This window comes from Penicillium canescens (assembly GCF_028828765.1).
Source record: "Penicillium canescens strain IBT 15451 chromosome Unknown utg000001l_segment0_segment0, whole genome shotgun sequence".
NCBI lineage: Eukaryota > Fungi > Ascomycota > Eurotiomycetes > Eurotiales > Aspergillaceae > Penicillium > Penicillium canescens.
In genome coordinates this window covers 2,147,833-3,100,000 of record NW_026703963.1, presented here as the reverse complement: position 1 = coordinate 3,100,000, position 952,168 = coordinate 2,147,833, and the positions used below count along the sequence as shown (strand labels likewise).

General features: G+C 48.6%; 344 protein-coding genes across 344 annotated transcripts in view; 165 read left to right on the top strand and 179 right to left on the bottom strand.

The window, feature by feature from the left end:
* The window catches only part of N7446_001148 (DUF3435 domain-containing protein), a gene marked incomplete at its 5' end in the record, with an annotated part of 2,201 nt that extends 1,833 nt beyond the window's left edge, over positions 1–368 (top strand). Inside the window, 2 exons of the mRNA XM_058509915.1 lie at positions 1–43; positions 112–368. The exon at positions 1–43 is cut by the window's left edge and continues 334 nt beyond it. Of these exons, the coding sequence (XP_058378894.1) occupies positions 1–43; positions 112–335 (267 nt within the window). The 3' untranslated portion in view covers positions 336–368. The remainder of the gene's footprint in view (positions 44–111) is intronic.
* An 87-nt stretch (positions 369–455) lies between these two features.
* Positions 456–6,013, top strand: N7446_001147 (uncharacterized protein; the record flags this gene model as incomplete). Its single annotated transcript, XM_058509914.1, has 6 exons — positions 456–1,007; positions 1,064–1,241; positions 1,307–1,369; positions 1,751–2,514; positions 2,927–4,092; positions 4,792–6,013. Coding segments are annotated over 6 exons (3,945 nt in total), but the record flags the coding sequence as incomplete, so codon positions are not given.
* Positions 6,014–7,940: 1,927 nt separating this feature from the next.
* Positions 7,941–9,834, bottom strand: N7446_001146 (uncharacterized protein; the record flags this gene model as incomplete). The annotated part of the gene is made up of 4 exons (XM_058509913.1): positions 7,941–9,026; positions 9,097–9,225; positions 9,287–9,476; positions 9,557–9,834. 4 exons carry the CDS (start codon positions 9,832–9,834, stop codon positions 7,941–7,943), a joined length of 1,683 nt encoding a protein of 560 aa, XP_058378892.1.
* Positions 9,835–12,514: 2,680 nt separating this feature from the next.
* On the bottom strand, positions 12,515–13,223 carry N7446_001145 (uncharacterized protein; the record flags this gene model as incomplete). Its single annotated transcript, XM_058509912.1, has 3 exons — positions 12,515–12,822; positions 12,876–12,949; positions 13,003–13,223. The coding sequence occupies 3 exons, from the start codon at positions 13,221–13,223 to the stop codon at positions 12,515–12,517; spliced, it is 603 nt and encodes a 200-aa protein (XP_058378891.1).
* Positions 13,224–17,910: 4,687 nt separating this feature from the next.
* Positions 17,911–20,380, top strand: N7446_001144 (uncharacterized protein; the record flags this gene model as incomplete). Its single annotated transcript, XM_058509911.1, has 4 exons — positions 17,911–18,302; positions 18,358–18,469; positions 18,567–19,243; positions 19,312–20,380. The coding sequence occupies 4 exons, from the start codon at positions 17,911–17,913 to the stop codon at positions 20,378–20,380; spliced, it is 2,250 nt and encodes a 749-aa protein (XP_058378890.1).
* A 4,164-nt stretch (positions 20,381–24,544) lies between these two features.
* N7446_001143 (argonaute family protein) lies at positions 24,545–27,858 on the bottom strand (the record flags this gene model as incomplete). Its single annotated transcript, XM_058509910.1, has 4 exons — positions 24,545–26,017; positions 26,071–26,321; positions 26,383–27,512; positions 27,575–27,858. The coding sequence occupies 4 exons, from the start codon at positions 27,856–27,858 to the stop codon at positions 24,545–24,547; spliced, it is 3,138 nt and encodes a 1,045-aa protein (XP_058378889.1).
* Positions 27,859–29,890: 2,032 nt separating this feature from the next.
* Positions 29,891–30,357, top strand: N7446_001142 (uncharacterized protein; the record flags this gene model as incomplete). The annotated part of the gene is made up of 3 exons (XM_058509909.1): positions 29,891–30,158; positions 30,207–30,274; positions 30,334–30,357. 3 exons carry the CDS (start codon positions 29,891–29,893, stop codon positions 30,355–30,357), a joined length of 360 nt encoding a protein of 119 aa, XP_058378888.1.
* A 2,312-nt stretch (positions 30,358–32,669) lies between these two features.
* Positions 32,670–34,520, top strand: N7446_001141 (ribonuclease H family protein; the record flags this gene model as incomplete). Its single annotated transcript, XM_058509908.1, has 3 exons — positions 32,670–33,998; positions 34,053–34,373; positions 34,434–34,520. 3 exons carry the CDS (start codon positions 32,670–32,672, stop codon positions 34,518–34,520), a joined length of 1,737 nt encoding a protein of 578 aa, XP_058378887.1.
* A 4,334-nt stretch (positions 34,521–38,854) lies between these two features.
* Positions 38,855–39,324, top strand: N7446_001140 (uncharacterized protein; the record flags this gene model as incomplete). Its single annotated transcript, XM_058509907.1, has 3 exons — positions 38,855–39,122; positions 39,171–39,238; positions 39,298–39,324. The coding sequence occupies 3 exons, from the start codon at positions 38,855–38,857 to the stop codon at positions 39,322–39,324; spliced, it is 363 nt and encodes a 120-aa protein (XP_058378886.1).
* An 842-nt stretch (positions 39,325–40,166) lies between these two features.
* On the bottom strand, positions 40,167–40,524 carry N7446_001139 (uncharacterized protein; the record flags this gene model as incomplete). The annotated part of the gene is made up of 2 exons (XM_058509906.1): positions 40,167–40,231; positions 40,266–40,524. 2 exons carry the CDS (start codon positions 40,522–40,524, stop codon positions 40,167–40,169), a joined length of 324 nt encoding a protein of 107 aa, XP_058378885.1.
* Positions 40,525–40,690: 166 nt separating this feature from the next.
* On the top strand, positions 40,691–41,233 carry N7446_001138 (uncharacterized protein; the record flags this gene model as incomplete). Its single annotated transcript, XM_058509905.1, has 2 exons — positions 40,691–40,895; positions 40,971–41,233. The coding sequence occupies 2 exons, from the start codon at positions 40,691–40,693 to the stop codon at positions 41,231–41,233; spliced, it is 468 nt and encodes a 155-aa protein (XP_058378884.1).
* A 4,890-nt stretch (positions 41,234–46,123) lies between these two features.
* N7446_001137 (uncharacterized protein) lies at positions 46,124–46,895 on the top strand (the record flags this gene model as incomplete). Its single annotated transcript, XM_058509904.1, has 3 exons — positions 46,124–46,261; positions 46,299–46,581; positions 46,642–46,895. Coding segments are annotated over 3 exons (675 nt in total), but the record flags the coding sequence as incomplete, so codon positions are not given.
* A 244-nt stretch (positions 46,896–47,139) lies between these two features.
* Positions 47,140–47,911, bottom strand: N7446_001136 (uncharacterized protein; the record flags this gene model as incomplete). Its single annotated transcript, XM_058509903.1, has 4 exons — positions 47,140–47,339; positions 47,365–47,450; positions 47,558–47,705; positions 47,884–47,911. 4 exons carry the CDS (start codon positions 47,909–47,911, stop codon positions 47,140–47,142), a joined length of 462 nt encoding a protein of 153 aa, XP_058378882.1.
* Positions 47,912–49,608: 1,697 nt separating this feature from the next.
* Positions 49,609–51,552, bottom strand: N7446_001135 (flavin-containing monooxygenase; the record flags this gene model as incomplete). The annotated part of the gene is made up of 1 exon (XM_058509902.1): positions 49,609–51,552. One exon carries the CDS (start codon positions 51,550–51,552, stop codon positions 49,609–49,611), a length of 1,944 nt encoding a protein of 647 aa, XP_058378881.1.
* Positions 51,553–52,486: 934 nt separating this feature from the next.
* On the top strand, positions 52,487–52,883 carry N7446_001134 (EthD domain-containing protein; the record flags this gene model as incomplete). The annotated part of the gene is made up of 2 exons (XM_058509901.1): positions 52,487–52,627; positions 52,659–52,883. The coding sequence occupies 2 exons, from the start codon at positions 52,487–52,489 to the stop codon at positions 52,881–52,883; spliced, it is 366 nt and encodes a 121-aa protein (XP_058378880.1).
* A 1,885-nt stretch (positions 52,884–54,768) lies between these two features.
* On the bottom strand, positions 54,769–55,820 carry N7446_001133 (uncharacterized protein; the record flags this gene model as incomplete). Its single annotated transcript, XM_058509900.1, has 2 exons — positions 54,769–54,963; positions 55,224–55,820. The coding sequence occupies 2 exons, from the start codon at positions 55,818–55,820 to the stop codon at positions 54,769–54,771; spliced, it is 792 nt and encodes a 263-aa protein (XP_058378879.1).
* A 656-nt stretch (positions 55,821–56,476) lies between these two features.
* On the top strand, positions 56,477–58,225 carry N7446_001132 (FAD-binding oxidoreductase; the record flags this gene model as incomplete). The annotated part of the gene is made up of 4 exons (XM_058509899.1): positions 56,477–56,876; positions 56,965–57,242; positions 57,300–57,807; positions 57,843–58,225. 4 exons carry the CDS (start codon positions 56,477–56,479, stop codon positions 58,223–58,225), a joined length of 1,569 nt encoding a protein of 522 aa, XP_058378878.1.
* A 5,715-nt stretch (positions 58,226–63,940) lies between these two features.
* N7446_001131 (uncharacterized protein) lies at positions 63,941–64,654 on the bottom strand (the record flags this gene model as incomplete). Its single annotated transcript, XM_058509898.1, has 1 exon — positions 63,941–64,654. One exon carries the CDS (start codon positions 64,652–64,654, stop codon positions 63,941–63,943), a length of 714 nt encoding a protein of 237 aa, XP_058378877.1.
* A 453-nt stretch (positions 64,655–65,107) lies between these two features.
* On the bottom strand, positions 65,108–66,555 carry N7446_001130 (Alcohol acetyltransferase; the record flags this gene model as incomplete). Its single annotated transcript, XM_058509897.1, has 2 exons — positions 65,108–66,459; positions 66,507–66,555. 2 exons carry the CDS (start codon positions 66,553–66,555, stop codon positions 65,108–65,110), a joined length of 1,401 nt encoding a protein of 466 aa, XP_058378876.1.
* Positions 66,556–68,596: 2,041 nt separating this feature from the next.
* On the top strand, positions 68,597–68,878 carry N7446_001129 (uncharacterized protein; the record flags this gene model as incomplete). Its single annotated transcript, XM_058509896.1, has 1 exon — positions 68,597–68,878. One exon carries the CDS (start codon positions 68,597–68,599, stop codon positions 68,876–68,878), a length of 282 nt encoding a protein of 93 aa, XP_058378875.1.
* Positions 68,879–69,982: 1,104 nt separating this feature from the next.
* Positions 69,983–71,064, top strand: N7446_001128 (uncharacterized protein; the record flags this gene model as incomplete). The annotated part of the gene is made up of 2 exons (XM_058509895.1): positions 69,983–70,527; positions 70,599–71,064. 2 exons carry the CDS (start codon positions 69,983–69,985, stop codon positions 71,062–71,064), a joined length of 1,011 nt encoding a protein of 336 aa, XP_058378874.1.
* Positions 71,065–72,407: 1,343 nt separating this feature from the next.
* Positions 72,408–78,629, bottom strand: N7446_001127 (NACHT domain protein; the record flags this gene model as incomplete). Its single annotated transcript, XM_058509894.1, has 2 exons — positions 72,408–78,089; positions 78,144–78,629. 2 exons carry the CDS (start codon positions 78,627–78,629, stop codon positions 72,408–72,410), a joined length of 6,168 nt encoding a protein of 2,055 aa, XP_058378873.1.
* A 3,614-nt stretch (positions 78,630–82,243) lies between these two features.
* N7446_001126 (sulfatase domain protein) lies at positions 82,244–84,957 on the bottom strand (the record flags this gene model as incomplete). Its single annotated transcript, XM_058509893.1, has 2 exons — positions 82,244–84,560; positions 84,638–84,957. The coding sequence occupies 2 exons, from the start codon at positions 84,955–84,957 to the stop codon at positions 82,244–82,246; spliced, it is 2,637 nt and encodes an 878-aa protein (XP_058378872.1).
* Positions 84,958–85,233: 276 nt separating this feature from the next.
* N7446_001125 (uncharacterized protein) lies at positions 85,234–86,430 on the top strand (the record flags this gene model as incomplete). The annotated part of the gene is made up of 1 exon (XM_058509892.1): positions 85,234–86,430. One exon carries the CDS (start codon positions 85,234–85,236, stop codon positions 86,428–86,430), a length of 1,197 nt encoding a protein of 398 aa, XP_058378871.1.
* A 1,038-nt stretch (positions 86,431–87,468) lies between these two features.
* N7446_001124 (uncharacterized protein) lies at positions 87,469–88,352 on the top strand (the record flags this gene model as incomplete). The annotated part of the gene is made up of 2 exons (XM_058509891.1): positions 87,469–87,908; positions 87,956–88,352. 2 exons carry the CDS (start codon positions 87,469–87,471, stop codon positions 88,350–88,352), a joined length of 837 nt encoding a protein of 278 aa, XP_058378870.1.
* A 602-nt stretch (positions 88,353–88,954) lies between these two features.
* N7446_001123 (uncharacterized protein) lies at positions 88,955–89,537 on the top strand (the record flags this gene model as incomplete). The annotated part of the gene is made up of 3 exons (XM_058509890.1): positions 88,955–89,020; positions 89,123–89,248; positions 89,328–89,537. The coding sequence occupies 3 exons, from the start codon at positions 88,955–88,957 to the stop codon at positions 89,535–89,537; spliced, it is 402 nt and encodes a 133-aa protein (XP_058378869.1).
* Positions 89,538–90,181: 644 nt separating this feature from the next.
* ugd1 (UDP-glucose dehydrogenase) lies at positions 90,182–92,270 on the bottom strand (the record flags this gene model as incomplete). The annotated part of the gene is made up of 3 exons (XM_058509889.1): positions 90,182–91,420; positions 91,471–91,976; positions 92,048–92,270. 3 exons carry the CDS (start codon positions 92,268–92,270, stop codon positions 90,182–90,184), a joined length of 1,968 nt encoding a protein of 655 aa, XP_058378868.1.
* Positions 92,271–96,955: 4,685 nt separating this feature from the next.
* On the top strand, positions 96,956–97,927 carry N7446_001121 (uncharacterized protein; the record flags this gene model as incomplete). Its single annotated transcript, XM_058509888.1, has 2 exons — positions 96,956–97,266; positions 97,339–97,927. The coding sequence occupies 2 exons, from the start codon at positions 96,956–96,958 to the stop codon at positions 97,925–97,927; spliced, it is 900 nt and encodes a 299-aa protein (XP_058378867.1).
* Positions 97,928–99,938: 2,011 nt separating this feature from the next.
* N7446_001120 (uncharacterized protein) lies at positions 99,939–100,317 on the bottom strand (the record flags this gene model as incomplete). The annotated part of the gene is given in 2 exon segments (XM_058509887.1): positions 99,939–100,016; positions 100,036–100,317. The coding sequence occupies 2 exon segments, from the start codon at positions 100,315–100,317 to the stop codon at positions 99,939–99,941; spliced, it is 360 nt and encodes a 119-aa protein (XP_058378866.1).
* Positions 100,318–104,375: 4,058 nt separating this feature from the next.
* Positions 104,376–104,982, top strand: N7446_001119 (uncharacterized protein; the record flags this gene model as incomplete). The annotated part of the gene is given in 2 exon segments (XM_058509886.1): positions 104,376–104,445; positions 104,465–104,982. 2 exon segments carry the CDS (start codon positions 104,376–104,378, stop codon positions 104,980–104,982), a joined length of 588 nt encoding a protein of 195 aa, XP_058378865.1.
* Positions 104,983–105,371: 389 nt separating this feature from the next.
* N7446_001118 (MDR family MFS transporter) lies at positions 105,372–107,190 on the bottom strand (the record flags this gene model as incomplete). Its single annotated transcript, XM_058509885.1, has 4 exons — positions 105,372–106,019; positions 106,068–106,494; positions 106,549–106,928; positions 107,008–107,190. The coding sequence occupies 4 exons, from the start codon at positions 107,188–107,190 to the stop codon at positions 105,372–105,374; spliced, it is 1,638 nt and encodes a 545-aa protein (XP_058378864.1).
* Positions 107,191–110,864: 3,674 nt separating this feature from the next.
* Positions 110,865–112,029, bottom strand: N7446_001117 (M4 family metallopeptidase; the record flags this gene model as incomplete). Its single annotated transcript, XM_058509884.1, has 3 exons — positions 110,865–111,152; positions 111,262–111,786; positions 111,907–112,029. The coding sequence occupies 3 exons, from the start codon at positions 112,027–112,029 to the stop codon at positions 110,865–110,867; spliced, it is 936 nt and encodes a 311-aa protein (XP_058378863.1).
* Positions 112,030–114,257: 2,228 nt separating this feature from the next.
* N7446_001116 (uncharacterized protein) lies at positions 114,258–115,070 on the top strand (the record flags this gene model as incomplete). The annotated part of the gene is made up of 1 exon (XM_058509883.1): positions 114,258–115,070. The coding sequence occupies one exon, from the start codon at positions 114,258–114,260 to the stop codon at positions 115,068–115,070; it is 813 nt and encodes a 270-aa protein (XP_058378862.1).
* Positions 115,071–117,835: 2,765 nt separating this feature from the next.
* N7446_001115 (FAD-dependent oxidoreductase) lies at positions 117,836–119,472 on the bottom strand (the record flags this gene model as incomplete). The annotated part of the gene is made up of 3 exons (XM_058509882.1): positions 117,836–117,932; positions 117,990–118,242; positions 118,320–119,472. The coding sequence occupies 3 exons, from the start codon at positions 119,470–119,472 to the stop codon at positions 117,836–117,838; spliced, it is 1,503 nt and encodes a 500-aa protein (XP_058378861.1).
* A 2,167-nt stretch (positions 119,473–121,639) lies between these two features.
* Positions 121,640–127,704, top strand: N7446_001114 (uncharacterized protein; the record flags this gene model as incomplete). Its single annotated transcript, XM_058509881.1, has 5 exons — positions 121,640–122,050; positions 122,098–122,146; positions 122,266–123,187; positions 123,236–123,519; positions 125,819–127,704. The coding sequence occupies 5 exons, from the start codon at positions 121,640–121,642 to the stop codon at positions 127,702–127,704; spliced, it is 3,552 nt and encodes a 1,183-aa protein (XP_058378860.1).
* A 1,382-nt stretch (positions 127,705–129,086) lies between these two features.
* N7446_001113 (DUF2252 domain-containing protein) lies at positions 129,087–130,433 on the bottom strand (the record flags this gene model as incomplete). The annotated part of the gene is made up of 1 exon (XM_058509880.1): positions 129,087–130,433. The coding sequence occupies one exon, from the start codon at positions 130,431–130,433 to the stop codon at positions 129,087–129,089; it is 1,347 nt and encodes a 448-aa protein (XP_058378859.1).
* Positions 130,434–131,281: 848 nt separating this feature from the next.
* On the top strand, positions 131,282–131,566 carry N7446_001112 (uncharacterized protein; the record flags this gene model as incomplete). Its single annotated transcript, XM_058509879.1, has 1 exon — positions 131,282–131,566. The coding sequence occupies one exon, from the start codon at positions 131,282–131,284 to the stop codon at positions 131,564–131,566; it is 285 nt and encodes a 94-aa protein (XP_058378858.1).
* A 979-nt stretch (positions 131,567–132,545) lies between these two features.
* Positions 132,546–132,752, top strand: N7446_001111 (uncharacterized protein; the record flags this gene model as incomplete). Its single annotated transcript, XM_058509878.1, has 1 exon — positions 132,546–132,752. One exon carries the CDS (start codon positions 132,546–132,548, stop codon positions 132,750–132,752), a length of 207 nt encoding a protein of 68 aa, XP_058378857.1.
* Positions 132,753–133,008: 256 nt separating this feature from the next.
* On the bottom strand, positions 133,009–133,956 carry N7446_001110 (PLP-dependent cysteine synthase family protein; the record flags this gene model as incomplete). The annotated part of the gene is made up of 1 exon (XM_058509877.1): positions 133,009–133,956. One exon carries the CDS (start codon positions 133,954–133,956, stop codon positions 133,009–133,011), a length of 948 nt encoding a protein of 315 aa, XP_058378856.1.
* A 1,417-nt stretch (positions 133,957–135,373) lies between these two features.
* Positions 135,374–136,305, top strand: N7446_001109 (uncharacterized protein; the record flags this gene model as incomplete). The annotated part of the gene is made up of 4 exons (XM_058509876.1): positions 135,374–135,421; positions 135,485–135,780; positions 135,865–136,165; positions 136,216–136,305. The coding sequence occupies 4 exons, from the start codon at positions 135,374–135,376 to the stop codon at positions 136,303–136,305; spliced, it is 735 nt and encodes a 244-aa protein (XP_058378855.1).
* A 2,647-nt stretch (positions 136,306–138,952) lies between these two features.
* Positions 138,953–139,801, bottom strand: N7446_001108 (uncharacterized protein; the record flags this gene model as incomplete). The annotated part of the gene is made up of 1 exon (XM_058509875.1): positions 138,953–139,801. The coding sequence occupies one exon, from the start codon at positions 139,799–139,801 to the stop codon at positions 138,953–138,955; it is 849 nt and encodes a 282-aa protein (XP_058378854.1).
* A 4,616-nt stretch (positions 139,802–144,417) lies between these two features.
* Positions 144,418–145,448, bottom strand: N7446_001107 (NAD-dependent epimerase/dehydratase; the record flags this gene model as incomplete). Its single annotated transcript, XM_058509874.1, has 2 exons — positions 144,418–144,980; positions 145,037–145,448. 2 exons carry the CDS (start codon positions 145,446–145,448, stop codon positions 144,418–144,420), a joined length of 975 nt encoding a protein of 324 aa, XP_058378853.1.
* Positions 145,449–146,435: 987 nt separating this feature from the next.
* N7446_001106 (MDR family NADP-dependent oxidoreductase) lies at positions 146,436–147,467 on the bottom strand (the record flags this gene model as incomplete). Its single annotated transcript, XM_058509873.1, has 1 exon — positions 146,436–147,467. One exon carries the CDS (start codon positions 147,465–147,467, stop codon positions 146,436–146,438), a length of 1,032 nt encoding a protein of 343 aa, XP_058378852.1.
* A 1,226-nt stretch (positions 147,468–148,693) lies between these two features.
* On the top strand, positions 148,694–149,866 carry N7446_001105 (alpha/beta hydrolase; the record flags this gene model as incomplete). The annotated part of the gene is made up of 1 exon (XM_058509872.1): positions 148,694–149,866. One exon carries the CDS (start codon positions 148,694–148,696, stop codon positions 149,864–149,866), a length of 1,173 nt encoding a protein of 390 aa, XP_058378851.1.
* A 455-nt stretch (positions 149,867–150,321) lies between these two features.
* N7446_001104 (MFS transporter) lies at positions 150,322–151,956 on the bottom strand (the record flags this gene model as incomplete). Its single annotated transcript, XM_058509871.1, has 2 exons — positions 150,322–151,219; positions 151,289–151,956. The coding sequence occupies 2 exons, from the start codon at positions 151,954–151,956 to the stop codon at positions 150,322–150,324; spliced, it is 1,566 nt and encodes a 521-aa protein (XP_058378850.1).
* Positions 151,957–155,123: 3,167 nt separating this feature from the next.
* Positions 155,124–155,507, bottom strand: N7446_001103 (uncharacterized protein; the record flags this gene model as incomplete). The annotated part of the gene is made up of 1 exon (XM_058509870.1): positions 155,124–155,507. One exon carries the CDS (start codon positions 155,505–155,507, stop codon positions 155,124–155,126), a length of 384 nt encoding a protein of 127 aa, XP_058378849.1.
* Positions 155,508–157,710: 2,203 nt separating this feature from the next.
* Positions 157,711–158,058, top strand: N7446_001102 (uncharacterized protein; the record flags this gene model as incomplete). Its single annotated transcript, XM_058509869.1, has 1 exon — positions 157,711–158,058. One exon carries the CDS (start codon positions 157,711–157,713, stop codon positions 158,056–158,058), a length of 348 nt encoding a protein of 115 aa, XP_058378848.1.
* Positions 158,059–158,100: 42 nt separating this feature from the next.
* Positions 158,101–158,712, top strand: N7446_001101 (alpha/beta fold hydrolase; the record flags this gene model as incomplete). The annotated part of the gene is made up of 1 exon (XM_058509868.1): positions 158,101–158,712. One exon carries the CDS (start codon positions 158,101–158,103, stop codon positions 158,710–158,712), a length of 612 nt encoding a protein of 203 aa, XP_058378847.1.
* Positions 158,713–159,593: 881 nt separating this feature from the next.
* Positions 159,594–160,069, top strand: N7446_001100 (WD40 repeat domain-containing protein; the record flags this gene model as incomplete). The annotated part of the gene is made up of 2 exons (XM_058509867.1): positions 159,594–159,768; positions 159,816–160,069. Coding segments are annotated over 2 exons (429 nt in total), but the record flags the coding sequence as incomplete, so codon positions are not given.
* Positions 160,070–163,292: 3,223 nt separating this feature from the next.
* N7446_001099 (serine hydrolase domain-containing protein) lies at positions 163,293–164,659 on the bottom strand (the record flags this gene model as incomplete). The annotated part of the gene is made up of 3 exons (XM_058509866.1): positions 163,293–163,940; positions 164,050–164,504; positions 164,569–164,659. The coding sequence occupies 3 exons, from the start codon at positions 164,657–164,659 to the stop codon at positions 163,293–163,295; spliced, it is 1,194 nt and encodes a 397-aa protein (XP_058378845.1).
* A 1,027-nt stretch (positions 164,660–165,686) lies between these two features.
* N7446_001098 (alpha/beta hydrolase) lies at positions 165,687–166,721 on the top strand (the record flags this gene model as incomplete). The annotated part of the gene is made up of 1 exon (XM_058509865.1): positions 165,687–166,721. The coding sequence occupies one exon, from the start codon at positions 165,687–165,689 to the stop codon at positions 166,719–166,721; it is 1,035 nt and encodes a 344-aa protein (XP_058378844.1).
* Positions 166,722–167,907: 1,186 nt separating this feature from the next.
* On the top strand, positions 167,908–169,030 carry N7446_001097 (aromatic alcohol reductase; the record flags this gene model as incomplete). The annotated part of the gene is made up of 3 exons (XM_058509864.1): positions 167,908–167,946; positions 168,122–168,510; positions 168,571–169,030. The coding sequence occupies 3 exons, from the start codon at positions 167,908–167,910 to the stop codon at positions 169,028–169,030; spliced, it is 888 nt and encodes a 295-aa protein (XP_058378843.1).
* Positions 169,031–172,278: 3,248 nt separating this feature from the next.
* Positions 172,279–172,969, bottom strand: N7446_001096 (uncharacterized protein; the record flags this gene model as incomplete). The annotated part of the gene is made up of 3 exons (XM_058509863.1): positions 172,279–172,406; positions 172,478–172,583; positions 172,769–172,969. The coding sequence occupies 3 exons, from the start codon at positions 172,967–172,969 to the stop codon at positions 172,279–172,281; spliced, it is 435 nt and encodes a 144-aa protein (XP_058378842.1).
* Positions 172,970–175,066: 2,097 nt separating this feature from the next.
* N7446_001095 (uncharacterized protein) lies at positions 175,067–177,133 on the top strand (the record flags this gene model as incomplete). Its single annotated transcript, XM_058509862.1, has 1 exon — positions 175,067–177,133. The coding sequence occupies one exon, from the start codon at positions 175,067–175,069 to the stop codon at positions 177,131–177,133; it is 2,067 nt and encodes a 688-aa protein (XP_058378841.1).
* Positions 177,134–178,297: 1,164 nt separating this feature from the next.
* N7446_001094 (uncharacterized protein) lies at positions 178,298–179,385 on the bottom strand (the record flags this gene model as incomplete). The annotated part of the gene is made up of 2 exons (XM_058509861.1): positions 178,298–178,909; positions 178,969–179,385. The coding sequence occupies 2 exons, from the start codon at positions 179,383–179,385 to the stop codon at positions 178,361–178,363; spliced, it is 966 nt and encodes a 321-aa protein (XP_058378840.1). The 3' UTR covers positions 178,298–178,360.
* A 563-nt stretch (positions 179,386–179,948) lies between these two features.
* On the top strand, positions 179,949–181,071 carry N7446_001093 (aromatic alcohol reductase). Its single transcript, XM_058509860.1, has 2 exons — positions 179,949–180,124; positions 180,176–181,071. Exons 1-2 carry the CDS (start codon positions 180,095–180,097, stop codon positions 181,046–181,048), a joined length of 903 nt encoding a protein of 300 aa, XP_058378839.1. The 5' UTR covers positions 179,949–180,094; the 3' UTR covers positions 181,049–181,071.
* Positions 181,072–187,436: 6,365 nt separating this feature from the next.
* Positions 187,437–188,487, top strand: N7446_001092 (uncharacterized protein; the record flags this gene model as incomplete). The annotated part of the gene is made up of 2 exons (XM_058509859.1): positions 187,437–188,381; positions 188,416–188,487. The coding sequence occupies 2 exons, from the start codon at positions 187,437–187,439 to the stop codon at positions 188,485–188,487; spliced, it is 1,017 nt and encodes a 338-aa protein (XP_058378838.1).
* Positions 188,488–198,072: 9,585 nt separating this feature from the next.
* Positions 198,073–199,764, top strand: N7446_001091 (uncharacterized protein; the record flags this gene model as incomplete). Its single annotated transcript, XM_058509858.1, has 1 exon — positions 198,073–199,764. One exon carries the CDS (start codon positions 198,073–198,075, stop codon positions 199,762–199,764), a length of 1,692 nt encoding a protein of 563 aa, XP_058378837.1.
* A 1,079-nt stretch (positions 199,765–200,843) lies between these two features.
* N7446_001090 (Transposon I factor) lies at positions 200,844–202,052 on the top strand (the record flags this gene model as incomplete). Its single annotated transcript, XM_058509857.1, has 2 exons — positions 200,844–201,080; positions 201,105–202,052. The coding sequence occupies 2 exons, from the start codon at positions 200,844–200,846 to the stop codon at positions 202,050–202,052; spliced, it is 1,185 nt and encodes a 394-aa protein (XP_058378836.1).
* Positions 202,053–202,618: 566 nt separating this feature from the next.
* N7446_001089 (uncharacterized protein) lies at positions 202,619–204,006 on the bottom strand (the record flags this gene model as incomplete). Its single annotated transcript, XM_058509856.1, has 2 exons — positions 202,619–203,875; positions 203,923–204,006. 2 exons carry the CDS (start codon positions 204,004–204,006, stop codon positions 202,619–202,621), a joined length of 1,341 nt encoding a protein of 446 aa, XP_058378835.1.
* Positions 204,007–205,508: 1,502 nt separating this feature from the next.
* On the bottom strand, positions 205,509–205,712 carry N7446_001088 (uncharacterized protein; the record flags this gene model as incomplete). The annotated part of the gene is made up of 1 exon (XM_058509855.1): positions 205,509–205,712. The coding sequence occupies one exon, from the start codon at positions 205,710–205,712 to the stop codon at positions 205,509–205,511; it is 204 nt and encodes a 67-aa protein (XP_058378834.1).
* A 93-nt stretch (positions 205,713–205,805) lies between these two features.
* N7446_001087 (uncharacterized protein) lies at positions 205,806–206,897 on the bottom strand (the record flags this gene model as incomplete). Its single annotated transcript, XM_058509854.1, has 2 exons — positions 205,806–206,197; positions 206,255–206,897. The coding sequence occupies 2 exons, from the start codon at positions 206,895–206,897 to the stop codon at positions 205,806–205,808; spliced, it is 1,035 nt and encodes a 344-aa protein (XP_058378833.1).
* A 403-nt stretch (positions 206,898–207,300) lies between these two features.
* On the bottom strand, positions 207,301–208,339 carry N7446_001086 (ergosterol biosynthesis ERG4/ERG24 family-domain-containing protein; the record flags this gene model as incomplete). Its single annotated transcript, XM_058509853.1, has 4 exons — positions 208,071–208,339; positions 207,862–207,976; positions 207,694–207,810; positions 207,301–207,631 (listed from the first exon to the last, which is right to left on the bottom strand). The coding sequence occupies exons 1-4, from the start codon at positions 208,270–208,272 to the stop codon at positions 207,301–207,303; spliced, it is 765 nt and encodes a 254-aa protein (XP_058378832.1). The 5' UTR covers positions 208,273–208,339.
* Positions 208,340–208,428: 89 nt separating this feature from the next.
* On the bottom strand, positions 208,429–208,704 carry N7446_001085 (uncharacterized protein; the record flags this gene model as incomplete). Its single annotated transcript, XM_058509852.1, is given in 2 exon segments — positions 208,429–208,574; positions 208,593–208,704. The coding sequence occupies 2 exon segments, from the start codon at positions 208,702–208,704 to the stop codon at positions 208,429–208,431; spliced, it is 258 nt and encodes an 85-aa protein (XP_058378831.1).
* A 545-nt stretch (positions 208,705–209,249) lies between these two features.
* On the top strand, positions 209,250–209,632 carry N7446_001084 (uncharacterized protein; the record flags this gene model as incomplete). Its single annotated transcript, XM_058509851.1, has 2 exons — positions 209,250–209,289; positions 209,382–209,632. 2 exons carry the CDS (start codon positions 209,250–209,252, stop codon positions 209,630–209,632), a joined length of 291 nt encoding a protein of 96 aa, XP_058378830.1.
* Positions 209,633–211,216: 1,584 nt separating this feature from the next.
* Positions 211,217–212,983, top strand: N7446_001083 (sugar porter family MFS transporter; the record flags this gene model as incomplete). Its single annotated transcript, XM_058509850.1, has 5 exons — positions 211,217–211,607; positions 211,660–211,794; positions 211,854–211,903; positions 211,964–212,516; positions 212,568–212,983. 5 exons carry the CDS (start codon positions 211,217–211,219, stop codon positions 212,981–212,983), a joined length of 1,545 nt encoding a protein of 514 aa, XP_058378829.1.
* Positions 212,984–218,240: 5,257 nt separating this feature from the next.
* Positions 218,241–218,943, top strand: N7446_001082 (GFA family protein; the record flags this gene model as incomplete). The annotated part of the gene is made up of 4 exons (XM_058509849.1): positions 218,241–218,388; positions 218,490–218,569; positions 218,619–218,732; positions 218,845–218,943. The coding sequence occupies 4 exons, from the start codon at positions 218,241–218,243 to the stop codon at positions 218,941–218,943; spliced, it is 441 nt and encodes a 146-aa protein (XP_058378828.1).
* A 1,557-nt stretch (positions 218,944–220,500) lies between these two features.
* Positions 220,501–222,370, bottom strand: N7446_001081 (sugar porter family MFS transporter; the record flags this gene model as incomplete). The annotated part of the gene is made up of 6 exons (XM_058509848.1): positions 220,501–220,959; positions 221,008–221,298; positions 221,352–222,065; positions 222,117–222,192; positions 222,245–222,296; positions 222,346–222,370. The coding sequence occupies 6 exons, from the start codon at positions 222,368–222,370 to the stop codon at positions 220,582–220,584; spliced, it is 1,536 nt and encodes a 511-aa protein (XP_058378827.1). The 3' UTR covers positions 220,501–220,581.
* A 2,519-nt stretch (positions 222,371–224,889) lies between these two features.
* On the bottom strand, positions 224,890–225,117 carry N7446_001080 (uncharacterized protein; the record flags this gene model as incomplete). Its single annotated transcript, XM_058509847.1, has 1 exon — positions 224,890–225,117. The coding sequence occupies one exon, from the start codon at positions 225,115–225,117 to the stop codon at positions 224,890–224,892; it is 228 nt and encodes a 75-aa protein (XP_058378826.1).
* A 2,937-nt stretch (positions 225,118–228,054) lies between these two features.
* On the top strand, positions 228,055–235,363 carry N7446_001079 (uncharacterized protein; the record flags this gene model as incomplete). The annotated part of the gene is made up of 6 exons (XM_058509846.1): positions 228,055–228,402; positions 228,449–228,624; positions 228,692–233,606; positions 233,683–234,294; positions 234,354–235,261; positions 235,315–235,363. 6 exons carry the CDS (start codon positions 228,055–228,057, stop codon positions 235,361–235,363), a joined length of 7,008 nt encoding a protein of 2,335 aa, XP_058378825.1.
* A 2,669-nt stretch (positions 235,364–238,032) lies between these two features.
* On the bottom strand, positions 238,033–238,893 carry N7446_001078 (uncharacterized protein; the record flags this gene model as incomplete). The annotated part of the gene is made up of 4 exons (XM_058509845.1): positions 238,033–238,199; positions 238,265–238,417; positions 238,479–238,547; positions 238,608–238,893. 4 exons carry the CDS (start codon positions 238,891–238,893, stop codon positions 238,033–238,035), a joined length of 675 nt encoding a protein of 224 aa, XP_058378824.1.
* Positions 238,894–242,269: 3,376 nt separating this feature from the next.
* Positions 242,270–242,903, bottom strand: N7446_001077 (nucleotide triphosphate diphosphatase NUDT15; the record flags this gene model as incomplete). Its single annotated transcript, XM_058509844.1, has 3 exons — positions 242,270–242,419; positions 242,498–242,712; positions 242,816–242,903. The coding sequence occupies 3 exons, from the start codon at positions 242,901–242,903 to the stop codon at positions 242,270–242,272; spliced, it is 453 nt and encodes a 150-aa protein (XP_058378823.1).
* Positions 242,904–244,273: 1,370 nt separating this feature from the next.
* Positions 244,274–244,835, bottom strand: N7446_001076 (uncharacterized protein; the record flags this gene model as incomplete). The annotated part of the gene is made up of 2 exons (XM_058509843.1): positions 244,274–244,345; positions 244,386–244,835. The coding sequence occupies 2 exons, from the start codon at positions 244,833–244,835 to the stop codon at positions 244,274–244,276; spliced, it is 522 nt and encodes a 173-aa protein (XP_058378822.1).
* A 1,639-nt stretch (positions 244,836–246,474) lies between these two features.
* N7446_001075 (beta-glucosidase) lies at positions 246,475–249,086 on the top strand (the record flags this gene model as incomplete). Its single annotated transcript, XM_058509842.1, has 8 exons — positions 246,475–246,598; positions 246,656–246,849; positions 246,898–246,950; positions 247,002–247,224; positions 247,274–247,523; positions 247,572–247,734; positions 247,794–247,887; positions 247,941–249,086. 8 exons carry the CDS (start codon positions 246,475–246,477, stop codon positions 249,084–249,086), a joined length of 2,247 nt encoding a protein of 748 aa, XP_058378821.1.
* A 131-nt stretch (positions 249,087–249,217) lies between these two features.
* N7446_001074 (uncharacterized protein) lies at positions 249,218–250,675 on the bottom strand (the record flags this gene model as incomplete). The annotated part of the gene is made up of 4 exons (XM_058509841.1): positions 249,218–250,006; positions 250,065–250,325; positions 250,375–250,472; positions 250,522–250,675. The coding sequence occupies 4 exons, from the start codon at positions 250,673–250,675 to the stop codon at positions 249,218–249,220; spliced, it is 1,302 nt and encodes a 433-aa protein (XP_058378820.1).
* Positions 250,676–254,141: 3,466 nt separating this feature from the next.
* N7446_001073 (zinc-binding alcohol dehydrogenase family protein) lies at positions 254,142–255,292 on the bottom strand (the record flags this gene model as incomplete). The annotated part of the gene is made up of 2 exons (XM_058509840.1): positions 254,142–255,109; positions 255,190–255,292. 2 exons carry the CDS (start codon positions 255,290–255,292, stop codon positions 254,142–254,144), a joined length of 1,071 nt encoding a protein of 356 aa, XP_058378819.1.
* A 979-nt stretch (positions 255,293–256,271) lies between these two features.
* Positions 256,272–258,610, top strand: N7446_001072 (MFS transporter; the record flags this gene model as incomplete). Its single annotated transcript, XM_058509839.1, has 4 exons — positions 256,272–257,791; positions 258,114–258,150; positions 258,278–258,347; positions 258,441–258,610. The coding sequence occupies 4 exons, from the start codon at positions 256,272–256,274 to the stop codon at positions 258,608–258,610; spliced, it is 1,797 nt and encodes a 598-aa protein (XP_058378818.1).
* Positions 258,611–263,268: 4,658 nt separating this feature from the next.
* Positions 263,269–265,867, top strand: N7446_001071 (uncharacterized protein; the record flags this gene model as incomplete). Its single annotated transcript, XM_058509838.1, has 3 exons — positions 263,269–263,359; positions 263,422–263,572; positions 263,620–265,867. 3 exons carry the CDS (start codon positions 263,269–263,271, stop codon positions 265,865–265,867), a joined length of 2,490 nt encoding a protein of 829 aa, XP_058378817.1.
* A 5,707-nt stretch (positions 265,868–271,574) lies between these two features.
* On the bottom strand, positions 271,575–273,822 carry N7446_001070 (uncharacterized protein; the record flags this gene model as incomplete). The annotated part of the gene is made up of 4 exons (XM_058509837.1): positions 271,575–272,252; positions 272,310–272,976; positions 273,028–273,401; positions 273,460–273,822. The coding sequence occupies 4 exons, from the start codon at positions 273,820–273,822 to the stop codon at positions 271,575–271,577; spliced, it is 2,082 nt and encodes a 693-aa protein (XP_058378816.1).
* Positions 273,823–274,257: 435 nt separating this feature from the next.
* Positions 274,258–275,790, bottom strand: N7446_001069 (uncharacterized protein; the record flags this gene model as incomplete). The annotated part of the gene is made up of 5 exons (XM_058509836.1): positions 274,258–274,599; positions 274,649–275,008; positions 275,053–275,454; positions 275,502–275,516; positions 275,575–275,790. The coding sequence occupies 5 exons, from the start codon at positions 275,788–275,790 to the stop codon at positions 274,258–274,260; spliced, it is 1,335 nt and encodes a 444-aa protein (XP_058378815.1).
* A 522-nt stretch (positions 275,791–276,312) lies between these two features.
* N7446_001068 (glycoside hydrolase family 43 protein) lies at positions 276,313–278,018 on the top strand (the record flags this gene model as incomplete). Its single annotated transcript, XM_058509835.1, has 4 exons — positions 276,313–276,714; positions 276,762–277,218; positions 277,264–277,437; positions 277,486–278,018. 4 exons carry the CDS (start codon positions 276,313–276,315, stop codon positions 278,016–278,018), a joined length of 1,566 nt encoding a protein of 521 aa, XP_058378814.1.
* Positions 278,019–279,962: 1,944 nt separating this feature from the next.
* Positions 279,963–280,410, top strand: N7446_001067 (uncharacterized protein; the record flags this gene model as incomplete). The annotated part of the gene is made up of 2 exons (XM_058509834.1): positions 279,963–280,145; positions 280,198–280,410. 2 exons carry the CDS (start codon positions 279,963–279,965, stop codon positions 280,408–280,410), a joined length of 396 nt encoding a protein of 131 aa, XP_058378813.1.
* Positions 280,411–281,643: 1,233 nt separating this feature from the next.
* Positions 281,644–281,984, bottom strand: N7446_001066 (uncharacterized protein; the record flags this gene model as incomplete). Its single annotated transcript, XM_058509833.1, has 2 exons — positions 281,644–281,794; positions 281,857–281,984. The coding sequence occupies 2 exons, from the start codon at positions 281,982–281,984 to the stop codon at positions 281,644–281,646; spliced, it is 279 nt and encodes a 92-aa protein (XP_058378812.1).
* A 380-nt stretch (positions 281,985–282,364) lies between these two features.
* Positions 282,365–284,059, bottom strand: N7446_001065 (ankyrin repeat domain-containing protein; the record flags this gene model as incomplete). Its single annotated transcript, XM_058509832.1, has 1 exon — positions 282,365–284,059. One exon carries the CDS (start codon positions 284,057–284,059, stop codon positions 282,365–282,367), a length of 1,695 nt encoding a protein of 564 aa, XP_058378811.1.
* A 3,564-nt stretch (positions 284,060–287,623) lies between these two features.
* On the bottom strand, positions 287,624–288,639 carry N7446_001064 (uncharacterized protein; the record flags this gene model as incomplete). The annotated part of the gene is made up of 5 exons (XM_058509831.1): positions 287,624–287,677; positions 287,734–287,869; positions 287,917–288,210; positions 288,293–288,372; positions 288,430–288,639. The coding sequence occupies 5 exons, from the start codon at positions 288,637–288,639 to the stop codon at positions 287,663–287,665; spliced, it is 735 nt and encodes a 244-aa protein (XP_058378810.1). The 3' UTR covers positions 287,624–287,662.
* Positions 288,640–291,085: 2,446 nt separating this feature from the next.
* On the top strand, positions 291,086–291,428 carry N7446_001063 (uncharacterized protein; the record flags this gene model as incomplete). The annotated part of the gene is made up of 2 exons (XM_058509830.1): positions 291,086–291,188; positions 291,247–291,428. The coding sequence occupies 2 exons, from the start codon at positions 291,086–291,088 to the stop codon at positions 291,426–291,428; spliced, it is 285 nt and encodes a 94-aa protein (XP_058378809.1).
* A 1,943-nt stretch (positions 291,429–293,371) lies between these two features.
* On the top strand, positions 293,372–294,150 carry N7446_001062 (uncharacterized protein; the record flags this gene model as incomplete). The annotated part of the gene is made up of 2 exons (XM_058509829.1): positions 293,372–293,741; positions 293,798–294,150. 2 exons carry the CDS (start codon positions 293,372–293,374, stop codon positions 294,148–294,150), a joined length of 723 nt encoding a protein of 240 aa, XP_058378808.1.
* Positions 294,151–294,500: 350 nt separating this feature from the next.
* On the bottom strand, positions 294,501–296,283 carry N7446_001061 (cytochrome P450; the record flags this gene model as incomplete). The annotated part of the gene is made up of 4 exons (XM_058509828.1): positions 294,501–294,629; positions 294,711–295,712; positions 295,798–295,994; positions 296,079–296,283. The coding sequence occupies 4 exons, from the start codon at positions 296,281–296,283 to the stop codon at positions 294,501–294,503; spliced, it is 1,533 nt and encodes a 510-aa protein (XP_058378807.1).
* A 699-nt stretch (positions 296,284–296,982) lies between these two features.
* N7446_001060 (class I SAM-dependent methyltransferase) lies at positions 296,983–298,588 on the top strand (the record flags this gene model as incomplete). Its single annotated transcript, XM_058509827.1, has 12 exons — positions 296,983–297,000; positions 297,050–297,108; positions 297,168–297,224; positions 297,276–297,305; positions 297,365–297,406; positions 297,477–297,552; positions 297,602–297,642; positions 297,692–297,717; positions 297,766–297,952; positions 298,023–298,087; positions 298,140–298,452; positions 298,507–298,588. 12 exons carry the CDS (start codon positions 296,983–296,985, stop codon positions 298,586–298,588), a joined length of 996 nt encoding a protein of 331 aa, XP_058378806.1.
* Positions 298,589–302,434: 3,846 nt separating this feature from the next.
* Positions 302,435–303,382, top strand: N7446_001059 (uncharacterized protein; the record flags this gene model as incomplete). Its single annotated transcript, XM_058509826.1, has 1 exon — positions 302,435–303,382. The coding sequence occupies one exon, from the start codon at positions 302,435–302,437 to the stop codon at positions 303,380–303,382; it is 948 nt and encodes a 315-aa protein (XP_058378805.1).
* A 136-nt stretch (positions 303,383–303,518) lies between these two features.
* N7446_001058 (uncharacterized protein) lies at positions 303,519–304,844 on the top strand (the record flags this gene model as incomplete). Its single annotated transcript, XM_058509825.1, has 1 exon — positions 303,519–304,844. One exon carries the CDS (start codon positions 303,519–303,521, stop codon positions 304,842–304,844), a length of 1,326 nt encoding a protein of 441 aa, XP_058378804.1.
* Positions 304,845–304,851: 7 nt separating this feature from the next.
* On the bottom strand, positions 304,852–306,845 carry N7446_001057 (P-loop containing nucleoside triphosphate hydrolase protein; the record flags this gene model as incomplete). Its single annotated transcript, XM_058509824.1, has 3 exons — positions 304,852–306,323; positions 306,378–306,483; positions 306,576–306,845. 3 exons carry the CDS (start codon positions 306,843–306,845, stop codon positions 304,852–304,854), a joined length of 1,848 nt encoding a protein of 615 aa, XP_058378803.1.
* Positions 306,846–307,369: 524 nt separating this feature from the next.
* N7446_001056 (uncharacterized protein) lies at positions 307,370–307,941 on the top strand (the record flags this gene model as incomplete). The annotated part of the gene is made up of 3 exons (XM_058509823.1): positions 307,370–307,485; positions 307,536–307,837; positions 307,922–307,941. 3 exons carry the CDS (start codon positions 307,370–307,372, stop codon positions 307,939–307,941), a joined length of 438 nt encoding a protein of 145 aa, XP_058378802.1.
* Positions 307,942–309,201: 1,260 nt separating this feature from the next.
* Positions 309,202–310,403, bottom strand: N7446_001055 (SDR family NAD(P)-dependent oxidoreductase; the record flags this gene model as incomplete). The annotated part of the gene is made up of 3 exons (XM_058509822.1): positions 309,202–309,395; positions 309,458–310,090; positions 310,142–310,403. The coding sequence occupies 3 exons, from the start codon at positions 310,401–310,403 to the stop codon at positions 309,202–309,204; spliced, it is 1,089 nt and encodes a 362-aa protein (XP_058378801.1).
* A 657-nt stretch (positions 310,404–311,060) lies between these two features.
* Positions 311,061–312,352, top strand: N7446_001054 (zinc-binding alcohol dehydrogenase family protein). Its single transcript, XM_058509821.1, has 2 exons — positions 311,061–311,532; positions 311,589–312,352. Exons 1-2 carry the CDS (start codon positions 311,190–311,192, stop codon positions 312,284–312,286), a joined length of 1,041 nt encoding a protein of 346 aa, XP_058378800.1. The 5' UTR covers positions 311,061–311,189; the 3' UTR covers positions 312,287–312,352.
* Positions 312,353–313,274: 922 nt separating this feature from the next.
* On the top strand, positions 313,275–314,171 carry N7446_001053 (uncharacterized protein; the record flags this gene model as incomplete). The annotated part of the gene is made up of 2 exons (XM_058509820.1): positions 313,275–313,667; positions 313,818–314,171. 2 exons carry the CDS (start codon positions 313,275–313,277, stop codon positions 314,169–314,171), a joined length of 747 nt encoding a protein of 248 aa, XP_058378799.1.
* A 656-nt stretch (positions 314,172–314,827) lies between these two features.
* N7446_001052 (DUF3425 domain-containing protein) lies at positions 314,828–315,719 on the top strand (the record flags this gene model as incomplete). Its single annotated transcript, XM_058509819.1, has 2 exons — positions 314,828–314,954; positions 315,013–315,719. 2 exons carry the CDS (start codon positions 314,828–314,830, stop codon positions 315,717–315,719), a joined length of 834 nt encoding a protein of 277 aa, XP_058378798.1.
* Positions 315,720–315,906: 187 nt separating this feature from the next.
* On the bottom strand, positions 315,907–317,569 carry N7446_001051 (uncharacterized protein; the record flags this gene model as incomplete). The annotated part of the gene is given in 6 exon segments (XM_058509818.1): positions 315,907–316,312; positions 316,362–316,500; positions 316,552–316,599; positions 316,654–317,236; positions 317,248–317,497; positions 317,538–317,569. The coding sequence occupies 6 exon segments, from the start codon at positions 317,567–317,569 to the stop codon at positions 315,907–315,909; spliced, it is 1,458 nt and encodes a 485-aa protein (XP_058378797.1).
* A 534-nt stretch (positions 317,570–318,103) lies between these two features.
* Positions 318,104–319,456, bottom strand: N7446_001050 (histidinol dehydrogenase family protein; the record flags this gene model as incomplete). Its single annotated transcript, XM_058509817.1, has 2 exons — positions 318,104–319,046; positions 319,098–319,456. The coding sequence occupies 2 exons, from the start codon at positions 319,454–319,456 to the stop codon at positions 318,104–318,106; spliced, it is 1,302 nt and encodes a 433-aa protein (XP_058378796.1).
* A 3,757-nt stretch (positions 319,457–323,213) lies between these two features.
* N7446_001049 (uncharacterized protein) lies at positions 323,214–323,639 on the top strand (the record flags this gene model as incomplete). The annotated part of the gene is made up of 2 exons (XM_058509816.1): positions 323,214–323,560; positions 323,621–323,639. The coding sequence occupies 2 exons, from the start codon at positions 323,214–323,216 to the stop codon at positions 323,637–323,639; spliced, it is 366 nt and encodes a 121-aa protein (XP_058378795.1).
* A 991-nt stretch (positions 323,640–324,630) lies between these two features.
* N7446_001048 (uncharacterized protein) lies at positions 324,631–326,406 on the bottom strand (the record flags this gene model as incomplete). Its single annotated transcript, XM_058509815.1, has 4 exons — positions 324,631–324,906; positions 324,967–325,805; positions 325,863–326,168; positions 326,220–326,406. 4 exons carry the CDS (start codon positions 326,404–326,406, stop codon positions 324,631–324,633), a joined length of 1,608 nt encoding a protein of 535 aa, XP_058378794.1.
* Positions 326,407–327,766: 1,360 nt separating this feature from the next.
* N7446_001047 (Cytochrome P450) lies at positions 327,767–329,320 on the top strand (the record flags this gene model as incomplete). Its single annotated transcript, XM_058509814.1, has 1 exon — positions 327,767–329,320. The coding sequence occupies one exon, from the start codon at positions 327,767–327,769 to the stop codon at positions 329,318–329,320; it is 1,554 nt and encodes a 517-aa protein (XP_058378793.1).
* Positions 329,321–330,411: 1,091 nt separating this feature from the next.
* On the top strand, positions 330,412–331,419 carry N7446_001046 (uncharacterized protein; the record flags this gene model as incomplete). The annotated part of the gene is made up of 2 exons (XM_058509813.1): positions 330,412–330,447; positions 330,493–331,419. 2 exons carry the CDS (start codon positions 330,412–330,414, stop codon positions 331,417–331,419), a joined length of 963 nt encoding a protein of 320 aa, XP_058378792.1.
* A 928-nt stretch (positions 331,420–332,347) lies between these two features.
* On the bottom strand, positions 332,348–332,854 carry N7446_001045 (YciI family protein; the record flags this gene model as incomplete). Its single annotated transcript, XM_058509812.1, has 4 exons — positions 332,348–332,380; positions 332,436–332,639; positions 332,671–332,716; positions 332,769–332,854. 4 exons carry the CDS (start codon positions 332,852–332,854, stop codon positions 332,348–332,350), a joined length of 369 nt encoding a protein of 122 aa, XP_058378791.1.
* A 564-nt stretch (positions 332,855–333,418) lies between these two features.
* Positions 333,419–334,327, bottom strand: N7446_001044 (flavin reductase family protein; the record flags this gene model as incomplete). Its single annotated transcript, XM_058509811.1, has 1 exon — positions 333,419–334,327. One exon carries the CDS (start codon positions 334,325–334,327, stop codon positions 333,419–333,421), a length of 909 nt encoding a protein of 302 aa, XP_058378790.1.
* A 3,912-nt stretch (positions 334,328–338,239) lies between these two features.
* Positions 338,240–341,226, bottom strand: N7446_001043 (uncharacterized protein). Its single transcript, XM_058509810.1, has 5 exons — positions 340,940–341,226; positions 340,455–340,888; positions 339,656–340,404; positions 339,345–339,604; positions 338,240–339,291 (listed from the first exon to the last, which is right to left on the bottom strand). Exons 1-5 carry the CDS (start codon positions 341,134–341,136, stop codon positions 338,286–338,288), a joined length of 2,646 nt encoding a protein of 881 aa, XP_058378789.1. The 5' UTR covers positions 341,137–341,226; the 3' UTR covers positions 338,240–338,285.
* Positions 341,227–341,697: 471 nt separating this feature from the next.
* On the top strand, positions 341,698–342,655 carry N7446_001042 (DODA-type extradiol aromatic ring-opening family dioxygenase; the record flags this gene model as incomplete). Its single annotated transcript, XM_058509809.1, has 3 exons — positions 341,698–341,701; positions 341,745–341,875; positions 341,930–342,655. The coding sequence occupies 3 exons, from the start codon at positions 341,698–341,700 to the stop codon at positions 342,653–342,655; spliced, it is 861 nt and encodes a 286-aa protein (XP_058378788.1).
* Positions 342,656–343,405: 750 nt separating this feature from the next.
* N7446_001041 (cation-transporting P-type ATPase PCA1) lies at positions 343,406–347,042 on the bottom strand (the record flags this gene model as incomplete). Its single annotated transcript, XM_058509808.1, has 2 exons — positions 343,406–346,353; positions 346,415–347,042. 2 exons carry the CDS (start codon positions 347,040–347,042, stop codon positions 343,406–343,408), a joined length of 3,576 nt encoding a protein of 1,191 aa, XP_058378787.1.
* Positions 347,043–348,621: 1,579 nt separating this feature from the next.
* N7446_001040 (RFX family transcription factor) lies at positions 348,622–351,366 on the bottom strand (the record flags this gene model as incomplete). Its single annotated transcript, XM_058509807.1, has 4 exons — positions 348,622–350,167; positions 350,218–350,532; positions 350,587–351,283; positions 351,342–351,366. The coding sequence occupies 4 exons, from the start codon at positions 351,364–351,366 to the stop codon at positions 348,622–348,624; spliced, it is 2,583 nt and encodes an 860-aa protein (XP_058378786.1).
* A 1,139-nt stretch (positions 351,367–352,505) lies between these two features.
* On the top strand, positions 352,506–355,446 carry pldA (uncharacterized protein; the record flags this gene model as incomplete). Its single annotated transcript, XM_058509806.1, has 8 exons — positions 352,506–352,566; positions 352,615–353,015; positions 353,068–353,220; positions 353,274–353,895; positions 353,954–354,214; positions 354,264–354,724; positions 354,825–355,373; positions 355,432–355,446. The coding sequence occupies 8 exons, from the start codon at positions 352,506–352,508 to the stop codon at positions 355,444–355,446; spliced, it is 2,523 nt and encodes an 840-aa protein (XP_058378785.1).
* A 3,248-nt stretch (positions 355,447–358,694) lies between these two features.
* Positions 358,695–360,378, bottom strand: N7446_001038 (ribose phosphate diphosphokinase subunit PRS1; the record flags this gene model as incomplete). Its single annotated transcript, XM_058509805.1, has 5 exons — positions 358,695–358,725; positions 358,775–359,826; positions 359,881–360,001; positions 360,058–360,067; positions 360,120–360,378. The coding sequence occupies 5 exons, from the start codon at positions 360,376–360,378 to the stop codon at positions 358,695–358,697; spliced, it is 1,473 nt and encodes a 490-aa protein (XP_058378784.1).
* A 145-nt stretch (positions 360,379–360,523) lies between these two features.
* On the top strand, positions 360,524–361,330 carry N7446_001037 (bifunctional precorrin-2 dehydrogenase/sirohydrochlorin ferrochelatase MET8; the record flags this gene model as incomplete). The annotated part of the gene is made up of 3 exons (XM_058509804.1): positions 360,524–360,616; positions 360,674–361,155; positions 361,204–361,330. 3 exons carry the CDS (start codon positions 360,524–360,526, stop codon positions 361,328–361,330), a joined length of 702 nt encoding a protein of 233 aa, XP_058378783.1.
* Positions 361,331–361,479: 149 nt separating this feature from the next.
* Positions 361,480–361,931, bottom strand: N7446_001036 (uncharacterized protein; the record flags this gene model as incomplete). The annotated part of the gene is made up of 2 exons (XM_058509803.1): positions 361,480–361,816; positions 361,867–361,931. 2 exons carry the CDS (start codon positions 361,929–361,931, stop codon positions 361,480–361,482), a joined length of 402 nt encoding a protein of 133 aa, XP_058378782.1.
* Positions 361,932–361,978: 47 nt separating this feature from the next.
* N7446_001035 (Arf family guanine nucleotide exchange factor SEC7) lies at positions 361,979–367,350 on the bottom strand (the record flags this gene model as incomplete). Its single annotated transcript, XM_058509802.1, has 2 exons — positions 361,979–365,543; positions 365,594–367,350. The coding sequence occupies 2 exons, from the start codon at positions 367,348–367,350 to the stop codon at positions 361,979–361,981; spliced, it is 5,322 nt and encodes a 1,773-aa protein (XP_058378781.1).
* A 395-nt stretch (positions 367,351–367,745) lies between these two features.
* On the top strand, positions 367,746–369,367 carry N7446_001034 (putative pyruvate dehydrogenase complex, dihydrolipoamide acetyltransferase component; the record flags this gene model as incomplete). The annotated part of the gene is made up of 4 exons (XM_058509801.1): positions 367,746–367,855; positions 367,914–367,963; positions 368,019–368,242; positions 368,300–369,367. 4 exons carry the CDS (start codon positions 367,746–367,748, stop codon positions 369,365–369,367), a joined length of 1,452 nt encoding a protein of 483 aa, XP_058378780.1.
* A 539-nt stretch (positions 369,368–369,906) lies between these two features.
* N7446_001033 (uncharacterized protein) lies at positions 369,907–370,578 on the top strand (the record flags this gene model as incomplete). Its single annotated transcript, XM_058509800.1, has 4 exons — positions 369,907–369,957; positions 370,010–370,011; positions 370,068–370,481; positions 370,545–370,578. The coding sequence occupies 4 exons, from the start codon at positions 369,907–369,909 to the stop codon at positions 370,576–370,578; spliced, it is 501 nt and encodes a 166-aa protein (XP_058378779.1).
* A 509-nt stretch (positions 370,579–371,087) lies between these two features.
* Positions 371,088–371,963, top strand: N7446_001032 (golgi SNAP receptor complex member 2 family protein; the record flags this gene model as incomplete). The annotated part of the gene is made up of 4 exons (XM_058509799.1): positions 371,088–371,090; positions 371,138–371,237; positions 371,290–371,471; positions 371,520–371,963. 4 exons carry the CDS (start codon positions 371,088–371,090, stop codon positions 371,961–371,963), a joined length of 729 nt encoding a protein of 242 aa, XP_058378778.1.
* Positions 371,964–372,813: 850 nt separating this feature from the next.
* N7446_001031 (malate dehydrogenase) lies at positions 372,814–373,980 on the top strand (the record flags this gene model as incomplete). Its single annotated transcript, XM_058509798.1, has 5 exons — positions 372,814–372,879; positions 372,927–373,044; positions 373,094–373,338; positions 373,388–373,768; positions 373,813–373,980. The coding sequence occupies 5 exons, from the start codon at positions 372,814–372,816 to the stop codon at positions 373,978–373,980; spliced, it is 978 nt and encodes a 325-aa protein (XP_058378777.1).
* Positions 373,981–374,243: 263 nt separating this feature from the next.
* N7446_001030 (ATP-binding protein) lies at positions 374,244–377,104 on the bottom strand (the record flags this gene model as incomplete). The annotated part of the gene is made up of 3 exons (XM_058509797.1): positions 374,244–374,402; positions 374,460–376,381; positions 376,435–377,104. 3 exons carry the CDS (start codon positions 377,102–377,104, stop codon positions 374,244–374,246), a joined length of 2,751 nt encoding a protein of 916 aa, XP_058378776.1.
* Positions 377,105–378,282: 1,178 nt separating this feature from the next.
* Positions 378,283–379,932, top strand: N7446_001029 (uncharacterized protein; the record flags this gene model as incomplete). The annotated part of the gene is made up of 3 exons (XM_058509796.1): positions 378,283–379,215; positions 379,264–379,635; positions 379,753–379,932. 3 exons carry the CDS (start codon positions 378,283–378,285, stop codon positions 379,930–379,932), a joined length of 1,485 nt encoding a protein of 494 aa, XP_058378775.1.
* Positions 379,933–380,347: 415 nt separating this feature from the next.
* N7446_001028 (uncharacterized protein) lies at positions 380,348–382,873 on the bottom strand (the record flags this gene model as incomplete). The annotated part of the gene is made up of 1 exon (XM_058509795.1): positions 380,348–382,873. The coding sequence occupies one exon, from the start codon at positions 382,871–382,873 to the stop codon at positions 380,348–380,350; it is 2,526 nt and encodes an 841-aa protein (XP_058378774.1).
* Positions 382,874–383,685: 812 nt separating this feature from the next.
* N7446_001027 (uncharacterized protein) lies at positions 383,686–383,961 on the top strand (the record flags this gene model as incomplete). The annotated part of the gene is made up of 1 exon (XM_058509794.1): positions 383,686–383,961. The coding sequence occupies one exon, from the start codon at positions 383,686–383,688 to the stop codon at positions 383,959–383,961; it is 276 nt and encodes a 91-aa protein (XP_058378773.1).
* A 193-nt stretch (positions 383,962–384,154) lies between these two features.
* On the bottom strand, positions 384,155–387,258 carry N7446_001026 (putative vacuolar morphogenesis protein AvaB; the record flags this gene model as incomplete). Its single annotated transcript, XM_058509793.1, has 5 exons — positions 384,155–384,212; positions 384,264–384,698; positions 384,752–384,860; positions 384,906–385,718; positions 385,770–387,258. The coding sequence occupies 5 exons, from the start codon at positions 387,256–387,258 to the stop codon at positions 384,155–384,157; spliced, it is 2,904 nt and encodes a 967-aa protein (XP_058378772.1).
* A 361-nt stretch (positions 387,259–387,619) lies between these two features.
* Positions 387,620–389,413, bottom strand: N7446_001025 (bifunctional nucleoside/nucleotide kinase/histidine phosphatase family protein; the record flags this gene model as incomplete). The annotated part of the gene is made up of 4 exons (XM_058509792.1): positions 387,620–388,276; positions 388,324–388,910; positions 388,958–389,030; positions 389,357–389,413. 4 exons carry the CDS (start codon positions 389,411–389,413, stop codon positions 387,620–387,622), a joined length of 1,374 nt encoding a protein of 457 aa, XP_058378771.1.
* Positions 389,414–389,782: 369 nt separating this feature from the next.
* On the bottom strand, positions 389,783–390,786 carry N7446_001024 (uncharacterized protein; the record flags this gene model as incomplete). Its single annotated transcript, XM_058509791.1, has 4 exons — positions 389,783–389,975; positions 390,023–390,370; positions 390,425–390,701; positions 390,753–390,786. 4 exons carry the CDS (start codon positions 390,784–390,786, stop codon positions 389,783–389,785), a joined length of 852 nt encoding a protein of 283 aa, XP_058378770.1.
* A 1,837-nt stretch (positions 390,787–392,623) lies between these two features.
* Positions 392,624–396,758, bottom strand: N7446_001023 (uncharacterized protein; the record flags this gene model as incomplete). The annotated part of the gene is made up of 2 exons (XM_058509790.1): positions 392,624–394,645; positions 394,692–396,758. 2 exons carry the CDS (start codon positions 396,756–396,758, stop codon positions 392,624–392,626), a joined length of 4,089 nt encoding a protein of 1,362 aa, XP_058378769.1.
* A 1,849-nt stretch (positions 396,759–398,607) lies between these two features.
* N7446_001022 (terpene synthase family protein) lies at positions 398,608–399,969 on the bottom strand (the record flags this gene model as incomplete). The annotated part of the gene is made up of 5 exons (XM_058509789.1): positions 398,608–399,031; positions 399,091–399,338; positions 399,411–399,439; positions 399,506–399,597; positions 399,683–399,969. 5 exons carry the CDS (start codon positions 399,967–399,969, stop codon positions 398,608–398,610), a joined length of 1,080 nt encoding a protein of 359 aa, XP_058378768.1.
* A 184-nt stretch (positions 399,970–400,153) lies between these two features.
* N7446_001021 (cytochrome P450) lies at positions 400,154–400,933 on the top strand (the record flags this gene model as incomplete). Its single annotated transcript, XM_058509788.1, has 1 exon — positions 400,154–400,933. One exon carries the CDS (start codon positions 400,154–400,156, stop codon positions 400,931–400,933), a length of 780 nt encoding a protein of 259 aa, XP_058378767.1.
* Positions 400,934–406,069: 5,136 nt separating this feature from the next.
* Positions 406,070–408,154, bottom strand: N7446_001020 (DUF4246 domain-containing protein; the record flags this gene model as incomplete). The annotated part of the gene is made up of 1 exon (XM_058509787.1): positions 406,070–408,154. The coding sequence occupies one exon, from the start codon at positions 408,152–408,154 to the stop codon at positions 406,070–406,072; it is 2,085 nt and encodes a 694-aa protein (XP_058378766.1).
* Positions 408,155–409,103: 949 nt separating this feature from the next.
* N7446_001019 (uncharacterized protein) lies at positions 409,104–409,960 on the bottom strand (the record flags this gene model as incomplete). The annotated part of the gene is made up of 2 exons (XM_058509786.1): positions 409,104–409,466; positions 409,640–409,960. The coding sequence occupies 2 exons, from the start codon at positions 409,958–409,960 to the stop codon at positions 409,104–409,106; spliced, it is 684 nt and encodes a 227-aa protein (XP_058378765.1).
* A 742-nt stretch (positions 409,961–410,702) lies between these two features.
* N7446_001018 (glycoside hydrolase family 71 protein) lies at positions 410,703–413,845 on the top strand (the record flags this gene model as incomplete). Its single annotated transcript, XM_058509785.1, has 2 exons — positions 410,703–410,786; positions 410,852–413,845. 2 exons carry the CDS (start codon positions 410,703–410,705, stop codon positions 413,843–413,845), a joined length of 3,078 nt encoding a protein of 1,025 aa, XP_058378764.1.
* A 775-nt stretch (positions 413,846–414,620) lies between these two features.
* On the bottom strand, positions 414,621–418,685 carry N7446_001017 (uncharacterized protein; the record flags this gene model as incomplete). The annotated part of the gene is made up of 1 exon (XM_058509784.1): positions 414,621–418,685. The coding sequence occupies one exon, from the start codon at positions 418,683–418,685 to the stop codon at positions 414,621–414,623; it is 4,065 nt and encodes a 1,354-aa protein (XP_058378763.1).
* A 602-nt stretch (positions 418,686–419,287) lies between these two features.
* N7446_001016 (uncharacterized protein) lies at positions 419,288–420,850 on the top strand (the record flags this gene model as incomplete). The annotated part of the gene is made up of 4 exons (XM_058509783.1): positions 419,288–420,172; positions 420,241–420,321; positions 420,379–420,754; positions 420,810–420,850. 4 exons carry the CDS (start codon positions 419,288–419,290, stop codon positions 420,848–420,850), a joined length of 1,383 nt encoding a protein of 460 aa, XP_058378762.1.
* Positions 420,851–421,761: 911 nt separating this feature from the next.
* Positions 421,762–423,187, top strand: N7446_001015 (uncharacterized protein; the record flags this gene model as incomplete). The annotated part of the gene is made up of 6 exons (XM_058509782.1): positions 421,762–421,945; positions 422,007–422,026; positions 422,081–422,117; positions 422,171–422,579; positions 422,690–422,770; positions 422,842–423,187. The coding sequence occupies 6 exons, from the start codon at positions 421,762–421,764 to the stop codon at positions 423,185–423,187; spliced, it is 1,077 nt and encodes a 358-aa protein (XP_058378761.1).
* A 4,070-nt stretch (positions 423,188–427,257) lies between these two features.
* Positions 427,258–428,079, bottom strand: N7446_001014 (uncharacterized protein; the record flags this gene model as incomplete). The annotated part of the gene is made up of 1 exon (XM_058509781.1): positions 427,258–428,079. The coding sequence occupies one exon, from the start codon at positions 428,077–428,079 to the stop codon at positions 427,258–427,260; it is 822 nt and encodes a 273-aa protein (XP_058378760.1).
* A 4,746-nt stretch (positions 428,080–432,825) lies between these two features.
* On the bottom strand, positions 432,826–433,683 carry N7446_001013 (NAD(P)-dependent oxidoreductase; the record flags this gene model as incomplete). Its single annotated transcript, XM_058509780.1, has 1 exon — positions 432,826–433,683. The coding sequence occupies one exon, from the start codon at positions 433,681–433,683 to the stop codon at positions 432,826–432,828; it is 858 nt and encodes a 285-aa protein (XP_058378759.1).
* Positions 433,684–434,994: 1,311 nt separating this feature from the next.
* On the top strand, positions 434,995–436,181 carry N7446_001012 (HNH endonuclease signature motif containing protein; the record flags this gene model as incomplete). The annotated part of the gene is made up of 2 exons (XM_058509779.1): positions 434,995–435,015; positions 435,066–436,181. The coding sequence occupies 2 exons, from the start codon at positions 434,995–434,997 to the stop codon at positions 436,179–436,181; spliced, it is 1,137 nt and encodes a 378-aa protein (XP_058378758.1).
* Positions 436,182–436,552: 371 nt separating this feature from the next.
* N7446_001011 (uncharacterized protein) lies at positions 436,553–437,792 on the bottom strand (the record flags this gene model as incomplete). Its single annotated transcript, XM_058509778.1, has 4 exons — positions 436,553–437,130; positions 437,197–437,424; positions 437,499–437,604; positions 437,685–437,792. 4 exons carry the CDS (start codon positions 437,790–437,792, stop codon positions 436,553–436,555), a joined length of 1,020 nt encoding a protein of 339 aa, XP_058378757.1.
* A 4,048-nt stretch (positions 437,793–441,840) lies between these two features.
* Positions 441,841–442,190, bottom strand: N7446_001010 (spherulin 4 family protein; the record flags this gene model as incomplete). Its single annotated transcript, XM_058509777.1, is given in 2 exon segments — positions 441,841–442,125; positions 442,143–442,190. The coding sequence occupies 2 exon segments, from the start codon at positions 442,188–442,190 to the stop codon at positions 441,841–441,843; spliced, it is 333 nt and encodes a 110-aa protein (XP_058378756.1).
* Positions 442,191–442,359: 169 nt separating this feature from the next.
* On the bottom strand, positions 442,360–444,457 carry N7446_001009 (uncharacterized protein; the record flags this gene model as incomplete). The annotated part of the gene is given in 10 exon segments (XM_058509776.1): positions 442,360–442,435; positions 442,635–442,726; positions 442,757–442,766; positions 442,833–443,057; positions 443,168–443,292; positions 443,355–443,426; positions 443,618–443,806; positions 443,936–444,151; positions 444,231–444,375; positions 444,390–444,457. 10 exon segments carry the CDS (start codon positions 444,455–444,457, stop codon positions 442,360–442,362), a joined length of 1,218 nt encoding a protein of 405 aa, XP_058378755.1.
* Positions 444,458–445,730: 1,273 nt separating this feature from the next.
* N7446_001008 (uncharacterized protein) lies at positions 445,731–446,633 on the top strand (the record flags this gene model as incomplete). The annotated part of the gene is made up of 2 exons (XM_058509775.1): positions 445,731–445,916; positions 445,983–446,633. 2 exons carry the CDS (start codon positions 445,731–445,733, stop codon positions 446,631–446,633), a joined length of 837 nt encoding a protein of 278 aa, XP_058378754.1.
* A 198-nt stretch (positions 446,634–446,831) lies between these two features.
* Positions 446,832–450,874, bottom strand: N7446_001007 (uncharacterized protein; the record flags this gene model as incomplete). The annotated part of the gene is made up of 12 exons (XM_058509774.1): positions 446,832–446,947; positions 447,017–447,157; positions 447,226–447,502; positions 447,564–447,769; positions 447,825–448,181; positions 448,292–449,195; positions 449,260–449,551; positions 449,614–449,828; positions 449,904–450,176; positions 450,216–450,388; positions 450,443–450,590; positions 450,794–450,874. The coding sequence occupies 12 exons, from the start codon at positions 450,872–450,874 to the stop codon at positions 446,832–446,834; spliced, it is 3,183 nt and encodes a 1,060-aa protein (XP_058378753.1).
* Positions 450,875–451,744: 870 nt separating this feature from the next.
* On the top strand, positions 451,745–453,727 carry N7446_001006 (cytochrome P450; the record flags this gene model as incomplete). Its single annotated transcript, XM_058509773.1, has 5 exons — positions 451,745–451,931; positions 452,002–452,219; positions 452,288–452,474; positions 452,528–453,567; positions 453,644–453,727. The coding sequence occupies 5 exons, from the start codon at positions 451,745–451,747 to the stop codon at positions 453,725–453,727; spliced, it is 1,716 nt and encodes a 571-aa protein (XP_058378752.1).
* A 47-nt stretch (positions 453,728–453,774) lies between these two features.
* Positions 453,775–455,020, bottom strand: N7446_001005 (Zn(II)2Cys6 transcription factor domain-containing protein; the record flags this gene model as incomplete). Its single annotated transcript, XM_058509772.1, has 2 exons — positions 454,940–455,020; positions 453,775–454,896 (listed from the first exon to the last, which is right to left on the bottom strand). The coding sequence occupies exons 1-2, from the start codon at positions 455,006–455,008 to the stop codon at positions 453,775–453,777; spliced, it is 1,191 nt and encodes a 396-aa protein (XP_058378751.1). The 5' UTR covers positions 455,009–455,020.
* A 1,755-nt stretch (positions 455,021–456,775) lies between these two features.
* N7446_001004 (uncharacterized protein) lies at positions 456,776–457,880 on the top strand (the record flags this gene model as incomplete). Its single annotated transcript, XM_058509771.1, has 3 exons — positions 456,776–457,088; positions 457,219–457,273; positions 457,325–457,880. 3 exons carry the CDS (start codon positions 456,776–456,778, stop codon positions 457,878–457,880), a joined length of 924 nt encoding a protein of 307 aa, XP_058378750.1.
* Positions 457,881–458,922: 1,042 nt separating this feature from the next.
* N7446_001003 (alpha/beta fold hydrolase) lies at positions 458,923–459,765 on the top strand (the record flags this gene model as incomplete). The annotated part of the gene is made up of 1 exon (XM_058509770.1): positions 458,923–459,765. The coding sequence occupies one exon, from the start codon at positions 458,923–458,925 to the stop codon at positions 459,763–459,765; it is 843 nt and encodes a 280-aa protein (XP_058378749.1).
* Positions 459,766–460,879: 1,114 nt separating this feature from the next.
* Positions 460,880–465,392, bottom strand: N7446_001002 (uncharacterized protein; the record flags this gene model as incomplete). Its single annotated transcript, XM_058509769.1, has 4 exons — positions 460,880–462,868; positions 462,917–464,114; positions 464,231–464,847; positions 464,907–465,392. 4 exons carry the CDS (start codon positions 465,390–465,392, stop codon positions 460,880–460,882), a joined length of 4,290 nt encoding a protein of 1,429 aa, XP_058378748.1.
* Positions 465,393–468,160: 2,768 nt separating this feature from the next.
* Positions 468,161–468,829, top strand: N7446_001001 (DUF1349 domain-containing protein; the record flags this gene model as incomplete). Its single annotated transcript, XM_058509768.1, has 1 exon — positions 468,161–468,829. The coding sequence occupies one exon, from the start codon at positions 468,161–468,163 to the stop codon at positions 468,827–468,829; it is 669 nt and encodes a 222-aa protein (XP_058378747.1).
* Positions 468,830–470,327: 1,498 nt separating this feature from the next.
* N7446_001000 (cytochrome P450) lies at positions 470,328–472,085 on the top strand (the record flags this gene model as incomplete). Its single annotated transcript, XM_058509767.1, has 6 exons — positions 470,328–470,714; positions 470,772–470,856; positions 470,916–471,004; positions 471,063–471,353; positions 471,407–471,455; positions 471,514–472,085. 6 exons carry the CDS (start codon positions 470,328–470,330, stop codon positions 472,083–472,085), a joined length of 1,473 nt encoding a protein of 490 aa, XP_058378746.1.
* Positions 472,086–472,472: 387 nt separating this feature from the next.
* On the top strand, positions 472,473–473,294 carry N7446_000999 (uncharacterized protein; the record flags this gene model as incomplete). The annotated part of the gene is made up of 1 exon (XM_058509766.1): positions 472,473–473,294. One exon carries the CDS (start codon positions 472,473–472,475, stop codon positions 473,292–473,294), a length of 822 nt encoding a protein of 273 aa, XP_058378745.1.
* A 1,093-nt stretch (positions 473,295–474,387) lies between these two features.
* N7446_000998 (amidohydrolase family protein) lies at positions 474,388–475,476 on the top strand (the record flags this gene model as incomplete). Its single annotated transcript, XM_058509765.1, has 2 exons — positions 474,388–474,689; positions 474,762–475,476. The coding sequence occupies 2 exons, from the start codon at positions 474,388–474,390 to the stop codon at positions 475,474–475,476; spliced, it is 1,017 nt and encodes a 338-aa protein (XP_058378744.1).
* A 279-nt stretch (positions 475,477–475,755) lies between these two features.
* On the bottom strand, positions 475,756–476,873 carry N7446_000997 (uncharacterized protein; the record flags this gene model as incomplete). The annotated part of the gene is made up of 2 exons (XM_058509764.1): positions 475,756–476,227; positions 476,281–476,873. The coding sequence occupies 2 exons, from the start codon at positions 476,871–476,873 to the stop codon at positions 475,756–475,758; spliced, it is 1,065 nt and encodes a 354-aa protein (XP_058378743.1).
* A 370-nt stretch (positions 476,874–477,243) lies between these two features.
* N7446_000996 (E3 ubiquitin-protein ligase MARCH) lies at positions 477,244–478,043 on the bottom strand (the record flags this gene model as incomplete). Its single annotated transcript, XM_058509763.1, has 2 exons — positions 477,244–477,363; positions 477,417–478,043. The coding sequence occupies 2 exons, from the start codon at positions 478,041–478,043 to the stop codon at positions 477,244–477,246; spliced, it is 747 nt and encodes a 248-aa protein (XP_058378742.1).
* Positions 478,044–478,267: 224 nt separating this feature from the next.
* pre8 (proteasome core particle subunit alpha 2) lies at positions 478,268–479,298 on the top strand (the record flags this gene model as incomplete). The annotated part of the gene is made up of 5 exons (XM_058509762.1): positions 478,268–478,311; positions 478,367–478,386; positions 478,438–478,488; positions 478,537–479,130; positions 479,180–479,298. The coding sequence occupies 5 exons, from the start codon at positions 478,268–478,270 to the stop codon at positions 479,296–479,298; spliced, it is 828 nt and encodes a 275-aa protein (XP_058378741.1).
* Positions 479,299–479,680: 382 nt separating this feature from the next.
* N7446_000994 (uncharacterized protein) lies at positions 479,681–480,655 on the top strand (the record flags this gene model as incomplete). The annotated part of the gene is made up of 1 exon (XM_058509761.1): positions 479,681–480,655. The coding sequence occupies one exon, from the start codon at positions 479,681–479,683 to the stop codon at positions 480,653–480,655; it is 975 nt and encodes a 324-aa protein (XP_058378740.1).
* A 76-nt stretch (positions 480,656–480,731) lies between these two features.
* N7446_000993 (uncharacterized protein) lies at positions 480,732–482,200 on the bottom strand (the record flags this gene model as incomplete). The annotated part of the gene is made up of 5 exons (XM_058509760.1): positions 482,117–482,200; positions 481,856–482,057; positions 481,754–481,806; positions 481,152–481,702; positions 480,732–481,106 (listed from the first exon to the last, which is right to left on the bottom strand). Exons 1-5 carry the CDS (start codon positions 482,166–482,168, stop codon positions 480,732–480,734), a joined length of 1,233 nt encoding a protein of 410 aa, XP_058378739.1. The 5' UTR covers positions 482,169–482,200.
* Positions 482,201–482,360: 160 nt separating this feature from the next.
* Positions 482,361–483,635, top strand: N7446_000992 (MOSC domain protein; the record flags this gene model as incomplete). The annotated part of the gene is made up of 1 exon (XM_058509759.1): positions 482,361–483,635. The coding sequence occupies one exon, from the start codon at positions 482,361–482,363 to the stop codon at positions 483,633–483,635; it is 1,275 nt and encodes a 424-aa protein (XP_058378738.1).
* Positions 483,636–484,020: 385 nt separating this feature from the next.
* On the top strand, positions 484,021–488,041 carry N7446_000991 (ankyrin repeat domain-containing protein; the record flags this gene model as incomplete). Its single annotated transcript, XM_058509758.1, has 6 exons — positions 484,021–484,063; positions 484,139–484,649; positions 484,755–484,848; positions 485,117–486,496; positions 486,564–487,464; positions 487,554–488,041. The coding sequence occupies 6 exons, from the start codon at positions 484,021–484,023 to the stop codon at positions 488,039–488,041; spliced, it is 3,417 nt and encodes a 1,138-aa protein (XP_058378737.1).
* A 462-nt stretch (positions 488,042–488,503) lies between these two features.
* On the bottom strand, positions 488,504–490,464 carry N7446_000990 (nucleobase:cation symporter-2 family protein; the record flags this gene model as incomplete). Its single annotated transcript, XM_058509757.1, has 4 exons — positions 490,325–490,464; positions 490,107–490,273; positions 489,871–490,054; positions 488,504–489,821 (listed from the first exon to the last, which is right to left on the bottom strand). The coding sequence occupies exons 1-4, from the start codon at positions 490,414–490,416 to the stop codon at positions 488,504–488,506; spliced, it is 1,761 nt and encodes a 586-aa protein (XP_058378736.1). The 5' UTR covers positions 490,417–490,464.
* Positions 490,465–492,083: 1,619 nt separating this feature from the next.
* Positions 492,084–493,953, top strand: N7446_000989 (stearoyl-CoA 9-desaturase sdeA). The gene is made up of 2 exons (XM_058509756.1): positions 492,084–492,513; positions 492,570–493,953. The coding sequence occupies exons 1-2, from the start codon at positions 492,276–492,278 to the stop codon at positions 493,697–493,699; spliced, it is 1,368 nt and encodes a 455-aa protein (XP_058378735.1). The 5' UTR covers positions 492,084–492,275; the 3' UTR covers positions 493,700–493,953.
* A 1,443-nt stretch (positions 493,954–495,396) lies between these two features.
* On the bottom strand, positions 495,397–498,805 carry N7446_000988 (Six-hairpin glycosidase; the record flags this gene model as incomplete). The annotated part of the gene is made up of 4 exons (XM_058509755.1): positions 495,397–496,626; positions 496,682–496,969; positions 497,019–498,737; positions 498,794–498,805. The coding sequence occupies 4 exons, from the start codon at positions 498,803–498,805 to the stop codon at positions 495,397–495,399; spliced, it is 3,249 nt and encodes a 1,082-aa protein (XP_058378734.1).
* Positions 498,806–500,121: 1,316 nt separating this feature from the next.
* N7446_000987 (NADP-dependent oxidoreductase domain-containing protein) lies at positions 500,122–501,202 on the top strand (the record flags this gene model as incomplete). Its single annotated transcript, XM_058509754.1, has 3 exons — positions 500,122–500,260; positions 500,332–501,122; positions 501,173–501,202. The coding sequence occupies 3 exons, from the start codon at positions 500,122–500,124 to the stop codon at positions 501,200–501,202; spliced, it is 960 nt and encodes a 319-aa protein (XP_058378733.1).
* Positions 501,203–502,093: 891 nt separating this feature from the next.
* Positions 502,094–503,607, top strand: N7446_000986 (fungal specific transcription factor domain-containing protein; the record flags this gene model as incomplete). The annotated part of the gene is made up of 5 exons (XM_058509753.1): positions 502,094–502,199; positions 502,275–502,555; positions 502,607–502,816; positions 502,877–502,951; positions 503,029–503,607. The coding sequence occupies 5 exons, from the start codon at positions 502,094–502,096 to the stop codon at positions 503,605–503,607; spliced, it is 1,251 nt and encodes a 416-aa protein (XP_058378732.1).
* Positions 503,608–504,049: 442 nt separating this feature from the next.
* Positions 504,050–504,964, bottom strand: N7446_000985 (uncharacterized protein; the record flags this gene model as incomplete). Its single annotated transcript, XM_058509752.1, has 1 exon — positions 504,050–504,964. One exon carries the CDS (start codon positions 504,962–504,964, stop codon positions 504,050–504,052), a length of 915 nt encoding a protein of 304 aa, XP_058378731.1.
* A 700-nt stretch (positions 504,965–505,664) lies between these two features.
* On the top strand, positions 505,665–506,344 carry N7446_000984 (acyl-CoA thioesterase; the record flags this gene model as incomplete). Its single annotated transcript, XM_058509751.1, has 2 exons — positions 505,665–506,018; positions 506,078–506,344. 2 exons carry the CDS (start codon positions 505,665–505,667, stop codon positions 506,342–506,344), a joined length of 621 nt encoding a protein of 206 aa, XP_058378730.1.
* Positions 506,345–510,565: 4,221 nt separating this feature from the next.
* Positions 510,566–516,034, top strand: N7446_000983 (uncharacterized protein; the record flags this gene model as incomplete). The annotated part of the gene is made up of 8 exons (XM_058509750.1): positions 510,566–510,737; positions 510,802–511,667; positions 511,735–513,407; positions 513,460–513,762; positions 513,871–514,482; positions 514,542–515,439; positions 515,505–515,813; positions 515,864–516,034. 8 exons carry the CDS (start codon positions 510,566–510,568, stop codon positions 516,032–516,034), a joined length of 5,004 nt encoding a protein of 1,667 aa, XP_058378729.1.
* Positions 516,035–516,841: 807 nt separating this feature from the next.
* N7446_000982 (putative lipase/esterase family protein) lies at positions 516,842–518,183 on the bottom strand (the record flags this gene model as incomplete). Its single annotated transcript, XM_058509749.1, has 3 exons — positions 516,842–517,102; positions 517,146–517,551; positions 517,605–518,183. The coding sequence occupies 3 exons, from the start codon at positions 518,181–518,183 to the stop codon at positions 517,005–517,007; spliced, it is 1,083 nt and encodes a 360-aa protein (XP_058378728.1). The 3' UTR covers positions 516,842–517,004.
* Positions 518,184–522,790: 4,607 nt separating this feature from the next.
* On the top strand, positions 522,791–524,553 carry N7446_000981 (uncharacterized protein; the record flags this gene model as incomplete). The annotated part of the gene is made up of 2 exons (XM_058509748.1): positions 522,791–523,922; positions 524,408–524,553. 2 exons carry the CDS (start codon positions 522,791–522,793, stop codon positions 524,551–524,553), a joined length of 1,278 nt encoding a protein of 425 aa, XP_058378727.1.
* Positions 524,554–525,098: 545 nt separating this feature from the next.
* Positions 525,099–527,318, top strand: N7446_000980 (M3 family metallopeptidase; the record flags this gene model as incomplete). Its single annotated transcript, XM_058509747.1, has 2 exons — positions 525,099–527,065; positions 527,126–527,318. 2 exons carry the CDS (start codon positions 525,099–525,101, stop codon positions 527,316–527,318), a joined length of 2,160 nt encoding a protein of 719 aa, XP_058378726.1.
* Positions 527,319–528,706: 1,388 nt separating this feature from the next.
* On the bottom strand, positions 528,707–530,979 carry N7446_000979 (alkaline phosphatase D family protein; the record flags this gene model as incomplete). Its single annotated transcript, XM_058509746.1, has 8 exons — positions 528,707–529,326; positions 529,387–529,643; positions 529,693–529,831; positions 529,888–530,042; positions 530,096–530,128; positions 530,178–530,247; positions 530,303–530,462; positions 530,518–530,979. The coding sequence occupies 8 exons, from the start codon at positions 530,977–530,979 to the stop codon at positions 528,707–528,709; spliced, it is 1,896 nt and encodes a 631-aa protein (XP_058378725.1).
* Positions 530,980–532,029: 1,050 nt separating this feature from the next.
* N7446_000978 (uncharacterized protein) lies at positions 532,030–532,818 on the bottom strand (the record flags this gene model as incomplete). Its single annotated transcript, XM_058509745.1, has 1 exon — positions 532,030–532,818. One exon carries the CDS (start codon positions 532,816–532,818, stop codon positions 532,030–532,032), a length of 789 nt encoding a protein of 262 aa, XP_058378724.1.
* Positions 532,819–535,025: 2,207 nt separating this feature from the next.
* Positions 535,026–535,577, top strand: N7446_000977 (uncharacterized protein; the record flags this gene model as incomplete). Its single annotated transcript, XM_058509744.1, has 1 exon — positions 535,026–535,577. One exon carries the CDS (start codon positions 535,026–535,028, stop codon positions 535,575–535,577), a length of 552 nt encoding a protein of 183 aa, XP_058378723.1.
* Positions 535,578–535,775: 198 nt separating this feature from the next.
* Positions 535,776–536,459, bottom strand: N7446_000976 (uncharacterized protein; the record flags this gene model as incomplete). The annotated part of the gene is made up of 4 exons (XM_058509743.1): positions 535,776–535,804; positions 535,862–535,954; positions 536,010–536,150; positions 536,288–536,459. The coding sequence occupies 4 exons, from the start codon at positions 536,457–536,459 to the stop codon at positions 535,776–535,778; spliced, it is 435 nt and encodes a 144-aa protein (XP_058378722.1).
* Positions 536,460–536,843: 384 nt separating this feature from the next.
* On the bottom strand, positions 536,844–539,174 carry N7446_000975 (putative C2H2 finger domain protein; the record flags this gene model as incomplete). Its single annotated transcript, XM_058509742.1, has 1 exon — positions 536,844–539,174. One exon carries the CDS (start codon positions 539,172–539,174, stop codon positions 536,844–536,846), a length of 2,331 nt encoding a protein of 776 aa, XP_058378721.1.
* A 2,551-nt stretch (positions 539,175–541,725) lies between these two features.
* On the bottom strand, positions 541,726–544,884 carry N7446_000974 (mRNA transport regulator MTR10; the record flags this gene model as incomplete). Its single annotated transcript, XM_058509741.1, has 6 exons — positions 541,726–541,814; positions 541,864–544,101; positions 544,155–544,245; positions 544,295–544,567; positions 544,616–544,708; positions 544,759–544,884. 6 exons carry the CDS (start codon positions 544,882–544,884, stop codon positions 541,726–541,728), a joined length of 2,910 nt encoding a protein of 969 aa, XP_058378720.1.
* Positions 544,885–545,073: 189 nt separating this feature from the next.
* N7446_000973 (small nuclear ribonucleoprotein E) lies at positions 545,074–545,434 on the top strand (the record flags this gene model as incomplete). Its single annotated transcript, XM_058509740.1, has 3 exons — positions 545,074–545,196; positions 545,245–545,335; positions 545,385–545,434. 3 exons carry the CDS (start codon positions 545,074–545,076, stop codon positions 545,432–545,434), a joined length of 264 nt encoding a protein of 87 aa, XP_058378719.1.
* A 33-nt stretch (positions 545,435–545,467) lies between these two features.
* N7446_000972 (5-formyltetrahydrofolate cyclo-ligase) lies at positions 545,468–546,195 on the bottom strand (the record flags this gene model as incomplete). The annotated part of the gene is made up of 2 exons (XM_058509739.1): positions 545,468–546,060; positions 546,108–546,195. The coding sequence occupies 2 exons, from the start codon at positions 546,193–546,195 to the stop codon at positions 545,468–545,470; spliced, it is 681 nt and encodes a 226-aa protein (XP_058378718.1).
* Positions 546,196–546,315: 120 nt separating this feature from the next.
* On the top strand, positions 546,316–547,136 carry N7446_000971 (uncharacterized protein; the record flags this gene model as incomplete). Its single annotated transcript, XM_058509738.1, has 4 exons — positions 546,316–546,420; positions 546,466–546,580; positions 546,627–546,805; positions 546,852–547,136. The coding sequence occupies 4 exons, from the start codon at positions 546,316–546,318 to the stop codon at positions 547,134–547,136; spliced, it is 684 nt and encodes a 227-aa protein (XP_058378717.1).
* A 118-nt stretch (positions 547,137–547,254) lies between these two features.
* Positions 547,255–547,842, bottom strand: N7446_000970 (uncharacterized protein; the record flags this gene model as incomplete). Its single annotated transcript, XM_058509737.1, has 2 exons — positions 547,255–547,654; positions 547,700–547,842. 2 exons carry the CDS (start codon positions 547,840–547,842, stop codon positions 547,255–547,257), a joined length of 543 nt encoding a protein of 180 aa, XP_058378716.1.
* A 253-nt stretch (positions 547,843–548,095) lies between these two features.
* N7446_000969 (putative non-repetitive nucleoporin) lies at positions 548,096–552,318 on the top strand (the record flags this gene model as incomplete). Its single annotated transcript, XM_058509736.1, has 5 exons — positions 548,096–548,369; positions 548,417–550,834; positions 550,880–550,968; positions 551,029–551,658; positions 551,704–552,318. 5 exons carry the CDS (start codon positions 548,096–548,098, stop codon positions 552,316–552,318), a joined length of 4,026 nt encoding a protein of 1,341 aa, XP_058378715.1.
* Positions 552,319–552,571: 253 nt separating this feature from the next.
* Positions 552,572–553,737, bottom strand: N7446_000968 (TauD/TfdA dioxygenase family protein; the record flags this gene model as incomplete). The annotated part of the gene is made up of 4 exons (XM_058509735.1): positions 552,572–552,687; positions 552,744–553,077; positions 553,142–553,603; positions 553,654–553,737. The coding sequence occupies 4 exons, from the start codon at positions 553,735–553,737 to the stop codon at positions 552,572–552,574; spliced, it is 996 nt and encodes a 331-aa protein (XP_058378714.1).
* Positions 553,738–554,566: 829 nt separating this feature from the next.
* Positions 554,567–555,536, top strand: N7446_000967 (EXPERA domain-containing protein; the record flags this gene model as incomplete). The annotated part of the gene is made up of 4 exons (XM_058509734.1): positions 554,567–554,663; positions 554,813–555,007; positions 555,258–555,410; positions 555,466–555,536. The coding sequence occupies 4 exons, from the start codon at positions 554,567–554,569 to the stop codon at positions 555,534–555,536; spliced, it is 516 nt and encodes a 171-aa protein (XP_058378713.1).
* Positions 555,537–555,725: 189 nt separating this feature from the next.
* On the bottom strand, positions 555,726–557,125 carry ddiA (putative DNA damage-inducible v-SNARE binding protein Ddi1; the record flags this gene model as incomplete). The annotated part of the gene is made up of 2 exons (XM_058509733.1): positions 555,726–556,450; positions 556,519–557,125. 2 exons carry the CDS (start codon positions 557,123–557,125, stop codon positions 555,726–555,728), a joined length of 1,332 nt encoding a protein of 443 aa, XP_058378712.1.
* A 953-nt stretch (positions 557,126–558,078) lies between these two features.
* On the bottom strand, positions 558,079–560,322 carry N7446_000965 (putative salicylate hydroxylase; the record flags this gene model as incomplete). The annotated part of the gene is made up of 4 exons (XM_058509732.1): positions 558,079–559,022; positions 559,074–559,902; positions 559,956–560,030; positions 560,083–560,322. 4 exons carry the CDS (start codon positions 560,320–560,322, stop codon positions 558,079–558,081), a joined length of 2,088 nt encoding a protein of 695 aa, XP_058378711.1.
* Positions 560,323–560,549: 227 nt separating this feature from the next.
* Positions 560,550–562,429, top strand: N7446_000964 (CocE/NonD family hydrolase; the record flags this gene model as incomplete). The annotated part of the gene is given in 4 exon segments (XM_058509731.1): positions 560,550–560,743; positions 560,794–561,907; positions 561,919–562,286; positions 562,342–562,429. The coding sequence occupies 4 exon segments, from the start codon at positions 560,550–560,552 to the stop codon at positions 562,427–562,429; spliced, it is 1,764 nt and encodes a 587-aa protein (XP_058378710.1).
* A 379-nt stretch (positions 562,430–562,808) lies between these two features.
* N7446_000963 (cupin domain-containing protein) lies at positions 562,809–563,390 on the top strand (the record flags this gene model as incomplete). Its single annotated transcript, XM_058509730.1, has 1 exon — positions 562,809–563,390. The coding sequence occupies one exon, from the start codon at positions 562,809–562,811 to the stop codon at positions 563,388–563,390; it is 582 nt and encodes a 193-aa protein (XP_058378709.1).
* A 587-nt stretch (positions 563,391–563,977) lies between these two features.
* On the bottom strand, positions 563,978–564,375 carry N7446_000962 (uncharacterized protein; the record flags this gene model as incomplete). The annotated part of the gene is made up of 2 exons (XM_058509729.1): positions 563,978–564,058; positions 564,109–564,375. 2 exons carry the CDS (start codon positions 564,373–564,375, stop codon positions 563,978–563,980), a joined length of 348 nt encoding a protein of 115 aa, XP_058378708.1.
* A 260-nt stretch (positions 564,376–564,635) lies between these two features.
* Positions 564,636–566,277, top strand: N7446_000961 (uncharacterized protein; the record flags this gene model as incomplete). The annotated part of the gene is made up of 5 exons (XM_058509728.1): positions 564,636–565,025; positions 565,081–565,568; positions 565,633–565,722; positions 565,784–565,899; positions 565,958–566,277. The coding sequence occupies 5 exons, from the start codon at positions 564,636–564,638 to the stop codon at positions 566,275–566,277; spliced, it is 1,404 nt and encodes a 467-aa protein (XP_058378707.1).
* Positions 566,278–567,029: 752 nt separating this feature from the next.
* On the bottom strand, positions 567,030–568,744 carry N7446_000960 (uncharacterized protein; the record flags this gene model as incomplete). Its single annotated transcript, XM_058509727.1, has 4 exons — positions 567,030–567,153; positions 567,202–567,858; positions 567,904–568,691; positions 568,739–568,744. 4 exons carry the CDS (start codon positions 568,742–568,744, stop codon positions 567,030–567,032), a joined length of 1,575 nt encoding a protein of 524 aa, XP_058378706.1.
* A 1,068-nt stretch (positions 568,745–569,812) lies between these two features.
* N7446_000959 (E1 ubiquitin-activating protein AOS1) lies at positions 569,813–571,140 on the top strand (the record flags this gene model as incomplete). Its single annotated transcript, XM_058509726.1, has 4 exons — positions 569,813–569,849; positions 569,898–569,955; positions 570,003–570,189; positions 570,247–571,140. 4 exons carry the CDS (start codon positions 569,813–569,815, stop codon positions 571,138–571,140), a joined length of 1,176 nt encoding a protein of 391 aa, XP_058378705.1.
* Positions 571,141–571,452: 312 nt separating this feature from the next.
* N7446_000958 (Ytp1 family protein) lies at positions 571,453–573,283 on the bottom strand (the record flags this gene model as incomplete). The annotated part of the gene is made up of 5 exons (XM_058509725.1): positions 573,004–573,283; positions 572,878–572,955; positions 571,946–572,776; positions 571,768–571,897; positions 571,453–571,703 (listed from the first exon to the last, which is right to left on the bottom strand). Exons 1-5 carry the CDS (start codon positions 573,115–573,117, stop codon positions 571,453–571,455), a joined length of 1,404 nt encoding a protein of 467 aa, XP_058378704.1. The 5' UTR covers positions 573,118–573,283.
* Positions 573,284–573,425: 142 nt separating this feature from the next.
* Positions 573,426–573,878, top strand: N7446_000957 (SWI5/SAE3 family protein; the record flags this gene model as incomplete). Its single annotated transcript, XM_058509724.1, has 3 exons — positions 573,426–573,458; positions 573,508–573,593; positions 573,719–573,878. 3 exons carry the CDS (start codon positions 573,426–573,428, stop codon positions 573,876–573,878), a joined length of 279 nt encoding a protein of 92 aa, XP_058378703.1.
* A 415-nt stretch (positions 573,879–574,293) lies between these two features.
* Positions 574,294–578,381, bottom strand: mdr1 (ABC multidrug transporter Mdr1; the record flags this gene model as incomplete). The annotated part of the gene is made up of 3 exons (XM_058509723.1): positions 574,294–574,651; positions 574,702–578,015; positions 578,061–578,381. 3 exons carry the CDS (start codon positions 578,379–578,381, stop codon positions 574,294–574,296), a joined length of 3,993 nt encoding a protein of 1,330 aa, XP_058378702.1.
* A 980-nt stretch (positions 578,382–579,361) lies between these two features.
* On the top strand, positions 579,362–580,287 carry N7446_000955 (60S ribosomal protein eL39). Its single transcript, XM_058509722.1, has 3 exons — positions 579,362–579,564; positions 579,676–579,776; positions 579,962–580,287. Exons 1-3 carry the CDS (start codon positions 579,559–579,561, stop codon positions 580,008–580,010), a joined length of 156 nt encoding a protein of 51 aa, XP_058378701.1. The 5' UTR covers positions 579,362–579,558; the 3' UTR covers positions 580,011–580,287.
* Positions 580,288–580,922: 635 nt separating this feature from the next.
* skpA (SCF ubiquitin ligase subunit skpA) lies at positions 580,923–581,653 on the bottom strand (the record flags this gene model as incomplete). The annotated part of the gene is made up of 5 exons (XM_058509721.1): positions 580,923–580,929; positions 580,984–581,153; positions 581,219–581,386; positions 581,447–581,532; positions 581,599–581,653. 5 exons carry the CDS (start codon positions 581,651–581,653, stop codon positions 580,923–580,925), a joined length of 486 nt encoding a protein of 161 aa, XP_058378700.1.
* An 809-nt stretch (positions 581,654–582,462) lies between these two features.
* smp3 (glycosylphosphatidylinositol-alpha 1,2 mannosyltransferase smp3) lies at positions 582,463–584,342 on the top strand (the record flags this gene model as incomplete). Its single annotated transcript, XM_058509720.1, has 4 exons — positions 582,463–582,571; positions 582,742–583,124; positions 583,175–583,302; positions 583,364–584,342. The coding sequence occupies 4 exons, from the start codon at positions 582,463–582,465 to the stop codon at positions 584,340–584,342; spliced, it is 1,599 nt and encodes a 532-aa protein (XP_058378699.1).
* A 782-nt stretch (positions 584,343–585,124) lies between these two features.
* Positions 585,125–587,153, bottom strand: N7446_000952 (putative UV excision repair protein (RadW)). The gene is made up of 7 exons (XM_058509719.1): positions 586,856–587,153; positions 586,760–586,807; positions 586,631–586,706; positions 586,494–586,573; positions 586,117–586,437; positions 585,605–586,066; positions 585,125–585,557 (listed from the first exon to the last, which is right to left on the bottom strand). The coding sequence occupies exons 1-7, from the start codon at positions 586,871–586,873 to the stop codon at positions 585,441–585,443; spliced, it is 1,122 nt and encodes a 373-aa protein (XP_058378698.1). The 5' UTR covers positions 586,874–587,153; the 3' UTR covers positions 585,125–585,440.
* Positions 587,154–588,256: 1,103 nt separating this feature from the next.
* Positions 588,257–589,417, top strand: N7446_000951 (uncharacterized protein; the record flags this gene model as incomplete). The annotated part of the gene is made up of 1 exon (XM_058509718.1): positions 588,257–589,417. The coding sequence occupies one exon, from the start codon at positions 588,257–588,259 to the stop codon at positions 589,415–589,417; it is 1,161 nt and encodes a 386-aa protein (XP_058378697.1).
* A 1,427-nt stretch (positions 589,418–590,844) lies between these two features.
* N7446_000950 (uncharacterized protein) lies at positions 590,845–593,510 on the top strand (the record flags this gene model as incomplete). The annotated part of the gene is made up of 5 exons (XM_058509717.1): positions 590,845–590,852; positions 590,931–591,016; positions 591,062–592,464; positions 592,512–592,616; positions 592,662–593,510. 5 exons carry the CDS (start codon positions 590,845–590,847, stop codon positions 593,508–593,510), a joined length of 2,451 nt encoding a protein of 816 aa, XP_058378696.1.
* A 2,319-nt stretch (positions 593,511–595,829) lies between these two features.
* Positions 595,830–596,958, top strand: N7446_000949 (translation initiation factor 6; the record flags this gene model as incomplete). Its single annotated transcript, XM_058509716.1, has 5 exons — positions 595,830–595,864; positions 595,918–595,989; positions 596,192–596,278; positions 596,349–596,537; positions 596,592–596,958. The coding sequence occupies 5 exons, from the start codon at positions 595,830–595,832 to the stop codon at positions 596,956–596,958; spliced, it is 750 nt and encodes a 249-aa protein (XP_058378695.1).
* Positions 596,959–597,766: 808 nt separating this feature from the next.
* On the bottom strand, positions 597,767–600,602 carry set2 (SET and WW domain protein; the record flags this gene model as incomplete). Its single annotated transcript, XM_058509715.1, has 4 exons — positions 597,767–598,348; positions 598,406–598,486; positions 598,534–600,152; positions 600,230–600,602. 4 exons carry the CDS (start codon positions 600,600–600,602, stop codon positions 597,767–597,769), a joined length of 2,655 nt encoding a protein of 884 aa, XP_058378694.1.
* A 1,612-nt stretch (positions 600,603–602,214) lies between these two features.
* N7446_000947 (putative AT DNA binding protein) lies at positions 602,215–603,406 on the top strand (the record flags this gene model as incomplete). Its single annotated transcript, XM_058509714.1, has 3 exons — positions 602,215–602,256; positions 602,310–602,424; positions 602,490–603,406. 3 exons carry the CDS (start codon positions 602,215–602,217, stop codon positions 603,404–603,406), a joined length of 1,074 nt encoding a protein of 357 aa, XP_058378693.1.
* Positions 603,407–604,885: 1,479 nt separating this feature from the next.
* On the bottom strand, positions 604,886–607,647 carry N7446_000946 (serine/threonine-protein kinase; the record flags this gene model as incomplete). The annotated part of the gene is made up of 6 exons (XM_058509713.1): positions 604,886–606,106; positions 606,154–606,291; positions 606,342–607,136; positions 607,211–607,360; positions 607,412–607,481; positions 607,550–607,647. The coding sequence occupies 6 exons, from the start codon at positions 607,645–607,647 to the stop codon at positions 604,886–604,888; spliced, it is 2,472 nt and encodes an 823-aa protein (XP_058378692.1).
* Positions 607,648–607,897: 250 nt separating this feature from the next.
* N7446_000945 (TRAPP subunit BET5) lies at positions 607,898–608,856 on the top strand. The gene is made up of 5 exons (XM_058509712.1): positions 607,898–607,968; positions 608,019–608,217; positions 608,303–608,448; positions 608,503–608,595; positions 608,655–608,856. The coding sequence occupies exons 1-5, from the start codon at positions 607,932–607,934 to the stop codon at positions 608,741–608,743; spliced, it is 564 nt and encodes a 187-aa protein (XP_058378691.1). The 5' UTR covers positions 607,898–607,931; the 3' UTR covers positions 608,744–608,856.
* Positions 608,857–611,935: 3,079 nt separating this feature from the next.
* On the top strand, positions 611,936–613,594 carry N7446_000944 (serine/threonine protein kinase SAT4; the record flags this gene model as incomplete). Its single annotated transcript, XM_058509711.1, has 1 exon — positions 611,936–613,594. The coding sequence occupies one exon, from the start codon at positions 611,936–611,938 to the stop codon at positions 613,592–613,594; it is 1,659 nt and encodes a 552-aa protein (XP_058378690.1).
* Positions 613,595–615,608: 2,014 nt separating this feature from the next.
* Positions 615,609–616,280, bottom strand: N7446_000943 (pyridoxine/pyridoxamine 5'-phosphate oxidase; the record flags this gene model as incomplete). The annotated part of the gene is made up of 1 exon (XM_058509710.1): positions 615,609–616,280. One exon carries the CDS (start codon positions 616,278–616,280, stop codon positions 615,609–615,611), a length of 672 nt encoding a protein of 223 aa, XP_058378689.1.
* Positions 616,281–616,876: 596 nt separating this feature from the next.
* Positions 616,877–618,365, top strand: N7446_000942 (amphiphysin-like protein RVS161; the record flags this gene model as incomplete). Its single annotated transcript, XM_058509709.1, has 6 exons — positions 616,877–617,023; positions 617,079–617,139; positions 617,246–617,291; positions 617,345–617,418; positions 617,469–617,616; positions 617,664–618,365. 6 exons carry the CDS (start codon positions 616,877–616,879, stop codon positions 618,115–618,117), a joined length of 930 nt encoding a protein of 309 aa, XP_058378688.1. The 3' UTR covers positions 618,118–618,365.
* Positions 618,366–618,373: 8 nt separating this feature from the next.
* Positions 618,374–619,018, bottom strand: N7446_000941 (aminoacyl-tRNA hydrolase; the record flags this gene model as incomplete). Its single annotated transcript, XM_058509708.1, has 1 exon — positions 618,374–619,018. One exon carries the CDS (start codon positions 619,016–619,018, stop codon positions 618,374–618,376), a length of 645 nt encoding a protein of 214 aa, XP_058378687.1.
* A 1,096-nt stretch (positions 619,019–620,114) lies between these two features.
* N7446_000940 (MID1 family protein) lies at positions 620,115–622,034 on the top strand (the record flags this gene model as incomplete). Its single annotated transcript, XM_058509707.1, has 2 exons — positions 620,115–621,315; positions 621,367–622,034. The coding sequence occupies 2 exons, from the start codon at positions 620,115–620,117 to the stop codon at positions 622,032–622,034; spliced, it is 1,869 nt and encodes a 622-aa protein (XP_058378686.1).
* Positions 622,035–622,889: 855 nt separating this feature from the next.
* N7446_000939 (cytochrome P450) lies at positions 622,890–624,474 on the bottom strand (the record flags this gene model as incomplete). The annotated part of the gene is made up of 2 exons (XM_058509706.1): positions 622,890–623,308; positions 623,370–624,474. The coding sequence occupies 2 exons, from the start codon at positions 624,472–624,474 to the stop codon at positions 622,890–622,892; spliced, it is 1,524 nt and encodes a 507-aa protein (XP_058378685.1).
* Positions 624,475–626,756: 2,282 nt separating this feature from the next.
* Positions 626,757–627,755, top strand: N7446_000938 (4-hydroxybenzoate octaprenyltransferase; the record flags this gene model as incomplete). The annotated part of the gene is made up of 1 exon (XM_058509705.1): positions 626,757–627,755. One exon carries the CDS (start codon positions 626,757–626,759, stop codon positions 627,753–627,755), a length of 999 nt encoding a protein of 332 aa, XP_058378684.1.
* Positions 627,756–628,238: 483 nt separating this feature from the next.
* On the bottom strand, positions 628,239–629,986 carry N7446_000937 (cytochrome P450; the record flags this gene model as incomplete). The annotated part of the gene is made up of 4 exons (XM_058509704.1): positions 628,239–628,434; positions 628,490–629,145; positions 629,206–629,844; positions 629,909–629,986. The coding sequence occupies 4 exons, from the start codon at positions 629,984–629,986 to the stop codon at positions 628,239–628,241; spliced, it is 1,569 nt and encodes a 522-aa protein (XP_058378683.1).
* A 506-nt stretch (positions 629,987–630,492) lies between these two features.
* N7446_000936 (class I adenylate-forming enzyme family protein) lies at positions 630,493–632,431 on the top strand (the record flags this gene model as incomplete). Its single annotated transcript, XM_058509703.1, has 5 exons — positions 630,493–630,808; positions 630,868–631,607; positions 631,668–631,762; positions 631,814–631,917; positions 632,022–632,431. 5 exons carry the CDS (start codon positions 630,493–630,495, stop codon positions 632,429–632,431), a joined length of 1,665 nt encoding a protein of 554 aa, XP_058378682.1.
* An 842-nt stretch (positions 632,432–633,273) lies between these two features.
* N7446_000935 (uncharacterized protein) lies at positions 633,274–633,933 on the bottom strand (the record flags this gene model as incomplete). The annotated part of the gene is made up of 1 exon (XM_058509702.1): positions 633,274–633,933. The coding sequence occupies one exon, from the start codon at positions 633,931–633,933 to the stop codon at positions 633,274–633,276; it is 660 nt and encodes a 219-aa protein (XP_058378681.1).
* Positions 633,934–634,299: 366 nt separating this feature from the next.
* Positions 634,300–635,942, bottom strand: N7446_000934 (splicing factor ESS-2 family protein; the record flags this gene model as incomplete). The annotated part of the gene is made up of 1 exon (XM_058509701.1): positions 634,300–635,942. The coding sequence occupies one exon, from the start codon at positions 635,940–635,942 to the stop codon at positions 634,473–634,475; it is 1,470 nt and encodes a 489-aa protein (XP_058378680.1). The 3' UTR covers positions 634,300–634,472.
* Positions 635,943–636,412: 470 nt separating this feature from the next.
* Positions 636,413–638,649, bottom strand: N7446_000933 (uncharacterized protein; the record flags this gene model as incomplete). Its single annotated transcript, XM_058509700.1, has 2 exons — positions 636,413–638,145; positions 638,193–638,649. 2 exons carry the CDS (start codon positions 638,647–638,649, stop codon positions 636,413–636,415), a joined length of 2,190 nt encoding a protein of 729 aa, XP_058378679.1.
* A 2,779-nt stretch (positions 638,650–641,428) lies between these two features.
* On the bottom strand, positions 641,429–642,271 carry N7446_000932 (uncharacterized protein; the record flags this gene model as incomplete). The annotated part of the gene is made up of 1 exon (XM_058509699.1): positions 641,429–642,271. One exon carries the CDS (start codon positions 642,269–642,271, stop codon positions 641,429–641,431), a length of 843 nt encoding a protein of 280 aa, XP_058378678.1.
* Positions 642,272–643,297: 1,026 nt separating this feature from the next.
* N7446_000931 (uncharacterized protein) lies at positions 643,298–644,056 on the bottom strand (the record flags this gene model as incomplete). Its single annotated transcript, XM_058509698.1, has 2 exons — positions 643,298–643,718; positions 643,800–644,056. 2 exons carry the CDS (start codon positions 644,054–644,056, stop codon positions 643,298–643,300), a joined length of 678 nt encoding a protein of 225 aa, XP_058378677.1.
* Positions 644,057–646,464: 2,408 nt separating this feature from the next.
* N7446_000930 (putative RNA polymerase II transcription elongation factor (Ctr9)) lies at positions 646,465–650,080 on the bottom strand (the record flags this gene model as incomplete). Its single annotated transcript, XM_058509697.1, has 2 exons — positions 646,465–649,167; positions 649,226–650,080. 2 exons carry the CDS (start codon positions 650,078–650,080, stop codon positions 646,465–646,467), a joined length of 3,558 nt encoding a protein of 1,185 aa, XP_058378676.1.
* Positions 650,081–650,455: 375 nt separating this feature from the next.
* On the bottom strand, positions 650,456–651,750 carry N7446_000929 (lysophospholipid acyltransferase family protein; the record flags this gene model as incomplete). Its single annotated transcript, XM_058509696.1, has 2 exons — positions 650,456–650,840; positions 650,897–651,750. 2 exons carry the CDS (start codon positions 651,748–651,750, stop codon positions 650,456–650,458), a joined length of 1,239 nt encoding a protein of 412 aa, XP_058378675.1.
* Positions 651,751–652,236: 486 nt separating this feature from the next.
* Positions 652,237–653,618, top strand: N7446_000928 (NADH kinase POS5; the record flags this gene model as incomplete). Its single annotated transcript, XM_058509695.1, has 3 exons — positions 652,237–652,345; positions 652,407–652,521; positions 652,568–653,618. The coding sequence occupies 3 exons, from the start codon at positions 652,237–652,239 to the stop codon at positions 653,616–653,618; spliced, it is 1,275 nt and encodes a 424-aa protein (XP_058378674.1).
* Positions 653,619–654,049: 431 nt separating this feature from the next.
* On the top strand, positions 654,050–656,706 carry N7446_000927 (serine/threonine protein kinase CLA4; the record flags this gene model as incomplete). Its single annotated transcript, XM_058509694.1, has 3 exons — positions 654,050–654,066; positions 654,116–656,138; positions 656,533–656,706. 3 exons carry the CDS (start codon positions 654,050–654,052, stop codon positions 656,704–656,706), a joined length of 2,214 nt encoding a protein of 737 aa, XP_058378673.1.
* Positions 656,707–657,701: 995 nt separating this feature from the next.
* Positions 657,702–659,843, bottom strand: N7446_000926 (uncharacterized protein; the record flags this gene model as incomplete). Its single annotated transcript, XM_058509693.1, has 2 exons — positions 657,702–659,636; positions 659,706–659,843. The coding sequence occupies 2 exons, from the start codon at positions 659,841–659,843 to the stop codon at positions 657,702–657,704; spliced, it is 2,073 nt and encodes a 690-aa protein (XP_058378672.1).
* Positions 659,844–660,057: 214 nt separating this feature from the next.
* N7446_000925 (glycine--tRNA ligase) lies at positions 660,058–662,089 on the bottom strand (the record flags this gene model as incomplete). The annotated part of the gene is made up of 2 exons (XM_058509692.1): positions 660,058–660,441; positions 660,503–662,089. The coding sequence occupies 2 exons, from the start codon at positions 662,087–662,089 to the stop codon at positions 660,058–660,060; spliced, it is 1,971 nt and encodes a 656-aa protein (XP_058378671.1).
* A 370-nt stretch (positions 662,090–662,459) lies between these two features.
* N7446_000924 (rRNA-binding ribosome biosynthesis protein RPF1) lies at positions 662,460–663,746 on the top strand (the record flags this gene model as incomplete). The annotated part of the gene is made up of 1 exon (XM_058509691.1): positions 662,460–663,746. One exon carries the CDS (start codon positions 662,460–662,462, stop codon positions 663,744–663,746), a length of 1,287 nt encoding a protein of 428 aa, XP_058378670.1.
* Positions 663,747–663,919: 173 nt separating this feature from the next.
* N7446_000923 (aromatic alcohol reductase) lies at positions 663,920–664,982 on the bottom strand (the record flags this gene model as incomplete). Its single annotated transcript, XM_058509690.1, has 3 exons — positions 663,920–664,497; positions 664,556–664,892; positions 664,944–664,982. 3 exons carry the CDS (start codon positions 664,980–664,982, stop codon positions 663,920–663,922), a joined length of 954 nt encoding a protein of 317 aa, XP_058378669.1.
* A 1,423-nt stretch (positions 664,983–666,405) lies between these two features.
* On the top strand, positions 666,406–667,347 carry tpcM (methyltransferase tpcM; the record flags this gene model as incomplete). Its single annotated transcript, XM_058509689.1, has 1 exon — positions 666,406–667,347. One exon carries the CDS (start codon positions 666,406–666,408, stop codon positions 667,345–667,347), a length of 942 nt encoding a protein of 313 aa, XP_058378668.1.
* A 106-nt stretch (positions 667,348–667,453) lies between these two features.
* Positions 667,454–670,372, bottom strand: N7446_000921 (magnesium transporter CorA family protein). The gene is made up of 2 exons (XM_058509688.1): positions 668,368–670,372; positions 667,454–668,317 (listed from the first exon to the last, which is right to left on the bottom strand). The coding sequence occupies exons 1-2, from the start codon at positions 669,735–669,737 to the stop codon at positions 667,738–667,740; spliced, it is 1,950 nt and encodes a 649-aa protein (XP_058378667.1). The 5' UTR covers positions 669,738–670,372; the 3' UTR covers positions 667,454–667,737.
* A 561-nt stretch (positions 670,373–670,933) lies between these two features.
* Positions 670,934–672,674, top strand: N7446_000920 (homoserine kinase). Its single transcript, XM_058509687.1, has 3 exons — positions 670,934–671,399; positions 671,479–671,777; positions 671,829–672,674. The coding sequence occupies exons 1-3, from the start codon at positions 670,982–670,984 to the stop codon at positions 672,171–672,173; spliced, it is 1,062 nt and encodes a 353-aa protein (XP_058378666.1). The 5' UTR covers positions 670,934–670,981; the 3' UTR covers positions 672,174–672,674.
* An 84-nt stretch (positions 672,675–672,758) lies between these two features.
* Positions 672,759–673,193, top strand: N7446_000919 (signal peptidase complex subunit 1; the record flags this gene model as incomplete). Its single annotated transcript, XM_058509686.1, has 3 exons — positions 672,759–672,806; positions 672,867–672,926; positions 672,996–673,193. The coding sequence occupies 3 exons, from the start codon at positions 672,759–672,761 to the stop codon at positions 673,191–673,193; spliced, it is 306 nt and encodes a 101-aa protein (XP_058378665.1).
* Positions 673,194–673,497: 304 nt separating this feature from the next.
* On the bottom strand, positions 673,498–674,007 carry N7446_000918 (SCF ubiquitin ligase complex subunit HRT1; the record flags this gene model as incomplete). Its single annotated transcript, XM_058509685.1, has 4 exons — positions 673,498–673,596; positions 673,647–673,717; positions 673,771–673,849; positions 673,906–674,007. The coding sequence occupies 4 exons, from the start codon at positions 674,005–674,007 to the stop codon at positions 673,498–673,500; spliced, it is 351 nt and encodes a 116-aa protein (XP_058378664.1).
* A 604-nt stretch (positions 674,008–674,611) lies between these two features.
* N7446_000917 (uncharacterized protein) lies at positions 674,612–675,991 on the top strand (the record flags this gene model as incomplete). The annotated part of the gene is made up of 1 exon (XM_058509684.1): positions 674,612–675,991. One exon carries the CDS (start codon positions 674,612–674,614, stop codon positions 675,989–675,991), a length of 1,380 nt encoding a protein of 459 aa, XP_058378663.1.
* Positions 675,992–677,487: 1,496 nt separating this feature from the next.
* On the top strand, positions 677,488–679,145 carry N7446_000916 (SMI1/KNR4 family protein; the record flags this gene model as incomplete). The annotated part of the gene is made up of 3 exons (XM_058509683.1): positions 677,488–677,498; positions 677,580–677,989; positions 678,034–679,145. 3 exons carry the CDS (start codon positions 677,488–677,490, stop codon positions 679,143–679,145), a joined length of 1,533 nt encoding a protein of 510 aa, XP_058378662.1.
* A 413-nt stretch (positions 679,146–679,558) lies between these two features.
* N7446_000915 (uncharacterized protein) lies at positions 679,559–680,254 on the bottom strand (the record flags this gene model as incomplete). Its single annotated transcript, XM_058509682.1, has 1 exon — positions 679,559–680,254. The coding sequence occupies one exon, from the start codon at positions 680,252–680,254 to the stop codon at positions 679,559–679,561; it is 696 nt and encodes a 231-aa protein (XP_058378661.1).
* A 606-nt stretch (positions 680,255–680,860) lies between these two features.
* On the top strand, positions 680,861–682,770 carry gmtA (GDP-mannose transporter). Its single transcript, XM_058509681.1, has 4 exons — positions 680,861–681,227; positions 681,284–681,371; positions 681,439–681,810; positions 681,867–682,770. Exons 1-4 carry the CDS (start codon positions 680,985–680,987, stop codon positions 682,298–682,300), a joined length of 1,137 nt encoding a protein of 378 aa, XP_058378660.1. The 5' UTR covers positions 680,861–680,984; the 3' UTR covers positions 682,301–682,770.
* Positions 682,771–682,983: 213 nt separating this feature from the next.
* On the top strand, positions 682,984–684,298 carry N7446_000913 (25S rRNA (uracil2634-N3)-methyltransferase; the record flags this gene model as incomplete). The annotated part of the gene is made up of 2 exons (XM_058509680.1): positions 682,984–683,197; positions 683,445–684,298. 2 exons carry the CDS (start codon positions 682,984–682,986, stop codon positions 684,296–684,298), a joined length of 1,068 nt encoding a protein of 355 aa, XP_058378659.1.
* A 254-nt stretch (positions 684,299–684,552) lies between these two features.
* On the bottom strand, positions 684,553–685,944 carry N7446_000912 (FYV10 family protein; the record flags this gene model as incomplete). The annotated part of the gene is made up of 4 exons (XM_058509679.1): positions 684,553–684,984; positions 685,035–685,229; positions 685,287–685,826; positions 685,891–685,944. 4 exons carry the CDS (start codon positions 685,942–685,944, stop codon positions 684,553–684,555), a joined length of 1,221 nt encoding a protein of 406 aa, XP_058378658.1.
* Positions 685,945–686,310: 366 nt separating this feature from the next.
* cbf5 (pseudouridine synthase CBF5) lies at positions 686,311–687,851 on the bottom strand (the record flags this gene model as incomplete). Its single annotated transcript, XM_058509678.1, has 4 exons — positions 686,311–687,254; positions 687,311–687,462; positions 687,524–687,680; positions 687,743–687,851. 4 exons carry the CDS (start codon positions 687,849–687,851, stop codon positions 686,311–686,313), a joined length of 1,362 nt encoding a protein of 453 aa, XP_058378657.1.
* Positions 687,852–688,179: 328 nt separating this feature from the next.
* N7446_000910 (uncharacterized protein) lies at positions 688,180–689,448 on the bottom strand (the record flags this gene model as incomplete). The annotated part of the gene is made up of 5 exons (XM_058509677.1): positions 688,180–688,607; positions 688,658–688,700; positions 689,034–689,131; positions 689,184–689,362; positions 689,414–689,448. 5 exons carry the CDS (start codon positions 689,446–689,448, stop codon positions 688,180–688,182), a joined length of 783 nt encoding a protein of 260 aa, XP_058378656.1.
* A 291-nt stretch (positions 689,449–689,739) lies between these two features.
* On the bottom strand, positions 689,740–690,864 carry N7446_000909 (uncharacterized protein; the record flags this gene model as incomplete). The annotated part of the gene is given in 3 exon segments (XM_058509676.1): positions 689,740–689,872; positions 689,887–690,115; positions 690,192–690,864. The coding sequence occupies 3 exon segments, from the start codon at positions 690,862–690,864 to the stop codon at positions 689,740–689,742; spliced, it is 1,035 nt and encodes a 344-aa protein (XP_058378655.1).
* A 185-nt stretch (positions 690,865–691,049) lies between these two features.
* Positions 691,050–692,069, top strand: N7446_000908 (prephenate dehydratase PHA2; the record flags this gene model as incomplete). The annotated part of the gene is made up of 2 exons (XM_058509675.1): positions 691,050–691,103; positions 691,170–692,069. 2 exons carry the CDS (start codon positions 691,050–691,052, stop codon positions 692,067–692,069), a joined length of 954 nt encoding a protein of 317 aa, XP_058378654.1.
* A 309-nt stretch (positions 692,070–692,378) lies between these two features.
* Positions 692,379–694,256, bottom strand: N7446_000907 (translation termination factor eRF1; the record flags this gene model as incomplete). The annotated part of the gene is made up of 6 exons (XM_058509674.1): positions 692,379–692,518; positions 692,576–692,725; positions 692,801–693,557; positions 693,610–693,981; positions 694,035–694,084; positions 694,136–694,256. The coding sequence occupies 6 exons, from the start codon at positions 694,254–694,256 to the stop codon at positions 692,379–692,381; spliced, it is 1,590 nt and encodes a 529-aa protein (XP_058378653.1).
* A 723-nt stretch (positions 694,257–694,979) lies between these two features.
* On the top strand, positions 694,980–697,264 carry N7446_000906 (putative transporter). Its single transcript, XM_058509673.1, has 6 exons — positions 694,980–695,244; positions 695,296–696,269; positions 696,320–696,448; positions 696,499–696,596; positions 696,646–696,812; positions 696,862–697,264. Exons 1-6 carry the CDS (start codon positions 695,105–695,107, stop codon positions 697,226–697,228), a joined length of 1,875 nt encoding a protein of 624 aa, XP_058378652.1. The 5' UTR covers positions 694,980–695,104; the 3' UTR covers positions 697,229–697,264.
* A 60-nt stretch (positions 697,265–697,324) lies between these two features.
* N7446_000905 (25S rRNA (adenine2142-N1)-methyltransferase) lies at positions 697,325–698,176 on the bottom strand (the record flags this gene model as incomplete). The annotated part of the gene is made up of 1 exon (XM_058509672.1): positions 697,325–698,176. One exon carries the CDS (start codon positions 698,174–698,176, stop codon positions 697,325–697,327), a length of 852 nt encoding a protein of 283 aa, XP_058378651.1.
* Positions 698,177–698,505: 329 nt separating this feature from the next.
* On the top strand, positions 698,506–699,415 carry N7446_000904 (60S ribosomal protein uL23; the record flags this gene model as incomplete). The annotated part of the gene is made up of 4 exons (XM_058509671.1): positions 698,506–698,539; positions 698,857–698,906; positions 698,983–699,269; positions 699,328–699,415. 4 exons carry the CDS (start codon positions 698,506–698,508, stop codon positions 699,413–699,415), a joined length of 459 nt encoding a protein of 152 aa, XP_058378650.1.
* Positions 699,416–700,167: 752 nt separating this feature from the next.
* Positions 700,168–700,582, bottom strand: N7446_000903 (Tim10/DDP family zinc finger protein; the record flags this gene model as incomplete). The annotated part of the gene is made up of 2 exons (XM_058509670.1): positions 700,168–700,334; positions 700,483–700,582. The coding sequence occupies 2 exons, from the start codon at positions 700,580–700,582 to the stop codon at positions 700,168–700,170; spliced, it is 267 nt and encodes an 88-aa protein (XP_058378649.1).
* A 272-nt stretch (positions 700,583–700,854) lies between these two features.
* On the top strand, positions 700,855–701,455 carry N7446_000902 (BUD31 family protein; the record flags this gene model as incomplete). The annotated part of the gene is made up of 3 exons (XM_058509669.1): positions 700,855–701,026; positions 701,118–701,248; positions 701,312–701,455. The coding sequence occupies 3 exons, from the start codon at positions 700,855–700,857 to the stop codon at positions 701,453–701,455; spliced, it is 447 nt and encodes a 148-aa protein (XP_058378648.1).
* A 622-nt stretch (positions 701,456–702,077) lies between these two features.
* N7446_000901 (forkhead box transcription factor) lies at positions 702,078–704,171 on the bottom strand (the record flags this gene model as incomplete). The annotated part of the gene is made up of 1 exon (XM_058509668.1): positions 702,078–704,171. One exon carries the CDS (start codon positions 704,169–704,171, stop codon positions 702,078–702,080), a length of 2,094 nt encoding a protein of 697 aa, XP_058378647.1.
* Positions 704,172–705,641: 1,470 nt separating this feature from the next.
* Positions 705,642–707,380, bottom strand: N7446_000900 (aspartate kinase; the record flags this gene model as incomplete). Its single annotated transcript, XM_058509667.1, has 4 exons — positions 705,642–705,739; positions 705,820–707,069; positions 707,130–707,210; positions 707,271–707,380. The coding sequence occupies 4 exons, from the start codon at positions 707,378–707,380 to the stop codon at positions 705,642–705,644; spliced, it is 1,539 nt and encodes a 512-aa protein (XP_058378646.1).
* Positions 707,381–708,024: 644 nt separating this feature from the next.
* On the top strand, positions 708,025–709,686 carry N7446_000899 (C78 family peptidase; the record flags this gene model as incomplete). The annotated part of the gene is made up of 6 exons (XM_058509666.1): positions 708,025–708,513; positions 708,566–709,033; positions 709,081–709,112; positions 709,162–709,319; positions 709,386–709,590; positions 709,638–709,686. 6 exons carry the CDS (start codon positions 708,025–708,027, stop codon positions 709,684–709,686), a joined length of 1,401 nt encoding a protein of 466 aa, XP_058378645.1.
* A 369-nt stretch (positions 709,687–710,055) lies between these two features.
* Positions 710,056–710,767, top strand: N7446_000898 (nucleoside triphosphates FAP7; the record flags this gene model as incomplete). The annotated part of the gene is made up of 3 exons (XM_058509665.1): positions 710,056–710,238; positions 710,363–710,511; positions 710,566–710,767. The coding sequence occupies 3 exons, from the start codon at positions 710,056–710,058 to the stop codon at positions 710,765–710,767; spliced, it is 534 nt and encodes a 177-aa protein (XP_058378644.1).
* A 79-nt stretch (positions 710,768–710,846) lies between these two features.
* Positions 710,847–711,670, bottom strand: N7446_000897 (non-canonical purine NTP pyrophosphatase; the record flags this gene model as incomplete). Its single annotated transcript, XM_058509664.1, has 6 exons — positions 710,847–710,915; positions 710,970–711,034; positions 711,090–711,126; positions 711,181–711,322; positions 711,371–711,444; positions 711,500–711,670. The coding sequence occupies 6 exons, from the start codon at positions 711,668–711,670 to the stop codon at positions 710,847–710,849; spliced, it is 558 nt and encodes a 185-aa protein (XP_058378643.1).
* Positions 711,671–712,018: 348 nt separating this feature from the next.
* N7446_000896 (type V myosin) lies at positions 712,019–717,019 on the bottom strand (the record flags this gene model as incomplete). The annotated part of the gene is made up of 6 exons (XM_058509663.1): positions 712,019–712,337; positions 712,390–712,463; positions 712,514–716,372; positions 716,425–716,614; positions 716,670–716,802; positions 716,885–717,019. 6 exons carry the CDS (start codon positions 717,017–717,019, stop codon positions 712,019–712,021), a joined length of 4,710 nt encoding a protein of 1,569 aa, XP_058378642.1.
* A 615-nt stretch (positions 717,020–717,634) lies between these two features.
* On the bottom strand, positions 717,635–719,102 carry nap1 (histone chaperone NAP1; the record flags this gene model as incomplete). Its single annotated transcript, XM_058509662.1, has 5 exons — positions 717,635–717,688; positions 717,742–718,082; positions 718,131–718,832; positions 718,908–718,987; positions 719,056–719,102. The coding sequence occupies 5 exons, from the start codon at positions 719,100–719,102 to the stop codon at positions 717,635–717,637; spliced, it is 1,224 nt and encodes a 407-aa protein (XP_058378641.1).
* A 1,623-nt stretch (positions 719,103–720,725) lies between these two features.
* N7446_000894 (uncharacterized protein) lies at positions 720,726–725,991 on the top strand. The gene is made up of 21 exons (XM_058509661.1): positions 720,726–720,874; positions 720,929–720,968; positions 721,018–721,554; positions 721,605–721,946; positions 721,991–722,125; positions 722,176–722,242; positions 722,293–722,424; positions 722,473–722,822; positions 722,883–723,028; positions 723,077–723,184; positions 723,233–723,533; positions 723,585–723,738; positions 723,789–724,121; positions 724,170–724,252; positions 724,302–724,433; positions 724,499–724,731; positions 724,782–724,905; positions 724,955–725,000; positions 725,052–725,202; positions 725,253–725,401; positions 725,452–725,991. Exons 1-21 carry the CDS (start codon positions 720,834–720,836, stop codon positions 725,736–725,738), a joined length of 3,891 nt encoding a protein of 1,296 aa, XP_058378640.1. The 5' UTR covers positions 720,726–720,833; the 3' UTR covers positions 725,739–725,991.
* Positions 725,992–726,001: 10 nt separating this feature from the next.
* On the bottom strand, positions 726,002–726,405 carry N7446_000893 (uncharacterized protein). Its single transcript, XM_058509660.1, has 3 exons — positions 726,354–726,405; positions 726,193–726,290; positions 726,002–726,132 (listed from the first exon to the last, which is right to left on the bottom strand). Exons 2-3 carry the CDS (start codon positions 726,286–726,288, stop codon positions 726,067–726,069), a joined length of 162 nt encoding a protein of 53 aa, XP_058378639.1. The 5' UTR covers positions 726,289–726,290; positions 726,354–726,405; the 3' UTR covers positions 726,002–726,066.
* Positions 726,406–726,897: 492 nt separating this feature from the next.
* On the top strand, positions 726,898–728,803 carry N7446_000892 (CDC2/CDK family serine/threonine-protein kinase; the record flags this gene model as incomplete). The annotated part of the gene is made up of 8 exons (XM_058509659.1): positions 726,898–727,007; positions 727,057–727,138; positions 727,189–727,285; positions 727,338–727,492; positions 727,540–727,567; positions 727,619–727,832; positions 727,887–728,081; positions 728,134–728,803. The coding sequence occupies 8 exons, from the start codon at positions 726,898–726,900 to the stop codon at positions 728,801–728,803; spliced, it is 1,551 nt and encodes a 516-aa protein (XP_058378638.1).
* Positions 728,804–729,105: 302 nt separating this feature from the next.
* Positions 729,106–730,821, bottom strand: N7446_000891 (D-3-phosphoglycerate dehydrogenase; the record flags this gene model as incomplete). Its single annotated transcript, XM_058509658.1, has 7 exons — positions 729,106–729,134; positions 729,185–729,266; positions 729,317–729,375; positions 729,425–729,467; positions 729,524–730,113; positions 730,169–730,476; positions 730,532–730,821. The coding sequence occupies 7 exons, from the start codon at positions 730,819–730,821 to the stop codon at positions 729,106–729,108; spliced, it is 1,401 nt and encodes a 466-aa protein (XP_058378637.1).
* A 405-nt stretch (positions 730,822–731,226) lies between these two features.
* N7446_000890 (serine--tRNA ligase SES1) lies at positions 731,227–732,968 on the bottom strand (the record flags this gene model as incomplete). The annotated part of the gene is made up of 7 exons (XM_058509657.1): positions 731,227–731,388; positions 731,438–731,806; positions 731,866–731,956; positions 732,008–732,429; positions 732,500–732,661; positions 732,718–732,788; positions 732,836–732,968. 7 exons carry the CDS (start codon positions 732,966–732,968, stop codon positions 731,227–731,229), a joined length of 1,410 nt encoding a protein of 469 aa, XP_058378636.1.
* A 138-nt stretch (positions 732,969–733,106) lies between these two features.
* On the bottom strand, positions 733,107–734,353 carry rhbA (Rheb family small GTPase rhbA). Its single transcript, XM_058509656.1, has 4 exons — positions 734,187–734,353; positions 733,975–734,114; positions 733,793–733,921; positions 733,107–733,737 (listed from the first exon to the last, which is right to left on the bottom strand). The coding sequence occupies exons 1-4, from the start codon at positions 734,239–734,241 to the stop codon at positions 733,498–733,500; spliced, it is 564 nt and encodes a 187-aa protein (XP_058378635.1). The 5' UTR covers positions 734,242–734,353; the 3' UTR covers positions 733,107–733,497.
* A 195-nt stretch (positions 734,354–734,548) lies between these two features.
* Positions 734,549–737,576, bottom strand: N7446_000888 (WAPL family protein). The gene is made up of 2 exons (XM_058509655.1): positions 735,094–737,576; positions 734,549–735,038 (listed from the first exon to the last, which is right to left on the bottom strand). Exons 1-2 carry the CDS (start codon positions 737,272–737,274, stop codon positions 734,760–734,762), a joined length of 2,460 nt encoding a protein of 819 aa, XP_058378634.1. The 5' UTR covers positions 737,275–737,576; the 3' UTR covers positions 734,549–734,759.
* Positions 737,577–737,812: 236 nt separating this feature from the next.
* N7446_000887 (uracil phosphoribosyltransferase) lies at positions 737,813–738,721 on the top strand (the record flags this gene model as incomplete). Its single annotated transcript, XM_058509654.1, has 4 exons — positions 737,813–737,970; positions 738,030–738,388; positions 738,444–738,615; positions 738,670–738,721. 4 exons carry the CDS (start codon positions 737,813–737,815, stop codon positions 738,719–738,721), a joined length of 741 nt encoding a protein of 246 aa, XP_058378633.1.
* Positions 738,722–739,025: 304 nt separating this feature from the next.
* Positions 739,026–739,568, bottom strand: N7446_000886 (transcription elongation factor 1 family protein; the record flags this gene model as incomplete). The annotated part of the gene is made up of 4 exons (XM_058509653.1): positions 739,026–739,204; positions 739,264–739,402; positions 739,458–739,502; positions 739,566–739,568. The coding sequence occupies 4 exons, from the start codon at positions 739,566–739,568 to the stop codon at positions 739,026–739,028; spliced, it is 366 nt and encodes a 121-aa protein (XP_058378632.1).
* A 518-nt stretch (positions 739,569–740,086) lies between these two features.
* Positions 740,087–741,441, top strand: rps1 (40S ribosomal protein eS1). The gene is made up of 5 exons (XM_058509652.1): positions 740,087–740,189; positions 740,297–740,381; positions 740,439–740,464; positions 740,536–741,037; positions 741,098–741,441. Exons 1-5 carry the CDS (start codon positions 740,176–740,178, stop codon positions 741,239–741,241), a joined length of 771 nt encoding a protein of 256 aa, XP_058378631.1. The 5' UTR covers positions 740,087–740,175; the 3' UTR covers positions 741,242–741,441.
* A 35,624-nt stretch (positions 741,442–777,065) lies between these two features.
* N7446_000884 (uncharacterized protein) lies at positions 777,066–777,571 on the top strand (the record flags this gene model as incomplete). Its single annotated transcript, XM_058509651.1, has 2 exons — positions 777,066–777,265; positions 777,319–777,571. 2 exons carry the CDS (start codon positions 777,066–777,068, stop codon positions 777,569–777,571), a joined length of 453 nt encoding a protein of 150 aa, XP_058378630.1.
* Positions 777,572–777,914: 343 nt separating this feature from the next.
* N7446_000883 (putative nuclear pore complex subunit Nup133) lies at positions 777,915–782,093 on the bottom strand (the record flags this gene model as incomplete). Its single annotated transcript, XM_058509650.1, has 4 exons — positions 777,915–778,192; positions 778,249–781,584; positions 781,673–781,742; positions 781,803–782,093. The coding sequence occupies 4 exons, from the start codon at positions 782,091–782,093 to the stop codon at positions 777,915–777,917; spliced, it is 3,975 nt and encodes a 1,324-aa protein (XP_058378629.1).
* Positions 782,094–782,857: 764 nt separating this feature from the next.
* On the top strand, positions 782,858–784,112 carry N7446_000882 (ACP S-malonyltransferase; the record flags this gene model as incomplete). The annotated part of the gene is made up of 2 exons (XM_058509649.1): positions 782,858–783,005; positions 783,064–784,112. 2 exons carry the CDS (start codon positions 782,858–782,860, stop codon positions 784,110–784,112), a joined length of 1,197 nt encoding a protein of 398 aa, XP_058378628.1.
* Positions 784,113–784,378: 266 nt separating this feature from the next.
* Positions 784,379–785,033, bottom strand: N7446_000881 (uncharacterized protein; the record flags this gene model as incomplete). The annotated part of the gene is made up of 3 exons (XM_058509648.1): positions 784,379–784,567; positions 784,634–784,930; positions 784,989–785,033. 3 exons carry the CDS (start codon positions 785,031–785,033, stop codon positions 784,379–784,381), a joined length of 531 nt encoding a protein of 176 aa, XP_058378627.1.
* Positions 785,034–785,516: 483 nt separating this feature from the next.
* On the top strand, positions 785,517–786,371 carry N7446_000880 (NuoB/complex I 20 kDa subunit family protein; the record flags this gene model as incomplete). Its single annotated transcript, XM_058509647.1, has 4 exons — positions 785,517–785,559; positions 785,612–785,807; positions 785,866–786,221; positions 786,277–786,371. 4 exons carry the CDS (start codon positions 785,517–785,519, stop codon positions 786,369–786,371), a joined length of 690 nt encoding a protein of 229 aa, XP_058378626.1.
* Positions 786,372–786,732: 361 nt separating this feature from the next.
* Positions 786,733–787,877, bottom strand: N7446_000879 (oxidoreductase, short-chain dehydrogenase/reductase family; the record flags this gene model as incomplete). Its single annotated transcript, XM_058509646.1, has 4 exons — positions 786,733–786,974; positions 787,031–787,275; positions 787,322–787,760; positions 787,817–787,877. 4 exons carry the CDS (start codon positions 787,875–787,877, stop codon positions 786,787–786,789), a joined length of 933 nt encoding a protein of 310 aa, XP_058378625.1. The 3' UTR covers positions 786,733–786,786.
* An 841-nt stretch (positions 787,878–788,718) lies between these two features.
* N7446_000878 (rRNA-processing protein MPP10) lies at positions 788,719–790,818 on the top strand (the record flags this gene model as incomplete). The annotated part of the gene is made up of 1 exon (XM_058509645.1): positions 788,719–790,818. The coding sequence occupies one exon, from the start codon at positions 788,719–788,721 to the stop codon at positions 790,816–790,818; it is 2,100 nt and encodes a 699-aa protein (XP_058378624.1).
* Positions 790,819–790,905: 87 nt separating this feature from the next.
* Positions 790,906–791,669, bottom strand: N7446_000877 (uncharacterized protein; the record flags this gene model as incomplete). The annotated part of the gene is made up of 2 exons (XM_058509644.1): positions 790,906–791,377; positions 791,425–791,669. The coding sequence occupies 2 exons, from the start codon at positions 791,667–791,669 to the stop codon at positions 790,906–790,908; spliced, it is 717 nt and encodes a 238-aa protein (XP_058378623.1).
* Positions 791,670–792,283: 614 nt separating this feature from the next.
* On the bottom strand, positions 792,284–793,157 carry N7446_000876 (DUF1761 domain-containing protein). The gene is made up of 3 exons (XM_058509643.1): positions 792,981–793,157; positions 792,625–792,929; positions 792,284–792,566 (listed from the first exon to the last, which is right to left on the bottom strand). The coding sequence occupies exons 1-3, from the start codon at positions 792,994–792,996 to the stop codon at positions 792,432–792,434; spliced, it is 456 nt and encodes a 151-aa protein (XP_058378622.1). The 5' UTR covers positions 792,997–793,157; the 3' UTR covers positions 792,284–792,431.
* A 444-nt stretch (positions 793,158–793,601) lies between these two features.
* On the bottom strand, positions 793,602–794,750 carry N7446_000875 (uncharacterized protein). Its single transcript, XM_058509642.1, has 4 exons — positions 794,681–794,750; positions 794,548–794,624; positions 793,992–794,500; positions 793,602–793,940 (listed from the first exon to the last, which is right to left on the bottom strand). Exons 2-4 carry the CDS (start codon positions 794,605–794,607, stop codon positions 793,916–793,918), a joined length of 594 nt encoding a protein of 197 aa, XP_058378621.1. The 5' UTR covers positions 794,608–794,624; positions 794,681–794,750; the 3' UTR covers positions 793,602–793,915.
* Positions 794,751–795,579: 829 nt separating this feature from the next.
* On the bottom strand, positions 795,580–795,806 carry N7446_000874 (uncharacterized protein; the record flags this gene model as incomplete). The annotated part of the gene is made up of 2 exons (XM_058509641.1): positions 795,580–795,605; positions 795,632–795,806. The coding sequence occupies 2 exons, from the start codon at positions 795,804–795,806 to the stop codon at positions 795,580–795,582; spliced, it is 201 nt and encodes a 66-aa protein (XP_058378620.1).
* A 952-nt stretch (positions 795,807–796,758) lies between these two features.
* Positions 796,759–797,526, bottom strand: N7446_000873 (thioredoxin peroxidase DOT5; the record flags this gene model as incomplete). The annotated part of the gene is made up of 2 exons (XM_058509640.1): positions 796,759–797,099; positions 797,256–797,526. The coding sequence occupies 2 exons, from the start codon at positions 797,524–797,526 to the stop codon at positions 796,759–796,761; spliced, it is 612 nt and encodes a 203-aa protein (XP_058378619.1).
* A 234-nt stretch (positions 797,527–797,760) lies between these two features.
* On the top strand, positions 797,761–798,751 carry N7446_000872 (putative mitochondrial protein sorting (Msf1)). Its single transcript, XM_058509639.1, has 2 exons — positions 797,761–798,088; positions 798,148–798,751. The coding sequence occupies exons 1-2, from the start codon at positions 797,936–797,938 to the stop codon at positions 798,565–798,567; spliced, it is 573 nt and encodes a 190-aa protein (XP_058378618.1). The 5' UTR covers positions 797,761–797,935; the 3' UTR covers positions 798,568–798,751.
* Positions 798,752–798,973: 222 nt separating this feature from the next.
* N7446_000871 (uncharacterized protein) lies at positions 798,974–799,985 on the bottom strand (the record flags this gene model as incomplete). The annotated part of the gene is made up of 2 exons (XM_058509638.1): positions 798,974–799,733; positions 799,783–799,985. 2 exons carry the CDS (start codon positions 799,983–799,985, stop codon positions 798,974–798,976), a joined length of 963 nt encoding a protein of 320 aa, XP_058378617.1.
* A 330-nt stretch (positions 799,986–800,315) lies between these two features.
* N7446_000870 (ethanolamine-phosphate cytidylyltransferase) lies at positions 800,316–801,830 on the top strand (the record flags this gene model as incomplete). The annotated part of the gene is made up of 4 exons (XM_058509637.1): positions 800,316–800,442; positions 800,503–800,620; positions 800,680–801,454; positions 801,504–801,830. 4 exons carry the CDS (start codon positions 800,316–800,318, stop codon positions 801,828–801,830), a joined length of 1,347 nt encoding a protein of 448 aa, XP_058378616.1.
* A 308-nt stretch (positions 801,831–802,138) lies between these two features.
* On the bottom strand, positions 802,139–802,727 carry N7446_000869 (monothiol glutaredoxin GRX5; the record flags this gene model as incomplete). The annotated part of the gene is made up of 3 exons (XM_058509636.1): positions 802,139–802,293; positions 802,361–802,655; positions 802,704–802,727. 3 exons carry the CDS (start codon positions 802,725–802,727, stop codon positions 802,139–802,141), a joined length of 474 nt encoding a protein of 157 aa, XP_058378615.1.
* A 344-nt stretch (positions 802,728–803,071) lies between these two features.
* On the bottom strand, positions 803,072–804,372 carry N7446_000868 (putative para-hydroxybenzoate-polyprenyltransferase Coq2; the record flags this gene model as incomplete). The annotated part of the gene is made up of 1 exon (XM_058509635.1): positions 803,072–804,372. The coding sequence occupies exon 1, from the start codon at positions 804,314–804,316 to the stop codon at positions 803,072–803,074; it is 1,245 nt and encodes a 414-aa protein (XP_058378614.1). The 5' UTR covers positions 804,317–804,372.
* Positions 804,373–805,026: 654 nt separating this feature from the next.
* N7446_000867 (putative JmjC domain protein) lies at positions 805,027–807,435 on the top strand (the record flags this gene model as incomplete). The annotated part of the gene is made up of 2 exons (XM_058509634.1): positions 805,027–805,294; positions 805,364–807,435. 2 exons carry the CDS (start codon positions 805,027–805,029, stop codon positions 807,433–807,435), a joined length of 2,340 nt encoding a protein of 779 aa, XP_058378613.1.
* Positions 807,436–807,615: 180 nt separating this feature from the next.
* Positions 807,616–808,465, bottom strand: N7446_000866 (uncharacterized protein; the record flags this gene model as incomplete). The annotated part of the gene is made up of 3 exons (XM_058509633.1): positions 807,616–807,798; positions 807,851–808,169; positions 808,217–808,465. 3 exons carry the CDS (start codon positions 808,463–808,465, stop codon positions 807,704–807,706), a joined length of 663 nt encoding a protein of 220 aa, XP_058378612.1. The 3' UTR covers positions 807,616–807,703.
* A 38-nt stretch (positions 808,466–808,503) lies between these two features.
* On the top strand, positions 808,504–809,154 carry N7446_000865 (cytochrome c oxidase assembly factor 1 family protein; the record flags this gene model as incomplete). Its single annotated transcript, XM_058509632.1, has 2 exons — positions 808,504–808,968; positions 809,065–809,154. 2 exons carry the CDS (start codon positions 808,504–808,506, stop codon positions 809,152–809,154), a joined length of 555 nt encoding a protein of 184 aa, XP_058378611.1.
* A 250-nt stretch (positions 809,155–809,404) lies between these two features.
* N7446_000864 (mitochondrial 54S ribosomal protein uL3m) lies at positions 809,405–810,416 on the bottom strand (the record flags this gene model as incomplete). The annotated part of the gene is made up of 2 exons (XM_058509631.1): positions 809,585–810,416; positions 809,405–809,517 (listed from the first exon to the last, which is right to left on the bottom strand). Exons 1-2 carry the CDS (start codon positions 810,363–810,365, stop codon positions 809,405–809,407), a joined length of 894 nt encoding a protein of 297 aa, XP_058378610.1. The 5' UTR covers positions 810,366–810,416.
* Positions 810,417–810,734: 318 nt separating this feature from the next.
* Positions 810,735–811,540, top strand: N7446_000863 (uncharacterized protein; the record flags this gene model as incomplete). Its single annotated transcript, XM_058509630.1, has 2 exons — positions 810,735–811,314; positions 811,389–811,540. 2 exons carry the CDS (start codon positions 810,735–810,737, stop codon positions 811,538–811,540), a joined length of 732 nt encoding a protein of 243 aa, XP_058378609.1.
* Positions 811,541–811,934: 394 nt separating this feature from the next.
* phoC (uncharacterized protein) lies at positions 811,935–815,955 on the bottom strand (the record flags this gene model as incomplete). The annotated part of the gene is given in 8 exon segments (XM_058509629.1): positions 811,935–812,147; positions 812,222–812,391; positions 812,466–813,488; positions 813,506–814,910; positions 815,069–815,191; positions 815,250–815,390; positions 815,403–815,673; positions 815,927–815,955. The coding sequence occupies 8 exon segments, from the start codon at positions 815,953–815,955 to the stop codon at positions 811,935–811,937; spliced, it is 3,375 nt and encodes a 1,124-aa protein (XP_058378608.1).
* A 607-nt stretch (positions 815,956–816,562) lies between these two features.
* Positions 816,563–817,786, bottom strand: N7446_000861 (uncharacterized protein; the record flags this gene model as incomplete). The annotated part of the gene is made up of 1 exon (XM_058509628.1): positions 816,563–817,786. One exon carries the CDS (start codon positions 817,784–817,786, stop codon positions 816,563–816,565), a length of 1,224 nt encoding a protein of 407 aa, XP_058378607.1.
* Positions 817,787–818,864: 1,078 nt separating this feature from the next.
* Positions 818,865–820,169, bottom strand: N7446_000860 (uncharacterized protein; the record flags this gene model as incomplete). The annotated part of the gene is made up of 1 exon (XM_058509627.1): positions 818,865–820,169. The coding sequence occupies one exon, from the start codon at positions 820,167–820,169 to the stop codon at positions 818,865–818,867; it is 1,305 nt and encodes a 434-aa protein (XP_058378606.1).
* Positions 820,170–820,263: 94 nt separating this feature from the next.
* Positions 820,264–820,968, bottom strand: N7446_000859 (uncharacterized protein; the record flags this gene model as incomplete). Its single annotated transcript, XM_058509626.1, has 1 exon — positions 820,264–820,968. The coding sequence occupies one exon, from the start codon at positions 820,966–820,968 to the stop codon at positions 820,264–820,266; it is 705 nt and encodes a 234-aa protein (XP_058378605.1).
* A 1,351-nt stretch (positions 820,969–822,319) lies between these two features.
* Positions 822,320–822,652, top strand: N7446_000858 (uncharacterized protein; the record flags this gene model as incomplete). The annotated part of the gene is made up of 1 exon (XM_058509625.1): positions 822,320–822,652. One exon carries the CDS (start codon positions 822,320–822,322, stop codon positions 822,650–822,652), a length of 333 nt encoding a protein of 110 aa, XP_058378604.1.
* A 978-nt stretch (positions 822,653–823,630) lies between these two features.
* N7446_000857 (uncharacterized protein) lies at positions 823,631–827,583 on the bottom strand. The gene is made up of 2 exons (XM_058509624.1): positions 827,303–827,583; positions 823,631–827,221 (listed from the first exon to the last, which is right to left on the bottom strand). The coding sequence occupies exons 1-2, from the start codon at positions 827,318–827,320 to the stop codon at positions 824,099–824,101; spliced, it is 3,141 nt and encodes a 1,046-aa protein (XP_058378603.1). The 5' UTR covers positions 827,321–827,583; the 3' UTR covers positions 823,631–824,098.
* A 3,093-nt stretch (positions 827,584–830,676) lies between these two features.
* N7446_000856 (putative AAA family ATPase GCN20) lies at positions 830,677–833,406 on the top strand (the record flags this gene model as incomplete). Its single annotated transcript, XM_058509623.1, has 8 exons — positions 830,677–830,832; positions 830,886–831,611; positions 831,663–831,743; positions 831,797–832,100; positions 832,150–832,323; positions 832,371–832,457; positions 832,507–832,975; positions 833,032–833,406. The coding sequence occupies 8 exons, from the start codon at positions 830,677–830,679 to the stop codon at positions 833,381–833,383; spliced, it is 2,349 nt and encodes a 782-aa protein (XP_058378602.1). The 3' UTR covers positions 833,384–833,406.
* Positions 833,407–833,868: 462 nt separating this feature from the next.
* Positions 833,869–835,666, top strand: N7446_000855 (putative MFS myo-inositol transporter; the record flags this gene model as incomplete). Its single annotated transcript, XM_058509622.1, has 3 exons — positions 833,869–834,059; positions 834,142–834,438; positions 834,526–835,666. 3 exons carry the CDS (start codon positions 833,869–833,871, stop codon positions 835,664–835,666), a joined length of 1,629 nt encoding a protein of 542 aa, XP_058378601.1.
* A 352-nt stretch (positions 835,667–836,018) lies between these two features.
* Positions 836,019–837,589, top strand: N7446_000854 (uncharacterized protein; the record flags this gene model as incomplete). The annotated part of the gene is made up of 5 exons (XM_058509621.1): positions 836,019–836,144; positions 836,199–836,615; positions 836,675–836,975; positions 837,036–837,136; positions 837,194–837,589. 5 exons carry the CDS (start codon positions 836,019–836,021, stop codon positions 837,587–837,589), a joined length of 1,341 nt encoding a protein of 446 aa, XP_058378600.1.
* A 277-nt stretch (positions 837,590–837,866) lies between these two features.
* On the bottom strand, positions 837,867–839,133 carry sec13 (GTPase-activating protein SEC13; the record flags this gene model as incomplete). The annotated part of the gene is made up of 6 exons (XM_058509620.1): positions 837,867–838,191; positions 838,245–838,654; positions 838,726–838,756; positions 838,819–838,934; positions 839,018–839,062; positions 839,131–839,133. The coding sequence occupies 6 exons, from the start codon at positions 839,131–839,133 to the stop codon at positions 837,867–837,869; spliced, it is 930 nt and encodes a 309-aa protein (XP_058378599.1).
* Positions 839,134–839,429: 296 nt separating this feature from the next.
* pex20 lies at positions 839,430–840,680 on the top strand (the record flags this gene model as incomplete). The annotated part of the gene is made up of 3 exons (XM_058509619.1): positions 839,430–839,543; positions 839,600–840,406; positions 840,507–840,680. The coding sequence occupies 3 exons, from the start codon at positions 839,430–839,432 to the stop codon at positions 840,678–840,680; spliced, it is 1,095 nt and encodes a 364-aa protein (XP_058378598.1).
* Positions 840,681–841,155: 475 nt separating this feature from the next.
* N7446_000851 (uncharacterized protein) lies at positions 841,156–841,695 on the top strand (the record flags this gene model as incomplete). The annotated part of the gene is made up of 1 exon (XM_058509618.1): positions 841,156–841,695. The coding sequence occupies one exon, from the start codon at positions 841,156–841,158 to the stop codon at positions 841,693–841,695; it is 540 nt and encodes a 179-aa protein (XP_058378597.1).
* A 753-nt stretch (positions 841,696–842,448) lies between these two features.
* N7446_000850 (uncharacterized protein) lies at positions 842,449–843,630 on the top strand (the record flags this gene model as incomplete). The annotated part of the gene is made up of 3 exons (XM_058509617.1): positions 842,449–842,539; positions 842,591–842,692; positions 842,744–843,630. 3 exons carry the CDS (start codon positions 842,449–842,451, stop codon positions 843,628–843,630), a joined length of 1,080 nt encoding a protein of 359 aa, XP_058378596.1.
* A 298-nt stretch (positions 843,631–843,928) lies between these two features.
* N7446_000849 (glutamine-dependent NAD(+) synthetase) lies at positions 843,929–846,547 on the top strand (the record flags this gene model as incomplete). The annotated part of the gene is made up of 8 exons (XM_058509616.1): positions 843,929–844,082; positions 844,144–844,552; positions 844,608–844,763; positions 844,863–845,554; positions 845,614–845,784; positions 845,877–846,049; positions 846,098–846,259; positions 846,323–846,547. 8 exons carry the CDS (start codon positions 843,929–843,931, stop codon positions 846,545–846,547), a joined length of 2,142 nt encoding a protein of 713 aa, XP_058378595.1.
* A 1,780-nt stretch (positions 846,548–848,327) lies between these two features.
* N7446_000848 (T6SS phospholipase effector Tle1-like catalytic domain-containing protein) lies at positions 848,328–849,824 on the bottom strand (the record flags this gene model as incomplete). The annotated part of the gene is made up of 3 exons (XM_058509615.1): positions 848,328–848,608; positions 848,677–849,597; positions 849,647–849,824. The coding sequence occupies 3 exons, from the start codon at positions 849,822–849,824 to the stop codon at positions 848,328–848,330; spliced, it is 1,380 nt and encodes a 459-aa protein (XP_058378594.1).
* Positions 849,825–850,637: 813 nt separating this feature from the next.
* Positions 850,638–855,407, top strand: N7446_000847 (peroxidase/cytochrome P450 family protein; the record flags this gene model as incomplete). The annotated part of the gene is made up of 13 exons (XM_058509614.1): positions 850,638–850,740; positions 850,858–851,339; positions 851,399–851,563; positions 851,618–851,726; positions 851,778–851,867; positions 851,922–852,264; positions 852,311–853,005; positions 853,062–853,150; positions 853,210–853,271; positions 853,324–853,797; positions 853,858–854,596; positions 854,670–854,946; positions 855,007–855,407. The coding sequence occupies 13 exons, from the start codon at positions 850,638–850,640 to the stop codon at positions 855,405–855,407; spliced, it is 4,029 nt and encodes a 1,342-aa protein (XP_058378593.1).
* A 529-nt stretch (positions 855,408–855,936) lies between these two features.
* N7446_000846 (uncharacterized protein) lies at positions 855,937–856,838 on the top strand (the record flags this gene model as incomplete). Its single annotated transcript, XM_058509613.1, has 2 exons — positions 855,937–856,271; positions 856,325–856,838. The coding sequence occupies 2 exons, from the start codon at positions 855,937–855,939 to the stop codon at positions 856,836–856,838; spliced, it is 849 nt and encodes a 282-aa protein (XP_058378592.1).
* A 53-nt stretch (positions 856,839–856,891) lies between these two features.
* N7446_000845 (cytochrome P450) lies at positions 856,892–858,442 on the bottom strand (the record flags this gene model as incomplete). Its single annotated transcript, XM_058509612.1, has 1 exon — positions 856,892–858,442. One exon carries the CDS (start codon positions 858,440–858,442, stop codon positions 856,892–856,894), a length of 1,551 nt encoding a protein of 516 aa, XP_058378591.1.
* A 1,241-nt stretch (positions 858,443–859,683) lies between these two features.
* On the top strand, positions 859,684–860,417 carry N7446_000844 (LITAF-like zinc ribbon domain-containing protein; the record flags this gene model as incomplete). The annotated part of the gene is made up of 3 exons (XM_058509611.1): positions 859,684–859,847; positions 859,894–860,112; positions 860,168–860,417. 3 exons carry the CDS (start codon positions 859,684–859,686, stop codon positions 860,415–860,417), a joined length of 633 nt encoding a protein of 210 aa, XP_058378590.1.
* Positions 860,418–861,836: 1,419 nt separating this feature from the next.
* Positions 861,837–864,269, top strand: N7446_000843 (phosphoketolase family protein; the record flags this gene model as incomplete). The annotated part of the gene is made up of 1 exon (XM_058509610.1): positions 861,837–864,269. One exon carries the CDS (start codon positions 861,837–861,839, stop codon positions 864,267–864,269), a length of 2,433 nt encoding a protein of 810 aa, XP_058378589.1.
* Positions 864,270–865,027: 758 nt separating this feature from the next.
* N7446_000842 (putative RSC complex subunit Sfh1) lies at positions 865,028–867,657 on the bottom strand. The gene is made up of 5 exons (XM_058509609.1): positions 867,066–867,657; positions 866,628–866,967; positions 865,718–866,601; positions 865,578–865,662; positions 865,028–865,522 (listed from the first exon to the last, which is right to left on the bottom strand). Exons 1-5 carry the CDS (start codon positions 867,410–867,412, stop codon positions 865,418–865,420), a joined length of 1,761 nt encoding a protein of 586 aa, XP_058378588.1. The 5' UTR covers positions 867,413–867,657; the 3' UTR covers positions 865,028–865,417.
* Positions 867,658–868,131: 474 nt separating this feature from the next.
* Positions 868,132–870,312, bottom strand: N7446_000841 (putative general stress response protein Whi2; the record flags this gene model as incomplete). The annotated part of the gene is made up of 7 exons (XM_058509608.1): positions 868,132–868,152; positions 868,210–868,474; positions 868,527–868,876; positions 868,933–869,074; positions 869,132–869,168; positions 869,227–869,670; positions 870,231–870,312. 7 exons carry the CDS (start codon positions 870,310–870,312, stop codon positions 868,132–868,134), a joined length of 1,341 nt encoding a protein of 446 aa, XP_058378587.1.
* A 54-nt stretch (positions 870,313–870,366) lies between these two features.
* Positions 870,367–872,623, bottom strand: N7446_000840 (dipeptidyl-peptidase III; the record flags this gene model as incomplete). Its single annotated transcript, XM_058509607.1, has 3 exons — positions 870,367–871,482; positions 871,532–872,411; positions 872,496–872,623. 3 exons carry the CDS (start codon positions 872,621–872,623, stop codon positions 870,367–870,369), a joined length of 2,124 nt encoding a protein of 707 aa, XP_058378586.1.
* A 302-nt stretch (positions 872,624–872,925) lies between these two features.
* On the bottom strand, positions 872,926–875,660 carry N7446_000839 (putative protein kinase Scy1; the record flags this gene model as incomplete). The annotated part of the gene is made up of 2 exons (XM_058509606.1): positions 872,926–874,178; positions 874,229–875,660. 2 exons carry the CDS (start codon positions 875,658–875,660, stop codon positions 872,926–872,928), a joined length of 2,685 nt encoding a protein of 894 aa, XP_058378585.1.
* Positions 875,661–875,892: 232 nt separating this feature from the next.
* Positions 875,893–877,686, top strand: N7446_000838 (branched-chain amino acid aminotransferase, cytosolic; the record flags this gene model as incomplete). Its single annotated transcript, XM_058509605.1, has 6 exons — positions 875,893–875,895; positions 876,112–876,181; positions 876,277–876,513; positions 876,570–876,867; positions 876,917–877,615; positions 877,674–877,686. The coding sequence occupies 6 exons, from the start codon at positions 875,893–875,895 to the stop codon at positions 877,684–877,686; spliced, it is 1,320 nt and encodes a 439-aa protein (XP_058378584.1).
* Positions 877,687–878,139: 453 nt separating this feature from the next.
* N7446_000837 (uncharacterized protein) lies at positions 878,140–880,041 on the bottom strand (the record flags this gene model as incomplete). The annotated part of the gene is made up of 5 exons (XM_058509604.1): positions 878,140–878,534; positions 878,572–878,682; positions 878,744–878,909; positions 878,958–879,643; positions 879,678–880,041. The coding sequence occupies 5 exons, from the start codon at positions 880,039–880,041 to the stop codon at positions 878,140–878,142; spliced, it is 1,722 nt and encodes a 573-aa protein (XP_058378583.1).
* Positions 880,042–884,726: 4,685 nt separating this feature from the next.
* On the top strand, positions 884,727–885,736 carry N7446_000836 (bZIP transcription factor; the record flags this gene model as incomplete). Its single annotated transcript, XM_058509603.1, has 3 exons — positions 884,727–884,886; positions 884,944–885,509; positions 885,593–885,736. 3 exons carry the CDS (start codon positions 884,727–884,729, stop codon positions 885,734–885,736), a joined length of 870 nt encoding a protein of 289 aa, XP_058378582.1.
* A 4,658-nt stretch (positions 885,737–890,394) lies between these two features.
* N7446_000835 (casein kinase II subunit beta) lies at positions 890,395–891,510 on the bottom strand (the record flags this gene model as incomplete). The annotated part of the gene is made up of 1 exon (XM_058509602.1): positions 890,395–891,510. One exon carries the CDS (start codon positions 891,508–891,510, stop codon positions 890,395–890,397), a length of 1,116 nt encoding a protein of 371 aa, XP_058378581.1.
* A 929-nt stretch (positions 891,511–892,439) lies between these two features.
* N7446_000834 (transcription factor domain-containing protein) lies at positions 892,440–895,052 on the bottom strand (the record flags this gene model as incomplete). The annotated part of the gene is made up of 6 exons (XM_058509601.1): positions 892,440–893,408; positions 893,464–893,715; positions 893,770–894,508; positions 894,560–894,605; positions 894,664–894,740; positions 894,898–895,052. The coding sequence occupies 6 exons, from the start codon at positions 895,050–895,052 to the stop codon at positions 892,440–892,442; spliced, it is 2,238 nt and encodes a 745-aa protein (XP_058378580.1).
* A 269-nt stretch (positions 895,053–895,321) lies between these two features.
* On the bottom strand, positions 895,322–897,288 carry N7446_000833 (flavin-containing monooxygenase; the record flags this gene model as incomplete). The annotated part of the gene is made up of 3 exons (XM_058509600.1): positions 895,322–895,571; positions 895,620–897,014; positions 897,068–897,288. 3 exons carry the CDS (start codon positions 897,286–897,288, stop codon positions 895,322–895,324), a joined length of 1,866 nt encoding a protein of 621 aa, XP_058378579.1.
* Positions 897,289–897,732: 444 nt separating this feature from the next.
* Positions 897,733–898,755, top strand: N7446_000832 (putative JmjC domain protein; the record flags this gene model as incomplete). The annotated part of the gene is made up of 2 exons (XM_058509599.1): positions 897,733–898,683; positions 898,735–898,755. 2 exons carry the CDS (start codon positions 897,733–897,735, stop codon positions 898,753–898,755), a joined length of 972 nt encoding a protein of 323 aa, XP_058378578.1.
* A 1,014-nt stretch (positions 898,756–899,769) lies between these two features.
* Positions 899,770–900,468, top strand: N7446_000831 (uncharacterized protein; the record flags this gene model as incomplete). Its single annotated transcript, XM_058509598.1, has 2 exons — positions 899,770–900,385; positions 900,464–900,468. The coding sequence occupies 2 exons, from the start codon at positions 899,770–899,772 to the stop codon at positions 900,466–900,468; spliced, it is 621 nt and encodes a 206-aa protein (XP_058378577.1).
* Positions 900,469–901,065: 597 nt separating this feature from the next.
* N7446_000830 (putative general amino acid permease (Agp2)) lies at positions 901,066–903,584 on the bottom strand (the record flags this gene model as incomplete). Its single annotated transcript, XM_058509597.1, has 6 exons — positions 901,066–901,105; positions 901,159–901,535; positions 901,588–902,323; positions 902,389–902,611; positions 902,799–902,827; positions 903,253–903,584. 6 exons carry the CDS (start codon positions 903,582–903,584, stop codon positions 901,066–901,068), a joined length of 1,737 nt encoding a protein of 578 aa, XP_058378576.1.
* A 599-nt stretch (positions 903,585–904,183) lies between these two features.
* N7446_000829 (uncharacterized protein) lies at positions 904,184–904,414 on the bottom strand (the record flags this gene model as incomplete). Its single annotated transcript, XM_058509596.1, has 1 exon — positions 904,184–904,414. One exon carries the CDS (start codon positions 904,412–904,414, stop codon positions 904,184–904,186), a length of 231 nt encoding a protein of 76 aa, XP_058378575.1.
* Positions 904,415–905,084: 670 nt separating this feature from the next.
* N7446_000828 (putative progesterone binding protein) lies at positions 905,085–905,641 on the top strand (the record flags this gene model as incomplete). The annotated part of the gene is made up of 3 exons (XM_058509595.1): positions 905,085–905,190; positions 905,293–905,388; positions 905,463–905,641. 3 exons carry the CDS (start codon positions 905,085–905,087, stop codon positions 905,639–905,641), a joined length of 381 nt encoding a protein of 126 aa, XP_058378574.1.
* A 233-nt stretch (positions 905,642–905,874) lies between these two features.
* N7446_000827 (mRNA-binding ribosome biosynthesis protein NOP4) lies at positions 905,875–908,030 on the bottom strand (the record flags this gene model as incomplete). Its single annotated transcript, XM_058509594.1, has 2 exons — positions 905,875–906,906; positions 906,987–908,030. The coding sequence occupies 2 exons, from the start codon at positions 908,028–908,030 to the stop codon at positions 905,875–905,877; spliced, it is 2,076 nt and encodes a 691-aa protein (XP_058378573.1).
* Positions 908,031–908,200: 170 nt separating this feature from the next.
* N7446_000826 (DNA repair protein RAD10) lies at positions 908,201–909,172 on the top strand (the record flags this gene model as incomplete). Its single annotated transcript, XM_058509593.1, has 1 exon — positions 908,201–909,172. One exon carries the CDS (start codon positions 908,201–908,203, stop codon positions 909,170–909,172), a length of 972 nt encoding a protein of 323 aa, XP_058378572.1.
* Positions 909,173–911,544: 2,372 nt separating this feature from the next.
* Positions 911,545–911,995, top strand: N7446_000825 (aegerolysin family protein; the record flags this gene model as incomplete). Its single annotated transcript, XM_058509592.1, has 2 exons — positions 911,545–911,636; positions 911,683–911,995. The coding sequence occupies 2 exons, from the start codon at positions 911,545–911,547 to the stop codon at positions 911,993–911,995; spliced, it is 405 nt and encodes a 134-aa protein (XP_058378571.1).
* A 957-nt stretch (positions 911,996–912,952) lies between these two features.
* N7446_000824 (uncharacterized protein) lies at positions 912,953–913,516 on the bottom strand (the record flags this gene model as incomplete). The annotated part of the gene is made up of 1 exon (XM_058509591.1): positions 912,953–913,516. One exon carries the CDS (start codon positions 913,514–913,516, stop codon positions 912,953–912,955), a length of 564 nt encoding a protein of 187 aa, XP_058378570.1.
* A 600-nt stretch (positions 913,517–914,116) lies between these two features.
* On the bottom strand, positions 914,117–914,899 carry N7446_000823 (sugar O-acetyltransferase; the record flags this gene model as incomplete). The annotated part of the gene is made up of 3 exons (XM_058509590.1): positions 914,117–914,441; positions 914,495–914,731; positions 914,796–914,899. 3 exons carry the CDS (start codon positions 914,897–914,899, stop codon positions 914,117–914,119), a joined length of 666 nt encoding a protein of 221 aa, XP_058378569.1.
* Positions 914,900–915,235: 336 nt separating this feature from the next.
* On the top strand, positions 915,236–916,436 carry N7446_000822 (uncharacterized protein; the record flags this gene model as incomplete). The annotated part of the gene is made up of 2 exons (XM_058509589.1): positions 915,236–915,612; positions 915,767–916,436. 2 exons carry the CDS (start codon positions 915,236–915,238, stop codon positions 916,434–916,436), a joined length of 1,047 nt encoding a protein of 348 aa, XP_058378568.1.
* Positions 916,437–916,887: 451 nt separating this feature from the next.
* Positions 916,888–918,248, top strand: N7446_000821 (uncharacterized protein; the record flags this gene model as incomplete). Its single annotated transcript, XM_058509588.1, has 2 exons — positions 916,888–917,880; positions 917,958–918,248. The coding sequence occupies 2 exons, from the start codon at positions 916,888–916,890 to the stop codon at positions 918,246–918,248; spliced, it is 1,284 nt and encodes a 427-aa protein (XP_058378567.1).
* A 503-nt stretch (positions 918,249–918,751) lies between these two features.
* N7446_000820 (uncharacterized protein) lies at positions 918,752–920,342 on the bottom strand (the record flags this gene model as incomplete). Its single annotated transcript, XM_058509587.1, has 4 exons — positions 918,752–919,375; positions 919,424–919,711; positions 919,773–920,083; positions 920,243–920,342. The coding sequence occupies 4 exons, from the start codon at positions 920,340–920,342 to the stop codon at positions 918,752–918,754; spliced, it is 1,323 nt and encodes a 440-aa protein (XP_058378566.1).
* Positions 920,343–920,845: 503 nt separating this feature from the next.
* N7446_000819 (uncharacterized protein) lies at positions 920,846–922,019 on the bottom strand (the record flags this gene model as incomplete). The annotated part of the gene is made up of 2 exons (XM_058509586.1): positions 920,846–921,941; positions 921,991–922,019. The coding sequence occupies 2 exons, from the start codon at positions 922,017–922,019 to the stop codon at positions 920,846–920,848; spliced, it is 1,125 nt and encodes a 374-aa protein (XP_058378565.1).
* Positions 922,020–922,434: 415 nt separating this feature from the next.
* N7446_000818 (uncharacterized protein) lies at positions 922,435–923,322 on the bottom strand (the record flags this gene model as incomplete). Its single annotated transcript, XM_058509585.1, has 3 exons — positions 922,435–922,779; positions 922,841–923,082; positions 923,133–923,322. The coding sequence occupies 3 exons, from the start codon at positions 923,320–923,322 to the stop codon at positions 922,435–922,437; spliced, it is 777 nt and encodes a 258-aa protein (XP_058378564.1).
* A 959-nt stretch (positions 923,323–924,281) lies between these two features.
* On the top strand, positions 924,282–924,526 carry N7446_000817 (4F5 domain protein; the record flags this gene model as incomplete). Its single annotated transcript, XM_058509584.1, has 2 exons — positions 924,282–924,344; positions 924,395–924,526. The coding sequence occupies 2 exons, from the start codon at positions 924,282–924,284 to the stop codon at positions 924,524–924,526; spliced, it is 195 nt and encodes a 64-aa protein (XP_058378563.1).
* A 642-nt stretch (positions 924,527–925,168) lies between these two features.
* N7446_000816 (uncharacterized protein) lies at positions 925,169–926,233 on the bottom strand (the record flags this gene model as incomplete). Its single annotated transcript, XM_058509583.1, has 1 exon — positions 925,169–926,233. One exon carries the CDS (start codon positions 926,231–926,233, stop codon positions 925,169–925,171), a length of 1,065 nt encoding a protein of 354 aa, XP_058378562.1.
* A 345-nt stretch (positions 926,234–926,578) lies between these two features.
* Positions 926,579–927,365, top strand: N7446_000815 (guided entry of tail-anchored proteins factor 1; the record flags this gene model as incomplete). Its single annotated transcript, XM_058509582.1, has 3 exons — positions 926,579–926,665; positions 926,762–926,948; positions 927,037–927,365. The coding sequence occupies 3 exons, from the start codon at positions 926,579–926,581 to the stop codon at positions 927,363–927,365; spliced, it is 603 nt and encodes a 200-aa protein (XP_058378561.1).
* A 1,081-nt stretch (positions 927,366–928,446) lies between these two features.
* N7446_000814 (RNA-binding protein) lies at positions 928,447–929,910 on the bottom strand (the record flags this gene model as incomplete). Its single annotated transcript, XM_058509581.1, has 3 exons — positions 928,447–929,131; positions 929,184–929,817; positions 929,877–929,910. 3 exons carry the CDS (start codon positions 929,908–929,910, stop codon positions 928,447–928,449), a joined length of 1,353 nt encoding a protein of 450 aa, XP_058378560.1.
* Positions 929,906–930,703, top strand: N7446_000813 (uncharacterized protein; the record flags this gene model as incomplete). The annotated part of the gene is made up of 4 exons (XM_058509580.1): positions 929,906–930,181; positions 930,229–930,408; positions 930,463–930,541; positions 930,597–930,703. Coding segments are annotated over 4 exons (642 nt in total), but the record flags the coding sequence as incomplete, so codon positions are not given.
* Positions 930,704–931,054: 351 nt separating this feature from the next.
* Positions 931,055–931,524, bottom strand: N7446_000812 (uncharacterized protein; the record flags this gene model as incomplete). Its single annotated transcript, XM_058509579.1, has 2 exons — positions 931,055–931,330; positions 931,390–931,524. The coding sequence occupies 2 exons, from the start codon at positions 931,522–931,524 to the stop codon at positions 931,055–931,057; spliced, it is 411 nt and encodes a 136-aa protein (XP_058378558.1).
* Positions 931,525–934,267: 2,743 nt separating this feature from the next.
* On the top strand, positions 934,268–935,413 carry N7446_000811 (DUF3431 domain-containing protein; the record flags this gene model as incomplete). The annotated part of the gene is made up of 1 exon (XM_058509578.1): positions 934,268–935,413. One exon carries the CDS (start codon positions 934,268–934,270, stop codon positions 935,411–935,413), a length of 1,146 nt encoding a protein of 381 aa, XP_058378557.1.
* A 149-nt stretch (positions 935,414–935,562) lies between these two features.
* N7446_000810 (putative sterol carrier protein) lies at positions 935,563–937,011 on the bottom strand (the record flags this gene model as incomplete). The annotated part of the gene is made up of 2 exons (XM_058509577.1): positions 935,563–936,454; positions 936,518–937,011. 2 exons carry the CDS (start codon positions 937,009–937,011, stop codon positions 935,563–935,565), a joined length of 1,386 nt encoding a protein of 461 aa, XP_058378556.1.
* A 1,750-nt stretch (positions 937,012–938,761) lies between these two features.
* Positions 938,762–940,124, top strand: N7446_000809 (putative mitochondrial carrier protein; the record flags this gene model as incomplete). Its single annotated transcript, XM_058509576.1, has 6 exons — positions 938,762–938,944; positions 939,038–939,072; positions 939,127–939,200; positions 939,254–939,472; positions 939,526–939,863; positions 939,918–940,124. The coding sequence occupies 6 exons, from the start codon at positions 938,762–938,764 to the stop codon at positions 940,122–940,124; spliced, it is 1,056 nt and encodes a 351-aa protein (XP_058378555.1).
* A 406-nt stretch (positions 940,125–940,530) lies between these two features.
* N7446_000808 (putative pH signal transduction protein PalA) lies at positions 940,531–943,420 on the top strand (the record flags this gene model as incomplete). The annotated part of the gene is made up of 6 exons (XM_058509575.1): positions 940,531–940,779; positions 940,852–940,906; positions 940,970–941,864; positions 941,926–942,500; positions 942,548–942,950; positions 943,015–943,420. The coding sequence occupies 6 exons, from the start codon at positions 940,531–940,533 to the stop codon at positions 943,418–943,420; spliced, it is 2,583 nt and encodes an 860-aa protein (XP_058378554.1).
* Positions 943,421–943,981: 561 nt separating this feature from the next.
* On the bottom strand, positions 943,982–945,316 carry N7446_000807 (uncharacterized protein; the record flags this gene model as incomplete). The annotated part of the gene is made up of 2 exons (XM_058509574.1): positions 943,982–944,410; positions 944,486–945,316. 2 exons carry the CDS (start codon positions 945,314–945,316, stop codon positions 943,982–943,984), a joined length of 1,260 nt encoding a protein of 419 aa, XP_058378553.1.
* Positions 945,317–946,591: 1,275 nt separating this feature from the next.
* On the bottom strand, positions 946,592–947,242 carry N7446_000806 (glutathione S-transferase family protein; the record flags this gene model as incomplete). Its single annotated transcript, XM_058509573.1, has 1 exon — positions 946,592–947,242. One exon carries the CDS (start codon positions 947,240–947,242, stop codon positions 946,592–946,594), a length of 651 nt encoding a protein of 216 aa, XP_058378552.1.
* Positions 947,243–948,097: 855 nt separating this feature from the next.
* Positions 948,098–951,428, bottom strand: N7446_000805 (uncharacterized protein; the record flags this gene model as incomplete). The annotated part of the gene is made up of 4 exons (XM_058509572.1): positions 948,098–948,499; positions 948,577–950,762; positions 950,812–951,073; positions 951,138–951,428. 4 exons carry the CDS (start codon positions 951,426–951,428, stop codon positions 948,098–948,100), a joined length of 3,141 nt encoding a protein of 1,046 aa, XP_058378551.1.
* Between the last annotated feature and the right edge of the window lie 740 nt (positions 951,429–952,168).

Below are 952,168 nucleotides of genomic sequence, written 5' to 3'. Positions count from 1 at the left end.
CATCAGTTCCGGTATGGAAGTGGTAAAGTTATCAACGAAAGCGGTGAGTTCTTCTTTGGATACTGTGAATTTGATTTGCCCTGTTATGTTGGTGGCTGATGTAGTCCGCAGGGTGGGTGAGCAAGGAGCAACATATGTTGATCATGAAGCATGCTAGCCCCCGCACCTTTCTCAACCACTATCATCCCTTGCAACTCGACACCGACATGATCCGAGTTATCTGTGGCCTCGACCCGGATGTGGAACTGATGCGAGCCGTCACCCGGCAAAGCCGCTGGCGAGACACGCGACGCCCACGCTACTTGACTCCTCAACAGAAAAAACACATATCTTAGCGCGAATCTTATTTTTGAAATTGCTCCACAACCAGGCCTCCTACGGCCCCCAAAATAACTGCAGGTTATTCGTAACTTCCTGCTGCATCATTTGATACCAATTTCATATTGGTAGACACAATGGTTGCGCCAGGAAGCCAGTGGCCCGCCCTTTCAGGGGGGCTGCGCGAAAACTCTGCGGGCAGCCAAAACATTAACGAACGCGTCCTCGCAATCAATTATGACACCCAGCAGCTCTTAGAACACGTCGGCAAGGGCGGTAAAGTCCCTTCAGCGGTATTGGAGCATTTAAAGGCCGTCCGCGAACTCACCGTTGACCTGATGAAGAATCCCATGGGTGCCGACTGGCGACGGGAGTTCGCGGACATGAAGCAGGAGATCATGGAGATCCGCAAGGATATGCATGGTGTCCGAATCGCGACTGCGGCGAGCAAGACTAGCACTGAATCAGGACCCCGAAGAGTACTCTCATATGTCGAAGCTGTTAGACGTGGCACAACCGCACCTGCCCACTTCCTCTCCGCTCACGGATCAGACAGCACTCAGGCGGCCAGCCCCTCCGAGCTCTGGAAGGACCGTGAGATCATTGTCAAATTGGGTGATGCCGATGGCATTGCTCACTTCCGATCGATGAAGAGCTCGGAGATCAAGGACAGAGCTGAGAAGGCGAGGGTGCGCGCAGCGGGACTGCGACCGCAGGACTGAACCCTGTTTTGGCCGTCATCCAGTTCGTGGCAGCGCGTCAGTTGAAATCCGGAGATATCAGTCTAACGCTGAGATCGGCCAAGGATGCTGAGGCTGCTCGAATTCACCGGGGCAAGTGGGTGCAGTATCTGTGGAAAGGTGCTGAAGTCCGGCTGCCGTCCTGGGGTGTCGTTATCCACGACGTGAATGTGAGGTCTTTGGGTATTAACCGGCCGGCGGAATTGAAAGAGAGACAGGAAGCAGTTAGCAAGCAGCTATTGACGCAGAACCTTCACTCGTGGGGGAGAATGCCGAGATAACTCACCTTGCCTGGCTCGTGCTGCCTGAGGGTAAGAAGTCGGGGTCTATGATCGTTGAATTCAGCTCGCCGTACGTCGCAAATAAGGCCATTGATTGCAATACCATTTGGGACTCCGCCGTCCTTACCACGGTTCTATACGACCGGGCTGCTAGGATCCGTCAATGTCACCGATGCCAGAAATATGGACACATAGGAAGGACCTGCTCCGAGCAACCACAATGCGTCTACTGCGCCGGGAATCACCTCTCTCCCGAATGCCCGGGCAAGAAGGACGCCATTGTTGAATGAAAGTGCGCCAATTGCGGAGGCGCACACGCTGCCTGGTCTAAGAGGTGTAAGGACTTTGAAGCGGAGTTAGATAGGGTAAAGGAATTGGAAATGAGGCGTGAGCGCTATCATCGGATTCCAGCCTACCTGTCTATCTCGGACCCTGCCCCGAGGATGGCAGGGTCTAGCTCAGGCTCTGGCGTTAGTCGAGAGCCAGTGAGCTCGGATCCAACACCGAGGGAAGCATCCTCCATGGGTAGCGGCCGTGGACCTGCGAAAACTGTAACATCTCGAAGCAATCCTACTTCGAGTCAACGAACTAGCTCTGCCAAGAGCAAGCCGGCTGCTAAGAAGACAGCTAGCTTACCAGTGAGCAAACCGGCCAGCGTGGCTACCGGGGGCAATGCCACAAGCATCCTAACCAGAAGCACCGCTGGCCAACCATCCGAGGCCTCTATCACGAGGACCCCGGATAACCAGCAATCCAAGGATGCCGAGTGCTTCCCAATGGATATTGATGTCGATATCGAATTTGACCCAGCGAAGCAGACTGGTCTCTATCAGTCGAAACATGCTCCTAGCTCCCGTGCACCTCGATCGGAGCCGGTGCGAACGAGAAGCAGGGCCGCGGCTTCATCCCAGGCATCATCCCAGGCGTCATCCCAGGCACCATCGATATCAGCAATCATAGGTAAAAGGCGGAAGACGGCGGCACCGGAGGGGGACTCGGAAGTATCGTGGAACCCGCCACCATCATCATCTTCAGCCCTTGCAGAGAAAGACAGCAACGGCTCAGTGGCGAGGAAGGCCAACAAACCGACTGCCCCCGGCAAGGAGAACCGAATGAAGAGAAAGCACCTAGAAATTGACTCTACCAACCCGGCCACGAGAGGCAATAGACAGGCAGTGAGACCTACTAGATCAGCCACATCAAGCAACCGGCAAATCTTCAATGTCAGCCGCGACACCCATAACAGACAAGGCTTCGAGGTCGACGTCAGCTTCTCGGACCTAAGCAGCCTAAGCAACATCACCGGCAGCAATGCCGATGCCGAACCTACCAACACCGAATCCAATGAATAAGACAACTCTCGAGATCATCCAGTACAACGTCCACCGCTCGAAGGATGTCGTCATGGCAGACTTCCTTCGGAACCCCAGGGTTCTCGAAGCTGATATCATCGCGATTCAGGAGCCGTGGGAGAATCCGTACACCGACACAACACACCACCCAGCGAAAGCGACACACGAGCTTGTCTACCCGTCCTCTAATGAATGTTCCGGTGAAAGAACCCGCGTCTGTATGTTAATCTCCAAGCGAATGGGCCAATGGACGCACCATGCGCATGGGAGAGACGTGCATGAGGTGAGAATCCGGACAGGTGAGAAAGGTGAGAAGGACCTGCGAGTGGTCAATATATATAATCCAGTGGGGTCTATTGAGACGGTCACGACGCTCGAAGATGTTTTCGGCCGAAATATGAGGTCCAGTATTATTGTGGGGGATTTCAATCTCCACCACCCAGCCTGGGGAGGTGACAACGCCGTCCAGGATGCCGATGCGGATGCTCTCATTGAGCTGACTGATTCAGCTGATCTGGACCTCTGGTTGGCACCAGGCACTATCACGAGAGACGAGGCAGGGCATCAGACCACGATCGACCTAGTCTTCGGCTCCCATGATCTATCGGACCGCTTCATCGCCAGCGAGGTTGCCCACGAATGCCATGCTCACTCAGATCACCTACCGATACGTACAATAATCAGCACTGAAACCACTACCCCACTAGACCAGCCAAAGCGCCGGAACTGGAAAGCCATGGAAACCGACAAATTCGACAAGTTTGTGGCTAGCAACCTCCGAATGCCGCTGATGCAGCACCTTAATACGCCACGACAAATCGACGACGCGGTTGATCACCTCATAGAGATAATAAACCGAGCTGTCGATGAATCCACACCATGGGCTAGACCCAGCCAGTACGCCAACCCCTCTTTTACTGGTGAATGCCGAGAAGCAGTCAGGGAGACCCGACGGCTGTTTCGACGATATATCGCCACACATAGTGAGGAGGACTGGGAGGTTTATAAACTAGCAAGAAATCAGAAAGGACGGATCGTCAAAAGAGCACTGAGAAGCGGCTTCCGGGAATTCGTCAAGGAGGCCATTGGCCAGGGACCCCAGGGTCTCTGGCGGATGTCCAAATGGGCCAGGAATCGAGGGCAAGGACAGAGCAGCAGCAGTATCATGCCGCCGTTAAATACGGGAAATGGCATTGCAGAATCGATCGATGAGAAGGTCCAAGCATTGCGGGAGGTCTTCTTTCCAGCACCGCCAATAGCTGATCTCTCAGACATCGACGAGAGCCCAGCGAATCGAAAGCAGATCACTTTCCCAGCTATCACTGAGCAAGAACTGGCCAACGCAATAAGACGCACACCTCCGAATAAGGCCCCTGGGCCGGATGGCATCCCAAACAAGGTGTGGAGGCTACTAGCGGACGAGGCCTCAGCATCCCACCGGGCCTTTATATCTACCCTCCTCTCTACCTTCAACGCTTGCTTACGCCTTGGCCACAACCCCCGGCATTTCCAGACCTCGATCACTGTGACGCTGAGAAAGGCTGGGCCACGAGATTACCGCCTACCGAAGGCGTACAGGCCAGTGGCCCTGCTTAACACGCTAGGCAAGGTTCTCGAAGCAATCGTTGCTACTAGAATCGCCTGGGCTGTTGAAGAGCATCGGCTACTGCCTGATACTCACCTTGGTGGTAGGAAAGGCATCTCCGTGGACCATGCTATTCAGCTGATCTTGGACCGAGTTCATACCGCGTGGGGATTTAACAAGAAAGCAAGCATGCTCTTGCTTGACGTCGCCGGTGCTTACGACAACGTCTCACACCAGCGCTTGCTACACAACATGCGTCAAATAGGGCTTAGAGAGCTAGTACCATGGGTGCAAGCCTTTCTGACCGGCCGGAGTACGCGAATTCGACTCCCGGGGCACCTTAGTGACGCATTCCCGACCAATACCGGCATCCCGCAGGGATCCCCGATCTCACCTATCCTCTTCTTACTATTCAATACGCCCCTAGTCAAGAGCTGTTCTCTGATCACCAGATACGGCCGAACCGAGGCGTTTGGCTGGGTGGATGATGTCTGCATTCTAGCTATCTCAAATAGCTATGAAGAAAACGTATGGCTCATTGAAAAAGCTCTCGAGAGAGCTGACCAGTGGGCCAAGCGTCATGCAGCAAGGTTTGCACCTGACAAGTTCGAACTAATCCACTACAGCAACCCACGCGCCGCCATCGAACCCTCTCCGAGTCCTCCCTCCGAATACGACGTCTGGGCCGTCCCCGATGACCCCTGTGGTCATGATCAAATGCCAGTAACAGTGCCAGGTGGAACGTCAATACAACCATCAGAACATGCCAAATACCTTGGTGTTTGGCTAGACAAACAGCTCAACTTCTCAATACATCGCAAGAAGCTACTAGCTAAGGCCGCCAGCAGCTTGGAAGCCCTCCGGGGTATCTCAGGGTCTACGTGGGGTGCATCGTTGATGTCCATGCGTAAACTCTACCAGGCTGTCATTGTACCCCAAGCCCTCTGGGGCATCTCTGCCTGGTATTGCCCTGCTGCGCGCAAGATACCAGCCTGGGAGATGGCTCGGCTGGTCAATGAGCTTGTGAAGCTCCAAAAGCGCGCGGCGGTGCTAATCAGTGGTGCTTTTAAAAGCATCTCTACTGCTGCCCTCGATATAGAACTCTTCTTGTTACCAATGAAATTACGCCTACAGCAGACCATTGAGGAAGGCACAATCCGCATCCTCACTGGACCTCAATGGGCATGCCCCCGATCGGCCAAGGTGGCTAGGAAACCGAAGGAACGGAGGATGGGAGGATGGACACCCCTGGAAACATTGGTCTGGAAGAAGGGACCGATCAAATTGGACTGTGCGGAGAAATGGGAGGAAAAGTTTGCATTCGTACTACCACCCTGGGAGAGACGCATCTCGTGTTTCATTGAACCCTCGGAGGCTGCATTGGCAACCCATGACTCTATCATCCAACGCAAGAGGACACTGGAAGGAAGTGAGACCTTCGCAATGACATACACCGACGGCAGTGGCTTCGAAGGCCACATTGGTGCAGCTGCCGTCAACATCCATGACGGTGATACCGTCATCTCCGACCGCAGACATCTCGGCACGGAGAGCCAGTCCACGGTGTACGCTGCCGAGCTCAGCGGCATCGAGATGGCATTGGCTAGGGCCATCAGCGACAACAAGGCCAATACAAAGGATACTAGATCAAAACGAACAACGGCTCGAGAGGTGATTATTCTCTCCGACAGCCAGGCTGCTATTCAAGCAGTCCAGAACCCACAGCGACCGTCGGGTCAGTACGTGCTTAAGCTACTATACTCCCACGTACGGACCCTTCGATCGCAATCGACATTTGTTACCCTCCGTTGGATCCCCGCTCACGTCGGGGTGCCTGGCAATGAAGCTGCCGACGGCAATGCGAAATGCGCGGCCCTCGAAAGTGCGGGAGGTGCGACTGGCGGAGCGGATCAACCGATCATCCGGCTCGCCGCCGCGGCAAAACGGATGGTCCGAGAGCGGATCCAGGACCGTTGGAAGAAACAGTGGGAGAGCGAGAGGACGGCTCAGCCTACGAAACGTTTAGTGGAATGGCCGAACAAGAAGGTATTACGTCTATACGAGTGCTTGTCTAAACCACGGTCTTCGATCATGATACAGATGCGGTCAATGCGTATTGCGCTGCGACACTTCTTGTATAAGATCAACGAAGTGGAGTCTGACAAATGCCCCTGTGGAGAGGGCTCTCAAACGCCGAGACATGTCTTGCTACAATGCCAGACGTACGGCGAGCTGAGAAAGCGTCTTTTTGACCAGTTGCATCGAGCAGTTGGGCCATTTGATATGTCTAATTATGACAGCATTGTTTCTAACCCGCTGGCAACCCGCTACGTTGCCAAATTCATGCACCAAACCGGTCTTCTTGCCCAGTTTCAACACGCTGGGCAAGAAGAGACTGATGATGAAGCTGAAGACCTGAATCTAGAGGTCATGGAGCAGAGTCCCGAAGACGCTGGGCACTACCCAATGCTTGCCAACACCGTCGAGGGTGGAGAGAACCTCGATGAGCTATTCGAATATACGCTGCCTGACTGGGCGCTGAACAACGACAATCAGCAATCGAGGCTGAAGTGAGGATGTCGGAGAACGGGGTCTGATCTAGCTGCAGCAGGAATGGGCTGGCATCGGGATCGGGAGGTGTTGACATGGGATGTGAGGAGAGAGGACTTAGAGAGGTGGTGGAGGTGCATCCACGCGCTCATTTTATATTCATTGCTTATTAGCGTTGAGTTTCTCATTTGTACTGCGATTTGTATGGGTTTTATGGGTTTGGCTTACATGTACGGGCTGGTGCTTCCACTCTTCGAGAACCAGCCTCATTTTTGTACTGGAGCATGATCAGGCGTACGGACATGAGTTCTTGCTTCAACCGGATAGAAGCGCCTGCATAGCCATTACGATACTAGTTAGGCTCCAACAGGTTAATAGAACTTTGATTGATTGATTGATTGATTGGTTCGGTTGAACAACGAGCAGGTTTTCTAATACCTGGCATGGCCAGCCACTGTTACGATCCAACCGAAAGAAAAAGATTAATTCGGTGCCTCTGACGAAAGTGTCGAAGCTTGAGAGAAAGAGAAGCAGGAAGTGAGGCAAAGAGGGTGAAGTTCTTAATGGCGTACCAATCGAGCAAAGCACGCAAATCTTGCAAACCATCCTCTGCTCCATCCCGTCCACTACTCCCACTAGTCTCACAACATAAACACCTAGGGGGTAAACTGTTCCAGCCTTTTTGTAACACCACACTTCTAATCTTGTGCGTTCTCCGTTCTGTTCGACTTGGATTCAATGACGTCTAAGTCTCTTTCCAGCCTTTTGTTAATAAAGAGATTTCTTTCCTTTATCATCTTCTTCTTTTCCTTCTTTTACATGCGCCTGAAGGTAATCACAATTTAAACCAGTTCCGAGCCTTTTACATGCCCGGCTCCTGGATTGTAGTGGGAGTATTGTATTTGGACATTAAATCATCGAATGTTCAATGTATTGTCTCGAAATATTTATACTTCCTGGACGAATCAAATCAGCCATAACACATAACACCACATGGCGCTACTCCAGACTGCTATCGATATCAGCTCAGTAAAACAACTATCAATCTTGACCGCCATCTAAACTGCAGGAGTCCTCCGAACTCTAAAATGTACTCAACCCACAAACAAAAAAGTTAGACTCGGGTGGAGCGGTCTGCAGTCTTCTCTTCGACGTGCTGGACAGTGGTGTACGTCTCCTCAGCCATCCTCTCCTTCTCCGAAATGACCTCATCCCGCTCTTTGGCATCCTGATTGCCATGCAGTCCGATTTTATACCAAGGAAGCTGAAACAGACGATCCATGCTCTCTAGTGTCCGTCCAGCTGTCTCCGGCAAGCTGAACCATACCCAGAGACCACCAATGACAGTGACTGCCGCGAAGAACCAGAAAGTGCCTTTTGGCGTGAGGCCGCCATTGGCAGCTGACAGCAGCATGTTTGGGAGTGCCCGTGAACTACCGTACTGATTGGCAAAGTGCAATGTCATAGACAATGAAGTTGACAAGGCACGGATGCGCAGCGGAAATAGCTCGGCCGTGAGCAAGTATTGCATCGAGTTCCAACCGAGCGCCCAGCCAAAACCAGAGATGAAAATCATGGCAATAGCACCGCGACTGGCGCCTTTCTTTGACTCTGGCAGAACAAACTTTTTAACTATGCCCATTTCGGGAACAGCAGTGAGGAAGGCAGCAATATAGATCATCGAGATGGCTTGCAGCGTGATGCCGATGAGTAGTGCGCGCTTACGACCGATGACATCGACAAGGAATAGAGCACAGATGATCGCTGCTGCCAGCTTGACAATACCAAAGACGGCCGTAACTAGCAGCGACTCATTGGAGCCAGTAACGCCAAGCAGTTCAAACAGATCAGGGGCGTAGAGGGTAATGGATCCAGCCCCGGACCATTGAGACAGAATCTGACCCATGCAAGCGATATAGAGTCGATACAAGTTACTTGTGTCCAGGAATATCTCCTTGAGAATACCAAGCCAGCCAGCTCCCATTGTTGCCTCCTTTTCTGTCTGCAGTGCAATTTGAATAGCCGAGATTTCAGAGACCACATATTCGTGATCAAGCGGAAGACCGCGCAGACGGGCAAGAGTCTTGCATGCCACCTCATCCTTACCATCTTTGATAAGATAGCGAGGCGATTCATACTGGAAGAATGACATGATAAAGATGATGCCCGCGAACATGATATGAAGACTAGTAGGTACCTCCTAAAAATTAGGTTAGTCTCGTTACTCAATTGAATATGAATGTTTTAACCAGGCACAACCGAGCCCTTACCCATCGTTTGTGAGTCGAATCGCCCAGATTGACCTGGCAGCCGTAATTGGCAAAATAGGCAAGCACGATTCCCAGGTACACAAAACCGGTGAAGACGCAAGTACAAAGACCTCGAATAGATGCGGGGGCCTAGAGTAGGAAATAGTTAGCATGGCAAGGGTGACACTACGTTGAGAGTCCATCAACTTACAATTTCAGCGAGGTAAACAGGTGCAACAACGACAGTCTGTCCCACACCCAGACCAGCAATAAATCGGCCGGCGTAGACGACACCTAAGTTTCCATTTGCTCCCATAAACATGGCAATACCCACAACCCACAGAACGCAGAGTTGACGGGTCGCCCAGAGACGGCCAATGCGATCACAAACTAAGAATGCGCTATAATAGAAACAGGTGATACATGGTTAGTCTTTTGGACAGAGCAATCGTCATGGTCATGAAATGGCATGGAGTCATACAAGAGCGCACCACCAACAGAGCCAATCTGGACCATAGCAGACACATTGGCTTTGATATTTGCCTGTTCCACCAGGCTGTATGAGCTGTAATAGATGGTCTTCTGGAAATCCTTAGAATTGAAGGCGCCCGAGATCAAGCCCTCATCAACGCCACGAGCTGCACCCATGAGGCCGAAGGATGTCACGGCAAACCACAGTCTCCAATTGAAGACCTCTCGTGGCTCAGGTAGATGCTTCAACCTGAAGATATTGACTGGTTTCTTTGAGCTGCCCGCCATGGTAAAACTTTTGTGTGCAATTTTAGGGAAATCGAGGAAAACAGAAAATGAGGCTCACTGTCAAGGAGCTTTGTGGGGAAGTTCTTATAGTAAGCAAACACTGCTGGTACCTACCTTGTCACAGGAACGGGGATATGATCGGGGATCTGTGGCACCCCAATAGGAAGGCTTTTTTCAACCTCCGAGTGGCAAAGGTACGGTTATGCGGAACGTCGCGGCTTCAAAGCTATTCCTCCGATTAACGCAATCCGGCCTGTTCGAAGGGGTTTTGGCGAGTCAAGGGGGCGCTTTTGACCCGAACACGAACCAGCGCCCACCGTACTGTCATGTGGTCGTGGACCGGCAGTTAGAATCCAACATTAGGGTAACTTTCAGACTACTTTTTACCTAGTGTATGGCAAAATACTTCCGGATGCGGCCAGACCCCTTGGACGCATCGACGAGACGTCTGGTTGGCCAGGGTCACGCGTGTATTCGAATCCCGTACCAAAGAATCAAAGTACTCTTCTTCCACGCTCCGTAGCGCGCAACCACGGTCGAGAAGAGGTACATTTAAGCAAATGCTCAGGGGATGGTTCTCACTCATTCCTTCCTTCTCACAAAGTTCTATGATGCCAAATCTCTTGAGTTTTCGGCACCACCTATTCTCCATGGCGTGCGTCAAGATAATGATAATGGAGACTTGTCTTCAGGGAATCGGCAGTGGAACGTTGCACTGGTACTCCGTATTTCGTTGGCACGATTTAATCTCCTCCTAGGCAATAGGGGCATTTGACCTTGACAATGCATATATTATTTGTAGGATGGCCCTCTCCATTTCATTAGTATTTTATCTCCTCGGGCCTTTCCCCCAATAAGAAGGTTTACAAACATGCATTATGAACGGCGCTAATATATCCCGCGTTTCATGTGGCGCCTAATGAGGAAGCACCATGTTCTCGCCACAAAACCCTGATCGAAACATGTTGCAGTGTGTTTGATTAGGTTAACCCCGGAAATTTCAAACTCAAAGATGATAAGAACATGCAATACTCTGCATTCTGGAGCACTTCGACAAACTTTGAAGATACTTAATTCTGTTGATCTACCGTGTGGGTTGTACGTGGGATGCCGGATTTCTCTCCACATGGCGCCTCCCCGCATGTTTGCCTGAACTTTGTTTGTCAGCTCGGACAAGCTTTTCGAAGCATTTTTGGGGCGGGGCGGGCCCCATGCACGAGCCATGTTGATATTACACCAATAGTTTAACCGAAGCAGCTTCGGTAGCCTATTCATTAGGGGGCGTGTACATTCTAGTTGGAATTGACTTTTGTGGCAGGATTTGACTTCTGTTTTCGTGGTAGACGCTGAACCTCAGCCGCCGATTTACGGTGGCATGGCTGAGACAATGGAGAGTGAAGTGGATAATCTGGCGATTCTCGGCATTTCCTTGATTTCACGTTGATTATTTCCCCTCACACGGACCCCTGTCTCGCATCTAATCCTTTCCCCTTTAAACGGTCGGCTGTTAGACCGTCTAGGTTTCTCCGCCTTCGCCCGCATATTCTACTCTCCTCAACGCACGGTTGGCCACGACGGGCCTCAGTGGCGATCCGGGATACGGTCTGGGGACGAGGCGAAAATACAATCATTGGACTGAGCCGAGCAAGCTGACGTATAATGGACAAAATAAGCTTCACCCAGCCCCATACTCGGTGATTTTCCGTGCTCATACACTATAGAGAAGCCGAGAGATGGAGAATGGAAAGTAAGGAGAGCACCAGTATGGTCCAGGATAAGGCCGTCCAGGCTGGATAACCAAGTACATAAGAGAGGGATGGGAGAAAAACAAGGTAATGCTAGTTACACGACTTTGGTATATCCTTGTCAGCACAGTACCTTTGTCCGTCTCCCTTGACTTATCAAATATACCTCTACACTTGCTTTCAACATAATGTTTGACTATCGCCGGACCAAGAAGCATGGATCTTTGTTTCGCATCGACTCTGAAGTCAGTCCAATTCCGGAAAGGGGCTCGCTGAGACTTCCTTATCAATCAATCAATTAATCAAAGTTCTATTTAACCTGCTGGAGCCTAACTAGTATCGTAATGGCTATGCAGGCGCGTCTTTCCAGTTGAAGCAAAAACTCGTGTCCGTACGCCTGATCATGCTCCAGTACAAAAAGTGAGGCTGGTTCTCAAAGGCTGGAAGCACCAGCCCTTACATGTAATCCAATCCCATAAAACCCGCAGTACAAATGAGAAATTCAATGCTAACAAGCAGTGAATGCAAAATGAATGCGTGGATGCACCTCCACCTCCCCTGTCCTCTTCTCACGAGACATGTACACACCTCCGCATCAAGATCTGTCGAGATCCGCGGTCACGTGACAAAGATAGAACTGAGAAATTAGCTAGTCAGAGAGCTCGCTTCCCGAGTCTCTCTCTCCCCCCGTCCCATGACTTCTTTTTATTCTATGAAGTTTGTCAAGTCCTATTAATCACTCTAGTCCCAGAATAATTCATTAATTGATATGTTTCACAAGGTGTCGATCTACTGTTTGTGTGAAACTGGTTGATTATATAGTATAAGCAAGACCCGCGAATGGGCATCTTCTTTGGACTATGTACTTTTGTATGTATCATATTCAATCGAGAGTCAATTAGAGCTATGCTTTCCATACTTTATAACTCTGCTACTTATTCATAATGATTTGCAACCTTCAAACCCTTGAACTCAAACGAAGTGTTCTCCCTCTTGTCGATCACCTTCTTATAGTGCACATCCCGAACCCGAGCGCGTACATATTCCGTTCCTGTGGCAGCATGTTTGTTCGGGTCTTTGTCGTCTTCGACAAGTAGGCCAAGACGGTCCAGCACGGGCGAGGGTACTGTCTTCATTATCGTATTATCCCCGGGTCGACAGAAATAGAGCAACCCAAGACGAGGAATGTTGATCTGATCCCTAGGAGGTGTGACAACACGATGGATCGTGGATTTCAAAAATCCTTTTGCTCTGAGTTAGCGAAACACTGTTTTGAAAATCGGAAGCCAACAAGACCCCCCACTCGGCCCGTCGGAACCAATTCAGGACCGACCGCCAAGACAATAACACCACTGCCGCCGCCGAACCGTCTAATCAGAATAGCCAGAACGTCCGAGACGAGCTTTGATCGTCATTTCTTTACATTGCTTGTCGGTCCTCGTGAGTAATTTCGTGGGGTTCTTTCACTTTTCGCAACGCTTCATGCATGAAGACTATGTCCGGAAGTTCGTCTTGGAGCTGTCGGATCATGATTCCGGTTGAGATAAATGGTGGTGGCGCAATTTTGGATCGTCGCAGTATGTTCATTTGTCTCTGGTAGTCACTGATGTACTCTTCGGCTGACCCATAGTGATCTCTCTTCATGTCGTACAGCTTGAAAGCATCAATTAGGACGTTGTCTAAGCGGTCTCCACCTTGAGCATAGCTAACTAGCTCGTCGAATAGGTGGTCGGCGTATTTTGGTCAGTTGGCCAAGCTACTCAGTCTGGTTCTGACATCCTTGTCAACCTGGAGATACATCCATGCGGCTACAGATGATGACCAGAAATTCCATCTCCGATAGAGTGGATCTTCCTCCTCTGGTCTCGGCATCTGAGCGTCTATGAGATCTCTGAGCATCATGGGCTGGAGAGAGTTCTCTACCAGCATCACCCAGTCCGACGAGTCTGTTTCCCCTTGATATTCTCGAGAAGAGATACTCCATAGACGTGCACATACATAACATGCGCCAATTTGACCCAAAACCTCAACACCTCTAGCATCGATCTCAAACACGTTCCCAAGGTCGAAGCTGGTGGTTGATAGGATGGTTAGTAGTCCACTGTGTACGCTGCCGAGCCCAGTGACATCGCAATGGCATTGGCTAGAGTCACCAAAAACAATGTGGAAGAACTGACCCCGACGGCAGTGGTAACTGCAAGAAAAAACGGCTCGAGAAAAGGTCATTCTCTGTGACAGCCAAGCTGCTATCCAAGCAGTCCAAAAACCTCGGAAACCATCGGGTCAGTACGTGCTCGTCAACATTTATAGCCATATAGGGACCCTTCGGTCTCGCTATTCAACGAATATCACTCTCCGCTAGATCCATTCTCATGTTGTGCCTGGGAACGAGGCAGATGATGGTAACACAGCCAACGGAGCGGCTGATCCATTGATCCGACTCGCCGCGGCTGCCCAGCGAGCTGTACGAGCGCGGATCAAAGGACCATGGGAAAGACAATAGGAGAGATAGGACCTTCTGGCCTACGGAAGGGCTGATCAAAGCGCCGAATAAAACAACTTCAAGGTTTTACGAATGCCTGTCGAAGCTGTATATAGCGGTCATGCTTCTGTTGCGCTCGATACGCATTGCATTGAAGCATTTCATTTTTAAGATCCGACAAATGCATCTGTGGGTCATCTCAGACTCCGAAGCATGCCCTGCTGTAATGCGAGATATACGAGCAGTCGGGGAGAGAGCTATTTGCCCAGTTATATGAAGCAATTGGTCTAAAGGACGCTGTAGACTACGATACCATTGTGTTCCATCAGCTAGCGACCCGCTACGTTGCCAGATTCATGCACCAGGCTGGCCTCCTTGCTCAGTTTCAACACATTGAGGAATAGGTTGATGAATTAGAAGGCCATCCGGCAATAGAGCAGGGTCCCGAACACGTTGGGTACTCACCACGAAACGACGCAACGCTCGAGGAAAAGAGACCTTCGTCCAGCAAATACGAATACATGATACCTGATTGATTGGTAACCGACAATATAAACACTAATTGAGGGTGAAGCGAGAGAAGAAACGATGCCTGATCTCGCCGCTTGAATACGGAGGACATTTTCGTGCAGGCAGAGGTGGAGGTGATAAAGTGAAGAGAGGACATGAAGAGATGGATGGTGCATTCCACACATCCTTTGAACCGCATTTTATCACATTTATACTGTGGTTTATATGGGTTGTTGATTGGACTTGCTGTTTTCGAGCTGGTTCTCCCACTCCTTGAGAATCAGTTGTGTTTTGTACTATGGGATTCAGGCGTACGGACAAGTTCTTGCTTCAACTGGAACAAAGCGCCTGCATTGCCATTACAATACTAGTTAGGCCCCAAATGCTTAATAGAACTTTGATTGATTGATTGATTAATTGATTGACTTACCTAAAATTTCCAGGCCTCTGGTCAACAAAGTTGATGCACAAGTGGAAAACTTTAAGGTTTCTCAGCTTGTTAACCACGCTTCCTCTAGAAACAGACAGCAGATAGTCATCGGAGGTCATTTGAGACAACGTGTAAGAGGAGAGTTTTGAAGAATGGCGTGGGTTCAAGGTTTGAGCACAGGTCAAAATGAAGGCTTCCATCATCTCCGTAATATTTTTCGCCCTTGCCTGGCTGCTGCTTTCAGACGCGTGACAAGGACGTAGCAGATTACAGAGATGATGAAATTCTCCATTTTGATCTGTCATCAAGGATCCCAAGACTGTACCAGCTCGACAAGTACTTCTGGAGGAGTGATCTCAAGATGTGAGACGATGGTGAGAAGAACTCTTTAACCCTGGGGTGTTAAAGACCCTTTTGTAATCTAGTGCTGGCGGTTTCTGCACCTTTGGAACCATGGCCAGTTGTGACATGCATAATTGAATTTTTGGAGATGGTCAGATAACTGTGTCTGTAATGCTCAGACCGAACGTTCCACCAATAGTAGGGGCGGAGACATGAATTTGGTGAAAGCTCCCATTCCATTCCTTGTCTTTGCAAAGCCTAGTTGGGAGTGTCTCCATTATTTATTCTGTTATATCACAAGCCCCGTAGGACAATCTCCATCGAGGATGATCCTTGCGGTTTATTAGCGGTAAATTTTGATTAAAATGGTTTATATTCTCCTCTAGTCGTCTATTTGCGCAATTTTCTTACGAGGAGGTATCGTCTCCAACTAGGTCTCCAGGATAATGAATATCCCATCATAATGAAGCTGTGAAGTGAAACTAAACAATGGGCAACTTACCTGTTGCGAAGTAATGCCGTATCGAAGCTTCATTCCTCAGTAAACTCTCGTTACTTTCTTAGCACAGGGCTAGAAGCTTCCAGTCGAGGGCTTTCCTCTCGCTCTTTTACGTTGTTGACTATTAATCCGTTTCAACAGGCTACTGATGCAGGCTCGACGGGAATGGCTTACGGCTACATCAAAATGCATATCAAGATGCGGACAAACCGGATGCGGTCGTATAACGGATTAAGTTCGATCATTGCGCAGGTGCATGGTAAAAAGGCGCTTGTAATTGAATGAGCAGTTGCCCTCAAAACTCCTCCTAACGATTAACTGTCTGAATTCGGTCAACTGAGTTCCGGGGCATTCCTTAAGAAAGGTTTGTTATTGTTGGAGACCTAATTCATTCTGATAACACATAGTAACCCTGGTAATTCAGATGTTAGAATATGATACCACTGGTTTCCCAAACGAAATCATGAAAAATGCAACGAATATAGATTGATAACCGCTGAAAGCTCATTGGAGCGCCCGCAATGGAGCTCTGAATCATGCACTAGGTACTCAATCTGATGATAATACGATTACATGACAAAATTACCGGAAATCTGCATTGAAGTTGCGCCCTGGCACTGCGTACACAAGCCACATGATTGTTATTCGCCGGCTGGTTTATCCGCCGAAAGGAACTGATTGAAGGGGGTATCGGTGTGGGGTACATTTTATCGGGACCCCTGAGTTGCCACTCGCGTGGCAGGCCATTTATCAGCTAGATGCCGCGTGGTGTACCTGCAATCATTGAGAAAATGGGATGCCATACAGCTTATCGAATTAAGAACGGCAGAATGTTATATAATCAAAGGGCTGTAGAGCCAGGGGCTGTTAAGACGTTTGAACTGTGACTGTATATCTAATCGCTGCCCCTTTGCCCCTTTGAAGCACGTGTCAATAGGACTGATGGTAATGGTATTATATTGGAGGCTGACCAAAAGATCGATATTAGAGTTTGTGTCCTGGCTGGCACTGCGGACATAAGCCACATGACCCATTTGACGGCTATTTTATCCACCTGGTTGGAACCACTTCGAAGGGCGGAACTTAACCGCCTTGTGGGGAACCCCTTGCTTGGCATAGATCCTTAGTTAAGCATTTGTCGGTATGAATATTTAGGTTTCCGTCTTTTGATTACCGTTTTATTATTTGCACCTGTCATTTTGAAATTTTGCATTGTAATCTCCCGCTATAATCACAAGGGGACTGAGGGCTATTGTAAGCTATGGATGAGTAAAGGCCAAATTGTCTAAATGGTATACAGCTCTCCGTGTTTCCGGCTTTTTGCCCATGAGATACTACATAGGGCCGGACCTCCCATCACGCCCATGACCATTGGATAAATTCGGTCGATACTGTCTATGTCTTTGGGTTCCAGTTGAAGGTGACAGTCTCGTGTTCTTGGCTTGCTTGATCCCCGCTACTTGGGATTCACGGGAATCTAATAAAGACTTTGAAACGTTGACTCTATATGATCGGTGAGCTCATATGGACTATTGTGTTTCAAGGCCGTCATATTTTGTAGAGCTACTACTAGATGAGGCTGTTACAGCACCTCCAAACTCAACTACAAGCTAGTGAAGGGGTATCAATGATGAGAGCGCAACAATACACTTTAGTGAACAGAACATCGACGCAGTGAATTGTGATAAAACCATACCAGGATCGTGCCTGCATGGCATGCCCCTTTGTCCGTCGATTTTGTATTACCGATCAATGGTCCTTTGTTTCCCAGTTTAATGGTCTGAGCGTCGAAACGTAAGGCTCTGATTTCACTAGCTGGAACGGGTGATCTGTCGCTTTGGATTGTTAAAGGGATAGGTGATGCATGCTTGTTGAAACTTGCATTGTCGCATTTTTCGGCAAATTGGTGTAGTGAAAATGGTTGCATGCAGGGAGAGGCTCGAAGCCGAGAATGTTAGCTAAGGATCTGCATATACTCGTGCGCATTCAAATGTAATCCAGAGCAGCCTGTTAGGCATCCTTAAAGTCCTAATCGGTTCACTCAGGCCGTCAGGCGGCAGGCAAAACAATGACTGGGTACCCTAACTCCCACCTGGTGCCGTTCCTTGACAGCACGTCAGCACCGAGCATGCTCATTCTACGCGATAACGATTTTGTTGAAAATTCTCAATTGCTTGATTGTCCCAACAATTTCGTCTTCGATGGCCTCCCAAGCTATCCCGAGGTGCCACCAAGGGGAATCGTTCTCACGTCAAATCACCACAAACCAAATCCTAAAGTTCCAATATCTCGCACAAATACTCCGACAAGCTGGAGTAACAGATCCCGAGTTAGTCAAGCATGCAAAGCCTGTCGTGAGCTAAAAACCAAATGCAGCGGTCACCGACCGGCATGTCATAGGTGTAAAGACCTCGGGCTCGACTGCAACTACAGCGAGCGAAAGCGGGAGTTGATCAACAAGTATGTGCCGGAGAATAATCCACATATGATATTCAATGCTAACGTATACCAAAAGAAGAATGGAGGACTTGGGCGCACACGTTGAGATGTTAGAAAACCTGTTGCGTGATGTCTACCCAAAACTCGACACCAACTCTGCCCAGCATATTGACCAAACTTTGAAGAAAGTGAGATCCACCTATCACATGTTAACTCTGACCAGATTGTCCAGCCGAATGAGCTCATCACTACAAAATATCGGGTTCGCTATCTGACGATATCTAGGTTTTGAGCCACGACCGGGCTCGGCTGACTTTGCCTCCCCTAGCAGAGACCTGCAATGCACCAGATGCTCCCCGGTTTACCATCGGCTACACAAATGAAGATTTCAATCGAAACGGGGAATTACAGGCATTAGGATTTGTGGGTGAGCATTCGGAAATGGCATGGCTGTACAGGATCAAGTCGGCACTCGAACAAGTCTCTGCCACGTCATCCCCCGCACAAGATGGTTTGAGTCAATCGTCCATCGCTTCCATAGATTATTACAGCAATGACTCGAAAATGGATGTGCGAGAGGAAATTAATGTGTTCGAGCGGCCAGAGAAAACCGAGGCGGACCAGCTCATTAACACATACTTTCGAATAATCCATCCATCATTTCCCATCGTTGGCAAAACGACTCTCCTTGGTCAATATCGATCATTGTACACAGATTCAACCGCGCGACCCGGAAAGCAATGGTTAGCTGTCATGAATTTCATGTTCGCCATTGCGGCAATGCACTTGTCGCCAACGCAGGAGATTGCCGAGTGTGATGAGGCCCCACATCGAGTCTTCTTTTCACGGGGGTGGATCCTCAGTATGGACAAGGCGTCATTGCGAGATCATGCATGCTTGCAGCAGGTGCAGGTCGAGGGCCTAGCAGCGTTCTACCTCCTTGCTAGTGGCCAAGTCAATAGGTGCTGATATCCCATTCTCAGATTTGAACTTCTCACCAGTTTCCTTGCTAATGGATTACCTTCACCAGGTCGTGGAAGTGCGGCGGTATCGCAATCTGCTCTGCTCTGGCTATGGGACTCAACCTCCGCAGTGAGAGCCAGAGTGTGGCCCCGTTATCGAAGGAGATTAGATATCGGGTGTGGTGGGCACTGTATGTACTTGATACTTCGCTTGCGGAGATAACTGGCCGTCCTCCAAGGATGAGCGAGGCGTTCTGCACAACACCACTTCCGATGCCCTTCGAGGAAGGGGATCTGCATAACCAACTTGTCCAGAAAGATTTTGACGACAAAGTGGCTCGAAGTCGGTCCAGTTTCAACTTGCTTGACAACATGAGAAGAAATGCTCCGACAAATGACCAGAACGAAGATGGACCACCGGGACGCCTAGCCCCAAGAAAGCGATCGTTAAACAAAGACGAAAACGTCACCCTTGCTGTCTCAGAATCGCCCCAGCCAAGTGACTCATTATGCTTTTCTTATAGTGTGAGTCTGACAATGCTCATACGTGAGGCGATTAATACCCTTTACGCCCCCGGTACAGCCAATAAACAATGGGTGGACGTGGCAATTGCGATTGCTTCATTAAACGTCAAAGCCAACACTTGGCTTGCCTCGCTCCCGGCATCTTACCAGTTCCAACGGATTTCCGTGACTGGGCCTCTGAGGCATCAACTGTCCCGGCTCGCTTTCCAGTTCTATTTCACCAAGCTTCTCATCACACAGCCATGCCTTCGACGACTCATGTATAGCTCCGAAGAGGTGTCCGACGCATCTGAAGATGTTTTCGATCCAATGGCGAGCATATGCATTCAGGCTACAGGGCAACTACTCGACTTACTGCCAGACGAACCAAACCTGACCTGGTTGTATGGGGTCGTTCCATGGTGGTGCGCTCTCCATTATCTCATGCAGGCCATCGCCATTATTTTGACCGAATCATTTCTCCGTGCCAATGCCGGCACGGTTGACACCATTGGGATCTCCCAAAAATTGACAAAGGCTACAGCGTGGGTCAAAGAGTTGTCTAAAGTAGATATTTCTGCGCGGAAAGCCTTTCTGATTTGCTCGGATATCATCTCACGCCAAGTGTCATGACTTGGGTTGGCTCCTTGAAGAGGAAATCAAGATTAAGCCCTAGACAAAGCGCTCGGCATCCTAGGGGCTTCGTTGTTTCAATCCAATGGGGATACCTGCTAAATAATCTAGACTACTGAGATTACAAGCTTTGTTTATACTTTTGCTCAATTGAGGAAACCTGGTTTCTCTTGGAAAGTTCCCTCAATGTTTGATACAAACCCTTCATGGGTGATATGTTTTCACAACTTCTGCCTCGGGACGCAGGGTCAGCGTAAAATTCGATGAAGCTGGGCTTTTTTGGGCACGCCTATAAATTCCATGGGCTTTCCTACCTCATCAGCCTACCTGAGTAGGCCTGAAGCCGTAAATCTGGCCCCAAATATAACTGGCGTATATCAGTATTGCATATTCTCGTGTTACCAAGTTGGCGTACATACTTTGTTGAGATTGATGGTGCATCAGACATTTGATGCCTGATATACCAGGCAACAACAAGGTGATTAACGTAATTCACTACCGAGCCGGCCACACCACCGAGTCGGCCACTTCAGAACACCATAGTTAAAGGCTGTTTTTGATAAACTTATATCTTAACAACCATAACTTCAATTCCGTTAATTAGTTACATATATATATTGATAAGCATATCCTAACATCTCTAGAACTTTCAAGCGAATCAATAAATCAGATAACGATGATACCATAAATTACAATGTAATTTAGCTACTTCAGCTACAGATATATATATCTTGAATAGTCTATCATAAAAATCCCCTAAACTTTGTCGAAGTGTTATACTATGTATCTGGAACATGACCTTTTAATATGAAATATATATAAGTCCCTATTGTTAGGATATAGTACTGTAATTTATCCCCTTAACTATGGTGTTCTGAAGTGGCCGACTCGGTGGTGTGGCCGGCTCGGTAGTGAATTACGTTAAGTTAACTAACTAGTTAACTAGTTAGTTAAGTTAGCATTGATCCTGTTCACTGCACCAGTCTCTCTATAAAAGAGGTCGGATTACCTTCCAAGTAGTGTTTAGGTTCTGGATATATCCTCTCCATCTATATAGGATTTTTCTCCCATTGAGAGAGATCATACTTAAAACACCTCACTGGCCTTGACATACATAATTCCCAGTATATTCATCGTATAATTTTAACATACTTAGCTACATGAGCACCCCACAAGCAAGTTTGATTCCTTGATCAGAAGGGCAGGTGTTTGAACCCTTGATGTTTCTCTAAATATATATATATATATATATTATAAATGAGTAATGTTCCAAAAGCATGCATATTAAGATCTTCTAATGCAGTCATACAATGTACATTCCGGATGGACCTACATAGTATGATGTAACGGTGCCTTTGCTGATCGCTCCGGGAAACATGAACTACAAGGCCGTTCACTATGCCAACCGCACAGCTAAGACACAAAAGTGAAATAATTATGGTTTCACCGCAGATTCATTAATACCAATGTTCGGGTGATATCAGAATACATTCAATATTTCAATACCGTAAGGATGTCTTAAACAGCATAGAGCAGTCCAGACGGGTCGACATGTCATATCACACGCGGCTAGGGGGTCAAGTATGTGACACCTGACAGGTCTAGGCCGCCAAGAGTCGTCTCGTGCTTTTTATCGCATCAAGGAGATGTTCGTACCTTGAACCCTTTGCAGTAAATGTTTCGGAATAAATTCGATATGTCAAATACCGTAAGGATGCTTGAGACCCTTATTTGATTGGGCCAGCATGGAGCCGTCCAGCCGGATCGACATGTCATATCAGACGCGGCTAGGGGGTCAAGTATGTGACACCTGACAGATATAGGCCGCCAAGAGTCGTCACCTGCTTTTTTCTCGCATCAAGAAGACGTTCGTACCTTGAACCCTTTGCAGTAAATGGACTTGATGCGTCGCAGTAAAAGTCGTTTTGGTACTAGTAAGCTTCCTATCGCCCCTTTCTCCACAGGTTGACTGAGACATGATAACTTTACATTTTATCTACACCTGGCCGATATCAAAGCACCCTAGCTCCTTTACGGCAATTTGCTGTCGGTATGGTATTATTTACTAAGCACGAAAATACTGGCGACAGTTTTCCCCTTAATTAAAAACGTAGCCCTGGACGACAAGCTCTGTCACATAGAATAGTAGCCGAAACAACCGCTAATGGGGGATTGTGTATAGGCTTTCCCTAGCGTCCTTTTCGGCACCCTTCAATCCTCAGATGCGGCTTTGCTGTCGGGATTAGCAGGACAAAATTCAAACCCGCATTTTAGTAGTGACTAGATCTAATAGATAGGGCTGGTATACTTAAACTTGGAGGCGCCACGATGTTTTCGGTTTGGCCGGAAGCTAGCCTAACCAATCACTTAACGCGGGGATCAGTTTTCCATCTTCATAACCACTAGACTGAACATCATATCTTCAAAGCTTTCATAACTCGCTTAATCGGATACCGTGTTTGTTGCTCTTGATATGGAAATAATAAGCGTGAGCACTGTACGAATTAATCATTCACTGTCGTAATCCTCAGAGTCCCCAAAGTCCGCCAGGCGATTTACTGACATCTAGCTAGGTTTCTTCTGAGCGTCTTGGATTATCAATGCTGATTGTTTATGCTCCGTGATAATCTTTTCCCAACGGCACATTTAGCGCGAACTTAGGTAGTCAATTATCGAATACTCTCATCTGTAACTTTGTTGGAGTGTCACCCATAACTAAACAGTGTACTGTATCGGTCCTAAATAATGCGGCAGATTGACTCAGACCAGTTGAAAATGAAGAGCTTTTCAAATAGGCAAGTGTATACATGTGTATTGATCAGTCATCACACTCGTCGCTCATTGAGGCCCCCAATGAATATATTGTAGTCGTAAATAGGTGAAGCCACCAAATCTACACAATGCAGTTCACTATGGCTGCTACTAGTTTCGCCGCACAATTAGATAAACCAAGACATAACCTTTGAGCTATGTAATGTTCAATAGGGCATTGAAACTACCACAGCACCAATAGTCGACTGGATTGAGCAGATTTAACTGCATCATTAAGATGACTCAATAAGATTACCCGGTAAACCATATGTTATATATTTTCCACGTAATGTGCTGGGAAGATTATGCTATATATACTAGTGCCACACCCAAATACGATGACTCATTTTAGCAATTTCTCACAGCATTGTTACCGTTTGGCCGTTAGATACTTCTTTGGGGAAACGATATAAGTTATCTCTGGCTGACTTGCTTAGCTGATGTGTCGCATTAGATGGAGTTGGAGGTACGACCAGCGGTTGTGAGAGAGGATCAAGGACCGACGGAAGAAGCAATATGAGAGAGAGGATCTCTCAACCTACGAAGCGATTGATTAAGGCTCCGGATAAGAAGAACTGAAAGCTACACAATGCTTGTCAAAGCCGTATGCGGCGACCATGATACAGCCGCGCTTGATGCGCATTGGGCTGAGGCACTTCCTCTTCAGGAGCAAAGCTGCAAATTGCGACAAATGCCCCTGTGAAGAGGGTTTTAAGATGCCGAAGCAAGTTTTACTTTAATTCCAGACATACAGTGAGCTCCGCCATGAGCTGTGGGCTAAATTGAATGATGCAGCCACTGAATTATCAAAACATGGCAAGCAAAACCCGATTGATTATGACACTATTGTGTCACATCCGCTGGCGACCCGCTACGTCGCTAAATTCAACGCATCAAACCGGCCTTCTTCCTCAGTTCCAACACGTGGAGCAAGAGGATTATGAAACCGAAGGCCTCGGGGCGATGGGGCCAGGTCTCGAAGTCGCCGAGTATTCGCCATGAAACACCACGACTGAGGAAGTCCAATATGACGTCTGACTACAATTGGAGAGTTGATCGACACCATACAGCATCAACTGGGGATGAAGATGGAATTGGAAACGAGGCCGGATCTCACTGCAGAGAGAACTGTCTGTGAATCAGCCTCTGTTTCTGGGACTGCGGGAGCATCAGGGGTACGGATTGCGAGTTCTTGCTTCATTTGAAAAGAAGCGCCTGCATAGTCATTACAATACTAGTTAGGCTCCAACGGGTTAATAGAAATTTGATTGATTGATTGATTGATTACCATGCAGTAATAGATATCCAATCAAACACAGATAGAAGACTAACAAACTCGTTCAATGTATCCACTTAAATGTAGAACATTGTCTCCGCAATTTTAGGATGGATAACCACATCTGCAGTGCGCGACATATTCACCGTGCTGTCAGTCCCATTTGTATTGCCATTGGAGTCAATCGACACGGGATCGAAGAGATCAAACAGGAAGCATCGCGCACGGGTACACACTAGATCAGCATAGTACGCAGGCGGACACACGCTAACAGCCTTCGTAGCACGACCGAACATGTAACAGATCTTATGCGTAAGGCCTTGCAGGGCATCCGCCGCGCCAAGACCGCCCGAGATAGCGGGATGCCGCGGGTAGAAGATCTCATCCCAAATGGTGAAGTAGTGCGCCGGACGAGCGGTACCCTGGAGGGTGGAGTGAGCCTGCAAGAAAAAGTCCCAGTGGCGGGCCTCCGAGACGCCGCGGTCGACGACAGTGCCAGGGATGGGGTTATCACGGTTGGAGTCCTGCTCGGTGGTTGGGTAAAAGCGGGTATTGTGGCGCTTCCCGACGACGATGATGGCGAGGCGGGGGAGGCCCTTCTTGCTTTGGTCGGCTGGGTAGGTCTTCCTGCAGGCTGCCTGAAGGAGGGGCAGTTCCTGGTCGATGACTTTGTTGTACTGGCCCTCTGAGACGCCGTCGCGGTAGACGATGATATTCTCGGGGAGGTTCTTGTTCAGATTGCGCCAGTGCAGGAGGCGGCTGACGAGGAGGATTTCCAGGTCCGCGACCATTTCCTGGCGGGCAACTTGGACGCGGATCTCGGCGGGCCATTGGGCGAGGGTTGAGTCGACTGAAGCGACAATGCCGGCGACAGAGGGGGCGGAGCTGGCGGAGCCGGGGGATGGGTGGGTGACGTCTATTCCGACGAGCATTGTTTTTCCTTCGGAGATGATGCCCAGGTCAGCGGTGCGGAGGGCTTGGTTGGCGCCGCCGAGTTTGAGGTTGATTTTCAGGCCGACGTTGGCATTGTACTGGTCGTTTGGGTTGACGAGTTTCTCGGCTAGGACGTTGACGTTGCGGATGCCGCAGCGCACGTCGCAAACTTGCTTGACGCAGTTGTAGATGGTAGTGTCTTTGGTACAGAAAATTCCCAGGATGAGATCCGGGTTGTGCTGCTTTCGCAATTCGAGGACGGCTGCATTTATGTCGGCGGCGTCGTTCTTGCCGGTGAGAATGACTCGCTTGCCGACCTTGTGGGGATTGACTGACATGCCCATGTCTCTGAGGGTCTTGCGGAAGCCCTGCAGGGACGCGTTGAGTTGATCGGGGTTATGGAAAATCGGCCGCGATCCCTGTTGGTCAATGTAGAGGTAAGTCCAGGACTTCATGACTGAGGGCTTAGAGAACTGGATGTGGCACATGTTCCAGCTGCCAGCGTTGGTCCTGATTTCCTTGGTCCTGTTCCCGTCTTTGTAGTAGACTTTGGGGGCTGGGAGAACGCGTCCAGGAAGCGTGATTAGGTCGGTGGAAGAGTTGATACCGAAAGCGGACTGTGAAATGAATTAGATATACTGACAAGATCTCCAGCGTGAGTTAGTCTTACAAGCGTAGCATTCAATGGCTGCCCTAGTCCCAACACGCCCAAACCATTGCTGACGATCGATTGGGCATTTTGACCGGGCTTTCGGCCCGTCACGGCGAACTTACGCATTGAAGCAATCTGATCGCCGGATAGCTTCGATTTGGCTGGCTGACCAGGCTCGACCACGCAGACCTCACAGGGAAGATAGATAGGTCTGTCATGCGATCCAACGTTAACCACAGGCAGGTTTGGATCTAACGACATGTTGTACTCTAAGGAGAAAGTCAGCATAAAGTGAGAAGGTTAGTGGAAGAGAAGGAATATATGACTGACCCCTCTTGAAGAAGGCCGCCACGGTGGTGTAGCGTCCAGCCTCTGCAGGACCGAGCCTCGGTGCTTTCTTCCCCTTCTTATCCTTGGGCTCAGGTGCACCGGGGACGGAAACACGCTGAGGGCTAGACTCATTAATAAAGAACTCTACATCGTTGGGGCCAGCGCCGTGGCGGGTGACCTTAGGTGGGTTGGCCGACGAGGCACCATCACCGCGGTTGGCCAAGCCATATATAGGCTTGATACGAGGGCGGGGCTGGCCGCGGCTGTTCTTGCGTGCGATGTGCGTAATACGAACACGTAGGTTCTTAAGGAACTTTTCTAAGTAATAGGTATTCCTGTTGCCGTAGCCTTGGATCATATTGGCTAGAGGACCTTCACTGTAGCAAGCGATGTACTTGATCTGCATGTTCAATAGAACACGAGCAGTCGCGGCACGGGCACTGACAAAGTATCCACGTAGGACGGAAAGACCACCGCCGAGGTTGAACGATTCCATGGTATCCTGGCGAATACTGTAGTGTCTGTTGGCACCGACCGAGACGACACCGTCGTCCGTCTTGGGGTGGTGCCCAATGATCACGTTGAGAGCAGCGACAATCTCTTCCTTGTACTCAAGCATGGCACCGGCATTTGTGGAGCGCAGGTAATTCATCAAGTCGGCCGGGTTGATATCACCAGTGTACTGGATGGTGACGCTGTGAACCCGGGGAGTTTCGGGGTAGTCATTCTCGAGGTCTTCTTTATACCGCACATCGAAATTGCCTTCAGTCAACTTGACATAGGAGACGAGAGTAGAGCGGAAGTCCGATGCAATACTCTTCTTCTCATGCGGGAAGTGCTCCTCTAAGAGCAGGCGAACAATTTGTCGGGCTTTTTTCCCCACGGGAGCTGAGCGGCCTGCAGAATCGGCTGCAATCGAGATGTGGTAGCGGAACAGTTGCTTGTTCGGAAGGCTCAGCGGCAGATAGTTGGCGTACAAAGTCACCGGTCTGCCAGCTGTGCCGTAGCCAGGCCGTTCGGGGTATTTGGCCTGTCTGGGCGCCTTCTGGCCGCCCATCGCAAGGTCTTTGGCGAGATCATTTTCCGTCTTGGTCACGTCATGACTGGGTACGGGGATAGTCCCGCCTTGTCTGTAGCCGGGCGATTAGATTTGGTAAGATAAACAATGAGAGCTATGGAGCGAAAAACACACCTGAAGATAGGAGGGCCATAGTTGTTTATATCACCGCGGTCGCATCTACGACCACATCGGAAGTCTCCTCTACCGAGAAAAGCACCACCTCTATCACCGCCTCGGCCGCGGAAATCACCCCGGAAGCCTCCACGGTTGCTATTCCCTCGCCTCTCTGGGCGGAAGCGCATTTCACCACGACCTTGCCCGTAGCCTCGGTCTCCTGCCCCACGGCTACGATCACCACGGCCACGATCCCTACCGCGTCCACGGTCGCCTCGTCCACGACCCCGATTATCACTCATGATAATTGACTCAAGGAAAAATAGATAGATAGAGGGCTGATCTACCTGGGAAGGCGAAGTCAAAAAGCTTGTGTGCGTAACTCCCACGATCCGAAATAAACCTTTCTGTATGAAGTCTTCCTAGCTTTAGTAAAGGACTTTCTAGCAAAGGATTCAGAGGATTTCGTAGATATCGACTTTATGGGATGTAACTATGATTTTCTATCCGTGGAAGGAACTTTCAGGAATGAGTCTTTTCACAAACACTGGCACTCAAGGAGTTGGTGTTGAAAGGCACTGCGGGCCGAAAACTTTCAACTAAAAAGCTCGTCGTTGTTTCTGGGGTTTTGTGGGAAGGGGCTCGGGAAGCCCGCTGATCTGCAACTGGTTCGCCGTTAGTTCTCGCAGGGCAGACAGCCCGCCAATTATATGGAACCCACTACTCACGCCACACGACGGCTGTGGGGACGCTCATATTATCCGCCAATAGGATCGGCCACCGATTTGCTGTTCGCCAATTATGTGGAATCCACTATTAACGCCACAATGATCATGGGGACGCTTATATTATCCGCCAATAGAATTAGTGACAGATTTGCTGTTCGCCAATTATGTGGAATCCACGATTAACGCCACATGATGGCTGTGGGGCCCAATAAAATGGCTTAGAGATTAACTGCACAACTACCCAGAGTTTAGAAAACAGAAGACAGTCATCAGATCTGCAGAGCCAGGTATGTAAGATTAGGGAATATACATAAAAAGTAACGTCCGGGTTACAATGTCCCCGCAAGCTTCATCCCTACAGATTCTGATTGATCGGATAAATCGGCCGTAGATGACGCTGTTCGTAGTAGCTTCAAAGGCCGAACTCTAATACGGTTTCCACCCATTCATTATAAGCACTAGATGCTGGGCATGATGCTTGAAAATTACTTAGCAGTCTAACCAAAGCGCATAGATTATCGAGAGGTTCTGAAATACCGATCAAATTTTAATAAGGAAAGACTTGGTAAACAGGGGCATTAAGCCAGCACGAACCCTCTTCCGCATGACAATGCGTAAACTAGAAAGGGGGGATTCTCCTACCTTCTTGGCAAGCGAGGCTCTTCATAGCCTTACAAGCCAACGTTTATATTCGCCATCTATGTATAGAGGCTATAAATAACTAACACATGGTGTGCGGTAAGTTATAGAGGTTGCACTTGGATTGGATGTTAGTCGAGTTTGGTATATAAGGCTCTCTTTAAGTCTTAGGAAAGGAGGTCGAAAGACAGTGGATTTTCTCAGAAACAACCGTCTGTGCCCTAAATCAAGGGCTTTTACCGTAAGTATACAAGGTACAAGCCCAGCTCCGTTATAGGGAGAGGATATGTATAGACGGACTATCCGGCAATTGCATTCCCTATAGGTACTTCAATTTAGATTTGACAATAGGGGCTACGTTTTCGGCCCCTTGCCTAATTGAACTACGTATTCTAATATCATATAGCGACGTAAGTGGACGGTCGTTTGCTCCGCTAAATAGAAAATAATTCAAGCATTCCTAGGACACGTTAAGCACACTTTATCACGAAGTAGTACGTAAGCATACTTAGTAGGAATTGAATATGAAAACTTCACTTTTAGTCACTCCTAGCTTATTAGCTAACGTCTACCAAATTTGTATAGCAAATGGCCTTATCATTCATCTCGCTAGGTTCGGTTAGCAAGCGTACCGTAACATCTTATCTTAATATGATGTCTATATTATTCTAAAGCTATAGGGGTACTGTTACATCCTTCTCCTTTTCCCTTTTCAGCAAGGGCACTGTGGTATTTCCCAGTGGAAGTATTCTAGATACGACCCTCAAACGAATTTGAAAGAATGACACTTAGCTCCTTTATCTCTTGGAATGAGAGTATACCGTTGAAAAATGTCCCGGCTAGGTTATAAAAGGGAAGACAATCCCTAGGTGAATCAATCATCTCACACATATCTACTTTCTCTCAAAGCACCGCTAAGCCTATCCAATTTTCTACTCGTCATTTCGAAAGACACAAATCTTCTACAATGAAGGCCTCGATCATCTCCGTTATCTCCTTCGCCCTTGCCGTTGCGGCTATGCCACCAACTGAGCATTCGGGAAAGCAGGGCAAGCATTCGATCATCAAATCCGAAAAACAATGCCAAGGGGGAAATGTCTCTTGCTGCTCCCCTAAGTCATCGGATACCGACAACGTTCTACTCTCGTTACTCGATGATGCCAATGTTCTGGCTGTCAAGGATTCTTATTGTTCGCCTATTAGCCTTATCGGCCCTCTGAACCTAGGTCTCCTAGGTAAGTAGAGTCCTAGAAGGTAATAAACACCTCTAACTTCTATGGAAGGCACCGTCGATGAATCTAAGGACAACTTTGATTGCAAGCATACCATTGCTTGCTGCAATGGCGACGACGTAAGTCCCTTGTATAACTATCGAATCACAGAATCGACTAGCTAATCAGTGATTTATAGTGCCGTCCCCTAAGTTCGGAGTAACTGATACAGGTCACACCTTATGGCGAAGCGAAGCTTTCGGTTCCTATAAAGCTTCCTTATAGACCTTCGTCGCCAGCACTAAGGAAAGACTATCATTTTCTGAGCCTAATTCCATTTCCCCCATGTCTAGCCGGTTTTAAATTGGACACATGAGCGGAAGATGAATTTTATCTTTTTACAGGCCGGTGTTATTGCCTAATTTCGAAGACTTTGCTACTCTTTTTTGTTTTTCTATTTGATTGGTATATATATCAATCGTCCACTCGTTTTGCTTATCTATATTTAGATAGAATCAATAATACTATCATGCTATCAATCAATCAATCGAGTTCTATTAACCTGTTAGAGCCGAACTAGTATGGTAATGGTTATGTAGGTGCTTCTTTCCAGATGAAGGAGGAACCCATCTGTACGCCTGATCACGCTCCAGAACGAACAGTGAGACTGGTCTTCAGAGTGTGAGAAGCTCAATACATGCAAACCAAATTGTCAAAAATCCGTAAAATCCCTCAAAGATCGCAGTACAAATAAGACCAATGCAGAATATTGCGTGGAATATACCATCCACCTCTCCATATATACCTCCGCACTCTCTCACCCCCCATAATGCACTCCAACGAGATCACACCTCGCTTCCAAGATCCGCTTCATCCCCAATTAGATGTCCAACGTAGCAGGTTGCCAGCTGGTTTGACACAATAGTGTCGTAACCAGTTAGGTTTTGCAACCCAATCTTCCAAAGGCTATCGAATAGCTCTCGCCGTATATCGTCAAATGTCTGTTATTAAATGTAAGACATGCTTCGGGTTTAGGAGCCCTCTCCGTAAGCGCATCTATCGAAATGCACAGCATTGATCTTGTACAGGAAGTGCTTTATGCAAAAACGCGTCTAGCGCAATTGTATCACGATCGCTGCATACGACGTCGACGGGCATTCGTACAACCTCAAATTATTTTTATCGGGTCATTTCATCAAGCGCTTCGTGGGCTAAGACATCCTCTCTCTCCCACTGCTTCTGCCAGCGCTCTTTGATCCTCGGACAGCTCGCTGGGCGGCTGTGGCAACCCGGATCATCATATTATCCGCTCCGCCGGTCGCACCTTCGGGGGCCGCTCATTTCGCATTGCCATCGGCAGCTTCATTGCCGGCTACCCCGAGGTGAGCGGGGATCCAGCGGAGGGTGACGTTTATGTGGGATTGAAGAGCCCGTTAACTTTGCCATTTCCCATGCTGGTATTGAATTCGCTGCCGGGCAATACTAGGCCGAGGTCCTCCACAAAGCTTGTGGTATGATCACAACCTGATAGATCTTACATATAGCTATCAATAATACTTCCCACGTAGAGCCCGAGATGCCGCGAAGGGCCTTTAGGCTGCTAGCCGCCTTAGCCAGAAGCCTTTTGCGATGCATTAAGAAATTGAGTATTTATCTAGTCAAACACCAAGTTATCTTGCATATTCTAATGGTTATATTGTGACGGGCTCGTCGCCTACCACTGCTACCGGCATCTAATCATGGCCACACGGGTAGTTGGGGATGGCATAGACGTCGCATTCGGAGGGAGGACTCGGAGGGATCACTTATGGAAAGAATCGATGATGGTGACACGGGGTTCACTATAGTGGATTAGTTCAAACTTGTCGGGTGCAAACCTCGCTGCATAGCGTCTGGCCCACTAGTCAGCTCTTCCGACAGCTTACTCAATAAGCCAGACGTTTGCTTCGTAGCTGTTCGAAACCGCTACGATGCAGACATCATCCACCTGCTCAAAAGCTTCAGTCTTGCCATAGCCAGTGAGCAATGAGCAGTTCTTAACAGGTGGCACGTTGAAAAGTAAGAAAAGTATCGGCGAGATCGGTGAACATTGTGGAATGCCAGTGTTAGTCGAAAAGGCGGTGCTCGGTTCAGGATTGCCGGGTAGGCGGATTCGAGTGGTACGGCCGGTGAGGAATGCTTGCAGCCATGCTAACTCTCCTAGACGTATTTGCCGCATTTTGTTAAGTAGACGCTCGTGAGAGACGTTATCGTAAGCGCCGGCGACATCGAGCAAGAGCATGGTTGCTTTTTGGCCTATCACCCAAGTGGTATTTTCCTGCCACCAAGATAAGTATCAGGCAGCAGCCGATGCTCTTCAACGGCCCAGGCGATTCGAGTAACAATGATTGCTTCAAGAATCTTGCCTAGCGCATTAAGCAATGCCACTGGACTATACGCCTTCGAAAGACAGTGATCCCGTGGCCAAGCCTTTCTCGGCGTCACTGTAATAGAGGTCTAGAAGTGTCGGGGGTTATGGCCGATTCGCCAGTGATAATGCCAGGAAGCGAACCAGTCACAATCCAGCCCTCAGAGCAAGCCAAATACCTCGGCATTTGGCTCGACAAACAACTCAGTTTTAACGTACACCGCAAGAAGCTACTAGCTAAGGCCGCTGGCAGCTTAGAAGCCCTCCGGGGTATCTCAGGGTCTACGTGGGGTGTATCGCTGATGTCTATGCGTAAGCTCTACCAGGCTGTCATTGTGCCGCAAGCTCTCTGGGGCATATCTGCATGGTACTGCCCTGCAGCGCGCAGGATGCCTGCCTGGGAAATGGCCCGGCTAGTCAATGAGCTAGTGAAATTGCAGAAACGTGCGGCTGTTTTGATCAGTGGCGCTTTCAAAAGCATCTCCACGGCTGCATTGGACATTGAACTCTTCTTGCTTCCGATGAAATTACGCCTACAACAGACCATTGAAGAATGCGCAATGCGCATCCTCACCGGCCCGCAATGGGCCTGCCCCCGATCGGCAAAAATGGCTAGGAAGCCGACCGAGCGACGCATTGGAGGCTGGACCCCGCTAGAAGCATTGGTCTGGAAGAAGGGACCCCTCAAACTCGAATCGAGTAATACGGACTCTGCGGAGAAATGGGAGGAAAGAGTTGCATTTGTACTGCCACCCTGGGAGAGACGAATCTCGTGCTTCATTGAACCCTCGGAGGCTGCATTAGCAACCCATGACACTATTATCCAACAGAAGAGGACACAGGAAGACACGGCTTCCTTTATATACACCGACGGTAGTGGCTTTGAAAGCCACATTGGTGCAGCTGCCGTCAACATCCATGACGGTGATACCGTCATCTCCGACCGTAGATATCTCGGTACGGAGCGCCAGTCCACGGTGTATGCTGCCGAGCTCAGCGGCATCGAAATGGCATTGGACAGGGCCATTAGCGACAACAAGGGAACACCAACATCCACAAAGGCTCGGGAGGTGATCATTCTCTCCGACAGCCAGGCTGCTATTCAAGCAGTCCAGAACCCACAACGACCGTCGGGCCAAGACGTGCTGTCACTGCTATATGATCACGTACGGGTCCTACGATCACAATCGATATCTATCACCCTCCGTTGGATCCCCGCTCACGTCGGGGTGCCTGGCAATGAAGCTGCCGATGGCAATGCGAAATGCGCGGCACTCGAAAGTGCGGCAGGTGCGACCAGCGGAGGCGGTACCGGAACGGATCAACCGACCATCCGACTAGCCGCCGCGGCGAAACGGATGGTACGGGAACGGATCCAGGACCGCTGGAAGAAACAATGGGAGAGCGAGAGGACTGCTCAGCCCACAAAGCGATTAGTGAAATGGCCGAACAAGAAGGTATTGCGTCTATACGAATGCCTACCGAAACCACGGTCCTCGATCATGGTATAGATGCGATTAATGCGTATTGCGCTGCGACACTTCTTGTATAAGATCAATGAAGTGGAGTCTGACAAATGCCCCTGTGGAGAGGGCTCTCAAACGCCGAGGCACGTCTTGCTTCAATGCCAGACGTACGGCGCATTGAGAAAGCGTCTATTTGACCAGTTGCATCGGGCAATTGGGCCATTTGATATGTTTAATTATGACAACATTGTTTCGAACCCGCTGGCAACCCGCTACGTTGCTAAATTCATGCATCAAACCGGTATTCTTGCCCAGTTTCAACACGCTGAGCAAGAAGAGTCCGATGATGAATCTGGAGACCACGAGGTCATGGAGCAGAGTCCCTAAGACGCTGGGGACTCACCAACGCTTGCTAACACCGTCGAGGGAGGAGAGAACCTCGATGCGCTATTCGAATATACGCTGCCGGACTGGACGCTGAACAACGATAATCAGCAATCGAGGCTGAAGTGAGGATGTCGGAGAACGGGGTTTGATCTTGCAGCAGTACCAATTGGCTGGGATCTTGATGCGGAGGTGTTCACATGGAACGTGAGAAGAGGACAGGGACAGGGGGGGGGGGGGGTGGAGGTGCATCCACGCATTCATTTTTGCATTCATTTTTGCATTCATTTTTGCATTCACTGCTTGTTAGCGTTGAATTTCTCATTTGTACAGGGGTTTTTGATATCGGGATCACGGATTTGGCTTATTTGACTTACATGTAGGGCTGGTACTCATCTCTCGCTTCGAGGACCAGCTCTAGTTCTGTACTGGAGCATGATCAGGCGTACGGACACGAGTTCTTGCTTCACCGGATAGAAGCGCCTGCATAGCCATTACGATACTAGTTAGGCTCCAACAGATTAATAGAACTTTGATTGATTGATTGATTGATTGATTGATTGTTATGGCCGATTCGTAAGCATGCATTAAATACCTTGAGAATCGTTGGTGAAAAGTCTCGCTATCAGGCTGATTCACTCGCCAGCAGTCTCCACACTACATTCGGGATGCCATCAGGCCTGGGGGCCTTATCCGGGGATGTACGGCGTATTGCATCGGCTAGTTCTTGCCCGATGATAGACAGGAAGTTGAGTTGCTGTCGATTCCATGCTGAATTCTCAATGTCTAAGACATCATCTAATGGTGGTTCCGGAACAAGACATTTCGCAGTGCTTCTAACTTCTCATCGGTTGATTTAGCAGTGCAGCCATCCGCTATTCAGCGGTGGCATAATGCTGCTTTCTTCCTCGTTGAAAGTTCCACGCCATAGGCTACATGAAGTCAATGGCCTAATCCCTTATTCACCGACGACTTCAAACAGGCGATTGAAACGATAGTACGCCTGTTTCGGAGATATATAACCGCCCACGATAAGGACGACTGGATCGAGTATAAATCAGCAAGAACGAGAATGGCCGGCTGATCAAGAGAGCATTGCGGATCGGGTTTCGGGAGATTCGATAAGGAAGCCATTGGTTAGGGACCCCAAGGTCTCTAGCGCATGGCCAAATGGGGGAAAAAATCAGGACTATCGTCTTACACTTTATATTACTTAGAGATTCCATAATTCGAATCTTCTATTTACATACCCCAAACATTGCTTACCTTAAAAGGTTCCAAGGATCAACAATACGGATCCCTGGAAGAATGAGGGTATATTCTTTAAAGCTTTTTTTCGTGCTGTTCCAGAAAATATAGAAGTATACGCGCAAGTATCTAAAAAGGAATCTTCTTTAGCTTATCGCTCGCAATACAGTAGTCAATTCATATGAATGACTATTGGTAAAGATACGGGAATACAAGTTCTAAATCAGCACATGCTGGAGATGAAGTATAAAGCAGCCAAATCATGTCCCAGGTAACTATATATTAGGACTCATTTGACGCGGCAGGAAGCTACACACGGGGTTTCTACACTGTTGTTTAGGAATGCACAAGGCATCCATTAAAAATATGATACTGTAGATTTTGAAAACAGTTTACCCCCAGACACTCACGCGTTGCTTCTCGGCTTGTGTGCGAAAGAGTTTGGTCTATATGAGGATTAACGGTAATCTAGTTAATATATAGTCTTAGCAAAATTTCATTACCGCCCAACCGAATAAGGGTTAATCTGGTTTCGGATACAGGCCGAGAAACAAAGCGTGAATGCCTTAGGGGTAAACTGGTTTCGAAACGTACTGTATAGGAACATCCGATAATTAGATAGAAAGTAATAGAGTTATCTAACAAGCCGCCAGATAATTTCGAAATGAAGAGAAACGCCCCCTTCTAGATTTGATTGGCGGAAGTTTAGGTCTCCTCTCGTTCCTCATTGCACGGCAAATGTTATTACCCCTTCCTTCAGTCTGTCTACGGATACTACCCTATTCATGCAACTGAAGGAAGTCTTCACTGGAGCTGTTAAACTATCTATCAAGGGCGACCAACGACACATAGGTATATAAAGCATACGGATTCCCCATCGTACCGAAGAGCAATCCCAACATATTTTTGGCCTGATACACTAAGGAGGCAACTAAATCTACACAATCAAGTCCACTATTGATGCTGTGGTGTTTTCGATTACCTATCCATTGTTACGCAACTGAAGAGTCGCGTTTTGTTGTGCCTTATTGTACGGCGAAATCGACAGTAGTAATAGTGAACTGCATTGTGTGGATTTGGCTTTCTCACTTAACGTTGAACGAGAAACCTGATGTTGCTTTTCGGGCTTGGGGAACGGCGAGGAGAGAGTCTGCTATATATATCTATATACATATACAAAGTCACCACGCGATACACTCAAGTTCAGCCTTTTGCGACATTAAATCGTATCAAAGGAGGCCGACAGGCTGACTAGTTATACATATAGAATGACCTTAAGAGGTCTTAGGCAGACTAACTACCAGAATAGGGTGAATGGGAATTATTGGGTAACTAATCCTAAGAAGGAAAGTTTGCGGAACTTCGTGGGAAGAGGCGACTATTAGATCTCAGGCTCAAGGCGAATCATATAAGACGGGACGGTGATTGGAAAGTAACTCTAGCGGAGCATCAGGAAGGAGCGTGAGACAACTTGAAAAATCCTAGAAATTCAAGGATGAAACATGGTATCATGCGCAGCGTGCACAACCAATGCTTCGTTTTCCATATGATAGATTGTTCGCCGCTCTCAGAGCTTAGCAGTATCATTCATGTCATGATATATTTAGAGGGTGAGTTTTGGGTTAGAGTGCATTTTCTGAGGTGAGGTATGTAGAATCGGGGGATGTGCGTAAAAGAAGAACGTCATGTGTAAGGAGCCTCCGGAAACTTCACCGCCCGCATTCTAATTAGTCGGATAAATCTGCCGCGCGCGTGGCGTCTGCTAAGGCGGGAGGTATGTACGATATAGGGATATACATTAAAAAAAGAACGTCAGGCGTAAGGAGCCCCCGGAAACGTCACCCTTTGTATTCTGATTGGACGAATAAATCTGCCGGTTCACGTGGCGTCTGCCAAGGCCAAATTCCTGTACAAGGAACGGCTTCCGTCCAGTCACAAAAAGCGCTAGAAGCTAGGTATGATATTTGAAAGTTACGTACACAAGTCTAGTCAAAGCGCATAGATTCTAGGGGATCGTAAAAATACCGATAAAATTTTAAAAGGAGTAGACCTGGCAAACAAGGGTACCTATCTAGCACGCACCGTTGCACTTGGATGTTAGTCAAGTTGGTATATTAGACTCTCTTCAAGTCTTAGGAAAGGAGGTCGAAAGACGGTGGATTTTAATACAAGCAACCGTGTGTGCCCTAAATCAAGGGCTTTTACCGTAAGTATACAAGGTACAAGCGCAGCTCAGTTATAGGGAGAGGATATGTATAGACGGACTATCCGGCAATTGCATTCCCTATAGGCACTTCAATTTAGGTTTGACAATAGGGGCTACGTTTTCGGCCCCTTGCCCAATTGAACTGCGTATTCTAAAACCATATAGCGACGCAAGTGGACGGTCGTTTGCTCCGCCAAATAGAAAATAATTAAAGCATTCTTAGGACACGTCAAATACACTTTATCACGAACTACTAAACGTAAGCATACCTAGTAGGAACTGAATATGAAAACTTCACATTTAGTCACTCCTAGCTTATTAGCTAACGTCTACCAAATTTGTATAGCAAATGGCCTTATCATTCATCTCGCCAGGTTTGCTTCGCAAAGCGTACCGTAACATCTTATCTTAATATGATGTCTATATTATTCTAGAGCTATCGGGTGCTGTTACGTCCTTCTTCCTTTCCCATTTTAGCAAGGGCACTGTAGTATCTCATCATACTGAGAATCATTATATTATTGGCATTAAGGATCAGACCTCTTGGACCAGTAGTCTTCGGTATGCCAAATATCCTACTTAGGTTTGCCGACTTGAGGAAGCTAGCTCCTAGCGCATGTAAAGGTAATACTCTATCTAGATGAAAACGCCAACCGTGATGTCATTTTAATGGTTACACCGGAAAGGAATGTAATAAGGGTTTTAAAAATAACCAGAGACATTTGTTCGTTTCTCTTCCCTCCCTTCAGAGCTTAGAGCCCCTAAAGGATGTAAATACCAGTGGAAATATTCTAGGTACGACCCCTTAAAGAATTTCAAAGAATGACACTTAGCTCTTGTTACATCTTGGAATGAGAGTATACCGTTGAAAAATGTCCCGGCTAGGTTATAAAAGGGTAGACAATCCCTAGGTGAATCAATCATCTCACACATATCTACTTTCTCTCAAAGCACCGCTAAGCCTATCCAATTTTCTACTCGTCATTTCGAAAGACGCAAATCTTCTACAATGAAGGCCTCGATCATCTCCGTTATCTCCTTCGCCCTTGCCGTTGCGGCCCTGCCACCAACTGAGCATTCGGGCAAGCAGGGCAAGTATTCGATCATCAAATCCGAAGAACAATGCCAAGGGGGAAACGTCTCTTGCTGCTCCCCTAAGTCAGAGGATACCGACAACGTTCTACTCTCATTGCTCGATGGGCTTAATGTTCTGGGTGTCAAAGATTCTTATTGTTCACCTATTAGCATTATCGGGCCTCTGAACCTCGCCCTCCTAGGTAAGTAAACCCTAGTTGGTAAATAAGCGCCACTAACTTCTATGGAAGGCACCGTCAATGAGGAGAAGGGCAACTTTGATTGCAAGCATACCGTTGCTTGCTGCAATGGCGAGGACGTAAGTCCCTTGTATAACTATCTAATCACAAAATCGAGTAACTAATCAGTGACTTACAGTGCCGTCCCCTGAGTAAGAAGTACTGATGCAAGTCACACCTTATGGCGAAGCGAAGCTTTCGGTGCCTATAAAGCTTCTTTATAGACCTTCGTCGCCGGCACTAAGGAAAGACTATCATTTTCTGAGCCTAATTCCTTTTTCTCATGTCTGGCCGGTTTTGAAATGGATATATGAGCGGAAGACGAATTTTATCCTTGTATAGGCCGGTGTTATTGCCTAATTTTCCAAGACCTTGCTACTTTTCTTTTTTCCGGTTTTTCTATTTGATTGGTATATTTATCAGTCGTCCATTCGTTTTGCTTATCTATATTTAGATAGAATCAAATACAATCATGCTATTCGACTAATCCTTCCATGGATTTCGTGGATTTAGTAGTAAATAGGGATTTCACTGTACTTACCATGCACATCTTTCAAAGCATAAGCCAGAATATCCACTTCTTAAATATAGTCTGGGACTTAGAACTTGCATGTTGAAGCTAACTAAAGAACAGACCGGAAAATTCTACAAAGAAGTGGAAGACCTAGGACTGTTTAAGTTACAGCAAGGAAACAGGCTCTAAATAGGGAGAAAGAGGGAGCGAAAAGAAATAATAAGATCAAACAAGTCGGGAGGCTACTAAATACCACAAATACTTTTGTACGATCTCTCACATTTATTGATTGTGCAATGGGTAGCGGCCATGGTACGGCACAGACTGCTAACATTCGAAGCAAGCAAGCTTCGACCCAAAGAACTAGCTCTGCAAAGAGCACTCCGGTGAAACCAGTGAGCAAGTCAGCGAATAAGCCGGCAAGCATCGCAATCGGGGAAAACGCCACGAGCGTCGCAATCAAAAGCAATGCTAGCGAATCGGAGACCTCAATCTTAACGACACCGAATAACACGTAAGCGGTAGGAATCGCCGACAATCTCATGGATCTCAGCGTAGACTTCGGTGATCCAACCAAGCAGGATGGCACTTACCAGGCGATACATGCACCTCCATCGGAGCCAGTACGAACAAGAAGCCGGGCCGCAGCTTCCTAGGCATCATCCGCATCGTCAGGACGAGTCCTAACCGACAGGTGATCAAGCCGCTTGGGACAGCGGAGAAAAGACAGAAGGTTATAGCAACGGAGGGGGACTCGAAGGTCTCACGGAACCCGCCAGTATCAGCTTCTTCCTCGGCCCTCACCGAGAGGGATAGCAACGGATCGGGCGAGAAAAGCTGCGAAATCAGCATCAGGCAAGGAAACCAGCCTATTTTCGCCATGCCCGGTCGTACCACCCGTAGCCAAGAGGGAAGCACTTCGAGACCGACAACTGTGTCTCGGAACTCAGCTGCCTGATAGGTATCACCGATAGCAGCGACGCTAATACCAACGAACCTACTGCTAGCGCCAATTCAAATGAATAAGACGTCCCTTGAAATCATGCAATACAACAAGCACCGATCGAAGGATGTCGTCACGGCGGACTTCCTACGCAATCCCAGGGTTCTCGAAGCCGATATCATCGCGGTTCAGGAGCCGTGGGATAACCCGTACACTGAAACAACGCATCACCCCGCAAAGCAAACACATGAGCTCGTCTTCCCAAGCATCAATGAAACGGGTGAGAGAGCCAGCGTCATTTCGGGGGATTTCAATCTCCACCAGCCTGCCTGGGGTGGAGATGATACTGTATAAGACTCACATACCGATGCCCTTATTGAACCGACCGACACGGCCGAGTTGGACCTCTGGCTAACGCCCGGCACTATCACCCACGATGAATCAGGCCATCAGACCACTATCGACCTGGTCTTCGGCTCTCATGATCTATCGGACCTCTTCCTAGTCAACGAGATTGCTCACGAATGGAATGCCCACCCAGATCACTTACCAATACATACTGTACTCAGAATTAAAACTTCTAATCCCGCCGACAGCAAGCCGAGACGGTGGAAGTAGGAGGCCATGGAAATCGACAATCTCCGCTTGCCGTTACTGTCTCAGCCGAATACGCCACAGCAAATTGACGACGCGGTCAATCACTTCATGGAGGTAATTAACCCTTATAATCTATGTATTGATAATTATCCAAAATTAACTTTCTAGACCATGAGACCAAATAAGACTAGCCGAATGGGTCTAAGCATACCTTCCCGTTTAGCTTTCGCTGCTAAAAGTCTGTTTTTTAAGCGAGATCAGACGCAACCTCGCATTCTGTGTTAAGTGCACAATATGTTATCAAAGTACTCGTTACATTGTGGTAGTTTGTGATTTTCATTGCACACCCAATTTCGACAAAGCTGGACCTTTCAACGGGAGAGAATACCCTTATCGACCTCGACGACACCTTCAGCTTAGATATCGCGGACCTCCAAATCTACGCAAATTGAGGACAAATTATATAAAATCCTATTACATGTTTATGGAGAGACAGAAGGGAGTAACAGGCTGATAGAGAGAGACCGAAGAAACTATCTAGATAGAGCTCCTGCATAACCAGGCTGAGAGCGAGACCTTAAGCCATCAACACATGTCCTTCATTCCAAAGTACCCGCAACGAATGGTCAACTATATCAAGTTCAGAAATTCAACTGAATACCTGGTTGGTGTGCTCGTCCTCGAGCCAGATTTCCATCCTTCAAGCCTTGCCACCAGTCCTCACTGGGCCTGTTGGTTTTGAACCCTCGACTCGGAGGCCTTCGCGCTGCAGGGGCGTGAGGAGGAGCTTTTAACAGAAGACGGGTGGGAACCAACAACAATGACAGTCGTCCCAGTCCTCTCGAGGTTGTCACGTTCCAAAGCCACTCTGTCACCTTGACTCGCGCCCACATGGGATTTAGTATCCTGCTCACTGCGAGCAGTGTCGTTGTGGAACTGCTAAAGCCGGCTATTTTGGGTTTACTTCTGTTACTTGATCAATGGAAGAACACTTTTGACTTTCATATAGTGTGTGTGTTCGTGAGAGAAAAGAGAGAGAGAGAGAGAGAGATCATTTATTCTGATCCATTGTTAAGCGATATGCAGGCTACCACAATTATATTTGTCTTTGTATGTATATTTAAAGTGGACCACTTCCTGAGAACGAACTTGGTGCCTCGTCAGGGCCTGTCGTGGCCGGACCGCCTCCCTAGGTATCATGCCACCAAAACAAGGCTCCATTTTGCTTCATGGAACTGCTCCATGGAACCGGTTTCGCGGGGTTCAGGTATATAAATGCCATGACGTTCTTGCAGACCCCTCCGCTGTCGGAATTATACACCTGGGCTTTGGGTAGTGTTAGTGATTGTTCTGTTGTTGATTTGACATAAGATAAGCCTTATTGAGGAGCTCAATATTCTTGGTATGTATCTTAGCATCAAGTCAAAATAACAGAATAAATCGCGGACACCGCCCAAAGCCAAGTAAAGCATTCCGATAGCGGACATGTCTGCAAGAACATCATTGCATTTATATACCTGAAACTAGAGAAGAGCTGGTACCTAATGATAAAAGTAATATCAGTGCATCGTAATTGACAACTCCAGGTTTAAGTAATACTGCCGAGATAGCGCAAAGGTGTATTAAAGAGGAGTTCTTTGTCTTAGCGCAGGCAGAATTAGTGTTTCCTAGGAGGCTGGAGGTTTCCAGAACGGCCTCCCATGAAATTCGAATTCTGCCGTCACTAACACAAGCATTATTAATGAACTGACTGACCCAGCTTGACAGTTTCGATGTCTGCGTTAGGCATGGCGGGGATAACAGTTGCCACACTCAGGGCGAGAGCAACAGAGGTCGTGAACTTCATTATGAGAATCCATGAGAACAAACAACGTATGATATAATCTGTAGTGATGTAGGAAAGATTTACCAATTTTTCAGGATAATAAGGATGTGGACAGGAATCAACGGCGACCTTATAACATACCACTTTGACATTAAATTACTGCTACGTGCCTGCCGAGACCAAATATGACTGCTTACTGACATTCCATAAAGTCTAGGCTTTGATGAAAACAGCCCTTGAGCAAGATTCTCAATCATCCCAGTGTAAGAAGGCCCAAATGGTGCTGTGGTATAGCTGCCTTGCCACTGCAATTTTCTCTCAAAATACCATATAGTAATTTCAATTTCATGTGCAAGCATATTTTAAGTTTTCTTATCCTAGATATGCTTGAAGTTCTTTTCCTATTAGCGGAGCAAACAACCGTCCATGTGGCAAGATAATATACAGATCAATTCGGCTAGGGGCCGAAAATGTGATCTCTTCTATCAAATTTAAATTTGAATTACCTATAGGGGATAGAATTGCTGGATGATCCGTCTATATATAATTTTTTTACCCAGCAATGAAGGCGCACCCGTACCTTGTATATTTACGGTAAAAGCCCATGATTTAGGGCACAGGCAGTCGCTTTTAGGAGAATGAACCGTCTGTCTATCTCCTTTCTTAGCTTTACAGAGAGACTACCGTATCAACCTTAACTAAATCTAACCTAAGTTCCATCACTATAAATTACTTGCCGCACTCTATGTAAGTTCTACATGACTTCTTATACACAGGGGGCAGATATAATTGTTGGCTTGTAAGGCCGCGAAGAGCCCTGCCTGCCAAGAAGGTAGGAGAAGCCCCCTTTCTAGTTCATGCGTTATCATGCGGAAGAGTGTTGGTGCTAGGCTAATGTCCCTTTTCGCTAGGTCCTTTTATTGATCGGCATTGGCATTCGTTTAGAATTTATGCGCTTTGGCTAGCCTTGTTGGGTTGTTTTCAAATCTCATGCCTAGCAGCTAGTGCTTATAGTAAATGGGTGGAAGCATTAGAGTTCGGCTTTTCGTAAAAGGCCCGAGCATAGTCATGGCAGATTTATCCGATCAATCAGAAACCGCAGGGATAAAATTTCCGGGAGCGCCGTAATCCAGACGTTACTTTCTTTATGGATACCCCCTGATATTACATATTGGAATGGGGATGGCACGATGGCAGTCTGGCATAGCAGACGGGTCGATATGAGCGGAGAGAGCACACAACCACCACTCCCACGCTCTGACAGACGTAGAGAGCGGTCTCTGTCGATGTAGACCGTACTGCAGCTGATGCTTACAGCTAAATTCGAAATTGGGGTCCACATTCTACAGAGGAACTCTCTCAGACCCCAACGCCAAGGCGATGGTGAAACGACCTGGCTAAATCCGGCTAGACTGCAGATCATTTCTGTGCGTTAGAAGGGAAATGTAAAGTATCTGACAAGACCAATACACCGAAGCATTGAATTAAACGTCCTTTGCGCCCGTCGCGACTTCTACCACCTCAACCCCCACCACGAGCTGAATACTCACCGTACAAAATGGCTCCAAATCTGCCCTCCTCCACCCGAGAATTCATTCGCGATATGTTCTTGAGCAAACCACTGACTATGGCCTAGATGGCTGATGCCGCAGAATGCAGCCCACATTCTATCACCACCATCCGCAGCAATCTGCGGCAGTCCGGTAATACCAGAGCCCCTTCTGTTCGAGCAGGCCGACCGCGCAGTATTACACCACTAATGATGGAGGCTCTTTGCGACCATTTACTGAAAAAGCCCGGACTCTATCTCGACAACATAGCACCTTTTCTGTGGGATGCGTTTGGCACATACGTAACAGCCTCCAGCATCAGAAGAGCGCTGATCTCCAAGAAATAGTCAAAGAAGACTTCGCGACAGAAGCCGAGGGAACGGAATGCCGATCTACGAGATTGTTACCTACACAACCTGTCCGAGTTCCGGTCGTATCATCTAGTGTATATCGATGAGGCCGGGTGCAATAAACGGATTAGCTCCCGGAGAACTTCTTGGCCGTTCGGCATAGCACCGGCTCAAACTCTCCAAGTTCCATCGCGATCAAAGGTACAGCGTGGATTGAAATCAGTTTCACTGCTTTCTCTTAAACAGTCTTTCTCGGACCAGACTCCGAAACCCTTTGCTCCTTGCTTGACTACTTCCGTCATCCTTGCTATCAATGTTTTGGCAGCGACGTTCACCAAAACGACCAGGTTGAGCCCTGCGCTTTGCATGCACTGAGCCAATCTATAAAACAGATTTTGTTCTAGACAAGTACTTCATAAAGCAGTAATTGCTGTGCAATGGCGTTATGCCAAGCGAATGTCTTGCCTAATCATTGATATTCAGCGGCTCTATTTTCTATTATAGCAAGATTTCAGAAGTAAATATTGTCTTGAGGTTATTAAGTCCTAAACTTTACTTACACCTGCCTAAACAACTTCGTAGTAGGTTGAAGCATTGTGCCCTGAGGATTCCCAGGTGAAAGCGAGACTAGCCATACTCGCGAGCGTGTCGAGATTGTCTTTGCCGGGCGTCGTTTTGCGAGCCACCATCACCTGCGTGTCTAGCAGCTCGGCCTCCTCCCATCGGCCCTCGAACGAATATGCATCAGCTAGCATCGCAGGACTCTCGAGGGAGTCTTCGTCCTCCACGTCCAATATTTCGACCCTGTGGTTCCTTGACTTCAATGCAATTTCCCTGGTATCTGCAAAATTACCACTCCCCGACGCGTGCCATGCACCTTTTTGAAGAAGCGCTGCCCATTCCGGCAAAGACTGTTTCGATTCCGGCTGTTGTAATATCGGGGATTTCACATGTGGAAAGCGCAACCGGCATTTTCCCAATTCTTGTATTCATCCATCGGAAATTCATAGCATACATTGCTGGTATATTCCATTCCACCTTCCAGAAAAACACATATCTCAACGCGAACCTAATTTTTGGAATTGCACCACAACCAGGCCACTTACGGCTCCCAAAATAAGCGCACGTTATTCGTAACTTCCTGCTGCATCATTTGATACCAGCTTTATATTGGTTGACTAAATAGTTGCGCCAGGAAGCCAGTGGCCCGCCTTTTCAGAGGGGGGTTTTGTTGTGCGAAAACTCTGCGGGAAGCCAGAACACCAACGACCGCGTTCTTGCAGCAAATCATGACGTCCAGCAGCTCTTAGAACAAGTGAACAAGGTCAGTAAGGTCCAGCACCGATATTGGAGTATTTCAGTTCATCAATGAACTCACGGCCGACCTGATGCGGAACCCCTTTGGTGCCGACTGGCGGAAGAAATTCACTGAGCTCAAGCAAGAAACCATCGAGATCCGTAAGGAGGTGCATGCCATTCGAATCGCAACCACTATACCGGCGAGGAATCAAACAGGACCATCAGAACAAGTATTCTCATACGTCGAGGCCCTCAAGCGTGGTACAACGGCACCCGCCCACTTCCTCTCAGCTCATGGATCAACCAGCACCCAGGCGGCCAGCCCCTCTGAGCTTTCGAAGGACCGTGAGATCATTGTCAAATTGGGGTGATACCGATGGCATTGCTCGTTTCCGTACAATGAAGAGCTCGGAGATCAGGAGATAGCTGAGAAGCCGACGATGCTCGCGGCTGGTGCGACCGCGGGCCCAGACCCTGTTTTGGCCGCCATTCAGTTTGTGGCAGCCCGCCAGCTGAAATCCGGGGATCTCAGCGTCAGGCTGAGATCGACCAGAGATGTCGAGGCTGCCAGGATCCATCGGCATGAATGGATCAGACATTTGTGGAAGGGCGCTGAGGTACGACTGCCGTCCTACGGTGTAGTGATCCACGATGCCACTGTGAGGTCCCTGGGCATTAACCGACCAGCGGAATTGAGAGGGAGGCAAGAAGCAGTCAATTAGCAGTCATTAGCGCAAAACCTTCATTCATCGACAGTTTTCTAATGGACGTCAGTGAAGACATCCGCCGTCCAATTCGACCACCGCCACCGACTGGCATTCACCAGTCGATACACGAACCCACTATCTTCCGAGCATCTCGATCAGGACTGGTAAAGACAAGAAGCAAGACCGCGGCGTCATCTCAAGCATCATCGGCATTAGCCCCAGCTAGGTGGACACTCAGAGCGACGGGGAAAGGGCAGAAATTGACAGCACCGGAGGGGAACTCGGAGAACGAACTCTCATGGAACCCACCATCGTCATCGTCAGCCCTAGTCGGGAGGAACAGCAACGGATCGGGCGAGAAAAGCTGCGAAATCAGCATCAGGCAAGGAAACCAGCCTATTTTCGCCATGCCCGGTCGTACCACCGTAGCCAAGAGGAAGCGCTTCGAGACCGACAACAGTGTCTCGGAACTCAGCTGCCTGATAGGTATCACCGATAGCAGCGAAGCTAATACCAACGAACGTACCGCCAACACCAATTCAAATGTATAAGACAATCCTCGAAATCATCCAATATAACGCACCGATCGAAGGACGACGTCGTAGCGGACTTACTACGCAATCCCAAGGTCCTCGAAGCCGATATCATCGCGATTCCGGAACCATGGGACAATCCGTCCATTGAAACAACACATCACTCCGCAAAGCAAACACATGAGCTCGTCTTTCCGAGCACTAATGAAACGGGCGGCAGAGCCAGGGTCTGCAAGTTATCTCGAAGAAGCTAGCCCAGTGGACCCACCACGCGCATGGGAGATATATATATGAAGTAAGGATCAAGCGAAGGCAAGATGAGAATGGCGAGCAGGAAGAGATTCGGATTGTCAACGTATACAACCCCGTGGGTTGTATCGATACGATCGCGAAGCTCGAGGACATACTCGGACGGAATGCGAAAGCCAGCATCATTGTGGGGGGCTTTAACCTCCACCACCCAGCCTGCGGTGGAGAGGACGCTGTGTAGGATGCCAATGCCGATGCTCTCATCGAGCTAATCGGTTCAGATGACCTGGATCTTTGGTTGGCACCTGGCACTATCACCCGCGATGAATCGGGCCATCAGATCACTATCAACTTGGTCTTTGGCTCGCATGACCTGTCAGAACGCTTTCTAGCGACGGAGGTTACCTACGAATGCCATGCTCACTTAGACCACCTACCAATGTGTACCGTACGCGACATCGACACACCTAGCACTAGCACTGCCGATCAGCCAAAGAGACGGAACTGAAAGGCCATAGAGCATGAGAAGTTCGACAAATTCGTTGCAAGTAACCTTCGACGCAAGACCTGGCAACTCTCTACACCCGAAAAATTGACGACGCGGTGGACCACTTCATGGAGGTGGTTAACCGAGCCGTCGAGGAATCCACGTCATGGGTCAAACCTAGCCAGCGGGCTAACCCTTCTTTCACCGCTGAATGCCGCTAAAGCAATCAAAGTAACTCGACGCTTATTTCGTCGCTATACAACTAGCTACGACGAGGGTGGCTGGGAATAGTATAAGTCTGCCAGGAACCAGAAGGGTCGGATGATCAAGTAAGTACTAGGGACATGGTTTCGTGAATTCGTCAATGAAGCCATCGGCCACAGACCTCAGGTCTTTGGCGTAGGGCCAAATGGGCGAGAAATCCGGGCCAGGATCAAGGAAGCATCATGCCGCTGTTGAATACGGGAAATGGCATTGTAGAAAAGACCGATAAAAAGGTCTAAGCATTGCGCGAGGCCTCCTTTCCAGCACTGCCAATAGCTAGTCTCTCAGGTATCAACGCGATTTCAGCGCAGAATCGACAGCAGATCACCTTCCCGGCTATTACTGAGACAGTATTAGCCGATGCAATACGCCGCGCACCTCCGAATAAGGCCGCCGGGGCTGACGGCATTCCTAATAAGGTGTGGATACCGCTGACAGGCGAATCAGTATCACAGCGAGTCTTCATGTCTACCGTTCTCGATATATTCAACGCTTGCTTACGCATCGGCCACAACCCCCGGCACTTTCAGACCTTAATTACAGTGGTGCTAAGAAAGCCTGGGCCGCGGGACTACCGTCTGACGACGGCGTATAGACTAGTGACTTTGCTCAACATACTTGGTAAGATTCTTGAAGCAATCATTGCTACTCTCGCCTGGGCCGTTGAAGTGCATCGGCTGCTGCCCGATACTCACCTTGGTGGAAGGAAAGGCGTCTCCGTGAACCATGCAATACAACTTTTGGCAGGGGGAAAGAAGCAAGCAATAACGATAGTTCATTGGGTGAGAGACGGACCGGGAAGGAGAGAAGCTCCGACCCTTCGAGGTCTATCTACCTACTCTTAGGACCATCCAGGGTCACATGACCAACCGGGTCGTGTGTGTGATCCCAGGCGCTTGGCAGGGCTCCAAGCCTTGCTGGCTGCCTTACGGCTAAGGCAGCTACTCGGGCTGGCTGAGCAAGCCAGGTTGGCAGCTTCGGCAAGCAAGCATTATGTAATTACACAGCGGTGAAACTGGCTAGCTAGCTCACGTAATGACAACCATGCGATCCATACGGTATCTCATGTGATCTCAACAAAACTTACTTGGTTCAAAATCATCATCCTAGGCTAAATCCTCTCTGCCATTTACTAGACTCGCACATCAATACCTTTCATACCACCTTCGGCGCGCCAGCCTTCAATGACATTAAGCCAATGTTCGATGCCTGATCCCCAAAGACCTGAGCGAGCAATGACCATTTGATGCTCTGGGGGAGCACGATCAAGGTCGCCCTCAAGATTCCAGTACGCCGGTGTACATCCTAGCGCAACTGCCATTGGCGCCGCATGCATCATAACTTGTGTTCCCCAATCCTCTGCCGCCTGAGTCGTCGGTGCGACGGCGAAAGGTTTCCCATTAGCTCGACGCTTTGATTCGGAGAGTATATAGGCCACATGTTTTGCATATCCATCAAGATTAAAGCGATAGTTACCGCTGATGGAGGCCTGCTGGGGACCCGATAGAAATAGGTTCGGGAACTTGGTATCGAGGACACCGTGCAAGGTTGTTGGACCGCAGCGGGGCCATTCTTCACTCATAGAGATACCATTGCTGCCAATCACTGTCAAATTCGCTTTGTCGGCTGGCGTGCCTAAAGGAGGTGCACGAAAGCCAGTAGCAAACACAATGATATCCACTTTATAACTCTCGCCGCCAACGACTAGGGAATCAGCAGTGATGCTGTCAACGCCCTTACCATCGGTATCGACTAGTGTTACATTGTCGTTGTTGAAGGCCGCCAGATAGTCGTCATGGAACAGAGGACGCTTGCACCAGGATGGATACCAAGGCTTCAACTTCTCTGCCGTAGCTGGATCCTTAACCTCCTGGTCCACTCGGGTACGAATGCGGTTTTGTCGAGGGGTATCGATTTCAACCAAATTTGCAGTATGTGCCGGAACTTCTTCCGGTAGCCTTGGTCCGTAAGGATTGCCGGAAAGCCCAATTAAACCGGGCGCACGAGTCCATCCGTCGTCAACTAGATTGACTGCTGGTTGCTCCCTGAGCGTGAAGTGCTCGTGAAAGTTTCTCATCCGTACTCGCTGCCAGCCCTTGAACGCAGCTACCTCCTTATGGAACCATTCCTCGTCGGTTGCTCTCTGGTCACGGTCGTCGACTGCCGCAGGCGTCCGCTGTATAACATACACATGTTTGCACCAGCGTGCAAGCTGTGGAACGATTTGCACAGAGGTTGCTCCAGTACCGATAACGGCAACCTGTTTATCATTCAACTTAACGAGTGAGGGATCTTCGGGAGTACCGCCAGTAATACCGTATGCCCAACGGGATGAATGGAACATATCGCCTTGGTAATCCAAAATCCCAGGAATACCAGGTAACTTCGGCCAGTTGAGTACACCTGCAGTGAGCGACACGAAGCTGGAACGGATGCTAAGAACTCGTGGTGCTTCGTCCTTTCGATGCTGCACTAGATCAACTTGCCACTCCTTCGCATTTTCATCCCACACCAATTTCTGAGCTTGAGTCTGAAATACCCCGTAATGAGCCAGGCCAAATTGCTGGGCAACAAGATTGGCATATTTGCGGATCTCTTCACCTTGGGAATATCGGTGCTTCGGGATGAACCCTGTCTCTTCCAAGAGCGGGAGATAGGTATAGCTCTCGATATCACACATCAAACCAGGATATCGGTTCCAGTACCATGTACCACCAAAGCCACCAGCAGGATCAATAATGCGAATGTCTTCAGGGCGGAAACCTGCTTCAACCATGCGGACGGCGTACTGCAACCCACCCCATCCAGCTCCAATGATGAGCATCTCAATGCGGTCGTTCGGAAATTTGCCCTCAATTGGCTCGATCGATGCCGGATCAACCCATGGATCTTCGGCGAACCGCCCATAATCGTCTGAATTGGCAATTTCGATGTACTGTGCATTTCCGTCATCGCGGAGACGCTTCTGTCTTTCTTGCTCGTAGCGTTCCTTGACTTCTGCCATATTGATTGCATCAGATTTCTCATCCAGTTGATGCTGGACAGCTGGTACTGTGGGGCTCATGATGCCTGACATAGTGGGATGTTGAATGAAGAACTGACAACACATAAAAGAAAGGAGGAGCTCAAGAGACTGATAGTGATATCTTGCTATCGTTTGAATGCGAGGCTTCTCAAGATTTTTTTTGAAAGAAAATCTGACAGCCTAATAGCGGCTGCAAACACTGGGTCAGCTGGCTCAGCTCCAGTCATCCGGGATTCTTATTTATTTATAGTAAAGGATACCAGTTGCGTCTTGGGGCCATCGGGGGCCGGGGTGAACAATGACACAGATGCCAATGCCACCCCCGCCCGGTAATATTTCGCGATTCAAACGAGGATGACGATGTGTATTGAAAATTTTGTTCAGCGCGTATCGCCGTTGACATTCCATGTTGGATATCAGCGGTATTCAGCCCCGAAGTCGTACATCCGCAGGCCAAGTGAACTACATAGTGAAGACTAAGTCTGCATCAGCATGCACAATTAAGAAGTGTACTCCGTACAGCCAATCGATCATCCTTGAGCAGAATAGGAAACCCTGGTCGGAATCAGGATCCGCGGGGCCTGTGAACATGTTATGTGCGACTACAGTATAGATAGAACTCCGTTGACTGTACATATCTCGACCCTCTGACTCTGGCCCAGCGAGGCAAAGCGCGGCTGCGAGCCACGCCCGCAGCCCAGCGAACTGGCCCCGCTTGGCCCCTACATTGGTTTGTGGTCGTTACAGAGGAGCTCTTTGAAGTCTGCTTTGTGTACAACCCCATCTCGTCTGTTTAGTCGCTGCCTGGTTTCATTCTTCACACTATTCATCCTCCACCACAACCTTTTTTCCAATCATCTGTCTCTAACTCCTGATCTGCTCTGCTGCCGTCACCCGAACTGCCTTTATCATCTTTCCTCGGACGCCTAATTACACGTAATTCAACATTTAAACTCCCGTCCGTTGTTCTACCCCATTCATCAACATGTCCCTCAAAGTCTTCATCTACGCCTACCGTAAGCCCGGCCTCTCCCTCGAGGAGTTCAAAAAGCATTACAAGGATCACGTCGACCTAGTCAAGCGCCTTTCCGGCGAGGACTTCCCTATCTCCCACAAGCGCAGCTACGTCGCGCGCAACACTCGAAATCGCCGCCGAGGGTGCCAGCGACCGCAGTTTCCGGACTCCAGCCACAGTGATTGTCGGACAGCAGTCCGACATTGAATTTGATGCGTATGCCGAGCCTAACCTCGGCGACCAGGCTGCTTTCCAGGCCTTCAGTGCGAAGGTCTACGTCCCCGACGCCGCTTTTCAGATTGCGGCCGACGAGGAGAAGTTTCTCGACAAGTCGAGGCTTGGATCGTCATGCTCGGAGAGGTCATAGAAACCACCAAATAAAAGACAATGGAGGATGGTTAGAATACCAGTGAGCTACTTGTTCTAAAGAGTAAGCACCCAAGAACCACTTAGGGATCAACAATAGTAAAAAGTAGCCACAAAGATGGCCAAGGTAGCAGGGGGTGAGAAGGAGCCAGAGTTTTGTCAAAAGTAGCAAACCTCTTTCGGCACCCTGTAGAAATCGTCGACGACTCTGCATCTCGCAGTTGCTTATCATTATACTGCGACTTCGTGCCTTATGGGACGCCAGAGATTCCTGGCCACCCTTTACAGTTCGCCCCGCCCAGAGAGACTCACGATGACCAGTAGCCTTTTCGATGACAATGTCTACCAAGTCCAGGCGGCTGGCTGACCCATGGGAGGGAAATCTACAATATGCCCCCACTACTGGTAACTTCCGTAGGGTACGGTCCGGCCCCATCCCGGATTGTACCATGGACCCGTTGTAGCGGATCAAGTCTAATTCCTCCGCTGGCCACTGGGAAAAAGATGGCGAACACGATAAGCAGCCCTCGAGATATGTCTGGTATGCAATTGCACGGAAGTTTATACTCAATCGCAAGACGGTATTAGAGTGACAAACGAAGATTTGGTTTTTAGCTTCCAGTATGTATAATGAGAGAGGAATGGGGAAGAGGTCTGGCTATAGCTTAGCGAACTCTGCCCCAATTTGGTTTAGCATGGCCGAGTGATCCTTGCTAAAAGTGTCACCATCTCTGGCGATCGCTTGACGCACCCAAGGCCCGCGAGGATTAAATGAAGCCTTAAAAGGCAGGGCCCGCATAACCAGGCCGTAGGTGCATGCAATAGGGTCAACGAGGGTATGCTCACCCGTGCCATGTGACCAATAATCTTATTCCTAGTAGTGTATTTTGTCGGCTGTGAGAGATGCCACACCAAAATTCGTAAGGCTGAGCATCGTAGACCCACTCACACTGACGATCCACCAATAGTCAACCAATCATCGCCCTCACCAGATCACGCTTGTGATCTAATACACCAGGTACAATAATTATGTTTGGCTAATAATGTTTCTATTGAGCGGGGTGGTTATAAGATTGTAGCTTGGATGTTGGATTCAGCTCTTCTGGATATGATCGTTTTGATAGCAGGTTACCCCAATCGATACAGTAATCTGATTGGGGTAGGTTGGGGCATTGATAAGACAACGAGAATTGGAGTTGCAGGGATTATTAGTCTTGAGGATTGATACGCTTGTAGTTAGATAGGTGACGAAAAGACGTACTGTATACGTATGCAACTAAGCTTCACGTAATTAAGATCATTCTCGAACACACGGTGCGATAAGTAGCATAAGGATTAGCTATCATCTTCAATAAATGGAGCACCAAAAGCACTCCGCTACCTATATATGCCGTCCCGGTAGATCTATCTATTAGAATGTCTGGAACTTATCCGGACTCGGGAGAAGAGGTATTTAGCTTGAGCTTAGTTCGATCCATACCTATTAACAAATTGTCCTCGACGAAATAGCGGGTCGGCCTCCAACAAAGTATTAAACTGCTTCTGTTGTGGAAGATGGGGATATAGGGAAGGAAAAGTGTCGAAGTGGAGGAACAATCATCTAGGCTCGGGTCCTTGGGTTATTGATTTCTTTTTGCAGTGGCACAATTGCACTGTGGCTCTTTGATTAATGTGAAAAATAAAGCGGCTGCTGAAGAGCCTACAGGTTCTAGTTGTCCATTAATGTAATCCAGAAGAGTTATTAAACTAAATTCTCACATATTAAATAACACCACTTTGAGGTACAGTAAAGTGTACATGATTAATTATGATACTGCATCTCCAAATGAACTTCCAATCCAACTCACCCCCGCTCACATACCAGAACAGTGACAGTCAATCAGATCTCAGCCCCCAGCACTCTCCCCAATCTCTTCAAAAAGATCCAGGACTTTATATCGAAGCCGATGTTCCGCCTCCACGACAATCCAGCATGACAGTGCAATCGCGTCCGCGGTGAGGTTACCAGCATGGGTTCCATGAAGGTTCAGGTCTTGCTCATCAATCTCTGGCGTTCTACTGAAGGCATCGTCAATTCGGCCCTGGATATTAGACAATGTAAGATGACCGGTCTTGCTAAGGGGTGCAGCCACATTTGAAGTTGCTGATGGACTACTCATTTGCAGCTTGCCAATCAATAGCTTTTTTTGTTCGGAGGACCGTCAGATCTTATCGACTTGGAATATGATGCCCAGCGACCTTTTTCAAAAGTCGCAATGACAGCATTATCGGATTTTCGAACGAGCTATGAACGCATAATCTGTTAGCTATAACAACATCAACGGGATCGTAGGAGGCTTACCTTCAAGTCATGCGTCCATCCCTTGACACCTTTCATTGGTCCAGTTGAAAACATCCTCGTCCCGGACCATCGATACTGCTCGCCATCTACCTCCCAGTCAAACTTGCGAGTAAAAAGTCCTCCCCTACGCATCTCAACTACCACCACCTTTCCAAGGACTTCCTTCTCATCTTCTAGTGGTTCCTTTGGCGGTTTCGGCTTCAACCCAAATACCATCCTGCATTTTGCTTTCCTCGCCGCTTTTCTCTTTGCTTTCGCCCGCGCCTCATTCTCCAAAACCTCGCGTACGCCATCACCCAACCACAGACGGAACGAGCTCCAAATAGCCGTGCGAAAGGCACGCCCGATCACTGTTGCGGTAGGTGTGTATTTTGGGTTATCTCCTCGATAGAAGACTGGTTTCCAGGACCCATGATGTTTATGGGGAACAGGGTTCTCAATGAAGTAATCGGCAGATGATGTATCAGAGGGGGCAAAGAGGTGCTTGCGCCCCTGGAAAAGACGGCGATACAGGTGCAGGGAGCTTATGGGAGCATCGCTCTGCTGCAGATCTGGGGCAGAATCGGCCAGGACATGACCTGGTATTGATGTAGTCATCGCGATCTTTGAATGGTCAGATTTCAATCTGACTGATAGATAAATATCTGACACACGCAAACAAAAAAAAAAGCAGAAGATAGAGATGCTTCTTTTAAGTGCGAGAGACGAATGCTTTATTTCCTCGAACGCTAATGCCCCTGGAAAGAGGGGATTTAGACTCCAAGATCATCAGTAGAAATTAGACCAGCCAACCCCTACTATTCCGCATCCCGCCCCGTCAACAATAAATCATCCTATCAATACCTGAGAAAAGAGGATATTGACTCCATTTTAGGATAACACCGAGGTGCCAAGAAGCTCCCGCGGCTGAATACGAGGACAGAGCCTCTTCCGTGGCCAATCACACAGTTGACTCACTCTCCATTGAAGTTGACATAGCCTTTTTCCTCTTGCCAAGCTTGTAGTTGCACAGCAAAGCTTTAGAGGATGGAAAGTATGAAGCTGGGACCTACAATCCCCTGCTCTTCATTCCCCGATCGGGCCGGTACGAGTACGGGACACAGCCCCATACTTCTAAAATAATTGTAATGATCGTCACATGAGACACCTAGCGAACAATATAGGCACCATGAACTCAGAGTACTTATACTGTGGGAGTTGTTCCATAACTATGGTGAATATCCTAAACCACTCTTTTATCCCAATTTGATCTCATGAAAGGATTATTAAATCTTGCTCTTGTCGGACTAGCCTTCGCCAGTTCCGGCTCGGATTCTAGCTGCCGTTGCAGACCCCACCAGAGTTGCTGGCCTGTTGAGCAGGAATGGTCTGCCCTTAACAGCTCCGTCCAGGGAAACTTACAGGCAACACAACCAGTCGCCGCCACCTGTCACGAAGGCAACAAAAAAGCCTGTGCGGCTATCACCCAACAATGGACCAATTCCACCTGGCGAACAACCCAGCCAGGAGCCGTGCAATGGGAAAACTGGGAGACACGACCCGAACTCAACGAGAGCCGCCGCCTTGAGACTCCCAAGGCGACCTGTGGCCAGGGAAGGATTTCCTTGTACTCTGTCCTGGCGAAGTCTGCTCCCACATCCAAGCAGCAGTTCGGTTCGCAAATAGACACAATCTTCGTCTAGCAGTTCGGAATTCCGGTCATGACTTTGTCGGTCGCTCGACGGCCCCGGATTCCTTACAGATCTTCACATACTGGTTGAAGAGCATTACATTCACCGACGAGTTCAGGCCCGCGGGAACTCCAAAGAGCGAGGCCCTGCTGTCACTATCGGTGCAGGCATCAATCTGATAGAACTTTATGCTGCTGTGGGAAAGAAGGGTCGAACCGTTGTTGCTGGGACTTCGCACACCGTTGGTGCAGCAGGAGGGTATATCCAGGGAGGCGGCCATTCGTTAATGGGCCCCTGGAAGGGCATGGCCGCTGATAACGTGCTAGAGTTTCAAGTTGTGACCGCCAATGTGAGTGATAGAACCTTTCGGGCCTCGAACAATCCATGCTAATCCCATCGGTATTAGGGTACTCTCGTCACCGCAAACAGCCACCAAAACCCCGACCTTTTCTGGGCACTTCGAGGCGGAGGTGGAGGAACCTTTGGTGTTATTGTCAGTGCCACCCTACGCACGTTTGACGAGGCTCCCGTTACTATGGTCAACCTCAACGTCAGCACCGTCGCCCAAAACCCTGGTTTCTGGGGGGCCATGACTGACTTCCACCCCGCCATCCCATCCCTAAATGACGCTGGTGCTAGTGGATATTACTTTATCTCACCCAACGTGCCGTTCAAGAATATGGAGGTCTCAAGGCTTTCCATCCTCCTGTTTTCCCCAAATCAGACCAACGTTGCAAAGACCGATAAGCTTGTTGCGCCACTGCAATGGAAGCTGAACGGAACAGTTGGTCTAATTACTGAATACGCCACTATCCCCTTCCCGACCATCCATTCACTGCTCTCGGGTTTGCTCATTAGAGGAAACATGGACCCAACCGGCCAGAGCGTGATCCTAGGCTCAAGACTATTCTCGCGTAAATTACTTGTCTCCCACGATGGGCCAGCAAAGTTGCTGGGGGTGCTATCGCGAAGAATGCAGAGTCTGTCGACAACGGTATAAATCCTGCCTGGAGAAAGGCCGCTACTCATATGTACTTCGCTCGCTACTGGGCGCCAAATGCCACCCTCGCTCAGCAGCAAGATGTGATCCGCAATATGGCTGAGGTTGGCATGCCTATCCTTAAAGATGTTGAGGGCTGCAAGATGGGAGCATACTTGAATGAGGCAAATGCATACGAACCAGATTTCCAGAACGAATTTTGGGGTAGCAATTATCCTCGTCTCTATGAGATCAAGCAAAAGTGGGATCCTAATGGACTTTTCATTGCTCGGAAGGGTGTGGGAAGTGAAGATTGGGATGATGCCAGGCTCTGCCGCATTAAAAAGAAGTAGGAAGTGGGCGTCGTTTCCAGAGTGACTGTTGGCTAGGCTTGCATGTGGTCGCAATGTTATTACATGTGATGAAATATGCTGGCGTCGACGATCCAGTCTCCTACACAACCGAAATTGAATTTGCGGGCCAGGTAATAGGCAAGCCGAAGCGCTTGGCCCGATGTGCTATTGCCTTGAAACTTGATGATGTGGTTGCTATGAGGAATGGCATAGAAGCTGCTGTAGTACTGTAACTATTCTTTCAAGTTGATTCATCCTCGGGTTCAATTAATATAACAAAGATGGCAAGTTCAAATGCATTATTTCCTAAACATAACCAACACAAGTGTACCCTTCTATCATGCCTTCATATTTTTGCTGAATGCCATAGAATCCCTGGTTTCTATATGTAGCATTTCGGAGTACAATAGCGCCCCACATCGCCTTCCATGTCGGAAACACCAAGATACTTTTTCGAACCCTGATCACATTATATGGGAAAATAACACTTGTTATACCTACCGGTAATAATACCAGCTGACTCGTATAAATCGTAAGACAGATAGATACAAGGGCCGAAAACTAGAAGCCTGAAGCTCCTAGAAGCTTCCACGCAAACGTAACAAACAGCGCAAAAAAGCAACGGTTGCACTTGGCAAGATGCCAATTTCTCTGGTTTGCGTCTCGCAGTTGCTTTACTGGAGGAAGCTTGGTATTTCCCGGGCGTCTATCTGAGGCCTTGGTGGTAAGTAAGACTTGACAGTAACGCTTTTTTGGGAATATTGGTTATCATCACGCTGCATTTTCGGGTCTTTTTTGGGTACCAGGAATTCCTGGCTAACTTCTGGTTAGGACAGCCTCATCGAAACATTCTCGTAATGGCCGAAAGCCTTCTTGGTTACGATACCTATCCGACCCCTTAAGAGGCACTGCAACTGCTGCGCCGTCATCGTTGGCAACTACTGCAACCATGATGATCCTTTGTTTCGGATAGTGTGTTTTGAGATGTAGAATGAAAGAAGGATTTTAGAATGGGAGGATTCCAGAAAGCATTGGAGCAGAAAACCAAATTGACCGGTGGGGGGATGGAGTGCCGACCAAAATCAAATACATAGAGTAGCAGCCACGATTAGGCGCTGAGAACGTGTAGCTGCAATTAGCTCATACAGGGTGGCCGTGGCTTGAGGCATCGAACGTTTGCTTTTTGCATTCATGCTCGCACTCCATCCACCCTCTGCAGTTGCAGCCTACAAATAGAGCCAATCCACGGTATCCACGAAACCACTTTTAGCGGGCCTAGAAAATGATGCCCCGTCCTATCGTTAGATACGGTGAGTATGGCGTTCAAAAAAGTGGAAGGTTCGATCAGTGGGACGATACTCCCCCAAACTCGGGCAATTGTAGTCTCTATCCATAGACTATGCTGCACCAATATCGGAGCCCCACCCCTATGACCTACGACTCTCTGCAACAAGCTAACTCATTAAAGGGTACAGTACTGTACACACTGTAATCTTCTATCACTGCAACTTGGCGACTAAGAGGAAGGTCGGACCAAGGACCAGGATCCGCCGATCTGTATTCACTGCTTAATTGAGGGGAAGATCCCCCTCAATAACAGGACGGTGGCAAATTTTGAGAACAACATATGGTTTTAGCCCTTCGGTTCTACTGGGGCTGTCTCTATGGCGGGAAGTAAAGAAACGAGTTGACTACAAGCATCCACATCGGAAATTCGAATCAGAATATATGTCGTTATATTCTGCAACTTCAAGTAACAATCCCCTTATCATAACCCACCATGCGGGCCTAGAATAACGGTGCTCAGCCCTCAAGATTTGCTGAACTCATGGGATCGCTCTGGTACCAAGAAGTAGTTCCATCATCTCTTAATTTTCCCGGTGTGCGGCGTCGGCTAATGGGTAGCGCGCAAAGAAAGCTGCAAACGGAACTAGCTGCGCCTTTTCAAAAACTTCGCCTCCATAGTCTTTTTCTGGAGCTTCCATATTGGCTCAGTCAAATAAATCAAACCCCCCAAAACAAAAAGACTCCATGATATGCTCCATGGTTTCCTGACTTGCTCCTCTGTAATATTCAGGCAGATCCACACCAAAGTTCTTAACTGTGTGTGTTCTCCAACTTCGTATCAAATCCTGTAGCAAACGATGCGCTCTCTCAATTTTGGGATCTAGATCTTTTGCTACAAGACAGAATGAGTTCCGATGTGCATGACTCACTGTTGGTTTGAATAAGGAAATCTCAGAGATGTGACTAAATGACCCAAGAAGCCCGCACGGTATGAAGGCTATAAGCTTGATGTAAGAGGATGACCAAAGTCCCGCCACGCTTGATCCTCCGTGACGCTATAACAAGTTGTGCGGTACTCAGTCGAGCAGCCTCATTTTTGGTCCATTCCGCGCGTATGTGTGTATGGAGAACCTGTCCATCGCAAAACACAGCATCGAATGTCTGCGTCGTAAAGGGTACATTGTTGGAAAATCTCGATGCCAGATCAGGAAAGCCGATCTCCGCAGCAAGCATGGTGATGTCGATGAAGTGTATTTCAATCCGCTTATCAGTCTGCCAGTCCGGAAGAAGAATGTCATGTCCACCTTCGTCTATCGGCAGGCTGAGACCACATACGTTGTCATAAGGATTGTATTTCAAAATGTTCGCAGAATATCCTCCGGGTGCCATACACATATTGAGAGCCTGGAGATGTATCGTCTTGGAAGGAGGCAGGATTATCTTCATGTCGGCCTGACTCCGATCACCAATCTTCATAATCATCGTGAAAAAATAATTCTTTTGCTTCCCACCAGGATAAGTGGCGCCTGCTTTCTGGTTTCTGAAATATTGTTGCGATCGATGGTCCTGAGAGTAGTTGGATAGTCCACGGAGTGTCGAAGCTTCTCTTCTTCCCTGTCCTTTTCTCCACCAATAATATTGACATATTATTGCTTCATTTCCCGTTTTGTCTACAATTAGGCTGTAGTCGCAGTCTAGAAGAGTGCTATCACCGGTGTCAAAGCACAGCTATTCTCAACGGGCGGTTAAGGGAACCAATCGAAGCGAAAGATAAGGATGCAATCTAGGGTACCGCGGCTGCTCTGACTATCTTGACCTTCTCGTCCCCTGATGCATGCACGCCGGAAGAATCTTGGTCTTTAAAGTCCTCTGACCACTCCGATTTGGACTGGTTACGTATGAGCAAGGGTAAAATGTCACTGGGGCACATAGTGAACCCGCTGCGACCGGACAGTCTTTTCCGCGTCATGGCGGCGACCTTTGCTCATATGCATTCACCCTTGCCAGAGAGGTGCGTAGATGGTATACCAAGGGCCTTGGCTGCCATTTCTCTCCTCGAAGGCTCATCTACGGCGGAAAACAATCCGTATTTCTTTGCCGCCCAAGCAGTATCCCAGACACTGGACCCCCCGAATAGCGAGGTCACAACAGGTCAAACTCAATTCTTCACGGGCAGTATCCATGGCCCTTTCGAAGACCTGCTCCTGGAAAGGCACCCTGTAGCGCTTTTGTTGCTGTATCTATGGTACCGCAAAGTATGTCGCAGTATACGGTGGATTGAACTCTGAGCTAGAGTGGAATGTCCTTCTATTTGCTCGTACCTACGGCTATATCACAAAGGGAATGTTGCGGTACACGCATTCCTTCCAGGAGGGGCTTTCGCCGATAGATGGGATTAGTTAAGCTTTCAAAGCCTCGAGTTCTCTTCCCTTCCGGGATTGTTGGTATGAAGAACTGCAGCAGTGGTTTTTTGAAGGATGGACACAGCCTCAGCTTTATTATCAGGTAACTCCACGGCGCTAAAACAGGGAATCAGATTAGCGGGCAGCCCTCATTGAGCATTCTGTTGGTCCTGTGTGGGATGGGATGCCAGGGATATACATACAGTATACACAAATGGGGAGATATGATATGCGGGGCCGACATGGTGCATCTGGGCTCCTCTGAAAGCGAGGAAGCCTCCTTCTTTTGCTTCCTCGCGCAACGTCTTGTATCTAGAGTCAACGATAGTTGTTCTAATCTTAATTAAAATCGCGAGAACACGCTCCTCATCTCGATGCTCGAGTTATACTCTCAACATGGGATTAGCACCTTCCCAGGAATCAATCAACCCAAGCCAGAACAACTCATACCGTATCAAGTGCAACACGTGGCCGAGAAAAAGCACACTGTGACATGATTACTTCGAGAGCCTGTTGCTGCCTGCTGTTTCTAATGCACAGCATGAGCAACAAAAGGTCGCATTGGGTCGCTCTTGACAGGGGAAAGAAAAGAGAATAAATGATGGATTTATTGGTTGAGAGACGGATGGGGACGGAGAGAAGCTCCGACCGACCCCTCTCGGACTAACTACACTCAGGACCATCCAGGGTCACGTGATCTAACCAGTTCTCAATGAGTGGGATCGGGCTGCTCAGCCAGCCAGCGACTTGCTGGGATATCGGATTATGCTGGCACAACGGTCATGTAATCTACACGCCAAGATGTTGAGACCTGGGATTACGTGACCTAAATAGAATTGAGCATTAGATAGCCAGAGAGCTCGCGTACCGAGTGTCTATGTCCCCATCCATGATCTACCAATACATTGATTGACATTATCGTTCCCTTGTTATTATCAAGACCTTATATATCGTCAATAATACTTCGTGTCTCTGGCAGAGACTTCGTCATCGTTATCACCATCATCAGTCAATGAATTACGAACATATTTTTGTCTTTACATATTTGTGGATTTGGTTGATCCCCTCGGTAAACGGGTGACAGCCATATACTCGGTTATCATTCCGTTACATTAGTAGAAAATAATGGGCACGGTGGAGCACTAAGTGAACATTTCAATCCGGCTTGACAGGATTTACTACACGCCCGCCTTTTGTCGCTGCCTCGATACGCGATGTGCCGGACTCGGGTACATGTACCCGGCAGCTCTGAGTGGCGATGTCCACGGATAAAGCACCATGCGAATCGTTCTGCGTAATTGTCAGTTAGTAGAATATGTTAGCCAATTAGAAGAACTCTTCGTATTTATATAGACTTGAGTAAACTTCTAACTAGCAAGGTACCTTTATCAACCATTCCTGCGCTAGAGTTCACGAGGAGCTTCCAGGCCCGTAACCTTATATGAAAGCTACCTGAAATAAAGCATAGGATAAAACGATAGTAATCAGTGATGCAAATAAAGTATTTTATTGAATGAAGAAACTAAGTGGATGAAAGGCTATCTATGGAGATATGAGATATGGGAGCATATGGATGAGTCTTGACAAGGGAAAGAAACGGTCAATAAATGATGGTTTTATTGACTAAGAGACGGACGGGGAAGGAGAGAAGCTCCAACCCCTCGAGGACTATCTGACTACTCTCAGGACCATCCAGGGTCATGTGACCTGGGCGGTCACATGATCTCGACAATGAGGCACCGAGACCACCATCCAACCCGTTTATTGACACGGAATAAAATAAAGAGAGTAGATGGATTTCAATGAGCCACAGGGCCAAGCTCACAAGTCGAAAAATGGGTAATCTTGTGGACAAATCGATGAAGATAGACCGGAACCCGTTAGTCTTCTGGGAAGAGCTTGGAACAGTAGTCAATGCCGCGTTCTATTTTGAGTAAGAAATCAACGCTCATACAAACAAAGATAAAAGGAATTGTCATTTTCGAACAACAGGTAGCCAGTGAGACATCACTTCATACATCAATATCTACTGTCCGGCCTCATATGCCTTGGCCATGTCGCCCATAGTGTCAAACCGCCAATCATAAATATTATCCGACAAGTTTCCCATGGTGGCGCCAGGTCGCTCAATCCAGGCGGACTTGATTCCGATCTTGCTTGCAGGGTGATGGTCATGGAACTGGCTCTGGGCGGTTTGGAGGACCTGCGAGGGCTCAATGTCGAAATTTAATTTCACCATTCGGAGCATGTATTCAAAATTGTGAAGATCGGGCTTATAATAGCCCACATCTTGAGCAGTGATAATCAAATCGAAGGGAAATCCCTCTAGGCTGCCTGTGTTGGTCTTCGCGAACGATGCACGATCAACATTCGATAGAACCACCAATTTGTAATTCTTCGAGAGACGCTTGAGGGCATCAACAGTGTCTGGAAATGCGGGCCAGCTGCCGACCGACTCCCCAAATCGCTTGCTCTCCTCCTGGGATGGGATCTCTAGTCCTAGGCGCTTAGCGAACTCGGGGTGCACAGTGGTCAACAACTGATGGTACGGCATATCGGGAGTCTTGCTCTGCTGCTCGCGTTCTAGTTCGTGGTAGACGGTGAGCAGATGTTTGCGTGCAAATTGAGCTTTGGTCTTGTCCAGAGTGGGCTGGAATGCAGCGAGAATGCCTCCCTCCCAATCGACGAGAGTACCATAGACATCGAAGGAAAGCACACGGTAGTCAGAAAGTTGAGTCATTGTAAAGATTTGGTTGTGGTTGTAAAAAAATCAGGAGCACGATAAATGGACAGATTGAAGCTCGAAGAAAGTAGGGTGTTGCCTTTTAATCGGACCGTTCCGGGTACTGAGACCCGATGTACTGAAATCATAGCCTAAATAGACTGGGCCGACCGTGAAGGTCGTTGGACTACCAAAACCATGATGACAATTGTCTTATTGTCACTCAGTTTCAAAGAAAGCAGTCTCGACCCTTTCCTGCCTTCTCTCATCATACATTAGTTCCTTCTGTATATTCTCGGCATTGAACAAGTCAAGCTCTTTTTCATGTGAATCGTTAGCTTCTGTCCATTCATTCATAAACATAGCACATCTTTTCAAATGATGTTGGTACGAAACTACTAATGCTAGAATATGAATGATTGAGAGAAATCTATTCGCATAAACCATCAGGGTTCGAGAACAAAATGTTATTCACAATAGCCATTCCTTTAGTCCTACGAAGTAATCCTTCCCAGACACTGCCAATCTTTCTACCTCGCCCATGAGAGCCCTTTTGACCTCCTCGATCATGCCATCTTCTATAGCCCCTTCTTGCCAGGTGAAGCCCAACGCCAATCTCCCATCTCGGCCTGTCACAGCACTGACTTTGATGGCGGCGCCGCAAGCATTAGAGCTCTGGCTGAACAGCATACTCTCAATTTCGAAGTTTGATCCTCCTCGCAGAGTAGAACTTGCCCCAATGTTAGATAATTCAAATGCGCTCATTCTTTTCCGACCCAGTTTTTGTAGCATCCAGTGATGCTGGTTCTGAATGAATGCCAAGTAGCCAACCGGCATGTCACCCCCTTTCTGTGCCATGGCATGTTCGATGGCCAACTTGGTGCGGCGAGCCTCGTTCCAATCAAAAGATGGCTTTCTGCGGTACGTTGTGGATGACGATCCGACATAGCAACCCAATGTGGTCGTAGTAACCGGCTCCGGGAGGAACTTGCGTAATGATACTGCACAGTCACCTTGTAGTGTATAATATGTTGACGGAAGAACAGAAAAAATGCTAGTCGCGACGAGCACTTGAAGCGTCGCCGTGACGGAGGTCTGCTCCTTCTTACTCAGTGTTATGAGGGTGTTCGTGTCAGCCTCAGATAGCCATAAGGAAGAAAAGCGACTCTTTACAGGCGTGAACTGGGGAGCAGCAGTCCAGTTATCGGCAGATGGCTCGCTATACTTCTCTTGAGATTGCAAGAATTCTTGCGACACAGAGAGTGTATATAAGCCCTCAAGTGGAGGAATAAGGGCACCAGGAGGACTATTTACCTTGTCACTTGGCTCAATGCCGACATATTGAGCCATATATCCTTCTAGTTCATCGTGGAGCGAAAGAGCGCTTTTGGTGTCCATGAGTGAATGGTGAAACATGAACACAAGGATAAAGCCTGTGGGCCAATTGCTACTCTCCAGAACGCATAATCTCCAGAACGGAAGGACCTTGTTTGGCTGAATTTCGAAGGGGCAATTGTGTTGCCCCTCAAGGACATTGTCGAGGATCTCTCTCCAATCCGAGCTCGGAGAATTCGCATCGTCTTTCATGAAGGCCACAACCTCACTCAGTTTAATATTAGGAACACGGACAAAATACGGATTTTGTGTATTAGTCGCGAATGGAATGGCCGAAAGTATAGGGTGCTTCGAGATGAGCCTCGAAAGAGCGTGAAAGAGTGCCGGTTTCACGGGTACTCCGCTTGATCGCTTATAGCGGGCTGTCAGACCCACGTTGAGATAGATCCCCAAGTGACTCCGTGTCGTCGAATATTTTTCCGCATGTCCTAATGACTATCAGGGGTTGGAAAACCAAGGAAGTAGACATCCTTACCAAGCAACCGCAGTGGCGTAAACCCTGCTTCGTGTAATACTTCTTCCATGGTGAAAAAGAAAATAGCTATGACTAGGTCCGTTGCGTTACTTCTGAAGCAAGAGCTCTCGCTGGCTTTCATGCTATTACTTCGCAATGCTAGTGGGGCATTAGGACCTTTTCAGTCTCCTGACTCGGGTGCACGTACCCGCATGGGCCTAAAACGATACCTCACATGGCATTTGTCGTCCTACCTTAGACGTGACAAAGGGATGCATTGGCAGAACTCGATTGTCGATCGTCTGGAAGCTTCGTCAACTTTATTATTATATTCAAATTATGAAATGTGGTTTTTTGTGGATTATCCTCAATCATCAATGTAGCCTGTACGACAGTCCGGGGTGCTTGGAAACGAGGCAGCCGATGGCAATGCGAAATGCGTTGCATTGGAAGTGGGAGGTGTGACCGAGCCGGAAAGTCCTACGATCCGAATTGGCGCTGCGACCAAGTGTGCACTCCGACCGAGGATCAAAGAGCGCTGGGAGAAGGAGTGGGCGAGAGAGAGGATCTCTCATCCCACGAAGGGCTTAGTGAAATGGCCGAATAAAGAGAATTTGTGGCTTATCGAAGCCGCATGTGGCAATCATGATACAATTGCGCTCAATGCGTATTGCATTGAAACATTTCTTGTATAAGATCAATGCAGCGGATTCCGACAAATGCGCGTGCGGAGAGGGTTCTCAAACGTCGAAGCATGTCTTGCTACAATGCCAGATATGTGAGCTCCGTAGTGAGCTTCTTGACCGTTGTTGGAAGACAAACCCGCTGGCAAGCCGCTACGTTGCCAAATTCATGCACCAGACCGGTCTTCTTGCTCAGTTTCAACTTGTGGAGCATGGGGAATACGCTGAAATTGAAACCGAAGGCCTCGCGGCAATGGAGCAGAGTCCCGAAGAAGCTGGGTACTCGCCACGGAATTACGCAACGACTGGGGAAAGAGAGAGCCTCAGCCGGCTTCTCAAAGGCACGACACCTGATTGGTCGACAATCGATAGCCATAAGCATCATATTGAGGATGAAGCTTGTCTTGGAAGCGAGGCCTGATCTTGCTTTCATGCTTGCAGACGGGCCGCTCAGGAAAGAAGTGCCGGTCTAGGGGTATCGGCGTATCCCAATGTCTTGACAGGGGGAAAGAAACAAGCAATAAATGATGGATTTATTGACTGAGAGACGGACGGGGAAGGAGAGAAGCTCCGACCCCTCGAGGACTAACTACTCTCAGGACCATCCAGGGTCACGTGACCTCAACAGATACCTTCCACATTAGTGATAAGCCAGTAAGCGCAGCTGCAGGCGTTGTTCGTCACCAGGCCTCACGCCTACCGAAACCAACGAAATTTGATCTATCCGCTATCGAAAAACTGTCCAGTACGGAGACTGATCCGACTGAATGGATGATGTAGGTGGAAGATACCCTGGAACCAATGATACTCGGAGACCTGATCGATCTATCGTTGCCTCGACCAGAGATTGATGACTCATCTTACCGTAGATGGTCATACGGCATCAGCAGAAAGATGGATAGGCCTCCAGGTAGACGAAGATACGAGAACTCGCCTCGCTAGCCTCGCTGAGAGACCAAGGATGGCCGATGTGGTTTTTGATAAGCTCGTCAGCTATACGCGGGGAGGACAAAGATCAGAAAACCTAATGATCGATATTTACAAGCTCGGTGACATAAAGAGAGAGCATTTCAGCTCCGTCGAGGAATACATTACAAGTTATCAGAGACAGATACGCGTTTTACGCCGAGTCAAGCTGGCGCCACTGCCATTTCACGCCATTGCAATGGTCCGCGAAGTCGAGGAAGAGCTTCCGGGCATAGCCTTTATGAAAGAGGCATTTCAAAAGATGGTGGACTCACAGGAAATGACGCAGGAAGAGTTCGACCGCAAAATGCAAGGAAATGCTGATAAAAGCACGCCAGCTTGCTGTCTCAATTTCAACCTAGAAGGTCAGCTCAGCGCGCGAAAAACCAGCCTGCCAAGCCGACCGACGCGGCACCATTGATCCTAAGCCACAAATCACCTATTCGACCGACTGACGCGACTATGCCGGCTGAGGAAGAGGCCGGGGCCGTGGTCGTGGACGCGGCGGGGGAGGTGGAGGCAATGGATCAACGCATGAAGAGCACGCCGATCGTGGATGCTCCTACTACGGGACCGTCTAGCATTGCAGCAGCCCGTATGCACCCCCAAAGGAAAGGACATCCACAGATACGCTGGTTTTTCGTCAAGAAGGCCGTGGCAAGAGGCCATATCGACGTCAAGCGAGCCGACGCTTCACCAAAGCACTTGACCCCATTGCATTCAAGAGATTTCTGGAAATGCTAGGAATGAAGGCCATAAAGTGAAATCCAATGGCACGGGGAGCATGTAACCTACATGTGATCCAGGGATAAGAATTGAGAAAAGCACGAAACGAGGAGATTTACATGCAAATTGCAACTAATGAACTATCGTTATTGCTTGTTTCTTTCCCCTGTCAAGAGTTTTTCAGGATATCAGATCAAGTGGCTCAGGTCCATGGAGGGAAGGTCGAGTAGAAGACTGGCTTGCAGTTAATAAAGGATCTACAATACTTCCGTGCTCCGCGACTGGGCCACCTATACCCAAAACAAGTGACTTTTGAGTGCCATTAGTCCATTGATTTTGAAGCAATAAAAACAACTAACTAGTATAGATGCCATTTAGACATAGTCGAGAAATTAAAGCAATATATTCAGTTAAGGAATTCCGAATCCATTCACAGCTGGGACAAGAGTGCCGTTTCGGCGCAAAATGAACTATCAATGCTCGTTCAAACTATCCACCACAGGCTGGCAGGCCCGCTTCTTGCTTTTGATCAACTCAGTTGCAGATTTCGGACCCACGATCTTATCCCAGCCATGATAACAACCAAGGATGCGCTCGACAACCGCATGCGGATCTTGAGAAGTATCTATAATCGCTTCCAGAGGTCCCGTCAGTACTGTATTTCACTTTTGGGAGCGTACCCTGGCAAAGGGTGATAAATTCCCAAGTAATGATTTCACAGCAATCAGTAGTGTCCGGTTCTGATCCACTCCCCGACGCAAAGTCATTTGTGAAAATCCGGCGTTTGGAACACCTAGCGAATTGATTGACGCTATGTGACCCTGAAAGACATAGCTAACCCAAATGGGCACTAGGGACAACGGCGGACTTGAATTAGTTTGTCGCCAAGCCTGCCTAGGCGGCGTTTTGCTGTTTAGCGAACGCAGCGGAGATTGCATTTCAAGCCTCATTTGAACATTTGTACGCAAATTTTGGCAAGGTCTCCTTAAACCATGTGGAAACTATAAAGAAAATGTATATAACAGCTGGACCCCGTAGCACTTAATCACGGCTATGTTCTTCATTTCTCCCTGATCTATTTGTGTTTCTATTTACCGAATTTTCGATTTCTCGATTGCAGTCATGGACGGATTGAATGCCTCAGTCTCTGCAGGTTGGTATACCTTCACCAACTTGGGCCCCCTCACCACCACGTACACACCGGCTCCAAGCTGCACTGCTTCCAATCGCGTCGGTCTTGGGTATGTGAATCCTACTGGTGGAAATGTATACATAGAGTATGCCATCCAATGCACCTCGGACTTCAACTATTTTACCGGCTGCACTCCTACTTCCACTTCAGCAGTCAGCACCCCGACCTTCACAGCAACATCTTACGAGGATTATGAAGAATATAAGGATAGTCTGATCGAATGGAAAGGTTATGGTGCCTACTACTCTCCTGGTCTATACTGTCCCTCGGGCTGGACGACAATCGGAATGGCAGCGCGTGACTCTGGCAGCTCGATAACTTCATCGGGTATCATGGTTCCCACTGCAACTGCGACTACAACCACGAAGTACAGTACCGATGACATGTACTACTATATGTTCAACTACGAGGACCCCGCCTCGGTGCTCAAGGACATTCTCGAGCCTAAACAGACAATGGCGTTATGTTGTCCGAGGTAAAAGCACCCAATTATATCAGTCTGAACATAAATGGCAAGAGAATAATTAGGCTAACATTCCTCCACAGTGCCATGACCGCCGACAACAATGGTGCTTGTTATTCTGTCGTGAAAGACTACAAGCCGAGCGTCGGTTGCCAGGCCGGCACAGGGTACAACTACGAATACTCTGAGGTGCCATACACGTACAGTGATCCCAGCGCCAGCGCCGTCGAGACTGGTTACCGTGATGTTCCAACGACAACCATCTACAAAACAGACACTTTCTCGACGACCTTTGATCGCATGGAACAGAACTACTACACTGCGTTTTCTTATGCACCCATGATCACCCTCCTGCATCGTGAGTCCGATTTGCAGTCTGCGAGAGCGTCCTCTACTTCGGCTGCCACTGCAGCCACCACCGCAGCGACTACATCTAATGCGGCAGGCAAGGTTGGTCCCAAGGCGTCGGCATGGGATGGTGCCGGCTCTTTGCTTGGTATTTCTGCTGCTGGTATGGTATTGGGGGCTGCTACCATTTTCCCTTGGTAAATATTCCCTGATAAATATTGTGCCTTTTCGTTTGCCTTAGGGTTGGGGAAATCGTATTAATTGGTAATAGTATTCATGTTTTGTTATAGCTATACCTCGGTGTTGAACTAAAAGCAATTGGCATTATCACTTTGTAATGCTCCTTCTCAAGCCATACTACGATGGGGATATCATGTTTTTGTCTGTGGGGGGAATATGGGTGGGATACGGCTGAGCAGAAAGGCCACCCTGCTGCTATAGACGTTTTTGTCACGCTCTTTTAAAAAAACTAGACAAAATATGTGGCACTCCTAGTAGTAGTCTTGGTAAATTAGCGAAACTTGATGGCAGTCACAACTAGCGTAATAAAAACATATAGAAGTCAATTGCTCTGGTCTTAGACATCGTCCACGAAAATGGAAGCTGGCCTGTACCTTCCTTGCGGCGGCTTGATCGAGCGAAATGCTGGCTTGTAAGCCTGGATTTGGAAATATTCTTAAAATCCCAAGATGGGATAGTACTGAATGTATATTTCAAAGATAGGAATCAATTGTATCACGAAACATGGAACACGGATGGTGATTCAGATCACAAAATTTGTCGGATCCTTTGTCTGCTCTAGAAATATCGGCCTGTAAGATCGTATATGATCGTCCAAATTCAAACATAAGATGGACTTTTGCAGTAAATCTCAAGTGACACAAAATGGCGGCACCTGAAATGCGTCGCATCTATGTTTGGATTGATATCATCCATCTCAACACATTCAGCCATACCTCTTACCCTGATTCTAAACCAAATACTTCATAGCTAATATTTAGCATTAGTTACGGGATATATACCTTATCATTGCTATTAGGTCCTGGACATGGTAGGTAACAGCGCGGTTATCGTCGGAGTATGTGAAAGAACGGAGAGGCAAGATGAGATCGAATGGGTCGATCAGCCTGAGCATTGGAGTGAACGATCAGGTCGCTCCGTGAGCCGCTTAGGGCGGCGGGGGACCAACTCAACTTCCCCCGTCACCTAGAATTTTGAGTTCATGCTTCAACTGAAACAAAGTGCCTGCATAGCCATTGCGATACTAGTTAGGCTCCAACCGGTTAATGGAACTTTGATTGAATCCAGCCTTGACGGAAAGGGTTGGATAGTAGTCAAGCTTTGTATCTTGCAGAGAATCCGTCATAGCTGCTCAGTTGAAGAAGCCCGCCGGGAATTAGTACATGGTTTACAAGAAGGAAAGGTTTGAAAGAACCAGATTGCCGTTGGTTTGTAGTAAATAAAGACACGCAAGCTATAAACAACACACGGGATATACAAAGGATACCAAATATAAGAATAAAATTAGTCATGGGGAATCACATTCACAGCTCCTCATCAATCTCCTGAGACTGTCCAATGTTGAGCTCCCAAGAAACAGCCTTGAGGTCAAGGGTGTCTTCGTTGCTGGCAGCCTTGCCGGAGCCAAAGTTCTTCAGGTTCCACTTCTCAACACCTTCGAAGCCATTGAGCTCGGGTCCGAACAACTCGTAGAGATTGGCGTTCAGGCTCTCGTACTCGCTGTAGTCCTTGGGCCAGTCACCCAGGCGCTGTAGGGAGAGCTTGAGAAGCTGGAGATGCTGGCGGACCTGTTCGCCATCGGTCAAAGAGCTGGTCGAGTCGTTGATATTCAGGTCGTAAGTGGAGCCGTCCATGCTGAAGCTGGCATCCATGGAACCTTCAAACTCGGCCAAGGAGGGGTCGACAAAGATGCGGAGAAGGCTCTCGTGTACGACAGCGCTCTTCTTGTAGTACTTGTTGGCCATGTGCTGGCCGCTCTTGTCACCCTGGTAGCGTTGAGCGATAGCAGTGTACAGCTGGGACAGCAAAGTCGACATCTCGAGGGTGCTGGAGTGGCGAGCACCGTTGACACGGCGGCAGTTGTACACAATGTCCTCGGCAAGACGGGCCGCCTTGACGGAGTCACCAATCAGGTAACGAGCGAGGATGTAGCGACGAGCCAGGTCGAGAGTGAGAACCGGGTTCCAGTGAGCTTGCTTGTTGCGGTTGTTCCAGAGATCACCGAGGATCCAGACCAGGTTCTTGTAGTCCTGCTGCTCTCCAAGGAGACCGATCAGGACGTTGAGGTAGTCCAGGTTGATCTGAGCCAGGTTGATCTTCAGCTCTGCGAGGACACGAAGAACCTCCTGGATGATTACCACAGACACTCCACGCAGCTTCTTCAGAATGGCCTGGCTGGGCTGGGGGATAATGGCGTGGCCAGAGATGAACACACCCAGGGTGAACACGAACTTGACAATCTCGGGCTTGCGGAAGACATCGTGCGCCGAGATGTACTGGAATGCAGCGAGAGCAAGATTGGCGGCGCCGTCGTAGTTCTTGGCCTGGAGTAACTCGAGTACCTGGGTGTTGCTGGCAATACCAACCGAGCGAACGAAGTTGTGAGTCTCGTGGGTTGTCAGGTAACTGATCATGGTCTGGAGGAAGACCTTCACCTGGGCGATGTCAGTGACCTTGGTCTTCTTGCCTTCAGTGGCAATGAAGTAGGCGACGAAGTCATCAAAGACACGGTTGGCAGCAGCATCGCGACGGTGAGAGAGCAGGAACTGGTAAAGACGTGTTGCAGACAGGGAAACCTGGTGGAAAGAGCTGGTCTTGCTCTTGGTCAGGCTGCGGAACTCCTCGAAGTAGGCATACTGAGTGGTGAGGGTGGCGAGGATCTCAGTGACACTTGAAGAGCCCTGGCGAACGCTGTGCTCAAGCTGGGCCAAGAATACAAGGCTGTGACGGCCCTTGGATGAGACGTCGAACTGAGTCTCCTTCGACTTGGAAGTGTCCTTCATGATGATCTGGCGATACAGTTCCTGAGACAGCTCAACGACCTTGTGAGCCTGCTTGGTCGCAATGTAGCTCGAGGCGATGGTGGTTGCCGCAGAGACAAGCTGCTGAGAAGAGGTCTCAGTCTGCAGGATCTGCTTGGTCGACTCATGGAGCTCGGTGTTCACAGTCTGAATATCGCTGTGTTTGGAGTGGAAAGCAACAACCTCCTTGAGCTGTGACAGAGACTCCTCGTGGGCCCAGCCGTAGGTCTCACGAACCTTGCGAATACGCTTGGTCAGGACACGGGTAGCACCCTCACGGTGAGCAGCAGAGATCGAGTCTGACTTGGATAGAGCGGCGGTCTGCTCCTCGAAAATACCATCAAGGATCGCAGTAATCTCATCGATGTCAATATCCTGGGACTTGCTGTCGATCAACTGCTGATAGAGAGTGATGGCATCGTTCTCGAAGGTCTTGGACTCGGAACAAACCTGGGCGAGCGTCAAGGTCGCCTGAATGGTGATCGACGCAGTGGCGCCAAACACTGTCTTGCACTTGGTCTGGTAATCAACGGTAACCTTGTGAATATCAGTGTACTCGGTGCGAACAGTACGAAGGCAGTGAGTGTAGCGGGTGAAGACAGTCTGCACAAAGGGTACATCCTGGAACTTGGAGCTCTGCTTAGGCTGGTTCAGGAAGGTGGTGAACAGCACCTTGAAGTAGGGCACAGCCTCAGAGTAGCGGCTCTGGGTCCAAAGCTCCGTGGCGACGATGATGACGGGCTCCAGCGCTTCAGGCTTGCAAATCTGAGAGTCCTTGTTCAAGATCGAGATGATGCGCTGGTAGTACTCGATGAAGACAGGACGAGGGCGAGCAATCTCAGCCAAGTTGAAGAGAGTCTTGAGGACGATGGGGTGTTCAGGGCCATAATGCTTGGTGTAGTCGTCCAAAATCTCCTGGCGAGTGGTGAAGTCCTTATCGGGCTGGGAAGAGGTCTTGAAGAAGTTCAGAAGCTGAGTGGTGACATCGGTTCTCAGCTTGTCCTCGACAGGACGGGCAACCCGAACGGCACGGTACACGCGGATACGGATGCCCTCCTCGCGGGGAACACGGCGACGGAAGTGGTAGCAACGGCTGAGCTGGTTGGCGTAATCCACGGCCTGGTCAACATGCTGCTTGGGAAGGGTCACGTCCTGGATAGAGGCAGAAAACAGGGAAGGCCAGAGACCACGTAAGATCTTCTTGAGGGCCTGAGAAGCATCTTTCCAGCGGTGCTCGGAAGTGTACACTGTCAGAAGAGTGCGGAGCGCGCTGATCGAAGTCTCGTCAATTTTGGAAGAGGAGGAAGCTTCGGTAACGATCTGCTCCAAGATCTCCTCGGAGATGTGGGACGAGGAAGAGCTAGCCTGCTTCAGAACATGCTGCTCGGAAGTTTGAATGCTCTTCTGGATCTCTTGGTAGGACGAAGACTGAGTCTTGTTTGTCCGCTGGTAGTACTCGGAGCAGCGCTTGAAGATGCTTAAAGCGGCAACGGAGAGACCGACAGTCGACATCACCTTGGCAATCTGCTCAAAGTGCGAAGTGGAAGTCTCGGAGAGAGAGGCACTGGAGTGCTTGTGCTCCTCCCACACACTGGACAGAATGGAAGAAGCCTCGGAGGTTCTCTTCTGAGACTGGAGGAAGCGAGAGTAATCAAGGACAGCCTTCAACTTCTCGTCTTCAGAGTGACCACTGCTGACGCGTTGCCAGATCTCAATGTAGAGACGCTCAGCCCAATCCAAGTGCCCCTCTGCAACGTACTTCTCGGCTTGCTTAATTTGAGACTCGAATGACCACTGGGACTTGTCCAGGGCCTCGTCCGACTCGGCACTGAGGTCGAAGACAATGCCACTGAAGCCATCTGGCTGCTTGTGGCCATTGAGACGAATGCTCAAGTCACGAGAGTCATCAGCGTCGTATTCTGTGGTTGTGCGAGTGTGAATCTTGAGATTCCAGCGCTGTTCCTTCTCAGTCTCCTTAGTCACGCTGTAGTGGCGGATCAGAGCCTTGATCATTCCAATCGTCTTCTCGGACTTTTCTCCGTAGTAAATGGAGAAGCACTCAATGATGAGGACGAAAATCTCCTCACGCTGGGTCATGATCTCCGACTTAGTGCTAGTGACCAAATCTTCAGTCAGAGTGAGGAACACAAGCGCCATGTCCCGGGTCACGACATGGTTGATGTCGAGCAAGGTGCGACTGATGGTAGTGATCTCGTAGAAGAGAGGAATAGCCTCAGGGAGCTGGTTGAGCTCACGGTATAGGAAGGCGAGTGAAATCATAGACTGGAGTGTCACCACATGCTTGGGGGTCAAGATCTGGCGGCACAGCTTCGTGACAATACTCTGGTATGATACCAGGGTGGGAGTAGCAAAGTTGTTCCAAATAGTGGTCTGGAGAAGCAAGAGCGTGACAGTGGCAGGGAAGATGTTGCCAAACTCCTTGGAAACATCACCACTGGTAAAGACTGGAGATTCCTTCAGGTGACGAGGCCAGTACCGAACAGCAAAGTCGAGCAGAGGGTTGGTACGCACCCGGGGTGCGACATCACGGCCATCCATAGGACTAAGAGATGGCTCGTGCTGCTCAGGAACAGTGTGCTTGATGTAGACCAAAAGACGGGTTACCAAATCAGTGTGACGGTCCTTGATGGATGTGGTCAGTTTGCCCTTGGTGAACACATCCAAGACGGCCGATCGGATCAGACCATGACGAAGGTAAACCTGACCATCCTGGAGGAAGACAAGTGAGTTGAGCGGCTTGAGAATCTTTCGAAGGTCAACCTTGTAATCAGTGACCACCTGCTTCTCAGGGTTGATCGAGGCCAAAGTGATGAGTTCCCGGGTCAGAAGAGGACGATCAGCGGTGGCAAGGAAGACCAACATGAGCTTCGCATCCTCACTGACGTCAGGAGACTGAATGGCATGGAGAACAAAGTCGGCAATCGTGGGCTTGCCCTTGACGAGAGTGTCGACGAGCTTGCGCAAGTTCTCCGGGCTGTGCTCCTGGCGGGCACGCTTGGTGCAAAGCTTGGCCCACAAGAAGGAACCGCGAGCGGCCTCGCTGATCTGGTCAACAAGAGTCTCCTGCTCAAGCTCATCCATGGCCTTGAAGACCTTGGTATCGGCCTTGCGGTTGCTGTTGGTGAAATGGCTGCGGACGACAGTAGCAATGTCGTCAGCGACACGGTCGCCACCAATGGGGACATGCATCAGATTAGAGGCAGTCTGGGGCTTCTCAGCACCAAGGGTGACCAGTTTGACATTGGTTCCGTTAGCTGTGGCAGCAGTGAGCTTCTGGAGCAAGGCCGCCTCGCCGCACGAGGCTTCGTCAACGCCATCAACGACAATAACGAGTTCCTTTGCGCGGTGGAGGGCAGCGGCAAGGGCCTGCTCGAGAGCGTTCCAGAGGATATTCTCATAGTCACTCTCGTTGATGGTACGCCTGCTAGTGTCATATGCATCACGCAGGATCGACAGCAGCTGGACGTTGCCGATGCGCTTCTCAAACAGCTGGAAGAGAATAGTCTTGGCGATGGAAATGGGAGTTGTCTCGGCCGGGATGCGAGCGTTGATGGGAATGAACAAGCTCTTGTAGGAGACACCAGCAATCTGATCCTGCAGGCGATCCACAATGACGGAGGCGAGGACAGTCTTTCCAGATCCAGGGGCTCCAGTAAAGGCAAGCGTGCGCTTGTCACCCTTGAGGAAGTGTGTCAGGTAGGGGTTCATCCAGAGACAAGTCATCTCCTCGCGCTCATGGGCGAGATGCGAGGTGTTCTCAGCGAGGTGGCTGAGGACGCGGTCCTCTGGGGAGAGCCAGGTGCGAATGGCCTTGACAACCTTCACATCCTCGGGATCCCTGTGCTCCTGCACAAGCTGGTGACGCCACATGGCATCGGAGATGGAGGCACATCGATCGCGGAAGGTCTCAAGCTCTGTGCTGAACTTCTCGTAGATGTTGATTGAGATGGATTGCTCGGCAATCTCATCAATTGACTTGTGGAACGTGGTTGAAACGCTGGCGACCAAGGTAACAAGGTCCGCCAGGGCGTCCACAAGCTGCTCCTTGATCTCGCCAGACACAGTGAAGAGCTCGGTTCGCTCGAGGAGGTTCACAAGGGTGGACGATGTGCTGTAGAAGAATCCAAAGGACGCCATCAGCGCCGGGGCATTCTCCTTACCAAGCTATAACGGCGTCAGCGTAGGAGAATGAGGCATATAGGTGTTGTGTGAACATACCTGAAGGAGCATGGCACAGTAGCCAAAGGCAAGACGAGCAGCGAGCAGACTGCCGCCCTCGAATTGACGGATAGCCGCATCAAATGAGTTGAGTCTCTCTGCGAACAGCTGTGCCCATGCGAGCACCTTGTCGTAACTGCTACCCTCCGCAGGAAGATGGCTCATGCGCTCAGCAGCAATCCAATCACGAATTGAGAGGTAATCCGTGTTGAATAGGAGAGAGGAGACACCAGGGTCCAAGTCACGGCCGCTCTGGTGCTGAAGGCCTTGGATCACACTGGAAAGCTTACTACTGCCAGCAGAGTAGAATGTCCGCGGCATCATAGACTCGCGGCGGGATGCGCCCCGAGACAGGCCGGTGTTCGAAATGCTGTCACTATCGAACATACCAGACATAGCAGAGACTTTTCTGGAGTTACCTGGCAGAGTTGTATAGAAAGAAGAGGAGACATTGCCCGGGACGGGAGAGGTGATACCAGGGGCCATTTTCGTGGCTGTGGGTGTAGTTTCAGTTGAAATAGGAGAGCTATCCTTCGTGATTGTCGGAGGAACAGTTACTGTACCGTACAGACTGTGGGTCTCGTTGAGAAGAGGGGAGGAGGTATGTCGGGGAGGAGCGTTGGTTTCCGAGATAGCTTCTTTGGAGCAGCAGCTCTTAAAGCAACAGAAGAATCGGCACAAACCGGCAATCTGGTTTGAAAGAGGATTCTAGAGAGTATAGTGATACCACATTAAAGTACGAAAAGGTAAAGTGGAAGAAATAGGTCAGCCTGCATGGGGGAGAAGCTCCGGGCTTTTGTAGCAGAGCTCGGGTGGAAACCCCGGCCCATATTTCTCTCTTTTCTCTCAGGTGCGAGGTCGGTGGGATCGATTTGCATGGCATTGACATAGTAGTGACGTCCTTTTTGTCCCTAAGTGGACATGAGCTTCAGCTTTCGGGCTCACGATCTGCCCTCCACCTCTTGCCATTGCTGGATGGGCCGCAGAGTTGGATCTCTCGCTATAGTAGCAAGTGGAGAAGCCAAGGGACATTGGCCCTTCCCAAGGACGCGAATGCGGTCATTCATCCTTCTTTTGGAAACATCCAAACTTCAACCTTGCATGAAATGGACCCGGACCAGGCTGGTGGTGAGGCATAATAGTCCAATGACGGACAAATGCAACGGGATAAAGGCGCCTGTGGATTGCAGCAGCATCCCGTGTCACAGCTCGTTTGATAGGAACGTGGATCACTGCAAGACTACCTGCATGAAGATGGAGAGGGCTGGCATGTGTGCTCCTCAATGGCCGTCGAGACCCATTTTTCGTCAGCAGCGGCACAAGTCAGGAGTATTCATTAATCCACTCCAGCGAAAACGAAATGACCCTTGCTGGTAAACTAGTTGTCGGAGTCTCCGTTAGTTTCGACAAGATACATCTTCAGCTGTGACTTTGGCGCCTGGATCCAGGAGCGCAAGTATGAGATCTCCGTGCGCGCGTTGTGGCTGGCTGACGACATGCGATTTTCCGCCATCTATGGTTGCGGGTCCCGACCCTTCCGTCCGTCGCACGGGTAACCAATGGACATACCATCGCTGGAAAAGCGGACATTTCGAGCGAACTGTCAATCGATTGGCCTTGAGCTAGCCCATCCTGGCGAGTCATCGCCACTCCTCGCGCGGGGGAGTTTGCCTGCTATTGCCGATCGATGGACTGTCAAGAACCATGCATGATTCAGTACTGACGCAAGAGATCCACTTGGATGAGTCCTGCCTCGATCTGTGCAGAATTAGCTTCCAATGTCATGTATGTTGACACGAGGGGTTGACAATCCTTTCCACCGTCGTTCCAGCGTCGTTGGAAACATACCAGGTCAGTGTATAGCCGGCAATCCAAGATCCCGAGGAGCTCCGGAGATATTGAAAAGGGAGGGTGGCTGGGTCTATTCAGTCTAGTTCGACGAGGTGCATTAGGTTGATGGGTCGTGTGGAGGTGAACGAGGAACAGGTGCATCACGGACATTTAGTGGCCGGCTGAAGAACGGATTCGCTCCGACAGAGTGGGGCACTTGTAACATTAGTTTTGTACATGTATATTTAGTAGATGCCGCCTGGCAAGACATCTGTGTGTTTCGCTCCTTGACGTGAATCCTAGAATTCCAAATCTTTCGTTCTGTACTTTTGAAAGCTGCAAGAATCCCTGGCATGTACATGATGTACTTATAGGCTTACTTTGTGGACACGTCACCACTCATCAGATCCAACACTTTCTGTTCGCAAATTTTTTTTCTCTTTTTTTTATACAGAAGAAAGGATATCCACTTGGAGATATCCTATTCCATATGATTTGACCCGTGAACGCAATTGATCAGCATGACTCGATCCAGTTCGTGGGGTTTGGTATTACCGAAGTTGCCGAGAACGAAAGTGGCAGATGTCAAAAGATACACTGCATCTCTCCTCGAACCCTTCTCCAGTACTGATTTCCCTCATATATCAAACATAAGCTAGGCCCGATTACATGTAGTAAGATGATTCTACTGCATATGCCAATACGACAAACCACCATGTGAGGGGTACATGTATTGTAGATGTAAGATGAGACCCACACTATTCGGGAGTCACGGCTGCTGAACTTGGTCAGAACCACTATAATGGTATGAACGGGCTATAACTAGAGTATGCACACTTTGGTGCTGTCAATAGGCCAAAGCGCCCAATCCGATCTATACGGGAAGCATCCCGTCTCCTGTTTCTATTCCCAACTCTCGCATCTAAGTGTGATCTATACGCTTGGACTGTCGGCTATTTCAGCCGAAACTGTGTCTCACGTTCTGATTCTATTTTGGTCCTGTCAAATTGCTATATCATTTAAAATGAGTACGTAAAGTATCAACGCTGTCCATTTGGCTGTACTCCGTACTCCGTACTATAGAGATGAATCTACTGCAGCATGTTGGATCTTCCACGATGACTATATTGTGTGCAGATATCATGAATTAGTGCGGGGAAAAGCCGTTTCGGGTGGTTCGCATTGCCTGCAGTGCCTCTGCAGTAAGATAACGCCCAATTCCCGTACTATACTCTGTAGACTCTGTCCTCTTAGGCGCAATGCATCACATGGTGCTAATTTATCTCCAGTACGTCTTAGAAAATTTCTGTGCCCAGGTGCAAAAGTCTGGTAATGCTACAGTGTTTTGAGATCTCTATTGTGTGCAAGTGCCGGAAATTACCGGAGGGTAACCAGCCCCTATTGCGTTATGTCTGCAACAGCTCTGAATTACTGGCACGGAGTAATTCACTCAACCTCGGAACATTGCTCTTATGTACTCTACTGAAATAGGTTGGCCTTTCCAAGGTGTAGTTCGCAAGGGTCGGCCCGAAACCTACCAACCTTGCAGATATATATATACAATTACCCAACGTACACAATAGCAGTTAATGTCTGCGCCTGTATCCAAACCTAGCATAACCAATGATTTCTTATATTTGGGATCTAAATCACGAATACAATACCTCAAGCTGAGAGACTGAAAGGTTTGACGCTGATATCCTGCACGTGCAGCTAGGCCGAATCCAACCATCACATCATCTACGAGTCATGTACACATAGCTTGTTTGGACCACGCGTTGTTCCATGCATTAGTTCTGACTTGAAAACGTTTCAACTACAGGGTCTCCAGTTTACGCGTCAAGCAGTAGTGAAAGAAAAAACCCATATTTTCATTGAACCAGAATGCATATGCGAATACCAAGTACAAAAAAGGGGATAGACTGGATATATACACAAGAACATGAAGGAAAATCGCTTCTACTCCGAACGACCTGCCGTCTTGATGCGGATCGGGAGATGTTTTGAAACATGAGCGCGCCTCAACTTCGAGGCTATGCCCAGCCAGACCGGCACGGCCAGGCTGTCGCGATGGTACAACAGATATCTACTGCATGTCTCATAATCCCGACCCTGTGATGTCCAGGATCCAGCTCCGTGGCGACCGGATTGGACTCTGGGCTGTGCGGGTGACATAATATCGTCGCTCAGAGTGCCCGTTCCAAAGAGGACACATGGCATGCAAGTATATTAAAATAGATGAGATGATAAATGTGAATATGCCAACCAGCTCATGCGGCCGATTCTGTTTTGTTCTTCTCCGCTTCTGGAGAGAAGCGCCAGCGGTCCCAGTTCTCCGTCACCCACCAATTGGCGACGTAAGCGGCGTTGTAGAGCCAGTTGAGAGCGTCTTCGTCGTAGCGCTTGATGATCGTCGAAGCCAAATCCGGCAGACTGAAGCGCTCGATCGGGCTTAGCTCATTGGGATCCTTGGAGAGATCGGAGAATCGCCATTCGACATCGTTTACCAGGGGAATGACAAGACGGAATTCTGGTCGCGCGGCGGACCGCACCGAGAGCCATGAACCGCCAGTGTTCATGACTGTGAAGTGCCAGGCTTGGCGACCATCTTGCTCAGTGATCTGTGGGCGGATCAGGGATTGTCCTTCGTAGAGGGATCGGAGGTCCCGGGCGGCCTTGGTGCTGTCCTCACTGAGGGAGGCCGACTCAATCAGCAAGTCGATGATACTGGGAACAATCTGGCTGCTGATGACCGGGCTGTCAATCTCAATGGGAGGCAACTTGGGGTGGGCAAGCACAATGGGAACTTGGAAACTGCCAATGTGAGGGTTGTCGTAGGGAGTGACACCACCGTCATTCGGAAGGGAGAGACCGTGGTCTCCAGCCATGACGAACAGGGTCTCATCTGCGATTCCCTTCTCCTCCAGGATGTCGATGATCTCGGATAACCAATCATCCACGTACCCAACCGAGTTCAGGTATCGGTTCAGGTCGTTGTTGGGACCTGCCGATGAGCCCATGATCTCGTCAAAGTCATCGTTGGGAACTCCCCACGGGTGGTGGGTGGTACTGGTGAGGTGGGTGAGGAACAAACGTTCATGGTTGGCCTCGGCGTCGTCAATGGCATCGCGAATGTATTCACGGAGCTCCTGTTCCACAAAGCCGTAATAGTTTACCTCCTTGGATGTCACCGGATAGTGCTTGGCAGTCGGCTTGGTGATGGTCTCCTTGGTTTGCTTGTCATGGAATCCCAACACCGGAGTCAACTTCTCCTGGTTGTCATAGGTTTCGGTGACCGACATCATGAACATGGGGTGCCACGGCCACTTGGTGAAGTCGTCGGACTCACTGCTGATATCGGGCTGCTTGCTAAACATGTTGAAGACGTGGGCCAAGCACGGCTGGTAAACGTGGTGCTCAAACTCGCGGTTGAAGTCCGCGACCAGTGGGGAGAGACCACAGAGACTGCCCGCCAGACTCTTCAGGGTGTAAGTCGACGTGGTGACCGCGTTCTTGGCACTCACACCACCGTAGGCCTTGCGAGGGAAGCGGGTATCCTCATGGTCAAATCCATTGGGGAAGTTGGTCAGATACTCGGCCGTGCGGGTGAGGTTGGACAGGCGGTCCTGGACCGCGGGAGGAATCTTCTTATCCTTCCACGTTTCGGCGATGCGCTTGTACATGAACTCATCCTTCTTCAGCGGGAAGATATCGGCGCGGGCACTCTCCAACTTCAAAAATACCACGTGCTTAATCTTGACATCGCCGCTGGCCAGGGCATTGTGGATCTCCTCCAGCACCGGCTTGTTCAGGTTCGAGATATGCAATGGATCCTCCCGCGGGTTGTAGTGCAGAGCCAAGGGGTCTGTCGGATCCCAGTCCGTGAAACCCTCTGGGGCCGGGTTCGGTATCCATCCCCATCGGGGCGGGGGGTGCAATGCAGAGAGACCTTCCAGATGACCAAAGTAGTCTGGCATGCCGGTGGTGTCGACGGGAGAGTTTCGGTGAGCGCCCTCCACGATGGTGGTCAATGGCAACGTTGTCGAGAGGTACATGTACACTGGGTCGGAGGGTCGCAGGAAGCGGAGGAGGAGGAACAGACTGAACAAAGTGAGGACGAGGGCCCGTTGTGGCACCCCATCGGTCACCCGCTTGTTCTCCGGGAGCGGGTTGGGGAGCTGGGTGTTCAACAAGGTGTCCGATTCCTCCTCGTCGCTGAGGTCCGCATTGTCTTCCAGGGCGATCTGTTCGTAGATTTGGGGGTCCGGAAGGGATTCATGACGAGTCCGAGGCCAGACTCGTTGGACGAATGGCTCCACGTGTGGTCGCACGCGCGCCGCCACCCACCGGATGGGCCACGCCCACACATGCAGGATTCCTCCCGTGATGGCATGGATGGGACGAGCGGCGAACAGCGACACGGTCAACAGGATGCCTTCGACAATGAGGAAACCGGTCAACCCGGTGAGCAGAGTATGGATGGCGGCGGCGTCGCCGTTGAAGGATTTGGCTTGGCGCCAGTGAATTTCGGCGCCGGTGAAGACGTAAAAGGAGGCGTTGGCCGAGGCCATGAACGAGACGATCAAACTGTGCTCCCCTGATTAGCCTCTTAAGGGAACTGAGGTCGTCGACCGGGGGTCCATCAGGGGCACGTGGACACTTACCTAGCTGGGATGACCACCAAAGCCACCAGCGCGGCTCCAGGTCGCCACGCGATCTTCTGCGCGAAGATCCGGAAGAGTAACAGGATCGCGACATCCTGGAAAAAGAAAGTAAATCCCCACAGGAAGAACCGCGGGGCCGGTAGAGAGTACAAGTGAGCGTAAAGATGCAGACATTTGGCGCTGAACAACGAGAGAAAGGCCAAGGTAAAAAAGTAGCGGCGGGCAAAGTCCCACACGGCATCCAGGGTCTCAGCAGGGGAGACGCGAACACGACGAATGCCGTGACTCAAGTACGACTGGACAGCATGAACGACTTTCATGGTTTATGTACTCTCCCCCGGCATGAGGAGTTGGGAAAAAAAAGAGAAGAGAAACGGGGTTGGAGAGAGCCAGGGTCGCGTGGAGACAGGGTCGCAGTGTCTCGTTGGACCCTCCGTCCCTGCCCTCTTTTTTCCCTCTTTTCCTCCAATTGTTCCTCTTCAGCCCCCAAACGCCAAGTCTTGGCCCCGCTCCGCCGGATACGTGATTTCCTAAAAATATTCTGCCTTTTCCCTGCCTTGTTCTCTTCTGGGAAATGGTCCACCTGCCACATTACCATGTTGGGCCTTTTGGGATGGGTGTCGCTCTTGTTTGAGCCACTCGCTTTTGATATACCTCCCATTGAACCGCAACCCCGTCTCCGAGCCGAGAATCAACAGGTCATCCCCGCCCAGGGGCGCTTCGAAGATATCATCACCGGCGATTACGGCCATCCCCCGGTACTCCGTATCCATGACCGACAGGGCGTGGTGAAATGGAGTTGGGAACGGTCGGATGTCGCGCAGGATCTTCCGCCTCGTATTCGGAGCGGGCTATACAGCAATGCGAACGATGCGACCGACATGAAGTGGATGCGAGGTGGTACCAGTGTCGCTGCCATCTACAGTAACCTCATCGTCGTCATCAACCACACCCCCGATCGACCCTCCCTCGATAAGAAGATCACCTTCGCCCTCAGCAGAGACAGTCCGATGCTATGGAATGCCCACACTCTGGAACCGTTGCCAGGGGACCGCCTTGCGGTGGGCACCACCGGCCAGCGACCCTGGGACGGCATCCAAGTCTACAACATCAGCACGGCAAATCCGCTCGTCGATGAACCTCCGATCCTACAAACCATCGAGGGCCTACGCGCCATTCACGCGTTGATTTGGGATGAACAGGGCCAGATGTTGTGGGCGGCGGGGACCGATGCGGCTGCGGATGGCTCCGATCCGGTGCCTGCCCACGGCGTCATTCAGGGCTACCCTTTTGATGCCGCGACTGGTCTCCTGCGTGAAGATCAAGCCTACCGATTCCGATTCCCGCATTACTACGATATCGACACCGAATGGGGCCACGGGTACAGCTGGTGGTCAGGACCGCATGATCTGGTACCCGTCCCTAACGAGCGGGTTTTCCTCGTCTCCAACGACATCGGCCTGCACGCTTTTGACATTCCGACGATGCAGTTCACTGCTGCCTACGAGGAGGTTATCGATAAATATATGCCTGGCTTCGAATGCACCACCAACGATCGCCATGGGATCAACCGCCAAGGCAAATACGAAGAGCTGCCCCAGTCGGACCTGAAAGGGTTCAGCCTGGCCCCCGATGGCAGCTTCTTATACGTGCAGTCTCTCTGGCAACTCTTCCGCGGCAACCACACGAGTCTTGTTGTGGATGGCGTGCGCCATGAGATCAGACAGGGGGACGAGATCTATCGGTCGCGTTTCTTTGCTGACATTGATGGCTGGCCCAAACCGAAGACGTAGACTATTCTGGAGTCGCGAGCCTTTCAACACTGGCTTGTACATTTACGACATACCTAATCCTGACGTATTCATAATCAGCATCCTGAACGCTAAACGGCACAGTGCTTATCCTGGCGAAGCAATGTGTCCCGCTTGGCGTGCGGCATCCTTTAGCCACCTACCTAACCTCGCATCAATTGAGGGGAGTTTTGGAAGGATTTTATAGAGTTGGCGTCCGGTTTTCCATTGTTACAACCACATTTATATATCCAATAAATCGCTGTATAAATTTTCATACTCTGTAACCTACTGTAAATGTGCTCGTCCCAAATCACGGTATGTCTATGGGGGCGCTTCCATAGGGCTAAACTAACCGTATCCCGTTTCGTTATCTCAAGGTGCCAAGCCCACATACGCAAGAGGCTTTGTGTCAGAGATTCATTGGCCGTAGATGTCGCGATTTTGCCCCTGTTTCAGCCCGGTTATCCCGGGCCCCCTGTCTCACTTGTAGTTCTCCTTAAATCACTCTCCGTATAGCCGCCCTATACGGCACGGAAATATCTGTAGATTATCCAGACGAGATTGACGCTTGCACCGTTACAGAAAATCTATCTCAAACCTCAAAGCATCCTATACCTATTACAGTTATTCTGTCATTGAAGTCCTTTCTTGGCACTACAGCTGTGGATAACAGTATAAGACTTGCTTCTGTAGACCAGTATCGTATCTGCAAACAAGCCAAACAGACCACTCTGCTTAGTACCCTCAGTCCCGCATATCCAGCGCTTAATGCTGTGGTTAAGGGGAGAGTATACATAGAAACCCGGCATACTCCGTACAATATGTTCATGTATGTTCAGTCTTAGCGCCACCAATAGCAGTCCACCACGTTTCGACATTCAACAGTCACCATCTTGCTTTGAGCCCAGATAGGTGCAATCTTGTGGTCACGATGTTCTCACCTAATATCCGCAGAGCTTGATAGAGTTACCTAGCATCTTATTTCTCCTGATATCCATCTGCGTCGCTTGAAGGACTCTGCCGTCCCATCCTACACACATGGACCCCTTCAGTATCTCCGTCGGCGCTATTGGGATCACAGAATTTGCTCTATCCAGCATTAGTAAACTTCGGGGAATCCTTGATGGCCTCGACGAAGCGAACGATGTGATGCAAGACGTGACCTTTGAGTTAGAAGCTATACGGCATCCACTCTCCATCCTCGAGGATCTCCAGATTTCTGATGAACCAACATATCTTGCAGCAAAACGGGATCTGGAGAGAACCGGCGTTGCTGAAGCAGTGAACAAATGCGGGCAGGCATGCGACAAGTTTTCAAAGAGGCTCGAGAAATGGACGAAGCATTCTAATACCACGGAGCTTTCCATCCGGGATCGACTGTCGGTCGGCTTATGGAACAGAGAGAAGATCCGGACGTTCAGGATGCAGGTCCATTCTTGTCAGTCGATTGTCCAGTTTGCTATCGACAGCGCCCAGTTGTACGTGATCTAATCAATGCTAGAAAACATGTGCTAATCCATCGAAGAATCATCCTAGTACGGTCCGAAAATGCGTCCAAAACTAAACGGCAAGAGACTGAGAAACAACTACGAGTCCTCGAGACTGCTATCCAGAAGCACATCGAGCTCACAAAAATACAACAAGACGAAGCTTTGCAGCGCAGGAAGGACCTTGGAAGCCTAGAGGACGAAGATGAGGAAGACGACGGCCAGCGAACTCTGGCCATTCGAGAGACCGAAGAGCAATCCCGTTTACTAGAAGCCGACCAATCTGCCTCTGGCATTGTTTCCCAAATACTCTCGACATTGTCTGTCCCACGTGGCAATACATATACCATCGATTTCTCAAATAGTCACAATCATGGGGGTCTACAGATCGGTCACAGCGCAGGTACGATCAATTGGAATGGCAGTCGCACCTAAGGGATAGCCATATAATGGATCTGTTATCCACCAGGGGTCATAAATGTGTATACAGTGCCATGAAGTATTGGACAGGACACGAAAGCCTCGATGTGAGTACATTATTTCACGCGTTGTTTCGCCCTCCTTTGGCCTCTCTTTTTCCACCTCCTTTCTGCCCATTTTCGTGTGCCTCGGGTTAATCATGTAGATTGTATAAACGTGACTGTATGAGAAGGGAGGGAAGTGGGACGTTGTGGGAATGGGTATTAATATTTAGAGGCATAAGCCATAAGTCCTTCGACACCTCAAACTGTATATGACCTAGATGATTAGCCCGAGGGTTGGCAATGCTAAATAGTACCATTGACCGCGATTGCAATTAATATTTTTTATTTTTCGAATGTTGATTTTTGTAAACGGATTAATAATTACTGGTCCCACGCTATAATTGAAGCCTGGAGAAAAGGAATTAAAAACCTAATTTCCAAACATCATAAAAGCGCGTATCGATGGACTTGGAATGAATCTCCACCATGGGGTTGGGCTAAGTTGAAGCACACCGCCTATTACAGTACATCTCGGAACTTGGGACACCAGGTTCGAGATGTACTGAATATATTATGGCGTTGCTTTCCAAACCCGAGCCCATCAGGGCAACATCTCGAGCGGCTGCCGAGTCCGGGGCTGTGATCATGTGACCAGCCAAAGTCAATGACTCATCCATCGCTACTTTCAAAATTTCTTGCTAGACAACAACAGAAATTCACACTACAGTAGCACATCAACAGCTAACGTTGATTGCTGGTGTTTTCGTCCTTAGCTATGGGCATACCAATTTCTTGGCTGTACTGTCATTGCGGGACGGCGGCTTAGCATTTAGCCGAACCTTATGCTCCTCTGACAGCTGGCGCTGGGTATGAAGAGCTACCACACTTGCTCGTTCCGTTTACACTATTGTATTTATACCGATAACGTGTCGTAAGTTAGCTGTAGTTATTGCAGCAATCCTACAACACTACAGCCCCTAGCCCTTTGGCAACGTTACGGGGTCTGGGCTTTCCAACATCCTCAGTGCATTTTCTCTGGGTCTTCTCTATTATCTTGGCGGAATGGAATTCGATAGCAGTGCAAAGATATATTCTGCGCTCCTGCTTCCGTCACCACTATGTTTGTGTCCTTCGCCCTTTTAAATCAACCGAATAAAACGACTTGTGGAATCGCCATCGTCGTTTTCACCCTCTATATTATCTCTACTGGCTACGCCATCATAAGGACGTTCCGAAGCCTCCTCAGATGTCCAACAGTGACAGCGACGATGCAGTATCAACTGCTGGTGAGGAAACGACCAATAGGTTGGGATGGCTGATGTCAGCCTCAGAGTTGGCCTCTCTTTGGAACGCGAATCCACAACAGGAGGGTGATGACAAAAGACTCTCAAGGCCACTTTATCGACATATTTCCTAACTCCTCTTTGGTCTGCTTGCAGTCTCTCTATATGGATATATTCTCGTACGTAGTGCAGGTGCTGTCTATTGTTCTTGTATTTTTGGCTGGAAAGCTCTAATGGCCCATGCCTTTCGGATGGCAGAGATTCAACCATACCGGGATACTTTGGTGAACTGGAATACTGAGAACCCCATTTTTCTAAGGCTCTGAACCCATTTGAGTCCTATATTAACTATGGAGGTCCACTATGGTACATCTGCATATCTCACTCATCTACACGAACAGTCTAGGACATTTAAGCTCTTAGTATAACCATGATGACAGAAAACGGAACCAACCCCGCCAGTGATACTTACACTGCCTACCCGTTGGGTAAAGCTCACAGAGAGACTTTGCAAAAATTAATAGGCATCGCCCGAAGAGCCAATGCTTTCGACTCGAATACCCAATTTGGTCATCTTCTTGGTCTCTATGATGCACCGTCCATCAAACAACCATTTGGGTGTTTGCATGTTTTCAGCAATCCTCTCCCAGTCAACCTGCTTCTTGGGAATATCTTCACTCAATTTGCGCGCTGGAATGTCGCATCCATTCTGCCGCTGACAATCCGGGCAATCAGCAGCGCAATCAGGTTGAGGAATCAACCTGTCCTCGATTGATGGCGGCAAAGCTGTATTCTTGCTCTCCTCTGGTTTGGCGAGCTTAGAGATCCTCGCTTCCTGTGTAATTGTGGGAATGTTCTGACCAGAAACTGCAGATTCGGATTTCTGGTCTGAAGAAGAAACAGGGTCGCTGTTTCGGAACTCATCAAACTCTGTGACAATGAGAATCGCATTTGATGAAGCGCAGGCCTCGTATGCATCAGAGTAGACCTTCACAGCGCCACCATCGTCTCTCAAGGGCGGGGGTCCAAATGATTGGAATTGGCGAATCTCGCTCTCAACCACATAAGGGTTGCAGCAAGGGTCAAAAATTGCAATTTCTCCGGGGTTCTCATCGAGTAATGTCTTGATAATTTCAAGGGCAGGAGCTTCTCGGGTGTCTGAGGTGTTCTTCTTAAAGGCATAGCCGAGCAAGGTGATCTTCTTGCCGACCAGAGTGTTGTTTAGGCACTTGATGACACGACTGGTGAACCGGTTGCGCTGGTACTCATTCATGGTCACCACTTGGCGCCAGTATGCTCCGACCTCCTTCAATCCCAAGGACTCGGCAAGATACACGAGACTGAGGACATCCTTCTTGAAGCAACTACCGCCAAATCCAATGCCTGCCCGAAGGAACTTATCACCGACTCGAGAGTCCATTCCAATCGAAGCAGAGACTTCATTGATCTCTGCACCTGTGGCTTCACAAATGGCCGAGATACTGTTGATACTGCTAAGCCGCTGAGCCAACATAGAGTTAGCCACGAGTTTGGCTAATTCCGACGACCATATGTTTGTGGTGATGATGCGGGATCGGTTCACCCATCTAGCATAAACTTGAGCCAAGGTCTCCGCGGCGACTTGTCCCTTTTCTGTTGTTGCAGAACCGATGATGACTCGGTCGGGGTGCAATAGATCTTGGATGGCAGTTCCTGCTGCGAGGAACTCCGGGTTTGACAGAATCTCAAAGTGCACACCAGGCCGACGAACAGAAATCTATAAACTCTGTCAGTGCCGACATATAGTTATAGAGAAGTGCAACATACCATCTCCTGAATCATTTGGGCTGTCCTGCAAGGGACTGTCGATTTCTCCACAATAATCGCACCGTTTCTGGCATGTTGCACGACGTCTGCAGCCACGGCCTCAAATGCTGTCATATCAGTTGCACTACCTGCACCTGATCCTCGCATCTTGGTGGGAGTGTTGACCGCAATTATGACAATGTCCGATTCGCGTATACACTTGGCAACGTTGGCGGAAAAGAACAAGTTTGGTTTCCTGTCCAATGATGCAACTGTGCTGTTTCGCTCGCCACTCTCTTGTTCTCCTTCAGTAGAAATCTGTGGCTCTGCGGTCGCTTCGTCAGAAGAGGCTGGAGTCGAGTCTCCACGAAGCCCATCTCGTGAAATGCGAACTATCTCGGCAAGACCAGGTTCATAGATGGGAAGATGTTGAGAGTTCCATCTCCGAATCCGACGTTCGTCCTTATCCACAATGGTGACCCGAAGATGTGGGTTCTTGTACGCGATAACAGCTGCAGTTGGTCCACCTTTTCGAGAGTTAGCATATCTATCCTGTCGGGAGGTATGGCAGCATCATTGCGAATAGATTTGGACGTACCGACATATCCTGCGCCAACACAGCAAATACTCCGAACGCGTGAGACACTGGTGATAGATTCTGGATCGCTGTCTTCCGTCACGGTGGTTCTGCTGCCGTTGGATTCTTCGTCAAGCTCATCTGTCCCACCATTCAGACTGTCATCAGGGGTTGTCGGCACAGTCGAGGCATCCACTGAGATGACCGTCTCAGAATAGCCAACTGAGCCCGGAACTAAAGCCATCGCGTGCAGGATTGAGGACTCCTGACGGCTTGGAGGGACGCTGGAGGTGAAAGATCAAGTAGGGGTGAAGCGTCTCAATAAGAGAGACATACGTGTAAGTTCACTCAAGAACCCGGGGAATTAAGCAGGAAATATGGTGGCTTATTGCTAATTTTGGTTCCTTCAATTGCCAAGGTAACATTCATGAGATCCAAATTAATGAATCGGAGGGACGGAGAGGAGCATCCTCCCGTATACCTCACTAGATACCCCAGGGACGGTTCCACGCATCGATCCATTACTCCGTACAGCATTGAGATATATCCGTGTTCTAATTATACGACCATTTGAAATACCGCGGTATTGCATAATTTGGGGTTTTGGGACCGCGATGAAGATCGTGAATGCATGCGATTGGAAGCACCCCCTTACTCGTTGTCTTGGGATCGGCGTGGATTCGTGCATGTTTTCATACCGAGTCGGATAGCAGAAGTATACGTAGTCTCTATGCTGCTGACGTTGCACCTGCACTCAAATTCATGATCCTTACTCTCTGGTTGGAACGGCCATGACATCATATCTTGCTTCCTTCCCATCATCCTCGGGTAAATATCACCATAATGGGTCCGATTAAGCCAGTTCCAATAAACGAAATGACAAGTGGACTAAGTAGACTATAAAGAGATAAGGAAGCGTGAAATTGTATTTCGAGGTATTGAGCTGGGACTAATGAGTTTGGCGGCCCAGCTCGCGGACGAATCCCGGGGCTTCCGTCGAACATGTGCTGAAAGAACTCCGATAATATCCATCGCAGCCACTTTCAAGGGAAATTAAAGGAATCCGAGAAAAGGGGTCTATTGAAATCCAAGCTGCATGTATTCAGTAGGATCGTTACTCCATGCTTAGGTATGATACTCTACTTGTACAACCTCTTGACTGGGATCGCAGGATCGTCGGATCCCCCGGTTTCTCAGCCTTAAAGGTCGGTGGGTCTTTCGTCTTCTCGTTGATCCTCGAGGCTAACCAGACGTGGCTTTGGTCGACTCTCAAATTCAATATACGGTCTTGCACTGTGTCCACAGCCGTTGGCCTTTTTTTACGGCCGCTTCGCCATTGGGTTTTATTCTCATTCCGGGATCTATACGCAAATTGTCGGATAGGGATGCCAACGGTCTAACTGCCATCCAATTCTCGGCCATCAACCCCACACGGGTCAGAGTATAACACGTGCGCTCGGGAATGGTGTTCGTATGTTCTTAGGGTCCACCCCTCAGACACTGGAGAGAAATGATCGTCGCGATCACTCCGCCATACAGAATAATGTCTCTCCTTATTTACAGGGAGTATGCGTTTAGACCCGCCATTGTACGCCCGGTGTTACACGAATATGCCTCCTTTCTTGGGCTCTGTGGCTGAGTTAAAAGGGAAATACTTAGAATTTTGAGCGTGACCCCAGCATACTTTGGGTGAAATAGTATCGTATTAATGTACAATTTCCATCGTTATAACCCTGGTCCTCTGTAAATAACTCCTATGACGTGGTGGCTCTTCATTTCTTGGAATCGAGCTCTACCTTGCTATATGATGCACAACCAGCCAGCACAAGGAGAATACCTGAGCCATTCAAAAGATCGACTGTGAAGTCCTTGGAAACAAAGATTCCCATGGCTAGAGTGAGTGCCTGCTTGAGGTTTCCGCAAACTGAAATTGTGAGAGCACCTGCAAGCTTGTTTGTCTGGAAAGAAGACACGTTCAGCAAAAAGCCAATAGGCCATTTCCGAGAAAGAATGCAATAATGCCTGCAGTAGCAAGTTTCGAGGACTCTGTCGCGAGCTGCGACATAGCATCTGCAGAGGCTGGAATCTCTCCTGCGATGATTGCTAGTATTAAAGGTTATATCGCAGCAAGAGGGGACATTCGAGAACAGTAGCTCCATGGACGGGAGAGCTAGAGATCCGGTGATAAGCCGGTTGGTGGTCACGGTCTATCAAACAAATCAGTCATCGTCTCCTAACCAGCATGTGCAAAAGTGTTGAGATCATGTGACCAACCAGGTCACATGACCCTGGATGATCCTGAGAGTAGTTAGTCTTAGAGGGGTCGGAGCTTCTCTCCTTCCCCGTCCGTCTCTCAACCAATAAATCCATCATTTATTGCTTGTTTCTTTCCCTTGTCAAGACGTTATGACCCCTCTGCTCTGTTTTTGAGGCTATTCACAACACGCCAAGCTTCGCGCACCCAATCCAGGGCCGCCAAGTAAGCCGTGCCGCTGACGGTGGGTCTGATCAATTTACCAGAAGCCGTGAATCTGCCCCACCCCTAAGCCCTGCACCTCTGAACTAACGAACCTTACCCAATACGGAAACAAAGAAACAAAGAGAGAATCATCAGATATTATGTCCGATGCCGCCGCCATGGACCGCGGTAGAAATGAAAGAAATGCCCCGGGTGACGACTCGAGGTATCCTGATTACGTGTTGGAGACAACTCCAACATTGATGATGAGCCGATAGGTGTAGCCGCAGGCGCCGCCCGTCATCAAGGCAGCCGTCTACCGAAAATGACAAAATATGAGCTGCCATCGATTGATAAGCTCACCGGCGAGGAAACAGACTCGTCGGATTAGGTGATGCTGGTAGAGAACTCTCTCCAGCCCATGATGCTCGGAGATCTCATTGACGCTCAGATGCCGAGACCAGAGGAGGAAAATCCACTCTATCGGAGATGGAACTTCTAGTCATCATCTATAGCCGCATAGCTGTATCTCCTGGTTGGCAAGGATGTTAGAACCAGACTGAGTGGCTTGGCCAACCGCCCAAAGTATGCCGACCAGCTCTTCGAGGAGCTAGTCAGCTATGCTAAAGGTGGTGACCGCTCAGATAACGTCCTAATTGATGCTTTCAAATTACACGACATGAAGAGAGATCACTATGGCTCTGCCGAGGAGTATATCAGTGACTACCAGAGACAAATGAACATACATATAACGACGATCCAAATTGCACCACCAGCATTTATCTCGATCGCTATCATGATCCGAGAGCTCCAGGATGAGCGATGAAAACAGCGAATTACGGGCTGCCAATGGAGAACTACTCAGAAGGAGCAACGTACAAGGAAACGAATAGCCCACGAAGGTGGCATGACTGTTTTGGAGGCTTTATCGATGGTTTCAGGACAAGAAATAGCTGATGAAGTAGGATCAGCTAGAGAAGGAGGGTCTTCGCCAACACCTATTCGGCCTCCTCAGAGAGCAAGGCAGCGGTGTAGCCTTTGTAAAATTGTAGGACATAAGAGAAATAGGTGCCCAGAGAGGTGTGAATAGCTTCATTTTCAATTATAAGACGTTGTGGTGCTGAAATATACAATTTAACGCTAGTAATAATTGGTGGGTGGCCAGCTCGCTTACCTGACCAGCTCGCATGCCGAACACATATGTTATTCGCAGTTTTTCCAACTAACTGCCTTGACCGCCACCACGAGACAAACACTCACGGCACAAAATCGTTCTAAATCTGCCTTTCTCCACCCCAGAATTCATCCGCGACAAATTCTGAGCAAGTACATGACTGAGGCCTAGATTGCTGATGACGCAAAATACAGCCCGTATTCCGTCACCACTAGGACTGTAGGCGGGGCAGGGCGGTAATACCCTGATATTGACTGGCTGTAGGCGGGCGCGTAGACATTTTCCTTGGATAGCGCAGTAGATCTAGACCCGACACCAGGCTGAGATGGGCCACCGATAATAGGGCCCGACATCCATTCTTCTGCCCGAGAATTCGACATCCTGTCGTATATTGACAATGACTTCTATATCGTTTGGTGGCGAAAATTCGGGGATCCAAGTAGGGATCAACCACGGGCCGATATACCCTCCAGCGAGTGGGTCCTAACAGCCAAGAAATCATGCCTAGCTCGGACTAATAAATGATGGCTTCCACTCCTAGACCAACCAGAACCCCGCCTAAAGCCTGTGTCAACCGTGCCGTTCCCGCATGATCCAGACTTTGCCAGCCGCGATTCGATCCCGGGGTCCAGAATAGTTCTCGTCGGTCTAGGGGGCGTTGGGTTAGGTCAATCCAGCCCTTGGCTCCCGTTGGCTGACTTTGTAACAAAAATCTCGACTTGCCATCGAATACTGCCGCTAAGTCCGACAGCAAGCGTCCGACACCTGGGTTTTCTGGGTTCATGCGAGTAATGCGGCCCACCAAGCAGAAGCAGTGGAAAAAATAGAGAATCACTTGAGGAGTGGCAGGGTGTTAGTAAATGCACGGACCGAGGTAGTGAGCGTGAAACCAATCACGTTTAATAAACACTGTTCCTCTCTTACTAGCAGAGAGGCTGAAAATGAAGCTATTCTTAGCATACAGAAACTCCAGCCTCTTCCGCTGGATTTGAGATGGGATTATCTTAGACGGAGAGATAGGCTTTGCTAGGATTCTAGTGACACGATTTATAGATGAATATGTTTTCAAAGACAGTAGGAAGAGTTTCTCAACGAGCACATCCGGCCTATTTGAAACTCGGCCCCCTAATGGCCCCATCTCACGCTAGCCATAGAGGTAGAGCCTAGCGGTCAGGCGGTGAAAAGAAATGATCCCACCCTGTTCAGGGGGATGCACCAGAACATATATTTGCATCCAAGTTTTTCTGAAGCCACTCACTCTCTCTCTCGTACGTGCTTGTCACGTCTGGGAGTTGCAATGAGTTCTTCCAGCCCTCCTACGCTGACCACAACCTTTACACCACCACCAGCATGTACTACCGATACGTGGATGATTGAGAATCTGTCAGGTACCGATTACTACACGACAACTGTAACGACGGGCCTCACTGGCTGGTGGCTCAACCTTGGCCCGACGGACTGGAGTACTTGCTTCCCTTCAGGCTATGCGCAGGCGACTGATTTTTACTACTCTCCTGGTATTTGTCCATCAGGCTATTGGACAGCCTTCCAGTCGGCCTATACTTCTAGTGGTGAGGCTGCTGAAACCCGTGCCACCTGCTGTCCAATGTGAGTGCAAGCATCCTTGATAGTTTTTATCATAGATTATGGACTTGTATTAACTTTATATTCTCCGTTTAGTAACTACAGCGTCCAGACTCGAAGCGATCTGCTTTGGTTTACCACGAACCAATGTACCTCTCGACACACCGAGCTGAGCGTTTGGACCTACACTCAAGGAGGAGTAGTTTCTAGCTTGACGACCACGGCAGACGGTATCAACGCCAAAGGGGTCTCTATTCGCTGGCGTGCCTCGGACCTTGTTACCGCCACTGCGACGAGCGTATCGCAAACCACAACTAGCACAGGAATCCGTGGTCCCACAGCAACACCAACATCAACAGCCCAGGAAACAAATTCATCTAACAGCGGGCTTTCGACAGGAGCCAAAGCAGGCATCGGTGTCGGTGTATCTTCAGGCGCCCTTCTCATATTTGCGGTGATAGTTCTGATATGGATGTTACGGCGGAAAGGCAAGAAAGAGGACCCTTCTCCCGACGCAACAGAGCCTACACACTACAACAGATATATGCCGCCCATAGAACTTGAAGATAACGAAGCACCATACGGATACACGGAAGCCAAGTACAGGGACTTAAGTAGGTCAAGGCCACTTCCTGAGCTCGACTCAGCCCCAGAACGCATTGCTACGGAGCTGCCCGCGCGATAATGTACATAGTTGCTAGATTTTAACGGGACTTATAATATGTAGATCCCATGCGAGCTCAAGCCGCTCGCACTTGCGCCTTTGAGTGCAATTAATGAGATTATTCATATTGCTTTTTTATCTTTATGATTTTCACTTTATCAAAACTCTTACACTACGTCTGTGAATTTCTAAATTCTCCGTTAATACTTACGTTTACATCCGATTCTAGCCTACAACCAAATCCTGGAGTGGGCGGGTGCCTATTAAGGCGGCACACCTACATTCAGCTACCGAATTGGTGTGGCAGATCGACTTGCGTCCATGACCAATCGGGGGAAAAGAAAAGAGAGCTAGAGCAAGTGCAACGCAAAGCGCTCGATTTAAAGAACATGAGGAAACAAAAAAACGTCAACGAGAAGTTGACTGGTTACATCTTTTACCGACTTTACTATCGACAATGCCTAAAGCATAGATATCGGCGATGACTTGGACGAAAGTATCGAAAGCTTCGTGAAACATAAGTTATCAGAGCCTTCAAATCCTATCGAAATCCCCAAATACAGCTTGAAGTCAAGAACCACAATCAAACAGAGTCTTCGCCTCCGTCCATGCCGGTGATATATCTCCCTAGGAATCTAGAATGCAACTTGTTCAGTTCCGGGCAACAGCGGGGTAGGTTGCGGATGACTGTTTGAAGCAGGACAATAATAAACTACGCAGCGATCATCAATCGTTCGAGATCTATGTGACTTATCGGGACTGTCAACAAGACGTGTAGACCCACTGCTGGAATAACGTGATCCATGGCGCCGCGCGGGCGGCACGGTGGCGCGAGCGACCCGCTGCGAGGAAAGTCTCCGCAACCTTGCCGACGGTGCTAAGATTCCCGGGCGCCAGGGGCGCCAGGACCGCAACGCTAATATATTCTATATCGTCGGGAACTGGTAGCAAGATGGAAATATCGAAAGATGGATTCTTGTCCTTGATAATGTCGATGATGATGAGCTCCTTCGCAAAACGTTAGCTACTCGGATGGAGGCCTAAGCAAACGCCTAGAAGCAAAGCCCCACGCAGCCACCGCTAAGGTACCTTACTCAAAGCTCGAATGGCTCTATCATTATCACGAGCCGGAATAAAGCAGTAGCATTAGAAATTGCCGGCCATAAGAAAAATCTGATCAATGTGCAACCAATGAATATGGCCGAGGCGTTAGTTCTAATAGAGGCTAGATCCATGTGAGGGAGGACTTGGTTCAGTTAGTGGAGGAACTTGAGTTCATGCCACTCGCGATTGTGTAAGCGGCTAGCTACATTATTCGACGGATCAAGCAGTCTGCCGCTGACTTGCTTTCTCTTATGAGCTTTCTCGACTGACAGGGCATCCCAGAGCATCTACTGTGGGTTCAAGGTGTCCAAAAAGATCACGCAAATATACGTTCTTCGGGGGAAACTGTGGACAGCTCTGGTGAAGAGGATACAGATAGTTCGTCTGAATGCGACCTAGATAACGATTTTGAGAGCGATATTGCGACCCTCAGAGACTATACGTTCATCGCTACTAGTGAAAATAGCATGGTGTTCACGATGTATCGACTAGTGCAACTTAAGGTACGCACATGGTTGAAAACATATGGTCTAGAGGATGAGTGGAAAGAAAGATTTATTAACAATCTACGTGCTGACTTCCCAACCGGTGAATATGAAAATTGGGAGAGATGCCGATCACTCTTCCCGCATGTTAGATTAGCGGTGTCACATCGACCGAAATCACAAGGCTCTCTACGGAGCTAGGCTGCGATACTTACAGGGGGGCATGGTTACGCGCGAGAATGTGGCAATATCTCGGATCCACGGGAAATGGCATATATGTCGAGAAAGGAGAGAATGGAGATTGGCGGCGCGGAAGATGGAGAAGCCCTTGATAGCACCGCGATGTTAGCATACGTATACTCACTCGAAGGCCGATGGAAGGAGGCGGAGAAGCTCGAAGTGCAGGTCATGGAAACGAGAAGGATGAAGCTCGGCGCGGACCATCATGACACGCTGGCGAGCATGGCCAACCTTGCATCGATGTTCTGGAAGAAAGGCCGATGGGAGGAGGCGGAGCAGCTCTAGGTGCAGGTTATAGACACGATTAAGACGAAGCTCGGCGCTGACCATCCTGACACGCTGACAATCATGGCCAACCTTGGATCGACGTTTTTGAATCAGGGACGATGGGAAGAGGCGGAGAAGCTCCAAGTGCAGGTCATAGAAAGGAGAAGGATGAAGCTCGGCGCGGACCATCCTAAGACGCTGGCGACAATGGCCAACCTCGCATCGACGATCTAGAGTCAAGGCCGATAGGAGGAGGCGGAGAAGCTCAAAGTCCAGGTCATGGAGACGAGCAAGACGAAGCTCGGCACGGAACATCCTAGCACACTGGCGAGCATGGCCAACCTTGCTTTTACCTAGGAATCTACAGGTCGTCATGCGAAAGCAATTGATTTGCTTTGAACCTGCGTGGTCAAGCAGCAACGAATTTTGGGCCCCACTCATCCTCACACTGTCTCCAATAACAACACGCTGCTAGACTGGGAAAATGTGGAGCCATGATTCATTCATTCTTACTCTGTTTATCTCATGTTCGCCTAGCCATATTTGTTGTCGAATTTTGGTTATGATTCACAATCTACCTAACAAGTTTCCATTCGACAATCCATTGTTCCTATACGTGTGAAGTACACTTGCTGTATTAACGTTATTTTGGCCCGAAACGAACGAAGTGAGAGGAAGGGAATAGTCAACACGGATGTGCGTGTGCGCAAGACGTTGCAAAAAGAGGTGGCTTGACTACGTATGGGCTGTTTTGCCACGCACGTCGCTCATTCGCTCTTCCTGCCTCCTGGTACCTGCATTATTGTCGCTTTAATTGGATTAGATCGTCCTGGCTTAGGGTTGTAGGGTTTTGTCTGCATATTTCTGCTCGTTAAGTTGCTATGATTGCTTTGTCATCTGCTTATTGTCCTTCGTTTTATTGCAACGTGGTGCTGTCTATTACCGCCACGATTCCCAGTCAGTATGTTATCTCCTGTGTTTGCCCCTCTTGTCACTTTGTGCCCTTGTTTTGAAATGTTGTCTAACCGGCCTTGCTCTGGCTGTGGCCGCCAAGTTCGTCTATCTACCTCCGTTCAACCACCAAGATGCCCTGCTGATCGATTTTCTTTTTTGTCTCCTGTGCTCGAAACACGTCCCTGCTTGCGCTGCTATGTTCCGATTCTTACAAGCTCGTCGGATGTTCGCTACGCGCGTTGTGAAGCTGTATTGTCTTTAAATCCGTCTTATTCTCCTTGTTATGATTGTCGGATTCCGTTTCCCGCTCGGCCTAGTGTTATGCGCTGTCTCGATTGTAGGTGTAGAAGGACGAGCATTATGCAGCGACCTAGCAATTTTCGCCACTCTCATAGAACTTCTTTCGATCTAAGTGTGAACTCGTTTAAGATACTAAATACGCCCTCAAATCACCGGTAGCGAAAGCGTCGGATACCTCTCCCTTAGACTCTACTACCTCCGACTCCTACTCTAGATATAATAGAGTCTAAAGATACGTCTTTCGTTATCAACCGAGCAGTAAGCTTCCTACTCAAGGAACATGACTCTCGCGTATTTGCCTCGAGCCTATCCCACCCACCCAACCCCCCCCACGGCAAGCTTATTCTGAATACTGACATACATCAAGTTCTAGATGGGATTCTTTACTAACGCCATCACAAGGTTTTCTAGACCGTTATGGCTATAATAGTGGCTTTTGGAACCTATGCTGAGGATGTATACCGCACTACTACGCGGTTCTGCTCTAAAGTTCTCCGCCGAGAATAAGGTTAATATCACCCTGTGTTAGCACTACCCTAACGCCCTTAAAGACCTCACTCTCACTAAAGAGTGTCTTATTGCTAAATCTCACCCCGTTGGTGTGACCGTGAAGTTACGGCCTAGGGGCCGAATGTCGCCAACAAACTACCATACGCTACGTGGCTATTTTATAATCATACCATAAGATCCAAAACCTCTCCTTCAAATATTACCTAGTCCTGATCTACAGTTCACTAAGCTTATAAAAGTCTTTTAGCTCGGGAATCGTGAGCCAACCGATGAAGATCTTCGCCCTGTCCTAGTTATACGCAAATGCAAGGTCCTCGCCGCTCTACAATACCTTATATAACACAATCCTATCCACAGAGACGTCACTGTTGCACATTCCACCATTTCTAACTAGCCTAACGAATTCATACCATCTGATTTACAGTAGCAAGTAATAAGCTTAGATGAAACGGACCACAACGAGCGAGTCGGCTATAGCGTCAATTTACAAGAAAGCAATTTTAAGAATAACTAGTAAGCCGCAGAGGACGGCTTAGACTATTTAACCGAAAAATCCCTTCTAGCTACTACTTCTGTTACCGTTAATATTAACGGAGAGCGTCAGAACCCTAACCTACGCCTACTTAACACAATGTACACTTTAACTGACAATTCATCCCTAGTTATGCAGCCGCAATTTACTCCCGCTACTCATATGGGCTAGACTACCACGTCGTATGATACCTTTCAACGTCCTCCTATGATTAAATATGGTGTTCGAGGGCAGGCGTGCTGCTTAACTAATGGTAGGACCCTTATTATTTTACATCTACTTTCCCTACACTCTTTCCCATAGGCACAGGGGGTCATCTAGAGGACCGAGTTGTTCCTATATCGCTCGCTGCTTTCGCGAACTAGGCACTACGCCATCATGGCCGAAGGTCTGTCTATCTACCTAGTCGCGTAGCTTTCTAGCTAATTGATCTAGATTTTGCCTATATAGGACTTTCACGTATATACTATATGATGTTATCTAGCTACGCAATTCGTGTCTTAGTAACTCATTGCTTATTAAACGGTCCCAGTGGTCGTCTATAACCCGGGATCTTAACTCATTAAGTAGTGATCGCCTACGGAAGGCCGCCGAAGAACTCGCTGCAAACCGAAAATCAATAGATTCGCTTATCTAACGACTACTCAAAAATAGTACTTCTATCGGGGTTTATGTACCTAGGTCCTTCTTCTAAAAACTATAGATACGCGCCGAGCTTCAAGGTCTACTAGTACCCGAAGGAATGCCTACTTTCTAGCTGACAATCAACCCGTCTGATCTTCAAAATCTCCTGGTTCTTGTTCTAGCTAGGCTGTAGTGCTCGACTGACGCTTTAGCTAATATATCTTCGTCTATTAGGTATGTGACGGCGACGTCTGACCCTATGGCTATCGCGAGATTCTTCTATTACATATGCAAGGCAGTCCTTAACGATCTTTTAGGTAGCTAACATGATGATATAGGAATCCTTAGAGATATATCTAATCTTTTCGGTGTTATAGAGAACAATAACCGAGGAATGCTGCATCTTCACACTTTGGTTTAGATACGGGGAAATCTTGGTTTTAGCTAGCTACGAGACCGTATCCTTATAGATAGTCATTTCGTAGATCGGATAATCAAATTCTTAGAGTCAGTTGTTACGGACCTACCAGGCACCAATCGATTATGGGGCCGCAACTTACTGATTGGCCACCGAGAGCCAACCGATCTATCTGTCATCGGATCACGTGCAGTACCTTATACTCTGGGCAACCCAGGTATTCAAGGAAAAGAGAAACGTGATCATGCTCAGTGAATGCTCAGTGAGCAAGAGCATGATCTACACTGAGCGGACCCACCCGGCAGACTTTATCCTGTACATATGTGACTGTACATGATGGACAAATGCTACACGCCAAGAAACCACTTTCGGCCTCTCGCTCACCATCTCATTGTATACCGCAATGACCAATGAGACGGCAAACACGTGACCATGCAAGTAGTAGAAAGGTCGACAGTCGACAAGTAGAACAGTTCTACTGTTCTACTTTGTTCTACTTTCTACTATTCTACCATGGAAGGACTCAGGATAGATAAGGACACTCATTCATGAATCTAGTTTAGTTCTTCATGTTCAATCATCCATTGTTACTTGTGTCTACTGTTCAGAACCTTTGATGACTCGTACAACTTGATTATAACTTGACAACACTACGAATAGACCTATACTCCTGTATTGGTTAGTTCGGCGCTCTACCTGGCATCGCTCCTCGATAATCTCAAAAGGACTTAGTCCGTATAAGGCCTGTTAGGCAACGGTACCGTTGAGAGACAGATCGTTGACATTGGAAGCAAGGAAGCATTCAGGCAAGTATAACCCAGGAACCTTCTAACATAGCGACGACCCGTTAGTCGTGTGTAGCATCAGTCATCATGAATAGCATACATAGACTAGATATCATCCTTAGAGAAACTATCTTAAGCACGCCGCCTTTACCGACCGCCTAAGAGTTAGACAGCGAATTCGTCTATAAACTTTCCCTTAACAGCGACGCTATTGCTTAGACTGTTGCAAGACATGAGCTTTATTTCCACGATGGAGCAAATGCAACAGACAGGATACCTGCAGGAGACCCGGAGAGGCAGCAAGGATCATCCCAACTCGGGTCCGAGGACAACAGACAGAATTTCATATTGGCATCGACTACAGGTCTGAGCTGTTCCAGACACGCGTGGGCTCAGATCATGTCATTGAGCACGTTGCTTTTGATCACCCTACCCCTGACAAGACTGGTCTTTCGACATTCGTCACCAACAACACAATCGAGTCGCCTCATTTCAATCCATATCATATAACTCTGCCGGAAAATGTAGTGTTTTCCGTCTCGCGGCTTCTCGAAGGAATTTCTCATGTTCTCGAGGGCAGGCCACAAGACCTCATTTCCAGCATACGTTTCGGAACAAACTTCGTGACAAAAAGTGTGTATGGCATGTTCCATTGCATTGGTGAAAAGACGTATCTCGATGATCTGTGGTATCGGCTGTGGTTCCAGCAATATGGGCAGCCGCTGTTTGAAGCCGCGGTCCGATCAGTCAAAGAGGGGAAGAAGATTTCCGACACACCAATTGATGGACGAAAGTGGGAGGTCGCCCATGGATATCCGAAGACTCCTGAGATGGACTTGCAGGCTGGTGGTGTATAGGCCGATTTCGATGGTGAATGGCTAAGCTGGGAAGAGCTGTGTCAGCCCTTTGAGGGGGATCTTTTTGGTGACAGAAAATGACTTTAATTTCTTGCCTGGGGCTGTATTTTTATGTTGTTATTATGAAGGTCTATTTCCGGAAATAGCCATACACTCTCGAGTCACCTTTTAGGGACTAATTTTCCTATTGCAATCTATCCACCTTGGTAGACTTAAAGCAGCTTGAGATTCGTAGGATTTGGTATGAGACGGTCCGTATTCAATTGCTAAATCTCTCCAACAAAGGTATTTACATATGGTCTTATATGAGAATGGTCGTGAACAACACCAGAATATAAACTACAATGCTCAATGCTCAAACAATCCGCCAACTCCTAGTAATCAAAATTTCAATCTTCGGGGTCCCGTTTCTGTGGTTTCTTCATTGATTTCCATTGAACAAGCCCAGCGCCGACGAAGGATAGTAATGCAGCAATTACAGACACGTAGAATGTCTGGGTGACAGCAATATTGTAAGCATAGAGCACAGATGGAAGAACCTCTTTGGATAGACGTTGCGACAGGTTGGCTGCGCCGCCTTCTATCAACGAACTTGGGTTGACTTTCGGGGCATATGTGGAAATGCTTGCCACAAGACGATTTTCGAACACAGTCTGAGCAACTGAGATGAATATCGCACCACTCAGACTCTGTGCAAAAGTAATGATGGCAATTCCAGTTGGTATATCATCCAAGGACAATACAGTCTGGAGAGCATTGATGCACTGTTGGAAACCGAGTCCTGCGCCGACTCCAATGATCACTTGATAGCCAATCCATTTCGCATGTCCGGTATGAATCTCAAAGGTCGTGCATAGGCCAGAGCCAATTGTGAGAAATACGCTTCCCACAAACATTAGGGGCGTATAGTACCCAATAATGTTTACCAGGAGACCTCCTAAAGCGGAACAAACAATCATCGCCATGACCATCGGAAGATTGTTCATTCCAGACTCGGATGCGGAATCTTCCTTGATTGCTTGGAACCAAATGGGGAGCTAGAGCAATATTAGCGGAGAAAGTAGAAGAAAGTTCTCAGGACTCACATAGTATCCAAACACAAAAAAGGATCCCCCAAGGAAGGTGGCGTGTATCACTGCACCAAGCACATCGCGATTCTTGAGTAGACGCGGCGGTACCGTAGCTTCATCCTGTTTCCAAATCTGGATGTAGCACCACAAGGAACCGAAGACGCCAAATAGGGCAAAGAGCGCAATTATCCGTGCATTATCCCAATCATATTTGGTCCCAGCCCATTGCAAGCCCAGTAGTATTGAGACTATTGCGGGTATGAAGGCAAGGATACCAAGTGGGTCCATTCTTTTCAGTTGCCCAAGTGTGTCGAGCTTGGGCTTTATCTTCATCGAATCTTTGAAGCAAAAGATTATCACAAGCCCAGTGAGGGCACCGAAAGGTATGTTTATCCAGAAGCACCATCTCCAACTGACATGGTCAGTCAATACTCCACCTAGCCTGTCGCAAAGTTAGCTGTCGCTCTGAGAATATCTTCTCAGGATAATCTCTTACAGAGGCCCTGTAATGGTTGCGATTCCACTGGTGCTGCCGATGATGCCATAATAAAGTGCACGACGGTGAAGGGGCACGCTGTTCGCAAGTACCAGCAAAGCACCCGGGGACAGGCCGCCTGACCCAACACCAGCGATTGCCCTCCCTATAATTAAGCCTTTCGAAGTTGGAGTCACTGCGCATATCAAGGATCCAATCTCGAACAAGGCCAGGGCGATCATATATGTCCATTTGGTGGAATAATAGGTGTAGATCTTGCCAAACGGGAGGGTGACAGCACATGTCGTCACGAGGTAAGCGCTAGCATACCAGGATATGTCGCTTATTGAGTTGAATTGCTCGGTAATTTTGGGGACAGCGGTTGAGAGGATTGTATTGTCCTAGATGGGAAAAATCGATGTTAGAGAGGATAAGAGCCATAACTGCTGGACAAACGAAATGTCCCGTGCCAAGTCTTACCAGGGCAATGCAGAAAGACTGGAAACACAGTCCTATTAGGATTGGAGCAAGTTTCGATGTCGGTGGATACTCCTGTTTCTCGTCGTCGATGCTGTGGTCACTCCCTGACTCGTTCAACGGGATGTCATCTCGGTCCGAACAGACTTCATCCCGACAGTCTCTGAAGGTTAAACTGTCTGCCATGAAACGAAATTTTGTTTCCCCCAGTTCTTGTCCAAACTGTGGGAGCTCATGAAAATTTGCTTGTTGTGAAGCATTCGATCCGAAATGCAGTTTGCAGGGTGTCCGTTGCTGCAAAGTAAAATCTGCGGCTCATTAATCGGACGACATATATAGGCTTTCTGTAGGCCAGCTAACTGCATGTCTACTGCTGGCTGTAACCCATCAAATTATGCAAGGGATACAGCTTTATTTGTGCTTGGGATCTTTTTTTCCCGGCATTCTTTCCAGGCTACTCGGTATGCTGTAGATTCTATCACGAAATGCCCCAACACTCAGGGTATGTCTCTTCGTTTAAGCTTGCATGTAGAAGTTGCACAACTCCATAGGTCAGTTTACTTTAAATTGTCAGTCAGCTTAAAGCGCAGACAACTCAACTTTGTTCAATGTCATGCCGATCACATCGAACTTTATCAACATCAAACCCCTGCATTCCAGAGGCACTGCAACCTCGCATGAGACTGGGTATATGCTATACTCCCCATTTATGGTGGATTGAAAGGTTATTAAATTTGTTAGAACCGGTACTATCATTGAAGGCGCTTCGTCATTAAGATTGGATACACCTATGTCATCAAGCTCCAAAGCAATCAGAAGCATACAGGTCACGATCCGCACTAATTGTTCTTAAGCTATACAGTGATTGTTTTATTTACGCCGCAGACATCCGGAATAAGTCATATCAACACGTTGGCTTGGTCGCAATGCGACCTTGGGGACTCATGATCTGAGCCGATGTGCTACCCCAAGATAGTCAACAATATAATTACAATCTAACATTACTCTCAGGATACGCTGAGAGCAAGCTTATCTGTAAATTCTTTCTGCAGTCAGTCCATGTTATTATTATAATGACCTTAATTGATGTTTTACGCATGAGCAAAAGCGCAGTGATGCAGGGACCCGCTCACGCTATGTGTGCCCAGGTTATGTACTACCAAGATTCCAGCCGCCCGGAAGGGGTTCCGGCCAGGTCACACTTCGCTTGTAGGAAAGCTTCATATGAATCAAGTGATGGATGACATTCGAAGGGGTGGAAGCCAGGAAGTTGTTAGTCGGAGAATAGTGTAGATAGAATACAACAATTAATAAGGCCATCTAACAACCCCAATACGGGACGCTTAAGGTTCATATACGTTAGCAGCAGGAAGTTTCTGCACGAATCTAGTAGATGAGCTTTAACCCGCTAGCAAACATGATCATATTGACCACGCTTCGAAGCATATGTGGTCTCACTGAGGGTACTAAAGTTTGGAATGCTAAGGAATTCACCTTGAGTGCTGATGGCAGCATATTGAACTCGGCAAATACATCTGACTACCGTGGGACTCGGCAATAGCAAGTATTTTCCGATACCTAGGCTTTTCCTCAAGGGATGAAGGGGGCGCAAGAACAGATCCTTGGGACCGGCAAATCACTGGGGGATCCTCCTTAATGAACAATTGACGACGTAAGTGAGAAATATCCCGAGGAATGTACATGAGATCATTTCCAGGTGATCTTGGCAGATCTGGAAGGTTTTATCGTGCATGTAGACCCGCGGTTGTAAGGGTCATGGGAACGAAATCAAAACTTGTATAGGGAAAAATCAAGGAAATACAATAGAACACAACGAGCTTAAAATAAAGAGAAAAGGAGCACTAACCAGAAACTGCTCTGGATCTAGTAAAGAGCGATCTGCCTGCATTATTATTAGGGCATCACTAAAAGGACCCCCATTCTAGTCGTTTGGACCCTACTACGCTCACTAAGCCTAATTAGGCTAGCGACAGTAATTGTATTTCCAATGCATTAATCGGTAAAAATGCGCCAATTTCTTGGCAATGCTAATGCCCCGAGAATCGGCGGTCATGGATCCGAGGTACTTCTATATACTATGCAGCCCCCTAGTAAAATTAAGTCACCTTCGATGTAGAAGGAAATGATCTCTTTGAGGCTCGAGAAAGGACAAGAGAATGTTTGGGTGGATCTAGATAAGACTATTTGGTGCTCTTCGAGAAGATATAAACAATAAAAACAGTGAAAGTAAAGCGAGGAGGTGCAACCATATGCTTGCTACTCATATAACTAAAGGGTTATCACATAAGAAGGATAAAAATTATGTCCACTTTGCTCTAATGGCATTCTTATTTACCAAATCGACGTTGTAAACGCCCAAAGAAGCTCTAACCTGTAAGAACCAATCTTGATCCGGGACTGGCTACCATTCTCTGAAGGAAACCAATTAGCAGTCGACATCAAGATCTCCGGATTGAGTGCAGAGAGGTCAAAGTCATGGTCTGCAAACCATCCGGATGTTTGGGTATTCGAGTTGCCAAAAATCTAAGACTCATCCTGACCAGAATCATGCAAACATGCATCTAGCCTGACTGCATGAGGCTGTGATCTTGGAGTCGGGAAACCAGCTACTCCACCGTCCGACTTCGCTTGGCTCGGTTCTTCGACGTTTGCACCGAGCACGGTCGGGTGCTGCGCCGGATGGGCAGAATTGGATGCCACCTGAAAGTGCTATCCATATGTATACATCTATTGAATTGTGGAGAGCCGATTTGTTGGTGGTGGGGGCTCATGAGCGCCCATTGAATAGTTGTGGCTGGATGGAGATACTTGCTGATCGTGGGGATTGTGTGGTGTGTGTATGGCATCACCTTCTGTGCTGTGGGTCGCACCAATTAGAGTGATACTAGAAGCTTTATGGCGTCTTGAATGTCGTAGAAGAGAATCACTGAAACTCAATTAGTAACAGACTAGGTAGAGTTATACGTGGTACTTACTGGTGATCAAAGGTTTGTCTACAGATCGTGCAGACAAATGGTTTCTCCTTGGCGTGATGAGTTCTAACATGCCGCGTCAAATGGTTATCCTTGGCAAAGGACTTTAAACAAAAAGAACAAATCACGTTGGCGTGGTCGACGTTTAGTCATGATGTGGGGAGATGAAGAAGAGAAGTGGCGGGACGAGTCTGGGACTTAACGCCAGCAAGTATGAGAGCCGCCGTACAACCTCACCATGTTTTTGAAGTCTCTTAAACTAAAGTTCTATAACAAGGACTGGAAAATAATGAAGTTAGTAGAATTCTGAGGAAGCATGGTCCTTTTTTTTTTTTTTTTTTTTTTCCCTTTTCCCTTTCTTTTTCTTCCTTTCTCTTTTCTTCGGTCGATGCCCGAGGTCTACTGTTGACGCATCTCGGAATTTCTTCACCTGGGAAATGCTTCATTCTACACATTGAACTCCTAAAGCCAACCAAAATTCCTGCTAAGCGCCAATCCTAGCAGATTCGGGGAGTTTGACCGATCGAAGATCTCAGGTCCCGCGTGTCCCGCATTTTCGTGGGATGAAAAACATGAGCCAACTACCTAGGTAAGAATGATGTTAGTAGGAACAATAGCCTGGTTATTGGAGCAAAGCACGTGCCATTTTTGGCTTAGTGCCTCGTTAGAACTGTCATACTATACTCCGTCCTCAAGATACATTTGACCAATGAAACGTGTGCCCCAAATTGAAATAATTCGATTCAATCTTAATTAAATATGAACAGACTGAAGTTAGTTTCTGCGATAATAAACATGAAATAACAGACTTCCGCGTAAAGAGAATTCCGACTCCTGAGTAGTAATCCAGCTTATTCCGAATAATCGTTACAGCTCATGCCTTTTCTCGGGGAATGGATATCCAACGGCGGTCCAAGCTTCCCTGACTTTATCCACATGCTCGCCAGCACTCTCAATTGTAAGATCGGCGAACTGTTTGAATGTAGCTTTACCATCTGTGGGAAGCTTACCGCTGCTCAGAGCGCGGTACCAAATAGGACCGGCACCTTCCCAAGCATATCCTCCAATATTGGTAGCAGCTAGGAAGAAAACGCGATTTGGGATGCCAGAGTTGATGTGAACACCGCCACTGTCCTCTTTCAAGTCGAGTCTCTTCTAATCCCTCCAATGCGCAGGCTGCGGGTCTTTCCCCACTTGACCATCATCATAAGCGGTCCCAGGATTTGCCATATCCCGGAGAGCCCTGCCTTTGACCACTTGGCACCCAGATCCCTTCCCCAATCAGCCAGTTGGCTTGGTAAACAGTCTGGGGGCTGCCTTCACCCCATTGCTTAATCATGAGACCAAAGGCGTCTGCAAAAGACTCATGGAGAGCACCACTCTGGTACGTGTATGGAAGTGAACTCGTATACTCCACCACGCCATGGCTAAACTCGTGACCGATTACATCGAGCTCATCCGTGAAGCCACGGAAGACAATATCGTCTCCGTCACCAAATACAAGCTCTTCACCGTCCCAGTAGGCGTTATAGAGGTCTTCAGCATGCACAAACCCATCAAGGTTAAACCCCGCATCATTGATAGAGTTTCGCTGGAAGAAATTGAAGTAGAAGTCATAAGACTTTCCAAGGCTAACATAGCACTGGTTTGCGTTTTGGGTTGGATCAGCGTTTTGCGAAAGGAGGTCGCCACCTTCTCGGATCAAAACCTTGTCACGGCGAAAAGGATGATCGTTTTTGATGGTACGCAACGTAGACCGTACGGTGTAATTGACATACACGACCTGCCGCTATTCGATATTTAGTTCGATGTTCAAGTGTGTGGCGGGCTGCCTCGCGCTGCTGTTCTGTCCCAGCATTCCGAGCTATTGATTCAAACCTTGGAAAGTTTGTTGCTGCGGAGGCGCTACGATAGTCTGCCCGTGATTTTCAGGGGCATCCCGAAGATGCTTTGTTTTTTTCAATAGTGGATTGGCACCGATTGATAATGTCCTGTGGCGCCACTCCTTTTTCAATAATGCCCTCGAGGACATATTGCGGCAAAATGGCACATAAAGGAGCCATGCTCAGGACCTGGCAGGTATATCGGTCGATACCCTTGGCTGACTTTGAATAATAAAGAAGCTGACTGGTGAGATTGGAGTAGTTGCTTATGATAATTCTCCAGGATGTGTCCAAAGTCTTCCATTCCCCCAGAAGGCTATCGCTTTATATACATAAATGCGGATGTAGACTTCACACGGTAACATGACCACCTAGCCCATTTTCCTTTGCTTCATTGTTGAGGATCTAGATCTTGCCCTCCGTCATTGTTCAAGTCATTATTTGTACAGATAGTGTAAATGTGACCAGTAGACTGCTAGCTATCTTATGGCTAGATAGTTCTGAATTCCATCCAGATTATCCTGCTTCCCATGACTTCCAATGCAATATCCCTAGCAACTGAGCTACCGCTTCTCTCTCAGTTTTAGAACAAGGATCCCATTTATGTGCCCATGGGCTAGTGCGCTCCACGTCGTCTTTCTGCGTAGAGCAAGCTAGAACACATTCATTACAGGAGCACTTAGGTTTACCGTTCATAGAATATCAAAACGCGGCTCGGACGTATTGACCATGGTTGTAAGGGGGCTCGAAGAAACCTCGTATAGGACATTGCTGAGACTAATTTACCTCGTACTCCCTAGCACAGTTCAGCACAGATAATGAGCGACATGAGAAATCTTAGCTTGTGACAGGATTAGTGAAGCTTTGACTACGATAATGTATGTAACAAACCAACCAAGGCTCGGATGAGCCGGTAAAACTCTAATTTCAGTCGCGTTGTCCAGACGGCAGATCATGCCGCATGCGGCCGCGTTAGTCGTGTGGTCTCCCACAAAAGGCATTACTTTTAGGCTTGCTAGCGAAGACCATAAGGATTCATCTTGTGGTTGTCTAGTAAAATCAAACTTTTAGGTTGACGGTGGCCACTGTAAAAGGTGTTTTTCCTTGTTCCAAAGAATCGGTACTTTTTCTGGTTCAAAAATAAACGGCCAGAAACACTGAGAGACTGTGAGTTCAACCCGCAAATAAAATGACGTCCGATGCGCACGGACTAGGAGCGCGCTTCTCCAAAGATAAATCCAATTTTGTTAGTGTGGTTGTATCGAATTCCTAGCCAGAGCAATTCACGCACAGTTTGTAATAATCCACTATAGACAGACACAATAGTGATATATTTGGGCACCCTAACCAACCCTTAAGCAGCAGGCAATCCAATACCCTTTGGATTACTAATTCTATTGCGGTGCGGAAGCAAAAATACAGGCATGTTAACACAAAGGGACAAATTAATCTGACTTTTGCCACTGAGATAAATTGAGGTAAATTTAGTAATGAGCGCCCAAAGCAGATTTCCGCCGCCAGTTTATGTCGATCATCCGAGCCCGCAACCTTGTACTGACTTCGTCTGATGTTCGGTTATCCGAGGTTTCTCCTCACTGTCAAAGCCTGGCATTTACCCAATCGGTATCAACTGGTCACAAGCTCAGAATTAGGTTATGCTAACAAAGATCAGATACCCGGAACAGCGTATTCGGTTACGGGACGTCAAAGTCTATTCTTACTTCTATAATTGCGCCAAGCGAAAGTGAATTTGTGCTTGAAATTAACCAAAAGTTTGCTATGGGATGACCGTTTATAGATATCGAGTTCTAGACTGAAAGAAAAATCCGATAAAGTGTTCCAAATACTATATTAGCATAGTCTTGAAACGACTGCTGTGGAAGTCCATAAGTTTAAGATTATTTGATAATTCGCAGATTTACGCGTACATAAACCGTGCTCTATCATAATGATAGTGAACTTGTCATATTGAGACTCAGTGCAGCATTATTTCATGGCACGGGTTCTCAATCGGAACATATTAAATGAGGTATATGGCGGGAGATTGGATGATGTCTAAAAATTGAGGTGTCGTGCGTGGGTGACGAAAGTGCCCCCGGAATACGAAATCATATCATCATAAATTTTGGCGACAAGGATTCTAGATGATTTGTTCCGCTGAAAACTGCATTCTACGTAGAACTGGTACTGTTTGCTTCCTCGCTATAAAAGCTTTTAGGTAGACCGGAGTACTAAGACTGGGTCCAATAGCAATCTTCAAGCACAATCTTGGTCTGCTCGTGTAGTTACAATTCTTTTATTACCCGGATCGCTTCGTCCACGCCCTGACCCAAAGCTTTTAGCAACCATACATCTCTTCCCGAGTTGATAATTTAATATGACTTCCACGATCGTCTCTCCAGCAGAGACAGTGACAAATATGACGCCCAACTACGAGGTCAGGCTCTTGCTCGACCCGGATGCGGTGCTCAGCTCTAAACTCGAGGTAGCAGACACTGTCCTATCGACTTTTCATGTGGCCTCAACCACCAAGATGAATGTCCAGTTCCTCGACACGTGCTCCAAGGATATCTATACAGCCGGCTGGAGCGCCCGTATACGCAAGGCCGAAAATGATGACTTGGAGCTGACGTATAAAAAGCGGTATGCCATCTCGGGTGGCAAAATTGACGCCGCTCTTACTACGGCTAATGAAGATGATTTTGACGGCGGTGATAAAAAATATGAAGCGCAAGTTGAATGGGGATATCAGAAGCAGACGCTTTCTATCAGCCGCAAGGAAAATATACAGAATTCTAGGGACAGCGGAACCGATTTGCCAGGAGAACGCAAGTCGCGTAAATTGCTGATCGACGAAGCACCGAATAAGTTTGACAACTGGTATCCCAACAAATGGGGTACCAGCGCATTGGCGATCTCACGCATTTTTGGTCCTGTCCTCGTCACGCGCTTCGTTGGCAAGTGGAACGACCTGCCGCTAAATCTTGAGGTATGGCCCTTGCTCAATTCCGATCGTACGGGCATTGAGTACATCATCGAGGCGTCTTTCAAGACGGACAGCCGCACGACAGCCTCGGTTGAAGGAGGCAACTTGGTCGCCTACTTGCAAAACAAGAATTGGTTTCTCGCACAGGACTCGCTGAAGACGCAGCTTATTATGAAGCGCTACGGACGTGCAAAATTTGGTTGATCTACGGGTGGTTCTTGGTAAGGTTTTGAAGGTTTCTTAAGTAGAAACACATGTATTGTTGGTTGTATATGTATTCTGTTTGCCAGACAATTTGCACCCACTGAATTTTACATTCTAAGAACTTGAATTTCATTACATTAACCACGATTACCGCGTTGATGTAGTTCCCGATATAAGAAATTCAGCCTATAAGACCGTGCCCAGGACCCGCAATTGCTATTTTGACATGACTTAACTTCAGCTTCAGATTTGCAGTCAAGCATTGTAAGAGCTGAATTGTGGAATTCACAAGACCTCAAATCGATTCTAAATAAACGAAAGAGCCGATAGTCAGTGGTTGACCGCTATGAGGGGACCGTCTATAATGTGCTAAGAAATGTCCTGAATACACTTTCTCGACCGGTAACCGACGGGGCTGGTGACTAACCGTCACTCATCACCTGGGCAAGGGCCAGCCCCTGAGGACGCATGAGAGCTTCTGTGTAGATAGCCCAGAATCATGGATAGGTATTGCTGGAGTAGTGGTTGGGCAAGGTCTACTGTTGAGGCAACGAATTTCTCTGTGGAAGTGCCCGAAAGTAAACAAAAATTCCAGCTCAACGCTAATTTTGCTCGCAGATTCGGATATTTTAGCCAATGCACGATCTCAGATCTTGCCTTTCCCGCAATTTTCAAACAACCCCTGAGAAGCTAAGCTCAAAAGACGAAGGATCTGTCACGAGAAGAAGCGAAAGTAACAGGGGCGTCAAAGTAGCGACTATCGCCCAAGCTTCTCGCCTGAAGATTCGCCGAGTGAACTTCATTGAAGATATGGATTCAATGTAGCTTGTGTCCACCTTGCCACTGGATGAATTCTGGATTAATGCCGGATTACAGTAATACTGAAAGCTCGAGAGAATAATTTGCCAGTGACCCAACCGCAATCTTCCAATTGCCATGCCTGTATCGTTTAAGCTTGACATGACCATGGAAATTGCCATGCTAGACCGGCGAAATGAGTAATGTAAGAAACATATCTACAAGCTCATTAACCAGATTGTCCACCCTAACGACTCTCGCACACACATTCTCTCTCTCCTTCCCCGCCACTAATTATCCTAGAGTGCCTCGCGTAATTCGAAATGGCAACAAGCGATTAGATAGGGCGAATATGTGTCAGCTTTTATTCATTTTACTTAAATATCATGCGGAATCTCTTGCCGACCCTTCTACAGCCGGCTTGGGCTGTAGGACTAGCTAGGTAGCCGGGAACAGCAGCGACCAAGGAGTCGCTGTTGCTCACCACGGCCGGGCTACGTATCAGAGTTTACGAGCATTGGAGGGTTCACGCCTGCGTCTCGTTGACGAGTGGGAACACGTTCATGCTATCTTCAATCATTCATAACTGAAAAGAGACATGGTAGAAGTCGTGAAACTGGAAAATATCGGCGGATCTACGTTGGTACTGTATCCCTAATCTGTCGTTCCTCACTTAAAAGCTCGCAAGAGGATGAAGATTGTAGTCGGCGGCACGGCCCATACTTGGCGGCGTAAGGAAGTTGATTGTACGCTCTTCTGAGTTCGCTCGTTGTCCCAAAGTATCGTATGGTTGTATGATAGATTGAATGTTGAGATTGAGTGCGAAACCAAAGTTTTTTTTCTCTTTCCATTTCCCTTTACGCTGTCTAATTCACAGTCAACAAAGGGCCTGAAAGTTACTCTGAAACCGGGTGCGACTATCTGATGGTTGGAAATTCATATGACGGTGTAAAGACGCAACGATCGAGAGACATGATAAATGCTGAGTTTATGAATAGGTTGGGCAAAAATCGCACTTGAACGGTTGATAAGGAGCCCGTTCAAATTGAGGACTGGGTGTTCGTCAGGTCTAAACCATTAGAAGCTGGAGGGCCACTGGGCCTCACGTATCTAGGCTATACCACGTGGCCATCATCGAATGACTCTCTGTCTATAAAACTGCTGAGATCACGTGACCTTATATGGTCCTGAGAGTACTTAGATAGTCCTCGAGGGGTCGGAGCTTCTCTCCTTCCCCGTCCGCCTCTCAACCAATAAATCCATCATTTATAGCTTGTTTCTTTCCCCTGTCAAGAATATTGCTGGACTCGCCGGCCGACCTGGGTCACTCCTTGGGATGACCCGCATGGATCCTAGAGCCGCGTCCACAGCACCCGTAAGATGCAACAAACAGGAAGAAAAGGCTATTCAACGGAAGAGTGATTCTAAGAGAAAGAGAATAATCGTACAGTCATTCTCGAAATCGCCTTGACCAATTTACACTGAGAAACTCTTTCCTGGCCCCACCGTCAAGGCCTTAGCGCAGATCAATTATTGAGCGGGCCGCATTACATTGAGGGACTGGGTAAAACAGCTATGTATGTTACAGTACCTAACGACATTAATTACATGATGCGAATGAGCGTAGAATTCCATAGAACACTGTAAGTTAATGGATCTCTGCAAATCATGTGCTTAAGGTAGAGTTCCTGGCCGGACAATCTGCCAGTTGGCTCCTACTTTCCTTGCCAAGCTGCACCAAGTGTCGATCTTTCGCATACACGCTGGAGCCTTTGCACATGATTCTGAATACAACGGGCTGGGAAAAGCCCTGCTTAACTCTGCACATGGCCTAATTTGTCTCCAATTGACAATATCCTCGTGTTCTGTACTACACACATCATTCTATCGATCACTTGTCAACTTAAAGTCGACCTCCGATATCAAAATCAATTAAGTATATACTCATGTCATGTTATGTTTATATATTAAACTTTCAGATTGTTCTGTTTTTCTCTCAGTTCAACCTTATACCGTACCTCATACAGCCAGCCCATCGGATCCTTCGGTTTCTTGCCTGTCTTCCTACGATGAATTAGCCGCGATCTCAACGCATTTGTCACTATGATCAGATTGACTAACGCTTTCGAATCGCCTCCAAGGGGCATATACGTGGTCGCAAAATCTCTTAACCACCGCCACCACCAGCGAGCTCCCAGCCCTAGCTGACCTGTCCAATAACTCTGCTTGGTCATGCTCTTCGACCTTGGAACCCTAGCTTGGGCATACGCCTCAATCGCTCTAGAGAAATCTAAGCTGCCATTCTCTAACGAGGGCGGGTTATTCAGTAGTTCATTAGCCAAAACGGTGGCGTCTTCGATGGCGAATCCCGCTCCTGTGAATGTGTCAATCACTATCACTCTCCTCTTCAAAGACGAAACTTAGTGAAAGCAAAAATAAGGTAAGACTAACCTTGGCCGCTCGTCGGCAGCATCAATCGTGAAGCGTCTCCGATCACAACGATGTTCTTCCCACCAATCTCACTCTCCTCCCAAGCATGATACCACAGAGGGGCTCTAACAATCCTCTCACTCCTCTTATACAACTCCTCAAAGTTCCCCGCAATAGGATGAAAGGCATTCTCGTGCCTCTTCAGAATCCCCCGCGTCTCTTGCAGGTCATATCCACCTAGTATTAAGTCCGCACCATAGAGCTTATCCACTTTCTGTTTCTGCAGGTGCTCAGCAGCTGTCATCCTCTTAGGAGGAAGGTTGGAAGGGAAAGAAATAGACCAGAACTGCCTGCCGCCAGGCAGAGCCCATGTTGATGCGGTGCCTGAGTCGAGGAGAACCCAATGAGTGTCTCCGTCTTGCACATCTTCCTCACATTCAGTCGAGCGGGCCCTGTCCATGGGTTTGGAAACACCGTAAATCCCATCCGCGTATGCAAACTCGGGCTTCCATCTATCAGCACCGTGCCCACCGTCTGCTGCTGCTGCTGTCGCCATAATATGCCTTCTCACAACCGACCATCCCCCATCCGCACCAACAACAAGATTCGCTTCGACCTGCATCCCTCCCTCAAAGCACACCTTAACACCCCCTCCAGTGGCACCCTTCACATCAGTAACCTTCCTCTCCCAAATCACTTCCCCGCCTAACTCCTGCACCCTATCAAGAACCACGCGCTGCAGCCCCGCCCTCTCCACAACCCGGAGGTTCGTCCCCAAGTCCTCCTGCCAGTTCGGATTGTTCAACTGTTGGCAGTATTTATGCTTCCCGGTGTCCCAGGCGCGCCAGATCTTGATTCGTGCCGTTTCAGAGCTAATAGAGTCCAGCGAGTCCCGCAGCCCCAGGACATACAGAGGGTAGAGGGCGTTGGAGGTCAGGGCAACAGCGGCGCCAGCTGTATACGTCGCAGCGCTAGGAGCGTGGGTGGATTCGTCTTCTCCGTGGCTCTTTGAGTCAGGGAATGCGCTTGGTTTGGGGCGCGCAAGGCGCTCGTATATCACGGGTTTGTAGCGCTCCTTGAGGACGGGGTTAGAGAGTATTGTCAGGGCGAGGACAGGACCCGCGACGCCACCGCCGATGATGGCTATGGTATACGGAGCTGGTCTGTCGGCCATGGGTTGATACTTAGGTATCCAAAAAATCACATCAACTTAGATCGAAGAATTATTTGGCCCCGTATAAATAGTTTCTCCCAAGGTTGAGGTACGTAATTTGCTGCATTTATTAAGGTATGGGACGGCACAGAACGTTGGTTGCCTATGATGGTCACGTGATTACCCCGAAACGCACCCCCATGCCTACCGAACTACATTAGATGCTTCCGCAAGAACAATTAGACCAAGACACAGTACCATACACGGCGTATATTACGGTGTCCCTCAATTCAATGCCAGCCGCTCAATGATTGATCTGCACTAAGGCCCTGGCGGTGGGGCTAGAAAAGAGTGATTAAGTGTATGTTGGTCAAGGCGATTTCGAGAATGACTATAGACACCCATCTGCAAGTCAATACCTACATGTAACCCGGTCGCACTCAGCCTCCTGGCAGCAGCGGCCATGCATGGAGTACGGATCCTGTCAAGATCGGCAAAATGCTTGTTGATCACTTTTGACAGCGTGGAAAGACCGATGCTTTGTTTTGAGGCTATTATCATTGAATAGGAATAGTTCCATCGCATCTGCATTCCCGAAAAGATTGGATCCGCCTTTGCAGGCCTGGAGCATGTACTCTATTTCGCCCCTCGACCCCACGAAACACAGACAAGCGATCGATGGATATCCGGAAGAATAGCACTGCCGTCGATGACACGCCCGATTGTAAATCTAACGCACAAAATAGTCTTTGCCAAGCTCATGCCGTGTCCCTTCGCGACGGAAACACGCGACAGGGGCCAGAGTGCCTCGGAAGACAGTGCTCGGGATGATCTACACGCCATGGCTGTTTAGAAACTTTGCGAAGGCTGTCTGACTTCAGCGGCGGCCGGGAGGCGCCACGCGTAGCTGCTGACCGTCGACGCAAGGGCCGCAATTCTCGATCAGGATTTGGAACCCGGGGCTCGGAGAATCTGGCCATGCAGCCCAGGCGACCAAGTCGCGAGGACGCGACACAACGCGGGTTAAACCGGAACTGCCTAAAGGGGCAGGTTGCATTGTGCATCCCCCAGGATTCGCTATGGAGGAAAAGAGAAACACAACAGGGTAAACTGGGCAGAGGTGGTTATTGGCTGATCCTATCCGTAGTGGAGACCGTGGCTGCGTTTAGTGCGAATTTTCCAGAAGCGAGTTGCGCCTTTTCAGTTGCAGACACCGAAGTCCAAGTCTGATAGGTTATGAACAAAGAAAGAAAAGAAAGGAAAGAACAGGGCGGTTACCCCTGGTACCTAAGCGTCTTCAACTATGGCACGGAGATGTTCTAATATGCGACCAAAGAGAAGTACGTGATTGCCAAGATGTTCCAGCGCCATTTTGGCCCCCGGTTGACCGGATCTGGAGCAAATTGGCTACCATCCTGGTTTCATGGCGCATATGGTCGAACACTAATCCTTCGAGGGATCAATTGAAATTTATTCGGTCTACAAGCTAAAATTGGCATAACATTGGCACAATATTGGCATGGACAAGCCTCAAAGCCAAGCGTGAATCCCAGTTCTACCTGAAGCCCAAACATTAAGACCTCACAACCCCAGATTACAACTCCAGACCCATTCTTTTTCTCTGGGGTCGCGGGGAGTTTCCACCTGTACAACTGAAAGGCGATCGGCGGGGCTGAACTTGAACAGGTCCAGCCGAGTGCGCAGCTAACTCAGTCTGGAGAAGCCGAAGCCGTCGCCCGATGCCTTTGCCCGATGTTCACGATGCTGATTGGTCTCTCTGACTCGCGTGGGCAATCTCGCCCCAGGCCTGTTCCATGCAATCTGGGGCCGTTGTAGCCTGTCCGTGCAAACCTGGAGACTCGGGATGAGAGCCCCCTCTCGGGCCCGTTGGTCACATCAGGAGAGGGTGGAGCCTGTTAACTCATTCTCCGAATCATATCTTGTTTGCTTTGTTCCAGCGGCTCGGAAGCAAGAGAAAGCCATAATAGGACCCCCGGTCTGGAGGTCAAGGCACCCCCGGACGAGTCCTCTTAAACCTGTCGAGTTCCGCGCGTTGATCTTCTTTCTGTCCTCTTGATCTTCGCGATCTTCTCTAACTTGTTTTCACTCTCTTTTTCCGACTGTTTCAGTCTTGTGTCGTTTTGGGGCTCTCTCAGCACAAAAGGCTTCTCATTTAACCGTGCCTAAAATGCAGACCAAGCGGTTCTTGGGCCTTAATGGCACCAAACTCCAGATTGCCATTGGCTTTCTGGCGGGCATGGACTTTCTGCTCTTCGGCTACGACCAAGGTGTAACTGGCGGCTTGCTTACGCTCACATCTTTCAACAAGTATTTCCCTTCCATCAACACATTGGACTCATACACCGAAGGTTGGACTCAGGCAGAGAAGAACAACCAATCAACGCGTCAAGGTATCACAGTTGCAGCATACAACTTGGGATGTTTCGCCGGCTCAATTCCCACGATTTGGATTGGTAACATCCTGGGTCGCCGTAAGGCTATCTTTTGGGATCTTTCATCATGTGTATTGGCGCTATTCTTCAATGTACTTCTTACGGGTTGGCTCAGCTGGTCGTCGGCCGATTGGTCACTGGGTTCGGTAGGTGTCAGCAAGGCAAAAGACTGGCAAACCTTTTCTAACAATAGACGACAGGCAATGGCATCAATACTTCAACAGTCCCTACATGGCAATCCGGTAAGTCGATTCGAATCATGACTGCCACAGTTGATCTATGCACCGCTGCGGTACTCGACCAGTGCGGGCTTGTGGACAGTTCAATTGGGGATAGAAAACGAGAGGCTAATGTTTATCAGAATGCTGCAAATCTCACCGACGCGGCCAGATGGTCATGATCGAGGGTGCCATGATCACTTGCGGTATTACTATCAGTTACTGGATTGATTTCGGTCTGATGTTTGCCGACCCCAACGAAGTTGCCTGGCGATTCCCGTTGGCGTTTCAGATCTTCTTCGCGGCCATTATCTTGGGATTCGTCATGTTCTTGCCTGAATCGCCCCGTTGGCTCATCTTGAAGGGTCGCGAGGAGGAAGCAAAGGAAGTTCTGGCATGCCTGATGGGTGATGAGACTGATGAACTGTTCATCGACACTGAGTTCACCGCTATTAAGGCTACCGTTCTGGAGATGGCAAAGGGATCGTTCCGGGATATGTTCACTATGGGCGAGGACCGTCATTTCCACCGTACCATGTTGGCCTACGTCAACCAAATGTTCCAGCAGATCTCTGGTATCAACTTGATCACCTACTATATCCCAACTCTTCTGGAATCCAATGTCGGACTGGATGCCACAACTTCACGTCTTATCGCTGCCTGCAACGGAACCGAATATTTCATTGCCTCTTGGATCGCCGTGTTCACCGTCGAGAAGTTTGGACGCCGATCACTCATGCTGTTTGGTGCAGTCGGGATGTCCCTTTCCATGGCGGTCCTTGCCATCTCCGACAGTATTTCCTCGACCCACAAGCAAACCCCTACCGGTGTCAAGGCTGGCGTTGCCCAAACGGTCTTCTTGTTTGTGTTCAATACCTTCTTTGCCATTGGCTGGCTCGGTATGACTTGGCTCTATCCTGCCGAGATTGTCCCATTGAAGATTCGTGCCCCAGCCAACGCCTTGTCTACTTCTTCCAACTGGATTTGGAACTTCATGGTTGTCATGATTACCCCTGTGGCTTTCCAGAGCATTGGCTACAAGACCTACGTCATCTTCGCCGTAATGTGAGTTTGATATATTGATCTTACTCGATTGATGCTAACTCGTTTTAGTAACGCTGCCATCGTACCTGTCGTCTATTTCTTCTTCCCGGAGACCACTATGCGTTCGTTGGAAGAGATGGACCGCATCTTCCGCAAGACTACAAACGTTTTCAACGTGGTTTCGGTTGCCCGGACTGAGCCCCATATGTATGGTCCTAATGGTGAACTATTGCGTACTCTGGATGATGTCGAGGATGATGCTGTCCGTCGCGCCAGTATTCTGAACAAGGAGAGCAAGGCTCACGCCCAGACTCATACGCAACATACAGAGAAGTACAGTGACGGAAACACAAGTGAGGAGAGATCTGTTTGATCCTAATCTCGTTCTTCTGTCGACTTGGATTCATCTTGCGGAGGACCGAAGTCAGGTCACGGAGCGAAGCTACCGCGCCTTGGTCTGACTGAACTCTCCAAGCCATGTTTATTCTGATTTTGATTTTCTGCGAACAGTCGTTTATCGATCTTTCTGCATAAGAAAGGTCCAATACCCATGTTAGACTGTTAGTTCTTAAATACTATTGTAACCATTTTCAATGAACCCATTTTTGCGATAAATGCAAAGTTTCAAGTTTATTCTTGGTGTGATAGTTAAATCAAGAATTCCATAACTTTGCGGAGGCCCAGATTCGGTTCTAAATTGAAATGCAACGGCATTCGCTACAAATAAACCAAGCTATTGCAGAATTTAATGTACATTTTGCCGTAAACTAGATCGTATGGAATATGCATGGTTCAAAATCATTCATCTTCATCGCCAAATAGCGAATAAAATATCACATGACCATAGTTCTACGCTAACACACTGCCACTTATACCCCACCCGCATGTTCTTGAGTTCCAAAATTTGTTGTGCTATCATGACATCTACGGTATCTTTTCAAAATCCCAATTTTGGAATGCAAACTGGAAGTAATAATGGCACGATTAATGCTCATTTTCTCCATGCAGGTAGATTTTGACGGCTTTGGAGTTGGTGAAACTTCGCTGACCAAGTTCAGATCCTCTGGACAGGCTACCAATTGCGTATGGGGCGGGGTTTGATTCTTATACGAACCAGCATCAAGATGAATGTCTTCCAGGCACTAGGAGCGAGCTTCTCAATGAGATTGCAGAATGGGCCATGTCACCGGAGAGGAAATGTATCTCTGGTTAAATGGCATGGCCGGGACCGGGAAATTGACGATTTCTCGCACTGTGGTTAGACATTTCGAAGAAGAGAAGATACTAAGAGCAAGCTTCTTCTTTAAGAGAGGACAAGGGGATAGAGGGAATGCGATAAAGCTTTTTCCGACGATTGCAAGACAGTTAGCGAAGGCCGTTCCCCGACTGATTCCCGGTATCAACAAAGCAATCGACAATAACTCTGATATCGGAAATAAAGGACTGAAGGAGCAGTTTGACAAAATACTCCTTCAACCTCTGCTAGACTTGGATTCACTGCTCTGTCGATCCCAAACCTGGTTATAATCATGGACGCGCTAGACGAATGTGATACAGACCTTGACATACGGCTTACACTCCAATTGCTGCCACAGTTACGAAATTCGAAGGCTATACGTTTGCGAGTTTTGCTGACTAGCAGGCCTGAATTACCCATCCGACTCGGATTCAAAAAGCTTGCAACCCAAGATCATGAAGACTTAGTTCTCCACGAAATCCCCAAGGAAGTTATTGAGCATGATTTATCATTATTTTTGAACTATCGACTATCAGAAATAAGGAAAGAGCGAGAGCCTCCCTTGCCTATCAACTGGCCTGGGGCCGAAAATATCCGAAAGCTAGTGGCATTATCTGCTCCGCTATTTATCTTCGCCGCTACAATATGCCGCATATTTGAGGATCCTGATTGGGACCCAGTGGACAGTCTTCCTGAGATCCTCACTCATCAAAACGATGAATTGAAACTGGATGGAACATATCTTCCTATGCTTGATCGGCTCCTTGATAGGCAAACCGAAAAGAAGAGAAAGGAGCTGGTTCAAGAATTTCACCAAGTGGTCGGTGCAATTGTGATACTAGAGAGCCCACTTTCAGTCACCTCTCTTTCAAAACTCATCGGCCTCTCAGAAAGACTGATTCATCTCAGACTCAACCCGCTATACTCAGTTCTAAGTGTACCAAATGATGTGGCCTTACCGGGTCAACTCCTCCACCTATCATTTCGAGACTTTCTTCTTGATCCAGCAACATGTGAGAAGACCCCATTATGGGTGGACGAAATGGAAACGCACTACATGTTGGCCACTCAATGCCTCCACGTGTGTCAGAACCTAAAAAAGAATCTATGCGGTCTACGAAGTGATGGAACAAACCGGGTGGAAATTGATCAGCAGACTATCAATGAATGTCTTCCTCCAGAATTGCAATATGCCTGTCGTTATTGGGCACATCACCTAGTGCGGAGCAAGGACCACCATGCTGTGATGCAAAAAGCAGTGTTATTCCTTCAGGTACATTGCTTACACTGGATGGAAGCAATGAGCATTCTTGGTCGTCTCTCTGATGTTTTAGAGACCATCTGTCTTTTGCAGAAAGCCACACATGTAAGCTCCAATAGGAAATACTATAAGGCGTTTAGGCTAACAGATATAGGGGAACACGGATACTGCCCTGTCCGAGATTCTTTTGATGCGAAGCGCTTTCTCCTGAAGAACCGCCAGATAGCCAATGATGCACCCCTTCAACTTTACTGCTCGGGCCTTATGTTTACACCACGAACAGCGGTATTCCGTAAGCTTTTTGTAGCAGAGCTTCCTAGGTGGGTATGTCAGGTTCCCCAGGTTGACGAAACGTGGGATTCAGAACTGCAGACTCTCGAGGGCCATTCGGGTACGGTTCAGTCGGTGGCATTCTCACCTGACGGCCGGCTGCTGGCGTCCGGCTCCGAGGATGGCACAGTCCGGCTCTGGGATACGGCGACTGGCGCCCTACAACAGTCACTCGAGGGTTTTTCGAGTGGGGTTTGGTCGGTGGCTTTCTCGCCCGACGGCCAGCTACTAGCGTTCAGCTCCGAGGATGAGACAGTCCGACTCTGGGACATAGCCACGGGCGCTCTGCAGCAGATTCTCGAAGGCCATTCAATGGGGGTTTACTCGGTGGCCTTCTCCCCAGACGGCCGGCTGCTAGCGTCCGGCTCGAGTGATCGAACGGTGCAGCTCTGGGACACAACGACGGGCGCCCTACAGCAGACTCTTAAGGGGCATTTAGATTTGGTTAATTTAGTGGCATTCTCGCACGACGGCGGGTTGCTAGCGTCAGGCTCTTGGGACACCACGGCTTGGTCCTGGGGTACGGCAGCAGGCGCGCTCCAGCAAAACCTCAAAGGTCATTCGTATCTCGTTGATTCTGTGGCTTTCCTGTCTGATGGCCAGCTGCTAACGTCCCACCCCCGCGATAAAACAGTCCAGCTCTGGGATACAATGACGGGCGCCCTACAGCATACTCTCGAGAGCCATTCGGGCTCAGTTAACTCGTTGGCATTCTCGCCCAATGGCCGGCTGCTGGCGTCTGGCTCTTTCGATAACACAGTCCGGCTCTGGGACACGGCGACAGGTGCCCTACAGACACTTGAGGGCCAGTCACATTGGGTTTGGTCGGTAGCATTTTCACCAGACGGCCGGCTACTAGCGTCTGGCTCTCGTGATAGAACAGTGCGGCTCTGGGCCCCGGCCACGGGCACTCTGCAGCACACTCTCGAAGGCCATTCAGATTCGGTTGACTCGGTTAAATTCTCACCCGATGGCTATCAGCTAGTATCAAGCTCTAGTGATAAGACAGTGCGGCTCTGGGATACGGTGACAGGTGGGCTACAGCAGACCCTCGAGAGCCATTTAGGTCCCGTTTACTCGGTGGCGTTCTCTCTAGACGGCAGGCTACTAGCGTCTGCTTCCCGTGATAGAACAGTGCGGTTTTGGGACACGGCGACGGGCGCTCTACAGCAGACCCTCGAGAGCCATTCAGCTCCGGTTTACTCGGTAGCATTTTCGATAAACAGCCAACTGCTAGCGTCCGGCTCCCGTGATAGAACAGTGCGGCTTTGGGACACGGCGACGGGCACTTCGCAGCACTGTCTCGAAGGCCATTCAGATTCAGTGGACTTGGTGGCATTCTCGCCAGACGGTCTGGTGCTGGCGTCTAGCTCTAATGATAAAATAGTGCGGCTCTGGGACACTGCCACAGGCACCCTACAGCAAACCTGGGTTTCTGATGGAACGGTCACTAACCTTGAGTGCTTTCAACCCGATTTATGTGTATGCACCGACTTACACGCCCTTGGTATTCAGACCAAGTGTGACAGTTCTTGGACCAAGGTGAATCCAGAGATATCCATCGAGCACGGGCAGTGGGTTAAATTGAATGGCGAGAAGGTACTCTGGCTCCCTCCAGAATATCGGCCCAGTCATTATGCGATTAATGGCAGTATACTTGCCCTAGCACACGTGTCAGGGCGGATTTCCTTCATAGCATTTCGTGTATAGCAAGTATCGAAGTTTTCGATTCCATTCCTTTCTCCTTTTTTCTATCTGTTTAGAAAAGAACTGCTTAGGAGAAGAGTAATTTTTTATCTGGCTTAGTTCTTTATACCTTTGTAAGGTCCACAAAATCCCAAATCATATCCAGTCGTACAGTAACCAGTCCATCCCGTTATACATGTAGTTTGCCACAGTTCCAAATCATTTAGTCAGCGACTAGATTGGAAGAGTTTTCCTAGGCACAGATCGTGAGGTAGAGAGGGATTAAGCATACTGCGGTCCACTGACAATGAGATAAACAAGGATATTCTTGGCAAGGTGGCCGGCAAATTCACCAAGCTCGGAGAGGCACAGGTCGCCATGCTCTTCCTAAGCTTTTCAACCTATGCCCATAGATGAACCGAATGAAGTGAACCCACATGGTCGCACAGCATGCGAGATTTCCGAAGAAGCTTCGGATGCAGCTATACAGAGCAACTTTGGAAATAACAAGCGTAAGATTCCCAAATGACGTGGCTTCTGTGGAGCGTATCTGAAATCTAGTTGCAGTGTTTCATTATGACCGTCGATGGACTGCCGAGCAAAAGGCCTGCCTGCCCTGATGCTTTTAAATCACGGGCACATCTTTCGGAAGAAGAAATTGAGTTCTGGTTCAAGCAAGACTTTGGTCATTCCCGAACTTTTGCGTCGATCCAGGCCAAATTATATGAAGTAGGTGCCGGGAAGCTCCGCAGGAAAAAGAAGAACATCGTCAAAACAAGATCGCAGTCGAGATCAGCCCTGCTCCGGCGATGGACCCGTCCCAACCGTCAATTCTGTGAACAAGAAGTCTTTGATGAAAAAGAGTCCATTCATACAAAGACACTAAACTAGAGAGAGAAAGAAAAGCAAGAAGTGGTATTGATCAAAGCCACGACAACTTCTCCATGTTTTCGATGCAATACGGCATTCATAACCACGTGATTTGGGGCATATTCTTCTTAAGACACCGGCGGATGTGCACGCTTCTTCAACCCCTGATAAGGGATCGCGATCGACAGTAAGCGGTACCTGCACGCATATCACTACTGCAGTACCTACGAATACATTACGCGTAGTGAGTATCAACATAAACGGATGCCCAGCCATCTCCTTGAATGCCAACGTTACAGAAGAATCGCTGTTGATATTCAAGAACGGCACGGAGATAGGAAGACACCCTGGCACTACGCCTGATCAATTAGAACACGTCGTATCTAAGACTTTATGTGGGCTGGAAAACTTTTCAGAAATTGCCTGCTTGTGATATCGAACAACTGAAAAGGATGTCTGATCTATCAGGCACGGAGAGGGAACCTCTATGGATCAATCAGTGAAGTGAGTACGCCCTATCGACGACAAGGAGGGGCTCAATTTCCGCCGTCAACAGGCAGGCCTGGAATACGGCCATTGCGGAAAAGATCCACGAAGATATGATGGTCTCGCCGCGTCTGGGCACTGTACTCATGCGCAAATTCAACAAGGACATCCACAAAGCGGTCCCCATCGGCCATTATAGCTGCATCAATGGCTTCCTCAGGAGAGAAGGGCACTAGTTGCGAGTGTCTGCTGTCATCGTCTCCGGCCCCGTGCATCATGGCGGTGGCCGTACCCAGGTCGGCAACCACTGCCGCCATCTCCTCCATGTCGTTGATATCTGACCAGTCCAGGTCCACTGCATACGGGGAAACCTCCGCGACCAGCTGGCCTACACCATCTATCTCAGTCCAGCCGAGCCATACGTCCGCATGCGCCTGCAGAGCGCGCTGCGAGATGACAGTACGGTGACCCTCGTGGTGGAAGTAAGCGTGGGCTGCGCTATTTTCGACGTGCCGGGAGACAGCTGCAGCCGCGGACTGCTTCATGTAGATCACAACGTCGTTCTCTAGCGCCTCGCTCTTGCCTTCCAGCAGGATGTTGTATGATGGGAGACCTGCAGAGCCGATACCCACACCCCGACGACCCACCACATCCTTGATGCGGTACATGCCGGCGCAGTCCTCTCTTCTCTCGGGAAGTGTCTCGAGATAGTGGTTAAACGCCTCCACGACTTTCTCTCGTGTGGCAGAATCCAGCTTAAATGCGCCACCGCCTGAGGTGAAACGCCGCTCGGAATCATGGATTTCCGTCATCGAGCAGAGCAATCCGACACGTGTTTGCGTACGGGCTAAGCGCAAGGCGTCCAGCAACGGGCCCTTGGCGGTGTCTAGGGTAAAGCGTGGCACCTCGTCTTGCTTTGTGCAAGTGGCTAGGGTATGAATCCGCTCGCGGTATGCTGCGGCATATACCCTCACGAGTCGGGTGATCTGCTTGTCACTGAGAGCTTTCGCATAACCAACTAGGGCGATTGAGCCTACGAATCTCTTGATGTCCCAGGTGAAGGGGCCAACATAGGCCTCGTCAAAATCGTTGACGTTGAAGATCAGACGACCCTGAGAATCCATGTAGGTGCCGAAGTTCTCTGCGTGCAAATCGCCATGGATCCAGATTCGCTTTGTTTTATCGTCTAAGAAGGGACCGACATGCTGCTCCTGCTCGAGGTCATGGTAGAATAGACAAGCGCTACCGCGATAGAAGGCAAACGCCGAGGCAGCCATCTTGCGGAATTTGACCTGGAATGCAGCAGGGTCCCTGGCGAGAAGGTCTCCAAACGTCCTGTTAAAAACATTGAGAATTTCCTCGCCACGCTGCTCGATGCTGGGTTGATGTTTCGTCATTGTGAGGCAGTTACTTTTGATAGTATTCTTGTTATCACCCAAAAAAAAAAAAAGGTTACTGAGCCAGAATTGTAACTTAAGGAGAAGAAGCTTTATACCACCAGAAAAGTGGGACAAACGGCACTCCGTGGCAGTGCAGACTCTCATCATTTCGCTATTTTCTTGGCCAAACACTAAACTGCGCGGGGCTTTAGTGTGTCAGAAATAGCTTACTACTTTAGTGGTCTATTACCTACTACTCGGCCCAACGAGCCCAACACAACACAGCAATAATGTTTACCTGCAGGTCCAAATTCGAGGTAGTCTATGCCTCTTCAGGGAGGTGCTTGCATTAATGGCTACATGATGCATTACATTGATTTTGTCACCGACATTCACTGCAAAAGGTCTCACTGAAGCTGAAGAATTTAGAACCTATCCTCATGCTTAGTGAGTTCATTTTTGGCCCTTAGATCTACTTGTAGATCTCTCGAAAGATACATAAGTCGAACTATCGACGCTGTAGATCATTATTGCTGAAGTTTTGGTATGGAACTGAGTCCATATGTGGTTTCTGCTTGTCATGAATTTGCGAACAATGACTACTTGATTCCCATAAGGTATGTCTTACTGCCACTAATACCTAAGGCCTCACTACGACCACCACCCACCTATATAGAGGCAATATAGAATAGTCTACTATTACTATGTATAAATCGAAATGCAAGGAATAGATGATTTATAGTCGACGGCCGCAAGAAAGAAAGATCTGGCAAAACAAATTGGTATTGTATTGGTTGGCTGACAGAGACCGACAGAGAAAGGGAGAGCGGGGCTCAGAGAAACCACCTAAATGCAGGCCTGCAGTGATGCCTGACAACACTACTGTTTACACTTTGCCTATCGGGGAAATGTCTCTGCTAGGTGATTACTTGGCTGTCGCTAATGAGAAAGAGCTGCAATTTGTCGGTAAGCTGAACTCACGGTTTGCACTGATCCTTTCTATTCCAAGTTCCACCTTCCATGACCACTCAACAACGCCAGACACTAGAGGGGAGCGTGACCTAGGCCAGAAATTACTATTGCAGCAGCTGAACGAAGAGTTGTGGATTACTGCAACGGCTGACCGGCCGGTGACCTATTCTGGAATTTAATTAGGTTAAAATGTGAGGTGCGTACACTGATGAGGGCGGTAAGGATAATGCAGCACGGCCACCTCCACCGAACATGGAATGTTGATCAATGCGGCTTACTTCGCATGAGCCATCTTCAGCCATACAAGGCAGGGCGCGGAACAAATGCAGCTTTCATGGCTAATTGGGTGGCCATGGTTCGCCAGCGCCGACGCATGTCTCAAGCCATATCGTAAAAGTTGAGACCCAAGGAGTGACTAGGCTAAACTATAGGGAAAAGAAAATGCTCTATAGATCATGTGTAGCTCGAATTTGGTGGCTTGGCTGAAATCTAGAGGAGCGGGGATTCAATCATGGACTTATTGCGAATCTATTTTCCTTGGCTACTGTGCCCAAGCTCACTGTCCAAGCGTTTCTGTCGGGGCATCGCATATGATTGATGACGGAGGTTGCCAGACTTATAGCTTCTCTATGCCTAGCTCTCTCTTCTTTTCTATATCGGTCTTAGTCACCTAATACCATACCATATCGTTTTGCCTAGTCTTTTTTACTTGCTATCGATACGTTATAAATCCCTTTCTCTTTACTTTAAAGCGTCTTTTACCTAATCGGTTAATCCGGTAAAGACACGGTTTATATGTGTAGATCGTGTCCTACTACCCTGCTTCGCGAATTAGTCAGGTTCGTTCTAGGTAGGCCTTGACAAGTGCTGCAGCACTAGGGCTTGCCAGCACCAACCCTGAATTTCTGGATTCATTGGAATCCATCAACGAAGAGAACGAGAAGTATACCATGCATAATTCTCTGGCGGGAACTTAGTAACTAAGAGAAGTGTTACGGAACTAGCGGTAACTTCGAAGGATACAATGGCGAAACAAGCCAGACGGATAGGAATAAGTGTTGGAAAAAGGCGCTGTGATGGGAATATCCGTGAGTGTTCTGGGCGACGGGTCAGGGAAAAGGCAACGTGCAGAAAGCCCTGCGAAGTTAAGTCCTCGGCATGTCTGTTAGCTGGCTCCCTGGAACCCCGCAATTGATCAAGTCATACTTCATTGATGGAGGTGGAAATAGCAAGTGGGCGCGGTTTTATGTCGCGGATATCGTCCTCGCGTTGATCGCTGGACTAATGCGGGGATTAGGGATCCCCGGTAGTCACCTCCTGAGTCTAGGTTTGTCTGATGGTGTGGTGAGCGGAGACCGCCGATAAATTCTATTTTGTCTAAACATGCGCGGAAGGCTGATCGCGTCCTTGTGATACAAACTATGCAACCTCGAAGGACTCTAAGATATTACGAATTGTGTCGATAGGAGGGATTGGAAAGCAATAGCAATGATTGAAAGCCGGCCCAATTGATGCTAAACTATCAAGGGCAAATACAAGTCTTCAACTGCAAGTAACCGAAATGATAATATCAAGACTTTGTTCAATCTGGTATTAAATGCACATCCCATTCTCATTAATTTCAGTTATCAGCGAAGAGGTTTCCGTTCATGTATTTAAGTCCGGTGTCAACAGCCACGGTGACTACCGTCTTGTCAGAACCTAGCTCCTTGGCCAGGGCAATGGCAGCGACGACATTGAGACCCGTGGAAGTTCCCACAAGTAGCCCCTCTTCCTGGGCAAGTCGCCGACACATGGTGCGCCCCTCTTCTTCGGAGATACCCCATGCCTCATCATATAAACTGCGATTGAGGTGAGGTGGGATAAAACCCACCCCAACACCCTCCACGCTATGAGAGCCGGCATGACCCTCCGTGAGGGTGGGTGAAGATTCCGGCTCTAGAACTATGGACCGTGTCTCTGGCCACCTCGATTTGAGCACTCGAGACACCCCCGTGACCATGCCAGCCGCACCAAACGTGCCACAGAAGGCATCAATTCCATTCGAGAATTGTGCAATCAGTTCTTTGCCGATTAAATCATATCCGAGAAGACTGTCCGTATTATTGAACTGGTCGATGAGGAGGTGTCCTTCCTGGCTGGCAACACCTTGTGCATGGCGTATCATAGAGGGGATAAGGTCTGCTGTGACGCAGCCGGATGGGCTGTGAATTATATCGACAGTGGCACCTAGGGCACGCATAGTTCGTAGCTTTTCGACTGCAAAGGCATTGGAAGAAGCCACCCTGAATTTGTATCCTTTGATGGCACAGACAAACGCCAAAGAAGAGCCAGTACTGCCACCACTGGCTTCCACAACTGTCATACCTGGCTGTAACTTCCCCTTACTCTCGGCTTGCTCAATCATGGACTTCGCCATACGATCCTTATACGAACCGGTCGGGTTCAAGTATTCAAGCTTCAGAAAGACCTTGGCATGGCCTTCCGGAACCACGCGCCGGAGACGCACGACAGGCGTATTTCCAATAGCATCCAACGCGGAGTTGACAGGCGATGGGGGTAAAGCCATGGTGTAAGCTTTGCTGATTTGGCTTGAAGTTCAAACTCGCGTCTTAGGATTGATGATGGTTTCCGGGCTAGAACGGCTTGGGTGCTGGAGGGAGGTCAGGAAAGCAAACCAAATTTGTGCGATACCAACGCAGTCGGTAAGTGAGTGGACCAGCAGAAAGCACGTAATAAATGTAAGGGAAGTCATCAACATAAGTCATGAAACGGACTTCTTCGGTGATTGAACCTCAAAGGCCGAACTTCAAAGGCCGAAGCCGGAAGGCCATTTTCAAAATGAAGGAGCAAAGATGGAGAAGACATAAGGAGCTGCCGTACAGTATGTCTCACGATTAATTTCACCGCCTACAGTCTTCCTCGTGCCTCCAACTCAGATGCCACTAAGCACCAAGCTAAGAAATACATTAGGCCAACGAAAAGGAGCTAGGTCGTTCTCTTGTTTTACAACCCACGTCATGGACACACCGCCGAAGGAAGGCATGACTCGGTCCGAATGATGGAAAGACGATGCATTATCCATAACAAGCACGGTTTTCGGCCCCGTCCACCTCCCACAATGCTGGAGAAGCTGCTTGATAAACGATACAATCGAGACATGGAGTGGTAACTTACCGCCTAGACGGGGGCTATACTGAGTGACCCACTTTCCTTAATGTTTTGTACAGTAATCTGGTATCCTTGACATTACGGTTTGTCGTAACACGATGGCAATGATTCCTCTTACATTTTAACGTACCAGGAATACCAGGAATGGCCAGTATATTTATGAAAATACACTGGATTTACTGGATAATGAGAGCAACCGAACCAAAACGGGTTTATGCAACGATGCAAAGATGAGATGGAAAGGTTTGTTGATACTGATGAACTAAACCACTGAACTTCATGGGGTTAAATGACTCAGGGGTTACAAGAAAGAGAGGGTAATGTAAGATTGTAGATCTCAGCCAGGCGCCGTGGCATCTGACGAGTCAATACAATACCAGGGGAAGTACTGACTAGTATTAGGCATATCCAATTGAGTGTTTGTTGATTGAAGATTGTATCCGTTGAGAGATCCTCAGGAGCCTGCTATAGCGTGTTACGGCACTATACTTTTATCTATCCGGATTACCATACAAAAATAAGGGAGGATGATGCGAACGCTGAATAAGCCTCTCCGTAGATCCCCTAGCGGTAAGATATCCCTGCCTCAGTTCGTCAATATTCAATCATTTAGTGAAACTGACCCTTAACGATTATTCATCTGGATTGTAACTTTTTCTACGATGATACACCAGTCCCATTCTCTGCGGATGATATCATCCGCCGAGTGATGACCAATCCACCCCTGCATTTCTAAGCCTCGGCAATAGTTTATATAGCTCCCCTCCATTCCCAGTTCATTGCACTCGACTAAAGTCTTCATAGCCATATCAATCATGGTTTCCAAGTCCATCGCAATTATCGCCGGCGTTGGCCCTGGCACAGTACGGTCTACTTATACATACACCCCCGCTATATAATAAATACAGTACTAACAAAACGTACAGGGCGCCTCGATCGCCAGAAAGTTTGCTAAGGCGTACTCTGTTGTTGTTCTGGCCCGAAACCCAGAAAACTTCGGCCTAGTCGTTCAGGAGATCAATGCTAGTGGCGGCCAAGCCTTCGGCATTAGTACTGACGTCTCAGACTTAGAGAGCGTGAATGCCGCCTTTGATAAGATCGCAGCTCAATACCCATCGTCTAAGGTTGCCGCCGCGGTGTTCAATGCTGGTGGCGGCTTAATCCGAAAGCCATTCCTTGAACTTACTAAGCAGGATTACTCAAACGCACTTGCATCTCAAGCGTACGATTCTTTCCACATAGTTTGCTCTCGATAAGAACAAATCAAAATGTGAATTTTGGGGTTTAGCACTAATTCGTATAATAGGCAAGGTGCTTTCAACTTCGCTCAACGCTCTCTCCCCCTCCTCTTAGATTCTCGTGAATCCTCCGAGTATCCTCCAACTCTGATCTTTACCGGAGCTACAGCGAGCCTAAAGGGCTCGGCTAACTTTGCTGCCTTTGCCTCAGGCAAGTTTGCACTACGCGCGTTAGCACAGTCGCTTGCTCGTGAGTTTGGACCGCAGGGTGTGCATGTCTCGCATACTATCATTGACGGTATCATTGACATACCCCGGACCAAGGCATGGGCCAATGAACATGTGGATGGGAAATTGAGCCCCGATGCTGTAGGTATTATTTCTTTTGGTATATTGATTTGGTCACTGACTTACTTTAGATTGCGGACTCTTATTGGTTTCTGCACACTCAGCCACGGACGACATTTGCCTTTGAATTAGATCTACGTCCATATGTTGAGAAGTGGTAGACATTTGATTTAAGTCCCGGGGTGCTTTTGAATCTACTGCACATAACCTGAGAGAAACGAGTTTCTCACTTGTTCCGGACTACCTGACGCGAGTATCTCGATTTGTATCTTTAAAAGTAATGCGCACAGGATACTATGAGAATTGATTCACTCTATTTCCAAACAATTAGTGCTAAGAAAGAGCCAGGCTACTTAAATGGGCAAGCCCTGCACTCACTCGGCTTTCTCGCTGCTCAATATCTGGGGACGGATCTATGATAAATTGATGATCTTTACGTTAGTTTCGTTATTATCTGATCTCATTGCGGCTGGGTATTTACAACCTCCTAATATATTGGACAATTTCCCATTATGCAAACTTCGCGCCAACATAACAGGGAGCATAAAAGTATATACAGCTCTTGACAAAGGGAAAGAAACAAACAATAAATGATGAATTTATTGGTTGAGAGACGGACGGGGTATGAGAGAACCTCCGACCCCTCGAGGACTATCTAACTACTCTCAGGACCATCCAGGGTCATGTGACCAACTAGGTCACATGATCTCAACAGCAGTGCCGCTGATGAAGTATTAGGCAATCTCTATATGGAAACTTCGAAGCTAGTATACCGTTTCATGCATTGCTTTCGCCCTTGTTTGGCGTCTTTTTCCTCTCAATTTTGGGTGCCTCAGGTTGTATGTGTCTGGTGTGTGTTAACCACATGGCTTAATTTATATATGTCGAGACGAGTTGGGGGAAATAAGACCGCTAGACTAAAAATGCTCCATTGGCCGGCCCCATTCTTAGTTGTTATCGTTATTTATTGCCTCAACAATATGTAACAGCACTTTACATAGCGATGACACCGCGAGATCGATCGTACAACATCAAGGCTGAAAACATACTATTTAAATTTGCTACTTAATTTAGTAGATTCTATTACTTAAATAAATCACCCGAAACTTGCTTTATTTAGTAGCTCAGTAAGCGTAAGCATGTTACATTATGTATGATTCAGTACCTGGGTCTTCTTAGAGACAATTTCGGACAGAGCCGCTGCCACAGCGTGGACATCGTTGCGCGCATGAACGCACGCTCAAACTCGTTCAAGGCGAGCTTGGGGACTTCAAGATAGCTTCCCTGAACGTCGTACTCGCCCTCCTCGATCTCGCGAGCCACATGACCAATATAAAGCGCCACCAATTCGGTGACAGAGGAAGGCTCACCATCCTGGGCCAATTCCTCTGAAGGCTCAGGTAACGAAGCAGTGAAGTAGTGTGTCAACTGCGAGGCATGACGATGAAGCGAAGTAGGAACGAGGAAAGAGAATTCGAGGGGCCCATGTGAGTCGATGAGAGGCCGGAGGGATCGAAAAAAAAGAGGCGTATTGATGCCGGTCTGAGAACCGTCATTAGGATCACAGTATCCAATTTGGTCGCGGCGTGGTGTAGAGATGTAGACGGCGCCTCGAATCTCCCGCGGCCTCCAACAAAATTAACGTTGATGTCTTTCTCGACTAACAGACTTTCGGGTATCCCGTCGCACGACGAGTAAGTAGACAGCCAGAGTGGCATATTATTATCTTTGCCTTCGCAGTTCACGTTGGCAGGGGGTGACTTAGGAGCAGATTGACCATTTCCAGGCGTTTGCTTTGAATGGCGAGATAGAGCGGCGTATAGCCTTTCCGGTTCTGGATGTCCAAGTTTAGACCTTTTTGTCCGAGAAGCCGTTTGACAGCATCTACCGACCCATAGCATACTACTTGGCGAAGAGATAGTTCAGATCCTGTGGTGATTGAGCACTAAGAAGTACGTCCGACTTCGGATCGTTTGGAAAAATCATTTCTGTCACGGGCCTATTGAAGCGACGTGCAGAGGCCCATGGCGAGTGGCATGAATCATCCTGTAAATTGGGGTCGCTGCCACTAGAAAGTAGCAGATGCAAGCATTCTATTCAACCTGCGAAGATAGCTAGATGGAGCACCATTCGGCTGTGTTTGCGCTTGACGTCTACTCTGACGTTGGGTTGTTATAGAACGCTCTTGACGGCGGAAAAGGTTCTGTAGTTGATGGCATACAACAGGGCGCTCTCCCGCGCTTGATTTTGAAGGTTGATGTCTAGGTCTCGACGATTAAGCAAGAGGTCACGCACAGCAGCGGAAGAGCATTTTAGCACCCTCACTAAAGGAGGTTTGCCTCGGTAAAATGTATTGATGTTGGCGTTGTGCTGGAGCAAAGCCTCCGTGAGACTAACGTTATCGTATTTCACGGCTAGGTGCAACAGATTGCTGTTCTAAAATTTGCTGTTGTATTTCCGGATGTTGGGCTGCAGTCTCAAATCAAGGCCTTTGCATGCGCGGGGCCTTTCCTATTAAGTATGTTATTAGGCATTTCTTCAAGAGAATTCCGTAGATGGTATTCGTTCCGCAGAGAAACCTGTTAAACAGCGTCAGTTCAACGTTATTCGCACCTGTCTCAGCGCGAGATGTATAATTGGCACGGGCGGCGACGGATCGCAGCCTGAGAGGTGCTGTACATCCTCACTGCTTCGCGAACAGACTCCTTACTCCCTAAGAAGTTTGGCTTCCTACTTACGCTAGCTTGGTGTACGACAAATGACCGGGTTTTGGACGTATTCAGCAGGTAATGAAGGTGAATTTTCTTTTCATTTACTTCTAGTTGAAGTTGACTGTGAGATATAATCACTGAAAAACTCTCCACCGTCAGTATAACCATGGATGACAAAATGTAACGACTCATTGGGCAGAAAGAATCCGTTTTCCTCGGAAGAATCTTCATGCACAAGGTGCATGGCAAAGACTTTGCGTCCACGGGCATTTTCGATTTTCAGCATTTCTAATACTAAATCAAACAGCAGCAAAGCCCCTGCAGTATCTTCCATGGCAGGCCGAGCCATCCTGAGGCCAGGGACGAGATTTTGAGTGATGTAGGTCAAGATATCAGCGTTGGGCCAGCGAAGACAAAGCAACTCCACAATCCATCCTATGTTCATGTTATACGTCTCTTCGTATAAGTATTTTGATGGATCCCATCCTTTCGCAATACCGAGAATCACTTTAGCCCACCGAGTTAACGGCAAAGTAATTTCTCCAGACTCCGCGAGAAGCAAATGCCTGAGTGTTTGGCGGTCACAATAGACCTGCACCAAGGCATACATCGCGCAGGCAATTGCGTCTTCACGGCTATCGAATGTGATAGGCAGAATGGCATCTTCTGCGTAGCTGAGATCGGTTCGCTGGAATATTGGATGGCCCGTACATCGAAGGAACGCATTATATAGCGAATTCGACTGAGCGAAGAGGAAATCGACATATTGCCTAAGATCGTCTAGCTTCCGGTAAACCTCGGACTCGCTGTCATTGCATCCCGAAAGACAACCTTCTCCATCTCCAGGTGTTGAAAGCTTCAGGCGAGATAAATCCACATTATCGCAGCGGGACTGTGAGCATCTCTGAAGAAGCAAAATAGATGACACACGGATGGTATCTGCCATCGTGAGAAAGAGGAGTTCTTGTGGTGCGCAGATCCGGCGCGCAAGAAGATCGAGCTCTCGGTCAGCAACTTGGCTGCGATGTGTTGCATGCAACGGCCCTAGAATGAGAAACCCTTTTGCACGGACGAAAATACTCGCACGCAATACCAATCGGCCGTAAGGTGTTCCAGATAAAGCACGGTAGTGCCGAAGGATGAGAGTCTCTAGCCCTCGTAAATGGCAGCAAAAGGTCCTGACGATCCCAACTACATTTTCGAAGAGTATGAAGAAAATCACCGCAGCAAGGACATCCTCGATCCGGCTGGTGTCTTGCTTAACCAATTGAATCGCACGACTAAAATAGTTCAGCGATTGAACAAAAAGTGGTGGCAAGTTCTTTGACCGTGACTGGTACGGGTTCCCAAGGGAGTAGGCAAATCGAGCGGCAGAGAAGGCAACCGTAGCTTCTCTAAGAGCGGGCAAGTCTAACCCGCTTGACACAACTAGTCGTACGCTTTTAGGTAGAAAGTTAATGATATGGGAAAAGTATTGGTGAAGAAAAACTCCGTCGGAAACAGCGATTGCGGGCTTATGAGGAATATTCAAATTCGTATAAGTGGGGGCTTTAATATTCTCCGCATGGGAGAAGCTCGCCAAAATCTGAAGTTGGCGGCCCCTGGTGGAACTTGGATTTGGGAGTACGTCGTCTTCGTTGATAGTGCCGTAACGTCGATGATTATACAACTTAGCGCGAGGTACCTCACTGTAGTCAACGTTCCGAGTATCAACTTCTGCTGTCCGCACTAAATTGAAAGACGACTCTTGAAATCGAAGTGGAGGACTGCGAAAAGAGCAATGGATTCCTAGGCGCGAACAGAGCCCACAGCTAGGCCTGTTCTCGTCACACTAATGTCGACGAAGTGTCATATCAGTAACTACTCGAACCGTCTGCCGGGGGGGGGGGGGGGGGGGGCTCAACTTTTCGTTTTTTCTGTCTGCACGGAATGCATCCATTTCGGCTGCGGGTTATATTGGTCTTCCTGTACCTCCTCGGTACAGGTTCGTACATGACTGACGGTAGAAAGGAAAATGGTGCCTAGTGATACTGTAAGATGTAGTTTCAGTAATAATCCAGTGGTCACTTCCGGCCCTTGAAGGTGATGTCTGAGGGTGCCCGTCGTGATGAAGGGAGGTAGCGGAAACCGGCGGGCACCCAGCTCAGCAGGTGCCAGAATTCTATATTATGTAATTTCTTAGTAAGGTATAGGAATCACTAACATTAATCAATTTTGCCAAGATGGTTTACCATACATTACTGTAGCAACTGCATTCTATCTACTATTTCTATAAGAACCACGCTGTCTTTAATTGATCTTTGTTTCACTTGATTCTTCACTTCTTTCGTTCATCTTATTTTCATACCCCATTAACCGTACAAGAACGCCTTGTATGGCCAATTCTCCACAATTTGATCACTTTGATGGCGCTTTCTTCTTTAGAAACCTTTTGTTCGATGTCTCGTTGGTTCGATCAGATGTGTTATCTAGGTTTGATTTCCTTGGTGGCAGCGGTGATATTAGAGGATCTAGTATTGGCAGATACTCAGATAACTCATTACCAAGGCCAAGCCCCCAAAATTGATGGATATCGCTTAGTGGAATTGGTTGATGTTTGTTGAAAAATTAGCGATTCGGTGGGCACATGGAAGGCCCATTGGCCTAGTGAATATATTAGTACATTTAGATAAAGGGGCTTCAGCGGTACCTCTTTTAGCTATAGCAGCTTGATTAGAGATTGAAGATAATGAATATCGTGATGTTATTTTTATAATATTTGAATAGAGAAAGCGTGAGCAGAAATGTAGCCTTGTAATCCGATCTTCTGGTAGATCAGATAAAATAGTAGTGTTGATCCTGTAGAGCATTATTAATTCGTTCAAAAACACAGAGCACATCACCCCTATATACTGTTTTATAACAGCATGAGAGCCTTCTACTCGTGATGTTGCCCAATTACCAAGATGGAGGTATTGCCATATCCAAGCCCTAATAAACAACTCTTCATTAGTTAGTCAGGTCTCTTTAACACATCGAAGAGCAGGAGGAGCAGTTTGACTAATCTCAAACTCAACTATTGGTCTATTTTATTCATCTTCTATTCTCCCCAAGATTGTATAAACGTTTCAAATTCATCGTTCGAACAGAAGCTTTGTCTTTACAACCACATTCTTATCAATATGCCAAACACAGTAAATGTGGACTGCTTGGACAGACAGATTTAATTGCATCTACTAAAGCAAGATCTCTGTCAGTGCAAAGAACTGGAGAAAGGGATAAAGGGTCAAGCCATGTGAAAATAGGTCTGTAGAGTCCACTTATAACTTTCTTCCTGCTCATTTTGCATAAAGCAAGAAGCAATACTAAAAGATGAGTTTGATTGTGAGAGACCAATTGTATGTAAAAGAGGCATCTTATATCCCTTTGTCTTATATGTGCTGTCTTATGTATACTGAGTGACCGACTTTCCTTTGTGTTTGGTATAGTAACATGGTTTCCTCGGCATTACGGCTGTCGTAATACTTTGTATCTTGGCCATCTATGGGGTATTTCACCCGCCCCATGATATTCGTTCTTTCTTCAATCAATCAACCTTTCATCCGAGATGGGCTCCGCCTGACCTCGCCTTGTTGCCTATTCGTCCAAAAGGATTACTAGCCCACACTATTTCAGCTTACTACGATAATTAGTCAACTGCGTTAATTTCGATTAATACTGTGTCATTAATGGCTCTGGCTAACCTACTTTGTGAAACATATGCGCTAGAATGAACCTTAATTGCGCTTACGAAGTTTCCGCGCCAGATGGATCAACAGAGTCCGCCAGAAGCGGGTCCAATTAATGTTCGTGCTAGCGCACCTGTTCTGCAAATCAAGTTAGCCTGGCCGATAATTAGTTAATGCCGAGGGTGGGGCAACAGAGTCCGCCGGGTGCGGGTCCAGTTAAGGTTCGTGCTAGCGCACCTGCTCTCCAAATCGAGATAACCGATAATTAGTTAATGTCAAGGGTGGAGCAACAGAGTCCGACAGAAGCGGGTCCAATTAATGTTCGTGCTAGCGCACCTGTTGAGTCCGACGGGGAGCGGGTTCAATTAAGGTTCGTGCTAGCGCACCTGTTCTGCAAATCAAGTTAGCCTGGCCGATAATTAGTTAATGTCGGGGAATGTGGGATTGTAAAATATACGCAGAATGGTTTAATTTTCACTTGTGTCGTTCTTCCTTTGTTTGTGCTAGGGATTCTCGACACTCCGAGAATCGCGACTTCCAACTCCTTTCCCTACTTATGCAAGCAAGGACATCCTAACATGTCCTCGCATCATTCGCTCTTTTCATCTTTTCTTCGAATAATTCAATTCAACTCATCTTTTTGGATTGGTTCCCCTTTGTCTATTAGCCCATATCTCAGACCAAATCTCAATACAATTCGATGAGGTTACTTTTCGCGCAATCCTTCCCATATATAGAACAATTTGGCTGCATGACTTAACCTAGCCCAGTCATTCAGTTTCCCTACTAAAAGTAAAGGGTATGGACCACTATATAAGGCTGGTCAGTAATCCCAGTTCGTCAAAGTTATTAAGCTCATTTCACGTAAATTGATCTTGCAAATGCTCTCGAATTGGTCTAAATTAGCGACCTGAATTGACCGTCAGGATCAGGGTAGCCGGTCTAGGTAAATTCTGGTGGCTAATTCAGCAGTGAATTGACGATGTGAATTCATTCATATTGACCACTCTGACTTCACTTAAATTGGTCCATCTGAAGTTAGACGGGCCTTTGAATTCACCCGAGTTGGTCAAGCTTAAATGCTGAGTTGACCGCTCGAATTGGTCTCCAGGATTGATCATCGATATTTGATAGATCGGAGTGGAAAATCATCCGTAGACTATATTCTCAGTTGTTACCGTCATTTATTGTTTGGACAATAGAATGCCACCATCGCTCTAGGCAGAAAGTAGCTACAAATAGCTGCGCCAACACGCATAGTTAGAGAATGATCATCATCACACTTGTAATTTAGAGTCTCAACTCGCGAGGGCTCGCGGTAAATAATATCACACACTCACACTCCTTTAATGTATTATACGCTATCGTCAACATCTTGTATCAAACACTGCCAATTATTGAATAGCTTGAAGCATTCTATTTGAGTCTCTCTTCCGGAACGTTATGCGGGTGCGTAAAAACCATTCGAAACACCCCAGGTTCTTCGGCGGCATAAATAGACACAGCCGCAACGTCAACTTTCTTTTCCGGAGCCTGGCGAGAGTATCCTTATATTTTGGTGGCCGAGATGTTACCAGCTTGGAAACTCGAGCCAATCGATGGTAGGGACCGCCAAGGCCATAGTTGCCAGCTTGTGCAACCTGGCTATCTTGGCATAGTCGTGGATAGCATACATAGGATCGCCCAAGCCAGATTTACTTGATTGAAATAATTGACCTGGTAATTTGCAAGTAGGAAATATGAGCTGCATTTAACCCCATAAACTAGCTGTAGCCCCACTGACTCTGTGCAAGTACAGAATCACCACATCAGCACCACCAACTAGCAGTCATTGATCTATCTAACTGGACACGCACTATTCCCTTAACTCCAACTGCTGATCCAAAAGGTCCGCAACCTGCACCTCCATTTCCCGAAACTCGATCCCTAGCTCTCGGTGCGCCCTGGTCGTATCAACATCGTAGCTTGACGTATCCAACGGAGGCAGCTTAATAGCAAGACCAGGATACCGACTTTTCACGAAATCATGCACCTCGTGCCACGGGCGCGCTTTAGACGAAACAAGGTACGGCTGTACACCCTTGATAGAGGTACAGCTTCTCGTAAGAGCGCTGACATGCGCCGAGGCGACATCGCTAACGTGTACGCCGAGGAATTGTTTCCCGAAGGGAGTCTCTGACATAAGCGTTTGGAAGAGCAACCCGTTGCTACCGGATAGTTCTTCGGCGGTTTCTTGAATGAGGCTGCGACCGAAGACAAGGACGGGGTGAATGGTCACCACATCGAAAGACGGGTTGTTGGTTGCCACGAAGTCGATCACGGCCTTGTGGGCGGCAATTTTGCTCGCGTGGTATTGGCCTATCGGTGAGAGGGCAGCGGGGCTTTCCGCGTCGAATGTGAAGTCGAAGTCGTTGTCCTCTTGTTAATGTTAGTGGGTTCGCACTCTTAAATTTAAACGCAGCCAGGAGGGGTACCTTTCACAACTGCGCCATCCGCAGGTGGTGTTAACGGTATGATGGACAGGATCGAGGCCGTGATAACCACCTTCCGAATACTCGGAACCTTCACCGCCGACTCCAGTACTGAGACTGTCCCCTTTACGGCGGGGGTAAGCAGATCCGACTCCCCCGAGCCAGCTATGGGTGAGGCCACGTGCATAACGTAGTCTACGCCTTGGAGAGCCTCGTCAAAGCCGCCTGGTGCGGTGATATCGGGGACCACGGCGAAGGATAGTTTCTCGTCGTATTTGGAGAAAATCCGGCGCAGCTTGTCGGCTTGCTCGGGGCGACGGACGACGAGATGGACATTGTGGCCGGCTTCCAGTGTCTGAAGGACGACCTGGGAGCCGATAAAGCCTGTTGCTCCGGTGATTAAGACGAGAGACATTGTGGGGTTGTTTGGTGTAGTGGAAGTCAGTTCAATGTTCTCAATTATATAGTGCACACCAGGCAAGACACGCTGATAAATCAAGATCAAGAGAAATTAGTTAGATGACATCTAATTACCGATTAATAATTCTTAGAAATACCCATCCCTAAAGTCCGGTTTTACCGTGGTTACTTGTTTGTAAGCTTTCGGAGATGAAGACAGTTAACGGTAATGATTAATGATCATGCCGAGCCGAGAGAACATAGCCATGGTATGAAACTACGCGACGAAGATTGTGATGCGCAAATGGGATGGCTCAGCGTCTTACATTCGTCGGAATTTTCAGTACTCTCCGGAGGAAGGATGCGAACTTATCCTGAGGTTATGGCTTAAAGCATCATGAAATTCAGGGGCACAGTGCAATCATTCCAAACTTACTTGTTTCAATAATTGGCATCACAGCGATTAGAAGGAACTTGAAAACTAGCTCGATTTGTAGATCTTGGGATATCTGATGAAATTACCACTGAGGGTGGGCAAGGCCCACATCGCACTGGTGCGCCTCTCCGGCTTCCCACATCTATGGTCTAATCTAGTGTTCATTGGAACGTTTTTTATGTTACAGCTCAGTTACGAAGATACAGACATCAGCCAGCGTAGTAGCATTCAACGAAACAACTAAGCATTGGGAAGGGGGGTGGAAGGGACATGGAGAGAGACCTTGAATTGTTTAACCCGGCCGTATCTCTTGACTCTGTGATGACAGACCACGGCTACGGTATTTTGTTACGTCTTGAAATATATAGTTTATATTGATGTTGGTGAGGTTCTTTCTCTGATGCGATTATTCAGATCATGCCTATAGCTAACTGCCTCTCGTTACATTCCCAGATCGTGATAACCGAGGCCTCCCGAGTGGACTAAATCGCATGTATTTCAATTGATTTTCGTCCTTCCAAATCCGAAATATATAGGCTAAGGATGATATATATATATATCAGTCGCTTAGAACTTCAAGATGGCCTTGCCCTTATTCTTGCCGTAGAAAATACCGACCAGACCCTCTGCCGAGTTGTCAATACCGACAGTCTCATGGATGAGCACCTTGAACGAGCCCTCCTTGATCCACTTCTGCACCCGCTCTTGGTGCTCCTGGGCGTAAAGGGGTCCCATGTCGGGGTCACTGACGATGAAACCGCGCATCGTGATACGCTTGAAGAGCACGTTGTGGATGTTCTTGATGGGGTAGGGAGCGGAGTTGTACTGGGAGATCAGACCGCTGACGACGACACGACCGAAGTCCTTCATCGCGTCCAGAGCAGCCTCGAGGTGCTCACCGCCGACGTTCTCGTAGTAGATATCGATACCCTCGGGGGCAAGACGAGCCAGCGCATCGGCAGGCTTCTCGTTCTTATAGTTGAAGCCGCCGTCGAAACCAAGCTCCTTGATGATGAAGTTGAGCTTCTCTTCGGAGCCGACGGAGCCAATGACACGCAGACCCTCGTGCTTGGCGAGCTGGCCAACGATCTGGCCGACAGCGCCGCTAGCAGCGGAGACAAAGATAGTCTCGCCCTTCTTGGGCTTACCGATCGCGTACAGCGAAGAGTACGCGGCAAGACCGGGCATGCCAAGAGCGCCTAGGAAGACACGAATATCTTCGATGCCTAGAGGGTTCTCCAGCTTGCGAATGCTCTGCAGGTTCTGGCCATCAAGCGAAATGTACTCCTGGATTGGCACGTGGCCAATCACGAGGTCACCCTCCTTGTAGGAAGCATTGTTGGAACGGAGGACCTTGGCAATGCTGGCACTGTCGATGGCCTTGTTGAGCTCGAAAACTGGACCGTAAGACTTGACCTCGGCGGGACGCATGCGGCCGCGCATATATGGGTCGAAGCTGGTGTAGAGGGACTGGATCACGACACCATCGGTGGGGGCGGCAACGTTGGCATCATAGGTGGCTGGTGCGACGGTCAAGTGCTGGCCAGGAACGGGGTATCCCTCAGGGATCTCCTTGAAAACGAGCGCCTTGTTGGCCATGATGTCAATTAAACGGAATGTGGACAGGTGAGAGGAGGAGAAAGCCAACTGAGTTGAAGGATTGATGAGGGGGAATTGGCGGATAATGGAGCAGGAAGGGTTGTACTGTATGGTATTATACTGCTGGTGAAATTATTTCTTTCCCAATGCTGACGGTTCCACTTTCCTGTACATCGCACCCCATGCGAGCTTACCTTGATTCGGATTGATGAAAGCTTCTCGCCATTGTCCAACATATCTACTGTATTTCAAGATTTATCAGCATGCCGAGGCCTGATCATACCCTTCGAATTAGCCATCGCGGAGACTCCTTTTATCACAAAGTTCATTGTGTTGGTGGAGCTCGGAGGAACTCAAAACGCCCCAGTCCGATGGAAACGGCCATTGTTGGCAGGTGTGCCGCACTTGTTGAGGAGGCCACCCTGTTCGCTGTGGTAGCACTACGGAGTTCTAATGCTTGCATAATGATTCAATGAGTGATGTGTAATCTGAATATCCAGGCGTCGGGTCCGCATTACCGAGAAGCTTTCCACTTCAGGTGTGGTCCACCCGCGTGGTGACTGCCATACACGCGGATGGCCGAAAAATGCTAAGTTATTAATTATCCTCTATGTAAGTTAATTAACTAACATTACATTTTATATGCTCTGGATCTCCTGGGTCCCCTTATTATTAATCTTGCGCTGTCGTTACTTACAAAGCGACGCGCCCTGCCCACTTAGGTTAGTTAACTAATAATGAATAATGCTTTGTAATGAGAGGGCGAGCATTGCTTGGGTACGAAATGCTGGAGGATGTCCGGCGTCAGAGACCCCTGGTCTAGAACGAAGCGCCAGTAGGAAGCGCTATGTCGAGGACGAATGGACTCTTCGTGGTGAGACATCTTGATGTGCGAGTAGATGGACTAACATCCTATGGCACAGAAGCGATAACTAAATTTTGTATATTCGTTATATGTTGATCTGAACTGAGGTAAAATCTGATCTTGAGATGGCCCTATCGGCGAAATTGACAGCCATTTTATCTTTGTCTCGATCCATGACAGCTCTGATTCACGAAAATCCGGAATGGATTTAACTTCAACGGCCGATGATCTAAATTGACCAGCTGAAGTGGAGCTTTGCTTTTATGCTCAGGGGGGAGCAGGCATATCGAAGTCTATAAAAGCTGCTTGACATCACCTTGTCCACGGGCCTCATCCCTCGAGCCGGAACATCTGTGACGCCATGTTCAATTTCCAATATCTGAAGGTGGTATTATGCACCCTCTTCATCTCTTCGTCGCTCAGCAAACCCTGGGACAGCCCTGCTGATTGCTCGGATCTTGTCATCCCCTTGCGCGTCTCTTCCTGGAACCGTCAAGTGGAAGACTCGGTCCTCACCAATGGCAGCTCGGTGATCGCCCTGGTGTCCGAGCTGGCGCTGACATCCAACAGCTCGACCTGGGCCTACGAGTCCACTGCGCTGAATATCAGCGCTCGCTACTGCGAGCCAATAGGCCCCTCCCCACGTCGAGACGCAATTCAACTGCTCGTTCACGGCATCACGTACACCAAGGACTACTGGTTTGCCCTGGGAATGTCGGGCGTCCAGTCGCGGATCTACTCCTGGGTGGACTTTGCTACCCGGAGAGGGTACGCCACGCTGTCGATCGATCGTGCTGGTGACGGCGCTTCCTCACGCCCCAATCCATTTCACACCGACCAAATTCCTCTGCACGCGGCGGTGGCCAACCAGATCGCCGCGCAGCTAAAGCGGGGACAGATCATCCACGGACGGTCGTTTGAAAAGGTCATTTATGTCGGCCATTCGCTCGGATCTATGATTGGCGTCGAGCTGGCCGCCACGTACCCCGATGCCGTCGATGCCCTTATACTTACGGGGTACGCCGCCGAGTCGGACTCGCCGCTCCTCTTGGAAACCGGGCTCCTGCCGGCAAAGGAGGCACTTCCGGCCAGATTCGGCAGCCTGGATGACGGATATCTGGTAACGTCGTCCCTGCCTGGCAGACAAAAGGCGTTTTACGGCCGCAATGGCACCTTTGACCCCCGGGTGTCTACACTCGACTTTGATATCCAACAGACGGTTTCTGTAGGGGAACTGGCTACGGCCAGCCTGGCGAAGATTGCGACCAACTATTCCGGCCCCGTGACGGTGATTACGGGCGACCAAGACGCGACCTTTTGCTTTGTCAATGAGACCTCGGATGGCTCAGGGCCGGGCGGCGAATGTGGGCAGGGGAAGACCTCGGGCCCAGCCCGCGTGTCGTCTCTGTTTCCCGCCGCCACCAGCTTTGCGGTCACCGTGCTCGACAATATCGGACACTGCATTAATCTTCATTACGAGGCGATTGTAGCGTACGCGGTGGCACATGACTGGATGGACGAGCATGTGTGTTAATACGGAGAATCGGATCATTAATACTTGTTAGAACTATGGAGCGGTAACTTACCGCTAGCAAGGGATTCGTTGCTTCTAGGTCCACATTTCTTTTAAATTGGTTATCTTGGCAATCTCGGTGTTGTAACCACCGAGGATCGGCCCATTTTGGGGGGTATTTCAACCTGCCCTCGAGTGTGTTCTTTCCTTCTTCAATCAATCCTATCATCCTGGATTGGTTCCGTTTGATCTTATTCGTCTACGATGTATAATAGTCCGTACTGTTTTAGCTTGCTCTGACAATATTGCGCAGAAACTTGTAAATTCTTCCATAAAACAGGAGACAGGTCTACTCTGTCAAAGGCAACCTGACCACACAGATCTGCCATCATGCTAATGCATGTGAACAGCAAGCCCCCAATGCGATCTATGTATTGATTGCGCGCCTGGAAATGAGAGACAGGCTGATCAATCGCCTAGAACTTAGGACTGAACTTGCTCATAGCACGAATTCTGGACCCATAGATAAAGAACAAAATAGGAATGGGAATCATAGCCACAGTAATGAAACCCAGAACACTAGATGCCCACGGTACACCTAGATTCCGGTACATTTGTGTAGCGAAGAGCGGGAACGCGCCACCCAAGGTCGAACGGACGAGAGTATTTGCCGCGATGGCCGAGTTGGCAAACATCATGTACACATCAATGAGGTAGTTGAGACCCTGCATGAAAATAACCAGGATACCCAAACCAATAGGCACACCGGCAATGACCTGTGGCACCCAGGAGATATTTGGGCTAGAAGTCCAGCCAAACCAGAACAGACCGATTGGCAACAACACAGAGGCGATCATCATTGGCACGAGACGCTCTTCAGGAACGACTTCGCCATGCTTTGCAAGTTTGCGCACAAAACGAGTCTTCGTGGTGTATATGATGAGACAGGCACCGAGCAAGACGCCGATAATAATGGCGATGAATGGGAGGGCAGCTACGCCTGTGTGGGTCCAACCGCGAATTTCACCAAAAGATATTGGGTAGGCCTCGAAGAAGAGGTAGAGGATTCCGTAAACTAGGGCGAGGTAGATAGTCATAGCAACCAGGATCGGCTCTTGCACGAGCATCTGAAAGGGTCGGAAGAGGTACTTTGTAACGATGTCTGACATTGTCGGTTTATGTAGATCCAAGAAGGAATGGAGACCTGAATTGTTGGTTTCAATACGAAGATGGGCAGCTCTCTTTTGTAAGAGAACCGGGCCATAAGTCTCAGGAACGACGAAGAGAGCAATTAGACCGAAGAAGGCGGATGCAATTAACGTGATCCATGCGGTCCAGCGCCAGCCAAGGTATGAATCTGTGAGGAACCCACCGCTGAAGAATTATTAGTTTCTGGATAGTGCTTTGAGAATGTCTTTCAAAAATATCTTGAGGAGTACTCACACAATTGGGCCAAGAACAGGTCCCATAAAAGTAGCCGAGCTGAAGAGAGCGACAGCCACCGCGCGGTCCACGGGGTTCCAAATATCAGCCAGGGCACCGCCAACGACGGCTAAAGGAGAGCAACCAAAGACACCTATGAGAAATCGGCAGACTAGGATTGTTTCGAGGTTCTGGGCGACGGCCACGGGGATCTGGAAAATAGCGAAGATGAGGTAGCCTGAGAACAGCGGGATGCGACGACCGTATAGCTCACTCAGTGGTGCCCAACACAGGGGACCTAGAGCGAAACCAAAAACAACCAGACTGGTGCCGAGGACCATTACTTCAGAGGATACATTGAACTCCTTTGCAGTCACAAGTGTCGCAGTCGAAAAGACGCTGGATGCAAAGGTGATCCACACGGTCATAAAGGACATCGTCAATGTGATGGCCCATTTGCGCAGACTACTGTAGTTCTGAGGGTTCTCGGGGTCATCTTTGCCATTCCAGTCGACAAGGTTGGGATCTGCGCTGGAATCATCAGGCTTTTGTGTGGTATCGACCGCTTTCTCGATATCTGTTTCGCTCTTATTTTGAATAGTGTTGTTGGTGACGCCTTCTTCGATGGAACCGTGTTCCATGCTAAGGCGAGGTGTGTTTGTTGTTGATTCAAATGGTTGGGGACTCATGGTTGCTCTGAATACCTACGTAAGTAGATGGATATATTGCGGCGACACTGCCCAAATGTGATATGAGAGAAAACAACGTTAGGAATGAACCTCTCGAGACAGGGGTCATAGGACCCTCGGGGCAATATAACATCGCAGATGTTCTAGAAGGGGATAAGCCTCGGAGTTAGAGTGTTCAAAGCTTTGTATTAAAAAAATGGCCGTGGAGACCCAGTTCATTCGCTATTGTAAGATTGGTCGTTCGCTCCTTCACTATATCCGTGGTGCATTCAACCCCCGAGACCTCCTTTGGTGCCAAATTAAATCGCTACGTCATGCTATATAGGTTAGGCCAATGAAATCCTTTCTTTTCTTTGTATATATACGTATGAATAACTAATCTTGATAGTATCTACGGATTATTCCGTCGGTCCATGCCACCATGTGGACTCCACGTGGCAATGGGGCGCCAAATTGTAAATAAGGATCGGAAAAAAGCCCAGAACTCCATGAAAGTTAGCAAATCGACCAGTCAAAGCACGCAAAAGCACGAAATCTCTTGCATTTCCCAGTCTAACGGTCGCTCTCGGCTTCAACTAAGCACGGAAAAAAAGTGGGGATCCCATGTTGATTTCAAATCTGAAGCCACCCACTGCTTATTCAGATGAAGTCCATTTCTGGTACAGAACTCTATGTACTCTCTTAGGGCATTTTCGGGTTAGCAGCGTCCTAGGAGAATATTCAATAATCTGTCGGGTATTATAAGAGCAAACTATGGGAATAAACCGAGCGGATTATGTGGTGAACACAATAGGAGTGCTTTGACACGAAAGCGTTTGCTCTTCGCTTCGGCGTATGTCTTCTCGTAGTGCTGGACTGCGGCCATGCTAAACGGATCCGTTGTTGCGAGCGTGACTTCAAGAATTCCAATTATACAGCAGTAAGTTCAGCTGTATCGGGAATTTGGTATGGATGCCTTACCCTGGCCGTGTTCCAAACGTCGTCTTCAGGGCATTGAAATGTAGACGCCCAACAAGAAGATAGTCGCCAAAGTCGGCTAAGACCCAGGCACAGCACTCAACTGCATTGCTGTCGAGATCATGTGACCTGGGTGGTCACATGACCCTGGATGGTCCTGAGAGTAGTCAGATAGTCCTCAGGGGTTGGAGCTTCTCTCCTTCCCCGTCCGTCTCTTAGTCAATAAAACCATCATTTATTGACCGTTTCTTTCCCTTGTCAAGAATTGCTGACACCAGACGTTATGGCAAGATGGGAGGGACAGAGTGCAGTCCAAGGGGAAAAATGGCTGTTCAGGTAATGACGGATGGCTTCTTTGAGCTTGTGTAAGCCGCTAAATCCGTCTACGTAGGTCAATGCATGTGCGTCGATTTGCGACCACTGAGGCGCCTTAGTACAAGGCTTCGGTCAGGCACTAGTGTGTAGAGGAAGCAAGTCAAATATTACGCGAGAGTTGATAAATCTTTCCATCTCCGCGTGTATAAGGCTCTAGACAGATATTAAGAATGATGGTGTCGAGGTATCGACAACTATTGTTCCACACATTCTCGGCAAGACCAATATTCACTATTCCACCGGGGTTAGTCTTGACAAGGGAAAGAAACGGGCAATAAATGATGGAATTATTGGTTGAGAGACGGACGGGGTATGAGAGAAGCTCCGACCCCTCGAGGACTATCTAACTACTCTCAGGGCCATCCAGGGTCACATGACCAACCAACCAGATCATGTGATCTCAACAGTAACACAGATGAAATTTGTCGCGATTACCTTACGAATACTGCATGAAACCGGTCTATAGATGATCCGTCGGCATAGCTTATGTAACTAGAATGGACCCATAAATAGTGAGAAATAGGGGTAATGGAAATACAGAGTCATTTACATCTCCAATTGGGTGGATACAGGACAAATCGTGACAAAATTCATGGTTGCCTTTAAGTCAACTGTTGAACAATTGAACCGGAAATGGTAAATGTTGGTTATGTTGATCATTTAAAGTGGTTATAGAAAGCAATAAAAGGGTGGCAGGTGAGAGACAGACGCCGCTATTTGGACAAGAGTGCGGTGGTCAATTACTGCCCATTGGCCGAATAAATGCCATTGCCTGTTCAGCAAGATCAGCCGGCAAGGAGGGCTCCGCCTCAGCCTCTGCATGGCGCGGTCTCCAATTTGGAGGTTGAGGCCGCACCATAGTTAACCGCGGTCCCTTGCGGTCTTCACCACGGTGAACCGCAATTGCGTAATTCCGACAAGAATTGCCTATTTTAGCTAGATATTGTGAGGGAAAGTGTGCGTAGATAGCATGAAACCGTCTTGCCACAATTGGAATTGTGACTTTCTTCCATACCTGACTGACAGGCCTTCTACCCTGCAAGTAGGTTCTATGATAAGTTGGAGAAAAGTATATAAGCGTAGGTTTATTAATATCAGTGGACAGAGACACTCAGTCACCGCCGTTGGATGGTATCGATCGTATTCCTAGGCGCGTTGTGCAGCACGAGCAGATTGACGTTAGTTGTGATGATCTAGACGCGAATGGGAGGACCGAGTTTGCATGATAGATTAGTTAGGGGATTATTTGACGACGCGAACAAACCTGGCTGGATCTGGAAGATAAGAGAAAGCGCTCCTCATCATGGGACATATCGGCACTATACTAGCAGATAGAATCGTCTTCTTTTTCCTCCCCAGTCTTGATATCTTCGTTGAAAGCACAGAATTATTCCGACCTCCCTTTGGTTGTAACAGCAGGTCCATAATAAGTAAATATTATACTGTATTGTTGCAGCAAGCGATTCCAGTATGGAATTCGTGCGTAATGGGGCTAACTGAACAAGGGGAGCCAACCCGAGAAGTATTGAATCGAATTGTATTAAGCTGAAGAAAGACGAAAAGAGTGGAATGTGCAAGGGCTTGTTGAAGTTTCCTCGCTTATGTCAGAGGGACAGCAGGGCGAAAGTTCCCGATTCTCGTAGAGTCGAAAATCCCATACTAAAAGCAAATCACGACACGAAAAAACAAATTTTCATCTCCACTTTCCTCAACATGTATAAGTACGCAGGTAAGACCATTCTTTCACTGGAACAAGATGGAAGCAAAGCTTGTTTGTTTCATCTTGGCACGATCATCACGCCTCAGAAGCATCCCTTGAAATGGCTCGCTCCGGCTCATTTTCCAAGGCATGAAATGAGGTTAACATACCATATCCCCGTCGCGGCGGCGATGCAGGCTGCTAGAGCAGGAATACCAGCCAGTGGGGCAGAGACCGCAACTGGTCCGTATTTGATCGCGCACGCCGCGATCCCAGAGGCTAGAAACACGTTGGCGCCAATTGCGCAGCTCTCACACGTCGATGGGGATGGCGTATCTGAGCACTTCTTGGAAGTGCCCCAGGGGAGAGATGAATGGCTAACTTCATGAACGGTCATGGGCAACGAATTCACGAAGACCTGAGCGTCATGTAACATCGCAAAGGCAGGGGCACTGTCTCGTTTGAGGAGTGGGTGACCGGCCAGGTTAAAGAGTTCGGACTTCGCAAGTCCAGTGAGCATCTAAGAGTAAGAGCTGCAGATTTTCTGCCACGGCCACGGGATAAGCGGAGGAGACCAGATTTCTCCAGCTGCTCAAGATCGTGCTCCAAGAATACGCGACAGAGTCGACTTGCACAGTCATAATCATCGCGACCACGCCTCACCTGAAGCAGAGGATGGAACAATCGCCGGAAGCGAGCGACTGGACCTGTACCAGAACCTGAAAAAATCGGTTCCAGAGATGACCAAGGGTTCACGTATCTTTCTCCATCGAGTTCCATGGCCCTGATTAAGCCCTGGAGCGCTCGGGCCATAAAGACAGCCCCTGCAGTTGCATGCTTCACTGGAAGCTCGTCGGCTGCGCTGGGAGAGCCAGTTTCAGCCATTCCGTCTGCCGAGGACGGAATTGACTGAGGCGAGTGAGAAGTAAAACCTGCGGATGATCGGATGACTCTAGTCCCTTCAGAGTGAAAGGGAAACAGCTCCATTAATCCAGACTAACAACAGCAGTGTTTGATGGTGCTTCAATTATGAACGCAGTGATATCAAACGGAAGACCCTTGTTGATTCGCTTCCTCAGGGCTTTCCGTTTCTAAGGCCCTGGTAGCCGCTGCTTCCTGATATGACGGCGAGCTAAATAGGACCTGTCGTTCGTTTTCTGTGCATCGGAATACAAACCCGCGAAAACGCCCAAGGAGATCTTTGCCACGCCAATCAGTTCTGGGAATAGGATACAATGGGTGTATCAAACTCACCGATGAGTTGACAATAAGTGCTGGAGATAGCGTCTCGAATGTCCAGGCTATAAGTCTCTCACTAGCTTCGTAATCCATTAGAATTGGCGGACCTGCTAGTCCTATGAACAGATTTCCAGCACGTGAGGACTTTCACAGAGACAGTCAGAGCTGCAATCAAAGTCTGTTTTTAGTGGACTTGAAGCATTTACACAATTTCCAGGGCCATTTCTCAGAAATATAAATAGATTACAGTGGCTCACTACCTTGCCGGTTTGTATGAAACACGAGAACGATGAGCGACTGGGCTTTTTTATTGACGCGTGTGCTCTGCGAAACATACTGCAAATGCACGCCGGAGATACAGTTTCCGCTGAAGCCTACAGGATAGTAGGTTGTTAAAACCCCGATATTCTAACATTCCGGCCATAGCCGGTAGGACCAAGCCTTGTCCCGCATTGAGTTTCAAGTACTCTCGCCCCGCCGAAGGTACAGAATTTCTGACAGGATTGGATCTTCTCTCATGTGTCGATCACTGAGCTGAACGTAACTGCTGCCCCTTTTATTGCCAGACCTGACCTCAGCTAGCCTCACTTCATTAAGATGACCATAACCGTGGCGTCGATGACCTTACGGCGCTGAAAGACTTGGACTATTATAGTTAATAGGAGGTTATATTTTAACAAAGAGCTCGGGTACGGACATCACCAATCTAGTCAAAGTCTGGATATGTGCTTCTTTGTTTCACTGGAACCAATATTAACTTTCACTCCGCGCCATTGCTCTTAGGATTACTGGTCGTCGGACGAAAGGAGATCCCAATCTCGGTCTACTGTTATCAATTACTTGATTTCCAATCATCAACTTACTGGTAGTAAGATTGGGATTCGTGTGGATCGGGTCTACTTTCGTAGCTGCGGCCATAAGTTCTCCTTGGCCCCACAAATTACGTCAGCGACATGGGCAAGCAAACACTTTGACTTTCGGACTTTTAGGGGTACAAACCTTATCCATTAATCCGGGTAGGTTGCAAACAATGCATACCTTTCAAACGCCATTCTATTCACATGCAGTTACTAATTCCGCAGGTTAACTCCGGAGGAGGGCTAAACAGAGGAATATTGTGCCACAGTCGTTAGTGGCCATGTTTCTCCTTAGCCCCATAAATTATGTCAACGATATGAGAAGCAAACACTTTGACTTTCGGACTTTTCGGAGGCATGTCTCTTTAGTAAGCGGGGAGAACACATAAAAAGGAAATTGGCTAGTTAGACATATGCAACACTGTTCATAACTATTTGATTTCCAATCATCCTTACTACTATTAGTCAGGTTGGGACACGTGTGGATGGGGTTGATGAGGACAGTTGCCATTTTCGGCCAAGCAGCCAAGCGAAGATACCGTGGGCTGAAGATATAAAGGTCCCAAGGCCGGCACATCCTCGAACCACCACTCATAGCACCAGCAGCGATACTAGAAAGTCTCCAAGATGGAAAACTACAGGAAAAAGGCCTTTACGACTTCACGGTCCCTAACTTACACTTACTACGACTCCGCCTCTGCCAATCCCCTCTCTGCCGACGAACCCACCCTCCTCTTCCTCCACGGCTTCCCTGACAGCGCATACCTCTGGCATCAAGTTGTTTCACATCTACGCTCCCTTCCCCACCGCAAACTCGTCCCGGACCTTCTCGGCTTTGGCGGCACCTCTAAGCCGAGTGACCCCGCCCTGTTCCGATCCTCTGGTATCGTCTCCGATCTTGTCGAGATCCTGGCCGCTGAGGGCGTACAGAAGATTGTGGTTATCGGACATGACTGGGGTTCTATGCTGGCATAGCGCTTCTGGCTGTTTAAGCCAGAACTGTGCGTTGGGGTCGGGATGCTGAACGTTGCATATCAGCCACCGATGCGGCCCTTCGACCTGGCCGCCATGAATGCAGAGTTCGAGAGTAAGACGGGGTATCCGCTGTACGCGTATTGGGAACTGTTTCTTGCAGATGATGGTGCCCTAGTTGTGGATAAGCACTTGGACAGATTCTGGGCGGTGATGCATGGCGATCGGGAACACTGGATGCGGGATATTTTCTGTGTGCGGAATGCTATGCGGAGATTTTTAGAAAGCGATGAGAAGATCGAGCTAAAGGAATACGCAAATCCGGGAAACGGATGGAAAGAGGAGTGGCTCAAAAGCGTGCAAGAGGGGGGTGGGTTGGCAAGCGCGATGGGAGCCTACAAGGCGATGGCGTATAATCTCGACCTTGATGTTGAAAAGACATTACCAGCGGAGCGCGCGCAGATTACCGTGCCTGCTTTTTTCTTAGGGTGCTCAGGTGATGAGGTATGTTTACCAGCACTGATTGAGCAGAGCAAGGATTCCGGCCTGCTACCAGATCTCACAGTTAAGGTTATTGATTCCGGACATTGGTCCCCAATGGAGAAGCCGGATGAAGTGGGCAAGGCTCTGTTTGGATTTTTAGTTGAGAGGTTTTAAAGCAACTAGAGGCTGGCAAGATTAAGACAAGGGAGAGTTAGAACAGTTAGCAATTTATTTCTTATACAGTGACTGGACATAAGTAATTGCTCCCCAGCCCCACACCTTTCTTATTACATAACATTCTGCCGGCCATAAACCTCATGTAATTAAACTGGTAAGGTGTATACCAGCCCTGGCAATACGGCATCATCTCTGAGAGATGCTCCAAATGCTTTACAACTCAATAATCCCATGCCCGCTGAACAGAAGCTAATTACCAACCCCTTCTTTGTTAGATCGCTGATCCATTTAGGAAGGCGGTATTGGCAATATTGGGCGGTGTATGAAGTGGGGCCAAGGGGGAGCAATTACTTATGTCCAGTCACTGTATCTATTGGGTGTGATGAATCAGCCTTGTTCTGTCTTCCGTGCGGGGCCCCGGGGAGAGCATATGTGACATAGCCAGCAACGGGTGGGTCTGCCACACTCGGAGCTTCGGGCCACAGTAAAAAATTAATCCGAAGGTGCCAAGTGTTTTAGAGGTAATGTCACACCCGTTGCTGGCGATACGATCAGGGTTCTCGGCCCCGGGGCCCCCTCTTCCTCATCGAAGCTCTGTACCGCATGTTCCCAGAATGCTGCCCAGCATCAGGCCCTAACATTAAATTGGTGGGGTTACTTCTATTATATCAACTGAAACATGAAACTGGTTCCGGATCACGGGCTTGTGATTGGACCACGTAAATTGAAATAATCCCAGATCTATCTAGGAAGAAAACAGCTACGAAAACCAGCCCACTAAAAGTATGAAAAACAGCTACAATAGCAAGATTGAAAATCGAAAATCAATAGCGATCAAGATATCAACAGATTTAGTAAAAGTGGCTTTCAACGAATAGCTTCACCGAGAACTGTCACTTCACCGCTTTCTGAGTGAAGGGAAAACCCCTCTCATTCCAGATGGCCAGCTGCTAGCATCTTGCTCTCATGACAAGACGATCAGGTTCTGGGATACTAACTGGGGAAATTCAGCTGCAGAATACCAAGACATTCAAATTCGATTCCGCCTATGGCGTCCTGTTCCGACGAGCGATCCCTAGCATCCGGCTCATTTCGCTCAGTCCGACTATGGGTTTTAGACCGTGGCGTCGAGCAGCAGAATGATTCGGGCATTCTAGGTTGGGTATATGCTGTGGCATTCTCACCGAATAGCCAGATACTAGCATCTGGTTCCGATGATGGAACAGTCGCACTCTGGGATACAGTGAGACGGACGCTGCGACAGACTCTGGTCGTCTTTGGAGTGTTCAATGATCTTAAATTTGCTTATGATGGCTCATATATCACAAGTAACCTCGGATATTTTGATTCTTAGTCCGAGTGTAGCCTGGGGACACACATCAGGGCGGATTTCCTTCTTAAAGTTTCGAGTAAGACTTCAATGATTTTTCTTTCTGTTCCGTCCTCTACTTCTCGGTCCTCTCTCAAAGAGGGCGTCGGAACTCGCCCCTCTCATACTGATAAACTGTACTATATAGAGACCCACTAGTCAAGGATCATATACAGCAACAGACTCATCGCGACCAGTTGTGGTAATGGTTGATCACAAGAAAGCCGAAAGAACTGGCACACTTTACCCCTCGAAGTGATTGTATTCATTTGTCAGATTCACTTTTCCACACCGTTGGCTAAAGTATCACGTTCTATGATAGAAAGGAGCCGTGGGCCCTGGCTTGTTATCTCGCAACTATCTAGAAAAGCGAGGCTGATGCCACAACCGAGCCATCAATAGCCAATCAATCTACATGCCAGCAAAGTCACGTACATATACCACTACGGAGTATCGTACAGAGGTTGCGGAAAGGTCATGGTATTCGTCGTGGTTCGGGTGATTCTATAAAAACCGGCCATGCATGGGTTGCACAATAATGAACCAATTTATTAGGCGGTTGACGCGCCCCTTATGTCTCATAAACCAAAAGATCGTCCGATTCTCTTTGCCGTAGGAAAAGCTACGGTTTCCGCGATCTCTAATTTTCTCCCGAAGGCGGGTGTCCTCTGATTATCTCTATCATAGGAGAAACCACAGATTTCTTATAATCCAAGACCTTTCGGGGGAGCCTACACATCGTTAGACAAGGTAGATCCTAGGGTACACCATGTACACCACGGTTTCCGCGCGCTTTAGGCTCTTACGAACCAGACGACCATCTGATTATTTATATCATAGGAAGATCCACGGTTTCCGCGAGCTCTGACTCTCTTGCGAACCGCAAGAACATACGGCCATTCCTGTCGTAAGAAATGTCACGATCCTTCACCAACTCAAAGGGTCTTCCCATGAATCAAGCCACCGTCAGACCAGTGGTATCATAAGAAACACTATATTTTTGTCCACGATGATAATCTCACGAATCAAATGGTCACGGGACAATATCCATCCAAGATTTACCACGATTCCGCGACCTCAACGGTCATGTGGTGCTTTACCGCCAACTACCGTTGTCGTGTAACTGCATAGCTCATGTTCATACAAAGCTCACAAGTCGGACTTCATATACGAGACGCAAGACATACTTTCTTGATCTAAGGATTCAGTGAGGCCTGGAATCAGTGCCAGATGATATCTGGTCTCAGGTTCCATGCTGCCAGGCACACTATTGCTTGCTCCCTGAAGTAGTAACAAAGCTCCCATAGTACCAGCTCTCGTTCCCCGGAGGTATCGAATCCACTTCCAGGAGCTGTAGATCCTCTCGCACTGATGAATTCTATTGAATTGGGGGTTTTCCAATGTCCAATAAGCCACCGATCTGAATTTCGGCCCTCAAGACCCGGATCTTAACAGAATAAGCACTGTAGCCACATGCTTCTTGACCTACTAGGTTAGTAAGCCCGTCCGGTCGCCAGTTGATTGCTAAAGGGCCGAGCTGGCCCATAGTCTCCGGCTCATGGGTCAGCTCGTGCCCATTAGATCTCAGCGTCTGTCTCTTACGCCACCGCCTTTTAACCATGGCTATTTGGCATAATCTCTAGAACAGTAGGTGCTCATCTCCAGCTTACTATCATCGGACACGTAATATCTGATCACAGGCAAATTTGGATGCTGAACTCCTTACATTGGGCCTCAATGGCCTTGAATCGATATATGAGAGGCTTCAATAGCCAGGTAGCTCATTAGGCCTTTACAACTGTACCAGTTCTAATGTCTATAGAGGCTGTCATGCTATGTCCAGGAACATTCAAGTGGAAGGTGGGTTTTAGCCGCTCTTTGGCCCATACTGTATCAAAATAGATTGTTTATGCCATATAACTGCACAAGGAGTACTGGAAGACGAGTTGAAAAATACATTGTAGACATCATATTACAAGCTATCCTGCTTGATCCGTATGATCACTAACAGATGAATCTTCAAGATGTGCGATCCAATGAAGTTCATACATTCCAGGAATTATTTGTTAATTCCGGGAAGCCGTCATGCTGCCGGGATTCGTGATCTACCGGCACCGATCTTACTAAACGCACTAAAGCTCGGAAACCCCCTTCCTCGTTCCCTGGAGCTATACCACCCACTCCTAGGAGCTATAGGTCCTCTAGGAGCTATAGGTCCTCTAGGAACTATTGTGAGGGTCTCACGTATACATAGAGGTGGATAGTGTTTCAAGATGAACAATCGATATTAAGAATAACTATAGTTGACTCTAGATACAAGACGTAGCGCGAGGAAGCAAAAGAAAGGTAGCTTCCTCGCGTTCAGGGGAACCCACGTACACCACGTGAGTCCCGTGCAGATCATATCTCCATCCGTTCCGTATGCTTCATGTATATTCTTGACACCATGGATCCTGGGTCAAATATGATCCTAGGAACGTGAGGGTCTCAAAACATAAAATGTGGGGTCTGGAATCGGTAATCAATATAAGGAATACAAATTGAACTGCGGGCAACAGAAAGAAGTGGTGGTCAACTGGGCAAAGATACGCTGTAAAGACACCCTTTGAAGAGAGAAATGATGTTGATGAACGATAATATGCAACGGTTATGTGGGAGTTGGCTCAACGATGCTTTCCACTACCAACTAATTGGTTGTCTCAGAAATTTGAGTACAGCCTGGTCGAAAATAATAAACAAACGGATTCATTCCTTCGTTTCCTTGTTAAACACAGTGAAAGAAGTAGGCTGTTTATTGAATATTATTGGCCAGACAACAGTCTCCACTGATATCACGCGCATTTCCTAATACCCAGACACTCCCCCCTCCCAAACCAAGTCTAATGCAAGAATTTATTTCATCCTGCTACCCAAGTTAGATATCCTCTTGGCATGCCCACTCTTTTGCCATATTCCCATGGCCTCCAATCCAAGTCCCCTTCTTGTCGTAATACCCCGCTTACAGTATTATTCTGTGAAAATAAAAAAATAAAATAAAAAAGGCTCGAAAGGTCAGAACCTCAGGGTAGCTATGCGGCGCAATTGACCGAATTTCTTAAAGCAGACATTAGATGGTAGGTGCGGTGCTCCAACTTTTTGAAATGCACCTTTGGAGTGTAATTTGAAAGTTAAAGTCTCCATTGTATCTCGACAGGTGTAAGTTTCCATATCAACGTGCGGTTATGCGCCATACTTCTTGCATGAATTGTTGCGCCAAGCTCCGGCTCTTCGGGTCCCCAGCAGGTAAGAGCTGAGTGGCGTACACTGCCGCAACGCCGTGCTTCCGGTTCATAAACCAGACCAAGTTGGGATAACCTCCCCACACAAGCGTACCTTCCTTTAGGAACGTGCCCTCCTCTTCCATGTATAAGCCGCCGACGTTAAAATTGAGACCATTTTTCACTCCAGTGGCCCCGGTCATCGCTCCCAAGATGTCTGCTGAGGACCACAACCCTTTAAGTGAAGGAGAATCCTGAGCTAACTGCGGCGTGAACAGCTCTTTCTCGATCGTCTTGCGCCCTAGTAGGATTGGACTGTCTTTGATCAAATCTCCAATGACCTTTACGTAGTCCGACATCGAGCAATACAGACCAATCCCGGCGCAGTCCTGCGGTGCGTTGTCTGGCCACGGCTTCACAGATTCCTTCAGGTCTCCGTCTACCGTCCTCTCAGTCATCTCCATTAGACGCGCTAGAGTCTCTGGGTGATTTTCCAATCGGAAGGTCGGCGACTTCATTCCCAAAGGTTCGAAAATATGTTGCTGAACGTAGTGGCCGAACGTCGTGTTGTTCACTCGAGCTACCATTTCGCCAGCCCACTGTATAGGCGCCGTTAGCCTCATCGCCCCACTGAAGTCTATGGAATTGGCGGTGCAATAAAACAGTGGAGAAGTTGAGAGGTGGAAAATACTCTCGGTGAATACTGACGTCAACACCCCCACTATACGACCAGCCCTCCCCTGGCTCGAAGACCAGAGGCACTGCATGTGCAGTTGTCACATCCCCAGCGAATCCTTGTAGCGATTCCCCTCTCGAGGCACGCCATGCCGCGAGGGTGGGATTGAATATATCATAGGCGAGACCGCTGGTATGACAAAGGAGTTGCCTGGCGGTGATCTTCTTTGTCGTTGGGTGTACGTTGAAAGGGCTACCAACTGTGCCAGACTTTCTTTCATGGATAATCTCAGGGTTAGCAAGCTCATGAAGAACGTGCCCAACCGGTTCATCAAGGTAAATTTGACCTCTCTCGACGCATTGTAACACTGCGACGGTGCCGATGAGCTTCGTGCAAGAAGCAATCCAGAAAGTAGTATCCAGGTTAATCGGCTTAGATTCCACACCGACTCCACTGTACCCTGAAGCTTTTGAAGAAAGAAAATTTCCTGACACAAGACATTAGCTTAAGCTCAACGGGTTGGAAAGGGAATTGTAAGTGCTATTTCTCACCATCTTTGTCCACCGCGGCAACTACACAGCCGGGAACAATATTCGTGCCCCGCGCTGTACCGTCAGCTAGAACATTTTCAAAGTCCGTCATTTTTATTTGAACCGATCTTAATCTCTTGCATCTGGGCTACCTGAGTTGGGAATGTCGCGTTTAAATACCCGGGGGTTCACAGAACTCCCCATTGTCCCAAGCCTAACTAACCAATAGGCTCCGAGACAAATAGGGGGACCTCGGATGTTCCAGCTTCCGTACAAACGACGTCGTCCTGGCTGACGCGATTAGTTTTAAGTTTATGTCCGTGTGTCCAGTCATTGCATATATTAGAAATCAAGTAATTATGAACAGTATTGCAAATTAGTCAATGCATAGATCGGAAATCAATTAATTATGAACAGTGGATAAGGTTTGTACCCCTAAAAGTCCGAAAGTCAAAGTGTTTGCTTGCCCCTGTCGCTGACGTAATTTGTGGGGCTAAGGATGTCGAATAAAGAGGGGCCCTTACATTACTAGCTTGCCGATTTTTACAGCATCCATTGCTTCCTCACTTGCTACAGTATAGACGGCTTCATTGCCAAGCCACTTGCCAAGTCATTTTCAGGCTTGGTAAGCCCACAAAGGGTCAAATACTCGCCCAACAAGCTAGTTATAGCAATTACACTCATTCTATGCTATTAGGCCGACCATTGGTCTATTGTAGAACTAGCGCGTACCGTATCTCTTGGAATCGACAAAGGAGAATAATGGCCGCAGCTACCGAAAGTAGACCCGATCCACACGAATCCCAATCTTACTACCAGTAAGTTGATGATTGGAAATCAAGTAATTGATAACAGTAGACCGAGATTGGGATCTCCTTTCGTCCGACGACCAGTAATCCTAAGAGCAATGGCGCGGAGTGAAAGTTAATATTGGTTCCAGTGAAACAAAGAAGCACATATCCAGACTTTGACTAGATTTGTGATGTCCGTACCCGAGCTCTTTATTGAAATAAAACCTCCGGGAGAGCTCCTCCGAGGCATACATATTTACTTATTGCACACCCCTCCCACAGGTAGCACTCCAACGTGTACCGGAGCTTGTCTACTTATTCTTTGCAAGACTGTTAACAATGTCTATCATGAACTTTCCCTATATCAGCCACTATTCGACATCCGCAGGAGCAAGTTCGACCCTCCCTCGCCCTTCATACGACCCAGCTCTTGAGACCATAAGGAGACACTTCTCCTCGGACAGCTCTCCATCCGTCGAGTCCATCCGTATCGGCTTTAACGATTTTGACATCGACGCAATCCTTGCCCAGTATGACCACCTCGAGCACAAAGAATACACGATCACCAGCCAGGAACAAAACGTCAGCCATGAGATTCTGCTCTCCGTTTTCAAAAACAAAGGCTCTACAAGCAACACCCGCCCCGCCATCTACCATATCCACGGCGGTGGCCAGATATCCGGGACAAGGCTTTCAGGCATCGGATCGGTCTTCCCCTGGTATCGTGGCATCGATGCAGTCCATATCACGGTCGAGTACCGACTGGCCCCCGAACATCCTGCCCCCGCAGCTTTTAGCGACTGCTACACGGGTCTTGTGTGGGTTGCCGACAACGCAGAGGAGCTAGGGATCGATTCAAAGAAAATCCTAATCCAGGGTTTATCCGGTGGCGGGCCCCTCGCCGCAGCGTGTGCAATTAAGGCCCGAAATAAACGTTATCCCGAGCTCTGCGCACAGTTGCTCTGCGCTCCAATGCTAGATTGTAGTGGGAAGTCGGTATCTGAGCAACAATATGAGGACGGTGCGGTGTGGAGCGGGAAAACGAATAAGATGGCCTGGGACTGTGTCTTGGGGCGTGATGATGGCTCAAATATTGAAAGCAAACCTAGCGCTGGTCCCGTTAATGAGTTGGTTTCTCCGCTGCTTGCCACGGACATGGTTGGTGTCGCACAGGCGTTTATCGATGTGGGTGAAGCGGAGGTATTCCGGGACGGCGCTGTTGAGTATGCCTCAATGCTGTGGAAGAACGGTGTCTCGGCTGAGCTGCATGTGTGGCCTGGCGCCTGGCATGGTTTTTACTTGCTTGCACCCGATGTGCCGGTATCTAGGGCCGCTATAGAGGCGAAGAAGAGTTGGATCAGGCGGGTGCTTGACTGTGCATAAGCTTATCCCACGCATCTGGAGGCTAGTTTAACACTATCGAGCAATAAAGTAATATTTGCACTAATCGCAAACTTTGTTCCAGTTTAGTCAGGCGTTTAAACATAACTTACTGGTTAATGGAATCGACCATTCTAAGCGGGTGCCCACCCCAAAAGCACCCATAGTAAACGGCATGTATAGCTTGAGGAATCCTGCGTCGCATCTAATGTAAGGAAAACAAGATTCTGTCTTCGACAGAGATTTTACAAGGTCGGGGTAGCAAAGCGGTCATTTCCACGTGGTGGATCACAATTGCAGAGAGCTATTGAATTGGCGTTTTCTGAGTGCGTATTTCTGAGACTAGGACTATTAACAACTCCTCCAAAGGCATGTAGCACTAGTTAGCATATATTTACCTGCTATAACCTTTACTTTTGGCATTCCATACAGACCGCACTTACTTCTTCTAATAGTGCCTTCTCCTGAGGGTGCCTGATCGCCACTAGGGGCGCACGCGATAGATTTCGCAACTATTTACGAAGCCATAGACGGTGGGAATAAGTCGCTAGTGTAGGAAGTACTGTACCAAGGGGTAGGTGAGGAATGTTGTGCACCACATTTTTATGGTTCAACCTCTTAGGACTAAAAGACATAATCATCGTGGTACAAGCTGCCGCTAATATCTACATAACCATAGCCCTAGAAATCTGTCAGCGTAAGTGGGTAGGGTGCCACTGACAATGAGAATGGCACAATATCCGTCCGTCGTCTGTTTCGCCCTCCTCCGGAGTTAACTCACGGAAATAATAACTGATCCTGATTGATGGGTGTTTGAAAGATATGCATTGTTTGCAACGTACCTTGGTTAGTGAATAAGGTTTATACCGAAGAAACTGAAAGTCAAAGTGTTTGCTTGCCCTATATCATTGATATAATTTGTGGGGCTAAGGAGACTAGTGACTAGTGACTGTGATTATGGAAGATGCAAACATGATACTGACGATGAGGATGGCACAATATCCGTCCGTTCTGTCCTTCCACGGAATTAACGGAATCAATAACTGTATCATACAGTATAAATACTCGGACAAGTGTTGACAGAGTGTGGATTTCATAGTCATAGCTCTAATACTATAGTCTCAGCAGTCGAACCAAATCCGAAGTTCGTATACTTACATAGCTGCCTGATTGCTGTGCTATTTCCAGGATGTCGTCTGGATGTATCAAGAATGTCGCAGTTGTTGGGGTAAGTCATACTTTTCCCCCTTCGCATCCTGTGGGTGTTAATGCTTTACCATAGGGTAGTGGAAAATTAGGGTGAGATACTCTAACTAGCCTATATCTAAGATATAGAACAATTTAATAGCGAGAGATCTCAAGGAAGCTTGCAGAGCTGTAAGCTGACGTATATACACAGACAGTTTATCGTCGAAGCTCTCCTCCAATCCACGTATAACTATAACGTCACTGTCCTGTCCCAGGAACAATCCGCCTTCTCCGCTCCTAGAGGTGCGCGAACGGTGAAAGTGGACTACAACAACTATTCTGCCCTCGTCTCTGTGCTAAAGGGCCAAGATGCTGTTGTCTCTGTTATTGGTTCGGCAGCGACACGGGATCAAATCAAAATTGCTGATGCGGCGATCGAAGCTGAGGTGAAACGGTTTATTCCAGCGGAATACGGCACTGATAAGAACTATCCTGGAAATTCTCCCGAGCGAGCGCCTTCGTTCAAGGCCAAGCAGGATGTGAAGGACCATTTGGACGGAAAGATTGAGTGGACCGGTATTCTGTCCGGTCCAATTTTTGATCTGTAAGCAGCTCTCTCTGTCATAGTGATGGCATGCTGATAGCAGTGTTTTACTTGATGTAGAGGCTTTAAAGAAGGTTTCCTAGGCTTCGATATCCATACAAGGACAGCACGATTGGACCCTAACAACAGATCTAGCCACTTCTCGGCATCCAGCCGTTTGCTGGTAGGTAGGGCGGTAGCCCAGGTCCTCGCCCCTGGAATCGCACCGAGAACGGCGAACAAGTTCGTTCATGTCCGGTCATTCACCGTGTCTCAGGACGAACTGCTTACGGCAGTGGAGAAGATTACTGGAGAACAATGGAAAGTTGAGGTTATTGATTACAGTTCTTTGGTGAAGGATGCACGCAAAAGATTGGCGCAGGGCGAGTACATGGCCGCTGTTGTATTGATTCAAGAGGCTTTTCTGGACCCGAATGCGGGAAATAATTGGGATGAGAGGGGAGTGGTTTCTAATAAGGAGCTTGATTTACCGGACGAGGAGAGTTTGGAGGAAACCCTTAGGAATATTTTGGGAGCATAGTATCGACTGAAATTGGGGGCGCCTACAGCTTACTCCGTTCGGTTGGTCACGTGCCCCGTCTTTCTTTGTTTTTTGTACATCCTCTGGGATTTTGCATAAACCGCGACCAGTTACTCGCGGTCCCCGCGGCATTATCTCCGACCTCAATGGTCCCCGATTTGGTTATCGGTCCTTCAGGTGGGTATTTAACATGCCCTCTGATTTGCCACTCTTTTACGTCTTCCATCAATTCGATTTCAATTCACTCTAATTTGTTCCCCTTCGACCTGACACTGCACTAAAAGCATACTAGCCATTACTGTATTGAGCTCGCTCGACACGTTGTGTCACTTGTTAAGTCTAGCAAGGTGATTGTTGGGACGAGATTCCAGATCCCAGGCTGTTTCGATTCCCATCTTATAGTTCCAACATTTGGCCACCTTGACCACATGTCACCGTACTTGAGTCTATGAAAATGGAAGACATCCGAGAATCTCTTGAGAAAGGGGAAGGAAAATATTGCTGGACATCATTCTTGGCAGCTTTGCGGTAGCTTAGCATGTCGACTCAAGCCTAACATGGACGCTTTGGACCGGAATCTCAAATCTCGGACAGTATCGACTTATCTGGGAGTAGGGACACACTGAAGAGTACGGATTTACCAGAGAGTAAAGTTGGATTCTCTGGTATTCCGTTCTCCACCTTGGAGTAACATGGCTGACGTTCACTTCTTGTGACTTCATCATAACCTCGCGCACGGTTGCAGCGACCACTTTGCCCGCATTCTAAGGATGGAATCAACTTGTAGAAGCTTCTGTAACATTGGCTGTCATAATCAGAGCTGTATCGGCCGTTGTCGATTATATAAGACTGAAAGCAAAACAATAAGGACTTTGTTGCCTGAGGGTGGAGAAACGAGTAACTAAAAGCCAACTATATTTCTGTGCTATAATGCCATCATGTCATTGGCTAGATGTTTACTCCTTTCTCCACCCTAGGGTAACAGCAGTCGTCGAAAAAGGAACCGGCTGTAGAAAGAAACATCCAGCTTAACCTTTATACATTTTTCCTCTTCTCGTATTTGGTCGGGCCATGCCATGCAGATTGATACTCCCGGTCGAAAGGGCCAGCAAGTATAATGCATAAAACCGGACCGGTGGGTATAGTGCCCTCTGGTCCGTTTTAGTCAGGAAGTTTGCGGCATTTGATTGGAGGGTCCTAGCTTCCTCTAGAAAACATTTGTATTGCCTATCGTCTCCAGTTCGTTGGGAAGCCTACTAGTTCTACATGGATAGTACTGCACGAACCTTTTCTTAGCGGGACTAACATATCTTCACTGCCTATGAAGGTTGTAGCTCACGAGGCATATGGACATGGCCAATTGAGCAGTACTTTCAGTGACTGCACCATTGTTTAGGTGATAATGGGCGAAAGGTGGGATGCCGCCGCCCCCAATTGGGATATTCTGGGATATCTTGGAACCACTTTCCAATTTGACCATCAGTATGACAAACGACGGAACAGTGGAAGGCTAGCTTTTCTGATGGCCTTGGCAATACACGGCTATTTAACTGGCAATGATGACGCATTGAATTGATCAGAGGTACCAGCATATCCAATAGAATATATAAGCTACTGAACACCCTAAGAGGCGATATGCCATATTCAGAACAAGATCCACCGCCAATGTGAGAATCGGTCTAAATAATCATCCGCCTTGGCCTGCCATTGCTGTTCGGCTAGCATTGTACAACATCGGTGTTGCCCCTATCAGTACCCTCATGATAACATGCTTGACCGACTCATGTAAACATTTGACCTTCCATTTATTGCGTTTAGATTGATCCTTGCTTACAATAAAGACAGATAATTGAAGATGCAGTAGTTTATGTTATCCTCGAGGGCTCATATGCAGGAAGCGATGGCGAATTTTACAAACGGATGAATGGATAAATAGATGGAAGATTTCATTGCCAACCCTCGCTGAAGTTGGTCCCGGGCCACGTGATGTGCGAAAACTAACACAGCTACAGCAAAAGCAATACCCATCTTCAACCGGGGCTTCCCAACTCAAACCCTCATTCTCACTCCCTTCCCAGTCCTAATTACAGCCATATTACCAGACGCAAGGCGAAACTTCACCAGGGAACGGCTTCCGCGCCCAAACAGGACGACTAAGGCTAATCAGCGACATCACAACAAAAAGAGGTAAGGAACTTATGCGCGTTCATAGATATGATAGCGAGGATACTTTAGCTCCGCCCTCAGCTTAGCAACATAAACAATAATCTCATCGTGAGACCAAGGGCGCGGAGCACCGAATTTCGTAAGCAACCACATAGCCCAGCCCTCCATACCAGAAAACCAATGCTGATAATTGACGGTACCAGCCTCCTTATACTTCTGATCATGAGCACATGGGCCAATGGGCCACTTGTACTCTTTTTCATGAACCTCGATGAACCTCGCATTACGGAATGCATCTTGGTGCGCATGTATCCAGAGGTCGCTCGATGAGGTTACATGACAAACCATCAGTGTCAAATACGATTAGTAGTTTCATAACTAAGTGTTGGCTGCATCCGTGCGCGCCCGTCCAGGCCTATCTCGTAATTGCTCATCTATCTAATTAAGCCACCACAGAAGTGAGGTTGGCGTTACTAATGGACCGTTCGGGCCAGCAATCTTCAAGAGACCGGATTCCTGGTCTAAGCCGTCAGGGATGTTTCTGGCGTACGCGCCCACTGGATTTGCTAAAAGGCACAATGGTGCCTCTTAAACCCCAGGCTTTCCCAGTCATGTTATTCAAACTGTTGTAGTTGATTATCCTGGTGCTACAGGTTCAAACAGAGAGGCTCGGTCGCTGGAAGAACAATGAACCGTGCTTGATGTAACTCTCCATTCAGACCCATCGTGCCTCTGCTGCTGGACGTTGGGTCACAGGATCAAGACTCAACCGCTGCACGCAACAGGAGGGCCTTGCTAGATGTGATTCCGTTCGCAGGCTTCGAATTGACATCCATGCTGCAGCATGTATCCTAGTCAAAGTCCGACCACTGAACGGACAGGGGCCCTGCTACTGGTCCGGTTGTCGGGCATAAAGGAAAAATTAGGCTCCGACCCCCGGGTTTCGATGATCAGAAATGCCAGCTCAATAGGGTCTCTGCTCCCGCAATGGCTGTTGACGGACTACGGAACGTGTTGTCAGTAGCATAGCACGCAGCGGCCGTGCTTGAGCGATCGATTTTCTCCACCGAGAATGGGTGGTCCTAGTAATCCGATAATTCCGGTTCAGTTGTATCGCCCGTGAAGTCTTCGTCCGAGGAATGATCAAAACCATCGCTTCTTTCACTCTGAGATAAATCAGACATAACGTATGCTGGTTTGAGCGTATGCTCTGTAGATGGTGTAGCTGTGGCTTCCGAAAAGCATGGTTTAATAGGTAAAACTGTAAGCTTCAATTCGTACCCATAGACGGGCTCCGAGAGCCAACCATTGGCGACACCCACTGCAGCCATTCGGGATCCTCTTTTAGCAGGCTCGCCACAGTCGCGTCCGTCCACATCATGATCTCCTACCCGCCCTGGATACTCGGCAGCACCACCACAATTCCATCCATGAAGGCCGGAAATGAAAATCGTAAGGTTGAATGGGGCCTGACTCGGTGCCCCACGATGCTTGCCCCAGCACATCCCCCAATCGAGAGGGGCTAGTAACCAACACGTCATATCCAGTTGCCGGCTGCATTCCATCGCATACATTGTCGCTCGCATCGATGGCACGGGCCAATTCCCAGTTGCGATCTGGGGTCCACCATTCCGCCGAATCGAGGATCTGGTGAGCGAGCGCGTAAAGCGACCCCCAGCTATCTGAGGCCAATCCTGCAGCAGTTGTGTGGGCCCGTCCCAGACCTATCGCGTTGCCTGTCTTGATTCCCGCACGCTGCCTTGCCCTTGTCATATGGCGCCAGAAAGGGCGGAGATGATAGAGAGTTCTCGGTCATGGTGGGCTGTGCATGGACGGGGCTCGTGTGGCCTCTCTCAACCTATCAGTCACCTCTGGACAAAGGCTTCAATGCGAAATGCCCACCGGGTGTTTTAGCTTCCGGTGGTCACCCACCACAGCCATCTCAAGGATTGTCGCTGTGTTTCTCGGAATGGACATTCAGGAACCGTTCAATAGGTTTGAAAATCAGACAGTGACCGAGTTGAGTGTCATCCAAACAGGTCCGATCCGTCCCAGGCGTCTGGCGGCGCGAATGTACCCAGCGCCTGGGCATCCAGCACTGCATGCTGTCCATTGAAAGCCAGGATCAGACCCCCGCTTGGACCGTCATGACGGCACGGAGATATCCGCCACGATGTGGGGCGGGCCGTGTAATTGGCAACAGGCACAGAACAATCGCAACACCTGGCCCATTTAGATCATGATGTTTTGGGATCGCGCAAAATCGGACGCACGAGCATGTCGCTGTGCCCGAACTCCCAGGGCACAGTCTGGATACTGCTGGAGATAAGGATGCCCTGTAATCTCGAAGAACGGACGCACCTTACATGCAGAGTGACTTGAGAAGATTACAGAAGCGATAATGGCACAAGATATTGGGAGTCGTGATTATGCTCGAATGGCCTCCCGATCCCGACCCACAGGTACATGCGAAGTACTCGCTTCTGATTGGCCAACCACCACTTTAATCTTGGCAATCTCGCTAGTCCTAGTTAAGGCCAGGGTTGAGCCAATAGGCCAGGAGGCGCTGAGACTGGCTACGCCATCTATTCTACGCATCGTTCGGCTAGACGACCTCCTTTAGCACTCGAGGCAAAATCTCGTTTAAGATAACGCAAGACTGTCCTGCCCAGAAAGTTAGACGCACCATTCTCAATGCTTTGCAAAAGTCTTTTTGGGGATATAAGCGTCAATACATTATCCTAGATTCCGTTCATTAGGGTGGCCACATCTCAGTAAATTCCCGCTTTGCTTCGGGCGATAAGGGTTGAAAGCCACAGGCGGCAAAGGACCTTATGGGGACGAGTTAGGATCGAGGAATCACCACCTCGGAAGGGTGGATGGAAACATGCAAAACTTGTGGTGTACGAATAAGACCGAAAAGTAGTCCGATTAACTTCTGCATGATATAGTTTTGGAGTGTTCAACTATCTTACCGACGCAAAGTTAACTTTGCCAATGGGAAGATCATCGAAAATGCACACAACTTTGAGAAGTAGACTTTGGGACTAGCTGTATATCCGGAAGTTGTCGAAGTTAAAATACTATGTTAAAGCACAAGAACAATTGTAAGGTAGATAATCCGGTAACGAGAAATGTCAGTTGTAGCACGCCGTGACATGCAAGTAGAAATACCCCCGGGATTGGCAATACAAATCTATCATCTCAATACATAACGATAGGTGTGCGCGTCAACAAGTCAATAGATTAGAAGAAGTAAAGAAGTATTATGTGGACAGATCTCCGGAAGATAATAGCGGTCAAGGTGAAAAGACAGGTTGTCATTTCAGGTTGCATAGAATGCACTGTAGAGGGCATAATTTAGCTAGTATACCTACCTTGTATCTGCAACTTGTCAGCCACAGCAGTGCATCGCGGACAATCTACCAACCGCATCCCTCATGGTATACGCCAGCAACATCGTGGCGCCCAATGGTAAGGCTCCGAGATGCGCAAGGCGTAAGCATATCGCTTGCAGATCGAGATCGAAATTCTGCGGTGTTTTGATGATTCGCTAATTGACTGGAGGTATGTACACCCAGGGTAGTGCAACCAGAATATAAATAAGAGGACCATGGAATAGGAAAGGAAGAATATTCAACAGATTTATCAATGGATCCATACAACACTACATCAATTTTACAATTTCCATGCCCCTTTACACTTACTCTTTTGAGAACTTCTGCCTACAAAGACCTTTCTTAGTCCGCACAGCAGTCATCCCAAGATCTAATACAAGGAGACCCTGCTAGAAAGCTGATAGGAGTTGGTCAGCGTCTCACTCTTGCTGCCTCTGAGCCACATCGCTCAACCGCTCTCGTTGAATTCAAGATGCCTTACATAGCCAGGACCAGTGAGCTCCCCGACCTGGCTCTCAATGGGGGACTCGTTGACCCCCGAGCTGGTCAGCAGCCTTCTTTTGGTAAACGAATGGTCTGTCGGGACGTAACCGACTTCATTGCCAACGCAACCAAGTCCTCGCCTTCAGTATTGAGACACGGAAGGACCGGTGCTAGACACACTAACTGGAGTACGCCGTGCACCAAGGCAGCTAGCGAGTATCATGCCAAGCTAGACAGAATCCTCGCCCATTCGAGGGACATCAAGCTGCCTTTGGCAGGAAAGGATTCTGAAATGCCCGTGTCAGACCTCGTACCAGGGCTCGTCATCAGCGGTGGTCTCAGTCGCTCACCAGCTTTTGATTGCCTGCCTGTCGTTTCCCATTGGGCTGACCGAAAGGACGAGACTTCGGCAGAGGATCCTGATGCCACCGTCCGTCTTTCTTCGACATGGTGTACTACCCATGTTCTTGGAGAAGGGGCCACCATGAGCTACCCTCTTGGAGCCCCCTGCTGGTCTCTCAAGACCCACGGCATAGGTCCGGTCAAGGCTGGGTCAAGTAAATTTTCTCAACAATACCTCCCTGAAACCGACACGCTGGTGACGACGGTCAACTTGGCGCGTCGTCATGACACCACTCAGACCAGCGGAGTCATTGGCGCAGTCACAAGCATCTCCTGGATGCGCAATGCACGCGTTGCAGACGCTGTCGATTGTGCAACTGGGCTGCTAGCAGATGCTGCGACTCTCCTAACAGCGCGTGATAAGGTGATCACGACTGGAGTGACACAGCGCCTACCGTTCGCTGAAGTCCGCAGGGCTGAGCTGCCGGCATGGTGCTCCGCTCGCAAGCCTCTCCCTCCTAAGCTGAGTGGCGTGGCACTCTCATCGGACCGGGCCGTTGCAGATCTCCTCTCAGCAGAGGATTGTGAGGGGCCTCTGCTCAACACCAGCATTTTCTCTATGGCACTAGGCTATAACCGGGGCGTCTACGGTGGTTCGATCTCTGGCTTGTGGGCTATCATGGACTCGGCATTCGTCCTGGATTACTCCGTTGGCGTCAAAAATGCTGCGATGGCGGACAGTCTCTCAGCTGCATTTGCAGAAGTAGCTGCTGTTGCTGAAGAATCCGTTTCCGCCGGTCCACACATCAACGACATACGGATCGTCAAGGGCTGCGATTATGCATGCTTGCGCCAGAAGACCATCATCGAGGATGCCCATCCTGTCCCCTCTCGCCCGTGTATAGTTGTATGGGACGACCTCGCTCGGCTTGCCCGTTACAAGCTAGCCGATGCCGTGTTCTGTCATGTCTATTACGATGCAGGCGGCGGAGAACAGATGGCTGCCATCGCCGGCCTTGGCTGCGTTGTGCATGACTGGATTGATCTTGGAGCTGATATAGCGTGCGCAGAAGTCAGCAACATCATCCCTACTTTGACGGGGGGATCTTTGGAAGAGGAGCCCTTGCTCGAGATTTACTCGCGGTTGCTTGGTTCTATGATATGGTATCGGGACAACGATCCCTATAACCCGGCAGCCCTCTGCATTCTCTTCACACACTGGTGGCAGCTCGCCAACTGCCGACACCGACCCATCACACTCCTCGGTAGAACAGACCTCAGTGCGGGCGCGGGTATTGCCGCCACAATACCGGATGGGCGGCCAGAGTTGGAGCACTTTCGAGCAAGCGGCACCAAGGTCGAGCGCGGGGAGCGTCCCCTCGCCAGTGCCGAGGCACGACTCCAATCTGTCCTTTCCTCTCACCCATTGCCCGAAACACGTGCCGTCATCGAGCTCCTAGTAGAACCTGTCCTTGCCTACGTGAGAGGGGCTGATAGCATACCCGCTGAAAGTGAATACGTGGGAGCTGTTCTAGCTGCCGAAGTGGCTTATCCCCACGAGCAGAAGGTTATAGAATTGTGGGATCTTGCTATCATTATGTGGGAGTGCGGGGCAATATGGGCGGCTGGAGTGGCAGGCCTTTGCTATACTCATACCGGAAATTCCAACTGTGACCGGGCTCGTGATGACTTGGCTGACACCACCTGGAGTTAAACTGCACCGCAGATCACGGTCGTCAAGCGCGGAACTCCTTTATGGCCAACCTCTTGACGCCTGCTTCATTTAGTCCCGTGAGAACAGATGTTTATCAAACTGTGCTATTTCGGTCATTAATATAGTAATAAATCTCAACTATCTCTGGGCGCTGATTTGATACATCCATACTCTCGAGGAGGTCAATGTTGTTTTCTTGTAATATGGTAGAAGAGCACCATTTTCCGTCATTGTGCCTGCTTCCAACATGAATTGGGACTCTAACTTCCAATCGACACTCAGCCTTATCATTGAGCAGCATACCGCTTGGTGCGGAGCATTATGCTTCTATAGTTTGAAGAGACCTGGGGGGCGGGGTCCTTCTCGATGCCATGTTGCCAGGTCATGGTGACCCATTAAGTGTAATAAAACGAACGGTGTGGCCATAGGAAAAAGAAGCGGTAAGGTGTGTATGGCAGTTCTTTGTAAAATAGAGAACATAGATCCTGGGGCGCTAGGACTGTGAATCAGGTTGACGGACAGCTTAGATCGAGCATTCTGTTGGTCTTGTGCGAGGGTACAGAATGGATCGAAATCAGTTTCACCACTTCGCTCTCAGAGACTCTTTCTCGAACCCTATTCCGAAACGCGCTAATCCAGTTCAGGATTAGTCCGGTTCCAAACACCGAATCGTATTGAACTGGTGACGCGCGCTTCGCACGCTAATACGCTGAAACGATCAAAAAGGAAAGGCAGGTACAAGAGGTTAAAGTCATATTGGTTTGCTTGACTGGTACTTGGAAGTGAAGACAAGGGAACATTGACCAATGAGAAGGTAGAAATCATCTGACTAATAACCGCTACATCTTGGAAAATAAGGAAAACCAGATATGTTAGTCAACAATCGTATTTTGACTGTGCAAGTATATCGGCATATGATGTTTTTCGTGGTCTTTGAGAACGCCTCTCTGCAGGTGGTGTGGTAGCCTGCGGCGAGATTTTGGCTTCGTTGGCAGTGTCTGGCCACGTAATTTACGTGGCCGCCTCATCGTGACCACCAGGTGCAATTATTTCAGGAGATTCCTGGAACTGGTGTGGGATAGGAAAGGAATACACGTTTTTGAACCAACTAAGAACCGCCACGCTCAGAATCAATGTGTAAGAGGTTCTTCTTGGTAGTAAGTCTGTCTAAGAACTCTAATTCCAATGAGTAATCTATACTGGGGCACTTTCCATTGTATTCTATACTCATCCACCACCAGACCGCTCCTGCTCCGACGCAAGGAACCCTAACCAACTATCCGTCTGCAATAGCAAACCTAAACCCTGTCCGCCCCTTTGAACATCACGAAAAATGTTGCATATCAAAGGCGTCTCGTAGGTCCCAGATTCTACCTGTGCATGGTACCGACGATAAAACTCCCTGCTCCCCGGCGCATCCCACAAGTATCCACCGTCTGGAAGGGGGATCCCAAGGTCGGAGATGATCAGCATCCCTGTGTTATAGAGAAGGTTCGCTTTGAACAGAGCTAGCGCCAGTCGTTTAGTCTCTTCTACCCATGTCCACGAGAACAGTAACGATTCATTCGGCGTCAGTTGTGCACGAATGCGGCCGTAGCAGAATAAGCCACCGGCGATACAGGTTGTCGTTAGTGCGCGGACCATCGATGAGCAACGGTTCTGCAGATCTGGAGGGGCCTCTCTTATCGGTGCGAATATCACGTTCAGAAGGACGGCTTGGAATGTCGACATCGGCCATGATGTGTCCTTGAAGTCTTTCTGCGACTTCCAGTCTCCCTGCGCATGTGAGAATAGTTACGAAGGCCGATGGACTGAGATAGATTCAGGGAGCTCACCATGCGACTCTCTAACAATGTCACTAATTTCTCATGCATATTCTTCGCTCTTGTCCGCGCAGCCCTCCCGCCGGTAACCCATAGCCCGATCATAGCAAAGCTTAAGATCAGAACATGTGGTTGCGAGTCTTTACTTAGGTGGAAGGAGGGCTTGTGAATGATCGGCCATTGAGAATGAAAATGCGCGAAGTATATCTCAACATGGTAGTCGATATCCAGCTGCCCTTGATCGCCTTCGCGAGTTCTCTCCGTTCGAGCAAGCAGCGTGGTTTCGCGGAGATAGTTCTCATGTTGCAGAAGCAGATTTTGGACTTCCTTGCTAGCCCTAGGGATAAGTGGTCTTTCAGAACTTTCAGACCTTTCATGCTCCTGGTAGTCGACAGATGTACGTGAGGTTTGAACTTCGGGCTCGCTCATAAGCTTCGACGTAGCAGCGTCACCTACAAGCGCCTGCTTCGGCCATCGGTTGAAAGTACACCGTAAGCCCCGCCGGGAACAGACATTACAAGGCTCCTTCCCATCACAACGTGTTTTGCTAGCGTGACAGCAATCGCAGGCCCTCGCAGCCCGAGGCATACTTTCCCGCCCATCCCTGAGGTGTAACTGACGGTGTCGACGAAGCGTATCCGACCGATCGAACGATTTACCGCAGACTTCACACGTTAGTTGTGTGGCGGGATAGTGTTTTCGCGCGTGGCGATTCAAGTGCTCTTTCCGCCGATACTGTGCCGTGCATCCAGGATAGTCGCACGCAATCATAGTGTCCATAGCATCGAAGCCTGACTCGATCTTCCAAACGGTAGAGGTGGACCAGTGGATGAGCCGAGTGGGATGAAAACCATCAGAACGACATCTCCCTGATTGTCCAATGAAATATCCTGTCTCACTGACTAATCAGGACCAGAGTGAGTCCAAGTCAAGACTACCCGAGATGCCGAGTGGGATGTTCGTGATTACCCAGAATTTGGGTGCATGTATGTCAGCGATGATGGAATCACCCAGGCCTATAGCGCTATAGTTAGAATGTGGAAGGTATATAAAGGCGTGTGTCGACCACCTTGTAGAATCACTCTTCACACCATTGAGACTCCAGCACACTTCATCATATACTTCACTCTAATTCACCATGGCCCTCCGGAACATCGTCCTTGCAGGCGTAAGTGTCCTCCCCTTCTACAATTATTCATATATTTATTAACAAAACCAGGTAAGCGGCAACCTCGGCCCCGCCATCCTGTCCGCCGTCTCCTCCTCCCCATCCATCAACGTGACTGTCTTCACCCGGCCCGGCTCCTCGCCCACGGTGCCCTCCGGCGTCAAAACCGTCGAAGTAAATTATGACTCCGTCGAGGACCTAACCAAGAATCTCAACGGCCAAGACGCCATCGTCTCAACAATCCCGCCCACCTCCGCGACCGCCCAAACAAACCTCATCCATGCCGCTGTCGCTGCCGGGGTTAAGCGCTTCCTCCCCTCGGAGTTTGGGTCAGATCTGCATAACCCGCTCAACCGGGCGGCACCAGTGTATGCCGATAAAATCAAAGTGCAGGAGTTGCTAAGCTCCCTGGCTGCGGAGGGGAAGATTACCTACACGGTCGTGTATAACGGGATGTTCCTGGACTGGGGACTCCAGTTTGGGTTTCCCGTTAACCTGCGGAAGAAGACTGCTGTGTTGCATGATGGCGGGGAGAGGTTGTATACCACAACCACCCTGGCGGGTGTGGGGAAGGCCGTTGTGGGTATTCTGAGTCATCCCGAGGAGACGAAGAATCGGGTCGTGAGGGTTGGAGAGGCCGTTACGACAATCAAGGAGCTTCTGGCCCTGTCGCAGGACATTGTGGGGGGTGAGGAGTGGACGATTACAAAGCCTGATACAGCTACGGAGGCTGAGAAGGCGCTTGTGAAGATTAAACAGGGGGTATTTTCGCACGAGACTATCTTGCCGTTTATTTATAGGGCTATTTGGGGGAAGGAGAATGGGGGACATTTTACCACCACGGATAATGAGTTGCTTGGAATTAAGGAACTCGACAAGGAAGGTCTGCAGAAGGTTATTCAGGATGTTGTTGATGGGAAATAAGTCTTTGAATTATGCTAAGACCGAAGGTTAGGTAGAACAATGAAGGACTCATTTCTAGTATCGATCAAGCTGTATCATGTCTACTAAGTGCAGAGATTACTGTTTATGCGCCTCCTTCACAACGCGGAAGATATCATCATGTCCCAGCCCCTGCGCGTTGATCTGTTGGTACAGGCTACCCACAGCCCTCCTTGACAGTACCCATCACGCGATATTGTGGGGTGAGGCTGTGGTCAGGAGGTGACAAGAGCGATGCGTCAACATAGCGATGCAGCACCAAAGAGACACAAGGTATCTCAAAGTGGGCCGTAGATAAACGCGCTGGTGGCAGTATGGCGCAGAGCGTACGATTAAAAGATACACCAAGAAACGGAAGCAATCAAAATGGGACAGCATGCAGATACAATGCAGATATAGATGGCGAACCCTAACGCCCAGATACACCAGACTCAAAAAGGAGTTCTAAGGAACGAATCACGAGGGTGCGTGGCGGAACGAACCGTATATAGTTAAGCCTCTTCTTTTTTCGAGTCTCGCACACGTACATCCACGTTGATTAGAACCCTTACTCTCACTTCGTTCGTTTCAGGGCACGCAGTACTGTTATTTCATTAACAGGGGCCCCGATGTGAACGTCCGAGGTGTGTATCCGGGAATGCTCTCCAAGCCGCAGTATCCGATGGAAACTTAGATCTTGCCAAGCTGCTCCTTTTCTACCGGATATTCCCGCCATTTAGATAATGTTTGCGCTATTTGTATTCAGCTATTATAATGCTCTCGACTTGGCAACCCTCTTCTTTCTTTCCTTTTCGTTCTCTATGCTTAGTGTTCTGAATTCAATGCAAAAGAACTGTTTAGTAACACGCCAGTGCAGCCCGAAGACCCGCCACAGCACTTAACCTGCATATTATGCGGTACGCCGTGGCCTACCATCATCGGACTTCGTTTCGACTGGCCGTATGACGACGAGAATTCGGATGAAGACATGGAGGATGAGACGGGAGAGTGGAGTCAGGAATTGAATTAGCGGTGATCACTTCTCAAATTCTAGCTGACACTATTTTTCGGACGTACTGTAGTCGTAGGTGGACGCACTTAGAGCTATAGCTGACTATAGTAAAGAAAAAGATAATATTCTGGAAAGATAAGACTAAAATTAATTGGAGGATTAACTGGAGAGACGGCGTACTAAAAAGAAGTTAGAGTGGTGATAAACGGCATAGCGTTGCAATAAACTGGAGGGCAACAAGCAGATGATGAAGCAATTAAAGCTGCGTAACGGGCACAAATAACCCTACAACCCTAAGCCAAGACGATCTAGTCCGAAGAAAGCGACAATAATGCAGGTACCGCGGACTACAAGGGCGAATGACAGACGTGCGTGGCAGAAGAGTCCATATATAGTTAAGCCACCTCTTTTTGCAACGTCACGCGCACACGTAACGTACATCCGTGTTGACTATTCCCTTTCTCTCACTTCGTTCGTTTCAGGGCACTGGAAGACACGCGCGTTGCGCGCATCGGCCCTGAAACGGAAAACCGAGAAATAGAAATAGAGACATGAAGAATCGGATTTCGGAGAACAAGGACATAGAAGGGGAAAGTACATACTCGCCAACATTTAGAAAATAAAATTCTATAATAAATCATCAAACAAAAGAAAAGGCGAAAAAGCAAAAACGTTCAACAGCAAAAATTCGCATGTGGTCATCCACCATACTACTAACCTGCCGGCGTGTGGCTTATGTGCGGTTAATAGTTCAATGGGTGCGGCTGGGGTGAGAAATGGGTGAGAACCGCTTTATGCTCGCGCGACCGGGGGTGACAAGGGTGAGTGCGGTATAGACAGGGTGAGAATCAGGGCGAGGATCAACTAGGTCGCGCGACTACCGCACTGCCCTCCTAGCTAAGCTCCAATTAAATATGGTTGGACGAACTGCTGCCTCGTGAAATACCCATTCTCTTGGCATCTGTACACAGCCACCCGAGGATTGCATCGAATTGTGAGCTGTCACCAGTGTCCAAAATGTCGAACTTGAGAGCCCTCCTTGCTAACTAGTGTATAAAATCCTATTTATTATTAACTAAATAAAAGTAATAAATTATAAAGCTCTTCAGTCAAAAGAGTTTAAAGAGTCAGCTTATAATAGATCTAATTATTGATAGACTTTAGAAAGGATAATTTTTATATTTAAGAAACCTTGAAGTATCTAATTGTTACGCACGACTAGCTGGTCGTCGTTAGTTTAGAATGAATCGGGGCAATACTTCTCTGATTGTCCTGCAGACTTCTAATTTTAACGATCTGTCTCTCAACCGTACCATCGCCGAACAGACCTTATACGGGCTAATGTAAAGGGTCGAAGCAAGTCTTGGTTCAAAATAGCTAAGCCGCCATGCTGTCTATCAAAAGCTTAAGGAAAGGACGACCTGTGTGGCCGTGCAGCGGTGTAAACAAGACTAGTCACGTGGTCAGCGCGTGATGAATACGGGCCCGTTACAAATAGCGGTGATTCGATTCTACGATGGGGACCAGCGCCCCAACCCCCCACGCTCACTGGCTCACTCGGTACTACCATTCTGCTTAAAACTATTGTACATAATGAGATCTCCGCGACTACTCCTGAAAAAAACGGCGACAACTATTCTGGAGGGAAATTTTTTCTTTTTAATAATTCATATTGTAGTGGTGGAACCCATGACAGTAGCGTATTAGAGGCCTGAGGTATCACAAATGCCCTAGGAAGCTTGCATGCAATCTTCTCCTTCGAGGGCAGCATCCTACCATCATCAATATGACTACAGTTTTTCCACCAGATTCTTCATTCATGATATAGCTTCAAGATCAGTACTTCAGTCGCTTCCTAAGGCTACTCTCTATGCCTACGGCTAGGGGTCGGCACGAATAACGAATATATTCGTATTCGTTACGAATATTCGCAATTCGCATTCGTATTCGCAGACATTTTGCACGACGAATGCGAATGCGAATAAATTTTCTATTCGCCGCGAATATTCGCAAGTTCGGTCACGTGGCAAAAGAATAACTAGTGAGCAGTCACAGCCCAAGTGACAAGACTTCACTTGATGTTCCGTGCCTTGCGAACAATGATCCACAGAGGCTTTATACTACTATATCCTTCGAAGCAAAGCAGCGGCTGGTTGGGAATACCAGCAAGACGCTCTAGGATTTTTCACTGGGTGTTCTCTGAACTATATATATCTCTCAACAGCATCACTTTCCGCATTGTCTCACCTTTTAGAGAATGTCGACGTACCCCTAACAGATCCCTACCACGGCTAAACAACCTCTCTACTGCGACTTCAGCCGCCGGAATGGCAAGATAATCCCTGGCTGCAGCTGCCATCCGCGGATACTCATCCTTGTGCGTCCTCCACCAGCCAAATAACCAATCTTCATCCTTTGTTACAGATTCATCAACAGTCACCACATCTTCCTCAAAGTAGCGGTCAATATCTGAACGCTGGATCACTTGTGGTTGCAGCTTCTGCAGAACACGAGCCTCCAGACTTTGCCGCTTGTTGTCCTGATTAATCTTTGACGTTGATTGCTCCAGTGATGATTTCGATGGGTATTGCTCATGCAAGGTATCCTTGATGGATCGAATAACCTTTGGCGCCGTCACCTGCCCGAGCTCCTTATCCAATAAGAGGGTTTTGAAGCGTGGGTCAAGGACAAGAGCTATATAATAAGCATCTTGGGCGTCCATTAGTTCATAATATTTCTTGTATTTCTTCATCCCCGCGGAGATGGCGGAGGTAATGTCAGAGCTAAGCCCCGAAAAGTCGCCTTGTGCAGAAGCTGCATCTTCGAGCATGTCATTCAGTTCGTAATAGATGGGAATGGCTAAGCTGATCTGGGATTTCCGCCGGGAAACCAGTTGAGTGAACTCATCGAACTTGGAGAGGATCATTTCGAGCTGTTGCAGCTGCAACCAGTCGTCAGCTGAAAATGGCGGAAACTGGTTCTGATGCTCTATCCACATCCGGATCTGTGCTTTGGCTTGCAGGGCTCCCTGGACCATACGGTATGTGGAGTTCCAGCGGGTTTCCACGTCATACTCGATGAACTTGTCGTTCAAGCCATTTGCTTGGCAAGTCACTTTCCACTGCTGTCGTCGTTGAGGTGTCCTCAATATCCAGAGAGTCATGATCCGAATCCGGGCCAACGCAGACTGCCGTCCGATTTTCTTATTTCCCTGTAAGAGATCACAGGCTTCAATGGCAGACTTATGATCTCCAGATTTCATCCTCGAGAGGATGTCGCGGACAATGAGATTGAGGACATGTGCAAGACACCGGATGTAGCTGTCAATACCTTGAAATCGGAGACGTCCTTTATCGGGCAATTTGGAATCCTCCGAGTTGTACTTTTCCAACAGGTGAAAATACAGCTCAGACACCAGCGTTTCATTATTCGACGCATTATCAGCTGTGATTGTGAGCAGCTTCTCCTCAATCCGAAGCTCGACAAGCATCTTCTGCAGAGTCTCCGCCATATTTTCTCCACTGTGGGATCCAGCAAGTTCGCTGAACTCCAGGACTCGTTCTTGATATTTGAAGTCGGTAGACACCCAGTGACCGATAACTCCCAGAATGGCTTTATGGTTCTTGCTTGTCCAGACATCCAAGGAAAGCGCAATTGTGGAGCATGTCCGTGCTAGTTCATCGATCAACTGGATCCGACAGCGATCAAAATCTGCGTCAATGCGGCGGGCAACTGTTCGAGAAGAGAAAGGAAGAGGAGCGTCCGGCAAGTCCTTGAATATCTGTTGGAACGCAGGGGACTCAATTGCCGTAAATGCCACATCATCTGTCACAACCCATCGAAGTATGTTCTGTTCCAACAGGGCTCTAGTATCATGCTCGGCTCGGGACTGGAATATTGAAGCAATTGAGAGCTGTTTCGTCTCGCTGGAACCCTCGCCCAGGTCCTCTGGACCGGACTTTTCGAAAATGTTGTGTTTGGCTAGGTGCGTCTTCATGTTGGTCGTAGATGTTGCCCTTGCCGAATCTGTGGTTTTCCAGCCACAATGAATGCATTGAATCTCTCGATCCTCAAGCAGCTGTCGGCTTCGCCTGGGCCGCCATTGCTTGCCCGGAAGAGGACTAACTCGAAATTGATTCCAAAGCCATTGATTCAGTGGCTTAATGCGGGCTTTTCTGTGCGATTTGTATGGCCGTATAGCCTCTGTAATGCATCTAGAGCCCCCTGGTGGAACAGATTCCGAAGGAGTAGGTAGATTGAGATGCAGCTGGCTGGCGGAGTCTTCAGGACCAATCGATTCTAAGCGACCAGGTGGCGAATCCAGTCGGGGTTTCTTTCTGATATGATCTTCAATATCGTCTTCGTCACTTCCACCATTTAAGAAGTGGTAGTCTATTCTCTGAGACCGTTGGGGGCGTGGTGGCAATTCGACAGATGAGCTGCCGGAGCCATCATTGTTTGAAGCTTGCAATTCAGCACCAGACATTCTGAGCTCTATTTCTGTCATGGAAACACGTCCTTGAAATAAACTTGTCAGATTCGGACGCGACTTGTCACTTGGATAAACAAACTGCACGTGATATACTTTTTCCTATTGGGTGGGAGTTGGTTTTGGTGACGGGGCAATATTTGTACGAATATTCGTACGAATATTGGCCTTGCGAATACGAATATTCGTAGAGGTCTGTGATCTACGAATGCGAATGCGAATATCTCAAAATGTTACGAATATGTATTCGTGCCGACCCCTACCTACGGCGGGCATGGGAGTGGTTGGTTGTCTTCTCTCCATTGATATCGACCCGTCTGCCATATCAGACTGCCATCGAGCCATCCCCATTTCAATATATATAGCTATGATACTTCTATGCTCAAGACAGAAGTGTGGAGCACACTTGTGACGAAATGACAAGCATTTAGAGGTGAAAGCAAAGCTGAAAACTGAGTGCAGTGTGGTCTCACGCCGTACCTTTGACGCCTTAGCTATTTCCCTGTCCAGGCTAGTAGTATGCTCTAACTATATTTCACGGGCCGTGTGCTCAGATGTGTTGCGGGTCCCTCCACTGAGGGTTTGTGCTCTTTTGGCCTGATCCCTTGCAGATCAGCCCTGATAAGTCCCCACAACGTGAAGAGGCTTTGCTATTGATCAGTCTTAAGGACTAGCGCGAGATAGCCAAGTTTGATTTTTTCGAGTATGTTTGAAATTGTCAGAATCTGCTTTGTTCAAATTTTGGAAGTAAAAATTAATGGGATGCACCCCAAAGCTGTATACATCCTTACAGCCCTAGGTCTAAACTTCTTCAAGGTTAGTCTCCCCTTTTATGCAGTAGGCAGCTAATGCCACAGCAGTAGCTGACAAAAGTCAGTGCCTTAATCACCATGAGCCGGTCATTGTTCACATCTATCGCGCTTACATATACGGCAACGCTGTTACTTGTGGGAACATCTAAAATTGGTCAAGTTCACGCTTCTCCCACGGCGGACCTCGTTCAGCGACAAAACGAGGGTATCACATCCACTTCGAGAAATAACGAAGTTTGTGGCTTTGACGGCAATTCAGACATGTATGGGCTTGGTATTCGAGTTGGTGTATATGTCCAAACGGCTACGACTATAATAGCGACATGTCACAAACGAAAAGCAGCGTCCGACCTCGTTAAAACTGGGGGCCTCTTCCAGTTTGCTGCCCTTGTTGCTCTCATCCAGCAGACCGTCAACAACGAGAAGCTCTACGCAGTCGAAGCGCTGGTCACATATCTCTTCTGCTTCACCTCTATTGGCATTAACTTGGCCGAGCCGATTGATAAAGTTCAAACCCAGAATCGGTTAGAACAGATCACTCTGCCATCACTTGTTTCGATGTTGAGACTTACTACGGCGCTCGGACTAGACTGTTATCAGACGTGGTTTTGGTTTACTGGCCTTGACAAGTTGGAACGCACTCCATGCAAGACCGAGACATTCTTTCTGGCTCGCGTAAATGCGCATGGCCGCTTCAGGACGTTCGCCAAAATATGGTCCGTGTTTATTATGGCGGTTGTGACCTTCACCCTTTACCTTAAGTTGAGAAAATCCATCGAAGAAAAGAAAAAGCCAGCGGGAACCTCGACAACTCGATCGCCTATACCGAAAACAAAACCACCGGATATGTCCGGTCCTGAATTTGTGCGGCTGCATGTTATGGGGGGTCTGAAGGTTGACGATGACTTGAATGGCCCCTGGAGACGGGTTATGGCTTCAAGTATTGTACCTGTTATGGTCGTCTTGGCTGTTGAATTGACGATCCGGTGGAACAATGTCCGCGGCGTCAACAATATCGACAGTGTCGGTCAGTTGATCCCTTTGATAATTGGAATAGGCACATTCATCGGAATGGTCCTTAATTGGTATCCGGATTCGGAAGAGGAACAGAAACAACAACAAAAAGTGACCATTCGCCAATTGGCATCAGGTCCTATATAGTGCGGAACAGAGCGATCGAGATAAGCTCTGAATTAACGTAATTCACTACCGAGCTGCGCACCTACCCTGATCTATTACATTTAAATGCTTTTATCTCACCACAACCCCATTAAATTGAGCAAATTACCTATATAAACCTATGTGGACATGCATTTCTCTTATGTCCCTGAACTCCACATAACCCGCATTTTGGTAAGGCCCTTGTTCGAGGCTGTAAAGGCCCAGAAATCTGCTCACGAACCTGGATTATACGGGCTATTTAAGACTCAATTGGCTCCGGCCGTAGCTCACGAACCTCTTAGACGGAGATATCACCTTCGTGAGCTATTTGTCTAGTAGACCGAGTCCGCTTTGGCTTCTGCTTCTCGTTGGCGGCACGTAAATTGCTTACTTTTTTCTCGAGCAAAGCTGTCGATTGCATCGTAATTTGGCAGGCCTTTAAAACCTGATCTATTGCGGAGTTAAGCGGGCTTGGTGGACTTTTTAAGCGCTGCTTTAGCGAAGCTTTAATTGAGGAAGCTTGTTTTTGTAATTAGACGTTATTCGACGGCGTTTTTGGCTCCCCACTCGCTCCCACGTCTCGAGGGAGGTGTCGGGGTTCGAAGGCGAATATCGAGCTTCAAGATCACTCGATCGGGGTTACAAGGTATTAAACCGGCGGCGGCCAAGCTATTCTTAATATTCTCCGATTTAAATGCCTCGATTCCCGCGAACGGGTAGGCTTCAGGAAGTCTAGCTTATCAATATGGTTGATTCGACACGCATTTTCCATTCGGTAAGTCGACCGTACGAGCGATTTAACACCGCAAAACAGCCAATATCAAGAGGCTGTAAAGGTGAGACGAGTGCGAAGGCATACAAATTGCGATGAGATCGTTTTTTTTTTTTTTTTTATTTGCAGATTTCGTCGAATTTCGGTGTTAAATGACCTCCGTGGCGGTCGAGTATCAAAAGTCTGTACTTCCCCTTCGTACGCGAAGAAGTAGACGGAATAAAGAGCTTTTCGAGTCACCGAAGGCTAATTTCATCGGAAGTCCACCCTTTTCGACTAACCTCGAAGCGCCAATCGTCCGGGAGGCCGTCGAACCAAGACTCGATGAAGACTTTGCCGTTAAAAATCACGCACGGAGGTAGCGCCTGCCCCGAGGCATTTATACACTCAATTGCGGTATTTCACTCGCGATTTCCGGGCTGCAAAAGTAATCGCCGACCGTAAAATTCAGCCCTTGTCACGACTTTTGCGGTAGAAATAGGACCTATTTGCGAATCTAGTCTGTCAAAGTTATAGATATCGTTCGGGTTAATGCCGTATTGAATGATCGGTTTTTGAGCTAGATTGGACCATTCAGAATGATTTTGGGTCTTCGCACTTCGCGCGCTCATAATTATAGCCTCTTAAAATCGTCTTGATAGCTCTGGGTGCCTTTTCACAAACTTTATACACCAATTTTGGCCGACTATAGGAGCTAGGGTTAGATCCGCGGGCGGCGAGTAATGAATTGGCCATTTCTCGTATATTAGGGGGTCGGGGGGCTGCTCCACGAGTATCCATTGAGAGTACCGAATTCCGGAGCGTATCCTCTTCAGTTTGCGTCAATTTATGGCCGTTAGCGCGGGTTTCGACGCGATTTTCAATGCCGCGACACGCGTACGAGGGTTGATTCGGGTACATTAAAACGTCGAGCTGTTTCGCGGATAGAGGCGATTTCTTGCTTTTTAGTAGCCTGAGCAGCTAATAATAGCCCGCCTTCCTGCTCAATTGAATTTCGAGAGGATTGAGTACGAATTGGTGGCATGGTGGGTAGTTGAAGAAAGGTCTAATTAATTGACGTGTTTTACAGTAGCTGCGCAGCTCGGTAGGGTGGGCAGCTCGGTAGTGAATTACGTTAATAATCAGTTGAGTGCCTCTTCTTACCGGCTGACAGACCGGTAGGCGGCCATGTAGGTATAAATGTAGTTTTCGAGGTATGCTCTTGTTGAGATCACATGACCGGGTTGGTCATGTGACCCGGGATGAACTTGTTGTAATTTACAATGGTCTGAGAAGCACTATGCATGAGCAATGGGCAGTAAAACGAGATGATTTAAGTCTACCTCCCGAAGGAGGCTTCTCTATAGCTATTTATAATGGTCAAATGCATACGATATGCCTTTCATGAAACTATTGCGTGATCAGCTCACTAGCTTTTATGAAAAGGCCACGTTGCTTGATGCATTCAACCAAGTGCTCTGAAGCTCTCTATAGCGCTGCTCAGCCAAGCATTAGCAGTGCTTGGCGAGCTTCAGATCACAACACACCCCCTGAATGCAGCAAGCATTTCAGAGGTTCAAAAGCCATAAAATTCAGCTCTAAAATGAATGGATAGGGTGTCAAATAACTTCCCCAAATACTCGATTCTGATCGGTCGAATCAGAATGCCATTTTGCTCATGGAGCAAGATATCTCTTCAGTTGATGAGAGAAATGGATAACTGCTTCCTGAACTCGTCAAATGACGGTTTCGGGAGCGGTTTTGTGAGGCCATCCGCTATATTACGGACACCTGGCACATGCGACAGCCGTATCTTTTGATCTTCGACGGCTTCGCGAATCCAGTGCCAATGGACGTCAATATGCTTGCTCCTCGAATGGTTCTTCGCGGACGTCGTAAGAGCAATAGCTGAGAGGCTATCACAGAGCAAATGCACTGCTTCACCCTTGTTGCCAATGCCTAGATCGTCTAGCAAGCGACGCAGCCATACGGCCTGGCTTCCTGCGTCTGAGAGAGCGTAGTATTCAGCCTCAGCTGAAGACTTCGTGACGCTGGTTTGACGGCGAGTACACCATGAAATAGGAGCGCCGGCGAGGAAGAATACCCAGCCGGTTCTCGATCTCATAGTGTCGGGGTCGGAAGCGAAGCTCGCGTCCACGCACCCCCACAACCCTAGACCTTCTTCAAAACCAGTATTGCCTGCTTCCTTCGCCTTGCCGTAAGTGATCCCATATCCGCTGGTTCTCTTGGCATAACTAATGGCGTGGTCGGCGGCGAGGGTATGCGATTCGTCGGGGCTCTGATTGAATTTCGACAGTATGGAGAATGCGAGGGTAAGGTCGGGCCTGGAGTTGTTGCTCGCATAGCCGATTTTGCCAGTGGTCTTCCTATATTCCTCGCCTCGTAAGGTGTCGGTAGGAAGCTCTGGATCAGCTTTCTTGAGTACTGCGATAGGATTCATCGGAGTAAGAGGGCTTGGTGAAGCTATCTTGGTTGTTGGTTTAGCAAATCCGTCAACATATGCTTGCTGGTCAATGCTCAGCAGCCTCTGCTTCCTGTCTCTTTTGATGCGAAGGCCAAGGTAATATGACACTTCACCGAGGTCGGAAGTTGACCATTTTGCTGAAATAGCTTCTTTAGTGTCGTTAAGAAGCTTCTCCGAAGTTGCTGCTATCAGCAAGTCGTCAACATAGACGAAGATGAGCACTATTCCACCCCCTGGACATGGCGTACGTAAAGGCATGGATCAGCCTTGGTGCTCATGAATTGCCTGGAGTGGAGGTATTCGGAGAGGGTTTTGTACCAGTTTGCTGCCGACTGGCGAAGTCCGTACAAGCTTTTATAAAGCCTGCAAAATGCTCCGCGGTCCTCGAAGCCTTCTGGGTAATGCATATACGTTTCTTCCTCCAAAGCTGCATTGAGATACGCTAAGTTGACGTCCATATGCGTGGTGTGAAGGTCTCGCATTGCGATGACGGCAAGGAGCACTCGAAGGGTGTCATATCGGCCAGTACTGGCGTAGACTTCGTCAAAGTCAATACCAGGAAGTTGCTGGTCTCCGCGAGCGACCCAGCGAGCTTTGAACTTCGCTGGTTTACCCGCTGAATCAGTCTTCAATTTGTATACCCATCGACCACGAAGTGGGCGGGCGCCCTTAGGCGGTGTCGCCGTTTTCCATACACCGAGAGCTTCAAATTGTGAGATCTCTGCTTGCATAGCTCTCTGCCACCATGGCCAGAGAGGTGAAGCTTTCGCTTGAGCAAGAGAGACTGGAGAGTCGAGCCATTTGGTAGGGATTTCCTCCATGTTTTGAGGTAGGGTATGAAGGTCATTACTAGCCAGCTTTTGAGCTAATAATACCGTTGTAGTGTCTTCCCATGCCTGGATTTCCCTTCTGTCACTTTTTGAGATCACTGAGGGTCTGAAAGCTAGTGCTCTAATGATCTTGTCGGTTTTGGACGGCGATAGCTTGTCCTCCTCGGCCATATCGAGAGGAGATTGATTGCTTGTTAGGTATGCGTCTACTTCAGAGGTGAGATTGTCGGCAGATTCATCGGAGCTTTCTTCATTGTCCGATTCAGGGTTGAGGAGCAAGTGATCTGCTTCCTTGAAGCTTTCCTGGCTTTGTTGGCTTTGATGGCCAATAGGCTCATCGATTTGATGATGAGGAAGCTTGTTTCGAGGGTCTGGAAGGTCGGGGTTGTTGTAAAGGGCCCAGTCTTCTCCTTCCTCGAAAATTGCATCTCTCACTAAGTGGAGAGTGCCGCCATTAGGTCTAGTGCCGTCTGATCGCACTGGGTAAGGTCGGTAGACCTTGAAAATGCCGCCATTGTCATCTTCATAACCGACGAGGTAGCCGATTTCGATGCGGCGGGCGAGATGTTTGCCGACGGGGTCTTGAGCCACCTGCTCTCGGCCAAATACTCTGAATACCCGGCATCCGATGATACGAAGGTGAGAGAGATCCGGCTTCCGGCCATGGCGAAGCTCATATGGGGTGGTTGGTGGCATCCCGGCGAGTCGTCTACCATAGTAAATGGTGCGGTTTCGGACGTATACGACGGTCTTCATGATCTCCGCCCAGAGGAATGGCGGGAGGTTCGAGTCAGCTAAAACGGATCGCATTCTCTCAGCTACTATGCGCATCAGTCGTTCCACTTTCCCATTTTGCTCATGAGCATATGGAGCAATGAAATGCCAGTGGATTCCGCGGTTTTCAGCCCAAATTTGGAGGTCTTTCTGAATGAATTCACCCCCATTATCGGTCTGAATGGCTCCAATTTCCTTGGTCGAGTCGATAGAAACAAACTGCTCAATTCGGGCTTGGTGGTCCCTTTCGTACTGGGCAAGAAGCTTCTTGATAGCGTCTTTTGCTTCGTTCTTAGACTTGAGGAAGCAAATATCGGCCCAGCCATCGAAATCATCGATCATTAGGAGCCAGTAGCGAGCTTCAGTATTGAGAGCAGGTTTTAGCTTGCCGCCGCCGCCAATATCTATATAGACGAGTTCTCCGGTCTTTTTCGAGCGGTGAAGCACAGGTGCGCGGCGTGGTTTCAAAGTTGCTTTGCCAATGGCGCAGCATTCGCATGGCCTTTTTGAGGCTGACAACCCATCAATGTCAATGCCATTGACGATTTTGGCTGTATTCTGCACCCCCTGAATGCTGAGATGCATCATACGGCGGTGCCAAGTGTCGACATTGACTCGGGAGCGGTCCAAAACAGGTGGTTTTGACGCTTTTGACGCTTTTGACGCTTGCTCGGTTGCTATAGGCGGAGCTTGCTCAATTTGTTGAGCTTCCTCGATATGCGGAGCTTCCTTGGTGAGGCTCTCGGCATTCAACTCATCCGATTCTGTCGTCGTTTTCAAGGCATATATTGCTTTCTCAGTTTGATGAGTTTTAACGACGTTAAGCAGCCATTGTGAGCCATTCTTCCTTCCCGAAGTAAGGTGCGAGCCGTCCTTCTCAATGAAGTCAACCCTGGTTGGCTTATAAATGGCTGTAATGCCTTTCTTTGAGATACGGTTGCCGCTGAAGAGGTTGCACTGTATGGTCGGGCACCATATTGTATTGCAGAGTTCGATTTCTCTGGTTTTACGGCCCGATTTGACGGTCAAAACGACGTTTCCACGAAGCCCGTTTTGCTCTTGTCGTCCATTTATAGTGACTATGGTGGTCGTAATTGGCTTAGCAGTGCCAGCCACGAAGTAGTGAGGTGAAGAGATAAAGTGGTCATCGCTTCCTGGATCACATATCCATGCTCCTGGGCCATTTTTGGTGTTTACCGAGAGGGCTATAGTAGCTGGTGACGGTGATTCGTCGCTTAGCGAAGCGGTGAGGAGGCGGTGAGTAGAGATCTTCTTTCTTCTCCTTTCTCTTCCTTTTCCCCTCTTTTTGGCCGTTTCTCGGGGTATTTCTTCCAGCAATTGGAGCTTTTATGCTTCCGGCCGCAGTGCTTGCATTTCTCTCCCGTTGCAGCGGTTGAGTATGCTTTTGATGTCTCGTTGGAGACGTTCTCTGTCTGGTTCTCTATCTCGCTGACGAGCAGCTCGAATTGGAGAATTTCCTTATCAGGGTTAGATGAAGCTGTGAGTCGAGACTTGAGGTTGGTCTTCCAGCTTTGCCATTTCTCCGAGTCGAGCTTTCGAATGAACCAAAGGCATTTGATTCGCTCGCTTTCAATGCCTTCATTATGGACCTTGGCCCATGCAGACTGAAAGGCGTTTTTGTATTGGTCGAAGCTGGCGTAATTGCTCAGCTTACATCGCTCAAGCTCCGCAATGCCGTCTTCAGCTACTTTGTATGGATGCGGCTTATAATTCAGCTCCAATGCTCTCCAAATAGCATGCGGCTGGTTGATTTTGCGGTGTTGTAAGAACTGGAGAATGGGCTTCGATATGTGATTGCAAATAACCTTTCTCGCGTGGCTGATGAATTTCTTTTGCATCATTGAATACCGATGGTCGGCTGGGAGGGCAATGACTTCGCCATATACAATGGCTTCAATTGCATTGTCTTCAAAGACTTGTTGCATGCTCATTACCCAAAGGGTGTAGTTCTCCTTTCCCTTCAAAGCTTCGAATTTGTCGTCATCAGTAAGCTTGCGATGAATAGTCGCAGCTATTTTGATGTGCTCGGTGGCTTTGCGAACGGCTCTTGCGTATTGGACCTCTTCATTGGTCATTGCCGGCGTCGGTTGATGGCTTGGTAGACGTCTTAGCGGTGCATTGCCAGTGGAAAAGTGAGATCTCCGCGAAGCTGTTCTTTGAATTGGCTCTCCACTATGGCGACTGGAGGCTCTAGGAGTATGTGTTCCGTTCGGGTGAGCTGTATAGCTTCTTCCCGGCTTGCTCGACGCAGTTCGGTTGCGATACATTACGTCGGCATCTGTATGGGGCCCATCGGTCTCTGACTGGTCCGATGGTCCATGGATTGGCTCACTTGGTTGAGTAAAGAGAGAGGTGCTCTCCTACTTTGAATGTTAAGCCTATATCTATCAGACGTTGTACTGGCGTCTAAGACATGTGGTTGGTTGGTGCCAGTGATCTCTGGCCCATATTGAGGCAGCGAGGTCGAAGCTGGCTGCTCTCTTATTGGTTGGTTGCCAATTGCTCGCGATGAAGGGCCCGGCGCCGAGTCCTGGATCACGGTATGCGTATCGTCTTCAACATCAGAGGGGTAAGCGTCGCTCATTGGTGGAGCTTCACTTTCACTCCAATCGAGGTGATCGGTCTCGAGACGGCGACGTTGAGAACGTGTGGTGCGTCTATCAGACATTGTTGGAGGAGTGGACTCAGGGGTAAAGCAAGTAAAGAATTGATAGCAAGAATGAAGCTATTCCCGGCTTACGGAGACGAAGCCGGGCTCATAACCTGTTGTAATTTACAATGGTCTGAGAAGCACTATGCATGAGCAATGGGCAGTAAAACGAGATGATTTAAGTCTACCTCCCGAAGGAGGCTTCTCTATAGCTATTTATAATGGTCAAATGCATACGATATGCCTTTCATGAAACTATTGCGTGATCAGCTCACTAGCTTTTATGAAAAGGCCACGTTGCTTGATGCATTCAACCAAGTGCTCTGAAGCTCTCTATAGCGCTGCTCAGCCAAGCATTAGCAGTGCTTGGCGAGCTTCAGATCACAACAGAACTATCGTTATTGCTTGTTTCTTTTCCCTGTCAAGAAGGACGCACAAGGATGAACCGGCGGATGATAGCTGCAGCCAGGGATTATCTTGGCATCCCGGCACGTGAAGTCGCAGTAGAGCAATTGTTTAGGCCGTAGTAGGGATCTGTTCGGGGTACCTCTACATTTTCTGAAAGGTGACGCTGTTGAGAGAGATATATAGTTTGGAGAACACCAAGCCAAAAAAGACCTTGAGGCGTCTTGGTATTTCCCAACAAGCTGCAGCTCTGATCCGAACGGGCTAGTAATATAAGTCATCTGCGGATTATTGTTCGCGAGGAACAGAACAGGAAGTGAAGGCTCGTCACTCACTGCTCACTAGTTATAATCCTACCACGTGACCAAAATCACAAATATTCGCATTCGTAGTGCAAAATGTCTGCGAATGCGAAAACGAATATATTCGTTATTCGTGCCGAGCCCTAGGGGGTTTTTACTTTTCCGCTGCTAAGATACAGGATGAGTGTGCATTCTATGTGACTTAACTTCGGACGTAATCCGATCCGCACCAGCATTTGTGAGGTCAGGCCACGCGAGGCGCTCCCCCTAGCGTGGGGACTTGGAATATTATCGGCGAAACTATGTATCGACGTCTGTATTACGTTGCGATCTTGCCGACGTTAATTCTTCCTGAAAGTTTCAATATTCAGCGAGTCTGGTATGCCTGACAGTGGAATATCATCCATGTCGCGCAGGTATACAGTAACTTGCACATCAAACGGGAATATAATGGTCAGAAGCAGAACCTATTTTAGTGCTTTAGCATCCTGCTCTTCCTCATGATCATGTTCTTGCCTTATGGGGCCGAAGAGATGAAAAATCTGACCTGAGGGCGGTCCAGAATTCTGTTTCGGTATCCCTCAGCCGTTGCCGGCTTCGATTTTCCGGTGTTCTGTGTTCCGGTCGGGCAGTCTTCGGAGAAAAAAATAGTCGGGGTCCCAGTCAACCCCGGTCTTGCTGAGCCGTCCGACTTGGCAATTGGGTGTGATTCGCCCGTGCCGGTTCCTTCCGAGTGGGGCGGAGGAAGGTTTCTTGCTTAGTGGACTCAAGAGTTTGGAGGCGTCGCTCATCCATTACTCTATTGAGATAAGGTTCCGGCCATACCGACAAATGGCTGTATTTTTGGACCGACCCTACTGCTGTTTCCTGTTCCAGAGGCCCTGACTCCGAGCCTTCCACTCTCGCTGTAATCGAAAGAAAACCTTCTCGATCGTTTGAGTTGGGATTTATAGTTAGACGCATTGCTACCATCATGCAGATGCCTGGGCAGCCACTCTAGTGCTTGGCAGTGTTGGACTGATACGCAACATTCCTGGTTTTAATACACACACGACCCCACAGTAATACAAGCCTGATTCGCATGAAACAACCTTTTCCAGAAAAAGAAAAAAGCCTTCATGTGTGGGGTACTCTGGGGTCTGGTCTGGGGCAATGGAGATCGGGGAATTGCGGAGGGGTACAATGGTACAAAATATCCCGCAGACAAACTTTTCGGCGAAACAAGCCCTTATATAGAGGGGCCCTCATTGCGGTCGTATCGCCAATCTTCCTTTCTCTCTTCATTTCTGACCCCCACACAACCCTTTTTTTCATGATTGATTCGACCAACACGAAATGAGCGATAAGTACGAGGAAAAGCCTGACGCCATGGGCAAAGAGTTCAGCGATGAACTCACGCCCGAGGAGCGTGAGCACGAGATCGAGTCACGCGACCTGCAGAGCCACCAGTACCTCGACAACGAATCACTGTATGACCGGATGGCGTTCGCGCAGATACCAGTGCACATGAAGAGCCCTCGCATGCTAGTTGTCACGCTGGGTGTGTTCGCAGCGTTTAGCGGCATGCTGAGTGGGTTAGACCAGTCGGTGATCTCAGGTGCGCTGCCTGGTATCCGCAAGCATTTTATCGCATCAGGCGAGTGGGCGAGCATGGATGACCCGAAACTGGCGACCGACATCTCGTTGATTTCTTCACTGATGCCGCTAGGCGCAATGGCCGGCGCGCTCATCATGACGCCGCTCAATTTCTACTTTGGACGCCGCAACTCAATTATCATCTCGTGTTTGTGGTACACACTGGGAGGGGGACTTTGTGCGGGCTCCCGCAGTGTGAGCATGCTTTTTGCGGGCCGATTCATTCTGGGCATCGGTATCGGAATCGAAGGCGGTTGTGTCGGTATCTACATCTCGGAGTGTGTGCCGCCAGAGGTGCGTGGCAACCTGGTGTCGGTGTACCAACTGATGATCGCATTCGGAGAGATCATTGGATACGCCGCCGGCGGCGTATTCTTTGATGTCCCGTCAGGCAGCTGGCGTTGGATGCTGGGCTCGTCCCTCTTGTTCTCGACGATCCTCCTGGTTGGAATGTGCTTCCTGCCAGAATCACCACGGTGGCTGGTATCCAAGGGCAAATACGGGCGCGCGTGGAGGGTGTGGAAGTCGCTGCGCAACATGGCGGACCCGAAAAGCCTGGACGAGTACGTCGCGATGGAGCTGACGGTCAAACATGATGTCGAGCAGTCCGCGAACGAGCAATGGTATCAGAGATACCTGGAAGTGTGCAGGCAGCCGCGCAACCGACGGGCTCTTGTCTATGCCACGGCAATGATCTTTTTCGGGCAGATGACCGGCATCAATGCGGTGATGTACAACATGTCGAACTTGTTGGCCAAGATGAATTTTGATGACCGCGAGTCAGTCCTGATGTCGATGGTGGGCGGTGGCGCTCTGTTCTTGGGAACGATTCCTGCCGTGTTCACGATGGACAAGTTCGGACGACGCGTGTGGGCACAAAACATCCTGATGTTCATCGTGGGCCTAGCGCTGGTGGGTGTTGGCTACCTATACACAAACAATGGTGTCGATTACTTCAATGAGCACAGGGCAACTGCCTTGGGGTTGTTTTTCTCCGGTCTGGTGCTGTACATGGCGTTCTTCGGGGCTTATTCTTGCCTGACCTGGGTAGTCCCAGCGGAGAGTTTCAGTTTCAACACCCGCAGCCAGGGCATGGCGATCTGCTCTGCATTCCTTTACTTGTGGTCATTCATCGTGACATACAACTTCGAGGGGATGCAGAAGGCGATGACCTACACCGGCCTGACGATCGGTTTCTTCGGTGGGTTGGCCGCGCTAGGCTTCTTTTACCAGCTGTTCTTCATGCCCGAGACCAAAGATAAAACATTGGAGGAGATCGACGAGTTGTTTTTGATGCCGACGAGTAAGCTGGTTGCGCTGAACACGAGCAATCTGGTCAAGCGCTTCCGGCCACGACGCAATCCAGAGCAGGTCGACACCCACAACCCCTAATTCTTGGTCTTTCCACCTACCGGACCAATGTTCATGGTACCAACAAAGAGTGATAAAGCTACTCAAGTTGAATGTAATCATAGCATGTGGAGCAATCCACCGCCCATCTGCTTGAAGACTTGTTGAAAGATGGTTTAACTTATTTCTAAAGCTAGCTTACTTCATCGAATATTATGGGAAATGTGTTTGCTTCTATTCAATAAATGCATCGCCTGACAGTGAAATTCTTCCTCGTCCTATCTTGAGTAGTCTTTTAGTAGGGTGCCGATATGGGTCGAGTCGACTCCAAATTATGGTTTTGCGAAACAGTATGGATGGATAGATGATTTCATTTACTCCGACCCCTCGCTTTTAGTTGGATCCCAGGTTATGTGGTGTATATAGGTCTGTAGGAGTGGGGGCTGCCACTCCGCTAGGCAGAAGGGAGATGAGTTGCTGTGACTATAAGTAGCTGGATCTTTTTCCACAGACTGAGTATGATCATCATACTCGTACATTAATCCAAGGTTCCAACTCGAGAGGGGTCAGGGTAAATTGTATTTCTCTCACATACACCGGCGCGCGCGCACACACACATACTGCATGTATGTATAAATACTGCAGTGTTTGGGTAGCTGAGTCTGTTCCGACGATCCTTGTCTACGCTTGACGAAAAGAAATCCCAGACCCTATTATTGGGGATGTATCCTAGCGCCTATCATGGAGTTCGCGCCTACAGTCCGTCGAATATATCGCTTCGGGGAGCGAACGGTGATGGCGTAGTACAACGTGGACCCATGGAGGCTTCGACGGGGTGAGAAAGCCGCTGGTAGGGCAGACGGATATTTGTTAACGCGGCCAACGACTACACCACCGGCGTGTATTGACCGTAGTCTGAAAAGTGCTGTGCACAACGTTTATAATGCACGAACTAGGCGTGAGACCAATACTCTCGGATTCGCCATCATGATAGACCGACTGCGAGTCCTTGATCTCTTCCAAGCGTTGTTGGAAGGAGGCACACTGCCAAGACAGTGGAGACACGCAAAGATCATCCCGCTGAGAAAACCGAACAAGGAAGACTACACCATTGCCAAGGCATGGAGACCGATCTCACTCCTCGCGACACTGGGCAAGATCCTGGAATCGGTGGTGGCAGAAAGGATCTTACACGCCGTGGAGACCCACGGCCTGCTTCCGACCAGCCACTTCGGGGCCGAAAGCAGCGGTCCGCGGAGCAGGCACTCCTGCTCTTGCAAGAGCAGATCTATACGGCGTGGCGCGGTCGACGGGTGTTGTGCTTGGTCAGCTTCGATGTCAAAGGGGCCTACAATGGGGTTCGTAAAGAACGACTACTCTAGAGGATGAAGGCGCGGGGGATACCAGAAACGCTGCTCCGGTGGACCGAAGCGTTCTGCTCGGAACGAACAGCGACCATCCAGATCAATGGGCAGGAGTCTGAGATTCAAATCCTTCCACAGGCTGGGTTGCCTCAGGGCTCACCCCTGTCCCCGATCCTATTTCTCTTCTTCAACGCAGACCTCGTGCAGAGACAGATCGACAGCCAGGGAGGAGCAATTGCTTTCGTGGATGATTTTACCGCATGGGTGACCGGGCCAACCGCTCGAAGCAACCGAGAAGGAATTGAGGCGATAATCACGCACGCACTGAAATGGGAAAGCAGGAGCGGGGCGACTTTTGAGGCGGAGAAAACAGCTATTATACACTTCGCCCCTAAGACCTACAAACTGGAACAGGAGCCCTTTATCATCAAAGGGCAAAGCGTTGAGCCCAAAGAGAAGGTCAAGATCCTGGGGGTTCTGATGGACACGAGACTAAAGTACAAAGAGCATATCGCGAGAGCAGCGTCCAAGGGTCTGGAGGCAGCAATGGAGCTCCGACGACTCCGAGGTCTATCCCCAGCGACAGCACGGCAGTTGTTCTCATCGACGGTGGCCCCAGTAGTTGATTATGCCTCGAACGTCTGGATGCACGCTTTCAAGAATCAGAACATGGGACCGATCAATCGAGTCCAAAGGGTAGGAGCACAAGCAATCGTGGGGACCTTCCTCACAGTTGCGACCGGCGTGGCTGAGGCCGAGGCGGGCCGTGAAGATGTGGACAGACATACACACGCTACCGGAAACCAATCCTCTTCGCAGAAATACAGACCGGATCAGGAAGTTCAGGAGATACCACCGCTCACCACTATACCAAGTAGCGGACGCGATGAAAAACATCGAGATGGAATCGCTGGAAACCATCAATCCGTTTACGCTGGCACCATGGGAAGCACGCATGCAAACTGATGATGAGGCCATTCTCGAGACACCAGGACGTACCCGGCGGGTCAATGCAGGTCGCATTCAGCAGCTCGGCGCGGAATGGGCTGGTCGGATTCGGGGTGACGATCGAAAAGCAAAGCCCTTTGCTTGACATGACAGTCGAACTACTTCATCGAAAGTCTCCGTTACATTGTAATGTAGCCTGACAGAACCTTGATACTAGAAAAGCTCTTCTCTCCGATGGGACGAATCCTGATATCGAAGAATGCAGGTATTGAGCTAGAAGCACGTTAGTTATTGTGCGCCCGTGGCGCAGAAAGTGGGAAAAGGAATGTCGATGGTCTAAGTTATCAGACCATTCTAGACCACGCAAAAAGGTATCCAGAGGATTGGAAAGTGTACAAGAATATGTGATTGAAAAAAGTTGTTTGTATATATCTTTCTAAGGTACACCGATATATCCCAACGGTGCCGTCAGCTTTTCATATCATCGCATTCTATTCCGAGTTCGATATGTATGGTGAAAATACTGCAGCTTAGTGGTATCTCCACAAGACATGTACATGTAGTAAACCACCCAACAAAACCAGTTATCCGTCAAGAACAACTAGCCCCAACCGTCCGGCAACCGTACTCATATCCACGCCCCGGAAAATCTGCGTATCATCGGGACATACCTCCAAGTAAGGGTCCGGATCCCCGGACGCATCGAAGTCCGCCATGTAGAAGTAAACCCCGGCCTCGGAGATAAACTTGGCGCGATCGAGCGCAACTGTGAACAAACGAAATGGCGTGCTGGCCGTCGCTTTTGCTGAGGTGAGATATTTGCCGGGTCGTTGGGGGGTGAAGCGATGTGCGGTAGGGGGTTGTTCGTCACCTGCGGAAAAGGTGTGCAGGGCCCCGATAGGGAAGGGATTTTCTTGGTCCCCTTCTTGGGTTTGGTGGGATAGAACTTCGGCTTGGGCGGGGCGGATGGCCGACCAGGAAGGGGAGTTTGGGATGTAGAATTTGAGATCGAGGGTTTTATTGGCCGGGAGGTAGGAGACAACTGCCGCTGTGAAGAGGCGCGCTGTGCTTTCCAGGAGGGAGGGCCCTGCTGTGTCACGGATAGAGGCGAGAAAAAGCGCATGGACAACGTATTGAATATCAGGGACGCTTCCCTTGGGAGTATTGGTGACCGTTACGATGTCGTCATCGTGGGAAATCTGGAATGCCGGATTAAGAGAGAAGCCGCCGACTGAAGCTTCTTGGCCTAACTGGTCGCGAATCTGCTCTTCTGGCGGCGGATTCGAGTTAGGAGGCTCGCCCTCATCCACATCCAAGGCGTATTGTAGGCTAGGACGACCGGTGTTCAGGAAGATATCAAGCATAAGGATCTGGCCGATGTTAAACTGCTTCGTGATACGCTCGGTGGCCAATTCAAATGCCTCTGGTGCGAGATCGTCGTATTCGGATATACGCTGCGCCTCATCAACATCACTGCGCGTGCTAGAAAACGAGCGGTTGAAGTAGAGCAAGTCTGGGCCTTCGCCCGCCTCAGCAAGCCTATCCTCATCCTGGCCTAGTCGATAGCTGTGCGATCGAATTAGGATACAAAACCCACCGAGCGTGCCATCGCTACGACGGGGAAATTTCCGAATCAGCGGGGGTGGATTCTCGACCCCTGACCGGTGTAGCTGCTTGCGGTGGGCGATTTCCCGGCGGTTATGCTCAATACAGGCGAAGGCGTCGGGCGGGCAGTATGAATAAATCTCGAACAAAGGCTTGAGCTCTTCATCAATGAAGCTCTGCATCAGGTATTCCCGGAGCTGTTCGTGGTCGTCATCCAGGGGAACAAAGCTGTAGACCTGAAAGGGAATTAAGTGTACGTCATCTGGAGGAAGTCTGGCTCGACGAACTGCTCCAGCACCACGCGGTGACCAAGATGGTCAGTGTAGGTGCGCACTTGCTGCCAGTCATCTTCATCCGAGTCAGACATGGTGACTTGGGTGTTTGGGAGTATTTGAAGAGTCAAAAAGAGTTAAAGAAGTGAATGAGGGGAACGATAGACGGGGCGGGTAACCGTGGGTAGACCCAAATACCCATCCATCTATCTAATGCACGTTTGCATGATTCACGCATATTGTCCTAGTGGCTCGAGACTGAATATAGCCAACTCGTATATAGAGGCGGACGATCGAGAATCAAATAGTCGGTGATATCTCACTCTACAGAAGTGTGGAAACACTTCAACTAGTGGCGGAACTGCCGGCTTAAAGTTATCTGCCGGGCTTACTCGACATTACTTGACCACCCGCAACATAAGTCGCACGGAACAAGCGCAATAGGTAAACATTCAAGGTCTACTTCGTGCCGTAAAGGCAAGAGACGAGCCTCACACCAAGTACTTATCTCTGATTCGATGCTAAGAGCCCATAGAGATGTATCGCTCCGCTCGAACAAATACACTAAGTTTGAAGTTAGAGAGTTTATATTGAAGACAATCACTCATCTATAACTTCCTTTCAAAATTGTGAAAGACCCCACTTTCTAAGGTCTGCTTAATCCGATCCACTCCGACCCTCAAAATTGAAGATCCCGTCCGCAAAAACACTCCGCCGGCGTTTACGTGACGCGGTCACTACCTAGCAGGACTCGTAGTTGGACGACTTGCCTAGGGATGTCAAAGTATCGCTTGTTCTGGATTGTTAGATGAGTCCGTTTTAGCAAGCGTTTATGGCTATCACCATTTATTTTATCGACAAAGAGTGGAACTACAGAGAGATGCTGCTTGGCTTCGAGCCTTTGCATGGCCCTCGCACGGGTGTGAACCTATACGACGTGCTTCTTTAGTTGCTCAGCGAACGCTAACTCTTAAAAGGAATTTTTAGGTAACCAATAATGGGACCCTGATTAGGGCGTTGCAAGACACCCTTATTTCTTCTGGTGGCATCAACTCTCGAGATTCCATTATTCGCGTTCCCTGTATGGCGCATGATATTCAGCTTTGTTTAAAGCAGCTTCTCGGGCATGTTAGAGCGGCTCCGAAGAACCAAGAGATCGCAAATTTCTCAGATTCATAGGTTAGTTATTTGAGGGACTCAGCAGACGATGGTGACGTGGGTCACACCCTAACAAAGGAGAAGTCCCATATTACCTAGTTGATAACAAGGAATGGGGCTAATATTACGACATCATTTATATTCGTTCATTTGCGGTCTTTATCAACGCCAGTCCCAGCGGCGTGATGTATTCTTGCGTCTCTAACCAGGTCGTATCCGGCTCTTTCCATGCACGATATACAGACACGGCGAAATCCAACGTTTTTGATGCTCCGAGGTGCGCGACGCCGACGAAATTGTTTGGCGAGGCCTACATAGGGCTTAATTCCAATTCTAACCAACTAATAAGGTACAAGTTATAAGTACCACGAGTGTCAACCCTGGCCACTTGATATATACAACTATACATATATAGACCGGAACAATAGTATAAGGTCTACTACAGGCCGAGCTTTCCTAGCTGATTGTCTCCCCACATGCCGTACCTACTCTTATCATTCGATGAACTCGTCGGATCATCAGGGAGCGGTTTACCCAAATTCTTCTGTGGGAACTTGAACTTGCCCACCGCTGCGTCGCCCGTCGTCATAGGCTGAGACGCAAACTTCTTCGCGTCTGGGCTGTTCTGGCCCTTGCCTTCCATTCTTGTTTTAGCGACTTGGTGCCATCCGCTCTGAACCTTTTCAATTTGGTCTAGGTGCCTGTCGATCCAATAGGCCCATAGGGTACGCAGACCCTAATGTTTGATATCGCGGGGGGCCTTAGGCTTCTCGAGCGCCTTGCCCGACGGTGGGCTGTTGACGTATTGGCGGCTGTATTCATGGTCAAATTCGTCGGAGATTAATTCGATGTCTTGGCTGGGTTTGGTCCATTTGTCGCTGAGGGTTCGGATGTAGTCGAAAACAGTGGCGCTCATCATGATCTTGTCCGCTAGACCCTTCTCTGCGAGATTGATATCGAGATCAGGCTGGTTTCCTTCTGTGATGACCTTCTTAACTCCGTTGGGCAAGTCGTGGTAGAGAACGAGCAGGTCAGTATTGGAGGCACTTCCTAGGACGTCGGCCGTATGCTGGACCCAGTTCTTTTTGGGGCCGTTGTTCCTCGACCAAGTCATCCCACCACTAGACCCTGTACAAATGCCATCAGTTTATGTCAATCTGCTACACATAGGCCTAGGTTTTTTACCTCCAAACACCTCATTGCACCAAGTAGAATCAGCAGGCTTCCAATCCTTTGGGAAAGCAAGCTTGCTCCTCAGATTCCCGTACTTGGCTTCTTTTGTTCCTCCACACACCCACTCAAGGAAATGGCTGACCAGGTGCACCTCGAAGACGTGCTCCGAGCGGAAGTTCGTAGCGGATAGATCCGAGTTTCCATCCACGTAGTAGACATTGTTCGCTCCCTGGACGGAATTCTCCTTGGTTGTCTTTGCCGAGCACCGTCGGTTGTCGTTAATATCAGTTGAGCTAGAGAGCATGAACTCAGGAAGATACCACTTTTGTATACTCGTTAGCATTCCCTTTTCGTTCAAAAACACACAATTACCATGGGAGCCTACCTTCGCCACACTCGACGGCCCATTGTTCTTCGCGTTACACCTGGGATATCTCAGATACGTAAATTTATTCTTCGTGCTCAGGAAACTGAGAGTCATTTTCTTGGCAGTATTCGGATCTGATGCGCGTGCAAAAAGCGACGAGTCCGAATCGGTACACTTCTCGTCATCACCAGGCGGATAGTAAGGGCAGGAATCGTCTTCGTCGCGGCGGAATAGCGGCGGAATCTCTCTTTTCAAGTCTTTATTGTCGCTGCTCTCCTTGCCAAACATTGAGCACATCACACAGAAGTTCTTCCCGCCCCCTTCTCCAGGGCAGTTAAGGAAGCTATGAACTAGGTGTTTGTTCAAAATTCAACCACACTTACTTTACCCCAATATGACCTCAAAATATCCCAGGAATCAGCCTCCACCGCACCATTCGCTGATACATGTCCCAGCTAGGTCCGTACTTTGCAGAGCACCGCTGCTCATCCCGATAACATCGGTGAACTAACAGAGCTACCATCCAGAGAAAGTATATATAGGGAAGGACATGAGCCCAACCACAGCACACGCAAGTGGAGAAGGAGAAGATAATATCCCCGAGATAGTTAGGGTGGCGCACAATTCCCAAATAGCCTGAGTCGGTGTAAGTAGGATTGGCCCATATATCTATTAAGGTGTCGAGAAGTCGTTACGTACCAGAGCATAGTAAAGACGACTGGTGGATTGTCCCATCCGATGTGGAATACTGTGCTTGAATTATGTGACGCTTGCTGCCACCAATCAGGCAGTTCCCCTTCGTCAGCCGGAACTGCTGTTTTTGATCGTTCGCTAGTCGAAAGAGCGCAAAGCTCAGGATGCCAGCCGTGAGAATTATAATGATTGCGCATGGCGAGAGATTCACAGGATGTAAGGAAAGGTACTGGGCCTGCGAGGTATACACTACGGGCAACCAAACAGCAGAACCCCATGCCAAGGCGAAGCCAAAATGGTCATGGGCAATGTCGATAGTTGCTAAGTACCTTTTTAATCAATTAGTCAGATGAAAGAGAATAAGAAAATAAATAGCATAAGGACAGCTTACCATTGCTCATTGAGAAAGAAGTCCACCACGTACAAAACGTGGAAGAAAGTAACAATCAGCATAGAGTTAGAAACCTCACCATAATTCTTGTATTGCTGAGCCACGAACGAGAGATCACTGCCATAAATGAGTAATGTATATTGCACATAGTGAAAAATAGGGAATTACATTATAACCCAAGAGTTCATACCCAGTTGACCAATTTGGAACATTTTGAGATCCCAATGGCGCCCTATGCGAGGGTTCAATTCAATTCCGGCAAGGAAGTCGTGACAGATGGAGCCTAATCCAATTAGCATAAGATTCCGTGCATCAAATTTCCTCCTTAATAAAAAGATGAGAAACCCGCATGTCCAAGAACGATGAGAACAACGAACCGCTAAATCTCTGATTGCTCTTATGGCTCGGCCATATGTAAGCCTTCATATACGCAAGCACTGACACCGCCAGCCCATAAATATTCGCAACTATCAGTAGAGCTGACCAATTCTGGGCTGCGCTCGCAATGGTTTCTGTGCACCCCCCCCCCCCCCCCAAACATATGCAGCTACTAAGATTGCCCATACCGTGACAAATCATGCGAGGAGTCCATTCATGCAATACGATAATGCGTGGCCCCCGGGAGTCAAAGGTCCATACGGTCGGACTATTTAATAATAAATATTATAATCTTCTTGCTCTGAAATCATCTCTTTATAAATAACCGGTGTTCCTACAGTATTACAGTGCCCTCACTCAATATGTACCGCACTGGCCGAGTTTCAGTGGCAGGAGTGCTACGCAAAGGACGCTCCTCATGAAAGGTTGGGTGGCTTCTAAAGTCTGCGAGTGCCCATTTGTCAGACGAGAGGCCGACAAGTTGCGAAACAAGGCCAGGAAGCCTAGACGAGAGTACTTACCTAGAGAATGAACTCCCTGCATTCCCTGTCGCATCATCCATCGAGCACTAAGTGTGTCCAGCGCAGTCTTGAAGTCGTCAAGAATAATAGTGTCACAGAGGCATTTGAACATTAAGCACAGCTAGAAAACGCTCTTTCTTTACTCCGTATGGTTGAAGTGTCGTCTGAGCTTATCTTCCTGAAGGGTTGAGGGTCTGCCACCCGAGACTACATCCGACCGTAGGGAGACCGGCGAAGCCGGGACACGCAACCCCGCGCCCGATAGTCTATGAGCGACGGGCCATTACAGGGGTAACCCGCTGTCCTCTGGGGTTGCGCTGTGCCCGAGTGGGGTTGGCTGCCGATGGAGACGACATCTCGCGGGGGTGCCGGTGTCACCGGCACCATTCCCACCCGAAATAAAACTGCCGCCAGTATAGCGAAACGGGCATGCGACCAATGCAAGTTCCGCAAGATCCAGGCATCATCTATCTCCTCGGCCCCTCTTCCCCACCCCAACTTATCCCTGTCGCATTAGCCCCAGGCAGACACTGGCGCTAATGATTTCCTAATAGTGTAGTCTGTCGCAACCCTGCAAGGTATGTCAATCAATGGGCTTTGATTGTACATCTCTCCAGCCGCAGAAGAAACGCGGTCCAACCGGGCAGTAAGTTCCAAATGACCGTCGATGCGCCGGAGAGAACTGCACTAACCATGCGTGTGGCCGTCTCGCAAATCAGACAGCAGCAAACTCATAACAATTCTCGAGATCCCTCAGAGGCTAAGATCTCCAAACACGAATATTTTCAGTATCATGTCCCGACTTCCTCGGTGGCACCCAGCCGGTCCGTGGCGATGTCGGGGACATCTTGGGCGCCTCATGGCGAGGTCACAATCCCTATGGATGGAGCAGCTGGCTAGCACCATACGGTCAATCATCCACTGTGGTAGATGCTTGGGGCAATGAGCCCGCCGCCTATGGATCCTCACGCCAGTGGATTGGAATGACCGTCAGGACGTCGAGTGCTGGCTTCCGGACCATCTCGGCTCTCAAGTCCTAGTCTTTGAATTCCCCGGCAGTAACATATATCACCAACCATCACTTCCATCCATTATTCAGCCAGTACCCGATGTCTCGGCTATGAACATGTCTCCGCAGGAACAGCAGAGAATGGCATTCTCCCCGGCTGTGGGGTCATCTATTCAGTCCGACCGCCAAGAAGCGGATGAATTTTGGCCTTCTTCTATCAATGAATCTAACATGATACTCTAGATCGATGTATACTTTGATCGATTACACCCGACTCTTCCGGTTTTGAGTCGTTCCCGTGGTGGTGACCACTCTTTGCTGGAGAAGTATAAAGCCCACTTGCACTCGTTACAGATTCTGAGCAGCAAGATAGCAACGTGGGCAACACAATGATGGCTGGAATATCTTGGATACATGTATTAATAGATGCAAGTATCGATCTGTAAACATATTCACAGAAGGCAATTGCCTTGTATACTTTGCACTCTTCAGTTCAAGTACTAAACCGACTTCCCAAATCGAGTTGGGTCACTCGATCATGAGGTCGGGAACTGGTACGTGGATTCCCGGCAGGCCCGGGTGGCGTCCACGGCGGGAGTGCCATGGCGGGACATTCTCACTCCCCGTCCCTGATGGGGACAGAATACCCCGATAATTCACCGAGGAGCATGACGATCAACTCAGTCTCATAGAAAACACGCCATCCAACCGCAGGTACAGCTCCCCTTTGTACATTTTGCTATGGCTGCTATCGGAGTGCCGTATACCGGGACATCCATTGTGAACTTCTATGGGAGTCCTGGATCAGCGGATTGCCAAGACCATGATGTCCCGGTTCTGGCGTTTCTCAAGTTTGGTTGGTACATGTATACCAAGCCAGACCCTCGCCAAGACTAAAGTAGGATGGCCAAGAAATTTCGCGGGGCCTGGACACTCTCCCCGTCTGTGTGTGTGGAGATCTCTCCACGGGGAAGCGTTGCGGCCGGTACAATGCAGACGTCCATTGGCTTCGAACGTATCGCAACTGAATAATGTAAAAAATTTGTTACATTTGTTTTATTTGCGGAATGCACCGCATTATGGGACGTCGAAATAGATGCATTAAGTGGCGCATTAAGGTTCTGAGATACCATTAAGTAGGTTTAGTGTTCAACAACCGCCATCTACTTCCTTGGCCCGAAATTGATTTTGTGCCCAGAGCAGGCTCCACACAATTTCTCTGGTTGTTCTGAAAAGCCTGGATAGCAGGGGCAAGGGCCATTGGAGGGGCCCTTGCACGCTCGCCACTCTCCCGAAGACTACACCATTCTGCCTTTTTGCTTTTTCTCTTTGGAAGGTTTGGAGTGCGTCATTCAACCCCACACGGACCGTCTTGGAAACTAGGCCGACTCTGCGCAATTCCCGAATCAGGGCTTGGATTACGTCTGAGGTAATAACTCCCGCCAAGTCTATATTTTAATTATTGGCAGATTAGCACAGCCGGCCCCTAAGTATTTAGGACTGTTATCCCTCTGCGCCCACTGTCGCATTCGTCAATATCTCACCGCACATGGGGAATATCTCTTCCTTCTTTGTTTGGATAATTTTGAATTCGATAACTCATTAAGCGACGGCTATGTTATTTAAACGTCCCCCAAATGAAAAGGGAGCCGCATGGCCAGCCATCTTGGTAGGTTTGTTTGCGTCCTTTGGCGGCATTCTCTATGGATACGATACCGGGACCATCGCGGGTATCCAGACTATGCCCTACTGGCTCGATGAGTTCAATCATCCTAACGAAGGCCGCATATCCCTAATTGTTTCTATTTTGTCGGTTGGAACGTTTGTTGGCGCACTCGCGGCGGGGATCATGGCAGACATTACCGGCAGAAGATGGGGAATCATCATCTCAGTCATGCTGCCTTTCAATCTCGGTGTAGCTCTTCAAACTGCTGCTACAGCACAACCTCTGTTCATCGCTGGTCGCTTTTTCGCCGGTCTCGGAGTCGGTTTGGTTTCCGCCCAAGGTGTGTTAAATCGGCAAAAACAGCTTAGGTATCCATTGCTGATTGCTTATAGTTCCCATGTACCAATCCGAAACTCTGCCCAAATGGATCAGAGGCGCAGTTGTGGGATGCTACCAGCTCTGCATCACAATTGGCCTTTTCTTGGCCGCTATTGTGAACTGGGCAACCCAGCACCGGAACGACAGCGGTATTTTCCGATGCATGTTCGGGCTGATAGATGATCAAAGGAAACTAACTCGATTGCAGGAAGTTATCGCATCCCGCTTGCCATTCAATTCGCATGGGCAATAATTCTGGTGAGCTTTCCCTCTTGGCAAACTGCAATCCGAATGAATCTATAGCTGACTTGGGAAAAGGCCGGAGGCCTGCTCTTCCTCCCAGAGACCCCTCGTTTTCTGATCAAAAAAGGCGATGAAGCCCAAGCCCTAAAATCGTTGGTTTTCCTTCGTCGCTTGAATCCCGATGATCCAGATATTATCTCCGAGCTTGCAGAGTTGAAGAGCAACTGGGAGTATGAACAGTCCCTTGGCTCTGCTTCGTACATTGAATGCTTCAAGGGTACTACCGGTAAACGCACTATTACTGGAATTATACTCCAATCGCTCCAGCAACTGGTCGGTATCAATTTCATCATCTATTATGGTACGAGTTACTTCGCCGAGAACGTTGAAGGCCTGCCCGACTCTTTCATCTTGCAGGTGATCGTGAACTGTGTCAATGTAGTCATGACGCTTCCAGGCCTTTGGGCAATTGACCATTTCGGACGCCGCCCAGTTCTTCTGATCGGGGCCATTGGGATGGGTATCTCCCAATACATCGTTTCGGCTTGCGGCGCCGCAACTCCGATCTCGAATTTCACTTCACAATGCGCCCAGTTCGCTTTTATTTGCATATACGTCTCGTTTTTCGGTAAAGTGAACACTATAATGATCTAGGGTATCCTTGCTAACATCCGCAAAGCATCCACATTTGGCCCTTGCGCTTGGGTTGTCACGGGGGAAATTTTCTCGCTTCAGACGCGTGCCAAAGGTCTTTCTATGACCACTGCTGCGAACTGGTTCTTCAATTGGCTTCTTTCTTTTATCACTCCATACCTCACAGGAGCACTCAGCCCAACCCAGTCCAATGTATTCTGGATCTGGGGCAGCTTCTGCTGGATCGCATTCGTGTTCGTATACACCATGATTTACGAGACCAAGGGGTTGGCCCTTGAGCAGGTTAATGAGCTCTACGAAAATGAACCGAGGGCTTGGAAGAGCCCTGGTTACCGTTCCGAACTCCGAACACTCTCTGTTTCTGAAGTACACGACAAGAGATTGGCCAATGAAGATACGAAGCATTCAGAGTTGGCTCTGGAGGATGTTGAAAAGGCCTGATCAGCAAAACGGTCCCCACAATGGAACTCTTCGAAGACCGTCGCAATCAAGGGAACTATAGATCTCTTTTTTTTATCAAAATGTATGGTCCCGGATCCGTTTCGCCTATCAACGGTCTCGGAACTTTCACCAGTGTGATCGAAGTGTTTGTCAACGTCGTATTGGGAGGTTACCGATGACACCTTGGCGAGACAGCATCATGTTTATCATGTTCTCTCACCTGTCGTCTGCGGACTATGTTCCGTAATAGAGCGTTGCCTGTTTCCCTTTTAACTCGCTTAGGACCTACAATTCTTTTTTTCATGGCCACTTCTTGCCCTTGTGCAAGTGAAAGAACATCATGGATATTAGACACCATAGTTAACTGGAGTTTGCGAGATTCTTACATTTAAACCTTAATATCCCTAAATAGTTCTTAGGTGTGTGTTAATGCCTCTTGGGACATCTTCTGTGGCCGTCGAGACGGTTAAAGAAGCCTCGTTAATATCGTCCTTAATTGATATCGTAGGAGCATCTCCGTAGAAAAGAAACTGCGCGCAATAAATACAGACAGGCGCTAAGCGACTTAAATGACCGCTGCCGTGTAGGAGAGTACAGTAGCTTGCAAAATCGCCCTGCTTTTTTACACCTAGAATATGAGGACCTGTGGGATTGACGCCGAAAATGACCGGTTTCGACGCCAGAAACAGCTGCCTTCCCACCCGTAACTTTGGATGTCGAGCCGCCGCTTGACCGCCCAACACTGTTAGTCATCCTCTCGTCAACTTCAAAACACTTATCACCCCTGTTTCCACTAGCGCCGAAAACAATGTCAAAGTGGCTTCCCTTCCATTTCGCCTAACCCGATCGAGTGCCTAGACCTGGCTGTGACCCTCAGGATCACCCGCGGGTGACTCAAGGCCTCCACAAACAAGACAAATAACGTATTTGACATGCGAGTGGCCACCCCAAGCGAGTGGCCACCCCACCACTATCTATTCACTTTAAATGCAATTATCTTAACCAAAACGCCATTAAATTCAATCAGCTATACTCGAGGTCTATTAGGACATGTAGTCATTCTATGGCCCTGAATTCCACATACACTACACTTCGTTTTTGCCCCCGTACGCGGCTGAGAAGGTGCCGGAGCTAGACCTGCCTCACGAGGCTTCAATTGCTGGTTCTTCTACCTGAATAAGCGCGAGAGCCTCTGAAACTGATAGGCCTTCCTCTCGAGCTATCTGCCTTGTAGACCGAGCTTTTTTACGCTTCTTCTTCTCGTTCTTAGCGCGTAAATCGCTTACTTCTTTCTTAAGAATAGCTGCCGATTGTATTGTGATTTAGCAGGCTTTTAAAACCTGATTTATCGCGGAATTAAGCGGGCTCGGTGGGCTTTTTGAGCGCTGCTTTAGCAAAGCTTTAATTGAGGAAGCTTGTTTTTGTAATTGGACGTAGTTCGACGGCGTTTTTGGCTCCCACTCGCTTCCCCGGCTCGAGGGGGGTGTCGGGGTTCGAAGGCGAATATCGAGCTTTGAGATCACTCGATCGGGGTTATAAGGTATTAAACCGGCGGTAGCGAAGCTATTCTTAATAGTCTCCGGTTTAAATGCCTCGATTCGCGCGGACGGGTAGGCTTCGAGGAAGTCTAGCTTATCAATATGGTTGATTCTAGCACGTATTTTCGATTCGACTAGCCGACCGTACGCGCGCTTTAACACCGCAAAACAGCCGATATCGAGAGGCTGTAAAAGGTGAGACGAATGCCGAGGTATGCAAATTTCGTCAAATTTCGGAGTTAAATGACTCCCGTGGCCGTCGAGTATTAAAAGTCTATACTTCCCTTTCGTACGCGAAGAAGTAGACGGAATAAAGAGCTTTTCGAGCCACCGAAGTCCAATTTGATCGGAAGTCCACCCGTTAGAGCTAACCTCGAGTCTCTAATCGCCCGGAAGGCTATCGAACCAAGATTCGATAAAGACTTTGCCTTTAAAAATCACGCACGGAGGAAGCGCCCACCCCAACGCGTTTATACACTCGATTGTAGTCACCCACGCGCGGTTTCCGGGCTGTAAAAGTGCTCGCCGACCGTAGTATTCCCTTCTCACAATAACCTTCACGGTCGCGATTAAGCCTATTGCGAAACCGGTCTTATCAAAGTTATAGATATCGTCGGGATCGATACCGTACGAAAGGATCGTTTTTTGAACGAGACAAAACCATTCGGAAATAATTTGAGGATCTTCACATTTTGCGCGCGCGTAATTATAGCCTTTCGAGAATCGGGTCGAGAGGTCGAGATGCCTTTTCACGAAGTTTGTAACCCAATTATTACCGACCGAAAGAAGGGGGTAGATCTACGCGCCGCGAGTAATAGATCAGCCATTTCTCGTACGGTAGAAGGCCGAGGGGCTGCTCCGCGAGATTCCATAGAGAGAATCCATTTTTGAAGCGATTCCTCCTTAATTTCAGTCAATTTATGTGAATTTGCGCGAGATTCGACACGGTTTTGAACCCCTTGTAGGCGGCGACGGAGAGTTGAATGCGGCACATTAAAAGTATAAGCAGCGCGAGCAATATTGCTGAATTCTTGATTCTTAATAGCCTGGATAGCTAATAAGATCATACCCTCTTGCTCAATTGAATTTTGAGAAGATTGAGTGTGAATTGGTGCCATGGTAGGTGGTTAAAAAAGGAAGGTCTAATTAATTGACGCGTTTTTAGGTGGGGTGGCCACTCGCTTGGGGTGGCCACTCGCATGTGAAATACGTTAGCTTAATCTCGTGAAATTACATAATTATTGAAATGGGGATGGCTCGATGGCAGTCTGATATGGCAGACGGGTCGGTATCAATGGAGAGAAGACAACCAACCACTCCCATGCCCACCGTAGGCGTAGAGAGTAGTCTCAGGAAGCGACTGAAGTACTGATCTTGAAGCTATATCATGAATGAAGAATCTGGTGGAAAAACTGTAGTCATATTGATGATGGTAGGATGCTGCCCTCGAAGGAGAAGATTGCATGCAAGCTTCCTAAGGCATTTGTGATACCTCAGGCCGCTAATACGCTACTGTCATGGGTTCCACCACTACATTATGTAGATTTGCCCTGTATTTTTGAGTATTTTATAGATAGTGCATGAGATGTACTTCCCACAGGTGGATGAGGCAGACGAATTTCAGACGTTTGCTCAGCCAGACGGCAAAGACGAACGGAAATCGTAGAGGACAGATATGGTTCCCACCCTGGATGCAAGTGTTGAGGCTGACGTGCACATTGACTCCAAAATCATACCGGAGGTGAATTTAGGAAACAAGGTCAATGCACCGATCAAAAAGGACGGTGCTATTGTCGATTCGAGGTGGAGGCACAGGCCAGTGCTGGGGTCGATAATCCACCTGCCGCATCATACAGCGTTTGCGTCAAGTATTTCTACAGACACTTACAGTTTAATATAGGTCTGGGAGGTCGAGCGGCGTAACAAGCTGAGGAGAATTCCAAGCTTGCCATCATGTGGCTAACATCTCACTTAGTTTCAAGTGGCTAGGCAGCTGTGCATCTAAGCGTTTGGATCCCTCATTCTCGACTTATTCGGTTCTCAAACTAACTACTTACAGCAAAGAGTCTCTTCAATGGCCCTCGGTCGACAGAAGATTCTGTGGGAGCATCATGGCTCCGCCTCGCTTTAAAAGCGAATACCCTTCTACCAGAAGCAGGTGGTGCAGACAAGTTTATCCCTATATACACTACGATGCTTCTGGCAGAGGACGACTGTTTTGGAATTTTCCCCCATCATTTATCCAAGCCTAGCACGTTTGAAGGTGTGACTGCTTTCAGCGCAAACAAGAGTTTCTTCACCTGCAATGATGGAGGTCAATGTTCCAGCGGTGCTTGTACAGACAACTCCTGCGAGTGGCACCCTGCAAAGTCTGACTAAAAGAGCAAGCGAACCGGCGATGACGATGGTGACCCTATGGATGTTAATGCAGGCCAAAGCTGTATCAGCGTCATCCCGGCCATGATGTACAACTGCAAATAACCCCCTGACGAGACGGTGAGTGGAAGAGCACTTCCTGGTATTTGCCATAATGTCGTGAAGTATTTCACTCAAGAAGGTCTTGGCTCCGGTCCATTCAGTGCAACGTACAATATCAATGGCAAAATGATGATTCCAAAAATCGAAGAGCGGTTTGCGGCTCCGGTTCAAACACAAATACACTATCACGGATGAGAATGATAAACAGGTCGAATACACAGGCGCTTGGAGTGATAAGTGTGTCATACTGGAGTGGTTATTAGCGATCATAGTTTTTACTGGTTTTTGTACGGATATGAGGTGGGCTGCCCCTAATTATATACTCCATATTCAATTTCCGAATCGATTCAAACATCTTTTTGCATGCCTACCGGTCTGATCTAATAACATACTGTAGGAAGAGCAGCAAGCGGAATTGATTCAACATTCGATCTAATTTCTATAGAAGGGATCGAAATCGGTTTCACCACTTTGTTCTCTTAAATTCTTTCTCGAAACATTATTTCGACGTACACTAATCTATATTGGATCCCATCAAATCCAATTTTTGATAAACCCCATGAATTTGAACTAATTCTTGGATTTGGTGGGACAAAGCCCCACCCACTAATTGTAGCAAAACGGCTAAGTGAAGAGTTCAATTGGTGAGCTTTACTAAATCAAACATGCATGCTAATTAAGTTTGACTGAGCAACCTCAGCTCGGAATGATCACTCATCATTTAATCGATTATTCTTGGTAGGGGAGAAAGAAACAAGCAATAACGTAAGTTTATTGGTTGAGAGACGGACGGGGAACGAGAGAAGCTCCGATCCCTCGAGGACTATCCAACTACTCTCAGGACCATCTAGGGTCATGTGATCTCAACAATTATTTAACTGCGAGTTAACCCCATGATGAAACCTTCTGAGCCAAGGCTTTGTCGTACATAGTGTACCGGAGACCGGATTTTGCTTATCATTCCTTGAACTATCCCCGAGCCGGTTTATTAATCAAGCCGAACCCCGTTCAGTCTCAACAGGCGGTGCACAAAACTCCCAACAATGCTGGCTCCACATTTGAAAACGGGGTTCTCGATCATGGCTTAAATTCAGTCATGTACTTCACATTTACTCAATTCCCTACGGACCCTTCTCATATCCATCCCTCAAATCCAACTCTATAATACAGGTCTTGCTCCCTTATAACGCCAGTGCGACAAAAAGAGAGAAACTTGCCACCCAGAAAGTGATATTTAGGCAATGTCTACATCTAAAGATTCTGAGAACCAAGGTCCTATGGATCATTTCACAGAAGTCTCCTATGAAGGAACTTGCCACTGCAAGGCTGTGTGTTTCTCTGCAAAACTACCGTCTCCGCTGTCACAATTGACAGTAATCTCTTGCAACTGTATGTACACGCATGCATAATGCCCCCTAGAAGCTTATATTCCCCTGCGCTATGAATTAATTACATCTTGCAATTGACAGCCAGACTAAAAATCATTTTAGGTAGCTATTGTCACATTGCAGGCAGTCTGCTTGCGTTCGTGGATGATATAGAAATTCACCAAGGGACAAAATCGCTTAAGGTATTGATCACCTAAGCAATCGGTAGGATCAATGGCTAATGTGATGTAGGAATATCGGTTCGGCTCGCATACTATAAAGATCTTTTTTTGCGGAATTTGTGGTGCCAATGTTTACAACAAGTCGGTGAATCCAAAGTTCAGATATGGTCAATGTGCTATTAACGTAAGTAAACGTTTAGTCGTTGATTACTACCCTAATCCGTATAGACAATACCTGTTCAACGCATGGGAGAGAGTGTACATAAGCTAACAGATATACCGGGATCACACTTTAGATGCGCCTAGTACACGATATTGATTTGGAGACCATAGAAATCAGCAAAGGTGATGGTAAGAATATTCATCTGCCACCTTTAGAAGAGAATGCAATCTAGATCGCTAGAAACACTCTATGAACCATCTTATAGGCTTCGAGCCTGCTGCAGGCTTTTTGCGGATATTTTGTTTTCGGTAGCACGCCAAGAGAGCACATAACATTCAAATCTTCTCACGCATGAACTGATAAAGAGCACTAGCACTGCCCCAGAGCGAAGTACGAGGTTCTCTTCCATATTTGAGAAAGTGAAAAGGTTAGGGAAGGAGATAAACATTAGCCTGCATATGTATTCATATTTCTAGTAAGTTTTGCAGACACCCTTTCAAAGATCATGCCTTGATTCCACTAACAAGAAGTCGCGTTCTATGTCTTCTGCATTTCCTCTTTGTGCATGTCACTGTTCCTCGTCCCTGGGAAAATACGCATGCGTCGGTTCATTCTCCAAAGCTGTTAAACAAACATTTGCTGTTCAAGTCGTCGAAGACGGGTTTCAGACTGATGTAATTGAGGAGGCAGTCAGGTATTAGCAGTTCGAGGTTTTTGCTGGCTATAGATTGACCTATAGTGCGTAATATTATATGCCGGAATTGTGGGCTCGGAGTCGCCTTCATCTTGTTGCGCCAGCCGCAGTAATTGGCGAGCCCAAGAGTCCCGAGATTTACACCAGAGGGCAGGACGGCGAGAGTGAAGGCCTTCGGAAGCCTCTGCCGTCGTTACCGGGCCCTACGGACCGTTGTACGGGCCCTTCTAGACATTCTGTCTGAGATAAGGCACCAATTTCTAATCCTTTTCCGAAGCTAGTTGCATTTTCCTCGCAGTGACTGGAATACTCTGCTTTTATTGTGTTACTTGGGATATTCCTCGGCCCTTCTTTTCCACAATATCCAGCGGTATTCAGATAACCATCGTTCGAGGTTATTTTCCTCAAATTCTGTCCAAGGAATGTAGCTACCTTTCGGCATCCTGGTACTTAGCGCCTTGCGTGGGGGTGCACGGGGCATAGCACCCCTGGCTTTTAGCCTCCCAAAATTTGCCTAGTGCTTAAGCAAGCTGTTAAGTCTTGAAGCACAGCCGCAATGTAGATCTCGAAGTGATCCATGTGTCTGAACAGAAACTGAAGAGACGCGAAAGGAGCGCCGAACAATGGCGTTGAAATGGCTGCAAGAGGAATGCCGGGAACAAAAAAGGAAAAAGAAAGTGAGGACCACAAAGGATGCCAGTATCGTAGGCGGAGTAGGCGATGTTGAGGATTTCGCGTTGTATATGACTCGGGGTATAGGCCTGGATAAACCTCCGCTGTTCCGAATGGTGGTAAATATCCTCCGCCCGTTCGTGATTCTCAGCCGTTTCGTTTCCACTTCCCGGGGGTCCAGTAGCTCTTCCGGTTCTGTATCCTGGTTGATGAGGCAACGGTCCATAAAAGTCCTCATGTCTTATATTCTGGGATGATATTTTGTCGGAGTGGAAAGGGTGGGGAGAAGTAATGTAAACTTTCGACATTGCTGTGTCCCCAGTTTTGGGCTGGCTGAATTCTTGCTTATATTCTTTGTCCTGAAGGGCCGAGCCATACAGTCCGATTGAATTATTTATATTATGCTAAAATCTTGTATTGCATCTCATTGATTCATAAATACTTGCAAACGCCTCAGGACTTTCTTATGCTTCCCTAGGGAATCAGCTCCCTCTCAATGTCTATTTACACCACCTCCTCATGGCTGGCACCACCACCCTCCTTCTTGGCACTCACATCCTTGTGGCGCTCAATTTCCTCACCAAATACATCCTCGATTTTGTGAGTGTGCCATGGCTTGACATCGGTCTCGAAAACCATGTCAATTTCTTCAAGCGAACGACCCACAGTTTCAGGGTACATGAAGAACACGTGGAACGTCATGACTGTACAGAAAACTCCGAAAATGATGTAAGTCTTCCACTGGATGTTGTGGAAGGCTGGTGCCACGAAGTATGCAAGGGCAAAGTTGAAGATCCAGTTGGTTGCAGCTGAGACACCGACGCCCTTGGCTCGGTACTTCAGTGGGAAGACCTCTGCTGCATAGATCCACGCTGTGGGAGCCTGTAGCTGTCAGTAAGGACTTGCAATCAAGACAAGGAAATGGCATACCCAAGTCAAGCCGTAGATGCCTGTGAAGATATATGAAAATGCGATGACAGCCATGCCAGCACTGCCCTTGATCTCCCAAGTCAAATTGGCATTTCCATTTACATTGGAAACCGGTTTTCCTTTGCTGGCCATAACACCAGCAATGATGAAATGGACTATCATACATGTCACAGATCCAATGAGAAGTAGGTTCCTTCGACCAACACGATCAATGTAGGGGAGCATAACACCAGTGGTCACCAAGAAAATGACGTATTGGATAGCCGATGACCATAAAGTTGTGTTGCCGGTCTGCAGTTGATAGTCAGCGAGGTTGTTCGCGCATCACTGTTGGCGAGACTCACCATGCCAGCCATCTGGAAAATGTAGACCACATAGTACATGGCAACATTGCCACCCAAAAGCTGCTGCCACATCTGAACAGTCATTCCACACATGGTGCGCTTCCAAATTCGCGGTCCGAACAAGGCCAGGAAGGAGACATCTTGAGCTTCATGTGCTACTCGAACGGCTTCTTGGACCTCTTCGAATTCAACCTGTACAACAGGATCATGGCGGTCACCATTGGCATGCAGGAGTGCCAAGGTCTCCAAAGCCTCTTCCCAGCGTTCCCTGGAAGCGAGCCAGCGAGGAGACTCGGGGAAAAAGAACAGCGCAATGAAAAGGATAAGACCCGGAACAGCCTGCACACCCCAGCAGATACGGAACGCAGCAGGTCCGGATACACCCACAACACAGCCATATGCGATCAAGTACATGATCAAAATACCCCATTCGATTGCCCATTGCTGGATACCCACGATGCGGCCACGAATGCGAGCGGGCGCGAGTTCAGACAAGTAGACACAGACCTGGGAGGAGGTAACACCGACAGCGAGTCCACTGACAACGCGGCCAGCGACCAAATGTGTTACGTTCTGTGCGCTGCACTGCACCATCGCTCCAACAATCCAAACCAGAGAAGCAATCATCAACGCATAGCGACGCCCAAGGATATCGGACAGCCACCCGGCTGCGATCGAGCCAGCGAAGGAACCGGCAGACATGGAAGCTGTAATCTAGTGGACAATGTTAGCCTCTGGGCCAGACTGAGTACAGGGATCACGTACTCCTCCTTGGAGGTCGGAGTTTGGCGCGCCAAAATAGTCCATATACGTATCAACGCCAATCCAGGCGCTCATCGAGCTAGAAGTCATGTTAATTTCTTGTCATTGTGACTGAAAATATGAAAACGCACCTCACATCGAAGCCAAAAAGAGCGCCTCCAATGGTACCAAATGCGGCAAGGACTGTGGCACGTTAGGCTTTGCTATTGTCCATCAATTTAACTGTACTTACCGTATATATTCGTTATAGTGTACATGGTTGTTAGCCCATAGAGGTTGTAGTCTTTGAGGCTTGCGGCAAGGCGTTTTTATAAGTGGCGGACGGCCAATGCGAGCTACGCGAAGGGTCCATTGCATGGCACGACTCCGGGACCGGGTGTTTAACCCCGGACGGGAAAAGATCAACGGGGAAGGGAAATGCGGAGAGCAGAAATCCCGGGGAGCCAAAGTCGGGGATGGACGCAGCGTCATTGGCGGGTCGGGGTTGACGGAGAGCCAGTCGGGGCATTTGTCGGGTGAAGTTATATTAACCGAGTGGCCTATTTACCCGGGAATATCTCATGTTTCACTTCTCTAAGCGAATGTCCCCGTGAGATCTGGCTTATTCCGGTATGACTTACTTTTTGCCTGCTTGCGCTTGCCCATCCCTACTGTACATGCGAGGTTGGGCCGTCTTGGATCGGCATACCGACGTCATCCATATAAAGTGGGGATGTTCTCAAGATGTGTCAAAGGGGAGAATATCAGCACTCCATGTTAGGCTTCCATACATTTCTACCAAGCTTCACTAGAGTCTAGCCTCAAATTTATAGATTAAGTTATAGCCAAGCCGCGGTATTAGGTGCTACCTAGCTACGTTGGAATGAAGGCAACATTTCTTGACAATAGGTAAGGTCTAAATCATAGGACAGGAAGCAGTAGATGTCAACGCATTGGTAGACGATGGACGGGGAAAGAGGGAGACTCGGTACGCGAGTTCTCTGGCTATCTAATGCTCAGTTGTATCTGGATCACGTGACCCAGCTCTCGACAACATTGCCTCCACTTCTCCCCCTCGAAGTGCCGTTCTATCATCGGTCTATGATTATACCCTATTGCCATACTCGGAAACGATCCCTTGAAGGTGAAGGTTCCTAGAACTCCATAGATTTTGGTCGCATTTCGATCATCAATTAACCCCTCCAGGGGGTATGATTGGCGGTAAATGCCGACAACAGCTATCTGTCTGTCCCTTAGCGTTTTGTACAGAGTAAGCTGTCTAGATTCACACTGCAGCATCGGCATGTAGCCTACGTCCGATAGAGATACATTCAATTTCCTCCACTAGAACGTGGCTTGAAGAACACAGTCGGCGAGCACAAGAAGCCCGTAGCCGTTCCCCTGGACCGACGAGCCCGTCTGTTGCCGTAAAATCATCTTGAGTTAAGTTTAAGCATAAACACAACTCTGAATGTGTAGGTAAAGTACGTCGGGCAATGTTAACATTAGTAGCACAACACTTATGTCTTTTACCGAAGGCGGCTAAAAGTGCGCGATGTACCCGGGGCTAGAATGCGCCTCTGCCGAGGTTCCGGCCGCCCATGGCGCTGTTCATGAGATGGTGGCGCCTTTGAAGGTTCATAGCATAGCGCCACAGACATGGTATCTACAAGAAACACGCACAGATGTTACCATGCATCTTTGACTCAAACCAACCAAGGAAAACATTCTTGGGGGTGATGATCGGGTAAATGATGTGAGTTTTTGGGACGCCTACCGCCGGAGTATTACCTTTTTGAATGCCTGGGCGAGTCCTGCTATTTGCCTGTCATTTTCTCACGGAACGACTGCTTCTTGACTGTTTCTTGACTGCTTCTTAAATCTCTTTATTCTGTGGACACCGAGCTTCGAAATGAGTTAACTTAGAGGACATAGCACATGAGTTGATTCGCACTCACTATCTCGCTGGCGATTTCAGTCCTCACAAAATCAGTGCAAGAGACAATTTTTCTTGCAACGGTGATACAATCAGTCTACCCGCATACACTACAGATAACGGCTTACCTGCTCCCACGTTAACGGGCGTCAAGTGGATTGCATGTTGGGAAAAACACCCAGGTAAGAGTCTACATCACATACTAGGTATATACACAAGAGACAGAAGCTCGTACTCAAAAAGCCAAGCTCTTATAGCAGGAGTATGACAGCAAATATCAGAGGACTAATGTAGGAACATGGTCACGTAAGAAACCCCCTAACGCCTTAAATGTAGCTAGCAAGCAGGGTACGGCAGCCACAGCCAGTTGTGTGTGGTACTCTTCTTATCCGGGCAATCGGATGGTGGGTCTATGTTGCGACAGTAGCAGGCATACAAAGAGGCCTCCATGCTTGCGACAGTGGTCTTGTCAATATGGACTCGACAAGGATCCGGTGTAGGGGTAGGACAGAAGGTCGCCACCACTGCGCATGTGCATTGGAGTAGCGACCGCCAGACCATGATACCTCCATGGTGACCTGCAGAGTTTTGTCTGACACATGGATTGCCACGCCGTATTGCCCGGGGCATGTCTTGTTGGCTGTAGCAGCACTGAGATCCACCTTGGAGGCGAAGACTCTGTGTGGTGAACGAAATTGCCTAAGTCGAAATGTTGCGGATCATATTATAGGCGCTGACAGGTTGGTTTTCAGAGGCGTCCTCGTCGCAACTCTGCCAGGGCATGGTCCAGCTCACTCTCCACCGACACTCTTTTTTGAAAATGCCGAAGTACTCGTATGCAAGGTAGGGGACCTGGTCGGTCTAGTTTGCCCAATTGGAACCATGGAAATCATGGTACGGAGTCAGGGATTCGTTCTTCTCATCCAAATCCCACATGGTGTAAGTAATTTTGGGGTTCAGGTACCTCGAGCGCTCGAAACTCTGGAAAGCAAAGACAACAGGCAACTTTTTGGTGGGCGCATATGTTTCGTTGTGCGGGAAAGTTAGGTCCGCTACTAGCACGCCGGAAGCGTTGATTATGGTTCCCATGCAGGCAGTGAGCAACCAGCCCGAGGAATGTGCATGGTGAGAGCGAATCGGGCCTTCAATCGTGGTAGCCGGAGTCGAAAAATAGTAGTGAGAGAAAACTCCGTAGATCCCTTTAGACGATGGTTCTACGATACAGGATGGAAAGAACTGGTAGTGAACGGCGAAGGCAAGATGCACCAAAAAAACTAAAATATTAGGGGCTATGCGCTAAAATACACTACAGAGGCAATCAAATGGTGGCAGGGGTTGAAAGAACAGGTGAGACCCTCAATACTTGCCCGCATAAGGTGGCACCTGGGCGGCTCGTGGGCAATCTTACCACATGATGGCCTGAAAAGCGCGGATTCTGGGGGCGGCTTCCAGATCTAGCCAGTGGAAGGCCTGCAGCGCAGACATTCTGTGACACTGCTAAGGCGATCCTTGCGATTGAAAAAAATTGAAAACTAAGGCAGTAATGGAATATTAAGTAATTAATAGCTGAAACTTCGGTGGCGTGAAAGCAGCTATAGATTATGAGGCAATTGCTGGTAGGATTGTACAGATTACGAATGGTGAATACCTGGTACTCATTAAGTTAACCTTGCCAGATAGTCACAATTGTCCACTCTGGGCTACTGTATTGCAGAGTATATCCTGTCAAGTTCTACTCGTCTAGGTATATTTCTCGACTGTTATATGGTTCATATTGTTATCGAGAAATGAGTTGAAATGCTCTAAAGCAAACGATGCGAGAGAAAAAAATTCTAATCAACACGGATGTGTGTGTGCGTAAAAAGAAGAGGCTCAATTATGAATGGGCCATGCTGCCAACAAGATACCCATTCGCCCCCGTCTCTGCCATTCCGTGCGTAGCGTATCAGAGGTTCATGATTCAGTAGATATGCATCACGGCAAGGCATGTGCACGTTGGGATTACGTGACTGCTTCGCTTGCTGTTCCTGAACTCTGCGCCGTTTCCGGAAGGTTGATATTTGCTGTGTTATGAAATTCTTTTCCGCATTGGGCTTAGCGCTGGCATCGGATTTGTAATTCACAAAGCGCGGAAGAATCAATGATGTTAGGTTATTGCTACGCTCATAGGTCATCGCCTCCTGAGTAGTCGTAGTCATAAGGTCACAGTGACCATATACAGGTGCTTATCGCAGGGACTGACCACTAGATTTGAGCCGGATGCCACTTCCCCCAAAATGCTTTTATTGGCCGGGAAATTCAAGCGCCTTATCGTGTGCCTAAGTGGGGCCTGCTAGGGGCCGTAAAATCTGAGGCCACGGAATCTAAAGGGTTGATTGCATGGTTGACAAGCAAGGGAGTCGGGGACTCCACGGAACGGTAGATCTACTCCGGATCTGTGCCGAGCCAGTCGATAAGACGGGCATGATAGCCGACACTTCGATAACACATGACCTCCGCATCAGGTGAATTGACCTAAAGTCTTACCCAGTGACTAACGTTAATCATTGTGGAACAGGTACCCCAAGAATTGACCCTTGGATACTGAACGAGGTTGCGTTCATGTACCAGCCACAAAGCCACGTTAATTCAATAAAGGAGTCCAGGACCCCCATGGGCTTAGTGCCTGAATTTTGCCTGAGAAGCAGAAAGTCAGGTGTTCTAACAGGCCTGGCGGCACACTCACTGCCCATGTTAGAACCTCGTTTCGGATGGGCGATGAATTTGATGGCAATCCTGCCTTTTATTAGTCGTATTACTCGCAGTATATATGGATTCAGGTCACTAATTACAAATAAATGAAAAATGTGGATAGACCATATACCATGATGCGTACGTGCACCGTATCAACCGACTCGAGTTGACGTCAACTCTTGTCCTGATCGAGTGCCCGTTGCACGATGACGAGCGCGACACGATGAAAGTACTCCTTCCAACCAGAGAATCGAGGTCCTGTAGGACAACACCCTGACGTGGCTGAATCTAGGATTTGAACAGGCCTTCTGGGCCAATTCTGGGCGTGGAGGAATGCGACGAAAAGTGAAGATTCTCGGAAGGATGAAAGGTTGATGCCTAATAGACTTGCAGTGCCAAACCAGCTGTTCTCCCCTGGTTCGAGACAGCGCAGGAGCGGCAGCCGGATGGTTGGATGGTTGCATAAAAGAGGGCATACATTTGGTATGCCCTTGGTGAGGCAGGACCCTTGGTTGTGTGTGGGTCAGAGGTATATCGTGTTCGCTTTGGGTGGGAAGGTCGGCGGGTACGCGGATGTCCGCAAAGAAGTAGCATATTGCCAAAGTGTATTACGTAGATCGGGCAGATCGCTTTAACATCGCCATCATAATCAGCCTCTTAATACATGTCACGCTTTCCAGAGGGATGGACTAGTTTGGTTGTTACATAAGAATCCCCCTGGCCAGGTCAGAACACGGTCAGACTTACATATAAGGCGCAGGAATATTCAGCTCCATCGGTGGTGACACGAAGACAGACGGAGAGCAGATGTCAATGGTTTACATCTCGCACAGTCTACGAACATCAAAGTAACGTTGTAAAAGATAAACATGATTTTCGGCGGAATCTTCGAATGCGGCGCTCACGTATGTGGCACGGTAGTGAATTACGCTAGTCAACTACTCATTGCTTTCGCGAGGATTTCAACAACGTTAGTCCGATAAATTGTTCAGAGTAACGCTACCTACCCATTTTTCGGCCTTTACGACGATTTGGTTTTGAGCGGGTCTCGGTGAGGTCAAGGGCCTTTTACACATATCCAACCGTTCGGCCCGATGGCGCCCTTCCCGGTGTTCTAGCCACTTTATGAGCTCTAGACCTTATGAACTGAATAGAAAAAATCACCCACTCCTTCGTTTGGCTCTCGGGTTCTGTAAAGATCGCTTACAACCTTATTTCAATCTTTCTCAGGCCTTTGAGTTGCACAATTGCCTGGCAGCAGGCCCCCTGCTAGACATCTGAGTATATACGGCGATGCAGCTGTCCACTCACCTTCTCCTGTCGCTTCTGAGCGTCTATGCCTCATGTTGGCCCTATGATGAATCACTCGCTGAGTACAATCTCAACGATAACAAATCCGCTGAAGCCGCAACCGATTATTGGGGAGCGTGGCCAGACCATGAGTATCATCCTTCACCAGACAACTGGCGTTTCCCTATCTATACCATTTTTCTGGACCGAATTTCCAATGGTGACCCTACAAATGACGATATCAATGGTACCACTTTCGAGCATGTGGTGGGCTCTAATCAGATGCGTCACGGCGGGGACCTCGAAGGCCTGATAGATACACTAGACTACATCCACGGAATGGGATTCAAAGTTGGTTTTCACGCATTCGACATGGTTCTATGGCTAATCATGATAGGCCATTTACTTCGCCGGCACGTATCTAATCAATCTGCCTTGGGCTTACGATGGTTACTCGCCGGCAGATACCACCCTTCTCGACATGCATTACGGAAACTTAGACGACTGGAGACGAACTATCACGGAAATCCACAAGCGGAATATGTACGTGCTGGTGGACAATACGCTGTCGACGTAAGTAAATGCTGCAAAATTGAGCTTCAGATCTCGCAGGTACCTATGAACTTATCTTAGAATACAGACTCAGCAACCTCATCGGGTTCAAAGGCCACCTTAACGACTCTGCCGACTTCAAAGCAAGCGAATACAATGCCGAATGGGTCTCACAGAGACAATATGCCGATTTCAAATTCGGGAACGAATGGAATGAAACATGCCACTATCCCAAATTCTGGCATGAGACGGGGTATCCGTTGACAACCGGTGGGGTTGAAGATCTGAAAGGCTGCTACAATAGTGACTTTGATCAATACGGAGAGCTCGAGGCATTTGGGAAATTTCCTGACTGGCAGCGTCAGCTCACAAAGTTTGCCTCGGTTCAGGATCGCCTACGTGAATGGCACAAGCCCGTCCGCGACGCCATCACACGGCACTCCTGCCTTCAAATCGCAAGCCTGGATATCGACGGATTCCGACTGGACAAGGCAGTCCAAGCGACGCTCGAACCTCTGAGTGAAATGACCGCCATCTACCGTGAATGCGCGAAGAAATTCGGCAAAAACAATTTCTTTCTTCCTGGAGAGATAACTTCTGGAGACACATTTGGCAGCCTCTACCTTGGCCGCGGTCGGCAACCGAATATGCGCCCATCTTCCACAGGTGCTGGTGTTAGGCTAACGAATACCTCGGATGGAGTTTTCATGAGGGAAAATGGGTTACAAGCACTAGATGCCTCGGCATTTCACTATACAATCTACCGTTCAATGACACGCTTCTTGGGAATGGACGGTAACCTTGTTGCGGGATTTGACCTGCCTACCGATTTCATTGAAGCCTGGAATGCAATGCTTGTCACAAACGATTTTCTTAATGCATTCACAGGAGAGCTGGATCCCCGGCACATGTATGGCGTCTCTAACCAGGATAATTTCCGTTGGCCATCAATCAAGAATGGCACAGAAAAGTATCTTCTAGGCCTGAACATTGTCACATTGGTGCTTCCGGGGATCCCTCTCATCTTATGGGGTGAAGAGCAGGCAATGTATGTGTTGGATGCCACTGCATCGAACTATCTCTACGGCCGGCAGCCTTTGTCATCTCAGACCGCATGGTGGACAAATGGATGCTTCAACCTGAATACGACAAAGTTCTACGACTTTCCTATCGAGAAGGGACGCGATGGCTGCAACGATATCACCATCACATATGATCAACGGAATCCCGCCCATCCACTTCGTAATATCATGAAGCGAATGTTCGAGATCCGGAACCATTACCCGGTTGCAAACGATGGTTTCTACCTTGAGACTATCTCCCAACTCACGGAAGATATCTACTTTCCTGGCTCATCCACCACTCCCACTGTCACTGGTCTATGGTCAGTCTTGCGAAGCTACTTTCCCGGGGTCCAGACAGACACAATCTCGGGAAACCAAACCCTATGGCTCGTGTACCAAAATGGAAACACGACAAAAACCTTTGGCGGCAGCTGCAGTAACAAGACTAGTGCCTTATTGTCTCCATTTGAGTCAGGAACAAAGTTGAAAAATCTTTTCTACCCTTATGATGAGCTCACCCTGGAAGATGGTCCCGATAATAGTACCTATGGATGCGTCCGCCGAATGAAGTTGCTTCCATGGGAATATCGGGCTTATGTGCAAACCGACAGTTTCATGGAGCCCGGACCTAGCGTCACCGAGTTCCTCCCCGGCCATGATGCTCGGTTGTTATCTTCACAGGATGCGGCTGACACCATCCCCATCCAGCTTGGATATTCTAAAGCAATGGATTGTGACAGCATTACTGATGCAATTTCCTTGAATTCCACGACGGAGAAAGGCATTGTCGCCTCTCTTGATACATCCAGCGTTAAGTGCACCAATATAACTACTAGGACCACCGGGAACAATTTTATCGGAGAGATCCCGACCGCTTGGATATGGACTGCAAACCTGAACAACGTCTATCACGGTATCCATAGACTAACCGTCGCGAACGTCTCCACGTCTGGTTTTTATACCAATTCGACCGACAGCTTTCTGCTCCGCGTCGGTGTTCAGGACAATCCTCTAGTGTCCCCCATGTCCAATTACTCTACCAGCCTAGTGCACAAATCCGACGGCAAATTTTACATCCAGCACAAAGCCGCTGGAGCTGACAGCTTCCGGCATTCATCTGATTTCGGGAGGACCTGGTCTAAATGGATGCTGTATTCGGGCGGTAACACGACTGTTCCCATTCACACTTTCGCCGGAACAGACAAGCAGACCTGGAAAGGAACGCACATCCGCGTGCAATACTTTTCGAGGCTCACTGGAAGCAGCGATTACATCCAAGAAGGTGATTACAACTGGAACGAAAATGCAGCTCGAAGGTTCCCTCATTTGTGGTTCAACGGTCCGTTCAATCAGTATGGTTACGACGCGGGTCTGGACAATAAAATGCAATTCGACGTCAAATCTTCACGCTGGAATTACGACTTCGTCCATGATTGGCCGGCTGTGGGACAGATAAATGTCTGGGGTGTGGGCCCTAGGGGTATTCCGGACAACACGGAGGTCTACGGTGACGTGGGAAACTCGTCCACAATTCTAGAGCTACCTCCATCTTACCTCTCGCTTAACGTGATAAACATCACCAACTTGCCTCCATTCCCATGTCTTGGCTACAAAATCTCCCTTAACGATGGCAACCTGAGATATGAGCTCATTCCAATTGGATCTGGGTGGTCCCAGCTCGCGCTCTACATCCTTCTCTGGCTTATTCCAATCCTAATGGGTCTAGCTGGTGTCTTTATCTTTATTCAAACGTTCTACCAAGTCAAGCTGAACAAAGATGGAAGTGTGGTCAAGCCCAATAAACCACCGGTTCTGTTTTGGCATAGAGTCAAGGACAAGATTTACCGGCAGGTTGACGCGGTGAAACTGGTTTCAGAAAAGGTTGCGCCAACAGATATTGCAGAACCTAGCGGCCACAGACGCACAGTTCTGATTGCTACCATGGAGTACGACATCCAGGACTGGGATCTTAAAGTCAAGATTGGTGGCCTAGGAGTCATGGCCCAGCTTATGTCCTCAAACCTAAAACACCAGAATCTCATCTGGGTGGTGCCATGTGTCGGTGATATCGATTACCCGGTTGACACACCCGGTGAACCCTTCATGGTGACGATCCTAGGCAAGCGCTACTTGGTGAAAGTGCAGTACCACATCGTCGAAAACATCACCTATGTCCTACTCGATGCTCCGGTTTTCCGACAACAGACTAAAGCGGAGCCATATCCAGCCCGGATGGATGACCTTGAAAGCGCAATCTACTACTCAGCCTGGAATCAGTGCATCGCGGAGACAATGAAGCGAGCACCCGCTATCGATGTATACCACATCAATGATTTCCATGGGTGCGTAGCACCACTGTACCTGCTACCAACGCGAACTATCCCAGTTTGCCTGTCTTTGCACAATGCCGAATTCCAAGGTCTCTGGCCACTAAGAACTCAGAAAGAGAAGAAGGAAGTATGTGCTATCTTCAATCTTCCACTCGAAATAGCGACCGATTACTGCCAATTTGGGAATGTCTTCAATCTGCTCCACGCCGGCGCTAGCTATTTAGGATCCCATCAGCGCGGCTTCGGTATAGTAGGTGTATCTCAAAAGTACGGAATGCGCTCTTGGGCTCGGTATCCAATCTTCTGGAATCTCAGCAGCATCGGCAGTCTTCCCAATCCAGATCCCTCTGACACTGCCGCCCTAGAGCAAGATCCCATCGTGCACGTTCCGACTCAATCAGATTCGGAGCTTATCCGTGATAAGCTTCAGGCACAGAAATGGGCTGGACTGAGCGAGCAGCCTAACGCCGACTTGCTAGTTTTTGTGGGACGATGGTCAAAGCAGAAGGGAATAGACCTGATTGCGGATGTAATACCTGGAATTTTGTCGGCCAATCCTTTGGTACAAGTGATCTGTGTTGGCCCCATTGTTGATCTTTATGGCAAACTGGCTGCTATCAAGCTGGAGCGCGTCATGGAAATGTACCCAGGCCGTGTTTTCTCGAGGCCAGAGTTCACAATGCTCCCTCCCCATGTTTTCTCCGGTGCCGATTTTGCCTTGATCCCATCTCGGGATGAGCCGTTTGGTTTGGTTGCCGTTGAGTTCGGTCGGAAGGGTGCTCTTGGGATCGGTTCCCGCATTGGAGGCCTTGGGCTTATGCCTGGCTGGTGGTATAATGTGGAGTCAGATTCAACTCGCCATCTCTTGCTACAGCTGAAGTCTGCCATCGAGTCTGCCTTGGGATCATCTCCAGAGATTCGGCAGGAGATGCGTGCAAATTCAGTCAAGCAAAGGTTCCCCGTTCTCAAGTGGGTTGAAAAGCTCGAAACGTTGCAGCGAACAGCAATCCACATCCATCACACCGAAAAGAAAAACAGGGTCTCTGTCTCCGTGCGAGAGTCTCAGACCTATTCCAATGTGGAGGGACTTTATTCCTCGACCGCCCCCCGCGCAGTATCGAACCAGCCTATCGCGGGGGTTTTGGATACGCCACAAGGAGAATCACCCCCTCCTCTATTAGAGCTACAAACAGCCAACCTCGAAGAGGTGAAGAATGCTGGCGGTGATAAGAATAGCATTCTGGGTCGCATAATGTCCTTCGGTCGACGACCCAGGCCTGAACAGAGCAAAAGCCGTCTTGCCAAGAACCCCGTGCGCGAGAGTCAGATGTTTGAACATCCAGTCGATTCTCGTATCGGCGTAGATAGCACAAACATGCCGCCGGAGAACTACGTCTCTCCCGAGGAGGCGATAGCGGCAGTGAGTCAGGCTCTCGGCTCCCAGGGTATCAGCACATTCCCCGGTGACGGCAGGAGTCACTCTGGCGGTGGCTCCAGCTCATTAACCCCAAAGTCATCGTGCTTTGTCTCTGGGGATCCTTCTCCGGCGAGAACACCATTTGAACCTGCTGATGATCCCCACTATGGTAAAGCTGAGCCCAACATCCACGTCAAAAATATATCAGTTCTCTCTTTTACCCTCCGTCTTTGAGGATCACGACCAACTCATCTTCAATTTGCAAAAGGTGGACCCAACCTTTACTGACAGTATGGGCCACTTCACGCAACACTTTCAGAAGTCACTCCCCAATCTCAACAAGAAGAACTCGATAACGGATCACTGTATCGAGACCTACTTGATGAAAAGTGAAAGAAAGTTCTTCAATATGTATAGCGACGCGCAGTTGAGGAAGCAGCCCAAAGAGCGCCGGGGCACCCTGATTGAAGCCGGCTTGAATGATGCTTCTAACGATACGTCGGATAACCAAGCCTCTGCTCTGTCAGACTCAAATAGATCTCATGACATCGATCAATGGCTCTCGCGCCTGGGATACAAGAGACCTATCGCTATTCAGAGATTCATGCGATGGCGTGTCGGGAACTGGCCTGTTTACGCATTGTTCTTGGGTCTTGGACAAATCATTGCAACGAATTCAGCCCAGATCACCCTTCTGGTAGGTCAAATCGGTGAAACTGCGGTCAAGCTCTACGTTATTGCCGCTGTCTACGGTGTCTCTTCCATTGTTTGGTGGTTCCTATTTTACCGCTTCCCGTCCGTCATAGTTCTCACTGTGCCGTGGTTCATATACGCCATGGCATTCGTCATCCTTGGTATTTCACCCTTCGGCCTCTCGACTGTTGGTCGCGCATGGGCACAGAGCATTGCCGCAGGCGTCTACGCTACCGCATCATCTAGCGGCTCCCTTTTTTCGCCCTTAACTTTGGTGACCAAGGGGCTGTCCCCGTGAAGGATTGGATGTTTCGCGCTAGTTTTATACAAGGCATTCAACAACTTTATACTGTTGCCTTGTGGTTTTGGAGTTCTAGAGTCACTTCTGTGGAAGTTGGAGGCATTTCAAAAGCTGCCATAAGTACATGGAAACTCACAGCTGTGATGATGCCTGTTGCTGCAATTTGTTTCATTGTGGGCGTCCTCCTTGTTCTCGGCTTGCCAAAATACTATCGCCAAGCGCCCGGAAAGACCCCCTTCTTCGACATTTCGCTGTTCCGCCGACGCATTGTCCTCTGGTTCTTCTTCATGGTCATCATCCAAAACTGGTTCCTCTCCGCGGTGTTTGGTCGAAATTGGTCATTCCTTTGGTCCTCTCAACACGCCAAGTCATGGCAGGTCCTTATCTTGGTGATCTTCTTCTTTATCTTTGTTTGGACTCTTGCACTATTCATCTTCCGCGTCTTGTCCAAAGAACATAGTTGGATTCTTCCCGTCTTCGGTCTAAGTCTCGGTGCACCACGCTGGGCGCAAACATGGTGGGGAGTATCTAACATCGGCTACTATCTGCCATGGGCTGGGAGTCTGACTTCCGGAGCCCTCGTATCACGATGTCTCTGGCTCTGGCTTGGTGTTCTTGCTGAGATTCAACAAGTGGGTCTTGGGATGATTCTCTTGCAGACGCTAACAAGGGTTCACGTCTGCTTTGTCCTATTAGCTGCGCAGTCTCTTGGGTCCATCGCTACAATTTGTGCCCGTGCATTTGCACCCAACAAAGTTGGTCCAGCAGGTGTCTCTCCGGATGTTGGATCATCCCTGGATAGAGTTGGTAATGCATGGTTCTGGATTGCCCTTTTCTTCCAAATCCTAGCTAGGTTGGTCTTGGTTGCCTCTCTTTGTTCTAAAGTGTTACTAACAATAGTTACAGCTTTGGTTTCCTTCTATTTTACCGACGAGAGCAGCTTAACAGGCCATGAACTTGTGATTTAATGGGAGCTTTAAGGGGGACTGGTCTCGGCACAGAAGTTTCTATAACATCTAATCAATCAATTTGGTGAATATATATTAACCTAATGCAGCCTAAATTACATCGTAACGGCTATACAGGCGCTTCTTTCCAGTCTAGACAAGCACTCGGTAGTCAGTAAAGCTCCAGTCCGGAGCTTGAGGCTGGTCAAGGAGTGGGAGCACCAGCCAATTACATGTAAGCTCAAAATCGCAGTAGTTAATCGATGAATGACGTGTTTTTCATCTTCGAAATGGCAGATACAGTAACTCGGCAAGGTCCACCCCATTGGTCAAGGCGATTTCGAGAATGACTGTATAGTTGACTGTAGGAGCACAGCAGGCTTCGAGGAACAAAGCTTGTTCCAATGTGCTATCAATGTCTCGCGGACATGAGGAACGGAGGCTATGCGTTACGAGTGACAAAGCTTATCTGGGTTCTCTTGGATGTGAGTCCTCTTTACTATACTTCCCCGCGCGATATCTCTAGAGACAAGGAACAGCTGCTTCTCCCGACGTATGCGGGAACCCTCCCATAATTGGATGTCCTTTATACAAAGACGCTGATTAACAGCCCATTTTGCGTTACGGTGATTAAGCGAATGAGACATAGCCCAAACGACAGTTGCAATCCTTCTCCACGTCCTAACGATCTGTCTCCGGTGGCCTCTGTGTCAGCAGATGTTCCGGATCTCCAACTAGACTGACACAATATGCCTAGCTCCGGTGGTCCCCCAATACTGATTAGGAAATCGTGGAACGGACTAGATAAAAGCATTCCCAAGAGCATCGGGCTGAGATGTAGCGCAGCTACCACAAAGCACCTGAGTGTCTCCGGAGACCAAGCCCAGTTTCTCGCTCCAGACTATTACCGCAAGCCCCTAGTCCAAATAATGTCGCCTTCCCAAGGCCCAGCATTGCCGTAGAGTAGTTGGAGATTGCCTATGATAGCTACTATCAGAACGGGAAGGGATGGGACAGTTAAATATTCTCTAATAGAGCATGCACGCCGCGCTGTGTAGCTTTAGTAACTTAGGCTGTGGTTACACTAGTACTTATCAGGCTAGGCCTCATACGTTTGGGTAACTATAGGTAGCGAACTTGTTAAATGTCACAATTAGTCAACATAGGTAGACTTACCATAGCAAAGAGGAGTAATTGCTGTTTCTATCCTCAGATATAGCATTATTGATCGAAGTCTTCAGAAGATTGTAAATGATAGAGATGAGTATTCTTTGTATTATATTTATACAGCAGTCTCTTTGATATCCTTTAGCACGTCTATTGTCAGCAACCTAAGGGGTTGTGGATATAGGTTGAGTTTCTAGGACGTCTAACTGGGTCTCTTGCGTAATAGGTTCTGGCTCGGCGCACGGCAGGCTCCTAGGAACAAAGTTCGTCCTAAAGGGCTATGAATATCTCACGACATATATGAGGAGTGGAGGATGTGCGCCATGAGTGACCCACATAGGGTTTTCTAGAACGCGGAGGCTCCTTTCGTTTATGTCCTCGCGCGACGTCTTCTAGAGTCAAGATTCTCCCGGCTTACGCGTAAGGCTCACATGATTGAACGTCCTGTATACGTAAGGGTGGTAAACGTTCCGAGTCTTTGGGAATATGGTGATATGGCGAATAAGAAAATAGCTCAAACGATAGCTGTAATTATCAAGTTGGCTTCCGGACATTTTCGTAAGCTATTGCAGAGCCTGCTGCCAGTTATCAGGAGCACTATATCTGAGCCTCATAAAGAAAATCCGATTGCTTATAGAAGTCCCGAAGTCCGGGTGCATGCGTTTATTGGCAGAGAAGCGGTTCTCTTTCTCCACATTCTGACGATCATCTCTGCTAGCCTCTGTGCCAGGGCATGTGGGGAATCTCCAAGTAGACTGAACCAATACTCCTGGCTCCGGTAGTCCTTCAAATCCTGGTTAGGAAATGGCGGGACCGAGAAGGCAAAGTATTCCCAGGAGCATCGATCGTAGAACGATAATGCTGATTTGGTGGCCAAATAGCAAGCTCCATTATGGCGCAATTAATTGCAGACATTTTACTAGATTGAGTATCACATTGAAATCCCAGCCCTTTTTTGAGGGGGACGATGGGTAAAAGTGAAGGGGGTACACGAGATGGAGCTAGGGCGCTCAGGGGCGTGCTCAGATCTACTCAGTGAGCAAAAAGCGGCAAGGTCTGAGCATTAAAACGGAAAGTGAACGCCAAGGAGTGGCAGAGGAAATCAAGTACATAGGACGGAATGCACGGATCTTTGTTTCGCATAATCTTTGAAGTCAGTCCCGTTTCGGACAGGACTGGGCAGAAGTCCACTTACTGCCCCACAAGCAGTCGCACTTTCGCTTTGGAGATAATGTACGTACCTGGGCAGAACAGTCGATCAGCTCAGTCGGCTGCTTTGGTGGAGAGAGATGTTCGCAAGGGTCATTCATAGTTTTGTGCCTCGAAGGTAAGACCAGCCGTGCAAAGTGCTTTGCAATATCAAAACTTCTCTTTTCAGAAGACAGCGTACATATGGATCCGACGTGATAGTTACATGTTGAAGCTAAACAAATGAGCGTAGAATGAATATTCAAGTCTCTGTGGCAACCAAAATATGGCTCTCAGTCTGTCTCTAGGTTGATGCATGGATTTACGAAGCACTGCCGAAAGTGTATTCGGGGATCTCGATGGTACCAATGGTCCAGGTCTTACCACCATCGGTGGTCAACATGCTTCCAGAGACACCGGCTCCCTTGCTCATAGTGTTGATGTAATCAGGATCGGCGACGTCCAGGATAATCTTGGCGTTGATCCAAGCTGTAGGAGGAAATGGATTAGTTCGGTGGGTGATAAAAGGGTTCCAGTCGCTATTTGAAACTTACAGTGAGCGGGCATGGTGCCACAGTTATCTGCGGCGCACTCAACGGCGCTGCCCCAGCCCAGGGCTTTTCCATCGCTGGTAGACAGAGTAGAAACGGTCTTGTCGTTGACAAGAACTGTTTGGGTATAGTTGCCTGTGGAGTCGTCGAATTTGTCTGTGAACTAAGTTTAGCATTTCGAACTAATGTTTTATCTCGACTATTGCATTGCACTTACAATGCATCGTCACCTTATCTCCAGCGGTGGCGGTAGAGGAATCGCCCTGAACAGGCATCTGGGTGGTGGCTGAAAAAAATATGAGATAAATTTACTGCTTTTAATTAGAAATTCGGATTCAAGACTAACCACTAGTCGATAAGAGGGTGTAGGCAAAGATACTCCAGTCACTGGATTCCCAGTTATCGGCGATAGATTGAATCAAATCGCCGTTAGAGGTGCCCATTCCGACCCAGAGGGAGGCATCTCCAGAGCTTCCGCTAGGACCCTTAGGTAGGACCAGAGTCGCGGTCGATTCGCGAATAAAGGAGTTGTCCGATACAGGACCAGTGCTGAAGGCAGGGCCCATAGCAGCGTCCACAGATACAATCGCCGTTACGGCGAGGACAGATATAGCCCGGTTAAAGGAAGGCATCGTGGCAAATGTAATTTGAGGTGTTTGAAGATTTAACTTAGTTGCACTCACATCATTGAAACAGAACCGCGAGCATCTTTATAGTCCTCCTAGCAGGCACCTCCTTTTAGCAAAAAAGCTATTTCTTTCCATACATAGTGGAGGGATATAACCCTTAATCAAAATATTGCATAAGCTTATTCAGCATTTGCACCACTGAAAAACGGGCTTCATAGCATTCATAAGCTAAATAGGAAAAATTGCCGTCCGACTAGCGCGATATGGTAGGTGGTGGGCCCGGCTCTATGCCCTATGGGGTAGTCTAAAACAAACAGTTAATTTATCCCCTAAGGCTAGTGTTGCAGACACAGACATTAGCATCAGTGGCTTTTGATCTGTACAGTTTAGCAGGATAAACCAGACGCCATAGAAGCAAATCATTTTGGGAGCAGTTCGACAATATCAGATAAGTCATAGTTAAAGATTGCTGTTTAGCTAATAGAAGCGAATTGAGCGAGAGGTGTGCTTGAAACGTGTCAGGCACGGAGATGAAACAAATTCTTTCTCAACATTGTATGGTTTCTGGTGGAATTTATTATGTCTCATTCTGTGACATCCTAACAGATCGGAACAGGTTCTGCTTTAAGCTCTGTGGCTTATCGCCACCTGTGCCCCTACTCACGTGAACTATTTTCTGGATTTTGCCATTCAACGTTCCTGTGTGTAGTGCTGCTCACACAATATTAATTCACCGGGTTTGTATTGCTCGCGGTCGCTGGTACCTCTCTAGAGCTATCTAGCCGTCGCAATGTTTCGCCTGACGCTTAGCTTATTTACCAGCCCCCCTCGAAATACGCCCTTGCTCGCGATGCAGCATTTTGATGCTTACAAACTGGTCCAACGGCCTTATAAAGTTCCCACGAAGGAACGTAGCTAATTTGTCTTGACACAGTCGATGATACTAAGTCCTTACTTACCTTAATCTTTCACTCATATGCCAGAGACGCGTTTCTAGATACCACTGAAACTGCCTATATGTGATACTTGCTCAATCTTGCTCAATCAGAAAGACAACTTTCAACGACGAACAATTTCCACCTCAATTTGTACATCTACGGTCCGCGGTCTACCTTCATCAACGTGTATTAACATATATATTCAGCCAATGGTCAAATTGTTTTACTTATACTTGGCCCTCCAATCACTTTTTCATTGTTTCAGGGCCGATGCGCGCGTCGCGCGCGTCTTTCAGTATATCCCTCTATACTGAATAACCTAATATGGACTAGCATGGTTTCGGGTACGGGCCGAGAAACAATGCCTGGGACCAGAGGGGAATCTCTTTTCGACTCTGACTGTAGAGAAGAGAAGGGAGAGAGAAACGCAGATTTAATGACAACAACTAAACCGCGAACCGGCTACTAACGATGAATAACCCAAGGGAGGCAGCTCTGCGTCATTACCGTCGCCTAAAGATGAATGCTGGAACAATATCCTTCGCTTTGTGGCTTTTGTAAACAGGGGTCGGGGACATCATTTGTCGATTCGGTTAGCGCGAAATCTGTTGATAGGTCAGGATATATTTCGATGATCTTGCTATTAGCATTGGTTAGTAGTTAATGTAACCAGAAGAGTATATCACTTTGAGATGCTTAATGAAACGGTGCTTGAAGCAAAAGATGTCTTCCATCCCGAATTAGGAGCGGCACAGTATGCATTTCCAACAACCAAGCTTGCATTGCAATCTGAACTTGCAAGGGACGGGTTGACTTCTAGGAAAAGTGTCGAGGTGACCTATCTTGGACGCAAATCTGTGCACAGGTTTCTTCCTTGGCACGACATGCCACTTGCCGCATTTCACGGTTGTGTCTTCAGCGACGATGGCATTCGACGGGGACGCAACAACTGATGTCGACTAGCCTGTGCTCTCGCCAGGGCTTAAGTTCACCCGGGAATCGGCGCCGTAGCCGTGTATGTGCCTCGTTGGACATCGAGGCATAAGACGTGAACCCAGAAATCGGTTTATGTCTGAAGGTTGGAGCGGTCCAATTCAACTCAAGACTTGTATTTCCTCACGTCGCCCTATTGATAGAGGTCTGAGGTGTCAATAGATGTACATGTGTCATCGCTTTTAAAAACATACACGGATGCGCAGCTGGTGGGCAAGCAAAGACCCATGTCTGGGAACTAGTTATGACAAATCACGAGCTGACGGGAGTTTGCCATTCACCAAGGCAGCAGATGATACATTGTACTCCAAACCGATAGAGTCACACGTGTTTCCAGAAATTGTTGTGTTTGTCTAACCGGAAACGCAGATGGGAACAGGCAGAAATTCGGGGGAGTACATAAAGGCGGGGGAAGGGCGGCTGGCGCAGAGAGCCCACATTGAGTCTTAACGGCCTGGAGCTGTCTCTGGAAAATCTCATCTTAGAATAAATAAGAAGAACAGTGCATAGTCTGTAGCCTCTCAACGGTGGCAGAATGAGCACAGTTCAGACCTAGGCATGTCCTCTAGGAAGTCCACTGCCGGCAAGTTGGCAACTACATCTGCGCCCGGGGAAAATGAGCTTATGACCATGGGAAGTTTCTGTGAGAATAATCTTACCATTGCAGTATTCTCCAATTGTAGTATCTTTCAAGTAATTCTCATTCGATCCAGACCAAACTTTTCCACCGAACTTAGTAGCAGCGGAATCGGAAACACTGTACCCCACGCAGTCAGAGACAACATTGTCGGACCATTTCGTAAGTGACACGTCGTAACTTTCATCGCAGATCGTGGCTGTGAGTGATATTATTATTCAGTATGCCTTGGTATATGTTGGTAAGAAACATTTTGGCGTAAGAATCTCACTTGGCCAGCTGAGTGAAAGGGCTTTGCAAACATCAGGCAGATCAGCCAACACATCAATATCCACATTGGAATCCCAAATATAAAAACCAGGAGACTCGCGGCCACCTATGACTGCTTTTGGACCTCATTCTGAGCAAGCCAAGATCATAAGCACCCGTTGTCTTTGGCATAGGTCGTTTTTTCACCAGTAGGGCTCGTCATCTCAGGTATTCCTTTGCTGACCAAGTTGTAAATCCATACATCATAACTTTCCTCGATTTGGAAAGACCGATCTTGAGCAGAAAGTCTGAGATAAGGAATATTGTCCAATTTTATGTCTCGCTACAGTACTGGTGATCCAAAGGAACTAGAATTTTCCATAGCAATGCACGCAAGCCAAACTCCAAGCCTGTAAGGGCCTTCAGGATCTTGCGAGGTGTCATTTTCTTTTGCCACGCCCATGTCCAAGTGACAGTCTAGGGACTTACTCGGTCTCAGGCATCGAAAATAGCGACTTACTACTCCCTTAAAATCAACGTAGAATGGCCAATTACTGCCCAGCTACAGATGAAATTCCGGCCACTGCTGAAATAGTTCTGAAAGAGGTGAAAACAGTCTCCGTCCCTCAGATCTTTTCTGGTCCTCGTCAAAAGAGCGCAGATCACCCCACGAAACCCACTCCCATGCAGTGCAGCTCTCGGGCTCGAGTATCTAAGGCCATAAATGGCAAGTTAGTACTTCCTTAACACGATAGCTTTACACCGCCAATCAACTGCTGACAGTACTAACCCGAGGTTGCGCAGCGCCCCCGGCTGCCTCACTAACATACCCCTCGACAAACACAACGGCATAGTGTTTGCCTTCTGCATGCATGACGCTGTTCACGACGGCCAAGAACCGCAGATCATGGACAATAAGCCCAGTCTCTTCGAGCACTTCTCGTGCTGCGCAGGTCTCGAAAGACTCGCCGAATTCGAGGTGTCCGCCCGGTAGGCCCCAAGTACCTTTACATGCGAAGAAGTTAGAAGAGGCTTGGACCTCAAACTGAATGATTTGGCAGCCAGGGTGACTAAAGAGCAATTCCCCGTTAACACTTAATAGACGAACCTGCTCCAATACTTCCTCGTCGTTTTCCGAGAACGAACTCGCCCCTATTATTCCGCACGAATACGCTGACGCCGACTTTAGGTTCCATTTGTGGAATGAGGTCACAATCGTGGTATCTATGAAGTGGAGAGAATGCGAATATGAGTTAGGTTACGAAATTCGCCCCAAGTCATCAACATTTATACGTAGTCTTTAGATCTGCATAGGTTGTACAAACGTTCAAGGGGCCTCGTAATTCGTAGCGGATCGGCATTGTTATACAACCATGCAAGCAAAGTCTATGTCATAGAACCCAGCCAACGTGTACAATCTTCGAGTGAGCAATCTTACCGTTGGCGGGCCGACAATTAGCGAGATGAACAGCGGATTCGTTTTTCCGAGTCCACCGCAAAACGACAAGGAGTGTAAAGGCCGTTCCCAGCCATAGTTGTCACTCTATGTAACAGGGTCCGCGTAGCAGAATCTTTGTGACAGGCGGCCTTGTAGGCAGTTTTCTAGATATACAGATCGTGTGACCCAGACATGGTGATCAATGATATTTGCCCGCCGACTCTTCACTCTACCGAAGGTAATATCTAGCCGCTAAGGTCTCGGAAGGGGTATATACGGCGAGTAGAATACGGCGAGTAGACCGAAGTGATGCTAATCGCTCGATTTTGATTTCTAAAAGAACACGGTACTGACTATTTGTATGATATATTCGTTTTCCTTGTGGCGAAGGACATTCAAACTCTGCTCACTATGCCTAGCTTGCCACGTGTAACAACTTCGTGCAAGTATAGGGGCATATGCTGGTCGACAAATTTGGAAATCTATGATATCATAGATGAACGATTCTTGTTGAATGCAGCAAGCTAATCAATTCTGAATTAGAAGACGTGGGTTATGTATGTATGTGCCAAGTAAGGCGTGAACCCTTATCAGGCTATCCTTGCTTGGCCTAGTGACATCACGAATTCTGCGTAGCTTCAAATTTTCTACGACGGTGAACATGACATGAGGCATTATCTAGTTGGCGATCATGCTAGCCAGGTGCCCCACAGCCCGTTTTATGTTGAAGCGCCTTACACCCCCGTGCCCCACTAACTTCCCCCCGCCCGCGCCCACAGCGGATACGAGCCGAAGCACTTGCCGCGTACGAGTGCTTTGCCGAGATGTAGTTTCTCTGAAAACCGGTACTTAGAAGAGATACATGCTCAGCTAGACCTAGAAAGCTTATTTCATCAACTCAATTGCGATTTTGTTGGGAGAATTGCCTTCAAAATATGTACGTATGGGCAAGATGATCTGGCTCTAACGGTAAAATGGGATTTCCCTACAAGTATTGGATGGTCAGCTTGAATTAAGGCTAATAAGCTAACATGCCAGTGCTAAAGTTTCCCTTCCGTCCTCTCTTTTGTCTCTCCTTCTCTATTAACGCAGAAAGTGTCAACACCACCCCTATCTCCCCAGATTCACCTAGGTCATCTCGAAATTGCAAACTTCCTCCTTTTCCCGATCCAGGTGTGGCTCCATTGTATGTAGCACATACTTGAAGGTTGTCGGCATCACATAGTTCTAAGTCTAGCACGCCCGTGGTACTTGAGGTGGTTGCACTCTGCGCTGCTCTTTTCCAGACAAAATACCGCTTTGATTTCTGTAGTATCCCATCAACACGGTGAAATCCATCCATACACCAGCAGTAGTAGGCGTGATCTTGAACTGATAGCATCTTTGATGGTTGTTCGTCATTTAGGCGAAATTGGATTTGAGATGTTCGGAATTTGTTGAAGCGACAGCTGCCAAGTGCCTGGTAGCCTTTCTCGGCGCCTGCATGCATTTCGATATCCGTAATGTCGCTGAACAGACCTGAGATATGTATCGAGTAGAGAGTATTCTGATCGTCTTGCTTTGAGAAAACCCTCATGTTGATGCGCATCGGTCCCGTCCGCGCAAATACAAACTCCTTTCGCCGAGGAGCCCGGTTTTCGACGGAGGCATAACCACTTGTACCAGCATTTGTATCGTTGTGTAAGAGCATCTTCAAGGAAGTATAAAAGTTGACTGTAGCTAGGGACCAAGGGTATAATTATTGGGAGTAATAGAGGGACGCTTAGCTTCGCAAATTTCACCCTCAGATCTAGGAAAACAGTCGCTTATGACAAACCTTCTGATCTAAACTTGTGCTTAGGCGCTGCGTTAATACGATAGATCTGCATAGCCACTTAGGGGGCTTAGCTAAACCTTTTTTTTCTGCACAGCCGCTCGATAGCGTCATTTTGTCCGAGAAAGCAAGCTTCTAAATTTAGAACAAGAACAACGCTACCTCGATATAATAGAAATGGCAATAGTGTGTAGGACCCATAGAAAAACATAAACGAGAATCGAGTTTACCATGCACGAGGTAGATAAAGACGGACACAACGAAAGAAGGTAATAGAGGGCGGTGAGCATGAAGCAAGCCAGATCGAGTGTAGGCTAGTGTCTCTTGGCGTTGGGGCTGGAGAATCAATCGAAGTGTGTAGGTGATAGCACCGGTTTTGTGACGTACTGTACTCGGTCTCTCACCTAGAATTCAATTCACTGGCAACCAATGTTTCAGATTCACGTCTACTTCGATAGCTCCAGGTTCTCTTGGTCTGTGCGAATTCCCGGGAGTCAACCATTTTGGGGCGTAGCTCTAACGGAATTCTCAGACAAAACTTGATCCGATGAACCTTCGGAGTGCGATGGAACGATTGCGACATCATTGTATTTGTCGAAACAATATCAAAATGTTTTTCTCGCTAAGGATTCCAACAAATGAATCATTCCCTATATTATACCTTTTGACTTGCGTGTTTCCCAAGCCATGTCGCAAGTGTTGTGGTACTAGACCAGTTGTGATCGGTGCCTAGATACAATGAGCCTCTTTGTTTTTCGGATTTTCAAAAGATCTAATACTACCTACGATGACATAACTTATGTTTCGATTGTTGGGGTTTAAACTTCATTCCGGAGAATGGGCACATAAAGACTTCAGGGGTATGTTCGATTTTCCATGTTGGATTCTCAGATCGACCCCACACAGACTGGCTTCGTAGCTGCGGCAGATACACTCCAATTACCCCATATAGGCTATTCAGGTACATCCACATCTACTTCCATGTGGAGACGCGAAAATGCGGGGGTGCGGGTGGTGCCGACGGCGGATAGGAACACGCCAAGTACAGAGAAGTTGAGCTTGTACAAAAGTTAATTCTATATACTTTCCCTTTTCTGGTGCTCACTGCGACATTGTACTGACACTCTGTGATGCTACGTACAGCACCCTGCGCGCGAGATCGGCATTTGACATACCCAAGATGGCATGTTTTCTATGGAATGCGCACCTGCGCGCTACTTTCACGCGTTTTGGTATATAGATGCACCGGCTTCTCTAGTAGTGATGTCCATGCAAGTCTTTCATTTGTGCTCAAACTTTGCGGACTAGTCATACCCCTCTCTTGAGGAGTCTAGCATGGGATCGGTTGATACTATCCCGGTAGCATACTAGTAGTGAACGTGCATTCATTCTGAGGGGTTTCTTAGTCTATCTCTTCAGTGCTCCGGTGCTCTTCGGGACTATCGCGGGGTCTAGATAAGTTTGAAAGATTTGCTCCTGACAAAACCTAAGTCCTGCGACACATCCAGCTGCAAAGATGGGTTACAACGCCTGTGCCCTGAGCCTTCTGCTTAGCCTTTCACTTGTCTCTGTCACACACGCTGAGAATATCACGAGTGATGCTTATTTCTACGGACAATCTCCCCCAGTCTACCCGTCGCGTGCGTTACTCCCGTGTCCCTCAAACGTGAGCATCTATACTAATTTGACCTTTTCAGCGGAGGGTACTGGCTCTGGATCATGGGCCTTGGCTTATCAAAAGGCCAGGGAGTTTGTGGGCAAGCTCACCCCCGAGGAAAAGGTGAATTTGACAGCGGGAATCTCAGTCAAAAATGGGTGTTCTGGCAATATCGGACCGATTGATCACCTGGGATTCCCTGGATTCTGTGTCTCTGACGCTGGCAATGGATTGGTGAGTACCAAGTTCCAAGGTTGAAGTACTTCAGCTAAGCAACAACAGAGAGGAACCGACTATGTCAGTAGCTGGCCTAGTGGGATTCATGTCGGAGCTAGGTAGGCAGTTGTCCCAACTCGCAGCAGCATCGAACTGACAACAGATTCAAGCTGGAACAAGAAACTGGCCAACCAAAGAGGAGCTCACATGGGGGCTGAGTTCCGCAAAAAGGGTGTGAATCTTTTGCTTGGGCCTGTTGTCGGCCCTCTTGGGCGTGTTGTTGAAAGCGGACGAAACTGGGAAGGCTTTTCGACCGATCCTTATCTGGCTGGTGCACTCGTGTATGAGACAGTCGATGGTGTGCAATCTTCAGGAGTGGGGACTTCAACTAAGGTAATTTTGGTTACCTCGTACCCTCACATCTTGAGCTAACAGTCACCAGCACTACATAGCAAATGAGCAAGAAACAAATCGGAACCCAGAGAGAAATAAACAGGGTGAGAGTATGGCCGCAGTATCTTCCAACATCGATGACAAAACCATGCATGAACTGTATCTATGGCCCTTTCAAGATGCTGTGTTAGCTGGCAGTGCGTCGATAATGTGCTCGTACCAACGCATCAACAACTCCTACGGCTGTCAAAACAGCAAGACTCTCAATGGACTTCTCAAGACTGAACTGGGATTCCAGGGTTAGTGTCTCTGGTTACACTCGTTAACAACACATTAACATGGTCTAGGTTATGTGGTCACTGACTGGGGTGCTCAGCATGCCGGGATCGCAGGAGCCAATGCTGGCTTAGACATGGTGATGCCCTCCTCAGAATTGTGGGGTGATCATTTGACAACTGCAATCTCCAATGGATCAATGGAAGCCTCAAGGTTGGATGACATGGCTACGCGGTATGGAACCTTCTTCTCTGTTCCAACATGAACTGAATTGCTGACATCGAGGCTAATAGTATTATGGCGACGTGGTACCAGCTCAACCAGGATAAAGGCATTCCGAATCCAGGCATCGGAATGCCCGCCGATGTGGGCGCCGCCCATGAGAAGGTGATTGGCAAATCTGCAGTTCGAAGGACACTTTGCTCCACGGAGCTATTGAGGGACATGTTCTGGTCAAAAACACGAACAACGCGCTGCCGTTGAGGAAGCCTGATCTGGTATCGATGTTCGGATATGACGCCAAAGGGCCGGACTTTCTGGAGGTCTCAATCGGCTATACCAAGGGTACGCCTGCAACGCAAAACAGCACCTTGTACGTTGCAGGAGGCTCAGGTGCCAACTCAGCCGCCTACGTGGATAGTCCCATCGATGCAATTCAGCGCCAGGCTTACTCCGATGGTAGCTCCGTCATGTGGAACTTCGATTCTCAGGACCCCGATGTTGATCCCACCTCGGATGTCTGTCTGGTCTTCGCCAACAGCTATGCCAGCGAGGGCTTTGATCGTCCCGGGTTGAGTGATGATTACAGCGATACTTTGATCACCAATGTGGCGAGCAAGTGCTCTAACACAGTAGTCGTCATCCACAACGCGGGAATCCGAGTTGTCGACAACTGGATTGAGAATGGAAACATCACGGCAGTCATGTTCGCCCACTTGCCTGGTCAGGACACCGGCCGCGCAGTTGTTGACCTCCTTTATGGCCATGCCAACCCATCCGGCAGGCTGCCATACACTGTGGCCAAGCAGGCAAGCGATTACGGATTGCTGCTGCACCCCTCTGAGCCTGAAGGGGAGTACTGGCTCTACCCACAGTCCGACTTTAGCGAAGGCCAGTTCATCGATTATCGTGCATTTGACTCCAAGGGAATTGTTCCTCGATTCGAATTCGGATATGGACTGTCGTACACCACCTTCAAATACTCTGGCCTTCAATTACAGAAGAAGAGTACGCCTTGGTCAACGTATCCGGCCGCAGCCAAGATCGTGGAGGGCGGCAATCCGCACCTGTGGGATGAGCTCGTCAAGGTCTCTGCTGTTGTGCAAAACTCCGGCTCAGTCAATGGAGATGAGGTGGCACAGTTGTACGTTGGAATTCCTAACGGTCCTGTGCGCCAGCTGCGTGGGTTCGAAAAGGTGTCTGTTAATAGTGGGAAGAGTGCAAAGATCACATTTTCCTTGACACGAAGAGACCTCAGCACCTGGGATGTCACCGCGCAGCAGTGGGCTCTTCAGAAGGGCCAGTACAAGGTTTGGGTGGGCCGTTCGAGTCGGAATTTACCGCTTGAGAGTACTTTCGTCTTCTAGTGAAGGGAGATATTTAATTCAAGTAATTTTGATCCTAAACAACTTTTTCCCGGTCTATCTTCTGGCCATTCATGCCAAATAGATCCCCAGGTATCAACTTTCTTTTCGCTTTCAATGCAACATCAGGGTTCTTAGAGTAGCTTCAAAGGACGAGCCAGGGCACAGGCACCTCCAAATAGGGCCGTGACTCCGGTGAAGATGATAATGTTACCGTAAGTGCTGCCAAACGCGTACGCGCTGATAGAAGCACCATGTGCGATCAAAGCTTCGCTCAAGAATCCACTGGCAATATTTCCAATCCCACGACCGGTCTCCAAAATTCCAAAGATCATCGACATATCTGCTCGCTCGTTGTTCTTCTGTGTCTCTCTTGTAATCGCGGTCCATGTGGAGGTGAATGAGCCCGCAAAGAGTCCATAGACAATGCAGAATACATACAGAGGCGCGATCGAAACGCTAAAGCCCCAGATGAGGAAGACAGACAGCGCGGTCCCAACGCTAGACAAAAGTATGCAGGTCGTAGCATGGTGTTTGTCCACGAGCATTCCCATCACCACACATCCACCGATCGATGCAAGATTGAACAAGATGACAGTCAATGATGCCAGCGGACCGGTCACGCCTAATGATCGAGCTTGACTTGGGAGGTACACGGCTGGAAGGAAGAAGCCCAATGCTTCCACTGTGTTGCACACTTGGTAGATCATGAAGGATCTGGTCCATATAAAACTGAGATCAAAAGGCCTGATCTTGCTAGCAGTCTGAGATGTCGGAATGCGTGGTTTGACAAAATAGATGACCGGTGCGATGAGAATCATGAGTAGAACCGACCAGACGCGCAGAGTGGTGCGGAAGCCGTACTCTTTCAGCATCCACTGGAGAACAATGGGAAATACAACACCAGACAGACCCGTTCCAGCCTATGGTATGGGTAAGTAGGTGGCCGTCTAATTTGAATCATTGTTGGGATATACTTACCCACATAGTCCCAAAAGCAAGTCCACGCCGCTTGACAAACCATTCACCCATCCACAGAATCACAGGTGAGTAGGCCAATCCGGCTCCTAGACCATAGCCCACACCCTGTGAGAGAATGAGGTGGGTTGTCGTCGTGGAAAAGGAGCTCAATGCAAGAGCTAAACACATAACCAGGAAGCCAACCGGAGTAGCAAGTCGCCTGAAGCGAGGCACTCCTAGTAACAATGCAAAGTCGAGAGGAGCCGAAAGATAGGCAATCCCCTGTCGCAAGTCAGTACATAATTCAAGAAAATAGAGCCATCTCCATTACCAATGCACAAGTACCAATGGCTGCGATGTTGCCCGAGTTCCGGAACTCATCGCTTGAAAGATAATAATCCTGAAAAACACCGTAGGAAAATGCAAAGCCTAGGCATCTGTTAGCAGAGACAAGAGAAATCGCCAATTCAATACCAACCCCAAGTCAACCCCTCGATGATGAAGCCGGCCACTAGGAACATCCATGCATCTTTGCCTCCATCCACTGGCGGGAGTTGTCTTCCTTCATGAAAATGCACCAGTTCGTCTGGTTCAATTCGATCGGTACTGTTATTGCGAGATTCGAGTTCCATCTTTGAAAATAAAAAGGAATATCAGGAAATAACAATGACTCGACCCTTTGACTCTCAAAGACCATTTCGAGGGGCTGGTGGGTCTACGGCGGCGAATCAAAAGGAGGATGTCATCCACAGGGCGCAGAAAAGTTGTCACTCATATAAATTAGCGTTGAATTTCTCATCTGTACTGGGTTTGGGCTTGTTTGACTTACATGTAGGGCTGGTACTCTCTCGCTCGAGGACCAGCTCAACTTTTGTACTGGAGCATGACCAGGCGTGCGGGACACGAGTTCTTGCTTCATTCGGATAGAAGTACCTGCATAGCCATTACGATACTAGTCAGGCTCCACAGGTTAATAGAGCTTTGATTGATTGGTTGATTGATTGATTGATATAATTGGAAATCATCAACCGGGGGAGGGGGAGGGTGTTACTGTCATTCTCGATATTGGCTTGACCAATACAAACTTGATTATTTTCTGAATCAGCCGCCAAGGCGCTAACGCAGATCAATTGTTGAGCGTACCGCATTAACCGATTAGGTCAGGAGGCACAGCATGGCATCTTTATCACGTCCTGTAATATCGCTGCGTTAGTCCAGTGTGGGGATAAATATGGAGCTTTTGCTGCGATATTCACTCACGACGAAAGTACTACCACCGCAGACGCCCATCTCATTGCAAAGCAGTGGGCATCTAAGACAGCACCTATCCAACGACTCGAGCCGCTGGTTCCATGATACTAATAATCTACCTGAAAACTTTGTTTCAGTCCAACATCAATATTGCAACTATTGAAGACGAATCATTCCTCCGCATCGACGGTCGATGGCACAACGTCTCCGCACCTGGCGGAAGACTTGGCAGTATTCCAATACAATTGTACATAACAGCATAAAAATAATTTCTGTACGATACCGGTTCGGTTTCTAATGCTTCTAGGAACGTTGAACCTACAAACAGGCCAAACAGAGTGTCTGCTCTGCTTGCATAGTTCTGTCAACTACTCACCCTTTAGAGTAACAACTTTGGGCGAGCGATTTGTATTAGTAGTGGTAATGTTTCTTCGCTTTTTGTAGCGAGCTTGGCCATTTGGTGTCGCGCCCACTGAAGACCAACGGGTCCGTATGGATGAAAATCACTCGCATTGTTCCCTCACAGAGATCTTTTAGAACACGCTATACCTATTACAGTCACTGTACCCTGAAGAGGACAGCCTTTCAGTCCATCTCGACCGCCTTGTGACACCAGCATTGTTTATTATATATATCCTCGCACCTGCCAGGCAAGCTACTGTACCTCACGGCTACCGACAGTGAAGTATATGCGATGAGTTGACGCTGCGAGAAACACAGCCAAATTTTGCGCCAAGCCTTGCTCTCGTTGGTCTGGTACTTGTCCCCTCACGTGTTGTGTCCTCACGTGTTGTGCGCTTTCACACGTACACATGTTGACAGTTGGTTGTTCAGATGTGATCGCTTGTGCATTAATCCGTTGGTCAAGACCCCTGCGAGCGCCTATCACATTGGAGACGGTGTTAGGAGGCAGATGGAACAAGGATATGGGAAGAATATTATACATTCGGTGGCTTCAGCCATCTAAGGCGTAGTAAGTAATTTGATAAGAACATATTACAGATTGTATCACGGCTTAAGAAAGTCTCCGTAGCGCATGCAGATGAGAGGTGGGGCATCAATCTTTAATCATAACTAGATACAATATCTATCACCCAGTTTTCAAATTCAATTATAATGGACTATCAAATACTATAACGCGACTATAATCGACGTAAATCGGCACCTGAGTGGGAATGCAGCTGCGGATGGTACAGAGGGGAGTCTGAACTGAAATAGCTGTTCCCAGACGCCATCAAGACATGGACGTTAATAAACTTACGCATGTCATCAGTGATACAGGATGGATCGAAATCAGATTCACCATTTACTCACAGAGATTCTTTCTCGAACCCTCTTACGAAACACGCTATACCTATTACGGTTACTCTGCCCTGAACCCCTTTCTTGGCAGTATTCCACTGGAAGACGCGCGCGTTGCGCGCATCGGCCCTGAAACGAAGAACTGGAAAGGGGAGACGGAAAGGTGAAAAGAGACATTAAAATGTGTGGATGATGTTTGAGTTGCGTTTTACTTAAGATTGACCAATGAGAGGAAAGACCAGATGACTAATAAATGAAATCGAAGAAAGCAACTAAGAAATCAGTTAAATTCGCTAACAGTAGTTATTTTTCGACTGCGCGAGTATATCAGCATATGAGGTTTTCCTTGGCCTTTGAGAGCGTCTCTCTGGAGTGGGAGTGCTAGCACGAGGTAAGGCATTGACTTCGTCTGCCGTGTCTGGCCACGTCATTTGCGCGCTTTCGTCGTCCTCATTATCTGGGGCATCTGTTCTAGTTGGCTTAGGATAACGCTGGTCCCTGAGAGAAGGTTCATTTTGGGGGATTGTAATTGATTTGGAAGGGGTGGTGGGGCCAGCCCTCTGGGACTAACGATCGACTCGCTTCCGTTTACTAGTTGTTGAGGAAGGAGTTAGAGGTAGATAAGGAGCTGGTGTAGGGAGAAAATGTATATTATCCACGATGATAGCTAATTGACGGTTCTCTTTTGTGAGGCCGAAGATGCGACCCGTCAAAAAAACATGGGCGTTTATATTCAATGGCGGAAAGTTCGCCTAACGTTGCCCGTTTTTGAAGTAGGCGGTGATGGGAAAAGTGTGCTGGGTACGAGTTGACGTGTTGTAAACGGTAGTCTGAAGACGGTAGTGGAGTAAAGTTGGCCTATCGTTTAGTTGGCCGCCGCGGTTAAGAACGACGCCGAGGAAAGTAACTATTGGCTGAGCAGCTTCGGGACAGTGCATGAAGTATGAGGCAGTATCTTCCTGATTTCCGGGATGACTAGATTGTGTAAGCATGTTCCTAAATTAGACAAGGCAAACCTACCGATCTAAATTGTGAGCGTGAAGTAGAATATGAAATCCTTCCTTATCGGACGTGGTAGTTAGAAAAGCACCCGACGAATAGGCAAAGGCATTTGGTTGGTAAAGGTTAGGTCGGTTGCCCTTATTAAAGAATCTGATAAGGGTGGGGATTTCTTCCTGTTCAACATCGTCTGACTGAATATCCTTGCTTGGGATATTGAGCGAAACACGTAGCTATATGGAAAATCCTTTACTAGGTCGTGTTAGATCCGGTTCAACATTCTCGATGAAATCGCGGATATAAAGGACGGCGGGAAAGGATTTATTTGATGGTATACAGCGATTTTCGAAAACAGTTTACCCCTTATGACACTCGCGCTTCGTTTCTCGGCTCGTACCCGAGACCACGCTAACCCGATATAGGCTACTACAAAACCAACCCCAGCTTAGCTGTATCGGAGTATATAACGTGTTGAGATTCTGCGTCGAATTACACGTTGTTAATTACCGTATACATCCATGGAATGTTCTAGGAAGGTCTCGCTGTCTACTGCGCAACACTCTCAGTCTCACCAACCCGAATCACCATCTTCTTGGCTCTGACCGTCCCGTCCTTCAGCCCGTTCAAAGCCCCCTCCAAACCTCCAAGACCTCCCTTCACAACCTCATGCGGGTGCGCTGTAAGCCATCCTTCACTCAGCCCGCTCGCGAAAGCAGCCGACCAGACCTTGCCAAACAACGGCTCCTTGTGCACATGAGCAACCGTCATCCCAACAAACTCCACGCTCGAATCCGTCGTGCTCTCATCTACGGGCAACACGTGCGTGATCCTCGGCTTCCTGCCGTTGGCGTCCGGCGGACCAGCAATGACCTTGCTCAGCGTGACATACGTCCCATTCTCCGAAACGCAGTCGAACACGTCGTACACGCGACCATTCTCGACACCAGCTTCCTTGATGGCATCCTTCAGCGCGGCGACCAGCTCGTCGGACGTCTTGTATGCCGTGTAGTCCACGATCCGGTCACCCTTGCCTGAATTCAAAAACGGCACGATAAAACCGCTGTTCTTGCTACCGACGGCAATGATGGGGTGAATGTTCGCCGCCTGCGCGAGCTTAATGGCAAACGCGCCAATCGCGGTCGACGCGCCATAAATAATAACAGGCCGCTTCCCGTCGCTGTCCCGCTTGGACTTGGCGTCCCACGGCGAGGGGAACTCGAGTCGATTAAACAGCGCGACGGCGGACGTATACGCAGCTAGCGGAATGGTGGCGGCCTCCTCGTAAGAGACGGCCGACGGCAGGGCAAAGACGGTATTCGCGGGCGCAACGGCGTACTCGGCAAAGGCGCCATGCGGAGTCATCATAACGTGGAATGCAGCGACCCGGTCGCCCTTAGTGAAGCCAAAGACATTGTCGCCAACGGCCTCGACTGTGCCGGCGATATCATCGCCCGTATTAGTGCTGTTGCTCGTCGGCGACCAGCTTGGCATTTTCCAGTCCTTGGGGTTGGTTCCTGGGAGTCGTGTCAGCGAAAATTTGAACGTGACGACGTCATTGAAGCTTGTCGAGCAAAGAGAAGGGCAGACAACGAACCTGCAACGACGACCTTGATCAGAACCTCGTCTGGGCCGGGCTTTGGGACGGCGACGTCCTTGATCTCGACTTTGACCTCCTTGTTGACGACAGCTTCCTTCATCTTGGCGATTGGCTTCGTGGATAGCTCGTAGGTAGGTGGTAGATTGTTGGGTATGTTGCGTTTAGTCGTTGAGTGAGTTCGTTAGAATATTTTCATCGAACATCCAAAGCGCAGTCGGTCCCTTAAATGCTATAGAAAACAGAGTTTGCAACAGGATAGGGGAAGAGACATCCCGAATGGCCTACAATCTGACAAATACACACCCAAAGCCCACCACGAAACTTACATCTACCTTGATCACACAATCATGCCGACACCTAATGACCACGGAAAGCGTTCGTTGAAAGTCACTAGGTATTGGTAATCGAGAGCTTTAGTAAGACACTATTCCTCCCTGTTTATTGCGGAGTGGGCGGGTTTATCATTCAATAAACACCGAAGTAGCTGAAATGGTGGACCCCGACGCTCTTTCCTTACTGTTTATTGCGGAGTTGGCGGGTTTATCGTTCAATAACCTCCGAAGCAGCTGACAAATATCGCACTTCCATATTGATAGACCCACACGGAGATCATTGGCAGTCATCATTCGGGCCAGTTAATCCACCAAGGCATATCGAGTTATAGTTAGTGATCATGATATGTAACAAACGCCTCGGCATGGACTAAGTTACAATATGCTTTCCGACGGCAAAAATATGCTGATTAATGACAATAGCCAATAAGTGATCCAAATGCTATCTTAACCCCCGTTACGAGACGTCGGGTATTCGTGCTGCGTACTCTGATAAGGTTCAGGTGGAGAATGTCTAAGAAGCTTCCCGGCGCACGCTGCCACTTGCAACGCTAAAGATGACGACGGATCCATCGACTAATTAATAATCTGAGCAACAAAGGAACCAGCAGTTCGCGCTTTTTCTGCGGGCTCAAGATCGTGAGTCGGAGCTAGGATAAATACCACCATGGCGCCCGGTTCCTGCTCCTGATGTTATTATGTTTGGACCTGTAGCTTAGTCTCTCAACATTGCACGTCAATCAAGTAATGTATGAACGCAAAGAAGCCCTTGTGACAGACACAGACACAGGCACAGAATTGGACCTAGAGAAGGCCTCGTTCTCGGGCCCCCACCCCAACCCCGATGCAGACCGCTTCGCCCCCATTCCGACCGGGATCCGCCCGACTTCCCACGCCCGCCAGTCCTCTTCGGCCTCCGCCCACTCCCGCATCATCTCCAGCACCCCGTCACACAACGGCTACTCCTGCGACGACTTTCCCGCTTCCTCTGACGAAAATCCGCCTCTCGCCTCTTCCACGAACCCGGTCCCGATCCTCAGTTCGAATTCCTACATAGTCTCCTTCACAAACGGCGACCTAGATCCCTGGTGTCCGCGCTCCCTCCCCACGCCCCGCAGATGGCTCATCGTCGCCCTCGTCTCCGGAGCCAGCTTCTGCGTCACGGCCGCGAGCTCCATTTACACATCCACTTACACCCAGATGGACGCCGAGTTCCGTTCCTCCCGCATACTCTCCACTCTCGGTCTGTCGACCTTCGTCCTCGGCATCAGCCTGGGACCTTTGTTCCTGAGCCCCTTGAGTGAGTTTTATGGGAGGCGGCCCATCTACCTCGCTGCGTGGAGCATGTACATTATTTGGATCATCCCGTCGGCTATGGCCAGGAATATTGAGACGATGATTGTGGCACGGTTCTTGGATGGTTTGTCCGGGAGTGCGTTCCTCGCCGTCTCCGGCGGGACGGTGAGTGATCTGTTTAGTCGAAATGATCTCCAGGGGCCGATGCTGCTGTACTCGATGGCGCCATTTATCGGGCCTGCCATTGGGCCCACGGTGGGCGGCTTCATCAACTACTATACCCAGTGGCGGTGGACGTTCTATGTGCTGCTTATCTGGGCGTTTGTCATGGGTTTGGCCATTGTGTTTCTGGTGCCCGAGACGTACCGTAAGTCTGGCTCTCCCCAAGATCTAGCGGCATATTTCCCTTATGGTATCGTCCCCGACACCGCTTACCTCCCAGACCCCGTCGTCCTCCGCAACAAGGCCCGCAAGATGCGCGCCGACACGGGCGACGACCGCTGGCGCGCCCCCATGGAAAAGTCCACTAAGTCCATCCGTCGCACTGTCGGTCTCTCCCTCCTCCGCCCCTTCCAGGTCCTTTTCTTCGAGCCCATTGTCCTCCTCCTTTGCATTTTCTCCGCCATCCTCCTCGGCGTCCTCTACCTCTTCTTTGGCGCCTTCCCTCTCGTCTTCGGCAACACCCACGGCTTTAACCTCTGGCAGATCGGTCTCGCCTTTAACGGTATCCTCGTCGGCATGCTCTGCGCCGCCGTCAGCGACCCCCTCTGGCACGCCGTCCGTAAGCGCCTCATCCGCAACCTCGAGCGCGACACGGGCGAGCCATGCGGCAGTGAGCCCGAGTTCCGCTTACCGCCCGCCATCATCGGAGGCTTCCTCGTTACCATCGGTCTGTTCGTCTTCGCCTGGACCATAAATGCCGACGTCCACTGGATCGCCCCCGTCATTGGCTCCGGTATTTTTGCTGCTGGGTATGTTTATGTCCCCCTTATACCCGTGGTGCTGGGCCCCTCCCCCTGCCCTGCGTCCCTCGCACAGCAGTTCGCGGTCGTACCCAAAGTTGGAAGGTCTGGGGCAGGGGAGCAGAAGCCTGTTCGTCAACGTTGAACTATGATGGTGCTTCGTCCTACCATGCCGCCGCCGCCTTGATAAATGCCAGAGCGGTATGCGCTAGTCAAGCTTCCTCGTAGTTTCAGTCAACGCTCTCTTAGGGCGCGCAAGAGTTGTCCGAGATGATCATTGCATAGACGACCCTGCTGCAGGAGAGATGCGGCTGACTGTCTGGATTCACAGGACCGTGCTTGTTTTCACTGGCATCTTCACCTTCCTAGTACGTTGTTATATCCTTTTCCTCCTCCTTCTTCCATCCCTCAAAAGCCGGCCCGTTACCCTGCGTGGGAGGATGGCCTTTTGGGGGGCGTACGGTGGAATGGCTCCCTCTAACAACGGATACGCAGGTCGACGCATATCCGCTTTACGCGGCGAGCGCTCTGGCAGCCAACGCCTTTGTGCGGTGCATGTTCGCCGGTAAGTGAACCAAGTGGCACGGATCCGTCCAGCTGGATCCCTCCGTTGTTACGTCTTTCGTGCAAATGGGGCTAATTTCGACCGGTACGGTAGCTGCGTTTCCTTTGTTTGGAAACCGGATGTATGAAGATCTTGGATACTCCTGGGCGTCGTCTCTGCTCGCCTTTCTGACAGTTGCGATGCTGCCTTTCCCATACTTGTTCTTCCGCTACGGCAAGAAAATCAGGGGCCATAGCAGATTCGCCCGGGCTTGGAGTGAGTGATCTCTGCTCTTATTCTCAGCAACGTCCAGCGAGGGCGCCAGCTCGTTAACGAACGGGATCATATTCACCTCAAGGTTTGAATTTTGTTTCCCTGTTTTGTGGAAGCGACCAATTTCTCGCACAAAGCCGAGTGGATGACCTTCTAGCACCGTTGCGATCCGAATACTAAACATCAACGATCGAATGGAAACCAAGAGTGAGAAAAATCTACGAGAACATATACTAAGCAAGTCTTCCCGATCCTGGGAGGCTTGTAGCCGTCTTCGGGCGTAGAAAAGTTTCACCTATCTCTAGGCTCTTGGACAAGCAGCTGCATACTAGATGCCTAACATCCAATTCCATTTTCTTCCCTAAAGACGCTCCTAGTCAACTTTCGCCATACTTAACTAATACATTGTCTCTCACATGAACATCATTGTATTGTACTCTATGCTCTATCCCACGAGGGGGTATACAGTCACACTATCTACTCTTAGTGTTTCGCTCGTGACTATAGGCTTAGATGCGGCCCGAGCTGACAGGCGTTCGTGGAGCAGTCGATCTTCTAGACCTACAGTCCGGGCAACGGATAATATGACGCCGGCCAGCAAAGTACTTCCCACAGTCCAGGCACGACGTATCATAAGTTTGCCTTACTTAACAACCTGCGCAGCAAAGAGCAGTCGAAGTTACCGGAAGCGGAACATGGCAGCGTTGACAGGGACGCGTTTCAGGTGGGGACGGAACAACTGCTAGGCGGCAGGCGGGGCACCGCGGCGGCTGAATAGCTGTAGACAGGCGAACACTGCGACCGCAAGTAACACAAGAGCGATGCGTCAACATCGCGATGCAGCACCAAAGAGATACAAGAAATCTCAAAGTGGGCCGCAGATAAAGGCGCTGGTGGCAGTAAGACCCTGAGCGTACGATTAAAACATACAGCAAGAAACGGAAGCGAAGCAATCAAAGTCGGACAGCATGCAGATACAATGCAGATATAGATGGCGAACCCTAAACCCCAGATACACCAGACTCAAAATGGAAATTCAAGGAACGAATCAGGGGGGCGTGGCGGAACGAACCGTACATAGTTAAGCCTCTTCTTTTTTCCAGTCTCGCACACGTACATCCACGTTGATTAGAACCCTTACTCTCACTTCGTTCGTTTCAGGGCAGTACAGCCGTAAATACCAGCTTAAAATAGCTTCTGTATTAGACTCGTAAGGTCTCCAGGCCTTCTAGAACGTTGATCATGCAAACAGGCCAAACGGACGGGTGCCTGCTTGTTTAAAAACGTGGCAGGAATTCGAACCCCTATTCTGCCAACCACTCGTCTTCTAGAGTGACCGCTGCGAACGAGCGAGCTGGATAGAGACAGTACTAGTGGGTAATTTTTCTTTGTTTCTTGTATTAGGCTTGGTCTGTTATTAGGGGACTAGCATCTGCTGAACTGTCTCAGGTTGTGATTATGCTGACGTGGGATCTGTTAGAGCCTTGAAACGGGGACGATGACTGCTAATTCGTATCATAATGACCGTGGTTTTCAGCCGCATGACTTCGAACCTGGGGATCAAGATTCGCAATACGCCCCCACTCCAGGATACTACTGTTGCACGCCTGCGTCAAGCTGTGGGCTCAGCCCTTCCCCCGATTATTACTCCGAGAACGATCTGGAGGTCTTGTCACAACAGCAACCGCAAACTCCGAGACTGCTTCAGCTATCCGAATGGCATGACGGAATGTTAAGTAATGAGCTTTCGGCAAGCTGCATCTAGTACACGATAGAGTGGAAAGTCACGGTCAACAAGAAAGTCCTTTCACGGGACACAGAAGAGGACGTAGCCCTGACTCCGAGCGCTTACTGGCCGATGACCCTGAAGGGTAAGTTGGAAAATCTATTAGAAGGAAAAATCCTAGGTAAAAGAAGGGTAAAGTCAGACGACACCTCGATCGTTGTGTCGGTAAATGATCGCTCCTAACGAGACCTGATGAAACGATTTGATCGTCTCGACATCGATTGGACTGTCGTGGAAAGCAAGCTGCTTAGGTGGGGCGAACTCTACCGTCGAGGCAAGAAATTGAGGTTAAGTATCACCTTTAAATATGTTGAGGACGACCGTCTCTCCAAACCTGCGTCGGGTAGGGCTTAAAAAGAGGAAGGTCGTCAGTCACCAAACGAATGCTTAACGAGCGAGACGCTCAATTGGACGCGGAAAAAGACGCATCTGGGCAAGAATCAGTTTGGCGGAGTGTTTACAACCTAATGCGTTGCCCGTTCTCCTCGTGCCACCTTAGCCCACATTGCTGGCAAGACCCACACGGCAAAAGGCACTATGGGTTGAGAAGCTATCATTTAAAGCGTCTTATCGCCTTCGTCGAAAATGGCGGCACCTTACAGTCTCATGAAGACGCCCCGGAAAAATTTCGTGAAGAACTATATATGGTAGAGCGGCACAGACTAGAGAGCCAACAAATCTAAGAACAACAAGATGGTCGGCACCCCCGGAAGCTGTCCTCCTATACATATCAACATCAATGGGATGCAACCTTCCCTAGGATCAGAGACATCGAATCCAACCGTAGCCTCAGTAATCCCTATGCCACGAGATTGCCAAGTCATAGACGACCTCAATATTCCTAGACTACGAGATGAAGCTGTTAGAAATTATAGCGTATGGCATGAAGCGAATGTCGGGGACGACAACTTGAAAGCTCAATTCCGGCAGACATCCAATAGGGCGTTAGCCAATGGTTTAGACCTTAAGTTGATCCACGAGGACCAAGATCCGTCATTCTTCATTGACAAAGGAATTATGGTAGGTATCGCACGCCAATTCGTGAGAGATATTGGCCAATGGGTTAAGTGTGTGAGGAACGTCTCGCCGGTCGACCAAGCTACGTAGGCCGCAGCTTGAACGCGTAGGAAGACGTAAGAAGGCGTTAGTATAGACTTTAGATTGATTCTTTAATCATCTTTGTTAGATGCAACTCCTTTAGTAAATGATTCGGCTATAACTATGGATACACGAAAAGTAGAGCTAGCAGAGAATCGAGCAGTTTTGGTACTGCTGGTATATATATGGTGTCACTGCAAGATCAAACGCTATAACGTTTGAAGCCATAGTAACTAGTCCTGAGTCCCAATGACCACGCTAGCATGTCGGAAATGACCCAAAGCACTCTGTTTTCGAGATCCAACAATCTCAATACACCACTCGAGGAAAGTTTGAAACACTTGTTCTGGGTCTTCTTCATACCGCACCCAGATCCGTCTAATGAATGCTTTCAATTCTGAGAAGAACTCCTCGATAAGATTCAAGTTAGGTGAGTAAGGCGGCAGATACACTAGCTTTACTCCTGCTTCAGTGCACATTTCTTCGATACGATCAGAACGATGGAAAGATGCGTTGTCCATAACTAAAACAGACTTTGGCTCGGGCCATCTTCCACAATGCCGAAGAAGCTGATCAATGAAGTCCTCGAAGACTGCAGCATCCGTGGAGCCCTGAAATATACGAGAGAGCACAATTCCATCTTGGCAATATGCGGGCAGTATCTGGTACTGCTAGTCACGATGGAAGTTGGCTAACTACAATGGTGCCGTGCCTAACGGAGACCAGCCTATCCGTCTGAACCCAATTCGTTTACTTATCCACATAAACCAAGTGATACGACTGAAAGTCCGATAGGTTATACATATAAAAGTCCCGTAAATCCGCATTCTGTTCCTTTGCTCTCTGTCGAGCCACCTTCTTTGACCAACCCACCGAAGCAAGAGCCCGTTTGAGGCTTGAATTTATGACCTAGACACGGAACTCGTCCCATAAAAAGATTGCCATCTCGTCCACATATAGGCCGGGCTTTTCGAGGAGGCGATCGCATAGTGCTTCTATCATAGGAGTTGTTACGGTCCGTCGTCGACCTACTCGAGTTAGGGGTGCTCTGACATTTCCGAACTGGCGAAGGTTGTTGCTGATGTTAATGATTGAACGCTTACTATATTCAGCAGCTTTAGCCATTTGCGAGGCAGTCAGTGATTTGCTCAATATCATAGTTTCAATCATTTCGAGCTTTGAGAGTGGGAGTCTTAGTGCCATGTTGCGAAGAGAAGTCTAGACGTTGATGGAGGAGAGCTTTGACAGAGGCAGTGGTCGACCGCCGAGGGGGGACACAGAGCGACTCCATCTACTCACCCTTGCTCACCCCTCTGCTCAGTGAGCAGGTAAAATGAATTTTGGTGAAACGTCTGGGGGATGCTGGCTATTAGGAAATGCACGTGACATAGGCGATCTCGCAGTTCCTAGGAGCTTAGGGGCCTATCTCAAAGCTGCGGACCTCAAAAAAAGTGGTCGCTTGGCTGGAAAACCATACGTTAGTTTCACCATAGCAACAACAAAATGCAATCTCAAATTATCCATCGCGTTCTTGAAAAAGCCGGCAGTAATAGGCTCTCGAAGTGATACTGTCAAAGCATGCTTTTCACCCCGCGGGACCTGGCTGATTATCGCGTGCTGCGCTTGATCTGAGTGTTCTGGCTCGGTTCCTGGGAAGGTGGGTGGCCTACAAATCTGGTCTGTCTTAGCGCCGCGGAGCCGAGTCACCTGATGACGTACCCCTCCTTTAGTTAAGTGCTGGAGAAGAGCTTGTAATGAACTACAAACAGGCACGTTTATACGATCATGGCGTCGACAAGTCACTCTGGTGTCAACTATGGAGCCCAGGTGGGAATCAATTATGGCACATTCACGGCAGACTTTCATCTGCCTCCGGGTAAGTCAGGAACGGATCCAAACAAAGTCAAGACCGACTGACTAATTGCCGCTTCCCTCTAGAGCGGCCAGAAACTCCGCCCAGCCCTATATCAACTGTCCCATTCACGCGCGATCCAGACTTTGTCAGTCGTGACACACTGCTTGATCAGATCCATAAGAAAATTTCGGTCCCGGGTTCGGGGATAGCACTTATTGGCCTCGGCGGTGTTGGGTAAGTACGGAGCGGCTCTTGCGAGGTCTATTGCTCACAACTCGAAGTAAATCGCAACTTGCCATCGAATACTCCCATCAAGTCCGATCCGAATCGCCGACAACATGGGTTTTTTGGGTCTATGCGAGTAATAAAGCCCGTCTCGAGCAAAGTTTTAGGGACATTGCGGACCAGGTTAAAGTCCCGGGTCGTCAGGATCCCAAAGTTAACATTTTCAAATTGGTCGAAAATTGGCTTCGAGATGACAAGATAGGAAAATGGATATGTATCCTTGATAACGTCGATGACGATCAGCTTCTTTGCTCGGTTCCGGTGGCAGGCAAAGGAAATTCGATAAGAGGCCCAACGGACGCCTCGAAAAAACCACTGTTAGAATATGTCCCTAGAAGCCGAAATGGATCTATCATTATCACGAGTCGGACTAGAGAGGCTGCATTGAAGATTGTCGATCACAAGGGCCTTATTGAGGTTAAGCCCATGGAAAGGTCCGAAGCACTAGAGCTTCTCAAAAGAAAGCTTGAACAACCAAAGGAGAGCCAAGAAAGTGAACAGTTGGTGAACGCGTTGGAGTTTATGCCGCTAGCGATCGTACAGGCCGCTAGCTATATTCGAAACCGGGCGCCTCGCTACTCAGTGTCACAATACCTGAGAGATTTCCAAAGGAGCGACCGTGAAGCGACAAAGCTTCTGAAAAAAGAGGCAGGTCACCTCTACCGGGACTGGGAAGCTAAAAATTCAATTTTGGTGACGTGGCAAATGTCATTCGAGTATATACGCCAAACAAAGCCATCTGCTGTGGAGCTGCTTTCTCTTATGAGCTTTTTCGATCGGGAAGGGATACCAGACAAACTTATCCGGCATCAACCTATGGCCTATCACACACCAAGTTCAGTGCTTCTGAACGACTCCAGTGATGGGGAGACATCTGAATCCGATATAGGACCCGATTTTGAAGACGACGTCACAGCACTTAGAGATTATTCATTCGTGTCTGTGAGCGAGAACGGCACTTTCTTCACGATGCATCGGCTGGTGCAGCTGACTACGCGAGCATGGTTGAAATCTCATGGACAAATAAACCAATGGAGGGAGAAATTCATCAGCAAGTTGTGTGAAGAGTTCCCCACGGGTGAATACGAAAACTGGGAGAGGTGCAGGCCGCTCTTTCCTCATGTTAAATCGGCAATGTCACAGCGGCCAGCATCACTGGATTCTCTACGACAATGGGCCACACTACTTTACAGAGGTGCATGGTATGCGTCGCAAAGCGGTAATATTGCAGATGTAAGAGAAATGGCATCAATGTCAAGAAATCAAAGGATGATCTTATTCGGTGAAGAGCATGAAGAAGTTCTTGATAGCACAAGCATGTTAGCAACAGCATACCGGCTTGAAGGTCGGTGGGAACAGGCCGAGCAGCTCGACATGCAGGTAATGGAGACTCGCAAGACGAAGCTTGGCGAGGACCATCCCTCTACGCTGACGAGTATGGCCAACCTGGCATCGACATATTGGAACCAGGGCCGATGGGAAGAGGCCGAGCAGCTCGACATGCAGGTAATGGAGACGAGCAAGATGAAGCTCGGCGAGGACCATCCTGACACTCTGTCAAGCATGGCCAGCCTGGCGTCGACGTACCGGAACCAGGGCCGATGGGAGGAGGCCGAGCAGCTCGAGGTGCAAGTAATAGAGACGAGTAAGACGAAGCTCGGCGAGGACCATCCTGACACGCTGATGAGTATGGCCAACCTAGCGTCGACGTACCGGAACCAGGGCCGGTGGGAGGAAGCCGAGCAGCTCGAGGTACAGGTAATAGAGGCTCGTAAGACGAAGCTCGGCGAGGACCATCCCTCTACGCTAACGAGTATGGCCAACCTGGCATCGACGTACCGGAACCAGGGCCGATGGGAGGAGGCCGAGCAGCTTGAGGTGCGTGTATTGGAGACGAGCAAGATGAAGCTCGGCGAGGACCATCCGTCTACGCTGACGAGTATGGCTAACCTGGCGTCAACGTACCGGAACCAGGGCCGATGGGAAGAGACCGAGCGACTCAACGTTCAGGTTATGGAGACTCGCAAAAGAAAGCTCGGCGAGGACCATCCTGACACTCTGTCAAGCATGGCCAACCTCGCTTTTACCTGGAAGTCGTTAGGGCACGATGCCGAGGCCAACACTTTACTACGAAACTGCCTAGTCAAACAGAAACAAATACTAGGGCCAACCCATCCAGACGCTTTATCTAATTCAGAAACGTTGCTGGAATGGGGAAGGGAGGCTCTGAGTCGGAATGGCTAGATAAGCTAGCTACTTGAATTTCAAAAGTTTATATACTGTACCAATTACGGCCGTATGTGATAATTTCTCAGAAAGATCTTTCCATCATGTATTGACTTAGTGTGCACTATGGGATGACCTCAGCGCTTGAGTGAACATTGCTGCCAAGAGTGGGCACGGTGATGACGGAAAGATGTAATACCAGCGAGCTACGAGGGGCAATGAGGCAGCAGTATTAATGGTACGAGTATTTCATGTAATGTACTAGATTCAGTCCCACGTGATACCATCTTTCGATACAATTCGATCCTTGAAATAAGACTAAGCGAGACACAGAATAGCGTGTTTCTAGATAGGGTTCGAGAAACAATCTACAAGAGTAAAGTGGTGAAACTGATTTCGAACCGTCCTGTATGAACCTTATTCGATAATAATAACTTATCGCAAACGGCAAGGGGGTTTTCCTCATACTCAACGCATAATTTCCCCACCACTTCGCGTGCCTCGACGGCCTCTATGTTATGCTCTCTCATAGCAACTGGAATAGCATTCACAATCCGAATATTCCGTTGTTCAAAGTCATCGAGCTCTTTCTGCCAACTCCACCAATCATTCGTCAATCCACAACAGGCGGATATAAGATTTGAAACAGGTTGGAGGATCTCCAGCTGGGATGGTGTGAGAGTCAACCCTATACAGTACACTGCCATAGGTGAATATTGCCTTCATAATGTTAGTTGTTATTTTATAAATATTAATAGATATACCTACCTCATCGCAACATCAATAATCCGGTAACTCACATAGTCTCGATCGACTGGAAGTGGGTTTCATTTCCTGATCAGGCCTTTCCCATCTAGGCTTACCACTCGCGGAGAATAATAATCACCCGGGATCATATTCCCAAATTCTTCTAAGAAAAGGCACCACAAGCTGTATAATAGGTGATACTTCCTAGCCTTTTTAACATTACTCGCGAATATCTCGCTTACTTCATTGAGGGTCCGGCGTGCCCACATTTAACCAAAAATAAATCAGCATTGTTATTTCATCCTAAATGGGTCCAACGAGCTGCACCTCTCTAGGACTTATTGCCTCTGTTTTCTTTAAGAGTGTCATTAGGATGATCCTACCATAATTGATCCCATAATTTAGGTAACCATCGAGGAAAACAAACAAAGCAGTGACCTTAGTCACCTATGCGAGAGGCTCTAGCTTAGACTTCGCAAATATCTTGGCATTCCAGTTCCCCGTGATTGGATTACTACTGCCAAAGTTTTCTTTCGTTCCATCATTGACCATAGTTTCCCAGCTTTTTGACAAATTATGCTTTCGCCTCATCGCAGATCTCGTGGTCTGTATGTCGTCGGACAGGAAGTATTGTGAAACATCTATACTCCCTTACTTTCATTGTAGGAATAGCCTCGGAGTAGCGCCACATCTCGGTAGTCAAGTATAGAACGGCTCATCTTCCTTTCTTGGAGAGTGTTATTAGGGACAAACAGCACGAATTAAACAGCAGGAAGTCGGCTGTCCTATTAAAAGATATACTTGACAAAACGGAGCAAATGACAAATATCAAAGTAGGTTAGCTCTAGCTGGCCAAAAGCAACTAAGGATCAACTATGGTAGGTGTGAACTTTTTTCATCATTGCAAAGCCACCCCACTACCTAGTCATGTATGAGGTGTCACATATTGTGTCTCCGTGGCCATTCTTAGGGCTAACATGAAGGACTTATTACTCAAGACATAGTTGGGCCACCAAGGGCCAACCAAGCTCCTAGGAGCAACGCACTAGTCATAGTCACGTGTGCTTCACTGTAGCCCGGCGCTCCCATGATCACGAGAAACCATTTCACCCCTTGATCAGACTTAGTGATCAAGGGATTGATCGGGCACACTAGCGGAATAAATCCTGCATATACGTAATATATACACCTCCTCAATCATGGAAGCCGTCTAAGCCTCCTACTGGCCTCGTAATGGTTACCCAACTTGTGATACCTCATCTTTTTATGCATACATGCGGGGGTAAATCACTTTAGGTGCTCTAGGTCTAATTGGTCTCACGTAAGCTGTGTTGTAGCTACAAAAATAGTCTTTATCTGCTCGTTACTCTTTATATGAATAAGATCAGGCTGAAGCTTATAAAAGTTATCGGTCTTCACCAATGCTCAGAGGTTCTTAATTGGGTTTCAGTCAGATGAGTGCGCTGGCTATTCCATAAGTTCAATATCTATATCTCGCGAAGCCTCCCGGACGACGTGGGTAGGATGCGTTGGCGCATTATCATGCAGATTAATACAGCTTTTATTCGACAGCAAGATATAGGCAGGCATTCAAAGGCACAAATCCCGGAAAACGAAGCGATTAATACTTCCATGGTTCTCCCGGGGTCGCGATTCGTCTGCGCTAGCTGCAGAGGCCGCTAATGTCGTGTCGGGGTGACCCGATGAGTGGAACTTGAAGACCTAACGTAAGCCTAGCACTCAGGTAAATAAGGCATTTGACCGCGCAGGCTAGTGCGGATCGGTATTGGGGTGCACCTACAAACGGGCCTATAGAAGGAGCTGACGACGGGACCAACGTCGGATAGTTCAGCTAAGAGGTTCACGGAAGTGACTGCGCGGCAGTTGATAGGCATACTTCTGGTCTACGGCCAACAACGTACTCAAAACGCTGGTTTACCCTAGACCACACAGTCCCACAGATAAAGGTCGATATTCTCTACCGGAGGCACAAGAGAGCCGTGCGGATATCGGACGAGACCATGCTCACTCTCCGATCATTTTCCAAATACTATAACGAACATAATGGATATAGACTCGATCTATTAAGGAAGTAAAATCGTCACATTAAAACAATTTCTACACGAAGCGGGGAGGAGAAATATACAACTAAATCGAGCGTTCGAGATCGGTACTACCTCAACGCCGTCAAATACTAATAATCGGGGAAGAAAGACGTCGGCGAGCTGAATTGTGAGGCATCACATATGTACCCCGCTCCGACACAAGACGGGACGTATGGTACTTCGGAGCCGCGGATATGTGTGTGCTAATTCTAGTGTAATGGACAGCCACACGGTATTTACGTAGGAATAAATAATCACATGCTCTATGTGATCCCCGCCGTTCAGCCAGCCACAAAAGGCTTCACTATCTGGTATGTCCCCGGTCTCCCCTAAAGACTACCATTAGCGGCGCTAATATAAGTTTTTTGGCTTCCTTTTGGATATCCGTCTATAATGCTTACACGTAAATGTAGTTGGTTAACGGGACTTTAAAATCAGTATGCCTATAATGGTACCCTTATGCTTTGATGTGAAGTCAACGAACACTGCCTGAACATACATATGCTTGCAGGACGCAAGTATCCAAATCGGGAACTATTTCATGTGGTCATTCCGTTGATCCTTTGGGGTGTGAGCGCTCTAGCTTATTACATGTACGACAGTGGTAACATATTCTACTGCCTGGCTGCGCGCACACCGCTAGGTTGGTAGAAGCTCTAGCAGTGTGAGAACATGAGTGTGAGAACATGCTACCAAGCTGTGAGTAATAGGAAACATTTTAATAGCCATAGTAGTGGGCAAGATCTCATAGACAACAGTGAGAGGAAAAAGAGGAAGCCGGGATAGACCAGCTTAGTATAGCTCTTTTCAGTTCAGCACACCGCGGGTCCCAGCCATTCTACACCGTAAAAGTGGCGTTGCTGAAGGCGGAATCATTAATCCAAATGTTACCACGATCGTCCATGTTATTAATTAAAGATTAGCATATTAAATCACCCGCTAGGTATATATAGCCATTCGTGCCTCTTTCATCTCCTCTAAGGCACTAAGTGTTAAGCCAAGGTTCTTTCACTCCATCAACCAATCTATCCCTCCATCTATCTACACCACCATTTTGACTTACAATCATGTCTAATGTCAGTTAATTTCAAACTCAGGTTCATCCAGCACTTGAACTGAACCGAATCTGTAACTAACATGAGATTGGTTTCATTAGAGACGTCTTATGATACAACTCAAACCAGAAGCGGCCGACGCCTTGAGAGAAATCCCTGAGTCAGTGCTATTAAGTGCTTTAGAAGAAAGGCGGGAACGCCTCAAAGTATCAATACTGACAATTTCCTAGAACAGTTGAAAACTCAGGTGGAAGAATGCTTCCTGCCCCTATGATCTTTCCTCCAGTAATACACTTCGCGTAAGTTACGACCCGTGGTCTTACCTACAACATCGCTACTAAAATATTGATGGCTTAGCTGACATTATTACCTTATGATATAGAGCATCTGAGGTAGTTGCTGATGAAATAAAAAAGAAGTACGTAGATGACATTCTGAGGATTATGTCTGACGAGTCGGAAGAGGACTGATGAAATGGAGGAAGAAAAGGAATCGTGAAATGTGACGGCAAATATAATGAGACACTGCCACATTGTACCGCCGCCTTTATTGGACGTATTCAATCACGTAGCCAGACAACATCAATAGTGTGAATATGTAAAGCCTCGTACGTAGCAATGGATTAGCACTGAACAGCTAACAATATTATAATTAGTCTACTGTTTGTCACTCGCTATTCTTAAATAGGGAATTTTGGACTCCCCGGATTCTTTACTAGACCTAGTAGTACTACGTGTAACGAGTTGTCTCGTCTCATCATGCGATCAGGCTTTGAAATAGCACCTCTGTTTTTCTAACGTGAAAGGCAATAACGACCGAGACTCTATAAGAGCTTTCAAGTACCACAAACTTCTATTTTCAGACCCGCGTGTCGAAAATGGCCTCTAGCACTCTCTTGTTTTGCACCGATCGGAAATACGCCGCTTTGGCTATCTACTTACTCATCGCGTGTTAAGATAACCGACAGGCTATTGGCCGAGAAGGGTATCGAGATCAACTTGATCGGTGGCCGCGGGAGATTTGAAACACCATCCACATCATTCCATCATGCCGTGACCAGACTGGACACTGTGGCTCTACAACGACTGGTTGGGGCGCCAGGGATTGATGTGAATTATTACGCGGCGGGTCAGTCCCCGATCTCCGCTGCTTCTTCCCACAGATGCATAATAAGGATGATGCTGCTAAACGTGGCGAGTGTGGAGATTAATAGCAGGGGTCTAGCAGATCCGCCCATATGTCGAGCTGCTGCCAACAGCCCCCGTGAGGCGGTCAAACTTCTCGTGGATAAAGGCCCACGTCTGAGCATCAACGAAGGGACAATTGCGGACCACGACACGGCTCTTTGTATCGCCGTCCGTGATGGTGATTTTGAAATGGCCCAAGTTCTGCTTTCTCATGATCGAATTGATGTCAATCTCAAGAATCGGTGGCTCGAGCACCCTTTGAAATTGGCAGCTAAGGGTGGACATCTTTCAACTGTTAATGAGTTGTTATTTGATCACAGACAAAAGGGTGGCAGTCTGAGGAGTTGTCTGGATTCCGCAAGGGACGAATGCATCTGGAGGGCCATTCGGAACAGTATAGAAGCCACTCGTCAAACGTTTTAGATGCCGTCGCCAAGGAGAACGATGGGTGGTCTGTAACAGGCCTAGTTACAGTACTGTAGTATTACGCTCATATTGCCATTTGAAATATATGCAACCTCATTGTCATCGATGGCCATTCTATGAGATCTATTTCATATCTATGGTCTATCATCCTAAATGTAGGCGTAAAAAAATAAATACATCACAAGAAAGCGTATGGCACAGGTATCTAAAGCTTGCTCTTAGGCTCATTCTTGAGCAAGGCGGAATTCCAGGGGTATGGGTCAAAGGTCAGGTCATTGACGGGGTTCTCCTGACTGGCCCGACGGAACAGATCCTCGTACACCTTGCCGTCATACCGACCGAGACTGCTGTCAAGCTGCCAGTCGGGAATGGCCCAGGAGTCAACGAGGCGAACAGCGTGTGGGCGGATCTCATCGAGCAGGTTCATCACAGCGGTGGTGCGAGTCAGAGTGATCTGTCGCACGGTAACGGCGCCGGATGAGAAGAATTCGGCGGCCTCACGCTCCAGGGTGTGCAGCGCGTACAAGCGGAAGAGCTTGTGCATCAGCGCCTTAGTCTCGGGATCCAAGGCCGCTGAGAGCTCAGGAGAGGAGACGGCATCGTAGAAGTTCTTAACCACGAGGTACTGAGAGTGGGCGGTCGACAAGCGCCAGAAGTCAACAAGAAGGCTGTTCCAGGACCGTTGCTCGGCATCGCGGTGCTTCAGGGCCTCAAAGGTCAGATGGGCCGTGCGCCAGGCAAATGCAGCCACAATATCCTTGTCCTCTTCGAGCACATCGAAGGAAGCTCCCTTGTCGCGGCGGTCAAGGTACGTCTGAAGGATTTGGCTGGTGTCGTTACCGGCGGGCTTGCCGGCCAAGACGGCACGGGCAGACTTGAGGAGCTATGGAAAATGTTAGTATCAAGTAGTTACGATGATGTGAAAAACATAACAACTTACATAACGTGCGACCTGTTGGGTCAACATGTAGTTATCACCCTCCCAGGTCAGGGTGGGAAGGTAGTCCGAGTAATACGGGCCAATGCCGCTGTAGCTGCTGTATCCGTGACCACCACATGCGCGACGGCAGACTTCCAAGCCCTCACCAGCAGTGGTACTGGCCAAAGCCTTGAGACCACATGAGGTAGCGTGCAGATCCGCCAGGAGGTTCGCACCAGCTCGGAGCTCCTCGGGTCCAGCACCGCGTGAGTCCTGTCCGGGAGAGTTGGCTGCCTTCATGCGGCTTTGGTTCTCCTCGTATAGACGCATCATGCCGCGACCAGTAAAGTGGAGGGCGTACATGGATGCCAAAAGCGGCAACAGACGGACCTGAACCATCTTGTAGTTCAATACTTGGTTCTCGCCAGCATGGGCGTCCGCGTCGCGATCCTGGAACTGTCTCCTGACCGCACAGTATCTGGTCGCAATGGTGACACCACGGGCCAGGACTCCACCAGCCTGGAGGACAATGTTAGATCGCACCCAGGTCAAAGTACCAAAGACCAAGGAGGGAAGCGCAGGCCGGGAATAGCTGTTGGTGTCCTTGTCAATGGAAGAGAAACGGGCCAGCATGTTGACATGGGGCACCTTGACATTGTTGAACAGCAAAAAGCCGTTATCCATAGTGCTGGATATCATGTTAGCCAGGTACTTATCGCGGTGGCCAGACGGAACTTACTTGTATCCAAACTTGGGGCCAATATCGCCCACATACACATTCTCTAAGGGCTGATGGGTCTCCAGATCACGGACTTGCACCACAAATGGATGCGGGCCGTAGTTCTTGCCGTCAATAAACAGCTGAGCCATGACAACCGCATGGTTGGCGGTGCGACCGAGAGATCCAATCCACCACTTGGAGGCAGTCAATGTGGGCGAGTTAATGGTGAAGGTTTTATCGCTGGAGTTCCAGGTGGCAGTGGTTTCGAGACCGCGGACGTTGGATCCGTGGCCCAACTCGGTTTGTGCGTAGCAGCCGATGATTTCGTACTTCTGAGCGCGCTCGAGGAACAGCTTGTGCTGCTCGGGGGTGCCCTGTTCCCGGAGGGTCACCTAGAAGACGGAAAACCGGTTAGTGTTGTTCAGTAGCTGTCAGGATTTGATCACTTACCAGGAACATACTGGCATGTAAGCCATAGGGTGTGGGTTCTCCGATCAACTCATTGGCCGCATGGAGCTCCTCCATTGACCATTTATGTTGCTCAGACAGCTGCTGAAGGCGCTTGGCCTTGGCCAACGACCTCTGCAGCCGCTCCACTCGGCCGAGCGTGTGGTTCTGCGACTTATCAAAGACCTTCTCGGGTTGTAACAGGGCCAGGAGGGACTCCTGTCGCTGTAATGATTCCTTGGTGTGCAGCAATTCGGACAGCTTCTCCACGTTCACGTTGGATTGAGCACGCTCGTGTTGGAGCAGCTCGGAGCCTTGCGGACCCGACGGCTTAAGGGCCTTGACCCATTCAGGAGTAGATGGCATGATGTGTAGATTGGGGGAATGTGAGAAACAAAGGAGGAGAGTCAGGGATTATGAACCCGGGGCAAGTCACTGACGTTTCCCCAGGCCGAGGGACATCCATCCCAATCAGGGAAGAGCCTCGGCTGAACTGGGCCAATCAGGAAAGTGGATGGACTTCGGCTACATCTCTCTCTTCACTATGGACTAGTCATGGGGATTATGGAGAATGAAGAACCTAGGCATTTCTCTACCCCCTAATTACCGTGGCTTTAACCCCCGCACAACTACCGATTCATTTGTTCTGGGGTAGCCGGGGCAAACATGATTTCAGCTCGGCATCTCGGAACCCGAGATCAGCTAACCGATTGCGATCGGCGATATCACGGGATGAATAAGCTGATCAGCTGACTGCATCACATGGATCCGATCTGATAAAGAATATTCACATGTGACTCTTTACTCGCTGCTGAACTTCACCCGCGGCAGTCCCAGCCATGTAATCAGGATGGCACCTGACAGGGCAATGATGAACGGCTGCAGCACCTTGACTCCTTTGGCTTGTGCCAGTACACCCACCGCAAAAGGGAGAATTGCTGCTCCACTGCCCCCAAACGCGGCCACGAACCCAATCGACGTGACATGCATGTGTCGGGGTAGAAGCTTGGTGAGCATCACAATAGCACCTGGGAAGAGAGGTCCCAGGAAGAAACCTTGCAAGGAGACTGCCACGGCCGAGGCATAGAATTGGGGAACGAGCCACAGAACGAGACCAAAGGCCATCGAACAAACAATGTACCCCTAGCAAAGGTCAGTGCCAGATCTCATGGGAGACGCGGGATGATCTCACCGAGATGGCAATCTTTTCACCCACCCGGGGCGTCACGAACCCCAGGATCACTCGTCCCACTGTGATGCCGAGCCAGAACCCGGTGGCGGTCATGCCGCTAGCAAAAGCACCTCCTTGTCGGACTCGAATCATGAAGGTAACAATCCACCCTCCGAGGGCGACCTCGACACCGACATAGCCCAGCAGGAACAAGGCACAAAGCCATGTGACCCGGGCCGATGGACGTTTAAAGAGTGCATCCCTGAGGCCACCCTTTTTATTTTCCTCAACCGACTGTCTGTTCGCCGCCCGGAATTCGGCAGCGGTGGATTTCCAGAAGCAGGCGCTGGAAACGACGAGTTCGATGGCCGCACACCCAACCTGACTATTAAGCTGTGCTCCTGCTCTGCGGGAAAGAGACTCACCATGACATAATAGAAATAATACCACGGCAGGCCACCTTTCGCAATCATCGAGGTTGCAATCAACGGACTAACGACTGCCCCAGCCCCGTAAATTCCATGCAGAAACCCCAGCACCTCGTTTGCATTGGCCATGTTACCAATCCATGCATTCCAGGCTGCGTCTTCAACGCCGTTCCCCAATCCTGCAAAGATAAAAGAGACAACGAGTACTGGATATGGTGGGTGAACAGAGTTGATCACGTAGGCCAGGAGATGGCACCCTGACCCGAGAAGGGCGACACCGCGCTGTCCAAAGGTGTTGTGAATGCGCTGGTTGAGAAAGGCCGCGACCGTGTAGCCTACCAGAGGCGACAAGAAAACGAGAGACACTATCGTATAGGAGAGGTGGTAATATGATTCCAGCTGTATCCACGTTAGAAACTGACACATTGATCAAAGAGGGACCTTACATATGGGATTATGGCCTGCATTCAGTTAGCAATCACCACAAAAGTCTGCGTATCTTTTCACTAGCCAACTCACACCATAAGCAGCATCATTGGCCCCCATCACGAGAAAACACCAGAACGTCGCAAATGTTCGATACATGTTGAGACGATTCTGGTTCCACCTTTCCAACACCGGGAACCCATCGGGGGGATGGCTTGGCGTTAAATCTGCATCTGAATGCTGGCGAGGCAGGGCCTCGAGCGTGATGAAACTCACATCATGCGATTCTTGGATCACACAAGTAGACATGGTGCCGAGAACTCAAGCTCATTTGAAGTCAAACTAGCTGGATGTCAACCAGAAACGAGAATGACAGACATCAAAGCTGCACGTCACATGGGGCGGAGGTCCGACCCGCATTCGGGTCGGGGTGAGGGGACAATGGCGGAGAAGGTTGAACTTCGGCATTTTCCCTTTTTCTTGTTTCATAGCTCTCCAGGTATTTGAGATCTTGATCTTTCATGGCTTGGACTTCTCGTTGCTTGAAGCTCGCTTGAAACCTTATTACATCGCTTGACCACATACATCGATTGGGTTCGAGCTCGACGTCAATCGTAGAACACTAACTTGTTTTTTTTAACTATATTCAACATAACTTTACTGATTCGAAACTACATGTACATGGAAGGTCAACATCGGTCAATCGTCCCTGCTAACCCCGCAATACGAGCCAACCCACCTTTTGGCTGTTTAGGATGTTGTTTCTCCACCAATCAGGTCAACCTCACTTTTATATAAAGCAGGTCAGCGCCATCAACTATCTTGACTGCAATGAGTTATACAAATCCAATCATCCCTGGGTTTAACCCCGACCCGTCAATAATCCGTGTCGATGAAGACTTTTTCCTGGTCACTTCCACATTTGAATATTTCCCGGGAGCTCCTATTTATCATAGTCGGGATTTGATCGAATGGAAGTTAATTGGCCATGCCTTGACAAGGTGCAGCCAGCTTCAAATTCATACACCAGAGCCTGGAGGTGGCGTATGGGCAACTACGATTCGGTATCATCGCGGTGTCTACTATATCATTGCAGCGAGCTTTCAGCGCTATCGCCCGCAACAAGATGACCGAGTTTGGCCACAAGGGTTTTATGTCAAGACAACCGATATTTGGAATGAAAAGACATGGTCGGATCCTATTTACTTTGACCAAATTGGTTTTGACCAAGATGTGAGTTGCGAACAAGGGCATGACGAACACCGAATGACAATGAGTAGCTATTTTGGGACGATGATGGAATCGTATATCTATCGTCTACTTACCGAAAACTTCAACCAACGCCTGGTGCAAAATTGAAAGATTTCGCAATTCACATATGTACCGTTGATCTGAACACCGGCCATTCCACGTCCGAGCCGAAATTGATCCGCGAATCTTCTTCTGGGGTTGCCGAAGGATCACATATTTTCAAGCGCGGACGCTATTGGTATCTGTTTACGGCCGAGGGAGGCACTGAAAGTGGACATTCGGAATGGGTAAGCCGCAGCGAGATTGGGCCATTGGGACCGTGGGAACTCGGGCCAAACAACCCACTCTGGCGCAATGGTGTCGAGGACGAAGTCCAGAACACAGGACATGCAGATTTGGTCGAGGATACCAAAGGGCAATGGTGGGCAGTTATGCTCGGGGTTCGTCCTCTACGACGAGACGACCAATGGGAGGAATCAGTGCTGGGTAAGTGCTCCATGATACTATCAGCCGTCATACTGATCAAGATAGGCCGAGAGACATTTTTGGTACCTTTGAACTGGGAGCAAGACTGGCCTGTCATCAACGGAGGACAAAAGATTACACTTCAATCTCACGGGCCAGGTCTCTATCCACTCGAAACTTCAGTCTCTTGGAGAGATGAGTTCGCTGCTCCGGAAATGCAGTTGGGATGGTATAGAAAGAGTGAATACTTAAACAAGCCAACACTTGAATCTGGCTGATCGTCAGTAGACACGCCGTTTATCACGGATTACTCGCTCACTGAGCGCCCGAGACATCTCCGGCTCTACGGCGGTCCCTATAACCTGTCGGTGCCAGCCTGCCCAACAATGTTCCTCCGCAAGCAAACCCATCGACACTGCACATGGGAGACACGACTTTCCTTCTACCCCACCGCAGATGCCACGGAAGCAGGAACTGTGCTCTGGATGAACTACTTTACCTACAGCAGTCTCGGCATTCGCAAGACCGAAAAGGGCCGTTGTATCCTGTTCCGTCCGTCAGAAGGGGAAACAGTAGAGTGTGATCTTGGTGCAGCAACAGACATCATTCTTACAATCGAATGTGGCACCGAATATCGATTCGGTTATCGAGAGGACACCGAAACTAGTTTCCATTGGATTGGCTCAGTCGTGAATAGTGCTGCAACGAAAGCACCACCGGTCGGGGCCAACTTTACAGGCATGATGCTGGGTCTCTATGCCTTTGGCGAGCGACAGCGATGCCTGACCCCGGCTGATTTTGCGTATGCTGAGTTTCGGTGATCGGGATATCTTCGGGTGAATACATATTGTAGAAAACCAGACTATTTAAACTTGAAAATCTGGTCGAAATCAGAACTTTGATTAAGTGCTATTAGGAAATGCACGGACCTAGGCCTGGGGTGGAAAAGGGCCTGTTGGTTAGCCAATAATTTCAGTCATACCGTACTTCAACCAAGTTGTGCATCGCTCTCTAAAGGCCCTCATTTAAACGTCTTTTGAATTGAAGGGTTTTGGTCATATATACAGTGACTGCTCATATATTTTAACACCTCCTTTATTAAATTCCTCTAAGCTCTAACAAGCGGCTAGATACCACATAAAAACCATTAGGCTACAAGGGAAAACTCATATAGACAACCGTTGTTGATATATCATGTTGTAATTTATCGCTTTTACTATGTGTTCTGGGCTGTGCAGCTCGCCCGTGTGCGCAGCTCGCTAGTGAAATACATTAACCTAACGTAATACACATGCGAGCCGCCACCACAAGCGAGCCGCCATCTCCACGAAGAGGCCGGGTCCGTCTCAAACCCTTCCACTTCCCAAAAGACATGTGCAAGACACCGATACTAACACTGCCCACATCATCGATCAAGCTCTAAAGTTGTTGCGTGATGAGCTTGAATCGAGACGTTCAGCCTCTACGGTTTTTCCAACGGTGCTAACTGAAGCTCAAATAAGAGCGTCCATTGCCCGATATCAACAAGATGTAGAAAATGCCTCAAAACAAGGTGTGTGCTCATCCTGCGGTAGTTTTGTGCCTGTTTCGGAGATTGTAGAAATGGAGGACGGCGACCCTTTGCTTGAACCACTAGCTACCCACCTTGACTACTGTGGCAAACATGAGGACGAGTGGGATATATGTTTGACCTGCCTCAAGTCTCTGTCTCAAAATGCTCTGCCGGAATTTTCTGCTTTGAATCGTGTGAACACGACAATGTATCAAAATTATCCGTCAGCACTTGAAAGCCTCACTCCAGTCGAGGAGGGTCATATTGCTAGGTGCCATCCCCTCGGGGTTATCTTGAAGCTGCGCCCCGGGGGCTCATCGCTCTCTTCGGAAAACATCGTCTTGGCTTAGGGTTGTAGGGTTTTGTCTGCATATTTCTGCAAGTTAAGCTGCTATGATTGCATCGTCATCTGCTTGTTGTCCCTCGGTTTATTGCAACGCTGTGCTGTTTATCACCACTATCATTTCCTCTTAGCACGTTTCCTCTCCTGCTTGAATGCCCCTCGTTCCGTAATGTTATCTAATCGGACTTGCTCTGATTGTGGCCGCCAAGTTCGTCTATCTGCAACCTTTCAACCACCGAGATGTCCTGCTTATCGGCTTTCCTTTTTGTACCTGCGTTTGGAACACGCCCCTGCTTGCGCTGCCATGTCAATTCCTGCAAGCTCGTCGGGTGTTTGCTGTGCGCGTTGTGAAGCTGTGTTGTTTTTGGATGCAGCTTATTCTCCTTGTTATGACTGTCGTATTCCGTCCCCCACTCGACCTTGCGTCATGCGCTGTCTCAACTGTAGGTCTAGAAGGACGAACGTTGTGCAGCGCCCGATCAGTTTTGGCAACTCTCATGGAACTTCTTTCGATCACTGACCGACTATAGTAATTCTTACCGCCTACTGAATAAGCGTAGTAAGAAAACACGCTAAGATAGATGCATTTCCGACTCCCGGGTTGGTTTCAGCTAGCCCGTTGACCCCGCTTACTCCGTACAGTTATTTCTCTGGGAAAAAGCGGTTGTCAGATTATCGATGAGAGAGTCTTGGCATCAGCAACCCCGCGTTGGCCTCAAACCTTGTTGAATCTGCCTTGGGTTGTTGTCTATTATAAAACAGGAACCTCGGATATCCCGCGTGGAGAGAGAGCCTCACACTTTTGTTGTTACACATTCGGCCGTCTTTATTTTCGCCCTGGGAATATATACAACATACATACCATTCATCATGGCCCATGTTGAGCAACTCGTGGGAACATTGCCCGGGATTGTCAGCGAAATGAGCTCACTCATCAACAGCAGGCAAACCGCGGAGGAGGCGCGAGCGAACTGGGGCTGGAGGCATGGAGGTCCCAGGTTTGCCGATGAAATGACTAAGCTCAAGATGGAGCTAAAAGCGCAAGGCAAGCCGGTGAGTTCAAGAAGTTTCCTGTTTTCGGTGCTTTCGTCTGATGCAGATATAGGTCACCACATGCACCGCGTTTCACGTCTTCGAGGAGTCCAAGGTCAAAAATCCCACAGGCCGCATGATTGTGATTCCCATCGGTGGGACCATTACGTTCAAAAACGGTGGCCAGGTACTCGCCCCGGGCAATTATTATTACATTGAAGACGAAAGTATCCTGCATGGCCAGGATATGGATGTAATTCTGGCCGCGCTGGTGAAGAAAAAATAGCGGCTCTCTGAAAGCGACACTCTGGCTATGCTTGTCAAACAATTAAGTGTCCATATTTAATAGTGTCCATATTTAATCCACTGGCTTCAGCGTGTGACTTCAACGAGGCCTTGTAGTTGATCGATGCCTGAGTGAGCGAGATTCACTCTCCAATTGTGAAAGCTGACGTGTTAGAGATTCTCGATATCACGACGAAGGTCTTCAAGTCCAGTTGACTTTGCACGGCGCTTTCTTCTTGACAGGGGAGAAAGAAACAAGAAATAACGAAAGTTTATTGGTTGAGAGACGGACGGGGAAGGAGAGAAGCTCCGACCCCTCGAGGACTATCTAACTACTCTCAGGACCATCCAGGGTCATGTGACCTGGTTAGTCACATGATCTCAACATTCCCTCCATGAGATACTGTATGGATCGCATGGTTGCTATTACGTGAGCTAGCTAGCTGATTTTAGTTAACGTAGTTCACATGCGAGTGGATCACACAAGCGAATGGATCACCGCAGAACACCATAGTTAAGGCTGTTTTTCGATATCTATATATTTTGACAACCGCAACTTGAATCTGAATTAATTTCTTTTCCTATGGATCGATAAGCGTCTTATATAGCCTGTAGAGTTTTGAAGTGAATTGAAAGGCTCAATAATGGCGATACCATAAATTACGTTGTAATTAAGCTATCTCAGCTGTAAACATATGTATTTTCCATATTTTATTATAAATTTCCTCTAAACTTTGTCAAAGTGCTATATTAAGTATTTTAAATATACTCTCGATTCCAGAATCTGTCTAAGCATCTGTTGTGGGGAAATAGTATTGTAATTTATCGCCTTAACTATAGTGTTCTGCGGTGATCCATTCGCTTGTGTGATCCACTCGCATGTGAACTACGTTAATTTAACTAATGCCCTAGCTTATGTAATAGCGATGTTTGACGGCAATTTGGATGTCTAAGTTTAAAGGATGACAGAGACTGATTGAGGGTACTACAGTAATAAACGGGCAACTAATTAGTGGCAGGGAAGGGCGTGTAGATTCGGTGACATGAACAATCAGCTCCGGGGTTTGAAGTACACAGTTTTCTGTATTTACTCCTTTTACCAACTAAATAGGTATCGAGCTAAGACTCTCTACTACTTATTGCCCGTAAACTAACGGAGAAACAGGAATAGTGAACTAGACTATTAAGTAGTACTTAAGATACTATATGGTACGACAACAGTCTTTACTGGAGCTCAGTTAAGTGAAAACTTGAGCTCGACCGTGCTCGGTAGCGGGAAGCTGTTTCCAGGAGGGATGTACCAGCGCGGCCCGGGGACTGCCTTCACAGCTCGACCTTCATCCTCGGCGCTCGCTGCGGGAACTGTGGCGAGGGGTTTATCCGTGCTACACATGTATCAGTTAAATTGACTGATATGAATGGGCTCAATGGTATGCTCCGGACATACGCAGGGTCTATTGAAGTGATAGTTTGCCCGCTCGACGCGGCGGCAAAGTCATTGTTGATGAACAGGCCAGTTGGCTGTCGATAAGTTTGGTTATTCGGCGTCGGCAAATCAACGAAGAGTTGCGCCATGATTCTGATGGCCTGTATGTGTATGATCGACGATGAGAGTCACAGTCTATGGCCACTGAGATTCTGATATAGGATGATATAGGTCTTGTTTGTCCTAATCTCTGCTCTTATCTGTTGTAGAGAAACGAGAATTTGGTTCTGCGGAGCAGCATGCCCAATGTGATGCCAGATGCAGAGGCCTTGGTAAATGCGAATTGTACATCGCCCAAGGCATACGTATAGCCTGGGGCCTGTAGCACTTGTGATTAACTTTCTACTACAATGACCTGAAGCATGGCAAGGACCCTTGTTGGTGTAGCAAACATAAACTTTAATAGTTCCAAAATATGTCAGAAGTGCTACGATGGCTACCCTTATGAGAGATTCTTCCGGAACTGTAATTATGCTCCTACTGGCTGCCCTATGCCTCTGCCTCTGCCTCTGCCTCTTCCGGGGCTTGGTATGCGCTGGTCCCGTTCCTGCCACCGATTTCTCGTCTCCTCTAGTAAGTCCTGCGGAGTTTTACCCTCCGCATTTGGTTGGCTCATCAAGATAGCAGTATCCTCCCCGGCAGCCTCCTGCAGAGCACGCATCATCTCATCCTGAAGCCTGATCTTGTTCACAGTTGTCACTTGCTCATCTCTCCCATCACGGCGTACATGATCATTCAAAAACCCCCGCGCTGCCGCGTGAAAGGGCATCTCCCGGAGACTATTCCGAGCGCGGAAATCCGCCCCATGCGTAATTAAGAACTTTGCCGCCGAGACCTGCCGCAGATTCTGAGCAAAGACGTGCAATGGCGTTTTGCCGTTGTTCTCGGCATGGTTGATATTGGCACCGTGTGACAGGATTAAATTCAGGAATGTGGTCTCGATGGGTTCACCTTGATGGGAGTGGTACCCTAATAGATGTAGGACGGTACGGCCAGAGCCATCGGGGACCCGGGGGTCAGCCCTGTATTCGAGTAAAGTGCGGATAGCAAGCTGAGCGTGCTGGCTACAACCGCACATAGCGTGGGCCATAGCAGCATAGTGCAGCGGCGTGGATCCATTATTGTCAACAAGGTTGATACCAGTAGAATCATGGTTAAGAAGCAGTCGAAGGGTCTCTGTGATTCTGAGCTGCTTATCCAGGAGTCCACAGTTAAAACCTCCAGGGCCGCTGGCTGCCCAATGCAGTGGGAGTCGCCCATCACTGTCACGGGAGGAAGCTAGGTCAGGGTTGGTATTTTTCTTGTAATGTTGATGATCCAAGAGCAACTTAACAGCATCAGGATTGTAGAAGAAACTTGCTAGATGAAGCGTTGTAACATCATATGCGTGATCCTTTGTCATCCTCAACTGGAACGGTACCTTGGCATGATGCAAGTGTTGATGCCTAAGGTAGATATCGGCACCGGAGTCAATGAGCCGTTGAATTAATGGACCATTAGCCCTCGACACAGCAAGCCCAAGCACAGTATCCTGGACCTGACTTCCCCCAGGAGAGAGATCATTTGGCAAAGGGGGAACGACATCTGTCGCTGAACAGCCCCGGTCAAGAAGGAGATGAATCAACTGATGGCCCCTTGAAATCCGATCCTGAATCCACTCAGTCTCATCTTCTTCATCTGCATCTTTGGCAAGACACATCAGCGACCCTGCAGCCGCGAGGATCGGCGTATCTCCGGAGTCATCTCTCTGATGCAAATCCACCGTCCCGAGAGGTAACTGATTCTCCGGACTGTCATGGCTGTCCAAGATAAAGCGCACGACATCAACATTTGCCGCACCACATGCGTCGAGCAGCAGACAGAACTTTGGGTTAAACCTCTCGACAACGTCCGGGGCCGCAGTGTACACCTCCAAGATGATGCGAAGAGCCTCAGGACTGCCGTATGAGGCTGCATTGAACAAGGTGTCCTCCAAGTATGGTGTCCCAGGGGCGATCACAGCCTCGGGAGAGCATGAAGCGATGAATTGATGGAGTTGAACGAGGTCGTTCTGCTTGATGATGTTCACAAGGCGGTTTCTGCGCCTGGCGATTATTTGATGGGGGGATTCTGGGGGTTCCGAGGAGTCCGAGCGATCCGAGATAGGAGAACCGCTCTCTGCCATGATAATTTATTCTCCTTTTTCTCTTTTGTGTTGTTTCCTTCTTATATCAGTAGTTCGTTTGTAGGGAGAGAAAGTGTGTGTGTGTGTGTGTGTGAGAGAGAGAGAGAGAGAAAGGAGGAGATGGAAGAAAGAGAGGGAAAGAAAGAAGACAAAGAGGGGAAGAAGAGGGTTTAATGGTTAAAAGTGGCTGAACTCGAGGAAGGCCGAAGGAATTGATCCTCTTCTGTCTGGATATGAATTACGCACCCTTTACCGATCCATAAGCCCATATATCCAATGTGTGTAATCCAAAACCCTGTATTTCCCCAGACAGATCGTGCACCCCTTAGTGAATAAATGTTCAATGTAATTTGGAAGATACAAGGATATCCTGGATACTTGCTTAGCCAAGAGCCTGGCGTGCTCTTTTTCACGGTGAAGGAGCTTGATGGCGAGTGTAACGTGGGCACGACCTTTTGCGAGACTCATAGACTTGTTCATCAAAACCCGCCCAGGAAATCTCTACGTGGCCAGCGTGACAGGCGTCTCCAGACAGCGCTTGAAGCACTTCATGACTCAGGTCAATAATCGGAGCGGCATTTTAATTCCATGTTCTGCTAGTTGAAGGCCCCATGCTACAGCGCTCACAACCATCTCCGATAAAGAGAGGTAGGATGGATGGCTTCCCATTAACAGAGACAACTTCCCTCTTGCCACAGTATAGAGACAAGTTTGAATGAAGCAGAGTGTTGTTCATTGCAACCAGATAGTTAGTGACTACGTTGAGCAAGAGTCCATTCATTAGGTTGCATGAAACGTTGCTTTGGTTCACGGTAACGTATGATCAGTCTCATACATGAGGATTCTTGATATCATAGTATTCTGTAGCGAATCCCCGTCCACTGTTGATGACCGACTGCGCCGAAGCGCTGATTATGAAGAACAGATAAGCTGCTGTAGAAGGTCTGAACATCCTGCGATTGTTAAGACGTGCTGGGAGAACCCCGTGCGATGGGATTTGGGAGTGGTTCCGGATATAGGATTTACTGCTCAATGCCTTAGAACTGTCTGTTAAATCTATCTTTGAACCTCATATATTGGAGGCTACAAAGGGAATCGCAGTACGCGATGCCGACGTTATCACTTGTGCATCACCAGTCCGACCTACCGATTGCTAGATCCAGCACGACTGCATCACCTCCTAGCTTCGCCGCAAGAGTTGCTCCAAACGCAAAGGCATGGAGTGGATTAGGTGGTTTTCTCGTTATGTACTTAGTGGCTTTCAGTGCGAGTGTTATTTTCCTGTAGTGGAGTGCCTACAAACAGCTAGAATCGTTACAACCCTGCGTAGCTACGTTCATCTAGATTCTGTCTTCAAGAATTGAAGTTTGATATTAAAGAGTTCATGTACCTAGTGATCATATTTGTCAATCCTAGGATTGTCTCTAGATGTATGAATTTTCAGTTGCTTAGAGAGACATGAAAAGTCTTGTTCCCTATTTTGCCTGGGCTCATAGTAAGCGCCTAGGCCCTTACATGCCCTTAATCTCGTGTCACACAAATCCCATATCCTTCCTTTCAAACATGTCAAAGAAGCTTGTTCGAATCCAATAGCCTAGTTGTGGCTCACTACTACGCCAGACGCGGGATTCAGCACCCCGGTTAAGGTCCCAGTCACCCTTTTCGAGAACCCCACCTGATTTCTTTGCTTGATCTAGGCACAATTCGAATGCGGCCGGAGACGGAAAAATCGAAAACTCACATCCTTGAGGAGCAAGTGTGCGATGAAGTTCATCCGCTCGGATAAGTACTTTCTTAAGCCGGGCTAGCATAGCACCGTTCTCCTGGGCTGCCTCGCGCCTCGATATATAATAGTGGGATCGGTCCTAAGTACAAGCATGATTTTTTTGCAGTGACGGAAATGAGTTTGCAAAAGAGTGATAATCGTGTCATATGCACCCCATGACACGTCGAGTTCTGAAGATGTTTCGCTGTTACTGGCAGTTAGATAAAGATACGCAAGATTGCAGCGTATTATAGCAGGACTTGCACGAAATTGCTTTTCAGCGGATACAATATCCACACCGTTGATGTGCCTAAATAGTATAATGTCAGGTCGAATCAAATGCCTAGATCGATCTTCCGTGGAACTTGAAAGACTCACGTCAGTCGTAATCTATCTAAAGACCAGGAGAACCGGTCATTTCCGGATAGAGTAGGGTGTAAGGAACACGTAATTTGACTCGCAATAAGTGCCGGAGCATCATTTCCACTGTCTCTGGATTGGTCTACTAGAGCAGTCCAGGACGAGCTGTTGTCGGAGTTCTGCCCTAAGCGTTGCACATTTAGCTGGATGACCCCGGAATCGTACGGATACAAGCATTTTTTCATGTCTCTCGGATGTCGGAATTCAGGCATGATGTAGGAAAGAAGAAAAGTTGAGCAAGATCAGGCAGCGGAAACCGTCGCCTCCTGCTAGTTTGTCGCGTCGCCTCGCCCAAACTTTAAAGCGCGGTCGCGGTGGCTTACCCAAGGCAACCGTTTTACCATCAACTTGATAACTTCAGTTTCATATTTTACCACTTACACCGGAGACACACAGGATGAAGTTGACTTTGAACATAAAGGAGTTGACCCGTTGATCCGACGTTCGAATAAGCCAATTTTCTGCGGCTGAACTTAACAGTGCATATAGACAGGTTATGTCTGGCAAGTCTTGGCTTTCCCTTCCCGTTTTAGTGCTCACCCCTTGCCGCTTTTTGCTCACTGAAGTAAAACCGAGCACGCCTCTAAGTCTTACACAAACAACGAAATTGCCATTTATTTAGGTGGGATATACATGGTACAACAGGACTAGTTGGGAACCCAGAAAGATTAAGGTGCAGAATTCTTGACAGGGGGAAGAAACGGTCAATAAATGATGGTTTTATTGACTAAGAGACGGACAGGGAAGGAGAGAAGCTCCGACCCCTCGGGGACTATCTGACATACTCTCAGGGCCATCCACGGTCACGTGGCCAACCTGGTCACGGGATCTCAACAAGAATCACACCTGAGGGAGACTGTTTGAAGATCTATGAACCCGCATGAATATGAAACTCGCCCCTCCCTTCACTTGAACAGGTGCCCATCGTTACTACATAATATCAGACACGCCACGATAACGGAGAGGCAGATCTCTAAGAAAGTACGGTAGGCATTGTTAGTGGCTTTCGCCTAGTCAGATTTGCGCGGATCTACTATGGGGTCCCATGGAGTTCCACGTGCCTTTTCGTACGCATAATGCAATGTTACGTACCTAATGACTGTAATATTGGTGCGGTAGACCTGCCACCTCAGGTAGCGATCGACTCCGAGATCACTGGGTGAGCATATCCCTGGCCTTCTGAGCAGGACTTAAGCTAGCCATAAGCTACTCACTGAGCAACCTAAGCCCTCACCTTGTTGCTCAACTCCAACCAGGCCCCTTAGTTCTCATCAGATCCAAATTCAATATGGTGAGCTTATAAAAAAAACTAATTTTTCTCTCGCCCATTATGCAGCAATTTCGGTTTTTACAATATTTTAAGCTACAGAATTTTACGACGGAGGACTAGAGAGAGCAAAAGACATCTTCAACTACAATTACCACGGGTGGGTCTGAATATCATTAGATCAAGTATTACGCTACTAAGAAGCCGGAGTGAGACGCTTACCTTGCCATTCCAGCACCAGAATGTGCCACTGTCATTCTCGTTTTTCTCCCCAATGACTTTGAGCATGTCCCTCACACTTTCATCTGCCTGAATCATCCCTTCTACCTCCCAATCAAGTTCGATATTGGCCATATCACTGTATTGTTATCAGCACCACTCAAATATATAGGAATCGCGACCTACGTCTCGACTTCACCAGGATGCATAGCAAGAATGCATATCTTGTTCCGCTTTCCCTTGCATCGCGCCAGCTCGGCTGCCATATGTCTGATCATCTGATTGAGGGCTGCTTTGCTCGCCGCGTATGCTGCAAAGCCATCTTCATAGTTTCGAAAGAGCGTAGCAGACCCAGAATCGGACGAAATAAACACAACCTTGGTAGGTGGACTTTCAAGATCTAGATCAATCAATTTTCGAGCACAAATCACGGGCCCTATTGTGTTGGTGTGCAAGTGAAGAGCAAAGTCCGCATATGATCTAGGTCATAGACTTTAGTGTTAATTCTTGTAAAGGGTGATACGAAGACAACAAATACATTTCCGTTGCTCAATTCGGATACTTGAGCACACCAGCATTGAGTATAATGTGTTTTGGACTCATCCCAGTTTTACTAGCTGCTTGAACCTTGCTGACAAAGTGCTACACCAGACGTTAGATAATTATTGTCTAGACAATAGGGGCTATGACTTAACTTGCGTTAATGCTTTCTTCGCTTGTGACATCGCACTGCTCAACCACACAGCGATCTGGACTCGACCGACACAGCTCCAGAAGTTCTTGGGCTGCCGGCGGATTCCGCACTCCTGCTATAACTTTCTGTCCGCCTTCCAGAAGCTGCTTCATGAATTCTAAGCCGATGCCTCTGGAGGCACCTACTACCACCCACGTCTCTGAACGCATCGCCATGATCGAAAAAACGAAGAGGAACCCTTGAGAAGCTGGAACTGAGAGACCGGTGAGGGGAATGACTGATGAAGTCGGAGTGTGGGTTGTGGGGGTCGACAATTCCCCAGAATGACTGGCTGACCCCTCTAATAACCTAAAATTGGTAAGCGAGTGGGTCAGAGAATGCTATCGCGCCCCAACACGTCAACTTCAACTGGATCAGACCCTGCCACGGAAACCTTCGGACACGGGACTCAAGGAGCAACCAGCAAGAGGTCGCGGTAACCGAAATACAGCCAAACGCGCCTCTCATGGGGGAATTAGGGATGTGTTTACTATTTCAAATTCTGCAAACCTTACCAAGTCATACTGGAAAGTTGTTCATCGCCAAGTTTGTCTCCTTTCGACTCTTAAAGATTTCCACCACAATAATTAACCATGGTGATGTATCTATAGTTTGGCGACGATAACTCCCTTCGTAAATATTATATATTAAGAACTCTCCGCCAGACACCTAAATTAATTCTGTCGGTTCTTGGACGACAAGCATTCCTCTAGGAACTTTTCTGATCTTAGGAGGAGCATATGCCGGCCGAGATAATTCGTATTCTGCTGGCCAGCGTCCCCTTCCTGCCCCCCACCGTTAGAGGTTTGCTTGGATGACGGCCTACATTCGGACGCTCAAACCATTCGACACGAGCCTAAGGATTTGGGCCGTACAACTTCACCAGTCCTCACGCTGAGACTTTCCTCTGAAGACCTTTTGGAATTGCAAGACCTACGGAGCACCGAAGATATCGATTCTGCTACAATACCCGATAATGTTTGTCTTAGTGCTGAGCATCGATCCCTAGGTTTTGGATCGTGCGACTTAGACCCTGCCGTTATTGCTGGTCAGCACCCTCAAGCTGTCGATTCTAGAAATCACTTCCGGACTGGAGACCTCCCAGGCAATGAAGCCATCGATCCCGCAATCCTGAGCGATCATGACTGCCCTAATTCTGAGCATATCCAAGCAACGGAGAATATTACTAGTATCGCAACACATCTGGACGAATGTCCCTCGAATTGCTTTCGCTTCCCGAATCAAGACCTATCTTTCCAACGCAGACGACAAAATTCAAAGGAGACGGCGGATCATGATCGCCAGTCCTCCAAAGTAAAGAAATGTTCACGTACAGGGAAGAGACATGCAAAAGCTTGTTCCTGTCGGTCCACTAGAGGGCCTTCTCGTGGAAAGAGCGTTTCATTTCCTGCCGTTCGTGCCCAATTCTCGGCCCTTTCAGTTGAAGACCGGCTACAGTTCCTGAGGACTGGCGGATGGGAGTCAAGGGAAATGCGCATTTTCCCACAAGAGGCTTGTAACTTGAATATCATCGCTAAGTTAACTAGCACTATAGCTAATGACATAATTATCGTACTCTGCGGATTCTCGACCGCGACATCTCGATTGTAGCGCGACTGGTGTTGGGTTTGTCCCCCTAACGCAAGGTATTTTACTCGTAATATGTAGGATAGAAAAAGAGCGTCCATCCTGATAGAATCATTGACTCGGAATGTTTACATTAAGATCAAGGAGATATCGGATTTGAACTGAAATTCATATCACCAGGGGGACGACCAGTGGGTATCGATTCATACACGGTTCTTACTTGACGGGCTGCTTAAATGACGACCGTCAGTTTCTCTTCGGCTTTCTTTCCTTGAATCCCTGGTATCTTTCTTTGGGCAATGCATTCCTTCGCGGCCCCCTACGTTTAAGGGTCGAGGGGGCCGGTTCGGACCCGTTCCTTTACGGCCCCCATGATGGGTAGGGGCAATGCATTCCTTCGTGGCCCCCTATGTGTAAGGGTCGTGGGGCCCGGTCGGACCCGTTTCTTTACCGCCCCCATGATAGATGGGGCGACCAGGGTCTGTTTATCAAATCTCTTTTTTTGTTATAGAACGTACATAATTTCTGCTGGGGTTTAATATCGATCGGCCCATTCCTTAGGACTATGAAGTCCGGGGGCGAAGAATTCTGCCTAGCTTATTGGGTCATTAGTGGAGCTCTAGGGTCTCCGTCACTCCGACGATCATTTTGTATCTCCAATTTGCAGATCAATAAGGATTCTTAGACCCAACATCGATATCAAACATAGTAACATGATGTCAAAGGGGGCTAGGTGGATTGGGGCGCAGGCAAGTTTAGTGTAAACCCCCAAGTTGTATGATGCCATCCGGCATCAATATAGGCCAGAATTCACAGACATTTGCCTTTGTTTCGTATACTTCGGACCGGGGGCCTTAAATGTTGTCATTACGAGTGCCGAGGCTATCAAAAGACGCATCACTGCTTTGCGTCAGGGCATCGGAAAAAGGTATAAAGAGGGTAGTAATCCCTTCGCTGTTCTCTATCATCCAGCAGCCTCCTCATCATCCAAACCACCCGAAAGATCCAATTTTTACCCAAACCAACAATTTCAATATGAAGTTCATTCTCCCAGCCCTTACCATTTTCGCCTCTCTGGCCGTTGCAAAGAATTGTCAAGAGGGCCTTAACTACTGTTCTTTCACCCTCATGGGTAAAGGTACTTAAGAAACTTAATGCCTTAATCATTCTATTTACATCATGTTAACCTATGATAGGCGACTACCACCAGCAGATTCTAAAGGCTATCGATGAATATGGTACCGATCCCAGGACGGTTAACTATGATTACTTCCTCTACCACTGCGACGGCGGCAGCAACGGGTCTATTCACGTGGTAGACACATGTTCTAAGGGATGTCATGACGGTGGTGACAACAAGTCCGACTCGTGCCTTTAAGTGGATGTCAAGAATCATGCCTGATATTTCATGGCTCGGTTTGCTCTAGTCGATTTGATTCCTATATATAGCATGTATAGATGCTTTATAGCTAGCAATAAAAGATTAGAGTTTCAAGTTTTATATGAGGGGAGAATGTGATTGCCATTTTTGAGGTCTTTCGTCTACCACCTTTCTATAGTTCATTTTTACTAGTTCAGCAGGACATTTCTGTTGCTAGTGTATATAATTACCAAATCTCCCTATAAGTTACTATCATACAAGGGTTGTCAAATAAGAATCATCGAATCTTAGGATATCAAGCATTGCTTTCATTCATTTATAGGGACTCAAAATAGCTAGCAGGTATCTCAAACCTATAAACATTTAGGATTTTCTATCTGTAACCAAAGCTGCTATCGATACGGCCACCGCTGAGACGGCTAGTCTCTTATCGCTAACACTTTATAGACACCAGTTTAGCAAATTCTTAGCCCTCTGTGCATCGGACGCGATCTTGTCAACTTTGATATACTCCGTGATGATATAAAAATTGCCGTGCGTACCAAAACAAGCGCGAACTATGGGGTTCGAATGGCTAGTTCGGCTCGTTAACTGATTGGTCAAGGATAAATTACTCGCTCTGCCATTCGCAAGCAATACTGTGGTATTTAGTGCAATCCTCTTTTCGAGGTAGATATGGATAAAATGGTTGTCCCCTCCGAAGGCGTCTTGTTCCTGCTGCTCGAAAAGCTTTTTGATCTGGTCTATGCTGGTGAGATGCAGGGTTCTAAAAGATGAAATCAGTGAAAACAACTATTCTTCCTATATTTTCCATTTGACTTTAGCTTCTGGATTAAGAATATTCTTAGGGCGATGAAATCTTCAAGTGTTTTCTTAACGGAGGAAAGATTACTGCGAGGTAATAAGATCCCATTTATTAACTAAAGCTGCTCAATATAAATTACTGCTAGTAATGGCAAGTACGCAGTTAAAATTGACTCCGTCGCAGAGAAATACGATACAGAGGCAAATGAATGAGATTCCTGGGTATTTTCTATCCATGAATCATATTTCGTACTCTAAAGTGGTTTAACTTGTTTTGTGGTGTCCGCTGGCTGGCTCACCACAATATCGCCTAGTCGAATGTCTGCCTTGCTGCTTGGTACACCTCCACCGATACCGACCATCAGACTGAACCGGATAGAGCGGAAACTCGAGAGTAACTGTATCGCTACCGTCGCAGCTGATACATTGCCAATTGCGCCACTTGGTAAACAGGCAATAACGATGTTATGATCCCCGATATTTCCTAGAATGTACGTATTTTGATCTGTCGGCGGGCGAGGCAGACTCGGGTGTATTGCATCTAGCATTAGCTTTGCGGCTGCCATCTCTAGGGGCAAAGCGCATATCTACCCGACCGTGTAATCGGTATGGCATAGACGGTCCCTGGCTGCCATGGTGGAATATAATGGTGGGGTTTGAGCAGAATAGCCTATCTTGAGTCCATGGTAAATATGAGATAAACAAAGATGTTATGGAGCATAGGTCGTGGGAATGAATGCCAGAGTGCATGAGAGGAGGGGCGTGGTTAAAAGGGGAGGCTGCGGCATAACACTCTCACAACGAATCATTTTCTGCGGTGGTGAGGGGAATTGTTGACAGATTGACCATTCAAGGATCAACAGCAGGTACTGCTAGACCATTTACTGGCTTCCCAATAAGACGTTAGTACAAAGAATTCACGAACTTCGAATCGAATCGAATCAGCCAAAAGTTCGATTCAATTTAATTCGTGGGGAGCGGTAGTTGTGCTTTACTCAAGAGGTTGGTGCTCTGGCCCCAGATGGGGGCGAAAACCTCGCTCAGTTCTTTTCTTCTTCTCTCCGCCCCATTTTAATGAATTCAGAATTTTCATCCTCTCTAAACATCGAACGCTATATCTATTTTGCCGCATCGCGATGTCTTCAGACGAGGCTCAAGGGTATCCTGTTCGCCGAAACAACTCCTGCAGCGCGGGAGAGTCAGTGTGTGGTCGGACGTGGGGAACTTTCTATGCCTGCTGCCCCGGAAGTTCTCAATGCTTAGACTCGCATTCCACCAAGATCAATAATTTTATTTGCTGTCGTGACACTCTGAACTGCACAGGACTTCTTGCGGATACCCCGACTTGCGCGAATACAAGCTGGGATCTTTACAATTCGACGGGTTATTTCTGTTGTGAGCCCAATCATGCCGGGTTTTCTGTCCAAGGCACTGTTTCGGTCGGTTGTGTCGACCCAGGTGCCGCTCGCAATTTATCTTATAGTGCATTAAAACCTAGTTCTACCGGTCAGTGGTCACTTTATTCTCATACTGTTCCAATGGCTAATGTACGCTTTGGTCAGGTACTTCTTCCACCACTCCAACTTCCACGCCTACTAGTATCCCCACATCATCTTTAGGCGCCGGGTCTAGTACCTCAGGCCACTCATCACGAACCAATGCAGGAGCCATAGGCGGTGGTGTGGCCGGTGGCGTTGTCGGGGCAGCCGCAATTATTGCAGCTCTCTACCTTCTGATTCGCTATCGGAAACGACAACAGCCACGGCAGCAATCGCAGTCTCACGCCCTTCCTTCATCATTGCCTGGGTATGCGCTTGAGAAAGCCGCTTCCCAACCGAAAGAATTGGGTAATGGGCACATGCCAGCGGAATTATCAGATCATTCAGTCAACAAACGACATGAGCTGCCAAGCTGAATTTGCATTTCCTCGCCGGGGCCCAAAGGCCTTTTAACGGATCTTGGCTATTACTAGCCTCCTTGTGGCGATCTCAGTTGGCTGAATTGCCTCAACCTAACAGGAACACTCAGAACACGTTGTTTCCCAGCCTCGCTTTAATGTGGGTTGTGTTGGACTGCTTGTCTGTCCGTCGTATCGTGGAAAGGTATAATACAATGACTAAATCGCGAGAAGCTGTATTGCTGTTACACATCCAAAATAAGCACCACACATTAGACATCAGCTTTACAGTACCACTAAGAATGCCTGCGAAGCATGACCATGGCGGGGTGCTCATGAACATTACAGGGGAAATCCTCTCTACCCGGTCAAGGAGAATAGGGCATTCGCTCCGTCACTTGCACCCACATATTTGAAATCGCATAAAGCCCTAGGTAATTCCGCGCATCCCAGGGACGCGTGGGGCTGATAAGTGCTAGGTCGAAGTTACGCAATAGCTGTGTCCGGGTGGCGGTCAGTTAGTGTGTCATCGAGAAGAAAGAGGACTGAAGTAGACATGCGGAGCTGTTTCTACTCACCTCGAATACCGTCTTTCCGATCTCGATTTGTGCCACTGCCTTCCCTAAACACTGGAATCTGCCGTGGCCGAAAATGAGTTCGTTGGTCCGAACCATGACAGCCAGCTTGGCAGGTTCCGACTCGAGCCACCGCTCTGGTCGAAAAGCCTCTGCATCCTTGCCATAGATCTTCTCGCTTTGGTGCATAGCGCATGCGGAGTACCCGATGCAGGCGCCGCCCGGTAAGAATACGCTCTCCCCGTCGACGATAAGAGCGTCGCCATCTGGCGGGATATCACGCGGGAAGATGTTCGTAACAGGCGGGCAGACTCGTAGAGCTTCGCGAATCACTGCCTGGAGGTACGGAAGACTTCTAGCCTGGGCGGCAGTAATAAGGCCTTCGCCCTTTCTCGGAGCAAGGCCGCGGCGCGTGGCATCGTCAATTTCGTGCTGTAGCTTGAGGTAGACGCGGGGGTTCGTTATGAGGTACAGGAGAGTGCCACGGATGGCGCTAGCGGTGGTGTCAGAGCCCGCAATTATTTGCTCTAGGGCTTCAGTGCGCAGCTCGTCACCTGCTAGACCGTGGCGTATGAAGGAGGCTAACATATCGGATTTTTCGTTGGTGGAGCCCGCAGCGCGCTCTTCGACGAGGCGGAAGCATGCGGCCATCATCTTACCGAAGCCGTTGCTATCTTTGGGCGATGGTGCAATAAATCTGCCGATGAAGGGCATTTGGGTGATCCAGCTGAATCCTATCGCAAGGGCGGTATTGCCGATAGCAAGCCCCTCCTCGCTAGATTTGAGGTAGTCGTCCACGTCATGGTCGCTCTGCAACATACCGAACGCCTTGCCAAGGCCCACGCTGCTAATAACGTCGAGCGTAAAATATTGAACCTTTTTCGCTAGGTCCATGGCCATAACACGGCGGTCGGACGAGATATATTTGGACCGGATGAGGTACAGAAAATCTTGAAGTCGTTCATCTATAGACCCTTCGAGCTGGATATTCTCCCTTCCCGAATACTTTAACAATCCTGGTTAGCGGCCCACGCAGGTATGAATGGGTGGGGATAGACTCGGGGAGAGAAGTACGAGGCAGCTATCATACCCCTGGAGCCATCTGCTTCCTCCGCTGCTCGTGTTTCGTGTTATCCGTCTGACTGAAGACATTATCCCTCCGGTACTCGATTCGTGCGGCTTTGTAGTACCAATTGGAGCGTTTGTAGCCAGCCTTGTTGTTTACGTGCATCCAAACTTCGGGAGACGACGTGACCAGCACTTGAGGCGCGACACGGGCGATCGGACCTGGCTCAAGTCGGAGATGTTAGTTATAATATATGCGGCTCCCTGGATGCAAAGCATAAGAGATGTCTAGGAAATCCTTCGCACCATATTTCTTGTTGACTTCTGCGTACCACTCGTGGCAATTGCCTCGAAGCATCGCCATGCTATGAGGCCAGTTGGAAATGCCAGTCCCCGAGGGCCCCCGGAACTGCATCAACTTAGCATATGTCGTAATAATATTGAAGACATAGAGGCTTAAGAGGCAGCAGACGAGCGTCACAGCCTGACCTGATAAGTCGGCTACTGCCATAGCGGAAGAAACAACCGGGCAGAATTGGGGAGAGCGGCCTTTTGGGGAGTCCGCGGGCCCTGCTATATACTATGGCCACTATTGGACATGGGAAACGGCTGACAACTTTTGACTTCACGGAGATGGGGCTGGTTATACTAATGCAGCGGCTGCTATTCGTGGCCTTCTCCCGCGTGCGTGAGATTCCACTTTCTAGTGCCGACTAGCGTGCAGAGAGCGCAACTCCACATCCGGGCCGTCTGAGATGGAGAAAATAATAATATACGCACATATGATGGGCGTTTCTGGGCGGCGGCCTAATCACTCCATGGCCACGGGGATCTTTCAGTGGCTAGGATGGACATATTTGCTCTTGCTAGCCCCTCTTCCCGCGATTCCTGAACACACCACCACATATTCGGCAAGGCTTTAGATGCAATGACTTCTGTAAAACCATGCCAGATCGCGTTGGGTTCTGGGTCTGTTGGAAAGGTCAACACCTGGCCAATCACTAGTAGCCCCCGCGTTCCCCGTCTGGTACTTTTTTCGTTTTTCTTTGTTAGTACCTAGTGCAGTACAGGCGTGAGTTGGTCACACTCCGCCCCAACATCCCACTTTCCCCCGCCTCCATTTTTTGCCCCAGCCGTTTTCTCAAATTGCTCCGACCTCGACAGGTTTCACCCAAGTCTTTGGGAAATCATCACAACCACGACTGAAGATATGGAGAAAATCGCAGTGGTAAGTAGTGTTTCATGTTCTGATGCGGTCAATCTCATGTCTCGACTAGGACCCGGACTTCTACTCTATAGCTACTGGCTTTGGCACAGACCCGCAGGATTTTCAGTCGTGAGTGCAACCAACTACAGCATACCTACTGTCGTATTCTCACTCTAGTACGTGTTCAGAGAGACCACCTCTATTGCGTCCTCGATCGCGAGGGGACGGTTAGAAAACGGCCGAAGGTCAGTCTAATCCAGCCCAAGGTCGTTTCCTGATTCTAACCTAAGAAGTAGATACCAGGCCACAAAAGAAGATGATTACTGGTTAGTTACGAAGCATTACAAAGCATTGCTTTGTGTATACATGGAGTAACCGTGTTCAGGGGACCTTCTGACGAGCAGCAATTCGAGGCGTTTGAGATTGGGTAAATCGCATCTCATCCTCATACCTTTCATGTCTCACTAATAGAAGGTCTGTGGTTATAACGAACTCAGCCATATGGTGTTTCTTGTTCTAGATTTCAACCAGCCGAATCCTCTTTTCCGCGCCCCTATCGGCGATTCACCCAAGGTGAACTTCCCAAGGCGACAGTCACTTGAACGTCCGTTAACATCACTAGCATATTCTGGATATCGGAACTGGTCAAGGGAGTTGGGCAATGTAATCCGATGATCAAAACGTTTCAAGAAAACCATTAACGAGTCCATAGTGATGTTGCCGATCGCTATCCGTCAGGTATTAGATTTCGCGAGATGACTCCTGTTCTGGGCTGACACCGGCTAGCTACCGTCCGCGGCGTGGATATTTTCCCCCCGCCAGTGTCATGGATGCCTCCAAACTGCGTGTTCGAAGTGGATGATGTGCTCCGCGAATGGACATGGAGAGACTCGTTTGACTTTATCCATATGCGCCTAATGTATGGCGCCTTTCCACCTGAGGGATGGGACCAGTTATATAAACAGGCTTTCGAGTGAGTTTCAGTCCTTATTATTCGATCTTTTGTGTCACGAAACGCTCATATGTGTTTACTCTCGCTATAGCGCCCTCGAACCCGGTGGTTGGATCGAGCAGATGGAATTTGACGTGCGAGTCTCTAGCGATGACGGTACCCTGAAAAAAGAACACCAGCTATGGAAGTGGGGGCCTATGTTTATTAGATGCGCCGAGCGAGCTGGACGGTCGCTCAACATCCATGAAACCATGCGCGGCGCAATTGAGAAGGCCGGATTCGTGGATGTGCACGAGGAAAAAGTACAAGATCCCCTTAGGACCTTGGCCTAAGGATAAGTTACTGAAGGAGGTTGGACACCTCCAGGATGCCCACTGGAACGCTGCTCTAGAAGGTTGGGCGATGTGGCTTCTCACCCACTTTGGGGAGCCGGAGCCGTGGACGAAGGAGGAGGTACAGGTGTTCCTAGCTAAAGTGCGCATAGAGTTGAAGGACCCATACATTCATGCGTATAATCCTGCGTTCGTTTTCTTTAAAATCGTGCTGCTGAATTCTTTGATGCTAATAACGTTCAGGCACCGCGTGTGGGCAAGAAAGCCTACCTTGGATGAATTGGAAGCGAAGGAGGCAACTTTCAAGGCTGAGACATCACCGTAAAGCTCCTTTGAATCTTCATTGTAACCCAAATCTTTTGGTGCTGTTCACTACCATCTCCTGATCTTGATCAAGCTTAATTATCTAGCCAGATACCTATATAAACAAAACCTCTTGTTTCTTGAGATCCAGGCCATTTCTGGCATTGATATCGTGGTCAGTACTGCAAATTACGAGTTTCATCACTCAACCCTAGACGTCGGTTCTCTTGCCTGTTACGGCATAGTCAATGCAGTAGATCGGGGCCGATTTGTATGTATAAATAGCTAGACAGTCTCTTCAAGGGAAAAGCAGACTTAGAAACCTCCTATATCAACATTATTAACCATTTCCCGACCAGCTAGCCAATGGACGGCATTGAGCTAGTAGACACGATTGCTCAAATTTACAGCATTCGCAAAGATATATTAGAACTCATTAGTGATTGGCTGTTAGATCCCAGTCGCTGACTGTATTACCGTAGGACGCTGGTGCAAATCGGCTTTCATCTTGGGACCAGGCAACCGATATATGCGAAACTGAACCCCCTCTTCCGTTTACCGGGGCCGGACCTTTAATTCCGCGCTCCTCAGTGATGCATACAGTATAGTGATAGCACTTTAGAAGGCGGTTTTAACGTTCCGACGAGGGTTGAATATCGAAAACGGCCGTTACATTAGGCACAGTTTGTCTATTACGGAGCTGAAGCATAGATCGCTAATGTCATTGTGTGTGCTATCTGATACGTACTGTATATATTCTACGGCATTGGTTATAGAAAAAGAACAACGAATCATACCTTCTATGCCACTGATGAAGATCCAACTTGAGAGGCGCCAAGAGTTTGTCTACGTTATCGTCTAAGACGAAAAAACTTCTTGAATGCTGTTCAATTCCAGTACGTGAAGCGCCTCTCTTTCTTTTGGTCGTGGCCGTAGCCCTGCTTCTAATTGGGGCTAAAATCCTGGTAGATCAACTCTGGGTGTCAATTGTGCTGCGGCATGCCACTGCGGGAAGAGGACTCCGTCTGGGATAATGTGAGGTATGCAGTAGATTTGGAACATTTTTTGGAAAATAGAGTGCTACTTCACGCTATGGTGGTAGCCCTGAAGCTAGTGTATAATATCGCATGCGCTGACACTGACGAGGCAGATAGAGTATGGCTATATCTAGCTTATCTCTGGAGACCGGCAGAAAAGCCTAGGTCTTTAGTCGATGCTTCTCATGGGCATGCCTCCTTAAACCATCTTTATGTTCAACCAATATATTGCACTACTTGTAGTGACGGCCATCTAGATGTGTATCCCTGAAATGACGTAGATGATGTTTATGCCGAGAATAGTGTTTCATCCGACGGTCGTCCGATTCTTCTAGGTTTCCAAAACATTAGAAGCATCCTAGTGGTTTAGCGGCGGCCTAGACATGCGCTTCTGTCTTTCGTAAAGTATCTTCGCGTGGTAAAGATAGTACGGGTGTTTGTGTAGAAGCTAGTGTAGGAGGGCTGTGTGGTACAAGATTATCACGAGGAACGGGTTTCTTCGGTCGTCGTCCTCTTCGAGGCCTACCTCCTCGCACACGGCAGTATATACGAATAGCTTTGACTGCCTTATTTCGCCGCTTCTATTCCCGCTCTAAAGACAACGAAGTCGGCTATGTTATTAGCTTTTCTAAGAGAAATATCTACTCCGGGAGCATGTTTTCCCTAGCTGCTAGGCGCTCCTTGGTTCTATCGTTATAAACCGCGGTTCCGGTAGTAAGCTATCGCTGAATATCCTTAACTACTTAGCTGCTATCAAATTCTTCCCTTACACGCTTACGAAGATCGTAAAGGAGCCGACTACGTGTGTTAGTCACAATCCTCTTAAGTTGATCAAGTGGATCTAGTCCTCTACGGCTCTTTTTGCCGCTTTGTTTCAGTTTTCGAGCGAACCTATCACGTTTATAGATCGCCTCTTATAGCTCCGGCATTGCTTTAACACTTACTTTCTAGGTATCTATAAGCTCGCGAGGCCGACGAGTGTTAACCTATCTCCCTATCCGAGAGACCGCTCTTATTATCGCTAAGTTAGGTTCGAGACCTCTTATCAATGCCTATATATCCGTACCGATAGGACGCGGGAGATAGTGGTTCAAAAATGTTCGAATGCTTACGTGTTTCATGATTAAATTTTGTTATGTATCGCTCACGAGCCCTTTCTTTTCTTAGCCCTTTTTCTCGCCTTCTTATAAGAACCGAGAGCCCGGTAACTTACTACTCTGATTAAGTATTGTCCCACTACCGTACCGGTTGCAATGTGTATAAAGGTTCGGAAAACTACTTACCTAGAGCTATGGTCGAGATTAGCCAATCTCTAATAATCTATACGACGCCGCGGATTGCCACGACCTTATAGAATACATAATGATTTGCCTTCTTAGCTTTTAGTGGTAATAGTAGCTGCTGCCGGCTATCTTCTAGCCAAAGCCTCCTAAGGTCGTCCCGGGATTTTATTATAGGGGCACGGAAAGCGTCGTTATCGAAAAGAATACTAAGCAAAAACTTATGCAGGCTCAATATAAGCGACGGATCATAAATGATCTCGGGAATAATAAAAGTGTTCCTGACCAATGTTAGTGATATACACTTATAAGAAGAAATTTTTCCTATAGAAAGCGTTAATCATCCTATACCCTTATGTCACACCGATATACATTTATGAGACCATGCAGCAGTCTCTAGGTTTAGGTATGTAAGCGAGGTAGATAACCCAGTTATGCGTGTATTACAATAAAGTGTATTGTATGAAGAGACTGAACGCTGGCCCGTTTTACGGTCCAGCGAGAAATGCTTATATACAAGAACTGGCCCAGTCGAGGGCGGTGAGACCCTCGCTGGGGCACCATTTCGATCCTTTCCGATCCCTGAGGCATCAACCAATGCCTTAGGCCTAGTCAACACCCTCAGTCAGGTAGAGGTCCTGACACCTAGGCCTAGGGCTAGAGGAGTTGTTAGAGAGCGAAGGAGGACTGTCGGTCGGGGGCCATGGTGGTCGATATTTATAGAAACTTAGGGAAGTAGAACGGTTAACAGAGGAGCCGAAAATGGCTCCCCTCCGCTAGGAGAGTGACTAAGGGTGAGCGAGGACAGGGCTCCGCCGGCGGCTGCGGCACGAATAGACATCGGTCGATCAATGGGCCCAGGCACCAGGCACGGCCAACCCGAAGCGCTGGTGGCAGTAAACCGGGTTGGCCGTGGGCTTTGGCGCACGTGACGCCAAGACCGACCACGGTGAGCGAGCGGCTTAAAACGGCGTCAAAAGCGGCCGTTTCTGGCCTCCCATTCACCGTGTCATCCTGAATTGTAGTATTAAAAAAAATATTAAAATACCTAATTTTTTAAATTAATAATTATATAGTTTATTGTAAAGGATAGAATACTTTGATAAGGTAGCAGACGGCAAACGGGCTTCCAGAAATGGCCGCAAGTGCGGCCGTTTTAGGCCGTCAAGTTGCCAAATTTCACGCCACGCACTCCCATCTCCGACCACGGTCACGCAATCTCCGCTTGGCGCAGCAACAAGCCCCTTAGTTTTCTAGCGTTCCCTGAGGTTATTGCGCCTGAATCTTTGGTCTCCACACTTGGTACTCACACTGCGTTTTTCATTTAGGTCAACGCTGTGTCTCTTTTTTTGTTGAGATCACGTGACCTGGATTGTCCTGAGAGTAGTTGTTGCCTCAGTGCCTCAGGCCCTCCACTGCATCGGAACAAGCATGTTCCGTAATTACCTAATCGGGTAATTCGCCTGGGGAGGGCCTGAGCGCAATTGCACCGCTTTTGCTGTGGGTCTCAATTTCGTAATGTATTTTGAACAACAACCCCTTCATCCAACAATGTCGCAACCTTCTGACAGCCCCGTTCATACAACACCTAGGCAGTATCGCAGCCGTCTCAGTCCGGCAGAAAAGTTGGACAAGACGTTCGCATTCCTTCGTACTGAACTCAACTGGTCCCTATCCGACTTGATCAGAACCCTGTGCCAGCAAAATGACCTAAAGAACCGCCAGCGACAAACTGGGTATATGAAAGCTGCATATGGCAGGGAGGTAATTGACCTCTGCCTCGCTCATCCTCGTTCATCAGAACTGGAATTGCGCAAGATGCTACTCGACTCAGTGAATTGGGGCATGCCAGAGTATCGACGAGAAATTGTTGAGCTCGGAAAACAGACCGGCTTTGGCGAGTTCGCTGTCTCCATTGCTAGTGCTGATTCGCTACATGGACTCCTCGATACGGCTCATGAGCATGCTCCGAGATTTATTGGATTGTTGGATAGTGTAACATGCGGAACTCGGCGTGCTAGCGAGATAAGTTCGCTTTCGTCTCGGTACATAATAATCCTCGCAATCCTCTGTTATTCACAATCCAATCGACACAGCAACGTGCAGACTCTTCTTGCCATACACCTGCATGCCAATGGAGTTCGGCGACGAGTCATCGAACTGCTCGCGAAGTATGGGCTCTCTGTGAGCTATAGTACGATTCTGAGGGTAATCAAGTCTCTTTCTGGAGAAGCTATCGCTTCTGTGACTGCTGCTGGGAGGTCTCAGAATTCTGTTACTGTTTACGATAACTTTGAGCAAATGGAAGGCGTCCGGGAGCAGCGTGTTGAAGGAAACAGTACATTCCACTCAGTGACCGCCGGGGAGGTCTTTGAAGGAAGGGAAATGCCAGATGGAGGATTGAAGCAGACCATGCTTGATCGAAATGTCCGCCTGGAACCGGAAAGTGTGCTCCTAGCACCGGGCAATTCAGATGACGAAATTCAGCGCCAGGTATGATTGACTCGTATGGTAAGTATTCCCTTTTAACCTAGCGTGGTAGATTGTCCGGTTTTTCATTGCTAAAGCTGTGAAAGGGGTCTTTCCTCAAGCAATTGAAGCAATATTTTCTCCTTCGACGGCGGCATTTCCCAACATGCCAAAACTTGACGTCTTGCCCGTTGGGATCACGAAGCATTCCCCTCTTGGACCCATTTTCCATGACGAGTCGACAAATGAAGGAAACCTATCGATACTTGACAATATTTTCCGGAAGCAGTACGCTATCGACGAGGACTCAGAGCTTTATCGCACTCGGCTCTTCCTCGTATATGGTGATCAAAAAACCGTTGATCGTATTCGATCCTGCAAGCGCCTTCGGCGACGTGCCTCTCGACCTTATGACAATCTCCAGTGGGTCCTACCGGTCGCTGGCCTCTTCCACCTGAAGATGAATTATTTGTACATGATATCAACGTGCCATTACGGAGGCACTGGGGGCGATCCATCCACCTTGCATGATGCCGCTAACTTTTGGAGGCGTAAGAAAATCAGCAAAGCAAAATCGGATTTCTTCGCATTGGAAGAGCTGGTAATCCACAGCTTCGAAGCCCGAGTGGCCGCTGTGTACTGGTTACTTCTCGCGAATACCGGACTAGGGAAATCTTACGAGGATATTGATCGAATTACACGCCTACACAGCCCAGAGAATTTCCTCTCCCTAATCGAGCGCATCCGTGTGGTATATTTCCACCAGGCTACCCGCGGGGGCCAAGAGTTACAGAACCACTGCCTTTTCCTGCAGCATACACTCAACTACCTGTTGCTCAAGTACGCCATCAAATACGCAGACATTGGTCTTCTACGGAGAGCGGTCGATCGAGCCTGTGTTCTGTTCGCCGGGACCAATCAACGCAAGTATGCCAATGAGATGCTGTACTTTCAAAAGCTATTGACCACATCTGCAACTCCAGCGCTGCAACGGGCCATTCTCGCGAATAGCCTCATTAACTTGCGCGGCCATCAGGACTCGTGGTTTGAAACTGATCGGATGATGGAGTTCCATATTGGGGATATGAAGGAGATTTTTAAGGCGAAACGAGGATCCACTATCCATCTCGACTATCTCTTTGAGTATTGCTCCCTTAACTCATCGTTCTTCCGTCTACTCCGCTCCGAGATCGAGCGCATTTTTAACGTACACGTTAACCCGGAGCACACGGTGAAGTCGGCAACGTATGATCTCACTATCATGGCAGAGAGACTGGTCCGCCAAGGTTCGTTGGCATATAAAAACGATCGAACTACCAAGTTTGTTGCTCCGGATCTTGTGCGACTAGGTGTTGCCAAACTGGCTGGTGAGACAATGGAAAGGTTTAATTCAAGAGAACTCCGAGGGTATGGCATGGAGAGCGAGGAGCTCGAGGAATCCCACACAGGTGATCTACCCGTAGATTTCTTCGCGTTGGAGGACACGGGATGAATCTATCCTATCTGCCTTTTTTGCCTTTTTTGACTTGGCGTAATCGGTGGCTGACCTCGATACGGACGGAATGCCCTGTTTGCATCGAGCTGTTGAAGGGCTTGTCTCTCGTCTCTTGTTTTAGCTGCACGAGCAGCTGCAATGGCTCTGATGTCGACCCCCTTGGTAACCCCAGCTGCCCTGATGGTCTTGACGACCTCCCCTCCAAATCTCTCCAACCAAATCCACTTCCCCCAATACGGTCTCGAAGATCATTAATTGTATGGATGTGGTATCCGTCTCTTGCCAGGTTATCCAGCAAGTGCGTGGGCATTAGCGCCTCATGAGCGTCCTCATCTTGGAAGAAGCTTGCATGGAAGAGCTGCGCTGCCCTTGTCTTGCGCCACTGAATCAAGTCCGTGCGAGCCCTTAGTCTTGCCCAGTTAGGGACTTTCGATTTACGGAGCTGTTGCTCTTGCTTTCGAGGCCTAGGGAGGATGTCAACTTGACTGCAACCAGTACAGCAGGCCAGCGGTCCAGGTCGTTGGCAATCCGTCATTGACTCCCCGAAGAAATTTAGAGCGCATTTTCTAATGCAGCCACGCGTGTTTATCAACTCCCGCAGGCCAGGATCGAGTTGTGCTCTGCGCACCCTCTCCAATTTTGCTCTTCGGGATGCATCAGCTTGGTTTTCCATCGGTTCGAAGCACCAGGAGTCCACCAACCAAAGGAAGTCACCCATATATCCACTTCCTCTTGCAGCTCTCCCTGCTCTCTGAAATAGTGTGCACATTGAGGAGGGCTGTTTCCATTGTATGACGCGGCGGATATCAGGGTTGTCGATTCCCATTCCCATTGCGTCTGTGGCTAGTATGATGCGGTGGATGGCGGGACCGCCCTGGCCTCGGTCGGGACGGCAAAAATCCTCAGATATTCTGCGCTTGTCGAAGTCAGCCAACTGAGAGTGATAGGCTTGAATAGCGGCGCTTGCCAAGGCTCTCTGGCTACCCAACCTCACGAGCCATTCGATCATTTGAAACTCTGCGGCCTCGATCTGGGCGATTGAATCCATGTACACGATCGTCTTTGGGATTTGACTCATGCTGACCTGCCCTGGGGCAGTCACTGCTTCGTCTAAGAGAAAACTGAGATCATGGAAACTAGCAATGCTGTGCTCAATCCGACGAATGGATAATGAGATATCTGGTCGGTCGATCGTTGTTTTCATTACCTCGACTTCGTCCTGAAAACCCGCCAATTGTATGACATCTTGAAGCATGGTCGGGTCAAGGGTGGCAGAGGTCCCAAACCATGGCACTCTTTTATCGATACGATGTCTAAGGACGCCAATCCGAGAGTAGTGTTTTCGCCAATCGCCACCCCACTGCTGAACGACGTGCAGTTCATCGATGGCAACTAAGACTAAGCGCTGATGAAACTCCCTATGCCGTAACAGCTCCGCGAATTTATCTGAGAGAGCAATCTCAGGCCCCAAAAGAACTAGAATCCTCCCGTTAGTGGGTCGTTGTGCCACGGCAGCTGGATGCAGCTTACTGTGCGTGAATTCTCCATTCATTATCCGCTGGCGCACATGAGCGTTGTTCGATTTGCTGTTGAGAATACATGGAACACAGCCAGATATTTTCTTGATTGACGCTGCCTAGGACATGTCAGATTGCATGAACCACCTGTGATAGCTCCAACTGGGTATGGAGCATGCTAATCAATTTCAACGCTGGCTGTTCAACCCACCTGGTCCTCCTCTAGCAGGTTTAAAGGCATGATCAGAAGGGCGATTCCGCCCGTTCTAAGTGCAGGAACTGATTGGAATATCATTGACTTCCCCCAGCCAGTCCTAGCTATGAGTATGAGGTCTCTCTGATCGATGGCCAGGGTTTTAATGGCCTCTACCTGGTCGGGACGGGGTTGGAATCCGTGGAGTCGGTGCAGAAGGTCGCGTAATTTCTCAGCAGATGGAGGATCTTCAGGCATAAAAGATACTGCATTTGATTTAACAGGCATTGTTGATAGGATGGGTTAAATTTCAAGGTATAGCAATGCAATTTGGCGGAGAAACAGGACAAATTGTCTCGATGGTCGCGTCGTTTTGTTGTGAATTTAGAACCTAAACTATGCGTTTTACACGTTACGAAATTGAGACCCACAGCAAAAGCGGTGCAATTGCGCTCAGGCCCTCCCCAGGCGAATTACCCGATTAGGTAATTACGGAACATGCTTGTTCCGATGCAGTGGAGGGCCTGAGGCACTGAGGCAAGTAGTAGTTGGATAGTCCCCTCGAAGGGAAGGAGAGGAGGAGATAGTCCTCGAGGGGTCGGAGTCTCTCCTTCCCTGTCCGTCTCTCAACCAATAAACTTACGTTACTGCTTGTTTTTTCCCCCTTGTGAAGACATCTTCAATCCCATCCACACCACCGATAGATGATGAAGTGGAATATCCCACACTGGCTGTCTCTTTGTGTTGCCACACTAGCTGTTCTTAGCATCGCCAAACCCGTACAGCAAAAGCCTCTCGTCGGCGTGAACGTCATGGTCAAAGAAGACAAGGTCTTCGGCCACAACGATGCTATATACGATACCGTGCCAAAAGAAGACCAGCTATTTAGCATCGAGTTCCTTGAAATTGCCCCGACGCCTATTCTCGCGTAAGAACCCCTCCTTAATAGGGCACCCTTAATGTCCTGACATCCTAAAGCGACCGCGTCTTTTTTGTCTACCTACGTGGCGATCTATATGAATCCAAAACGAAGGGACTAGGACTCTCTGATAAGGGCCTTATTGATGCAACCCTCCCTGTGAACAGCTCTGCTGTCTACCGAGATGGTAGCTACCTAGAACCAAAGTCCCTTACAATGCCGTTAAAAACTGTTCTCATTAATGATGCAGCCCATTTCATCATTCGCGATTCCACGGGCGCTCAGGTTGACTACCTACCTAGTAGCGGCCGCGGTGATATATTGCTAGATTTCCAGATTCCTTCAATGTTTTTGAAGAGCGGTATGCGGACTTTTAAAGTCGACGCCAGGCTCGGAGATAAAGACAATTCATGTCTATTTGCCAAGTCGTTGACACAATGGTTAGACGGGGGCTTTGAGAAGTAGGTACTTGGGCTATCTTCTTGATCTCTGGGATCGTGGAGTTACTACAGAGCATGGAATTTTCGAAATTGGATGGCGATCCCTTGATGGATATTATCATCGATAAATATTGGCATCATAAATAACGCTTATATTCGACTTCGTAATCGGTTTTGCAGGCCCTCAAATCGGCAGAAATATTATCAATTGACTGCCCGGCAAGTACCTCGACCCCAAGGAAGTCATATGTTTCACAAAGAGTCTGACACTGAGGAATATCGCCTAGCAAAGAGCGGAAACATTGCCGATAGCCTGATTCCAAGCCCTTGAGAGCAATATCAAATAAAGCAATATTGCCATGAATGAAATTTGTATTTTGCGGCTGGGTAAGGCGTTGAAACCTTACAAAGGATAATAAATATGGTATCGTCGAGATGTCAACATTGTGGAGAGTATCCCCAGTTTTGAGAGTTGCTTTCTGAGAATTTGATTCAATCGCCTGAGTCGATCCCGTTTCATCACCGAGTTTCAAATAAAGATCATCCGGTAACATCCTGCTCCTTTCTCTCGTCCAAACCGCAAGGCTATCACTTCGACCGTCATGTTTAATGACAGCATTCACCTCATTCTCTCTCGCCACTCTCATGATTTCCTTGATCAATGCAACCAATCTCCAAAGGTCAACCTTGAAAGAAGCCGTCGTCGCGCAGCATGATCGACTTTCTGGGAATCGAAGATACGAGAAACCCGAGTTTGACCGGTGGTTAGGAGACTACGATGTAAGTAAATGCTCTTGTTCAAACATGCTACGCCTCCGTCGCGACAACCTTACCACCTGAATGAAAACGAGGCAAATTTCGAAATTTTATATGAAGCCGGCGACTGACAAGTTCTGGATTATTGGATAGTGCATCGTCGCGCGCTATGAAGTCCGATTTTATGGCCTTACAAGAGAAACGTCTCAGGACGGTTTACCACCCGAGAGACATCTCTTGATTAGCATATGTAACTTGAACAGAAAGTATTAAGAGCCTTGGTATGAGAGCGGAATCCACTTGAGACGATCCTCTTGAGAGCAACACGTTCACGTGAGATATCACCGAAGAGCACAAGCCTTACAACGTCATATGGTACCGCTCTTACAAATATATATTTCTTGAAACAAACTCTCTATAGACCGTGATCATAGTTCCACCAACGCCAATGATCATGATAGACGTACTGCCTTGCGTTTTGTATCGAACGTGTCAGACGTTTATACAGTACTTTAACATTTATCAACGGTTAATATGTTGCAGGCATCACGCTTAGGCGGCCTCCGTCTGTATTCTCCATGCTGCCATTGACATAAGCTCCGGCTTTCCCTACAAGATACAGAACGACACCACAAATATCCCGATAGCCACCTTTCCGACCAGCGGGGACTTCCATGTAGCTGTAATTGTCTTTGGTTCCAGCTGTCATGCTTGAAGGATAAACTATAAGTGGTTAGTTACGGTCCAGCGAAAACTAAATGATATGGGGCTTCCTGCAAACTCACCTCCAGGATTTATCACGTTACTTCTAATTCCCCACGGTGCCAATAAGTAGGTCAACATCTTACTCAAATGAATTGCTGCAGCCTTGCTCGCGCCATAGGCTAACCCCGCTGTTATGAAGCGATTAAGGCCAGAGATACTCCCGACTGTTATTATCTGGCTACTTCTCTCATCGTCCGTGAAGCCTGTGATATCGCGCTGCCGAGGTCGTCCCAAAGGAATCTTGCCTCCTTCCCAGCCCCGCCGTCTGTTTCCGGCATCAAGAAGTTTCAAAAAGGCGGCTGAGACACCAACAACTGCACTTGAATTAGCTGCGAAGGTAGGCTGCCATCCTTCCGGATCGATGAGCAAGATCTTCTGCAGGTCCTCGATTGTTTCCGCGTCTCTAGCAGGCTTGTGATCGGGGCCCTGCACGCCGGCATTATTGATTAAGATATCAATATAGCCAATTTCGTCTTCTATTTTTGCAACAGCGGCGGAAACGGAGGAACAGTTAGTGATATCGCATTGTACGGGTACAACAGCGCCACCGACGCTCCTAGCAGCTTCCTGGAGTGTAGATAGGCGGCGGCCGAGGATATAAACACGGGCCGCACCAGCTTGGCTTAGACACGAGGTTATGGCGAGGCCAATCCCTAAGAAATATCAGGGTTAGTGAACACACAGCGTGAGAATAAAGGGCATACCACTGCCGCCGCCTGTAATGACGACGACGAGGCCCTTGGCAGAGAAGAGATCATTGGGATCTAAAGTGGGAAGGATATCCATAACTGCGGGTTTGACAATGAGTACTATTTCAGGAAGCACCTGCTTGTGGTATTTATCAAAGAACAGGGTGGGGGAATGCGGCCGTTTTCCAGATCCAGGGCCATATATTCTGATATCTCGAATACGAGACATCAAAATACCACAGGACTTGGCGCGTGAATACGAGGGTGTCGAGATCATCGCCGCGGAAGTTAAGCTCCTTTTGGAATTACAGCCGGTTGAGGTTACAAAATGAGCGCTTGGAACCGCGACCCGACTTATTTTCCGTAAGGGCGGACCAGACTCGGGCCATGTTGCGATCTAGCGTATGCTTTTCCTCGAATTTTTCAGATGCAGAGCGACATATGGAGGCGCTGTTCCAACGGTGGTCTATGCCCCTCGTAGGATAGTGCGAAATCTTTCATGCAGACGAACCAAACAATGCGGTTGTCCTTGCATTTCCGGAATATGGACTCTTTTTGACCTAAATCGGATTCCGATGGTTGGCTGGACAGCCGAGGTCTGCTTCAACGTTCCGCGCGAATTTGGCTCTCCTGAGCGAAGACGGAAGCCAGTCAGTATTCAAAGGTGGGCAGGAGGGAAGGAGGGGGCACTGAGGTAGAGTGTGTGTAGCAGTTTCGTGTACAGTAGAATTCGAAAACAGTTTACCCCCCAGACACTCACTCTTTGTTTCTCGTCCCGTACCCGGAACGACACTAGACCATATAAGGTTACCTTCAAAATAACCCCTGCCTAACAGTATCGCGGTAAAGAACGTCTTGGACTGTAGTGTCTAATGAGTCAATGTAAATTACCGTATTTTTCCTTTTAATGTTCTAAGAGGGGGGAGGAGAGGACGGGTTTTGGCGATCTCGCTTCTTCCTTTTCTCTCGGAGTAGTCTTCGTCTTCATCCACCTACCTCTTACATGACGAAAGCTGTACTACTGCTGTAGAAAACGTACCTCGGAAGAGGATCACCAGCAATCATGAAGGAGGCATTTGTGGACAAGAACATCTCACTGACGATCCGAGACACCGATATCCCCGTTCCTGAAGCTGGCCACGTCCTTATTCGCGTGGCCGTATCTGGTACTAATCCTAAGGACTGGAAGATGCCTCTCTGGTGGCCAACAGACGGGACCCCCACCAATCAAGGAGATGATATCGCCGGATATATCGAAGCAGTGGGGGAGGGCGTGATGGGATTCCACAAGGGCGACAGGGTCGCCGCGTTCCATCAAGTGATGAAACCTCATGGCAGCTACGCCGAGTATGCAATCGCGCCCGACTACACGACCTTCCATATTCCCGCCAAAACCAGATTTGAAGGTGAGCCTGTTTCCGATCAAATGTTTTCACTAGAGCTAATATAGAGACGCGGCTAGAGGCGGCCACTATTCCGCTGGCTGCTATGACTGCTGCACTCGGTCTTTATCAGCGCTTGAAGCTGCCTCTGCCTTGGAATCCGACCACTGAGCCTCTGCCTCTTATTGTATATGGCGGCGCGACCGCAGTTGGAGCCTTTGCGATTAAATTTGCCCGGCTTTCTAATATCCACCCGCTTATCACGGTAGCTGGCAAAGGCAGCACCTTCGTCGAAACTCTCATCGATCGCGAGAAAGGTGACACGATAATCGACTACCGTGAAGGCGACGAAGTTATTAGGGCAAAGATCAAGGAAGCGGCGGGTGGGCGATCGATACACTACGCATTCGATGCGGTGGGCGAACATGGAAGTCATCAGAATGTCGGCGCGGTTATGACCGCGCCTGGGGAGATCACTACCATGCTGTCGAGCGGTGACTACCAGCCCCCCGACGGAATTATCATGAGCCAAACTATAGCGGGGTCGGTTCATATGCCTGTCGCAGCAGGCAAGACAGTCGAGGATAACGAGTTTAGCGCTGCTTTCTTCCAATTCATTGGCCGTGGCTTGGCGCAGGGCTGGTTCTCGGGACACCCGTATGAAGTGCGCCCGGGTGGGTTGGCTGGACTTGAAGGGGCGTTGCAGGATCTTAAATCGGGCAAGGCATCTGCTATTAAGTACGTGGTGCGTATTGGCGAGACGAAAGGGTTGATATAGATTCCAGTTTTAACCGCGTTCTCCGGGTGTGGCGGTGGTGAGGACGTATGTCAGGGTGTAGATGGGTACTAATGTAGGAGAGTGTATAGGAGTTTCCTGCAATATACGGCGTCATGCGGTCGTTCTGGAATTAAACATATCTTTTGGAAGAAAATTATTATTTGCGTGTTTTTCTTCCTGAGAACTAGCGTGGTATTGGGTACGGGCCGAGAACAAAGAGTGAGTGTCTGGGGGGTTAAACTGTTTTCGAATTCTACTGTACCCTCCAGACACTCACGCTTTGTTTCTCGGTCAAGTACCCCGATACCACGCTAGACCATATAAGGTTACTACAAAAACATCCCCCTGCCTAGCAGTATCGTTGTATGAGCGTATCGGGCTATAATGCGCAATGAGTCATTGTAAATAACCGTATTTTGCCATAGAGAATTTGGCTTGATCCACGCCCACTCCCTTTTTTCTTTACTCGTATCCTTCGTCTTCATTCACAGCAAATAAGATTATCCTATAGTCTCCCTGTAATTGTTTCTCGAACCAGTAGATCAAGATGCTAGTCTGTATATCGATTAGTCATGGTCATTGATCCTTCACTTCCAATAATAGATCTTGTATTTCATGTGACATTGGTAGGACCGGACCTATGATGTATGTACACGGAACCCCTATACGCCTTTACCTCCACGCCTGCTCTCCCTACTGTCTAACTTCCAGATCCCAGACTTAGGACGCGTTAAGACTCTAGCTGCAACCTCCAATATGAGAAGGGCCGTTGCCGCTAAGAATAATTAAAACTCTGGTCGGAAGAGGCTAGCGGGGCTGAGTGTCTATTGCGAGACAGCTAGTACAAATATTTAAATAATACATACACTATCTGACTGCTGCGGAGAAGAGGGGAGGGGAATGTGGATTACGTCTACTTACAGCACCACCAGCCCACTTCACATTCGACTCCTCTATGTAATCTTCCATCGCCAACCAACTCAAAGCCATGGGCAAGTTCTATGAATCCATTCCAGACGATCTGCGCGACTGGGCCCTACACCAAAGGATTTTCTTCGTGGCTTCAGCTCCTCTCCGTGGCCGACATGTTAATATTTCTCCAAAGGGGTTACCAGATTCTTGCCTCGCGATTCTCGGTTCAAACCAGGTAGCGTACATCGATTCAACTGGGTCTGGCTGCGAAACTATCTCCCATGTGCGTGAGAATGGTCGCATTACCATGATGTTCATCTCGTTTGATTCGTCTCCTCGTATCTTGCGGCTGTTCTGTACTGGTTCTGTTATCGAGTGGGATCAGCCCGAGTATCATAAATATTCACAGCGCATGGGAAAACCTCAGGTTGTGGGGGCGCGTGCTATTATTATACTTCACATTTTCAAGGTTAGCACTGGTCTCTGATTTGCATTTCGCCCGAGGATCGATCAGTCTTATAGGAAGTAAGACTGATAAACATCCCGAACATAATCCGGCCTAGAGATATCATCTATAACATCGAATTGACTCTTTGACTCTATCTAACAACATATCTAGGTCCAAACCTCCTGCGGCTATGGTGTCCCGCTGATAGCCTTAACAATCGATCCCGAAACCAATGAATCCAAAGGCTATCTCAAAGACCGCCAAACACTAGGCCAGTTTGCCGCCAAAAAGGTTGCTGCCGGCCAGATGCAAACATACCAGCAAGAATGGAACACCCGCAGCCTAGACGGACTCCCAGGTCTCCGATCTGCGCTTAAAGATAGCGGCCAGTATACTTGGCGGGTGGAGTTAGAGAATTGGTTGAGTCGGCACCGGAACGAGGTTGAGACAATGAAGTCGTTGGTTTTGGTCTTGTTCGTGGGCTTAATGGTACTGAGGTGGGATGAGTATACCTTATGGTTATAGACCGGTGACTCCGTGCCTTTGAAAGCTCCACTAGTGCAATTTTATATAAAATTCTTCCAGGAGATTTCACTATACCACAAGAGTTAAAATTTAGTCATTGTTATGTATATTCTTGTTGAAATAGATATCTGACTAGATCTTGCTCATTCTCCGATAGCTGATAGACGTGACAGAAGGCTGCTCGCAACGGGAAAGAGGGTGTTGCTGAGTTTCGGCTCTCTGAATGAGAGATTCTGCATGGTTCTATAGATCCTTACTGTATTATAACAGTGAGTCATTTTTGACTATCGAATGATACGGTTACAGGTGAACAGGGATTGCAGAGAAAGTGATTAAATTTAGATTAGCGTGTTTTAAGTCAATTGTTAGGAACAACTCTTAATAGAATATGTTGTAAACTTATTTTAAATATGAAAGTAGATTCGGTGCAACACTAGCAAATTTCTAGCAACCCTCAGTAAGTGCTGAGAAGCATTGGTTATCAGGGTTTGGAGGGGTAGTAAGATATGTAGATGATGCAATGGGTATCGTACCGTTCGTGACCATACCAAACACTATCTCTTAACTCCGTCGTAATTTAAAAACCTAATCCACCTACGCATCTTTCATAAAGCCACTTCTGTCGTTTTCATGTTGCTGACAACCTCCCCGCTAACATGACTGACTCGTCTCTTCAAATTGCCGATCCGATCTCCTCCGATGAAGTGGAAGACAACTGGTCGGGGCTGACCGACCGGGCTGAGCGTCGGCGGCGGCAAAATCGCATCAACCAAAGGGCATACCGTGAGCTGCATTGCCCCAGTCAATCTAGTCAATCTTGCAGACGCTAACCTGGATATAGGGAAACGTAAGCGGCTCCAAAACAAAGATGTTCACCCTAAGAGTCTGGTCAAATTGTCCAAGTCGACATCACCCCAGTCGCAGGACTCCGCCACTTCAGAAAGCTCCAAGGTGAAATCCTGCTGCACCCCCGGAGTACTGCAAGATCTACTGGAACAATTCGCCAAATCAGCAATTGAAAGCTACGCGCGCGGTGATCCCGCCGCCGACCACCTGATGACCCTGACCAAAGTCAACGTCTTCCGAGCATTCGCACAGAATCTAGAATTGATCGGTTGGTCACCGTACTGGATGGACTATGACGCTGTATCTCCATTCAATCAAGCCTTGCCACAAAGAGAATCTACGCCAGACGATCATAGCCACATCCCACTAACCCTCCGCCCCACTCGAATCCAAAAATCGGTGCCTCATCACCCCTGGCTGGATTTCTTCCCTCTACCCAAGATGCGTGACAATTTGATCGAAGCGGGCGATGAATGGGATGATGAGCAGCTTTGTCATGACATTATGGGATTTTGGGGCGAGTCGACGATGGATTCTGGACTGTTGGTATGGGGGGAGCCTTGGGATATTCGAAACTGGGAGGTGACGGAGCCATTTTTGAAGAAGTGGCAATGGATTGTTCGCGGGTGTCCTGAACTGATGAACGCGACAAATACTTGGCGTGCGCGTCGAGGCGAGAAGTTAATATTCCGCTATATATGAATGCCAATGCCAAATGTTTACTGATTTACTGAGCTGCCTGGATGTGGCGGCGCTACTGCGGGCTGCTGACGGCGCTAGTTGAGCCTAAATCTTAAATCCGCAAGCTCCGGCCAATAACAGCGAGAGTTTCCGGTATGGTCGTGTATAGTACAGTATTGTAATTTATATGTTCCAGGTACTATACTCCTCAGACCACTGTCTCTGCAGGTCTTTCAGTCAACTCCCCCTTCATCACCCGCTGAGAGAATGGGCTACGGCTTCGGATCCATTGCCCATACTTGATAAACACGAAAGGAATCACAGCAAGCAGAATGGCGATGAAGGCCAAGAGCGAGCTCGCCCAGTTGATCCCCAGTTCGCCGTACATCGGATTCGTGGCCAGCGGTAGACAGACTGCCAAGCAAGAACGCAGTGTACTTGCAGCAGCCTGCGCTGATGCAGAATACTGCTTGTAGGCATCAGTGAGATAGTTGATCATGGCCATAAAGATCAGAATGTACCCTATGCCAAAGAAGAGACCGGACATCATGGGGACAACAGGGTGGATGGATAATTTGGAAGACCATCCTAACCAAAACAGAGCGATTGGTAGTCTAAGGTGTTAGCCTCCTTATGCAATGAAAGAGAAGGTATTCAACTTACAAAGGTGCACCCAATGCGGCAAGCGGCAACCGGCGGTACTCTTCAAGCATGGCCCAGTCCTTGTTCTCTTTCACAGCCTTGGAATGGTATGAGCCATATAGCAAGAAGAGTGAGAATGCGACCAAAGCCCCCACACTGACTGTGACCAGAATGTTAATTTCCACAACAAAACGCGGTTGAATTGACATACTTGGTAAGAATGCGAGCCCTGCTACGCCCGGTGATAGCCCATAGAGATCTGCCAAGGAGTTCAGTGAGTGGTCCAATAACCTCCCAGATATTGGAGTCTTACTTTGGAAAATGATCGGATAAGCTTGGAAGTACAGATAAAACATTGCATATGTGAAGCCCATGAAGAGTGAAGCAAAGAGAAGGATCGGCTCCTTTGCAATCATCACAAATGGTCTCATGAAGATGGATAGAATACCATCTCCTCGATGGCCCGGGCCCTGGGGCTGAATAGTGTTGCAACCATTCTCTTCCTGTTTTCCAGCCTTGGCCAATCGTCGCGCGTGTCGCTTTTTCAAAACGGGCACATAGGTCTCTGGAATGAAAAGGATAAACGGATATCCTACACCAGCGGCAGCCAATCCAACCCAAAACGTCCAGCGCCACGATACCGTGGAAACAAACCCAGATACAAGAGGTGCTAGCTGAGGACCAAAGCCTGTGACTACCATGAAAAGCGCCATAGCGATACCGCGAGTTTGGGGATTATCCAAGATATCAGCATATAACCCCCAAGCACGGCATTTGGAGAAGCAGCATTCAAGCCACATAGAAGACGGAAAACGAGCAAGGCAGGAAAGTTCGGCGATAACGCGCAGGCCATGGTGAAGATGATATATCCGCTGAATGTGCCGATTAGGACGGGCCTACGGCCCACATGCTCGCTCAGAGGCCCGAATATAAGTGGACCGATGGCAAACCCCACAAGGTATAGTGAGTTCAGAAGGACGAGCTTCGTATCGTCGTGGGCGAGGTGGAATGAGTCTGCAATTGCATCGTGGGCGCCCGAGGGAAGTGATGATCCAAAGGCACTATTGAAGATGAATAGGATTCCAGCGAGGACGACGTGTACTTTTCGGATCTGTTTAAACATGTGAATTAGAAGGTAAGTTATGGCCTCGAGCGACCTATGAAGAAATTAGACTCAGACGCTGGAATAATACTCACCGGCGAGAGAGTGAGAGGATCTCGAAAATCATTAGACGATGTCAATCCCATCTTTGGCAGACAATTCTCTACTGTATTTGCCTATTCAAAGAAAGGACCGGACTCAGGCCAGGCTTTAAGCAACATTGACGCCGGACGATAAATTTTTGTCACAGGTTCTCCGGCTGGAGAAGCTGAGTCGCGAATGGATCCGTAGCCCACATTGAAATAGAGCACCAATTGACGTCTCCGGCTGGTGATATTGGAAGTTCCTTCAACCTATGAAGAATTCGGCTTCTTTGTGGAAGAAGCTCCACTGCAGGCCCTGACCCACACCACGCCCTACACGCCCTACATCGCACTTTTATTGGATGCAGCAGCCTGTCACCGGGGAAAAGTCCGGTTAGGATTTGATAATGGTAATTCAGTGGGATCGGCAAGTTGTCCGAGTTGACTACTGTATGGAGTATACAGTAGTTGGCTAACCATTAAAATTAAGTTACTCGAGAAATTAACTTATAGGTGAAGTTGGGAGTCTATCGCAAAACAATTGGCATTGATCTAACAGTCGGCTTCCTTTCATATTCTTATTCAATCCACTCAAACTTATCATTCAGATACCGATGAGCCCTGGCATCCCCTGAGCGGGCATGGCCTTCAAAGTTCTCAGCTCGTGCTGCTCTCCCACAGAGCCGACCAAGTTCTCCACTTTCTTGCGGTGAAGTAACTTCTTGATAAGTGACTGTTTTCAAGAACTTACCAACCCAAAGACCCCCTGTATATCGTGCAGCGCCCCGAGTTGGCAGAACGTGGTTGGTTCCGATGCATTTGTCGCCATAGGATACGCACGTTTTCTCGCCCAAGAAAAGCGCTCCGTAGTTGGACATCTTCTCCAAAGCTTCCCGGGGGTTTTGCGTCAATATCTGAACATGCTCAGAGGCATATTCATCGGCGAGCTCGTAAGCCTCGTCCAAGCTATCTACCACGATCACCTCTCCCAGGCGATCCCATGAAACTCCAGCAACATCGGCAGTCGGCAAGATCTTCAAAAGTCGTTCAACCTCCGCAATGGTCTTCTCCCCTTGAGTCTTGCAAGTGGTGATCAAAATAGCAGGTGTGTCATATCCATGCTCAGCCTGGGACAAGAGATCGGTGGCAACGGTGAAGGGATCGGTATGTTCATCGGCCACGATGAGAATCTCAGTCGGTCCCGCAGGCAGATCAATTCCAATCTCCTCTCCAAACAGTTGTCGCTTGGCTTCAGCGACAAAGGAATTTCCTGGGCCAGCAATGAAATTGACTTTCTTCATTGTTTCCGTACCAATAGCCATAGCTGCAACGGCTTGAACGCCACCCAGAATGTATATATCGTCCGCACCAGCGCAGTGCATCGCAGCAACCGTGTTGGCAGGAATCTTCCCGGCAATTGGAGGAGTGCAGGCCGTGACATGAGTGACACCAGCACACTTTGCCGTAAGGATCGTCATATGGCTCGACGCGAGAAGAGGATACCGACCACCGGGGATATATCTATCCAAGCGTCAGTAAATGAAAGTCACCCAACCAAAAAGAAAAACTCACGCTCCAACCGAGTTGACCGGAATATTTCTCTGTCCCAAATGCACACCGGGGCGAATTTCCATTTCAAATTCCTTGATAGACGCCTTTTGCGCAAGCGCAAAGGCGCGCACATTAGCCTGGACCTGCTTGATATCATCAAGAACCTGCTGAGGAACCGTCGAGATAATATGCTGGATCTCTTCTTGCGAGAGCTTGAAGCTGGTAGGACTCCACTTGTCGAATTTCTCCGAGTATGCCCTCACAGCATCATCGCCCTTTGCGCGAATCTCATCGATGACACCTCTGACGATAGTAGGTGTATCTACTACCGGAGCCGGGCCTGCGCCTGAACGGTTTTGCTGTTTCAGCTTGAAAACCATTTTTGCGTCAAGAATCACACGGTATCAAAATCTGATTACCTTTTCGAATGATAATTCACTATCAAGTTTTGAAGCTCTTCTTATGCAGTTGGCAAGCTTGATACTTCCTTCGGCTTCGGCGCCGAGTCCGATCTTCCCCGCACAGTCGGGTGAAGTGTGGGGAAGCACGTCGGAATGTGGACGCTTACCCGACGTATAACTGTGCGTACAGTTATCTAGAATAACTGTCGCAATTATTTTACGAATACTTCATGAAACCGGGTCTATAGATGATCCAAATGGCTTCAGGTATACAGTATAACGTATTTCACATGCGAGCTGGACACCCAAGCGAGCTGGACACCCCACCTAACCTATCAAGTTTAGATGCATTTATCTCAACCAAAACGCCATTAAATTCAATAAGCTAAAAACGAGTTCTATTAGGACATGTAGTCAATTTATGACCCTGAATTCCACATATACTGCACTTCGGTAAGGCTCTCGTACGTGGCTGTAAAGGTGTCGGAGCGGATTCTGCCTCACGGGGCATTTGTGCTAAAACTGCTTGCACTGGCTGCGCTACTAAGGTAGAGGCCTCTAAAACCGAAAGGCCTTCTTCGGAGGCTATTTGCCTTTTAGACCGAGTCCTTTTTCGCTTCTTCGTCTCGTTTTGAACGCGTAATTCGCTTACTTCTTTCTCGAGTAAAGCTGCCGATTGCATCATAATTTGGCAGGCCTTTAAAACCTGATTTATCGCGGAGTTAAGCGGGCTCGGTGGGCTTTTCGAGCGCTGTTTCAGCAAAGCTTTAATTGAGGAAGCTTGCTTTTGCAATTGGACGTAGTTCGACGGCGTTTTTAGCTCCCACTCGCTTCCTCGGCTCGAGGTGGGTGTCGGGGTTCGAAGGCAAATATCGAGCTTTGAGATCACTCGATCGGGGTTATAAGGCATTAAACCAGCGGCGGCGAAGCTATTCTTAATAGTCTCCGATTTAAATGCCTCGATTCGCGCGGACGGGTAGGCTTCGAGGAAGTCTAATTTATCGATGTGGTTAATTCTACCACGAATTTTCGATTCGATAAGACGATTATAAGCCCGCTTTAACGCCGCAAAACAGCCGATATCGAGAGGCTGTAAAAGGTGAGACGAATGCGGAGGCACACAAATTGCGACAATATCGTTTTTCTCGCAAATTTCGTCGAATTTCGGGGTTAAATGACTTCCGTGGCCGTCGAGTATTAAAAGTCTATACTTCCCCTTCGTACGCGAAGAAGTAGACGGGATAAAGAGCTTTTCGAGCCACCGAACGCTAATTTCATCGGACGTCCACCCGTTCGGACTAACCTCGAATCTCCAATCATTCGGAAGGCCGTCGAACCAAGATTCAATAAAGACTTTGCCCTTAAAAATCACGCACGGAGGAAGCGCCCACCCCGAAGCATTTATACACTCAATTGTAGTCACCCACGCGCGATTTCCGGGCTGTAAAAGCGATCGCCGACCGTAGTATTCCCTCCTCGTAATAACTTTCGCGGTTGCGATCAAGCCCATTGCGAATCCGGTCTCGTCAAAGTTATAGATATCGTCGGGATCGATCCCGTACGAAATAATCGTTTTTTGAACGAGAGAAAACCATTCGGAAATAATTTGAGGATCTTCGCACTTTGCGCGCGCGTAATTATAGCCTTTCGAGAATCGGGAGGAGAGGATTGGATGCCTTTTTACGAAGTTTGTAACCCAATGATTGCCGACCGAAGGAGGAGGGGTAGATCCACGCGCCGCGAGTAGTAAATCCGCCATTTCTCGTACGGTAGAAGGCCGAGGGGCTGCTCCGCGAGAGTCCATAGAGAGAATCCATTTTTGAAGAGATTCTTCTTCAATTTCGGTCAATTTATGTGAATTTGCGCGTATAGTACTACGTTCAGCATGACCGGAGAGGCGGTCGCGTAAAGTAGAACGTGGTACTTCGAAAGTGCGTGCTGCGAGAGAAATAGAGCTTATTTCTTGCTTCTTAATAGCCTGGATAGCTAATAAGATCCTACCCTCTTGCTCCGTACGATTTCGAGAAGATTGAGTACGTATTGGTGGCATGGTAGGTGGTTAAAGAAGGAAGGTCTAATTAATTGACGCGTTTTTGGATGGGGTGGCGGCTCGCTTGGCAAACACGTTAACGTAATTCCCGGGCGAGTGGCCATCCCGGTCGAGCCGCCATCTCCAAAACACGTAGTAAATGCGACAAATTATAGCTTCATGTTTCAACCGCCACAACTTAAGTTAGTTTCCGCTATTAGTAGATAGGTATTGATAAGCATTTTTAGTAACATATAGCAATTTTAACGAAGTCGAAGGTTTACCTTATTGTCGTATTGAAAATTACGTCGCTTGGCTCCAAAAATATATATATGTTAGTCAATAAATCATTAAGTTTCTTAAAACTGCCCAAAGCAGCTGGATATCATATAAAAACCATAGAATTAAAAAGAAAATTTTTAGTATAGACCACTGTTGTTGAGATATCAAGTTGTAACCTATCGCATTTACTATGTGTTTTGGAGATTGCGGCTTGCTTGTGGTGGCGGCTCGCATGTGAATTACGTTAGTTAAATAGCAGGAAATAGGGGTACTGCAATACAGAGTCATTGATATGTCCAATTGGTCGGATACAGGAAAAATCGTGACAATAACCTAGTTTACTTGTGAGTCTACAGTAACGTATTGTGTAAGTGGAACACCTACGCGTTAGTTTCGCGTCATATTCATTACATCAATTTCAACCACCCACTATGCCACCAATTCGCTCTCAAAGCTCTCAAAAACGTATAGAGCACGAGGGTAAGACCTTATTAGCTATTCGCTCTCTTTTAGACTGAAGAAAGGTGCTCAATTAGTTAATTGGCTCGCGATTTCGACGTCCGCCTTAATACTCCGTCACCGTATGGTAGGCGTTAACAGTCGCGAAGAAGCCCGCGCTAACAACTATAAATTGACTTTTTTAGAAGAGGAAACCCTCGAGAATTAGATCATCTTATTAGATAAGCGTAGAGCTGCCACCCTCACCCCGAATACCGTACGAGAAGTGGCCAATTTGCTACTTAAGGACCGTAGGACTGATCCGACCGAGATAGTCAGCGTGAAATAGGTCTATAACTTTGTCTAACAGCATCCTAACCTCTCGACTCGATTCTCTGGGTCTATAGTATACACTATCATCGGCCAAATTACCTGTGTGAACAACCATGCTGATAGAAACCCAATTCGTCGATGTAAATTTTCAATTTGTTATTGATTACTTTACGGTAATTTACCATGACCAATGAAAGTCACCTGTCACAGGCCGTCCAGCTCTGGATATCCTTACTAGAGCTATGTTGCTATTTAATGGCGCCTGACCCGATCAGCTTTCATTGAGATATTTAGATATGTAGGGCCTCCAATGCCAAGCGATCTACATTCAGGCCTCCTGGAGGAGGCGGCGCGGGCTACAGGGCGCAGGGCCTTGCCTGTCCCGTCGGACGTTGAACAATGCAACAACAACGAGAGGGGAGTCGGCGGCGGGTGATGACCATACGGCGTAGCGGATTTCCTGAAGGAGGTAAAACTAACTCGAAGCGGGAACTCAGGTCCTCGCTTTACTAGAGCAAAAATATATAAAGTCCTTAGCACAACCTATCTAGCAGCTTCTATCTTTCCTCCTCAGTCAACTGATCTCTGTACTGTCTACCCAGCCTCCTAATTATATATTCCAACCTACCTATTTCTACACCTCTTTCTATCAATATGAAGAGCGTCTCCCTCGCTACCGTTACTATTGCTGTTACCAGTCTTGCAACTCTAGTCTCGGCGAACACGTGCACCTATAGGTCATGCGATGACTGTGGGTTGTTTATCAACTCGTGGAATATCGATCACAGCGGCGGTGTTGATTTCAGTCCTGCCTTTTGTAAGGGGTTCTGGGATAATTTACGCTGCCCTGCCCCATCCGTTCGGACCTGTGATAACGCTGCCGCCGACGGCCACGGGTTTATCCAGTTCAACGTCGGTATCGCCTGTAACGCGGGAGATATCGAGTCCGCCTGGTGGAGGGCTACAAAGAATGAATTTGGTTCTATTTCATGTGTCTCGGAGTGTAAGCCGCTTAGCACCCTGCCTACTAGATCTATAATCGCTAACAGGATATACTATAGGAGCGCCGAAGGCCAATAAGTCCGAGTACCGTATCGACTCGGGAGGAAGGGCATTATTGCTCTGGCCAAATGTAGTGTGAACAGTAATGGTATCTTTAGGCAGCTGATTCAGAAGGAATAAACGAGCGTTACCTAGCGCAAGGCCTAACAGAGAATAGTGATACTTAAATAGCTGATTCGAATATCTTCTTTTCTTATTGGTAGCGTCTATATCTTACTGGTCGGGCTTCCAATTATTTCGGTTAACGGACTTTTTTAGAGGAGAGGCTCTGCCCACGAGGGCGCTGCAACAGGATGGTGTCCCTCGCAGCGGCGCCGTTAGGTCGCGCGATCGCCGCACTGACCTTTTCGGCTGGACTGAATATGAAATCTTTAGATGATATAGCATCTCCTACAGCAGCTAGTCTCTTGGCATCTGCACACAGCCACTGGATTTGCATCCCGAATCGACATGATCTAACATAGGCACCGTCGCGTATTGATAAGGATGAGAACCTTTAGTGACATAACATATTATACAGTGGAATTCGAAGGGAGATGGCAGGGCCTTTAAGCATTCGTGGGGCACTACGAGTGGGCTTTTTTTCTACTAGTCGATAACGGGCTCCTATGATACCTGTCAAGTTTGGCTCCAGACCGTCTATTATTTTCAAAACTGGGAAGCGTTCTGATTTTGATGTTAAAATCGACCTTCTCTCCAAACCAATTGTATTGCTTTATTCTACACCTTGAACAATGAAGTTCAATCTATGCATTACCTTGCTGTAAACTCTAAAGTGGCTTTTAGAAGCTAGCCTGGGTATGGAAATAGATCAATGATCGGGTCGTTCGTGGTGGGCATGCTAAACACAATTCACTATCGAATGACGTGATGATCGTGAGCCTTGCTGTATTTGATTATTGGGCCCAACTTGTACTCGGAGCATCCCAAGGTTGTGTGTGATTCTCTGGGTAAAATATTTTCCTCCTACTGCCCACTGTGCCAGGCGAATCTGTTGGATACTAAAACCCTAATGACCCATAACAACTCTGTCAATCTTCGCATCATGTTCATGGTCTCTCTGCCACTTCTTCGAATATCCGACGCCGAATCCCTTGCTGAAAACTTCACGGATAGCCTCCAGGGGCATACCCTTGCACTCAGGATAGAAGAACAAGACGAAGAGCCAACCAAAGAAACAGATGCCGGCATAGAAGCCAAAAGCACCACTCGGGGTCCAACTTTTCATCATTGATAGGAACGTGGAAGCAATGATGATGTTTGTACTCCAGCAGGTGACAGTGTTCTAGTCCATTGATTAGCACTGGAGGATACAGAATAGGGAAAAGAAGGCAGGTAAGCATACTAGCATGGTTCCAATCGCTCGGACTTCAAGGGGAATGAGCTCTGTGCCAATCCAGGCGATTGTTGCGACACCGGACGAAAAACAAGCAACATAGCATATAATCGCAACCAGGACCAAAGTACCGGGCCAGCCGATATGAGTCGTCTCCAGGGCCAGAGTCTTCGTATCCACCGGAATATATCGGAATGCGACGACGGCGATTATCATGCAAATAGCCATTCCAAGAACGGTAACCGCCAAGATAATCCTTCGACCGAACTTATCAACGAGCACGAGGTTGACCCATGAGAAGACAAAATTCGTACCTGAAACCGTGATCCCGACCGCTGTTGGGTTATTGAACCCGACAATGGAGAACAGCGTAGCCGCATAATACATCAACGTGTTGAACCCTCCAAGCTGACTGATGGCCATGATCATGCACGCAGTCAGGACGGCACGACCAGTAGCCGGCGTGGTAAAGATTCGTTTGAAGGTCGCCCAAAGGGATTCCTCGGACATGGCTTGCGTGGCTTCTTGGAGAGAGAGCTCGATCGACGCGATCTTGGCTTGACGTTGTTCCACGGTTGACTGAGGGTAGATCCTGAGGAGGACAGCGTCTGCTGCCTCAGCTTTGCCGTGAGAGACCAGTTGACGGGGCGATTCTGGGCAAAAGAAGAGAAGGCCAGCGAGCACAAGGGCTGGGGCAGCACCAATGCCGACAGTGGCTCGCCATCCCTCGCCTTTTATTTGGGCGAAACCGGCGCCGAGAGCACTCGCAACGAGCTGACCGAAGGTAACACTCATGTTGTTGAATGCCACCATGCGGCCGCGGTATTTGGCAGGTGCCAATTCACCAACTATGAAAGTGATGAGTTAGCCAGACCCTATAACGTGGGAGGAGGGAGGCGACCTACTATAAAGAGGAACAATCATAGAAGCACTGCCAACCCCGAGACCGACGACAAATCTTCCAGTGGCAAACTGGCCAACGGAAAAGGCGCATGTCTGGAGGACGGTTCCAATCACGAACACCAAACAGGCACCCCAAATGGGCCAGCGACGGCCGAATCGATCAGCAGAGAGACCAGCTCCTACCGCTCCGACCAAGGCACCGCCACTGGTTAAGGATGTCACCATTTCTTGTTCACTAGAGCTAAGCGGATGACCGAGAGACGAGTTGATTGTGACCAGCACTGCTGAAATATAGCCCGTATCATATCCTAGAGGATGATTATTATAAAATACTATTCACATTTGCATGAGATACATACCGAACAAGAAGCCGCCGATCGAGACGACAGTAGAGATTAGCCAAGCTGCCTTCGAGGCAGCCGTTGCCTCAATGCTGCTGAGGCCGGCCTGGCTTTTGCCAAAGTCCACAGGCTCAACATCCCGTATTTCCTCAACATGATCATTGCTGGGAACCACTGGTTCGTTTGCCTTTTTATCGAAGCTCATTGTTGAAATTGGTTTAGCTGACAAGTCTGAGAAGATGAAGGAGGGAGGGCATCTAGGAGACAAGAAGTTATCCATGTAAAAGAAAACGGAGCAATTTATAGATCTCGGCCAATCAGCCTTGCATCAATCCGTCAATTCATCTTACCATGGGCGGTCAACGGCGGGTCGGCCTTTGATGGCAAAACCCTATTTCCCCGTGGGGTTGGGAGGGGTTATATTCCCCATGGGGTTGAGACATGTCCTAACCCTCGGGGAAATGGGTGATATCAGCAACGGTAGAACAGGACGAAGGAGCGGCTGCAAATGATTGGGTCATTCTCAGCTTAGGCACCTATTGTTGCCATCAGTGTAGACGGGGTATGTTTCCCTATCGAGAGGAGGCTCTTCGGACTTGTGGCAAAATGACACAAAATCGACATTATCCCCGCTTTTGCTGCCTTTCAAGTGGCGACAAATGTAGCGTGTGGACAAATGCCGTGCCGAGAATTTATAGAAGGAACCCTGATGATTGTTACAGGAAGAGAGTGGTACTTCGATATAAAACATCAAACAAAGAGAGCCCAAAACTATTCGGGTTCGTAGAGAAATATAACCCGCGCGACTGATACTTCAGCCAAGGACGGTTATTTTCACCGCACTCTGTGAAGTCATTGCAAGTGGATTTAGTTGGGTCCATGGGGATGAAAGGGATTTTCTGGTTGATAATCTTGACGTGATTGGTTCTCCCCGTGCTCCTCGTCTGGAGCTCTTCGAGACCCTTTTCAAGATCACGGGGTAAGAGAGAGACACTGGTGAGGTGGTGGACTCGACGCGGCTTTCCTTTTCCTTTTTTTGTTCCCTAGAGACTTTCCCCCCGATCGGTAACCTAGAGCATCGAACTCCGCACGCCTGTCACGTTTCTAGAGTATACACAGTACGGAGACATTCTCCCGGCATCGCTATTTGACTTTCTCGGTCTCTATATCATTATACCTTACCATCAGTCAGAGACATTAGCATGCTTGAACCGCTCGTCGTTGTGTCACTTTATTATCGTCGCAAATAGAAGATCTTTCGCTACTCCAGTACTTCGATTAAACACACCTGCAGGCTGACAATGTGAAGCAGGAAAATTGGGCCCCGATATCTTTCCAAATGAAGTTATTTGCCCCGCGACAAAAAGATCCACGAGGTTGGAAGATCTGCAGGTTCAATTCCAGGATTGGTCTGGAATATGGCGATCACTCCCCTTGCTGATCATTGGCCATTCAACCTAAAGTCAACCATTGCTGGCATCTCGAAATCTATATCAGAGGCCTCAAGTTCGCTCTATCTGAAGAATAAATATCTTCGTCTCTCCGATTTCCCCCATTGGCACACAATGTACGCCCTCGCCTTAACACTTGCCTTGGTGGGGTACTTCTTTGTGGCCCCAGTCATCAAGTACTTCTATGACCCAAATGGACTCAGGAAGTATCCCAATTTCTACCTTTTATCCGGCATTTCAGATTTGCCACTTATTTACGAGTCACACAATGGTTTCCGCTCCCGAAATCTCCTCGAAGCCCACAAAAAGCATCCTGTTTTGCGAATCGGTCCGAATTCTCTGTCTTACTCTGATCCCAACGCCATCAAGGATATCTACGGTCACGGTACCAGTTGCATTAAGGATCGTTTCTACTCCGAGACCGCAGGCTCCCACGCCCACCTTGCAGATGTTGTGGACAAAAAGGAACATGCTCGGAAGAGAAAGGTGCTATCAAGCGCCTACGCGGTCAAGAACCTCGAAGAGTGGGAGTTTAAGGTGGCGGAAGTCAGCGCGAAGCTCATTAAGGCCTTCGATAAGCGGTGCACCGAACCACTGCCTCTAAATCAGAATCCAAACAAGGAAGACCTAACAGTTGAATATCGAAACTGGACGGTCCTGTGGACCGCAGCTGCGATTGCCAATATTGGACTTAGCGAAGATCTCGGTTTCCTTGACGAGGGATCTGACAGAGTGAAGTCTGAAAGTAAAGACGGCACAATTAAAGATGTCTCCTTCCGTGAATGTCATACAGCTACACAGACAGCGTCCTTCCGGATAGTCTGGTCATACGACTGGTTTCAGACTCTGCGCCGAATTAGCAAAGTGGTTTCGTCAAGCTATCGGCATCTGTGGCATTTAGACGGGGATTGGGGCGGTATTGTCTATAACCGTGCCACTACACGATTGAAGCGATACGAGAATGGCGAGAAATTGGACGATTTCTTCACAGCTATGATGGAGGATAAGAATGGGTTACCCCACAATCTAGAATGGGGCGAGATCGTCGCAGAGATTAGCATCATGATGAATGCGGGACACGATACCACAGCTATCTCACTTCGAAACGCTCTCTTTTTCCTGCTAAGAAACCCTAAATGTCTGGCAAAGCTTCGTGAGGAGCTTGACGAGGTCTTGGAAGAAGATGAGGTCGTTGCACCGTATGGTAAAGTCAAACACCTGCCATATCTCCGCTCATGCATAGACGAGAGCCTTCGAATGCTCCCGCCTATCGTTTTCGGTCTGCCTCGCCGAACGCCTGTGGAAGGAACTTCTATCCTCAATGAATATGTCGCTGGAGACACATCGGTCAGCATTTCGTCTTACGTGATGCATCACCAGGAGTCGGTTTTCAAAGATAATGCCACCTACAAGCCAGAACGGTGGCTGGGAGAACATGGTAAAGCTTTGCAGCCATACTTCATCCCCTTCAGTACTGGGGCACGAGGCTGCATTGGCCGGAACATTAGCTACCTAGAACAAACAGTCCTCCTGGCTTCTTTGGTACATCGATATGAATTTGCCTTGCCACATCCCGACTGGGATCCTCCGGTCCGCGAAATGTCAAACCTGAACCCGGGTCCGATGCCATTGAAGGTTTGGAGGCGAGTGAATACAGCTGAAAGGTAGGCAGTTGTTAGGGACCCTCGAGCAGTGGCCGCAGTCTGGCAGTAAAAATAACAGGAATGAATTTGATGTCGTCATTCTTCAACGTTTTCTTCTGGAGGCCATAAAGTTTTATTCACTGATTGGCAGCCAATCCTGCACATTGCTGCCGTAGTACCTTAAACAAAGCCAGAAATTATACCATAGCAAAGCGGCAGTGTATAATCGTCGCGGCGTTATATTAACTTGACTTGGGGAAATTTTTAATTCTTTCCACGTTTCTGTATCTTGTAAATAAAACAACTTATAAGGTGGCGATATACAGGTCTCTACGTGCTTCAACCAGTCAGCTTTGGATAAATTTTCCATGAACCAGGTACTTGGGTGGTCACATTCCACAGAGATGGTATGCTGGATTTTTTGTTCTTCGTATTCCAAGCCCCCTCGTGGAGAGCGTATAAATTCCTAGTCTTCAAGTCACCCAAGCTCATTTAGGACAATGCGCTTTCGAAGGTATTTTAGAATGTGCTAGAACGTCCTATCTTAGAAACTGAGACCTAAATCACATACTCTTGTGGATGTGAGGGGACAACGGGATACGAAAAGCGTATTGCCAGGCTGGCATCTTAATGCCTCGAGTCTTCCAAGGATCGACTGATGCTAGCATCTTCGAAGACTTCATTAAAGTCGGCTGTAGGCTTGGCGCCTGGCCGCTTTGATTGTTTATACGCGTATAGACAGTGCATCGCTTACCGGATTTCCTCTGCCACTTCTTGGCCTTCCCGTTCCATTTTAGTGCTCACGCCTTGCCGCTTTTTGCTCATTGAGTAGAACTGAGCACACCTCGACTTCCCGACTCTGATCTTAAATGATCTGGTGGGTTTCAAGAGAAACGGCAGACCAGTGAGCTCTCCGCCGACTTGTTAGGCTGCACCGTCATTCTCCGCTATGGCGCGGAAGATCTAAAACATACTTTTCGCTTATCGCAACCGAGCTCCGGCGCCCTACTAGTCTCTTTTCTCTGATCACCCGGGGCAAAATGGTCCGAAGAACACATAAGAAACCCGGAACGGCTGCATTGATGCAAGCGTCGTCCTATGAAGGTTTGTCACACAATGACCATTTATGTGCAGCTCCTGATCCCGCCCATAGTGTGATGAAAAAAGACCCATATGTTCAATTGTACCACTTCCCAGCGGCACTGTGAATTTTTGGGACCTCTCGCACAAGCTTCCCGCAGCGTTAGTCGTGAGACTGCTACTGTATCGCCCGCCGCTATATCACCAGCTGTGCTCTCCACCCCCGCCCAACAATTCAGCAATCTTCCCGAAAATGCCCCCGTTAACATGCTTCATGTTGAGTTCGTCCATAATCTTTCTTCTGAAGCAATGACAGCATTCAATCGCCCCGGCACTGCCTCGGGTATTCCATACCAGGATATCTTGCGGTATGGCATTGGGGCACCTTACCTCGTTAATGAAATTTTATCTCTCAGTGCATTGCACCTTAGCATTGTTAGGCCAGGACAAAGGGATTTTTACCGACACCATTCTGCCCAGTTGCAAAATTATGCACTGAAATCATTTAATGACTTATCATCTCACATCAACGAGGAAAATTACGTTTCGATATTTCTATTCGCCAGCATTCTAGGCCTCCACATATTTTGCGAAACAATAGTCTTTCGGGACGATGATGAATTTGAGAGCTTCCTTGACAGATTTATTCAATACGCTGAAATACATCGCGGAGTGCATCTTGTCGCTGGTCAGGGTCGATGGGAACTCTTGCAACAAACAGGTCTAAAACCGCTTTTGGAGCTCGGAGAAAGAATTCCTCTCTCGGGTAAAGCCTTGGGTCCGGTCTGTCAGACTTTGATAGGTCGTATTAAAGGCCGTTCTTTCGACTATCCTGATACGAAGGCATATGAACAGGCTGTCCAGGCTTTACAATCCGTGATGACCCTGATGGAAAATGAACCCCCAGGAGGCAACTGCGTAGATGCTCTCGTTGCTTGGCCAGTGCTTGTCCCCCGCGAATACATTGATATGGTCTCGGAAAGAAAGGGGGAAGCTCTGGTTATTTTAGCGTATTTTGGTGCACTTGTTGATACACACAAATAGAAGTGGGTGTTTTGTGACGGTGGCAAATATTTGGTTGAATCGATCGGGCAGTATCTCGGAGCCCCGTGGGAAGAATGGCTCTTTTGGCCACGCCAGACGTTGGCGGTCATGAGGCCCTCAGCGTCCTTGTCGGGGGGTCGAAAAGGTTTTCATCGCAACAAATTTTACTTTTCTACACTTCGCGCGTGGTTCTAGAAGTGGATATTTGTATCATGAGTGGCGGTAAAGATAGGAGATATCACTATATTCCTTTCCCTCGCTTTAACGGTGCGGACTTAAAGAACTGGTCAATAATGAAATTGGGCCTAGGTACCTGTCGTTGCAATTTTACTGCCAAAATATTTCGTGAGCCTTGTTGTTTGTATCCACTCATGTCTAAAGCGAAAACACTAGGGGTAACGAGAGCATAGGGGATGTCAAAATACCACATTTTGGTTTTAATCATCAAGATAACATCGAAACATTATTAGACTCTACAGCCTTCATCACGAGACAGCAAAGATAGCAGAACTGCGAAGAATGTTGAGTTGCACAGTTGTTTACCTTAGCCAATCATGCACGATTTCAGGATATATGCCGTCGGGCTGGGCCCGAATGTTTCTAGGATTATTTTCCAATTATATGCATCATGTACAATATTGGCAATGGGAACAAATATTTTGCTAATGCTCCCAATTTCAACGGCCTGATGAGCGCTCCGCACTCCAAAACAAATTATATGTTAAGGCTACCGGTATGTATACCTAAATCCACGCGATGCTTCGTTACAACTCTGATTTTGCACGTGGTATTTCAATGTCATGATGTATGGTTCGACAACCACAGCTATTTTACTTCTGCGGTAACCGCCGATAGGGACTTTAATCTATAACTCTGTCGGCTTATATCTGAACGAGCCAAGTCGAAGTATCCTGGGGGAAATGGGTGTTCAAGGCAGTGGTTGTCTGACAGCAGGCACATACTATACCAAAATTCATTAGGTGATTTTAGGATCACGGTTTGTTAAGGCCACTTACTGGATAAATTTGGACCTTTTCAAGATCCCACACACCACTTGAAGCGTAGATATCGTTGCTGATAATTTCTCGAACTTCTTCGGCGTTCTCACCCGTGTATACAACTACACTTCCCAAAAACTGCGCTTTTTTCCCTTCCTGCGGATGTTCTGCGAAAACTGCACCTATAGAGCGTCCAATAAAGTCAGCGAGTTCTTGATAATACTATAAATGCGCTACACTGACCTCCATCAACAAGCTTGCCTCCGGCAATTAGCGGCTGGATGCCTTCATAGTGACAACTTTTGACCAACGTTTAGCGTCATGAATGTGGAATAGGACCTTTATTCCTACCCTTTGACCTTCTTTCTCAGCTCTAAAACATTGGGTCGATCAGGCATAATGCAAAGGAATTCTTTCTTCTTCCGTGCCGTCGCCATGCTTCTTAAGAGAACACCCCGCGCTGACTGTGTAGAGCGAAGGAGAGACCCAGTAGCGCGAGGTACAAAGCGGTTTAGAAGCATTGCTATTGTAGATACACTGCGAGATTTGATACTAGTAGACCAATGTTGGGCTGTCCCAGGGCAATATATATGCAGCGGTAATCTCTAATATTCGTTTTGCCGTTCTGCGGTGAACACATTCGGAGCACGCTCCCGATGCTGCGAAGAACTAGCCCCACGTCATCATCCCGTGTACTAATATGATTCTATCCGTGACCGGTAACCCTTGACGCAGGATATGCCGAAAATTATATTAAGTGAAACATATACGACCGCCAAGAGCAAGACTGTCAAACACTAGAACGAATGGCCTATGGCAGGGAGTAAACAAGATGGCTGCATCTGGTCTTGCCTCAAGAGGGTTGAAAGTAGGGAGGTCTTGACACATGATCAATTGAACCTGCGGAGGGAGATTAAGCTATAGAATATCTTTGATTGATTGAGTGGTCTATACGCAACTAAGATTTAGTAGTCCGGGGAAGTTATTATACACGAATGCATTTACTTTGGCTTGGCTGCATCCAATTCTGCCAGTAACTCATTCTTAGGAACCTCGTTATCCCACTTGCTCCGTGGTCGCTCGAAGGTTGACACAACACGGCCATAGGAGACACCGCCAAGTTGTCCAACTGGTCGCAGCTTGTCTAGGTCGATATGGGTGTAATCCGCATCAGCCGTGCCCTCCTTAACCCAGAAACGAGTGGCTTTAATGAGGACAGTAGCAGCAAGGCTCATTCCAGGTTGTTGATGATCGGTAAATTCTTTAATGTCGATCACCTTGCCTTCAATGTTAAAGACCGACTCTTTAACACGTGAAGGCTTCACCGTTGTCGACGGCGCCTCGTGAAGACCCGAGACCTCCCACTCCGATACACCGTATGGTGCATCAATAGAACTGGCATTGACGGCTTCGATCATATTCTCGGAGACAGTATTGATGACACATTCCCCAGTCTCTTTCAAGTTGCGGTATGTATCCTTCACCCGTCCGGGACGCGAGGAGAATCCCACAATAAACATTGGCGGGTCGTGATCAATGACTTGGAAGTAGCTAAAGGGTGAAAGATTCTTCTGTCCTTTAGAATTAACAGTGCTCAGAAAGCCTACCGGTCGGGGGGCGATGCCTGAGACCAATAGGCGATAGTTGTTGATCATTGGCCGATCTGGCGCATAGGGATCAATTTCATGATGCTTTTGAGCGAGACTCGCCCCATTATCGGGCACACCCTCCCCATATTTCCAGTTTGGGTAAGGCGACTTGGTGACTTCAATAGGCTTGGCTTGATCGAAATCCAGGCGTTTGGATTCAGTCTCTGCAAAATTGCCGAAATCTTGAACGATCTTGTAAGATTCCAGAGCTACGGTATTGTCGCTTTGGGTAGCGGTGGCAGCAGGCGCAGAAGAGCTCATTCGGAAAGATTTGAATGATTGGTTTTGAATCCGATATCTCTGACTGAGATTGTGAAATCTGCGACAAAGATTAGCACAAGTGGCGATTTCGAGGAAGGTGTTAGGACGCCTACTACCTATATGGGAGGCGCCTGATCGCCTTCGCGAGAAACATCGTGTAGAAGAGGTCGAGTTGTAGCTGTCTGCTTGGAATTTTCCTATACGCGAAACCTGTTGAAAACCAAGATATAAAATATTGGGCCCGTCGGATGCGCCCCCCGACTATCGGGATTAGACTCCGAGCATCGGGTTCGCCACCCGGCATCGTTAAGTGCTATATCCGAGATGAACACCGTTGGATTATCGTTTAGACAACTCTTTCAAATCCCTATCCATCATAATTACCATGTTTTCCCGACCGGTTAGCCGTGCGGTTGTCCTCACTGTTCATATGTGCGCAATTGTCCCCCAAATATCAACTTCACTGTCATTTCGGCTGCCATCCACTGGAGTTCAGAACTGCAGACTCTGGAGGGCCATTTAAGTTGGGTTGAGTCGGTGGTATTCTCTCCTGACGGCCGGCTCTAGGATACGGCAACGGGTGCCCTACACGAGACCTTAATCGCAGCTACCTAGTATGGTCAAACATAGTATTTAACAATCACCACCAAGTCATTTTACAATCCTATGAGCTATTTTACTTGGGATTCAGTAGAGGATTGTGTAAGAATTGTAAGTTCAAGACTTCGTTGGTCGAGATTCTCGCCAAGTCTTTTTGCTGGCATGTTGCGTCTCCACAAAGGAATATAATTGTACCATACGACGCCGTAGGCCGGGGTCCCACCACAACAATCGATGCCAGAATAGGCCGGTCGCTTCTTCCACCGATGTCTATAAAAGCAAAGATGAGCCAATCCGCCCACCTCTCTCTTTGCTGGGCAAAATGAGACCCTACTGGAACCAGCTCAGCCCTATCAGGGGTAAGTTAGCATATGACTGCCTGCGGCTCCAAATACATCACTTAAATCCCCCAAATCAGTGACGTGTTGCGCATGGTGCCAAGGAGTAATGAATTGTAATCTGGCAAGTGAATTATTAATAGATTGTTGATTGATGAGACGCTAAGTCTGTAGGGGAATTCGGGGGCCAGTGGCAGTGTTGGTTAGTGTTGGAATTGCGGCTCAACTCCGGGGTATAATTGCCTTAATTGCCCTTCCTCGCCCGTAGTTTCAATTGAGCCTTCTGTTTTCTTCCTCCATTTCTGCTCATCGTTGAAATCATGTCGGTATATTTTCCCACGGGATTCGGAGAGGAATACTGGATGACATCTCGATGGCTGCGAGTGGGTTCCGCCATTGCTAGCTTGCCTGCCGTCTTGCTCATGGGAAATTGGAACTTCAGTGGAGTGATGGTAAGACTTTCAACTCTAAAAGGTCTTCATCGACTTACCCTAGATAGGCTTCTCTCCCTTTCGTCTGGTCATCAGTTCATTTTGTTCTGACCCACAGACAAGTCGTTCTTCATCCCATGCTTAATTTCTGTCTCGACCTATCCTCCATTGCAATCCTCGCCTTGGTCCTTTGTTTCCATCCTAATGGATTCGGGGAGCAAATTTTCTTATTTATAACTTTCCCTCTCTTTCTAGTGGCTATGTACGAGAGTGCTCTCACCTCTCTCCCTGACTTCCTTATACCGTAACTTACCAGAACATGTGACAGGTTTTGCTTTGGTGCCTCGTGCCTCCGCGAGGTTATGCGATTTCGAAGAGATTCGCATGGACGTATTAACGACGGGGTTCAGCTTCCCTAGTCAGGTGACGCGAATATCATTCTTACTGGTGGATTACCTATGTCGCATTTATTCGGTGTTTCACATGATGGATTGAAAGCACGAGGTTGGCGGAACAGTCCCTGAACTAGGGCTTAACCATTGAGACGCCAAAAAAAGAATGAGCATCCGGGTGTAAGCAATACCCTCCTACTAATTTACTAGTTTCTGACGAAACAATAAAGGGGGGCTTGGAAAGCATATCTTTCATCTTCAGAGCACACCAAGGGTCGGTGTGGCACCAACTTATTAGATTTTTGTGGGGATTTCTGATTACAATTTACTATGTCAAATCAAATACTTGTTATGCAAGCTATGTACAGTATATGTATCGAGGACCGGGGGCTATCCACTTGACGACCTTAAGAAAATGTGTCAATGTGTGATACATTTCGAACCTGCTTTCGAAACTCTTCTGCCAGAAGAGAGACTCAAAACGAATACGGACAAGACTGGACGGTGGACTATGCGGTGGAGATGCGGGCCACTCTTTGTTGATCTGAGGGCAACGGGAGTAGATTTCGGGCGGAATCAGTTGGGTTTAGTTCAGCAGCGCCATCAGGAAGAAAAACAAGCCGTACTCATAACATCAAAACTTCAACTTTTCTACCTTTTTTAAACGCCATTCAAACAACCAGAACACCAGTAAATTGACAATTTAAATCTTCTGCGGGCATGTAGAGAACCTATGCCCTTTTACTCCGCACTTAGAATATGTAATGCCTCTGTGAGACAAAACTCATCTACGACATCTGAACACAGTGCAGAGGACCGCGTTGATCCGCATGTTATCGGTTTCTAGGACGGTGGCCACTTCCACCCCAGAAGTGGAAGCCCTGAAGACTATGGATCTAGCAAGGTTAGATGAACTAGAGATGATCGACCCACGACCGCTACCGCCATGGCGAGCGGAGACCTTCACAGAGGTTGAGATCGGGTCAGACCGAGAGATGGCAAGAGAATGGGCTGAGGCTGTTCGATCCACGTCTCATCGTGGTCTACCCTGATGCTTCAGGACGTGAAGACCGGTAGAGACTGCTCCAGAATGACTCTGTGGGGCATCAACCGAAGCGTGTGCCTGACATCCTGTACCGTTGCATCTTGCTGCGGTAGGAGATAGTCGCTGTCGACAAAACCGTCACTGATAACATACTCAGGACATTCTCAATGATATGATCGCAAAAGACCACAGCGTCCTGTGCTGCCACGTCGCCGGAATCTCTGCACGAATATTGCCGGTGCAACCACTTGTGGTGGATGTTCAGTGTATTGCGTTTTGAATCGAAAAAGAAATCGACATCGCTCATGTTGCTTTGTACAAGGCGTATCGTCATGTACTCCGTCTGTTTGAACATAGCTATACATGCGCGCACAGCTCTCAGTATCGCCCTTGCGAACGTCGATTCTGGCGGGGCGCATAACTCCGCATCCTTGAACAGCTCGATCTGCCCTTCTTCCGCCGTTCTTATTGATGAGCTTGGGCGTAGCAGATCCCAAAGCGTTTCAGGGAGCATTGTTGTTTCCTTTTTCGGGGTTTTGGAGATCATAGTAATACCCTCTACAATGTTAGTTCACCACAACCCCGACTAGCAATCTTTACCATGAACCATAACGTGGCATTTCTCGCTATAGTAGAACTTCTTATTATTGGCTTCACTCAGCAGATGCTGCCATATAAGTTTCCTCGTGGACTCTTCCAGCAGGTCGGCTGACTCAACATCGGCCGCTAGAGGGAATTTTCGGAGGAGATTGATAGATCGGAAGCATGGCCGTCTGGGGCTTTCGAATGGCAGACTCCCATATGCGCCGCACAATGTCGGCTTCTTCGCATTTGTCAAGCAGACTCTGTCTATCCCGACTGAACTGCCCTTTTGCGAAATTGTAACCGAACTTGAACGTCCGGGACCTGGAAGCAGACGCGGGAAGGAGCGTTCCCTTGAATAAATTGAATAATAATAGTAGATATCGTGGGCGGGTATTCCACTCGCTTACATGTTCCACTCGCTTACATGTTCCATTCGCTTACACAATACGTTACTATATTTCGGTCAATATCTATATCATCTACCACCCCAAAGACGGAGATGACTAATTGGATTCATAAATCGGGGTATCAATGAAATATCGGTAATACAAATCAAGGCCCGAGTCTTTAACCATCTGTACGCACGCAGTGCCCCAAGTCCCCAATCAATTGAGCCAGCATCTGGACCAAGGGTGGTGTCCTCTCGGAAGTTTCGGCTCGAAGTGTTGTTTGTACAACATCCATTGTAGTCCCCGGATCAACCAAATAGGCTGCTCCGCCCGGGCCCTGCAAGGCGGGAGAGCCACAGTCCATGGTTACAAACTTGGAGACATCCGGTAAATCATCGCCATCAAGAAAGACCGTAGGGCCAGTGTGTGGTATCGGAGAGTTGGGGCTTCCAGTGAGTCGAGCCGTGTTCGCCTTGGAGACCACACTATAAGACCAAAATGCAAGACCGGCGTAGTAGACTCCAATAGCCAAGAACCCTGTCAAGGAACCTGGTGGCATACTTCTTGCAGCGCGGATGACTTGACCGGCATGCCATACCGCTCTTCGTGAATCAGAACTAGCAATCCACTCCAAGGCGGAATGGTAAACCCGCCGAGCTTCTTGTTTATCTTCCTTGCCGGCAAAGAGTTGAAGTTCCTCAAGGGACATGTGCAAGAGCATTGAGACGACTTCACATACAAGCATGATCTCAGGTCGACATTGCGTACGCAGTTCAGAACAGACCATTCGGAAATGCTGCAGAGCCTGATCAAGCTCTTGTTGACGAGAGTTTGTCACGAGAGCATGCCAATGTTTGGAGTTGTTGGTAGAAATAAACTTTAGCCTGTGATATTCGTTGATCAACGCGGCTAGGCCGTGAATCAAAACCGATGCTGCGAATTGGGTGTCGACACGATCTTGGAACACTGTGATTTGTGACATGTCGCGGAGAAGGTCGGCCAGAGATGGCAAGCGCTCGGGAGCCATTGTACCAAAGCGGTCTTTCCACTCGGTGGCAGACTTGGCATCCCATAAATGGCGCGACGCTGCCAAAGGAAGCTCCATATCTGCATATGATATAACTGGATTGATGTTTAGAGCCATTGCTGTCTGGGAGTCATGTATGAAGATATAGTAAACAAGCCTAAACCGACGAAGTTAGTGTGCGACGAGGAATGGATGTGGTATTCAAGATACCTTTTGAAGGATTCTTGTTCAATCCATTCGCGCCACTTGGCCTCGAGGGCAGGCCCTTTATCCTCCGCAAGGGGTACTATATTAGCGTAAACCGAGCGACGAAATCGCAAAGCTCGACGAAGCATTGTAATGAGCGGTTGTGAAAAGCTTTCAGCAATTTCAGTCTTTCGATGATTCCCACTCCAGATACCAATGTCGATAGTCAAGGCATAGGTTTGTGAAGTCCGCAGATCGCGGATAAATGTATTATCTCTTTCGTACTGAGAGCATGTCAACATCATTTTTACGTGCATCAATGGAAATAGTCTTACCTTTCTCGGAAGATGCAGTCGCACAATCTCATTTAGCGCATATCCAAGTTTTCTGATAGTAGGAACGGGTGAACAAACGGCAGCAGCAGCAGCCAGACCAGCAAGGACACCAGGATCCTCGCTGTTGGTCTGGAAAGTTGGCATGTGAATGAATGTTTGAACTTTATGTTTTTGTAGCTCAAAATATTGCTGGATCAAGCCATCCAGTAATTCTGTACTTGGAAATGACTTCATGATACGACTCAGGCTGGCCTCTCGGCTAACCTCCAAGACCAAGCTCAAAATTAGGTCGCGGCTACTGGATGTCAACCGCTCACATAGAGTTGGCCATTCAGACGAAACGTTGGTTTCTGGACTGTTGATCACTTGCGGGACAGATAGGTTTTCATGGTCGTTAATGGCATGATCCTCAGGTGCAGGTTTCCACGCGGAGAGTGATGAGCGGTGGTAGGCCTCTGCACCAATTCCGATGCCACTGTCGGTATCATAAATTTCATGATTTTTAGTGTGGAAGTTTGGTAGAAGGCTCCGGGAGTTATAAAAGTCGATCAGGCCGAAGTCGCCATCGGTAAGAGTAAAGTCAAAGTGGAGGTTATCCAAGGCGCCATAATGGACATAGTCAGGTGCCATTTGCGATGGATCTGGGTCATTATATCGAGCAAGAGAAGGGATGAGGGAGTCGGGGATGAAGTTTGGGAAGAATGTGCCGTCGACACTAAAGATGCCACTCTCATGGTCGTTGGGCGACACTATGCAACAGTCAGTCACCGGTAACAAAATGTGTGCGGCTCATTCTTACCTCCAGTTTCAAGGGGAATCTGATCTCCCACTGAGGGTATTTCTGGAGAAAGGATGTTGTTTGACAGAGGAGGCCTCGGCGTCATCAACATATTGGTCGCCGAGAAATCCTCTAGGGGCGTTGGCATTGGCGAGAATGCCACCGCAGGCGAAGTATTCAAGTCCATATGGGCATTATTTTGCGCAGGCGTATCGAAGGCATTGCGCTGGTGTGTAGACTCGGGTGATGAATCTTGCGATACGTCCTGCCAGTCACAGGGCAGGTTGCGCTCGCGACATCTCCGGCAGGGCTTGTCATCGTCGCATTTTAATTTTGAAGAAGCACAAGATTTGCATGCCTGAGACACTCTGCTCTGTTTGGCGACTGACGAGCTTCGTTTCCGCTTACGGTCCCGGTCATTGGAATGGCCTGCCACATGGCGTTTTAACAGATCTCTGGGAACACATCAGCCATGGAACAGAACTCCTACGGGGGGTTATGCTAACGGCCTAGCAAAGCCTTTGTCGCAAATATCGCAGACGTATGGCTTTTCTCGCGTGTGTGAGCGAACATGGCGGATCAAATGATCAGCTCGATTATAGTGACGTTTACAGAAACCACATTGAAAGTAGCCGTTCTCCTTCTTGAGTGGAGAATTAGCACAGTCAAGACGCTCTGACTTTGGGGGTGAGTCAGCGAACATGATCAGACTGCATTTGTAGAGAAAAGAATGGAATGGCGGAGCGAGAGAAGTGAAGAGAAGAGCGAAGGAGTGAAGGAGGGAGAGAGAGGAAATCCGGGGGAAGCGGCAGTTGATCGACGCCACCGAAATTCTCAGACGCCAAAGTATGCCAAATTGGAGATTATTCCAATATTGCTGGTCCAATACGAGAAGCTAGAAATTAGAGAGAAATTAAACCAGTTCATTCAGCGGCCAGTCCCGCGCTCATCCGCCTACTCCACTGTGCATTCCCCAGATTTCATACTCCATGTACACCGTTATTCCCCAGAGTCTGAAGGATATTTGCCCTGGAACTGGCTATTTACCCCTCATTTACCCCAAAGGGGCTTGAGCAGAAAGAAGTGGCTGATTTATTTGGATCTAAAATGGTCGAAATTGGTCTAAGTTGGTCTGATTTGTGGCAAATGTACGTTCGGGATGTGGGGGAACATACCCGACAGAGTATGGAGTTAAAGAGGAAGAGTATTTGTACAGCTTTATCCCCTGTTATTTTCAGTCAAGTTGACTACATAGTTATTCACAATGGGTATGTCTGCATTCTTCATATGTGATGCTTGCTAACAATATAGGCCTCACACCCGTTCATTTCTTCTCCCATGGCTCGACCATGATGTTGGGAGAAGAGTCGGAGAGTGCAGACTACTGGAAGAAGTGTGGAGATGAAGCCCTGGAGCGTAATATCAAGGGCGTCGTCATTATGGTACCTCATATACCACATACACCCGACACAGATAACACAGCTAACACATACCAGGGTGCTCATTGGGACTGCATGGGGGACAAGATTGAGCTGTCGACAAATCCCAACCCAAACAAGAGCCCAGTGGCCTATGTGCATCCCGACAAGTACCAGAACTACAAGCTCAACCCCGATCTCGAAACCACAAAGCGCTGCATCCAAATGCTGGCCCAGGAGGGATTCAACGTGAGCGGCAATGACACGTTTGACTGGATCCACGACGTATATCTCATTCTCATCCGCATGTTCCCGGGAGGATGTCCACCGACGACTCTGGTCTCAGCCAACGCCCGCTACGACCCTCATTTCCACATGAAGATCGGCTCAACCCTGCGTCGGCTACGACGAGAAAACTACCTCATCATCGGGACAGGAGGAGCGGTGCACAATCTATACCGGAATCGATGGGCGCCTATGATGCGCTTCCGGGATAACTTTGCGATGGAGACACCACCGGAGGATTGGGCCATGGAGTTTCGCCAGGCGGTCGAGGATGTCATCACCAAGACGTCCGGTGTGCAGTTACGGCGTGCTATGACAAGGCTCATGAAGCATCCCCGATTCCGAGATGCACACGCCACCGATGACCACTTCATGGCTGCCATGTTTGTAGCTGGCGCCGCAGGAGATGAAGAGGATGAGAATACGCCGGCAATTCTGGGTGCTGAGAGTTGGGAGTTGACCAACATGTGTAACTCGCAATTTACCTTTGGAAGATGGCCCAAAGAGATCGCCGTGTAATGTTTTAATCCCTGGAGTTTGAGCTTGATAACATATATCAAATTGATTGAGATCCATACCACAGTCAATCATATCAGCAATGTAGGGCAAATCCTCAGTCCGTCGGGAGGTTTGCTATAACCAACTTGCAGGAGAAATAATTCTCGGCGGTTGACTCCTCGCTATATTTTGGATACTGATAGTATTCATGAATTTACTGCCAAAAACCCTAGACACATGAATTTTATCGCACCGACAAGAAGCATACTAATCTGTATGGGGTCAATTTCAAAACCAGCCCCTGCTTAGCCTTATCACGGCATTAGATGTAATTAGACTTCAATGCCAATCCAGTCATTGTAATTACCGTATTCCCTTATGGAATGTTCTAGGGAGAGACCTAGAAGGGTTTTGTGGGGGGAGGAGATCTGGCGATTTAGCTTGATCCACGCCCACTTTCTTTCTTCTTTTCCGTAGCCTTCGTCTCGATCTACCTATTACATGACGAAGGCTGCAAGGCTGCGATAAATAGGTAGTTTGGAGCCAGTAGAACAGTAATCGGTGTGATATTCACTAACAACTTGGTGAGATGGGATAACTATTCTGAAACTCATCGGAAGGGGGATGGGAATGTTTGTTGAAAACAAATAAACGGGTGAATTGTTCGGTGGAAGCACGTTGGATGCCCCAGCTCTCCATATGTGAGACTACCAAGCCACTGAACCAGCACGTCCCAGAGTTACAACTGACGTGAAGTGCATGTAGTCCAAACTAGATCTTGGTCCATCGCAGAAGGGCTGCGGCGATAATGACAGGCAACACGCTGATAAGTTCACCCAGCCCGGCGAATTCAGGGGGAATCCTAGCTTTCACGAATGCCCCGGCAGCAAGAAGCACGGCAAATGTGTTGTAAATGAAGCTCCAACCGAAGTTAAATTTGATGCGCCGTACAGACACTTTGCTCGTATCCATTACAGTAATGATCCCGGATAGAGCTGGCCTCATTAACACCACATCGGCAGCAGCTTGCGCAATGTCGCTGCCTGCATTCATGTGAATGCCGACAGTAGCCTGCGCTAGCGCGACGGCATCGTTGGTTCCATCTCCGCAAAATATGACAACGGGCTCCTTAACATTCGATGGATCTCCCAAAAGATTCTTAATATAGGACTGCTTGTCAGATGGAGAGCTGTGGGCTTGGACATTCCTGTCTGGAATCCCTAGGATTGATGCCACTTTTTGAACGGGCTCGACATCATCACCCGATACCACGTGGACTGACACATTCCGTCTTAGTAGAGTGGTGACGACCTGAGAAGCGTCATCCCTAAGAGAGTCCTCGAGGCCAAAAACCGCACACAGTACACCGTCGATGGTAAAACAGAACGCAGTATAGCCCTGGAGAAGCACTGGCTGTACCAGTGGGTGGTTTTGGACATTGAGCCAGCGAGAATTTCCTCCTCGCATCGTCTGCCCAGCCATCTCACCCTCCATGCCTCGGCCGGTCAGACTTTTGGCTCCTGGGAAAGCTGTTGCAATAACTCCTTTGCGCCTTAGGTGGTCAGCAACTGCAACTGAGACCGGATGCTTGTTGTTGCTGATGAGGCCTAGGAGGAAGGGCAATCGTGATTCACCGTCCTCAAGACAGTGTTCGACGACTACACCTAGCTTACCCTGGGTCAGAGTTCCTGTTTTGTCAAAAACCACGTGAGACGTCTTATAGGCTACTTCGATGGCATCAGCGGACTTAAAGACCACCCCTTTCTCTGCCGCAATACCGCTTGCAAATACAACCACCATGGGAACGGCGAGGCCAATAGCACAGGGGCAGGAGACAATAAGCACGGTAATGGCGTAGGTGATCGACTGAACGGCTGCTTCTGATCCGGTCTTACCTTGGGCCGCCACACCAACTGCAATCCAGACGACAAACGTAGCAATGGCCAGGGCCACAATGACAGGGACAAAGTAAGAAGCCACTTTATCTGCCAGTTCTTGCATCTTTGGTTTGGATAGCTTAGCTTCATCCACCATTGCAGCGATGGCGGTGATAGTGTTGTCGCCGGGCAGTCGAGTGACCCGGACAAGTAAAGTTCCTGAGCCATTGATTGTCCCAGCAATAACGCGGGATTGAGGGCCCTTCTCGACAGGACGAGACTCCCCAGTGAGCATTGACTCGTTCACTTCAGATGAGCCAGACATAATGGTACCATCGGTCGGAATCCTCGTATCGGGGGCCACCATAAAAATGTCGCCGTATTGCAAAAGCCTGGCGTCGATTTCCCTACCCTCGACCGAGTTGAAACCGTCCACCAGGACAGCATTTTGGCTCTGAAGTGATCGAATAGAGATCGACTCGACTGCTTTCTGACGGGCAAGTGCGGCAACATAACGCCCAACCATGATTAGGGTGACCAAAAGTGTGCTGGTCTCGAAAAACTGGCCTGTTGACAATGAGTTGCCAGCAACGAGGTAGCCAAACGAGATAAGGGAAAAGATATAAGCTGCACTGGTGCTCAGAACAATAAGGAGATCCATCTCAATGACCTTCGAAAAGATAAGAGCCTTCAGCGCCTTTGGGTAAAATGGGCCTGCGACCATAACTTGAACTAGCGTTGCTAGAGCCAATGACGTAGAGCTGTAGGGTATTTCTCGCTCGGGAATCGGAGCCCACGCCAAGACCAAGACCGGAATGGTAAGAATCACAGAAAAAAGTGTGATATATCCGACTTGACGGACATGCTTTCTCCCAGCCCCGAGTGCTGAATCGCCGCGGGTAGGCGCTAGCCTCGCAACCCCTGCCCAATGTTTCTCTATGAGATCGCGTGCCCCAACAACCTCTGGATCAAATGAAACGCGAATTTCGTCCATGTTGACGGGAGATACGTCTATCACTCCTTCTGGCCATGGCCGATTGACGAACGTTGACGGATCCTCAGACGTAATAATATCCATGCTCGATCCGCTGCTGGTGATCACATCAAAATGAAACTCTGTAGTACGCTCTAGATGTTTCATCACATGTTTGACACTCGACATATTGAGATCCACGTCGAATTCAGCACGGGACAAGATGAGGCTCGTCTTTAAATTCCTGACACCTGACACTGTTGCTAAAGTTCTGTTCAGTTTCGTCTCGCAACCAGTGCAAGTCATGCCAGAAACCGAGAGAACGACATGCTCGATGTCCGTGTTCTGTCTCTCTAGGTCAGGGGCCATAGTAATATAGTCACTGTTTTTGCTCTCAATCCCGGTGCAGGCTCTGTTATCTAGCTTCGAGGATTTGGTGCTGGCACGAAATGGACTTTCAGAGGTGCAAAGAACGGGGATATTATCCCTAGAAGAAGCGCTCTTAGGTTTGCAGCAAGTCTTACCGGAACAGCTCTCCATAAAACCTTTCTCGGAGGGACACGCATTGCGCCGCTTTGGGCTTGCTTCAACATCTCTAAATGTAGATATGCCGTTTGCGCAACAGGAGTCAACCGAGTTACGCGAGCGTACCCTTTTCAGCGATTCTCTGGAGCTTCGTTCCCTCATCGGCGAAGGCATTCCTCGAGGAAGGCAGCATGTCTCTTTGCCTAGAGCAATAAGAGCACGGCAGATACATCCTAGAGTTGCTAGTGTAGTGGCATACTGTTCGCGAACAGCACGTCGATGATGATCGCAGGCTCTGCGTTGGGGCGCTTCATCTTTCTCAGGTCCCGATTTCAATGTCCCAGCTGCATTGAAGCTCAAGTTACTAAAGCCCCATGTAGGATACGCTAGCTCCAGTCAACGTACCTTGTAGGGTGGCTTCAACCCGCGGGGTGTCCGTTCCTGTATCACACTCGCGTAGAGCCAAGCGATCCAGACAAGTCTCGTCGCAGCAGGGGGCAGGTATGCCACTGCAACATTCTGGTGCATCCGATTCGGTAGGAGCAGAGTTGCTTGATGGAAGGGTGCTCGAGCAGCGTTTTGGGAGATGCGCGCGCATATAAGTATTGTTCTCTCCCTCGCTAGCTTCAATGACAAGACCTTCTTCGGAATCTCCCCCGGCCAAGTCACTAGGGGGTGAAACATCCGTGTTGCAACATGTCTCTGAAGGCTGATCATCGCAGCAACTTCCTGGACAGGTCTTTTGTTTGGAGGATCTAGAGGAATCATTGTCACGGCAGGCATTTGCCGGGCATTGGATGGAGGGTGGGGGATAGTTATTGTCGTTTTGGGCTTCCTCAATTTTGGTGTTGGCCGAGACGCTGCCGCAACAATCACCTTGACAACTTGTGTCCGGTGGCGCGCCGCCCTTATCACACCCGTCTTCTACAGTAATATCCAAGCTGCTGGCTTCAACGGCTCCGGGGTTGCCGCGTACTGTACTGACTACATCGTTCACTTGCGAGGTGGTTTGACTTCCCACATCGATTTGCATTGTTGAGTCGGACGGGGGTTCATTTGGTTGAGGGAGCGTAGCAGGCTGACAGCAGGAGCAACTCATAGTGCCCGTTCAAGGCTTTCTAACAAAATTGCGATGGCTTCGCTTGCGGTGTTGTAGTCGGTGTGTTTGGCGCTTGTTACAGACCGTACTTTACTGAGGGGTCATCGAACAACCAAGCCCCAGCACGACGCTGTCACGTGCATTTCTAATACTCTTGCATACCCCCAGCTTTCACTTTCGCTATAATCATTTCTTCCGTCGACCGAGTAGAGGGCTGAGCAGGGCTGAGCAGAAGTTGTTCCGCATTCGAGACACCCTCCGCTGTCCTACATTCTAATACAGTGAGGCTCAGCCACGAACCATACATTGACCCATTTTATGCACTAAGAACCAAGCTTGGTCAGAAGAGAGCAACCAACATAAACTGCCGGACGGAGAGTATACGAGGGCTCCCCCTAAGACACAGTCGGCCCGGGTGAAGGGACAACTTCCCGGGTAACGAAACGATGGTGTACATTTAAGCCCTCAGGGGGTGTGGGTGTACAATGGCAGCTACTACGGCAGGGCTAAGGCCAGTCAAGAGACTGTCTGTATGGACGGGGAGGACGGATGCGCATGCTGGTGTACAAAGAGCCGGGAGTCAACAACCTCACTCGCATTTGGGGCCTAAGACCGATCTCGGTCGGTCGAAGTGGTGTCGTCCTAGTTGATTTGCCCGTGATCTATGCTTATGGAGAAAACGGAGGGAAATAAAAGACAACCAGTGTGAGTGGAGAGGCCAATTTTAAGAGACCAGAAGCCTCCATTATCGGGCGGAAAACTGGTGTAGTGGTCTATGTAAGTAGGCCTGCCGAAGATGCTTAATGTGCCCAGGCAAGAGCATTCTTTTTCCCCTTTGTTATCCAGAGAAAGTGCGTTTCTTCAAAACGGAACCCTGTCAGTGGAAGAGAAATTGGGAAAAATCTACCAAAGGCGTGCATGAGATGGAGAGAAGCAGGCCTCTGGATTGAAGAATCACGAGTCAGATTGGAACCATGCGCGTGGTAAAAAGGAGTTTCGGGCTGGAAAGTTGGTTGTATGTTTATAGGCAAGGACAGAGGCCAACCTGTGAAGTCTGGGATTGTGACATTCGGTATTGCTCATTACTCTACTTCAATGGGCAAGAATATTCTCATTGGCAAGATTTACCAAAAATGGTAATACTGCAGAAAAGTAAGATAGTAAAACCCCTCGCAGGGAAAAGTCCGTACGTTGTAACTGCATATGTACAAGGGGACTCCGAGGAGACCCTAAAGTAACAGACAGGAAAGGGGGAAGCGTAACCAATTCAGTGCTGAATTCCGCCACACGCCAATTAAATGCTGTAGGAATGATGATCAGGGGGCCCGGTATAACGGGATCGCAAGGAAGTCTCATACAAGTTCCATGCTCGTGGCTCATCGCTTCGTGGAAACAAAGGGGATAACAAAAAATAACAAAAGAGAATCGTAAAACTCCGTCAGCCCAAAAAGAAATCATCCAAACAAAGGGGATATCCAACTCCAACTCATGAATCCAAATCAAAATTAAACCATTAGATGACGACCACATCGCCTTCGGCGTCGGCGGGATCGGAGACCATCATGTCTCCGTATTTACCAACTGCCATTAACATGGTATCATCTTCGAGGTCGATGGCACTGTCGTCATTGTTGTGGGCTTGAAAGCCCGGATCGGCGAGGGACAGTCGCTTCTCGTTGGGCGGGTGTTTAAAATCCGAATGGCCATTGGCAGAGACCTGGCCGTTTTGAGGCACAGGGCTGTCATTCGATTTGCTTTGGGAGGGCTGAGTCGCTTCAAAAGGGGATGGTTCGGGAGCAGCTTGCTTCATCTGAAAGTTTCCCAACGACTCCGGACCAAAAGTCGCACTCTGTAGGGACCCGGGAGTGTTACGCATGAATCCGCCCTTCTCAGCCTGCCAGACCATCATTTCGTGGAAGAAAACCTTGGTCATCCACCAGGCACTGAAGCTGGGGGCACCACCCAGGGTGAGTCGGTGCAGAACGCTGTCCCACAGGGCATCAACCTTCTCAATCACACACTGGGTACGGTGATGAGCGAAGGCAGCGGGAAGGTTTAGGATGAATTGGACCCATTTGTCTGGGAAATTGTACTCATCCCCGGGGGCACTTTCCACTGGGAACTTGTGGGCCTCGACAGAATCTGGCGAATCGGGACTGGTGAAAAAAGGTAAGGCCGTGGTAGGGTCTGCGTCATTCAATGGGGTGAGAAGGGCGCGAATATCATGCTTGAGAATCTGTTCCGCGGCCAGCTCCGCACAAGTCGGGATATTGGCCTTGGTCATCATGTCACGAGGGTTGACAAGAGTCTTGTAGTCGAACCACATCTGGTTCCGGTTGTCAGGATGGCAAAGCCAGGCGGCAGCAGCATTGGCAGCCTGGTTCACATCAAGCATGTGCTTGAGGAGGTTGCAGAAGATGTGTGCGGGAATCAGTCGTGCCAGTGAAACGTGAGTAGGTTGAGCCTTGAAAGTCTCAGAAATGTGGCCACAGAGTCTTTGCGAAATAGAGTTGAAGGCATCTAGAACCGGCTTGGGAACAACCTGGGTTGTCAGGGGGGCCACGAAAGCAATCATCTTCTGATACATCATCCAATCACACTCCTTGATCCACGGGGCAACGTTGGGGTGTGTCAACATCTTCTGGACAGGAACAGTCAATGTGCCGTGGAAAGCAGAGAAGTATTTCATGAGATTCCTTTCCTTGCAATAACGGAAGCTGTCGATGACTGAGATGCAGTGGGATCGGTAGAGAGCCGCAAGGGCTGCAGCGACTTTCAAGTCACTGTTCGCAGGTAGGTAAGGGCGGATATCTGGGAGTTGAAGGGCTTCGTTGTCGACCAGAGGATTCTCGTCCAGCGGCAATTGCAGCATTTGATGGATCATCTTTCCAGCTTGTTGGGCCACATTTTCACGGGTGATGGTGTCATCTGATCCATTGGGATTCTGAGATTGACAATTGCAATCGCCAGGCGCAGGGTTGCTCGGGAATCGAGGGGCAAACGAAGTGGTGGGAGAAGGAAACACGGCGGTGTCGGCGGTAGGCTGCTGTACACTGGCACTGGAAATGGTTAGCAGGGCACAATTGTATGCGAGGGCGTGGAACCTCACCTCCTCGAGCGCATCGCACTGGCAGGCCTTGAGGGCGGCAGGGGGCCATTTACACCTTGTGTGACTTGCGGGTTGAGTGGTGCAAGCTTTTGTTGCTTCTCCTCAATGACCGACAAGTCGACATAGTGGTACTTGGATTCTCCTCGGACTCCAAGTCGCCGAGTCTGCACATTGGGGAAGATGATGCGAACGAGCTTGCCAAAGGATGCAGGATTCAGTACTGAAACTCGCTCTGTGCCACAGTTCTCTGCGTAGCAGCAGTAGACGCGATCACGACGCACTGAACCAGTACTCTTGCGACAGTTTTCTCTCAGCCTATGACAGTGGTTAACTCCCATTACCTAGGTTGTTGCGAAGAATGTTTCTTACCAGATCATGGCGAAAACCTGCTTCACCTTTTCCGCCTTGCCTCCACCTCCTTCGTGCTTCATGACCTCTGCTGCCATCTGCTTCAGGGTCCATCCCTCATACTGGCGCAGTAATTTTCGTAGCTCCATATCATTTGCCAATGTCGAGCTAGCCCCCTTCCTCTTTTTCGCGCCTTGTTCAGACATTTCTTGATCCTCGGTGACGTGATCAGGCAAGTGGTTCTCAACGCCACTGTCATACATAGGCTGATATTGCGGAATTGCATGGATTGCATGCGGCATCGGTGGCTGTATTGGTTGGTGTGCGAGGGCGTGGTCGTGCATCGCGTGATTCTGGAATTCGTCTGCTCGAGGCATCGCGTTATGGTCGTGCATCGATTGGTCCAACGACGGGCTATTCGAGTGGTGGGAAAACTGGTGCCCAAATCGCATCAGCATATCCTCCGGGTTACCACCAAACATGTGTTGGCCCGGGACTTGCGAAGGCATAAACTGCGGAAATCCGTCGAGTTGTTGGTCTTGTGTTTGTTGTGTTGTACTCGAATGGATGCTCGCTGTCGAGCCTCGGGATCGAGGACGCCGGCCAGCTCTGGAGGCAGTTTCTGAACGTGCACGCATTGGGTCGGCCGTACCTGGTCGGCTCTGGGGGGCAATCTGTGTTGTCTGGGACACCACACTCCCCTGCGACTGGGCTCGAGCTTTGAAAGAGGTCAGGATGGGAGGAATAACATGGACCATGGTTCAGGGTCAACTTACCCAGTTCTGGCGGCATAATGCCCATTTGCGTCGTGGAGGAAGCGGTAACCACGGCGATGGCCCTGCACTTCACACTTCACGTCTCAAATAACCCAAAACCAAAATAACACACACCTAGAGACAAATAGAGCTCGCAATCCAAAATACAAAACCAAAAAACGAGTCGTAAGCCTACTGGGGCTGTTGAGGGCTGGCCGCGTGTGAGTCGAGGGAGGATAAACAGAAAAGGGCCGTTCCTCTGACAACGTTGTTTGGCCGGTCACGTGGCTGATGTAAGCATTCCTGGGCTTGTTTTTGTTTACATTGGAGCATTGCTCCCTTTAGTTAAGTTGCCGTGTAGTTCAGTTGTAGCTCGTTAGTTCACTCTGTGTTATTCTATTGTGATAACTATATATACTTATATATGTGTCGTTTTGATAGTCCGCCAAGGAAATACTGGTCAACACAAACCATCTAGAGAAGAACAAAGCAACAGTGCTTGGCGAAAATAACAATCTATAGATATTTTGTATGCCCCTATAGTATATCAAAATAGCATGGTTATACTACTATCCTCCGTGGACAATTCCTACGCGTCAGCGGCGCGGAGAGGAAAAACTTGGCATATTACATCATTGATCTTCAATCTGCACAGAATATCTCCAGGGGCTGATCTTTTTGGATATTGGACTGTTCAAATATTCTAGATTTATCAGATTCTATTGCCTTATTTAAACTTGATTATACTCTCGCATGTTTGCTGTAGAGTCACGAATCACAGTTCAGGCGGAGTATATATATCTCCACTGAGATCGACTCCCCACCAGATCTCTTCTATTTTTGTGTCTCCAGTAGTACATGTTCAGGATATATGTACCCATACTCTCTAATTTACTCTAGCTGTAGACAACATTAATATCAGTGAATACCCCTGCAATTGCCAAGAAACTAAGGTGGTCCGATATCGTTCCGGTACCACGGAAATATAGGCTCCACGCGGAAAAAGAGATGAAATCAGGAACAAATATGGGAGGTTGTGGCTGTAGATCCGCATCTCTCAAAAATCACAAATCATAAGACATCTGAACGCCGAGATCCGTAAGGCAGTAGGGCTGCCGTGATGTCACTTTATTATCTCCAAATTCCCCTCCCCTGACGTTTCCCCCTCCACAACTTCTCGCAATTATGCATAAATTCAAGGAAAAGTTTGAGCATTCAATCGACCATCTGGAGGGGTCTTTCAAAGGTCTGTAATAAAAATCTCCACTCTTGACCAAACACTGACTCTTTCCAGATACCCATCTTCACGATGTCAAAGCCGAAGCCACACACTTGAAGCACAGGGTGGGCAAGTTCTTCAACATTATAAACCCCAATCATCGCCATGATGAGGAGCATGAACAGGAAACAGACCGCAAGCGGTCTGCAATCACAGAGTCGCACCGCTTTAGGTCTTTTGCGCCCAGCCGCGAGGGCAATCGCGTCAAGTGGTATGTCGACGCTATGGATTATATGTGGGCAGTCTCCGAGGCTCTTGAGAAAGCGACCGAGACCATTTACATCGCCGATTGGTGGCTGTCCCCAGAATTGTTTATGCGTCGCCCTCCTGTGGAGCACCAGGAATGGCGGTTGGATCAGGTCTTGAAGCGCCGCGCGGAGGCTGGTGTCAAGATCTTTGTCATTGTCTACAAAGAGGTTGGTCTGATTGTCGGTTTATAATGATAGAGCCATATTTATATTCTTGCAGGTCAACCAAGCCCTGACTTGCAATTCGGCGCACACAAAACACGCGCTGCGGAACCTCTGCCCGGAGGGAACTCCTGGTTACGGCAACATTCGAGTGATGCGCCACCCTGATCACAATGTCTTTGAAAACGCAGCTGATATGACCCTTTACTGGGTATGTAGTCACTACTAACGGGGTTCACGTTGAGACAGGCTGACAGTAGACAGGCCCATCACGAGAAATTCATTGTAATCGACTACGCCGTAGCATTCATTGGAGGCATTGATCTCTGTTTCGGACGGTGGGATGTCAACCAGCACCCACTAGCAGACGTCCACCCAGCCGGTCTACGGGACGACATCTTCCCAGGCCAGGAATTCAACAATAACCGAATCATGGATTTCAAGGGCGTGGAAGACTGGCAGAGCAACGAAGTCAGCAAGGCTGACTACGGCCGCATGCCCTGGCACGATGTGGCCATGGGGTTAATGGGTGACTGTGTGTTTGATATCGCAGAGCATTTCGTCCTGCGCTGGAACTTTATCAAGCGGGACAAGTACAAGCGCAATCACGATATCGACTGGCTGCTTATGGAGGGCCGCACTGGTGAAGATGAAGATATCATCGCCGTACAGAGACCCAAGTACCCTTGCGGTGACTACATTCAGCATCCATTGACCCCTCTCTCGTCCAAGCCCCGTGGTGACGTGGGTACTGTGCGCGCTCAGATCGTGCGAAGCAGTGATGACTGGAGCAGTGGGATTCTGAACGAGCATAGTATCCAGAACGCGTATTGCGAGACTATCCGCAACGCTCAGCACTTTGTGTACATTGAGAACCAGTTCTTCAGTAAGCCAGCCTTCCTCGCCTTCCTCGAGAATGCATGCACTTTGGCTAACGTTCACAGTCACCGCTACTGGCGACCAGCAGCGTCCAATTTTCAACATGATTGGCCGCGCTATTGTCGATGCGTGCGTGAAAGCTGGTAAGGAAGGCCGCAAGTTCCGCGTCATTATCGTCATCCCTGCAATTCCCGGCTTCGCTGGTGATTTGCGTGATAATGCCGCGATGGGAACTCGGGCAATCATGGACTATCAGTACAAGTCGATTTGTCGTGGCGAGCACTCGATCTTTGGGCAGATCGAGAAAGAGGGCGTTGATCCCCGAGGTAGGTTCTCTTTCCCTTGTCAATGCAGTGCATCCTAACACGCATTCAGAGCATGTCTTCGTATTCGCCCTGCGCGCATACGACCGGATCAACAAGACGCCCGCTCTGGAAGAACTCGAGAAGCAAGCCGATGTTACATACCAGGATATCCAGCGCGGTATTGCCGAATCCATCATGAGTGAAAGTGTGCACCCGACGATCGGCAAAGAAGGTGACCAGAATGAGAAAGACTACACCGCCGACCCAAGTCAAAAGGAAGCCACCCTGCGGAAGCTGGAGAAGTTCGAAGAGAAGGCTGAACAGCGCAAGGCCAAGGATGGCTTCCACAGCAAGGACACCGTGTCGCACTGCACCATGTTGAACGGCGGTAAGATGTCCGACGAGAACTGGGAGGGTGACCCAGAGGCCGAGAAGGGCAATTTCGTCCAAGAGGAGCTGTACGTGCACGGCAAAGTGTGTATTGTCGACGACCGCACCGTGATCTGTGGCAGCGCCAACATCAACGATCGAGTAAGTTTAGCACGACGTCTCCAAAGTCTCACCCTTACCCCTCCACCCTCCACATTGTGACCCTTCATTTCTGTCCTGTATCATCGGCTGATAACCACAGTCGCAACTGGGATCGCACGACAGCGAACTAGCGATCGTTATGGAAGACCAAGACTTCATCGACAGCACCATGAACGGGAAACCCTACCGAGCGGCCCGATTGGCCGCAACGCTGCGGCGTCAACTCTGGCGTGAACACCTAGGCCTACTACCGGCACAAGAATACGACGCCACAGGACATCCCAACGCGCGATCGCCGACCGAATGCTTGAACGAGATCATCTCAGGCCCGGAGGACGAATTCGTGACGGATCCGCTGGGCGACGAGGTCTGGAACACCTGGACGTCGCAGGCGAGCGGGAACACAGAGACGTATCGGATGCTGTTCCGCGCCGATCCCGACGATAATATCAAGACCTTTGAAGATTATGACAATTTCCGACCGCGGGGCTCGCATAAGGAAGGCCACTTGTTCGACCCTTATATGCCTGCCAAGGATGTGCGAGAGAAACTCGATCTGATCAAGGGTCACCTTATTTGGTTGCCATTGGATTTCCTGCGTGATGCTGAAATGGCAGAACCTGGATTGGCTGTGAATCAGATTACTGAGGTGAGTACAGAGTAACCAGATTCTATGAAGGGAATGTTAATGCTAACGGGTCTGACAGAGTATCTACACCTAGTCTAGAAGTGATATTTTTGAATGTGTGAATATCTCTGATGTGTGAATATCTTTGCATGTGTGAATATCTGAATATGTGAATATCATTGAATATGATTTACAGAACATACAACAAAGTACATTGTGCGTACATTGGTACTTTTGGCCGGTGGAGCATGGAAGTATTGTTCCAAGCCACTGGGAACACGATTTGCCCTCATTTCCCCATTTTCTGTTTAGTCTTCTATTAGTCTCGTTTAGCCATTTTAGTTCTTTTTAGTCCCCTCTTAGTTTCGTTTAGTGCTTTTTCTCGAGGGTACGTATGCCGCAGTTCCGATACATCTCATTTTCACCCTGCAGCCACTCACACACCAACGTGGAAAACAATGGCCCAAGCACGGGATATAGCCCTGGCTTGGCGAGAAGATTATTGCCAATCTTTTTCCTTTCTCCACTACGGTCAAGACGAGAGGTTCGTTTCTATTCCTGGAGGGATGCGCAGCTCGCATACCGGATCTCAGACCGAAACCTTGAATTGCTCAGGGTGAAAATGAACTCGGTGAGACCCTGCATCTAGGGCGCAATTCAAGACCAGATCGACCGGTGAGAGGCTCTAGTTCTTATCGCCAAACTTGAAGTATACCGTACGAGCTATAGTCGGACCCTTGGCATTGCATAGATGTAGAACAGTATTTGGAATAAGCTTTGGAATAACATTCTCAGGGAATATCTAAATCGAAACAATAATGAGAACGGCATAGAATACACGACCAGTGGTCCAGAAAGAACCCACGATCCAGAAAGCCCGACAAAGACCCAGGTCTATAAACTCCAAGATGCAATGAAAAACAGGACTTTTGGAACACATCGAAAAATGCAAACAAAAGCGGATCTCAACCCGACCCCAAGGGGCTGGGCTGGTGGAGAAGACCCTTACTCCGTAGACGTAGAGACCTGTAAATGCCGGCAGATGCAGAAGTCTCTTTTGGGAAGTTAGTCACTGGCAAGGGCCAGGTCTCAGACCCGGGTTGGGACGCGAACTCACCTATGCTTTGGCATTGTGGCATGCATTGCAGCGACAATGGCCACAAATCTTGCAGCGCCAGATAGCCACAAAGGGTCCAGAGTTGCAGTCTGAGCACCGCCAGGTAAGGATGTTGCCGTTGGTAGCCTGGACAATGGCAAAGACATGACCGGAACACTGGTTGGCCATGATGGTGTGAAGAGGTGATATCAAACTGACGCTATAGTTAGTGTGATGAGGCTCGGACCCGGGACTCTGTCACGTACCAAGGAAGACCCGAGGGAGTGGAAGATAGCGTCGATCACCGGGAATGAGAGCTAAGCTCCTAGATTGGAGAGGAAAGATGGAGGGAAGAAGGGAGGTTAAAAGAGATGGAGACGGAGATGGGGTCAAAGTCAATTGCAAAGCAAGGCGTGGTCGAGGATAGAAAGTCAATTGAGAGAGACTGATGGAGCTAAAAATGCCAGGACGAGGCCATTATATACCCTCTCTCTCTCGATCTCAGAACACGGTGAGCAATCCCAGCAGTCGATGTCTAAACTGCCGACAGACCCTGCACGAATCCGTAATGACGCAGGTATCCGGGAAGAAATGAGGTCGTCATGGGAGAAAAGTAGAATTAAAGGAATTAAGAAGCCGATCTACCGAAAAGCTCATCTTGCATGGAACCACCGACGCCAGGCAGATCCTAGTTCGAGGACGAGATTCAGTCTCGATGGGTCATCGGGGCGAGTTGATTGGGAGGAATCGGTTAGTTCAGTTTGGGGGGAAAGCCGGAAGGGAGCCGAAGAGGAAGGGAAGTGGAGGAGATGGGAGGGGATTGGAGCAGGGGAAGACGAATACATCCAACCCTAAGTAAAACTAAGCAAAAAGAACAAATAGCAGTTCCGAATGTGTGGAAGATCGGGGCTTTGCATCCCAGCACTTCGGGTCGTCGATAATCTTGGATTTGGTGGATTTTTCCCTTTTTATACATCTCTTTTTTGCTATAATTTGACTCGATTTGTATTTCTGTGCTATTTTTCACTTAAATTCTAGCTTTATTTAAATTCAATTTCTATTTGAGACTTGTTTAATTCAATAATTCCTTTATTTCGCCTCTCTATCTATCTATTGTTCAGCCCCTGAACCCATAGACCCAGAGTCGATACATCAACTTAGACGCTTGGGCCGAGATCCACACGGGAATGTCACTATTTTCCCTTGTCCACATCGGATTTTCCTTAAAAAGTACTGAAAAAGTACCGGATCTTGAGGATATCCCTACGATCGGAACTCGACCCCCGCTGCATTAGTGCGCCGGCGCTTACACGGCCCAATTGCTTATTGAATAGCCGCAAAATGGACTTGTTGCAATTGTCGCTCTCTCACATTGTCCATCCCTGTCTCTGTTTCGGATGTCTAGAAGCCAAGACTCTCCAACGACTGGATAGGGCAGTTTCAATAAGAAACCCGGGTGGTACGCAACTCCGTTGACGGGAACTGGATCAGCTTTCGGAGAGAGCCACCTCTTCCGACGGGTGATGAATACAGATACTTTCTGGTACGTCCACCTGTCATACCTGTAGATTCAAATTAGGGCCAGGGCCGTTGCCAAAGGGGATTGGGGGCTATACTTAGTCCAGGGAAGTATATCTCCACCGGTCTATAACACACCGACACTTGTACACGACGATCACTGGACCGCGACCGAATGGCAAACCGCCTTCGAGAAGCAATCATGCAATTATTCACGGCCGACTGCATTTGGAAAGATATCGGGTCGGGTTTGCCACTCAGGAAGAGGTGGCTACGGGATTGGATCAGGTAAATTGAACTGAAATGAATTGGATTGAATTGAACTATTTGCTATCAAATTACTCATGTCGAGATCAACTCTTGCACCACTTCCACGGCCAGGGCCACTCGTCTCGAAAGAACTGGGAAAGGGGTGACACCTCCATGTTGGACGTTCCGAGGAGATCACAACATGAAGAAAGAAGAAGACCCGATGTTTGCTCTGCCAACGCTCCGTTAAGAACACCTTGTGGGTAACAAGATGCCCCTGCAGTACCCGAGTGCGGACTGCATCGCTGGGGTGAAGTGGATAGAAAGATCACTGCTACGCAAGGGAAGGGGATAATCGAACTGGTTCATTTCCGAATTAGGTATCATGTCATCAACGGGTTGCAGAGGAACCCTGCGCATCAATATGCAAAAACGCCGTCCTAGATGTAGTTCGTGCCTCGTAACGGCCATCTGCCTCATCAGTCGTTAAGGTGGAAGAGGGCCGAGACGCTGCTCGTTGTTAGTGGATGGTCACGCGACACAGCCGGTGGTAACAAACCTTTCGCCGTAATGGTGCCTCCGGATGCTCTCTGCCAATAGGCTGGACACATCAATAACAATCAGCTTCTTCGATCGCCGCAGCATCAACGGTGAGATCGGGAAGGTGTTGGTCACAACAATGTGGTCGATGGACGGGCAGGCCTCCATCTGGTCCAGTGACTCTTCGGTGAAAAGTCCGTGAGTAGCAATACAGTAGACCTTACTGGCGCCACCACGCTTCACAACAGTCTCGGCAGCTGCAATCCACGACCCGCTCTTGTCGATCATGTCATCGACAATGAAAACGGGTCGGTCGCGAACCTCGCCGACCAGCGTGATGGTCCTCTCGTCGGCGTGGCCACCGCAGACACTAGCTTCGTCATCAGACTCAACTGCGTCAAAGGAGCCACCGAGCGCGTGATCAGGAGGCTGCGACGAGGTGATGGAGATCATCGAGTTGAACATGGCGTCGGGGACGACCTCTGCACTTTCGTGGTTGCTGCCTGCCCCCGGCGTGGTGCCACCGGAATGTGAGTGTTCATTGGAGCGATAGTCATCATCAACCAATTGGCCTTGCACCAGACGCCCGGTGATGACATCCCGGACACGCACATCCGTATACTCATGGGCTGCTTCCAGCTCCGATGGGCGGCGAGCTGCAGGTGGGGTCTCGGGGCGTAAGAGCTGATCCTGGGAAGGGGGAGTAACCGGCTCCGGCTCTTCCGGGATAGGGGGAGTTGCAGGTGTTCTGTGAGAATTGTGCATGTGCAGCTCAAAATGCTGCGGGTCCTTAATCGCGCGATGATCTTCATCCACGGCATCGAAGAAGACCGTACTGTCAGTCATGGTGGCCACGGGGACCTTCGGGCGACGACGATCTGTCGTAACGATTCCGAAATTGAGCTTGAGGGTATCGGCCAACGAGGTGACTCGCTTGGTACCGCCTGCATTCTTGCTCACCACGACGGCGTCTTTCCAGCCAGCGACATTCATCCGGATCCAGCGCGCGATGAACGGTTCGGCAAAGAGGTTGTCGACCGGCTTTCCGAAGAACCCTTGCATCTGGGATGCCTAGGAGCCCATCAATATCCAAAGTATCAAACTGAACATCGCATAGAGACATACGTGCAGGTCCATGGTAATCACATGGTCCACGCCGGCGATCGTGAGGAGGTTGGCGAGCATGCGGGCCGTGATGGCACCACGATGACTCTTCTTCTTGGATTGGCGCGAATAGGGGAAATATCTCGTCTGCGTCAGCATTCACTGTAGTTTTGGAGTCAAACAGGACGGGCAGCATACGGCATGACCGCTGGACAGAGTTAGTTTGAGAGCTCACTATTCTCGGGTCAGCGACGACATACCTGTAATCGACTTCGCTGAGCCACCCTTGCATGCTGAAATCATGATCAGGAGCTCCATTACGCTGTCGTTAATCTTCTCGCTGCCACTTTGAACGATGTAGACATCCTGGTTCCGCACTGAGGTACCGATATTGACACTGGTCTCGCCATTGGCGAACTTCCCCAGGTTAGCTTTGGCAGGCACAGTGCCTAGCCTCTCGCAGATAGTATCTGCGAGGGCGGGGTGAGAATTCCCCGAGAAGATTTGGACACCACGCATTGTTGAGTGAAGAAGAGAAAAAGTTGAAGGAAGAAAAAAAAGGTCAGAAAGAGAAAAGTTCACTAGCGGAGGTGGTCTACACGGCCCGCCGTACATGGGGGGGCATCGATGGCTGATAGTTGCATCATCATCCCACCATCCCACCATGTCAAAATTCCCAGAAGTCCAGGGTGGTGGCTCGCTGATCCTGGCCTGGCAGATCAGAGATAAACATGTGTTAGTAGTGGGCGGCGGAGAGGTATGTGTTCCGTACCTGTTGATCTCCGAGCTATGACTGATCTATATATTCCGCTAGGTTGCTGCAGGGCGCATCCTGCATGCTCTCAATGCCGATGCACGAGTGACAGTGGTCTGTCCAGCTGCCGGACTTAACGAGGAGGTGGCATTCCGAGTGTCCGAGAAGCAAGTCTCGCACGTTGATCGCAATTTCCAACCCAGCGACCTTGATGATGCGGATATGGTGCTCTGTGCCATTGACGACCCGGAAGCCTCAACTCAGGTCTGGAAGCTGTGCAAGGAAAGGCGCATTGCAGCAAACATTGCTGATGTACCATCGGAGTGCGATTTCTACTTTGGCAGTGTTCATCGCGACGGACCATTGCAGGTGATGGTCAGCACCAACGGGAACGGCCCCAAGCTGGCTAGTATCGTGCGAAAGAAGATCGCCGAGACTTTGCCGGGGAATATGGGGGCTGCAATTGAGAATGTGGGAAAGCTCCGGAAGAAACTCCGGGAAATAGCCCCCAATCCGGACCAAGGACCCAAGAGAATGAAATGGTAGGTCACTTCTTCTATCCTTCCGAGCTACAACCTAACAAAGTACAGGATGTCCGGCGTGTGCGAACAATGGAGCTTGGAACAGCTTGTGGAGATGAGCGAGCGTGATATGGATAGTGTGCTCACCTACTACGAGTCGGGCAAGATCCCCACGTTCCAGGAAGTCCAAAAGTGAAAATGAAATCAAATTAACGGAAATTTTGTCTTATCAATACAGCTATGCATCTCTAAAAGTAAAACCAAAATGTGTAAAAGGCCCGAAAAGCCGGGTTATAAGAACGCCAAAGACAAGACCGCGAGGATATCCAAGAATAGTACACAAAATCAGACCTGGCTGTCACGGCGCGACGCCTTCTGAGAGACGGAGCTCCGCGGGCTGATCGGGGCGTCCAGGGGGTTTGGCGGAGCAACGCCCAGTCGGACCTCGCCGATGCGGCGCAGTAGGGACTGAAGAGCGACGCGGATCTCAGGGTTAAGATCACGGCTCAGCAACTCAACTCCGAGCGGGTAGAACGTCCCAATGTGTTTATCAAAGTCCTGTTGCGGGAAGTTGGTGTATCCGTCGATGACATCCACCACCACAGGACGCCAGGCGACAATGTTGCGGTGTTGGGTGTCCTCTTCCAGACGGACGAAGCTGCGAATGATATCCGCACAGAGACTAGAAAGGGGTTAGCGATGAATAATGAGTACGAAAAGAAATTAACGTACGGAATGAGTGCGGCCTCGGTCTCGGCGCGACTACTCTGTCTCTCCTCCCGCTCGTCGTGGTACATCCGGAAGAGAATATGCACATAAGTGGAGGCACTGCCGCTCTCCTGCTTCAACAAGTTGGGGGTTGCTTCATGAAGCCCTGGCGCCAGAGCTGCATCCGCAAGTCCTTGTCCTCGTTGAATTTCTTAGCGAACTGATAGCTCTTCTTCAGCAAGCCCATGAGTCGGAGAAGCTCTCCACTGGGGATCTGTGCATAGACGTTTTCGTTCGAGAACAATTCATGAACCGTTTCAATCATGAGCAACTGCAGAACACAGTTGGTGATGATGCGATTGAAATGCCGGCGTCGTGCAGCAGTGACAGCTGCAGGTTGTTGCTGGTCTGATTGAGGTCGGTAATCCTCTAATTCGGCACGAGCCTCACTTTGTACCGGGGGATCTCCGCTTTCTTGAAGAGAAGTTGTACTTTGCGATCCGTTGGTATGCAGCGCTTCGGGTGAATATTCGCCTGTGGCTGCAGCCGCAGAGGCAGCATCGGGAGTCTGGGACATGTCCCCATTTACGGCATCCGCCGGCTTTGACATAGACACCGCAGCAGTGAAGAGCTCATACGCAGTCGTCTTGCTGAAAAGCTCAACGAAAGCCCCAACAATCTGGGACCAGTGCTCTTGCTGGAACTTGGCAACATTCTGCAGAATTAACTGTTGCAGGCAGTTACTGCCAATGCGTGCAATCGTGTCGTTTTCTTGACAGATACACAGGGTCAACAGTTCCAAGAAGCGGCTCAGCATGTATTCCAACGCATCGAAATAATGAGTGAAGAGAGTGATCATGTTTCGCAACGCCTGGATCATTGTAGTGGATAGCCAAACCGAAAGATCCTCGTGGTTGGGAACCTTGGACATTTCTGACTTTGACTGCAAGACTACAAAGATTGGGTAAAGCAGCTGTCTCCAGAGAACATCCCAGAAGTCTCTGGGGAAGTTACCACCGTGTCGGACCAAGGTATCGAAGAGGTATGTGAGTGCTCGGGAGCGCACCTCGAGGTCATCGCCCGTCATAAGCACATCCTGGAATGCAATGAGAATAGGGTACCAGAACTGCTCCTCTTGTGATTGACGAGTAAGTTGCTTGGCAAGGTTGGTTCCATTGTCCTGGAAAGTGGCCGCGGAGGCGGCATCACGGTGGGACAATGGGCATTCAGGGGTTCGCAACATCTTGGTGACGGTTGACTTCAATGTCTCAATTGCCTGCAAGGATTTCTTCTGGAACTTGGAGTTCTTCGAGAATTCAGTGAGACAGACAATGAGGTCTGCAAAGGCGCCTTGGGTGATCACAACTCCAAACCTGGTGTTGTAGACTTGAGTGACATGATCAAAGGCCATGCTAACAATTCCCTCATAGGGTTCCCGAGCAGCAACAGTAAAGACACCAAACATGGTCTTCCAGCCAGAGCGGATGTTGTCGCCACGTGCCTGGATCATCTGGATCAGACACCGAAGAATCATGTCCTTGACAGCAGCAGTAGTGCTGTTTGCCATCACATGCTCGAAGGGCTTGAGGAAGTCCTTTTGAAACTTGAAACCAGGCAGCTCCTCGATCTCCATGAAACGCATGGAAAGCTGTCGAAGGGAGTCCAATGCAAAGAAGACAACAGTGGTGTTTGAGTGACAGCCGACATGGTTGAAGTGCTGACCCAGCACCTCCCAGATCTTGGACCACTCAATCCTGACACGCGTCATGTTGTAGTAACTGATTTCAACCAATTTCTGCAGACTGTAGGTTCGGGGCGAATCAGTGTGGCCGGAAGATTGGATCTCTTGCCAGCTGACTTCACTCAAGGCCCTAACGAACTCGATGATGGCCTCGTGTGACAGGTTTGCGGTGTTGGTAAAGATACGGTCCACGCCACGGATCATGTCTGCTGAGCGGCTTTCCATGGCGATTTCTGGACGGAAAGCAGCCGGTCCGTTTATAGAGCGCGGGCGAGCACGTCTTGTACTTTGCATGGACCTGCGAGAAGCATCCGCCGATGAAGGCACCCGTGAAACATCAGGCAACGATCCTTCATCGACACCATCACTCAGAAGCTGAAGACGGTCAAGCTGGCTGACACAAGTCAGGACATCGCGCCATGAGCCCTGGAGGTGGTTGCCCTCGGTAAGAGCGACGTCAAGCAAGGCCTTCAGAGCCTCGAAATTCTTCGGCATCATCTCCCTTACGTTTCCAAGGTTGGTGAACTTCGCCAGTGCAGTCACGAATGCCACACGAGGAGTCTCCAGGTCGAAGGCGCAGCTGATCCGAATGGCCAGCTTGAGTCCTTCCATACAGAGTCGGATAGTTTGGATGTTCTGAGTGTCCTGCATTGGTGCAGACAATCCAGACAGGAAAGACATCCAGGTGACGTTGAACATTGACCCAACATGGCGCTCCGAGGTTGCAGGGATGAAACGCGAGAGCGCATCTTTGACAGCTGTCTTGCGCTGAGCTCGAATGAGGGAGCGGTAAAGCTGTTCTGTCTTGTTGGCCATCTCTTCCGAAGCCTGGGAATACTTCTCGCCCTGGATGTCTCGTCCGACGGTAGCAAACACCTGTCCGGCTCTTGTGGCAAGGCCGGTAGGAGCGGCGGGTTGAGCGCTTAAGTTGGCAGCATGTTCTTGCTCCGTGTCAAGAACAATTTCATTGCTTCCAATCTCTTCATAGATAGCCCCAAGATAGTCAGCGGGCAAGTCTTGATTGTCGTTGATACCACGGTTGTTCTTGACAAAGTCTTCCTTTGTCATACGACGGCCCTTCATCTTTGAACTGTGCTGATCAGTGTTGAGCAAAATTACGGAGTATGCCAACACATATGCGGTGTCCGCATTGGCGAACGCATTGGGGTTTTGGGTGGTGTATCGCTCCGCAAACTTCAGCATAAACCGATCAATCTTTTGGGCTTCACCAGGCAGGCGGAAATGCTGCAAGAAGGAGCGCAGAGAGTCAACGAAACGGCGCTTTGTAAACTCCATCAGGTCGACAAATGCATGCATAATAGCAATGTTCTCTGGCTCTCCTTCGCCCAAGTACTCTCCCAGCGTAGCCTTGTCGATACGGTCATTGCGGAGCAAGAAGCTAGCAATATCTTCAGGCGACTCCGAACTAATGAAGCCTTCTTGAAGGAAGGCTTTGATTCCGCGTTTCGGCTTGAAGTTGAATTGTTGAATAGCATTTGTGAGGGCAATCTTGCGCTGCTTGACCTTTTCAATCTGGTTCGGGTCGTCCTCGGGCAGAGGTGTGGATCGTCCAGTCCCGCCTTCATGGGTTTCAGGGCGTGGTGAAATAAGGACGCTTGTGTCTAAGGACTCGCGGGAATTGTCAATCGACTTTGACGGAACAGCCGTTTCGGGTTGTTCGTCCAGTCGCTGGGCAGCCCAGTTGTCTAGCGAGCGCAGCATCTCAACAAGACACTCAATAGCCTGTTGCTTCAAACCGTACTCCGGGGGAATATGTGGCATTGAGGATGGAGGAGTAGGCACAATGTGCGCACTTGTCAAGGAAAGGGGAAGGGTTCCTCGGTGATGCCATTCCGAGCCAATACTTGTCATTTTAACATGCTGTTCTTGGTACTGCTGTTGCTGAGAAGCTGACGTAACGACAGGCACACTTGCGTAACGTGAGAGTTGTTCAATGATACTAAAAATGTTAGTTGAGGTGGAGCAGAGTCGATTTTGAGAATCACATACTTCTGGAAGATATTCTCCAAGGCGGTGCGATCACAATCGTAGTTGAGATAAATTTCAACCAAAGCCCGCGGGTCACCACCGAGCCTCTCTAGTACTTCCATGAAATATTGCTTTTGGAACGCAGGAGCCGCGCGTTTTTCGAGAATGGCCAAGTAGATTTCTTTCAGGAACACTTCCAGCTCCTTCTTCATCATGACTCTCATGTCCTTCAGCATCAGCCAGAAGATCTCACAGCAGACCTTGAAGACATGAGGCACAGCACTGGAGCCATTGCGACTCAGACTGAGGCACAGATGAGGTCGTACTGCCAGGAGGAGTGTCATTCCATCTGTGCTGGAGGAGCTGTTCTTGATCGCAGCAAGAGGAGAGGTGAATGTTGCGGTGTGGTTGTTGATGAGATAGTGGATGAGGTGCAGCGAGAGAAGCTTCGATCTCATGTTCTGAGACTTCACATCTTGTTGCTGCTCATGAGACAAAACCTTGTGGCTCAGCTTGCACAGGGCCCGGAAAACAAGGAAGGCGTCTTTAACGTAGATCTCGTCTACCTCGTCCTCGGCCGAGCTGTCATCATCCTTCTCCTCGGGAATGCCGGACATTGACCGCGTGACTGACCGCTTAGCGCGAGTGACTGTTGTGGGCGCATTATCGTTGACAGTGGTCACTTCCTTGGGTGATTCGAAGCTCTGCAGGGTGAGCTTTTCGGCGGTAGGCTCCTTGGTGACAGGTTGGTCTGCCACAGACACCGAGGCTGCCTCCGAAGTCTGACCCACATCACTGGCCGAGGCATCGAGTGTTGAGGATGGATTCTCTACCTCGCGGGTTCGGAGTTCCTTGAGGTCCAATCGTACTCGCACACGGTCAAAGACCGTGCTGACCATTTGTGTGAGGGATCCCTGGGCGATTTGCTGGTTTTGGCTGGATTTCGAGTAGATGAAAATGTTGTAGATCTGACGGACGGCTTTCAGGAGACCAGCTCCATGGACCACGATCTTGTCATTCAAGACCGCCGCCAGTAGCGATTTGATGATTTGCTGCTGGATCTCAATCGCTGTAGCTTCATTTTCGAAACAATCGCAAATAGCATCGATAGCGCGTTCAATCAACGGAGGATGGCTGGGGGTGGCTTCGTTGTCTGTCTCGGCGGAGGGGAATGCGAAATAGGAGTATGTGATCAGCTTTCCGATACAGTCCAATGCGGTGACCTGCAGGGGAATGCTGAGGGTTTTGCTTGCCAAGTGCAGAGGGCGGAAAATGAGCTCCGGGTCAATTGGTTGCCCATCGGTCTGCTTGATGTTGGTCAAGGCGACCCGTGTGGCTTCCTCCAATTTCTTGTCTCTCCGGGCATCCCGCGAGGCAGCAATATTGTCCAGGGCCGTCACAATAAACACAGTAGAACTGACTGCACCTGACCGTTGTGTCATGAAAGTAGCCGTTGTTGACCGCGAGTCCGATCGCAAGCGACTTTCCGCGACATTGTCGTCTTCCGGGGTTGGTTCCTGAATTTCAGGCGGACTGTCTGTTTTGGGTTCTTGTTCGGTTTGTTCAGAATCATCCTTGGGTGGCACCTCTGGCTTTTCCTCATCGTCCTGCTCTTCTGGTATTTCCTCGTTCTCTTCGATGGGGGTTTCCAACGGATTGGTCTGCTCGGGCGGTGTTGGCTCAGAATCTAGAGCTGTAGGAGATACATCTGTAGTCTCCACGGGTTTCTCGGGCATCTCAGATTGGGTCGGCTCGGGGCCGGATGCGACATCCGCCATGGTCAGGTAGACTCCGGGCGGAGCAATTTAATTAGATCAAAAACATCGAACGAACAAATGTAGTGGAGCTGTACTTTGCACAATCGCAATGACATGTTACGGGGATGCGTGTCTTCTCCGAATCGGGACTGGTGCATGCTGACATATTATGCTAACATAATCCGCTGACTCATGTCTTACCTAACCTCTCTCGGAAAAGGCCGCTCACCGGTGAGAAACCTAAGGTACCTTAGCTCAACAGAAAAGTTCGTGATTTAGAGACATCTCCTTCCACCCCAACCCCATCCAATCTTGGCTCTCCACGTCCACCTTGTGCCGGGTATTTCCAATTCCTTCATCTCAGTGTTGAGGGCCTTTATTTCTTTCATTTTCCAACCGCGATAGTCTCAGGCACCATGGTTGCGTCAGCTGTCAGGATGCGCACCCCGAGTGCCATGTTCATGTCCAGAGGTGCCGCTGCTATGCGCCGGCCCCAGGTTTCCTACAAGTTCCAGGAGGTTATCCAGTATGTTTTGATGTGAATTGCTGGTCTGATCTGATACTAATGGGCTTCTCGCGCGCAGGAACCAATTGCCCACCCTCTCCGCTCTTTCCCGCTACTATGCCTCCAAGTGTATGGACCATCTCCTCTGTCGTGCAATACCAATTCTAACATGACAATCTCACAGCCTTCCCTCCCCACACACTCATCAGCATGCCCGCCCTTTCGCCGACAATGACCGCGGGAAACATCGGCACCTGGCAGAAGAAGGCCGGAGACGCCCTCCAGCCCGGTGATGTTTTGGTGGAGATTGAGACCGATAAGGCTCAGATGGACTTCGAGTTCCAGGACGAGGGTATCCTCGCCAAGGTTCTGAAGGAATCTGGTGAGAAGGATGTCGCTGTTGGCGCGGTAAGAAATTTCCCGAATTTACCCGCGGGCATCAAACTGACTTGCTTCCCCTTTTAGCCCATCGCTGTCCTTGTTGAGGAGGGTGCCGATGTCTCCGCCTTCGAGTCCTTCACACTGGCTGATGCTGGTGGTGACAAGCCTGCCCCCGCTGAGAAGAAGGAGGAGCCAAAGAGCGCTGAGCCCTCGACCCCGGCCCCCGCCCCGGAGCAGCCCGCTGCGCAGGAACCCGAGACTTCGGGTGAGAAGCTCCAGCCCGCTCTTGAGCGTGAGGCCTCTATCAGCCCCGCTGCCAAGGCCCTCGCCCTCGAGAAGGGTGTGCCTATCAAGGGCCTCAAGGGTACTGGCCGTGGTGGTGTGATCACCAAGGAGGACATTGAGAAGTACAAGCCCGCCGCCTCCGCCGCCGCCGGTCCCGCCTACGAGGACATCCCAATCTCCTCCATGCGCAAGACCATTGCCAACCGTCTGAAGCAGTCCATGGCCGAGAACCCCCACTACTTCGTCTCCACCACCCTGTCGGTCACTAAGCTCATGAAGCTCCGCCAGGCTCTGAACGCCTCCTCCGAGGGCAAGTACAAGCTCTCCGTCAACGACTTCCTCGTCAAGGCTTGCGCCGTTGCCCTCCAGAAGGTTCCCCAGGTCAACTCCAGCTGGCAGGAGGTTGACGGCCAGGCCGTCATCCGCCAGCACAAGACCGCTGACATCAGCGTCGCTGTGGCCACTCCCGTTGGTCTGATCACCCCCGTTGTCAAGAACGTCTCCGGCCTCGGTCTCTCCAGCATCTCCAACCAGATCAAGGACCTTGGCAAGCGTGCCCGTGACAACAAGCTCAAGCCCGAGGAGTACCAAGGCGGCACCTTCACCATCAGCAACATGGGCATGAACCCCGCCGTTGAGCGCTTTACTGCTGTCATCAACCCCCCGCAGGCCGGTATCCTGGCTGTTGGCACCACCCGCAAGGTTGCTGTCCCTGTCGAGACCGAGGAGGGCACCGTCACCGAGTGGGATGACCAGATCATCGTCACTGGTAGCTTCGACCACAAGGTGGTTGACGGCGCCGTCGGCGGTGAATGGATCAAGGAGCTGAAGAAGGTCGTCGAGAACCCCCTGGAGCTTTTGCTGTAAAAGCAAAGTCCGATGTTCCGACTCTCATCTTGTAATCTGTATTAAAACACTTTGCCTCCCCCATTAGACCACTACATAGGTCCCTTTTGTTTTTGATCTATTTTAGCAGCTTTCAATCAATTTCTGTCTACTTCTTATATATTATCTTCGTACGGAGTATTGTGGAGTGGTGTTCCGGACAACGTAGGTGGCTGACCACGCAGGGCAACCTAAGTAAAGACGAGTGTGGTCATATAAGTAATGGTGAATTGTCACTATTTGCAACTATATACTATATCAGTATATAATTTTAAAATAGCAACCCACATAGAGCCCTGGAGAGTATACAGTGAAGTCAACACGGGAAGAATCTACGGATGGAGAACCCTGGCAGTGGGCCCAGGTCATGACGTGATGTCACACCCCCCAAGGTATAAAACCTTCACTTTCCCCTCCCTTGTTCTCTTCATCCACGCTCTTGGTAAGTGATTTACTTCTTTGCTAGATGTGTTTCAGGTGTTGACTGAATTACAGAACCATCATCTCATACTGTAATCACTATGTCATACGCCGACGCTGCTGCAAAGGGCCCTAAGCAGGCCCCCGAGGAGGTAAGTGCGCAAATCTCTGAACCTATGTCGCAATACTAACATCAAATCACAGGCGTAAGTAACTATCTATCAAAGGTCCAAAGGTCCCTGCCAGCTAACACAGACCTCAGTCGTGCTCCTTACGTTGGAGGAGTCTACAAGGACGAATCCGAGAGCACAGCTTCGCTGATCGATGTCGACGGACCCCACGTGCAATCTGTAGAGCCGGAGTTCCTCAAGCAGGATGTCCAGACTACCACTCAGGCTGAGCGGATAGAGCGCGAAGCCGAAGAGAAGGAGAAGCAGCGCGCAAGCGAGGATGCCGAGAAGAAGGCCAAGGCCCGCAAGGCTAAGGCCAGCGGCATCCGTGAAAACACCAGCAACCCCGTCTTTCTTGCCAACGCTGCTATCGCGACTCTCGTTGGTGCCGGTCTCGGCTTCGGTGCTTATCGGCAACACACGCAGGGCAGGCTGTCCTGGGAGCTCGTTGGATTGTCTGCTGGTGCTGTTGGCGTCTTTGGCGCGGTGGACTACTTCGTCAGCAAGTAAGTGCATTGACAGCTTCACAGTTGGAGGTGATCTGGTTCGTATTGCTAACATATATATAGGTGGTTCTTGCAGAACAAGTTCCCCCCGAAATAGATGTGCGGCGTTCCATCTCTTTTCTGGTGTTGCCTGATTGCTTTCTGTTTTGATATACCATCCCTGCTCTATTGCGGTTTTGCATTTTGTTTATTTGGCGATAATGGAGTCGGACCGGTTTGACTGTATCAGTATCCTTAACGACAATACCATTTTTGCGACACTCCAGAATTGTAGACTCCGATGATAGACGCATTTAGATTGCATATCATTGTAGAAAACAATTGCCATAGTAAAAACATTAGAAATGCTGCAGATATGCAAGATATAAAACGATGACATGCGTCGTTCCTGGAAGCGGTGAACGACGTCAGAATGGCCCAAACAAGCCCATCTGGCCTCGCGCTGAGTTGGTTTAGGCTCCCTCGGTGTTTCCCACACTAAACTAGCTCGAGGTTTTGCTGTCTTCCTATCCTCTAGGAATAATTGTTTTTCCTCTACCGCTCCTACTCTCGTGTACAAGGAACCCAACAACCTGATCTATACGTGGCATTCGTCGCATTGACACTATGGTACGCTACAGTCCGTGATTGATGATGCACGTTACTGACACGGATAGAACTCGCTGTTTAACTCTGCCCTCAAGCAATCTTCCTCGATCCGCCGGGACCTGGACACTTTCTCACAGTCTCCTGCCACCTCCTCACCCGCATTACAAGGTGCGCTCCGTCACCAACTTTTCGCGAATCAATACACTGATTACAACAATAGGCCAGCTTGCTGCCTCCTTGGCATCTCTGTCCCGCACCGTCGACGACTACTCAGCCCTTTCCAAGAAGGAACTGATTCCTGAAAAACAACAAAAGGCCTTCGACCGAGTCAAGAACTTCCGCGATGAACTCACAGACTACCGAACACAATTTGACCGACTCCGCAAAGAGCGCGAGGATGCAGTAAGCCAGCCCACTTCATATCCCGCCCCGCAAGGCTAATAGCCCTAGCAATCCGTAACCAACCGCAACGAACTGCTCGGCCGTCGACCACACCACGCCGCAACACCTGAGAACCCCTACGCGCAGTCCTCCCTCCCACAAACCACCTCAGCATTTGCACCTGCATCCTCCGGCCTCAGCTTCGGCGCCGGCCCATCAGAATATAACCGCGAAACAAACGCCCTCCGCGAACAGTCCTTCTTCTCCAACACAAACACGCAGTTAGACGACTTCCTCGACCGAGGCCGTGCCGTCCTAGCCGACCTAGGCCAGCAGCGGGAGGTGTTGAAGGGCACCCAGCGCCGGCTATACAGTGTTGCGAACACGCTAGGCGTGAGCGGCGATACAATTCGAATGGTGGAGCGACGTGCGCGGCAGGATAAGTGGATTTTTTGGGGTGGAGTGGTTGTTTTCTTTTTGTTCTGCTGGCTCGTGCTGCACTTTTTGCGGTAATCCGTCAATGGAGCTATGTCACTTATATGGGGGTTCGAGTGCTGCTAGGTCCTTTAGGTTTGGGTCTTGTATCTTGTATTCAGGTTCATCAGCGCCGGCGTTTGGTTATTGCAATTATTGGCATTGATGTCAAATCCGTATTTTTTTGCTCGTATATCTTGTATATGCATCATCTATACGTACCGGACTTTAGGCTCAGTAGAACTTATAGGCTTAGACTTAGGGATAGACTGAGGGACTGTGTTCACCTTATAAGTCAGCTTCATATATGCCAACGGGAATAGGTGCTTGCAAGGATATAGATGGCATTCAATGCACCTGGTGCAACATCTAAGAACATTGGTCCCTGTCCCTATAGACGTACCTCGGTAGGTGTCTCCATGTTTCCGTAGACTATAAAAACCTAAGCCCACGGAAACGGGAAATATATTGTCACTATCGACAGTTACAGGCCAATCCCTCCTTAGGATATCTGTCATATGAGCTTTGAGTGACCATTGCAGGTCCCAATTGAGATATTTAGGCACATGTAGCTACACGTATGCAAGTACCTAAGTACCTAAGTACCTATGTACCTACGAAGTAACTCATACCTATGTACATGCAATTTCGTGCTCGCGAGACAAGCCCATCGGTTTGACACAAGCTTATAGGGTAGATGTCAACTGCAGATAATTGAGCAGCTTAGAGTAAATTAAATGCATACAATAGCCTGCAGTACCTATGGAGACGAGACGTACTTGTCAGCCGAACTCGGGAGCTCGGAAACTGTTGTGGAGCCCCAATCTCTTTCACCGGATTCTCCCCTTCCCCTTCCTCTTCTCTTCCACATCCTCTCATCATCGCAGTCATGTTCGCCGCTCGTCGTACCTTCAACCTTTTCCAGAAGCGTGCCTTCTCGGCCTCCGCTAGCAATGTACGCATCCCAATTAACACTTTTGACTGCTCTAACCTCTCGCGCAGGCCTCCAAGGTTGCCGTTCTCGGTGCCGCCGGTGGTATTGGCCAGCCTCTGTCGCTGCTCTTGAAGCTCAACCCCCGTGTTTCTGAGCTCGCCCTCTACGATATCCGCGGTGGACCCGGTATGATGATATCTAACTCGATCTCATTGCAATGTCTGACTCTTGACAGGTGTTGCCGCTGATCTCAGCCACATCAACACCAACAGCACTGTCGCTGGTTACAACCCCGATGCCAGCGGTCTCCGTGACTGCCTCGAGAACTCCGAGATCATTCTGATCCCCGCTGGTGTTCCCCGTAAGCCCGGCATGACCCGTGATGACCTCTTCAACACCAACGCCTCCATCGTCCGCGACCTCGCCAAGGCCGCTGCTGAGGCCGCCCCCAAGGCTCACGTCCTGGTCATCGCCAACCCCGTAAGTAGTTGAGAGTGCCCTTTCATCTACTCCTTCTAACATCTATCAGGTCAACTCCACCGTCCCCATCGTCTCCGAGGTCTACAAGGCCCGCGGTGTCTACGACCCCAAGCGTCTCTTCGGTGTCACCACCCTTGATGTCGTCCGTGCCTCGCGCTTCATCTCCGAGGTCCAGAAGACCAACCCCTCCGGCGAGGCCGTCCCCGTCGTTGGTGGCCACTCCGGTGTGACCATCGTCCCCCTGCTCTCGCAGTCCAACCACCCCTCCATCGCCGGCCAGGCCCGCGATGCTCTCGTCAACCGCATCCAGTTCGGTGGTGACGAGGTCGTCAAGGCCAAGGACGGTGCCGGTTCCGCCACCCTCTCCATGGCCATGGCTGGTGCCCGCTTCGCCGAGTCCCTCCTCCGCGCCGCCCAGGGCGAGAAGGGTGTTATCGAGCCCACCTTCATCGACTCCCCCTGTACAAGGACCAGGGCATCGACTTCTTCGCCTCCAAGGTCGAGCTCGGCCCCAACGGTGTTGAGCAGATCCACCCCGTCGGCGAGGTCAACGAGTACGAGCAGAAGCTCCTCGATGCCTGCCTGGCTGACCTGAAGAAGAACATCCAGAAGGGTGTCGACTTCGTCAAGGCCAACCCTTAAAATGTTACAATGTACAACAAGCATCTTCCGTGATGGATGGATATGACATGTCTTACTAGATCGATAGCACTAATACACTCGATCTACTTGATCTAAGCAATAAACTCTAGGTGTAATACCATTTTCAACCTCGGATCATCCATTGACTACCTAACACACCATATTCGCAATGCAAAAGAAAGAGATCCCGCAACTAAATACCTGAAAGAACCGAAAAAGCAAAGTATCAAGCAATAGCACCGTACCAGCAAATCATCATACCATCAAGTGTAGCTCCGCATTGCATCCAGGTATCCCGTTCCACCACGCAAATCTTGATCAAACGTCTCGGCCACCTCCAGGACACGCTTGATATGTTCCATCGATAGAGGTGAGCTCTCATTGACAGCCAAGGCCTGCGCAGTGCGGACCGAGTTTTTGATCTATGCCAGTGTTAGCATCAGACGGGACAAAAATCAATAAAGGCAGGCAACACATACCTGACGACCATTCAACGTGTGCCTGGAAAGCATATCATAATCCTCCTCGCTAAACGACGCAATGTGTACACCCTCAATGGCACGCACACGCTCCAGGAACATCTTCCAGATACTCCGTTTCGCCTTGGAAGTGAGATCACCGTAGCGCAGAGCAACATGTATACGCGACTGGAAGGCATCGTCGAAAGTCTCAACCCGGTTGGTCGTCAAGAACAGAATACCCTGGAAGTACTCCAGCAGACGGAGGAAGATGCTGACCAGGGCATTGCGGTGGATATCATGGATAGTGCGCTTCTCAAGGAAGACATCGGCCTCATCAAGGAGAAGCACAGCACCCCAGGAATGAGCAATGTCCAGAATCTTGTTCAACTCAGCTTCCAGAGTCCGCGAGTCTGTGCCCAGCTCGCCAGCGCTGACCATATACAGCGGCCGACGCAGTAGCTCGGCAATGCCCTCTGCTGTAAGTGTCTTACCTGTTCCCGGTGGACCATGCAGCACAGCAACCAGACCCTTGCCCTTACCCTGGATGACATCGTCAATATTCTCCGCAGCATGGAAAGTATGCGACTCGACCAAAGCTTTCACAATAGACTTCTGGTTCGTCGGCAGAACAAGCGAGCCAAAGGCCTCCTTATCCCACTCGATCTCACTGATGCCAGAGATGGTAAACTCCAGCCAGAGCTTCTCGCTGAACGCAAAGCCCAAAACAACAGGGCTTGCAACGAGCAACTCCTCCTCAGTGAACTCGCGCGGTTTGGGATCAGCAGCATCACCCTCAAGCCGATCCATCTTCTCTCTCTGAATCTCATTTCCATTCTCATCAACCTCCACCTCAACTACACGCGGACACCCCTCTTCATCCTCAACGACTTTATACACCATCTTGGGCGTATCAGATGCACCACCATGCTCGGAGTCCGACTCCGACCCTCCACAGCAACACCCTTCACTATCATCATCTTCCCCACCACTAAATCCAGCCTCAGACGGGTCTATTAGATCCGGGTCCTTGGGACGGACCGTGCTGATGGGGTAATTGGGGTTAATACGACGGTGAATAGCAGGATCGATCATGACCCGACCATTGATATTAACCTTGATCACGAACGAGCGCTTCTTCTTGTAAAAGGCCATACCCTTGTGGAAGCGGTAGTTCATTCCGCGCAGTGCGACAAAGCGCTTCCCGCGCTCGATCAGGCGGGCACGCAGGGCCTCGGCGTCGCGATGGTATTGCAACGGGTAGCAGGCCAGACTGGTGATCTTGCGAGCGCCCTTGAAAGACTCGACTTCAGCAGACATGGACCCGAAGCCGTAGTCCTTGCCATCGTATTCCAGGTAGCGGCCTTCGACGCTGTACCATTGGCCCTTCATGAAGGAGGATTCCTTGATAGCGTACTCGATCTTGAAGGCGCGTGGTTCGTCCGGGTTACTGTAGGTCGGGGTGTAGGCGATAGTGTTTGGCTTGAAGAGCGCCCACAGTAGATCGAAGGTGATGGTGTTTGCCTCGAGGAGGGGGTAGAGGGTTTTCTTAATATCGGCGTAGTCGGTATCGAGGTATTTGATGAGGACCTTTAGATGGGCAGCTTTGAGCGCGGCGGCCTTGCGGGCTTTCTTCTTCTTTTCGCTGCGCGACTGCTTCTTCAATTCTTTCATGTATTGGCGTGTTTCTTCCAGGTATAGGAATAGCATGTTGGGATCGACCACGGCGGGCTCTTGGACCAAGCTGACACCCTTGACGCCGTCCATGACTTTGGCCAGGGCATCGCGGAGGTGTTTGCTCTTGATGTCGACCACTGTTTCCAAGTATTTATTCTCCCAGTTGAACTTGCGACGCACGGTGAAGATGTATTGGTCCCATTCGTCGGCATCGGGGTCGTCCACCGTTTCGGTCAGCTTATACTTGTGGATGGTGGTGTCCCATACTAGCGAGATTAGCAAGATATAACAGATTGTATGCAACGAAAACAGTACTCACGTTGATCCACACGTTTGAAAGCAACCTTGGAAGCAGGCTTCTTCTTCTTGGAGCGCTTCTCTCTCTTCTCACTCAGTGGATCACTGGCTGTGAGATCGTCGGAGGTCTGATCGCGGAGCTTCTTAGCGCGCTTCTTTAGCTTCAGCCTGGTGACCAATTTGCGTAGAGCCTTCTCATCCAACGAATCATCAGACTCAGCTGAGCTGTCAGAATCCGACTCAGAGGAGGAATCCGAAGTGGAATCCGAATCCGAGGCTGCAGCTTTACGCGACCGTTGCTTTCTCCTCTTACGGCGCTTCTTATCCTTCAGAACACGCTTGGCTCGTGCCTTTGCCCGTATACGGTGCCGTTTGCGCTTGTCCGTGTTAGACTCACTCGTAGACTCAGAGTCAGCATCGTCGGTATCGGCGTCACTGTCGGAGCTGGAAGAAGAGGAAGACGAGGAGCTGTCGCTCGAATCGGCCTTTTTGGTCCTCTTCTTGCGTTTCTTCTTCTTGTCGTGTTTCTGGCAGACGAGCTTGGGAGCTGTCTCAGCTGCGGGGGCAACGGCTGCATCTTTGGCGGCGTCTTTCACGGCGACTTCTGGGGGTTGGGCTGAGCCGTTGAGGTTTTCGGTAGAGGGATCAACCTCATCCTTGGCCTCAGCTGTGATGGAGGTTGGCTCTGCCATGAAGATTACAGCTGTGGAAGTTGGAGAAGTTGGAGAAAAAATAGAATGTGAGGTATCAGAAAGAACTAAATAGAGAGGCTGAGACTGGCCGAGACTGGACTGGACCAGAGACAGGAAGAAAGTAAATAACTGAGAGAAACAGGAACCAGAAGAGAGATTGAGACAGAGACAGAAACAGAAGCAGAGACACACAGAGAAAGAGAGAAGAGAAATAGAATGACTCTGTGGGTGAGACGACGCATTTTATGTACGCAGGCATCACGCTGCAGCCTCAACACCAATCAGTCGGCCCCACGATGTATGCGCTGTCCCTTTATTATTAGTTACTTTCTAGGCTACCTAGGCTACCTAGGTATGGTTTGGATCATGTCCTGATGCCTGGGAGTCTATCCTTTGTGTCCTTTAACCTTCTCTTTGCATATTTCAGCTTTGCGGCTCTGGAGTCCTTTCAATCTGGGCATCCTGTTAAGCGCCTAAGCTGCGATGTCGGTCCATGCGAGTTGTCTGCCTGGACTGAGCTGTACATAAGTTATTCCCACATTAGACTGCACAGATTCCTGCACGTAAATCACCTGTAAGCACCTAGGCAGCCTGTTATATCCGTGGGCATGGTTGAATAAATAGGCAGGCACGTGCCAGTGACTTGCCCTAATTTCCATCAACTACCTACTTGTGATGGACATGGCAAAATGCACTATTGGCAAATTTTGATGAACAGCGAGGATTGTAGGCTTGGAGAGAAACATATGGCTTGTTGATCTTGCGGTGAACGAAGTGTCCAGGCCGAGCGGGAAGAGTGATAGGGGCAACTACCATACGCATTCGCCATTCCTACTATTGTTATCACAATACAGAGAAGGACAACATGAATACGCGTACCTGAAGTGTTGAGCATGGAATAGAAAGGACGGTGGTCATGTTGCATAGATTTAAGGCAGCTTGGTGAGTCTGGGGACGTCTCCATTGGGAAGGTTGACACCAAGTTAGGGCAATTTCCTTCGAACCCCGAAAGCTCGGCGACGACATCGTCGCTGGCGATGTCCCACGATAGAAAGCGTCAAAAATATTAGTATAAATAGTTTAGCCTACCTAAAGCGATCTTAACCTCGTCGCGATCCCTCGAATTTCCAATTCCATTACGGTCTGTCACAGTCTATCTGGTCAATATGTCCTTCAATATGAATGATACTTTGCCCGTGGGTTCGCCTACTATCCCTGCTGCCTCGCCTACTCTCTCTGAAAGTTCCCATGGAAGCAGCCTTATGTCCATTTCTTCGGGCTCATCTTTTGTCCCTGCTCCTCTTGCTCCAGTCTCCTCTCCTGTTGCTCCAGTCCCTTCTCCAATTACTCCAGTTCCTTCCCCTGTTCCCTCTCAATTCTTCACTGGAAGTGGTCCTATGTCCATTTCCTCTGGTTCATCTTTTGTCCCAGCCCCTGCTGTTCCATCTGATATCTCTGCTCCCAATCTTCCTTTATCTGACGACTACTATTTCATCTGTCATCTTCTGGCGACTCATCCTCGCACTCTTGCTCACGCTGAATCCGCTGCTCGAGTTGCCAGTCAATCTGCTACTGTTCACCCCCCTCGCACTGTCACTCCCCCTTTGCAGAAGAACCCCAATCCTGTCACTCCAGACAACGGACCATTTAACTGGAACAACGTCATGTCTGAAGACTCTCCGGACATGGAGCCCAGCCAGCCCCTTCTCTGGCAGGATACTCCCCCAAGAAACCCCCCAATGTCCGCCACTGATCCAATCTTCCATGGAAGGATTTTTGAGACTGCGGAAGATCGCATCCAAGCATCTGAAGACCTGCTGCTAGCTGAAATGGCCAAGAACCACAATGATCCACCCCATCATTTCACCAACGACGATGAGATGAGCTACTTCAGCATTGCCGATCTCGATGCTCAGTTCCACGGGATGGAAACCGGCGAGAAGCTTGCCCCGAAGCACAAGCCCAACACCCCCATCGAGCGTTCCGCAAAGCGTGTCAAGAACAATAACACCTTGAGCGCCATGACTGAGTCCGCCTCTACTGCTGCCTTTTCTTCCAACACCAAGCAAACCGATGTCATCCCGGCTATGCCCGAGCCTGCTACCACGGAGGTAAGTACCCATCCCATCCACCACAGCATCATATCTGACCACGCACAGTCTACCCCCAAGCCAAGCCGCCGCCGCCGCAAGACTCGTAAGAGCTTCACCCCAGAGGTGACCCGCACCCTACGCAGCAGCACAACCAAGAAGACCGAGGAGTCCGTCGCCAAGCAGACGCCCAAGTCAGAGACTGCCACCACCGCTGACGCCGAGGTTCCTTCCCCCTCCCCCAACAAGAGCCTCCCAGAGTCCTGGGCCACAGCCCTGGACGAGGACAAACTGGTCTCGATGATGAAAGACCAGGGGTACACCTGGGTGGACATCACGGAGATGTGGGCGGCGAACTCGACGCTGGCCTACTCGCAGGCCTCGCTGAAGAAGCGCTGGGGCAATATGAAGAAGAAGCTGGGTCGGTGGACCGGATTTGACGTACGTATTAGCATTCCGTCATTTCACTTTTCGCTTGTTTGTTCGTCAGATTGTGCTTATTTGCACCGCGTTTCATTTTACGTTGTTGAGCTGATTGCTAACGCTTTTGTTGGGTAGGAGGCTCTGGTGGCTGTGGTGGAGATCGTTCGGAGTGATCTGAACGAGATCCTCACTGATGAATCGTGGGAGCAGATTGCCGCGACCATTTCGGTCGAATTGAACTTGGCCGTTACTGGGGAGTTCTGCAAGGGCCGATTTGTGGCCATCGAGGACGAGAAGCTGACCTGTCAGGGTTAGAGGCAGTTTGCGATACGAGAATTGAGGATACGGAAGGTGGATGTTTGGAGTACGATGGCGAAGTCAAGCCAGGTGGCAGTACCTGGTGTTTCGAGCGGTTCTTTGTCTCTGCGTTTGAGCGTTGAGCGTTGAGCGTTGTATAATTTGTGATACCCCGGGGCTACTTGATCAAGCCCCAAGCGGGTGGATGAGATTTGTAAGAAGTAATGGTTGAACGAGTAATCAATCTGTGCAAGTAAGACATACTTCCAGTAAACCTGTTCATTCGCTAGATACGTTCACAGAAAATGCTCAAGGACACCAAATCCTGAAAGAGATATAACGCCCCGAATCCATGTGCCCACCCGCTGGTGTCATACAATCATGAAAGCTGTAATCTGAAAAGCTGAAAAAAACCAACAAAAATAATCAAAAGCTAGAGAGCGCTCAGTTCTCGTCTACCACTGCCTCGCATACTCATTCCCATTCCTGGCATGCCCGCACTCCATTCCGAAGAGTCGGAGTCACCTCGACCACGCGATCCGCTGGTAGTACTTGTCCCGATACTGATACCAGCAGTGGTAAGAGACTCTGCATCATCGATTACAGGTGGACCGCCGACCATGACAGGCCGGATCTTAGCCCCAACAAATCCACGACGATCACGGCCTGTGCGGCCACGGCCAAGCCAGTTATGCTTTAGAGCTTTACTGAGCACCTCGATCTTCTCTTGGGAGGCATCGTCAGTTTGCACGCTAGCGAGCACGCTAACACATTGTAGCATACGACCCACAGTCTCTGTGATGACGTGCGAGCTATCAGCGGAGTTGACGCGGTGAATTATAGTGGGCCGCTTAGTAGGTGCCTGCGGCGATGCAACAGACTGGAAGACGAGAGGATCTGGGTTTGAGGAAGTATTCGATGTAGCGCGGCTGCGGGAGTCGCCGCTTGTAGGCCGTGGGTGGTTGGCTAGGCCGGTCATCCCGTCCGAGGAGTAGCTGTCTGCGACAGTGCTGAGGAGAGTAGAGGATTGCGAGTTGAAGCTGCCGAAGCCGGCGTCAAGGGAGGCTGCGGTACCAGGACGACCTCCTGTGCCGGTACTTTTGGCTGTCACGCTGAGAGTTGGAAAGCCAGAGTTGATTGAGTCTAGACTGAGGCGCGAGAATGTTGCCTTGAGGGTCTCATAGCGGTTCAGGATGATACAGTCACGGAAGGCGATGAGGACTAGGTTCCGCACTTCGAGCGTACCACCGACAGGAAGTGGACCCCAGAATTCAAGGGCTTCTCGGCTGGTCATCAAAGATCCGCAGCCCTTGAATTCGAGATCCAAGGGAAGGAAAACAGCCTGGATGAAGGGCAGGATTGTGCCAAATACCAACATCCAAATCTGTACCAGATGAGGAACCAGCTTTTCATCGGGGACACCCAGAAGCGAACTGAGATTCAGAGTTGCGAACCCAGTTTCGAGCAACTCCTGCAAGTCAGTGATCACAGACGTGGGAGTTCTCTTATGCACACAGCACTGCAAATGAACCAGAACCAGCTTGTTCAAATCCTCAATGGCAATACGTACATCCTCACCATCGAAGATGACCAGCAACTTCGCCTTGAGGAAATCCCACGCATCTTCGGGTGTCATATTATTCAACCCGAACCCTTGCAATGTCTCTCGGAGAATAGATTCGGGGTATGTACCACCACTACCAATTGAAGAGGGACCTGGGAAACCACCAGGTGTCGTGGCCCCGCCGGTGTTATTGGCCAGCCATTCCAGTTGTTCCGACTCAGCGAGTGCTTTTTCTTCTTTCTTCTTCTCGCGCAATGCTCGTCCACCATGCAAGATATCCAGACCACTGACTGATTTGCCGAATGTGGCACCCGGGGCCGGTGATGCAGGGCTTGTGAAGGAATAGAGGGATTGTGGAGCATTTGGATCGGCTGGGCGAGAGTTGCTGGATGCCGAGGACAAGACTTGATTGAAGTGGTCGTCGACCCGGTCCTTGAGTTTAAGTTTCTGTCTCGACAGGAAATGGTGCTTGTGTTTGTCTTTTTCCTTGTCCTTTTCCTTTTCCGGAACTTGAGCTCGATCTGCGGGGACGACAGTGCTCACGGAGGCATTGGAGAGATTGTACATTGAGGAGTTGTTCGAGGGCAAGTCGGCCAAGTTGGTAGTGGACGCGCTGACCATACGCGACAAGCCACTGATCTTGCTCGGAGAAGGAAGCCCACGGTCCTTGCCCAAATCTTTATCCCTGCTGATGCCTATATGTTTCGGTTTTGAGAACAGCTTCTTCTTCTTCTGCTTTTCAGGTTGTAGGTCTGGCGGTTGCGCACCGGCACGCGGGAAGACCACATTCGCAGCTGTCGTGGCCACGTTTGCTGGCGCGGGCGGTTGAGGCGAAGGCACATTTACACGCAACGGGGCAGGCATAAGCGGAGGCGATGCGCTCCCACTCTGCCGTGACCGTGTATCCTCCACAGACATGACATTCTGAGCCCGTTTTGTCTGTTGCATTGCTGCCTGGGCGGCGATGCGGGAGGCTGACACGGTAGGGACCTGGTCAGACGAAGCAGTTGGCAAGGATGGTTCGAAGAAGCCCTGCGAGTGAACGCGAGAGCGATGCCGGGGTAATTCAATCGAGGGACCACGGCCAGACGGCCGGCGGCCGGAGGGGTCTGGCATAGGGCGAGCGTGCGGCGAGGAGGTGGTTGAGCGAGGTTGAGGGGGGAAATAGCTGCCCGGAGGGATCTGAGGATTAACGGGCGTAACCGGCGCCGCTGAAACGGTTGTCACATTGGAGGAGGCGTCGCTACCGGAGGAACCAGGACGGACCAGTTCGTCTTCGTCGGAATCATCTTCTTCGTCATCAGACGGGGGCTGCGGAGGCGGAGGCCGGTAGCGGACGGGGGCCGGCACTCGCTGACGCCCAGGCGAGTCGGGGGATCGCAGCGAGGGATTCATGGTGTGTCCATTGTCGACATGAAATGACATGAAGTGTTTCATGGCAAAAGACACCTCGCCGATCCCTTCCTCTACGGTCGACAGTAACGACCACTACAACAACGCTATCTAGATCTACACTCCGCAGATCGCTCGATGCTTTCTTATATTTGACCACTGCCTTCTAACCTTGATCTTGCTAATTTCCTCCTAATGTTTCTGATCCATAAACAGCAACATATAGCAAGTCCTCTTGGTCCACACTTAGGTTTCATTTGGTATGTTGAGTATATCTCTACTCTACGTCTTGGATATCTTGCCATAGAGCAATCTCTTTGACTGGATAGAATGTATTTTGACATAGCACGATTAGAGAATAAGATATATCATCACTCTATGTTATATACACTTTGCAGTTTGTGTATACTTGCCCACACACACATCGGATTATTGAACATCCGAGGCAAGGTGCAGAAATTACCGCCTTCTACTTTCAGTCTAGTCCCCTCTCGAGTTAGCCTCGGCAGCAGAAAGACCGTTTCCTGCCTATAGAGTTGTTACCGAGTGGTTATATTGGTATCCCAGAATTTTAAGAGGTCTGGAGGAGCTGTAAACCATAGAAAATATACTAAAACCGATACTCACTTGACTTACTCATTCGAATTTTTGTATAGAGTAAGATCCACAGAAAGAGCGTCTTGGATGTCATCCAATGCAACTTACAAAGCTCCGTAAATACGGCTCAGTACTAGTATGGTAATCTGACTTGGCGGTGGGGCTCAAGCAACTCTTCTTCATCCCACCTTCAATTCACGAGTGTACATATCCCGACAATGGCCAACTCAGTTAACCTCACAGCGGTCTACTCCGCCCCTCAATCCACCGAGACCTTCCAGCACGCAATTCCCTCTGATAGTGCCGACACTCTGGCAGCAAAGCAAGCCCACCTCAATGCACTGCAAACCCTCGTCCCCAAACTACAGGACCAGATCAATGTGTTCCTGACTGAGCGCATGGAAGAGGACAAAAAGGTCCAGGGCCAGATCTCCGCACAAGAATCCAAGGAAGAGGAAAACTACGGAGAGGAGGTCGTTGAGGATGATGCATGATGTATCGTGAAATAGGCAGATGCTAGCACTGGGTATCAAAGTCGCTGAAACAGCCTCCGACAACAATCCAACCAAGAACGACCGAACTACCGAACGACCGAACTACCGAACAAACCGAAAAAAAGACAATGAAAATGAAAACGAGACCAACTCGATGCCATGCAAATGCAGACGCAAAAGCAAGAGAATCGGATTACCCAGATCGAACACTAGGTTTCCGATTCGCACACCCCAAATGAACAACCGTGTTACTGGACCGAATCATCAGCATCAACCAAATCAACAGAGGAAAGACAACTTACTCGGGAAACACATTGATCACACTCCCACCCAACCGCTTATGACAAACACCACAAATCCGCTCCTCGGTAACAGTAACATGGCGAGCACGCGAACCGTTCCCACGAACACCTTCACCAATAGCCAACCGCGCTTGGACCTCCATATCGTGCGCTTTACGCAGATTAGCCACGATGCGCGCTTCATTGAAGACAGAGTTCGCAGCGCGCATGCGGCCCTTGAAATAGAATTCCAGTTTCTGCACGGCTTGTTGGTCTGGTATGAGTTTCAGAGCGGACTCGGCTGGAAGTCTGGAGCCGTGTTTGGCTAGGAGGTCGATTGCAGGGTCGTATTGCGGTTTGTAGCCGTGCGGTGGGGAGAGATAGAGGGAGAGGAGGGTTAGGTAGATTGAGTTCTCTTCTTCTTTCTTTTCGGCGAGGTGGATTTGGTTGCAGTATCTTTTGGCGGTTAATGATTATCGTTTTTGTTGGAATGGAATGCTATGACTTACTCTTCTGCTTTCCCGTGGTCTTCCAGTTTGAAGACGTAGATCTCCAGTGCTTGTCTGTGCTGTCCCATTTTGCTAAATAGGATAGCGCGGGCTTCGTAGAAGTTGGGATCTGACAAGGATAAGTATTGGCCTATATGTGCAGTGGAGAACATACCCTCTCGATCAAGCCGATCTAACATCTTCGCTGGCGAGTATTGTTCGCTCTCTTTCAACATGGTCAAGAACTTGTCTTTCCATTCCCCTTTGTCGGATGTAAGTTGATCTAGATATAGGATGAGTAGCCGCTGATGTATGTCGGGCGTCATGTCGTTCCATTCATTAATGGCATGTTCAAGGTAGTGAATGGCAAGCGTGGTGTCTATTTTCTCGAGGAACCCAAGAACATGAGGGCGAGGGAGGGTCTCGGCGTTTTCAGTGTCAGTCAGGAAAATCTCCATTCCTAACTCGTGATTAGCGCGAATAGGCCATTCTCCAAACTCGATGACCAGATCGATCTGGTCGGGGGGTAAGTTTTGGAGATAGGCGACAGTGCGCGTCGGACCACTCAAGGGACCGTTCTCTGTCTGACCAAAGCGCTGCAACAATTCAAGTGCTTGGCGATGCAATTTCTTGCCGTAGAGGAAGTCAATCAAGTCGTTGTAGCGACCTGTTTCCTCGAGTCGTTCCATGACAACATCTGGATCGCAGTAGTTGGCGATGCGGAAAAGAGACCCGGCTAGCGATGGCGTCGCGAACATGTGTGCGCGGAACAAGGTGGTGTCGACCAGTCTGGCCTTGGCTCGGAGCTGCGTAGCGAAATCCTCGGTAGATGGGAAGTCCAGTAGCTTGAGGACCGAGTCACTGGCTTCGTCTTTGGCTTCGGATGGCGCAGCAGCCTTGAGAGAACCGTCGGGGTTGAGGAAGCGCTGGAAGCGTCGGCGGACATCTGCTAGATAGCCCTGTAGTTCGCGGACTGCTATTCGAAGACCTGGTTCGGTTAGTCAGACTCGAATATATCTAAGGGTTGAGGCTTGCTTACCTTTCTCGTCTCCACGGATGCTGCTCGACTCGCTGCCCTCGTCAGGTTTGCGCATAGATGATCTGACGGACGGGGGATGAGTGGACGTTTGCCCTGGAGCTGCATCATCCGACGAGCCTTCAGTTTGTGACCCGTTGGCCTTGCCATTTGGAGCATCAGGCTCTGGGACAGTCGACAGATCACCCGCGATCAAGCGGGGGTACAGGCGAATGACACTTTCCGGGGGCGCGGAAACTTCAGTAAAGAGGTCCAACGACTCGCGGTACTTGTTCAAGGCAAACAAGCTTTGCGCCTTTTCCAATCTCGTCGAGCGTAACCGGCCAGGTTTATCCCGGAGAAGAGCATCCTCCAGCATTCCGAGTAAGCTGATAGCTTCATCCAGATAGCCCTTTTCGACCAAAGTGTCGATTTGGGTATCATAGCTCAGAGCTTCCATGCGCCAGATGGTGCGATCACTCGCCACCAGGAACCCTTTCCCGGCATGAGCGAGACTGATGTTCGGCTGTGGAATGTGCAGAATACTAGCAGACGGCAAGGGAATAGACTGCAAGAGAGACAAGGTCTCCGGGTTGCGAACCTCGAGCACGCCCTTGGCCGAATCATGCAAAGCCAACAGAAAAGGGTACGAATATCCCAGTTCCATCGGCGCATGGCTCCAGGGAATCTGCTTCCGACCAAGCGGTTGGCCATCGACATCGATGAAATGGGTATTGATATCCTTGGCCAACAGAATCTGGCCTTCCCTAAGTCTTGTCGCAAGCGGCCGCGGCACCATCCCACCCATACCGATATAGCTCATACTCGCAGCCCCGACACCCGTGAATCGACCAGACTCCTCAACGCTGCCCGGACCAGCCAAATCCGTCACCTGGCCACTCTCAAGGTTGACCATGACAAAACTCGAGTTCAACCCAACAACCAGCCGCTCAGCCGCAACCCAAGTGAGAGTCTTAACCCCACTAACCAAACTCAACTCAGTAGTATCGCGCTCCAGTTCCATATCCCGCCACACCCACATGAGGATCTTCCTCTTAACAGAAACAGCAAGACGAGAAACAATAGCAGGGACATTGGTATCAGGATCATTAACGACATTAGAGGTAATAGCAAAAGCAGAAGCACCCTTAGTCTGCGCAAGCACCTCAACAACCTCATAAGACTGCGCATCATGCAGCGAGACATAACCACCAGCCAGAGAAACGAGTACGTTGGCCTCCTTAATCAGGGCCAGCTGCTCGATCTTATATCGGGAGAATTTCTCCAGTTCGCGTAGGAGTTCGGTCTTGCCGTCGTCGGTGACGCGGTAGATGCGGAGGTTGCCATTGTTCAGGCCGGCTAGGAGGCGGTCGCCGTAGGCTAGGACGGAGTCGATACGTGACTTGTCGCGCGGCTTCAGCTCGACCAGCGGCCGCGCCGTAAATGCTGACAACATGGGCGTGGTGCTCGCAATTCCTGCTGGGAGGGCGAGCGCTGTTGGAGCTCTCCGCATGACGTCCAGGTGATGAGTCAGGGATTAGTAAGCAAACACAGGTCAATGGCCCGGGCCAGCCGACTTCGGGATGGAGTCGGCTTCACTTGGTAGTTGGATATAGTTACAGCAGACTGTGTTGATTTGACTTGAGCTTATTGGGTTTAGGCTAGGTGATCTATTTCAAGCGTAAAGGTCTATAACAGCACTACTACTGCTATATCCAATGCATGACATCACGCTACTGTTGTACTATAAGTTATAACGCAAATTGGTATAAATCAAATGAAGCCTTGTTTTTGGTATCAGAATATCTTATGCAGTCATAAACCAACCACATCCACGTGCCAGGTGACGCCACTCCGATGCAGACCAATACAACCTAATGCTTGGTCTCTGTGCCCTTCTCTGCAGGGAAGTCCTGATGCTTAGCAGATGTCCCCTTACCACGCCAGGTGGAAACAGCAGGGATATCTGCCTTAAAGCGTTGCTCCTCGGTGCCATACGCACGTGGAGTAAGCTTGATAAGAGTGTGCAATGGCACCTCCATCCACGGGCTCTGTTCTTGGGGAACGTTCATGAAGTAGGCGTAGATACAACGGAGCACAGCTTGGTGGGTGACAATAATGACGTTCTCGCTGCGCTCCAGTTCCATGATAATGGGTTCCAGGCGAATGACAACGTCGCGGTAGGACTCGCCTCCACGGTAGCGGTAGTTGTACTTGTCTTCGTCTCGGGCAGCGAAGTCTTCTGGGTACTTCTCAGCGATCTGCTCGTAAGTCAAACCGTCGCAAACGCCAGAGTCCAATTCGTCCAAAGCTTTCCATTCCAGTTTCTCATAGCCGGTCTCTGCCTTGAGGTGGCGGGCCGTCTGAATGGTACGGCGCAGCGTTGAGGTCCAGATGACGATCTTGGTGTTGTCAGGGACTCCCGACTTGCGCAGTAGCTCGGGTAGAGCGCGGGCATAAGCCTCGCCTCGCTCGGAGATATTAGAATCTCCACCAATCCGACCTGTCAAATTGAACTCAGACTCGCCGTGCTATGTTTTGTCAGCCGCTATTCTTGAATGAATATCAGATCTCTTACCCTTGATAGCCAAATTGAACGAGGCTTGATGTGAAGGTTCTGAATGTAATAGACCAGTCGACTGGATAAGTAATCCTTGATCTGGTTGATGATGACCGTTGATCCAACGTTGATGAGCTTGACATAAGTATAATGCTTCTCGTTATCGTCAATCGTCTCATAAGCCTTTTCATAGTTGCGAATGCGATTGCGGAAATCCAGAGCAGCGACTTCAGGATCTTGACCCTTATAATCCGGAGATGTGGTCTTAACTTCCTTGATGTTGGTCATGATCAAGTCTTCATCATCGCAGATAGACTCCACAAAGAGAGCCTCGATATCAGCCTCGTGACACTTCTCATAGATCCAGTTGCGACGCTCCTTGGTCGAGTTGGTGGCATCCAGAATGGCAACCACACCCTTGCCGGTGTTGAACCACTGGATCATGTCCGACATGGCCGCCTCGGCTGCAGCGCGACGCATGCGCTCACCTTCCTCGTTGTGAGGATCAAAGAAGGTAGCCGCTGGCTGGGGAGTGTTGAATCGGCGATAGCCACCAACGTTGAAAACCCGTGCGGGAATGCCAACCCAGCCGAGATAACGCATCGCTGTTCGGAGTCAATATTGTGTGCGGTATAGATGGATGCACACTTACCCTTGCCGGCTATAAGGCTCTTGCCTCGGGCCGGAAGGCCCACCATGACAACACATATTTTTGAGTCGTCAGACTGTATATGAGGGTCAGCGGCAAACATCGTGATGAGGAGAAAAGTCAGGAATGTGCAAAAGGCGGAGAAAGCAACCGCAACTTGGGAAGGTATTAAGCCCGGTCTTGCAGAGTACAACAAAGAGTACTTTCTCCCATTGCTGCTTTATCGCATTACAACAGTTGATACGAGGCAAAAAATCCCATGGACAGCCATTACAGTCTCAAATACGCAATAACCTTTTCTGCGGTTCGCCAAGTGGCGAACTGAGGCACCAATTGACACTGGACCTCGGTAGAGTACCCGCGACATATCAAGAAGTTGGATAAAGAAGGAATTCGACTCACACTGGCAATGAACACCTTATGCTGCTGCTGGCTTCTAATCACACTCTTGGACGACATGGTTGTAGGATTGTAGAAGACTGGAGGTGATTTCGGGAAGATTAGGAAAAGTTCCCGAGGTCGGAACAAGAGACAAGCCTCAACCGAGCATGCAGGGTCTGTATAGAGAAGAATATCGGAATATCACCTGCAGATAATCGTTAAGAGCAGGGAAGAGGAAAGGAGAGAATGTCGGAGGTGATGCGGTGAGTCTTTTCCCCACTAACGTCATCCCGTGAACAATCCACTTTTCCATCTATGCGAATCTTGTTCTTTTTCTTGTCTCTTGTCTCTTGTATTTGCTCTCTATTTATATCTATGCTCTTTTGTATGCTGTTCTATGCTTTTATAGCTCAATGCGACACATTCATCATCATTATTTGTGACCTTTTATTCAGTTGTTTTAGGTCCGCGGGCAAATTGCACTCGCAGAGGACCGCCCCACGGTCCTGGTCGGCCGTTCAGTTCGTCCATAGCCCTCTGAGCTTCCTCAGGGCTGCCAACGTCGACAAACAGATAGTAATGCTCGCCGGGCTCGAAACGCTTTGCGGGGTGAGGGGTGAAGACCTTGCTGACATTCTCACTGCACAGGATCAGTATAGATCACACGACTGAAGCCACCAAACTTACACAGAGAACCCGTTGAAAAACGCCTTAATGTTACTCTGCACAGCCTCATGGTCTGTCAACCGAGGCAGGCCTCCAACGTAGACTCGACGGCTAGAGTCACTGTTAGCCTTGGCGAAACTGGAGTTATCCTGCTGGCGCCAGCGATCAGTTCTAAAGGGCGAAGGAGGATTGGCGATCCGCTCTGCCGACTTGGCAACACCAGGCTTGATCTTGACAGGACGGCCCAACATATCCCGGCCATCCAATTCGGTCATGGCGCGCTCGGCATGTTCCTTGTTTTGCAAGTCGACGAAGCAGTAGGAGGGGTTTCGGCCGGTGAAAGGGTCAATGGCAATATCGATGCGCTCGCTATGGGAAGGGAATTAAGTTGGGTCCTTGGCCATGGTTCAAGTGCACGCATACATAGGGAACTCGGCCGCAATGAACAGCGCCTCCACATCCTCCGTCTTGGCCGTGTAAGGCATGTTGCCTACATATAGGCGTCGGCCATCTGAGATCGCTTGCGGGACATGGGATCCGGGTCGGCTGAATGCTGCGCGAGAGGTGTTGGTGGTGCTGGGGCTGGCATTGCTGGGACGCGAGGGTGACGCTGATGGGCTTTCGACCTTTGTGCGCCAGTTGGCAGAGTTGAAGGCTCGGCCGTTCGTGCGGACATTCTCATAGGGCGACTTGGTAGGAGCTGTAGATCTTGATTAGTGACTTTTTTGGTGGCCAGGTATAGATGTCGCACTCTGCTCCTGGGTTCTGGGGCTTTCCACATCCATGACTATGTTGATATCTGCAGAATAATACTTCACAGAAACAAAACTGCAAACCTGCGAAACCGAAATTGCACCTCGCGTCTGTCACTATTTTTTTGATTGCCAGTGCAAACAGTGCAAATTCCCACTCGGCAGTATTTAGTTCGCGAGCTCCCGCTTTTTTTCTTTTTCCTTCATCTTCTGCATTCACTTCGATTCGATTTTCACCCTTGTGGCTTGTCTCTAGAATTTGATCAATGTTCAATGGGTTCATAGCCTGAGCATTGGCTGTGGACTGTCGCCAATTCTTGCCCAGGGAAAACAGACAAAGCATGATGAGGCTACGTCTAGCTTGCCATATAAGCAGCAATTTAAATACTATGAGCCTGGCTCGACCCAGCTGTCCCGATACAATCATCGCAATACCAAGCGTTGTTTTGGCTGTTGAGAGATGACTATTAACAACGTGAGTTTGAACTGTTTCTTCCCTCCCTTCTATGATGAAGCAACCTTTTCACACAGACCTGTTCTGAACTATAATGTGGACTAAAAATTGTAGCAACTGCTATCTGATGAAGCTTCTTGACTTTGTTTCTCTTGCCAAGTCTATGCGATCATTGCTAACATGATTAAAGATTTCCACAGGACCACTCCTTAGTATCTGCACAGACCTATCTACAGTAGATAGCAATCCGAGAATTGATTCTTATAAATGAACAGTCAAACCCATTGAAAACCATCATACTGCATATGTACTCCGTAAATGTGTCTACTCTTTACATCCCAGGCCACTGTGCCAAGCATCTATACTTGGTCAACTCTGCTAAATCTGTCAAAAAAACCACCTAAGCCCTATTCTTCTCCGTTATATTCGAACAGCGTTGTCCTGCATGTATCCGACCAGCATAAGCCTGTGGCATCTTTCGACTCGGGCCTTAGGGATCACAAAATGGTGCATTTTCCACTAGGACATGGGAGTTACTATAGACTAATTTCAAGTTTACAAAACTGAACCCAGCCTAATTAAAGCATGGATTGCAGGGTAAATCTACTGGCACCTGCATCCCATTCATCGGTATTTCCGAGGCGAACAGGTCGGCGCGTGGCGTACAGTATAGTAGACGCAGCCTAGTAGCAAACAAACAGCGATCGGCGGTGATTCGGATTCCCACGTTGCATGGCAGTACGATAGCCAAGGAAAATCTCTGAGCCGGTGGACATGCGAAAGGAGGGTTCTGGAACAGCTGGAAGCATGATACTCCATTTATCTAGGAGCCAATCGGCACCGTGCTGTAACAGTGATTCCAGTCGTCTGCTACCTATATGCACCGCTCACAGTGCAAGGGATCCCCCAATGCTTAGCCCAATACTTAGCCCAATACATGAACAGGATTCTGGGCCATGATGACACAAACAATTGTAATCGCGCCTCGAGTTGATCGCGAAATTTGCGGTGTAAACGGGCGGACCTGTGACTTGCCTGTTCCGGTTGGTTGTCCTCTTTTAGTTTACCCCAATAAGCCGTCACTGCCTCTCTATCTTGCAGTCATCAGCCCCTGCAATTTGGCTCGCCCAATCAGACTCGCCGACTGCCCCGTCCATAGATGAAGGTAGGATACACATTACAGTTGCCACGTGAGCACCACGTGACCGGCTCGTGGGGATTGCAGAATGGATCAGACGGTCTGACTGGGGCAAGCTGATTGGCCAGCGGTATTCTTTTGTTGGTTGTACATTGGCTAGCTGGACCTTCCCCTTCTTTTTCTCTTCTCCACCTTTGTGTCTTATGTTGAATGGACTTAGTTCCTCAATAACTTGCCACATAACAGAAAGAATGGGAAACGAAAATGATTGGCACCTGCTAAACTTTGAATCCTATAAAAGAAACGAGCCCTGATTTGTCTCCTAGGGCAAGTAAATTGCCATTGATCGCGGAAGAGCTAGGCCGAGACCCAGGAGGGAGCCAAAGAACATTTCTGCCGTTTAGCTGTATCCACTCTTGTTCGATGAAAATCTCCCGATTCACATTGTTTGAACTAGACGCATGATGTTCAGGCCCGGACTGAACATCAAGGGAGCCTAGATTCGTGAATAGACATGACCCATTATGATAAAATTTAAGGTCAGTGACTGTTCCATTGACACTAAGAACCTGCTGCAGCGCGCCTGTCGCCGTGTCCCAGAGGCGCACGGTTTCATCATGGGAGCCGGACGCTAGTAGCGCGCCGTCGGGCGAGAAGGCCACCGAATCCACCGAATTCGAATGGCCCTCGAGAGTGTGCTGCAGCGCGCCTGTAGCCGTGTCCCAGAGGCGCACGGTTTTGTCGTAGGAGCCGGACGCTAGCAGCGCTCCGTCGGACGAGAAGGCCACCGGTTTCACCGAATTTGAATGGCCTTCAAGAGAGTACCGCAGCCCCCCTGTCGCCGTGTCCCAGAGGCGTAGGGTTTCGTCATTAGAGCCGGACGCTAGCAGCGCGCCGTCGGGCGAGAAGGCTACCGATTTCACCGAATTTGAATGGCCTTTAAGAGAGTGCCGCAACGCTCCTGTCGCCGTGTCCCAGAGGCACACGGTTTTGTCTTGGGAGCCGGACGCTAGCAGCGAGCCGTCGGGCGAGAAGGCCACCGAATCCACCGAACTTGAATGGCCTTCGAGAGTGTGCTGCAGCGCGCCTGTAGCCGTGTCCCAGAGGCGCACGGTTTTGTCGTAGGAGCCGGACGCTAGTAGCGCGCTGTTAGGCGAGAAGGCCACCGACCAAACAAAGCCTAAATGGCCCCCGAGAGTATGCTGCAGCGCCCCTGTTGCCGTGTCCCAGAGGCGCACAGTTTCGTCAAGGGAGCCGGACGCTAGCAGCGCGCCGTTAGGCGAGAAGGCCACCGACCAAACAAAGCTAAAATGGCCCTTACGAGTGTGCTGCAGCGCGCCTATCGCCATGTCCCAGAGGCGCACGGTTTTGTCTTGGGAGCCGGACGCTAGTAGCGCGCCGTCGGGCGAGAAGGCCACCGAATCCACCGAACTTGAATGGCCCTCGACAGTGTGCTGCAGCGCGCCTGTAGCCGTGTCCCAGAGGCACACGGTTTTGTCTTGGGAGCCGGATGCTAGTTGCGCGCAGTCGGGCGAGAAGGCTACCGACTGAACCCAGCCTAAATGGCCCTCGAGAGTGTGCTGCAGCGCGCCTGTAGCCGTGTCCCAGAGGCGCACGGTTGTGTCATGGGAGCCGGACGCTAGCAGCGCGCCGTCGGGCGAGAAGGCCACCGATTTCACCGAATTTGAATGGCCTTTAAGAGAGTGCCGCAACGCTTCTGTCGCCGTGTCCCAGAGGCACACGGTTTTGTCTTGGGAGCCGGACGCTAGCAGCGCGCCGTCGGGCGAGAAGGCCACCGAATCCACCGAACTTGAATGGCCCTCGACAGTGTGCTGCAGCGCGCCTGTAGCCGTGTCCCAGAGGCACACGGTTTTGTCTTGGGAGCCGGATGCTAGTTGCGCGCAGTCGGGCGAGAAGGCTACCGACTGAACCCAGCCTAAATGGCCCTCGAGAGTGTGCTGTAGCGCGCCTGTAGCCGTGTCCCAGAGGCGCACGGTTTTGTCGTAGGAGCCGGACGCTAGCAGCTCGCCGTCGGGCGAGAAGGCCACCGACCGAACCCAGCCTGAATGGCTCTCTAGGGTCTGCAGTTCTGAACTCCAGGTTTCCTCGACCTGTGGCAACTGACATATCCAATCAGGAATTTCTGCTTCAAACTGTCTCCGGACTATCGCTTCTTTGGGTGCAAAGACAAGTCCTGAGCAGTAAAGTTGAAGGGGTGTATCATCGGCCATCTGGCGGTACTTCAGGACAAAGCGCTTTGCGTCATGTAGAAACTCAGACACTACGGAATGGTGATCGCCCTTATTCTGTTAGTGTAAAATTTATATAACTGCCTGCGGGACATACTAGTGTAATACCCTGGAGGAGATTCAGCATCCCTACCACTTCCGATACAAGACCTAGTAGGCTCATCGCTTCAACCCAGTGTAGAAAATGCTCATAGAGAAATAGCAACACAAACTCCACCTCAGCGGACGAGAGAGGGCTTTGTTTGAGGTGGTGTATCCAGTAGCGACATGAGTATTGTAGTTCTGGTGGTAAGTGCTGGAGTAAGGATTGAGGATCGACGTCGGCCCTACGGGTTGCAAGGCCTTCTAGATTGCAAATATCTTTCCGTAGATAGCTTCTCATGTTTTCAACACACAACAAAGCTATTTCCTTGTGCTTATTTGGCTCGTCCACAAGAACTTCGCTCTTATATTGGACCAAAAAATCTCGGAACGAAAGATGTAGAATCCGAATAGGCAGATCTCGATCACTAGGAACGTTTATAACAGACCGCAATGAATCCAACAGATTGCTAATCTGGTTTGCTCCTATCCCAAGAAATAGCGACAGCGCATTTATAGAAAGCGGAACAGCAAGAAGGATGATGACACCGACTATTTTCTGGAACTGGTCTAGGAGGTGTTGCCGATCAAACTCGTCACTCTCTTTATCGTCGAGTAGTCGTGTTAGGATTGGCTGGTACGTCTTATCCATTTTCGTCGCATATCGACGTGAATCCTTAAGGAGCTCTGTTAGACGTTGTGCGGGTTCCAATTTTGAATGCTCGATATATCGGCAAATAGTAGCAGCAGAAATAAACAAAGGAACGGACATTGCGACTATTTCTTGGACGGCGTCAGTGCTAGGCCAGTCTCGAGAGATATGCCTATCGTGTTGGATCTTCGCAAAACGGTCCTGTAGGAATAGAGATATGTCGTGCTCTGTCACTTCTTCGGGTATCTCATGAAGCGCTAGGTCTTGATATTTATTATCTCCAATCTCCGAAAAGCCAAGATTGATTGGGAGTTCAGGCCGGCTAGTTAAGAAGATCCGAAGGCGAACTGCTTTTGCCTCCTGTAGACGAGGCAGTAGTCGGATTATGTTCCGTATATCTGTCTCGTGTTCACACTCATCTAGAGCGTCAATCACTATCACGGCGGTTTGAGGTTGCTGGCCGAGTTGGTTAAGATCTAGCAGCGGTTGAAGAAGTAGTTTCTCAAACTGCACCCTAAGTGATTTTGATGCAATGTCAGGGTCATATTCGAGTGCCTTTTGCACACCAGACCTTAGCTCAGTGAATCTGAGCATTAGTTGCCGTGTTAATGTCGGGAAGAACTTCATTGCGTTCCCTCGGTCCCCTTCACCTCTCTTAAAGAAGAAGTTAGAACCTAGGTAGTTGTTATCCTGGAGCGACCTTGCTATAGTCCGAGATATTGTGGATTTTCCTGTCCCAGCCATCCCCTTTAACCAGAAAATACTTTTTTGGGACGGTGACATAGCCCATTCCATTATCTGTTGGAGAAGCTTAGTCCTAGTGCCTTGGAGACATTGGACTTCGTCGCGATTAGAGAATGAATCAAACCCTGCCTCTGTCACGCCTTCTAAATCCCTGAGGCCCATATTCTGATTAATGCGGTCGGTAATCTGTCCCACCTCGACTATTAGAGAACTATATAGTCTTTGGGTCAATAATACGGAGCTAAAATATCGTGCTCGATAAACGTACGTGTGATCCACATTCAAAGATAAGATGAATGAAGATTTATATCTCTCGAGGTTTTGAATAACGCCTTCCACCTCTGCGCGCTTCAGGGGCCACTTTAGGGCTCGTAATCCCACTTTCCTCATCAGCTTCTTTCCCTTCCCTGGATCAAGTCTCATTTCTAAGGCTTGGAGGTCGGAGAGACAATCGGTAATGCTCCTAACTAGTCGTGAGGAGGTAGGTAGGGCCGTTCCCTCGTTGCTTTGAAGGTATTTATCTAGGTCTTGGATTGTCCCTTGAAGGCCTGCAATCGCCTGTTGAAGGGTAGAAATTTCGTTTCGTGCATTTCTCGCCTCTTGGATGTAGCCCCCACAAAGCTTCATGAGGCTTCCCGTCAGTTGAATGACCGCGATAACGCTTGCCGCCGAGGATAAACCATCCATTTCGGAGGACACGGCGTAAAAGCCTAAATTCCAGGTAGGTAGGTATGATGGCGACTCAATTGTGAAAAAACGGGTTCGGAATTATAGGGTGGGCTTTTCTGGCGAGATAAAGAGGGGTAAGTAAGATAGGCGTCGGGCGCGAGGCTGTGATTCAGAGTCCACTATAGCCGCCAATCTGACTAATCATGCGTTTCCCTAGTCAGAAGCTCAGGATCGAGGATTCATGAAAAGTCCAGTGTAGGAGAAATGAAAGACCTGCATAGGTATACGGAAACCCGGAATTCGTGCTTCAGTGACATCCCAGACTCAACAAAAAATGAAATACTAGTAGTCTGATCCCAGTAGCGCCAACAATACTATACTCTCCACTCGAGCTGAGCGCTTGAAATGATCGTTGAATCAATTCATGCAGCTGTCGATCATCGCGGAGCCGTAGTACACACTGGCAATAGCAGAATACAATTCCTTGCTACAGTATGCCCCTCCAAGCCCTGTCAGAACCTGCCAATCACGACGATCTAGCGCGCCCATTGAAGCCATAGTGATTCTTTGACAGACCCACCAGAATGCCCCTGTACATGTACATACCCTTGAGATCCTGTGTTTCTCGATTTCTTTGTCCTCGGGAGCAAACCCCAGATCAAAACCAAAACCAAACATGGACTCTCTTTTCCTCTCTCGACAATCCAATAGATACGATCGAGAAAAGGGATAGCGACGTCTCGCCAGAGAAGTTTGTTCCCCGACGTCCCATCTGGACAGCTGCCGAACGAGCACGGCGCAGCCTCAATGCCGAACTCTCCAACCCGGTGGCCGGGCTCAGTTATCCGAACTACGAAGACAGGATCGCAACTTTGCAATCACCCATGATACGGGCGATGGGTCCGATATTCGTGGCTTTGAGCTCGACGCCGTGCTGACGCAGTCGCCCAACGTGGCCTGTTCTTGAAGCAGGCGATGATAGGGGATGTAGGATGGGCCCGAGTTGAACTCTATAAAGCTATGTATTCGAACCTATAGCGTAATAGAGTTGAAAGGCCGTTCAGCTGAACACCACGCTAATCAATTCAAAATGTATCGTGGAGGTTAAAGATATGCCAATGGGTGAGGAAATTCTGAAAATGCCATCAAGTCATTTCTGGAGCGAGAAGATAAGAACAAAGATGGCAAGGCTGGCTTCTTCGGTGATTTTACCAAGTCTAGCCAGCGTATCCTCTCTATACATGCTTAATTCATCAATACATAATCTTGCTCTTGTTGACGAGTCGATCATAGATCCTGAAGGCTTTTCGAGGAGGATGAGAGCAAGGTATCCCCTTGCCACGTTGCTGTAAAATGGCTAAGACTATGATGCCTGATAGTCTTATTGTCAAACTGCCTGACAAGTTAGATTTTGTCATAGGGTCGGAATGCATATCGTATGCATGGAGTATCAAGTTCCTATACTTAATCGGCACCGACACGTCCCTTTGATGGTAGGGTCATTCTCGAAACCGGCTTGACCAATACACATACATGATAACTATTTCTCGTTCCGTTGTCAAGGCCTTAGCGTAGACCAATCATTGAGTGTATCCTATTATGTAAAATTACATGATGGTACGCGGCCTCTGTAGAATCCATGGAAACCTGTGGTTGGATCCCTACAAATCAACCGAGGCGAAGGCCGCCTGAAGCCTATAATTACGCAAGTAGTGATTACCCGAGCTCAACAGCCTAGGGAATGTGGCAACACTCCAGCCAGGCACATGGACTAGTTACTGTATTGGTTTAAAAACTACTATAAGGGCCCAATAGAGACAAAGAAGACAATACCATTCAGCGTGTTTCAGTCTAGCAGTGCTCTAATTCACAGTTTGGCATGCTCCCCTCCATACCGAGACATGGTAATCGCCGCCATCATGTTTCCCGTAACGCAATATATCATGCACTCGATCAGCATCCGGTCCTCGTTGGTCAGGCTACCTGATTGCTTCAACCTTTCTATTTCCCAATCGATGCGTCTCTCAATTTCCATCTGATTCGCATACGCCAAAGCCTTCGCAGCCTCATCACTGGGTAATGAGAGCAGGTTGCGGATAATAACAACGCCATTTGTCGTTTCAAACTGCTTTGCCTGGCCCTGCTGCCAGTACCTCTTCTCTTTATCATACGAAGCGATATCGTTCGAGGCAAGCATCTGGTACGCTAATAGCCGGGTCAAGGTGCCCAACTTTGGTCCGTAAAATTCCTGTCGGGACCCGATGGAGAGCTTTGCAGACGTCCAACATACTCTAGCAAGAGACGTCGGGTGATAGAAAGACAATAATAGCCAACTTTGTGGGATCCTTACATCATTCCACCGTCGTTTCTACGGTGTTCCATGAAGTCGGCCAAGGTCGTGAATTCTTTGCTCGGCGTGGGATGGCTGATGTAGCTCGTCAGAAATTCTATCAGCTCACGACCGCCGGTAGCATCGTCCATCCGGTCTCGCTTAAGTACTTCCTCAATAGAGTTCCAAATGGTTTGCTGCAAGGGTGTCTTCGGCGCAAGATCCCTGTGATTTTCCGGGGGCATCAAGGATTTGAAAAACGATTCGTCCTATATCTAAATGGTTAGCGGTGCAACATTTCAAAAGTCTATTCACTTGTCAAATAAGCCCGTGCTGCATACGTGGTCCTTCTCATGGATTTCCCATGATTCTTGTTAGGGACGGTGTCAGTCATGCTGCCTGTTTCACCTAGGGGCCGTTCGGTTCATATACACACCGTCAAATATCAACGACAAAGCCTGCATTTCGTCAAGTAGGCGAAACTTGTCCTCGTCGGCAAAGAGATACATATAACTAACAAAGCGAACGCTACCAATAATTAGTTTCAAACTCTGTGGATCCACCATAATAAGCTTGGGATCCTACGAAGTAATGAAAGACCTGTTGGACACACGAGGTGCGATATACAACTCCCGACCAAGTTTTTTCCTTCTTGATCACTGCATGACCAAAGGTTTGAGACCCGGGTTCCAAAAATTCGGGCCACGTTGGAAACAGCTCCATCGTCTCACGGCCGCGGCTTTCAAACCCAAAGCCGTTGATGTGTATCGAACCATCCAAGATCTTGAAAGCAAGCAACTCGTTTTCGACCTGCTGCACTCCAATGACCCCCTGGCTGAATTTGAGCGATACGCTGCCAGCTTTGCGTTCGCACTGACATTCGGGGAAAGACACATACATAACCAGGTGCCAGCAGCACTGCGAACCCGTGAATTACTTGATTGTTTTGTTCGGGAACTCAACCTGATCAATTTGCTAGTGGACGTCGTTCCTATCTTGCAGCGACTCCCGGAAAGATTCTCCCGATGGCGAAAGAGTGGGTAATTGGTATCATCAGAGACTCGTCCGAACAGTCACCCAACATATGAACCTTGCACTGGAGAGCGGCTCGTGGAATTTGGTCCGTGAACTGGTCGGCAAGAATGAAATGAATGATTTTTCCTGGGAACAGCTGTGTTATATTGTTGACGAATTGGATGTGGGCACCCACATCACGACCGCCATTGCTCTCAGCATTTTTGTGATGGTCTGCCTTCAGCATCCAGACGCAGTCAGCCGGGCTCAGCGGGACTTGGACTCGGTCGTGGGACCAAACCGACTACCTGAATTCGACGATATTGAGAATCTGCCATATATGCATGCCTTTATTAATGAAATGCTCCGCTGGCAGCCCGTTACGCCTTTTGGGGCTCCGCATGGTCTCACTACGGACGATGAATACATGGGTTATCGAATCCCGAAAGACGCAATCATTCTTCCACACCACTGGTCCATTGGCCGCAGCCCCGAAGTTCATGGAGATCCGGAGGTCTTTCGGCCAGAGCGCTGGCTGGAGCACCCTGACACACCCCTGGCAGCATTTTCCATCAGCCGAAGAGCCTGCTCGGGACAAAGGGTTGCACGCAACACGCTGTTTATCGTGATTTCCCGCTGTCTCTGGGCCTATGACGTTGTTTGCCCAAAGCAGGGTGAATGCCACAGCCGCGCGAATTCTGGCTTTCTTGCTTGTGTATCCCCCTTTGGTGTGTCATTTAGGAGTCGAGGTCACCAATATCAGGAGACGATAGAGAGGGAATGGTCGACAACTAACAGGGATGTGGGAGCCCTTCTGGCCCACATCGGAAAGGAATGTTTCGGGCCCTAGGACTTACTGGGAGTCTTATATAGGTAGCTCTACATAACAGATTTCCTCTGCCGGATGGGGCTTTCCTGTCTCAGCTGCCGCCGCTTTAATGAGGGCGCTCAGAGTCAGGCTCACTGAGCTGCTCAGTGAGTGCTTAGTGACTCTGATTAGCTGCTCTCTGATCACTCACTGATTACTCAGACACCGATCAGAGGCATCTATTGAGCACTTAGTCCACGCTCAGTCTACCTAAAGAAGCTCTTTGCCCCACAATGCCGTTTATTTTGCGGACTACTTTTTGATCGCCATCATTTTTCACCGTACGCCTAGTTTTGAGGTGCTGGATCTTCCTCTCGTTCCCCTCTCAATTATAACGCACTAGAGCACGATGACGCAAATTAAAAGGCACTGAATCCATCACGGGCGGCGTAGGAAAAAAGTCTCCGGTTATCTCTCCAATTGATAGATTATAAATTAGAACTATATCCCTGCTCTAAGCCTCTAAAATAGCTTTTCCTATTTCCTACCTCACTTTTCTAGCTCTCCGGCTCCTCATCCACTTTAGGAATCTATCCAGCTATGGGTAGAAAAACCTTCTTTTCTAAAAGAGATGAGATAGCCAAAGAGAAGCGCTGCAAATAAGTGAAAGAGAGCGGCTATGTTTTTGGTGCTTATGTAGATAAGGATGCTATCCGAGACGAAGATAAAAGGCCACCTGAGACTAAGAATATGTACTGCAAGCTGTCAATCTCTGGATAAAGTCAGTTCCCACACAATTGCATAAAAGGAGTACCCGCCGAATGCTCGAGTTACTAACTTACTATTAGGTTCGTGGGATAGTATGGAATCGAGGGCTACGAATTGGGGCTAGGCTGTGCGATTCTAGACTATATACTTATTAAAGAATTTCTTCGCTGGTATAGCCATTTTGCGCGAGGAAGAAAAAGTAAAAGTAGCCGGGTAGTGATGACAACGGTTCTCAATTGTGTAAAAAAATTGTTTGGCGGATTTGAAGAGAGTCTGTAAATCAAGATTGTGTTGGAAGACCGAAAAGAGATATCTAGTGTAAGCCTTTATGTGGATTCTACATTCTATGTTCCGGAATAGAAGTCAAACTAACTCTAACGTAGTGGATAAAGAGAATATTGACAGAAAATGAAGGTACGATTGAGAACGTCGAGGTTCCAAACTACAGCTTTACCAAAAAGATTTTCTCCAAATGATATCCTCTATGTGATAAGTGGATTATCGCAGGTTTATACCCGGATTGCTTAAGACTATTATCACGTTAGCTCTTTAACTATATCTTTTCACCAAAGTAAGGATTAGGGCATATATACTAGCTCACGAGGATAGAAACGAAAAAGGCCTAAGATATAAGGTTAGTACACTGCGACATTAGGATTGTGTGTGTGACTAATTGCTAAATAGTATATCGATCTAGTTTTGTTCCTATCCTCTACGGTACCTTAGAAGTTAGAATAGAAAGTCAACTAAGCATGGCTCAAAGGGAATCGAAACCTAGACTATATAGTGTAAGTTAACTACAAAATAATTCTTATAAAGGCTGACTTGAATTGAGAGCTCACTCGCTAACCAAACATTAAGGTTCAGAATTGGTATCCGTAAGACCAAAAGACCTCAATTCGCGTCGGGTTACATTCTCCTACCTATTACCCTCTAGCACGGTGCGCTATTTGGTATCGAAACGGTGGAAGACTTCGCTAAGTTTGACCTATTAGGTAGAAAGTCTATAAAACTTCGCTAGTATAATATATTATTAATACTTTCTTAATCCATTAATAGTATATTTATCGACTTACTTCTTATATATATTAAGTTATACCTATATAAGAAATATATCTTATGTCATTTGATAAGATATATCTACCGAAGCTCCATGGCTCCGGAAATTACGACATTTGGTCTATAAGGGCTAAGGCAGCACTTATAAAGGAAGACCTTTACGGACCTATTGAAAATGCCTCCGAAGGCATTAAAAACAATAAGGCTATTTCACTTCTTAAGCTTTATTGTGACGACGGCCCGCTATTATATCTAAAGGATATAGGTAGCGCAAAGGACGCGTGGCAACGTCTAGAAAACCTCTATTACCCTAAAGGTTTCACAACCGAATTTCTCCTATTAAAGGAATTCTTTAATTTGAAATTGAATGATTTCGATTCAATGGAAGAATACCTTAATAGGGTAAAAACGCTAGCCGATAACCTAAGAGGTAAAGGCAATGAATTACCTAGGCAGGTAATTATAGCGTGGATCCTTAATAGGCTACCACCCGACTACGAATCATTTATTCAAAACATTACACAAGGTTTACGAATTGATTCGAAGGCTTATACGGTTGATACGCTATTCTCTAGCTTAATCGATGAAGCTAGAGGACGAGAAGGCACTATAGGCGGTCAATATACCGATATAATGCTATTACGGTCTAAAAAGGCTTATAAGAATCGACCTTATAATAGCCGATATTGCGAGAATTGCTGGCTACTATTCCCTAATTTAGCACCTAGAGGGTGGTCCCCTAAGGGCATTAGGGCTAATAGGGCTATTTACCCTCGAATCGATGGTTCGAAACAATCTCACGAAGAAAGGCTTAATAGGGCTAAAATTGATGCCCGTAAGCCAAGAATTTTAACATCGGTATACGAAGGTAGGTCAGATAAGTCCGTATTTATCACTCTTCTGCCTAAAGACGATAAGACCCTATTCGTCTCTTCTATTATACTAATATATGAGGGAGACTTCCTAGGTATATTCGCTGGCACTATCCGTTTATCGGAGGATTTTAGTATCACCCACGGCATCTCTAGTCCCGCCGAGAATTTGTGGCTTAACTATTCTTAGGTCACTAGGGCGCTAAATTAGATATAGGTATTTAAACTAGGTGGTAACGCAAACGTGTGCGTTCGCTAGGAGGCATTCCATGGTGACACTACGACGGAGCCGTGTATCTCGTGGCGAGTCTCCGTTAAAGCCACTAAGCACATCATGCCATTTGGTCCCATCGTTCGCGTAGCTACTCAACAAGAGCAATACCATTTATATCTATCAGCTAGAAATGCCAAAAGAGGCTTTCTCGAACCTGCTACTAACTAGTGGTCTGCTGTTGGGGCTCCCTTTGCTTTTTCAGGGAATCTTAGATGCGTTCCGTTCTAGACAAGGGAATACGAGCAAACAAGTCCAGCCAGTGACAAATTCATGCCTAATTACATCTTATCTTTTGTCCCGTATTTCTAATTTACCTTTACAGGAATGCAGGCTATTGAAATGAGGTTTTTCATTGCACTAGAAGTCGAAAAGAATTGTTGACAACTTGAAAATCGACAGATGTTAAAAGGAATATATACCCCGCGCTTATGCGGTGACCTAATGATCGACTCTATGCAACGGAGTACTAAACGTATGGATCGATGATATCTACACATCCTATTCCTTACCTATAGGTGTCTATGCAGTTATTAGTTGTCCACGATAACTGGACTGATCACATCCAAAAAAGTCAAGCTAGGTGATCTGCTGAACGCGAGGAAGAAATCCCTCACCAGAAATCGAGACTACCAATGAGCGAATAGACATCTCGGCTGGACTGAACTCGGACGCTGAAAGGTTACACAGCATAGATTTGCAGGTAGATGACGCACTGTAGAAAGGGAGCTCAACGACAGAAACTCAACAAGAGAAGCTGAGTTTACAGGAGCTGAGTTTACAAGCCATGAAATGTAAGGGGATAGTGATAACTGGGGAGAGCAGACTGAGAAACAATACCTTGCATATCATGACTGGCCTTCGTACAAAGGATCAGTGCAATCTAGCTAGCCATGCCGATCTTTGTGGGATACGGTCCCTACAAGGTTGGCTGCAGATCGATCTGCCCCGCATTTTATGCCCCCTAGCGTCCTGGGCTGCATTATTGTACCACCTACCCGGACCTGCTCCGTATCCAAGTAAAATTATTTCTATTCTGAAATTATGGATAATGTGCCCTCGTCTCGTGGGGCCGGGTGACATTCTTGAATAAATTTCCACCAAGCTCGCTTGGAGTTTCCTTTACCTGAGATTCGGCAAGTGCCCCTAGGGAGAAATTCATGCTGCTCATGACGCTAATGGCTGTCCATGACCATGGTAGTGAGAGTGACGACGAGACCACTCGCGCTTCGCGTGGACACTCGGCTTCGGCTGTTGTTGATGGATCTGTAGAGATTAGTGAGTGCATTGAGTGCGTTGAGTGCAAGACAGGAGCAAAGAGAACAGTATTGAGAAGACAAGGATTATGGGGAAAGAAGATAGTCTGAGAAACCTACCGAAGATTGACTGGGTGCTGCTGATATCAATGAAGAAACGGCGGTCCCAGAAGAGGATTCAGAGAGTCCATCACAAGTGCCCGATATGAAATGCGGATTCTGTGCCTGGGACACCGGCTCCTCTCGATAGAGTTGACATTCCTGGCCGGAACTGGAATACAGCCAGGCGCGACATGCAGAGATCCCGCCGCATTTCGCACCACAGGCAAGGTTGTCGGGTACCTCGTAGGAGAAAGTCAAGGGGGCATGACTGAACAAGGATACTGTGTTGTGTTGGATTGAATCTGTGCAATTTGAAGATGACCCAGCTGTCAATGTTGCTGTTACTTCGAGGGGAAAGCAGGGCACTTACGGCCCAAAGACAAAACATAATGTTGATAGGTAGGGGTCCTTTGTTCTCCCAAAGGTTCAGCGACAAGATGTATATGGAGCAAAAAACATTCGAGATAAGGCACGGACTTAAGTGGTGCCAAGCTGCCAAGCACGGAGTGTACTCGAAGATTAAAGCAAGACACCCGCTAGGCTATACTAGCGCTGGTGCCTTCGGTTAGCTTGTTAGTCGCCTCAATGCGTCCAAACGCTCCTAACGATGAGAACCTTGCACGTTCAAACCCGAGTGCCCACTGGTAAAACTAGATGTCTTTTAATTTTAAGATTATATCTGTGAGCGCAAATATGAGAAAATACGGAGTACTCCGACTGGGGTTGCAATACCCTGTCATGCTAGCCCGAGAAGGGAAGTTAGTGCATATGAACATATTAGCCTATTTGGAGATAGCCGATCTAGAATTCTCTCAGGGTCTAAAGCAAATAAATTGTTCGATAAGAGATATCAAGGAGACTCGTAACCAGCACCACAAGTCGCGTCTGTCGCATCCGTGGCTCTCCATACATCGTAAGGAAGAAAAATCACAACATGGTGCCCCACACAATCATCAATGGCCTTTCGCGCGCGCTCGTGATCACCATGGAACTCTTCCCGCAAGCGCCGTGCCTCGACTTCAGACATAGGCCACCAGTCCGCCTGTTTCATGACGGAAAGTACCAACTCTCGGGGTAAGCGCTTATCCAGATGCGATGCCTGCTGCGCTGCAGCGGCCCACCAGTCGTGCTGCTGTGGAGGTACATTGCGTGTGGAGCATACTCGATAGTGCGGATCCACTAGACGAAGCTTGACAAGGGTTAGATTGCCGGGCTGACTAGCATCCTTTAGGCGAAATGACTCTTGCTTCGACCGATAAGTATTAGGCCAGCTCAGAAGATGGCCCTCCGTAGTCCCAACGGACCCGAAGGTATGTAGTGCCCGAGGAGGCCTCTCCTCATAAATTTCCCAGTGATCCACATCTAGGACAGTCGATAGTGCATCCGGGACCTCGCATTCGAGCTCACCCGCATGGACTTTATCCTCATGTTCGAACGCCACGCGGGCCTGGGTTACATTCTTGGATTCCACCACGTATAAACTGGTGGCAACAATATGATCATTGCGGAGCCCCTCGGTGTGGAAGTGAGTATCTCCAGGATACACGGGATTCTCCGGTGTGAGTTCGATACGATTAATCTCCACCACGACCTGGAGACCGTCATGCTGAAATTTCTGCTCCAGTCTCACCGGAATATGATCATGGTGTAGTGGATCCGGGTACTTCCCAACACGCTGCGGGTTTATCGCGCGTCCTGTAAATTGACCCTGTTTCCATTGCTCATACGAAAATGAGGCGCCGGGTTCAGGATGGTCGAACCAGGTTCTCCGCTTTCGTTTAGAATTGATGGCACGACGCACATCTCTTGGGCAGTCCCACTGCTCTGGGGTCATGTCTTCCAATAGAATTTCATGCTTGCTATCATACGCCTGCTTCCATCTTGGTTGCTCAGGCCCTGTGATGTACTCGCGAGCGGCGTCACATCGCTCCTGCCACTCTCCATAGGTATCACACGCCGCAGACCAGGTGAGCCATCCGCATACCAGGTCACATAGCTCGTGATCTTCTTTGTTATTGTGGATCTGGCAACCATACGTTAAGATGCGTGGCGGACGGCGTCCACGGGTATTGCCGTAGAAAAGAATCTCGTTCCAAGAAGGAACCGCGGCTGCGATGAGGCGCTCAAGGTGTCCGTACAACCCCGTATGGTGGTCAGGGTGGAGATTATTCACATAGGATGTAATCTGAACATCGGCGTTGTTTTTCGGCGTTTGAGGACTGAAGTGCACTTCGCAGGGAAGCCATTGGAAACGATTCGACCAGCAGCTCTCCTGCCCTCCATATCCAGGCTCGCGGAACACATCCGACTCCGGCCGTCTTCCGGTTTGGGCGAGCGGATGGATCGGCAGGTCTTTGGCAACCTGACCAGCTAATCCCCATAAATTTTCCAAGGGAACATTTCCACCCTGAACTAATACATGGGTGCGGTCGTACACTAGCGGAAATAGAGAAGGGTCGACAAGGGGGGAATCATGGCTTTGCTGTGACCCTAGTCGGGTAACCTCCTTTTGGAATTCCTCCGGTGACACTGTCATTGACAAATTGGCCTGACACACAGCGGAGGAGCTGTCAAAAATCAAGAGATGGCCCATTGTCTGCCATATCTCCGCTTTGTCGCGCAGTTCCGCGAGGCACCAATTCCACGTGGCGGTACTGATAAGAAATCCTTCAATTCCTTCCTTGGCGTCCTGGTACCACTCCGCCAGCTTGGTCTCATCCGGGTCCAGTATAGCGCGATCCCATCCAGGCTGCTCCGTGATGTGTAACATGAGTCGGAGCATGGCCATCTCTCGCTTGGTCAACCGAGGCGAGTGGCGATATTCAACCAATCCGTGGGCAAAGCGGGCCTCGGGGGCCAGTTCAAAAGTCAGGGGGATTGAGCTAAATCCTGGGACCTGAAGCGGACCATGGCCAGTGTTATTGAGAGACGCCATTTTAAAACAATTGGGTCCAAGTGCTGAGTTCTCCTCCACAGGGGGGTCTGAAAAGAGCTTAGGTGGTGAAAGCAGTGTCGGGCTTGAATTGCGAAAGGTAGAGAGAGGGGAAGACGGGTTATATGGAAAATGACACGAGATCACACAACTATCCAGTTTGCTAACGGATGCCATAAGCGAGCCGCCATCTCCCACGCATATAGTAAATGCACAAGTAGCAAATGCGATACATTACAACTTGTTATTTCAACAGAGTCTACCCTGATTTTCCCTTCTAGTTTCACGGTTTCTATATAATATCTGGTCGCTTTAGGAAGTTTTTGAATTTTTAATCCACAAGTGACTGAAATATACAGGGGTTTGGCGACATTATTTCCAATACAATAAATAACAACCCAAGTCTTCCAAGCTTCGATTTTGACAACATGGCTATATATTCCAAGAATACTTATCAATACCCATCTACAAATAGTAGAAGTCAGATTAAATTGTAGTTACAGCATCAAACTATAATTGGCCGCATTTACCACCTAGGTATTATAGTGGTGGAACCCGTAACTGTAGCGTATTATTGGTCTAAGGTGTCGCAAATGCCCTAGGAAGCCTGCATGCAGTCTTCTCCTTCTAGAAAAGAGCATCCATCCATCATCAATATGACTACAGTTTTTCCACCAGATTCTTCATTCATGATATAGCTTCAAGATCAGTACTTCAGTCGCTTCCTGAGACTACTCTCTACGCCTACGGTGGGCATGGGAGTGGTTGGTTGTCTTCTCTCCATTGATATCGACCCGTCTGCTATATCAGACTGCCATCGAGCCATCCCCATTTCAGTATGTGTTTTCAAGATAAAGGCCACAACATGTAGTTAAACTGGGTTCAGGTCTGATCCCTACGGCATACACGTTGAAAGCCTCGAGAACGACGACGTCGACCAATAAAATTACATTCACATATCCAAAAGCCGGTAGTTACCGGGCCTCGCAGGCGGCCAGGCTACCCAGCGAGTCAGACTGGCTGCGAATACTATACTCTGCACGATGCGGAGATGATCCCGGGTTGTCTTATCAACCTGCGAATCCTCACTCATATGTCGAGCAAAATCCTTGAAGCCGGCTAATATAGGTAGCATTTCCTTCTTTGTTTGTTCCGCATTTGCAACCGCAGTTGCGTACCAATCGATATCCGAAAAGGTGGCCAAGCCGCCCTCCAAGACCACTTGCTTCTCTTTGATATTCCTCATGAACTCTGGGCCCCATTCGCCCCGCACGGCTTCTTTCTTAGCCTGGAGCAAATCCTGCTCACGCTCGGCCTGGATATAAAGTAATGTCCTTTTGGCGCCAGCCAAAAGCCCCCTTGAAGAGCTTCGGGGTGGTGGTCGCGTGCGTCGATGAGAATGTCGGTGGCTTTAAGAAGAACGAGACTGTGAGGAACCTTTGAACGAAACATCACTATGTCGTTGTATCTGTTGAAATTCTTCTCCACCATTGTATTGGCAAGCTCTTTAAGGTCGCCAGGGAGAGTGACGGCGCCTATCTTGCCACCATCGCCTAATGCCCCGGCATCAAAGGGGGTTTGAATGCTCCGGATGAACTCCCACACTGTGCAAACAGCTCTGCCTCCAGTTGGCTCGCACTGGGCGCCGATAGTCCGGCTGTTTTTATTGACTTGCACGTCAACCAGATACCCATAATAGAGATATATGGCTTCATAACTGTGCGCGAGTTTGGACCCGCCGGCCTTCTGCGCAAAAATGGTGCGCGAAAAGAAGGTCAAGATTCCGAGAAATATGAATGCGATCTTCATTTTGATGTAATTCAAACAAAAAGGTTATATAGAGAATAGTCGGTGTTTGCGAGTCAGGTAGGAGAGGCAAAATGTTGTGAATTTCACAGCGGTAGAGAAGAATCACTACATTCAGGAATTCATAATAGGGAATTGAAAGAGCTCCTGCGAGCGCGCCCCGCCGGAGCTAGGTTCGATGCCCTTCCCAGGTAGAGAGAATTCGATTTGGTATGACCTCGGGAGTCGGAAATTATTGCTTCTGTTAATGCCTCCATTTAGATTACTAGTGCTTGACTAGCCTAGCACCGAGATTGTTAGATTAGGGTCGAGTTATTAGTGTCTACGTCAAATCCCTAGTCTTTAATAATTTTTTCTCGATGTTAATGCCTTTTTGGATTAGTAGTGTTGGACTAGCCTGGCACCAGATTGTTAGATTGGAGTTGAGGTAGTACTGTCAATTTCATATTTCCGGTCTTTAATTATTTTTTTATCTCTGTTACATCCCCTGTGGATAGGCGCGCCAATCGACTATTTAGCACCTGAATGTCACCTGTCAAGTGGAAATCATGAGCCACCATGCCCTTCGGAACATGGATTTCTATTCTAGTCTTTCATTTTGGATCTTTTTACCAGTTCTTGATCGGTGTTCGCTCTTTTTACCATTTTTCACTCATTCTTTTTTCTTTTCTGTCCCACTCATCTAAGGCGTGCCTAGCTCTGATTTCTTTTTGCGTCCGTTTGTATTTTCTTTATTTGATTTACAATGAAGCTCCTTCGGAGTCTGGTTGTTGCAACATGCTACCTGACTCTCAAGGTCCAGGCAAGGGCAGTGTTTGCTCATTTTATGGTTCGTAATGCTCATGAACACCCGCATTGGTGGCTCTTTACGCGGAACGTGGCTGATTATAGCAGGTCTCCAATACGGCCGGATATAAAGTCTCAGATTGGGAGGACCATATGACTGAGGCCATCCATGCCCATATTGACGCGTTTGCCCTCAACATTGCCAATGACGAGAGCACTACCGAGGCTTCCTTGGGAAATGCTTTCCTGGCGGCCAAGAATACTGGATTCCAACTGTTTTTTTCATTTGACTACACGGGGAATGGCCCCTGGGACAAAGCAAAAGTGATCGAGCTTCTCAATGCCTACGCCGGCACCTCGCTGACCTACTGGCATCACAACGGCCAACCCTTGTGCTCCACCTTTGAAGGGCCTGGCAATGCTGCCGACTGGGCAGACATCAAGAAGGAGACGAATTGCTTTTTTGTACCTGATTGGTCATCCTTGGGAGCTAAGGTTGCCATGGAGCAGGCCGATGGAATTGCAGATGGTCTCTTTAACTGGGCCGCCTGGCCATATGGACCGTCGGACATGGATACCTATACCGATGCCTCCTACCAGCAGTTCCTGGATGGCAAACCGTATATGATGCCTGTCTCGCCTTGGTTCTTCACCAACATGCCCGGCTATGATAAAAATTGGATGTGGCGCGGGGACGACCTTTGGTATGATCGTTGGCAGCAGGTCATGTATCTGGCGCCGGAATTTGTGGAGATCATTTCTTGGAACGATTATGGCGAGTCCCACTATATTGGACCCTCTTACGACAGCCACAACGAACTGGCCGATGCCACCTACGTGGCATTCGGCGACGGATACGGGGATTCGCCTTTCAACTACGCCCAAGCCAATGATCATAGCGGCTGGCGAGCCTTTCTCCCCTTCCTCATCGACAATTACAAACAAAACGTCACCACGATTACAGAGGAAGGTGTGTCGGCATGGTATCGGCTTAATGCGGCCGGAGCGTGTGCTTCCGATGGTGGCACGACGGGAAATACAGTGAGCCAGCTGCAGTTAGAATATCAGGTCAAGGATATCGCTCAAGATAAGATCTTCTACTCTGCGCTCTTGGGTTCTGCAGCCCAGGTTACGGTCACGATAGGTGGTGTGGATCTGGGCGCCGTTTGGACTCATGTTCCCAGCGGCAACGCGGGCATCTACCACGGTAGTGTGCCTTTCACAGGCCATTCCGGGGATGTACATATCACGATCACTCGCGCTGGAGGCACCCTGGTCTCCCTCGGCGGAGAATCAATTTCCAGCGGGTGTTCTAACACCATGGGGATCGAAAATTGGAACGCCTGGGTCGGCAGTGAGATGGCCGGAAACTCGATATCTGTTAAGTCTCCCTCCCTGGCCAATCAGGTCTTCATTCAGGGTTGGGGCAAGGGCAACTTTGCCGGGTTGTGTGACTTCACCTGCAGCCTAGGGTACTGTCCTTTAGGCGCCTGCGTGTGTTCGAAGATGGGACCCCAGGCTAAGCTGCCTGTGGCCACTGGCATTCAAGGATATCCCACTGCGGGCGAGAGCGCCAGCTATAGCGGTCTATGTTCCTTTGCTTGCAATTACGGCAATTGCATTGCGGGTGTATGTGGCACTGTTGAGGTCCCGCTCACCGTGCCCACGATCTCGCCGTTCACCCCGGATACTTGCACGGCTGGCTCCGGGTCTGGTGCCTTCGCCGGCTTGTGCAGCTATGGGTGCAATGTAGGATACTGCCCTATCCATAACTGTACCTGCACAGCCACGGGCCCTTTGAACGTCCCCCCAGCCGCTAACGCCAGTACCACTGGCCTTTCCACCGTCGGCAGTGACAGTGGCCTCTGCAATTTTGCCTGCGAGCGAGGCTACTGCCCGGGTCCAACTTGCGTCGACAATGCAGATCTTCCAGGCGGCTGTGCGAATGACGATGGGTCGGACCCCGCATGCGCTGAGCCCACGGTCTGCAACTTCACCCTGGATTTCAGCACGTTAGATGCGTTGGAGGACGCGGTCGGCAATCTAGATCCAGTATGTGTGGACTTCTACACGTTGGATGGGCTGGCAACGGTACTCGAGCAGACCCTGAACAACTACACGGGAATCACAAACAACTACGACACGAAATTTGACGAATATGTCGACTACATCAAAGAGATCATTCCCGATCAGCTGAATGAGTTCATGCGTGTTGAAGCTCCCTATGGCCCAGGGAACCAGTTCTTCCGGTGCACCTACAACCATATTGGCCGGAACAGTACCACGGGATCGTGCCCCGGAGACATTGGTATTATCTCGGGCACCTATACGGTCTACTACGAACTGGTGGATGAAGAAGGCTTCTACGATAAACTGTCCGCTGACTATGGCATCGACGCGTCATGGGTGCAGCTCGGGACGAGCACCTTTGACGAGACGTGTACGCCCGTTATGGATAAGATTGGCTGCGATCCAGTCCACTCGAAGTATATAGGAATTCCCGTCAAGGCAGCTGACAGCGCCATTACTGTGACCAACCCCAAAGATATCATGACCCAGGCCTTGCCGAACTTGCAGAACCTCACAGCCACCATCTCTGTGGCGAAGATTGAGCTGGCACTAGGGTCATGGCTTGGTGGCACGGACGATCTCGTGCAATCGATTTCCATGGCGGTCTTCATGCTCAGTCAGGCTGTGACCAACATGCAAGAAGTGGTCGAGGTTGCCGACTCATACGAGGCGACGAAGAAGAAGGAGTTGATCAACAATATTTTGATGGGGGTACTCCTGGTTGTGCCGTTTTTGGGCGAGGTGGATCTCGTGGCAGATGCCTTCGTTGGACTATCGCGAATCATTACGTTGATTGGTGATGCGGCGGTGGGTGCTACCACAATTTATGCCATCGTGGAAGACCCCAAGATGGCCCCACTCATGATTCTGGAAACCCTCCTGTTTAGTGGTATGCGTAATCCCGATGAGTTCTCGGCCATGGGCACAGCTCGGAGAGGCATGAGCAAGGAGAATATCAAGAGTCTAGGCTCAGGGATCGCCGCCCTAGACAACCAGTTCCAGGGTATTGTTGCTAAATGTCTGGCCAAGTAATCACTAAATTAGAGCTAGATATTTTTTTTTTTTTTTTTTGCTTTACCTCTTCAAAAAGATAAATAGAGTATCTCGCCGAGGGGCCTGGCGCCGCCTTTCAAAATCAACTACCGCATGCTGCGCCTCAAAACATTGGGGGTGGTAGTAAAGCCACACTTTAAAACTGCTGAAATGTATTGGAGCTCCTGCTATGCTAGATCGGGCCGTCAAATTATTAGGCGGCTAGTGGCCCCGTTTTGCTGGAGAGGGACAAGAGAGACCCCTCCGTTTTCCTCTTGCGTGCAAATAACATGAATCCTAATCTCCGACCAAAACCGATCAGCACCTGGCTCTTGAAGGCTTCTGGACCTTTCGAGTGAAATAGGACCATGCCACTCCAAGGTGGAGAGAGGAGGCAAATCGAGAACGGGAAAATAATGTTGGAACGAAGGGCACCTGAATAGTAGGCCTGGGGAATATGATTGGTTCCTGACTACTCCTTGCTACACCTTGGGGGAAGCCCCAGACTACAGAAGTGCTTATATTCATAGCTATGTTCGACGGGAGATTGCTTTTGATCTTTAAGTCCCAGAATCGTAGTTAAAATTTTGTTACGAGTGTATGAGATGGTTATAATTAAGTCAATGGCGACATCACTGCTCTAGATGCCCGGTGTTCTTCATCCTGGCAGCGAAAGATATAAAGCCTGAACATCTCTCTCGGCTGACCAAAGTTAGATTTGAAAAGTTCTCTCAATTCTCGTATTCTCATAATCTACTACTTAAGCATACAATTTCTAGTCGATTTGCCACCCGTTCTGAACTTTCATGTCGGCGTACCATGTCTTGACATACTCCTTTCCTGCATGAGGCCCATACAGTTCAACCTCCCATTGAGGCGAAGGGGCAGCAAGCCCCGTCTCTGCAAGACATGTTTCCCGCAACTCCTCGATGCTTCCACCGCGATCGTAAATCGGAAGTTCTCCAATCTGAGCACGCTCCAAGCGCATCCTGGTCCGCAGCTGTTCAGTTGACGGATAGTCAACTGTAAAATCGCTGTTAACGATAACGCCATATCCGTTGCGCGCTCCATCCACCGTAACAAGCTTGCGATGGACTTCAAGGGCGACCTTTTCTGCAGGTCGCGTCAAAGGATCGCCCAGCCCGCCTCCGCCCCAGGTCACCCACTCGAGGAGATCACCGATGTCAACGCGGATATGGTCACATTTTGATGGCAGAATTTCAATGGGTGGGTTTTCAGCTGACTTGGAGTACCGGTACAAGGTCTTGCGTGATCGCTGGCCTGGTTTCCCACCTTTCAGACCCCATGGCTTGGTAAACCACCGATCATCGTGGAGACTGAATTCACCACGGCACAGGAACCGATATTGTGTGCGTTGGGCGTTTCCGCCACGGTGGAACCCAGGACCGCCACTGTCAGCGACGCTTTCATTGGCTTCAATACGTAATGGATAATTGAGCTCAATGCTTTCGGTAGGGATGGACTTGATCGCAGGGAAAAGGCAGTGACAATCGGGACCGTCGCCGGCCTGGCGTGCAGGGACACCTCCGAATCCGATTTGATAAAGCTGATACCACTCGCCGTTAGGTTTGAACCCGGAATAAAAGAAGTGAGGCGAGTCACTAAATCCGGCTGCGGCTTGGTAAGCTTCGTTCTTTTGGCCGATTAGGGCTTGGACAATATCGAGTGTACGACCCATGAGATGGGTACGGCAAGAGATTGGCGCGGGCCGGACAGGCTTAAGCACTGTGCCTTCAGGGATATGCACATCGATAAGGTCGTGGAACCCATCGTTGATGACGGTCCCCGGGGCAGCAGCCGCGATAAGATAGTACCCAATGAACATTTTGAACATAGTCTCCGACAGATAAAAGTTGATACTGTGCCGGCTTTGTGGAGAAGTCCCGTTCCAGTCAAACAGCAGCCGGTGACCGTCAATCTTTTTCATAGAGCAGCTGAGAGCCCAAGGTCCGACCCCGTGGCCATCGTCGTCAACAAAGTCCGTGAATTTGCTCTCTTTGTCGTCAAACTGTCGTTCGATAATCTTTGCTAGTCCGCTGCGATTCCGGTGCAATAGCTCATCAGAGGCAGCCAGGTAAACTTCACAGCCAAAACGGGTTGCTAACTCGTAAACTCGTCTAGCGGCCATAGAACATGCCGCTACAATGGCTGTTAGATCGGAGCGGTACCACGCGGGCTGACGGGAGTTTCGGCACAAAAGCTCCACTAGATCGGAGTTCATAACGCCGCGACTGTATAGCTTGACGCAGGGGATTTGGACACCATCGTCGAACACTGAGGTGGCGTTAATAGACATGCTCCCGGGAACCATACCACCGACGTCCGTCAAGTGGCCGAACTGCGAGGCCCAGCCGATGATTCGATGCTCGTAGAAGATGGGCAATAATACAATCACGTCATTTAGATGACTGATTGCCCCCTGCACCTGGTAGGTGTCATTGGTGACGAATATATCGCCTTCCTCGATGGTGCCATGCCAAACTTCGAGGAACTGGGTGATGAAACTGCCAAACTGGCCAACAAGCATCTTTCCTTTACTGTTTGTAATAACATTGAATTCGTCTTGTTGCTCTCGAATGGCTGGCGACATGCTACACCGTAGCATCATCTTATCCATCTCGCCTCGGATGGAGGCAAGAGCTGCAGATATCAAGGTAGGAATTAGAGGAGTGCTTTTGACGAGATCACTGGCCGACTGGGGTGTATGGCTGCTCGAAATCGAGGGCTTTTTGTCTAACGGGTTGATCAGAATATTCCCGATGCTGTCTATCTCTCCGTAGTAACCAGGCAGAATCAACGTGTTGCTATCCATCTCTGTGATGATGCATGGCCCGGTTACCTGGACACCCTTTTGAGTGATCTTTGAGCGATCCCAGAGTGTAGCCTTTTGCTGCTGGCCTTGGACGATGATGGTCTGCTCCCCAATCTTAGCTGCTGGGGAGGGCTCGGTGGACAATGCCTTTTCAATCTGTGGGATATCAATGACAGGAGAGTCATCGATCAGTACAACTCCTAGCCGCATCAATTCTAATTCAAAATCCGGTAGGCAGTAGGTGAAAAGCTGCTGGTGCTGGCGGTCAAATTTCTCCCGTAACGCAGCACGCCACACGTCAGTGCTGATAGCCAGCTCATCTGCCTCCAGGTCGACCGTGATTGTCAACGCCTGGCCCTTGTACCTGAGGTCGGCCTGGTATTGGGCCTTCCATGTCATAGGCCACGATGAAATTGAAGATCTCTGTAGGGTTTCCCGGCACTGCTTCTCTAGCGTAGAATACTGGTCTCGAACTTCGGCTGCGGTCGTTTCGGACACCAACTGAATAAACGTAGCAGATTTCTCGTGGCTCATCTTGGTTGTCACATCGCCCTGAGCGCACAGGATACCCGGCGAAGGAGGAATGATCACTGGCCATGCCCCTAGTAGTTGACCAACGGCGTTCGCATGCAGGGGTCCAGCGCCGCCGAAAGCCACTAGAGCAAATTCTCGAGGATCATACCCCTGCTCCACGGAAACTAGACGCAGTGCCCCGTAAATAGTTTCGTTGGTGAGAGCGATAATGTCTTCTGCAATCTGGGAGACGGGGAGGTTCATTTGTGACGCGATGTTCTCTACGGCCGCAATTGCCGCCTTCACATCCAACACAAAGTCCCCTCCTAACAAGGTTTGAGGTAAATATCCCAGAACCAGCATTGCATCCGTGACCGTCGCCTGACTTCCATTATTTCCATAGCATGCAGGTCCTGGTGATGCGCCTGCACTTTCAGGGCCCACCCGCAACGTCTCCGTGAGCTCCATATATGTCGCAATCGAGCCTCCACCAGCTCCGACGGTGTGGATATCGACGGCCGGAGAGCGAACAGACAGGTTGTCGATGGTTGTTTCCCGTCGCAGCTGAGGCTGGCCCTTATAAATCAGAGCACAGTCTGTCGAGGTACCACCCATGTCCAGAGTGATTAGGTCCTTATACGGGGTATTTCGAGCCACGATGTCTGCCACGCCTGCGACACCTCCAGCTGGTCCCGACATGAGGATATTGACAGGTAATTCCCCTGCCAGCGTCAAGCTGGTTAGGCCACCGTCGCTCTTGAGGACCCGGATAGTATCACTTTCGGTCATGAGCATATCAGCAAGATTCCGCAGATATGTCTGGACCACAGGTTTCACCAGCGCATTGGTACAGGTCGTGACCGTTCGCTCGTACTCGCCAACCTCGCGCAATACATCAGCAGAACATATAACGGCCACATCAGAGCCGAGCTCCTCGCGGACGATCCCTTCCACCACTCGTTCGTGAGAGTCATTACTGTGTGAATTCAAGAGGGAAATGGCGACGGCTTCGGGATTCTGTCCCGCCAACGCTCGCAAGCTCCGTCGCAGATCCTCAATATCCACAGCCGTGACAGTCTCTCCCTGCACCGACATTCGCTCCTTGCATTGCACGACCCGTTCCAGAGGGACAATGGGCTCTGGTGGAGTGAAGTATAGCCAGGCACCTAGACCGCCTGGGATCTGAGACCGACGCAGGGCCAGAATATCTTTGTGGCCGGCTGTGACCACGAGCGCGGTACGCGCTCCTTTGCCCTCTAGGACAGCATTGGTGGCTGTTGTGGTGCCGTGGTGGATGAACTGGAACTTTCCAGACCAGTTGAATTGGGCCTTGAGGATTTCTCGGGCTTTGGCGATGCCGTTATGAATGCCAATGCTTTGGTCTGGGATTGTGGTTGGGACTTTGGCGCGGACGATTTGGCCGTGAGGAGTGAAGACATAGACGTCGGTGAAGGTGCCGCCGACATCAACTCCGAGTTGATATCCTTGATTCATGACGAATTCGCTCTGTTGGTGGGAATAATAAGACAGTGCCCGCACCATACAAAAAAGAAGCAAAGGTTAAGGAGGAATGAGGGGTAACAATAATAATGGATTAACCCTGCACAGATTGGCCAAGTCTAACTTTCCATCATTAAAATTATTCCTTTACATGTACAATTCGGGGCATCGGTCGTCGAGTGCATCTGCACTAGTATGGAGCCTTGTGCCGTTCCTTGGCTGTGGATACAATGAATGGCGCGGAAAGTGCAGACATGCCGCCTGCAACTTGTGGGCCAGTTATTGGCTATGGAGCAAGACGTGGAGTATAGAGTACAGTAACATCAAGATCTATACAAGTGCATACAGTTAGCCTCGGCCCGCGAACCCACTGTAGATTACCACTATCGCACTTGGGGTCAAACTAAGTACTGCCACCATCCCGTCAAAAGGAATTCCCTAAAATAGAGTTTCTTAATTAATAAACAGCTGTCTGGGATCCCAATTGCTGCCATTGGAGCGCACAGCTGCAGCGTGGTCCACTTCTCAAACAGGAGGTTTTCTTTCCGCCTTGGTTCAGTCTGGCGAGAGCTGTCTAATCCTCAGATCATCCTACAATGACAATGAAAGAGCAGACAGGCCCTCCTTCGGATGACCCGGAGTGCGCAAGCATCCCAAACTCGGCCGAAGAACATGAAGTCTTCAAGAAGACGGCGGATGGCGTTAGCTTTCGTGATGTGGGCTGGTTCAAAGCGTGCGTTCTGTTCGTGAAGGTCCTCTTTGCGACCGGTGTGCTGTCGCTCCCTTCGTCGCTGCTCTCCCTCGGTGCTGTGGGTGGTGCGATTAGCATCGTCGCCTGGGGTGCCTTCAATACATATGCCTTCGTGATCCTAGGCAACTTTCGCCTACGCCGCCCTCACTGTCACTCCATCGCCGACATGGCGGAGGTGGTCGGTGGCGTCGTCGGCAAAGAGATTACTGGCCTTCTATTTATCATCGGCTATGTTCTCGTCACAGGCAGCGGAATCATCGGGGTGTCGACGGCGTTGAATGCCCTCTCGCACCATGCGGCGTGTACTGTCTGGTGGTCATTTTTGGCTATGGTAGTAGTGATCGCGACGGCCTCGATCCGCAAACTCACCCATGTTGGCTGGCTCACGTATGCAGGGTTCACTTCGATTTATGCAGCTGTGCTAATTGTGGTTATTGGCGTCACCACACGAGATCGACCCGCTGCCGCACCCCAGACAGGCCCCTACGAGCTTGGTTATGTGGCTATCAACAATCCAGGTTTCGCCGCCGGTATGGTCGCCTCTAGCACCATATTCGTCTCCTCCGCCGGTACCAGTGCCTTTCTCCCCGTCATCTCGGAGATGCGCAATCCGAAAGACTACAAGAAGTCGCTATACGCCTGCATGGTGCTAGTCACGGCGTCGTATCTCGCCTTCAGCTTGGTTGTTTACCGCTGGTGTGGACAATGGGTCGCCAGCCCGTCATTAGGGGTGTGTAATCCTCATCTACCCCGGCGCTAGCCTAATATCCCATGGTGAACTAACGGGTTCCTATATAGAGTGCCGGCCAAACGATCAAGATGGTATCCTACGGCGTTGCGTTGCTAGGACTGATTGTGAGCGCCACGCTCTACCTTCACGTAAGGAACTCTGCATGTCCTATTTATATGGCATTTTCAACTAAAACCGGTATCTAGGTCGGGGCAAAATACGTCTTTGTACGAATCCTAGGCAAAACCCGTCACTTGCAGGCCAACACGGTGACGCATTGGGGGACTTGGCTTGCCTGTACGGTCGTTCTAGGCGCCATCTCATTCATTCTCGCTGAGGCTATTCCGATCTTCAACTACCTAATTGCCCTGGTTGGATCTTTATGCTTTGCTCCGCTCGCTATATCCCTTCCCGGGCTACTTTGGCTACACGACCATGGCCACTACTTAAAGGGATCTCTTGTGCAGAAGGTCAAGTTCGTCCTCCACATCGGAATGGTCCTTCTTGGTATACTTTTCCTTGTCGGTGCAACTTATGGCGTCATCATCCAAATCAAGGCGGCCTACGCCGAGGGAACTATCGGTACGTGTGGGAGCTTCAGCACACAACGTCAACCTATAATTGACATTTGCTATAGGTGCCGCATTCTCCTGTGCCGACAACTCGAATTCGTCTTAGATTAGCTGGGCTGGTGCTTTTTGGGAAGAGTTTCGTCGATGGGCCGAGCTGATATCTCCCGAGATCTCCCAACTACGATGAAGTCATCATTTGTTTGAGAGATAATGAGCACACTAGCGGAAAAGGGAAAACGGTTATTACAGACTATATAGACTTATGGCCCCACATGAACAATCTATGGAGACATGTCAAGTCGTATTTTTTTCCTGGGAGCCCCTTTTTTATAGCTTTAGCTAAATGACAACATGTTTTTCTGAAATTGGAGAAAAGCTCTTCGGTTAGCACAACAGCGAAAACTACCTATTGTGCCGAATTAACCTTTTTGTCACTTCTCTACTTGACCAGTTCATGCAATGGGGCACGAATTTTGTCCGCATTCGTTCGGCCGCATTTTTTCTCCGTCATCAACGATGAACCTTGTCCGGCCCGCTGTGGGGCCCTGGTGCTAAAGTCTTGGGGCCAAACTCTTGAGGGCTAAACTCTGACGGCCGCAACGACCTTTGTCTCACTGTATCTGAAATACCAGCCCTTGGCTTGGCTCCACTCGGGTGGCTTTCGGGCCCGATCAGCCCCACCCAATGAATTTAGTGAATCCTTCAGAACTGTCCAGGCAGTGATTTTCCTTTAAACCCATTTCTAGTGTGGTGGCCGAGCCGTGAAGACCACTGTCAGGACAGACGAGCTCAAGACAATCTATGGCGTACCCCGTACCGAGCGACACTCTCGACTAGTGATGCAAATTTCTTCTGGATACATCCTGATTGCATAGTATCTCTTGGGACTCTTATCTCAGCCTTTCCAGCAACCCTCAATTACTATTCTATGCTGCCCAAGAGTACTACGTTCAGCCCTTGCTTCTACGGTTGACAACGGGACAAGAAACTCGACTAACGACATCAAAAACTACGCGAATGGAGCAGCAACCTGCCGTCCCGCCGCCGATAGGGCAGTCCTCCAACTTTGCACATCCTAAAGATGTCTTACACACAGTGAACCTCGTGGCGCAAGTATTGTGTATCATAGTCGTCACGATGTTTGTGGCTCTACGTCTGTGGATCAGAGCTCGATATCATCAGAGCTTCAATGCAGAAGACTGTGCGTAAAAGCCTGTCATTGAGATCGAGGATGCTTTGATACTGACTATTTACTCCAACAGACTTTACAGTTGCTGGATGGGTATGGCTTCCTTGAGCTCTCTGTTGATCGTGTCTAACGCTGACTCCTTCAAAGGCCCTATTCATGGTGTTTTGCGCTTGCATGCTTCTACGTGCGCATTCGATTACCTGAAACTTGATATGGGTATTGCTAACCAAGATACAGTCAATGTCTACGGTGGTGGATACAATGCATGGGATGTCACTGAGACCGAGTTCATCAAGTTTCAAAAAGTTCAACCCAATCCTCTCTTTTATCCTTTCAGCGCGCTAACGAGCGAATTAACACAGGTCTCCTACGCAACCACGCTGGTTTATGTTCCGATGGTCTTTGTGATCAAGATCGCTCTCCTAGCAGTCATGGGAAGGATTTTTGCTCCCCACCGCCGGAAGGTTATAGTCATATACATCAGCATCGGCATCATGCTGTGCTATTACGTCGCAGCGCTGTTCCTCAAGATATTCTTCTGTGACCCTATCTCGGCATACTGGTTTGGTACTTCCAATGGTGGCAAGTGTCTTAACCAGCGGAATGTCATTATTGCCGACTCAGTCATCAGCATCGCCAGCGACTTGTGGGTTCTAATCTTGCCTGTCCCAATGATCTGGTCACTTCAAATGACACGGGCAAAAAAATTGCGAGTCGTCGGAATACTAGGTGCCGGGGGCTTGCTACGGCGTTCAGTGTCTGGCGACTAGTGATCATGGTGGCGGAAAGCAATACGACAAACACAACGTGGTTCTGGATCCACTGCGTTTTGACTGCGTAAGGAAAAACCCTTCTCTCTTCCATCAACAGATGGTCTTGCGCGGTCGCCGCTGACTGAATGTCGACAGTAACGCCGAAGCAGGGATCGGGCTAATCTGTGCCTGTCTACCTGCAATGAGCCATTTCTTCACCAGGGTGAAAAGCAAGAGAGGAACCGCCACCAATAACAGCTATTTGAATAGCCATGAGCTTGAAAGCCGGAAATATCGCGCCAATCGCTCCGACGCCCTGAAACCCACCGACAACTTCTTCCTGTCCAACCAGAACGATCAAGCGCATCTTATTTCCACTTGTGTTGGTCCCGAACAGCGCGAGAACTCTATTTCCAGCGTACACTCCGAACAAAATACCGCAAACTCTGAGGGGATTGGCAAGAACGTCACCGTGTCGCAAGTCTTTGAGGTTGTGAAATAATAATACCCCGGGCCGCCTCTGTACGGACTGGTTTTGCTGCTGTTACTACTGTTCTGCCTGTATTTCTTATTCGTTACGTCCCTTACGGGAATGTACAGTGGACGATTATTTGAGTGATTCGTAAAGCGCCAGAAAGAACGAGTCCAGCCTCAAGACTATGCTCATTGTTTTCATGGCGTCTTTCCCGAAATTCCCAACTTAAATCCCTTATACTTAAGATGTAACTTCAAATTTTGTTTCTATTCCTCCTTTCTAACTGATCTAGCGATGTGTTTGCGAGAGGTATTTTTAACAAAGAGAACGGGTACTTATATCGATAGTGGTATCGTAATAGAATGCGAATTCGGATTTACCTCCATCCTCATATGATTAATTCCTAAACCACAATTTTGAAACACGCCAACTTCAACTTCACGTCCTCCTCTCCTCATCCTTCTAGCGAGACGAAACCGTATCCACTAGTAATTACAACGAGCTAGCAGGCCTATCGTAGACCTCGTGACTAATTATGCTCGATAAACTCTGCGGTCTGCTCTCTTAAGATCAAATGTCGCGGAAGAAAATACGAGCAAGCTCTAGCTTAATAGGATTCGTCCTATCCGTCCTATAAGAGACGGGTGACCTCTGGCACCATTTAAGGACGGAAATGCGTGACTCCTGTCGAACGAGACTAGAGGGTTGCGAGGAAACTCTATTCCGATATTAAGAGTCAATCAATTTAAACATTTATTAAACATCAAGGTAGCGTTTCTCGGCACACGAGATACGTGACTTCTGTCGAATGAGACTAGAGAGTTGGGGCGGAACTCTATTCCAATATTAAGAGTCGATCAATTTAACATTTATTATACAGACTATACGGCGTATAGTAAAGGTGGCGTTGCTTGGCATACTACAGTAATCTTAAGGCCGAGCCGTGGACCATCCCGGGATCTGCCGACGGGGCTAACCATCCGTGTCTCCGCTTCCGCTTACGTACGCGAGTACCCACGAGTGTTTCGGACTTTTGCTACGGATGTACTCCGTACGTACCGTACCGTCTTGAACTACCCGATAATCTTAAAGTATACCTAATCAATATCTTGTAGCAATCATATTTGTTGTTCTCCATCGCTGATCATGGCGGGTGACGAGAAACTTAGACGAGAGTTCTTCGTCGAGGGGATACAGATCATCCAGAGAGAGTTTGGCTCGAGAGGCCCCCATGAACAACCGATTAAGCCACCAATAGGTACATTTACTGAAAATTCCGGTTGTACTTTCTGGCGAGATATGACCAGCTTCTGAGCGTTTACTTATCTCCGATACAGGTAACAGGCATCGGGTTACAGGTTGAAACAGCCACAAGGTCCGGACTTGTGCCATCTCAAATATGAGGGTCCCTAGCAAATAAAGACAGATCAAGCTCGAAGGCTCGTTGAATGTGTTTGCTTGTAGAGTGACAGTATTAGTAACGCCAGAGTGCTGACCATCGCGATCACAGCAGATGGAATGGACAGCTTTGTTCTTGGGAAGGTGGCAAGCACCATAAAACGAGGAGAACAACCTTTAGTGCCAGCGATAGAGTGAAAAAACCTACGTAGCATTTCAACAGCAGATTAGCTTGCAAGTGATATTTTTCCGGAAACGCTCAGCAAGTTTTGAAGGGACCAGTGTATGGCAGGGAAGTACGTATTGAGGACGATGTCTGGGTATGCGGAGTGTTTCTGTGCTCGGTTGTGTGCAGGTCGGAAAGGGGAGGATGATTGTGCTAGGTCAGTGGCGACAAAGGTAAGTAGCTAGATCTATTACATTCTTACCTTGAACATTCTCGTACATCGTTACCAACATAATGTGGCCTAACTTCGTAGGATGTTCCTCCTTTCCATTCTGTTGCGGGCAATCCCGCTCGAATTATCCGCCGGATTAAAAGACCCCCATGGCTTACCCTAACCTGATCCTCAGTCCGGATCACCGAATGGTATTGCGGATGATGACATCCTTCGTGCGCAAGATCATGAAGCGGTATTAAGGAGTATATTCTCAATTGTAGCGTCCTTGGGACTTGCATTTAAGTCCGATATCTTCATGCCCTCGAATTCTTGCTCTAACTCATTTATCCAGTATCATCAAGTCTTGGGTCGGTTGTAGAGGAGACGAATGTCGGAATGTCCCTTCTCTATGCCACACCTTTGCCCAAGTGACGTCCCGCAGGTTGAGTAGGTATTAGATTGTGCAAACATTAAATTACCTTGCTTACAGTAGTGCAGACTACGCATGAACATGTTTTCAGACGAGACTGAATATTCCAGCTAAAGCTATGGCCCTAGAAATTCCCATGAGCAATGTCCTCTTCGAACCACTCCGGGCTGCCTATGAGCCCATTAACATCCTCGAATTCACTCATTTTTATCGCCATTAGCATTTCTTCGAGCTTAAATTCGCGTGGCGGCTTTCCCAAGTCCTTAAGACCCTTGTGCCGGCACCGGAGACAGCGAATTTCCTCAAGTTCCCTCGGTGAGAGTGTGAAGGGTAAAGGCAACGGAGGTTGCTTTGATACACAAGGCTCGCACGTACAACAATACGTGTAGTATTTCCCATATCGACACCTCGCTCGACATATAGCGCAGAGGACCTCCTCCCGCCCATCCACCTTAAGGAATTGGCCTAGTTGATACATCCTATTGCGGCAGCCGCAATCGAGGCAAAATCGTCGGTGGCTCTCGATATGGCCTTTCCCCCGCCTAGCTCGTAATTGCTTATCGGTAAATACATTCCTAGCTCGAAGTTTCATGCACATATTGCAGGAAAAGAGCTGGTTATATCTATAATCATTAGTAACTAGACGATTGGTTGATCGGCATAGCAGGACTTTGTTTTCCTAGGAAGCACTTACTTTGGCCACAGCTCCATAGCAAGTAGAAACGATAGTTTCTGTTACGCTGTCGTAGGTAGGTCTACAGGACTGTACGAAATGTTAAAAAAGGCATGTAGCTGTGCAAAAATTTCTCTTGGGTAGCTTACTTTATGAACCCGCGTTGAGAAATGGTGACGTTGATGGCTCTTAGAGGAGGGGCTTTGAAGTTGAACTGTCCAGCATATTAACGATTCGAGGGAATGCTACCATCCTGGTAACTATCTATAAAAAGCAATACAGTCCCCGCGTCATATACCCGAAACTCCACTAGTTCGTTTAGATTTCCATCTATGTTTTTATTATGGCAAAAGCTAGATCTCTGTTAAAATGCTTGAGCTTATCCCAGATATATTGGCAATTACGTGGTTTAAAAGCATGTTTTCTACATTTTCGCAAGCACGAAGATGCGGGATTATACACGATTTTGCTGGTCATCATACAACTTAGCTAGTTCGTTCAGTCTTAGTGGGAACATTTCCGATCCGAAAGCACACAGACCAATTACTCTATTGATTGCGGAATGGCGAGGACAATGGCGAAGACAAGAAAGCTCTCGCAGGAAAGCCGTTAAGCTGAACTTTGCGGCTAAGTGCTCGCCGCTACGATTGTGACCTCCGTTTGATCCTCAACCTTCTTTCATAGCCATCATAATGCTAATAATTCACCCCTCTAATGTTATCCTTCGAAGAACATTCCCACAAGGGCTTTACTGTAAAATAGTTATGCTGTAGCCCAAAAAACACTAGTGATCGTGATTTCCGAAGTAGTGGCAAATAGCGTGCTAGTAGATGGAGTGGCAGTGCGAAAAGATGTACAGTAAACTTCCGTTTTCAGCATACCCTCGTTCAACGTCGTCCGAGTGAACGGCTTTGTCCGGTATATTGAGTGAAATACGTAGCCGCTTAACAAGGCTTTTACCGGGGCGCGTTTGATCCGGTTCAACATGCTCGATGAAATCTCGAATTTGAAGAATTGTTGTGGGAGGTCGATTTGATGTTATAATAGAAATTTCGTACTTCACTGATTCACTAAAGCTTGAGGCTCGGTATCCTTACGGTAGAAGTTTGTTGAATAACGTGTTTTGAAGAGATAGAGCTGGAAATAGAGCTGGAACTGCGGGACATAGTTGATACTGTAGCATAGTGCCGTTGACGGATTTAGGCTGCACACCTATTTACTCTTTATGTTCACCATCTCCATCATTTCCATCTCCTTCACTCTCGTCGCTCTCGTCGCTTTCTTCGCTCTCTTGGTCCAAAACCTTGAGCGGCTCGCCTAACATTTTCCCGTAGACCATCACTGCAGCCACTCCGTCCGTGCTCTGATCCCAGTCTCCTTCGACATAGAACCGCAATTGCAGCCCTTCCCTCACAAACCAAACACAATAACGGTCCTCATGATCAAAGTCGGCCGGATGAGAAGGTTCCTTATCCTCTTCGCCAGGCTGAAGCGTTTCAACACGTAAAGAAACCCCCGGGGCCAAGTAAGCCGGAGCAAGCAGAGTATCTGAGTCCCAGACTTTCGCCGCGGCGGGAACCTTCTCACCATCGCCATTTTCATGGGGTGTCGGAAATTCAACGGCGAAGAGCTCTATGTTGGGCGGTTCGAATCTTCTAGCGTGGTACATCGCTGACATCCAATTGCCAACATCATAAAAGACATGGTTCCACATATAATAGATTTGGTCGCGCCATGGTGTATGCAAAGTCTTTGTGTCCGGGTTCCGTGGAAGTTGTTCACGCTCCTCTAAGGTGAGTGGATCGACTTCTTCCTTCCAGACCTTGAAGTCGCCGACGGGTGGGTTATTGCATTCTGAGGTTGATCTCTGGACGACCCATCCGAGAACGAGAAGTTTTGCAATGGTAGCTTGGGAGGAATGGTTTTCCCCAAATCCGATTTTGCGAACTCCTGGGTATGGTAATTGAGTGAAAGCATGCGGGCCGCCGGGGCCGAGGTAGATCATTGAATGCATGCTGAGGGGCATTATTGTAGCCATGCTTGGAAGTTGAAGTTGGTTAATTGAAACAGGGTAGACAAGTGATTAAACCTCTTTTTAAGGAAAGATACAGAGAATCCTAGAGAACTTGACAGATTGGCAAATTTTCTTTTTTAGCCCCAAGGCGATGAAAACTTGACTCAGATTGTGATGATCCGACCGCGCGCTAAAGCGGCTCTTACCCTAAACCAGGGCGACACCCCGAGCTGGGAATCCTAAGGCTATTATCGGCGTAAGGTCTGAGATTATTCTAGTTATGGTTCGAAGCTCAATGAATTGCGATTCCTTAATTGCCCAAGTTTCAAGCTATGTGAAAAATACTCAAATTTCTTAACATTACACGGAGCGAAAAAAAAAAAAAAAAAAAGAAAGGAACATACAACACTAAGAATTCGCTAGTGGTCACCCACATATTTTAAGGTAATACTTCACCTCCGTTTTTCGCCTCGACGCACAGTTCGCCCCACCTAAGCAGCTACTTTTTCCACGACAGCGTAGCCATCTATGCGGGTGGCGTTTACGAGGGAGCTTTTGCTTGGTATGCTAGTTGGTGTTTGTTTGGGTGGGTTTTTTGTATTGTTGTTTATGCCTGAGACGAAGGGAAGACGCTTGAGGAGTTAAATCAGGTTTCCTCTGTGCCGACGAGATTTCATGTTTGGTATGGATTGGGGCAGGGTAGGTATTTCTTTATGCGGTATTTGTTGAGGAGGGGTATTAGGCTGGAGATTCTTTATGAGGAGAAGGACTCTGGGGTTGGATTGGATATTGGATTTAATGCTTGATGGATTGTTATGGTAATGGCTGGTATGATTTGAATATTGACGTAAGTATGTATATAAGCTTGGGTGCCCCGTACAGGCCTTTTCATTGTTTGTCTTTTGCTGGAAGTGTCCAGTTTTTGCGAAGTAGATGAAACTAATATCACTAAGTATGCCTTCAGCCCTCTACCAATCTCCTTGGATACATCTTCTGCACACTTCAGGTTAACGGTGAGCTATAGACTGCTTCATTTGTGTACCTCATGCAAATCCATATCTCGCTGGTACCGGAGAAGCACCATGTGGTGGCCAATGATCATCTCCGCATTTCTGGCTTGTATGAGTTGTACGCCATCAGCAATTTGCTCAAGTTAACTATCTGTTCGCCTCGCTAAGTGGAGGTTCTTTTCTTTTCTTCTCCTTCTTCTTCTTCCGTCTTGTTCGCTCTATTTTCCCAATCCTCGGCGTCTTTTCTCGGCCATTAGTGTCCTGGAACTTTGGCTAATTCAGCGCTTTCACATTCCAGGGATAAAGAGTGAAGGTAGTATATCGGTAGTGTAGCGTCAGTCTGGAATCTTCGTCCTCAGGCTGCAGACCGGGTAATTGGAGCCATATCTGTGGAACGGTGTTAGCAAGAGTTAAATGGTATCACCTCGTTATTTCTTAAGTCCATTTCTCAATGCAGTCCCCTTCTTGCTCGTGCGTCTGGGGAAACCTTACCACTTGGTGCAGGTTGAAACTGGACAGCTCTCGTCCACAATCGGAAAGTATCGTCGTATTCTCAGATGAGTAATGCAAACTGTTTATTTATGCAAACTGTTCCAGAGGAGCTTCAGCTTTTCCTTTGCTTTGATTGCAAAACAATTCCCATCAGTCAATCCCGCCCCAAATTTAATTGGGGATTTGGATGTATCGTTCCCGACTCTTCTGGGTTCAAATTCCCATCGTGGATTGTAGCCCTCGAATAGAACTGTTCTCTTTGATTGCAAAGAGAAAACCTAGTCCCTGCTCTCGCCAACATCTTGTTTGAAATCATCATTCACTTGTCAGAGTCCAAGGTAGCCGATGGAACCATGCTGCCTCGGCCTTTTTCTCATCTCTGATCATTTTCTTCTGGAATTGCGCATTAACAAGGGACAACATGGTGAGATATTCCACCACATTCCTGTATTTTTCATTCCCTTTGGTTCCTAGCATAAAATGAAGGTAAAAAGTCCACCGTAGACGTATGAAAGATCAATCTCAGAGTCTTCTTGTTCCTGGTTACACCATTGTCATGTGAGGTGCCTTTGATGTTGTGTCGTGGAAAGCTGCGAAAAATTTCAAGTCCCTTGGACAGAACCCTCACGCTTGGAAACTTGGAATGCTGGTACCCAGTTCCGAGGATCAAGTGCAAACAGTTCAGACCTGGTGTATTCTTTCGGTGATAACTTCCTCGTCAGAATCATTAGTCAATCTCGTATGGTTAATGTGCCTGTATGTGAGAAATGTCCGAACGTACAGACGACCATTGACTGATTGATATCTGATAATCGAACTGCGACACGATTAAGTGACGTTTGTTGTTGATCAATCTCGTGTCTTGTAAGACTAGAAAGGAAGTTGAAGGTGTGAAAACGTGAAAGCATGAAAGTGTGAAGGGGTAAAGAGGAGAAGAGGAGAGAACGAAAAGACATAAATATAGAGGTCCGAAGTTGGAGAAACTTTCAAGACGTTCCTATGAGAAGCGCAATATATAATCGTGAACTGGTGTCTCTATCATGTGAGTCGGCGAGTCTTCATCAAAAATAGTCCATTCATCGAAGACACTAAGCTAGAGAGAAGAAGAGAAAGAGAACTGGAAAGGCTCTGGGAAGCTAGTCTATCTACCTCCTCTGTCCAATCATGCCGGACCCCTGGTATCGCCGCCTTCTTCAGCTATCTAGCAAACTTCCCTAATGGTCCAAGTCATGCGTCACATATCATACGTTTGTACAACCTGCAAGTCATTCTACATTAGTTAGATAACATCAATTTCTCATTCAATAGTGTGGGTCAGGGGTAGGCTAACCCTAATGGGTATGGCGTCATGCAAAATAAAGTTCGAGAAATAATTGAAGAGAGTAAAGACGTGAAACTGATTTCGAGCGCGTCTGTAGATATAGTGTACGTACACGGATATATATAGTTGTTGTAGCCTGCATATCGTTCGCGAGGGGTCGGGGTAAATGAAATCATCATCATCATCATCGTCTGTAGATATAGGGTGCCAGAAAGAGTGTTGTAGAGCACGTCATCGGTGATAACAGCAAATCTTACTGTACGTGTGAACTAACAACTTGTGTTGCGATACTATACTACTGCGCCATGATCCCTACTCTCTATGCCGAAAATAGTATTGCAAATATTTCCACACAAACTATTATAAAGAGGTTGTCTACTTGTTACCACGGCTTTCTTATTATTTACACATTTACTATTATATAGTAAACTTCTTACGTTAGTTCTTATCTACTAAAGCTATTTCTTTCGTCGGATAATATTTCAACCCGTGCAAATTTTACAATAGGATTATTCAATGTGATCATGCGTACGTTAATAGAACCTTTGGTTGTTATGCATATCGCTAAAACCAGTCCTAGCTTAGAAAGGAGGCGCGGAAAAAAAATACCGTACGCCGAAGGCACCACAAAAGAAAAAGGGACCGTCTCTTTCTGCTACGGCTGATCCGTCCGGACCACGAGTATTCGGAGCTCTAGCCTCACCTAGACATCAATTCTCTCCACGTACATATTCATACATGTTCGGACTTTCTAACCGTAAGGATGGTCCGTCTAGACTATCAGCATTCGGAACTCTAGTACTAGAAGCTCTAGTGAAAAGGTAGTGGACTGATGTTCGGGGTTAGCTTCTAGATATATATAACTTATGTCAAGCACCCTAGGTGCCTTAGGTTTCAGGACTTATTTGTTAGACATATTTGCTGGCCCTAGTTAGCTATAAGCTATAAAGCTTAGCCCCCTAGAATTAATTATCATCCTTCTTCTTTATTCCCTTTCGGTCTACTAGGATATCTTGTCTAAAGTCCTAAAAAGAACAAAGTTAAGCCTCGTTCAGGTTCTAATTAGACTTCCGCATAACCCAATTTGGTCGAGCTCACGACCTAGAATCCAACCACTAGAGCCCTAGACAACCTAGAAAGCACCCAGTTTGACCCAATTTTAGCATAAATCGTAGCATACAAGGAACTGCTGGAAGCACTCGGACGGGTGCTGGTCCCGACTTACGTTAAACTGTATACACGTCATCTGGAATTTATGGCCATCTAATAATAGTGCGTGCGTGGAGGTTACGAGCTTATTCTATGCTGAGCTTTTTCGGACGGAGTTCTAGAGTTCACTAATAGAGTTATAGTGATAGCACTTTAGAAGGCGGTTTTCAGCGTTACGAGGAGGGTTGAATATCGAAATCGGCCGTTATATTAGGCACAGTTTGTCTATTACGGAGCTTAAGCATTTATTGCTAATGTCATTGTGTGTGCTATCTGATATGTACTGTATAGTCGTGCCCGACATCGCCTTCTATGTCAGAAACATAGAGATGCTCTTTCAAACCCTAATCACATGATCCTATAAATCCAGATATGGTTACTCCCGTACTTTAGATCATGTTTCTTTTTTAAACGGTAAAATTCAAGTAGACGAGATCTGTAATGTTATGTATTATTACCGATCCAAGAATAACCATGCCTGCCATATCGTCGTCCCAACTCAAACGTCCCAACCCAGGCAAAGAATCAACACTTAAACCGTTGTAAAATGGCGCGAACCCTAGGTTTCTGGCAGCGTAACATGATTGTATATACGATAATCAGGAAGAAAAGACTGAATACACCACAAATGGCCAAACTGGCAACTTGTAGCGAGCGTTCTATCACTAACATACGCAAGAACATGCGGTTGTTCGGTTCCAATTCTCCGCCACGGTCAAGAAACCTTACAGGATCAAGTCATGATGGCTTCGCGAAATGAATCAAAGCAGAAATATCATCACCGCTATGACCAGCCGCCACTGCCTTCTCCATAAATTGCTTCATAGGACGAATGAAATCAGCTGAGACTTCCTGGGCCGCACTGGTGTCAATAATGTTCTGGATAGCAACCAATTGCATAGCGATATTTGATCCTTCACTGGCATAGTTTCCCTCGTCAATCTGCTTCGCCATCTGTTTAGTGTACTCGGTCATTGCTCCCAGCCAGGGAACCAAGAGGTCCATGAACTTAACGGCGGGTGTGCTGGACCTCACGAGCGCAGTTGCATGCAGGAAGCCCGAGAAGAGACCATACATGCCGCTAAGTAGAGCCAGATCATGCAGGGATGCAGCGCCCGCATCCTCACTGACAAAGACACACTTAGCTAGCACTAACATATCAGGCTCGTTGGCCTTGAATGCTTGTTGTGACCCGCTGTACAGAACCAGAGCATGAGGTGAACCAATCATGGAAGGAGTAGCCATGATTCCGCCGTGGACGTATCGAGCACCGTGACCAATGATCAGGTCTGACATCTTGCGAGCTTGGTCAGGTGTTCCATTTGTTAGGTTGACGATTGTCTTGCCTTGTAGTTGGTCAAGAGCGCCGGCGAGGGTTGTTTGGACAGCGGCGTTGTCGAGGAGGCAGATAATGATCAGGTCACTTGCATTGATACCGTCCACCGCTGTTTGGGCAAGATTTGCGCCCTTGTCGAGCAAAGGGCTTGCTTTTTCTGGGGATCGATTCCATACAGCGACTTTGTATTTATTTTCGAGGAACCGAGCGGCCAGGGCTGTTCCCATGGCCCCAAGACCAAGTATGCTAACAGATGACATTCTAATAAGACTTTCAGAGGGAAGGCTGACTTGGCTGCTGAATGCGCTCAGGGAAACCCGACTTAATTTATATGTGAGGTCCGTTCAATGTATTTCCATGTTGGTACCTGTATGCTTGGCAGCCAAGGCTTGCTTTGAAATCACTGCGGATATATCTCGTATTTTACAAATCAGCAGGAGAATGCCAAGTGCATTGACTCATTTCTTGGTATTCCCAATATAAGGCAATTCAGCTACAGAAATTAGAAGTACAGGCAACGTAATCCACGGCCGAGCGAGTCACACGGTCGAGCCGGTCACCCTAGGCTTCTAGTTATTGATGAAAGACCTAAGGTCGTGAAAAGCCTGAGGAAGAAATAAATTAAACTATAGACTATTGTATCGCCTTACCAGTATCGTGAAAAGGGGCTGGTATTAGTACGGGTAGGTATAAACCGTGTTATTTTCCTGTATCATATGATTAGGGTTTGAAAGAGCATTTCCATCTTTCCGACTTGGAAGGCGAAGTCAGGCGCTGCTGTATATATTCTACGGCATTGGTTACAGAAAAAGAACAACGGATCATACCTTCTATGCCACTGATGAAGTTCCAACTTGAGAGGCGCCAAGAGTTCGAGTCTACGTTATCGTCTAAGACGAAGAAACCTCTTGAATGCTGTTCAATTGGATGCCTACGCAAATATTCACGTCTATCTGCCTTCGTTTAATTTTATAGCGCTCTGAAGTCTACAAGCCCATGCGTGCGATCAGCTGCCCTCGCATTGCGAGGGCCAAGGCTCGCTGTATACCTTCAAACATCCATCAGGCACCTGGCAGGTCGGGGTCTTGACACTACCACCCTTCTCTAGAACCTGGCAGCGGTAGCGACGGCCAGCGGCCTTATTCATAGGGTCGTCCTTGAAGACGGTGTAGAGCATGTCGGTGGAGTAGACTTGGGAGCTGTAAAAGTACAATTATTCTCTCGGCGAAAGAAAGGTGTGCGATCTGAAATACAAGTCCGCAAAAGAGCTGAGTTGCAGAATTGCGGAGGCGGTGGGCTTATCAGAGGCTGGGGGATGGGGCTAGACTGAAAGTAGAAGGCGGTAACTTCTGTACTTTCCTCGGATGTTCAATAATCCGATATTTCTATAGCCTGGCACCCCACCCCCGCCCCCACCTAACTTTCCTTCAACCAATCGCATCATCCATCATCAACCGCCTTCTCAACTGTCACAGCTAATTCGGCCGCTTTGCTTTGACTAGAACTGCCATACCCTCCAGACTGGCCCCAAGCTCGCCCCAAGCTCACCCTAACCCTGGGTCGTTGGCAGAATGCCATCATCCTCAAAAACGGTGAGTCCTTCTATGTCTTCTAGACTTTTCGATACTTATAATCAAACTAGAAGCTCGATCGAAAGCTGAATACCTACACACCACTTGAACCGACAGACAAAACCAAGAACTTCCTCCGTGACTTCTTTACAAGCCTTCCTCCTGACGGAAAACAAAATCTGGCGGGGGACGTTTTAGGGTGTGCAGACGATGAGAAGCTTCGACAACTAGTCCAAAGCATCCGAGATGGTCTATTGATCCCCATGAAAGCAAAGGGCGGCAAAGCACCTACCGAAATCACTCCGTCTTCGCGTTCTGGTGTTGAAGATTCAATCAAGAATCTTAAGAGCCAAAACATCGAGCCAATCAGCAGAAGCTGTCAGTCCCAACTCCGGCACCGCTGCTTAGAAAGAGATGGAAACAAATGTCTTGCAACAGGGCAGTACAGTCACAATCACGCCCATCCACAGAACGCAATCACGACCCATCTTGAAGCGGCCCACATCATTCCATTTGCACTTGGATCCTTTCAGGCCAATGACGGCGAGGCAGTGGATAGAAATGCAAAGATTTGGGTCAACCTAAGGCGCTACTTTCCAGTTCTCCGCAATATGTCCTTTACCTCAGAACGGATCAACTCGGAAAAGAACGTCCTAATGCTAGACTCCCAACTCCACACGGAATTCGGTCAATTCAGACTCATTTTCGAAGCCACCGGAGTTGCTCACCAGTATCGGATCAAGACCTTTCCAGATACTGCCACAGGGCCGATACGAAATTTACCTAAAAATCGGCATGTCAAGTTCAAAGTTCACAAAGGAAGTTGGGAACTTCCAGATCCCAAACTTCTCGGAATCCACGCTTGTATTGGAAACTTCCTAGATATGAGCGGCCAGGCGGAGATAATCGATAAGGTCCTAAAAGATTTTGAAGACTGTGGTGGGCTTGCCCCAAGTGGAAGCACCGATATCGAAGACCTTCTTGTAGTGAGCGGCCTCTCACTACTGCCCTCGAATACCAACGAAACACCCGATTCCCAGAAGTCTCTAGAGAAGCAACGTCCTCTAGAAAAGCAAAATATAGTGAGCGGCCTCTCACTATTACCCTCAAATGTCGACAAAACATCCGACCCAAAAGAAGCAATGTCCTACAGAGAAGCAAGGACGACTACGGGCGAAATCCCTTAACACTGAGAACAAACCATGGGGATACTAATTGCATAATCGGGGAAGCAATTATCGCGGTCGCAGTTACAGGTTAGGTTTTTCAACTGTCCTCCTTTCTGTAACAGTCACATGGCCTTAAGAATATTCATGATTAGCTTTAGCTTTCTGTATCTCTCTTTTGGAATCAAATATCACTATACTCTTATGTTAAATTCGTTCAACTTTTTAGTCACAGACCACTTTCTTTATTATGTGCTCCTAATAGCGTCTCCCGCCGTTTCCACTTAGTTTGAACTATCGATAAACTTAATCTCCGCGTTAACGTTTTAACTTAGGGCCGCTCAATAAGCAGCTTAGGGTTGCTCGGTGGGCAGCTCAGAGCGGCCGGGTGACTAACTCTTGATAGGCAGGGAAGAACAACGACCGAACCCAGGGACAGAGATAATCATCTCATTGATGAGTTCAGATGTGTCCGTTTCCATGCCCAGTAATCTTTCAAAGTAATGAGCCCATCCTTTCGTATACTCGCCTGCGGCGCACTCAATTGCCACATCAGGTCCGCGGCCGTTGCACATTTTCTTCAGGGTTGAGGCAACAGTCTCGCCCTTTAGGAGGTTCGTATACTCAATCATCTCAAGTCTAGGTAGAATCTTCTTGACAAGTTCTAGTCGCCATTTTCCGTCGCCGCCGTCAATAAGGATGACCCTGTGAGCATTATTGAAGAAGCTGAATTCCGCTGCCATTTGTCCAACTGGGCCAGCTCCCCAGATTGCTACAGTGTCACCCTCCTCAACCCCAGTGTCAACAACGGCGTTCCAAGATGTTCCCAGCACATCAGAAAGGTAAAGACCTTTTTCGTCGGGGACGTCGTCAGGCAGCTGAAGAAGGTTTACGTCCCCGTATGGGACGCGAACGTATTCCGCTTGCCCGCCTGCAAAACCACCCGTGAAGTGGGAGTATCCAAACATGCCTAAGACGGGCCTTAGTATAACAGCCACACTAACATCAACATAGGTGTTTAGAGCAGGAAACATACCGGCTGTGCGACGCCCATATAGTTTAGAGGCTTCGTTGTTCGAATTCGTTCGCTCACACATTGAGATCAACTTCTTTTTGCGATAATAACACTCCCCACAGGCAATTTGGAAGGACGCCACAACGCGGTCACCTACTTTAACCCTCTTGACTGCCGGCCCCACGCTTGCGATAAGACCGCAAAACTCGTGGCCGAGAATGTCACCTTTCTGGAGATCTGGGATGGCCTCTACAAATCGGTAACAGACATCGCATTAGCAGATCCACTAACACTTCATTAACTGTTAAAAAGTCGCGACATACCGTGGAATAGGTGCAAGTCACTCCCACAAATGGTGCTGCCCGTCACCTTCAGTATGACATCGCCTTCATCAATGATCTTCGGGCGAGCCGTCTCCACTATAAAAAACTGTATAAACAGGAACGTCGAATTATTTTGAGATGGTCAAAGTGAAGTGAAGGCCCTGATATGCAGAACGACTGATCAACTTTAACCGTATTCTTCCCTTGCCAGGTCAAGGCTTTCATCGTATGGCTTAGGTCGCCGTGTCCCAGAACCTCATAGTTGCTGACGTCTGTGGTGATCGAGGCAGACATAGTTTATTTCCACCGAGAGTTTCTGGTCGTGTTGATTTCCGAAAGTAGTGGTTTATCTGCGTTTTGTTAATTGATTTTCGACACGACGCCTTCATGCAGGAAGCGCATAGAGAAAGGGTATTTATCTCAGCCGGATTAGTGAGGCGTCTTCAGGATTCCTGACATCATTCTTATGTCTCCTGTACACATCACCATGATCATATCTCGGCCAAACCTGTGAGCGAACGGGTGAGTTGAGATTGTGAATCTCATCTTGGCGTCATACACACCGTTGACCATTTAGATGTAAGTGGGATGCTTCGCCTTTATGTGATTCTAGACTACTGCCATATTTTAGACTCATCGGTGGGACTTGGCCTCTGAAGGGCCCATGGGACTAAAACAGCTCCTGTCATTCTAGTGGGATCACTTCTGATTGATTGTCAATACCCTTAGTACTAAAGGGTGTCGATTTTCAAAGGTGAAGGGCGTCGAGGCGTCAAAATATCCATGTTACAGAATGAGGTGGAAGTTTGATTCCCTTCTGTATGACCGAATACAACATTCAACGACAGAAATTGCTCGGAAAAATTCCAAGTATCTTGGCAATTGGGGTTCGAGAAAGAACGAATGGGTGTAGGTGGTGACACCAGTTTCGAGACATACTGTAACAGCAACTACCTAGTCACTTACCTGACCTTCCGCTGTGGCGCACTTTGACCCGAAGAGGTGACCGCTCGGTGGCCATGTGCCGACCTCGGCATGGTCAAGCCGAAGGTGCATGATTGGTTGCCAACTCGTGTGCTATTGGCTCAGATGACAGACCTCACTCCGATGGATATCTCCAGAAAAGTGGCTTGGTAAGGTTCGTTTTGAATGTCGGTGGAACTTGGTCGATTGCTCACCAGTGGCAATTAACGCTGCCTCCCTACGTTGGCACAGACCATATGGGTACTTGACCCGCTCGCCGGTTATTTGTCGCGGAGAACGGTATAACTTGTCGACACTTCAGGACATTATGTCAGTTTCATACATGCTGAAATTTCCTTCTCATTGTGTCCATAGCCGCATACCACTGCAGTTATCCGCCAGACAACGTTCGAGGGTGAGATTGCACGTCGAATTAACTCATCGAGGTGATGGGCCTAGCCCCTGAAATCCGCCGGGAGACTTCAACTGGCTGATGACGATGACATGGCTCCTCCGACCTGGAGTTTTCGGTGGTCCGCACCGATGGTTCCTGTGATTACAGGCATGGTTCTGAACAAATAGTATTGTGGATTGAGGCATAACATAGTGTACCGTGTCTCCAGTCATCTGCATATAAAGGAGGAGATGCTCCAGACACCCATAAATTGTCAGCCAATCCATTTATAGTCGCCTTCGCCGAGCAGCTCACAGAGCCCAACCGGGCCGTAAGTCATCAACGCCCAAGATGCTCTTTCACAATTTCTTCGTTACAACATGGATGTCGCTATCAAAATCAATACTGGTGAAGTGAACAGGGGCGAGACAAATTTGTCCGCCTTCCACAGGTGCCGAGGCAAGATAATATCCTGCCAAGGTCGGAACGACTAGACCGTTACTTCGATGCTATCGATGCAGTATTTCACTGGCGTACAACAGTCTGGAAACTTTACCCTGGAATAGATGCACTCATTCTACAGACTGTTCCTTATCCCGGACCTTCATTATTGTTACGGTGGCCGGGGGCTTGGAGTATCGGACAGTACTCGAATCTGGACTCGAGCAAACTTGACCCGAAGAACAACGTGATTCTAGCTTTGGTCGATTGGGTCGAGAACGGAACTGCACCTGCCAATTTCGTCGGCACAAAGTATCAAGACAATGTGATCGGCGGCCCCATTCAAGCTCAGAGAAGTAAGCTGACTTGTCCCCACTCATGAGGATACGCTGACAATGAACTAGCGCATTGCCCATACCCCAGTGTGAGCAAGTGGTACGGTCAGGGTAATATGACCCTCTCCGCTAGCTGGAAATGCCAGCCTGTTGGAAAATGACTCGTAGGAGGACATGGTATCTGAGTTTGGATGGGCCTTAACTATTCGAGTGCCCACATAGAATCGTCACCCAGCAATCTGGCTGCGTGTAGCAGATCTTGCAGTCTGAGATACGCCATTTTCTTTGCTGGCAAAGTTCTATTTGCTTCTTTTGGTGCGTCTCCCTCGCCTGGCGAAGTTCATCTCGAAGCATTCCTCTTGTAGCAGTTGTAATTTACGGCCAACTGCTCTCAGAGCTCCTCAAAAGCGTTATCCTAGTCCATTATTAGTTAAGGAAGAATGTCCTGTGAGGATTTAGTCCTAAAGAAAATGGCTCCTTCGTTTCTGTTCTTTTGCGTTTGCGCGATATGTCGTATCCGTCTCATCACCGACTAATTCAACGATTATGCCCTCAAATCCCGGTAACTGTAATCATGGCGATGGATCCTGGGGAGGTTGAGGTGCATTCCACGCATTCATTGCATTTCATTTGTATTGGACATTCCCATTGAGGATTTTGATGGGGTTTGATATTTGGATTCCAAGTATCGGGCTGGTTCTTCCACTCTTTTGAGGACGGGCCTACCTGTTTGTATTGGAGCGTGATCAGGCGTATGGATTACGAGTCCTTGCTTCATTCGGAAGAAGCGCCTGCATAGCCGTCACGATACTAGTTAGGCCCCAACAGGTTAATAGAACCTTGATTGATTGATTGATTGATTGGTTGATTGATTGTGAATTGTATTACTTTGATTTCTAGTGGCCCTTGGGGTAAAGTGTCTAATCCAGACCCGACGTCGTAGCGTCCTGAGCCGGCCACCCCAGTCTAGCCGTGGTTGTTACATTGATAGACATAGTCAATAGTAGCTAAACAACCATTCCCCCTGTGGTACGTGCCACATTTGCCGCATCCACTAATTTTGCGGATGTTTTGGTAGTCATTCCACATATCATTGCCACTGATACTGCAGTTTGTACCCTGGATAAAGACACCACAGCCCCGGGTCTAATCTCCCAGCAGTTTCCCGTTTGACTAGCCGCACCACTACTAAGATGAAATTAGTAATGAGATCGAGCTTACGAGCAGTAAGAAGATATTCGTATGCTAATAGAGCACAATACAGAATACAGAAGAGGTGGTGTGATCAACTTACTTGGTATTGTAAAAGGGGTCGTCTTATCGCTGTAGGTAATTGACAGCGTGGTCGCACCACTTCAATAAATCCAGGGTCGAGCACATGGTCGAGCCCTCGCAGCCTTAGTCGCTGGCGTCCGGCTCCACAAAGTTTCCCTAGACATTATAGCCTTGTGTCTAGATCACGAATTTGCTCGTGTCGGTAGTCAAAGTTCCTAGGGGTAATGTCTACGCGTAAGTGTAGTCCGTGATATAAGTATAATGCTCGACATTGACGTCTAAGCCTAAGGTGGAGCGGTGGAGCCTTTAGGAAGCGTGCCACTATACTTATATAGCGTCGTTCCCTCGACTATGTAGTGGGTATAGACGTATTTGTCGACTCTAAAGTTAACACTCTATCCCGGATCGGTATCGAAGTCACATCCTACGAGTCCTAGAGATAGAGGCGGACAAAAGCGTAAGGAACAAGAATGTTAGCCTTAATGATAGTCGAGCCTTCCTAAGGAGTGGAGTGCTAGTTAGTGACGGTCTTTCTGCCAGGCAAAAAGTCAGTGACGACCTAAACCGTGTCGGAAGAGGACCCCATTTTGCTACCTCCTCCTATAGCACGCACGCTAAAAACGTGGCTTGCCCCTAGTGCGAGACCCCTAAGTGTGATCTAGGTTATTGCGTTTAGAATGCTTACAACAATAGTATCGCCTAAATATATATAATATCTAAGAGCATTTATGGCCGGGTACTAAGATAACTAAGCAGAAGTATATTCTGAGGCTGTAACTGTCAGTCCAATAACTGCTCCCGCTATATTTCTAGAATCCTAAGGTGATACATCGTTTTTTAACAAAGAGCTACCATCGATTGCGCCTAGCATCTTCTTTATGTAGGAGTCGTTAGGTAGCTCGTCGTATAGATTCGGCATAACGTCGTTTATGAGTTAAACGAAACTAGCTCCGCGCTCCTTAGATAATTTGATAACCTCGTTAATAGCGCTTTCCGGGACGTCGTATATATAGTGCCACAGTTTCCGCGGGTCTTTTAGGACCCACGTGTTAGGTGTGTAGGAGTTAACGTACGCGTCGTAACTCAGCTCGAAGGTTAGCAGTGTGTCTATCGTATCCTCGAAACAAGACGCCATAGGTAACCCTAGATTTAGGACTGTGTACGCGCCGGGGTACTTCCGCTTTGTATAGCCGTTGATGTACTTGGAGAGGTCGACATACTAATTGTTGCCCCCACATTTAGGCCAACCCTCATCGAAAAAGATGCCGCCAATATCGCTTCCATAAAGGGTGTACCATATATCGATATCTTCTTCGATCTAAGCGGTCCAATCTACTAAATCGCCTAAGCCTAGCCGTGTTTTGAATGTCTAATCGCTCACGCCAAGGTATCCGGTTCGCATATACCCAAGGACTATTTTACTAGAAGCTTTACCTACCTAGATGACTTCAGCCTATGTATGGTCGGAGGCAGAATCTAGACCATTCACCACGTTGGCAACCAGGATAGGCATCTTGTCATAAGCATAACTGTTGATCAGACGATCCTAGTCCGTCACGCCTGAGGTGGGATTAATGTATAACGCCACCGCGATTTATTCTAAACGTGGATACATAATATTAGCTTTGCCTTCTTTGAAGTGGTTGCTACATTAAATGCCAATAACACCTACGGCCGTCTGAAGCATTTGAGCCTGATCTAATGCCTGATGAAGGATAATTAGGGTACGAGTCGAAGGTTAACCTCTCCGGGGTTGCTACAAGCCTATTATCCTGCTCGTTCTTATTAGCTATTTCATAGATGACTAGTGAGGCAATGATCTGATAAAGTAAGGGCTAGGGATAGAATACACGCCCGTATCTATTAATCAATCGTTTGTTAGCGATACTCTGTCGTTAGTTGCGATAGGTCGAACAGTTTTCTTACCCGTCGGGCAGGATGTTTAGGAACACTCTCTTAGCTACGTCCGTTGTTTTGAGTGATACTATCTTAGAGGCGGCAAAAGAAGCTATAGAAACTGTAGAAGCACTATGTTCGTCGGAAACCATGGCCTTATCTACGAGCTTGGCGTCGGGATCTATTAGGAGTGTAATTTGCGCCAATTGGTTTACGGAGCCCTCGAAGGTGTCTTCCGGGTGGCTATTCTCGCTTCTTTTCTAGGGATTGGAGCCGAAGATATCCTAAGTATTCAGCTCGTAGAACATTAGACCGGTTCTTTCATAACTATTAGCATGCTATATAAATGAGATTAGAGCACTTACCTTGTGTTGCTTTCCTTCGTTGATTCGTCGACACTATCCTCACAGAAACGGCTATTGAAGTGGCCTACGTAATAGTCGTAGTTTACAAACTTAACTTGGTCACCCGCTCTCTTAACTGCAGCCGACTGTAGAGCAGCTAAAGTTAGTAACAGGTTCGCCTAACGAAGGTAAGAGAATCAAAACGAACAATTTGCGTATTAATAGCATTAACAAGTTCATTCATAGTTTTCCGATGATCTTTCGTAAGTTTCCCCTGTTCCTAAAGACCGTTATATGGTTTCTAGTAGACAATTAGTACCACGCTAAATGTCATTTCAAGGCTACTTATATAAAGCCAAGTGGTCTAGCTAACTTTATTATATGCGGGTGATAGGTCCTCGGCAAAGAATTTGGCATAACTTTATAATCACTATAAACACTGCCAAAATAAAGAAGCGAAATGGCATATACCCCGTGTAGTAGATTATCCCACTGCCTTTGGTTAGCATCCACACCTAAATAATAAAGTTTTGGTACTAACTCTGATGCTAGTTTTTTTGCCGCCGTGATAACAGAATCGAGGCTCTTGCTGAAGGCATCCCCTGCGATGAGACTTTTTGAGTAAGCTAACTGCCTATCGCAGCCACGATCTAATGTATCCTAGTCAAAGTCTAGCACCTATGAATACTCGGGATGTTCAAGAAGGGCTGCCTTCAATATAGCTGCCTAATTGGAGGCAGGCACGGCCCGCTAGAAAATACACTGGTTTATGATGCTTGTAAGCTAAACATCATTGCCACCTAAGACCTCGCTTCTGTTCAATATATTGCAAAGTTTAGGCTTAAACGTACCGGCTGATATCAATATAACCTGCTGGTTATTATCAATACTAGGGATCTCCTTTTTGATGACATCCTCTGTGACTGCACCAGAACATAACACGAACTGAAATGTACGGGCTGATTGATCGCCTAGTCGTTCATCGGTATAAATAAGATAAGGGTACTAGTTATCATAGCGACTACACCAGAAGTCTGCTAGAGGGGGAAATACCCATCAGTCAACATGCTTCGTTCCCGAGTACGGGATATATTGGCAGACCAATACTACCCCCAGCGCCAATTCCTGCCGAGTAGGAATCGCCGATAGCTGCCATTCTTGTGATAAAAGAAAGATCTTCTGCGTCAAATTCAGCGGTATCTCTTGCCAGCAATTGCTCGGAGTTCAAGCTTGCATTTCCTACAGCATTCTAATAAGCGAGAGGATTTGCAAGGGCGCAACTTCTAAGGGTAGCAATAACCGCCAGGCCATGCCTTAGTTGCCCGTGCATAGCAAACAGACGAGGCGAGGAGCGAGGGGAGGGAAGAGGAAACATAACTCTAAAAAGTTTAACCTATTCAAGAATTAGAAGATACACGGTACTTCTTATAACCATGTTTCTGGTCTAGTATTCGGGTTGTATAGTGCGTCCGTTTGATTTCGCCCCCATCTCCTATCCACGAGGACGATATTAGTCATTTCCTCACCATTGCCCTCGAATAATGTAATGCGCGGAAAATTACAAGAAGGGACTTGGATCCACCCGTTGTAGTAGTGCACGGGGCGGTTTTTTGATAGCAGATAGTGGCACATGTCTGTGGTACAGAGTACTTTCCACTCACAGATTAACGTCTTCCAGACTCGATTGTATCATCTGTTGGACTGAGACGCAATCATAAACGTGAAGTCCCAGTCTGGGCCCTAGCGGGCGCCGTAGTAAAAAAAAAAAAAAAAAAAAACCAAGCAGTTCTCTCGCATCCGAACCACGAGGCGCGCTAATCGGGATGTTTGGTGGATACTATGGATGAGTAAATTGGACAATATTTGCGTTTAAATGTACAAGGTTGGGGATGGTCCTTTAAATTTCGAAGATGATTATTGTCTCTCTACTAGGAGATACTGCGCAAAAACAGTGACGATATTTTCAATGCATCATCAATTGTAAGTCGAAGACAAGAGGAAATGGGTAAAATAATTACGAGCGGGCACTGACACTGGAAGAGGTTTATCCCGCTAGGCAGAAAGAGTCTTCGGCTCTCTCAGCCTTCTTCCACAGAGGGTTATTGGGTTTGGGGATCGCCATTGGCCGACAGGATTTTCGGTATTGCTGCGTCAGCGCGAGAAGTAACCTGCGTCTAGAAAAAACAGTCGCAGCGTGTCGCAGTACCAAAAAGGGGTCGCAAAAACGGGCCAATGGCTGGTTGTCGGTAAGTTAAAGAAGTTGCGCATTGCTGACTGTATTTATCGATTAGTTCTAGTACCTCGTCTAACGTATTTTTCATATATTACCGCGAAGTACCTGCTCCACCTGGGCAATACTAAAAGTATCAGACTTTCACACCGTGGCCCACATGCATATGGAGACGTGCAGCAAAACGAGTCTGTCTGCTCCACCAACCTAAGCGTGGCGATGCTAAACTGACGCTAAACCCGATGAAGTGGGCGCAGCGATCACTGCCAAGTATAAAATGACCAAGTCTTGGACTATATTAAGTGTTTCTCCTTCTCCATCCCACATCTTCCAAATTACGGCGCGAAAGACAAAATGCCTGTCCATATCATTGAGAACGAAAATCCCGAAATACCTGCTTGGGGAAGCATTGCATTGGAAGTCTATTTCCTCTCCGAATGGGATAAGTCTCACCCAGACCCCTCACAGTCCGAGTCCCACGCCGACCGTCGCCAAAGGCTTCTACGCCAATTTCTCGCGTTGGGATACGAAGGCAGACTGGTGAATATATTCTATAACCCTTAAAAAAATTCACAACCTTGAACTAACCAAATATCAACCTATTAGCCTTACAAGCCAGGCAATTCACCACCCTCTCCTACTGAAGCCCAAATAGATGAGATTCTTCGGCCGATACGGCCTGAGGCACTGCGCACTTGCGCTCATAATACTGGTGCTGAAGTTGGCTGCTGGCTTCGTCTCTGCTACACCAATGACGAGGGCCATGAGGCTCTATGGTCTGCCAATGAAATTGCAGAATGGGTGACTTACGGGGGAGCAGTGCTCGACGATGAAAGTTTATTCAGTGGCCTGGATCTGGCAGCCGCCCTGGAACTATTTCCTGAGCGTGTCACAGATGAGCGTGTCAATCTTGGTCTCAGAGAGGAGAGCCTCAGGGAGGCTGTAGATGGTGCTGAAAATTACCCCTCTGAGGAGAACCCTCTTGGGAGGTATGCTTTCTATCAGGCCGATTGCGTTGTTACTCATATCTTTGTGGAGGATGAGGTGGCGGTCAACGGAGGAGGCTTGTTACATGTATTTTTAGATGATTGTCGGAATGTGGTGAGGCAGTGGCGGGTGGAGGATGATGGATCAGAGGATAATTACGATGGCGCTTGGCATGAGCGTCTTTGGAAAGAGGCCATTAGAGATGATTGTGGAGAAATTGGCCCTGCATATCATGAGGGTGGAAGCCGAGGGCCCCCCTACACTCTTTGAAGTCCTGGGGCTGTTAGGTAGTCCTTGTCGAACGCTGTGCATGGTTCACTGCCATCTGTTTAGGACAATCGCTCCAAAATATTCCCAGTGCTATAGGAAGAAACATTGAAATTATTTGAACCGGAATTGCAAGAAAGCTCAGATGAAAAAGTGCACTTGTATTCAAGCCAGTATGCCTAGCCTGTAGACACAAGACGTTTAATTTGAATCCGCTCCATACCCAAGGTTTGTGTCTCCGGGGTTCAATGTGTCCTCCCAATCCACGTCGTCCGGCAGAGGCCACCAGACATTCTCATCCGGGTGCAGCTCAATACCTGCAAAAAGAAAAAAAAAAAAAAAGATACGGTTAGCCGGATCCAAAATCAGAAGGCTTGGGGACTTACTTTCGATCTCCCATTCATTATTCTCTCCCGTCAACTCATTTTGGTCACGTTTGCTGTATGACGCAGGAGCCGTTTGGTCACTAAAGGTACTCCCGATGTAGTTGACCTTGCACATAGTGTATCCTGGTGACTGTCCAAAGCCTTCAAACAAAAACGAGTCAGCTCTCCTCATGTTTCGTGTCGATAAGACTGCAGAGTGTTGGCCTTACCAGATTCTTTCTTCATTCCGTTCGTTCCCTTGCGCGTATCCAAACAAAATCCGTTGCCACTTCCATATCGATAGACGTCTGGTTGATTGAATAGATTCACCGCGCAAAAGACGTGGGTCGGGTCTGTATCTGAGCTGGCGCCTTTTATCTGGGAACTATTTAACGCCATCTTGCCCCATTGATCGGGCGTATCTGAAAGACTCGTCGCGTACGCAAGGGCCATGGTAAAGTTGCGTTTAAAGTTGTATCCAAGTGTTCGGCCGGAGTTCTCCCATTCCTAGAAGGTTGTCAATAAATAAAATAATAAACATTGGCATTGAATAATGCATTGAACTCACAGTTCTATCAATGCCATGGGCGAGAGGGACGGGCTCGGGATATCGCGTCAGACGTCCAAAGACTGGCGGGTTTGTATCACTCTCACTTCCGCCCGGGGTCCATCTCTCGTCATCTTTAGTCTTGGACCACCATTTCCAGTCCTCCTTATCCGAATCGACATCACGGTCGAAGTATGCCACGTTAGTGTACAAAGAACTCAGAAGTTCTGAGGTTGTCAGTCTATTCATTCAGACAGAACACATGCAGATAGAAAGACTTACTGTTGCAGTTTCCTTGCAACGACTGTTGCCACTGAGGCACGCAATTAGCAGTCGGGGGGACTCGATGTGGCTTATATTTGGCACCCCAGTCTCCGCCCTCCTCAGTCCCACCAAAAGGAAACTCATCGCAGCTGATCGTCATTTTCTTCTCAGGAAGACCAGCAGCTTCATTGAGAGCCTTCTTCTGACTGGTGCAGTATGAGTTCCTTTTATTTTCGTCATCGTAGTCTGTCCACCCGTTGCATGTGTACACGTCTCTTGCGTCACGACGGTTAGGATCCCAAGTGAGTGTGACGCCGTCGCTGCTGGCGCCATCTGAAGCAAACCATCCGAAGATACCGTCGCATATACCTCTGACTGATTTAGACGGGCCGTTTTGAGCAACAACCTGAATGGTGGAAAAGGTTCGGCAGTTATTTATGAAAGTCAGTAAACCCTTCACACAGAATGGGAGTATCGGTACATACAGCGCAATTCTGGGAGGGTCGGTTGCTTGTTCCCATTTTTAGGGCAATCAAAGTTCTGGGAGCCGGTAAACTGGGAGCTATCCGCCGTGTCTGGCTGTTCACCGTCGTCATCAACGTCCGCTCTTTTGAATATCACCGAGCCGACATTGGGAATATGTGATGTAGCATTGGACTTATCATGATAAGAGTGATGTGCTTTGTGATGAAGGTGCATATGAGTCCTGCGGCGGTGAACATGGCTAGCAGGTGGAACATATGGCTCCAGGCCATTATCATTCCAAATTGCGTCCTCATCGTCATCATCATGGAACAATCCCTTCTCATCACCGTCTGGCAGTATCTTGATATCTCTCTTTGAATTGAGCGTCGCGTCCGATTCAACGTTGCTGTTCTCGTAGATCGTGTATTTCTGACCTGGGAGGCTGTAGAGGTAGACCGGTGTATAGTGCCAATTCCAAGTATCACCGAGAATGTTGGCGAATCCTCCATAGCCTAGATTATAGTAGAGATAGGCACCGTATTTGTAACTGTACGTGGGGCTAGAGTCGGTCCCAGCCGACCCAGTCACAATGGCGGAGAAATCAAGGGTGCTGTTCATGAAAGCAATGATCTGCGCATTTACCAGGTTTCCCTTGCCCAGAACGGACGGACCCACCTCGATACCAATGCGAGCATTGGGGGAAACATCAATGGCAAGGTTTGCGGATGCTTGTGCGGATGCAAAGAATTGTGGCTCTAGGCCAGTCTTCGGTCGCTCTTGCTGAGATTTGATGTCGTCGATCTTGTCATAGTCTGTATCACCTTTGGTGCCCTCTTCATCCTGTGGGAAGTAGAGCTCTGCACGGCCAAAGTGTACTCGGGCACCAGCCTTGGCCTGACCACTCAGAGTAACACTACCGCGAATCTTGAAATTTTTGATGCGTTAGTATAGCTCTTTTACAGAATGTGCCATGTTTGAGGACACTTACTCGGCCATATATATCCAAGCTAGGTCCAACAGTCGCTATACCCTTGATACTCAATCCAGGGTAAGCAAGAGTGTCAATGAGTTTCTTCCACTCTGATGTATAGGTCATGATCGCGTTTCCTTCAAGACGCAGTCCAAGGTATGCGCTTGGCTCCACCCCCAGATACCCATAAGTGTCAATTACCTTCAATGGCACGATGGTTCCAGAGAGATAGTATGCATAAGTCGCATCCATCTGAACATCAGCATCGAGGTACATTCTCATCTCTGCATAGAAGGTTCGACGAGCGCATCTGTGCGTTATGGTCAGTAATGAAAATCCGAGCACCGTGTCTAGTCACTAAGGATAGCTCACCCTTTAACAGCTCGATACAGAAGGAAACTCTTCTGGAATGCCATGTTGAGAAAACCATCATTTCCAGCTTCAACTTTGTTCATCTTCTTCAGCCAGTCCCCGAATTTACCAAACCAACGCTTGACTAGGCCACTTTCAGATGTTTCCGTCATGTCAGTACTGCCGGACCCAAGCTTAACCGAGGTGTTCTTAGAGGCAGTTCTCTTTTTCACATCCTGAATGAGGGACTTTCAATCATCTTTGGTAATCTTCTCGTGAACGGATCTCTTCGATGGCTTTGAGTCTGTTACTTCATCCCAGTATGGAAGAAGATTAGTGTAATCAATGCGCATGTTAATCGGACCATCGTCTCGCTTGATGAGATGGGAGTTGTAGTCGATCTTGAGCTCATAAACGTCATTTTCGTTGTTCTCCAACGAACGAGACCGGATGTGGTGATGAGGAAGCTCATAGGTGTGGGAAGCGGGTGTCATGGACACAACGCGGGCGAATGGACCTTCTCCGACATGATCTGGCAGCTTGATGATCGTATCTTCAGCACCTTTGCGGAAAATCTTTTCACACTAGGGAGATCCTTTAGGGTAGTTGCAGTACACAAACACAGTCTCCTCCGCGTGATCAAAGGTTGAGTCCAGGATAGTGGTGTTAGTAGTGATCATAGAGCGTCTTCGATTGGGTATTTTACTGCTGCGACGGGCGACAGTATATGAATCCCCAAAGGCACTATCGATGGATTCTGGGGGGCCATCCAACATTAGGAAGCCATATGCATGATCTGTTTCGTACGTTTAGTCAATCTATGCAGATATCAAACGGGGAATTATCTTACCTGCAGGATCCTCTTCGATCGGATCATCGCTCGCTTCCTCATTGTTGTTTTCCTCGTTGTCGGCAAAAGCCCAAGCAACATCATCCCCATCATCCTCGTAGGCGCTCTCCCAAAGCCATGAAGGTGGGACGGGCCAATCTTCATTATACTGAGAGGGTGGATCACAGCAGAGGTAGAAGGCAGGATCAAACTCGGGCAAAATCGGATGCGCGGTGCATTAGTCCCCAACAGTACAATCCCCAAGACAATACTTGTTGACATAAAGGCTAATCTGAGGCTCATATGCCTCCGCAATCTGAGTCTTGGTCTTCGGACATTGACGTGGCAGACAGGCCCTATCATCCAGCTCACTGACAGCGTCCTGGGTCGTCCACTTGCAGTTTTCAAACTTTTTAGACTTCGGACAACAAAGGCCTCGCTTAAATCGGTCATGTAAGTCACTGTTGAACTCACGCGAGCACCAACCACCACTATCTATGTCATATCGAGAGGCCACGCTCTCATAGCCATCAGCACATCCCTCAGATTCAAGTTCACCAATTTCTTGATATGGCATTAGGGGCCCTTGACAACTACTCCAGACACATTGATCGAGAAGCTCGATCGAGTCACAGCATAAAGATCGCTGGCCTTGGAAACACTGGCCTTCTCCCATGGCATCGGTGAAGGTGTCCGTCGCCAACTCAAATTGAGTATCGCCGCATTGACCTGAACAGCCTATTTCACTGCGAATCGGTTCACCCTAGAGATTGTCAATAACTGTCTCGCAGGATTGTGATTTGAACCGGTTGTAGTGTTATTTCAGATAACCGGGTGAAGCAAACTTACATTCCATTGGCAGTTGCTGGGCATTTGCTTATTGGGACAGCAGACATGTCGGTACCATCCTTCGGAGCATTGACCAGTCAAGCCATGTTCACTAGCCTTCTGTAAAGGTGCATGTGCCGTGGACACAGACGATGTACCGGATGACCAATCACGTTCTAGGTAGTAGGTGGGTTTCCAACGGGTACCAGCAGGTTGGTTGATTGCCATTGCTGACGCATGATTGGACTAACTAGTCATTAACGTCACGGTTAAACTTCGGTAGCTCTGTCTCGTAAAGTTTGGACAACCCAAGATGCGATGGATATAGTTTACGAGGCACTAAACCACATTTGGGATTTATTACGAGCGGTTACCGTGACGTAGTCTCGTAATTTTTAGAAGAGCAGAATGGAAAGGAGAGGCCAGACGAATATTTAAAGAAGGTATTTCTGAGACTGCATCGTCAATAGAGTCTCATTTTTATTATTTTATACGATGATGAAAGTGCTGCAAAATTCCGTCCTGGCCGGCATCTCGCTACTGTCAGTCTATCTCTTCCATCGACTTCGCCAACATCGTCGTCGCTATGCCAGCTTGCCTCAGCTCCATTCGTCATTGCTATTGGGCCATCTCAAAGCTTTGAGTGATGTCGTCTCCAACGGTGACAAAAAGAGGCATATCGGTAAGTCCTAAGCCTATGTGGGAGCAACGGAGAACGTCGTGTAGTTAAAAGTCGCTGACACTGGACGCAGATATTGTCTTCTCCGAGATCTGCAAAACGCTGGGCAACGTACCAATGTTCATATTGGATCTCCATCCAGTGGCACCGGTCTTGTGTGTGGTTTGCAGTCATGATATCGCTGAACAGGTCACCAAGGCTTCCAAGGCTTTTCCGTACAGTCTCCCCAAGGCACCAACAACAAGAGCGTTCGAGGACTTGTTCGGTCCCAGATCGATCATCACCGCGGAGGTACATCTAAACCGAACCCAAGATGAGATTGCACTAGGCCCGTGAAACGCTAATTTTGACCAACATAGGGCGAAGAATGGAAGTCACTCCGTAAAAGATTCAATCCTGGGTTTGCCTCGAGACATCTGGTCCGCCTCTTGCCCTGTATCATCGACAAAACACGGCGGTTTGTCGATATCCTCGAGCACTACGCTACCACTGGCGAGGAATTCAAAATGCATGAGCTGTGCACGAACCTTACCTTCGATATTATTGGTAAGAATCTCGTCCTTTATTTCTATTGAAGAAACCTAACAGAACACAACCAGGTGCCGTGACCATGGACATTGATCTCTGTGCGCAACTGGGCAGATGCGACCAGAATGAGATCATCCGTCTCTTCCGTGATTTGGGTTCAACTTATCGTGGCCGCGGCGATAACGGAGGCATCTGGATTAATCCCTGGACGACTCGATATCGACAAAGTTTAGTTCGCAGATTGGACGTGCTGATCAAGAATCACATCCAACAGACGTATGCAGAGAAGACCGAACAGTCTGGTGCAGGATGCAAACCGGATACTGAATCTCGGAGTATCCTCTCGCTGAGTCTGCGCGATATCGACGAACTGACCCCTGACATCCTCGATCAGATCTGTGATCAGCTCAAGACCTTCCTCTTTGCCGGCCATGACACGACCAGTGTCTTACTTCAGTGGGCACTGTACGAGCTCAGCCGCACCCCGCGTGCAATGAACATCGTTCGACGTGAACTGGACGAAATCTTCGGACCGAATTCGAGTCCAGAAAATGTGCATGAAATGCTTTTATTGGAACAAGGCGACAGACTTCTCTCCCGCATGTCGTATATCTCGGCAGTCATTAAGGAGATCCTTCGTTTATACCCGCCGTCGGGTACTGCCCGCTACTGTGAGCCTGGATCAGGCTTTACAATCAAGTTACCTGGTGGGGATGAATTATGCCTTGGCGGCGTGGTGTTATACAACTGCGAGACCATTGTACAGCGAGACGAGAGGGTGTTTGGCGAAACTCGGAATACGTTCATGCCTGAGCGCTGGCTCGGCAACACCGACACCAGAATACAGACGAACGAAGATCCAAGCTTGGAGAGTGGCTCCAAAGGGTCTGACGGACAAATCCCACATAGCGCCTGGCGACCATTTGAACGTGGTCCTCGGAATTGCATTGGGCAGGAGCTGGCTAATATTGAGGCACGGGTCATTCTGGCGTCGGTGGTGAGACAGTATGATTTTGTCAAAGTGGGATTGGGAGAAAACAAGCTTAACGAGAGTGGCGAACCGGTTGTGAACCCCACTGGACAGTATGAAGTGAAATCTACTCTGTATAATGTGAGTCCCACACCCCTTCCAAAACTTGGGTTACAGAATACTGTCTGATGGGATATGCCACTGACCGATTCCGCAGACGCTGGAGGTTACTGCGAAGCCAGTAGATGGAACCAGGATGAAAGTTCAACTCTCTACGAAGGAACTGAAGAGATCGTGGTAGGACTCTACGTCCATTTGGAGAGACCAGGTTAGATGCTGTTTTATTTATTAGCCCTCTCTTTCCTTGTACCCGATCTCGCATATCGGCCATGTAAGCGACGGCCTAAGATGGCTGTCCAACGTGTTATAAACTATGTCAAGCACTCGATAACCCCATGAAGAAAGCCACCAGTTGGCTCGATGATAGTGTAGTGGAACACAATAATGAGCAAGGACAATCAAAGCCAGAGGATCTCGCTTCGATACCAGGTCAAAGAAGGCAGTGGGAGTTAAGAATATCCACATAAAAATAGATGGCAGTCCTTCTCCATGGTTCAAGCTGGCTAAGGGGACTTCCAGGCGCTGGATCGTTTCTTGAATGGTGTCATAATCATGAGCAGCATCTGCACGCTGTGCTTGCATGTTTAGCTCGCATAGAGCCGATAGGGTCGATAGAGTAGAATCGGAGGGTTCAAAGCCCGAGTCCTCTAACACGGCCAGCCCACCAACTTCTCCATTCTTGACACTCTCGTAGATCCCGACGGAAAAGGTCATCATTCTCTTAGTGAACATAAGCACCTGATAAATGTCATCCAGTGAATTTGATCCATAGGTTGGCCCTACTGCGAGCGGAAATCCGAAGGTGAAAATGACTAATATCAGCGATAATGAAAACGCGGCGTCACAAGTCGAGGACGTCGTGTTGGTCAGAGCTGGAGTGAGGAATGTAATGGCTTCGCTTTGATGATACTCGGCGGCTCGAATTAGATCTTCTTGCTCCGTTTCCTCGGCGCTGGTCAGTGTGAGATGAAGTGCCGCCAACGCCAACACGCCATGGAGTAAAAAAGGGTGGGAAAGGGAGAGTCGGGGGATGGTATGTTGCCATATCCACTCTAAATCCTCACTTCGGCTGATAGATCGATACGTCGTGGTCGTCCAGTGAAGAAGGAGCCGTAAATGCTGTGTGTTGAAGTCGCCTCGTTCTTGAGGCCGCTGATGTGAAGTTGCGACGACGTAGTTATGTTGCGCAGTTGACTGAGTCCCACCAATATCTGACAATCCACGATGACTCAGATCTTCTCGTGTCCATTGGCATAGTGTTGAGTATTGGCAAGCAGACCGACGATTGAAACAGCGAGTGCATTTCGGCCGTTTCTCGTCACACTGTGTGGGGAGAGGTGCGACAGTGAGCTATTATGGCGTACAAAGGCGGGATAGAGATCCTCTTACCTACCTTGACACTACGTCGCTTGCATTGCAAACAGCCATGATGGGATTTGGATTGAATTCGGCGGGGAGGCATAATACGATTACGTGTTAAACGATGTCAAAAATGAATCCCCTCCCATGGAGGGCTTTTCGGAGATCTATCCGCGCCAAGAAATGTATGGATTAACAGATCTCCCGATGCCAACTTCCTATGTGCCCAGAGAGCATTTTCTTCCTAATTTGACCTAAGATAGGTGCGCAGATCTTCACCAGCCAGCTAAGATTCCATTCTCTCATCGCATATGAGTGAATTCACGCGAGCGCAACACTGCGCTATGCCTTCATCTCTCGGGCGAAGACTGCGAAATCCAGCATAGACCCTCGGAGTAGGACCCCAAAACATAGCCGGTCGGGTCCTCGTTATTTGAGTCGAAAATAACTCTCGAGCTTGGTCAACAATGTTTAAGTCCGTACCCAACTTGCATAGAGCAGTACTGCGAGATCTACGCGGAGTTTATGGCATTAAACCTTCCTCAGCACCAACCTCGACCCACAAAATGCCTTGGCTTCCTGACTAATTTGAGATTATTCAACTAGCCAAATCTACGGAGTTGACACTATGATGTATTTGTCACAATTTCTTATTTGACGTTATACTAGCCAAATGCATGGAGTTAACGAATATGGCGCCGAAGGATTATGATCTGAATAATGCGCTGCTCAGGGCGCAATTAGACTGCGCCAAAATCCGCGTATGGTTCAAACCCTCAAACCAAAAACCAAACCGCAGCCGAACCACAAACCACTGCGGTTCCCTAATGGGACCGTAAGAAAACCCGTTTTGCATAAAATCAAGGTCTTAGCATATTTAACAATGATGGTTAGTTAATATTGGGTATTGGAGATTCTTTTGTGTCTTATTGCAAGAATATGTCTTTGATATAGAGTTAAACATTTACTTTTCTTTAAACATTACGTTTCCTATATAAGTATGCGACTAAAGGCACTATAAGGTTACAATTAGTACTGATCCATTGCGAATCATCTTATTTATAAGAATAATATTGGTATTATCATATTTTTGATTTATAGATTATGAGTGTAAAGTAAAAAGGGTTCTAGTGTTTGGAGGATTGAGCCAATCAACTAGGGAAGGTGAAGATGCCAGGGGAACAAGTGGTATTGGAGGAATATAGAGACTGATCCTTAGAAACTTTGGGGTTCACCTAGAAGGGGCTACTTAACATAAATGGTAGGGTCGCGGTGAGTCAAGTCGAACATGTCGACATCTGTACATTTTCGATGCTCTGTGGTTACGAGAGATCAATCCATGATTGCGAGAGATCAGTGCATGCTTCCTAGAGACTCCTTGACACCAGGCCACACAAGTGGTGGCAATATCTGAACTGAGAACGGCGGCAGTGTATCAGCAAATACACACAGCCTCATCGATCTACGGGACAGCTGCCATACCGCTGGGACTGAATCACCAACTGTCACAGGATTTGTTTTCATGTGCGCCTCAGAGTTATAAAGTTCTCACGTTTTGCCTGATTAATATCCTATCTCCGGTCATCATCATCTAAATCGCCGAACTAGCGCCCCCGGACCAGATAAATCAATTTCCAACCTCTAAGTTCTACTTGCGCCGCTAATCTGAGAGCTCTCCAAAATATGATGAGTTAGCTTACACCTGTTTATCTCCGGGCACCTTCTTTTTATTGCGACAATAAAAGGATGCTTCCCCTTGGTGAAAACAGTAACCCTCAGAGCACTTTATCCAACGATAGCTGCACTACTCATCAGCAACTGGGGTTTGTCTTTTTATGAAGTTACAGTGGACGCAACGGAATCAGCGGCAATGCCAACATCACTAGTCACAGGAGGCTCGGGCTTTATCGGCCTTTACGTGGTAAGGGGTCTTCTTGAAAAGGGTGATCTCGTCAACACCACTGTCCGCAGTCTGAAAAATCTCTCCAAGTGCAAGCCACTGCTTGAGATGCAACAAAAGTTTCCAGGCAGGCTCACACTATTTGAGGCCGATCTGATGAAGAACGACTCTTTTCTGCAGGCGATGAAGGGCTGCGATGTTGTCTACCACGTTGCCTCGCCGTTCTTAGTCCCGCAACAAATCAAGAACGGCTTAAAAGATTGCGTCGAGCCCGCTCTTCAAGGTACATGAAATGTATTCATGTCTGCCAACAACACCGAGAGTGTTAAACGCATAGTTTTAACGTCGTCCAGTGAGTGGATCCTTCATTCTATCCCTCTACGCGGACGCGTAATTATTGACACCTTACATAGTTGCGGCCATGTATGGTGATAGTTCGGATATCCTCAAAATGAAGGACAGTACTCTGTCCGAGGACTACTAGAACACGACAAGCTCTGCCATCTACAGTCCATATAGCTTCTCTAAGCTAATCGCTGAGCGTGAGGCCTGGAAGATATGTGACGCTCAGGACCGCTGGGACCTTGTGGTCATCAACCCGGGCCTAGTCCTTGGTCCGTTACTCACTCCTGAGTCAGCCTCCGGTAGCCTGTTCCTGCTGGATGCCATGTACAAGGGCGATAATCGCTCGGGCGTTCCGGAGCTACACTACCCTGTGGCAGATGTGCGGGATGTGGCAGAGGCGCACATCAGAGCAGGAAAGAGTCCGTCTGCGAAGGGGAGGTACATCATCGCCGGTGACCGCAGTATTTGCTTGCTAGATATGGCGAACTATGTGAGGGCAATTCATCATAAGCCCGAATCATTGCCCACCCGCAATCTTCCCAAATTTCTCGTCTTCGTTGCGGGCCCCTTCATTGGCTTGCCCATGAAATGGGTGTCTAGAAACATCGGCATTTCCTATAAGGTCAACAACAGCAAGAGTATCGTCGAGTTGGGGCTCTCATACCGTCCAGCAGAGCAAGTGCTTAACGATCACTATTTGTCGTGGCAAAAGGAAAACGCTGACATGTAGCCTTCAGGGGCCTTGATGAGATGAGTGGCCTACCACCCTCGCCATCCTCTGTCTCTTTTGCCTGTCATTCTTCTCAGACATTTCTAGCCTTTTCTTCTTGCGCCTTCCGAATTTCTGTTTTTTTTCCCTCTGGACAAATGGATATCTTACTTTAGATAGTCTCTGAATACACTGCGTTTCTTTTTCCGCTTTTTCTCCTTTCCTTGGCTTCTCATACGGTGGCCGCTGTAACACTATCAACTCTTTACCTGTGTAGTGATAAATCGCGAGTAGATGACGTTTGCATTACCATGCCATCGGAATGAATGTTAGAATTATGAGGAACCCAAGGATATGTGTATAAGTTGTGGCGAAGAGAGAGAGACAAGGCCAGGATAGGCAAGGGAGACCGACGGCCTAGGAACCTTAACAGATTGCAAATACAGACGAACCCAAGTAAGTATTAAAGAAGTCAATACAAAATTCTAAGCGCTCGTATATCTTGACACAATTATTCGCTACTAAACGTAGTGCATCAGTATGTTCAATGGATACCGAATGGCTCGGGGCCCTGCTGAGGAATAAAGTTGATTATCTCTAGCGTGCACGTTACTATGGGTCTAGTACTGTGTAGAATAAAAAGCTTCAAGTGCGTATCCAGTTCGTATAGAGGATCATCGCGAGACCCACACGGAGTTATGGCAAATAACTTTTCTCAGCCCGAACATCATGCCCCCACCCATACCTGCTTCCCTTACTAATTTGATATTATTCAACAACCCGAATCCACGGAGTTAACCAATACGGCGTATTTCCCTCTATTGCTCGTTTGATGATTGTTCAATTACCCGAATCTACGGAGTTAACCATTATGGCGCCGAAGGATTAGGACCTGAATTATGCTTTGCTCACAGGGCAAGGGTTGGAAACGTGTGAGTTGGTCCCTATATATAGACCCTTCGAGAGACGCCAAAATCGGACAGCCAGTCTTCATATCATCTTATCCTCCTCTTCCACACAAGCATTGTCCTAAAAAGGAGAAAGAGGATTTCAAGCCCTTCCAATGTCTTGTCAAACTACACCAACGCTCTTTGCCTCCGTCAAGGAGCTCAAACTTGCCTACCGACGCTTCGGGAAACCGGGCGGTGTCCCTCTTATTTTCCTCACTCATTTCCGTGGTTCCATGGATCTCGTCGATCCCTTGCTCATCAACACCATTGCTGAAAACCGCGAAGTGATCCTGTTTGACAACGCCGGTGTCGGACATAGCGAAGGCGCCGTCCAAGACTCCCTCAAAGAGATGGGATCGACGGTCGTGGATTTCCTCACCAACATTGCCGTCTCGAAAGTTGATATCCTCGGCTTCTCGTTAGGCGGCATGATCGCACAATATGTCGTTGTTGACTATCCTCACCTGGTCAATAAGCTGATTCTCGCGGGAACCCAGTCCAGTTATACTGAAGGTGTGATTTTTGGAGCCCCCGAAATTATGGAAATTGCGGGTGGAGTCACGCCGTCTGAAGAAGACATGATGAAACTCTTCTTCTATTCGTCTTCTACCAGTCAAGATCTCGGCCATGCTTGGTTTGAAAGAACAAAGGAGCGGCAGGTCGAGAGTGAAGAGTGGCGCGGATTTCTTGGTCAAGCTGGTGCCGCAGTACAGCAGGCAGCCATCGGAAAGTTTGCCATGGACACCGGGCTTTTCGACAGGCTAAAGCAAGCCGACATACCCGTGTTGGTTACAAATGGGGACGCTGATATCATGACACCGACTTCCAACAGCTTCATTTTGCAGCAGCAGCTACGTAACGCGCAGCTGCACATATACCCCGACTCCGGCCACGGCCATCTCTACCAGGAACCGGAATCCTACGCGAAGCAAGTCGAGCTGTTCTTGAGCGTGTGAAGTCTTTAGGACGTGTATTGTGTTGCTGTATTAGAACGTGGTTATGTTAGTTCGATCATCTAGCTCTTCGAGAATAAGATTTCCTACATAGGTGCCACTGCCACTTTTCAAATTCACGAACTTCTATCATTTCTCACTTGGTAATGCCTTTACTGAGAGCTGAATATGGTATCTATCGGCTTTTGAATTACTTGTACGAACATGGATATATAGTTGTGACAGCCTGCAAGTCGTTTTGGCGGTTGAAACCCTGAATTGAGGTAGAGATGCTCTTGGCAACCTTCCATTGCCAAGCTGAAGGATTTCTTGGTCATAAGATCGTCTTCGAACAACGAGCACTTCGCAGTCGGCGTTTGGCTGGCTAATTCCGAGGGTCAACTTGTCTACTCTTATTACCGGACCAAATAATTAGCATAAAGCGCTAATTTATTTTGCTATATTTCAACTAAAGTGTGCTGAAATGGGCTTGGTATTCTTAACTCCCATGCTCTTGTAAATATGGAGTGGACTTATTTTAAACTTAAAGGTACAGAATTTCCGGAAATCGGTGTCACCACCTATACTCTTTCATACTTTCCTGAAACCTAATGCCAAGATCAACTAGTCTCGATCAAGAACAGGAGCGGAAAATAGATAGTCATGTATTATTCTCTATACAGTATTTTACTCCGCCAAGGCGATGATATCATGTCTTGATCTGTATGGGTATTGTAGCTGGAATTATCCGTTGAAGTGCAATTAGATCAAACACTTAGAGCTGGAGCGTGTCTGGAGGATCTGGCAGTATTCTCTTTCCTCCCTGCAACTCTCATGCCGAACTAACGACCTACCTAAATACCGCCTTCTACTTCTCGCAATAATTCCCGAAACGGAGTTTTTAGTATGAAGACAAGTAGTAACCCCACGATAACGTGACGTATTCACAACTCCAGGCGTTTGTCCCTTAGCATAGGAATATCTGGGCAGGGAATAAGAGGCAAGGTGGCAACGACTTTGAATCATAGAAATCACTGAAAACAAAAAAACCGTATATAAACCCCAGCTGTCCCAAGCTCTCCTTTTGTACAGATTCAGAAAATAAGAGACCTGAGTGGAAGAACACGAAAAACGTAGTTTATATTATATGCGTAAGGAATCCTGTAACCAAGACCCGCCCATCCTCATACCCGAGGGCAAGTTTGGCATCGTTGACAGCCTTGCATACAAATGAACGATACTCAGCTGGGAGCCATAGTACATTCTCACCTCCTAAACTAACCCAGTTATTCGATAATGATATCTGGCAATCGTCAAGACCTTTTTCGAGAGCTGGCGTGAGTTCATCGGGAGAAAAGGCCACCGAATTAACCATATGTGAATGGCCCTCTAGCGTCTGCCGCTGCGTGCCGGTCGCCGTATCCCAGAGCTTAATGGTGTCGTCTTCCCAGCCTGATGCCAGGGTGAGTCCATCGGGAGAGAAGGAAACTGAACTAGCCCAATTTGAATGGCCCTCTAACGTCTGCCGCTGCGTGCCGGTCGCCGTATCCCAGAGCTTGATGGTGTGGTCTTCCGAGCCCGATGCCAGAGTGAGTCCATCAGGAGAGAAGGCCACCGAACTAACCCAACTTGAATGGCCCTCTAGCGTCTGCCGCTGCGTGCCGGTCGCCGTGTCCCAGAGTTTAATGGTGCTATCACTCGAACCTGATGCTAGGATAAGTCCATCGGGAGAGAAGGCCACCGAATTAACCACATGTGAATGGCCCTCTAGCGTCTGCCGCTGCGTGCCAGTCGCCGGATCCCAGAGCTTGATGGTGTGGTCGCCCGAGCCCGATGCTAGTGTGAGCCCATCGGGAGAGAAGGCCACCGAACTAACCCAATTTGAATGGCCCTCTAACGTCTGCCGCTGCGTGCCGGTCGCTGGATCCCAGAGCTTGATGGTCTTGTCTTCCGAGCCCGACGCTAGAGTGAGTCCATCGGGAGAGAAGGCAACTGAGCTAACCCAAGTTGAATGGCCCTCTACCGTCTGCCGCTGCGTGCTGGTCGCCGGATCCCAGAGCTTGATTGTGTGATCGTCCGAGGCCGATGCTAGGATGAGTCCATCAGGAGAGAAGGCCACTGATCTAACCCATTTTGGATGGCCCTCTAGCGTCTGCCGATTCGTGCCGGTCGCCGTATCCCAGAGCTTGATGGTGCGGTCGTCCGAGGCCGATGCCAGGGTGAGTCCATCGGGAGAGAAGGCCACTGAAATAACCCAACTTGAATGGCCCTCTAGCGTCTGCCGATGCGTGCCGGTCACCGTATCCCAAAGCTTGATAGTGTGGTCGCCCGAGCCCGATGCTAGGATGAGTCCATCGGGAGAGAAGACCACCGAATTAACCACATGTGAATGGCCCTCTAGCGTCTGCCGATGCGTGCCGGTCACCGTATCCCAGAGCTTAATGGTGTCGTCTTCCGAGCCTGATGCTAGGGTAAATCCATCAGGAGAGAAGGCCACCGAATTAACCACATGTGAATAGCCGTCTAGCGTCTGCCGCTGTGTGCCGGTCGCCGTATCCCAGAGCTTAATGGTGTTGTCTTCCGAGCCTGATGCTAGGGTAAGTCCATCGGGAGAGAAGGCCACCGAATTAACCACATGTGAATGGCCGTCTAGCGTCTGCCGCTGCGTGCCGGTCGCCGTATCCCAGAGCTTGATGGTGTGATCATCCGAGCCCGATGCTAGGATAAGTCCATCCGGAGAGAAGGCCACTGATCTAACCCATTTTGAATGGCCTTCTAGCGTCTGCCGATGCGTGCCGGTCGCCGTATCCCAGAGCTTGATGGTGTGGTCGTCTGAGCCCGATGCCAGAGTGTGCCCATCAGGAGAGAAGGCCACTGATCTAACCCGATCTGAATGGCCCTCTAATGTCTGTAGAGTTGGGCTCCAGGAATCCATTACCGCTGGTAGCAGCTGTATTTGTTTTGATAATTCGCTAAGAAATGTCCCCTTGATGACACTTTGTGCTGGTGCAAATGCTAGCCCGGAACAGTAGAGTTGTAGTGGAGCAATGTCAGCTATATAAGAATTTTGAAGAGTAAATCTTCTTGCATCATATAAAAACCCTGAAAGAGCAGGATCGTCTTTCTTCTGTGATATCTATCAGCTGTTATCTAACCGTAAATTCTCGATACTTACCCATACGTTTGACTGTAATATCTTTATCATTCCTGCCGCCTCCGATATTTTCCCCATTAAAGCTAGTACCTCCAACCAATGAAGGAACCGCTTTTGAAGGAAAGAGAGAATTTCAAATTCAGGGATAGCACCCTGACTCTGCTTCAGATGATGTACCCAATAACAGCAGGAGTATTGCAAATCAGCAGGGAGGCGCTGTTGGATGACCTGAGGGTCGATATCCTGGCGCTGTATTCCGTAACTTGCTAGGTCACAGATATTGTGCCTGAGCCGAGTGTCCATGACGCGTAGACAGTTTAATGCTATTTGTCGATGTGTATTCTTTTCATTGATATGAAAGTCACCTTCTGTATGGATTAAGAAGTCTCGAAATGAAAGATGCAGAACGCGAACCGGTGCTTCGAGATCCGCTGGGACACTCAGAACAGAGTGAAATCTCTTTAATCGATTGACAATCTTATTCTCGGGTATCCCAGTCAATTGCGCAAGAGTGACAACTGAGAGAGGGACGGCCAAAAGAACAATCACGCCGATAATATCCTGAAACTCTTGTAAGAGTCGCTCAAAATCCTTCTTGTTTTTCGCGTTAAGGAGTTGGTGCAGTACTGGTAGATATGTCCGATCCATATCTGATGTCGATGTTGTTGCTTCATCTTGAAGAACGGCTGTAAGACGCTCTTCCGGAAACCAGTCTTCATCCCCAACGAAGCGGCAAAGAGTGGCTGCAAAAATGAACAAAGGTAGAGCCATCTGCACCAGTTGCTCAAGTCTTTTATTCCCAGGCCAGTCAGAGGGAAGTGAGTGTTCGCGTTGTATTGCTGAAAGCTTGTATTCTAGGAATACGCGAATATCGTGTTCGATTACTGGAGCAGGAAGTTCATGGAGAACTAGGTCCTGATAGTTGTCTTCCTTCAAGAAACCTAGACGGATTGGAAGTTCAGGTCTGCTTGTCAAAACTACTCGCAAGCGCACAGACTGAATTTCTTGTAATCTGAAGAAGAGATGAAGTATGAGTTTTATATCATCATCCCTATCACATTCATCCAAGGCGTCAATAACGATCACAATCGTGGTGGATTGGTCGGGTTGCAGCTTCAGAAGAGGCTGATAGAGAAGCTGGTGAAATTGATCTCTCAGAAACTTCGATGTAATCCGCGGATCAGTCTTGATGGCACTCAAGACTTCAGGCACCAGTTGCCTGTGTCTAGTTACCAGCTGTCCCACGATACTGGTTATCAAGTATGATGCAGTACCACGGTCGGCTTCGCCCCGCTTGAAAAAAAGCTGGCACCAAGCAGTCCTCGTTCTTTGAACCCTTGTGCAACTGTGCGTGCAATGGTAGACTTCCCCGTTCCCGCCATCCCATTCAACCAAAAAATGAATTTATCATCGGACTTCGCCCAATCCGTAATACGGGACAGAAGCTCGGTTCTGGTCCCTGGAAGGCAAAAATCCTCATGTTCATGAATGTGAGAGTCATATAATGCTCCCTCCACAACATGTAGATGCATAAGGCTAGACTGTTCCAAAAGAAGCTTCAGGGATTCGCTAAGCTCATCGATTTTGAGAAGAATATTTTCTGCCTCCTTTTCATGGTGCAAGTATCCACCAAGCTCGGTCCACCGGCGCACATTGTCTCTTTCTTTTTCGACTGAGGTCTTGAGCTCCGTAAGTGGATGCCCAGTAATGGCAGTGAAACAGTCCGAGAGGTTTTTTCCGACGCCATGCTCTTGGGAATTCCGAATCTGTCCTGAATAGTGCAGAATAGCCTTATAAAGTTTGATTATTGCGGTTTCCACATGACCTCGAATATCTGAATCGCCATCAAGGTAGAATCTTTTTTCGATGAAGGCGCATTGTGTAATGATATCGGCCAGGTACTCCGATGATTCGAACAATGCATTTCGTGCATCATGGTGGTTTTGGGTAATCTACGATACCAGTCAAACAATAAGCAACTAGCTTGTCTTAAATTTTTAGCAATACATACTTTCAAACCAAGCGACACGACCGCCCAAGCACTGGCTGCATGTTGTGTGGGGTCAAGTCCAGCAACCGCACCAATGATTTCCTTATAGGAAAGTAACGCATCGATGATCTTCCGCGAAGTTCTCCGGAGTGTATTATCTGACTTCTGCTGATACGCCTCGTATTGCACTTTTGTCACGTGGATGATCTCGTCGATCAGCTCTCTCGAGCCAGCTTTCTTTCCCTTTGATTCGGGAGAGCTCTGTGTGCGTAACAAAATCTGCTGCTGCTTCTCATCGAGCTGGTCATACGCAGCTTGCCACAGGTCTTTTGGCTGGAAGGTTTCGATTGACTGAAGTAGTTGGATTGCTGGCTGGCTGTAAGTCGGCGGTCTAGCGATGTTCGTGTTATCTTTTTGGTCTTCTGCTTGATTGATCTGGGCTTCCGCTTTCCCAACATCCTTGTGCCTGTGAAATGAAGGAAATAACTTTTTCAGACGTTTGGGCATATTTCGTAAAAAGAAGTTCTTCCGGTGGCTGACTCTCGGTGTTTGGTTAGAAGAAACGAGACGCTATTCTGAGTAAATCAGGCTGGGGAGGGGCAGATGTCCGGTTCCACCATTCCCACAAGTTACGGGCCGCGTGGTCAAATGATAAAAGATCTGACTGCTTGCCCACTAGTCATAGCTAGCCATCTTTGCTAAATGATTGGAAGACGCAGGGGTCTCTGAATATCCACTTTCCTTGTGGACAGCATGGCCATTCTGAACCAGACTGAACTTCTTGACTCCCCTTTTTCACATGGATAGAGACTCTCGGGGAATAAATTCAGCAGCATACTATATATTTATGTTTGCGCTCTTTCGGTCCTTGCATCTTTGGTTGTCCAGTTGAAACCACCTTCGGTCTTGGAACCCAGACTAATTTGGCCGGGCGGGAATTGTCCAAGCTTACGGACTTTCCCGCACCACCTAGTTAGTTACCGTGGGTCGGTCTAGCTTAGTCATCGTTGATCCTTCGAACGCTGATTGATGGATTCGGACACTTGGCCAACCCCAACAGAACAAGCATCCTCTCTTCCAAACAACAAGGAACACACGACCGACTTAAGATATGAAATAGTATAAACTCGAAATCGCATAGACTGTTCTTCAATTACAGTATCGTCTGTCCGTTGTTTTGCAAACAATTCTCTAGATGAAACAAGGGAATCTCGATTTTTATTTTCTTCGTAGTAGTCAGAGCCAGAGCCTAGGGGGATTGTGACAAGATCATGCAATCGTCAGCTATACAAAGATTATCTTGTTTTTATGCTGTCAAAAACGACTCATAAGGCGATGTAGAGTAGTCGTCCAAGTTGATCTACAGGATATTAAACTTTGCTTTGGTACCTATGCTATAACGTTATATCCTCCACGGTCAGACCCGCGTAACGGGAATGTCCCTCTGCGCGCATAGCTCTTGCACCAACCGTGTCAACCCAACATTCAAGGAAGGTGTCGAATCCTTGGCCCGGGTTGTTTTCGTACGACTGGCAATTCCGACGAATAAAGGCTTTGAGCTCAGCAAAGAACTTCTCGATCGGATTCAAGTCTGGAGAATACGGAGGCAAAAACACTAGCTTCACACCCGCCGCTTCTGAACACATCTGCTCGATCCGTTCGGAGTGATGGAAGGATGCGTTATCCATGACTATTACAGACTTCGGCTCTGGCCACTTCCCGCGATGCTAGAGAAGTTGCTCAATAAAGTCCTCAAAGACGGATGTATTAGCTGACTTTGAAACACTCGAGAGAGAATAATACCATCTTGGGCATATGCAGGAAGTATCTGATATCGCTGGTCATGATGGAATTTAGATGCTTAGACCGGTCTTGTACCAAGAGGAGACCAGCCCGTTCGTCTAAACCCTATCCGCCTATCACACCCAGATTCATCCACGAGACCAAGTGGTATGAGGAAAACTCTGAAATTAGATGACTTTAATCATCACGCAAGTCCGCATTCCGCTCTTTGGCTTTTTGTCGAGTAGTCTTTTTCGACCACCCTTTTCGATGCAGGGCGTCGCTGATCGTGGATTTAGGAATGGATACGTCGAATTCATCTAGGAAAAACAGTTCCACCTCAGAAAGATATGGATCCGGTTTCTCAAGAAGATGGTCGCACAATGCCTCTAACATGGCCGGTGTGATACTTCGCGGCCGTCCAGCTTTGATGGGAGGAACTTTGATGGTGCCGAATAACCGCAGATTCGACCGGATCCTGAAAATTGCGCGTTTGCTGCAACCAGTAGCTTGAGCCATCTGGGAGGTGGTTAGCTCACCACTACTAATCATGTCGTGGATAAGCTCAAGGGTAGGTTTAGCAAGATTCGGTGTCATGGTTCAGCGCGCCACGATCATGGTGAGTTGTAGAGAAAGACTTGTGTTGGGAACCCTGGTCGTGGGGTATCGAGGTGTATGTAGTCGCTGTCTTGGTATGACAGGTAATTAACAAAGTTTCGTCTCATACAATAATGCGGTATTCTACGATACAAGGCCTAGAATCCAGGGGTATTTTGAGACTACGCCGGAAATAGGTTGCTCTTCTGGCATCAGGGTTCGAGAAATAACGAAAGAGTGTAGGTGGTGACACCGATTTCCGGAACTACTGTACCTCGGCTTGATCGCCAATTTTAAAATCTTTAGTAACAAAGGGAAACACGGACCACCTCGCATCATTCTTACTTTTTCGTGGCTGCAAGGACGGTTGCCAGGCCGAAGTTTAGCCGGCAGGATGGGTGACTGCGGAACAATGTTGATATACACCATGATCAAACAATCACCCCGTTCAAGTAGTGATGATTTAGCACCGATGCTGATTTGGCGGAATTGGCTTTCAGATCATATTACGACGCCGAAAATAAAGACTGGGCGCAATGTCAGGCCTTTGGCTGCGATGAGAAGCACGAGACTTGTAAATATTGTAAATACCTAACGTGGAAGGTGGGACATGAAAAGTGGAGTAGCGCTCTCATTTTCTGCGTATCAGTTAGCTTTCCGCAGTAAGCATGAGTCAAAGGCAGTGCATGAAGCACGTAATTCAGTTCTCGGTGAAGCCATGGCATGCCCCAGAAATTATTGGACTTCACTGACTTGACCTGTGCTCATTCCAGACGCTTGAATACGAAGAAACGAATTAGTATATAAGTCCTCTTATCCGCTCACATAAAGTCCAACTCCTCATACCCAATTTTCTTCCTAAATCTATTGACCCGATCCGCCTTTGTTAATCCAAAATGAGGTTTTTCCAACCAATTTTTATCTCGTCGCTATTTGTTCAAGTCGCTTTAAGTTTCGATTGGAATTACATCAACTACAACCAGAAACCCCTATCACCCATTGCGAACAAGGTCACCATCAAAGCTCCTCCTGATACCGACATCTGGAGGGCAGAACCTGTCAAAGACAATTTCACTGCGCCATATCTTTATACCACAATCAGAGCCTCAGAGTTTGAGTCTGTCCGTGTGACCATTACTGCTGCCTGGAAGACCCTCTATGACCAGGGTGGCCTTGTAATAACCTTTCCTTTGGAAGAAGGACCATTGAGATGGATCAAAGCTGGCATCGAGTATGCTGATGGCCATCCTAATCTTGGTGTTGTGGCCACGGATCGCCTGTCTGATTGGAGCTTGAGTCCCGTTACCGACACTTCAGCCGGAAATGGCACGGTGACAATAGAAATTGAGCGAGATACTTCATACGCATGGGTTTATGTGATTGAAGGCGCCCAAAGGCGGGTGCTCAGACAAGTGACATGGGCTTTCAGTGGTGGTGCCTTTCAAGAAATCGATGTGGGAATTTATGCGGCGAAGCCCACCAGGGAATCTGAGGAAGGTCGCGAGTTCGATTCGTTGGCGGTATCGTTCTCAGATTTTGTTCTTAAGACGAACTGCGCCCAGTAGTAGGGCTATCCAGACAAATTAGAAATTTCATGATATCAGCGATTTGGTGAAACCATGCTGCTTGTCAGTATCCGTTGGGGGTCAGTTTCCGCTTATTGTGTTTTTGCTCCAGACATGTCTGGTTCTGAAAATGGGTAATTATCTTACCTTTTTTTCCCCTTTTGTACCTGCTTTTGTTCATAACTTTGTCACGTCATACTGTTGTGGGCTGAAGCTGTCCTGAGAAGAGAATGAGACGGCATCGAAGCCATGATAAAGGGGATTAAAGGATTCACCTCTGTTTCGTTTGTTTGCCAGCGCGCGCTTTGGACTGGCTATTTCTCAGGGAGACAATACCAGCCGCTTCTGGCTAAATAGTAAATATAAATCAACTTACCTGAAGGCCGAATGGGACAAATAAAATGGTACATAGTCAAAGCAAGTACTACTACGATTATACTTAGTAATATCCTAAGGATTCCATTGAATGGATTAGTTGCCGAAAAGAGCTAGCGCGTGGCGTGCACTACACCAGTCTCCCCGCAAGCTGTACTAAATATCACACAGAATCACCTGGTCGAGGCTCGTCCCGTCCCGCCTATTGCTCACAATTTATCTCGGAGATATCTCCAATCATGTACTAGTTAATAGTTCGGCATGCAGGGTGGCTGATCCGGCAATGCAAGGGGACGATGGGAGCGGCTACAGAATCAAAACCTGCCCTATGAGAAATTGACCACGAACAAACTGTTGGTTTCTGACTGTTGGAATGTATGGCTTCTTATAGGTCACTTGAGATCGAGATCTTTAAGTTACTATTGTTATTATTACATAATACGAACCGTGAGTCAATCGAACGCTTTATTTCAGCCGCAATCTAGGCGAGCATCAGCCGAGCTATTTATGGGACCACTAATCCTTCTAACGAGTAAGACGAGATGGTCATTGGTAAAAGCTCCAGCGAGAATTTGGTGACATGCTAACCTCACAGGTGCATGAGAGGCGCAAATTACAACCAAAGCGTGTGTTGGTGATCGGGGACTTATTTCAGGTTCTGACATGCATACGATAAGCGAACTTACATGAACGGCTTTTGTATCTCCCATCAGATTTGATTTAAGTAATGCAATATATTAATATAATAAATCCCGATTGGACGGCCTTAGCTGAGCAGCCAACATGGCTTAAATCTGCGGCTTTCTTCCAACAGTTAAAGCTTTTTAGGATAGGTTCGTTGTTGAGAGGCTTAGAATCTTAGCGGGTCCGGCGTTTCCTTGGCTATGCAGCTGGTTTCCTTGGATGATACCGAGGCGTTAAGGCAGGCAATCATGAGAGGCTTAGTAGAAGATGAAGATGGGCTCATTGCAACACCGAAGCCTGAAGTTTCTCGAAGAAGGTATGGGTTATCCAGGCGTCCAGGCGTTCCTTTTGGGGCCTTTTCGTGATATAAAAAGGGCTTGAGCGTTCTTTCGATCCAATCTTGAGATCACGCATTCTGTTTCTATTCTCTCTTCACAATATGTTACAAAGCACCTTAGCACGGCTAGGAGCTGCATCGTGCAGTGACTCCCTAGATTTTATACTCGGTGACTTGGGTACCTTTGCCTCCATGATCATTGTGGTCCTATCCGTGCTGTATAAAGTACTATACGAACCGACACTGTTGATGAGAAAGGAAGGCAGTCCATGCGTACAGTCACTAAGCTCTGTTCGGCTATTCTCCGATCCACTTAACAAGTGTTTCGGACTCATGAGAGACTGTTCTGGGGCTGTATTATCTTTTATATCCCAGCTTAGACCGTCCCAGCCGAAACGTATTGTTCTATCTGGACAAGAAGGTCGACGCATCTTCTTCAAAGAAAAGAATTTACATCTATACGAGACGTTTCAGGGTCTATTTGGTAGTGTGAGTGCTCTCAAAGTAATCTTACATCCCATTTACTGATGGTTTTGACTTTCCTAGATCTCATCAGAATTTGATCCGCACCTGGTCAATGGTGTTGTCCGACGGATGAGTTCTATTCAAAAATCAGATAACTTGCAGTTTTGTGGGTTTAGATTCATTTGAATAACATTAAAAAGAGCCATTGACTTATATTGCATATAGTGATTCCATTATTACTGTCAGATTGCCAACAAAAGATGGATTCGTGGGGGACTCAAGCTATCCTCGATCCGTGCTCTGCATTCCATGAGGTATTTCTACTCTACATGATGGTCGAAGATGAAGTTGACAGTAACGTTCTTGTTACAGGTTGCCTTTCAAATGGTCATGCGCCCTGCTTCCTTCGATATAGCCGATGATCCATCACTTTTATCGCGTCTAAAACCACTTGTTGATATTGTCGACTCGGCCTCCAATACGTTCGAAAGTCAAATTCCATGGCTACCCAGTGCCTCTTCGCTTCGCAAGATTTTATCTTCTGCTCGCCTATACGGAATTATTCAAAAAGAGATCCACAAGAGAAAAAGAAGTGGAATTCAGAGAAGAGATGCCCTCCAGCAGATGCTGGATGATGGGGAGAGTACAGTACATATATTCGGGGTATGTATGGGAGGATCAAAGATTCAAGGATCAGAGTCTAATAGTCTCTATAGTTCATGCTAGGTCTCTCTCTAGCTGGAGCACGTGCCATGGGAACTACAGGTACATTGACCTTCATAGAAATGGCGGAAAGCACAAACTAATAGTTCATCTTGTACAGTAACATGGCTGATCATGTATCTTTCCTCTGATCCGCACTGGTCTGTCGCTGTTCAAAAAGAGATCGAAACTCTGATCTCAACACATGCCGCCTCTATCCCTGGCCAAACTCAGACCGAAACCCTCTCATCAATACCCCTGAGAGCCTGGGAAACCGAAACCCCCATACTGGATCTCTGTATCCGCGAAACCCTACGCATCGCCCAACCCTACACAGCAATACGAAAGAACGTCGGCCCAGAAATAACAATTGGACCCTACACCATCCCTTCAGGGGCTTCAGTTGTCTACCCGTTCTCAGATACATCTATCAACCCCAACGATTACCCCAATCCAATGCGCTGGGACCCCTCTCGGGAATTCCAGGGAGAATTTATTGGCTGGGGCGCCGGGAAACACGCGTGCAAGGGCCAAAGACTCGGAACTCTAAGTCTGAAACTTTTGGTTTCTTCTGTCTTAATGAGGTATGGGATCACCATGGAGATTCAAGGTCCCCCGGTTCCGGATTGGAGCTCTGCGGCCTGTCAACCCATGGAAAAGTGTGGAATCAAGCTTGTTGCCAAATCAGCGTAGAAGAAATCGAGATAATATCTAGGTCCTTGACCACTCATAGACAGTTCCATAGTATCTAAATCGGACGTTCCCCGCGATTCCTATCTCCTTGAAGCTTATTATCTTTGAGCCAATTAGAAAGTGGTTCATTCGGCTCTAATACCGTGGATACATATTGGCGTTTCAGGCTGAGCCTATCATCGCGTTCAATTAAATTAGTGGGGAAATGAACCCCGGAATGTTCATTGGGTGTGGTGACGTTGGTGACGTTACGAAACCATAGATCGCGACTCGTGGCGCATCGCCTCAATATATCGCATGTTCGCGTATTCTTCAGATTTATAACCTCTTCACTCATCCTCAGGCCGAGGATACCCCCAGGCAAGAAGCAAGCATGCACCCCCTACCATGTCGAGCTCGTTCCAGCAACATCCATCCCTTATCGGCGACAACCAAGCCAAAAGCATCGCCGCAATAGTCTTCATCTCGATCGCCCTATACAACGCGCTGGAGCTGATGATCCTCATCCCACTGAGCTTCAAGACATACCGCAGTCTCTACTTCTGGTCGCTCCTCCTATCAGCCGTATTGGGCATCATCCCGACCAGCCTAGGAACCTCATTTCAATTCTTCGAACTCACACCGCTATGGCTAAGCCTTCTCCTTGCGAATATCGGCTTCATAATGCTAGTCCCGACACAATCGGTAGTCCTCTACTCCCGCCTCCATCTAATATCAACCAACTACCGCCTCCTCCGCTTCTTGAAATGGCTCATCATAGTCGACACCGCCATCCTTGTCATTCCAACCGTCACCCTCAACTTCGCCTCCGAATACTTTTCCCATTCATCGACCTGGGTGCGCGCATTTGATATAGTCGAAAAATCACAGCTCACCTGGTTCTCCGCGCAAGAAACCCTCATCTCTGGTATCTACATCTACGAAACAATCGGTGTAATCCGGATGAGTCCGCACGAAGACATGAAACGACATAAGATCCTGTACGAGCTGCTCGCGATTAATATCGCAGCGATTTGCATGGATATCGCGCTACTAGTCCTGGAGTATATGGGCCTTTATTTTACGCAGATCATCTTCAAGGCGTTGGTTTATAGTATCAAACTCAAGATGGAGTTTGCTGTGTTGGGGATGTTGATCTCCATGGTGCATCAGGGTTCTTCGCATGGCGAATTGCCCAGTTCGGATTTGTCACATTTCATGTCGGGATGAATGCGCAGTATATAATAAGAGTAATAGACGTACATCCGCCCGTCGCATAACCCTCAAGAGCCCAGCCGACCTACTGTACCGTTGTGAAAAGCGGCCTGGGAAATAAAATGCGTTTCCCCGTAGTAAGCCGGGAGGAAGAAAGACACAAATATAGCAGATAGAACATCTACGAATAGAACTTTTGTAATATATCAATACATGTCATGTACTTCACCCTATTTGGGTCCAATTTGAATTCGGGATGGATGTGACAGGTCCAGGCATCAGCGCTTAGAACCTCATCCTTTGAGATACACTCTTAGACCTACCTCCTATATAGACACCAGATACAAAATGGGCACAAGAACTATCTACCTAATCTCTGCTCGCAACACCACTTTCCAGCTAGCCAACTTCTCAATCTTGAGAGAAAGGAACCAAGATCCACACCGTCAGCGCTCCTATGGCAGGCTAAGTCCTAGTATTCAAACGAAACTGTAACGTGAGTATGGAGCCACACGGCCAGCTCTTCCCAATCGGCGAGGTTCATTCCCCCCACATAATCGACTGCTCAACCGACATGCCTTCACGCATCGACCCAACCCCGCGAGGGAATATCGAGCTTGCAGCAGCCCAGATTCCTACTCCGGGAATCAGTCAGAATGAACTTCATGGCTCCTGTAAATGATGTGAGTAATATAGCATTGTTCCAAACCTAATGAGCTAAGACTCTAGATCAGTAACAAGTGCTGTCAAGTGTGGACTATAGAGTATATCCGCCACCTAGTTGCGAGGGGTATTGTCGGCAAAGAGAAATCTACCGAGTCATGGAATTGCTCTGCGGCCTGTTGCGCGTTAGTACAAATAAGTGTGAAGTAAGTGATATAAATTTACCCCGGCCGCCCCGAGCCGCAGTAGCGGACCGCCCCCGTCGGGTCGTCGGATAACCTCATCCGAAGCGCATAGTTCGAACGCTTAACGGCTACACGGTATTCTATAGCTTCCGAAGTGCGGGGACCCCGGAGTGATATAAAATAGTTCATCACCAGATACATCCAGATCACCCATCTCCCCTCCATCTCCGTCACCTTCCCATCACCGTCCACACTACACCATGCTCGGCAAAATCGCCCTCGAAGAAGCCTTCGCGCTCCCCCGCTTCGCGGAAAAGACCAAATGGTGGGCAGGGATGTTCGCCACAGACACAGAGAAACACACAGCAGAAATCAACGATGTCGGTCCAATCCGCCTAGACTTCGCCGAGAAATACGGCGTCGGTCTCCAGATCCTCAGTTATACCGCGCCAGGTGTCCAAGATATCTGGGATGCAAAGGATGCCCAGGCTCTCGCTGTTGAGATCAATGATTATATCGCCGAGAAGGTGAAAGCGCATCCTGATCGATTTGCTGCTTTTGCGTGAGTTCTCTCTACACCCTCTACACACTCTACATAATATCAATGACCAACAACAAATTAACAATAAAACAGCACCCTCTCCATGCACGATCCCCAAGAAGCAGCCACCGAACTCCGTCGCTGCGTTACCCAGCACGGCTTCCTAGGCGCACTAGTAAACGACACACAACGCGCCGGCCCAGACGGTGACGACATGATCTTCTATGACAACGCCAAATGGGACGTGTTCTGGTCTACCTGCGAAGAACTAGACGTACCCCTGTACCTCCACCCACGCAATCCAACCGGAACAATCTACGAGAAACTATGGGCCGATCGGAAATGGCTAATCGGGCCACCGCTGTCATTTGCGCAGGGTGTTAGTCTACATGTGCTGGGGATGGTGACAAACGGTGTTTTTGATAGACATCCCAAGTTGCAGGTTATTCTTGGGCATCTTGGGGAACATATTCCGTTTGATATGTGGAGGATTAATCATTGGTTTGAGGATCGGAAGAAGGTGCTTGGGCTTGCGGAGACGTGTAAGAGGACGATTCGGGAGTATTTCGCGGATAATTTGTGGATTACTACTTCCGGGCACTTTTCGACTACTACGTTGAACTTTTGTTTGGCGGAGGTAGGTGCGGATCGGATTTTGTTCTCGATTGATTATCCTTTTGAGACGTTTGAGGATGGTTGTGACTGGTTTGATAATGCGGAGATGTCGAATACCAATCGGTTGAAGATTGGACGGGAGAATGCTAAGAAGTTGTTCAAGTTGGGTGCTTACAAGGATAGTGAAGCTTGAAGAGGATGGAACTAGCTTGAATTGAATTCATTATTCTGCTATGTTGCTGATACGCTGCATCTGGGTATTACATTTGACAGGTAGATATGAAAAGTATTCGTTCTCGGTAGCGCAGGTCTTCTCAGAGCTGAGTTATCGATTAGTGGGTCATGCCGTTGCTCTCCGGCGTCGCTGTCATCCTGTGGATATCTTGAAGAGTATCTTGGAAGGTTTGTAACAACTTTGGCTGTAGTTGTAGTCAGTAGCTTTGGTCAGTGGCCAGACCACCCAGAGAGTGCTTCAAGCTTCGGCAACTTCCAGCTCTGCAACTGGAGTAGACTGACCGTTGGTCGAACGCTGCTCCTCCGTATTATCGAATTGCTGCGGGATATTCACAGCCTGACCGCTCAAGGGTTGTTCAAACTGCCCAGGATGGATAGACCGACGATGTTGAATAGTCGAGCGCTTGTCCCAGCATTGCTGCCAGATATCTGGGGTGTCAGACAACAAATCCATGGCCGGTGCAAAGTAATTAGCCCGAATGGTGCGAGTGGCCCAGGTGTAAAGTGAGTAACTCTCAATGCAGCGAGTCAGCACGTCCCAGATGGCAATGATCCGACGCGACAGGTCAATTCGACCGGGGACAGGAAGGCCTTCTGCGAGGATTTGGCAGTTGCGCTGACGAAGGAAGGTATTGTGGACCCATGCTTCATAGACTTCGAGGAAGAGAGCGAGTAGACGGCGTTCCAGGGGACGAGGCTTCTTCAGGTGACTGCAGTTGTTAGTATCAAAGAGCAAAGCTTGAACTTGAAACGATGAACTTACGCAGAAACCACAGTGGTCATGCGACAGTATCGCTCACAGATAGTCGTCTTCTCCTTGGACACTTGGTCAAGCACAACGGCAACCTGCTCAGCGGCGATAACTTGGTCACGCAACCTGCCGTCCATCCAGACCATGTAGCTGAGAATAATCTCCGCAAGCACCTTCGCCTCCACAGTCTCCTTCGTGTCAAGGAATTTATCACTGTGGTGGAAGACAACCTCGTGCAAATGGAGAGTGTGGTTAATCAGAATGATGAACTGCTGGCGGGTAGTCTCGCGCATCTGTGGGTCAGCGAGGAGGTCCTTGATAGCCTCGAGGAGGATGTGGTTGCGTGTAAATGGTTCGCCGGGGTTATGGGGGGTGATGAAGGGGTCCACATAGCGAGTGCGAATGTCATTCTGGACAGCCTTGCCGAAGGCGTAGGTCCACGCGGCCTCATGTCTGTTGTTAAGATCTGGGACACACAGTTCCCCGTCAAAGTCGGGGAATGGCTCTTTCTTAGGGGTGACGGTGGTATCCGTGTCGGAGTCAGAGTCCATCGCGAGTTGCGATCGAACTTCAGCGAGATGAATTCCAGATGAGTCCATATCCATATTGAGAGTTTAGTTGTCACGATATTAGAGAAAAGGAATATCGCGAGGAAGGAAAATATTAGGAGAAGAAGAGAAAATTACAAGGCAGGAGCTCCATTAACTATCATTTCCCATCACTCAATCCGAAAGCGTTACCAAGTCAGACTCGATGGTCAGTACGCTGTCATACAATTGAGCCACGGACTGTCTTCCTCAAGGGGCTTCCTGATGAATGAAGCAGCGAATTATTCAGGAACAAGACGTTCCCAAGGCCATTCACCTGCTTCTCAGGTAGACACCCAGGAGTATTGAAGACAGTAATGTTCTTCGCACATTGACTAATCGACATCTCATGGGGCAGAGGAGACGGCAACTTAAGTAGTGCGAGTTTTCAGTCTTGCTTGCTATCTTCCTCCACTTCCTCGTCGTCGGGGAGTGGCACATCCATGACTCTCTCGCCCGCCTTTTCTAGGGTGCGTCTACTCCATGACCGGACGCCTTTGTAGACAGCCTGTATCGGTTAGTTAAGCCAGATAGTTCAACTTATGATACCCGTGAACATACCCAGAGGAAACTACCAACGCCAACCAGAATCACTAGCCAATTCAGTTGGGCAGCTCGGTTGCGGCCTCCATTACGGCCGGTAACCACAGAGCGCATGTTCCAAGGGAAAGGTGATAATGCAAAGATGGCCTTGATAAGTGACAACAAGCCCAGCGAGGTCAGTCCTTTGATGAAGTGTTCCAACCAAGAGGAATCATCAACTAGTTCGTAGACATCCACCGGGCCGAGGTAAAAGTCAATGATGGGGTCAGCAATGAATCCAAGGATGAATACGGTAAACAAAAGGATGGCGATCGTGAGGAATAGCTGCATGGATGCGCTACTGATCCATCGTGCCCAGGTCAAACGGCCTAGGCGATACTGGAAGCCACAGGTCGGACATTGCCAGAAGTTTCTCGTCGAGTACTTAGGGTCGGCATGGCGCCATGATTGCAGGCAACCCTCGTGGACATAACGCGAGGAGCCTTTGCAATGGCAGGGACGTAAGAGACGGCCAAGCTCTGGGTCAGAGGACTCGTACACCACTCGAGGCTTCTGCAGGAATTCTGAGGGCTGAAAGGTCGGCAATACAGTTTCTAGACAGATGCGACAGACCCTAGGAGGGTAATGCTGTTCAGAGTCTGCCATTGATCTCACATTGGGGAAGTGTTCAGAGAGAGATCTCAGTGAAGAGAAAGAAAAGAAAAGCAGAAAAGCCCAAGTGTTCCCAACCCCCACGGCTAACCCCAATCGGGTCACCGCCTTCCAGCTCTACGCCAAACGTCACCCATCTCTGCCTACAACACCTGTGGACAGCTCCCTTTCTGTCTTTTTTCCATCTCTTCCTGTTGTGTTGCAGTTTACAGTGAAATATGGCGGACCGATACTCCTTCTCTTTGACGACATTCTCTCCCAGGTAAGGATCACTTGTCCCGTGGAATTGACACCAAGCTAACCCAGCTCCATCACAGCGGCAAGCTGGTGCAGATTGGTAAGACGCGACCATCATCCTGATCCTTTGGATCCATACTAATAAAAATAGAATATGCCTTGAACGCAGTCAACCAGGGAGTTACCGCCCTCGGTATCAAAGGTAAGCTCCCAGCTCTCCCCTACTAGACCAAGCTGACCGCCAGAACAGCTACAAACGGAATTGTCCTCGCCACTGAGAAGAAGTCCTCATCGCCTCTGATCGATCCCCCCTCGCTGTCCAAGATTTCCCTGGTCACTCCCGACATCGGCATGGTCTACGCCGGTATGGGCCCTGATTACCGGGTTCTGGTTGACAAGGCACGCAAGGTCTCCCACACAGGCTACAAGCGTATCTACAACGAATATCCTCCCACTCGGATACTGGTGCAAGATGTCGCTCGTGTGGTGCAGGAAGCTACTCAATCTGGTGGTGTTCGTCCTTACGGTGTCAGTCTGTTGATTGCGGGCTGGGACGAGGGTGTTGAGCCAGAGGGAGAGGCACAGAAGGACGACTCCGAGGAGAAGCCAACCACCAAGACCGGCGGTATTCACAAGGGTGGTCCCAGTCTGTATCAGGTCGATCCCAGCGGCAGCTACTACCCGTGGAAAGCCACAGCCATCGGTAAACACGCAACGAGCGCCAAGACTTTCCTCGAGAAGCGGTACACCGAAGGGCTGGAGCTGGAGGATGCCATTCACATTGCGCTGTTGACGCTCAAGGAGACGATTGAGGGTGAGATGAATGGTGACACGATAGAAATTGGTGAGTTCTGTTCCCAGTTCCCCTGTCAACATTAGCTAATCTCTTTCAGGCATTGTCGGCCCGCCAGCGGACCATCTGCTGGGCTTTGAAGGAGTTGAGGGCGCTCAGGGACCGCGATTCCGCAAGTTGACCAAGGAGCAGATCGAGGACTACCTGACCAACCTATGAGAGCCATAATTCACATGTAGACTCAAATGAAATCTTTATTTGTCCAAGTCCAAACTGCAACGGGTGATTGCCTAAGCAAATTCCCCGAGACATCCCTGTCAATGTGGAAATACCAAGTCATAGCGCCCCCTAGCTGGAAGATCTAACTAAACAATAACCCCGGATTGTGGCACCATAAGGACTCCCATTCATTTCCAAGTTTCCTTCTTGACGCACAATTACGCGTGCGCACAGACAAGTCCAAGCCATATGCAGGAGTTGCATTTCCCATATGACTAGTCCATACTTCTTTTGTCCTCCTTTCTCCCCTCTTCAACTCTCCCTCCTAGACCAACTATGTGGACATACCAAACGGGATGACCCTCCCACCAATCCAACCAAAATGTCCGTCCCACAGGACCTCCTAGACGGAATATCGGGCGCCCTAGCAAGAGAAGGCAACATCCTCCAAATGATCCTAGTAACATTCATCGGCCTATCCTGCTACAACGTCGCCGAATTAGTCGTCTTAGTCCTAGCCACCTTCCGCCGCTGGCGCGGTCTATACTTCTGGTCTCTCCTCGCCTCGGGCTGTATAGGCGTAGTGCCATACTCAATCGGCTTCCTGATAAAATTCTTCACACAGACCGACTCCGTCCTCTCAGTGACGGTCTTGACAATCGGGTGGTGGACAATGGTCACAGGCCAATCGGTGGTTCTGTATTCGCGACTGCATCTCGTTCTCCGGGATGAACGTGTCCTGCGACGAGTACTTCGGCTTATCATTTTGAATTTCTTCCTGTTGCATATTCCTACTACGATTTTGACGTACGGCGCGAATATAGTTCATAGTGGTGATATGTCTTGGGTCAAGGGGTATAACATCATGGAGAAGATTCAGTTGACGGGGTTTACATTGCAAGAGGGTTTGCTGTCGACATTGTATGTCATTGAAACGGTCAAGCTACTGCGACTCGGGGCAGATGTTTCTGCGCGCCCGGATTCGAGGACGATAATGTACCATCTGATCGGGATAAACTGCGCGATTATGATCATGGATCTTGTCCTGCTGAGTTTGGAATACGCCAATTTCTATGCTGTGCAGATTACCCTGAAGGGGTTTGTATACTCGCTCAAGTTGAAACTGGAGTTTGCAGTGCTGGGTCGATTGGTTGATCTCATTCAGGGATCCCGACATCCGATTTCTGTGACTATCGCCGATACACTGCCTCTTTGCACGATACAGCGGCCCATTGGAACGCCGGATCGAAGTGAGGATCCGCAGTGTGAGGAGACTGAACCGAAGGATTTCTTGGCTGAGTCGCATGGAGCGAGGATCGTTCAGAGGAGAGTCTTTGTGGAAGCTCTGAGCGTATGATGAATTATGAGAGTTGGTAGCTAATATGCTGTTTGTTTTGATAATGCATGACTCATGAATTGTTCGTATTCGTCTTTCAGGGGAACTCTTCGTCTGCGAAATCATCTTCCGATAATTCGTCCTGGCTGTCCGCTACTTCTTCCACTTTGCGCTTCTTCGGTGTCGGTGCGGGCTGTGGCGGATGTACGGGGTTAGATGGTTCATCGGGGAGTGTTGATGTGGAGAGTCTTGATTTGGTAAGTGGTGATTTGGGGAATGGTGATCTGTGAAGCGGTGACCTGGGATTTTGCAGCTTTGAAGAGGGCAGTGCTGGCGATAATGGAGAAGGAGTTGGTGCCTTCGGAGACCGAAAGATATGGCCTTGCGCATTGGAAGGTCGAATCACAGGAGTCCGCGCAGGGAGGTTTCGTCGGATGGAAATCCCCGATGGTTTATCATCATGGCAGCCGTCCTGGTTAAGTTAGCAAAGACCTATAACATTTGAGAAACGACATACCCGCTCAATCCGAAACCGAACTACCAACCTTCCACTCTTGGGTATAAAGTTGCCCCCACGCTTGGTAACCTCCGCAAAGCGTTCACCGCGCTTACCACGATAGATCACGACACGCGTTAAGACACTCTTTTCCCACCCACCACCCCAGACGGTAGGCCCTAGAGTAGCACGAACCTGTCCCTTGATCTTCGTGTGAGTCTGATCAAGAGCCAACACGGCAATCCTCTTCAGAGCAAATCGAGTCAAGTAGAGAGAAAGCTCGTTGGTTACATTCCATCTTCGATTGAGGAGCCAGTGTAGCTCATTCTTATCTTTGATTTTGCCGCGTACGAGCTGGTCCTTGAGCTCTGACGCGCCAGTGAAATACGCTTGGAAGAGACTTGACACCGAGTCGATGACTATCAAGGTTGTTCCTACTGGTGGAAAGTTCTTAGGTGGTTTCCCGAGAAGAGCGAGAAGATGCGGCAACGTCGGCGCGCGCAAATAAACGAAGTCTTTGACATTCATTCCCATTTGTTGAAGCCGTGGTGCAGGCAGGGGGGAACTCGTATCTGACAGTATGAGTTTGACTGTCTAGATGGCTCTGGGAACTGGGAACATACCGATCCAGACTACTTTGCCACCATCCTGCAATGCACTGCGTGCAATGCTCAACCTGTTGATGGGTTAGATTCGGACTCTGGCGGGAATGAGAAGAGACTGACCCCAGCGAAGTCTTCCCGGACCCTGGCGGTCCCCATACTTCTGTAATTTGGCCGCGCACAATGCCGGTAGGGCGCCGATGAAACTTGAACTGGCCATCTAAAGCCTCGTCCAGACGCCGCGCGCCCGTTCCGATTCGGTTCGGCAGTCGGGTGTGGGCTGACGAGCTGAAGGTCTGTGTTGCTGGGGCTGAAAGCAGGGGAACTGTCGATATGGGTTAGTATTTGAATCTTTTGTTACTGAAGGACTGGGGAGCTACTGACGCGTGTCCTCGCTGGACGTGTCGAGATCGCGTGTGTCCTTTTTGGCGGTCATAGTGGGCGCATCAAGCTGGGAGCAGAGCTAGGCTCGAAAGTAGTAAAAAAATGAAATAAGTATCGAGTTCTATATATTCAATCCATATTCTATTGTGTTTCGTGATGGAATGAGGTGTTGAAACGGAGATCCGAGATCGGGAGATTTTTTGCCGCTTTTTGATCCCTGCAATCTGACTACATACGACTCTCCATGTCCACAATCGACATTGCCCTCGGGGCCGTGGTCAATTTCCCTGTTTTAGTTGTTCTGCTCGCTTTTATACCACTTTATCTTATTTTAAAGACACCCCCGATCCGTCCGAAAGGATGTCGCCGCTTGGGACTCCTGCCAGGTCGGAGCAATCTAGACGATGAATTCGATCCGAAGTATAGCGAGGGCCTCCCTAATGACCAGAAGGATCAGGGTCGCCCATCATGGCGCGTCAAAGCCCTGTTTACTTATCCCCTTAAATCCTGTGGCGCAGTCGAGCTGCAACTTTCGAATGTCGTACCTACGGGACTCGAATTCGACAGGCAATTCGTCTTTGCGGAGTACAGCAAAGGAGAATGGAACATTCGAACTTTGCGCAATGCAGGATTTAACCGTCTCGCCCTGATTCATCCTGAGATCTGGGTTCCTGACCCGTCCGCCTCGGACTATGACACAAACCTGCCAGAAGTCAAGTCAGACGGCGTGATGCTGATATCGTATCCTCGCTTGACACCAACCGGATGGAAGGGTCTTCCCACGAAAATTGGCATGGCACTCAAGATCTGTGCCAGCCGCCACACATTCCAAGTTCCATTGCATGCACCACAGGACTCCAGCTTCCCACTCGTCCCAGTCAGAATCTGGAAAGACAATCCCCTGGCACACGATTTTGGATGTCTGCTCCCAGCATCATTACACGCATACATGGGCTTCGACCCCAAAACCAGTCCATTAACACTCTTTCGCACAAGCGCACCACACACCCGCCAAATCTTCCGCAACGCACCTCGCAAAGAAGACCTAGGCTTCCAACCCAACACAGCCTTCGCAGACGCCTACCCAATCCATCTCTTGAGCATCTCAAGCCATAGAGACGTAGCAGCACGCTGCGCCTACGCAATCCCACGCCTAAGCATCCGCCGCTTCCGCGCAAACATCATCATCCAAGGACCCGCTGCATTTGCAGAAGACCACTGGAAGCGACTTTCTATTGGTGGAACGGAGATCCATGCTTCGTGTCGGACTGTACGGTGTCGGTTGCCGAACGTTGATCCCGAGTCTGGGGATCGACATAAAGCCGAGCCGGATCGGACGTTGAAGGCATATCGACGTATTGATGATGGGGATCGGACTAACGCTTGTCTTGGAATGCAGCTTGTTCCTGCTCAAGAGGCTTTTATGCTTCATGTTGGGGATGAGGTTCGGGTTCTTGAGACTGGGGGACATCGGTATATTAAGATGTTGGCGCCTGGTGAGAAGGTTGAGGGGGTTTGAATCGGTGGTTGAATTGTGTATCATAATTGTAGGATTAGTTGAGTATGGGGTTTGTACGTGTATTTTCGTAGAATTTGTGAACTCACCTAGCTTAAACTTGCGGTTCGGGCCGAGATCTATGCTTTTAGATATCACGGTTAAAGGTTACTTTGGTCCTCTCGAAAATGGCCAAAAAGGACACAAGAAATGGAGTAAAAGTTGAGCCTCTTGATAGGGCAAGTTTGTCTCAGGGAAAGGCGAATGGACGCGTTTTTGACCAAAATAGGCGAAACAGATGCGCGATACCCCTGCAGTCCCAAACATGCGGGGCTGTGCTGGCCTTTGCCCGATTTACATCCGCCCTGGGACTCTGTTCTAACACACGTTCGTCTCAACCAAAGCAATCATGGCTTTCGATTCCATTCGCGTGCGAGTGAATAATCTCACTCGTAAGAGAGGTATCTGAATTCTTTCGATCATATGCCATATGCCATTTTCGTCCGCAGCTACTAACAGGTCTTCAGCGAAAACAGATCCTAAACAATCATCTAAAAAGTCTTCAGTGAAGACTGATTCATCTTCTGTTGCATCTGTGGCTGTACAGCCTTCTGAGGAACCTACTCCAGCACTTGTGCCTGTGCTCGTCCAATCTTCAGATGAGTCTTCCGCGCAACCCGAATCGTCTGCAATGCCTGTGCCTGCGCAGCCTTGTGAAGAATCTTCTGAACCTTCTGAACCCCCTTCTGTAAAACCTGAGACATCTTTTTCGAAGACTTGTGTTCAAGATGAATCATCTGTTTCGAAGCCTGTCTCTGTGCCTGCTTCCACCCAACCCTTTTCGGATGTCCCGCAACAGTTAAAACGCTCTGAGGATGCCCCCAGAAGCCTGAAAAACGAGCCCGATCTATGGCTTCGAGCGTACACGGTATTACAGGAGCAACAACCCGAGCTAATGAAAGCCTACAATACACATCTGGCATCCTTGCAGCATGATCAAGAACATGGAAGCGGCATTCTGAATGAGCGCTCGGTGAAGTTAGTCGTGAATCAGCTACTGGATGATAGGGAGAAAAAGCAATACCGAGTGCCACTACTAAAGAAAGATGTGAAAATCTGAGATCAAGTCGAGAAAGTGGCAAGGTTCGTCCTCTGGTTTGACCCAATTGTCAAGAACGCGGTCAGTACTCAGCCATACGCAGCACTGGCATGGTCTGGTGCTTCTTTGCTTCTTCCGGTAAGTAAAATGATCTACGCTGCCTGATATGCCATTGAATGAGATAACTCTGACTCTGATAGCTCCTCACGAGTGGTTCCACGGAGAACGAGGCCATGTTGAAAGGGTTTAATTCGCTAAGTAATGTCCAACTGTACTGGCAGATCTGCGAAAAGAATTATCTCAAAAGAAAGGTCTCGAAAAGCAAAATTTTGAAAAGAAAGATCTCAATTACGAACAGCTTCTTGAGTGCTTGGTCAAGCTCTATACGCTTATCTTCGAATATCAGGCGCTTGTCATATGCCATCTCTCCAAGAAGCAGCGCTCCCGCGCTTGGGACGACATGACCAAGTCGATTGATTGGGTTGCGAAAATTACAGAGATTTCCAAGTTGAGCGATGACTACAGCAAGCTCATTGATCGTTATGAAGCAACGGAAATCAGTGACATTCGGGATTCCGAGCTGGAGCAGCTGAATTATTCCCGGCGTATCCTCGAAGACCTCCGGGATCTCGTTGAAGCTACCAGCAAGCAAAGCCAGGCGAACAACCAAGACCAATATGAACGAGCCCTTCTCCAAGATTTTGCGCCTCGCGATGGAGGCTGGGAAGATCATAAAAATATCAATCCAACAAAGGTGAAAGATACATGCGAGTGGTTTTTCAAGGACGAAAGATTCCGCAAATGGCGCAACACAAACACCTCCACTGTCCTCTGGGTATCTGCCAGTCCTGGTTGCGGCAAATCGGTCTTGTCGCGGGCTCTGATTGATGAACAACACCTCTATAGGAGTGTGGCAACCACCGTTTGTTATTTCTTTTTCAAGGACGGAGCTGAAAGTCGCATGCACGCCACTGATGCATTGTCTGCAATTCTTCACCAACTGTTCGAGCATGACACCGAAAATCATTTGATCAAGTTTGCGCTTCCCAGTCATAGGGCACACGGTCATAAATTGTCCACAAACTTCTCTGAGCTATGGCAAATTCTCCTGAAATGCGTTGAGTCGCCAACCACTGGCGATATCGTTGTTCTCCTCGACGCCCTAGATGAATGTAAGAGTGAAAGTTGGAAGTCGTTGCTGGAGAAACTTGTCGAGTTCTATTCCCAGCGCCCATCTGACCAGCCCTCGAAGCTCAAATTCCTCATCACCAGTCGCCCATATGATGACATAGAGCTACATTTCAGAAGGTTTCTTAAGGCTTCCACTTATTTTGCATTTGATGCAGATGAAAATTCCGGTGAAATCGGCAAGGACATCGATAAAGTCATTGATGCAAAAATGGAAAACGATACAATTTTTGAGGAGAAAGACCGTCTGTCAATTGCAAAAAGATTGAAGAGCATGGAACAACGCACATACCTCTGGCTACACCTTACTTTCAACATAATTCAAGAAAGTCCCAGTTCATTTGAACAATGGGCTGATTTGGAAGAACTCCTTTCCAGTCTACCTAAAAAGGTATCAGAGGCATATGAAAAGATCCTCAGCCGAAGCAAGGATGAAAAACACACAGAGGCTCTTCTTCGGATCATGTTGGCTGCGACTCGTCCTCTGACCCTTGGTGAGGCTAACAGAGCGCTCACGCTCGCTCTGAAGCCGAACAAATGCGGTTCCTACACTGAACTAGTGTCACGCTGTTGGCGCGAAGAAACATTCCAACAGAAGGTGAAAAATCTATGTGGTCTTTTTATCAGTGTCTATGACTCAAAGCTGTTCTTCATTCATCAGACAGCGAGAGAATTTTCTCATCCACCGTCCACAACAAGGGGAATGGGGAGGGCGGTTGGAAATGTCAAGCGCACACGCCGAGATGGCTCATGTCTGTCTGCGGTATCTGTCTTGTCTAGACGAGAGCGAGTTGGCGTTCATCGAGGAGACTCGCAAGACTTGCGAAATTCGTGGCAAACCTAAATCTCGCATAAGCCGCGAGATTGGAGAGAAAATTGACAGAAAGCTTCCTCTGGCACTGTATTCTGCGCAGCATTGGATGGAACATGGAAAACATTCCGAGGATGAAAAACACATCCAGGACCGCATCATGGATTTTCTTCTCCCGCAAGGGCTGTCTTACTTCGTCTGGGGGAGACTTTTTGATCCAGAGGATCCTTGGGACCGCACAACATTCACATATTATCAGCAGAAAAGCTCATTGTACTATGCATCCTTCGGTGGTCTACAAAATACAGTCAGCTTGTTGTTGCAGCAGCAACTTCATGTCAATGCAGAGGAAGGCGTACTTGATAAGGCCCTTAACGTTGCATCCAAAAATGGCCATATCGATATCGTGCAGCTGTTGATAGGAAAAGGAGCTGATGTCAATGCACAAAACTTTTTCGGTGTCTCTGCCATTGAAGCTGCTTCGGCTCATGGACACATCGATCTTGTGCAACTGTTGATAGAAAAAGGAGCTGATGTCAATGCACAAACCTCTTTCGGTGGCTCTGCCATTGAAGCTGCTTCGACTGAAGGCCACATCGATATTGTGCGGCTGTTGATAGGAAAAGGAGCTGATGTCAATGCACAAACCTCTTCCGGTGTCTCTGCCATTGAAGCTGCTTCGGCTGATGGCCACATCGATATTGTGCAGCTGTTGATAGGAAAAGGAGCTGATGTCAATGCACAAAACTATTCCGGTCAATCTACCATTCACGTTGCTGCGGCTTATGGCCACATCGATATTATGAAGCTGCTTCTAGAGAATGGGGCTGATATCAATGCTCAGGGGTCATTTGGCTTTACTCCTCTTTATCTGCTTCCAAAAAGAATGCCTTACAGTTCCTATTGGAAAACGGTGCATATGTCAATTCGGCCGGTGAGAGACTTGAGGGCAACAATGCTCTGATAGCGGCTTCTGAACGGGGCTACGAGGACATTGTTCAGCTGCTGTTGGATAATGGTGCTGGTGTCAATTCAAATGATGGTTGCTACAATGCTCTTTTCCGTGCAGCCGATTGGGGTAACATAGAAAGCGTGCAGCTGTTGTTTGATTATGGTGCCAATTTCGGCCTGCCTAACAATCTTCCTGAGCAAGACTTGCCTTTGCATCCTATTGGGGAGTACTATAGTAATTCCCTCGATGCTGCTTCTCGTCATGGCCATGAAGGAATTGTGCAGTTGCTGTTGGAAAAAGGTGCGATCTGGGCAGATGGATCATCCCGGCCTGATTTCAGTGCAGATGATTCCAGTGTACATGATGGCGGAAGCCCATAGATAGTTACAATTCCAGTTTCACCGATGTATACCTTTTGCTTGCATTTAATTTTAAATGACTATAACGTACTCTATCCGATGATTAGTTGCAGTATGTAGTGGCTAAATGGCATGGTTCTAGTTACTTATTATCAACAAAGCCGACAATACCATCCAAGCAGACGTATTAGCCCTATATCTACTCCCTCTGTATCTGTGGTGCCTGTTCTTTCCTCTTGAAAAATGACTTCCACTGAGTCAAGCAAAGACTGCGTTAATTTAACGTTATGTGCCCCACTTTGAGCCTCATAACCATACAATGATCTTTAAGCAGGCTACTCTACACTTGAAAACTTGAAGCAGGATATATTTTGTTGAATTGATAGGCCGCAAATAAGCATGACATTGGGAATAGGTAAGATATTAAACAAGCGCTAAAAGAAAGATACAAAGGCTAATCCAACTTGCAAACCAAACAAACATTCAAGCACTAGCACTGGACGCAACAGGATGCTCCATCTTAGTGGTCGACTCATGGGCAGTAGTATTAACTTGAGTACGTCCATCATCAGACTCAGTCGAGTCCAGCAAAGCAGGGACATCATCCGCCTCCTCGGGGATGAACAGGTTAAGGAAGATGCCCAGCAGGGCCGCAACAGCAAAGCCATTCTCCATGACCAGATCGCAAGCATTCAGCAGACCTTCCAAGGCATGGTTATCACCGCTGTAGGTAAAGAAATAAGCGAACCACTCCGGTACAAGAGTGACACCCATTCCAATGGAGAAACTGGCAGTGAGAATGAACCGGTTGCGACGGGTGAATTCAACCGAAGCGATAATGCGCAGACCACTGACTGCCACGGAACTGAACAGGAAAGCGGTCATTCCACCGAGTACAGGGCTGGGAATGGAAACCAGCGCAGCGGCGAACTTGGAGAAGACACCCATGACAACCAGGAAGAAACAGCAGCAGTATCCGGCTGTGCGGTTGGCACATTTCGTCAAGGCGATGACACCGTTGTTCTGTGCGAAGACGGACATAGGGCTGATAGTCATCAAGCCAGCAATCAGACAGGTAATACCATTACCCAGGACACCGCCCTGGATACGGGAGTCGAAGGTAGCACCTTCAACCTGGAGGCGGGAGACATCGCAAGTAGCAGTGATATCACCGATAGACTCCATCATGATGACAATGTATAGCGCGAGCAGTGGGAGAATCAGAGGCGGGTAAACCGACAATGGGAACGTATGAACCCAGGCGAAAGAAGCCACAGGTGCAGCCGCAATACCAGAAGACTCGAAGTAGTTGCAGGCAGCCGCTACAATAGATCCAACCAGCAGACCAACAATCACAGAGCAACTCTTCAGAATTGGAGGACCCCAGCGCTCACAGATGATGATAGTAACAAAGACGAGGAATCCAAGACCGATGAACTCAGCACTACCCCAGGGTAGAGCGTGCGGCGCATCAGCACTAGGACACATACCCGGGTTGGAAGGATCAGCGCCACAACCCGAGCCACCAGCCCAGTCGGTCATGGCAGACTTGATGAGCGAGGCACCGATGAGGAGGACAGTTGGACCAGTGACGAGAGGGGGAAGACGCGGGCGAGGATTCTGCTGCTCATGAAGGACATGCCGATTTCGAGGAGGGCGCAGAGGCAGGATGTGCCGAGGAGGGCGCCGTAGCCTTTTGGGCAGGCGAGTTTTGTTCCGTCTTCGGCTGTGGGGCAGTAGCCTGATTTGTACATCTGGGTGAAGGCGCCTTGGGCGACGGTGATTGTTGAAAATGATGTTCCTGGTGAAAGGGTTAGGGTTGAGGAATTCGACTTGTGATTTGAGTATACATACCAACGACAGATAGCAGTCCAGTTCCAATATAGTATTTCGTTCCCTTAATGTGTAGCCGGAACATCTGAACAGCACTAAGAACTCCCGACACAATCAATGAAGTCGATACCAGGTATTGGTATAGTTCGTCGCCGAAGTTGACACCCGCTGAACCACCGAGCATGATGGGAGGTGAAATCACTATTTTCCTTTAGTCCCAAGTAGAGCTTCGATATTGGATGTATCCACGCACCACCAGCCAACATTGCAAGCGCATGCTGCAACCCCAGGATCAAAGCGAGGACGACTGGGACGCGGTCCTCAAGACCGAAGAACGGAGCAGATTTGCGGGCTCGTTTCGTAAATGGTAACCGGGGAATAAATAGGTATGCATAGTCGTAGTCTCCTAATAGACCCTCCCTGTGAACTGTCAGTCAACCAATTCCGCGTATTGTTGACAGTGTCGCATACCGAGTTGTGAAAGTCTTTGCGACATAGCGGAGTTTGTCGCTGAATGTGCGCTTAGGCGAATGGTCAGGACCGATCTGATCTGGGCCGTCCATTGTAAATGTTATTGTATATTGTGTATGATTCTAAACACTAGATCAGGAACTAGACTTATATATGAGTCGAACCAAAAAAATAGCTCCATTCCGAACATCGCTAACGCGAACCCACAGTGGAGATGACTAACAATGCGGAGAACGATAAGATGGGCGTGACCTCGTGTTATCGGCGCCAAATTGGTCAGAAAGTTCGAATTAGCAAGAGCATCGCATAACCAGCGCGAGCACTTGGCTCGAAACAGTTAGGGCCCGGCTTATCTGGTCGGAAGAGTGTTAGCCCCCAGCCAGTCACAGATTAGCGCCAAGCATCTATCAAAGTGGAGAATGATAAGAATATTGAAGGTCTGTTTAGTCTGTAGTCCCATTATGTACTGCTATTGCTAGAAAATGATCCATTCTTAACAAATAACCACCGTTCATTGGTGACTGTAAGCGATGGAGCCAGTGGACAGTGGGCCAGACTGGCTTACGCCACATGCTCCCAGCACGGTGGCTTTCGCATGGCCCTCCCGGGTTCGATCGAACTTTCTCTCGGCTATCTGTCTGGGGTTTATCTGCTGGGCATTTGGCACTCGGAGGCGGCCGTCAACAGTGGAAGGCGCCGACTTCATGATTTCACGCTATCAGGCTTCAGATATCGTGGATATTGATTCTTAATTATCGAGTAATAGATCGGATGCTGCGGTTATCTCTGGGATAGGCATGTGTTGTAGATTGGATCTGTTGGCTTTGTTCCGTGACGAGTGTGCGTGGTGATTGTCCATGGGATTGTCCATGGGCAACTGTCAGGCGGAACCATATAGGGGCATACTTCGGGATAGATGCTTCGGCATTCCCGAACCACTGTTCCAGAAAAGCATGTCGATCCCCTGGCCAAACTTCAAGCTGTGCAACTGCTTTGTGTTTTGTCTTGCTTTCCTGGATTCAACAAATGTCCGGCCATGTGATGGGCACCTCGGCCATGATCTCATTTCTCGATGAGCAGCTTGTGACTTCTTTCTGAATTCTTTTCTTTCTCTGTTGATCACTTCTGGCACTTGACATTGACGCATCGTTGAACCATGATCTGCTGGATCTGCTTGACCTCGCGATATAACGGAATGGTTGATGTTAGCAATGATGTGACTTCGGTCACGAAGGTGACACTGTCTGTGCAGATCCGGAGACGGGAATGAAGAACTTGATTGTAACTGGAGGATCAGTTGCCAGGCATCTCTCAAACATTTTGTTGAATTGGGTATGTTGTACTGAATGGCCATGACTTCATTGGTATCACCGAGGTTCAACTACAGGGCTGTAATCGAGGTTTCGCGAAAGGCCGATCAATACGGAAACAGTCCATTGCATTCTGTAAGGCATAGGGCGTACAATCCCTGTATGGCGGGTATTTGCCTCCGGGCAGGGAAATCTGCAGAAAGAGTACAATGATTGGATGGTAGAAGTGGCCTGATCCCTAAGAATTCCGACGAAATGATGACATAAGATAGCTGACCTAAGGTCTTACTTAAGCGAACTCCCTGCTGATCTAAGATTTGCCATCGCTCTCCGCCAATCACAGCTGGAGGAAAGCGTTGGGGCTGGCCGGACCCAACAGTCGCCGGAAACATGAGGCACGCCACTCCAGAAGAGCAAAGTTCTATCGGGGGAAGCTTATAATTTGTTGTCTTCTTCTCTCTTGACTGCCTCGGGATCTTGTGATGGTCAATGTCTTCATCCTTTTGATTCGTCTTTGATTTGTCTCTGTGCCAAGTTTCCCCATATCCGATCACCGTCTCCCCAACGTTGGTCCCAAGTGGGCCCCAAGTATAAAAAACCCTCTCCTCCTGGGTTTCCAATCTTCAACACACTCATACACCATGTCGTCGAAGGTTGATGCCTCACGCCCGCGGGCGGCTGAGACCAAGAAGGTGCACATTGCGGATACTCAGATGACTCGCCAGAACTGGTACAAGCATGTCAACTGGCTCAATGTCGTTCTGATCCTTGGTGTGCCTCTTTCCGGCTGCATCCAGGCCTTCTGGGTGCCTCTGCAGCTGAAGACTGCCATCTGGGCTGTTGTTTACTACTTCTTCACTGGATTGGGAATCACTGCTGGTAAGTTGAATTGACCCGAGGGGGCCGAGAACAGAAGCTGACTGTCTTTTTTCCAGGTTACCATCGTCTCTGGGCTCACTGCTCTTACTCGGCCACTTTGCCTCTCCGTATCTGGCTCGCTGCCGTCGGCGGCGGTGCTGTTGAGGGTTCCATCCGTTGGTGGGCTCGGGATCACCGTGCACACCACCGTTATACCGACACCGAAAAGGATCCCTACTCTGTCCGCAAGGGTCTCCTGTACTCGCACCTGGGATGGATGGTCATGAAGCAGAACCCCAAGCGAATTGGCCGTACCGATATCAGCGACCTCAACGAAGACCCCGTGGTCGTCTGGCAGCACCGCAACTACCTCAAGGTCGTCCTCACCATGGGATTGATCGTGCCCATGCTCGTCTCCGGTCTCGGCTGGGGTGACTGGTGGGGTGGCTTTGTGTACGCCGGTATCCTGCGTATCTTCTTCGTGCAACAGGCCACTTTCTGTGTCAACTCCCTGGCTCACTGGCTCGGTGACCAGCCCTTCGATGACCGTAACTCTCCCCGTGACCACGTCATTACCGCCCTGGTCACTCTCGGCGAGGGGTACCACAACTTCCACCACGAATTCCCTTCGGACTATCGCAACGCCATCGAGTGGCACCAGTATGACCCTACCAAGTGGACCATCTGGACCTGCAAGCAGCTCGGCCTGGCCTATGACCTGAAGCAGTTCCGCTCCAACGAGATCGAGAAGGGTCGTGTGCAGCAGCTCCAAAAGAAGATCGACCAGAAGCGCGCCAAGCTTGACTGGGGTACCCCGCTGGACCAGCTCCCCGTCATGGAGTGGGACGACTACGTCGAGCAGGCCAAGAACGGCAGAGGCCTGATCTCCATTGCCGGTGTCGTCCACGACGTGACCGACTTCATCAAGGACCACCCCGGTGGCAAGGCCATGATCAAGTCTGGTCTGGGCAAGGACGCGACCGCCATGTTCAACGGTGGTGTCTACTACCACTCCAACGGAGCCCACAATCTGCTCTCCACCATGCGTGTCGGTGTCATCCGTGGCGGTGGTGAAGTCGAGATCTGGAAGCGTGCCCAGAAGGAGAACTCCGAGTATGTTCGCGACGACTCAGGTCAGCGTATCATCCGTGCTGGCATGCAGGTCACCAAGATCCCCGAGCCCATCCCCACTGCGGATGCAGCTTGAACTGATGATATATTTTGATCTTGCATTGTGGGTTCGGGGTTGGCGTTTCTTTTCTCTTCATTCCAGTCTTTTCAAAAGCCGCCTGTGACGCACTTCATAGATAATTTCATGAATTAGAAACGAACTTTTTATATGATTCAATCATTCAGTCAGCTGAACGGTAAACTGCAACGTTAGTTTAGTATTGGAAAGGGTGTAAACATGAAGAACATCGCAGACTTGAAAACTTCGAAAAGCGGGGATTTGCCTCTTTCACATGTCAGAGCCCCTTTAATTACAAGTAGAATCTGAGCACCTGTGAAACGACGCCGAAAATGACCGCTTTTGGCGCCAGAAACGGCTCCCTTTCCACCCGTAACTTTGCACAGGGAGCCTCTGGTTGACCGCCCACTACCCCTGTACTGCCCACTATTCTGCACCCATCCAGCACCGTTCGTCGTCATCCTCTGGTCCTAATGTTGCCGCTTGACTTTCCACGATTGTTCGCCCCGTTTCCACTCGCGACCAAAAGGACGTCGAAAATGGCTTCCCTCTGCCTTCGTGGCCAACCTGGCCGAGCGCCTATACTAGCACGTTTTGGCTTCCAGGTTCAACAGGCGGTGGAATCAATAATGACCGCAAAGTGATGTAGAGCTGATGATAACGCTTTGTTAACAGAGACCCCACCAGTTCCTTTCTTTTTCAATCTGTGTATTTTCGTTCGCTTATCCGCTTGATTCTGCCGTGGAGGGGGAGATGATCGAATGTTGGGATGCAAGCTGGAGAGGTGGCCTTAGGCTAGGCCGCTGGGGCCCTGGAGAACCGGTCCAGTTCATCGAGACCTCCTGGGGTACATAATTCAAAGCGAGCGAGAGCCCATTCTTCAAAGTCTATAGGGTCGCACTTTAGGCTTGGGCCAGAAAGCCTGTTGGAAATGAATGAATCTCGCCTGCGCGAACGTAATCTGTTTCCCTCCAGATATATATTTGGAGCACTAGTACAGCGTCCACCCGTCGCCCAGAAAGTCCTATGACATCTATCTATACGGAGGATCAAGTTGATTTCCAAGCAAGTAAATTTTTAAATGCATATTTATTGGTGACCTCACACAGCCAAGATGGATTCAGGAACGTGTATAGTTTGGCCGGAACGGATCACCTGTCGCTGCGGTCTTAAACCGTAGCGTCAGATAGGGCCCGTTCGCGCTCCCTTGTAGGGAGGCAATGTGTCTGTATATTGCAATGGTTTCTGTGTATAAAGGGAAAGTGGGAGGGACAAAACGAGTCTTGAACGCGTGAGAGATGACGAGCTACCAGCAGAGGCGAGCAATTGACTCCCGTGAGGCAGTTGCAGGAGGGACGAAGCCCCTTCGTAGGCCTGTAGGATCTGTGCGGGCATCACTTGAGGCAACCGCATTAAAACTTCTCCCTATCTGGATACATATACTGCTTCAAACATCGCCAACACTAACAACAACAGGATCTCCGATACCACAGGCATGTAGCATGCCTCAAGATAGATTCAATCCTTGACTGATCTTATTTCACATACAGTCCAAACTTTACATCTTGGAGCGCCGTGATTTTATAGGGTTCAACAAATTTTGTATTTTGCTGTGAAAACAGTGCCCCAATGGGAAAATTGAAAACTGAGACTCTATATCTAAAAAGAGTCTATCCTCGGGGGATTCATAAATGAAACTCGGGAAATAAAGGTAATCAGCCTCCATAAGGTTGAGACAGTTTCTGCCGACGCTGACCCATGGAAACCGCATTCGATACGGCAGCTGCGGCATGCGCATTCATCTTTCCCTTAGCAGGTTCAGTGCCTGAGGAAGCCTGGTCGTTTTTCTTGTCTTTTCCGAGAATCGCCCACTCGGCAACAGTTGCGCCAGTACCATTCTTGGCCTGCACATCAACAGGGCCGAGGGCTTGGTTTCCCACGATGAGTAGAGAAGCATATCGTGCTGCGGGCACGGGGGCTGACAAAGTCACGTTGGTGGTATTGCCAGTGGGGATGGCTATGACATCGAGATTTGTGGTCTCAGGGTCGTAAGGACTCGATTGAGTGATGTTGCTCAATGTGTGAACAACTGTATAATCTGAACTTTGAGGGGAGGAAAGCGCCATCGCAGGATTTTGCAGGGTCTTGTTGTGGAAGATCACTGTGGCATTGACCGGGGGTGCTTGCGCCCAGTCGAAAAGGAAGCCGGAGACCATAGTGCCGGCCTCTTCCTCGTCGAAGGAGACCGTCACAGAGGCCACATCAGATGCGAGTGAGGGCTGCCATTTTGTCGAGGCTGCACCATCCACTACGGAGATAGGAAATTGACCAGGCTCAAACGCGTCGGAAGAGTAAACGGGCTGGCATTGTACGAGGTTGCCAGGCACTGTATTCTCGGACCCACTCTGTCGTGTGGGAATGACAACGGCGCCCTTTAGAGGGAGGTGATAAGTGGTGGCGTTGGTCTTTGGGCCAGAGTGGATCGTGATTGTCTTGTTGGCAAAGCGCTGATCGGCGGTATCAAGGGCCGCAATTCCTACGGCATGGCTGATGGTCGTATGCGTGTAGTTTGACCATGCAGATATAGGCCACCCGCGCCAGTAGAAGGTGCGATATTTGAGGTATGGAACCTGTGGAGGCAAGTTAGGATCGACATAAAGGACGTCATCTGGCAGCAGTCGTAGCCCAAGATAACCATATATGGCGACCTGGTTGGCACCACCGTGACCAGTCAGAAAGGGGTATGCCGGGTGCGTGCCACCGTTGAGGGTAGGGTTATCCAACAGCTGCTCCGACATTTGGAAAAATGGTGCGCGGGTATAAGGCTTGTACGAGTACTGAGCATATGTGTAGGCTGAGCACCCGGAAGGCGCCACCTCGTTCGCGACGATAGAAAAGATGGCCCAGGTCATCGCAGGGCCATCGGCAGACTGTTTGGCAGCGTACTAGATAATCGGGTAAGCTTGGACAGTTCGTTTGGTAATTCACTTAAATGCTTACGTAGTCCAGATCATCCAGTGAGTTCTGAGTGGTGTAATTGGCAGTATAGCCCAGGGGATAAGTGACCATAACGACATCAGCTTGCTTGACCACTCCGCTTCCATTCATGGCAGTGAACTCGAGAGTCACGTCATTATCGCGAAGTACCAAAACATTCTCGGCCATTTGATCCCATGTGGCATTCTCCTCAAGCCCAAATTGCTGACGAAAGGCGTTGGCGTGTCGGAGGGTCTTGGCAATGAGCGGCATCGTGAAGCCACCCGCATCAATATTGTTGGCGTACTCGTCCTGGATCTTGTCAGTTACTTATCTTGCGAAGAGCGAGGTACGAACTCACAGGGTTAGTCATGTTGGTCAATGTCCAATAAGACCCATTCCGAACCAGAAGATCCCCATAGAGGGTGGCCACCGAGTCATAGATGGGGAAATGTTTTTCTTTGAACAGCTGTGTATCACCACTTGTAACCCATTGGTTGACCATAGAAATCCCGATATCTCCGTTGACATGATACTGGTAGTCCCAGCAAGGGCCGGTAGCTGTGCAATTACCAAACCGTCCGCTGGTCCAAGGGAAGATGGCAGCTGACGAAGTGAAATGGGTCTGGTTCTGAGATCCTGAGAACGCAGTCTGAATGTTCTCCTGTGCTTGCGCATATTTCGCCACACGGTAATTGGTGAATGCTTCGGACGCTTCAGGGTGAGAGGTAACAAGACCGGGCTGCATCCACACATCCCCAACCCAGAAGAATAGGCCACCGTAAGATTCAGACGATAAACCGCCATCTGAAATACTGTTCACATTAACCGGGGCTCCCGGGACTTGTTTGGCTGCATTCTTGCCGACGGTATTCTGCAGCAAGTAGTATGTGCTGGTCACGGAAATGATTGCAGAATCAATGATATTGTTGTCTGCAGGTAGGGTTCCGTTCGGGAACGCATAGTGGTCAACAGAGCTCTCAGGCATAACACTTGCCCATTCAATGATATGAGATCGAATAGACTCAGTGTAACCATTGCTCATTGCGGTGGAAGCGGCATTTTTCGCTGTTTGTTTCGGGTCCTGGAAGGCATCCGTAGAAGCTCCTCCGACATATTTGGTGACGCGGACTACCTGACCAGGCTTGAACTTCACGTTCATGGCTTGCGCAATAGACGATTCGTGGACATGAACATATGGCTTGTTGGAAACAATCCTGCGAGAAGTGAGGTCCACATTTGACGAGCCAGTCATGTTGGCGTATATATAGGCCGTAACATTAGCGATACCATTCGGTCGTACAGCCGAGAAGATAGCACCGTTGTCCTGCCCAGTCTCCACGAAATCTGTACGCACTGCACATGCTCCATCGATAACATTCACGATGGTCGCCTCCGATTCCTCAGATGGGATAATCTCCATGTCCACCATAGCCTGGTTGATGTACAGCTTGTGGGCGAGAAGACGGTAGGTAATCTGGTACGATCCCTTGTTGCCCCGGGGCATCCATTTATAGGACCAGACCAAGACGCCTGATTTAAAGTCGTATGTAGTCCTAAAATTGGTGATGGTCTTGTTGTCCACCTTTGCGTCCAAATAAGTATTATTTCCAAGATCCAAAATGATTCCAGCCCAATGGGGGACACCGCTGATGACACTGTCGCCGCCGTACTGGGACAACCAAGGAAAGTTGCTACCGTTTGTGGTAGGCTGCGAGTCAAAAAACCCACTGATCGTTGCAAAGGACTGGCGGGTAGAGAACAGTGGCCAACCGTTGGTATCATGGGGACTATCGATTTCAAAGAAAGGACCAGCACTGGCAACATTGATTCCTAAGTACCCGTTCGCCACGGATCCTCGCGATTGAAAGCGACCCTGTTCCAAGTTGGTCGTGCTCAGAAGCCAATTTTCTTCGTCCCAGGTCACGCCTTCGAAGTCGGTCTGGTACACATTGTTACTGAAGTTGGCCGCGGACCTAGGGGCGGTGTATTTCTCGATGTTCCTGATAACCCGATTGTTGGGAGCACCGCTAGCAGATCCAGGCTGAAAAAGCAGCGGCAGAATCGCGCAGATGAAGGACTAACAGAACATGTTAGACTGCAGTTATTTTTGGACATGGACCTACTAAAGCTCACTTTGAACTGCATATTGCAGTCTCACCACTTTGTCAACCAGCTCAGGTTCTCACTCAACTAGATCTAGGTGATCGACTGAGGAATATGCGATCAGCACTGTTCACGGGGTAAGGAGAATCCGTGGCGATCGTGGAGAGATGAAGATGAGTCTCAAGGAAAGATAGAGATTTTAAGTGCACTTTCCTGACTCTTTATATAAAATTTATACCAATTCAAACATATAGAAATTAAAATCGCTCAAACAATGCAGCAATGAACGCGTACGCCACCCGTCAGCCAAGGCACTAAGAAAATGTTGTATGAGGCTGCCTGGTGGCTTGCATGACGTGAACGGATCTGCGTCTACAAAAGAGTCGGGAAATGAGGAGACAGCCACAATTATGATGGTATAGCACTGGCTATTAAGGCCAAAAGCTTACGTTGTCGGCATTCTCCACGGGCTCAACTTGGTCAAGTTGGGACCGGATCCCCGTAGGTCGTCGTCATATAGTCCAAGAGAAGGTTTGGCGCGAGGGTTTTTGCGTAGGGATCTGGAGAACCGAGTTCCCAAGGTTGGGGGTTTGTTTAGTAGATTATCCGATAAAAGCCCGTTTGAAGGTTATTTTAGAGTAGGATCATCATGCAAAGCCAAAATCTAGGGAAATTCAATGCGTGAATTAAGTTTGATATTACAATTTCTGTAACCGAATCACAAAGTGGAGACAACTCCACATATGTTGAGATATCATACTCATGGCGGTGGAAAACTCGGTGTTGTATGTGATAATTGAATCCTCTATTAATTGATCAACCGTCAGGCTAATCTTATCTTAACTAACGTTTTCCTTGTGACCGAAACGTGCACCAAAACAGAGGAGCATATTGCCGACGTCCAATTTGATTAGTATTGGGGGAAGTTGCGTCCTCCCCGAATAAGTAGGAAATACTTCCATGCCCAACCCGGGATACACGGCACACGAAGGCAATTAAACCCGCGAATTGAGTTTACGGGTCGTCCAACGCAACACCCTTTTCAAAATCAGTCCAGCTTCCAGGCAATCAGCAAGTCTTCAACGCATAACTCGACCCCCGCCTGAGCCGTCATTTCTGAATACAACCTCCACCTTAATTCTCCAGAACCCGACGGAGATGGTCGCACGTATGGTTACATTATGCCATCGCAAACTTTAAGTTAGGAGCGACCTGCTCATATTGGTAGCGAGTGGAGCCTTATGTCTTTATAAGTATCTAGCTGGCATCCTTTCAAAAGTGAGAAATCATCAAAGCTTTGTCTATCTCTGCTCATATTCGCAAAAAGTGTGGGGAGTGTGGCATTTTTCTATATCACCATGAATACCCTTAAGTTAGCGAGTGGCACCCAGATGCCATTGATTGGATTTGGGCTCTGGAAGGTCCCGAAAGAAAGTTGCGCGGATGTCGTATATAATGCCATCAAAGCCGGATATCGCCTGTTTGATGGTGCGAGTGGTATGAGATTCCCTTGTGTCCTGCCCTTCCTTATCTCGATCGGTCTCACTGACATCAACCAATCTGTTTAGACTACGGCAATGAACAGGAGGCAGGACATGGAGTGACACGAGCGATCCAGGATGGTTTAGTCAGAAGAGAGGAGCTGTTCATCGTGTCCAAACTGTGGAATACCTTTCACGAAGCGAGCCAAGTGGAGCAGGTAGCGCGCAAGCAACTAGCAGATTGGAACGTGGACTACTTTGATCTGTACTACATGCACTTTCCCATTGCATTGGAGTATGTGGATCCTGTAGTTCGCTATCCTCCTGGGTGGTTCTTCGATGGAACCAGCAACCTACGGCCTAGCACTGCAAGTATCCAGGAAACGTGGCAGGCAATGGAAAAACTGGTTGAGCACGGCCTGGCGAAGGAGCTAGGAATTGCGAACTTTTCCGGATCTTTGGTTATGGATCTTTTGCGATATGCACAAATTCGGCCTGCTGTTTTGCAGATTGAGCACCATCCATATCTCACGCAGACGCAGTTGATCCAATTTGCACAGGCCGAGCAGATCACGGTCACTGCGTTCTCATCATTTGGGCCCCAATCTTATTTGCCATTGAACAACTTCAAGACCAAATCAGTTACTTCTCTTTTGGAACATCCGACCATCTTGACAGTTGCAGAGAAACATGCCCAGGCGCCATCGCAGGTACTGCTCCGATGGGCAACACAGCGGGGAGTTGCCACCATTCCCAAGAGCACGAACCCCGACCGGATGACGCTCAATTTACAATCAAATTTTTTCGACCTGGACAAGGAGGATATCCGGACGATCAGTGCGCTGAATATAGGTTTGAGATTCAATGACCCTATGGATGTACGTATGGGACTCTCCTACTGGACTATCATTCTAATATTGAGATATAGTTTGTTTCTACCTTTCCAATCTTTGCATAAGCGAATGCCCCGTGTCGGTTGATGTCACAGATTATCTTTTTCCTTGACTCTCCTCCGGTTCCTGGTCCGCCTACACACACTGTTGCTTAATCATCTTGGCGATAGGATCTGGTACTTTTATGCCCTATGTTCCACAGATTTGCTAGGGATCCGCTAGATCGCTTCCACAAAGTCGATACCTAGAAGGTAACTCCAAAATTAGTGCGGCGCCCTTTTAGAGTGGGACCATCGTGCAGAACCAAAGATATAGGGAAATCCAACGCGCGAATTAAGTTTACATTGCAGTTTCGGTAACCCAATCACAAAGTGGACACAACCCCACATACTCTATTTATGAACATGAGTCAGCGGCTTGGCCCGTCACCCTCCCATTGGACATCCTTGGGAATAGAGACATGTTCATAGCTTTTGCCACTAGCCCAAGATCACCCGACATATAAATTTTATATGTTCCAAGATTCAGACTCATGATATTTCGGGCTCTCCGTCGCATACGCCTTCCCTAAAACAGCATCATAGAAGTGCTTGACATGACTTTCTCCTCGGAAGGAATACGGAGACGGCGAGTTGCACCCAACCGGGGGAGCTGTCTGACGTGTAGGAAAAGACGGATTCGATGCCCACGTAAGTTAACAAAGTCAAGTATCCCTACCAAATTACTTCGTCTAATACGGCCTTGCACCAGGGAACAAGCCTGCGTGTGAACGGTGCTGGAATGATAACAGGGAATGCATCTATGGTGAGTGTTTGCGCTGGGAGGAGGACAGCAACCTCTTGGGTGTAGCGCATGGCCGGAGCCGCCAGACCTCCCTAGATATTCAGGGAGACACATGGACAATATTAGCGATCAAACGAAAAAATTTCCATTTTCTTAACTTTGGGGTCGGTGACATGGATAGCACGAGAGCTTCCCTCTCTTCAGTGCGGTCCATCCGTTTCTCGCCGATCACAAACTCTAGCCACTGGTCGGAATATTCAAATGACCTCTATGGATACTGTTAGTCTCGTTGGTTCCTCTTTTGCGTTGACGCACTGATTTTCTTGGCTTGGCTAATGCTGGATTGGTGGACAGACTGTGAACGGGTATGCCAAAGCATGACTTTGGTGGATGATTCGTCCAACGCTTTTCGCCGAGTTGTTCTTCCTTTGGCTCTTCAAAACCCGATCGTTTTGAATATGGTGTTCGCGCTCGGTGCGTTGTCTCTGGCTCATACCGGCCGCAATAAGTTCCTTTCCATCGCCCTGCATTACAAAGTCCAAACCATTCGATTGCTCCGCCACAACATCTCTCACCCGACATCCGCATTGAACGATTTCAATCTGATTGTGGTTGTGATGTTATGCGTTTTTGAAGTACGACCTGCCATCCCTATCCCACACTCGTTTTAACATGAAGTCCTCTAGGCGTCGGATAGTGAAGACATCACTTGGTCTATCCATCTTTGTGCAGCAGTTGACATGCTGAAAGCAAATATTCGAACAAAAATGTTCGCTTTTTCACCTGAGGTCTTGAAATTTGTCGCCCAATTTTTCATTGCTAAAGAGGCACTCGGTGGAACTGCGTGTGGGAAGAGAGGCAAGGTGAAGAACTTCACAATACCTCGATCCGCAGAGGTCAGTTCCGCTCCTAGCTACCTTTCATTGTCTACAAGGAAAAGCTGAATGTATAGCTAGGTTGATCCATCCCTGGGATGCTCCCTAGAGTTGGTTGACCTAATCTCTCAGATCACAGATCTGTCTATGACGTTGGTAAGTTTTTGCCAATGCCAGCCCCTAGAACATGTCACCCAGCGCACGAACTAAGGTCTGTCGTGAATCGAATCCAGGAATTTGCACACGCTTGTGAGACACGGGATGAGAAAATGGATTTCTTGTGGCGTCGTTTGGAGAGCCTTATCCAGTATTCCCCGCCAGAGATATTATTAGAGCCATCCGAATGGCTCAACGAGGAGGGACAGCATCAGCAAGGGGATAAAGCCGCCCAGAATTGGCCTGGGACAATACTCCACCAAACATCTCTGCTGATGCATGTGGTTGCTAAGCTTTACTTTCTGGCGTGTCTTCGTCCGATGAACCCAGACCAACCACAGGTGCAGAAGCTGGTTCAAGACGCAATCGCATTACTCAAGCCTCTCTCCCCATGTCTCCTGCATCCTGCCCACCTGTGGCCGCTCTTTGTTTGTGCGGTCTATGCGGTAGTTGACGCAAACCGGGTTTTCTTCCTCGACCAGTTTGATCTTCTGCGCGGCCATTCCAACATTTATTTTGTGACAAAGTCTATAAAGAAGGCTAGAGAGGTGGTAGAGTTAGTCTGGAAGCGACGAGATATTCATCAGGTTCCAAGCTTTCGATGCGAGTGGGTGGAAGAGGTGCAGCCGATGATTCGTGGTTTATGCTTCAGATGATATACGTACAGAGGAAATGACATAGAGAGAAAGATAGGGTGGAATAAGGGAAGGAAGCCAGCCGCACATATATAATGTTAAAATTACACGTCAAACACCGCCTCTTCACTTCGTGAACAGCTGTAAATTCACATACTAACGTTATATCCCATACTGGTAAGTACTTTCTAAATTTGTTTCGGTACTGTTTGCACCTTCCCAAGTACCATCCATGGATGTCTTCCTAGATCACATCACAAACATATTCTTCACGATATTGAATACATCAATAGACATTATCCCGGTCACAATGAGGGCAGACAGACTCGACGCCTATGATTACAGTAATAGATACATAATATTAATATGGGAAGCACCAAGATAGGTGGATGGTGTAGGATTCCTAGAGCAGATATAGAGAAAAGCAACGGAGGCCGAATACAAATGTCAAAATCGTCTTGATTTAGACTTCGTTGGACATAGTGATCCCAGTGAATGCACTTTCTTCCCCTACATACATTCGCCTTTTGCCGCTGCCATCCTGGCTACATCTGTATATGCCACCGCCAAGGTCCGTGACATATATGGCTTGGTCATGGTAATTCATTGTCAATCCAATAGCCTCGTTGAAGTGATATGCGAGGATATGATGGCCCGACGCTCCACTCGCTTGTAGGTCGGAAATATTGAGGTAATTGAGAGTATTTCCCAAAGGCAGCTCGCCCCGGTCCGTCCAGTACAGAGTGCTTGACTGCTCCTCATAATGGAGGTCTACAGGTTCAGGCAGGCCCCCGACCAGACAGGTAATATCGGGTCGATTCTCAGCATTGTAGCCTGTTGGGATACTGATATTGGCTGCAAAGATCCGACCCGCAGAGCCCTTGGACGGACCTTTCTGTGACCAATAGAGCTTTCCGTTCTGGGTGGATATAGCTACACCCACACACCATCTTGACTTGTCTTCTTTGTGCCTTTGCATTTGCCAGTCCCCCGCTTGGATCAATGTTTCAAGTTCAGACCCATCGGTATTGCATCGCATGACTCTAAGTCCTTCTCGATCTGCAAAGTAAAGCTTTCCCGAATCGTGATCAAATTTGAGCTGCTTTGGTGTGTGGACCTTGCCTGGAGCTAGCACTTGCTGAACATCGCTCCCATCAGGGTTACAGGATAGAATGCTACCGTCATTTTGATCTGGGATCCCCATATTGGTCCAGTAAAGACGATCCTCGCGGCGTGAAAAAATAATACCGTCTGGTAACCGTTGCTTTCCCACAATTTCATGAAGGGCCGCGGTGCCTGGTTCCCAGACAATGATCCTGCCCGAATCGAATGGGGCGTCGAGACACTTAATTCCGGCATCAAGCAAGTATAGTTTCATTTTCTTTCCTGCGCATTCGGTGATAGTTGCTCCGAGATTGTGTACACTGAGGTACGTTTGCTGTTCTGGTTTATCTTATAGATGCCTGGCGCAAAGCAAATGATCATCACTGTATATAGAGTATTTCACCATTTCATGGACACGTCAGGAGGACATCATTATCCTACGCATCTAGAAACCTGCAGAACTGAATGTAAGCTACTTTGGTTCCCTGCATAAACAACGATGTATGGATGTGTGGTAAGCCTATAAGATGAGCATATCCTCAAGAGCTGTGTTACACATGGATTCATTTGGCCTACAGTGACGTAGCCTCGTAATATGGTTTGAATTCCAGTAGTCCACCGAAAGGGATACCTGCATATGGTAGAATATTAGAAATATCTAGATGCGCGGTAAGCCTATAAGGATGAGCATAACTTAGAAGCACTGTGTTACACAAGAGCTGATTTGGCCTGCAGTGACGTAGCTTTGTAACATGGTTTGAATTCCAGTAGTCCACCGAAAGGGATACCTGCATACGTTAAAAATACCAGAATGATGATGAGATATCTTACATGACTGGAATTACTAGCAATATTATATAGGTTTTACCCCCTAGCAACTTAAGAAATCTTTTAAATTTGAACCATAGTGACTTCAGGTAGCACTGTTTCGTTGACTGGTCATTATTTGACGCATACTTCCTTAATCCTCCATCATGGTGGTCAAGCCTACTACGCAGCTTGAAGGGTCTTCTTGCCAACATCCCAACGGCGGAGATTTCTATCGGCAGCAACGAGAGAAAGTTATCCAACAAGCGACTTCTATGGGCTTTGAGTACCACACGATGTCTGAATATCCACTCTCTTGGGCCGATGACCAGGACCCGTTCCAACATGTGGGAGTGGGTGCATATATGCACATGGTGGCCCGTTGCGGCCACCGACTCTTCGAGTCTTTCGAGGGACCTCTTAAAGAGAAATATGAGAGCCTGATCCGTGCCCAAGGCGTTGGGATTGTGACGAAGTCTTTCAATGTCAACTTGAAAAGTGCGTTAACCTATCCTGACTCGGTAAGCGACTCAAAACCCTTTCTAAAAGCTCTCATATAAGCTGAAAATCTTGAACACAGATCATTATTGCCTCGCGCATTACTGATGTTCGTAAGGACCGCATCATTGCTAAATTCTCTCTCTGGTCGTTGCAGAGAGCTATCATCACAGCGGAGGCAGACGTTCGATTGGTTTTTGTTGATCATCAGCGAGGACATCCTGTGGACTTGATCAGCCGAGGAGGGGTGTTCGCAGATCTACATGCTGATCTGACAAACAGAGCATCACAGTCCGACCGACTTGCCTTGGAATGGGTGGGAAATCAGAAGCGAGAAGCGAGAATGTAGTGGTATTGTGATAGTGGCTAACGGTTGGTTCCTGGGAGGATGTCCTAAGACCTGGTATAATGTAATAGGCGCCCCATGGAAGGGCTAGGTAGTTGTTCGATACGTCACTTGCTCTGAATTGACTACTGAGGCTCTCTTTCCTGATAGAAAGCTGGATTTACTGAGATATAGAAGGATGAGCTGTGGTTGACAGCCCAAAAGATGATTTCCATACGCGGTAACTTTCCATACGCAGTGGTTCCCCAGACGGAAGAGGGCTCCGTCAGGAATAGATTCTCCTGATCGTCAGCCAATATTAACCGTAACTGACATAAGCTAACAAACAAGGTACTTAGTTACGGGCAGAGCTGGGATTTGACGCCTGGGAAATACGGCAGAATTTTGGGGAAAAGGTTGTTTGGAGAAGGAGGTTGGTGTGTGTATTGTCCTGAAACGAGGAACGAGTGAAGGGTTTACTACCCGGCATGACCTGCGCGAAACTTGGCTGCTCCCAACTGCCAAACTCTGCCCTGAAACGAAGGAACGTAGTGAAAGGGTTTACAACCCTGCGCGAGCTGCCCGCCAACCTTTGCTGGCCTCTCACTGCCAAACTCTTCGTTTTTTTCGTTGCTAATTGGTGCTTTCTCGTGCCAAGGAATGCTCCTATTGACTGCCAATACGCTCTTCTCGTTTGCTGCTGCGACTCTCCAGGCTCTCCTCCGATTGCTGCTCTGTCTCTCCGCGCTCGCTTCTGATTGCTGCTCACCTACTTTCCTTTCCTTCCTCTTTAGGCTTTGTGCTTCCCGAATTCGTATTCGGCCTCTGTTGCTTTTTCTCCGTGTCTAGGGATCCCGGTGTTCCCGCTAGTCTTGGAGTCGGTGGGGTTCCGGCCTTCTCGCCTTTCTATTATGATTCCACCCTTATTTGTCCTGAGCATCCTGCAGATAGTACTATTATGCACTCATGCGCACGGTGACGTGTTCGACTTCTACTATATGAATGATCAACACGGATCTTTCTCGCTGGTCCCAACTTTTTCCTGTCGCTCCTCTCCCAGTGCGCCTTGGAACGGATGCCGTTTGCTGGTTTCAAGTCATCTCTTCTCTAATGACATCTCCTCCTGCGCAACGTTCTTTCTGCTCTGGTTGCGCCAGACCATGGCGCTCTACACAGTTTCGGTCCTGCGACAATTGCCGCAGGAGGGCTTCTCAACGGGCGGTCAGAGCCCGACAGCTTTCAGCTACTGTAGGCACGAGTAATATTTTAACTGGGCCACCTCCGCCTCTAACTTCCCCTACTGTTCCTGCCTTTTCGACGCTACATTTTTCGTGCTCTACATGTGCACGCCCCTGCCGGTCGTTGTATCATAGGACGTGTAATCGCTGCCGCCAGGCAGCTACACGGAGGACGGTAGCATCGTACCAGGTACTGGGAGTGGTCCGTCCTTCTTATCTGCTGCATTGTTGACCCTGTTCAGCACACACTAATGCAGAGACATTGATCGCAGCCTACCACTCCATCAGCAAAGCATGGCATCGAGAGTCTCTAGTAGCCGGGCGGCGGATCCCTCCTTTGCTCCGCGCGACAACCCAAACTCGAAACGTAGATCTACAAAACCTTCAGCCACTTGATATCTCACGCACTCTTGCGTACGAAACATCCGGCCTAAAATTTGTCCCATCGTCTACTTTGCAGGAATGGGAATCTCGACTGAAACGTTTCGCCAACCTTGATCATGAGGAAACCACAGAGCGTGAGGTTGCCACATCCAGCCTTCCACTTGACGATTTCGACGTCCAGGTTGAAGATAACATCTTGCAGCTCGTGCTGGCTAGTTCCGATATGTTCACTGATATAGATGATCGCCAGTTCCGGGTTGGCCAGCATCCCACTGGTGCCTCTCTTACATCCCTAGTCATCGAAGTGATCCCCCTAAATCAGAAACAACGGATGATCGTGGAGAGGGTGCTATCTGAGGCGTTGGTCTGGGCGGACCACCCTTATGACTCAGCGCAGCGCGAGCAGACTCTCCTCTACGTTGGAGGTGAAGGCGGCACGGGGAAGAGCCAGATCGTCAAGGCAATTGAAGCCGGTATGAGCCTGATCGGGCGGAAACACGAGGTGATCCTCATGGCCCCAACGGGTGCCGCGGCCGATAATATCGGCGGCAATACGTACCACACATCTCTCGGGATTTCCATCGACCGCTCACGAGGAACTGCAATGAGTTCCCGAGTGAGGCGACTCTGGTCTCGTAAAACCGTCATGTTCGTGGACGAAGTAAGCATGATGGATTTGACCATGATTAGCGTGGTTGATAATCACTGCAAGATCGCCAAATCTCTCGATAGATCCTCTACTGATCTTTTCGGTGGTCTTCCCATCGTAATCTTTATCGGCGACTTTTTTCAGTTTCCACCTGTTCGCGGCCCGGCACTATGGAAGGAACCACGAAGGGGAGTGGGTGAGGATGAGAACGGTCGGCTTCTCTGGCATCAATTCAAACAGGTGATCATCTTAGACGAGCAAATGAGACAGTCAGAAGATGCTCCGTTTCGTGACCTCCTATCGCGAGCGAGGGCAGGGACTTTAACTGAAGCCGATCGAACGGTCCTCAACAGCAAAACCATCACATCCCTGGCTAGCCCTCAACTGCAAGATGCCACCACCATAGTCAAGTTGAACTCTCTGCGACACCAGGTAAATCGCGTTCGGATAGAGCAATTCGCACACACGCGATGCCAAAATGTCTATATATTTCCTGCGCTTCATACGCGAACCAAGTCTACTGGCCCAATCAATTTGCGGCTCCATGCAGACGACTTGCTCCAGCAGCCGGACCAAGGCACTAAGATCCCCTTCCCGGGACTCTTTCTGTACACCCCAAATATGCCTGCAGTCGTACTGACTAACATCTGTACCCTGCTCGGCCTGGTCAATGGTGCTGCGGGGACTGCTGTAGGCATCGTGATAGATCAGACTGGTCCGTTTGTCATCCATAAATAGTCATGAACGTTGCCTGACACCTCTCTGTTAGCCGAATTCTTCCAAATCAACGACCTCTATATCATGTGCACCAAACCACCCGCCTGCATATTGTTTAAACCGGACAGACCCAAACCCACTGCGTTTCAAGACCTTGAACCTTCAGTCCTGCCAGTCTTTCCTTTAGAGCGATCTATCACCCTGAAAGGCTATTCGGTCCGTAGAACGCAAGTTCCCATGTGCCCCGCTTTCAGCCTTACCGACTATAAAGTGCAAGGCTCGACCCTTGTGGCTGCGATCCTCGACCTTAAAGATGACCCCACGATCCGAGGACAGGATCGTCACCGGAAGTATTGCTCGATGTATGTGCAGCTATCTCGACTGCGTTCCTCTAAAGGTCTTCATCTCCTGCAGAAACTCGACATGCAAGATCTTCGATTCAGACCTGATCCCCGACTACTAACTGAAATGCAAAGACTTCAGGACCTCGAGAAGGAGACGATTGCTGCTTGGCGTGAAGCTTCAAATAAATGAGACCGTGCTCCACCATAACAGAATAGTCCTTGCGATGAATCAACGTAAAGGTACTCGTTTTAGACCTCAAACTTTTGGTAGACGAACACTAGTAGCAATATATACTTAGGGGCCCCATCCCGTGATAAATAATTCAATTTAACTTTACGGATATATTTCTACTCACATGCTCAACCAATCACCCCTTTTGCCACATCGTACTGCGTGGCTTGGCATACATATATTTGACTCATACTTTTATCCGTGCATAATTATTATCCGCGCCCTATCAAAAGCAAGCGTTCATTGTCATACTATCTCTTCAAATCCAGTTCACTTCGTCAACCCTTTTCGTTTCAGGGCCACAGCGTGCGCAGCGCGCGCGTCTTCCAGTAGATCTTGACGCTGATCGGTCTGTTCCCTTGCCAAGAATTGCTTCTATTTGCTGCCGTTTCGCACTCCTTATTCGCGGCTGGTTATTGCAATCTCATGTGTGCAACTGTCACGCTTTCGCTCGTTTCAGGGCCATAGCGTGCGAAGCGCGCGTCACCAGTCTCACTCATCGGTCTAGTACTTGACCTGTCACGTGCTGGTTTCTGATGCTGTTGTGTACTTTGTACATGAGACCACCTTAAGCGAAAGAGTGGGGGCCGAAGGGGCAGGGGCTGAGGTGCACACCTCTATTCAGCTCATTCAAATCGACTACCAGCTTAAACGTAACAAGCAAAAACAGAGCAGGACAGAATGTCCACCAGAGAAACCGCAAAAAAAGCGGTGGAAGAAATTGCTGCGAAGCTTGGACATGTTGATTCGGCGATTTTGGATCGCATTGGGAACCTGCTTCCTGAGGAGCGACGCATAATTGAACAGAGTCTGCGTGCGAAGGACGAGAAGATTGGCCATTCAATCAAGACGTGTGTCACTTGCTCAACGTAGTCTCCGGCGACCCAAGGTGTTGTGTGCTAACTTGAGCTACTTAGACTCGCAAGAAACCTTTACAACAGTAATGCTCGGGTTTGTCTTCGAGCTTCTGCAAAATGCAGACGATAATCGCTTTACGCTCGCACGGGAACACAACGAATTACCCTTTATTTCGTTTAAGGTCTATCCCGATCGTATCATTGTAGAGTGCAATGAGGATGGATTCAGGACTGAAGATCTCTCAGCTATCTGCTCTGTTGGGGAGAGCACCAAAGCCGCATCTCACGGCTACATTGGGGCAAAGGGTATCGGGTTCAGGTCCGTTTTCATCGCGGCTTGGAAGGTTCATATCCAGTCCGGCAATTTTTCCTTTCATTTTAAGCATAGAATAGGTGATCTTGGTCTTGGAATGGTTCTACCAGTGTGGGAGGACCCTGACTACGAATGCCCTGATCGCTTAACCCGAATGACTCTTTATCTTCACACGGAAGGAGAGCCGCACGCGCTCGAGCACCTCCGCCAAACCATTTTCCAGCAACTCGGTGATCTTCAGCAAACTTCTTTACTCTTTTTGCGGAACCTCAAGCAGGTAGGAATCTTCTTTTATGATGGCAATGGTGAGATGAGGCGATCTAAGACTTTTCGTGTTCGTGATGCGCCTGGCCACAGTGTCTTCCTCGAGGCTACTGTCGTGGATGGATATGAGAATTCTACCACGGTTGAGCAACGCTACCATGTCACCAGGCACACTGCCACCGGGCTTCCGACGAGCGACAGTCGCAACGCCCTAGGTACACAGGAAACCGATACGACATTGTCGGAGGCGGAGGTCGTCTTGGCTTTCCCTCTCACAGTGGATTCAAGACCTTTGCTTGAGAAACAGGAAATATTTGCCTTTTTACCAGTCCGCGAGTCGAGGTTCAAAGTAAGACTTCTTCCATTCCGTGCAATAGCAACGTTCCGGTACATACATGTACTAACTGGAAGAATAGTTCCTGATACAATCCGACTTTGATACTAGCGCAAATCGGCAAGATATCTCTACGAATTCGAGAAGAAACCTTTGCCTATTGCCCCATATTGCCTCGGCATTTGTGAAGGCAGTGTTGGAATTCTGCGAGGATCCAGAGTTGTGCTACGCATGGCCAAGCTTCCTTCCTTCGTTAGAAGATGACATGGGTAGCTTCTGGTCTCCTCTGGCTCGATCGATCAGGGATTTGATTGCCATTACCCCGGTTTGGAGGTCGAGGCATGACAACGGCCTTCGTGTGATAAACTCCGTTGTGATCCTTCCAGGTGACTTTATGGATAGCGATGGGAATCCATTGCTGGATGACCCAAGCTTGGATCCGTTTCTATCCACCGCCTACCCGGCCGCCCTAGAAGAAACTCTCCGAGAGTACGGACTCAGGATGGGGTCTTTTGATCTAGTTCTCAGAATGCTGAAAAGTGATCTTGAAAGTTCTACCTCGAGAGTCAAGTCGCATGCTACCAGCGCAGACTTCCACTCCCGCATTTCACAACTTCTGTTGAGGATTGAAAACGAGGACGAGTATGAAATGCGTTACCTCAATGAGCTTGCTATTCTTCCTCTACGAAATGGTGAATGGGTGTCCGCTAACAGCGGCCCGATATATTTGCCAAAGACTGGTGAAATTGACATCCCGGCCGACGTGGATATTCGCATTTTGGATCCAGCAGCGGTTGTCAATGAAGACCGCAGAGCTTTCTTCACACACTTGGGAGCTGTGGAGCCGTCGGTCAGCGCAGTTCGATCTGCAATACTGGCGAATTATAGTCCCTTGTATAGCGAGGTGTGCATGGAAGATTCGAAAGCTCATCTTCATTACCTTTATCTGACTCACGGGCGCCATCAAAATGAAGATGATTTTTGCGATTTTCATGTTTACTGCGAGCATGACCTTACGAGGAATCCACACGAGGAAGAGATCTATCTGCCAAGCAACCATCCATATGGACCAGAGGCCCTCCTGGGGCGAACGGAGTACTCCCAGGGCATGGAAGTATTGCTCATGCATTCAACGTATCTTGAGAACATTCCAACAAGGCCTCATCCAAACCACCCGTCGTGGCGCGTATGGCTAATATCTTCACTTGGAATTCACGAACGACTGAGTCTTGTTTCATCCGATGGTGATTCTCTGTCAGACAGCTGGGCCTATGTCGCGGAGTCTCGCCCTGGAAAGCTTCTTGGACTGTTGGAGTATCTCTGGAAACACCAAAGGTCCGAACTGTGCCAGAATGCTGATCTCATCATGGAAATTCAAAACACGAATGCAACAGGACTTTGCAATATGGATCTGGCTGATGACTGTCGGCTTCGCGAAACATATCTGCCTCTATCCAATCTTCAGGCCCTTTGTCAACGTTTTATGGAGGAAGATGAACCCTTTCCGTTCCTATACCTTGAAGAAGGACTTTCAGATCAGGAACTCTACTCCAAGTGGATTTTTCTTCACAATGATTTCTCAGTCGGGAAGGACGACGACATGGATTTCCTCCTTAATGTGCTGTATTGGATCCAGAGCGCGAATCCTGATGAATCCTCCCTTACCTCGTATGAGCGACTATGGGATTTATATATTGCAATTGATGCAAAGCATCTTGCTGCCGAGAACAGAATGGCCGCCAGGGACAGCATCAAGTAAGTTCAATGCTCGCAAATCCCCAAACTGGCTGCTCACCTTCTCCTCGAGATTCTTTTTTGAAGACGGTGACTACATTTTTGTTCCTGAAGTCCGAGCGGATGATCCATATGATGCAGCATGGGTCGGGCTTGACCACTGCCTGTGGGACGCACCACCAAATATGATTTCGAAGTATTCTCTCAAATACGTCTTCGAGCAAATTGTCGAGGAAGGTCAACTGGAACATCTTTCACGATTCTTCGGGCAAACATTGAGCATTCCCAATGCCTCATGGTCAGATCTGACAGAGGAACTGGTAGAGCGGAGCCAGAACCACTGCGTCGACTTCGACCAAATCTTCGACATGTACAAGTACCTCTCTGAAATGGAAGTTTTCCTCTTCACTGATGATTTGCGGCAAGTATCAACTTCTTTTTTCTTAGTTGAGGTTGCATCAAAGAACTAAACTTCTATTATTAGGCGCGAATTCGAGGATGAAAGTCTGATCTTTGTGACCACAAACGGCGAACCCGGCTGGTACAAAATCTCCGATTGTTTGTGGTCAAGTACTACGGATATACGTGGGAAGGTAACCCTGAATGACCATTACGAGGACCTGAAAGATTTCTTTATTGATACTTTGGGAGTCAACACGCTGACCCTTCAGATGGTATATGATGAGCTGTTGGAAACAAGCTCGGAATCAACAATCGACGAGACAAAAAGTAAGATCTGGTCTCTCAATGCTCTCCTTCAAACAGAGGGAGATTATGCCGATCCGGATCCACTGCTGGAAAGATCGGTATTTCCCGTTGTTTACCCAGATGGAACGAAGGGGCTCACATCTGCTGCTACGGAGTTCGCTATTCCTGACCGGGAACACCTGGCATCACAATTCAGAGGCAGGATCAAGATGCTTGACTTCAGTCTGGAAGAAGTGCGTCGTCTGAAAGTCTTTTTCGAGTGGACAAATCTCACACATCGCTACTTATCTGCATCCATCAAGGAGTTAACTTCCTTCTCTGGCGAGAGAACGCAACTAATTTCAGCGCCACACCGAGACTTGAAAAGAAAGGCGCATGCAATTCTCCGGTGAGTGTTATGAATTTATAAGCTTGAGGTGGATCGCTGATATCCCTTCCACATGCCAGAGTCGCGGCCACGTTCAATAGCCCGAGGTATCACGCGAATCCACCGGGGCTTTACGAGTTACTTCGGACGGCCAGGATTGAAGCCACAGATGGGGTTTCCTCGATTCTGAGAATCTCCCAAGATGGCGTAGTGGCGGACGTTGAAGAATTGATTGGCAAATTGCACATCAATGAAGAGCCATCTGGTCTCACTGTTTATGTGCCGAAAGACAAAAAGGCCCAAGAACTTTGCTTCTGTGACCTTTTGCCTAAAAAACTTATCGACTGGCTCATGCGGGATCCGGCCACACAAATTCCTGACAACATCGAAAGCGATGCAGTAACTGTAATCTCCATGATCTTGAGTATCGATCCTTCCGCTACCGACCTTGTTTTGGAACGCCAGGGTATTATCGAAATTGACGTACCGAACGAAGACCCCGGCACTGATGATGAGAGCATTGATGATTATATACCATCCCAACGGTCACAAAGTCAGGATCGATCCGCCGGTGAGGTTCCACTATACTCACCAGATATTCTCACCCCGTCTACCTATCAAAATCGCCGACTCTCGGGCGATGCCTTAGAGCAAGTGATTTTTCGACAAACCCAGATGGCCTACCATTCACCCAACCCCAATCGCAACCGTCCACCACAGATGTACTCGCCACGTGACCATACATCGGAGGACACTATGCAGTACCGTACGCTCCTCAATAGGGTAATATTGGCTGCGAGGAGAGCCACATTTCCCTCGAGTGGACCGTTCAACATGAGCGAACTGAATGAAGTACTATTGGGAGAAGAAATCCTCCATCAATTCGATGGCTTCGACGGTATTGACATGAGGAACGCGTTTCGCTCAGACAGCCAGCTTGAAAGAGACAAGAAAATTGGCGCCGCAGGAGAGCTATATGTACGTTGCATTTCCATAATTTACTTTTAGGGTAAAATTCTAACATGTGACTAATCTTCTTGTAGGTTTTCGAATTACTTACACAGCTGGTCCCAGCTCTAACGGACTGGAGTTATCTGAATTGGCAGAGTACAATTCGTCGATATGTCACGATCCACCCGGACTACGCCAACATGGAACCTTGGTATGGGAGGGAGACCGCAGACATTACATATGATGATACCGAGGGCGATTTCACGGCCCTGCTCATTGATAACGGGTACCTTGACGCTGAAGAATGGAGGGACAAGCGTCCAAAATATTACATTGAAGTCAAGACGACCACAGGGCCTTTGAGAACCCCTTTCTACATGAGCAAGCATCAATATGAAAGAGTGAGTGTGTTGACAACCATCGGTAGCATACACCCGCTAACCAAACCTAGATGCGGGCCGTGCACAACATGAGCGACCATTCAGAGGTTTACATGATTCTACGCGTGTTTGATATACGTGGGGATAACATTGGAATGAGTGTATATCTTGACCCGGAACAGCTCAGGTTGGACGGAGGACTTGTATTTACTGGGGAGACTTGGTCAATCGTTCCCAGCTAGTCGGGGCACCATAGACAAAAATCAGCGTAATAGTTTTTATCGTTTAGTTGCGGGAATATGAGCCCCAGTAGTTCTATAGCCATTGAAGACTGCACAACATGTGCTGGCTGGGTTTCTCTGTGCTTAAGATCGTTCGCGACATTCTGCAGCCAATCGGAAACAGTCTAGAGTAATGCAAGGGCATCGCATTCCAGCGGCATATGTAGGCTATGATAAAGCTTTATCCATTCCACACTTTTCTTCCCTTGTGGCTGTATCTGTATTGAAAACGTTGCTTTGCGAGTCCAAGCCTTTGTTCCTTTTCTACACATCATTTCAGGGCATTGGCGTGCGGAGCGCGCGTCCCCAGTGATCTGATGGATATGCTGTGGCATCTTCAGCGGAGTCTTCTGCAAACATACCCGGATGAGAAATGTCACGCGTTATTGTCGCAGTAGAAGCAGTACTGTGGAGCACCTAGAAGTGGATATTTGAACGCATGCTTTGCGTTAGTTAGCCTTGTTCTCCTAAATTGCCAGAGAATAGGGGCCTTAACCCAGACCAATTCAGATCTTTTGTGAGATTCCATGGGCTGTACGATATATCGCTCGAAGCGAGGGTGACATTATCCGCGAGGCTTATGTGTCGAGCGCTTCGGGATAATAACCGCTAGGGAGATTAGGGAGACCCGCGTCTCATCTCTCAGGTATCAAAAAGCCCTCAGAGCTTGACAAAGATAGATAGCACAAATCCCAGGATACTGTAGCAGAGCAGAGAAACAGAAAAGAATCTATTGAACCACTGCTACAGGAGACATTGCCGCCTCTTCTTGAGGAAGAGAGCTTACGAAACAAGTTTGATCCAGAATATAGAAATTATATACTACGAACAAGGGGGTTGCGAAGCGTATTCAAAGGGTACATTCTGACATCTAAACGACCCCTTGCATCCTACGTTCAAATATATCGCAGTAATACGTCTCGACCGATATTTATTTCCGATCATGAGGGTCGAAGACATTGTTGAGGAAGTGGACGACGTCGTCGAAGACTCGATCTCTGGTTTTTACGTCGATAAATATCGACGGGACTGTTCATCAGCTTTAGAATGAAATCGGCCACTGACGACTTACCTTCTAACCATCCATGAATCTGGCCGTCGAAGAACATGCTCTCAACTTGGTAGGGATCAGCTACGTCGAATTGAGGGTCTCCCACGACGCCTTCTAATGGCCGTTTTGTAAGATCCACTGCATTCTGTGAAATCCGACGGTTTATCACTGTAGCTTCCTCTTCCAGTCTCTGCACAAATAGCGTCTGTTCATGTAGAAGAATATCGACCTTAGGAACCACGAATAGCATTTTCCGCGGCAGAGACTCGATATTAGCTAGGATGGGGTGCAGCAATGCATTCTCCCGGTTCTTCTGACGCTCCGGGCCTGCGTACGCATCCATTAAAGGTAGCAGAAACCGTAGCGGGTCCTTCACTGGGAATCCAGGCGGTTTCGGCTTCTTCCACGGAGGCAACCGTAGATCAACCTACCTTATTCAGTTAGACCATGATGGTATACAAAAATTGTGGGACCGCTTACTGGGGTATAAAACGTCACTGACGCCTTAACACTGAATTCGGACCCATGCAACCGCTGTGCAACGCCCAGCGCAAGATTGCCACCAGCTGAAAACCCGCTGACCGTGAGGAGCCTTGGATCTGCGCCCCAGAGGCTCCCTGTGTTCTGAATCATCCAATCAGCCACATCTTGTACGTCCTCATGCGCAGTTGGAAACGTATAACGGGGCGCGTAGCGATAGGAGGTCGAGATGACAACCGCTCCAGTTTCGGCGGCTAACTTCCGACAAAACAGTGCGTTTCCTTCCGGGAGGCCGCCGAGAAACCCGCCACCATGGATATTGAGGTGCAGTCGCTTGACCGTTAGTGTCGGCATCTCTGGCGGGGGATAGACGATCGCACGGATGGAATGGCCCGGCGTACGGAGTGGAATCCAAATGACCGTGGCATTATCTCGGACGAGAGTTGAGAGACACTGAATGGTGTTTGTGAGGAGTACAATGGGCTGGAATGCCAATAATCGCCAGCGAAGGGAGAAGGGAAGGGACGGGCAGAAGAGAGCGTCATATAGAGGGCCCAGCCAGCGGTAGAGTGCCGACATGGTTGGTAGTATACACTATGAAGAGTTCAGGTAGCAACCCTAGTGAAAAAGACAATATTTATAAAACGCTCATAAGTTGTGAAGGTAGTCGCTCTGAGAGATAGATAACCAGCCCCTACCGCCTTCGCTCCGGTCTCCGCAAGTTGTGTGGCCCCGTCGGCCTGTCCGCGCATTGGTGTGCCGACCCCAGAGCTGGACGAGAAAGGGAGGGCGGTCGTGGGGTGGTAACTAGGTTGTCTTGTGCAAGGCGCAGTTCGGCTAGATTGATCTAGCATAAATGTGTTTTCCAATCACCATGCAGTATATTGATTGAGGGGGGCCTTCTTACTTAGTCTGCGCTAGGAACACATTCCTTGCCTGGGAAGCTTTTCACTAGTTCCCGGGGCCGGAGTCATCCTAGGATGAGTCTAGCCTAGCCAACGAGTGAAATGGCTTTCGTTGAGCCTCCTAAAAATGACATTACGACGGTGCTTGATATTGACCGTCTACAGCGTGGACGGCTGAAATTGGAATCGCGCATAGCCAATTTTGGTCCACGGCCATTATATCCCCTGCTACCGATTCTCACTACGTCCTTCTGTAGGACGTGGCAGACAAACAGAGGTAGTCGTATTCACCCGGAAGTGCGGCCAGGAGCTTCAAACCACGCGAGTCGGGTTACGGGTCGGGACCTCTTATCCGTTTGCGGGCTATGGACAGGTTTCATACTATATAAAGTGGGGAAGGGACTATATCTACTTTGATTCTTTAAGAATCAGTTCGTGTATCAAACTGAACTACTGATTCGGTCTCGTAACTTATCTGATCGATAGGCGCTCTGCATCTATACAAGTAGATCCGTAACACCAAGGGTAGAGCTAAGCGTCAAAGTGATATTACTGATCACATCCTAATAGTTAATTTCGGTTTAGGTCCTATCACTGGTTTCTTCTCATTTGGCCTTGCTTGCTTTGCCTTTAATAGCAGAGAGCCAATATCTTCGAAGCCTAACAAACTGGCAAACATAAGCGCCGAGCGTCCGTACTTATTTCTCGAATAGACATCAGCTCCAGCGCTTAGCAAAGCCTCCACAGCAGGATAATTGCCGACAAGAACAGCAAGGTGCAGTGGAGTTACTGATTCAAGTTCTTGAAAAACATTGGCACCTGATGTAACAAGGCAACGTGTAATTTCAGCCCATGATTCCTTTTCCCCTCCTTTCCAAGTCGGAACTGGAAAACGGGAAATTTCTCTAATACTCTGTTCGCAGGCCATATCAATAGCTTGTAAGAAGTGGGGCCCTCCAACAGCCAGATGTAGTAGAGGCCAACCCAAGGCAGGGTGATAAGGCTCGGTTTCAGCTGCTCCTGCCTCTAGAAGAATTCTGACACAATCAAGATGGCCATTCGCCACAGCAAGCCAAAGGGCTGTTGCTCCTCTGCGTAACGGCGCTAATCTTGCGCCATAGGCTATCAGTCGGTGTACCACATCTGCGTGTCCGTGGCTGGCGGCGAGGTGAAGAGGAGTTCCAAAATCGTAACTCTGCTTTTGCGTGGCCCCTGATTCCAGAAGAAGCTGAACTATGCTTGTGTGTCCGTTTTCTGAAGCATAATGAAGTGGATATACCCCGTTGTAGTTCCACTCATCGACACTTGCGCCACTGTGCACGAGTATCTTAACTATACTGAAGTTCCCTTGTCCTGAAGCGAGTACTAATGGAGTGGCTGCGTGGTCTTGTGGCACTTCGCTTTTTGCACTGATTTGTGCACCAGCAGAAACTAGGAACTCTACTGTTCTTTCATAATTCTGCTTAACCGCGATATGCAAAAGGGTATTGCCATCTTTATCGTAGTCGCTTAAATGCCCTGTTCCAATAACTACTTCTGGTGCCAATAATCCGCTTTCAATCAGCGCAATTGTGTCCCAGAAGTCTAAATAGCGCACGATTATAAGTTGAACTTCAGGCAGAAGATTGTGAAGTGCATGCTGTTCGGGTCTTAATTTGTGTGACATCTCTTGGAAAAGCCACTGAACCTAGAACTGTTTATCTGCTGGAAGGCTGCGATGAAATTCTGAGGAGGACGAAGTTGAGGGACTAAGTGGGAAATCTTTCAAAACGACGGGTTCCTGTGTTGAGTCGGACCCCTAAAAAACCCTGCTTAGACCCGCCGGCTTCGGAGCGTGCTTCAGTGTCATTGGAGAAAGCATTAAGGAGACAGCCCTAGTGCCAATTCTCGCGCCGAGCCTTGCTCTCGTTGCTCGTCTTCGATGCGATGGTCCCTCAGCTGCCGCGTACCACCACGTGTTTGCTTTTCGCTTTTTTGATCGTTTCAGGGCCACAGCGTGCGAAGCGCGCGTCGCTAGTGATTTTGGGTGAAAAGTCTAGGGATGCTAGGTATTAGGAAAAGCACGTGACCTAGCGATCTCGCAGTTCCTAGGAGCTTGGGGGCCTATCTCAAAGCTACGGACCTCAAAAAGGGGGGTGCTAGGCTGGAAACCCATGCGTTAGTCTTGCCATAGCAACAGCAAAAAGCGATCTTGCATTTTCCATTCGTGCACTTGAAACGGGGGAAAGAGGATGAGATTAGGCATGTCATCACGGACTAGTTACAGTTGATCTGGGTGTCCGGGCTCAGGTTCGATTCAGATCCTGGGAAGGAGCTAATCGCACCTCACGCAAAACCAAGTCACGGCTCGATGTGGGTGGCCTGCCAATCTGGTTTCTGCCTTAGTGCTGGGTAGTCAGCTGATGGTTAGGCTAAGGACGTGTGCCCCTCCTTCAGCTGAGACTCGGGCAGCGTCAGCGTCTTCATAGGTACAGACAACACCTATTTATCATGGCATCTATATCGTTCCCTGGCAACAACCATGGGATCCAGGTCGGAGATAACCATGGCTCAATCAATGCAGAGTTCCATCTGCCTCCGGGTAACTTGCAGGAACGGAACAAGCTCACCGTCGTGACTAATCGCCGCGTCCCTAGTGCGACCAGAAACTCCACCCAGCCCTCTATCGACTGTCCCGTTCGCGCGCGATCCGGACTTTGTCAGTCGGGACACCCTCTTTCATCGGATCCACGAGAAAAGCTCAGTGCCAGGGTCGAGAATAGCGCTGGTTGGCCTCGGCGGTGTTGGGTGAGTGTAGAGTGACTAGTTTATGGTTTATTGCTCATAACTCGAAGGAAATCGCAACTTGCCATCGAATACTCCTACCAGGTTCGGTCTAAATCGCCGGCGACGTGGATCTTCTGGGTGCATGCAAGTAACGAAGCTCGGTTCGAACAAAGTTTCCGAGATATAGCGGACCAGGTTAAAATCACGGGGCGCCAAGATCCGCAAGCCAATATATTCAAACTAGTCGAAAACTGGCTCCGGGATGAGAAGAGAGGAAAGTGGGTTCTTATCCTTGATAATATTGATGTTTATGAGGTCCTTTATAAGTCTCCAGCGACAGGCCGGAGAGACCAGAAGAACAGTCTAATAGACGCCTCCACAAAGCCACTATTGGAATACCTTCCTAGAAGCTTGAATGGATTTGTTATTATTACGACTCGGTCTAGAGAGGTTGCCTTGAAGATGGTCGATCACAAGGACCTCTTTGAAGTCAAACCGATGGAAAGGCCTGAGGCGCTGAAGCTTCTCCAAAGAAAGCTTGAGCAACCAGGGGAAAGCCAAGAGAGTCAACAATTAGTGGAGGAGCTCGAGTTCATGCCGCTAGCGATCGTACAGGCCGCTAGCTATATTCGAAATCGGGCACCTCGTTGTTCCGTATCACAGTACCTACGAGTCTTCCAGAAAAGTGACTGCGAGGCAACTAAGCTTCTTAATACAGACGCGAATGGCATCGGCCGGGACTGGGAGGCAGAGAACTCGATTCTGGTGACGTTGCAAATATCATTCGATTACATTCGCCGAACAAACCCGTCGTCTGCGAGTTTGCTTTCTCTCATGAGCTTTTTCGATCGGCACGAGATTCCCGAAGACCTTCTTCGGGTACAGCCTGAGAGTAATAGCCACTTATCAAGGTCGGAGTCTTCGGATGACTCTAGTGAAGATGGGCAGGTATCTGAATCTGGTCCAGTCGACAATTTTGAGGATGATGTTGCAACCCTCAGGAATTTTTCGTTCATCTCTATTAGCAAGAACGGAATCTTTTTCACAATGCACCGGCTAGTGCAACTAACTATACGTTCATGGCTAAAGACTCATGGTCAAACGGAACAATGGAAGGAGAAATTTATCAGCACCCTCTACCACAAGTTCCCTACCGGTCAATATGAAAACTGGGAAATATGCCGACCGCTATTTCCTCATGTGAAAGCAGCGATGTCGCAGCGACCAGAATCAGATGAATCTTTACGAGAATGGGCTACGCTGCTTTATAATGGTGCATGGTACGCGTCACGTAGCGGTATCCTCGCGGATGTGAGAGCTATGGCGTCAAAATCAAGGAAACAGAGGACAAGACTACTAGGTGTAGAAGATGAAGAGACCCTTGATAGTACTGCGATGCTAGCGACAGCATGGTCCCTTGAGGGACACTGGCAGGAAGCCGAGAGGCTCGAGGTGCAGGTCATGGAGGCTCGCAAGGCTCAGCTCGGCGACGACCATCTCTCTACCCTGACCAGTATGGCCAACCTAGCCTCGACATATAAGAACCAGGGTCGGTGGGAGGAGGCCGAGCAGCTCCAGGCGCAGGTCATGGAGAAGAGTATGACAAAACTTGGCAACAACCATCCTGACACGCTGACGAGTATGGCCAACCTGGCGGCGACATTATGGAACCAGGGCAAGTGGGAGGACGCCGAGAAGCTCGAGGTGCAGGTGATGGTGATGAGCCTCATGAAGCTCGGCGAGGGCCATCCCGACACCCTAATTAGTATGGCCAACCTAGCAGTGACATATAGAAACCAGGGCCGGTGGGAGGAGGCTGAGTCACTTGAGGTGTATGTGATAGAGGCTCGTAAGACGAAGCTTGGCGAGCAGCATCCTGACACGTTGATGAGTATGGCCAACCTAGCGTCGACATATAGGAGCCAGGGCCGCTATGATGAAGCCGAGATGCTCGCGGTGCAGGTCATGGAAGCTCGCAAGGCAAAGCTCGGCGACGACCATCCGTCCACATTGACGAGTATGGCTAACTTAGCTATGACATACAGGAGCCAGGGCCGCTATGATGAAGCTGAGAGCCTCGAAGTACAGGTGATGGAGACGAGCAAGACGAAGCTTGGCGAGCAGCATCCTGACACGCTGATGAGTATGGGCAATCTAGCGTCGACGTTTTGGGACCAGGGCAAGTGGGAGGAGGCCGAGCATCTCGACGTGCAGGTCATGGAGATTCGCATGATAAAGCTCGGTGGTGATCATCCTGACACGCTAGCGAGTATGGCGAACCTAGCGGCGACATTTTGGAACCAGGGCCAGTGGGAGAAAGCCGAGCACCTCTTTATGCAGGTGATGGAGAGGAGCAAGACCAAACTCGGCAATGACCATCCCGACACACTAAGGAGTATGGGCAACCTCGCGTCGACATATAGGAGCCAGGGTCGGTGGGAGGAGGCTGAGCAGATCGAAGTGCAGGTGATGAAAACGAGCAAGTCGAAGCTTGGCGACGAGCATCCCTCCACGCTGATCAGTATGGCCAACCTAGCGTCGACATACAGGAGCCAGGGCCGCTATGATGAAGCCGAGATGCTTGAGGTGCAGGTCATGGAAGCTCGCAAGGCAAAGCTCGGCGACGACCATCCGTCCACATTGACGAGTATCGGCAACCTGGCGTCAACGTTCTGGAACCAAGGCCGGTGGAAGGAGGCCGAGCAGCTCCAGATGCAGGTGATGGCGATGAGCCTCATGAAGCTCGGCGAGGACCATCCCTCCACGCTGACCAGTATGGCTTATCTTGCTTTCACCTGGAAATCCTTAGGTCATGATGCTAAAGCCATCCATTTGCTACGAAATTGCTTAACCAAGCAGAAGCAAAAAATAGGCGTCAACCATCCCACTACGTTATCTAATTCCCAAACACTGTTGGAATGGGAAACGGAGGGTGTAAATATCCATGCCTAGAGAATCTAAATACCTAGCAATTTCCTCTTTATACAGTAAGTTCAAAAAGACTTTCCCATGATAGATTGACTGTATGCTAACTACTCGAAAGTGATTAACATTATCTCCTTAGTGAACGCTTCGTCCTGAGCTGCGATCCTGCATACACAACTCAACGATTCTGCATCTCATTCGGACTAGGTATCGACCATGACTGCCAAAAGTTGGGAGAATGCGCAAATGTCACCGGCTCAAGGGAGTTCTGCCGAGGGCAGTTCCTCGACGACTTTATTGCGCAGGCTTACTGGCTTCAGCGCAAGGTTTACGATGGGGGCTACCTGCATTAACCGCAGGGTAGTTTTCCGCAAGGGCAACTATCGTTTGAATGGAACAGACTCCTGAATCATAGGGATTGCCTTCCCATACAGTTACCTTTATTGGTGGTAGGATTTCATATGTCTGGTTCTAAGTTGACAGCATATACGCTACTATCGTGGACAATGTCACCAAGGACATGTTTTTGAACTGATAGAATTTTGATTTGTGTATTTGACTGACTTTTTTTCAATAGATCTAGGAGTATCAATTAATCAAAAAACCAAAAAGAAAAGGTTGTTTTTCCTTTACTTCCACTGTGGTTCTATGTTCTATGTATAGAAGCTATAAATGCCAAGACCAACACCCCGCAATTGCCCAGTGAGCTTCGGATCACCTGACAACATCTCCAACTGTACGTACACCGCCATCCCCCGCCATCATAGCTTTCATTCGTCACTTCTTCGTCGCTCTCATCGCCATCCTCACCGTGGCGCCCCTCCTCCGTCTCCGCCTTTCATCCGTGCTGGGCCACTTGCGTACCACCGTACCAGTACGACTCTTGACAACCTCCAGCATGGCTCCCTCGTACCTCCGGAAGCCTCCCCAGGCCCCGCCTATCTTCACTGCTACCCCAGAGTCGGTGGTAGCAGATGCCGAGCGTCTGATCAAAACCTCCCGTACCATCCAAGACAAGCTGGTGGCCGAGATCAAGCCCGAAAACGCCACCTTTGCCAACGTCGTCCGTCCCCTCGCTCAAGATGACAACGTCATGGGACTAGAGGCACACATTCTGGGCTTCTACCAGGCTGTCTCCACCGACTCGAAGCTGCGTGATGCCTCATCCAAGGCTGAAGAGCTCATGGACGAGTTCTTCATCGAGGCCGTCATGCGCGAGGATGTCTTCAGTCTGTTTGACGCTGTGCTGCGCCGGAATGAGTCTCTCGACCCCGAGTCCCGCCGTCTGCTGGAAAAGGAACACAAGGATTTCGTCCGCAATGGCCTTGGTCTGCCGGCTGGGCCTCAGCGGGCCCGCTTCAAGGAGATCAAGAAGCGTCTGAGCCAGCTGAGCATTGAATTCCAGAAGAACCTGAACGAGGAGAATGGCGGTATCTGGTTCACCCCCGAGCAGCTGTCCGGCGTGCCCAATGATGTGCTGGACGGTCTTAAGAAGGGCGAGAACGAGAATGCCGGCAAGCTGTGGCTGTCTTTCAAGTACCCCGACCTTTTCCCTACCATGAAATACGCTAGCGACCCCGAGACCCGTAAGCAGGTCATGATCGCCAACGAGAACAAGTGCAACCAGAACGTGCCGCTATTCCGCGAAGCCATTGTGCTCCGTGACGAGGCTGCTCGTCTGCTCGGCTACCCCAACCACGCTGCCTTCCGCATCGAGGATAAGATGGCCAAGACCCCCGAGACTGTCAACAAGTTCCTGGGTGATCTTCGCAACCGCTTGACCGCTGGCGGTAAGCAGGAGATCGAGAAGCTGCGCGAGTTGAAGAAGGCCACTGATCCTAACTCGGATGGCCGTTACTACCTGTGGGACCACCGTTTCTATGACCGTCTGATGCTAGAGAAGGACTACTCTCTGGATCAGCAGCTTATTGCTGAGTGGTTCCCCCTGCAGACCACTATTGAGGGCATGCTGAAGATCTTCGAGGAGCTGTTCGGTCTGGAGTTTGTTGAGATTGTTGGTGAGGACCGTGCATCTCTTGCCCCGACTGGCCAGGGTGATGACATCGTCTGGCACGAGGATGTGCAGGTCTTCAGCGTATGGAACGACGAGGGTGAGGGCAATGGTTTTGTCGGATATCTCTACCTGGACCTGTTCCCCCGCGAGGGCAAGTATGGGCACGCCGCCAACTTCAACCTGCAGCCTGGTTTCATCGACAAGGACGGTAACCGCCGTTTCCCCGCCACCGCACTGGTGTGCAACTTCACCAAGCCCCAGCCCAAGAAGCCCAGTCTGCTGAAGCACGACGAGGTGGTCACCCTCTTCCACGAACTGGGCCACGGTATTCACGACCTGGTCTCCCGAACTATCTACTCCCGCTTCCACGGTACCAGCACAGTGCGCGATTTCGTCGAAGCACCCAGCCAGATGCTTGAGAACTGGTGCTGGACACCCTCGCAACTGCGCTCCCTCAGCCGACACTACTCAACCCTCTCCCCCGAGTACCTTGCCAGCTGGCAAGAGGCCCAGCAGTCCCGCAGCGGCGGCAAGACTGCCACTGGCCCACCACCAGAGCGTATCCCCGACGATGTGATCGAGAACTTGATCCGCACCAAGCACGTCAACGATGCTTTGTTCAACTTGCGCCAGCTCCACTTTGGTATCTTCGACATGACCATCCACGAGCCCAAGAGCCACGCCGACATTGAGGCTCTTCCTCTGTCGGCTACATACAACCGTCTCCGCCAGGAGATTACCCAGATGGACGGACCAGAAGCTCTAGGCGCTGGCAGTGAATGGGGTCACGGCGAGGCCACCTTCGGACATTTGATCGGTGGCTACGATGCCGGATACTATGGATATCTGAGGTGAGGCTCTCTAACCTGCGATCTGTATAGCTACACCGTACTAATGATTTTCTTCTACAGCTCCCAAGTCTACTCCACCGACATGTTCTACACCGTCTTCAAGGACGACCCCATGAATAAGGCCGCTGGCCGTCGCTACCGCTACCAGGTTCTGGAGAAGGGTGGTAGCCAGGACGAGATGAAGACCTTGACTGAGTTCCTGGGTCGTGAGCCTCAGACTGATGCTTTCTACAAGGATCTCGGTCTGGCGTAAGGTCGCAGTTGAAGCTATCAGAGATTAACAAATACATTATATCATTAGCATATTAGAGAGCCACCCGAATTACTCTCAATTTACTTGCGTCAGAAACAGCACTTAACTCCTCCGTATCGTTGGAGAACGTAAGGTGGTCGTACGCGACTACATCGTTTCCCCCGATTTAGGCACGGAAACCAATCCCATAGTGATCGGAGATGACGTTGCTCTATTGGGCTCGGCTTCTGATCCCATCGTGATCCATGTTGACGAGGATTGGTGCTATGATAAGACAGACCAGCTTGGTTCCGATGCCGACATAGAGATCAGGCTACGCCGGAATTCTGGAAGACTTTGATCGATGAATGCTTTACTGTCCTAGCAGACGAGGGTGAAGCTCTTGGTTCGTCCTCTGTCCGTGCGCCAAGCAGATCGCTACAGTAGGCTGCGAGGATATAGAGACATTTAGCCCTTCGAGCAATCATCCGCGAGTCGTGTTCACTTAAATAATAAAGTACTAGAAGTGGTCTTGTGTTCGTTCGACGGGTGTTGTAGAATTGCCCTAGTCTTAAGGCTATAAGGCCTAAGGACATTGCAAATGGCCAAGTAGGTAAGCTAGGTCGACGACTCTTTACGGCTGTTATATTAACAGTTTGAAGGAAGCGACCAAGGCACGGAGGAAGGCAATGTTTCTTAGGTCGAGGAACATAGAGAGGTTCACAGTGTGCCTAAAATATCTTCGATAACTAGCGACGCTATTACATCTAGAATCTGAGGACCTGTGGAATTGACGCCGAAAATGAACTAATTTTGACGCCAGAAACGGCAGCCTTTCCACCCGTAACTTTGTACATCCAGCCTTGACCGCCCACTTACCTGGAACACCACTATTCTGCACCAGCCCAGCACTGTTAGTCATCTTCCGGTCCTGAACCAAAGAGAGGCGGCCCACCATGTTTGTTTTGTTGTTTAGGTACGAAGCATTTCCGACAGAGAACACAGCCACTGACTGTCACATACGTGGCTGGTGGATATAGAATATTTCGGAAAGGTTTAGAGACAATTGCATCTGGTTTCATGCATATTGTCATGCGATTTGCCAATACACCGTACGGCCAATGCATGGCTAGCATTAGGATTGGGAAAATGTGAATACCCGAGACTTCTATCTTTATCTTTTTGCATATTGTTGCTTGCTCTTTAGGTTATCATCTTCGAAATCAAGCTTTGTTTCCAAATATTCTAGAGCGGCTAACGATTGATTTTTTTACCTTGGTGATCCTTGGCTACTAGAAAATAATCATTAGAGGTATATAAAAACTCTAGTTCTCTTAGCGGACATTTTATCAAGTCAGTGCTGTTACAATCATCCCTCTCCACCGTCCCATTCAAACAACATTGCCATACTAGCTGGTATAGTAACGACCAGTCTCAGTATCGTGGACCATGTCAGTCTGCACGACCTCCCCATTCTTGAGGAATCCGTTCGCCACGACTCCATCACCGGCCACATTGTCCGAGTTCCGTTCCAAATGATTGTCGCCGCTCTTAACAGTGAAGTTAGCCAGGGAGATCTCCCCAGCATTACGCTCCTTGGTGGTAGGCATGCCGAAGAAATGAGCTCTGACTTGTTCTGGGGTGATATGGAGTTCAAAGTATCCGCGGTAGTATCCCTCAGACCAATGCAACGACTCAGTGTCAGTGACAATTCGCTTGGAGATATCGTTTGCCGCAGAAACAGTGGTGTTCTCTCCAAATGAGGAGGGAGAGCTGACGGCCGCTCCGCCGAATTCCACACCGATGGCGCCGGCCCCGCTGCTGGAGTCGTATGGGCTGTGGTCGAGCCAGGTCAGATCGCTGACCCAGTTGACGTGGGTATCTCCCGCGATCACAATGTTGTTGTCAATGTTGTTCTCGTAGAGAGTCTGCAAGGTCCTGTTCTTACTCGCCATATAGCCATCCCAAGCATCCAGGTTCAGTGGTTGTTCGGGCCCATTCTGGACTGTCATGTTCAAGTGAGAGAATACTGCAATGATCCCGTTAGAATAAGATAACATTCCAAGCGTTTAAATAAAGAAAAGCATACCGATTTGACTGCCGAGGATGCGCCAGTGAGCACCACGGTTGGCTGACTCAATCAGGTTACGCTGCAACCAGGCCTCCTGACGGCTTCCCATCAAACTACGACCGGCGTCATCTTTGATCTCGTTGATATAATTAGTGTTATCGTAGGTATCCGTAATGGAGCGGTCGTATTGTCTGGTGTCCAGCATGATCAGGTCCACCAATTTTCCAAGCTTGAAGTTTCTCCAGATGCGAAGGTTATCGTCCATCTCGACTTGTCTAAACTCGATTAATACGAGCAACTTAACACTATTCACAGACGACTCACCTGATGGGCATCCATTCGAAGTAAGCACGGACGGCGTTCATCTTACGCTGGTCAACGGAGACACCTCCGTCCTGAATAAATGATTTTTCGTTGTTCCTAAGCTCCGAAGAGCCATCCCGGTAGGTGTTATCGGCCACCTCTGCTGCAATTAGAACCCAAACACATCTTCCTTTCGTGAATGCAGTAGGGCCGTACCGTGGTCATCCCAGACAGGAATCCAAGCAAACTTCTGATGGCTGGCAAGCAGATCCAAGTCGGTTCTGTAGGTGGCAATGCGCTTGCGGTAGTCATAGAGAGTGAAGATGGTTCGGTCCGGTTGAGGGATGCGTCCCATGCTGTTACCCCAGCCACTAAAGCGAAGCTTAGCTGATGTGGTCGACATTCTCGATTTGATTCTACTTACTAGTCACCATTCTTGTATTCGTAGAGGTAATCACTGTATACAATCAGTTTGAGCTCTTATGCAAATATCAAACGCCACTTACCCGAGATGGAGGACATAGTCCACGGAATCCTTGCGTACAGAGTGTCCGTAGGCATTGAAGAAACCAAATGCTGTATATTCTGTCAGTTTATACACACTCACACACAGGTCGACATGGAGACATACGGAAGTTGGCGCAAGAGTAAACGGCCAAGTTGACCTGGTCAACCTCCTCCTTCGAATTAGGAGCCGTCTTGGTTCTTCCAACCGGGCTCTTGTTGTCCGAATTGCAGACTTGGAACTGATAAAAATATGTGGTGAATGGCTTCAGCTTGGATGCTTCGACCTGGTAATTCAATGAGCGAGTTTCCCAGTTTCCGATCCATAAACAGCTTGCTTACCTTAGCAGTATAGTCAATGTCGGAACTCGTATATGCAATACCTTCCGATGCAATGTGCTTGAAGCTCTCATCTTCAGATACCTTGTACTCCAAGCAAACAGGAGCATTCGACATGGCCACCTGCTCCTCTGCGTCTTCATTCCTTGAGTATATCGGGACTGGGTTGTACAACGGAACAAGACCATGCGTAGAGCTATTCGAATGAGCATCATCAAAACTCGGTGAGCAGCGAGTCCACAGAATTACCGAGTCTGCATAGGGATCTCCAGAAGCAACGCCATGGGTGAAGTGCAACTTGGACGGGTCAAAGGACGATCCTGGGACCCCACGCTTTGCAACTCGGTGAATCGAGACACCCAGTCCTGGATGGTTCTCAGACGGACTGCGGTAATTTAGATTGCCTGAATAGCTCGCAGTGGCCGTGGCTGCAGATGACAGCACGAGAGACCAGGAGAGCTTCATTTCTACAGAAACAAGTCAACTGGAGAGTAAGAAATTGAGAAGTCAATGAATGATAAGGTTATTTAGGTGACCATAATCCAACAGGCGCTTGACTGGTTCATATATAACAAAGAAAATCGTGGTGGTTTCCATTTTGAGGGGAGTCACTGCCGATGACTTCGTGGCATCCAACATTTAATCTGGCGTCTGTTATTATCAGCGAATTGGAAGGATCAACAGCGACATGACCTTACAGCTCGACATGATCGGCAGGAACATGCATTACTATGTATAGGAAAAAACCAGTTCTCGGCTCTATGGTTCAGGAACGTGGTGAGCCACGTGGAACTACAAGATTTATCACTGGCGGATTGGATGTAGTGCCAAGTGCCCAGATATTATCACCTTTAGGTGCTCAAGATCTTTCAACATTAAGCCCACATATATCCCTGTAATTTTGATTGAATTAGTAATTAACTGATCTAGTAGGACAGACTATCCAAAAGCCAAGCCTTGATCATGGCAATTTTACACCATTTTATCCGATTGACTGCTTGTGAGAAGCTGTAAGGTACCTAGGTACCTAGTACAGACTCGGAAATGCTTCGTATTGGCCAATCAAGGGATATCGAGAACTCTGTCTTTTATTACCAGTCTTTTACATATATCGGGAGCATTAAAAGGAGGATAAGTGAGGGCGTAACTGGGACGCTAAATCGGAAGCGGCGAAACTAACCCGAAAAGGCAATTCACAGGTCCACCGTTTACATAGGAAACAAAAGAGCAAACTGATACGTCCGTTAGGTACGGCCTGCCATATAGCTCCTATGGAGTGGGATCAACGAAACGCAAATTATCGCATGCGAATGCATCTTTTCTGAACTCAGATGGTCGTCGCTATTGATCAAAAGACCTAGAACTTGACCGTCACGGTTCCTCTTCTTCATGTATTCGAGAGAGGGATAGGCGACACTGCCGGAGAACATTACGGCGACGGAGAGCATGGCTTTGAATGACCTCGAAATCCCATTGACCAAGTATTTCTACACTCACATACAGCAAGACATCTAGCTAGCCGAAATATACCTCTTCATCCATCCATTCTACTCCCAAGTCCTCAGCGTATCCCTCTACAGACCCGCCGAGTTTCCACAGGAAAATTCCCAGACGCCTCCAATTTCCGGTCGTTTCTTGATGCAGTATCAACCCACTCAGCAGAGTTTTGTCCTTGTGCCCATATTTTTCCAACTTTTTGGAGACTCGCCTTTCGGAACGGTCAAACTCGTGTTCTCCAAGCTTAAGCCTCCCAAGCCGAAGAACCTTAATACCATAGTTTCGAATTTTTGCTAAGTCTCGCTCAAGTTGGTTCTGGTCGAAGCGGCGGGAGGTTTCGTATTTGCATATCTGAGTGCGCCACCAGTGGCGGCATTTTATGAGTTTGAGGAGTTGAATCAAGTCGGAGCTAACGTAGCGGGGATATTTGTGGCAGTCAAGCGCGGCGAATATTTCAACAGTCTCATCGTTGTGAATTGCTTCCAACAAGTCATGAGCGGAGCAAAGTTGCCCAGAAAAGTAACCCATAATCTGGGACTCTCGTAGGCGGCGGGCCTCCAGTTTGCACAACGGCTCCTGTAGTTTTAGTTGAGGAAAGATGGCTCTAAATGGGTGGCCATGGGAGTGGTAGGGGTGGCGGACATTCGGTATTCTCGATTGCCGATTCATATGCCATCCTTTTCCAAAATCCTGTTCTGATCTAAAGATGTGCATCTGGCTCTCCACGGGATATTCCTTGAGGAGAAAGCTTCCAAACTGATCCTCGAGCCGGTGGAGGTTGTACGATTTTCCTTCTGATGTGCCCATTACAGTATCGCCAAGTATAAGTTTTGCTGGCCCTTTGGTATATTGGAGCTTGTCGACCGATTTCCTCGCGCCCTCTGCCTTTGCGTTGGTCAATACAAGCGACGTCAAGCCATAGGAATTCCGACCCAAGTGCCTGAATACTGTCGATAACTTCCAGCAAGTTATCGACAGTAAAATGATCAGGGTGAATGCGAGGTATTGTCCATCCAACGTCGTGGATCTCGACGGCGTTGACATCCGGAAATCTATCATCCTTCTGGAGTTCAAAGCGGCCCCAGGTGTACGACAATGCGCTGTATTCTGGCGAGCTATATTCTTGGTTGGAACTATCTACGTACCGATTTCCCGGTCGCCAATATAGCGGTCTCCTTGTTGGGATGTGCAGCAACCGTTGCAGCCAGTTCCCAAGTTCAGCGACGGCGGGATTGGACGAGCGTGGCGTTGATAGAGGCGGTGTTGAGGACCTTTGTGCGAAGGAGATTCCCAGCGATGTGCCAGAGGGTCGTGCATTTGACTCGGCTGCCGAGTCTCTGTCGCCAGAACGCATTTCTCCCTATACGAGAGGGGTCGAGAAGAGTGGAACAACTCAATGTCCCAGCACCACCGAATAAGGCTATAGCTGCGTTCCCTAGAAGACCCTTGGTCGCCAGCGAGCTTCGTGAAGATATTGAGGCTGTCACGGGAAGACACTAAAAGTTGGGACATGTTGTGCATAATCCGTGAGCTGGCAGCCGTCACCGACTTTCCTGTGCATCGCGATATAGTGTATACGAAAGTAGGTCTGTTTTGGATTAGCATAAATTGTAAAATAGGTGAAATGTTTCCTCTTACGGTACTCCTTTATTCCTCTTGCCTTGACTAAGTCAGTGTTTCACTCTTATAAGAAGCACCCGGCACTTAGGATTTTTAGTGTTTTTTCTGTATAACTTGATGTGTTTCTATTTAAGGGCGTCGTTGCCCCTTATGTAACCGGATGACTCGATAAGTATTCTAGGTCTTACCGATGTAGAGGTCATCATTTTCCTTACGATATTTAGTTGACATAATATCCGAAAGGTGGGAAACGCTATATCGCGCAGCGCTAGGAGCTAATATGCCGTAAACAATAGGTTATCAATGTTAACTGACAGCTGCGTCTTACCACCTATATTAAGATCGTACTTATCGGTAAGTGAGGTACGCACTAACTATCGATTAATTAGCGAGAGACCTGATTCTTGTTTAGGAATCATACCATGGACATCCTCCTTCCCAACTCAAAGGGAATTGGCGACCTATTTCTTTACACCAATAAATTGTGAAAAATCGAGCGAAAACAAGAAAGCCCGATAGTAGGTGACCTTGTACGAATCAAGGTATCAGCGAAGAAATCCCTTAACTACTCTCAGCGTGATGTTTTCAAGCCAGTATCTGTAGTCTGGTAGATTGAGTTGCTCCGTAAACCTAGGACTAGGAGTTAGTGCTAGCTAAAAAATAAAAATAGCAATAATATATGTAAAGAACCTTTCAAAATTGAGCTGAACATGCTTAACACACTACTTTGTTGATTTAGTAAGACAACTTCTTACTTCGGCATCTAGTTGATTAATGAAATCATTCCAGTCGACTTTAATCCCCGTCTTTCGGTTTCCCTTTAGCAGCATAGTGGCGAAAAATTTTCTAGACGGGCGATTGAAAATGTAAGTATCGGAGAAGAATAGGGCTTCCTCTTATATCTTCGTACAGTGTTCTAAATTTGCGATACATCGCTTTCTGTTACTGACTAGACCTCATTCGGGAATTGGGCGACGCCATGTTAAACCGGTGAACCCTGGGCGGAAACACCACGGTTTTACAAACAAAAGCCACGGACAATCGTGAACTTTTCGCCGTCACCTCGACTTAACTTACTCCGTATGATATAGATCTAGGCGATAACAGATAAGCCCACCGCCTCTGCAATTCTGCAACTCAGCTCTTTTGCGACTTGTATTTCAGATCTCACACCTTTCTTTCGCCGAGAGAATAAATTTACTTTTACGGCTTATATCTCGTGAGTAACAGTCGCCTCCCTTAGCAAAAGTCATGCCATCCAGGCAGGTCCCGCGGAAGACCAATCCACTAACCAACACCACAGCGCCTGCACCTACATGCCGCAACAAGACAGCAATCGTGAATCGCAGTGACAAACAAGCACTCGACATCGAAAGACATAAAACAATCCCAAAATGGCCGAACCAACAACCCAACGCCACCAAATCCACACCCAACACTGCCGCTTCTGCAACCACCTCCTACTAGCAACAACACGCGACATACCAACCCTCCCGCGACGCAGCGGCGAAGGCAAAGACAACGCCCTGATCCTCCCACTACAGCGCACCAACGAAAGCGAACTAGAAGCCGAGCTGGAAGCCGAAACGCAATCCACTTCCAATTCCAATTCCAATTCGACTCAAGGTCAAGCTCAAACGGGCAAAACTAGACAGTCCTCCAACCATACGACCCTCCTTCTCGCAACTACGATTCCAGATCGGCGTGCGACGCTTATTAGACGTGAAGATGGGATTGAGAAGAGGGTTTTGTTGAGGTGTGGACGGTGTCGGGTTGTCGTGGGGTATTATTTGGATGAGGTGCATTATGCTACTGCTGTCACTGGTGGACAGGAAGAAGGGGAGAGGCCGCGGGCTGTTTATCTTCTTCCTGGGTCTTTGGTAGGGACTGAAGGGATGGGAGGTGAGGGGGTTGGAGAGGGAGAATGGAGGGAATGGATTGTTTAGTTCAGATATTGAAGAAAAGAAGTGGAAGAAGTGCAAGGTTACATATAGGTGGAATGATACCCTCCTCTTGAGACAATAATACAGAAGAGATAATTTGATAAAAAACATACAAGACGAAGTATTCCAACACGCCAAATCAATCCCTCAAGCCATAGCCATAGCCATATCCATAAACGTTAAGTCAATCATATCAGGGTATCAGTTGGCGAGGATAGTGCGAACGAGATCTGTACTGGTTAGTTCACTGCCCATAGACACGAGATACTACATTCTGTCCAACATACCAGTGTAGTTAATCTCGCCAGAGCTAGTATCAACAGCCTTGAGCAGCTCATCGACCTCATCATCGGACATCTTCTCGCCAAGATTCGTGAGGACTGTGTCGCAGTTAGCATCCAATCCACAATGCGCAGAGGGTACAGAGAAACATACTGTAGCGCAACTGTCCAACACCAATAAAGCCAGTCATATCCTTATCGAAAACCTGGAATCCACGACAATATTCCTCCGGTTCACCGGGCTCACGGAAACCACCAGGACGGTTAAGGACCTTCAGGAAGGAATCGAAGTCAACTGTTCAAGAACAATGTTAGTCAGAATCCAACCAAACACTCCAACCCAACCAGCAACCAGAGCGGGACGGGGCCGGGCAAGACAAGGCGCGCATCATCGACCATCGATCAATGGAAGAATGCCAGGAATTCACATACAGTCACCACCAACAGACTTCTCCAAATCGCTAATCTCAGCCAGAGTCGGGTTCTGCCCGCAAGCGCGCAGCAAATCGCCGAGGAGGTCGCCAGCGACACGGCCAGTGCCACGGCGGTCGAAGAGCGAAAACGCTTCCTTGTAGTTGGTAGAGGCCTCGTGTTTGTTAGCCATGATGAAGGAACCACGAAAGAGTGAAAGAGCGAAAGTGTGGTGAATTGCAAGGGCGTCGAAAGGGATCGAGATGGAGGGGAAGGGGTTCCGGGGACCGAGATCGGGAACAGAGATTACATCAGGGAAGGGGACAACATTGACTCACCATATTTGATGCTTTTGCTATTCGACTGTAGGGGCTTTGATCTGGACAAAATATGCGGATTGCGGATTGTGGATTGTGGACAGATGTTGGGGGGAGACATTGGTAGGGGGATCGGCGGTTGTTAGGGCAACGGTGTTAGACTACTCTATGTATACAATAGCGTCATCTTGCGGGAGTGAACTGGTTTATATCGAAGAATATACTATTATCTGGATATCAAAGGTACATCATACATACTGCTACGACTGTAGCTTTGCGATACAGCTGTCCAGCAGCCGCGCCGCTTCCCCTAGTAACTCCCACCGCGGTTTGGCGAATGAGTCTCGGAGGATCATTAGCAGACCAAGACACCCGTTACGACCTGTCAGTCCCTCTAACTCGTTGGGTTCCCTGATCTGGCTCATGCGATGCAGGAATAGCTGCATGTCTTGTTGTCTGTCGGCCTGTGTGGCGAGCACTGGTGCTGGACGCAGGGGTCCGTCCAACGCGTACCCGTACGTCCAGACCACCAATGCAGCGAAATACATCACCCACGGTCGATTGAGGAGGTAATCGTCGCGGGCGGCGTATTCACCCGGCTGGGTGGCCGGGTCAAGGAAACAGGTAGAAAGGAATTTGAGCGCATAAAAGGTGGCATCGCGGGCTGAGGCTTTGGTCGCCCATCGATTAGTTTTCTCCTTTGCGCTGTGGTAATCGCGTGCTGTGATTGAGCGACCCATTAGTCGGCCTGCGCCTGCGAAAATTTGCAGATCGACTATGTCGACGTGGGAGGCCATGTGGGCCAAGCCGTGTAGCACGTCGCGCGACTCGGAGGTCGTCGATGGACCTAGAGCTTCGTCGACGTCGCGTCGCCAGTTATCGAATGCTCGTAGTAGCGATGAGCGCCATTTATCGCGTCCGCCAAGCGTCTGTCCTACGCCTAGCGAGCTGATCTGCAGATCTCGCTGGTTCAGATGCCAGCAGACACTCAGCAGACCTGCCATGAGGATAATCCGTCCGAACGCGTTCGTTCGGACTGGTTGTCCGTTGAGCGTGCGTTTCAGGCCGTCCAAAAACATGATCGGCCGTACACCGTGTGACTGCAGGCTGGACTGGACCCGAGCCACCTCGGCTGCACTGGTTGCCGCCCACAGCGCCTCGTCGCAGGGCAATGGGAGTCGTAATTCGTGAGCAACCATTTTGGCCGAGTGTCCAAACATAGTTGCATGTGTAGAATCAAGCACAAAAGCGGCAAAAGCCACACGGCGGGTCGCCTCAGCCTTGATCCAAGTTGACCATGACTCGTCTTCTTCCTTGGTGTCTGGCGTATCGAAAGAAGAACTGCCGATCAACGAACTACCTCGGCGCATAAGAGTGAGTGTCGTATCGTGGTGGATATGAGCGCGCTCATGCAGCGCACGTGTTGAAAAGAGCTTCTCATAGACCTCCAGTAGTAAAAGCGACTGAAATACCCACAGTCTAGCAGGTGGCCGGAAATCCGCGTCCATGAAGATCTCCCAACGTAAATGCCACGCAATAAAGCTGGCCAGCTCAGCAGCCGTTTCAGTAGCAGCCTCTCCGTGGATTTTATCCAGTGTTGCGGCCCCAATGGCCATAATTGCTAAGAGTAAAAGCGCCGGCGTCCGATCTGCAGCAAAAGTGGGCTGATGCAAGATCGGCAACTGTGCATGAAAATGGTACCAATAAGAACCAATATACGTCTGCATCATGCGCAGACTGAGGACATGTCGGTCATTATTCAAATCCCCCTCCATCAACGCATCCTTCCGCTTAGCACCGGCTGCATACGCCGCCTCGTTGAACCGCGTTGACATTAAGTGCAGTAATTCCTGTCGTTTCTCTTCTGAAATAATCGAAGGCGGTGCCCCCGAGTCTAGAATGCTAGTTACACTCATGGGATGTTGCGGGATCACCGTACAAAAGTTATTGTACGAGGGCTCGTTCATGTAGAACTGATTCTGGACCATCGGCACCATCCCATACCCCAGCGGCGCGAGTGGCTCGCTGAACAACCAAGCCGCAAAGTCATCTGCCATGGCAAATGGCGATCTGTTATAAGTTTCGCCCCCGAAGATGGGGTAGGACATGGAATCGAGGTCGATGAGGTTATCCGGCTGATCCAGCACAGTGGGGAAATCAGAGTACTGCGAGACGGGTATTTCAGTCGTCTCGATTCCAGTGGTAATCGGAAAGGTGGTCGCAGGTGGCTTGGGCGTCTCGGAGCTAATGAAGTAGTCCGGGGCCGTGATCGCAGGCGAGGAATCAGGCGAGGTTTTGGTAGCGTCATTATCGGTGTAGTGATCGCGCTTCTGCAGCTGGGAGCCACTGGTGGTGTGACGTTCGCGATGGCGAATGCAGAGGTCCTGTCGCACGAAGGACCGGTAGCAGTTTGGAAAGTCGCAGCGGTAGATTTGTTTCGGGGTGTGATTGAGCGCATGGCGACTCAGATGTTCGGCGCGCGAATAGCTCTTCCCGCAGCCTTCGAAGGTGCATTCGAACTTGCGATCGGAGAGGACTTTGCGGCTGCGTCGGCGACGCTTGGAAGGATGATCGTCAGTCTCCATTCTCATGCCATGAGGGAGGAAATCCTCGGGATGCCGATCCACGTGGGAGGGAGAAGAGATCAAACTCGGCAGTCAAAAGGCGTCCGGGGGAAGTGCGGAGATGTCGGTGGGGCTGTGGCGGAGGTGAGAAATTGCTAAACGGCAATTTTAGTCGTCTATATACAGCATGTCTGAGATAAATAAGGTCCAATACCTAATGCTTGTACATTTTTATTTCACGGCGCATTCACAATCGTCATCTATAGTGAGGTTTAGCCAGTGATAGTTGGTTTACCCTAACCAGCAGTATACCAGTTGCATGTTATGAAGCTGAACCATAATATGCAATCAAGAGCTGGCTTAGTGGCGCAGTGGTTAACGCATCGCACTTGTAATGCGGAGATCCCGAGTTCAACTCTCGGCTGAGCCTCTTTTTTTGTTCCAAAAATTTTTATATACGTACTACATAACCTCGAAAAGACTATTTGATGGCCTTTTTTTCCCTTTTGTCCTGATCAACTTGGAGATCAGTCTTGGCAATGTTTCCTAAATCAATTGGCCTTTTAAGGTTTCGTAGGAATTTCCAGTTTCTAACCGTCTTCTTCTGGCGCATAATTCTGAACAAATATCTTCATCAATGCCCGCTTGGCGCAGTGGTAGTCGCGCAGCACTTGTACACCAGATTATTCTGCTCTCTCAAGACTATGCTGAGGTCCTTGGTTCAATCCCGAGAGTGGGCTTATCCAATCCCAGTTCATGGGAATGGGTTCTCTTTTTTCCGCCTTAATATATATACATATATAATCCCGCCAATTAGATACACAATCTATAGATCTAGTCTGTTTGGTTAGAACTAAAAAAAATAAGAGATGGTTTGTGTATTCACAAGTGTGTGAAGTATATACATATATAGTCTGTACTTCGTACACAAAACGGATAATGTCTAGCACTTCAACCCTCTCCTTTCCCCTACTCTTGCCAATTGTTGACTAGGGAGCGCTAGAAGCCCCTAAACATATAAGAACTGCTCCTTGAACATCACCTGACTGTTACGTATACTAGAGGACAATGACAGGGCGTGACCGGCACTCAAGACTGCATCATAACTCGGCTAGCCCTATAGCGGAGCAGACCTCACCGGGCGACAAGGTAACGGAAAGTGAGCAACTAGCGCGAATCAAGTTCCTAGAAGCCTTAGAAGCAGATAGCTTCCCAAGCTAGAACATCCACCGGTAGCGCACACTATACTCCATACCGAAGCCATAGTCATGCCCAGATAGGCTACCAATTTGCTAATCAATCCCTAGGAACTACGGTCAAAACAGGACTTAGTCTAAATTAGCCAAGTGGTAAACAATACTCGTCGTGGGTGGAGATTAACTTACCGCTTAAATGCATGAAATCTGATTCCGTTTCAGATAGGTAAGAAACAATTAATGTGCCAATAGCGCTTCTGAACTTCTACTGGGGTCTGCTGGAACTACGTTGCTTCGGGCGTGAGTGGACCGCCAGTGGCACAAAATGCTGTCAGGTACAAATCAGAGCAGCGCAATCAGATCAATTTCCCAACCAATTCAAGGAAATGTATATTGCTTCTTCTAACAAGCTTGTTTGGATATATTTACCTGCTTTCAAATGTCCCTGTCCACCGAAGCTATCGTCGCAATTATTGCTTTGTTTGTCGCCGTCGCTCAACTGTTTTACACCATCTGGAAATATATATCTAAAGGAGAACCCAGCACAGAACCAGGTGAGAAAATTTCTTAGGGTTATGAGAATGTATTTACTAATATTTTTTGATAGCTCGCTCGACCGCGGCCCTGCCTTTGTATACAATCGAAAGCTCCCCGCATACAGAGCTGTTGCATGAGGAAGGATGGCAGCCCCAATGTAGTATGTCCTATTATGCACTGAAGGATTTGTGAGAGACTTGGCTGACTCTAGGTGCCATTAGAGAAGACAACATACCGATGACTGGAAAATTCTACTTGAAGCGGATGCTTTTTGTAAGGCGCTTTGGTTGATATATGGGCTTATGCATTACCTCCTACCTCTCACTGCAATTCAGCGACACATTGTCTACTTTACTAGGAAGACTGATTAGAACTTAGATTTTTCTTTTCCACGTTGAGATTCTCTTCAAAACATAATCTCCGGTCGTAGATATGCCCCTGGGCTTGAATCAGGGATCTGTACATATAGATGGATATACGCTACATAGATATATAGTTCACAGTAATGATAATCAATAGATTCATTGCTCATGATCAAATACCCGCACGCGGAGACTGCGAAATCGCATCTCTACACATGCATGTAGACAAGAGTTCTGACTATCTATGAATGCTGTCTACACTAGGTCGAGAAATTCAACCTAAATGGTAGTAACTGACGATGCCAGAAAGTCCTGGCTAAGCCGACGCACCGGCAGATCATAAATCATTTCGAGACCGGGTTCATGCCCTCGCGTGCCACATGGTGCGTCAATAACAAAGGACCAACACCTTAATGTGCAAATGCTCCCGTGTGTTCTTTTTGAGTGCTATGGAGCACTGGTAAGAAAAGGACAGTGAGTATTTCAGCCGCTGAATCGGAACCGGGTGGCCTCCAGACGGCCGAGTCCATCGCGTGGAGCCACATTGCGGCGGCGGTACGAGTTGGTGAAGTCTGGCAATGGTTAGCTTTGGTTATTGATAGTAGCAGCTTGTCAACATACCTTGAAGGAGAGCACGGATCTTGCGGGTCTCTCCCGACTGTACTTTGTCGGAGACGTTCTTGAGGAGTCGTTCGGCCTCGCCCTGCTTCATAGAACCAGCAGGCAACATCTGCAGCGTACTTTGTAGCCAAGCGCCGCTTTCCTGGGGAAGCAGCTCGAACATCGTCATAATCACACCGGAGGCATCAGGGAAGCAGTCACCCGGGAAGGTGAACATCATGCCAGTCAAAACACGCTGCGCCAAGGGCTGACCCTGCGAGGCAATCAATGCCTTCACAGCCTCGCGAACCTCGGGTGGGGTGGAGTAAGGCTGGCCTTCGGGGGTGGTGAATTCCGAGACCATCGGCTTGTCAAATGCGAAGCTGAAAAGATCCCGGTAATAGTGAAGCGTGGCGATGAGAGGGTCGACCTGTTGAAGCGTGAGGGCGCTGAGAGCAGCAGAGAAGATGGGGACAGCCAGAGACGAGCTGATGCACTTCTTAGGGTAGTATCGGACGGCATCAGATGAAAGACGGAAGAAGTCCTCAATCACATCGGGCAGGTTCTCGGGAGGGAGGTCGTTCAAAATACGCAGGAAAGCAATGGCCTGCTGCTCATAGAACTGGAAGACGGCATCACTGGTAGCCTGGTCGACATACTCGGCGCCATCCGAGTACTCACGCACCACTGCGTCCGTGGCCCACAAGAAGCAACCCTCGCGCGACGCCTGGAAGCCGTTCGCGATACTCTCGGCCAAGGTAGGCAGAAGAGAGATCATGCCGGTGCGGTAAGAAATAATCATGTAGCGCCAGCAGCGGCACACTCGTTCAAGAATAGGTGTGGAAGACGTAAAGTTCATGACAATCGTGGTCATAATAGGGAGAACCTCACCACAGTATTTGACGGCGGGATTTTCTTCCCCTGGTGCAACAATGGGAGTCACCACCTGTACAAAGATGGTGATCAGCTGTAAGTGGTCGGCTACAGCTCGCTGGCCTTCTTCATCCTGCGCATTGTTGGCGAGGTTCATGATTCGGGCCATGATCGGATCGCAGAACATCTTGTATGACTCGTAGATCTTCTCGTGGGGCTGAACGGAAACCACGGCGGCGACACCCTCAGTCACTTCCTCCTGACTGGCAGGCTTCAGTTTGTCGAGAACTGACTCAAAGAAGGAGTGCAGCTGAGCGATATGACCACCAAGCAGCTTCTGGCAGTCTGTACCCAGGAACTTGAAGGCAAGAGCAGAGGCCTGCACGACCTCTTGAGAGCTGTGGTGGAATCCGGAAATCACATAGTTGAGCTGGGCCTCGAGGGTCTCGGGGTGGAGAGCGGTCCACTCCGTGTAACGCGCCAGCGCCATAATCGCCTGGAATCGGACCTTCTCCTGGTCTGGGATCTGGACAATCAGAGGGATCAACTGTCCAAGGACAGTGCTTTCCTCGGGGTCGACCATCCGGCCCATTGCACGGAGACCGAAAAGAGGAGCCTCCAATTCCTGCCAGTGAGGAACATGGTCATTGCTGGCCTGCGAAGCATACTGGCCTACCCACTGCTGGATCAGCTGGTAGATTTTGCCGAGACAGTTGGTCACGCCAATCACGGCACAGCAGTCCTTGAGAACATCACCCATGGCATGACGGAACTGACGGAACTTTTCTTCCTGCTCGCGGTCTCCACCAAACAAGTCGGTTTCGCCTTCCTCCGGGCTGGGATACTCCAGGTGCTTGACCATAATATCCACCAGCTGGGAGAAGATGTCTTGGAAGTTGACACGGGCCTCACCATAGCGCTCCAGGGTGATGTATTGCTTGAGTTCGTACCAGAACATGAAGGTCAGAGAGATCGCATCACGCTCCCAGTCCCGAGCACAGCACTCGAGGAGTGCCTCCACGAGACCCCGGAATTCACCCGGCAGACGCGCAATAAGCACAACCCAAGCTTCTCCAGCCTCTGCAAACATTCTTGTGACACCCTTGAATGCCTCCAAATCCTCGGCCTCGGCGGTTTCGGCAATCTTGGGGCGAAGAGCCATCAGTCGCGGGTAGAGCGCTTGAATGACGGGAAGTGACTCGTCGACATCCTTGGTGTCTCGGTAAAGCGTGCAAACACAGTCGACACCTGCGTCGAAAGACACGTCGTTGTCGAGGGCCTTGATGATCACGTCCATGAGGGGTGATTCAACGACCTTGGCAGCGGGGATTTCACGCAGCCACGAAGTGATGCAGTCGAGAAGACGAGGGTTGGTTGCAGCGGTAGCTGTATAAGTTAGTTAGAATCCTCCACCTGTATGCGAGGATCTGAATACTCACGCGATGATTGAGAGTATTGAATCATCAGCTGCATGACCTGCTCCGCATTGTCTTCCAATAGCTCCTTGGTTCTCACGAGCAATTCGTCCTCCTATTGTACGTGTCAGCTTAATACCTGTAGACAACACTCAGACACATACGCTGAGGTTAATCTTGCGACCCTCGGTGACTTCCTCGGGCAAGATTTTCAGGAACTCCAGCACGCAGTCTCCTGCGCTGCTTCCCAAGGCTGACCCTACGAGCGCCAGAACATCCTTCCACGCAACCATCTGGATCGCCAAACTGGCCAAGCACACGCATAGCTGAGTCTGGATGGGCCGCGGGCCCGATGCAAATGCCACCAACAGATTCAGAACGGAGTCTCGGAGCGCCACAACCGCATCGGGGGGAAGTTGATCGAGATCGAAGATGATCTGCGCAATGTTAACGAGAGCTAGCACCCGCCATCGCGGTAAACATACCTTTCCTTTCAGTGTAGTCGCGGCGAACAGTTTGGCCTCGACCGGCACATCGGGGGACTGTAATAAAGCGTGGGTTGTTGTCCATGCCTCAATCTATCACCAGAGTCAGCGAATAATACCTCTCTATCAGCGGATTGACATACCGATTTCTGGAACTTCTCTAGGAATTCATGGGCCTGAGTCTTCTCAGACCTGGGCACATTCCCTTGCATTGTCGCGACGGCCGCCAGGACCGGGGCGAATGCCTGCCCGGCTTCCTTGCTGGCCATATTGAAATCAATGTAAATCAAGGCTCAGCAATGGGGAGAAGAGTGAGGAGAGGGGGTGATGTGACTTGGAGGAGAAGGTGGGATGGTGTCCGTGACGTGTATTGGTATTACTGTAATTAAATCACGGGACGCAGAGCTTTCTCAACACCGTTTGGTCTCCCGAGCTACCATTCACTCAACACATTCACCATGGCTGGCCGTAAGACGTTGTTGGCTCCCATTCACTTCATTTTCAGTCTGCTGCAGAAGCGCAGTACTGTCTCTATCTGGCTGTATGAGCAGCTGGCATTCCGGATAGAGGGGAAGATTCGGGTATGCACTTTCACGACGCGGTTCATTTCTTGTGCTAACTGCTACTAGGGCTTTGATGAGTTCATGAACCTGGTCATTGACGATGCCGTGGAGGTGCGCCTTGCCACCAAGACAGAGGAGGAGAAGCGCAGGCCCTTAGGTACGGGATGATCGAGTCCAGCAACAGAATACAGCTAACTCCGCAATAGGCCAGATCCTCCTCAAGGGCGACAATGTCTCGCTCATCCAAGCCGTTTGAATTTTCGCACTTTCTTTTCTATTTTGATATGCGCTACACTCTGCGATCCAAATATTCACCGTCACCAACCACGATCGCATCTACCAGCCAGTCATGCTCCACCACGGGAATATCCTCGGAGAGTAATTGATCTCGCAGAGAAAGGGCAACTGCCATGGAGTTCAGTCGGGGATAAAGGGATTGTTTCTGGGACTTCTTACCAAGGAATGGCATTTTTCTGGCCATATTTAAGTATCGCGTTAGAAAATGATCATAATATCCTTTACCATGACCAAGTCGCCGGAACCCGCGGTCAAAGGCCATGCCCGGCATCACAATGAGATCCAATCCTTGTGTCAAAGCATTCTGGCGACCTTCAATTTGTGTAGATTGGAGCGACGGAATCCCCCATCTGTCCGGTTGTAATGACTCAAATTCGGCCATGGATCCGAGCGCGAACATGTCCATGATGGATGTCTTGTCTTGGGTATGAATATACGGGATGTAGACCTTTTTGCCACTCTGGAGAGCATCTCGTACAATTCCTGTAGTAGACAGCTCTCCAGTGGGCATCGACAAGTAGACAGCAATACTGTTCGCGTTCTGGTACTCGGCCAGCGAGAGGAATTTGGTCGTGGCGGCTCGAGCTGCGACAGGTTAGTAGGAGCACATCATAGCTAAATATGAATCTGACATTGTTGATTGATGGAAGCAGCAGACAGACGCGAGAGAGTCGATCGCATACTTTTGCGCAGTTCGCGCTTTGCGGATTGAAGGGCCATGAGGTTGTTGAGGGGGAGTCCATTCCTGATAGTGATAAGGTATGTAGTCTCCACCCATCAAGGGCATCTAGGGCGCCCTCAAATACTTTGCCTTCTGGCAACTTCCCTTTGTCAACCAAGATGTTTTTGATTTGGAGTCTGTTGGCAACAGCTGCCTGTGCAGCTACTGCAAGTGATTTGGTTGGAACATGGACTACCAAATCTCAAGAAGTTATTACTGGTCCAGTATGTGTTGTATACAGTCACAACGAATGGCACTAACACGCGCAGGGATTCTACGATCCGCTCAAGGACAAGTTGCTTGAACCGAATTTGACTGGCATTTCATACTCGTTTGATGACCAAGGTCATTATGAGGAAGCATACTACCGCGCAATCTCAAATCGTCAGTTCTTCGATATAGATCACTCGACAGTACTGACGCAAAACAGCCAGCGATCCGTCATGTCCTACAGGAATCATGCAATGGCAACATGGCTCCTTCGAAATATCTGCTGATGGTTCTTTAACCCTGAACCCAATTGCCGTCGATGGTCGCCAACTGTTGTCCGATCCCTGTCGGCAACCGGTTGGTCTATACACGCGATACAACGCCACCGAGCACTTCAAGGTACATCTCTTCCTTTTCTTGATCAGTTCGTTCTAACACCGAACAGTCATTCTCCACCGGAGTCGACAAGTACCACCATATCCAACGCCTCGACTTGAAACGACCTGATGGTTCGCTTCTTCACCCCATGTTCCTTGCATACCGGCCACCGAAGATGCTTCCCACGACAACATTGAACCCCACGCCAACTGGCTCCAAAGGCAAACGTGACTTGTCGTCCAAATCTGGATTCCACCTGATCAGCCGGGAAGAGCTGATTAACCCAAAGCGTTGGTGGTGGTTGGGTGTCCTGATGACCTCTCTTGGAGGTGCGGCCGTTTTCTACTCGTGATCTGTTATACTGGCGTTTTGATTGGCGTTGGCATGGCTTTTCGTATCTTTTCGTATTGAATTGATTGCCTGTTAGGCTATTGTGACACTAATATACAATGGTAAACGTAGATGTAAGCTCAAGAGAGTGTCTTCTTCACTTCGTCAGCCACCTCTCGGCGGTCGACTGGCTTGCCATCCAAGGGACCTCCCTTGGCAAACAGAGCCTTGAGGATGGCTCCCTGGTTGGGCTTGCTGCCGGCGTTACTCAATGCGTTGATCTCATTGACGACCACCTCGGTGATCTCAGCAATGGGCATGGTCTTGACCTGGCCAGCGTATTCCTCTAATACAACAGCTTGTGCATCCTCCTTCTCCTTCAGATCAGGGCGCTCAGCAGCCTCAAACTCCTTGGCCGCATCCTTGGTCGCATTCAAGCGTTTCCGAATGAGCGACAATAGTTGAATGTCGGTCTGAATAGGAGAAGAGGTTTTGGCGGCATTGTTGGTCTCGGAAATCAAAGCGCGAAGCACATTAAGTCTATTCATAAGCTTCAGGTTCGACCAGTTGTGGAGAAATTCCTACCTGGTGGTGTCTTTCGCTCTCATGGCATTTTTCAGATCAGTCCGCAAAGTAGCCATCAATGGCGGTAGAACTGGAGTGGCAGTCGAATTCCATCGTACCAGACGAGCGGGAACACGCGCAGAAACTCGAAGTGATTGAAACATTGTTGACAAGAGGGAGTGAATGTAGTTAGTCGACGGTCAATTGACAAAAGGCGGAAGATCCCAAAGTGGTCTGTGCACCGCTCCCAGTGTTGACTCTCTTTTCGCAAAGACCTTGAATGATCCAATCCCTCCTCCCCTTCCTCATCGTCTCCTCTCTACCTCTTGTTTCTCCTTGTGATTCACCATTCGACACATACTGCAGCTTCTCTGTCGTTTCTAGCGGGGAATTCTCCCTCGCTTTTGTTCATCCGTCATGGCGTACCCGTCTCTTCCAACAAATCTTCCTCCGGCGACGCCGCAGAAACCCCTTCCTGGGACGTACTTCCAGACTCCGGCGCCAGTGCCTCAGACCCTCCAGGCCAAATCGCCGCAAACACAGACCCCTCAGACTCCCATGCCGAAGCTCCCCCCGGCAGCGTCGCAGACCAAAAATCAGACCTTGAGCACCGAGGAGCGCGGGGCGCGAACAATTAATAACAGCCTGCAAAGCGAGTCGCGCTACCCAGATCTGGACAGCTATCTATCGCGTAAGATTCACAGAACCGCAGGCTCTTACAGAACTGACCAAAGACAGAGGGCTCTTCATCCGAGTACAACATTCCCGCTGCTTCATCATGGGCGCCGTTTCAAAAAGTCAAGATGTACGACATCCCCGATCAGATTTTCGACCAATATAACCGCGCACAAGTTTCGACCAGCATGGGTTTGTTTGCCGAGTTAAATCACGCGTGGGTGGCTATTGACAACGCATTGTACATCTGGGATTTCACACACCCAAACCCGACATTGGTGGGATTCGAAGACCAACCGAATAGCATCAATGCTGTCAGACTGACCAAGCCGCGTCCGGGAGTTTTCCTGCCGGCAATTACTCATTTGCTTGTGGTCTCAACGACCGCGGATGTAATCTTGCTGGGTATGGGCTACGAGACTACGCCGAGCGGCAGCAGAAGTGTCTCCCTGTTTCAAACTGGCATGAGCGTCTCGGTCCGAGGTCTGGATATCAATGTGTTCGCAGCTTCCGAATCGAGGGGTCGTATTTTCTTTGGAGGGTCATCTGATAATGATGTGCATGAGGTCACCTATCAGCAAGAGGAACGGTGGTTCCAGGGCCGCTGCAGCAGAGTCAACCACACAAGCTCACGTCTGTCAGCTTTCAGGCCATCGATGAGCATCACGAACCTTGCGCAAGCCTCATCCGAGTTTGTCACACAGATGGTAGTTGACGACAGCCGAAGCCTTCTCTACACGCTTTCCTCCACGTCTACAATTCGCGTCTTCTACATGGGATCTGATGGCTCCTTGTCCCTTGCAATCACCAAACGCACTCAGGATATTTACTCCAACATTGGTCACATCATCACCTCCAACGAAACGCTCAATCCCAAAGTCCGAATTGTTTCGATCAGCCCTGTGCCGGTGACGGAGGCATCGCGGTATCACCTGGTTGCAACAACCGCGACCGGCTACCGCATCTATCTCAGTGCAACTAACTCATACAACTGGGGGCCTTCGCAGACCGGCCCTCCCACCAGCATGCAGGCGCTACATGTGAAGACCCCACCCTTTGATATTTCTCCAGATTCGCCTTTCAAGGGTGCACCCTTCCCTGGTCCGATCAACACTCTTTCTCCTACTCGCCTTGCCGAACGATTCTCTCCCGGTTACTTCTTCTGTTTTACGACCAAGGATTCATTGCAAAAGATTGATAGCCTTTTCATCTCGACTCCTGACGCTGGCCGAGTTGCTCGCTCCCAGGAAAATGCGGGCAGTGGGAAAACCGCTGAATCAGCTATCATGATCGATCTGGGAGGCAAAGCAGAGGACATCGGACTTGTTTCGGCGCCTTCTTCTGTGGCCAATGAGCTGGCCGTACAATTCGACCACCCTGCTGCAGAGGTTGCGATCTTGACCAACGGCGGAGTTCATCTCATTCGCCGGCGTCGTCTGGTAGATATCTTCGCGTCATTGGTTCGTAGCGGCGGTAATTCTGATGAGGGCTTGACGGGCGAAATCAAGAACTTCATTCGAACATACGGCCGGAGTGAGACGCTGGCGACAGCTCTGGCAGTGGCTTGTGGTCAAGGTGTGGAGATTTCTCCCGACCAAAGACTCACCCGTATCAACGACCCTGATGTTCTGGAGTACGCCCGCAAGGTGTTCATTGAATATGGTGGCCGTCCTACTGTGAACGAGAATTCTGTGGCAGATAGCTCGACAGCTGCCATTGACGCTGTGCAGCCTTCTCCAAGACACACTGGCATTGGATTGTACATTGCGCGTCTGTTACGATCCATCTGGAAGAAGGAAATCGCCAAGGTGGGCAAGGGACCCAATGGTGCACAGACTGTTTCAGCTGGTGTCAGCTCTGCCAAGTTGCAGACTATCCAGCACGATCTATCCGCCCTCCAAGCATTCTTCAAGGTCAACAAGACTTTCATCGAGGGACTCAGCGGACCCGAGGCTCTTGCCCGAGTATCCACCAAGCAAGAAGAGACCGCACTGCAGGCTGAGCACCGAGCTCTACATTCACTTGTTCAGCTGGTCACCCACACAATCGAGGGTATCTCATTCGTACTTGTGTTGTTCGATGAGCGGGTCGATGAAATTGTGGCGACCCTACCCGTGGAGTCGAAAGAGAAGTTCCTTCAGCTCACCTTTGAAGAACTGTTCAGCTCCAGCAAGGGCCATGATATTGCCAAGGAGTTGGTCAAGGCAATTGTCAACCGCAACATTGCCAAGGGCTCCAACGTTGAGACCGTGGCTGATGCGCTCCGCCGACGATGTGGCAGTTTCTGCAGTGCGGACGACGTTGTGATCTTCAAGGCACAGGAATTGCTCAAGCGTGCCCCCGAAGCTGGTGCCAACACCGAATTGGGCCGCAACCTACTCAATGACAGTCTTCATCTCTTCCAGCAGGTGGCCGAGAACCTGCCCATGGATTATCTAATTTCAGCGGTGGACAACTTCATTTCCAATCAGTTCTTTGCAGGTAGGTTTGACCCACGTCTTTGCTGTTCAATGCTAACTTTTACAGGTGCCATTCAACTCGCACTTAATGTGGCTGGCCGCTCCGATAAATCCAACCTTGCCCTCTCCTGGATCATGGACCAGCGCCCCGAACAGGTACATACCCCGTGTGCCCTATCCCTTGGATCTTGGACCCGCTTGCTCACCCGTTACCAGGATACCCGCAAAGAGTATTTCTACTTCCGCAAGCAATGCTACGACCTCGTGTTCAAAATCGTGCTCGCAGTTGATACCTTGGCTGCATCTGATCCCGGATTTATTGATGGCCAGCTTACCACCGTTGCCAAACGCCAGAACGAAGCATATGACGTGATTTCGGGTTCGACAGATGAGGTCTTTTTGACGAGCTTGTACGACTGGTACCTCGAGCAGGGCTGGAGCGACCGATTGCTGTCGACAAAGTCGCCATTTGTGGTCACATACCTGCAGCGCAAGTCGGCCGACGACCTCGACCATGCTGATCTTCTGTGGCGATTCTACTCTCAGTCGCAGCGATTCTTCGAGACCGCCCAAGTGCAGTTCGACTTGGCGAACAGCGCTTTCGCTTTACCATTGAGCCGTCGTATCGAGTATCTCGGCCAAGCCCGCGCTAACGCTTCCATTTTCACAGCCGATGTCGGACGTCAGGCACGGCAGCGATTGCTACATGAGATCTCCACCCTCATTGATGTGGCTAATATCCAAGATGATCTACTGCAACGATTGAAGGATGATGAGAGAATTAACCCGGATCGCAAAGCCGACGTGCTGCGCGAGGTGGATGGACCTGTGATGGACATTAGCACAGTAAGTGCCTTGATTCCACCTTGCGATTCAACCTAACAATACCAGCTTTTCAATGAATTTGCCGACACCGCTGGCTACCACGACATCTGTCTTCAGATCTTCTACGTTGCCGACCACCGAAATGCCGCCGACATCAAGTCAACATGGCAACACTTGATTCAAACGGTGCATGACGCAACCACCCGCAGCGGCTCACCGCAACCTTACGAAGCGGTGATCGACAAAGTCCGCAGCCTTGGAAGTCGCTTACGCATGTCCGAGACCGTGTTCCCAGTCCGCGACCTGGTCCCCATGCTCGAGCGCTATGCACTCGAATTCCAACGGAACGTCGGCCCAGCCACCTGGGTCGTGGATCTCTTCTTGGATCTTGGCGTGGCGCACGAGTCCTTGTACGCCGTCCTGGAGACCATGTACTACACCGACGAAGCCCCCTTCCACGGCACCAACCGGCGGTATATTGCCCGCGATCTCTTGTACCTGCTGACTGTGTGGTTCCAGGAGACCGTGCGCCTGGGCGGTATGGTGTTCGGGTCGGATGTGGTTGCCGAGCGGATTTCAGAGATGTTGTTGATCCTGCAACAGAGTAGCAATGTCCTCAGCCAGGATGAGTTGACTACGGCTATTGAGTTGCGGTCGCGGATTGATGATATTCTGCGGTGATGTATTGGCATGTGCAGATGATCTGCGAGGATACAGTATTCCACCGCTTGACATATCATATGCGACGATGTTTCTTCTGTTTTTCGTTCCGGTGTTTGCACTTTGTACTCTAGGCGTGGGATGGTAATGAAAACGAATTCACAAATGTTAGTCCATAGACAATGCTACATGCTACATTTCATGGAGTGCAATCCGAAATTATCCATTAAATCTATACTAATCCAAACGCCATCTATGAGTCCCGAGTCCCAGTCTATTCAGAGAAATCCTCGTAGACGGGGATTGGCTTCTCAGCGAGAGCAATGAGACGGAAGATATGACGGGCTTTGGCACCATAGTCGTCATCCAAGTAGTCGACAATGGCGGAGTCTGCAGAGTATAAGTAGTCAGTATATGCCATATCCAAGAAGTACAAGAGAACTCACGAATAGTCGACCGGTTGTCAAACATAACAATAGTCCTAGGCTGCCAGCGCACCCTAGCCTGGAAATCATGCCCAGTAACCAAATGATTCATAAGGAAATCCAACAACCACTTCGTCTCAGAGTCCTTCAGTCCCTGAATCCTCGTAATAAACTCCCCATTCAAAAACAGACATTTCTCCCCGGTAACAGGATGAACCCGCACAAGCGGATGCACGGTATCAACAGGGTCCTTCCTAACAAGACCGCCAGCCAAGCGCGTGTGGTTAATCATTTTGGACGAAGTATGCGTAACCTTCAACGAATCCAAGAAACTGGTAAAAGTAGGTGAAAGCCGCTTATACGCCATATCCGTCGCGGCAAAGACGGTATCCCCCCAACCTCAGGACCCTGCAACAGACCCAGCATGACATAGCCGGGGGCTGGATTTCATAACTGACATCCTGATGCCAGAGGGTGGTAGTGGTTCTCTGCTCGAGGAAACGAGAAATCTCCTCACGGTTGCCATCCCGGTGAATAATATGGAAAGCCGGATGGTCGGTCATAGAGCCCGAAACAGGCTGGTAATTTGGTTTACCGAAATGGCGCATGAATTCCTCCTGAGCGTCTGGGCCTGCGTCGATGAGGTCTTGCTCTGGGAAGGCGACGACCTTGCGCTCGGAAATGAGGAGGGCAAGTTCGTCTCTTCCTGCGGAGGTCAGGGAGGAGAGTTGCACGCCTTCAACCACTGAGCCGATGTTTGGTTGGATGTGGGAGATTTTGGAGGACTCATTGAGTAGATTGCGCTTTGATTTGTCGCGGACGCGCAGGGCTGGGTCGTTGTATTCGAATGGGGTTAGGGGTCGAACCAGATTGGATCCCAGCTGGGGAGGTATTGGGGGTATTTGGTGTTGATTTTGGATTGTTTTTCTACGTCCACATAGGGGATGTTGATGTCGTAGCTGATTGGGGGTTCTGGTTTGGGTTTCTTTTCGCGAAGGGGGGCGGAGGAGGGCATTGTGAAGTAGAAGTGGAATGGGAAGTATAGGGATGGGGTATAGAGATGAAGTATGGAGTAGATGAAGTATAAGATAAGATGGGAACAGTCTTATATAGACACTCAATCTCCGAACAGCGGTCAAGATCGAAGCGATTTAATCTATTCCCCAACCTAAAACACCCAAACCCCTACAGTAAACCCCCTAAATAAAATAATACACAAATCCCGGAGTAACCCGACCCCTTGGAACACTCAATTCACCGCTTCAATTGTCCAGATAAGGCATGCAGTGGGTTCATCTTTGCCTCGGCGTAATGGGAACGGGAAGTTCGAAACAGCCTGTGCGATTGGCCGGATGTTGCGGTCTGCATGGATTTACCAGCTCCTTTCAGACCTATCCCATGCTGCATGCGTACCTTATCCTGATGTAATTCGGGCTATCACTTCTTGGAGTATGTATAGTCCACTGTACTAGTTAATCCCAAGGTCCTTGTGGAGCAGGGATCGGGCCGGTAGACGGTGCATGCTATAGAAAATGTCATAATTCCCTCGGGGAGACAACTTCCAGGAAGGATTCAGTCAGGCCACCTCTCCGAATCTCAAAAATGAGAAGCAGCGGTGTGAGGTTCTACGTAATTTCTAGAAGGGATAGAGAGACGTTTGAACTCCCCCACTAAGTGGATAAAATGGGATGGAACCTTGGAACCTTCCAAGGTACCTTGGCTCGGGACTTGACTTGGCCCACCAGAAAAAAGCAAAGATGCGTTTAGTTGCGTCTTAATTGCACTTCGATCTATAGGTCACCTGACCTGATATCTTTTCTCTCTTTCTGTCCTTGACTCTGCATATGACCCAGCACAACCTCGTCGAGTTATCTTTCGCCATGCTCAAACGCGACACAGCCTATCTGGTGTTCTTTGTAACCCACATCCCCATCATCTTCCGTATGATTCCCCCCATCCCGTTAACCCCCGTACCCGGGTACCCATCTATCACACTATCCACCTGTCTCTACGGAGTACACGGTGGATACAGACTACCCACTTTCCTATTCCTTTGTTCAATTGACATCAACTTACCTGACACCTGGCAGTAATCGACACAGTCCCCCTGCAACCAACATTCCTCCAAACGAACCTCTCCCACACCCTCCGCCAATTCTACATAGACACCTACCATGACAAATTCTTCGAAGATCCCGCCCCAACATGGTTCACCGTCTTCATCTGGATGGAACTGATATACCATGTTCCCGCATCTATCTGGGCAGTGCGGGGGTTATTGAGAGGTATCCCTACGCTACCCCTATACACATTCCCTACACAATCGGATATTTCAATCCCATCCAACACACCTGTATTGCACCAGATATGGCACCGGATATCAGACATGATATGTCAGATGTCAGCAATGAACCCTATCCGGCAAATCATAGCTCCAGCCCTATGGAACACCGGAAGAAGAAACATTGGAAGCATGAATGCATTATCACAAACAAAACCAAGAAAAGAAAGGAAACTAATTTCAATCTTGTCCAGATCACCCCCTCATCCCAGTCCACCTTCTCGTCTTCGGCATCCAAGCCTTCCTCACGTCGCTGACTTGTCTGGTGGATGTATGGAGTTGGACTGATCGCTCGACGGAGCAGAAACAGCAGATTACGATGCTTTATGGGCCTTATGTGGCGTTGGGTAAGTGGATACAATGCAGTTGAAGTAGAAGTGGATGTGATCTGACTCTGTTTAGGTGCTTTCATGGCTTTGGACATGGTGTTCCGGTTACGGGGGAGACTTATGCCGAAGAATAAGCGAGAATAAGCCACTATTGTATACTTATTTACACCTACTTACACTTACTCTAACCAGAAGAAATACATACCATATGCTAACGTTATGTGATAATCGTACACATCATTAAAGTGCTCGATCAAAAATCGCTAATACAAGTCCTATAGCCAAACCCATCCATCCCAACGCCACTGTAAATGAAATGCAAAACACCTAGCTCTAGATCAAAAACCCGATCGCATGGTCTAGGTTCCCATTCGCCATGTCAAGGGCTCGAACGGCTTCTTCGCGGGAGAAGCCCAGCTCGGTGATTTTGGCAATGGAGTCTTGCGACCAGCGCGAGGCGGGCGATGCAGGTGCAGGCCGGATATTGATTCGCGGTTGGGATGTCCCAGGAGCTGGGGCTGGTGCAGAGGCAGAGGCAGTATTGCTGGTAGCATTGCTGCTTCCCTCCTCACCACCGGCTTTATGGGTAACAGCCCCAGTCCTAGCTCCAACTTCCGCCCCATCAGCGCCCTTGACCGTAGGCTCGGCTTCAAACTCCTCAGTTAGATGGCGCGGGATATCAGCCTCGCCCAGGAACGGCACAGCCTGATCCTGGATGACGAGGGCGCCCCGCTTGAGATCAATGCAAGCCTGGTGTCGGCGCAGCATGTCCAGCCCAAGGAGCAGATCGATCTGCTTCCCCTCCATCACGGTGAACGAGCAGGGGAGGAACATCTCGCCGATGCGGATCTGGGCCGAGTGGACGCGGCCGAGGATTGGGGCGGTGCCGACTCCCTTGGCGATACCGCCGTAGCGGCGGTCCACTAGCCGCATGATGTTGCATGCTGTTGCACATTCGGGCGACATGATTGTGACCTGGGCGCCAGAGTCGACAAAAGCGTTTAGGCGGTGACCGTTTACTTCGACGGGGATGTAGAGCATTGTAACGCGGCCGAAGGCTAGTAACTTGTTAGCTTGGTCACTCCAGATATAATGGGTAGCGGGCAATGGTGTGGGGTAGACATACACTCGGGATGATGCTCCATGGCGTTGTGCAGGTTCTCCGTAACAGCATTCTGGCGAATGATCTCCTCAATCTCCTTCTGGTTGTCCGGGTTGAAAGGATCAGCATTGAGCATAGCAATGCGAGCTTCCTTCTCCGCCTCCAGCTGCGCCTCCCTCTGCTGCTGCCTCATCAGGACCTCGCGGAACCGCTGGGCATTATCCGCCGCGTCAGACAGCTCGGGGTTCTGCCGGCGGACGGCTTCGCGCACGCGGGGATCACCCAGGATATGTAGGCGGATAGTCTCCGGGTCTTGCATACCCGGGCGGGGTGGGGCCTGGCGGGGAGCGACGGAGCTGGAGGCAGAGGGGGAGGGTCGTGGCTGTTGTGGAGGACGGAGGGTGACGTGGACGCCGAGCATGTCGCCTTCGGTGATGCCGACTTGGTCGAGAGTTTGTGAGGGGTTCCCGAGGAGCTGGTTGTTATAGACGATCTGTTGGGCTTGTGGGGGGATGGCCGTTTCGCTTTCGACAATGGCTTTCAATAGCTCGATCGTCATGTCACCGCCGACTTCTAGGTTGATGATGTCCGAGTCCGCCTCGGGGCGGATGACGCTGACGGTGATACGCATGGTAAAGGTAGGTGAGAGTACGAGAGAGGGATAGAAAGGGAGAAAAAGAAGAGAAGAGAAAGAGAGAGAGAGAAGGAGAAAGGTGAAAGGGAAAGGGAAGTGGATGAGTAAAGTGGGCAAGCCGAGCTCTCTTCCTCTTCCACTCCCTTACATATCTCCACTTAGTCTCCGCAGCTACATGGACTACTGTAAGTAAGCTAATTGATCTGCTAGATCCGCGTCAGCCTACAACGCCGGGGACGCATTGTCTCATTTCCAGTCTACAGCCACGGCTTCACAGCATCAATCTATGTAGTGCAGGCAGGACAGTCCGTGATCACCGTTGAGGGTCAAAAGTACGAGATCCTCAGCCACACAGCTAACGTCGTGGCCTGATCAGTCCCCCGCTCTGGTCTCGAGAGAATGTTGGCTTCAACGTCAAGCACAGTGCTGTCAACCTTGCCGGTGCTGACCTGCATTTCGCCGCATAACACTGCCGCACGGATCGACAGAGGTATGATCTTTGCATATGACATGCCCCTCCACATGTACACTCACTGCCAACAGAGCAAGAGAAGCCTTCTTTCGGTCCGACACGGTACTTCCCGGTAGGTAACCGTTTTTTCCCTTTCCAGAGGCGTGCATTAGTGTTACCGTTTCAGATTGGCTCCCGGCTCAACCCTAACGGCTGATCAAGCATGGCGCCTGTTCGGGGAGGTCGATGACTCCTACTATGTCTACCCCGCCTAGACTGCTGCCTCAAGCCTCGTTGAAATGGCATGTGCAGATCGAGTCCCGTATCTTTGTGCCTGACTGGATGTGGCTATAGGCTGTGCGGGAGTACCGGACACGCCGAATACGACCGTCTATCTATGTCTTCAAACGCAGGCAGATTAGACTCTACGGGAGTCGGAAAATCCCCAACGAAAGTGCCGAGTAAATTGAAGATCGTATATACAATTTGCCGACACTAACTATTCAATGCGCATAGCCGAGGATACGTCAGGAACTCCAACTCCACTAACAACCTTGGCATCAATGATCTCATCAATGGGAATCTCACCCAACCGAGAGATAACATGGTGAAGTGTTGGCAAAGCATCCCAGTCTAGACCCTGAATCTCAACCTTAGCCTTCTTCGTCCGCTGCAACCGCGTAACCTTGGACGGCACAACCTTGGACTCAGCAGCATGAGGCACAAAAACGGGATACTCAGCCTCAGCCTGACCCTTGCACTCCTTCCCAATCTTCGGCATATACCGATAAACCAGGATACCATCATCAGCCTCACCTCCGATAGTCCCAGCATCGGCCGCAGGATCCTGATCCTCCAACCCCTCCAACTCGAAATGTCCCCACACAGCCCCCTGCCAACTAGTCTGCAATCGGTAAGACTCATTCCGCTGATGAACATCAATAGCAGTATAAAGCTTGGGCATACCCAACTCCTCTCTCCCCGAAACAATAGGATCAGCCAAACTCTCGAACAGAATAGGCATATATGTTCCCTTCAACACCGTCCCATCTTCCTTGGTACACTGCACACCGTGGATATAAAGTCCGATATGGCGATATCCACCACCACCCAGCCAGTCCATACCGCCAAGGGTAGTCTGCGAGAAACTGGCTCGGGCCACGGTGCTGGGTGAGATGAAGCTATACCGATCAGACGGGAAGAGGTTCTGCAGAAGAGTCCGGCTGGTCTTGAATTTGATGGAAGCTGTTGTGAAGGTGGACTGGGCTGACTTTAAAGCTCTGTCCCGGCCCATCCAGTCCTGTCGGGGACCAGGCATTGGCCCAAAGACGATGGGTTGACGCCAGTACATGTGTGGGTTCTGGGACCAGAGGTGCTTGCGGAGGACCTGGCTGGAGTGGTCGTACTCGTCGTGGCCGTAGATGTAGACCACCATCCCCATTGCTAATACAGTTAGTTATGCTCCTATCAATCTTCAGGGGGAATGAAACATACCCGTCTCCGGGGAAATCGGCTTGCTCGACTGACGCGTCATTTCTTGAATAGTCGTAGCACGCTCAAAACGAGCCTTCTCATAGACCTTCAACCTCTCCGGCACCCGATCCTTCTCAATATCACCAGGAAGCATCACAGCCAAAGAGACAGCATCCTCAATAGCCATGGCACCACCAGAAGCCCGATACGGCAAGAAAGGATGAGCAGCATCACCAAGAATCGCCAAACGCCCCTCAACCCACGTAGGCAGCGTTTCCATATCAAGTAATGGCCACAGCTTCAAAGACTGCGGATCGGCCTTGGCCAACAACTTACGCACCTGCGGGTTGAAGTGCTTATAAACATCCAGCAAGGCGTCCTTACCGATATGCTGATTATAAGAATCACCCGCGGTATCGATAGTCGTATCAGTATCAGGATGGAGACAAACGAAATTCAACAATTCGTTGTTAGAACACGGGTAGATCACCACGCGTCGCTCTTCATCTTCCCACATATCAAGAGCTCCAAAGTCTTGCGCGATACTCTTCGTCTCGGGATCGTCCAGTGCTTCCTGTCGACTTATCAAGAAGCGGAAGGCATTCCTGCCAGAGCTAACGGGTTTCACGTTAGAGATCTTACTCCGAGTTAGGGAGTGCACGCCATCTGCGCCGAGGAGAACGTCTCCTTTGATGACATGGCCGTTTTCCAGAGTAACTGTTGCTTCATGGGGGTCGACATCGACGACCTTGCTGGCTGTATGAAGGAGAGCTGGTGCGCCCTTTCCCGGGCCCTGAGCAGCTTTCTTGAGTCCCTCGTGGAAGTGTGCGCGGTGGACGAGGAGCCAGCGCTGTAATTGTTAGTTGTGTAAATGTATAGATGGAGGTAAGTTAGGGCTCGTACGTGTCTCCACATTGCTGCGTGCTGCTTGAGATTTGTGATGTGCACTTCCTCTCCGGCTGGTGTGTATTCTCGCAGCTACATGTGTCAGTTCATGTTTCTATATCGAGGTATAGATTCTGTGTCTCACCTGTTCGGCCTCTACAGCGCCGAAATCCTCCGCCTGAATCCCCAGTCGGCGCAACACACCATTCGCATTAGGCGACAAATGAATTGCAGCTCCGACTTCATTTGCAAAGCGCGAACGTTCAAACAATTCCACACGGTGTCCTTGTTGTCTCAATGCAATCGCGGCGGTTAGACCGCCGATGCCAGCGCCGACGATCAAGACGCGGAGTCCTTGTGTCTCGTTCAGATCTTTGAACGTCATGATGATATTTTTTTGCGACTACAAAGACCAGAGACCAGAGACCAGAGTGTTATTTATGGCCACTCTTTCTTCCCGTTCGGGACTTGGTCGTTTCGCATCTCTCGGATGTCCATTTCGGCTCCACATAGGGAGGGGAACGACACGCATTATATGAACTCATAGAAACTCATATGGATACTTTGTTCTTTTTCGCTTTCAATCTTGTTACAATTGTATTCTGGATCAAAATGCCCAACCAGATCAGAGACATCGCCACTCGCGACGAGACCTCGTTCTCCTACATCTTCGAGCAGAACCTAACCATCTCGCTCAAAGATAATTCGGGTCTTGTCCGCTGCAATGTCTACCGTCCCAAGACCTCAGAGAAGGTCCCTGTTCTCGTCACATATGGACCCTACGGCAAGGATATCAGCTATGAAGCGTGAGTATCATACCCACTCCAATACAACAATGCCATACTAACAAACCTAGTTTCCATCCCCAAAGCTTCAGCGAAGTAAACCCAGAGCAACGCTCCGAGCACTCAGCTTGGGAGACCCCAGACCCAAAATTCTGGACTAGCAACGGCTACGCTGTTGTCCGCGCCGACGAGCGTGGCACCGGCCAGTCAATGGGCAAGCTAGACACCATGTCCCGAGGCACAAGTGAAGCCTTTTTCGACGTAGTCGAATGGGCTGCCGAGCAACCGTGGTCCAGCGGCAAAGTCGGCCTCCTCGGAATTAGCTACTACGCCGGTAGTCAATGGCGGGTGGCAGCGCGTCAACCGAAGGGTCTTTCGTGCATTATCCCCTGGGAGGGAATGTCAGACTATTACCGAGACCGTTGTCGGCATGGCGGAATCCTGTCGAACAAGTTTATCAAGTTCTGGTGGGATCGGCAGGTCGTGAGTAACCAGTATGGACTTGGTGGACGTGCAGCACGGAACTGGGGCCCTGATAGTATTGAAGGGGATTTGCCTGAAGAAGCGCTTGTGCAGAATCGACAGGATCAGACAGTTGATAATGTGAACAATAAGTTCCGGGATGATTTGTACTATGCTTCGAAGGAGTATAGTATGTCTGATATCAAGGTTCCGTTGTTGTCTGTTGCGAACTGGGGTGGGATTCTCCTTCATCTCCGTGGTAATGTGGAGGGGTATACACATGCTGGTTCGGAGTTGAAGTATCTCCGCTTCATCACTGGCCGACATGATCTGCCCTTCTATTACAAAGAGGAAGTCGAGCTGCAGCGCAGTTTCCTGGACGCTTTCCTGAAAGGCGAGGACCGCGCCGGGTGGGCGAATGGCACTGCTCCGAAGGTGGATATGGTTCTGCGCAAGGGTGATGTCGGACACAACAACGCCGAAGCCGAGAAGACTTTCCCACGCCGCGTGGAGCAGGAGTGGCCTATTGCTCGTACGCAGTACACGAAGTTCCACCTGACCTCGGACAACGGGCTCGTCACATCGCCACCAAAAGAATCCCGTTCAACAAAGATCTCCTACCAGGCACTTGGCAACCTCGACAATCCCCAGCTGGTCCAGTTCACCACTGACGCCTTCGAGACCGAGACCGAGATCACGGGCCACATCGTCGCACACTTGAATGTATCGATGAGCGCGAACCCGGGCTCGGAAACCCCCAGGATCTGGATTTGTTCGTGACATTGCGGTACATCTCGCCCGCTGGGAAGGAAGTCTTCTACACTGGTACGGCTGGTGACCCTGTGCCATTGTGCAAGGGCTGGCTACGTGTTTCGATGAGACAGGTTGATACCGAGAACCCGAAGCACCGGCATTATTTGCCTCATCGGAACTACTACTCAACTGATGCCAAGCCTGTGATTCCTGGTGAGGTCTATCCTGTTGATGTGGAGGTTTGGCCGACGAATGTGGTTGTCGAGAAGGGCGGTAAAATTCTTCTGGAGATTAGTAGTGGTGATACTCAGGGTTCTGGGATCTTCCAGCATAACTCGCCTGAAGACCGGTTAGTACTTCTTTTCCTGTGTTGAGGTGATTTTGGCTAATTGTGGTGTCCGCAGGTCTGTTGAACGCTTCCAGGGACAGAATCATATTCACTTTGGTCTTGCGGAGAACTATGTTACTCTGCCTATTATTCCGTCTGCTTAGGAGTTTAGAAGTAAATAGTATAGAATTGAATGAATGCATGTAAATTGAGATTCAAACTATATCGGATTATTCCCAATTGAGCAATCCCTAACGGACTTCTACCCTCACTTAACAGCCATGCCATATGTAACAACACCCAGCTAGCCCCTACCCCTGTTAATTGCCAGCTCATTACATTATTAATTTCCCTTTCTGTCCGACCTCGGCTCCAAAGTTGGAGTCCGAATTCCCACATCTATCCGATGTGGACAACAACCCGACGTGGGGAGAGCAGAAACAAGATATAGATAGGACAAAATTCCTGTACAAGCCCTCATAAATCATACTACAGCACTCTCAATCTTCATTTAAATCCAATTCCACGAACAAACAACCAAAAATGGCCAACGAAACCCCCAAAAACATCCGCCCCCTCAAACGCTTCATAACAACCCACAATGAAACGGGCAAAGCAATCTTCTCAAACGACCTCCCGGAGTTAATGCCTGTCCAAAGAATAACCGACGGCGCCGACTTCAGCCTAGCCTACACATCAGACCACTTTCCCGCGCAACTAAACAACAAAACGGACATAACCGAATACTCAAACTACCTGACGAGCCCACCAGGCATAGTCGTCTCAGGCGGAACAGTCTGCCGGATTGTGGATATGCTCCCTGGAGCCCTGAGTCCCATGCACCGCACCGTATCTCTGGATTACGGTGTCGTCCTCGAAGGCGAGGTTGAGCTCGTGCTTGATTCGGGTGAAGTGCGGCTGCTCAAGCGTGGCGATGTTGCTGTGCAGCGTGGGACGAATCATGCTTGGAGAAATGTCACTCCTGATGTTGTTGATGAGAATGGTGTGAAGACTGGTCAGTGGGCTAGGATGTTGTATGTTCTCCAGCCTTCGGAGGAGATTGAAATTGATGGACGTCGATTGGGGGAGGTTGTTGATGGTATCGGTGTTCGGGCTAGTACTTGATTTGTATGTACTTGACTTGACATTCATTTACATTAAATACGATAAATGGGAAAGACCAGCTTTTCGTTCTTAGCAAACGAGTCAAACGATCTTATTATAAATACAGCCTTCTTCTTCAAGCTCTTCCTCTTCGAGAATTCGCACTTCGTGGCTTGCCATAAAGATGTCCACGCCCCTCTCTCATTGTGATTAGGACTCTATGACTTGGACTTTCCGCCAGGTTTCGAGATCGATGAGAGGAATTACGTAGCTGCATCGCTTTGCCTACTTCATGTCAATCTTTTCCGGGAGGTGTCTGTATTGTGCTTGTCAAGAGTACTTACAGACGGGCGAATTGATAGAGGTGCAGTTATCATTTCTCTCGACATACGGATGTGGGATTGTTGACGTTGACGTTGATGTTGCTGTTTTCTTTACGTGTTGTATGAGTGCATGATGTATCAAAACAAACCCGAGGATGTTCAAACAAGCTCTTACGCTTTCTAGGCGCGGGATTGTGTAATAACTTGGATAGAAGCAGCAAAAATCAAAAGAAGTTGTACTCCAAACTGATAAATCCCAATTGTCAACCAATATAATACCCAAATCTACCACTCTCCACCAACGTCATAATGAAAGATCTTATCATTAATCCTCCCCCCAGTAAACCTCCAGAGTCGAGAAACAGCCTGTACATAGTTAATATCGGATATAAACAACACCATAGAGGAGAACCAACAGCATTAAGCCACACGCCATGCAACATAACTTGAATAAACACCATCTCCGCCGGATTACTACCCCCAGGCCTCTCCTCGAAAGGCAGATTGCGATTTGTGGGACGGTAGCCTGGCATACGACGGTGGTCTGTTGGCCAGTCTGTGGGTTGCCGTGTGGTTATGGGGGAGGCATGTTCCTGTACGTCATGGTTGTCATTTCCGCTGTGATGGACTTCGTAGTCCGCGAGGATGGAAAGGGTTTGGGTTGTTGTAGTAGTAGTTGCCATGATGAGCTGTGACAAGCAAGAATCAAGAGAGAAGCAAGTATGGACTACCTAGGTATGAAACATGGAGTATGACTATGAAGTAAAAGAAGTCCCGAGTCCCCAGACTTAGGGCTTGGCAACTCCCCCACATGTCCACATCCCGACTCGGACATATCTACTTGTATACTATGTCCGAGCTACTCCTACTCCGATGTCCATTTATTCTATATTCATTCTAGGAGATCCCAATACCGAAATATCAAATCTCTATCCCATCCAAAATGGGTCTATCCCGTATCCTGGCCGCGAATGTCGACGGCCGCACCCAAAACGCCCGCTACCGCCAATCCCAATTCCAAAAGCTCCAATCAAACCTAGTGAAGCACATCGCCTCAATCCAAGATGCCATAAGCTCAGACTCAGGTCACACGCGCGCAGAGGTTCGCGCCGAGGTTGTGCTGGCGTTGCAGGATATCCGGACCCATTACTCCAGTGTGAGTCTGGAGAAGGATCTCGAGGCTGAGTATCGCATTGCGCGTGGTATAGACAATGCAGACGGCATGCGTGGCAACGGTATTGTATACATCATACCGAATATGCATACACTGTTCTATTCCGTTATCTCGGCGTTGAGTGCTGCTCTCGCCGCGGGGAATTGTGTCGTCCTCGAGGTATGTTTCTCTCTTCTCCTTTCATAGAAACCCAAGTACTAACTATACTACCTAGCTTCCTCAAACAACAAGCGCTCTCCCAGCCCTCCTACGAAAGATCCTACCAGAAGCATTGGACAATGACACATTCACCATCACAGCCCAAAGACCGGATCCTTCATTCCTGAACAAAGCATTGATAGTCGACCAAACCGGAGAGTCGAACGCCAACGGCGGTCTAGTCTCACCGGCAACCGCAAGAACAGTAGCTATCGTCGACCGCACAGCCAACATCAACGAAGCCGCAAAGGAATTGGTAGCAGCGCGGTTCGCGCTTGGTGGCCGGTCACCGTATAGTCCGGATCTAGTGCTCGTGCACGAATTCGCTATGAAACCATTTGTCGAGGCTATTATTAAACACGCGTCAAAGTATCTTGCTGGTGAGAATGGAGAGGTGCGATCTCTTTCCAGGAAATCTGCTTTATTGGACTCTATCCAGAAGGATAGAAGTGCGCGGGTTCTTGTTTCTGGGAGTAATTGGGGTGTTGTTGAGGTTCACGATCGGTGAGTTTTATATCAGATCTAATCACAGATACTGGATACGATTGTTCTAACAGTAAGATGATAGGAAATCACCACTTCTGCAGAAGAAGATTGCAGAGAAAGTGTTGCTTGTTCATCCATTCTCTAGCTTGGATGATGCTATTGATACAAACTTGTATGTTTCCAACCCCATCTATTCCTATTCCTATCCATGCATACATCTAACATATCAATAGCAACCAAACCCTGGCAGCGACTTATGCCTTTGCAGCCCCATCTTCAGCCAAATACTTGACCCAATTCATCGATGCTCATGTTTCATGGGTTAACCATATCCCCAGCCACATGCTCAGTAAGAATACCTCAGGTTTGCAACCTAAACTAAAGATAAAATGCTTACCAATGGATAGTCGGTCCGGCCATCCCTAAGAACACAGCCCCATTCAGCAAAACCCGCTACACAAAGACTCAATTCGAGCTCCCACGCCCACAACTAATAACCCCAGTGTCCAGCTCAGTGCAAGTTATCCTTGATAACAATGCAAGCAAGGCCGATACACTGTGGCGGGAGGCTATTGCACCGTTGGCATCGACAAAGCAAAGACCAGGCTTTAAGATTGGATTCTTTGAGCAGGGGATTATTACTGGTGGTCTTATTACGCTTGCTTCATTGGTTGCTACTGTTTCTACGTTGGGGTATTACACTTGGGCTTATGTACGGAGGGTTTAATTTGGTAGTGAAAGGAATATATTGTTTTGTTAGTTTCTTTCTTTGCTGGACTGGATTATTTTTGTTTGAAAACCAACAGATCTACACATCTCACGCTAAACATGCAGGATGAACCATGTGTGATCAGTTGCAACTTGTTGCTAGCACCCAGTCAAAGCCGCGCTTCTGAGATCGTCGAGTATCAATCTCCAGCCCTTTCATATATTTTGCATCCCGTTCTTATTTCTATTTTCGATTCAAATAGCGCCGGAGGCGGTTGGAACTGACTGAAGCAACCTTCCTGGTGTATTCGCGTGAGATCCGTGGCTGTGCGTGCGTAACGTAAGGCTTGTGCACACAGTGAGAGTAAAAAGGCATCAGGCGTACAGTGTGTGGAAAGGACTGGAATGGGTTGCGAAACCCCGTGGTGGGGATGGAGGAGGGAAAGAGAAGAGAAGAGAAAGATAGGGTGAGTGTGTATTTATAGGGGACTTCCCCCAGGGCCATCGGATGGGAATACGTATACCATGTCTCGATTGAGCCTTAAGTTACAACTCTTCCCTTTACACAGACAGCATCGAGATCTCGTCTAGTTGGTCTAACGGACTACCCCGAAAGCAATCATAAAATACAAATCATATCCCATGTCATTCGTATCGTCGTTTCGCTAGTAAAAAGAGAACTCAGGCTGCCTCACTGAGGTGCAGCCAAAGAAAAGGTATCATTGCTCAAAGATCAAGCATCACCAGACACAAGCTGTTGGAATATTCGACCTAGCGAGGAGTAACACTTGGGAAGAACCGCGGACCAGCATAACCATGCGTGATGATGCTTTCAATATCGATATTCCCATCAGGTCGTGGGCTCCATAGCTTGATCAGAATGAAACGGCCGGATCTGGTAACGTTAGCATACATCAATACGCCTCTAGTAGATAATACCTACGGAGGTGGATCGAATTTGATAGTGACCATGCTCTTCTGTCGCTCAATGAAGAATCGCGCATGTGGTTTCAAGACTTCCGGAGGATTGGGTTCGGGTGGTGGATTGGGATTCACAAGAGTGGGGTTTCGACGCCTGCTCTGCTCAGCAAGGCGGTTTAGAATGTTCTGTCGTCGATTCATTTGAATCCGCCCACGGCGGAGTATCCTTGAATTATCATCCTCATCATCGGTCGGTGTCTCATCGGTTTCCGTCAAAAGATCTTCCATCTGATCACCCTGATCACTCTGATCATCCTGGGCTCTTTCAAGCTCTGTGAGGTAGGCCCTTTCAAGGTCGGTGAGGGAGGTGGTGTCGTCGTTTCCAGAATTACTGTTTTCCTCGCTGTTTTCATCGTATTCCGTGGTAATGCGGAACTGTCTTTGTGGGTCCTCGGTTGTATCAGAAGCAGAACTGTCTGAATTCGGTCCCATGAGAACTGTGCGTTCGAGGTTTTGTAGTGGTGACCGGTATGAATTTAGGTACTCCTGAGACGGCTGCAGGCCATGCCGGCGGTGTCGGCGGCGCCATCGAGAACTGGAATATTGAATCTGGTAGCGTGCGGTGCGATCGAGAAGCTCGTCAGATGACATGGAGACAAATACCATGCCTTCTTGGATTCTACTTCTGTTAGTCAGGGCTCAACGAGAGAACAGAGATACATACGGGGCATCGAAGCCGCACTGGGGTGCTTTGATCACGATCTTTTTTAGACAGAAAGGCGCCTCGCCCCGGTGACGTAGTATCAGATTGCAACGATCTTCTTTGGTAGAGTAAACGCTTTGGTTGTTTTCCAGGACGTTCTCCGGGCGCGAACACCCCTCATCCTGATCATAGATACCTCCGTCACAGCTAGCAATCTCCATTTGCAGCATTCCGGGGTAGACTTGTCCATATCGCCCGTAGTTAAACCCTTGAAATTCTTCGCGGTTATCATCGGCGTCTAGCTTCCGACGCTTCAGGCGTCCCTGGCCATCACGGCCCGACAAGCCTGGTGGCATGAGGGATGGTGATCTGGATGATGAACCGTCTGGGCTTGGAGGAAAATTTGGTGGCCGGGGGAGTCGACGTCGAAGAGACTGAGAGTCCGGAGAGAGGGGACTCAGGGATCGTTCCGAGTGAATCTGGTCTGCCCAAATGCTCCGAATTAGGTCTGGTGGGCTAGCTATCTCGGACTGGAGCTGTTGGATCTGGCGATCCACGGCGGCCCGGGCTTGTTCAAAGTTGGTTCGGTCTCGAGCTCGGTCAAGCGTGTGCTCTAGAATCTCTTGATTCAATGTTAATAAGGCACGGGTAGCGCTGAAGGTGTTGTAAGCACCGGAGCGGTTGCGTTCGTTGACTAGGTTGCGGAGATGCTGGAGACGGAGCACGTCGGGGCCTCGTTCGGTGGGCGCAGTCGGGCGGGAAAAACGGCGGGACGAAGAAGACGCAGGAGGGTAGTCGTAGTTTCCTGACTAGAAAGAGGTGAGACATCAGTTGGTGGAGGAGCCATGAAACATACCATCATTCGGGTTACCGCTAATGAACCTATGTCGAGAGGATACCGTATCTTTGGGCATCAACCCGAGTAGGAACAGTGAAGAATTCCAGGGCGAAATACTTAAAGAGTCACAACGCCGAATGTCCAAAGAGACCTGGTAGTTGATAACACACGTGATGGGATTAGATCATCGCTCCGCATTCCCGTCCACGGGGTTTCTCCCCACTTTCTCTTCACTTCATGAAGGTGGCATGGCTTATATTCAATGAATCTTTGTTTCATATTGTTCATACATTTCAAGGCGAAATGCGATTGCACTATATGGCTACACAAGACTCAAATCTCTAAAGAGGGACTCGAGTGCGCATTAGGACCCCGCAGAGACATCGGCTTCAATAATAGTATCTGACACTTGATACAGGGCAGAGCCTTGTAAGTTGTACAGGAATATCACCAACCGAGACTATGCTTTGACACAGCTGCACACTTACTGCAAATGTATGGTTCTCTAGCATCCTGTCAATACACTCCTCTCATTGCACTCTAGAGCATCAGTGGACAGCAAACCAATGAGCTGCAAGATTCCACCTTTTCAGTCAAACTTTGAAAAAGCTAGATTGCAAGAGACATGCTTGCCTAATTGCTAAGGACTGGAGCACTATCTTGAGCACCTATATCTTATATCCACTATTCACCAAGCACTCAGCTATAATCCCTTCTCTGTGTAATAGCTGACCGTTAACACATGCTCTAGTATAGAATAGATCTCTGAGAAAAGCTGCATAAAATACACAGCAAACAGATATCCCAGAGGTAGGAGTAGAGTAAACACAGACACTTGTATACTTCGTGTCCCCACGCCCCCCACATTTAGCTCCCGGGTCACATGACAACCTCCCTTCCCTTCTAGTTCTCTTTCTCTTCACACCTCCACACTTACAGCTCTAAGTTCGTTGCATTGCACATTGTCTTTTGCGTTTCGTTATTTTTTTCGTCACTTTGATAACTCCGACCACCTCGAGCGGAAGTGCGGGGCAAGCTTCAAGCCAAGCCACCCGCAAGTTTTAACTCTTATCACTGCCGAACTCGCCGACCATGGCGGAGCAGGACAACATGCAGTCGATCAGCGCTGGTAAGCATGCCATTGGGTCTCACTGATCTTTGCTTACACCACTGCCAGATGAAATTGCGCTGTATGACCGACAGATCCGACTCTGGGGAGTCCAAGCCCAAGAAAAGTGAGCAACTCGTGTCGCAACAAGCCGGACAATTCTAACATGACCAGGATCCGATCAGCAAACATCCTCCTTATTTCTGTGAAAGCCCTGGCCAATGAAGTGGCCAAGAACCTCGTCCTGGCGGGCATCGGCTCGCTCACGATCCTCGACCACCAGGATGTCACGGAAGAGGATCTGGGTGCGCAGTTCTTCATTACAGAGGCGCAAAGCGAGGGAGATGTGATTGGCAAAAATGTGAGTGACTCATGTCCAACGAAAGTCACTACCACATACTGACAAGCCTGACACCAGCGCGCGCAAGTCGCAGGACCTCAGATCCACAAGATGAACCCGCGCGTGAAGCTGAACATCGACACCGAAGACGTCAAGACGAAACAACCCAACTTCTTCGCGCAATTCGATCTCACAATCGCCACCGAACAAGACTTCCTCACAAACACCACAATCAACGCTGCCTGCCGCTTGGCCAACAGACCATTCTACGCAGCCGGGCTACACGGATTCTACGGCTACGCGTTCGCAGACCTCATTAGCCATGACTTTGTGATCGAGCGCGCCAAGTCCAACGTGAACACCACGACACAGGAAACAGCAACCCGCAGCATAATCTCCACAAGCACCAAAAAAGAAAACGACAAGGCCATCGAGCTCGTCACAAAACGGGAAATCTACTCCCCTCTTATCCTCGCAAACACATCCCCTCTTCCAGAAGAATACACTCGTTTCCCCCGTCGCCGCAAGCAAGTAACCCCTCTACTCAGCTGTCTCCGTGCCCTCTGGGAATTCGAGAAACTCCTCGGCCGCCGCCCAACATTCACACACGAAGACCTGGAACTTTTCACCCGACTGTCGCGCGACAGACATCAAGAATTGAAACTAGAGCCTGTAACTCTAGAAGCTGAGTTCCTGCGAACATTCCTACAGAACCTGGGAAGCGAGTTGAGCCCCGTTGCAGCGTTCCTAGGTGGAGCCCTAGCACAGGATGTGATCAATGTTCTTTCGGCGAGGGAGCAGCCACTACAGAATATTCTGCTGTTTGATGGCGAGAAGTCCGTTGGCCCTATCTATCCTCTGCACCCGTTCTTCCCTGACCTGGGCGCTGGAGCTGAGATGGCTGCTGCTGCACCTGTTCGGAATCCGGTGACTGTTCCTGTTGATGGGGTAATCGGTCAGAATGGGCAGTAGATGGAAAGTGAGATGGATATGGAGATAGAATGCGCTTCGTTTACTGCATGGTTACGAATTTCTTTGGTTTCGCGGTTTCTGCACCCGGACTTGATCTGGGTCTTTTCATGTACGATAGACGATAACTTGAGTTTCGGTCAATAAGTTATGCCAACAATGTAGAGAAATATGTCCAATATTGCCATGATACAGAGTACACGACTATTTATTAGCTACCCAAACAGCCAAAAGGCCATCAAGCCCTATAACAAAACGCCATCCAACAGTCCAAAATGCAGACGAACTCGATCTTTTACCAGAAAGTATATGAATTCAATGACGGGACTCGTCCTTCCCAAGTTCCTCATCACTGTTCTTTCTCGGTCCAACAGAAGGACCCTCCTCATCATCAGAAATCAAACCATGAAGCTCGAAAGCCTCCGCATCTTGGATCTGCTGCGAGGCAGAGCGTGCGTGGCCGTTTGCGTTTCCGTTTAGAGAGGAGTACTTGGGACCGTCCTGGTCTGTGGACTCGGAGTTTGGCCAGGCGTGCACGGCGTAGATGTGCAGGAGGATGTTGACGACTGCGAGGTTTGGGGTTAGTGGGTGTCCACAAAGGCACTTCAGTCGGACCGGGGATAAACTTACAAAGGAAGCAGATGAAAGCGATGCTATATAGAATCAGAACGTAGGAGACGTGGGTTACTCCTGCGTTGTGGAGGAGAAGCATTTGTTCCTCTGTGGCGCCCATGAAGAGGAATCCGGAGGCGTAGAGCAGCTGTGAGAGTCAGTTATTGTTTCAAGATATCAGATTGACAGGACATACGAAGGGGGTCAGGTATTGGAAGCTGTTCGGCTCGGAGAGCGCAGGCTTATCCCTCAGCACAAATGAGATCTCAATGATACGGGTGAGACCCGCAGCCATGAGAGTATATCCAAAGATGGAGTGAATCATAGTACTGATCATCAGCTCCTGGGGATGAGCAGACATAGCATATCCTGTCATCAAGATAACAAGAGCAGGAATAAGGTTGCGCTTGGGACGGCCATTGCGGCTGCGGCTCAACCACATACCCAGCAGACCAGCACACCACCAGACAATACCCATAGTAGTATGCTGGAGGTCATTATGCACCCAAGCGGTACCCCAGCGGTGCTCAGTGAAGGTATTGACACAGCCCCAAGCAGCGATAATCAACGAATCGAAGAACTCCTGACTGCGACCCGTCTTGCGCAACCAGAACTGGCCAACGAGCAGGAGAATAGTCAAGCAAACACCATACCCAATGAATGCACTACCCATAATGAAATGAGCCAGACACTGGCCGAGGTGATCGCCACGACAGAAGCCCAGCGCGGCAATACCACCAAAGAGCATCTGCGCCCAGCTGACAACGGGCATGATCTTGCCAACGATACCGTGTGCCAACACGAAGATCCAACGGATGCGACCCTGTCCTGCTTTCTCGAGGTGCAGCTTAAGGTAAGCACCCAGAACGACTTGCACGATCAGCATGAGCATCAGCCAGTTTGCGAATGAGGCGTGGAGGTTTTTGTCGAATTGGCGGCCCTTGTGGGCGTGGCCGAGGAAGTAAGCCAAAACAGCGACGACAGTGCCGACGACCTGAACGGGAACGTGCCAGCGAGAGCGAACGATCTAGAGAGTGTGTGTTAGGACATGGTCTGATGTGAGGTAATGAAGGGGAACAGAGCATAAAATAACACCAACAGAATAACAGAATAGAATCAAGTACATACCCCGAGAACCATACCCAGCGGAAAGACAATTCCAAAAGCGAACCCCATCAGAATCATATGCGTCCATAGGATCCCATCCTGCACAAGTTAGTCGATGTCCCTCAAGTACGCGTAATGGGAACATACGATAGGATCCTTCGACACAGACTCGCCCTGCGGAACAGCCTCATGGCCGCCGTGGGCGACGGCAGCGCCGAATAGTAAGAACAGAGTCCACATGGACCGACTGAATGTATTCATGATGTGTTGGGGGGAGGTGTGAAAGGGAGAAAAGAACAGATGCGGGTATCAGGACCCAATCCGGAGCATCCGATTATGCGGGATCGGCGTGCCGCGTTGACAGGGGTTTTATATGTGGATAGGATACTTCACGATATAAACACACGGAATAGGTGAAGTATAGTTGAAGTATAAGTTACTCTGTAGTTGAGGTTGAATGAACAGAAGTCCAACCTTGGGGCGTGGGATTATTCAGCCTGGGTTATGATTGGCCCTGCACGTGGAAGTAGATGTACAACTCTCTCCCTCAACATACATGTAAGAACATCATGGATGCATCCGAAGCCAAAGAAAAGAAACTTGTATGTACCAATTCTCTGTCCAATTTTACACCTAACTAAAAAACCACAGACCTCCCTTCGCGAATCCATCGCCAACCTAGAAACCCAGCAGGCGCAACTGGAATCAGAACTAGCCTCGACAACCTCCCAACTCAAGTATGTGCTATTCCCATCCAATGGATATGAATCAAGCTATGAGATATGAGATCTGAGCTATTCGGAGCTATGATATCAAGAAGATCTATTACTGGGAACTATTCTAACTCTCCTCGCCTCTCCAGAAATGACCCCACAGCAACAGTCAAACGCCACATCCGCCTCTTACATGAATATAATGAAATCAAAGATGTCGGACAGGGATTGATGGGACTTATTGCTGAGGGCAGGGGTGTGCGACAGATTGAAGTTGAGAGGGAGTTTGGAGTTGGGGACAAGGATTGATATTGAATTGTGTTAATCTATCATTATGTTTCATGTTGTTTAGTTAAGGGCAAGGGAACTGGACTGGATGGAATCTGTTGAATGGAGAATTCATTTGTATCATTCATCTATTCCTACATCAAATGGGAAATCGCGTTTTTTTATCTTTCTCCTTTTGTCAAGAGGGATACTCCGGCTCTTGCCGCCAACGCCGGTTGATCTATCACGATAGGGGAGAGCATATCAAAAGAAAATGAGAGGGGAGGAGGTTGGGATGAGATAAAGGTGGAGAGGGGAAGGTAGAAGATACATCGAATGGAGATTGATATAGAAGATAGAGAAGGGAGAAGAGAGGCTGAAAGGGTAATAAAGTAGATAAGAGGGAGAAAAGTTTGAAGAGACAAGAAGGTAGGGATATGTGTACAACAAATCAAAATCAATGAGTCTTGCCCAGACTCTGGAGGTTGACCAACTCAAAGTAACGGCCCTTATTGCGTAGCAGCTCAGTGTGGGTACCACTCTCAACGATTTTACCCTGATCAAAGACATAGATGATATCAGCCTTTTGGATCGTGCTGAGACGGTGAGCCACAGCGATGGTAGTACGACCACGAGCAGCAGCATCCAGAGCAGCCTGGACGACCTTCTCGGACTCAGAATCCAGAGCGGAAGTGGCTTCGTCGAGGAGGAGGATCTTGGGGTTGCGGAGGAGGGCCCGGGCGATGGCTACACGCTGCTTTTGGCCGCCAGATAACATGCCACCTTTGGATCCGACGACTGTTTCGAAGCCCTCACTGGATTTGGTTAGTATTGACTGACGGTGGGATAGGATGGAGGGACTTACGGGAGAGACATGATGAAGTCGTAGATGTTGGCATCTTTGCAGGCTTTGATGAGCTCCTCTTCGGAGGGGTCCTCGTTGGGACGGCCGAGGAGGATGTTCTCCTTGATGGTGCCTTGATAGAGAGTGGGCTCCTGGCTGACCAGAGCGAGGTGGCTGCGGTAGGAGTTGACATTGAGGTCGGCGATGTTCTTATTGTCGACGTAGACACCACCGGATAGGACATCGTAGAAACGCTCGAGGAGGGCGATTGTTGTAGATTTGCCGCATCCACTGGGTCCGACCAAGGCGATGTACTGACCGGGCTTGACGCTGAGGTTGAGACCACGGAGCACAGGCTGCTCGGGACGGGAAGGGTAGCGGAAGTGGACATCCTTGAACTCGATGGTTCCCTCACAGTGCTCCAGGTTCTCGCCTTCCTCAGACCAAGTATCAATAGTCGGGCGACGCTCGAACAACTTCAGGAACTCGGCAGCGGCGTTCTTGGCCTTGCCCATGTCCGGACTGAAGGAGAAAACTGTTCCGGCGGATTGCGCACCGAACAGAATCTCACTGAAACAGACAAAGAACGTGAATATACTGTACTCGTGCTTGCCGAGCAGGGTTCCTCCGTACCAGAAGCCAAGGGCAACACAGAAGAAGACCAGGGCCTGGGACGCGGCGTACAAGGACGAGGATTTAATGACGGAGATCAAGCTGGCACGGCCCTGTAAATCGAGCTGACCATGGTACACCGACCACACATCATTTTCGCGAGTGAGGGAAGCAACAGTGCGGATAGCGGAAGTGGCCTCGCAAGCATAGCTGGCAGATCCTTCATAGGCAGCCTTGGACCGAGACTGGAAGGCCGCGAGCATGTAGAACCGGTAGAAACCACAGCCCAGGAGAACCGGAACGACCGAGATACAAACAAGAGCAAGCTTCCAACCAAAGGACAGCGAGATCACAATGGCAGCAATAAGAGTGGTAGACGTCATCAGAATTGTTCCGAGGGTCTGACCACTGATGCCAGACAAGTGCTTGGTCTCGGTGGATAGGAAGGAAGTCAAAGCACCGGTGCTGTTCTCCTCGCGATCGAAGAAGTTGATATCCTGACGGAGCATAGTGCGGAAAGCCTGGCTACGGGCCTTGCGAATCAATCGCTCAGAGCTAAAAGCGAAGGCAATACCGTGGACTGAGAAGGTGATGAACTGAACGATACCAACAACCAAGAACATCAGGGACCAGAAGTTGGCCTCCGAGCGCAACTTGGCATACTGAGACGCTGGGTAAGACAACGCACTGATGGCCTTGGCGTACAAGAAAGCCTGAGTAGGTTGACCACCACCGGCAAGGATGGAGAAGCACAGACCGATTATCATGTACTTCCACTCTTCCTTGTTGAAGGAGGCGATGAATTTGATCAGAGTCCAGAGCGAGTACTTGTGGTGGCCTCCTTCAGCAGGACGCTTAGAAAGGACGACGCTGGATACAGACTTGCGAGAATCGAGGCGACGCATGTCCGCCTCAAAGGCCACAGCCTCCTCCTTGAGCATCGCCGAAGAACCACTAGCAACAGACTTGACCCGAGCGATGTGCGCCTTGTTCATATTTTCAGCGCTGTCCTCGTCCTCGGAATCATCCAAAGCATCGGCATCCTTCTCCTCGTTAATGCGCTGAGCTTCGACGAGCTTGTAGTAAGGACCATCACGTTCGGTCAGGTCATCGTGAGTACCTTGCTCGACGATGGATCCGTTGACAAAGACAACAATGTTGTGGGCGGTCTTGATAGTAGACAGACGATGGGCAATCACGATGGTAGTGCGACCTTCGGCAGCACGGTCAAGCGCTGCCTGGACGACACCTTCAGACTTGGTATCGAGAGCGGAAGTGGCTTCATCGAGGAGGAGGATTTTAGGGTCGGAGACGATAGCACGGGCAATGGCGATACGTTGCTTCTGGCCACCAGACAGCAAGAATCCACGCTGACCCACATTTGTCTCATAGCCTTCCGGAAGGATATTGATGAACTCGTGGGCGTTGGCCATCTTGGCAGCATTCTCGATCAGTTCCTTAATCTTCTCCTCAGATTCGTACTCGAAACGGGTTCCAATGAGACCGTGGCGGATGTTCTGGTAGATAGTGGTACCGAAGAGGATAGGCTCCTGACTAACCAGCGAGACCTGCTGGCGCAACCAGCGCAGGTTGAGAGTCTGGATATCGTGTCCATCCAAGAAGATCTGGCCACCGACAGGCAGGTAGAAGCGCTCAACGAGACCAACGACGGTACTCTTGCCAGAGCCCGAGGGACCAACCAAGGCAGTGGTCTTTCCGGCAGGCATAGTGAGCGAGACATTCTCCATGATAGTAACTTCAGGGCGCGAAGGATAGATGTGCTTCACATCACGGAACTCGATGTGACCATCCACGTGGTCAAGAATGATGCCTTCATCCGAAGTAGGGTCCAGCGGGGATTGGCGGTCGATAGTCGCAAAGATTTTAGCAGCAGCGGCCACAGCATTGGTAAAAGCCTGGCCGTTCGGGCTTACGTTGCCCAAGCTGAAAGAACCGATAAGAATAGCCATCAGGATAGTCAAAACGTGGCCGACATCAACCTTGCCGTCAACCAGGAATCGAGAGCCCATCCAGAATCCAAGACCGTAGTTCAAGAACATGATTCCAAACATACCGCCGACCATCACTCCGAGAGCCATCTGCAGACGCATGCCCCAGCGCTCCGCTTGCGCCAAGTGCACCTCGTACTGCTTGGCCAGCTTGTCTTGGGTACCGAATGCAGTTGCATTGCGAATTGAACTGATGACCTCTTCCGCCACCGTGCCACCGGCCCCATAGCTCTCTAGGGAGAGCTTGCTGAACTTGACGATGAAGGTGGATCCACCCCCCATGATCAGCACGAGGGCGACGATCGTCGAGGTACAAATACCAGCCAGCGGAGCATACTTGACATAAGCGACGATAAAGGCAGTAACGAAAGTAGCAATGGCAGTGAGGGTCAATCCGACCTTTTCGGAGACACCATCTTGGATGAGGTTGGTGTCGGCGGTGATGCGGGTGGTGACCTCACCAGCACCCAATTTGTCAAAATAGGCGATGTTCTGGCGCAGGATAGCTTCAAGGTAGTTCTCACGAATCTTCTGGGTGACATGTTCACCAGTGTAGATGAATCCGATAGTGCTGATGTAGACAGTGACAAACTCGCCAATGCCGAGGTAGACAAAGTACAAGACGTTGCGAGTGAGCGCGTGGTAGAATTGCTCATAGGGAATTGTGCCGTAAGTGATCTTTGTGAAATCGTTTGCCAAGGATCCGAATAGAATCTGGGGTTGTTAGCTACGTCTCCATCATGCGACGAGTATACTCACAGTGAATAGAGGCAGGGCAGCTCCGGCGGCAATAGCACAAAGGGCGCTAACCACGATAATGAGGATATCCATGTGGGATGCATATCGATAGAGGCCGAAAAAAGAGATCTTGACTGGAGGCGCATCCAACTGTCGCTTCAAGATGTCTTTCTCGTGGGCTGGTAGGTGGGCATAGAGCGCATCGTCATCGTTCAATACCGAAGTCGTCGTCTCCTTTTCTTTTGCCAGAGTTGAAGCTGAACTCGAAACAGGCTTCTCGTTAGGTTGAGACTCCTCCGCCACCTTCTCCACGGCGGTTACGCCCTCTTCGGGCTGTTGCATGGTGAATGTATGCCGAGTAGTCTTAGTCCATGAAAGAGTGCTGTAGATGGGACTGCGGAGTCTACCGCGATAACTCGATAAGGGAGGAGAATTAAAAATTAAAGTAGTAAAGATTAACAGGCATAATAAGTCATATAAGGAGATATAAGGAGTAGTTAAATGTTAAATGGGACCTCAAATGTCTTAATATCTTAAATTTTGCCGTCGGTGGGCCGGAGACTGCTGACTCCGGCTTCTTTATGCAACTCCTTTTGTTCCCCGACTATTGGGATTGGACATTATATTACCCTCGCTTTGTCAGGTTGTAGCCTAATTATTGAGAACGGGAATCTGAACATTTCTAACTCCGCGTTCAGATTTCATTCCCCCTTTAAAACTCTGAACTCCGAACTCCTGGACTCGAATGAAAGTATGAAACTACAAGCCTTGAAACACCTGTGGATACAATACATGTTGTTATCCAGGCTGAAATCATTGGACAACTCTTCGGAATACGGGGCCGAATACGACAGTGATAAGCGTCAACTTCTTTCGACCGAATTTTCGTCCTGACCCGAGTTATAAAACATCGCTTACGTCCGTTCGCCGTAAACGATAGCTTCGAACCGAAATCAGGACTCGAATAGTCCGTGATCCACCAGTAATGTGGCAGCGATTCGGGGTATTTCTGTAGTTGCGAGTGGACCGTCTGGAACATTCGCCCGTGCGTATGCCACCATTTATGCCTGGAGGTCGGCTATTTTTTGGTCCGATTGCCGCTCTACATACCTGATTGGGGTAGAGGGAACTAGCAAATTACACGTCGAGTCTGATTTTTGAACTGTATCTGAGATAATGACTGTGAATGACGCGATATGACTCACTGCATGTCCAGTCACCGCATTTTAGCACAGTGGCAAATCCTAGTAAAGCCATGATACTGTACGGAGAGAGACCAATGCGAAAGTGACAGGTGAACATGTGGACACGTGCATATATGGCCTGAGGCAGATATGGATTTTCCGGATTCTGGTTTCTGCCTTGCTGCCTTGTGGCCCACTTTCTCAGGCTGGAACTCACATCACCTGACCCAACCGAAGCGAAGCCAAGCCCTGCCGCACACAAACCATCCACACCCGAAGGTCGACAACTTCATCCGTCCATCCAACAAGCTCGCCGTCGCGATCAACACTTCAAGATGCCGGTATGTACCAGCCTATACCCGTTACCCGTCATATTGAATTACTCGCCATCGTCCCTCTCCTCGTCAAAAAAGGATTTTCAGAACGTGTCCTAATTCTTTTTTTCCCTACAGAGCCACAAGACTTTCCGCACCAAGCAAAAGCTTGCCAAAGCTCAGCGCCAGAACCGTCCCATCCCCCAGTGGATCCGTCTGCGTACCGGCAACACCATCAGGTAAATCGCTCGAATCTATCCATACCAAAATCCAATCCAATCCAGTCCGGGCCGTGGGGAGTGAATGGGAAGGAAGGAGAGGGAATACCACGCCATCAACCCATCGACCCATCACGAAGCACCATCCCGGGAGGAAGGACTACAAGCACAAAGAAATAGTCAGAACAATAGCTGACAACTCACAGATACAACGCCAAGCGACGACACTGGCGCAAGTCGACCCTGAAGGTCTAAATTCTCCTCGGAGAATCACCCCACCTTCCGTGCAGCCATCCGATATCCCGTCTCGCGATGTCTTATGTGTGTTTTGATCGGGGGTTGGAAATCAACGGGTTCTACATTACGGTGTAGAGTCGTCCAACCTCTTATGACGTGACGCCCGCACCGAATATCAATATTTTCGAAAAACCCATGCGCCGACCGGACTTGAGAGCGCTAGTGGATGTGGAACTACTTTCAAGTCTTTTGCAACAATTACATTTTTTCAAAATACATCTCCGGGGGTGGCCGGCCAATCTTACTCTTCATTCTTCGTTTTTTTCTCCATGGGTTCCGAATGGAGAGATTGATGTGCTTGGGTTCTACTTGTATGTGAACTTGAGTGGCCCGGATTTGATTGCATTGCGCGCGTGTGTGTCTGGTTGATCGTCTCTTTGCTGGGGGCGGGCTTGTAGGACGGCGCGGGGGAGGATTTCTTTTTTGATACAAAAATTTCATGGTCGAATTGAATGTCCTTTGCCTTGCATCTTATCTGTAGGTGACCGAGTCACCCATGTCAGTTGCTTCCAAGGTTCCAACTGTTTATGTACTCCGTAAGAGCCTCGGCATATACATCTGGGCACTTTGCAGGCAACAGCTTAGTGGCAGTCGTCATAGCGGATATGCGATATGCCCAAGCTCAGTAATTACCCCGCTAGCGGCAATATCTAGTCGCCACACTCCGATAGTACAGTTCTACTCAGTTAAAGACGTTGCAAGCATGTCCCATTGACATCCAGTCTACTTAGATGTCTTTTCAAGAAGTAAAAGCAAAAAACGCCCGATCAAGCAATAGCCCGCTCTTGATTTGCAACCCAAAATCGTGTTATGGCGAGCGCGCAGGGATATCCATTTCCATATTCAGCAAAAGAAGGTTAAGCCACCCATTTACCGACTGCGAGAGTCAACAGTTAGCAAATATCTCCCATGGATTCAGAGCAAGACTTACTCCTCAGCCCACTCGTTCTCACGGCGGATCTGGTCCTCCTCCTCGGGGGTGAAGTCGTTCTGGATGTTGAAGGTCTTGCGGATCTCCTCGGGGGACTTGCCCTTGATCATGTTGGCGACGGTCTTGCAGCCAACGTCGAGGAGGGCCTTGATGTCGAGGTAGTTGGCAGCCTGTGGCAGTCAGTACATGTCCAGACAGTTGAGTCTTAATAACAATGACGTAGACGTAAACGTACGAGGATGATCTCAAACAGCATCTCCTGGTCAACCTGCATAAATTTCTGGTCCCACTCATCGATATCGGTGGTCTTGCGACGGTTGTCGTCGTCATCGTTGGCGCTGGCGGGGTCGTTCTTGTGCTGCTCGCACCAGGCGATCACCTTCTTAAGGACGGCCTCGTTAACCTAGCGAAGGAATGTCAGTGTATTGCTCTGGATCGTATGGGAGGTAGGGTGATGTCTCACGTTGGGGATGGGGATGGCCTCGCCGGAGTCACCAAGATCCTCGAGCATGTTCTTGATGAGGACGGAGCGCTCAGCGACGGCGCGGTCTGTTGAAAGGTCAGTTATCATCTTGCGATAGGCAGTTTCAGACTTGACTCAGATGTTCGACTTACCGACGGTGATGTCGACTTCATCGGAGCTGGTGAGAGTGATGGTTCCGGAAGACATTTTGGCGTTGTGATAATGACTCTGAAGTCGTTTTGGTGAGCCGTGTGAAAGGAGATCAAGCGGTGTAGTGACTTCCAAAAGAGAAGTATTAAAACCAGAGACAATAAGCTGTGTGAAGAGAAGTAAAACAGTGAAAGTTGGAGTGTCAAGATGAGCGGGACGTTCACGTTATGAAGTTTGGTTACTAAGAGGCTTGGCCCCCACGTCGTCCTGACGCTTTGTACTTGTCTCTTTCTCTCTTTAAGCCTAGAATGTCTGAATGGCTGCCTAGTTTGACTCGCATTGACTTGTTGCGTTGAATCTCCGAGTGTCTTTATTCTTTTATTCTTTTATTTCACTATTCTTCTACGGTATTCGACCTATGAATAAGTTGCAAACAGTACGCCACTCTGACGGCCGGATTCGTTCTAGTAAAGAACAGATCATCCTTGGGCCCAGGGGAATTTCTAGGCTTCCTAGGCTTCTTTAGGAAGTTTGGGAGGTGGAACTATATAACATTTATACAGAGTCATATCGCTACAATGCTAAATACTGCCTTGACCATGTGTACCCCTAACTTGACCTATCCAAAACTAGAATATGCTAGCAGTTATACGAGTAGTTATAGTATAGCAATTACAGTGTACAGTAGAGCACATAAGCTGCAAATTAGACAGCCCTGGAGGGCTGATAGGGGTTAACCACTTAAGCATCAACCTGTGATATCATTGCCTCCGCTACGCGTTGCTTTTCCCCCTTCCACTCCTTTTCAGCTCCATTTCCTTTGATATTTTAATTCATTCTAATGATGTCCCTGGATTCCTCAAACAATGTGGAGAAGAACCTACTTATTGTTACTCGTGATTCGCGTCTACTTTGCGCTCTCGCCCAGCTATCTCCATCCAGATGAGAATTTCCAAGGCCCAGAGGTTTTCGCAGGTATGTCCAGTTGCCCAGTTCACGCCCAATTCCTGGCTTTAATGCGACGCACTTTTCTATTGCGCTTTCTATACGCGTTCCGCTCCTCGAAATGGCCGAACGCGATTCGCAACACCCGCGCTCCCCTATACGAGGGAAAAAAAAACACTGACCAGATCGCCCCAAATTAGGTCGCATATTCTCATACCCGTCGAAACTACCATGGGAGTTCACAGTGGAATACCCCATTCGCAGCATCTTCCCATTATGGGCGACTTACGAGCTGCCGATGAGCCTGTTGAAATGGTTCTATACCGAGATCGGGTCCGGCAGCCCACCACCACAACTGGTCTACTATGCGCTGCGCGGAGGAATGTTCCTATTGAGCTTTGTGCTGGAAGACTGGGCGATCTATGAGCTAGTGCCCTCTCCGCGGCATCGGCGCGCGACGGTGGTGCTGGTGGCCTCGTCGTATGTCACCTGGACATATCAGACGCACACCTTCTCCAACTCCCTCGAGACCCTGTTGGTTGCCTGGGGGTTGGTTTTGATTCGGCGCATTGTCGAGAATAAGGTAAAGATAGCACAGACCTAATGCAGGCTCTTGCGCTGACTTTTATACAGAAGCGCGCCTCCTTCTTCGCCCATGTTGTGCTCGCCTTCATCGCCGTCGTGGGCGTCTTCAACCGCATCACCTTCCCGGCTTTCCTCATAGTCCCGGGCCTGCAATTGCTGCCTCACTTCCAGCGCAAGTACGTACTCCAAGTCCTCAGCTGAAGCCCGCTCAGACTGACACGTAACTGACACGTCCAGACCAACCTCCCTTCTCGCCTTCCTCGCCTCCGGCCTCCTCTTCGCGACAATAGCAGTCTTCACAGACACCGTCTTCTACCGGCCAACAGCAACCCTCCTCTCAGCTCTCCGGTACCCAATAATAACACCGCTAAACAACCTCCTCTACAACACCGATACCGCAAACCTAGCAGTCCATGGCCTACACCCACACCACCAACACTTCACAGCAAACCTGCTCCAACTCCTCGGTCCAGCCTACATAGCAATGATAGTCTCCCTCTTCAGCTATCCGCTCGTGCCATCCTGGATGCGCAACGTGCGCGCCCTCTCCGCCCTCTCAGCAACAATGCTCCTCTCCCTCTTCCCCCACCAAGAACCACGCTTCCTCCTCCCCTGCGTCCCCCTCCTCCTAAGCTGCGTGCGCATGCGCCGCTCCCGCCTCCTCCTCGCAATCTGGGTCCTCTTCAACGCAGCAATGGGCTTCCTAATGGGCGTCTACCACCAAGGCGGCGTGGTCCCCACCCAGCTAGCAATGCGCGGCATCGTCTCAGCCAGTACAGGCCCATACATACCCGACGCAACAGTCTTCTGGTGGAAAACCTACTCCCCACCATTATGGCTCCTGGGCACGGGCACGGACACAGATGGAAACAACGCAACAGAAATCCTCACGCAGGATCTAATGGGAATACCAGGCCTGGAAATGATCCAACACCTCGACGCAGCAGTACCAAGCTGCTCCTCCTCTTCCCCTTCATCAATCTTCCTCGTCGCACCTACATCAGCCGAGTTCCTAGATGCATACGCCCTCTCCGCGTCTGCGTCTACACCTGCAGACCAATCTCCGGATATAAAACTCCACCCATTATGGTCCTACCGGCAACATCTCAACCTAGATGATCTCGACTTCGCGGAAGACGGGATCCTCCCTACTCTAAAGCGGGTTATTGGACGTCGGGGATTGGGCGTTTGGGCTGTGCATCGATCTTGCAAATAGTCAAGCAGTGCAGTACAGCTATACATTTCCCATCTCCCTGGTTTGGAATGGTATGTTGATTTGCATGTGGATTTCGCTATTTCGGTTGTCTATGTTAATTTCTACTTTCTATTCTTTTCCCTTTTTTTTTCTCATATCTCATATATTTTGCATGTGTCGGGATGGCTGGATACAAGATACCTTTTTGCATGGCCTTTTGGGTAGGCGTGATTGAATTGAATTGAATTGTTACAATCTCTATACTGTACTTCATTGGTGATTGTATATCTTAGTGTAGAGCTTATACATTGGCATTTGCACATATAAATGATCCCTATCAAATAGCCCAGTTTGGGTTCTGGTCAGCTGGAACTGAATCGAAGCTTCTGGTGTGGGGGATCTGGTGACTATACTTCCACTTGTGACTTGAAAGGGAATGGAAGGGGGAGAGATTGTACGACCTACCTTTGTGTAACTCAGTGTAGATCTTTGTAGCTAGTAGATTATGTCTGCATTTATATCATAGAGGGTACTCCCGTTTTACTGGTTATGTATCTGATGTGGTGGTATTATGGAAGTGGAGATATATACTTTCCGATCCATGTACTTCCCCGGGTACTTCGACACCGGTCATCTGTATCTTTTGTATTTGGGTTTATGCAGAATGTATATATAGCTACGCATGACCGTACTAAAAGTTATGATATATCCTATGACCGATCTACAAGACATCGGGGTCAGATCGACACTCATCTACTATTGGCCCTACGCTATTGATCTACATTCTACACTAGTTTAGCAAATCTTAATCAGCCAACAAGTCCCATTGACCCATTAGTTAGATACATGACAGTCGTGACGGGAGTCGGAGTCGAAGTCGGAGGGAAACAGGAGAATGCAAGAAAGCCAAGTCCACAAGTGAGGAACAAGACGCCAGGCTGAGTACTGATTCTGATTCTGATCTGATTCTGGTTCATATTCATGGGAAAGGGGGAGAGACAGGGGAATCAAAGCAGCATGCTTGGAGGTATTCATCAAGAACATAACGGAGGAGAGGAGGACGTATCGGGAGGAGAAAAAGCAAGCAGACGTTTCTTTTAAAAGGCAAGAAAATCAAATTTACTCCTCATCCTCGTCCGGTTGGTCGAAGAGGAAGTTGGCGGCCAACTCTTCGTTCTTGTCGCAGGCGAAATAGGCCTGGATGACGTGGTCCCGAGGGAAGCCCAGACGGCACAACTGGGGTAGGTTAGAAATGTATCAAATGTCATGGAGAGGAGACATACTCGTTCAATGGCATCCCGCTCTTCCTCCGTAACCGAAATGGCCTGCGCACCAGGCGGCAAAGATCCCTCCTCTTCGTCAATATCCTCACCGAGAAGCTGAAGGAACTGATCGGAGTTCTGTCCGATGAGAGACGCAATTTGGGGATTCCCGGCAGCGACCTGTTGCAGGATAGGCTCAAGCATGTGGGGTTGCTGCTGGACGAGCTGACGGAGCTGTTGGAAGTGGGGATTGCTGCGGAGGAACTCCAGGCTTGCAGCGTCACCACCAGCCCCAGCACCAGCACCAGCCCCAGCACCGCGAGCACCACGGCCACCACCTTCACCGGCCTGAGCGGCGGCTTCAAACAGGTTAAGAGGCTCTTCGCCGCCGGAAGGAGCAGGGGCATCAGCAGCAGGAGCCGGTGCTGCCGCTTCTTGCTGTTGTTGCTGCTGCTGCTGTTCCTGGATGTTATCGGGGATACCCTGTGGCATGATTAGTGAAGAAATTGTATAACCTCGAACGAGAATCTCACAGTCAAGAGGTATTCAATGGCACGGTCAGGGTTGAAGAATGCAGCGCGCATGGCACGGTCGATATCGCTTCGTGCGAAACCCATAGCCTCCATCTGAGCAACTGCGCCCTCGGCAGCAGAACCCATGGCGAGAGCAGAGGGATCTCCAAAGGCGGGTCCACTGGACTGTGTCGCACTGGCCGGAGTAGGGGTAGCGGGAACAGCTGGGGCAGCGGTAGAGGAAGCCTGAGGAGCGGGAGGAGCAGCTGGGGTCGACGCAGGAGCTCGGGCAGCGGGAGTCGAGGGGGGTTTAGGCTGGGAGGAAGCAGGGGCGGCCTTGGGCTGTGATGATATTGTCAGTTTGAGCCAGTGAAGCAAAGAAAATGTCGATTTCATACCTTCGAAGGCAAGCAAACTAGGAAATCCTTTTCTTGGATGTTGTAGGATTCGACCGTCTTATCATCTTGAAGGATTTTTCCTACAGGGAGAAGAATAGTTAGGCACTGCTGAATCGATTTGGAAAGAAGGTACATACCGGAGTAGATGACCTTCATACGCTCAGCCTCATATTCGCCCTTCTCCTGGGCGATCTTGGCCTTGACCTCGCGAACCTAGACGGGTAAATCAGCCCTATAATGATAAGCCTGTTGGAAAGATGACATACAGTCTCAGAAGGTTCGACATCGATGACGAACTTCTCCTGCTTCAGGTCCTGTCGAGATTGTCAGCGATGGTTAGGTGGGGAACCCAGAGCACGTACCTTGAAGGTGAGCTTCATTTTGCCGCCGCAGAGGAAGAGGATAGAAAAGAGCGGGGGGTAAGATCACAGATCCGAGATGGGAGAGAGAGAAAATCGAGATTTGTGGATCTTCCAAGCGATGAAGTCGAAGAAAGAAAAGAGTGAGGGGACCAGAGTGACGATGATGCAAAGTGCGGGTAGAACATCTGACCGCCTTCACAGTATACCTCCCACCTACGTTCCTACCTTCTACCTTTTTCTTTTACCTAGGCAATGATATTGTTTGTGTTTGTGTCCAGAGGCACTCGAGCCGTGCCTTATACATGGAATACCCCTGCAGGGTGAGGTCCATGGTGATTCGATCTCAACTGGATTGCCTGTTGGCAGCATGGGCAGCCTGAACAACATTCAAGACAAGCGCGAATCAGAGCCAATTGATAGGTCGAAGATATCAATTTATGTCCTGATCAAACTGGATCGATTTTTCAAAGCACATAACCCTTTCTTCTGGGGCTGACCGAGGTACATACCTATAGGAAGCGCCATTGCCTTCGAAATACATACATTAGCACGGACATACCAATGTACCCACACCTGCGCAGAGGTGGACAAGAATATTGATTACATATGAGAAATGCATAAATTGCAGTGACAAATTATCACAGTGGATTTCCCCAGACTCGGAATAGGTTGCAGATCCGCGAACCTGGATACGACTTCCTGCAGGACAGACTAGGATTTCCCGTCTGTCGGTTATGGAGATATCTGAGCATCTCGATCTATAAACTTCGCTTGAAAGCTCGAATAAAATGATGTTAGCCTAGCCGAAGATCAGAGGAGCGGGGGTTTTTACTCGCGAGAGCGATGCGATATATCACATTTGGGACGCACTATTGAGATCGAGGATCCGCCCTCACCAGAACATCGGAATGATCCACAGTCTGATGGATCAGATGAATAGCGTCTCTTGCGAGATAGTCTGCACTATTGAATTTGAATATTCAGGGTCCAGGCCTCCCAAATACCCCAGAGTCTCAGCCTATATACTTCCATTGACTACAGGTCATTTTCCACTACCCAGGAACATCATGCAAAGACCACAAATCTCTTCCGCGCCCAATAGATTTGATTTTCGATCGAGTCTTATTTGCAGACTCTAACCACCATGTCGGGTTGATATATCAGATCCTAGCAGAAGTGATATGTTCAGACGGACTGCTTCCCCGATATACTTTGAAGCCACGCTGAGATGCGTCCCGTCCCGTGTGCGAACTTTGCGCGTGGATGCGAACATATATCAGACCGACGTCCCCCTTGAGGTGAAGTGCATACTCCTTACACTCATTGTGCTTTGGTGAACGTTTTGGCATTCTGCCAACGTTGACACTCCACATTCTTTACAGTCTATACATTCATTCCACCATGTCTACGGTTCTACCTTATACACTGGCGGGAGCCTCATTACTTTCAACACTCATTGTTACAATCCTCAATGGTATTTCTTTTGCAACTTCAAAAGCCTTATCCGACCTGGCCCCACTCATCCTGAGTGCAACCAGCTGCCTGGCTTTGGTTATGCTCAGTGTGCTCCACCACAAAGACATCCAGGGCCGTCTACAATGGACCTGCATCACCGGCGGATATCTACTTATTGCCTCCGCAATTTCTGCTGGAGCAATGACATCGAGTCCCCAAGCCTCCGTGTTCGTCACCCGCGCTGTATTCTGGGCCTTTGCAGTCTTCGCCCAAGGTCTATACTGCGGATTTATTTCTATGCCTCTGTTCCAAGAAAGACAGAACCCCGAGTGGCCCCGTTCATACCCCGAGGAACTCAAGTCTATCCCTCAGAGTCCTCAACTTCTTCCATCACCACCACGTGTATGTGATCTGTCAGAACTATTCGAGCCAAAGCGTTCCTCCCTGCGCAAGTTCCCCCGTCGCTCCAATCGCTTCTCAGACGCAACACTCTGCCAAAGCACCAAAGAAGCCAAGCGTGCGTCAATCGACAGTTCATCAACAAGATCCACCCCAACCCACTCTCCAACAACAGACAAAGCACCGTTTGAACCCAATCACTCCCTCCCTCTCCGAGGCAACAACAGCATCCGTAGCATGCCCAGTCTCCGCCGCAACCCACCAACCCATCTCTCGTTAGACAGCCTAGTCCAACGCTCCCCAACAGCCTCGACTCTCCACCTCGACTCACCAACCCTATCAACTTTCAGCACCCCGACTTTAACACCAGCCTCGACCTCGACACATTCTACCTGGGAATACAACCCATTCCAAGATACAAACATCCACCCTCTCTTCCGCTCCACCAGCCCATGCCCTTCACCCACCACCGCCCCCGGCACAATGCTCAAAGCCTCCCCATCTGCCGGTCAGACCCTCACCAAGGGGACGATTACGCGCATGCGCTCGGCTCGGTCTTTACGCGAGCAGAGTATTCGTGCCACTTCACCTATGCCGGGTGTCGAATTGGACGAGTTGCCGCGGGTGAGGAAGGACCCGGCTCGAGGGAGCTTTACCACTACTCAATCCGAGAGATATGAACTGAACGAATCCCCTTACGAAAAGTGAATGGGTTAATCTGGGTGGATTGGTTTGATTTACTTGACTTGACTCTAACTGAACGACTTGTATGTTTTTTCGTGCATATTTTGTGCGTGTTTTGTGTTTTGGTTGTGTTTAGTTCTGCGTGTATATGAAGGAATAACGTACAAATGAACATGGTGATTGGATAGGATATACATTGTCATCTCCAAATGAAATTCCGGTTTTGTATGAGGCCCACTATGCGGACAAAAGTGCCGAACCTCCCGAGTTTCCTAATGCAGACACATAGAGTGCGATCACAAAAGCGAAGAAACCCAAAGGTAAAAGAGAAGAAAATACGGAGTAGTACTCCATACAGATGAAATGGTAGATTGGCTACCCCCTTTAAGCAGGATTCCATCATACAGCATCGAGTAGCCAATCGTATTCGCCGTAAATCATCTCCCTGGATTATCCGGTGGGTCGACTGGCGGTGGACAACTATTTTTTCCGAGTACAGGAGGAGAGAGTAGAGAGTAGAAAGGTAAGTGATAGTATATTAAAACAGAATAGTACAATATAGTATAGTACTAAATAAGTTATATGACTCTCGGCATAGAGAAGAATGTGTGGCTGGGATCGAAGTTACTGTACACGTAGGCCTCGAGACAGGTCCGTGTAACTTGATCAAGGCGTAGTTCATAGAGAACAGAGGCAGCTCAATAGGAGAATGTTCTTATTCTAGTGCTGTGTCTATGGTATAGTGTATAGTGCTCAATGTGTATGGTATAGGCACATTATTACTACCAGTGGGACATAGCTGGTCGAAATGGGGCCAATGGACCTTGGCGGAAGAAATGAGACAATAAGATCATCTCTCATTCAAACAGTTTAACAGTTCTATTCAGACTCTGCATCTGCATTGTCTGTTGAGTTGGTATAGACGTTGGCCGATCTCAGCTAATCAGACCTTTTCAAGGTTTCTCTCCTCATCTTCTTCAATCTCTCTCTACACCGTTCCATCTCTCCCATCTCTCTACTTTCTTCTCTTCTTCTCTTCTTTTCTTCACCTCTTCGCTTTTCTCTTCTCTTTACCTTTCATTCTAGTATTTTTGTTCTGCATTCTGCCATTCTACCATTCTGCTGTTCTACTGTTCTGCTGTTCTTCTCTACATCTCCTTGTAGACATTTCCATTCCCCATCGGTAAGTGATCGCGTTTTTCTTGAGGCTCCGACTTGCTGCAATCCCTTCCTGTCTCCACCGATTTGGCTCATCCTCGTATGTCTTTGCTGGCGCGCGCCTCAAAAACCCTGTTTCCCCAGTGCACTGATCTACGTTTTTGATGATCGCGTCCTTTTTTCCTCTTCCCCAATCTTCATCTGTACTTGACGTTCTCTCCCCCCACGCGACTCCATTTTCCCTTTTCTGTTCTTCTTTGCTTCATACTTCTCCCTTTTGCCTCTCTTTTCCCATGATTTCGTAATACCTGTGTCTTTGGGCTCACCACACCCCCTTGCTGCTACTGGATTTCCCCGACTGACAACTTCCCAACAACAGCGATGGTGGGAAGAAAGAAAAGGGAGCGGCTGCTCAGCTTGTTCGTACCCCTAGTATCTCGACGCGCTCGGGGCGCACTGCTCAAGGTAAGTTTGCAATTCCGTCGACTCCGTCCAATGCTGATCCTGTAGATGTCATCCCTCCCACGCCCACCCGCGGGAGAGGTCGCGGGCGAGGACGTGGTCGCGGCCGTGGTCGGGCAAGTCTTCCTAGTCGTCTGCCTTCCAGCATTGAAACTCCGAGCAGCCCAGTGCGCTCGCACATTGTCAAGCTGAAAATACCTTCTTTAATCCAACGTGCTATCTCAGAAGATGCTTTTGATGATGATGATGATGATGAAAGCGCTCCAACCAGCGCTGTCTCCCGCAATCCGGAGACCCCTCGCATCCGACGTTCTCGTCGTGCCATGGCTGTGCCCGAGTCTTCGCGAACTACCCGTCAGTCCGCCAGACTCAAGCCTAATGCCGATGGCACTTATGAAGAAGTGTCGCCCGCCAAATCTATGGAAACTGATACCAGCCAGCCAGATGATGACACGGACTCAAATTACGATGAAGATCTCAAGTCAGAACCTGCCATTCGCAAAACTTCTCAATCTCCTCAGCCTCGCATTATTGCTTCTGCCCCAGCCTCGCCTGGAGCTACTCACAGCGCAGCTGATGAGATGGCCGACGATCAATTCAATGATATTGAGCCTACCAAAGCCAAGGACGACCCAGCTGTCACTGAAAGTCCCAAAATGGCCGAATTTGAAGAAGCTCCATTCGGAACTGTGTCCCCTCGACTTTCTCGCAAGCGCAAGTCACTGGACATGCAAGATGAAACCCCGGAAGTTGGTTCTGAGGAAGTCCCCAGCAAAAAGTTGCGAACTGATGAAACCGAAACTGAAGAGGCTGCCGAAAGCCCCATGCAAAATGGAAATGGAATGGAAACTCAGGCTGAAACAACACCTGAGGATGCTCCTGTTCCCTCTGATGAATTTGATGCCCCCGCTTTTACTCCCACTGTTCGAGGCCGTGGAGGTCGAGGATCCCGCGGCGGTCGAGGTCGGGGACGTGGCCGAGGCCGTGGTCGCGGCAGCCGTGGAGGATTTGTCGGTCCAATTCGCTCTACAGTTCCCAAGCCTCGTGGCGGTCGAGGACGTGGTCGTGCTCGCCAGACCACCATTATCAAACGTGGCAAGAAGATCGAAGATGAGATCTGGGATGCTGAGAACTGGCGTGGTCGCACTCCATCACCTACACCTGACACACTACCAACGAAAAACCGCCAAGAGGAAATGACGACTCTGTTTAAAAAGATTGGCCAGGCGCAACAGATTGCGCTAGGTTTCATGTCTGAACAGTCCATGCACAAACTTGCCCGCGAAAAGAATGCCCACAAGGATTGCCCTGAGTTTGCTCAAGTCCAGCAGGATCTGGCCGAGTACCAACGCAAGGCGATTGATCGGTTGACCGCTGATCACAAGTGGAGAATGGAATTAATCAAAGAAAAGCGCGACGTCGATCTTTACAACCACAGGGACCATGCCAATGTAAGTTATATTCATGTCTGGCACGGGATATCTCTAACTGGATACAGAATGTTCTCAAGGAGATTCAAGATGAGATGGTCACTCTTCTCATGGGCAAGTTCATGTCGGCGATCATTGGCCGCAGAGCAGCAGAGGATGATGAACATACGGAGGTGAGTTCCCACTTTCACCAGAAACGAACCAGGCTAACAACCCAGACCGATACATCTGATTCGGAACAAGCTGAAAAGCAATTCCTCTTCAGAATCGGCGACACAGCCATCCGCCAAGTAGAGCGTGGGTTCCTCGCCGAGGCAGTCCGGGAACCCGAAGGGGCTCTTGACTACACACAAGCCGACGAAGGCTGGGACGACTTCTATCAAAAAGCACGCATGGGCAAAATCAACGAGGAAATTCAGCCATCAGAGCCAGCGGACATGGAAGGAGTCATCTACCCCGGCCTCGCTTTCGACAGTCTCCTCGAAGCAGTAATTGCCGTCAGCTCCTCGGAAACAACTGGCAAACAGCTCACCTACGACGGTGCCTCCGACTACCCCGTGGACCCCCACCCACGCTCTCTCTCCCTTCTAGCCGACGCAGCCCTCTCAGAGCCTCCCCCAACGCATTTACCTCAGATGCAAACATCACTCCCTCCTCACCGCACCCCCTATCCTCCACCTCACCACCTCTCTCACGCCCATGCCCACCACGGCCACGGGCACCCAGTTCCAGGACCAGCACATGGACCAACAGACCCCCGCTCATTCATCCTCCCCCGCCCAACTCCAACCCAGCAACCACGCCGTCTCCTCCCAGCCCGTGGCCAGCTGGGTTTGGGTCTCCCAGACCCCTTCGCAATGACCGGCCCGCCACAGCTGCCGCCGCCCCCAGGCTCGAACTTCGCGCGCCTCCCCTTGCCAAGTGGTTACCTCCCACCCCCATCAGGACACCCTGCCCCGCCACCCTCCCTGTACTTTCCTCCTCCCCCACCGGGTTCGCACCCCCCCCCCCCCTCCCCCTCGTCGCTACTAATCCTCAGACACGAAAAATTGAGATCTAGAATCTGATGAACTGACGAGGGGATGGGGATGGTGCGTTCCCTGTAATATCATTTTCGTTCAGAGCGTTGCGTGCCTTGCCTATATTCGTTGTTGCCCGGTCAATTGCGTTTCCTTTTCGTTTTCCGTTTCGTTTCTTTTCCCCTTTTCTTCTTTCCCCCCGGTTCTGTTCTGTTCTGCTCTGTTTGGGGCTTCGGCCCCGTTGATACCATGCTCTGTACTTGTACCGATAGCCGAGATGAATTTCTATTTCTATTCAATTTGCATACTCGCAGTAGTAGGGAATGAGTCCTTAGATACATTATCTCAATTGTTCGCTGGCCAGTCTTGTCGCCGATGCAAAATAAGAGTCACTTTCCTGTCACTCTTATGTAGAGATGCCGAACAGATAAGGCCCTCGACTGCGAATGTGCGAGCAATTCCGGTGGCGAACCAAAATTGGATGATGTTGTCCTCATAGCTCACCACAACTTTGACTTCCACAGCCTGGAACTAGCTGTCAGGGTTCTCCACCATGTCTTCATTTGAGCGCTCTCATTTGATTGTAGATGAATGAGCTGTCAGTGTTGATGGCCTCAGATATAAGCGAGGAAGTCATTGAATAAGTAGTGTAAAGCGAGTATAGCAAGTAGAAGGCTTTCACATACTAATACACAAGCAGGGCAAGCCGTGCCTGGATTATATCCTGGTTTATCGTTGCGAGTGATGAATATACCTATATACCTATATAGTAACAGCGAATAGAGTCAGCACAAGATCAATATAAGCATCAAAATCCCCAAGTAAAGGTAAAAGAAAAGAGCTCTTACCAACAAATCATTCCACGCAAGAACAAAGCCCGGTCCTCAGCCACCAACAAGGACATGACATGTTGTCCGACATTGAGAGAGATGCCAAGTTACCAAGATAAATCAGAGTCCACCTGTCTGAAACGTGGTATAATCCACAGAGGCTATGATCTAGCCTGACTGCTCCAGGTTCAATAGCATGGTGGTATCAGACACCCTGGCGAAATACATATCCATACCGCTCCAATACCAATAGGAAAGTGCAGGGAGTTGGGAGTATGAATGACCGAAGAAGAAAGAAGAGTCTTGAAGAAGGCTGAAATGTTCTTGTCTGCGGATGATCAGCGTAGCCGAAGCCTGTCCCTAGCTCGCTTTGGACATGACCTTTGTGTTTTCAATCCCTATTGATTATGTAGAGTTTCAGATCGGTTGGTCTGAAGCTCTTTGTCTGCTATGAAGGATGTGGGGAGGGGGGATATAGTTGGGAGGAGAAGGGAAGGTAGAAAGTGTGGTTTTACAGGTTGAGATATGATATGATACGATATGATGTGATATGGAGGATAGGAATTTATGGGTATCAAGTAAAGACAAAAACGAGGTCAAAACTAACGACATGGTAAAGATGTCCATGGAAACGAGACAAAAGTGTACTGAATTATCTACCAAAAGAGGTTATCTCCACTATCAATACCATTGATCATACTACATTAATCATACTACAACAGATACTCTACGAGAAAATGGAACTATGCAAGGACGATATACATACATAGCTTGGTCTAGCCAACAGCAACAAATGAAACAATGGATAAAGCTAGGTGTCATTCCTCCACCCAATTTGGCTTGATATCCAACGTGAAATGTGAACCACGGGGACATAGATGCTCTTTCCTCTGCTCCGCCGGCCACCATCCCCCAAGTGGTTGAAACCGCGACGGCAGTCATGGTTGTTTATTCCACCGGTGCCGATCGTTCTGGTTGTTTTGGTTGTTGCCAATAGTTCTAGGTTGTTGCAACAACCGGCACCGAGCTGAGTCTGCCGCCGCGGTCAACCAGATGAACAGAAACACGATAGAGCAGAATGCCTTTTACACAGCCCCAGATCAAATAGACCAGATTATCAGAGACTCATTTGGTGTCATGAAGTCGAATAGAATGAATCATCAGTATGAGACAGAATGAGTCAATGGAGAGAAGTAGCAGTACAAGTTACAGTATACAATCCACCGTACTGAACTAAGTACCGGTACACACCGCCCACCAGTCTGACTCGCCTCTGCGGCTCCGGCGGGGCAAACCGAGCACGGCAGCTGATTGGCCCGAGCTTTTGATCTTTTTCAGTTTGGATCGCACGTCTCTGCAATATTTATTGTCTCTCAGGCTTCTTCTGATATTCGAGTATTAGTTCATTTCTCTTCTGGTAGTGAAGCAGTTTCTGTTTCTCTGTTCGATCCTCCCCCTCCATCTCGACCCTCAACCCTCGACCCCGCTCTCACCACCTTTTTTCATCATACCGTCTTTCCAGCTCTGATACTCCAAGATGGCTGTCCGCGCGCAATTCGAGAACTCAAACGAGTGAGTCTGATATACAGATGTGGCTACAACATGGTTCTGACCGGATATTACAGGGTCGGCGTTTTCTCTCTCCTGACCAACTCTTATGCGATCGTTGCGGTTGGCGGTTCGGAGAACTTCTACAGGTGTGTCTACCCAGGGAGATGGATGGAATTGGGACTAGGATTGGAAAACTGCGGTTGAGATTGGAATTGGCTGTGGCTCTGGCTATGTTCATGGCATAGCTGTCAGCCATATTATACCACCATCTCAACCCCAAATCCCCCATTCCATCCTAGTCCAATTCCCGCAAAAACCAAAGGAACTCCAAACTAACACCCAAGCCAGCGTTTTCGAGTCTGAACTTCAAGATGTCATCCCCGTCTGCCACGCCACCATCGCCGGAACCCGCATTGTCGGCCGTCTGACCGTCGGGTAAGACCACCCCGCGGAGGCTCGGTAGCCACCCATATACACCGAGCAGCAACTAATATATCCTCTATAGTAACCGCAAAGGTCTCCTCGTCCCCACAACAACCACAGACCAAGAACTGCAACACCTGCGCAACACGCTTCCGGACGAAGTCAAAATCCAACGCATAGAAGAGCGCCTGTCCGCACTGGGCAACGTCATTTGCTGCAACGACCACGTCGCAATCGTGCACCCGGATCTGGAGCGTGAGACCGAAGAGATGTGCGTCTTTCCCCTCCATTCCCTGCCCTTAGATATCCAACTAACACATCCCAGCATCGCCGACGTCCTCGGCGTAGAAGTATTCCGCCAAACAGTCGCCGACAACGTCCTGACCGGCTCATACATGGCCCTTTCCAACCAAGGTGGAGTTGTCCACCCCAAGACCTCAATCCGCGACCAGGACGAGCTCTCTTCGCTTCTGCAGGTTCCTCTCGTGGCAGGCTCTGTGAACCGCGGCTCGCCCGTCGTCGGCGCCGGCATGGTCGTCAACGACTGGCTCGCCATTACCGGTCTCGACACCACCGCCACCGAGCTGAGTGTTATCGAGTCTGTCTTCCGACTTGGTGAGATGGGTCCTGGTGGATCTGGTGCTGGTGCTGGTGCAGTTAATAAGGATAGTATTGTGGAGAGTTTCTATTAGATTGGTTGTCACTCCGTAATGGATGTTGCAATTGGTTTGGGATTTGATTCTCTTGGTGCAATGCTGTGCTTGTTTTCTGTTTCCTTGTTCCATGTTCCATGCTTGTCATTCTGGTTTGACTGGGCTTTGATTTGATTGATATGATATGACTCTTTTTTCCCCCTCCTGGTCTGCTCTGCTCGCTCCGTTTGTTGTATTGGTCATTTGGGTCTGTGATGCTTCTTGCATCTACTTGAATGAATTGTGCATATGATGGATGTGTGGCAAGATAAGATCTAGATGTTGACAATGATGATCATGATTGAGATGGTCTGGTGTTGTATGGCTCTGCTACACTTGTAGAATTGTACTGTAGACTGGGTACAACCCATGGTAGAAGCATATGCTCAGACGTAGACCTATACCTAGGTATAGGTCTAGGTTGCAGGTGTAGGTGTATAGGTACACCTAATCCCCTCCCTATCCATATCCGTATTCATACTTTATGTACAGACAGAATACAAATATAAAGAAATAAAAATCATCTCAGCCAAATCGCAAACTGCGACTGCGAATTGCGTTGCGAATTGCAAACTATGGGCACATCGGGGGTATTGACGGCAATAAAAGACAAATAGTCGAAAGAGAGAGAGGAGGGGAAGAAAAAGGGTTGAAATAAAACATTGTAGAAGCGAAAAGAAGCATGCAAAAGCTGTCGAGACATTGATCTCCCCTGTTTCATTCTTTCTCTCTCTTTCGCTCGCTTTTGGGTATTAATGCACATGTTGGGCAAGTCAAGTAAGACATGGTAATGTTGAAGGCAGGTTCATTAGACCTGTCCCTCGATGCTCTGTGGATGTGAGCTCTGGTTCTGGTGCTGCGTTTCGGCCCCTGTTTCTGTTTCCATATTGCCGTCGTAGCCGCCTGCACTGTCCTTTGGAGGAGGGGGTGGAGGGGGAGACGGGTCATCGCCTGCATTCCCCATGCTGGTATCGCCATCGCCATCTTCTGGTGTTTCAGCCGGAGGAGGCGGCGGGGGTGGAGGTGGAGGTGTGGATTTCTGCCGTTTGGAGGGAGAGCTGTCCACGTCCTGGGCGCCGTCTCCATCGCCATGACCGTTGCGCTTGCGCTTGAGGGTGGCACTAGCGTCATCGTCCAACGGAGAGGTCCCAGGCGCAGCGTCAGCCTCGTCGTCGGACATTTTCAAGTCTGCTTCGGGGGCCTCGGATGACTCTGCACTACCCTTTGGCTTTTCCGTCTTGCGCTTCTCGCGCTGCTTGTACTTGGCGGCTGCCTTGTCGAAGAAGGATTTGCAGTAGCTCTTGACTGTTTGTTGGTGCTTCTCACTGATCTTGGTTGGATCGGCGACGCGGTTCTTCTTGTAGTCACCCTCAACAAGCTTCTTGGCGGTCTATCACAAAACGGTTAGCATTAGTCTGTTGGCAGGCGAAGAATTCTGAGCACTGACCTCCTTGGCAAATCGCTTCAGATCGTCTTTTGGGATCTTGTGTTTGTACTGGTCGACGACATGCTTGATATGAGGGAATAGCTTTGCTGCGTTAATTGCTGTATATCAATGCTTGAGGTTGTACCCACTGTGTTCTCATAAATCCTCTTCTGCTTATCGAGTGGGTATTTCTTCCAACGTTCCTCATCCTTGCTCTTCTTCTCCGGTTGCTCGGTCGGTTGAGGCGTAGCCGGCGTAGCGCTCTTATGTTCAGAGGGTGTGCGGTCCTGGGCATTCACAATCCCATCGATAATGTTCTGCAGCGCCAAGTTCTTCTGCTTGACAGGCAGGTGGCCCGCAGGTGTAGTAGCAGGGAGAGTCGGCCGTTCCCAGGTGGTTTGGTTCCCAGCAGTGTAATAGTAAACCCGCCCAGCTTGATCCTCTGCAGCGAACCAACCCTCGGGCAATGGCTGGCGGCCACGTCGGCCTCCTCTCTGCCGATGTTGGTTCTGCTGTTGACCTCGGTCCCTTCGTTGCTGCGCGGGCCCGCGGGGAGGAGCTTCATATGTGGGAGAAGGAGAACGAGTAACAGATCGTTTGGGCTGATCACGCCCAGACTCGCGGCGTTCAAACTGGTTGTTGATTGCCTTGGTGGCATCCTTGCCACGCTTCATGCGCGGAATGCGGTAGGCAACCTCCAGACCAGCCCAGCTCTCGAGCAAGGCGACGGCCTTTTTCGCCACGCGCTCATCATCACACGTAGTCAAAGGCTTGATGTTCGCCTCGATCTTGGAGTCCTGAATCTTGTTCCGAGTGAGACGAGGGAATCCATCCAGAATGTTCATAATTTGCAAGACGACATTCTGATCATCCTTCCACATGGCCAGCTGGGAGTTCAAAATCTGATATCCGTGCATTCGGATGACACGGTTGCGAACACGCTCATCCTCGCAGCGCTGTACACGGCCAAGCAACTTGACGGCAATCCACTTCTCCTGACACTGCACAAGAGCTGCCATGACCTTGGTGACACCATCCTCGTCCAACGACTTGGGCTGCACGCTGTCCACGTACTCCTCGTCATCTTCCTCGAGCTTCTTCTTCTTGGGGCGCTTGGCGACCACCGTATCCCAGCCATCGGCTTCGTCAATGCCGAGAGCCTCAATCGTGGCATTGGACAGCTTGGTCGCACGTTCCGTCTGGGTGCGTCCACCGATGAAACCCGTGCACATGGGCTCTCCACAATAGCAGGGCTGGGGATCAGCACCATATCGGTCCACATTGTAGTTGAAGACCAATTCTTCGCCGGCTTGGATAGCTCGTTCCGCAAAAATCCCCATGCGCAACTTCTCACCCACCACCCACTTATCCACATAGCAGTTGGGATTGCACGAGTGATTGCAGAACCGTCCCAAGTTTCCTCGCTTGGTTGCATCGACGAACTCGCCCTTGTTCAAGGACATAAAGTAAAAGTGCTTGATGCCCTCCTCATCGTATTGTCTCATCCGCCGCCGAAACTGCTGCTCTCCCACAACCTCGCCCACATATTCGTAGATCAACTGGTGTGGATCCAAATTCGTTTCCGCGCGTAGGCCAAATCCCTTCTTTTCGGTTTTGATTACAGACACCTGTGCAAATTGTCGTTTCTGGAAACGCTGGTTCCGACAGTCCGAGCCGCAGCCGCAGTCGCCGACACATTCGATTTTGGTTGCGCGGTTGATACAATCCGAATCTTCGCCACATGCTAAATTCTGGCCAATCTTGGGCTCTGCTGTCCCGTCAGCGATCTGCTCGTTTCCAGTAGGGCGGGCTCGCTTGTAGACACCAGGACTCGCCATCACTTACCCCACTCCTCAGCGCAATCACATTCCATCGCATGCTCCGTGTAGCCCATGTACTTGTTGGCGTAGGAACAGCCATTAATCTGTTCAAACGTGGCAAGCGCATCCTTCGTGCTATCCGGCAGGTGAGTGTACAGCGGAGGCGGCCGCGACACCTTCTGCGACGAGCTTCGGGATAGCCTGGGACGTTGACCGGGCTCCTGCTTGAGGTGCATCTCATCCAGCTTTTCTTCCTTCATGTCGGAGGCATCGGATTGGGAGCCGGGGGACTCTTTTTTCGGGAGAGGAGATCGGAGAGGAGATCGGGAGGAAGTGCGCGAGTCGCCATTCTTCTCCATCTTGACTGCCTGGGAGTCCGCGTTGTCATGGGCAGACATGACGACACGGACGAAAGAATTGATTAAGCCTAAATGAGAGAAGAACAGAATACGAGTTCTGCCAAGAGACCGAGGAATCAAGGGGTCCAAAGCGGTAAAGAGAAGATCTGAATTGCTTTCGAAGCTATTGTTATTTCGCGTGTCATTCGCTCTCACCGCCCTCGGTTTATCCAGGCCCGCGTTCCTAGCATTATATTGGATCTGTGGACTCCACGATGCTCGCACATTGCACTTGGGAGATTATCTCCACTCGGAATAAGATCTATGACGAGCCACCTGAGCATGGAGAACGAACGTGGATACGATTTTGAAGGATATTCCGGAATGGCATCGGAGTCACAGTTCAGTCCCTTTGGCTGTCAGCGATCTAGTCCGTACACAGGAAAAGGGAAGACCAGAGATAAGAGCAGGGCCAGTGCCAGCTCTGCTACATGAATGCAAGGCTCTGCAAGACAGGTCCATAGGTCCAGGACTGCAAGTACAGTAGGTTTATGGCAAGAGCGGGAATCGATTGGGTGGGAGCGTTCAGTCAAAAGCGCGTCTGCAGAGTCTGTGCGTGCATACTACTGTATACTCTGTATACTCCGTGTAGAATACTCCCCAATTGTAACCACCTGGGCAGGTCTAGTATATCTACTATAGACATACTGAGTCCCGTGACTGCCATGTGGAAAATAAGAAATCCTGATCCATGGTTGCGGATATCAAAAGTCACCCCCTTTCCCGTTACTGTATTTACCTCTCCACTTCCTCTTGACGCGCTTTTGTTTACGATCGACCACCCTAACCGCCCCTGGGCCTAGCTTCAAACAAAATCATTTTTCTCGCAGGATGACCCAACGTCCCGGGCCATTGCTGTCCTATCACAATTCTCCCTGGGCTCCACGACACTACAGTTTTACCAACAAAATCGTCGAAACTTCAATCCAGGGCCACTAAAAACAAAAGAAAAAACCTCCCGCCAGCTGTCCCTTGGCTCTGGAACTGCCAGGGCCAACCGTTTCCGAACCACAGATGCCTCCTGAGGCTAAGATGCATCTGCATCTGCATCTCAACTGTCTACTCCCCCCACTCAACCCCTCGATCGTACTTTTGAGAACAATTCCAGGCTCCCCGCTCCCCTAGTGGTAATTTTGCCTTCGAACCTCTTCTGGAAAAGATGAAACTGGCCCGGCTGAACCGCCTGTACGGGTCTGATACATTATACGTGTAATACACCTCAAAGCATCGTCCCTGCAGCTTTCCTTCCCGAACGTCTCCTGCGCGATCCCGGCTGCTCAAGTCCGTTTGGCCAAATCGTCGCAAGAAAGGGGATTGATGGAGGTTTGTTCTGCGCTTTTTTTCTTTGGCTAGGAAGCCTTCAATTGCTCGTTTACCCTGTCCCTTTAGTTTCGTCTAGATGGGGACATAAGAGGCCCTCTCTCGTTCTGTCGCGTGTTTGAATTGGTTTTCTGTTTTCTTTTTTTCTTTTTTTTCCCTTTCCCATGAAGAATTGGGATATTACAACTGTCGCTCTCTTTTTCTCGAGATAATCTGGGAGGCTTTCTTTGTTTTTGACTTTCGTCTTGGGGGAAAGGGGAAGCTGGCTATTATCCGCTTCCATGGTCTGGACATGTCGAATTCATCTGATAGGCCATGGACTGAGGAGGACAAGGTAGGCGGGAATGGTTTCTTCACGGGTGAACAATGCGCTGATATTGAACCCAGTACACCCTACTCACGGAGATCCTCAAAAAAGCCGAAATGCCTTCCAGTCATTTAATCAACTTGATCAAAGACTTCAACATCACTCCAAACTGGGAGCATATCCCCCTCCCACAAGGTATCATCCATGCGCCAAAAGGTTTTGCAGATCGATATCAAGGCTAACACGACATTTTGGTCAAGGTCGTTCTCTCAGCGCGTGCAAGACAGCCTTTCTCAATATGTGTCAACAGGCCATCCACCCTCCAAAACATCCAGCGCCGTTTCCACGCTCCGATATGACCGGTCCGCCAGCGCCAGATCCCATGCGCAAACGGCCATTGTACCCATCCGACAAGCCATTACCACGCGCAATCCAGCCCAGACCACCGGCCAGCACCGCGTCCTATAGCAGCGAAAGCGGTGCCTCGGCCCAGCTCTCCCCAACACTGGATCCGGGCACCGGCGAACCACCTCGCAAAAGAGGTCGCCCGAGCAAAGCAGAAACAGAACGGCGTAAACTTGCAGCAGAAGCCCGCGGTGAAACCTACCCTCCACCCCGTCGTTCGAATTCAGCCAGACTCAAGATCACTCCTTCGCCGACCAGCCCGGCGGCAGGCCCTTCAACTTCGTTTCCGCAATCGATCGCGCCTCAGGCTTTTGGACCAAAACAAGGTCACATCCAAGCTCATGGCCGTAGCCACAGCCATAGTATTGGCCACGTGCCAAGTCCAATGATGTACGAAGCGTCCGCAATGCGCTCAACAGTCCCACCAGGCCCATCGATAAATGACGAAAGACGCGATTTCCCAAGTCGAAGTATGCCTGGTCCTAGTCCTGCTGCTGTCGCCGGTCCCGGTCCCAACATGCGCGAGCTGCCCCGACCAACAGAAATGGGTCATCACCTCCCAGCACCACGTATCCTCCAACTAGGTCCCCCAGATGCCTTCCCCAGGCTCAGCAACCCAGCCGAACGGCCCTACAGCTCTATCGCAAGCAATGATAGGTACTCCCCGTCGGATAGTGACCGTCGCGACTCAGTAACTAGCCGGCCTGATCAACATCAACCACCGTACCCGGAAGGACGGATAGGTACGCCAGCGGAGAAACCCCCACGATGATATTTTCATTCTATCTATGATATGTTATTTGAATTTCTTTTATACTGTCATTTTCTTTCGCCTTCGACTGCACTTCCAGCACTGTTTGACTTTGACTTTGACGTTGATCTTTTGCTTTGCTGCCAACCGCCATGAATGAATGATCTAGCACCATTGATGACAATAGACAGCGTTTGTGTTGCGTTTATTGTGTGGTTCTTTGCTCTTCTGCTCTTCTGCTCTTCCTCTTCAAGCGACATCACCCTGCTCTTACCCTTTTCCAACAATTACACCCCTACTCGACAACCTCTCCTCTCGACAAATTACGATGTCTCCCCGTTTTGATTTACCCTGCCTTCCTACCTACGCATAAAGGTGTATAGGGTATAGGAATAGGTGCCAGGACGGGAAATACCCTCTTACAACAGTGACCTTCATAAAAAGATTGATGCGTCTATGTTTCCCATGTTCAATGAAGATAACGGCTATTTTGCTTTTTCGACCCTTGATATTTCGTTCTCATGATTGAACGTTTGCAATTCTGCGCCCAAGCAAGCCTGTCCTTTTTGCTGCTTCCAGTCGTCTCTCGGGCAATTTCAATTTCAATTTCAGTTTCAATGTCCACCTTTCTAATGCGAACTGTGACTTGATTATGATATGTGAAGCCCATGATCAAAGACAAGACATTTATGCCAACTGATGCCTTATATGCCTCGCATCTTTCTTTTTATTTTCGATTTCTTATTCGCTGTTATACTTCCTCTGCCTTTTCTTGACATTCTGCTTCTGCTTTTGCTTCTGTTCTTGCTGCTGCTTCTGGTTCTTATTTATCTACATTTCTTTGCCAGCCAGTGTCAAGTCTAGCGTGCTATGCATATAACGACGCAGATGCCTCTTGCTCTTGCTCTTGCTACAACATGACGATGGTGGTCCTCTGAGCCTTGAGTCGTATGATGTGATATGATTCTTATTCCAGGCCTCTTTACTGTGTATTATTTTATTTGACCTTGTTATACTTTTGATCTGATTCTTATCTTGATTTTGGTTTCCGTTTGTGGTTACTGATTCTTGCTTTTTGTTTCTATTCAATCTTGACTTTGACTTATTTATTGACTCCTTGGATGCTATCTTCCGTTCTGAGGCTGTTAATTCATATTTATCTTCTATCTTCCATAGTCTTTCTTGTTCCTCACATAGATGATAATCCATCAGCCTCTAGGCTAGGCTTCACTTTAGTGACTCCATTTGTGTAACCCTCAGCCTCCCTGCTTACTAGGATAGATGTAGAGCATGGCCAATCAGAACAAAAGACCGAAAACTGGTTTACTCCCCGTAACTCAAATGCCCAAACAAGAAAGATGTGCAGCTGATGAGAAACTCAGAATGTGAGAATATAAAGCGGACTAGAGCCGGGAACCGTTCTTGTCCTCGATCAGTTTAATATATCCCTACAATGCAAACATATACTATAATCCCTTACAACCCCAGCATTCCAACCCATCATTCCGCACCATCAGCCTTCCCCCTCACCCGACCAAGAAGCCGTCGCAGCTGAGCCTTAGAATTCTCCGTCCCATCCTTAGCAGACACACCCGTCGCCTCAAGCGAAGAAGCCTCAGTATCAGGAACAGCCTGTGAAGAAAGAGAAAGACGCTTGGCAGGGTGAGGATGAGGAACAGTCTGACTACCCTGAGAACCCTGCTCCACGCCATCACCACCCCCATTCCCATCACCGCCCTCGCCCTCCCCACCAGCCCTCTTCTTCTTCTGCATCTGCGCGCGCAACGCACCAGCAACAGAAGTGAATGCTGACGGCGCAGACTTAGCAGGCGAATACGCGAACCGCTGCCCGATCTGCAAATCAAGCGCCTTCTCTTTGGCCAATCGCATGACCTCCTCTTTATTCTCGACGCGACGGGTTAGGTAGACCTTTGGTCCGGATTGGCGGTTGTCACGGTCTGATTCAGAGAGACTGTGTTTGATGCGATCGAGTTCCATTCTATACGCTGTTTCGTAGATATTGAAGTCTGCTGCGCCGGGTGATTCGCTGACGATTTGGACCGGTTCTTCTTCTGTTTCCATCTCGCTGGTGGGCTCCAGGGTGCTCTCTGGTTCTTCGAAGATCGGTGCTTCCGAAGCTGCTGTTATGGGGTCGGTGCGAGGTTCTGTGTGCGAGGTTCCCGTGTATGTTGATGGTCCGATGAAGAGGTACGGGAATTCTTCTTCTAGGGGGTCTCGTGCGTGCCCTCTTGTTCCTTCTAGACTGCGCTTTGTTGTTGCTGAGCTGGCGCGAGAAGGGATGTGAGGAGATGCTGATTGGGGGTAGGCTGCTTCTTGAGTGTCTGCTTGGCCTGGAGATCGACCGGTGCGGGAGCTGGAGTCTTTTCGCTCGGGTTCGAAGACTCCGCTTGGTCTTTGGCTGCTGCTTGGGCTATGGTCTGGTCTTGATGAGAGACTGGCTGAGTCGCTGGACCCTATGGTACCTGAATCTTCACGGAACCCTGCGAAAGGGTGTCGTCCAAAGACCTTTCTTATACCAGCACTTAGACCATGGCTGTGAGCTTGTGGTTCTCCTCCTACTGTTGGGAAGGCCTCATCTGGGTCCATCTCCATTGGCGGTTCGACGAAGTAAGCTTCGTGGTCTCCGCCAAGGATGCTCTGCATGGGAGTTTGCGGTTTGGTAGGATCCATGAGTCGTTTGAATTTCTTGACTGCTTTCATCTGGGTCTTGTTAATGATGTTCAGGATGCACGGATCAAATCACTTACCACAGTCATGAGGCTACCCATATTAGTTGTAATGGCCGAGTTCATCTCCTCCTCCGTCGGAGGTGCAATGATCTGTGAGGTATTTTCCTCAAACGACAGCAGAGGCTCTGTCCCATCCTTTGTTACCCAAGGGTGTTCCTGTACATCTGGTCAGCATTGGCAAATAATGTACGACTCAAGTCACTCACCCGTAACCCAAACATATCGATCCGTTTCTCCGGATCTTTCTCCAGGATTCGTCGCATCAAATCCTTGAATCCTTCGTCCGCCTCGTCTTCGCATACAGGTGAATCCCCTCTGATGCTATCATACAGTTCGAAGATACTCTGTTTCTCGAATGGCAGCTTGCCATATCGAAGACAATATAGAGTCACTCCCATGGACCAGATATCCGTTGCTTTCCCGGAGACATCACCGTGTTTAACAACACACAGCTCTGGCGGCAGAAACGCTGGAGAACCAGCAGACTTGGCTGTGAACATATCAGAGTCCTTTTCAAACATTTCCGATACACCAAAGTCGACTACTTTCAGCACATCATCATTGGTCAACAGGCAATTGTCCGGCTTGATGTCTCGGTGGACGATGCCCTGAGCATGAAGATACTCGATTCCCAGGATCAGATCGCGGAACCAGCACCGACAGTGCTCGTCGTCATATGGATCCGCCCTCTCTTCCAGTCCAACCTTCATGATCACGCCTTTCTTGCACATTTCCATCACCATATATAACGAGTCCTCAGTCGGGTCATCCAGTACCTCGATCAAGGACACCAGGTTATGATGGTTGAGCTTCTTCATGATCGCAATCTCCTCCTTGATCAAATACAGAGAATTTTTGGCAGTCTCATCATCATCCCCAGAAGGATGACGATGTAACGGCGAGTTAAAACCTGTGCCTGGTCTCCTCGGGCCTCTGGGTCTTCGCAGTAAATGCGACTGTGCACGTTTTCTTAAACGGGACTTGGAGAACTCTTTCACAGCCTGAATTTACAAATCACCGTCTGACAGTTAGCACGGTTTCACCCCCAGATGTACCAGTGTGCAAGAGCTCATACATATTCATTCCCAAACTGGTCGGCAGCCAGATGGACCGCGCCGAACGACCCACGCCCGATCTCCTGCTTGATCACATATTGGTTGATACGGTGCTCGGCCGTCCCATCATCCTGACTTGTAGTATACGCGGAGCGGGCGTCCAGTGTTTCCTATTCCCCGGTATCAGTTCTCCAAGTCTATCACGGCATCGAGAAACCGACCTTCACCGGACGCCTAGCTCTTGGATTTCGACAGCGATGTCTCTGCGGACTATCATATGATGCAGCAGAGCTAGATGCATGCGTCAGTATGATATATCATATTAGGCGAGACAGTCTCGGGTTTTGCAGGATACTCACGCAACTCTGCTAGGTCCCGGTCTTGCATTGCTGTCTAAGGAGTCGATCGAGGGCTCTGCAGAGACATCCGAGACGGGGATTTCCACATTCTCATCCATTGAAGTACTGTAAGTACTGTAGGTGCAGACGTTGAAGGTGTGGGGTAAAAACGACGTTGGAGCGGGGGGTTTGATAACGTGAGATGCGGGTTGTCAGCCTTACGAGCCCAGAAGTACGGAGTCCAGCAGAATTTATATATAAAAATACAAAGAAAAGAAAAGGACGAATGAGCGTAGATTTCTAGGCAGCTCCTTTTCTGATATGTTGTCGGGGACTACTTTCACCGCCCCAGCCAGCTACTCCCCTGAACATCAATCAACACTTGAGACAGCCAAGCTACACCATGGTCGTCTACTCGTTCTACATCTTCGATCGCCACGGTAAATACATATTACCTCCATTGCAAGAACTCAACTAATCATTCTTCCAGCCGAATGCATCTACAAGCGCCGGTGGCTACCGCGTCCAACCTCCACCGTGGGGAAATCCCGGTCTGACACTACCTCCGGACAAGCACCGACCGGCCTCGGCCAAACAGTACGATCAACAGACGATGACTCGAAGCTGGTATTCGGGACGGTCTTTTCGCTGCGGAACATGGTGCGCAAGCTAGGCGGAGACGATGACAAGTGAGACCCCTGGGATCAGCCAGCAGACCAGACCGGACAGCTGGTACTTTGGATAAACCCGGCTGACCCAAGGTGCATTGCTTAGTTTTGTGTCGTTCACCACTAGCCAGTACAAGCTGCACTACTACGAGACGCCGACGAATACCAAGTTCGTCATGCTGACGGACCTGAAGAGTCCTAGTATGCGCATCGCACTGCAGCAGATTTATATCAATCTCTTTGTGGAATATGGTTCGTATGCGAGAATTTGCCGATGGGATATGGGCTTATCCTTTTTTCTGTTAGTGGTCAAGAACCCCCTCTCTCCGACCGAGCATCCTGGCGGTGTAGGTGTCAACAATGAGCTTTTCGAGGAATCATTGGAGCAGTTCGTGGTACGTATCATTTTGTTCGGCATGTTGCCATAGTTGTTGACATGTTTTCTGATATGGTAGCAGACTCGAGTTTTGTCATGATGTCGAACCGCAAGCTACGATCCGATCCTGTGTTCGAGACTGAGGCTGTGAGGTCGCTGCATAGTCCATGAGATCAAGTCCATGGGAGGCCGGGAGAGGGATAGAGAGAGAAAAAGGAAAGAGAAGAGGTGGTAACTCTTACCGCTGGAACATACGAGCCAGTACCAGCATGGGCACACACCCGGGATCCTTCCAGGCTACGAAGATGACATATCTGTAATTGAGGGCACACCGCCACGGTCTCGCCGTCTTTCACAGACACCTGTCGAGCACCACTGACAATCTGGTGATCAAAGCCGAGTGCAACAGGGTAGCATCCATACCGCCTTTTCAGATGGCAACACTCAATGAGACGAGCTCTCTCCCCACGTGGGAAAACCGGCGCCACTGTCGGGTCCACGCAGGCACCGGGGACCGGCCCGCAATAGCTCATCCGGTTATTTCAACCAGGAACTATAAACAGAGACCAAAAAACGTTAACCTTCGTGTCTGTTTCAGAGTCCGTGTGCGTATCTATCAAATCCGAGTCCCAGGATCCAGTGCGGGATGACTCGGGATGAAGAATCCCTGGTATAACGCAATCCGAGCCAATTGTTGCACTCCCTCGATCAAATCCCGATATCAACTTCCTCCCCCTGCAATTACCTCTAGCCATAATCCCCGCTGTCTCCCTCCAGGGTCGTAGATAACAGAACAAGCCAACCCGAGCCCAGACCCAGCGGATTGTTGGCTGAAAGCTGGAGGCTGAAGCTAGAGCCCTGACCACCCTCTTACTCGAGGTATAATAGCCAAGCTATGCTGCCAAGAAGCCCATTTCCAAATTCGGCCAGCGTGGCTTGTGCAGGCGCATGGGCGTGCATTTTCCGTTGTACATGTACATGCAGTAATCTGTGCAGTAACCTGTGTGCAGTGACCCGACGAACCGATAGGTTGAGTGCTTTGGATAGGAGAGGGAGTGAGAATTGAAAGTAGGAATTAGATGATGGATCATATGCTAGAACTGACACTGGTGATTGCTATTGGATGGATGGCGTATAAGGTAGTAGACATGCTACAGAAACAAAACTAGTCATGCAAGCCGCACTATAGCCACAGCCAGCTCTTCAGCTCCTCAGCTTCCCGTCAGCCTCGGGGAATGTTAGCTCTTACATATACGGAGTACATTGTACCTATACAATGACCAGCTACCTTCCTAGCTAGGGAAAGTCCAACCGAGTCCATTAACAAAAACAAGATCAGACCACAGCTTATCTAAAGCTCAGACCATATCTACCTGGCAATAATATGCAATCCTGCCTTCCAGTTCCAGTCTGCCAGAGTTCCAAGCAGAGATAACCCTCCTGCACGGCAGTTCCAACCCAACCAATCCCCCAATCCCTGGCGTATGAGTTGTCCCAGATGCAAGCTGCAGGCGAACTGGCGGTCAAGCGCGGTTGAAGTCGGGATCGGATTGCAATTTAGATTGGATGAGATTTAGATTTGGGCTGGTTGATGGCTTTATGTGATCTACATACTTCTGTAATATGTGCTACATAAGAATCATTTGTGTGGATTAAGTGCGAGAGGAGGTTGTACAGTGTAGATCGGGTTAATACATCCTATACTGTAGTAGTGTGGTGCTATACTATAGAGGATACAGTTCGAGGGGTACGTGAGTACACTTCAGAGCAAATAACTAACAGTTATCCCTGTGTACTTGTTGTGGTCTACCGGAAATTAAGAGGATTCCGGCTAGCTACATGATTGGACCATGAAAATCCCTCGTAGTGGTAACGGAAGCTTGTGTAGGAAAGTGGACTCCAGCTGCATGTGGTATTACTGTAAGTATCCTGAATCTTGAGCCGAGGTCAATATATCATTGGCTTTGAGAAACCCGGGGTAATTGTAAGTTAGTTGCCTAGCTAATAGGTACTCTGTACTATACGAAACCAAAGACTGTACCGTGCCCCCACAGGAAATTAATTCGACCCGAAGAGACGGTGAAGATATATGCGAATCAAGTGCAGAGATAGGCTAGTCTCTTCTCTGTCATCTGTCTGTCCATCTGTCCGGTCTTAACATTCAAACTTTCATCTACATGAATGACGCTAGTAGAAGCTCCTTAACTGTCTCCACGACCCCAATGGGGGGATGTGCAGGATGACTGTTACGTAGCGGGGATCGTCCGGTAATAGAAGCAGTGAATAGGAAATGGTGTTCAGAAAGGGCAATGCCAATGAGAATGTTCCAATACGACGTGAGCACGGATATAAGCGGCAGGTGACAATGGGAAGGTTTCCAGTTCAGGATTGTACTCTCCAGGATGCTGTACAGAGTCAAGAGTACTCTGTACACTAGAAATGTAAGGCCACCCCAGATTGCATCTCCATTTCCTGTAGACCCATACCTATCCCCCACCTACCGTACACAGTAATGAAGCACGTCTGGGAATCATATGCGGCTAATAGCTCAACAGAATCTGTACCCCTCTTCATAGAGAACCGCCACACGGCGCTCCCAGCGCGAATGGAAGCGGGGGCGCTCGAATCATAAGTTATAGGAGAAGTGAAGTGAAGTGCACAGCCTCCAGTGGCGGATTGGGATATACAGAGGCGACGTCACGTACGGAACGTCATCGGGTCAGGAAATCCAGCTCTTTCCGAAAAAAACATGTACCGAGTATGTACCGTTTCATTAAATCTTGTCACCACTTGCGAAGTATCATTTAGCCCGTAACCCCATACTAATGCTACCTTGGACCTGCGCCACTTTGCATTTGTAATTAATTTCAGCAAAAGAGTAGAATAGATTTAATTAATCAAAAATCGAACAGAATAGAATGGAATGAATACATTTGTAGGATGAATAGAATAGAAATAAAATAGAATGGGAATAATGTACGTCTCACAGGCTGCAGCCCTGGAGGCTGCAGGTTTTGCCATGCTGAGCGAGCATTAATAAGATCCCACACCCGTGGACGTTCCCTCAGCCCTGTAATTACACATACACTCTGGTATTTCATCTCAAAATTATCCCATCCCACTTCTCTTTTTCCCTCTCATATACCTGGGGCTTGCCTGGCTGCGCGGAGTCGTTCTCATCTCTTTGTTTGAGTCAGTCTTGCCTCGGGCCCTTTTGCTGGTTCACTGGCGCACTCTCGCACTTTCGCACTTTCGGAGTTTTGCACTTCCTCATATATCCTTACTTTCCTACCCTCACGTCTTCTTGGGGACGACGTGGAATTTTGTAATTTCACCTCTCCAACACCTCTCGATCCACCGCACATGACTCCACCTTCTCCTTCACCTGTGCCTTCCGCAGTCTCCTCCGCCGCAGCTTCACAACATTCGCAGGACCCTCGGGATGGTGACCCTTCGGTAACACGCGCCTTCGCGGGCATGAATCTGTCCGCCCATCCAAACGGGGATGTTCTCCCCTCGCCTGCTCTCTCCCCCGGCAAACCGACCAAAGCAACCATGGCCTCTCGCCTGACTCGCATGTTCTCCGGCACGGGGAAATCCACTCCTACCCGCGAGCACGATGTGCACCGGGATCTATCCGACAGCAGCTTAGAAAGCATTCACCCAGCCAACGGCAAAGAGAAGCCGTCTTCAAAACCTCCCTCCCAACCAAACTCCCGACCTCCTTCTAGACCTCCTTCACGAGGTGCAAACTCCCGCACCCCATCCCGGAACCCATCGCTCAAGAGCGAACCTGTGGCGCAATCTGATAAGAAGAAGACTGACGACAAGAAGTCAAAAGAGGGAGCTGCTCCCGCTCACAAGCGGTTCGAGCTCTTGCCTGAAAACCACGGCAACCATTCGCATCATCTCCGCAGTGCCAGGCGGCAAGAGAAGTTGACTGACCTCCTGCGCGATATGCTGGGTGGCCGGAAAAAGGACGACCAGGTGGATGAGCAGCAGCTGTCGCTCATGTCGACCTGGATTGACCAGTTCAAGACCGAGCGTGATAAGCTGGCAGCTGATAAGAAGGGTGGTCCAAACGCCACTGCTTCGTTGGTCGACAAGTACGGCAAGTGCCAGGAGATTGTCGGCCGTGGTGCGTTCGGTATCGTTCGCATCTCGCACAAGGTCGATCCTCAAGATTCCAAGTGCGAACAGCTCTACGCGGTGAAAGAGTTCCGCCGTCGGCCACAGGAAACCACCAAGAAGTACCAAAAGCGACTCACTTCTGAATTCTGCATCTCATCGTCGCTTCGTCACCCTAATGTCATTCACACCTTGGACCTCCTGCAAGACGCCAAGGGCGATTACTGTGAAGTCATGGAATACTGCGCTGGTGGTGACCTCTACACTTTGGTCCTTGCTGCCGGCAAGCTCGAAGTTGCCGAAGCAGACTGCTTCTTTAAGCAGTTGATGCGAGGTGTGGAATATATGCACGAGATGGGAGTCGCACACCGTGATCTCAAACCGGAAAATCTGCTCTTAACCACTCACGGTGCCCTCAAGATCACCGATTTCGGCAACGGCGAATGCTTCCGCATGGCTTGGGAAAAGGAAGCCCACATGACGGCCGGACTCTGCGGATCAGCACCTTACATCGCCCCCGAAGAGTACGTTGAGCGGGAATTCGACCCTCGAGCAGTTGATCTCTGGGCTACAGGTGTTATCTACATGGCCATGCGAACAGGTCGCCACCTCTGGCGTGTAGCGCGCAAGGACGAAGATGAATTCTACCAGCGCTACCTCGACGGCCGTAAACACGAGGATGGATACGCTCCTATTGAGACGTTGCATCGAGTAAGAACTGATTCCCCTGACCAGGCCGTGCCAAAACTCATGAAATCTCAGGCTCGTTGCCGTAACGTGATCTACTCCATTCTCGACCCTAACCCTTCCCGCCGCATCAATGCCTCGCAGGTCCTCAAATCAGAATGGGTCCGCCAGATCAAGCTGTGCAAGGCCGGCGAGGAGGGTTTCTGAGTGATGAGTGATCCATCAAAAAATTGATTGGACTCGGTACCTCCAAGGTTGTGTATCCGCTCCTCTCAGGGTTTGGAAGTTCTCTTACATTCCCCTATATTTACACTGGGTGGTTATCTGTTCCTAGGCCCATTCGAAGTGAAGTTCGGCGAGGCTGTCTGTTTTATCCTTTGGATGCTCCTGAAATAGAAAGGAGGCCCGTTTTTCATTTTCATTCCACTATGTCCCAACGACAGCTAGCTTGTTTTTCCCGTTTTAGCTGTTCTTTTTGTTTCTGCTTTTGGCTCCGGCGCATATTGTCTCCAGCCTCTTCAGCCTGTATCTTTGTCTCTGTTTTTGTCTATGTTTTATTCCATTTAGCTGTGGGGGTGTACCGGATTATTCATGTGCTCAACGTTCAACTCAATGCAACGAAGAATCATGACCCATTTCATTCAGTCCGATTTCTCGCTTTCTCTCTCTTCTTTCTTTTCCAAAGATTCAATCTTCCGTGTTGCTGCTTACTATTTCACCTTTCTTGCAGATACCTCTTTCATTTCGGCGTTGGCATTCTTGACTTTTCTTCATTCCCTCCCCCCTTGTACTACTATCAACGAGCCATCGTTTGATGGGTTGCAGGTGGACATTCCTATCGGAGTCTGGATTCAGTTCTGGATCCTACTCTGTTATCTGAAGCAGAACAGAGCGGGGTTCGCATAGCCACGCAGATCAACCCGGGATTTGCATTTTTATCTGGTCCTGGTGGGATGTCCACCTGATGTTGGAACTCTTTTCGGTTTGTCTTTCGGTCTCTCACTTTTATTCTCGTTAAGCTTCTAGTATATATATCCATGCATTTGTATATATCGCCTTAGGCAATGAATTATATTTTGTCAATATCGCACAGCAGAGCAATCATGTTTAATCTATTTACTATCATACAATACAACAATACCGACAAAAGATACAAAATACTGGAAGCAAAAAGATATGCAAGCGATGGGATTCGAACCCATGCAACTTTCGTTACCAGGATTTCCGTTGACGGATATCAAGTGTGGATGCTTGAATCTGGCGCCTTAACCAACTCGGCCACACTTGCACAGTTTGATTTGTTTGTCTGAATTTGGGATCCGTGACCGTATGGAGGGCATGGTGTTGGGTTTGATAGAACGTTAATGGATGATGTAATTGACTAACAGTATCAAGGAAAATATAGTTACTATCAGGGCAATACCAAGTCAATCTCAATCTTACAATACTGGAGCTAGTACTCCGTATGTGGACTGCATCATGAAATATCCAAAAATCACTCAAGAATCCACAATACTATACTGTATAGTCGGCACCCAAGTTATATCCGACGAAGCCGAATGTTACAACATATATCCACATAGAAAATACCTGGATCAGGAAAGCCAAACCAAAACCTACTTACTAACGCTATAAGTTACAAGCAAACATTCAATGATATCCACCACCAAACCCATTTCTTTAGGCATCACCATTTCAGTCTGGGCAAAGTGGATATCTGCAATACATGTCTGCATATGCAGCTTGGACAACGCAGAATAGTGTCCTCCGTCTTCGGGTTCCGCGGGTTATGTGGCGGATTTTTCTCGCCCTATGGGGCTGTTGGCTGTTGGGGCTTGAGGTTATGGCTTCGGTTTTGGACTTCCTATTCTGGTTGTCGCCATCTTTTTGAGGGGCGGTGTCGGATGATATTTGGTAAATTTTTGATACGGGTTCGGATGGGGGGTTGTGTATGCCGGTGTATTGTATCTAATGTATGTTGGTGCTTGGGTGGGCTGTTTACACTGAAGTATTTTCGGATGTAAGTTGGGTGATATTTAGATGGAAATGACGGAAGAATTTGGTTGTGTATTTGCGTATCTTGGTTCAAACGCTGATATACTATAGCAGTGTGACTTCTATCTCGATATCAGTAGAGTACTGCGGAAACAAGTCTTGCCATATCCCAATCTTCATTCTTATTCCCATCCTACCTGCTGGCAAACCCATCCTACAGAACTAATCAGGGCCAAAGCAACTGCTTCCCCCATTTACCATCATCCTTACTCCAAACATACTGCAACCGCTGGTGAAGCCGACTAACATTCCCCTGCCAAAACTCAACGGCATGAGCATCAACAGCATAAACCCTCCACTTCTCAACCCCAGCCATAGAGTCCCTCCTCAAAGCCTCCTCAGTAGCAACCAACTTCCTCTCCAAATCCCCCGGATCAACAAGAACCTCACTCTGCTCAGACGCAATAGCACTAACCTTCGAAGCAACAGGTCTAGCCGCATAATCCATGGCACTCTCCTCACCGGGCAACGCAACAGCCCGCCCCTTCACCCGAACCTGTCTAGCGAGCAAAGGCCAGTAGAACGTCAATGCAGCAGACCCATTGCCAACCAACTGTTTTCCTTTAGGGCTATCAGCCTTCACGGCGAAATGCCATCCGCGACTATCGACGTTCTTGAGGATTAAAACGCGCGCGTCTGGGCATCCTTCTTCATCGACAGTTGAGACTGTCATTGCGTGTGGTTCGCGCACGCCTGCCGCTACCGCTTCGTGGAACCAGTTCTTGAAGGCATCTTGTGGGTTTGGGGGGAATGTGTCGAAGTTTAGGTCTGGGAACGGTCCTTCCAGTACTTTTGTAGTGCGGAGTTCTGTTCTGAAGGAGGTGTCGTCGATGGACATTCTGATACAGCACTTTGTTTATGGCCTTTATGTTGTCGATGAGTATCTGGTTGTTGTATGTAGGTTGAACCATGGATAGGGAGTATGTTACCTTGAGGGGAGTATCTTGTAGATATCTGTTTGAGAATTGAATCTTTTGTCTATATATTCAGGAGTTACATCCCTTTATATGTCGGTAGACCGACTTCGGTCCAGGATGTGTTCGTGAGTCATTACGAGTGTCGCACCCCGGACTTCCTGCCGTCGGTGTCCGATCTCGATTTCCATTCAGTTTGATGAAAACTCATATGAACGTGATATGTGAAGCTTATAATTTATTGTATACGTAGATTAACGTGTTTTAGTGAGGTGACAAGTAGATAATAGATCAGACTGCTTAGATTGGGTATAGTAAGAGGTATTGTATTGAAAGTAGGGCAACGTCACAAATAGCGTGCAAATTCTGCAAACTCATGAACACCTACACTGTAGATGCTGTCGAGTGCAACTTCGCAGCCCTGTAGCCCTACCGGGTGTGGTTACGTCACTTTACATAAGCACCCAGCCACGGAGCCAAGCCACATCGCAAGGCAGAAAGTCATCTTGGCTCAGTGTCTCTGACCAGGTACTCAACAGTACTTTGCGATACTTGTCCCGGTTCATCTGCCTCACTATTGCCATTTACGTACGCCATACAATCCTACTCTACTCTACTTTACATTGACAGTTCCATCCTCCAACCACCGCTGCCATGTCTTGGGCAGGTACGCCACCACTCCCCCACCGGAGTCATTCTCCGACACTGGCACGATCTAATAGAACTGGATAGGGTTCAAGAAGAATGTCAACCGTGCGACGACACAGGTGATGATGAAGACGGGTGAGTGATGGGTCAAATTTTGCCCCGCAATGGAGTGGCCGATCGACAATATCTGCCCGTCGGGGTCTGTGGCCATGAAAGCAGGCGCTGACTGGAAATTGGATAGGGCATGTTGAGAGGACGAATGATCGCGACTATGAGATTGAGGAACGGTATGTCGCTGTCTTGTTGGCTATGTGGATGGGACTGACTCGGCCACGTTTAGACGATACCGGACTATGGAGACTGCGGCGAATCGGTTGCAGAAGGAAGCTAAAGGATATCTGGACTCACTACGAGGTGGGTTGTGATCTGACATGGGTGGGTTGGCAGGTGCTGACTCTTCGCAGCCATGACGGCGTCTCAAATGCGTATTGCAGAGACCATCGATGCATTCTACGGCGACGCAGGCACAAGAGACGGGGTGAGCCGGAGCTACAAGCAAGCCGTCGAGGACCTCGACGCCGAGACAATCAAGGCTTTGGACGGACCATACCGGTAGGATCAGCCACCATAACTGTCCAGCATGACACTGACACGATTAGAACCACCGTCCTTGACCCCATCTCTCGATTCTGCGCCTATTTCCCCGACGTCAATGAATGCATAAAGAAACGCAACCACAAGCTGCTAGACTATGACGCCATGCGTGCCAAGGTCAAGAAGCTCGCCGAAAAGCCCGACAAGGACGTGACCAAGCTGCCGCGGACCGAGCGCGAAGCCGAAATGGCCAAGCAGGCCTACGAACAGCTGAATGAGCAGCTCTTCAACGAACTCCCGCAGCTGATCGACCTTCGTGTTCCCTACCTCGACCCCAGTTTCGAAGCTCTCGTTAAGATCCAGTTGCGTTTCTGTGCCGAGGCGTACTCGCGCATGGCACAGGTGCAGCAGTATCTCGATGCGGAGACGCGCGACCAATATGCCAAGGGTGATCTGGATAATCGAGTTGAGGAGGTTTTGCAGGAGATTCGGGATTTGAGCATTGCTGGGACTGTTTAAGGTCTTGGTTTGGAGTTTATGAGCATAATGCCTTATTGCGGGATTGTTATTCGCTTTTGTCGCCCTTATTTCTTGTCCCTGTTTACGTGTTCATGCTTGATAGGAGTCCATACTTCACTCTATTCAAGTCAATGCAATGCATGCAAATGCAACATATAATCACAAAGGTATAATCACAAAGGGTATCACAATATCCAACATATCATACATTTACCCACACCAGTCCTCAATATAGACAAGACAGACACACACTTCATCAAGACTCAACTCGATAAAGCTCCTCAGCCAAAACCTTCACAACAGGCTCCGCAGCCCGATGATAAGCCGCCAACTCCGTCGGAGTCACATTCGAAAGCACATAATCCGACACAGCACCCTTCTCCCGACTATCGGGCCTCCCAATCCCAACCCCAATCCTCAAAATCGACAAATCAAGCTTCGCACCTCGCCGCGTAGGGTACAATCCTTTCCCGCGCAACGTCTCGCAGATACTAATCAACCCACGATGCCCGCGCAAACTGGCAGACTCAGGTCCACCGCGTTTAATGCGGACTTTACCGAGTGGTGATTCGAGTTCGTCGTGGAGAATAACAAGAGTTGTGGGGAAGGTGGATGTGTTTGCGCTGGTTGTAGAGGTAGAAGTTGGAGAGATTCCATTCCCTCGGAGCATCTCGTTTTGGGAAACAGCCCATTTCTCAAGTTGGCGCACGAGTTTCGGCCCGGTTATGTTCATGTAGGTTGGGCTGTACCATGTTTCGTGGAAAGCGCCTGTGTTGGGGAGGGTTGTTGGGAGGAGGGGTGCTACTGCGTCTAGGAGGAGGTGGCCGGCGCTATGGCGGGTTTGTCTGTAGGGGGCTTTGTTGCCGATGGAGGCGATGAAGAGGAGGCGACGGGGTTCCATCGTAGGGTGGGAGGTGTGGGAGGAGAGAGAGAAGAAAGTATTGATATAATTGTAGATATAAAATTCTAAATGTAGGCTATAGTAATAAAAAAGTCTGAAATTGATAATCTGTTATGGATAACCTAGTGGGAGGCTCACCGCCAAGCCAGTAACCTTGCTTAGAGGAAACTCAGCTCGTACTGGTGCCTGGTACGAATCCCGGGGTCGGCAATTTCACTCGTGCGAGTAATCCACGACGCTGGAGGCCGCTAAGCAATGGAGATGACCCTTGAGGGAAGCAATTCTGCAGAGACATCTCCACCCCAGGATGGCGTCGCCAGATTACACCGTCCCGTTACAGGGAAGTTGGCTATTTGGTGTGACAACTACTTTTTTGCCCAGCTATCATGCGACACACATTCGTCTTCTTATTATAACACATTTCATCCTATTAATCTACCTAGGTGACTTGTTTTATTCTTTTCTCCTTTCGTGGTGTAGATGTCTGACTTGCTTGATAGATCTGGTCCCCTTTCTCTGGTATAAGTACGTACAAATGGTTTTAGTCCGACAAGCTAGGTTATCATACTGCAAGTTGCTTCAGGTTGAGGCATTAGGTGATAAGGTTTCGGCGGAGTATGATACTAGATCCAGGTACTATCATTTGAAAGAATGATTTCCAAGCTTGTTCAAATCATGAGTTTGGTAGAATAACATTAGTCATTCAAATAACATGCCGTGAGTAAACATGCGCTGGAGTACTAGATACTTACTACTTACGCGCGGCTTCTCATCCGCAGAGTATGAAGGGCCGAACATGCCCCAAATGAAGAAAGCCAACATAGCCAGATTAACAATTAGGCACTTAAATAACTTATAATCGTATGAGAGTTTCATAAATTGAAGTTGAGGCTGATCTATAAATACCCCGAGCGGTAAACAGGGCAGAATATCGATAAGGACATTTTCCGATAGCCAACTCTTCCCAAACACTCGACTACATGCCATTAGTTCAGCCTCTTGGGGGTCTACAGGCGTATAACACCGCTTCCCTGTGATATCCTTCTCCTCCTGAACTCACCCATGCACCGTGCGACACCCACCCCTCGGTCATTCCATGGGACGACAATACAACGCGCTGCAGTGCTATCTAACTGCAATAATTAGCGCGCTTCTCTTATTATTCACAGTCTGCGATTCAACAGTCTTTGCATATACCGATACCCCTAATGACCTCAATGCCGAAAACAGTCCGAACCTCCGAGGAGCGATCGTGAGCGACGGGGTTGGACTCCCACTTGCGCTGGACTCGTTCAATGGACTGGAGATCCGAGACAGTGTAGAAGAAGACGGGGAGTCCAATGGCCTCGATTTGGTGCGCCGATACCCGAATGCCGCGAAATCGTTGGGGAACAATCAATTCGTGAATACCTCGCTCGAGATCGGTGATGTGCAGTGGTTCTACCTGCCTTCCGCCGTGGTGAATGGCAAACACGCCAGCAAGGGCGTAGGACTTCCTGCATATGTGAATGCCACCGATGATGATGACACAAAGGACGAGTTACGGAAACGAGATGGTCTTGAGAAGCGATCGACCACGGTGTACCTGTCGCTTACGACGTGCAGCAAGCCCCATGCCAACAAAACGAATACCGAGGATGGATTCCCGCAGTTGCAGGTGTACGTCTCCAAGTCGGAGACGCTACAGGAGCCAGGACCGGGCCATGACGACTCGGATCAAGATGTATACACGGCTGTGGGAGGGTACGTGGGGATTGAGAAAGACGCAGATAGCGACGTCTTCATTGGTGTTGCTGCGCCCAACTCGACTGATTACTCGGGAAGCTATACATACCAGCTTGCAGCCTCGATCGATACATATTTCCACAATGTCGTGGACGACGACCCTTTCCTATACTTTGTCGACGCAGATATGTCTGCCGCGTTACTGGTGACCAATAACCTGACGCAGGCTGAGAAAGGCTCGGAGAATTATCAGCAGTGGATGAATATGACGCCTCCATATACCATGTTTGCTCATAACATCAACAACACAGCCTTGGTAGGCTTGGAGCGATCATTCTGTGCACTTGATGCGCTTTCGCAGGTCGGACGGATCAGCAAGTCAGTTGAAGTTGGCATGACTAGCCGTGGACTTGGGAATAAACCGAAAGAGCAGTTCTACATTACTGGACTGAACCAGAGCTCGTCTTATAATGGCATTCTAGCAATGGTGGGCAACTCCACCACGTCAGGAAATGGCATTGTCGGCGGCGGAGGGCAGGTGTGGAAAGCAATGAATTTCACAACCAAAGCAGGTAAGAGACTCGCTCCAAACAAAAATGAAGTATCTCTGCTAACACAATCAGACGACAACTGCGCTGTCCTCTTCAACCTAACCTTCTGCTCAGAAGTAGCGTACGCCGTCCCCTCAAACCCCGAACTAAGCGTCGCCAAACTGCGCGAAATCTACGACACCTACGCAGCAAACTACTACCAAAACTTCAGCTACAGCCTCCAACAGGTCCAATGCAAAACAGACCAAGAAGGCATGTTCTCCCTCGCCGTCGACTGCGACGACTGCGCAACAGCCTACAAGCAATGGCTCTGCGGCGTATCAATCCCCCGCTGCGCAGACTTCAGCAACAACGCCTCCTACCTAGCCGTCCGCAACGCAGGCCAGGATTTTATCAACGGGTCTTCCCTACCAGCGGATAGTCCATACAGACAACACGTTGCATCCAACACGTCCAGAAACACAATCATCGATACAAAGATCAGACCAGGTCCTTATAAAGAGATCCTGCCGTGTGAAGATATCTGCTCGACGCTTGTTAAGGATTGTCCTTCTAAACTTGGGTTCAAGTGTCCCAGTGGGCGATGGTTGAATGCTTCTTATGGTTATCGCAATTCCGATGGTGATATTACTTGTTCGTATCTTGGTGCGGCTTATCATTTGAGTCTTGGGGTGAGACTTGGGGCTGGTTGGGTTGGATTTTTTAGTTTGGTTGCTATGGGTGTTATGTATTCGTTATAGTGTATAGGAATAACATTGGTGATTTGGTCAACTATTCTTGCAAGACTGTATGTACTTGGGGTGTGTTGTGTCTGTTTGGGTGTGGAAAACTTGCTCTATAATTCCTTTTCATACGCAAATCTATAACAATAGCTCGCATAGCTCAGTTGGTAGAGCGCGTGACTAGTAAGAGTATCCACCCTCGGTCAATCACGAGGTCTGCGGTTCAAATCCGCATGTGAGCATTTCTTTTTTGCCATTTCTTTTTATTTCCTAATTGATTTCTTCTTTTTTACGATTAATTGTATTTGGATAACATGGATCAATTGTCTATTGTTTCTCTTCAGGGTTGCTATCTTCGTCTACCCTTAGTGGGCGGGGCATACGCTGCTGTTTTGTCCAACCTATATTATGTACGCCGTCCAAGACCTATACACCGCCATCAGAATGTTGGCCTTCCAGTTCTTGCCAGAGGGCACAGTCCACGTCCAGCAGTTTTTGGCCAGACTTGAGACGCTCAAGAATCTCGGGATAGATCGCATTTCGGGGGATAGTCATATCCGGGAAATGGAAAGCGCCGACGCAGGGGTAGGGAAGCTAGTACTGATATAAAAGGGCTCTGGCCTACCACGCAAAAAACTACGAGCACCCTGATGCCTGCTTCCTTGTTCCCACCCTGAGCTTGTGCGACTTCGACCTGGGTCTGACATTTATATGTAATTGTGACTTTGGTAAGTGCATCTGCTTCAATGCAAGATGACAATTCTAGATCCAATGAAGCGTACGTGAGGTATCCATCACATAGACTTGAAAGAATCACTGATCTTCTCTCTCTAGATACACACTCGTGATCTCATGCGAAACCCCATCTATGTGTCAAGTCGATGCTAGACCCACCTTGGTTCCATTTCGAGATCTTAACGTCAACGAAAGGCTCTCCTCCCACTCCCCCGGATCACGACTCTCGAGCTTACGGAATCGCTGCGCCAGCCGAACGGTCACGTATCCAGCCTCTGCCAAAGCATACTGCTGGCCTAGACAGATTCGTGGACCACCATTGAAAGGAAGATAGCCCCATCCCGGCCGAATGGAGACCCACCGCTCAGGCCAGAATTCATTGGAATTGGGTCCGTATAGATCATCTTGTCGATGCATTGAATACACACTGTATATGACCATGGTGTCTTTGGGAACAAATACCGGTGATTGTGCATCGGGACCACCGCCGACGGGGAGGCATGTATCATTTTTTGCGAGCCTGGCATTAATTGGCACCACAGGATATAGTCGGAGGGCTATTGTGAGATGTTAATCTTTATACGTGTAGTTCCTGGGTCTAAAGGAGCAAAAACGGACCCTCGTTCAAGCAATATCGGAGATATTTCATCTGGCGCAGATCTTCATAGTAGGGAAGGCGGCCATTGAGTGCACTGTTGACCTCATCCTGCAGTTTTGTCCATGCCTCTTGGTGTTTGGCCAGCAAGAAAAATAGGTTGCTCAGGAGACCGGCGGTGGTGTCTCTACCGGCAACTAGGCCATTGATTAGCTCGTCCCGGATTTGACGCCTGTCGTTGGCCTGGCGAACTAGCTCGTTGACGACCCGATACTTTTGTTTCTGTCCAGAGCCACTGGTAGCAATGGGATCTGCGTCTCTCCGTTGCACTGCATAATCAATGATCCTCTCGGCAAACTGATGACAGATCTTAAAGCTTTGCGTTGCTTTACGATCAAAATGGAGGACGCGCAGGGGACCCAACCGGGACCGCATGGTAATTGCCTCCATGGCATAGTTGAACGCCTTCGCAACCTCAACCCCCGAATCGCTGTCAGGGTGTGATCTTCTCAGTGTATGAAGGGAATGTCCGAACAAGAACTCCGTTGCAGAGTCCAAGGTATACGAGAAAAACAGCTCTTGTAGGTCAACTGTGGCACCGTTTGGGGGGATGAGGGCGAAAAGGTCTTGTATCTTCTCCTCGAATAGGGTAAGGTCCGATATCTGAGCGCGCGTGAAATTAGGTCGGAGTAGAGCACGAGAACGAGCCCACCGGTCGCCATCCGATGTGAAAATACCATGTCCAAGGAGTGGCCCTTGTGCGTGAATACGATGTCCAACTGTGAAGTCCTGAAACTGTTGCGAAACGATGGCCTTCACATTCTCAGGCTCGCAGGTGATGATGACCGAGCGTCCAAGTCGTTTGTCAGCTACCGTGTTGCCGAATTGTTGGAAGGTACTGTGGTTTGTTTCAAGGATTCGGTGTTGTTTGGCCGTTCGAATATTGGAGAGAATTCGCCTAAGGTTGCTGAATATGCCCTTTGAGGGAACCTTTGCCGCTGGTTGACAGCCATGAAGGCTTATAAAACGGCGTTGGGTGAGATTGCGTCGGATGAGTCTATACGCACTATGAATGACTAGTGATACCGCAACTCCAACAGGGAAGACGAGATAATTGAAGTATTGCATGGTCTTAACAAGGCAATGACATTGATCGCACAACGATGGAATCTAGAGTAAGGAACCATTTCCCAACATATTATTTTAAGAGGTGGTAGGATTTGACCTAAAACGAGATAAATTATCGCAAATCTAGCAGGTTGATATCATCGGTCACGTACACTGACAGCCAGCCTGGTGTGAAGTGCTTGCAGGGAAACCAGAATATGATGAATCAATTTATGCTTCCCGTGGGAATAATTGTACGGCGCATTTACGCCCTCTATCAGCATCGTACATACGAATGAAGCAAGGGGTGATTAGTACCCCGTCCGCTTACTGGCCAGGAGATATACCTTATATTAAATACAAAACATTACAGCCGCTTTTATACAGTGACAGGAGTGACTGTACTGAGCCTGTATTGACAGCCAAAGCGCGATGATTCGAAATCCAATGTAATATGTCGACGGGTCTCAGTCGACCTTCTATCACTCAAACACTGTACCACTTCCACCAAAGTAAGTTGAAATAATACAATAACCTAGTACTGATATGGGGGGGTAACATAATCCGAGACTACTACCAACGATATCCTTCAATCTATCCTTGCACAGACTGTCAACACATAGTAGGACATTAACCTATAACAAGCAAAGGCAAGGCAAACTCGATCTTTCGACCTAGGTCAGACGGATTTTGGGTTGGAAATAAACAATACTCTACCACAAAATTAAGACGTAACATGCTGAGAGCAAGCGCAGGTGTATAGTCTGTAAGGAGACATGACCTTGGGCAAGTGGGTATCGAAAGCCTGAACATCCGCTGGGAATGCATTATCTGGCATGCTTGATAAAGGGTAAAAGTATTCTTTGAGTATGTCGGACATATCATTGTACCGGAGGGATTTCGTGAGATTCTCATCGATGTACAGGAAATAGGATCTCTCAATCTCGTTTTGCCATTTAAGACGCCAGGTGGAAAAAATTGACATAAAACCTGCCGAAGAAAAGACAAAGACACGTCTTGCAATAGCTGGCTGTATTCAGCTTGGACATTACGCGAAGGGTTGCTGATGACAATGGAGTTAGTTCGGCCGTATTTCGGCAATGTAGAGTAGCCGTGAAAAATGGGGATCATTCGGAAAGAGCCCATATACTCCTGGACATTCCATGTTGTCAAAGGTATGGGAATGGCAGTAGAAAGGAATTGGAACTCAATAGGTAAAGTCTTCAGTGGTTGATTCTCCGGGAAATGTGACACTGACCAATAATTGAAACTATGGTATTATCTATCGCATTACAAACCAAAGTATGGAATGGTTTTGAAAATTGAGAAGAGTATAAATATCCCTTGTAAAGATCCATTTCGAGGCCCGTTTCTATCTAATATTTCTTGTACGGCATTAAGAACAATACCTGCTTTTCTGTGAAATGAGGAGGCCTCTGGCGTGGCCTGCCTGTAGGCTAGGTATTGAAATAAGGACGGCACGATGGCGGTCTGGCAAAACAGACAGGTCGATATCAATGAAGCGAGCACACAACAACCACTCCCATGGCGCGTAGTAGAGAGCGAGGGTAGTCTCCGAAGGCGTAGATCGTACTGGTCTTAAAGCTATACCATGAATGAAGAATTTGGTGAGAAACTGTAGTCATACTGGATGGTTGGATGATGCCAAAATCCCATGTCCGCGAAGACTGCATATCTCCTGAGGCATTTTACACATCTCGAGCAGCTAATGTACTACTGTCACTGGATCCACCACGACAGTATCTTACATACTGCTATAGCTCATTCCTGCAGCAGAAGGATTGCTGATCTTTCCCCAATTCCCGTTATGCAGCTGCTAGCAAAATAGATGTCCAGGTGCCTCTGGATGCGGTATAAATGCCGTATCTCGTGCCCCTAATTTCATTTTCTGCAATGTCTTGAAGACGGTCTAGGCTTGGCAATAATCTATTACTCCTTGGCACGAGTAGTGTTGACTTTATACTGGTGAGGCTGAACTCTACTCCTATCGCAATATGCTAGCCATCTCACATTTATTGTATTTTTCGGACGTCTAAGTCCCGTTAGGCCAGGAGGTGTACCCAACAATACGTTTTACATGCACATATGAGGGATATCACGGAATTCTCAATGTTGATGTGGCGCCAGCTGCTGTATCTTAAGGAATTGGTATAAGAAGAGCGTACTCGTTGTGGCTTACAGATCTTATGCTTTTCCAGTCAATTGATTTCTCCATTTGTTGGGCTGCCACTGAACTTCAATCCATTCTGTCTTTCTAGATTCTCATCAAATTGTACACTGTCATGGGAGCCCCAAATGAATATGAACCACCAACTCAAGGCATCTTCGCCCTTCTACCCTCCGCATTGACTCCGTATGCTGAGCTTATGCGACTGCATCGACTGGCAGGATGTTATTTCTACTACTGCCACTATGCCATCGGCCTGAGCTTTGCTGCCTGTGTGGCTCCATCCCCTCCGAAACCTTCGCTACTCGTCGTCCAGGCCTTATACTTCATGGCCTGGGTATTGATCCTGCGTGGGGCTATGTGCACTTGGAACGATAACATTGATCACGGCTTTGACCGTCAGGTAGCTCGAACTCGGCTGCGACCTATTGCCCGAGGTTCCGTGAGCACCGTTCAGGGTCATGTCTTCCTTTTACTGCAGCTCGTCGTTGGCATCATGATACTCCAAGTTTTCCCCCCATCCTGCCTCTTCTACGCAGCCATCACCACTTTAGCGGCACTTTTCTATCCGTTTTGCAAACGTGTAACACATTTACCGCAAGTATTTCTGGGTCTTGGCTTCGGCCTAGCTATCTTTATGACCGGCGCAGCCCTCAACGTGGACTTCATACTACAGCATTCATCAAATGGTGGCGATGGCCATCGCCATCGACTCGCAGCTCTGTGCCTCTACGCTGTCAGCGTTCTATACACTGTTCTTGTGGATACTCTGTATGCTTACCAAGACATGGAGGATGATATGAAGGCTGGCGTGGGCTCGCTAGCGGTTCGCCTTGGAAAATCTCCGAAATTGGTCTTTTCGTTCATGGCGGCCGCGCAAGTCATATTTTTGGTCGCTGTTGGCATTCTCAGCCAGTTTTCAGCCATTTACTTTGTGGGATCATGTAGCACAACGGCTCTTGTTCTGGTTTCTATGGTCTCTCTGGTCAATTTGACCGACCCTGCCAGTTGTGCTTGGTGGTTTGGTCCGGGTTCCTGCCTTTTAGGGGCTTCGATGACGATAGGGATGATTGGGGAGTATGCTAAACGACAAGTATCCAGTGCGTATTTATGAGCCAATATTGGCAAGCAAGCATGTTTGCCCTGTGTTTCAGACCTCTTTCTTTGAGCTCTTCCTATAAGACCTCTCTCGTAGGTAGAAAGAATAAAGAATCCATCATCCTTCATACGTTTCTCTATGTGCTCTATCAAATATGTGGGTTCTCAAAAGAAATAACTTGTAGGATATATGGTTCAGGGGCTGTTGCCCTCAGAGCTCAGCGCCTACCAGTATCAATCCGAACAATATGAAGTATTTAATGTAACAACATAAGGACCCAGGCTCCAATATATCCTAATATGTAATTTTGTTGAGATGGCATACCCAGTTGCGTCACGCGCCCTAGATAGATCTGAGCCCTAGTAGCATGGAAGAAGTGAAGCACTTCAATGCTTCTTTCTCTCCATCTCTCTCATCCGACCGAATATCAATCTATTGCCATACATTGCTCTTCGTCTCACCACTAGAAATTTCCATATCGCTGTCTTTGCGCTTGCCTCAAAGCATGTCTTTAACCGTCTCAAATGCTTTCTCTCCTTGCTCCTGTGCCAGTCTAACCTTGACTCTCAGCGGGCACCGATCCCAGACCATGTAGGTGCGTTGCGCTTCCCACTCCTCGCGGCTAGTGAGAAGCTCCATATCGAAATTCCACACCAAACGCGCAAATATCAGACGGAGCTCAACCTTGGCAAAGCTGGACCAGAATTAATCAGTGCAAACGTTGTCACCAAAACAGGGGAAATACGCACCTCATCCCAAGACAGTTCCGCGGGCCCACAGCAAACGGCTGAAACGCGGCTTTGTTGTCATCCTTGAACTGCTGACTCTCTCCTTCCAGCCATCTTTCAGGCAGGAACTCTTCTGGACGGGTGAAATTCACCTCTGACCGATACGCTGACCACTGGTGCACTCCGACTTTGGCCCCATTAGGAACCCAGTTTCCATCGATGAAGCAGCCGTGGCTTGTGCGTGGAAGGCTTGATGGGATTGCTGGCCAGATCCGCATTGTTTCTTGCAGTACGGCAACCATGTACTTGCAGTTGTTGACCGCTATGCTGTTGATGTCCTCTTCTCTCTCGAAGCTCGCTCTCACCTCTTTTTTCAACTGAGCGTATACCTGTGGGTGGGAAAGAACAAAGTAATGAGCGGACGTCAGGACACTGGCAGTAGTTTCGGACCCAGCAATCATGAGTGATCCAACTGTTGAGCGAAGCTGCCCCATTGAGAAGCCTTCGGGTTCGTCTAAATGAGGCACTACGGGAGTGAGGAGATCAGGTCGCTTGTCATCAGCACTCGAACCAAGACGGCGATCCAAGGCAGCGATGTTGCTCTGGTGGAATTTCACTGCAGCACTCGGGAATAACACCGGGAAAAGCGAACTGATTGTGGTAATGAAGAAAGAGACCTGTTATATCTATCAATGAATGCCTTTTTTCTTTGTTCACCGAAGAGCCGGCTGACTTACATATTTAGTGGCAACGTGGGAAGCAATGCGTGCTTTTACCATTGGCATGACGAAACTGATCCAGTCGGTCTCCTGCTCAAGCGTGTTGGCGCTCTCGCCAAAAGTCAGATCAGTTATGATATCGTAGGTTGTAGCGTTCAACAGGAGTGCCATATTGGCCTCTTTAGTTCCTGGTCCTTCTTTCTGAATATCAAGGGCCCGTTCCCTGATCTTTACCACCAGCTGGCTGATATGTCGTGTTAAAAGGCCCTCTTGCATCCTGACGCTTCTCTCGCTGAAGCCTGAAACCAGCTCGCGCCTCATCTGGGCATGGTCCGTATCACTGGGGGTGTTGGCCATCCCATTCACACCCCCTGCTGGGCTCGCAGTAATATCAGCGTGCTTCTTCAGCTGAGGATTCCTGCGTCCGTATATATCATTCCACGCCTGGGCGCTGATGTACGAGAGCTGGTCTGGTGACACTCGGACTACTGGTCCATAGTGGCGATGAAACTCGGCATGCCAGAGATGGGTTGTTCCCTTCAAAAGAGCAATTTTGTAAGGAATGAAAGTTGAGGTCCAGATAAGTGGGCCAGGGTAACGAGCCAGTGGATGGAAAAATGCGTTGTAAATGGATCGTAGCACCGTGAGGATTAAAATCTAGTTAGTTGTGTCTAATTAGCATTGGCAACACTATGGATCGAATCGAATCGCTTTCACTTACACTTCCTAGTAGCACAAAGCCCATAAACCCCCAGGAAAGACCAAAAACAACCACAAGTGTCTCTTCAAGAGACTTCATATCGAACGTCCAAGAAACCACTGTCATCGTGGTCTGACTTAGTCCGAGGGTTGCGTTGATGGAAAACTTCCCATTTGAGCACGGGCTAGAATGTGACCTGGCGAGTTTCTGACAAGCACTTTATAGTCGAATAAGCTGAACACCTATTTTTGAAAATTACAGTCCTAATACGTTTTTGGAAAGCAATCATTCTTGATCATCGTGCATGGAGTCAAAGCGTTCCTTTTTGCTGTGGATCCATACAATAGTGACCGATCATATAGATCAACTCTGACAATACAGAGTACACCGTTTTCGTTCCTGTATGCAGCATGGTATTGTGTAATACCTTATCTTCCTGTGAGCTGTGTACAACCTACCAGGAGTCGGCTGCAATGTGCCTAATAGGAAGAGATTATCTCTCTGGGTTGCTGTGTGTGCAATGAATCGACTCCCCAAGCCTATTTAATCGCTGATTTACCGACCGGCAGTCATTGCATCGAATCGTGCAGCGCAGTCTCGTTAGGATGTCTGACCATTGGCAAAGCACAGTCTTTCCCAACGAGCCAATTTTCAAACTGTTGCTAGAAGCTGCGCAAGAGAACCGACATGTCGCCGTTTCCGATTCCATTCGGGGAGTGAATGCCAGCTATGCTCAACTTCTGGTGGATATTTGCACCATGCGCGAGGAGATTAGAAAGCTGATCCCACACTCCATGTTTGACGCAAGAGGACTGATGCCACTCGAAGCAACGTGCATTTTCATTCTTGGCCCAGCGAGCTATTTGTTTATTCTGGCTTCCTTCACCGCTCTCTCTCTAGGCGGTGCAATTTTCCCACTGAGTAGGTCCAACGAAGAGGAGCTGTCTACTACTAGTATTAATGCATCTCCGTGTGTACAGGTACTGGAGCAAGTCCGCCAGATGCGTACCGACTCTTACAAAAAGCGCGGTCCTCATTAATCTTAGCAGACCCTCTTTACCTCAACCATGCTCTAGAGATCAAAAAATACGCCGATGGGGAAGGGACTGATCTCTATGTAGTACCGACCACCTTCAATATTGCCTCCCCAGGAACTCTCCTGAAGGCCAATGTCAAGATCAATCAGGACTTGATGGTCGAACAGACTCGGCCGGGGTTAATCATCTCGACTTCTGGCACAACAGGACCCCCTAAGCTGGTCGTACATGGGCGAGGTCTCTTTGCCTCTGGCGCACATTACCAGAGTGGTGATGTCTTTTTGTGTCATCGCTCTCCAGTATGGTTTGGTGGGTTGTGGCCGCTCATCTCCGTTGTTCTCGCTCGGGCAAAGCTGAGAATCGTGGCAAGAGATGCGTCCGTCATTTGGGAATCCCTTCGCAGTGACCAAATTACTTTCCTGAGTACGGTCCCGGCCGTTTGGACACAACTTATGGAATATTATCAGAGCCATATCAGCAATTTAGCGCACGAACAAGCGGAAGCCTACCGGCAAGGAGTCCAGAAACTGCGCAGGGCTATTGTCAGCTCGAGCTCGCTGCTGCCGTCTGTTCAGAAATTCTGGGCAGACAAGATGCAAAGGCCACTGATGGTCGTTTATGCGGCAACAGAGCTAGGTGGTGCCGCACTTGTGAGGGCTCCAGCTGCGTTCCCAGACGAAGCGGTGAGCTGCAGTTCTTTCCCTTTTGTTATTGTGGGACATACTGATGATCCATTTTGGTAGCGCCGCATTGGGAAGCCACCACCTGGAGTTTTAGTGAAGTTGTCCGAAGGAGACCATGGCCAGCTGCTAATCAAGAGTCCATCCGCTTTTCTACGGTATGCTTCGAGGGGATGCTGTATACGCAAAGGCTAAATTAACTTCGCCAGATACCTTGGGAATCCAGAAGCAACAGAAAATGCCTTTGACGAGGACGGTTACTACAAATCTGACGACTTTGCGCATCGGGTGGGGGATGAATACGTACTCGACGGTAGGATAATAGATTGTAAGTTATGATAGTGCACACGATAATTTCCGCATTCTCAACCCATAAGTTCAAAGACAAGTGAGGGCCTGACAAACATGACTATGCAGACATACGATACTACGGGTATAAGGTAATGACCCACGAAGTTGAAGCCCGCATGGCTGTCCTCCCGTATATCTCCGAGGCATGCGTTCTAGCAGTTCCCGTCGCCAACGATGCGTTTACCACGGAAAGAGTTGGAGCTCTTGTGCGCCTTCAATCTTCTCATCTACCGTCCAATGGCCCGTGTTGGGATTGTCGTTCGACACTGGAGAGGTTGAGAGCAGACCTCTCTAGAGATTTGGCATTCCATATGCTTCCCACCGTCCTTTGCCTGCTCCATGACAGCGAGCAGATCCCGAGGACAGTATCCGAGAAGTTTAACAGACGAGACGCTGTGGAAAGGTACTTCAAGCCAGGAAGCTTTGACCTACCGCAGGACATAAAGGTGTGGGATTTCAAGTGCCAGAATTCTTAGATTCCTATGGTTGGGGAACGTTCTGCATATGTGCTATAAATTTAGAGCTTTAGGTCTATAGGAAGTCAAACACAATTTACAGACATACAAATCTCTCCCCAGTAAACGAGTCGCTTACAACTATAACGGGATCGTTGCGCAATATGTATGAGCCGCAAAGTAAAGTAGATTGATCCACTCACTAGATTCGTGATACTAAAGTAAACCCAGCTCCTACTCTCACCGCCACGCTGCCTCCAATCCTGTCCTTTAAAATACGCAACCCACAGCATCGATGATGACATAGACCACAAACCTGCAATGATCGTTCCTAGCCAGCCAAACCCAATAGCTTGAATAAGGAGCGGTACGATGGCAACAACCCCAGCCCCGGGAAGGAATCTACATAACGACATGGCTGCTCGTGCCATCCCTGGCAAGTGTGCGTGTAAGTCCATGATCAATGCCCCAGCCGTGTTAGTTACATCAGCAATGCACGTCGAATAAAGCCATGTTGAAGCGGTAACGACTGAATGAGGCAGGAAGAAGGTGTCCGTAACTGCATAATAGATTTACCTACCTAGATAATGTCTAAAATCCATCTGGCTATCCAGCATGACATTCTTTAGGTCTTGCCATCAATCTAGTTGTTTAATGTCTATTCTGGAGCTATGTAGATATACGGAGGAAGAACAAGATACCAACCACTACGCCGATGACAAGATATAAAATAACCTCCAATGGTAGCTATACGATGAAGTAGACAGTCAGATATGATAGTGCCATCCATACTCCAGTGTAAAACACAGTAACTATGTACATCAAGATTTGACGTTAACGTCAATATAAACAAAAGAACCAAATCACCACTCCAAATCCTTCCTCCCTTTATTCCCGTTTCCATTCACTTTAACCTTCACATCATTTCCTTCCCTATTTCCATTCTTATAGCCTGCACCCTTCAACTTGTCTTCCCCTTTCTCATTCTCAGCACTTTCAACACCCCGATCCCCCCACCTCCCCCTCCAAACCCCAATCTCCTCCCCCCACAAATCCCTCACACAAGGATCACAAGAACTCCCACAACAATCACCAAGCCCAGGCGGCGGAGGCGGATCATTATAGTCACGCTCTGCAGCGCGGAGGAGTTGTTTCTCGCGTGTGCGCGTGAGGCGGCGCCTTTGGAGGGTTTTGAAAAGGGGGGTTTCTGCTGGGGTGTAGTATGGTTCTGGGGGTGGAGGTGCAGGTGAGAGTGAGGATGAGGATGAGGGTGTTGATGAGAAGGTGAATGGGGAGAGGAGAGTTGTTAGAAGGGTTGTTGGATTGTAAGCTGATGGTTTCGGGTCTTCTGTTGCCTTTTCTTTGTCTTGATCTGTGGTTGGGGTGGGTGATATAACTCGTGTCTCTGAGTCTGGATCTTTCTCTTTAGAGGTATCTCCTGATTTGGGGATAGGAGCAGTGGATGAGGTTGAAGTTGAAGTTGGAGCCGGTGGGACAACCTGAGGTTGTGTATCGATGCTCATTTGATATATGGTCAAAATAGAATTTGATATAGATATCGCAGCGTAGAAGCGTAGATCATATAAAGAGCAATTGATCCAATCTATCAATCATTAGCATCAAATCCTCATTTGATATCATATTGAATCGGACAAACCACAAGCCCAGAGTCAAGAACCATGTCATTCAAAATATTCGAAGAATAGACAGTATCGCTTTGTAGTTTTCTTGCGTTTCAGCGAAATAACTGGACAAAGTGAAGAAGTTAAATGTGAAGCCGATTCTCGGGGCCGGGTAAGAACTTCTCGGGCGGATAATCCCCGTTTCCTGTTCGTTCCGATGTTTATACTGTACTGGGCGTCATACTTAACTTGACTTTATACTGCTTACACCCTCTCCAAGGTAGCTGTTCAAATCTAATTCGTGCTTTAAGTTCTGTGTAAAGTAATACACATAGCAATGATACAGCCTTATAAAGGTAACCTGTGAGGTAACTCAGAAAGATAACGCCCGTAATAAAATCCCATGGTATAATGCAAGAAACACGAATCAAAGAATCAAATCACTTCTTCTTCGGCGTCAACTTCGGCGACCAAACGTTCCCAAGTCCAGACCTCCTAGACCCATTCCCAGAGGATCCAAACCTCGGTGTCCCCCCACCCTGATTCAACAACCGATGCGCCGCAGGCGTAAGCATCTTCCCCTGCTTCCCAGTTCCACCAGAAGTAGAAGCAGAAGTAACAGAGCCAGGAGTCCCAGAACCCAACATGGGACTACTAGCGAAACGCGGCGTATTCGAAACAGGCGTTTTGGTCACCCGCGCAGCCTTCTCGGCGCGTTTATTGCGCGCAACACGATCGACCATGCGATGATGGAGGGCTTCGCGTTTACCGGTTTCGGATAGTTGGAATGGGTTTGGTGTTTTATCTGCTTGGCCTAGGAGGCGCCAGTCTGCTTCGTAGTCCGACGATCTGGGGTTGGAGGATGAAATGTAGCTGAATGGTTCAGGTTCAGGTTCGTCTTCGTCGACGAAGGCATAGCCGTTTACACGGGGTGTTTCGCCTCCTGCCGTGGACATGGCTTCCGATTCATTCAGGCGGGGTCGACCGGCTATGGCGTCTTGAATTGCGGAGAGAGAGGGGGATTGTGGGATTGAATCTGCTGCAGCTGCGGCTTCGGTGTCTAGGAGTCTTGTGTTTTGGTAGAGGGTTCGTTTTGGGCCAGCGCGGGACGAGAGTTCTGCCTTCTGGGGGAGGGTTTCGTGTGTATCCTCTACCGACGAGGGAAGGAACATGAGGGTATTATCCGGGCGGGTCTTCCACGAGTCTGGTTTCGCAGGGCGAGCATCTAAGTCTGTTTTTATGGCCGGGCCGTCTTGCTTGATCAGGGCCGTTTCGGGATTCCCGCCTTGTGCTGTGATGCGCTTTGTTTCTTGGTTGTGGTGGGCGATTTGGCGGGCCGAGGGGACTTTGTTGCCGGTCCAAAGCCAGGGGTATTTTTCTCTGCGTTTGATATTTTGCTTGTCAATGACTTTGTTGAAGGACTCGTTATCTTCGCTGGTGTATTTTGCCTGGAAGGCGAGGAGGCCAATGTTCGATACGTCGGGGACGTTTTGCTCCTGGGCATCTGTCGTTGATGTTGATGTCGACGCCACAGACATGGGTGTATCGCCTCCCCAGCCATGGGGTGTTTCATCAGGTCGACTGGACGGGAAATGCTGTGGCGTGCCCGCGGAGTCCGTCTTTCGCCTTGCGTTTGAGCCTGGTGTGGGCGTGCGCATAACATCTGCCAACTTCTTCTTCGAACTTGCGATCCACGCTTTATCTTTTGATTCTAGCGCATCCAGGTACTCTTGCTTGCTTTGGGTTTCGAGTAATCCTGGGAAGAAGTCGCGAGCGATGATGTGGGATAGTGTACTGGTGTAGACATCTTCGTCGAGGACAGTCGCGGGGCGTTTAATCCGTTTCGGAGGTGGAGGAGGGGGCATGAGCTGGCCATCTGGGCGCTTGACCAGCTCCTGCGAAGACGACATGATTGTTCAGTTGAGTTGAAGTTGAGGAATAGAAAGGTGAGATAAGATAGGGATCAGATGACATCTGGGCTAACCGCTTTGGGTTATACGTGTCTACTACTCTACGTTCACCGCAAGTCAATGCCAATGGCTGCATTGGAGCTTGAGCTCCTCTAAAAGAAAATCTATAGCGAATGTTCCCAATCCATATTCCCTCCAGTTCCTTTTTCTCTCTTTTCCCGAATCCCCTCCAAGATACCATATCGCTGATCGCCGAGAAATGCAGATGAAAGAACGACCACAGCTGAAACCAAAACAAACGGAAAATATGGCACACAGACATGTTAAACAGACAGATTAAAAAACACAAGGAAAACACGGATCGTGACTCGTAGACCACAAAGGGTCAGGGGAAGCGAGAGTTGATACCCTCGATAAGACGCAAGGGGTGAAATGACCAAGAAACAGGAGCGAGAGATAAACCATCACTTCTAGTGAGCAGTGGTTGGGAAGAGAGAGTAAGATGGAGTTCTGCTCTTCTTTCGGTTGGGGTTTTTAGGAGGAAGACGAGGCAGCGGGGCTGCGACTGGGATCGATCGGACTTCCACCTCCGAGGTGGATTTGGTCCGGTCGTGAACGGATGGAGACATGGAGTCTGCATACTCGGCATTTTCAAGGAGGTGCGCCTCGGCCAAACTCTTAGTTTGGCGATGGTTGGAAGATGAAGCAGGGCGGGCCAGAGCTTCGGCGGCAGTCAAACGGTCAGTCGGCATCAGCTCGCGGCTGCTGGACAGGCTGTGAATGAGCTCCGGTACGCTGGTGGTTGACACCGAGGAGCGGTGCTTGCGTGCGATGGAGGCCGCGCGGGAGAGCATCAAGCTCTCCTGGGAGTTGCACTTGCTGATGGGGGAGAAGCTACTACGGGGAGAGATGGGGTTGCCCATCATGCCCGAGAAGGGATAGTGACGATCTGATTCTCCATCAGTTGCCAGGTACTCCTCATACAACGGTTCGTGGGAGAGTTGTTTGCCAAGGGATGATGGCAGGATCGAGGAACTGACTGGGAAATAGTCACCGGGCCGAGCAATGTACTCTTGTTCATAATCGCAAGGAGTGGCGACCGAGTGCGGCGGTACCGACTGGGCAGGACTAGGATCCAGATCCGGCGTAGGTAAAGCTGAAGTGCTCAACGGGCTGGGCTGGAGGTTTCGGGTCTTCGGTGACAGCCAGGGACCGTCACTGCAGGCAACACCGATCTGTGGACGGGCTTCGTCCAGGGATGTGCGCGACCAATCAAAGTTGGAGGTGGATTCGGCTGCATGCTCATAGCAGTAGTCGATATCTGCATCCCACGAGTCGTACATTTCATCATCATACGAGAATTGACGCACGCTGGAGGTCGGGGGCGATGTCACCTGCACCCGGGCTTCAGGAGTATGTTGAAGATGCTGGGGCAGAGTTGGCGAACCAAGTGCCTCGGAAAACTTTCTGGACAACTCCTCGGCCACATTGATCGACAGTGGAGCCTTGGGCTCACTAGACCGGGTCTTGGTCCGAGGACTGGCCTGGGAAGTTGAGCAGGAGGGAGGACATCCCATACTAGACTCAGGGCTGTCCCAGTACCGGGTTCCTTCCTCCTCCTCTTCCTGGACGTCCTCCAGATCATAGTGGCTGCTCATGGACGAGGTTCTGGCACTATCATCCGTGGGCTCGGGGCTGAAGAACCGGGTTGGCTGTGCAGATTGCAGGCATTCCGGATATGTCATGGCAGTGGACAAGCCTAGGATCTCATCAATGGCCCGAGGAGCCGGCTCGGCAGTTTCAGGTGGAGGAGTCTCTGGAACCGCAGGCGGCGGGGGAGTGGTAGGGCATGAACGGGGATATCGAGAGACGGGCCGGGAAAAGTTCTCGGTGACACGAGATTCTCTACGTGCATGGCCACGGTACCCATCTGGAGAAGCCGGTGGGCTGACACTGGGAACATCCACAGTGGTAGCAGTTCCAAACGCGGCCAGGTCTTCCGTGGAGAAATTGCGGAAATGAATGTCCTCGGCGCGGATGCCTTTAAGATCAGTCTGGGGCCGTTGAGATGCACGGATGGCGGAGAATTCGGTGACGAGATCGTTCTCACGGGTTTGATCCAAAGACTGGAATTGCGACGGGTTGGTATGAGTCAAGTGGTGGAAGTCGAATGGGTCTGAGATGATGCTCTTCAGACGTTCATCTGCATTGGGTCAATTGAGTTCACATGCTTGATAGCTCGGCACTTACGATTGTCGGTATGGCGGGCGCGACGGCCAAATAGCTCTTTCTCAGTCCTTGGCCTCTCCCGATCCACCTCGTCTTCCTCGTCCAGCGTGGCGACGATGTTGATCTTGCTACCTTGACGGCGCAGAATGCGACTTCCGCGCGCCAATAAGGACCGTGAGGGCTTATCCTTATCAGCACGCATGCCCAGCGATGAGACGGTTCGCTCATCAGACATTGACCCTTCCGAGGTCATGGATGAACCTGGGGATCGGCGTGAGGTTGTCGAGGTCGAGGTAGTGGTGTTGCTTCTCGAACGGCCACTGAAGACTGATAGACGCTTCGGGCTATTCACATGAGCTGTTGACCTCGACCGGATATGAGCCGCATGCTCTGGATGCTCATTAGAAGAACGAGTGGATGGACGGTCAATATCATCGTCCCATTGGCCCTTGGCCGGGAAGGGAGCAAAGGTCGACATTGTGAAGACCAAACATCTGGAGATCCCCCGTGGGTAAAAAGGAGGGAGAGCCGGGAGATAAATGAAGAGAGACTCGATACACGGCTGGTTCAGGGGTATTTTATGATCTGGTATTGTATTGTATTTATTCTATATTTATTTTTACCTTTTTGTTTATTTTCATATTTCCTCCTTTTTTACATTTTATTTGCTCTTTGTTATATATTTGCTAGATATACAATGCGAGTTACCGCCATACATTAGACAGAGTCGACCAGTGCAGACTAGACAGAAGGCTGGAGGGGTATAGGTAGACCAGTAGACCACGGAACAAGAATCCCAGCATCACGGAGCCGAAACACAACGGTTCTAGTGCCCTTCAGGGCCCAAGTGAACGTGTGAGATTGTGGGGAACAAGACTTGCATTAGGCCGCTTTTGGCAGGTATCAACGGATTGATACGCCCGGTACGTGTATCCCAATTCACCGCGTCGATATACTTGTAGACAGTAGACTGTTATGATCCTACTTGTAGATGATATAGATGTAGAGATATAGATATAGAAGAGTATCCTTCATTTCTACACGTACTGTACACTGTTCTTTCATGTAATCAACTCAAGTGGAGTGTGCCGGTCTCTCATATCCCACAGAGCATAATTCACATTTATATTCCACTTTTCCACTGTCAATTCTTTTCCTGTTTCAATTTCGGACAATATTCCTTCCAATTTCCATATCCTTGCGTAAAGCCCGAGACCAGCCACGAAGCGCCTTTTCCCCGCGTCCCAGCGGAGCCTCGGTCAACGGTTTTTCATCTCATGATAGTCTAGTGTTTTAGTTCGCTTTTTGAGTAGGGCTTGGAAAGACCGATCGCAATCTACGGAATTCGGCAGTGGAGATCCATAATGTCTTTGTATTACACTTACCCATGTGCTCGGCATATGTTCTTCCATACATCCCTGTCGAAGCACGAGCAAGGATCTGATCGTATTCCTGTCCGTTCCTGTCTTTTCCTGTTCCTGTTCCTGTAGGGGATGATCGGTGGGGGCTGCCGCCTCGGAGGGTGCCGTTCCCCTATCTCTCTGTACATGTAAATATAAGTTAGTGGGAAGGTAAAACAACTTTCAAACTTCTGAAAGCTGAAGAATGTGAAATGTGTTTCCCTTACATGAACTTACATGAAGTTGAAACGTTGTCTCAGTATATGGTATGTGCATGTACATATACCTGAGGTAGTATTCCGTACTACGTCTACTCACCATCACTGCACACTGCTTGTATGTATACTGTATTGTACTGTAAATCCAGTGGGGAGACTCGAAACAAAAGACGGGACTGGTATTGCGCTAGTATTGCGGGACTCCTGACGATCTCGTCTAGAAGTGTCTGCGAGTACCACGAAGTACACCACGTAGTGCTGACAGTGACCAGGTACATGTGTGTACCAGTACATGCAGGTACCACAATACATATAACTTAGGCTATATGCCTCAAATGCTTACTACTAGGTACGTACTGTAGTTACTCCTATACTCTTATACTTTCACTATCATCCCAATTTAGAAGGTCCAAATCTCCACCGGCGGTTCGCGTCCACGATGATCATCTCGTCATCGGCGAACAACCGAGTTCTCAGGTCCAAGCGTCTCACGCCCCATTCCCACAAGTCCAGGCCAGATCTGCAGAAATAGAAGATGCCCCGAAATTGGAGGAAGGATAAGCATTCCGAGACAGAGAGTACAGCTCCGTAGTTTTACTTTCCATATTTTTAGGGATTCAGCCCTAGTATCTCCAGATCAAAAATGAGAAAACCTTAACTCAATCCATAACAGTCTATGTTAGAGCCTAAAAGCCGAAGCTAGAATACCCCCTGGAACTCTCGATACACCCAAGGTTCGAGGCACGTTTCGCTTTGACTTTGGGACTATGTATCAGGTCTAAGCTAATTGTTGGTTCGAGCTCAAAACACGAACGCGTTCGGTGTGCTCCCCTGGCCACTTCCCGAGATCGACATGTCTTCGCTTGGATGGTTTTTATTTTACAGTGCAATATGACTACAGCATTATTACGACAGTCGATTGATCAATGTCGCCAAGCAGTTCTTTAATGTTCCGTATGTAACCTGCCACAAGGCAGGATCACTCTAGGCACTAGGTCATACAATCGCTGCCTAGTGCTAACTAGTAGAATTTAATTAAATTATTGGACAGCTAACGGTCGCTTATCTGGGTAAAGTATAGTGTATCGCCCGTTAGAACCACCTGTGGAGTTTTGATGGGGGCAAAATAACACTATCGACGTAAGTGCTGGGGCTAATCCCATTAATAGCCGCAATAGTCGTCATGCTTTTGAACTAGTCGGCTGTTCACTATTTATGCCACTATGTGCGACTATGGAAGATCCTGTTGAATGTCGAATGTAACCTGGCATTGATCGGTGGACTGGCAGGGATTGTACGGCTGTGTGCCCCTGTTGTTTGTGCAGGGATCCCTTTCAATGTTTGGGTTTCTTTGAACTGGTCATTTTCCTGTATTGATACATCGGATCGGACTATTGCATCTACTAGTTGTGCCATCGCCTAATCTACTGTGAGATTAAAGAAGTTCTTTCCATTAGAGGTATAGCCTATACTGGGTATTAGACATTAAGCTTAACGTAAATCATATCCTTTCCATAACGCCAATTCCTTTTGTCTCACTCCCATCAAATAAGCCGCTCAGTTGCTAGCTTGTACATTCGCGTTGTTTGCTTGATGATGAAAGGGAACATACTCAAATCTGAGCCCTTAGATGTGTCGTTTAGATGTTGACAGCGTCCAAGACAGGAGTGCCAATATCAACTCCACTAACTCCTCCAATGTCGCTGTCCTGCTCACGCTTGCCAAGGTTAACCAAGCCAAGAACACCGCCGTCACCATTCTTGTTACCGTTCTCGTCACCGTCGGTGATCAGGGTTTCATCACGCTTTTTAACCGCGTCAAGAAGCCCGCCAAGGAGGTCGTCATCGTCGTCGTTGTCAAGACCGAGCAGAGCTTCCTCACGCTTGCGAAGAAGTCCGCCAAGGATGTTGTCATCAAACAGGGAGTCATCACGCTTTACAACCCCCTTAGACGTCTTAATAACCTCGCCAATTTCCTTGTCAATGTCGTCATCCGCGATATCTTCACGCTTGCGAAGACCAAGGTCGAGCGGGCCACTGTCGCTGTCATCGACCGTCTCACCGTTGCCATCACCACGCTTACGAAGGTCAATGATGTCAAGGAGGTCGCCATCGCCGTTACTTCCATCGGTCAGGGTTTCCTCGCGCTTGCTAAAACCAAGGAAGCCCAAACCGAGTTCACCGGCATTGCTTTCCTCTTGCTGCTCATCGTCACCATCCCTGTCGATCAGGGTCTTTTCACGCTTGACATCATCACCATCTTCCCGGGGGATGAGGAGGGTAGGGACGCCGATACCAGGAGTGATACCGTCAATACTGATATCCTCAGAACGCTTGGGGATGTCGTTGACTGAAACCTGAGGGAGAACATCGAGGTTATCGACGCCCAAGTTGTTGATATTCACGTCTTCGTCGCGCTTAGAGACAGGTGCAGCGACGACTGTCACGGCCAGCAGAGCGGGAGCTGCGAATGCGTAACGCATTTTGATAGAATGCGACTAGTGTATATGTTAGATGTTGGACTGGATTGGGTTGCTGTATAGGCCGAGCTAGTCTCTACGGCCTCCTATATACTGGGCTGCACTCACCGACAAGGAACTGGGGTCTAACGTAACTTGCCCTAGTCTGGCAGGGAGAATGGAGGAGGGGGTGGATAATCTCCACGAAAGACGGCCAGGGTGTTAAGTACCTGGGTTCTGGTGTGATGTTTGCGGCATGGTAACTGACGTGCTGCAGGAATTGTCATGATCAGGACTGGTTGTGCCCACTTAGCGCTAGTTGAGTAGGCATTTTTAAAAAGTGTCGTGGCTAGATGTCCGGTCGATGACATATGAGTAGATGCGCTAGATTGGATGTCCACTTGCGGTAATTTAGTTCAATTGGATGTTGCAGTAGGGATGGTGGGGTTATCTGAAGAGACTTTAAAATATAGGCTCCGTCGACTGAACTTGTACTGTAGTGTTTTCCAAATGCAGATGGAAGAGAGGTGCTGTAGAGATTGGTGTTGACGATCACTAACTGTTTTGGCGGTGAACCAACCCTTGGCGACATCCGTTGATATCATCTGTTCACTCGATCCTACGCTGGCCCTGGCCGTCGATTACCCCTTGATTTACACGGGATAGGTAAATGCAGAATTTAAAGTAGAGAATTATATATTTGTTCAACCCCATTCGTTGGATAGAATAAAAATTACAACGTAACTGGCCGGTGTTTGTAGATATATATACTCCTACAAATCAAGCTTAACCGTAACAAGGTTACGTCGCATCCTTGAAGAACCAGGGAATCCTCAAACTGTAAAAATTCTAAACTAATTAGAAAATATTGCAAGTTATACTGTTTGGTCTAGATTTATAAGCATACCATGCGATGGGATCTTATTCTTCTTGCCTGAAGAGAAAATCTAGATTAGTCCCTCCCTTGTTTTAAGAGTGAGAAGATGACCTACCTGATGAGCAGATGGTAACTAGTGACAACATCTGGTGCAGACAATGTAAGACCAGTGCCTAGGCAAATCCCAACGATAGTAATGTCCTCCGCCATGACCAACAAAATAGTGGGATTTGCGTGGTGATCATGTTGAATTTCGATTTCATCCGAGAAAGCCGCCAAGAGCGAGTAGACATTGCGAATGAATAGAAGAGGAGCTGACAGTCCCACAAAAGGACTAGTCTATGTTCCCTATTTTCGATTTGACGGTAGCGCATTCCAATCAAAAATAGTAAAAAGACTAGGCCGGCCCAAGCAACTAGGATTATAACCACCCCGACCTTGGACAGTGAATTTGTTGGACCAGCGTGGACACCGTTGGAGCTCTTTGTTGCACCGATAATGCTTAGATTCACTGCTACTAGAGTGGCGAGTTTGACTAAAGAGAACAAGCGCCGATGAACCTCTTTTCCGGACCTTTGCTTCAAAGTTTCGTTTCTAGAAGAGAAAATAGTTAGACTTCGTAATTACAGAGAGAAAGATACTGAATTACTTATGCACGGGATAAGGGATCAGCACATGCCACAGTCAATGGCGACAATCCAGTCGAGTTGCAGACAGCCCATATGATGTTGAGTTTCGTCGAGGTTGGGTTGGATATCGTAGCCAGATAGCAACAGGAATCTATCACGCGAAAAAGAGAAGAAATAACCAAAGCTACCCACCCTGACTTTTGCTGAATCCATGTCCGGGTGATACCCAAAGAGCAATGCAAAAGGTAGGTAGGATAACAAGGACCTCCAATAGGAGATACCGTGCCGACAATCGAGCCTCATCACTGAAAAATATGTAGGTATGAGAGCATCAAAAGTATCTCTGTCACTGCAATCAGACAATCAAAACGAAAAAGCAAACACCGTTTATATCCTCATACTGCGAAGCAATTTCTATAGAAGAGAGTGGATTTAACGACACATCTGAGCAAGCCAGTATTTCTATAGTTACGCTCTGAATCTCCAATGCAGTAGCCTGATCACGATACTATAAGGTCTTATTTACCAGACAGCTGCATTGCTCTTCGACTATATCTCTGTCTATGATCTCGCTCAGATATAATCCATGGACATACACACGGTGCTGCTGCATTGCTTGAGCTCAGTGGAGTAGAGCAGGTCCAATGCCAAGGTGGTTTTAACATGTTCAACACACTCAGAAATATAGTGGCAAGAAGCGGATTCATCCTGTTGGTTAATACTATAGCTAATACATATAAGCTTTTGGATTGTCTTAGAAAGAACAGTTTCTAGAGGTTATGATCAACTCCCATGATCGGATGACTCCTACACTTTTGACAGATCTTCTCGGGGTTTATAAAAATCAACTAGTGAAAATGACCGCGAGGTTTTGCAATCTATAGTCTGACATTAAGAACGCTGTTATTTAGAATGATCCAAAGGTATTACAATGGCCATGGAAATTGACTCAAACTCGAGGAATTTGCTCGCGGACTTTTCGCTAACTTTCCCTTTAACATTGGAACATGGAACGGAAGGAATAGGACACATGTCAATGCGAGTCGGCACATCCCTCACTACGATGGATATTTCCATATCTATACCTCCATCGAAGCATGCAATGTTTGAAACAACTATCGCTGCACTCACACTCTGGTCAACAGTATCCCGCTGTCACACCTGAAATCTTCTACGAACCAAACGGCCATCTCTAGTGAAAGATACCCAGAAGACCAATACTACAAGATCCAATCTCTAACCAAACAACTGGCCATCGACGTCTGCCAATCCATCTCATTCAAGCTCGGTCTCGCAGGACATGGGAAGAAATGCAACCAAATCATTGAAACCGTCCAAACAGGTGCTGGACTCACTGTACTATACCCTCTCTGTCTAGCTGCAGTGGTAGGTGGATACCCGAGTCCAGTGTGCGTCTGGGCTATGAGGTGTTTGAATATCCTTGGTATATCCTTGGTCCATATTTGGGAATTGGTGCTGCGCTGTTCCTTGTGGGTTTGTTACCTAAACAGAAGGGTCTGGTGCATTAGGGCAAACATTAGACATTGTCTCACTTGCTGAATGGACTGGTATTTTACATGTCGACATATCCGCTATGGATGATGTATTCTTATTACTATTGAATTGTGATCTGTGGGATTTGGTCTAGAATGTATTGTAGGGCTACGTGGACTCAACTTGGTGCATGTTTAACCTACCATAGATTAACCCCTCTACACACAACAGAGGCATACTAAGCAACAAATAAACACAGAATAAGCACAGAATATTACACAGCATTACGATATTATAACATTATAATACCGGAAATAATTAAATCTCCCTTAGCACACTACAAAAGTAAGACCAGAGGCCCAATCCCACGCTGACATCTCCCTAGTCCTGCACAGCCCGCATCGCGCATCAACCTGCATAACACCCATGTCGCACCGAGGTAAGTTAACTTAGAAGTTAGTTAGGTAGCCCCATAGACTAGTCTAGGGTTAGTTATAGTACAGAATAAATCCGACCATTGAGCACACGAGCAAAACCAACACCAACATAGCCAGCCCTTCTGTCTGGCCCGTACATAGTATAGTACAGTATACCCTACCAGGATGACTGGGACCATAAGATATCAGCGTTACATCTACTACAGCTGAAATCTATTAAGCTCTCTTATCTCGGTAAACATTTGCACGGACATCCACCAGATCTGGCGCATGTGCGGTTAACCGTCATTTGGCGTTTCTCGCTTGTGGGCTCGGACATTTAATTTGCGGGTTTAATATATTGATCCTTGTCCATGTAGTGTGCCTAGATCTGGTCTCAGGATCTTCCGATGGAAGTCCGACAGTGTTTCCTTTCTGCGGATAGGGGTTGTTTCTGTTTCTGTTTCGTTATGGGTTTAGATGTACAAGCTCGGTACCGAGGTCCTGTGGCTTTGTGGCGTTGGGATTTGTTGCATCGTTCTACAGGGATGTAGGGTATGTAATGTTCGAGTAATGTTTTTAATTTTGCATACTGTCTTAGACGGTCTGGTGCGAGGGAAAAAAATGCATTTTTGTAGAACGATCAGGCTAATAATTACACATGGAAGAAACCCCGTCTGCTGAACAAATATCGGAGGTAAGTATCAAATGAGATTGAATGCCATCCCTCCCTAACGCCTGGGAAATTGGAAATTGGAAATCAAGACGGAAAGAAAACAGAAGTAAATGTAATATGGCAATTCAATCCTGCATCTCGGTGTCCTCGGCAGGCTTGGGCTCTTCCTCGCCGAACAAGTCATCGTCGTTGTCAGCAGGTGCCTCCTCGTCCTCATCATCGTCATCCGCAATGCGACGAGAAGCCTTGCCCCGACGACGGGGAGCAGAGTCTTCCTGTGCAGGCTCATCATCGCCAAACAGGTCATCCTTGTCTGCGCCCGGTGATGCAGGCTCATCGTCCGAGTCCACAACCATCTCACTGCTCTTATACTTGCTCTGATTCTGAGTTTGAGCCTTTCCACTCTGAGCCTTGCCCTCAGAGCGACGTCCCAGACGACGACGCTTCTTGGGTGCCGCCTCACCCTCGCTCTCAGCGGCGCTGCGAGCAGCCTCGCCATCCTCATCATCGGCAATAAAGTCGTCTCCACCCTTCTTCTTGCGTTTGGCGGCGGGCTTCTTCTTGCGCTTGACTTGCTCACCGGTCTCGGAGTCGGCGGTCAATTCGGCTTCCTCACGAGCGCGTTCATCTTCGGCGCGCTTGGCGGCATGGCGCTGGACCTCTTCTACCATCAATGCACGCTCCTCGGCGATGCGCTTCTTGCGCTCCGTCTCAACTTCTTGTGCCTTGCGCAGCTCCTCTTCGCGGATGCGCTGTGCTTCTTCGCGGGCTTCACGTGCTTGCTGGAGCTTTGCGGCGTTCTTCTCCTCGTACTCCTTCTGGCTCTGCATGGCTCGGTCGAGTTGCTTGCTGATTGTGCGACCCATGTTTGCTCGCTGCTCTAATGCGGCGCTGGGGTATGGCGGGTTCTTCTCCTTGGAAAGACGCTCGAAGGTTTCAATGGCCTCCTTGAGACCATCTGCGGCTTCCTGGACGTCCTGGAGGGTCTTCTGGGTAGATTGAAGACCGTAAGCGAGAGAGGCGATCTGGTTCTGGACGAAAGCGACGTTGAACTGCAAGTGAAGTTGGTCGGGAGAGACGGTGCGGGCACGCTGAGCGTAGTCCAGTGCTGTCTTCATGGCTGCCAAGTTCGCTTCTTGCTTGCCTCGTAGCCACCATACACGGCCGAGACAGGCCAGGATTTGCACATCGCGGGCACGATCCTTGGCTAATGCGGTTTCGTAGTGTTCAATTGACCGCGAGAACTGTCGAAGCTCCGCAAACACATGGCCCAGGTTGAGGTAGACGCTGGGGTCTTTGATTGTGTCGCGGATCTTGGACAAGATTTGCACAGCAGCACTGTGGTCTTTCCTGTCGTCGATGAGAGCGATTGCAATACCTTGAGCAGCGTACGCATTCTTGGGGTCCAACTGCAGAGCCTTATCGAAGAATTCAACCGCACGCTGGTAGATCTTGCGGCGCTTTTCCTTCTCCTGGTCAGTGCCACGGCGCATGTCACGAGCGGCAACGAGATGCACATTGCCCATTCCAGTCAACGCATACCGGTCATGCTTGTCGTAATACTGCAGCGTGTGCTTAAAGTGACGTTGCTCGCCATCTTCAGCAATGTTGGCAACTCGCTTCTTTGATTTGCTGAGGTACCATCCAAACAGTGCACGAACTTCCACGTCTGTATTTTCAGCTTCGTAAAGCTGGGCAATCCTCTTGGGGCCCTCTTCCGTGGGGCTTTCACGCAGAGCGATATAAGTCAGGCGCGCGCTGGCCTCCGTGTAATCACTGTGACGTTCCAGAACACCTTCGTAGACCTTCTTGGCTTCGTCCCACATATCAGCTGACTCGTATGTTCGACCCAGGTTATAGCTGATTGTCGTGATGAGCGCGTCGGTGTCAGTGCCATCTTCTTTGCCCTCGGATTGCACACAAGCGTTCAGCGCGGACTGGAACATGCCACGGGCCAATGCAATTTTTTCGTTCTGGTACAGGAAACATCCCATGTTGTTGAGAAGCTGTGGCGGCAAACTCTCTCTGAGAGCAGCATTCATTGAGTCCTCATCTTCGATGCCCTCCGGTCGAGCGTCTTCGGGAATGCTAGCAATTTGGATCTGCTCCAGTTGGGTCAGGCACTGCATGCTCTTATCTGGAGCCGTGCTCTCATAGAGACGAGAAAGGTAGACCAAAACGGACTCATCAGGCGAAAGCTTTTGCTTCTCATCCTTCCACATGGAGCGCACAGACTCCAAGAGAGTGGTGGCCCGCTTGATCTCAGTCGACTTGTCTTCCTTGCTACCAGCTTTCTGAGCGGCGAAGACCTCTTCCGCATGAATTGCACCTAGAAGAATCATCGCCTCCGGGTTCTTCGATTGCTGGACAATCTTCTCCAGTCGGAACTTGGCACCATCGAAGTCCTTGTTCGAAATCTGCATCTGCACAGCGCCGAACTTGGCAGGAAGGTAGCCCTTGTCACCTCCACCACGGGCCTGGTCGGAACGGTTGTAGAACTCGGCAGCACGGGCAGCATCGCCTTCGTAGTGCGACTTGCGGCCAAGGAGGTACCAACCGTCACTTGCAATAGGCATAACATCTGTATGTTCAATTGCCTTGCGTGCCAATGTCTCGACAGTTGGGTATTGTTTGCGCAGGAGGAAGTAACTGGCGAACAAGGAGCAGGTCATCGGGTATTCCTTGTCCAATTTGAATGCCTTTTGGGTGTATTGGGTCATGGCCACCTTGTATAATGAGCCAAACATAGGGTCGGTGGTGGCTCGGCGGGAGCTGTCGTAGAGGTAATATTCTGCGAGGAGGATGTTGGCAACCTTGGACTCGGGGTTCTGCATAGCAATTGTCAGTTACTGTATATCAACCCAAGGCTGACAGTCGCAAGCTTACCAGAGACAGTGATCTCTCCCAAGCTGTCTTGGCTTGATCCTTGAAGCCAAGTTGCCACAAGCAACATCCAATACCAATACGTGGGTCTGGATCTGTGATGTTAGGCATCTTAACCAGAGCCTTCTGGTATCCTTCGAGTGCTTCCGCGTATCTTCCCAGCATGTAATGAGCCCGAGCACGTCCCATGACAGCCATGATGTTCCGGCCACCGAAGGCCTTGGATGATTCCTCGAAGCATTTCAGAGCCTGGCGCAGGGATTCGACTCGTTCGGAGGTATCGATGGCGCCCGGTCGAACGGCACGGGGAGGGTATAGCGATGCGCGGAGGAGACAGAGGACGCCACGCGCCAGGAAGAGAGGTGGATAAGCCGGGTTCAGACGCGATGCCTCGTTCAACGTTGAAGTCGCCAGTTGGAGGTAGTGATCCTTTGTCTTTGCTTCTGAATACAATTCGCCATCTGGTGCGACTCGCGGAGCATATCGGCTCTTCAGCATGAGGAGCCAGCAGACCCAGCCCAGCAAGCCGAGTTTCTCCTTTGTTGCTCCGTGGGCTACAGAGGCTAGACCCTTGTTTAGGATATCGATAGCATGATCGAATTGCTTTCGCTTCGCATAAGCGAGCGCAATTATCACCCAGAAGTTTTTGGCCGCTTTTTCATTTTCCAGAAGAGTGCAAAGCTCGGTCGGGTCGTCGGGGAGCTCAAGCAAGCTGACTTCGACTTCACTGTCGAAACTGGATGCGGGAATATCGATGGCATCGGGGATATCGGAAAAGCGAATGTTGCTCAGGGGGCTCGCGGAGGAAATGGGGTCTCCGTTCAGGCCATTGGAATGGCCATTTTCGAGAGGCGCCATCTTGAAGGCGTTGGGAGGGATGAGGCCACTTTGCGAATGAATGTAGAATCGTTGGAGCTCAACTCATGATCAGGTGAAGCGGTCCATCAAAATAAGGTCAAGTTTGGGTCGAACGAGGTTAGCGACCCCTAAGTCGGAGAAAACGCGAAAGTGAGGCTCGGAGGTTAACAGCGCGGCGATGGAGAAGTTGAGAATTGAATCGGAGTGGCTGGCCCGCACCGCCACATCAGCCACATTTCAACAATAAATGCCATCCTCAATAGCGACATCAAAAGGGACAATAGAAATGAATATGAATATAAATGAGAGCTAATAGAATTGTCCTTTACTGATTCTAGGGGGATATCTAGGTACGGCAAGTCCAAAATGTCCAACTCACAGCCAGCTGGTGATGAATCTGCAAATGAGAGCAAGGCTGAGCAGAACCGCAAAGATCAAACCAAGCTCGATCCAACGGTGTAGACGAACGTAGGACTCTACATAGCCAGCCGATGCAGCAACTGCCTGTCCATCCACTGCGTTGTCGGCCTTGATCGAACCAGCCAGTTCAGATGGGAAACGACCAGTTTCGAAGTACTGATCCAGGAGTTCATCCTTCTCGGCCCAGCGCTCTGTCAGCCAGGCCTCAAAGTCTTTCTGGTCATCGAGAGGGATCTTGGAAACAGCGAGACGCCTCCAATGCATGTTGACCGACGTTGGCGGTCGTCCTTGGAGGAATGTGGAGCGGAGTGTGAAGTATTTATCGGGGTAGCTTCCCTTACTGCAAGCAACCAACTGTGAGTAATAATGGCGAGAAGGTTAGAGGAAGGAACATACGGTGGCCCTTCATAGGCGATAGTGCAATCATACACCCAATCTACGGTTCCTCGTAATTGCTGGAGACAGAAGAACAGCCCCGTAGAACGCGGAAGAATCTGATGCTTGAAGGACGGCAGATCCATTTTCTTTCCGAATGCGTCACTGCGGCCCTTTGTATTGGTGGACAAGTTTGTTCCCTCGGGGAAGATTAGAAGCCACATTGGATCAAACTGTGGGCGGGCTGAGTTAGATCCAGTAAGGCGTGTCTTCAACTTTTCCAAACGATGCTGAAGCCTTGGTTTGTCAGATTGCCACTTGCGAGCCATGAAGATGAAACCGTAGAACATCATGCCCGTGCCCACGATGGGAATATACTTAAGCGACTCCTTTAGAATGATGAAGATGCGGCCGTGCATCATGTTTGTATATGCAACCCACCAAAGGTAGATCCAGTCGGTATAGACCTGGTGGTTCGAGATCATGACTAGGCGTTCTGGGAAACATGTCTCTAGCAGTCCATCTTTTGAGAGATGAATTTGACCACGGACACTGGCATCACCACTGACCCGGAAGAGCGTTGGAGAGGCCCAATGAGTAGCAGCCGTGATGACCAGCCCAAAGCATTGTTTTGTGTATGCCATATATGAATAGTACCAATATTTGTTGATGAAATATAGCGGCGAGCCGATCACCTGTGTCACGCAGATGGCCACACAACAACAGTTGAACCATGTTGCCAGCAACAGGGAGCGCAGGACCTGCATGGGAACGCCATGCTTGAGACGGGGCTCCGAGGGCGGTTTGGTGGAGAGTCTTTGAAGCTCGTTGGTATCTGTGACTGGGTGCCGCTGTCGACTCTCGGCTGATTCCATGGTAGAGAGATCTGGGATCTGGAGATCCGGAGATCCTTGAAGCTGGAGGAGTCAGATCAGAGTTCTGAGAGCTGAGGTTTCCGATGCGAGGGAAGCTCCGAGCCCACGCGATATGAAGGGGTCAGATGTGGATAAAGGGACGACCAACGCGTCAGATAAAGACTAGAGACTAGAAATTAGAGGACAAAATGATCCATGACCGGAAGGCCGGGAGTGAGAATACAATGTGGGCTCGGACTTAGTAGATCAGGACCCGTGACGACCCAACCCTCGTAACGTCACTCCCAAGGCGGTCAACTATTTACTCCGCCTAGCTCTCCATAGCTCTCTCTCCTCAGTGTTGGATCCTTTACTTTACCAACCTTACACTTGCATCCCATCTGGACAGCCGGGCTGAAAGATGGCGCATTGATGTGAGCGCCAATAAACCCAACTCGAGGTCTTCTGGCTGATACGTATGACTTCGGTAGCCCTACCTTCTTTACAATGCAGCGCATCTTCCGCACTTCTTTTCGCTGCTTCTCCACATCCATTCCGCGTCACGAGATCAAAGACATCGGCGCTTTATCTCAGCGCCTGATACCAAAATACCAAGGTGTGGGTCTTTTAAGGTGACCTGAATGGTCATCTGCTTGATTCGAGGCTGATTCTCTTAGAATCTTGTGATGGGGAGCTCCTATCTCTTCAGTGGCCGGCACCGCCACGCAACATCTTCCTGGTGCGCAAGGATTGCGCCCCAGCTGTGACCGATTCTTTGATTGAATTCGTCAAGTAAGCCATAGCTCCTTTGAGTGATTGCATAGGCTCATTTTCTCAGTCATATTTCCTCCGCATACCCATCCATCCGAGTTATTCTCGAGTCGAAGACCGCCGCTGAAGTACATTCGTCACTCTCTTTTCCGGTCTATTCAGCCTGCCTCGACAAGAATCCAACCGCATTACATGAGAAAGTTGACCTTACGGTGACTTTAGGCGGGGATGGCACCATATTACATGCCTCCTCGCTTTTCGCAACCTGCTCAAATGTCCCCCCCGTCTTGTCATTTAGCATGGGCACACTAGGGTTTCTGAGTGAATGGAAATTCTCAGAATTCAAAAGAGCCTTCCGAGAGGTCTACATGTCTGGGGCTGGGGCAGGAGACCGCACTCCTGTGCTTGAGAAGCCCACAGGAACGGAGTTGTCAGGGCATGAATCCGAGATGGGCCCAACTGGATGGTCCTCTGTTCGGGGCAAATCTATGGGCTCAACACGCGGTGCACGCATTCTTATGCGCAATCGGCTGAAAGTTGGGCTCTTTACCGCCGACGGCGCCGAGACTACCCCAATCCGAACTAAAACAGACCAGGGTCAGGGGGTTTATGTGATGAACGAGCTCCTCATTCACCGTGGCAAGGAACCACACTTGGCAGTGGTGGATGTGTTTGTTGGTGGGCGCTTCCTGACCGAAGCAGTGGCTGATGGCATTATCATCTCCACCCCGACCGGGAGTACTGCATACAGCCTCAGCAGTGGGGGGAGCATTGTGCATCCGCTAGTCCCAGCTATTCTCTTGACGCCGATCTGTGCTCGTAGCCTCAGCTTCCGTCCATTGGTCCTCCCCTCCAGCACGCCTATCACACTGCGACTCAGCGAGAAGAACCGCGGGCGCGAACTTGAAGTCAGTCTGGACGGGGTCAATCTGGGCCAAGGGATGGCAGTTGGCATGGAAGTTCGAGTTTGGAATGAGGAGATGCGTCATGGCGAGAATGAATGGCAGGGTGGTATACCCAGCGTTATGCGGAGAAGTGTGGGCTGTGAGGCCCACGAAGGGTGGGTTGGAGGACTGAATGGATTATTGAAGTTCAACCATCCCTTTGGAGAGCCATAGACACAATAAGACAATCATTGTAGCATATGCGATCACTATGAAAAATATCAACATTCATCTCCCATGTTCCTGTTCCGTGAATCTCTCCCGTGATTGGCAGAGGCTTGTTTTCTGTAGATGAACGTCTCCATCTCAGGGGACCCCTTTCACCTTCTTCCCCCCACCAACTTCACCTTTCTCTTTCGCTTTGATCACTGCGTTTCGTTGAGCATCCTCGCAGTGCGAGGACGGCTCCTGATTATTTCTCTGGTATGATCCTTGTCTTTCTACCCCTCCCATTGCAATGCACTCGATGCCTTGTTTGTATATGCATCAGACCAAAGCTGGGCCTGTGCCTGTGCCTGTACTTGTGAAACCATCCCCTGGACTAACTGTGTACTATACTAGTCCTGACCTCAGGAGGTCTCGGCGCATTCGTTCCCCCTTGAATCATGACTTCGTATGGAAAGTTGGTCACTCCATTCCTCTACTCTAGACATGCCACTCACAATGCATAGCAACATGTACACTCCGGATCAGTTCATGAATCCGGGGCCCGCTCCCCGTCCCCCGACCGATCGTCCTCCCAAGTTGACTCTGCCGACCAACAATACCACTGCTTCTTTTGGCCAGATGACCCTGGACTCGCCAAGTACACCGGCGCCGGGATCCGCCAATCTTTCGCTGTTCCCCAATACCAGTAGCCCGTCTCTCGCTATGAGTCGGAGCAATACCCAAAGTGGAATCACTATTATCAAGGAGGGCCATGTGCGCTGCAAAGAAGACAAGTTCTTGGCCACATGGAACTCGCGATACTTGATCTTGCGCGAGTACAAACTCGAATTCTTGAAGAATGACTCGAGCAAGGTGGTAATCTCCTTCCCACTTTCATCTGTTACCGCAGTGGCTCGTTCAGAGGAGTCTAAGATGGCTTTCGAGGTCACTCGTCTGGCCAACCCGAAGGATGCCTCGTCCAAATCTGCCCTCCTTACTCGCGACCTGCCGACCAAAACCATCACTTGTGAAGTCAAGTCCGACGATGAAATCTACGAATGGATCGACAAGATCTACGAGCGATGCCCTGGTATGGGTGGAGTCAGCAACCCGACCAACTTCAGTCACCGTGTTCATGTCGGATTCGACCCCAAGACTGGTGCCTTTGTAGGCTTGCCTCCAGAGTGGGAGAAGCTTCTGACTGCCTCAGCCATTACCAAGGAGGATTACAAGAAGAACCCACAAGCCGTCATCGAGGTCCTCGAATTCTACTCGGATATTAAGATGCGTGAGCAGAACCCGCAATATTACGCTGGTATGAACACACCCTCCGGCAATGGATCCAAGTCATACGGCAGCAGTGTCGGAAATTCTATCGCGCCCCCACGACCTCCCCCACCAGGGCCTATGCAGCGTCTGGATAGCGGCCAGTCGAAGCAATCTGACGGTTCTATGCGCTCGGCTTCCTCCCCATCGCAAGGCAGAGAGTCTGAGCGTGCCGCCGAACAGCAGAAACAAGCCGATCACCTCAAGGAGCTGGCTGAGCAGGAGCGTCGCCGATTGGAGGATATCCGTCGCAAGGAGGAACAAGATGCCTACAACCAATCCATCCCCCAAACCCGCACACCTATGGCCAAGCAGGAGCTAGGTGGCTATGGCGGAGAGGATCCATCCACAAACGGCCGCTACCAGCCAAGTCGCCCAGCCCCTCAGGCTCCAGGAGCTGGTGCTCGTCCCCAGCAAGACCCACGACAGCTGACTGCACAGCGACCCGCACCGGCGCCACCCTCGCAGAGTCCTTATGGCCAAGGCGCTCCACGAGCCCCTGGTGCTCCCAGAACCGAAGATCGTCAGGGCTCTCCAAGCTCGCGCTATCCTCCCAACGATGCTCGCGCCCCCGGCTCCGCAAACCGTCCTCAGCAGAATGGCTCGAAGGGCCAACAGGCTCAAGGACCCCCTCCAACGCGTCTGCCCGCCCCTGTTCAGGCTGTGAAGCCTCTGAACATTGCCAACAAGCAAAATGGAAACAAGCAGAACGTCCCCGATGGCGTTCGCCAGGCCGAAGCTGCCTTGACCAAGAAGCCGGAGCCGCGCCAGAAGGAGGTGCGCATGTCCGCCATGTCCGAGAACGAGGTCATGGATCGACTTCGGTCAGTCGTTTCCAAGGACAACCCCAACGATTCATACAGCAAGCAACGCAAGATTGGTCAGGGCGCCTCTGGATCCGTGTATGTGGCACGTGTTAAGGAGGGTGCCACCTCGAGCGTTGCTCACGAGCTTTACCGCACGTACGGTCCCCGATGCCAGGTTGCTATCAAGCAGATGGATTTGCGTAGCCAGCCCCGTAAGGAGTTGATCGTCAACGAGATCATTGTCATGAAGGACAGCCAGCATGCCAACATTGTCAACTTCCTCGACTCGTTCTTGCAGGAATCGAGCAATGAGCTCTGGGTTGTTATGGAGTTCATGGAGGGTGGTGCTTTGACCGATGTGATTGACAATAACCAAGTCATTTCGGAACACCAAATCGCGACCATTTGTGCCGAGGTAAGTCGGATATAATAGTTGTTTTACTCGCAATTACTGACCTTTCCTCGCAAAGACCTGTAAGGGATTGGCTCACCTACACAGCCAGAACATCATCCACCGTGATATCAAGAGTGACAACGTCCTTCTCGACCGCGTCGGCCACGTCAAGATCACCGATTTCGGTTTCTGCGCCAAGCTGACCGAGTCCAAGAGCAAGCGTGCCACCATGGTTGGTACTCCTTACTGGATGGCTCCCGAGGTAGTCAAGCAAAAGGAGTACGGCCCCAAGGTCGACTGTTGGTCACTGGGAATCATGGCCATCGAAATGATTGAATCTGAACCTCCGTACCTGAACGAAGAGCCCCTCAAGGCCCTCTACCTCATCGCAACCAACGGAACCCCGCGTCTCAAGAAGCCCGAGAAGCTCAGCAAGGAACTCAAAGCCTTCCTGAGCGTCTGTCTCTGCGTCGATGTCCGCAGCCGCGCCACGGCTGACGAGCTCTTGGCTCACGAGTTCCTGCAGATGGGCTGCAGCTTGGCTAGCTTGGCGGAGCTGCTCCGCTGGAAGAAGGCTAATGGCCAGTAATTCATTTACCGCAACCCGGAGCACATATGGGTCCCATTTACGCGCGCCTTCGTTTAGATATTCACGTTCATGTTACTTCACGATCTCAACAGGAACAACGGTATCGGTCTCTTCCCTGTTTTCCCTCTCCTCCTGTTGTGTGCTTGTTTCTCTCCAATTTCCTTGGAGACGCTCTGCTACTTTCATACACAATCCTGGGCGATAATCCACGGCGTTCGATCTGTTTTCAATTTTCATTTTCCCTCTTTTGTTTTTGCTGATCTTTCTGTTTTCGATCCCTGCACAAAGACATACCATGTTTCCCCCATGACGTTCACGATCCTGCACTTGCACTGTATTTTGTGCGCTGCTCTCGCAGACACGGATTCAGTCCGTTTTTTTCTGGTCTCTTAAGGAATTAAAAGCTCTTATTCGTAATAGGAGGTTTTTGAGGCAACAAAATTTGAGTTTCATTTCATACATTCTCCCTCCAAGTACCGAAAAGTATGCCCTAGAGCACAGGCATATCAACCCATAGTAACCTCGTGAATGGTAGAAGTGCAGGCACTAATTCAACCATATATGCGCGTTACAACAGGAGCCATAAATGTGTACACAGTGCCATGAAGTATTCGACGTCTCCACGCGGAAGCCTCGAAGCGAGTATACCATTTCACGCATTGCTTTCGCCCTACTTTGGCCCTACTTTGGCCTCTCTTTTTACACCTATTTTTTGCTCATTTTCGAGTGCCTCGGGTTAATCATAAGATTATATGAAGGTGCGGATGTGAAAGGGGTATTGGCCCAATAAATGCTCTCATATATGAACTACACCCCAACTCCATGATCAGACTTGAATATAAATCCAATAAGTCATTCAGACGTGAAGTAAACCAATATGTAAACCAAGAGATACAAACCCAAGAAGCGTACCATCCAGTCACTCAACAGCAGAATACAGCAATCCCACCCAGCCCTAAATTGAACCACATTTTCTTCTCCAACCAGTATCAAAATCAAGGCAATTCAGTCCTAACAGCACCATCCAATACCCGGCAAGCCGTCCCGAACAAAACACCTAGAAGAATACTCTCACCCTCAGCAGCGGTCCACCGTCCGGCATCAACAAGTCTCTGCTTCCAGATATTCCGATCATCATCGGACAGATCGGTCCAAGCGCGTAACTTCTCCTCATCGGAGATGCCATTATGACGTGCCGACACGGCCGTTTCAACGAAGATGCTCTCTTCAGCGCCGTGGCCTGCTTCGTTGCACCGGACGATCACTGAAAGTGCGTGTGGCGTGGCGGTTTCCAGGTCTGCAGGTGCAGCTCCGGCGTTGTGGACGCGGTCGAGGATTGAGCGGAGGGATTCAAGTTGCTCTGTTGAGTCCGGGTGCCTTTGGACGATGGGGATATCCGTGGTACCCTTTGAGCGTGGCGCAAGCAGGGTATCGAGGTATGTCAGACGATCCTGTGGAGGCGGGACGTATTGACCAGCGATGATATCGCGGAGACCGACTGGAAGCCACTCGGCGGCGCCTAAGAAGGGAGGTGTGCCGCCGCGGATTTCGGCGAATGCCAGCATTGCGAAGCAGATCGCTGAGATGGAGAAGAGTAGGATGAGGATGCTGTAGATGAGTTCCCAGATCTCGGCCGGGCCGGGCATGACCAGGACATAGCGGGGAGTACGGGAGGAGGTTGGGAATGGGGAGAGGGGGAATGTATGCACGACAACTGTGTTGCCCATGCTGACGGAGGCGAGCTTCACGTTCTGGGGTCCGACTTCTGGGCCTATGGGGTGTGACGGTGCGGTGAAGGTTGAGAAAGTGAGTTTTGTCATTGAGAAGGGGTGTACATCGCGGATGGTTGAGTAGGGGCGGAAGTTGCTATACCCGCGCTTTGGCCCATATTCCAGTGTGAATAGAGCAATGGAGTTGTCACTGCCACTGACTGCGATGATGGTCTGTTGCTGGCCTTGAGGATTGGTTCCCAGCTGGCATATATCCAGACCCAGACCGATCTTCACGGTCCGAGGAAGCTTGCGGCGTCGTAGGATTTGTGACTTGCTCTGGTTGGCTGCTGGGAGTTGAAGAAGGATGAGCTCGCTGCCACCACGGTCTGGTGCGTTTTGCAGGAGGAGGAGGGATCGAGGAGAGAGGAAGCGCAGCGCGCGAATCTTGGGGCGTGCCGTGCGAGCTCCACTGGCTGGTAGAGGGATGGTGTAGATGCAGCGGACCTCGGGGGAGCTACTGGAGCTGTTGGATGAGGAAATCTCGCCAACCATGACATCCACTCCATTCGTATAAGCCACAAGGAACCGGCCGTGGGCATCTTCGGTCTGTTCGGGGTCGTGTTCGAGACTGGCAAAGTCGAGATCCTCGGCCTCCTCATTGTCGCTCAATTGGATACGGCCAATGATATCTGTCTCGCTCGGAGTTTCGGTGGCGCGGAAGAACACGATTTCACCAGATGTTGCCAGACCAGTTGCAATAGCTCCAATTCGTGTGTGTTGCTCCTTATCCTTCCCCTTCGGCCACGGGGAGAGTCTGATCACGCGCTGGTACGTATCGGAGGAGCCTGGCCTGTTCTTCGTGCGGAAGAGTGATGCTTGCGACAGAGCTGTTGCTCTTCCGGGTGTCACCTCTTCCTCAGGTTTAGCATCTTTATCGTCCTTTGTTTTATTTTCGTCGTTCGATTGCTCCGTATCCTGCGGAGCAGCCACAGCCCGATTATTTCGCGGCGCCTCAAAACGGAACGCGCGCATGTGCTGGTTGTTGTTCTTCTTTTGCTCTGACACAGAGCTATTGATTCCAGCTAAAGCAACAAGCGAGCCCGCCACATCACCACCCAGCGGCGCGGCAGCCAGCGACGTCACTGAATCTTCATCACGCGATAGGCTCAGCTCGACGGCCTCGGTGATCTCATTGCGACGCGAGGTGTCAAGAAGAAACTATAGAGGATACCACAGTTAGCATTGGCATACAGAGACGGCTATTCTTCTCTTCAAGGTGGGACTTGCGATCTTGTTTCCGACTCCGCTGCGCCCCTCGCCGCCTCCGCCGCCGACGAGCAGTAGACCGTTGTTGCGCGGGTCGAAGTCGGCGGCGAAGAGCGGACACGAGAGTGTCAATTTGGCGGAGTGTATTGTGGGCGCCATTTTTGGTTCTCTTGGAGAGTCGGAGAATGGAAAGAGGACAGATGGATGACGGAGGTGCAGTGCCCCAGATTCTTGGCGCGGTGGCCCGGATCGAGCATTCTTATTTAGCGTATAGATTGAGATATATCCATCGATCTATAGACAGTCTACGTAAAAATTGAAAATGTATCAAATAAATAGAAATAGAAATGGTTTTTTATGTACTTCTAGCACTCTATTCGATCTCTTGGGAAGTGAACTCGGGCAGGCGCTTGCGGATATCCTCCCAGGTCTCGTCGCCATCGACAAGTGACTTGATGGCCTGGAGAATATCTTCCTCGCTAGCGCGGACCTGCTTGGTGGTATCGCGGTCACGGAGAGTGAAGGTGCCATCCTGAACGGACTGGAAGTCGACAGTGACACCGAAGGGTGTGCCTAGCTCGTCGTTACGGGAGTAACGCTTACCAATACTGGCAGAGGAGTCGTCAACACGGTTGGAGATACCCAGCTTGCGCAGCTTGTTGGTCAGACGCTGGGTCAGGGGCTTGAAGGAGGCGTGGGTAGAGAGGGGAACCAGCAGGACCTTAGTAGGGGCGACAGCAGGGGGGAAAGAAAGGACCTGCAATAGTTAGTATAAACGTGATATGAAAAGTGACATATGAAATCCTTTCATGACTTACACCGCGGGACTCATCGCCGGCTCGGGACCAGTAAGAGTGCTCGATCATGCTGTACAAGATACGGCCAATACCGAACGAAGGCTCGATAACGTTGGGGGTGTACTCGCGGACGTTCTCAACGCGGGTACGCTTCTCGATCTTGATGAGGTCCTTCTCCAGCTCAACCTTGCCGGATCCGACACCCTCAACATCGACCTCAATCTTGCCGTTCTTCTCGAGGTCCAGGGACAGCTTCTCGCGCAGTTCCTGGGACAGAGCATCGATGGCAGTCTCAACGGTCTTAGCATCCTTCTTAAAGCGAGGACCGAACTTCTTCTTTTCGAGGTCGATCTGGTACTCCTCAATGCGCAGAGGCTCAGCGCGAGTCTGGCGCACGACGAGAGGGGCTCCAGTCTTGTTCTTGTGAACAGTCAGATCATAAGCACTGCGGTCAGCACAGCCGACACACTCAATCCATCCGTAACTGGTCTGCAACTCGGCATCCCAGCAGTCGGTGGCGTAGTGAGCCATCTCGTTGGCCATGTGCTGGCGGAAGCGCAGCTTAGTGGGGTCGACACCAAGCTTCATCAGGAAGGACTGGATACGGGCCAAGAAGTAACCCAGGGTCTCGTTGTCGACCAGGCCAGTCTCAACGGCCTTGCCGATGGTCATCTTGGTCAGCTGGGTGCTGCCGGAAAGCTGCACGTTGCGGTCGAGTAGGGCCATCTCAACGTCCTTGACCTCCTCGAAGCGGTGGTGCTTCTTGCCACCCTCGGGGTCGACGTAGTGCTCAATCTCGGCCATCAGGAACTCACGCACACGCAGGAGACCGGCACGAGGGGAGATCTCGTTACGGAACGACTTGCCAATGGAAGCAGAGGCGAAGGGCATGGACTGCTGGTTGAACTCCAACAGCTTTGCGAAGTTCAAGAACTGACCCTGAGCGGTCTCAGGGCGCAGGTAACCGGGCATGTTGCTGCTAGGACCAATAGAGGTCTGGAACATGAGGTTGAAGGAGACGGGAGGGAGAACCTCGCCGCCGGTAACGGGGTTGCGGATATCGTGCTTCTTGATGAGCTCCTCCAACTCTGGGCCACCGTAGTTGTCAATCTGCGCGAGAGTCTCCTCGTACTCCTTGACAAGGGCATCGTCCAACTTCTTGGCCTCGGTGCCCTTGGCCTTTCTCTTCTTCTTGGCTTCCTTCTCCTCGTCCACGACAATTTTCTGGCCACGCGCCTCCTTGTCACCCTTAAGGCGGTTCTCCAACACCTCCTCAACCAAGTGGTCGGCACGGAAAATCTCGCCAGTCTTGGGGTCCTTGCACATCCAGTCGGCGAACTTGTCCACGTGCCCACTGGTCTTGAGAATCTCGTGGGGGGTCAACATGGTGGTGTCGACCTCGAGCATGTCCTCCTCGAGCACGAAGTGCTTGCGCCACAAGTCGGTCATGTTGGCGATCAGGGCGGTTCCTGGTGGACCATAATCGAACAGACCAGACACTCCACCATAAATTTCGAAGGAGGGGGTGTAGAACATGCGGCGACGGAGCATGGAGTCCAGGACCGTCCGGTCAACGGACTGGCCCGTCTTAGTGTTGACAGTGGCCATCTTGGGGGTTCGTTTCGACTTCGGGGGAGAGGTGAAAGTCCTAATTTGAGAACGAAGGAGGGACGGAGGGGAAAGAAAAGAGCGGGGGGAAATCGCAGGCGCGGCAATTGAGTCATCCACCATGCAGTCCCTCACCACCGAGAGGACAATGAACAATGAATGAAGAGGGAGAGAGATGGAGCAATTGGCTATGAGCTTTTCCTTTTTATCTATTTTCCTAGGGAGATCTCCCGCTGCTAAGGCAATAAATGGCCGAATCGCAGATTGTCGCTCCGGCGAAACGATTGTCCGAGATAATTTATTTCTCAACGATCTTGACATTTTTTACTGACCTTCTACAGCAGCACTCCACACTCGCCAGCTTGCAATTATGGGTCTTAAAGGTCAAGGGAAACCGCCTCCAGGCGTCATGGGCGATGAGAAGACCGGCAACAAGCTCCGGCGCAAGATGAATCATGTCAAGCGCAAGCGTGCTAAGGATGCTGCGCGCCGAGAAGAGCGCTATGCTTTCAAGAAGGAAGAAGCCAAGAATCCCAAGCTCAAGGAGGAGCGTCTGAAGCGCAACATTCCTCTGACCCTCGAACGAAAGCGTATTTGGAACGAAGCCGACAACGACACCGAGGAAACTGGCCTGGGATTAAGCGTTGACGTTGAGCGCATCAAGCGCGCCAAGAAGGAAGAAGAAGACGAACTCAACCGGCCATTTGAAGAGGGCGAGGATGACAGCGAGGCTCCCGAATCAGACAACGAGTCCGTGGACAGTATGCTTGCATCAGACGACGAAGGCGAGGAGGAAGAAAAGGACGGCGAAGAAAAAGAGAGCCACGGCCGCAAGAAGACCTCGCTCCCAACGGCCACAGAGCGTGCCACAGAGCCTACCCAGTCCACACGCAGCACAAACCTGAGCCTTGCCCCTGAAGCATTGGCCGCCAAATTCCCTACGCTCTTCACCTCGGGCCCGCCGCCCACTCCCAAAATCCTCATCACCACCGCTATCAACTCCAATCTCCACAACGAAGCCGAGATCCTGACTGATCTCTTCCCGAACAGCGTGTATATTCGTCGCACAGCGCACAGATACTCGCACAAGTTCTCGATCCGCGAGATCTCCAAATTTGCTACAAACCGCAACTTCACGACGGTGGTCGTGTTGCAAGAAGACCAGAAGAAGCCTAGTGGACTGACAATGGTTCACCTGCCAGTGGGCCCGACCTTCCACTTCACCATCAGCAACTGGGTCGAGGGAAAGCGACTCCCTGGTCACGGTCGAGCCACCGAGCATTGGCCTGAGCTGATCCTCAACAATTTCCGCACTCCTCTTGGTCTCCTCACAGCGCATTTGTTCCGCACTCTTTTCCCGCCTCAGCCAGAGTTCGAGGGAAGACAGGTCGTCACTCTGCACAACCAGCGTGATTACATCTTCGTCCGTCGTCATCGCTACGTCTTCCGTGAAAAACGTGAGACTGAGAAGGCTGTTGTTGGTGCTGATGGTAAGGAGATGGAGGGTGCCGAGGGTATCCGTACAGGTCTGCAGGAACTGGGTCCCCGGTTCACCTTGAAGCTGCGCCGTGTTGACAAGGGCATCCAGCGTGCCAGTGGACAGGAGTGGGAGTGGAAGGGTGGAATGGAGAAGCAGAGAACTTTGTTCCAGCTGTAAATCTTGTTTCTTTATGTCATTTCAGGTTTTGCATGGGGTTCGGAGAGGAGTTATATATTCAAAAGCTGTCTTTCTTTCATGAACAAATATACTTTTATAGGGTCACATCGAAGGTTGTCCCAAGGGTACACAATTCAAGCTATTAGACTCATTGCTACTTCTGCCATTCTTAATCAAGCCCAGCTAGTACTCTCCGAACGCTCAATCGCCCTCTTAGTTGCCTCATCAAGATCCTCTTCTGGCATCCCAAGCATACTATTCAGTGTCCCCTTACCACTGAAATCGCCAGACCCATCATCATAAAAGACCCTCGTATAAAGCATCTTAACAAACCCAACAAGATCACCCTTCTGCATAGCCTCCACACCACCCTCATACCTTTCCTTAGCTGATTCCTTGGTAATATTCCAATCCGCCTCCGTCGTACCGGTAACTCTGTAAACCGAGTCCAGCATATCCCGCTGGCTAACAGTAAAGGAATCAACATAAACGGCCTGATCTTTCAACTTCTCAAGACAAGACCCTTCAGCTGTAATAGGGAGACTGAGGAGATTGGCAACAGCCCGACCAACCTGTGGCCATGTCGAGGTTGAGATCTTGACATTTCCTTCGTCAAAGAGTGTGGCTGATCGGTTGGCAAAGTCTACTCCGAAGGCTGGTGCTATTGCCAGGCTCCATTCGTACCAGAATCCGGTATTTACGGCTATGTAGGAGCTTTTGCCGAGATCTGTGATTGCTTTGCGGATTTCTCCTATATAGGTGGAATTGTTAGTGGGAATCAAATGCATCACCGGATGTAAACTCCTTACCCTTTGGTTGGAAGACTACCACGTCCTTGACTAGATCTTCATTTGCTGTGTCTGGACCCCATTCATTCGGTAGAATCCAGGGTACACCAGCCTCGCCGGCTGCATTGATGAGCTGTAGATTGATTTCATTGGGTGCTCTACCACCTAGAGTTATGACAAGCGCGTGTTGACCCTCGAGTGCCTCGACGACGGTCTCTGGCTTGCTGTAGTCGATTGTCTTTTCGATCACTCCTTCTGGTAACTTGCTCTGGCTGCCAGCTCGTGCTAGGGCTGTGACAGTGTGCTTTCCTGTGCGGAGGAGGGCTTCGGTCATGAAGCGGCCGCTATTACCGCCAGCCTAAGGAGGTTGTTAGTTGGTGTTTTGTAGATGATGGATGATGTCACGCACTCCGACAATGGCAACGTTGGTGATATGGTTTGAGGCCATTATGTATACTGTTCAGATAGTTGGATTAATGGTTTAATAAAACAGGCGTACTTTATATTCCAACCAAATGGAATTAAGAGGTCAAAAGGCCGAGGCGTATAGATCTCGGAGGTTATGGAAGCCGAGCCCTCAACGGAGATATGAAAGACTAAGTCCGTGGACCAGGTTCTGTCTTGGAGAAAAATGTTTATGTTTGGCAAAATTTCTATTGTACGATTAATGAGGTGAGGGTATTGCATTGGACATGTATCTGGGAACTAAACTTATACCTAGGATTTTATCTTCCAAATCTACATTTGCAAGTCTCTACTCCGTATAACTCGGGCATTCCTCGCTCTCCGAGCACAAGACCTCCAGTTAGTCGAGAATATATAAATGTCTGCCATATGGAGCACCTAAGAGAATGTGATTGAGCAAACAATCCGATGAGTAAGGTGTAAAAAGTACTGTAAGTGGGTAGAACAGATTTTTATAGGATCTAGACTTACTGTTTACCTCACGTGTAGATCCCTAGATCTTGTAGAAGGGTTACCCCGAGGTCATCCGGCGCTATTTGTAAGGAAACACACTATCAGGACATGCTAATTATGCGGCTCTTTGTTCGCTTATCAGGTCTTCTCCGCTCTGGTCTGCACTAGTCGTACATGTATACATGAAGTTCAAGTTAGTATTTGTCGGCCAAAAGACCACTTGGCTCTACCAAGACATTGAGAATTTACTCATACCAATGAGTATTCAATGAGAAGCCAATTACACACCATTGCGCGTTGTATCGAACTCATACTAACCCAGTGTCCCGCTTAGGTATACGTGACGTTGATACTCCGTACACTAGCCTGCTTGCTCGGGATTTGCACACTCGGGATTTGAACAGAAGGGTTCATACTCGTACTCACATTCGGGATTTCTCGGGGTATTCAGATTGGATCGAGCACCTGGGATGAGGTGAGAACTTAGGGCTACGTACTAATGCAAGAAGCCGAATTGGCACTTCATGGATGTCGCCGAGAAAGGAACTCCAGTATGATCCCATTGGTTGGCAATAGACATCAATACCATGAGAATCCACTGACTTTACACGTACCTACCCATGTACATGTACACGCAATATCTCTCTATAGTTCCTGTAGCATGAGTCGGTGTGACGGGATCAAGGTGTTCGTGCACGCTAGGGCTGAACTACCCTGCCGATCTACCTATTCGGGCCAAGGACAATAGTTTCACGTCCTGCATCTGCGTGCTAGTCTATCTGATCTGATCGTCGAACTAACAAAGAACAGAGAAAAAGTGTATAGTAGACTAACCAAGCAATGCAGAAGGGCCAAGACACTGACTATAAGTACGGCCTGTTGCCACTACTAAATCAAATCAACACTCACACAAGATATATTGAAGATTATACAAAGAAACATCCACATCCACCATGTCAACAGTATCAGTCCCCGAACAAACCGAAACCCCCGAATTCGGCTTCAACTCCAAACAGGGCGTAAACTGGTCCGACTACGTGATCTTCCGACCAATCTACCCTCCCTCATTTTTCAATCGAATCTTCACCTACCACGCCAACTCCAAACCCGAAACCAACTGGACAACAGCCCACGACGTCGGCGCGGGCTGCGGAATAGCAGCCTCAAGCCTAGCAACTCGCTTCGACAAAGTAATAGTCTCAGACCCAAACGAAGGCTACACAACCCTGGCGCACAAAGTGCTAGTCACCGAATCGGGACACCCAGAATCCAAATTCCGCTTCTTACAAGAAAGCGCAGAGAAATGCAGCGTGGAATCTGGGAGCGTGGATCTGATCACTGTATGCGAATGTATCCACTGGATGCGACCAGAGGTCGCGATAGCCGAGTTCGCAAAACAGCTCCGTGTTGGCGGGACATTGGTTATTACGCATTATAACCACCCCCGGATTGAAGGCAATGAACGGGCTCAGCGGGCTTGGGATGCTATTCGGGATGTTTACGTTGGTGCTGTGAGCAATCCTATGTTTGAGCATGCGTTACGGATTATGAGTTCTGGATTTGAGTGTCTTGGTTTCCCTGTTGAGGCATGGGAGGGTGTGAGAAGATTGTATGTTAATGCTCTTGGGCGGGTTGAGACGTTTAGGCTGGATGATCGGGTTGGGAAGACTTTAGTTCACGAGGGAGAGGAGGTTGCTTGGGAGGAGGGGGATGAAGGCTGGATGGATGAGCAAGGCATTGAGTGGTTTAGGGGGTATTTGGCCACTTGGGCCAAGCCTGATGTGTCTGAGACGGAGTTGAAGCCTTATTGGGAGGAGTTGGAGAGGGCTATGGATGGGAAGAAGGTTAGGACTGCTACGCCGTTGGTTATGGTTTTTGCTACTAAGAGGGCTTAGGCATCTCAATTGGTATACTTAGACATGGTGACGTTTGTAGAGAGAATATGCTATAGGCGTAACGTGGAATTGATACTTATCAGGTGCCATTTTACCTATTACTTCAGTCCTAAGGGGGTAGAGATCTAATCGGCGTATTGTTGGACATATCAAAGTTCAGAAGATCGAAAATCGATTGCCCTATGTACAAGATCAGCAATGTAATACAAAAGCCGAGGAAACCATGCTCCAAAAGTATGTATGATGTATTCTGGAACAGATAATGTACTGCGAAACCAAGAAAGAAAGAAAATCAAGTGTAAAGACAAAGGCAGACTCTCAGAGCCATAAGAAAATAAGCAGTGACAAAACAAGGGGAAAATTATCACAATGAAAATAAACAAGATAGGCTCACACCAGCCTCTGCCAACGGGCCAATCCTATGCTAATAACAACAATAGCCGCCATAACCCCAAGAATACCAAAGAACCACTCGAGCCCATGGGCATTCTGACCAGGAACCTCGATGTTCATACCAAACAAACCACAGATCAGGTTCATAGGAACCAGTATAGTAGCAATGAGAGTAACCTTGCTAAGAACCTTGTTGACATGGTTACCCAGTACAAGGTTAGTGACATTGAGCTGGGCAAGGTAGTTGGTATGCGAGCGACTAAGCATCTTCTCGAAATGCGACAAGTTCGACATCATGGTTACGACGTGATCCTGGATATCGCCCAGGTACAACCCAATATCACCACGGGGGGTGACGGAGTACTGCTCGTTGCAACGCTTGGAGAAGCCGCGGATGACATCTGCTTTGCCGCCTAGCAGGCGCATCAGACTCATTACTTTCTTGCGGAGGCCACCGATGCGTGGGAGGAAGGATTCGAAGTCGTCGACACGCGCGATGAATACATGGTCTTCAATTGCTTCGGATTCGAGCTCCACGTCGCGTATAACTGGGCCGAAGCTATCGACGATGTCGTCGCTGATTTAAGTTAGTATGTGTAGTTGGTCAGGTATAGATTGGCAACTTACATCATGGCATAACAGATCCAATCACTGCTGAGAGCCACGTAGTCACGCAGCTTTCCAATACGCTTCCGGACATTGGCCGCGTGGGGGTTATCGTCGAACGAGAAGGTGAGGACACCATCGCGGAAGACGACCATGTAGAAATTGACTGGCTCCAAGAACTCCTCGCTGGTCTTGTCCATTTGGAAGAAAGTTCGGAAACAGACAAAGTAGTACTGCTTGAACAGCTCAACCTTCTCGCGAGCTTCCTGAGTTTGAATATCCTCCGTCGTCAGCGGATGAATGGAGAAGGCTCGCGAGATGGCACCCAATTCATCATCAGTGGGATTGACAACATCCAGCCACCATACACCACCTTCAGGTCCGAGCTCAAATAGATCCCGGAAGGTTTCGCCTGGGAGCACCAGATCTCCCAGGTCGGCAGCATGCACTGTAGTCTGAGACTCCGACGAGAAGAACCCGAATCGAGTAGGCTCGTTTGTATTTTGGAGTGACTTGAGCAGCTCCTTTTTGTCCGTGACTTTGGGCTTCTTCTCATCTTCATCGGAAGAATCTGACAGATCAGCCTTCTTAATCTCGCCGACCTCGGGGCTTTCGGCGCCAGGACGGAGGTCGTAGAAGATGCGAGGCTTCTTGCTCTGCGAGCTCATGCTGTGCTTGCGGCGGTTTCCAGTAACGGTCCTAGTGTTCTGGTTCAGAGCTACGAACTCCTCCAACTCCTCGTAGTCGATGACGGGGATACGACCCGGTTCGTCGAAGCAGGCCTCCTCGGCCGAATCGAATGGCACATCGCCCAGCTGGGGCCGGATGGCACTGGCATTGCTGAAAGTTGGCCGCCGGTTGTTCGTACCACCAGAGACGGTGCGTTGCAAGATGGCTTCCAAATCGGGAGGCGCATGGCTGTCCAGAGTGTTTGCGCGTTCACGACGACGCGGGTCGGCAAAAGCCTCGACTGAATTGGGAGGAGATGACGACCGAGCCGATACGGACGAGGTGCAGGAGGCATTGGCGAGATCATGCTGCGGAATGCTGATATGGCGAGGGGTATGGTATTGAGCTGCGGGATCGACAGAGAAGCGTCGTCCCATCCCAATCTCATTCAGCGATCGATCATCGTCGACCACGGCATTTTCAAAGTCTCGGAAGACGGGGCCATCTCGCAGGGCATCTTGCACGTTGAGCAAGTCTGGTCGCTCCGGCGGTTCCATCGTAGGGTTCATCTGGGATGTATCATGCGGGCTGAGCGAGCGCTCGATTGGCGCCTCAATTCGTGGAGGCGTTTGCATCTGGTGGCGATGATCATCCAGTTCAGGTACCGGGGTACTGAACCGGGTGAGGTCCATGTACCTCTCGGATCTGGGAGATTCGGTCATGGCGAATACTCGTGGGGTGAGATTTCCGACAAAAAGCGATTAGAGCGCCAGATTGGGTTTCGTTATTGGTGTTTGAAATCGAGTTGCTCTTTTAATTTAGCACGACGGCCTGAGCATACGTCAGCCGGTACGAGGTTCGTTCAAGGGTGACGGCCCTCCATCCATAAGCCAGACCCTTCACGAGGGTCTGGCGTTACCGACACACGTCTGATGGCCACAATAGGGGAGGTATTGTAAACCCAGTTAGGGGGTCTGGTGTCGCCCCCGCAGAAGACCCTAAACTTGGGGCCTGCAAGAGGGTGGAGGAGAGAGGACTGGGTGTAGCGAAGTCCCGCCAACTTGATGAGGTGGGAAGATGAGGAGCTTGGGTGCTCCAGATTTGCAGATAGGCGAGAGGACGAAAGTCGTCAGCTCGCAGAGTATTCCAAGGACGTTGAAATTCGAGTTCTCAAGATGAGAAGATGGATTCGCAACGTGTGAAAACTGGCACTGGTGAGTGGCGAGAATCAACGGGGCCGGGGCCGGGGATGGTTTCGGTAACGGTCCACAGTCAAGCGGAAGGTTAAAAGACCGAGACCACACAAAAGAGATAAATCAAAGAATGAGTTGTATGAGGCACCTCGAGGGCGTTTGACAATGGAGAGAAGAGAAAGAAAATAAGTGGGGAGGGGGAAATGTCACTGAAGCTCCGTGAAAATTTTCGGGCGGGTCGAGTCCGTGTAGAGTAAGTAACTACTAGGCTCTCACATTAACTATTATTAACTAATTATATCATGAGGCATTTATTGCCGAATATTAGTATTCTTTTACTTAGTGATACCGCTCTGGCTCTGGCTCTGGCTTTGGCTCAAAGTTATAACGGAGTACTCCGTGCTCCGTATTACTTCGAAGGTATAGACCTCGAGAGATCTTGGAACTTGACTTCATATCTCGGTTCCCATACTTGTTTCTGAGTGGTTTTATTTTATTTTATTTTGTTTTATTTTCTTTATCGACTTCGCGTGGAATAATATACTGTTCATGCAGGCCAAACTCACCGACACCAACTAAATGTTAAAACAATTAACGTTAACCCTGTAACTATACTCGCATAGATCGACACACAATCCAATCATTCCAATCGAATTTGATAGAGAATTTCCCCACTTGCCTATTTGGGTCTCCCCGACGTCGGCCAATTTTTCCCGCCGAAGAGTCATATATCAGACTACGGTACATCTCCATACTGTACACAACCCTGCACCATGTCCTCCTTCTTGGTCAGAATCCCTTGCTCCTCGGCCAACATTGGCCCTGGTTTCGATGTGATTGGTCTGGCATTGTCCCTTCATCTGGACCTTCACGTCACTGTCGAGGCCAAATCCTCCTCGGAGCTCCCCTTCAACTGTGCCATCACCTATGAGGACCAGAGCAAGAGTGTCGAGCAGATCAGCTTGGACCCCGAGGTCAACTTAATCACCCGTGTAGCTCTGTATGTTCTGAGATGCCATAACCAGCGGGCCTTCCCCGTTGAGACCAAGGTGCACATCGTCAATCCCATCCCATTAGGTCGGGGTCTGGGTTCGTCCGGTACCGCTGTGGTTGCCGGTGTGATGCTGGGTAACGAGGTGGGCAAGCTGGGTTTGAGCAAGGAACGCTTACTGGACTATTGTTTGATGATTGGTAGGTTCCTTGATTTACCCAGTTCTTCCCTGTTTACCAGACACATGGATATGTCATGCATTTACTGACGTGTCTATAGAGCGGCACCCGGATAACGTGGCTGCTTCCCTCTTCGGTGGCTTCGTTGGTACTTATCTGAATGATCTCAAGCCGGAGGATGTGGCCCGGAAGGAGATCCCGCTCAGTGAGGTCCTACCTGCTCCGGCTGGTGGTGTGGATACCGGCATCAGGCCCCCAGAGCCTCCTATGGCCATTGGCCATTACAGAAAGTTCAATTGGGCTCCGGAGATCAAGGCCATTGCCATTATCCCCGACTTTGTGGTGCCCACCGCCAACGCCCGTAATGTACTCCCAGAGACCTACACAAGGGCGGACGTGGTACGTTCTCTCGCCAGCATCAACATTTGACCTGACACTAACCCCGTCTAGGTTTTCAACCTTCAACGCGCGGCCCTACTTCCTGCGGCCCTGGGAAGTTCCCCGCCGGATCCTGATATGATCTTCCTGGCCATGCAAGACAAGGTGCACCAGCCGTACCGCAAGACCCTGATCCCAGGCCTGACTGAGATCCTCCAATTCATGACCCCATCCACTCAACCCGGTCTGTTGGGAATCTGTCTCTCTGGTGCAGGACCAACCATCCTGGCATTGGCCACTGATCGCTTTGACGAGATTGCTGACCGCATCATCGCACGGTTCGCTTCCAACAACATCTCGTGCCAATGGAAGTTGCTGGAGCCCGCTCAAGACGGCGCTACTGTGAACTATAACTAAACATCTGGCGCGTTTTATTTCGTCATAACATGATCGCTGTCCCGCGTTCGTCATGTCTCTAATAATGTCAGACATGGCATGAAGGCTGCATTGTGTATTGCGCTCCGAGGGAAACATATATTGGGAGGGGAAATGCTCTGCTTTTCCTTTCCTGCTACTCACGTGGGTTATGCATCTCGGTTCACCGCTGTTCCTTGCGTTGCAGGCTGCATGTGAGTCTTCCGACTCGGAAAGTTGGGCTTACTCTTAGATTTGTGTCTTGTTCAGGATTTGTGCATGATACAGACGAGTCGCTTACAGCGCTCTAATAGCTCGGGTTGGACGATCTGTTTATGGCAACTATATAGATGGCAGACATCGAATGAAATCATGATCATACGTATAACAACAATGATAAGAAATGCGAATTTACTGCAGGGTTAACGTCGTCAAGGATAAACTCAACATCTAGAACACATGTAGTCAACTCAGATTCTGATACCTTTGGATGTTGTACAGTAGAGGGGAAGGCGGTGATGCGTAATGCGGCAGAAGGCTAATGACACCATTGCGATAAGCTAGGGATTCCTCACCATTGACTTCACCATGGATGAACTACTCGCTCCCCTACGAGATGCCGTTGAAGGCCAAATTGTATGTTCTCATTCCCCTTTCACTTCTCATCCATAATCCAATCTAAAGTTACCTCGACAGGACTTCCACGGCCAGCACCTAGCAGAGCTACTTTCCACCATTTTACTGATTATCTCTGGGGTTAGTATACTGCAAAGATTGAATGTCTTCTGATTTGACAGCACAGTGCTAACTTCTGTCGCATAATAGGCTGTCAGTTTCTTCGTCGGATACATCTACAAAGACATCTACCTTACATTATGGAGTGGCCTTGCGGGCACTCTGTTCACTGCCCTTGTCGTCGTTCCCCCTTGGCCATTTTACAACCAGAACCCTGAGAAGTGGCTAGGCTCAAAAGGTGGGAAAGCAAATCCGGGAATAGTCGTGGACGGAGTGAAGGTGCAATAAGCTATCGACAGCTTCAAATCTAGGACCGAGCTTGATACACATTGGAATGGAAAGAACTGCGGCAATGCTCGCTCTTATTCTATATCATATGAGAAGCTTGACGTCGCCTGAAACATGGACTATCCTAACGCCCCTTATGTCCCTTGGTTTTGAGCTGGTTTGACCGCTGCCTTGTAAAGTTCCATTTTGGAATAAAATCATAGCCATTGAATGGCATCAGCCAGATATCGTGAATTTGTATCATGTAGTGTCCTCGAAAAAGGCCCTGGAAAAGCGCTTGCAGAAAACCCCGGTCTCCATCTCTTCACCGGCCATACTTCTGGAACTCCCAGTCACGGTTGTCCAGTGGGCAGACCTGGCGGGTCTTCAACCATCTCGATATGCAGTGGAAGTGGAAAGCGTGCTGGGCAAAGTGTTAGTCTCGGCTCGGTGCTTGAAAGCAGCGGTACTCACATTGCAAATACCCCAGGCGACGGTGCACTCTTCGGTTGTTGAGGAGCCCTGGTTTGCCTGGCATTCGATGCCTGTTTCATTGTCGGGTTAGCTCTGATTAGGGTGAGGCTGTTTGAACACATACAAAGGTCCATGATGTGGTTTCGACAAATGGCACAGTTGTCTACGACAATGTCCCAGGCCCATAGGGCAACAGCGTTCCACTAGCATCCCCAGTTAGTATCGTGAGGTGCAGCTCGATATGCTGCTCATGGCGTACCTTCTTGATCTCGAACTTCTTCTTATCACCGGCACCATCGGCCTTGGCAACAGCCTTGCCCTTGGAGGAGCCAGCGGCTTCCTTCATTTCAACGTCCGCCATATTGTGAGGTTGGAGAGGGTAGGTCGATTCGGAAACGCTTGGCAGGGTGGCAGAAGCTGGGGTGGGGGTATCAGGTCCGCTGGATCACTGAAACTGACGTAAATGAGGCTGCAACAGGCAACAGACGGGGGTTTCAGGGGCACAAGAAGCAGTATAGAAAAGAATAGGGAATGAAGGTCAGAAAGGTCCTCCAGAGGTACCCATGTATTGTTTGACTGTGTTTGCTATTGAGGCCGGTGGCGGCTCTTAGTCATATCCCCTCTCCAACTCCGTCACTTTCCTTCTCTCACACCAGACATGCTTCAATAACGCATTTCTCTTTAGAGATGATTTCCGTGGGTTTTCTTTAACAGTCCCTTTCTACTCTTCTAATAGAGGCGTTTCAGTGATTCGTCTTTCTTTGCCTTTGACCCTTTGACTCTTTCTTCTCGACCTGTCACTTTCCTGCCTAGGCGCCATATTCTTAATATTGTCGACCCTGCTGAGCAGTGATCTGACCTGATTTTGCCGTGATCTTCTCATTGCTTTACTGCTTCGTCATAGCGTTGCTCTTTCTCTTTCTCTCTCCTCACAGGCTGCCTATTTTTCAAGCCAACCAGTCGACATGTCGACCCAATCTCCTCATCCTCCGACCCCTAAGGGTTCGCGCAACAACCGCCGTCCACAGAAGAAGAGTATGACACCTCAAGCTCAAAAACCGGGTCTTCTCTCGACCCCGCCGTCATCTCCGCCGCGGAACATGAGCCCAGCCGGGATCCAGACCGATTCATCCAACTTGAACAACTCGAAGAAGAAGCCTATGCGATCTGCAAAGAAACCGCGAGACAACAAGGCTTCACCGGCCCCGACCAACGGATACCAGAATAACAATGGTTACTCTCAGAATAATGGGTACCAAAACAGTGCCCAACGACAAACCCCCTCGCATAGTGTCGCCTCTCCTCAGATGAAGGATAGCGCGGCTTATGCAGGCCCAACGTTCCATGCATCGCCCGCTCCCTCAGCGCTCCCAATGCCCAGCTTTTTCTCCAAGTCAGCTCCTGATTCAGATCTCGTGCCACCGATCGAGACTGACAGCGATACCGCGGAGATGGATCCCGAACCCGATGTGACTCCGTCTAAACCTCGAAGCCGACCCCAGACGACGGGCAATGAACCGAAACCCACTCCTCTGGACTTCCTTTTCCATGCTGCTGTGCAAGCCAGGAATACCAAGTCAACGAGCAGTCCTGAAGTGAACAAGGTTCGATCGCCTCAGACTGAACCCAAAGCCGTGCGCTCCAATCCCGATGGCATGTTTGCTTTTGAAATGGAAAATTCCGAGTTCCCACGCAACTCGCACATCGGCCCTTCATTTGCTCCTTCTTATCAGGACCGTATGAACGCTTTGCAGTCCACGCGATCCTCGAGCACTCCTCAGTCTCCCGATGTCACTGAGGAGCAGCGCAGAATGAAGACCGAGGAGTTGAAGCACTTGCTTCTCAATCCGCGTCCGCAGAAGCCACCCTCGGCTCAACCCAATTTTGATCAAGCTGCATTTGGTGCGCGTTCATCGAATATCCCTCCTTATGCTACCCCCATGCGAACTTCATCTGGACCCCCAATGACCATGTCGCATGGCTCTTTCTCTGGTCAGCAACAGCCAATTCCTAACAACGCTGGCCGTGCTCCTTACCCTTATCCTCCTCACTCCCACTCGCCGCTGCGCCGGGAGGTAGCCCCGTCTCATTCACCTTACGGTGTTTCGAACGGTTCCTCGCCAGCCCCGTATAGGGGTCATTACATGCCAAGTCCTCCACCTCAACGGCTCAACTACACATCTCCGCAGCCACAGTACCCGGCTGGCTTCCATATGCCGATGAGCTCGCCCTCTCCTTCCCAGCCTATGGACACTAAGCAAATCGAGGATGACATTCGACGGGTCCTGAAGCTCGGTGCTACATCGGGAATGCCGCCGAGTGGAATTCAGAGCTCATTTGCTTAGTGTTTCCACAGGTCATGATCTGCATACAATCTTGCAAATTCCGTTCTTTTGATTTGTTTCTTTGTCGTTTTTGCATTGGTTCATAGGGCATCCTTGACTGGTCCAAGGTCCCTTGGTGGGGTTCTTTTTTGGTCTTCCTTTCTCGCGACAGGGTGCTTGGTGTTTCTTGCCGTGGGACTCTCGCGGTAATCCTTACCATGATGATGATACACGGGACTGGCTGCTCGGTACATTGATGAGGCGGTGCTTTTTACCTTCTTTTCTTGCATCGTTCGGCGTCATGATGTTTTCCAAGTGCTGTTTGGGGGAGGATCCAGCCAAGGATGGCTACGACACGCTGTTTCGTTTTTCGTGTTTCGTTTTCCCCATGGGGATTGTCACTCTTTTCGTATTCGTATTCGGTTGATCGAACTTGATCTGCTTTCCCTTCTCTGGGTTCATGGATGAATCCAGGTGTTTTGTTTTGGTGTGTTTTTACACCCGACACTCATTTAGTCAACTTCCACTGGTCAGAATCCTCTTTGTTTCAATTCCCGATAGAGTAGTCTAGGCTCGATGGTAGTATTTTAAATCCCACGTGTAGACGTGTACAGATATGACCACTTTATATGCCAATCAGGTAACAGCCAAGACAACTTGCAAGCCACACTGAAACGGCGACTGTGGCGCGAGGTGGGCCCTCCAGGAAACTGGCTAACAGGCGGTGTTCTCTGGGGCTTCGAATAGAACCGAATGGACGCCCCAGTGCCGATCCTAATATTGTGAATACAGGGTCTTTTACAGTTGTACAATTGTAGAATTTGGTAGCTTGTTCCAATTGATTCTATTTTTGGTTTCCCCCTTAATAAAGGGAGCTCTGTAATTAGTCCAGGTAGTCCAGTATCACTAGTAGTTGTTTACCGCTACAATTGCTCCCAGATCCACGTCTAATTTTATATCTTCTTGTGCTTATGGGATTAGGGGGTTTTAGAGTATAGTCCTCTCCCGCAGAGTACACCGTACTACTGAACAGACTGACATATCAGGCCTTGGCTGGGATGGGTCTCGTAGATCTTGTCTCGGACTTGATGAAGCTTAAATCGCAACAGCCACAGGCCTGTAGGGACAATCTCTGTAAGAAATACTGTATAAAGGGCATGACGGATTCGGAAATTGCAATTGTGCTGTAGGAAACATAGTAGAAAACATGGCTATGATGGGGTGTCGACATCATGGGATCTGCATACCTGAAGTCGATGGATGCGGCCAGGGGGAAAAAGACATAACATCATAACAACTTCTTCACACATCCATACTCGCAAACATCAGCACGACAGGAGATATATGTAAAGGAAGAGTTCCAGAAGTCCCACGTCTCCTCCACTTCTCCTTCCTTACCTAATTCTGGCCTCGCCCCTACCATCTCCAAAGAAATTTCGCTTCACTCTCCGACTGGGTCGGGCCTCCTTTCTCTTATGATCTTCACTTAATACTGCTTATCTTCTGTTTCATCAAGCATGGCGAATATGTGCGTATTTCTCTCCATGCGTATTTCTCTCCATGCGTCTTTCTCTCCACGGTCCCTAGGTTCAACTCTGACTCTCTACAGGTTTGGTTCGGCATGGCGCTCCTTTTGGCATACCATGACCTCCTATGACCGTCATGCCTCCCACGACTCTCCCTACCGTACTGGACAACACGTTCCCCTCAGCCAAAGCCGCCATGAGCCTCTCACATCCGTTGCAACCAGCGCAATCGAATCCCGCCCCGACCTCTCCAGCCCCTACGATGACGAGCCGACCAAGGGTTCGGCAACTGCCCAAACATCCGAATGGACAGGCTCCCTCAATGAAGACTCCCCGACTCGCCCTTACTCGCCTGGGATGAGATCAGTCGCATCCCAGAAGAGAAGGTCCAATGACCAGGGCGAAGGCGCACCCGAGATCCAGATGCAGAGTTTCCACGATGGGGCACCCCTCCACCACCGGTCGCGCACTCCTGGAGGAAAATTGAACGGTGGTTAGAACACAATTACGAAGAGCTCTTCGACCAGCTGTGCGAAGGGTGCACCCAGAACGACATTAACGAATTGGAGCATGAACTCGACTGCAGTCTGCCATTAGAGTTGCGGGAATCGCTGATGTGCCACGATGGTCAGGAACGCGGTGGTTTGCCCACTGGTGTCCTCTTCAGCGCCATGCTTATGGACTGTGAGGAGATCGTGCAGGAGTGGCGCAACTGGAAGAGGGTCAACGACGAATATCTCAGCAACATGCACGCCCCTATGTCCAGCTCTGCGGCAAGCTCCTCGGCTGGTCCGTCTCAGCAGGCCGGGTCTCCCATGTGGAGATCGGAATTGCTGGATCGTCAGGACTCCCAGCCTCCCGGGGCTGTTCAAAAAGCATACGCACACCCCGCGTGGATTCCTCTCGCCCGTGATTGGGGTGGCAACAACATTGCGATTGATCTGGCACCCGGTCCCGCTGGAAAATGGGGCCAGGTGATTATTTTTGGCCGGGATTACGACTGTAAATACGTCATTGCTCGGTCGTGGTCTGCGTTCCTGGCCACGTTCGCTGATGACCTGTGCAGTGGCAAGGTCATTGTCGATGAGGAGACGAACGAGCTCAAGCTGAAGGAGTTCCGCTCTCAGAATGTCGAGCCCCCATACCTAGAGATTCTGCGCTGGAGAACGGATCAGAAGTTTGGCCGTCGTGCGCCTCGTCGCAAGGGCCCTGGTCCCAACGGTCTGGGCGTGAATGCTTCTGGCAACCGGTCCAGCAGCCGAGAGTCGCCCTACGGCAGCCCAACACGAGCTGAGGAACGTGGCCGTTCGCCCCACCGTTTCTCCAAGGGAGGATCAGCTCAGAGCCCCAAAACGCAATTCGGCGTCTCCAGCCCTCTTGCCCGCGTGACTGAAGAAACAACGAGTCCCGTGGGTCCTTCTGGACCTACCATCTCCGAGGACCTCAAGGAGACAGGGAATGGCAAGGAGCCTCAGACAGAAGACCTGATGGAGGTGGCCACCCCACAAATCTCCAATAAGGAAAATGAGGGTTTCCCCAAGACCGATACTAAGGAGAATGACAATGCCGAAAAGAGCGACGCCACCGCGGAGTCCTCAACTGTCATGGACTCGGAAGTCCTGGGTGAAATGAAGAACGTGGCTATTTAGAATAGGCCTGCGTTGACTCCGATTCCTGCTGATTTTATGTTCTGTCCTCCAAGGGCATCCTTGCGAATGGATTGACACCATTTCGAAACTGCTTTGTATAGAATTCCCCCTGTTTCTCTGTTCTCGGCTCCAAGGCATTTGTTGTAACTCTAGGGAGCTGGTTCTATCCTGCTTCTCCTGCTTCTTTTCTCTTTTCTGGTTTTGGCTGCCTGGCTTTTTGTTTACGGTCTCCCTTGATCTTTTTGCCTGTAATTCTATTATGACAGCCTTAGTGCTTTTATTTCGTGTCTGGCTCCAATTCATTTTGATTCTTCATTTCAAAACTAGAGGTATATCACTTGGTATGGGTATAAACTGAACATCAATCCGTTACTATACAGAACCGCCAACATACCACATCACATCAACACGTCTTAATCCCAATCACCATCGTCGTCGTCTCCCCGACTTCTCACATGGGGATTGGCACTCCGAATCCCTCTCTTGCCCTTAATCCTCCTAAACGTCCTCCTGGCACCCGCGTCATCCCCACTATCCTCATCACGTATATCATCATCATCGTCTCCACCACTCAACTTGGCCTGCACAAGCACCCCCTTAGCAACCAATCTCTTCTCCAAATTGCGCGCCTCAAAGCCCTCAACTCCATCGAAGCCCCGAGCCTCAAGCCCCTCAAACCCAACAACCCGATCAGCCCCAACTCCATCCTTAAACCCAATCACACAAGGCAGAATCCGGATCCCCAGTTTCTCGGCAATGAATGGCGTGTTGCGCACGTCCACTCGCGCAAATGAGACCTCGTAGTGCGCGCTCGCTAACTCGCCTAGTCGCATGTCCATTACCGCGCACCGTGTAAAATCAGGGTGTGCGAAGTGTACTAGGCAGCGGCTGGTGCGGGTTGTAAAGTCCAGCACGGCTTGGTCGGTTGAAAGGGTTGGGTAGACTTCGTTTTGGAGGAGGGTTGTACTGCCGGGTTTGGGGTTTGTGCTGTGGTTGTTCTTTTTGGACGCGAATTCCTCGTTTAGTTGTTGGATTCGGGCGTCACGGTAGCTTGTGTCATCTTCGTTTTCGAGGGATGCGAAGAGGGCTTCGTCGTCGGAGTCGGTCATCTTAACGGGTTGGTTGGTTGGTGGGGTTTTGGAGGGGTTCAGTGGTCTTGTTTTCGGATGGTTGGTTTGGGGTGGGGGTTCTCTGTGGGTTTGTTTCTTCTCCTGGTCTGTGATTCTAGGCTGGAGATTGTGACTGGATTGGATTGAGGTGTGTGTGAGGAGGGTTGAGGTGGAAGATCGGAGCTCCACAGGTATTGGGCTCGGTAGTTTACGCGTTGAACATTGGGCTCAAATATAGACTTAGAGATCTTTCTTTCTATTTGCAATTGAGAACAGATATTTATCCATTAGTTTATAGCTGATATATAAATTGAGAATACGTGTTGCATTGCTTCGGGAAGAACAGTACTGTAGATAGTGTTGACCACAGTATCTCAAAGTATCTCAACTGCCTCAATGGTCTTTGCGGTCACAATTGCGGCAATCCTAGTTCATACTGTCCTCTTTCTTATATCCAAAACATATTTCTCTAACAAAGTTAAGTGTAAAATGTTTCACTATAAATAAAATCAAAGGCTGAGTCAGCCCCCCTAAATCCCTGCTTAGGTAACGCGTCTGGTTCCGGGCGAAATCTGTTGTTGTCGAAATCTCCCTTCACTTTCTTTGGTGACTTCTCGAACACTCCCTTCTTTCGACTCTGTGATCCTCTGTGATCCTGTCTTGGCTGGTGCTTCTGTTAATCCAGTCCTCACCCTCCCCATACCCCTCGACTCCTGAACCAACCGCCAAGATGGTCGAAGACAAGAAGTCCGACGACTACACCGTCGAGATGAACAAGCTCGATCAAGGGAAACAGTTTGAGGCTGCGCCGCCGCCAACTCCCTCGCCCCGCACTGTCCCCAGCGCCATGTCCAACAGCCCAGTCCTTCCCGTCCTGGCATACTGCGGATCTTCTATTATGATGACTGTGATGAACAAGTATGTTCTGTCGGGTCTGGACTTTAACCTGAACTTCCTCTTGCTCTGTGTTCAGGTACGTGGAGACAATTGTGGCCTGCTCTCTTAGAGCCGATTACTGATACTCAACAGTCTTTGGTCTGCATTGTTGCGATCCAGACGTGCAAGTCTATGGGTCTCATCACCTACCGCGACTTCAGTGCCGATGAGGCGCGCAAGTGTAAGGGATTCAATATTCCAGGTATCAAGTTTCGGCAGCTAATCGGATTCTTTTTCTTTGATTTTAGGGTTCCCGATTACGCTCCTCCTGATCGGCATGATCTACACTGGCTCCAAGGCTCTCCAATTCCTCTCGATTCCCGTTTATACTATCTTCAAGAACTTGACCATTATCCTTATCGCCTATGGTGAGGTCCTCTGGTTCGGTGGCTCCGTCACTAGCCTGACCCTGTTCTCCTTCGGTCTCATGGTCGTCAGCTCGCTCATTGCCGCCTGGGCTGATATCAAGCACGCCGTGGAGAGCACTGGTGACACCTCCAGCAAGGTCTCGACCCTGAACGCTGGATACGTCTGGATGTTGATCAACTGCCTGTGCACCTCGTCTTACGTCCTGGGCATGCGCAAGCGCATCAAGCTGACCAATTTTAAGGACTTTGACAGTACGTGGCTTTTCTTGTGTCTTTATTGAAATGTTCGCTAATATGATTTCTTTCAGCCATGTTCTACAACAACCTCTTGTCCATCCCCGTTCTGATCGTTCTCACCCTCCTGGTCGAGGACTGGTCCTCCGCCAACCTGGCCCGCAACTTCCCCGAGGCCAACCGCGACGGCATCTTCTTCGCCATGGTCCTATCCGGAGCCTCGTCCGTCTTCATTTCGTATACCTCCGCCTGGTGTGTCCGTGTGACCTCGTCTACCACCTACTCGATGGTTGGTGCGCTCAACAAGCTGCCCATCGCGGTGTCAGGTCTCGTTTTCTTCGATGCGCCAGTTACCTTCCCCAGTGTCTCCGCCATTGCTATTGGCTTCATCAGTGGTATCGTCTACGCTGTTGCCAAGATCAAGCAGAACGCCAAGCCCAAGACCGGTGTCCTCCCTACACCAGTCAGCGCCAGCAGCCAGAGCATGAGAGACTCGCTGCGCTCTTAAGCTGCATTTGGCACTATGTATCTGACTGGTCAGCGCATATATCAAAAAGTTCACCGTCCAACCAACCGGTGCTATCTTTGCATGTGACATTATGATTCACGTTTCATTGCAGCCGAAGTATGGGCCTTTTCTTGTCTGATCCTGATGGGGGGATATTCCTGTGATCACTTTGGTCGGTGTTGGTGTTTGATTTCTCTCTTCTTCTGTTCACCCTTTCTTCCTTTCTTCCCTTCTCTTTACATCTATAGAGGGGACATGTGAAACAGAAACTGTTTCCAATTCTAAATTCCCCTTCCCCCTGATCTCGGTCCAAGTATGATTTAATTCTTCTTTTTTGACATGCGGCCATAGCATCTGTTCCTGTCTTGTTCCTGTACATAGCTATGCCGCGCTCTGGTTTTGCCAATAGAACGTGTTTGGATAACTAATATAATGATTCTTGGAAATGATACCAGAGGATATGTGAGAAGCTTGTCATACTATTGTATATTTTATAGACTTAATGCCCCAGAATGGAGAATATAAAGCTCTATCAATATGCTGTACAGCTCGGATCTATGATTGGCCGAGCTTAACCCAGACCCGCGATTTTCCTTCTTGCATCTTCACCTCAACCAACTCTTCTTATATGCTTGGATCTGTTTCAGGCAAACCCCAATTTCATATTTAAGGCATTGTTCACTATGCCTCGCAATAACAAGAAACTCAAAGGAGCCCCTGCTCCAGCCCACTCCCGCGGACCTGGCAAACCCTTTGGTCAGTCTTCTAACCCTCCCAGCGGACAGAATGGAAATACCCAGGGAAAGGAGACTACAGTCAAGAAGGGTCCTGTGCAGGCGAACCAGAGACCTATTGTTCCATTTTTGAGGAAGGATCGGATTCTGCTTATTGGTGAAGGTGAGTTAGGTATCAATGTGGTGTTATGTTCAAAATTGTTGCTTCTATTGCGCGTCTGCTTTTTGTCTTGACGATTCATGTATATTTGATTTGTTGGTAGTCAACTCCCGGTGTGGGATCATACTATCTCCATTCTGATGTACGCGATTGAAATCAATACGCAAATATCGATCAGACACAGCATGCATGATTCGATCTACAGTTGAACTAGCATCATTCTCAGAGAATAAATGCTAACAATCAACAGGGGATTTCTCATTCGCCCGCTCTCTGGCAACCCAATACAAATGCCGCAATATATGCGCAACATGCTACGATTCCAAAGAAACATTGGAAGGCAAATACCCACAAGTGGAGCAAAACATCCAAGCAATCCTAGAATCCGGCAAAAAGCCAAAGAAAGAGACAGAAGGAAAAAGCAAAGTCTCAACCAACACCACTCAAAAAGCCCCTAAAGTCCTCTTCTCCGTGGACGCCCGCAAACTCGGCAGCCCGGGTGGCGGCGCCAAAGAAATCCGCACTGGCTTCCCTCGCCACGAACGCAAACGACCAGGCTGGTTCCAGCCAAAGACCCCAGACCCGCCTTATCAACCTGGCGGACCGTGGGATGTGATCTGTTTCAATTTCCCGCATGTGGGTGGGCTCTCGACAGATGTTAATCGTCAGGTGCGGGCGAATCAGGAGTTGCTGGTTGCTTTCTTTAAGGCTTGTGTGCCGCTTGTTTCTAACGCGCCACCGCTTATGGATGCTGATGAGGATGAGTGGGAGGTATCTGAGTCTGAGGATGATGATGATGAAGATGATGAAGACGAAGACGACAATGGTGGAGAGGAGGGGGATGAGACAACTGGGAAAGGGATTCGGACTGGGCCTGGTCAGATTCTTGTTACTTTGTTTGAGGCGGAGCCTTATACGCTTTGGAATATCAAGGATTTGGCTAGACATGCTGGGTTGATTGTTGTTACCAGTTTCCGGTTCCCGTGGGCGTCTTATGAGGGATACTCGCATGCGCGGACGATTGGGGAGATTGAAGGGAAGAATGGGGAGAGAGGTGGGTGGAGGGGGAGGATCGGGATGCGAGGATGTATGTCTTTGAGGTGAAGCAGAAGCCTAAGTGGAAGCAGAAGCCTAAGTTCAACAAGAAGACGCAGAAGAGGCCAAGAGGCGAGGAGTCGTCTAGTGATAGCGAATAAGGTGGTGATGTACATATGCCATAGCAGTTGATTCATGTGTCCCCTGAATATACAAAGCAAAGCATGGCCTGTCCCTTAACTGTGTACATTTACCGCTTTAGACCGCTAAAAATGACAGCGTATTGGCCAACCCCTGCCCAAACAAGAAAAGTAAAGTCTCGTTTACATTATATACACTTTCTTCATGTCGCTCTCGTCAAAGACCTCACCTGTTGTTGGGTCTTTGACCTTGCCTGATTCCACAGATCCCATCTTAGTGCTGATTTCTATTAACCGCTGCTGTCCGTAGACACGACCGTTAGGTAGGACTATGGGGTCGCTCTCCACGTAGCTCTTCGAGTGATGGGCGTACGGCATTGTGCGGGCGAGCTCGTTCAGTTCGGTCGAGCAGATCGGACACACTGATGTTGAGGTTGACTGCGAGTTAGAGCTGGATGATGTATACGCGGAATGGCACATGGGTGTTTTGAGTGCTGAAAGTCCGGCTGAAAGTGCAATATGTAGTAATGGCTGTGACGGCAATGACAGTAACTCATGGTGAGTCTGGACAAAGAGATCTGAGAGCTCTTTCCAGCGGTCCAGTGAGAAGAGCGACTAAGTTTGTCAGTACAGAACATCTCTTTGTCAGGAGTTGTTTGTCATACCTTGTAAGGCTCAACTTTTGTGTCTTGCTTAAAGACCAGTAACCCAGCAGCACGCCTGATCTCCGGATTTTGAGCCTGATGGTTTAGTATCAGATATCTCTTGGCATGAGCAATTGCCTCAATCTTCTTTGTTTTGTCCTGGGTCCGGACCATTTCGATGAATTGCTGCAACCGGAGCTCAAACTCAAGGTTGTGCTGCAGATATCTCGAATTAGCTCGTCCCAATACCAATGCAGGGCTGCCGGAACTTACCTGACTCCTTTTCAAGGCCGCTTTATTCTCACCGCACCACTGCAATGCTTCCTTTGTCTCTCCTCGCCTCAGGCTCTTAACAATTCGTTGACACTGCGTAAAGACACCAAGATCCACAAGTTCCTCAACTCCCCTCTCCTGGGCTAGTTGCTTTGCACTTTCCGAAAACCCCGATCGCAGCATATGATCCACAAGCAGTCGATCCAGTCGTACTCTTGCCCACTGGTCGTATTTGACATCGGCTAGATTGGGGATCTTGTGCAGTGCCTCCAAGTGTTGAATGCGCTTGCGAGACTGGTTGTGGATTTTCTTCTCTTCTTCCTGCAGCCCTTCCATCTTCCTCTTGAGGCCTTGCATTCGGGATATCATCGCGTCGAGGGCGGCAAGTGTCTGGTCGGGGGTTTGTGTGTTGGAGAGTGAGGCGTTTGCGGTGTCCTTGAGTGCAGGGAGGACATATTCCTTTTCGCGTTCGACAGCTCGTTGTACGGTCTTAAAGTTCCTGCGAACTAGTTCATGTGGAAGTCGGAGAAGTGGTTGGTCCTGTTTGGAGCGGGCTGTGGTTAGAGCACTTCCTCTCTCATCTTCAGACGTGCGGAGAAATTACCAGGATAATGTGGCTCTCCGGGTTGAGCTTTGTTGATGTCAGCTCTGCAGCCATGGTGACCAGAGGCTCTTTTTATCTCAGATCAAGGTTCTCAAGTCCGAGATTAAATAATCGAGTGAGATGGATCAGAAGACGAAGTGGAGGGGAAGCTCTGGCATGCGGAGATAAAGTCACGAGGTCCGCGTCATCGGGCCAGTGCAACGTTCGGAATACCGTAGGGATCGATACTCTTAACGTTACTTTATTTTGCTCTACTTTACTCAATTCTACTCTGTTTACTTTATTGATTCGATTAAGCATTCACATAAGCAGCCTTCAATATGAAACTGTAGAATAGACTAACGAATTTCCCTTTTGACCCAAGACTCCGGAAATAGCAAAATATGGTACAGGGGACCTGATGGTCTTCCTGGAGTGCATCTAGTCGCTGTCATCGCTATCGTCCTGCTTGGACTTCCGGCGCTCCTTCTTCTCCTTCTTCTCCTTCTTCTTCTTCTTGCGCTCGGCCTTCTCCTCGGCGGTTTCGCCCTCGTGTCTCTTGCGCTTCTTGTCTTCGCTGTCAGCCTCGGCCTTCACGGGGTCGGGGGAGTCCTCCTTGGGAGCAGGGGCGATTGAGGGAGCGGCGGCAGACTCTTCAGCATCGAGAGGAGCGTTGAAGTCCTTGTACTCGCTCTTCCACTTGGCGGGGGTAGCCTCGTTGGTACGGCCGTACTTGTCAAGCTGACCAGCGGACTTCATCTTCTTCTTCTCAAGAGCGGTGGGTCCGAGACCCCAGCGGCGGGGGTAGAGGTCACGCTCCATGATGCAGCGCTTGACCTTGGCAACAACGCCGTGGTCGCAAGTGGTGAGCTCGACGGTGGACATCTGAGCGATACCAATGGCGATGGCCTCACCCTTGGTGGTCATGAGGACGACCTCCTCGTTGATCTCAATGCCGGACTCGTAGCGGAGCAGACCGGGGATCATGAGCTTAGCACCGTAGCAGACGGCGTTGACAGCGCTGTCCTTGACGACAATACGCTTATAGGAGGTGAGGAGAGACTCCAGGGGGCTGATGACCTTGCGGAGGTAAGACTCGTCGCGCTGGTTATCGTAGACCCACTGGGCGTCCATCACATCGTGTAGGGTGACCATACCCTTGCTCTCGTCCATGGCACCGGAGCGGACACGGCGGAGCTCCTGCATGTGGGCACCGACACCGAGGAGGAGACCCAGGTGAACACAGAGAGTACGGATGTAGGTACCAGCCTCACAGCTGACCCAGAAGACACCAAGGTGACGCTCGTTGTCGAACTCGTAGAGCTTGCTCTCGTGGATGGTACGGATACGGAGCTGACGCTTGACGGCAGAGATGAGGGGGGACGCTGGAAGAGCGCACCAGTCAAGGTCTCCAGAGCGCGGCGGAGCTGAGCCTCGCCACCGGGGATCTTGTCGTGGAGACGAATGACACAGACGTACTCCTTACCGGCACCTTGCTGAGACTTGACCAGGCGGGTCGCACGATCAATGCAGACAATCAAACATCCAGTGACCTTGGGATCAAGGGTACCACTGTGACCAGTTTTCTCGGATCTATAAAGGAGAGAGGTAGGTCAGCATTGATTCCATTGAGGTAGATGAGGATTGATTTTACCTAAGGATCCGCTTCATCCAAGCCACGACTTCGTGACTGGAAGGGTTCGACGGCTTGTCGAGGTTGATGACACCGGAGCTGATGTAGGACTTGAGGTCACGGCTAAGGGGAGAGGAGCCAGCGGGAATAGGGGTGAAGTGACCAGTCCGGACGAGCACTATTCAAGTAAAAATGTCAATGTCGGCTGGGTCAAGCATGGAGTTTTAGGGACAAGCGTACGCTTCTCATAGTTCTTGAGCAGAAGCGGCCAATCCTCCGTGTTAACGGTAGGAACAGACGCTTCAGGCTTGATGGCGTAGTCCATCTCCGAGGTCTTGACGACGGCCATTTTGGTGGTTGTCGTTGAGGAATTGCGCGGTTGAAGCCCCGAAAATTTGGTCGAAGGAAATTTTGCGAGTGCGGCAGCTCCAGCGCCCAAAGGGGTTTAGCGCCCGGCGGTGGTCATCCTCACGTGACCGCGTTTCTTTTTGGACATCAAAAAGACTTTACTCTTTAATTCTCTCTAATGCAGTTCAATTAGATGTGTTTGCTATTGATACATTGTTCATTCGTGAATGTGTTGAGGTCTGTTATCAATTATCACTATTTATGACAATAGGCACGTCGACGCGTCTGCCCAAATACAAGCCCATATGATTTACATATCTGCAAAGACCCTAGCCGAGTCTGCGACCAGCACCTCTGCCATTCCAGGAACCCTGCACACCAGAGGCCCAGCCCCAGGATGATGGGAGTGGTCCACTCTCAGGTTGATCGGCTGCTCGCGCTGGGCGACTGGCTGTTCCATATCCTCGGTATCCAACGTTCACGGTGTGTCGAGTAAAGTATCTCTCCACGAAGGCTGGGACCACGATAAAGTTTCGTCCGCCACCGAAGGTAGGGTAGATGCGGGTGATGAAGTCGTAAAGATGAGCAGAGATGATGCCCATGCTCTCTATTAAAGCAGATTTCCACCCGAGCATCACCATTGAGACAAGGAGCAATGCGTATGGCAGAAACACCACGGGAATGTCGATAAAGTAGAATCTCACGCGCTTGCCTCGGTTATCCTGTGAATAGGTGTAGACGAAAGCCATGATCAAGGCTGGTTCCAGTCAGTGTATGGCACGAAAGAAAGAAGTACTGTAAGCTTACGGCTTGTAAGAACCATCGCCCCGAAATAAGCACCTGCTGTGAGCTTGGGAAAAGTTAGCCCTTTTCGAAGATTGGACTACCGGAACGAGTATGTAGGAAGAATAGTGAATGGTATTGGAAAAGAATAGATGTATATAAATGTAGGGCGCCAAAAAACCGACGTGAACTTATAGGATCACGTCGGCTATCTCAAAGGCAATCCCACCATTCCCACATCGCATGCAGCACCTATATTTTGCGAATTGATGGTGCTGCACGGGATGCAGGGGTAATCTCCCTCGCTTCCAGGAACCGCTTCAGCTAGATTTGAAGGCTGGGCGGGCAGATAATGCGAGGGGAAAGGAAAAGAAAGAAAATAGAGCTCTAAGTCACTTACCATGAGGGTGAAGGCTACAAACAACAGGTAAATGAAGAACTCTCCAGGTCGGTCGAAACGAGCCGAGCCCGTCTCCAGAGAACTGCCATAGTGGTACACTGTCGGTACATTAGCACCCTGATCAAGGATTGTGATACCGAGGCATCATACTGAAGTAAAGATCAAAGACAAAGGACAAGCCAGGTCCGGTTAGTAAGAATGGGGTGGCCAGCCGCCAGATTTCTGGGCGCCATTTGAAGATCAGACTCGGAAGGTAGATGACATGGAAGCCGCTCATTAAACCACCATGTACCAACGCGGATTGAACCAGAGTCAAGGCTGTAAGAGTCCTGAAAGGTGAGTTAGCAAGATGGGCTTCAAGTCAGAGGAGACATGCATACCTAGTGACCGGAGGAGCCTGCCAAAAGAAGTCCATGGCTGAAAAATAAAATCCTAGGTTAATTGATCGCAGTTTGTATCATTGCGCTTTCAATAGAAAGCTAGATTACTGAGTTGAAGGAAAGAAAGAGGAAGGGAGGTGGGAAGGAAGAAAAACGTGTGCAAAACTAGCTCCGGCAGAATTTATCCGACGTCCGTGATTACAGCATCACTTCCATCTAGTTCGAGCCTCATCTATAGATCTGTACAACTGCCCAGGGCATTATCACTTGGATTTGTTTGATTCATAGTAACTTCAACATCCAGGTTGGGTATAATCATATGAATATTACAAGCTCCTTGTCTGGGCAGTACCTCGAACAGCCAACCCTCCATCCTGGCCTTCAATCCACACATCCCAAGCTCCAGTATCGTTCTTGGGCTTTCCACAGATCACCAGTTCCTCTTCAACAAAAGAGGGGCTAGGTTTTTATACTCAATGCTATTGACGTAGAGATTCACCTGCTTCAAATGGTGCTGAAGCACACTCAACAGAAGCGTGAGCGTCAACGGGCCATGCACCAAAAGATTACGGTATCCTTCCTGGTTTTGAGTATATCCCTTATCCAAGTGGATAGAATGGGCATTGAATGTTAGCGCCGAGAACCGAAATAGCAGCGCTTTAGTCGGCATGAGAGCATGGCGGAACGTCGCGTTGGAGGGAGCTATGGTTTGCGCCAGAATGTCAGCACTTTTCTCTACAAATTCAAGAGCCAGAATCAAGGGTAACAAAATTCGCACGTTTGACAATCCTACTAGGCTTTCCAAATTGCTCTTTATCAGCCTCGATTTGTGCCTCGGTCTTCAAGCGCATGAAGATGAGATCGCGATTCTCAATGACTGACGACTCCCCCGGGTTTTCTTCGTTCTCTTTCCATATCCGCTTCCAGGTTGCGTCGGCAGTTTCTCCCTCTGGGACATTGCCAACGCGCCGCTCAATGGTGACAATTACCTTCTCGTCTCCGTCGCGGCCCTTGACTGTCACATTGCGGATGGATTCAATACAGACTGCCCGGCTGCCATCTAAAGCGGGACTAGATGCGGGAAATCTTAGATTCCCACCTGCCCAAAGACGCCGGTTGAATGGTTCCCCGGGTGTGTGTAGCGTATCTGTGCAGTCCGGGAGTAGTTGGGACAATGTCACCTGCGGCGGGAAGTAGATTAAGTGGTAGCCGACCGGTAACAGAGATGGATTCTGTATCGAGGGTAGAGTCGCATAATCGTGGTTGGTTGTAGATTGTGGTAGAAGATCACGGAGCGTCAGGTTCAGAAGGTGTGAGGGCTGCGGGTGTAGGTAGTCGTAAGTCAACGGGAGTTTCCTTGTAGTCAGTTCGCGATGCAAGCGCTCAGAAAGCGAAGAGTACGTTCGACATCCATGCCTCAGAGAGAGCAGGGGTCGTAGTGGAAATGTCATGGGGAAGAGTACGGACCAGATGATGTCTCAACCCCGGAGTTGGATCTCAGATCGTTTGGTCTGTTTGTTTGTCGCTCATTGCCAATGTTGGAATATCGGAACCCACACCGCTCGGCGGGTCAAATGGAAATGTTCAGCTGAGTGGATTAGGGGAATTCGTTCTTCATTCTCACACAAATGCAATCATGACTCGCTTGAGAGTGGCCTTCCTAGGGCCATTAGCGTCGTTTTCGCATCAGGTCAGCCATACCCCGATATACCCCGCGTCATTGCACCAGATCTGACAATTGACCCCTGATCTATAGGCCACTGCAGAGTCCTTTGGCAAGATCTCGGCAGATCTGCTACCTCATGCCTCGTTTGCAGAGGCTTTTGCCGCCCTTCAGCAAAAGGCAGTCGACTACGCTGTGATTCCGTGCGAGAACTCCACCAATGGATCCGTGGTGCAGACGCTAGATCTCTTGGCAGATCGGGATGATTCATATAGAGATGTGACGGTGTGTGGGGAATACTACCTCACAGTCCACCATTGTCTTCTCGCACGCAAAGGCGCGTATCCGGGCGGCTGGGCTGGCTACGATGGCTCGATCACCAAGCTATATACACACCCGCAGGCTTGGGGTCAATGTGAGACTTTCCTCTCTCGGTATTTCAAGGGCGTCGAGAGGCAAGATGTCTCATCCACGTCCAAGGGTGCTGAGATTGTTTCCAAGGAGACCGATGAAAAGGGCGGTGCCATCGCCAGCCGCTTTGCAGCAGAGTATCATGGAGTGGATATACTCCAGGAAAATATCGAGGACCGTGCGGACAACACCACACGCTTTTTGATATTGAGAAATGTGCTCGCTGAGCGCACAGCCCAGCTGGAGTTCGAACAACCGAACCTACCCACGCTGAACGACAGGCCTGCTCTTGAAACCACGCACAAGACTTTGATCTCTTTCACCATTGATCATTCTTCGGCGGGTGCATTGGCAAATGCCTTGATCATCTTCAAGAGCCATGGTCTCAACCTTACAAGTATCAACACAAGGCCGAGTTTGAAGAAGCCATGGCAATACATATTCTTCGTTGAGTGCGGAAGGACTCCTACTGATGAGAACAAGGATGCCGTCCACAAGGCTCTCAATGACCTCCGACAAGTCACAGAAACATGCAAGGACCTGGGCACTTGGAAGGATCAACTGAGCGCGAACAATGCTTGAAACCATGTGAACATAATTCCTAGTGCCTTTTATGGTAAACTTTTCCGGTCCGTGGAAAAAGGCACCATGCTACATGAGTTTCGGTTTACCATACGAATGAATGACAAAATTAAAAATCGTTCTCTTCTATACGAAGCGTACTCCCCTAGACAGAGATAACTTAACAAACACGTGCACCATCTATACCAACCCTTTCGGGTGCTTTTTTTTAAATATAACGAGCAAATAACGAATGAAGTACCAGGCAATGCCATTCTGAATGAATTGGCATATAACTGGCCGAGAAATAACTATCCAACACCATCTGTCTTACATGAAGTAAGTCGAGCAAGCAGCGGTGGATGACCAAATTTTGCCGAGAATCAGATCCAACCTAAATTGCAATTTAAACCACTTCATATCAGACCCCGAGGTGACCTCGGTGTGCGTATCACGGAGCTTGGATGACCCTATTCAAACATTAGAACACGTTCTTATATCGTCATGACATCCATGGATGAACACACCTCTGAGTGTCTTCACTGTGCTTGGACCAGGCCTTTGTTGGTTATCCTTCACGGATGCCTTGGTTCCATCACGGTAGCCACCTTCTTGATCCACAGGGCGAGCCGTCAAAAGACCCGCCGCGGGAGCTTCTGGCCGTTCATCCTCGCTCACTGCGAGGGGGCAACGCCGTCAATCTATCCAAAGTTAGTTATTGAACCAGAGTCGGAGAAATAGGCCAAGCATACCGTCGTAGAACTCATCGTCATCGCTGTAATCGGCAAGCTGTTCAAAGTTGACCTTGTATCGGAGAATAGCACCGATACCACCGAATCCCTTGACGAACTGGTTTCCTTCGCCAGATCGGTCGGAGACGAACTCCAGGTTGGCACCGAAGTCCTTGTAGGCCTCAGCAAGCCACTCCAAGAAGGAGCCTGAGTCGACAACCTCCATGTCGAGACCGGTTTCCTTGTCCTGGAAAAGCTCACGGTTGGATTCCTGGGACTTGTTGGTGTGGACCACAACCTCAGCGCCTGCAGCGTTCTTCATGACCCAGCGGGTGATCTCCAGGTTCTCGTGGACAATCAGAATCTCAGCCGCACCAAGCTCCAATGCCTTGAGGGTATCCTCAATACCATAGCAGACCTTGCCAGTATCTTGACTGATCTCCTGGAAGTATTGTCCGATGAGCTTCTTCTCCTGGACGAACTTGACGTTGCTCAGGGTCTCGCCAGCAAGCTCAATAGCCTGGTTGAAACCGTTCTCACCACCGTAGGAAACATCGACAATTTTGATAACCTTGGCCTGTAGACGGCCGTCGAACAGGTCGGACTGGTTGAGGTCGTTCTTGAAATCGGCAGAACCAGCCAAGACGAGACCGGCGACGTTGACCTTGTCGTTGGTAATATAGTTCTGGACAGCCAATTCAGCGATTTTGCGGACGTAGTTGTGACGCTTTTCCTCACGGAGACGAGAGAAACGCAGAGCAGATTGACCACCACGACCCTTCACAGTTATTAGCATGGACAATTTCAAGACAAAAGGTAGATAGACTCACGTGCTTCTTGGGCAGATCGACGGACAGACGCTGAAGGATCTCACGGGTGTTACCACTGAGAGTACCGAACAGAGCACCGTTACCGTCCATGATAATGAAACCGAACTTCTGGTCAGACTCCAGAAGCTCACTCAGGGCCTCAGTATGAAACTTGTTGTCACAAAGGTATAGCGACGTGTTGATGGGCTTGAAGGGTTCGAAGTCGATGTTAATTTTACGCTCCTTTCCTTCGGCGGTGATAATTTCACCACAGTACACAACCAGTCCATTGGGTGGAACCTTGTTGTACAGCTTGAGACGCTGCTGGGTCGAAGTAATGGCTGACAAGACGGAGAGACGGTTCACTCGGGACTTAATGTTGGAGGCGGTACCCTGATCGTGTGCGGTTAGGCGACGCTCGTAGATCTATCAGAGGAGGAACATACATATTCTTCAGCCAGCATCTTTGCGGCCCGGGAAATCTGATCCTTGGGGGCTGTATTCGCGAGTTAGCGGCGACAGGTGGCTTGGGACCCGGGCGACGAACGGATAATGAGCGAGATCATGGAAGTTCCATTTCCGCGAGCGGATTCAAGACGCTTGATCAGCTTCTTGACCTTCCAGATCTCGATGTTCTTATCAGCTTCGTTCGGCTGAGGAGCGCTCATTTTGGGCGAGGCGAAGGACGATCAGGGGGAAAGTATCAAAGGCCTTGCCTGCGGACGCCTGAAGACTCGGTCAGTGAGTGAAGCGGGAACTTTCAAAGAATTGATCCAACCTGATTAACACCTAAAAACGGTCAGTATGAACAAAAAAAGGGCCAGAAAAAGACACAGATAATTTTTGACGCGAGATTCCAGGGATGCAGGGAACACATACCTTGACTTGATTGACGTACAAAGCGGCAAATTTCCTCGTGGGGTGGGAAGTACACAGTTTGTTCGAGGGGTCGGCTGGCACCGCTGAGGTAAGCCAGGGCTCGTGACGTATCTGGTACTTGCTGGGTTAATGGCCCAACGCCAGAGTTTCAGGTACCGGTACCTGTAGAGATTGGGGGGCATATTGGGCATGCGTAACATATAAATATCTACATTTAGGTATGTACATATATAAATGTCTATAATTACCTATTTGGACGTTTTATATAAATTCGAATCTGCCTTTGCCTTACGTAAATATCAAACACTGAATGAGGGCCCGTGGACAAGCCCGAGGTCGGACCTACCTAGTAGACTTAGTAGATTTATTATCTATCATACCATCCTCGTTCCTCTATCACCTCTATTAGACATCTGGTCACTACAATTAGTCAATGACTTGCAGTCTTATCAAAAATCTGTGATCCGCACTCCCCACAGTAACCTCTACGGGAAGCTCCTTGGCGCTAGACTCTTTTGAACATCGCAGACTCGCCTTATCTCTTGGAGCTATCTCCATGTGATAAGAGAGGGGAGAGTTTTCCTCTTTACCTCCCTAAACTTTAGATCTTCCCCTGTATTCGAGAAGTGTCATAACCATGTCTCGGACAGACAACCATGACAATGACTCGGTGGATGGCTCATTGAGAACACCAACAACCGTGATACCTAGCTCCTATGACTATGGCCACCTGGATCGTGGGAGTCCGATCGAGTCAGGGGCCTGGGGTAGACAGAGGTAAGTGCCTGGCGCTCCTGTGCATTGTCCATCCTACTAACTTCGGAACAGGTCGTCGTCGTTCTCAAACCGGTTCCGTCAAGCGGGTGGTCCCAACAGTCTGGATAACTTTGCGCGATCCTGGCAGAGAGCTGCAGCGTTCCCGGAGGTGATCCCACGGCGGTCCTCGTTTGTCTCGGAGTCGGACGATGAATTTGGAATTGCTACTGGCGTGGAATATGGTCCGAGAAGCAATCAGGCTTGGGGATCTTGGGGTCGGAATTCGGATGTCGAACGACCTCTGCTGCGTGATGAGTCGGATGAGGATGGGCCAGCCGAAGAGGACTCGCATGGGCCTGAGCAGTCCAAGCACGGCATACCCAGCACCGGGCTTCTGGCCTCTTCTTTTGATAGAAGCTTTGCGGCTTCATATGGCACAATCTCTTCGCGGATGAGCGAGTCGACACGGAGACATGCGATTCAATTCCATAGAGACCAAAATATTCATGTGGATAGCACAGGAGACCCGGACCGGGGGCCATTACTGGTCAAGCATATCCAGCATGAAGATGGGACCCAGGAGGATGTCATCGTTGGTCAATCCACAGTCCCGCAGACCGTCTTCAACTCTGTCAATGTGTTGATTGGTATCGGTCTCCTGAGTCTCCCGCTGGCAATGAAGCATGCCGGGTGGGTTTTAGGACTGACATTCCTGGTATTCTCAGCAGTGACAACCTCCTACACTGCCAAGATTCTGGCTAAATGTCTGGATGTTGACCGGAGCGTCGTCACTTATGCCGATCTAGCCTATATCAGTTTCGGGCAGCATGCCCGTTTGGTGACCAGCTTTTTGTTTTGCTTGGAACTTCTCGGTGCATGTGTGGCCCTGGTTGTGCTTTTTGCAGACAGTCTATATGCTTTGGTGCCGGGCTTGAGCATCTTACAGTGGAAGATCGTGTGTGGAGTTGTGCTGATCCCGCTTAATTTCCTCCCATTGCGTTTCCTAAGTATTACCAGCATATTGGGCATTATATCCTGTACATCAAGTAAGTTTCGTGGCCTTAAAACAAATCTCCTGAGACTGACACTACCCAAGTTGTGGCTCTCATTTGCATCGATGGCCTCGTCAAACCAGATACACCAGGTTCACTGCGGCAGCCAGCCAACACATTCCTCTTCCCTGAGAACTGGGCTACTATTCCCTTGAGTTTCGGCCTGATTATGTGTAAGTTTGCGAACCGCTGTGTGGTTTACAGATTAGCTAATCTTTAAAAGCACCTTGGGGCGGCCATGGTGTCTTCCCAAACATCTACCGAGACATGAGACACCCTCAGAAGTACGGAAAGAGTCTGCGGGTGACATACATTTTTACAGTAAGACTCTTTTGAATTAAGATAGAAGATCCAATTCTGACGAGACTAGTTTACTCTTGACTGTTCAATGGCCATCATTGGTTGGCTCATGTTTGGAGATTTCGTCCAGGACGAGATCACTGCGAACATTCTCACAGTCACCAACTACCCAAAGGCTCTTTCCGTCTGTATTATAGTATTCATCTCGATCATCCCGCTCACCAAGGTGCCGTTGAAGTAAGTCCACACCTTGGTTCTGTTTCAAACACGACTGACAAGATTATAGTGCACGGCCTCTGGTTGCCACGTTTGAAGTTCTCTGTGGAGTTGCAGGCAATACGCCCGCTGAGAACCGCTCCAGCGAAACGATTCAACAGATCTCACGGGCAGCGATTCGCCTTTTTGTCGTAGTCATGATTGTCATTTTGTCCATCGTCTTCCCAGCGTTCGACCGCATCATGGCGTTCATGGGATCCTTTCTGTGTTTCACCATTTGTATTATCTTCCCTCTTGCATTTTACCTCAAGATCTTTGGAAAGGAGATCAGTCGAGGCGAGCGCATCCTTGATTGGATTCTGCTTGTGATTTCTTCGATTCTGGCAGCGGTGGGAACTGTCTGGGCTTTCTTGCCCCGGGAAGTCCTTGCAAACTAGCTTCAGCCCTAACCAGCACCATTGGTGCTTAAAGAAAGAAATGTCGGTTTGCGTGTAGACAATCTTTGCGTATAAGAAATCTTTGCGTACGGACAATCAGCCTTTGTTGAGGATGACAGCGAAATTATTTCTTGTCTTGCCAGACCTCAACTCTTCCTTCTTGTAGACCTTAGGTGCATAGTTACCAGAGTGCTCCCAAAGATGGAAAACCAGCTTGGAGGTCCGCTTGCTCTGGGTTAGACGGAAGCCCAGGCAAGCCATGATCTCCCCCAGTCTGTCTTCGTTAAGGTAGCGCGAGTTATCGACACATGCAATGGGTAGCACCAGGAAAAGAGTTGGAACAAGCTCAATGGGGCATTTCGAAGTCAGGAACTTGACGCATCGCTTAAGCATTTCACCTCGTCCCGTGGCGTCAGGGACGTAGTTTAGCACCAATGATAGACTAATCAGATTAAAGCGTTCTGCATCACTGGAAGGCAAAGGTCGTTCCATGAAGTCCTGCTTGAGAATCCCTGGCTCCTGAGAATTCAAGTCAATTCTTGTGACATCCAATGCCGCGTTGGTAGAGCAGGCGTTCTTCGTGCTCAAAGCTCCAACTTCAAGGACCCGTAGCTTAGGAACGGTCTTGTTCCATTGGCTAAGTTGTGGCTTGATCCAGTCAATGAGAACCTTGCTAGAATCACCGCCACGGTCCATTGACTGGCCGAGCTTGCTGGCCGTCTGGTAGCTCTTCAAGCCTCCGTTGGCTTCGATCTGAGCATCGATGCTGCTGACCCGGGCCTCGTCGCCAGCTGCCAGGGCTTGTGCTCGAGACTTGAGAAGCCGATGATGAGAGCGAATGAGGTTGCGGGTTGCTTTGGCTGAAAGGGCAGCCTCCTTGGATTTGACAATTGGAGGCCGACTATGGGACAGCAACATCGGCCTCTTGGATCGTTTTTGAGGGGCCATGTCGTGGTGAGATGGGAAGTCCAGTGGTATAGATAAATTTATTCCTTGAATACTGAACCTCGATGTCTTTTGGAGGTCTGAATATACAAAGCGGTAGAGATATCCTGCAAAGAAAACCTGGTGAAGAAAAGCCCAAAGAACGCCAAGACTGATATGCGGTCTGATTGGGCGGGAGAATGACAATACTGTAATGGTATGTAATCCAAAATTACTGACTCAGCAACAGTCTAAGGTCACCTGACCCACACAGCGCTAGGGTTTTCGCTAAGCGAATACACCTCCAAATCTTTGATTCTCGACACTGTGACAAGCATCATCGACAGCGACCGATGACAGCCATGGCCCCTACCGACAACAAGCAAGGTACGTTCAAATAAACATGCCTTTGTATTTAATTGCGATCCCAGCATTGCCAATTGTGAATTTTCCGTGTGGACGTGTACGACGATTTCGATGTCTGCTTTCGAAAAATTTACAACATTTCGATATTGTGTTGCAAAGCGCCGGGAATACTTCAAAACGTACTTGCGTCGCTATCGAACATGTCAAAGCATCTCATATCAGCATCGTCTCGTCCAGAACATCATACTAGTCCAAACGGGCAAATTCGCAAAATGGCACACGGCATATACAAATTTTTTTTTTCTAGACCACCAGACTAACCGGCTTCCTCTCTACAGGCAAGAACAAGGCCAACGCTGCCGCCAAGGCGGTCGCTAAGGGCGCTTCGGTACGTACAGTTACAAGATGAAGCAGACCAAAGAATTTTCTTTTGGAGCCTATCGCTAACGCGGTTGTGGCAACAGCTTCACAAGTCCCGCAAGGTCCGCACCTCGACCACCTTCCACCGTCCCAAGACCCTCCAGCTGTCGCGGTCCCCCAAGTACCCCCGCGTCTCCATCCCTCATGCTCCCGCTCTCGACTTCAACAAGGTCATCCTGTACCCCTTGAACACCGAGAGCGCCATGAAGAAGATCGAGGAGAACAACACCCTGGTCTTCATCGTCAACGTCAAGTCCAACAAGCGCCAGATCAAGATGGCTCTTAAGAAGCTGTACGATGTTGACACCGTCAAGGTCAACACCCTGGTCCGGTATGTTTAATTCTCTCAATTTCCATTATGTATGAACTACTAGCTAACTTGCCTTCAGCCCGGACGGTACCAAGAAGGCCTTCGCTCGTCTCACCCCTGACGTCGATGCTCTGGACATTGCCGCCACCAAGCTGGCCATTGTTTAGATAAAATTCACGAATGGATTTGTTTGGGTTTTGGCGAACTGTGTTTTCCACCGGGGTCTAAAATACCAGCCAGTGTTCCTCGGCTGTCCTTGCAGCAACGAGTGCTGAATGATCAAAAAGAACATACCCTTTATGCGTGATTCCTGAATATAGTGGACTTGTGTCCTGTGGGCCATGGCACCTTGGGCTCAAACCGTAGACAGCGTAGAGTGTAAAGTAGAATGGTATCGTCTGTCAGTTCTGGTGCTGGCGTATGGGTTGTCTCATGTTGAAATGCGCACAAGACCGAGGTTTCGAGTATAGTTGTGGTCGCCTTGAGCTATCTCTATCATCTCAAACCAGATGTTTCCTATCGGCCCATGGCTAGCCAGTAGGTCAGTATTCTACGGCCTAACATGGCTCTCTGTCAAGTTCTACTAGTCATATATTCATTAAAATCCCAAGATCAAATACACTTGACTTTGAAGCATTCCGCTCTCTCTCTCTACGCATGCTACTCTCATACTCAAAGTACAAGATAGTATCGTTCATAAATCGACTCTAGTATACAAGTGGTGATTTTGCAATCCATTTATCCATCCATAACCCAAAACCAATGCCGGTAGCCGGTAGAACCCAGCCTAGCCCAGGTACATGTACCCAGGTCATCTCCATAAAGATTTCGAAACAATGCAATGGAATGCCATCGCATCCGGATAGATAAGAGTATGCATAGGAGCAAAGGGGAGGTCAAGAACACATCCCGGTCACACTTAGTGGCCGCGCATGTTCTCTAGCTTCTGCAGGATGGACAAGCTCGTGTCCATCCACCGGTCAACGCAGTTCTGTGCGCATGCCTCCTCAGTCTTGTCGAGGGTGCCGGAGGTAATCTTGCTGGTGATGCACTTTTGCCAGCAGACTTCGTTCAGGTGGTGCACGGCTAGAAGAGATGGGTTGTTAGCGGGTGGATATGATAGAGAAGGAGGGTGTGTTATCAGGCAGCGGATCAATTGGATATCCTAACACAGATAGTGCAAGAACCATAGAACGCTGTAGATATCAGATTGCATAGAATGGAGTCGACTTACTCTGTTGGATGTTGCCCTTCTGAGCTTCGTTGTTCAGGACTTGGTTAAGCTCCTTCTTGTCGTTCTCGGACAGCTTGGTGAGGTCAAGTTGAGTCTCCATTGTGAATAAGATGGGTAGAATTGGAAGAGAAGAGGTATATGGCGAATGAAGATGGGATAGACGATGCCGTAGCTGGACGAGTCCACTGTTCAAAATCAAAGGCGGTGGGCAGTGGCACAAAAATGACGCGCAGTTTTCCCTATCGATAGCCAACTTGGTCCCTCGTCGTATTTCTCAACGAAGAGCGCTTTTCTCCTTTCTCGCTTTGGCCTACTTCCGCTCTTCATCTGCATTCCTTCTCGCTATATCCCACACCTACTACACTCCCTGTCATGCCTCCAATCCGCACCTCTCGCAATCGCAAACCACCACCCGCCGGCTTCGATGACATTGAAGATACCCTGCTGGAGTTCAGCAATAAGATGAAGGATGCTGAGAATGCGTCGCATGAAGGCAAAAAGAAATATGAAGTGCTCTGGCCCATTTTCCAGATCAGCCACCAACGTAAGTCGCTGCCCCTCCACCCAAGTCCCGGAACACTAGTATTATGGAACATACTAAAGGCCTCTTGCTGACTCTCAAATGGGGTCGGCAGGCTCACGATACATCTATGACCTTTACTACGAGAAAGAGGCGATCTCAAAGCAGTTGTATGACTGGCTTCTTAAGAATGGCTATGCCGATGCCAACTTGATTGCCAAGTGGAAGAAGCAGGGTTATGAAAAGGTGAGTTTCTTGCTTTGTGGAAGGCCGTCTCTCAAAGAACTCTGCTAATCTATGTTTTGCTAGTTGTGCTGCCTGCGCTGTGTCCAGACGAAAGAGACGAACTTCAACTCCACATGTATCTGCCGAGTGCCGAAGGCGCAGCTCAAGGAGGACCAGACGATCCAGTGTGTCAGTTGTGGCTGTCGGGGCTGTGGAAGCAGTGACTAAAGATAGATGTGTTTTGAACGTGGCTGGTGCACCTGTGGCAAATTGGGCATCAGCTCAACGTGATTATGGCGAGCCACACGCTTGTGACAAAAGGGTCTACTTCGGGCGTTTCGGTACTTGCATGTTCTCTTTTCTCTTTAGGGCCGCGTCGATATACCTGAAGCATGGGTGAAATGTTGATAACCAAACAAGTAATGACTTTCAATTGCTAACTACATTAATTCAATTCAAAAGCGCCACCAATGTTTCCCAGTAGTTTCGCATAAAGATAGCCCCAACCCCAATATCCCAAATCATAAAAACCATCGCTTGCTCATGTACATCTTAGCGTTGTCATTAAGGTCGTAACCAGGCCATCCCGGGCTCGGTGGTGGAAATGTCAGAACGGCTCCTGTGCAGCCCAACTCCCAAAGAAAACACCGCCCACAAGACCTTGGAAACATCACCGGTTTTGAACTCCAGAAACAGAAACAACTCAAACAAAATCAAGGATGCGGGTAAAAGCAGGAGAACAGGAGGGGGATAGTGAGAATGATGCGAAGAACGACAAATAACCAAATCCGATAACACAGGGATGGGCCTCGCAGAGTGCCCGTCGCAAAAAGAAGAATCATTAGGTGTCTTAAAACAGGGTCGTGCTGCTGCGGTTGCCCATTTGGGGCCGCGAATGAAGCGACTTGGGCTTCAGGGTGTCGTCTTTGCTCACACCTCCAATCTTTTGGAAGCCTTGCAACAGATCAACGCCGTCAACTTCGCCAGAGCTGTCATTGCCTTCGTCAAAGAGGTGGAAAGAGAAGAAATCTTCCTGGCCAGCATCTCCATAGCGGTGGGTTTCCGGGAGCTTGGATGGTGACTCTGGGAAGATGGCAGACTTGGATCTGGGGAGAGGAGGCATTCCAAGGCGGCTGTTGATGTTCACAGAGGTGATGTCGGTGAGAGCAGAGTTTCCACTGTCGGTACGTGCACGCTTCACCGAGCGCTTCTCCGGTGATCCATAAGAGATATGGTCTGCGCCGGTGTCCGCGAAAACATCAAAGGTCGTATGATAGTGATCATGGGGGGTGTAGCTCTCGTCCTGCAAATTAAACGCCGGGCTCCAAGGGAGTTCCTGCTCCGTAAGACCCAAGTGCTTAATAGGCGAGTTTACCATTTGCTGGATCTTACGGCGGTGGTTTCGCAGGTTGGTGTTGGGAGACACAGATGGCGGTGGCTTGGCAGGCTTCTTGAACTTTATCACGGGTGTTAATGGAGGCGGCAGCATGCTCACGTATTGACTGCGCAGAGGGGAGGATCCGATGATAGGGTTGGGGTTTTTGCGGGTGGTTGGCTGGCCAGGACTAATGTCATGAGAGGAGCTGCGCATGCGCGCAATCTCTTCTTCAGCCCGGCCTCGCTTGATGCGCGGGGGCTCGATATCCAAATCGGAGGTCAAGATGTGACCGGCCTTGTTTGGCCTTAAGGCCGACGATTCCAAGGACGAGAAGTAGCCACTATCGTTCATTGTAATGGACTTGCGCTTGCGCGGGCGAGGCGCCGGGGTAGGGCCAGATTGAGTAGGTGTGGGAGGAGTACCTTGACGGGCGAAGCGAGGAGGAGCAATGGGAGGAGATGAGCGAATAGTCTGAGGGGGTGAGGAACGAGGGACTGCATGTGCGCCAGAAACTGGAACAACATCGTCTGCATCATCTTGGAGGGCCGGGTCAGATGCAGGCAGAGTCGCATCGGAATCCAAGTCTGCAGCTGGCGCAGGCTTGGATGCAGGCGCGTGATGGGCAGGTGGTGGTGGTACCATCCATGTGGTAGTGCTGACAGCGTGTGGTTGGCCAAGATCCCGCTGAGGAATAGCAGGAAGAGGTAGACTTGACATTGTGGCGCGGCGCACTTGCTTATCTTTGAGGAATTGCGCTTCCATGCCAGGTTCAATGGCCCAGTAGTTGCCCTTGCCTGGATCATCCTTCGGTCGTTCTTGCTTGATAAAGGCCTTGTTCAGGCTGAGGTTGTGTCGGATGCTGTTTTGCCAGCCTGGGTCGCTGTTCTTGTAGTAAGAGAAGGTGTCTGAAATCCACTTGTAGATCTGAGCGAGGGTCAAGCGCCGATTGTTTGCGCGCAAAATCGACATTCCGATCAAGGTGGCGTAGCTGTAGGGCGGCTTGGTGCCGTCATCTTCAACTGGCGGCATCTCGTGTGGTTCAGGTAGACACGCAACCGGCGCGTCTTCGCGCTTTTGCTTCTTGTTGGCGCGCTCTTTCAATGGCGCAGCTTCCATCAGTGTGCGCTTCATCGGAAGTTTTGATTCATATGACGGTTCTGGGAAATCTGCGAAACTATCATTTGACGGTTCTTCTGGACGGTGGTTTTCTTTTGATGATTCCGGATTGACGCTTGAGAAGGTGGTGAAGAGAGCCGAGTGTGGCATCGAGGGTTGCGAGTAGATTGGGAAAGGCGCTTTCTTGGCTGGAGAGTCGGTGGTAAACATGGGAGGAGTGGGCGCGGAGATGGGGACAAAACCGAGTTTTCCGTGACCCGGATGCGAGCCTTGGGGGTGCAAGGCTTTCGTCGGCGATGGCCTGTGCGAGCGGGAAGTCGGATAGAAAGACGAGTTCTCAATGGGTTGGAGTGGTAGCGGTGAAGGTTGCAGACGGGGCTGCGATCTGATGATCTCAGATGGGGCCAACACTGAAGAAACGTGTGCGCCCGACGAACGCGTCGATCCCATAATCTTAAGACGCAAACCCAAAGCAAAATTGTCGCCTGTCACTGCAGGGACCGTATGACGCGTCGAAAACAGAAAGCGCGACTTGGACAACAAGGCCAGTGGCTGGCCGGGTAAGCCGAGATGTGACGAGACTGCGCAGAGAATTCTCCTCTGGACCAATGGCAGATCACAAGCAAAGACCAAGATCCTCAGGCCGACATGCAGACTCGTTGGGCCACAAGGCGCTAAGACAGTTGCGAATCAAGTCACGCAGATAGCAGATGACTGGAGATGTGGAATTGAATTGAGAATATTTGGAAACCAATAGTGGCGAGTAGAGGTAGAGGTAGATAATAAGGAATAGCGAATAGAGGGCAAAGATAGAGGATAGAGTATAGAGGGTGAAGGTAGGTAGAAGAGAAGAGAGGGTATAGAGTACAGGGAAGTGAAGATCAGTAGGAGTTCCAAGGCTGGGATGGATCCGAGGTCAAGAATGGCGAAGGATGCTAGGGAATTCTCTCACGGCAGGGCCTAATCATATTATAGAAACTAGAAAGTGGGAGTAAAGAAATATCCTAGAATATCCCGGAATAATCAGAAATATTTAGAAATATTCAAGAAAGTTGGCAAAGGCGGGGGGGGAAGAGGGAGAGGAAGATCGAAGTTGGAGCGAGATAGACTTCAAATACAGGTCAGGTATGGTCACATCACGGACGCGTCACGCGTTTTAGTATGAGAGAGGGGCGTCTCCGGGGTTTAGATGACGGTATCAGATGGTAACAGATCAAGGGATCTCCCTTGCTCATTTTTGGTCGATCTGATCCACCGTGAGGGAAGTAAGTTATGTTAGTAACGTTACTCCGTACTTGCTTCACTATAGTTCAATTCAATGTCCTATTTCTGATAATATCAAGTCTACTTTTAACATAAGTTTATATACTATATCCTGTATTTACTTATATACTCATAAGTTATTCTCATCTACATGTACCAACACATCTATTCCAGCACTGGTATGTCGATGTAACCTGAAACTGGACCTTCCAAGGTGAAACTATCCCTTGTTTCCTCAACTGTCATCCTGCAAGCCCTTCCGTAACTAGTGGCCAATGGATTGCAATGGTCTACAGATGCATGTGCTCGACTCTGCAGGTCCAACGGTATCAGATAATTGAAGATCAGTGGTCTATTGCCTGAATCTAGGGACATGTCCTTGCTTCAATATCAGAAACACCTTGTCACAGATTTCACAGAATGTATATGCCGGAACGCCTGAGAGACTACATCCCTCGATCATGAAGCGCTTCATGACATCTATATGAACAGAAAAGGAGAAAACGCCAAGTCGATGCATCACAAAAGAAAAAGAAAGCATATGCTTGGCTTCCCGAGTCCCCCTTCTTTTTTGGACTTCCACCTAAGGCGCATGCTTTTTTCTATTAAAAAAACCCACGGGATATCTTAAACAACAATGACTCTTTGCTTGCGCAATTAATCCAAAAAGGTGAACATGCTCGTGTGGATGATATTCAGGGCACGGTCGGCGTCGCGTTCTTCGATTACGCAGGAGATGTTGATTTCACTGGCACCTGCGAGGGGAAGACTCGGTCAGCCCCAGTCAAGGGTATGGAGGAAGGGGGTGGGGGTTGGAAGACAATTATTCACTTACCTTGCGAAATCATCTCAATATTCACATTGTTCTCGCCGAGAGTGGTGAACATACGACCAGCCACACCGATCATGTTCTTCATCTGCTTGCCCACCAGACTGAGGATGGCCATCTCAGGGATGATGTCAACGGTGCCGTACCGTCCCAAATCATTCAATGCCCCCTTGAGATCATCATCAATAACTTGATACTCATCCCGTCCATTTCCGTTCAAAAGCGGCGCTTCTGAATGGAGGGCCAGAGATACGTGAACCTCGCTGGTGGAGATCAGGTCAATGGACAGGCGCCACTTGTCCAGCACAGAGAAAATGCCGGCAAAGAAACCGTGTGACAGGGACCGTTTGTTGGAGTGGACGTTGATGACCAAAATCTTGTGCTTGATGGTCACGGCCGTCGGCCGCTTCGGCCTTTGCATGAAGCTGGGACTGCGCGTGCGGAACAGGCGAGGATCGTGTCCAGGGGTGGTTCTCTCCAGTTCGGCCGTGGAGTCTGGGAAGATAATGGTGCCCCTGTTCTTCGGGTTCATGACATTCTTGATGCGAATGGGGATCTTGGCGCGGATGACTTGTTCCATGGTGAACGGGTGAATGACTTCGGAGCCATAGAAGGTTAATTCGGCGGCTTCAGCGGGGGTGATGGCGGAGAGCAGACGAGCAGTCGGCACCTTGCGCGGGTCCGCAGTGAAGATGCCGTCCACTTCCTTCCACACCTGCAGCTCCTTGGCGTGAGTCCCAACTGCAACGAGGGCAGCGCAAAGATCGGTGTATCCACGGCCAATCTGATCAAGCAAACCACCGGGAATAGTACCAAAGTACCCAGTCATGACTGGTACTCGGTGCCCGCAGGCCTCGACCTTCTTGCCAAAGGCCGCCGCCAACGTGTTATAAAAGTCCTGGTCGAGGCCGTGGTGACCAATTGGGAAATCAATGATCTCGGAGAGGTCGACGTATTGTGAGTCTACCCCACGATCTTGCAGCAGGGCAGCCATCACACGGCAGCTGAGCTTCTCGCCGGTGCTGATCACCTTGTCCACGCAACGTGCGCTAATCTCTCCGAGAGTCTGAGCAGCCTCGAGTACTTTGAGAACCCGTTCACATTCTCCACTGATATCCGCAATCACTTGGTCTCTGATTTCGGGGGATTTCAACTGGTCCTGGGCGACTTGGACATGTTCCAACCGAACAGCCTCCACCAATGTCCGGTATTCCCGCGACTGGGAATTCTCAGCATCCCGTGCGGCCCGCAATAACCTGTTTCACAAGTACTATCAGCATCTCGAGGTGACCTGCCACAGAATTGGGATGACTCACCGGTTGGTGGTGCCTTCGGCTTTCGTAGAACTGCTTCGTGCCGAACATACAACAGCGACTCTGTTATCAACTAGGCTGGGTCTATAATGAGGGATCTCGGTCAGTGATGTCCGTGTGTAGTCGTGAATTGAGTCATCATACTGGACCACCTGCTCAATAATATTGAGAGCAAACTTGCCAACACTAGTGCCACCGAATTTCTGCACAACCCAATTGCTGTGGGCCTGTGAGGCTGAATCTAGGAGAGCCATGATCACGTCAACCCAGGAGAGTCTGTTGTGGAAAGAAGAGGGAGAGTAGTGTAGTTTGCGAGGGGAACAGCGAAAGCGGAGCCCTACCACATGTGGCGCCGCATTTGCAAAAAAAAATCGTGACTCAATTGGCAATAGAGTTTGACCGCCTTCCCGAAGCAGTCAGGCACTAAACGATGTCGGCGACCCCGCCAATCACGCCATTGGCATTGTGTACGGAATAACATTTATCCCGGTTCCTTGATTACGGAGTACAATGGGATTTACGATGTTATTTTTATTTATATCGAGGGTTGGCATGCCGAGAATGGTTCGGATTGGATTTTATACATATCAATTCTCAGCTCTTATATATCTTTTTGCACACGCTTCCTTTACTTTGTAATATGCAACTATACGAAATTCTACTTGAACATATGGTGGGTCTCGGGAACGGGCACCGTTCCCTCGTTTAGGCTTTAGGCATCAGACTATGCATTTCTTATACGTCCGACTCGATATCCAACTTTGCTTGTAGGCTAGTATTTGCCATTTTCTTTGCATCTCGGTACATACATTCGACATCTCTTCCGCAGTATCTCCCAAAAAAAAAACATCAACCTATCAAAATTCGGGCCTTGTCGGCACAGGATGAAAACTTCATGATGGCGGACCACAGCACCCCGTCATGTCCATTTTGTCCATTCACAGACCAAGATGCTGACTTTGTCATTCAGCATATCGAATTCTGTCATCCAGAATTTGAAGGCGCGGGCTTTTTGTCCGACAGCCCTCCTGTTGCGAGTCCGAGGTTGTCACCGTCTGTTGACGACGATGCAGACAAGTATGTTGGCTGTCCGCACGGGTGTGGGGAGACGGTGGCAAGTGCCGAACTTTCAAATCACTTGGATCTGCATGTTGCAGAGTGTATGGCACTGGATGATGCTGGGGTAACGCCGGCACACTCAAACGCGGGAGCTTCATACGAAGATGACCATTCATTTGAAGAGGATGACTCATTCGACATTCTGGATTCTCACAAGGGGGGTAAGCGTGGGATGCAGCGAGATGTCTCGCGAGCAAATACAGCAAAGCCACTACGGCCTCACGACCCTCCGAACGCAATTGGCCCTGATGGCGCAAAGAGATTAGGAGTGCGTATCACATTTTGAATAATCTACAACCCATTCACTAACCCTTTCACAGCGTTCAGAACTGGGTCCCCATGCCCATGAAAAGAAAATGCCGTCGTGGCTGAGGAAAATGTTGGAGAAAGGAGGCCGCACTTCAAAGCAGACCCAAATTACCTCAGACGGTAAATTGTCACGGCGCGAGACAGTGGAAAATGAGACCGACAATTTGATTCCAATCCTTGCTCGTTTATGTGAACAAGACAAATCTGTGAAGCGGGCCTTTTTTTGTAGCCCCAAGGTCCGCCATATCTGCAAGATGTCTCGGGAAGGCGGGTTTTGTGGCTACCGGAACATTCAGATGCTCATCTCTTATTTGAGAAAGTCTCGAAGTTATGGATATGAGCACTTTCCAGAAAAGGGTCCGACGATCTTGGATCTACAGGATATGATTGAATCTGCCTGGGATATGGGATTCAACAGTGTTGGGAGAACGGAGACTGGGGGTATCAAAGACACCCGCAAATTTATTGGAACGCCCGAGGTGGGTTTCTTCTCGCATATCTGATGTACCTGCTAACCATGCTTTAGGCACAAGCATTATTCATGAGTCTTGGGATCCCGTGAGTTGTGACTGACATTTCGAAAAGGATACCGCTAACTCTCATCCAGGTCTGACGCCAGCAGTTTGTGTGAAGGTAGTGACATACGCGCCTGCGATGCCCTCTACATGGATGTGGCAAGCTATTTCAGGTCGGCATGTTCATTAGAGGACGAAGAGACCAAGATCTTCAAGACTGATCTCCCTCCGATATACTTCCAACATCAAGGTGTGTCCAATTTCAATGATTTCTTTACTTGTTTTTTGTGTCGTGTTTTCTTACTCAAAGAAACAGGTCATTCCATGACAATTGTTGGGTTTGAGATCCGAGACAATGGCAGTGCCAATCTGCTCGTTTTCGACCCGATGTTCAAGACTTCCCCTGCCATGGAGCGTATGCTTGGAGCTTTTGTCAAACCAAACGATCCTACGCGCCTGCTCAAAGCGTATCGCAGGGGCACGCCTTATCTGCAAAAGTATAAGATATTCGAGCTTCTCAAGTGAGTGATTGTTGATCTTTTTCTTATATCATACTTACGAATTGCAGACTATGCATTACTCCTCCGAACCCCGAAACCCACGCAGAACTGACATGAACTAGAGTACCTCTAGATGAGGGATATCTGTATATAATCATGATTAATGAGATAATGCTCCCCTGTTGTATACAACTCATACTCGTGGTGACACCGCCTACCATACCGCCTGTCACACTGCCTTGAAAGTCACCATGGGGTATGTCTAACATTACTCTCTTGTTAATGTTATGCTTGGGGCTATAATTGAGGCTACATGGGAACACTGATATAGAATAAAATATAACTATATGTACAGGGTACATCAGGGGATTAATGTTCCTTTCTGCCGGCAGTAAAATTAGTAAGTTACCCCTCCGACGATAAGATAGTCGAAAATTAGTCTGATTTCATCAGAGGACAATTCTTATACAGTACACTCTTCCAACCATGCGAACCTCTCCGAACGTGATCATCACTGGTACCCCTGGCGTGGGGAAGACCGTTCATTGCGAACAACTCGCGCAAGATATCGGCCTGAAGCATCTCTCCATCAACCAAGTCGCAAAAGACCGTGGCTGCTTCGATGAATATGATGAGGAACTGAAAACCTGGGTGGTCGATGAAGATAAGGTAAGATTTTCGTCTGCGCGCGATATTTCTGTTATGGCGCCCTTTGACACCTGGGCATATATAACCAACCACCTCCGTCACGAAAGCCCCGAGTCAGAGAATGCTAATCCGTTTGAATCTCTAGCTCCTGGATGCCCTCGAAGATGAAATTCCCAACGGTGGATACCTAATTGACTGGCATGCTTGCGATCTCTTCCCTAAATCCTGGATTGATCTCGTCGTTGTCCTCCGGTGCCCCACTACAGATGTTCTATACGACCGACTTGCCTCGCGGTAAGTCGACTGGCTTTGGATACTGATCCATGCCTAAAACTAAGTCTTGTCTAGGGGTTACCACGATAAGAAGCTTGAGGAGAACGTCGATGCGGAAATTTTTGGCGTCCTGCTAGATGAAGCGCGGGAAGCTTTCGACGAGGAGGTTGTGGTGGAGCTGAACAGCGAGCAGGACAGTGATGTGGAATCCAACTGCCAGAGAATCGCGCAGTGGGTGGAGTCGTGGAAGAATACGCAGGCGGAAAATGCGGACTGAACAACCATAGACATGCTTTGGCTTCATTTCTCATTCTTCTATATGGTCTATCATGGCCGCTTTATATACCCATGGCTATTTACTGCTGTCCTTCGGCTAGCCACTGCTGCAACTTCACTAGCGCCTTGTATCGGTGGGAGATTTTGTTCTGTCCGTTTCTTAGTATGGATTCTTGGATTAGACTCAAAACAGGTCTTCTTACCTTGGCTTCCTTCTCCATCTCGGCGTATGTTGTCTTTCCATCATACTCGAAGATAGGGTCCCAGCCTGTCATACATAAGAACTTGAATCTGAAATACGAATTTCTTGGAAGTTCACTTACCAAAATTGGTCGGGCCTCTGGGCCGCACAATGGCACCCTGTATATCGCAATTAGATATGTCTCATGATATTACCATAGATGATGAACTTACCTCAGTTCTGCCCTGGAAGATAAGAGGCTCCTCGCCAGGTCCCCGGCAAAAGGCAAAGGTGCACACAGCTTCGGCCGTTCTGTCCTCAAAACCGTCAAGCATCTTGTTCAAGCCTTCGTGGCCCAAAGCCATGAAAGATTTGCTTGATATAATTAGCAATTTCACATAGCATGTAGTATGGAGGTCTCACATGTATGGCCCGGGGAGACCCTTGAGTGCATGGAACTCGAGGGCAGTGTCTTCGGTCAAAGCAGGTCCATTAATCTGTGCCACATGAGTATATATAACTTCAAGTGATAATCTACAGGGTATAACTCACTGCTTCAGCGGCACGTTTGGCTTTTTCCTTGGCGATTTCCTCGATGGTTCCCTGGATCTCTGGGACATCGACTTCCTGGCTGTCTACCTCGATAACATTACCAAGGATAGCCCGCACTTCGGACAACTTGTTCTTGTTCCCAGTAATGAAGTTGAGCTTGGTGAGAGTCATTTTGAATGTTGATTGAGTCCTTGGCGCAATATGGTGAGTCAGGTCTGGAGGTTCAAAGTGTCGCGAGAGTGAGAGGTCGAACTCCACCCCACCGTCACCGCTCCAATATATATCCGTGATGTTCATGAACCTCCAGTTTAGTATGACTACAAGAAGTGAACATGTACATGCCTACAGAGCAAAAATGTAAATGTCAAACAGAGTTCTGTTCTGTCTATACCTAAGACGTCTCATGCAAAACACAAATGAAAATCATCGCATCACTGTATCTCAAAGGCCATGGAGAAATCCAGGCAGGTCGTAATCCGTAGCTCACAGGGAAGTCTCTCTAATATACAACATACAGATCTATTCCTCAATTACCCCGTTGTCCAATTCGAGCTTCTCTTGTTGCGCCATCGCCTGCGCTGACACAATCTCAGCCAGTCGCTTCAGTCGCGGTGTTTGGAGCCAGGATGGGGTATAGGTCTCCAGAGCGGTGATAACACGGGGCTCGGCGATCTCATAAGGACCGCTGTCCTCCATATCGACCGGCGCCAACAGGAGTACATCGCTCTTCTCAGTGACTCGAGAAGCGACAGCCTTCATGATTTCGCCGTTTATGGGCTGTTCATAGTCTGCAACCAGGTACTGGTTCAGAAGTTTCTGAATCTGGTTTGGTGACAGCCTGGAACCGGTGTTAGTGGATGGATATCACAGACAGCGTGGGCTGAACTTACATCCAGCAGATATCTTGAATGATCTCAATATCATTCAGAGTAGCCTTCTTCAGCTGCAGAAGCTTTGTCGCTTGCTGTTGTAAACGTTAGCAGGCTGAGGCCCAAACGATGCAAAGAAACATACCATCAGATGCTCCAATTGCAAGGTTCCCTCTGGCATGTCGTGGCTCTTGCACCACTCCTCGATCCGAGTGATGTTGTAGTTGATCTGAAGACCACGCTTCCATGAAAGGAAGTTACGGCGCATGAGGAGATCGTTAAATGCGGTGACACCAACCAGGCGCAGCAGCTCTGTGACGGTCTGAGTGACAATGGTGTCTTCAAGGTAGAATGCCTTCATGGCCTTGTAGACACCATTCAGGAGACTGAGGAGGTTGTCCATGCTGTAAGCAGGATTGTTGTTAGAGGGCAAGAGCTTTCCAAGGAAACGGTTGGTTTCACTCGTAACAAAGCCTGGAAGTGACTGAGACTCGATAATCGCAGGCACAATCATCTTGTAAAGCTTCTTCTTCAATACTTTCATCCATGTGTGGTAAATGTTGAACTCCAAGCTTTCAAGATCGTGCTTGACAATCTCCAGAAGACGGTCGTACTCATAGTTCTCGGTCTTCTGGGCTTCATACCAATCCTCAGCCAGGAAGACAAAGGAGAGCATCTCGTGCACGTTGGACAACCAGAAGGCACCGGGGTTGATTGCATCATCACCATCATGCTGCATGACCTCTTGTTGAATGGATTGCATGACATTGGCAAGGAATCGCTCCGACTCCTTGACGAAACCATTGTTCCACATCTCGGATGTGACCAGGTTGATCAAATATGCCGGGAAGAGGACTTCTTTTTCGGTAGGTGGTGGGGTCGAGCTTGGGAGAGGGATCTTCAGATTGCGAATCAGACCCATGCCGACCTCCTCATTCAAGTCGTCCTCTTCAGAGAGCAAGTTTTCGAGTTCGTACTCAACAGATTCCGATCCCGGAGAGATAACTGCGTTCTGACGAGCGGCCATGGACCCAGGGGTGATTGCCATTGATACCGGCCGAGGGTTGTAAGCACCGCTGAAGCGATCCGTCTCAATCTTTTCTGCGCCAGCGCTGCGTCTCTTTGGTTTGGGCTTCTTCGAAGACACCAGGTTGATCAATGCCGGTGCAGGGGCTTGAATTGCGCCACCGTTTGGAAGATCGCCATTGACCCCGTTGACTGGCACAGACCTCTTGGCAACCTCGAGCTGTTCCTCAAGCTCCGAGATGCGCTGGCGGAGGCCGGTCTTGTCTTTCTCGTGATCGGCGTCAATAAGCCTGAGCCGCTCCAGCTCCTCGTTGGCGGCCTGTAAAGCCTCACGAGAGAGCCTTTCTTCTTCTTGGAGGCGTTTGATGTTGGATTGAGCCTCGGTATGACTTTGTTGCAGCTTAGCCATCTCCTCTTCGATGGCCTCTAACCGGGCTGCAGTGATACCAGCCTGGTTTGCTTCAGCTTGAAGCTCCTTTGTGCGGGCCTCCAGCGTGTTATGACGACTGCGCCACGACTTCAATTGAGTGTCGTAGTTTTCCAACTGAGAGACCAAGGTCTTATTTTCGAGTTTGAGAGATTGTATGATCTGAGTCAACTCGACCACCTTGTTCTCAAGCTTGTAAGAAATCTGCTTGAGATCGCGTGCATCCTCACGAAGTCGCTTGTAAGCATTTCTCGCCTGTTTACCTCTCCAAAGGTTCTGGACAGTGATAACCTTACGGCGATACTGTCTCCAGGACCGCAATTGACGCCATGAACGGAAGGCACGTTGAATGACCTTGGCTGCGTTCCCATGGATAGAGTCCATGATATTGCGCCGACAAAGAAATCCCTTGGCAATGGACTGGAACAGAATGAAGTTGTTGCGGATTTGAGTGTATCGCTTCTTCTCCTTCTGGCCACGCCAGACCCGCTGAATCGTGGTAGCAGCCTTCGTGCGGCGGATTTCCTGGGCGCGTTGACGTGCCAGGAATCCCCGGATAAAGGCCTGAGTGGTGAGAATGGATTCGCGAGCTTCGAGGTAGCGACGGCGGTAATACTTGGCCCGCAGATTCTTCTGGATCATTATGGCGCATTCGTTCAACCTGGAGGTTCTGAGGTTCTCCAGGAAAGCGAGCATACCAGCCCGGAAAAAGATCTTGGTGAGACCCAGCTGGTACTTGACCTGCTTTTGGTGGCTGGCCTCTCCAAGGGCCTTGCGCAGAATAGCATGACACATTTCTCGGATCTCGGAGGTCCATTGTGAGGAATGACACAGCATGTAATAGCGAATGGCAAATTCCTCATAGGTCCATCGGGTTGGGTAACCAGCGGTACTAATTCGAACGGTTTCCAAGACACCGCAAGCTCTCAGCTGACTCAGGACCATGGGTCCCTCGAATTTCCAAGCTTCCTTGGCCTCATTGGGCTTGATGCAGCGGATATAATGGACCTCGGTAGAGTTGATGGTGTGCATCAGCTCAATCAGCGAAGACTTGAAGATTCCTCCGAGTGTAGGCTTGCGGTTCACTGCAACACCGATCCGGCGACCGGGTGCTGCTGCTACCGGCTTGGATGAGACAGAGGCAGAATCCTTTTCACGGACAGCAGCGGCAGTGTCCAGGATCTCCTTGATGAATGGGTTTGATGAGTTGCGCAGCACCTCCAAATGTTCATCGGGCACAGTATCGCGGTTCTTTTCAATGAAACCATCCGATTCATAAGTAACATCCACAGCGTAGTGACAAACTGTGAATGCGGACTTGCCGAATCTGGGCTTCTTGTAGAACTTTTGCTTGTCGGCGGCAAAGTGATGGTGAAGCTTCGTGACAAACTGCTCGTCGGAGCCCATAGGAAGTCGAGATTCTTCATCCAAAAGCGATAGAATACCAAGCTTGGCCTCGATCAAATCGATACAAGGTTGGTTATCTGAGAAGTCGATGAAGGTCCAATCAATCTCTTCCCGTACATATTCTTCCTGCTCAAGCTTGAACACATGCTGGTTGAACTCTTGCTGGAGCTTTTCATTGGCATAGTTGATACAGAATTGTTCGAAGGAGTTTTTGGCAAAGTGTTCAAACCCGTAAATATCCAGAACACCAATGAAGCACTTAAACTTCTCAAGAACCTCGTCCGTGGCCAAACGGCGATTGATCTTGTCCACAAGCCAATCAAACAGACTTGAATAAATGAATTTGGCGACTGAGTCTCGGACGACGAGAGCCTGCTGCTGCGTCAAGTTTGAAGTGATCTTCTCACCACGGGTGATGAGTTGCTTTTTGACGATCCATCTCGCAAACTCGTTGGCATCGATACCAAGCATCTCACAAGCGCGCACAAGGGCAGGCTCGGACGATGAGAGGGACGATTCGGTACGGGTAGCTGTGATCTTGACATTACCAAGGTGTAGTAACGCAGCGAGAACACGGAAAATGCCGGTTTGGTCTTCCGTTGGAACACCAATAGTAGCCAACGACTTTCTGGTGGCTTCGAATTCAGCCTTGTCATCGACACCGTCAATCGTCGGCGTGCCGCCTTGGTTTAGATACTCAAAGTCCTCAGCAGACAAAAGATTGAGGTCTTGCTTTTCTTGGTCCGAGGCACCGGCCACAAGCTGGTAGAAGATGTGGTAGTTGCGCTCCTTCAGAGGCTGGAAAACCAACCTGGACCGCTCGAGAAGATAGGTTCGGATTTTGGCACCAATGATATTCGTCCGGTCATCGAACATGATCTCGATATATTTGCCGAAACGAGAGGAGTTATCATTGCGGGTTGTTTTGGCGTTACCGAACGCTTCCATCACCGGGTTGGTTGCCAAAATCTGCTCTTCGGTCTCACTAATGGCATCTGCTCGACTCGTAGTGTATTTTCCAGGCTGGTCGGAGGATTCGCGAGTCGCAAAATAACGCATGATGTATTTAGCGCTCACTGTCTTACCAGCACCGGATTCACCCGATACCACAATCGTTTGGTTCTTTCCGTCACGAAGCATGTCACTGTAAAAAAAATTTAAGCAAACGAAATCTAAAGGGAAGAGTTGGCACTTACGCGAAAGCTTCCTCCGCAATCGCGAACAGATGAGGTGCCTGCGAGGCACGGTGTTTCCCAGCATAGACTTGCACCATCTGCGGCACATACAGCGAATCGACTCGGGCGAAAGGGTTGGTTGCAATCAGAACAATACCACTGTAGGTATATATCTCCTTCTGGGCATAGCGAAGTTTTATAGCCTGCAGGACTTCAAAGCCGTCAGCTGGGAAGCAGCACTCAACATATCTAGAAGCGAGACAAACCAGCGGGTTCGTTCAGGTGAGAGAGGTTCGTCAGATCTTCGCTTGCTTCAAGCATCGCAGGGTTCATCAACGGAGGTAGCTTGGGGTTGTTGTCGACCTGCAGTTCCGATTGCGTGGTCTCCACGGTTTTTGTCTGATTATTCCAGTATCGTCAGTCGCCAAATCTCCAGAGCAAAATAGACAAGATGCGCATCCAGCCCTCGTATTCTACTGACCTCCCCATTTTCCACCTCGAACACCAGCTGCACTTTCTCTCCATCCACCAGCTTCTCCTTCACCTCGGATGCCAACCATCCCTCTGTCGGGTCGGGCTGCCAGGCCCTTGTTCCAACCTCATAAATGTGCGCCATAGCTATAGTTCGTTATTCGTGCTGCAAGGAAAGGATATTTGCAAGAGCTCCGGTAATTTGAAATGGTTCGGGGGGGCGCCGGGGCATCGAATGGAAAACGAGATCAAGTCCAGAGACAAGAGGGACTCTCCCTCATCTCATGTTCCGGAGAAGAATAGCTGAAAAAAGGATAAGAAATAGAGTGGTTGGTGGAAAGGAAAACAACCCTTGGAGACTAACAGCTGGCCATTTAGCGAGAGCCCCTGAAGGAGCTTAGGGAAATATACGGGGGCCCGTCCCCACAACCTGTCACCGCCATCCCTGTTTGACCACTTTAGACGTTTTACATGTACAATGTTTTACATATCTGAAATCTGTTTCAGATCTTTTTGTATACTTCTGAAAGACTTAGACATAGTAAACATATTCTATCAGCTATTGGGGCTTCTAATCGCCAACTCTCACTTGACAAGAGCGTTGGAGGCGAGAATTACACACCGATTATGTCAAGTATTGATTGAATATTAGAAAGTAGGAAAGGATCAGAGACAAGACAGGCATCAGAGAAAGCATAGCAAAATATCAGAGGGCACGATTTCTGTCATTCATGTTGGGCGTTCACCGTCAACTTTTTTCTTAGTTTTGCTTGCACTCGGCGGCCTCCTTCTTGGGCTTGGAGGTACCGTCATCCTAGAATCATGTCAGTCTGGATCAAAGATCGCAGGGTCGGGGAAGGTTTGTACCTCTTCGTCTGTGTCCTCCTCGTCCACATCACGGTCTGACCCACGCTCGTCCTCGTCCTCATCATCATCCTCGTCCTCGTCATCCTCATCCTCAAACTCATCGGCATCCATATCGTCACCCAGCTCCTCGAACTGGAGAGCCTCACCAGTGAACCAGTCGATGGCACGAGGGATGAGCTTCTCCTTAATATCTTCACCAAGCTGATAGTCAAGCTCCAGGCGCTCTTCGATATCGCTGGCAACGGACTCATCGTCCTCGGCGGGGGGCTGTGGGGGCGAGAAGAAGTTGAAGAATGACTCGGTCGGCACGCTGATCTTGACAACGCGGGTCTGCTTGGTGTCTGGGAGGGCTGTTAGATGATGTAGGATACCCGAGACGGGTGACTTACTCTTGTTGCGCTGCTTCTTACTCTCCAGGCGTAGGGTCAGGTCCTGGTCTTCCTTCCAGTCGATCTGCGAGCCTTCGGCGTGGTCGTATATGAAATCGCCGCCATATCCACTCTCGTCCTTGTAGAAGTATGACTTGGAGATAGTTTTGTTGGTAAAGAACTCGTTCTCGGAGAATTCGAAAATGAGGCGGAATCCGGGTCGGTCAAGGTACTCCATGCGGATGTCGATGAGGTGCTTGAGGGCCTCCTCATCGCGCTCGGTGATCATCTCGGCAAGGGAGATCTGATTCTTCATGGCGGAGAGCCAGAACTCAGGAATACCGCTCATGGGCTCGCCCTCCTCCTTCTTGGGCTCCTCCTTGGTCTCCTCCTCCTCTTCATCCTCCTTGCCGGCCTCAACCTCATCATCGGTAGGCTCGACACCACCGTTGACTATCGTGGAACGACGCTGGTACAGCGGGGTAAACTTGCCAAAGTACTTCTTCTCGAGTTCCAAGACCTCTTCCTGGAACTGAGCCTCGAGCTTGGCGTGCTCCTTTTGAAGACCCTTAAGGCCAGCGACACGGCGGCGGACGGATGGGGGGAGAGATTCGATGTAGCCGGACGAGCGACCAACGAGCTGACCCAGCTTTCCCTGGATCATGGAAACAAGGGCAGGGTTGCGGGCGAAGAGAGAGGCAGCGGCGGCATTGTCAAGGGTCTCTGCAAAGACACGGTCAGTCACGGATCAATGGCGACCAGACGAGGGGGGAGCAAATCCAGGACCCATTTACTCACCTTCCTTGATGCTGGAAACACCAGGCTGCTGGGCGTGAGAGGAGATAGGAGCATTGTTGGCCGGCGTGTTTTGCGGGGTCCTATTGCAAGTCAGTTTTTTTTGCTTTGGGGGTGATAAGTAAGAAAAAATAAAACAGGGGGTCCTTACGGTGCGACCGGGAAATCAGCCTTCTTGTTTCTGATGGGCTCAGACATGGTGAATGAGTTAGAGAGGGAGAGATGGGGAATGAAGAAGGAAGGAAGAATTTGATACTAGTTTTGGGGGAGAGGAGAGTCTGGAAGATGGTGGGATCGTTAGCGCCTCTGGCCGAGGGGCTTGGCGGGACGCGACGGTTCTGGTTGAGAATCGCTGCAAAGGCTGCAAATTCTCCCAACAATACTGTTTGACACTGTCTCTGGTCTAATCTTTGATATCGACTACTTGGTAGTGACTTGCCGATCTTCTTCTACTTTTTCAATCTCTTTTTCCAATTTTGACCCTGGCCCTAGACCGCAAACTCTCCCTTGCTACCCCTCTCAGTCCCTTGGAGACCTGACTAACAATTATGCTATACAGTACATCCGTGGATGTATAATAACTTCCTAACTTATACGTGTATACTACGGTAGATGTCTGCCTAGCTATCTGGGACTTGAGTTGACACCTTGAATTGCGGATCGCCCATAAAATTACCCCGGATATATTTAGAAACGGCGTTGCACACCGGTAGTTGACTGGATGACGTTCAACGCTCACAGGATCACTACAAGATCATACTATACTGGTATATAATTGTTCCGATATCCTGTAGCAAGGACATATATATCATAATTGACAGTCGAATTATGTACCTTGTTATATCAGAGAACCTGTGTTTTCTCAAGTTGTACTACAATGCAACATTGAATAACTTGCCTAGGACCCGAATAGGACCTGAAACAGTTATAACCACAACTTTTGAGGTGAATAATGATCTTTTATGGGATTTGGGACACTTTGAGTCTTGTTGGTAGACAGAATCCATCAATATCAGCAGTGGCGCACGTATAAATAGATAGATTTAACCCGTGGGTACAACCGTTGGAACCATCCCTGCAAGATGTCAGATATATATACCCGAACAGCAACTCAAATATAATTGACCCCATGTCAGGCAAACAACGACCTAAGAGCAAGCAGAGAACTCATACCTCTCGTAGCTACCACAATCATCTAAACCCGATATGAAATGTATTCCTAGTGGCATAGACGATTGAGATAGGGATTGATCAGAGAACCAACTTCAACAGTAAGTTAGCAGCTGTAGTTCTTTGACAGACCGTAGGCGCCAGTGGACCATTTTGAGTAATAGCACTATATACAACTAGAAGTCTACTACAATATAACGCTAACTTATTACCAAAGCCCAACAAGACTTCGGACCAAAGCCGATGCATGCACGTTGACCATTTTCCATTTTTACTTCCCCTAAAATGGCATAAGCCGGCAATGATACATAGTTTGTAACAGTCATAGGTCCTAAGTTTTCACACCGCGCCTTGAATATAATCTATATGATTAAAACCATAAGTTTTAAACCAATACAACCGAGGGACCCGAAAATGGGGGGAAAATAAGTGAGAAGGAGAGCTCAGAGTAGGGTGAAAACTGTGATAAAACGGTTTCGTGTAGAGGCAGTTCAATACTTCATGGCATTGTATACATTTATGACCCTTTTTGTAGCGCTAAGAATGCGAATGCCTGTTCGGGTGATTGTAAGCCATCACATGATGATAAGCCATTCTCCGCGGTGGGACCTCACCCGATAAGGTCGATCACAGACCCTTCCTCCTTCCCATCCCGACTTGATTTTCGACCTTTATTCCTACTGATCCTCAGGGGAACTGGGTTCAACATGGGAAGTCGTCCACACTCCCCCCTCGGGGACTGGTCCGGTGGATCTTTTAATGCCTCGGAACGGGCTGCGGCGCGACTCCATGCGAAGCAGGTAGCTACCCCCGATTGCACCCTTATGATGTCCACATTGCTGATATCCATATAGCATGAGTGTCGTGTCGGACGTGGAGATGGCACGTAATGAGGTATGTCAAATACCTAGTTTTACGCAGATGGCGAGCTAACCGACCTCAGGTTTTTGATGGACCGATCTCGGAAAGCATTCCTTCCAGTGTTGTGTCATTCGCGCACCGTCGCAATCGAACAGGCTCTACCGTCAGTTTTACATACTTCCAAGATGGAGAAGATTTCGAGGAGTGGTCGAATGAAGACGCGGTAGAGGAAGAGAGCGAGATCGACGAAGAGTCAGTCCATGCGATGGGAGACGCAGACCTCGAGTCAGCCAGAGGGTCCTTTGTGTCCAAGAGATTGTCTGTATCTCGCGACTCCACCGAGCATCCACTTCTTTCTCGCTATATGTCAGCAAGCTCATATGGACGAGACCGACGATCCGGCAACAGGCTAAACCAGAAGGTCTATATCGCATCAGAAGATTTGACCGCTGTCTTTGCTGGCTTCTCCACAAGCGTTGGCGGATTTACCCTCTATGTCGCTCTCTGCATCTTGACCGGTGGATTTGCCTATCTCGTTTTTCGGTGGTTGCCACGATGGCGGGTAAGGCTAATTGGGAAGCCGACTCCCATAGGGAAATGCCAGTGGGTGGCAATCGAGGTAAGAATGTGAGATTAATCTGTTTCAAACAGTCGTTTAATTCATGACAGGATCAATGGAATCAATTCACCGTACATGAAGTTGGCAGCCAAGCCTATGGGCGTCCGCTTTCTACGGTGTTCGCTGATTCTTCGAGTCACACCTATGATGAAGACAGCGATCCGACTATTGACTCCCTGCATTCCATTGACTATAGGTACTTGAGGTTTTTTTACCATCCCATCGAGGATAAGTTCTCTTTGATCAATGGCTGGAAAGATCCCTTGTGGACAAATGCGAAGGTTATGCGAGGAGGATTGGACGCCGATGAACGGGACAGCAGAGAACAATTATTTGAGCGCAATGTCATTGAGATTCATCAGAAGACTGTGCCACAGCTTCTCCTGGATGAGGTGAGTTTTCTAACAACTTTGTATGCTTGCATCTAACGAATCAGGCTTTTCATCCTTTCTATATCTTCCAAGTTGCCAGCCTTGTTCTTTGGTCGATGGATGAATACTATTACTATGCCGTCTGTATTTTCCTCATCTCATTTTTTAGCATAGCAACAACTGTGCTTGAGACCAAATCGGTATGCTCCACCCTATAATTGCCTCGTTCCCACTACTAATGTATGTTTAGACAATGAGTCGGCTTAGGGAGATTTCTCTTTTCGAGTGTGATGTTCGTGTTCTTAGAAATGGATTTTGTAAGTCAATTTGGCACTTCGCCTCCATCCAATTACTGACCGTTTTTTAGGGCGATCGGTTTCCTCTCAGGAGTTGGTTCCTGGTGACGTTTTTGAGTTCTCTGATCCCTCGCTTAATCAGGTCCCGTGTGACTGCATATTGTTGTCAGGGGACTGCATCGTGAATGAGAGCATGCTCACTGGTATGTACAAGTCATTTGCCTAGACTTTGGTATCTAACATGACAACAGGTGAATCTGTTCCGGTCTCCAAAGCACCTCTCACGGATGACGCCCTCAAATATCTCGATCTCAGCACCCCCTCTATACACCCTCAGGTTGCCAAGCATTTCCTCTTCAGCGGAACAAAAGTGATCCGCGCTAGACGGCCTCAGAACGTCGATGACGATGAAGCAGTAGCATTGGCAATCGTTGTCAGAACTGGCTTCTTGACCACGAAGGGTGCTCTAGTTCGCTCTATGCTTTTCCCCAAACCTTCTGGATTCAAGTTCTACCGGGACTCATTCCGATACATTGCTGTTATGGGCGTGGTTGCTCTCCTTGGGTTCATTGCTTCGTTTGTTAATTTTGTTCGGTTGGGCGTAAGTCAGACTCGAACAGACAGGATTCATTTCAAATGTCAAATACTGACACGAGTATAGCTCGCTTGGCACTTGATCATAGTGCGAGCCCTCGATCTGATAACGATTGTTGTACCGCCAGCTCTTCCGGCCACACTTACTATTGGAACCAATTTCGCTCTATCTCGACTGAAAAAGCAGAGTATATTCTGTATCAGTCCACAGAAGTGAGTTATAAAGAAAGCTAATTCTGATATGACACTAACATATGCTAGGGTGAATGTTGGTGGAAAACTTGACGTTGTTTGTTTTGATAAGACTGGAACTCTGACGGAAGATGGGTTGGATGTACTCGGAGCGCGCATAGTAACCCGCGGTCAAAGGTTTGAAACCCTTCAAAAAGTTATACGGACCTCACTAAGCGTCTACAGGTTTTCGGAATTGCTCTCTGAAACGTCTGATGGTTTCCTTCTTCCCCCTAAGACGGCAAACTCTGCATATGATCTCGATAAGCAGAGAAAGATCATGTACACCATGGCGACGTGTCATTCTCTCAGGGTAGTGGACGATGAGTTGCTAGGAGATCCTCTTGATGTGAAGATGTTCCAATTTACCGATTGGACCTTCGAAGAGGGAGGAAATACTGTTTCGGACCGAGCCCACAAATACGACACAATTGCACCGTCAGTTGCAAAGCCTCCCCAGCACGCCAGTCAACAAGATGCTTCGGCTGTAAGTTGCAAGCCTTGTCAAAAATTGTATATAGGTTCTAATATATCCTAGAATCCCTTGGAACTTGGAGTCCTACGAAGCTTTGAGTTCGTCTCCCATCTCCGCCGCGCGAGTGTGGCGGTCAGGAGATTTGGCGACAACGGGGCGAGCTTCTTTGTCAAGGGTGCCCCGGAAAGTATCAAGGATATTTGTGTTCCTGAATCTCGTCAGTGACTCTCCCCGTTCTATCCAGCTGCATGCTCACTCTTGTTTCAGTTCCCTCAGATTACGAAGATCTCTTGAGTTACTACACACATAAAGGATATCGTGTGATTGCATGCGCCACCAAGTATGAACGAAAGCTTAGCTGGATGAAAGTCCAGAAAATGACTCGAATGGATGTCGAATCAAACCTGGAGTTCATAGGTTTCATCATCTTCGAGAACAAGTTGAAACCTAGCACTGCCAGTGTGATTTCCGAGCTGAACCAGGCGGGAATTCGCAATGTCATGTGCACTGGTGACAATATTTTGACAGCAATTAGCGTTGCCCGCGAATGCAAAATGCTTGGAGCCGATGAACCATGCTTCATTCCTCATTTGATTGAAGGTTGGTTTCATCGCACCCTACCCAATTCATATCTAACACAAAATGCAGAGCCTGGTCTTGTATCCAAAACTTCTCTCATATGGGAAAGCGTGGACAACCCTGATCTCCGATTGGACCCACGGACACTTATGGTAAAGTCATCCTTTCAGAGGTGGGAGAACTAGAACTAATATATTGAAGCCCATTGATACCGCGGAAAATGATCTCTCTATTCCAGGAAACGCCATCACCGAGCTCAAATTCTCTGTTGCTGTGACTGGTGACGTGTTCAGATGGATGATCGATTATGGAAATGAGGATGTGCTCAACAAGGTACGTGCACCAATTCGCTGGATACTTCTATACCAATCAAGGCAAACTAATTTATCTGGTTCTAGGTACTTGTATGCGGAAAGGTATTTGCCAGAATGTCTCCGGACGAAAAGCATGAACTGGTCGAGAAACTTCAGTCCATCGATTACTGCTGCGGCTTTTGCGGAGATGGTGCCAATGACTGTGGTGCACTGAAAGCCGCAGATGTTGGTATTTCCTTGTCGGATGCCGAGGCGTCTGTCGCTGCACCCTTTACTAGTCGCGTGTTCGAAATCTCTTGTGTCCCGACGTTGATTCGGTAAGTTTTATGCGTTGAAAGATGGACCAGATTTCTAACAATGGCCACAGTGAGGGCCGAGCTGCTTTGGTGACAAGCTTTTCCTGCTTCAAGTTCATGAGTCTTTATTCCGCCATTCAATTCTCCTCGGTCAGCTTCCTCTACACCTCAGGGTCAAATCTGGGCGATTTCCAAGTAAGCGAACCACCATACTCAAAGTCCTTAAATAACTAACCTGGTACAGTTCCTCTTCATCGATCTTGCGCTCATCATGCCAATTGCAATTTTCAGTAAGTGATTTCATGGTACATAGTTCGTGCTAGTCTAATCAGACTTGACAGTGGGCTGGGCCGACCCTTCTCCCACGCTATCTCGGAAGCGGCCAACCGCCGACCTTGTCTCACGCAAGGTATTGACACCGTTGCTTGGACATATCTCGATCGTAGTGCTATCGCAGCTTGCTGTTTTCCAGACCGTGCAATTGCAGCCCTGGTCAGTGTTCTAGAGTCTACCCGTTTTGCACCAACTCTAACACTTTACAGGTTTATGCCACCGCAGCTGGACCTCGAGAAGAGCAACATCATCAACTCAGAGAACACCGCTTTGTTCTTGTTTTCCTGCTTCCAGTACATCCTGACCAGTGTTATTCTTAGTGCTGGCCCACCCTTCCGGAAACCAATGACGATGAACGGTGAGAATTACTCGCCCGGATGTTTGAGTAGATTGACTGATTTTTAATAGTGCCATACCTCGTCACTATCATTGTTGATCTGTTCATTTCGGCTTACATGCTCTTCAGACCGTCTCAATGGGTCGTGGACGTTATGCAGCTGACTTTCATGTCTGACGGGTTCCGAAGCTGGTTGGTCGCGCTGGCATTGGGCGTCTTCGCTCTCGCCTGGATAGCGGAGAAGAACATTTTCCCTTGCCTGGCGCAGATACTTGGACATGCTCGTGCCCACTTGCAGCCAAATTACCACAAGAAGCGTCGCATGTACAAGGTGCTGTTGGAGGAAATGCGGATGTAATGCATGCTCTCGGAAGGACTCACATTGTACTTATAGCAGTTACACATAGAGTTGTAGATAGAGGATCTCGGGCTGTATACCCAGTAAACGTGGACCCAACCACGTGGACCCAACCTTATGGTTCAAAACAAAATGAAAGAGAAAGGGTATGATACAATTCGACTTGTAAATGGCTATCATGAACTGGACCTGTTTTGACATGCATCCTGGGACAACCCTACGTTTATCTCCAATGCACCCCGTACGCATTTCAACCAATCCAACCACCATTGCCATTTGCGATACAGTGGCTATTCGAGAAAAAGAAAAATCGACGATGAGATTTGGATCAATGGTCCCAAGGGTGCTTCCAGCCCAACAGAGCCGGACCGTCCTTCTTGGCCCGGTACATGAGCTGCACAGAAGAGGAATGTCAGCACAGTGTACTAAATGATTAGAAAGAGAGATTGCATACGAAGAACCACATGCTTGCGCCCAATGCGGTTGCAGTGAAGCGGTAGAGCGGACGAACCGGGTGGATGTGGATAGGGTGGGAGGAGTTGCCCGCCATGACTGTACAAATTGGGATATAATTAACCACGGAATGACATCGAGGACCGTGCTTGCAGCACTTACTGTGTGTTGGGAATGACTGTCGTTGCTTCACAGAACTCGGGTGAGGTTGGAGAGTTCTGCCCTTGGACGGAGACGGGGAAGTCGTTGCACGTGACCCATGACAGCACTCAACCGCATCAATTATTTGAGCTCCGACAATCACTTCATTGAGCATAGGGCATATCGGCCTGTCTTGTCTGCACTTCGTTTGGGATGGTCCCTATTCAGGTCTCTATTCACTCTGAATGGTCGAACTCGATATTGATCCCATTCAAAGAAAGCAATGCGACATCATTGTACGCGCCTTTTCGCTTTCACTTAATTCCCCCCAAGTTCCCCTCTGCTATGAGATGACTCGGTCTTTTACGGATTCCCTGAGCCCAAATTTGCAGTGGAACATTACTACCGATCGAGCTCGACGCTTTCCTTTCACTCCAATCTGTCCGCTCGAAACACGCGACAACTGCTTTGACCCTTTGACGTGAGATTTGACGCGACCCTGAATCGAATAATACCTGACAAATTTGTCACGGGCGACAACTTATACCGGTCGAGTCGAGTCAAAATGGCAATCATATCCCTTGAGAAAAACGGCGACGGCCGAGCACGGTTTCCCGGCTGTTCCAATATCCGTGAATATGAATTTGTCGGGAAGCTTGGAGAAGGAACCTTTGGGTGGGTTGTTACTGGATACATAAAAGTAACATGTCTGACTGGTCGACAGTGAGGTCTATCGCGCAAGATCAAAGAAGGACACTACGGTTGTGGCTCTCAAAAAGATCTTGATGCACCACGAAAAAGAAGGCGTGAGTGGTTTTCCTCGTTCCTTTCATGACCACAGCTGACTCTGCGCCAGTTTCCTATCACTGCTATTCGAGAGATCAAGCTTCTTAAGGCGCTCTCGCACCCAAATATTTTACAGCTGAAAGAGATGGCAATCGAGCGAGGCAAAGGTTAGCTTGGTTCCTGCGCTTCCGAAGAATGATTGCCTTAACAACATACCAGGCGATGGGCGAAAGAAGCCCAGCATGTACATGGTCTTCCCATATATGGAGCATGACCTTTCAGGACTGCTAGAAAACCCGGCTGTCCAGTTTACCGAGCCACAGATCAAATGCTATTTGATGCAACTCCTTGAGGGTCTCAAATATTTACATGCAGTATGTATGACGCCCATTTTTGCAACATCCACCTAACGATTTCATAGAGCCGCATTTTACATCGTGATATGAAAGGTAGGTCTTGACTCAACTTTTGGGTGCACTAGAGCTGACATAACTGGACAGCGGCAAACCTGCTGATCAGCAATGGTGGCGTTCTTCAAATTGCCGATTTTGGCCTTGCTCGGCCGTACGATGAATCTCCTCCGCAGCCCGGAAAAGGAGGAGGAGAGGCCAAGAGGGAGTACACTGCTCTTGTTGTCACCAGATGGTACCGACCACCTGAGCTACTGCTGCAATTAAAACGCTACACCACGGCCATTGATCTGTGGGGAGTTGGGTATGTCTTTTGTCAAGAGAAAAAGATCCTCTCGTTTTCTAACCCTCTTTCCAGCTGTGTGTTTGGCGAGATGTTCAAAGGGAAGCCTATACTTATGGGTAATAGCGACCTCAACCAAGCGCAGCTAATTTTCAGTCTTGTGGGCACTCCGACCGAGGAGAATATGCCTGGATGGAGTTCGCTTCCAGGTTGCGAGGGCGTGAAGAACTTTGGATTCAAGCGCGGGAACCTTGCCGAATATTTTAAGGAGTATGTCTTCCGTGCCACTCTATCTGAATGAGACTTACCCTTTACCCAACAGCCTGAGTCCAACAGCCGTTTCCCTCTTAGGGGAACTTCTTAGACTTGACTGGAGGAAACGAATCAACGCTATTGATGCATTGAAGCATCCTTATTTCACCACTCCTCCGCTCCCAGCACGACCTGGGGACATTCCTCAATTCTCAGATTCGCATGAACTTGATCGGAAGAAGTTCCGCAGTCAGCGAGCTCCCGTGCCTCCTGTTCCTGCCATCGGTTCGGGCGATACTCAATCAAACAGTGGCTGGGGAAGCTCTGGCTCTCGCGGACCGGATTCCAGAAACAGCCGCATCCCCGGCGCCGCCCGTGGAAGCAGAGCAAATGTCCCGAGCCATGGAAACGCCCAACGCCGTGGGCCTTTCCCACCTTCGCAAAGAGACACCGGGTTGCCCCCGCGTCCCCCGGTCCCCGCTCACCCGCCGTGGGATGGAGCGCAAACCAACAGATCTGACGGAAGAGATGACCAACGGCGAGATCGATATGGCCAGGGCCGCCCGGGAGCCAGACCGGGGAACACAGACTCCTATGTTCCAAACTATGGCAACGCTCCCGATCGTGCCCGGGACTCAAGTACCAATCCTGACTGGCGATTAAACAATCGACATGACTACCGCCGGGAACCAAGAAGGAGAAGCCGTAGTCCTGGTTACAGAGATGGGAGTCGCGGCTAGTCATCCAACTAGTGCATGTATTTTACTTGGCGATGAAATTCTTATGATGAATAGAAATGAAAAACGTTCATGTCATGACTTTTGTCTAGTAAAGGTGGAAACTATGGTCGCAATATACATTCCAACGGCTTTGTGCCGTACCCAAGACCAAGATTCTCATATGTATTGAAATTGTTTTCTCCCAGGGTGCTCGTTGAGAGTGACCCATTGCAACCGGAAGTGAACCCCGAGACAGGGCTCATGCGTCTTAAGTTGATTAAAGCATCACAGCCTGGAGGCTAGCTTGTGAAGGGATCGATCGTCTAATACAGAATGCGGGTCATGATGCGAGCTGATGGAGTGTTAGCTTTGAACAATACACAATTCGAGCAGGAATCTTACAGGGAAGGCTTTCGAAGCTGGTGTACAAATCCTTGATGGTAGCAGTGTCCACGTTGCTGATATCAGCCATCAGATAGGCAACCTAAACACAATTAGCTTCTGGCAATTCAAAGTCTGCAGAGATAAACTTACATCGCCTCTGCTATCGGTCATCTGCTTGTCAACGTTGTGGTCTCCAATAATCTCGTTGACTGCACATGTTAGCTGTATCATTTCACATCCATGTAGTGATACACGTACCCTTTCGCAGCACTCCAGGAATGTTCTTGTGAATGTAGATGACCTTGAATGGCATGTTAGTATCAAAAGCAACTGGGTCTCGGGTACGGCGCCACTTACCCGAGCGTGGTTGGGCTCATCCATGGTCAAAGAGCGGAGAGTAACCTCGGGCAGGTTAACAGCACCCAAGGTCGAACCCTCGTTAACGTATCTGACAAGAGCCTGAGCAACTTCAACACCGATAGCCTTCTGGGCCTCATCAGTGCTGCCTCCAATGTGGGGGGTCAAGATCAGGTTCTTCAGCGAACGCAGATCGGCTCCCCATGTGTTCAGTTCATTGTTGAAGTAGTCACCGTTTCCGGCGGGCTCGTTGGGGTACACATCCAGGGCAGCACCGGCAACCTTGCCGCTCCGCATAGCATCAATGAGGGCAGGGATGTCCACAACAGTTCCACGGCTAGCGTTGATCAAATAGCTACCGGTCTTCATCTGTTCAAATTGCGTTTGTCCAATCATACCCTTGGTCTCGGGGATCTCAGGCACATGGCAAGTAACGTAATCAGCCTGGCCCAGAAGCTCCTCCAAGGTCTCCACCTGGCGAGCAGTGCCGAGTGACATGATGTTGAGCACATCGAAGTAAATAACGGACATTCCCATTGCCTCGGCCAATACTGACAGCTGGGCACCAATGTGACCGTAACCAATGATACCTGGAAAAGGAACATGAGCTGGGCAGTCAATGAATCCAAAACACCCATTACATACCTAGAGTCTTTCCTCGAATTTCCCAGCACCCGTTGCTCACCTTGTTCCAAGTGCCGTTGTGCATCTCGTTGGAGCGGTCGCCTAGCTGACGCGCAAGCATAATGATTTCACCAATGACGAGCTCGGCAACACTGCGGGAGTTGCTGAAAGGGGAGTTGAAAACAGCGATACCGTTATCAGCGGCATATTGAAGGTCAACCTGGTTGGTACCAATACAGAAGCAGCCAATGACAATCAGGTTCTTTGCCTCCTTCAAAACGCGCGCAGTAAGCTTCGTCTTCGAGCGAATACCAATGACATGCACATCCCTGCAGAACCACCAATTAGCCACCACATTCGATTGTCAATCCGCAGATGACGCACCGGATCTTCTCAATGAGTTGGTCCTCCGGGAGGGAAGACTTGAGGTATTCCACCTGGTAACCCTGCTGGGACAGGATCTCGCGGCCGGTCTGGTTCACATTCTCCAGAAGCAAGACCTTGATGTCTTGCGTCGCGAATGGCTTCAGGTGCTTTGCATTGACCAGAGGGACGGTACGGCCCAGCGCAGAGCCATGGCTGGATGGGGAATGGAAAGAGGCATTGGGCGAAGCCGAAAGGTGTTGCTGGGCAAAGTCGTCCTGACGAGGACGAATATCTCTTGCGGAAGTCATAATGGGGGGTGGGAGAAATGTGAAGGGAGAAACGACTTGGGAATGGAGGGAAGAGGTGAATCACCTTATGACTCTTAATTAGAAATTAAGTAAGCCTCCGGAATCGGAACCCTATTGGAAATCCCGTTGCAAATCGGGATTGAAGATTCGGGAACCATATAAATTAAAATAGGGGGAGATCCTAGAGATCGTAGAGATCATGGAGATGACTTAGAGACTATTTCAATATGGACCTAAGTATCTCAGGTAGTGTATGTATAGTACTATGCGTCTCTTTTAACATCATGGAGGGGTATGTTCGCGGGGCAATCTTTCTTTTCTTTTTTTTTTTTTTTCCTTTTCTAATTTTCAGCCAATCAGGTATCGATCGCCCTTTCAAGCAGTATGCCAATCACGTGAGTCGCTCTAGACCTGGAGGCCTTGCATCTTTTTGGTGGCATCATCGGTAGCCTTGGACTTGCTCTTGGTCTTTGTGGAAGTGCTGTCCTTGGGAAGATCTCTAGTATAAGGGAGGAATTCCGGGGCACCAGGAATGTACTTCCGGAGAGGCTCTGGAACCACAATGCCCTAGGCTCTCAGTTAGTTATCATCGTTGCCAGATGGGAACAGCACTTACATCTTCTCTTTGGTAGTTCTCCAACACACAGCAGAGGGTTCTCTCGGTTGCACACAGGGTGGCATTCAGCGCATGAACATAAGTCTTCTTCAAATCAGTGGCCTTCTTGGTACCGTAACGGATCTCCAAGGCTCGGGACTGGTAGTCAGTACAGTTGGAGCAAGAGACTAGCTCCTTGTACTCTTTCTGGAAGGGGAACCAGGCCTCCAGGTCGTACTTTTTGGCAGCTGCATTGTTCAAGGCACCAGAGACAATGGCAACAATGTTGTATGGCAGTCCCAAGGACTGGTAGAATTCCTCGGAGGTGCTCATCATGTCCTCAAAGGCTTGCCACGAATCCTCGGGCTTCGTGAGAACAAACTGCTCGATCTAACCTTGGTATGAATATACAACTATTTAAGAGGGATACTTAGAAGAATTTAGCTTACCTTTTCAAACTGGTGGACACGGAAGATACCCCAAGCGTCCTTGCCGTGAGATCCTGCCTCTTTGCGGTAGCATGTGCTGTAACCGGCATATCTGTGTTCTCCTTTAGCGATGCAACAACCACAAGAAAATATGGTGTCTTACTTGATAGGAAGGTCCTTGTCTTGCAACCACTCGCTATCGTGCAGGGCAGACAATGGCTGTTCAGAAGTGGCAATGAGGTACTTGTCGGTGGATTTGTCCTCACTCTCAGTGACCTTGTACAGCTCCTCGTCGAATTGCTCCAGTTGCGCAGTCTTCGCCATGAGATCCCGAAGCATGAACTGTGGGGGTTGGTTGGGCTTGTAGCCTTTGTTGAAGAGGAACTCCAGGCCGTAGTTGATCAGAGCCAGATTGAGGAAAAGACCGTAGCCAGTCAGGCAGTACCCACGGTGGCCAACAATCTTTACACCACGTTCTGGGTCATATCCATCAAGACGAGTGAGAACTTCGTGGTGAGAGAGGCAACCTGGCCTGTCCATTTGGGCATTCTCTGGAGCCCATGTTCTAATGACCTGGTTATCTTCCTATGGCCGAAGGGTCGCTGGTCAGCTATGCAAGCGCATCAAACACCATAAGTCCAAGCTAAAACCATACCTCATCGTTGCTCACGGGCACTGATTCATGAACATAGTTTCCAATAGTGCGGATCTTTCGGTCCCGTTGCACTTCCTTGTCAACTGCAGCTTCCTCTGCCTGCTTCTTGCACTTCTCCAACTCTGCCTTTTGTCCGAACAGTTCGCTTGCGTCTTCCTTGTTCTAATTGGCTTTGTGTGAGCACTCAAGTCGTGAACCCGAGGTTGGCGCATAATAACCTTCTTCTTCATTCCAATTTCCTTTTGGAGCGCATTGAGCTGAGATCCGATCTGTGTTACCTCGTAACGCGCTATAATATGTCAGCAAGGATCACGGGAAGAATAATGATAGCCATACCCCGGCGAGCTTCTTCGTAGAGCGCAATCACTTCATCAACAGTTTCCTCCGGAGCAAAACGTTTTTGCTGGCTCTCCTTGATCTTCTTGATATCACCACCGCGTTCGGTGACAAAGTCGGAAAGGTCTAGCATGTTGACGATTGGTGTTGAGTTGATGATTGAGGGGTGACTCAAATGTGTGGAGGGGGGAAAGAGGAAAATCCCCAGTGCGTGGAGACACGCACTCGTGGGCTGAGAGGCGTGGATTACTTAATCGACGTGGCTGTCAAAGTCTCTATTTCCAGTGAACGAATGTTAATGATTACAGTCTGCGGGCTTGATATTGCCAGTATTTAGTTCATTACTCTATGCATGGTACCGATCCGAGTTCCCTAGGCCTTGAGCTCATTATTCATGCAAATCCCCCAAAAATCCACCATTCCAGAAACATAGACAAAAAAGAGGAAGACAGCCAAAACAAGGGGCTCAAACAGAGCCACAAAGTCACCAAAATCAATAGCACAAATCCTGCATCAAGCAATCAGCCAATAAGAACATGGGTAAAGAGTTGAATTGCAACCAGGCACAGTAAAATAATGCCACGAATCATGGAGAAAAGTAACTCAAATTGCTTTCAAGCTGCTTCACTGACCATCTCCGGACAACACAGGAATCTTCAGTATCACATCAAGATACATTTGTTTCCTCCAGTGGGTTGTGAGGGATTTGAGGTCTTCTCAACCTCTCCGATCATAAGATCAAAGGCCTTTGTCACATTGAAATCAAGGAAAGCACTGGCCTCGGTGAATGCACAGTTGACCTCCTCTGCTAATTGGCGACCCTCATCAAGAGAGACCTGGCGCTGTTCGGGCTTAAGATCACTCTTGTTGCCTACAACAACAAGAGGTACTTCATCCGCTCCCTAGAAAAGTAATCTTTAGTATAAGTTGGTATAAACCAGAAAAATGGTGGCTTACCAAGTGGTTCAAAATCTTGTCTCGAATTACTCGCACCATCTCAAAGGACTGGCGGGATGTGACTGAATAGACAATAATATATCCATGGATTCCAATGAAATGTTTCGAGTTCAAGATGCTGTATTCATCCTGTAAAGTACTCAGTCACAGTTTGGCAATAACCTCGCACAAAAGTCATCTACCTGTCCCGCAGTATCAACAATCTCAGTCGCATAGTCTTGGCCGTTGTGTTTGATAATTCGGCTGAAGGTGTTCTCAATGGTAGGGTAATAGCTTTCGACGAAGTGATGCTCGACAAAGCGGACCGTGAGTGAGGATTTACCTGCAAGATACGGTATGAATGTCAGATTCGCTTAGAAAACATACAACTGCATTGTGACTAAGGAGCTCATACCCACGGAGCGACTGCCAACAATGGCGATCTTTCTCTGCTTCGGTGCGGCAGGCATGGTGCAGAGCAATGAGAATTAAGAGGAGATCCGTGAAAGCGTAACGGGTAAAAAGCAGTATCCTAAAGTTGAATCCACAGCAATTCAAACACAATGGCACTTGTGAAAAGTGAATGTTGGGAGGTGGCAAATCCCCCTCGATGCATGCGGAGCTCCAACTCCTGGAGCCCTGCAAACAGTGCAAACAGTCGTTTCTCCAACTCCTACTATACAATGCCTAGAGTATCGTTTGGAAACCTTTCTCTTTTTTAGAGGGCGCTAACCTGGGTTTTGTTACTATATATGATATAGGTGATCGAAAGTGATCCTTTTTTTTGGATATCAATTGATTAATATTCCAAATTAAACGTGAGATTCCCTAGAACAAATGATTCATTCCAATCACAGATGTTGGGCAAAACAGGGGTATCAAGGAATTCCAGCAGACCATCGACTCAACGCCATCAGACCGGAATGAATATAGTTAGTATTGGGCCAAGTGCGCACAGATGCGCCGTCTGACCGGTACAGTGCATCCATCATAACTCCACCTGTCGAACCTGAGCCACGAGTCCCTGTAGCCTGGATAGGAATCCACTCGCTGGTTGTCCTTTTTTCGGGAATTGGTAGACTTCCTCTTCAATCTTTTGGTGATATTGTAAGAATTCATCGACGGTGGAGGTCACTGCTGCCAGCCCGTTTGGAACAAGCGAGTTCTTGATCTGCAACCGAGCGCCGTTGTCCAGGCAGAGTGTCAGAAGAAGGACTGCCAAATATCCCACAGCAACATTATGATGTACCTCCAAGACCGAATTAGCCTAGGTAAATTGGAGTTAGCCTAGAGCAGCACGCAAACGCGACTGAAAAGCTTACCGTGGAGATGGAATCGACATTGGTCATGAATAGACGTAGGAGCCGGTCAAGGAAAGAATTCGTGGAGCCAGCGGGCCCAAGGAAAATTGCCCTTGACTCTTCACTTCGTTCAGACAAGTTAGTGAGAGCACCTAGGGCTAATATCACACTGTCCAGAGAGTTGTTTTCCTGGCCAAGTGCATCTTCGGTCAGGTCACCAAAGTTTGCCAGGACCATATCGACTAATCCTCCCACCAACTCCGGATTCGCAAATTGATCGCAGAGTAGAAGGTCGCTGTTAGTGACATTGAGGATCACCCGGATATAGAGAGGTTTGATTTTTTGGCTGACGGGGTCGGCATATGAGCTCTTGAGGTAGAGCAGGCTGTGGAGCCCGGAAAGTGGACCAAGCAAATCCTGATGTCCATCTTTGAACTCGGCCGATGCAGTCGACGCTTCCAGAATTGAGAAGCCCAGTGCTAGCATTTGAGAACTCCCTGGTGATATGGTTTTCTGGGTGACACAGCGCGAACTTTCGGATAATAGCATCTCAACCAATAATTTTAGAAGAGGCGTGGAAAGACCAGGGCTCTCGCCTTTGGTTTGTAGGGTCGAGATGGTCGACTTCATACAGTACAATGCCAGAATGCATGGAGAAAGTTTCGGTAATGCAGGCTTGGGAAATAGCACCGAAGACACCTGTGGGACAATATTTTGGATTGTCTTCTGCAGAGGTCGAGATAGACCGCTAGCTTGAGCCTTGGTCGCCACTGATATATCATCCTGGACGTCCAACAGAATGTATGATGTGTCCAAAAGCTTGGGCCACGCAGCAGTAGCAAGCACATATGACAAATTTCCATCCGATGATGCCAGTGCGTAAGCACAGAAGGCCAAAATAGCAGGGATAACCCGAAGTTCAATTGAAAGACAATCCACGAGTCTTTTGTCAAAATTGCACTCGACAAATCGGTGTCGCGCTCTAGTATCCAGGAGTTTGCCACAAAGTTGGACAAAAGCATTGCATCGACTAGACAACGAGTTTTGAGGATCTTCAATATCTTCAAATATGGACTCGACAGCACCTCGGTACCGGGCATTTCCACCTGCCTGTCTGAGTTCATGGATACTTCGGACAGATCCATCTTCAGTGGTTTCCTCGTCAGCCACGATCAAACGAGCGATCGGGGGAGCATCATATTTCAGCTGGCGCTGGACTGACTTAGAAGGTTGCTCCGATTCAGAAGAAATGTTTGCGATGGGAAGTTCATCTGTCATAGAGAGATCATCAAGGAAGGACCGCTGACGTGCATAGGTGACCTGGGACCCTCTTAGATGGGACGGTACAGGGGCAGGGGAACCTTGAGTTTGACTCTCAGGTTGGCTCTCATTTACAGGCACATCGTCCACATGCGCATTGTGAGAAGTCCGATTGGGGGTTGGCTGACTCTCAGCAGAACTCTTTCGTGATGTTTCAGCTGGAGAATCCGTTATTCCCAGGGAGTCAATAAGCCTTCTTCGGCCAGGAGTTACGTTCTCGGTGGGGGTATATGAGCCCTGGTGAGTACTCGGCAAGGGTTTGCGTGGTTTGGGAGCCTCAGTGGGTTCAAAATCTCTCTCTGATGAAAAGATTCTCCCAGACCCTGTTTTGCCGGAAGTAGAGATCTCATTCGTTTGTTGCATGATCGAGCTCTTAGAATGAGTCTCGTGATATTTGGTCATTGGCCTCCGGCGATCTCGCACATCGTTCACCACCGGGTTTGACACATTACCACCTCCAATTCCTACCATTTTTGATTCTACATCAGTGGTAAATTTGGATGTTGTAAGTTGCAGGGGTGCCGGGACTTTTTTGTCTTCGATATTGTAACGCCTTCGCTTTCGCCGGCTGATGGAGCTCTGCCCTTCATCTGAGGAGGGAAAGTCATACACATTGGGTTCTTGGTCAGGCTGTGGTCGTGGAAGAGCGCCCGTTTTTGTTTCATTGGTGGATCCAGCTGGTTGCTTGTTTCCATTCTTCTTGTGCTGCAACTTGGTGTTCATCGATCGCGAGGCACGCGAAGGACTTGGCAAGGGTGCTTCTTTCGAAGTTCTTTTGGCGGGAGAGGACAGCGCAGATTTGGCAATATCCGGGCGAGATTGACTTCTAGCAGTGGTCCCATAGGTTATGGGCCGTCGATTCCGGGGGCGTGAGTTCTCCATCTCGGCTCTGGGTGTAGAAAAGCTAGAGGATACTGGCGCTTCAAAGTGCAGGTGTTAGACCAAGGGTTGTCGCGTCAATCAAACTGGGCCCAATTCGGTATTTAGTAGACCCCAAGGGACGACAAGCAAGTCGAGCTAATGGGCCAAAGGACATGTAGGCGTTTCCTGAGAAGCCATGTCCTTGCAGTGTGAAACGGAGCTGGTGCAAGCTCAAAGGGAGCCGTGGTGTGGTATTCAAAGGAGAACAAGCAGCTTAACAACCTGAAATGTGAGATAAGTTGGAAGTTGGAGAGGAAGCGGAGAATGCAGGTGATAAGAGGCGGAGGAGATGAGGCAGAATCACCCACTGCGGCATAGCTTCCCAGCGATATAAAAGATAAGAGAGAAATCCCGAGTTCCCCGCTCTCCTCGACTTTCCTCTCTCTTTTCCTTTTCTCTGCCATTTTTCTGGTGTCACTTGAACTGATATCTACGTCTCTCGGGATCTCAGTCTCTTTATCCATATTTTTCCAAATCCCTGAACTCTACAACCTGCACAATGGCTAGCAAACCAGAATCGGCTCCATCTCCTGCGCAGGGTGTTGGTCCTATGTACCGCCCTGATGGTGAAAAGCCTACTGCAACTGTCTCAAAGGATGTCTCCTATGAGAATGTCCACGTGCTACCTCAAACTCCCCAGTTGATTGCTTTGTTAACGTGAGGCGAACCCATTTTCCGCAGCTGGAGGCCACTCTAGACTCATATGTACCAAACAGGATGATTCGTGACAAGAGGACAGCTCGCGCCGATTTCATCTTTTACTCTAATCGCATCATTCGATTACTAGTGGAAGAGGGACTCAACCACCTTCCCGTTGTTGAGCAGTCTGTCACCACCCCCGTTGGAAGAGCTTACCTTGGTGTCAAGTTCGAAGGAAAGATCTGTGGAGTGTCCATCATGAGGGCAGGTGAGGCTATGGAACAAGGACTACGGGACTGCTGCCGGTCTGTTCGTATCGGAAAGATTCTTATTCAGCGTGACGAGGAGACATGCATGCCTAAGCTCTTCTACGATAAGCTGCCTGCTGACATTGCTGAGCGATGGGTCCTTCTCCTAGACCCAATGTTTGCAACTGGTGAGTTGGCCCTTTGGATCCAATGTCCCTGACCACCCGGCTGATCTGATCCCAGGTGGTTCTGCCACTCTTGCCGTGGAGACACTGAAGGAAAGAGGAGTTCCAGAGCACCGGATCCTCTTTCTGAATCTGATTGCCAGTCCATCTGGCGTTGCTGAGTTTGCAGAAAGGTTCCCCAAGCTTCGGGTCGTCACCGCTTTTGTCGATCAAGGGCTGGATGAGAAAAAGTAAGAACCTCAACCTAGAGAACGTTTGTGATTTTCATGCTGATTGGTTGGTAGGTACATCATCCCTGGATTAGGTGATTTTGGCGACAGATATTATACGCTGTAAGGTGTGTCATTTCTCCATGGCAATTATAATCCGTGGCCAGGACGGAGTCATTCAGACATATTGGTCAGGTCATTTTCCACAGGCGTTGTTACAGACCACCTCGACATTGAGCCCCCCATACGAGTCCCCGGATCAGACTGGATTGTAACGTAGGTCTGTATAGGTGCGGAGATATCCTTGAGAAAGGGAATGTATGAGCACATACAACCAGAAAAATGGGATCGAATTATTTGTCATACAAGGAGCTCATAAAATCGATTGTTGGTAGTACCGTTCCTTTTGCGCCGTTCGCCTCATCACACGATCAGTAATCATCATCAGCATAAGCATCGCCATGTCCTATATCTTCTGGAATTTCCTCTTTGCTAGCCCCGCGATGCCCCGGTGTGGCGCTGGGTGCTTCGTGCTGGTTGGCAGTATCTTTAGCAACTGCGTCGCATGCATCCACCCAATCTGAATAAACATCCACGGGAGCGGAGAGGTCTAGAAAGATATGATGTTAGGCGTGGGCCGATGATCTAGCCGAGCAGTGTGCGACTTACAATTGATGCCAGTTTGGAACTTTTGACCGCAAACTTTACACGACAGATCACCAAGGCCAAGCTTCTTGTCTAGCTTGACCACAACAGAGTTCTCGTGGTTGCAGAAAAGACAAGAGAAGGCAGTTGGTAGAGGGTCCCTCTGGATGTAAGAGTCAGTTTTTGGTGCAGTGTTAGGAGGCGCGCCGTTCAATCACCTTTCGGGGCCCTTGGGGTGTGCGGCTTGACTTCTTGCGCTTGCCCTGTTATAAAGTCAACATATGTATCCAGTTCCAAGGATCATGCGGTAAAGAAAGAGTACGTACCATTCTGCAGTTAAGTCTCTGCGACTCAAAACGCGTTGCAGAAGGTTGAAGTCGAGATTGGTGAAGCTGTGGGGGAACTCGTGCGGAGCAAACGTATAGGCCAGGAAGACTTACCCAAATCGGAGTCGGAAGATTGATCATCCGGCCTTCGTCCTCTGATGTCAGTTGGTGGCAATTCTCACCAGATCATGTGGGCGCACGAGACAGTCTACTCGAAAATTCAAGCAGTGTATATTTAACTGATTCAATAGAGATGGGTCACTTGACCTGCTTCAGTTGAGATAATTGGCATTCAGTTAATTGCCATGTCCAACTCTGTGTTACAATGTAAACATATACAAGGCTACTCTACTCCGTACACTAAAGAGCAACAAATATGAGGCAATAGGGTAAGCCACTCAAGTCCACCTAGGCTATATTGTAGATAATAATTTTTTTAATGTTCGGTCACATGATGGCTGATGTAATCTGGGACTAGGGCCCGCGCCTCGCTTAGCCGAGTTTTCTGTGGGTTTTCAACCCTCTCGCCGAGCAGTGTCGAAACCCTCTGAGCGCGTGGTGCGATACCTTTTGTCTGTCTTCCAACAACACACAGATACGACTCGCAATCATGGCTGTTGGAAAGTAAGCTTCCACCCTGCTTCCTTCTTTTCAATGCTTTCAATTCCACATGCGCCTTTGACGATCTCACCACACTTCGCACGAATCCACCGCTAATACTCTTCGTCCAGGAACAAGCGCCTTTCTAAGGGTAAGAAGGGTATCAAGAAGAGAACAGTCGACCCCTTCACCCGCAAGGACGAGTACTCCGTGAAGGTGTGTTGAGCCTCCCAGACATTGCTGTCTTGCTACATTGCTAACCATGCTCGACAGGCTCCCTCCACCTTCCAGACCCGCGAGTATGCATCTAAGCCCGATCCCGACGGAGAAGAAAAGTTATTAGTTCCGGATTTGCTAATGAACCCTCTAGTGTCGGCAAGACTCTGGTCAACCGCACCAGCGGTCTGAAGAACGCCAACGACTCGCTGAAGGGCCGTATCTTCGAGGTCTCCCTGGCCGACCTCCAGAATGACGAGGACCACGCCTTCCGCAAGGTCAAGCTCCGCGTTGATGAGATCCAGGGCAAGAACTGTTTGACCAACTTCCACGGCCTGGACTTCACCACCGACAAGCTCCGCTCTCTTGTCCGGAAGTGGCAGTCTCTGATCGAGGCCAACGTCACCGTGAAGACTACTGACGACTACCTCCTCCGTTTGTTCGCCATTGCCTTCACCAAGAGACGTCCCAACCAGATCAAGAAGACCACCTACGCCCGTTCTTCTCAGATCCGTGCCATTCGCAAGAAGATGACCGAGATCATGCAGCGTGAGGCCGCTAGCTGCACTCTCTCTCAGCTTACCCACAAGCTCATCCCCGAGGTCATTGGCCGTGAGATCGAGAAGTCCACCCAGGGCATCTACCCCCTCCAGAATGTTTGTCTCCCTCCTGTGCTTGGGTATCGAGGTACAGACTGCTAACATAAATATCCACAGGTTCACATTCGCAAGGTTAAGCTCCTCAAGTCGCCCAAGTTCGACCTCGGTGCTCTCCTTTCTCTCCACGGAGAGTCCGCGACTGACGACAAGGGCCAGAAGGTGGAGCGGGAGTTCAAGGAGCAGGTCCTCGAGAATGTTTAAAGGTTATGTCATTTGAAGTGGTGTCACGTATTGGTCAGCCGAGGCAGATCGTTGTCTTCTGGTCATTAGGAAAAGAAAAAAGTTCATAACGTGCATGGCAGATGTGAACTGGCGTGGAACTTTTAGCTGCGCACCAGTCTTAGGCATGATTCCCAAAATTCAAGGGTAGTAGTCTATTCATGTTCTATCTTCATTGCGATCTGTTCTAGTAGACCCTTTCGCAGCAGAATACCTAGGCTTAGTCTTCTCGTGGGCCACATGCATAGTTTATGTGGTCTTCTTCACCTCTTATAACTCTGTTGCCTTGGCCAGTTAGGGTCCCTATGTTTGGTCGCTGCGGAGATTTATCTGGCATGTAGACTAGCACTTGGTTCATAACGTGCTTCGAAATGCGTATTATACACATACATACTGCTGCATCAATCTCTAAAGCACCACTTTTCTTACCTTAAATTCATATTTTCGACCCTTTATACGTTTGTAGAGAATCATGGTTTTTATTTTCTTTGTATCAACCCTAGGGAACTAAAGGATTTACATAGATAATTTTGTCTCTACAACCTTTCCTATGTTCCGACCCCAAATAGGCCATCGAGAGCTAACCAACGTACCTGTTATAAAAGTCACGTGCAATAATTACCATAAGCATTCCACCTAGTACCGCTTATATTGTATAACGGTAAGGAGAAGTACAATCGTGGACATAGACCACATTTGTATCTCTGTGGATTTGCTATTATAGGATAACGTTTATACTGTAGAGAAACCACGGTTTGGCGTACTCTAGCACAGCGGGACTATCATACGGGCCGCGCTATCCTAATAACACCGAAATTCTAGGAAACTCACGAGTGACGTCTCTGTCGGTACTACCGTACGTATCGTGGGATAATATTATCCCTACGAGGAATGCTATCTTAATATATAGCCGTACCTAACTACGAACGTGTTCTATTGTAGGATATAATTAGGCCCGAGGGTAGAATAAATCCTAGTGTGACGCATGACATTCGGACCACTTGGGAGAGTTTGCTAGATGGCAGGATGGGGAAGGCAGTGAGACCAGGGCCCCGAGATGATTGGACGGAGGTGTAGATAGAGTAGCTTCCTAGCGTCCCTCCTGGTCTCTCTCTTCTTCTCTCTAGCTTAGTGTCTTCGATAAATAGACCCTTTTTGATCGAGATTTTGCCGACTCACACCTATAATAGGATATATCCTATCTTAGGTAGGAAGGACAAGATATATGACACTCGTTTATATACTTACTTTAGTTTTTGTGATTAGTTCTTCGCGATTGATCGTATTTTAAATTCTACCCTTTCTAATGCTTTAAGTTGTTCAGTATAAATAATACCCTTAAAATACGGAAAATTCATCGAGCTCATCTGCTTAGTCTCCTTATTCCAACCATCAATAATATTTAAGATTTTCCTAAGAATATAGGTGACACTTTAACTATCTATAGGACTCAAAAATTACTATTTATATAATTATCTACTGCCGTGGTTAGGGCGGGATTTAAAAGTAGTGGTATTTAGTATCGAAGGCGGGAAAATAGCGAGCGTAGGGAAACTAATACAACTGTAAGTGTATGTTTATGTTAGGACCCCTGACATTGGTCGGATATGAACCGGAGAACTTAGGGCCTAAGGCTTATTTCGGGCAATATAACCCTATTTTAAAGGCCACGCTAGCCTTAAGGTTATTGCCTACAGAGTTCTCCTGTATATATTAGCTTCTCCCGCTGGCCTCTTTCTTTCGGCTTAGTGTTCGGTCTCTTGTCATACATAATATCACATATTATTCCTACGCTACTTAGTCCTAATAGATTCTATCGCCCTTGCCTATATATAATTTTTAGAGACCCATTACGGGGTCTCTCACTATTATCAGTTAGACGCCGAAGGTCTTAACAATAACTTTAATAAGATAGGCCCCTCGATAATAACTATAGCAAAGGTAGGTAATATTATAGCTAACGTATCTATGACTAGGCTAGTTCCATAATACCTCACTAGGCACTAGTGTAACGGATACTCTACTAAATCCTAGATATTATGGCGTATAGGAATATTCTATGGTAATTATGATAAGGTAATCTAGTATAATCCATAACTCCCTCTTAGAAATTATAGGTACTAAAAATAATAGGTCGGATACTCCCCTAAATATCAAGGATGTAAGGAATAGAGATTATTAGGAACTAGGTCTATATTACAGCGTGTTATAACGTTATAATCAATTCTGCTACTTCTTACTCTCATACCTAAAAGCATACTAATAAAATAAAGCTTACTTTTTTGTAACTGTAAATCTTCTTTTTTAATTGCCAGGAAGAGAAAAGAGTAATATCCGGCAAAAGGAAGAAGCGATATATTAGTAGTACTTCTATTATAAATATGATCAAGCTAACATATTATACGAGAAATACTAAATAGTATAATCCCGAACTTTCTTAAGAGCCTTCTAATATATAGGTTTGCTCTGGCTTAGGCCAACTTTTTAGTTTATCACTCAATACCTTTGTATATAAGTGTGAGTCGGCAAGTCCTGAACAAAAAGATCCCGTTCATCGAAGACTAAGCTAGAGAGAAGAAGAGAAAGAGAACAGGATACTCTATCTATGCCGCCTTCGTCCAATCATATCGAAACCCCGGTCTCGCCGCCTTCTCCATCTAGCCATCTGACAAACTCCCCCAAGTGACGGCTGTCAAGTGTCACATTAAGTATATAATTTTTTCTTATCCCTATATTATCTACCATAGCTTCTTGATCCTCTATCCGAAAAATGATGATATTAGAAAATTCCCCTATCGAAATAATCAAGGCAAAAATTCGTGATTTCGGTGGTTTTTTTTTAGCTTTTAGCATGCAATACTGACTAGAACCGTGCAATATATTTCACTGCTCCTTTACAACTCGCTATATTTCTAGTATTAGATTTTTATTAAAATTTCTCTATTATTTATTTGAACAATGATGTATTATAATATAACCGTCGAGAATGCTAGATATTAGAACTATGAAATTTAGCGTTCTAAGTTAGGAAAATAGGATAACAGCGGGCTTTTACTAGGATATATGTATAGATAAATAACTACGTTATAAATAGCCTAATTAGCTATCAATATATTCAGGAAGATAGAGCTAAATTAGCTGTTTCATTATTTAAAGCGATTAATAATTAGAAATGTCATAAATATAGCTATTTTCAAGTCCGTATATCTAGGTTGAATTCTAAAATAATTACCTATTTATTTAGTAAGTCTAATATTATTATTAATAGAGATCTAGGATTGTTGAGACCATGGGGCGTCACGACCCAGATAGGACTGAGCATTAGATAGCCACAGAGCTCACGTACCGAGTCTCTCTCTTTCCCCGTCTCCTGTCCACCATACACCGATAACATTGACATTATCTTTTCCTTTCCTATTATCAAGACCTTACTTATCTATTATCAAGAAGGATTAAAAAGAAGTCTTTATTTTTATATCTACTTTCAAATATTACAATATTTATTTAATCCTAGCTAATTAATAATAGTAGCTTAATATAAAGAAATAATCATTCTTGATATTTAATTTGGTTGTGAAAGAGTATAAAATTAAAGTTATAATTATTAAAAATCTGAATTAAATAAGAAAACCTAGATATTGAAAAACGGTAAGAGTATAGCTAATTTTAACTAATAATAAGGCATTTTCTCTATCTGGCCTTTTAATACTTAGTTAAGTAGTCACACTAAATAGTTTATTTTAAGGCTCCGGATTCAAACTATAAATTAAAACCTATAATTAGCGCCTAACTAAAAAGCCTACCCTAAAGTATTAAGCGGGTTATATTTAAATAGTCCCTCGTTAAGATAAGAAAATATAAAAAGTAGGAAAGTTATTCTAGTTATTTATTAGATAAAAGTATATTATTAAAAGATACTACTATTATTATAAATAGGCTAGAGTTACTTTAGCTAAGATATAATACAGATATTGGTCAAAAGTATTTACCCACTACGCCACTTCAATTTTGACCCGGCAACCAACCCACCATTTTATTTTTCTTCCTACACCACCCCTACGCATCCGATTCTATTGGAAACTGGCCTAAAACGTAGGAAAAAGGCAGAATTAAGCCCTAAGCAAAGGTCAGCTATTATCTATGCTTACAAGAATGGTATTTCGTAGTCAAAACTAGCAGATAATTTTAGCAGCACCCGCAAGACTATTTACAATACGCTTAAGCGCTTTGAGGAGCATGAATCGATCTAGTCCCGTCCTCGAACCGGCCGTCCTTCGAAGCTAGACTCTCGAGCTTGCTTATTTCTCTAATTACAAGCGCGCCGGTACCCGTTTTGGACCTATAAATAGCTTAGTGCTGCGACACCCGGGTATCCGTCTCGGTCTACTATACAGAGAATTTTAAAGTAATTCGGATTATCGAAACAGCGCTCAAAACAGAAGATACCAATTAAGCCCTCTCTCGCAAGGAGGCGGCTATATTTTGCGAGAAAATAGCGGCGGGAAAGCTTTTAACCATAGATCTTTTCGGACGAGTGTTCGGTGTAGCGAACCTCGAACTTTAGACTACAATAGTGCTTCCGTACGACCTCGGAGGGCTTTCGTAAAGATCTTGTGAATGCTAAGGCTTACGTTAAAGATATTTCATAAGTGGTTTAGGCCGGAATTTAGCTCGGAGATCGGATAGATCTAATTATTATAGAAAGAGACGAAGACTCGCCTTCGGGGAGGGGTTATACGACGAAGTCGTATCAACACCACTTTCTGGCCATCGCAATGCTATGTTTTAATTAGACAGTCAGATTCCCCTTGTCCGTACCAGTTCTAAGTTGGTCGCTCGAAAAGGGTCTTATATCAATCTACACCCCTGATTTAGTATTTTAACAAGATAACGCGAAGATTCATCTAGCGAAGGACACGAAAGAGTGGTTTGAAACTCACGGAGTATACGTCGAGGATTAGCCCGCGCACTCAACCGATTTGAACTCAATTGAACTGGCATAGCGCTAGTTAAAAGTGAAGCTTTTTGCATTATTTTCGGAGCTTATTAGCATGGGAAGGTCGGAGGCAAACTGGCATTATTTTTTTTAAAAAAATGCCTAGTGGAAGCTTAGAAGGCATTAGATCAGACAAAAATAGATGTGCTGATATTGAGCATAGGAAGACGTTTGAAGGCAGTGAGGAAGGTTAGGGGGTATTACACAAAATATTAAGCGAATTTTCGCAATTGCTGTTATTAAGCAACCCTAACATTTAATTATATTATTATAGACCATAAAATGGTGGGTGCTATATACTATCCATGAAAATGATATATATATTTTGCATGAGGACCCGAAAAAGTGGAGTGGGTAAGAACATCTGAACCCCCATGTACTGTAAAGTATAAGTAATGCCTTATAATACTTATAATAATAGGAATATACTATAATTACTGTCACCTCATATATATTATAATAATTTTATATTGATTCGTTAAAGCCCCTAAATAACAAGGATATAAATAAATATTTAACGTATCTTGTAAGCGAGCGCCGTAGTTAGAACACCATAGGTAAACGTGATATTTTGCAACGCTATAACTTAATAGCCACCGATTGAGGCTACTTAATACTTAGTAAACAGTATCTATTTATATAAAGAAATAGATTATCTTCACGATAATTGATTATTATGTCTATTTTATAGGATTACCAAAAATATTTCCGTGTAATTTAGCGAATTTAGCTTAAATTATATATTATAGGGCAAACCGTACATCTAAATCATAGTATGATTTAAGGGTATACTATATTAGCTACCAGAAATCTTAGGCAATAGTATAGAAGTGTGAAGGCATGCACCTAGGCAATACACGTCTACCAACTAGGCCAAAACGACCACGATGTCGGCCGTCAGGCTGACACGCCTGGGACCGATACATATACTACTCAGTGCGCAAAATTGAACCCGTGGGTCAGCCACGCCGTTACATAGTTGACAGGCTCTACTCTACCCTGCAAACACTAGAACCCCCTCTTCTTTACAATTCTGATTCTTGGAGAACCGCTGGGTTCTTTGGAGCAGGCCATTTAACATGGGGGTTCAGCGGTACGGTCAGCCAACGCTGACGTGTCGACACCTATATGGTGTCGGTCCTTCGTGTGTGCGAGATATCTGTGCATGGCTTCTGAGGGTTCCGTTACAGCACCGACTATATAGCATAGCCTAACATATAGCGGTAACTTTATTGGGCATAAGAACTATACGATACAATATAATACAATATAATAGCTATTACAATACTAGTAGGTGCTAATAGGTCTTAATTGATTAATTAAAGTTTGTCTATAAAGAGTATAGTAAGTTGTTTCTTTTTCAGTTATATTACCTAATACTATTTATTGTAACGTATTTAATAAGCTAGCGCCGTAGCTAGAACACTATATAATGATTTATAATTCTATAATTTAACCACTGAGCTTAATATTACTACTTACTATTTTCTAACGTTCGTAGTGACTAATCCTTTTATATCCGGTCATACTTTTGATTAATACGAACACTAAAATATATATAGCTAATAGAGCTAAATTATGCTTATATTTGTAGTAATCTTATGAAATAAACATCCAATATAGCATTTGTAAATACAATCTATTTGCTATGTAAAAAGTATATCTTGAATTTAGCGTTAAGTATATTTGACATATAGTTATTAAGCTATAATTTTATGAAATATCGTATTTACTATGGTTTTCTAACTACAGCGCTCGCTTATGGAATACGTTATCTTATATTAAACCGATTATTAACCAGTATCTAATAAGCTTATTCGAAACTTTCGCTCTTTATATATATAGCCTTTATAATTCTTATCCTAGTTAGCCTAGTCTAGTACTACTCTAATAACTTATTAACTTTATAAAACTTTTACTATAGAATTTAGCCATTTATAAAAATATATTTTTATTTTTACAACATTTATATCCAAGTATATTCGCTATTATAAAAATAATACTACTCCTAAATTTCTATAAATATTTTCACTTCACTAAACTAGTTCAGTTTTTATTTCAAAGGTACTATTAATACTTTTACTAAGACCTTAAATAATAGAAACGATGCTTATATAATATATTACACCGACTAATAGATCGTCGCTAAGTTATAAGATTCTAGTTTATAGTTTTATCTAATACTTCTATACTTCTAACGTTAATAATCTATCTCTTAACCGTACTATTACCTAATATGCATTATAGGTTAAGTGCTTTTAAGGTATAAGGAGCGATATTAAGTAGAGCGCTAAATAGATCTATATCGAGGTATTAGTCTAGTTATAGTATTTATTATTAAGTATAATTAATATATTTCCCTAGTGAGCTAGCTACCTAATTAAAAATACGCCCTATAACTAGACTTACCTTTTTAACTACCTGCTATGCCACTAATTCGCTCTTAAAACTTTAAAACGCGTAGAGTAAAAGGGTAGACTCTTATTAGCTATTTAGGCCATTAAAATTAGGAATCAAGCTCTATATATAAAACTACGGAGGGTTTTAATATCCCCCGTTTTATACTTATAGCGCATCTTAATGATATTATATATTACGCCGAAACTCGCGCTAATTACTATAGATTAACTATATAAGAAGAAGAATCGCTTTATAATTAAATTCTCTTACTAGATAATCGTAAAGTAGCTCCTTAGTTAAGTACTCTATAAGAGGTGGTAAACTTATTTCTTAAAGCGCGTAGATCTACTCTACCTACTATAGTCGGCGAAAAATAGGTTAAAGACTTTATTAAGTAATATATATTAACCTAGGTGTATACCTTCGTAATAAGTTCTAAAGTTTCTACTAGGTAGTTAAAAAAAGAGGGTCCTAGGTTAAAGTATCGGCGACTAAATACTTATAAAACACCACTATATTATATAGATATATTATACTAGGCTCCTATCTCTCTTGCCTATCTATCCTAATAGCCGTGTTGGGTAGGGGGGCGTCCTATAGCTAAAATACAATTGACGTCTATAATATAAATTTCCTACTTTTTTAACTTTATGCGTATTCCTGCCTACTAAAAAATGCTAAAAAAAGCTTACAATAAAGAGGCTCTACTAGCTAAGGCATTATTATATAGTTATGATAGGTAGGAATTTTTATCCCTACGTAAGGCTACGGACTATTATCGCGTGTCTTATTCGAAGCTTCGCGGTCATGGAAACGGACGGATATCTCTCTCCGGTCGCCCTACCGCTAATACGTTTACCGCTAATAATGTATTAGAAGTAAAATTAGGAAAATATATTAATTAGCTAGATCGAAGTACTAAATTCTAACTATATACCTCTAACTATAAAACATATTAAAATTGCCGTAAATCGCCTATTTAAAATAGTAGGTTCGGAGAGGGTAGTTCGATATATAGCTATCGACTACTACGGCGTCTACCTCTAACGTAGTTCCCTACCGAGTGGGCCACCTACACGGGTCTATTCATTTTAAATGCATTTATCTCAACCAAAACGCCATTAAATTCAATAAGCTAAACTCGAGGTCTATTAGGACATGTAGTCATTCTATGACCCTGAATTCCACATACACTACACTTCGTTTTTGCCCTCGTACGCGGCTGAGGTGCCGGAGCTGGCCCTACCTCACAGGATCCTTCTGCTAAAACTGCTTGCTCTGGCTGCGCTATTAAGGCAGAGGCCTCCAAAACTAAGAGGGCCTTCTTCGGAAGGTATTTGCCTTGTAGACCGAGTCTTTTTTCGCTTCTTCTTCTCGTTTTTAGCGCGTAAATCGCTTACTTCTTTCTTAAGAATAGCTGCCGATTGCATCGTGATTTGATAGGCTTTTAAAACTTGATTTATCGCTGAATTAAGCGGGCTCGGTGGACTCTTTGAGCGCTGCTTTAGTAAAGTTTTAATTAAGGAAGCTTGTTTTTGTAATTAGACGTAGTTCGACGGCGTTTTTAGCGACCACTTACTATCCCGGCTCGAAAGGGGGGGTCGGCGTACCGAGGCGAATATCGAGCTTCGAAAGCACTCGATCGGGGTTATAAGGTATTAAACTAGCGCCGGCGAAGCTATTCTTAATAGTCTCCGATTTAAATGCCTCGATTCGCGCGGACGGGTAGACTTCGAGGAAGTCTAATTTATTGATATGATTAATCCAGAGCCGTATTTTGCTTTCGATAAGCCGAGTATACGCGCGCTTTAATACCGTAAAACAGCCGATATCAAGAGGCTATAAAAGGTGAGACGAGTGCGGAGGCATACAAATTGCGATAATATTGTTTTTCTCGCAAATTTCGTCGAATTTCGGAGTCAAATAACTCCCGTGGCCGTCGAGTATTAAAAGTCTATACTTCCCCTTCGTACGCGAAGAAGTAGACGGAATAAAGAGCTTTTCGAGCTATCGAATTCTAATTTTATCGGAAGTCCACCCGTTAGGACTAACCTCGAAGCGCCAATCCTCCGGGAGGCCGTCGAACTAAGATTCGATAAAGACTTTGCCCTTAAAAATCACGCACGGAGGAAGCGCCTACCCCGAAGCATTTATACACTCAATTGTAGTCACCTACGCGCGATTTCCGGGCTGTAAAAGCGATCGCCGACCGTAGTATTCCCTTCTCGTGATAACCTTCGCGGTCGCAATCAAGCCTATTGCGAATCCGGTCTCGTCAAAGTTATAGATATCATCGGGATCGATACCGTGAGAAATAATCGTTTTTTAGACGAGAGAAAACCATTCTTTAATGATTTTCGGGTCTTTATATTTAGCGCGCGCGTAATTATAGCCTTTCGAGAATCGGGAGGAGAGGATTAGATGCCTTTTCACGAATTTTGTAACCTAATCCTTACCGACTAAAGGAGGGGGGTAGATCCACGCGCCGTGAGTAGTAAATCCGCTATTTCTCGTACGGTAGAAGGCCGAGGGGCTGCTCCGCGAGAGTCTATAGAGAGAATCTATTTTTGAAGAGATTCCTCTTCAATTTCGGTCAATTTATATGAATTTACGCGTATAGTACTACGTTTAGTATGACCGGAGAGGCGGTCGCGTAAAGTAGAACGTGGTACTTCGAAAGTGCGTGCTGTGAGAGAAATAGAGCTTATTTCTTACTTCTTAATAGCCCAGATAGCTAATAAGATCCTACCCTCTTGCTCCGTACGATTTCGACAAGATTGAGTTCGTATTGGTGACATGGTAGGTGGTTAAAGAAGCAATGTCTAATTAATTGACGCTTTTTTGGATGGGGTGGCGGCTCGCTTGGCAAACACGTTAGATTATTGTAATATATTTACAATTTCTTTACTTATAGAAAAAGATTACAATATTATATAGAACGTATATTTATATTACTATACTATATATAGAAAGTCTTATATATTATAAAAAAATGCTAAGTTATCCGATAGGCCGCTACTTCACTAGTTAGCGGTTCCCCTTCTACGCTATATAGTGATATTTTAAAAGTATTAAGCCGCCGATACTTCGGGCTAGGACCCACTTTTTATTACTACCTAGTAGAAACCTTAGGAATTTAATTTAATTTAATAGCTCGTATACTGGTTATACTTAGTAATATTAGCCACCCTATATAGTATAGTACCGGAGAGATACCTAAATACCTTAATGTCTAGCGTTTCCTATACTTCTTACGTAGTATTAAGCCGTAATTCTAGCGTATCTCCGTTATTTAGTTAGTGTATAAATGAAGGATAACGCTTTAATATTTCGGCTTTAAGTAGCGCCTATTATTATTTCTTAATAGGATTTAAATTAGGTGAATAGGGTAGCTATTCTATGATTTTATATTTAATATTACTAACAGCGTCTTATACGATATATAGTATGTATAGGCGCGTTATCGTACCAAAAAATAGCATTTAATCAATACTATTAAGTAGCATAGGTAGGATATACCGATAAAGCTCTTTAAATATACGTGAAGACACGCCTCCGCGGCGAGACTACGGATCCCGGATAGTGGAATTAGGCTAGAACGACGCGGTAAACTATAAAAAGTAGCCTAAAATATCTACTTGATTTACTTCCTACACGTCGGAACTATTTATACTAAATATGCTTCTTCGTAATACATAAAAAGCTAGACTTTCGGACGTATAAAGGTCTATTATTAACGCTATCCGATACTACGTTTAACCGAATATTCGTCGGACTAATACACGCGGGCCTAATCCGTTAACTTCAAATGCTATTATCGTAGGGCCTAATATAGACGTTTCAGCGTGTAAAGACGTAAGTGCCGGACGCTATATTTTCCACTATTTCGAAGACCTATTTCGTAGGTAAGACGCTAAATTAAGATCCGTTTAACCTTATAATTACCTCTGTAAGAAGATCTTCCTTTAAAATTAACGAACGTATCGTAGATATAATCACGATCCTCTCTAGTAAGCTTTCTTAGGGTGCTTAAGCGTAGAAGACTTTACTATTTTAACGTTTTACCTCTTAGGTAAGCGTATATTAAATAGTTAAGCGTAGAATGTCTAGAGATCGCCGGTTTTTAAAAGTTATTACACCCTAGCTATTAGTGTCATATAATTTACAAATTTTAGCACTCGTATGGTAGTCAAGCTCTAGGTCCCTTTTTCCGCGTATAGGAGAATTATATTTAACGCGTTAATATATAGCGTGCTAATAAACGCGATATTTCGTGGTCTAAAATAGTAGGCGGTCTACGCTAGCGGTTAGGTGCCTAAAGCACCGGTAGCTAAATACTTTTAAAACACCACTATACTAAGTTTCATAAAGATTTAGTAAAAGTACTAGTATCTAAGAAAAAGCTTATATTTTCGTCTATAATAGGTGGATAATAGAAATTCCTTTTTTCGCAAAATTGTTAGTAGACTTATTAAGTTCAAAAATAGGATAATCTATTTTTGTTTTTAAGCACATTATTAATATAAGACTAAAGGCTGTTAAATTTAGCTTATGTAATATAGTATAATTATTAATTCTAGGTTAGTCTCCGGGTCTTTTCTATATTAGCATAGTATTTCATATATTAATAGAATTGTAAGAATGCTATAGAGTATTATTAATAATTATAGAGAGTAGGAATAAGTTAATTTTAAGGCTATAACTTTAGGTATACTATACTTGTAAATATTATATAGACTATTTATTATAATAAGTCACTATTAATACCTTAGAGATATTAGAATAGGCTAATTAAAATAAGGCCGTATTAAATCGAGGGCTATAGATACGAGTTAGTTTATACGTTTCTAGAATAATTTAAGAATATAATATTATAGTTTTTATTATCCCTTTATAACTAATAGTATTAAGTCATATAATATATTTAATATACCCTAGATTATCTGATTATTAACTAATTTTATAATTAATGATAGACTTTTGCTTCTTTTAAATAACTACTTAATATAGGGGTCTTATAATAGTTTAGTAGAGAAAGATAAGCCTATATAATATAATATTTAAGTTTAGTTGGTAGAGGAGATGATATAATAGAGTGCTATATTATAGGAAGCTATTCTACCGTAAATAAGTAGGAAAATATAAGAAATAGAAGCTTAATATTCTAGTTAGTTAGATATATTATATTAGAAGTATAAAACAATAATACAAAGCACTTAGTATATATATACTAGAATAAAGGTCTAAAGAAATATAGGCTTCCTGCAGCTATACGGCCGTTTACGAATATATATACCTCTAAATATATATATAATATTTATCCCGATAATGTCTATACTATCTCTCCTTAATATTATATATTAGAATAATATTTTAAGACTTTCTATATCTAATAATAACGTTAAATTCTAGATTTATCTTTTAGTTCTACTAGAAGCGTAGATTATATTTTATAACTTAATTAAGAGTCACTCTATTTATACTAACAATATTTATTATACATTTGCTAAAGCTATTATTAAGTAGTACGCCTAATTATTTTATATCTAGATTAAAAGGATCTTAAAGTTAGCCGTTAAGACCCTCGGAGCTTACGCTAAGCCTAATTAGGCTATCTATAGTAACTATATTTCTAATATGTTAATAGGTAAAACTATATTAGTTCTTAATAGTGCTAGATAGCCTAAGTATCTATAGTTATAAACATTAGGTACTTCTATTTATTATATAACCACCTAATAAAAATTAAGGTATATTAAGATCATGTGACGTGCTCCCAGTAGTAGAACTAAGCCTTAGTTAGCTAGCTCTCTCTCCCCTTCCTCTCCCCTACGCCCTTTATTAGTCCTTACCCCTAATTAGCCAATATTATTATATTCAGTGCTTTATATATCTCTCTTCCCGCGATCTCTAGAAGTCACTACCAATTCTTACTAATTACTAAGTAGACTTAGTAGCTTATTAGCCCTAGGACTTTTTTTATTTACTATAAAACGCGGTATCTTAGGCTCTAGGAATAGCTTCGTCTACAGCCTAGCGTGCGGCCTAGGCTAAGAATGCCTAGTCTAACCGGTTTAGGAAGCGTCGGAGAGCTTTCTAAAAAGCCTTAAGCCTATTAGGTATCTCCCTATATAGGAATTGTGCTAAAATATACGGGAAATTCATAATATCTTATACCTTTTCTAAAATTCAACGTAGAATATCCAGATTCCTTTAAATCCGCTATATTTAAAACTAGCCTCTATTCTCTAATTAGGACTAGCACCTTTTTAGAAATTAGTTAGTAATCGGTACTTTATTAAACAAGAGGGTTATATAGTAAATAGAAGTATCCTAGGGCTAATAAGCTACTAAGTCCACTTAATTGTTAGTACGGTATTGTAGTGGCTTAATTTTATTAGGTGGTTATATAGTAAATAAAAATACCTAAGATTTATAACTATAGATAGTATTATAACCGATTAATATATTAGAAATATAATTATAATGGCTAGCCTAATTAGGCTTTGTGTAAGCTCCGAGTGTCTAAATAGTTAACTTAAGCGTAATTTTAGTCTAGCCCTTATTTTAATACTAATGATATTAGTATCTAAATACTTAAGATTTTAGTTCTATCTATTCGTAAAGTCTATCTTTTTATAGGTAAAATCTAGTAGATTACTATTGATTAATTCTCTATATGTCGTATAAGGAGGACTAGAACTCGCTAGTAAAGAGACTTCTACAGTCGCTAGCTAGATTTATAAGTATACTATATGTAGTACTAATTTATTATAGAATAACCTACTAAGGTTAGAGGTATATATCCTTTATATATCGAAAATACACTATTATATATAGCTACGAGGGATTAGTATGCACTTCCTATATACTCCGTGATAATATGATAATAAGGGTAACCCTATAATAAAATCGATACTAACCTATTTTGTTACTACTTACGTATATAGATAGCTATTATACGTACTTAATATAATATAACGTATTTTATATACGAGCCACCTACCGAACCTATCAATTTCAAATGTAATTATCTTAACCAAAACGCCATTAAATTCAATAAGCTAAAAACGAGTTCTATTAGGATATATAGTCAATTTATAGCCCTAAATTCTATATATACTACACTTCGGTAAGGCTCTCGTACGTGGCTATAAAGGTATCGGAGCGGATTCTGCCTTACGGGGCATTTGTGCTAAAACTGCTTACACTAGCTACGCTACTAAGGTAGAGGCCTCTAAAACCGAAAGGCCTTCTTCGGAAGCTATTTGCCTTTTAGACCGAGTCCTTTTTCGCTTCTTCGTCTCGTTTTAAACGCGTAATTTGCTTACTTCTTTCTCGAGTAAAGCTGCCGATTATATCGTAATTTAGTAGGCCTTTAAAACCTGATTTATCGCGGAGTCAAGCGGGCTCGGTAGGTTTTTTAAGCGCTATTTTAGAAAAGCTTTAATTAAGGAGGCTTAATTTTGTAATTAGACGTAGTTCGACGGCGGTTTTAGCTCCTACTCGCTTCCTCGGCTCGAGTGGGGTATCGGGGTACGAAGGTAAATATCGAGCTTTGAGATCACTCGATTGGGGTTATAAGGCGTTAAACCGGCGGTAGTAAAGCTATTCTTAATAATCTCCGATTTAAATACTAAGCTTAATTCGTGCGGACGGGTAGGCTTCGAGGAAGTCTAATTTATCGATATAGTTAATTCTACCACGTATTTTCGATTCGATAAGACGACTATAAGCCCGCTTTGACACCGTAAAATAGCCGATATCGAGAGGCTGTAAAAGGTGAGACGAGTGCGGAGGCATATAAATTGCGATAATACTATTTTTCTCGCAAATTTCGTCGAATTTAGGGGTTAAATAACTTACGTGGCTATCGAGTATTAAATAAAAGTCTTTACTTCCCCTTCGTACGCGAAGAAGTAGATAGAATAAAGAGCTTTTCGAGCTACCGAAGGCTAATTTTATCGGAAGTCCACCCTTTTCGACTAACCTCGAAGCGCTAATTGTCCGGAGGGCCGTCGAACTAAGACTTAAACGAAGACTTTGCCCTTAAAGATCACGCACGGAGGAAGCGCCTACCCTAACGAATTTATACACTTAATTACGGTAACCCACACGCGATTTCCGGGTTATAAAAGTGCTCGCCGACTATAGTATTCCCTTCTCGTAACTACCTTCGCGGTCGCAATTAAGCCTATTGCGAATCTAGTCTCGTCGAAGTTATAGATATCGTCGGGGTCGATGCCGTATTAAAGTATAGTCTTTTAGACGAGGGAAACTAATCTCTAATAATCCTCGGGTCTTTACACTTCGCGCGATCGAAATTATAGCTTCTCGCGAAACGGGATAAAAGGTTTGGATGCCTTTTTATACAGTTTATAACCTAATTCTCGCTAACCGTAATAACCGGGGTAGTTATACGCGCCGTAAGTAGTGAATTGGCTATTTCTCGTATAGTAGAAGGCCGGGGAGCTACTCCGCGAAGGTCTATAGAGAGAATCTATTTTTAAAGAGATTCCTCTTTAATTTTAGTTATTTTATGTGAGTTTGCGCTTATAATGCTTCGTTAGGTGTGGCCGGAGACATAGTCGCGTAAAGTTATACGCGGTATATTAAAAACGCGTGCTATTTCGCGTAGGGAGGTAAATCCTTGATTCTTAAAAGCCTGAATAGCTAATAAGATCCTACCCTCTTGTTCTTCTCTATTTCGAGAGCTTTGAGTACAAATTAGTGGCAATATAGGTGGTTATAAATAGAGGGTCTAATTAATTAACGCGGGTTTAGGTTAGGTAGGCGGCTCGTATATAAAACACGTTACTATATAGATATAGCTTATATTAGTTAGTTATATTAACCGGTTTAGTTCTAATATTCGATTTTAGTTTTCTCTAGCAAGTCGTAATAATAGCCTACTAAGTAATATTATATAGAGTGTATTAAAAGATACTATTACTATATAATTAGGTAAGAAATATATATCTAATAATTAATTATATACTAAAATTTATATAACGATATATATATCCTAGATTTTACTATATCTTTTTATAATAATTGAATTTCTAATACTAGTTTAGCTAATAATTTAATAACCTATTAAATAAGGCTTTTTAGTAGTTTATTTAAGCTATTATTTTCGATCTTAATTAAAAAACAATTAGAGATTATTTACTACGTTATACCTGTAGACTAAGATTTAGAGTATATTATAACATTTTAAAATACGGTTTAAGATATATACTAGGAACCTGTCTAAATTATAAATAACGTAATTTACTACCGAACCGCTACCACTAGCGAGCCGCTATCTCTAAAAAGTATAGTAAATGCTATAGATTATAGCTTTATATCTTAACTATAGTACCTTGGTTTAGCATCCGCTATCACTTAATAGTATATATTAATTTTAAATAAATTAAAAACTTCTATTACGATAGTACCAAGAATTATATTAGTACGCTCTAGAAATATAACGTAATTCACTACCGAGCGGCCACCACCACCGAGTGGCCATCTCTAAAACACATAGTAAACGCGATTGATTACAACATGATATTTCAACAACGGTAGTCTATATGGAGTTTTCCTAATAGCCTAATGCTTTTTGGGTGACATCTAGCTTCACTAGGGAGTTTGGAAAATATTTGTGACTTTGTGATTGCGTTATATATATTTCTGGCTTTGAGCAACGCAATTTTCAATATTATGATATTACAGCATTCCAGTGTTCTTGAAATTCATATATAGGGTTAAGAATCCTTATCAATAGCTATCTAATGAGCTTTAAATCACACAATAACGCGGTTGTTGAAATATTAGGTTGTAAAATATTGCATTTACTATGTGTTTTGGAGATGGCCGCTCGGCGGTGGTGGCCACTCGGTAGTGAAATACGTTATATATCTATTAGTCATTAAACTATAAAATTTCTCTAAATTTTCTAAAGTGGCTAATTATCGTCTAAAAAGCATTAGGCCGTAAGCAATATATTTAGACTAACGTTATTAAGAATGAAAGCTATAATCTATTGTATTTACTATATATTTTAGAGATAGCGGCTCGCTAGTAGTGGCGGTTTAGTAGTGAAATACGTTCGTTATATTAGCTATAATATCACTTTCCTCGCTAAACTGTATTATATATTAGTAGTCTATAAGAAGACTAGTATTTAGTCATCTATAATATTACTATACATTATACACGCTTTAGTATACGTAGGAAGGATTCTACCTCCTTTACCTATATCTAGTATAAACCTAGGTCCGGGATATATTATAGTAAGAAGTATAATTAGTGCTTTCGGTATAATCTTTAATAAATATATAAAGCTAAAATATATAGAAATAGCTTAAAACCCTTAAATCCTTAAGACAAGGCAATAACTTAGAAATATTTAAATATACAGATTGATTATAGTAGTAAAAAATAATATTATAATAATAAGTTATATTAGGCGTATGAATTACGAGTTCTTAAATTATTCAGAAAGAAGCGACTACATAGCTATTTCGATACTAGTTAATCTATAATAGGTTGATAGAACTTTAAGTAATTAATTTATTAATAGTAAGCTATATTATATTAGGAGCTAACTAATTTAATCCAAGGGAATATTAATATATATTCTCTATTAAGTAAACTAGCGAAGTAAGGTATTAGTATTTTTAGATTTATTAATTAGATTTATGAGAAAACTTACTACTGTCCTACCTTTATATTACTATCTATTCTAAGCGTTTCTATACTTTATATATCTATATTATAATGCTATAACGCCAGGCGTACGGCGAGCTAAGAAAGCGTCTTTTTGACTAGTTATATCACGCAATTAGGCTATTTGATATGTCTAATTATAATAGCATTTTTTCGAACCCGCTGGCAACCCGCTACGTTGCTAAATTTAAACACCAAACCGGCCTACTTACTCAATTTCAACACGCTGAGCAAGAGTCCGATGATAAAGCTTAAGACCTAAACCTAGAGGTTATGGAGCAGAGTCCCGAAGACGCTAGGCACTTACTAACGCTTGCTAACACCGTTGAGGGTGGAGAGAACCTCGATGAGCTATTCGAACATACGCTGCCGAACTAGGCGATCCCTGAACGGCCTAGAACAACAATGAATAGCAATCGAGGCTGAAGTGAGGATGTCGGAGAACGGGGTTTGATCTTGCTATAGTAGGAATTGGCTGGGAGCTTGATACAGAGGAGTTTATATGAGATATGAGAAGAGAGAGGACTTAGAGACGTGGACGGTGTATCCACGTATTCATTTTGCATTTATTGCTTATTAGCGTTGAATTTCTTATTTGTATAGGGGTTATAGGGTTGGCTTATTTGACTTATATGCAGGGCTGGTACTTATCTCTCGCTTCGAGGACCAGCTCAAGTTCTGTACTGGAGCATGATCAGGCATATGGACACGAGTTCTTGCTTTAACCGGATAGAAGCGCCTGCGTAGCCATTACGATACTAGTTAGGCTCTAACAGGTTAATAGAACTTTGATTGATTGATTGATTGATTGTCTATATTATAAAAGTATATTAGACATTTAGCTTTAAGGGAACTTTAATATAATATTAGTTAATATATAACCGAGAATATAAATGTAATACTATCTATAATTACTAGGATTAGAACTTAATTAGGCTTATATAGTATCTAGCTAAATAGAAATACTAGAATATATTAAAAGAAGATAGAGGAAGAATACTCTATATTTTAAACGGTTAATTATAATTTAATATAATTTAGCTAGGTGTAATATATTAAAATATAATCATACGCCTTTCCTAATATATATAGGGGCTGAGATATTCTTACCTACTCCATTTTTCGGGCTCCTATACAATATATATATATAGTATATACCACCGCTATTTTATAGTCTATAATAATATAATTAAATTTTAGGGTTACTTAATAATAGCACTTTCGAAAATTCGCTTAATATTTTGTCTAATACCCCCTAGCCTTCCGCACTACTTTTAAACGTCTTCCTATATTTAATATTAGCGTATCTATCTTCGACTACTCTATTACGTTCTATACTTCCACTAGGCATTTTTAATAAAGCTAGTCTACCGCCGACCTTCTTATACCAATAATATCCCCCTAAAGGCGATTCTTCGTCCCGTTCTATAATAATTAATTCTATCCGAACACCTAGCTAGATTCTGGCCTAAACTATTTGCGAAATACATCCCCTACCAAAAGTTCCTTCCCACTCCACTTTTTCGGGTCCCTATGCAAAATATATATGGCTTTCACAGTATATAGGACCACTATTTTATGGTCTACAATAATAAGGTTTAATTTACTTCAGTAAGTGAAATGCTTAAAAATAGCACAATAAGATTTTCGCTTAATATTTCGTAAAATACCCCTTAGCCCTCCGTACTACCTTCAAACGTCTTCCTATGCTTAATATCAGCGTATCTGTCTTTGCCTGATCCAATGTCTTCCAAGCTTCCACCAGGCATTTTTTTAAAATAATGCTAGTCTGCCTCCGACCGTCCTATGCCAATAATCTGCGGAAATAATGCAAAAAGCTTCACTTTTAACCAGCGCTATACCGGTTCAATTAGGTTCAAACCGGATGAGTGCGCGGGCCAATCCTCGACGTATACTCCGTGGGGTTTAAACCACTATCGTGTCCTTCGCTAATAAATCCTCCCGTTATCTTGCTAAAATACTAAATTAGGGGTGCAGATTGGCATTAGGCTATTTTCGAGCGTCGAAATATACGACTTCGTAGTATAACCACTCCCCGAAGGCGAGGCTTCGTCTCTTTCTATAATAATTATGTCTGTCCGACCTCCGAGCCAAATTCTAGCCTAAACTATTTGTGAAATATATTTTACGTAAGCCTTAGCATTCATAAGATCTCTTTGAAGGCCCTCTAAGGTCGTACGAAAGCGCTATTATAGTCTAGAGTACGAGGTTCGCTGCACCGAGCACTTGTCCAGAAGATCCACGATTAGTAGCTTTTACGCCGTTATTTTCGCGTCAATCTTAGCCGTTTCCTTATAAGAGAGGGCTTAATTAGTATCTTCCTTTTCGAACGCCGTTTTCTAACACCGAATTGCTTTAAAATCCGCTATATAGTCGACCGAGAGGGGTGGCTAGGTGTCGTAGCACTTACCTATTTATCGGTATAGAACGGGCGCCGACGGGCTTAAAGGCATAAGTAGTGTGAAGCCGCTAGCTAATAATAGGCGTATGGCTAGCGTTTTCACGATTCTCGAGGGTGTCTTCCTTCGTGGTAGCGCTTAAGCGTATTGTAGGTCGTCCTACAAAAATAGCCGAAATAATTAGCTAATTTCACATACGAAATACCACTCTTGTGAGCGGATACAGTAGCTGACTTTTGTATAGCAGTAAGCTGCGCCGTTTTGAAAAAATATATCTAAATATCTAATCGTAGTAGATTATTGTAAAAAGATAATAAAGTAGTACAAATTATCGTAAGAAACAGATATTTAATACCGTAAAACGCTAATATTACTAGTATAAAATAAGAGACTATAGTAATGAATATATTAAAAGGTATAGGGTTTATTAGTACAATATTGCTAGACGCTATATACGGGCTATTATAACTAGTTAATCTATAGTTAAGACTTAAAATTAGATTAGTATCGATTTTATTATAGGCTTATTTTATCGAAATAAACGGGGTACGTATACGGTACTATCCTCGTTATGGTCGAATTATATAGTAAATATATAGTGTATATTCGATACACGAAAAATACACCTATCCCTGAATTTACTAAGTTATTCTATAATAAATTATTACTAGATATAGGTAACCTACGAGACCTAGTAACTGTAGAGGTTTCTTTATTAGCGAGTTCGTCCTCTTTATACGCCTTATAGAGTATTAACCGATAATTATCTACTATACTTTACCTCTAGATAGAAGACAAAGAGAGAGAACTTAAATATTAAGTATTATCTATAATTCTATATCAATTAGTAGATAACTGGGGCCCTGTTCGAAAGTAAACTTCCTACTTTATCTTACCTACATTGCCCTAAGAACTACCTACTACTGTATTTTCCTAGATATACCTCTCTAATACGCCCGATATCTATAGAAACTAGTCTAAAGTGTTCACGGTTGAATTTAAGCATTATATAAAGTTGGCTAAAATAATAGGGTTTTCTAGACAAAACTAGCTAATAGTATCCATATATCGTCCTCCCTACTTTCCGCTTTATTTTAATTCCCATAGCTACGCACTACTCTCTAGCAGTAAAGGCATAGTATCACTATTATTATCCGCCTCTATTTATTTATTAGACCTATTAACTAGCTCCTTAGTAATACTAATTAGGTCTATCTTAACCTTATTAGGCCTCTTATCTTTCTCTTCTTTAACTACCTTAATCTTATCTAAGGGTAATAATACATTAAGCTCCACCCCTCCCGCTTTTTAGGGTTGAGCCTTAAAGTACAAAGAAATATTGTAAGCTCCTTAGTTATTTAGATTTTATACGACCGCGGTGATAATAGTAGATATTTTATCGAGACTTAGGATCACGACCTAGATAGAATTAAGTGTTGGATAGCTAGGGAGCTCGCATACCAAGTCTCTCTCTCCCTATCTATTATCTGTCTAATAATACTAATATATTATTGCTTCCTATCCTATTATTAAGATATTACAAGTCGTATAAAAAGGTCCCTCTACGGTAGTACTAGTTACCGGAACCGAGGGAATATCCGATAAGTGTAGCGACTATAGAAAACAGCCTTAGTGCTCTTCGTAGAACTAAAGTGGCTTAGTATTAATAGTATCTAAAAGGAATTTAGTATTAGATAGAGTTAAATTATATCTAAAATTATTATTATTAAGATACTTACTCGCTTTGTTCCTAATTAATCTTACCTACGATTTATACTTACTTAATATCTTATTTAGCCTCGAACTTAGATACTACGGAGTAAGAGCTTATAGCACTTAGGGTATACGATATATACTTATAATATAGAATTAGGGCTTCTTAAAAGGAGCTCCGGTATCTATCCCGCTATAATTTATCATAAGTATCTAATAAGAATAATTAAAACTAATTATTAAGGGCTAGTATAATATTAAGCGCATAGATAGATGAATAGAATATTATCTATCCGCGAGTAGTACGTATCCAGCTTTAATCTGAGACCTACGTATATACTTTTTTTATAGAACTCTCTCCCGCTAGAGCTACTTTCTCAACTTTTAAGATAATTAACGTGTATTATAAATATTCAATACTAGATATATAGTTATACCTCAAGTATTTAGACGCTTAATCCTATATTTAAAGAATAGCTTAATAACATAATAGGATATAGTCGATTTAGCGCTATTCCTTATTATTTAGTAGTCTATCTTTATAACTATACCCTATAAAAAAGGCTAGGAACACTATATATAGTCGCTTTATTTAATAAAGTATTAGAAATATTAATTCTACTTACTCCTTATGTCTTTATATTAGGATAACCTTTAGCTCCTTTATTTAGAGATTATAAGATATATTACCGCGTTAGGGCTCTATAGATATCGGACCTTATTTTAAGGTATAATATAATTTTTTCCCCGATTCTAGCGTCGCGTATTAGCTAAGGGTTACACCGTCTTAGTAGTATTATTTAAATAAACTACCTTTAGACAATGTAAAAGCTAATTATAACTTAGCTAGATAACGTAAGATAAGGAGTTCGGATGACTCTAATATTATCTAGTAAAGCTTACTAGAGAGACTTGACTAAGATCTTATTATTTATTACATTAGTAGTTATTAATCTAAATATCCGACCTTCTACCTCTCATAACTTAATAGTATCTTAAAAATAATGCTACTTAAATTTAAGCTAGTATACGAACTAGAAAGGCCCCTAGGGCTAAAAAGCACTTATTAATAGACTTAGTCTCTATTATAAAAATAGCTAGTTATAGCTATAAATACCTATAAAAATAGAGAAGTCCAATAATTAAGCGTACTATAAATCTTTAGATTTAATAATAGTAGTCGAATAATAGACTATAAGGAGACCTCGTAGTCGTTACCGAATTATATTCACGAATAGGATTATTAGAGGTAGGCGTATAATTAATAATATACTCTAATTTTACGAAAACTTCTAACCTTTGTTTTTCCTTTTTATAGCACTTTAATGGCTTATAGATTTTAAGATACTTTACTATCGTTAATCTATCTTAGTAGCCTCTTTAACCTAGTCTATTATAATAAGGGTGCTTAAGTATTTTTTTATGACCTTTATACATAATATTTAGTATACTATCTATAATTTAAATAGCCTAGTACCTATATCGATAGAAAGTTAGTTTATGGGCTTTAAGATATAGTAGGTCCTTGCGGGAATAGCTTAAAGGTAGGAGGGATAGGTAAAAAGTCTAGGAAATTAGCTATTAGGCGAAACAGATATATCTAGGAAGAAAATAGATATTTTAAAAGAATAAACTGAAATAGCTAGCTATTAATTAGCTAGGTAGCTATATTTAAGTAGGTCTAACTTAACGAGACCCTATAAAACCCAAAGGAACCTATGAAAATCTATAAGAAACGTAGCAATAACCTAATTTCTACCCTAATTTAAAAAGAAATAGATTATAAAATATTTTATTGTACACTAATTTATCTCTATTTTTAATAATAGTTTATTTTAGCCTTACCGCATATAACTCTTATATTTCCTGCCTTTCCCCTATATACTTTTCTAAAATTGACATGTTTCTAATTTATTTAATATCTATTAATTTGATATACAAGTGAAATACACAATTTAAGCAAATTATAGGGGAGTAGTTAATTTATAAGCGGTTTTGATTATAAAAAGATATAGAAGTATATATTTTCACTGCTATTTCCTAAGAGATCTTTTATATTTTTTATTTAATTATACCACTTAATTGTCGTATTCTTTAAATTTCTTTTTTCCTTAGTATAACGTGCTTCCCTATTGAGCTAGGTATTTAAAAGTGAGCCCCGTAATCAAATTCAGGAGTAAATACGCGACTTAAACATGGTTTAACTTTATAAGATCTACGATCGAGAAGTACGGTCTTCTTAATAATAGTATCTATATATTTTAACGAGACTAGCTTCGCCATCGGCCTTAGGGCTACTACGAAGGTTATAGTAAGATGGACTACTAGTCGGATAGCCATTTTATAACGTAAATATCGCGAATAAGTCACTACAATAAAGGTAACAAATACGAGGGAGTAGGCGCTACCACTATACGTTATTTTTAAGTGTAAGGTTTTTATAGCGGTATAACTTAAAGATACGTTAGTACCGATAGACTACAATATTGCCCGTAGACGGGCGTATAGGCAATATATATGGACATTATATAAGCGGGTAATACTTATAGTAGGCCTACCCGTAGACGGGGCTAGGGGTAGGGCCTAGCGCCTAACGACTACTACGCCCGTCTATAGGTATCATATATCAAGTAAGGAACCTCTAACAATCTCGTGGCCTATATTATTTATACAACTTTCGTCTATATTTATAGGTATTTTAGTTACGTAGCTTTTCGGCTAACGATCTATCCCCGCCTTTACTACCTAAGACAGCTATTAGGTCGGGTCCTAACTATAAAGTTCTAGGGGAAAGGAAGTAAGTAATACCGATAGTTTATTAATTAACTGACGGACGGGGAAGGAGAGAAGCTCCGACCCTTCGAGGGTTAACTAACTACTCTTAGGTCTATCTAGGGTTATATAACTGCCTAGTAAACTCTTTTATATATGATAGGTTACATTAGTAAGTAATAACTTAGCTACAATAATTATAATTTATATTAATAGTATATCTATAATTATTATTAGGCTTAGTACTTAGTACGCTTCCTTAGCCCCTATAGCCTAGCGCGTCTCGAAGTGCTTCTTTTATACTTATAAGGAAGGCAGGCGCCTAGTATATTATTTAGTATCAATAGGGATATTACGTTATCGTCTTCTAATTACTAAAATGTTACTAAAATTAATATAGTAGGGTATAGAGGAAGATAGGGAGCCTATTAGCTTCCTATTATATACTTATCCTTAATAACTAACGTATTCTGTAAACGAGTGGTGCAGCCCAGAACACCATACTAAATGGGATAAATTACAACCTGGTATCTCAACGACGGTGGTCTATAGGGACTTTGCCTTCTAGCACAATGCTTTTTGGGTGATATCTAGGCTCTGTAGGGGATTTGGAGAATTTTTATAACATAGTGAATAAGATATATATGATTCTGGCTTATAGTGACGTAATTTTCGGTACCGAAACAATGTAGGATTTAGATTTCATCAAATTTGATATACAGTGTTGAAAAGCCTCATTAACAGCTATCGGCAAATAATAAAATAAAATAAAAACGTGGTTGTTGAGATATCAGTGTAGAATGTTGTAACGGAACCCTCAGAAGCCATGCACAGATCTCTCGCACACATGAAAGATCGACATCATATAGGTGTCGACACGTCAGCGTTGGCTCACCGCAACGCTGATCCCTAATGTTAAATAGTCTGCTCTGGAGAACCCAGCGGTTCTCCAAGAATCAGTCTCTATATTCCTCCAATACATTGTTCGCTTCTAGGCATCTTCGTCTTACCTAGTTGACAGCTCTATCCTGTAAATACTAGAACCCCATTCTTTACAAATGTATCGTATTTAGTATGGTGTTTTGGGGTGCACTACTCGCTTACAGAATTCGTTATAATAGGATTATAATATCCTTATTATCAGAAGAGCCTTTACCTTATAATAGCCTTAGTTTCTTCGCTATTACGCTAGGCCTTATTTTACTTATCCGTCCCTTATACCATGACCTATGTAGATCTTGTTTTATTTAATTATCAGTCTTAAAGTTAAATCTCGGATTATCCTAAATTATTACGGAATTAGGATACATACGCCGGTACTAATAGACGCTTAACCCCCATACTAGTTATAGGAATTAAGATAATATTACAGGCGACACTCGAAAGGATAGGGAGTAGAATTCTATTCGTACTCTTTCTAAATAGTAAAGGGTTAATTTTCTTTTACACTTGATAGACTATTAGCTTATAAGCGGTATATAAGTAATATAGAACTTGTAAATATTAATATACTAGTTAATCTTATAATCTAAGCTTAATATCAGCTTAGATAGAGTTTAGGGCCTATACTTAAACAGATCTTTAAGATCGCTAGCACTAGTAGTAGAACGCCTATATAGGGGATTTACTTATTAGAACAAACTTTAGGGAGATAGATTAAGCGTTAATAACTATAACTATTAGTAGAAGTAATTAGAAAGCTAATTAAAGATATTACTTACTACGGCGTATTTTATAATTGCTACTTAAATTAACTATTGGCTTACTAGTAATAATATATAACTTGAAGTATAACTAAATATCTAAAATATACTTTACGTCCTATTATATATTACGCTATATTTTTAGCTCGATATTATATATATAGTTATTCGCTACTATTTAATAAATAATCCCTTTAATATATTATTTATCGCGTTAAATACAACGAGTAGCTTCCTCTAATTATAGCTAACTAACTAGAGATAGGATAGCGCTAATATTAGTATAAGTATAAGAAACTTAGAATTAAATAATAAAGTGGCGGTTTACTAGCTATTTTAAATATTGAGATTAATATTAGGATTAAAAATATGAAGGCGCGTTAAATAGGTAGGGAGGTTCTTGATAGTCGCTTATAGGCACTAATACAAGGCTAGCGTTATAACTATAAGGATATAATATAATTATGAAGGGACCTAGCTAAAATATAGGAGATAAAGGTATATAGAGACTAAGAAATAGTAGAATCTTAGAGTGGGTATCTTAGAAGAATTAATCTATTTTAATAAAGATAGTAAATAGGGACCTACTAGTGTTAAATGTAGTAACTCGAAGTAGAGATAATCTACATACCCGTTCAAAAGTATCTTCCCACTCCACTTTTTCGGGTCCCCATGCAAAATATATATCTCACTTACACTGTATATAGCACCACCATTTTATGGTCTATAATAATATAATTAAATTTTAGGGTTGCTTAATAATAGCACTTTCGAAAAATCGCTTAATATTTTGTGTAATACCCCTTAGCCTTCCTCACTGCCTTCAAACGTCTACCCATGCTCAATATTAGCGCATCTATCTTCGACTGATCTAATGCGTTCCATGCTTCCACTAGGCATTTTTTAAAATAATGCCAGTCTGCCTCCGACCTTCCTTGGTCAATAAGCTCTGGAAACATCGCAAAAGTTTCAATTTTAACCAGCGCCATACTGGTTCAATTGGGTTCAAATCGGGTGAGTGCGCGGGCCAATTCTCGACGTATACTCCGTGAGTTTCAAACCACTCTTTCGTGTCCGTCGCTAGATGAATCGTCGCGTTATCTTGCTGAAATACTAAATCAGGGGTGTAGATTGGCATCAGACCTTTTTCGAGCGTCGAAATATACGACTTTGCAGTATAACCCCTCCCCGAACGTGATTCTTCGTCCCGTTCCATAATAATTAATTCTGTCCGACCACCTAACCAGATTCCAGCCCAAACCATTTGCGAAATATCTTTAACGTGTACTTTAGCATTCACAAGGTCGTGGCGAAGACCTTCAGAGTCCGTACGAAAGCACCATTGTGGTCCAAAGTTCGAGGTTCGCTGCACCGAACACTCGTCCGAGAAGATCCACAATTGGAAGCTTTCACGCCGCCATTTTCGGGCAAATCTTAGCCGTTTCCTTACAAGAGAGGGCCTAATTGGTATCTTCCACTTTGAACGCCGTTTCCCGAGTCCATATTGCTTCAAAACTCGCCGTATAGTCGACCGAGACGGATGACCGGGTGTCGCAGCACTAAGCTGTTTATAGGTCCAAAAAGGGTGTCGGCGCGCTTACAAATAGAGGCAAGTAGAAGCTCGAGAGCTTAGCATAGGAGGACGGCCGGTTCGGGGAAGGCTTTCAAATAATTGATGTTCTTCGAAGCGTTTCAATGTATTGTAGACCGTCCGACGGCTACATTCAAATTCATTAGCTAGCTTTGATTGCGAAATACCATTCTTATGGCCAAATATAATAGCTGACCTTTGCTCAGTAGATAATTCAGCCGTTTTACGGCGTTTTGAATCTATTTTCATTGCATTTGGAGCAATAGGGGAGGTGTAGGAAGAAAAATAAAAGGGTGGGTTGGTTGCCGGGTCAAATTGTAGTGGGGCAGTGGGAAGATACTTTTGACTAATATCTGTATTATAAAGTATGATATCGACATACTATAGTATAACACGCTAGTTAAAAGAGTAGAATACCTATAAGCGTGCCTATAGACACCACTAAAAGGCATATTATTTTAAAAAGATAGCTAGCCTTAATACCCCGCGGAGTTAATAGAAATATTTTTGCCTATAAAGTATCCTAACTAAAGATTAAGAGAATATCCTATAGTAGATCTAGTATTATTATATTAGGGAATTATTATATTACTATAAATAAATTATTTATTATTAAATAAATTTTTTTTTTTAATAAAGAGTAAGTTTAAATTTCGGAAGTTAGTTAAAACTTTTAATTAATTATTAGGTGTTAATACTATATCTAAATATATATTTTAGACTACATTATTTTATATAATTCTATATAGCTTTTTATAAAATATTAAAATCGAACATATTATTAATATAATACAGGGTTATTTTAGTATAAACTAGTAAGCTCTACGTCTATTATAGGTAACTTTATATAATAATAGGCGAATAGATATTACGTATAATAGGCTAGGCAATGCCTATAGATACAAATAGGGCGGACCTTCCCTTAGCTAAAACGCCTATTACCTATCGTAGACGGGTAATAGGCCTTACATTAAGGCCTATAGATAGGCATTATCGTAGTCTAATTACTAATTGATTGGAGATTAGAAGTTAGCGAAAATAGGTCGCCGATATTAGTCTTAAAACAGCTTTAAAGATATTTTATCGACTTCTGCTAAAAAAAAAAAAAAAAAAAAAAAAAAAAAAGAGAGGACTAATCCTCGCCCTCGATAGCTATAGCACCTACGTTGCGGCTAAATTTAATACAATATACTCTTAGAATAATATTATAATAGTTTATATGCCTTTATATTCGTCTTATATTTTAGTCTCTCGATATCGGCTATTTTATGGCGTTAAAAAGAGGTATATACTATAAGTCGGCAATTTCGTAGTAACGAAGTCTATTTAATAAGAACACCCACTAAGCTAGAGAGAAGAAGAGAGAGAGAACTAGAGAGTCTCTAAGAAGCTAGTCTAACGACGCCCTCTATCTAATTATGTCGGACCCCTATCTCACTGTCAGGACCTCTACCTGACTGAGGTGTTGACTCGGCTTGAGGCATGGATAGATGCTTCAAGACACATTGCGAATAGATATTCCGGGCCCGAATGGGCCAGTTGTTGTATTTAAACCTTCCCCGCTGAGCCGTGGAACGGACCAGCGTTCAGTCTCTTCATACGATACACCCTACTGTACTACATGCGTAAACTGGGCCACCTATCTCGCTTACCCACCTAAACCTAGAGACTGCGTGGTCTCACACTCACCGCCTTCCCTATCTAGCTTATCTAGCAAACTTACAAACTTCTTAATAGTCTAGGTTATACGTTATATATACCAACTTATTCGATTCGTAGATAAAGCTTAGTATAAGTCGAATTAATAAATACGACTTTCTTACGGCCTATCCTTGGGCTGGAAAAGTAGTATTCAAGTCTCTAAAAATATATTGAATAGCTCACGAAGGTGGAATGTCGGCTTTAGAAGCTATAGATATTGTATTAGGTAGACTTCTCTAAAACCCGAATTAGGTCCGACCTAAGCTAAAGTAGGGCAAGTTAGGTTAGGTTAAGTCCGACCTCTATAACCGAACCTAACCCAATAGAACCTAATTTTTCATTGATTTTTATAACATTGATGCACGGAGTATAGGCTTGAATATCTTTGCTTCTAGTTATTCAAAGTTGATTATAGGTAGTAATATAGGCTTAGTAATTCTATATAGATATGTAAAGTGATATACTTATTTCAATGGCATTCTTTCTATATAAAATTCGGTAATTTTTTTTTCTTGAACTAATCCTTTCTTGACTGCGGCAACATCCTCAATTCTGTGGATATAGTATGCCACCCAATATCCTCTAGATATATGAGGATATCTAGTGGTTATAAAACAGGCTAAATATGCCTAGCCTCATAACCTTTTTAGGCGTGTATTATTTATGCGGATTCCTTTATATTTTTCTAGTAATTATAGTGTAATCATTATTAAAGTTTTTAATTTGGTAGGCATAATTTTATTATTTTTATACTACGTAGGCTATCATAAATCAATCTAAAATCTATTAGGTATCCTTAGTTACTTCCGAATCCACCCCGACCATCCTTATATACCCTTATCTATTAGTATTCTAGAAGGCTATCGTTATCGTTATCGGAAGCCTTAGATAGTCTTTTCTTTAATCGTTTACGCTATAGTTGCTTACTTCGATTATTTGTTATCCTATCCTCTAAATCATTATCGTAGCTCTCTATCCCTTATCTATCCTTAATACTAGGCTCTTAATCCTCCTCTTCGTTATCACTAATCGGCTTAAGAGTTTTAAGCTAGGGTATTAGTTTCCGAGCTTAATATAACAATATAGCTTCTCTAGCGGAAGGATACTCCTTAATAACCTCTATCTCCTTCTACTTAACCTTAAAGTTAGTAGCGAACTAATAAAGTATTAGTCCTCGGATCGTACTTAGTTTTAATTAACTACGACGATAGTAGTAGATATCGCGAGCGTAATTAATAATCGCTTAACGCCTACACTACTAGCTAGGATCGAGAGAATATCCCGTGCTAGCCTTATAAGAATAGGAAACTCGTGCTTATACTCTTTCTAGAATACTCGGGGCTTCTATCTCTTAGTCCCTGCGGGTAAGATACCTCGTAATCTTATTATCTTTAGACTTTAAGAGTTATATCCTATAGGTAGAAGTATAAGCGGTATCAAGATTATAATAATTATTATCTAAGGCCTCTCTAGTGGTATCTTATAAGACTATAGTATCTAAATTATAGTAAAGCGTCTCTTTATATTAATAAAAATCTCGCTTAAGGACTCTATAGTAGTGTTTAATGCAATCAATTTTACGTTACTAGTCTATTAATATAAAATATCGAAGTTTCTTTAATAGGTAAAGGATCGTTATAAGTGTATAGATATTACCGTATAATTTATAATTAGTAGTAGTGTAATATTTTAAGAGCTTCCCTTTTATAGTCTAGAGAGCCTAGAGTATACGCTTCTTCTAGATAACTCCTTTATTCTTTAACTCTTAGCTTTATTAAGATAAGAGAAAAGCTTACGATAAATGTTATAGATATTATATATATTAATATCCCTAATCTTTAATAATATAGTAGTGAAGTTAAAGAAAGGCTTAGTAAGAAGAAGAAGATATTTAACGTATTTCACTAGTGAGTTGGCCACACCCCCGAGTTGGCCACCCCACCCATACTTCCTAATTTTAAATGCATTTTTCTCAACCAAAACGCCATTAAATTCAATAAGCTAAAAACTAGTTCTATTAGGACATGTATCAATTTATGACCCTGAATTCCACATATACTGCACTTCGGTAAGGCTCTCTTACGTGGCTGTGAAGGTGTCGGAGCCGATTCTGCCTCACGGGGTATTTGTGCTAAAACTGCTTGCTCTAGCTGCGCTGCTAAGGTAGAGGCCTCTAAAACTGTAAGGCCTTCTTCGGAAGCTATTTGCTTTTTAGACCGGGTCCTTTTTCGCTTCTTTGTCTTATTTGCGGCGCGTAATTAGCTTACTTCTTTCTCGAGTAAAGCTATTAAATATATCGTAGTTTGACAAGCCTTTAAAATCTGATTTATCGCGGAGTTAAGCGGGCTCGGTAGGCTTTGTGAGCGCGTTTTTAGCAAATGTAACGGCGTGGCTGATCCACGGGTTCAATTGTGCGTACTGAGTAGTATATGTATCGGTCCCAGGCATGTCAGCGGTCTTTTTGGCCTAGTTGGTGAGACGTGTATTGACCTGGGTGCACTCTATTACAAATATATCTCGAACTTTTAATAGCGATAATTAGCTATTACTAATCACTGGTACGGATAATAGAGGATAATTAAGGAGATCCGTGGATATCTATACGGATATCCGTAATATATCCTCGATTATCCTTAGGTATTAATTTAGAGAAAATAAAATCACCAAGTCCGTAAAATCAGAGCTTCCGACCTCCCGATTTTTTCATACTATTATAATAAAATATACTTTAAAAACTTAATATACTTTAAAGATAGCTTAGACCAATTTTTTATATCGGGCTTATTAGATTTAACCGAGAAATAGCGATTTTAATCGTATATACTTAATTTAGCTAAAATATCCTATACTACTATCTACTATATAGAGTAAATATATAGCCGTGTCACGGGACGACCCCCCACCCTCGCGGGTAGGGGGTGTCAGCCAAATTGCAATTCTCAGCCATATTGCAAATTTCCTACTTTTTCAACCTTACGCGTATTCCTAGCCACCAAAAATGCCTAAAAAAGCTCGTGATGAGGAGGCTATTCTAGCCAAGGCATTAGACGACTATAATATGCAAAAATTCTCTTCCCTACGTAAGGCTGCGGACCATTATCGCGTGTCGTACTCGAAGCTCCGCGGTCGCAAAATCGGACGGACATCTCTCTCCGATCGCCCTACCACCAATAATGCATTGAATTCGAATCAGGAAAATTCATTAATTAGCTGGATCGAATTGCTGAATTCTTGCTATACACCTCTAACTACAAAAGACATTGAAACTGCCGCAAATCGCCTATTGAAAATAGCAGGTTCGGAGAGAGTTGTCGGCTTAGTGTATAGCTATCGGCTTATACGTCGTCTACCTCCACACATCAAGCTTATTACCTAAAAACTAAAGGAATCTTTACGAATTCAAGCTAAGGACCCTAGGGTTATTAGCCATTGGTACGATAGGCTTGAGTGTCTCTACCGTGAGCATAGGTTTGAACCTTATGAGATCTACAATTGGGATGAAACCGGCTTCCAAAATGGCGAGGGACTTAACTAATATGTCGTCTCTACGCGTCGAACTGCTAGCATTGCTACTAGAGATCGAGGTGAAACTATTACTAGCATTGAATATATTGCCGCTGATAGCTAGGTGATGTTTCCATGGTTTCTAGTCAAAGGCAGCGTCCACATGGAAGACTGGTATAGTGATATATCAACCTCTTCTTCGGCGTATAAAATCATCTATTTAACGTCTAGTGGCTAGACGGATAGTGAAACTGCCTACCGATGGCTCTGCTCGTTTCATAAAGCTACAAAAAACCGCGTACGACGCGGGCGACCGAGGCTTTTGCTAATGGATAATCATACGTCTTATATAACTATCGAATTCCTCGATTTTTGTAAGGAAAACTTGATCATTCCTTAGTATTTTATGCCTCACACGACTCATATATGTTAGCCCCTTGATGCTGAGGCTTTTTTAAGCCTAAAGCATGAGTTTAAAATGGCGAATACTGAAGTTATGGCGTGGGGTGGAAGCAATGAAAAACGCGACTTTTTCCGCAATATTGACGCCGTCCGACGCCACGCCTTAAAGTCCAAAACTATCCAAACCTCGTTCAAATCTACTAGTATCTAGCCACTAGATCCGACACAAGTTTTAGATAATTTAGGATAGTATTCGGACAAAGAGGTGCTACGCATGTACGACGAGCCGTCACCCGCCCGCGAATTCCCAAGTTCAGCAACCAATTCCCCGCCTAATTCTTATCCGCGCATTAAAAAATTAGAGAATACGGTTTTCCCACTGCTTGATAGCCCGACTCCTGATTTACAAAAAATTCGGAAGCATCTACGGCGCGCAATTGATGCCGGAAAATCGTCTCTATACAATGCGGAACTTGCTAAGATAAGCCTTGCGCGCGCCCTTAGCCATAAAACGCCTAGGAAAAAACCTACGAAAAGCAAGCTATAGGTAAAGGGTGCTACAAAGAGTCCCCTTTCATCGATTTCAGGCAATAGGCTAGTACAGCGTAGGTCTGAGAAAGAAGATAAGTCGAAGCTTCGAGCTTGGCGGAAAGACGCTGAGAAAATGGCAGCTGAATTAGCGGCGAAGGAATTAGAGGAAACGCTTGAAAGTGAGGATGATGATACATTATTGGCTAATGAGGCTATTGATAGGCTTTATTTCATAGATGCTGGACCTTATACGTCTAAAAAATGAGCTAGAAGTTGAAGAAATTGAAAATTTGCAATATGGCTGAGAATTGCAATTTGGCTGAGGGACACCCCCTACCCGAAGGGTGGGGGGTCGTCCCGTGACACGGCTGTATCTTTTGTTCTAAAAAATAAATTGGTAAGCTATATAAGAGGCATATGACTACCCCTAGGTAGATGATTTATGCTAGTGCGGATATGGTATGTGACCCAATATCCAATAGAGAGGATATGCCGCAGTCTAATCCTTTCATATATTTTCTAGATAATATACATAAATTAGCTTAGTCTTTATATAGTTGTATTAAATATAATTAAAATTACCTATATATAAGAAATAAAAGCAAGCTTAGAACATGCTATATTTAAAAGCTTAGCGGTTTTGGTCCGTTTACACATAGATTGCGTCCAATTCGATACCTAAGAACCCATTAGATCTAAGGTCTAGACCCAAAACCCAACTTTGGGTTAGGTTAGTGGTGTGGGAAGATTGTATATTAGCTACTCCCGCTGCTCCCGTCCTAAGGGGCAACATTCAGTCTCTTGTTACAATACCACAAATTATCCCTACGCTATTCAGACCTATTAGATTCCATCGCCCTTATCTTATACACGTCATTTAGAGACATATTGCGGGGTCTTACAGGGGTCCTAACAAATAGCGGCTTTAACGTGTCCTTATAAGTGCCATAGTTCCTTATAACACTCCCAGATAGAGCTAGTTCAGTTGGGTTAGTCTGCGATCCTTATATCAGGCGTCCTGACAGTAATTCACGTAATCTTTAATTGCGTTCCATTTATATTAAGGGGTTTTCGCTTTTGGCTGATTTTTGCACTTCAACATACTCTTCGCAAACCAGTTTCTGTTTCTACAGGTACATGATTATGTGTTCTTGCTTCATCTATAAGTACTTACATAGCCCCCACGACACTAGTGAGGCAATCCCGTGACTTGAATGAAACTGGCGAATAAGGTTGTGGATCAACCCCCGCATTATCCCCAGGCTATGAGGTCACGAGTCACGCCACCTCCATTATATCTACTCATCTTCCTCAATCATTTCGCTTCCACCTTTCACCATCTGAATCAAAAGTAAGTCGGATGCTCGTGCATTTGCTTATTGCCACATACTTATATGTAACGACGCAAGTGACTCGTTCGCACAAGCTGAATGACCGCGAGCACCCAGCTGACGGCATGCTGGGTACCCGCGATAATCTACCACGCTATTTCGCAAAGTCTGGCCCTACTGATGCTGATCCTCGTAAGACAAAGAAGGACGGTGGTGGCAAGGGTAACTGGTAAGCATTGAGCACCTAAGTGGATATTTATCTCTCTAAAGCCTTTCGTCTAGGGGTCGCTCTGGCGATGAGATGCAGGATTACGATTACAAGTTCACCAACACCCGGCGTCGTTCGAACAGCAGTACCCAGGGTCTGGCTGACTTTAGCACCAAATTTGAGGCTTTTGACCCAGAACCTGTCTTTGAAGAAGGCCTCCACGGAGCATCCGACGTGTCGGCAGAAACCGAGAGCACTGTCACCAAAGTCGAGAGTACTAGCAGCAACACCGACAGTGAGATTGATCACAATGGAGTGAATCAATAGGAAACCATGACTATTCCCATCTGACTGAATTCAATGGGCAGACGGTTTGTATGTGAACATAGAACTCACTATGTAGGCAGAGGGCTATGGAACAGAACAGATATTGTACCAGAAATTCCAAATCAACAGAAACATTTAAAATTGTTTGTTTTAAGGTCCGAACAGTCAGAATCGCTCAACCAAACGGATCAAGACCGCAACTACAAGAGGGAAAAAGTAAACTACGTAAAGAAGTCGGGAATTCCCTCCAAGATTTCACGCATATTATGACACGTCGGTTGTCTACCGGGTTAACCATTCAATTCTGCCTATGCTCAAGACCCTGAGTCCACAACACACGGCTCTAAACCTCAGCTCCAGCACTACCATCGACCAAAGGTCCATTAGGAGCTAACCCCTGGGCTTCTGCCGTTTCAAGAAGGTTTTGGAACCAGAAGTCAAGCTTTCCGACCTCAATGTACTGGCGTAAGATGTCGTTTTCAGTATGAAGGTCGAGCGCCAATCTTGATTTTTGCTCTGGGCGGAACCGTGAAACAAGAATATCAGAATCCGTATCAGCCATCAGGGCTTCTGTAGGAGAAAGAGCCGCATAGATGGAAGGGCAACTTGATTTTTTGGGATCTGGGAACAATGTATTAGTTAGGTTCACATAACCCACAAAGGCTGCGAGCACTCACCCTCCTCCAAGCATGCGTTCAAAGTTCGATAGAGGGAGGTGTCGCTGATGGAGCTAACGGAATCGCCATTGGACCCTTCAGCAGCCTTGCCCCGAGCCACCCAGTCATCCTTGATCATGCACCGTCGCCATATCAACCTTTGCAACGCCGCGAGGTACGAAGAGTCTCGCTGGCCATAGCGACCATGATCAAGAACCCGTAGAGCTAGATGGAACTCGCTCTTTACAATTTCATCATCGCCGTCCTCTGCATGCTGCACAGGGCCGATCAACGTCAAAAGGTCAACCAGATCGTCGACGGATACAACCTGTCTGTTAACAAGAGTGGAGAGAGTATCACTCAAAATTTCACGGAGCGATGGCCGGTCTTCGAGTAGGTGACCCCCATAGCACTCGAGCGCCAGTTCAGCCTCAGCCTTTCTGTCAATTGCGCCCTCCCAAACTGGTCGAAGGTGCTCATAGAGAGTATCCTGGATTCCGTCGACCTCAATGTAATCCTCAAGTCGTTTAACATCACCTTGCAAGGCCAAAGAAGGCTGAACCTGTGGATGCATACGCTCTTCTGTTGCTAGCTTGCTTAGCTTGGCTAGCGAGATTTCAACACGGTGGCTCCACAAGTCCTTTTCACTGTTAAGCGCCAGATTCTCCAGTGAGGCTGCGGCAGAGTCGTAGTCATCCTCGCCCGTCACATCATTAATCCAGCTCAAACGAGAATATGCGGGGTTTTTCCTGAGGAACCGAGTCACGGCAGGTTGGTATTTCCGCATTGCAAGCAGCGTTCCCGGGTAACCAAACTTGATTCTGTGGAAGAAGTATGCATCCGCCCAAATGTCTCCAAACTTGTCGAAGTAAGTGGAAATCAATTGCGCAGGATCAAGCTGATCTGCACTTGTCGGCGCACCTTCTGAAGGCCCTTGAACTGGTCCATTTTTCTTTTGATCTTGAAGCTCGACGATCAACTCGACCAGGGCATCCATATCTCGGAAGCTTTCTGCTAACCTAAGAGCGTCCTGAAGATGACCGACACCGGCCAACTTAAAGAGGTGCCACTTGCGGTTTTCGACATGCATATGTTCGAGCAAAGAGCTCTCGTCGACAAGCTTTGGATCTCCCTGAGCAGAAAGCCATCGAGTTCGCTCCTGGTGCATTTGACCAAGAACACGGAGATGCCGAGCGCTGTTTGCTGCTGTTTGGTTTAGGACCTGGGCATCAGGGAAATCTGCACCCGACAAGTTTGCGCTGTTCCACGAACGTCGACTATCGAGTTCCAAATCGAGCAGCTTTCCTGCTTCGGTATAACCCACCCCTCTCGATGTCCAGAACTCGGGTAGAGTCTCATATCCATCGGACAGAACACCATCCTCCACAAAGTCTTCGCTTAAGCCATAAAGCGCAAGGTGCTCTTCGCGATACCGGAAAGCAGTTTCCATGACTGCCAGGAATAGCTCACTGGCCTCGAGGATCTGTTGTGAGAGATTTCGTGCACGATCAGGAGATTCGAGTACATCATCGCAAGATTCAGCTCGACCGAGTTTGACAGCGTTTTTGATCCATGGAATAATATGCTCCATGCGGTAGGAATCCCTCAGGAACCATTGACGCACCGAGTCAGCCTCTCCGTATTGCGGGTCAATCTGGGTCTTGAAATTGTTGCTCATTGATTCAATGACGTGGCCAAGGAAAGACTCCTCACTCTTGCATTTATAGGCCTCCTGGACCTTCCACATGGCCCTTTGTGCTGCAATTTTCTCAGCGGCCCACAGCAGCTCCCATTTTGCTGCACGACTCAATGGGTTTCCTCTGCGTAGAAGTAAGGACGCAAGGTCGTCCAATGCCTTTGCCCTCAGTCGAAGATGCTGCTCGAGTGAGATTGTAGTGTTTGGAATGAAGCGGGATTCAGAATGAAGTAGTTCCCTGCATATTTCTAAGGATGCTTGTTCAATTTCTGATGCAGGGAAATCCAAGCCACCATCGCTGGAAAGATCCAACGGGTTCTTTGCCATGGTCCCGAAGAAAACAGCCTGCTCAAGTTTGTGCTTCGCAGTAACTTGAGGCAGCTCGTCGACATCGTCTTCGGCTTCGGGGCGAGGTAGTACCGTGACACGAATCACTCCGAAGTTCCGAAGCATAAGCACAAATGCCGCACAAGGCATATCCTGCGATTGATCCTCTGATGTGAACCCCAGTATTTCATGCTCTTTGCCAGATCGCAAGTGGATGGTGTCTTGGAAAGGCAGGGGTAACTTATTTGAATCAAGAAGTAGTTGCGAGGTCGGTGTTTCTTCAACGCTCGTCAGTGACAGGATAACAAGAGACTGACCAACGAGAATAAAAGCGGTTCCCTCTGGTTTCGGAACAAAAATCCTGGGCTTTGGGTCATCGAGCATAGCTGGAACATGATGTAGATCTACAGGGTGCGTAGAAACCACGCGGGACTCACTGCCGGACAAGTGAACTTGAACGACAAACAGTGCCTTATTTTCGGACCATTGGGGCGAGCCAACAACCAGAAACAAGCGCCAGGATTCATCCGAAGGTTGAGCAGGGTCATCGGAAGGTTGGAGGACAGGGAACGCAAAGTCCATGATCTTTAGGTCTGGGTCGTTTGTCGTTTTCTTTGGATTCTGAGGAAGAGCTGCCAAAATGTCGTCTTTGGCATCATATCGTTTTTTAAGCGCATTTCCGTGATTCCAATGTGTATCCCATATCTCAATCAGCCCAGAAGAAGTCGCAATTATCACATCTCGCTGACCGCGTTGATGGGAACCGCCAGCTCGAACGGCGGTGACTTCTTTCCTCCAGTATCCGCCTCCCAGAACATTCTTAATGCCACCAAAAAGACCACCAACGTTGGCACCGGCGGTACTTTTCAGGAAATTGACGAGCACTGATGGTTTTCCTTGGGGGTCCCTCAAGGTAATGTGTGCTACTCGTCCTGTGGAGAATGTGGCAATAATCCCCGAAGGCTCTCCATTCAGGATTTCCGTGGCATACTCGCCAGACAGCAGGCCAGGTGTTGATCCTTGGATACCATTTTGTTTCTGTCGAGATAAGCCCAGTGAGGCTGCACTAGATACAGTTTCCCAGAAAATGATTTTCCCGGTAGAAGGGATGAGCACTAGTAAACCTGGGTGCTCTCCTGTAGCTGTGGATAGTAGAACGCCGAGTGGGACTGCGCCCTTTGGATCTCTGCATGACTCGGGAATGGATACTGTGAACGTGTCTGACGGGGATGGAGACGAGGCGGACACAGAGTAGGGCCATACGATGGCATGCGAGTGAGTTAGAGCTAGCGCGTGGTCATGGCCGGCCCCGAAAAAGCACCTGAGCGGTTCTCCTTTCAAAGGGTTAGTGATCTCCACCATGTAAGATGAAAATAAAAGCAAAAATATCAAGAAAAAAGTAGCAGCAGACACATGACATACCTGACTGTAAGCCGCGAATCTGGTCTGGCAAGGCTGGCAGCTGATCCACATTGTAGAAATCGGTACTGGACTTTTGATATCGACAGCATTAGCAATCTTGGATTGCAACGCGCAAAACTACATTACTCACTAGGGCGATCGTCCCCTCATTGTTGTGTCCAAGACCATCACCTTGTTTCGCAGTACGAGTCGGTAGATGAAGACCGGTATTCGTTGGATCCGCAGGGGCATTGTCATCATTGGAAGGAGTGGGTGCAGCCAATTTGGCGATCTCACGCCCAAGGTTTGTGTCGGAATGGGATTCATCCGGGCGTCGCAAGACTGAGCGCTGTCTCTTGGCTTTCGGTGGCTTGACAGAGTCGTCTGAGCTTGTTCTCGGGCGCCGGCGAGTATTGCGGCCACCGGCTTTAGGAACAAACATTTTCGAATTGCGCCTAACCTGGAGTCGCGAATACGCGCTGGCAATAGCAAAGAGGAAAGAAAAAAGCGGTGCCTTCGGAGAGTCTTGAAAACGTGCCCTGGAAAATTGACACAGGGCCAGGGAAAGTACGAAAAAGCAAGAAGATATTCCCCAGCAAGAAAGGTGAGGAGCAAGGTGATCGCACCGATCAACAACAAATGGCAGATGTCTGAAGGCGGTGAGGAGCCTGTAGTAGCTCACTGTCAACCTTGTCCTACTTTCCTCTCCTACTACCACTGTAGTACACTGTATGCATCATTGGAAGTCAATACGGAGCTTTTAATGCCCTGCTTTACTGCAGCTTAACACAAAATCAGGCCCTATATCATAGTGGAGTTTTGTACAATCTTTACCATGCCTCCACTATTCTTGCCTGGATAGGTTAGACCTCATTATTTACATCAGGTAGACCTAAATCAATGGTTTTTCCATGATGTACCATGAATCTGTATCAATGTCCCGAGGTCGCTGCATGTATGTACTTTACTCCGTATGTGGAGATACTTTGCATCCGATTACCCCGAGATGCTCACGTGAATCCCCATCTACCCCACACGGAGTTGCTCCCTGAAATACCCTAACTGTCAGGGCAATCCCCATTTTGTCTTATGGGATAGGCTGCCTCTGACATCAAATACTAATAAAACCAGCCACCATGCTCACATGCTGCGTTGATACAGTCAAGATCAAGGCCCCAAGGGTTGCCGCATATCCGCAAGTCTAAGATGCTCTCTCAGTCGCCGCATATCACGGGCCATCTCCGAATGAGCCGCATGCGCGTTGGATTGCAGGCTACTGCCGCAAGATCCCGGCCGACATCTACTACTTCCCTGTTCCCCAGACGAGACATGCACACAGCTCTATTCTTCCCGGGTTTGTCTTACTGCCCCTTCTACTTCAAACCCGAGAAGACACCGCTAACACACAGTAGGACATGGAGTTCAACGGGTTGGCATGGCGAATACCTGGATTGAAAGCTTCCCTCACACGGCCGCTCGGATCCTGGACGAGATGGACAGCACCCTTGGATTCAAAATGTCCAGCATCATATCCGATGGGCCCAACTCCAAGCTGAACAAAACTGAAAATTCGCAACCCGCAGTCATGGCAGTCTCAATTTTGATACTTCGCATTCTTGAGGACGAGTTCGGATTCAACGCCAAATCTCGGGTGGACGTCACGCTTGGACACAGCCTAGGAGAATTCTCTGCACTGGTTGCCGGTGGGTATTTTGAATTCAGCGATGCCCTCAAATTAGTCCGACGCCGAGCGGAAATAATGGCCCAGTGTACGCGAAACCTGGCCGAGAAATCCGGGGAAACTTATGGAATGGTTGCTCTTCTCTGTGAACCTGAACATTTGGACAGTTTACTTCGAACGGTTCAGGAATTCCTAGGACTTGAGCCCCCAGGCATCGAAAGCGACCCATACCACCCGGTCCCAGCAATACCGCAGGTGGTGGTCGCGAATATCAACTCAAAAAACCAAATTGTCTTGAGCGGCAGCCTTGACCGGATCAAAACTCTCCTAGTCCAACTGCGTCAATTTGGAGGTCATGATCCACGGGCTGTCAGATTGAAAAGTGACACCCCCTTTCATAGCCCTTCCATGGCGCCTGCTGCCGAGTACATGAGAAATGCGCTTGAGCAAATCAACATCACCTTCCCTGCTTCAGTGCCATGCATATCAAATGTTTCCGCCTTGCCCTTTCATTCTAAGGATGATCTTAAGAATCTCCTTTCCAGGCAATGCATTGATACAGTGAGATGGTGGGACAGCATACGCTATCTTCACCAGGAGCGAGGTGTGAGGCGTTGGATCGGAATCGGACCAGGAAAGGTTGGCAGGAACTTAGTTGGCAAAGAGGTCGGAAGAGTTGACGCCAAAGGTGGAGGAGTGTGGGCTGTCTGCGATCCCCGTGAAATGTCAGACATCATGGTTTCCTTGGAGCAGACTGAAATTGAACCTACGAGCCACTAACCACTAACATGATGACCGATACCGGCCTGTTTCCTTATGTTTCAGTAATTTATAACCGTCGAGCAATGAACATCTAAGGTTGATAGAACTTCAAAGATTAGACAAGTGGTGTGAAGTCTGTGGAATTATTTCTGATATGAATGCAAATAGGGCACTCGGTGGAGTATCTCGTTAGCTGCCCTCTCCTGTGCTTCAAAATCCCTGGAAGCTTTTGCGCGGCCACAACACCATGAAAACTTGGGTATCATTATTATCCTGTCCTTCCCTTATACGGCGTTCCCTGGTGCCCATGAATCACCAATACGCTTCACATCCGCAATGAACCTTCGATTAGAGATTTGCTGGCAAGCCGAGAGAGAAGCAGCTTTATTGCCAGGAATCGGTACGTGATCGTCGGGGGAGTAGAATGGATTTTGCAAGAGCTGAATATACGCACTTTGCAAAGCTCGGAACGCCTGCATTCAATTGTCAGAGAAAGCGTGATCTACCGCAAACTTCTAATAGAAAATCTCAAAGCTCACCGGTTTCATATCAGAATCTCTCAAGCCACTTATAGCAGGGCCTGCCGTTTTCCCAGCACTAGCAGCCTCTTCCCGGCCGAACACATCCACAATGATCAAAAGCTTGACTCCGGTGGTTGTCAACCAACCATATGCCGCAAGTCGTTCATCAATCGCATGCAACAGCCCAAGATCCTGATCAATGGATGTTTGCTTGCACCGGATGTCAAAGACGTCAAGGCACGAGTTCAGTAAGAAAGAGAACTCGATGGTGGAATCAGAATAGGGAGGAAACAAGGAAATGTGAAGAGGATTATCCTACAGTATACCATGTCAGCTTATCAGATGAGCGCCTTGTTACCAAGACAATACCCACTGCCTTTCCAATCACACCAATGCAGGCAATCTTGGGACCTGACATTTTGGAGACGAGCTCTGGTGTTCTTTATCTTAATCTGGTGACTATTCCAACGTTGGAGATTTATCTCTCAATACCGTGCGTCATGAGCAGGATAAGCAGAACTGAGGTTGTCAACCATGCGGAGTAAAGAGGGAAGACGCGCTCAGGTATCAAGGCAAAGAGGGCAGAAGAACCAATGATGATACAGGCAATTGGATTTACGAGCATCTCACCGCCTTTACAATACCCTATGTAATGACTGAGAAATACCACTCTTGGACCAATGATCTCCGACATAATAGCTTACATCATCATCATCAAACCAGTACTATACCATCACTCTTCCCACTGGAACCCCAAAAGTCCTCCTTGTCTGCAGCACCCGGAGCCCGCCACATCTACCCTCTTTGTTCATAGTATCGCCACTGACTAGGGTCCAATTGCCTTCTCTCTTCCAACTCCCACACCTTTTCTTCGGTTCTTGTTCGAAAAACGAATTTCAAGATGTTGCCCATGGCGAAGCCCGCCATCTCTGGCGCTCTGTGCGGTAGGCGTCTCTTCTTCTCCTTGCAAATGCCAACCCCACTGACTGAAAACAGCAGCGCGACCTCGCCTTGCACTTTCTCTTCCCCGTGTTCAGCCCTTGGCGGCCCTTTCGACCTCCTCGGTTAAATCAGCGACAGCCCTCGAGCGCCGAACATCAACAGGCCAGCAATTGACCGCGTCAGGCAAGGCCCGGAAGGAAGTGCCTTTGGCAAGTCAGGAGAAGAAGGAGGGTGCTATGCAATATGTCTTGTTCGTTTCCTCGCGGGTTTATGCTTTCCTCGATGGCTTCCGCTGACCTCCACACTAGGACTACCCTTGATCAGGTTGCAAACTGGGCCCGTCAAAGCTCTTTGTGGCCTATGACCTTCGGTCTTGCATGCTGCGCTGTGGAGATGATGCACTTGTCTACTCCCCGTTATGATCAAGATCGGTTGGGAATTATTTTCCGTGCCTCCCCACGTCAGTCGGATGTGATGATTGTCGCCGGTACACTGACAAACAAGATGGCCCCCGCTCTCCGTCAGGTCTATGACCAGATGCCTGATCCCCGATGGGTCATCAGCATGGGAAGTTGTGCCAATGGTGGTGGCTATTATCACTACAGTTATTCCGTCGTACGCGGCTGTGATCGGGTTGTGCCGGTCGATGTCTACGTCCCTGGATGTGAGTACCATGCTTCGTCAACTTAAATGTACAATTTGACTAACAGAAATACAAGGCCCACCAACTTCCGAGGCATTGATGTATGGTATCTTCCAGCTACAGAAGAAGATGAGGCATACCAGGATCACTCGCATGTGGTACCGCCGTTAATTTTTGGATAATGGTGCGGGGGATCGTTTCTTTGCCTCTTCAAACATAGTGCATGGTGAAATTCTAAGTGACCCAACCCAACCCAACCGCCGTGGAGTCTCTCTGTGTCTTTTTACTTTTGTATATCAATATCAGGCTTCAGGATTTGATACATTGCTTTCGTTCTGCTTTTTCATTTGGACTATTCTCTCGGTCAATCATCAAATCATTGATTCAAAATTTCAAGACTTTTATACATTGGATGAGCAAGACCACTTGCGACTTGTAAGTCCTTCGAAGGGTTTAAGGTTGACTTGCTTAAGCCAACATGTATATTGAAGTGATTCGGCATCGAGCTACTCATTCGGAATCCTTTTGGACAAAGTGTACATGTGTAAACCAGGTCCATAACGTCTTTTTGAGCACATATCCCAGTCTAGCCATTGACCATGACTCCTCCATTGGGATGCAGACACTGTCCAGAAATATAGCTGCTATCTTGACTTGCGAGGAAAACAAAGCACGTTGCAACCTCGCTGGGCTGACCCGGCCGGCCCATTGGCACTGCATGGAACTGTTCCATGGCAGAAGTTTGCATCGTCGATGGAATAAGAGGTGTCCAAACTGCCTCACAAGTCAGCGGTTGCTTCCTGGGTAGTAGATAGTTTTGGAAAACCTACTCGGACCTGGGCAAACACAATTAACTCGAATGCCCTTCATCACCTGCTGATTTGACAATGCGCGCGTAAAGGCGACAATCGCTCCTTTGGTGGACGTGTAATCCAAAAGATCGCCTCGGCCAATGTAAGGATTGACGGATGCACAATTGATGATGGTGGACCCTTTCTTCATGTGAGGAAGCGAGTATTTGGACAAGTAAAAGAAAGAATGGATGTTGGTGTCAAATGTTCGCTCCCATTGGTCCCTACCAGACATTAGCTTGTGTATAGAAAATCAGGAAGAGAACATACTCGTCCAACTCACTGATGTCACTCAGCATATGCTGGAATGCTGCGTTGTTCACGAGGATATCAATAGCACCCATCTTCTGCAGAGCCACATCAATGATCTTTTGGCAATTCTCCTTCTTGCGGAGGTCAATGGCCAAGCAATGGCACTGCTGGCCATGCTCTTCTACCCTCCTTTTCGTCTCCTGTGCATCCTTTTCCTCTTCGGGCAAGTACACGATCACACTCGATGCACCTTCCATAGCGAAAAGGATTGCGACAGCTCTGCCAATTCCAGAGTCACCTCCGGTGATGATCGCTTTCTTGTCTTGAAGCTTTCCGGCAGCTTTATAGACCTGATAGCCGCCATCCCCGGTTGGGATATGAGCCGATACGGGTTTGGGATCTTCCATATTAGCCTGAAGACCTGGCTTTGTCATGTGCTGAATAGGGATTTTGTGGCCTATGTGTTTTATTGTCATTAGATTCAAATCGGCAGTGGCTTCCAGTACTGCTCACCCGGTTCAAATTGGGATTTAGATCCACTGGCCGGTCTTTCTGTGTGCTGGGAAACAGGCATCTTGGTGATTAGAGAATAGAAATAGATAGTTTGGTTTATTGTTCTTTAATAGATAGGATTCTGTGCAAAGGGACCATTTTATAAAGAATTCTATTCCACAGAGACCCAGGACTTCGTCACTATGACAGTCGATTTATGGTACCAAGATATCAGAGGAGTTGGTGGTGGCATATGATCAACTAGGAATTTTGGGCCGCCAGAGATATCTCTGGTTGGTATGTTTCTCTGTGGCTTACTGTTGACCACATTGGGTTATCCGATGCTTTAGTGTTGCCATCGGTGAGTGTCCACTTTGGGCACCAGCTGCATCTCCCAATCAGACGTGCTTGACTGATGTCTAGATGACGCTCTTCGTTTATGTTGGCCGAGACGGTATATCTAGAACAATCGATATATCTGTTTGCCATTGAGGTTATATGATGGAGGATTGGCGTCATTACAGGAATCCACATGAACGCACCATACCATCTTCCTCAAGTGTCGAATGATAATCATGATCAAGTAAGGTAGTTATATAGCTAGGTAAACATGTCAACATAAGTTAAGTCAACTTTAACGTTGAATTACTAGGGGTAACATGTGTGAATAACATGGACTATGTGACTTCGGGTATACCCCGATGTAGATACAACAGAAAGGGGCTCTTCTTCCAATAAATAGTGCTCCATGAACAAGATAATCTAATTATTCCCTTCATGACATATTCCTATGTCTTTCTGTTCGCGTTCTACCCTATACTTCTTATCTTATCAAACTACCATTTGATTGGCTCACCGCCCGTCCACCTCAGCGATAATTTTTTCCCCCCATATCGCGTTTCCTCTATAGAAATTCTTTCGCAATGGGAAAGGCTGCCAATCAATCTGAAATGGCTCTCTCCTCCGCCCTATCCTCACCATGGGGGTTCCTCCGGCCTACTAGCGATCTACATACCACCGTCGTGGATTCTGCGAAGCACATTATGGACTCTCTCGCCGGCTCTGTCGTGGACGCCCAAACCACTCGCCGACAACTCAACAAAAAGCGCAAAAGATCTGACCCTGAATCCGATCCAGCCACCCTTCAACTGAAGAACCTTTATGTGGACGGCTTTACTTCGAATCAAATATGGGAGCAGGCGACCCGGATTCTCGAGTCAACTGGCGATGAAGTTGAACGGGATATCACTTTGATAACCCAACACAGTGGTTATCCATCATTGTCGGACCATGAGCAGACCCATGATGTGTCGGATCCTGAGGACGCGCAAACCGATAGTGACAGCAATGAGAACATGTTGGAGGACGTTTCCGAAGCATCAGATGTCGAACGCAGCCCTAAAGAGGAATCTCAGATGGGATCTGACGATCTAGAGCATGAGGATATGGATAAAGAGGATGAGATGGAAGAATGGGATGACGAAAAATTCTCGATTGGCTCTGCGGAAGAAGAGCCTGAAGTCTATGTCGAGGACCGGTTTGGGTTGAACGATGGGTTCTTCTCCATCGACGATTTCAACAAGCAGTCTGAGGCTTTGGAAAGGCAGGACGTTAAGGGAGGCCCCGAAGAGGCCGAGGACAGCGATGAGGAGGATGTGGATTGGCATACAAACCCGTTGATGCCTGGAAGCGCTGCGCCTGTTCGCAACGCAGACACATCGAGGAATTCCCGCACGACTGGGGAAAATGAGGAAGACATGGATGATAGCGAGGAAGAAGGACCGACCTTTGGTAATGCTAGTCTAAACGGCGACTCCGATTCCGACGATGATGCCATGGATATGGATGCCGGTGATGCGGCTGGCTGGGCGAACACCAGCGATATCAAATACGCCGATTTTTTCGCGCCCCCGCCACGCAAAGCCTCCGCTAAGAAAACGCGCGCGCTCCCCAAAACCCAACCCGATGCGCCAGTTGAGGACGATGATGTTGAACGCGCCATGGCCGATGTGCGACGAGACTTGTTTGACGATGATGATGCTTCGAGTGCTGGGGAGGATGCCGTTCTTGGTAAATCTGGAGACACCGGTGCTCCACGCTCCACGCACGAGAAACAAAGGGCACGAATTGCCGATGAAATCCGTCGCTTGGAAGCGGCCAATGTCGCAAAGAAAGAATGGATGCTTGCCGGTGAAGCCAGGGCGGTTGAGAGACCTGTCAACTCCCTCATCGAAGAAGATCTTGACTTTGAACGAATTGGAAAACCGGTTCCCGTGGTCACCAACGAGACAACGGAGGATATTGAAGCGCTAGTCAAGCGCCGGATTCTTGCCGGGGAATTCGATGAAGTCATTCGTCGTCGGCCAGGTGCATCGGACGCACAGGCTACACGAAGGGGCCGGTTTGAATTGGATGATACCAAACCTCAACAGGGTCTGGCAGAGATGTATGAAGCCGATCATCTTCGTGCTAACGATCCAAACTATGTCGACTCGAAGGACCGCAAGTTGATGCGGGAGCATGCCGAGATCACCAACCTTTGGAACGAAGTCAGCTCTCAGTTGGATACGCTATGCAACTGGCACTACAAGCCTAAGATCGCACAGGCCAGCGTCAACGTTGTCACCGACGCACCCACAATCATGATGGAGGAGGCACGTCCCACAGCTGGCAGTGCTGCTGCTGGACCGGTGGGACTTGCACCGCAGGAGATCTACACCCCCGGTGATGGTGACCGAGTCGCAGGAGAGTTGGTGATGAAAAACGGGGAAATCATCTCCAAGGATGAGATGACCCGTGAGGAGAAGGCCAAAATCAGAAGGCACAATAAGAAGACCTCAAAGAAGGCCAACGCCGAGCCTGCTCGCCAACAGCCTGGCAAGGCAGCTGAAAAGCAGCAGGTGATGTCCGACCTGAAGAAGGGAGGAGTCAAGGTTATTGACAAGGAAGGTCGTCTGACAGACATCAATGGTGGCTCCGTCGAGGCAGGCGCCAAAACCAGAGGAGACACCTTGAAATTGTGAAAAGGTGTGGGAATTGGCAGGTTTGGGGGTGTAAAATAATGGATTGAAATCTATTTTTTTTTACATTGCACATATCACATCATGTCTCTATTCTTTTTTGGGGTCAGATCTTTTCGCCCGTATTGTGTAGAGGAAAATGTTCTCTCTGTTGTAACTCTCTGCCCCTGGGTCATCCCGGATCTCTTCCATATCAAAGGCCTTTTTGGCCATCTTCATGAACCGCAGATCGGCACGTCTGCGGCGCTTGAAGCAGAAGTAACACACCGAGTTGGGACCAAGGAGGTCTTGGAGCGTGGTGATTAAAAGAGAAAATGCTGGTTCAAAGTAGACGCAGTCGGCAGCGAGAATAACGTCGGGTTTTGATGGTACCTGGCTTGGGATCGGTTCTCCCCAGTTTAGTATCGCAGCAGTCGCATTCGGGGTGAGGTTGTTTAGTTCAATGTTGGCTTCCATTAGGGAGAACATAGGCTCTTGGTCTGTGATGTAGATCCGCTTCTCAAGACGAGACGCGCGTGCTATGGCAAGACCGACGAGTCCACCTCCTGCACCAAGTTCAACACTGGCGGTTGTTAGTAAACCACAAATGACACCTGGTTGAAAACCCACATTGATTTATCAGATAGATCGGTGGCATGGCGGCACAAGAGGTATTTGGCCAAGACCATCCCTGCAGGCCACAGTTGTCCACCGCATCCATCTTTAAGGTCTTCTTTTAGTAGCAATGGTTCTTTCAAGAGCCCATCAAAAGTGACTTTAGTGGTCACGGCGGCTTTGTTCTCACGCGAGGGGGCCAAGGATTCACTGATGTCAAAGTCAGACAATTGGCTTGGAGAACTGGGTGTTTCTATCATGGCTGAGGTTTGAATAAGAAAAAGGAGAAAGTTTTGGTGGGGGTGCACTTATCGCAACAAGGATCACATAATCACAGCGATTCTATAAATTCCCAACACTAGTAACCTAGGTAGCTACTATGATTCTATTCTTGTGGTGGAAAGCAAGACTATTGTAGTAGCTCTCGTAGCCTATCTTGATGCCGGTATCTATAAACGAAATCCCTTGCTGTCGATCAAAAAACAAGCTTGGGCCCGTGCGAACATCCTTTGGAGATCCACAAAAATCGCCTACATGTAGGCATAGTATAAGTTACCATCTACACTTCAGGTGTTATATGACATAGGAGTCTTGGAATAACCTCTATTCCCCTTGGTAAACCAGTGCCATGGGGAAGCTATGCATGGGGTGATCCATTTGGGGTCATCTTGCTAGTTTAGTTACCTAGGTGGATATACCCAAATACAAGTATACATTCGTCTGGGCAAAGGGTAACCTATGAAAAAGAAGAAAGGCGACAAAGGAGAGAAAAGAAAGCACTAATCCAGCCAGGATCTACTACATATTGAGACATCAAATACTAAGTGTCTACAACAGGAACAACTTACATATTAAGCCACAGAGCTACTTAAAGCACAATTCAAATCGGAGTTACAATGTCAATTTCGTGTACATTTACATCCGGCATAGTAGGTTTAAGTATACAAACATAGCACTGATCATAATGTCTGTGGAGAACAGTAGGCATAATTCAGACTAGAAATGACTTGGTATTATTTCACTTAGTCGAAGGGGTGAGTGCGCGTTCCCCACCAAGTCAAGAACAAGCTGAGTCCAACAGTTTCAAATACTCTCGAAACGGCACCAACAGCGACAGTGTCCAGGGGACGCTTCTCAGCGAAGACTTGGCTCACGAACTAGATAATAGTTAGAACATATCCCGACATCAATATAGAACAATATAGGGAAGCATACACTTGGGGCAGATGTTGCGAAGAAGATAAGTGTTCCCAGGTAGGCCGCACCCTTGTAGGTCAGGGTGCCAGTGGCGTTAATCAATGCAGCAACACCATAGGTCTGCACGGCGCTTCCAGCAAGGGAGCTTCCCCAGGCAGCGGCGGCACCGGCGGCCTCCTTCGACTTGATGAACTCTTCCTTTGAGTTGGCAGCCTGAGCGCGGTGGTAGGTGTCTCCGAAGACGGGGGCGAGAATGCCCAGGGAGGCAGTGTGGGTGAAGACTGTGCCCAGCGCAATAGCGGAGGGCTTCACGGGAGGGAGATCTAGACCTTGTCAATAACAAACGATTCAGTTTTGAACCATAAGGAACTCACAGTGCAGAGTAGTCATTGTAAGTTGAGTAGTGTGTAGTTGGAGAAATCGAAGTACCCCGGAAGGCGCTTTATGAATGCAGGGTTAGCAGGGTGACGTCGTCATGATTCAGAAGAGGCTGAAGATGCGGAGGGCCATGACGTCAACTCACAGCCATACAAGGAAGTTGTCTATAGCAGGAATATTGAATGTAGGCAAGTTACTTGATTGCATTCGCTTTATGATTTATCTAAAGGCTTGACTACGCCGGCTCACCGTTGCTCATGGAATGCTATTGGCTATCGGCTATCTACCTAGTAGGCATTCAATGATATATTATACAGTGGGGATATGAACTTCAATCAGAGAGTCATTTAGAGTCCCTTGGAATTCCTTATTTGCTTCAATCGCTCAGATCATCCAGACAAAACCGGACAGGCCGGGGTTACATTGGCTAGACCTCCTCACGATCATAGCCAGATTGAGGTAGGCCTATCTATGCTGGAATGTGGTAAGTGAGTAATGACAATTCGTGTAAATATACCGCAAAGTACTCATGTAATAGCCCAGTCTAACATAGATGGATACCGCCAGACTGGGGTTGAGGGCGTGGGGTGAAAGTGATCCGCGGGTTAGCCGTACTGCTGAATTGTCTCTTGGGTTGTGTTTCCTGCGGAATGTTTCTTTTGTGTTTGTCTATTCCCGGGCAAAATCTCCCAGTCTTGGTCTCCTTTCCCATGGACTTTTCTGTGTATCCTATTCTAGGTATTCACCTCAGTTCTAGTAGGAAGGGTGACTGTTTGCGCATGTTCTAGCGACTTGAATGATGCTCTCTTGGAACATAATTCTCTTCTATCTGGGATTTCTATGCATGAACCTGCAGAATTAACAAGGGGAAAAAGGGTGGAGGCTAGCTTGAAGGCGCGAGAAAAAAGTGTATTGATTTATGCAGGTATGATCAAGCAAAGGTGCGGCAGGTATATCTGTAGAGTGGTTAGCCCAGAACTAATAATGGGAAGCGGATCATGTCCTACTTTTCGGGGTAGCCGTGCTCTGTGCCAAGCTCGTACTTGGACTGTGAGTTCTGAGGGACAGAGTTGATGTTGCAAGGAGTGGGAGGCAGACCATTGGCGCTAAATACACCCTGGATGCTATTCTTGTCTTGCTCGAATAGAGCAGCCAAACCCCGCTCTTCACCCTGCTCCTTGACAGCAACCAATTGCTGCTCGCCAGCCTCTCCGATCTTCAGGACACCATCCTTGGGGGCTGCCTGGCTTCCGACGGTGAGGAGGCCGACTGCGTCTGACTGGCGCACAGTGCTCAGTTGAGGGTAGCTCCTCCGGACATCCCGCTTCCAGTAAGGGTTGTCGGCAATGTCACCCGCCGGGAGGGTAACCGGATCATCGTAGGCCAGGGGAGGCAGCGAGCCGGGAGTAGGAAGGCGGTACTGAGAGTTCAAGGGGACACCGGTCGAGCGCTCAGGGTCAATAGCGAAAAGGCGACGGATCCGCTCCCAGACCCCAGTAGACTGGACCGAGTATTTCTGGCAAATTGAGTAAATGACCATCATTGAGTGTATGGACTGCCTACCTGGTTAATAGAAACGACGTTTGATGCCGCCTTAGCGGCGTTCAGGACACCGCGAGCCATGATGAGAAGACTCTGCTCTGTTGTTGAAGGTCAGCGCGTTGTCAGAAAATGTTTTCAAAAGACAAGAACTGACACGTCCTTGCTCAAGTGATTTGACTTACGACCTGGAATCTCTGGAAATCGTCAAGCGTCTGCGAGTGTTTGAATCAAGCCGGTGCAGGGTACCTCCGGAGGTGCGATCCCCGGCACGGATTATTATCACACCGAGCCACACAGCAAATGGCATTACTAATTCGGAATTCCTACCCTACCTACCTAGGTCCATGCACCTACCTAACGTTAACTTATAGGTTATTGTCTATTTGCCCATTTCACTTCTTTTTTACCTCTCTATTTTGCCAATTCTATAAATACTCGCAATGCCCACAGCAAGGCGTCATTATTTCTAGTATCTCCTTGGAAGACTATATTTACATTTATATGTAGACACCTCTTTTTCCATGTTAGCCACCTTTTTAACAATGCTCAATGCTGTCTGATAGCCCTGGCTCAAGAAGTTATGATTTAGTTTGATTGCATCACTGGCCCTATGACTCAAGTCTGAATCGTGAGTCGTCGTTTGTTACTTAATCCTAATATAGCTACATAAGGGTGCCTGGGAAGGTGCTAAGCTACCAACGGAAGGTCTAGGTTTCCTTTGCTTAGCTTGAGAAGTTTTTCTTCTTTCCCTTCTCCCTTCGTCTTTTAGGATCGCAACAGTCTACGGAAAGCATAAGTCTCAATATATTCTAGGGCTTTCCGAGAACATACCGTATCGGATCCGCTGCCATACATTGCTACTGCTGATCATTTGATGACTTCCCCGTCGTCGCCTTGTTTGGAAAGCGTTGATACGAAAACAATTTCGCTCTTCTCTGTTCATTTGAAACTTCGCGAATGCAAATGGACTCTCTAGCAGTTTCGTGAGGATTTAAAAGTGATCGCGAGCAATTCGTTGAAAGCTAGCCCCCGGCATCCATTCTGGGACATGTCTCACTGGACGAAGATGAGCATGAAACCTGAAAAGAAAAGACAATAAACTTACATGCCGGGATCAAATCAACTAGCCATGCGCCTGGGAAAACCGCAACCGAAAACTGCTTCAGTGCGTGATCAGCCAGACGTACTAACGGGTCTTCGCCATGAGGCTCGATGTTATAGCCGTATGTTATATTCAAAATGAAAGCACTGACAGCCCTGTAGATTTCGATAAGCTTCATTGCAAGGTGTGCTATCACTTCCGTCCTGTTATGTCGGATGAACTTCTCAGGTGCCCGAAACACACGGCGTGTAAACCGCTTGCCTCTAACCATTAAATCAGGACGCGGATTCTCGTGTTCCGAGACTCTCGTCACAGCTCGTCGATAGGTTCGCAGAAGTGGTATATTATCCTGGCTTGATAGTAGCTTCCCCATCCAGACCTCCCTTTAACTCAGAACGCGCCTTTTATGAAGAGAACGTTCCACACTAATTCAAGGTTCATCGGCGATGACGAGGCGCGGTCGGGATGAATTCTCTGCAGAATTCTTCTCCAGGATCTGAAACGCCAGGTCTCTATCATTGATTATTATAGTGGTTTTCCCTAGAACTGTGATCGAGCAGAGAGGTCCCGCTAGGGCTTAGCTTGGTCAAAATGGCCCACGAGAAAGCCCACCCTAGAGATCTTTGTGCTTAAGCCAATGTTTCCATTCCTGCATCCCCGACGAGTGGAAGGTCAAGCAAAATTGCTGATCAATATGCATCTTGGCCCTGCAGGTAGATCCGCCTTTTTTTCTTGTGAAAATTCGTAGAGCAACCAGGCCCAAAGTGAAGACGACCAAGTGTATTAACATCATTGTTAGGACGAAAGGTGAGAGGTGGAGAGAAGATATAAGGAAGGGATAAGCCCGATTTGGTCAGTTGGTGCGCTCCGTAGTTGATTGGTTGTATATACGTATGCATCGGGAGTCTGCCAAAATAACACGTCTCTCACCTCGAACACCCGGTTATAGGCCATCTTCTGTGATGCGCCTTAGTCGAGCCATGTAGTTATTCAACGAACTTAACTTAAATGCCTAGACGGCGATGCTCAGATGAATATTTGATGAGGTTGAAACTGCCTGTAAAAGCCACTGTCGCACATGCACTGCCTGGTATCTTGATGTCGCTGATAATAAATGTACATGCGTGAAATCACTCTGGTTTATCATCTTCCTTGCTGTCATCCTTAGCATTGGCGACAATCTTTTGAACTGCGTCCACAGTGGCGTCTGGGCCACCGGCCTCTCGAAGCAAGACTTTGCCCTTCTTATCCACGGCGAAAACACCGCGGGTCGTTCCCTTGGGGGACTTCTTGAATCCAATGGCAGCAATAAGTGTGGCCTTAAGGTCGCAAATCAGAGGATATGGCAGGTTTTGTCTTGTCTTGAAGGTGGTGTTGGCCTTGGGAGAGTCCCCCGAGAGGCCATAAATGGAGAGACCAGTGGAGGTCAAATGCGTGTGGTTGTCACGGAACAAGCATGCTTGCTTAGTGCCTGAGTAAATGGTGAGCTAGTGTGCTTGAAAAGAAGCCATTGAATGTTGCTAGGCAGTAATAAAAACTGTCGCAGCATGGAAAATTAGGAGCATGAGCTCCCAAAGGGCCACGGTTCCAGATTCCAGATTGATGAGGGATTGGGATGATGACTTACAGCCAGGAGTGGAGGCTTTCGGGTAAGTAAACAGCACCACACCTGCCTTGCTCTCATCAACGAGCTTCTGCAGGGTAGTTTTCACGCCGTCATTGATCTCAATCTCACCCCCAAAGGTCTTCAAGTCGATTGTATCGTCGGTTTCCGGGACCTTTGGCGCGGGGCTTTCTTCAGTATCAGTCTCTGGCTCCTTGGGCTTGGGGGCCGGCTTGGGCTTCTTCTCTGTGGTGGGAGGCTGAGCTGGTGCCTTGCGCTTCCTGAGTTCGACCATGTTGAAAGTGTAGAGGACAGTGATCTCCAGAGATCTGGAACATAAGCTCTGGTCTCAGCACCTGGTTAGTCAGCCGGGAAAACCCGCGCCCTGACCCGTGAAAAAATTGGATTTTCCCCTCGACTGACGGATCGTCCAAAATCCACCTTTCTCCATTTTTTTCTGCTTAGACTCTTACTCATATTCGCCTCCCTTGACTAGATTTCTTTGACTTTCATCTGGGAAGCTCACCATTCACCATTCACCATTCACCTACTCACCCTCACCTCTCTACCTGCTTAGTCGCTTAGTCGCATTTTCGCCTGTTTGCCCATCTCCTTCGACTCAGGCAATCACACCCGCTCTACTGATACTTTCCTACGACTGAGACTGTCTTGAACAGTGTCAGGGTGAGCCAAAACCCGCCATAATGAAGGTTTTCTCCTCAGGATGTACCTTCGACTACTCGTGGGACGAGGTGTCGACAGCAAACTGGCGCAAATACTGTCCCTGGAACGACAAGTCCACCCACGTTGTGGGAGTAGACACACTTTCTCGATCGGTTGATCCAAGCACTGGCATCGTGAGTTGCTTCGATACGGCATGAGCGAATCCGGTGATTCCTAACTGACTCATTTCTAGTTGCGAACCGAACGTCTTATCACGTGCAACCAATCTGTACCACAGTGGGTTCTCTCGCTGCTTGGTGGAACTACCACATCCCACGTCTATGAAATCTCCTATGTCGACCCAGTTGCCAAGAAAGTTACTATGTGCTCTACGAATCTCACATGGTCGAATGTCCTCAGCGTACGCGAGACTGTCACCTACCGTCAATCCTCCCTTAGCCCGACCACTACCACCGATTTTACTCAAGAAGCGAAAATTACTGCTCTTTGCGGTGGATGGCAGAAGATCAAAAACAAGGTCGAGGATGCCAGCGTCGAACGATTCCGTGAAAACGCCAAAGTTGGCCGCGAAGGCTTTGAGGCTGTCCTTGAAATGAGCCGTCGCGTCTTCGGCGAACAACGTGACCTCGAAAAGCAACGAATGCAGGCATAAACCACCTGTCACCATCGACATCTTTCAGCACCGTCTTTTGATACCATTTGCATAAAGCGACTGCATATTCCGGCGTATGATCTGCATTTCGAAGCATGTGGCGTGTGGAGTTTTCGTTTGATCTTTCCTTTAACCCTCGACTCCCGTGGATCAAACACCACTCATGGCCTTAAAAAGTTTGCACACTCCATTTTTTTCAGCGCGTTATCTTTTATGATCATTTCATTTGCCTTCGAAGAAGGCAAAGATGTACCATTAGAAGCACTCGAACTTAGATTTGAAATTCTATCATCGTACAACATGAACTTGAAACCAGCCCCAAAAAAACGTTATGTCCTGAAACAAATTTCCTGAAATCATCCAAACTCCAGACCGGAAGGTATATACTCCTCACGAAAGCAAAACACTATCCCAATAGTCCGCCAAGAACCACCCGACTGACGCCAGCAACTTCGTTTTTGACGCTATTCCGGCTCGCGTCTTCAAACTCCCGCACAGCGCCAGCCACCATAATCTTCCGTAGCTTGGCATCGGCTTTGGAAAACGCCTCACCCAGAGCCACAGTGCAAACCGAAGGAGATGACACTAGCGTGGTAAGCCGACTATAGCAGTCAATCAAAACATCGCACAGGGTGGCGAACGTCTCAAAGAAGTCTGGTTCGAAGGGTAATGAGGGTGTGAGAAGATAGGTATATTCCTCTCCGGGGAGAAGATCAGAAGACTCTGTCAATGGAAACGACACAATAGAGGCTGCGGAAGAGGAAGTTGACGAAATATTGCCCGCTGTGTTCTTCAAATCTGATGGATCACTGGACTGCATTGGGAGTCCGATCTCGGTTGCAGAACTCGCACGACGAGTCTTCGTTCCTGCATGCGCAGCTCGCTTGAACATTTGTGGGATGCGCGCCCTAGCAAGACTGGACGAGGAACTGCCATCCGGAGGGTGCACTTGCTGGAAAGCCTCAAATTCTAAGAGTAGCGCATTGAGGGCTTTTAGATACTCAAACGGAGTTGAATTGACGTCTAGGATTGGCGGCAAGGATAGGCCAAGTAGCAGGTAATTGATTGCTCGACGAGAGAGTTTTCGGGGCTCAAAGTATGGCAGACGCGCGATATCAGCTCGCGAGAAATGCACAGTATTAAACCAATAGACCCGACCTTCATGACTGCGGGGAGAGTTAGTTTATTTGGTGACAGACTGGATTCTCCACTCACGCTTTTCTCAAGTAGTCTAGGGTCGATATTCGTTTAGCGGCCATCTCATGGATCTGTTGATAGATTGCGCCTGCACTCTGCGGTCCGAGCAGACCACCTCCGCTGGATACTGGTGGTGGGATGCCATGCGAACTTTCAAATCCACCACCCGACTTGGCTGTGTCCCTCCGCGACAGACTCGGGGCAAAAGTAGAGGGCACCATTGGCGTCGCTGCGTCGTTGGGGCGTTCGGGTGAATTCAAACGATACGAGGTGGTCGACAGGGGTTGCGAACAGGGGCCCAAGACGTGGGAGGTCTCCGAACGAAGACACGAAGTGACCGATCAGATCACCGTGGTAGAGGCAGTTCGAAAATGGGCGAAAGGAGGCCTTGCGAGACTGGGATCTAGAAAAAGTTCCCCGCAAGTCAGAGTGTGAAGGGATTACATACCGTGTACCCCGTGCTCTCTAGTAATTTATTCCGTCGATCATCCCCCTCCACCCCTCTTGCTTTTCTCCCTACAGGTATTCACGATTTGTTTGGCAGTATCAACATGGACACAACACCCCCCGAAGAACAGATTCCTCTGCCTGGACAATGGCCAGTTGACCCTCAGGAGGATGTGCCAATCTCGGAGGATCGACTTTGGGTTGATGGTTGCTTCGACTTCAGCCACCACGGTAAGTCTAAAGTATTACCTTCTATTCAATCGCTGGAAGCTGATCGGAGTCAATCTACAGGTCATGCTGGTGCTATGCTCCAGGCCCGTCAGCTAGGAAAGGAACTTTACGTGGGGATTCACTCCGACCAAGCAATCCTCGAAAACAAAGGTCCGACAGTGATGTCACTTGAAGAACGGTCAGTTTGCATTGTCCTGTTCCATACCCTAGTATACAGCTAACGTGCTCATTCTATAGTGTTGCGGCTGTCGACGCGTGTCGGTGGGCTACTCAGAGCGTTCCCTATGCCCCCTACGTGACCTACCTACCCTGGGTATCCCATTACGGATGTAAATACGTTGTTCATGGAGACGATATTACCTCTGACAGTGATGGAAACGATTGCTATCGATTTGTCAAAGCAGCTGACCGTTTCCGCGTCGTCAAAAGAACCCCGGGGATATCGACTACGGACCTTGTTGGCCGCATGTTGTTGTGCACCAGGAACCATTTTGTTAAATCTGTCAAAGGTACTCTCGCTGGACAAGAAGGATTTGGAAGCCCCGAGGAGCGCAAAAGCTCCGCTACGGATCTTCTACAGAGGATTAAGGACTATGCTACAGACGAGAGTGGTCTGCAGCCTGGTCCTCAAGTTTGGACATGGACTGGTTCAGGCACTGCAAAAATGGACCATGTGGTTGAGGAGCCTGGTCTTTTCGAGACGCTGGTCGATGGAAAGGGTCCCAAGCCCGGGCAGCGTATTGTTTACGTTGACGGAGGCTTCGACCTTTTCTCCTCAGGTCACATTGCGTTCCTGCGCAAAGTCATGGAGCTTGAAGAAAAGCTAGGCCGTCAGAATGGTTGGTATGAGCCACATCAGACCGCAGAGAGATTGAAGGGCTACAACGAAGACTATTCTCCCGCCTACATCGTTGCAGGTATTCATGATGACGACGTGATTAACCACTGGAAAGGGTTGAACTACCCAATCATGAACATTTTCGAGCGCGGTCTCTGCGTTCTCCAATGCCGCGTAAGTCTACTGCTTGACGCACTAGAAATATTGCTGACTTTCGTTCTAGTACATCCATGCTGTCATTTTCTCTGCACCCTTCACCCCCAGCGAACCATACCTGAAGGCGATTCCATGGGGCACTCCCGATGCTGTCTACCATGGACCTACAACATTTATTCCGTTGACTTATGACCCATACACTGCCCCTAAGCAAATGGGAATCTTCCGGGAAGCTGAGCAGCATGCTTTCCAGCACGTCAACGCTGGCGAGATCGTTGGCCGGATTTTGAAGAGCCGAGAAGCCTATGAGGCCAGGCAACGTGCCAAGCTGGATAAAGGCGTTGCCGAGGATTTGGTGAAGTCGAGAGAACAAGCAGAGCAAGCCTTAAAATAGGCGGATGGGGAAATACTAATGTAATGAGATCAACTGTACATACAAAGCCACAACCTCATCAACTGGGGTTCTAACAAGGCAAGGCGCCAGCTCATTCTTTCGCGGCGCAGTCACCATCACTCTCTAGAAGACCCACCACCTATCCAGTACCCTTGTAGGTTGGAGATTATTGCCATTCGTCGGATTTCCATCTGACCGAGGCTTTCTGACCCGCAGTATATTCCTACCAAAATACATTAGAGACAAATAGTTTTACAGAGACAACCATCTACCAGATGGAATGGCCAACATCTTGCACCTGGGCCCATTTATTCATCCGCCGCGACCAGAACGCCCTTGGTTTCGAGAAGCTTTGCAAGCTCACCATTCTGGTGCATAGACATCAGAATATCACAGCCACCAATGAACTCCTTCTCCAGATATAGCTGGGGAATTGTCGGCCACTCTGAGTACTCCTTCACACCTGATGATTCATGGCAATTAGCACACCGAAAATGAAGGACAAACCCCACACTTCAAGCGATCCATACCTTGGCGCAGCTCCGCATCCTCGAGCACATTGAATGCAACAAACTTCTTGGGGTCAACGCCCTGCAGACCTAGGATTTGAATGCTGGCACGCGAGAAACCACACTGCGGCGTCTCCGGGGTACCCTTCATGAACAGAACAACCGGGGCGGAGGCAACGGCCTTGTCAATCGCTGTACGGGTCTCATTGGACAAGAGGCGTGCATGGAGAGCAGAAGGGATAGAGGGACCAGAGGGGAACTGGATGGCCGAGCGGACGGGGCGCAAGAAGGTTGGTCGTGAGACCGGGCGGAAAGCCTTCATGTATCAGTGGAACAGTCTGTCATTTGAAAGTATGATACGTACCGAGGCGATAGCTCTGGAAAACATGGTTATAAATGTGGGAAAGAGAAAAAAAGATGATGAGTTGCGAAAGACTCCGGGAGGGTTAGTATTATTTAATCAGCGGTTGGTTAGTCCCAGTGTACGTCGATCTCCACTACACCCGACCTTGTTACAAGGACTTCCATATATACGTGTACCTTGGTGTATTTATGCTGGTCAAAAATATTCCAAGTAAAAGCCCGAAGCAGACTAATTTACAAATAAATCTTGTATATGGTATCTGGAGTACTGGGGAATTAATCATGCCAGCCATTCAAAATTATCTAGCCCACATAGACGACCTGAAACTTGTGCTTGAAATCAGTTCTATTATTACATTTCTTACTGTGTCAGGTTGGCCTCTGACGCTTCGTGTTATTGTACAGACCAAGGTATTCTGTGGCATATTCGCCCAGCAAGCCCAAGGAGATTCCTCCACCGGTCAACAGGCACCCGTTTTTGAACCACCACCAGCAGTTCCGAACATTCTTCAACTGGACCTTCCAGATCATAAGGCCAAGAGATACAACCGCACTGCCACAGCTACCGACGAAGAAGACAGGCCCACAACCAGCGGCAACTCCTGCGGCTGCGAGGAGCGAGACCTGAACTGCCGCCAGACCACTCAAGACAGCTTTGGTATTGTGCTCGTGACGGAGGGCAATTGACTTGATCCCAGCGGCGGCATCATCTTTAATGTCCATGTGTGCATAAATCATATCGTACAGAACCGTCCAAGCAATGCAGCTGGAGTAAAGGGCACCCGCGGCCATCAAAGCATCGTGATTGGCAAGCAGGTCTATACCCAATGCCGGGAATCCCATGATCGCGCCCCAGGAAAAGGCAAGACCCAAAACCGCCTGTGGATAGTTGGTCACACGCTTGGCCAGGGGATAAGCTACCACGATGGGCAGACTAGGAACTCCATACCAGAGACACTGAGAGGGAAATGAAAGAAGAACCCCCAACCCAGCCAGCAGTTGTGTCCCAGTAAAGAGCACTGCGTTTTTCGGCGAAAGCGCGCCTCTAGCAATGGGTCGGAATTTGGTGCGTTCAACATGGGGGTCTAGGTTCCGGTCCCACAAGTCATTGATCGCGCAGCCTGCACCCCGCATGATTAGCGCACCAGAGAAGAAGAGCCCTACGGTGCCAAGGACCTGAAGTGGTGTCGCACCGGCAGCCATTGGTGCTGCGAGAAGAGTGGAAAAGAGTGTTGGGAAGAATAGGTAGTACGTGCCCGTGGGCTTATCCAGTCGCACCAACTCCGCATATGGAATCCATGATCTCGGCAAGGACGCAATCAAGCCGGTCTTTGGCGGAATATAGTGAGTGGCGGGGTTCTTCTCTGGGCCATCTGACTCGACTGGCTGGGCCGCGGGTGACTGTAATTGCGAGCTGTACCGGAATTTGGCTTGTGTTGTTCGCAGAGCCGTACTAGACGATGGGCTAGGGAGACTGTGGGCTTTCAATTGCGTATATAGACAAGCATTGTGAGCAAGGGGTGAGAGGCGACCGATGGACCGGCGAGTGAAAGCAGCCTTCGGGGTGGTATATGGGGATAACCGACGGAAGGAACGGAAGCCGGTGGAAAGCATTGTGGAATGGCGCAAGAGGGGAGAAAACTAAAAGGGTCAATCAACCGCAATATTCATTATGATCTCAGAGCCATTTGAATGCTGGAGAGCTCCGGGAATACATCGTCATGAAAAAAAGCGGCTCCCCCTAAGCCTAATTAGGAAATATCCAGGTACATTACTGTATGAATGTTATATCTCAGGGATCAGAACCAAGTGGTCAATTTTTCTTTTTCTTTTTTTTTTTTTTTGAGACTTTGGAGATCTGTAGACATCACAGTCTTTTTAGACGTCTTCTTACATGTCTCTTGTAACTATCTTTGAATCTCCAACATGAAGCGACTTTCACGTGTGACTTCTGCCTGAGGCGCTTATCGACGCGGCATCCCGCGTTCCCCAGACGAACTCAGTGCGATGCAAAGCTTCCACTTCCTTTCCCCTCACCTGCCTTCGAACATCCCACTCGATTCCTTCCTACTTTCTGGTGTAATTTGTGTCTATCGTGTCTATCGTGTCTATCGTATCATTGTCAAGCCCACTGCCCAAACACGATAAGCTTCACCGTTGAATTGCGCATCCTCAGGTAATGAGGCTCGGATCCTTTCTTCTCGCAACCATCTGACACTTGCACCAAGTTTTTCTCACTGCCATTTTCCTTCCACGAAATGCACTTTACCATCTATCGAACCCCGAAAAGAAGTGCACACTAGCTCGATCCCAGCACAAACGAGATGCCCGCTCACCGAGCCCGCCTGGCCTTCGAGCCAATGCCCCCCGACCTCGATATTGACTATGTCGTGGATACGACGGAGAACTTCCAGTTCGCGGACCGAGTCACTTGTGACTCCCTCGATAGATTCTCTCTCGAGCAATTTGAGAAGCTCGCCCATTTCCAAGTGGTTTTGACCGGCAGACCGCTTGTCGTGGAAGGGTTTCACCAACGGTGGGACAAAGACCTCTTCTCTGAGAAATGGCTCCGAGAGAAGTATTCGTCAAAAAGTAAGCTGGTTCACTTGACTGTACGTTCCTCTTTCTTGGCCAAATCTAATTTCATCTCTCTCTTGACAGTCGAAGATGTTCGTGATCTCAGCAAGAAAAACAACCGGCCATTCACTATAGGGCATTATCTGAAAAGCCTTCCGCTCTTGTCCAAAAAGATCACCTCTGATAACTACATGGACAAAACCTGCCAGCGGCTTTACATGAAGGACATCGACTGCCCTTCGGAGTGGCAGGAAAACCTCGAGCAACTCATTCCACCGGCCTTGTTTTACCTAAATGATGCTCCAAAGCCTTTCTCTGGGCCTGCATCATCTGATACGAATGTGTCCTCGCACCCCAAATCCTCACAGGGCGAACCACTTGCCCCAGCGGGCGATCTAATGAGCAGTCTTCCACCAAGTATGCGGGCTGAAAATCTGATGTGTTATATTGGCCATGAAGGGACCTTCACACCAGCCCACCAAGAGATGTGTGCTAGTCTTGGCCACAACATCATGGTGGATGCTTCAGATGGTACCCCAGAGAACGGCCAAAAGACAGAACCCGGATCGTCGATCTGGCTTATGACCCAAACAAAGGACCGGCGCGTTGTGTCCGAGTACTGGATGTCTGTTCTGGGGCATGACATTGACATTGAGGATTATTTCGCTCCCATGCACGCATGGGCTATTGCTCCATTTAAGACGTGGGTCGTGAAGCAGAAACCCGGTGACCTTATTCTCGTTCCTCCTCTTGCAGCCCACCAGGTGTGGAATCGCGGCACGCGCACTATCAAGGTGGCGTGGAATCGGACTACTGTTGATACGCTGGAGCTGGCCTTAGGTGAAGCGCTACCACATGCGAGGATGGTTTGCCGGGATGAACAATACAAAAACAAAGCAATTGTTTTCTTTACCCTCGAGCGATATGCAAAGATGTTGCGACAGGCAACGAAGGTCGAGCACCCGGTGGTTGACGAGTTGTGGGCCGTCTTCAAAAGACTCTTCAGTATGTTCACAGACATTTTGTTGTCCGAAACATTTTCTCGGAAGACCCCAGAAAAAGATGTTGAGTATCATGCTTTCCAAAGCAATGTCACCTGCTCGTATTGCAGGTGCAATATCTTCAACCGTTTCCTTACCTGCCCCGGCTGTGCGCATTCTCTGGGCGGGGACCAGGATCCATACGACGTATGTATGGACTGCTACGTTATGGGAAGGAGCTGCGGATGCATTTCCAACCTGAAATGGGTGGAGCAGTTCCATTGGAAGGATCTGATAGATCGCTATGAGATATGGCGACGTCTAATCATTTCTTCCGATCCAGCGAACAAGAGCCTCAAGTCCGACTACCCCACCTTTGTTGTCGCTCGAGGAAAAGCGGCCACCAAAACGATTGCGGAAATTTGCCAGGAGCAAATGGCACGTCGGCCTTGGAACGATCCCAAGAAGCCCAAGGCTGTCAAGAAGGCAGAGATACTCGATACAGCCAGTGGGTCAGAGGACGACAGCCGATCCCGAAAGCGAAAAAAGATTCGGAAGCCAAAAAAGATCCATTCGGAGGATGTTCATCGCTGCCACGTCTGCCTCCATTTTGAAGTCAATTGGAAGCTCGCCCCTTGTTCAAATTGTGATCAGCGATACTGCTATGGCAGTCTATTCCGGGCCTTTGAAATCCCACCACAAGCCGTCATGGAGAAATATCACTGGTTATGTCCAAAGTGCCTGAAAGTGTGCAGCTGTGGGGCCTGCAAACGTGACTCCACAATGAGGCCCTATGAGCCCAACTGCACCGTTCTTGGGCATGATACCAGCAAGGTGGCGGACCCTCGAAGCGTGGAGACTTTGGTGGACTTCCGCAAGTCCAATCTCTGGTGGTTAAAGAAATTCGGCGATGACGTTCATGGGCGGATCCGGAAACACCAAGATGAAGCCGAGTCCGCCGAAGTAGAACGGCAAAAGACTCTGGAAGAACATGGGTTTCTTTTCGAGTCCAGCCCGTCGGAACACCAGACCCAAACCAGCAATGGCAATGGCAATGGACAGTTGAACGGAAGCGGCACCGAAGATGACGATGCAGAGCCCCAACGCCTGGATGAAGATATTCCTGTTGATCCGTCCCTGATGCTCAACAACGCCTTTCTAAACTTGGAAGACTGAGGCTGATTCAACATCCGGAAAATCCTTCCCCCCACCCTAAACCAAATGAACAGAGTCCATGAACACATTTGATTCCTTGAGAGTGCTTTTTGGTTCCTGGCGAGCTTGCAATTATTTGTTTAAGATTCCCCGAAGGGCTGCACCCTTCTGCGACAATTCTTTTTTTTTTTTTTTTTTTTTTTTTTTTTTTTCCAAATCTGGCTTATACTTTAATAATGACCACATGAAATCAGACATTCGACGTTTTCACATTGTCTCATGTACCTGGCTAAGCTCCTTTGTATTCGTACTGTAGATCTTTGAGGGGGGTGAGGTCTACAGAGCGCATCACCCTTTGCGCGAGAAGAATCGTCACAAGCATGACTATAGTAGACAATCAGGCGCTGTTCGGGCAGTGAAAGACAAGGAAACATACCTCCAGGCATCAAGTAGAGCACTGGCCGAATGCCCCATGAAGATCCCGCAGAGAGATACACCAAAGCCAGTAACAAGCAGACTGCACTAGTTCCAGGCACCAGACCAGCATGCAAGCGAGCCATCCGCTCATTACGGACCGTCATGGGCTTCTTGCCTTTGCGGTCTGACTGAAGCGGGGAGCTTCTCATGATGTACGCCGTTGTCAACAATGAGACCAGCCCGAGGAGAGAGAATAGCCGTTCGAAGTGACTCGAAGCTGACAGCACCGAAGAAACAAATACCACGGCAGTTATCAGTGGGAGTGCAGTGAAAACCATCTAAAAATATTCAGTGTTGGCCATCAAATACATAGGAAGATATGTACACTGTACTGAGCATTGCGGGCATCGTTCTGGCTCTGCAACTGTTCGATGACCTGTTCCTGCTCCTCATCGTCCAGCTCCTCGCGTTCGCCATCTGATTCCTCGGGATAACGAAAGGCCTTGCGCAATCTCACAGCAGCCATGATAGTGAAGAAGATAAAAGCTGACAACCTTGGAAGTATAGGTGGTGTGACGAATGGACTGTTTGTCATGTTTGCTTTTTTTCTTCCCGATACTGATACTTCCCCCATTTCCACCCAGACCAATACATCCGATCTTCAATCTCCTCATGGTCTTCTCTCGAGTATTCACCCGGCGCGCTGGGCTTGCCCGGCTATCAGGCCGTCAAAACGTCCCTTCACGGCGCACAATGATGCCGGCACCAGGCCCGAACACCGGTCCGCTGATGGAACGACGCGCAGACCGCGAGCTCCCGAACCCCAACTCTGGCGGACGGCGCTGGTTGTACACTCTACCTATCTTTGTGATCGCTACCGGAGCTGGCATGCTTGGAATCTTCAACTACCAGAAGTCTTCTTCGAGCGTGGTGAACAGCACGCTCTATGCTTTGCGGACATCTCCGCGGGCCCGCGAGATCCTCGGTGATGAGATCTACTTTGCGCAGCAGATCCCTTGGATTAGTGGCGAGATGAACCAATTGCATGGCCGTATCAACATCTCATTCTGGGTTAAGGGTACCAAAGCCCAGGGCAAGATGAAGTTCCACAGCATTCGACCGGATCGTATGAGTTACGTAAGTGTTCGGCGTTATTCGTTTCTTACATTTCTTACACAAGGACAAATACTCTGCATACCCTGGACCATTCGCATTGCTAACCGTCTATTCTAGTTCCGCACTGAGGAATGGAGCTTGGAGACTGAGGACGGAAATGTGGTTCAATTGCTCGACAGTGATAGCGATCCGTTCCGGCAAAACTGAAGACTGGTGGCTGTGTGTACAGATAAAGTAGTGCATGGGCTCAGGCGTTCTGGAACATCATTTATGGGACCATTTGTTGCGTTATAAGCCGAATTGGCAAAGTTCTTGCAAGGAACAGTGGCTATTGAGAGAAAAAAGGAAGAAGGATATCATTTTATGTATCATATACAAACGCCGCTCAAGTGAAACAATATCGCGCGTATAGTGTAATAGTACATGCCGTCCAAAGCCGAGGAAAATCTCCAATCAATTAAGCAGTTGCGGCGGCAGGTTCCGCAGTCTCTGCCTGCGGCATCTCGGGCCAGGGCTTCTTGATCGCATCCTGAATTCTCACGACGCAGCCCTTGGGACCACTGACAGCACCTACAGATTCGGAACAACGTTAGCAAAAAGGTCGTCCCAGAGCAAAATCAGAATTCAGATCACATACCGCTCACAACCACAATTCCATTCTCAGAATCCACCTTGAGAATCTTCAAGTTTTGAACGGTGTTCTGCTGGTTGCCCATGTTTCCAGCCATCTTCTTACCGGGGTAGACACGAGAACCACCACCCTGACCGGGACCGGAAGAACCCATGGAACGATGCGTCAAACTCACACCGTGACTACGGTCCTGACCACCGAAGCCGTGTCTCTTCATAACACCAGCAAAGCCCTTACCCTTGGTGTTAGAGCGAGCATCAACAAACTGGCCTTCCTGGAACCAGCCAGCCTCAATGCTCGAACCAATGGGGAGGAGACCGGCCTGATCCTTGACACGGAACTCGAAAATGTGACGCTTGGGCGAGAGGCCATTCACGGAGAAGTGACCGAGGAGAGACTTGGTAACATTGTTGGGGTGCTTCCAGCCAGCACCAACCTGGACAGCGTAGTATCCGTGTCTCTGACGGGTCTTGTGGGAGAGTACTTCGACACGGTCGAGCTGCAGGACGGTGCAGGGGATGCGCTTGCTAGTCTCGGGGTCGAAGATGGCGGTCATGCCCTTCTTGATTGCGATGGCACCGGTGCGGAGAGGGAGGGAGAAGGCCTTGCGGCGGAGAGCCGCTGTCGACGTCGACTCGAGAACGGGCAGGCCGGGGCCAATGTTGAAGCGGCTGGGCTTGGGGGGATTGAGTGATCTGATACCGAATGTCCGCACGGGAACATGGGGCGTAATCAATGCATCCCAGACTGGTGAGCAGAGCTGAAGCCCTCCTAGACGCGGCGACATCTTGGCTGATATTGAGAGTTAGTCGACTTGGCTGAGATGCGGGAAGTTTTTGGTTGTCGTGGTTAGTCAGCAATCCTGGAACTATACCCAAAGTTCACCACAACATTCACAGCTTTACATATATAGATAGGTTACTTTGAAAGAGCATAAATAACCCCTTTATTTTCCTGTAACCGTCTACAGATCAGATTGTACACCCACCAATCCCCTTATTCCCTAACCCCGACATACGCAGTCCGATCGGACCGGTACCCGAAAACGCCGAGAACTAAAAAAGATCCCGTCAGAAATCCTCCTTCTGACTGACACGCCCTCCGTAGACACACACTCACCCCAGTCGCCTTCACCGGAACCGGGAACATACAAAACATGTCCATACGGCCAACCCTCCTTTCAAAATGGATCTCGCGCCCTAGCGAGATTCTCCAAAGAACCACCACCAAAAACAACATATACATCGCCTCGACACGCACGTCTGCGCCACGCCACACCTCTATCCTATTCCAAGCAACACGGCGAACCCTCACCACTACTCCTGGCCAGACAAGCCGACTGACAGCGCGCCCTCGGCCTCGAGCAGGCCCCAACACCTTCCAGCAGCCTAAGCAGCGGCTCAACCGGCGGTTCAATTCCGGGTCAGCTGGAAATGGAGGATCACAGGCCCAGCCGGAAAAGGAATCGCTTTCGCAGCGCTTGAAGAAGCTCTCGAGGGAGTATGGATGGTCTGCGCTGGGTGTGTACCTTGCCTTGTCTGCGCTGGACTTCCCGTTCTGTTTTGCGGCGGTGCGCTTGTTGGGCGTTGAGCGCATTGGATATTGGGAGCATATTGCTGTTGAGTTCCTGAAGGATAGATTCAAGGGTGTTTGGCCTCGGATTCAGGCTGGTGAGGGCGAGGGTGATGGCCAGGGTCAGCTTGCTCAGGCAGAGGAGCGAAACCAGGAGGAAGCTAGTAAGTTTGGCTCTGTTTTTTTTGTTATTGTTTTGAGTCGAGATCGATGACTGACTGGCATTTTCTCACTGTAGGTATTTGGACTCAGCTTGCTCTTGCATACGCTATCCACAAGAGCTTTATCTTCATTCGGGTTCCTTTGACGGCTGCCGTGACACCAAAGGTCGTCAAGACGCTCCGGGGTTGGGGATGGAACATTGGAAAGCGCAAGCCGAAGAGTAAATGATGGTGATGTGATTATATAGCATAGCGGATACAGGATTTAGACTGGACCATTGTACATTATTAGCTATCTAGCTCTCTAATACGGCATTTTTGCCTTCTCCTCTCAACTTCTTCCCAAATCTACAAAGAAACCAGCCAACCCAAACCAAGACCAGATCTATCTCCAGCGCCAAGATGAGACAGGGAACGAGAAAAAGAAACTTAATAGCAACAAGATTGTTGGCATACGCTGAGAGAGATCTGCCTGATATACCCAACCAGAAGCAAATAGTGAGAGAAAGTATGGCGTGGCAAAGCTACCCAAGCTACCAAAGCTACCAAAGCTCGTAATTCGTTGCGGAAATTAGATTGTGACGTATGTAAAGGTGCTCGCCGAAGGGAAGAGAGGGTGGGGTTCACATATCAATCATATCGTTGAATCTGAGGATGCCGTTGGCTCTCATCACACCATTGACGCCGCCGGGCATGCGGTATGCCCACTCCGCAACGCCCATAGAATCGGCGTTGGGTAGCACTTCACGTTGGTCTTGACCGGCCTCGTCCGAGGTATCGGCCACGAGAACAAGGCCGAGCTCCTTGATAGTTTCAACAAGGGCAGGAACAACGTTCTACAGTATGGTCAGCAGAGGGGTCGAGAAGTGAATCGGACCCGAAGGTTCTCAGAGACAAAGCAAAGACTTACCAAAAGACTGGATCTGCAGATCAGACCCATGAAGTTGTTACTCTGGGCAATGCGTGCAGACTCCTTGATCGACATCGAAGCACGACCACTGCTATCAACATGGGGCTGCGAGTCAACGTTGCGAGCAAGGTCCCGAATCTGACCCAGGTCATTGCAGAGAAGAACAGGATCTAATGGGGATTAGCAGAGGTTCAATTATGGATGCAGGACACCCAAAACCATCCCCCAAAGGAATAAGTCTTACAGTTCGGCTGCTTCCAGTTGAGCGCAGTACAGATATTCGGGTTATAGGAAGTAAACACGACGGAACGCATAAAGTCCGGGTTCTTTTCTCTAGCCACACGAGCGTGGTCAAAGACATCAGTCAGAATGGCATCGGCGAAGCTGTTGATATCAGCCAATGAAGTCATGTCGAGCATCTTTTCTTCCGCGGGTGATGGGTAGAGAAGAGAGATGTTGACATTCAAGTCAATGGGGAGCTTGCGCAAGACATCATGCAGCGACAAGAAAGACGCGGCGAGGAGTCGATGAGTTTGCGGCATGTCGTTAACCCCCTCTGTTTCCAAGAATTGGAGGATCTGGGGCTGATTGACACCGCGTTCGGCCCCAATGGCCTGGAACTGCGCATAGGACAAGTGGGAAACTGGGATCTCAACGCCATGGTGGTTGATCATGAACTGAGGATAGAGAACTGCCACACGGTCTCGAGTCAATTGCACAAATAGCTGCATGTAATCTCCCGACAAACTGGAACCAGTGACCAGTCCATTGTGGTCCGAGTCAATCGCCCCGGTAGCCTTCCAGTATGTGGCAAAGTGGGTAATCTCCAAGGGGTCACCGTGATACGGCTTGATGACCTGGAAGTTGAAGCGCAGCTGACCAATTGCACGGAGTCGGGGGTCGAACAGCGGCAAGCAACCGGTGCCAGTGCTTGACGATTCGGCTCGGAAGATATCTGGCAGAGCCACGCTCTTGGCAATCACCTTGGAACCGAAAGTAGGGAAGATCTCAAAGTCAACGGCAAATGTGTCCAGGTTGTCCACGTGGAACGATATCGTGCGCGAGTCGTCCTGGATAGGTAGCATGATTGTGCGAGGAATAAGATCAGACAACTTGGAAGAGATAGTCATCCGAGCGGCAGGATAGCGTCCCGCCTGATCAAAGACGACGGACCCGACGTTCGCTTGATCAAATGTAAGCTGGACGAACACCTTTTTGTCAAGGAAGTTGTGGCCATAGCGACGCAGAGGAATGATGGGGGAGGTAACTCAAGATCTGGGATACCGTCGACCATCTCCATCTCCGATGCGCCTGGGTCCGTGGACATTGGCTCACCCATCGGGCCAGGTTCTTGCAGCCGCACGCCATTGAGAATGTCGATCGGTCGCTGTGAGGGTTTTTGCCCAGTCGGCTGAGCCCAAAGAAGAAGCATGCACTCCAGATGCCCTTCCCAGGCAGCGTAGTACATTGCTGAAAGGCCTTTTTCATCTGCAACCTGTGAATCAACACCTGATTCAAGAAGTGTGCGTAGACAGGGCACACAGCCTTCGCTGGCTGCGTGGAACAATGGAGTCCACTGATAAAGCTTGTCCTTTTGGTCAAGATCAGCGCCGTGCTGCTTGAGCAGCAATAAGAGCTGTGGAGATTGTGAAGCACGTGCAACCATGTGCTGTGGGTAAAGACCTTCGGCGTCCGGTAGCAACTTTGCATTTCGCTCGAGCAGCATCTTCACAATAGGAAGGGAGCCATGTTGACAAGCCAGGTTCAAGGGGATATGATCGGTGTCCGAATTTGGGTTGATTCTGGCATTACTGTACAGGACCTGCTCGGCGCATGCCAATTGGCCCTTGACAATGCTGTGAATCAGAGGGGTGAAGTTGTCATGGTCCATTATGTCAACGGTCTGGGGACCTGCCGCTAGCAGATCTCGGACCATATCAACGCGGCCATGCAAACAAGCATAGTGGAGAGGAATCCGACCATAGACATCGGACAGGGAGAAATCGACAGATGCCTTAAGGCCAGCCTTGAAAACAAAGTCTCGGCCAGAAATGGCCGCTTCGTGGAGGCAGTTCCGCTCATTGATATCGTCCTCTGCGTGGATGTCAACCAGATTGCTTTCTAATAGGAGAGCAAGAACCTCATCTGAGAATCCGTTGATGGCGGTCAAGAAGGTGCGAGTCGCACGTTCACGGGCATCTGGCATGGACTGTAACCTGGCCAGCCATTCACGCAGAGTCTGCATATTGCCCGTGGAGGCTGACTGCAGCATCTGAATATCCAACTCATCCTCCTCGGTTCCCAGGGATGCGGTGCGGTCCACAGGACGCGAGGCATCATATTGGATGTTCTCGCCCTCGGCCCAGGCCTCCAACTCCAATCGGGCGGTTGTGGCACGGTCCGCAAGGTCTCGGAGGATATCCCGGTTGAAACATGGTTGCACTTCCACAGCCCGATGTAGATATAGCTCTTTCATGCGAGACTTGGATGTTTTGTCCCATTTCTTCAGGATCTTGGACATGGCAGTCTCGTTAATCTCAACGAATTGCTGCAGCTTGTTGAGATCGCCATCGAATTGCTGGAAACCCTCAAACAGAGAAACGAAATTGGACGGCGCTTTGGAATTGGAGGAGGTTCGGGACTGGATCACCCGTTTCTTGTCAACTAGTGTCCGTAGACGAAGCGAGAACTAAGAAGTCATTAGCCCGGATAACATTATCCATATCAAAGGAACAACCATACCTCTGATTCTTTCTGAAGGTAAAATGTATTGACTTTCTCAATCTCTCGTTCCTACATCTCGAGGTCAGTGAATTGACTCATCTGCAAAAGATGTCTCGAACTTACCAAACGGAAGAAGAAGACCTCCTTGTTTGCGCGCAGAGCGAACTGAGGGTCATCTTCCCTCGCAATCTCCTCTGCGGTTCTTTGCGCGGGGATAGTAGGAGTGGCGCTGAGTTGCTTGATAAGCTGAAGCGGAATCAATTAGCCATGCGCGCGATTCCCAGCGGAGCGAACCATGACCGACCTTCTTCAGCGCCTTGTAGTTAACGAAGCTGGCGGCATATTCGGGGAGATCTAGCTGCCTGCGCTGAATCTGTTTGCCGAACTTCCTACCCGATGAAACCAATATCAGTAACCGCTCGGGATAGACCACGCCGGCACAGTACTGCAGACTTACATGACTGCACGATCTCGGAGAGAGCTTCAGCTCTCCCGAGCTTTGGAGATTGAGGTTGCTGTACTCAGCAAGCCGAAGCCGAGAGCTGGTGGGATGTGAACTTTGCTGTGCAATGTCGAGCGCGGGGTGTGTGTCAATGGAAGGAGAAGGGAGTGGGAGGACAGGAGGGAAGCGTCCGAGACCAGGTCTAAAAGAAACCAGCGCCTCGTGTCGAGCTAAGAGAGGGCCGGAGTTCGGTGGGGGAGACAGAGAGTGGGACAAGAGACGGAGGCTAGAGGCGGAGTAGCACCCAGAGAGATAAGATGTGTGACGTTGCTCCGGACAGGGCGACGAAGTGAAATAGTGAGGCAATGCGTATCAAGGATTAGAGAAAAGATTCAAGAAAAGATGGCGGGGCAGAGAGGGCACCAAAGTACCAGGTACCTATAGACTTGCCATATCTAGAGGGAAGGGAAAAAGATGGAGGTTAAGCCGAGGTGGGGAGCTCGAATGCAGTTGCCAATCACCGCGAACGGTGGACGCACGTTTCCTGCTGACTGGCACTTCCGAACATCACCCGTCAACCACCTGGGCACTAAGTATATACAAGGGTTTATATTACTTTTCTAGGGCATTCTATCTCAGCCACTTATTCTAGCCACATATTACTGACTGTTAGTCTAGAATCAAGTCGAGGTAAACCTCTCTCATTCCTAACAAATACAAGCCTGAAAAAGATGGGTAAATCCACTCTAGACACGCGAGGTATCATTGCAAATCTCGAGTATGTCCAGTGCATGGAAGCCGCCACGCTCAGCAGGAAATGTACAAAATGCAGCTCCTTACAATTCCCAAACAAAAAAGACGAACATAAGACGAATGTGACAGTAAAGAGTAAAAGAGCAAGCGATGCAGCTGGGACCAGATGCGCGGGATATATCAAACAGATGACCGAACGAAAATCAAAACCAACACGGGCCGATTATGGTAGAAATAGGGGGCAAAAAGGTTAAGGGGGAAATAGAGACATGACGAAGTGAAGGTCCATCGCGCCGGGAATTGGAACATGAGAGACCCGAAAGAAATGAATGTAGTCGGCGGTGGTGAAGGCAAGGAGCGTGGTATTGTGCATGAAGAAAGAGAATGCCGAGCTTTTGGTTGAGATTAAAGAAAAAATCTGGCTAGAAGTTCTGGGCAATACCGGCATTCCCTTGTCGTGGGTAGACCCCGGGGTTTTCGATGCGTGTGTTGCGACGTGCCTGGACATCGCGAATGACGGGCTGATAGGACTCGTCACCGTAGGCGCCGTGGGTGTTGATGTCGCCGTAGTACGGGTTTTCACTGTAGTAGCCACCCGAAGGGTGTGCTGCAGACATGTGGCTTTCTTCCGAAGCCTCGGAGCGGTTGGCAGCTGAGTAGGCAGAGGATGCGTTGGAGGGGCCGCGGTGGATGTCGCCAGTGCGGTTGTTGGCGGCTACAGGCGCGGCACCAAGCACACCAATGGGCTCAATTTCGCCAGAGTCCGGTCGAACTCCATCCGAGTATTGCACAGTGCCTTCGCTGGGAGTTGCGCCATGGTGGTAGCCGGGACTGCTTCCTTCGGACATGGCAAGACCGCCCATGCCGCTGGAGAGGTTGGTGGAGGCCTTGCGTCCGGCAGAGGTAGTTCCCCAGCCACGGTAGCCAGAGGAAGTGTCGTCCTTGGGTGCCACTACGCCTGCCATTCCGGGGAGAGTTGGGTCGTTGTTGGGGTTGAAGCCGTACTCCTCCACCTCCTTGCGACGCTCCTCCTCGTTCGCCTTGTTCGCCTTGCGCTTGCGCCAGAAGAAGATGGCTGCCAAGACGATCAATGCCACCGAAACTACTGGCACAACGACTGCAACGGCAATTGTTCCACTGGGAGAAAGACCGCCGGAGCTTGCTGCTCCAGTAGAGGTTGCGAGAGCGGCAGAGTCGGTCGCGCTGGAAGATGTGATGGACGAGGTACCAGTGTTTTCACTCGGCGCGGTAGACGTAACGTAAACAACGGTCGTTCCGGATGAACCGCTACTGGTCGATGGAAGTACAGTGGTCGAAGGGGCCTCGGTGGTCGGCTCGGTTGTGGAAGTAGAGGTTGATGATGTGGGTGTCGTGGATGTAGACGAAGAGGTCGTAGTAGGCTCGGTCGTGGAGGTCTTACTGGTACTACTCGAGCTTGTAGTGCTGCTGGTACTGGTGCTGGTGCTGCTAGTAGTCGCTTCGCTGGCGGTGGTTGTAGGCTGACTAGCCGAGGTCGAGGTTGTTCCGGCCGCAGCAGTGGCCGTGGTTGCTGCCGCCTCACTGGTCGCCGCATTTGTTGCCGCAGTGTCAGCAGCTGCCGCACTGGTATTGGCAGCGGCTGCAGCAGGGCCTGCCTTGGAAGACATCTTGATTCGTATTGCCGATTAGAAGATACAATGATCCGACGCGGTGAGTTTAGCGGTCGGGATCAATGCGATCCTGAATCAGGACACCGTTTGGCGAGTTTCGAAAATGGGATGAATGGGATAGAGAATCGTATGCTGAGTGGATTCAACAGTCAAAATTGAAACCGGATTGAATAACGAAAGACTATAATGAACGCGTTTAAAGAGGGACTGGATTATGGTCGGAGGCTCAGGGGGTGTGGGGGAAAATGAATATCGACGATATCGCAATCGGAGCGAAAAGAAGAAAAAGCAAAAGCAAAAGCAGCGAAAAGAAAAGAAAAGAAGAGGAGAAGAAGCAGAACTCACAATCTCAGGCTGTAGCCATGGGAGAGAGGGAGATGTGTGTGGAAGAGGAGGAAGAAGTGGGAAGTGGAGAATCCGTACGATTGCAGCGTATGCACATTCTTAGCGGTAAGAATAGATCTTCGTTTTAATTACTTGCACTCTGAGAGAGTTGCAGTTGCAGTTGCAGTTGCAGTTTCGCATCCCGCATGCAGTAGTCAACAGTCAACAAACACCTGCTTATGGTAATCCCTTGATGTAACTGTCATATCCCCCTGCGATCATAGGGCTCATGGCTTATTTTCCACCTGAGATTTCCCGAGAATACAGAGAGACTCAGGCCTACCGCGGGTGAGCAAGGGAGAGACTGGGCCCGGGGACATTGCCCCATCCGTTGCTCCAGTAAGAAAGACGCATCGGCTTGATGATGCGGATTGTCTCGGTCCACTCTTCGCTTCAACGGTCTATTAAAAGGATGAAATGGTGAACTCCTATCCGGTTTTTCAGTACAATACCGTATTCAGCCCGAGTCTAGACACTTTAATCTTAAGATCTAACATATGTACAGCCCACTGGGCAGAATAAGTAAAATTGCGATCTATTTACGCCGGTAGATCTCCAGTAAAAGAAAAGATAAGATCCCAGAGGCAACCCCAGACGAAGGAAGGAAAAAAAAAAGACACAAAAGAAGATCATCACATGCTCTTATACAAGGTCCAAAAACAGAGTCATGACGAAAGACTGAACCCGTCTATTATTTGTTGTTATTCAAATCCCAGTGCGGACGCAGGCTGGTCATCAAATCGTCCTTGGTGCCGACCGTGTCCGCCGGCAAGCGACTGATGCGGTAGTTGCCCATGCGGATATTGTTCATGTGGGTATTTGAAACACCAGTCCGGTTACTGCGGATACTACCAGCATCGCTGCCGGCGCCCTCGTTCTTGAAACGTGGCGGGGGTACGAAGTCCAGGTTCGTGTACGTTCCAGACTTCCGCAGAGCGTGTGGGCTGGGCATGACGGCGAGCTCATCAAAGGCAGAGGCCAGCGGGGTGTGCGCACGCACAGCTGGGCTATAAGGTCGCATGCCACCGGTAGGCGTCTCGGGGCGACCCGCACGCTGGTCGCGGAAGCCGTTTGCGGGAGCAAAGTCCACAGCGGACATGAGAGATTCATCTCTCAGCATGTGAGGAGTGGGAAGAACCTGAAGCGGTGCCGGAGGGGGCATCGGCTTCCGGGGAGCTCTGGGACCAGGCATACGCCCGGAGGCGGAGGAGAAAGCCCGGGGCCCGGATGCAGACGAGAAGGAACGAGGGCCCGGGGAGAAGCCATTGAAGCCTGCAGAGTTCGTGGCCTGATGACGAGCGGCTCCCTGGAAGCGTGGAGGAGCACGTGGCGGCGGCGTCATAGCACGACGGGTCACCGGCTCAGCGAAGGGAGCCGGTGCGGCATCAAAGTAGTCGCCAGTGACTGGGTCATAGACGAAACCACCGTCCTCGTAGAACTCAGGCCCGAAGTCTTCGTAATATGTGGTCTCCCGGCCAGTCTTGCTCTCATCGAAGTACTCCTTGTAGAAGGAGCGAATCCGATTGGCACGCTGCTCAGGGTTGTCTGCAGGGTCTTCTGGCGGCAGCGGGCGCAATCCGAGAGTCATCCGGCGGGTGTCGCGGTGTTCATCATATGGCTTGTCCAGGATTTGAGGCTCCTCTGGGAGTTCAGGGTGCTTGTTTTCGTGGCTTGGGACATCATGATGTCCAGCCGTAGCATGGACGTTGACTGGAGGAATCATGAGTTCCGACTTGCGATCATCACCATAGTCACTACTGGTAACATCGCTGGCCGGCAGAGAAATACGGGGAAGCTGCGATGCCGTCTGGCCGTGCCCAGAGTCGTGCGGTGATTGGGAAGGCTCAGGTAGCGGGAAGTTTAAGCGTCCTTCAGGCGCACTGGCATGGTTTGTCTCGGTCTCGAATCCGAAATGGAGACTGGGGGTAGAATCCAGGTGAGGCAGGGGCTCCGGGGATGCGAAATCCCGGTCAGTTGTGGCACTGCCAGGCGCCATACTGTGTTCCTGTGCAACAGGGGCCGGAGGAGTCACACCGGGAACCGGCCCAAGGAAATCCTTGCGCTGATTCACGGGGCTACCTCTTTGAGATTCAGTGGGGGGAGCTATAAATCGGCGGGGAAGAGCGAGACATCCTCTGGGCATTCCGAAGAAGACCCGAGTCAGGTTCATCAGCAGCTCCATATCGGGTTGGCGAACCGCCAAAGCTAGAGGCATCATCTCGGTGTCCCCTGGGGAAGGACCGAACGGAGCCATTGTCACCCAAAAATGTGGCGGGGCGGTACTTGTCATCATCTATTGAACGAGAAATGGAGTGTAGAGAGTCCCGGGAGCTCTTCATGCCCGGGGGGATCAGATAAGGGCCCACGTCGAGAGACAGGCCCTTGGTGTGGTTGGGTTCTGACATCGGGGGCATGGCTCCAGGGCCTCTCCTCTGTGTAGCCGGTCCAACTGTATCCATTCCAAAATCAAGTGATTTATGTTTATCGTTTGCATCTTCCCGTAGAAGTTTCTTGACATGTCTTCGGTGAAGCACAATCAGAACGATAATGGCACACAGGATGGGAAGACCTGCACCAAGCACGACTGGCAAGACGGTCGTGGTCATGTTACTGGTAGGCTTTTCTCCATTTGTCGAGCCAGATGCTGATGACTCGGGAGCTCGCGCCACGAGAGACGGCATCGTAGCTAAAGGTGTGGTACTAGGGACCAAAAATGGCAGGCGATGCGAAGGGACGACATCCCGGCGAACCGGGGCATGCCTCATCACCAAGCCGGCATGGTGAGCATGAGACATAGTCGAAGCCGGTCTGGAGGGCGTGATCAACACGGTAATGGCGAAAGCCGATCAGATGGTGCTCGTCATTGAAGTTCAACACAGTATAAAAAGGAGCGGAAGGGTCAAACTAGCCAAACTAGAGACAATAAAGAGTGAACGGGGACGAGGTCCTCAAAAAGAGCGGCGGCCAGCAGCCAAGAGTGTGGAAACGAGAGATGGGAAGAAGAAAAGAGGAGAAAGCGAGATGAGTTCTAGAATATGGGGCCCTAAGCACACAGTCATATTAACTTACCGTTCTCCGCATCCCCCTGAGCTCTTACTGTAATACATATGTCCTTCTTAATTTAGGACTCCGTGCAGAGTACTCTGTACAGCCTCCTTATTTTCTTTTGTTTATTGTCTAATCTTCCCTTTCCTCTCTGCAGCAAGCAAGGTGAATTCTGAGACCTCAGTACGGAGTCGATAGGGGGCCTCAGCGGTGTGCACCAATCACCGAGCGGCTGCCCCTGAGGCCGTCGAAATTACGGAGTATACACTAATGTATCCTCACTGTAAGGGCCCAAGGGGCGTCTTTTCGTTCCTTCAAGCCTTCTTTCTGATTCTGCTTGGCTATGCTTATAGTCATGGTAGTTATAGTTAACGTTATAGTTGTTTCGTATTCGGGTATAATAATGGTCCTTATCGGGATCCCGTATATGTCGACTCCTTTAATTCGAGACGCCGGCGTGGCCCGTCATTCCCAAGCCCTGCCCCCTCCCCAATGAAACGCAGATAACGGATGAGTTAATGTTAATGTGCCGTACCTGTCGCATCCCCACGTGAGACATTCCCCTCCAAGTCTATATAGCTGTTACATCGGTGATTTTTGTTTTCACAGAGCTCAAGCTCTCCAACTATTATTCTGTGGGAAGCAGTATTTCTTGGCAAAGGTACTTTTGTTTGGTAGGTAATTAGATAAGAGCGTTTTTAATAAGTTAGCGTGCTCAGTGCCTGTGGTACCCGGACTAGTAAATAGCTAATAAATCAGAATGCCTAGATTCCATTCTATGTCTGGTGAGCTTCGTTATATATGAACTTTCTCCAATGACATCTGAGGATCTGTCTTGGCGGATAAAGCCATATTTGTCTTCAAAACCAATGGTATATATATATCCTGGCGAGTACAATGACAGCACGTCTTTCCGTTGGAACCGCAAAATCTCTCTCGGCGTTGTTTCTTTTATCAATATATTATACTATAAAACACGTATAGTTCAGCTTCCATGTGAGGACATTGGAACTATCAAGGTGAGATATACGTAATTACCACCTCTCCTCAATCTCATCAGTTGGATCATCAAATTCATCATCTCACGATGTAATTGACTGGATGACCCGTGTCCAGACGGCACAAACCCAGCGCGATGCCGGCCTAGAACGACACCCAACGGCCCTTAGTCGAATTGCAACCCAGCACAGCCAACATAATGCAACAGTAGGCGCTGGGCTCAACCCCGAGTTAACCTTAATGATCCATTTCACAGAGCCAATCGTGCTATGTCTCAGCATCTACATGGCATTTCTCTATGGCCTGCTATACCTCTTCCTAACGGCGTACCCCATCGTATTCCAAAGAATCCACGGCTTTGAAAAGGGTGTCAGTGGTCTTCCATACCTGGGTCTTATCATTGGAGAGTTCATTGGCGGGTTTTGCATTCTCTGAGTACAGCCCTGGTATAATCGAAAATTGGACGGTAACTACAGCATCCCGATCCCTGAGTGGCGTCTACCACCTGCAATACTAGGGAGTGTGGCTTTTTCTGGGGGGGGGGTTTGTTTTGGTTTGGTTGGTCTGGATTCACGGCTCAATTCACTGGATTGTACCGACGGCATCTGGGGTCTTGACCGGATCTGGTCTATTCTGTATCTTCCTCCAAGCGTTGAACTGTATTGCGGATGCATACCTTCTATTGTGAGTATTCTCTTCTTGAGTATACTTGTTAGCATGTTAGATCACGACTCAAAGTTGCTTCTACTAGTGCTGCCTCTGCATTAGCTGCAAATAACATCTTGCGGTCTTCAGCTGGTGCAGGCTTTGCTCTCTTCGCAACCTACATGGTGAGTAGAGAAACCAGAGACCGGAGTGAACATCACTGATATTAAGGACAGTTCAAAGGACTAGGTGTCAATTGGGCTGGGACCCTGCTCGGCTGTGTAGCACGGCTCTGATTCAAATTCCTATACTGTTATATCTCTATGGCCACCGGATTCGAGCGAAGAGCAAGTTCGCAACGCAGACTATGTGATGACAACGAAGGCTCATACCAATGAAGAGATAGCGTAAGCTTGGGAATTAATATAGCTGCAAGCTTACAGTTTTCTCGAAGCAACCAAGCGAAAAAAGGCGAAACAAAGGATGCAGCGAGTAGAACCGATGAATCGGGGACACAATCCTGTTAGAGTACACTTCTCTCAGTACATGGGCGGCATTGGTGTATATAACTTCTTCCATTGGTTAGGCAGGATATTGAGACTGTTGAGCATCTGCTTGACCTTCATATACTGTAATCCTAACCAAAGCGTGTTTTGTACTATCCGTTCACCTTCACTGTGCGTAGATGAGAGACAGTCCGGTTACTTTCAAGGCTACCTTGCGGAAATTTGGATATTAAACTTTTTTTTCTTTCATTGTTGCATTAGACTATAGTGCAAATGCATAAGAAGACTTCTGTCCCCAGTTAGTTTAATCATCACATGGTTGGGTTCAGGGCTTTTCATCTAGTATGGGCCTTCGTGTGAAAACGTAATCAGTGCAGGTCCGCCTTAACAAGGAATCCTCCGTGATTAATACAGCACAATTAAAAGATATGAGCTGCGCAAATATGAGACATGATTGAAAGGAATGAGAAGACCGAACAAAAATGGAAAGGTCGTGAGCCCCGGGGTTTGGGACAGACTCGGATGTGTGGGCTACACACAGGGTAATTGAAATATCAAGGAAAAGGTGGTGGCAATGTACATTGGGGTGAGAGTTGTACATGAGAAAAGGAAAAGGAAAGCCATGGCACTTTTGAACACATCGCGTGAAAGAGACGAGGTTCTCCGAGGGTATGCAAAGGGGCGAGATCAACGGTGAACCACCGAGATATTAAAAGAATAAAGGAGATGCTCATGCAAATGATCTTCGGGTCGTTTCATCTGATGCTGGGGAATCGTGGAGAGATATGGTGACAGGAGAGAAAAAGAAATCAGAGAAATTATTACAAGTCGGCGAGAGCAGCTTCAAAGCTGGCAAGGTCGTCGTGAGATGGTTTGTCGAAGATGCGTCGAAACGGGGGTCTTGTGGAAAAACGTTCTGGGGGCTGGTTGAAACTCCCTCTGCCTTGCGAATGACTTCCTTCAGCGCACGCGTCACAACACCAGCTCGAACCACCAAATCTTTCAACGAAGACGTGTCGAATGGCAGTTTCTGAGCACGCGGTGCAATCTCTAGAGATTTATCACCAGGCTGCAGGATATCAAGCACAGATTGAGACTTGAGCGAGTCTTTGGCAAGCGGAGTGAGAGGCGAGCGAGTTTCACGCTCACGCTGCGGTACATCGTTCCATGAGACTTCGCTGTTACGCTTGGAAGATGCATGGAGACCTTCATCTTCTGATTCGTCGAAGCTAAATGTGAGAGATGAAGGAGATCCTGGAGGTGAGCGATGCTCTTCTTCGTCATCAATAGTAGCAAGGTTCACAATCCCCTCTGCTTCTTTCCACAATTCACTGGAAGGTCCGCCGACGAGATCCAAGACATTTGCCTGGTGCCGGAGACGCTTCAATTCTTCCACGAGCAGCGTCAATTCCTGGACCTGTCCGAATTGACCGCGAAGACTGGCTTGGCGTTCCAGAATGGCTTTCGGAACAGTCATGCTTTGACGAATAGTCTCTGGTTCAGAGACCTGAGTGCTTTCGGCCGTGGGTGTATCCTCGGATTCGTCGAAATCGAAATCGCTATCCCAGTCTTCGCTGACGCCTTTACTGCCCAAGCCCCAGGTGCCGAACTTCCCAGATGTTTGACGTGAGTCACTGGTGGGAATGTCACTCACAACGGGGACACTCTGACTGCGAAGGTGGACGGTGGAAGGTGCTTTCCGGCAAACAGCACGACTGCTTCTATCAACAACATTTGCTTGCTTCCCATGCATGGTTCTGGGACGCGTTTCGGAGTCCGACGTTTCACGATCAGGACGTGACTGTTCAGACCAGTCGAAGATGTTTGTCTTTTTGTTCACATCTGAGTTGGGCCCGTCTACCATCGATCCGAAGCCCTTGACCGAAGTCAGGCCAGAGTCGGGATGTTCGGCGAATTTGGACAACGCAAGCGACAAAGGCGACTGAACCGTGCTGCCTGATTCGCCAGGCAATGCCCCAATCATACTGAGGGCGTCTTCATCCGGCGCATCGGCCAAAACTGACGAGTTGTCAACCATTGGGACCTGAGTCAAAGGGGGAGAGGCCAGAAATGAATCAGTAAAAAGTTGAGGATCCCGTTCCAAAGACCTCGCGGCGAAAGAACCCCGCGGCAGAAGAGTCTCTAAGGTCGTGACTTCTTCATTAGCCAAACTCGTGCCTGCTTTGTCAAACATCGTCTCAATTCGAAGGCCCTTCAGTCCGCTGCTTGTTGTTTCGCGTGTGCGGACTGAGTCCCAATAATCACTCATGATGTCGGTTTCATAATCATCGCATGATGTAAACACCCTGGTATCATCGGAACCGATTATGGTGGAAGATGGGTCTGACCCTGAAATTGAGAAACCCTTGGGACGACGGCGGAGAGAGTAAGGCTGGCCATTTGGACGAGATGCCCGCTGCCAGGCAGAAAGTGCCACTGCATCCGAGGTTACTGGATCCAAGCCGGACCGTGATCCCAAGCCAATGTTGTAGTCTTGAGAGACTGATCGTGGCACAACTTGAGAACGTCTTTCCAAAGCTGAAAGAGCCCCTCCGGGCTGCGAAACAGGATGTGGGCGACGGAAGACATTCGGATCGGTGATATTACGACGTTGCTCGGGGTCCGGGGTTGGGACGGCGACAATCCTCTCCGACTTGGACAGTTCTGACCGAGGGATGGAAAACGTGCGCCCTTTCACACGCTTCAGAGAACCGCCCCTGGGTCGTCCCAGAACCGGAACGCCAGAGCCGGTGACGGTGTTGGCAATGACGGTCTGCTTTTGTTCAGCATCATTAACAGAGTACGAGTGCCTGTGATTGGGATTCTCCGCTGGCTCGAGAACGAGTTCAGGAGCAAGCTCCGGGGCGGCTGCCTGAAATGGGTTGCGGAATTCGATCGGGGTATTAGGCAATGACTGATCCTCTCGGGGCACAGCAGTGTTGATGGCGACATCAGAGGCGAGAATCAATACCGGAAGAGCGCTCTGATCAGACGTAATCTGGCGAACACTTTGAACTTTCGGGGTGATTGATGTTGAGAACCTGCGCGAGAGTCTCTCGGCCAACTTACCAGCCCCGGGAAAGAAAAATGACGCCCATTGTTTCTTCTTATCAAGCTCGAATTCCTCGATCGCTGGTGATTCAACAGGAAGATTCTTGGGGAAGCAATATTCGAAATCTGAAGCCAAAGGAAGGCGCATCGACTCTGATCTCTGGTGACTCGTGGCTGGCCTGCGCAGCGCAGATGGCGAAGACCCGGAGATGGTCTGCGATCCAAGTGGATGTGTGTTGGTGTGCTGCGATGCCGGACGCTTCACCAACTTGTTCGGGGGCCTTCGCTGACTCGGCGGGCAAGGAAAGATTGGGCTTGCTGATCCATTGAACGACGGAGTGACTGGGCTACTCGCGGTCGGGCTCTCGGTCTGGAACGAGGCCATTGACAAGCGCCGCAGCCAACCAGTGGATGGTCGCCGGACGTGGCCAGCTTGCGAGTCTGTTGATTCATTTTCCGGAATTTGCAGTGGAGGCGCTGTGAAAGTTTGACCCCGACGACGACGTCTTACAGCGCTGAAGGACAAGGATGCCCGCCGAAGATCTGGTTGATATTGGTTCCCATACGCGCTATCTGCCAAACTTTGTTCCTTTTCAGCCCGCCACTCGGCTGCCACACTTGTCCGTGGTGGTAAAGCTGTCTTCGGACGAGCATCAATGGACGTCTTTGCGGTATGTTGAGGGAGGAGAGGGTGATCTTGAGAGAGGGTCTTGCGCCGGAAGAGACTCGGCTTCTGACTTCGTTCTGCGCGCCCGAGCGCGAGGCCGGTGGGTGCTATACCGACAGTGCTTAACGCACATAACTAAGCGTCATTGTCAGTGAACATGTCTTGCAAGGACCGGAGTGGTGACCAGTAATCCCGGATTGATCAACCCTGGCTTACCGTTGATACGTAATCCATCTTCAGAGGGCGCGGAAGAGAGTGACAAGCACCCCGACACTCAGCTCCAGATCGAACAACTTTGCGAATGACATTCCAGTAGAATGCGCATATGAGGGGAAGCTAACGAGCGAGATAGGGAGGAGTGTTACTGCGGTCGGCTGGAAATCCCTCAACTAGGCCGCGATGAGCGGAACAATCGAAAAACAAAAACGACCATCGACCCAGGCAAAAAAAAGACGTTAGGCCCAGCTCCTTCAAAGGAGAGAGAAAGAAGAAAGGAGCGATGCGATGGGGGGGGAAAGAACCATGGGACGGAAAACAACAACAAAACTCGGGGATTATCAGCTCCCGCCCTGGACTCACGCTAGGAGAGATCAATAACTTCCCCCTCCTTGAACCCTTGAGCAATTCAAATATCCTGCTACTTAATTCTTGTTCTTAATTCTTTTTGAAACAGACGAGTGCACAGTGCAGAGTGCAGTTCCCCTGATTAGACTTCAATTGACCTACTCCGTCTACGTCTACGTCTTGAGTACGGCTACATGTACGCCAATCTGCATGGAAATACCCCGGCGAAAGCACACCAAACAGTACTAGCCCACCATGCGGGTGTTATTGCAAATGCAAAGATTAGGATGCTGGCCTGTCATCCCTTGCGGCTCACATCGCATTGGCGTCATAGTCCAGACTTTTTTCGAGGAAACGGCGAAGTCCGTGAAGCGCCGCCAGTGGCTCAGCGAGCTGGGAAATGGAGAGCCCAAAAAGCCATGCGATCCAGAATTCCCCACACATCTGGTTTCGGCTGGCTAGGATCGCTTCTTCGGCCCCCTAGCCTGACTAGCTTAGATCGCAAGGGCCCCGGGGCCGATCGGTGTCCACTGGTTTCCTGCCATGAACTCTTGCCCGAGGCAGAACCATGGCTCACGCGTTCAAAGGATGTTCAGGAGCTATACTTTATGTGGGAGGTCGCCCTCAAACTGTCTGCCCAAGGGCCATTGAACAAAGTTTTCTCGGTCCACTTCGCTGGCTTCTGGATGATACAGTTGATCAGTCCAAAAGAAGCGAGATGAGCGAGATGCAAGGTCTCTCTCAGCAAGCTTATATGACTTCAACGTTGTCCATGGTGATGCAAAGTGCTTTATGTTTACGACCTGCGCCCCGGAACTGATTTTCGATCCAAATTGACCTGTTCGCTTCGCAAATTAAGCCAGAAATAGCTCTGAGAATCAGCTCCAGGTTTGATTGTTTGATATCGTCATGCCACTCCACTTCGCAAATGAAAATGGAAAACTCGTGGGTCGCCCACCGGCCAGAATCGGTTCTTACTGCCGGATCTGTGCCGCTTCTTGTTGCGGGTACGTGGCACTTTACTGTCATGGCGTGTCAAATGAGAGCTGAGAGTGGGGAAATCCTCGTGTTTCATCTTTCAAAAGCTGTTTTAATTTTTTTCTCCTTTTCCGAGCTCAATCTTTCCAGCGATCAGGCCGACACTCCGAAGCCCTGAGCCAAACCTTGTCGCTCGCTTGACAGATCGACATACCCTATCATTCGGGAAGGTCAATTTGGCGCTACAGGGATTGGTCTCCTCGGCTTAGCTTCGGCCACGTCGAATCTCTCTGGAGTGCAAATGCCAAATTACCTGTGGACCTATGGATTTCAATGCTCAGATCTATTCTTGCTCAGGATTACACCCCAAGCGGCTCGAAAATAAATCTGCCAATATCCGTTATACCGGTCTCAACTGTGTCATACATGCAGGTCAGCACTTGATGATCTTTGAATGCTCTGGGCGAATGATTGGCTTGTCGCCGCTTGACGGGCTATTCCCAAAATATAGACCCAAACAAAGATCGTCACTTTGGCTTTGGGGCTCAACTCTCGGCCTTTAGGATGCAGGCAACTCGTGCTCCAATGCCTGCAAGGATTTTGTGATGAGTATCCTGCATACCTGGCGGTCGAGGCGGTTAAATGTCACCCTGACAGGTTCGCGTGCTGGATTTCACTACCGTTGCACTCGTTCGATCTCGTTGTCCGTTCTTTTCATTATGCTAATCACATGCAATCGCTCCGACATGAAACTACATGTACTTATGAAACACTCTGCATGCTTCAACAAGTGTCTAACCTAGGTGAGGGTTTCACTAGGGTCTAGTTGATGAGTATACTGGAGTGGCAGGCCACACTTTCCATTTTGCGGCCGCCCGTTTTGATATATTGTCTTCGGCTGCAGCTGGATTGTCTTTGAGTAAGGGAGGAGAGCGGTCAGCTCTGCATGCTCCACCTCACCTTTCCAAGGTAAGATCATGCTCACCGTCTCAAAACCTGACACTGCTCTACAATCAATGATCAGGGAGACGGAGAAGCTGCGACCAAATGGTACGCGACAATATGTCCTTTGTCGTCCAAGGGCTTCCTCTCCAGGGACTTACTTAATCTTAAGTTGTGTGATATCGGGTGATTTGGCCCCTGTTTCCTGCAGATGTGTAGAGCACAAACACCCACATGTGATTCAAAACTTGACTGCCTGTCCACCACCTTGTTTTGTTGACTTGGACTCTGTTGAAAGGAGGTCATTGTGGTTTAATTACGGAAATTGAACACCATTGAAGAAAAGCTAAACTATGATCAAGTTCGTTTCGATTCTGAAATTGATGAGTCCTTAAAGATCGATCCATTGGCCCATTCAACATGATGGCTCGGGGAGGCCAGCACTCAGAAGCCATTGATCTCACAAAAAGCGGTCTTCCGGGACTGAGATGTAATTTCTACATACCAAGATAAGTGGTCTCAGGATTCACCATACGATTGTACCCAAACAGCGGATTAGGAATACACAATACACATATTGGAGTCGACAATTCCAGATATCTTACATTGCGCCTCTAAGGATGATCGCTAACCACTCAGATATTGACAACTAGAAATGTCAGAAGGGTATTCAATCTCTATGCATTTCGCTGATTAAATTTGCGGAATGCGTCGGGAAGTTAACCAAGTAGTCAAACACTGTTCTAGGTGCCTTCACCTACCTTGGGACATGCCAATTCTAAAGTAGCATAGCTGTCATGCTGTTGGACGTGCCTTTGACACTCTGTTAGTTCGTTCGCCTTGCTGGCTTGATGTTCTTTTCTTACTATTTCCATGCTTTCATGCCTCCTATATGGCCTTCTCATGTCACAATGTACCGATAATGTCAATCACACACCTATTAGATATGAAATGTACTATAAATCAGACAAGAGCCCCTCTAGCTCAGTACGAAACAAATAATAAACTCGAGACTGTAAGAGAAGCTCGACATCAATACATGAAAATTATAGATCGAGCCTCACGTGATCTTATCGATAACCCACATCCAAAAAGCCCACTCTATCATGGGGACCTCACTACAAGAAATCCACGCTCGACTTGTACTAGAGGTCCCAGGTTACCGCCGGAGTGAGCCACATTCACCTGAACCTGAAACCATGGAGTCTCAAATCCAGGCGCAAATTCCTGGTATCGACCATGTCGTCTCCGAATACGCTGTGGTATGTATTTGCATGCGCGACGGTAGATGTGAATGAAGCTGACCGTTTGATAGGGCTACCTGACTCATGCCGCAAACCTTTACGTCGAAGATACCAGCGGCCAATCCCCATTGTCAGAAGCTGCCGAAGCCGTTACCGAGCTTCTGGTCTCCGCTTCTGGCGATTTCTCCCCGCAAAACTACGAGACGATTGGCAACTTAGTCGCGAAGTTCATCACGGGCCTCAGCTCCGCTGATGGCGTTGACGCCGAGCAGAGACAAATGCCATTCAGGGCTAAGAAGCTGGACCAGGCCATCAATGTTGGCGCACAGCGGAACATGTCCTCGACCCTGGGATTGACTGGAAACACTGTCGACCTGGAATCAGCCAATGCTAGAAAGGTCGAGTCCAAGGTGGACAAGAAAAAGCTCGAGAAGGCCGAACGTAAGATTCGTGCCAAGCAGGACAAGAAGCAGATGAAGAACGTTACCTACGAGTCCTCCCGCTTGCTCAACCAGCCGGATGAGACTATGTCATACGAGGAGTTCTTCATGGCTGTCAACCCTCTTCAACTGGGCTCTGACTCCCAGGCCAAGAGCAAGGACATCAAGCTGGACAACATCGATATCTCCATCAGTGGCCTGCGTATCCTGACGGATGCTGCCTTTACACTCGCCTACGGTCGTCGTTATGGTCTTGTTGGCCAGAACGGTATCGGTAAATCTACACTTTTGCGCGCTTTAAGTCGCAGAGAAATCCCCATTCCCACTCACGTTTCAATTCTTCACGTCGAGCAAGAGGTATATCTGATTCAATCTCCTTGCGTTTGCTGTTACTAACTGTCTACATAGATTACTGGTGATGATACGCCAGCTTTGCAGGCAGTCCTGGATGCTGATGTGTGGCGGAAGCACCTCCTCGGAGAGCAAGCGGTTAGTGAACCCCCAATACATTATTACAATACATTTACTAATTGACATCACAGAAAATCTCTAAACAATTGGCTGAGCTCGAAGAAGAGAGATCCTCGATGGCAGATACCTCCCAGGATGCTGCTAGACTTGACGAACAACGTGAAGGCTTGGATATCACTTTGAGTGACATTTACAGCAAACTTTCTGAAATGGAATCGGACAAGGCCGAGTCCCGTGCGGCTAGTATCTTGGCTGGTCTAGGTTTCTCCCAAGAACGCCAGCAATACCCAACCAAAACCTTCTCTGGAGGTTGGAGAATGCGTCTGTCCCTGGCGCGAGCACTTTTCTGCGAGCCCGATTTGCTCTTGCTGGACGGTATATTTTACTGCCTCTATTGAACGAGTAGCCTACTGACTGTCCATAGAACCGTCGAACATGTTGGATGTTCCGTCTATTACTTTCCTTTCAAATTACCTCCAGGGATACCCCAGCACAGTCCTTGTGGTCTCTCACGATCGTGCATTCTTGAACGAAGTCGCTACGGATATTATTCACCAACACTCCGAGAGACTGGACTACTACAGGGGTGCTAACTTCGGTAAGTAATACTAGATCGAGGCATCTGAAACTTCTAACATTTCATAGAATCCTTCTACGCAACCAAGGAGGAGCGTCGGAAGACCGCTAAGCGCGAATATGAGAAGCAAATGGCCGAGAGAGCACACTTGCAAGGTTTGTGACGTCGAGTGCTGTCATACGAGCTGTACTGACGACTTATCAGCGTTCATTGACAAATTCCGATACAATGCTGCGAAATCTTCCGAAGCCCAGTCAAGAATCAAGAAACTTGAGCGTATGCCAGTCCTTGAAGCTCCCGAAAGCGAATACACCGTCCACTTCGCATTCCCTGAGGTCGAGAAGCTCTCACCCCCTATTGTCCAGATGTCCGAAGTTTGCTTCGGTTACACCAAGGACAAACCTCTTCTCAAGAATGTCGATCTGGATGTCCAGCTTGACTCGCGTATTGGAATTGTCGGACCTAACGGTGCTGGTAAGACCACGGTGCTGAAGCTACTCACCAATCAGCTCGAACCAACAGCCGGTATTATCTCTACCAACTCAAGACTGCGCATTGGATTCTTTGCCCAGCATCACGTCGACGCTCTGGACATGACAACCAGTGCAGTAGGCTTCATGACTAAGACTTATCCCGGAAAGACAGACGAGGAGTACCGGAGACACCTGGGCGCGTAAGTCAACTCTTAACCCCTTTGCCCACATCCCACTCACTAATATGTTCTCATAGCTTTGGTATCACTGGTACAACTGGTCTTCAGCGCATGGGACTTCTGTCTGGAGGTCAGAAATCTCGTGTGGCCTTTGCTTGCCTGTCATTGACCAATCCTCACATTCTTGTTCTTGATGAACCTTCTAACCACTTGGATATTGAGGGTATGGATGCTCTGTCAGATGCGCTCCGCAAGTTCGAGGGAGGTGTTGTGATGGTTTCCCACGATGTGACCATGTTGCAGAATGTTTGCACCAGTCTCTGGGTCTGCGACGGTGGTACCGTGCACAAGTTTGACGGCACAGTCAATGCTTACAAGAAGAAGATCACTGAGCAGGCTGATGCTGCTGGTGTTGTGGCCAAGCACTAAGGGGAGATACATGTACAGTGCAGTAGTATCAAAAAAAAAATATGAATCCAATCTTCAACGGGCTACGCCAACATAGAACAGACAATTGTGTAACCAGTTTGTCGATTCTGTGCATGAGCTATATGCATGTACAGTCATAGCCTATAAGCCCTTTCCCACCACCACTCTTATACAATCTACATGGGTAACCCATATAACTAGAGGCACTCGAAAATGTGTAAAAAAGAGATAAAAAAGAGAAACCGAAGCAGAATAAAAACAGCGCATGAAATGGTATACTCCAAGGCTATTGCTTAGAGTCTTTCCAGTACTTCAGAAGTGTCACTGTATACACATTTATGATTCTATAGATGTCGGCATTCCGGAACCCGATTTCCGCCTTCTTATCGGCTTATCGTAGCCCCAGACGTCACTTGAAACATTGGACATTCCCCTGGTAGAATCCAGGAGCTGATTCTAGTTCTCTGGAAGTAAAGCCTTAGAATATGACAGGTGCAGATGAACTGGACAACTCTGGTCCCAACGCGCCCTTACTCGCCCCCGCCTACACTCCCGACCATGACCATGAAGACCGTGGCAACGAGGGCCTGGCTTCCGAGCTGGAATACTCAGGGGGCTGGTTCATATGGGCGTTGACCTTCTCAGCAGGAATTAGTGGGCTTCTCTTTGGATATGAGTATGCTCCCTACTCCGGCAGACGCCTTGTTACGGCTCCATTGTTCTACCGGATAGCGGCTAACAGTTGTTTGAACTTCCAGTACAGGAGTCATTTCCTCAACTTTGGTGACAGTCGGCACGGATCTCTCGGACCGATCATTGACAACACTCGACAAAAGCCTTATCACGTCATGTACGAGCCTGTTCGCATTAATAGCCAGTCCTTTCACCGGAGTACTGGCAGATAAGCTGGGCCGTCGGAAAGTTATACTTGGCGCAGATGCGTTGTTTGCCCTAGGGGCTTTGGTCCAGGCTTCCACAAGCCAGGTTTGGGGTATGATTCTTGGACGGAGTATTGTTGGCCTTGCGGTTGGGAGCGCAAGTGCGGTTACTCCATTGTAAGTCGACTGCAAGTCATGGATTAGGATGAAAGCCATACCATGCGATTGATCATGGAGCAAGATTGCTAATGGGGGAGCCTGCAGGTACATTTCTGAATTGGCACCATCGAACGCAAGAGGAAGACTTGTTACTATTCTCAGTCTGTTCATCACCGGCGGCCAGGTGGTAGCATACATAGTTGGCTGGCTTTTCACCAGTACAACCGGAGGCTGGCGCTGGATCGTGGGCCTCGGAGCATTACCGGCCTTCTTCCAGCTTGCCATTCTCGCTTTCCTACCCGAGACGCCTCGGTGGTTGGTTCAGGCCGGATTTGGTATCCGAGCGAAGGCCGTTCTAATCAAGATTTACCAAGATTGCCCTGGAGGTGACCGTGTGGTTGATCGAGTCTTGCACGATATCAATGGGGAGATTGATGAAGAGGCATCAGAGCTAGGACAGGGTAAATCTCGTGGCACCAAGCCGCAGTGGTTACACGATACCCTTGAAAGGGGCCAGCAGTTATTGCATGGGGGGAACAGGAGAGCATTAATCATTGCGATGATGCTTCAGGGAGTTCAACAACTGTGTGGCTTCAACAGTCTGATGTACTTCTCGGCGACCATCTTCTCGGCCCTATCGTTCTCCTCCCCGACCTTGGTGTCTCTTTCAGTGGCTGTGACAAACTTCATATTCACGCTTCTTGCATTTGCGCTGATTGATAAGATCGGACGCCGGCGAATCTTGCTTTATTCAATGCCAGTGATGACCGTTGCCCTGGTCATCTGCGCGCTGTCATTCTCTTCCCTGAAGGATGTATGGAATGACCAACCCCCAACGCGACGTGAAGGACCCCCCGATAGTGCCGGTTCTTTCTTGCCCCTTGCTATCCTGACCTGCCTTACCGTATACACTGCGGCTTATGCCTTCGGCCTCGGCAATGTTCCCTGGCAGCAGTCAGAATTGTTCCCTCTGAGCGTGCGCTCGCTGGGCTCATCGTTGGCCACTGCAACTAACTGGGGATCGAACTTTATCATTGGCCTTACCTTCTTACCCATGATGGAATGGATCTCACCCTCGTGGACTTTCCTTCTATATGCACTGGTCTGTGTAGCTGGATGGGTTGCAGTATGGGCAATTTACCCTGAGATGAGTGGACTTGGCCTTGAAGAAGTAAAAGGTCTTTTGTCAGAGGGCTGGGGAGTGAAGGAAAGCCTGCAAAGAAGGCGTGTCGCGCCTCGTGTATAAAGTATCTTCAAACTCGACTTGAATAGTATTGAGACATGAACGTACAATGCCGTATAATACACTTTCGCTTGGTCTTCGATTTGATCCCAAATTTGAGCTTCGATCAGATATTCGAGATTCGTTTTCTCTTAAAATTGCTCGTCTCAACGTTCAGGCTCTAAAACGAGGCAATTCAAACCGGACCTTTCCTCCTCACTTCATAAAAGAGCATTTGTTTGCCTCTTTTTTCTATCCTTCGCATTACGCGCGCTCGTTCGTCCGTCCATTGTCTTTCGTACGTATGCTGAATGACCCAAATACCGACCCAGACATCATCCCATGAACTATACTAACACGAGCATTAAATAGAACAATGACGTCCAACGTCCCTTTGTGCGAAAACGACCAAAGCGATAGGCAAACGACATCCGCTACACAGCCAGCTGCCACTCACAACCCTCCCGCTTCTGGAGGAAACATTCTTGGCCTTCCGAACGAGGTAAGTGCATCGCCTCATTGTACAGTATATCTTGCTAATCCATCGAACCAATAGATTGTTCAAGAAATCGCCAGCTTCCTCCCAACAGATCACGATGTCCTTCGATTCTCTCGGACATGCAGAGATATGTGGGCCAAAGTCTTCGCCCCGGAGTCAGTTGTCTGGCGAGCCCTATTCACCAGATGCTACGATGTTCCATCTGTCAAAGCCTCAAGCGAGCTCAGGCACGAGTATCAAACTCGTGCCATCGTTCTGAGGGCAAAGTTCAACTTTGCAGAAAAAGAAGACGATCGCCAGTATCTCTGCATGCAAGTTTTGAAAACGATGCTCGAGGAAGCGATCACCGTACATCTTGAACAAGACTGTCACTCCAAGACCCTGGACCGACTGTATGAGTCTCTCAAGTCTATGAACCTTCTCAAGTACCCACGGAAAGAAGACCCATCTGAGCTTTTCTTCGCCCTCCAGCTGGTATACTTTCCCGTTGTACATTATCAGGGAGCCTTTACTAAAATTGTTGTCCGGTATAGTGCTTGACTCCCCTTGCCCTTGACTCGACAGTCACACAGGCATGCCACCGTACCGACTACAACCTCGCTACCATTTACTCGTTCGCTGAAGAGTTGGGCGAGCCCTACATTGATCATGTTAATCTAGGCCTTGAGAAAGTGCTGCAAATGAGAAGCTTTTGGCAGCGTCACTTGCTGACCGCATCTGAGCTAACCTACAGCGAGGCCTTCGCATCTCTTCCAGCGTACATGAAGCCCCAGGTTCGAAAGCTCGACCCGGACGATGGCTGCAGACTGAGCACCTCGTGGCTGGGGGTTTATTGTGAGTAACAAATAGCCCCCAAGCATTTGATATATGCCAAAAACTGACCCCTTTAACTAGCTTGCTTGCACCCGCTACCCGAAACTCGGGAGGAATTTGAGCTACTCAACCGGCAAACATGCGCAGACTTGGAGACCCACGTCGATGTGATCGACGTTATGGTAAGTCAAATTCGACATCGTCACGATATTGTCAGATACCAGACTAAATTTGCCCAGACCCTCAAACTCAAGGTTAAACCCAATGCCGACGTTTTCTGGCCCCAGATCTGCAGAGAGATCATTCCCCTCGTTGGGCCTGAGATTCGCCGCGTGTACTTTGAGGGAAAGCAGAACATTCACGGCATCACTGATGAGGACAACACAATCTTTGGATTCACCGAGGATATCGACGTCACTTACGGGGAACTCAGTGGCTGGACCCGTATCTGCTTCACCATCTGGCAGGGCGACACCAGCGTCAATTATGCTGCATTTCGCACAGCAATGGCGGACGCTGAGTGGGTTCACTCCTACGAGGCCCTGATCATCCCCGGAGGAGGAGTGATGCTGGGGCGCTGGGTGGACACGAAGGACCAGACTGGCCGGGGCCCTTTTATTTTCTGGGACGTGTGATGTGCAATGTCGATTCGGTGCTGTTAAATCGAGGTGTCTCCCGCATATCGGCAGGGGCACACTGGAGAGGGGAACAACGGGCCAAAAAGAGAGAACGGAGAGAAGAGAGTTAGGTAGGACCATTGTACAGATCGTCGACAATTGCCTTTGAGATTTGAGTCTAGATTATCGGCTCTGTAGAACCGTTGCAACGTGAAGCAGCGTATCTTTTTGTTCGAAGGCGTAAAGAATTAATGCTTTGAGGAAGGGAATAGATAACACAGAAAAGAAACAACCTCTACTCTTCGATATCCTTGACCTTCTCCCACTGGCCCTTGAGGTTCTCCTTCCACAAACTGACCTTGTTGTCGCCTCCACTTACGGCAAGGATGTTGCCGCTGAGACTCCAGCTCACCCGCCACAGAACAGTGTCAAACTCGAGTGTTTGGCTGCTCCACTGGCCCGGGTTGGAGGCATCGGAGGTCCAGATACGAACGGTCTTGTCTTGCGAAGCTGAGGCGATGTAGGACTTGGAGAGGATACTCGGAGACCAGGCCACATCACGGACCCAGTCCGAGTGACCCTCGAGAATTTGAGTAGGGTTGTAAGACTTGGATTCGGCGCTGGAGGATGCAGTCAGTTTATGTGATTAAACACTTCCAGTCAAAAAACATACTTGTAGTCCCAGATCTTGACCAAGTTGTCACTACCACCGGTGACGAACCGGCGCTGTTGACCAGGTCCGGGATTGGAGCTGATCAGGCTGCCGGCAAAGGCGGCAGGAGCCCAGCTAATGGAGTTGACACCCATACCGTGGGCGTGGAAGGTCTGGTGAGTCCAGTTGTTGTCACAGAACTCGAGCACGCTGACATGGCCATCGGAGGAAGCGCAAGCAAGGAGACATCCGCTCTCATGGGGAGCCCAGGAGACCATGTTCACAGAAGCCGTGTGAAGGGAGAAGTCGAAGACCTTCGTCCATGAGCTGCCACCGGCCGGGGAGGTAGCATTCTGGGGCTGTTCCCGCCAGATCAAGACCTTACCGTCGTAGGAGGATGAGGCCAGAATTGTGCCAAACTTCGGGTGAGCCTAGAACAAGAGGAGGACACTGTTAGTCTGGTTGCGCGATGCAATGACTGGTGTTTCGCGTCACAACTTACCCATGCGACACACCACACTGCGCCCTCGTGACTATTAGATACCCAAGTCAGCGACCAAATCTTTGAATACAACGATTCACCAAGCAAGCTCACCCCTTCAGTGTCTCGACGAGACGGTGTGACTCTCCCTCAACCTCAAAGATCTTTATCGTTTTGTCGGAGGAACATGTTGCCAATCTGCGGCCGTAGTAATCCAAGGTGGCATCGTGCTACATTCCAGGGAGCTCAGTCAGCTAAAGCTCCGCATAGGACGACAAGAGCTGTCAATTGGACCGAGTATCCAAGCACATACAATCATCTCCTCGTGCCCTGAGTTCGAGATCACCTGAGCGGAAGCCTGGAGTTTTGTAAGTGTTAGCGAGGCGATTGAGGCATGATCGCAATTATGCGAAACAAGACACTCACCATTTTGTGATATAAAAAGAGACAAACAATGGAAGTAGAAGAGGGAAGCGGGACCAGAAACTCCCTGTTTGTATGGGCCAAACAACCTGGCCTGAGTCCGCTTATCCTTATCGTGCTGACTCAGGGCACGTGATGAGTCCGGGGCCTCGGTCGAGCATCGGCAACCCCACGCTCTCTGGTTGTCTTCTGATCTTCTCATCTATCTTCACTATATTTGCTCTTTGTTTCTGCTTACCGGAGTACCTTAACCCCGGAACCTCTCTATTGAAATATTCTCTCGCTGATTGTCACGGGTCATCATGGCTGATGCGCTGTGCGGGCCGTCGAACGCGCTTCAAAACTTCCAGAAGCATACGTCGGTTGATCGGACCCTTCAGCAAGATCGGTTGACTTCCAGGCAATCGTCTGCCCAGGTTTGTGATTATTTTGACATATCTTCGTTCCACCCGTACTAAATTGCGCTCTCCAGGGTTTCCGATCCCAGAACCCCCGAGAGGGAATACTTGACCCGGAGTTCGCCGCATTCGAAGCCAATACCGCCGGTCCTGCATTGCCAGATTTACAACACTCCACTCATTTCGGAGCACCAGTACAGCACCATGCAGCGCAGCACCCCGCACATCATCCGGGAAACGCCAGCTGGGCGTCGGATTTCCAGAACTTGCAAATCTCAGGACCCTCGCACCCTGTATCGCAACTACACAGACCTAATATCGCACCAGTCATGGCACATGGCGGATGGCATAATGAGTTTATGAATCAACAGCAACGAGGGCCTATGTCCCAGGCCCAGCAGAGCCCGCAAATGCATGGTGGCTTCCAGCCATCCTTTGCGCCCAGCTACCCGATGTATGGTTCCATGAATCAGATGCAACCCCCGCAAGCTATGCAGCCCGGACAGCAGAAGCCCATGGAGCAGTTTGATGAGTCTGCATTTGAGGCTGCGTTTGATCAGGCAAGGGCGGACATGGAGTTGCAGGGAGCCGACCTCGCCCAGCAAGATACCCAGCATAATTTGGATACCGATGAAGTTGATACCATTGAGCCTGTCGCCCAAGAGCAAATCCGACTTGGGTCTGATCTCATTCCCCAGAGCGACAAGGAGGACCCTCAAACACGGGGCCGAGATGCAGATGAGCTTGCCCGGACCGCAGGCCAACTGCTTGACAGCGTTCGCAATGACCAAAGCCAAAAATTCCAACAAAGCAACTTCCTAGCTCTGATGCGCCGAATCCGAGATCGCGAGGTGGAGGTTGAAGGTGATGAGTTCCGTGAAGTCAGTACCAACCCGTAACGGTTTGGCTGTCGGACGACAGAAATACCGGTATAATTTGGTCAATCTACGAGGGCGGTTGTCCTTGCTAATGTTGGTGCAGACGGCGCAGTCTCTTCACCCGGGTGGGCCATACTATCCGGGCCAACCCTATCCTGATCCCGCCATTCCCTCAAGCAGTAAGGAGCCTCCCCTATCAGCAGGGACCGATGTCAAGACACCCATGAGAAACAGCGAAGAATCTGACCAGGCATTGCTCCCTGCCCAGACGGCATAGGCATCAGAGAGACCCCGACAGCCGAGGAAGGAACCGATGAACTAAGGTCCGGTTCTTTTGGTGACACAAACGCCCTGTACGAAGGCTTGATCCACAGCCAGGGACTGGTGGATAGGCGCATGATCCCATGCTTTTTGAGGAAGGATTTGGAATCACACTTTTTACACTAGATGTATAGGGTACTTACTTGAGTACGGACCGGCCATCGTAGCCCAGGTACCGGTACATTTTTTATTGATACCCATGAACAATAGCAAACGCATGATCTCTATTGAGCACACAAGCCTCCATTGAGATTTCCCGATTAGGCAACTTAATGGCCAACCATGGCCTCTGATTGGTCGTCTATTGAATGTCTTCCTATTGTGCCCATTCAATCGCCATCAACAATAGAAACATCCAAACTAGGCTTAAATATCCAACTTCGCGCTTGTTGACTTCTCACCTTTAAATCTCTCACACTTTTCTCTTCATAATGCTTCCCCCATCAGACTCATTCCGTCATCAGCTTCAAAAGCTGGCAGAGGTTCGAGCTAATCGCAACAGCCCTCCACCCACCGCTCCTCCTCCATATACACTGTCAGTCTGCCAACCTGATGGTAGAACTGTCATGGCCATCAACCCCGACCAGGAAGAGGAGTCTGGCCCTATCATCATCCGAATTGATAACTCCATCTCCCTGGCTGGCCAGGACAATACCATTATTCTCCCATCTGGAGCTACCCTTCCTCCAACTCAAACCGAGGCAAACACATCGTCGGCCAATAGGCCTTCCCCTCCGCGACACGCAAACATGTCATTGACTGTGACCGCTATAATTGACGCTTTGAACCGCGTCAACGCCCTTTGCGATGTGTCCGGTAACCTGAGAACATTTGAGGTCAATCTCAATGCTGGTATAAAGGTTGATGGTCGAAGCAACACCATATGCATGGGGAACATGGCCAGGGTTCCCCAGCCTAAGACGCAGGCGCCTGCTGAGGAAAGAGAGGATCTTGGTTGGCCCTCATCCTAAGGCGTGAAATAGATATTTCGGCCGAGGGGTGGGGGGTGGTGTTGTTTGGAGTTTGCATTTTGGTACCCGGTATCTCTTGCTTTGGCTTTGGCAAGTTTTCTCTGGGTGTCTTGCATGTTTGTGGTTAGTTTTGGCTAATAACATGTCACATTGCTTTAGTGTTCTAGTCCCTTGTATACCTAGTTGCTTGACTTGTGTTATTTTATGTGCTGTTGGTGGCTTGTTTATGCTTTTCCTATCATGACTTATGAAATTAGAATGGTGTTTTGGTCATTAGCTTATTCTTCACGAAGATCACGGGTGCTTGATTAAGAACTGGGATTATAAAGGTACAACTAGAATGATCGGCCTACCAAGCGCTATACTACACTTTCCCTAAGACCGTTAGATAAGACCTAGATTAAGTGTTAAGAAAATTGGTCAGATATACCGTGAAACACTCTTATAAACCGCCCCAAATAGCGGTGAGAGCTCCTGAAGCCCCGATGATCGTTGCAGCTTTTTCCTGCGGGGTTTCCCAATGACAGAGAACAGAGAATCAAATTGAAAGACCATGCAGCATGTCGGACGATGGATGCGCCTTGGTGGATCTTATTGATACGCTTACAGCACAAGTGGTTAGACTTGCTGTGGAACACTGTTGACCCACTATATTTATGGGGTATTGATCTGGTGGCAATTAATGGAATTATTTAGAGCTATGGCTGAATCAACCTCTTCTATCTTACGGTGCTCTTTGTTCATGGAAAGAGAATGACCTTGCAAGTGGACAGCTTGGATTCTAAGCCTGGCTTTAAGATTCCTCTGCCGAAGTATGAACATCCACCAGAGACGAGATGTCCCTGTGAGCAATGACACCCTCGTTAATGAATCCCTAAATTTAATTCTGTGCTAGTGAAATATGCGAATGTCGTTACCATTGACCTTTCTGAATATGATCGTCCTGGAGGCAGAGATCGACTAGCACAGCAAGTCAAAGAATGCGTGCATGACTTTGGTATTTCTCTCGGTCTCTTCCGCCATAGAAAAAAATACTAACATAGAATAGGCTTCTTTTATATTACCAATATTGGTCTTTCCCAGGATGAGATTGATCTGCAGTTTGCCATTGCACAAGCATTCTTTGCACTGCCTGTGCAAGAACGACTGAGACACCTTGCACCTTTGCACAAAGGAAATTATAATGGCTACCGGCCATTAGGTACCCTGAGCCTCTTTCCAGGACTGCAAGATTCACTGGAGTTTCACAGTATCTTCAAGTTCATCCCTCAAAGCCAACGCTCACAGCCAGAACTTATCAAGCAATATTCAGCAGAGATCGAGCGATTCTCCCGACATATGCACGAGAATGTCTCATTCAAACTTCTACGAATACTTGCGACGATGCTAGAGCTTCCAGAAGATCAATTTGTGAACGGCAACCGCTACGAAGACGAATGTGATAGCTCCGTGCGGTACATGTTATACCATGCCCGGTCGCAAGAAGAAAATAGGATGTTTGACGACTATTACCTCCGTGGCCATACAGACAAAGGAACATTGACGTTCCTCTTTCAACAACCAATAGCAGCGTTGCAAGTGCAGCGAGTGCAAACCGACTGGGAGCATTTGAGGATTCCCGCCGGCACTGTTGCAGTGAACATTGCCGATGCATTGCAGTTTCTCACCAACGGGTATCTGAAAAGTGGTTTACATCGGGTCATGGCGCCACCGAAGGACCAGGTGCATATGAATCGCTTGGGGCTTTTGTACTTTGTACGTCCGACGGATAAATTGCCTTGGAAGTCTCTGGATAGTCCGTTTCTGAGGAGGGCGGGTTATGCGAAGTCGACCGAGCATGATAGAGATATGTCTGGGCTGGAATGGTGGAGGGCGGGTGTGAAGACTCGCAAGGGAGCCAATTATATGAAAGATACAGCTCGTTCAAGTACCTAGTGAATGGCAACTGGATACTCCGGTGATGTCTAAGTAGCGTCATGCCCGGACAAGCCTTCAAGTTGGCTCGGCTGTTGTCAAAACAATCAAAACAATTATGAATCAGAAAGCACCTAAAGCCCAAACAATTCACTTAGCAATCACCAAATGATCGAATGATATAGAAGAAGCTTCCACACAACTAAAGCTGTCGACATCGCCCGCACACCTGAGCAGGATTAGCTAATCACCCCACTACACAGTCATGGCTCGACAACTTTTGACCACATCGCCATCTAGTCTTGGTTCCATATCTAAAATGGCGCCTTTGATTACCCTTGCAACATGTGCACTGAACCAGTGGAGCTTGGACTTCGCTGGTAACCTGAAGAGGATCAAGCAGAGTATCATCAAGGCCAAGGAAGCCGGCGCAACTCTGCGTGTCGGACCGGAGCTCGAGATTCCGGGCTACGGTACGCGTTGCAATATGCACATTTTACCATCGTATCATTTTCAACTAACTCAATGATATAGGCTGTCTGGACCACTTCCTGGAGACCGAGGTGTATGAGAACTCATGGGACTCCCTCTATTCGATCCTGACAGACCCTTCTCTGCATGGTATCATGATCGATGTTGGGCTTCCTCTTCTTCACCGGAACTGTAGGTACAATGCTCGTGCTATCATTCTGGACGGAAAGATTCTGTGCCTAAGGCCCAAACTCTATCTCGCCAACGACGGCAACTTCCGCGAGATGCGCTTCTTCACACCGTGGAACAGACCCAGGCACGTTGAGCAGTACCACCTGCCCTCATTTATCCAGAAGCATCAAGGCTCTCGTCACGTCCCTATTGGTGACGTTGTCCTCTCCACCATCGATACGTGCCTTGCCGCCGAGACCTGTGAGGAGCTGTTTACACCCAACAGCCCTCACATCAACATGTCTGTAAACCCTTTTGTCAGATCGTATGTGGGTTGCTAACTTTATACGATTAAGGGGACTCAATGGTGTAGAGGTCTTCACGAACAGTAGTGGAAGTCATCATTCACTCCGAAAGCTCAACGAGCGTATCGCTCTGATCTCAGAGGCTACTCGCAAGAATGGAGGTATTTATCTCTACTCCAACCAACTTGGGTGTGATGGCGATCGACTGTGAGTAGATTCAAACCTGCCAAGGATCCCTAAGTAGAAGATCTAGAGGGGACATCCTGAGCTATGAGAGCAAGCAAGAAATATACTAACCAAAAGCAGGTACTATGACGGTTGTGCCATGATCTTTGTCAACGGAGACATCGTTGGCCAGTCAAGCCAGTTCTCACTTAATGAGGTCGAAGTTGTAGTTGCGACTGTGGATCTTGAGCAAGTGAGAGCATACAGATTCGCCCCGTCCCGTGGTATGCAGGCAGTTGCAGCCCCAGAATATGAACGGATTGAGGTCGATTACTCTCTCTCCTGTGATGACGAAGCACTCGCGCAGATGATAACCCCTGCAAGGCCGCCCCGCTATCACCTCCCGGAGGAGGAAATTGCCCTGGGGCCTGCATGCTGGCTTTGGGATTACCTCCGACGCTCTAAGGCCGCTGGCTTCTTCGTCCCTCTCTCTGGTGGAATTGATAGCTGTGCGACAGCCACCATCGTGTACTCCATGTGCCGCCTCGTCATTCAAGCTATCAAGGAAGGCAATGAGCAGGTCATTGCAGATGCGAAGCGCATTGCTGCTTTCACCGCTGAACTTCCCAAAACGGCTGAAGAGCTATGCAACCAGATCTTCTTCACTTGCTACATGGGAATGGAGAAGCAGAGCAGTAAGGAAACAAGAGACCGGGCCAAAGTCCTATCTGAAAAAATCGGGTCTTATCACACAGATGTGAACATTGACGATATGTTCATTTCCACGAAGAACATGTTGACTCAAGCCACCGGCTTTGAACCCAAATTCAAGGGTTCGTATTTCTTTGTGCTTTTCTATCTAAATGGAACAGTTGCTAATCCGCTGAAATAGTTCACGGAGGGTCCGTCACACAAAACCTTGCTCTCCAAAACATCCAAGCAAGATCCAGAATGGTGCTTGCCTACTACTTTGCCCAGGAGCTGTGTGAGGTTAGGAACCGACCCGGAGGCGGTGGTTTACTGGTGCTTGGAAGCTCTAATGTGGATGAATGCCTACGTGGATGTAAGTATACTCCTTCGAAGAGGCCGATTTTTCATAGGGGAGAATGGCACGGTGGTCACATTATCATCACAAGACACTAACTTCTAGAACAGATCTGACCAAATACGATTGTTCCTCTGCGGATCTCAACCCAATCGGGTCCATCAGCAAGGTTGACTTGAAGCGATTCATTGCCTGGGCTTCCGAAGAATTTGATCTGCCCATTCTCGAAGACTTCATTCATGCCACGCCCACAGCAGAACTCGAGCCAATCACTTCGGATTATGTATGTAAATTATTTTTCTGCTCGGACCTTGATACTGACATTCAAAAGACCCAAAGCGATGAGGCCGACATGAAGATGACCTACGCAGAGCTTTCCCGCTTCGGTACATTGCGGAAGGTCAACCACCTAGGTCCCTACGGCATGTTCCTTCGTCTCCTCGAGGAGTGGGGTGGTGAGGGCAAGCTTAGCCCACGCGAGATTGGCGAAAAGGTGAGCCATAACTTTGAATCCCGCTTTCCATCTATCGGTAGTTCCTTGCTAATAGGCTGGTAGGTCAAATTGTTCTTCCACTTTTACCAGATCAACCGCCATAAGCAGACGGTTGCTACACCCTCCTATCACGCAGAAAGCTATTCGCCCGACGATCACCGATTTGACCTTCGACCATTCCTGTACCCACCCGGGTTCGAGAGCTGGTCTTTCAAGAAGATCGATGAGCGGGTCGAAGCACTGGAGAAGAGGAGCAAAAAGAAGGAAGGCGCGGGACCTTCAAACTAGATAAGAAAACCTGTACAGTGCGAAATATTACTCGCCATGACTCAGAGGGACTTAGATTTTGTCTGGTTAGACCCTTGAATGAATAATTTTTGTCGAATTATGCCCAGTCGCAATTTTGGTTTTTCCAACGATTCAAGTAAGGCTGAGCACCCCAAATTGATGACATGAGAGACTTCCGGACAGCTATTTCAGCTCGTATCTGCAGACTTTCATTAGGATATGCCCATTACTGCTTATTTCATGGATTCACGGGCCAATTGTCTCGGCTACATACATGCGGACCGGATCAGACCTGCTTTGTGTAATGGAAAGAGACCTGGGTCTGCCGGGCAGAAGACGAGATACTTGGAAGTTTTACATGAGCACGGCCAGAAAACGAAGACTACGGCATTGGGTTACGGTAACTCAAATGTCATTTCTTTGGGCAGTGGGTGGGATCTGGGAGGAATGAGGTATAAAGATCTGGATAAATTTGTCAAGGACAGTAAGTCGATGCAGCTTGTGGTGTGTGAGTTGAGTGAGTCCCACATCACGATGGGCCATCACATTAGATCTTAAGAATACAACGGATTATCCTAATCTGGACAAAGCATTATGGATTTGGATCTAATGTCATCCGCTGGATTTGCGAGGACAAAAGGGTCTCAAATTAATAGAGTGGTCTCTGTTAGGAAGCAACATGTCTGCTTTGCTTGGCAATATATGCTTATTGGATTTTCATGGTTTTTATGATATCGTATAAACTGAAACGCTGTTATTTCTGCCTTCTGTTTAATCAAGGGACCTATCCCTCTTTGACCAAACGTCACTGAATATTCTCCCTAGAAGGCAGCCAAGGGTTGGAGCATGTATTTAGACTAATCTAGGCCACTGAATTGTATAAAATTGAGTGCACATAGACCTACACCGCTGATAAGACATAGCAGACTTCACATCACAAATGGCATTAACGATCCAAAGAATAGAAAGACTAGCCGGAGCGACAGTCTGACGATCATGCAGTGGATACGTGGACACCGCTGAAAGCCGAGTGGCTTCAGATCAGCCAAATAGGCTCGATACGACTGTTGGGGCCTGAGCGGGTTCCCCTCTTCGTTGGGCCTCGTGGAGAATTCAGCATCAAATCCGAGTGGAAATAAGAACCTATAAATGGCGCTTTTTGTAGAACTCCGGAGTGCATACCTGCAGCTGGTCAAACGAAGACTAATAAGCGAGAGAGTGATATGTTCGGCTGTTAACTTGGTAACTATGTCCTTGCGCATTGAGTCTTCCTGCTTTGATCTTATTTGGGAGTGTACGTCGGAGTTGAATTTCGTTTCTGTTATTGCTTTTTCTCATTAATCCCCGCTTTGCTATAAGCCGAGCTGACGATGGACCTCAGCTCATTGGTGATAGTTCATGCACGCTCGCTATTAGGGCCCGTTCCGCCAGCCACATTCTTCTTCCGCAGTGCATGTGTCAAACATGAAGTTTGAGCATATGTTAGCGACAAGACGAGGTCATTCTATTGGTGCGACAGACCTGCAGATCAAGGACGTAGATCAAGAGCTGAACCTATCAGAATCTGACGTACCCTTCCTAAGTTACCCCATGGAGAGATTTCATTTTCCCATTTTGAAAGATCATCACCGATCGTAAGATCCAGAAAGAATTTATTTACGACCAACAACCATAACGGAAATACTATTGCGGCGAACGTGTTTGCCATTACATCCCGTCTATGCATTAGCTCCATGCCTCGGGAAGATCAATCGCACAATTCATAATGGCATTCGCGCTCTCAGGCCTCCTTCTTCCCGTTCACAGCTTGGCTAGCCATGTTCTTTCTCATCTTTGTCCAGGCATACGTGATGTTGGCTACATTAGGCAGATGCGAGTTGTCCCCGCCTCGCACAGGAATTGACTCTTCTTTCAAGATGCCCGCTCGAATCATTTCGTTTACACTTGGATGGATTTCGGCATCTAAAGGTAGATCCCGGGGGGCACCGAGGTTTGGTGGGAGTCGACGAGGGACCCATTTTCCCTTTTCCAACTCGAGACGAGTGAATATTGGAAGACATTCTGAGAGCAGGAGTCAGTCTAGTTTCAATTACGAGTACTGGCAGAGTGCTTGATGTATGAACACTTACCCAGAATCCACCACATAATGACCATCACAAAGAAGGTTCCATATCCAAATCGCAGGGTGTCGTGTGGCTGGTTAGTTTCTCTTCGAACTTCGAAAGCATTGGTGCCAGGCTCCTCCTTTCCGGGGAAGGCATTCTCTCTCTTCACCACGTCATCGACATTGAGGGTCTGGAATGATAGTTTGCTCTTCGAACCCTCCAAACTGAGGACTTCTTGGATCATCCAGTTCAAAGGCGTGTCCGAGAGAAGATGCTTCTGACCACGTTGCAGTCCATAGCCTCCGCCAACATCGCAGTGATTACCAGCAAACCACACCTCTTTTAGGTCCACAGGGTCTTTATTCTTGTCCATGAGAAACAGTGCCGGCTTGAACTTCAGCCTTCTCTCATGGATAGATACCGCGTGTCGGATATGACGGGCAGCTGGATTGGCAATCGACTTGTAGGAGGTGCGGTAGAATGGGATCTCAAACTGACCAACACTATTCACACAGTCAAAGAGACCGAGGAAATGAATTCCTACGTCTGGGCGACAGAACGTAGTCTTGAAATTCTGCAGATATCCTTCCAGTTTGATGTCCTTGTCGGTGGGAGGATCATTTGCGCGAGATTGCTGATAATTGCTAAACGTTTCCCATGCAAAGTGAACCATTTCTTCGTTGCCCTTGGAGAGAAGACCAAGATCTTGAATCATCTCTGCGAGAAAGCGGGCTGTGTACGCACCTCGCGAAAACCCAAAAATGTAAATGTGATCCCCAGGGATGTAATAGCGCATTGCAAACTGGTAACCAGCCAAAACATGACTCCGGAATGATGTACCAACTGCTTGGTCGATGGTGGTGATAATCTTGGATTTGATCTTGGGCCAAATGGTCAATAAGTTTCCGCTTGAACTTTCGCCTTTGACATAGGTGCCAATTCCCGCTAAAATAAAAGTGAGCTTCACATTTCTATCGGCTTTACAGTGACATACGTTGGTAGTAGTGGAATTGACCAGGAGAGTGTCTCTCGAGCATCTGATAGATTTTCACAATGTTTGTGTCAGACTCATTGCCTTGGAATCGATTGCCCGTGCCATCGAAGCAAAGCACAATTCGACGTGGACCAGAGACTGAGGCAGGTAGCCTTGTTTCATTGGTCGCGTGCGGCATGATGATTCAACTTGAGGAAGCGATGCTCAACAGAACGTCTGTGATAATGCGAAGAGGTTTTATTCAAGATAGGAGGGGAATGGTTAGTCCCCGAAGAGAACTGTTTACCGTCAATGCGCCAGCCACTGCAAAAAGTCCCTCAGATGGACTTGCATCATGATAAGTCCGAGTTGCTGCATATATCCACTTTTATTACATGTTCATGCAACAACCCCACCACTATGCACGTTCAACTCAGCTGAATTGGGGCCAGATTCATCTGCTGCCCAATAGGTACGAGGAGATTATGCGTGGCGCGTAATCTGATGCGCTGAATCCCCAAGTCCGTGAGTGGTTGGAATCTACTCCTCACTTTTGTCCTAAGGAATGACATCGATATGCAGTGTGATATTCTGCGCAACTTCCCGATTACTTGGTCTCCAGTGCTATTGGGTTAAAGCACAACAGGTGAGTTTAGATCGTCTTCATGCTGTTTCTCCTTGCTGTTCCCCTCCCTCGTGTCTGCCGAATATGGAACCCTTGAAGGTGGGACATCTTTCAGCTGATGGCTTTTGGCGCCTTGTGGACTGTGCAGTTTATCTCCTCACTGAGGATGCAGTGAGAATGGTTACTCGGAATCTAGCCAACGAGATCACTTTATTCCCAATCATCGTACTGGCAGCGGCCTCAGACATGCATGCGGTAGCCATATAAAGCTTGCCGCTCTCTTTCTCGCGTCTTTCTACCAATTCATATTTTTCTTCAATATTCTCACACGTACTCAAATCTTCACTATAACCATTCTGATTCCTGAGTCAGTCCAATTTCCTCATAATGGGTTGGTTCAGTGGGGATGCGCCTAAGCATAAGCCATCCTGGGACTTAGGATGGACGTCCCTCCCTTGGACATCCCCTTCCCCGCCCACCCCAACACGAGGTATGCCATTTCTTTTTTTTTTGAAAGACCGAACAAAATCTTGAACTAACATGCAATAAGCATCATTATTTAGTCTTGGATCATTAACTAACAATGGCTGGTGGACATCTCCAAAAGTTGAGCCCGAGAGCCAGGAATGGTATCTGGTCCTTGTTGAGAAATTCGGTATCAGTGGAACTGTTGGCCTGATCCTTGGCTTTGTTCTTTGCTTGTTCATTCTGAAGCTAGGTCAAAGGACCATTGGCCTCCCTTTCAACAAGATCCCATTTCTCGGCAAGCAGCTCTCTGCTAAACCGTCTAAGCGCTTGGTACCCAGGGGCACACAGTCTGCCCTGAAAAGCATCAAGGGAATTGCACCAGGTCTACTAACAAGACTGAATCCATTCAATTGGAGAATCTTCAACCTGCAAAAGATTGCTGAAGAAGAGGATGACGAGAAATACCAAGCAGGGGAGCCATATGGCGACCCCAGTGTGATGGCCACTGGTCTCGTCAAAGACCTCAAGTCTGTTGGATTGAAGGCAGGCGTGAGAGACCTTCAAACATTGCTCAAGGTGGTCAAATCTAAAGGGAAGCCTGTTAATGATCGGGAGATGACGGTGAGTTAAGAATTTGAAGCATAGAACCAAGAAGATAAAATGTACTGATTTTATCTTAGATGGAAAAGATGATCGCGATCACCTCAGCCCTGCCACGCCATTCAAAAACGCGAAAGAAGTTGTCGGGTATCATCATCGACAGTCTATGGCAAAGCTTGCAGCATCCTCCTCTCAGCTACCTCGGCGACAAGTTCCAGTACCGAACCCCCGACGGAAGCTACAATGTATGTTGAGAATATAAAATTTTCTCTTGGATTCTAACAAAGAACCCAATACAGAATCCTCTCCAACCAGATCTTGGTAAAGCTGGGAGCCCCTACGCCAGAACGGTTCCAAAGCTGAAGCATTTGCACGGTGTTCAACCTGATCCAGGACTTCTCTTTGACTGTATGTGATCAATATTCCTTGACGATAGGTATACATGCTAAATTGTTCAAGTGCTTATGGGTCGGACTGATGACACGTTCAAGGAAAACCCAGCTGGGATTTCTTCGGTTCTATTCTATCATGCCAGCATTATTATTCATGGTAAGGAAACCCCGAGAACAGAGGTTTGTAGCGAGAACTGATTGACAACTTCAGATGTGTTCCGCACAAACCGCTTTGACTCAAATATATCGGACACTTCTTCCTATCTTGATCTTGCTCCATTGTATGGTTCGAGCCGTGCTGATCAGGAGAGCATTCGGACAATGCAAGGTGGTTTCCTCAAGCCGGATACGTTTGCTGAGAAGCGACTCCTTGGATTGCCCCCAGGTATCAACGTTATGCTTGTCATGTATAGCCGGTTCCACAACTATGTCGCCGACGTTCTTCTGAAGATCAACGAGAACGGTCGTTTTACGTTGCCACCAACCAGAACTGAGGAGGCTAAACAGCGCGCTCTGATAAAGCAGGATGAGGATTTGTTCCAAACAGCACGACTGTGAGAGTCCCATTTCTAACAAGAAGGACAATTCTAACGAGAACAGTATCACCAACGGTCTTTATATTAATATTTGTTTACACGATTATCTTCGTGGGCTAACAAACACGCACCATTCTGCAAGCGACTGGACCCTCGACCCCCGTATTGCTGTGGAAAGGCATTTTGACCCAGATGGCGTCCCGAGAGGTGTTGGTAACCAGGTATCTGCAGAATTCAATCTTCTGTATCGGTTCCACTCAACGATCTCCCAGCGAGATGAGAAATGGATGAATGAATTCCTTAGAAGCCTGTTCCCAGGCGACAAGCCCCTTGACCAGCTCACACCTCAGGAATTCGTTCAAGGTCTATTCCGATTTGAGCAGACTATCCCGGAAGATCCTTCTAAGCGTGAGTTCTCGGGTCTTAAGCGTGACGAGCACGGTCGGTTCAACGACGGGGATCTAGCAAGGATCATGAAGGAAAGCATGGAAGACCCAGCAGGCCTGTTTGGTGCCAGAATGGTTCCTAAAGCGTTGCGCATTATTGAGGTCACTGGTATACTCACGGCACGAAAATGGCAGCTCGCATCTTTGAACGAGATGCGTGATTTCTTCAAATTGAAACGCCATGATACCTTCGAGGATATTAACCCTGACCCTGAGATTGCTGATCTTCTTCGAAAGCTGTATGATCATCCTGATATGGTTGAAATGTATCCCGGAATGTTCCTCGAGGATGCTAAGCCTCGTATGGATCCAGGTATGTTTAACTTCGGTTCTTGTCCACCATCGAACTCGCTAACCTGTTGTATGTAGGTTGCGGTGGATGTCCACCATACACTGTTGGAAGGGCTGTCTTCAGTGACGCGATTACCTTGGTACGATCCGATCGTTTCTGTACAGTGGTAAGTCTTCTTCTTCCCTTTCCCAAAAGTCGAAGTGTATCCGGCTAATATGAGAGCAGGACTACACCGCGTCGAACCTGACAAGCTGGGGCTTCCAAGAGGTGCAGCAAAACCTTGACATGTAAGGTCACCCTGTTTCTGCTATAGTATAGCTACTGACTCACAGTCCGTAGCATGGGAGGGTCAATGTTCCATAAATTGTTCCAACGCGCTCTTCCAGGATGGTTCCCCTACAATTCACTCCACACCACACAACCAATGTTCACTCGAAAGATGAACGAGGAAATTGCAAGGGAAATCGGGACCATTGCTCAATTCTCGCTGGCCGATCCAGCACCGCCACCTGTTCCTATCATCTTGACCAAGCATTCGACTGTAACCAAGGTGCTAAAAGACCAAGCTAATTTCCGCGTCCCGTGGATCAAGTGGTTGAACGACATCGCCCCGGGTAGGACATTCAACAGCGCCATGCTGGCAGGAGACCTTCCCATGAACACTGCGCAGAGAAATCTGGTTACCGATATTATGTTCAGTCCAGCAGAGTTTATGCAGTTGTTCTCTGCGACGGCGATGTCTGTTGGAAGGGAACTCATCGATAGAGAAACTTTGAACTTGAAGAGTTTGGACCAGATCGATATTGTTCGCGAGTGAGTCCGACTTTTGCTTTGTTGGCTGTTGATAGATTGACCAACTGACCAATAATTTAGTGTCGCGATTCCTTTGAATACCCGTCTTTTGGCTGATTTGTTCGCTTTGGATCTCAAGACGCGTGAGAACAAGGGTGGAAGCCTGAGCGCCGCAACGCTGTATAAGCATCTTCTGGATGTTCGCACATTTGTCTTCAACAACAATGATCCGGCTCTCGCTTTACAGCGCAGGGATGCTGCTCGCGAGGGCGTTGAAGCCCTGACGGAGACCGGCTTGAAAGTGATCTCTGGTGGAGGTTCTCGATCTCTTTTGTCGAGAATTCCACTCATTGGATGGCTGTTCGGTTCTAAGGAGGCTCAAAGAAGCAATCCAACTGTTGGATCTCTGCGCTGGTATGGTCAGAATGTCATGAGAGAGATCATTGCTGCTGGAAAGACTCCTGAGGAGACTGTCGATATCAGCTGGTTGACTGCTGTCGGTGGTGTTGGCGCCCCAATCGGAGTGGTTTGTCTCTCCAAAATTTTAGCATCAGAAGCTGTAATGTGGACTAACATGCTATCCTCACAGTTTGTTGATGTTCTTCAGTTCTTCCTTAAAGAAGACAATTCCCACCACTGGGAGGCCATCCAGGGCCTCATCAGTCATTCTGACGTGAACTCATCTGATAACACACTGCGACAGTATGTGCTTGAGGCTCAGCGCTTGACAAGCGGCCAGCGGAACCTCCGCATCTGCGCTAGCGAAACGACGATCGATGGCAAGACTTTTAAACCCGGCGATGCGGTAGTGTCACTACTTGTAAGTATCACACCGCGATATCGCCAAACAAAGGAAAAGAGATGCAGGTGTGCTAAAACATCAATCTTGACAGGGCCACGCATGCATGGATCCAGAAGTTGTTCCACATCCCCATAAATTCAAACTCGACCGACCTGCCAGCGCGTACATCCACTATGGCTATGGCGCGCACGAATGCATTGGCCGGGAATTAACCCTGGCCTTTGTGGTAACTCTTGTCAAGCTTTGCGCTGGCCTGAAGAATCTTCGCCCTGCACCCGGCGACATGGGGGTCTTGAAGCAAATCACACTTGGCACAGAACGGTGCTATCTCAACGACAGCTGGTCCCACCTGACCTTTGATCCAACGAGTAAGTCCTATCTCCTAAACCATGCCTTTTGATCTTTTATACTCATGCCATACCTTGTAGCATGGAAAGTCCACTTTGAAGGCCGCGGCAAGGGTGTCTACAAGCATCCCAAAACACCCGTTACTGCTGGTCGGGATTTAAATGCCTTGTCCAACTCACTTATCCAGCAACAGAAAGATTTCTTACTGGCAGCTACTAAGATTACAAACGGCCAAGGTACTGTACACTCTCTCAAGGATGATGTGCCTCTTGTTGCCGATGAGACCAACGGCGAACTTGACGGGGCGACTGACCTTGAGGGCGACTCTGATTCTGTGGTGCACCAGATCATCCCTGCTTTTGAGGATGAACAACATGAGACAACCAATACTGTGCATGAGGTTAGCTTCTCGTCTTTCAGCCACTCTTATGAGAGGGATCATGATAGAGACGTGAGTTATGGACTAACGCGGGGTCAGTAATTTTGGATGTGTTTGCTTTTATTTACCTTTGGTATTCGTGGTCTGTTCCTTTTTATCCCCAATTTGCAGATTACTCGTTATTCATTATTTAAAATATTCATGACTGTTCAGGCGCATCTGCAAGTAGAGACCACGAAAATGCTCATGTCAAATTGTGGTCGCATGTAACAAACAACTCTGTGACAGGGACCGTCTTTATCACGAAGTAATATTAGTAGCTGCATTAGCTGCAAAGGGTGAGATTTTCTCATTGGGTGAGGTCTTAACGCCCCGTCCGCCATACCGAGTAGTGGCTATTGGGTTCCGTTAGCTACATACAAATGTTTCACTTGAAGAGCGCTTCGCCAGGGGCGGATTATTTGTTAATGCAGACCCTCCCTCTAATAATATGTTTCTTGGTTCAATCGCATTTGGCAACTACCATGTTTGGCACATACTCAACTTTCCCTTGTTAATACACCCCGCCACACCAGCAGATCCTCGATAGGCAGCGATGCTCTACACCGAACATATCTCCCAATTATCCAAGATGGATGGATTGGAAGTTGTTCCCGGGTCCGAGATGGCGTCTGTGAAGAGCTATAGCGGACCCCAGGTGGTTCCTGAGACGGAAAAAGAAGTCAAGCCAACAAGAGGAGGATTACACTATGTTGAGCCGAATTATATTCCCCAGGTTAAGCCTGATTACGTTCCTCCCCTCGAAAAGAATAATAAAGTTGGCCCCCCACAAGGCCGAGACCACAAAAGGATATGTGGAGTGAGGTCTACAATATTCTGGCTGTTGTTGGTGATTGCGATATTGGTTGTTATCATTGCTGGTGTGGGTGGAGGCATAGGAGGATATTTTTTGAACAAGAATTCAAGGTAAGTTCTAAGTCGGTCATCCATTGATACGTACACAGCTAAGTATCACACAGGAACTCTGATTCATCGACACCCGCCTCCACGAATTCTATATTATCTCCAAAGACAACGGCATCCTCGGTGAGCACAACATCGTCAATTCCTGATCCAACCACCACTTCCACTGTATCGGAAACATCATCCGGCCCAGTCACATCGGGAACATCGGGAATAGCTTCAAATCCATGCCCCGGTCAGAACCTCACCACAATCACGGGCTCTAATGGTGCTATTTTCACACTGTTGTGTGCTGTGGACTGGCCGAGTGGTGACGGAGCAGCCAACGGCAAAGGAAAAGTAGGTGACTTAGATTTGTCAACAGAATATACATTGCCCTCTTGCATTTCACAATGCGTGGACTGGAACGCGGACAGTTCCAAGGCTGGGACATGCAAAGGAGTGGTGTATAGTGCCAATTTGACAGCTGCTTACGACGGAGGACAGGAGGGAAATTGCTTCTTGAAGGATCGAGTGGGCAAATATTTCCCCAATGCGGATACTTCAATGGCCGCAGGTCTATTGGGCTAAATGTGTACGATTATGATAATTTATGGCATATAAGCCTAAGAATAACAACCCATTCATTCCAAGTTCCTCGGTCGAACTTGGCAAGTGACATTCTTCGATCGATTGAACCATCCCTTGTGCACCTCCCATCGATCAACCAACATCTCGAAATTGAACTCTCGCAGGATGGTAGGGAGTAATTTATACATCTCAGTTTCGCTGACAGTCCGACCAAGGCACATCCGCGGTCCATGACCAAACTGTAGCATGGATTTCTCCATCTGTCGAACAGTTTCGGCGTCTTGAAGCCATCGCTCGGGGATCCATTCATGAGCATCTTCGCCAAAGGCCCGCTTATCCACCTGCACAGCAGCTGCAGTCATGAGGACTTCCACATCACCAGGGACAAAGGTACCACATAGCTGCACACCACCGGAGGGTACCTCCCGTGGGAATCCAGCTCCTGTTGAGGGATGTATTCTCATACTTTCCATCACAACAGCATGAAGGTATGGGAGCTTCCGCGCGGCACTGAAGCGCACCGGATTCTCCAGACGTCCTTGCTCAAATGCCGTATCAATCTCCTGTCGCAGCTTCGCCAACTTGGTGGGATGCTTGTGCAAGTGGTAGAATATGGCCGTCAAGGCTGTGGCAGTCGTATCACTGCCCGCCCAGATCACGGACCAGACCTCGACTACAACGTCTGAGAAGTTCCACTTGATGTTTTCACCTTTCTCGCGCACCATCTCCAGCAGACCGGAAAGCATATCAGTCTTAGGGTAGTCACCTCCTTCTTGCATCAACTTCCATCGCTCGCTGGCAGCCTTTTTAGCCTGCGTGACAGTATCCAGCATACCCACAATGCCATCTCGGGTGTGCTGAAATGCCAATTGAGAGAGCAGATATAGAGACTGGAAGCCCCGTGGCATATAAGTGATGGAAGCGCCCACATCGGGCATAACGCTCATGAGATAGCACCAGCGGTTATAGTCCTTCCCGTCACGGACCATGCCGAATCCACCCTCACGGCCGTGAAAGATCTCGCCCATCACATCAAATGTGTAACGCTCTAGCCAGACGCTCATATCCATGGATTCGCCAGACTCGGAAAGGTTCTTCATTTGCTGGCGGAACAAGCCAATCAGCCTGTCGATACAAGGCTCGTATTTGAGAACATTGCTCTGGGAATACATGGCACCGACCAACCGCCGTCTCTCGGCAGCCTTTGTCTCGTCCCGCTCAGAGAAGTTGTCCGTACGAGCATTCGGGATATGCATGTTAAATCCCTCGTAAAGACCACCCTTCCGCCACGTGCGACCATTCTTGGTCCCAAACACGGTCTCAATTGCGGCGGGATTTCCCACAGCAAGGTGGTTTGGACCTATGCGCACAAAGTCGCCATACTTTTCATGGAGTTCATGGTGGATATCGTTTGCTTTCCCGAGACGATACGTTTTGAACAGCCATAGCGAAGTAATTGAAGCCCAAAATGGACCAGGGAAATGACGTAGGGGGTGGAAATATCGGTTGTATATGACGACGGACAAAACATAGACCAGATATGCTGGTATTATGAACTGGATACCCAGCCGGAGTTTTTCGGTGGTTAGGCGAAGTGATATCATTTAGGGTTAAAGCTTGAAATGACAGCACACGTGCAAGGAGATATATTCAAGAGGAAAGATATGCGGAGGAGATGCGTGGGCCTAAATAAGTCCCACTATCACATCTATCACATAAGAACTAACTTATCACATAAGAAAGGGGAAGTTTCGGTTGCCTCTGGAAATGTCGATCAGTGGGGCTGAACCATTTGCGCTTTTGACGCGTCCAAAACATGAGGTAATCGCTTGAAGATCATTGGATGTCTCAATGACATGTATCTGGGCTCTGTTCCGATCACATCCACTTCCAACCTCCGGGTGCTTGTTATAGGAGAACGTACAATTTATAGTGGGCTCGAGTGCCCAGTAGCTCAAGCTTCATCTTGCAATTACTCAGATAGTATACTCGGACACTGAATTATATCATAATTAGTTTATTCCCAGAGTGTAAGCATCTCTCGTGCATCTCTTTATACTTGTACAACCTCAAATGTGATAACGTTATCAAAAAGTCAAGCATGTGTACAAGCATGAGCAGTTCTAAAGATCTTAGCCACAATGGAGAGACGAATAAGGGCACGGTTGCCCCACTGTATATGAACGTAGACGTGCATAGATATATTAACGTTAATCTTGTGATCGCAGTCAAGTTCTCTTAAATACAATAACGTTGCTCATTCAAAATGCGACCAGGGGGAGACAGGCTTCAACTAGATCGCCTGGTGTACCTCGGCCCCCGGGGCCAGGCTGCGCCCGCGTATTTCGATTTCAGGCGCGAACCCTGCATGCCCCTGAGTCTAACAGATTAGCGTATTATATACCGGCAGATTAAAGAATTATTCCACGTCATCAAGATCTCCTCAATAAAATTATGCGATCATATGGGTTAAAAGTATAAGGAAAAATCAGACGAGAAAATCCACGCTATTGACATGTAGTCCAAGGCGCACTCGCGACTGAGTCACAGTGGAGGAGCTCAACGCGGCCCCACGTCCTGAATCGGATCTTAGTACGGACGTTTACTTTCGTTTAACGTTAATACTAAATTCCTAGCGAAGTACATGTAAATGCTATAATGCCTACTTCTGATTGGCCGTTTTGGTTCTCTCGCTTGTTTCCCGTGTCACCTGCTGCGCTGAGCCTCATCCCTTCTTCATAGGGCTTAGACCCTGTACGATTGGCCATGCATTTAAGAAATTCTTCCCTTCCATCTCTTCCACTTCTCTAACTTTTCACTTGGATAGAAACTAGACACATTCATCATGTCTGACCGCAAGGAACCCACAGTGGCCACCCCAGTGGCCAGCCCGGCTGCGACTGGCCCAGCTCCTATTGATTCGGCACCAGAGACAACAGCAAGCACAACGGTACCAGCAGCTGATACTGTCACGGCCATCCCTGAGACAAGTCCTCCCCAATATGAACAGTATGTAACTCAATCAAGTTCGGGCATTCAAAACTAACGTACGTAGAAACCCCAGAGATGTGATCGCACCAGCACCAGCAGTGACCTCTAACACCGCAGACTACAACACACTGGGTCCTGTACCAGAGAAGATAGCACCGGCTGCAGTCACTCCGAATATTATCCCCCTCAATCAGTTGGGCGAGGCGCCAGGATACGTGAACTGTCCATTTTGCTTCCACAATGCCATGACTAGAGTCGACAAAACGAGCACCAGTTCCACATCGTAAGTCTAAAATTCATAAACTGCGCGTTTTGTTCTCGATACTAATCATTGACAGTATGGCTGCCGTTTGTTGTTGTCTCTTCGGTGGCATCATCTGCGCCTTTTTGCCCTACTGCATGGAGATGTGCCACGATTGCCACCACTTCTGTGGAAACTGCAACAACAAAATCGCAATCTTTCCAGATGAAGGCACAGTGCAGGTCTTCACGCCGGCCAACCCTGCCCCGGGTCAGGGTCAGGGTCCTGTCCACACAGCCCCCGCGCCCGTTGAACCTCCACAGGCACAGCCAGTCATGAAGAACTAGGGAATACGAGGCCTGAGTGCTACCGTATTCTTGAAGTTTCCTTTTGTTGTCTTTGCTATGTCCAAGCGGCCAATCGGCATTGATATATTTTGTTGCCCTTTGTGGCCATTCATGTTAAACCTGATACGAGACCGAAAAATACCCTTAATTTCATCGTGGTCAGTATGTCGGGGGTCGAGCAGCGTTCTTCCTGATATGCTACCTAGCCAATGCAAACTATTACATCTCCCCCATAGAACAGAGAGTGAGCCCAGATTGAACTCGAGGGTCGGAAAATAGAAAAACGGCCCCCAGCGGAGTACAAAACGCCTAACTCCAAGCTAGCCATGCTCGGGAGCCGCCCCGTGACCCCAACGAAAAGTTTGCCAGTTCGCCCTAACTAGCGACCCTTAGTACGCCTTGGTTTGCGTGTGCAAGGAACTCGTGGGAACTATTCTCGTTTTGGGAAGCTCAATACGAAGGGGTAAAGGTTCAATGTGAGTTGGGTGCCTTGGCAGACTTGGCATTGGGGCGGCGGCCAACGATGTGCGCCACTTGAAAGGACCCTAAAATGAACAGAAAAGTGTACTTTGCCTTGCGAAATTAGCCCAGGCCTTAGCATATTAACCATCATCCCCTGGCCCCCAATCTTCGCTTAGCACCAAATACATAGCCGTGTTGATACGGCCAGCTGTACGCAACACCCTTCTGCAAAGCAAGCTACCGATTATGAATATGTGCGGTTATTTTGTGCCAGAAAATATCTCAAATTGAAGATTTGATGAGATGATACGTGTTTCGAACCATGCGATAGAGACCTAGTTCGCGACTTAGCTCTACGGCCTACTAACAGCTTTGACTCCCGTTCAATGCTATGCAAGGTTACGCAACATACCTTGCTGTTGCTGGGGATATAAATGATGAAAGATTCGTCTGGTCATGTCGGATGTCTCGACATCCAAGTATTCAAGCACTGATCTGAGTCGCACAAGGAGATAGTGCTATGCAGGATGTAACTCGGCAAGCAATACTTTCGAGGCTTTCCGGCATCAATGACTGAACATCATTGAGTATAATGGTCTTGAATAACAGACAGGAAGAAACAACCCAGTGAACTATACACATGTAGACAAGTTGTGGCCTGAGGCAGAAACGACACAGGCTCCCGATTCGATGATACATGCATTGCCTGACAAAAACGCCCAATGGTACGTTTACTTCTCCACGTCATTGACTTGTCAGGCAATCAAGATGTTATCCTTATTATTAAAAAGCCGAAACATGACCTGGATTCCAGGTTTGCCCTCTTCTCTCACTTTTGCATCTCTCTCCAATTTCAGTGTAAATCTACATTCACCGGATCCCCGGAACAACATCACACAAGGTTTCCAAGGCCCTTGCATACTGTGAAACCATCTTTGTTCATTGGAGTTACACAGCATGGCACCAAATACAGGCGAGAAGAGTATCTCTGCTTATGGAGAAGCTCGCTCGACGGTGGAGGGAAAGCCTCTTGATGCCGAGGAGGTTCGGAAGATGAATGCTTACTTCCGTGCTAGCATGTACCTTTGCTTGGGCATGCTGTATCTTCGTGAGAATCCTCTTCTTACCGAACCTCTCAAACTGGAGCATCTCAAAGCTCGACTCTTGGGTCATTGGGGATCTGATGCCGGCCAATCGTTTACTTGGATTCATATGAACCGACTCATCAAGAAGTATGACCTTGATGTGCTCTTTGTTTCTGGCCCTGGACATGGCGCCCCTGGAATTATCTCGCAGTCTTATCTTGAGGGGGTCTACTCCGAGGTCTACCCTGACAAGGCCGAAGACAAGGAGGGCATGCAGAAGTTCTTCAAGCAATTCTCGTTCCCCGGTGGTATTGGAAGCCATGCAACTCCCGAGACACCTGGTAGTATCCATGAAGGTGGTGAGCTGGGATACTCGCTCTCGCATGCTTTTGGCTCAGTCTTCGACAACCCAAACCTCATCACTTTGACCATGGTGGGAGACGGCGAGTCAGAAACCGGCCCACTCGCCACCAGTTGGCACAGCACCAAGTTCCTGAACCCAATTGCTGACGGTGCGGTTCTTCCTGTACTCCATCTCAATGGATACAAGATCAACAACCCTACTGTTCTTGCACGAATCAGTCATGACGAGCTGACAGCCTTGCTCGTTGGCTACGGATGGAAGCCCTACTTTGTCGAGGGCAGCGAATTCGACACCATGCACCAAGCCATGGCAGCTACTCTCGAACAGTGTGTTTTGGAGATCAAGAAGCACCAGAAGCAAGCCCGAGAGACGAAGACGCCCTTCAGACCCCGCTGGCCAATGATCGTTCTCCGCACCCCCAAGGGATGGTCCGCTCCACGAGAGGTTGATGGCCACCTGCTTGAGGGCTTCTGGCGCGCGCATCAGATCCCCATCACCGATGTGCGCACTAACCCTCCTCATTTGAAATTGTTGGAGACCTGGATGAAGGGTTATAAGCCAGAAGAGCTTTTCGATAAGAATGGCACATTGATCCCAGAGCTCAAAGAGCTGGCACCCACTGGTAACTCCCGGATCAGTGCCAACCCAGTTGGCAACGGAGGTCTCTTGCGCCGACCTCTCAACATGCCTGATTTCCGGGAGTATGGATTCACGGACATTGTCCCAGGCTCCACCATCAAAGGAGGCATGGCAAACATGGCCAAGTTCCTCCGTGACCTAGTCGCCCAGAACATGAAATCTTTCCGACTCTTCGGTCCTGATGAGACTGAGTCGAACAAGCTTGCGGAGGTGTACAAATCTGGCAAAAAAGTCTGGATGGGCGATTACTTCGAAGAAGATAAAGATGGCGGTAACCTAGCGCCGGACGGTCGTGTGATGGAAATTCTCAGCGAACATACTTGCGAAGGGTGGCTAGAAGGCTACATTCTTTCTGGTCGACACGGTCTGCTGAACAGCTACGAGCCGTTCATCCACGTCATTGACTCGATGGTCAACCAGCACTGCAAATGGATTGAGAAATGTCTTGAAGTTGAATGGCGTGCCAAAATCGCCTCGCTGAACATTCTCATTACCGCCACCGTCTGGAGACAGGACCACAATGGCTTCACCCACCAGGACCCCGGTTTCCTCGACGTGGTCGCCAACAAGAGCCCGGAAGTAGTCCGCATCTACCTCCCACCCGATGGCAACACCCTCCTCTCAGTGATGGACCACTGTCTCCGCAGCGTGAACTATGTAAACGTCATTGTTGCCGACAAACAAGAGCACATCCAATTCCTTAACATGGACGAAGCAGTGGCACACTGCACAAAGGGTCTCGGAATCTGGGACTGGGCCAGTAACGACCAAAACTCCGAGCCCGACGTCGTAATTGCATCATGCGGCGATGTCTCAACCCACGAAGCCCTAGCTGCAACGGCCCTCCTTCGCGAGCACCTCCCCGATCTAAAAGTCCGCTTCGTCAACGTAGTAGACCTATTCAGACTGATCTCAACGCTCCACCATCCCCACGGCATGTCCGACAAAAAATGGAAAGCAATCTTCACCACAGACAAGCCAATCATCTTCAACTTCCACTCGTACCCGTGGCTCATCCACCGGCTCACATATAAGCGTCCCGGTCAACACAATCTGCATGTGCGCGGATACCGCGAGAAGGGCAATATCGACACGCCCTTCGAGCTCGCTATGCGCAACAACACGGATCGGTACAGTCTTGCTATTGATGCCATTGATTTGGTTCAGTCGCTTGGTAATACCGCTGCTGGTGTTAGAGAGAAGCTGATTAATGCGCAACTGGCGGGTAAGGAAGAGGCGTTCAATAATGGTCTTGATCCTGAGTATATTCGCAACTGGTCTTGGCCTTGGCCTAAGAAATAGATGGTGTCAGTTGGGAGTAGCTGTGATTTTCCTAGGCATATTTCCATAATAATGTATTTTAATGTTTTCCAAAAGGTTATTTTCTTGGCCTTCGACGACATTGCTTCTTCCTTGGCCATCTTTTACCATATTCTCCAAGCTATAGGAAGAGAGTAGCATATTTCTTTGGGGACAGCACAAGCTGCCCTGAATTTAGCATGCTACCATATCCATCCAAATCGGCATTTGATCTTGATTCGGTGTGATCGAATATTATCTTCCATACATCAGTTGCATGCCTTTTTTGGCCTTCAAGCTGCTCTGCGGCCACTCCCAGCGGAAACAAGACTGCCCTTTCTCCATCGCAGTTTGTCTAAATCGCGGACTCGTAGTCTAATTGGGTCACCATCCACAGTCTTGCCTAGCTCGAAGGGTACATTGTAGTCGGGCGCAGTTGGTAGGTCTGGCCATGTAAATCAGTTGGGTGCAGAGATATCGTGCAACTGACAGACAACACAATTCCATGGCAGCATACTTGTCATCTACACTATTGTGTGGGCTACTACAGTAATCCAAGTACGAAACGGAACCAGTCAATAGTCATAGTCATACATGAGTTAAAAAAACCAAAGAGCCATCATCACGCCAGCCCAATTTTCCTTTAAACGCACCAATAGAAAGATAAACCAAGAAGAGACATGCCGCCCAAGTTACTCACTGCGAGGAGCAGAGAGCAGGGGTAAAAAAGAAAGGAAGGGTAAAAAAGAGTCAAATAGAATGTCAGAAGAAGAGAAAAAGCGTCCAGTCAACTGCGTGAGGCTACCGGTATCAACTCTTCTATGTCTGCTACTCTTTTTATAACTCTTTGCCTTCTATGTCCACGTGGGTAGACGGAGTATGCGATTTTCATGCCCGAGACAAGAAAGAGATAGATTGGAAGTGAGAAAACGGTATCCTGGGAATTTGCTGGTTTTTATTGACAGCAGGTGTCCGCAACGAAACATATGGCCATACGCCTTGCACGATGCAGAAAGATGGGAATGGAAGCGGGAATAGCGGATTAAAGACGTGAAGACCACGCAGAAGTAGATGGCGTAAAGTAGGTCATGGATGTTCAGTAAGATAGTACATATCGTGTAATGAAGCGAGAACAGATGGCGGGGGACGGATCAGCCAAATCGACCGACGGGGATGTCGTGGCGATGAAGATCCTTGGACCACTCCGGTGCAATCTTGTCACGCTCGTACAGCAGGCCACAGTTGTGGCAGAGTGTCTGGAAGGAGAATTGTTAGACAGATCTCACTGCAAAATGTAAAGTGACAACTTACCCGAGGACCGTCTGGACCATCTCGTACAGCCCATACTGCAGTACCCCACACCATGCAGTTGTTGCATCGCCAGCTCTGTCGCTCCCTGCGGATAAATATTAGTAAATGGATTCCGATACACATGCGCCGAGACAACGTACCAGTCAGAAAGCGTTCCACCTCCGCCGCCATATCCAGCCCCTGATCCGGTGTCTGGAGTCCCACGACCACCAGGTGTGCCACTTCTGCCTGAAGGGCTCAAGCTGCGGAATCGGCGCTTCCGCTTATTCCGCTCACCGCGACCAAGAGGAGTCTCGCCGCTGTCGACTTCAAAGTAATTACCATTTTGCCTGGATGCATCAGGCGTGATACCTGTAGTTGAGGAGAATCTGGCAGTTTCCCGGCGGAGACGTCTGATCTGGCGCTCGCGATCACCTTCTCGCCGTTCAATCTCTTCTTTGGACAAAGTTTCGACCTTGGGGTCCCATTCGTCACAGAGAGTCTCTGGCTCGTATCTCCAGCCTGCCTCAACACCATTTGCCGCCAAGTTATCGATTTCATTCCCGTAGCCGTTCAGCCCAGTAACAAGAGTACCGCCTTCGCAGACTTCCTTCTTGAACTTCAAGACGGCTTCGTAAATGCCGTGCGCAATTGCACTGACCCATTCACCACCCAAGCTGAGGTCGGCGCAAGTGACGCGCGCAAATTCCTCGGCCATACCAGGTGGATGTAGTAGGGACCACTCAAACTTGTCCGTGTACAGCTTATTCTGCAAGTTGATGTTGAGATTGATCAAGCATCGGTAGGCATCATCTGGGTTCAAAAGACTGTCATTGACGAATGCAACCTTGGTGACAGTCACAGTAGTTCCATTGGCTGGAGCTGAGGTATCGGGGGTTGCAGGGTTGGGAGTTGCAAGGTTCGGTGTCCCAATATTGGGGGTTGCAATATTGGGTGTCCCAGCATTAACAGCCGCGGGCGTCATGGAGGCGTCTCGGGATGGTTCGGTCTGAGGCGGGGGTTTGGCAGTAAGCCTGGATCTGAGCTCTGGAAGAGCGGGTGAAGTGCGACTCCAGCGTATTCCTCCAGCTGCTGCCGAATCTGGTTGCTGATAGTCATAGTCGTGGCTTGCGGGTTGGGAAGATCGAGATCGCGAACGAATCCGATTGCAAACTCCTCAGGCGTAGAAAGAGATTCGTGGAGGTTCCAAAGGAAGGTGTCCTTGATTCTGAATGGGGGTAATGGGTCGGGTCTGCGGTATGCAGGAAGAGTCGGGTTGATGCTAGGATCCACGGTGGTGCGCGGGAAGGGGAAGGGCTCGAGGGGTTGATGCGCGGGGACTTCCACGTCGATTCGAATAGGAACAAGGGTGAGAGGGAGCTGCGCTTGGATCTGAAGTTGATCGGCACATCTAGAATCACCGCGCTATATGTTAGCCAAATGAACAGAAAGGCGAGACAGAGGTCATGACAGCGATGGCAAGATGAATCTTGTCAATGGGGAACATACGCTGGTCGCAGCATCCGCTTGATCATCCATTCTCGGAAGAGACCCTGTACTTCTACTGGCTCATGGACTTCTTTGCCCAACTTCTCAGAGTACGGAATCAACTTGTCGGCAGTTGATTCTTCGCGCCGAAGGCTTCTCAGACCCGTTGGTCGCCGTGGACCATCACTTTCATCAAAGTCTTCATCATCGAATCCATCCTCTGCGTAATTGATAGCTGTAGTCCCACGCTTCGTGGTGCGCGGCGTCGGGCCGGTCTGCGACGGAGGGTTGACGGGTGTGAGCAACGCGTTTCCATACTGGCGCACGCGCGGAGGGTAAGAGGTAATATAACCTCTGAGAGGGGACATGTTGGCGATTTAATTGCACGGGAACATGCCCCTTCGAGGGTTCAGTCGAGGAGAGGAGAGCTTGCGATGCTCGTGTTGGCGTTGGAAGGGCTGATCACCAAAGGCAGAATTGAGGTTGGTCCAAGCACAAAGAGTGGTGACAACGGCGACTTGGAGATTGCCAAATGAAAATGCAGCAATTCAGGCGAATCCCAATTCCACGCTCGGATTTAAAGACAGGATCGACTGGGAAGACTCGCCCTGAGATCAGTCTGCGCAAGTCGCGTTTTGCCCATTTCGACGCTAGTCCCATTTCCATATGTCACGTGATTGATGCCTTAGGCGACATTTATGCAGAAGATCAATAACCACATTCTTGGTCTTTGTTTACCTGGTACACGCCAATTGGGCCTGACGAACGGTTTTGATATAGGAGGGTGAAGCCAACATTGCTAATTTTTGATCCTTAACCATATTTTCAAAGGTTCATGGCCAAAATAACTACTGTATCCAAGAGTATCTCACCAATTTGAGTAGGAAAATCAATATACTGAAAGGAATAAAAACACCAAACTGCTACGTACGCCAGCCCTGCTGTCGGTGAGATAGGCTTGATCAGCGGGGTTGCAAAAACGTATAAAATGCAACCCTAGAAAAGAAAAGAAAAGACGAAACAAATTTCGAGGCGCGAGGCCGGGGAATGATAGTCGCAGTACAAATGCAAAAAAGAAAAGAAATATTCAGCGGAGGCCAATAACGCTCTGTAAACGTATTAGCTTTTAGATTGGGCGAATGCAATGAATGGATTGAAGTCTCACCATTTCCAAAGTCCATACACGTCGGATCCAGACCTTGACCTGTCCTTCGGCGCCCTCCACATCATCGAGCTCAATGCCCTCCCACCAGCATCGCCGAGCAGGCTTCCTCCAGAACAGAAGAAGCTTCTGGGCCATACCAACTGCATTGTTGTTGGACAAGTCTCCGCGGATGTCGGTGCGGAGCTTGGCAAGGGCGAGACTGCAGATAACTGCTTTGTTGGGCTCCGGGGCTCGGTGGCCCCATTGGTCCTCACGGTCGAATCCTCTGTATCGGATGTTAGAACCTGATCTTGTTGCTTAGCGCGTGGAGCACTTACCCGGCTGTCAACATCTCAATCAGATGCTGCTCGGTTGAACCAATCTCTTCGCTTTTCCTGAGTCCTGAGAAGATTCCGTCCTGTCTCAACAGCGATCGTCCAGCTGCTCGCTTGACTTCGAGCATTTCTTCATGTCCAATTTCAGGGCGCGGGGGGATGACATAAAAATCGAGATCCTCGCGAAGCACGATGATACCGGCGCGATCCTGGAGCATGTCACGGGCTGAACCTTGTATGGCATCAGGCATCTCCATCTCCGGCGAAGTAGAGCCAGATGGCAATGACGAGGGGATGGTTTGAGCAACTGTGCGGAAGAAGTCCAACATATACTGGAGCGAAGCCGGGTCGTACTGTATGATAGCTGTCAGAAGTCTGGCATTTATTTCCAATATGTAGGTCCACGTACATCGACGGCATAGACATCACTGTCATGGAATCCGTTTGTAGTGGCATGTCCATCCGGAAGTAGGCCGTTAGGGAAAAGAGACAATAGAACGAATTCCGGCAGGGTTAGCAATTCGTCCCGCGAAAGAGTAAACCGGGTGCCACTATACACTGATTAAAAATAAAGAAATCAAATGGGTCATGTTGCAACAAGTCCTTACCGAAGGTCAAGCGTGATATGCTCATCACCGCCAATATCTGTCTTGCTAATTAGCAACAGATAGCAAGCTCCAACAACTTTGCGCCAAATACATACCTCCCAGAGTATTGATCGGTGGACCTCCCGTTTGCTGCACCTGGGTAATGATGCTTGAAGCACCTCCTGCAGCAGCCATAACGTAGGTGAATGACTCGAGTGGACTGTAACCTTCTTCGTAGGGTGGAGGCGGTTCGCTGTCGTCGGAACACTTTCCGGAGCCCTCGTTTTTGGGTTCGGAGAAGGAAGCTTTTGTATCAGCAACAACCGCCGACGAAGGGGCCGGTTCGAGCGGCGCCTCGACTGGTGGCGGAGGTGCTACGGCTGGGTGACAGGCGGGACCAGGTTCGGTGACTTTGCTCGCGCGATTGGGGTCGGGCGAAGTAGCAAAGAAAAGGGATGAAAAGGGCGGTGGGTTGGGAGATGAGGAGCTTGAGGCAGACGCTGCTGGAGAGTGCGGCGGGGGTGTGATGTAGTAGTCGTCGTGCTCCTCTGGGGAGTTCGCTGGCGGGTGCGGGCACGCCGTGTTTGATGAATGGGACGGCGGCGTTTCTCGCGACACCGTGCTTTATTTTGCCTGAAGCGACTCAGGCGTCACGGTTTGAATAACCCAAAATGATTATTGGGTCCTCTCGCGGTCTGGTCTGAGGTGAACACGCCCAAGACGATGTTAAGGAGTTGCGATGTCTGCCGTTTCTCGCACTAGCGCACAGAGACCCACACAATCTCTATACCAAAACAATCGAGATAATTATATCGCTTGGTGGACTTCGTCGTGGTTTAGGAATGTCAAAGGAGTTACGGAGTAGAGAGGTGAGAGCGCTTAGAGGTTGGGGAAGCGTAGATCGACTCGGCGGTAAGTCCGAGCGCCTCACTAGCCGTCACAAACTTGGCGGTCCAAACTACAAAACACGGAGGTGTTGGCGATATATGTTTGATTGCGAGTGTATTGTTGATATTATGGCTGCCGAGTAAAAGAGCATTTCAGCCATGAAAGTTGCAGCTGTACGGAGCACACGATATATATATGTTCTTCTATCTACTTATGCTATCAATTTTCATACAACCACCATACAGCAAATGGTAGTCGTCTTGTCTGAGCAGATTTATTCCAAAGATTACAATGGCTAGGGTGATGCTCAACATGGGAGACAAGTATGTATTGGTCTCATTTTTACTTAGATGCTTAGAATGCCTGACTCAGACTTTGCGTTCAGCAAAGCTCTGGATCAGACCCTCAAGAGTTGGCTCATACTCCTTCAGTGTGACTTGATCACCCTCCAGGATAGTGTTGGCCTGAACAAAGATCTTACGAGGGACCTTGTTCTTAAGAACAACATCCCGCACCTTAGTTCCCCACCAGCTATCAACAGACGTGATATCATCATACAATCCCTTACCAGCGGCAATGTCTGCGGTGCTCTTGTATACGTGCAGTTTCTGGAGGTATTTCTCGACAGCGGGACGCCCATGAGTCAGAATCTTAGACCGATCGAGGCGTATCTCTAGGTCGGACAGATCCTCCTTGCTGTAAGAAAGCTTGACGAATTCATCACCGGCTTTGAGGAAGGTGCGCAGGATACTGTAACGGGCCTGCATGTGAGCCTGGCCCCATTTCTGGGTCTTGGGATCCCAGAACTCGAGGGCAACAAGACCGGCACGGGCCATGGACAAGTATGCTGCGAACAGAACGTCACCGGCTTCACTGTACAAGTCCTCCTTGCCATCGCCGAATCCGAAGATCTTCAGAATGCTAAAGTCGCAGCCCAGAGCCATGGCGACACACTCAGCACGACACTCTTCATATGATGAGGCAATAGAGCCAAAGACGGAGCTCCATGTTTGTCCAGGCTTGTACCAGGTTGACACAGGCTTATTGGTAACTGGGTTGATGGGAGGGTCCTTAATATCAAAGTTATACTCCCCAGGCGCTGTCTCCTGGAGGAGCTTGCCAGTACCGTGGCCCAAAAGTTCGTGAATGCCTACTTGCACTTCGAATGCGGGATCGCGGCATCTGCGGTAGACATCCAGGTCGGCCTCACTAATGAAAGGAATAGGCTCGTTAGGAGCTTTGGCGCTCAGGACATTGCCCAGGGACACGTTCTTGAAGCCAAGGTTCTGACGGATATCATCATAGTTGGGGAGGTTGATACCGGCCGGGAGGCCAGAGCAGGCAAAGCTCAAGACTTCCAATGATGTGAAATCAGGGCTGAGGAAAGTGTCCTTCTCAAAGTCCTTGCCCCAGGGAAGCTTAGGTATCATGCTCTCAGCACTATCTACAAGCGCACCAAAGGCACGAGTTCGCTCCAAATTGACCTTCGAAGAGTTAGTCAAATGAGTGAACAGTGGCGGATGCGAGTCATACCAAAGCGACAAAACCCTCCCATTCACCTCGCACACCGTGAGGGTCTCTGTAGGTCTCAACGAATCCAAGGTTGGTTTCCAGAGCAGGCTTTTGGTCCTTCACCCAGATACGCTGGCTCTCTTTGAAAGCCTCAATAGATCCAGCACCGAAGGACAGAGCATAGGAGTCCAACATCCGCTTTTGGTTAACATTTGCAGCGTTCAAACCGGCCTTCTTGACACTGTGGGCAATCTTCGCCATCTCTTCCTGGTGGTCACCAAAGACGAGACGCAGGTTCTTGCCTTTCAGATCGCCCTCAAGGTCAAAAGTCTCCACCTCGCCAAGGTCACGGTCCTTAGCAGGAGGAGATGACACGCCGGAGGCGATCAAGAGCTCAAAATCACCAGAGGGTGTCTTGCGAATTCTGGTGTTCTCCAACGCCAGACCCTTCTTCTCCATCAAGTCACCGATTGCCGTGATTTCGCCCTTCGAGATTGTGGGTGAATCGGGGTAGTAGGTGGTCATGTGGCCACCGTCAGGGTATCCAAGGTGCATCATGGACTGTTCACTGGTCTCATAGATACCCCCTCCAGTGCTGTTTGCCTTCTGGAAAGCCGCCATGGTCTCCGGGGTGGACGATGCCAGAGCCTCGAGCGCGGATGCTGGGATCCGAGGGATAAACTTGGAGTCACCGAATCCTTTGTAGTTCCCGCAGTTGCCCAGGAATTGTCCTGCATATTCGAGGAAGAAACGGAGATCGTCGGTGCTCACTTGTGTTTTCTGGGCGAGGCTGTCCCAGTCACCATTGGAAGCGTGATAGAGGGAGAGAATGAGGTCATAGATGGGCTCGGATTCGGGAGAGACTTGACGCAGAGTGACACGGGTGCCCTCAAATGCAGCCCTGTTCAAATTGAAGATCACGCATTAGCTCGTGACAACCAACTCTAGCTGGGTGGGCTGCAGGGAAGTGCCTGGGACAGCGTACCTGCTCATGAAGTGCGCATATTTTCTGAGCTTTTGGTCCTTGAGGGTCTCAAAGTGAGACCTCACCTCCAATCTGACAACTGTAGGCGGCGAATCAGCCAAGTAATGCTGCTTAATGCTGTCATCCATGGCGGCACGGGAATGAGAATGTGAAGAGAATGTTGGAAATCGGGAAGGTGAGAGGCGGAGGGGTAAAGGTGACACGAAGCGCCGGGACAAGGGCACAATGCCACGCATCGAGTGCATGAGGGGCTTGAAGTGGTAGCTATGACATAGCAGAGTCACCAATCAGGTACGTGTCTCTCTCGCGCCGACCGGGGTCCGATCTGCATGGCTTGGCAGGCCCACAGTGGAATTCATAGTTAGGTTACAGTTAGTTACAATATTTTTGAATTTGACTGTTCACTATGCAATATTTGACAGATCCTCGGCTATATCAGACTCTCATATTTGTCCAGCCCTTGCTTTTGACTTCCCTGAGTCGTCGGTGTGCTCTGGAACGATGCTGATCGCATCGTTGTGTTCAATGGAGGAGACCTCATGGTGTTGTTGGTTCCCATGTTCCCTGCAGGAGGAGGGGGTATCGAGAATGCAGAGTAGTTGGGTGCTTGCTGGGCCATCGGCCTGGATATGGGGTTTGAGGGTGCCATGATCGACACAGAAGCCAACGACGGACCTCCGCCAATCTGGGGTTGAGGACTAGTAGGTGATCCCCAGATGGATGATGAAGGTTGCATTGCAGGGAACGCTTGAGAGACTGGAGAGGTTTGTCGTGCAGGCTCGAGAGTCGGGAAAGTGCTCAATTTCTGATCCGGAGTGATGGAGCGGAAACCAAGGTTAGACTGTTGGCTCAAAGAACCTGCTTGGGTTGGTTTGCCAGTATTGTTTGAGGACCATGCGAATGAAGATGACATGCTTGGAGGAGCTGGTTTGGCTGGCTCAGGCTCCATGCTGCCCCACATATCCATATCACCATTTGTTGGCGAAGCTTTCTTTCCAAGAACGAGGCGCTCGAAGTTGTTCCGAGCTCCATCTGTCTCAGACGAAGTAAGATCGGTAGCAGATTGCGAGAATCGGTCGACGCCGTCCTTGAACCCACTAGATTCAGCACCGGAGGAAAGTTCTTGCAGCTTTTTGGTTTGTTCTTGTTCAATCCTAGTGGAAAGGGATTTAATCAATGCCATGAAATCGTTGAACTGAGGGAGAGTTAACAGCGGCCCAAGACTGAAACTCCATAGAACCGGAAGCACTTCCAGGGCTAAGAAATCAGTGTCTGCGACAGTTCCAACTTGACGGAAGACCTTGAGTGCAGCCATCATCACCGAAGGCTCTTTTGTTTTGATCGCCTTTAGAGACGGAACAAGCTTTTCTTGAATAGTGTACTTGTCCAAGATAGAAGATTTGGCTGTTTTCGACTTGCTCGTCTGGATCCCAGAAAGATCATCGTCAAGCCCATTAGAATCACCCGGAGAGGCACCGCACAACACACTGAAAGCTTCCAGACTGCGAACCTTGATGGCAAGACTGCTAGTTTTGCTGAAAGTGCTAGCAATGGGAGGGAACACCTCATTCTTGACCGTACTAAAGTCGAGAACTGGGAGCACCACGGGGAGACATTTGATCGCAGCATCCACCAGGGAGTGCGTAGGCGAATCCAGGCCAAGGCGGATCAGAGGTAGAATATCTAGCAAAAGGTCAGATGCGGGGACGAGTGTATGGATCCGGACGACTCACCGTCTTTGAATTCCATGCCGGAACAATTGTCGGCAATAAGCTTCATATTTTCAAGCACAACCATAAGACCGGCATCCTTTTTGGAGTCTCGTTCAGTCTTGCCCGAATCAGTTCCGAAAACCTCCTTCAGACGAGGAATGATCTTTTCAGGGAATACACGGCGTCCATTCGGAATTCGCTGCAGAATGCCAAACACATTCTGTAAAATTAGAGGGAGTAATTCTCGATCCTTCAGCTCGTCCATTAGTGCCCCCAATATTTTTCTTTCTAGCACGGAGACAGGGAATTCAGGCAGTACTCGCTGCAGGCCACGCAAGAACTGAGACTTTTCATTTGGGTTTTTGGCTGGCAAAGATTCCAGAAACCGAATCGTCGAAACCAACACATTGTCGAAGTACTGAGATTGCTGGAATTCTCGAGCATTCATGCGCTGAGCAGGCCTCCTCGTAATGAGCCTTGGTAGAACATAAGACAGCACATCTTTAGGAATTGGTTTTGAGCACAGGAAGTTGTTGCCCTGGGATGGAGTAGAAGATGGAGAGCTCAGCAGCTTCTTATATGTAGTCAAGTTCGCGTTCGTTTGTAGAGGCGAGACATGCGGCGAGTTGTACAGAGCGATAATAATGAGACCCAGAGAGAAGAGATCGGCAGCTGAAGATACATTTGAGTCCAGGGCAAAGTCAGGCGATGTGTAATCAATGTTCAATTGGACCGAAGCAGGGAGCCTTGGATCTTGATAGAGAACCTCGGATACAGCTAATGGCGGCAATGGCGACTTAGTTTCCGAAGAGTCCGGTGGCCCTGCAAATCCCAAACCAGAGATTTTCCAATCTGATTTGGCATTGATATAGATAGCCTCTGGGTTCAGGTTTCCATGCACCAAGCCCGCGGACTCGTGAAGGAATTCGAGACCCTTTGCCACTTGCAGTAGTCCCTTTTGGATTTCCAGTTCATCAATTTCCACGTCTCTTCTTCTCCGGGTTCCGTCTGCCTCCTCAACCATGTAGCGGGTTGTTCGCGAACCGCCTCGTGATGTGTTCTCTTGATCATCCTTCTCCAGAAGCAGCCCAGAGAGTGATGCTGTGAGATGCTCCGTCGCAAACATAAGGCCACCATTTCGTGTATCTTCCACCGGCTCAAGCACCTGGAGAACAGACGGATGTCGTAGGCGGGCAAGATTACTCGCTTCGCGTTTGAGTCGTTCGATCACATCTTCCTGGAGCTTCTTGGAGGATCCAGAACTTCTCCCAAATCCACCAGAACGCGACTCAAGTGACTTGCGATCAAATATGAATACTGATGCGGGAGTTCCTGTGGACTTTTTCTTTGCGTCGTGGATTTTCCAGGGGCCGGAGTAAACGGTGGGGTTGGGTGAAATCTGGTAATTGGCGGAGATGTTGGAGCTGAACGACTTGAGCGCGGAGGAAAACATTGTGGAACTGCAGGCGCAAATTGATCTGCTATGGGGCAGAACAAGCGAAGGCAAAGGCTCGTTTCACAGTGTCGTCACAGAGAGTCAGCACAAGACATGACTTCGTATCAACACGGTAGCATCGAATGGGGGGATTGGAAAGACAGGTGGACCCGCTAATGCCTGACTACGAACGGATAGCAATGTCAACTTGAGGCTTCACAGCTCTGCCCGGGTCACCAAAATGATCACAATGGTTTGTTATCGTCTGGCGTATCGCGACCGCAGTCACGTGTATAGTCTGCCTCAGGCGCGAGCTACCGACACAAGCCGAAGTCGGCGGGTCGATCTAGTTTGGAGCTTCTTATTGGCCAAACCTGCAGCTGAAGAGCTGAGTCATTGCTGTTTTGCGGGGCGGTGAGCCAAATTAACCCGCTTGGGGCCGAGTCGGAGTTGTCGCTGAGCTCCGCAGAGCGACTCATTTCTAGTGCGGAGTCATCTTGGTCCAGATATAAAGACCAGTGACCTGTGCGCAGTCTACGGTATGTCGATATCCCCTCTTAAGTGACTCAATTGTCATCTCCAATCTCCACTCAGTTCCTGGCTGGCCCTTGAATTGTACCTGACATTGCCACAGTCATGAAGTCGTTCCAATTAGCTCGCCGACAGGCGCTGACCGGGCTTGCTATGCCCCGCGCCCTCTCCTCGCAGAACATTAACACCAGCCGGACATGGCAGCGAGCTTTCAGCGCCTCCGCGGCCGCTGCCTCTCAGCTTCCCGGCCTCGACCCTTCGAAGTTAACCGTCACCAAGACCACCACACCCAAAGAGCTTATGGACTCCAAGGACCTTGTCTTTGGCAAGAATTTTACGGGTGAGAGCGTTTTGATGAGCAATTGATCTATGTGTGCTGACTGGAGTCTTCCATAGATCACATGCTCTCCGTGGAGTGGACAGCTACCGACGGATGGCACACACCTCGCATTATCCCCTACCAGAACCTTAGCTTGGACCCCTCAACCTGTGTGTTCCACTATGCATTTGAATGCTTCGAAGGAATGAAGGCATACAAGGACGACAACGGTGGTATTCGTCTGTTTCGCCCTAACAAGAACATGGAACGTCTGAACAAGTCTTCTGCGCGTATTGCCCTCCCTACCGTGGACGGCGATGCGTTGACTAAGATTATCGGAGAGTTCGTGAAGTTGGATAGCCGATTCATCCCTGCGTGAGTGCATCTTTTCTGCTCAGATAGATGTTTTTGCTAACCGTTACAGCGAGCGTGGTTACTCCTTGTACCTCCGCCCTACCATGATTGGTACCCAGAAGACTCTGGGCGTGGGTCCCCCAGGATCCGCCCTTCTCTTCGTTATTGCCAGTCCTGTTGGGCCTTACTACCCCACTGGCTTCAAGGCCATCTCACTGGAAGCCACTGACTACGCCGTCCGTGCCTGGCCCGGCGGCGTTGGTGACAAGAAGCTTGGTGCCAACTATGCCCCCTGCATTTTGCCCCAGCTCGAGGCTGCATCCCGTGGCTTCCAGCAGAACCTGTGGCTCTTCGGCGAGGAGGAATATGTGACCGAGGTCGGCACTATGAACCTCTTCATTGCCCTGAAGAACAAGGAGACCGGCCAGAAGGAGCTTATCACTGCTCCTCTTGATGGTACCATTCTGGAGGGTGTCACTCGCGACTCTGTCCTGACTCTTGCACGTGAGAGACTGGGCCCTAAGGGCTGGAACATCTCCGAGCGCAAGATCAAGATGTCCGAGGTTGCTGAGGCTTCCGAGGAAGGTCGCATGATCGAAGTGTTTGGTGCAGGCACTGCTGCTATTGTCAGCCCTGTCCGCAATATCAGCTACAGAGGCAAGATGGTTGAGTGTGGTCTGAAAGAGGACCAGGAGGCTGGTGAGATTGCTCTCCAGATGAAGAACTGGATCGAGGGTATCCAGTATGGTGACGAGCAGAACCCCTGGAGGTAAGTTGACAAGGAAACGATTCTATTCAAGCTGGATGATTTACTGACTGTTCGATAGTGTCGTGATCTAAGACGGATATGTTGGATAAAAGGGCTTCTTTACCCGGTTTTAGTTCTACTATGGCGGAAGCTTTCAAAAGTCCTTTGCCCAGAATATTTCTTTTCTTTTCTTTTCTTTTTTGTGGTTCAATTTGCTTGGAGACTTTCAAAGTGCCATGCTACTGAGCAGCGGGCATCTTTACATATTCATCTGGAGCCTGGTTCTTTATAAAGAGATCTTCCGTTACTATTATTGTTATATTATTATTTTTTCGGTTTGCTATTCAAGTCGTCAATGTTGTAGAGATATCTTTGTGAAGATACCGTTCCAATTGTAAGGAGTCGGTCTTAGTTTTAGAACATAGGAAAAGATCAGAGGAATTTTAACATGGATTGAAATGTCTTGACTAGGCAAGCATTTACGCCCAAGCCTCGGTGAAACCCCTCCCTTGCAAACATGGAATGTGATATCGGTAGTTGTCCGTTCATTCCCTAAACTCGACGTGATCAGATGCCAATTCTTTCTTTAATCCGTGGGGAATATCATCGGCTTCAATATCGATTGCAATGAGATCAAGGCCTGCCATTTGTCTAGCCTTTGCCTCGTTGACAGCCATTCGTGCTCTAGGAACAACACTCCACTGGAAAGACCTTTGTAGGAATGTCTCCTCTGAAGCAATTTCCTGATCGCGAGCTTCGTCTGGGAGGAATAACAGTTCAACTGATTCCAAGTTGAGATATGAAGTCTCCGGGTATAAACACCACACGATTAATGCAGTGACGAGGTTGAAGACCGCGAAGATAATGTATGTTTTATAGCCAATATTTTCTAGAGCCGGGGGTGCAATTTTGACGACCTGTGGCGAGTCAGAACGATTTACTACAGTACGTCGAAAAGAAAGAAAGAATATACTCACCAGAAAGTTTCCAAGGAAGTCCGCTGCAGCTGCGAGCGCAGATCCCTTTGAACGAATCTTTAGAGGGAGGATTTCCGCTGGGTAGGTATACCCATACTGTAGCCATCCAACCTGTGATATGCACCAATTAAAATAGGGAGAGAAAGTGAGATATTCAAGCGATTGGGCTTACCCCGTGTAAAGCAAGCTTCAAACGCAAAGATGAAGAAGACAGCAGCAATAGCAGGCCGTTGATTATTGGCCGCTACTGTTGCAGCCTCACAGATCAACACAACACACATCCCAAGTGACATGCTAATGTATAGCCGCCGACGACCAACTGCATCGATCATATGCCACTGCGAAGATCAGAAATATATACCAAGGGACTGAGAAGCACAACAAACCGTCAAAAACGAAGCTATGATATACCACACCTGGAGAAAGCAGCTGACAAAAAGTCCCCGCTCTTGTGTCATGTTTAAAGAGCTCTTTAGCAAGGTGGGAGCATAGTAAGTCACAATGTTGATTCCTGTTTGATCAGGGAGAGTTCGTACCCAGTCCGAGCATGAAATCTCACCAGAAGTCTGCTGCATGAATTGGATTCCAACTGCCAAGAAGAACCGCTTGTTTGCTGGACAACCTCCATCTGAGAAACGTGACTTCCAAGGCCCTTCCTCTTCAGCTTCGATATTGATTGCGGAGAGAATCTCGTTCTTCTCCTTTTGCACCATTCGATCGTCAGTTGGTTTATCACGCAGCTTTGACAAGACATAGGTTCCTTCCCTGGCGTTGCCTCGTGCAACATAAGCCAGCGTGGTGTGTCTGGTAGGAAGCGTGCAAAGGCGAGAATATAAATCGCAAAGACAGCTTGAAACGGAATAGGGAACCGCCATTGCACAGCCCCGGGGTGAAAGTAGAAGCCGTAGCTGACCCAATAGGCCAGCATTAATCCGAACAACATTGTTGATAGTTGGCATGATAAATGCCATCCACGTTGACTGGGTAAACAGATCTCGCTTTGGTATACAGGGGCGATGGGAGTGAGAAATCCGATACTTATAAAATGAGATACCATAAATATTAGAGCATGCTTAAAGCCCTTGTGCTCATAGAATTTGACCTACCTAAGCCAGTCACGATTCTACCAACTATCATCTGAATCCTCTCCACGCAACAACCCATTAGTATAGCACCTATAACAATGAGAGCTGCCCCGGTAAGTAGCCCGCGCTTTCGTCTAAACCTTTCAACCGTCAAAGCAGCACCAATGGCTCCAAATACTGCGCCAATATCATATAGAGCAGTGATAGTGTCCGTCATAACAGTGCTAGGGTGTCCCATGGCCTCGAGCCAATACTCGTAGATTACAACCCCAGAAATGACACCTCGGTCATAGCCAAAAAGCAAAAATGACGGAGCACACACTGATGTAATAGATGCCACCAGCCGAGCACCTTTTAGGGCACTCAGCCCCGTCCTGTCGGTCATAACGAGCACTCGAGTATTATCTCGTTGGAAAGCGTGTCATAGGTGGGATAAAACCAAGAGAAAAAGCAGCACGGGGCAGTTCCTTCCTCTATGAATAGACGTAGGGTACTGTATTTTATACGTGGACTAGTGGACCATTTCAATCAGGCCGTGTGCTCAAGTAGGAGGCATTTGCCATCGACATACGTGGAGGTGGATCCGTAGAATATGGGGGATGCTTACATTCGTCCATCGAGATTGCACTTGTACTGGATTTGGACAATAGACCGAATATCAAGCATTAACCAAGCTTCGCGGACTATAGTTAGACTGGATTGGGCCCTGGTTTGCTTGCCGATCATCTACTCCCTCGCTTTACCGGTCAAGCATCCCGCCATCTTTGCGAGACACCCTTATTCGACGTATTCTTTAGGCGGTTGTACTTTCTCCGCATGAGAAAAGTACTGCTTTTGAGATATTTCTGAGGTTATCTTAACATTCATCGCTTATGTGTTGTGTTTCAATAACAGGAAACTTGTGCAGGGTTGTAGTACCGAAGTATAGCCGTACCCGAGGATATCAAAAAGATCCACCTCCTACTTTCTTGGACAACTGGAAGCTTTATACTGCAGAAAGTTGATCAGCGCAAATCATACAATTTAGCCTTGTGTGCCACCGGAGTCGAATGACTTACATGACAGACACTACTGTATGACTTGCGCTGATCAACTTTCTGCGGTATCACTTGTTGTTTTCTCTTCAGAGCCACGGACTTCATCCGAGGCCAGGGTAATTGCCTCATTCCGAATAACCGAGATAAGACTTAACATTGAAGATATGTTTAGCTGTGTCGGAAACTAGCCGATATGGAAATATGCTCAAACAATCATACTCTCTTATAAACGTGGTATGTCTGTGCCCCAGGAATTGAATCCCATAACAATCTCTAATATCAAAAAGGAACGGGTATATGCTATCAGCTCACAAACTATCTTTACGTGAAATACCGGTTCTCTCAAGGTATTAAAAGCAGTATCATCTCACTGTAGCACCACTTATTTTTGGTAACAAAAATTTCGGATCCTGTAGATGTTTGACAATTGGGGGCTCCAAGATCTTATTACATATCGTTCGTAGAATGTATCTTGTGATGATTATTATGTCTTCTCAGTGAGGTTATACGGGAAAGATATCTTCCAGAGTACCAGCCAAGCTTTCATGAACTTCAAGTTTGACTTCGATCGTGCCTACTTTGCTTGGCAGAGCTGAGGTGCAAGACTCGAATGTAAGCACCCGAGAGAATGACAGCCTCAAAGAATTTAGGACTAACCCACCCGCTGTGACCATAGAAGTAGAGTAACTATCGAGTTGTAGACTAGGCAAAATTCCGCCCAGCTGAAAGCCCGCCTATCTATGTCTAGAATCGCATCACATTAGCTGGTGGTCTTTGTTTGGATAGCCGAGTATGTATCATGAATCCATGACCGGAGAGTGAAGCTCTCGATTCAGCTGCCACCATAACTAGTCTGGTGAAACCGATGCCTCGTGATGTTCTCGTTGCAGAATTGAAACAAGGTATTATCCTTGCATGCAAAGTATGAACAAGCTGGCAACCATATTTGCCTCTCTGTATTACGCACCAACGGACCATATCCGTGATTAAGATAGAAATAAGAAGTTTACTCCAATTAAACAATATGGACTTCAATTCAACCAATTATCGAAGGCAAACTGGGTAAAAGCGCATGTCTCAACATGAAAGACACTCCCCAGCTACACCCCCAAAGCAGACCTCGGGCTGACAATCCAAAGCATTGTTGTCAAATTCTACGTTTGGACCTTGCACAAACACAGTGCTGACAACCCCAGCCACCCGTACGGCCCCACCAGTCTCCCAGGGAAGCTGCATCAATACTGGGCCCCCTATCCATCTATAGAGAGACAAGGACCTTAACCTGGAAATGAGCCATGGTGGCTAAATACAATCTATACAAAGCGCCAACTCGCGTAACGGCTCAATTGATAGGCCAGCCCAGAACAACCCCGATAACTGGATATTAAGAACAACCAAAATAGCAACTGAAGATCCCTGCCTGCAACTAAGCCCAAAATAAGGTAAGATAGGCGACATGCAGCAGGTGGAGCACGTGGAGACGGCTAAACCCAGATGCGACAATAGAAGCGAAACCAAAACCGCACTGCAAAGGAACAAAAGGACAACGAGGAATGACGCGACCGGTTTTTGTCTCCCCGAATCACTAGGTTTCAGGCTGGCTCCGTACGCTCTTGGCTGCAGATCTAATGGCAGAATTTATGATGATCGCCGGGGTACAGCAGGCGTTTCATGATGTTCCGCATGGATAGAAGAATGGGGGCCGGGGGATGGTGTGTTTGGTAATCTCATAGGTCAAGTTGATCGATATAGTGCTTTCGAGGTTGCAATGCACGGAAGAGTGGGTTTCTAATTCTATACTCCTATAATCCTATCCATGCTTTGACACGGGCAAAAATCGGCGGGAGGCCATGCGGTAGAATGTCAGCTTCTTATCTTAGATACTCCGGAGAGTGTCTGTGTCTATAGATAGGTTTGTTCCCTTTAACGTTTACAGGAATTAAGTGCCGAGTGATTCTGTTCTCGTGATACCTGAGGAAGAGCACACACTAACCTTGTCCGTTTTGCAGACTCATTCAAGGTTGGATCCTGCTTTGACTTCGATTCGGATATTGTCTTGTTTGGTACTCCTTCCAGCTCTGGGCGCCTTGTCCAGGCTGTGTGATTCATTTAGGTGCACCGATGGGGGTATCGGATGGAGTTGGCGTCGCCAGGAGGCTTTTATCCGCTTCCCACTCGGTCTATTTGAAGTTTAGTGTAACTTCAATGCACTGTCTGCAAGAGCGACAACGTGTTAGCACAACCCAAGAGGCCCGGAGATTGCCGTCATCGATTTGCTGTGACACCGGGATCGAAGCGAGAAAAGCAAAGGAGGAAAACAGACAAGCCCAAACAATGACACCATTGCGCTCCGACTGCAGATGCGTGTCATGGGGGGAAAGGAGGTGTGTGTGTTCTCCGAGCATAACAAGGGCTGTGGCTGCATGGTAGGTCCACCGCCAGGAACATTCTTCTAGATTGTTACTAGAAGGCTCAAAATGCAACTCCAACCAAGCATCCGGGGTCAAGCGTGGACGATGAGTGGTGAGAATCCCTGCATCAGGCAGACTGGGCACAGGGATGGCTGTGCAATCTTGAAATTCCAGCTGGAGACGTGGACAGCATGAGCGGTGAAAGGACTAGAGAGACATCATTGTACCGGGTACCTGAAAGCTGCTGTGCCTCATCTAGAGTGACACCGTCCAGCGATGCCTCCGAATTAACTCGAACAGGAATAAGAAAGGTCCATCGGTCAGGATGGACAGCCCTACCGCGGGGAGAATACGAGACTATAGCGACGCACTGGTAGACGAGGTAACCAACAAAACAGAGGAGCCTCACACGCGGATTGGTGGACCACCATACCATGTAAGGCGTCCTATTCATAGCCTAGTCTGTCTCACCTTGGGAAGAGCCTCCTCAGCGTGTTCGTTGGCCCCCTCATTTCCTACCGGGCCTGTCGGGGCCGACAGAATGCGCTTTGGGGTCGGCGTCAAGCCTCCGGATAGCCCGAGCGCGACAAATGATCATCTTAGGAAACGGGTGTGGATCCTCCGCAAGGTATACCTTCTTAGGTATCCGGGATGTCTGCCAATTAGGCAACCAGAGCACGCGCGGACAATAAAAGAATAAATAAAAGACAAAACAAATTAAAAAAAAAAAAAAAAAAGAAAAAAAAAAGCAAAAAGACCAGAGACCAAAAGACATCAAATGCCCTGATAAGCGTTACATTGGACAGTTTTCAGATGAAAGTGGCTCTATTCCGGGAGTGGTTAGGGCTAAAATAGTACTATACGAGCCACCCAATGATGCGACAGGGACTGAAAGGGTGTTTGTAGGCGATACAACCGGATTTGCGGCCAAGTCTAAGTCTCGAGTCCCTTAAAGTGAAACGTTAGATTTGTGTAGGTCTACCTTTGGAAATGTAAGTGTATGGCAGGTCAGATCTTTATCCCCTTAGTCTGCCAAGCGTAGAGAGACCCAAAAAACGTGGCATGGCCGTGCACATAGCCCCCACGTGAGGAAATAAGGAAAGGATTAAAATAATTTAATATTTACTATTAAATGCCAGTATTAAATGTTAAGTACATTATTAGCTATTAGTATTAAAAAGCTGGCCCGTTTCACCCTTGGGCATATCCTGTCTCGGGCCAGTTGAGAGCTTTGTTAGCACATCCGGCCCAACTACAATATTCCGTGCGACATATGTTCTGAGATTCCCAGGGTTTTGAGGGTTTTAAGTGTACGACGTGACCATTTATTAACGGGAGTAAATTAGTAAATTAGGGGGAGGCTGAACGAGGATCCCTGTCAAATGAAATATAAATAAAAAAGAAAAGATTTAACTGGTTTTAATCGGGACTTTGCACATGGCATCGAGTCTAATTCGAGCACGGACTAGGCTGGCTATCACTACGAAGCTGCAAGGCCCGAAAATCCAATTCCAGCTGATCGGGCTTAAAGGGCCATACTCCGAGACTCTATATAATTAGTTTCAACTCCACCTCCGCCTTCTTCACTTTCACACCTATTTCTGTACATCTTATTTTCCATCATGCATCGCTCTTCTTATGATGGCCGTTCAGGCTCCCGTGGCAGTCACTCCAACAGCAGCGCATTCAGTCCTAACGCCAACCCTAATGAAGACTGGACCAAGATTTCTGATCTGGCAGAGCGTCGTCGCATTCAGAACCGTATCGCTCAGCGGAACTATCGTAAGTGCTTTCATGGCTTGGTCTTGGAGTAGAGTCTAATCACGGCGCCAATATTAGGCAAGAAGCTGAAGCGTCGTTTGGAGGATCTCGAGAGACGAGCTGCGACATCCGCGTCTCCCGAACAGTCCCATGCAGAGCCAGTGTCACCCAAGGCATCCCCCTCTAAGACCCGAACAAAGCAACGAGCCGCCAAATCCGATGTCAAACCGCACACCCACTCAGATCGGTCTGGTTCCTACGAGTACTATGGTCCGGATGAGCGCCAGACCATGTTTGCCCAACAATGTACTCGCCAGCTTTCTGCCTCGCCACCCCCAGCCTTCTCCCACCCATCCGTTTCTCCATACGACGCCTACCGGCAGTCGGCCTACGCCCAGTCCCCGCTCTACCATACTGCGCCAAGCAGCTATAGCGACTTGGCCTACCAAAGCGAATATGGCGAAACTTTCCCTTCAATCATGCCAGTACTCCCATCAATGGGCGCGCCCCGCAAACTAGCCTACGATGAAGATCTGATAAGCCCATTCAGCATGAGCTATGCGACAATGGCCGGCATCGATCTCGTCCAGCAACAACAATCCCAAGCCCAAGCCCAAGCACATGGATATCCCTCAAGTCTTCCGGTACATATTCCTCGCTGATTTCCTACTCAAATCTGCATTTTCCACCACACGACCAGCAGCTAATTCTCTGTCTGTCCCTACAGATGCCCTCGCTTGCCTACAGCTACGAGGACCAGCGAGCACCATCAACGTCACCAGAGGCATCCATCTTCACGTCGCCCCTCACCCCCGACTCTGCCCCTTGTTCGCCTCGTTCTATCTTGTACGAGTATGATCTACGGTCATAAGGCGGATCGGGCTTATCGGAGACTCAGTGCCCCGAGTTCTGGCGGGTCTTTCCGTGGTCATCTAGGCCCTATTGCGGGCCCGGAGCCTGCACTCCTCGTTTTTATTTCTTTTTCTTTTTCTTTTTTTACGAGTCTCTCCACTTTGAGTCATTCTTTGTTTTCTTAGCCCTTGAGAAGTCCAATCCGGACATGTGTGACGAGATAGCTGCATACCTGGCGTTCAATTTCCTCTAGCCTGGTGTTTTGGGGGGATTAGTTGGGCCACATTTGACGATTTTATTTTATTTTTCTTTTTTTGCTTTCATATTTGCTTTTTCTTTGGGGTTAAATTCAGATCTACAGGCAAATCCAAGTAGAAACATGCTAGTCAATAACGTTGCATCCCTGGCCTGGGATTGGCTGATTTACTGCATAACTCCACGGCCCCCAACTCTCTCTTCGTGCGGGATTTTCAAGTGTGCAGCTTGGCCCCAGAAAAGAGAAAATGAAATGAAATGAAAATCCACTGAAACCACTTTAGCACCATTAACGGTTGACGAACACTGATTTACCTTCCCAGTCTGGACTCGTAGAGTGAGGCGCAGTGCATGAGCTAGAGACCAATTGCTCAAAAAGGACAAGCCCATTCATGACTCGTGAACAGAACCGATTCCACTCCACTGGGATGAATCCGATCCCTGCAGAAGACAACCTACTCCCCATCCACCGGCCTTTATCTTTAATCCCTTAAACGCCGGAGCTGTTCCCCCTCTCTAGTTCCCCGATCCCCCTACATCCGTTGTACTGGGTACTCTCCCTACTAGGACGACGGAGCTGGTCCGAGTTGCTGCGCCTCCTCGGACTTTCCCCTGGTCAATCCTCGATTTCGCTGGTTCGTCTGTTTGTGACTGGTCCATCGGTGCATGTATAGTCGCCTTACACGTTGGCACGTTGGCTAGGGGCGGTTGTGGATAGGCAACCACCACATGGATTCCTCTAGACTCTGTAGACTGCTGATAAATTCAAACATGTATATGTACGTGTGTAGTGGCGATCACTCTCGAATAGTAGAGTTTACATTTATCTATCCGACCCCGACTCCGGCGGAATCGAAGAGCCGCGTGGATGCCTGGATATGCCCCTCATGTACATTAACCTGCAATTTATATGTTAATTACTCAAGTACTTTAAGCATAGCCAAAAAGTGGCACGATTGCAACACTCTCCATGTCAACTGGATGCCAAGGGCCAGGTGAAACAAAAACAAAACAGACCTCAAAGCTCTTTAACAACCTGCTATAGTAGGAATTCCCCAAGTCCCCGCCCCCATCCGGCCGGGAACTGGGGCTGAAAACCACAGAGGCGATTCGACAACGTTGTGGTCCATTCTCCATGTCCGCATATCCGTTGGGGGAAAACCCACATGGCAGGGGAATTCCAAGTTCCCAGGAGAGGATAAAGGCCTAAATGGGCATATATCCACAACCCACCCGCGCTGTTCTACAACTGAAACGCGTTAGCTCATGTCTGTTAGTGGCAGCACTGTCCAGTCTTCTTTTTCCCTTCCTGGTTAGACTCGCACTTTTGGGTTCTTATCGGAATTCAGGGTTGGCGGCTCTTAGTCTTGCAGCCGTTTGGTTTCTGCCCCCATTTCCTAGGTAGGTTGGTTTCGTAGGAAGGCTCTAGTTCTTTGACAGGTCGATTCGTCATGATTCATGATGATCTACTTTGATCGGCTTTTTTCTTTCCTTTTTTTGCTCTGTGTTTACGCTGTGATGCGGACTGCGGCGATGTACCCGCATTCGCTAACCTTATCGAAAGTCACAACGCCAGAGGCGTTGTTTCGGTCAATATTGCCGACCAGACGCTGAAAAAGATGCACACAACGAAAAAGGGTCTCAGCCTTGGGCTTGGCTTTTGTTTTTTATTTTTGACTTTGTCCGTGCCGCGCCAACTCACCGAAGGAACCCTGGGGAACTTGAAGATACCTGTACTCCGGTAACGGGCGGAGGGCATAGACCACATGGACAACGAACATAAACTGATTAATAATACAACCAGATTCCTGACAAATCCTGTAGAGCCCCAAACTTCAACGAAACCAATGATGTATTAGATCAGGCGGAACAAGCTCCTTAGAGCGTTACAAAAGTCCTAGGACCAACACAGCCTAAGAAAGTGGAGTGATAACCAACCGGTCAATCTGTAGACGTATCACCATCCAGACGTACGGAGCGGGGCGCCTTAACTGTGGCTAACGGTGATCAAGTACACAATGTAAACTCCACATTCTGCAGCAGGGGCACACGCAGTCAGCACGGGAGACCAGATTGGTGGGAGCGGCTGGAGAGGTAGCTAGACGAGACGCATGGGCCTAGACGAGAGAACCAGTAGACATGGAGTATCTAAGGTCTATTTTTGGATAAACGTGCATCATGGCCTTGAGTCTGGAGTAGTATTCTGCTCACTCTAACTTATCGGATTGGGTAACTACCACGAGGGTCTCACATTCTATGCAGGGCACTGGCACTAATCTAATCTACGGGATACTACATCGTATATGGAGATACAGAATACTATTTAAAGGGTTGACCATTTCACCTTTCCAGCCAAGCGGGAGAGTGTTGGCACTAACTTATGCAATCTCGGTAACAGGGACAATATATTGGTACGTGGCGTTGTTTTTGGCGGTTGCATCTTACCGGAATCAGTTGATAGCTGCATTTTATTTACGCGATGATGTCCACTGCAGCATCCACCAATTAGGACCTAGTTCTTGAGACAATGAGGACCCTTTGACTGGTTTACCTTACCGAGGAAGGGGAAGTATTAGGAATTTGGTCACGGAAAATCCCTTTTAACCGTCTTACTTGACCAGCACTTTATTTTAGTTGCCGTTTGATCTGATTACGGTGGTTTTGCCGCTTTGGGTTTTATTTAGACGTCTCCCCGATAACGTTGGACCAACGCCTATCTACCTGTAAACATATAGACTTGTAGTTGGGAGAGTTGTTAGCAATATCCTTGGCCACATGCATGAATGTATGAATTCGGGTAAACAGAATCTTGACTATCTGATCCATGTCGCTGGTACAATCCCCCTTCCTGCACGTTGCAATCAATATTTGAAAGTGCTTTAAGGGCTCTAGGTTGTACAGTAGCAAATAGTATCATATTTCCTTTCAATATACTGTGGATAAACTACACAAAGCGTCTACACGTAGATAACGTGCTGATTGCTTTGAGATCCAACTCTGCACACCAAACAAGCAAACAAAGATACTCTACCGTTGTTTTCCATATACGATAGCATCCACTGCCAAGATGTAAGCCTATGCAGGGCATTCCAAGGTTTAAGGTTTAAGATCTCACCGCGGATCTCTATGGATTGTCTGGCGTACAGCGTAAACATGAGCAAATAAGTGAAGCCAACCCCCATTCAAAGACAACAAAGAACATCAAAACAAAAATAAAAGCAAAAGAAAAAGCAAAAGCAAAAAAAAGAAACCAACATTGCCAAGCGATCAAACTCCCCTCCTATTGGTATAATAAGAAAGACAACGGAAGCGGCTTAGCCGGAAACCAAAAAAGGCGAGGCAAGGAGCAAGCGCTAAAAGCAATCAAACAATCCCCTCGATCCTATATGAGACCACAACCAGCAAATGGAGGATCTAGTGGGGGGATCCAGAATATCCAGCGCCAAACCAACGAAAGCACGAGCGTGGCAATAACCACCCCCTCCAAACCCCCAAATTAACAACGAAACCCACTAACTAGGCTGCACATAAAGAAAGCAAGAACAAGGATCAGCCAGTCGACCATGTGATTCGCAATATTACACGATCTATCCCACTGCCTCGGGTTGACAGGGGTATACATACATACATGTACGCGCCCAACTAGGGCAAGGAGGGAGCCCGCACATCCGCCGTTCCGCTTGCCCGCCTCTCCGGTGTCGTTCTTTGTCTGAATTTCGACCAGGGTATGAGGATGTGCTGTACAATATATAGGGAAGGGATATGTACACTATACTGTGTGGGCTAGACGACTCCGGAGTTAGGGAGAATTAGAAATGATGATAAATCGGTAAATCTGGGTTTGGGCCAATACGAGACACCTGTGGGAGGTTGCACGGGCATGTGGCCTGTCGGCGTCGCCGATGAGCTCGTTTTCGTCACTTCATGCATGTATGCGGTCTTGCGGGTTGCGGGTTTATTAGGTTGATCGGGGACGCCGGTATACGAGGACTCTTTGAGGCTCTAGTTTTCTGCAGATAACTTTATGCGGATATGGGTCGAGAGTTGGAGGCTCTGTTGTTTCTTAGCTTATGGCTCTGGGCTCTGGGCTCTGGAGTGTGAGCGCCTTACGTGGTATACTGTGAAACATAACTCGGACACGAAGCAATGCATATTTCTATCACGTTCCATGCAAGTTGTCTACGAAGGAGACCACGGGACCTGAGCATTGCGTTATAGTATTCGGTCTAGGAAAGCCGGGGAAGATGCGAAAAGTGCAGTAGATTAGAACGAATCGCATTGAAACAGCGGGTAAATCAAGCTCAGCATCTGTCATCATCGTCATCAAGCCCTTAACCAATCCCCTGCCGGGGTCATCTTTCTTAACCTAAAAACATTGTAAATTCAACCCTCACGAAAACCTCTGCAGGCTTTGACTCGACTTCATCGGCCCTGCACATCCATTGGATCTGTGGGTGCTGCCTGGTCGAGGTTTTGTCGTCGTCGCCGCATCGGGGCCTTCTTGCGGTTTGCGATGGCTGCATCTTGCACTTGTTCCGGTTTCATCACGGTGTCGCCATCTTTATCATCTTTGGCTTGCAGCAGCATGAGCTCCTGCTCGTTGTTCCATGCCTCGTCGAGTTCAATAACATTCTTGGGCTTCATGCGCAGCCATTTCATGCGGGGGCCGACGCGCGACACTTCCGAGACCTTGAATCCATAGATCCGCGGGTCGTAGATCTTACCATTGCCGAGTCCGGGGCAGAGGTTCGATGTACGAACACCGTTGATCTCTAGGGGTTGGTTCTCTGGGGTGGGAGATTCGAGAACCTGGCGGGTAGCTTGAGGGCGGGTTACGGAGCCAGTCCGAGACTGCGTGGGCGCGGCGTTGCGTGGCGACATAATTGACAGTGATGCATCCAGACGGGGTCCAATATCCAAGTCAGGGAAGGTCATGAAGAAGAGACATCCAAAGGTTGTGCCGAAGAATGCGCCATCGACGGAGTGAAAGCGACTGTTGGGGGGTGTATAAATATCCATGCAACCGGGGCAGAACAGCTTGACGGTTTCTTGACCAGGAGTGTCGGATCGGCCAACGGGGAGCACCTTGCAACCGTTACAGTTGACTCGCGGGCAGACGCCGAAATGCTGCATCTCATATTTTTCCAGCATCTGCTGAATGCCCGGCCGGGAGGTGATGTATCGCTGGTGGATCAGTCCGTAGAGCAGTTCGGCGGAGCTCTCGATAACGCTCAAATCGCTGGCGACGCGGGCATGTCGCCGATCGCCTGCTCTCCGGTATGCGGGTCTGTCATCGCCCAGCGCATCCTCGTCATCCTCCTCATCCTCCTCCTCTTCTTCCTCTTCATCGTCATCCTCGGGCTCCACATCGAGAATCATCTCCAGAGCCTCTTTGTACATGGGAACCTGCGACTGCAGACCAGTCAGGTTGAAATCATCCTCGATAAAGTCCTCCGACACCTCGGCGAAGAACTCATGGCCCATCAACGAGCAGAACGAGGAGATCCAGGACTCCGGTGCACCTTCCGAGGACGACATATCGAACGAGGCTGACACGGACGATGATAGGGTTGATTCAGACAGTTGACTCAAATCCAGCCTGTCGAGGCCGTCGGCCAACGCCGAACCTATCTCTCTCGACACGTTGCCGAGCTGGGGGGTATAAGCTTTGGGGAGGTAGGCGAAGACGAAGCGATTTCGTCACGCGAAAGGCGAGGGCTAGGATCGTGCGACTGCGGAGAGGCGATTCGGGAGAGATTCGGGAGAAAGTAAGGTGAAGCAATTCTTGAAATTGCGAGGGATCTGAGGTGATGTGGGCAGAAAAGCTAGACGTTCATGGCAGTGTGCGGGAGGGGGAGATTGTGCGATCAACGTTGGATCTAAAGCCCCACCAAAATCTTATCAGTTTTGCGTAAATTTGATGCCACAAGTTATCAGATCCACGTACATGGAGATCTTTAGGTCTTATTGAGGGTCATTAGTGATTCGACTGGAGGTTGGTGTGTCGGTCAGATCGGGTTAGGTGCGTTCGGTTCGTGGGGCGGTGGGCGAGTGAGAGAAGCAACTCTTGAAATCAGCGCTGGATGGGATGTGATGGTCTTGAAGAAGGCAGAAGTGAAGTCGTCACGGAGATCAATTGGGGGAGTTTGTCACGTGAAGCTGACGTGCGGTAGTCTGGTGCGATGTCTGGATGCGGAAACCAGCCCTAGAGGCATCGGCTTATAGTCAGGCTGGAACAGTGTCTTGGTGAATATTCTACTGTAGTTTGCTTAGAAGACGGTGACTTTCTCTTCATTTCATATCCAAGGTGTAGCCCAACATATGCATGTCATATTGCCTGAGCAGTATACAGACAACCCCACATGTTCAACTCTCGGCGTCATACTATAGGGTTATAATATGGCAATATCACGAAGTTAGTATCTAAGACATACAATGTTCGTATCATTTCCTGGGTATTGACTACATCAAAACAGATCACGAATGACCCGGGCAAACTCCCCCTCATCCCCCAAAACACCCGATAGACCTTCACCAGTATTTTGAATCTCTCCATTTGTCCCAACAAAGCCACCGATAGTATCAGGACTAGTAGTGCCAGGAATGAAGTTTCCAAAAGCACCAACAGCCTCAAACAAGTTCGTCAATTCATGGCTCATCTGGAGCCCATTGAGGGGACTACTACCAAGCTCATTCCTGTTGTTCATCTGCCCATACATGGACAGATCTTCGATCGGATGCCCTGCGAGGCCGGCCATAGCCACCGCTGCACTGGAATGGGGATCGGCTGAGTCTGTCCCGAAAGGTCGGGCTAGAACACCGAGCTTTTCTCCGATTTTCCGGAGGCCCTTGATGGTCTTCCACAGTCGCTTGGAGACGAAGGATTTGGTACTGAACCCGTTGATTAGGTCGAGAGCCATGTAGAATTCATCGCGGACCTGTCGATTAAAGTCGGCCGGTGCATGAGACACCGCGAGGAAAAGCACTGCCAATGCAGCAACTAGGAAGTAGTTGAAGGTGATCTGCTGTGTGCGGTAGATGTCGGACATCTGGTTCAGGCGAGTGAGCACTCTGACTGTGTCCTTGGCTACATCCACCACTGTTTGGGCGTGACCTCGGTCTTCTGCGATGCTAGCAGACGAATGGAGCACGGGGCGGTAGATCAGAATTCGGAGCTGGTTCATTCGCAGATACAAGAGGACCCTGAGTCGTCTCATGCCTCTGCTTACGCTTTCTCCAGTCTTGGGAGACTCCACAGGGTAGAATTTTAGTTCTTCTGGAACCTGCTTGTACCATTGCAGGATCTGGTAGTCCAGGTATCCGATTTCATCTCGTCGAATGTCGGTTGTGCCTTCTGACCCTAGACCGGAATACCAGATCTTAGAGCTGATTCGGTTATAGAGGATCATGCAACGCAAATATGGCAGTGATGCATCCTGTTGTTTACCGTTGTCAGTTGAAATTTATCATTTGCAAAAAGTGTATTCTTACCGGTTCTGGTAGATTAGCATCGATGTCCTCATCTTGGATCACAAAAGGCAGTCCCGTCCCTAAGCTCCATCGTCGATCCAAGCTGTAGACCGACCAGAATAGCCGAGTGACCTCGTTCCAGTGATCCTCATTAGGGAATGACTTGACCAAAGCATCCCGGCGATGAAGTCCCATTTCCAGGCACATCCGCGCTGCCAATCCGATGACGCGATAGGCCATGGCGTCGTCGTCTGTGTGGAAATGATATGTTGCCTGACGAACAATATTAGCGGACTTGATTGCACACAAGAGGGACATGACACCCACCACAATAGCAAACAATTGAATCGTCTTGATGCTATGAGGCTCCCACATCTTTGATTCTATGACTGGTTTCACGTCCAGGTAAAGCCGCTGGCCAAGCTCACTTTCACCACCTCCCTCCACGACCAGCGTGGTGGCAAGGATCAGTTTCAAGAGAACTGTACCCTCATCCTGGAGGCCGTCGGAGCCTGGAAGACCCCTTTGTGCAAACCCCGTTCGGGTAGCAGCCTCGATGAATGTGTACAGTAAATTGGCTTGGCTGGTGACAGAGGCGATATCCACCACTGGATACATAATCCCGATCTCTTCCTCGTAGACTTTACAAAGACGCATTGCCTCCTCACGTCCAATCGACCAAAGAGGATCTTTCGTAGGGTGTACAGTTGAGAGGAGCTGCCCTAAGTGAGGAGGTGAGCCTGCTGGCGTGACATGTGCAGTGGTCAAGTCATCGGTAATCCCATCTTCTGCAGGGGTGATGCCCATATTCTGCAGACTGGATTTGGCCACATCAAAGTTGAATGCTGAACTTGTTGGGCCGTGAAAACGGGGGTGACGGGCTCGAGGCTTTGCTAATCCAGGTGCCATGGGCGTGAAGACGGGCTGAGATGCATCCCTCGAGAGAGGGTCAAAGGATGGAGTCTCAAATGTAGGTCTTTGGTTGCGAATATCATTGATATTGCTGAAAAGGTTATTAACCTGATCCTGTAAAGTGGTGATCTGTTCTGTCAACGACCGGTATTCACTGCGGAACATTAGCACTGAAGACCGCGCGAAATACAATACCGCGACTTACTCCGAGTCTTTGAAGTTGTTATTGCAACAATTCGGTGCATAGCGACCTGATACAGGGGTCAGTTGGGAATATTCCGGGCCGGCAATAATGAAGGAGGTACATACATTCTAAATTCAAATGGCCACATCTTTGGCATGGAACTTGGCCATTGCATTTGATCTTGCGCCGCTTGCACTCGTTGCTAAAACCCCGTGGTTAGCTAGATTGCCGACAAATATCCCGAAGGAAAAGCAAATCGTATGATTATGCACGCAGCTGCATTTCTGACCAACCGGAAAAAATAAATGAAACGACCGACAGAGCGGAAAGGAAGGGGTTCGCATCAGGCCATATCTTACCATGCAATGGAGATGTAACGATTCCGCTTTGTGCGCGTCTGCGTTCCGTTGCCTTGTTCCGCCTTCCGCTTGTTAGAATCAGATGTTCCAATGGCCTGATCCCCGGCATCTGTCTGCGGCGGCGTCCTTTCCATCTGAGGAGACTCTGAAGCCATGACCTGCAAAAATTAGGAGACACTGGGATGAACAACCGGGAAGAAACACCGGCGATGAAGTGCGGAGAAATTCCTCTGTCGCGGGGTCTCCCGTTTTCCCCAGATTCGCCTTACTCATCCGATTGCCTGTCCGCTCATTGGTCCATTGTATAGAGCCCAAAGCAGCTAGATGGAGTTCTATGTTTAAATAGATCATAACGCAAGTATTATTATGTTTCTTCCTACAGACTCAACTTCAGCATATACAAAACCAACAACCAACTCTCCATTCAACGAGCGATCAATCCCTGCACAGCTGAACGCAGCCAAGTCTTGCCAGAAAGCAAATACTGCACCAATAGAAGTCTTTGCTCTGGGTTCTTATGCAGGAATCTGAAGCCTGCCAAGAGAGCTATAAGCACAGAGGCCTTGACGGCCCTCCGAACACCGTGCAAGATGCGACCTCGTCGCGTGAGCTTAGCAGACCAATGCGACCACACAGGGAACGTGCATCGCAGCCAATAATGAATCTGAGTAAACCTGTACACAATATTAGGTAAAGTTTCGCCCGATAGCCGAGACACTTACGGATATGTGCTTGAGTTCCACCCGTCGGCAGTAATATACCAACTGGTGCATACCCCACGACGGAATACAGTCTTCTGCAACTCATTCTGCACCTGGCGAGTCCACTCCCGCTCAGCCTCTTCCTTGACCTCATACGAGCTAACCAGGCCATTTAGAATGGGCTTGATAAACTTCAGCGAGTAGTTAACAGCGTTCTCTGTGGCGAAGATAACACTGGTATGACCAGTAGCCGTATTCGGGCCGAACAGCATGAAGAAGTTCGGGAAGTGATCCATCGCGATACCCTGGTAAGCCTGGGCGCCTCCGCGCTCCGCCCAGACATCTTCTAGGTTCTTGTTCTCTTTGCCGATGACCTTGAGTGGATGAAGCCATTGATTTGTCTCGAAGCCGTTCGCCATAATGATCACGTCGGCGGGGACTTCTCTCACTTCATCTGCGACTTCGGATTTGTTGGGTGGGTAATGGCGACCTGGACCGAGGGTTACACTCTTTGCATTAACTCTGGTCAGAGGCTGGGTGGTCAGCTCCACATTCGGAGCATTGAGACTGCGATACCAAGTCCCATCAATGATTCTTCTCTTACAGCCGAGGCTGTAGTTTGGTGTCAGGATCTCGTGGTATTCCTTTGGCGCGAGCTCGCGCATATGGTCTAGGAACTTCTTTTCCATGCGTGGCCGCATAACTCGGCCCCAGGCTGTGTCGGTGAACATGTCGTAGAAGTTCTTCTCGAGCATCACGAATAGAGTGTATCGCATGAACTTTGCAAATCCGGGAACGTAGGACATCAGTGTCGGTGTCCATTTCTCGTACAACTCGAGTTGTCTAGCGGGTAGCAGATCAGGCTGGACCCATGGCGGTGTCCGCATGAGCTGAGTGATGGATCGAACGTTGGCTTCTGGCTTGGCCAGCTCGGGGATCACCTGGGCGGCGCTGCAGCCCGCGCCAACCATGATGACGTCTTTGTTTTCAAGATCAATTTCATCGTTCCACCGGGCTGTGTGCATAATTTCGCCCTCGAAATTCTCAAAGCCGGGGATATCTGTTGGCAGATTCTTGGGCTCCACCAGACCACCAACACCGCTGACAACTACCTTTGCTCGGACGATCTCTGTCTTGACATAGACACGGTGCTCACCATCCTGGGCTACCAGGCGGTCCCGCTCATGTTGTGCGAGGTCACCAGTCCCAGGAACAAGATGCGAGACAGTAACCTCCCATTCCTCGTCAGCTTCAATCCACCGAAGCTCCTTAACATCTGTATTAAATTGGATCTTGTCCACGATCTGATATTTCTCGCACACATCAGCCATATACTGTGCGAGCTCCGGACCTGCTGGATGCAAAGTAGACCAGTTCATCTTCGGGGCAAAAGAGAATGAGTAGAAAGCCGCTGGACTATTAAAAATTAGAAAACGGATCAGGTAATAAATGTCATACTTAACACTCACATATCGCAAGCAGCTCCTGGATACCGATTAATCCACCAGGTACCTCCAATCCCCGACTGCCTCTCAAAGATCCGGAACTGATCTGTGCCCAAGACCTCTTTGAGCCGACAGCCCATGGCCACCCCCGATTCGCCGGCGCCTACAATGAGGACTGGATAGTAGGTATGGGCATCTTTGCCATACGCAAGACGCTTGTGGATCCGAGAAATTGAAGAAGACATATTGCAGACCAAGCAGAGATAATTGGCTAGGGTTCAATATGCGTATTTGCAGCTCGGGTGATCGACAGTAAGAGTAGACAATGTGGTAAGTTATTCAGCAGGTAACACAGCATGCACTATGCAACGTCCGAAGCCCAAATGCTGAACATTTAGATCTTAAGAACGGGAAAGTCGAGAAAAGTGCAGATCTCTCGTAAGCTCTTCAGCTCGTCACCTGGGCGCGTCAGTGAGGGGATCCTTGGCAACCTCGGCAACGCAGTCGGCTTCATGCTCATGTCGGGCATAAATTGGCGATCAGTCTAGCTTTGTTTCTGACAGAGTTGTGCATATTTGACAAGATTCTGTTGTTTGTTAGGTACATGTAGACGTTTGGAATTTAATGGCAACATTCCAATATGTAGAGCTTCGGGATCCACCCCCAGACTTCTCCTGTCAACTTCCGGGATGAAACAGCCATGGCCAAATCCCCGAGTCTGGAGACTCTCACATATCCTCCCTAGAGCAACGCAGACTCGCACTTTCTCCGTATCATTGGCCCAACAATATCGCACCCTCGAAACCCTCGAAAATGCCACCCTCGAGACTTTCCAGCAGAAATGCTTCCACCCAGAGAAGCCCGCGATCCTCCCATGTGCCGAATTCCAAAATATTCCAGCATTAAAACACTGGTTTAAACCCAGCCAACATAAACCAACTACAAAAGGCACAAAACCCACTGCCAGCCTAAATGTGGATTATCTCCAAAAACACGGCGCCAACGCGTTCGTCCCGCTCGAACTCACCGAATCGGCACACGACTCAAACCTACAAAGCGACGCGACAGAAACACTTAGCTTCCGACAATTTCACGCTCCGCTCACCCTCTTCCTAGACTGGATGCGCATGGCAGAAACAACCCCGCAATCAACACGACTCTACCTAGCCCAATGCCAACTCCTCGATCTCCCACCCATCCTCAGAGCCGACTTTCCAACACCGGACCTCGTGTCACGCGCCGGTAAGGGCGATGTCTACGATACGAATGTGTGGATCGGACATCCGCCCACGTATACCCCACTCCACAGAGATCCAAACCCAAATTTGTTTGTCCAGTTGGCCGGACAGAAAGTTGTGAGACTGCTCGCGCCGGAGGATGGACAGGCTGTGTTTGGAGCTGTGAGGAGGCAACTGGGGAAGAGTGGGGATCGGGAGGCTGCTGCTATTCGGGGCGAGGAGATGATGCACGGGAGGGAGAGAATTTTGCTTGATGAGATGGTTTGGGGGAGTCCTGTTTCTGCCGGCGGGGATGGGGTTGGGGTTGGGCTTGAGGCTAGGCTTGGGGATGGGGATGGCTTGTTCATTCCCAAGGGGTGGTGGCATAGTATTAAGGGTATTGGGGAGGGTGTCACGGCTTCGGTGAGTACTCTTTTTCTTTCTTGGGGTCTGTTGATTGCTGATGGGTTTTAGGTCAACTGGTGGTTCCGATAGTCTGGTATACTGTAGCCCTTATTAGAGCGTCATGTACAAAATGTGTATAATATCATAGAGTGGGGATGTTTGCTACAATACATGCTGAACATATGGCCATTAGGCCTGCGTCTGTAGATACATACTCAGATGATCAAATGCCCAGAAGACGCGCTGGAGCACGACCGCCAGGACTTGGGCTGGAAGACTTTGGATCGGATTACGAGGTAGAAAGGCCGAAATGCTTTCAAATAAAGCAGGGTGTACGAGACAAGTTTGTCTTCGGGCCGTCCGATATCAAATGAATCATATAATGATCTGATAGACTCCCGGCCATGGTGTTTCTTCGATGCCCCTTTAATGCGGTTATAGATATCGAGCACATTGTTCAATTGCTCGCCCAGCTCTGTGGATTTGATAAACATCTTGAGGGTCACATATTCCCGGAGACTGCAAGTTAATCAAGTAAATTGAGCTAGTAAACCTGTATTCATAAATACCGATATCACAGGGGACTCAGTTAACCTCATATCTCGCTCAAGCCATACAGACAAACAAGTTCCAAACCTTTAACTTTCCCTTGATTTTCCCTATCCGTGTTGGATAGTAATAGGCGGGGACATAGTCTGGAAGCGTTTCCTCCTCAATTAGGTCAGTTGGAGATATTCGGTAGAAGTTCGGTTTGGAAAAGTTGAGGGGCTTCCATGATGGCCCAATTCGACGTAATGACATAGGAGAGACAGCAGCATGGTCTCAGCTGTGCATTGAATGTGATAATGAGGCTGAGAATGCAGGGGATACTGTTTGTAAAGTCAGGTGATCGTTAAAACGAGCATTCGAAACACTAAAGAGAAAGTACTAAATTTTACAAGTAATATCTACAATAAATATCGTGTAAAACTTATAATCTATCCCTAAAAATGTCTAGGTGGTAACTATAGCCAAAGTGGATGGAGCTCGGAAAGTTCCATGTGGATTCGGTTCGAGAGTCTCCGCAATCTTTACTTTTCTCACCACCTTAACTTAACACGCGACATGCAAGTGTCAACAGTCTACCGCGCTGCTCTCCTCCAACTCTCCGTCAATCCCCTATTCGCACGCGCATCAATCCCCACATCTCTGATCGTCGCATCCCAAACACAAAATACCCGTCTCTACAGCATCCTCTTTCCGCAGTGCCCACCAACCTACAAACCAACATACACAAACCCAGCCTCTCAAATCCGCACAATGAGCGACTTTACATCCTCCGATTCAGCCACTACGGCCAATACCGCGACGCAGGGCTCATCCACCGACTCCGCAGACCAGTCCCAAACGGAACCGACCAAGGTCTCAGAACAACTGTACCTCCCAGCAAGCGAATCGTCAGACAACGTCCAAGGATCAAACTCCGGTGGAATAAAACTAGACATGAGCACCGGCGGAACAGAAATGAAACTAGACCATTTGGGACCGATGGTTGTCAATACCGATGGGACATTATCGCAGATCGGAAATTGGCAGCAGATGAGCGAGATCGAGAAGAAGAATACGTTGCGGATTATTTCAAAGCGGAATAAGTCCCGACTCGCAGCTTTGAAGGCCAAGGGAGAGGGAAACGTCCCAGAAAGTGCATCCTCAGGATCTGGCGAAGGCGGAAACAAGTTAGGTATGAGCACCGGTGGAATAGATATGAAATTGGCATTTAGCTCCGACGGTTGCTAACACTGACGGGGCATCGTCGCAGATTAAGAATTGGCAGCATATGAGCGTGATCGAGAAAAAGAATGCGTTGTCATCTATTGAGAAGCGGAATAAGTCCCGGTCGGTCTTTGAAGGCTAAGGGGGAGGAAACCTTCCAGGAACCGCACCCAGCGAGGATAGAATCAAACTTGGTATGAGCACTAGCGGAGCAGAGAGGAAGTTGGATCATCTAGGGCCAATGGTTGTTGACACCGATGGGACATTACCGCGGATTAATCATTTGGCAGCAGAGGAGCGAAATCGAGAAGAATGTATTACGACTTATTGAAAGTGGAATAAGTCGCGGCTTTGAGGCTTTGAAGGCTAAGGTTGAAGGTATTAAGAAATGGGTTGGTGTATTATATTGGGTGATTTATATTCTGTGAGGTGTGTACAAAGTAGTGTCTATTTATGCTAATGTGCAAATAAAGCTTCTCAATAATCATATTGGGTATCGTTAAGATGCATCTCGAACTTCTCTAGAGACAAAATGGCAAACCAGCCCATGAATCACGCACTCGCAGGTAATGCAATCTCTGGTCAATTGAATCTGAACTATGGTGGGAACCAATAAGAGAATCAATACTATGCTAACGTGCCAGAATCTCATTCGAAGATCTTGTACACCCACTTGTGAAGGATAGTCCTTGTCAACTGTTAGCAGCAAATTCCATTCAATCCTCAGTTCAGAATACTCACTTAGGCGGCTCAGTAACGAAATCCCTGGTGTACTCCTCAATTTCCACAACACCAGTCATCAAATCAACCTCTTCGGGCTTAAGGAACTTAGTCTTGTGGAAGAACTTCCACCCAAAGTAAAGAATGGGAAAGACGCCGATCATGGTATAAGAGAAAAGGAATGTCGGGATGGACCAATTCCCTGGCAAGAAGACGGTATACCCACCAACAAAAGCCATGATTGTCGTGCAAGTGCAGGCAATGTAAGCGATGTAGGGTTGCCACCAGCTGCGGTAGGGCAGGGAGTCTCTTGAGATGCCCTGTGCTTCTACAGCCTTTTTGAAGCGGATATAGGTGAATGTCACGACAGAGAAATTGATGAGTTGGGAAGCCGTCACCTGTGATTTTTCGTTAGATGGGTCAGACTAGAGAGATAGGATTGATGCTTACCAGATTAACGAACCAGTTCAGCACAACAGCGGCACTGTTAGAAACCTGCAAAAAACTGAGCAGAGCAATGACAAGAACAATTGCAACACAGTAGATAGGCACACCCCGGCTCGTGCACTTGGTCAGAATCTTAGGAGCCTTTCCTTCCAACGCCAAGCCGTAAAGACTGCGACTAGCACAGTACATGTAACTATTCCCCGCACTGAACGAAGCCGTAAGAACGACCGCATTAACAATATCAGGCAAGACAGGAATATTCAACCGGTCCATGGAAATGACATACGGCGAAGCCGCAGCACCGGGTTGATCATTGTCAAATGCATCCGCCATAGTCTTATCGTTGTATGGCACGAGAATACCAATGCACAGAACACCCAGCACGAAGAAAGCCGTAAGACGATAGAAAACACCGTTGAAAGCCTTGGGCAGGACTTTGCGAGGGTTCATTGTCTCACCCGCAGCCATGGAGACGTAGTCCGGACCGGCGATAGTGAAACTCGCTGCGATGAGTGCCGACAGCACACCGAGGAAGCGACCTGTATCGCCTGTTTTGTAGTACTCGGCAAAAGCCCCCGGTTCGTTCCAGTAACGGAAGCCGAATCTGTCTCCGAGGGGGTTACCGCCTAGCATGACGATGAATGTGTAGAAGATCAGGCCGATACTGAGGAGGACTTTGCCGAGGGAGAGCCAGAATTCGGCTTCGCCATACCATTTTACAGCGAAGAGGTTCAGGGCTCTGGTGGGGTTGTTAGTTGACTTGTTTCATGGCGAATGGTGGATGATGGAGGGGGAAAGACGAACCCATAGAGGAATAGGACGATGACGTTCATTGCTGCGACTGGGATCACGTTTGTCCAGTATCGCACGATTAGGCTGACGGCGACGACTTCGAATGGGACCAATGCAGCTTCGAAAATGAAGAAGTTGTATCCGGCTGCGACTCCCAATGCCTCGTCGACGTAGCGGCCGGCGAATCGAATAAAAGGCGAGGAGATGGGTAGGTATGTGACCATTTCAGCCAAGCCTAAAAGTATAGTGAGTATGGGTATCTACAGATCTAGCAAGATTGGGGGAATGTTGGGGCAATCGGGCGATCGATGCAAGGGCAGAATCGAACCAATGGCGCATTTGGAATATGATTTGATATACGGCTGGATGCATGGGAAGAGCTGCCGGAATGATGCAAAGGGCTTTGAAGAAGGGGTTCGTACAAACGGTGATAATCAGAATCACACAACTCCTAGAGAATAGTATGAGATTTCAAGGGTCCAAGAGGATGCAAAGGAAGGTCAATCAGGACTGGTTGGGTTCAAGGGTTTCCGACTTGTTGCAGGGGCTTAGGGCTAACGGCGGGTTTGGTCGATTTCTGATATACTGTTCGACACGGATGTGCCTTGGGCTAACAGTTTTACATCCACGGAATCTGGAGAATAATTGATGCGTGTATGCTGGTAGAGTCTTCTTCTTCTTCTTCCTCTCTCTGTGTTTGTTTGGTTGTTCTTGTCTTTCTTCTTTGCTGATGTATTGGGGTTTGACATTCGCTTCCCCATACTTACTTCGAACATAACACCTTAAGTTCAATCTTGAACAATGGCGGGACAACCCAAGTCGAAGTCGAGAACCCAAAACAGTCAATTGAATATTTTAAAAGGGAATGGCACTCACCATAGACTGAACCCAATAAACAAACTGGCAGGACCACTGGTACGCAAATTTGATCCAATCTGGACGTACAACGCCGTACCAATTGTGCCTCCGATACCGATCAATTGTACATGGCGAGGTTTGAGCTTGCGATGGGTATGGTCATGCGACGACTTCATAGAGCCACTACCGACAGATTGCGCGCGGTTGTCTAGCGAGTCTTTCTCAGTGACTTCGGTCTTGTCGAAGAACTTGGTCGATTTGGATTCGGGATCAGCGATGCGGGCAGGCTCTGCGCTCTGAATGGCAGCCGCCGTGGGTGTATGGGGCACATGCTCCTGGTCTGAATGCATGTTGACGGTGATTCTGCCACCTAGGAAGAGCGAGACAGGTGCATAAATAATGCAAGGACAGTAGAGATAGGAATGAAAGCGAGAAAGATTAACCGAGAGGAATGATTGAAAATTTTTTTGCCCAGGTGAGTAGTATTTTCCTGGAAAATCTCTAGAGTTCAATCGGCATAGTCCGAACTAGACAGTCACGGCAAATCACATCCCCCGGGCCTCGTCGTGGGCCCCCACTCGGGGAGGGGCAAGGGGTTGGCCATGCACACTTGGCTGCGATATCTTAGTCCTGATCGGCATCGGTGACCCCGATTTAACTTCCTGTCAAGTTTGCTTACAGCATGCGAGAACAAGATATGCTTAGACTGGTGGCTTATGGTTGGGGGTAAGAGACAGGGGATATAAGTCTTCTTGTGAGCCGTGTGGAGACAAGGGACCTTGCCGAGGTCCACGGAGAATGGAGACCTCCGACTGTATGGAGTAGACCCAGTGTATACATTATAGACAAGACCTGGCATGAGAAATACATGTAGACTACCTAACATTCGAACGCGAAAAACATATCAAACGCCACAGCATTCCATCTCGGGCTGAAATATGTTCTGGGCTCAGTGGACAGCGTTCCTCTCCCTATCCTGGGAGTCCTTGCTTTCTGTGCTCTCATTCGATGGTCTGCGTCGCTCTGACTCTTTACCCAACCAACTAGGTGGGAAGAAACTATCGTTGTCTTCGAAATAGAGGTGGTGGATCACATCCGAGTCTGTGGAGTCCCGATGTTGGCCCGGATCGGCCTGTGTGATAGGTCTGTCAGAGCTCGGATGGGGAGAGTTGGAGAACATATTGATAGTGTTCTGTGTGGTAGATCTTGGAAGGGTTTATGACAAGATTTCACAAAGTTGATGTTGACGTCGTAGTTGAAGTTCTGTGCACTCGCCACAGTCATCTGATGTCCTTCTTTCGGATGCTTGCAGTCGCCGTCAACCTTCAACATCTATACGTCATGAGGGGATGTTCTGTTTAGGGGGTTCTGCTCGGAACTCTACCAAAACTCTATGCTATAGCTTATTGCTTCTCTAACCAGATGGGGTAAAAAAGAGAAGTCGAGGCACGTGAGTACTAGGTATGTATCTATACTCCTGAACAAGTAGTCAGATGCGAAGTAAAAGGTGATAACTTGAGGGTGTCTCAGTGGCCAGGGAAGTCTCGATATCGAGATAACATGTCTTAGCTTGAATCATTTTATATGGAAGGATAAAAGATTAGGCTGAAAGTAAAGTACATATCTATTTCCAAGGCACATACAGAATTGAGATGAAATTATGTCAAAATAGAAACAATAGCTTATAACATATCAATATACTAAGTCTTAACATGAACACAGACAGAGCAATTCACAACTGACTCCATTTCCTCCCGATCAATCAGCGAGCCGACAGTAAGCAAATCCCAACCTCGGGAAACCCCGCCAAACCCCAACTTCTTTCTCTTCCTTTTCCAACACACGCCACAATGACTGAAGAGAAACAAACTAAGCGCTTCGAACCTAAGGTACCTGTCCAGCTCGACCCGCCAAAGGACGACCCTATTTCCCAAGAGGAATTGGCCAAATGCGACGGTATGGCATTGCCCCTCACAGACACTTTCCCGCCAATCCGAACAGTTATGATCAATGCTGTCAATTCAACGCATCTTAAAAGTTTATTGACACTGCAAACAGGTTCCGATCCTAGCCGCCCGACGCTGGTTGCTATCAAGGGTGTTGTGTTCGACGTGACCCGAAACTCGGCTTATGGACAGTCTGGTCAATATCGCGGTAAGTGTTCCGTCCTAGACTTTGTTGTAGCGTCAATTAGGACAGGCCACTGATAATGTTCCTCCTATGTATAGTCTTCGCAGGCAAGGACCCCTCCCGCGCGCTCGCTTGTTCCTCTCTCAAGCCCGAAGACTGCGTCCCCGAATGGTACGATCTGGCAGACAAGGAGAAGACCACGCTGAACGAGTGGTTCACCTTCTTCAGCAAGCGGTATAACATCGTCGGCAAGGTCGAGGGCGCAAAGAACACCTAAGATGTCATGAAGTAGTATGATTGGTTTGCCATCTACGTTCTATATACGTCGATGGCCTCGCATGGATCGAGTGTACGAAATATACCCAGTGCAACGGACTCAGTCCAGGATATCATTTTTGAAATCACAAATGCTTTTCATTTTTGGAATGGTGGTATCGCGTAGGTACAACAGATCTTCCCTCTGGGATAAATAATGCCTATACAGTAAAAATAAAATCACTCAAGCCTCCTTCATTTCCCCTTGCGGGTCTTGCGTTGCATGCGCTTCTTCGAGATGATGCGGTTGCGCTTGGCGATCTTGTTCTCTTCTTCATCATCCTTGTCGTCCTCCGCAGCCTTTCCATTTCCTCCCTTGCCGTCCTTCCCTTTACCGCGGCTCTCGGAGCGCTTCCTCTTCTTTCCGTGCTTGTCTGAGTCTTTCTCGTCGCCGGCATCGTCGGACTTCTTGGGCTTCGGTTCGCGAGATTTAGCCTGCAGCTCATTGCGGCGCTTGACAACCTGCGCGTTCTCAATGGCGAACTCAACAACAAGACGCTTCTTCTTGTCCTTGTCCTCGTCCTGCACGGATGCAGGCACTTGAATAGCGTGGCAGTTTAACCAGCGCAGACCCATGAGCGCGTGTCGGTGAGTGAAGTACTCGATGAATCCGTATCCACGACTGCGGCCACCACCGCTCTTCTCGGAGACCTTGGTACCCTCGCGGGTTTCGAAGACGACCTTGGCCTGGCGGACGATACCCATCTTCTTCTGCTTACGCAGTTGCTCGAGTTCCTTCATGGTATCGCGGGAGCGCTGCTGCTCCTCTCTTGAGAGGGGCTGGCGGACGCCCTTCTTGACGTCCTTGGCGAAGTTGACGACGGACTCTCGGGCAAGCTGCTTCAAGTCCTTGGAGTTAATGTGACGGGGGATGTTACGGATGGCGAGACGGGTCAGACTGAGGTGGAGGGCGGGGTTCTTCTTGATGAAGGTCTCACGCTGCTTGAAACTTTCCTCCCGCATCTTGATTTCGGAGGGGGAGAGCTTCTTGTACAGCGGGGAGTTGGTTGGGATTGTACCTTCGCCGAGAAGGTAGAGGCGGCGCTTGTCTGTGTCGCGAACTAGACGGCGTGATACACCCTCCTCTTCCAGCTTTGCGGCTTGGCCCTTACTGACGGCACGGGCGACTTGAAGGACTCGGCCTTCGAGAGTGTAGCGTCCGCTGGGGTCGGTGTTTTCATCTTGGAGGACTGAGTGCTTCATGGCAGTGTTGGCCTTTGGCTTGTCCTTGTTCGGCGCCATGACATCGTTTCCTCGGGGGCTTCGCGAATACAAGTGTTTGCGTCGTCGACCTTCCAGAAGCATACGAATCCGGTGCCTCGAGGGCGCTCGGTCTCGTGGTCCAGGACCACGCGTGCGTACCGTAGGGGACCGAATTGGGTGAAGTGTTCGTAGAGAGAATCGTCTGTAGCGGTGAAGGGCAGGTTGCGGAGGAAGATGGTAGAGTTATTGCGGTTGTCGTCTTGCTCTTCTGCGTCCTCGTCCAATTCGTCCAACTCATCCAGATCGTTGTCCTCCTCATCATCTGATCCTTCAGAAGAGGTCTCATCGTCTGAGGGCTCTTCCAGGTGACCATCGGCATCCTCCATCTCGACATCCTCCTTGTCCTCTTTCGGTTCCTCCTCCTCGTCCTCCTTCTTGGTAGTCTCCCACACATCCTTCTCAACAGCCCAATCGACAGCCAATGTACGGCCATCAATCTCCTTTCCGTTGACATTCTGAAGCGCCTTCTCGGCGTTTTTCCGGCCGCGCAGAATGACGAAACCAAAACCAGCAAGCTTGCCGTTCTTCTTGGGAAGAGTGGCGTGCTTGACCTTTCCGAAGCTGCGGAACAGAACCGAGAGATCCTCTGGCTCCTTGATAGTCCACGGCAAATTGCGAACAATCAGCTTAGGCGGTGCGCCCTGTCCTCTCTCCTCCTCTCGCTTGTGCTTCGATTCGAGAGACGCAGCGGTGGGAACACTGCGGCCAACTTTCTCATCAATCTCACGCTTACGAGGCTCGGCGTAGTCGACGCGAATTATCTTTCCATCGAACTTAGATCCGTTCAATTCCTTCAGAGCACTCTCTGCATCCTCGAGATCGGCGAATGTGACGAAACCGAAACCCTTGGAGACCTTGGTCTTGGGGTCGCTGACCACCACGGCATGCTTAATCACGTAGGACTGCGAGAAGTGTTCTGCGAGGCTTTCTGTGGTGGCCGAGGCAGGTAGTGAGCGGACGAAAAGAGTCCGCCTGGCTTGGGGTTGTGCTGGGACGTCGGTGGTGGTTGTGGTGTCTTCAATTTTGACTTCGGCATCCTCAGTGGTATCTGCGCCCGAAAGACGGCGTTTCTTGTGTGATTCAACCATAATGTGTTGGTTGCGACTGAACTTTTTCTTTAGTGAAGAAGAACAAAAAAATTGGCGGCAGAAAATTAGGAAGGCTTGACCGGGCGGTGTGGGTCCACGGTCCGATAAGGATAGCTTTATCAATTGCCATTTACTACGCTACCATTACCAACACCGTCGTGGTCGCTGAGATGGACCCAACAGAAAATACCCTGCCTTCTCGGCCTTCCGACTCCCCAGCTCCAGGTGCAAGCAGACAGAAAGTCCAGCAGCCAAAACCGCAAGCTCTTGCGAACAGACCAGGCACTTCCGCGATCCTTGTATCCACGCGACAAAAAGGCAATCCGATCCTGACACACATCAAGCTTCTACCGTGGGAATATGCCGACATTCCCGCTGACTATGTTGTCGGCACCACAACCTGTGCACTATTTCTGTCCTTGAAATACCACCGCCTACACCCAGAATACATCTACTCCCGAGTGAGACAGTTAGCCGGCAAATACAACCTTCGCCTCGTCCTTGTCATGGTTGACATTCCAAACCACGAAGATAGTCTCCGCGAACTATCTAAAACATCCATAATCAACAACTTGACATTGATATTATGCTGGTCTGCCCCAGAAGCCGCCCATTATCTAGAACTCTTCAAATCCTCGGAGAACGCACCGCCCACGGCAATCCGAACCCAACAAGCGCAATCCTACAAGGAATCTCTAGTGGAATTTGTCACTATACCCAGAAGTATCAACAAGTCCGATGCGGCCAGTCTAATTTCTACATTTGGGAGCTTGCAGAATGCTATCAATGCACAGCCGGAGCAGATCAGTGCTGTCCCAGGGTGGGGAGAGAAAAAGGTTCAGCAATGGTGCAATGCAGTTCGAGAAGACTTCAGGGTTGAGAATACGAAGAAGGCTGCTGCTCCCGCCGTGCCAACTCGGCCAAAACCAGCTCCAGCTCCAGCACCTGTCAATGATTCACCTGATCACGATATAGACGAAGATGAGGAGGAAGCAATTCTCCGTGCGGTGATGGCTGAAAGTAGGAAGACTGCAGCTGAGGCCGGGCAGTCTAGTGAGGCTCGCCCGCCTGGTGTGCAACCTGAAGAGATGAGTGAAGGCATTACAGCCGCGCTTGCGAGACTTAGAGATGATGCTGGTTGAGAGCTGAAGTATTCATATCTTCTTAGTGGAAAACCACTAGTCGAATTTCAAGCTTGGTGTGCCACACGCCAGCGCCGACTTTACCCCTGTCGGGCAAATCCAACGGTCATGGACCAAGCTGGTCACTGGAAATTTTGTTACTGGCATGAACGGGCTCAACAGCGTATGAAAAGCTCGCTGGCCGAAGTTGAAAAGCTATTCTCGAGAACTGCACTCGATGTGGTCGATTGGGAGCCAACTTATACTCTTCCATCTATATTCTGGGAATCACCAGAAGAACCTGACAGCTGCTAAACAAGAAAGGATAACTCAAAATCACTCCCAACAAATACGCCTTCAATCAAGCCAATTGGTTCCAAGCTCTGAATATGACCAAGTGTCATTCGTCCTTTAAGTAGAGGTTCTTATTCTACGCGGAGGGTCTACAAGTGTATCTCCGTTATTCTCATTAGTCGAGTGAGTGTTTCCGAACAGAACCAATGTCTGTCATAATAACCGTTTACCACAGATATGTCCACCGACTCAATCTATCTGAATCCGTTTTTGAATGTCGAAGTATAAAGGAGATTAACTGTATCTGTGTCCACTTTGTCGTGCTGTAAGCATACCCTCCCCAATGACATTCTCTCTTGCTGCAAAGAAGAGGCATCCATACCCAACCACGTCATCATTTCCGTCTTGCGCTAATGTTCTAATATTCTGAAATAGAAAATATAGAAGTCCAAATGTTACTCACGAATTTCCAAGAGAGGATGTAGAGCTTGCAATAGACTCGAGGCAGAAATTAAGTAGTCTATATAATATTCGCGCCAACGGTGATAGCCACGTCTGCGACGGCACCGAATTTTCCAACTAATACTACTAGTAGCTTTGCGCTCAGAATTGATAAAACACTTTCTGCAAATTCATGTTCTTCTGCGTCGATTGGCACTACCGACAAATAGTGCTACCACTGGGGTGGTAGCTGGTCAGCGGTATCTTGGGCCTTAAGGATAAGAAGAGCTGATAATAATGCCATTTTCGACTGTGGTAACAGTCATCTTGGTCAAGACTAAACTTCCAGCCTGATTCATCCCATTCAAAAGAACTTGTTAGGGTACCTTTTCAGCGTCGTTCCACCATGCGACTGCGCTGATTCTGCTCCACTCTGATCCGGTGGGATGACTTCGGTGGGGTGGAATATACGACTTGTACTCCATGTTCATAGGGGCAAATTTTCTCTTTTTCCTCTTCAACTCTTGAACAACAGTAATAATATGCCGCAGTTCAATGTCAGGTCCCCGGCTGCACCTCGATCTACCGTCGGAAGGAGCATCTCACGACGCCACAAAATGCAACATGCTGAAACTCAACATTGGCAGCTGTTCAACTTGTGGTCGCGTCTATTCTCGCAAGCCCTCGTGTCCATATATTCTTAATCATTTCATAATGGATAGCTATACAGTTACAGTATTGACGCCATATCCGTCGCGACCATGAAGACCCCGGACGGTCTCTCACTCACGCCACACAGGCCTGTATGAGATGTCGTATGACCAAAGCACGGTACCAGGGAGGCTCACCATGTACAAGGGAAATTTATGTATCTTGATGATCCGGTCCTCCCCGGCATCGAGTCTGCTCAACTAGATGCCGAAGAAGTTGGGGAGTACGGTGATGATCGATTAATAGTTCCATCGAGAATACCGTCCGAGTTGACCATGACATACGTCTTTACTTCATGCAATTTCATCAACACTGGTCAATTCTACATTAGGCTATCGTCAGTGTTCCTGACGAGCTCCCATTATTGCTTCAGGCAATGTTAGATCGGCCTCTGGGTCAGTGGGAGCCCGGCGGCACAACAAGGTGCTCGGCACTCGCACACCAAGCTTGGACCGGCAATTTCGGCGCGGCGCGTAAGTTGTCCAAGGTAATCTCTCTATTGGGGAAGGTCTGTCCAACTGATTGTTGGTTCGCAGGACAATTGAGAAGATCAGTAGAAGTGGGAATATAGACGAACAATGTGAACAGTGGCAGTAGAAAGCAGTAAATTATAATGCTAAGATCCACAATTCCGGTAAGAAGTAGTTCTCTCAATCGTCCATATTAAGCCAGCATAATAATATTTTTCACCCTATAACATTGTGTTTTCTTTCTACATTTTACATCTCATTTGACACGGAAAAGGGATAAAGGCTCGTTGCTTCCCCGCAAAGTTAACAGCCATGGGTGGAATTGGCGTTAGCCAATGGCATCATACGATTGTCACCACAACATCCGATTTGGTAAAATGGATTACATCACTACAAATGCGGGAATATAAGAACCTCCGAACCTCCTCTTTTTGTGCTTAGTTTCATTTTTACCTATCTTCTACTCAAATTTTCAACATGAACAACTACAATTCTCAGTGGGTCTCGTTCCATATTCGGGGCCACCTAGACAAGGGCGACGTTCTGGTTCAGAACACTGTCATTGAAGGGTATTTGTTGTTTCCTAGTACCCATTATATCTCTAATATATGGTAGCGGTGAGTTCTACGATGTCAATGACCGCCGCAAATCCCTCACTGAAGAGGAGATCGACGAAATTGTGATCCCTTCCGATGGCGTCGGCGAGATCGGTGCCCAGAGCCGTCGGGGCAGCGAGGGCCGTCTCGACTTGTTTCATGACAACTCCAAGATTTGTGAGCTTCATTGGGAAAACAGAGGAGGAAAGTATGTCAATTTGGTCGAGGTGTTGGACAATAACGACAAGTATAGAATCGAGCATGGGGGATGGAGTTCAGAGGCAGGACCTCTCGGACACGTGTTTGTGGATATCTTGCCGAAGAAGAAGTAGTGCTTTACAGCTACAGCAAGGGGGAGATATTGAGGTTTCATACCCCACCCTTTTGCCATTCTTCGTGTCGATACACCGCGTCAACCCGAGAGCTTGCCTCTTTCTGCTTTTGTTTTGAACGAAACCAGTCACTACCAGTCACCACAAATTAATGGGCTTCAGAACCCAACTTTCAAATCCACTATCGGGATCTCACGATTGTTAACTTGGAGGATTCACGCCGTAATGGTAAAATAGACAGTAGGAACCTACCTTTCACGATTCCCTATCTAATATGTAGGGATAACGTAGTTTATAGTTGGCAGTTATCCTGATCAATATGATGCGTAAGCCTTCGACAGTTTCTATTCCTATCAGCCCGTTCTAACTCTTGCGCCTCCCCACAACACCTGAGTTTCCTGTTAGTCGACCTGTGACAATTAATAAGTAAATAAGAAAAGGATCTTCCGTAATTATAGCGCGAGTAAAAGAACTACTTTGCTAAGCCGCCTGCTCTCTAGATCGGTCTACTGCTCGCTTAATGGGACTTGGGACTGAATTCAGTGATGTACCACGAGTTCCGAGACGATATAGGGTGAAGAAATCGAAGCCTACTTAAATAGAGTCGAATTGCATAAATATGAAAACGCGGCGATGTGAATTATGTAGATATGCGCCTATATAGACAGGATAATGCCTACCGGGTGGGATCTTTCCTATCTCCGCTGCCGCCACTTTTATGAAGGCGCTTAGGCTTAGGCTCACTAAGTCGTTAGATGTTAGCAAAGGCTCACCTAGGCAGATTCAGGGATCATGCTTAGGTCAGTCACGATTAGAGTGGCTGATCCTTAGTGAATGAATACTTAGTGAGATGCGCTGGGTACCTACCTCCGAACACCCAACAGTGACTCTATTGTCTTCATATCTCATGATTGTTGTGCAAGGTACCATACAAGAAATCCGCCTCGGCTGGCAGATTCAAACCGGGGCCTGACACAGGTTATCAGGATTAAGAGCCGAGTTCGTCGCTTGTTCCAAATCGCGATGTGCGGCGCTAGTGGCACCTGCAAACACTGGATCGATTGTCCCTTTGAGTCTATCAACTGCTGCAGCGAGAAGATTATCGGACTGCCGCTGCTTGCTCAAAACGTCTTTGAGCGCTTCACGTAGAAGCGGATCACCCGCTGATTCACCCAGCAATAGCACATCGCTAAAGGACTCCATCGTCTCACCATCGACCTTTAAGGGCAGTCTGGTCAAGTCCCGAAGTGCTTTTTCAAGCTTGACCTGGTGAGCAGAGAATGGTTCTTTTGACCGATTATCTGCACCAAGTTCTGTCTCATGCAATACACGCTTGATGTCATACAAACCACAACCCTCGAAGACCACGAGGGCAGCCAATGCAGAACGGGTATATTCAACAGTGAGGAACAGCTTTGATGGGTCCGATGGAGAGGTGAAACACTGTCCAGGGCCAATTCCATATGAATACAGCCCTGCCAGCAAACCCGTAGATGTAAGCGATGCAGTACTCGAGTGCATGTGGACGGATAAGGTCTTGAGAGTGGAGTGAAAGGTGTCGGAAAATGCATGGCTGGCAGGAAATGGGATAGCGATTTGAACAGGCGGATTTTGCGAGGGGACTACCATGTATGTAGAAATAGATCTACCAGACGCCCTTCTTGATCTATGCCACCTTCAGTTGCTCGCAAAACCCAGCAAGTAACAAGAAACCACACGGACCCAGGTTCGGATGATGCACGGGGAAGTGAATCATATAAAATGCGTATTGTTGCTTTCGGGAGGTGACGAGCGAAAAGGGGTTTGTACCAAATAGCCAGTCCGCAGGTCTATTTCCTAATTGAATTAAAACAGCACTCTGTCTATGATACCGTAAAAGGAAAAGCGTACATTGAGAGGGCTCCAATAGCCTGTCAACAACTGCTAACGAATTTGAAAGTACACTATCTAAAGATGCCATTAACTATGTGTTGAACAGCAAATATTCTTCCCTTATTTTCTGGCAAGGAGACTACTCCCTCACCAGCACACGCGAGTTCACGGGTTCCGGTTGTACAACGAGCCGCGGATTGCAAGAGGGTCGAAGAGAGAGCCAAAAAGCTGATGATTGAATACCTCGAGCTACTCGACAGTTGTCTCTTGTTGAGCTGAACGGATCACCCGCGCAGGAACTCCAACCGCAATACTAAAAGGCGGAATATCTGCCTTCACGACAGAGCCGGCGCCAATCGAGCAACCCGAGCCAATAGTAACACCGGCCAAAATGATAACACCAGCACCGATCCAGCAGTCATCTCCAATAGCAACACCCCTTGTAAATTCACATCCTCGATGTGCTCTCCGCTCTTCGATCATGGTGTGGTGCTCCCCGGTGATGATACTGACATTCGGGCCAATTTCCACATTGTTCCCAATCGAGACCAACCCACAGTCGAGAATGGTAAGGCTACAGAGACGGAGACTTTAGTGATTTGTTTCTAGTCGAGATATGGCACGTACTGGAAGTTGGCATAAAAGCTCTCGCCTACACTGATATTACATCCATAGTCGACAAAGAGAGGAGGTTCAATGTAAATACTATGCCCCGTGCGACCGAAGAGATTCTTGAGGATGGTTTCTCTCTGGTGAGCGGTCTTTTCCGATGCGACGTCTCCGTAAATAGATGCGTTGAACTCTCCAGTGAGCTGCCTTGCTCGCGACCGACCCTCTATGAGATCTGGTGCTAAGGGAGTATATCTACGCTCGGGAGGCGAGGCAATAGTTAGTTTTTGGACGGAGCCAGGAACAATAAACAACATACAACATGCCACTTATCATCCGCTGATATTCTTCCCCCCAGCAAACGCCTCGGAGATTTCGAGCCTTACTCATTACCTCGCTGTCCTTGTCTGTTTTGGGAATCATATTGGCCCAGGGTGACTTTAATTACTTATCCTTTGTCTCGTGACGGGTCCTCGCGAAGCAGATGCTCAATTTATATGCTCCATCTCGCTATTCATCGCCCTCTAATAGCTTCAACACATCGTGATCATCAGAGTTGATTGTCCAATGGGATGATTTGTAACACCGCACATTTTAGCTGATTGACCAACATGACACGGAGCCATTGCTGGAATACGAACATGCGGAGAGGACAGTCTCGGTTTCGCGGTCCTGCGGCCCGGAGGATAGCGCGATTCTCGCGAAGATTGGAATTCAATACACTGTGTCTACATCCGTTTTCTAACATTTATAGCAGGAATGCTTGGCTTCCCGGTCTATGCTTCCAGTGTATACTGCAACATCAAGTTCGACAATAAGTGGTATGTAATGCTGGCCTGTGTCATACAGGGTGCATCTTCCGGATTATTCTGGCTTACAGAAGGCGCTATTGTTCTGGCTTATCCCGAGAAGCAAAAGCGTGGCAAGTATCTCGCATACTGGCTTGCTAGTTGGATTGTTGGCCAGAGGATTGGGGGTGCAGTGATCTTTGGTGTCAATGCGCATAGGAAAGAGAAGGGTCATATCAGTGTTGAAATGTATCTTGGTTTCATTGCTATTCAGGCTATTGGGCCTTTTGTGGCGCCTTTGCTCTCGCCTCCTGCCAAGATGCAACGATCAGACTATACCCCGTTGTGGTGAATCTTCCTTCTAGTCTTTCGAAGGAGCTTAGAGAAATGGGCAACCTTCTTTGTCGGAAGGAATTTCTGCTTTTGGTCCCGATGATGTTCCAAAGTGTGTTCTCTGAGGCTTTCTTCTCAACATACAATGCCACCTACTGCACCGTCCGAGCACGGCCTTGGCCTCACTTGTTGCCAGTACCTCGGTTATATTCGTGAACTTCTCTCTAGGGTTCTTCCTAGACTGGAGGAGACCCAGTATCAATCCGCCGGCAATAGTTGCTTTTATTCTGATTTATGCATTCGAGTTATCACTCTACCTCTATGCAATGGTCATCACAAAAGAGTACGAGAACCGAGACACAAAACCATTTGACTGGACAGATGATGGTTTCGGAAGATCGGCATGCGTCTACATCCTCATGCTAGTGGGATTCAACCTCATGTACGACTACCTCTACTGGGTCGTCGGAACGATCAACAAGAGTGGAGGGGAAGTGGTTCGGCCCAGCGCAGTGATACGAGGCATCGAAAGTGCAAGGCAGGCAATCTCTTACGGCATCAATTCGATCAATCAGGACCAATTTCCTCTATCAGGAGCCGTTGCGGTCAATATGAGCTTTTTTGTGGTTTGTATCATTCCATCTTGGCCTGTTATTCGGAGGGTTGGTGTGCTTAATGACCTCAAGGTTCATTCTATTGTTCAGGATGAGGTTGCAGAAGATCTTTTAGAGGATACTCTGCGGAGTGATTCTGATGTCTATCGGGCTACACAAAAGAAAGTCCATGGTTCGGATGTTATTGCGACGGCCGAACATGACGAGATAAGTCCGATGCATTGAAGGCATGTGGGCTTGGCTGCAGCGTTGAGGACGGCGTTGAAATCATCTTGAGTCTTTTTCCTGGTTTCTTTCTTGTTCTTTGCTTCCGATATTTATGCGGTGCTACCCCCAGCTTTAAACAGTCTCGGTTTGATACTACTCCCATACGCACCTCATCCTTGTGGTAGATAGTATATACTGAAACCTTTAGCTTTAGAACATGGGATGGAAACTTCAACAAAAGAGGGTCCATGATAGCTCAATTGGTGTAAATGGACAACCTTATTCCAAACGATGGATCGAAACTCAGACCCTATTAGCGACGGCATATCACTATGAGTGATTATTGAGTTTATGAATGTCAGTCTGTTTGTCATAAATTGACAGTGTTGACCAGGCTGCGCAGTGGGGATCTTGTCGTGAACGTGTCAGCCCTAAATTGAACATGCTAAAGCCCACGTGGTCTATCACAATGCGCTGCCATTCAGCAATCCACTTTGTCCTCTGTATATCACCGGCCCTGGGAAGTCCAGTACCAGTATATCCAATATCAGACCACGTCAACCTCCCAGCCATTTTCACCAAGCTATTCGACACCACAAATCAACTCTACCGCGACCAAAACATAACCAAAGACCTATCCGAACTCAAATTCCGAATATATGACATCGCCCTAGGCAGAACAACACCAGTCCCAAGCATAGACGAAGCACTAACAACCTTCTCAACCCTCCAAACCAACTTAAACCCACTCCAACGAGCCCTAACTCTAGCACGCAACAACCTAATCCCAACAAACATCCTCGACATCCTCTGGGGAATAACAAACAAACAAATAAACTCAATAACGAACACAAACCCCAAAGCCCCAAATCCCCCAATCTACCCAACAAACCACCCAACCGACGCCCCATACTCAATCCCAGAAACAAACCTACGCTCCGCAATCCACATCCCAGAAACATTCACCTACGGCAAAACAAACAAAATCCCAATCCTCTTAATACCAGGAACAGCAGATCCAGCAGGGAGCACCTACTACTTCAGCTACACGAAGCTATTCACAGAATACGCATTCACAGATCCAGTCTGGGTGAATATACCCGGCGATTCCCTAGACGACATCCAAACAAACGCAGAGTACGTAGCATATGCGATCAACTACCTATCCTCAATATGCAACCGCACCATCGGCGTGCTATCCTGGTCTCAGGGTGGAATCGACGTGCAATGGGCATTGAAGTACTGGCCATCGACACGGGCCGCAGTTAGTGATTTCATGGCTGTCAGTGCTGATTTTCACGGGACTGTCATGGATATCCTGTGTGATTACCCGTCTCCGTTTTGCACGCCTGCGATTTCGCAGCAGGGGTATGAGACCATGTTTGTGAAGGCTTTGAGAGGAGGAGGTGGTGATTCGGCGTATGTGCCTACGACGAGTGTGTATTCAGGTTATGATGCCATTGTGCAGCCGCAGAGTGGGGGAATGGGGGCATCAGCGTTTTTAAAGGATGAGAGGGGGTTGGGGTTGAGAATGTTCAGGTTCAGGTTGCTTGTCGGGGGATGGTTGGGGGAGGGTATTATTCGCATTCTTCTGTGCTTGTTCATCCGTTGGCGTTTGCGCTCTTTGTTGATGCTTTGGAGCATGAGGGCCCTGGGCGGTTGGAGAGGATTGACCTTGGGGTTGTTTGTGGGATGTCTCTTGCGCCTGGGCTTCGGTTGGATGAGTTTTTGGGAACGGAGGTTATTGGGGATGTTGTTGGACCGCTTAATACTTTGTTGTTTCGGCATGGTCCGAATGTTGAGCCGCCGCTTAGGGGGTATGTTTATTGATAGTTGGAGATATACATGACTGGTTCGTGTTCTTGTTCTTGTTCCCACTGGGTACTAGTGATCCGATATGGGCAGTGGTCTCTATCATACATACAAAGTCAAAGGCTTTCATTGGGTATTATTGTGTGGATCTCTAGACAGAATCTCAGTTCGATCGAGAGATCAGCACGGCAACGAAAAGCACAGCACAAAGCCTCCGGCCCAAGCCGACAAGGGGCGTAAAGAAAGGAATGCGAAATGGAAAAAAACACGAGTACGAGGTGGATATAAGACCCGGCAAGCAGACTGAAAACGATATGCCGGAAACAAACTAGCAGTTCATCGTGGGTCGAGGACTTCATTTCATTGGGGCTCTGGCTAATCATCCCGTGGCGAAAAGCAGACATCGTAGCGTAGGAGCCGAGAGGCAGAGGCCGTGGCATGCTAACAAGACTCGAAATGGGATTCGTCAAATTTTGGTGAAAGGAAAAGAAAATGGAATGGAAAGGAAAAGTTGACGGCATTTATGTGGGCTTTTCACATCCAATGCGGCCGAGTAGGGCTTTCCGATCACTCTGGTCGAATGGAACACGGCCACGGCCCCGGGCACGTACCGAGGCTCCGTTGGACCGCCGACGGTCCAGGCCAGGGGCACCGTCAATGGCAATTGTGTCAGGAGTGGCACCGTCCTTGGCAACCAGGTGCACTGGAACGTGGGATACGGGTTGATCCTCGACCTCAGCCTCATCCTCCTCGTCACTGCGGGAGTCCTCGGCGTTACCACCGCAGAGAACACCGTATGCAACACGAACGATCATGCTGAACCAGACAATGGACAAGCCCTCCAGGGTCAGCAAAAGGGACAAGAAGATCCATTTCACGGTGCGGTTCATGCAGATGGGGTTCTCCAGGTTGAAATACGGTCCGAACAGGTATGCAAAGGAGTCCGGGTAGCCATTCTCCGAGATCATCTCAGCCGTCGAACCAGAGTAACAGCCGTATGACATTTGCGCTGGGACATTTTTATAGATGGACCAGCAAAGGGCTGGGTAGATGATGTGACGGGTGATGAACCAAGTGGTCATGAACAGACCAAATCCAATGTTGCAGGCTGTTTCGAACTTGAGGTACTTGAGAATTTTCGCGGACTGTCCAATAATTAGTAGCTGATAATGAGCACTTGTAGATGAACATACCGGTAACAGAAAGTCCACAACATCCATCAAACACAGCACCACGTTGGATACATTATAGAACCCGTAAATGTAAGCGGAGCTCAAAAGAGCGCTGGTAATGATGTGGTGAGAAAGCATCTGGTAGTGATCCTTGCGCCTCTCCTCCACGTGGATGACGAAGATCTGCTGCACGAGGAATGCAAGTTCCACGAGCAAGTACCACTTCATCAGCCCAGAGAGAGGACGCGCAGGCCACCTGGACCAGATGGGAGCAAAATCGCCCCAGTAGTAGGAATTCTTCCAGAGATACTGCGACAAAACAACAGTCAGTTACCACAACCTCGAAGAGCATTATATCGACCGAACGCACCATTCCCACGCCCCAGATGAACGAGTAGTACATAGCATTCCAGCCCTGCTCAGCAACACGGACAGCCTGCTTCCGCTTCAATCCCGCCGAGCGAGCCATTGGCTGAATAATCCATTCGATAACAATGGCGCGTATACCGGTGAATGCGACAGCGGCACTGAAGACGAAGTAAACATCGTCCCAGCCCTGCACGTATGAATTCGAGGCTGCGTCGTAGTAGGACAATTGGAAGAAAGGCTGTGTGTAGGGTCGGAGTGAGGGGTAGAGGTTGTGCAAGGCTAGTAACATAGCCAGGATGGTCATGGAAATGCCTGCGAAGCCATTGGACATGAGTTAGCAGAGCCGTAATCTAGCTTTAGGTTATGCCGAGGTACGCATAAACAGGAGCGCAGCATTTCCCGACACAGCGCGGATTTCCAGTCTGTTTCTTTCTGCTCGAATTGGGTCAGGAACTGTTGGCGTATTCATACCGATCTGATTGGCGACCACCCATTCACGGAACGTGGTCTCCTTGACCCTCGATCCAACGTATGCATTGCGCTCCGACGCTACGGAGGTCTCTTTGGACATGGTGAAGAGTGCACCAGAGTTGTGAAAAAGGGAGATTCTGGGGGAAGAGCTGAAGTCGGAGAAGTTGAGAGTCGAGAGTCGAGAATGTTCAGGGCCGAGATGCGTGTGGGACCTGCCTCATCCGCCACGCCACTATTTTCGGAGCTGTGGAGAGAAGGACTCGTTCAACCGGGAACGACAGGATGAGAAGAAGAGAGAGAGACTGAGGAAAGGGAATGGAGGGGGAAGTCTCGTTTCATCTCACGACGATCATCTCCACTCACCGCCTCGTCAAGTGTTGAATGTCGATGTTGATGATTGGATGCACAGGTGCATGAACTACGTAGGGGTTGAGCTTGGCTGGCTGCACGTGTACATCTAGGTAGTTAACTTACTTATACATATATTTACATACTATGTGTGTGTGTGTGTGTGTGTGTATAAAATGCCATTTCCGGTGTATTTATGTCATTCCTGGCATCTGCGGATGTCCACGTCAATTATATATTGACTATATTGACTATTTACTCTAAACCCTCCGTCACTCCTCGCACAAACTCATTCGCACTGACACCCAATTGTGCCAGGTCGATACCTCCTTGGCCAGCCATCGCCCGCGACATGGCTCGAGCCACTTCCTCCTCTTCCCAAATATTGTTGAGGATCTTCCCTTCTCCCGCCTGAGTGGGGTTCTCCGAGGCCACCATAGTCTGCCAGTACAAATCATCGCGACTCTTCAGGGCCTTGTCACGCACCACAGCATTGCGAGTAACACTGGTAGCATGCATTTTGGTGTGGGCACCCGTTAGCGCGTTCACGGCTATGGAGACAGCCTTGTCAATCTGCTCATTCGTAGAGGGCTGCTTGAAAAAAAACCGATTCGTAGCGGAGAGGTATAACACCACTGAACAGGCGACATCGCAGACCACGAACGCCAGCGGTCGCAGCAGTGTGATGCTATTGTAGAGGCCGGAGGGCGGGGTCTGCCCCGACCGCACAGACGTTGAGGCACTTGAGATGGCATCGTAGGTTGCCACAATGTAGACATCAATCGCGGCCAGAGCCAGACCGGCCATGGTGAACTTCGTACGCCAGCGGGCGGATTCGTGGCCTGCGATGGGTGCTGAGGTGGCTACGCCGAGGATCATGAGGTGGACCAGATGCGGGAGCAGGACGTGGAATGGTAGGTAGTACATGAGGAAGGTGTTCAGATTATCAAAGGAGCAGTACTGGCACGAAGTCAAGGCATCTGGGCCATAGGTCAGGTAGACCTTGCGGGCACCGAGGGAGGTGAACTTGGATTGAAGGAGGGTGTCGGCTGCGGTAAGAAGGGCATCGGGCCGGAGACGCGCGAGGCGGGCAAAGAGGATATCTGTCGGTGTGTTGATGCGCGAGCGAGTCAGGGAGAAGATGTTGGGTTCGGGCGCGTGAGGGTTGAAGGGGAGGCTCAGGAGGAGGAAGAAGACGATGCTGCCGAACAGGATGTTGAGCGCTCGGCCTGGGGCTGCGGGTAGAGGGCGCGGTGGAGGACGGCTTGCAATGGATGCGCGGAGGTTGCGATAGGCAGTGATTAAGCGTGGTAGTAGCACTGGGCCGAAAAATATGAGGAGGGATTTGACGCTTTTCACTGTCAGCTATAGAATGCGGAAAGTAGAGCTTTGGAACTTACGTTCCCCAGGAGATGGAGATTGTCGCCATTTTGGAGCTTGTAGGAGATAATCCTACTTCATTGGGCTCTCTGACAGTCGAGTTTAGATGACAGAGTGTGAAAGGCGAAGTGTCCAGTTCAATGAATGTCGGGGCCAAAAGGCGTGGGTCCGACAACTACTCATCCTTGCAAATAACTTACTTCTACTCTACAACTACTCTCTGACAACGAACATGCCATACTCCATATCTATTCAATGTCATGTCTACGTTCAGGGTAATCTGCATCATTTATAAAGATAATCTCAATTGGCTCCAGCTAAATAGCATCAAATACAAAGAAACAAATACCAGGGGAATCAAACGCCAAACGGCCATCGCAAAAACGCTTGATCGTTCAACTCAAAGCCAGATCATCCATTGAAAAGAAATCCATTCCATTTTGCAGACTAATTTCAAGTCCAGCTCAAACCATATGTCCCGAGTACAAAGCAGGGTGGTGAGCAAGATCAGGCTCGCGGATCTCCACCGAGTCACGAGAGTACTTGGACGAAGCAGCATCATTCTCAGCGACCAGCGTTGGGTTCATCGGCTTGGAGATCTTCAGAGGGAAGCGACCAGTGAAGCGCTGGGTGGCACGCTTCACGGGGTTCGACCTAGTATACGACGGAAGCGTTTCTTCGCGCTTCATGCTCAGGTGGAGAGTGCGGTGGCTGCTTGTTCGGCTCATCACTTTCTGTGGTGCAACTGCGCCGTAGGCTCGGACGTGGCGGGCGCTGACGCCGGCTTTGTAGTCGCTGAAGAGGAAGCTCTAGAAGGATGAATTAGTACAATGTCAAGAGAATACAGATTGGGGGTTTAGATTTACTTACTGCTAGCACGTTGAGCACACTAACTACCATTGCAAGAACACCGGCGGAGATGATAATGCGCCAGAAGGCCATTCCGATTGTTTCCTGGGTCATGGCCTTGGTGTTCAAATTGCCTAGAGTCGAGACACCCAGAATCATCATGATACCGGCAAGAGTGTAAAAGCCCGCATCCTGACCGAACATCGGCCAGTGATCATCGAAATAAGTGCGCAGAATGGGAAGCTCGGAGATAATGAGGAAAACTGTCAAACGATTAGTCCAATGTCAAGTATATGGAAGAGAACACACTTACTGCTAACGATAGCCACCACGGCATGAGTCACAGCCTCGAAGAAAAAGAAGCTGTTCAGCATATTGATTTTGACCAGCATGACCACGGATGCAGCAATGATATCAAGGAAAGCGATAATGTTGAGTACGCGGATGGCGTTCAAAATCACGTACCCTGGACCAGCCAGGGATTCACGCAATCGGTTCATCATGTTAAAATCAAAAGCAGCAGTTGAAGTAGAGAAACAGGTGTAAATTGGGTAGGAGAGCCTTCGGGTTTGGAGAAGAGATTAAAATGGATGGGAAGGAAGCAACCTGACCAGCAGACAGCTTGATATTCCACAATGGAACAAAGCGAGGTCAACTCGAGGGAAGAATATACAAAGGGAAAATATGAATGGGACAATGGAGGTAGACGAGAATATCTACCCTATTGAATGCCGATTGTTGTAGCGCCTTGTCTGCTATGAATAGACTTGAAACTGACACAAAGGACATTTAATTAAAGCTCCCACTGAAGGAGATCGACAGGGTTCTGACTCGATATGGAACCGATGCGATCTATGCAAGCGTTTCATTGTGGTCCAGTTAGAACCATTCAGCGCTGAGAGATCCGGGGTTATATCCCAAAGGGGCTTAGGGTCTTGATACCTTGGTAATACAATCTCAACTGGCTTTTGAGATAGCTGAAGGAGTGGCTGAGAGTTGTTGGTTTCAACCAGGGTGAAACGACTCCTGGCGGCTGCGGGTGGCCACTGCCCTCGCCTACTTCAGCCTTATATTGGGATGTTTTTGCCCAAAAACACATGAATCATACCTATCTGTTAGTGTGATCTAGGGGGATCTCATGATATTTGAAGCAAAAGGTTAATGGGGTTCTCAAGTCGAAGTGCCGAAGAAGTCAAAAGGCAAAGTATGAAACGAGGTAACAATCTCCGACCCCAATGGTGGGGAATTAATAGGCGCCCGGCACCTTGAGAACAGAAAATATATCAACCCCGAAGACTAGCATATCCAAGCCAGTAGTCCGTGGTTGTACTGTAGTTAGGGCAAGTAAGTATGAGGCTAAGGATTTGGTGGCGGGATCCCAAGCCGAACCCCTCCAAACTTTTTCTCCGTTTCACGATTTCGCGCCCACTCACTCCCTACTTTCCTTATATACGAAGCCATAATGACGCGAGGTAACCAGCGCGACAACGATCGGGCCAAGGCCCAGAAGAAGGCTGCTGCTTCGGTTCGTCTCCCCATGCGCCAGCGTGTCTGACTCTCTAACAACCGCCACAGAAGGGGAAGAACACCCAGACTGGCAGCCAGTACCAGAAGTCCAAGGAAGACGCTGCTGCCATTATGCGCGAGAAGCAGAGGAAGGGTATCTATTACAATTACCGGCAAATCTGGCTTGGGTCACAGGGCTAACTTTTTCTCCTTACAGCGGACGAGAAGAGGGCTGCAGAGGCAGCAGGAGGAGGGAAAAAATAATGCGATTCCGATTCTTCGATTCATACCGGCTCCTTTTGCGATTTCTACCGTTCTTGCGATGCCGAACATACCATCTGGCAACCAGACAATAGACAACAGGCAACTTTGGAATGGCATCGTGGAGATTGGGTCACGGAGGAGCTGGAACTTGGATACGACTTGGAAACATCATCCACCTATGCCCTACTTGCAAATATTCCGGGCGGGTGTCTAGCGAGGCGTTCATCTGACTCTCATTGGCGTTTATACCAAAGCATACTGTACATCAAAGCGCTAATCAAACGAGACACGACACAGAAGTTATTGGTGGTTCTGTTATTGGCGGTCGTCCACCCTTTCACAATCTACAGGATTTACCCACCATATTTAGACCATTATAATTTGAGGCACTGAAGAATGGGCAAAAAGTAGCGAAAAGGAGAGGCCAAAGTAGAGCGAAACCAATGCAGGGAATGATATACGCGCTTCGAAGCTAGGTTTCGTGTAGAGACTGTCGAATACTTTACCAGGGACTGTATACACATTTATGACCCTTGTTGTAGAATATGCCTAGAATACACATATACGTAGTTAAGCTGTTTACGAAGTATCATTCTGACCATTTACTGCCCAGTATACCCTCGCCCGGTCCAACCAGGTCTGCCATGACTTCTTCTGTAAAGCATCCTGCGTACTTGGGGAGTCCTTGGATACAGTTTCCAGGATGCAGCATAAACCCATACCATCTGCCACACTTTCAAGGCCGAATTGCTTAACAGCTTGATGGACAAATGTCCAAAGACTCTCGCCTTCCCACCCAACACCAAGCGAAAACGTGAGCACTTTCTCAAGCGCATGCGCTCGCACCGTGTAATCGGGGACACGGCTCAGCTCGTATATCCCAAAACTCCACCCAGAGATATCGCGCGGATTAGCCAGGCACCATTCAATCGTCCGGTTGACAATGGGCAGCGCCGCTTCAGCTTTCCAGTCTGGTTTCCCTGCCATTCTTTCGGCAAGAAGCGCGTTCAGCTGTCGCATATAGCTGAACGCATAGTAATTCTTCGGATGCAGTTCTCCCGCACGAAGAATAATCTCCAGTTCACTCCGCTGGAGTTGTAGCATAGCCTCGGCACTCCAGGCCCGTCTTTCGAGTAGATGCCTCAGCACCCAGAGCCGGTGGTACCATAACGTAGGCGACTTGGTATGGCGATGAAGTGGCGAGCATTGGTAACTCGACATGAGCGTAAGCTCAGCTTCTAAGAGTTCTGTTACGGCGGGGGTCTGGTTTGGAATATCCTTGGCGTTCGAATGTGCCATGGCTGCGCATAATCGACGCTTGCGCCAATTGCAGGCTGTGAGATGTTCACAGTCAAATAGTAGCATCACTTCTGTAATTGTTGTAACCGTATTTGTTGACTGGGCTTTTGTGAGAATCGCACTTTGCAAGTCATCTTCTGACATGGGCATTAACGTCTTGAAGAAGAGTGCTCGCGCGACCGTGTACGCCTGCACGAGTGCTTTCTTTGTGATTCCCACTGAGCAGCCATCTTGCAGGAATGTTGCGCCTAGGCTTGGAGGGATGATCTCGATTTCGAGGACTTGGTTTCCTCTAGATGAGAAGATGCGGGCAAGTTCCTGGAATGTATGCTCTGGGTTGGACATTTGATTATTTGTTTTTTTTGGTGCAGAGAATTAGAAGAGGCTATAGTGAGGACCTCATCATATTGAGTCCTTTGATTCTTTGAAATGGACCTGTAATTTGTGGGCAAATGGAGAAGTGGTGTAGGCATGCGAAGGCGGAAAGGCCAAGTCCGCTGTTATTTCCACCTTTCCACATTGGACGTCATTTCACTTCAACACCATTTCTTGACAATATCCCTCGGTTTCGCCTGCAATTTAGGCCCTGCTATCCGATTGAGCCGTCGCTTTCCTCCAGGCTATCCCAGCCTGCGCAGTCGCAGTCGCAGTCACCACCTCCGCATCCTAACTCCTTCAACCCCCGCCACGATGCTGTCCCTCGTCTTGACAGTGCTCTTTGTGCACATCGCAATCCACTTGGTCAACACGATCGGTGCGAGTACTATAGACAACCTTGTATGCCACCAATAAGCGCCCGCTTAGGCCCTGCAACTTGCAGCTCCGCAGAACACCTACATGTGAACCCAACAACTAACACCTATTCTCTAACAGCTATGGCTCCTATACCTACGACTGCCTACGCCAACAGCCCGGAAAGCTCGCAAGCAGCAACAGCTAAAGCGCGAGGTCCTCGAACAAAAGCGCGATATGAACAGTGTCAGCTCGCAAGACCAGTTCGCGAAATGGGCGAAACTGCGCAGACGCCATGACAAGACCATGGAGGAATACGAGGCGATGAGTACGTGTCCCATTGCCATGGCATAGAGGAGACAAGACCACGCTTTTCTCCCGGCTGGTTTAGACTACTAACGCACCCTTCTTCACAGACAAGACCCTCACCTCGCAGAAAACCTCCTTCGACTGGAGCGTCAAGACCGCTCGCTGGCTCAGCACAAACGGACTGAAAATCTTCCTGCAATTCTGGTACTCCAAGACCCCGGTCTTTGCTCTCCCCGAAGGCTGGTTCCCCTACTACGTTCAATGGATTGTGTCCTTCCCTCGCGCGCCACTGGGCTCTGTGAGTATCCAGGTTTGGAGCAGTGTCTGTGCGGCTGCTATTGCGCTTGTGGGGGAGGTTGTGGGTGCATTTATTGCGCAGGTGGTAGGCCGGAAGGAACCTGTGCCTGTTGGCGCTGAGAGTAAGAAGGCGCAATGAGTAGGATTGTCCTGGCTATCATAATTTATGGGCTTGGTTATGGTGTATTATATGACGGGTAATGCCACGATATTATCATGAATATTGCATTGCATATTGTTTTAATCAAATTCAGTTTCTGTTCAGTTCAAGTTCAATTGCTTTTTCTTTCTTTCAATAAATTATACATGTTCATCAGATAAGAAGATAATCGTTTATCGTCAAGGACCCCCTTAGGGAATCTCTGTGCTTGACTCTATGATTGGTATATCATCACGCGAACATAAACCCATGGCAAAGACATGAATATGATAAAAGAGTCCGGCCCCTATGACAGGGCATCTGCAATGAGACAGAATCTCACGGCCGCTTTGCCATAAGCTACAGACTCAAAAAGAAAGACAAAATCAGAACTCCTCGCCTCAAGAATGAGCCCCATTGAGTTACCCTCCACCCACAACCAAACGGAAGCAGATGAAAAGGGCAATCGCATGACTATCCGAACATGACGAAAGGCAACCCAATACAAGGAACCAAATCCTTCCCCTCTCCAACACCCAACACACACCCCATTCTTTCCAGAGACATTGTGACATGTAACCGTCGGGTGGTGCGGAGTGCTGGGAGGGAATAGGGCAGTCAGCCGCTATCGAATTGCTTCTATGGCGGCGCGTTTCCGCAATGCCTGCTTGGGACTTTGGCGGAACCAAAGCGCAGGGTGTCCGGGGACTTTCTCCCAAAGCAAGTTAGAAAAGGAGTAATCCTTTTGTGTGTGAGCTTTGAATGCGATTCTTTGAGCGAGGAGTTGGGAGAAGGAAGAGGAGGAGTTTTCTTGGTGGGTTTTTATTGTTGGGTTGGTCAGGTGATGGCGCTAGCCTGGTTGGGACTAAGTAGAGCATTTTCAACTTGTTAGTTGAGCTTGAGCATAACTCGAGTTCTTCTTGCGTTTGTTGAGTAATAGAATTTCTTTGCTTTGGTACAATTACACTAATTTGACAATTTCCGACCAACTGCTTTACTGAATTAGGAAAAATATTGAAACTAACAATGCATTGACAGAGGCTATATGAATGAATTACAAACAATTTTTACATGATCCCGTTTACGCCTTGGCCTTAGTCTTGGTGACCTTCTTCGCCTTCTTGGTCTTGGTAGCAGGTGACTTGGCAGCAGGTGACTCTGTAGCAACCGCCTTGGGGACTTCCTCAGCCTTCTTGCCCTTCTTGGACTTCTTGGGGGTATCTTCAGTAGGGGCGGGAGCCTCGATAGCCTTGGCAGGCTCCTCGACAGTCTTCTCAGCGGTCTCAGCCTCAGCATCCTCAACAGCCTTGGGGGCCTCCTGCACAGGGACATCGTCAACGCTCTTCAGCTGGGGAAGGTCAATCTCGTAACCCAGAGCCTTGAGCTTATCAGCCTTGGCCTGTCTCTTTTTCTGCTCAGACTCGACACGCTTGGTCCACTGGTCACGGGTCTTGCCCTTCTCAAGGCGCTTCTTCTCGATGCGGTTCCATGGGGTCACCTTGAAGCGGCGATTGGCGCCCTTCCAGATCTCGGGGTGGAGCTGCTCTTTGGGAACAAATTTGCACTTAACGATGTGGCCGTACATGAGGTAGTTGTCCATGGTATCAGCGACGATCTTGGCGACGGTGGCCGAGGAGAATTCAATGAAGGCGTAGTGCTTGGAGCGGCCCGTGAGACGGTTGCGAGAAAGACGGAGACGGGTAATGTCACCGAATTGAGAGAAGTAGGCCTTCATCTGGTGCTCGTAGAAACCGTGGGGAATGCGTCTAAACACATGTTAGATATTGGCATAAACTGAAGATTAGGATGAAATCTTACCCAATGTAGACAGTGCCGGGCTCCTCAGGAGCACCGTTGGCCTTCTGCTGCTTGGCCAGCTTGCGCTGGGCCTTCTTGGAGTCTGGGATCTTGGGAATGGGCTGGCCCTCTTTGTATCCCTCGTCACCGGACTCACCCTCATCATCACTGCTCTCGAAACCCTTGATGAGGGCAGCCGTCTGGTCATCCTCGGCGTCATCCTCAGCCTCGCTCTCCTCAGCGGCAGAGATAACATCCTCGTCCTCCTCTTCAGACTCGACAACGGGCTCGGGCTTTTTAGTCTTGTGGGCGGCCTTCTTAGCAGCGGCCTTCTTGAGGGTAGGCGCAGCCTCGGTCTCCTCCTTCTTGGACTTCTTGTTGGCGGGCTTCTTCTCGGCCTCCTTGTCAGCCTTGGCGGGGGCAGCAGGCGCTTCGACCTCCTCATCGGTCAGGAAATCTGCAGCGCGCTTACGAGGCTTGACCTCACGGGTAGGCTGGGCCTTGGCCTTGGGAGAGGCAGCGGTCTTGTCAGCCTTGGGCTTTGCGGCATTCTTCTTCGAGATAGACTTGGGAACAGTGTCCTTGGTGGCATCGGCGGCCTTAGCCTCGACCTTCTTGGTTTTTTTGGCGGGCGAGTCGGCGGCGACAGGTGCGGCTGTAACAGCGTTAGCAAGACCAAAACGGATTCCACGAGCTAATTGATTGTTCGCATACCCTTGCGCTTCTTTTCTCTCTTATCAGGGGCCATTTTGACGTTGTGTTGTGTCGAATTGGAGACTGGACGCTTCTCGTTCTTTTGCGGGAAACTTTTTTTTTCTCTGATTTGCTTGGAAGGCGGTGAGCCACGCCTACCACAGCACTTATCGGCGCCCAGTGTTTACCTCTGCAACCCTTCTTACGAACAGGAATGGGCTGCGAAAATGGGGAAGAATAAAAAGGCGAAGACCCTGACACAGGAAGAGATCTGGGACGACTCTGCTCTACTTCAGTCCTGGGATGAAGCTGTGGAGGAATACCAGGTCAGTTCCTTCCCGATTCACGTGACCTCTATCTAACTTGATGGCAGCTTTATCACAGCATTCACGCCAAAGGTGAAAATGTTGAAGATGTCTTGAGAGAAGCAGAGGAGTCTGGGCTTATTGTCGAGGGTGAAATTATTGAGGCTGAAGTCGAAGTCGATGCCGCCGAGAATGATGCTATTACCGGGAATGAGGATACATCAATGAACATCGATGAACCTGCCCAGGTATGTTACTAGTCCTGAATCATGATAATATAGGCATCACGCTGACAATTCCAGGCTTCTCAACCTGTGAATGGCCCTGGCCCTGAAGTCTCTACCACCGCTCCACCGATGCCCCATCCCGCTATGGCTAATGGTATGTTCGAACTCCATGATTTGTGAATTATATCGGACTAACTTTTAATCTATAGTTCAGGACGAGGCGTTGAAGAACCTCATGATGTCTTGGTATTATGCTGGATACTACACAGGAGTCTACGAAGGCCAACAGCAGGCAGCCCGAGAGAAGCGCTCATGAACAGTTGTGACTGTCCTCGGAAACTGCCATCCGACAAGATGCTCTTCTCAAGTCGCAGCTCTATCACCATATCACCACATCACCACATAAGCAGCGGATACCCAGACCAACTTGCTAGATAGCAATGAAAATAATCACTACAAATTAATGTCAAAACACAACCATCATGTCATTTGCCTATCGTGGATATCCCACGAGACATATCCACTGTCAACAGCGTGAAACAAAATACAAACCGAAATTAAAACCACTTCAGCCAGTATCCACCATACATGAATTGATTCATCAGACATTGATAACAAAAACAGGTGTCGACTCTCTTACTGTTCGACTCTATCCAGCTTGAACCATTTAAAGACCGCCTCCAGCACCACCAAGGAGACCACCGACGAGGGGAAGCTTGCCTAGTGCGTTGGGCTGAGAGGTAGGGTGGTGGGTGTTGGTAGCAGTAGGAGTAACGAAGGTACCAGAGGAAAGCTTCTTGGTAGAAGTAGGCTTGTGATCCGACTTAGTCTCATCAGCGGCAGCATTGCTGTCATCGTCGCTTTCTGCGGGAGCATGCTCAGTCTCGTTGTCCTTGTCGTTACGCTCCTTCTTATCCAGTCCATCCATAAGCCTAGTAGCACTCTGCATGAAATGTGTCAGTGGATGATACATTTATATTGTTCAGTAGACCATAATCTTACCTTCAATTGGTCAAGGGTACTTTCAAGAGTGAAGCCGTGGCTGGGTGCCTCCTCGTCACGCTTGACGGGCATAGAGAGCGCCAGCGCCGCAAGGACGAGCAGAACAGAGAGGAAAGAGAGGCTGAGACGGGCCATTGCGAGGTTTTGGTATACTGAAAGATTGATTTATGAGAAGGAATATATGTTCAGAAAGTGTGCCCAAACGAGTGGAAGAGCGAAGATAGATAGCGAACGAGTGATTATTTTGTTGGGTGGTGGATAGGAGGGAGAAACAAGACCTCTGGCCTGCGGGGGATTATGTGGAATTTATATCTAGCCCCTTTGATCGTGTGAAGGGAATGAGAGGCCAAGGGGGCTCGGACGAAGACCCAAAGGGTCTGTTGCGACGCGTACCGCCAGTTATCTTGCATCTTCGCGTTGTATCCAGTCTGTATAGGGAGTAAACAAAAATTGCAGTATTGGACTTGTTCTATAGGCCTTCAACACATGCTCAAGGCTCGTCTTGCGCCGGAGAACGATTCTGACTCTTCCCTGCTGGGAGCTGGTATGGTTCAAACCTGCGACAATCTGGAAGAATAATCATTCCAGTTAAGGATCGCCATGATTGCAATCAAGGGATGCTTTGTCGAGAGAAGAGCGAGCAAAAGTAACCAAATGGATGCTGTACTAGCAAGTATTGTAACGCATTCCAAACTATCACGTTTTGTTTCGAATTGCATTGGGGGCATATTCATACATCCTCGGGAAAGCGTGTATACATGCATGACGGAAATACTCCTGAGTCAGTTTCCGTTGTCCTTTTAACGGCTGCTCTTCCTCGTGCTATTGATCATGTGCAGGAACACAAGGCTTAAAGGGATGAAGCAACTTGCAAGTATCACGCAGGGTTGTCGGTCCCTGGCAGGGGCGCAGAGGTATAGATCGTCACTTTGCACATTCCGTAAATACGAAGCATTCTTCGGCGATTGCACGACATTAGGCGTTCGAAGCAGCAATTAAGCCATTCGAAACAATTCATGAACTATGATTGATTACAGGAATGTATCTCCTTCTTTTTGACACGCACAGCCCCATCTGTAGGGAGCGGACGCAACACGAGGGAGGCTCCAGAAGAACATTTGTTCGACTGAGAGGTCTCAGTTTTGGCATTTTTTTGACCTCGAATATCATAGAGATGACGAACAAGACTTCGAAAACGCCAAGGCGGTGTCTACAAATCTAGCTAAGCTGCTGGTTAGTGAAGCGCATTGTAAGCCTGATCTCCTCTCTGTAGGAATGAGCAGGCGGGATTGACAGAGATCATCTGCCGCGACGGAAAGTGCCTCAGGGCCGGAACCCAACATCAAAAGTTCCGGAAGTCCTGGTAAACAATCGAACACTTCCATCCCAACAATGCACCAAGGGTATCAAAGACTATGAATCCAATCTGCGTGACAAATCGGCAAATTCCAATCAAAACAAGATTCCCGGGCATGGGGATGTTGGCTCAAAAGCGAACCCGACCACCTCTGGCTGAACGTCAGGGGGCGGGATTAGAACGAGCATTCTTCGGTCTGGGTCCCTAACTAAAATTTGTAGATGGAGTGAGAATATTCCATCGACAAGAGTGTGTTGGAGACCGTAATATGTTATGAAGTTGAAGAAGAGAAGATCTGCTGGAAGCTGCGCGCAAATTTTATTTGACGGCTAGCGCGGATTATGTCATCTATATCACGTGGCCGTGTATAGGTATGAGTCTCTTTTTCTTTGATATTCGTCTTGAAATCAAAGTTGTATGTATTCTCGTGGTTATGACTACGATGGGCTAGACTAATAAAATGTACACACATTATACTTTAAGTCAGTCCGTCCCCGACAAATGAAAAATCGGCCCAAGCTTCATCAACTATAGATTTATGCCCATGACATCACAATATTCTCAGTATCATCGGCATAGAAAGTACTTTTTATCGCAGAGAAATAGCCGAAATATCTTCGCTGTGATATGATCTCAGTTAATGAAGGAATTGGTTGTGTCAGCTGAGATTTGGGATTGGATTCCCCCTCCATCAGTATGCACGGATAATATATACTTGGATCGAACTCCAAAATTGAATTTATGATTTTGCTCCACGAATGCCCAAAATATCCTACAACATCTCAGAATCCATGCACGATAGTCACAGAATACAGCTTATACTGTACGCTCAGCTGGATGGGAGGTAACCGCCTCGTAGCTGAAGCAAAAAGCAATACAATTTCGGACGCTTTGGAGAATCATCCAATCAAGTCAAGTCTGGACCACGGATGGGCATCCACGACATTACGTGTATCAACTCATAGTGCGGCTTAAAAACGGCACAGACGGCGCGCCTTGCTTTACTGTAATCGGTTTTCAAATGTTCTCCAATTACAAAGGATGGAATTATTGGTGCAAGTTAACACTATGAAGAATCGGTTGGCTTGCGCAGTGAATATTATATCGCATTTTCAAGATTGTCCAGTCTATTTACATTATAAACTCCTAATTTGTTGGAGCCTACTTCAAAGGAGATTGATAGTATAGCTGGAGCTGTATTTGGCAGCTTCTCAGTTATTGAAAAGGAATCGCATCGAATGTAGCTATAATCCATGGTAAGCACTAACGTGGACCCTTTCGGCGCAGATCGGTGGTTGCTGTGCCCATCAGGCCATTGGGTATCATTCTCGTGTTAAAAGCCCGATAGATATAGATCTAGAGAAGCAAATATAACTTACCAAACGAACGGGGCCCAAATGGCAGATCAGGGGGCGAATGTAGATCCCCGCCCGAGGCAGCAATATGCAAGTTCCGCTTCCTCCGAGCGAACGAAAAAAGACAAGGAACAAACATAACTGCATATAAAAAGCCCGCCACAAAATGCAAAGGAAAGTACAGAGGTCACTGACCCAATTAATATTCTTTCTCTGCATCCTCTTCTTCGTCCTATACCTCAACCGCCCACGAAGAAACCAAGACAAACTCTTCGCATGGACCAAAGTCCGCTACAAAACAACCTCAGCCATCATCCCCGAAAAAAGAGGCATCTGCCCAGGCCTAGCAGGAAGCACCAAACCAGCCCTAGTGGTCTCGCGGGTCGCAGCAGACGGCAACCCATCCTGGCTAGAAAATCTGCGCGCAAAGTACCATGTATGTATATACAATGTCGACGCCCCAACCAACAAAGAAAGCAATCTGCTCCAAGTGCCTGCAAACCGCGGCCACGAAGCAATGGCCTACCTAACCTTCCTCATCGACAACTATGACGACATCCCATCCGCAGGCGCAGTCTTCGTCCACGGGTCCCGCTGGGCCTGGCACAATGATGCGCCGGACTACGACAACGCCGCGCTGCTCGCGGCTCTGGATGTCCGTCGCGCTCTCCAACCAGCAGGGTATCACAACCTGCGCTGTGACTGGAGTACGGGGACGTGTCCGTCGTCCGTGCCGGCTCAGGGCAGTCTCGAGATGAGGTTGCAAAGTGCCGTTGCGCCGTGGAGTCCGCGCGCGGCATCGGATATGGCGCTGCCAAAGGCATTGGCGCATATCTTTGGCGGGGACGTCGACGAGGCGCTTTCATCGCAGATTGAAAGGCAGGTGCATTTGCATCTTGGGCGGAATGATGCCGTGCGCGCGCAGTGTTGTGCGCAGTTTGTTGTTTCGCGTGAGCGTGTGTGGCAGCATACGCGGGCTGAGTATGTTGCGCTCCGGCAGTGGTTGCTTGATGGGATTGATGATGGAGTTGCGAGGCGGATGAGGGTTGATGAGAAGGCGGCGCCTGGGGATGATCTTACTGCTGGGCGGGTTTTGTCTTACTTGTGGCATATTTTGTTTGCGCCGTTTGAGGAAGATGGGATTGATTTGATGGCGCTTAATCGGTTTGCTTGTCCTACTGCCGAGGAGTGCTATTGTCGGCTTTATGGGAGGTGTGCTTTGAAGTGTCGTGGTCCCGCCAGCTGTAGTGGGCAGTACCGCGTACCTCATAATTATAAGTTGCCGGCGGATTGGGCTGAGACGCATTCATAGTGGGATTGGGATTGGAGTTCACATAGATTTGGATTATATTGGACAATCTGGAAAGTTATATTGGGTTGCATATAAAAGCATTAGGATATCATGTCATTTCAGAACTGGTGTTATGTACAAATTGTAGCTCAAGCGATGCTATCAACCAGCTAAAATCTGGCAAGTACCCGTTCCTCGGTATCAGCTGAAGCAGAAAGATTATACTCAGAGTTATACTTCTTGCTCACAACAGACTTGGCCTGCTCAGCCGTGAAGCCCTTGGCCTCTACAGCCGGGTTGTACCCAAGACCATTGAGCTTGCCAACAACATCAGAAGGCACAGCAGCAGCAACCTTGCCATCGGCACGCTTGTACACAGTCACAACGACCGCACCACCAAGACCAAGGTTGTGCTGCAAAGCCGCGGACGTACCATCAACAAGACGGTTATTCGCCCAGCCACGCAGGTGCCAAACCAACTCAGCACACTGAGCAATACCCGTAGCGCCAAGAGGGTGACCCTTAGAGATCAGACCGCCAGACGGGTTAATAACCATCTTACCGCCGTAAGTGATATCACCCCGGCGGACCATTTCATGAGCCTTACCAGGCTCACACAGCTCAAGAGCATCAATAGTAATCATCTCGTTGGCCGAAAAGCAGTCATGCAATTCGCAAACCTTGATATCCTTAACATTGACACCAGCCTCGGCTACCGCAGTGCGGCATGCTTGGCGCGACATACCAAAGCCCATCAGGTCGATCGAGCTGCGGTTGAAGACCGCGGCGGTATCGGTAGCGAGGGTCTGACCAGCGATCAGGATAGCCTGCTCCTTGAGATGGGGACGTGCATCCAGGAACTCCTGTGAGACCACGACTGCGGCGGCACCGCCGTCAGAGGTCGGGCAGCATTGCAGCTTTGTCAGGGGCTCATGGATCATAGGCGCCTTCATCACTTGTTCAAGGGAATATTCGGTTTGGAATTGCGAGTAGGGGTTACGCTTGGAGTGCTCGTGGTTGACGCGGGCGATTTCGGCGAAGTCTTCATTCTTAGCTCCGTACCTATCACCATATTAACACTATTCCCTGTATATTGCGATCAATCACGGCACCGTGGTCACTCACTTCTCCTTGTATTCGACACCCGCATTACCGAACATCTGCGCCGCACCGGGCGCATTGGTCACCCCGCGCGTCTCGGCCATCATCATTCCAAACAGACTCGTGGGATTCTCACGGTCATTGTACATCGATTGCAAGCTACCAGGGTTCATCTTCTCAAACCCAACAACAAGCACACAGTCTGCAGCACCATATGAGACCATCTGGCGGGCCATAGCCAGACCAGTCGACCCGGTCGAGCAGTTGTTGTTGACATTGTAGATAGGGATACTGGTTTGCCCGAATTGGTAGAAGACGCGCTGGCCGCAGGTGCTATCGCCATAGACATAGCACGCAACGCCTTGGTCAACGTCATCGTAGTTGATTTTGGCGTCTAGCATGGCCTTGATGCCGGCCTCGTAGCCTAGCTCGTGGTAGTCCACCTTGCCGCGAGGCTTGATGAACTTGGTCATGCCTACGCCTAGGACATAGGCGGGGCTTGCTTGCTTTTTACCCATGCTATAGTGTGTTTTGTTAGTAGCGAGGTACGGGAGTGTTGGCAAGGGGCTTGACAGATGTATAAATAAAAGTAAATTGGGGAAGTGTGAAATTGCGGGGAGAGACCGAGGTCCCGAGGACCCCGGCATTGGCATTGGCACAAATCTGCATAACTCAGTTCCGCCTTTGCATTCTGGGGTTTGAATCGGCTCGCTTTTGAAGATCATGTTCTTGAACTCTGATAACCCGCAGCATGTGGATTTCCTCCGATCGCATCTTCTCACGTGAATGGTCTGTACCCGGATTAACGTGCAAACTGCATGTGCTGGCATTACAACTTAATCTACGGGGCATTTCACACAATATTCCAGAGAATATGAGAATAATATTGAGACATCTATTTATCTCCCAGACTACCTTATAGACATTCATATGTCCTCGGATGAAGCAGCTTAATTTCATGATTATGTGAACGCTAGGAATAACCTCTTATATCCTCATTTCTTACGAAATTAACGAAGACCGAGAATAAAGTGAGGAATAGGAGAGAGATAAGAACTACCGGTACAGAAACGGACTAGGCTAATAGTTTCATTTGCAGTTAGATTAAGTAGATTAACTTCCCCGCATTCCAGTCACTTCTTAGGCAATGGTGCAGGTGCCTCAGCTGTCGAAGTTGGTACACTGTCCGGTTCTCTACTTCTACAGATATGACATGCATGTGCCCTATATTGAACACTATACGACCAATATTTGCCAAGGATGATAAACCGGATTAGATGATGTGCAACATGTCCCCAATCATATCCGCTTGTGTTGACGCTGGGTGTTTTATCCCAGTCATTCCACGGGTATACACTTGTTGGATGCAACAGAGCCTGGTTCCATATCCCCGTTTCTTCGGAGTACTGTCTTCCCTGTTCTGAGTTTCTTTTGCTTATGTTAGCTCTCCAGTGACATGCAGATACCATACAGTTGGTGCTCGGCTTGCATATAGCGGGGTTCGTAGAGGTGGCGATACTCTGTACATGTAGCATGCTTCCCATCGTACCTACGGATGAACACTTTGTAACTAACATAATAATTCTGAGCAGAAACCACAGAGATATTATACTGTAGCTTAAATATCCTAACAACTGTACGGAGTAGAAAAGATTGTTCACAACGACGTCACCCGACTTGGTCCTAACCGTTTTGGGGAATTAAGCTCGGTCCACATGCCATTTTGCTCAACTTCACTTCTTCGCTCGCCCGGGCGATTGGCTTGTGCTTGTTATTCATTCGGTGGTAAGTGATTTTGACGTATAATTGCTGAGAGCAGATTATCTGTGATGAATACACGGAGACTAATACTGTGCCTTCGCAGGTCACCATTGCCGCGGAAGTCGGAATCCAGCACGATCACAGCGGTTCAGACCAGAGGACTTTGAAGTATATCGCTTCACCAGTAACAACTCCGCCGTCGCCCGTCGATCCTATCAACGCCGGGATTCATAGTCTCGACCGTTTGTCTTGTGCCCTAACGTAAACCTGCAAAAACGGCACCCGTGCCGCAAGTCTGGTGGGGACCTCCGAACAAGAGTCAATATATAACAGTGCTGGCGGGTCATTTAAATGGACCATTGTGGGACGCCGAACGGTCTACTCTAGCTTGAGAGACCGGTTTGCGTTCCATTGGGTTCCCCAGCCTGTAGGCAGAAGAGTCACTCTCTGGGGGTGCTGGCCATTGCATCGTTACCCCTCGCCGGCGCCGATGGACCACGCAGAGAAATGACTATTGGCAAGCGCTCTGACGACGCACCATTCCCCTCGTCGTCACCCCAATCAATTACAGCAGACATGTCTGGCTCCAACACTTGGACCTTCGACGTGTCCACGCGCAACAGGCTCTTGAAGAAATACAAGACTCAAGTGTCCTCGGCGGCCTCGACCATCTGCGCTACCATCTCACTGGTGAGTCTTTTCTCGAGGGACTTTGCGCCTGCGAAGCACAGCTTGGTAATTTTCGTCGGGCCCGATGCTAATTTCGTCTCAACTCGTGGACAGATTCCTCTTGAGAATATCAAGACCCGAATGCAAACGTGAGCTTCTCTCAGGTCTTTGAGATTGGATGACCATGCTGACTGATGATATAGCCATGACTTTAAGAACGTTTGGCAATGTGCTCGCTACCTTTGGCGTAATGAGGGATATCGTGGCTATGTCGCTGGTAAGTTGTTGATTTCCAATGCAGTAAATTGAGATTTTCTGACGGTCGCATAGGCGCCCTTCCTCCGCTGGCAAGTGTCACAGCAGTGCGCGTCGTCAATTTCACCGTGTACCATTCATTCACGGGCATCATATCTGATGCCGTTGAGAGCATGACTGGCTTCAACCCTGTGGCTGACTATAAGCGACCTGGAAGCACCCCGACCATGCTTGGAGTGATGACTTTTACAACTGCGGGCATGATCTCGGGTTTGTTTGCGTCTCCTCTTGCTTGTAAGCTCATTTCGGTCAATTGAACGACGAGGATGGGGCTAACGTCGACACAGGCCCCTTTGAACTGGCGAAGAATGTCGTTCAGACCTCCGTTTTGGTCTCCAACCGCGCAATGGCAGCTCCGGATGCCGCTCGGGACCATACGCTGCGTCACAAGCCTCGCCTTGGTACCATCGCGGCAATCCAACAGATCGTCAAGCGCCATGGGGTCCGAGGGCTGTACACCGGCTTCCGCCTGCATGCGATGCGTGACACCATTGGCACCGGCATGTACTTCGCCATCTATGACACCGTGAAGCAAACCGCAGAAAGACAACTGGGTTGGCACAAGAATGATCTCGGGTCAACCATGCTCGCCGGCGTGATTTGCAGCACTGTCCCCTGGTTCTGTGTATGTGATCAGATACTCCCATCCTGACAAGGGGTACTAACAAGCGGCTTACAGACATATCCTTTCGACACGCGCAAGACCCGCGCTCAGAGTGTCCTCCTCGGCAAGAGCCAGGAGATCGGCGAGGCCTCAAAGGCCATTGCCAGATCGAGTACTTACAAGGGCATCTCGATCATCATGCTCCGGACGGGGCTAAACAACATGATACTGCTCAGTCTCATGGAGTACTTTAAACGGCTCATCAACGAGCTGCCAGACTGAGCGCTCAAGTGAAGACGCCGTGAATCGGCCGGGCTGAGATTGCGCCGCCCGGAATGAGCCTTGGCCCAGGCAATGGAGGGGGCGTCATGATTTCCTATCCACGTACATGCATGGATGAGGTGGAACCTCATTAAGGCGCAAATATCTCAACAGCGAAATGAAGCATAATTGAAAGCCGATGCGTTGCCCATAGTTCGTAAAACATATAGACACTTGACGATCGTTGCCCGGATAGATCCCATTTCTGCCTCAGGCCATCAACACGTCATCCCGTTGCCCGGTGGGGTTGAACTTCTCGTCAACAAACGAAGTCTTTCGCACCCCCGCCTACAGCGACAATGGCGTCGTGAGTACTTCAAGGCATATAGCTGCAAAACCCTTGAAATATTAGATCCCTTTGCTCACAATGGATACCAGCAACATCCTTCAGCTCCCGTTCCGTCGCTCACACGCCGTCTCGCTCTCCGATGCCATCACGCAGTACATATCTTCCAAATATGATCAGCGCCCGGATATGTTCGCGGAGGATCTGATGATCATTGATCGTCTAAGGTCTGAAGCTGTCAACGTTCAGGAACCACATTTCAGCGGTATTAGCCGGTTGATCACATACGCAGCGCAGCTGAAATGGCTAGGTGGAAAGTTCCCGATTGATGTGCGCGGTCCCTCCTTTGGTCGTGGTGGTTCTTGGTTTGGTTGAGCTTCGAGGTTGACGGGGTTTCTCTAGGTCGGGGTGGATTTTTCATGGTATCCGGCTTTTGGGTTCAACGCTGCGCGCCCAGGTGAGTTCACGATAATTTTGGGGAGAGCCAGCCGAGATGTTTGCTAACGGAATTTGCGAATAGTATCGCAAAATAACCTTCGGTTTGAATTGGCGAATATTATGTTTAACCTCGCTGCTTTATACTCACAACTTGCATATGCAACCAACCGGACGACCGCAGATGGACTCAAGCAGGCTTGCAACTACCTGTGCTCTGCAGCTGGGGTATTGAACCATCTCCGAGTTGACATCATCCCGGACCTTCGCACATCGCCGCCGGAGGATATGGATGAGATGACTCTCCAGAGTTTGGAGCAGCTCCTGCTGGGTCAAGGCCAGGAATGCTTTTGGCAGAAGGCTGTCAAGGATGGACTCAAAGACAGCTCTATCGCAAAATTGGCAGCAAAGGTGTCTGATTTCTACGGTGACGCCGGTGACTTGGCTGTTAAGTCTAATGCCATTAGCACAGACTGGATCCACCATATGACTGCGAAGCATCATCACTTTGCGGCAGCGGCTCAGTTCCGCCAGTCGCTGGACTGTTTGGAGAAGCGCAAGTACGGAGAGGAGGTTGCCCGTTTGCGCGATAGCTTGATCTGCGTCAATGAAGGTCTTAAGGAGCAGCGGTGGATCAACAGGACTGTTCTTGGTGATCTGAACGGATTGAAGAGCCGCGTCTCGGAAGATCTCAAGCGTGCTGAGAAGGACAACGATGTTATCTACATCAACCCTGTTCCACCGAAATCGGAGCTCAAGACTATTGAACGAGCCAGCATGGTTTTTGCTAAGGCTCCTTCGCAAGTCACCGATGCGATTTCTATGCTGGGTGATAATGGGCCACTGGGCCAGCCGCTGTTTTCTAAGTTGGTACCATATGCGGTACATATCGCTGCCAGCATATACTCTGATCGTAGGGATCGTTTGGTGAACGATACACTTATCGGGGAGTTGGAGTCCATGACCGACAAATTACGGGAGTATGCACTCGAGAAGATTGGGACCTTTGAGATAATTGTTTGCTAATGACGGTGTCGACAGCTTGCTTTCATCCTTAAATTTGCCCGGATCTCTACAGGCACTCGAGAAGCCACTAGGCCTTCCACCAACGCTTGTCTCCCACGCAGAAGAGATGCGCCAACAAGATGGCCTAAACCGCTTACACCGCTCGATTGAAGATACAGCTAAGATCAAGGGCAATGATCAAGCAGTTTATAACGAGGGTGTCGAGCTTCTCCAAGCCGAGAAGGCAGAGGACCTTGCAGCCCGCCAGAAATATGGCACTGACCGGTGGACTCGTCCAACGTCGGAATCCGCAGCACCAAAGCTATATAAGAGTTTGAATGAGATCAGCGGCTATTTCACATCTGCTCAAAGTAGCGACGATCTTGTGCAGCGGAAGCTACAAGATTCACACTCAGTTTTCCTCGTGCTCACTGGCACTAACCGGGACCTTGAATCCTACGTACCTAGTAGCCGACGAGCAGCTATCCCGCCACATGTTGAACGCGAGTCGAACCGGCTACGGGGCTGTCTGAGTGAGATCAGTCGTATGGAAAACCGGAGGAAGCGGCGTATCCAAACCCTAAAGGATAAGGCACGGGCCGATGACATTCGTATGTGTTTTTTGTGCTTATGGCGAATTATACTAACGAGATTCTAGATCCTGCGCTGCTGAAACAGACTGCACGCCTAGAGCGGGAGTTCCCTATGCAGGCTATCCAGGCCAGCCAGTTTGAGGATTTGTTCGAAGAGCAACTGAAGCATTTTGACTCGGACCGCGATATGATCGCACAGGAGCGTAGAGACCAGGATAACCTCTCTGATCAGCTCCGGGAAGCTAACCGTGCTTTCACCGGTGCTCATAAGGGCGACGCCTCGACGAAAGAACGCGAAATTGCTCTTCAAGATCTAGAGAATGGCTACTTGAAGTACAAGGAAATTATTTCTAACCTCGACGTCGGACGGAAGTTCTACAATGATCTTGCAAAGATTGTCGCTCGCTTCCGTGATGACGGGAAGGCCTTCGTCCATCAGCGCCGCATGGAGGCGAGCCAGTTAGAAACGTATGTCTTACCATTCACTTACAATATTTAAAACCAGCTTTCGGATACTGACTTCCCGCAACAGCGACATTTCCAATGCTCAGGCAATGTCCTCCCTACACATCTCACAACCCCATCTTCGCCAACAACCCCAGCAACCCGCACAATCCACCTACACAGCTGCACCCCTGTCAGAGCAGCCATCTCAACCCCCAACACCTATTCACACTGCGCGACCAGTCGACCCTGCTCCCCCTCTCACAGCACCCCAACCAGTCCGCGCACCCGTCGCTCCACCTCCAGTTTCAACACCTGGAATGCCAGGCATGTGGTCACCCGAAATGGGGATCAGATTTGGCTCTGCCGCTATCCCCCCCGGAGCGAACCCGGCTCCGGCAGCTGCTCCTGCACCGGCTCAGACCGGTCCGAAACCCACTCGTGGCCCTCAACCCGGGATTTGGGACCCCAGCCAGGGATTGCGCTTTTCTTGAGTGACAGCTGTTTGTTGAGACATTTGTAGATCGTCTATGCACATACTTGGAGTTTTGTTGAATACATGTGGGCTTACTCTCTGCTGTGATATACAGGGCGAGCAACACATCAAGATTCGCTTTTCTGCATACATGATTGTCGTTACATCCTACATTTTCTTGTTACTACGTCTCATACTTGGGGTTTCTGTCTCTGATTGTGACAATCAAAAATCAAAATTGCATCTATTCACCGGGAATAGAACCCGCTATTATCATTAACATTATATCCAAGAATATCGTAGTATGTGATATGTAAAGCGAGACCAAACGTAAACACCACACCTCCGACTTTTCACAGTGCTTATACACTCCAAACATATTTATAGACACAGAGTCCATTCGGCAGGAATGGTCACAGCTTCGAAACACGAAGCATGGACTGCGGTTCATTGCCTTGAGGCAGAATCGGTCACTATTGTCTCATGAACCATGATAGCGTGAAACATTAAGTCTCGCAAGTCTGCAAGCTTTCCGTCATCTCTGGCACGAGAAGAAATCCACGCCAAACAAGCTTCAAGTCTAGCCGGCAGCTCCATTTAACTTTCCAGAAAGAGCATCTCCATTGCCATTCAAAACAGCATGGCCATTGACACCCTCCAAGCCCTGATTCTCAGCCTCAATATCAGACTCGTCGGGCTCAGATCGATCATCCTTCTTATCACCAGTAGCAAGGAACCGGAGTGCACTGCGTAAAAGGCAGTACAGCCAAAAGAGATTGAGACACTGAAGACAAGCCAGCAGCCCAAAAGTGATGATGTTCGAGATCCAGCATTTGTATTGTTGTGTCTCCCAGTTGAGTTCATAGGGCCCAACAGTCCGGAACTCAGTTAGAAGGGAGTATAGAATGCGGAGATTCAATACATGGCGCAGATACACCCAGGCGCCGATTGAAGTCGCAAAGAACGGGATCATGAAATCTGGGGCGATATAGTGAAGAGACTTGGAGACCTGTAAAGAAAATCAATAAGAATCCAATATAATCAATGAAACCCTCAAAAACACCCCGGACCAAGACAAACTCACAGCAAGAAAGAAATCACTAATATCATGAGTGACATAAACCCCAATTCCAAGAAATGCAAAATGAAACCGATAACTAAGCCCAATAAGCACCAACGTCACAACATGATGCATAACAAGCTCCTTAAAATCCTTCCTAGGCTTCTCCAGGCCGAGTAACATAACCAGCGCCTGCTGCGCCCAGTACGCCGCCTCAAACAAATAATAAAACTTAAACGGCGCCTCATGCGTCCGATGCGGAAACCCCTCATACATGCCGCGCGTGTTGAAATACCACACCGGCGTCTGCCGCATCACATACAACCCTGCCGGGCCGAGGACGCCGAAGTAAATTGCTGTGTACATCTGTTCCATAAAGCGGGCTTGTTTGCCTCTGGATTTGATGTATGTGCGTGCTAGTGGGCGTAGGAGTTCTTGCATGATGAATTCGCGGGTGAATGATAGGAGGACTGTGTAGAAGGTCACAAAGGCTAGATCCCATGGGCCCTTGCCGTATTGGGGTTTGGCATTTGGGGCATTTGGGGACTGTTTGTAGGATAGGAATATAAAGTGGTGGAGGATGTTGGACTCGGTCGGGTTGACCGCATATAGCGCTAGAATAAATAGCAGTAGGGCCAGTGGTGTGGCCCATGTGTGTTTTCTTGCGAAGTGTTTACAGCGGTAGAGGGCTGTACGGCTCCTTTGTTGTTTGGGTGGCTTGTCCACGTTGGTGTTGGGTTGTTTCTCAGTTTCATTGATTGAGGATAGTGTTGGTTTGTGTTGGGTGCTGTTGATGTTCCTACGTTGGTGTGTCCCATTTTGTTTGGCCTTGTTTAGGGGGGCTGAGATGGCCATCATATGTACTGCGAGACAGGTGGAAGTGGGAAGAGAACATCCAACTTACACAAAGCGAGCTTATACGAGATCGCCCCTTTCCAATCAGAATCCTGGACTATCGTGTGTTTCACCTTGCCTCTTTTGGTTAGAGTGAGATCGGGGTTCGGGATCCCAGATCCGATGGCATTTCTTACCCTAAGTTTTTGGTCTACGGAGATGAATGCAGACATGTTCACGGTGTAAATCTATCAGGGTTGCCTACATCTAGGCCCTGTTTGTCAGGCTCTGGGTTCATATATATACCCTCCCGGTGCCCACGTACCGTAGGGATCTATAAAAATAGATCAGCTGAAATGGGAACTCTAGAGATGGGTCTCTCGAGTTCGACTTACATTGTTACATTGCGGCTCTCAACCCCCAGTACCATAACCCGCCTGCCCCTTCTCGTACCATCATCTGTTCCTTGAAAGATTTAGGCATATCCTTCTTCCATTTCCATAGCTCTTGTAGTTCTACTCGAGACTTCCTGCAATAGCATCCAAAATCTTCTCACCGATGATAAGGAATACCTTGAAAGCGTGACCACTATCACCTGGACTCCCACGTTGCTCGGTAACTAGGCAGTAATTCCCCGGCGGCGGATAATCTCAACGACCTTTTCTCCTAGGCCCAAATTCAGCTCCTTGTGTTTGGCTTATTTACATGTATACTGTATAGATGACGATAAAAGAATATTGCTATTCCGAAACTAACCTTAGAATAGCATAGTAGGTCTTGGCATTAGGGATCGAGAAACAATCGAAGAGTGTAGGTGGTGACACCAATTCCCGGAAGTACTGTAAACCCTTCCTCTCACTTCGTTCGTTTCAAGGCATCTCTTTTCTTCCTTGAAGGCATGTGTAACGTATACCGTATATTATACGAATCTCCTATACCCGCGACTTTCTGTGCCCCTCCATGCTTATCGACAGCCGATGTCCTGATATCTACCCATTTACAGCATCTCGAGAATTACTAAGACCATTTTCATAAAATGGCGCCGAGACTATCACCCCCAAAGTTACTCTTCATTCGCGACACGATACAAAGCGGTCACTGACCACGCCTCAAATGGCGGATGCAGCTGAACGCAGCGAACGAGAGATCAAAATTATGCGGCGGAATTTTATAACCAACCAGGCTACGACCCTCCTCTCATCAGCCTCCCATTTATCTGAAAAGGCTGTATCTGTCGGAGATAAACCAATCTCTTTCAGGGGTTGTAACATGAAATATGTCCGTTGTTTCTTGTTTTCAGTCCGAGACACGCAATTCCTCGTAGTCAATCATCACATGCTCTCGATATGCGCGGCGATTGGCGAGTGCATCGTAATATCGACGCAAATTGGGACGCTCTTTCCGGGAGATCGGAATATCGAAATAGCGAAACAAAATATGGCCAAATTGGATGTCCGCCAGCGAAAATGTATCACCAGCGATGAATATTTGAGTCGATAACTGCACTTCTGCAATATCAAGGAAGCGATCGAGATGTGCGATGGCTCTTTCGATAGCCCCTTGGTCCTGCTTTGACGGCGCTGTTCTGACGACGCGCCAGAAAATGGGAGCTGTAAAGCCCATCGCTATGTTCAATTTTGACCACTCTGCCCATTTGTCAACTGAAGCACGTCTCTGATGATCCTTAGGCCAGAATTCGTTTGTCCCGTAGCGATTAGCAAGATATCGTAGTATTGCCCCTGTCTCCCAAATCGGCCCGCTATCGCCATCCTCAAGAACAGGGACCGTGCCGTTGGGATTCATAGACAAGAATTCGGCCGTGTCGTTGCCGCCATAACGATGTCCTACATCGTGACGGTTATAAGGAAGACCAAGCTCGCCGATGCACCACATCAGCGCTTGAACATTGGACGAAGTTCGACGACCCCAGACCTCAAGCATTGCCATTTACGTAGGCAGGAGCCAAAATACACCGTATTTGACCAGTTGAGAGGGAAAACAATCAGACAACGGGGATCGTCAAAGTAGGCGCTTAAAGTAGGCGCTCAAATTTGCGAAAGCTACTACAGTGACGGTTCATAAGTTTTAACAACACCCATGGACCCACCCATTTACCGCCTTCTTAATAATACTACACCGCCAAGTTTAAACACACTAGTGAACTTCGTATCTCTTGCATTTCTCACTTCTTCGACGTAGTACTCTGATGCGGGAGGGCGGCTGTTATTTTTTTTGGCGGCGGTGCTTGGCTTTGATTGCGAAATCATCACACTCTCTAGAAACGTGATTTCGTGCACTTGCTTAGCAAGCCTTTGACCTTTTATCACATAGTAGCATTGCAATATTAGGTAGCTCTAAGAGTTTGGGACTGCTGAGAATTGCGAAGGTTTACAGGAGCAGCAGACCGTCTCGAAGGAGCTTTGGCTTTCTTAATAGCCAATCACTTAAGGGGTGAAAGGAATCCAGCAAGTACAAAATCCACAATGAATTGAGGAGCCATTAATATAAAATTGGCTATAATTATTGAATGAAATCCTTCAAGTCGGTGGTGTGATAATTAAACCAGAGAGATGTATGCATGTGGAGCAGGCCAGCAGAACCCTTTATGGTAGAATAGTGGGAAGGCCAAAGAAAATATCCTGATGCCTGTGTAAATTTGTGTAAATCTGTGTAAGTTTATATCTTATACGCTAATCCAATCTCAGGTGTCACTTTTAGACCACAACAGTATGACGATCACTGTCCCAAACATAACTATTTTTCATCTCTCAAAACTCGCCAATATTGATGCTCGGGCTGGTTTCAATCTCTTCCAAGTCCCTCCCACTGTTGTAGCCAGATTTCCATCAGATCTGCAGATATGGGTTGCAGGCTTCTGATTGCTGGACTTGCCCGCTCTGCCTTGGATGTATCAATTTTGGAAGATGTTTTATCGGGACTTGTCAAGCCACGGTAGAAAGGTAATAACTTGAGAGAAGGCTTCTCTTGCATGTCTTGCGTCATAGGGTGTGAAATCAACTCAAGCTCATGAATCCACTCGGATAGGTCGACATCAGTCAGATCGTATTTTGATTTGATAGGACGAATAAGATCCTGCCACGACGATGTGTGTGGATTGACTACGTGGAACGTAGCGGAGATGTGTTCTTCCTGTTGTTCAAGACGAGTGTGCATAATCTCTTCTATTATATCTGCAACAAAATCCTATCAGGAACGAATTAGTAAATTGATTGCTTTCTCACTTCCACAGTGGAGTGCGCGTCAATCCAATGATGACTTACAACTGGAATCCAGTCAATATTGTTAGCATTTCCAAGATGATTCGGGATCTTTCCTAAACTTTTCGAAGTCTCCACCAAGGCGGGAAACCATTCGCTTCTGTTCCAATTTCCCATGCTTAGACTTGGCCCAGCAATCTGTCCCACGCGCAGGATTGTCGTTGGCACGCGAGCCACACTCGACATATGGTAGCATAGTCTCTCAACGACGTGTTTCGATTCTGCATATCCTTGATGCGGGACTGCATCAGGAGACTGTATCAGGTCTTCTGGAGCCGACCGACCACCCATAGATATATTCCAATTTTGTATTGTGCTTATTGAGGACACAAAGAAGAAATGCGGGCGGAATCGACCTCGTCTGCTGATGTCGAAAAGGTCATAAGCACCTTTGATCAGAGGCTGAAAGGAAGTAAGCGAGCGGTTGAAATTCACATCCCATGCGTTATGGACGGTAATATCGACTGTGTTGAGCAGTCTGTAGTATGTGGTACCAGGAAGGCCGAGGTGATTCTCCCCGAATACTGCATGCACAAATTCAACCCGATAATCGTTCAAATGCCAAACTCTCAAGCCTCTCTTGTGGTGGCTCTTCATCTGGTTCTTCTCAGCACCCTCTGATCTGTTGAGACAATAGATCTTCGCTACCGACGGATCACCCAGGAGAACATTCAGAATATAAGTGCCGAGAGACCCCGTTGACCCTGTGAGTAAAACAACATGCTTCCGGCAGGTGTCTCTGGATATAGACAGTGTGTCCTTTTCTGGAAGAGCGTGAGTGTAAGTCTTCAACACATGATCGATCTTTGCTCTTCGAGATATAGCCATCTCCACGCGGCTCCCATGTAGAAAGCTATTGATGAAGTGCGACAAGGCTGAAATGGTTGGATGATCATAGACCATTTGTGCAGTGACCAGTGCTTCACTATTGGGATTCCCGCCGTTGATGGCTTTATCCAACATGTTAGCAATGGATGCGGTCTGTAAGGAGTCGAGTCCGGCCGCGTAGAGATCAGCCCAATCATCTATTGCCGGACTATTGAGCTGGCCGTGGACAACCTGCCGGATGTAGCAAGTGATTGAAGATATTGTCGGCGTCTTGGGAAACTCCAATTTGGTAACTGGCTCCTTTGCATACAGGCTGTCAATTTCAATGTGGTAGTCATTGTTCACCTGTCGGCGCTGGGTGCTTCCTTTTGCGGTTACTTTGAAGGGCTTCGCTTTCGACGCAAGACCAATGCGATTGAACATCACTCGCCCATATGCGGGGACCATTTCATTTGCTCTTTCAACTAATGGCCAGACTTCACCCAAGAAATCTTCAACTGTATGTTCATTATCTGTCCACAGGTCCCAGTTTGGTTCAATAAGCATAGCGGATTGAAATCTTGCTTGTCCGACGACTATGGCTTTTGAGACCAATGGGTGTGCCTCTATGGCCTTCTCAGTAGCAATAGGATTGAACTTTTCACCATTGCTGAGAACAATAACATCGTCTAAACGTCCGGCATAACGCCACAGATTTGCTCTATTCGGGTGTCGTCGAAAGAGATCCTGTGACCGATATTCCCTGAGATCAGGGAATGTATGGAAGATTCCGTGAACCTTGCGGTCCTTGCCTCGACGGATCACTAGCTCGTGCAATTCGCTATCAACTGGATCCATATAGACGTTGGAGTTCGGGGCCCAATCAAAATATGCCCAATCCGCACTTTCCTCTGGGGCCATCGACAGTATCACCCCCATCTCAGTCGAGCCAATGAGTGAGATCAAGCGCACCCTTTCTCGCAACGCCTCGCCGATATCAAAGGCCAGGGGAGCTCCTCCAAAAAAGAGATAGTCTAAGCGACTGAGACAATCCATTCCCATTTTTGTGCTGCAGATATTTTCAATCAGAGATGGGGGCAGAGTAGCCGCTCGGGGCATGAGAGTCTTGATAGTATTGATGATAAGCTCCCCTGACAATGGCTTGAGAGGAGGAATCGCGAATGGCGCCCCGTTGAAAATGGCTTGAATGAAAGCAGAAAAACCCATTACGTGGAAGAATGGTGTGACTGTCAACATTGAATCGTCCTTGGAATAAAATCCGGAGGGAATAGCAAGTTCCCTGCCTGGCGGAAGGGGACAACGCGAAATGTTATCAAATGCAGCAAAATAGCCATGTGTCAGGTAGATTGGCTTCGGAAGTCCTGGCAGAGTCAGCAAACAGTCCTGAGTAAAGTTGTAGGTTACACAAACCAGTTGTTCCAGATGTGTGCAGTATCAAAATGACATTATCCACATCAGCACTAAAAGTACTTGTGTAAGGGTAGTATCTAGTTTTGCCATTGACTAAATCCTCCCACGATGGAAGTACCAGAGTCTTCAGATTCGGATGCACATTTCCAAGAGTTTGCGCTTTTTCCAGAAGTTCAGCGGAGTGTAGCAGTATGGTTGACTGAGTCTTCTTGAATAAATGTGAAAATGCTTCGTTGGAATTTCTTGTGGATGGCAGAAATAGCTAGAAACATGGAAGCTTAGTATGTATTATTGATAGCGCGAAAGAAGCTGGGAGATGCGCGCACCTTGTATCCCACCTTACTACAGGCAAGAAAGAGAACAAGATATCTCAAGTCGTTTGCACCTATGTAGGAGAGTGTCTCGCCTGATCCATGGCCGATGGTAGTGTCGATCCACCAAGACAGGTGATTCGTAGCATGTGCAACATCGGCAAACAATACATCATGAAATCCGTCAGACGGGCTTGAGCCATTTGGGAGGTAGCAAAAGAGTTGTTGAGGATTTGTGACCGCCCACTCATCCACAAGAGCGGCTGAAAGCCTTTCACCGACTTTAGCAGGATTTATCGAATGCATTGTCACGACAATAGAACTCAAGTGGTATTGGCGAAAGCTATTGAATTTGAGACCAAAACGACTCTTATGTACGTAATGCCCATCACACTCTATGGACAAATCATTGCTATTTTCGGCCCGGAAGGTTGAATTTCAGCGTAAAGTCATCTCCAATTGAGAGATGCTTTCCAGGCTTCAAAGCGTCTTGTGGTGCCGTAAGCCGTTACTTGTTCAAGGAGTCATCAAAATCACTCATAAGATGGCTGCCGTGATGGCGCGCCCGAGTACTGAACCGTGGAAAGATGGGATTTCACATTTTCCAGTGACCAACTTGTATTGGACGAAGGTAACAAGACACCTCAGATAGGCAACATAGCGCTTTCTCATCTAAAGTAATTGAGAACATAAAAGATTATTATAGGCTTGCTTGCATAATACATGAGCCGTGGCGCAATATCTTACTTAGTGAAAGCTTGTACGGAAAGGGGAAATGTATGAAAGAATTGCGTCGATTTCAAAAGCTTATATTTAGGAAATATCGGGACCTACGAGAACATTGAAAGACCGAATGCTCCAGGCCCCCGCCACCGCAAAACAAACGATCTTAGTTCTTGAATTGCATTTCTGAGAGATTAAACAGAAATATCGCCACGCGGGGCTAATCCTCTACGTAAACCGTCACCTGCTCCAGCTGGTCCGGATTTCGTATTAGTAAGATCTAAGCCCCCCGAAATATTGACTGGGAAGAGGAGACTCGCAAA

What these genes read in the sequence shown, in the direction of transcription:
- N7446_000952 (XM_058509719.1), bottom strand. An exon ending in CCATTGAATACCTCTTGACT is followed by an intron (nt 586,067 to 586,116) that starts GTGAGATTCTCG and finishes ATCATGCCACAG; the next exon opens with GGTATCCCCGATAACATCCA. An exon ending in AGCGGGATGCCATTGAACGA is followed by an intron (nt 585,558 to 585,604) that starts GTATGTCTCCTC and finishes AACCTACCCCAG; the next exon opens with TTGTGCCGTCTGGGCTTCCC.
- N7446_000894 (XM_058509661.1), top strand. Translation starts at nt 720,834, where the DNA reads ATGCCTCGGAACGGGCTGCGGCGCGACTCCATGCGAAGCAG. An exon ending in GTCAACAAGATGCTTCGGCT is followed by an intron (nt 723,534 to 723,584) that starts GTAAGTTGCAAG and finishes AATATATCCTAG; the next exon opens with AATCCCTTGGAACTTGGAGT. An exon ending in TGTGTCCCGACGTTGATTCG is followed by an intron (nt 724,732 to 724,781) that starts GTAAGTTTTATG and finishes CAATGGCCACAG; the next exon opens with TGAGGGCCGAGCTGCTTTGG.
- N7446_001043 (XM_058509810.1), bottom strand. Translation starts at nt 341,136, where the DNA reads ATGTTCGCTGACTCACCCCCAAAGTCAGAGCGTCTTGACTGTGCTAAT. An exon ending in GATTCCCCTTGAAACTGGAG is followed by an intron (nt 340,405 to 340,454) that starts GTAAGAATGAGC and finishes ACTGTTGCATAG; the next exon opens with TGTCGCCCAACGACCATGAG. An exon ending in GACTGCATCTTCCGAGAAAG is followed by an intron (nt 339,605 to 339,655) that starts GTAAGACTATTT and finishes ACATGCTCTCAG; the next exon opens with TACGAAAGAGATAATACATT.
- N7446_000872 (XM_058509639.1), top strand. Translation starts at nt 797,936, where the DNA reads ATGAAGGTTTTCTCCTCAGGATGTACCTTCGACTACTCGTGGGACGAG. An exon ending in TTGATCCAAGCACTGGCATC is followed by an intron (nt 798,089 to 798,147) that starts GTGAGTTGCTTC and finishes ACTCATTTCTAG; the next exon opens with TTGCGAACCGAACGTCTTAT.
- gmtA (XM_058509681.1), top strand. Translation starts at nt 680,985, where the DNA reads ATGGTCGAAGACAAGAAGTCCGACGACTACACCGTCGAGATGAACAAG. An exon ending in TGCCGATGAGGCGCGCAAGT is followed by an intron (nt 681,372 to 681,438) that starts GTAAGGGATTCA and finishes CTTTGATTTTAG; the next exon opens with GGTTCCCGATTACGCTCCTC. An exon ending in CAATTTTAAGGACTTTGACA is followed by an intron (nt 681,811 to 681,866) that starts GTACGTGGCTTT and finishes GATTTCTTTCAG; the next exon opens with CCATGTTCTACAACAACCTC.
- N7446_001054 (XM_058509821.1), top strand. Translation starts at nt 311,190, where the DNA reads ATGAAGGAGGCATTTGTGGACAAGAACATCTCACTGACGATCCGAGAC. An exon ending in CGCCAAAACCAGATTTGAAG is followed by an intron (nt 311,533 to 311,588) that starts GTGAGCCTGTTT and finishes AGACGCGGCTAG; the next exon opens with AGGCGGCCACTATTCCGCTG.
- rhbA (XM_058509656.1), bottom strand. Translation starts at nt 734,241, where the DNA reads ATGCCTGCCGCACCGAAGCAGAGAAAGATCGCCATTGTTGGCAGTCGC. An exon ending in TGTTGGCAGTCGCTCCGTGG is followed by an intron (nt 734,115 to 734,186) that starts GTATGAGCTCCT and finishes CGTATCTTGCAG; the next exon opens with GTAAATCCTCACTCACGGTC. An exon ending in ACAAGATTTTGAACCACTTG is followed by an intron (nt 733,738 to 733,792) that starts GTAAGCCACCAT and finishes TTACTTTTCTAG; the next exon opens with GGAGCGGATGAAGTACCTCT.
- N7446_000876 (XM_058509643.1), bottom strand. An exon ending in TCGCAACATCTGCCCCAAGT is followed by an intron (nt 792,567 to 792,624) that starts GTATGCTTCCCT and finishes ACTATTATCTAG; the next exon opens with TTCGTGAGCCAAGTCTTCGC.
- N7446_000945 (XM_058509712.1), top strand. Translation starts at nt 607,932, where the DNA reads ATGGTCGTCTACTCGTTCTACATCTTCGATCGCCACG. An exon ending in CAATCTCTTTGTGGAATATG is followed by an intron (nt 608,449 to 608,502) that starts GTTCGTATGCGA and finishes TTTTTCTGTTAG; the next exon opens with TGGTCAAGAACCCCCTCTCT. An exon ending in ATTGGAGCAGTTCGTGGTAC is followed by an intron (nt 608,596 to 608,654) that starts GTATCATTTTGT and finishes ATATGGTAGCAG; the next exon opens with ACTCGAGTTTTGTCATGATG.
- rps1 (XM_058509652.1), top strand. An exon ending in TCCACCTTCCAGACCCGCGA is followed by an intron (nt 740,465 to 740,535) that starts GTATGCATCTAA and finishes TGAACCCTCTAG; the next exon opens with TGTCGGCAAGACTCTGGTCA. An exon ending in GCATCTACCCCCTCCAGAAT is followed by an intron (nt 741,038 to 741,097) that starts GTTTGTCTCCCT and finishes AAATATCCACAG; the next exon opens with GTTCACATTCGCAAGGTTAA.
- N7446_000906 (XM_058509673.1), top strand. Translation starts at nt 695,105, where the DNA reads ATGTCTCGGACAGACAACCATGACAATGACTCGGTGGATGGCTCATTG. An exon ending in GAGTTTCGGCCTGATTATGT is followed by an intron (nt 696,449 to 696,498) that starts GTAAGTTTGCGA and finishes AATCTTTAAAAG; the next exon opens with CACCTTGGGGCGGCCATGGT. An exon ending in CTCACCAAGGTGCCGTTGAA is followed by an intron (nt 696,813 to 696,861) that starts GTAAGTCCACAC and finishes ACAAGATTATAG; the next exon opens with TGCACGGCCTCTGGTTGCCA.
- N7446_000955 (XM_058509722.1), top strand. An exon ending in CGTACCGGCAACACCATCAG is followed by an intron (nt 579,777 to 579,961) that starts GTAAATCGCTCG and finishes GACAACTCACAG; the next exon opens with ATACAACGCCAAGCGACGAC.
- N7446_000842 (XM_058509609.1), bottom strand. Translation starts at nt 867,412, where the DNA reads ATGTCCCCTCTCAGAGGTTATATTACCTCTTACCCTCCGCGCGTGCGC. An exon ending in AGCTGGAGGAATACGCTGGA is followed by an intron (nt 866,602 to 866,627) that starts GTCGCACTTCAC and finishes GCTCTTCCAGAG; the next exon opens with CTCAGATCCAGGCTTACTGC. An exon ending in ATGGTCCAGACGGTCCTCGG is followed by an intron (nt 865,523 to 865,577) that starts GTAAGTTGTCAC and finishes TTCTCCTTCCAG; the next exon opens with ACACTCTGCCACAACTGTGG.
- N7446_000921 (XM_058509688.1), bottom strand. Translation starts at nt 669,737, where the DNA reads ATGACCGAATCTCCCAGATCCGAGAGGTACATGGACCTCACCCGGTTC. An exon ending in TGGATCTGTTATGCCATGAT is followed by an intron (nt 668,318 to 668,367) that starts GTAAGTTGCCAA and finishes AACTTAAATCAG; the next exon opens with CGACGACATCGTCGATAGCT.
- N7446_000989 (XM_058509756.1), top strand. Translation starts at nt 492,276, where the DNA reads ATGTCGTCGAAGGTTGATGCCTCACGCCCGCGGGCGGCTGAGACCAAG. An exon ending in TGGATTGGGAATCACTGCTG is followed by an intron (nt 492,514 to 492,569) that starts GTAAGTTGAATT and finishes TCTTTTTTCCAG; the next exon opens with GTTACCATCGTCTCTGGGCT.
- N7446_000920 (XM_058509687.1), top strand. Translation starts at nt 670,982, where the DNA reads ATGTCCTCCTTCTTGGTCAGAATCCCTTGCTCCTCGGCCAACATTGGC. An exon ending in GGACTATTGTTTGATGATTG is followed by an intron (nt 671,400 to 671,478) that starts GTAGGTTCCTTG and finishes ACGTGTCTATAG; the next exon opens with AGCGGCACCCGGATAACGTG. An exon ending in CCTACACAAGGGCGGACGTG is followed by an intron (nt 671,778 to 671,828) that starts GTACGTTCTCTC and finishes AACCCCGTCTAG; the next exon opens with GTTTTCAACCTTCAACGCGC.
- N7446_000893 (XM_058509660.1), bottom strand. Translation starts at nt 726,288, where the DNA reads ATGGCGGGCAACTCCTCCCACCCTATCCACATCCACCCGGTTCGTCCG. An exon ending in GCGCAAGCATGTGGTTCTTC is followed by an intron (nt 726,133 to 726,192) that starts GTATGCAATCTC and finishes TCTTCTGTGCAG; the next exon opens with CTCATGTACCGGGCCAAGAA.
- N7446_001093 (XM_058509860.1), top strand. Translation starts at nt 180,095, where the DNA reads ATGGCCCTCCGGAACATCGTCCTTGCAGGC. An exon ending in GGAACATCGTCCTTGCAGGC is followed by an intron (nt 180,125 to 180,175) that starts GTAAGTGTCCTC and finishes TAACAAAACCAG; the next exon opens with GTAAGCGGCAACCTCGGCCC.
- N7446_000888 (XM_058509655.1), bottom strand. Translation starts at nt 737,274, where the DNA reads ATGGAGAACTCACGCCCCCGGAATCGACGGCCCATAACCTATGGGACC. An exon ending in ATGTCGATTCCATCTCCACG is followed by an intron (nt 735,039 to 735,093) that starts GTAAGCTTTTCA and finishes CAATTTACCTAG; the next exon opens with GCTAATTCGGTCTTGGAGGT.
- N7446_000875 (XM_058509642.1), bottom strand. Translation starts at nt 794,607, where the DNA reads ATGGCTCGCGGTGTCCTGAACGCCGCTAAGGCGGCATCAAACGTCGTT. An exon ending in ACGTCGTTTCTATTAACCAG is followed by an intron (nt 794,501 to 794,547) that starts GTAGGCAGTCCA and finishes TCAATTTGCCAG; the next exon opens with AAATACTCGGTCCAGTCTAC. An exon ending in GAGCACGGCTACCCCGAAAA is followed by an intron (nt 793,941 to 793,991) that starts GTAGGACATGAT and finishes ACCACTCTACAG; the next exon opens with ATATACCTGCCGCACCTTTG.